This window comes from Zophobas morio, unplaced genomic scaffold (genome assembly GCF_036711695.1).
Source record: "Zophobas morio isolate AGI-343-1 ecotype UQ-CSIRO unplaced genomic scaffold, CSIRO_AGI_Zmor_V1 ptg000011l, whole genome shotgun sequence".
Classification (NCBI taxonomy): domain Eukaryota; kingdom Metazoa; phylum Arthropoda; class Insecta; order Coleoptera; family Tenebrionidae; genus Zophobas; species Zophobas morio.
Genome location: NW_026972116.1, coordinates 1,191,329 through 2,341,814, shown reverse-complemented (window position 1 = coordinate 2,341,814; position 1,150,486 = coordinate 1,191,329). Strand labels below are relative to the sequence as shown.

General features: G+C 34.1%; 26 protein-coding genes and 9 long non-coding RNA genes across 53 annotated transcripts; 18 read left to right on the top strand and 17 right to left on the bottom strand.

Moving 5' to 3' along the window:
• Window positions 1-21,143: 21,143 nt before the first annotated feature.
• Window positions 21,144-21,511, bottom strand: LOC135126648 (uncharacterized). The gene is made up of 2 exons (XR_010280105.1): window positions 21,449-21,511; window positions 21,144-21,387 (listed from the first exon to the last, which is right to left on the bottom strand). It is a non-coding gene; the product is annotated as an uncharacterized LOC135126648 (long non-coding RNA).
• Window positions 21,512-24,146: 2,635 nt separating this feature from the next.
• LOC135126646 (hormone receptor 4-like) lies at window positions 24,147-89,455 on the top strand. Of its 3 annotated transcripts, XM_064052689.1 has the most exons (10): window positions 24,147-24,164; window positions 24,224-24,271; window positions 24,327-24,393; window positions 24,470-24,559; window positions 62,287-62,391; window positions 62,643-63,881; window positions 65,473-66,089; window positions 72,556-72,748; window positions 72,803-72,945; window positions 88,664-89,455. In XM_064052689.1, the coding sequence occupies exons 5-10, from the start codon at window positions 62,292-62,294 to the stop codon at window positions 88,742-88,744; spliced, it is 2,373 nt and encodes a 790-aa protein (XP_063908759.1). In that variant the 5' UTR covers window positions 24,147-24,164; window positions 24,224-24,271; window positions 24,327-24,393; window positions 24,470-24,559; window positions 62,287-62,291; the 3' UTR covers window positions 88,745-89,455. The 3 variants fall into 3 exon arrangements, with proteins under 3 accessions (XP_063908759.1, XP_063908758.1, XP_063908760.1); XM_064052688.1 differs by lacking the exons at window positions 24,147-24,164; window positions 24,224-24,271; window positions 24,327-24,393; window positions 24,470-24,559 and adding an exon at window positions 58,228-58,614; XM_064052690.1 differs by lacking the exons at window positions 24,147-24,164; window positions 24,224-24,271; window positions 24,327-24,393; window positions 24,470-24,559 and having other exon boundaries at window positions 62,305-62,391; window positions 62,620-63,881.
• On the bottom strand, window positions 84,981-99,846 carry LOC135126647 (cytochrome b5). Its single transcript, XM_064052691.1, has 3 exons — window positions 99,560-99,846; window positions 98,945-99,147; window positions 84,981-90,112 (listed from the first exon to the last, which is right to left on the bottom strand). The coding sequence occupies exons 1-3, from the start codon at window positions 99,668-99,670 to the stop codon at window positions 90,031-90,033; spliced, it is 396 nt and encodes a 131-aa protein (XP_063908761.1). The 5' UTR covers window positions 99,671-99,846; the 3' UTR covers window positions 84,981-90,030.
• A 22,541-nt stretch (window positions 99,847-122,387) lies between these two features.
• Window positions 122,388-137,019, bottom strand: LOC135126652 (receptor-mediated endocytosis protein 6 homolog). The gene is made up of 12 exons (XM_064052693.1): window positions 136,797-137,019; window positions 136,353-136,484; window positions 135,735-136,303; window positions 135,478-135,679; window positions 135,080-135,421; window positions 134,826-135,027; window positions 132,053-133,801; window positions 124,394-124,620; window positions 123,980-124,233; window positions 123,604-123,930; window positions 123,283-123,553; window positions 122,388-122,686 (listed from the first exon to the last, which is right to left on the bottom strand). The coding sequence occupies exons 2-12, from the start codon at window positions 136,473-136,475 to the stop codon at window positions 122,546-122,548; spliced, it is 4,407 nt and encodes a 1,468-aa protein (XP_063908763.1). The 5' UTR covers window positions 136,476-136,484; window positions 136,797-137,019; the 3' UTR covers window positions 122,388-122,545.
• A 6,520-nt stretch (window positions 137,020-143,539) lies between these two features.
• Window positions 143,540-247,921, top strand: LOC135126653 (peroxidase-like). 3 transcript variants are annotated; one of them, XM_064052694.1, is made up of 9 exons: window positions 143,540-143,558; window positions 243,920-244,045; window positions 245,008-245,299; window positions 245,356-245,750; window positions 245,800-245,996; window positions 246,051-246,571; window positions 246,622-246,778; window positions 246,827-247,299; window positions 247,365-247,921. In XM_064052694.1, exons 1-9 carry the CDS (start codon window positions 143,555-143,557, stop codon window positions 247,447-247,449), a joined length of 2,250 nt encoding a protein of 749 aa, XP_063908764.1. In that variant the 5' UTR covers window positions 143,540-143,554; the 3' UTR covers window positions 247,450-247,921. The 3 variants fall into 3 exon arrangements, with proteins under 3 accessions (XP_063908764.1, XP_063908765.1, XP_063908766.1); XM_064052695.1 differs by lacking the exon at window positions 143,540-143,558 and adding an exon at window positions 239,574-239,660; XM_064052696.1 differs by lacking the exon at window positions 143,540-143,558 and adding an exon at window positions 239,893-240,589.
• On the top strand, window positions 247,753-301,069 carry LOC135126654 (peroxidase). Of its 4 annotated transcripts, none has more exons than XM_064052699.1 (12): window positions 247,753-247,828; window positions 287,776-287,951; window positions 288,007-288,203; window positions 288,257-288,433; window positions 288,508-288,704; window positions 288,759-288,954; window positions 299,426-299,771; window positions 299,827-299,983; window positions 300,035-300,205; window positions 300,263-300,455; window positions 300,509-300,614; window positions 300,700-301,069. In XM_064052699.1, exons 2-12 carry the CDS (start codon window positions 287,776-287,778, stop codon window positions 300,836-300,838), a joined length of 2,055 nt encoding a protein of 684 aa, XP_063908769.1. In that variant the 5' UTR covers window positions 247,753-247,828; the 3' UTR covers window positions 300,839-301,069. The 4 variants fall into 4 exon arrangements, with proteins under 4 accessions (XP_063908769.1, XP_063908767.1, XP_063908768.1 ...); XM_064052697.1 differs by lacking the exon at window positions 247,753-247,828 and adding an exon at window positions 274,096-274,193; XM_064052698.1 differs by lacking the exon at window positions 247,753-247,828 and adding an exon at window positions 277,364-277,507.
• A 17,061-nt stretch (window positions 301,070-318,130) lies between these two features.
• LOC135126645 (sorting nexin-27) lies at window positions 318,131-348,669 on the top strand. 2 transcript variants are annotated; one of them, XM_064052686.1, is made up of 8 exons: window positions 318,131-318,411; window positions 337,477-337,579; window positions 337,643-337,859; window positions 337,910-338,103; window positions 340,479-340,629; window positions 340,677-340,837; window positions 340,889-341,257; window positions 348,001-348,669. In XM_064052686.1, exons 1-8 carry the CDS (start codon window positions 318,152-318,154, stop codon window positions 348,067-348,069), a joined length of 1,524 nt encoding a protein of 507 aa, XP_063908756.1. In that variant the 5' UTR covers window positions 318,131-318,151; the 3' UTR covers window positions 348,070-348,669. The 2 variants fall into 2 exon arrangements, with proteins under 2 accessions (XP_063908756.1, XP_063908757.1); XM_064052687.1 differs by lacking the exon at window positions 318,131-318,411 and adding an exon at window positions 337,020-337,199 and having other exon boundaries at window positions 337,477-337,585.
• A 584-nt stretch (window positions 348,670-349,253) lies between these two features.
• LOC135126644 (eclosion hormone-like) lies at window positions 349,254-353,961 on the top strand. Of its 2 annotated transcripts, XM_064052684.1 has the most exons (4): window positions 349,254-349,360; window positions 349,450-349,535; window positions 353,449-353,618; window positions 353,675-353,961. In XM_064052684.1, the coding sequence occupies exons 1-3, from the start codon at window positions 349,277-349,279 to the stop codon at window positions 353,591-353,593; spliced, it is 315 nt and encodes a 104-aa protein (XP_063908754.1). In that variant the 5' UTR covers window positions 349,254-349,276; the 3' UTR covers window positions 353,594-353,618; window positions 353,675-353,961. The 2 variants fall into 2 exon arrangements, with proteins under 2 accessions (XP_063908754.1, XP_063908753.1); XM_064052683.1 differs by lacking the exon at window positions 353,675-353,961 and having other exon boundaries at window positions 353,449-353,658.
• A 6,893-nt stretch (window positions 353,962-360,854) lies between these two features.
• LOC135126639 (glycine receptor subunit alpha-2) lies at window positions 360,855-363,452 on the top strand. The gene is made up of 9 exons (XM_064052678.1): window positions 360,855-361,535; window positions 361,581-361,675; window positions 361,896-362,150; window positions 362,208-362,363; window positions 362,406-362,543; window positions 362,594-362,823; window positions 362,955-363,080; window positions 363,126-363,218; window positions 363,295-363,452. The coding sequence occupies exons 1-9, from the start codon at window positions 361,495-361,497 to the stop codon at window positions 363,430-363,432; spliced, it is 1,272 nt and encodes a 423-aa protein (XP_063908748.1). The 5' UTR covers window positions 360,855-361,494; the 3' UTR covers window positions 363,433-363,452.
• Window positions 363,453-363,558: 106 nt separating this feature from the next.
• On the bottom strand, window positions 363,559-366,332 carry LOC135126642 (eclosion hormone-like). 2 transcript variants are annotated; one of them, XM_064052682.1, is made up of 3 exons: window positions 366,273-366,332; window positions 363,927-364,023; window positions 363,559-363,873 (listed from the first exon to the last, which is right to left on the bottom strand). In XM_064052682.1, exons 2-3 carry the CDS (start codon window positions 364,015-364,017, stop codon window positions 363,716-363,718), a joined length of 249 nt encoding a protein of 82 aa, XP_063908752.1. In that variant the 5' UTR covers window positions 364,018-364,023; window positions 366,273-366,332; the 3' UTR covers window positions 363,559-363,715. The 2 variants fall into 2 exon arrangements, with proteins under 2 accessions (XP_063908752.1, XP_063908751.1); XM_064052681.1 differs by lacking the exon at window positions 366,273-366,332 and adding an exon at window positions 364,277-364,381.
• A 10,572-nt stretch (window positions 366,333-376,904) lies between these two features.
• On the top strand, window positions 376,905-377,826 carry LOC135126641 (GILT-like protein 1). The gene is made up of 4 exons (XM_064052680.1): window positions 376,905-377,011; window positions 377,062-377,202; window positions 377,264-377,437; window positions 377,503-377,826. Exons 1-4 carry the CDS (start codon window positions 376,961-376,963, stop codon window positions 377,743-377,745), a joined length of 609 nt encoding a protein of 202 aa, XP_063908750.1. The 5' UTR covers window positions 376,905-376,960; the 3' UTR covers window positions 377,746-377,826.
• Window positions 377,827-377,942: 116 nt separating this feature from the next.
• On the top strand, window positions 377,943-389,984 carry LOC135126640 (GILT-like protein 1). The gene is made up of 4 exons (XM_064052679.1): window positions 377,943-378,053; window positions 388,268-388,405; window positions 388,453-388,629; window positions 388,683-389,984. Exons 1-4 carry the CDS (start codon window positions 378,000-378,002, stop codon window positions 388,971-388,973), a joined length of 660 nt encoding a protein of 219 aa, XP_063908749.1. The 5' UTR covers window positions 377,943-377,999; the 3' UTR covers window positions 388,974-389,984.
• Window positions 389,985-390,514: 530 nt separating this feature from the next.
• Window positions 390,515-394,198, bottom strand: LOC135126638 (acetylcholine receptor subunit beta-like 2). Its single transcript, XM_064052676.1, has 8 exons — window positions 393,852-394,198; window positions 393,608-393,804; window positions 393,433-393,542; window positions 393,201-393,381; window positions 392,994-393,150; window positions 392,487-392,943; window positions 392,220-392,436; window positions 390,515-392,173 (listed from the first exon to the last, which is right to left on the bottom strand). The coding sequence occupies exons 1-8, from the start codon at window positions 393,913-393,915 to the stop codon at window positions 392,015-392,017; spliced, it is 1,542 nt and encodes a 513-aa protein (XP_063908746.1). The 5' UTR covers window positions 393,916-394,198; the 3' UTR covers window positions 390,515-392,014.
• Window positions 394,199-405,080: 10,882 nt separating this feature from the next.
• Window positions 405,081-480,024, bottom strand: LOC135126637 (acetylcholine receptor subunit beta-like 2). Its single transcript, XM_064052675.1, has 10 exons — window positions 479,916-480,024; window positions 477,395-477,591; window positions 477,230-477,339; window positions 476,994-477,174; window positions 455,764-455,920; window positions 455,381-455,684; window positions 434,577-434,729; window positions 434,417-434,526; window positions 434,255-434,367; window positions 405,081-406,517 (listed from the first exon to the last, which is right to left on the bottom strand). Exons 1-10 carry the CDS (start codon window positions 479,971-479,973, stop codon window positions 406,305-406,307), a joined length of 1,596 nt encoding a protein of 531 aa, XP_063908745.1. The 5' UTR covers window positions 479,974-480,024; the 3' UTR covers window positions 405,081-406,304.
• Window positions 480,025-504,628: 24,604 nt separating this feature from the next.
• LOC135126635 (furin-like protease 2) lies at window positions 504,629-934,397 on the top strand. 3 transcript variants are annotated; one of them, XM_064052672.1, is made up of 16 exons: window positions 504,629-504,901; window positions 569,977-570,006; window positions 624,408-624,688; window positions 689,079-689,183; window positions 800,255-800,449; window positions 842,185-842,319; window positions 853,760-853,919; window positions 884,067-884,370; window positions 915,645-916,799; window positions 916,853-917,040; window positions 923,147-923,303; window positions 923,549-923,820; window positions 925,941-926,185; window positions 926,246-926,483; window positions 926,535-926,707; window positions 933,746-934,397. In XM_064052672.1, the coding sequence occupies exons 3-16, from the start codon at window positions 624,512-624,514 to the stop codon at window positions 933,914-933,916; spliced, it is 3,675 nt and encodes a 1,224-aa protein (XP_063908742.1). In that variant the 5' UTR covers window positions 504,629-504,901; window positions 569,977-570,006; window positions 624,408-624,511; the 3' UTR covers window positions 933,917-934,397. The 3 variants fall into 3 exon arrangements, with proteins under 3 accessions (XP_063908742.1, XP_063908743.1, XP_063908744.1); XM_064052674.1 differs by lacking the exons at window positions 504,629-504,901; window positions 569,977-570,006 and adding exons at window positions 600,198-600,289; window positions 600,356-600,422; XM_064052673.1 differs by lacking the exon at window positions 569,977-570,006.
• On the bottom strand, window positions 519,670-520,324 carry LOC135127022 (uncharacterized). Its single transcript, XM_064053316.1, has 2 exons — window positions 519,889-520,324; window positions 519,670-519,834 (listed from the first exon to the last, which is right to left on the bottom strand). The coding sequence occupies exons 1-2, from the start codon at window positions 520,258-520,260 to the stop codon at window positions 519,670-519,672; spliced, it is 537 nt and encodes a 178-aa protein (XP_063909386.1). The 5' UTR covers window positions 520,261-520,324.
• Window positions 582,681-584,091, top strand: LOC135127400 (uncharacterized). Its single transcript, XR_010280213.1, has 2 exons — window positions 582,681-582,805; window positions 582,856-584,091. It is a non-coding gene; the product is annotated as an uncharacterized LOC135127400 (long non-coding RNA).
• A 386-nt stretch (window positions 934,398-934,783) lies between the features above and the next one.
• On the top strand, window positions 934,784-944,621 carry LOC135126634 (uncharacterized). Its single transcript, XR_010280103.1, has 3 exons — window positions 934,784-935,161; window positions 944,169-944,398; window positions 944,450-944,621. It is a non-coding gene; the product is annotated as an uncharacterized LOC135126634 (long non-coding RNA).
• A 44-nt stretch (window positions 944,622-944,665) lies between these two features.
• LOC135126633 (elongin-B) lies at window positions 944,666-945,825 on the bottom strand. The gene is made up of 4 exons (XM_064052671.1): window positions 945,685-945,825; window positions 945,484-945,577; window positions 945,289-945,433; window positions 944,666-945,235 (listed from the first exon to the last, which is right to left on the bottom strand). The coding sequence occupies exons 1-4, from the start codon at window positions 945,685-945,687 to the stop codon at window positions 945,124-945,126; spliced, it is 354 nt and encodes a 117-aa protein (XP_063908741.1). The 5' UTR covers window positions 945,688-945,825; the 3' UTR covers window positions 944,666-945,123.
• A 6,804-nt stretch (window positions 945,826-952,629) lies between these two features.
• On the top strand, window positions 952,630-953,748 carry LOC135127399 (GILT-like protein 1). Its single transcript, XM_064053842.1, has 4 exons — window positions 952,630-952,850; window positions 952,910-953,050; window positions 953,105-953,272; window positions 953,324-953,748. Exons 1-4 carry the CDS (start codon window positions 952,800-952,802, stop codon window positions 953,591-953,593), a joined length of 630 nt encoding a protein of 209 aa, XP_063909912.1. The 5' UTR covers window positions 952,630-952,799; the 3' UTR covers window positions 953,594-953,748.
• Window positions 953,749-962,444: 8,696 nt separating this feature from the next.
• On the bottom strand, window positions 962,445-964,423 carry LOC135126632 (glycerophosphodiester phosphodiesterase 1). Its single transcript, XM_064052670.1, has 6 exons — window positions 963,876-964,423; window positions 963,649-963,824; window positions 963,478-963,583; window positions 963,053-963,145; window positions 962,770-962,999; window positions 962,445-962,697 (listed from the first exon to the last, which is right to left on the bottom strand). Exons 1-6 carry the CDS (start codon window positions 964,185-964,187, stop codon window positions 962,541-962,543), a joined length of 1,074 nt encoding a protein of 357 aa, XP_063908740.1. The 5' UTR covers window positions 964,188-964,423; the 3' UTR covers window positions 962,445-962,540.
• Window positions 964,424-965,146: 723 nt separating this feature from the next.
• On the bottom strand, window positions 965,147-967,518 carry LOC135127398 (uncharacterized). 4 transcript variants are annotated; one of them, XR_010280212.1, is made up of 3 exons: window positions 966,737-967,518; window positions 966,058-966,661; window positions 965,147-965,995 (listed from the first exon to the last, which is right to left on the bottom strand). It is a non-coding gene; the product is annotated as an uncharacterized LOC135127398 (long non-coding RNA). The 4 variants fall into 4 exon arrangements; XR_010280211.1 differs by having other exon boundaries at window positions 965,147-966,210; window positions 966,296-966,661; XR_010280209.1 differs by having other exon boundaries at window positions 965,147-966,661; window positions 966,737-966,964; window positions 967,016-967,518.
• A 42,139-nt stretch (window positions 967,519-1,009,657) lies between these two features.
• LOC135126739 (odorant receptor Or1-like) lies at window positions 1,009,658-1,023,167 on the bottom strand. The gene is made up of 6 exons (XM_064052857.1): window positions 1,023,150-1,023,167; window positions 1,022,278-1,023,102; window positions 1,022,123-1,022,227; window positions 1,021,920-1,022,075; window positions 1,010,246-1,010,317; window positions 1,009,658-1,010,182 (listed from the first exon to the last, which is right to left on the bottom strand). The coding sequence occupies exons 1-6, from the start codon at window positions 1,023,165-1,023,167 to the stop codon at window positions 1,010,060-1,010,062; spliced, it is 1,299 nt and encodes a 432-aa protein (XP_063908927.1). The 3' UTR covers window positions 1,009,658-1,010,059.
• Window positions 1,011,069-1,011,424, top strand: LOC135126643 (uncharacterized). Its single transcript, XR_010280104.1, has 2 exons — window positions 1,011,069-1,011,129; window positions 1,011,188-1,011,424. It is a non-coding gene; the product is annotated as an uncharacterized LOC135126643 (long non-coding RNA).
• A 14,375-nt stretch (window positions 1,023,168-1,037,542) lies between the features above and the next one.
• Window positions 1,037,543-1,039,127, bottom strand: LOC135127004 (odorant receptor Or1-like). Its single transcript, XM_064053289.1, has 6 exons — window positions 1,039,110-1,039,127; window positions 1,038,344-1,039,062; window positions 1,038,189-1,038,288; window positions 1,038,034-1,038,138; window positions 1,037,829-1,037,984; window positions 1,037,543-1,037,777 (listed from the first exon to the last, which is right to left on the bottom strand). Exons 1-6 carry the CDS (start codon window positions 1,039,125-1,039,127, stop codon window positions 1,037,715-1,037,717), a joined length of 1,161 nt encoding a protein of 386 aa, XP_063909359.1. The 3' UTR covers window positions 1,037,543-1,037,714.
• A 305-nt stretch (window positions 1,039,128-1,039,432) lies between these two features.
• LOC135126630 (aminopeptidase N-like) lies at window positions 1,039,433-1,066,190 on the bottom strand. 2 transcript variants are annotated; one of them, XM_064052668.1, is made up of 10 exons: window positions 1,065,913-1,066,190; window positions 1,045,908-1,046,521; window positions 1,045,696-1,045,851; window positions 1,045,150-1,045,645; window positions 1,044,862-1,045,100; window positions 1,044,450-1,044,817; window positions 1,042,624-1,043,101; window positions 1,042,402-1,042,572; window positions 1,039,703-1,039,919; window positions 1,039,433-1,039,651 (listed from the first exon to the last, which is right to left on the bottom strand). In XM_064052668.1, the coding sequence occupies exons 1-10, from the start codon at window positions 1,066,108-1,066,110 to the stop codon at window positions 1,039,502-1,039,504; spliced, it is 3,087 nt and encodes a 1,028-aa protein (XP_063908738.1). In that variant the 5' UTR covers window positions 1,066,111-1,066,190; the 3' UTR covers window positions 1,039,433-1,039,501. The 2 variants fall into 2 exon arrangements, with proteins under 2 accessions (XP_063908738.1, XP_063908739.1); XM_064052669.1 differs by having other exon boundaries at window positions 1,044,450-1,044,811; window positions 1,065,913-1,066,189.
• Window positions 1,039,990-1,042,392, bottom strand: LOC135126631 (uncharacterized). The gene is made up of 2 exons (XR_010280102.1): window positions 1,040,824-1,042,392; window positions 1,039,990-1,040,780 (listed from the first exon to the last, which is right to left on the bottom strand). It is a non-coding gene; the product is annotated as an uncharacterized LOC135126631 (long non-coding RNA).
• LOC135127423 (uncharacterized) lies at window positions 1,052,851-1,053,571 on the top strand. Its single transcript, XM_064053863.1, has 2 exons — window positions 1,052,851-1,053,243; window positions 1,053,298-1,053,571. Exons 1-2 carry the CDS (start codon window positions 1,053,127-1,053,129, stop codon window positions 1,053,535-1,053,537), a joined length of 357 nt encoding a protein of 118 aa, XP_063909933.1. The 5' UTR covers window positions 1,052,851-1,053,126; the 3' UTR covers window positions 1,053,538-1,053,571.
• Window positions 1,066,191-1,072,654: 6,464 nt separating the features above from the next.
• Window positions 1,072,655-1,080,903, top strand: LOC135126629 (large ribosomal subunit protein mL65). Its single transcript, XM_064052667.1, has 4 exons — window positions 1,072,655-1,073,223; window positions 1,073,277-1,073,415; window positions 1,073,473-1,073,770; window positions 1,080,079-1,080,903. The coding sequence occupies exons 1-4, from the start codon at window positions 1,072,793-1,072,795 to the stop codon at window positions 1,080,843-1,080,845; spliced, it is 1,635 nt and encodes a 544-aa protein (XP_063908737.1). The 5' UTR covers window positions 1,072,655-1,072,792; the 3' UTR covers window positions 1,080,846-1,080,903.
• Window positions 1,080,904-1,081,790: 887 nt separating this feature from the next.
• Window positions 1,081,791-1,084,027, bottom strand: LOC135126624 (acetyl-CoA acetyltransferase, mitochondrial). 2 transcript variants are annotated; one of them, XM_064052664.1, is made up of 3 exons: window positions 1,083,806-1,084,027; window positions 1,082,468-1,083,666; window positions 1,081,791-1,082,329 (listed from the first exon to the last, which is right to left on the bottom strand). In XM_064052664.1, the coding sequence occupies exons 1-3, from the start codon at window positions 1,083,827-1,083,829 to the stop codon at window positions 1,082,059-1,082,061; spliced, it is 1,494 nt and encodes a 497-aa protein (XP_063908734.1). In that variant the 5' UTR covers window positions 1,083,830-1,084,027; the 3' UTR covers window positions 1,081,791-1,082,058. The 2 variants fall into 2 exon arrangements, with proteins under 2 accessions (XP_063908734.1, XP_063908735.1); XM_064052665.1 differs by lacking the exon at window positions 1,081,791-1,082,329 and having other exon boundaries at window positions 1,082,353-1,083,666; window positions 1,083,806-1,084,014.
• An 856-nt stretch (window positions 1,084,028-1,084,883) lies between these two features.
• Window positions 1,084,884-1,119,681, top strand: LOC135126623 (death-associated inhibitor of apoptosis 2-like). The gene is made up of 2 exons (XM_064052663.1): window positions 1,084,884-1,086,027; window positions 1,119,052-1,119,681. The coding sequence occupies exons 1-2, from the start codon at window positions 1,085,092-1,085,094 to the stop codon at window positions 1,119,646-1,119,648; spliced, it is 1,533 nt and encodes a 510-aa protein (XP_063908733.1). The 5' UTR covers window positions 1,084,884-1,085,091; the 3' UTR covers window positions 1,119,649-1,119,681.
• LOC135126626 (uncharacterized) lies at window positions 1,087,097-1,088,298 on the top strand. Its single transcript, XR_010280099.1, has 2 exons — window positions 1,087,097-1,087,622; window positions 1,087,672-1,088,298. It is a non-coding gene; the product is annotated as an uncharacterized LOC135126626 (long non-coding RNA).
• LOC135126628 (uncharacterized) lies at window positions 1,093,544-1,094,968 on the bottom strand. The gene is made up of 3 exons (XR_010280101.1): window positions 1,094,796-1,094,968; window positions 1,094,338-1,094,484; window positions 1,093,544-1,093,625 (listed from the first exon to the last, which is right to left on the bottom strand). It is a non-coding gene; the product is annotated as an uncharacterized LOC135126628 (long non-coding RNA).
• On the bottom strand, window positions 1,109,394-1,110,155 carry LOC135126627 (uncharacterized). Its single transcript, XR_010280100.1, has 2 exons — window positions 1,109,672-1,110,155; window positions 1,109,394-1,109,601 (listed from the first exon to the last, which is right to left on the bottom strand). It is a non-coding gene; the product is annotated as an uncharacterized LOC135126627 (long non-coding RNA).
• A 24,270-nt stretch (window positions 1,119,682-1,143,951) lies between the features above and the next one.
• Window positions 1,143,952-1,150,171, top strand: LOC135126622 (death-associated inhibitor of apoptosis 1-like). Of its 2 annotated transcripts, none has more exons than XM_064052661.1 (2): window positions 1,143,952-1,144,074; window positions 1,149,071-1,150,171. In XM_064052661.1, exons 1-2 carry the CDS (start codon window positions 1,143,991-1,143,993, stop codon window positions 1,150,085-1,150,087), a joined length of 1,101 nt encoding a protein of 366 aa, XP_063908731.1. In that variant the 5' UTR covers window positions 1,143,952-1,143,990; the 3' UTR covers window positions 1,150,088-1,150,171. The 2 variants fall into 2 exon arrangements, with proteins under 2 accessions (XP_063908731.1, XP_063908732.1); XM_064052662.1 differs by lacking the exon at window positions 1,143,952-1,144,074 and adding an exon at window positions 1,144,797-1,144,975.
• The last annotated feature ends 315 nt before the right edge of the window (window positions 1,150,172-1,150,486 follow it).

Below are 1,150,486 nucleotides of genomic sequence, written 5' to 3'. Positions count from 1 at the left end.
ATAGCCGGGTGAGCAACAATATTATCTTACACTGTCAGATTTTTACAAGCCAAAATATATACGTTATAGTTTAGGCTCAAAAAGTAAACAACTCTTTCCCGTTTTTATTTTTTATTAAAAAAAACGAAAGCCTCTAACGCAGTATAAAAACTATCTCTATAAAGATTTTTGTATTGTCAATAAGTAGATATATCACACAAGTCTTCAAGTGCTATCGTAACAAGAATATTGGAAGTGGCTTTTAGCCGTATTTCGGCAAATTTTAATGACTGTATGGAAGAGCACATTGATGCACTCCAATTATGGCAACCGTTGCTAACATATCCTAACTCTTTATCGTCACCAACGCACGGAGGAGTAATGTCGGGTTGCTAATGCACACAGGACGCTTGCAGTCCTATCACACACATATCCCTAAACGTCGAACTTTTTGTTACGTGGAGTTTTTATAGTAAACTCATTTGACATACACCTTCTAAAACTTTTATGACTTAAGCGGTTTAAGCCAAATCACCCTTATAAGTCAAACTGGCTATTGTAAGCTTTATGGACCCGAACTGCAACTGTGAACTGAGTTAAGTTATAAAATAGCCAGTTTAACTTATAAGGGTGCTTTGGCTTAAGCCGTTTAAGTGATAAAAGTTTTACACGGTGTGAGTCAAATGAGTTTACTGTAGTTACTGGCAGGGCCGGCTCAACACGGTAAGCGAAAGATGCACCGCATCGGGGCGCCCGTGACAAGGGGCGCCGGATGGCGAGCGCCGCCTTTGCTTTTATAAACTCTACAAAAATAAATTAATATTAGATTTGCATCGAATCACTACGTACAAAATATTGTAGCAGGAACAGACCAAGGCGCCCATCGAAAACTTTTCAGAAAGAGGTACATTTTAACATTCCACTATGAGGAGTGGTTCACCAAAACAGGTTCTAAGAAGTCAATTCCTGGCACTTTCTGAATGTAATAATTGAAAAAGAGTGCGCGTTTGGGTTGGGTGATTGGACCTTTAAATCAATACCGACAAAAAATAACCAGATTTATGATTACATTATCTGGGTAACAATTTGAGGAGACAGCGGTATGACCAAAAACCAGATGTTTTTCCTAACATTTGTCACATTTGTTTTTACCATACAGCTCCATGTTGGCACATTCTTAAAAAAATTCCCAGTCTAGTCGATTGGTTGTGGTAGTTTTTCAACAGTTTTATTATATTTTTCACTGTTCCTGTTTGTAGCCGAATTTGGTTCTGTGTATCATTCCGTGGCTCTTTGTCATCATTAATTTTAAATTTAAACTTCGATTAACATTGAGATAAGTCTAAATTAAATATAACTTTGAAGTTGTATCAATTTTACAATATTAAAAATTCAAAAGATTTTGCAATGTAATAGTATATTAAAGAACGAGTTTCATAAGGCAAATATATTGAGGCACGAATCCAAGTTTATAGAACGAGCGGCGAAGCCGCGAGTTATATAAAGGATGAGTGCCTCAATAGCCTTATGAACGAGTTATTTATACTATTTTTTCTACCGCACACGTTTTTTCCCAAACTTTAATTGAAATTTGCATTTTTTTTAATCTGGGGACTTTTGTCGTGGTTGGTGATGGGTTGGTCTGACACTAACCACGAAATATTTGAGGTTCGAATTTTCACAACAACTGTAATTCGAATCAATTCGAGTTTTTATAATTTAAAATTGGTTAAAATGTCTTGCGAAGAAGTTACGCGTCCGGAAACATGGGAAATTTTAAGTTTACATTTGCCACTGACATTCACCTGACATTTCTCGTCATGGCTACCAATCTTACCGATCTAAATTACACCAGATCAATTAAAGAACGCCTTTCCGCTATTAACGAACTGCTGTGACGTCATTTGCGTGCGTTAATAGCTCTATTAGAAAACCAAAAAACGTGGGCGGTAGAAAAATATTTTTATACTTATACTATGTACACTCACCGGCAAAAAAAGCGAATCACCCAAAGTTTGTATTGAAAATGGTTCCTTTTTTAAACGTTTGGCTACAGTCAATATCAGTTTTGAAAAAATCACACAAAATATACTAACACTAGGTTTTTGGTTCTATTTTGTACATGATATGAACCTCAAATCTGAAGATGATAAGTTTTTTCCAACAATGAGATTTGCAGTTGTGACGTTTAGAGGGCATTAACAGACGGTTTGTCATTGTGATTTGATGAAAACTGTGTTTTTGTCAATTAACATGAGTATTGTGGCCATTAATGCAGCACGAGCAATTGCTCTTATTCAGGATGGTCGAAGTTAACGGTACGTTGCCAATACGTTAGGGGTATCACGAGTGAGCATTCACAGAACTGTACGACGGTTTAATGAGACTGGATCATACAGCCGAAGACCTGATTCGGGTCGTCCAAAGAAAACATCGGCTCGGGATGACCGTTTTTTAACGCTGACCGTGTTCCGTAATAGGGATACGACCGCAGTTGAGGCCAGAAATCAACTTGAAGAAACACGAGGAGTTAGTGTAAGTGAAAGAACTGTAAGAAAAAGGTTAACTGCAGCTGAATTGAGGGCCCGTAGACCTGCAAGTGGCCCAGAACTTCTCCCACGACACAGAGTAGCCCGACTTGCATTTGCTCGAGAACACGTTAACTCGGATCTTGTCCAATGGGACCAAGTACTCTTTACAGATGAGTCGCGTTTTTGTCTACGTTCTCCTGACGGCCGTCAAAGAGTATGGCAAAGAAGAGGCGAAAGGTAGGCTCAGTGCAATATTGTTTCCAGACTAAGTTTTCATGGAGGTTCAGTGATGGTCTGGGCAGGAATTTCTGCCGAGGCTCGCACAGAACTTGTAGTGGTGGATAGAGGCACAATGAATGCTGATCGATATGTAGCAAATATTCTTCAAGAGCATGTCGTACCTTTTGCTCCTTTTATTGGCGATAATTTTATTCTAATGCATGATAATGCTAGACCACATATCGCTAGAGTTGTACAAACCTACCTCGACGAATTCGGGATTTCACGTATGGAATGACCAGCAGGCAGTCCCGACCTGAATCCAATTGAGCATGTGTGGGACATGTTAGGTAGACGTATCAGAGCACGTGTGCCGGCCATACAACACATAAGAGATCTTGCAAATGCGCTAGTTGAAGAATTTGACCAATTAGCCCAGGCTGAGATTAGACACCTCATCGAAGGCATGGAAAGACGTATGGCAACCGTAATGCAAGCTAGAGGCGGCAACAGTCGTTATTAATGATATGTTAAGTAGTCTTTTGTTGGTTTAATGTAATGGATTTTCTGGTATTTTTTAATAAACTCGTAATTGTTGCAACTTCAGCGAAGGTCCCGTTACCTTCTCATCTCCTTTGTCCTAGATAAACTAATTTGTCTTATAAATGTGACGCACATCAGAATTTATTGAAGATTTCTACAAAAATACTAATGATTCGATTTTTTTGCCGGTGAGTGTAGAAGAGTTGTTGCCCGCAGCTCCGCTTGCGTGGAATTCACAATTACCGAAACCGTCTAACTTAAAAATTCACGGGATTCTTATACGAATTTTCATTCCCTATTTTGTCCCCGTAAGGACGGATTTTCCAAAAATCCTTTCTTAATGGGTGCTTATAACACAAAAGGAACCTACTGTCCAAATTTCATGTTTGTGGCTTCAGTAGTTTAGGCTTTGCGTTGATGAATCGGTCATCTGTCAGTCAGCACAAACACTTTTATATATTACGATTGATTCATCATAATTTTATGTTTGTTAATAAAAAGTATCTCTCCACAAAAATGTGATTACACAAAAATTTTTTAGAGGGCGTTGAACAGTAAGTTGCATCGGGGCGCTTGGTCCCTTAGAGCCGGCCCTGGTTACTGGAATTTGAGCGAATGAAAATGCGTGTATATTTCGTTGCCTATATTTGGCGCAACTAATAGGGTGCGAACCAAAGTGCGAACACTAATCATTTTTTTGTAGCACAAGGTGCCGTTCCCTATTCCCACAATATTTGAAGAGTAGGGACGTGATCACGGGTGTTGTATGAGGATTTTGTAAAAACGGTTTCCATAAAATCGCAGTGGCTAATGTAAACAATTACGGAATAGCTCTTAATCGGCATATTGTCGACTTGTCCTTCGAAAAAATTTATGTTTTACAATCATGCTTGAAATATCGAACAAACCTGTGGTTTCTCTCTGAGTTGGCGATCTCATTAAACCAAATTAAATAATGTTTTTTATCTATAAGTTCATAATTCTAACAGTATTACAACAACTCGCAAATAACTAGAATGTTTCTCAAGTTGTATGTGTCGAAGCCCCGTAGGACACCCATATTTCATTCATTCCCTAGTGTACCAACCTTATATTCTGTAACACAGCCCCTCTTCTGTAAACTGAGACTTTTTCTCAAGGCCGCATGAATTCAGTCGGCCTTGCTTTTTCTCATAGATAAAATAAAACCATAATATAGAACGCAAAGTCCCTAAGAAATTTTGGGTACAGAGCCATCTATCGGCGTGGTGACGGTGCAAAACCACGGCCTCCGAGGACTTTACATTTATTTTATTTTTTTTATTTTTTCGCACTTTTACAGAAAAGAAAATACTACGAATACTTTCGATTTTTTATTTTTAACCTTTTGTTATACAATTCCGAGGCTTTTTTATAAACATTATTAGTAAATATTTTTGTTCGCGTATCTTTACCGCTTAAAATTAAATTCAACCCTTTAACATAAGTAAATATTGTTAAAGAAACCATTTTGTCGATAATTTCTTCTTCAATTTTGTTTTTGTGTTCACAGGTGAATGAAAAATTAATGTGATATCGAAGGACAGTTAAAATTTTGATTTCAATATTATTTGCCGAGGTAATGTTACTTAAAATGATTTTGGAAATATTATATATTTTGTTGAGGTTTTTTATAAACTCTAAATTGCAATATGTTAATTTTCGACGTGTTGGGTTATATTCTCTTGTACTGATCAATTCATAGCATGGCTCATTTTCGGAATATTGACCAACTATGTGAGATTTACATACTGAACACTCTAAATTTTTTAAAGTTTTACAGATCCAACCGGACACATATCCAATAACGCTTTGGTGTAAATTTTTTTCTAATTCAAATGCCGAAAGATTTGATATGTACCTGTTGACATTAAAGGTTTCATAAAAAATTTCGTTGTTTTGATAATTATTATTACACTGACTAATTTTATCTATTATTCCACGTACAATAAATAAATCGGGAATATTTGTACTTCCACAATTTGTATCTATTGATTTTGATCCACAAAAATTTCGAATTAAAAGTAATTTAAAATTGTCTCTAAATTGTAAAGCTGTTGGATTTGTGGCTCGGGTTCTTTGACTTCGAATTTTTCCAAAATAATTTTCAATGACATCCTGATTTAGAGCACGAGATAAAAAAAACTTACACTTGCCACCTTCTATCAAAATCTTTTATAAATTTAAAAATCCTTCCAACGTTTTGATCCAATTCTTTAGAGAAGGGGGTACTGTTTTCTGTCCATTACTATCTACAAAATACATATTGCCCAAGTGTTGAATAGCTTCTTTCCAAAATTTTGTATGTCCCGAATTTCTGTAAACCCCACCAGAAAAAGGCTTTCCACAGCGTGGACGAAGTGTTCCTCCATTTATGCTATCGAATAGTTGGTCAAAAAATTTTATAATCCTTGCAGTTCCCAGGGCTTCTCGACTTAATTTGGTATTACCTATTAAATAGGTATATATATTATACATCAGATTATTACCTACAGTGATTTTACCAATTACCACTCTCAACTAATAGTTTTATAGTTGACGCCATCGAATGACTCAACACTTGAGTTGCATATGACACTTTCATTTTTGGAATTTTGTCTGGTATTACATGCAGGTCCGTAATTTTATATAGTGCTCTTAATTCGCCACACGCTGAATCATTGACATAAGCTTCCACAATATCATCCCATTTTGCTACTAAAATTTCGCCATTTACTTCCAAAACTAAATTCTTCGTTAACATATTGTTTCTTATCCCCTTTATCAAATGAGGCCCGTCATACAATGGTATAATTTCTTGTTCTTGTACTATAATTTTTCTTTCTAATTGCTGACTAGATTCTTCGTTAATTTTGGAAGTTTCTTTTATTAACATATTTACAGCTGCTTGGTTTGTTGGTCCCTGGTCACAAACTGTAGCGATAACGGTTAACCCACAATTTTGAACTTTTTGAATCAAAAATTTCAATAAACTGACTATACGCGTAGATTTTGTTGTAGATGAAGAAAATCCGCAATAAATAAGTTGCTGCCATTTCTTAAAAAGCCCAGTGAGAAAAAATACAAGAGCGTGATCCGCAATTTCTAAACTTTGTTCCTCACCAAAATCTTGAAATCCATAAAATTTATCACTACTTTTTTCGTAATCAATATGAGGCATTATGGCCATTTCATCAAAAATCATGCTACAAATTGTATCTCTTTCTTTCAATTTTAACACAGCTTCCCTCAAGTTATCAAACACTAATTTATTAAATCCAGGATTAATTGGGACCTTATTCAACATCGACATAACTGTTTGTCTAGTTGGAAGAGCAAAAAACTGTCTTAATTTTGAATAACCCCGTCCTGTGTATTTGTGTAAGCAGAGTGCAAAAATTTTCTCTTCAGTGGTGTACCTGCGTCCTCTTGGTTTTACATTTCTTTTTCTCAATTGACTCAAACAAAAATTTATAGCGTCCTGTCCTAATACTTTGCTGTTCAGTTTCATTTCAAATTTCGAAAATATTTTCAAACGTTGAAGGTAAGATGCTGCTCTAATTTTATCTCTGCGATTTGGACGTTTAAAGTGGGACGAACATATTGATGAAGTGGCAGGAATCTTTCTTAGTTCAGGAGAAGTCCTGTTTTCCAAATCTAAATTCGGTATTATATTGTCTTCCGAATGCGTGGACAAATCGCTTAGTGCATTATTAGCAATTTCTAAAAAAATAATTGTTTTGTATTTAACTACTTGGTTAAATACTTAAAGTTACCATTTGGAATCAGTATACTAGGCACAGCAATGTTCCGTAGTTGTTTATCGTTTAGAAAATCAGATGCGGTAAAGTGCAGACTACAAACCCGGTGTGATTTATAAACCTGCGTTGGATCTAATGTTTGGAGCGCAGGATTTTGGATCCGTTTCAGCCATTCCCTGAACCGTGTTTGGTCTTTTAAGGGATTAGGAAACCTGTGCCCCTTAGCACCAACACTGTAGCACTTGTGGACGCTACACAGCCTCATTTTAAACAGCTAGTTACTCAAATAATAAATAGACAGAAGCACTGACAATGACAGTATTCAAAAATTTTTTTGAATAAAAGTCAAATTCCCGGTTGCGCCAGCTATTGGCGTGGTGACGGTGCGCAAAAAAATTTCTTAGAGACTTTGCGTTCTATATTATGGTTTTATTTTATCTATGCTTTTTCTTTATACCGTTGGCCATCTAGTGCCGAGAAGCCAAAATAACAACGACGACAATAATTATTAAAACAGAGAACTATTTAAATTTTAACTATACTTTCCATATGAAGGGCGCGAGGGCAGTTTTGTCTAAATTAGTTAGTATCCCTACATGGTCTTTCGCTACAGGGACACTAAATTGGTTCAACCAATTTTTTTGTGCGAATTTGGGAAATCCTTTCAATTTCCTCAGTAATGCGATGTCGATGTGACAAAACAAAGAAGCAACGGAGAATAAATCTCTGGTCTTACGAATATGGCATACCGTAACCGAACTTGAGTCATGTATTTCGGATGAATCATGATGCTTACGAAAACTAATGTGTGAATATTGAATACTGATACGGATGATTTAATACTAATAAGTACTCAATTATGATACCTTTAGGGGTCAGATATTGGGAAAGTTGGTAATTCTCGAGGTCACTTGCTGGTGACCACGCAGAGCCCAACAAAAAAAATGCTGCTCCTACACTTATGCATTTCATTCATTATTATTTATCGGCTGAACTAATAACAGAGAGTGGACTCTTCATGCCGATGTATGTATTTTTAATTTGCATAGTGGCTAAATAATTAAAATAGTGACGAAGATGGTCACTTTTTGGTGCCACTACCTTATGTATAACTTTTATATACAAAATATCGAACAAAAATAATAAATTTTAAGTTATTCAACGAAAAAAAACTCATTACTTGCCACTCTTGCCAGTTTTTATTTATTAATTATACGTTAATGTGTTATACGTAGGTACATGCAAACATACATAATATTCTGTAATTTTTGACATCAATATATGCATCAAATCATGGAGGTAGGAAACCTGCATGCATCAAATACATAAACTATACCTTCAGCAATATCAATAACAGCGGTGTAATGAAAATCGCCTATAGTACATAAGCTTTGAATTTTTTCTTCGAAACCAATTATTATTATATAAGCTTTTGAATTGTGGGAATGTCTGAGGAAGAAAGGCGTGATTGAGGAGCTGGTAAGGTAAGTAAAAGAGATATATGACGAGACGTGGAGTAGAGTGGGGGTGATTGAAAAAGAGGGTGAAAGTTTTAGAACGATGAATGGCCTACGTCAGGGATGCCCTCCAAGCTCCAGCCTGTTCTCGGCTTATGTAAGCGACATTGATGAAATGTTCCAAAGGGTACAGGCAGGTGGGGTGGTAAGAAGGTGTTATCCCTTGTGCATGCGGATGATTTGGTCAATCTGTAAGGGATGAAAGAGATGCTGAGGCAGCTAGAGAGATATATAAGTAGGAAAAAACTAGAAGTGATTGTAGGGAGGAGTAAGATAATATGATATGATACTCATATAATATTCAGAGAAGGAGGGCGAAAAGGTAAAGAATTAGAATGGTTATGGGAAAGGAAAAAACTTGAAGTAGTGAATGAGTTCAAGTTTTTCATTGAAAGCACACGTTAAAAACGTAATAAGAGAAGCTAGTAAGGTACTAGGGGATAATCTGGATAATCTAAGGGTGAGAAAGTTTGGAGATGACTGTAGAAAGAAAATGATGAAGTTTGATAGTTTAGTGAAAAGTATACTATGCATGGAGCCGAGGTGCGAGGATTTGATGAATATGAGGAGATTGAAAGAGTAGGTACAAGAGAGATATCTGAAATGGGTGTTAGGGCTGGAAAGGAGACACCATTGTACATAGTAATAGAGGAATTAAAAAGACAAAAATTGAGAGTGGCAGCAGAAAAGAGAGCAGTCAGGTGTGACGACAGGATGAATGAAAGAGAAGAATATATTGCAAGAATGTTGGAAAGAGAAAAACCGGAAAGACAGATAAGGCTATGGAAAGGTACGGGGAAATATTATGAGGCAAACGGGGACGCGTGTAAAGAAATCGAAAGGGAGACAAATCTACGAAGATTCAGGCTTACGCAGCGGGGACATTGACAGACAGGAGACACGAGAACACATCAGAGAGTCCAGGTACCAGGTACAATGGTCATTATATGGGAGTAATAACCGAGGACTGGCCAAAGTACCTGGACAGAAAGAACTGGAAGTAGAAAAATATGATCCCAAGATTTAGGTGTGGAAATGAGGAGGGAATAGGTCCTGGATGAGTGAAGAGGGTAGAGTGTGTAGGTTTTGCAGAGCAGCGAGGGAGACAGTCTGCATTTGTTGAAAGAGAGCGATGAAAGTAGAGAGGAAATTTTAGGTTTACGTATAGGTTGGACAACGCATATAGTACGGAGGTAGTGGAGAAATATAAACAGCAAAGGAAGAAGTGTAAGATGTTATGAAGAACCAAAAAGAGAATTTATGAAGAGCGACGCTTGCGTAATTTAGAAGACAAGTATAAAAATAAAGAATTACGGAACTTTTACCAGGAGGTGACAAATGTAAGGGGCACACGAAAACAACACATGATATTTGGCAAAGATAGTGAAGGACATTGGATTGGGGATGAAGAAAAGTTAATGGAAGGGTGGGAGAATTATTTTGAGAAGCTACTGAATGGTGACAACGACAGAGTTACGGTGGTGGAGAGAAGAAGAATATAGGGAAGTGGAAGGAAAAGAACTACAAAGAGAGGAGGTAATCGAAGCTATACGGAGGTTAAAAAATAATAAGAGTAGTGGGGAAGATATGATTTTGGCAGAGCTCATTAAATATGGCGGAATAGTAATTTATGAAGAAAAATATCAGCTGGTAGCAGTAGTACGGGACAAAGAGGAAATGCCAAGCGAATGGTCAAAGGGAATTATAATCCCAATACATAAAAAGGGATCAAAGTCAGAATATGAAAACTATCGAGGCATATCGTTGTTAAGTGTGGTCTACAAAATATTAGCGACGTGTATAAAAAATCGAATAGTAGCACAGATCGAGAGTAGTATAGGAGAATACCAATGTGGGTTTAGAGAAGGTAGATCCGTAATAGACCAAATTTTTACGCTACGCGAAATCCAGGCTGAAAGCTACGACAACAAGCTTAAGACACATGTAATGTTTGTGGATTTTAAACAGGCATACGATAAAGTAAATAGAGAGCAGGTATACCAGTCAATGAAAGCGATAGGGGTAGAAAACAAACTAATTAGATTAGTACGAATGACACTAAGTAACACGAAAAGTAAAGTAAAGATGGGGGTAAATGAGCCCAGAGAATTTCATGTAAAAGACGGTTTGAGACAAGGAGACCCATTATCGCCAGTGTTATTCAATATAGTTTTAGAAAGGGTGGTAAGGGACAGTGGAGTGAACAGGACAGGGCTGATATATCATAAAAGGCATCAGCTGCTAGCATTTGCAGACGACATTGCATTAGTGACAAGAACAGAGAAAGAGTTAAGGCAAGTAGTAAGAAAACTAAAAAGAGAAACGAGGAAAGGAGAGTTAGAAATAAATCAGAAAAAATCAAAATATATGAAATGGGATGATGAAGATTATGCACAATCAGATTTTAAGGTGGAAACTTGTGACGGCGAAATCGTACAATTCGAAGAGGTAGACAGGTTTTGTTATTTGGGCACGGTGTTTACGAAGTTGCCGGGTATGAGTGAAGAGATAGCAACTAGGTTACCCCAGAGAAATAGGTGCCTACACTCGCTAAACAGCATCCTAGCGAGAACTAATATTTCGAAAGCCACGAAAGTCAGAATATATAAGACAGTAATAAGACCAACAGTTACTTGCGGGAGTGAGGTATGGGTGATGGGAGTTGAGGAGGAACAATGATAGGCGTGTGGGAGTGAAAAGTGCTCCGAAAAATTTTTGGGGGCAGAAAGGTGGAAGGAGTATGGCAGAGGAGGACAAACGCGGAGTTATAGTTACAATTTGTATAATGAGCCTGATGTAGTTAGAATAGTAAGAGGGCAGCGAGCAAGATGGTTGGGACATGTAGCTAGGATGGATAAAATAAAAAAAAACCAAAGTCCATTCAAGTTGTTAGAGAGCCGTATAGGGGAGCGCAGGAGGCAGGGAAGGCCACGAAAGAGATGGATAAAGGAAGTGGAGACGGATTTAAAGAAGGCTGGAATCACTCAGTAGAGGAGAAGAGCGGAGAATAGGGATAGCTGGAGAAGAATTGTTAATTTAATTATTTACTGAATTGTATTAAGTTATGGGCCTAAATGGTCTTGTAATACTCAAATATATATATATATATATATATATATATAGGTTGGACAAAAGTGGCGTGTAGGGCTAAAAAAACAATTATGCGGAGTGGAAAAGGGAGGAAAAATTAAGGAAGCAAAAAATTTTGGTTTGTATGTAATATAAAAGCATGTTTATTTTTAAATTGATAGTATTTTATGTTTATTATGATTATATGGGAATTGTTTTAAGCCAGTGGGCAAAAATAAACGTTATCTATCTATCTATAAGTTTTTTAATAATATTAGCTTTAATGGAAAATTCAAAAAAGTTTTAAAAATGTTATTACGTTGATCGGTAAGTAAAATCGGCGTGGGTAAAACCATTGTTCTGGAGTCCGCCATCGAGACTTCGGCACCGCATCCAGACTTTTCTGTGTTCGAACGCCGCATCACCGATGATGAGTCACCACTGTTCATCGCCATACTTAATAAAAAATCCATTGGCGTCGTACTGGAGCGGCGTATGGGTTTACTTCGTAACAATATCAATTACATATGAGTTTGTCGTTTTTAAATCATGCATATATTATGATATGTTTTTTGAATGCTCTTGACGTTTAAGTTTTCAAGGTGAACATTGCATTGTTAATGAAATTAATTGATCTAAAAAAAGTTTCCTCGTCCCTGGAGTGCAACATAACATATTATCTGCTGAAAAATTAAAAAACCACTCAACCGGCAACATAGTATGAAAACTCAACTGGCAACATTGTGTAGGGAGATTTTTAACGCTAGTATGTGCTGTCAAAAGAATGAGGTTAGAATAATTATGGTTTTTATTCAACATGTTTGTTTTGTTTATCTTATTTTACCATTTTTGCCGTGAAATTTCAAATTTGAAGTTTTTTGTACTACCAGCTTGCCAGTATAAAAATAAAGCCTAAAGGAGTTATATTTGGTACCAGCTTAATTCAATAGGTGGTGTTGTTTTTTTTATTTTTGAATAAATAGTATCCAGCTGTTTCTAAAAATTATAAAATTTAGTTTTGCGAATTTTATTTTTATATACTCGTATAAAGACTGAAAAAGATTATAATGGGAATGTGCATCTTCTATTAGCTATGTTAATATAGTGTCCTACTCTTGAACGACCCTATCAACTTAATTTTTTTCGGTGATATTGACTCTTACTGTAAGCAAAGTGAGTCGACATTATATAAATTCCAATGATATAGAGTGAAACAAAGTCGCGCAGACGAGGTCAGATTTTCTGCAGCGCCAAGTTAAAATTAACCAATGAGAGACAGATTATCCATGTGTTCCCGGCTGCATTCTGTCAACTTCAAAAGCGGTTTGTTCTCACAGGCATTTGTTCTGCTGCCGGATGCTATTTCCAACGTGGTTTTGAAGATGCGTGCGCACGGAAAGTCACTATAGAAGTTTTATGATCTTACAGGAAAAGGGTCAATTGGGATCATGTGAAACCACATTGATTTCGTGGAACATGTGTAAAGTAGTGTTGTCACTATTTTTAAACCAGGGATGTTTAAGATTCCACAGTAATTGGTCCTATATTCTCCAAAAATCATCTACCTAAAAATACCCGAAAAACAGACAGCCTAAAATTTTATTTTCATGAAAATAGCCTTACTACAATACTCATTTCCTTAAATGACGTTCGAAAAACAGAAGAAAAGTAAAAAAATTGTTTCATTATAACTTCATATTTATATTATTAATTTCTTCATAGAAATGCATCAATAATAAAATGCAATAATTTATTCAAACTGTTTTTTATTGTTTTTGGCACATTTTCTCATCTACTGGTTACATTTCGCACAAAATATCTTTGATTATTCAAAAAACTTTTGCTATTTAATTAAAAGGGAAATCATTGGACAGATACATTTTTTAAGGATATTTCAGCATCGTGAGTCACGTTCACATTATAGTCAGATAGAACAGAAATCTTACTAGAATTTAAATTTAGTTAATTTAGCCTACTCTGAAAAGTAGTTAAATACAATGGTTTGGGAACTTGAACGTAAAACAAATTCTTCGGTATTGTCTATAAAAGATAAATTTCGTAATCTACCAAGTTCACTGGCTTGATTAAAGATTAGTGTTCTTGAAATATTTTTTAAACATATGTCATTCCTCTCTTTGATTAACAAAATTAGAATTTGTCGTATAACACGTGATAGATCTATAAAATCCATGTAGGTAAATATCACAAATAGATAATGAATTAACACTTTTCAATAATTTTATTGCATTAAGAACGTTAGTTTCAATATCAGTGATCAGTATGACAAAAATTAGTAACAAAAACACATTAGGTGCTACATCACTGTATGTACACAATTTAGATCAAATTATAAACAAAAATATTGTATCCTCGATCTTACGAACTTCTAAAACAAACTGTTTTCGTTTACGTACATACGCACACCCAAATATAAGGGCATTTGTGTTCCTGATTTTTAGCTTGTTGTTATATTTTCCAAATGTTTATTTACCAATCTTGCTATTCGTAGAAAAATAATATTTTGACTGGTAAAAAAATACTCACCCGCTAAGTCTGTAGCAAAACTACGCAAATATCCAGTTATCAATATATAGTAACGAAAGCTCTTTTATTGTTATCAGAAATATCAACAGTTTAGGTGAATAAACTTTACTTAAAGCTTATCGTTAAAGTGAAAATTATGACGACGTATGCTACGTAAAAATTACAATAAACTATTATATTTGTCATATATTTGTATGGTATGTGGGTATCAGTATAAATAACCACTTAGATTAAACGTGTCCTTCAAGAAAATCGGTAAACCTCGTTCTAGGTGTATGACCTTTTTATAAACAAAGTTGTTGTCATTTTTTATACTTGTGTCAGATGTTTAAAATTCGATTTATTTATTTAACAAAAATTATGTACTTTTGGATTTTGATGTAAGGACAACCATGGGAGCACACAACGGATTCGATTTTTTTATTTTGTGAAACGATCGTGACTCTCGAACCTTTCCTTGTAATTTTACTTCTGTAATTCTACAATTAACCAAAACTCTGTTAAAAAGTTAATTTATATACCATCTGTTCGAAAATGAAAGCCCCGGTCTGTAACTATCTTATTTTTTCGAGTACAGCAGTGTATGATACGTCAAATTAAATAGCTTTAAATATTGTTACGGAAATTGCAATCGGCCTGGATAAAAACTCAAATGATTTATTTATTGAATACACGAACTAACTATGCAGCGCTTATGTACAGCGAACAATTCTATGTTCGTAACATACTCGTATTCTCGACTTGACTTCTTTTTAGTCGACTGGGTTGGATTTGATTAGACCACCCACTCCCAACGGTGTTCCGTCTGGAGCACAGGTCTGGAGAGTTCGCAATTGCTGCTTCGAGGTCGTTGTGGAGTGTGCCACCGAGACTTCCGAAGAACCGCTTCTAGGCTTTTCTTTATTCGAATGATGAGTTACCGGCATTGCGGCCATATATTAGAAAACCCACAGACGTCGTACCGAAGCGAACCATCGGTTTATTTCGTAACAATATACTACGATCTGATTTGAAAAATTAATGTTTAAATCTCTCTTGTGTTTTTCTATGATATTCAATATTTTTCTTTATAAAGACATCTATATATATATATATATATTTTAAATTCTTATAGAGATTTTTTTTCTGAATTTATTGATATAGATATCATTTAGTCACCACATTTTGTGAAAAAGTTGTGCTAAAATTTAATTTAATTTTTGTAATGAATTATTGCCATAATAAAATTATTTGCATCTACAAAACAAATGTGGTTAAGCACTCCATGCCAAAGTTGTTATTAGCAATTTTTGTAACCTTTGTTAACATACAGAAGTATTTAAATTTGAACATTAAATTTCTTCTACACGAAAATAATAATTCAATACAAAATTTTATTGCAAATATAAAATTATTAATGTCTGAAAATCTGAAAGTATGATATATCAATGGATTCTCTACAAGAATCTTTAAAAATGTATAGGGTATCATTAAAAAAATGTTGAATACCGCCGCCTTAAATAAAAGAGCGTCCAAAATTAATCTTTCATATCAGATCGTAGTATATTTAAAATTATTTAATATGACGTATCACTCAATGTTGTACTCAAAAAAATGAGATAGCTATGAACAGGGGTTTTTTTCGACCAGACGGTATAAAAACGTCATACCTACCTTTGATAGAACCAACCAAAAATTTTCAAACTTCTCCAAAAAAAATGTAAATCATGCAAAAAATTACGAGGTAAGCGCCAAATATTCTCTGCCTAACCAAAAATGACATGGTGCAAAAAAATTAAATATTTATATTTCAACATAATCTTTGTTAACTTCAATACATTTAAAAAACTACGTTTAACTAACAGCTCTATCCCTTTAAAAAAATAATTTGAATCTTTATCACTAAAATGATGTAGTACTGCCGATTGCACTTCTTTATCCGTCCCAAACATTTTCCCCGCAAGTTTTTTTTTAACTTAGAGAATAGATAATAATAGACAATTAGCGAAATTACGTTCCGTACAACATATTATCCGTTAACATACACAATCGCCAATAGGGAACTGCATTTTCTGTTTCCATAGATAGAACAAAAAAGCGGTCCCAGGACTGGTCCCTGAGACACTCTTGAGTGTGCAGCAGTTTTCTTCAATGCATGACCCTATTTTACAATCTGAAATCTATCATATAAGCAGGACCGAGCTAGTTCGAAAAGACAATTAGAGAAACCAATGTTTTGCAGCTTTATAACGTTATAAGTAGTATCCGACGGTTTATTTTATCAAAGGCCTTGGAGAAATTGAAAAAAGGTCAGAAACAGCTTGAGTAAATGCACATAGATGCGTAGACGTAGAGCGCCCGTTAAGAAACGCACGCTAAAATTCTGTAATCCTGTTATGACGATTAATAAACAGGAGAAATTTATGCACACATCAGCGAGATAGATCTATAATTATGTATATCGTTTCTTTTGCCATTTTTGAAAATTGGTTTTATAACAGATACTTTCCAGATCCGGACACTAGATTTTGGTTTAATTTTCTTCAAATCACTTTTGCGAGAAATAATTCCAAAATCAGCCCGTAAAGCCATGGTCGGGCCTGCCCTCAACTGGTTAAGCGTATCGTTTTTACCTGGTTTCTCGGAGTTTGTGAGCGACAATTCACAAGACGAAGGCATTTCGAAGTGCGACAGTGATCTCCGATAAGTCTGTTTTACGTGTATTTTTTTCGTAATAACTGAATTCATTGCAATAGTAGACCTCTGAAATTTGAAATGACAACTTAAGATTAACGATGGTATAAAATTAAAATCAGAACTCTCGTGAGAGTTGCTCTCCAGTGGATACGTACCTTTAGGCCGACCATAGCTTTACGGGCTGATTTTGCAATTATTTCTCGCAAGCGCCCTCTCAAGTAGATACGTACCTTAAGAGTTCACTTTATAAATTGATCGCCAAATCGGGCATGTAATCAAATGAAATATTCATATCAGCGCCGTTGTCATTATTGTAATTTTTGCTGAAATGATCCGTAAAGGTATTAACAATTTGGTTCGGATTCGTTAGAGGTAGATCATCTGGAAAGAAATTCCATTACATTTTTTTTTTAAGTTATTAACATAAAATCAGCATTTCTTGGGTTCAAATTTAACTGAGGACGGTTTGTAATGTAGTTAAATAAGCAATTATTGTAAGCATTTCTAGCTTCCAGCTTAAGTTCAGATTGAATATACTTATGTTAAATTCTTGTTTCTGCGTTACTTATTACTAGTTCTAAATTTGTGTAGTAAACGCCATTTGCTTCTCAATTTATTAAGAATTGCATGTGTGTCCCAGAATGGAAATGACGATCTGGGGAAGTAACTTTTTGGTACAAAATTATCGAGAGCTGTTTGATGCTTATCACAAAAAAGTGAGCCCGCCAAGTTAAAGTCACTAATAAAAGAGATAATAAACCAGTCTGTCTGAGTTAGATAATCATATACATTAGGAAAATCCACCTTCCTAAAGTTCCATTGCTTGTCACTACATGTGTTCCGATTATTTACTCCAACGACAACATTGACTGTGAATTGAATCAAATTCTTTAAAAAATAAATTCATTTCAATAAATGCAAATCGCCTCCTAGCAACTGACAATACTCCTTCACTCCTGGAAAGAGAATATTGACAAGGTAGGAAAGAAATAGAAGCAGATGACTCCTTATAGAAAGTGATGGAAGAGCTGACTGATGACAATAATAAATAGACATTAGAGGAGTGCTTGGCGTGTAGTGGCAGAAATTGCTATATCATCTGGACCCATTAAAGAAGAGATCGTCTCTAAGTTGATTTAGATAATGTTTATGATACATGCATTTATTATAATCCCATGGAAATTTCATTCTACCCTATAAAATTTTATTAGCAATAACGAGACGGACAGTAGTACAATAGCAAGAGATATTTACAACTTAAAGTTGTCGCGTGCCGATAATTCCCAGATGTTAGAAAGCAGAATAATCCAGGTCCGGACAGGGCCCATCGTTCGAAAATGAGCATTATTTTATGAGTACAACTAGAGTTCCCTCAAACAAATAAGGCGTTTATGACTTCACACCAATTTGACTCCCATTATAATTCAATAGGCCGTCACAACCGGTGTCTTAAACCCGCTCACCGATACCTACCTGAAAAGACCTTTTCTGGTAAAAGCACAGGGCAGGACTGAGTTTTGCATTTACTGACAACTGCGCCTTTCCAATTTTTATATAACAGTTCCTTTGATGATGCAACAAACATTTACAGCTTATAAGACTCAGCATATTACTTTTCTATTTTTCTCTTCTTCACACTCAGTTTTTTTTAAATACTCATTTTTATGCACAGTGGATGTTTTCGCTTTTTGTTTTTCTACCTTCAGGTTTAAAAAACATGTACATATTGCTTTAGCAACGATAAGAAGAAAATTTCACATCAACGTAGACCTTACGTCAAATTTTAGCAACATAATTATACTTCTGATTTTTTTGGGATAACTTTAATTAGATTTTTGATTGTGATAAATACATATATTATTTTCTATTCTTCTCCTTTCTTTTCTCTTAAATATAAAAATGCGTGTTTATTGGTCCCGTATGCGTTCGTAAATCATTTATCCAATTGAGATGGAATTTTGGTGAGTTACTTATTGTCCATACGCCCACCAAGGTTTTCAATTAGTACAATCATTTTACAATTTGTTTGTGTTTCCTGCATATGAGTGCGCATGCTCGGTAGAATTGAACTTAAACAAATGCAAACAAATGCAAACAGTGATATTTCGATTGTTGGTTGATATTAGATAATTAGATACCTATTAATAAATAAATAAATAAATATCACACGCATTAACTTTATTATAGTGAACCAAGAGGTATAAGGTTATATGGCCATCATAAAATTAGTTGACCGCAAATAAATACCCCCTTTGTGTGGTTCGCACTAAGCTTACCGGTTGGCAATAAATCATCTTCTAAACATTTCTTGCTCATATTTAACAGGGCCGGCTTTCAAAGCGAGTGGTTATTTCGGAACCCTCAGCGGCTGCAGGTAGCAAAGAAATAGTGGAGTGGTGGATTTTCATATTTAGTGAAAGCCGCCCCTGAACGAAACCGCAAGAGCCGGTCGAGCTGTAGTGGACTCGTTATTTACGACCCTAAAACCTTTTCTATTGTAAACAACTTAACTTCGACACAATGGGATGATTTTATGATGGCCATATAACCTTATAGCTCTTGGTTCACTATACGTAGCATTGCAACGTATGGCAGGTAATAGCTAATATTTAATAAACCATATTGTTACGTTGTACGGGTGACTGAAATTGGCGTGGAAAAACTCAACAATTTATTTCTTACTAACTGAATTTACCTAACTAACTATTATACGATTATGCTTAAAATAATTCAGGTGCTTCTTGTCTGCAGTTTCTCGACACTCTGACTGAATTCGACTGAATAATGAATCATTCCCGATGGTGGCCTTTATTTAAACTCGTACTTCCGTCTAGATGTCGGGCATTCGGGGTCTTTCTGGATTGCCGTTCGCGAACTGCTTCCAGGCTTTTCTGTGGCGATCCGCCACTTCAAGACTTTCCTCTGGACGCCGCAATCGAGACCGATGACTCCCCACCCATCAAGGCCGGCCGTGCGTATTTTAGAAGCGAGGGAACCCATAGGCGTCGTACCGGGGCGGCGTCTGGGTTTATTTCGTAACAATATATTCATAAAAATTAATCTATTCTAACAATTAGGAGTAGTATTTAGTACAGTTATTTTAAAAAATTAAAGATATTACAACTTTTATTTTCAGCTCATGATTTTGTAACTCGCATTTGCATATTTCAGGTCCACAGTGATTTTATAACGAGACGCATTAACACTTTAGGTACCGACGCCCAGTTTATTTAGTAAAAAATGAAACATAATCTATTACGTTTGTAGGTAAGCAGAGAAAAATGTTGTGCCTCGGTGGGAGTCGAACCTACATCTCTATGCTTTCCGGGCAAGTATCTTAACCACTGGACGACGAGGCCACTTACCTTTCTGTGCTTACCGACGTGTTATTGTGCCGCCACACGTTCTTTGCTACTTTGAAATATTTATAATTTTTAGTAGGTTTTAGTAGGTTTTAGTTGTGTTAGTGTAAAAAAATCTAAAATACTGTTTAAGCAAAAGATTATAAATTACGTATCTTCACTTACAACAATAAACAAAAACAAAAATAGAATATATATTTTTCAAAAATACTACTTTAAAAAAGAACATCATTACTGGTAAATTGTTGCTGTGACATTATATTTCTCTAGCATGGCTTACTCTCAGGAAATAAAAGACGTGCATGTCTGGCTGGTGGTTACACTCGTAAGGAGCAAAAACTTGTACTTGATAATGATTCAATTTTCACCGAATGCGTCACTATGTGTAATGTAGAACATTTCAATGCTGGAAAATGGAAAGCTTTGTGGTATTCTGCTGCCATGTTATAGTTTAGGAAATTTCATTCTACCCTATAAAATTTTATTGACAATAACGAGGCGAACAGTGGTACAATGGATTCTTAATTATGGGGCTGGCCATAGCCAGCCGGCACTTAGGCCTCGCCTTTGGGTCCATTGTACCTTCCCCATGTCCATATCGGACAGTGCTACAATGGTAAGAAATATTTATGGCTCACACCAATGGATCCGTATTTGTCGGAGAACATTTAGCAGGTAGTTGTACTCATAAAATAATGGTCCTTTTCGTTCGTGTACGGACCTGGATTATTCTGCTTTCTAAAGATCTGGAGATTACTGGCACGCGACAACTTCAAGTTGTAAATATCTCTTGCTATTTTACTACTGTCCATCTCGTTATGGCCAATAAAATTTTGCAGGGTAGAAAGAAATTTCCCAGACTATACTTCCTATTTAAATAGCAGGTGTGTATTTTGATACGAATCTTTATCACCTTACCAACAAAACAAGAAAGATCAGAACAAATTTATGCCATACAAATTCTATCAGTTCAATAGGATAATGGGAATACCTCTAAAAATGAAGCGTTATACATTTTTTATAATCAGAACCCAGACCAAAGCGAGTGAACAGTGCAATTGCGCTCTTGAATCCCGCATCGAAGAATTTAGCCTTCAGGTGATCACAAAAAAGGGTGAGTTATCCTTTAAATTCACCCGAATCCAACAGTGTTCATACTACATATTTGCAATGGTGGTCCCATTGGAATCTGTTTTACGGAGGAAAATTTAAAATGAACAATAATCATAATTGTTAACTTACATACATACCGTTAATCCAGGTTAAACATTTTAACTCTACGTGCAAGCCTATGGACCACTTGAAGGTTTTTTATACACGCTCTGCAAAAATGTAATGTTTAGTCTGAACAGCAGCAGTGATTTCTTTGTACTTTAGATGAAATTTAACTAATGCGTAATTTTTTTAAACACAAACCTTAAATTGTTTGTAATGAGCGGTGTAAATTTTAGTCATAGTTTATCAGATCACAATAAGAAACATGAAAATTCTCAAGAAATTGTTGTCACTGATCAAGAAAGAAAAACGAAACACCAAAAAACATACTTTGATGTGTTTTTTGGTGTTTATGAATATCGAATATTATATTTTCTCCATGTGTCACAATTTGTACAACACAAAAGTGATGGTTCTACCCGTCTGTTGTTTTTCTGTTATCTGTTTTCAATTAGACAAGTAACTTTTGAAATTACCGAATAGATTACTGTGAAATTTTACAATTTATAATACAAACTACATCATTCTGAAATATTATAATTTTTATTCTTAACTATAGCCGACGCAGTAATAAATCGAAAACGTGGTGACGCTGTATTTTTTTTCAAGGATTTTATAGTGACATTGAAACTTGTAACATAAACGCCTCAATTTTTTTGGTTGTATACTAGAAAGTTTGGGTGAAATATCCCACATGCACATTAAACTATACCGGATGTCTGGAAAATGGCAGATTAACTCTACAGTACGTTATGAATGAGGGCGTCGGGAGTCTCAAAAAATAATAAAAAAAATCAGAAGTAAAAGTAAACACTGCACGTACCTAATGCGTGAATATCTTCGGCTTACTTTCTGACTTCCTAGTAACGACTGTGACTGAAATTCACCTTTTTTATTTTTTTACGTCAATAACCATAATAAACATTTTTATGGTCATTAATCATTGTGCATTGTTATTAATCAAACCAATTGTTATTTTTCATTAATAAATAAGAAAAACATTTAATAAAATAGGCATAAATTATAAATAAAAACATAACTAAGAACAAGAAAAATCCATGAAAGTATAACCGACTAAACACTAGCAAAGATGTTCAAAATGTGTGCCTTGTGTCTGTAAGCAAGCTTGTACTCGTCTGGTGCAATTCTCATTTATTTTTGCCAACATATTATCATTTACTGAGTTCGGTATTTCTTGGATTCCTTCAACTAATGTGTGAAAATTTTGATCATTTTTTGTAAAAGTTGCTCATCAGTAGACAGCGGATTTCTGTCGGGCTACGTCACGATTATAGGTGGGGACGCGCTGGATCGCCGGGACTCAGTAGCGGGTGATAGATAATCACTGAATTTAATAGGTACTAATTCCATAAATATAATTAACGATTTATTAATCAAACGGCTAAGTAAATGAGAACGGGAATTAACAGCAGAGTGCAACGAAACAGCGTTATTCTAATCTCAAATAAACGAAGTGCAGTCCGTAACTGCAATGAATTCGCATCCCGTACGAGCCGTACCGAGTTTGGCCTTGCCTAGCCCGACAGAAATCCGCTCTCTAACTCATCAGTCCACAAAATTTTGTAATCTAATAAAAATTGTCACAAAGGGCAAACAGACAGACACACAGCCAAACATACAGAAACGGGAGATCTGTTTTGTTTGTATTTTAGGTGTCATATCACATCGAGAAAATATGAAAGTAGCCAATTGCCTGATGGACTCCTTAACTTACGCTCGGGAAGTAACAACACATTATATATTAAACTTGAAAAAAAAGTTATAATTCAAACACTTGTAACACTCATGGAAAAATTTAAAAAACATTGCAAATTAATTTCCTTCTTTTTGGTAATTTCATAAGCTTTCAATGTTGTTACTTTTATTTTCATTCACGGTCCTTGTATCCTTGGTCTCGGATAATGATAAATAGAAATATAAAACATGAACTTATTAATAATTAAGGCTGAAAAAATCAGAATTCAAAACTAATGTTAACATTTGGACATGTACTCTGGTTAAAGCTTCTTAATAATAATAAGAATTTCAAAGAAAAACCTCTCATCAACTCATCTATCTTCGATTGATTTTTACCCATCCGTTCCATCGTCCCAACCGCAATTCCGTCATATTGGTTGCCTATTTGATGAACTCTCGCTAATGATCTCACATTTGACCTACTTTCCGCCGCCTTGCAATTTAAATATATTCCCTCGACTAATTACCGCCCGCTCATCCCCGCCAAAAACTTGTCCCTCCTCAAGTGTCCGCCTGTTTATTGTAATCCTATCAGTTCTTCCTCAACAAAAATAAACCTGTAAGTTCTACTCCGCGTTTACGTAAATCGGCATCTCGCGAAGCAGCGTTTATCGACCTTACCGTGCGAGATCACAACCCGACTTCCCGGCATGCGCACTAAGGATCCTCCGGGTAATTCATTAAAGTACGCTCGGATTTATTGTTGATTTAAAGTTTTCCAGCACTAACGCCGTCAAAGAGGCGGCAATCGATAACGTTCTCTATCGGGTCCGGTGTCAGTCCGGTGAAGGGGTTTTTGGACCCGGAGGAGTCGATCCGGCGGCAATTAGCGCTTTTCCGGGATCACCTGGCGTTCTTCTTTGCGTATATTTGTCATGTGGAAGCGGAAACAAGATGCAGTAAGCGCGCGGCGAAATTCTCGTGTCCCCCCCTCCAGAGCGTGTAAGCCACAGGTCATTCAACCCGCGCAGTCCCGGCGAACACAGCAGCAATGTACTCACCGTTTCTCGTACATGGTGTCCTTAATTCATGGTACTTATTTCATATTCCAGATTCTTTCCTAAACGGACCCGCAAGTCGCTAACCGCAACTAAAACCCGGTAAAATCAAAAGACTCGACGCAATCGAGGCGGCTTTGACAATTATTGTTTATAGTGATCAAGTGTGCAGTGATACTTCAAGCTTTCCCTTTCGAGATGGAACTTTCCCGGCTCACTCGCAGGTAAATACACGATTCTCCCCGGCCTGCTTGATCTCCAAAAATGCGTAGGCCCTTTCTCATCCTCGTTCTCTTCCAGGGCCCGCATAATTTTTTAAGGAAAATGATCGCCACCCCCACGTTGCTCTACGCCAGTTAAGATAAGCGAAATAAGAGCGCCGAAAAAAATGTAAGTCCAAAATTTCGCATTACAAAAAAATTGCCAACGTACGTAGCGAACGAGTAACATAGCATCATTTTTCAGTCGATTGTGTTTGAGCTTTCAAAGGTCATCGACCCCGCTTAATGTAGGTCAGTAATGGTGGGCGTCTACACGACTTGCGCAGTAAATCCAAAGTGAGCAAATGTCATTGCAATCGTGTGGAACTTCTAATTTTGTTATTACACTTTTTAATTGATTATGCCATGTTCATGAGAGTTGGCTTTCATGGTTTGCGTAATGTGAAAACGGGGAACTGTACGTCGGAAAATTTGTTGGATGCAATGTGCTGGGAGAATCAATCGATATTTAATTCATAAAGCTGGTCTATTTATAAAATGCTGTTCAACCACCTTTGCGGTCGTGAATATTTTGATAACTTATCAGTTTTTGGACAGTGTGAATGACTCCTAATTTTATCGGTCGAAGAAAATGTACCGTGTTTACCTCGTCGGTGTAACGACGGACGAATTAACTACAATCGAAAATATTTCACGACGCCTTCTACATTGTTGTTCAATGTTATCTCCAAGATTAAATACTTTATGTTCTTTTCTTAAATTTATTTATTTATTTGGAATGTGGTTTTTTAACTTGGCTGTAATTTTTAAAACTAAATCACGAATATTTACTTTTTTTAATACCGGCCGGCTTTAAACATGCCAATAATGTTTAAGTAATGACATATTAAAATATATTTGCTTTCTCTTATTTTTATGTTACTACCAGATACCGTGTTTGCGGAGTACGCAATATTTTCACGGTTGTCTCATCTTACGTGTTCAGAGAAAAAATGCTTGGTATTGTAAAGTAATACATATAATAAAATATTAAATATTTTCATAATAATTAAATACATTTTTTATATAAATATTAATCGTATGTAGAATTCTCATAACGACATTTTTATAGACGTAGTTCAGTTGTTTAAAAATGTAATATTTTTATGATTACTTAAAGCTTTTAGTTGCACTATATAATACACAATTTTGTAAATCTAATCCATAATACATAATATAAAAGATGTGGTGAATATGAGTCCTGTCAGTTTAAGCTGTATGGATGATTTATGACTTAACCGGTTTGGGGGGGGGTTCTAGGTTTTATGATAATTTGTACCCTTCCGCTGCGGTTATTAGCTCAGTCTTCGTTTATAGTAAAAAAATAACACTTATTAATCTACATAATTACCGTATCACTAATTGTTTTGTAATACTGAAATAAACATATTTAAAAAATGTAATACGCTGTTTATGTGAAATTTGTACTGAAAAACAGTTTCCATTGCATTTCATACACGGTGAAGATAGGAAGGACAATCATTTGTACTAGAAAATCGTTATATGTAAATAATAATACGCGTTTCCTAATTTCAAATTACGAATAGTTCATGGGTTATTGTTTCTAATATCAATCTTTAAAAATTCAAATGTGAAGTTGCAAAATCATTTTGGCGCTGATCATAAGTGATAGGACATTTTGCGTAGGAGTCTATTAAAATCATTCCACTGTACTGAAAACCGTTGGATGATTTTTAAATTTCTCCCTTACAATTACACTATTGACGTACGCATCATGGCCAGCTAGAGCAATAATTTAAAAAAACACAGGGTATTATATGGCATACAATTATTCGTCTTCTAACTCTCAAAAAATATATACTACATATTTTTTATTTAAATTTAAAGAGTGCAGATGAGTAATCAAATCATGCTGATTGATGTGATAGTGACGCACCGTGGCACTGAAATGTCCAAACTATGACATGCAGGTAAAAACTTAAATGGTGTGGAATGTGGAGTGACCCTCTTTTGAGACTATTTCATTGGACACAATATACCGAAATTTAAAAAAATCAACGATGCAAAAAAAAAGAAAAAGAAACTAAAACATAATATGTAATCTTAATAAATGCCCGATATGAATTCCTTGGACCTGTTGGTAGCAGTAAATGTTATCTGTTTTATTTTAACTAAAAGTGTCTAAGAAACCGAATTTGACGATAATAAATTTGTCTAATTGATATACCGATTTTTCAAGAACTAAGTTATTTTATTAGTTAAATTATTTATTGTGTTTGCTTTTTTTAGCATTAATGAATATTTTAAACTTTTGTATCATTTTTAGAATCATAAATAAGCTCTCAAAAGACGCTCCATGCCATTTGAACTGTTATACGTCATAATTTTAACATTTTAAGCTTTCAGCGCATCATTATGAAAACGATCAGCATTATTGGATTTTCTAATCCATGCGTTTTAAATTTGAAAGTTGTACCTTCAGCGGTTACAAAAACTTGTAAGGAGGGCTTGACTTTACAACCATACTGTATAACAACACAAGAAAAATGCACTCTATATATATATAAAATCTTTATATTTTTTATCTTTATACCAAAAACTAGTAGGTAACATATCTATACCGAACAACTAAAAAAGGCTATTAACAATTTTATGTTAAACCTTAATAACAAAAAATAACTGTTCAGGGTATTACCAAATTTGAAATTTCAATTTAAAATATCGCAACTGACGCCTTGTTTATATAATTTTACTTCTTTTATAATTTCACTTGCTTTTGTCTTCAGTAAGCAATAATTTAATCTATTGTTTTTTTTTGCCTATTTTCCAGGATCACACTAATGATTTCTAATTTACTCATAGTAACATATACACTAAGTAAGAAAGAAAACCAAGTGATTTACAGACGAAGATGACAATGTTTGTTTATTTAATATATTACTAGATCTTATTTATTTAAATTTTATTTCATTGTAGTGTTTTTCTGACAACGGAAATTTTCGCTTAAGTCTCAAGTTTATTGCCATAATAAAATGCGAAATTCAGTTAGAATAGTTAGATAAGACGCATGTGTAAACAACTAATCACTAATCAAAATCACTTCGTGTAACAAGTATTCTTATGATACACAGGTTTTATTTTGTTATTCATCCTGAGAAACATACTACAAATGTTTGTGCATTATTGTAATTCTTGAAGTTATGTGTACGACGTAAATAAATAGGTTTTTTTAATCACAGTTTCAGAGTTAAAATATATACATATACATTTTTTTCCATATCATTATAAACTTCTTATCAAACGTACTATTGTATGTTTAAATTTATATACCTGTCTTTCTAATTTTTAAGATGACACCACTAGTACTTATACATACAAAGAATATTGTTTTGATGCATAATTGACCGTTTAAATTTTTCAGCTTTTTTTATCCGTTGTAAAGTAATCCATTTTTGTCCGCAACAATTTAAGAATGGATAGTTACTAACCAATCTCTGTAATAATAGCAATAATAGTAGTATTTATTTTATTTTACAGTCGTAGCTTTTTGCGTAAATTATACACCTATGTTGCGTGAGAAAAATTCAATTTTATTAACAAGTGATATAATCTTACTATGGATACTACTAATACATCTAATGACAATACAATTTTTTTAGGTTAAACGAGCTGTCAGTTTGGATTTATCCTATTTTAACTTTTATGTAAAAGCTGCTGATGTAAGATAAAACCTCGTATATTATACGTGAGCGAAATCATTTCTCTCACTTATAATATAATAGTATTTTATATTGTAAGTGAGAAATGCTACATCATAAGCGAGTGATACTGCTCTCACGAGCGTATAATGGCATTTCGTATCCATAGTTACATTACATCACTTGTTAATAATATTGAATTTTTCCCTGGCAAAACCTTTGTATAATCTACTCCAAAACTTACTGCTGTAAGATAAAAAATAATAATTCTACTGTCCTATTTTTAGAAAATTATGGAACTGCAGTCATAAGTTATTCCTAAAATGTTATTTGTACTAAAACTAGACAGTTAAAAAAATGTGATGTACGTACTTAAGTATTTGCTTGTTAATATTAAATGCAGCAAATAATAAACCAAAATCGAACTCTAAATAGAGGTCCTAATGTTTTTGTATAAATTATCTGATATCTGTTACATTTTTAAATGTCAGATAATATAAGGTTAAATAATATTAGCTTATCAATAAAAAAATAAGTCTACAGGTAAACAGACATTTTCAGACTGATACCTCTACAGTACCTTTAAAACGGAGATTGCGGTCGTGATTTATTTGGACACGGTGTTTATTTAGATGGTATAAAATTACATTTTTTAATATTTTATTCTAATTCAAACCTGCAGTTATGCACAGATCTGAGTACTTTTCTCATTTGTCCGTAAATCATATAACATTAGCACAATATACAAACTACTTTAAAATCGAAAAATGTTACCATTTTGAATAGAACGAGGTTGTACAGTTTGTTACATTCTAGTAAAATTACAGTGCAAACCATGATATTGACTTTTGAACTATAATAATACAAGATCGAAGCAACTACTAAAGAACCGTTTTAACAATTGAACAAAGCCGTTTATAGAAACTTGGATCTATTTATTATAAACAATCAATACACAGAGATCTTTTGGATAAATAAATTAAAGACATATTAAACAGATTATAACACTGAATTTATATACAAATACATAGGTACACACTAATTTGATACATTCAGAGTAATACGTAGGTAATTTAATTTTGTACCTAGTAATACGTGAATGATATGCCCCGGTAACAATATTTTAAAACAAAAAAGGATTAAAATTTTTGTAGAACATTGACACAGAAACTGCAATACAAAGTAATCATTACTTCTCTTATGCTCATACATTTTTATATCATTACTATAACAAATGAGATGTTGCTCGCTTACTTTATGGTTAAATTTTTACATAAAGGAGTAATTTTTAATATTTTTTAACTCCATGAAACAAGACATAACGTCATAACAGTTGATAAAGTTATTTTAAAACAGAAATGTTCCTACTCCAGCAATAATTTTTAAGTTTCAGTACCAATTTGATAGTTGCGTAATCATTGTAAATAAAAATGTGACCTACGTTTGTACATTCTATATTTATCGTAAATAAAAATTTTGTATCTAAAAATCTTGTTTATATTAATGCATACAGTTATTTCTCTAACTGTAATGGACAAAATGTTTTTTTTAGGCAAGAAAACAATTTTTTTTTGACGAGATGTAACCCAATTAACAATATTGAGACGCCACACACACATTTTTATACAACTGCATCTTCACATAATAATTCTGATTTGTTTTACTACATATTAACACTTACGTTTCTTTGGTCTCCTGTTTTTTGCACAAAAATCATTTTAAATCATTTTTCTTTAATATTTCTTTCTTGTAAATGTATAAACCAAAACCACTAAAACTGTATGCTTATTATTACTTGTTAAAACTAGATACCATAATTTGGTAAACATTTAATAAGCTTATCAATATATGTTAAAATACAATCACTAGACTACTATACTTTATCATATCAATAAAAAAGAAAAATAAACAGGCCACCACTATAAATACTTTGAATATATTTTGTTCGTGTCACTTGTACTGCATAAAAATGTATGATCTTTTCCGCCAGTGTTTCATTTTGTTAATAAATGAACACCTATAATTTTATATTCAATATTTATATTTTTTGTAGTATCTGCGTTTTCGTGATTGTGATAATTAAAGATGAAAGACATTTCATTAGTTTGCAGTTTATTAATAAATACAAAAAATCGGACCCTGACCAGCAGGTACTAGAAAGTATGTATTTAATCCATAAATCTTTTTGGTTACTCATCAAACTGAGCCATTGTAACGAAAGCATTATCAACGATATAATTTTACGAGGTACAAATGAAACAGACAGTGGACCTACGACCTTATTAAGATTTTTAAACGTCACACAGCACATTGTTATAGTAGAATAATAAGAAAGTATTCGGTGTACGTACCAATTGGTAATTATTTCGTATTAGTGTCTTTCTTGCAGATTCACAAATTGCTTTATAGTAAATTAGTCAAATTTGATCTGTGGAATATTCTGTATTTTAAGTTGATTCTAGCTAAATTTTTAACATTCAGCAACACAAAATTCCTAAAATGTTTTTTTTTGTTTGTTTTATTTTTTTTCCTTTCCCTGTAATTGGGTCTACCCCGTTGGGAAAGATGTCAATAATAATAATAATAATAATAATAATAAGTGGTGGGTCTTAACATAATAATAATTGCAGCCAGTATCAATATATTCTAAAGAAGTTCAAGTTCACGCATTTGCTCAACAGTTGCTACAATTTTTAATAAAATTACGACAAAAATAGTCTCACTTTACCTCAATTTCAAGCCGATATTTTATTTTTCGTAGATATAAAAATTAATCATCAAAATATTTTCATTTTAGTTTTTTCTTCTTCGCAGTCACCAAAACAATAATAAATAAAGTACTATTATCACTTCAAAACACCGTTATTCGGACAAATGGTGCAACGTGGAGTAACAGCTGCCTTGATTTTTCTCAAACGTTTCTAGAAATATAGTTTTGTCTGGAAAGTCAATGATCCAGACGTTTCTAGGAACTTTTTATTTATTTTGCATATAGCTGTCCATTAATTCGAATTTTGCCAACTTAGATATCAGTGAAACTAATAATAAGCCAAATTGATTTATCCTGTGACCAATGCAAAACAGGATATTAATAGTCGTGGAACTTTCTGAATCATCCTGATAAGTCTGGAAACTATTCTTAAAGTGTTGATGACACGTGGTTAACCTCAGACAAAAAAGTGAACTTCGTTTCGCTAAGCATTAATCTTCTTATTGGATGGAACAAAGCACTGTATGCTGTGTAGCTATAAGAAAAGAAAGACAATATTTCTTCAAGCAATTTTCGCACGCAACTGTAAACTTTCCCTTATGCATAATATTTGAAAATGATTAAAATGAAACAGCGGTGTTAAAATGCTTCATTGTTTTTAGTCACGACAGCAGAAACAATAAAAGGGGTTATTAAATGATTCATTATGGGATGTTTGTGTTGATCGGAAATTTGTAACTAATTACTTAACAAAATCTGAAAAATCTTGAACATCGCACCTGCAATCCGTCTCTGATTTATCCAGTCGTAATACTACGGTTTTGTAGAGCTTAGCTTTTATTGGATTCATTACTTTAGTTAGTAATACTTATAGGTAATTGCGACATCATTTTCAGATAGATAATTACTTTTATTATTAAATCACTATTGATTACATTTGCGGAACAGCGATGTAATTTTATGGAGAAAACATTTCTTATTCATTCTTTACAGTTCATCAGTTTTTGCGGCAATCTAGGTATAGTTATGTCTGATAATGACGCTATGGGCAAAGAAGAAATTTTTCGCCTTACGAACATACGATCACATTACACAACAAAATAATGAACCTGAAAGAGCGGAAATCTTCATTTACCTGTGAGTTTGCAGCTTTCGTTTTTGTGCAAATTGAAATGGAAACATTCTTTCTAATAATTGTATTTTAACTCTCACCAACGAAAAAGCATCTATTTAATGGACCAGTGTTTGGTGCGGTGAAGAGTAATCTTTGTCCAAATAAGATCAATGATAATTTGCATTTAGAGATTTGCAACGGAAATTTATTTAAGTACTTTTTCAAATTGGCAAGTCAAGCAAAGTATATTTTATGTAAAAGGCACGTTAAACATGGCGACTACGCCATACTGATTACATATTTATCGTTTTTATCTATATAGGCCAGGTGATGAATATAATCGATTAAACATTATGAACTTTGTAAGTGAGACATGTTTTTTAACATTCTAGCCGTAAATATATTCAGTCCTCATTACAACGAAAATTTTTGTGATTCCGGTACGGAAACTCGAACTAGAACTTAAAATTCACATCCGCACATGTACAGAACGAATGCTGAATGAGCAGTCTAAAAGATAATAAAAAAGAAAATAAGTAGATTTCTTGCGTAATATCTGCGCTAATAGACTGTCATGGTATGTTTCCGCTTTGCGGTGAAAGTGAACACAAAAATCCCCTTTCTAAACATAACAAAACGCGACCACAATTCAAAAAAAAGCTATACCTTGTGAATTTTGTCTGCAGTATTTTTGATTACTATTTTTTAACATTAATAAAAATTAAAAAAAAATGGGGTCATTATTTATACACTTTTGTCGATTAGCCACAACACCGTGGTCATTTTAAGGACTAGCAATTTGCGCTACAGATCATCCCGCAACATAGCATCCCCGCTTTAAAATTCGAGTGAAATAGCTCTACGATAGCAATCAGGGCCGTATAAAGCAACAAATACCAAACAAATTGATGACAAATGATTTAATGAGACCGTTGTTAAATTTCGTGAATCCACCGTTACTTGACATTCAAAATTGCGCTCATAAACTAAGGTCAATGAAACTTCTCCCACTGATAATAGTGTAAGCGAGCAGTGTTATAGATTAATTGTTTTATTGTTTGTTTTTTTATCAAACCGTACAGTACGCCCGGCCCTGATAAGATAAAAAAGTTTGGGCCGGACTGAAATTTTTTTAAGTACAATACCCTCTGAATGTTGCTTGCTACCCGGAAAGCGATTGTGAATTCGAAACTGGTGGGAAAATTTTTTGTTCTTGTGAACCAGGAGCAAAGTCATCTTTACGTAACGTAAGTGTAGTTCAGCATTAACACTTTCACTCGTTTCACTATTGCTCACAGACGTTGAAGTATGCCGTAAGGTTTCTAGTCACGACAGACTATTCAAACTGTAACTTTCACTCGCGCTCTTCCTTATGCTAGTTTCAATTATTGGCGTGATGACTGCGATGAACTTCATGTTTTGTAGCCGTGAAGCATAAATACCACGCAAAAAACAAAAGGGAAAGAAAAGGAAATTTGAAAGGAATCGGCACCATTTTGTTTTTTGGGTATTTGTTTTTTCCATAACCCTCTTTTTATGCAAAAAGATGGCACTTTCTGATTTACCGCTAGTGCATCTTCCAAATTAAAACAAACAGAACTAATTATGTGCATAAATTAGAGCGAACTGTACACGGAATGAATTTTACGTAAAGCGCGGTTGAGAGAAGTAGCTTTGACGCATCATTCCGTTTGCGGTGCAGAACCGTGGGGTCATTGTACGTCCTCAAAACATGACCGTGTCGAGTCACTTTCCGTAAGACGCGTTTTCCGTTATTGAAATATTTTTTTACGATAGAACAAGTTTTAAAATTCAAGATATTCACATCATTCCGCGTATTTAATTCAAAATAAATAAATAAATAAATAAAAATACTTCACTGCAACGACCTGTACCTATTACTTCAACAACCCGAGCCAGCGCTCGGGTGTCTTATCCTAATGAAACTTATTGTATTCCATCATCGCGAATTTAATCCTCCTATTTTATCTCTCGGGAAAGCCAGTGCCCTCGCATAAGTTTTCCAGGTCGGGATCAATGACTCACGAGAGCATACAGCAATGAAAAGCAGATGACACTTTTAACTTGATTTAATTGAATTTCATTAATTTCATTTAATTCAATACACATAATAAATCGTGATGGATAGGGAGAGGAGATTCGTGTCGGAAGTGCATCGCTTTGTGCTGAAAGTCACGTGTTCGTGAAATTAGTGGTAAGACAGTGGATGTTTTTCTTTTTGTGTTTACTGTGGTATGACTGAGTACTTTGTACCACTGTCATCGCTATTAGTATGTCAGGACGACTAGTCGAATCGGCGCGCCGTTGTCGTCGTGTGACGTAACATGCCCTTGAAATGGGAGACAAAGACGTTCAAACTGCAAAGGTCGCAAATGATATTTTTCAAGGCTAACTTGAAAGTAGAGGCACTACGGCCTTGCTGCGGGAAAATTTCTGTTGTTATTTATTTTTGGCACAATTATGGCAAATCGTATGAAACGAATAGGTATTGTTTTGGATGGTTGATGCAAAAATTTTACATCTACATTATTTGCTTTTCATTATTATTGTTTTTTAGTTACAAATTCTGTTTTTCTTTTGTGTGTTAACATAATAATTAACAAAATATAAATAATCCCTAAAGAACTTATCTTGGATTATTATAAGTACTTTCATTTTATTTAGATATCATATAAACTTAAATCTTTTCGGACTCGTTGAAAAATTAACCGTGAAGTCTCTGACTTTCTAAGCTTTTAGGGAGTCAGAAAAGCTGTATGTTACTTAGTGATGGTGAATAAATTTATTTAAAACCTCGTCTTGGACTATATGACACGCTTTTCAGTAGTATATCGGCCATTTTGTATATTTAATCTATTGATAACAATTTGTTCTATTCTTTATCAGATTTTTTTTTAAATTGTTAACAAAATAACATTGATTTCAAATTTTAAATTTAGCATCGATTCTTTCTAGTTCATAATTCTCAAAAATATAATAGGTATGTATGTGTTTAATACGATTTATCAAAGGGTAAAGTTGTTCTCTGTGCCTTTATACCGTTCACTCTTACCCAATTAAACAATTGTATGTTTATTGTATTAAAATTTCAGCTGTACCTTTTAAAATCCCAACAGTCACTTTAAGGAAATAAGCACTGGGTAAAATCTTGTTTTAAAAGTATTTTATTATAAGACAATGTCAGTGTGATTAAAATTTTGACTACTTTTTGTTGGATCTTGGATTTCAAAATTAATTTTATACTAGTGACGAAAGAACCAAAGCCTTTTAGTTAACATCTTTTAGTTACAGTTATTTATTCTCTACTACCGAGTCATTTTTAATTCGCAAAAAATGTTTGTATCAGCAACCAAGATTTCATTTTACGTATTATTTTATTCACAAACTGCGTTTTTAAATTCAAATCCAGTTTCTCATCATTCATCAGTTCATTACTCTTTAAGTCATTAGCAATCCAACTTTTTTCTTAACATTGTCAAGTGTATGTTAAGTAATCAAACTTACGAAAGTACTTGAAGCTATTTTTATTTTATTCAAAAAGAATAGTACTTCGTTGTTTAATATATTTGCACATATAAACGCTGCCAAATGCACATTAAGCGACATTTGGCAAGAATAAAGTTATAACAACACTATAGTTACTGCAGTTTTCTTTTTAGCATTTTTGCGTAAATGCTAGTTCTTTTACTTTTTAAGGGTGATCATTCTTTCATAAATTTTTAACTATGATAAAAATTTCTGTATTTTTGACAGTACTAATGTCTTAACTTTATAATCAGTTAATCACTCAGAAATAAACTAGTTTGGTCTAATTTTTAGTGCAACGTGACAATGTGAGCCCAGATTTATGTACAGAACATTGTCCAAAGTAACTAATCAAATGTACCTGCTGTTTTTATAACGTTCTGTTAATATTTTCAATACAACAAATATAGCGTAATGTACACAGAAAGTTTTAAATTATGCAAAAAGGATTCTAAAATAAATACGTGCATAATTATAATACACCCTAAAACAAATGAATAGGTATGTTCTAGCACATTAAAAAATATCGCAATGTCGTAATAAAAAGATTTATTACACCGCAATGACGTAGTTTTAATATAACTTTTTCTACTCGAAGAATACATTATTATACTAGTTTAATTTACTATAATATCTGAGATTTTAAATCATAAATGAGTGTCGATCTCAATGAAACAAAAAACTAAGTTGAACTAAAAAAAACATTTTCCTCCCTGTACTTTAATACTACTTACTTGCTTCTTAACGGTCGCAAATAATTACAGCAAATCTGTAAGAAACTTTGCTAGTTTTGGACAATTACGTCGTATAAAAGAGATACTGACACAAATCTAAACCTGCAGCAAATTAGTTACGTAAGTAGAGATGCTGGATGCTCTGAGGCTAACTATACTATTTCACGACTATTCTACGTAATGCAAAATTAAGGTTTTTAATGGCAGCGAAGACTTCTTATGTAAGAGGACACTGATTTCCAAAAGCAATACTGATAATACTAATAACACGTATAATGGAGTACATATTTGAAATAATAGTGATGGCTACAAAATAATTTCCGGAAAAAACTAAACTAAGATTTAACAAAATTCTGCATAAAAGCATACAAATTAGAATCTTTTACGATTTTTTTGAAATTTATTATACGAAAAAATGAAAAATTGTTTTCTTCTAATAGGTATGTAAAGAGTAATAATAAGTTAAGAACGACATTTAATTAATTGCAGGCCATGCAATTGACACTAAATTGTAAATTAAGTATTAATCTATTGTTCAGGAGTCATGGGCATAAACCTATTGAAATCTGCTACGTATATAGGTATGATTAGTACCTATTAATCTTCTTGAAGTTCAAATCGAATTATTCTGTTTTCTTCTAAAAATTAAAATTACACGCATACAAGCCACATTTCTAATTTGCCATTTTTTAAAATCACAATGCTGTACAATGTGGGTCTTTAATGAGGGTAGGTAAATAATAAAAGTTATAAAAGAAAAGAGACGGAGGTGGAGTAGAAATGAACTTGGAAGTATGATATGGTTGCAGGATTATTATTAAGATAAGTATTATTATATAACGTATGTACATACATCTACTTATTTTTAAAGTACCTACTTTGTAAAAGATATGTAATTAGTCCACTATAAGGAAATAAAAGTATCAAAAACTAGACAAATATAGCTTCAACAAATGTTACGATTTTTTTTAAGAAAATCAATTTCTGCAATTGCCCAACGAATTTTATCAAAAGTTGTGCAATTAATAAGTGACTACTTGCATGATGTTTGTTGGAAAATTATTCCGTGTACTTCAACTGGTTGCCTACTTAGTCATTTTATTTACAAAGAAATGATAACCTTGAGCGTTTATCTACTTGATTTTACAAGTTTTTACTTTAAAATTATGTAGGTGCTGTAACTGGGTAGGAGTTGAAGCACTGATGTGAATATTTTAATAACAAACAAACGGAAAACTAAAATCAGCAATGTCATTATTCTGCAAAAGTTTATTTTTAGAGGAAATGCGATTTATTTACTCTGGTGACAGACAAATACGTCTTGGAATCGGGAATATGGAGATATAAAGACAAACAAGATTTAAAGAAATCGGATTCGTCATATTAACATATGCAATCATCTTGTTTTGAAGTCTGACAGTGTACAGTGTTCGATTTTTTGAAAATTTCTTAAATTATTTCTTTTTCGGTAGAGCCGTAAGATTTAGTTCTCATGTGGCGCCACGTCGCTCAGCCATTTTTAGACGAAAGCTCCGGCTAAAATAGAACCTTATGCAACTTATAAACACAGTTTGTATTAATAAAGCTTTATGTCTACATCTACGAGGTTATAGGAAGTGCTTCAAAAGCATATAAATTGATTTATGCTACGCTTTTTTTTTTTTCTAATTTATGAACACTTGTGATCGAAAAAATAACAGCGACGGCCAAAGTTCAATAAACTAGAGAGAAACATGAATTTATAGAGTAGGTAGACAAAAATATCTAAATGGACATTAATAATAGCAAAAATGTTTACGGTCTTTGAATTAAATTAATCCTTTTGTTTTCATTTTACGCATTGTGTACACTACACGATTTTGTCCGTTACCTCACAATCACTCCCGCATTTTTATTGTTCATTCTAATTAACATTTCAACTTTCTATTGTGCGCATGCAAGATTTTTTGTTTTCCCTTTTGGATTTTTATAGATTCGTTGCAATTATCTAACGGTTGAACCTTTTTCTTTGTCTTTTTTCATTATGTACCCCTCTAATACCATATGCTGCTGGTTGATGCTCTCTAAAAACTAAACAGTTATATCATGACTTTCACCAATGCCAACAAACTGTTTTATGGTTGAATAATTTTATCCAAATAATACAAAGAAATGTTTACATTTGCATAGTTTCTTTTATAAAATGACCCTGACAGTTCCGAATGAAATTATCGTCTAGCACCTGTTTTTCTCCAAACAAAGCAATATCAAGACTGTTTTCCTCTCTAAAAATAACACAATTATTGAAATATTTGTGAGTCATCCTATATAGATTTCATTAGCGGATGTAACATTTTCGTATTATTTATCTGTTGTTTTTGCTCTCGAACAAGATCTTCATTATAGCTCCGATTTAAGCTTTCTAAAAGTAAAAGTTTTGGTTTATGTAATTATTTATTGGCCCGGTTTCTTTACAGGTCTTTGTCAGTTGATAATTTGAAGTTTAATGCTAATTATTTGCATCAGATATCTCGTGCCAATGGCCTCTGTGACGAAATTTACGTGTTAACATAAATAAAAATTTAAGCTTATTTTGCAACAGTAATATATATTGTTAACATCTAGTATACAGCGATGGAATTTTATTGCAGATTTCAATGTCAAATCAACTTTCTGATTTTTAATGGCGATAGGAAATTTAATTTTATTTGAACTGATTGTTAACGGACCAGTGATAACGGTTACTGCGGTGACATCAACAACTACCTAAATTCTCATTTCTTTGTAATAAAAAAATTGGTTTAAAGTTATATAGACAGATCTTCACTCGCCCTTGAAGCGCAACCAAATAAGTCGAATTCCTTCGGTAAATGATAAAAAGTTATTCAGCAAATTTTATTTATTTTTTTTTTTTGGGTTTTCAAGATCTTTGGAAAAATTAGATAAAACATATTTTATTTAAGCAATAAAATTACTTGCATCATTCGTTAATTTTCCAAACATCCTGTCTAAACAGTTCTATAAAATAAAAACATTACTAAAGCAAGCGTATAGATAACGTTGCATCTCGAAGGCCATTTTTACGATGACGTAATTAACTTTCTAAGCCCTAAATCAGTCAATGTTAATCATTGTTTTGTGAATAAAAATTCAGTATAAAATTTGTTTCTACAAATTTGCTTTTTTCTACGGTAACTGGGATAGCTACCTTAAAATTATTATCGATATATTGTTAAATAAATAACAAATAAAGGACCATGCATCTGTAAATTTCAAGTAATATTGACGTAACAATATTTGAAATAATATCATCAAATTTATGGAAGGGGTAAACAGATGACTTCTGACGATTTACCATGTTCATCATGACTCATGACCTAAAAGCATGTGCAAAATTTCAGGGCAATCGGTTTTGTAGTTTTTAAGTTAACCTGTAAAATTTTATTGCACAATTTTCTTCTTCATTTTTCTAAAAATCTATAAGCATTAATTTAAAAATAGGGTAAATTAACAAATCACAATAATTATAGACACCTACCACTTTGTGCATTTTTTCTAGGATTCATTTGGCAAAACTTTAAGATGATGATGTGCATACAAATTTTGGTTAGCGTTCTTAAAATACTTATATCTAAAATTTCACACACAGCTGGTTCAGTAATTTCGAGGACTAGATTGGCCACAAAGATACAGTTCAGGTATGACTGATTAATTGCAGTTTAATAATAACTCTTATCGAGGAGACCGTCACACTCCACTGTCTTAAAAATCTGCTTGCGTAAAGAAAACATTTTATGGTGCAGGAGAGTAGGTATTGAGTTTAGCATTTATAAACGAAGTAACTTTGTACTCAATCATTCTTTATTATAAAAACCTAGCTATATTAAACTCGATGCACTTCAGTAATTTACAGTTTATGAAAATCGCCACTATTATCATCACTCGAACGTTAAAAACACAATTTTTCTTAGTCCGGCCCTTTGCGTATTTCGCGAAAATTCTGCAGCGAAATTTAATTGTTATTTTGAGGTTATTTTGTTATAACTTCGGTTTTTTAAGTGTTTGGGTTTGGAATATTTGACACCCAACGATTTCTCATTGAAGTACAATGGTGGAAATATACTTACCTATATGTATGAGACACAAAAATAAAAATATACCTATTCCAACAAAATTTTTTATCACTTTCTAGAGCTTCGTAAACATACTCAAGAAGATTCATTTTTACTTCTGCATAACGCAGAACTGACAATACTCGCTGTATTGACAGTTCGCGAAATTTCCGCTTGATTTGTTGAATACTAGTCGAAGCGGAAATTCCGCGCGCGAAATTTCGCAGCGAATATTTCGCTAGATTTGTACCGGCCCGTTACTTTTGCTGATTTTATGAAGCGTTAAGTTAAACGTCACAGCCATAACCGCACTTGTCTTTGCGGTCATATAGCTACTTGTCTAATAAAATCGACAGTAGACGATAAGCGGTAGATAATAGACAGAGGGAAACTGAAAATCTACATTTTCATATTCTAGGAACGTCGAGAAAAAAGGAAATTACCCGTTCGCTCCATGAACCCTACGACAGAAGATTAGTGTGGTTATGCCTTAATTACTTACTCAACTTGGAATAATTTTTATGATTTTGTCAAAATGGGCTGCAATAAACTGCCTGGCCGGATCTATTGCTATTGTTTTTTGTTTGTACCAAATAAAAATTATTTCAATACAGCATGTGACTAGTCAACTTATCTGTGTAACTTTTTAATAAAATTTTGTTTATTTTCTTCAAAAAATTGAAGACACATACAGTATGACGTTTCATATAAGCTTGCCCTAAAAGACTTAAATTTTAACAAATTTTACAGTTTATTTCAGAAATCACAAAACGTACCTATTTAGAAATTTTGATAGGTTACTAATCAGTAATTACAACGTTAACATGGACTGTTAATTAAAATATACTTACCTATATTCATTTTTTTATCACAAGTTGACCATCTTACCTCAGAAACTTGGTAGTGCTTATAGGCTTCAGTAATATTGTTTCATTTTTTAGAAGTGCTTACTGTTTCTAGCTTCATAGAAATATTGGAAACTCAGTAAGGATATGAATAATACTACATATCATGTCGCCAAAATGTTCATAACGCCATCTAAAAAGATATTTAATAAATAATACTCCTATCTTGTTCTTCTCAGGGCGTTTACTTTTTCGATACAAATATGTTTATTATTTCTCTAAAGTGACGTCAGTCGTCACTATTTTTTTGCTTTTCAAAACTTCAAAAATTAGGTAATTTATAAACGACGTCACGACCACGTTTTATTAAAAACAACGCAATACCTACATTTTCTGTACAATCTAGTACGATCTGCCTTAAAACAGGAATATAGGAGAGTTACATTGTAATTTCTATGTTCCGTGGCCTCTCTGGAAAGTATGTAAATTATGAAATCATAGCCATTTTGAAAACAAGAAAGGAAATACCTACCAAAATAGTGTAAGTTTTTTTCTGTTCCTAAAAATATTCCATTCATGCTTTAATGTTTTTGAAACATTATCCGATACCTATAGACAACCGTAAATGGTAATGGTTACCAAATCACAAGCAAAATCGCATTTTAGGGCACATACTTTCATTAATATTCTGCAATAACTAAATATATCTAACCGCTATGAGTTAAATTCGGGGTAGATTACTATGAGATAACATGACACCGCACGTTTTAAAATATTTTAATATTATCATTATTTTATTGCTTTGTTACTTTTGTACTATTACATTTAAATCTAAAGTATAGAAAACTGTAATCGAAATGACGGCATTGTGTTTTATTTATTTGGAGGGGAAGAGCAGACAATTCTTATCAGCATTTCATTTCGCATGTAAAGTTTGTCTAGAATTATAAGAATTTTATGGACTGCCAAAGTTAATTCAATTTTATAGCCCTGTTGTCAGTTTTATTGTTTAGCTGATGAGCGGGGCGAAATCAGGTACAGAAAAGATCGGCTTTCCCCTGACAGGCTCTTTACCTGTACAATAGAATTGACGCCTGAGCTGTGAAACAAATTAACGTTGGGAGTCCATAAAATTCTTATAATTCTGGACAAACTTTAACTCACTCGTTCGGACCATTTCGAACAGACAGAACAAAAGACAAGAGAATACGGGAAACTTGCATTTTCATATTTTACGAGATTTAAGATGTCAAGGACACATGAAGTTTGATATCAATCAAAGTGATCCTATTTTTATATTTCCCGTAACTATTGCCGCAACTTAACAAAAGTGTTGGTCGAGACGAACTCTTTTACACGTTTGATACTTCGGTGATAAATCCGAATGTTATCATATTTTAGGCGTGTTTGATAATTTTAATGGTAAATTTGTTCTTTAGGGCCGGTTGCATAAACGCAAATCAAATTTAATCTCTGATTAACTCCATAGTAACGATTGTTATTATCATAGTTACAATTGTTCTTAATCAGAGATTAAATTTTGTTTGCGTTTATGCAATCGGCCCTTAGTGTATATTTTAAAACGACATAATTAATAGTAAGTATTAAACTTGTATGAACTATATGCGAAAATGTAATTGAAATAAAAAAAAAACACAAACGACCTCTCGACTCAGATCTTTAGTCATATTTTTACTTATTAATGAAGAAATCCTTTTACAATCAAAATTATTCCTCTAATTTATCACTTTAATAACCTAATCTAAATATATATAACCATGGACATGTAATAAAATTTGTATGTACATATTAAAACTTATAAACGTCACTCTATCACCTCATTAGAGCAAAATGAACTGTAACCTCTAATGAAACAGATGGCGTCAAACTCATTATTGAATAGGTAGATATGAAAACATTTAACTCCTTATTTTGTTATTAAATCCCACCTTGTGACTATTTTGTAATGTATCAAACAAAGGTTATAAAAAAATATTATATTTTTAAAAATAAAAAATTAAAAATACGTGATAGATGTGACTGTACCTAAGAAAGTGCAACAAAATGACACTAATCGCCGTCATACATAAACTTGAAATATGAAAATTTATGAAAGACTATTATTTGCAAAAAGAGGGAAAAAAATAATTGAAAATCCAGCTTTTGGTTAATCGTACTTATTTTTCTTTGTTAATTTTTTTCCACAGAGTTCGTTTTTTTCATGAACATATTTCTTTGTAAACTATTATGGCAATGTTTTACCATTGTTAAATAACGTAACGTTAACGCTGAATTTCTAGTGTCTTTCTCATTCCCTATTGTGACTGGCAGACGATAAGCTTGCTCGTGCGTTTTAAACCTGAGAACGTTTTTTTTGTTAATCGCACCTTAGTTCGCTAAATCATTTACTTTCTGAAAAGTATCTGGAATGATGGTTTTTCTCATTTTGACGCAATTGATGAATATCTTGTATACGTTTTTCTTCTGTTTGGCTTTTCTAAATATGTTTGCCTCTTTCGTATCCTTCAGACCAGGACTTGTCCTACGTTCCATTTTATTAATAGAACATTCGAGGTAGTGCGATGTATTTAGCTTCCGTTTTATAAGAGATAAGTTTATCAAGCTTATTGGATGAATTCCGATGACTCATTCGGTATACCCTATCGTTTTTGACCGGTTTTGCCCTTTGTTATAGCCCGTCCCCTTTGGTTAAAGGGGGCGTAATCCCTCAGAACCTTTTTTCACTAGTGGTTGGGAGCAACTCAACCATGATCGAGGTAAAGCATTTAATGGCGACAGTGTTTTATGAGTAACTCTTGCAATTTCATCGTATTCAACGAAGGAAGAATTAGTTTGAAACATCGTCGTCTTGTTGGAGGACTTTAGAAATTCGCGGCTTCCTCATCTAAAGCTGAAGGTTTCACTTATGTAACACGTGGTGGATCTTTACGATGTACAAGCGGAACATGTGTGAGTAAGTTTTCAAAGTTTCTATCCAATTTGACTGCGCTGCAGTGAAAAACCGCTCAAAAACAAATATAAAACGATCGTCCTAAATTTCATTTGTGTATAATATTAACTCTGTAACTGCAAATAATAGCTTCTATAATGGCGTCCGGATTGCAACATTTGTCCTAGATGCGGGTCATTGCTATGTGAGAGCAGCGTTCCCATTGAAATCGAAATGTAAGGTCGTGTGGTGGGATTCTCTACATTCTACACTCAGCCAATCACAAATTCGTTTTATCATGTGAAAATTTTCCAAATTTGTTACATCATCTCGACATATCCCATCTCGACGCGTTTATGCAACATCAACTCTGTGACCATGCAAAATTTTCACCAGCAAGCGTTCATTGCTGAACGTACGTTGACCAATCGCTGGTGCATAACACAAAATCAAAATCAATGCTACGTTTACTGTTTGTCCCCGCAAAGAAGTGAAAGCATGCCAAATATTGCACAAACCTATAGTTTATTTTTATTTCTGGTTTTTTACCGATGGCTTGGTTCCTGAGTTGATAGCGATTTTTTTGTTTTAGTAAAACTTGACCTAAACGAAGGAGAACGTGACAACTAGAAGAATGATATGCAATCAATTATTTATAATAGGCAAGGGTAAAAGTATATGGATCTTTAAGCTTTTGCATAAACAAAAAAACTGAAGCAACAGAGCAGGATCAGATTTAAAACTTATTAGGTCTTACACAGAATATTAACCTTGATCCCTCTTCCAACATTACAAAATGAAACGTGCTCCACAAAGTTTAGTGCACCAGATTAAAGTAGATTTTTTCCTTTTGACAAACATTCATTTCAACTGCATGTTTTGTATACTCTTAAATTCAGCCATGGGTGTAAGCTGTAAGTTGTAATTTTGAAATTACGGTTAACTGTTTTCGGTGGAAACCTCATCATCTTTATAAATAAAAATCTTCCGGAATTCAATTCCAGCTCACTCAAACGCTATATACATACCGGAAAAGTAGGTATACTATAATTATAATTACTAATGTATTTGAAATAATTTTTAACACTGTTCTCGTTTGCTGTTGTGATATGTAATACTCGAAGTCAAGTTTAGAATTTTAGACAGAAAAATCACACTAAGGTTTAAGAAATATTTTTCTTCTGCGGTATATGTATTATTTATGCAAACCCATTAGTAAATTTAATTTTCCTTGAGATACATGCACAATGGACGACTTTGACAACAAACGTTATACAGGATGTCCCATAAAAAGTGGGACACCGCTCGTGTGTTGGGTCATCGATGCGAATTACACTCAAATTTGGTTTATTATTATTATTATTATTTATTATTTGACGCACATGCCTTTCAGCAATCTGCCATTATTTAATAACAAGTTGACAATTTTGACAGTTCTAATAATGTTGCTTAGCAATCCACGTCGTTAGATTTCACTCATTGTTACATACTCACAAACCTGCAGGTAATAAATTTGCTTTTTCAAGAAGGACAATTTAATAGTTTAAAAGAACCTTATTTGCGTATTTCTCGTGTGACAGAGAATATGTCCCACTTTTTACGGGACACCCTGCGTAAATGTTATAATGACTAGGTAAGTAAAATGACGTTATAAAAATTCATACATTTTAAAGTTGTTTTTGACTAATTAGTAGTTATGAACGTTTTAGCCAATTTAGTTGTAAATATTTTTCCAAATCAAATTCAAGTCTCAGCTGAAGTATTGTTAAATGGAAATTGTAAAAATGTATGGAAAACAAATATTTTAAATTAAAAAATACAGTAAACTATACGTATAGTCATACATCGTCAGCAATAATAACGTATCCCTTATTTTAGTAGATGAAAGTAAACTAAACTAAATTTAAACTATGTTTAAATATAGAAAATGGACACAAGGCACTTTTTTAACTGCCAAATAATAATCTTGCTAAATTATTCTAATTTTTGGTTGTTCTATATGTTAGTATATTTATTATTTTGAAGATAATGTATTACTCGATATTTGTATTTTGTCAAAATATACGTATTTTAACCAAACTCCAATAACAGAGATTTTGCTGTATGGTTTATACTACTCTTAAAATAAGAAATTGTAGACAAAAATTGATGGAAAATTAGAAAGAAAAGAAATTTTGTGATGAATAAATACATAAAAACAAAAAATCTCACTTCGAAAACTTAGCTACTGTAAATTTTTACTTTTTTAGAAACATTCTAAATAGCAGATAATGATTCGGAGGAATATTAAATAACATAACAGATTATTCTGCGCTTTCTCAGGTTCTTAGCAATCGCATCAGGCCATAATACTTATTACATGGTCTTGGTAGATATACATATTCATAAGGATAAAGTCTGGCCTAAACCCCGATTAGTACAGTCAATTCGGCATGAGGCCGTGCATTTTCGTTTGGAAAAGGGGTTGGCCATGATTCTAAAAAGAAGGGTGGAATTAGTTTTTTTATACGTATATCTCCGTAATGATAATCATGACAAAAAATTTTTGAAGAGAATTTCTTTGGATAATACCACTAGCTACAACTTTTATTAAAACATTTTCTTCGTAACGTTAATATCAAAAAAGTTAGGAATAAAAAATATAAAAAAAAATAAAAGATAACAAGTTTTTATAGTTTCAGCCATAGGGTTTTATCTCTTTTATTTGAGGTTACACATCGTCACATTTGGTTTTGCACTGGAAAAAAAAAATCAGAAGAGTTCAACAAAATTTTTCATTCCCTAATTTTTCATATTTTGCTACCAAAAACTTTTACTACTTCTAGTTGGTATTCGTTTTTCGCTAGAAATCAACACAAAACTTTCAGCTGGACTTTCACTATCTTCACAATAAGCAGTAAACTAAAAATTTCAAAGCAATGGATTTAGCAGTTTGGAAGAATGTTTCCTTAAAAAAAAATTGATCCAATGAAATCATTTACATTTGTGCACGACGACCAATAAGAATTGAATTTCAGCGATATTCAGAAGTGCAAAATTATCAGATTTAACATTTCGTTGAAAATGATAAATAATAAGACTACTTTCAAATCTTTATTTACAAAAGGTAGATTTTATATTTGAAAGGTACAATAATTAGGTATTACATGTACAATTAAGGAAACTTTTGCCTTCTAACTCTTTGTCTTATACACGCGAAGACGACCACCACCGAATTTTATCTATTATACTGTAGAACTTTTGCGACAGTGTTCCATAGAGTCTTGATTACGTTTTCCTTATATTCTTTACTAACACATCGTCTCATATTGAAGGAGAAATCTCTTAGAGCGAGTTCGGACGTAGTTGTACAGGGTTTTTATAAATGATTATAGAGTCGAACTAGGTCACGAACACGTGCCGCTTCTCAGTTTGGACCTTACTAAATGCCCAAGGGCGAACGACATATACCACACGCATCTGTATAACTGGTTGCATATGTGCGTCATACCTTTTTAAAAAATAACAAATTTATTGCGGTTAAACATTACAGTAGATGTTGAAAATGTTCACCATTTTGGTCGAAGCACATGTTTATTCTCTTTTTAATTTCAAAAATGTTCTGTAATCCATTGTTCAATTTACAAATATAATCTGATGTAAATAGATATCTTTTTTTTTTATAATAAAAAAATCAAATAAAGATTAATATTTGCTGTGTGGAACGTGATTTCAGAACAGATGAGAATTTCTTTTAAGAAGGATGTACTAGATCAGTTGTGTCACAAGAAAAATATAAGGCAAAACTGAGAGGTGGTCTGAGTTCTTTAAGCATAAAAATATTAGACGGTCCAGGCAAGTGAATGTGTTAACTTTTTCTGCCAATAAGTGATGTAAGCATAATAGGAAACAAAATAGCCAAGCAACGAGGATTTTGATAAAATTATTATAAGAGCTTAATGCGGACAGATGTTTACTTTCCAATTCAAAATTTTGAGTAAGTAAGACGTCAGAGGTTATATTTGCAATTTCTTCTGCAATAGCAGCTTGTAGTTCTTCTGCTATTTGCAAATTTGTTTTTAAGGTGTCCGAATAAAAATGGTGTTAAATCTGGGGAATGACTAGGCCAAATACCAATGCTTCTAATGTGCATTGCAGAGCGCCCAGGATGTCCAATAGCGGAATCTTTTTGAAAGTACACATCCTTCATTTGAAGATAGACGTCTTCAAGTGCTAATTCTTTTAATTCGTTTATAAAGGGTTTTAAAATATGGTTTATGTAGACTAAGAATTAATAGTAAAATTGAAAAATTGTGGACTGATAATAATAATTCATTGGCGAGAGCTACCCACACCTACATTTTGAGTGGATGCAAATTGGCTCCGACTACCGCATGGGGATTTCACTTGACCATGTCCTATAGTTTTGTGAGTTCACATACCTATCGAGGAAAGACCAAGCCTCATCAGAAAAGAAAGTTTTGTTAAGGATTTCGTTGTCATTTATGGTTTCATTGAACCAAATGCAAAATTTTTTCTACACGGAAAGTCAAGGTGTTTCTGCACCACATAAATTTTGTAGGAATGAAATTTCAATTTTTTTCCTCAAAATATTTTGACATAGGTTCTGCATATAAAAACGGGAAAGATATGATAGGTTCATTAAAGGTAAGAGACTAGAACCCTTAACTAAAGACGAACATAAAAAGGATGAAGTAGGGCGAAGTAGACCTGTTTGGAAGGAAAGTATCCGTACTTTCTAAGATTTTCATCCTCACACGAACATCCTATTCTCTATCACTTCGTTCGTGATGCTAGGGGGTCTAGCGGGATTTTCCCCTTTGTAAATGACCAATACTTACATAACGTTCTACCACTCGAAGACAACGCTGTTTAAATATAGGAAGAGTGGTAACATGCTCCTGAAATTGCTGGTACATTCATTTGGTTCATTTGGGTCATAGATAAAATGGATCGTGGTCGTTATCACGAAACTAACTTGTAGTTTTTCTTAAATCATAACTTCAAACTGATAAAATTGACATCTAGTTACTTTTTTACTGAGCGCAAGCTAAGTAAAAGGGTCCATCCCACGAATGGCTACTTTCATGTTTTCTCGATGTTACATGACCCAAAACTACGAAAAAATAGGTCTTTGTCTGTTTGTCTGATTTTTATTATTAGACTGATAATCTCTGAAATTCCGCGACCGTTATTGTAAACTGTTATAATATGTATTTTAGGAATATCGTGTGGATGGTACAAAGCCAATCAAAATATGTCCCACCAACAATGTGATGAATCACCTCAAAATATTTAAAATAAAAATAAATGGTACCTAAATTGTGCAAAATAAAACACTCCTGCATTGTGGTCTATGAATCCGTGTTTTTATGTTAGACATCCAGATTTTGTTAAAAAATCAAAACTGTTGAACAACATTTGGTAATTTAACATTGAAACTGCAAAACCGAATGCTCAGCATAATAAATCACTAATCAAAATTTATCCATCTTTCTCCTAAAAAATTGATAACGTCATCTCAAAATTTCACCGAATAAATCCTCTCTAGAGTATGCAAAATATTATGATTTTAAATTTGTGTTTACGTACGCAGAGCGACTCAAAAAAAAATCAGTGAACATATCTATTTTCTTGATCAAATCAAGAATGGTTGACCCCATTTTCTCTAAAATTTTAATACACAGTACTATTATGTTATTAATACTAGAATGGACTTATTCAAATTGATATATGTGTCCTTGCTAAAATATAAATGATGTCATCACAAAATTTTGTAATGGGAAAACTCACTTGAAACATAAGCATAGCATGCTTCTCTATTTTAACATATTATACGTATATTTATTTTAACTCATTAAAGATATAAAAAAAATAGCAAAATTAAAAATGTTATAATTTTTTGAAGAAGTTGTATTTGTTCGCCTGTATTTCAGGGGCGAGGGAGTTCTTTCAAAATAACTTTAAACCAATGTTTGTAACCAAGTCTAATGGTGGGTGTGCAAAATCATGACCTACTGCGTCGATAACCATTTTAAATATTATATACATGGACAAAAATTTCGCAAGTTTTTATTTAAAAAAATGACTGCCGGTTATGAAAAATAAAGAAAATCTGTAGTGATTCCAATTTTTTGTTAAATTTAACTTTACCATTTTTATTTATACAAAAACAGACGAGTCTGTTTACGACTACGCTGTGAAAATTGAAAATAGAAAGCAAATTAAATTTTAAAGAAAACACAACTTCTGTAAAACAAACTTTTATGGTAATCGAAAACAGCTGTGTACGAGTAGTCCTTCAGTCGTAACGCCGATGATAACAACTTATACCCTTCTGACCTAGTTCGAGTAACTGGCGTGAAATGGACTGAGTTTACAGAAAGTTATTAAAAATTGCCATTAAGCGGCAACAGACTGCGGAACATGGATACAGCATTTTTCACAAGTACAGTAATTATACAATTAAAAAAATGGTCTACATTTTTTTGGGCACTGCATTATAATCAAATACAGTTTTAAAAAATCGCAAAATTTGCTTTGGGGAATTTTATTTATTTTTATGATATATATAAGTTAAAATACGGATATATGTGGACTACACCTGCAGAAGTTACGCGTATGTAAGTGAGTTTTTCCATAAGAAAATCCTGTTATGACGTCGTTTTGACAAGGACACATATGTCAATTTGGACAAGTAGAGTGAAATACTAATAATAACGCTTCTCTATTCCCAAAATTTCCAGCAACATTGCTTCATTTATTAAGTTTTTTTAATCAACCCGTACAACCACTTCTAAAAATTGGTCTAAAGACTTTAGACAGGACTTCCCTAGCTGTCGGAAACGTGGCGACGGCATGCCTATTATGTTTTTTTTTCTCATTACATTTTTGTAGCGGAGCATTTTAAAAAATTTTTGCGATGACGTCATCAACATTTTTACAAGGACACGTATATCAGTTTGGATAGATGTAGTGTAATACTAAAAAAAATAGGGCTAGGCGGTTGAAATTTATGCGCTGCGTATGGACCACGGCAGACCAGTGGCTCGCAATCGATGTTACGCATCGCGAAGAAAATTATAGTAGAAACGTTTCTGTTGTATACAATAAAATTTTACAACGTCATTACGAGTGGTTGGCTAAGCTGTTCACTCACTGAGTGTCCCACCGCCTTGGCATGCGTCGCTATTGTTCAACCAGAAGAAGGGTAGCTAAGAACCGCTCGGGTTACTGGTCTTCCACTTGTCCGGTTTTCAAATTACAATTTATGGTGGGTATGAACCGCTGTGAAGTTAACTGGCTTAAACCATCATAAAATTTTATTGTATACAACAGGAACGTTGTCACTGTACGAGAAAACTAACGTCAACTGAACGTCAGTTGATGATTTTAAAATACATATCCACGACATAATAATAATATTTTTAATAATTTTCAAGTGTCGGTCTCGCTGAAAATAAAACTATTTCTGTAAATTATTAAAAATCATGCACAATTGGAAAGCGAGAAGCGAGTAAGGCATCGCCCCAAAACAGATGACTAAAATTATTCATAAGCCTCCATTGAACAAACTATTCTGAATGTTATTATTATAATTCTTACCTTATCATTATTTTATTGTTATAAAGATGAGCGTATTCTCCCATTTTCCAGAAAATGGGGTGGCTCGTTCCTAATTTGATCAATAATAAATTGACTGATTCATTAATTTTTCTGAGTCACCTGTTTAAGCAAATCTAAAAAATATGAATGCAATGATTAAAAATCTGTTCATATTTTGCACATATGCGAAAAGATGCCGTAATCAATTTTTTGGGGTTGATAAACAGATACCTTTTCATTAATAAGTTACCATGCTTACAATAACTTCAAAACGTCAAGATTTCAAAGTATTCAGTTTTGCAATTCTTGATTTAATCAATAAAATAAATTGACTCAGTCATTAATTTTTTTCACACACCCCGTATAAGCAAATCTAAAAAATATGAATGCAATGATTAAAAATCTGTTCATATTTTGCACATATGCGAAAAGATGCCGTAATCAATTTTTTGGGGTTGATAAACAGATACCTTTTCATTAATAAGTTACCATGCTTACAATAACTTCAAAACGTCAAGATTTCAAAGTATTCAGTTTTGCAATTCTTGATTTAATCAATAAAATAAATTGACTCAGTCATTAATTTTTTTCACACACCCCGTATAAGCAAATCTAAAAAATATTTATGCAGTGATAAATCACAATTATAGACTCATCAATACTCATCATACTTTGCACAATGCACTCATATTTTTTCGGAAAAATTTTGGGAGGACGTCATCAATTTTTTAGGGGGGGATCAGGAAATATATTTTTATCAAAAATTTACCATGCCTATGATAAATGTAAACCATCTGCAAGATTTCAAAACATTCGGTTTTGCAGATTCCAAATTAAATGTCAAAATGTTATTTCCTAATTTTGATTTTTTTTTCCAAAAATCTGGACGTTTCGGGTAAAATCTTAATTCGAAGTCTTAAACTACATGTGTAAGACTATGCTATTTGATACAAATTAAAACCCATTTACTATGTACAATTTTGAAGTGACGTCATCACATTAGTGGTGGGGATGATTAGACAAATTTTGGTTAGCGTTTTACCATCTACATGATATACTTAATATAAATACAAAATTTGATCGGCCCAGTACTTTCCGAGATTGTCTGTCTAATAAAAATCCTGGACGGCAAACAGACGGACAGACAGACGGAAACGGGAGACCTATTTCTTCGTCCTCTAGGGGTCATAATAGGTCGAGAAAATGCAAAAGTAGAGAGTCGGCCGACGGACTCGATTACAATACTCCCTTTGCTCACGCTCGGGAAGTAAAAATATGTCAATTCAACAATTTGTGGGGAGGATGAACAGATAAATTTTGTTAACGATTTACCATGCTTACCTTGCAACTTTGCAATGTTTGCAAGATTTCAGAGCATTCGGTTTTGCAATTTCTAAATCAAATTGTAAAATGTTGTTGGACGATTGTGATTTTTTTCCAAAGTGAGGATTCTAAAAATTGTTCTGGAACATTCGTTTGTCATGCCAAACAGCCAATACTCCACAGAAAGGGTATCAAAATAATGGTTCCTGTTTTGTATTCTACTCTAATAAAAGGTATTAAACGCAACTTAATAATAATAATAATAATACATTTATTTAGATATTTTACGAAATTATTGCCTGTCACTGACCTCAGCATTTTGTTAATTATATCAATGTGTATACAATTCTGTAACTTTTAATCACAATTAATTGTATAAGAAAATAACAAAAAAAAAAGTTGTTTAATATGTTTGTGTTTAAAATTAAACTCGGGAAAAACGAAAACAAAAACTAAGTACCTACTTATATATTGTGAGAACCTTCGGTTTTTAAGTTATTCAGTCACACTACATATTTGAAAATCTGTATGCTTATCTACATGTACACATTTTATTGTTAATTTATTTGGGGAAGTTGTCACTGTGAGAATTCTACATTAGCTTATTTCGTTGGCCTAGTGTATGGTCAAGTTCGACTGTTGATTTTTTTTAAATATGTAATATTTATTTTCTCAAATTTTGACATTTTGATTTACTGTAAGAAAAGAAAACCATCAAAATTAACGGATTTGTGAAGTAACTATTCCCTATTTCCATACAGTTACCATTTTATGTCCTATTATTTACACTCTATCCTTTCCTGTATGTATAAAATCCAGAGTTTATATGCGCAATACGCGCGTAATTTTATGCAAACGAATTACGAGAAGGCCTCGTAAAGTAAATCTTACATTTCTTTGTAATGGAATCTAAAACTATAATCAGAGGGTCAACCAGAAAATAAATAAGCAAACTAAGAACAACCTCAAATGCACTCATTAATCGAAGAAACACTAATTTCCGGCACGATTAAACCCTCATTTAAAAAATAATCTCCAAGTTTCCGATAATTCATATCGACACCGCTCTTGCGACTTGACCTCAATCATTTTTTAAGCAATGTTTGTCCATTTTAACAATGTCATTATCTAAATAGTTCAGGTTCTGGATTATGTGCTCTTGTCATAAAATTACGATATAAAATTTGTTTATATTTTTGTGTCGAATAAACTGATTGCGTCATGACGAATAAATTGTGTATGTAGATGCTTATGCGCCGTGAATATTTCAATAAAAAATGTTTCAAAACGCATCGTTCTGCGAGACTTCGGTATGTAGCAATTTTTTTGATAAATACATACATAGATTTAAATTTTTTAAAATTATGCACAGATGGCTGCAAACCCTTAGCGACTGTACGGCATTTTGATTGCCACATTGAATAGACGTACACGAGACATACACGGTTACGTGATCCGCTACATGAACAGGTGAAATGAACGCAACAGTCCCGTTATTGTGGAGATTTCAACTCCGGGACAAGAGGGATGATGAAATGAGTGGCGGCACTTGACGTTCTAAAACGGCAAAAACAAGCTTTGTTGAGCGTAAATTGAACGTATATTTTAGTAATGTTGAAACTGAAATCATAAGTTTAAGGCAAAAATCAATTATAAAACAATTGAAAGGCTATATGTTAATGCTGATAAGAAGGAATGTTTCCAGCTTTTTATGAACGTTGGCCGAAAGCCTGTAGTACCTATAGTATCTAACCCTTGACTATAAATAAAATAACGAAAACAGCAAAATTGAAAAAAAAACCGAGTTAATACTATGTCAAGCATTTTAGCTTGAGAAAACTTTGTTTCCAAATTTGTGTATTTTTTGTACTGCAAAGTGCAGTATGTTCTTACTCTTACTCTCGTCTGTTGATAAATCTTAAATGAAAAGTACACCGTGACAAATTTCCGTATGATTTAAAAAATGCACTCCGTTTAAGCGTATTTTTCCTTAAAAAAAAACATTGGACTGTCAAAGCTTTTGTATTTGACTTAATTAAACGCTGGTATTTACATTTTTTTTTAACCCTAAAATAGACTTTAAAACATTGATTAAAATTTATGTATTGTAAATTTGTAACCTCTCAAAATATTTTTCGGTCATTTTGTGGTTTAATACTTACTTCATTTCTATATTCAACCATTCTTAGGTATCTATGGTTGCAAAAAATAGGAATTTCAAATCTCACAACCCATTTCAAAGATAATATCTGAAAATTTTACCAATAATAAGACACTACTATTGATTTAAAGATTATAGATAGGTACCTGTTAATTGGAACAGACGAAGATAACGACATCTTAAAAAATTACTTTATAAACTTTATTGAGAAATATGCGCTAGGTTGTTATATTATTTGTACTTTAATAATATCCTTTCAATTTTTAGATTTACTTGCGTAATATGTCTCCACAAAAATGTATGCAATAATTTATTTAATCTGATATCTTAGAAACGGTGTATCAATCTAATTTTCTTAAATTTGTAGCATTGCAGTAGTTTATGATTTACGATTGATGTTATCTTGCACATATTAAAATTAATATGTTATCGAAAACTATGTCCTGCACGAGGTTGGTTTTAGGTACGTCAGAGTCAACGAAAGTTTTGTGTAAACATCGTTGCACCAGTTTTTTATCTATTGGTAATGTACAATTATTTACAATTCATACAAAACGATAAATAAAAACTTTAAATTAAGATAAAGTTTTTGGCAGTTACAATTACATATACCTAAGGAATTCATTGTAGTTTCAGGATAATAGTAATTTTCACATACATGTAGGTATGTATTGTTGAATTAAAAATAATATTACAAGGATTTAGTTTTTTATAAACAACGGGTGTTCAATTGAAAAATCATTTAGAGAAGGCGTTGGAATTTCATTTGACACAAACGGCATGTCTGTTGTTATAACATCCATTTGGCAGAAACATAAGCTATTATATGCTATAACTATGTTATAAAAACAGACATGCCGTTTTTGTCAAATGATAATCCAATGCCTACTCTGAGTGATTTTTCAATTGAACACCCATTACAACACTTCCACAGCCTCTTAAAATTTAGAGGTTATTAAAAAATAAACCGCCAATCCGATTTACGGATTCTACTCGTTGCTATGGAAAATTGCAATTTAACACCCTTTAATTTTAGCAAGTTTTTACAGAATTGTCCCTATAAATGTCATAAGTTGGTTTAACGGTCATTAGAATTTCTCCACAATACGTCAAAACTTAAATATTATGTATACGAGATATTTCAGTTCTGAAACTTTCATTACAGAATGTAGATGAATTTCGAGTGGTTAGGTCACGTAAGTTTGAAGAGTTCAGTTTACTCTTTATCCTTTTTGTTTCGCTACTTTTCTTAGCTGCAATATACCTAATCCCTAAATGACACTATATTCCTATATACATACATAAATACAGTAGACAAACGTACCTATATATCAAAATCATAAACATTATGATAATAAAACAGTACTTTTAAAACGAAATAATTAAAAATATTATCCACCGTTGTCTGTTATTTACAATAAGTAGAATAAAATTTCTCATAGCTCAAATTTTAATTGTTTAGCGTCATATATTCCATTTATTAAAATTTTACAAAAATATATGTAACTTTTCGCAGCTAGATACACGTTTTATATTGTATCATTACTCCTTGAAGGAGATATAGGTCCACATTTTTGTTACATTTTGTTACATTTTCCTAAAGAAATAATGAGATTTAAATTCTTACTTATTTCAAGGTCGTTTTCACAAAACGGAAATTCTTTATCATTGTCTTGTTGTTACTATCGTTAGAAGGCACCGCTGCTTTCCTAATAATAAAAAATAAATAATAACGTGTTATACTTCACAGTTATGACGTATGTGACACGTGTCGCTTTTTAGGTTCTGGTGGTATATCACTCAAAATCATATACCTAATAAGAATTGGCTTGATGGATTTGGAATTTGGAGGGCACCAAATGGATTTTTCATAATATGTTCTAAACGTTATTATTTTTTCAAAAATATAATAAACTATACAACTGTATTCTACTTCCGACGTCAGTGAGATGATTTAATCTGAAGGATTCTGTAAATTTAGTGGATGGTAATTGTTAATGCCCATTCTCCTATGTCTGTTGGTTCTAATTTTATCAGTTTTCGTTAGTTGTCAACTTTTAAAATGTTTAAATGAGTGGAAGTTCTTCATGTTCAAAATGGAATTCGGCGGTTCGATCAACGGAGTAAAAAAAAAAGATTTCCAGTCGATGCCATATTTTAAAATATGGAATAGACTTTAAATTGTTTTTCTACTCCTTAAAATTTTTATATAATGCTTAGATACACGCAAAAAATTACTGCCCTATTACTTGCAATGGTATCAATATGTTATCAGATTTTAATTCTGCAATAGCTTGTAAGTATGTACCTTTTCATTTATGCGTTTTTTTTTGTGTAGTACATTGAAAACACGAAACAGAAAGATATGGTAAGAAAATGCTGCTGTATGTTTTTTTGAAAAAACTGAAACAAAATTAGACAAAAGACTTTGCATTTTGTTAAAATAGTTAAATAAGTATTTCTGGATTTACACGTTTTGACTTGTTATTAAAAAACGTAAAAAATAAAAAAAAATGTTTCATGGAAACCTAGATGGGTTTTTGACATCATCAGTGCAGTCTCTTTTCAATGTGAATATGAGTACCAGCCGAATAAAAGCGAATGTGTGTGTGTACAGATGCGTGTAATCCGTTGTTTCTAACGGTACAATAACCGATTAAAAAGTGAATTGACGTCCACTAGACCATATCTGTGAAGCAGTAACAGCGATTATGAGAAGAGAAAGTAGGAAACGTATTATTTTTGAAAGTGAAATTGTCGGTAGGAAGATGCAACTTTCACTCCCATCCCATACGAGCGTAGGGCATCGCGACGCGTCCGTCGCTAGCGTCGGCAAGATGGAGACCCGCTGGAATTTACATAAACAGCATACTTTTACCGTTAAGTTCAGATTGGATGCGATGTAGGTCAACTTTCTCTTGCCGAGAGAAGTGAAACCGCCATTCGATTTTTTTCGCACACGCGGGTGAACAACCTGCGTTTGCCGTTCAGTTGCGTAACGATTGTCCTTCCTCGTGCTAGGTATCTCAAGATAAGTGCATGGTGCAGCCATTGGCTGCCCGTGCATCGGCCTTTCGGACTGCCACCTCGCCAATGGAGAGAGCCATGTCTTGTGCGGTGAAGATGGCGCGTGTGCCCCACTCAACTTCCTCTCCACTATCAAACGCCTGGGTAGTAGCTAGTGCACCAGTAGTATAGTTCGTGCCCTACTTTGTACCTGGATTATGCTACGCTCATAGCTGTATCTGTAGTACAACTTTTACCGTTAGTGTACGCGGTCGGTCACATCGTTCGCTGTCTTACCTGCTTTTTGCTGTGAGTGTGCACGGATTTCAGGAGTGAAGTGATACAGGATTAAGCCCTCGTCTTTACCGGTTCGTCACACCGCTACATTTTTTTCGCATTTATGCTGACTGCCCGTTAAATGGAAAAAAATGTCCTCTCTGGGTGAGATTCTCGAAATTTTACCAATTTTTAACGCGAGTTCTGCATTCATAATGTATGAAATGTAGGTTTGGCAACCGCAGCTTTCACTTCTCAGTTTCGTAATGTTCTTAAAATTTTAACAATATCAAGGCTCTGTGAACATTGACTTTGGCCATTTCGAAATCGCGGTTTTATTATACCTACCTAAAGCCTACACTTATGTAAACAATTCGCTTTTGTTCTCTGAAATCGACGACTTGTTTACTTCTGTATCATCAACCTTTAATAATGAAAATCACTAGCTGCAATTAAGTTACCGTTATACCAACAAATGCGTATCAGTAATTCACAGAAATGAGTTTATAAAATCGCATGATGCACTTTTTTTTTAATAAAATGAATAACGAATCACGTGGAGCCTACACTTATTAAACGTCCGGAAATGCTTCGACATAACCTTCTATTTATGTGCATTGCCACCACACAGCAATAAGTACTTTAAGAAAAGAAAGTTTTAAGGCGGTGAAAAATCTCGTAGTTGTTCGGTTTTATCTATTATTACACGCTATCATGATGGGCTATAAATGACAAAGCGACGCTATATACAACGCAAATATTATTATTTAAAAAAATTCATTTGTTTTTTACAATGGCCATACACATAATATGTTACATAAGAAATTAATGCATTTATGCAGCCGTTATCTAGGCCAATAAAATTACCAAACAAATTACATATGTATTTTTTCAATCAGTCATCAAATTATTTCATTGCTGATACTAAATAACAATATAATTTCATTTTATTAAATACTTATTAAAACCTGTCGTAAGTTTTTATGACAATAATACCAAATTGGTTTCTTTTTTAATAATAGAAAAGACATTGAAAACTAAGGTTTAGTTCAAAAGACATATTACAACATTACTGTAAAACTACTGATGACGCCAGCTGGGTGAAATTTATAAGCTTTGCAACGAAGTAACCATGAACTTTCGATGTGTTAATCATGGAGGAGAAAATTTGTTTGAATTTTTTATGAACGTTTCATATTATTTTTACAAAGAAAACAAAAAATGGCGGCCTTATATTTTTAGTAGATAATATTTCATGTAATTAATAAGCACATTTATAACTGTATCGTCATCGACTTCGGTTTTAACACCTACAAGAGGGTAACTCAAATATAATCGAAATTTCTAATTTGTAGCATTATTTGTCTGGGTTTTGCTTGTAAAACAATGGACAACAAAAAGGTGTCTATCGTTCGCTATACCTACTTATTGTTGATTATTTGAAAAATATTACAAAACATTATGTTTAATGATCTCAGAAGAAACTCACTCATGTTATAAAAATTAAGAGTAGTATTTTCAGTTATTTATCAGAAAAAATTAATTTTATCTCTACAAAATCAAGCAGTTGTCTATCAATAGCTGATTGTTCGCCTAAAAATCAAATACTGTGAACTATAAAAAAATGTATCTATCTATAATACCTATAACTTTTACTGGGTAATAAACAGAACTATATTATAAGGCGTTAAAAATGTCCAGTATCGTGTTGTTTAGGTATGAACATTTAAAATTGGTATTTGTAACAATATTAAGGTTTGGCCCAGTGTAGATGCACCCTTTCACTTTAATTCCTAAACAACAACGTAGGTATAATTGCATTTTGTAGATGTTAAATTCTGTGAAATAATATTCTCATTTTTAGTCAGTTTTTTATTACTTTTCAATTTTAGAGATATGTACTCCCTAATACTCTGTACCTACATATTATCTACTATTGCGATACCTATATATGTATTTGTGTTTAATTATAGATGTCTTTTTATCGTATAGTCGGGATATAATAAAGGATCGTTAATAATACGGAACTAGTTCGATATCTGTTTCCTAAACTGTCCATCACAAGCGATGCTTAAAATCTAAAAATCTTAAAGCTCATTTTCTGAAATTTTGTTGATACATCTGTAGAATTTCTGTTTCCAAACTGCAAAAAGCATAACAAAAAATAAAATAAAAATCAAGTTCATTTTTATAATTATCTTGTTGATTCTGTGTTCAGAATAATACTTACTTGGTCCATAAAAGAGTATCTAAATATATTATATTTTTGATGAGTCTAGTCAAGTCCTTTCATAACTGAAGCAGGTAAGTCTTATTTTTTCTGAAGTATAAAACTCTTGTTTTAATAATATTATCAGCCAAGTCATAAAAATTACAAATTTAAAACGCCTACCAAAATTTGTCTGTTCATCCCCACCAAAATTGTAATGCCGTTAAATCAAAATTTTGCCAAGTACATTTTATTTAAGAATACAAAATACTATATTTCGATACCTGTGATTTATTATTCTAGCCTTATTTTTAATATTACATATATTCAGGTTTGGGAAAAAAAGTCACATTTCATCTTAGAAACTATAAAACTGATTGCTCCGAAATTCTGCAGACTCGTTAAGTTTATCGTGAACATGGTAAATGGCTAACCAGCTTGATGACGTCATCTGAAAATTTTGATAAGTAAATCTCATTTGTAATATGCAGGCTGTAGCCTGTTTCTATATTACCTATATGTAGGTATATGCATTTTCTTCATTCGCTCCATAAAAGTTAATAACTAAGCTATTTATTTTATTCATAAAATAAAAAATGGATTCTCTCATTTTCCTCGATTTCTGGGAACACAGTAGCTACTCTCCTTATTAATATTATACACTGCATGTACCTATCCAAACTGATATATATTTTCACTACTAAAAATTGATAATGTTATCAAAAAATTGTATAAAGAGAATCGTACTTAGAATATTGGTACAGCATACTCTTTAGCTATAATTTAATAATTCTACCCAATTTTTATTTTAACATATAACCTCAATAAAAACTAACATTCGCAGAATCAAATTTTATAAATTGTCCCAGAGCTTAAATTTAAATGAATGAGTTTCAGAGGTGCGGAAAGTTTTGTTTCAATATCTTTGTGCCAATTTTTTAATGTTTCAGACTGATTTTGCACATTACTTAAATATAGCAACAGTAACTCAGTACCTATCAAAGTAAAAATTTTGATCGTCACATGCATAGATACATGGACTAGGACGTTATTTTAATAACTTATGATGAGGAAAGGTGGGAGAAGACCTAGGTATAACTCTTCCTGCTCCACGAAAGTTTTTTGGAGAAGTTGATGATTATTGTGTGTAAATTTTGCGTCATTTAATAACATCATACATATTATGGTTTAACAAATATCTGTATCTTTTGTATTGAATTAGAATTATTCAACTCTCTGTATAGAGTTTGCAAGAAAAACATACTTTTCGCAAAACCTATGTAAATATTTACAAATAACAGAAAAAAGCTGAAACCCTAGTCATATTCGAGTACACAGAGAAAATCGTTTTTCAATGGGTCCTTTATAACTTATTTCTAACATTAATTCGTCTAACTGATTTGCTGTTACTTGGTTCAAATAGTAGTTGATAGCTCTCTCGGTCTATCTAGAAACATCCATCATCACTAATAATAACTGAAGAAAGTTTTTTTGTATCAAATATTCGTGGGAATCAAAGTTCCACTATTTGCTTTCGTGCCTACGTAACATGGACGGATAAAACAATAGACTATCTTGCATATAAATATTGTTTTTATTGAGTTTATTTATGCAAATATTTCTTGTAGGAATTATGACCCTTACGCGTGCCCCGTGTGAGCTCGACAAGATGAGCCTCTTCCAGGACCTGAAACTAAAAAGAAGAAAAGTAGACTCACGGTGTAGCAGTGACGGTAGGTCAACTTTGTATAACTACTCAACTGTAGCTTAGAAAACACACATCTTTTCTTTATTTTTTTTATTTTTTCAATTAAAGAATATCCTTAAACTTTACAAAATTCACTAAAAAATGTGTCTTTTTTAACGTGGTTGTGTGTCTCACCAACCATAAGTCCAGTACTACTGTATAAGACCATTTTAAAATATTAGAGTAGGCAGCCATCAGCAAAATTTGCTTTTAGGCAATGTCTCTGTCCGCTTCTAGGCGAATCTGTCGCCGATACTAGTACATCCTCGCCAGATCTCGTCAGCCCTTCATCGCCTAAAATGTCAGAAGCTGTTCTGAATCCGCCTAGCCCCGACTCCACGCCCATCCAAATTCATCCCCCGGAACCAACGTTGGACAAAATCTCCAGTCGCCTCGAGGATTCCGGAGTTTTCGACGGTGGAGGCACGGCTAGCGTCATTCGAAGTCTTCCCGTTGTGCGATCGCAAAGTCCGCCTCTCCGGCCTGCTCCAACATCTAGCCCCTGCCAGCCCCCGCGTCCTCACAGTTCGCCTGGCCGCCCTGCCAACGCATCCCCAGTCATCATTCATAACCCTTCAGTTGTACAGCCCACGAGCTCTCCCTCCAAGTTATCGATGGAACCGACGTCGTCCTCGCCCTCCCCCATGCCTCCCAAGCGAGGGGTCATCATCACTCACCCGACCTCCATTGCGCAGAGTCAGCTGTGGATGAAGCACTCCCGTATTAACGGGGTTAAACCTGAGCTGATTGGGGGAAACTTCAGTGGGTACCCAGAGCTTAAATCGCCAACGGGGGGGAGCCCCATGAGGCCTGGTGGTACCACTCCTGTACGACAAACGCCCACCGTCATCATGGGTGAAGCCGGGGGTGTTAGAACCATGATTTGGTCGCAACCTAGCATGAGCGCCAGCCCTACCTCACCGGAAGCGCAACACCACGCAACCACCAGCTGGGGAAGCAGCACCAATGTGTCCAACACGGAAGAAAGCGCAGCTCAGATGTTGCTCAATTTGGGGCAAGATAGACTGAGATCCCCGGTGGCGAGGACGTTAGTGTCGCCCCAGTCACCTTCCACTGCTCATTTTGGAGGTGCTCCTTTGAACATGGAGAGGCTATGGGCGGGGGATTTAAGGCAGCTTCCGGTGAACCAGAGTCCGTTGAATTTGTCGTCACCGACTCCGGGTCCTCCGGTGTACTCAGAGGTGAAGATGAGCGAAACAACAGGGGAGACACAAGAGGCAGCAGAAGAGGAGGAACAGCCTATGATATGCATGATCTGTGAAGATAAGGCCACTGGGTTGCATTACGGAATTATTACGTGTGAGGGATGTAAAGGGTTCTTCAAAAGGACGGTGCAGAACCGCAGAGTGTACACATGTGTGGCGGATGGGAACTGCGAAATCACCAAAGCTCAAAGGAATAGGTGTCAGTACTGTCGTTTCAAGAAGTGCATAGAGCAAGGAATGGTTCTGCAAGGTAGGTGATTATAGAGTAGTGCGCATGGGATTCCTCAGTGGAGGTAAATTATAACACTTCGCTCGTTTAATTTTTTAAAGGGTCTGAATTAAATTAGTCTTCCCCAACATTTTGAAATTGAAAGAAACGTTATATTTTTTAATTCAATTACAATAATTCATTATTATCCTATATAGGTATCTATAGCAAATTTTAATTGTACTTTTACCACTGATTATTATTAAAAAAAAATAAGTAGATAGATATAATTTCTTTTACCAATTTGGAGCACGATTGTAAGTGTTTAAAAAACTATTACCTACTTTGCCCACTTTTGGAAAAAATACGGCTAACGAAAAAACATTAATTTTTAATAAATACTTATTTTTCATTTGTAACTTCTCTAAAATCGAATTTAAAACACAAAAAAGACAAAATTTAAACATTTGCAACATCGATCAACGTTTTAAAAAAAAAATAGGGTTATTATTTAAACAAGCCACAAATACACAAATGTCACAAATAATAACAAAAACTTTAAATTTATAGCAAAATGTATAGGTACTAAAAAGACCTGTCTAGCATTTTTGGAAAAAAAGTCATTTCGTTTAAATATAGTTACCTATTCCGTAATTTTATCAGAAAGAAATTGAGCTGAGATCATGATTTTTCTTTTTACCATCAAATGATTTCAACTATTAAATAAACTTCTATAGGTACCTACTTATTAGGATTTCACGAAAGATATTTATTTTGCCAAATTTTACTTTTAAAAGTAGATTTATACATATGCATTTTAATTAAAACCTGTCGCTGAGGAAAAACTATGTACCAACTTACATATAAAATGTTTCAAAGTATTTTGCGCTTTTAGTCGGTTATTAGTCCCTAGTTCTTATTTGTACTTGCCATTTCTTCTTTGGTTCCTAACCCTTTTTATTTCTCATTTAGATTATTTTCAGTATTTTTTTACGCCCAGTGTATTTCCGGTTTCAATTTCCTTCAGTACAATTGTAATAAACTGTGGCGTTAATTCGGTTGGTGATTTTAAGTCGACAACCTTTAGTAATTTATAAAAATTTACTTGTTTGTTTTCTAGTTAAAAGGCCGCAGTTCCTAGGCGAAAATCATTTTAAATTGGTTAACAACATAACTTGTTCTTGTTTAGTGTTTCGATACTCAGTTCAATTTCTGTGTTAAAATCATTAAGACTAGTCCGACGCCGATAGTATAAAATAATCTTTGGTATGTTTAATTCGTGAACGCGTTGTTATAATTTTTTCATCAAAACATGAGTGAGGTATTATCATTATTTACAAATTCCATACACTTATCATTTTCTTTATTTCTTTCATTTTGTTTAAATATACTTACCCGCCTCTTCATACTCGTATCGTATAGTTTCACGTTAATTTTCGTGTCTCATGTTGTGTTCTGTGAAAATGAGAAAGATAACTTTTTTAACGCGGTGGTGAAGATGTGACGATTGTTTCATAATATTTTTGCACATATACTATATTACTGTGGGGGGCAGTTTAATGTTACTATTAAAAAACATCCGAATGAAACGCTATTGGTTGCATATCGTCTAATACGTTTTACTTATTTCCAGCCGTGAGAGAAGATCGAATGCCAGGAGGAAGGAACAGCGGCGCAGTTTATAACCTGTACAAGGTGAAATATAAAAAACATAAAAAGCCTGCTTGCAAACAACCACAGAAGGCTGCGGCGGAGAAGAACATTCTGAGCCAACAGTTCAAGGTGGAACAACCATCCAGTATTCCAGCTAACCTAGTCAACGGGACCATACTGAAAACAGCTTTAACGAATCCCAGTGAAGTTGTTCGTTTGAGACAAAGGTTGGACAGTGCAGTTAGTAGTTCGAGGGACCGTAATTTCTCATTAGAATACTCTTTATCTATGATAAAAACACTTATAGACTGTGATGAATTTCAAGATATAGCTACTTTGCAAAATTTGGACGATTTATTAGATCATAATACGGACCTGAGTGAGAAACTTTGTCATATCGGTGATTCTATTGTTTATAAACTTGTGCAATGGACGAAACGACTTCCATTTTATTTAGAACTACCTGTAGAAGTTCACACTAGACTCTTAACGCATAAGTGGCACGAGCTTCTCGTTCTCACGACGTCGGCGTACCAGGCCATTCACAAAACGGGTGATCAGTTAACTACTGTTATTAAAACGGACTTCAACCATGAGGTAAGGAACCATCGTGTTTTTCACTTTTTTTAACCAAATACCTACATATCAAATACTAAACTCAGAACAAGTTGAAACAATATTGTGCTATTCGAGCACGGGCATCGTGGACTCAGTTGACTAGAAAAAGTACTTAAAACATATAAAGAAAATAAAATTGGTAATTTATTTCAAGACTGAATTGAATCAAATGCGGGACTAAAGTTAATTCATCTAATAAGTGAATACACCTTTGCTGTAAACTAAAAATGGAAAAATTTATATTGGCTTTGCGTTATCTTTAAAACTCTCGTAAGTTCCTGTGCAACATGTTCGGAAAGCCACAATTATCACTCAAACGAAAACATGCGTTTTATCGCTGATGACACAGTTTGATATGATTTTAGTAGTTCCACGAACTTGTTGCATTATTTGGAGCGATAAAAACCCAATGTACGGGATGAACGAAAGTGTGCTATTCAAATATCCCGCGATCTCTTAACAGTAAATTTAATCGTTTCCTGACCCGTTTTGATATGTCGCAACAAAGACAAGCTAATAAATCTTAATAAATTTAGAGCTCGGTTAAGTGGGCTGGCTTATCGGAAAAGAATTATTAATTGTCGCAACCTCGTCTTATCCCTGAATAACTTTAAAAAACACTAAATTTCAACAACAAATCCATTATGTCAATTATTGGTTTTCTTTTTGTACAATATTCATCTCTTGCAATATCGAGAAAAAAAAAACGAGATAAGATAACACTACAAATATTTATGCATCCTACTCTATGTGTAAAGTAGATTAAACTATCAATCTGACGAAAATAGAAAACACATTTAATCTATTTATAGGCACAGAGTTGTTTTTAGCCGCCTAGGTAGCCTTCATTTTGTAAAATTTCGATTTTTGTTGGACATGAATGAATTAAAAAATTGCATAAGGAAAAATATGGGTTTTAATTTTATACTTATAAGTTGTTGTTACTAAAGTTTATAGAAGACCTTGATATCTGAAGATAACAACAATAATGAGGCAAACTTATTTCCTATGTTATTAGACGTGGCAAAGGAAGCTGTTAGCAGATGACAAAATTGTGTGTAATGTACCGTTAATTTGAAATTATCTGGTAGTTAAAAAGCAAATACGATTCTACTCTGTTATAATGTTTCTTCGGTTAATCTGAATGTTGGTCTGTATGTATAGTAAATAAAAAAAAGATTAACAAATGTCATTTTGCATATTTAAAATGTATCCAACAATAAGTCTGTTAAGAAAGATCGTGCAGGTTCGGTCCGTTAACATTGATTGATATTTTATCAATGGTACGTGGTATGTACCTACATACTTAAATTTAGTTTAGAAATTTCAGCAGTATCTACTGCTTGATTAGAAACAACCAAAAATTTATAATAAACATAGATACAGGTATTTTCTGTTTTGCTGAATTTAAGAAATATTTTCTCCTGTATGGCTTGATGATACAGCTTTCATTGTGTATTAGCAATCAACATATAATATCTATAATTGATCAAGTGTTGCCATTGTTGTCTGTACTTATGAACCAAGTCAAATCTTGATCATGTGAAATTTGTTTTGTACGTGCAGACGCAGAAGAAAAAGTAACATTCAAAGACTTTTTTAGCAATATGAAAAAATACTGTTAAAGACTTTGTTGAAACACATATCTAATTGTAACAATAAAATTCAAGAAATTAAAATTTAAAGGAATTTTTGCATCGACTGTAAAAAATCAAATGGTAATTATTAGTTTTTCTCTTTTTAAACATGCTGTTGCCATCAACTCAAGACTATTGTAAACTCTAGGCATTACCCCAAGAGAGTACCATTAGAATGTGACTCTTTTTGGTTACAAAATGCACATGTATTCTTGGTTCATACAAATTCATAAAATGAGCCTGTTATTGTTTTAATGTTGGCAAAAAAACTCACTTTTGGTTTTTTTTATCAGATTCGTATGTATACGTAGCTGGATGGCCTTTTAGACATAAGACGTTTAAAATAAAGTTTATGGAGCGGCCGTTGAATCGTTTAACCATTGAACAGACATAAAAAAAAATTCAAAAATAATGACAAGGAAGACTACCTACGGACATGTCTAAAACTAGTAATTTTTTGTCTCATCATGTTTGTGTTTTAAGAGGAGATTTAACAGTATCTTGGGGTAATTCCTAGAGTATATCTATATGCACGTTCTGAACATTTTTAAATGCTTCAACATTTATTTTTAGAGTAAAAAGTTTCTGCTAGTGTCAAATATAGGATAAACTTGGGTATCATACGGATAATAAAACATGCTTTCTAATGAGGGATTACTCGACTCCTAATGCTATTTAAATTTTTTTACCTACATATATGTCATAGTTTTGACATTTCAAGGGCTCAGTGCGTCACTATGACCACACTATTACTCATCTGTACCTATATTTTAAATTTCAGAAGTTCTAAAGGTAACCAAGGCAGGGCTGACTTTAAAACAACACTGTATAATAGTAGGTATTACATACTTGCTTACTACAATGTTGAAAAACAACAAAAATTTTTGAATTGCTGTCGAAGATACGACAATGTTATTACAAATAAAAAAAATCCCGAAATGCCGAAACATGGTGTATCCATACCACGTTTCAGCATTTGGGATTTTTTATGACAACTTTAAAAACTATTTAGGTTTGCAGATAAAGTTGAATCATAGAAAAATGTAAAAACACGCTTTTTTGTCGGTAACTTATTTTGCTATAATATCTTAAAGATGAAGTAAAATTTTAAAATTTTGGTAGCTGTGTGTGAACAAAGGTCAATAATGAAATTTTAAAAATTTAAAAGTACATCATTTCTGAGCAGTCTGAGAACCTAACCTTTAGCAGTTTATTATTAATACAAAAACAATGGCTTTTTATCATATATCTAATATTACTATATTATTGCTAACTGGCTTCAAAAGAGTCCGAAAACACAACGTCAGAGCAATATATCGGACCTCTCTGTCTCTCTGTGGTACCAAACAGTACATTCGTACTTGCACAATATTCATTCTCGTGTTGATCGGTGTTGATCGAAAAAATGAATAATTTCGATTTATTAATGGATTCGGTTTCAACTTTAGATATACTCGTAGATTTGATGTTTTATCTTCTGAAAATATTTCGGTTAATTATTATGTATACCTACATACCTGTATCTGTTAGATAACTAAAGTTCTGAATGTTCTGGAAGATTGTCTGAATAGTGTAAATAATAAATATGTCGCGAGAATTAAATAACTGATTCTAAACGAATTTTTGCCATTCTAAACGTTGTCTAAACTATAGGTATTAAAGAGACGTTCTCTCATTCCTGAGATACAAAAAATTCTGCATGCATCTTAGTGGTATTCTGTAATAAAGATTCACTTATATATTTTTTCTAAAGATACTTCAGGCGGTATTTTTTCAAAACAAAGATGAATCATTAGCTTTTTAATGAAGGTAACTATAGTGCAACACTAACAACAAGAGTAACCCATTTGACGTCTAAGGTTAATATCAATAAATGATAAAATTAAAGGCAAGGAAACATGCCACAATATAAATTTCCAGCGAGATTTAGTTAGCAAAATTTTGAGATGGTACCGTAACATTTTTGATGAGCACGAACAAGAAAACTTTAGTTAACGTTTTACCATTTCCGATAGTCATAAGTAGAGGAAAGGGGGGCAAGACGGAGTACTTAACGTTTGAAGCGCAATAAAACTGAAACTGTTGTATTATTATGATCTTTTTTATTTCAATATCTAATCATCTCCGCGATAATTAGTTATTTACTTTTGTTAACTGATTCAATTTAGGAACATTTGTTACATGATTGAGTTGTAGAATATCCAAAAGTAAAAAAACCCCTTCCATGTAGAAGCAGTAGGTACCTCTCAAGTTTTCACAAACTACCTCGACTTTTTTTCTAAGGTTGTTTGGGAGACAGAAAATGTTTTTGCTGCTAGCATATAACCCATTTTTTCTTCTACGACAGCATTCGCTATATTTTTCATTCTCTGTTTCCAATCACTCCTTCTATTTGTTTTTCTTTCATAATTGTTCATGATTCTAAAACAAATTAATACATTTAATTGACGTGGCATCAGACACTTAACGATTATATTCATAGAGAGGCAATACGAAGTGTCGTTGCCTATCATGTTCAGTTGAACGTAAAAAAATATTTAAGAAAAATCATGCACATAACAAAGCCAAACAAGTTATTACCTGTTGACTTAATCATTAACACATGGGAAACACTTTGAACTAAATCTAAACTGCTAAACCGATTTCCGTAAGATACCTACACGTTGAAACTAAAGTCAAAAAATTAAAAGGAAATTGACACATAACTGTTTTTTTTTTTCAAATAGCAAATAAAATAATTGTTTTAGCTAACGGTGAATCTAATTTGCCTTTGAATTAAAATGTTATCGTTTTGGTTTTTACCCGAATAGTTTTTACTTCCTGGGCGTACGCTATTGAAATATGTACTTTTACAGGGTCTATTTGACCAATGGTTCCCGTTTTCTCATCATATCATGCCTCTTAAATGAAACAGTACGTATTTAATAAATGCACAACACACCATCAAATTGATTTAACCCTGCGCACGATCCGGAAAAATAACTATACAGTAGAACGGTATTTGTAAGATTTTTGATAACACTAGATATGTAAGAATAACCAAAAATGTTTAAGAGGAGTCGCTACGTTTGACTCTTATGGTGTTGTCAATATCAGAATGTTATATCTCCATTATTAACACATTTATTGTTATGAAATTTTTAATGTAACCTGTCCACAATTTTCACTATATAATGCAAGGGCAGCTTTTTTAACAGTTTATTATCATATATTTTTTTAAATTTTGTTCAAATTTTTACTTCACATATTTTAAAAAATGAATATTTCAGTTATTTATGGAAATTTTGGAAAGCGGTTTTTCAGCTTAGAAACCTTAGAAATCGAACCAGATATATTTTCGACTTTATTTGTTGGAATTGAGCAGCTTCTACGACACAAGCTTTTGTTACTGTCTATCGTCACTAACAAAAAAAGACGACGATTTATCTGGTACGATTTTTGCACTTTTGTAAGTTGAAAACAGTGATGAAAACCGTATTCAGAAATTTCCTTAAATAATTGAGATATTGATTTTTAAAAATACTTACATTATGCAAAAATTTCACTAAAATTAAAAAAAAGGATGATCACAAACTGTTTTTACCAAAACTGCTCTTGCGTTATATAAGTAACGAAAGTTATGGGCAGCTTACATTTTCAATTGTTGTGAATATAAGTCTGTTGGTAATGGAAATATTATATTCTGAAAATGTACCGAAAATTCCATACAGAAAACGTAGCGCTGGCCTTAATAACGTAATCCTGATCTTCTTGTTCAAATGACAAGAACATGAAACAACTGTAAATAGATTTAGTTTGATATTTAATTTTTGTATATATGTATTGTAGTGTGAATCATGACTTTATTTTTAAGGTGACCTATAATTCTAAATAAAGCAAGAACATATTATAGTTGGTGATCGATTAAAAGATGGAACTATACAAATTTCAGTCAACGTGACTAAATTTCTTCGTACCTAATACATGCAAACCAGTTTTTAAGTATAAAAGATGGTTTTAGTGAAATGAGCGTGACGTATTCGAGCAATATATAATAACTTTTGAACAAGTATGTAACTCTTTAAAATAATACACCTATCTATGGATACCCTGCCCTATTTATTAGAGTTCAATATTTTTATGGAAAAGCAAATATGGTAAGATTTATGGCACCATTAAACTGGTGATCAAAACAAAATGAACCTATGTGTCTTTAGCACGCGACCTTACAATAACCCAGCAGTTTGCAGTCAGTTTAACACCGCTAAGGCTATACCTACTCGTATTTACATCTGACAGTACTAATGATTAGTCAACCTATTGAACATTTTATAAGAGACTTCATTTTCTAAGGGCCACATAACCTTCGACGATTTGTTTTAGTATATAGTTGTCTGCAATTACAAGGCCACTGCAAAATCCGAATAGGTCTTTACTATTGTATATTGGAGCTTAGTTTACTTGTTATGTGAAATTGACGCGGGTTTGAATATAACAAGTTCATAAAATAAAAATAAATTAATCAAATAAAGGCAAATCGTTCAAAATTGACAATAAATAGTCACAAAACGTAGAAAAAAAAAAGAATTAGAACCAGCACTGGCTACCTAGTACTAGGCTACTACTTAGTTTTTACAATCAGTAATTGATTTATACGCAAGTAGGATGAGTACATCGTATTTATCATTTTTTTGATAATAAATATGTTATTAATTTATGTTACTTAAACTAACGTCTTTGTAAATCACAACTGTGCCGTTTTCATAACAAAAAACCAAGTTAAAGGTGTGTGAGAAAAATCGACATCAAAGTCGTTTTTTGAATTCCAGGTAGAGACGAATCTTTGTACACTTCAAACTTGTCTTACGTCCATGATGGGAAGGGAAATAACCATCGAGCAACTTCGCCAGGATGTTGGTTTGATGATAGAGAAAATAACCCATGTGACGTTAATGTTTCGCCAGATCAAACTAACTATGGAAGAATACGTGTGCCTTAAAGTAATTACAATGCTAAATCAAGGTATACGATAAAGTATTTTGTAAGAATCAGAAACGCAGTGTGATCTTATTTCAGCTAAACCTGCCACTAGTTCCGGTAACAATAGTGAATTGGACAGCATACATGAGCGATACATGACGTGCCTACGTGTTTACACACAACATATGTATCCTCAACAGTCGCAGCGATTTCAAGACTTACTAAGTAGACTGCCAGAGGTAAGTAGGTATCACAAGTAAAAGTTAAGCGAAAAGCGAATAATACAACTTGTTATATTGTACTGTGAAGAGTAAACACCGATGTTAGCTTCATTTTTTTGGGTAGAGGTAAAACAAACTGATGGTTGTTGTTGTGTACTGAACATGTAGTGGGTTGTTGAAGGAAGCTAGTTACCCTACGAGATTATCCATTTTTAGTTGGCAAGCTTCTGTATTACAAAAATCCTAAAATTATTATCGGTTAATTGAAAATTATTTCAATGGACTGTATACTCGTACAATGTAGGTATTCAAAAAAAAAAAAAAATGAAAATATAAAGATTTGACAAAAAATATTTTCCACTGAAATAAGTCAATCGCATAATTTTAAAACTTTCGTAAGTATTTTAAAACAATATCTACGATTACTTATAACTAGAGCTGTGCGGTCGAAATTTAAACGCTTCGAATCGACCCCTACTACGGCAGACCAGTGGCTCGCAGCCGATGTTACGTATGGCGAAGAAATTTACGCGAAAAATAATGTTCACTGAAAATCAGTTGATGTTTTTAAAATCCATATCCACGAAATAATAAGAATAATAATTTTAATAATGGTCAAGTGTCGGTCTCGTTGACAATAAAACGATTGATGTGAATTATGAAAAATAATACACAATGAGAAGCGAGAAGCGAGGAAGGCAAGACTGCAGCGGCCTGCACTGCTGGCCTGATGGGACGGATAGTGGGGATAAATAAATTTCGACCGCACAGCTCTACTTATAACGTTGTACGAGTACCTAAACTGCATGCACAAAATATGAAATAATATTTAGAAGAACTGTGACTACATACAAAAGGATTAAAAATATTTTAATCATAAAACCAAGCCAATAACACGTTGCTTTTTTAACTGGCACATTTTTTTTACGAAATACTTACCTACTACTTCAGCATTGTATTTTCATAAATATTTGTTTCCTTTTTCCTATTATCTACCTATTTGTTTTACCAATAAACTAAATTTATAGTAATAACTTTCAAGTCACGGGAATTTAAAAGATTACTGATAGTCTAATTGCTTCTGTTGTATCATTTTTTAAATTTTGCGTGGAATTTGTTTCACACTTTTGGTTATGTGATAAATATACTGAATGCTAACATTGCAAAAATGAAAGAAAAAAAAAACTGTATTTTTATTTTTTTTATTTCTCGTCGTTTGGTAGGTATCTGTCTGTATCTGCCTGTCGTCTATTTGTCGTCTGTCTGTTATCTGTGATTTTTTTGCTACTCTGTTAAACAAGTAGGTATACTTAGTAATCTTCAAAACTATTTGTTAAGATTTTGCAAAGTAAATTCTACTTTAAAATGTTCAAAATAATATGTTCCTATTATCTGTGGTTTGTGAATCAAGTCTTATTTCTTTATGCACAAGTAAGTTTAAGAAAATATAATAACAGAAATAATGTAAAAAATTATTAAAAATTATCTTAGAAACTAAAAAATTGATCGAATGTTATCAGGTGTTTTTTTTTAGAAAAAGTAATATATGTAAATATGTAGATAATACCATATAAAATATTATACAATTTTGATTAGGACAAGGGTGGTAAAAACTCAAGGAACACAAGATGGGTTCACAAACAAACAACAAATTATGTTATTTTATAAAATTTAAATAGCATTTGTCATTCAAAATTTTGAAGTGATCATCAAATCTGCTGGTGAGGATGAGCAGACAAATTTTGGGTAGCATTTTACCATCTGCACACGACAATCGGTCTAGTAGTTGCGAAGATAATCTTTTTAATAAAAATCGACACAGTCGACAGGCGATGGACAGAAAAAAACGGAAGATGTATTTTCCATATTCTAGGGGTCATGACGCGTTAAGAAAACATAAAAAAAGTACAGATTCGCCGGATGAACCCTATTCGTACATTTCCGCTCGAGAAGTAAAAACTGATTCCTCTGAAATTTTGTACATGAAGTGAATTCATTTCTATTAATCCCTTCTAAAAAGTAGATCTCAAAATTTTGGAAAATCAACATAATTTGCGAAGTTCAAAGGTAATAGATACTTTTCTACGTGCATTTTCTTCACACATTCTATTTTTTAGAACTATTTGTGCAGATTGACTAAAAAATTAATGAATGAAGTAATTTATTTGTTTGATTGGGTTATGTCTCATTTTTCCAAAATTATAAAAAAGGGTATTTTTAGTAATAATTACAATGGACCCAGCCGACCTGATGTACCTACTTATTTGTTCTTGCAAACAAGTTGATGTCATCAGAATTTTGCTAATAAAACCTACAATGTTATAATCCGCCCCTACTATACTTTTAATTTAAAGAGATTGCCACAAAAAAATAAAACTCTCAATATCAATTAAAAAAATACCGATTTAAGCATTGAAATCATTAACAAGATTAACAATAAGTTATTTATTCGTTCCCTGGAGAAACTTGATATAGGCATATCATCTGCAAAAATTATTAAATTGTTACCGATGCACCTTGAACTGTGTTGTTGTTAATATTAACAACAACACAGTTTTAAGCATATGCTCTTGTTTAAAATACCTGCATCTTAGAAAAAAATCAGTGAATGAAGTTTTGTATAAGATCCGTTTATGGCCGCTTTCGGTTTTTTTTTTCACTAAAAATTTTACATATCTAAGTAAATATTTAATTTTCCACGCATTAACATTAAATGAATACATCAACAATGAAGCTCCATAATGATTTATTGGTTCAACAAAAACCGAAACTTTTAAAGTTTTTTTTTCCCGACCCTTCTCGTAAGTCGCCTTTACCAAGTCACATTTGACGAAGGTAAGTTCAAATTACTAATCGTGTTCTGGCTGCCTAGGAAATAAGGAAATAATGTCACTTACCTCCCTAGGCCTACTTACCTCGCTAGGTAACTGAAATCACAGGACTCAATAAAACAACACCGTTTGATTTTACGATTTTTTGTAACAAAAATTAACAAAATGTGTTTTGAAATTATCTTTAATTGATACCCTTAGCAGCACGAAGGAGGCCAACTATTTTCATTCGATATTATGCATTTTGACAATATTGAATTAACTATTTGTTAGTTTAGCGATTGAGTCAGGAAAAAATAATATACATTATGCGGGGTCTCATGAGTTTGAAAATCTCGGGAGCAAGCTCCCTCGATTTACAAACTCTATCGCTCGACATGGTAAATCCTGTTTACTTCCCTTATAATGTAGGTAATATACCTACTTTTCTATTAAACACAACGGAATGAAATAAAATCTTCATACAATTTTTTTTACGACTCTTTTGACTAATTTTTCTTTTACGTACCTAGTTCCTTTTACTATTTTTTGTCGTAAAATGTCTTTAATTTTAATTAGCAATCATTTGCACGAATTATTTTTGCTAAATTGACCTGTTTAGTTTAGTTAAGAATTTTCAGCACAAGACATCACAATAAGCGATTAAATCACAATGTTTTTCAAATTTTTTAGACCGATTATTTAGGAGCCATTTGATGACTAGCTTGCAACGAGATTTCGCATATAATTCCAAAAAAATCTGTTTTATCGTATGGGCACGTATAAACTGCAGCGGGACTAATCCGTTAATCTTCCCCAGCTCATGTTGTAGGGTTTTAGAACATGTAAACTGCAACAGATAATAAAATCGGGTACCAGCCCCTAAATATAGGGTTACTCGTTTACCTGTAATGACTAGGAATTACTTACTCGAAATTCATATCTTCTTCGACCCAACAAATCTGTGTCTCTGATGGTTCTTCTGCAAAACCGGCATTTACCAAATCAAAAAGAATGATATTTCCACCAATCCCCCATATACAATCATTATTACATTATTACAATTCTAATAATGTAATTAATATAATAATATGTAGGTATCTAGTTGTTTTTTATTTTTTCAAAAAGAAAATCGTTAATACAAATAAAATTATTGTGGACGCTGACGCCTTAACAGAAATGTTTGCAGTATTAATTCTAACCATTAGGGTAAATGTGTACAAGAGTACGCACTTAGTGTAAAACTGTCAACAACTTTTTAATTTCTTTGGATAGACAAATTTTATGATATGGGTTCGTTATATACATGTTTAGAGATCAGATATATTTAATTGTACGCCCCAACACCACTATATTTTAAGAGTAATTTCAATATTTGTCAAGATGTGTAAATGCGCACTCTTAGACAGTTCATTGCACAAGAGTGCGCATTTGAACGCTTATGAGTACGCATTACATTTTATGAAAAAATATTTGTTTCTAAGGTGAAAATAAATGGGAATAAGTGACTACAGACTACACATAAAACGGGAGACCTATTTCTTCGTACTCTAGGGGTCTTGAAAAGACGAGAAAACGTAAAAATAGAGAGTCGGTCGACGGACTCGATTACAACACGCTCAGGAAGTAAAAATAAAAAAAAAATCACCATAACCACCACCCCACAACTCGAGAAGCAGTACAAAGTAGTAGAGTTAAATAATTCATTATCGTATGATATGTATCTCCAAGACTATTAGACTACGTATTGCAAGCAATGCGCACTCTTATACAATACCTCGCTGCGCACTCTTGTACATTTGTACATAACCTAATGTTTTCAAAGTTAAAAGCTTTTGATGGACAGAAAGTGTAAAACTGTTAGTGTATAACGACAGCTTAAAAGTTACAACTAATGGAAATTATTACTGTAAAATAAAAGAACTGGTACGTACCTTACAAAAAACTAAAACTATGAGCGGTAAAAATTACATCCACACAACGTGTGAACATAAAATCGTCAGTACGACCGAACTATAAACTATATTCAGGTCACTTTTGCACCTTTATCTCAGGTTTAACATTAAATTCTGAATGGTATAACTTCATCTTACCCAGATGGCACTAATAAGCAGAAATCATCAGTGCGTACTCTTATACATATGCGCACTCTTGTACACATTTACCCTACTAACGAAACCTACAACGTAATATTTTTAGAAAAAATTACGAATCGTGTAAATGTTTAAACGCATCGAGTACAGCATCTGGGTACATACCGCTGCAGTTTACATAGACCTTTCTCGGACACTGTGAAAGGTCCCCTGTAATTTACATGTAGGGATTAAAATATTCCCTCCGCCCGCTGCAGTTTGCATGCTCCGTTAGCGTATTTAGAGTGTTTTCGAGCGTGTTCTGTTTATCTAATATTCAGCACAAATATAGTAGATTAGTCTTTTTTTTTACGACAATTTAAGTTTTAACTGCATTAATTCAAAACAAATCACTGCTTTGCAACTAACGCGTTGCAGACCTTTCCCTCAGCTTTCCCATTTAAAAAATTCGAATGTCAAGGTCAAGGCCGTATTTTTTCAACACCTATTATGCAGGTTCATGATTAATAAATATACACGTGTATTTATTAAATTCCGTAAAGTAAAGATTATAGAATAAGTGATATATAAGGAAACATTCTTCAGAATCAAGGGCCATAATAACGCACATTATAAAATGGCGGTTTACAAGAGTGGAGGAGCGGCATAGGAGGAGCTATGAATGACTTGCTTCCCTACTGGCTTGTCTGCATAGGCGCCACTATTTGTCCTTGCATTTAGAAATTCATAAAAGCTTATCTATTTTACTTCAATAAAAATGAACCACTTCCATTACGATAACGTAGGCTATGGGCGTTTCAGTTTGTCTGCATTTGTGATAATCATGATTTTTGCATTGGAAATCTGCACGTTATCGTCCAATAATAATAATGCAATGATTGAAGAATGGTTATCTACAATTAGAAGGCGATCGTCAATTAAAAGTTGCATTCAAAGGGAAGAAACAAATTTGTGATTACATGAAGTTAAGAATTTCTCAACGCTGTTTTATGCTATACCTGTACTCCGGTCTGTCCGAACTGTGGTGGATTTTTAATCCTCTAATATGGAATTGCGGTTCAAAATTTTTTTGCTACCTGGTATCTTGATAGACACTGACCGAATTACGGTGCAAAATTTTATACCGACCTGATACCTTATAATCCCTGACCGAACTGCGGTAAGTGGGGGTTTCAAGAACTGCATAAAAATTTAGTAAATAACATGGACATACACTTTATATCAATTTTCAAATAACTGATATTTATTGAAAAACGATCCGTAGGTCACATACTTACATAGATTTGTATATAATCACTAGTTAATGTTTATTGGTTAGTAAATTAAAGCGATTGTAGTTTTACCTACATATAATTTCTGAAATTGTTAAATTAAATCACCCTAAACTAAGCTAAAATATATGTGAATAGTGAATATTATCTTATGATCAACAATTATGACATGATATTAGCAAACTTGTAGTTGACATATTTCACAAAATTATACTTTGAAATTTCATTATTTTTGAATTGAAAAATTTTAGATTCTACAAACCTAGGTATGTCTACGAAGTACATCTTTTGCAGTATATCGTTTTTCTTTTTTATGCACAAAATTTATTTTTATATTTAGGTATAATTGTTTATAATAACCAAGATTGTTCAGGTACCTACTACTGACGCAGTTGTGCCCTACCCCTAACCCCGAACGGAAATATACCGCAGTTCGGTCACCTGTACTTGACTTCGGTCAAAATTATCCATATATACCTACCTATCTGAATACCTGGAACAAAATTTGCAGTGCAATTCGTATACGAACCTGTACCTACTTAAATCAAATAATACACAAAACTTATAAAAATATTAATAACTATATTGTTATTTAAGTATTTCTACATATGAATCGTGCAAACACTGTTTCTTGCATAGCTTTTCAAATTGTTGGTTGAATATTGCTTATCAAGCACACCAGATCAGAAGCTATATGATTTATATAATTCTACTCCAACTTTACAGTTTTGGTGTATTTACGTATTAACCTAAAGGAATTTCAGATATAAATAGGTAACTAATTTTTAATTTGACTTCTAAGAAATTATTAGACGTTAAAAAATTTACAACATGTGAAATTACTAAGTACTAGGTACATCAAAATATTATCTAAGTGTATCTAATTATTTCATCCTTTCGAAAAAAAAAGCATACATGAGAATAAAATAATGTTGGTACGCATTACCTATTTATATGTAGAAGTTTATATAGGTATGCTAGATTGTCGCTTTCCAGACAAGGTCGCGAAAATGCGTCCTGCAATTTATTTTCCAACTAAGAATTAAGTTAACAATATTTTATAGATTTTTCATAATAGTTGCTAAAAATATTTCATAAAAATTTGCAGATCACAAAGTGTTGTACACCCTTTCTTATTGTAGATCAATTTACGCTTCTTATTCCATTTTCCAAGGTTCTAAGAGTAGGAAATAAAAACGTCACTTGTTCTAACCAATTTATTACTTTTAATCAAAACGATAGTTCCATTACAGTTGTCGTCTCCGTACGTGAGTTTGATGCAATTAAGTTGATTGTGTTAAATAATTTCAAATTTTCTATTGTTACATTTAGTTATGTCTAAAATGGTAGATATGACGTTTACACTCTCAACTGTATTTTCAACAATTATTTAACCTTTTCCCTCAAATGGGTTTGTTATAAACTGGACACCTGTCGTGTAAATAAGGTTTACCCTGTTCGACCGTCCTTGTCAAATTGACTACTTATTTTATTTTTTTTAATTTATGCCATATACGAATATGATAAAGATTGTACATGAGTATTTTTGTAATATATTGAAACTTTGTGAAATCATCGCCATACAGGTACATAATTATATTCGATACGAATAAGGTATCTAATGACATTCGTATGCGGTAACACAGTTAAAAATCTAATAAATGTTGAATAGCGGTGGTGAAATTGTAACTGATCTCGTTATTTTGCTTCAAATTTTTATGGCAAAATGTACTGAAATGCACTCATTAACAAAAATATGGAATATTTGGAAATGTTCATAAATTTTTTAAATCAACCTGCACATTTATTTAAGCCTAAAAAACTTGAATTTATAGAATGGAACCATTCTCAAATGCAAGTAGTAAATGTTTTAATGAATTTTGATAGATAATTAAATTACTATCACAATAATATAAAAAAATTGATTGGAGAATTGTTCATGTATTACCACAAAAAAAAAAAAAATACTACAATTACTATATTTACTCCTTAGCTTATGCTCAGGAAATAAAAAAATTAGTCGCAAGTTGTTTCAACAGAACTTCAATCACCCTTGAAGTATAATGGCTCATACCCAGCATTTTCGAAAACATTATAAAACTTGAATTTGCGAATTTTATTTTTTATGAGAACCCTATAAACTGACATAAACATGTATATCATGCTAAAGTAAATGTAAAGAAGCACGCTACGCGTTTGTTTCAAATGAGTTTTTATTTTACAAAATTTTGTGATGAGGTCATCAACATTTTTATTTTTGCAAGGACACGTAAGTAGGTATATCAAATTGGATTGGTGCAGTGTAATAACAGTATTGTATTGCCAAATTTTCGGGAAAATAGAAAAATGAAAAGCTTTTCAGCTTATCATTTTGCTATAAAAGGAAGGGAAAAGAAAAGACGTAAACAATATTTTAACTTAATAATTTATACGACCTTTTCTACCGCAATTTAATATTTTTAATACTACTTAGATATGGTAATGCAAATTTAGTTGTGTTTTGAACAAACATTTTAAATCATTTTGAAATACAAAAAACAGACTACGCAACAGCATTGCCTATCCGCAACATAATAAATATATGACTATTTCTTTTAAACAAGTGTTTACTTAAGATTTTAGCTGTTTACAACTAGAGTTCCTATATTTATTTAATTTTTGTACTCGTGATTTCTTAATATTTTTTTAGATATGTATTGTTAATAATAGATATTTATAATAAGGCCTTCTTCTCGCATTCACGCAAAAACAAGCGTTCATGCCAAAAGCAGGCTTTCCGAGACAACATGTTGTGTACAATATTTTTCGCAATAATACATTTTTAAAATTTAAAGATTAACTATGAGTTATTTATAAATAACGTCATTGACAGCGCTGCAATTACGTCACAGTTATGATGCATCAGAGCTACTCTAACGTCACCATCATGGTAATGGAAAGTAAAAAGCACTCGTGCGCGTAATTTGCAGTGGCGGCTCGTGGCCATTTGAAATGGTCACAATTTGATTGATGAGTTAAGTATGACGATATAAAACAGATTGTTAGTACCAATTAATAGACGAAGTTGTGTGACGGAACTAAATACAAACATACAATAAAAGTAAAAAAGGTTTTGTTCACATACCTTTTTGCCTTCGGTCAAAATTTTACGTTGATGGCATCTAAAAGTTCATTTTGGACAGTTTTAGACGTTCCTTTAAAAACCGTTGCTTCTTTCAAATGATCTGATAAAGCAGAGTCCAATTCAGCCGCAAAATCAATCAGATCTCAAAATATACCTGGATTTTGTGGTTTCCTACTTTCGTCATGTCCACGTAAAGCAAATTCAAACACTCCACAAAATTGTATGCACATTTTCAATCAGCGTAATATATGGCGATTTTTGTCGACCCTTGCGATATATGCCCGAATATTGTTAATGTAGGCGGTGTTTAGTTGTTTCCGAATGTCCGTATTACTGAGAAGGTTATCCAAGAACATTTATCATACCTATTTTACGTCTATCTCGCGCAGCATGAAAATTAAAACCCGCACTATCAGAAAGGGTCGCAGTCCCATTGAATGAAATGGCTAGAATGTGTGGTTTCCATGGCAACAGTGTAAACAAAACATTTAAATCAGCCATGATTCGGTCTTTGCCGTCTTTGTGCCCGGCTTTTATCAGTTATAATATATTAAGTGCATCGCAATCTTATCGATAATTTTGAGCAACAATAACTCGAATGCTTGTTGCATTGAAAACGCACGAGTGCTTTAGCACGAGTGCATTTTTCTTAGGCAACAAGCATGAGAGATTATTGTTGTTCAAAATTATCGATTTCATTGTGATGCACGCAATATATTCAACAGATTATTGCAAGAACAAACATTTTAAAAATAATTTTATAATGATTTACGAAGTAGTTTGGTGTGCGATACTATGGCGACGCAAGTAAATAAGAACAGCCATTTTGCAAAATTTGTGTGGGTTTAAAAAACCATGTCCAATTTTCGTTTTGGTCGTAACACGCCAAAAGAAATTGATGATTCTATTACAAACATTACGCCGCTAAATACGAAGAACTCACGAAATTCAATCTGGAGGCAATTTGAGAAGTTTTGCGGTGAACGCAAATATGTTTTTGATGGAAACACTTCCACGGAAAAACTAGCATTCATCCTCAAAGATTGGGGGTACAATATGAAAAAAGTCGATGGTAATGACTACAAAGAAGCAGTAATAAAAACGATGTGGAATGTAACGGCAAAGCAGTTGCAAGAACTGTATTTCAATAAATTTGGTATAAAGTTTGATCCTTTTGTTGACCTGGAATTCAAGGGTAGTAGAAATGCACGCGACGCAAAACGCCGGAACCTACAAATACAACCGGAAAAACGCAAAACTAGTTCCTCAATTTTGACTCTAGAAGAATACAACAAGATTCTAAAGATTTATAACGAAGACACGCCAGATGGTTTACAGAAAATGTTTTTTTATGTGGCTGGATTAGAATTAGCTTGGAGGGGATGTGAAGGTGTTAACGTTACTATCAAACATTTTAAGGAAGAAAGTGATAATTGTGGTTTGCCTACGGGGCGAATAGAATACAATTGTATTTTTTCCAAAACAGCTCAAGGAGGTAGCCATAAATTAACAGACAGCAAATGGCTTGCAACAAACACCACAGATCCTAGAATTTGCCCTGTTAGGTAATTAAATACTGTTTCAAATACAAAATAATAATTATTTTATTATTTAAGGCTCTACAAAAAAATGCTGAGCAAGAGAGGTAAACATATAACCACCGATCGTTTATTTTTAACGCCAAATCCTGCATGGAGAGAACCTAGTTCTGTAGGATGGTTCAAAAATTCACCCGTTGGAAGGAATGAAATGGGGAAATGGACAAGAACCGCCGCAGAAGAAATAGGCATCGACATAAAGAAAAAGAAGATTAGTAATCATTCATTACGGTCAACTGCAGTGTCGCAACTTGCAAAAGCGGGAGTCGGTGAAGAACAGCTTATAAAGATTACCGGTCATGCCAATACTTTCTCCATCAAACCATACCTTCAGCTCGATGGAGATCATCATTATCAAATGATTGACAAATTACGCGCCAACTCAACGGCTATGGAAGAGTCTAATAACAAATCCACAAATTGCGCACCGTCTGCTTTGGTACAAATGTCTAAAAATATAGTTACTACTTCACCAAGCACACAAACCCCTGTAAATTACTACAACTGTACCATAATTAATTACAATTCTTAGTTTCATAATTAAATATTTGGTTAGTAACCTCTTGTTTTTTTTTGCAATTAACTGGTACTTGCTTATCTTATAGTTGGCACATCTGGCTAGTGATAATTATCGGTAGTGGTAATTGCACAGTGTGCAATTATCACGTAATTGTATGCTGATTGGTTGAATTTACAAATATTGACGCGTTTGATTGGTCAGTTGACATCATGTGACATGTGAGTGCAATAATCAGCAATAATATATCATATATCCAAGACACACATCTTTAGATGTAAGTGGATATAAGTTTTGATACATTTTATACAAGCGGAGCGAGGTAAAAAAATTAGTTTTGATAATTGACACAAATTTTCGGATATTTTTTTAAATATTGAAAATTACTATTTTGCTATGTCCAGTGTGTTTGTAGAATTTGTAATTTTGGGGGGGGGGCACGTGCCCTTGGCAAATTACATAAAAATTTCCATCTCAATGTAAAAGTTTCTTGTGTGTTCATTTATTATTGTTAACCCGAGTGTATCTCGGCGTGGAGAGGGGCTAGAGGTCTTTAAAATGACCGGCCGAGGGGGGGGGGGGTGTTGTTTTGTTTATACACTGTCATTTCCTTAATTATGTACCATCAAAAAAACCAGTATAATTAATAACAATTTTATTTATATAAAAATCTTGTACATCACTCCCCTAGAACATTATTTTGCGAATAGTCGTTATTTGCAGGCCTGCTCTATCGGCTCGGCCACATAAACTAACTCGTATTCGCAAAAATATAATATCTGGTCTTATAATTCAAATAACTACCTATTTTATTTTAAAAACAATCAGAATTGTTGAAGTCTAGTATATAGGCCACCAGTTAAACAGTGTCTATGGTAAACTAAAATTGTGTGAAATTTATTATTAACGTACCAGGATTTCAACCTATTTCACCTTATATAACATTTTTAAAAGAACTTAAGCCAGTAATTTTCATTATGAAGATTTTGAAAACTTATTTCCCAGTATATCTGTTTCTCTGTTTGTTGAAATAATTAAAAGAAATGAAACTAACGAAAGAAGTTTAAAATCAACATCTCAGAATTCCTGCTCACAGAAACGCAAGATTTCATGATTTTAGTTATTTTGTTTTTTATTTGGTTAATAATTTATTAAAATACTTAAATGCATGTTAATTCTACTATAAAAAAGAGAATCACGTTTGGTATTTTAAGTGGCTATGACATCAGTCTTAATGTTTGTCGATTTTAAATATGTATAATACAATAGAAACTTATTAACTACAACGTTTATAAAAAACTACATTCTAACTTTGTGTACACATTTCCTAGTTCTGCAGTAAACATATCAATTTTAGTCTTTTCATCATCTGTAGTAAATTTCGGACATGTAAATTTTTTGTTTGTTCTGAACACATGTTATTCCACGTTTCAAAATAGGTTAATTTAGTTATTACTGGCCAAATTACACTTTTCAATTTTTAATGAATTTATTTCATTTTTTTTTTTTATACATTGTGTAAATGTACTTAATTATGAGAAAAATATAGAATACATCTTACATGAAGATTTGAGAAATTAAATATGATGCACATCTATTAGCTCATAACTGAATATATTATGACACGTACTGTTCAATAAAGTCGTGTACGTTTATGTTAAAAACGTGCTAACTAGACACATTGACATGGACCGAATCTTAGCGGGTCTTTTACATAAACCGCCCATGCAGTAATACACCTGAACATCATGTCGGAGTGTTGATTATTCGCTACAAAAATTGATAGTTTTCCTTCAAATTCACGCATACCCAGCAGCGTCGAAACTATATAACGTCCCTATTAGATAGATATAAAGCGCAATCATCATCACATTACAAAATGAGTTTTACAGGGAACAATTTAGAAAAAATTATAATCGTTAACGTACATAGCGCTAATTCAGGCTTACTTAGTCATGAGGGTTAGGTTGCAAGGGCGCGAGCCTTTGGGCGACCTGGAGGTTAGCCATATTTGTCTCATGGCATACCCGTTACCAGTTCTGTTCTGATATCTTAGATAACTGAAAAGATATAAGCTTGTAACTTGGAACGATTAATTGATACTATTGATAGAAAAAATGACAAAAAAAAAAATAAAATGACTACCTAAATCGTTAGTATCAGGCATATCTTTCTGGTTTACAGCAGAAAGTATCAACCTTTGTTATTTCAGATATAAGGAGAATGTTTGTGAAGTGTTTATACCAATCATTTATCACCGTTGTGATAAGTATTTTGTTTATCAAATGCTTTTAAATGCTTCTGAAATGCAAATAAAAATTAATAAAATGTGTGTGCATATTCGACTTTGCCTTAATTTTTGCAAATTGGCAAACAGACATAAAGTTATTAATTTTGGAATCTATTTTTCATATTAAGCTTTCCCAACACGCCAACAATTTGTTTCTTATTTGTGGCCGTATTTTTTTTTTATTCCATTCAGTTTTTTTTTTTTTTTTGATCTTGGTATACTTTGTTAAACGTACGAAATACACGCTGCTTTGAAACTTATTGTTTTGTTGGAAAATTCTTGTAAATCTTGTCGGTTGTGTTTCATTTTGTTGAAAATCTTTAGTTTTCTATTATTTTATTGCTCCCTTACAAAAATTAAACGAGAATTCAAGAAACATAATTTGTTCGCCATTACATAATTTAAAGCATGTCAAACGTTACATTGAGGAAAGATGAAGAAATATACTATATGAAATACGCAAAAATCATGCTTAATTCCATTAGTAAAAAATTCCAGCAACTATACTGGGTGTCTGGCAAATGCCGGATTAACTCTCCGCTACACTCTTAACAATCAAGTGGTGAGTCTGGGAAAAATAGTAAAAAAAATCCTTCTCACATTTTAGTGGAGTTGTAATGATTTTAAAATTGGTTCTTTTGCTACGTTTAACAATTAAACAACTCGTTCATTATCACAATAACTAGTAATAAAACTTTTAGTTAATATTGTTCTCGTCCACGACCATATTTAATTACCATTTCAGTTAGAATGCACAAAGATATGGTTCTGTTGTTTTTGTAATAATTTGATAAAATTCCATTTGACAACAATGTTTGCCTGATATAAAGCGAAGGTGGATTTCAGTCACCATCTTTACTAAGAAACCAGAAAGTAAGCCGGAGGTATTCACGCATTAGGTGTGTGCAGTGTGACCAATTTTATTTTTATAAAATTACGTTTTTTTCGTAATCTACATCATAAAGATTTTTTTTATTATTTTTTTGGGACTCCCGAAACTCCCGTATATAACGTACTGGAGAGTTAATCCGCCATTTTCCAGACACCCGGTATACAAATTCTCCAATATTTTATACTTTTTTGTTTTTTAGCTACAGAGAAAATTTTAAATTATTTACGGAAAAACCGAAAAGCTAAAGATGATGTAACAATAAAAAGATATTTGTTTTAAACCGCTTTGCGTGCTAATTTACCTTTACATCAACTTTTTTTTTCTGCCATTCAATTTTTTTTTTAAATATTGTGCCAAATCTGTTAACTATCAAGCGCTACATTAACGGAAAATGAAAAAAGGTATTATCACACTCTCTTAAAACACATACTCCATTCTATTGGAGAAGAAAAGTTGATGTGATTTTCGCATCATAATTTTCTTTTATTTTTGTTAATTAACCGTTTTAAATTTCAAACTTATTTCACATATGGAACAGGTATATTAGGACACCCCGTATATACAAGCTAATTCAGTTTAAATAACCCACTTGCCTCTTTCTAATTTCACTAATATCATGAATCCTAATGCATTGCTGTATACTTACTTGTCAGTCGGATTAGCAGCTTTTTTTCAAGTTTCAAAAATGCCAAAATATTCCTTCATAAACGATATTAACCTACGAAGTGTCTAGTAAAAGCGCTAGATCTAGCGGTAATCAGGTGCAAACTTCTACGCAGAGCAACACCTATAACAAAGGCACGCTACTCACAAAATTTCTAAACAGATTGAAAATCGTTTGAGAGGAATTTGCCTACAAGTAAACGTACAAGTTGACGTAGTCCCGACCTAATACCACTGAACTTACTGAACTAGATTTTACACGTAAAAGAAAGGGTATCCGCAACGCCGTTTAAAAATATTGTTGAGTTGCACGAACAAATTGGACAAATACCTATGTCAGTCCGTTGGTCCCGAAATGTTAGAACGCGTGAAATATTTTGTTTGTGAACAAAACAGAGGGGTGGTCACATTGATAATGTTGTTCAGAACATCATGTTTTATTGTTTATTATGTTAATCCTTTTTTTTTCCTGTTTCAGATACAATCTGCCGCAGCACTTCTCCTAGATAGTAAGATGTTTTACGTTCCTTTTCTTCTAAATTCAGCGATTCAGAGGTAGTACATAAGTACAACACCTGTAGATAAGATTCGTAAATGATATTTATACAGAAACTAAAGATGTATATATTCGGTGCATATAGACGGACATAAATTCACATAATATAATTTGTTGAACATCTGATATTTATGTTTTAATGACCTGTTAACTGTAAATTATCTTCACGCGTATATTATGTAGAAAAAAATTATATACATAGATAAATTATATGATTTTAAATGTGAAATGCATCGTAATCACTTCATGACTATGGAAAAAAGAAAATGAATCAATCAGATCTTAAAGCACGAAATTGTTGTGTGCGGACGACCGCTACATAAGTCTGAGTAAGTTGCCTTCTATTTGTTGTAAAATGCCGTACCGTAAGTGATTTTTTGAGGAAGAAAAACTGAAGAAATTATCTACATCACAGTTCCTCATTTTTAGTTCATATTGGGTTACATAAATAATTTACGGTACCGCACTATTACATCATCAAATATCTTATATATTTACATTAGATGATTATATAAATGTAATAATTGATATGACAAGTCATGCGGAGATGCGAATGGATCGTTTCCGCATGGCTGAATACGATGTCGTATGTTATGACTGCCAATTTTGTACGTAAGTTACCAGTGCAACCAAGTATGTGTACAAATTGTCGTTCCTTTGAGTTTTGATAAGACTATTAATCTTTTCATGTATACACTGTAAAACTATACATTTTTTTAAATATTTATTTCGAAAATAATGGCTTAAACCGAAATTTTGAAACATAGTTGTACTTACTGCGCAAACGAAGGAGATTTTGCTGAGATCCGTACTGTTTCTTTTGCGTTACTAAAGAATTACCACTGCAGCAAATTCTACTTCTTTTGAGAAGATCATAAGATTACCTGATGTATTAAGCATCGTTTTGAGTTACCGTTATTTTGTTAATTAACATTAAGGTTATCTGAGCTTGTTTATTAGAAAATAAAGCTGATTATTATTATTGTAAAGTGTGTTTTATTTCCTCAAATAAAAACTTACAGAATGTAGTCTCAACAGATTTATCATTAACACTTTTATAACAGCATACTATGATTTCTTGATATCAAACTATCAAATTTACACAATCTTTAACATTAACAGCCGGTCTGTGGGTAGAGTTTAACAAATTCAAAACATCACTTTACTAGTAGACTACATTTTTAATCAATCGCTGTAACAATAGAACCCAATTACGAAAACTGCATTAACTAAACCCTAACTAAACCATAAATGCAACTTAATACGATCCACAATTTGCTGCTTAGTCTTTAGTGTGATTGGAAGTAAATACGGTAAATTATCGTGGCCAACAAACCGAGGGTGACAGGCAAAATCCATGATTTGAAGGAGCTGCAAATTAAAAAAAAACACATTAAGATCAAATATTACGTAAATTAAAATATTTGTAAAGTTATTTACAATAAGTTTTCTTGTCTTTGAACAACAAATACAGCATGTTTTTTTTCAATATTAATAACAAATTATTGAGACTGTTTATTTTTTGTTAAGACTAAATACAGGCAGATTCAGCTTAAATGACACTTGCCTCTTTATAATAAGCAACTCATACTTTATTCGCGTACTTCTTGATGCAAATTTTAATTTAAATTTTTTAAATTCAATAATTGCCATGAATTTAAGTAGGCTTTGCTGGGCCACTGTCAGTTTGATTATCAGCATTTTTTCAAATTTCAAAAAATGTCGACGTATTCCTTCATAAACGATATTAACCTAGGAAGTGTTTGGTAAAAACGCTAGATTGGCTGCGAACTTATACAGTCGTTTCCAAAAAATTTCGGGCACGATGAGCAAATCAGGTTCCCATATATCAATGAAAAGCAATAGGAATATGACTCAATGTCAATGTCATTTGCCCGAATTTTTTTGGAAACGACGGTACACACAGCAATATCCAGGACGAAGACATCCCACTCACAAAATTTTCAAACCAGTTGAATGGTGTTTGAAAACAAATTGGCTTGTAGGTATACGTAGAAGTGTGCACATTGCGTAGTTCCGACCTAACACCACTGGACTACTTTTTATGAGCATACGTAGAAAAAAGGGTATCCGTAACGCCGTTTGAAAATATGGTCGAGTTGCAAGTATGAATTGGACAAATACGTCAGTGGATTGCCCAGAAATGTTAGAACACGTGACATGTTTTTTTATGGACAGAGAATATTGTTCAGAAGATCTTGTATTTTATTTGAAAATAATAACCATTGATTTAAAATGTCTTGTGTTTATGTATGTGAAACTGACACTGACGTTTCAAACAATGAAAGTAAACTTGGATTCAAGGCATTTTGAAAATTAAATTTTTAATTAAGAAATAAGCGGATAATATATGTTGGGACGCCTATAAGAAAGGGTTAACTGGGTCATTTACCCTTAAATCATACTGTATATAATGTATGCAGGGTGAGAGGAGTTTATGTTTCTAAATTTTAGTAGGTAGCAGTTTAACCCATATTAAATCAAAAACCTTAATAAGATTTTGTGTTTAGGATTACCATAATTATGTTACTGAACACACAACCTGTGAGTGTCCACGTTTGAGAACCAGCAGGCAATTGCATAGCTGAGATGCTTTTGGCCTGCACTTTAGCTCGTTGTCATGGATTTGAATTGTTATGACACTTTGCAAACAATAAAGACTAGTAGTAGGCTGCTGCTGATATGACACTTCCAAATTTTATCATTGTGTTACAATCATCTGACATGGATGACCAACATGGTTACTCAATCGTCGAATTAGCGGATACCAATTTCATTCATGGGAAGCGCGAGGACGATGTTGTATTCCAGTTCAGTTATATCAAAATGGTTTCCCTCAGAGGCAGATGCCGTCTTGCACTCTCTTCCAGCGTGTGTGCACGGAAGGCTAGATAAAACGGGAACGTTATTATCAATACGGGTTAAAGGAGGAAGAAGTTTTGGGTAACGTCGCAATTAATTCCACGTGTCGCATAGGCCGATTTGGAGAACTCTTAAGGAGCAGTTGTTGTACTCCTATCGTGACCAGCGTGTGCAGTCGTTGCATTCTAATTATCCACGCAGAATTGTATTTTACACTTGGTTTCTGAGGTAAGTATAAGAAAATGCCGAGTTTTTGGGAAACATTTTGGCAATTGACGAGGCAGGGGAGTTTATGTGAAGGCATTTTCAATTAGTCCAATCCTCATGTGACCTTTAGATGACGGGGCTCCAACACATTTCAGTCATATGGTGCGATTTTTGGATGACAATTGTCCACGTTGGTGGATTGGACGAAGACCTCAGACCTGGCCTGGTTTATCTTCCAACTTACTCCCTTGGAATTCTACTTGTGGGGTCACAAAGTTGTTCCATGCGGAAGAAATAAGGTCCTAATCCATGAAGCCGTCAACACAATACGTGTGAACTCAGGCAATTTCGAATGTGCACGCGAGTAATAAGCATTCACGTTCGGTAGAAGTAACTGACAGAAACTTTTCTGTGGTTAAGTTGCAATCTTAAGATCACTAGAAATTTAAGATTGGCATCAACTGTCTAATTTTCTAATTCAAATGTCAAATCTGAATTGTGTGGAAAAAAACGAAGTTTTTCTAATTTGAACACGCTTCGTTTCTAGAAAATCCTTAAATACAGCGTGGAAACAGTTTCCATAAAAGTAATCACGAGAAAGCTCATTTTAAAGGAAAAGAAACAAGAAATATTTCGTGGTTTTCAAAAAATTGGCGCTTGTGCCGTTAATATTATAATCAGAATCAGAAAGACGACTGGGCAGATTTATATACCTACATGCTTTGTTGGTTCCGTTCTACAATTGGTTTTTAAGTTTTATATAATCGTTATTGTTTTGTAAGAGGTAAAACACTTGGCTTTGAAAATAATTGTACATAATACACGTATAAATTTAGGTTTCCGAAGGCGAAGTTTTTCACATATTAAACACGTTATAGCTGCCAGAATCAAATTTCTAAGGCGGTACCTATCTCCAATTGCGTGATTGTGGTGAAGATTTACTTTTCATTTTCTTGAATGAGACATGGATATACCAGAACGGATCCATGGTGAAATTGTGGATCCATGATGATGACATCAAAGCTTGTCCTCCTAAAAAAACTAGTGAAGGGAAAAGATTCAAAATTTTACATGCGGGTTGCTCTTTGGGCTTTTAGAGGGATACGATTTTCTCCTTGGTTCAAAAATAGATTCACCAGATTACCACAAAACCATCACATTTTCGATATTTGACCTTTACTTACTTACATGTCACATTTTTGATAGCTACTTTCTGACATTCCAGTAATACATTATACACTAGAACAATTATGTCCGCAGTTACACAGCTTAAAAAAAAAAGTTACCAAATCTAGTTACATCTACCGAACGTGAATTCCTTATAGTCTACGTTCAAATGGACGGTCGTCATTTCGAGCATATCATGTAAAAATCCAATTTCTTGTGCTTAAATGTCAACTATGTATTTTTACCAGAGTGTTTGCTCAAGGGACTTTTTCGCTTATAAAACCACGTCGTTATAATTATAATCATATGGACCGTGTATACAGCGATTCCTTACACTATTTATAAAAATATCGAAGCCAATCAAAAAAACTCAACGTTATGCTGTCGCGCACGGAAGTAGGTCGTGTTGACATAACCTTAAACTTCAGTTTCAGTCCTTGGTTTCAGTCAAAGATATTGAACATATTGAAGAAAAGTATAGATAGAGTATGCCGTACACTTTCCATATATCAAAGTGTGACCAACATCTCCAGGGTGAGAGGAGTGAGGCGGGAGAGGTTTAATCCCTTGCAGAACAGTGGCTGACGCGTTTCACTTTCATACAATTTCAAGAAAAATAAAAAATATTGGTTTTTAAATAAAATGTGTGGTTAATACACTTCCTGCACGTTTGCGTATCTAGTCTTTGCAAACATCCACTAAAATCTAGTTACGCCACTGACTCGCTCAATTGCTTATCCGTCAATTTACGAATGTATACGAACACGATACGAACGGGAGAGAGGGTTTGTACAGAGAACATAGAGAAGCGCCATAGTTTAAATTAAATGACGGTTGAGGAGTCCGCAATTTATGTTGGCAGCAGTGTTTGGATCTAACTAGGAATAAAATTAACTAGAAGAAATGTCACAATATTTTTAACGACGCGTTTTACTTTCGACAAATTGACACTAGATTTACCAGAATATTACAAGCTGCTTACTATTTCCTTCACACGAATTACAATTATAGTGAACCAAGGTTTTTATTGGCATCGACTATTTAAATTTGGCGCTTGCCTTTGGCGGTTGAGGACTCCATAAGGGTGGTTTTGCAAAATCAGCCTCTATGTCGCTTCTCTATGTTCTCTGGTTTGTATATGTGCGATACAAAACAGTGGGCCCAACCATAGAAATAATATTATATGGAAGTAACTTAGAGAGAGACGCGCGTTGTCAACACAGTGGGACAGAGATAGGGCTCTCTGGGTGGCAAAACATTGGCGCGAAACTGCAGAGCATTGTGTTTCTGGAGGTTTCTTTCATACTGTCGCATGGTGTTTAAAGGTGTATTTTTTCAAATTTACGTTTTTTAGGCTTAAGTTACCTTATTTAAATGTCTACAGTCTTCTTAAGTTGTATTTTATTGAACTATTTGTTAAACATCGTGAAATCGTGTTGTGCGTATAATTGAATAGAACGTGCAAAGAAAGCAATCCTGTTTCATTTCATAGGTAATAATCGCATACACAGACGAAGGATTTCGTAAATAATTTAAAAAATTTGTTAGGTTCCCTAAACATTCCGAGTTACGAAAAAAATGGATTATTGCTTCAAAAAGAGGGAATTTTATATCTATTGATTATTGTTTTAGTTATTTGTACGTGGATTTAGAAAATAGATTTTAGTAGAAAATTCCAGACAATTAATATGTTTAATTTAATTAGGCACCCTGTTACTTTTATCGCAAGCTTAATTATTTTTATCCTAAAAATTTCAGAATTACCAATGAACATACACTACAAGATTAGTTAACTTGTAGAAGTTTATTGTACTAACTGAATTCGTAATATATTGTAGATTCTCTATACATTTCATTTTATTAAAAGATTATCTCCACCACTTAACATGAGTTTTGTTGTTTCACATTACACATAATTTTAATGTAAACTGTAAAAATATAGTTTTCATTAACAGACGTTTGTTATAATTGATTGTTTGAATAGATTCGTAAGAAAACGTATTAATTCCCGTTCAAATGAAGTGTTTCTTGCCACCCAGCACGTGATACGTGGTCAGCCGTCCTTTCCCCACTGATGCATAACCGCTCTAGCTATTTCTTTCTTATGTTGATTACACTCGCTCGCGTATGGAAACGTACACAAGGCTCCATCCACTCCTTTATTAGATCAATGGGCCCAACACTCTCTCTATACATTTAAACCATTTTGGTTTCAGTCTAAGATTTCAGTCAAGTTTCAGTAATCGACCACATAACCTAACTTATTATAACTAAAACAACTTAGCACATATGCGAAAAGTAAAATTTATGTTCTTCTCATTCCAGTAAAATGGGCTGCTTATATGATTATAAGTATAACGTACCCTTGCACAAACGCTCTAATTATGTTATTACATCAGCATTTTTTAAAGCTTTTCCTTGTTACTGATTTATAAGAGCATGCTCCTGATCAGCACCTCCTGATCATTTTGATGTGTAACAATAGTTACTAATAAAAATTTTATCTTGTTTTTTTATTTGCATACAAACCTTACGTGTTTGTATGCAAATTAAAAGTAAGGACAGTGGCTCTCAAACAAAGACATACAATTATTGTGGTCTAACCGTACATGTTAGAATAAAATGTTATTAAGGTTTTTGAATCAGAATGTTGTAAATTACCACTCCTTAATTTTATTTTATTTCGCAATGAACCCCTACCATCCTGCGTATACCGATTATTCATAAGGAGCTTGTCGCCAAACGCAACCAACAATGCAATTGTATAACAAACTTTGATATTTAGTACCACTATTTTTTAAAGTAAAATATACCTGTTTGATTTTAATAATTTGGAAATAACACATTCAAATTAAGAACTCGTGAGGTATGTCTTATACAAATAATATTCTCTCTATAAATGTGAAGCCGCTTTTTTCCTGCACTTACATTCTGCATTTTGTATCAATTCTGCCGAAATGTTCAATTTTAACATATCGAAGGTGATTTTGAAATTGTATTTCTGGTTGCATCTTGAATTTTGTGAAACCGGACATTGTCACACATTAATTTGTTTACAGTAAAAAAAAAATTAATTGAATTTCTTAAAATGACAGAAATTTTAGGCTTTTTGTTGTTTAGTTGTTCATTACACTAATGTATTACATGGAAACGAAGGCCTTCACAGCAAAGGTTAATAATAAAATAAAATTTTGTTAAACAAACCTCGTCTAAATTTATATTGTAACATTCCCCAGCAACTATAGTTTAATAATGTATAGATTTACATATGGATTATGCACAGGGATTATCGCAAAAAAAATTGTTAAAATGAAATTCTACAATTTGTCTTAAACTGTACCTAACAATTCTTTTTTGAAATTTTGGTTATACATTAACACTCATCAAAATTGGTGATTCTATTATATTCTTCTATCATATATTCTAAAAATATACTATACAGCGTTGTTCTGAGTACACTATAATATCAAGCTATAGATCATATGGTACTCTGTAACTGAAAAGCTCGTCTTGGATCCCCCGCATCTCTCTCTTGTATTATTAAAAAAAGACCTATTTAGTTCTAGTTTTCTCGAAAATGTTATGAATTTGGGTTACGGTTATGGGTACATATCTATATTAAAAATAAAAAAGTTGATTTTTAGTAAATTCATAAATTAATTTTTAATGACATATTTTTTCATTATCTTTATTGACATCTTAAATTTAGTAAAAACAGTGATACCCATAACAGCTATTAAGTAACCATGAGAAATTGCACTAGTTCAGTGTTATTAAATTTCATCAAAATTTACCCTGATTTTATGTGGAATTATGGACAAGCGAATTTATTAATTGTTCTACGCTAGGCAGTCATCTTTTTAGGGAATTCCACCACCATACCACTTTATTAAATTATTTTATTCAAAAAAAAAAAAAAAAAAAGAAACTGGACATGATGAGAAAATCAGGTTCTCATCGATCATGAAAAGCAATGAGAATAACACGTTTATGTCACTGTCATTTACCTCATTTGCCCAGTTTTTTTTTTAATAAAATCGTACCATATGATCTATCAAAAAAGTGGTCTAGTAAGTCGGTGAAATTTATTTTTAAAACGATGTTGGCATTGTAGTTATTAACACTTTATTTTAACAGTTATTTGACCGTAAACGTTAAACTGATTAACAAGAACAAGTAACGCGTTAGTGTTGCCTACCTAATTTTTTTAACATTAAATTTAAAGACTATTTTCTTTTTTTTTTTGGTTTAATACTCCATAACGTGACAAAATTAAATTGACAATGAACTAAGCATGAATAGCTCACAAATATTAATGGTGGCTTTTAATGTTCCCATGTTTAAAAAGTAAATAAAGATGACCAAATACTAAAGACAATTTTACTAAATTAAGAAAAGTAAACACTACGAGCTTATATATATATATACATTGATAGAACACTGATATTATTATTAAGCTTCTGTACACAGTACCGTCTTCCAGCATAAGAGTCACTCTTTCGCCGAAATACGTATGGCAATGTTCTATCAATATATTATTTTAAACTCGTAAAGTGTTTACTTTTCTTAACTTAGTGAAGATGGAGTTTACACAAGTAAAAGTCTCATCTATACAGTTATTAAAGGCAATTTTGATGGCATGTTTTGGTTCTACACACCCATGTTCTTTACAAGTTACAAATTAAAGAAAGCATTCCCGATTATTTAAATTTATTTCATTCATAACGGTCTTATGGATCATAACGAAAATCATCATGTGTGTATTTTCATAATAAATACGTAATCAAAGGCCGTATCGGACATTTCCAATCACACTGTGCGTTTAACTTTTCATAACAGAGAAAATTAAATTTATTTCAGACTTCAGTGGATGAACAAATAAGTACTAATAATCTTAATAAATTGGTATTGGACGGTGTCTCCCTGCATAAAAAAGCGATTTAGGTACGGTTTTACTTGGCAAGCGTAAGCAAACGAGTATTGTAATAGGGTCCATTCAACGAATGGATACTTTCATGTTTTCTGATGTTTCATGACCCCTAGGAAATAATAGGTCTCCCGTTTCCATCCGTCTGTCTGTCTGCCGTTTGTGTCGATTTTTATTAGACTGCGAAACTACTATTTTCGTAGCCGCAGTATTTTCTGCCATTTCTTCCCGTAATTGGTAAGATCACAAATCATTTGAACTAAATATAATATATGTACATGTACAATATTGCATTATAAGTGGTGTTAATTCTGAAATTGTGAGATGGTAAAATGAATTACCTTACAAAACGATTGATTACGTGTAAAAACAGAAAACAGGGCGATATATTACGCTAAATTGTAAATTTTCAGTTCAATAGCTGTGATTAACGGAACATAATTTTATTTATATGGGTCAGCTATCGCAAATACATACATAATTACAAAAATGATTCAAGCAACAAAACCGTAAATTTATAATTATCATTACAGTTCATTTTAAATTTTGGTTTTAAGATAAAACTAAATACTAAACATGCTTATCGCAATGACTACGTGTTTCGTCAAGTACTTGACCAACTGATAACAATTTGTTTACTTGTTATTACTAAGCGATTCCTAACATGAAACGAAAAAATAACCAATCATGAAGCAAAAATTAAAACTTTTCTAAATAAACGTGGCAAAACTGATCATTTTCAAAATGCATCCAATAAAGCTCAAAAACACTGCATTTTATTTTATATTTACAATTCGTGTCAAGTAGAGGCAAGGTTATTTCAAATGCACGTAGTCTTTATATTATTAAAACCTTGACGAAATTTTGCGAATAGGTTATGAAACACATGATTATGTTCAATTGCAAGACATATCATTCAGGAAGGTTTCGTTATATGAATTTTGTAGAGTCATACACTGATGACGGTTCACAACAAAAACATGCATGTATTACTCCACATACTTTATGAAATTACACACCTTTGGGAGCTAGAGTTATGAGACGAGCTGCTGGTCCAATCGACATTTTTTTCCTTAACAGGCTTTCGTTCTGATTCAATGATCTCTCCTATTTGATATTTTTTCATCAATTCGCGAGCATCACTTGAATGGCCCACATCTTCAAAAGCTTCACTACCATCTTTACCAGCTTGTTCTAGCAAGACTTCTTCACCTCCTGGATGCTAAGAAGGAAAGATTCAGTGCATATAAAAGTACCTTTAATTGGTTAGCTTATTTATATACGAGTATGTTAAAATATTGTTAGTAGTGTTTTCGCTATTTATATATATATATATTTTTTAAATTAACGATAATTTATTGATCATGCCGAAAACTATTACGTGGTATTACGTGATAAGACTGTATGGTGAACATGCAAAATACGGTGCCTTTATCATATTTTAATGAACTCATGGTAATTATTTGGGTCTAATATATCAACGTAGTTGTTCTACTTTTGTGCTGCTTTATTATACAATGCTTTTTGCTTTCTCAAAGTTATTATAACAGCTAGCAAACAATTTATAACAGGCAGACTCAAATAAGTACCAGTACACATGGTTTCTAGCTCTAAAATTACAATTGAATAAATACCTCGTTTAGAAACACCGTCACATCATATACATTATTATGAATGACTATCCAAGTACTCTGATTATCGTTGTGCTTTTTGACTTCCTCCAGGGAGTATTGTTTTGTGCTCATTTTCGAAGCTTGAGTAGACACTGTTTACTTTACTTTCGATCACTCGGTACTACAACTGCACGAAATGTCAACACTTAAATGTGCTAAAATTTCTTAACAAAAACCTTGATCTATGCCCAGTGACGCTGTAAAACTGACTAGTAGTCGTGAGTTGTAAAATAATGATGGTTCCATACAGCGCACACACGCGGATAACCTTGTAAAATGACAGTAGGAACACATGACGATGGATTAGCGGATGGCGGGATATTTAAACAATAATAATTTATTTATTCAATTCACATTAATAAATCGTCTTTCGCCGTATCCAAATATGTTACATAAATAATGACTGAAATAAGAAGGGTAAGAAATTATGTCTCCAAATACTTATTACGAAACTGTGACTTGAGAAAAAGAAAAACAGGCGACTCAGAAACCTCCTCAAAATCTAAAATATAAATATATCTTTCGCGTTGGTATGTGGTGTTTGTTAGTTATATCGCACGTTATATCGATTAGAAAGCACAGAGCTACCAACTCAGAAATTTTAAACGACAAATCGGATCGGGCCAACAACCACGGACGTATCCGAGTTGCGCCCGCTACCTGATTTTTCGAGCACAAGAAGTCCGAATTGCGCACTTTTTACTGTAGGCATCACTGCTGTAGGTGAATATTCCGAGTTGTCCCTGCTACCTGGAAATATTATCACACCTACCGACCTACCCCATGAATTAGGTAAAATTTTTTGTTTTTTTTTTTTTTTCATAATTTCTAAGTTTGGTATTTTTGTTCACTAAAGAAAACCATTTTTTTTATATGTAGAAACAATAGATATTTATTTTATTAGAAGTTTAAGTGATACTTTATGTGACGGAGCATGGACGATTAAATTAAAATTAAGTCCATACGAGTCACATAAAGTCACTTAAACTCCGAATGAAATACAATATTTTATTTTCAAACGATTAATCTTCTTTTGAAACGATTATTTCCTATCTTGTTGCTTCATTAAAAAAATAATCTGAAATTATTAAGTAGCCTTGTATTGACTTACCATGGTTACTATGGTTGACAACACGGTTATGAAAATAATAAACAAGCCAAAAAAAAAAATTTTTTGGTTTATCTTTGCGTTTTTGTTTTGAAGCTATTTAAAAATTATTATGAGCGACGAGGACGTGGAAATAGCCTCCACGCCACCAGACGTCGTAGCTGGAGCACAAGCGGCGGTAGAAAGTAGAAAGCCTTCTACCTACAAAATCAGCCTCCATATACGAAGCGTCATACGCAAGATTTTTAAAGTATTGCAAAGAAAGAAATATCAAGAAGTATCACTGGTCAACAGCTAAGCTCTAACTTTTATTATAGCAGCCAATTATTATTTAATTAACAATTTTAAATGATATTATAAACGGCTAAACCCAAACTTAGCTCTCATTTAAAAGTAATCTTCAATATTATCCTTTGAAAAATACAAAAATCGTACTATTAAGTAATAGGAAACTTTCTATAAGGTGTATTTTTTTGTGATCAAATTGCTACAAACTTCTTGGGAAACAATAAGAAAACTACGTTTAGTAAGTAGAAAACATGTTATCATCATATAAAAAATTTAAAATTAACATATTCTTAAAAGTGCATTTTATGTATTCGCATCTTGATTTTTTCCCCAAAAATTATGACGACGTGAATGACGGACGTAGATAACGCTTCCATCTGGGCATTTTGTGGATACAAAAACGTTACCAAGATCGATGGAACACCTAAATGCTCGCAGAATACTGCGGGACCATCAAGCGAGAGATCTCCAATGAAATCTATAGGAGGCAACCGAAAAAACGTCGGTCTTAGCTGTTTCTTTTGTTTTTTTCGTTTTTTAAACTGCAATCGTTGTTTTTTTCTTAATTATGGTTGTTCTTTTATTAATACATCACTTTTTGCCGTTAAAGATACAAAAATTAAATTGTTTTACCTGCTTTTTTGTTTTTAACATCAAATATGCATTTTTATTTTTAATTGAGCTAAGTTGTAAGGTTTATGCCCTTTGTTACAAACACAGAGACAAATTAAACGAAAACATTACTATTATGTCAAAGTTAGAGAGAAAAAATTGAATTTTGTTGACCAGTGATTCAGAGAATGCAGTGTTGAGTTATTTTGTTGAACTGGCAAATGTTAAGAAAATGAAGAGTTCTTCATTATGGAGCCATTACTCAATGGTGAGATCCCTACTTCATATTAGAGAAAAAGTGGACATTTCAAAATATTTGAATCTTCGTGCTTTTCTGAAAAAGCATCAGCGGGAAAATTATCAAGCTAAGAAGTCGGCCGTTCTAACAAAGCATCAATTTCTTACCTTCTTAGCAAAATCACCGGATGAAAAATATTTGGGAACTAAAGTAAGTGGATCAAAAAGTATTTTACCCATCTAAGAAAAAACATTTTTTTCAGATTGTGCTATTATTTGGAATTTCCGGAGCTTGCAGATGTGACGAACTAGTAAAAATGAAAGTGCAAGATATTGAAGATCATGGTTCCATAATTTACGTCAAAATTCCTGATAGTAAAACATCTGCGAAAAATTTGATTGTCCAAACGACCTCAAACCCAACTTATGTAACTCATCGCTGGTCCGAAATGTCGTTGGGCCTCAAGGTTACTTAATAGTGACTATAAAGGGACCTTGGTTGGGCCTATACCAGTTTTTGAAGATAATTCAAGTGCCGGTAAAAGTGGATTTTTTCAAAATAGTACGTTATATAACTGCACTTTTAATTTTAAGAAATAGTTTTTAGATTTGCCTGTACTTTAATGCATTGATTGTACATACTCAATGCTTGATGTAATTAAAGTTTAATTTGACAATAATAAATATATCCAACATTCATAATAAATTTATTCACTTTAGATTTTTGATTGTCATGTAATATTTTATTTATGCGCCGGCGGAGTATAAGTATTTTAGTTATACTCCGATGGAGTACATATAAGTTTTATTTATACGCCGCTCAAAAACGCTGTCATAGAAATGAGACTTATTAAACCCCGGTAAGACCGTCATATAAGTGTCAGTTATATGACGTTTGAAAATAAAATTCTTTAATACTTCGAAAAGGTAAAAATATAAGGATGTCAAGAACTAAATGAGTCATTATTTTATGTCGCGTGGAGCGATTTGCAGGTGTTTGTTTTTGTTCCTCGAAATGTTTCACTGTGTGCCCACATGATAGGAGAAAATAACAGCCTATTAGTAGTGCAGATTATACACTCACCGGCATGAAAAACGGGCCAGCTAATATTTTTCTGAGTACAGTGCTTCGACGTTTTTACTATGCTTATTTCTGATGTTGTTTCTTGACCTGCATATTAATTGAGTGTACCTGCACCTCACACTGTAGATGTGCTTTTAAAAGAACGAAAGAATATCCAACAAGAATAAATAAACAATTTATTTTATGGGATGCCCTGCAGTCTTACAGGTTCGTGGGGGAAATACCCGTTATTGACGGCCTTAAACAGTGTGTCAATGATCATTGATTTTGCTTTTTTGGAAACTTTAATTTTTTTCAGCTTTGATTATTGAATTTTTATCATTTTGCATTAAAATAACATATATTTTAATTCTTTTTGGATGAAATTATTACAATAAACGTTGCACAACAACACCAAAGTATTGCAACCTAAATCGTTCTTTATTTTGCATATTTTCATGCCGGTGAGCGTACCTATATGTATAAATAGATGCACAAATATTTACAATCAGACTGTGGAAAATTTGAGTGTATAAAACATAGAGCAGGTTAACATAATTTATCTACTACTTACTTAATTGAACTGAATCTGTTCTACATGTACCCACATTTTATATGTACATTTTAAGTAGGTATAGAGTAATAGTACTGTAAGAATGGCACCTCAATAAAACTACGCATTCCTCAATTAATTTTTTACTTCCCCAGCGTAAGCGAAGGAAGCATTGTAATCAAGTCCGTCGACCGACTCTCTTCTTATACGTTTTCTCGACCTTTCAGTACGAAGAAATAGGTCTCCCGTTTCCGTTTGTTTGTCTGTCCGTCTGCCTGTCCATCTGTCTGTCTGTCCGTCTTTGTTGGCGAAAAAGGGTTCTGATATTTCAACAATCAAACGGCAGGGTGGGTGGCGGTCTTTAGCAATAGCAGAAAATCACATTGCATGAATACGCCATATCAAATAAACTGGATATAGCAAAGAAAATTTCCGGCCAAAAAAACAAATTTACATTTTATACAAATTCGTCAAAAACTGTGCCAGATGTTACGATTTCCAAAAATGTCGAGAAAAAGATGCGCGTCAATGACACCGAAGTCAAAATATCAAAGGGGGCTATGTGTGTTACTTTAATACAATAAATGTTAATGTAAATAAGTAATTAAGTGTGTTACTTTAAATATAAATGTTAATGTAAATAAGTAATTATTCAATAAATTTTAATGATTTGTGTTTATTATTTTTCTATTTTTGTAACAGTAGAATAAACTAACTTTATCCCACTAGGGGATAAAGTGTTAGTTAAAACGGTTCATAAGTGTGGATTAAAATCCAATTATAAGTTGATTGTGGATAAACATTTAAATTTATTCTATTGTATATAGGCGATAAATTTACTTATTTTTGGAGATGTTGGTATGAATCAGAACAATCGTCATTGTCGTAAAAATCAAGGTTGTCCTTGTGAATCTTGGATTTTATGATTTCGCACCATGCTAATCAAGGTTTATAATTTCACAGTTAAATGTTGGCGCCGTTTGGCTGGATACGATGTCTTTGTCCAGTTTTATAATTTCATGGTTTAAATTTGTTAATTTTAACAAAAAGCACATTTATTAGCCACTAAAAATCTTCATATTACAGTTAATTAAGCCTAATTTGGTGGAAACACAAATACTTTTACGACACCCCAAATAAACTGGTAACAAGTAAACAATTTTGCGAAAACAACTCCTTTGGAGGGGTATTTACTTATAAAAGATCGAAAGATCCATTAAAGACCAGAGTTGCCTGTTTAGTGTGTGTTTGTGTTGTTACACAAGGGGGTAAGTGTTGACATCTCCAAAAATGTGCATGATTTCATAAAATGTTTAAAGTTTTGTTTTTGTTAATATTTTTAAAGTTCAGTTTAATTTTGATGATAAATCGCCCTTTGTATTTTCGATTGGATAACGTTTTGAGATTTATATTTTTAAAGATTAATTTGCATTAAAATTATTACTTAAAGAGTTATATTGTTTGATGAACGCTGACCACGCAACTACTATAATGTTTGTTACCAAATTTTGAGTTATGTTACAAAATTTGAGTTATGGTACCAATTTTGAGATTTGTTATATTTTTGTTTTAGATTTGTTTTAAATGTTTGTCTTATTATGCTTTCAAAGATTTAGTTTCATAGTTACGTTTTCTTGAATGTATTTAAAGATGTTTTAATACTGAAGTTCATTTTCTGTTAAGTATATTTGTATATTAAACTACACTACAATTTATTGTTATACCAAATTATTCTCATATGACTAAATCTCTTTTATACATACTCATTTCTAAATTAAATATAATTATTCATTTAAGCAAAATGCATATACTTGAAGTAGTCACTTTGTCCAATCACTAGAATGTGTTACCATCATCACTAGAGAGCTGCTTTTTGTGAAAAATGTAAGCACTTCAAAACTTTTTTATATCTGTAACTATGATACATTTTGGACTCATTTGACACATTTTTTTTTATGCTTATTTTCTTTTTTTTCAATTTTATGCATATTAAAACTTATATGCTTATTTAATGCTTTTTTCGACGAATATGAGTTTTACTGCCCATTCACAATGGACATAAGGCATAACAAGTACATAAAGCTTACATAAATACATAAAGTTGAAACGATGGAAAACGTGTACCCTTGTTCACAGTGGACGAACGTAATTCTTATGCTTATGAACGTTTTATGTAATCCTTATGTGCGTACACAAAGTTGAAGTAAGTTCAACTTTGTACACGAATTATGTCAAAATTATGTTAAAATCTAGGGACTTTTGAATGCTGCTATTGAATTCCCTTTGACAGTTGGCACTTGGCACTTCACACCTTTGATTATATTATATGCACGGTTGTAGAATAGATAGGTTGATACACTAGCATACATTTGCATATCCCTGGTCAGCGACGCCAATTGCCGATCGCGTCGCCTGGTTTTTGACGTTTTAGGGACACAGAACTCTATAGGCATCTGTCTATAACCGATGTAATTAATAAAAGAAATCGTACTTATCGACTCCGATCAAATGTCATTTACAAATTTTGTATTGTTCATAAAGCAATGTAAACGAAAATCCCCAAAATAACTAGAATGATTTCCGCTCGACAAGGTAGAGGCGCTAGCTGTATGTGTCCTTTCCATGGATATAGGGATCGAAAAGAAGCGTCGCCATCCCAAGCCATTAGTGTACAAACCTATCTATTCTACAACCGTGATTATATGTATAAATTATAATCAAAGCTTCACACTGCGAGTCTGTTCTGTACTGCGAGTTGTCAAGTTCGAATATCGTATGAAATTGTAGGTTAGATATTTTGATTGACTCAGTTTGAGGTTAGCCGTTTCTATGTTTAGCCGGGAGCACGGCCATATATAACAGGTCTGCGAACTCCGAGTTTAAAATGGTCTTTTTTCGAAGAGATCCCAGAAGGCCACGGGAGCTTAAAGTTCCTAGCGCCGTCTACTGGATACTATGATGAAACTGTCCACAATTATGAATGAAATTTGCGTAAAAATGTCCTTGAATGCAAGTTGTCATAAATGTCAGCTTTATAGGTTAGGTTTTGTGACATCTTTTTGAAAGATGAGGGGAAATATACGTCAAATGTCATGTCAAACGTCAGTCGATAGCGCAAATAGTACAAGTAACTACCACATGGTGGCGGTCATCTTAAGCTCCCACTAGAGACCCTAAATAAGAGAGTCTGGCCAAAGCGTCGCTTGGTTTTCATTGGTGCGGCCATCTTATATCACATTCTGTTTGAAAACGTATTGAAAACGGTATGTCTGGTTGCAGATACGCTTAAAACTGTCAGCTGTGACTACGGTGACATTTATTGCGTTGTTGTGATTTTATATTGTATACGAAACAACTGCCACCGTGTAAATTACACCGTGACAGCAAAATACTGTGGCAAAAGTATGGCAATGCATCATGGTGTAAACTAGAATAAATTTATGTTGATTGACTTTTTTGTCTTATTTCCGCTTAAGATTTTTTTATATTGCTTCATAACATGTACGAATTTTTAAGCCATCTAGTAGTTTATAGTTATTTATAAATTGACAGTTCTTCGTGAAGTCTAAGAAGTCTGAAAAACTTATTTTGTGTTATCAAAATTATAAGGGGAAAATTAACCCGTATCTAACCTTTTTAGACGCTACTGAAGGAAAAATAGGTAAGATTAATTTATTTTAGTTAATCCTAGTAACTGTAACAATAAAACTTTTGTCAAGACTAAATGTTGCTATAGAAACGAAAGATGATCTTTTTATCAGAAGCGTACAACAAATTTGGACATAAATTTTAATAATTTTTAACTCTAAAAGGAGAACACTTTCACCTGAACTTTTTTTACTTTTAGCACCCATACTTCGAGACCAATTGTCGATTTTATTTTGTACGTACCTTTCAATAACACGCTGTATATAACTGTATTTACATATTTCGTTCGTTGATGACCACCTTTGTTTTTGATAATTAAATAAATTTTTGGTAATTCAGTAATTTTTTCCTTCAATTTATTTAATGTTTTGTTACCGAATTTCTGCTACTTTTTTGGTTATTACACACGTGACGCCAAATTTTAAAAAAGGCGCGCTTGATTGTGATATAAAATGGCGGCTTTGGCCAGACTCTCCTATTTAGGGTCTCTAGCTCCCACAACCTACTACGATACCAGTTTTTAAGCGCCCGTTTTATGAAAATTTATGAATGGAGTTGAAACACCTTACTTATACCACCGTGGCCGGGAGTTATTCCGTTCTGCGTTTGCGCAGTTTAACAATTCTTACAGAGTTCACTCTGTCCACTGTGAACGTAGATAAGCATAAGCCAGACACAAACCAAAAACGTAAATTATGTTATGCGCTCGTTCTTATGTCTTATGTCCATTGTGAATGGGCAGTTAATGCATATTTTGTTCAAATGCCAGGCCTTGTCGGGATGACAAATACTTGTTAGTTAACCGTATCGTATCGTATGCATTTTACCTGGACTTGACCATTGAAGTACACTTACTCAAGACCCTTTCTGTGAATAGGTTCCGGTCGTTTGGGTAATAAAATTTTATTATAGGATTGGAAAAGTACTCCATAGATTTTATGACTTTAAATCCTTACTTCCGATGATAATGAATTAAAGCTTTTAACCAGATGTTTTTTTTCGGCATTTTGCGGCAAGACCGTTGAAGATTTTCTAGAAAAAAGGATTATTGTACCCAACTACCTACCTTAAAAATTTTCTAATGGAAACTTTTAAGTAAATGAACTTGTGAAAGTATTTTACAACCATCAGTCTATCGCATGTGTTGTAGTACAGTGTTATACGTGGTTCTCCCTTGTTACATGTTGAGTTCTTTTTGGTAATATTACTAATATTTTAAAAGAATGCCGAAAGTAAAATCGACGCCGGATGAGTGGATAAGGGATTTTCCAGAATTAAAATTAGAAAACAACAAAATATTCTGCAGAGCTTGTGTGAAAACCGTAAGCCCACTAATTTTTTTTTTATCTATTTTCCTTTGTTAATCCTGTATATGTACGTTGTTTTAGATTCAAAGTGATAAAAAATATAACGTGACGCAACATGTCAGAACGACTCTTCATATAGAAAGGAAGAAAATGTTTGAAGTTTCTAAAATTAAACAGCAGACCATATATGAATCTGTTGCATCTACTTCCACAAAAGATGAGCAATTTCAGTTTAATTTCGATTTATGTAAAATGATGATCCAGTCCAATATACCTTTAAAAAAATTGGAGAAAGGCCCTCTTCAAGAATTCCTTGAAAAACACTGCAATCGACATATTCCGGTTGAAAGTACTCTCCGAAAAAATTATGTAGGCCCAGTGTTTCAGCAAGTTTACAACGAAATTAAACATCGCATTGGAGATAATTATTTATGGTTCGCTGTCGATGAAACAACCGATAGTTGTGGAAGATGCGTGGCAAGTTTAATTGTTGGAATCTTAAATGAAAATTTCCCTAGTCGAGGGTATGTAGTAAGTTTGAAAATGTTAGATAAAACAAATGGCAATACGATTACCAGATTTGTAAATGACAGTCTTACGTCACTATTTTTGCCAAATGCCGTACCGGCGAATAAAATTTTATTGATGATCTCGGATGCAGCTAGTTATATGTTGAAAGCAGGGAATAATCTAAAAATATTGTACCCCAATTTAATTCACTCTACTTGCATTGCCCACGGTTTAAACAGAGTGACTGAAGGAATACGTTTGCAGTTTCCTACTGTTAATAAATTAGTGGCAAATGGTAAAAAGATTTTTGTTAAAGCCCCACTAAGAGTGCAACATTTTAAGGAAAAATTTCCAAACATACCATTGCCCCCAGAGCCGATTATAACGAGATGTGGAACATGGTTACAAGCCACATTTTATCATGACAAATATATCAAAGAATTTGAGGAAGTAGTTACGGAGTTTAGCGAAGATTCTTCTCAATCGATTAAAGATTGCATAAATATTTTGGAAAACAAAGATTTGCGACAAGATCTAGCTTTTCTAAGACGCAATTATCAATTCGTATGTGAGGTAATAGAAAAGTTAGAAAAACCCAACATGTTGTTGGTGGATGCCATAAACTTAGTGAAAGAATTTAAACAACAAGCAAAGGCAGTAAGGGGTGATATTGGTACTAGAGTATCTCAAAAACTTGACGAAGTGTTAAATAAAAATGCAGATTTCGGTGTTCTTTCTGACGTTGCTCGTGTTTTACAAGGCCAGAAGGCGGAAAATTAGTTAGATTCAACATTAGTTGCAAAATTCAAATTTGCGCCAACAACGAGTGTGGATGTTGAACGCACATTCTCCAATTTTAAACACATTTTAAATGATCGGCGGAAAAATTTTACAGTGGACAACTTGGAACATATTACATACAATCATAAATTGTTTTAAAGAAAACTGAAATACATGTGTAAAATATAAAGTCTAGGATTATTGTAATAATATTTTATCCAAAGTTCTAAGAAGTGTTCTTTGATTTGTAATATGATTATGTTTTTAATGCTTTTTTTGCTTAAAATAAAACTTTTTTATTGAAAATGTTGTGCTTATTTAAGCGCTTATTCTTAATTTTTTTGTGCTTATAAATCCGCTCTCTAATCATCACGAACCAGCCTACGAACAAATAATAGTATATTAAGTATTAAGAACGGTAAGGGGTGTTTACTGGTCGAAGGCAAAAGTTTGGAGACGGAGCGAAGCGACGCCTCCAATTTGTCTGAGACCAGTAAACCCCCTTAACGTTCGTGATGCTTATACTATTTTTTGTACGACCATCAAAAGATTTGCGTCTTTTTATCAAATTCATAAATTGAAAGAATTTATATCAAACATCAACAAGGTCGTTTTTTAGTTTAAAATTTGTTACTATGGTTTTGTAGTGGGGCTCTGTAGTTTTGTAAAAAGACAATTGATTGATATTTTGACGTTCGAAATAAAATAACACTTTTTCTTGTATTTAAAAAGTATATTTATTGAATAATACCCGGGACTAAAACAACAATTGGTGACCCCGACGTAGAAAATGAATCCAAACAACGATACATCTGAAACGAATCCGAGTGAAAACAAAACAGCATTCGTCGAAGCAGCAACACAAGTAAAATTGCCGCAATTTTGGACTTGTTCTCCAGCGGCATGGTTTTTCCAAGTAGAAGCACAATTCAATATAAAAAGAATAACCAGCGATGTTTCAAGATACGAACATGTTATTACAGCACTGCCTCAAGATATCGTGATATTAGTAGTGGACATTCTGCAAAAACCACCAACTGAAAATAAGTACGAAACTTTAAAGAAATCCTTGCTGGAAAGAACAGTTGAAAGTGAAGAAAAACGCCTCGCTCAAATATTAAGCAACAACAACGAATTAGGTGACAGGAAACCATCTGAATTCTATAGACATTTAGAAATTCTCGCGGGAAACTCTGCTATGGTTGGAAAAGAGCTTTTACAGAAATTATGGATGAGAAAATTGCCTATAAACATAAATGTAGCCCTACTTGCTTCAGGAAAACAAGACATTACAGAATTATGCGCAATTGCAGATAAAATTTGGAACGTGACACATACAAATTATATTTCAACTGTTTCAGACGTTTCTAGCTCAAATTTAAGTTCGGCAGAGAATTATTTGGCTCGTTTGGAGAGTAAAATAGATGCATTAGAGAAAAAGTTCACCAGGACAAACATACGTAAGGATGACATTAATGACAGACAGTTCAAACGAGAACGTAGTAAAAGTCCTCGTCGAAACTCAACGCGCAGTCAATTCAAGGAAAACGGCAAGTTCTGCTGGTATCATTTTACATTTGGTAAATATGCTCAAAAATGTATCAAACCATGCGAATTCAAGAATTTACAAGGTAATTCTTTAAACTAGTCAAGCCTGCGATTTCAACGGCGAATCGCAAGGTATTTCAAAATTCAAGCCGTTTATTTATAAATGATAAAATTAATCATCTAAATTTTCTTATCGATACTGGTGCTGAATTGTCAGTTATTCCAAATTCGATTTTTGGTATATACAAGAAAGAGTCTAATTTTGACTTAGCAGCTGCAAATGGAACAAGGATAAACACATACGGCACAAAAATCTTAAACATTGATTTTGGTTTAAGAAGGAAATTCACATTTCCTTTTATAATTGCGGCAGTTAACAGACCAATCGTCGGTGCAGACTTTCTTCAACAATTTGGACTTTTAGTGGACATCCAAAAGAAACAATTAATCGACACCTCAACAAACCTTTGTATTAGTGGAATAACAATCAAAGCGAACACACCTAGTCCACGAATTTTTCAAATTGAAACAGAATATACACACCTTTTTAGACAATTTCCAAATTTAAGTCGACAACCTGATTACAATGAACGATTAAAACACAATGTAAAGCATCATATAGTAATAAACGGTAAGCCACCATATTCTAAGCCGAGAAGATTAGATGCCAAAAGACACAGTATCGCTAAAAATGAATTCGAACACATGCTACAATTAGGAATATGTCGGCCATCATCTTCAAACGTTAGTTCACCACTTCACATGGTTCCAAAGAAAGATTGCGAAGACTGGAGACCATGTGGGGATTATCGTAGATTGAATGCTATAACAGTACCAGATCGTTACCCCATACCACACATACAAAATTTTAACAACAATCTGTACGGGAAGACTATATTTTCAAAAATTGATTTAGTTAGAGCGTACCATCAAGTGCCAGTCGCCGAAGAAGATATTCATTTAACAGCCATAACGACACCGTTTGGTTTGTTTGAGTTCACAAAAATGCCTTTCGGATTAAGAAACGCAGGCCAAACATTTCAAAGATTTATGGACGAAGTAGTAAGAGGGTTAGATTTTGTGTTTGTATATATCGATGACATCTTAGTTGCCAGTAAAAACAAAAGAGAACATTTAGAACACTTAAAAATTTTATTTCAACGTCTTTCAGACTATAACATCAATATAAAACCATCTAAATGCATTTTTGGAGTGCCTTCACTTACCTTTTTAGGTCATATTATAAACGAAAAGGGAATTTTTCCTGCGGAAGAAAAAGTTAGAGCAATTTCAGAATATCCTTCGCCAAAATCTATGAAACAGCTCCAACGTTTCATCGGGATGGTCAATTTTTACCATCGATTTATTCCCAATTTAGCAGAATCACTGAACCCATTGTACACACATTTGAATTGGCTAACGAAAAATAAAATTAGACATTTTTCATGGCCAAACAGCTGCAATAATGCTTTTATATTAATCAAAGAAAACTTAAAAGGTATATCACTCTTAGCACATCATAAGGAAGATTCAAAAATAAGTCTAACAGTCGATGCATCAAATACTACTGTAGCTTCAGCGCTGCAGCAGTTGAACAGAGGACATTGGGAACCTCTAGCTTTTTTTTCTAAAAAGCTTTCACCAACAGAAACAAGATACTCAACTTTTGACAGAGAACTTTTAGCAATTTATTTATCTATTAAACATTTTAGATATTTTTTAGAGGCTAGAGATTTCACAGTTTTCACAGATCACAAACCACTTCTTAACGCATTAACCTCAAAAGCAGAAAAAAGTCCTAGGCAAGCAAGACAATTAGATTTTATTGCTCAATTTACTTCAGACATTAAACACATTAAGGGCAAATGTAATGTTGTAGCCGACGCTTTATCACGTATTGAAATGGACGAAATATCAAAAACCAATGAATATGTTGACATAGAAGTATTAATTCAAGCTCAAAATGAAGATCCTGAATTACTAAATATGCTTAATAATCCACGATTAAATAGTAAATGCAAATTAACACCAATTCAAGTTTCCAAATCAGACAAAATAATTTGGTGCGAGACGTCATCGAATAATAATAATAGGCCTTATATACCTACAGAGTATAGAAAAAAAATATTTAATGCCCTGCATAATTTATCTCATCCTGGTATAAAAGCGTCTAAGAAATTAATTGCTTCAAAATATTTTTGGCCAAAAATGAGAACAGAAATTGCAAAGTGGGCACGTTGTTGCATCCCATGTCAAAAATCAAAAGTTTATAGGCACACTAAATCAAAATTCTCCGAATTTTTAACTCCAAATGAAAGATTTGAACACGTTCATATAGATATCGTAGGTCCTCTACCACCTTCAAATGGATACACGTACATTCTTACTATTATAGACCGCTTTACACGATGGCCAGAGGCATATCCTCTCAAGGATATTACAGCCCTGACAGTAGCAAAAACATTTGTCAGAGAATACATATCACGTTTCGGAGTACCAGTAAAATTAACAACTGACCAAGGGAGACAATTTGAATCAAATCTCTTAAAAGATCTTGCAAAACTGTTAGGTTTTTCTAAAATTCACACTACACCATATCATCCTCAAGCCAATGGAATTTTAGAACGTTTCCACAGACAATTAAAAGCTTCTTTAAAAGCGCGACTAAATACAGAAAATTGGTATGAAGAATTACCTTTAGTTCTTCTTGGGTTACGCACAATAATAAAAGAGGTCCTAAAATGTACTTCGGCAGAACTTGTATATGGTCAACCGTTGCGTATTCCTGGAGAAATTTTTGTGAAATCAGAATCTTTAGAGCCAAATAGTTATCATGAGTATTTGTTGAAATTACGAAAAATTATGTCCAATTTGATTCCAACTAATACTCGGACTAGTAAGCAGCATAACATTCATATGCCTAAAGATATTAATTCCTGTAATTTTGTTTTCTTGAGAGTAGACAGCGTCAAGACAGGCTTCCAAAGCCCCTACGAAGGACCATATAAAGTACTACATCGAAATGAAAAAACGTTTACAATAGAGAAACGTGATAAAGAATACACCGTTTCAATTGATAGGGTTAAACCAGCATATCTAGAGAAATTAGGAGATGAAGCATTTCCGATTACCAAGGCAGTTTCGTTCAAGACATAATTTTTTTTTTTTTTTTTTTTAGGGGAGGGGGAGTATATGTAGTGGGGCTCTGTAGTTTTGTAAAAAGACAATTGATTGATATTTTGACGTTCGAAATAAAATAACACTTTTTCTTGTATTTAAAAAGTATATTTATTGAATAATACCCGAGACTAAAACAACAGTTTCGATTAATATAAACAACAATTTTAAAAATCAGTTTCCATTTTGACAGCTGTCGATTTAGATTTGATCTGGGTTGATTTCGAGTTAATTTTCTTTCCGCGACTATTAGTGAGTGATTTATTTGCTTAAAATATCAATCATGAGTGATTCTGAAAGCGAAAATATCGAAGTCGAACAAGCATGGAATTTAAAATAAAAAATATCTTGAATGCGTGATTACTTACCGTTCAGCTGAACAGTAAGTAATTTGCTTACCGTTCTCCTCTTGGTTGTTAGTCGTAGCAACCCGCAAACTGAACTTACTGCTATGGAAACCTGTACGGTAAATGATCGAAAAAGCAATGGTCGTACAAAAATATTATTTTTCACTATATGTCGTCACACTATAATGAGTATAAAAGTAGTTGTCTAATGTCAGTAATATGTACGGTCTACGCTGTGTGCTTGTGTAAATGTTTTGGATCTACCTTCATTAAATGATATGAAGGATTGGTTACGTGGAATAGGAATAAAATTTGGGATCTTAAATACCATAAACATTCTATCTGCTAGTCTGCGTTTTGCATATTTGGGACGAGCAGCAGAGAGTTAATCTAGACAAAAATTCACAATTGGCTCAGACAAGAAAAAAAACGTTTGTATTCCTCCGCGGGAACTTACCCGACTAGTAAAAAGATTATGGCCTGTTCAAGGGGTACGGTCGTGGGCAGTGAATTTCGTCCACCCAATTTCTTTGACAAAAAAAAAAAAAACTCTAAATTAGCCCTTAGATCTTTCTAACCTTTTTTGTCATTTTGACATAAAGGGACAAACTAATTTACATTTGTCTTTCCTAGCACTTCTGAGAAGTTGAAAAAGTAAAGTAAAACAGGTACGACACGGTCTAAATTTAGGAACTAAATTTTCGCTTTAAATAACTTCTTCTAACAAACATGCAATCCATCGAAGATAATTATTATCTGATGACAATTAAGCCTGCTATCATACCTGCTTCTCGGGATAGAAATCAATGCAAGACCAAACAGAAAACAACTTCAAATTATAAAAGAAACTCAAAAAACTATTACATGCAGCACAGGTAGGTGTTTAGAATACAACAGTCAAAATATTGTATTTTTCTGGCACGTGTAACAAGACCCTACAGAAATTCATGCCCACATGTTGACAGATGTTTCGCTTTGTTGACATATTTGAAGATTACATCGTATGTTTCGAGGCCTATATACTTTTAACTTGCCATTTGGGAAGATTGAAAGATTTTGTCGTTTGAGAAAATAACTCCAACACCCTTCAGCCTACATAAGATGTTGTAAAACAAACCTAATCCCTATACTGTATGGTTTCCGAGTCCTCGTTCCCTAATGCGTCGTCGGGCAGTTCTTGCTGATGATCTGGGAAAATTAGTAGCCGCTGCAGCTTCAACTGCAGTTGTAAATGGCATGTCTTCCACAACTTGAACGACCGCATGATTTTCACCAACTGTGGTGATGCGACGGCGACGTGCCGATACTTACCTGGACGGAGATCAAGTTGCTCGCCTTTTCTCCATTTTTTATACGATAACTAAAACTAATCCGCGATAAGCCCAAAAGTGTAGCGACATCCCGTCTTGGAAAAGGGATATTAGTTTACCTTCATTAAAATAACTAATCGATGGCAGGTTCGAAGCTAAATTAAATTTGACAATACTTACGTCAGTCATCATGATAATTCATCATGACAATGAAGTACCGACTACAGTGAATTTTTGTGAATTCGCGTGAATTGTGTGGACGAAATTCACTGTCCGCGACTGTACACAACTTGCTGCCATCTATTAATAATTAGTAATTATCAACGCGCGGAATTGTATCTCATACGCTAGAACCAGTGCTGTCGTGGCCGTGGCGATAGTTTGATTACAAATATATATTTCTTTTGGACTATTTCAACATAATATAACATTTCAAGATCATAAATCTGTGGTCCTGTGGTTGAAAAAATCAAAAGGGCATCAAGTATTATTATTTGAAGTAATATAGTAAGATAGAAGTAGTTTTTTAACAAGCTGTAAACACTGCTCCTAGCGACGCACTGGCTATGAGCTTGTGGACCAGATCAAGGCGTCCCCGCTACTCGCCGTAAAACACACCTTACTTCAACTGGGGGATTGCAGCGGTGAGATAAATTCCCGCCTACTGGTAATTATACTTATTAAATAATTTTGAAAAAATTTAATTTGATTTGAAATTATGAGACTTTAAAATGTGATGTGGTACCAAAGTCGCTCTTTTTAACGTTTTCTTTTCCGTTCGGTTCGAAGCAAATCCTTTTCAAAGCTGGGATAAAGATAAAACCTACCAACTTCTGAGACACCTAGGTATCAAGCAGTGTACAATTACAAATTACTTTTTTTTTTAAAGAAATTCATTACAATTACTCAATACTTTTAAAAAGTAATGTACTAGTTACTTTAAGAATTACTTTTTGCACGTTAGTGTATATTAATGGAGTTGGCCATGATTAAACATAGTAACCTTAGCACTTGTTCAAATTGAAAAATAAAAACACGTTTTATTTTTTACTAATGCAATAAAATGTTCGAAGTGTGAACAGCGGAAGAAATCGTGGAGGACATCTACAGAAAGAACGACTGGGTAAGTGTGGAACGCACGAAGGACGAATTCATGCACGATTTCAGGTTTCTGTCCAGGAAGAAATGCCCGAAGTCGCCCAGGGATAATGTCACATTCGCGGTGAAGCGCAGTCTCCACAGGCGTTCGTGGACCGGAAAAAGATCACGGTGGGTTTGACCGTTTGACTGTAGTCTTTGTCGAGGAGATGTGGAGGAGATCCTGAGCGTGACGCGGTGTTCCAACTGCAACCATTTAGAAGAAAAAAATACAGAAGCAATAAGAGCCATTACTCGCGAGACATTAATGCGTCTTAAGACATCCTTCTCGAATAGGATTAACGCATGTGAGAAATACATGGGTCAACACTTCGAACATTTATTACTGCATTATTAAAAAATAAAACGTGTTTTTATCTTTCAATCTGAAGTTTTGTCAAAACTTTTGACACTTCAGGCTCTTTGTTACTCGTGGACCACCCTGTGGTAATTAACGTATTAATAAGAGGGGTAACTTAGGCTTAACATTCGAGCATATATATTTGCCGCTCGAGCGAGCGAAGCGAGAAATGCGTTCATTAGTTTAGTTTATCGTTCACTAAAATAAAACTAAAGCAACAAATTTAAATTAAAAATTACATTTTCATCTAAATCGTATTACTTATAAGGAATTCACGTTCGGTAGATGTAACTAGATTTGGTAACTTTTTTTTTAAGCTGTGTAACTGCGGACATAATTGTTCTAGTGTATAATGTATCAGAAAGTAGGTATCAAAAATGTGACATGTAACCCGTAGTAAATGTCAAACATCGAAAATGTGATGGTTTTGTGGTAATCTGCTGAATCTATTTTTCAATCAAGGAGAAAATCACATCCCTCTAAAAGCCCAAAGAGGAACCCGCATGTAAAATTGTGAATCTTTTCCCTTCACTAGTTTTTTTAGGAGGACAAGATTTGATGTCATCATCATGAATCCACAATTTTACCATAGATCCGTTTTGATATATCCATGTCTCATCCAAGGAAATGAAAAGTAAATCTTCATCACTATCACGCAATTGGAGATACCGCCTTAGAAATTTGATTCTGGGAGCGTGGTAGCTATAACGTGTTTAAAATGTGAAAAACTTTGCCTTCGGAAGCCTAAATTTATACGTGTATTACGTACAATTATTCTCAAAGCCGAATGTTTTCCCTCTTACAAAACAATAACGATTATATAAAACTTAAAAACCAATTGTAGAGTGGAACCAACAAAGCATGTAGGTATATAAATCTGCGCAGTCGTCTTTCTGATTCTGATTATAATATTAACGGCACCGGCGCCATTGTATCGGTATTATTTTAAAATTCGAAAATCACTCGTCAACATCAGCGAACTTTACGGAAAATATTTCTGCCACCAGTTTAACTGTTTCCGTTTTACTCAAGCGTTGTCCATTTTTCTCTGTAATTTTTTGATAACCACGAAATATTTCTTGTCTCTTTTCCTTTAAAATGGGCTTTCTTGTGACTACTTTTGTGGAAATTGTTTCCACGCTGTATTTAAGGATTTTCTTGAAACGAAGCGTGTTGAAACTAGAAAAACTGTGTTTTTTCCACACAAGTCAGATTTGACATTTGAATTAGAAAATTAGAGAGTTGATGCCAATCTTTAGTTTATAGTGATCTTAAGATTGCAACTTAACCACAGAAAAGTTTCTGTTAGCTACTTCTACCGAACGTGAATGCTTATTATACATATGGGTTACTATGATATTACAATAAATAAATAAAGAGCAAATTTGGTCAACGCTGTCCAAAAATGTGTTCATCGGAAATAATTACGAAATGGAGCCGATTGTTAGTGAAGAAATTCGTGCTCTGGCTACAGCAGCAACCGCAGAAATACTTCTCAGTGCTTCTAGAAGTAGGTACGAAAAGGAGTACGAAATTTTGAATAAATGAAGAGTCGAAAAATAGGAGTACAATACAAAAAACTTCTCAGACATTTTATGGCAAAATATATAGTGTTGACAAGAATAACTTAGCATTTATCCCCAGCATGTATGTTAAGAGAGTTTAACAAGTAAGTGAATGATAAAAAAATTAACATTTATAGTCTTTGCCATTTCTATTGAAACACCACTTGTTAAGCGTAAATTTGGCAACGTTCATATTCAGGCAATTTTCTAACTAAAAGCCGTTGTCAATCAACCGAAAGCTGTTACCAATTGCTAAATTTTAAGCAAAATCAACAGGTGGTGTTTCAATAGAAATGGCAAAGACAGTACCCAGTACCTATTCTTGCGTTTTTGTAAATTACACCTCAAATAGGGAGGTAAAATGTGGGATGAAAGATTGTATAGAAGTCGCCTAGTTTTCGAAAAAACAACTACTTATAGCAAGAAACCTAAATTTTTACGGGCGAAACTGCAGACAGAAGCTAGTTGTCAATAAAATGAAACCCTATACGTTGTGATTTTTTTTGTTGTTGTTGTGTTACGGGGGAGTGTGTTCGAATACAACGTGATGAACGTCAAGGCTGGAAAAGTGAGCTCAAATCAAAATACAAAATATAGAGTGAAAATTGTTTATTTTCAAACGTCATATAACTGACACTTATATCACGCTCTTACCGGGGTGTCATTTCTCAAACACGGTGTCATTTCTATGACACCGTGTTTGAGCGGCGTATAAGTACTACTTATACTCCGCCGGCGTATAAATAAAACATTTATACTCCGCCGGAGTATAAATATGTGAAAATCATAGTGGTTGTCAACCATAGTAACCATGATAAGTGAAATCAAGGCAATTTCTTAATGAAGCAAGAAGATAGGAAATAATCATTTCAAAAGAAGATTAATCGTTTGAAAATAAAATATTGTATTTCATTCGGAGTTTAAGTGACTTTATGTGACTCGTATGGACAACATGTTAACCGCCGTAATGCATTGAAAAATTCAGGTCCCTCAGGCTGACTTTTTTTTCTTTATAAATATGTTAAGAAAAGTATTATGTATGAAGAATATATGGATTTCGTTTCAAAATTCTGTATTTTTTCGTGTTTTTTTAAATTATTTTAAAAGGCACCACGTCTGTGCCACGCGGCGTCTGATTATCTTTTTGCCACACAGGCCGTTGTGGCACAAATGTTGTGCCTTGAATCATTGGCACGTCATTCAGAGAAAATGCACGAACTGAAAATTTTAGATATAAGAACATGTGTTGTATGCTACAAAATGAACGTCTCAGAAATTGGCATAATCAAAAACACCTCGATCTACATATCAATACAGCTAACATTTTTGAATTAAACTTTTTTTTTTAAACAAGACAGTTTTATAAAAACATAAACGTTTTGTTTGCAATTATTGCTCTTCAAATTTATTTCTGTTTGAAATCTATAAAATAATGTTTATTTTATATTTACTTTAATTTATTTTATTTTATTTTTTTTATTCCTTCTAAATAAAATTTTGAAGTCCAACATCAAGGATTCGAGTTTTCTTTCTCGTAATTTTAAATAATATTAGCAATTCTGGCTTAAATAATCCTATCTAAACTTTTTCTAGACCCACTACAAAATGATAATTTTTAATTAATTATAACAAAAAAAAATTCGTGGGGTTTTTGCGTTTCTGGGTCCGCTGCACCGCGCTTTATAATATCCCATTTAAATATGAAGGTTTCAATGCACAGCTAGGGTGCCAAGAAACAATGGAGCCCGGCAATTGACATGGCACAACTCCTGTGCCACAAAGCCTGGGCGGAAAAATTTGCAAGGCACATACGGTGTGCCATGCGGCGGTCAACGTGTTAATTCGCCTCGCTATCGCTCGGCGTTTAATCGTACATACTCCGTCACATAAAGTATCACTTAAACTCCTAATAAAATAAATATCTATTTTGTACGACCATTGCTTTTTCGATCATTTACCGTATAGGTTTCCATAGCAATAAGTTCAGTTTACGGGTTGCTACGACTAACAACTAAGAGGCGAACGGTAAGCAAATTACTTACTGTTCAGCTGAACGGTAAGTAATCATGCATTCAAGATTTTTTTTATTTTAAATTCCATGCGTGTTCGACTTCGACATTTTCGCTTTCAGAATCACTCATGATTGATATTTTAAGCAAATAAATCACTCACTAATAGTCGCGGAAAGAAAATTAACTCGAAATCAACCCAGATCAAATCTAAATCGACAGCTGTCAAAATGGAAACTGATTTTTAAAATTGTTGTTTATATTAATCGAAACCATAGTAACAAATTTTAAACTAAAAAACGACCTTGTTGATGTTTGATATAAATTCTTTCAATTTATGAATTTGATAAAAAGACGCAAATCTTTTGATGGTCGTACAAAAAATAGTATAAGCATCACGAACGTTAAGGGGGTTTACTGATCTCAGACAAATTGGAGGCGTCGCTTCGCTCCGTCTCCAAACTTTTGCCTTCGACCAGTAAACACCCCTTACCGTTCTTAATACTTAATATACTATTTCAAAATACCATGAATCCAAGTTTGCTTTTTTTTTTAAACTTCAGTGTCACTGTCACTCTCACATACATAAACATAACACATTTTAAATCAATGGTGTTATGATATCAGCATAAGTCCACAATCATGTCCACAATGGACACACATTCTGCATGGGTCTGCCACGTGCAAGAAGATGCGCTTCCACACTTGCATCAATATCAACATGAGAACTCCAATTCTGTAGTTTTCCTCCTTATAAATGACATCGAAATAATTCATTTTTAAGTTCAGAGACATCTGAACGTGTAGTTTAGTTCAGAAGCCGCCGCCGTGAAATTCATTTAAGCCCGTCATAATCGCGGTCTCCCAATAAGTTGTAATTATTTAAGTGAATAATTGTGAAGTAGAATGAAGTGATAATTGTGAATGATCAATATTAAATAATCCAGTAAAAATCAAGGGTAATAATAAGAATTGTGAATAAAATCAAAGTTCTTTTTAAAAACAAGTTTATTAAAACAATAAACTACGGTTATTTTTTTTTATGAGAAAAAACCGTGTCTACCACGGAGTGCATGCATACTATGCTTGTTTACATCTACTTTAACACTGTTTTATAATTTAAACGGGTTTTCATAAGAGTTGGATATGTTGTATTGTACATCCTTTAGGGGAGAGGGAAGTTCTCTCAAAGTAACCTTGACTCAATTTTTTTATATATAAAAGTCGAATTTTACTGAGTTTTTTTATTTCAAACCCCCATTTTAATGTATTAACAATTTCATATTTAAAATATACTTAATAATAGAAATTAAAATATTAATGAAATTACATAAATATTTTATACAAGAAATATATTTATATATAGATTATTGTGAAAAAGTATTTGTCAATCAGAATAATCCATAGTTTTTATGTATTCAACGGCTGAACAAAACTGTGTCCACCAGTAAAGTTCTTCGCCATCAATTTGATTTTGATAAAAGCTGTTCACAAATTGTATTGTAGAGAGAAGATATCTTGGATTAACCTAGAGAAAAGTAGTTAATAAAATATGAATATTACAAACCATACATCATATATATTTATAGCGACAAAAATGGTAACTAATGTTTTACGGTGATATAAGATAGCAATGTGTTGGGAGACTTACTGCGTTCCATTATCATTTTTGTCACAAACATTGTGCAATTTTTAAACGACTTGGACTAGACAGTGGGTGAAAACAGTTACTCCCCGGACAAGAACACCTGCCAGCACTGGTGTCACCTCTTCTTGGCACCTTTTCATTACGTTTTATACCAATAAACATTTAGACAAGGTAATGAAAACTTCTTATCCGGGAAGTAGCTGTTTCCATCCACTGGTTGGTTCAAGTCATTTAAAAATTGCATGTTTGTGACAAAAATGAAAATGGAACCCAGTGAGTCAATACGAATATATCTCACTAACGTTAGTTTGCTTGCTTTACGCTTGTAAAGATAAATATTTAAAAACTAGACAACCACTGAAATATGCTGTACTGCTGAGACTTAAGGAGGTCGAAACTGCAATCTACAGATTTTCATTGCGTTGTCTACATATTTATTAATATTAATGCTTTATTATTAAAAATACACATCTTACCCTGATTATTACGTAAACGAGCACAGGTGTAAAATCGTCTGCTGTTGTAGACCCAGCGTTTTGAGAAAACGACAACAAATCCATTATGCATTTTGCACAATGAACTACACAGTTAACTTTATCTCTGGGTGTTTTATAAGCATTCATAGCTTTTAAAGCATCTTGAGCGGGTATCCATGGCATCTCTCGCAGAAACATTTTATGAATCATTAAATCTTTATGATTAGGGCTTATAATACTGGACAACTTCTCAATGTGTTGAAAAAGAACACTAAAAAATCACAATAGCTACCAACTTCCAAAAATAATATTAATACTTACTGGTCCCTGTCGCGATCTCCATCACCGTTAGGATATAGAGCATATTTATAAATTTTGCACATAATGCATCGCTCCAACGTAATTTTAATAACGTCTCCGCAGTTTTTCAAAATATCTTGCCACAGACCATTCTTCTGCATCACCAAATACAACTGATCATAGAAGTTATTTAAGTAATCGCACTTTTCATCCGACAGGCTGATTTCCTTGAACTCTTCACAAAACTGCATTATCCTAATTTCTTGTTCCATTAAAAATTTTTTTACGCAAATCATACTTAAATACTTCTCGCATTGTTGTTTCTCGTTATTTATTTGTTCGCTGAGGCTAGAATATTGATTGTATAATAACATACGTGGGGGTATATTCGAATTACCCTTCTAGATATGAATGGCAAAATAGAAGCTCTTGGCGAGAATATATTAAATATTCTGTGTAGACAGCGCGTTGAAGGTAGTCTTCATGAAGTGATTGTAATAAGCTCAGGCAGGTACTTTCGTTCAACAAATTCACAAACCTCAACGTTTCGGAAATTCTGGCTATATTGGACCATTCTTTTAGTTTGCGCGCCTTACCTAACTCTAATCTAAGAATTGTTTCAACCTTACTCTTCACTGATAATCTATTTTCCTGTTATGGGTAAAAGTTTTATTATGTAGTAAGTATGACAATGATTAGGTAAATATGTATAGCAAAAAAAGAGAGAGATAAAGTGAGAAAAACGAAAGCTGAACTGTTTGTCATGAGAAACGTTGTCAACTCTTATTTCTACATTAATAACAGAACTAACCTTAATAACCTTGGGAGTTTGTGATGTGGTATTACTTAATACTAAACGTAACTTCTTTTTAATATCATCAAAACTATTATTAACATCAATATTATCGGGGCCATTTTCTTCCACAGATCTTACTTTTGAAGCTGATTTTTCAGTCCCATTAGTTCCCTTAAGTGGAGTACTTTGTCTTTCCAAATACGGCTTTGTTCTATATTTTGCTAAAATATCTTCTGACACTTCTGAAATCATTATACTCCTATTATTATTGGATAAAAATCAGTATTTGAATCATAGGGTGGTAGGGCGTGAGGATAAAATTTAGTTTTCGGTGGTATCATTGTTTTATAAGTTTTATGCATAACTTTTTGATATAACATTAACAATAAAAAAGTTATGGATAGAAAAATATGAAAAAATTAAGGGATTAAATCAGTTTTTTGCCAGTGCAAAATCAAATTTGACGATGCGCAACTAGAGATAAAACTGCGATTGAAATTGCAAAAAAATTTCATCCCTTAGTTTTTCATATGCCTATTTTTTTGTACGACCATTGCTTTTTCGATCATTTACCGTATAGGTTTCCATAGCAGTAAGTTCAGTTTACGGGTTACTACGACTAACAACTAAGAGGCGAACGGTAAGTAATCATGCATTCAAGATTTTTTTTATTTTAAATTCCATGCGTGTTCGACTTCGACATTTTCGCTTTCAGAATCACTCATGATTGATATTTTAAGCAAATAAATCACTCACTAATACTCGCGGAAAGAAAATTAACTCGAAATCAAGCCAGATCAAATCTAAATCGAAGCGGTCAAAATGGAAACATGATGGAAACTGATTTTTAAAATTGTTGTTTATATTAATCGAAACCATAGTAACAAATTTTAAATTAAAAAACGACCTTGTTGATGTTTGATATAAATTCTTTCAATTTATGAATTTGATAAAAAGACGCAAATCTTTTGATGGTCGTACAAAAAATAGTATAAGCATCACGAACGTTAAGGGAGTTTACTGGTGTCAGACAAATTGGAGACGTCGCTTCGCTCCGTCTCCAAACTTTTGCCTTCGACCAGTAAACACCCCTTACCGTTCTTAATACTTAATATACTATTTTGTTTCTAATATTTTAATAGTAATGCTACGCCGAAAATGTAAGATAAAAGTTGTAGATTATACAGGGTGTTTGCGAAATGCACCGACAAAAAAAAACTGAAAATTGGTCTGGATGAGTAGATATCATTAAGAAAAAAATGTTCTAATAAGTGTTTATTCAATTTTGACATGTAAACAAACGTTTATTTTGCCGTCAGTAGGCCACTAAAGCTTTGGTTTATCCGGTAGCACCATAAAATTTTTAAACCGCTAGCGAAATAAAATTTTTATTTTGCTGTTTTGAAACCATGGTTACCATTTCTGTAATTTCTCCAATGCCTTGCTGCTCTTTCCATCTAAGGAACTTTTGATACACTTTCTGATTTGCTCTTTTTTGGGAGCAAGTTTTGCCGTTGGAATCTTGCATGATTTTGCAATTTTTCGATAATTTTAGTTTGTTTAAAATAAACAAACACCGTCGCCAGAGTCACATACTACACACACACACCTGATATTGTAACCTAAATTCTACGCATATAAAACTTTTATTTGGTCGCTGTCACGGCTGTAGAATATAAGGTTGGTACACTAAGGGCCGGTTTATCAATGCGCAGTTAAGTTAAAGTAACTGGCAGTTAAAGCTTGTCTGTGAGTTAACCTGTTTATCATCACCCGCTAGCTCAAAACTGGTGGTCAAAGTGCCTGATAAATTAACTGACAGTTCAAACTGTCAGTTAAAGCGTTATCCACCAGTTAGTGGCAACATAACCTAAGAAATCCAAATAAATCTGTTATGAATTTAACAATATTTTGATGAGGACTTATGTTGTGCAACAAATTGACAGAGAAAAGATGAAAAAAACACTTATTATTAGCTGATTATTTTCCAGGTCTAATGTAGGTACCAAAAATTAAAAACCTATCTAATAATACCGCGAGATCGAAAAAGAAATTAATCGAAGTAGGCCATGCACGACAAGCCGTTTGTCGTAATCACGGTGGTAGGGTAATTTAATTTTTTTTATTAAATGTCAAATTGACAGTTTAAAATTAGAATTATGACGCCTACTTTTAAAACACATAAGAATGAATTAAAATCACCGTTTTCCAATTTTGTCTAAAATTTATCCCATTTCTGAAAATTCTAATAACAAAAAAGCTTTATTAATTTCGTTTGATAACAGTGCAAATTACTTTTGTCAACGTGACGATTAATAAAAAAATATTTTAAACTAAGACAAACGCCTTTTCATGCATGGCCAACTTTGACTAATTTCTTTTTCGATATTTCTGTATTTATTTATAGGTGTACCTACTTGTTTCATTTTTAATTTCCAATACTTTTTTTCTAATGCTAAATTTTGCTTTTTCATGATTGATCACGTGAAACGCGATATACAATCGTTGAATACCGAATGCGGATCGAATCTGATGGAACTTTCAAGGTCGGGGTAGTTTTAAACTGACCAATCACAACTCATTTCCAGTGGGGTGAGCGTTACCAACTTAAGAGAGTAACAGCTAAACTTCGAGCTACGAAACTGGAAGAAACATCGTGCATTGATAAACACTTTACCTCCGTTAACTGCTAGTTACCCTTATCTGACAGTTACTTAACAGACACTTTTAACTGAGCATTGATAAACCGGCCCTAAGGGAAATTTGGTGGAATAAAATTTGGGTGTCCTAGGCGGCTTTGGCGCGCTTTAGATCGTTTCGCCATCTGTGAATTACGATTACACACTAACATCTTTATGAATGAAATTTTCCACTACTGCAATGGCAAATTGACAACTGACAGGCTGCCAAAACTGTCATTCTACTAATCTACTTCTAGTTGATGTATTATGATAGAAATTACTGTTTAAATTGGTTTAACGAGATCGCCAACTCAGAGAGGAACGTACATTTATACATAACAAACCTCGGCAACCGCAGGTTTGTTCCATATTTCTAGCACTATTGTTTCATGTAAACAATCATTAAACAAGCATGTGCGATGACCAGATAAACACAGATTCCTTCGAAAAACAAGTTGACAATACTGGTTAAGAACTTTTCGGTAATTGATTACATTAGCCACCGCGATTTTGCCGAATCCGCCCCCACAAAAACCTCATACAACACCCTTGATCACGTTCCTACCTAACCTTCAAATGTTGTACAAACATTTCTCATAACATTTGAAGAGTAGGAACGCGATTAGGGCAGGGGCGTTGTATGAGGGTTCTGCAAAAACGGTTTCAGAGAAGTCGCATAGTAGCTGGTGTAAACAATGGTCAAAGATGCTTCCAAAAGATTGAACGTTTAACATAAAAATTATTATTAAATGCTTTGATTAAATGTCAAAGTTGTCATTTATGTCGGTATAATCGTATCCTTTTGATGTGGCAAAAATTAATGCCTCTAAATACCGTAAGAGGGACCCATTTGAAAACGCGCGTCATGGCCAACTGGTACGGAAAGAAATTATTCCACCTACCGGAACGTGAATGAATGAAAGATACTCAACCTATCTATGCTACAGCCGTGGTCGCTGTCAATTCTGACGTTTCTCGAATGTGAACTTTGAATCACCAATTTTTTCACAATTTGGGACTTGGGGTTGTCAAAATTGAATAAAATTTTGTATTACGCCGCTCTCGCCTTAAACTGACCGCTCATTAAACATTCACTTTAACCGCTTGTATAATAAATAACTAATTTAGTTTTCGAAATAAAATTGCATAATAAAAGTGCATTGTAAAAAAAAACGTAATCTTCATTGCTTAGTGACTCTAAAAATTCCGTAAAATTTATTGACTTTTAAAATGGCAGCTTTTTCTTATGCCGAAATGACCGATTTCGTCTTGATTTACGGAAGAGCATTTGGAAATGTTCATGAAGCGCAGCGTCTCTACCAGGAGGAATTTCTAGGCCGAAGATTGCCTCATCACACAACATTTAGTGCCATTTTTCAACGTCTCCGGGAAAACGGAAAATTTCAGCCAAGTACGACGGATCGTGGTCGTGAAAGAACCGAACATGTTATAGAGGTGGAACCAGAAATACTAGAAATTGTGGAAGAAATTCCAAGCATAAGCATTCGCAGATTATCATACAGATTAGGAGTTTCTCTGTTTGTTGTGTGGCGAACCCTAAAAGGACACCCATACCACGTGCAGCGCGTGCAATCCCTTAAACCAGAAGACCTGCCTCGTCGAGTGCGGTTCTGCGAGTGGTTGCTGCAAAAAATTAGGGTGCAATCAGACTTTGTGCAGAAGCTTTTGATCGCCGACGAGGCTACTTTCACAAGAGAAGGAGTTTTTAATTCTCGTAATACTTATATTTGGTCTGATGAAAATTCGCATGCCATACGGGAAACGCATTTTCAAGACAGATTTTCAGTAAATGTCTGGGCAGGCATGGTTAACAACAATTTGATAGGTCCATACGTTCTGCCCCCTCGCTTGACGGCGGTTGCGTATTTAGATTTTTTAAACAACGATTTAGGACCACTTTTGGAAAATGTACCCTTAAATGTTCGTAGGGATCTATGGTACCTTCATGATGGGGCTCCTGCACATTATGCCGTAGAAGTGCGGGAATGGTTTGACCGAAACTTTTCAAACAAATGGATTGGGAGGAATGGACCTGTGTTGTGGCCACCTCGTTCTCCCGATCTCAATCCCTGTGATTTTTTTATGGGGTTACATGAAGCAGGTAGTTTATCAAACTCCAGTGAATACGATGCAAGAGTTGACAAATCGCATTCAAAATGTTGCTGCCCAGATTAGAAATAATCCAGATATGGTTAGAAGAACGCAGCAGTCGTTAATTCAGCGAGCAGAAGCATGTGTGCAAAATAGAGGCCGTCAGTTCGAAAACCTGTTGTAATAGTTTGTTTAACGTTGTGTTAATTTTATTCTTTATTTTAATTTGATTAGTAAAGTTTAGTTGGTTATCGTCGTTGAAAAGTCTTATTCTTATTAGTACTTTCTTTTTGTTAACTATGCTCATTCATTAATAAGTCTCTACATAATTAGAGAAAATGACAACATCCTGAAAAAGAGCACGCAGACGATTACCTATCACGTCGGAATTCCAATGGAACCAAGATCGGCGAACTACTGTCGAGAACCGCGTTCTTATAAGAACTGAAAAAACCACAGCGGAACGCGAAAAACGGGAAAGAAGAGCCGCGACCCTGAACAGTGGTTCGCCGGCCCTCGTTCTAATAGGATCTCGACGCAAGGAAAATGAAGTAAAAATGACTCTAATTACTACCATTTAAAATAATTCTTTACTCCAAAATGTTTAAGCATCCAGTTAAAATTGTTTCAAATTGATTGTTTCTGAAAAAATACTTTTGACTTTTTACTTGAGATTTTTCAAACTTCACCTTTCGTTGTCAGTTTTTGGTTGTTATGTTTTTACAAAAAGTGAATTAATTGAATCGGATAGCACCTCTTACAGTGGCGCGAATAAAGCTTCGATAAAGGGTAGATTTACTTTGCAACTTTTGATAATACAACAGGAGTTTTTTTCATTCCTTATGCTCTCGGGAACCCCTCCAATTTATTTGTCCATGCATTTCGCAAACACCCCGTATTATAAAAAAAAATTTTTTTTTGCCAGAATCACCCAATGAAAAACCTAAGTGCACCCTTCTTTTCAAGACGGCGGCCGAATGAAAGCAGGACCGAAAACGCAGTGTTCGATTCATGGCCAACCCACTTACGAAACCTCCCCAAAAAAATCACCGTCTACCGAAAACGTTCGGTCTCATGGCGAATTGATTGTACTAAAGCTGTAATGTGCAAAAAAACTCAACTTACTTTGGAATTATACCGAGAGAGAAACAAAAACACGACCAAAGACAGGCATGAATTTTTGAAGGCTTGTTTTCGATAGAATTTTCTTGTTAGATTACTGTTAATTTAAAAGTTTGAATTCAAAATGCAACGATCAAAGATAAATTTTCAAAAATACATGGCTGCCTTTAATCGCATTTTATTACTTTCTCTCAGTATAATATTACTTATTAGACGTAGGAATGTTAGTTTTATGTAGATATTCAATAAGGTTTTTGTCAATAAATTAAACTAAACTAAATTTGAGTACACATACGAGAATATATGTATATGCAGGTTTCTAAAATTTTTATTTTTGGGTTACTATATTGTTATTATCCCCCAAGAAGTTTTGACAAGTTAAGAGGCTCTTTAAATTTATTTGAAGTGTTGTTTTTGAAACTTAAAAGAACTGTTTTAACTATTGTACGTATCTACAAATTGCACAATTAATTCACTAAACTTTTGGAATGATTAGAAATCTGAATTATTCTGTACTACGAGTATAAGCATATAAGCATACTAGAAATCATATAAAGTTTAAATTGTCCACTTTACAATCTTTTTAGTTTTCCCCTATCTAGTGCATATCGAAATTTCAATTACATTGCAAAAGGGTGAAACTTGTTTTGTATGATAACAGTAATTCAACATACCTTTTTTGTTGATATGATACACCAACTCCGTTAGAATTTAAGTTAAAGGAGGTGTTTTAAACCGTCGTTTAAGTGACAGCAAGAATACCACGCAAGCGTTCAAAAATTATTAGTTTCTGCTCATATTGAGAAAATGTTGAATTTTTACTGCATTTTGGATTGAGAAAATTGACCATTTTTCAATCTATTGAAGAATGAGCACTTTTCTCTACAGCTTTTGTCCAATCAGAACGCGACATTTACTTTTCTCAACAGTTCCCCACTATCACCCCTAATAAAAATTGAACTCGTCCATGCGTTAGCCTGGTTATGTTTTGTTTACACGTCATCATTACTGTTAATAAAAATAATTCTTGATTTTTTTGTCTATATCTTCTTGATTATATGAGCCGAAAAAATATGGTGTTAAACTCCTGAGAAATTGGTCATTCCACTCGGATGAGTTCCTCCACTTGCCTTTGGCTCGTTCCGGAAACTCTCGTTCTCGTGCAATGACCAACTTTCTCACTCGTTGAACAATATACTATTCTATTTCATTTTTTTTAGCAAAATTAAATAGAAAATGAGTAATGTATCGTTGTTTTTTATCCGAAAGGTAGATATAGTAAATTATCTGTATTGCTAACGAGTAGAGACGAAGATAGAAAAGAGAAATATAGATAAATCTAACCAATATATCGAATAACCTAAGAAGGATTGTAGATTTACATGTTTAATGTGCTATGAAGGGAAATAATTGAGAAGTGCCACTGTAATGCCACACATGATTACCTGTTATACAAGTTGCCAAAGTTATACCTGAAGATGAATAGAGATATATGTTGCCATTTACAGTATCAGTGAAATGTGTTAATGACCTTATGATTTCGAGAGCTTCTACAATGCCCAGCAAAATTATTTCAGTTTCCAAAAAAAAAAGAAACTAATTAATATTAAAATTAATCGTACGTATTTAAAAACAAACCAGAAATATTATTTTAGTAGGTACCCATAATTTTTTTTTATAATTTCTGTCATGTGTTAAATTCCAATTCAACTTAATTCAATGAAATCACATTTTTAGATTGGTCAAAAGAAGCACTCACCTGCATTATTTACTTTGACTGGAGATTCATTTGGCGTTTTTTTATTTGATCCAGAAAACTCATCATTCTCCATTCGAAAATCTTCTTGATTTCTAAATGACTTTCCTCTCCGGTTTTTAAACCCTATCCTCAATTTTCCAAAGAAACCACCTCTCTTACTTCTTTGATCATCGTCCAAATATTTATCTCCTTTATCAGCGCTCATATCGAAACTAATACTTTTTGGTATGGCCCCTGTGGATGCAGACGGCTTCAAACTTCGAGTATTCAATACAGTCGCAGATTTCTTAGTTACAATATTAACTGGATTATTCAAATTACTGACGCTTAAAACCGACAATTCGCTCGTACTTTCAGAAGGAGTGGATGTAACATTCAAGCTACTTCCGGAACTGTTTAACCACTGTTTGCTCTCCCATCTTTCGCAATTCTCAGCATGGGAATGTTTATTTTCAAAACTGTTACTACTACTGCCGCTAGAGCTGGAATTCAAACTGCAGTTACTAAGTAAAATTTCGTTGGATCTTTCTTCGTAACTATTTTGTTTCAAGAGTTCAGAGGCACTGGAATTGAAACCGCTGGGTCCTGGAACATCTTTCTGTAATCTATTAGTAACTCGATTTGAATTATATGTTGTAGTTTTTAGCTCAGAAAAACTTAAAGCGTTATGGGCAATCTGCTGAGTATCTGTTAAAGTAGTCACTGATTTGAACAACACATTGTTGGCATTGTTGTCTGTTTTGACGTCATTCTTAATCTCAACTTTTCTGTATTCCTGATAATTTACGTAATTAACGTGATTTACGTAGCTGTTTGACGAACCTGATAGCCTTCGGCTAGCTGGACTGACCAGATTCTCTTCAGTTTCAGATCGCGTATCATCAGATCGTGCTACACTATTTGTATCATCTGATTGCGCCACACTACCTGCGTCGTCATTATCTACTTCAGTCATTCTTTCAGTGTCTGATGCCATTACGTCAGTAGACCAAGCACTTTCGCTCTGTGTTTCTGAAATATCCAAGATATTTCCTGTTGGAACTTCATTAATTGCTTGATCTATCAATTGCAGGCCTTGACGTTCTCCTCGTGCATCTCCAGCATCGATTGTTTCATTATCGGAAGCTAAAACGTCCGTACTCCACGTTTCAGATATAATAGAAATAGTCTCATCTCCTTCTAACAGCTTCTTGATTTCAAACTTGCAAAATTTATCGTCAATTTCTGATCGAATCTGTCTACTAATTTGAGGTTGTGGTTGAGCAATGTCGGCTTGTCTTGCTTCTGGTATTGGTCTCTCTTCAATATCATTAACTTGAGAGCTTGGAGTATCTCTACCAGAGATGTTAGGAGTTCCTCTTCCAGACACATTAGCAGAAATCATATCAGAAAGATTGTCATTTTGATCTTCGTTTTCTAGTTCAAGGCTGCTAGCAACTGAATGGTTGCTTGCTGCTTCTGATATGGCTTCTAGATTATCTGAAGTATTTCCAATTGAGCCTTCATCTTGGAAATTTGAATATGCTTGTTTCTCTTCTACGTGGCCGTTTACAGCTTCTGTTATGATTTCCGTTGGTGGTTTTGGAAGTACCACCTCCTTCTTAATGTTCATGTTCATATTTACGACTTTTTCTTCTGGCAAAAAACCCACAGGTTCTGATACATCTTTGTCCAGTGAGAAAATCAGTACAGTTAGGGGAAAAGTCTCTTCCATTTCTTCTCTAGATTTAGACGTGTGATTTTTTGTGACTGAAAAAAATGTATTTGTTAGAGTAGCAATATTAACGAGCTTTTTGTTATTTTATTGCATTAACCAATACAGGCCGTTATAAATACACGATATAATTAAAATATATTATAAACACAGGGAAATTGAGTGTGGTTAACATCTGAATTTACGTACAAAAACATACTCTGTAACGATTTAGTAATTCATGATTTATATAATAGACCCTGTTAAATCATAATCAACTGATTTAATAATTACGACAGAAGTTGCTTAATTTTCTTAAATCATGTTATGTTTTACTGATCTGTATTTGTTGAGTTATTAAGGTTGTTGAGGTCACAACTAATAAGAATTCAAACTTTATTTGTGTACACATCTCTCTAATACAACTTAGTTAATCATTTCTCCATGTATTTATCATTTCAAAGTCGAATAACGTTGTCCCTCACATTATTATAAAAAAAAAAGAAGTTTGGTCAAAAATATTTAAACATAACTTCGTTCGTTTCTGAAGTTTTTAGACAATTAAAATATTTTTAAATATAAATAGAGGCGCATATTACTCAGGTAACGGCACATTTCCAGTGAAATTTTTCTTAATAAATTTTTGATATGTACAACGTATCACTAACAGCAACAATACTGTGTACTGACATTTTTATAGGAGATCTAAAATTTCACAATAATCAGTTCAGCAGTTTCAGAAATAATATGTGTTATCAAACTGCAAATTTGCTAACCTCTCCCCAAAATAGCATCATAGCATCGCTGTTTTCTGTGGAAAATCTAACTTCGACTTCCACATCGTTAATACTTATAAAAGGCAAATGTATCAGTAAATTTAGCACATACATATACACAAAATAATACTGATAACCTAGAATCCAAATTCTATACATTTCATAGTTATATCATATAAAATACGAACATGTTTACGGTGGAGCCAGTGAACAGAGAAATCCTTCACTACTTTATATTTAAGCACTATGTAAATTTAAAAATAACGCAAATACATATGAAAAAGAAGATATAGAAAGGACTTACCTAATGACAAAAAATTGGACTTCTTCAAGTTGTTTTCAGCAAAGCCGTTGGTGAATGGTTTATTAGTTTTTGGTGAATTTTCCAGTGAAGAAGGTAGAATAAGTGAAGCAACTTGTTCTTCTATGACATTACTTCCTAGAACAAGCTTTTTACCGCCATCATTTTGAGTCTGTTCATTATGGACTTTTTGGAGAAACATGACCTAAAATATTATATATGTACAAAAAGAACAAAAATTGATTTTATTAAATTACCAAATTATTTAATTCGTCTTCTTCAATTAGAGCACAGTTTCTAACAACTTGTGGTGTGATATCAAGAGGTGGTGAATCATCATCATACTCTAGATTGAATAAAATATCTTCCAAAAAATTACAAACCATATCATTATCCAATAAACTGTAAATATCGTTAAGTCTAATATCTGGAGATTCAAATTTGTTAAGCGCTAGAACTTGAAGCACTTGTCCAACTTGCATTAGATTGTGCTGCGTAATTTCTGTAATTTGCGCATCACAAATGCAGTATTGTTCAGGATCAACAATTGCTGGGCAAATGTATAAAGTAAAAATTAATTCGGTAACAATAGCATTTGCCTAAAATTGCAATGAATACACATAATCATGATAGTAAAATAAATCAATATAGTGACCTCTTTACTTCCAAAAGATTTTGTAATAATTTTTGAAATCTGATAAACAATCCAGGCTATGGGTTTTGGAAAACTGTACACATTTTCCCTTAAGGATGAAATAAAATGGTTTGTAAATTCAGCCAGTTTCCGTATAACTTCAGTTCGGTATTCTTGTATGTCTCTAAATTCTGCCTTTAGATTATTTTCATTTTGCTTGTACCTGAAAAATTAATTCTATTGATCAAAACAAAAAAAAAAAGAAACACTTATTTTACCTAATAAGCGTTTTATCTGGATCTACGTCCAAGTAGAAATCTCTATATGATGATAAACGCAATACGGGCAATTCTAAGGCAGCACTTAGGAAGAATTTTGCAGTACGCAAGACTTCAGTAAAAATGAAATATAAATTCTTAAAAGAACATATACCCTGTTTGAGCATTCGTCTAGGATTTTCACTCTTAATTAGCTGCAACTTTGACAGTTCATATAATAGTTTTAACATATAGTTTGTATCCTCTGGAAATATACAAGAAGCATACAATCCAGTAACAATTGTTTGTAAAACACTTGAGAACTGATCTGGCTCATCAGCCGTTTGTTCTCCCAAAAAAAGCCATCTTGCCAGTTGTTCAGGCTGTGACCGTAAGATTTGTAGCAAATTTTCAATTTTTACAGCCGACTGAAAACCTAAAAGTGTTTTAGCTTCCACAAATTCCGCATTTACTATGGCCTTGATATGTTCATAGTTTTGTGATGTAAACTCTCTTTGATTAAGCAGGTGAAGTCTTTGTTTTGTTGTTATCCAAGTTGTTTCGAGCAGAATTTCTGTTTTCTTTTTTATCTATTGAAGTTGATTATGTTTTAGGGGTGGTTGACTTTGTAATACATACCGCCTTATTCAATTTTTGGATGTTGGATTTCTCACTTGTGATAAATAACTTTTCTTTTCGTAATTGAGATAGGAGTTTAAAGACATTCCTGTCTTTTTTATCTTCTGCTTCATTATCTTTCATTCTCAATGCCTTAAAAGTGAAGAAATTTAAAGGGTTTGCACTACTATTAGGCAACATCAAACAATAGACCAACCAGGTTGTTTTTTAAATGGTGGTACCAGTTACAGATTGCAATTTCAATTAAGCACAAAACAATAAGTAACACGTTAATAAACTATTTCAGTTAAACATAAAACAAATGTTATGTAGAGAGTGCAACTTAGTATTTGCTGAAATTGTGATGAAGAGAAAGTTTTGAATAAATATTATTAGATCAACTTAACCTCCAAATGTAATTTTTGAAACTTGTATTTTTAAAATTCCATCATTTCCAGAACTTACCTTAAATTGGTACAAATAAGACTATTTACATTCGTTATAGAAACTCAAACTATTTACACACGTTTAAAAACTTGGAAAAACTTAACAAATGCTTTGTTTTGACACATTTGTCAATTTCTGAACGGACTACAAGGTTGAGATCACGGTGGTAGAAGTAAGGTGTGGAAACCTCATTCATAACTTTCCTCAAAATCATTGGTAGAAAACACAAATCGCGTGGTTTGGATTATATGTCATTCGCTGTCCACACCGCAGCGACGTCTAGAGAGATCAGTTGAAATTAAGTAATAGAAAACTGCATTAAATCTTTGACATTTATGCCAATGTCATTTATTACCCAATCACAAATGTCGAATCATCCACCAATCACACGATTCACACCAAGGACCAACCACAAACCGTTGTGCTGTGATTTATTTTCCCTCCAACGAATCTGTCACTTAATTCATTCATAAATACACTGACAAGTTGAAATGTTAATACATAGATGGACATACTGTGCTGCATACTATTTCGTAGTAAATAAGCCTACTGGGATGCGTGTTTTATTCAACAAATTGGAGCGGCTTGTTTCCACACCTTACTTCTACCACCGTGGTTGAGATATTAAGCGAACTTAGCGCCACTGTCCTTCAAAATTCTCCAACTAAAAGTACAAAGACCGTTCCACACTATAAAAACATCGTGGCTGCAACATTGTGTATTTCTGGTTGCATAATGATAACACAGACTACCACAGACCATTGTTTCACAGACTGTAGTGACAGTGACAGTGTAGAGAACAGAACATACAGAAGGGACAACTCCTGTCGACGTCTTTCATGTTTCTGACGTGTTTCTGACCCATAGATTAGTTCTGACCCGAATTTGAAGCCGTCATCGCGTCATCGGTGGTGGTTGCCTGAACTATTTCTAGGTGTCGTCACCCAATTTAAAAAGTATCATAATCTCTTCTCTTCCTTTGAAAATTTAAAAATTGATTCGTGTATGTAATTTACTACATTCTACTTTGTTCAAATCGTAATATCGTGAATCGCAAAAAAAAAGAAAGACATCTTTAATCTATTGTAAACGTGATAATTTGTTTCAGATTTTACTTTATTATTTGCACAATTCACACATTCTTTCTCAAGATACTTGTAGTTTTGTGATGTTTATCAAAATAATGTAATAAGTACGTATAAAAAAAATTTCCCTCGCTCCTGAAATACAATGATAATTTTTTTTGAGTCACCCTCACCCTGTATACGCAAATCCAAAAATTATTAATGGAATGATAAATTATAAGTACAGACTCAACATATTTTGTACATTTTAGATAGGATTTATTCAGCAGAATTTTGGGAGTGACGCCATCAATTTTTTAGGGGAATGGGCAAATACATTTTGATCAAAAATTTACCATTCTTATGATAACTTTAAAACACCTCCAAGATTTCAAAGCATTCGGTTTTGTAGTTCCTGATTAAATCAATAAAATAAATTTACGCATTCATTAATTTTTTTGAGTCACCCTGTATATGCAAATCCAAAAAATATGAATGGAGTGATAAATTACAAGTACAGACTTGTACATTGTTAGATAGGATTTATGCGCCATTTTTTGGAGGGGATAAGCAAATATATTTTGACTAAAAATTTATTATGCTCTTTATAACCCTAAAACATTTGCAATATTTGACAGTATTCGGTTTAGCAGAATCAAAAATCAAAATTAAATTGCAAAATGTTGTTTCATAATTTTTTCAAAAATCTGGACGTCTCGGGTAAAAACTCTATTCAGACTCATAAACTACATGTTTAGGACTATGTTATTTTATACAATTTAGAACCCATTTACTATGTACAATTTTGAAGTGACGTCATCGCATTAGTGGTGGGGATGATTAGAGAAATTTTGGTTAGCGTTTTACCATCTAATATAAATACAAAATGTGACAACAATCGACTCAGTACTTTCGGAGGTTATCGGTCTAATAAAAATCCGTGACGGCAGACAGACGGACAGACGGACAGACTGCCAGGCGGACAGACAGACGGAAACGGGAGATCTATTTCTTCCTCCTGTAAAAGTAGAGAGTCGGTTGGATTACAATACTTCCTTCGCTTACGTTCGGGAAGTAAAAATTGGTCGAAGGTTATTTCGACAGCACTTCCCTCAAGTCCAGTTTTTTCGAAAAAATATAAAATTTGATTATGCGAATTTTTTTTTTTTTTGATGAGAACCCTTATAAATTAAAATAAAGATATGCTTGTAACGTTGAAGTAAATGTAAAGAAGCGTAGTGGGCGATGTTACAAAACAGTTTTACCTTAACGAAATTTTGTGATGACGTCATTAACATATTTGTAAAGAAACGTATATCAATTTGGCTAGGTGCAGAGTAATACTAATGATAACAGTATTGTATTCCCAAATTTTCGGGAAAACAGAGTGAGCTGTTCCCGATTTAATCATTTTTTTTGGGAGGGGATAAATGAATAAATTTTGCTTAACGATTTACCATGATTAGGATAACCTTAAAACATTTACAAGATTTCAGAGCAATTGGTTTTGCAGTTTCAATTTATATTGCAAAATATTGTTATTCGGTTTTGAATTTTTTCCAAAAATTCTGGATGTCTAGGGTGAAAATTTGACACGGATTCACACATTACAAGTGTCTTATTTTCCAAAATTAAATAAAATATATTATAAATTTTGGAGATGACGTCATCCCATTGGTGGTGGGGATGATTAGCCAAATTTTAATCAGTGTTTAACCATCTACATGATATTCCTAATATACAAACAAAATGTGCAAACAATCGATCCAGTTGTTTCGGAGATTACTTGTCTAATAAAAATAGACACCAGACAGACAGACATCTGCCTAATAAAAAACCGGACAGACGACAGACAGACGGAAACGGGAGACTATTATTTTCGTACTCTAGAAGTCATGAAACGTCGAGAAAACATAAAAGTGGCCGATTACTATTGTTCGTTATCCTACACTTGTAGTGTACGAATCCGCGTTTAGTTTTAATATTTAATATTTAATAATTATTTTACAAATAAGTTTCTGCAATATTTGCTGCGTGTTGTGTACGATTATAACCGATATCTCGCTCGTGTCCGAACAACTGCGTTGCAGCTGCTTGGGCTGGGGCGCCAACCAGGCGTTCGAATAAGATCTACATTAGTGAAGTTCGAATCTCATTCGCATCCTCGTTCATCTTGTTTTTTTACCAAATCAAGAACGGTTCCCCATTTACTCGAAAATAACAGGAATGTCACACCGCAAATAATTCGAATTCTTTCGAATGCACTGCACATTTCGAGGTACGCGGCCGCTATCCGCGAAAGTGGCGACGCCAATGCAGACAGGTGTAATTCAGCGTTCGGCGGGGCTTTTGTCCGGGAAGTAGCTGTTTCCGTCCGCTGGTTGGTTCCCCAAAAATCGCGAAAGTACGATCTTTCGGCACAGTGGGGGAACACATAGGTCGCCACACTTGCCACTCACTAACATGTGTCTGCTAATCTTAAGCACATAAGCCAAACACAATGAATGCTAGACAACTCGTTGGAATATGCTGTACTGATGAGATCCAACAAGATCGAAACTGCAGTCTATACATCTTTCCAACGGGTTTTGTCTAGTCTTCGGTGTGATTTAAACACTTTGCATTAATAATAATAGAGATTCCGTGTTGAAATTCAGATTTGGCCCCACTTCTCGGGTAACGGCTCTACGTTTTATTAATTTATTTTCTGTGTCTTGGTAGCGTAAAATTCAAGGTTATTAGGAAACGCTAATCTACATTTTATTTTTTTACAAAAAACCATAAACAATTAGTAAACAATGGTCCCATTAAAACATGAAAAATGTTTTTTAGAATGTCCCTCTGAGACAAATGCATGATGAAAACAGGCATTGGTTTAAAAGTACATGTGTCAGCCAGACCGACAGAAACGGGAAACTACTTTTTAATTACTGTAGGGGTCATGGAACGTCGAGAAAATATAAAAGTGGCCATTCGTCCGATGGATTCGATTATTAATTATTATTATAGTTCCTTCGCTTACGCTCGGGAAGTAAAAAGTATATGATTCTATTGTTGTGGTAAAATTAAATATAAAAATAAGTAACAGACTATACAAATATATATTACAGCATGTAAGGAAAAATTCTGTAGAGAAAACTCTTCTCAATAAATAGTTTTAATTTTAATATTCATTATTTATTATAACAGATTGTGTGGTTTCTAAGATTAACTGCAAATTGTTATTGTTATTACACTATTTTTAATTATTTTCGGAAAATTCATATGCACAAAGTTAGAAACAGATTTTATACTTAATAAAAATATTTATCTATTCTTTTTACCTCCCGAGCGTAAGCTAAGGAAGTTAGTAATCGAGTCCATCGGAAGAATGCCACTTTTATATTTTCTCGATGTTTCATAACCCCTGCAATACGAAGAAAGTAGTCTCTTGTTTCCCTCTGTCCGTCTCGTGTCTGTAATCTGTATTCATTTTTATTAGACACGTAATCTCTGAAACTGCTGGACCGATTGTTGTCAAATATGTATTGTACGTATATTAGGAATATTATGCAGACGGTTAAATGTTAACCAAAATTTTGCTCATCATCCCCACCAACAATTTGATGACGTCATTTCAAATAATTCTATGGTTATTTGATTTAACTGTTATATGTATCTTTAACATTGTCCGTACTTTGTAATTTGCGCTCCCACGGTGCAGGGGCTGCGAGAGTGTTATTATGCCACCGGTTTTTATTTTATAGAGGTTATCTTAAAACAAACATAGCAAAATTTAATTTTATAATTTTTCAAAGAAGCGAGGGAAGTTCTGTCAAAATAAATTTCGACCAATTGTTTGTTTTAAATAATTGTCCACATATGTAGTTTTTAAAGATTTTATTTTTGATTTAGACCGTCACTAATTAATTGTGAAATTTGCTACAAAATATTACATTTTAATTCCACTATTGTATCTTCATACCATCGGGACTCGCATCTAGGAAACCATACTTCTTATAAATAAAAAAAAACTTAGTCTTGCTAGCTAGTTTTAAATTTACAAATGTCAAAGATGAAAAATTTAATAGAAAGAAAATAGTTTTGCCACATTAGGTAATTTTTTCATTTTCGCAACGTATTTTTTTATTTTTTTGGAAATAAATCTTTTTGTTTTTGTACGTATTTATTACATTTTTCATAATCGTCACAAAATCTGAGAAAGATGGTGTCAATTGTGCGAATAATAAATTAAAATCTTAAACAGATCATCACGTTTAGAGATTAACGATAGATTTCTTTCTTTTTATTTTGCGATTCACGATATTATGATTTGAGCAAAGTAGTGCGTAGTAAATTGCGTACACGAATCAATTTTTTAATTTTTAAATGAAGCGATTGTGATAGGTATTTTTAAATTGGGTGGTGACATCTAGAAATAGTTTAGGCAACGACCACCAATGACGGCTTAACATTCAGGTCACAAACATCAAAGGCGCCTATAGTAGTTGTCTAGTTGTCCCCACTGAACGATCTCTATACGATGGTTGAACATCGTCGATGTTATTATTATTTGCTATTTGATTTTTAAATGTTGGTCAGTTGGAGATTCAACGAATGGTTTAATGGGCTTGTCTTACTCATTTTTGACGTTCTTCAATAAAGAGATCTATAATTAAAATTTAATATGCATAAAGATCACTACAGTTTGCTAAAGTACGGTTACTCCATGGCTACTTTCTGAACTAGCCACAAAATGTCGAATGGAATGGAACGGTCATATCTCTTTAGAGATAACGGAGTTGGACATGACAGAGCTTGGATGTACAGCCCTCTAGTAATCGATTGCAAAATTACAAAATTGTACGTTTCCTGTTGATGGGTTGGTAACATGATACAAGTAAATATGGTATGGACATACGCAGGTTTGCTGACGTCACCTGGCTGTATTCAGGCGGGAAATTGAAATATTTACCGAGCCCAACTAAAGTCACTAGATCTACTTTTAGAAAGTACGGCAAACTGCCTGTGGTCGGAATTCGACAGAGAGGAACCTAACCTATGTGTTAAACAAAGATAGCGCGAGGCTAGTAATTTTCGCTATCTGTCAACGAAAGGTTGATGTGTTTACGATTTGAGGTTACGACAGACTGTACTAGAATTATTGAGTTAACGGACCGGAAAGAACACTATTCCAGTCCCAAAGTAACTCCAGCCCTATTCAACGAGAAAGTGTCACCGGTAACCAGCAAACAGTCGTGGAAGACGTGTTACCACCAAGGCAATTGACGGCCAAATGACAGTAACAGGATCGCCATACTGGAAGCAAAAAATACCTGCTGTCGAAAAGACGGAGCATAACAAGGACACAGATATTTTCTTATTATTTGCTATCATCCCCGCTATTTTTTTAACAACGCTAGGTCGCTAGCAAACCACCAATTTGTTTTTACGCATCAGTTTGGTAACAATAAACAATAACCCTCATAACCACAAAAACTCATAACTGCCTCATAACCCTTAAAATTGATATTTGACATCAGATGTCAACACAGAAGTGGAAGGTCATTCATTCCACATGACGTCAGATAACGTTGCGCAGAAGAAGACGAATTTTGGTTCATGGGATGTCCATACCATATTTACTTGTATCATGGGTTGGTAAGGTTGATAACCCTTTGGTTTGTTATTGTTTATATGCGGGAAAATTTCATCTTTATTCCATTTTTATCGATGGGTGAGTTAATTTTACATTGTTAGGTTTTAGTGGTGTTCAGAACATATGTTTATTTCATAAAGTTACGTTCCGCCTGCATTTCCGGCTCTTTTCCTATAGGAAGTTGATCGGAAATTTCCACTCCAATTTAGACATCAATATCAGAGAACATAGAGAAGCGACATAGAGGCTGATTTTGCAAAACCACCCTTATTGACATTGGAGTCCTCAACCGCCAAAGGCAAGCGCCAAATTTAAATAGTCGATGCCAATAAAAACCTTGGTTCACTATAATTGTAATTCGTGTGACTTGAATGAAAATGAAGGAAACAGTAAGCAGCTTGTAATATTCTGGTAAATCTAGTGTCAATTTGTCGAAAGTAAAACGCGTCGTTAAAAATATTGTGACATTTCTTCTAGTTAATTTTATTCCTAGTTAGAACCAAACACTGCTGCCAACATAAATTGCGGAGTCTTCAACCGTCATTTAATTTAAACTATGGCGCTTCTCTATGTTCTCTGTCAATATGTTGAATTTGGGAAAGAATGCTATTTAAACTCAAGTTTTTATATTAGTTTGTGAAACTATAAGGAATGTTGCTCAAATTGAGTGCTTACTGAAGACAACAGACCTGATATATATGAAATCAGAAAAAAAATCTCATATTTTTGTTTAGAAATTTATGAGAAGTTTACAGAAAATAATAATAATAATAACCTTTATTGCCGTACAGTTTCTAGAATCTATTACAGACTAATATTAATAATCATAAAATAAGTAAAAGAAACAAGATCGAACCGATGATTTAAATATTAATCAAAAACAAAAACAAATCAAATCCTAAGTAAGTAAATAATAACGTACTTAACAAAAAATGAACTAGAATTTAACATGTTCGTCGCTAATTTTCTGAAATTCATTTCATTAAGATAAAAGGCATCCAAAATCTTTAAACTTATTATTATACAACATACCGATTAAATTAATTGGGGATCTCAATAATATATGTAATTGTATGAGCTGCAGGAGAGTATAACGACAATGTTCCTCTCAGTGGCGTAACAATCAAAGTGCGGGCCTGTGTTCTACAACACTGTGGGGCCCCTAATGAACAGCGAAATAAAAATATTTAAAAATACGAGTATAATGAGTAAAGTATGAGTAGACTGCAATTAGGGCTTACGTTTTATTAAAATTATTCTACCTGAAACATTGAATTAAAAAAACAAAATACAATAATTACCTGAATACATATAATTAAAATATATACAATTATACATATTAGAAACTAGCCGACCCGGCAAACGTTGTTTTGGCATTTCTAGTGAATATTTTGGTAGTTAAATAAAAAATTAAATTAAAATAAATACATACAGTTTCCGACAAAAAATTTCAAACATCACTTTTCTGTCATGTCAAAAATTTTAATGTAGTCTATGCTTTATTGTCATTATTTCGGACAGCTGGAATGGCAAACTTTCAAAATTCCAGCTTACGCTACAGCTACATTCATGTAAGTGTCAAATGTAAAAGTTAAAAATGACCGTCAAATATTTAGGTCAGAAACTATTGGTACGAATTCAAAAAATCTTTTTGTGTTGGATAGTCCATTTATCGTATCTACATATAGGCTATATAACATCACGCTACGATCAATAGGAGCGAAGTAGCAATGAAAAATTCGGAAAAACGGGAAAATTATTCCTCCTTTGACAGCTTCCGTTGCTTACGCTGCTTAAACAGTTAAAGTTACGTAAAAATCATGTATGACGAAATTGTTCCCCTCTAAAAGTTCTAAAGAAAAGTCCGCGACAGCATATGTCTATCTTTTAAAGTCGACTCAGTATAATCTTTTTTATGGTAATGAAATTTGTTCTAAAATAATAATGCATTTATGTATAAAATTCTCGCGTCACAGTGTTTGTCACCGAACTCCTCCGAAATGGGTTGACCGATTTGTATGAAATTTTTTATGTACACTCACCGGCAAAAAAAGCGAATCACCCAAAGTTTGTATTGAAAATGGTTCCTTTTTTAAACGTTTGGCTACAGTCAATATCAGTTTTGAAAAAATCACACAAAATATACTAACACTAGGTTTTTGGTTCTTTTTTGTACATGATATGAACCTCAAATCTGAAGATGATAAGTTTTTTCCAACAATGAGATTTGCAGATGTGACGTTTAGAGGGCATTAACAGACGGTTTGTCATTGTGATTTGATGAAAACTGTGTTTTTGTCAATTAACATGAGTATTGTTGCCATTAATGCAGCACGAGCAATTGCTCTTATTCAGGATGGTCGAAGTTAACGGTACGTTGCCAATACGTTAGAGGTATCACAAGTGAGCATTCACAGAACTGTACGACGGTTTAATGAGACTGGATCATACAGCCGAAGACCTGATTCGGGTCGTCCAAAGAAAACATCGGCTCGGGATGACCGTTTTTTAACGCTGACCGTGTTCCGTAATAGGGATACCTACGACCGCAGTTGAGGCCAGAAATCAACTTGAAGAAACACGAGGAGTTAGTGTAAGTGAAAGAACTGTAAGAAAAAGGTTAACTGCAGCTGAATTGAGGGCCCGTAGACTTGCAAGTGGCCCAGAACTTCTCCCACGGCACAGAGTAGCCCGACTTGCATTTGCTCCAGAACACGTTAACTCGGATCTTGCCCAATGGGGCCAAGTACTCTTTACAGATGAGTCGCGTTTTTGTCTACGTTCTCCTGACGGCCGTCAAAGAGTATGGCGAAGAAGAGGCGAAAGGTAGGCTCAGTGCAATATTCTTTCCAGACTAAGTTTTCATGGAGGTTCAGTGATGGTCTGGGCAGGAATTTCTGCCGAGGCTCGCACGGAACTTGTAGTGGTGGATAGAGGCACATTGAATGCTGATCGATATGTAGCAAATATTCTTCAAGAGCATGTCGTACCTTTTGCTCCTTTTATTGGCGATAATTTTATTCTAATGCATGATAATGTTAGACCACATATCGCTAGAGTTGTACAAACCTACCTCGACGAATTCGGGATTTCACGTATGGAATGACCAGCACGCAGTCCCGACCTGAATCCAATTGAGCATGTGTGGGACATGTTAGGTAGACGTATCAGAGCACGTGTGCCGGCCATACAACACATAAGAGATCTTGAAAATGCGCTAGTTGAAGAATTTGACCAATTAGCCCAGGCTGAGATTAGACACCTCATAGAAGGCATGGGAAGACGTATGGCAACCGTAATGCAAGCTAGAGGCGGCAACAGTCGTTATTAATGATATGTTAAGTAGTCTTTTGTTGGTTTAATGTAATGGATTTTCTGGTATTTTTTAATAAACTCGTAATTGTTGCAACTTCAGCGAAGGTCCCGTTACCTTCTCATCTCCTTTGTCCTAGATAACCTAATTTATCTTATAAATGTGACGCACACCAGAATTTATTGAAGATTTCTACAAAAATACTAATGATTCGATTTTTTTGCCGGTGAGTGTATATTCGGTAGGTCTGAGAATAGGTTGTAAACTACTTTTTATACTCCTAAGTGATAAAAGGGTGGCCCAACCTATAAAATTTTTGTTTATTTTTTGGACAAAATTTTTTATTTTTATTTTTTTAAGATTTGGCATCAAAAAATACATATAACCCTAAATTTTCACCTTTCTACCACCAAACCCCATTTTTTAATCTTCTGTAAAATAAAAATCAATTGCTGTTCCTGTTAGGAAAAAAAAAACTCAAACAAAAAATGGTTTGACCGATTTGAATAATTTTTTATATCACGGGGATGGTTTATGAATAAAAAAAATAGGGAAAATTTAAAAGAACAGCTAAAAAATCAAAAAATTCTAAAAAATTTGTATGGGAATCGCCACTTCGAATTAATTTCAATAGTTGGCGTCCCTGACGGACCTGTCGTCATAGCCTATCGTCTAATTGACGTGTCATACAAAACTATTTCTTCCGTGCGATTGTGAAATAGTATATTGACCCTTTTCCTGTAAGATCGTAAAACTTCCCTAGTGACTTTCCGTGCGCACGCATCTTCAAAACCACGTTGGAAATAGTATCCGGCACTCCGGCAGCAGAGCAAAGGCCTGTGACAACCAGTAGCGGCTCGTGGTCTTTTTGTTAGGGGAGGCAACTTTTTCGTTTCAAAATCAGCAGGTATTAATTAACATGTTCGCAATTACTTTTGTTAAAAGACAGATTGTTTATCCGTTTTTATAAAAACAATACAAATAACTCTGAGTCAGTAACATATCTCTAATAGGTACACTTCTCCAATAAAAACATTTAATTGCTTCACACAAACCAATGAGAAGGTGTAAAGACTAAAAAATTTGCTTTATTAGCATTAAATATTAATTCATATGATCTAGGGTTGATTCAAAAATATTAATCAATTAATTAATAAAGTTCTGCTCAAATCTGGGATGAGAGGTTCCTAAATCTTTGACACACAATTGTTCGTCGTAAGAAAACCGTGCTTAAATATTTAAACTTTATAAGATATTCTGGAGATTAGAGATTCTTATATTGCTATCAGCATTGCGAAACTGACATTTTCATTGTCCTACTGTTCAAGTTAACTTAAAAGTTTTAATACATAACCTTGGCCATGCACATGCAGGGAACACCTTTCCTCGCGTCTAATTATTGCACAACTAAATGCACATTAAATGCATTCAGGATCCCTGTTCAGCATTGTGCAGTTTCACCGTGAGATTAAAAAATTCGATCTGATTGGCTTAAGGACGGTAGGCGTTGGTGCCTCCGCTGGCGCTTTGATAAAGCACTGATGACTATTGCCTTTCTCAAAAACATATTAGCACTACTGACTAATCATACTGAAGATATCCGTCTATCTGAGGCATGCCTCCGTCTGCAGCTGGCCTACACTAAAGCACTATATTAATACAGTAATAAACTGCTTTAGCCTACACTGTGACGATCAGCGCTTATTCCTGTCGAAAGCGCGTACTTCAAAATATATTACCAAGACGCGTTTTAATAAATCACAGTGTTCCATACAAGTTATTTGCTATATCTTCAAAATATATTTGAAGTTGAGAGATATTAAAACAAAAACTAACAGTTAATTTTTCCAGGGGAGGCACTGCCTCCCCTGCCTCCCCTGACGAGCCGCCACTGGTGACAACAAACCGCTTTGACAGAATGCAACCGGCTACACATGCGTAATCTGTCGCTCATTGGTTAATTTTAACTTGGCGCTCCAAAAAACTGACTTCGCCTGCGCGATGTTGTCTCACTCTGTATCATTGGAATTTATATAATGTCTACTCACTTTGCTTACAGGAAAAGGGTCAATTACATACCGAGGTGGGAAGTGTTTCATTACCGTCGAATGCCAGATTGTTGGACCGAGACGCGTAGCGTCGAGGTCAACAACAGGCGTGAAACGGGAATGAAACACGTCCACCGAGTGTATGTATACTATTTTATTCACAATCATCTTTATATATAAAAGGCAATGACCTGACCTATCAACGCCCAGCCCAAACCGCTAATGCTAGAAAGTTGAAATTCAGAGAGAATGTTCATTTTATGCTGGAGGCATCGTTTAAGAAGGGATTTCTCGAAATGCATTCCCTAAGGGGGTTAAAAAGGGGTGATAAAATTTGTATAGAACCGATATTTCTACTGTAAATTTACATCGTTACGTGAAATCTGAAACATTTTAATTCTCTTCAGTACAAATAAGGAAATATGTATACTACTCGCCGAAAAAATCGCAACACCAAGAAGTAGTGTTTTTATTTTAACTAAAGTTTGTGGGTGTCATTGTCTTAACAAAAGAAATGCACCATAACATTTGCAGTTTAAAATTCGACGAACAACAACAGTAAAAAATTAATAATGTGTCGGTCCACCCCTCGCATTTACACATTCTGCAACTCGCCGTGGCATACTTCTAACTAAATTATTGATATCCTCCTGAGGCAGGGATTCCCAGGCAACCTGGACTTCATGTCTAAGTTGAGCTAGAGTCTGTGGATACTGTGGTAATTCACCTAGCCTTCTGCCGATCATGTCCCACACACGTTCAGTAGGTGACAGGTCCGGCGAACGAGGAGGCCAAGGAAGAATTTGCACTTGGGCATCTTCTAAGCACCTCAAAGAGACCCGTGCAATATGCGGCCGGGCATTGTCCTGCTGAAATAGGGCATCTTCGATGGTTTGAACAAACGGTATAACAACCGGTTCCAGGATTTCATCAACATATCGTTGAGCTGTCATAGAGCCTTGAATCATGACTAAAGGTGACCTGCTGCCATATGCAATAGCTCCCCATATCATTATGCCCACAGTTCGAGCCACATGCCGTTCCACAGAAAAAGCAATATTCCTTCGTTCTCCACGAAATCTTCTAACCCTTTGCCGACCGTCGTGCATGCCTAAACAAAAGCGGGATTCATCTGAAAAGACCACTGAATTCTACTCAAGATGCTAGCCTAAACGTTCGCGGCACCATTCCAAGCGTTGCCGGCGATGTTCTGGAGTTAGCGGTAGTACCAAATGGGGACGATAGAAACGTAGTCCAAAAGACTGAATGCGGGTGTAAATTGTTCTCATCGCATCGGTCGACCAACCGCTGCATACCAGTCATCTGCTATCCTGCGTGTAGACACATGTCGGTTTCTTACTGCCAATGTTCGTAGGTACCGATCTTCACGTGGATTCGTGCTCCTCCTGCGCCCAGAACCTCTAGCTCGGTGACCTCTACCTTCCTCGTGCCATGCTCGCCAGCATCGCAATACAGTTGAAACATTTCGATCCACGCGAGCAGCGATTTCCCGAAATGACAACCCTGCTTCGCGAAGTCCCAAAATGCGACCTCGCTCTAACAGACTTAGTTGTTGAAAATTTCGACGTCTACGCACACGAGACATTGTGCCAGTACTAATATTGTCAGATAGCACAATAAAACACAAATTCCCATGGTGAACAGTAATGCAAAGAAATTATCAGTGGCAGAGAACAATAAGAAAGAAAAAATTCTATAAGCTTCAGTTTTCGGTAAAATCTATTGTAACTTTTATCAGTACATTATCAAACATAGATACATATTTCCACAAAGTTTCATTAATAAAAAACTGCCACTTCTTGGTGTTGCGATTTTTTCGGCGAGTAGTATATTTAAGCATTTTCGGAGATTCGACCGCTAAGGGGGCGAAAAGTGGTGTCAAAGTTTGGGCGGCTAAGTTTGTATAGGAACAATATTTCTACTGTAAATTGAAATTTTTACGCGAAACTTGGTATTAATGTTCTTCAACACAAATAATGAAACCCGTCTTCAAGCATTTTCTAAAATTGAGCCCCTAACTGCCCATTCACAATGGACATAAGGCATAACAAGTACATAAAGCTTACATTAGGGTGACCCATCAGACGTGACATAAAACGAAACTTTTAAAATACATTGCTCCTACCCCTTCAATGGGTGCATTCGATTAATACGTAATTGCAGAAAAAAATGTAACACATTTGTTGAACTCTAAAGGGTCGCTCAAACTGTTTGAAATTTTAAAACCACTGAGTTAATGTATAAGCATACAACTTGTGTTAAAAAACTTGTATAAAAAACATGACAAAAATTTATCAGTATTTTTTTATCTTAAATGTATTTAGGGGAAGAACTCGTGGGACTCGCATTTTTTGATAGCGAAATTTCTGTGCTACACAAAACGCTAATTTTTAAAGCTCTCACAAAACCACAAAAGAACTCAAGGAAAAAAGCGACAGTTGCCCAATCTGAAATGCTGGCAAATAAAATTTCGCTTGACTATTTTGTCACTGAAAAAACAAAATGCTTCTTTGATAAGCTAGGGTTAAGTTCTAATTTTTTAAATATACATACATCCTTTATATTGGGAAAGTGATAATGAATATCAACAAAATGTTGAATGTATCAGTAAACTAAAAGTAGTAAATGACTGTGCTGAGCGAGGTGTGGCGCTTGTACAAGAATATAATACTTCATTATCGAAAAACGAAATTGAGAAACAAAACGTACTACAAGTGGTACAAGCTCATCGAAAAGTCTATCCGAATTGCAACAAAAACACATTGATGAATAATTCAATTAACTGTTTGCTTTAGTTTTACTTATTATACCGTTTTATAATTTGTTAAACTGTGTAATATGTGAAATAGAGTAATATATATTTTTGGTATTCGTACTTTAGTTATTCTCTTTGAGCAACCTTTAAAACTTATTTTATATGAATGTGCTTTTACATAGAGTTTTTTTAACTCATTTAGCAACTGTTCCGAAGGTAGGACAGATAATTTTTTAATTTTTAATTTTTGGGTCAGCCTAGCTTACATAAATACGTAAAGTTGAAACGTTGGAAAACGTGTACCCCTGTTCACAGTGGACGAACGTAATTCTTATGCTTATGAACGTTTTATGTAATCCTTGTGTGCGTACACAAAGTTGAAACAAGTTCAACTTTGTGCACGAATTATGTCAAAATTATGTTAAAATCTAGGGACTTTTGAATGCTGCTATTGAATTCCCTTTGACAGTTGGCACTTGGCACTTCACACCTTTGATTATATTATATAAATTATAATCAAAGCTTCACACTGCGAGTCTGTTCTGTACTGCGAGTTGTCAAGTTCGAATATCGTATGAAATTGTAGGTTAGATATTTTGATTGACTCAGTTTGAGGTTAGCCGTTTCTATGTTTAGCCAGGAGTTATTCCGTTCTGCGTTTGCGCAGTTTAACAATTCTTACAGAGTTCACTCTGTCCACTGTGAACGTAGACATTGATTAAATACATATGTATTTAATCAATGACGTAGATAAGCATAAGCCAGACACAGACCAAAAACGTAAATTATGTTATGCGCTCGTTCTTATGTCTTATGTCCATTGTGAATGGGCAGTAAGGGGATGAAATGTGGAGGCTAAGTTTGTATGGGAAAATATTTCTATTGTATCTTTATATTTTTCCGTGAAACTTGGTAATAATGTTCTTCAACACAAGCAATGAAACACGTATTTGAATATTTTCCGAGATTCAACCCCTTAGGGGGTGAAATATGGTGGCTAGATTTGTGTGGGAATATTTCTATTGTAAATTTAAATTTTTACGTGAAACTTGGCATTAATACTCTTTAACACAAATAATGACACACGTATTTCAGGTTGTTTCGAGATTTCACCCCTAAGAAGATGAAAGGGAGTGACAAAGTTTTTATGAGCAAACCTTTTTTATGTCGATTTTTACTGGAAATTGTATTAATGTCCTCCGGCACATTTTTTACTTGAAAGTTGATAATAATGCTCTTCAACACAACGAATCGTCTACGCGAGCGAAGCCGCGGGCGAAAAGCTAGTTATAAATAAAAATAAATGGAAATAAAAATTCACTTCACTCATTTTATAATTAGACAGCAGGCGTTCCATGTCAAATTTGACATTATAATTTGTCAAGTTTTTTATTAAATTATTTGAGGCAAATACGCTAAATAAAATGTCTTCATACTTGTTATGGGCACCTGTAGCTTTATTTAGGTTGTTTTCCAACCATACGCTGGGGTAGAAGTGGGTGTTTATCTAAGGAACAATTTATTTGAAAATCAAACAATACTACAGAAATCAAGCCTTCACTGGCGTGGAGGTTCGTAAAAAATTTGCCGACCTCCGAAGAGGTTCGTAAAGAGGACAAACAATTGCCCACTTTCAAACTTCAAAAAAGTTGGCAAATGACATATTACGATATTACATACCGATTGTGAATAAAAACGTTTTTGGTGAAATAAGGAAGCAACTAATTCTTATTAAAAATGCATTGACCTTTTACAAAACTATAATCATTCTTTATAACCCTGTGCCAAAATACTAGTTAAAATAATAAAAAATTGTTCGAAAGTTGTTTCGACAAAACTTGCCTCGCTCCTGATGTACAATGAAACATATCCAGCATTTTCGAGTTGAGTTTTTTATTTACTATTATTTATTATTATTATTATTACTATGAGTAATCCCTCAACAGGCTGAGAGCCCAATTACTGAGGAATAAAAACCAGAAAATAAAGGCAAAAACAACTAAGTAAACATATAGTTAGACACTGAAAAACTGCTTAATTTTTGCTGGCGAAGTACTAAATATATCAATTTCCGATTCCACCTCTCTATAGTTTTGAAGCATTTGATAAACCGGAGACGATTTAAAATATGTTTGTTCTTGGGACAGGCATATGCAACAAAGAATATGATCTTAAACCTGGTTTTAGCACACGTAGCTTTAGGATCTCAAGAAGATCTTCACATTTGATATGATAATTTAAAATATTATGTAACGTTAAGACAGAAGCTGCTTTTCGTCTGCAGGCCAAACTCTGATAACCAAATCTACGTAACAGTATATCATTTGGAATTCCTCTTGTAGGGTAAACACCATCACAGATATAAGACAAGAATTTTAAGAATCGACGCTGCGTTTTTTGCAACAGAGAAATGTAGGTTTGATAAAAAAGGCTCCATACCACCGACGCATACTCCAAGACGGATCTGACGTATGATAAAAAGAGAAGCCTTAGAACATTAAGGTCTTTAAATTCCGCCGCGTTGCGAACAACAAACCCTAATGACGTAGTTGTGTACAACATTTGACAGTTTAATCGAATATGACTTGACGATGTATTTATCAGCGTTTAACAGCAAATTGTTTTTTTTTGGACCATAGCAACACACGATCGATTCAAGTTGTCTTGAAGACGAATACAATCCAAAGATGACTGTACGCGAAAAAAGATTTTCAAATCATCTGCATAAAGCAAGGAAGGAACGTCCAAAACATCTGTTAGAGCCTCTGGCGGGGACCTGTTTCACCCCTCCCCACCCGTAAGGGTGGGAGCCAGAGCCACCCCCACCTTGGAACACAGGGTAGCATTCATTCTTAATTCTTAACTCATTCATACACATTCAATTCTCAATTCTCAATTCGTAACTAACATTCAACTATCTCGACCGCACGGTCACATAATATTCTATTCTTATCATTCTTATTTATCATAACACTTGTCACTAGCAATATACATTTATCTTACTGTTCGCTGGTCTTTATTCATTTATACAAACTTCGACAACATCTATGATGTCATTGATATACATTACAAAACCGAGCCCTGCGGTACACCAGATGTCTGTGGAAACTGACGAGAGGAGCAACTGTTACAAAATACATACTGATATCTGTTGCTTAGATAAGATTTAAAGACACTTAGCAAACCGTCGGAAAAGCCAAAACTCTCCAGTTTTTGCAATAGAATACGATGATCAATGCGATCAAAAGCCTTGCTAAAATCCAAATAAATGCAATCAACGTGAAGATGTTTGTCAAATATTTCAGAGATATATTGCGTCTTGATCATCAAATTCGTGACAGTCGACCTTCCTTTAATGAAACCATGCTGCATCGGTGACAAGTGCTGCGAAACATGGGAAAAGATGCGAGCATGCATTACAAATTCAAACACATTAGCAAAGTTGTTAATCAAAGCAATTGGCCTATATTCACTAATTTCCGCAATGCTTCCGTTTTTATGAATAGGCAAAATCCTAGATAACTTCCATTTGTCAGGAAATTTTGAATTACCCAAAATCAAATTGAATATAACTATTAGTGGAGGAGCTAAAATTATGCTACAGTCTTTCCCAAAGAATTTTTCTTTACACAATTTTGTGATGACGTCATCAACATTTTTGCAAGGAGATGTATATCAACTTGGATTGGTGCAGTGTAATACTAAAAATAACAGTATTCTATTCCCAAAATTTTCTGGGAAAATGGAGTGAGCCGTTCTTAATTTAATCAATAAAATAATAATAATTTGACTCATTCATTTTTTTTGAGCCGCCTGTTTAAGCAAATCTAAAAAATATGAATGCAATGATAAATCAAAAGTAAAAATTCATCATATTTTGCACATTTTGGGTAGAATTTATTCGGCAAAATTTTGAGATGACGTCATCAATTTTTTGGGAGGAATAAACAGATATATTTTGATTTACAATTTACCATGCTTACAATAACTTCAAAACGTCTGCAAGATTTCAAAGTATTCAGTTTTGCAATTTTTGATTTATTCAATACAATAAATTGACTGATTCATTAATTTTTTTGAGTCAGCTTGTATAAACAAATCTAAAAAATATGAATGCAATGATAAATTACAAATGTAGACTGATTATATTTTGCGTATTTTAGATAGGATTTATTCGGCGAAATTTTGAGTTGACGTTATCATTTTTTTTTTTTGGAGGTGATAAGAAAATATTATTACGTTGAACGGTGATTAAAAATCGGCGTGGGTAAGACTCAACAATTTATTTCTCAATAACTCAAATTTACACGACACAGCGATTATGTTTAAAATAATTCCGGTGCAACTTGACTGGACTCTGTCTTGACTGAACCAACTGAATAATCATCGTTCGCTAAGGTTGCGTCTATTTAAATGCATACTCTCGTTCTAGAGGTTTCGTGATCGAGGTCTTTCTGAAATACCCATCGCGACTTCCCTTTCTAGGCTTTAATGGACGCCGCTCGGCCGCCGTCACCGACGATGAGTCATCCATCATTGCCGCATATACTAGAAAACCCATAGGCGTCGTACCGGGGCGGCGTATGGGTTTATTTCGTAACACAGCCCCCTCCTTAATTCTGATCGTCTCGATCAGAAACGTCAACGGTGTCACTGAGGCGGTCGAAATGGACAATCTTCATTTTCGTCTTCGGCCCTCGTCGAATACTGTAAATCGCCTGCCTGGAATCCTACTGAGTTACCCTTAAGGTCGTAACGTGTTTTCATTCTGTCACTCGCCATCTGGATCTTGTGGTGCACCGTTTCGTGAACGCTCAGCAGTTTCTCCTTCAAGTCATCGACGTACTCTATGACTTCCGTTGGTTCTTTCTTCACTCGGAGAGCCGAACAAGATGTCACAAGGCAGACGACGTTCTTTTTCGGAAACTATGCGCCCCGGTGTCTGACGGGTCATGGACAGCTGAACGATAAGTCACTAGGAACAGTGGAAGGTGTCGATCCTAATCCTTTTGATGTTCGGCCACCACCTTCGAAAGATGTTCTTCCATAGTACGATTGAACCGTTCTATCATTCCATCTGACTGTGGGTGCAACGGCGTAGTCCATGTCTTCCGTAACCCTAGGACTTCAGTAACCTTTAGGATTAGGTTTGACTCGAAGTTTCTGCCTTGGTCCGAATGTAATTTCATTGGGACCTCAAACCTGCTGATCCAATTGTCAATCAGCATTCTTGCAACCGTCGTGGCTTCTTGATTCGGTACGCCATAAGCTTCAGGCTATTTGCTGAAGTAATCGCTGAGGACCATTGTGTACTTATTCCTGTCCTCGGTCACCGGGAAAGGACCTGCTGTGTCCACTGCAATTCTTTTTAGGATTGGTGTCCTTTCACAGTTGAAGAACGTTTCACGCTGCTCGATCTTGTCACAATGTTTGCAGTTCTTACAAGGACTTCTCGACAAAGAGTACGCATTATTGTGAAGATTACCAACCTTGTGTCGAATTTTGAAGTGATACTGTTGGAGTCGTTCAAGCCATCTAGCTACTTGTCCTTCAGGATTCTTCATCTGGAGGGGCCATGTAAGCGCTGCGTGATCGATTCTAATCAGAAATTCGCGTCCGTAGAGATATTTATGGAAGTGTTCAACAGCTTTGACAATCGCCAACAACTCCTTCCTAGTGACACAGTAGTTCTTCTCAGGTTTCGAAAGTACGCTGCTGAAGTACTCGATGACTTTTTCTTCTTTGTCCTGCGCATGTGACAATACGCTACCTACTCGATCTTGCTTGTGTCTGTGTCCAAGATGAACATTCCCGATGATTGAGTATACAGAACAGATAGGACTAGAGCATAGTGCATTCTTCAATCTTTTGATGTGATGTCTAGGGTGAAAATTCGACACGGATGCCACAAATCCAGGGGTATTTTATTTTATATAATTTTAAAAAACTTACCATTATAAATTTTGGAGATGATGACATCTCATTGGCGGTCGGTACGATTAGCCAAATTTTAGTTAGTGTTTAACCATCTACATCTATCCTAATATACGTACAAAATTTGACAACAATCTTTTCGGTAGTTTCGGAGACTACGTGTCTAATAAAAATGGTTACATACGCTATATAGACAAACAGATGGAAACGGGAGACCACTTTTTTCGTACTCTAGAGGTCGTGACACGTCGAGAAAATATGAAAGTGGTAATTCGCCTGGTGGACTCGATTCCTATATTTCCTTAGCTTAGCTTTAGAAGTAAAAATGTATATACAATATTCTGTCTATCGTTTTTCATTTTCTAGTATTTCGTAAATACTATTGGTTTTAAAGTTCGAAAAATATAAGAGTCGTTTATAACTGTAGTAATTGTTGAGTTGTTTACATGTTTACAAGTCATGATGTTTTATGTGTATGTTATTTATAGAGTAATTATTATTAATTAGTCGGAAATTTGAATGATGATGTCATTAACTTAATTTTTACGATAACAGATCATAGTCCAGGAACTAGGTCATGTAACGAAGTTTGGTTAATATTCTTTTTACGTATGTTGGTATAATACAACAATATTTGAAATGTGTCGGTCAACATTTTACACTATTTTTAACTCATTGTCAGTTAAGTTCTAAACTAGATAGCTTATAAACTAACCAGACTGCTAATTATTAAAATGTAGGAAACACATTACCCATTCATTACTCACTATAAATCAGCATGCAATTTTATGCACTAGGTCTTTTTTGATTCATAAAAACACCGGCCGCGAACACTTGTTGAATTGAAAAATTGAATAGCCAGAGTTTTTCAGCGAGGCTAAATGCTGAGAAAATAGTACCATAAATGCTCTAAAGTACGGTGAACGCACTAAATTCGCATGAAGTTCGAGGTTTCCTAAAACTGCCGCAAAATGATTAAAGAACGGGATCATATTGAAGAGTAATAAACTCAAAGCAAAGTTATTAACTTCAAAGGGATCACAGTAAAATGGTTCCGGTTTCCGGTTCGGAAACCTCCCAAAAATCCACCTAAAATATTCGTATCGAGAATTCTGAGAATCGAACCCGGAAACCGAGGAAATATGGATAATTTTCATAAAAACGATCAGTAAGTTATCGGAAGACCCTCCCCGGCGACCTAAAGCTGACACAGGGCCAAGAGTACCGTTCGAAAACGAGAACATCTGTTAACGCTAAAAATTCTTTTCACCCCCGGCGCTATCGGTTCACATCAAACGCATCGAAAACCATCAACAAAAATGCATACATTAAACGCTAAATAGGTACCGCCTAAGCCGAGAACACATCAGGGTAGTTAGAATGAGATACGTTAAGTATGACTGAGGGTAGACTTACACAGATACAATATGGAAATTTGGTAAAAATCGCGAAACAGGCTGATACGGCTTTAATTGAGATTTGACTCCATTTTGTTTCCTGCGCTTCCGCTTTTATAGGGATTTTAACCCACTTATTTTGTCTCCCGCGACATTAAAGTGTAGTAGAAAGGTGTAGTATATGTCCTTTATGGAGTGCGTCTTAGATCATATTCGTATTTCGCGATTTTATAAGGTTTAGTTTCGCTCCGAATAGGATTTTGTCTCTGACGGATTTACGTGAGTTCGGGTCATGGTTGACTCGTAAGTTTTTCGGCTTTTTCAGTTTGCATAATTCGATTCCCATGTCATTATCTTTTCGTTGCATCAGCTGCGTCATCTCTGTTAGTAAAAGCGGCGTCCTTTGGTCCTTTGTTCCGTTTTTTGTTGAGATCCGTTGAGATATATGCGTCTGGGTTTCGCCTACTACTGTTTTAGTTTGGGTACGAATTTTAATGAAAATAATTGAGATTGGCGATTTTTATGGATGTGCGGTTCTGCGCATGTTGTTCGCAATGTCCGAGAAGCGCAATGATATTTGGCTTATTTGAGATTTGCGAATATGTATGCGAATTTTGTTCTTAGGTACCTTGTGGGATTGATGATCGATTCTGATTATCTGTCTGAATGATAATATAATATTATTAATAATAATATTAATAATAATAATGTATATTCGTGCCCAAACTGTACAGTTTTACATTCGTCAGAAAATAACAAACTAACACAACTTATACATATAAACATAAACACAAAAAAACATATACAAAAATTATTACAATCAATGTCGATTTAAATACTCGTCATAATCATAGTAAACACCGTTTATCAAGAGTTGTTTAACTACCTTCTTAAATTTGACAAGATTGAGATTTTTTATATCCGCCGGCAAACAGTTATAAAATTTTATACCAAAGTATCTGTGAGCTGTCTGCGTTCTCGTTAGGCGAATACTCTTCAAACACAGTTTATCCCTAGTCCTAGTATTATATGCATGGAAATCCCCAAATTTGTCAAAGATATGGATATTTTGTTTTATATAGAGTAAACATTCATAAATAAATAGTGCCGGAAATGTCAAAATATTTAATTCCCTAAAAGCAGGGCGGCAATCAGCTCGATATGGTAGACCGGCAACTATCCGAATTGCTCTCCTTTGAATGGAGAATAGATAATGCCTGCAAGATGCGTGACCCCATATTAAGATTCCATATCGCAGGAAGCATTGAATGAGGGAACTAAAAGCGATTTTTAGAACTTCTTGTGATACTTGATTCGCAAGGCTTCTAAGCATAAATGTATTTTTGCTAAGTTGTTTCGCTAATATGACACCATGTTCTTTCCAAAGCAATTTGTCATCAATCGTGATTCCCAAGAATCTCGTAGTTGTTTGAATATTTGGTAAGAGTGTTAGATTAGCTAGATTTGGTGACTTTTTTAGGGAAAACAACATGTTGACACTTTTCCCCTCATTCAGTGCAAGCCCGTTACTACAAAGCCAGTCAGAAGCCTTTGATATCGCTCTCCGATTTCTGGTCAGGATTTCATAGCAGTTTTTGTCGGTAGCACTGATTGTTGTATCATCTGCAAATAGAATTACATTATTTTCGTTTAGTTCTATGGGAAAGTCATTAAAGAATATTAGAAATAACAAAGGTCCCAGTACCGACCCCTGGGGAACCCCACGGCTGACAGGAAGATCAGACGATGTTGTTCCTTTAAGGCTAACTCTCTGAAAGCGTTCAGTTAAGAAAGAACTGATAATTCTGCAACTATCTGGATGGATGTTATATACGTATAATTTACGAATAAGAGTCTCATGTGATACAAGATCAAAAGCTTTCGTTAAGTCCAGGTATGTTGCAATGCAGTAATTACCACTTTCAAAAACTTCCGAAATTTGATCTATAAAACTTAGTAATGCGTCAGATGTTGAGCACCCTTTACGGAATCCAAATTGGTTTTTAACTAAGATTTTGTTGTCTTCAAAAAATTTCGTTAATTGTATACATAACACTTTCTCTAAAATTTTCGAAAAGACAGGTAATAGGGATATAGGTCTATAGTTACTCTTGTCATTTATTTCACCTTTTTTGAACACTGGTATGACAATCCCTGTTTTCAAACATTTAGGAAAAGTTTTGTTTTGTATGCATAGATTTATTAATTTGGTGAGTGGCGTAATGATGACATCTTTCACATTTTTTATTAATTCCATGCTGAAGCCATATATGTCTCTAGATTTACTCGACTTTAAATTTGCAATAACATCTCGCACACAGCTCTCAGAAACTTCAGTAAAACGAAAATACATGGTAACATTATTACAAACATTATTATTATTACACATCAATCCTATAGGATCATATTTGGGGTCAGGTACATTTTCTAGTATATCATTGGCGATATTATTAAAATAATTGTTAAAAACATCAGGTGTGATATCGCTGTCTAAATTTTTATAACTATTTTTATTTCGTTTACTGTTTATTACGTCCCACATAGCCTTAGACTTATTTACTGCAGTACCTATATATTTATTATTCGCCTCACGTTTTGCTTTCTCTATGCTTTTGCGATACATATTTCTATACAATGTTTTATATTCTTTAATTAAATTATTTTTTGTACATATGTACAAATCGTCCAGAAATAACAAATTAGTTCGCATGATTTGTAACTCATAGTTAAACCACTTAACCTTAGCTCGGTTATCACAATTATTATTACCTTTGAGTATGTTTTTTTTTGGAAAACATATTATACAAGGTGATTGCGAAATACATGCAAAAAAAAATGGGGAATAGCTCACAATATGATTATGTCACTGGGTAAAATTCACGGTCCTAAGTAGTAGCAGTGTCTAGAAAAAATTATTTGAAATTAAATGTAAATTGTTGTACGCGCCGCTGGACTGTTTTGTGACCTACATAATTACTACAATGAATGGAACAGAGTGAGTCGGATTAAGAACCAAAAAAGTGACTTTATCAGGCACTTTTTTAATCGCAACGTGAAAAACACGAAAAGGGCCAGTTAGCATCGAGCGGTCGGTGAAATCGGTTTATGGTGGAGTTTTCCCATGCAGATTGTGTCGATATGGTAATTGGTGCATCAGTGGTACAGCATCTTCGAGATCATGGTACCTTCAACCTCAAACTCACGATCGTGGCCGTGATAGGACAGAAAGAAGAAGTTTGATTTTCACAGCTTGTAGTGCATCCTACATTAAAAGAATACGGCCACAACCATACCATGTTGACAAAGTACAGGGTTTGGAGCCCGCTGATTGTCCACGTTGTGTAACTCACTTTTTGGCCGATCAAACTCCACATGCTCGTCAACAAGTACGATTGCAAGAGACGGTTTTCGATAAATGTGTATCGGTTGGATGAAACAGTTAGTTTGTGAAAATCAACAGTGTCCAGAAATTATCGAAGAGCTTCAACAACAAGTGAAAGTGGCAGCCGCTACTCCGGTCTTTTTTTACCTATCAACAAACATCTTGCGACGCTCTGACGCCTGTATGGCTAGTCAAGGACAACATTTTCAACATTTCTTATAAAAAGGTAGTAACATTTTAAGTTGCTCTTATTTTTGTTCCAATAAACAATGCAAAATCGTTGTGGCAAGGACCAAACATCCATCAGAATCAAAAGTTGATCATCATGTATACAGGGTGACTGCGAAATAAGTGCAAATATTTTAACCACGGCATCCCCCACCCTAGTAGAGTCGAAATATAGAAAAAACAAATTAAAAATCGAATGGGGCAAAACCCCCATGAACCACCCTCGATTCGAAGGCACTGAGCCACCTTGTAAACAGAGTTGGAAAAACGTTCGAATAAAAACGACCTAAACACTTTCAGTTTCAATTAAAAGTAAAACCGACTTTTTGCTGCTTATCATTCGTTCATTCATTTATTCATTCATCGTTGAAGGTCAGTGCGAACATTTTTTGGTAATTTTGATTCTGACGGATGTTTGATCCTTGGCACAACGATTTTACATTGTTTATTGGAACAGAAATAAGAGCAACTTAGAATGCTACTACCTTTTTACAAGAAATGTTGAAAATGTTGTCCTTGACTAGCAATGCAGGCGTCAGAGCATCGCAAGAGGTTTGTTGATAGGTAAAAAAATACCGGAGTAGCGGCTGCCACTTTCACTTGTTGAAGCTCTTCGATAATTTCTGGACACTGTTGATTTCCACAAACGAATTGTTTCATCCAACCAATACACGTTTCTCGAAAACCGTCTCTTGAAATCGTACTTGTTGACGACTTGTGGAGTTCCATCGGACAAAAAGTGAGTTACACAACGTGGACAATCAGCGGGCTCCAAACCGTGCATTTTGTCAACATGGTATGGATGTGACCGTGTTCTTTTAATGTAGGATGCACTACAAGCTGCGAAAATCCAAATTCTCCTTTCTGCCCCATCACGATCACGATCGTGAGTTTGAGGTTGAAGGTACCATGATCTCGGAGATGCTGTACCACCATATCGACACACTCTGCATTGGAAAACTGGACCATACACCGATTTCAACGACCGCTCGATAATGACTGGCCCTTTTCGTGTTTTTCACGTTGCGATTAAAAAAGTGCCTGATAAAGTTACTTTTTTGGTTCTTACTCCGAGTCCCCTACCCATTCATTGCCGTAATTATGTAGGTCACGAAACATTACCAGCGGCGCGTATAACAATTTACATTTAATTTCAAATAATTTTTTCTAGACACTGCTACCACTTAGGACCGTGAATTTTTGCCAGTGACATAATCATATTGTGACATATTCCCCATTTTTTTTTTTGCATGTATTTCGCAGTCAGCCTGTATTCAGCATAGATTACATCAATAAATTTTTTTAATTTGCTATTAATATTTATATTATCTAGAGTTATAAAGGTCCAGTCTAACTTCTTTAGGTTATTAAAAAACATAGTTTTACCCAAGCCTGTAAAAGGGCGAAACGATTTAGAAACTTTTTTACTTTTGTTTAATAAGTTTGTCTCAGTTATAATTTGTAGACTAAGAGCGCTATGGTCAGATATACCTGTATTAAGATTAGTTACCCTAACTAGTGACATATCTAGATTTGTGAAAATGTTATCTAAGCCATTTCCTAATCCAGTAGGAAAATTAACATGTGGCCTTAAGCCGTGACTAAGCAGCAAGTTAGTTAAGTTACGAGTAGCTTCATTTGGTACAGTAAATGATGAGTTAAAGTCACCACCAATAAGTAAACTTTTCCTATTGTCATATAATAAATCCAACACTTGATTCAAAATTATCAGGAAATCAGAGTGCTTACCAGAGGGACTTCTATATATGGAAAGAACAGTCAAATTTAATGCAGGGATAAACACTGCCGACATTTCACATACTTTTTCCTGCGACAAGTTGGTGACTTCAGGGATGTTATTGCAAATAAGGGAGTTGTGAGTGAGAATCAGCGATCCTCCATATCCATAGGTCCTAGCAAAGTATGAAGACAGATTGTATTGGCTTATAATAAGAGATTCACACTCTTGTTTTAACAGCCAGTGTTCACTAATACACAGCACTGAAAAAAATATTTTATTCTTCAGGAGAAGGGATTCAAGCAGATCCATTTTATTCCTAATTGATCGGATATTGAAGAACAAAATTTCAGTCAACTTCGATATGGGTACTTCTCGGCTATCTTGTAATTCTTGGGTTACTTGTTTACTACCAGTTAGGGACGAACATGAAGAGAACGTAAGATCAGGTTTAATGTTAGAATTGGTTGAGCACTTTTTCAACTGATTTAGATCACAGTCCTCCTGATGACGATGAGGTTCTGGTGTCAAATTTTGGTTTACTCTCGTGAAAAAACCTGTAGCGTTGGACTTTGACGTTTGAAGGCCAAAATTCTGGACTGTACAGTTGTTTCACGATAATATCATCATAGTCCGTGTTGATACGAAAGGATTTTTACACACCTTTAGAATCCAATTTAAAGATCTGAAACTTTTGGTCGGGAAGCTTTTTATTGAGATATGACGCCACTTTCGCCTCGGTGGTGTCCTTATTACACCTGAATAAATGTAACCATAACTGTGGTTTGGGTCCGCCGAAATCTGAGTCCGTAACTTCATTATTTGCACATCCTGTCACTATTTTTCTTGATTTAGCGGAATTTTTCTTGCTATTCTTTACACCGTTGTTTTCTAAGGTGTTTTTGTGGGGCAGGGTATCATCATTGTAGATAACCGTCTCGGTGCAGACATTAGAATTGTCCAAGGACGAATATTCATCATCACATCGTCTTTTGTTAAATTTAATGTTGATTTCCTTCGTTAGCTGATTATTTGCTGTTCTTAATTCGTTCACCTGTTCTTCTAGGGCAGCGATTTTATCGAGAAGATTTTTCGTAGCATCTTCGACGATTTTTTTGATAAAGTGTTTTAAACTTTCGCAGTTTACGTCACACAAGACATCACTTTTAGCTTTAGCACCACCTCGTGTCATGTTGAAGCTTAAATTTTGGTTAAGATTACTTATTTGCAGAGCGAGGATTCAGGAGACAGCGACACACGTTCACACGTTCACACATTATGTAATTAATATATGCAGATTTGGATATGCGTGTTAAGTAATAAGCATTCACGTTCGGTAGAAGTAGCTGACATAAATTTTTCTGTGGTTAAGTTGCAATCTTAAGATCACTAGAAATTAAAGATTGGTATCAACTGTCTAATTTTCTAATTCAAATGTCAAATCAGAATAGGCATCTTGCACGTTTTTGAGTAAAGCCAGATAATGATTCAGCAGAACTCATAAAACAAGGGTATTGTTGTAAAAAGTGCATGGGATTATTCATAGTGTAGCAATAAATTATTAAAAATTAATATTTAAATCACGCGCACTTTTGGGCGTGACGTCATAAGCCATACATTGTTGCCAAGTCGAGGATGTTTCCGTATTAATATAGGGACTTTTTATGGTCGGCTGTACTGTCAAGTGCGGATCTGCCAAAAAACAGCGTTGGACAAATAGCGCGCGATTAAAAAACTGCGACAAAACAGCGCCGAGACAAAAAAGCGCTGTAAAAAATGGCGTAGGACAATATCATTTAGAGTCTAAAGGGCGCTAGGACAAATTAGCACGCGACAAAATAATCTGCGACAATTAATAGCTACCTATTAATTGTATTATGTATTGTCTTATTACTATTAGGCATATAGAACACGTCAGAAAAGGGTAGACAAGCGAGAATGATGTCCTGATGTGAATATTAATATGAATATTGACGTAAATGTTAAAAATTACCTTTACTAGCCCAATAAAACGTCTCAAAACGGTAATACTATAGCCTCCAAATAGATCGGTTATGAATAAACCACACAAAATCAACTCAACTTTATTTCTGAACTAGAAACAGACTATTCAAAAATTAAACAAACAATAAACGATTAAAGTGATAAGTTTAACGCCACAGATTTCAAATAGTTTTCAACATTTGCAAATGAGTACTCCGAAGCCAATAGGTTCAACCGCTTTCTCAGCTGAACATATTTACAGTTGGCCGATTCTCAAACTCTTATTCCCGATCTGTCTGTACCTTGCCATATGCATTTCTGTAGCACTTTGTTCCCTGTCTAATAAGCTTATAGATTTGAGGGTGTTGGCAATCCAAAGAGTGTTTGAAAGAGTTGTGCCAAGCTTCCAACTAATTGTTCGTCCTTGGTAGGCTCGTTAACATTCGATCAAACATATTCCAGATGTTGATATCGTACCTAGACCTCAAATTATGCATTCGTTTTCCGACGTAAGTTTTCTCCCAATATTCTACTAAAGGTAGCAGTTCATGAGGAAAATTTTCATCGATAATCTCCAACGCAAACTGCACGTCCCTTTCAGGTACAAATGCGAAAGCAAGCAACATCTTACATCCTATTCTGACTTCGCTGTTGTTCCGTTAGATGGGTTTGCTGAATTTTTCGCCATAAATTTTGGCTTAGATGAAAAAACCGCCGACGGTTCTTGCTTGCCCGAAACACCTTCTGACTGCACTCAAAGATGCTATTTCGAAGTCCACCAAAACTGTTTCTGGGTCCAAGTTTGGTTCCACTTCCAGTATCCTTTCGAAAAATTTGATGTAAGTTTGTTCTTGCTTGTTGGGCAATAGACCGAATATCACAGGAATAGCTTTTCCGTCTATTATTACGTGCACGGCAAATAACACTGGTCAACAAAATTCAATTTTTTCTCTCTAACTTTGACATAATTGTAATGTTTTCGTTTAATTTGTGTCTGTGTTTGTAACAAAGGGCATAAACCTTACAACTTAGCTCAATTAAAAATAAAAATGCATATTTGATGTTAAAAACAAAAAAGCAGGTAAAACAATTTAATTTTTGTATCTTTAACGGCAAAAAGTGATGTATTAACAAAAGAACAACCATAATTAAGAAAAAAACAACGATTGTAGATTAAAAAAAGAAAAAAACAAAAGAAACAGCTCAGACCGGCGTTTTTTCGGTTGCCTCCTATGGATTTCATTGGAGATCTCTCGCTTGATGGTCCCGCAGTATTCTGCGAGCATTTAGGGGTTCCATCGATCTTGGTAACCTTTTTGTATCCACAAAATGCCCAGATGGAAACGTTCTCTATGTCCGTCACTCACGTCGTCATAATTTTTGGGGAAAAAATCAAGATGCGAATACATAAAATGCACTTTTAAGAATATGTTAATTTTAAATTTTTTATATGATGATAACATGTTTTCTACTTACTAAACGTAGTTTTCTTATTGTTTCCCAAGAAGTTTGTAGCAATTTGATCACAAAAAAATACACCTTATAGAAAGTTTCCTATTACTTAATAGTACGATTTTTGTATTTTTCAAAGGATAATATTGAAGATTACTTTTAAATGAGAGCTAAGTTTGGGTTTAGCCGTTTATAATATCATTTAAAATTGTTAATTAAATAATAATTGGCTGCTATAATAAAAGTTAGAGCTTAGCTGTTGACCAGTGTAATTATTGAAATAATGGAGGCGAGGTCTTGAATGTACCGTCGATCGCCCAGTGCCGAAACTCCTTTAATGTGTCCAAATTCGTTCTGGTGCCAAAAACAAGAATTCTTTGGTTATCTCCCAAGTCTGTGTCTAAGAGCAGAAAATTTTCACCTCTTCCCGAAATCCTGTGGTGTTCTTCAATTACGACTTCCTCTCGGCAGGTAAAATTACCAGAGCTTCTCGAGTCGTATGTCGGTAAGAGGACTGCGGCTTCTTCGAAAGTACCTCCGATGGAGGTTTGAATTATCTGCCTTGGTTTTGGAAGTTTCTGCCAATTCCCTCATAGATTGCCTCACCCTTCCGACTTCTCTCTTCGCCGAATCTGAGCCGTGACTATGAGCCGTTGTTGAAGTCGGTTCACTTGAATTTTCTGACACTAGCAATCTCCCCTTCCATCCTTCTTGAGAACACCTCCAAGAAACGGAATGGATGTTCTCTTTGTCTTTGCGGTAGCGGTAACCACCATAAAACAATATTCTTCCACCTTTTTGTGATTTCGCAAATTCCATGACGGGCGTTTGAAAATTTGACAAAATGAGAAAAACTTTGGATTGGCACAAACCTACTACAAAGCTAAAAATGCTGCGCTATTTCATGGCGCAATAAAATGTCCCAGCGCTATTTAATCGCGTGCTGTTTTGTCTCGCGTTTTTTTTCCCATATTATTTAATTACTGGGCTTTTTTGTCTCGGCGCTCTTTTGTCGCGGTTGTTTTAGTCGCGCGTCATTTTGTCCAACATTCTTTTTTGGCAGAGTCGACATCGTAAAATAGGTTATACAATTATAAGAGGTTATGTATGACACGTACATAACCTCAAGTTATGTACGCGTCATTGAAGAACAAGTTCTTCAATGTTGCCATGTTCAGCACTGATATGATTGGACTATGGCTTATGACGTCAGAGACCAGGTTCCGCCTTTAAAATAAAATTCAAGAATTAAGACTCTGGATATTTTTTACAATTTTTTTTTTCAACTTTTGTTGAGGACTTTAGGTTCTATATTACATAGGGAACACTTGCACCAATTTTTATTAAAATTGGCAGTTGAGTGCAAGTACCCTATTGTCTGGAAAAAAACGAAGTTTTTCTAATTTCAACGCGCTTCGTTTGAAGGAAATCCTTAAATACAGCGTGGAAACAATTTCCACAAAAGTAGTCACGAGAAAGCGCATTTTAAAGGAAAAGAAACAAGAAATATTTCGTGGTTTTGAAAAAATTACTGGGAAAAATAGACAATGCTTTGGTAAAACGGAAACAGTTAAACTGGTGGCAGAAATATTTTCCGTAAAGGTCGCTAGTGTTCTCGAGTGTTTTTCGAATTTTAAAATAGTACCGATACAATGGCGTCGGTGCCGTTAATACTATACTCAGAATCAGAAAGACGACTGCCCAGATTTATATACCTACATGCTTTGTTGGGTCCGCTCTACAATTGGTTTTTTAGTTTTATATAATCGTTATTGTTTTGTAAAAGGGAAAATACTCGGCTTGGAGAATAATTGTACGTAATACGTACACGTATAAATTTAGGTTTCCGAAGGCGAAGGTTTTCACATTAAATAGGTACCAGAATCAAATTTCTAAAGCGGTATCTCTAATTGCGTGATAGTGGTGAAGATTTACTTTTCATTTTCTTGGATGAGACATGGATATACCAAAACGAATCCATGGTGGTAAAATTGGGGATCCATGATGATGACATCAAAGCTTGTCCTCCTAAAATAACTAGTGAAGGGAAAAGATTCACAATTTTACATGCGGGTTGCCCTTTGGGCTTTTAGAGGGATGCAATTTTCTCCTGGATTCAAAAGTAGATTCAGCAGATCACCACAAAACCATCACATTTTCGATATTTGCCATTTACTTACTTACATGTCACATTTTTGATACCTACTTTCTGACATTCCAGTTATACATTATACACTAGAACAATTATGTCCGCAGTTACACAGCTTAAAAAAAAAAGTTACCAAATCTAGTTACATCTACCGAACGTGAATTCCTTATAATTAAGTTTTGCAAATTTGGGAATTTTGTTTTTATGTTCTGGGGATTTGTTTTTCGTCTTTTTATTGCGAATTTCTCGTGACATGACTTTATGACGGCCCGTCACAATCGTGAGCAATCAGTCAACGGAGGGTCAGAAGCGGTGCCATTTGGTCTACAATGGGGTCATTGGTAGTGAAAACGTCTTACTATTTGCTAATTATGGAAAAAGACAAACATATTGTTTTTTTGTTTCTTATGCTCAGCAAGGGGTTCGAGTCCGTCATTCAAACAAGTATTTTCTCGGAGGAATTGAAAAAGAGCCATTCCTTCCACTTTTCAAACACCACCTCCATGGTACGACGAGATAAATATTTGCAGTATTTTTTTGTTTAATGCAATAACGGAAAAATTGCACAACGTTTAAATTTGTTATTCCAGAAATAATTTACATTATTGTTAAATCACTTGAAATATTTTTTTGCACAATTTGAGATGTAATTCTGAATCTTTTGCAACATGTTTTTAACTTTGGGTTATCGTAAATATTAAAAAATAGTTTTGATTTATTTTACGAAAGAATAAATATCTTAAAGAAAATCAAAAATAAACTGAGTAATCTTGCAATAATTTTCATGCCGTTCATTTTTTTATTTATCTTTAGATTTCGTTGTTTTTGTTTCTTCTTTGTTTGTTATAAATAGTCGATTTATTTTTCTAATTTATTAAGTATATTAAGTCTCTACGTAATTAAAAAACGAGTTTTAAATTTAGATACGTTGTTCTTTAAATCCTTGATAAGTACTATCCTGCATAAACTGTTTCATTAAAAAATCATTTTATTGCTTCTTCGCGGTTATATTAAATGATTTCTCAATTTATTACGTGGTCATTTTGTTATCGTTAATCTATTGGTCAACAGTCCAACTGTCGAAGCTCCAATACATATTGCTCCAATATGTATACCATTCTTATTCATGTAATTCCGATTGAAAGCATCTTATCTTCCTATAAGAATGATGACTCGTTTCTTCCGAAATGTGTACGTTGTATCATGAATAACATTTGACCTCTGTGACGCAAAGTCGTGCCCCCAAAGATCTACAGATTTCTGAACTTTGGAATGAGCGTGCAAAGAATTCATATCACAATATTACTATTAATTATTTGTACTATTATTATAAAAATGTCTTTTGCATACAGTGCGTTATATAATTCGAAAATGTTGATCACACAGAGAAACCGTTTTACTCTTGTTCCTACGCGATAAGTATAGTAAAATGTATATAATACAATACAAATTAATACATTATTATCAACTCTTGTGTCTATGACGTTCTTATTATTTCTGAAACTTGGCTTAGTGATAACATTACCAGTTCTGAATTAAATTTAAACAACTATAATATATTTAGGGCCGATCGAAATGTTAATACTAGTATTAAAATACGTGGAGGTGGAATACTGATAGCAGTAAAAAAGGAATTGGAATCTTCGGTAATTCTTCTTGGAAACCTTATCGAAAGTATTTACATCCATGTGAAATATTATGATTTAAGCTTAATTGTCGGTGGAGTATACATCCTTCCTGCAAGTTATTTTACTTCTTATGTAAACTTCTGTCAAGACTTAGAATCAATTTTTGATCGTTTTCCTAAGTCGTCGTATGTTATTGCTGGTGACTTTAACTTACCACATATTGATTGGAATGATGATGGTGATTGTGGTCTCAACAGTTCTCTTGAATATGATTTAATTAGTTCTACATGTGCTCTAATGAATTTGATACAAATTAATAAAATTCCTAATATGAGAAATGTATTCCTAGATCTTGTATTTTCTAACGTTGATAATCTTGATGTCTGCTATGCATTAGATCCCATATTTCCTAGTAGTTGTCATCATTCTCCTTATTCTTGGTCTCTTTCCTGTTTATCTGCACCTTCTTTGAAATCTGATTTTCGTATTTTTGATTTTATTAAGGGTAACTATAAACTTTTAAACCATTTTGACGCATCTGTTTGCTGGGAGTCGTGTTTGGTGGGTCAAAACCTTGACGAAAAAGTTGCTACCTTTTATGATATTTTATTTTATGGCATCGAGAAATTTATACCATATAAAGTGATCAATTGCAAAACTAGTAAATACCCTTATTGGTTCAATAAAGAACTTAAAGAATTATGTCGGTTGAAAACAACAGCTCATTGCACGTTTAAAAACACCGGTAAACTTGATGACTACCTTTATTTTAAATCTTTGAGAGATCGGTGTAATGAGCTCATTGAAAAGGTATATGCTGAATACATCTCAAAACGTCAATCGTAGTATGGTGAGTAATCCGAAATTGTTATGTAAATTTATTAACAATAAAAAACATGGAGAATCTAACATCCCTAACGAAATGAATTTTGGACAGCAATGTGTTAAAGGTGGGGAAGAGATAGCCAATGCTTTTGCTCAATATTTTGCATCTGTTTACGTTAAAGATGATTCCAAGAAATTTGTTTGTGATTTCAAATCCAACTACGATGTAAATGATATCCCTGTTAAAAATGCCCAATCAAATCCAATCTAAATTATTTTGGGATCGCCCAATATAAATTAAATTGGGTACGCCCAATCAAATCCAATCTGCGAGTAGTCCGCACGCCAATCGCACAAAGAAGGTAAAAAAAGGCCACCACAATGGTCACGTGGTACGCAAGCAAACATATTATCACTATTATAGCGAACAATAAAACTTTTTTTAAAAAACAACCCTTTTACGCGGGTTTAAGTGTTAATATTATCCGAGAGGAGTATATTTTTGGGAAAAAATTCTGTGTTCGACACGATAACATTTATGACGATAAGCGTAATCAAAAAAATTGCATAAATATTTTCCTGCGTATTAGCAACCCCCATAAGGAGGTCGACGAAGAACGTAACCACCCACTTCGATCAGAAGTCGTAAAGAAACACATTACGCAACCATTATGCATCCTACGGCAACGATACGGACCGTAGGTGCCTCAATATTACGTTTAAACGACGGTCACAGTGTCGCCCAATCTGGCCCAATCAAATACAATCCCAAATTGGGGGCGCCCAATCTCGCCCAATCTGCGAATAATTCGCACGCCAATCGCACAAAGCAGGTAAAAAATGACCACCACAATGGTCAGGTGGTACGCAAGCAAACATATTATCACTGTTATAGCGAACAATAAACCTATTTTAAAAGACAACCCTTTTACGCGGGTGTAAGTGTTAATACTGTCCGACCGGAGTATATTTTTGGGAAAAAATTCTGTGTTCGACACGATAACGTTTACAGCGATAAGCATACCAAAAAAAAATTGCATAATATTTTCTACAAATTACCAACCCCAATAAGGGGGTCGACGGAGAACGTAACCACCCACTTCGATGAGAAGTCGTAAAGAAACACATTACGCAACCATTTTGCATCCTACGGCAACGATACGGACCGTAGGTGCCTCAATATTACGTTTAAACGACGGTCACAGTGTCGCCCAATCTGGCCCAATCAAATCCAATCCCAAATTGGGGGCGCCCAATCAAATCCAATCTGCGAATAATTCGCACGCCAATCGCACAAAGAAGGTAAAAAATGACCACCACAATGGTCACGTGGTACGCAAGCAAACATATTATCACTATTATAGCGAACAATAAAACTTTTTTAAAAAACAACCCTTTTACGCGGGTTTAAGTGTTAATACTGTCCGACCGGAGTATATTTTTGGGAAAAAATTCTGTGTTCGACACGGTAAGATTTATGACGATAAGCATAATCAAAAAAATTGCATAAATATTTTCCTGCGTATTAGCAACCCCCATAAGGGAGTCGACGGAGAACGTAACCACCCACTTCGATGAGAAGTCGTAAAGAAACACATTACGCAACCATTTTGCATCGTACGGCAACGATAATGACCGTAGGTGCCTCAATATTACGTTTAAACGACGGTCACAGTGTCGCCCAATCTGGCCCAATCAAATCCAATCCCAAATTGGGGGCGCCCAATCAAATCCAATCTGCGAATAATTCGCACGCCAATCGCACAAAGAAGGTAAAAAATTACCACCACAATGGTCACGTGGTACGCAAGCAAACATATTATCACTATTATAGCGAAAAATAAAACTTTTTTAAAAAACAACCCTTTTACGCGGGTTTAAGTGTTAATACTGTCCGACCAGAGTATATTTTTGGGAAAAAATTCTGTGTTCGACACGATAACGTTTACAGCGATAAGCATACCAAAAAAAATTGCATAATATTTTCTACAAATTACCAACCCCAATAAGGGGGTCAACGGAGAACGTAACCACCCACTTCGATGAGAAGTCGTAAAGAAACATATTACGGAACCATTTTGCATCCTACGGCAACGATACGGACCGTAGGTGCCTCAATTTTACGTTTAAACGACGGTCACAGTGTCGCCCAATCTGGCCCAATCAAATCCAATCCCAAATTGGGGGCGCCCAATCAAATCCAATCTGCGAATAATTCGCACGCCAATCGCACAAAGAAGGTAAAAAATGACCACCACAATGGTCACGTGGTACGCAAGCAAACATATTATCACCATTATAGCGAACAATAAAACTTTTTTAAAAAACAACCCTTTTACGCGGGTTTAAGTGTTAATATTATCCGACAGGAGTATATTTTTGGGAAAAAATTCTGTGTTCGACACGATAGGATTTATGACGATAAGCATACTCAAAAAAAAATGCATAAATATTTTCCTGCGTATTAGCAACCCCCATAAGGAGGTCGACGGAGAACGTAACCACCCACTTCGATGAGAAGTCGTAAAGAAACACATTACGCAACCATTTTGCATCCTACGGCAACGATACGGACCGTAGGTGCCTCAATATTACGTTTAAACGACGGTCACAGTGTCGCCCAATCTGGCCCAATCAAATCCAATCCCAAATTGGGGGCGCCCAATCAAATCCAATCTGCGAATAATTCGCACGCCAATCGCACAAAGAAGGTAAAAAATGACCACCACAATGGTCACGTGGTACGCAAGCAAACATATTATCACCATTATAGCGAACAATAAAACTTTTTTAAAAAACAACCCTTTTACGCGGGTTTAAGTGTTAATACTGTCCGACCAGAGTATATTTTTGGGAAAAAATTCTGTGTTCGACACGATAACGTTTACAGCGATAAGCATACCAAAAAAAATGCATAAATATTGTCTGCGTATTAGCAACCCCCATAAGGGGGTCGACGGAGAACGTCACCACCCACTTCGATGAGAAGTCGTAAAGAAACACATTTCGCAACCATTTTGCATCCTACGGCAACGATACGGACCGTAGGTGCCTCAATATTACGTTTAAACGACGGTCACAGTGTCGCCCAATCTGGCCCAATCAAATCCAATCCCAAATTGGGGGCGCCCAATCAAATCCAATCTGCGAATAATTCGTGCGCCAATCGCACAAAGAAGATAAAAAATGACCACCACAATGGTCACGTGGTACGCAAGCAAACATATTATCACTATTATAGCGAACAATAAAACTTTTTTAAAAAACAACCCTTTTACGCGGGTTTAAGTGTTAATACTGTCCGACCGGAGTATATTTTTGGGAAAAAATTCTGTGTTCGACACGGTAAGATTTATGACGATAAGCATAATCAAAAAAATTGCATAAATATTTTCCTGCGTATTAGCAACCCCCATAAGTGAGTCGACGGAGAACGTAACCACCCACTTCGATGAGAAGTCGTAAAGAAACACATTACGCAACCATTTTGCATCGTACGGCAACGATAATGACCGTAGGTGCCTCAATATTACGTTTAAACGACGGTCACAGTGTCGCCCAATCTGGCCCAATCAAATCCAATCCCAAATTGGGGGCGCCCAATCAAATCCAATCTGCGAATAATTCGCACGCCAATCGCACAAAGAAGATAAAAAATGACCACCACAATGGTCACGTGGTTCGCAAGCAAACATATTATCACTATTATAGCGAACAATAAACCTTTTTTAAAAAACAACCCTTTTACGCGGGTTTAAGTGTTAATATTATCCGAGAGAAGTATATTTTTGGGAAAAAATTCTGTGTTCGACACGATAACGTTTACAGCGATAAGCATACCAAAAAAAAATTGCATAATATTTTCTACAAATTACCAACCCCAATAAGGGGGTCAACGGAGAACGTAACCACCCACTTCGATGAGAAGACGTAAAGAAACACATTACGCAACCATTTTGCATCCTACGGCAACGATACGGACCGCACATGCCTCAATATTACGTTTAAACGACGTTCACAGTGTCGCCCAATCTGGCCCAATCAAATCCAATCCCAAATTGGGGGCGCCCAATCAAATCCAATCTGCGAATAATTCGCACGCCAATCGCACAAAGCAGGTAAAAAATGACCTCCACAATGGTCACGTGGTACGCGAGCAAACATATTATCACTATTATAGCGAAAAATAAAACTTTTTTAAAAAACAACCCTTTTACGCGGGTTTAAGTGTTAATACTGTCCGACCAGAGTATATTTTTGGGAAAAAATTCTGTGTTCGACACGATAACGTTGACAGCGATAAGCATACCAAAAAAAATGCATAAATATTGTCTGCGTATTAGCAACCCCCATAAGGGGGTCGACGGAGAACGTCACCACCCACTTCGATGAGAAGTCGTAAAGAAACACATTTCGCAACCATTTTGCATCTTACGGCAATGCCACTGACATAATGTGCGAACGACGCTTTTCAATAAATGTGTGGGCCGATGTCGCTTGGATGAAACATATATTTTATGAAAATCAACCGTGTCCAGTAGAAACTATCAAAGAGCTTCCACGACGAGTGGAAGTGGCAGCCGCCAAAGTTGATGGAATTCCCGGTGTTTTTTTTAGGTCGTTTATGTTGCGACGTTCTGAAGCGTTTATTGCTAGTTATGGGCAACATTTTCGACATGTATTGTAAAGAGGTAGTAGCACTGTAAGTTGCTCTTATTTGTATTCTAATAAACAAAGTGGAATCGTTGTGACAAGGACCAAACTTCCGTCAGAATAAAAAGTCGATCACGATGAAGCATTATCAAAAATCGGTCCTTTTCAGGTCAACCATTTATTTCTATAACAAATAACCTTCCGCATTGACCTCTAACGATGAATGAATGAATGATAACCAGCAAAAAGTTGGTTTTACTTTTAATTGAAACTGAAAGTGTTTACATCGTTTTTATTGGAACGTTTTTCCACTTACTCTTTAAAAGGTGGATCAATGGCATCGCATCGAGGGTGGTTCATGGCGGTTTTGCCCATTCGATTTTTAATTTGTGTTTTAGTTCCCGAGCGTAAGCTAAGGAAGTGTAGTAATCGAGTCCATCAGACGATGGGTCACTTTCATGTTTTTTCGTATTTCCAACAAGGGTTGTATGTATGTACGTCTCCTAAGCGCAGTGGGTGGGTATCAGAGAGAACGGCGACCTGCGGGACTGTGATTGTGGGTTCGTTGCCGAACTTGGCCGCTTACTTTTTATTTACTTTCATTGGTATAACCAGAGTATAACGCTGTGACTACTTCTCTTTTGTGCTGCGATTAGAATTATGCATGTTGATGACGTCATCACAAATTCTGTTATTGAAAACATCATGAACGAGTCACCTCATTTTCTCGAAAATGTAAAGACCACGCACATCTTTTTATAATAATACCTAATAAAATAAGCATTATAATATAATAATAATTTTAGTCTTTTGTTTTGAGGAGACAACTTATTCAATTAAATTAAACAAATTTCTACGTAACATTTGTTCGATGTATAAACAGAAAAATGATTTTAATGTTATATAAAAATATACTCCTATACTTGTAGTGTACGAATTCGCTGTCAGTTTTTCCCTAAACGTTCACATTTTTGCAAAAAACATTACCCAACGCAATACGGTTATATTACTAACACCGGACAGGAGTCGCGGTGGCGCTGCGGCAAAGGCGGAACACCGAGACGTTCAACGCAGCCGTGCGACAGGCGGAAAGTGGTTCGATGCTGAATGTGGCCGTCTTTTGTCTTATATTGGTAATACGCTGTGACTATTTTTCTTTCGTGCTGTGACTAGTATTATCTACTAGTATATTGATGACGTCATAACAGATTTTGTATTGGTCAAATGAAGAACGAGTCACCCCATTTCCTCGAAAATGTGAAAAACACGTCTTTATAATAACGATGATAAAATAAGACTTATAATTTTCAGAGAATTTTGTTCAATTGTGGTTTAATTCAAATCAAACTAATTTCTACGTGACATTCGCCCGATGTTTAAACATAAATAAACACGCGAGAATCCCGGATATGTTTCATTGTTACTTCAGGAGCGAGACAATTTCTGTCGACACAACGTTCGACCAATTTTTATTAAGGTGCTGAACCGATAAATCGACTTCAGATATAGTGTCAAATATTTTGAAAAAGAGACAAAAGGAGCATTTCAAAGTTTGGGAGATTTGTCGCCAAACGTGACAGATTCATATCACATTCACACAAGGTGGGGCATTGTGGGGCTCTTTGTATAAGTCACCGTAAACATACACAAGTATTTCCAACTTAAGAAAATGTACGACACTAAAAAATGTTTTATTCAATGTAAGGTACAAGTAATAACTACAATATAATTAATGTGTGAAAAAGTACTTACCTTGAAGGGTATTGAGGTACAATTTCAATAATATATATATATATATACGTATCCAACCGTCGTTACCAAACCCAACATATTAAACAGACGTTACCAAGCCCGGCTGTTTTTCCGAGAATAATATAATAAATTTAATGGTTTTTGCAATAACAAACTTAAAAAAAAGTAGAGGGGTAAAATTATTCCTTGAAAAAAGTTAACACCATATTCATCCAACGTTACCAGACCCACTAGGTCCAACCGCTTTCTCAGTCCCATTTCAGTATAAATAACACAGTAAACCGACGTTATCAATCCCGACATTGTTGCCACATTAAATTTATGGAAAATCGCTTCACATTGTATTGATCTGTAAAATTTCTTGTGTATCTTGAAAGTTGGATTTACAACCAGTGGATATGCAAAAGTGCCACAAAAGAAAATAAGGAAACCCAAAAACATATCTTATCTGCCTGTCTTTTTGACGCCATGAGTGCCATTAATGATAACTCATTAATAAAATAAACGCCAAGGCGATTTTTTTATTAACAGATATGCAAGTCTGATAGACATTAGTAACATTTTCTTTTTACTAGTTGTACATGTCTATCGAGTTAGTTCAACCAAAATTTGGATACCTATTCCCACCTAAAATTTTAAGAAAATTTATAAAATAACATAATTTTAGACTTGCGATTTATTAATGCAATTTTTATTTGACCTTAGGCTTACAGATTTGTAAAAAAATGTTAGCACAAAAATTTTCTAGTTTATTTCATAAAGTTTTTAAATGATATCTAAGATTTTCTTACACATAACATAAATCACAAATTAAGATTTTTTAATATTAACATGCTAAAAAAATCGAAATTTTTACCACAAAATGGTACAATATGTGTTAGAAACTTTAAGATTGATTTAGAGATCTAAAATTGCATATTCTTTAAGAGTAACTTTAATATTTCAAATTATTAATTAAAAAATTTAAGAACGGTAAACTAGTAATAAAAAGACCCTCTTCAAAATAGTTACAATGCTCCATAGCAATCATTTAATCAATACTTGTTAATAAGGGCGATTAATAATCGCCTATTAACAAACGAGTTGGTTGCAATACTTCTCTGGTGATTGCAATTTCATACACGAAACTGCTAAAAATCAGTTCCAAATTTCGTGATATTTATAACATTTAAATAAAAAATTTCACATCAAGTGCGCGGGGGTATATCTGATTGCTGTATTAACCCATTAATATATAAATCGTTTATTAATAGCCGTAATTAATGAATGATTTCGAGACAGAATCACCAAAAAATGTTTTAAGCCTAGCTGGCAGCTTTAGAAGCACAACAAAATGCTCTATAATTTTCTGCAATTTTAAGCTTGTCTCTTTCTATATTGTTAAATAGAAAAAAATAATTTCATAAATTATCGGTAATCTTAGTGTCAAAACTCAATGCATAAAACGTTTGCAAATTTACAGGCCCTCGAAGGATCTCGATTCCTTAATAATACTTAGCGTGGCAAACGCTACGATGAAATTAGTGCATGTGAAGTCCATGTGTCATTTTAGTTTTCGTGTACATATTTTGCCTGACCCATATGAATTCTGCAAAATAATCCTTATGCTTGCTGAGACACATTTTAAGACTTTCATCTTTCTCTAGATTGTCTGTTTTCCATCTAAGTATACCGGGTGTCCCACGTAACAATAACTCAGATATTTTTGAACGGATTGTTATGAAATTTGAAATGTAGGTATTTTGATAGATGAGGATTAATATGAACCGGTGAGAATAATCATTATCTTGAAAAAGTAAATTTTCCATGCCTTAATTTAATTTTGAAATAATTAAGTTTAATTAATTTGCATCATTTGATTAAACATGAAAAATAAATACTGTATGCAAAATTTCATCTCCGAAATACGTCTGGTTAGCCAAACCGATAAATTATTGCGAAAATAATTCCAAAAACTATTAAAGGATAGGTTGCTATGGAACAAAAAACTGCTATCCTCGCATTTTGGACACCCTTGCGGGAATTTGATACCTGTTTGCCAAGCCTTATTTTTTGAATTTTAAGTAAATACTAATTTTCAGTCATTAATTTTTTTGAGACAGCTGTATAACCAAATCTAAAAAATATTAATGCAGTGATAAATCACAAGTATAAAGTCATCATATTTTGTCTATTTAAGATAGGATTTATTTAGCAAAATTTTGAGGTGATGTCATCAATTGTTTTTTAGGGTGGATGAGCAAATACATTCTGATCAAAGATTTACCATGTTTATGATAATCTTAAACATCTCCATGATTTTAAAACATTCGGTTTTGCAGTTCCTGATTAAATTAATAAAATAAATCACGCATTCAATAATTTTTTTGTGTCATCCTGTTTATGCAAATTCAAAAAATGTGAATAAAATTTATACCGCAAAATTTTGATGTTTCATAATTTTGATTTTTTTCCAAAATTCTGCACTTTTCGGATAAAACTCAATACGGAGTCATAAACTACATGTGTAGGACTATGTTATTTCATACAATTTAAAACCCATTTACTATGTGCAATTTTAAAGTGACGTCATCACATTGTTGGTGAGGACGATTAGACAAATTTTGGTTAGCGTTTTAGCATCTACATGATATTCCTAATATACTCGTAAATACAAAATTTGACAACAATCGCCCCGAACTTTCGGAGATTATCTGCCTAATAAAAATCCGGTGCTGCAGACAGACGGACAGACGGAAATGGGAGACCTATTTCTTCGTCCTGTAGGGGTAATGAAAGGCCGAGAAAACGTAGAAGTGGAGAGTCGGCCGATGGACTTGATTACAATACTTCTTTTACTTACGCTCAGTAAGTAAAAAATTAACTAAATGCGAAATTCTAACGAACAGAAATAAATAAAACTAAATGTTGCTTTAAAAAGATTGTTGTCGAAATCTACCAATAGATGTACAAATTAGATGTAGCTAAAAGAATGATCTCTGTCAATTAATATTAAGTGAGAATCAATTAATTTAGAATATAATCAAGTTCCTATCTTCAAATAAAAATTAAGTAAAATATGGATACGTAGATCATTATAGCGAATTTGAAAATAAGAGAGGATTAAAAAAAACTACACGTACAGAAGTATACAATTTTGCACTTTTCAAATTACATTCAGTTAAACGCTTTGGTGACCTGACCTGACCACGTTCATTATAACTGTAAATGCTCATTCACAATGGGCATAAAGCATAAGGATGTCATAAGCATTAATGCATAAGAATTTATGTTTAGTGCTCTATTATGCTTCTATTCGTTTACAATGAGCATAATGCTTATGACATCCTTATGCTTTATGCCTATTGTGAATGAGCACTTATGCTCATTGTGAACGAATACAACCATAGAGCACTAAACATAAATTCATATGCATTAATGTATATGACTCCTTATGCTTTATGCCCATTGTGAATGAGCACTAAGGCATAATTATGCAAAATTTTGAGGAGTCGTTTTCTAATTTCTGAAATTAATTGTCAAATGTTGTATAATTTTTATATATTTTTCAAAAAATTTATTAATATCGTCTACTAAATATAAATACAACGATCTGATCTAAAAAAAATAATTTTTAACTTTCGTTTGTTTTTATCTACGACATACAACTTTTGTTTTTTAAATGACACCAGACACTCTGAATATTTTTTTAAGATTCATGTAGAGAATTTTTCTAAATTTATAGATGTATCATAGTGTACATAATACGTTAATATTTTCAAACATTAATAATTTAATACATCATATTTACAATAAAATGTCTTGAGTTAATAATGTTTTCGCATAGAAGTTTAATTTTCAAATTTAAAACTCCTATACATTAATAAGTGTTATAAACCGTGTTAAACTTGCTATGTAACAAAAATTTTGGTACATTTTTCAGTTACAGTTACCTTGCTATAAAAATTAAATTAATTTTTACCACAGCTTTTTAACAAAATGCGAAACATAGTACATCAATGTATTCAGAAAAAAATATCACAAGAATTAAAAAAAATATCTAGGATGTCATTTAAAAAACAAAAGTTGAATGTCATAGGCAAAAAAAAGAAAATTAAAAATCAGTTTTACAATTAAGATCGCAATACATTTAAAATTATTTAATTTGATCTATTCAAAAACATAAGATAGCTACGGTCCCGGGATATTTTTTTTTTTCGAACATATGGTATATTTAAACTAAAAAACCTTATCTTTATTATTTTTATTAAACATAAGGCTGAATTATGTATTTAGTTAATAAGCATTTTACCCCCGTCTCCACGATAATCCTAAACTGTATCTTGAATTTCAAAATAATCTGTATAGTATATAATTTTGGAAATTGTCTCTAACAAGAACGGCGGACAAGTGGCAATGAAAGACATAATTTTTCATATTCTAAGTCTAATAAGAGTTATGTAACATCGAGAAAACATGAAACTAGCCATTCCTCAAACGATTCATTGTAAAAATTCTTTATTAATTCAAATAACATATTTTTACTTAATGCAAGCAGTCAGATACAAGTAGAATAAGAAAAGCACTCATGATTTTCTTAAATACTGAACTGATCTGCTAGAATGCAGTGTTGCAGATTTACGGATCTGGTAACGTTGGTCCGATGTGGACGATTTTATGCAGGCAGATATTATATACAGCTAAGCGACACGACGCCCTCTGCAGAAAAGGGGAATGAACTATTTCTGTATAAAATTTGACGTTCAACAGTTTTACCAGACCCACTTTTTTATTTCAATTTTTAATTGTACTGGGCTCAAGAAGGCGATATACATGGTTAAACGTTATCAGACCCGAACCCGGGTCTGGTAACGTCTCAAAAGGTCTGGTAACGTTTACTAGATATAGCGAGTCGGGACTGTGTAAGCGGTATAACAACTAACATATATCCCTGAATTTATACATATATAGTTGTTATACCGCCTATACAGTCCCGACTCGATACATCTAGCAAACGTTACCAGACAGACCTTTTGAGACGTTACCAGACCCGGGTTCGGGTCTGACAACGTTTAACCATGTATATCGCCTTCTTGAGCCCAGTACAATTAAAAATTGAAATAAAAAAGTGGGTCTGGTAAAACTGTTGAACGTCAAATTTTATACAGAAATAGTTCAATCCCCTTTTCTGCAGAGGGCGTCGTGTCGCTTAGCTGTATATAATATCTGCCTGCATAAAATCGTCCACATCGGACCAACGTTACCAGATCCGTAAATCTGCAACACTGCATTCTAGCAGATCAGTTCAGTATTTAAGAAAATCATGAGTACTTTTCTTATTCACTTGTATCTGACTGCTTGCATTAAGTAAAAATATGTTATTTGAATTAATAAAGCATTTTTACAATGAATCGTTTGAGGAATGGCTAGTTTCATGTTTTCTCGATGTTACATAACTCTTATTAGATCTAGAATATGAAAAATTATGTCTTTCATTGTCATTTGTCTGCCGTTCTTGTTAGAGACAATATCCAAAATTATATATTATACAGATTATTTTGAAATTCTAGATACAGTTTAGGATTATCGTGGAGACGGGGGTAAAATGCTAATTAACTAAATACATAATTCAGCCTTATCTTTAATAAAAATAATAAAGATAATGTTTTTTAGTTTAAATATACGTTATATAGGTATGTTCGAAAAAAAAAGCCCGGGACCGCAGCTATCTTATTTTTTTGAATAGATCAAATGAAATCATTTTAAATGTATTGCGATCTTAATTGTAAAACTGATTTTTAACTTTCTTTTTTTTGCCTATGACATTCAACTTTTGTTTTTTAAATGACATCCTAGATATTTTTTTTAATTCTTGTGAATTTTTTTTTCTGAATATATTGATGTACCATGTTTCGCATTTTGTTAAAAAGTTGTGGTAAAAATTAATTCAATTTTTATAGCAAGGTAACTGTAACGGCAAAATGTACAAAAATGTTTGTTACATAGCAAGTTTAACACGGTTTATATCACTTATTAATGTAAAATGTATAGGAGTTTTAAATTTGAAAATTAAACTTCTATAGGAAAACATTATTAACTCAAGACATTTTATTGCAAATATGATGTATTAAATTATTAATGTTTGAAAATATTAACGTATTATGTACACTATGATACATCAATAAATTTAGAAAAAATCTCTACATGAATCTTAAAAAAATATTCAGAGTGTCTGGTGTCATTTAAAAAACAAAAGTTGTATGTCGTAGATAAAAACAAATGAAAGTTAAAAATTATTTTTTTTAAATCAGATCGTTGTATTTATATTTAGTAGACGATATATGTAAATTTTTTGAAAAATATATAAAAATTATACAACATTTGACAATTAATTTCAGAAATTAGAAAACGACTCCTCAAAATTTTGCATAGTTATGCCTTTACCATGGGCATAAAGCATAAGGATGGCATAAGCATTAATGCATATGAATTTATGTTTAGTGCTCTATGGTTGTATTCGTTCACAATGAGCATAAGTGCTCATTCACAATAGGCATAAAGCATAAGGATGACATAAGCATTATACTCATTGTAAACGAATAGAAGCATAGAGCACTAAACATATTTAAATTCTTATGCATTAATGCTTATGACATCCTTATGCTTTATGCCCATTGTGAATGAGCACTTACAGTTATAATGAACGTGGTCAGATCAGGTCACCAAAGCGTTTAACCGAATGTAATTTGAAAAGTGGAAAATTGTATACTTCTGTAAGTGTAGTTTTTTTTAATCCTCTCTTATTTTCAAATTCGCTATAATGATCTACGTATCCATATTTTACTTAATTTTCATTTGAAGATAGGAACTTGATTATATTCAAAAATTAATTGATCCTCACTTAATATTAATTGACAGAGATCATTCTTTTAGCTACATCTAATTTGTACATCTATTGGTAGATTTCCACAACAATCTTTTTAAATCAACATTTAGTTTTTATTCAATTTTTTTTTTAATGAATATATTTGTCGGCAAATGCTTTTTTTTTATTTCTGTTCGTTAGAATTTCGCATTTAGTTGTTTTTTTACTTACTGAGCCTAAGTAAAGGAAGTATTGTAATCAAGTCCATCGGCCGACTCTCTACTTCTACGTTTTCTCGACCTTTCATTACCCCTACAGGACGAAGAAATAGGTCTGCCCTTTCCGAAAGTACGGGGCGATTGTTGTCAAATTTTGTATTTACCAGTATATTAGGAATATCATGTAGATGGTAAAACGCTAACCAAAATTTGTCTAATCGTCCTCACCAATAATGTGATGACGTGACTTTAAAATTGCACATAGTAAATGGGTTTTAAATTGTATGAAATAACATAGTCCTACACATGTAGTTTATGACTCCGTATTGAGTTTTACCCGAAAAGTGCAGATTTTTGGAAAAAATCAAAATTATGAAACATTAAAATTTTGCGGTATAAATCCGCATTTTATTCATATTTTTTGAATTTGCATAAACAGGATGACACAAAAAAATTATTGAATGCGTGATTTTTTTTATTAATTTAATCAGGAACTGCAAAACCGAATGTTTTAAAATCATGGATATGTTTAAGATTATCATAAACATGGTAAATCTTTGATCAAAATGTATTTGCCCATCCACCCTAAAAAGAATTGATGACACCACCTCAAAATTTTGCTAAATAAATCGTATCTTAAATATGCAAAATATGATGACTTTATACTCGTGATTTATCACTGCATTAATATTTTTTAGATTTGGTTATACAGCTGTCTCAAAAAAATTAATGACTGTTAAATTAGTATTTTCTTAAAACTCAAAAAATAACGCTTGGCAAACAGGTATCGAATTCCCGCAAGGGTGTCCAAAATGCGAGGATAGCAGTTTTTTATTGCATAGCTATGTACCTATCCTTTAATAATTTTTGGAATTATTTTCGCAATAATTTATCGGTTTGGCTAACCAGACGTATTTCGGAGATGAATTTTTGCATACAGTATTTATTTTTCATGTTTAATCAAGTGATGCAAATTAATTAAACTTAATTATTTCAAAATTAAATTAAGGCATGGAAAATTTACTTTTTCAAGATAGTGATTATGCTCACCGGTTCATATTAATCCTCACCTTTCAAAATACCTACATTTCAAATTTCATAACAATCCGTTGAAAAATACCTGAGTTATTGTGCCCGAAAGTGTTACGTGGGACACCCGGTATATACTTAGATGGGAAACAGACAATCTAGAGAAAGATGAAAGTCTTAAAATGTGTTTCAGCAAGCATAAGGATTATTTTGCAGAATTCATATGGTTCAGACAAAATATGTAGACGAAAACTAAAATGACACATGGACTTCACATGCACTAATTTCATTGTAGCGTTTGCCACGTTAAGTATTATTAAGGGAAGGAGGACGGCGTTTAACGCATACCTCTACGGACGGCTTGCGGTCATTTGACCGCTGTACTTTTTTTTCAGTAAAACATGGCCAATAGCGTAAATACTTTATTAATATTAATTAAATAACTAAATTACAGTAACATAAACATTAGAAAGTGGAAATCATAAATGAAACTTATGATTCAAAGCAATTTGCATACAAGAAATTTGTAACTTTAATACATTTTCCGTATAAATTATTTTTGCATCTATCAAGCGTTCGGTTTGCTTTATTGCGGCATTTAGTTGCATGGCATTGTTTTCTTTTTCCTGTGAACTTTTTCTTAGGCAGTAGGTCATTTTATTATTTTGACCTGACCTGACCCAACATCACTTGCTGCGAGTTCTTTTCACAATTTCAAGAGGAATTTTCGTCTGCTTATTTTCTTCGTTATCACTTCCTGATATAAAATCCATGCATTTTTTACAGCCAAGTCTAAAATGTTATAAATAACTTGTCCTTGATCCCGCTTTGAACGAATTTTTTCTAGCCACTTGGTCCACAATATCGTCGCCATATTTTGTAAAGTTGCAATAGGCTATGGTGTCCAGAAGCTTTTTTCGATTATCTTGAATTATTATTTCAGGATGCATAGTGCTCAAAAGCAGAACATTTTTGTTTTTTTCTCTTGATATACAGTCGGCGTGGTAGTATTATACTTCAGAACTTTTGTGTCATATACATTACCACTATCCGTCTCGAGGCGAATTATTCAATTCTGCGAGTAATTCCAAATCTGTCATATATTTTCTCACCGAATGTTGCGACATTTTCAAAGCAAAAATCACCAAGAAAAAGCACACCCTTCACGAAAAGAACAAGATCCAAACCAAAGAATGTAATCACGTGCAATGCCAAAATAAATTAAGTTACCACGAAAATTACCAACCATCTTAGTGGAAATTATGTCCAGATGTTGACAGTATGTGGTATCAGGTAATTTTAATTATTTCGAGAATTTTTGAAGCGATTTTATTGCAGCGGTCAAATGACCGCACTCCGTCTTTCTAGGCAGACATATCCCCACACAGGTGACGAACAGTCCTATTGAATTGTGATTTTTTCCACATACAATCAAGAACAAATAAATAATTGTCACGAAGGAAAATAACGAAATACTTTATGAAACCAAAGATATCAAGAATAAAAAATTCGAAAGCGGTCAAATGACCGCCTCCGTCGTTCTAGTGTTAAGGGATCGAGATCCTTCGACAGTGATACTTTACTGGGCCTGTAAATTTGCAAACGTTTTATGCATTGAGTTTTGACACTAAGATTACCGATAATTCATTAAATTATTTTTTTCTATTTAACAAAATAGACAGACACAAGTTTAAAATTGCAAAAAATTATAGAGCATTTTGTTGTGCTTCTAAAGCTGCCAGCTAGGCTTAAAATCATTTTTTGGTGATTCTGTTTCGAAATCATTCATTAATTACGGCTATTAATAAACGATTTATATATTAATGGGTTAATGCAGCAATCAGATATACCCCCGCGCACTTGATGTGAAATTTTTTATTTAAATGTTATAAATATCATGAAATTTGGAACTGATTTTTAGCAGTTTCGTGTATGAAATTGCAATCACCGGAGAAGTATTGCAACCAACTCGTTTGTTAATAGGCGCTTATTAATCGCCCTTATTAACAAGTATTGATTAAATAATTGCTATGGAGCATTGTAACTCTTTTGAAGAGGGTCTTTTTATTACTAGTTTAGCGTTCTTAAATTTTTCAATTAATAATTTGAAATATTAAAGTTACTCTTAAAGAATATGCAATTTTAGATCTCTAAATCAATTTTAAAGTTTCTAACACATATTGTACCATTTTGTGGTTAAAATTTCGATTTTTTAGGATTTGAATATTAAAAAATCTTAATTTGTGATTTATGTTATGTGTAAGAAAAGCTTAGATATCATTTAAAAACTTTATGAAATAAACTAGAAAATTTTTGTGCTAACATTTTTTTTACAAATCTGTAAGCCTAAGGTAAAATAAAAATTGCATTAATAAATCGCAAGTGTAAAATTATGTTATTTTATAAATTTTCTTAAAGTTTTAGGTGGGAATAGGTATCCAAATTTTGGTTGAACTAACTCGATAGACATGTACAACTAGTAAAAAGAAAATGTTACTAATGTCTATCAAACTTGCATATCTGTTAATAAAAAAATCGCCTTGGCGTTAATTTTATTAATGAGTTATCCGTTTGTCATGGCACTCATGGCGTCAAAAAGACAGGCAGATAAGATATATTTTTGGTTTTCCTTATTTTCTTGTGTGACACTTTTGCATATCCACTGGTTGTAAATCCAACTTTCAAGATACACAAGAAATTTTACAGATCAATACAATGTGAAGCGATTTTCCATAAATTTAATGTGGCAACAATGTCGGGATTGATAACGTCGGTTTACTGTGCTATTTATACTGAAACGGGACTGAGAAAGCTGTTGAACATAGTGGGTCTGGTAACGTTGGATGAATATGGTGTTAACATTTTTCAAGGAATAATTTTACCCCTCTACTTTTTTTTAAGTTTGTTATTGCAAAAACCATTAAATTTATTATATTATACTCGGAAAAACAGCCGGGCTTGGCAACGTCTGTTTAATATGTTGGGTTTGGTAACGACGGTCGGATACGTATATATATATATATATGTTTTTCCGAGTATAATATAATAAATTTAATGGTTTTTGCAATAAGAAAACTTAAAAAAAAGTAGAGGGGTAAAATTATTCCTTGAAAAAAGTTAACACCATATTCATCCAACGTTACCAGACCCACTATGTCCAACAGCTTTCTCAGTCCCATTTCACTATAAATAACACACTAAACCGACGTTATCAATCCCGACATTGTTGCCACATTAAATTTATGGAAAATCGCTTCACATTGTATTGATCTGTAAAATTTCTTGTGTATCTTGAAAGTTGAATTTACAACCAGTGGATATGCAAAAGTGTCACAAAAGAAAATAATAAAAACCAAAAATATATCTTATCTGCCTGTCTTTTTGACGCCATTAGTGCCATGACAAACGGATAACTCATTAATAAAATTAACGCCAAGGCGATTTTTTTTATTAACAGATATGCAAGTTTGATAGACATTAGTAACATTTTCTTTTTACTAGTTGTACATGTCTATCGAGTTAGTTCAACCAAAATTTGGATACCTATTCCCACCTAAAATTTTAAGAAAATTTATAAAATAACATAATTTTACACTTGGGACTTATTAATGCAATTTTTATTTGACCTTAGGCTTACAGATTTGTAAAAAAAATGTTAGCACAAAAATTTTCTAGTTTATTTCATAAAGTTTTTAAATGATATCTAAGCTTTTCTTACACATAACATAAATCACAAATTAAGATTTTTTAATATTAAAATCCTAAAAAAATCGAAATTTTAACCACAAAATGGTACAATATGTGTTAGAAACTTAAAGATTGATTTATTGATCTAAAATTGCATATTTTTTAAGAGTAACTTTAATATTTCAAATTATTAATTAAAAAATTTAAGAACGTTAAACTAGTTATAAAAAGACCCTCTTCAAAAAAGTTACAATGCTCCATAGCAATTATTTAATCAATACTTGTTAATAAGGGCGATTAATAATCGCCTATTAACAAACGAGTTGGTTGCAATACTTCTCCGTTGATTGCAATTTCATACACGAAACTGCTGAAAATCAGTTTCAAATTTCATGATATTTAGAACATTTAAATAAAAAATTTCACATCAAGTGCGCGGGGGTATATCTGATTGCTGTATTAACCCATTAATATATATCTCGCTTATTAATAGCCGTAATTAATGAATGATTTCGAGACAGAATCACCAAAAAATGTTTTTAAGCCTAGCTGGCAACTTTAGAAGCACAACAAAATGCTCTATAATTTTCTGTAATTTTAAGCTTGTCTCTGTCTATGTTGTTAAATAGAAAAAAATAATTTCATGAATTATCGGTAATCTTAGTGTCAAAACTCAATGCATAAAACGTTTGCAAATTTACAGGCCCTCGAAGGATCTCGATCCCTTAATAATACTTAGCGTGGCAAACGCTACAATGAAATTAGTGCATGTGAAGTCCATGTATCATTTTAGTTTTCGTGTACATATTTTGTCTGAACCATTTGAATTCTGCAAAATAATCCTTATGCTTGCTGAGACACATTTTAAGACTTTCATCTTTCTCTAGATTGTCTGTTTCCCATCTAAGTATACCGGGTGTCCCACGTAACACTTTCGGGCGCAATAATTCAGGTATTTTTGAACGGATTGTTATGAAATTTGAAATGTAAGTATTTTGATAGGTGAGGATTAATATGAACCGGTGAGAATAATCATTATCTTGAAAAAGTAAATTTTCCATGCCTTAATTTAATTTTGAAATAATTAAGTTTAATTAATTTGCATCACTTGATTAAACATGAAAAATAAATACTGTATGCAAAAATTCATCTCCGAAATACGTCTGGTTAGCCAAACCGATAAATTATTGCGAAAATAATTCAAAAATTATTAAAGGATAGGTAGCTATGGAACAAAAAACTGCTATCCTCGCATTTTAGACACTCTTGCGGGTATTTGATACCTGTTTGCCAAGCGTTATTGTTTGAATTTTAAGAAAATACTAATTTTCAGTCATTATTTTTTTTGAGACAGCTGTATAACGAAATCTAAAAAATATTAATGTAGTGATAAATCACAAGTATAAAGTCATCATATTTTGCATATTTAAGATAGGATTTATTTAGCAAAATTTTGAGGTGATGTCATCAATTGTTTTTTAGGTTGGATGAGCAAATACATTCTGATCAAAGATTTACCATGTTTATGATAATCTTAAACATCTCCATGATTTTAAAACATTCGGTTTTGCAGTTCCTGATTAAATTAATAAAATAAATCACGCATTCAATATTTTTTTTGTGTCATCCTGTTTATGCAAATTCAAAAAATATGAATAAAATGCGGATTTATACCGCAAAATTTTGATGTTCATAATTTTGATTTTTTTCAAAAATTCTGCACTTTTCGGGTAAAACTCAATACGAAGTCATAAACTTCATGTGTAGGACTATGTTATTTCATACAATTTAAAACCCATTTACTATGTGAAATTTTAAAGTGACGTCATCACATTGTTGGTGAGGACGATTAGACAAATTTTGGTTAGCGTTTTACCATCTACATGATATTCCTAATATACTCGTAAATACAAAATTTGACAACAATCGCCCCGTACTTTCGGAGATTATCTGCCCAATAAAAATCCGGGGCTGCAGACAGACGGACAGACGGAAATGGGAGACCTATTTCTTCGTCCTCTAGGGGTAATGAAAGGTCGAGAAAACGTAGAAGTAGAGAGTCGGCCGATGGACTTGATTACAATACTTCCTTTACTTACGCTCAGTAAGTAAAAAATCAACTAATTGCGAAATTCTAACGAACAGAAATAAATAAAACATTTACCGACAAATAGATTCATTAAAAAAAATTGATTAAAAACTAAATGTGGCTTTAAAAAGATTGTTGTCGAAATCTACCAATAGATGTACAAATTAGATGTAGCTAAAAGAATGATCTCTTTCAATTAATTTAGAATATAATCAAGTTCCTATCTTCAAATAAAAATTAAGTAAAATATGGATACGTAGATCATTATAGCGAATTTGAAAATAAGAGAGGATTAAAAAAAACTACACTTACAGAAGTATACAATTTTGCACTTTTCAAATTACATTCAGTTAAACGCTTTGGTGACCTGACCTGACCACGTTCATTATAACTGTAAGTGCTCATTCACAATGGGCATAAAGCATAAGGATGTCATAAGCATTAATGCATAAGAATTTATGTTTAGTGCTCTATGCTTCTATTCGTTTACAATGAGCATAATGCTTAGGACACCTTATGCTTTATGCCTATTGTGAATGAGCACTTATGCTCATTGTGAACGAATACAACCATAGAGCACTAAACACAAATCCATATGCATTAATGCTTATGACATCCTTATGCTTTATGCCCATTGTGAATGAGCACCAAGGCATAATTATGCAAAATTTTGAGGAGTCGTTTTCTAATTTCTGAAATTAATTGTCAAATGTTGTATAATTTTTATAATTTTTCAAAAAATTTACATATATCGTCTACTAAATATAAATACAACCATCTGATTTAAAAAAAATAATTTTTAACTTTCATTTGTTTTTATCTACGACATACAACTTTTGTTTTTTAAATTACACCAAACACCCTGAATATTTTTTTAAGATTCATGTAGAGATTTTTTCTAAATTTATTGATGTATCATTGTGTACATAATACGTTAATATTTTCAAACATTAATAATTTAATACATCATATTTGCAATAAAATGTCTTGAGTTAATAATGTTTTCGTATAGAAGTTTAATTTTCAAATTTAAAACTCCTATACATTAATAAGTGTTATAAACCGTGTTAAACTTGCTATGTAACAAAAATTTTGGTACATTTTTCAGTTACAGTTACCTTGCTATAAAAATTAAATTAATTTTTACCACAGCTTTTTAACAAAATGCGAAACATAGTACATCAATGTATTCAGAAAAAAAACATCACAAGAATTAAAAAAAATATCTAGGATGTCATTTAAAAAACAAAAGTTGAATGCCATAGGCAAAAAAAAGAAAATTAAAAATCAGTTTTACAATTAAGATCGCAATACATTTAAAATGATTTAATTTGATCTATTCAAAAAAATAAGATAGCTACGGTCCCGGGCTATTTTTTTTTTTCGAACATATGGTATATTTCAACTAAAAAACCTTATTTTTATTATTTTTATTAAACATAAGGTAAACATTATGTATTTAGTTAATAAGCATTTTACCCCCGTCTCCACGATAATCCTAAACTGTATCTTGAATTTCAAAATAATCTGTATATTATATAATTTTGGAAATTGTCTCTAACAAGAACGGCGGACAAATGGCAATGAAAGACATAATTTTTCATATTCTAGGTCTAATAAGAGTTATGTAACATCGAGAAAACATGAAACTATCCATTCCTCAAACGATTCATTGTAAAAATTCTTTATTAATTCAAATAACATATTTTTACTTAATGCAAGCAGTCAGATACAAGTAGAATAAGAAAAGTACTCATGGTTTTCTTAAATACTGAACTGATCTGCTAGAATGCAGTGTTGCAGATTTACGGATCTGGTAACGTTGGTCCGATATGGACGATTTTATGCAGGCAGATATTATATACAGCTAAGCGACACGACGCCCTCTGCAGAAAAGGGGAATGAACTATTTCTGTATAAAATTTGACGTTCAACAGTTTTACCAGACCCACTTTTTTATTTCAATTTTTAATTGTACTGGGTCCAAGAAGGCGATATACATGGTTAAACGTTATCAGACCCGAACCCGGGTCTGGTAACGTCTCAAAAGGTCTGGTAACGTTTACTAGATATAGCGAGTCGGGACTGTGTAAGCGGTATAACAACTATATATATATATATATATATATACCTTAGTACTTAATATTACGCACTTGGGTATGTAAATATAAATCTATAAGATTTATTGCGAAAAAAATACCCTAACATATGCACGAAACAAATGTAAGTTACGAAAGTTAACAAAAATCTCATTATTCTTAATAATATCGAGAGTGTCGATGCACAAGTGCCGTTAAAAAAAGGCCAAAGGGCGTTCATTTACTTTTATCGCATAGTGTTTCTTTATCTACTATCACTAACGTTTTTGCAAAAAACAATCAGGTTGACCTATATACCATTACATTCAATGAGACACTATACCGTGAACTTGAATTCTGTTTTTATACTTCGGTTTTTCTTGTTGATGCGCTTGCTATATTTGCCTGTTTTTACTTGCAAACTACAATTTAATTTATACAATGCTATACTACAAATTAAGGTGCAGTGTCTAGTCCTTTAGAAGATACGATATAAAAAGCCAAAAGTGGCGTTATGTGAACGGCACTTTTATTGAATATCGTTATAAAGCATTACGGTACCACTTGTTTTCTTAGTATGGTAGCAAAGTAACACTGTGGTTTTTATGGAATCTGCATGATTTGTTCTCCAACAACAAAAAAAGAGATTCCAACCTGTTCAGTCTATCTGAACAAGGGTTTGGGCGGATACAAATTGTCCACCTTAGTCCCACCCGTATTAGGGTACCTATAGTAGTCCAGAAGCTATAAGGTTATATGGTCATCATAAAATTATCCCATTGTGTTGAAGTTAAGTTGTTTACAATAGAAAAGGTTTTGCGGCAGTAAATAACGTGTCCACTGCAGCTCGACCGGCTGCTGTCGTTTCGTTCAGGGGCGGCTCTCATTAAATATCTAAATCCACCACTCCGTTAATCGGCTAGTACCTGCAGCTACAGAGGGTTCCGAAATAATCAGTCGCTTTGAAAGCCGACCCTGTTAAATGTGAGCAAGAAATGTTTAGAAGACGATTTATTGCCAACCGGTAAGCTTAGTGCGAACCACACAAAGGAGATATTTATTTGCGGTCAACTACTTTTATAATGATCATATAACCTTATAGCTTTTGGGCTACTTTATAACCGTTTTCAAAATTATTCACGTTTAACCCGTCGACGAGGCCGCCTCGACACCGGTACGCCTCCGAAGCCGGCATTTTTATATTTGTGTGAAATCAAATAAATTACTGTGCAATCTCCGATCGCGATTTGATTTCGCGCTCCACAACCTCATAACCACTTACATAGATAACCAAGTATTATTTGTCTTTACTAAGTGGGTAGGTTTGGTAAATAAATACATTAATTGTTTAATGTTAACTTTATTTTACTATATATTTTATCACCTTCGGCAACCACCCTACTCTGTCTGAAAATAGAAATGGCATCGATCGTTAAAAAAAAAACATTACTGGGAAAGGTAATTGTCCAGAATTATATGAATTTTATGGACTCCCAAAGTTAACTTGTTTTACAGCCCTGTTGTCAATTTTATTGTACAGCTGAAGAGCGGGGTGAACTCAGGTACAGAAAACATCGGCTTTCCCCTGACAGGCTCTTTACCTGTACAATAGAATTGACGCCTGGGCTGTAAAATGAATTAACGTTGGGAGTCCATAAAATTCATATAATTCTGGACAATCTTTACATTCTACATGATATGCATACAAATGCCCCGTACATACATAGTCAGACTCTCAATATAAGTAAAAATGCCATTCGTGTCTATTACTATAAGATAACCACGAACAATATAATAAATAACTACTAACAATTCTGAGAATATACAGTCAAAAGCAACTCAGTCCCTTAAACAGTCCCTTCTACCATAGAGTCATAACATTATTAATTTTTTTTAAATCTGGAAAGGCTCAACAGCGAACAGAAATATATTCTTCAAGCAGTTTATCTGCTTATCCAAAATGGCAAAACCATATATTATGTTTACATGCAATAACCGGCTGCGATACTACATCAGCAATGTTCAGAAGGGGTAAAACTTCAGCACAGAAATTGTTTGAGAAAAAGGACTTAACTTATTGCGCTAAAGTATTTGAAGAAATTGACGCGTCTCCTCAAACGATAATCACAAAAAGAATTCGCTTCCTCCTTGCTGTTTATGGAGCTCCAAAAAAATTTGTTTCTACAAGTATAGATATGTATTTAACTTTTGGAAAAAAAAACGAAACAAGAAACAAGTACGACTATCTTGTCTTCCTCCAACATGGTTTCTGATCATCAACACTTGTACCGAGTATAGTATCAAGTTTAGACATGGCTAGTCTATCAACTGAACCCCGACGACTGGGGTTGGAAGCTAATACTTTGGAACCGATTCAAACTAGTTCCACCTTCTCCGAAAAAACTCCTAAACACAATAATTTGCAATTACACAAAAGGTTATTGTACATACTAAATGTGGCTGTAGAAGGGTAGGGTGGTTATGTGTAGCGTGCACTAATTGCCAAGGCCATTCTTGCTGGAATGTTCAACTGAATCCAACAGAGTAAGATTCATGTGATATCGATAAAGAGACAGCTGATTCATCTTCAGTTGAACAATTTATGAACATCCGGCAAGAAAAACAGGAAAAAGAAAAAGAAATTGAAGAAGACATGACTGTTGAAGTACGGAAGCGTAGAATGGTCAGATGGAATTTTATTTTGAAAAAAACTCGACATGTCGGGATTAAAACTCAACATGTTGAGAAAAAACTCGACATGTAGAGTTTAATCTCGACATGTAGACTTTTTACTTCCCGAGCGTAAGTGAAGAAAGTATTGACCTTCAACAACCCTACAGAACGAAGAAATGGGTCTCCCGTTTCCGTCTGTCTATCTGTCCGTCCGTCTGTCTGACGTCCCGTATTTTTATTAGACAGATAAACTTCGAAAGTACTGGGCCAATTGTTGTCAAATTTTTTATTTATATTAGGAATATCATAGATGGTAAAACCTTAAGCAAAATTTATCTAATCATCCCCACCAATAATGTGATGACGTCACTTCAAAAATTGTAAATAGTAAATGGGTTCTAAATTGTGAAAAATAACATAGTCCTACACATGTAGTTTATGGCTCCGAATTGAGTTTTTGCCCAAAACTTCCAGAGTTTTTGAAAAAAAAACAAAATTATGAAACAAGATATTACAATTTATTTTGGAATCTGCAAAACTGTGTGCTTTGAAATTTTGCAGATGGTTTACAGTTATGATAAGCATGATACATTTTTGATCAAAATATATTTACTTTTCCCGTCCAAAAAATTGATGACGTCAGCTCAAAAATTTGCCGAATAAATCTTATCTAAAATGTACAAAATATGATGAGTCTCTGCTTGTGATTTATCATCCCATTGATATGTTTTGGATTTGCATATACAGGGTACCTCAAAAAAATTAATGAATGCCTGAATTTATTTTATTGTTTAACTGAGGAACTACAAAACCGATTGCTTTCCAATCTTGGAGATGTTTTAAACTTATCATAGGCACGGTAAATTTTTTCTCAAAGTCGTCACCCTAAAATTTTGCTGAATAAATCCTATCTAAAATGTACAAAATATGATGACTAATGAGGCTATACTTGTGATTTATCACTAGATTCATATTTTTTAGATTTGCTTATACATGGTGTTTGAAAACAATTAATGACTCAATCAACTAATTTTATTGATTAAATCAAGAATTACAAAACTGAATACTTTGAAGTCTTAACATTTTGTCACTAATGTCACTAATTTGGAACGTATCATCCGTAAATTTTTGAAGTATTTGTCTTATCGGGAAGACGGAGTGTATCCTCCAATTGGTCTGCCTCAGCAGGATTTATTAAATAGATATAATTTTACCAGCTTTTTGAATACGTGTAAAAGATTTTACATGGTTTTTCTATTTAAACTTCTTAATAATGGTGTAGATTGCCCCATCATATTATCACAAATTACATTTAATGTGAGTTCGCGCAGTGTCCTGTCCCGTTATTATGATCTGTTTTATTTGCCAGTCCCAAGAACGGATATTGCTAAGTTTTCACCGATGTTTACCATGTGCAGAATCGGTAATGTGTTCCATCGTGAAGTAGATCTCTTTTCATCATCGCTTAGAGAAGTACGTGGTTTTGATTACAGTAAACTTTAGGATACTTTGGTTAGACTATAAAATATTCTATAATTGGGGTCTCACCCTGTAGAGTATTCACTTAATAATAATATTATTAATAATAATAATAATAATATGCAATTATGGATTCAATATAAGAATTAACAAACAAAGAGAAAACAGAATAAGTCACTTGCTGTATATGGATGACATAAAAATATATGCAAGTACACAAAATCAGTTAACAAACCTATTAAATCTGACTGAACAATTTTCCGGTGATATTGGTATGTCCTTTGGTATTGAGAAATGTAAGACCCAAGCAATCAGAAAAGGCGTGTTTCACCAAGTACCACATATAACACAGAATAAGGAAATAATTGAAGCCCAAGAACGAAACGATACATACAAATATCTGGGTTTCTGTCAATCCTCCCACATCAATCATACCAAAACGAAAACACAGTTGAAAGATCAATACGTAGCAAGATTAAAATTAATATTGAAGACACAGTTAAATGGAAAAAATTTAATGAAAGCAGTAAATACATTCTGCGTTCCACTGCTAACATATTCTTTTGGAGTCATTAAATGGTCCAAAACTGATCTTGAAAATTTAAACATCGCAACAAGGAAAATCTTCACACAGTATAGAAGGCATCACCCAAAATCGTCGATTGAAAGATTCTCATTACCAAGACAGAATGGAGGAAGGGGTTTCCAGAACTTAGAAAACTTATATCAGATACAAATTTCAGATTTGAAGAAGTATTTCTTGAAACGAGCGGAAAGAAATGAAATGTTTCGCACCATCACAAGAGCAGATTTGAACCACACACCCTTAAATCTATCGAACACCGAAGAAATCCACACCCCCCACACAATAGATAAAATAATAAGTGGGCTAAAACAAAAACAACTACATGGAAAATTCTACAAAGACTTAGAAGAAAATCATGTCAATAAGAAGATGTCATTGATTTGGTTAAAAAAATCAAGTTTGTATGCCGAAACAGAAGGATTTGTGTTTGCTATTCAAGACCAAGTAATCAATACCAAGAATTATAGAAAATACATCATCAAAGATCCGAACATAAAAAACGACTGCTGTCGCCTATGCAAAGCAAAACCTGAAACGATCCAGCACATAATCTCTTCTTGTAGCATCCTAGCACAAACTGATTACAAAGCTAGACACGACAACGCAGCCAAAATCATTCACAAAGAATTAGCAACACTTATGAACTTAATCGAAGATACGACACCCTATTACACTTATATTCCGTCTCCATTCCTTGAAAATAACAAATACAAATTATACTGGGATCGCACAATACTTACAGACTTAAACATTACAGCTAACAGACCAGACATCATACTTATCAAAAAACACACGAACGAAGCCATTCTTATTGACATTGCTATTCCTAACACAAACAACATTATTCAAACATACGACACCAAGATTTCAAAATATCTACAATTATCGATAGAAATGAAATCCATGTTGAATCTTAAAAAAATTTCAATTCTACCCCTAGTTATCTCTAATGTAGGTGTAGTTCCAAATAGCTTAGTTGAGAATTTAAAGTCTTTGCATTTGAATGATTCAATAATTGTCAAAATTCAAAAAGCTGTTTTGTTAGGAACATGTCATATTGTTCGTAAGTTTCTTGAACAGTCTGATCATGTCAGTCAGATTAGATTAGCACCAGTAGGTCAGATTAGTGTAGGTCACTTTTCATGTGATGCGCGGATAAATGGTCGGTAGTTACGCTGGACTTTTGGGGATGGGGTGAGATTAGAGAATAATAGCAGACTAATTTGTATGCTGTAATTCTAGAATCTCGAAAGTTGTTCTGTTAATCTAATCAATTCATATCATTACTTGGTCTTAGTACCCGTAATGATAGAAGTCTTGCCTGAATGCCGGTCATTTCCGGGTCAGTGGTGGGTCTTAATAATAATAATTTTGAAGTTATTGTAAGCATGGTAACTTTTTAATCAAAATGTATCTGCTTATCAACCCCAAAAAATTGATTACGTCATCTCAAAATTTCGCCAAATAAATTCTTTCGAAAACGTGCAAAATATGATGAGACTGTACTTGTAACTTATTATTGCATTCATATTGTTTTAAATTTGCTTATACAAGGTAGCTCAAAAAAATTAATGAATCAGTCAATTTATTATTGATCAGTTTAAGAACGTGCCACCCCATTTTCTCGAAAATGTGAGAATATGCTCGTCTTTATAACAATAACATAATGATAAGGTGAGAATTATACCTAATAAACATCCAGATTTTTTTTTCAATTGAGGCTTATGGATAATATTAGTCATGTGTTTTGAGGCGATAAACTCATTCAAATCAAATAAATGTTTACGTGACATCCTTCCGACGTATAAACATTAACATTTTTAATTCTACGCATATTGCGGAGATAGCTTTATTCCCGTTGATAATATGCTGTAAATATATTTTTTGCACTTATGACCTTTTTTGATGCCTTCGGGGCATTCAACAGCATGCGGGAGGTCCAACTTTCCGCACACGTGCTTTGTTCTTTCCGTCGCCATGGTAACCTTAAAATAGCCCGGAAACAGCAAACTGCTAAGTGTTGACGCCGCTGTCAACATCGTTGTTTATAAATAACTCACAGTTAATTTTTTTGGTTTAAAAGTTTATTCGTTGCAAAAAATATTGTACACAAACAATGTCATTAAAAAGTCTACTAGTTTTTTCTCAACATGTCGCGTTTTTTCTCGACATGTTGTGTTTTTTCTCAACATATCGAGTTTAATCTCGACATGTTGAGTTTTTTCCAAAAAAAAAAATTCACCTGACCATTCTACGCTTCCGCAGTTGAAGTCGAATTTGAAGATTAAAATGTTAACAGAAATTAGAACTACAGGGTGTTATTGAAAGGTACGTACAACAAAATTGACAGTTCTTCGCGAAGTCTAAAAAGCCTGAAAAACTTAGTTTCTGTTATCAAAATTATAAGGGGAAAATTAACCCTTATCCAACCTTTGTAGACGCTACTGAAGGATAAATAGGTAAAATTAATTTATTTTAATAAATCCTAGCAACTGTAACAATAAAACTTTTGTCAAGACTAAATGTTGCTATAGAAACGAAAGATGTTCTTTTTATCAGAGGCGTAGAACGAATTTGGACATAAATTTTAATAATTTTTATCTCTAAAAGAAGAACACTTTTTCCTGAACTTTTTTTTTACTTTTAGCCCCCATATTCGAGACCAATTGCCGATTTTATTTTGTACGTACCTTTCAATAACACGCTGTATAGTTTAAATCAATCAACTATATCAATATCAAAATCAATAATCATCATGCAGTAAAAACAGTATTTTTCCGTAAAACTCCGTCATAACTAGAGAGCGGATTTCTGTCGGGCTAGACAAGGCCAAACTCGGTACGGCTCGTACGGGATGGGAATTCATTGCAGGTAACGGCTGCACTTCGTTTATTTGAGATTAGAATAACGCTGCTTCGTTGCACTCTGCTGTTAATTCCAGTTCTCATTTAGTTAGCCGTTTGATTAATAAATCGTTAATTGTATTTATGGAATCAAGTGACAATTAAATTCAGTGATTACCTATCACCCGCTACTGAGTCCCGGCGATGCAGCGCGTCCCCACTAAAATTGTGACGTAGCCCGACAGAAATCCGCTGTCTAGTCATAACAGATCGTAGGCCTACTGGGACAACCACGTAAGCGCGTCAAGTACACTACCTCAGAGGTGGTGTGGAAATGTATGCATATCATATAGAATGTAACTCCTTCAACTTTTAGAACGGCAATGTCTTAGGAATGGTGATTCTTAAGAAACAAAGTATAAGGACCATTTTTGTAGATAATTTTATGCTCTATAACGTTTGTCTGAACTATATTTTTGATAACACTTACCTACCGTTCGAGAAAAATTCAAAAAACAAAAATTTTGACTTTTGACATTTTTGAAGCACACATGGGATCTTCTGGAACTTTTGGCACTTTATCTCTACGGGTGTACCCAAGGTGTCTCCCAAAATTCAGCTCTGTCCGAGTTTTTGTGATTTGAACACTATTTGTATATCTATTTTGACCGAATTTAGTGCATTGCAGTAGAAAAATGGATTCGACCCCCATCTAATTGAAACCATTGAAGGTCCGGTCAAAATAGGCATAAAAATAGTGATCCAATAACAAAAACTCCGACAGAGCTGAATTTTGGTAGAGACCTTGGATACCCTAGTAGAAATAAAGTCCCAAACGTCCTCATAGATCCCATGTGTGCTAAAAAAGTTATTCAAGGTCAAAGGTAAAATTTTTGGTTTTTTGGATTTTTCTCGAAAACGGTAAGCTTTATACAAAAATTATAGAGCATAAAATTATCTACAAAAATGGTCCTTATACTTTTTTCACAAAAAATCACCATTCCTAAGTTATCGCCGTTCTAAAAGTTGAAGGAGTTACATTCTACATGATATGCACACATTTCCACATCACCTGTGGGGTAGTGTACTGGCGTGGTTTTTTTTAACGTGGTTTCCCCAGTAGGCCTACGATCTGTTATGACGGAGTTTTATGGGAAAATACTGTATTTACTGCATGATGATTATTGATTTTGATATTGATATAGTTGATTTAAATCAATCAACTATAGTTCTAATTTCCGTTAACATTTTAATCTGATTCATGCTCTTCAAATTCGACCTCAACAGTCATGTCTTCTTCAGTTTCTTCCTCTTCTTCCTCTTTTTCTTGCTGGATGTCCATAAATTGTTCAACTGAAGATAAATCAGTTGTCTTCATCGATATCACATGAATCTTCGTCTGTTGAATTCTGTTGGACATTCGAGCAAGAGTGGCCTTGGCAATTAGTGCACGCTGGTGAACACAACAACCCTACTCTTCTACAGCCACATCTAGTACAACAACCTTTTTTGCAATTGCAAAAAATAGTGTTTAGGAGTTTTTTCGGAGTATAGTTTGAATCCAAAGTATTATCTGTTAGTTTCCAACCCCAGTCTTCGAGGTTCAGTTGTTAGCCTAGCCATGTCTAGACTTGATACTATACTCGGTACAAGTGTTGATGAGCAGAAGCCGATGTTGAAGGAAGACACAATAGTTGTACTTGTTTCTTATTTGTTTTTTTTTTTACAAACGTTAAATATCTATACGTGTCGATACAATTAATTTTTTTGGAGCTCCACAAACAGCAAGGAGAAAGCGAATTCCTTTTGTGATCATCGTTTGGGGAGACGAGTCAATTTCTTCAAATCCTTTAGCGCAATCACGTTCTTTTTTTCAAATAATTGCTGATGTTTAACCTCTTCTGAACACTATCGCAGCCGGTTATTGCATGTAACAATAAAACGTGGTTTTGGCATTTTGGATAAGCAGATAAACTTCTTCAAGAATATATTTCTGTTCGCTGTTGACCCTTTCCAGGTTTTAAACAGTAAATAATTTTATCAATTTATGGTAGAAGGGACTGTTTAAGGACTGAGTTTCTGTTGAGTGTATATTCTCAGAATTAGTTAGTAGTTATTTATTATATTGTTCGTAGTTACGTATTTTGTACATTTAAGAGACACGAATGGCATTTACATTTATTTAATACAACCCGTGTAACTTTTTTATTCTGAAATATAAACCTGTAGGTTTTTTTTGAGGAAACCTGTATCATTTTAAAAGATCTATGTGGTGGCAACCTCACATTTTTATTATCACTTCCGGTAGAACCAGAAATGTAGTAAAATATTTAAAAAAATTTCCATTTAATTCAAAATCTAGTTGTTTGAAAAACGATAGTAGTTTAATCTGTCAGTTCGGCGTTTCTAACAATAATTTGGTCATAATTTTTGAAGTTTGATGAGTGTTATTTTAGTGGCTCATAACGATAACATTATAGAAATTGTAGAAAATTTTAATAACGAAGACTATTTTCGTATGATCGTACTCTATGGGAAATGCGAAGAAAGTTTAAACGGCACTTGCCGAAAGTTCAACGAATTATATCCCAACAGGAGAAAGTTGTATCGAACAAAACTGAAACAAATAATTGAAAATTTAAAAAACCAAGGTCAGTTTAATGTGAAAACGAAAAGACCTGCAAATATCACCGAAGATTATGAGACGGTACTCAATGTTTTGCTAGCCGTTATTGAAAGTAAAGACATTTCTATTCGAGAGATTAGATCAACGTTTGGAATTGCTCAGTCGGCGTCCTTTTAAATACGCAAAGCATCAACATCTTGAAGCAGGTGCTTTCTTAAGGCGACAAAAGTTTGCAGAGTGGCTGCTAATAAGAGACCAAGAAGAACCACTATTTCTTCAAAATATCATTTTCAGCGACGAAGCATCGTTTACTAATAAAGGCATTTTTAACAGACGGAATACCTATTATTGGTCTACTGAAAATTAGCATTTATTTAAACCAAGAGGCAATCAGAGGGCGGGGAAATTCATTGCATGGATTGGTATTATCAACAACACGATAATTGAACCATACTTTTTTGACAACAACTTAAATGCCGAGCAGTATCTACGTATTCTGCGGCAGATGGAAGACGATTATTTAGATAACTTACCTCTCAAGCAAGTTCAAAACTTGTATTTCCAGCAGGATGAGGCACCAACTCACAACGTGAGGAACGTGGATAATTTCTTAACAGAAACATTTCAAGACCGTTGGATGGAGAACACGGGTCCAATAAGATGGCCTGCAAGATCGCCAGATATGAAACCCCTAGATTATTTTCTTAGGGGTTTCGTAAAAGACAATGTTTACTTTGAAGAATGGAGAGATAAAGAGCCCTTGAAAGAACGCGTCAGAGAAATTTGCATATCATTAAACCCACAGTTTATAACAAATGCCACACAAGGCATTCGTAGACGTGCTGAAATGTACATCCAACAAAACGGAGATATTTTTGAAAATTTATTGTGATAAAAACGTATACAATTGTTATTAGTTAGTTATTCAAAAATTACATTCTTGGTTGTTGTTAAAATTTTCATTGAAATGCAGTGAACCTACGTAAATAAATGACATGAGTGTCAATTTTTCAAGCTACTAGATTGTCATCAATAAATATGAATTTTTCGTCAATTTTATTGAATAACTTTTAAAGTATTGATTTTAGACTATTAATTGCTTTTCATTTTTTGTAGTACACTACAAAAAATCAATCTTTCCATTTATGACAAAATATACCTAGTGTTCCATTAAAAAAAAATAAGTTGACGTCATTTCCGTTTCTACCGGAAGTGATAATAAAAATGTGAGGTTGCCACCACATAGATCTTTTAACATGAGACAAATTTTCTCAAAGAACTACATGTTTATCTTTAAGAATAAAAAAATTACAGACGTTGTATCAAATAAAAGAGACACCTGTATACATGGCATTTGTGTGCATCATGTAGAATGAAACTCCTTCAGCTGTTATAACGGCGATATCTTGGGAATGGTGATTCTTAGGAAAAAAGTATAAGGATCATTTTTGTAGACAATTTTAGGATCTACAATTCTTGTCTGTGCTATGTTTTTGATAAAACTTACTGTTTCCGAGAAAAATCCAAACCAAAAATGTTGACCTTTGACCTTGAATAACTTTTTAGCACACATGGGATCTATGGGGACTTTTGTCCCTTTATTTCTACGGGTGAACCCAAGGTTTGTACCAAAATTCAGCTCTGTAGGAGTGTTTGTTATTTAAAATGTCTATTATGACCGGACTATATGTTAAATCTCGCTATTAAAACCATAGTTTAATCGAAAGGATGAATAAAATGTTCATAGCAACACTTTATTCACACGAATAAAGTAAAAAAAACTACAAATTTGCACTACCACTGAAATTTTCGTTGATATGGATGTGTAAACATATTCAACTAAAATTTGCAACGCTTGATGGTCCACCTTCTGTAAAACAATCCTAATGAAAGGCCAGGAACATCCTTTGAATTTGACCGTGACGAAAGTATAGGCAACTTAGGCAATTTACCTTGTTTAAATGCTCATCATATTAGTAGGAGTACAATTAATATTTATGTAAATACTGTACCTAAAGATTTTCATTTTTTAATTTTGCGAAATTGGAAACAATCTTCTATGAAACACGTGAATAAACGAATAATATCCACTATAAAACATTATCACACGCGGCTTCGCCTCGTGTGCTAAACTGTTTTTTCGTTAGACAAAGTTCGTTTTTAGTCATTTATACCATAAATAGCTATTTTACTATTTCCAAACTCACCAGTTGATTGTTAAGAGCGTAGCAGAGAGTTAATCTACCATTTTCCGACACCCGGTATAACGGTGCTTTTCGACACAATTAATTGCCCACATATCTGTATGTATTGCTTACAAGTAAGTTAAAGATGACGATAGAATACCCCAACATGCAGATAAGAAAAGAGAGATAGTTAAACAATATGATTAATTGATTATATTCATTAACAAACATCGGAACTATGCGACTGAATCCTAGAGCGCCAAAGCATTAGTCAACGTAAATAAGCGAGGTCATTCCCATGATTTACCTGGCAGACTGGATACGTCTTATCACTTAAGTTTTTCATCAATACGTTTTTATAAAAAAAACACTCAGATTAATCTGCATAATGCCGCAATGAATGAGCTACTATCGTGAACTTGAACTTTGTTTTATAGTTCGGTTTTTGTATTAGTACACACACTTCTTAAATATGCGTAATTTGTAGTACCTGAAGAGACAAAATATCTGCATCGTATTTCCAGCAGCAGCTCTTCACAATAAATAACTAATTCATAATGTCATATCTATCTAGTTTACGTAGACCGTTGAAATAAAAAGAAAAGGTTAGCAGCAGTAGGTCAGAGTAGTGTAGGTCACTTTTCAAGTGATGCGTGGATAAATAACCGGTAGTTACGCTAGGCTCTTAGGGATGGGGGGGCGTGTCTAATTTGCAGACCACAGTTTATCTTGCAGACTGGGGGTTAAAAATGCTGCAATCAAGTCAAAACTCGACATTTGCTTATTGCTCAATACGAAAATTGTTGATACAAAATTTCAAACCGTTCGGAGAAACCCTTACAAACCACCCCCAAAACAACCTTGCAGACTGAGGCTTAAAAATACTCCAATCAAGTCAAAATTTGATATTTGCTAGTTTCTCGATACGAGCATTATCGATACAAAATTTCAGCCTATTCGAAGGAACCCTCAAAAATCACCCCCAAAACAACCTTGCAGACTGGGGGTTAAAAATATTCCAATCAAGTCAAAACTCGACAGACGCTTATTTCTCAATACGAAGATTGTTCATACAAAAGTTCAAGCCATTCGGAGAAACCTTTAAAAATCACCCCCAAAACAACCTTGCAGACTGGAGGTCAAAAATGCTCCAATCAAGTCAAAACTCGATATTTCTTAATTTTTTAATACGAAGATTCTTGATACAAAATTTCAACTCGTTCGGAGAAATCGTTAAAAACTACCCCCACAAAAAGCTTGCAGACTGGGGCTTAAAAATACTCTAATCAAGTTAAAATTTGACATTCGCTAGTTTTTCAATACGAGGATTATCGATACAAAATTTCAGCCTATTCGAAGAAACCCTCAAAAATCACCCCCAAAACAACCTTGCAGAGTGGGGGTTTAAAATGGTTCAATCAAGTCAAAACTTGATATTTCATAATTTTTCAATACGAAGATTCTTGATACAAAATTTCAACCCGTTCGGAGAAATCGTTAAAGACTACCCCCACAACAAGCTTGCAGACTGGGGCTTAAAAATACTCTAATCAAGTCAAAATTTGACATTTGCTAGTTTCTCAATACGGGGATTATCGTAAGTAACAAAATATCGAGTTTTGACTTGATAAGAGTATTGCAACAAAATATTTTTTCAAAACCAACAGAATATGAAACCCATTTTCTGTTAATTTTCTCTACCAAAATAAAACTCCTAAATATACTTTTTCTGGAGTCTAATGGTAATTTTTATTTCCAAAATTGGTGGGTAGATAATTTAGTATTCAAGGGTACATTAGGACTTAGCTTTATAAATAAGGTATGCAGTGCCATTGGATTGGAAAGATTAAAATCATGTATATTTTCAAATTCTACTTTTTTTTTTCTTGAATTTTCACATCTATATCGTTATTTCAATACAACTAAAATGTTCCTAAATACATGCACTCAACTAGATTAGCCGTCTTTACTTTTACTAAGATTTTCCAATTTTAAGTCACTTTCACCGCTAGTACGTAAAAAAAGAGAGAAAAACTACTAAATTTTTTTTTAAACCAAGCAACCTTTCTTGTTTCCCATTTTATACAATTTATGTCATATGTCAATTAACGCTTAAACAATGTCATACAAAATAGAATTGCAAAAAGCCATATATCAGTTAATTACCGAAGTACCTAAAAGTGAAATTGTGAATATATTTTGGACCAAATATGTTATAGGTACTCGCAACTAAGTATGCACACAACAATTAAAGACTGCGAGGTAGCAATACCACCTGGTATTAATTTGCCAAAAAGTGATAGGCCACGAATTTTCAGTGAAATAAGTTTAGAAAGATTAAGAAGAAATAGTAAAGACAAGAATCTGGAACATCAACAAGAAGATTGATTAGCTCGATTGTTTAGAGTTCCCATATAACAGTTTCTAAAGAAATAGACAAAAACAACTTAAAATACAGCAAAAAAGCTAAATGTTAAACATACAGCATCGCAGTTAGAGAGAATTTTCAGATGTTCCCGGCTATTGAGAATTCATCATTTTCTGGATAATCGTGTGGTTATGCTATGCGATGAAAAATAGTTTACGTTTGCCTATTCCGAGATGGAAGGTAACGATGGATTTTATACAAACAATATAGAAGAAATTTCAAATAAAATTTAAGTCGAAAGCAAAATTTGAAGATAAAATTTTGGTTTGATGGGCTATATCTCCGGCTGGCGCTTCAGCACCATTCATTGGTCGTATTAGTGGTGACGCGGTCAATACATAACAATATATGACAACACGATAATAACAACGATGTAATATTTTGGCCAGATTTTGCATGCTGCCATTATAATAGAATGTCCAGGGATTGGTTAGAAAGAAATAATATAAATTTTGTACCTAAGAAAAGATAATCCCCCCCATAATGCCCCCAGTGCGAACAATCGAAAACAACATTTGGGCAATACTAGGTAGAAAGGTTTACAACAACGGCTGGGAAGCCAATTTAGAAGAACAATTAATAAGCACAATCTACCAGAAAGTTAGAAAAATGGACGTGGACACTATCCAAAGGCTGTAAGATCTATGAAGACAATTTTGCGTCGTATTGAATATAATGGATCTTTATCTGTTTTCCTATTAATAATAATTAATTAAGAAATTAGCACTTTTCTGGGTTCTTTATGAAATTCAAATAAAATTAAGTTTGAGCTTCCTATTATTACTTTAAACTTTCTCTCAAAACGTTTTCTTTACGTTAGGTTTCTCAAAAATTAAAAATGTCTAATGTGCTTTAAAATAATGTCTTTAAGATTTTGTTTCCTCTGAATTTTAAATTTTCTCTTCTGGACACCACTTTGTATTTTTTGACTGATGATGAAAGTTTAATAATAGATACCCCAAAGAACTTAAAACCAGCATATAGTATGTACTGAATGAACCAAGTTAACAGCAAAAATGACGTGTAAAAACACACCCCAAATTGAGAGAATGAACGAAAAAATGCCGAACTTATGCATCCTTACATAGTAGCAACTGATTATTATCTAACAGCGATAAACATAAACTCAAATTATCGCAATTCACGTATCTATAACAAATACTCCTATATTCGTAATTTACATATTTTGTAAATTTAAATTTAAATATTAATAAATTAATTAATAATTAACAATAAAATAATAAAAAAATAAATTAAAAAAAACTAAATTAAATTTAAATAATAAAATAATTTTTTGAAGTGATTCGTTTAGGGAGCTTTTAAGGCGATCGCTGGGTAGCCGGGCTGTTTTAATCCCTAGTCTGTTTCTTTTAAGGATTTCTACGAATGTACTGAAATTTTGTATCAACAATCTTCGTATTGAGAAATAAGCAAATATAGTTTTGATTGGAGCATTTTTCAACCCCCAGTCTGCAAGGTTGTTTTGGGGGTGGTTTTTGAGGGTTGCTCCAAATGGGCTGAAATTTTGCACCAAAAATCGTCGTATTGAAAAACTAGCGATTGTGAAATTTTGACTTGATTAAAATAGTTTTAACCCCCAGTATGCAAGGTTGTTTTAGGGGTAGTTTTTAACCGTTTCTCCGAACGGGTTGAATTTTTGTATTAACAATCTTCGTATTGAGAAATAAGCAAATATCGAGTTTTGACTTGATTGGAGCATTTTTAACCCCCAGTCTGCAAGGTTGTTTTGGGGGTGATTGTTGAGGGTTTCTCCGGAATAGGCTGAAATTTTGCATCAGTAATCCTCGTATTGAAAAAATAGCGAATGTCAAATTTTAACTTGATTAGAGTATTTTTAAGTCTCAGTCTGCAAAGTTGTTTTAGGGGTGGTTTTTAACTGTTTCTCCGAACGGATTGAAATCTTGTATTAACAATCTTCGTATTAGTAAATAAGCAAATGTCGAGTTTTGACTTGATTGGAGTATTTTTAACACCCAGTCTGCAAATCTGTTTTAAGGGTGGTTTTTAAAAGTTTTTCCGAACGGCTTGAAATTTTGTATCAAGAATCTTCGCATTGAGAAATAAGCAAATATCGAGTTTTGACTTGGTTGGAGCATTTTTAACCCCCAGTCTGCAAGGTTGTTTTGGGGGTGATTGTTGAGGGTTTCTCCGAATGGGCTGAAATTTTACATCAATAATCCTCGTATTGAAAAAGTAGCGAATATCAAATTTTAACTTGATTAGAGTATTTTTAGGCCCCAGTCTGCAAGGTTGTTGTGGGGGTAGTTTTTAACGATTTCTTCGAACGGGTTGATATTTTGTATCAACAATCTTCGCATTGAGAAATAAGCAAATGTCGAGTTTTGACTTGATTGGAGGATTTTTAACCCCCAGTCTGCAAGATAAACTGCAAATTAGAAACGCCTGGGATGGGGTGAAATTAGAGAATAATAGCTGACGAATGTGTATTTTGTAAGTCTGGGATTGCCAAATTTTTTTATTCATCTAATCAATGCATAACATTAATAGGTTTTAGTATCCGTAAATGCCGGTCATATCCGGGTCAGTGATGAGTCCTACCATAATATTAATAAGATGTATTGTCAAATAGGAAATACATTTCCAAATTCGACAATATCCCAATGACTGAGGTTATGAAAGTAAGCAAAGCATTTAGCGACAATTACAATAGAGAGGAATGAGGAACATCAATATTGATGATATAATAGTAAAAGACTTAACTACATTAGGAATAACTGAACATTGAATATCGTAATTCGTTTTGCTTTAACGTACGTTACAAGCATACAAAAATACCTAATCGGTTAATTCTCGATGTTTTTATAATAAGCACCACGCCTGAATGTTGAAACTTCTAGCCGACACAATTAAACGATTGTACTTTTTGCGGCAAAGATTCCTGATAAATTTTTGTAACACCGACACTAATACATATTCGATCAATGAGAGTGAATCTGTTTTTAGTGCTATATTTCATTTAATACATTGACAACCTCATTCATGGACAAGGGAAGATAAATACTAATACAATATTCGCATTGATGTCCGTAATACCCGCTTAACATTATTATTATTTTTATTATTGTTACGAAATAAACTCATACGCCGCCTCGGTACGACGCCTTGGGTTTTCTCGAGAGCTTTCTAGTAAGTATGTACGTATGAAAGCCACCTTTTAAGCAAATAAATAAAATTATAATCATTTCAATGCCTTGTGATAACCCAAACATGTCGCCCTAAATTCACACATGGATGAAACGTTACACTTGGTTGCCAAGATTTAACGATTTTCTTAATTTCTTTTATTCAAATTATTCAAATGCGATTTCGTCCCGTTGTTTTTTTTTTTTCGCCAAATTTGAATCCACATTTGGACACCACAGCGTTTTATATGTAGAAACGTGTTACAGCCCATAATAGAAGTTTGAACTTTAGACCTGTAATAGGTGCCGATCGGAAGTGAAGAACCCAAACCAATAAATGACGACGGTTTTTCAAATTGGTTACCTAAACGAGCGTCCTCAATTGTTTCATCAATCATGCGAACACATGTTTATTCACACATGCTGTTTCACATGGAAAGGCCGACATTAAAATCGCACCTATCATCGTGAGCAAAAAATTCTAGTCGTCAATGTCATTTTTGTGCACCGAATTAAATGGCACACGCTGATACTGACGACCAGAATTTTTTGCTCGCGACGGTATCTCGTTTTTAAAAGTACCTACACAGGTATTCAGTAATATCACTGATGAATAGGTACTGATGATATTTTGGTTAAGCTGACAACAAATTATACCATTTGTATCACTATCCTGTTAGTAATGATACGAAGGCTGACGGCAAGAATCGTCTATATAGTTAATGGTCCTTTTTCGCATTTCATATGGTACGTCGAAGACGATAGATTAAAAGACGTTTGATGGGCGACCAGCTCTAGCTTGTATCCTCGTCTTTTTCGCACACCAAGAGATAGGTAATATGATTCCACGTTTAGAGACTGATTTCTGTTAATAGGACCTGCACTCTGATATTCAAATAAAGAATAAGCCTAGTGTTAGTTTGGTGTTTTCGGATTTGGTAGAAACACTGGATAGGAACTTTAAACACTGCTACGATGGGGAAGACCGGATCATAAATTTGAAAAGACAATGGTGTATGTAATACAAACATACGTTAATGAAACCATTCAACGTAGATTTCACGGAATTGTTTTTCTTCGTTAGTGCCATGCCAACGCCATTTACGATATTGTTTTATCATGATTCCTAAAAAACGTTTTTTTCGAACCATGCAACTTACTAGTTCAATAGCGACAACACTCATTTTTTGTCCGATGAGACTCCACATGCTCGTCAACAAGTACGAGTTCAAGAGACCGTTTTCGATAAACGTGTATCGGTTGGATGCAACAGTTAGTTTGTGGAAATCAACAGTGTCCAGAAAATATCGTAGAGCTTCAAGAACAAGTGATATTTATCAACAAACATCTTGCGACGCTCTGACGCCTGTATTGCTACTCAGGGACAACATTTTCAACACTTCTTGTAGCATTCTAAGTTACTCTTATTTTTGTTCCAATAAACAATGTAAAATCGTTGTGGCAAGGACCAAACATCCGTTAAAATCAAAAGTCGATCGTCATGAAGCATTACCAAAAAAACTTTAGCACTGACCATTAACGATGAATGAATCCATGAATGAGTGATAAGCAGCAAAAAGTCGGTTTTACTTTTAATTGAAACTGAAAGTGTTTACGTCGTTTTTATTCGAACGTTTTTCCAACTCTGTTTACGAGGTGGCTGAGCGTCTTCGTATCGAAGGTGGTTCACGGAGGTTTTGCCCCATTCGATTTTCAATTTGTTTTTTCTATATTTCGATACTACCAGGGTGGGGAATACCGTGTTTAAAATTATTGCATATACAGGGTTATTCAGCTAAGATGATCCATTTATGTTTTTAAAATAGGCAACCCAAAATACCGATTCCACCTGAACCTGGATTACAAACAATGTTTCAAAATTGAATTGACTAATGACATTGTGAACGTCGTTTAAACGTAATTTTGACCCACGTCTGGTCAGGATCATTGCCGTAGAATACAAAACAGTTGTGTTATGCGTCTCTTCACGAGTTCTCATCTCATTTATGGGCATATATTAATCAAAAGAAAAATGTCTCGAGTATCCCAGGCCATGTGTTCAATAATGGTATTGAACTAACTGATCCACAAGAAATTGTCAATCATTTCGCGATTCATTTCAGTGACGTCTTTAGTAGTGATAATATCTGTGATAGTTTCCCAGTCTGTGATAGAGAAAGTGATATAGTGAGCGTCTTACACAATTTCGTAATAAATACCTGTGATATTTTGGATGCCGTCAAAAAAGTCAATTCTAATTTTACTATGGGTCCTGACAATGTGCCTGCTTTCCTTGTAAAAGACTGTATTTCTTGTTTATGTGAACCCCTTTGCTACTTGTTTAATTTAATTATTGCTGAGGCTGCATATCCTAATAAGTGGAAGTCTACTAAAGTTATCCCGGTCTTCAAATCTGGCGTACGTAATAACATCGAGAATTATAGGCCCATTGCAATAGTTTCAAATTTTAGTAAGATCTTTGAAAGAATTGTAGCTAATAATTTATATAGTCATGTATCTAATCAACTTAGCCCCAGTCAACATGGCTTTATAAAAGGAAAGTCAACTTCAACAAATCTGTGTGAATACATCCAATACATATCTGATTCTCTTGAAAGTAAAAAACAAGTTGATGTTATTTACACAGATTTATCTAAAGCTTTCGATGTGGTTAATCACTCGATTTTGCTTGATAAGTTGAGCAAATTTGGCCTGTGTAGTAATTTAATAAAGTTATTTCAATCCTTTTTGTGTAATCGCATTCAGTATGTTGAGTACCGTGGTTTTCGCTCTCAAACTTATGTAACTACGAGTGGTGTAACGCAAGGGTCAAACCTTGGACCTATTTTATTTATTATATACTTCAATGACGCACTTTTAGAATTTAAGTGTCCTATCTTTGTGTACGCTGATGACATGAAGGTGGCTAAAACTATTACCACGCTTGATGATTGTTACTCGCTTCAAAATGATCTTAATAATTTTATTATATGGTGTCACAATAATAAACAAAATATTAATGTAGCCAAATGTAAAGTAATAACCTTTTCTAGATCACCTGATACTACACAATTTAAGTATGAATTAAACGATACAGAAATAGATAGAATATTCCAAATTAAAGACCTTGGTGTTGTGGTTGATTCAAAATTGTCATTTATACCCCATTTTCAACATATTTGTGATCATGCTAATAGAATGTTAGGGTTTATTATAAGAAATACTGTCGGTTTTACCAATGTTGATTCTTTGCTTGTATTATATTATTCATTTATTCGTTCTAAACTGGAATATTCATCCGTCGTATGGGATCCATACTACAAAATTCATATATCTTCAATAGAGCGTATTCAAAGAAAATTTTGTAAACATTTATTTTATGTTAAATTTGGCAGATATCCCGTAAGAACTTGTTCGAGCGTAGTTCTTTTCAATGAATTTAATCTATACTCGTTGAAGGATAGAAGAACGGTGGCAAATATTATATTTTTACATCAGCTGATTCACGGGAAAATTTTTTCACAAAATCTGCTTGGTAATCTTAGTTTTCACATACCGCGCTTAAATTGTAGATATGCTGGAACATTTGCAATAGATTGGTGTAGAACTAATCAACATTTCTATTCGCCGTTATATAATATGTGCAGAAGTTACAATAATATTGCTCCTCTTGCTGACATCTTTTTACAGAATATCAAACATTTCACTTATCTGTGTAAAAATGCAGTTCTTACGCCACTGTAGTTGACATTCCTGCATGTTGAGTTATATAATTTTTTAGTGATTAGTGTTTAGTTATATAATTGTTTTGTATTGATTTCTTTCTTTTTTTGTTATATGTATTTGTGTATACTTATCCGGAGTTATGTACAAGTATCCACATAGATCTTTGTCTGTTGGATAATAAATTACGATTATTATTATTATTATTATTAAGTGAGTCAGTACGTTCTGCGTCAACCCTCATACAGGGGTTGCTAATTTATACAAAATATCTAACTTCTCATGTTTATAGTTATACATTTTATTGTGTCGAACACAGAATTTTTTTACAATAGTATACTCCGGTGGTGCAGTATTAACCCTTAAAACCCCGTAACAGGGTTGTTTTCTAAAAAAGTTTTATTATTCGTTAAAATGGTGATAATATGCTTGCTTGCGTACCAGATTACCACCCTGGTGGTTATTCTGTACCTTCTGTGTGAGATGGGTGTGCGGATTATTCGCAGATTGTATTTGATTGGGCGACACTATGAATGTCGTTTAAACGCAATATTGAGCCAAGTCTGGTCAGGACCATTCCCGTAGAATAAAAAATAATTGTTATGTGTCCCTTTACGTTTTCTTATCAAAGTGGGTCGTTACGTTCAGCGTCAACCCCCTTACAGGGCTTGCTAATTTATACAAAATATTTATATAACTTTTTTAATCATGATTACAGTTATACATTTCATTGTGTCGAACACAGAATTTTTTCCCAAAAATATACTTCTCTCGGATAATATTAACACTTAAACCCGCGTAAAAGGGTTGTTTTTTAAAAAAGTTTTATTGTTCGCTATAATAGTGATAATATGTTTGCTCGCGTACCACGTGACCATTGTGGAGGTCATTTTTTACCTGCTTTGTGCGATTGGCGTGCGAATTATTCGCAGATTGGGCGAGATTGGGCGACACTGTGAACGTCGTTTAAACGTAATATTGAGGCACGTGCGGTCCGTATCGTTGCCGTAGGATGCAAAATGGTTGCGTAATGTGTTTCTTTACGTCTTCTCATCGAAGTGGGTGGTTACGTTCTCCGTTGACCCCCTTATTGGGGTTGGTAATTTGTAGAAAATATTATGCAATTTTTTTTTTGGTATGCTTATCGCTGTAAACGTTATCGTGTCGAACACAGAATTTTTTCCCAAAAATATACTTCTCTCGGATAATATTAACACTTAAACCCGCGTAAAAGGGTTGTTTTTTAAAAAAGGTTTATTGTTCGCTATAATAGTGATAATATGTTTGCTCGCGTACCACGTGACCATTGTGGAGGTCATTTTTTACCTGCTTTGTGCGATTGGCGTGCGAATTATTCGCAGATTGGGCGAGATTGGGCGACACTGTGACCGTCGTTTAAACGTGAAATTGAGGCACCTACGGTCCGTATCGTTGCCGTAGGTGCCCAAAATGGTTGCGAAATGTGTTTCTTTACGACTTCTCATCGAAGTAGGTGGTGACGTTCTCCGTCGACCCCCTTATGGGGGTTGCTAATACGCAGACAATATTTATGCATTTTTTTTGGTATGCTTATCGCTGTAAACGTTATCGTGTCGAACACAGAATTTTTTCCCAAAAATATACTCTGGTCGGACAGTATTAACACTTAAACCCGCGTAAAAGGGTTATTTTTTAAAAAAGTTTTATTGTTCGCTATAATGGTGATAATATGTTTGCTTGCGTACGACGTGACCATTGTGGTGGTCATTTTTTACCTTCCTTGTGCGATTGGCGTGCGAATTATTCGCAGATTGGATTTGATTGGGCGCCCCCAATTTGGGATTGGATTTGATTGGGCCAGATTGGGCGACACTGTGACCGTCGTTTAAACGTAATATTGAGGCACCCACGGTCCGTATCGTTGCCGTAGGATGCAAAATGGTTGCGTAATGTGTTTCTTTACGACTTCTCATCGAAGTGGGTGGTTACGTTCTCCGTCGACCTCCTTATGGGGGTTGCTAATACGCAGGAAAATATTTATGCATTTTTTTTTGAGTATGCTTATCGTCATAAATCCTATCGTGTCGAACACAGAATTTTTTCCCAAAAATATACTCCTGTCGGATAATATTAACACTTAAACCCGCGTAAAAGGGTTGTTTTTTAAAAAAGTTTTATTGCTCGCTATAATGGTGATAATATGTTTGCTTGCGTACCACGTGACCATTGTGGTGGTCATTTTTTACCTTCTTTGTGCGATTGGCGTGCGAATTATTCGCAGATTGGATTTGATTGGGCGCCCCCAATTTGGGATTGGATTTGATTGGGCCAGATTGGGCGACACTGTGACCGTCGTTTAAACGTGAAATTGAGGCACCTACGGTCCGTATCGTTGCCGTAGGATGCAAAATGGTTCCGTAATGTGTTTCTTTACGACTTCTCATCGAAGTGGGTGGTTACGTTCTCCGTTGACCCCCTTATTGGGGTTGGTAATTTGTAGAAAATATTATGCAATTTTTTTTTGGTATGCTTATCGCTGTAAACGTTATCGTGTCGAACACAGAATTTTTTCCCAAAAATATACTTCTCTCGGATAATATTAACACTTAAACCCGCGTAAAAGAGTTGTTTTTTAAAAAAGTTTTATTGTTCGCTATAATAGTGATAATATGTTTGCTCGCGTACCACGTGACCATTGTGGAGGTCATTTTTTACCTGCTTTGTGCGATTGGCGTGCGAATTATTCGCAGATTGGGCGAGATTGGGCGACACTGTGAACGTCGTTTAAACGTAATATTGAGGCACGTGCGGTCCGTATCGTTGCTGTAGGATGCAAAATGGTTGCGTAATGTGTTTCTTTACGTCTTCTCATCGAAGTGGGTGGTTACGTTCTCCGTTGACCCCCTTATTGGGGTTGGTAATTTGTAGAAAATATTATGCAATTTTTTTTTGGTATGCTTATCGCTGTAAACGTTATCGTGTCGAACACAGAATTTTTTCCCAAAAATATACTTCTCTCGGATAATATTAACACTTAAACCCGCGTAAAAGAGTTGTTTTTTAAAAAAGTTTTATTGTTCGCTATAATAGTGATAATATGTTTGCTCGCGTACCACGTGACCATTGTGGAGGTCATTTTTTACCTGCTTTGTGCGATTGGCGTGCGAATTATTCGCAGATTGGGCGAGATTGGGCGACACTGTGAACGTCGTTTAAACGTAATATTGAGGCACGTGCGGTCCGTATCGTTGCTGTAGGATGCAAAATGGTTGCGTAATGTGTTTCTTTACGTCTTCTCATCGAAGTGGGTGGTTACGTTCTCCGTTGACCCCCTTATTGGGGTTGGTAATTTGTAGAAAATATTATGCAATTTTTTTTTGGTATGCTTATCGCTGTAAACGTTATCGTGTCGAACACAGAATTTTTTCCCAAAAATATACTTCTCTCGGATAATATTAACACTTAAACCCGCGTAAAAGGGTTGTTTTTTAAAAAAGGTTTATTGTTCGCTATAATAGTGATAATATGTTTGCTTGCGCACCACGTGACCATTGTGGTGGTCATTTTTTATCTTCTTTGTGCGATTGGCGTGCGAATTATTCGCAGATTGGATTTGATTGGGCGCCCCCAATTTGGGATTGGATTTGATTGGGCCAGATTGGGCGACACTGTGACCGTCGTTTAAACGTAATATTGAGGCACCTACGGTCCGTATCGTTGCCGTAGGATGCAAAGTGGTTGCGGAATGTGTTTCTTTACGACTTCTCATCGAAGTGGGTGGTTACGTTCTCCGTCGACCTCCTTATGGGGTTTGCTAATACGCAGGAAAATATTTATGCATTTTTTTTTGAGTATGCTTATCGTCATAAATCTTACCGTGTCGAACACAGAATTTTTTCCCAAAAATATACTCCGGTCGGACAGTATTAACACTTAAACCCGCGTAATAGGGTTGTTTTTTAAAAAAGTTTTATTGTTCGCTATAATAGTGATAATATGTTTGCTTGCGTACCACGTGACCATTGTGGTGGTCATTTTTTACCTTCTTTGTGCGATTGGCGTGCGAATTATTCGCAGATTGGATTTGATTGGGCGCCCCCAATTTGGGATTGGATTTGATTGGGCCAGATTGGGCGACACTGTGACCGTCGTTTAAACGTGAAATTGAGGCACCTACGGTCCGTATCGTTGCCGTAGGTGCCCAAAATTGTTGCGAAATGTGTTTCTTTACGACTTCTCATCGAAGTGGGTGGTGACGTTCTCCGTCGACCCCCTTATGGGGGTTGCTAATACGCAGACAATATTTATGCATTTTTTTTGGTATGCTTATCGCTGTAAACGTTATCGTGTCGAACACAGAATTTTTTCCCAAAAATATACTCTGGTCGGACAGTATTAACACTTAAACCCGCGTAAAAGGGTTGTTTTTTAAAAAAGTTTTATTTTTCGCTATAATAGTGATAATATGTTTGCTTGCGTACCACGTGACCATTGTGGTGGTCATTTTTTACCTTCTTTGTGCGATTGGCGTGCGAATTATTCGCAGATTGGATTTGATTGGGCGCCCCCAATTTGGGATTGGATTTGATTGGGCCAGATTGGGCGACACTGTGACCGTCGTTTAAACGTAATATTGAGGCACCTACGGTCATTATCGTTGCCGTACGATGCAAAATGGTTGCGTAATGTGTTTCTTTACGACTTCTCATCGAAGTGGGTGGTTACGTTCTCCGTCGACTCCCTTATGGGGGTTGCTAATACGCAGGAAAATATTTATGCAATTTTTTTGATTATGCTTATCGTCATAAATCTTACCGTGTCGAACACAGAATTTTTTCCCAAAAATATACTCCGGTCGGACAGTATTAACACTTAAACCCGCGTAAAAGGGTTGTTTTTTAAAAAAGTTTTATTGTTCGCTATAATAGTGATAATATGTTTGCTTGCGTACCACGTGACCATTGTGGTGGTCATTTTTTACTTTCTTTGTGCGATTGGCGTGCGAATTATTCGCAGATTGGATTTGATTGGGCGCCCCCAATTTGGGATTGGATTTGATTGGGCCAGATTGGGCGACACTGTGACCGTCGTTTAAACGTGAAATTGAGGCACCTACGGTCCGTATCGTTGCCGTAGGTGCCCAAAATGGTTGCGAAATGTGTTTCTTTACGACTTCTCATCGAAGTGGGTGGTGACGTTCTCCGTCGACCCCCTTATGGGGGTTGCTAATACGCAGACAATATTTATGCATTTTTTTTGGTATGCTTATCGCTGTAAACGTTATCGTGTCGAACACAGAATTTTTTCCCAAAAATATACTCTGGTCGGACAGTATTAACACTTAAACCCGCGTAAAAGGGTTATTTTTTAAACAAGTTTTATTGTTCGCTATAATAGTGATAATATGTTTGCTTGCGTACCACGTGACCATTGTGGTGGTCATTTTTTACCTTCTTTGTGCGATTGGCGTGCGAATTATTCCCAGATTGGATTTGATTGGGCGCCCCCAATTTGGGATTGGATTTGATTGGGCCAGATTGGGCGACACTGTGACCGTCGTTTAAACGTAATATTGAGGCACCCACGGTCCGTATCGTTGCCGTAGGATGCAAAATGGTTGCGTAATGTGTTTCTTTACGACTTCTCATCGAAGTGGGTGGTTACGTTCTCCGTCGACCTCCTTATGAGGGTTGCTAATACGCAGAAAATATTTATGCCATTTTTTTGAGTATAGTTATCGTCATAAATCCTATCGTGTCGAACACAGAATTTTTTCCCAAAAATATACTCCTGTCGGATAATATTAACACTTAAACCCGCGTAAAAGGGTTGTTTATTAAAAACAAATTATTTTTCGCTATAATAGTGATAATATGTTTGCTTGCGTACCACGTGACCATTGTGGTGGTCATTTTTTACCTGCTTTGTGCGATTGGCGAGCGAATTATTCGCAGATTGGGCGAGATTGGGCGACACTGTGACCGTCGTTTAAACGTGAAATTGAGGCACCTACGGTCCGTATCGTTGCCGTAGGATGCAAAATGGTTGCGTAATGTGTTTCTTTACGACTTCTCATCGAAGTGGGTGGTTACGTTCTCCGTCGACCCCCTTATGGGGGTTGCTAATACGCAGACAATATTTATGCATTTTTTTTGAGTATGCTTATCGTCATAAATCCTATCGTGTCGAACACAGAATTTTTTCCCAAAAATATACTCCTGTCGGATAATATTAACACTCAAACAAGCGTAAAAGGGTTGTTTATTAAAAACAAATTATTTTTCGCTATAATAGTGATAATATGTTTTGCTTGCGTACCACGTGACCATTGTGGTGGTCATTTTTTACCTTCTTTGTGCGATTGGCGTGCGAATTATTCGCAGATTGGGTTTGATTGGGCGCCCCCAATTTGGGATTGGATTTGATTGGGCCAGATTGGGCGACACTGTGACCGTCGTTTAAACGTGAAATTGAGGCACCTACGGTCCGTATCGTTGCCGTAGGATGCAAAATGGTTGCGTAATGTGTTTCTTTACGACTTCTCATCGAAGTGGATGGTTACGTTCTCCGTCGACCCCCTTATGGGGGTTGCTAATACGCAGACAATATTTATGCATTTTTTTTGAGTATGCTTATCGTCATAAATCCTATCGTGTCGAACACAGAATTTTTTCCCAAAAATATTCTCCTGTCGGATAATATTAACACTCAAACCCGCGTAAAAGGGTTGTTTATTAAAAACAAATTATTTTTCGCTATAATAGTGATAATATGTTTGCTTGCGTACCACGTGACCATTGTGGTGGTCATTTTTTACCTTCTTTGTGCGATTGGCGTGCGAATTATTCGCAGATTGGGTTTGATTGGGCGCCCCCAATTTGGGATTGGATTTGATTGGGCCAGATTGGGCGACACTGTGACCGTCGTTTAAACGTGAAATTGAGGCACCTACGGTCCGTATCGTTGCCGTAGGATGCAAAATGGTTGCGTAATGTGTTTCTTTACGACTTCTCATCGAAGTGGGTGGTTACGTTCTCCGTCGACCCCCTTATGGGGGTTGCTAATACGCAGACAATATTTATGCATTTTTTTTGAGTATGCTTATCGTCATAAATCCTATCGTGTCGAACACAGAATTTTTTCCCAAAAATATACTCCTGTCGGATAATATTAACACTCAAACCCGCGTAAAAGGGTTGTTTATTAAAAACAAATTATTTTTCGCTATAATAGTGATAATATGTTTGCTTGCGTACCACGTGACCATTGTGGTGGTCATTTTTTACCTTCTTTGTGCGATTGGCGTGCGAATTATTCGCAGATTGGGTTTGATTGGGCGCCCCCAATTTGGGATTGGATTTGATTGGGCCAGATTGGGCGACACTGTGACCGTCGTTTAAACGTGAAATTGAGGCACCTACGGTCCGTATCGTTGCCGTAGGATGCAAAATGGTTGCGTAATGTGTTTCTTTAGGACTTCTCATCGAAGTGGGTGGTTACGTTCCCCGTCGACCCCCCTATGGGGGTTGCTAATACGCAGAACATATTTATGCAATTTTTTTGAATATGCATATAGATGTATATTCTTGTGATCGATTCAGAATTCTTTCGAGCCTTGTTCTCGGGTAATAAAATGTTAACAACTTATTCTATTCGTGAAGGGGGTGCTTTTTTCAAATAATTGTATTTTTCGTTATAATCGTTTCAATAAGCGTTTTATTTCCATAATAAATAATTATCTTTTACGGCATTTTATTGTAAATGATAACTCAAAGCCATTTTGGGAATCTAAACGAAAGCAACAAAATTATTTATATTAGGGACATCAATGTTAGTGATAAAATAAAATAAAATGTTCCATTTGCACGTTCTAGCACACTCCAAACCTAAATTGTATTTATTACATCACATTTTGCTTTTTAGATGTTTTTATTGGTAATACACAATTATTTCCAATTTTCACAATCAAATCCAATCAAATCCAATCAAAGCCCTTAATTGTGTTTGCCCAATCAAATCCAATATAAGTTCAAATTGAATCCCAATTAACCCAATCAAACACAATCTGGTCCAATCTAACTTAGATTGGGTTATATTGGATTTGATTGGGCATTTTTAACAGGGATGGGTCTAAAGATTTGTTTGTCTGATATTTTCGATGAAATTTCTAAATTGAAATCTTCATGCACTCCAGGTCCTGACGGTATCCCAAGTATTCTTATAAAAAAACTGTAAGTTTGCTCTTTGTTCATCACTGTTTTTGTTATTTACAACCTCTTTGAGGGATGGTATTTTCCCCAAAATGTGGAAGAACAGCTACATTATGCCCATTTTTAATCTGATAAAACGTAAGGTAGTTGAAAATTACAGAGGTGTATGTTGTCAATCAGCAATTCCAAAATTACTTGATTCCATTGTAACTACTTAGGCAACTTCAATGAACTTCATCTTCAGTTATATCATCTAAACAACACGGTTTCGTCTCTTAATAGGTCCACATTGTCGAATCTCCTTGAATATCGATCATTTATAAACGAAGCATTGGTTAATCATTTGCAAGTCGATTGAGTGTATACTGATTTCGCAAAAGCATTCGACCGCGTTAATCATGAACTATTACTTTTAAAGCTGGATAAACTTGGTTTCAAAGATAACACTATTAAGTGGTTAGCATCTTTTTTGTCAGGCAGGTGCCAGCAAGTTTGCATTGATAACTTTATTGCATCGTTTTTCTCTGTTCCATCTAGTGTTCCGCAAGGTACTCATTGCGGACCCGTTCTATTTCAATTATTCATAAATAATTTAACGCAGTGTTTATGATATTCAAATTATTTGTTGTACGCGGACGATCTAAAGATCTTTAAAGTCGTTCGAGATACGCAAGATTTAGAACAAGTACAATTAGATCTTGACATGCTCTTTGAGTGGTGCAATAACAATTTACTCCCCTTAAATTTAGATAAATGTTATATTATGTCAACTTTTAACATAAAATCTAACATCAGTTTTAAGTACCAACTGAATAAGCGTTGTATTAAACGTGTGACTCAGATTAAGGATTTAGGAGTCATTTTCGACTCATCATTTTCGTTTAAAAGTCATTATTCCTATATGCCCAAAAAAGCTTTGAACATGTGGGGGTTTATTTGGCGAAATTGTCATGAGCTTTCACCTTTGGTGCTCAAAAGTTTATATTGCTCCTTAGTTCGGACACACTTAGATTATTGTTCACCTGTTTGGTCACCTTTATATATATAATGTTGATCGGGAGTTGCTAGAAAATGCTCAGAAAAAAATTTTGAGAGCTCTCGAATTTAAAGTTGGCTCCAAACATATTAAAGGCGAGTACATTTGGATTCAACTTCATTTTAATATACAACCCCTATATATTCGAAGATATGTAACGAATGCTTGTGTTCTGCACGGGATAATAAATGGTCGTATTGACAATCCATCGCTGCTATCAAGACTATCCTTGCCGTCAACAGCCGCACAACTAGAAGTAAAGATATTTTTAGGGTAGCACCATCGACGTCGAATATAGGTCGTAATCATCCTTTACATTGAATGATGCTAGCTGCAAATGACTATTCGAATAACAGCAATATATCGATGTTTGATTCTCCTTTGAACAAATTTAAATTCAAAATTTCGTTATTTTATAGCAGCAGATTTTAGTTCTTTATTTATTAGTTCATTAATTATTATTGTTTTCAAATTAGTAAGTGCCAAGCCATGAATATTTTGTTTTTTATTTACTTATTAGGGAACACTCTGTTAGAATATGTATTATTTACTTAGTTAATTTAGTTTAATATTTCAAAATATAAATTTGAGATTCCGTTACAAATAAATTAAATAAATTAAATAAATTAAATAAATTAAATAAATTAAATAAATTAAATAAATTAAATAAATTAAATAAATTAAACCTTCAAGTAAAAAATGTGTTGAAGGACATTAATACAATTTCCAGTAAAAATCGACATAAAAAATGGTTGTTCATAAAAACTTTACAGTAGAAATATTTTTCCCATACAAACTTTGCCACCACTTTTCACCCCCTTAGGGGTTGAATCTCGGAAAATGCTTAAATACGGGCGTCATTATTTGTATTGAAGAGCATTATACCAAGTTTCACGTAGAAATTTAAATTTACAATAGGAATATTTTTCCTATACAAACTTAGCCTCCACATTTCACTCCCTTAGGGGTTGAATCTTGGAAAATGCTTAAATACGGGTTTCATTCTTTGTATTGAAAAGCATTAATTTAATATCAAGTTTCACGCAAAAATTTAGATTTACAATAGACATACTTTGCCCATACAAACTTAACCAGTTCTTTTCACCCCCTTTGGGGTTGAATCTCGGAAAATGCTGAAATACGTGTTTCACTATGTATTAATACTAAATTCCATGTTAAAAAAAATTTACAATATAAATAATTTTCCGATATAAAGTTAGCCACTACTTTTCACCCCCTTAGGGGTTGAATCTCGGAAAATGTTCAAATACGTGTTTCATTACTTGTATTGAAGAGCATTAGTACCATGTTTGACGTAAAAATATAAATATACAATAGAAATATTTTCCCGTACAAACTTAGCCTCCACATTTCACCCCCTTAGGGGTTGAATTTTAGAAAATGCTTAAATACTGGTTTCATTATTTGTGTTGAAGAACATTAATACCAAGTTTCACGTAAAAATTTCAATTTATAGTAGAAATATTGTTCCTATACATACTTAGCCGCCCAAACTTAGACACCACTTTTCATCCCCTTTGGGGTCGAATCTCCGAAAATGCTTAAATACGTGTTTAATTATTTGTAATTAAGAGCATTAATACCAAGTTTTAAATAAACATCACCTCAAAATTTACAATAGAAATATTTTTCGCATACAAACTTAGCCACCACTTTTCACCCCCTTAGCGGTTGAATCTCGGAGAATGCTTAAATACGTGTTTCATTATTTGTGTTTAAAAGCATTAATACCAAGTTTCACGTGAAAATTTAAATTTACAATATAAATATTTTTCCCACACAGTTAGCCAGTACTTTTCACCCCCTTAGGGGTTAAATCTCTCGGAAAATGCTTAAATACGTGTGTCATTATCTGTGTTTAAAAGCATTAATACCAAGTTTCACGTAAAAGTTTAAATTTACAATAGAAATGTTCCCACACAAATCTAGCCATCACATTTCACCCCCTTTGGGGTTGAATCTCGGAAAATGTTTAAACACGGGTTTCATTATTTGTGTCTTAGAGCATTTTAATACCAAGTTTCATGTAAAAATTTCAATTTATAGTATGTAGAAATATTGTTCCTATACAAACTTAGCCGCTCAAACTTTGATACCACTTTTCGCCCCCTTAGCGGTCGAATCTCTAAAAATGCTTAAATACATATTTCCTTATTTGTACTGAAGAGAATTAAAATGTTTCAGGTTTCACGTAACGATGTAAATTTACAGTAGAAATATCGGTTCTATACAAATTTTATCACCCCTTTTTAACCCCCTTAGGGAATGAATTTCGAGAAATCCCTTCTTAAACGATGCCTCCAGCATAAAATGAACATTCTCTCCAAATTTCAACTTTCTAGCATTAGCGGTTTGGGCAGGACGTTGATAGGTCAGTCGGGACATTGTCTTTTAGATAGTCACAAGATCGTTAGGCCTTACTCTTTGTACAATGTATCATTTAATGGTAGTAAGTAAGCAAGCAAAGTGCTAGTTTGATTATTCCGTTGTAGGGCTACGTAAGTGCATAAGTACTGTAGTACTAGTAGTAGTTCGAATAGGGCTAAAAATGTAATGGTTTATATTATAATGTTTCGGAATCTGGATCTAGAGAAACGAACGTGAGAATTGAACACAGTAGTACCGTCATTTCAAAAATGATTGCAGACGATTTGGGATTTTCAGTTAGCGTGAAGAAAATGATTAGATTAGGTGAAGTTTTTAACAGTTCAAAACCGAGGCCATTAAAGATTGTTTGTAAAGATATCGATGATGCCTTGGACCTATTAAGAAACAGAGGTAAATGTTTAAATAATGTCAGGTTAAATAATGATCAAACACACATGCAACGTGAAAAACTCAAAACACTAAGAAATTAACTTGCTTTAAGGGTCGTTTTTGATCAAAAACTTAGCTTTGTCAATAAATATTCAAAAATGTTAGGTCTGATTAATATGTAGATCATTATTTCGTCTTTCTGTCGATGCTCATAAGCTTGTCTTTTGTGCTTTGGTAAGGTCTATTCTAGAATATGCCAGTATGGTTTGGTCGCCGACGTATTTGGTGCATATTAAGTCGCTGGAAAAAAATCAAAATTCTTTTCTTTGAACATGTACGTGGAAACTAGACTACGCTACTACTCTTCTTAGATTTGCTTGAGGCTAGGAAAAATTACACTAGTTTACAAATTTAAACTTTTTTTCGTATCCAAAAATACAAAAAATATTTTCTACTTCTAAATTACTTACTGATAACAAATCCAAAAACGGATAATCCCTATCACGTCAGGTTTTTTCATAAATCCAAAATAATGAACTTTGATTTTACCTTCTTGTTAGTGTTAAACTGATTATGTTAATGCACCATGTCGCATAAAAAATGTCTTCGAGATCGTGCAAAGTATGTGGAAATCAGTTTTCTTACGTTTGTGGTAAAATTATAGTACCTAAAGCTGGAAGACCTGTTCAAATATGCTTAAAAAGAAGGTATCAAGGTTTTTGGGACGAAAATGTGTTACTGTTGGTCTATTATAAGGGAAACTGACAGTACTGCCAATAAAATAAAGTGTTAATCATTTTTAATTTTCAGTCATAATGTTTATAATATATACTGGGTGTTGCTTTTATTTGATACAACCCCTGTAACTTCTTTATTCTTAAAGATAAACCTATACTTCTTTGAGCAAATTTGTATCATTTTAAAAGATCTTTGTGAGGCCAACCTCACATTTTTATTATCACTTCCCGTAGAAAAATCAAAAGCAACCAATTATTCTAAAATCAATACTTGAAAAATTTTAAATAAAACATTGATGACAATCTAGCTTAAAAAATTGACTCATATTATTTATTTACGTAAATGATCTTTTAAAATGATACAAATTTGCTCAAAGAACTATATGTTCATATATATTTAAAAATAAAAAAAATACAAGAGTTGTATAAACGAAAAGAAATACGGGGTATGTTGATATAAATATCTCAAAAACCTGACGTGATGGATTTTTTCTGTTTTCAGATTTGAATTTCCCGAACCCAAATCCTTTAGATTCAACTATTTTTGTCTTTGGATATAAAACCTTGTAAACTAGTGTTATTTAACGGTTATTTATTTTCCAGTGACTTATTATATGTTTTTGGTTTAAATTGTCCTAAAAGAAGTCTCAGAAGTAAGCCACTGTTGTTCATCCTGTTACATCGCACAAATTATGAATTCTCATCAACTGTTGCTCGCCTAACGCGTAAAGCAAAGTCACACAAGGTGGAACTGTTCGGGTATCCTTTTAGAAAATTCAAACTTTCACTACAAGATTTACAGTATCGATTTTTAGTATTATTTGTATTGTTTTTCTCTTTTTTTTTTATATATTTTTCATACTAAATCACAAATCACTGTATATGTTTCTTTAAGTATTTACAATTATTATTTCGTATTTTTAATTTGTGTCTTTTTGTAATATAATGGGGATTCCCGTAAATAAACAATTATTATTATAATTATAAAGTACATATTGGTAGAAAACCTCTTTTATAAAACCGACCGAATTTTTGAATATCTTTAAAAAATGCATTACAAACGCGTGTTAAAATTGATCAAACATTGACCCCTAATATCTTGAAGAAAGAGTTCAAATTTTAAAAATGTACTTTGGTCATTTTGTACATCCATCTTTTAATAAGATAAATGCGTTTTCAAAATTAGATTATCGTTGTATTTAAAGCTGTGAGAACGGTAGGATAAATAGCATTTTTTGGGCTTGTTTGCTTGGGGTTGCTCATCCTCTTAAATGACGTTGTTGAGAGTACCGAAATTTGTTGAGAAATGATTCAAGCTTAATTTATTGATTACTGAAGCGCGCAATTAGTTGCATTTTTGTTAATACCTACTCTGTTGTTATTAGAATTTGTTACGTTTATGTATGTTTAATCGCAATAAATTTGTTTCTTTTTATTACAATAAATTGGTTTTATTTTTTAATAAGATATGAAACATTTTGGCAATCAGTTATGGAAATGCGTGTGGTTTTTTTGTCATGCGTCCGTCCTTGGGCATTTAGTAAAGTTCAAATCTGAGAGGCGGCACGTATTCATGACCTACTTCGACCCTATAATCATTTATAGAAACCCTGTAGTTATTTGATTACTAGGCAAAATGACGTAGGATGGCAAAAATTTTGAATGTCGACAACAGATTGTTGACATTTTTGCTGATCATTTTGTTAATATTTTCGTCGACAAAACAAATGTTATTAGTACCGACGTTGCATCTGAGAAAATTAACTTCAACATGAGACATGTTACTGAAGATTTCATTCTAACAGTTGGAGAGCCCATGACATATGTTTCACGAAGTGTTTGATGCACTTATGCCCATTTGCACCAACGTTAGCGGTAAGCATTGCTTAGCTAAGCAATTCTTAAAAGTAACTACTTCTTAAATTGTACAGTTGTTGCACCGTCGCCGCTTAGACTCTACTTAACCCAGTAATACTTAGTTGGGGAATTGTGTAAAAGTTTCATTTCTATTGGCAACACTAACGCTTGTTTGTATAGAAACGTCAAATATTTTACGTTAGTTTGTACGTGTGTAGTTCGAATAGTGCTGATATTTATTTTCTCTAACGTTGGTTAGGTGTTTAATAAAAAATGGGCTTAGAAGATAGTCAAATACCAGGTCAATATTGTTCAAAACCGGGGGACGGGAAATGAATTTAGAAGAAGTTTTATAACTTTTTTTTTTGGGAAATTCATAATATTAACAAATCTATGCTATATTACTTTTTAATTTGACATTTTATTACATTTCCATGTTATTACGCTTAAATTTATTTTTCTGTTTCTTTTTTATTTCAATGTCTAACTCTAAAGTTCGCTTTCGCACCTATAATTCCATATTTTCTCTTCCTATTCTTGTTCAGTTGTGCCTCAAATAATTGTAGTTTCTCGCTCCCCTCTGGCGCTTTTTATTGTTCATATGAAAAATAGTTATTTATGCAACTAGTGAGTAAAGTGTACATTTTTTTCACGAGATGGAAAATTTGCCGCACGAATGTCTTCCTTTAAAAAATGACACACTACGACACTTTTTCATTTAAATGCGTGAAAAAATGAAACACTATGACACGCTTCTAGTGCCATGAAATAAACGTATCCTTTATAAACAAAAATTAATAAAAAATGTTCCACTTTTTACGAACACGAAAAAAACATGTTATTCTTTACAACAAAACATTGTAACTGTGGTACATACCTCCTTTATATTTATTTTTAAATTGTTAAGACTTTATTTTACACTTCAGATACACTTTTGAGCACTGATAAAAATGATGGAATCGTCACAAAATTGGAAATTTTTGATTTCATGTAATCACCAAAATTATTATCCAATAGAAATAAAGTGTTGTTCTGTTACCATGGGTACCGCACATGCGTTGTATCGTTGTGTCTCGTTAAGCATTGCTTACAAATTTAAGCCTCAGGTAATCGGGCGCTTAAATTAAAGTTTCATAGAACCCTTTAAGAAAGACTTAAACGTTGGTGCAACACATTGTTGGTTTTAAGAAATTCTTAAATTTTAAGTATCTGACTTAAACGTTGCGTTGGTGCAAACGGGCATTAGTAATTTTACCTGGTAGTTTCCATAGAATATATGAGTAAATAGTGAACGGTCTGCCTGACCTACCTGGAAACATCAGGTACTGCGTTTAGAGGAAAGTTGCGAAGAAAATGTTGCCAAAAAAAGTGTTTGATTGACAAGCCAACAAAGACATTTCAATAACTGAGTTGGTTTACAATAAAAAAATCAAAAAGGCCGACAGTTTGGAGGGGGGTAATTTAGAAGCAAAACACTCCAAAACTATATTTGCAAAAACACCGACGGTTTTTCCGGGGTTTAATCATTAAAATTTGAGATTTCCAATTTTTTGTTCCCGAGCGTAAGCGAAGGAAATATTGTAATCGAATCCGTCGGCCGACTGTCTCCTTTTACGTTTTCTCGACCTTTCATGACCCCTAGTGTACGAAGGTTTCCCGTATCCGTCTGTCTGTCGTCCCGATTTTTATTAGTCAGATAATCTCCGAAAGTACTGGGCCGATTGTTGTCAAATTTTGCATTTATATTAGGAATATCATGTAGATGGTAAAACGCTAAAAAAACTCAAAATTATAAAACAACATTTTGCAACTTAATTTTGAATCTGCAAAAACCGATTGTTTTAAAATTATGATAGGGATAATAAATTTTTAATCAAAACATATTTGATTGTCTCCCCAAAAAAATGATGACGTCAGCTCAAAATTTTGCCGAATAAATCGTATATAAAATGTCCAAAATATGATGAGTCTATATTTGTGATTTATCATTGCATTAATATTTTTTAAATTTGCTTAAAAAATTAATAAATGAGTCAATTTAAGTTGATTAAATCAGGAACGGCCTACTCCATTTTCCTAGAAAATTTTGGGAATACAGTACTGTTATTTTTAGTATTACACTGCACCAATCCAAGTTGATATACGCGTCCTTGCAAAAATGTCGTGATTTATAATATTCAGAACATTTTGTTCGACTGTGGTTTCATTAATAATTTTAGTCCTCTTTTGAGAAGACTCATTCAAATCAAACGAATTTCTACGTGATATTCTTTCGATGTACATATGTATTCGTATAAACATAGATAAACACTTGAGCTTCAGATTGCTATTACTTAGTGGTGAACGACATTGTCTGTGCGCTGATATAAAAGTTGAAGCGAAAAATGCTCCCTCCTCGTCTAAAAATGCAATTTCCTTCGAAGAATGAACGATTAATTAAACACTAAACAATCACTTATTTTAAAAAATATTGTGTCTTCCCCAGAGATTTAGACATAATCTATCAATTGAAAATTGAAAAATTTTTAGCTTTTATTGCCGATGGCAATTACCCACCACGAGACTGTGACCATGCTCTCTCCTCGTCTAAAAATGCAATTTCCTTCGAAGAATGAACGATTAATTAAACATTAAACAATCACTTATTTTAAAAAATATTGTGTCTTCCCCAGAGATTTAGACATAATCTATCAATTGAAAATTGAAAAATTTTTAGCTTTTATTGCCGATGGCAATTACCCACCACGCGACTGTGACCATAGTCTGTTACTAGATCGCTTTCTTTTAAATTCATTGGAGAGTAGACGATTTATAGTATCAATAAAATTTTTGATCTGTTTACTGAAGGAAAAAATTGATTCGTCATATCTTGTAGGTAAAATATTTTTCATTGTTCCGAGAGTAAATTCAAGATGCTCTTTAACATTTTACGTATCTACTTGTAGGACGAATATTTTGTATAAGGCTCCTGTACAAAACATATGTAATAAATTTAATTTAATTTCTAGACAATGCGACATTAATGCGGATTCTCTTCAAATAATTTCTAAATGTATAATAGATGTAGTAGGAATTTAATGAACAGTAATTTAGTTAATTTTTCTGTATTTTAGGTGCAGTATTGGTTAATTTTTCCATTTATATTGTATAGTTAATAAGTATGTTCTTTTTATGCAAATACGCTCTTTTCTGTGACCGCTATTTATTATATTTCCTGTAATTGGGCACATGTGTACCTGTTGGAAATAAAGGTATTATTATTAAGACCCACCACTGACCCGGAAATGACCGGCATTGAGGCAAGACTTCTATCATTACGGGTATTAAGACCAAGTAATGATATGCATTGATTAGATTAACAGAACAACTTTCGAGATTCTAGAATTACAGCATACAAATTAGTCTGCTATTATTCTCTAATCTCACCCCATCCCCAAAAGTCTAGCGTAACTACCGACCATTTATCCGCGCATCACTTGGAAAGTGACCTACACTACTCTGACCTACTGGTGCTAATCTAATCTGACTGACATGATCAGACTGTTCAAGAAACTTACGAACAATATGACATGTTCCTAACAAAACAGCTTTTTGAATTTTGACAATTATTGAATCATTCAAATGCAAAGACTTTAAATTCTCAACTAAGCTATTTGGAACTACACCTACATTAGAGATAACTAGAGGTAAAATTGAAATTTTTTTAAGATTCAACATGGATTTCATTTCTATCGATAATTGTAGATATTTTGAAATCTTCGTGTGGTATGTTTGAATAATGTTGTTTGTGTTAGGAATAGCAATGTCAATGAGAATGGCTTGGTTCGTGTGTTTTTTGATAAATATGATGTCTGGTTTGTTAGCTGTAATGTTTAAGTCTGTAGGTATTGTGCGATCCCAGTATAATTTGTATTTGTTATTTTCAAGGAACGGAGATGGAATGTAAGTGTAATAGGGTGTCGTATCTTCGATTAAGTTCATAAGTGTTGCTAATTCTTTGTGGATGATTTTGGCGGCGTTGTCGTGTCTAGCTTTGTAGTCAGTTTGTGCTAGGATGCTGCAGGAAGAGATTATGTGCTGGATCGTTTCAGGTTTTACTTTGCAGAGGCGACAGCAGTCGTTTCTTATGTTCGGATCTTTGATGATGTATTTTCTGTAATTCTTGGTATTGATTACTTGGTCTTGAATAGCAAACACAAATCCTTTTGTTTCGGCATACAAACTTGATTTTTTTAACCAAATCAATGACATCTTCTTATTGACATGAGTTTCTTCTAAGTCTTTGTAGAATTTTCTATGTAGTTGTTTTTGTTTTAGCCCACTTATTATTTTGTCTATTGTGTAGGGGGTGTGGATTTCTTCGGTGTTCGACAGATTTAAGGGTGTGTGGTTCAAATCTGCTCTTGTGATGGTGCGAAACATTTCATTTCTTTCCGCTCGTTTCAAGAAATACTTCTTCAAATCTGAGATTTGTCTCTGATATAAGTTTTCTAGGTTCTGGAAACCCTTTTCTCCATTCTGTCTTGGTAATGAGAATCTTTCAATCGACGATTTTGGATGATGCCTTCTATACTGTGTGAAGATTTTTCTTGTTGCGATGTTTAAATTTTCAAGATCAGTTTTGGACCATTTAATGACTCCAAAAGAATATGTTAGCAGTGGAACGCAGAATGTATTTACTGCTTTCATTAAATTTTTTCCATTTAACTGTGTCTTCAATATTAATTTTAATCTCGCTAGGTATTGATCTTTCAACTGTGTTTGTTTTCGTTTTGGTATGATTGATGTGGGAGGATTGACAGAAACCCAGATATTTGTATGTATATGTATCGTTTCGTTTTTGGGCTTCGATTATTTCCTTATTCTGGGTTATATGTGGTACTTGGTGTTGGACGCCTTTTCTGATTGCTTGGGTCTTACATTTCTCAATACCAAAAGACATACCAATATCACCGGAAAATTGTTCAGTCAGATTTAATAGGTTTGTTAACTGATTTTGTGTACTTGCATATATTTTCATGTCATCCATATACAGCAAGTGACTTATTCTGTTTTCTCTTTGTTTGTTAATTCTTATATTGAATCCATAATTGCAGCTGTTCAGGATATCGGAGAGGGGATTATTATTATTAATATTAATATTATTAATTGAAATGTCGATCTTTTTTTCAAAGTTGAAATTACGCCCGTAAAATGAACTTCTATTTAGCTCATTTTTCGGTCTGCTACTGGGCACCCTTAAGTGCTTTAAATATATTTTAAATTGTTCGTACGGCGCAGGGGTTGCGGGGGTCTTATTTATGCCGCGGGTATTTATTTTACAGAGGTTATCACAAAACGAAAATCGTAAACCAAATTTTATAATTTTTGTAAAGAGCTGGATTTGTCCAATTATATTTCAAGGGCGAGAGAAGTTCTGTCGAAATAGCTTTTTTTAAATTTTTGAAGAAAAAACTTTAAAATAATTTTGATTTGTAACAATCATACTAGCGCATTACCGTAACAAAAAATTTGTTGATAACAACAGAATAAATAAGTTCACAAAATGATTAATTCAGAAGAACTCGACATTTACGGTGAAGCTGCGGAAGCAGTACTAGCGAATTTAGTACCTGTTAAATCAAAAAGCAAGTACGAAAAGTGTTACCAATACTTCAATGATTGGAGAACAACAAAAAATACCAAAAAAGCGGATGAGACAGTGATGCTGGCTTACTTTTATGAAAAAGTTACTACGGTTTCTCTTTATTTAATTATCAATTTAATACCTGTTTTATTTATAGTCGGAAACTTTAAAGGTGTCGACGTTATGGTCGATGTACGTTTTCTAACGTCACTATTTGTACTTTCAATAGTTTTGACGTCATAAACATAGATATTACACAACGCAAGAGAAAAAGAAAAAGAAAAGAAAACGAAAGGCCAAGTTTGGCATCGAACGCTGGACCACCGGTCCACGTTCCGAGCTCTTATCGACTAAACCACGATCGGGATATCTTGCATTAATGGTATATATATTATACTGTGCATATGTTTTTGCGAAAATTTGGACGGTTAGAGAAAAAACTCAAAACGGATTCGTACACCACACGTATAGGAGTATATTGTTGTATAACAGTTAAATTAAATAAACATATAATTCTTTGAAATGATGTTATCAAATTGTTGCTGGGGATAATTAGCAAAATTTTGGTTAACGTTTAACCATCTATATGATTTAATATACTTATATACAAGATTTGGAAACAATCGGTCCAGCAGTTTCGGAGATTACGTGTCTAATAAAAATGGATACAGACACTAGACAAACAGACAGACAGACGGAGACGGGAGACTACTTTTTCGTACTGTAGGGGTCATGAAACGTCGAAAAAATATAAAAGTGGTCATTCATCCGATGGACTCGATTGCTATAGTTTAGCATATGCTCGGGAAATAGAAATGCAAAAATCAAGCACGTTACAGTTTTATGTTATTGAGTTGCATTTTATATGTTTTTTGGTTACGTACAGTTTATTCAAACTTCCCAGTTTCGAAACATGTAGTAAACTACTCATTCTAGGAAGCATTTGTCATCTAACTTTAGAAAAGCGATAAAATACCAACATTTCATGCTAAAACTGCGTGATTATATTGCAAAAATGATCGATAACTGCTTGAGTACTCAATTAAGAAAAAATTTAAATCAAGAATAATTTAAATTTATACGACCCTGTTCTATTTCCGTTTGTGTCATATTGATCTCAGAGAGCTAATTTTAAAAAAATAGTTGGATTGGTTGATAATGACATGATTTGGAATGCTTCCATCTTGCACTGTTGTCACAGAATTAAAAGGGTAAAATGACGTGTGACCTGCGGAAAATTTTTGGCTGGTCAACAGATAACAAGGTAATGCGATGAGATAATAAAACGTAGTCATATACCTAATCAAATAATAATATGATAAACAAGAAAATTCATTCAACATGTATTTTTGATATACTTATATGTAGCTTTTTAATTTTTTTCTCGTTAAAAATTGTAGGTCACTAAATTATGATGTAATAAAATTTTCGAAGAGTGATAATTAAATCAGTATTTAAAAAATATATTTTTAACTTCACATAGAAGTTAAATGTCATTAAAACTGAATTGTTAAATACGTGAACTATTTGAAGAAGCGAAAACTCTAAATTGACAAGAAAGGAAAGTAGTACCGAAGTATGGAAGGGATACCGACAAACAAACTGATACGAGTCAAAATTACTTTCAATTAGCAAATAATTCATGTATTATAAATCGTCGAAAATAATCCACTAACAAATGTACTTGACCTGTTGTAATTGTAAACAAATCTGAGAGTAAAATTGTAGCGTACTTTTATGTTGAATAGAAAAAAAAAATGCCCATTAAGTTACAAAAGCCACGGTTGTCAGACGTTTATTATTAAAAACACTTTAGAGAATACTTTACTATGAGGTCAGTTAAATTGAACATGGGTAATTGTACCGACTATTCATACGCGAAGGAAAAAGTCATAGCGTAATAGGTTTTAACTTATAATTATAAACGTCAGTTTTTTAAGGACACTATGAGCAAAAATGACTTTAGGGAAGCACTATAAAAGTAGTACCTACCTACATTCTAAATGCCTGGAAATAGCACGTATGATAAAAATTAACATTAAAATAGTGTGTTCAAATGTGACCATCTTTACTATCTATACCTTATACCTTACTCACAATTTTTAAGTTCAAACTAGTAAATTCAAGCATTTTTCGCGTAGTTAATATATGTTAAATGTCGCTTGTTTAGTCGCAGTCGTTCAAAAAATAAAAAAGGGGAAACTTTTGAAAAGCAGTGTATGTAGTGAAAACTTGGGGAAAATAATTGCAAGAGAAAAATAATTGCAAGAAAAAAATAATTGAATATAATTTATCAGTGTTAGACATATTTAATTTATCGATTCTACTGAAGCAGGAGATGTTTACAAGATTTATCACATCCGATAACCTCTGGAAGAACGATCCTTCATTGTTTGACGAAAATAATCCCATCGATCTTCAAATGACAAACTAATAAACAGAAATTAATTTAATATTTTCACTAAAAAAATAAATGAAATAATTAAGACCAGCATCATCTTAATAAAACAGTAATAACAAGAAAATGTCAACGTACTTGATTGTCTCTATGGGTTATTTATTGTTAATTTATTTACTATTATAAAGTCCGACAGTTTTTAAACAATATTCTAGATAATTCCAACTGATTGAGTTTTATCTAGTTTGGTTAACATTGGCTTAAAATTGGAAAACAGAAATTTTGTAAAGCACATAATCGTTTCCCAAATCAAGAAACGTCTTTAATTACTATATTGGTTAGTAATAATGGTTGTCGCGGTATGAATTCAGAAAAAATAATATCTGAAAAGATAAAGCAATAAATCCTAAATAATTTAAAAAATCTGCTTACATTAAAATAATTTTTGCCATAAAGTTTCTGACGTGGGTTGCTGTATTACATATCTTTACGAGATCACGTGATTGGATCTTTTTATATAAGTGGTGCACGCTCTGGAAGTTTCAGTTTAGTTGCGTAAATTGTTGATAGGTGTAGCGCTTGAACAGCGCTAACAGTTTCGTATTTGATTTTATTTGGATTTTTTGTTTTGTTTATACTTTTTAACATGTAAGTACTGCTATAACTACACTAGGCATTATTACTTAGTTTAAAAATTTTCAGAACAAAAATTATAAAAAAAAATACGAACATTCATCAAATATTTTTTTACTGTAAATTTGAACTTTATATTTTTACTCATACCGTTTCCGCATTAAGGTGTGATTAAATGATTTATGTAAGGAATAAAAAAAACATACGTTGCAGCGTGTGGTTTCTCGTTTCACGGTGCTAATGTAATCTAAATTTAATTCAAAACTGCCGACAAATTTAAATAGAATTATCCATATTTAATCGTAACCACAAATCACACATTGCCCTCGTGTACCTTTCGTAACAATTTATTCTTCTGAAATCTTGTGTTTACACCTATTTCAGTATTCAGTAGACCTACACAGAGTTGTTTATTAACAAGAAAGTAACCGGCTGTTCACGTATCATTCACGTGTACATTTAAACACAACAACATTCCTATAGATTGCTTTCAATACCTGTACGTTTGCCACTTACTCATGATTAATGCTATTCCCGATGGATGTATTTTTGGACGGATTTTTCTAGAATTCTCTTACGAAATCGGAATCCTTTTTGAATTTTTAGGTGATTCGCACACTTTTTTTGAAAATGGTACGAATGAAAAAACCAGGCATAATGAGAGTAGTATATTATCCAGTGACACTATAAAAAATATAACACATGTTTTTCGTTCCTGACCTGTCATATCGCAAAGAAAATCATCGTTGGATTGTAGAATAATGGTCGGGTATACTTCAAAATAGTTTTTGTTTGGTTCTTTTCAAGGAGAATGGTGATGTTTATAAACATTTACGTCACGCTTTAGTGTGTTTCTGTGATCAAGGTATTGACTTAGACTCGACTAATTAAATTAGTGTTGTTTTTTAGTCGTTTTCCCATTGTCAGTGCAAGACCAAAAATAGGTATGTTTGAAACGGTAGTTTCTCTACACTTGATTACTTAGTTAATGTTTATAAATTTTAAATTGGTAGTGTAAAAATAAATATTCTAATTATAAAGGTTCCAACTAGGGCACTAGATTGACACTGTAATTTATATTATACAGCGTGTTATTGAAAGGTACGTACAAAATAAAATCGGTAATTGGTCTCGAAGTATGGGTGCTAAAAGTAAAAAAAAGTTCAGATAAAAGTATTCTCCTTTTAGAGATAAAAATTATTAAAATTTATGTCCAAATTCGTTGTACGCCTCTGATGAAAAGGTCATCGTTCGTTTCTATAGCAACAAAAGGGTCTCTCATTTTTTTATTATTGTTACAGTTGCTAGGATTTACTAAAATAAATTAATTTTACCTATTTATCCGTCAGTAGCGTCTAACAAGTTTGGATAAGGGTTAATTTTCCCCTTATAATTTTGATAACACAAAATAAGTTTTTCAGACTTCTTAGACTTCCCGAAGAACTGTCAGTTTTGTTGTACGTACCTTTCAATAACACCCTGTATGTAATTAATTATTATTAAGTCTTAACTAAACGTCAACTTACAGGCGGAAACGAGTTGTAAGTTGTTGATATCTACGTCTTATACTAACAATTTATAAAACATAAGTACCTTGTTGCAATTCAATAAAAACCATGTTAAACATGTTTTGTTAGACACATAATCTCCGAAAGTACTGAGCCGATTGTTGTCAAATTTTGTCTTTATATTAGGAATTAATGTAGACGGTAAAACGCTAACCAAAATTTGTCTAATCATCCCCACCAACAACGTGATGACATCCCCTTAAAATTTTCTCCAATAAATATAACTTGAATTTCATAAAATATTGTACTCCTACACTCGTGTTTTATTATTATTATTATTATTATTATTATTATGGTTTAAACATCGTTCTCTCTTGCCACATAATATACGACTTTGCATGCGTAGCCGGTGGCTCAGTTGAGTTGGAGAATGCGTTGCAATTGGAAGTCCTGGGTACGGAGCCCGACACTTCCAGCTTTTTTTGCCCCTCAAATAAAAAAAACACTTCCAATTTTCGCGACAATAATGTGACAATAAGATATTTTTATTGTTTGTTGGTATTACACTGCAGTTATCCGTGCGCTTAATAATGCATTCATAATTTTCTATTATTGTTACATAATTTGATACATCAACCAACGCATTGGATGTTCTAGATAAAACTAAAGTATGATACATATATGAATGTAGAAAAAAGTCTCCACAGGAATCTCTAATAAAACTCAATCCTGTCATTTGCTTATTGGCGAAGTGACCATCGCGCCCAGATATATATCAACAATTCGCTCGATTAAAAATAAGCACTTCAGTGGCGGGTACAATTCTAGGCGTTTCCAATTTGTTTCCCTTCAAATCAGAAACAGCACATCCCATTTTCACAATGTGAGAATACAATAATAGATATGATGTAATGTTATTATTAGATACACTGTAGTTATCCATATGCTTTACAACGCATTCATATTTTTCCATTATTGTTGGTACGATACATCAAATACAGTGATGTAATAAACAAAACGAAATTATGATTCATTAATGAATGCTCATTAAAAAATCTCTCCAGAAAACTATAAAACGATAACATATACTGCGTCATTTGTTTATCGGCGGAGTGACCATCGCGCCCAGACATATATAAACAATTCGTTCGAATATCGTTGACCAAGACAAAGGTGGATGTTGTAGCCTAATAAGTAAATAAATGACATGTGGTAGAGAAACAAAAGAAATACTATAGCGTATCAAAACGAATTTATATGATCTCATTTACCTTCTTAGGCGGTTACTGTTATTACGTATCTATATTTATTTCAATGTATAGAGGTTATCACGAATGCAAATTCTCAAAATCAATTTTTTTAATTTTTCAAAGAAGCGGGGTTTGTTGCACTGCACTTCAGGGGCTACGGAAGTCCTGTCGGAATAACTCTGTACCAATTTTTTAGAATTCCCTGTACAGGTGACTCAAAAAAAATGAATGAATGAGTCAATTCATTTTATTGATTTAATCAGGAACCGTTCACTCCATTTTGAAAGTCTAGAGTAAAAATTCAATAGGGATTCATAAATCACACAGGCAGGAGTCGGCCATTTAAATTTTAATCCAATTGACTAGAATTTAACTCTAAACTGCTTTAGATAGCCATTTTAAAAACATACGATTATTTTGACGTAGGATTTTAACAAGAACAAAGTGACATAAAAATTACTAAGAATTTGCCGCGCAACACCGTTATCAATCTCGTAGTTAAAACACCCACCGTACTTTTTTAAATTTAGTGGGTCCATGTTAAAAAATACATAATAGTTAATCCACAAGTTTAATCCTTCTACAAACAATTCATTTGACTGAGACAAGGGCAACGCCTATTAAAAATTATTAGTAATTTTAAAACGGAGGAGAAAGAGTTGCAGAAAAAATTCTTCTGTTGAGTGAAGCATAAATCTATGTATGCAACTGGTACATAATCAGGCGTTACTGTACTCACCCTTTTAATTAGACTCACTGAAGTTGAAGGACTCAAACTGTAAGGACTATTCAGTCAATATGTCTGAAATACTTACAAAAATATTGATGCAGCCAAAAAAGAATAATTTCAAATGACATACATTATGCTGTAACTAATTTTCTTTGTACTGATTTATACACTTCAATTGATTGTTTCCTTTTTTGTTAAGTTTAGTCACTACAAAGAGTTCTATTAAAATAAAAAACACTCTAATTAGACTGAATTTATAACCTCAAAAAATTTATATAGTGTACTTTCAGTTCGTAAACATACGAATGCTTAGTGCGTTTGCAGCGGCAGTAGAGGAATACCGGTTAAACATTTGGAGTTAGACCTTTACATTTTAATTTGTTTACCCAAGATAATTAACGTACACAACAAAATCCTTTTGCACATTTCATAAACATTTAGAAACATACTTTTTTTCGCCGTAAAATACTTTTATAACGCTATTTCTCTTTTATTAAAAATTTTATAACTATTTTCCAAAAAACATTTATTTTGACGAAAAAAAATTCATAAAGATCGTGAAAAAACAAATTTTTCTTTATAAGTTTTTTGTTTAGACATTATAAAAATCTACGGACACCCTTTGCAATGTTTTCCTATGTACAGCAAAATATAATTTTATAATTTTTCGAAGAAGCTGGATTGTTGGACTGTACTAAATACATGAGTAAAGGAATATTATGTCTAAATAACTTGGGACCATTTTTTTGTTTCATTTTTCATTTTTTATATATTTTTTTTTTACAGATAACTCTTTAATGAAGATGATGAGTCGCAAATTAGCCATGCCTCTGCTGGGGGTGCTGCTTTGGGTGATCTTCATCCACGCAGGTACCTTCGCTACGGCTACGCTACTACCACAGCCAATAACAGGTACAAGCCGCACTTATACCACATTAATCATTAATTTCTCTAAGTGTGCGTGTAGTTTATTTTTTGATTATTTGCTCTATATTTTAACACTAGTTGTCCATTTTTTATTGATGCCCGTGAAAAGTCAGACTATAAACACACGCTATTGAAACCCCACAAACTTCATTCTGGAGAAATTAAAAATCAGCTAAACGAAACTAAAAAAAGTCATCTGAAAGCTGGTAACGTTTGATTGTGATTTGTTATTATTTGATTTTGTCTAGTTGTTACAACCGTTCTCTTTTAGGTTGTTTAAAAACGTCTACCAGATAGACTATTAAAATGTCAGACTTTTAATAGTTCTGTGATAATTTTTCCAACATTTTTAATGGAACACAATTTATTTGCGTATACAAACAAAGGATTTTATCCTGTTTGTGAATTATTTAAATTGAGGTAAGATTGTTGCCCTTGTTTATTGTAGTGTTGCGATATTGCGAAATGCACAAAAAAATTTTAGACTTTAAATTTATGTTCTTCTTAATGAAATATCAAGTCTGAAAAATTCTTTTTGTGGATACTGCAAATCGTGAATATTTCTGTCTTAAGAAGCAGAAATATTTATGGACAAATCTCACAGAATGTTGCGTTTATTAAAACGTAACAACTTAAATGTGGTCACTTCCAAAAATTGATTCAACAATTCAACATCATTCCATAAAATTTTATTACCCATAAAAATAATTGGTGGGCGATTAGTACTAAAGTTCGCATTTTTAAGCTGTTGCGTTACAAAGTAATTTAAAAACAAAACACCTTTATTCTGAATCTTAAGAAAAGTTTCCAAGGGTGTTTATTATAATAGGCACAATAAGTAAATTTCTGTTATTTGTATATGTGCTCAAGTAATAACGAAATTGTGTTTATTGTGCCGTCTTCTAACTACCTATTATGTATCGAAACTAATACTTTCGTCATTATAGGGATCGGAACACCAACCAAAGGAGATCAAAGCATAATACGTTTACATCCCGATGGGCTGAAAATCACAGAGAAAGATTTGAATCGTTCTGTTTCGTACGGACACAGCATTGTTAATCGATTATTGAGACTAGAAACGAACCTAGCATGGTCAGACGTTCACGTAAAGAAAGGAACGCCATCTCATGGTCAACTTATCGTTTCCAATCCGGACGAAGAGGCTTTGAGGCAAGGACGCGAAGCCTTAGTAGCTTCTAAAGCAACCCTTCATTTGATGAACATGTTCTGTCATAAGTATGTTAATAATTGAACTGATGATATGTAAATTAATTATCGGTGTTTTTAACTAGGTATCATATGTCTCCCTCTGATTGTGCCAAATACATAACTTCATATACATTCGTTTCGACACCGTTAGAGTCATCGTGTAAAAAATTCCACAAATCATGTAGCCAAGAAGACATTCTGTCTTCGTATCGTTCGATTGATGGGTCATGCAACCATAAGTTTGACAGTACTCAAGGGTCGGCCTTTACCTCGTACAAAAGACTTCTCTATCCTGACTACTTGGATGGGATTCAAGCACCTCGGAGAGCAGTTAGTAAGAAAGCGTTGCCTTCGGCACGACGTATAAGCGCATCATTGGTAAAAACTGGCGGTACTGTTTTTGATTGGACGTTGGCTATGCCAGAGTGGAGCCAATTTGTTGAACATGACTTAAGTCACACGGCTACCAGCAAAATGGGTTCGTATCTTATGATAACTTACTTTTTATCTGTTAATTGGTTGTTTAGTGCACAGTGACAACACTATTGAATGCTGCGCGCCCAGCGGTAATCATCTGTCCCCGAGATATATTCATCCTTTCTGTTCGCCGATTTCAATACCTTATGATGACGAATCCTACTCTCAACATGATCTAGACTGTATGACGTATGTCCGATCAGTTCCTGCGTTTCCTACTGATTGTACTTTTGGACCTTTGGAGCAAGTAATACATTGTTGTCTTAATAAAATAAAAATATAAAATGACTATTGCATTTAGGTAAATCAAGCTACTCATTATTTGGATGGTTCTCAAATTTATGGATCTACGATGAAGAGATCGGCGGTGTTGCGCTCTTTTGAATATGGCCAATTAAGGATGACTGAAAAGTTCAAAAAGATGTACTTACCCCTTTCCACTCACCCGACTGATGACTGTCAACTGACCGATGACGATACAGTGTGTTTCATATCGGGGGATTCCCGCGTCAATGTTGTACCTCAGTTGACAGCCATTCATACCTTGTGGTTGCGTGAACATAACCGAATTGCCAAAGAATTATCAGGATTGAATCCATCATGGGATGACGAAATTCTTTTCCAAGAAGCCAGGAGAATTGTTATTGCCGAAATACAGCACATCACTTACGATGAATGGCTTCCACTAATCTTGGGCAAAAAGTACTTCAATAAAATACAAAAATACAGTAACTATGATGAAAATGTGAATCCATCAGTTAGCAACGGTTTCGCGACTGCTTCAGTACGTGTGTTTAGTACACTAATAGATGGAAATTTAAGGTACCATGTATTTTAATCTTCGGTTGTCTCTTTCAACAAAATATTTACAGATTGTATAAAGAAAACCGTCTAGTTAATTCATCACTAAATCTCCGCAACCATTTCAACAACCCCAGTGTTATTGAAGAACCTCAGTATTTGGACGCTCTTATCCGAGGCTTAGCCACGCAGCCTAGTCGTAAACTTAACCTCCGATTTGCCGAAGATGTAAGTCTGACGTAAATAGTGATCATTATTTCAATGAGTAATCCACAGATCTCCACTCATCTCTATTCCAATGGCGCTTATGGCTATGATTTGTTTAGTTTGGACATTCAAAGAGGGCGCGACCATGGTCTACCACCCTACAACTCTTACCGTACTTTATGCGGTCTTCCTGAAGCTAGAACATTTGACGATTTAAGTGATGTCATGTCTGCGGAAGTTATCAATTCATTGTCAGAAGCGTATGGTAGCCCTCGAGATATAGATTTGATAGTAGGTGGAATTTTGGAACGTCCAAGTTCCGAATCACTGTTTGGGCCAACGTTTTTGTGTATTTTCGCTGATCAGTTCCTCAGGACAAGGCGTGGAGATAGATATTTCTACACAAACGAGTATCAACCGGCTCCATTTTCAAAGGCGCAGATTAGGGAGATAGAAAAAGTTACTCTTGCCAGAATATTTTGTGATAATGGAGATGACATTCAGCAAATGCAGAGGAATGTGTTCAAAAAAATATCGCAAAGGTTAGTATTAAGTTATTGTTTGTCCAAACATTGACATTTTATTTATTTATTTTTTTTTTTTGTAGTAATAAGTTGTACGACTGTGATAGCGATTATATTCCAAAAATGAATCTAAAAGTCTGGATGGATAGTAGGAGGAAGTACTATTAGTGCCTTAAGTACTTTACTACTTAAGTTAGCATCAGTTCAAGACTGATTTTCAATGGCTGTTTAATTAGATTTAACTTAAATTTAATACTCTTATTATCACAGACATGAATCTGAAAGAGGCTCGTTAGTCTTTTTTAATTTTTAAGTTATTTAAATTGGGATTGTTCATATTACTGAGAATCATTGTGTGACCTTATTTGTTCTAGAAGAAATTTTATTTATTTTTGTTACCTTAAACAATGAATAAACATGAAAATGTAGTTGATGTGAAGTTTGTATTGCTCAGTAGTTTTTATACATGTCATAAAACTTGTGCAATTTTATTTATTGTTGTATTTAGTTATAAGGTCAGACTATATTAGTTTGACCCGGAGGTAATGTAAGTACAATTTTATATGTATGTAATGTGGTAAGCTTTAAAGATGTTTTCTACATGGCGAAAATTCGAATGCAAATAATACTGTTTAGTGTTTGTGTTTTATTTTTTTTTATCGAGATCCCAATTTACAAGTCTAAATTTATAATTCAAGAAAATGTGTAGCTTTGTGTTTTTTTACAGCGTGCGAAAAAACCATCAAGTAGATCGTATTTTTAAAACTTGGAAAAAATTTAATACATGGGTAGACCCATTGCAAATGTAAGAATGATTATTAATGTGTGTTAAAAGTGAGATCTTATTTTCTGAGTACGGAAGTTTAACCAAGTGACAAGTGAACAAAATTTTAAAATTCGGAAAAAATTCAAAATTTGGCCTTGAACTATAATCGTCAACTAAAGTGGAACACTCGGCCGGCTAAGAACACTACGAACTACGATGTGTGTGTGTTTTTTTTAATGGCGGACTGCGTTCGTTCATACAAATTAGCACTCAGCGGACCGAGAATAGTGAAGGAATTAAAAACACAATAGAAAAAAATTGGTCTAAAGAGTTTAGACAGTACTTACCTCGCTGTCGGAAACGTGACGACTGCATGCCTATTATGTTTTTTTTCGCAGTGGATTTCAAAGAATTCGGCTTTATAGTTCCTGAGTAAATCTATAAAATAAATTTACGCATTCACCCTGTATATGCAAATCCAAAAAATATGAATGGAGTGATAGATAGAAGCAAATATATTTTGACTAAACATTTATTATGCTCTTTATAACCTTAAAACATCTGCAAGATTTCAAAGCATTCGGTTTAGTAGTTCCTGAGTAAATCAGTAAAATAAATTTACGCTTTCATAAATTTTTTTGACTGATCCTGTATATGCAAATCCAAAAAATATGAATGGAGTGATAGATCACAAGTACAGACTCATCATATTTTGTACATTTTAGATATGATTTATTCGGCAAACTTTTGAGCTGACGTCATCAAGTTTTTGGAGGGGATAACCAAATAAATTTTGACTAAAGATTTATGATGCTCTTTATAGCCTTAAAACATCTGCAACATTTCAAAGCATTCGGGTTAGCAGATTCAAAATGTTTTTTTACAGTTTTGATTTTTTTTTCCAAAAATCTGGACGTTTCGGGTGAAAACTCATTCGGAATTGTAAACTACATGTGTAGGACTATGTTCTTTTATACAATTTAAAACCCATTTACTATGTACAATTTTGAAGTGACGTCATCGCATTAGTGGTGGGGATGACTAGACAAATTTTGGCTAGCGTTTTACCATCTACACCATATTCCTAATATAAATACAAAATTTCGCAACAATCGGTCCAGTACTTTCGGAGATTATCTGTTTAATAAAAGTCCGGGACGGCAGACAGACGGACAGACGGACAGAGGGACAGACGGACAGACGGACAGACAGACGGAAATGGCAGACCTATTTCTTCGTCTTCTAGGGGTCATGAAAGATCGAGAAAATGTAAAAGTAGAGAGTTGGCCGACGGACTCGATTACAATACTCCCTTTGCTTAAGCAAATAAAAATATGTCCCCCGGTTTCGTCTGTCTGTCCGTCTGTCCGTCTGTCTGCCGTCCCGGATTTTTAATAGACAGTTAATCTCCGAAAGTACTGGGCCGATCGTTGTCAAATTTTGTATTTATTTTAGGTATATCATGTACAGTGAACCAAGAGCTATAAGGTTATATGGCCATCATAAAATCATCCCATTGTGTCGAAGTTAAGTTGTTTACAATAGAAAAGGTTTTAGGGTCGTAAATAACAAGTCCACTACAGCTCGACCGGCTCTTGCGGTTTCGTTCAGGGGCGGCTTTCACTAAATATGAAAATCCACCACTCCACTATTTCTTTGCTACCTGCAGCCGCTGAGTGTTCCGAAATAACCACTCGCTTTGAAAGCCGGCCCTGTTAAATATGAGCAAGAAATGTTTAGAAGATGATTTATTGCCAACCGGTAAGCTTAGTGCGAACTACACAAAGGGGGTATTTATTTGCGGTCAACTAATTTTATGATGGCCATATAACCTTATACCTCTTGGTTCACTATAGATGGTAAAACGCTAACCAAAATTTGTCTAATCATCCCCATCACTAATGTGATGACGTCACTTCAAAATTCTACATAGAAATTGGGTTTTAAATTGTATTAAATAACATAGTCTTACACATGTAGTTTATGACTCCGAATTGAGATTTTACCCGAAACGTCCAGATTTCTGGAAAAAAAATTAAAATTATGAAACAATATTTTGCAATTTAATTTTAAATCTGCAAAACCGAATCCTTTGAAATCTTGCAGATAATTTACAGTTATGGCAAGCAAGATAAATTTTTAATCAAAATATATTTACTTATCCCCTCCAAAAAATTGATGACATCAGCTCTAAAATTTGCCGAATAAATCCTATCTAAAATGTACAAAATATGATGAGTCTGTACTCGCGATTTATCATTCCATACATATTTTTTGGATTTGTATATACAGGTTGACTCAAAAAAAAAATGAATGCGTGAATTTATTTTATTGATTTAATCAATAACTACAAAACCGAATGCTTTGAAATCTTGGACATGTTTTAAAGTTATCATAGGCAAGGCAAATTTTTAGTCAAAATATTTGCTAATCCCCCCCTAAAAAATTGATGACGTCACCTCAAAATTTTGCTAAATAAATCCTACCTTAAATGTGCAAAATATGATGAGTCTGTAATTGTGACTTATCATTCCATTCATATTTTTGGATTTGCGTATACCGAGTGACTCAAAAAAATTAATGAATGTTTGAATTTTTTCTCAAAATTGGATAACTCTGATATTAAAAAAATATTTAAATAAATAATTCGCGGAGTAGCCCATGAAAATGTATTTTGGGTTGCATAAACCCAACTATTACAGCGGACGCTATTTGTGAATCACTCTGTATAAACAGGCATAACACACTCCACGTGTTTCTATCTGCAAAAAACCTTTAGCATGACTAGTTGTTGACAGTTTTGCAATTCTTGATTTAATCAATAAAATAAATTGACTCAGTGATGAATTTTTTTTAGACACTCTGTATAACCAAATTTAATATAAATATTAATGCAGTGATAAATCACAAGTATAGACTTTGCACATTTAAGATAGGTTTTATTCAGTAATATTTTGAGGGGACGTCATCAATTTTTTGGAGGGGATAAGTAAATATATTTTGATTAAAAATTTATTATGCTTATCATAACTTTAAAACATCTGTAAGATTTCAAAACATTCGGATTTGCAGATTGAAACAAAAAATTTTGTTTTATAATTTTTATTTTTTTTTTTCAATAATTTGGACGTTTCCGGTAAAAATTCAACACGGAATCATAAACTACGTGAGTAGGACTATGTTATTTTATACAATTTAAAACCCATTTACTATGTACAACTTTGAAGTGACGTCATTACATTATTGGTGGGGATGATTAGACAAATTTTGGTTTTACCATCTGCATGATATTCCCAAAATAAATACAAAATTTGACAAGAATCGGCCCAGTACTTTCGGAGATTATCTGTCTAATAAAAATCCGCACAGACGGTGTCTACCGTCTGTCTAGACGGACGGACAGACAGATGGACAGACGGACCGACAGACAGACAGACGGAAACGGAAGATCCATTTCTTCGTACTCTTGGGATCGCGAAAGGTCGAGGAAACGTAGAAGTAGAGAGTCGGCCGACGGATTCGATTACAATACTTCCTTCGCTTACGCTCGGAAAGTAAAAATCGTACGGATTTATAAACCATAAATATAGCAATAGGTATGTTACTAAATTTTTACCTTACTTAACATTACAGACCTGCATTTGTTTTATGCGCTCACTTGGTTCCGCGAATGTGAAATAGACATGTTCATAATCAACCAATTGTGAATTTCACCGTCAAGAATTAAAATAAAACCCAATATTTCATATAATAAGCGGAAGTCGAAGCAATAAAACCGATGGTCGTTTTGTTTACAGTTTCTCTGTTTGACTCTCACGTATGCTGTTACGCTTGTCATCTTAAATTAAGAATGTTTATACATAAACGATTTTCAGTTGCCTTTCATATTACTAGACAGCGGATTTTTGTCGGGCTACGTCACGTTTAATCGGTACTAATTCCATAAATATAATTAACGATTTATTAATCAAACGGCTAAGTAAATGAGAACGGGAATTAACAGCAGAATGCAACGAAACAGCGTTATTCTAATCTCAAATAAACGAAGTGCAGTCCGCAACCGCAATGAATTCGCATCCCGTACGAGCCGTACCGAGCTTGGCCTTGCCTAGCCCGACAGAAATCCGCTCTCTAGATATTACACACCGACGCCGTATACGTGAGTAAATTGTTTCGTTATTTTATTGATTATAAGAAATCAATATTCAAAACGACCCAATTCATTTTCCCGAAAATTTGGGAATACAATAATTTTATTCTTAGTATTACACTACATCTATTCCAACTGATATACGTGTCCTTGCAAAAATGTTGATGACGTCATCACAATTTTTTTTAAATTCCCACTACAAAAATGTAATGGGAAAAAAACCACAATAGGCATGCAGTCGTCAAGTTTCCGACAGCGAGGGAAGTACTGTCTAAACTCTTTAGACCAATTTTTTTAGATAATTTACTATGTAACATTTTAAGGTGACGTTTTAACATTGTTGGTGTAGCTGATCAGACAAATTTTGGTCATATAAAATTTTAGAACAATCGGTCCGGAATAAAAGTCGACATGGACAAACGACAGACAGATCATAGACAGATGGCAGACAGACAGAGGACAAAGGCTAGGCCTAGGCCATGAAAAAGTGTGAAATTTGCCAAATGGAATTTTGCCTATTACATAATGTACATCCCCCGTTTACTTCTCACGCTTGTGAAGTAAAAGTCAAGAGTGATCATTCGTGTGAAATACATAAATATACTACAACTGTTAGAATAGAAATTAACTGTGATCCTACTTGTTTTTTGTCGATAGAGATATTACATAGAAACATCAGGTGTTATAAAAAACAAAACTACCTGAATCAAAACAGGAGCAAAAATACATCCATTGATCAATTCGTCAAAATTTTGCAACACTTAGGACTGAAAAATTATTAATAAACTGAATAATTTTTCCTGAGGCGCAATATTCTATTTCTTTCCCTAGAGAGCAAATGTTTTATTTCTTTCTCAATTTTGAGGTCATAGAAACCGACTTTTCCTCACAGGAGTACAAAATAGTATATTATATGCCAAGAGATTAAAGTGCACGATGTAATTCCGAAAGTGGAGATTAGTGGCAGAGCGTTAGCGAGGGCAATAACCACTTGAGGGATTACATCGCACTTTAGTCTTATGGTGTATATACTATTTTTTGTCCTCTCGGGAGTATAGATACTAAATTTTATATTGGAAGAAAATATTCCAAATTACTTATGATCAATCGCGATACTAAGCTTTTTCGGGTAACTAAGGTTATGGATGTAAATAAGACAAGCCATTTTGAATTTTTCGATGTGTTTATATTACCACTTAAGTTAAAAAGTGTTTAGTTGTTATGGAAACACTTTTTATACCTAGCGTCAAAAAGAACCACTTTAGTCCCGATTTACAGAGACTAAAATATCAATACTACGGGCAATGAAAACCAAATATCATTGTCAATGATTATTGTGAACGCGTCGAAGTTGACCACATTACCATAATAATTTTTTAATGCGGTTTTTCTTTTTTCTTGTGCGAAATATAATTTTGCATCGGAAAACCACAGTACATATATGTACATACATTGGGCTAAAACGCTACAATAATTTCATTGACCGTTTCTTTGGATTAAATATATTATGCAACTATTTAATTTATTTAAAAATAATGTTTTTATACTGCATAAAACGTTATGTTTTAATTAATTATTAAAGAGAGCATATTTCTTTGTGAAAAAGTCATTACCACTTCATTCACTATAACTGTATTTTAATACAATCATGTCTAATAGCATAATGAAATGTGGGCTTACATTTGACTAAAAATCAAATGTAATCATATTCTCAAAATAAAAGTAAATATTTTTATTTAAATAATAATTAAATAAGTCAAAAACTGAAACTGTAGATTTTACGAACATTTTAACTCCTTTGCATAGTCTTAAATGAAAGTGAACATTATAGTATATTTCCTGGAGAGTCCAAGTAAAGTAGCAAACAATATTGCAAGGTCGAACGTGGTTGTACTACATTTTAATAGCAGTAATTCATCAAAGAATTTATTCAACTACAGACATGCAAACAACATGTGTGATAATAATATCGAATTGAATAAATAAATATTATTAATCGCAGGGTGAAAGGACCTCGTTGTGCGCAGTGTGCACCCACCACTGCATTTGACATAATTTTCTGTTTTTTTCAGTCCTATTAGTAACGGAATGCAAGTATTTTTTTCTATTAACAACACTATCCATTACTAATCTATCAATCAAATAATTAGTTACATTTTACAATTGCGGAATACGGATATTAAATTCTGGATTGAGGCTAAAATTTTATTTGTCATCAACATCCCATTGAAAGCAATTAACCAGTAACTCAAGCTACATTATACCCATTAGAATTGTATTGCATACCTTGTAATTTTATTGTTAATTGCTTTGAGTCGAATGTCAGCTGCACACGATTCGTGTCTTGTATTCATCGGCAATAGTATTAAAATGATTAACTGTTTGTATTACGTAAAACAATTTAGCAATCAGAGCAGTGTATGTAATATCAAAAAAAAAATGGTCTGGTTTCTTACATGCGCAAATTTATGGATTCAGTGAAAGTCTCAATTTATGCACTGAGCTAAAATTTCGTCATTACTTGTCTATAATTTGGAAGTATCGACCAGCAGATAAAATTCTCAGACATTTTTTTGGATTTACATTATGATGTAGAAAGAAGGCTGCAAAACGAAAACGTTTGGTCACACTTAATTGAAGTTGAAGTAATACATATTTTGTGATCAACTCATTCGCACTGAAACTGTTTATACGGTAATGCAACTACTAATTTTGATAATGACCTTTTGAATAGTTCAGTTTAGATTCCTGTTTTTTATACTTTAGAACTCAAGTATAGAAGATGTGAATATATTGATGTGACTAATGATTTTAGATACTTTCTTTTTAGTGTGTATCCTTCTAAACAATCGTTTTTAGTGAGAGTCTATAAATTTACAACTAGTACATTACTCATATGTTATGTAAGTAATTTATTTATTTGGGTACAAGAACATACATATGAAAGTCTAAATTTTTATAAGAAAGTGTCAGCACACCTTTTTTGGTTTAACTAAATATAATATTGCAATTTAAAAATCTCATAAATAACGTTGATTGAGAGATTACAAGAATCACAACGTGAGTGATAATTATTAATTTATTTAAGAAATTTATCAAACGATGTCACAATATTTGGATGGATTATATTAATTAGTGTTTCCGCATTTTTTTACAAGTCAGCGAAAACTGCTATTGATTAAATAATTTTTCACTAACATGTTTATTGCTACCATTAGTGAATGTTGATATGTAGGTTGACGGTGGTGTAGTCCACGGAAATTTGTGACACATTTGGTTTGTAATTTAATCAAATATAAATAATAATGCAGACTTTTACCTTAGTTGCTGCCATATGTTCTTATTTTCATCTTTCCGTGTATGTATTTTTGCAATTCGGGAAATTTAGCTCTTTCGAGACATTAAATTATTATCCTTTCTTGTTTGTAATTCAAAATTTGATTATTAGAATTTTTGGGGATAAAAACCGAAAATTTTTAATGCTAAGGTTTTAGACATTTATAATGTTAAAAATTTCATTGTAGGAGTATGGAATTTATCTATCCATGTACATAAGCTACACCAGCTACAAAAAATAATAATAAAAAAGGAAGATGTTACCTGTATCTGCTCATTTTTGTATTCGCTGTATTATGTATAATTTGTTATTGATAATAAGCGTCTTCATATCTTGTGTTCTTAAATTGTTGAAAGGGTAGCAGTTACGTTTTCTATGCTATTGAAATTGTTGCTAATTAATTACTACTTAAATGAAATTATTATTGTTATTATTGTAATAAGGGTAGGGACAGATAAATCTGTAGGGACAGATAAATTTCAAAAAATAGAGGCAATCTAAAATGTGAAACTTTGTCTAAAATGTGTACCTATCCAGCAACACCTTATGGAGGATAGCGCGTTTTGTCTCTAAAATATAAATATTTAAAGAACCACCTTTGTATCGTTTCCAGTTATTTATTTTGTTGCATATAATCAGGAAACCAAACCTCGGAACAATATTCCAAAGGCCTCGTTGTCAATTCAAAAAATAATGATTTAAATGCATCAATGTTATTAAAGTATTTTTTATAATTTTCAAGTTTTATTTGTTCAACTGTTCTTTAGAGGCGGGGGATGTTCTGTCGAAATAACCTTCGACCAGTTTTTTAATTATCAATTTTGTGACCCAATTCTTTTTGAAAATAATAATTATACAATTTTTATTTTTTGCGACACCCGGAAATCTTGGATGATTCTGTGTTTGAGGCATGTAATGTTCTACGAACAGTAGCTTTAGACACCTACAATAAATGATCTTCAGGAATTGTGTGCCAAATTTGATTCAAAAATCGCTGAAAAAGAATCTGATAATTTTTCTTCCAGCTCTTTACTAGTTAAAGGGACCGAACTCTTCAATTCAATACAGCATTTCTTAATTTTAGGTCAAGCAAATTTCTTTGTTTTCGTGATATTTTTTGAAAATGTCACAAACTTACAAATATCGGTAACCAACAGTTATGGCAACTATGTGGTTATACTTGCTTCCAAAATAAGAGAGTAAAACTACCTGCAAAACTGACTTGACTTTTAGGGATTTCCAACCCTAAGCGGCAGGTGGGCCAATAGGAATGATTGACAGCTCGTATCAGGTATAATGGATTAAGCTTATGACCCTATTATGATATCCTAAAAGTAAGTCAGTTTTGCAGGTAGTTTTACTCTCTTATTTTGGAAGCAAGGATATTCCAAAACAGATATAAAATTTCAACAATAGTTATCTATCTAAAAAAATCGACAACTGCATTTTTTTTTTTTTTGCAATCGTGCAGTGGCCAATAACACTAGGTAACAACCAATTTGTTCGTGTTTATTTTTTGTATGTTTAGTAGTAGGCTGTGTAATAAAATGTGACATGACAGTTCATTTTTATATATATATATATTAGAGATGTACCGACTGTAGGTCTGGCCGACTAACCGACTAGCCGATTGTTCGGCCAGTAAAAACCGACTAGTCGGCCGACTGTTCGGCTTTGCTAAAACCGGTTTATAAATGCGACAGACAGTGTGTTTTTTTTTTCTATTTCTCTGACTACCTTAAAAATTTGTTTTATTTTAATAAAAGGAATAACTAAAGTTCTTTGTTTTCCAAAAAATGTATGAAATTTGTTTAGATAATAATTTTAACATTTAATTTTTGTAGTAACTCAGTATAAAAATAAAGAATAACACAATTTAGGGCCAGTTTATACAATATTTTAACTGAGATTAAGTTGATCGCGCATTTAACAACGCCATTAGCGACGTCTGATTGGCGTAGAATCGGTCACATGGTACTTTAACGCAGTGTTAAAAATTAAATCGCAATTAAATATTTAATTGAGGTTCTGTAAACCGGGTTTAATTGTTTTATACACTATTTTTATTTTAATAAAAAAAGCCGACCGATCGGCTGTTTAGCCGACCAGTCGCCGACTGCCAGCCGACGATGAAAAACGGCCGAATAGTCGGCTTATCCGACCGGTCGGCCAGTAGTCGGTACATCCCTAATATATATATGGTCAACATTAACGTTAGTCTGATATTGCCGAATAACATACACTGTAAGAAAATAAAGGGCCGGCGGGTGGGGCTAGTAAATATGCTTCGGCAATCGGCCTTATATTGAAATTTTATTATTACTAATTTGAAGTTTTTAAGTCTTCCAGGGGGAGCAACCACAACTGCTAGGGGGGGCTCAGACCCATCTTGTGCCCCCGTAGCTACGGGGCTGCCATCATAAATCGTTAATTAAAATTTGTCAGTCATCTTACAATTTTACCGAATAAATGTTTTTCATGTGTATGAGTGTTTTTGTGAAAAAAAAAAACTGAATGTGGTTAATTAATTAATCTGTCCTGTCTTCTGCGTTGAGGAGACAAAATTAATCAAAACTCATTTGCTGTTAACCGCTGATACTTGTAATCTGAACTTGCTAATACTCAATTCTTTCGAAGTATAAACATTAAGAGTCGAAGTTAAGCACGTACTTGAGAAATTGAGAATATTTACTATTGGTTTTAGTTTTATTTTATAGAGGTTAGACACAAAACGAAAATAAATTCAAGTTTTATAATTGTTTAAACAAGATTTGTCGGACTATACTTTAAGGACGAAGGAAGTTCTGTTGAAATAACATTGGACCAATTTTGTTAGAATTGCTTTTGCAGGATGACTCAAAAGAAATAATGAATGAATCAATTTATTTTATTGATTAAATCAAGATTGGTTCAATCCATTTTCTCGAAAATTTGGAAATACAATACTGTTATTATTAGTATTGCACTGCACGTATCCAAATTGATGTACATGTACCTGCAAAAATATTGATGACGTCATCACAAAATTTTGAAAAGGAAAACCTATTTGAAACATAGCGTAGCACGCTTCTTTACATTTACTTTAAAATTACATACATATATTTATTTTAACTTATAGCAGTTCTCATAAAAAAATTAAATTCCCAAAATCAAATTTTATAATTTTTGGATAAAGCTAGATATGTTTTATTGTACTGCAGAGGCAAGGGAAATTCCGTCGAAATAACTTCGACCATTTTTTTTTATTGTAGAATGAACTTGTAAATTAAGTAACATATTAAGATAACCTATTAAATAAAGTGAAAATTTGGATCTCAAATTATATAATTAGTTAGTGAATGTGCTAAAACCAAGCTGGACACATTTATTAATCTACTTAAACCTAACTCTAATAAAACTTTCTTCAAAATTAAGCACGAAAATCGAACAATAATTATTTTATGTGTTATCTGCTGGCAATACTTAATGAAATTTAATTTAATTTTTTACAGTTTTGAATTTGAATATAATGTTTGAAACAATTGAACAGTCGACCTCTAATTCTTATGTACGGGTAAAAAAAAATGATAATAAAGGAATCATCGAGCTCTTGTATTGTTCATGTACTTATTGACCCGTTAATAAATTTTCGAAGACTTTCAAGGCTCTACTAATTATCCAAGCTTTCTCTTTTTTCTTGTTTCCTACTTGCTGGAAGTCAGAGATTAAGTGATGTCTTCTGTCCTATTACGTTATACATAAATAAACATACAACCTGATTTTTTTAATACTTTTCCTGAATATTTTGGAATTGCACAAATTTACATATTTCTGATTACCTCCATGCGTTGCAATTACTCATTTAGTTACATTTACATAATTCGGGACGTAAATTATCTAATGTCGCCCATTACATAGTCTTGCGATAGGTAAATATGTTTACTTAATTTACTTGAATTAATTAGATTTTATTATAGTTTTTATTTTTTACCTATACAGCTTTCCTTTATATAATTAACATTCTTTTCGGAAGGAAATTTCATTGCAAATTATCAAAAATCTGTAGTGCGGAGAAAGGTTATTGGAGTGCAATTTATTTGTAAATTTTAGTAATCTACAATGTTAGTGGTTTTATAAAATTACTATGTAAAATAAAACCACTCAGGCGTAAACATATTTGATCTTAAATTAAACTTTTTATACATTTTGGAAAGATAAAATCTGCATGCTTAGACACTAAAATTGCGCAATAAAAATTCCGTAAAAATTTATTTTACATAATTAGTATTTCAGATAAATTTAGCTCACTGTGAGAAGTGAGGCAAAATAAATGAAACGCAAGAAGACTGTAAATGTTTCGATTTAGAGAACGGAGATTTCACAGCCCTAATAGCTGTGGAAAGTGAATTAGACACAGATTCAATAAGAAAAGTATTATAATTAAAAAAAGTTGACAATAATTTTTGGTTACTTTGGTGCTCAAAGTATATTTGTCAGTGAGAATTTTGAATAAAACTAATTAATTTTTCTAGGTTACCACAGTATGTACATAACACCTATTACTTTTTATTGCGTAATAATTTTTAAGTTGTATACATTCTATATACTTACATGCACTTATTGTATGTTATAGTCGATATATATTTACTCCTAACAAATTATTTTATACCTGCAATAATTGAGTAATTGATGTTCTCTACTAAAACAGTAAAGTAAGTTTCATTTTTTCAAAATTACCTCTGTTAATTACGATTGAGAAATTAGGAAATTCCTGATATTATCACTGTAGAATTTCTCTTGAACTTGACTTTAACATGTTCAACAATACCATCGAATTTTAATCACGTTCTAAACTCGTTCATCGTGTTATGATATCACGAAATGTTTAGAATTGTGAAATTGACTTTGTACACATGACATTTTCAAAAAACATTAACCTAGGTCGGAATGTTTCTGTTAATAATATTTCGATACATGATCAAGGTTTTAGAGGTCATTGTCTAAAACTGCTTTGATCTTGAGAATGCAGTAGGTCTAACAGGTTATATGAATAAAGAACATATTTGTATATAAAGTGTTTGAATTAATTTGCTTATATAAGTTTTGTAATGGTTTTGTATATGAAAACAATTGGTATTGTCATCACGAAACACACAACCACAAACACGTTAACTCAATTGTACCTATATTAACGTTTGTACAGTTCAAGTTTACTATCTCTCTTTGCACCTCAATACATAATAATTATTAAATTGGTATTAACTTTTAATATTAATTTAATTGACTATTTACTGTGTACCGCACACTAAATATACTTTAACTGATATTAAAATTAAGTAGCCAATTTTTCATCACCTGAAGACTCACACTTGGGCAATTTTTAAAATTTTTACTTCTCGAGCGTGAGCTAAGGAAGTATAGTAATTGGGTCCATTGGACGAATAGTCACTTTTATATTTTCTCGACGTTTCATGACCCCTACAGTACGAAAAAAGTAGTCTCTCGTTTCCGTCTGCCTGTCTGTCTGTCTGTATATCTGTCTGACGGGTGTCTGTATGCAGTTTTATTAGACACCAAATCTCCGAAACTGCTTGACCGATTATTGTCAAATTTTGTATGTATTTTAGAAATGTCATGTAGATGGTTAAATGCTAACCAAAATTTTGCTTATCATCCTCACCAACAATTTGACGACATCATTTCAAAGAATTCTATGTTTATTTGATTTAACTGTTATACAACAATGTACCCCTATACGAGTCCGCTTTGAGTTTTTTCTCTAACCGGTGAGAATACCTTCCTCTTTATTCAGTAGAAATTAGAATAATAAAATTCAGAACATTCTGTTCGATTGTGGCTGAATCAATAATTTTAGTCCCCTGTTTTGAGGCCATAAACTCATTTAAATCAAAACAAATTTCTACGTGACATTCTTTGGATGTATAAGCAAGCAATTTCAAATGCTTGTTATACATCGGAAGAGAGATTGTTATTTCTGGGAGGTCATTTTTTGCAGTGGTTATCTGCTTTAAGTATATTTTACATTATCCGTATTTGTGCAATTTGTACAATCCCTTGCGATTTGCGTCCCCACGGTGCAGGAGCTACAAAAGTATTATTTATGCCGCCGGTTTTTACTTTTCAGAAGTTATCACAAGACAAACGTAGCAAAATTTAATTTTATAATTTTTCAAAGAAGCGAGGGAAGTTCTGTCGAAATAAACTTCGATCATTTTTTTTTTAATTAAAATAGAAAATGGAAGATCTACGTGATTTTGAGATATTCGAGGATAATTTAGATGTTATAGAAACCTTCGACGAAATGGACGAATGTACTTTTTATAAGAGACTTCCAATGACCGAGCAAACTTGCTTAAATGTTTTTGTAGAAATCAAGTAAATTTAGAGTGCCCATAATTTCTAAGTAGCATAATATGATTTATTTAGATGATATTCATAAGCAGTTATGTTAATTAATGATGGAAATAATAGTGTATCATCGATGAACCAGTTGCTACTTACTTTGAAGTTTTTTGCACTAAATGGGTATCTCTCTGACGTAATTTTTATCATGGGAGTACATACTTTAACTGCTTCACGGATTATAAGTAAAACGTGTTTCAAAAGCAATTGGACGCTGAAGGCCTAGACACGTTGAGATGCCAGAAGCGAATGATATAAAGATTGTCCAGAATTATATGAATTTTATGGACTCGCAACGTTAATTCATTTTACAGCCCAGGCGTCAATTCTATTGTACAGGTAAAGAGCCTGTCAGGGGAAAGCCGATGTTTTCTGTACCTCAGTTCACCCCGCTCTTCAGCTGTAAAATAAAATTGACAACAGGGTTGTAAAACAAATTAACTTTGGGAGTCCATAAAATTCATATAATTCTGGACAATCTTTACCAAGAATTCAGCACGAGTTTTACGAAATTGCTCGATTTCCAAGAGTACCTAATCGGCGCTGTCGATGATACTCATATTCGTATCCAATCTTCTGGTGGTGAAGACGGCGAAGCATTTAGAAATCGTAAAGGATATTTTTTCATTAACTACCAGGTGATATGGGTGATATGTGACATTCCATGAGATTGAGGAACGTGATTGTACGTTGGTCGGGTTGGGCACATGATGCTACAATTTTAAATAACTCCAGGATAAACAAAAACTTTGAAAACAGAGAGTTTCCAAATACCATTAGGCGATAGTGGATATATACTATAAAAAAATTACCTCCTATCTCTTTAGGAAACCCAACAATTAGGGCTGAACAACAATATAATGCAGTTCATATCTGAACACGTAACGTAATTGAAAGAGTAGGTATTTGGATGTTAGAATACCTAGAAGAATCGTTGCCCTTTTAAATATTGTACTCTGTACTTGTCTAATAAAACCATGTTTATGTTCCTCCTGCAGAGGATATAAACCCAGAAGATCTTGAAATATTAATTGAAGTTGGTCAAACAGAACCAGATGCTCCAAGAAATTACATACATTTTTAAAACAATACGAAAAATTTGTTAATTAATAATTATTTCGCAAATCTGTAATACGTTAATCTAATTTCTAGATAATCATTATTTTTTTAATAAAAAAAAAATGTAATTTCTAATTTATGCTTTTCCAATTTTAATGCATTTTCTTGCTCTTTTTGTGGTTTTAATCTTGTCAGTTCTATGTCTGCTATATGTAGAGTCAATTTTCTTATTTTTCGGCAACTCCGGATGTTGTCAAAGCTTTTTCTACGGGTGTTCGACGACTAGAATCATAGCCTCTGTGTGGAGGCAAATTTTTTTGAAGGGAAGTAGTGAGTTCCTCAATGTCAGGGTTTTCCTCAATCTCAACGGTAAAAACATTTTATAAACAATTACTCGCAGGAGAAGCAACGTTGGAAACAATTTGTCCATTTGTATTTTCAATTATCTGGAAATCTTCATTAGGTGTTAAATTTATGATGTCAACAATATTCACTTTGTCTGCATTCTAGAAAAATAATTATTCTAGTGAATATTATGAATTTTAAGAGATTAAAAGATATTTTTAAGGCCTTCTACAAATTTTTTGTTTATTATGTTCAATTCTAGTTCATAATTATCGGTTTTATGTACTTATTCCTTCTTAACACTTCCCTCACTCCTATAGAGTCCTTTTCTTCTGCTGTAGCCGCTTTTTTTGTTGCCTGGGTGACATTAAGGCACAATCTATGCAAAGAGATTCCTATGACCTTAAAATACCATTGGGAGACATTGTAGGTACTGAATTCGTTGGTAATTGTTTCCCAACATTTCTCCTTCTGGTCGACGGAAACCACATCAGTTTTCTGGTTTGCAATTATGCGCTTATACTAAATTTAATTGTTAAGACAATATTCTTTGGGGTGAAAAATTTGATCCCCGTTTTTTTATTATTTCCCATCGAGAAAGAATGTCGAAAAGAGAACATTAATCGACGTGAAATAAAATAACTACATGCGGCTGTAGGAATTTTATGATTTTATTGGTTTTAATTTAATTAGTACAAGTTACTTAATCCTTATTTAATCAATCACGGTGCAAAATATTCCAGTTTAAGTGTTACATAAAGATAAATATTAAGATCAAAAATGGTGCAAACGGACATCTCAACAATAACTTCATTACTGATGATTAATAGATTAGTTGTGTTCTTCTTCGTCAAAATTGCCAAAAAAAAAAGATTCATGTTACTAATTCATGTCGATGGCATGATGCTACTGTCATTCCTGTTGTCACCTTCATTTGATGGCTTGACGCATGGAAAAATCTTTTTGGAAATCTCTTGTTTCTTTACGAAACTATGTTCGATATATCTCTTAGCAACGCTAGATGAATTCTAGCTACCGTGGTTTCCAGCGTGAGGCCCCATCAGCGTCCACTAAAAATGTTGCAGAGCACCGACAAAAACAGTGCCCTGGATATAGCGTGGAATCTAGTAGTTTCAAAAATTCAGCAATTAACCGAGGAGTTTTTGAGAAGTTATTTTTCCAACGGGTTGTTTTGCATTTAATCTCTCTTTAATTTATAAATAATCGTCTGTGCGGCACATTTTCTGGCCTCAGTCTGGCATATTTTTTATACAGACCTAATCGACTTCTTTTGCTCATCAAGTCATCAATAATGGTAAATATTCGCGAGTTTTTACTTCCCGAGCGTAAGCAAAGGAAGTATTGTAATCGAGTCCGTCGGCCGACTCTCTACTTTTACGTTTTCTCGATCTTTCATGACCCCTAGAAGACGAAGAAATAGGTCTCCCATTTCCGTCTGTCTGTCCGTCTGTCCGTCTGTCCGTCTGTCCGTCTGTCCGTCTGTTGTCACGGATTTTTATTAGACAGATAATCTCCGAAAGTACTCGACCGATTGTTGTGAAATTTTGTACTTATATTAAGAATATCATGTAGATGGTAAAACGCTAACCAAAATTTGTCGAATCATCCCCACCACTAAAGCGATGACGTCACTTCAAAATTGTACATAGTAAATGGGTTTTCAATTGTATAAAATAACATAGTCCTACACATGTAGTTTACAACTCTGAATCGACTTTTCACCCGAAACGTCCAGATTTTTGGAAAAAAAATCAAAATTATAAAACAACATTTTGAAATTTAATTTTTAATCTGCTAACCAGAATGCTTTGAAATGTTGCAGATGTTTTAAGGCTATAAAGAGCATCATAAATCTTTAGTCAAAAAATATTTGCTTATCCCCTCCAAAAACTTGATGACGTCAGCTCAAAAGTTTGTGGAATAAATCATATCTAAAATGTACAAAATATGATGAGTCTGTACTTGTGAACTATAACTCCATTAATATTTTTTGGATTTGCATATACAGGGTGACTCAAAAAAATTAATGAATGCGTAAATATATTTTATTGATTTAATCAGGAACTACAAAACCGAATGCTCTGAAATCTTGCAGATGTTTTAAGGTCATAAAGAGCATAATAAATGTTTAATCAAAATATATTTGCTTATCCCCTACAAAAACTTGATGACGTCAGGTCGAAAGTTTGCCGAATAAATCATATCTAAAATGTACAAAATATGATGAGCCTGTACTTGTCATTTATCACTCCATTCATATTTTTTGGATTTGCATATACAGAGTGACTCAAAAAAATTAATGAATGCGTAAATATATTTTATTGATTTAATCAGGAACTACAAAACCGAATGCTTTGAAATCTTGCAGATGTTTTAAGGTTATAAAGAGCATAATAAATTTTTAGTCAAAATATATTTGGTTATCTTCTACAAAAAACTGATGACGTCAGCTCAAAAGTTTTCCGAATAAATCGTATCTAAAATGTACAAAATATGATGAGTCTGTACTTGTGATTTATCATTCCATTCATATTTTTGGATTTGCATATGCAGGGTGACTCAAAAAAATTAATGAAGGCGTGAATTTATTTTATCGATTTAATCAGGAATTACAAAACCGAATGCTTTGAAATCTTGGGAATATTTTAAAGTTATTATAAGCATGGTAAACTTTTGTTCAAAATGTATTTGTTTATCCCTCCTAAAAAAATTGATGACGTCACCCTTAAATTTTGCTGAATAAATCCTATCTAAAATGCAAAAAATATGATGAGTTTGTACTTGTGATTTATCATTCCATTCATATTTTTTAGATTTTCTTAAGAGGTGGTTCAAAAAAATTAATGAAGTCAATTTATTTTATTGATTAAATTCAAGGCAACACTTATTATTAGTATTACACCCCAACCAACCCAATTTGGTAGACACAGAATTTGTTAAAGGAAAAACTCGGTTGAAACATAAGGGTAGCACGCTTATTTACATCGACTTTAACATTACAGACCTGCATTTGTTTTATGCGTTCACTTGATTCCGCGAATGTGAAATAGACATGTTTATAATCAACCAATTGTGAATTTCACCGTCAAGAATTAAAATAAAACCCAATGTTTTATATAATAAGCGGAAGTCGAAGCAATAAAACCGACGGTCGTTTTGTTTACAGTTTCTGTGTTTGGCTCTCACGTATGCTGTTACGCCTGTCATCTTAAATTAACAATGTTTATACATACACGATTTTCAGTTGCCTCTGATACGTAGGTATACGTGAGTAAATTGTTTCGTTATTTTATTGATTATTACAAATCAATATTCAAACGACCCAATTCATTTTCCCGAAAATTTGAGAATATAATAATTTTATTCTTAGTATTACACTACATCTATCCCAACTGATATACGTGTCCTTGCAAAAATGTTGATGACGTCATCGCAATTTTTTTTTAAATTCCCACTACAAAAATGTAATTAGAAAAAAAACACAATAGGCATGCAGTCGTCAAGTTTCCGACAGCGAGGGAAGTACTGTCTAAACTCTTTAGACCAATTTTTTGTCTTAGTGTCAGGTACACTAATTACGGAGACGCATCCTCTGTCCTCTATATGATCTATTTCCATTTTTACTTCCCGAGCGTAAGCAAAGGAAGTATTGTAATCGAGTCCGTCGGCCGACTCTCTACTTTTACGTTTTCTCGATCTTTCATGACCCCTAGAAGACGAAGAAATAGGTCTCCCATTTCCGTCTGTCTGTCCGTCTGTCCGTCCGTCTGTCCGTCCGTCTGTCCGTCCGTCTGTCCGTCCGTCTGTCCGTCTGTCCGTCTGTCCGTCTGCCGTCCCGGATTTTTATTAGACAGATAATCTCCGAAAGTACTCGACCGATTGTTGTGAAATTTTGTACTTATATTAAGAATATCATGTAGATGGTAAAACGCTAACCAAAATTTGTCTAATCATCCCCACCACTAATGCGATGATGTCACTTCAAAATTGTACATAGTAAATGGGTTTTCAATTGTATAAAATAACATAGTCCTACACATGTAGTTTACAACTCCGAATCGACTTTTCACCCGAAACGTCCAGATTTTTGGAAAAAAAATCAAAATTATAAAACAACATTTTGAAATTTAATTTTTAATCTGCTAACCAGAATGCTTTGAAATGTTGCAGATGTTTTAAGGCTATAAAGAGCATCATAAATCTTTAGTCAAAAAATATTTGCTTATCCCCTCCAAAAACTTGATGACGTTAGCTCAAAAGTTTGTGGAATAAATCATATCTAAAATGTACAAAATATGATGAGTCTGTACTTGTGATCTATCACTCCATTCATATTTTTTGGATTTGCATATACAGGGTGACTCAAAAAAATTAATGAATGCGTAAATTTATTTTACTGATTTACTCAGAAACTACAAAACCGAATGCTTTGAAATCTTGGAGATGTTTTAAGGTTATAAAGAGCATAATAAATGTTTAGTCAAAATATATTTGCTTATCCCCTCCAAAAAATTGATGACGTCAGCTCGAAAGTTTGCCCAATAAATCCTATCTAAACTGTAAAAATATGATGAGTCTGTACTTGTAATTTATCACTCCATTCATATTTTTTGGATTTGCATATACAGGGTGACTCAAAAAAATTAATGAATGCGTAAATATATCTTATTGATTTAATCAGGAACTACAAAACCGAATGCTCTGAAATCTTGCAGATGTTTTAAGGTCATAAAGAGCATAATAAATGTTTAGTCAAAATATATTTGCTTATCCCCTCCAAAAACTTGATGACGTCAGCTCGAAAGTTTGCCGAATAAATCATATCTAAAATGTACAAAATATGATGAGTCTGTACTTGTCATTTATCACTCCATTCATATTTTTTGGATTTGCATATACAGAGTGACTCAAAAAAATTAATGAATGCGTAAATATATTTTATTGATTTAATCAGGAACTACAAAACGGAATGCTCTGACATCTTGCAGATGTTTTAAGGTTATAAAGAGCGTAATAAATGTTTAGTCAAAATATATTTGCTTATCCCCTCCAAAAACTTGATGACGTCAGCTCGAAAATTTGCCGAATAAATCATATCTAAAATGTACAAAATATGATCAGTCTGTACTTGTGATCTATCACTCCATTCATATTTTTTGGATTTGCATATACAGGGTGATTCAAAAAAATAAATGAAAGCGTAAATTTATTTTACTGATTTACTCAGGAATTACAAAACCGAATGCTTTGAAATCTTGGGAATATTTTAAAGTTATTATAAGCATGGTAAACTTTTGTTCAAAATGTATTTGTTCATCCCTCATAAAAAAATTGATGACGTCACCCTTAAATTTTGCTAAATAAATCCTATCTAAAATGCAAAAAATATGATGAGTTTGTACTTGTGATTTACCATTCCATTCATATTTTTTAGATTTTCTTAAGAGGTGGTTCAAAAAAATTAATGAAGTCAATTTATTTTATTGATTAAATTAAAGGCAACACTTATTATTAGTATTACACCCCAACCAACCCAATTTGGTAGACACAAAATTTGTTAAAGGAAAAGCTCGGTTGAAAAATAAGGGTAGCACGCTTATTTACATCGACTTTAACATTACAGACCTGCATTTGTTTTATGCGCTCACTTGGTTCCGCGAATGTGGAATAGACATGTTTATAATCAACTAATTGTGAATTTCACCGTCAAGAATTAAAATAAAACCCAATGTTTTATATAATAAGCGGAAGTCGAAGCAATAAAACCGATGGTCGTTTTGTTTACAGTTTCTCTGTTTGACTCTCACGTATGCTGTTACGCTTGTCATCTTAAATTAAGAATGTTTATACATAAACGATTTTCAGTTGCCCCTCATATTACTAGACAGTGGATTTCTGTCGGGCTACGTCACGATTATAGGGGGGGACGTGCTGGATCGCCGGATGATAGATAATCACTGAATTTAATCGGTACTAATTCCATAAATATAATTAACGATTTATTAATCAAACGGCTAAGTAAATGAGAACGGGAATTAACAGCAGAGTGCAACGAAACAGCGTTATTCTAATCTCAAATAAACGAAGTGCAGTCCGCAACCGCAATGAATTCGCATCCCGTACGAGCCGTACCGAGTTTGGCCTTGCCTAGCCCGACAGAAATCCGCTCTCTAGATATTACACACCGGCGCCGTATACGTGAGTAAATTGTTTCGTTATTTTATTGATTATAAGAAATCAATATTCAAAACGACCCAATTCATTTTCCCGAAAATTTGGGAACACAATAATTTTATTCTTAGTATTACACTACATCTATCCCAACTGATATACGTGTCCTTGCAAAAATGTTGATGACGTCATCACATTTTTTTTTTTAAATTCCCACTACAAAAATGTAATGAGAAAAAAAAACATAATAGGCATGCAGTCGTCAAGTTTCCGACAGCGAGGGAAGTACTGTCTAAACTCTTTAGACCAATTTTTTTTCAAAAATCTGGATGTCTAGGATAAAAACTCACCATAGATTCAAAAACTACACTTGTAGGAATACGTTATTTTATAAAATTTTAAACCCATTATCACAAAATTTTGTAATGAAAGCATTCACTTTGCATCATACACACAATATGCTTTAAAATTGCATACATAACTTTATTTTAATTTATAAGGGTTTTCATACAAAAAATAATATTCGTAAAATTAAATCTTATAATTTTTTGAAAAAGCTGGATGCTGTACTTCAGGGACGAGAGAAGTTCTGTATAAATAATCTTAGATCAATTTTTTTAACATCTGGGGATTTTCATACATTCTTTTATAGATGAAGTTTTTTTCAGCAATTCAACCAATATGCAAGTGCGGCAAAAATTCAGACGGTTGTTCCTTGAAATATATAAAGATCTGTCTAAACTCTTTAGACCAATTTTTAACAGTTCGTCTGTTCTGTAACCTTCGGCATTACTTTTTTTGATTTCTCCGACATGTATGTTAACATAATTTTTTCATTCAAACCTCGAACATTTTTCTTCTTCCTCCACTTGGAAAATTACTGGTATTCATTTTCACGGAACGTGATTGTTCGGGGAGTAAATTCTTTGAAGAGGCAACGGCTTCTTGAAATACTTTACCCGGAATAAAGACATTTTCATCACTTTCTGTCATTTTCTGACCAAATATACCTAACTAAGTTTCATAGAAAAGTTATAATTTTTTCTGTTAATAATAAACACGAATTACCTTCGCATAAAACTATATAAACGGCGACTTCATTGGGTTTCTACGTTTTTGGCGGAGGTGAACATCATTATGAACTGAATTCAGGACTAGTTTTAACGTGTCGATGGGAAAAAATAGTACCTATGTATAATAAGCAAGGCAAGATTAAATGTTTTTTTTGTTCCTTCAGAGATATTAAAGCCCTCGGCAAGCCTCGGGTTCTTAACATTACCTCAGAAATAAAAAACTTCTTTAATCGCTTGTTACTTAATATACTATTTATAATTTTTCCTAATATGGTAACTTGTCTTTTTGTTTCATTTCTTAATTAATTTGTTGGTTAATTATTTTCTTCTTGTTTCTTAAGTTTTTGTTTGTCTTTACAGTGCCCAAGCAGTAATTTTTATTGTATTATATATATGATCGAAAAATAAATTTCTAGTAGACCATGCGATTTATTTTTAAAATAATGATATTAACATTACAGCTATTTGACCCTTCATTTGATAGTTATTTCACCTATCAAACTGAACAAGGAACACGTTGGTCTGACAAAATCTTTTTGTTTTAAATTACACGGGCTACTAGAGCAGTTATTTTTCGATCATATGATATTAACGCTCGATTTGAAAATAAATGGATACCTTTTATTAAAAGTTATTCTCGCATAATATAATATTTTTTTCCCGACCCAATCGTTAAATCAACAAATAATTAATTCAATATTGCTAAAATGCATAATACCGAATGAAAATAGTTGGCCTCCTTTGTGTTGCTAAGGAGATCAATTAAAGATAATTTCAAAAACACATTTTGTTCATTTTTGTTACAAAAAATCGTAAAATTAAACGGTGTTGTTGTATTGAGTCTTGTCATTTCACTTACTTCCCTACCGATCTAAGTAGCCCTAGGGATGTAAGTGACACTATTTCACTATTTCCTAGACAACCAGAACACGATTAGTAATTTGAACTTACCTTCATGAAATGTGATTTGATAAAAGCGTCTTACGAGGAGTAGAATTATTATGAGCTGTTTTTCACTGTATTTTCACGGATTTTTCCGTTTGTAAGGTATCATTTCATATTTTTTTTTATTTCTTATATACTGTATGGTGATACTTTTTAAGCAAAACGTTTATGGGGTAATCCGATGCTGTGTTCCGTTGATGATATTAATTTGTGTGCACTTTTTGCGTTCAACTTTTTAGGTTTGCCAAATTTTCATAAATTTTCACAAGTCGCCATTTTTTATGGTCTGGTACTTAAATAGTGGTTGTATTAAAATTTGCTTTAACAAATTTTGATTAACAATTTAACTCTAAGTTGTAGCTACATTAGATGCATGTTTATTATTGAATAAACAATTAACTAATAAATACCGCATGTGTAATTCACAAATAAATTTAACGGTCTTAAGTCTTTTTGTACGGAGTAAACATTTTTAGCTCTCGTGCTTTGTCAGTAATTAAGGCTTATTTAGCAAGTAATACGACCTTGTATACATTGTACACAACAAAAATATATTTGTTTATATAGTAGTGAAAGTCAGATCGATGGTTTCAATACAATCATGTTTGGTATGCATACTTTAGAAAAGTAGATCTGGTACGCAGTAGATATTCAAAATATACAGCGAAAAACAAAGCTGGCCAGTTATTGTGAAAACCGCAGCATCGTAGTTTTTCATTCGACGACGTAAATACGTGAGATTATTGTCAGCTTACTCACGGTTTTAGGGTCCCAACATTGTCTTAATTAAATTAACAATTACTACACGTTGTACAAGAACATTTAACGTTGGCTAATACATGGTTTCATTTTATTTTTATTTGGTTCGTTTATTCTCATGGAATCGAAACTAGCCATTTGTTCGAAAGGGTTATTATGTTTGTCAGCTTTTCTTTTGATTGATTAAATTTAATTTCTCATGTCCTGTTAGTTGTTCTGTGGGATTTTAAGAGAGGAAATTGTTTATATTTTCTTATATACATATAGGTGTGTTATTGTTATAATTACTATTTTATGATAAACGCAATTTGAAAGCAGGAATAATAAATCAAAAATATTCAAATATTTTTGATTTGCCATTTCCTGGAAATTCAAGCACTATATTTTGGTAACCGGATAGAAATGTACATACATAATAAAATTATAAATGTTAAAAGGAAACGTGATCTTTTTTTAGGATATAATGACTCAGTTATTTTAATTTTGCTAAACACAAATAACTCTGTTATTATTATTTCCGTGGCCAGTTAGTACAATTAATATAGGTACTGTTGCTTCAAATATAAGTTTAGCACAAATTACATATTTATATATGTACATATGTTATAAATTTTATTTTTATTTAACATGTAGGATTGTCTCAAAACTTTGTATTATCATTTTGAAGACCTCCTGCCAGAAACAGTGTTTTTTCGACTAGATCCTCCAAAAATGACACTAATAAACGATTCAAAGGAATAGCAGCACTGACTGTCACTCAAATATCATTAAACTATATTTTTTCATTACTGGTGAATGATAAGGCTGCTCAGTAGTACTTTGAATGTGTGGAAGAACTGCGAATGTGATGATTGTAGTTGTTGTTAAGTATTGTTTGTGTTAACAAAATTAACTTATCGCCCTACCAAAAGCATGAGTGTTGTCCTTTTTTAAAAAGATATTAAATACTTACTTATTTATTAATAAATACGCTTCGATATGTGGCGTATACTATACTGATTGTTTTGGTACTGATTAAGCTAGTATTGTTAACATTTTGGGAAGACAGTGACGTTATGTTCAATCGTACTTACTGCACTCATCAAAATTATTTCTATTAAAAAGTCGAAAGTTAAGCGTATCTTTGGTGAAATTCGTGGAATTTTTTAATTTAATAATAAATTTACAGAATTCTCTCCTTCTATTTATGTATTTTTTAATAGTATAGAGTTTTTTTTAAATGACATTAGTTTCAACAGTTATAGAACCATGAAAAATCCCCGAAATCATGTAAAGTCCGCTCATTTTTAGCATTGCTTATTATTAAGTACGAATAAAAAACCTAAACTTTTTCTCCTAAATTTCTATACTTACCCGCTCACTACAACTTCCCAATTGTTTAACGTTCACTGCCTGATAAAATCAGCAAAAGAACTACATAATTTTGACAATAAGTGAATAAGTGAAACCGATATTTCAGTAACAAAAGATCTCTGTTTTTCCTACTATAATTGGTGCAGCGGTATAACGAATCATTGCATTTTGTACGTTTTTGCAATTTTTTCTTCATTAGAGTTTTAGACAAGTTAATTAACCGGTTAAATTACGCAGCCGGTTAAGTGGCAAATCTGTTACGCGAAGAGTCAATAGCAGCAGAAAGCTCAAGTGCATTATGTCTGTGGTACGTGATGATGCAATTCCGGTTTTCCGGTGAGCTGGTAGAGGTGGTACCGCGCGCTGTGCGTTGGCCGCCCTCCGGAGTACGAGCGGCCGCCCAATGTGATATACTTTCTCTTTCCATGTTAATGTTATAAAGATGGGGTGTACACAAACGAAGTTCAGTTGTGTTTGTGGTGCTGAACGTCACCCGGATTATTTTTGAGGAGTTAAAGATAAATATCAAAGGTAGATTTTTAAACTATCACAAGTACATTTAGTAATAAATTTAAAAATATTTTCTTTGCTAAGTTAATAGACAGACATTTTTTCTTTTTGTAAAACATTTTAGAAACAAAACTAATGTGTATAGCATATTTACGTTACAACAATTGGCGAGCATGTCATTCCTCGAGTTAAAATTTCCAAAATTAACTTTAGTAAAAGAGGTACTCACTGAATCTTAAAAAAGAGCTCTTTGTAAATAACATTAATACAATTTAATTAAGAATTACTAAATTCCATTTGGACAATTAGATTCTGGCAGGACATGATTCACAATTTTGTAACGATTTTAAATTCCCTATATGTAAACAGTTAAGAATTTTTTGAAGTAAACTTTGGCGTTTTTTTTTAACTTTTGCGATTTTTATTTAAAGCTATCATTTTCAAGTAAAAGAATAATAATTTCTAATAACAGATAAAAGGTTAAGTTTAGCATTATTGTTTAGTATTGTAAGATCACTTTATATGCGTACTAATAAAATTTTATGACATAATTAGGATTATTTGGTTAACAATCCCGAGTCGGCTTTTCGCAGTAGGGTCCTTGTAAACTTGTAAACCGTGTCGCGTGCCTACAGAATTTTCGTTCATTACAAATACATACGGTCCTGTGTTGCCCCAAGCAGACGGTCTTTGGCGGTCGTACGTGTATAATTATGGTTTTGCGGGTTGGGTTCTTTGACTAAAGTTGTAAAATATCATTAGTATGTATTTAAAGTGATCTTAGTATATACTATATGAAAAAATATCCACAACTACTAAATTTCCGCATCTAAGCAGTGTATGTATTAATAAAATTTTGTTAAGAAAAGATGTGTCTGCATTATTACATATTTGTATTAAATGTCTTTAAATTAGTGGTTGTTTGTCTGAAAACTGTAATAGAAAATTCCAAAAAGATACAAACGAACGTCAAGTTGGGAGCGATAATTTACACTTTGGTGTTAGCTCAGGATTTGTTATATGACAAAAAAAAATCGTAGTTAGTCATCATTTAAAAATTGGCGAATTTAAGATTCTTCTAACAAAATCAAAATAAAACATATTTTGTCAGCGGTTACTCAGGGCTCACCGAGACCCAATTTTAATACATATCATACCTAATCTAAAATATCTGAAAAGTTGTAATAAGCAGACCATTTTTGTAGATGAGAGCTCTTATACAAAAATGAAATTGAATTATGATACACTCTGTATTTTAAAAGCAAAATTGGTTATATTTTTTAGAAAATTTTGGATTTTCTTAGAGGCAGATAATAATACATTGAAACTAGTATTAAGGTTTCATTCTGCTCTATAAATGTAATAATAACCGTGAAAAATATATCTAATATCCATTTAATTTTTCGTAATTATTTCTTTCTACAGAAATTTAATATTATGCCCATAAAATCAGTTTTAACACAGAGTATTAAAACAAATGTTGCTAGTGTATGATGGAATAAAACGGATAGTTTAAGAAACGATTTATTTTAATATACAGCGTGTTATTGAAAGGTACGTTCAAAATAAAATCGGCAATTGGTCTCGAAGTATGGGTGCTAAAAGTAAAAAAAAGTTCAGGTAAAAGTGTTCTCCTTTTAGAGATAAAAAATATAAAAATTTATGTCCAAATTCGTTGTACGCCTCTGATAAAACAATAAAACATTTAGTCTTGACAAAAGTTTTATTGTTACAGTTGCTAGGATTTACTCAAATAAATTAATTTTACCTATTTATCCTTCTGGAGCGTCTTAAAAGGTTGGATAAGGGTTAATTTTCCCCTTATAATTTTGATAACACAAAATAAGTTTTTCAAACTTCTTAGACTTCGCGAAGAACTGTCAATTTTGTTGTACGTACGTTTCAATAACACCCTGTATTAAACTGATTCTCAGAATTTGTCTAAATGTAAATAGATATTTTTAAATTGGATACAAGAAAAAAAGGATTCAAGTAGTAATAAAAATTTATGAGATTTCTCAGCTGGCATATACTTGTTCGTTTTTATTTTAGCTCCATGTTGCTATTTAATTATTATCTGTTAGATATAAAAGAAGATTAGACATAAAAATGCAACAGATGATGATGTGTAAAAAAATGTCAAATTTGTTGCTAAGTAATAATTCATATGGGAAAAGAACAATTCGTGACAGTTTTGTAATATTATATTTTTAATTTTTCGTTATCCATTTTAGATATGTAATATTTGATCAAGTAAAGGAAAATAAAATTTACTGTATTATTCATTTCTTATACCTATACATATTTACTTTTCTATATGTATTTACAAATTATACTCGCTATTTTAGTTAAACTACTTTTTAAAATATTTGATTTCTGTATTAAATATTTGAACAAAATAAGTTCTTCAGTGTTACATCACAAACATGTTCCCAATTTTCAGTAGATCACTTATTTATCTCAGACAAACCTGACGTGACAAGTTTGTGTCGTTTTGCGAAACATATTTTCGCAATTATAACAACTTTTTTTTCTAGATCGTTAAGATTCTCTTGTAAACTTTGTTTAGTCTGATGATTTATACACTGGGTAGAAATTCAAATAGAAGTCCTTTAACGTGACGTAAAATGGGAACCTCGTAAATTTGATAAAACTATTAAGAGAGTGAATTAGTTAAACCTTTACACTTTAACAATAAATTTGAATATTTCTTATTGATACACTGTTAATATTATGCGATATTCACATTTTTTGAACTGGCAATTTTATTTTAACATTAAGTACCAGTTACGCATTAAAAAATGAGTATAAACTTACGGAGACAAAACCTCCCTCGCAACCGAAGAACAATCAAACAAATCCAGTTTTTAGGTAAATTACAAAAGATGATTCTACAATTTTTTGGTGATCACGCTTACACATTAACATACACAATATGAATGGATTACTAGACCACATGGATAGATATATATCTATTATTTACTTAGCATACTTTTAAGGTGATATCATCAAAGATTAAATTTTGGTGATAATAAATAGATAAAATTTGGTTAATTATTTATCAACCCCATGATAACGTTGTGAAGATAAACTGTCACATTTTCGAGTCATGTTCAAGCGTTTTTGTAAAATTTTCCTAAAATTTGTTTCCGTGTATGCAGAACTGTCTGTGTTGTTTTTTTTTATTTGTTTTCAAAGTTGTGACCTTTAGTTCAATTACAAATGTTTATTATGTTATTCCCAAAATATTAAACTATAGTTGTATGCACAAATGTCACTGCAGTGACATCATCTCGTAATAAACGTTAATAAAATGCAAGCCTGGAGTCGTTAAGGTGAGACATTTCATATTATAATCAGCGTGGTTTTATTCAGCAACTTCGTAACTACCTATTAGATGTAAATATGTTTCTTCAAACCTACAATTCTTGTCTAATATGCAAAGGTGTTGTTGACCCTTCCATTTCACTTTTTAATTTTTTATCGATTGAAAAACTATGTACCAAAATTTCGGACAACTGATGCACAAATTATGATTAATTTGATTGCATGGTATTATTGCTTCCTCTAAAAACTGCAACATATTCATCAAATTACAAAAAATCTTTTGTTTGAAGTAAATACAATTAAAACTCACTTTTTACGAAACTGAACCGTCAAAATAGGTCAATGGTAAAGATGCAACTACGGCGTAATACAAAAGGCCAGTTTCATCATTACGGAAATACACTGTAGACAAATTAGTGAATTTTGTGGTCTCAATTAACAACGATCATTAACGGATATCGTAAAACCCATTTTTAGAAATAATAACTTGAGATAAATAATTCTTTGCACAATGTTAACCTTATGTTCTAGAAAAATCCCCCCACGTGTTACAAATTGGATTGAAATTTAATGTAGCAATATTATAATGGGAATATCTTCAAATCTTGTTTGTACCTTAATTAAAAGAAAAGAGGCCACACTAGCAATAAATTTGATTGCTTTATAATTTTTGCTATGTCAAAACCATCGACAATGAAAGTCATCGTGACGAATAACTGCCACGGTTCCTTCACCGAAACTGCAATTTGTTTTGTAAGTAGATGGTGATTTTATGAGACAATTACGAGTCATTTGATAAAAAAGAGGCGAATAATCAGAGAAATTTAACTTTCAAAGGTAGCGGTTATGCAGCGCCCGAAAGATGTTATTTTTTCTTTTGCACTAAATTCTAATAACTTAATAATCTTTTAAAAAACTATGTTCAAAATTAGCAAACAAGTTTCACTACTTCCGTGTACGTATGTTTTTATTCATGTCTATAAAGAATGTATTATAAAAATGGAAGTAAATTTTCTGTAAATACATAGTAAAGGATTTATGTCTCTCATTCTTTTCAGATCACGTGTATAAACTCAAAACAGCTCATATTTGCATATTTTAATATGGAATATGAAACATACCGCAATTAGTAGCAATTGTTACAGCTGTAACCTTCTCTCAGTAAGTGACTATTAAAAAAAAAATAATAAATAAATAAATAAATCACCCGAAGAATTACAGAGTGTGAATGTAGAAAATACGACCAACTGAAGTGAATAGACGCCAAAACAGAAATAATATCATACCTTAAAACCACCACAATGATTGTTACTTTCTTGTCAAAAGTTTTTATGTACTCATTAAACCTTCACGCTTGATCTTGTTACAAAAAAGCGTAACAAATGAATTTAAACACGTCGCTGTTTGAACGGATGCAATAGTTACAGACATTTAATTCATTATTTAACTATTTAAACAAATTAAATTCCATTGACGTTTTTCATCCTTGCATTCAAGAAAATTTAAGCAGTAAATATCCTTTTTCAGAAATATGATCTGATTATACAAATTCTGTAACCTTCAGCTTCACAAACCTAATTTTTTAACTATAACTATAACAACATTTTAGGCAAAGAGCAACGCAAGAATGAAATATTTGGTATGCCTACATTAAAACAAGGGTATGTGCTTTTCGTAACTCTTCTAAAAGATGAAAAAAAATAATGTCAACAATGTGATTTGATTATATTGGCAATTGCACCTAACATTTCTTTTTCGGTAAAACTATTTACTTGCGGTACATGACAAATAAAAAAAACGGATTAATAAGTCGTCTATTTTTAAAGCAACAAACAAAGGGTCCAAAGTCATTTGCAATTTTGTGGTTCACTACCGTCAAATTTTTTTCTTGTTAATAGGTCATTGGAGCTACTAGCAATAACAAAAATAATCATTTGATCATATTCGTAGTAAAAAGAATTTACAAACAAACAATAATTTACAAAATGTATTTTTTTAACTTCCTTAAGTACACAGGATACCACTAAAATATGAACCATATGTTGATATTATAAAATATTGGTTATTCTGTTATTCTGAGTAGGTAATTAAACATTGTAAATGTTGTAATGCAATAAACCAATATGTTTAAAGTAAGAACAGCAAACTCACGATTTTTCTGACACTTAAATATAGCTTAAATAGTGAAAGGCTCTAATTTTGCGACAGCATTGAATTTTGTGAGCACATACTATTATGGTATTTCAATGGGACACCCTTTAAATAATTGACTGTGATTAGTTCTTGGCATTGAATATTTGTTAGCTGCTTTCTCTTCGTTTACTGTGGGTAAATCTTGTTATAATTAAACGCTCTATTACCACCTAGATATGTACCTAATAACTAATAACCGAACAACTGAAAAAGTTCCAGTTCGATCCTTTGGACACAATTATCTAATGTATGATAAATTTTGTCTCATGTTTGCTCGCTGGAAAGCAAATTCTGGAAATTATCTCAGTGCATACCATTTTTTTATGTGTATGATGTTCTCACTCATTAACTGATATTTATTCCATAATTGAACACATGGGAAAACTGTGGTTTTCCTGGTAAGCAGCAACCATTGTCGGAGGTTGAAACCGTATTTTGTTGCAAGTTGGCAAATTCTTGAGAAATCTCATCTATCTGAAATGAAGTGAAGTGAAGTTTTACAACAAAATATCTAGTTTTTATAATGGTGTGAATCACTACAAAACTCTCAAATTTTTAAATAATTTTTACTTCTCGACCGTAAGCTACATTTATGTTTCCTCCATATTTCATGACCCCTAGAGTAGGTATGAAAAATAGATTTCCTGTTTTCGTCGGTCTATCTATTGTCTTTCGTTTGTCTGTAGTCCGTGTCGACACTACTGGATCGATTGTATAAATTTTATGTTTGTTGCGAATATCATGTAGATGGTAAAACGCTAAACAACATTTGTTCAATCATCCTCGACAACAATTTGGTTACGTCATCTCAAAATATTATAAGGTAAATGCTAGTTAAATTTTCAAAAACAATATATACCTACTGCTGTGCTTGGAGTTTACGAATCCGCCTTGAGTTTTTCTCTTCGGCATTCAAATTTTTACAAAAAATTTGCCTTTTAAACTAATATACGCGGGTCGGACATTCGCCAGTACAATGGTTAGAGTGCCCTGATGGCTATGCTAAGATCGCGGGTACGATTCCCTGGTGAGCCTTTTTTTATACTGTAACTGTATGTATGTATGTATATATTTTTAACGTAAAGGAGCTTTCAATGTTATCATATAAATCTTTAAAATAAAATTTTTCAAAGAAGCTGGATTTATTGGACTGTGTTTCTCGGGGAAGCGAAGTCCTGACTAAATAACCTTAGACCAATGTTAATTTAATGATATAAATCACTTTGAAGCAACAAATACATCAAATACGTTTTTAAAAAAATGAAATTCTAAAAACAATTTAAAAATGTACAAAAACAAATTGTGGAGTACATAGTAGATATTTATGTTGGACCGAGAAAGCAGTAAAAAACACGATGAATAACAGCCATGGATTTTTGAAGATTTGTGTTTAATCGTTGAATTTTAAACTTTTAATTTAACGGTATCAAATCTTCAAAAATCCATGATTGTCATTTGATCATGTTTGTAGACAGTGCATCTTTTTTTAAAAGTGGCTACAGGGATTCCTATGTTAAATTTTAGGCCCCATGTTAACTTTTGTTAGAGTGAAAATCCAGGGATGATTTTTGCGGTAAAAATAGCTTTAGGGTTCTTACTTTAATTTCCACTACCACATTTTGTTAATTTGTGCTTTAAAAAATAAAAATTATATTGATTAAAAAATTTTGGTACATCATAGAATGTTATGACTTATCATTTTGACTTGTCACTTTTGATAGCATAATTTTAATTTTTCTACTTTGCGTCAACAATATTTTCATTATGAAACACATATGCGTTTCACAATAATGACATTTAATTTTATTATAGTACGCAAAACAGTAACATTTTCCTTGATTATGTTGGCAATGTTATTATCCGGGCAGTCGAAAAGTGGTCGAAAGTTGAAACCAAATGTTAGTGAACATTGTTAATAATAAGTAGCCCAATTAAATATATAAATTATATTGTTAATTAAGGAATAAATGAATAATGTATTTCGTGTTGCCGGTGACCACAAATCACATTCGTCATTTAGGCCGAATCACCCTTTATTTTTAAAATTTATTTATAATGCAAAGTAGAAAAATAGTACATTACACTCTTTTCAAGAGACGACTTGTGGGACTCATTCTATTTGTCCACTCCTCGCTGCGCTCGTCGTGGTCAAAACTCATTCGTGCCACAATAATCGCCTTATTAAATAAGTGTAATAATGTACTATTAATCATTAAATACCTTAATGTTTGACTCAGTCATAACGATGTCATTTATAACACTTCCAACAGTCCATAATCTACCACTTTATTGGACTGTAAAGTAATTTGGACTGCAACACAATTCATATGACAGTGACAACTGCAGCGCCCACTAAACATTATAAACAATTTTAAAATGGAGGTGAAAAAGTTGCAAAATAGCTATTTATGGTATAAGTGAATAAAAGTGAATTTTATCCAACGAAAAAACACTTTAGCACAAGAGGCGAAGCTGAGTGTGATAATGTTTTTGAGTGGATAAAATTCTTTTATTCGCGTGTATCATACAAGATTTTTTCCAATTTCGCAAAATTTTTCAAAAAATTTATTGTTTAGGTAATCCATACATGTACATAAATATTAATTGTACTATTACTAATATGATGAACATTTGAAGAAGGTAAATTGTCTAAGTTGCCTGTACTTTCGTCACGGTCAAATTCAAACTATGCTCCTGGACTTTCATTAGGATTGTTTTACAGGAGGTGGACTATCAAGCGTTGCAAATTTTAATTGAATATCCACACATCCATAGCAACGAAAATTTCAGTGGTAGTGCGAATTTTTAGTTTTTTTACTTTATTCGTGTTGTCAATGACAGTGTGAATGAAGTGTTGCTATAAACATTTTATTCATCCTTTCGATTAAACTATTGTTTTAATAGCGAAATTTAACATACAAAATGAGCATTTTATTAGTCGAAATTGGAAAAAATAAATTCTTCTGTTGAGTCAAACATAAAGCTATGTATGTCACACGTACATAATGCTTTTTATTGGACTTGCCCTTTAATTAGCCTCGCTAAATGAAGAAAATAAAATTGCGTTTTTGATGTCCACGATCGAGAAAACCTGTGTTTATAAATCAGCCATAAAATTGTATGTACTCACCAACAGAAGATAATAAATTGTGTGATAACTGATAATGTAACATTTATAGAATGTTTAATTAAAGAAAGGTTATGTAGAATAAGTTTCTGAAATACTGAGAGCTAATTACACGCGTAAACTGATTATACGTATAAAGTGATAGGTACATTTTGACGAAACGCTTGTTCAACATTTTTTATGTGGCGTGCCAAATTTGGAAATTCAACAACTTTATGTACCTGTATATTTTAAAGGGGCGGATTTATTGGTCATCGCTTGGAATGCAAAATCTTTCTGATCTTTGACCGAATATGCATTTCTATTTTTTGTCGAAATTATTGCACATATGTATTACAGACAGATCTACTGTCTTCTAAAGTGGGACAGGAAAATTAAATGTTATAATTCTAATATTAGCATGGCAACTATTTGAAAATTCTAAAAAAATATAAACTTGAAACTCATTGAGTAACTCCAGTGCTTTCACATATTTGTAAAAAATATTTTAAATAACGTGCATGTTGTGTTTACTGAAACAAATAAATAGCTTGACTTACAACAACTGTCTTAAATACCTGACACCTGACAAATTTGGTAGTTGTTATTCTTTACGTATTTGTTTGTAAATATGTTAAGTAGATAAAAAACAAATACACAAAAAAATATGGATACAAGTTCTCTAAATTCTTTGGTCAAATGAAATAGTCTCATACCTACAATAAATAAAAATAGGAACATGAAAATAAAATATGTGCATACAATCTGAATGATTAATGACTGTCGATATGAGTTCAATAAATGTATGCTTTTTAGTTATAATTTTGTAATATTGTATAATTCCTTATGTCATGGGTTTTCTACTCTGCAAGAAATGTTCATGAGGAACTTGTTCTGCATATCGCTTGACTTAAATAAATTTCCTTCCTAGTATTGTAGTTAATATAGAAATATCCGTTGGATCGTGGAAGCAACAGATATATTATTTGATGTTAGAATGAGCAACATTATTAATTTAAATATTTGGATTAACTTCTTTACTCAGCAGTTAACATGCTCTGCAAAACTAAAGGTAAAAATCCTGCATTATTTCTTGCTTCAACTTATATTATTAAATCGTCAAAAATGTTTAAAACTTGAATGCATGATCAACGCATGAAATAAGTTTTCCTTCCTTTCACAGTTGCTAATAAAGGCAGCATTATTAGAATTTAGGATATTATGATATTCTTTAAGTTTTGCTCGGTTACTAACAATTCAATTGGTAAAATATCACATGTTGTTATTAATTTTTTTGGTAATATAGGCCATACAACCAATCCCAATAATCGATGCATTATTGAGATTTGTTTTTAAATTGAAAAAATATTGTTAACTCTTAATCTAGACACACCACCGAAGATGGTATTGGTATTATCAGCACAATAATGACGACGAAAAATCGGAACAAATCGCGACAGAAATTCTGAAGGGGACAACAAGCAAACAACCTAAACTTGTCCCGCTTGAATCGGGACAGTTGGTTACCATATGTTATAAATATAAGTATCTATATCATAAAGACAGAATAGATGTAGTAAGTGTGATTTATCCTTGCGCATCGAATTTTAGGTTTTCAGGCCGCAAAATCATCCCTTTGTACATTTATCGTGTGCTTGCTTCGGATACCACACTTTATGCTTTATGGAAGAACCATTGATGACCCGGTGCAAAAACTGTGTTTAGTACAACCATTTTCTATCCTCCCATCATATCTCCGTGATGCAATAATTTTAAAAGTATTAACTGGAATGCAAAAAAAACCCTTAAAGATGAATGTGTATATACTGAAAATGTTTCATAGTTTGTAATAGTTATAATTTATGCATCAAGGGAATAAACTGCCACATTAATCCTGAGACCGTAAGTCTCTTCAGTCGAGGGATTTAAGAAAGTTTATTCCAGAGATGCATACAAACCTTTCCTCCCAAATTAACAATAAATTACAAACGAAAATGACGATTGCACGTTACTGATACATTTAAATAAAGTGGGCTGACAGTTATCAAAGAAACGAGATGAAAACGAGTTTGTTATGCGTTAAAAAAAACACTCGAAATATATATTCAAATGTAGTTAATTTTATGAATAAAATCATTCAAAAATTGAAACAATGAACATTGGACAAGAGTTTGATATACCTTTGGCCATTACTGCAAGAGCTAAAGATGTAACGTCCAATTTGCTTTCGGAGAAATCGAAAATTGTGCATAAAATTTGGTATTTCACTTAAATTGTTCTTACTGTGTTTTCTAGGGAATAAAGTACCACTTTATTATCAAAAACGGGGATATAAAGTCCCATTTTAATCCGGGTTGGGAGGAAAATGAATTATGAAGTTGGTGGTAGTATTTTGTACAAGAGAATTTACTGTAACAACTGTTCGTTAGAAATCTTGAGTTTTTTGTTTATTATGCCTATGTAAACTGGTTTGTGCTTATTTATAGTTCGAAATTGCATGTAGAATTACATATGAGGTATTTAATTTTAATAATCACTTTCACATTATCTAGGTAACACAAAGTATGCATTTATTTACATAGACGTCCCACGTCTCTGCAGCGTCCCATAATATGCATTAAAATATAACATTTATAACATTGTATAATGCAAGAATGAAAAAATTTAAGAAACATCAATAACAAACTTTCCACGATATTTATAGCTTTTGAAGCGTAGTTTACGTTTTTCGGTAGGTAAGGAAATAACATAAATTCAGAAAATAAACGAATCGGGGTAAAAAATAGCCAGAGTTCGACATTACTAGACATTGAAAGCTTACTACCTTAATAAATATTTTGTAATCAGAATAATTATTATATTTAGGGCATAATAAGTAGAATGAATGATTCATGTAAATAATATCTACAGTCAATTAATTAATAACATGCTGATATATGAAATATTTTCTTATTAAGAAGTCCTTCAAAAGTGCGTGAATAATAAAGAAAATTAAACCATTTATTAACTTACCTCTTGAAGTGCATATTTCGTAATAGTAACTTATCTATAAATAACAATGTCTTTGACAAGGGCAAATTTACTGAGTAAAAACTCGCGCTGATTGTATTACATAAAATATATTTCGCCGTCCGGATAATGAACTTTCTGTAGCATTTTTAACATACCTTTCAATTAATAATAATAATTTACACTGTTTAAACTGATTAAAGAAAGTTGCTTATATGCTTAATGTGATATTTTATTTATTGAAATACGAGCTGTCGTATATTGCCATTTCTTTATAGCACTTTATAAAAAATGTCCCTTAATTTTTTTACTAGAAAAACGACTTTCACTAAGTTACACGGGTTTAAAAAAATGTTTTAACATAATTATTTTCGTAGTTAAAATTCTATTACTCCGCAGTTTTTTTGCACATTTTCTTATCTATCGTTGCGTGGTGTTAGAATTAAAAGTTATTGTTATACATATATAGATGAAAGTTTTATTAACTTTTAGCGATCCTTATATTTTATGCTGATTTTAACATAGTGTGTGGGATTTTAGTACAGCCAGCAGTGAAAGGTATGTTATTAGGAAAATACGCACGTCATACGAGCCACCGGAAAAAATATAATTAGTCAGCTGAAATAGCGTTAATTTGAAATTTTTGCAAGTAGTAATGATAGACAAAATGTGTATTAATTAATTTGTGTGGACCGCCATAAATTTACTTTTATTATTATTGTGTTGCTTTTAATCTTTATGCTACATACCCACATGCGGTTATGTTGTCTGTGAACATATTTGTTATTTAATTATAAAACTAACAATCTAAATAGATACAAGTTTAGTCACGGAATTATGTTTATATTATATAACTATATTTATATTCGAACATGTGCTAATAAGGTTTTCTGTCTCATACATTTTTTGACAGTTTGACTGGAAAGATAAATATGTTATATTATTCCGTGGCTCAAAGAGTTCTAACGCTGGTGTATCTCGAATTTTACCGTTGCTTAAATCGTGACAAAATTTAAGTTCTGGTTTAGTTTTGCATATGCATGGCATTACGGGAAATAAAGGTTCATGGCATCATCTCAATCAATTATTAAGTAAATATTTTCATACAAATGATCGAAAAAAGTATTCCGAGTGGGCCATGAAATTTATTTTTAAAATAACCATATTGGCATCCCGGCTATTTGACAGTTTATTTGACAGTTAATTGACCGTAACTGTCAAATTAAATAATAAATTCATCGGACCCAGGACAATACAATTCTTCTAGAAGAATCAACTTATTACTAAATTCAGGGTTATCACATATAAATAAATATAAATAAAATAATAATAATAAAAAGCGATGCATTACCTCAAAATCTGATATACCTACCTATCTAGCATAAAGTTTAGAGTAGTTCCCTTAAGGGAATTTCTATTACTTCTCAGATATGTACAGACTTTTTACTCCAATCTGTTTTCTCTTCAATATGCCACTGACTTTGATAACTTGCAGAAGATATGCACCATTATTTTGAAATACTTGCTTTAGTAAGCTTTACACAACATGTAGCTGTAGATATGTTAAATGTGTGTTTGTATTAGTAATATTAGTCCGGCAAACGATCTAACACCAGCATACGCAGTTATGTTATCAACTTATTAATAATTAAGGAAGTAAAAGATGTCGATATAGTTTTAGTAGTCTGGTAACTAATTTTCCAAAAAACTAAACATCGAATCAATGTGCGTTTTATGGCTTACCAAACGTGTACACCTAGTTGACATTTTTTTCATTTTTAATTATTATTTATTAATTGCAATCTTTGGAAATTCAGAAGTAACTATATTACCTTTCATACAATGACATTACCGTATTCAATAATTTAACGTTGACGAAAATAAGAACAACTTAAATACTTGCATATGATACACATTCACTAGGCAAGAGGCTTGTGGAATCGAATCTCTAAACAGTTATAATTTCAGATGATGCTAAAAGATTTCCTCGGATTACTTTTTCTCTGCATAGTTGGATCCGAACCCAAGGGCGCTCATTACAGTATATTTCTTGAGCACACACCAAATTGGCATAGACCGTTCGGACCGTACCCCTCTCAAGTAGGACCTGTTTTGCCGCAAGTACCAAGTTTTGGAAGTTTTAGGTAAATTTTCAATTAGTTACAAATTTGAGTAAATTAACTCATGCTTAAATGTTAGCAATTATTTACCACCTACACAAACTCCACAAACAACAACACCTGATCCGTCAACACTGGGATGTGGAACTCCTCCTGCAAGTTGTCTCAAGACTCCATACCGTTCATATGACGGATCATGTAACAATTTAAGAAATCCAGTTTTGGGTACGCCTCAAACACGTTACGCCAGATTGTTACCTCCAAATTATGGAGACAGTAAGAGAAAAGTACGAGTTTTTATGTTTGGATATATTATTCTTTTTGTGTAGAAGTAAGCACGCCGACGATGTCTCAGACTGGAAAACCCTTACCAGGGGCTCGTATTGTTAGTCTGTTAATTTATCCAGATGTGCAGATTGAAGATCCGAAATTTACATTAAATGCTATGCAATATGGGCAAATTATAACTCACGATATGAGTATGATTGCAGGAAGTACTCAAGCGCGTAAGTTAAAGAAAACAACTATTCGCTCTTTTGAAAGAAACTGTGACCATATTGTTACGAAAACTATTTTACAGAACCCCATCAGACTAGATGTTGTACTAATGACGGACAGTTGCTCGAATTTGCCAACATTCCAGAGCACTGTTTCCCCATCCTCTTGCCCAACGATGACCCCGCTCACTCTCAAACGAACGCTAAATGCATGAATTTTGTAAGAACTATTACCGACCGTGATCGTAATTGCGTCGGGGGCTATCAGCCTGCGGAACAGGTGATTTACGACAATTTAATGTTCTAACACATGATCATGATGTTTGTCTTACAGCTTACAGCAGTAAATCACTATCTCGATTTATCAATAGTCTACGGCAACAATGATCAAGTTAATCAGCAAGTGAGACAGTTCCAGGGAGGAAGACTGAGGGTTGATTTCAGAGGAGGACAACAGTGGCCACCGAGAAGTAACAATGCTTCTGGAGTATGTTCGATCAGAAGTCCCCAAGAAGCTTGTTATTTAGCAGGTACGCTCGGCTGAAAATATCAGACGAAACAAAATTTAGTTAAATTGATTTTTCGTAATATTTCCTCAGATTTATATCTAACTATCGGTTCGAATAAGTATAATTTTTGTAAAATTACACGCAAACTTATTCATGTCATAACATAACTTGGTGTGTGCAGTGTGCTTGTCAAATACTTCTAAATCTTTATTGACAAATATGTCGTTAGATTAGATATAGGATATAGCAGACACAATAGTAATGATTTTTGTTAGTATTATTACTGAAAGTTTACTCCCAAGTCTAAAATACATACATATTTACAAAGCGCAGTGATTAAATACATACACTGCTCTTTTTTAAAAGTGGCCATAGGGATCCCCATGTTAAATTTTACACCCCGTTTGTTGAGTAAAGATTCAGAGTTGAAATTTTTACTGGATATAATATGGGTCATCTTTTGTCCATTTTATTAAAGGTCACGCTTAAAATTAAAGGATATTTCTTAAAAAAATTAAAATATTTGGATATTTTTGTCTGTAATATTGTAGGCAGCCATGTAAACACAGACATTTACCTGCCGTTTCTAAAATTTCATTACTCGTTCGACTCGTTCGAACTGGTTTTTAGTGACATTACTGGTTTTTTGTGACCGAAATTTGTCAATATGCCGCAGCACACAATTAAAGAAAAAGTGGAAATGCCTACTGATGGATACATTAAAGGCTTTTCGACAACAGAAAAATTGCATATCGTTCTATACCGGCAAGAGCACAATTTAAAAATTTTATGGCAGCTTTATAAACATAGGTTTTCTCGATCGCAGACATCCAAAAGGCAATTTCAGTGAAATTTTCTTTTATTTCCTTCATTTATGTTTGAATTCCATCATTCTGTTTCTTTTCTAACAACTGCAATAAAGGTATTTTTCTCCAAACGTCATTAAACCGTGACATTAATCAACTCAATCAACCTGTCTAAAGTCTGACATTTCAGCCGTCACCGGCCAGCGGCTTTAAAATACTTTTTTGTACGACCATTGCTTTTTCGATCATTTACCGTATAGGTTTCCATAGCAGTAAGTTCAGTTTACGGGTTGCTACGACTAACAACTAAAAGGCGAACGGTAAGTAAATTACTTACTGTTCAGCTGAACGGTAAATAATCATGCATTCAAGATTTTTTTTATTTTAAATTCTATGCGTGTTCGACTTCGACATTTTTGCTTCCAGAATCACTCATGATTGAGATTTTAAGCAAATAAATCACTCACTAATACTCGCGGAAAGACTTTGTTGATGTTTGATATAAATTCTTTCAATTTATGAATTTGATAAAAAGACGCAAATCTTTTGATGGTCGCACAAAAAATAGTATAAGCATCACGAACGTTAAGGGGGTTTACTGGTCTCAGACAAATTGGAGACGTCGCTTCGCTCCGTCTCCAAACTTTTGCCTTCGACCAGTTACCGTTCTTAATACTTAATATACTATAATGTCGCTCACGAGCGGAGTTAAAATAAAAAGCTGTCAAATTATAATTATTATTTGCAAGCAATTTCGTAGACTGCTCTCGATTTTGGGGGTTTAAGATTCTCTGTGGCTGCTGCAGCGGCTTTTGCAACGTCGGGTGGAGTAAATTGATTTACAACTCAATCATACTAAACAATTCTGTAGCAAATATTTCTCTTTTAATGAGAAAATATCTGGTTAACCGAGCTTCACTCGGCTCGTTTGGTAGTATTAGATCAGATTAGGACAGATAAATATGCGTATAAGGAATTCACGTTCGGTAGATGTAACTAGATTTGGTAACTTTTTTTTAAGCTGTGTAACTGCGGACATAATTGTTCTAGTGTATAATGTATAACTGGAATGTCAGAAAGTAGGTATCAAAAATGTGATGGTTTTGTGGTAATTTGCTGAATCTATTTTTGAATCAAGGAGAAAATCGCATCCCTCTAAAAGCCCAAAGAGGAACCCGCATGTAAAATTGTGAATCTTTTCCCTTCACAAGTTATTTTAGGAGGACAAGGTTTGATGTCATCATCATGGATCCACAATTTTACCATCGATCCGTTTTGGTATATCCATGTCTCATCCAAGAAAATGAAAAGTAAATCTTCACTACTATCGCGCAATTCGAGATACCGCCTTAGAAATTTGATTCTGGTAGCTATAACGTGTTTAAAATGTGAAAAAATTCGCCTTCGGAAGCCTAAATTTATACGTGTATTACATACAGTTAATTATTCTCAAAACCGAGTGTTTTCCCTCTTACAAAACAATAACGATTATATAAAACTTAAAAACCAATTGTAGAGCGGAACCAACAAAGCATGTAGGTATATAAATCTGCGCAGTCGTCTTTCTAATTCTGATTATAATATTAACGGCACTGGCGCCGTTGTATCGGTATTATTTTAAAATTCGAAAAACACTCGACAACACCAGCGAACTTTACGGAAAATTATTTCTGCTACCAGTTTAACTGTTTCCGTTTTACCCAAGCCTTGTCCATTTTTCTCTGTAATTTTTTGATAAACACGAAATATTTCTTGTCTCTTTTCCTTTAAAATGGGCTTTCTTGTGACTTTATTTTTGTGGGAAATTGTTTCCACGCTGTATTTAAGGATTTTCTTGAAACGAAGCGTGTTGAAATTAGAAAAACTTTGTTTTTTTCCACACAATTCAGATTTGACATTTGAATTAGAAAATCAGACAGCTGATGCCAATTTTTAATTTCTAATGATCTTAAGATTGCAACTTAACCACAGAAAAAATTCTGTCAGCTACTTTTACCGAACGTAAATGCTCAAGATATAGTATGCATTTTGAAGTACACGCACTAATTAAAAATACACATTAAAAAAGAAATTCCATAAGCAGTCTTTGTTTTAAACACTGATACTGATGTAGAGATTAAAGAATAGAAAACTGGAATTATTGTTTGACATTTATTACAATGTTATTTACTATTGTCTATGCCATTTCTATTGAAACACCACCTGTTGATTTTGCTCAAAATTTAGCAATTGGTAACAGCTTTCGGTTGATTGACAACGGCTTTTAATTCGAAAATTGTCTGAATATGAACGTTGCCAAATTTACGATTAACAAGTGGTGTTTCAATAGAAATGGCAAAGACTATACTCAAGTTCTCTCTCTGTGTCGTTCTCTTTTTTTTTCCTAGTTCTCTCTGTCTCGTCTCTATAAAAAGGTCACAACCACATTCTTACTCCCAGAAGAGTTTCGCCTCTGGTATGGTTAACGTACCGTGTTCTTTTGCGTCATTCCTAATTTCTCTTCTCAACCCTGCTCCTGAAGATGCCACTTACGAAAGTGTGCGAAACGTTGACCCCGAAAACTTAAATAACACGGTCCCAACCCGGAAAACGATCATATATTGACTCCGACCGTGGAAGCCTCTGAAATGAATGCTTGACAATATAACTTCAATTCAATGCACTTTCGTGTGCCTTTTATCCGCTCACTGTTTAGTTTTCCGTAAATTTTCTCACCTCAGAAGGTGAATTTTAACGTCCTCTGTACAGTGGAGTATGTTTCGCTACGTACAGTTGAAGATAAAAAGGTACATCCATCAAACGTACTGTCAAACTGTCATCCAAACTTATCTAAAACAAAACAATCTCGTGTTCGTGTAGTGTTATCTGATGTTTCCAAGCAACAAATATAGTTCACTGCCTGAAAATTGCTGAAAATGTATGAAGCTGCAATTTTCAGAAGTTAAAACTATGATGAATCGATTTCTTGACCCAAAAAACCCCCAACCTGTAAATTTCATCGAAATCGTTAGAGCCGTTTTCGAGAAACCCATTATATATATATATATGTATATACAAACTTTGCTCGTTTAATAGTATAAGATAATAAATAAATTAAGCGATATTTACGGGCAACCTGTTTTTTGAAATTTTGTTGTTGACAATGAAACCATAGTAACAGTTAACTTAATTCATTCATTTAAAAAAATTGATAATTCCATTTTTTTAAATTACTTCTTTAATTTAATTGCAGACGTTTGAAGAAAAAATTGTATATTTTATTCGGAGAAAAGTGACTTTTGCTCCTTATAAAATAATATACTATTAATGGCTAAATTAAAATTATGCTGTCAAAAATGACAAATTAAAGTGATAAGTCAAAACCACGTGGTGTCAAAATCCATGATGTACCAAAATTTTTTAATCAAAATAATTTTAATTTTTTAAAGCACAAATTAATAATTTGCTGCAAAAAGTGGTAGTGGAAATTAAAGTATAACCCTAAGGTTATTCTCACCGACAATCCAACTCGAAAATTCTTAACCAATAAAGTGGAAGAATTGTTTGAAATTTGTCCAATGGCATTCACCGAAAAATTTTTTCAGTGAAAAAACATCCTTCTGTTAGAGAACAACACTGTTTTTCAGAGAAAAAAATTATGTCAAATTAATTAGTCAAACTTGTCAAATGAATTTTAATAAAAAAATGATAATGAAACATACAAAATTACATTTTTAACTGAAATTACTGATTACTGATTAGAATAATAACAATTAAAGGTACAATTGTTATAAATCTTATTTTCCTTTCGATCTTCTTTTTTCTCGATGATTTTATTGCCACTTTCGACAGCTGTAATATCTTGTCTAAATGTTGTTACAATTTTATTGTGGTGAGAACTGTCTAGCTGCAAATAAGGACGGATAGATCCTGCCGAAGAGTGTCCTGTAATTGTTATTAATTGCTGTTCGCCAATTCCAGCTTTTGCAAGTTGACGAGCGTGCAGAGTGATTTGTGACTTTTTGGCGTTTTGTATCCAGTCCCACTTTTTCAGCACTAGTTTTAAGCCATTTACTGAATTCGTTTACACCAACTGGTGAATTTTTTTACCAAGACTATTTCTTCAATGAAAGATTTTCTGTCAAAAATAAACGATCCGTTTTAATGATCTTGCCTCTCCCTACCAACAGCCTCTAAAAGTCTAAAAAGGATACTTCTAGAAAAATAAAATAAAAATGCTGTTATTGTACCTGACAGGGCACAAATCTGGATTTTCTCTATTTGGTATTAACCATTTACTTTCACATGTCAGACTTGCACCCCCTTGCCGAGTCTTGGAAAAACTGGATTGTATTCATAACGTAAGAAAATGAATGCAGTAATAGAAGTGATGAACGAAAAAATTGATGCAACAATGGAAAAGATGGACAAAAAATAGATAAGCAAATTAGTCTCTCTCTGAAAAATTTTAAATGGACGTGGAAGTGGACAAAAATGAAATAAGAGACACTAATGAACAAATGAAAGACATGGAAAAAATAGAAATTTGGAAGTTATGTAGAAATTTTGTCGGAGAAAATGTGGTCTTGATGGACTGACAAGTAAAAGAAGGAGTTGAGCATCAGCTGAAAAGTAAGTTCGAGAAGTCAGTGCAGGAATATATGGAAGATACAATGAAAACTATAGAAGATCGAATGGAGAATAAAATGAAGAATTTAATTCAAAAAGTTAATGAAAACTGCAGCAACAACTAGGTCATGTAATGTGATGTCGACTCACATAACATTTTAGCCACCCATCTATGATGGTTAAACGCTTTGGTCATCATACAAGAAGCAGTTTGAGGCAGCAATAAAGGCAAATTCTTGGGAAGATTAGCATAAGAGCATTGGTAAAAGCCTTGCGAGGTGCAGCGCTAGAAATACTTGAAACCTTGTCTGAAGAAGATATAAGCAAATATAGTGCCTTAACTATTGTTCTAGAACTTCGATTTGAGGATGAACATCTAAAAAAGTTTTTGTAGCCCAATCAAAGACAAGAACACAGAAAGGTGGAGAATCTCTACAAGAATTCGCAGTAGATGTCGAAACAAGCATATTCTGTTTAGCATATTCACCATATTCATTTAGCACCACCGACTATTCAAGAGAGGTTTTCGACAGAAATTTTAATCAACGGTATTCGCGACGTTGAAGTTAAGAAGATGTTATAAGTACATATTTAGATGCCAGACAATCAGCTGATACTCTCATACGCGTTTTGGAAGTGTAGGACAAGAATATGCTATAAAATTAGCATAGCAGAACCAGAGAAAGAAGAAAACAACAAGAGGGAAAAGCTGTTGGAAAAATTGTTATAGCAAATAGCAGGGGCGGCTCATGACTTGAAAAGTTGATGAGGCAAAGAACAAAACGCTCCAAAATATAAATAAATCAAGATTACTTAAGTATTTTCTACTTAGTCAAATAAACACATTTGTAAACTCATTTAACTGTCCACCAAGAACCAACGTGAAGGTATAAGGAACTCTTGTAAGGAAAGGATGGGAATGACAACAAACAAAATTAAAATAAACTTTAAAGAAAACATATCGAAAAAAATCAAATACAACATAAAATAAATCTAATTTGATTTATAACAAAAAACAAAACGAAAAAAATATAAAACATAAATACTCTGGATTTATTTTAAATTTTTTTATAGATCAGTTATCGATTTACTCAAATCAGGAAACGGCTGTTTTAATTCCTTAACTACATACAAGTAGTTAAAAACGTATGTGAAAGTAGAAAAAACAGAACTGCCATTGTCATTTAACGTTAGTAGAGAAAAATTCCGATTTACTCGTAATCTTAAATAACGATTACCGAAATCAAATTATGACAAGCACAAAGCACTAACGCGACACACGCAAACGTAGGCACTTTTAAGACAAAATTCTGTTACCGAAATTTGGAATCAATTTATACACACACAGATTTGTGGAAAAACAATCAACGGCCTAATTTTGAATACTTCTGCAAATGCAGACTGCATTGTAATCGCACGTTCTCCGCGTGCAAATATTGTTGTCCATCTCTTTTGCAAGCACGGAAATGAGGCTAGCCTCAATTTTGTCTTTTTTCAACTCATACCGCTTATGAGTGTATTGCAGGTTGCTTGCCTATTAACGACATGATTTCTATATCGGCTGTAGAGGCAAGCTTGGAGCAGTGCTTGGAGTCTGCCTCATTCGCGTCACAAAATACATGTTGTGTCGAGTGTTTAAGTGCGCTGTTTAATTAAGGAAGAAACGAGTACCTACCGAGATAAAAATAAGAATATAATTTTCCATATTTATTTTTAAAATTTTAGAAAAAAAACACAAATTATTGGCGAAATGTGTGGATAAAAAATAATAAAAATCCTAATAAGGTGTAAAATTCATTGGTGAGGCACTGCCTCACCTGCCTCCAGGACAAGCCGCCCCTGGCAAATAGATGTCCTATTGCGAAGACGGGAGAATGAGGTGTTTTGTAAGAAAAGCGTAGAATGTTATAGGTGTGAGCGCCAGGGACATCTCAAACGTGATCGTGCTCGATCACCAGTTCCAAGAGGAGATGTAAAAGAGCCAGTACTGTGGGGAATGTGTCTACTGGTGAGAATAAGACAGTCCGCGAAGTGAAAATAAGAAGTTTCACCAGAGGTAGTAGTTCAACTATACAGGAGAAGATTAATGAAAATCCAGCAGTAATCACTATCAACTGTACGTAGAAGACACGTGAGAGCTGAAGATATAGAAACTATACTCGAAATGATCAGATTGAAAACTGTCACTGGAGAATTGACACCGACCAATTTTACTAAATAGGGCAACTCTACTAGTCTACTATTGTAGACTATTTTTAGGCTAGGGTCATCAATAGGTCTTCCAACTCTTCCGACAAACTGATTGTTCCAGTGGCGTTCGAAAGCGATTACCGGGTAATGGGCATAAGTATCAGTAAAATTTACTTGAGTTTTTATGTTGCTATTCTTACTTTTGTTTTTATTCCATAATTAAGTAAAAAATGACACGTTTTTACTACCTATGAACCCATTTTAAACGAAACGACATCGCCTCTGATCTTTCGTTGTTGACCGATTGCTACCTAGCTACGTATATATTAAAAGGTTCATAAATGACTGTTTCATGGAGCTCTTTTACCGGCAAATTTAACATTGGTACAATAAGGTACGCTCTCTCCTGTTATTCCATCCATCTAGCTGCCATATTCCACGGATTTGCGGAGGGGATCAAAAGGAGAAAGCACTGACTGTGAGCTATGTACGAAATTTGACCCGGCTGATTTTCTAGGCTTTTTTGCGGGACTACTAGAGGCACTGTGTGTAAAGACGGATCCACACAAGCAGATATACTACAGACTACAGATGACATTACAATCAGTAGGCATATTTACGTATAAATTGTGATAATTTGTATTGTAGTGAGATGAATCGGTAGAAGAATAATCTTGAACACAAAACATTATTAATACTTTATTAAATATTACAATTTTGAAAATTTATTACCACTATAATAATTTCCACAAAAGAGAAAGACGATCATCCAGTAGGAAAATGAGAAAAGTGCAATTTTAGTTTAATGAAAGTTTATAGTTGGTGATATTTTGATCTTCGAAAATTTATTCCCTGCAATTTTTTTCTCAGACTGAATAAAAATTTTGAATATTGACTACTAACCACTTCTGTTATAAATGTGTAAAATAATGCCTTTTGGACCCGAGTGGTATTCTCCGTCGAGAAAGTTTTTCAGTCATGCCCCAATGGGTCTATAGACCAAGAAACCCGAGATACAACGAAAGTTACGTTGGTTTATCCAAACGTACCGTACTGTTAATACGTGGGCGTGAATGTCGGTGGACAGACCTGGGATAATTCTGCATGTTCAGAAAAGATTAAACAGTTACGTTTATATTAGGATATTTGAAACCTTACCTTCTATGAGATTACATTACATTCCTAATAACAATTTCATCTTTTAACAAGACAATTGTCCCGTTCACACAGCCCACAGGGTAACAGGGTGGTTTCGGGTGCACAATATAAACGTTCTTGATTGTCGAAGTCCCGATTTAAACCCATTTGAAAATATGTGGGGTTTGTTGGTAAAAAAATATAAGGCACAAAGGGGAGCCTTGAAAATAGACGACAACTTTTGACTGCTATTAGAAGCATGGCTGTAACTACCAGCAGATTACCATCGAAATCTGTGCCTCTCCATGCCTAGAAGATTGGCAGAAGTTATCATAAGTTTATATTAAATGAATCTATGACAAAATATTAATTTTTTAAACCATTTTTTTTTATTTCGTCTGTTTCAAGATTGGTTTAATTAATTTATTAAAATTGTTATCATTTTTTACTTTTTGCGTTTAAATCAATATTTCATAAAAATTTACTGGACTGTTAAAATCATTTTATAAACCTGTTCATTTTAAAAAGCATAAGTGAGGCCAACAATTATTATTTTTGCGGAATCTGTCAAGCTCTGTTATTGTTATTAGTTTTGAACTTATAAGCAACTAAAAAAATATACTTATTTTATTAAACTCGCAAATGGGTGCAAGAATTTCGTTATTGTTAGTCATTGCGGCAATATCAAAAATAAAACACATTTATTTAAAAACATTAATAAAGACAATCAAAATAAAAGCTGAAGGGGTTGGTAAAGCAGGATAAGTTTGAAAACAACGCTCGGCAGGTGTAAATCCAAGAATAGGTTCCTCACTCGTGTGTCCATGATTGTAAAGTACCAATAATGTTTTTGCTCAATTTCATGAAAAGAACTCTTGTAATTTGTGCTAACTCACTGGTAAATTAACAAAACAGCAAGACGTTACTTCATTGTTTTTACCTGACGCTCCTTAGCTGTGTTTATCTTTTACATAATACTGCAAGAGCACGATGACAGAGAGCAGATATATACAGTACAAGAAAATCCGGCTTTTCTTGTTCTATGAGCAGTGAAACGCTAATAAACATAATGTAAATAATGTTTCTTTATATCGTGCAGATTTTAGGTAGGTTGCGTTATGAGCAATTCTTCTAACATTCACCGCCTCTTTCAGAGTGTGAAACTATTGTCAGGTTGATCGGTAATTTAAAAATCGGCGTTGGTAAAACTCAACAATTTATTTCTTAGTAACTCAAATGTACACGACTAATCACACAGCGATTGTGTACACAATAATTCCGACCGGAATGGATTTGACTAGACTTGCTGCTTCCATTGTCTGGACTTCACTGACTGCTCCCGACGGTAAACAGCCACGCGGTCCTTCTCGAAAGGTCACCGTCACCGCTTCTAGGCTTGTTCTGGAAAACCTCTCGTGACTTCGGCTTCCAGGCTTTTCTTTAGCTAACGCCGTCAGGTTATCGTCACCAACGATGAGTCACCCATCATCGTCGCACATACTAGAAAACCCACAGGCGTCGTACCATTTTGTAATAAATTAGCGTCAACACAAGTACTGCCCTGCTTGTATTTGGACAGTATTCTTAAATTCAACAGCAGTAGTCGGTCTGAATGGATATTTTTATTGATTCATTAGTAAAGTTTAATCATTAAGTTAAAAACTCCACCGTAAAAATATTTATTTAACTCTGTTTGGAGTAATATATTGCTTGAACAATAGACACAATAGTTAATAAATCATAATTTTTAGGAGACGCTCGAGTAAATCAAAACCCTCAACTGACCGTTCTTCAGATAATCCTCCTTCGAGAACATAACAGAATAGCTGACATTTTATCAAAACTTAATCCCCACTGGGACGATGAACGACTTTTCCAAGAGGCTCGCAGAATCAGCATAGCGGAACACCAGTTCATTTCTTACTACGAATGGCTGCCTATTTTCATAGGTGTGGAAAATTCTTTCAAAAATAAAATAATTTACAAAACCAATAGCTTCGTCGATGATTATGAAGAAGATGTAGATCCCACTGTTCTGAATGAACATGCTACCGCAGCTTTTAGATATTTCCACTCTTTAATTGCGGGCCACTTAGAGTAAATTTTAAATTCCAACTTTTATTTTATTTTCAAACAATTATTCATCTTGTAGTTTGGTAAATGAGCATCGTAGTAGTTATGGAAACTTGAGACTAAGTGACTGGTTCAATCGACCTGCTATTTTAGAAGAAGGTGATAATTTTGATGAATTAACTAGAGGTTTAGCTACTCAACCAGAACTGGGGTCAGATCCTTACCATGATAGTGAAGTAAGATTCAACTACCGTGAAATTTGCAAGTTATTGTATCTAATGTTGTAGATTACACAATTTTTGTTTAGGAACGGTCAACCGTTTGGATCAGATTTGAAGGCCTTTGATATACAAAGAAACAGAGATCATGGACTTGCCTCATACAATGACTACAGAGCTTACTGCGGACTGCCGAAGGCATTCAAATTTGAAGACTTTTTAGATGTGATGACCATGGATGTAAGCTGGAGTGTGTTAGTGTTATTATTATTGTAATGGTTACATTGTAATTCCTAGAGCGTACAAAAACTGCAGACATTATACGAAAACCCTGACGATATCGATCTAACCGTTGGCGGTTCCTTGGAAGCTCATGTTCCAGGAACTCTTTCCGGCCCGACTTTTCTTTGTATTTTAACAGAGCAATTCTACAGAACACGAGTAGGAGACAGATTTTGGTTCGAAAATAAATTAGATGGGTTCACTTTAGGTAAAACAAAAGCTGGCAATGGGAATCAGATACTAAACATTAATTTTTCATAGAACAATTGAATGCAATTCGCCGAACAAGTATCTCGAGGTTATTATGTGATAATGGAAATCACATCGAGTCCATGCAACTGAGAGGCTTCGAAAGAATATCACACGAGTAAGTTTTTATGTAATTTTATGATGAATAGTATTTAATTATTAGTGACAGATGAGTGTGAACTTGTATTTGCGTAATTTTTTAGTAATCCTGTGACTCCATGTGAAGCACTGCCATTTGTGGATCTTTCACTTTGGAAGGAGATTTCAGACACAGGAGTTCCAATTGATCGTCCATATGATTATACCCCAGATTTATCTCATGACTTTTATTTAAAAAAATAATATAAGAGCACTACAAAGAGGACTACGAAGGATTTGAGAGTAGTTTTGCAAAATTTTTGTGGTCATGAACAGAGTACTGTGATGGATGAAATTCTCTAAACTGTAGTCAAATTTTAAGCAAATTGTTTATTATGCTTATTTTTTTTCATTTTTGTTGTGTGCCCTATGATTGTTAATTTTATTTATAAGACTATTTTTGTTGTGTTGTCAGAGTGTTTTCTTACCCCAAGCTCTGTGTTTTCTATTTTGAATTAATTTCACTTTTATATTTTAGTTATGTATAAGTTTTACTTATTTATATCAGTATTAATAAAATCTTTTATTTTATTATGTTTGGGTTTCATAGAATTCAAAGTGATTAAAGCGTATATCGTTACCTGAAAACGGTCACGGGCATGTATAAGGCAAATACGAGAAGATGAACAAATTGTTTGCATGGAGCAACAGTGTTAATAACTAATAACTTAATAAGTAGTTCATATTCAGGACCCGGGTGGGTTAGGTAGCTCCGTGCTTACCCGCTACACCTTGGGTCGTGGGTTCGATTCCCGCCCGGCTCTGGGTGTTGTGTATGTCCCCCGTTCCCCTGTAATTGGGCCACCGGCCTGTAGGGGAACGTAATCAAATAAAAAAAAAAAAAAAAAAAAAACGTTGAAATAACTAAAATCATTTTCTGTTGTGTTAATTTATTCATACATACCTACTTACATAAAATATTGACTAAAATTTTCTCCTCAGACTTAAGTATGTGTAACCTTGCAACAGATATACCTACGTTGGTAAATAAACCATAGTATTTACGACGGATTTAAAAGCATATTTGCTTTGGGTCTGTGTAAAAAAAACGTTAAGCTGGAATTATACTCAGCGGCGAGAAAAGTTCTGTCGAAATAACCTTCGACCAATTTTTTAAGCATGCTATATGTTCTTACTTTTTAAAATATGCCCGTAAGTATTATTTCAAAAATCGCGTATCAATTAACTTTTCTTAACTCTTCACTACGTTAGATACGAGGATTTCTGGAGTCCCAAAAAATAATAAAAAAAATTCTTTATGATGTAGATTCCGAAAAAAAAAGTAATTTTATAAAAGTAAAATTGGCAACACTCGAGGAGGGTAGAATAAGAACGGAGGGAGCATGTCGTATGTTTTGAATGGTACGGTTTTGGCCCAAAATCAACTACCGCAAACACCGCTTACGATCGGTCTGTCGACTGTGCGCATGTGCGAGCTGGCTACAAACCTCGAGAAAACCCCATCGTTTTACAGTTACTCTATAGGCGTACATCTCAGTTATTTTGTTCCATCACGTGCTGTGTATCTTTATACTTTGAGACGTTTTTTTTTTTAATAAATTCAACATAGTGAACTGCAAACTTTGTAAGTCGTGGAATGGAAGAAAACAGTCTGTGAAAGACAGACTTAGTTTTCATAAGTAAGTAATAAATGTATAACTTGAGTAACTCTGCCCCGCCACTGTTTAGCGTTACTCTCGAAACTCGTCACCTTAGAACTGGTTTGCCGCATATCCAGATCGCGTCCGAGGGATTTTCGCCTCTACTGTTTGGTGCAGATTTGCCGCATGTCGCACTTGGGCGAAGCGAAACATAGTTTAGATTCAGTGCTGATTTGCCGCATGCCCAAGCAGAAATCGATAGAGTACCGTTATCCGTTTTTACGTACTTCCTTGTTGTTTTGCTTTTCAGCGTTAGGTTTGGGGTTGGGAAAGAAATCGTATTCAACTTCACGCGCAGAACAATAAGAATAATGTGAAATAAATAAAAAAGAGACTTAACAATTTTGATGAATATGAAATTAAAAAAAAGCAACTGTAATTTGTGCAACTCTTTTTCTGTTATAGATGTTACAAATATTTTCAAATTATTAGATTCGAAATTTTACAAATTTAAATTTCAAATAGATTTGTTGTTCGATAAACAAATAATTTAATTTTTTACTAAACAGTAATATTTTTCTTTAATTTTTTCTCGGGAGTGATTGAACTTATTTTCTCTAAAGTTTTAGTGAACAAGATTTATAACGCTGCATACCAGTAAAAGAGTTCACAATTTTTTGTAGTCTTCTTATTTGTAGAAACGATATTTCTACATCAATAATCACAAATAATAGATACATTTTTAATTTTTTAGATTAAAATGTTGTAAAAGTAATATGAAAATTAAAATTTCTAAGCAAAATCTGTTTAGGTGGATTTTGCTTCGAAATTTATTACTGGAACGTTTACAAAAATCAGCTTTTGACATAAAATGCTTGCAAATTTGAAACAGAATTGGAATGTTTCTTGACAATCATGCCTAATACATTTTTGACTTGTATTTTTTAAAAAGAATTATTTCCGAATTTATAGCTATTTACAATTTACGACTTACTTCAAGAATAAATTCCGTATTAGAATTTTACCTATAATAACTAAATAGATGTATGTTGTTAACTTATATAAGGTACCTTACATCGAAACGAGTAATTTGTTTTTTAATATGACACTGCCTTTCTTTATCATTCTATTTGTCTAACAATTAATGTTGTGCAATTAATGTTGTGCAATTATACGCGTGTAAATAAAAATAACTTTACAATAACTTATTTAAGGGTAAATTTTTTTACCAATTAATTTAAGTGGATGGTTATATGTAATGGTAATAATAGCCGCATAAAATTCACTCACTGTTTAGGTATACCAGATATCAAAAGCTATTAAATCCAAATGTTATTGTTTATTTTTTTTTATGTCTCGAGCGTAAGCTAAGGAAGTATTGTAATCAAGTTCATCGGGCGACTGGCTACTTTTATGGCTTCTCAACGTTTCATGACTCCTATAATACGAAAACATAGGTCTCTCGTTTCCGGTTGATAAAACGCTGACCAACATTTGTAATCATCCTCCCCATCATATAACGTCATCTCCAACTTTTACAGCAATAAATGTTATATAATTTTAAAAAATAACATACTTTTTCATTTGTTGTTTATTGAGTTTTTACCCTAAGCACCCAGATTGAATTAAATTACCATAACCCTAATTTCTTGAGATTTTGGAACCAGGACATACTACATAAAGAAAGTTAAAAGAATTTGAAGTAATGTAATGATACTCCTTTTACATCAACATACTATTATTTATCAATTAATTGGACATCGTCCAAAATACTGTTCATAAATTATAAGTGCAGGAAGTTTATGCAAAAGCATGCAAATACATTTTTTGCGGATAATAATATGTATTGCTTTATTATTAAATATCTACTCATTTACAAGAATTATTAAAATTAGTAAAAAAAAGTATTCAAGTCTCTGTCTAGAATTATTAAAATTAGTAAAAAAAAGTATTCAAGTCTCTGTCTAGTTTAATACCTTACCTTATTAAAATAATAAGTTTAATCAATTATGTAGTTAGCACACAATGACGTTTAATTTATACTTAGTAGGGTTCACGGCATTAACTTTTCACATTGCATGTTTAATTCGGAGTTATAATTTGAGAATATAACTTACCCGTTTATTTATTTTTGTAGTTTAGTAGTACTTCAGCAAATTTAGAAAACTGTATGTTATTTAAAAATACGTGACAAATCACGAGGCCAGGCAATCTAGAGATTTGACTGCTGGTTTGCGCGGGAAATACTGCATACTTTTTAGATAAAAGGAGTCTATGATAAGCGCACGTAGGAGATGATAGACAGAGAGCTAATATATAGAGCTAATGTATTGAAAAGAAATAGGATAGGTTTACGTGCGCACACCACAGCCTCCCTTTCTTCTCTAAACAGTTTGGGATCATACCATAGTATCATAAATAATAATTGACAAAGAGTTCGCAAAGGAATCCAACGGAAATATTTATACAATTGTTTGCAACTACCAGTACAAATAATTCTTTCATTTTCAACTGAAAAGCGTATAACTATAATATTAAGTACTAGATATTATGGAGTTAGGGGTAATCAAATAGATTTGGTTGCAGTCAACATAATTGTCACTGATACATAAGACATGGAAACGAATGATTTATTTCCAAATCCAAATATACTGCATTTACAGTTTTAAACAGTATCACTGCTAATTTTCTCTGGTTGCCCGACAATAGCTACTTGTAGTCAATATCCACGTAATGTAATAAAATACTGGAATGTAATTGTTTGAGACAACAACCTATTTTTACCCGAGTGTTCTTTATGAATTTGAATATTTTATATAAAAAAATTACATATTAAGCTGCAATTTTAGTAGGACTGCAGCGAGTCAACGAGCCGCCATTACTCCGCCAATGCAAAGAAAATATCATTTTATTATCCTTTGTAAAAATAATTTCTTTCTGTAAAACACATTTAAATTTGGTACTCCGTATTTCGTTCACAATTCACCATTTAACAATGGAAATTAACAATGCAATATTTGGATTCTACAATTTTTAGGTAAAATGAATGACTGCAATGAGTTTTATCAAATGTAGATTTTATATAAAAATAAAGAAAAATAAGTCTCTTTATTTTAAAAATATTTAGAAAAAATCGAATCAAAACATCAATAACTTAACATTCATTGTTCGTTATACTTAGTTAACTACTTCATCACGCGATTTCTAATATCGTTTCAATTTTTCATTTATTTCACATTATTAATCCTTGCCGTATTACTTGTTCTGCGCGTGAAGTTGATTAACAAATCTTAATCTTAATTATCTCTGAAAAATGTATCTATTATTATCTGTAATTATTATTGATGTGGAAATATCATTTCCACAAATAAGAATACAGGTATGCAGCATTATGAATTTTGTTGACTAAAATTTTAGAGAAAATAAGTTCAATCATTTCCGAGAAATCATTAAATAAAAATGTTACTCTTAAGTAAAAAATTAAATTATTTGTTTACTAGCAACAAATCTATTTGAAATTTAAATTTGTAAAATTTCGAATCTAATAATTTGAAACTCAATCTTTCTTAAAAAAAAAAATCGAAAATATTTGTAACATCTATAACAACAGAAAAAAAGTTGCACAAATTACAGTTGCTTTTTTTTAATTTCAGACTCATCAAAATTGTTAAGTCTCTTTTTTATTTATTTCACATTATTCTTATTGTTCTGCGCGTGAAGTTGAATACGATTTCTTTCCCAACCCCAAACCTAACGCTGAAAAGCAAAACAGCAAGGAAGTAGGTACGTAAAAACGGATAACGGTACTGTATCGATTTCTGCTTGGACATGCGGCAAATCAACACTGAAACTAAACTATGTTTCGCTTCGCCCAAGTGCGACATGCGGCAAATCTGCACCAAACAGTAGAGGCGAAAATCCCTCGGACGCGATCTGGATATGCGGCAAACCAGTTCTAAGGTGACGAACTAGGGACGTGGTTTAGCCGAGTGCGTATTCCAAACACCGTCATAAGCGGTGTTTAGATTTCGGGCGGTCGGTGCCACATTTTTCGACCGTAAAGTTTGTCCAGAATTATAAGAATTTTATGGACTCCCAACGTTAATTCGTTTTACAGCCCTGTCGTCAATTCTATTGTACAGGTAAAGAGTCTGTCAGGAAAAAGCCGATGTTTACTGTACCTGAGTTCGCCCCGCTCTTCAGCTGTACAATAACATTGACAACAGGGCTGTAAAACGAATTAACTTTGGGAGTCCATAAAATTCTTATAGTTCTAGACAAACTTTACTATCCCTCCGTTCTTATTCTATCCTCCTCGGTAACACTGCTCACACCTAATGCGTGAATACCTCCGGCTTACTTTTAGCAAAAGAACCAATTTTAAAATCATTATAACTCCACCAAAATGTGAGAAGGATTTGTTTTACTATTTTTCCCAGTTGATTGTTAAGAGCGTAGCGGAGAGTTAATTCGCCATTTTGCAGACACCCGGTATAGCAAAAATTCAAAATTCAAATTTTAGATATTCTAAAAATTTTTATTTTCATTGAATGTGATTTCGAGATGTAAGGTCCTGCATGAATACTTTTAAGATACACCACTGAACAGGCAGCCATATTGAAGCACATTTTATTGCTTTCATGCATTTTGGCGCGGGATTACTTATTTAAGCTCTCACTCTGTTCTTTATATTTACTCCTCCATGATCTCTCCTGTTTAAGGAAGACTTAAAAAAATCACTTGGTCAAATAAGTTGAACTTGAACAGAGTAAGTTTACTTAAAATATTAATGTGAACAATTTTCCCGAACGTCTTTGAAAAATCCACGTAGGTAATGTTCGTTTGTCCCTAATCATCAAGAACAAGAACAGCGATATACTCGTACTGTGCAAAACAAGTAAGATTAGATTAACAGTAACTGATACCTACAATAATAAATGGCTTATTACTATTAGAATCAGTAGTGTTTGGTTATCGTACTGTTAAAAAACTAAGAAAAAATTTAGAATAGTTTTTGAAAAAAAACAAAAAACACTATTTTAAAATTATGAAAACTCAGAAATAATAATTTGATTTACTAAGAAATAGCTCTAATAAAACAAAATAAATATGAGTGGACAAACAATATAAGTCAAAATTCCACTCATTAATGTAACTGTCGGTCATGATTGTACTGTAACTTCATTTGAGATACACCGGTTAAAACTTTTATGACTTAAGCGGCTTAAGCCAAACCACCCTCATAAGTCAAACTGGCTATAGTATTACTTAACTCAGTTCACAGCTACATTATGCCAACAATGGACAGTAATAATCTTGCGGTTCGGGTCCACAAAGCTTACAATAGTCAGTTTGACTTATAAGGGTGGTTTGGGTTAAGCCGCTTAAGTCATAAAAGTTTTAACAGGTGTATCTCAAATGAAGTTACAGTACCGCGTCTGATTCTCTGCTAACAACCACAGACTGACAACCGACCGCTTTCAATGACGTACGGAAAGAGTCATACATAAATAATTCTTGCGTGGAGCTGTTTTCTGGCGTTTCTTTCATTGATCAAATAAGGCATGCTCCCTCCTGCTACCTTACATTCATGGGTTTTGTTCATATCCAATTTTGCCGCCACATCATCGTAATAAGTTAATGACACTAACTGGTGTATCCAGTCACTTTAATCCAGATTTCCTTTTTCTTAGTGTTTTTTTTTTATTTGTACTGATTTACATTGATTCGTAACGTTAAATTTCAGGCGGGGAAGGATTTTGCATTTGGGGAATAAATCCATCTACTTAAAGTTGCGCTCATTTCACAATTGCTTTTATCATTCCTGCATATTTTGTATTTGATTTTCCAACCTTTGCATTTGAACGAATTACGCTATAAAAAAAGTGGTCGAAGGTTATTTCAATAGAACTTCTCCCGCCCTCGAAATACAATAAAACACATCGAAAAATTCCAAAATTTAATTTGGCGAATTTAATTTTTTATGAGAACCCCTATAAGTTAAAATAAAAATACGTGTGTAATATTAAAGTAAATGCAAAAAAATGAAAAATTGGTCGAAAGCTATTTCGACAGGACTTCCCTCGCTCCCGAAGTGCACTGCCACAAATCCCGCTTCGTCGAAAGATTAAAAAATTTGAAGAGTATGCTATTTTATAAACATTTTTGAGATGTCATGATATTGATAGGGAGATTGGGCAAATTTTGGTTAGAGTTTTACCATCTACACGATATTCTTAACATACATATAAAATACAATGAGTCCGGCAGTTTTGGAGTTTACCTGCTTAATAAAAATCTGAACAGACGGTACGCAGACTGAGCCACGAGACCTAATTTTTCATACTCTATGGGCCATGATGACGAATTTTTTTGTTCCCTTCGGAGTGGTTGATTAATGTGAGTTACCTTGCCTCTCACGTATTAGGGTGCTTGATTTGAGAGTCCCCTCGACTCTCCGAGTGCTTGATTTAGGTGAGTTTCTTCGCCTCTCACCTATCAGGGTGATTGATATATGTGAGTCTCTTCGCCTGATCGCCTCTCACTTATCAAGGTACTTAATGAGTCCTCTCGCCTCATCATCTTTCAAGTACAGCAAGTTTTCAAAATTATGGTCTTCGAATTCAATGCATATTGAATGTCACTATGTTTCCTCCAGAAACCGGGTTAATCTCCCAACTTAAACGAGTCAACGTATTCTCTGTTGCATTCGGTTGCCACCACCGCCACCGGGTGGCGGAATCTTTATCGAAAAGAAAATATCGCATGTAATTTATCGAAAAACTAAATGTCGAATACACAAAATATCGAAACGACAAAATATCGAAAAGAAAATATCGCATGTAATATATCGAAAAACTAAATATCGAATATACAAAATGTCGAAACGACAAAATATGGAAATTGTAAATATAAAAAATATTAAGAGAATGAGTAATATACGTACATTTTGCAAAATTATTAATGTTTAAAAATAAAGTTTTATTACAAGTTACATGCTACATTTGTTAAATAATTAATATAGAAATCGTTTGTATTTTGATAGCTTTCACTAAAATGGTTGACCACCACCTGTAATTTTTTATTTTTGTCTTTGTACTTTTTTTTTGGAGGTTCTTTCAATCCGGCACCTTGCTGAGTTATTTTCAATTCAGTCATTGACTGCTCTCTTTTAAGTCCATCAAAAAACGCCAAAACTGATGGTTTTTTGACATAAAACTGATTATTTAAACTCGTGTGCCACGCTTCTACTGCACTGTTAGTAGTTGGAAAATTTTGTACGATCGCATCGAAAAAATTCCAAAGAATGTGCTTAAATCTTGGCTCTCTTTTGGACATTTTTCGACCAATACAAGTATTTTCAAAATCTAATATGACAGATTGGGCATCTACTGGTATATCGCTTGCAACTCGTACTGCCTCGAATGCTCTAATAACATGCTCGACGGGAACAAATGCAATAGAAATTAGTTTTTTAACAAACAAATGTAAATCCTTGTCTGAGTCATATAAATATTTCTTTCCATTGGTTTGTAGATGTCTTCGTATACATTGATGGTAGTGAAAATAACATCCGTGACTTAATGCAGACGGAAATAAAAGTGAACAAGCATTGATAGCAGCCAATTCAAAGTCAATTATTATTCTCTGTACTTTTGGAACATTAAAAAATTCTCGGATTTTTTCAAACATTTTCACGTATATACCTTCAGTTTGTTTGGTAGAAGCCCAAATACCAGAGGGAAATGTGCATCTTCTATTTCGCCATGGATTGTATATAACTGATAGAAGAGACTCGAAACAGTTTGAAAAGTACCATCCATCAACCATGTAGGGCAGCAACGAAGTAATTCTAAATTTTTAGGTGTTCCAAAAATAATAACACTGTCTTCATCCTGTGAATCACATAAAAGGAACTGATCTCCGTTTGCCGTATTTTTATACTTGTCTGAAATTGGCAAATCACTCAATGTGAATGGAACTGATGATCCAGGATTTTAATTTTCACGACAATGCCTTACATTATGAGTTAGACTACTAACCGATGGAAAATGCATAATAGCAGCAGCACTCATGGATGACATAACTTCGGATATTATCGCTCTTGGAGCATCTTTTCCAGTTGCAGCTTTTTGCTTTATTTTGCTAACAGCCTCTACCACTTCTAGCTTTAAAGCATCTCCATCGTGATCATGTTCCCTCTTTAAGGTGAAAATTCCTAGATTGTTGATAATGGCACGTGCCTTACATTTTTTGACCCATTGATCGTATTTCCAGTATACCGCATTCTCTGTTGATTTTTCTTTTGTGTAAAAAAAACCGCTACAGTACAGTTTCTTCCTATTTTTCTGACTTTCAACGTAAGGAAAATCCATATTTTCAATCTGAATGAGTCGAAAAATGATAACACTTATTCTCGCTGACACTAAGTCTCTACGATTTTTTATTATTGCAATTAATAATGATGGAGTACTTGTTATAACGTAGATTTCATTAATCTGCTGGACGCTCAATATAGTTTGAATGCAAGCAATGTCGACAATAACAGCGCCAGCGTCATCATAAGAAATTTTCGATATATTTCGATATTTTGAAGTTTCGATAAAGTTTTAGCCAACAAGCAGAACACCCCTTTCACGGCTTTCGCCAACCTGCTGTGTCATGGGCCAAAGGCGTCCCACCTGAGTACTGGTACATGGTATCTGCCGGACATTTTACACGTCAATAGTACTCTCATGCTCAGGTTCACCCTAACCTGCGACCTTCTCGTATCAACACCTTAACTCCTTAACACCCAACTTATTGCTCTTATCACTCAACATTCAACCCGAGTCCGGCCCTGTCAAACCATCACAACAAAGCTGGGCCTTCACATCCACCGGCTACTTTACACTGACTCTGTCTGACTCTGACTAACTTACTCAAAATGCACTAATATAATATAAAATAATAACTAAAACTGATTGGTTTTGTCGCCTTTAAGACCAGCACTAAAAATTCAGTTTACACTTGTTTGTAAACTTTCTCTTTGAAATAGCCCCACAAAAAGAGATGGCGAAATAAGATCTGGTAATCTGGCAGGCCAATTGCCAGTGACCATTGAAATCATGATGAAATACTTCATGTGCTACCATCGAATAGTGTTCTGGACAATAAATTATCATGTTGAAATGTTGAAACCACATTTTCTGTTAGGTTTTCAAGTAATGTTGACAGTTCATTTTCGAAAATGTTTCGGTACAAAATCATTCAAGTTGCCTTCACTAATGTGGAGACTCATTTTTGATTATTTATAATGAAAACGTTGTATTTTTTTACTACAAACTTTTTGCAGAATTGTAAGTATGCTTAGGTTCTCAGTAGGAGAAATCGAAAAAATTGAATTTGTTTATTACAGCGTCATCTGTCATGAATCTAAAAAAATTGATCTAAAGAGTTTAGACAGTACTTCCCTCGCTGTCGGAAACGTGACGACTGCATGCCTATTATGTTTTTTTTTTCGCAGTGGATTTCAAAGAATTCGGTTTTGTAGTTCCTGACTAAATCAATCAAATAAATTTACGCATTCATTAATTTTTTTGAGTCACCCTGTATATGCAAACCCAAAAAAAAATCAATGGAGTGATAAATCACAAGTACAGACTCATCATATTTTGTACAGTTTAGATAGGATTTATTCGGCAAACTTTCGAGCTGACGTCATCAATTTTTTGGAGGAGATAAGCAAATGTATTTTGACTAAACATTTATTATGCTCTTTATAACCTTAAAACATCTGCAAGATTTCAAAGCATTCGGTTTTGCAGTTCATGATTAAATCAAAAAAATAAATTTACGCATTCATTAATTTTTTTGAGTCACTCTGTATACGCAAATCCAAAAAATATGAATGGAGTGATAGATCACAAGTACAGACTCATCATATTTTGTACATTTTAGATATGATTTATTCCACAAACTTTTGAGCTGACGTCATCAAGTTTTTGGAGGGGATAAGCAAATATTTTTTTACTAAAGATTTATTATGCTCTTTATAACCTTAAAACATCTTCAAGATTTCAAAGCATTCGGTTTTGTAGTTCCTGAGTAAATCAGTAAAATAAATTTACGCCTTCATTAATTTTTTTGAATCACCCTGTATATGCAAATCCAAAAAATATGAATGGAGTGATAGATCACAAGTACAGACTGATCATATTTTGTACATTTTAGATATGATTTATTCGGCAAACTTTCGAGCTGACGTCATCAAGTTTTTGGAGGGGATAAGCAAATATATTTCGACTAAACATTTATTATGCTCTTTATGACCTTAAAACATCTACAAGATTTCAGAGCATTCGGTTTTGTAGTTCCTGATTAAATCAATAAAATATATTTACGCATTCATTAATTTTTTTGAGTCACCCTGTATACGCAAATCCAAAAAATATGAATGGAGTGATAAATTACAAGTACAGACTCATCATATTTTTACAGTTTAGATAGGATTTATTCGGCAAACTTTCGAGCTGACGTCATCAATTTTTTGGAGGGGATAAGCAAATATATTTTGACTAAACATTTATTATGCTCTTTATAATCTTAAAACATCTGCAAGATTTCAAAGCATTCGGTTTTGTAGTTTCTGAGTAAATCAGTAAAATAAATTTACGCTTTCATTAATTTTTTTGAGTCACCCTGTATATGGAAATCCAAAAAATATGAATGGAGGGATAGATCACAAGTACAGACTCATCATATTTTGTACATTTTAGATATGATTTATGCCACAAACTTTTGAGCTGACGTCATCAAGTTTTTGGAGGGGATAAGCAAATATTTTTTTACTAAAGATTTATGATGCTCTTTATAGCCTTAAAACATTTGCAACATTTGAAAGCATTCTGGTTAGCCGATTAAAAATTAAATTTCAAAATGTTGTTTCATAATTTTGATTTTTTTTCCAAAAATCTGGACGTTTCGGGTGAAAAGTCAATTCGGAGTAGTAAACTACATGTGTAGGACTATGTTATTTTATACAATTGAAAACCCATTTACTATGTACAATTTTGAAGTGACGTCATCGCATTAGTGGTGGGGATGATTAGACAAATTTTGGTTAGCGTTTTACCATCTACATGATATTCTTAATATAAGTACAAAGTTTCACAACAATCGGTCGAGTACTTTCGGAGATTATCTGTCTAATAAAAATCCGGAACGGCAGACGGACAGACGGACAGACGGACAGACGGACAGACGGACAGACGGACAGACGGACAGACGGACAGACGGACAGACAGACGGACAGACAGACGGAAATGGGAGACCTATTTCTTCGTCTTCTAGGGGTCATGAAAGATCGAGAAAACGTAAAAGTAGAGAGTCGGCCGACGGACTCGATTACAATACTTCCTTTGCTTACGCTCGGGAAGTAAAAATTGGTCTAAAGAGTTTAGACAGTACTTCCGTCGCTTTCAGAATCGTGTCTTTATGTCTATCATAGATTCTTCTCATTAGAGTTCTGTGACGGGATATTTCAATAAATTCGCTTTCACACTGGAAGTCACGGCTCGTTCGTAATTTGATCAATAATAACTTGACTGATTCATTAATTTTTTTGAGTCACCCTGTATAAGCAGATCTAAAAAATATGAATGCAATGATAAATTACAAGTATAGTCTGATCCAGTGGCGGCTTGTCCATAAGGTCGTTGGGACAATGCCCCCCCAAATATTTTTACGAATAAAAAACATTATTTTTTTTATTACATATTACTCCATTTATTATTTCATAATTTATTTTTGATGATTTTTACCCTAAGCGAGGAGTAGATCCCGTCCACGTCCAAGCGCGATATGTTAACTCCGCAAAAAGACCGAGGTTTCCATGCAGTCGGCTTTCAGATTCGACTCTACAGTCGCTTATGGGGGCTGATAGCAAATGTGGAAACTGCATTTACGCAAGACAGAGATAGGCTTTAGCGCGATTCAACATATCAGACAAGTACAGAATATCCTCGGCATACCTACAGTGGTGTCGACGGCCCAAGACTGTAGCACGCTTCTGATTTCGTACCAACACCACTAACCGATTAATTATAATTACAAACTGGCAAAACAGCATTTCCAGGAATTATCACATGTATTGATTTTGTTTTTTGTTGTGCTGCAGTAGCAGTCTGTAGTTGGAACATTTTATAAGCAGTGCAATTTAGCATCAACTTTTTTAAATCTAATTTGACCCCCCCCAATCTCTAGAATCACGAGCCGCCACTGGTCTGATCATATTTTGCACATTCCCGAAAAGATTTTTTCGGCAAAATTCTGAGATGACGTAACCAACTTTTTGGGGTTGATAAACAGATACATTCTGATTACAAAGTTACGAGTAAGATTCTTTTGCAATTCTTGATTTAATCAATAAAATAAATTGACTAAGTCATTATTTATTTGAGACACCCCGTATAAGCAAATCCAAAAAATTTTAATGTAGTGATAAATCACAAGTATTGTCTCATTATACATTGCACATTTAAGATACGATATATTCAGCGAAATTTTGAGGTGACGTCATACATTTTTTAGGGAAGATGAACAAATACATTTTGATTAATCGTTTACCATGCCTATGATAACTTTTAAACATCTCCAAGATTTGCAAGCATTCGGTTCTGTAGTCCTTGATTAAATCAATAAAATAAATTCCCGTATTCATTAATTTTTTGGAGTCACTCTGTATATGCAAATCCAAAAAATATGAATGGAGTGATAGATCACAAGTACAGACTTATCATATTTTGTACATTTTAGATAGGATTTATTCGACGAACTTTTGAGCTGACGTCATCAAGTTTTTGGAGGGGATAACCAAATATATTTTGATTAAAGATTTATGATGCTCCTTATAGCCTTCTATTTTTTTTTTCCAAAAATCTGGACGTTTCAGGTAAAAACTCAATTCGGAGTCGTAATAAACTACATGTTATTTTCTACAATTTAAAACCCATTTACTATGTACAATTTTGAAGTGACGTCATCGCATTAGTGGTGGGGATGATTAGAGACATTTTGGTTAGCGTTTTACCATCTACATGATATTCCTAACATAAATACAAAATTTGACAACAATCGGCCCAATACTTTCGGAGATTATTTGTCTAATAAAAATCCGGGACGGCAGACAGACAGACGGACAGGCGGACAGGCGGACAGACGGACAGACGGGCAGATGGACAGAGGAACGGAAACATGAGACCTATTTCTTCGTCCTTTAGGGGTTATGAAAGGTCGAGAAAACGTAAAAGTAAAGAGTCGGCGGACGGACTCGATTACAATACTTCCTTTGCAGGGAAGTAGAAGCTTTCTATGCGCATGTTTCAAATGCGGTTTTCCTTTACAAAATGTTGTGAAGACGCCATCAACATTTTTGCAAGGACACGTATATCAGCTTGGATAGATGCTGTGTAATACTAATAATAACAGTACTATTTTTCCAAATTTTTGGAAAAATGAAGTGAGGCGTTCCTGATTTAATCAATAAAATAAATTGACTCAATCATTAATTTTTTTGAGTCACGTGAAGTATAAGTAAATCTAAATAATATTAAATATATAATAAATTATATAATCATATAACCTCATCAATCATCATATATTGCACATGTTAGATAGGCAAATTTTGAAATGACGACATCAATTTTTTTGAGGGGATAAGCAAATATATTTTGATCAATAAAATCTAATAAAAATCCGTGACGGCAGACAGACGAACAGACGGACAAACAGACAGACGGAAACGGGACAACGGGAGACCTATTTCTTTGTCCTGTAGGGGGTCGAGAAAACGTAAAAGTAGTGAGTCGGCCGCAGTGGCGTAACAATCAAACTGCGGGCCTGTGTTCTACAACACTGTGGGGCCCTTAATGAACACCGAAATAAAAATATTTAAAAATACGTATATAATGAGTAAAGTATGAGTAGATTGCAATTAGGGCTTACGTTTTTTTTTAAATCATTTTATCTGAAACACTAAATTAAAAAAACAAAATACAATAACTACCTGAATACATACAGTGCATCTTTTTTAAAAGCGGGCATAGGGATTCCCATGTTATATTTTATACCCCGTGTTAACTTATGTTTGAGTAAAGATTCAGAGTTGAAATTTTTACCGAATGTAATTTGGGTCATCTTTTGTCGATTTTGTTAAAGGTTACGCTTTAAATTAAAGGATATTTCTTTAAAAAAATTAAAATATTTGGGTATTTTTACCTGTAATATTGTAGGCAGCCATGTAAAACAGACATTTACCTGACGTTTCTAAAATTTGATTACTCGTTCGATTACTGGTTTTTAGTGACCGAAATTTGTCAATATGCCGCAGTACACAATTAAAGAAAAAGTGGAAATGCTCACTGATGGATACATTAAAGCATACCCACATCATTCTACACCCGGGAAGAGCACAATTCAAAAATTTTACAGCAGATTTATAAACACAGGTTTTCTCGATCGCGGACATCAAAAAGGCAATTTCAGTTTAAAGCACAAATTAATAATTTACTGCAAAAAGTGATAGTGGAAATTAAAACCGAAAAAATCATTTGGCACATTAAGCTTCTGGCAATTTGATTTTCAATTGAGAGATTCAGTGAAGATAATCTGCATTGGCCCATTGTGTTTTTTAAAAAATTTTTAGTCATTTTTATTTTCGAAAAAGATCTTTCCGCTGAAGCCACCGAAAGAGGTATTGTAAGAAAAATGAAACATGCTGTGATAATTTCAGTGAAAGTAGTGCAGGTACTAGGTACTCATTTTGCAATAATTTCGCGGAGCAGTTTTTTTTCTACTTAAAAAATTAGTTGTAACATACATCAGATATATTTTATTATTCCAAAAATGCACCACAAGTACAAAATTAGAATAGTTTTGAAAATACGAAAGTTTTCATAAAACACAACTAAAACTGAATTTTTTTAACGTCTTATTACAGCATAAAGTTTCACTGAAGATCTGAGGACAAAATTGAAGTATTTTGTCATCCTGCATCATAAATTAGTCATACTTTTGCCGGATAAAGATTGGTAATTTACTACATGGGTTGTTAGATTTGCCACAATGCCACTGCGACACTGCGACAGATCTATTAGAAACATTTTAGTGCTGCTGCAGTTCGGCCGCCGGTGCCGGTGACTAAAACCCGAGTTTATTGAGTCTATGATATTGAGATGCCGCCAGAGGTATCGTAAATAGCAATGAACCATCGATCCTGGGATTACTGCACATTTTCGAATTTTTTATTTCGGGATCTAATTTGCATAATAATAAAAAAAAATCCAATTAAAAAAAAGTTCATGTGACAGGACCGGGCCCCTTGAAGAAGCGGGCCCGTGTTCCAGCGAACACATGGAACACCGGTAGTTACGCCACTGGTCGGCCGACGGACTCGATTACAATACTTCCTTTGCTTACGCTCGGGAAGTAAAAATGTTTTAGACAAACTCTACGTACCTTTAGCCGCAGAATTCGAATCTGTAATCAAAATTCGGCGTTTCTATTTATGATTTCAAAGTTACCCCTCACCCTACCGAGGCGGGAAGGGGACTAGTTTTTTGCACGAAAGTATTTCCCCCCATGGAATGATTACATTTTGAATCTGGACATTTCTCTGAGAGTTACTAGCACTGTTAATTACCTCAGAAATTAGGACAAATAGTCAAAAAAATCAACAGTCGTCATTAGTAAAATTACAACACTAATAAATCTAGCACCTAAAACGCTAGTCTGGTCACCCTGCTTGGGTGAACTTTTTTGGCTGCTAACACTAATTCTTGGTTGCCTATACTCATTGCTTATTTCATATATTTACGTGGTGGGGCACCCGAACTGCGATCGTTTTCCGAACAGACACCGAACTGTCACCGTTCAAAATATGGCCGACACTGATGCGGTCGTCAGAGGTGCACCGCGAGTCGTTGACAACATGAAAGTGCCAAACGGACCCCGCGTTGTGACCATCAACAAAACGGAGACAGGTTTCGGTTTCAATGTTCGGGGCCAAGTGAGCGAAGGCGGCCAACTGCGGAGTATCAACGGGGAGTTGTACGCCCCCTTGCAGCACGTCAGCGCTGTGCTGGATAGGGGTGCCGCCGAGCAGGCTGGGATACGCAAGGGGGACCGAATTTTGGAAGTGTGAGTCCGCAAATCCATTACTCTTCTAGCTCCATTTTATACCTACCACAGAAATACAAAAAAATAAAGTAGAGGTTAAGATTCTCTGTGGTCTATTGATTTTTGTTTGAACCTGAGTGACAGTTCGGATTACCTGGAATTGCTGTCTTACCTGATGCAAATTCCGGACTTACGGGGCGTGAAATTATGAGAATTGTATGCGTTGAAAGTAAAAGTGGAAAAATTTGGTGTAACATGCTTAGGAATGCGGGAATTTACCGGTACTAGGATTGTGGCCTCGATTTGCAAATATTAGTGAATTTGTTGCGGTTTAAGCAATGTTTTTGTTTAAATTTGCAAATTGTGCAGTCAAAGTTGTTATTTTTTTATAACCATTTTATATATATATTTTTTACACAAAACTGCCCATTTTGGCAATTGATGATAGGGATGTTGATAACCTAAAAATAATGAAAAGTTTATTACCCTAAAGTGCAATGCCTGAACTCACATTGTTTGACAATAAAATGCGATATTGTAAGTTCACTAAATATACATACTAATAAAATTTTGCAACTTTAGTCAAAGAAGAACCCGCAAAATTCTAAAATCATAAATTATACAGATACGACCGCCAAAGACCGTCTGCTTGGGGCAACAAAGGAAATTTGTAGGCACGCGACCTGTCTTACAAGTTTACAAGGACCCCACTGCGAAAAGCCGATTCGGCATTGTTAACCATATAATCCTAATGATGTCATAAAAGTTTATTAGTATGCATTGAAAGTGATCTTAGTACAATATACAGCGTGTTATTGAAAGGTACGTACAAAATAAAATCGGCAATTGGTCTCAAAGTATGGGTGCTAAAACTTAAAAAAAATTCAGGTAATAGTGTTCTCCTTTTAGAGATATAAATTATTAAAATTTATGTCCAAATTCGGTGTACGCCTCTGATAAAAAGATCATCTCTCGTTTCTATAGCAACATTTAGTCTTGACAAAAGTTTCATTGTTACAGTTGCTAGGATTTACTCAAATAAATTAATTTTACCTATTTATGCTTCAGTAGCGTCTAAAAAGGTTGGATAAGGGTTAATTTTTCCCTTATAATTTTGATAACACAAAATAAGTTTTTCAGACTTCTTAGACTTCGCGACGAACTGTCAATTTTGTTGTACGTACCTTTCAATAACACCCTGCATAATAGAATATTTTTCATAAGCTGTTTTCTTGCACAAAATAATTTGTTCCAAATTATTAATGCTTTATCTTTATCACAGTGCCCTAACTAACTTGATGATGACTTTATTTTCTTTTGATAAATTACTGGACATTAATATTACCAGCCGATTCAGTCATGTCGAAATTTAATGAATTTAATTTGAAAGTTAACGAGTAGGGTCATTTTGCACCACTGTCAAGCCCCTACCGCTGCCTTAGACATGTGTAAAAACATGATATTTGAGACGTGGTTTACCTTAAGTCTTTACTAAATGATAAAAAATAATTCTTTTATGAATTATAGTAAAAATAACTATTAAACGTATCGTATTATAGTCACGTAATTTTTACATTGTCCCGGACAAAATTATTTAATTAAAAAATTGGTCAAATTAGACACAACCTTCCTCCCCCCTGAAGTACAGTGGACATATCCAGCTTTTTAAAAAGTGTATAAAATTTTACGCACAACTGAAGAGAAACTGTTTGTTTACAAGTTGGTTTCCATGGCAGAAAGTTTTACATTACGTTAAGCGGGTTGTAAAGTGTAAAGTAAAAGCCAGCTGTAAAAAAAACCCGCCCGGTTTTGAAAATAGAAGAGTCAATTTGATCAACATATTTATTTTTAATGAATGTGAAACATACAATTAGATAAATTCTTAAAATGCAACATATTTCTTGTGCTATCCCAGGGATAACGTCATCATCAACAATAATAAACCCCTTCTATCATTCCTTTTTGACTTTTTGTATAAACTTGATCACATTTTCTTTTGACAACAGCATGGCTTTCTGTGGTTGGTAACGCTGTTGTTTTTCAAAAATGATATCAATTTATGATACCTACTAAGGTTAGTGTCCTTTTTTACTGTTAATGTCTTTTTAATCATTCAGACTTTGACCAAAGAGAACTGCATTGCTATTTTTTGGACCGAAAATCACAAATTATATTCATTTTTATTAAAAGACATTAACCTTTTCACCGAAATATGCAAGTAAAATAGTTTCATTAATCGTATTTAATTTTTTGGTATTCTCCGTTTCGTTGCTCTCTTTAGATTTACTCGGAAGCACGCTCGGAAGTAATTCGGCTATCGCTACATCGGCTGCTTGCCCAATTCCTTCAGGAATAATTTCTTCCATTTTCACAAAATTTTCAGAATTTTTCTATTTACACATAAACACATGGCAACCAACATTTGCCTATCAAGCACCATCTAAATATAATTAGAAAATATTACTTTAAAAATACAAACATGGAGCATAGTAGTCAGTTTAACAAGTGACATATCACCTTCTGATCAGTTCCTTCAAAGTTTCGGTTTAGCTGTGCGTGAAACGTTGGTATAGTCTTTGCCATTTCTGTTGAAACACCACCTGTTGATTTTGCCTAAAATTTAGCAATTGCTAACAGTTTTCGGTTGATTGACAACGGCTTTTAGTTAGAAAATTGTGTGAATATGAACGTTGCCAAATTTACAATCAACAAGTGGTGTTTCAATAGAAATGGCAAAGACTATATGTATCCTCAGGCTGTAAAATCTGGTTTACACTATTCGAGTTTCGTATTCGACTTTTTGATTCGACATTTTCATTCGAGACCATCGAATGAGATCTCGAATCCAAAATCGTTTTGTCTTTACATACCATTAGATTTTTACATTCCATGGTGCTTTCAAAAATTAGAAATCTGTCAAAATGCTGTCATTCTACTTGCGTTGAGGTTATGTATTTATTATTAGATTGTTGCCCCAGTTTGTTGCATTTTTCTGGTGATTGGGTTTGTGCAACTGGAAACATTAATAAATAAGCATGTCTAGATATAATAATTCATGACATCTCGTTAGCTGATCGTTGAGGGGTTGAGCATTACTTGCGCATGCGCTATAAATTCTCGTTCTATCTGCGAAATATCAAATGTGAAATCGAACGAAAGATCGACGTCGCTATGTCGAATCTGGTCGAATGCAGAATCAAGAAGTATAAACAGACAAATTGGGAGTCGAATGAGGTCTTATTGCAAGTAAAATAAGAAAATCGAGTAGTGTAAATCAGCCGGGCCTCAAACTTTGGCCATCGGGCGTAATCTTACACTTACGGCCCTCTATACGTAAATAACTATTATCTTGCGAATTTCATTTTTACTTTCGAAGCGTAAGCGAAAGAGCTGTTGTAGGTAATATGCATCCAGCGAATGGTTTCATGGTGTCTCCATGGTTCATGACTTCCAGAGTAAGAAAAAATAAGTCGCCCGTTTCCGTCTGTCTGTAGTCTGTCGTCACAAATGTAGAATGATATTATTTTATAAAATTTAAATAATATTTATTATGCAAAATTTTGAGGGAACGTAACACGTTAGGGGGGCGGGTCAAAACCTTTGTGACATCACAGCTAATATGAAACAATTACATAACGAGGTTCATACGTGGCGATGTGTTGCGTGAATATAGTATGTACATTGCAGAGATATAAAATTTTATCGTATAGTAAACTCACTTGGCATAAAACTTTTATGACTTGAGCGGCTTAAGCCAAACCACCCTTATAAGTCAAACTGACCATTGTAAAGTTTCTACACTTTATTAATACCTAGTAAAATTTTACAACCACTACTTTGAGCGATTGTCGGACAATGTCCAGGGGGATAATGACGCCAATAAAAGGAGCGTTTGTATAGTAGGCTAGAAACATCCAGGGTTGCATTGAATTTGTGATTTATGGTGTTATGGGTCCAAGCTTCATGGTTAACTTTGAAATACCAATAAAATTTTATTAGATACTGATGTATTGTACTTACTGTAAGCTTATGGACCCGAACCGCGAGGATTATTACTGTCTATTCTTGCCATAATGGAGCTATGAACTGAATTAAGTTATACAAAAGCAAGTTTGACTTATAAGGCCGCTTTGGCTTAAGCCGCTTTAGTCATAAAAGTTTTACAAGGTGTATGTCAAATGAGTTTACTGTACTTATGATCGAAATTCCCTGCAGTTTTAAAAACTGTCTATAAAAACGGCTGTGAATTTTCTTGTTTATTATTTTTATGTGTAATAATTGTTACAATATCTGTTGAATTAATTTGTAGTCAAGCGTTTTTTTTTGTCAGCATTGCATCAGGTGAAGATTTTGAAGAGTACAATATATCAGAACTATAGTAGAAATAAAATCCCAATGATAACAGCCATTAGCGAAATTGGGCTCAGAAATCGAAGACATCATTAAGGAAAAGTCGAAATTTATAATTAAATACACCTCTGTGACGCGTGCCACAATGACGTCAGAACTTGTCACCATTGACTGTTTTATTTTATTTTCATATGCAACTTTCCACTTTGTGTACAAACAATGTATCTCTGCAGGGTACCATATAATGAGTGTTCATTTGAAAAAGTCATTAAGTTGACGTTACTTTTTTTTATTTATTTTCATTAGTAGTTGCACATGTTTCAGTAGCATTTCTTGGGCTTACCCCAGAAGTTCAGATCACCAAGTGATCAAAGCAACTTCCAGAGGAGGCTGGATTTTTACGTTCGTTTGTTTGACATTACGTCTCATTATTAATTTTTGGTAGAAGAAAACGGAGGGAAAAACGCACGTGTTTCATTAATCCATGTTGTGTATGGTTGACATTTCCACGTTGTCATTTGTCATCGATTAAATTTTTGATATATTGCGGACATACTTGGCAATGTCTACAAAAAATCAACGCCAACTGGATGATTTTTTCAACTGAACACCCGATATAAATTAAGATGATTGGTACAAATAAAGATGACTACATTTTTTAATACATAATCATAACTAAGGAAGTTGTAAGAAAAATATTTGTTGTTTTTTACTTCCCAAACATTAGCTAAGGAAGTATTGTAATAAGGTCCATCCGAAGAATGGCTACTTATGTTCTGAACGTTTCATAACCCTTTGAGTACGAAACAATAGGTCATCCGTTTCCGTCTGTCTGCCTGTGTCGATTTGTATTAGAATTAGGTGGATATAATCTTTGATGACGTCAGCTCAAATTTTTCAAAATAAACACCATTTCAATTTTGTTAATTAACATACAACTGTGCTTTACCTTAGGTGGCATTTTTGTCTTACACTATGACTGGTATTATGTATATATACAGCCTGTTATTGAAAGGTACGTACAAAATAAAATCGGCAATTGGTCTCGAAGTATGGGTGCTAAAAGTTAAAAAAAGTTCAGGTAAAAGTGTTCTCCTTTTAGAGATAAAAAATATTAAAATTTATGTCCAAATTCGTTGTACGCCTCTGATAAAAAGATCATCTTTCGTTTCTATAGCAACATTTAGTCTTGACAAAAGTTTTATTGTTACAGTTGCTAGGATTTACTAAAATAAATTAATTTTACCTATTTATCCTTCAGTAGCGTCTAAAAAGATTGGATAAGGGTTAATTTTCCGACTTCTTAGACTTCGCGAAGAACTGTCGATTTTGTTGTACGTACCTTTCAATAACACCCTGTATTATTTTAACTTGGGTATAGGACTTATGGGAGTTAACTTCAAAAAAATTAAATTTTCCAAAATCAAATTTAATAATAATAATTTTTCGAAGAAGCGGGGTATGTTGGATTGTATTTCAGAGGCGAAGAAATTAAGTCCGTTTTTTTTATGTTCATTCTTTATTTCACTTTTACAAAAAGATTTTACATAATAAATATGAGTAATAATGGCAGTGTTGTTTAATCAAACATTAATTCTACATGAAAATAGTTGTAAAACATGTAGCGTCACAACAGATGTGGATCACACGAATGTGATAAGTTTTTTGCGTGACGTAATTTTTGGATGACCCCTAATTAGAAAAATGTTGTTAGCGTTTTACCATCATACGATATTCCGAACAGTCTAAAATTTAACAATTGGTTCAGTAGTTTCAAAGATTATCTTTCTATTAGAAATCGATACAACAGAAGACAGAGAGGCGAAATTGGACGACTTATTTTTTTACACTGCAGTGGTTATAAAACGTTGAGAAAACATGAAAGTAGCCATTTTCCGGATGGAGCCTATTATAATACTTCTTTAGCTTACGCCTGGGAAGTGAAAATTAAGTTCATAAAATAAAATTTTATAATTTCTGAAAAAAACGGAAGTTATTTGGTTGTGCTCTTAAGGACGACGCAAAGTTCTGCTTGAACAACTGCAGACCAATTTTTAAAATTGATTCACATTATTTCAACTTCATCAGAATATTGTTACAACATTGGATACTTCTGTTGACGTCATGTGCATTTCTGTTGCAATCCCGAAAACTGGATGACGGACTTACCATGGCTAAGGTAAGTTTTGTTTCATCGCGTCTTGTCTCTTATAGTGGGATTAAAATGTGCGGATTTGACACAAAAATAAATAATAATGCTTATTACGTGTGATTCTTGAAAATGTAGCATGTAATTTCGATCAATTTTATGGTCAATGATTTTGATAACAACAATTTTTTTAGAATTTAATGACGCAAGGTGAAGTAATGTAATTCATAGTAGGCGGATTGTTATTTTACGGTCAGTTTCGATGCGGCTTTGAGTTTTAGGGGTCATGGTTTTCATTTCGTTTTGTTTTTTCTTTAGGTTAACCATGTGCTGGAAGGTTAATTAGAAAATTATTGTTATGGTAGAAATGTTGAAAGGGAAAAAAACTGTTGGACGTTAGCGGCAAGTAGATGTATACATTTTTTAAATTGGCGAGTACATTAAAGTGTCGATTGAACAAGTGGACGCGTTAATAATTTTTCAATGCTGAATTAATAACTGAACATTTGAAATATACGCGTAGCACATTTCTTAATATTTACTTTAAGATTATATACATATCTTTATTTCAACTTATATGGGTTCTCACAAAAAATAAAATTCGTAACATCAAATTTTTAGTTTTTTAAAAATGCTGGATATACCAGGTGTCCCACGTAATAACTCAGGAATTTTTGACGGATTTTTTATGAAATTTAAAACGGGTGTAATATAATAGGTAAAGATTAGGCTGATGACAAAAACTTTTTGATCGTACAAAAAATGAATTTTAACACAGCTTCCTGTTGTTAAAAATTATTCAAAATTGCGTTATAACTTTAAGCAACTAAAATAACGCCTGTGCGCGAAATAGTTATTTACGTGGCAAGCTTAGTAAATTAGCCTTTACGGGCGAGCCGGAATGTTTGCAGGGCGAGCGACGTAGGAGCGAGTCCTGTAATCCGGTGAGCCCCAGTAAAGGCTAGTTGCAAGCGAGCCGCGTACAACGTTTTACTTCCTCTTGCTGAAAATCCTGAAAATGAACAACTTTGGCATCGTCTCTAGAAATTTTACTTGAAATTACAGTCATAGCAATTGTAGTTATTTTTCATAGTTTGCTCCGGTAACTATGGAAAATTGAATTGTTTGAAAATAACGGGACTGTCAATTTGTAAATTCGATTAATAATTTAAATAGTTTAATTTTGTTTCTGAGCTCTGTTAATTGTGGAATTTGATGAAGATGAAGAGTTTGAAGGTGATTTTAACGTTAGTATTAGCACAGTATTAGTGAGATTAAGAAAAAGGCCGACGCAGCGAATGTGTGTTTGATTCCGGTGCTGTCATGATAACGTTTTACAGGCAAGGTGCCTGTAAAGCTGCCACGGTAACGCTTTACAGGCAGGGTGCGCGTAAAGGATAATCTACCGAGTTAGTTCAGACGACAGTAAAAGAGCTTTAACAAGACAAGAGGAAGTAAAATGAATTAAATAACTGTTTTTTCCGGAAATCGTCATTGAAACAGCATTTCCTTGCGACATTAGGCGCAGGAAAATTGGATTTCCCTGACTAGTACTGTAAAAACTACAAAAATGACGCAAAATAATTAGTTATTTAAACAAGAAAAATTTATTCAAAATTTCGTAAATTACACTATTTACAGATATTAACATTAATTGTAGAATTCGATATATTTGCAATGTTAATTCCAGACAGAGATTTATGATCAAGTTTAACCTTTTTATCAAAAATTTCAGTCGAGATTTCGGTGCAACAGATTTCAGATGAATCACTACTTGTAGAGGGACACGTCTCGATATTAGTGAAGGGTCTTTTTTTCGGACCAGCTTGTATTTTATTAGCTATATCTAATTTATTTTCGATGGACTCTTCTATGTATCCTTCTGCTACTGAACTGCTTTGCCATCCTCCATGCCTTTTTAAGTTGGTAATATCTCCTCCTGCGTCTACTAGTAAAGTCGCGGAACTGCGCCGCATACAATGTCCTGTGTATTCCAGAGGTGTTGGTAGACCAAGGTAGGTAGCAATTTGAGAAGGAAATTTACCAAATGAATGCAAGCCCACTGGTTGGACCGTACATTTCCCTTTCTTGTAATTTAAAAATAAGCGCTTGTGTGGAGTACTAGGCGGACGTAATTCCAAATAACGTCTGTATGTAGCAAGATTTCTTTCATCAACAACTACAAAGCGTCGAGGTTTTTTTGTTTTAGAATCAGGAATGTGTACTATTAGCACGTTATTTTGATCTTCAATGTCGTCAACTAACATCCTTGATAATTCGTCGCATCGACAGGCTCCAGACACCCCAAAAATAAGCGCCACCTGAAATTACCAAATTTAATAAAACTTAAATATGTAATCATTGTAAAGTCAATTTTTTTTTTAAAACAATTGTCAATGTGTTGTCATGTTGGTATGAGCCATTAGTTATTTTGATGGTGTTACGTTGACAACGTAAAATGTCATATGTAAGCCATTTTGACGTGAAAGCGCTTGCGCGACTGAACCGGCAATTTCCTGCGAATTTAAATAAAAAGCAAAATGAGTTCCCGAAAGCAAGGATCTGGACGGCCCCTAACGCAGCGAGAAAAAGAAGCTATCATTAGATTTTGTAAACAACGAAACCCCAAACATTCCTCTTAAAATATTTTTTTTAGGTTCACTCGACAGTCGTTTTCAAAATTATCCATGAATTTGATAATGTTGGTTGCGTAAAAATTCCTGAGAAAAAAGGCCGTCATAAAATAAATTACAAGACTAATCCAGCATTTCATTATATAAAAGAGGAGCTGGCAAGACAAATTCATACATACCATGCCAATGGAAAACACTTCACCATTGACGATCTTCTTCAGTTTGTTAAAAACAACTGCGATTACACTGGCAGTAGGTCTAAATTATACAAAATTATTAAATCAATGGGATATAAATGGAAAAAATTCAACAACAGAAAAATTTTAATTGAACAACCGCATATAATTGCAAAGAGAATTAAATTTTTAAAAAAGTATTTACAATATCTACAATCTGATAACTACATATTTGTCTTTTTGGACGAGACATGGATTTATGAAAATGGAAGTCCAGTAAAAACGTGGGTAAACGAATCTGATCCATTAGGCGTTCCTGAAAGATTAAAAGGGGAGGGTAGAAGATTCACTATTCTCCATGCAGGAACTGCAAGGGGTTTTTTAAAAGATTGTGACCTAATGCTAGGTTCAGATACAGAACCGCAGAATCTGATTCGGAAGATGATTGGGGGTCTGAACATTTTGAATCTGATTCTGAAACTGAATAAACTGTTACGCATTAAATAAATTTCCATTTTCCTGTTAGCTGTATTATGTTCAATTGCATTTTAACGTATCATTATCGTTTTTTAGTATTGTCCTTTGGTATAAAATGTGCTTAGATCTGTGAAAATTTTCTGACACTGACATTGACCGACATAACCACAAACCTTATCTTGAAAGATTTTACGATACAGTTGTTCCAAAATGAAAGGTTTTAGGGTGGTACAGTCTGGTCTTTGAGGGAATTTTGACACTGACAATTGTTTTAAAAAAAGAATAAACTTTAATAACTTACTTTCATTAATAAAAATTCCTTGTCGGGAGCTTCAAGCAGAAATTTATCTATCTGGTCCGGAGACAAACATTTCGATTTTTTTGGTTGGTAACCAGTCGATTTTCGTTTTAGGTAAGCAGTTACTTTACAAAACTTGCTGATATCCAAATTTTCCTTCAACAAAAGCACGGCTTTCAACATAGAGTAAGTGCTCCAGAGGCTTGAAGCCTTATAAGAACTTGATTTTTCCGCAAAATAAGCCAGAAATACGTCTTCCGTTAGCGAAGTAACATTTTTAAGCCTGCGCCAATCTTCAAAGATTTGGAACTGCTTTTCATACCGCTCCTTAGATTTCGACGGTAACAATTCTTCTGTAGCAGCAGCGGCTGCTTTGCTTAGGTCAAAAGGAACATCCTCACCAGTGTTTTCGCTTGTATTCATAATTAATTAATGAAATAAACACACAGCTCTGACGTACGCACAAAATTTTATAATTGTTTTGTTTGTAACCATCGTTTTCAAGAAATTGACAAACTAGATTTTTGCGCAATTAATTAAAAAACTTGTTGGAAAATCTCAATTTTTAGCGATTTATTGCGATTTCCGGAAAAATTTAATACAAACCTCGTCAGTAAAATGTCTTATTTGACTCGGAGCTTTAAAATGCTCGGCACAAAGTGCCTCGTATTTCAACATAGCTCCTCTTCAGTAATGAGACATTTTCCTGACTTTTATGTAAATAACTATTGTTTAAAAGAATTACGTTAATAAAAACGCAAAAATTAATTAATTTGTTTTTTTTTAAATTTAATAGTGCTGTTCGTGCAAAACAACTGCCTGCGTCGCCGAGTTCAATTTTGTACACCCCTGAAATTTTTGTCAAAATCTGACAAGTTATTGAAAATGGTTCGCTTTTCTTTAATTATTAAAACAGAAATCATTTTAACCTACCCTACGGAGAATGCCGTACAGACCTAGATGAAACAATCAGGACTCTTATTGAACGGTATCCCGATGACGAATTTACCAAATTGAAAGTACAGAGAATAATAAACTTATTTGAAGATACGGGAAGTGTACAAGACCCAGAACGAGTGAAAAAAACAAGATGGTAATACACCTAGCAAAATTATTTCCATTCAAGTTAGAATTAATTCCTGAACCTAACGCAATTTTGCACCTTCGAAAAGGTTGTAGCCGAGCAACTGAAAATTAGTATTTTCTTAAAATTTATAAAATAAAAATGCTTGGCAAGCAGGTATCAAGTTCCCACAAGGGTGTTCAAAATGCGAGGAATGCAGTTTTTTGTTTCATAGCTACCTATCCTTTACTACTTTTTGGAATTATTTACGCAATAATTTATCGTTTTTTGTTTAACCAGACGTATTTCGGAGATGAATTTTTGCATACAGTATTTATTTTTCATGTTTAATCAAGTGATGCAAAACTTAATTAATTCAAAATGAAATTAAGGCATGGAAAATTTACTTTTTCAAGATAATGATTATTCTCACCGGTTCATATTAATCCTCACCTATCAAAATATGTACGTACATTTCAAATTTCATAACAATCCGTTCAAAAATACCTGAGTTATTGCGCCCGAAAGTGTTATGTGGGACACCCGGTATATGTTTCATTGTACTTTAAGTGCGAGTGAAGTTCATTCGAAACAATTTGCGATCAATTATTTTTTTAAGAATTGATGTAAAACTAAATTATTGTTTATTTATTGATAGATTCTAAAATCCTGTGAACAAAAAATTGTTCAGACAAATCTGTCCAATTTATTGTAAAGTGTGAATGTCAAAAATAGTACTTATATTGTTTTATTATTATTATTAAGAGCAAAAGCAACACTTTTTGTGGCGAATCTGCAAGGTTGTTGGACGAAGGAAGTGAGTGCAGCATTGCAAAAAGTAGCTTTTGTTTCGAATAAAACGTGCTGTTTTTTCTACAAACGCCTGCAACTGCTCCAAATTGTACTGAGAATTAAAATTCATAAATCAAAATCCATCAAAATTCAGAATATGTTAGTTGATGAATACGTTACTATTTTACGTTACGTTTTGCGGAATCAACAAATTGAAAAATTTTTATACTCAAGTCAAATTTTGTAAGTACTTCTACATTTTCTTGGTGTTTTTTAAAGAGAAATGATTTTTTCTTCAAACTTAAAAAAAAACATGACACTTTGTAACTCAACAAATAGCAATAGTATACAAAGCAGACTGAAGTCACTTGTTATAACTTTGCCCCTTTGTCTTTATGTGTCTGTCTGTTTCACCGTGGCTTTCAAACGGATGGACTTATTTCAGTGCGGCTTTTTTTGTTTTAAAGGTGGTTCGATCGAGTTGGTTCTTAGCTATGTTTGATGATAATCACCAGAGAACACCGAAGCCGTTTTAATCTATAGGCGTGCACACAATTTTCGAAGTGTGCTCAAGGTCTAGCGTTGGCGTACACGGCAAGTGTTCGCTCGAGATTTTCCTCTGTAAAACGTGTTCTTTTAGGGCTTAATACGTTTTTCAATTTAGAAAATGAATGCTCCACGTCACAACGGGTTATGGCAGCGTAATTAAAAAATGGGAGCAAATTCTCATGTTTTGTTTTTATGTTTGGCTCTGTTATGGCGTCGTAAAATTGATACAAAATATTTAAATCCGGATTTCTATTAAAAACAGATTCTACTTTCATTTTTAACTTCTTCCCAAGTTTACCTGGAAAACTTTTTAATTGAGTCACAGCAGTTTAAAGATTTGATAAAGGTTCAGATTGTAAATAGACTATAATTTCAGATAAATCTTGACCATTTTGTTCAATGAGGCTTAAATGGGTATAGGTCAAAATATAATAAAAAGGTACTGTTGCAATTGTTGATAAGTCGAAAAAAGATAAACAGTCAATTTCTTGGTTGAATAATTTTCATACTCCGAAAAAAGTATTCGATTGGACACCCTACTAAAATATTTAAAACTACATATGATCAAAAATGGTATGGACTAATAAAATGTAGTATTTTACCACGAAGAAAATTATATCATCTTATATTATATACTAGCTGACCCCGTGAACTTCGTTTCACCTACAATTTAATTTTGAATCTGCAAAATCGAATTCTTTGAAATCTTGCAGATGTTTTAAACATATGATAAGCATAATAAATTTTTATTCAAAATATATTTACTTATCCCCTCCAAAAAATTGATGACGTCAGCCCAAAATTTTGCCAAATGAATCCTGTCTAAAATGTCCAAAATAGGATGAGACTATACTTGTGATTTATCATTCCATTCATATTTTTTAATTTTGCTTATAGGGGGTGTCTCAAAAAAATTAATCACTGAGTCAATTTATTTTATTGATTGAATCAAGAACTGCAAAACTGAATTTTGAAATTTTGTAGACATTCTGAAGTTACTGATTGACATGGTAGGTTTTCAATCAAAAGATATCTGTTTATCAAGCCCAAAAACTTGAAGACGTCATCTCAAGATTTTGCCGAATAAATCCTATCTAAAATGTGGAAAACATCATCAGTATATTTTCGTAATTTATCATTGCATTCATATTTTTTAGATTTGCTTTTACAGTGACTCAAAAAAATATATGGATCAGTCAATTTATTTTAGTGAATAACTCAAGAGTTGCAAAAATGAATACTTTGAGATCTTGCAGACGTTTTAAAGTTATTGTAAGCATGGTAAATTGTTAAGAATATTTATTTATTCCCCCCAAAAAATTGATGGAATGGCTCACTCGATTTTCGCAGATAATTTTGGGAATACAATACAGTTATTTTTAGTATTACACTGCACCAATCCAAGGTGGTATACGTGTTGATAGTAAATGTTGATTAGGTCATCACAAAATTGTGTGAAGAACAGACTCAACTCGAAAATGCTGAATAGGTTTTATTATACTTTTGGTGCGAAGGAAGTTCTGTCGAAACAACGTTCGATCAATTTTTTGACAATGGTTGATATAAATAAAACTCAGTAGATGCTCATACTCGAAATACGAAGTATCTACTCGAATATCAAATCAAAATATTTCTAGTTTTTCTAGATGATACTAATACTTCAGTAAGTAACAGTTGATGCTCAAGTAGCATCTCGATACAACAAAAAAGGACAACAGTGACAGTGTTCAACCATCAAGGCAAAAATCGAGTTACCAAAATATAAGTTAGCATGGGGTAGACACCTTGAGATGGGAATCTCTATGGCCAGTGTTAGAAAAAACGCACTGCACAATTTATGCATAAATAAAAGTTAATTACATGAAAAGTTTTCGATATTCCTGCTCCTAATGTGTTTTTCAAACTGAATGCACCTTTTGACGACGCTCCACGTTCATGAAAGTCACCATGTTTAGTTAAAATTCACTCTTACAGCGATCCTACTGGTTTTCTAAGCTGCTTTACAGACAGCTCAGTTATTTGCCACGCCGATGCTCATTTTTAGATTAAATGCTCACAAAACGCGTAGATGTTCAGTTTGTGTCCGGGGAGATACAATGTTTCCAAGTAGGTACTCAGTACATAGAGTAGATGCTCAGGTATATAAGAGTAATAATGAAGTAGGTACTTCGTACTTCGAACATGAGTATCTACTCAGTTTTATTCATACCACCCCATGTCTCGCTTCAATGTTTGATTATGTTGATTATGAGCACAACGCTGATCAACTTCCATACCCGAATTACCCATGAAATAAATCATTGCGGTTTGCACCTGAGGTAGTTCGTCGCACATTTGATTGACTTCGTGGACCTATGTGAGCTTGTCGTCTTCTCGGCATTTTAATGAACTTCATAAAACGACACAGAATTATTTTCACAGTCAATCCAATCTGTAAATTTTGTCTTGAGAATTTTAAAATATTGAAAACTTCAAATTAAATCCTCGAATAACGGTAAAGTTTGAGGTTTTGTCGAAACCAACAAAGTGAATATAGGTAAAAAGAATGGCAGATCAAAATGAATAAGAAACTTTGGCAATGTGTAATTAAATTCACTTTAACCAAGACTTTTCTTAAAATAAACGACGCTTTTTTTTACGAAAAAACAAAGAACGATTTGAAATGCAATATACTTTTAACAATCGCACGGAAGAATTAGTTTTGTATGACACGTCAGTTAGACGACAGGTCCGTTAGAAACGCCAACTATTGAAATTAATTTGAAGTGGCGATTCCCATACAAAATTTTTAGAATTTTTTTATTTTTTAACTGTTCTTTTAAGTTATCCTTATTTTTTTTATTTATAAACCATCCCCGTAATATAAAAAAATGTTCAAATCGGTCAAGCCGTTTTTGAGTCTTAGCGAGACTAACAGGAACAGCAATTGATTTTTATTTTATAGACGATTAAAAAATGGGGGTTGGTGGTAGAAAGGTAAAAGTTTAGGGTTATGTGTATTTTTTGATGCCAAATCTTAAAAAAATAAAAATAAAAAATTTTGTCCAAAAAATAGAAAAACATTTTTTAGGGTGGGCCACCCTTATCACTTAGGGGTTTAAAAAATACTTTACACCTTATTGTCAGACCTACCGAATATACATAAAAAATTTCATACAAATCGGTCAACCCATTTCGGAGAAGTTCGGTTACAAACACTGTGATGCGAGAATTTTATACATAATGCATTATTATTTTAGAACAAATTTCATTACCATAAAAAAGGTTATACTGACTCGACCTTAAAAGATAGACATATGATGTTGCGGACTTTTCTTTAGAACTTTTAGAGGGGAACAATTTCGTCATACATGATTTTTACGTAACTTTAACCGTTTAAGCAGCGTAAGCAATGGAAGCTGTCAAAGGAGGAATAATTTTCCCGTTTTTCCGAATTTTTCATTGCTACTTCGCTCCTAATGATCGTAGCGTGATGTTATATAGCCTATATGTAGATATGATACATGGACTATCCAACACAAAAAGATTTTTTGAATTTGAACCAGTAGTTTCTGAGATATGCGTGTTCAAATAAACAAAAGCTTCAGCTTTATTATATAAGTATAGAAGTATAGATTACCGGTAAAGAATAAATGTAAATCTGGTGGAGAAATGCTAACATTTCCATTATGTGGATTATGTGCCAAATTAAATAATAACATATGTGATCATATCGAATCTCAGAGAACTATCAGAGGAATCTGGTGTACAAGTGAAGTACAAAAGGCTATAGAAAAAAGTTATAAAATAATAACTATTGATAAAGTTTGACATTTTGAAACTAAATGTTTGTTTAAAGGATATGTAAAAGCATTTATGAAAATAAAGTTAGAGATAACTGAATGGAAAAATGATTTTTTTCGGTGAGTTGTTCGCGTTCGCCAAGGTTTTTGAATGAGTACAATCATGTATTTTCTGCGTATGAGTGCGCATGCTCGGTAGGTTTGAATTGAAACAAATGCAAACAGTGACATTTTGATTGCCGATTGACATTAGATAATTAAGGTAGATAATAACTAATATGATATCACACGCATTGGAGAGGTGTAGCAAAATATGCTTAAATTCCTTATGGGGTAAATTTGGTCAGAAACAAAATATGGGGGCAACAGAATACGGTACAGTATTAAACGATTTTATGAAATTTTGTTAGATGATGAACTTGATAATATACATATATGTAAATTAATTAAATGAAAATATGTTACAAATTGATTATTAATATAAAGGTTGCTGTGTAAAAAATGCTTTCAATACGAATATATTCATAGCTACTTTTACAACTCCAGATTAAGATTGTACTAAATGTTAGATAAATTAGGAGAAACTGGTATATGGGAGATTGGACCGATGAATTAGGTAAGGACGTATGAATTGTTGATTGGGTGTAAACAGGTCCAAAAATTTATTGTTAATAATACAGGTAAAGTTGTTTGTAAAATAAAAGAATTTAGATTAAACTATGAAACGTCCAAAAAGATTTAATTCTGATAATAGCGAACATTTTAAGTTGAACACAGTGAATCATTAGAATCTGACAACTGACCATCAGCCAGTAGCGTAACATGCACACTTCAGAAGGGGATGGATTTCTAGTGGTTTAAGTAGTAGAAGTATTGTAATCGAGTCCGTCGGCCGACTCTCTACTTTAACGTTTTCTCGACCTTACATGTCCCCTACAGTACGAAGAAATACTTCTCCCGTTTCCACTGCCTGTCTGTTTATCCATCTGGCTGTCCGTCTGTCTGCCATCCCGGATTTTTATTAGACATATCGTCTCCGAAAGTACTGGATCGATTGTGGTCAAATTTTGTATTTATATGTATTACGAATATCATGTAGATGTAGATGGTAAAACGCTAACCAAAAATGTGATGACGTTACTTCAAAAATTGTACATAGTAAATGGGTTTTAATTTGTATAAAATAAGGTAGTCCTAGATATGTAGTTTATGACTTCAAAATGAGTTTTTACCCGAAACGTCCAGATTTTTGGAAAAAAAAAATCAAAATTATTAAACAACATTTTGCAATTTAATTTTGAATCTGGAAAACCGAATGCTTTGCATTCTTGCAGATGTTTTAAAGTTATGATAAGCGTGATAAATTTTTAATCAAAATATATTTGCTCCAAATCGAAAAGATATGAACTTGTTGTAAACAAACAACTTCAGTATGCAGAGCACTTGTCTCTTTCTGGGACTCTTTAGTGACCTGTGTGTTGTTTATTTAGTTAGTTAATTTTTAATACAAACAGGCCGAAATGACTTGAAATTTAACTAATCGAATCGATACATTTTACACCTTAAAATAATTTTCTATCCATGTAACGATTTTTATATTCTAAAAATGTACATTTTTTCTTTTTGAATGACGTCGCGAAAATTGGGATGCATCTAATAAGTTTTATTATAACCTATTTATTTCAAGGATTCATTTAATTATGACTAATTTTCATGTTTATAAAAACGATTGATTTTGTACTTGAAAATCAAATTCTACAGAACAAACCCATATAGTAATATAAACTATTCCGTGCTCCCATTTGTACAGTATGTAAAGCCTATAAATGAAACTAGAGAAATATGTAGCTAAATTTTCTAATTTTTCTTAAATTTTAATCATTGTAATATTTTTACCTTCGTAATTTTGGATACTTTATTAACTTTATGTTTGTGACTAGTCGTCTTTTTGTTTATGAAGCCCTGTACAGAATATTATATTTTGTTTTATCGAACCGGTAATTTATCGTTGCTCAATGTGTTGAGTGGAAAATTCTGTGGTTTAATGTGCTTATACACTCTGTTAACTGTGAATAAAGTTCTGTATCCTGTTGGAATATAATTATAAAAATATTCAAGTTATCATTTAAAATAAAGTAGATTTAAAAAATTATTTACATGTAGGTTGAATAACCGATACTTCACATTCGGTTGCATCATCCGTCGTTTGCTTCCATTAACGAAAGTTCCGTTTTTGCAGATTTATGCAAATAGAAAGTTTATCAGTTTTCACCATTTTAGAGCTATAATTAACATAATTTTTGTAGCAACTGCTTTATTGTTGATTTAATTTCAAACCGGTCACGTAATCTCAAGAGAAAGTTTCTCTGTATCATCGAACATTCTTATCACAAATGTCAGTTGCTATCTGTTTTGCAGTATTGAAAGATTTGTTAGTTTTTTCTCTTAAGTTATAGAGTAGATCGTTGGCACATTTTGTTAATCTATAACATGTTAAGTTACCAAGTTCATGGAGACGTTGCCTTTAAGCTTCATACGAGGTAGGAACTTGTTTGCCTCGAATTGTGTGAGTAGCAGCAAAAATATTTGTTCATGAAGAGTTAATGACGTCAGAATTTTTTTCGTTTTTGATATTATGTTAATTTTGTCACTTTATCATTAAACTGTTTGTATAGCGAAACTAATGACCCTTCAGGGACGAATCAACTATGTATTAACTACTGTCCAGGGATCAAGTTTTTATTGATTTATGTCAGATAGAATTGTTCTATCACATTAATGCCCCGAACATATGCAGTAAAATTCTTTCTTTTGCAGAAATGGGGTGAACGTAGAGGGCGCCACGCACAAACAAGTCGTAGATCTTATTAAATCGGGAGGAGACGTACTGACTCTTACCGTCATATCAGTAACACAACAGGTAATTGTTGGTAATACAGGGATCTGTAGTGATTTTTATTCAATTAATCTGTATTGGTTGTAGGAGGCGGAAAGACTGGAACCTACGGACGATAACCAGGTGTATTACGATTATAGCGAGAAACGTTCCTTGCCCATTAGTATACCCGATTACCACTATAATGAGAGAGGTGGCGAGAGGTATGTTGCTTTTAACATATATATGGCGGGAAGGCATTTGTGTTCGCGAAGGTATAGAGAGTTTTCGAAGTTACATTGTGATCTGAAGAAGGAGTTTATAGGTGAGAAATTTTTTTATTTCGTTCATGTTTTCACGTTGATGAATTTAAAGGTTTTACTTTTCCGAAATTACCTGGAAAATGGCCCTTTAACTTGAGCGAGCAACAGTTGGACGCTCGTCGAAGAGGTCTAGAACAGTACTTAGAAAGAGTATGTGCTGTTAGAGTGATAGCAGAGTCTGATATTATGCAAGAGTTCCTCACTGATCAAGACGACGATAACAATAGCAGTCCTGTAGATCTTAAAGTAAGACAGTACTTTTATTGGGTGACATGGCATGTATATACGCAAGGAAATAATACGAAAGTTTTTGGAATAGCACAGATTTTGGCTAATGAAAGTAAAATATTTAGATCCTTGTGAATGATTAGAAAATGTTGTCGAATTATTATACTATTTATTTTAGGTGGTTAATTTTTAACTTCAAGCAGCTGAACGAGGTAGATCTTGAAAAATCATTAACCTTGATTTTAGGTTTTCTATGTTGTACATAACCTACACATTTACTCAAAAGTGTGGATCTTAAAGTGATTATTTTAAAAGGTTATTGCTAAATATTTTACACATGAAAATTAAATTTTTAATGAAATTAAAGCACAAATAACAGTGTTCCTGTTTTTTGGTCAATACTGTTAAACCAAAAGTTTTTGGTTTCAAATTTCGTCAGGTACAATTGGTGATTGGTTTGGCATAAAAGATATTGTTTTACCAGAAGAACTTCAAATATTCCATTTGATAGTGAATCTAATAGTTTTTTTGTGGAATATTGTGGCCCAGCTTCTTCGACTGCGTTAATTAATGTAATATTATATTGTGGTCGTCCATCTTTGTATACATTATCCGCCGACTACCCCACAGATATTAGTAGGTTATACCACGTGTGGTTTAGAATTATCGGAGAAATTTTTATTTTAACGAAAACACTGTTACCTAGCAATTTGGTGAAATCAAACTAATTTCTTCTTTTTAATTTAAAAAAATAAAATTCACAAAATCAAATCTTATAAACAACTGGATTTGATTTACTGTATACGTCTAATCTACTTAAATTACAAGTTTAACCTAAATCCTCCCATTGGTGCTCTTTTTCCGCAATGCTTCTTTAATTTTATGTAAACTGCCGTAATGTATATCGCATTCATTTCCTAGATTGTTGAACAGGCTGCACATTACATATATTGGTGATTTTTTAAAATAAATTGGTTCTTGGGTGCGGTAATTGGGAAGTGTCTTTGAGGCGAGTATGTGTGGAATTTTGTATTTAATTTGCTCAGGGATTTCATCATGTTACCGCGCAAACACTTGTATAAGAAGTTAACGGAATATAATTGTCTTCTTAATTGAACCGAAAAAACACCAAATCTTTCTAGTAGAACTGTATTTACTTCTTCGTGGATAAACAATTATCAATTTGGTATGCAACAAATAAAACAAAATATGGGAAACATTAAGAGAGGGCCAGTCCGGCTTCCCCTCAATCTGAAATAATGGTAGAAATCGCAAACGAACACTACGAAGATCGCCGCCAATCCTTTAAGAGGAGCGAGCCGCCCCAAAGAGCGCCCCTACAAAATGCCACTGACGATACGGCATGGCAGGAAGTCCTGTGCTCTGACCACCTGCTTCCCTGGATCTTTTGAGGTGCGGCAGGGGCGGCATGCAAAGCGACTAATTAAGTAGCAAGTTTTTTCAGAATAGTATATTCTTAGCTATGATTGGCTGAAGAAAATAATCAATACTCATAATTTTTAAGTCGGATGAATTACTTTGTCAATTCAACCAAAACTGGAACATTTTCTTCTCTACACCACTCTTGCACAATTCCTTCTAAAAAATGCATGGAACCGCATTAACCACTTTTTATAGGCAGTTTTTATAGCTGCAAGCAATTTTCCACGTTAGGTACAACTATAGTTCTGCAAGTGACAATTCGACAGTTTTTTGTCGACATGCGTTTCGTCAACCACGTTGATATTATGTATACAAAGCTAAACTAAAGTTAAATTACAACTAGACGCTTATTATACCCTAACTAGGACTCTTCCTACTTCATTAGTGGTGTAGGTCTTCATTAGTGGTGTAGAGAGACGATTTTTCCTTTTAAAAATTCGAAGATGTTCATGAATGCCCCGAAACATTGAATTACTGACACATTTAACAATATTTCAAGAATTTGAGCTTTAAATTGACAAATAGATTGGCTTTATACGAAGAGGTATTGATAAGTTCGTGAGAAAACGTTGGTCTATTTCAAAACACATTTTTACTTCCTGGGCGTAAACTAAGGAAGTATTGTAATCGGGTTCATTCGACGAATAACTACATTCATGTTTTATCGACGTTTCATAACTCGTAAAGTATAAAAAATAGGTCGCCCATTTCCGTCTGTCTCGGAAACTACTGCACCGATTGTTGTCCAATTTTGTATGTTAGGCATATCGTGTAGCTAGTAAACGCTAATAACAAAATATTTAAATGAAATCTTAAATTCTGCAATCTGACCTTTAAGGAAAAATCTATTAATTGTGCATCAAATCATGTTTTGCATTGTTTCCTTTTGTAACTAGAGGTGTTGTTAAACCCGTTGGATTTTAATTTCACACCGAGTTTATTTTTTGTAGGTATTATTACCCGATAGAGATGTCGTAACCGTATCCCTTAAAAAGAGCGCCAACGCTGACGAAGTTTACGAAGCTGTCGTTAAAAAGATTGCTATGAACAAACGCGTATCAAAATATTTTTATCTTTTCGAAATAGTTGAATACAACTTCGGTAAGTAGGTTTTTTTTCGTTGGCGTCCATGTAAATTTTTGTTTTAGAACGTAAACTCCAACCGAACGAATACCCCCACAATTTGTACATACAAAACTATAGTACAGCGACTAGCACGTGTCTGTGCATACGCAAATGGCTGTTTTCTATTTCCAAGGAACTGACGTTGATGAATGACACACAAGCGACTTCATATATTTTCTGGCAGGTATAAGACCTATTACCGGCAAAATTCAGCTTTAGTTTTATCTCTTTTCAGTCTGTGGATGAGGTGAATAGAGGTTATATCAACGCCGGAGAAAGACTGTATCAACTTAAAGCACTCCAAGATAACACCAGAGCTACTGAATACTTAAAACTGGCCCGGGAATTACCGGGTTATGGTGAAGTTGTCTTCCCACATTGCGCATGCGATTCGCGCAAAGATGGTCATGTGGTAGTGGCCATTGGCAGTTCAGGAATTAAGTTACATGCTTGTCGCGAAGACGGGACTTTGGAGAGTCAGGTTGTGGTTCTTCAGTGGGACACAATAAGGCAGTGGGAAGTGGATGATGAGGGGATGGCGTTCTGTTTGAAGTACAATAGGTCGGACAAGACGCCGAGATGGCTGAAAATTTTTACACCTTATGTGAGTAATGAAGAATCTAATCGAGAATCTGAGCTTCGAAATGAATCTGTCCACAAGAATTGTTTAGGGCCTGTTATAAAAGAAAATATTGTTGTATAATAGAAAATGGACTAAATAATTTTTACATCTACTGCTTCATAGTTTTCAAGATTTTCAAGAAGCTGTTTTATAATAATTTTGATTTCTTTCAAACTTGCAAGACTGTTCACATAGGATTGTGTTTTTGATTTGTGTTACCAACAATTTGACGCTTTTTTCTTAGGCTCTGCCTAAGGGAAGTAGTGTAATAGTGCCCTTTTGATGAATCTCGAATTTCATCTTCTCTTGATATATGTAATTAATTAAATATGAATGGTTTTCCCGTTTCCATCTTTCTGCTTATTGTCTGCACAGTTTGGTAAACTACAAAACTGCTGAAGTATTTGTGTTTTTTTTGTGTGTATTTTAAGATTAGATTACCAAAATTTGTTGATAATTTATACCTCTAAAAAAACGGGGAGTAATGTTATGAAAAAAATGACGAATAAAACAAAACACGAAAAACGAAAGGAAACTTAAAGCAAGTACGGTGACACGAAGCCACAATTATAAGAGTGAAAGCTTCAGCGGAAAGAACAGGTATAGTTTGTTGAGCTTCCTGAAAAATGTCGTACCTAATTCAATGCCGATATCCCTCGGCCAATAATATTAATAAGAGTTTTAAATGATCACGGGAAGATCCAAGCACTTTTACAAATGCATTTGCTCGGTAACTTGATCGTAGTGTTGTATTGTACTTAAATCTTATGATATGAGATGAGTCCAAATAATAATTAATAATCTATGTAGCTCTAGAACGAGTAATTAATGCTTTACTTTTTCACACAATTTTTTTGAAAGTTTTATAAACGAAAAAAGGGGTTTTTGCATTTATGTCGTGAAATATAAAATTACTAACTTATGAACCACCGGAGTTATAGTAGCCTGCCTAGATATTGTAGCCGTCCATAGAGTCGAGATTTGCGAATAAAAATAAAATAAAACCGGCTCAAACGGAGCCGACGACGGCTTGCAAGTTCTGTCACTACGGCACGCGTCATATCACACAGGGGTGTATTTAAGGCTGTTTGCACAAAATCTTAGGGTCACTGTAATCTTACTATTTTCTATCTATGACAAACGATTTGTCACACAGCTACGAAACCGATGATCTAGAGAAAGATGGAAGTATGAACATTTATTTCAACAAGTGTAATAACCGTTTGGTGCAACACAATTGGTTCAAGCAAACTAAAATATGACAGGAAACAAACAGTCCACGTGGACTAGTTTATAGGCGTGTTTGCTGCTAAGATGACTAGGTTTTTCGCTCCACCTGCCTCCGCAACGATGAATATACCATACCACAACTTGTGTACAGTGAACAGAGCTTCGATTTTATTGACGAGATTCAGCTCAGAAATTAAACAGATTATATCATAACGGAAAAAATGACATTTAATATTAAATACGTCTCTGTGCAACGTGTGCCAGAGTGACGTCAGACTTTGCAAGCCACCATCGGCTCCGTTTGAACCGGTTTTATTTTATTTTTATTCGCAAATTTCGACTCTATGGACGGCTTCAATATCTATGCAGCCTACTATACCGAATGATGATACCCATCGGGCAAGATCCATTTTTCGGGCGCAGCCCTAGGACTGCATTTCTTATCTTTTGTGACCTATTTCTTAATTTCTATGACCTATTTTCTTGTTTTTTTTTTTTTAAACTTATTTTAGGTACTTATTTTGCATTTTTTTATAACGTAAAATCTGGGTCAAAAATATCCAAATAATTTATCTTTTTAAGAAATACCCTTTAATTGAAGCATAACTTTAAAAAAATCGACAAAAGATGACTCAAATTACATTCAGTAAAACTTTTAACTCTGAATCTTTACTCAAAACACAAGTTAAATGGGGTATAAAATTTAACACGAAAATCCTTATGGCCATTTTTAAAAAAGATGCGTTAGATATTTTAACATCTTTGTTCCTAAGTAGCTCGAGATCAAATTGCATTCCTTTAAATAATTCTGCACGCATTGCGAAGACAACTCAAATAGTTTTTCAACACATCTATTTTCTTGAGAGAACTGAATAACTGCCTTTTGTGAATATTATGAATACGAAACAGCGACGCGGTGGCATACACTATATTCATTTGACCAGTTATTGGATGACTTAGTCGGTGTTGCCAGGAAGAGTAAGATGTATAAGATTTTTGTAAACTATTTCAATTACAGTAAAATTTTCAAAATTAAGAAGGAAAAGGAAGCGTGACTCATGTTTTACCTACATCGACATAAAGTTTTAGTTGCATTTTTGTTAAATATCGTAATATCAATTTGAATATACGAAAAACAACGAAGCAGTTACTTTGTCAAAATTATTTGATTCGTTAAACAAAACATTAATTAAACCCTAAATTTTTTTAAAATTTGGAAGTATGTGTCAAACTTACTGGTTAGTTTTCTGTGGCCGCTATTGTACTTCTAAAATTTTATAACAGGCGGTCCAGTAGTATTAGATTGTTTATCTAATAAAGTCGCCAACAGGTGACAGATAAACGGGAGATTCACATTTTTATTAAACCTTTTTTTTTTTAAGAATTGTAATTGAAAAATTTGTGCAATTATCATATTTACATATTGTCTATCTTTAGGAATAATAATTGTACTTGTTGAAGTTGATGGTTCAACCATAAATACTGTGGAAGCAATATTTTTTCTTGCAGATAAGGATTCATCAATGTAGTTTTCAACGACGGTGAAAGACTTCCATCGGTCGTGCCTTTTCAACATGGTTATATCGCCTCCTGAATTAACTAGTGAAATTGATAATTTTTGATTGACAATTCACAGTTATTAAATGTTATTCAATCTCAAATATTGATAAGCCCAGCATTTTCACTCTAGTGGTTGAAGCATAGGGTTGAAGTGAAATTTCAACTATCAATGCCAAGATGACACATTTCTATATTAATGAGTAGAAAAAAACTGCTTTCATCTTACGTTTACTTTTTTGTTCATAACCCAATTTAAAGTCGCAGACAAAACTTAACGACAAAGAAACCTCATTTACGTCTGAATTTGTAGGAGGTTCGATATTATAAGGTATGGGTTTAATCACAATTCAATGTGTCAAAAATTTAGGTTCACACCATAGTGTGACTTACACGTCAAGCGAATGTGTATACCTTCCATACAGTCAGGTAGGACCTGCATCTCGTGGATGATAGAAATGAGGCGCGAAAGGTTTATTCCCCAGTAATAAAGTGGCGGAAGAATTTCAATTTAATACAAATTCGAGAAAAAAAAAAGATTGGTTTTTAAACAAAATTTGTGTGGTTAATACCATGCCGGCGACCCAAAAGTGCACAATTTTTTTTTGGTGTTTTATAATTTTTATTTTAAATCGTAGGCGTTGCAAAATGTCACCTTTGACAGTTTTTAAATAGTATATTATGATACGAGTTTTATAAGAAGCATTTTGTCGCACGCACGGTTTTAGGGCACGGTGAGCGCAGCAAGAAATCAAGTGTAGCCTATTATTATTCGCACTAATGTGCGAATCCACTTTGTCGTTAAGTTTTGTCTGCAACTTTAATAGAGATTGTTTCTGTTTAACTAGCGAACTGACTTTTGTGGCAGACATGCTACTGTTCTGTAAAGATTAAAAAAAAAAACTAGAATCCATGTAAACGGACATTAGATTTGACATTTACAAATTGTCACTTAACTCAAAATAAATCAGTGCCGAAGAACACAAAATTTACTGCCAACATTAATAACTGAAGAAATAACAATGACTTAACTGTACTTAATATCGAACGTACCGTTAGCATCTATGACATTTTACAGTCGCTTTGTCATCGAGCAAACTGCTGTACATTTTCCACTGTAAAAATTCTTTGTTCATAATTCTCCATATATGTATTTATGATTATGTTCGAACTTCGTTGGCTTCTAAGAAGTCTACAATTACACGTACTTTGTAGATGGAGCAATTATTGTACTGGAAAATGAAATTATTGCCAAAAACGGGGGAAAAAAGTTCAGAGAGTTTGCTAAAAAAAGTCTCAATAAATCAAAGCGGTCAACCTTTCTTCAATTACGACACATGTACCAATCCTTGGGCGCTTATCCACCGCCAAACATTTAAGAAAATCGACCACTTCTTTGAATTTTACTAAGAGCGTTCTTGACATTCACCAACTGGTCAGCAGACACGAAGACATCCATTGCTGCACGACTAGAAAGTTCTTTAGTCTGAATATGCCACGTTTTTCCAAAAATTATTGTTATTTATGTGACGTCTTTCTTTTTTATTTGCTTCAGCCAATAAAATTTTTATTAGAAGTAGATCGATTTTGTAGATTACTTTCTTTCATTCTTTTCCTAGTAGTTCGTATACAACTGGGAAAATTTGTTTCCACTTTGGCTCTGACTACATACTAAAAGGCTGTTCCCTTGGAGCCTTAACCAAACGCATATCATCATTATGATCCGATATTCTCTGCCCCCTGCAACAGTTTAAAAGTGCTGATCACCTCTACGAGAGAATGGACAATAACTGTGTCAGTTCTTCCTAGAATGGTTCCTGTAGTATTCAATTTTTCGTTTAGCCAATAATACTGTGCTGTTGTCTGCATTTATTTCGTTTGCAATGCTCGCACCGTCCCTTACTCTAGCCTGAATATTACATCATTGTTATTCATTTAGCTGTGGCATCTTCAAAACTGTACATGTCACTCAAAACCTCACACTAACATTGTCACACCGGGTATAGTTATTTACGTGGCAAGCTTAGTAAATTAGCCTTTACGGGCGAGCCGGAATGTTTGCAGGGCGAGCGACGTAGGAGCGAGCTCTGTAATCCGGTGAGCCCCAGTAAAGGCTAGTTGCAAGCGAGCCGCGTACAACGTTTTACTTCCTCTTGCTGAAAATCCTGAAAATGAACAACTTTGGCATCTCTAGAAATTTTACTTGAAATTACAGTCATAGAAATTGTAGTTATTTTTCATAGTTTGCTCCGGTAACTATGGAAAATTGAATTGTTTGAAAATAACGGGACTGTCAATTTGTAAATTCGATTAATAATTTAAATAGTTTAATTTTGTTTCTGAGCTCTGTTAATTGTGGAATTCGATGAAGATGAAGAGTTTGAAGGTGATTTTAACGTTAGTATTAGCACAGTATTAGTGAGATTAAGAAAAAGGCCGACGCAGCGAATGTGTCTTTGATTCCGGTGCTGTCATGATAACGTTTTACAGGCAAGGCGCCTGTAAAGCTGCCACGGTAACGCTTTACAGGCAGGGTGCGTGTAAAGGCTAATTTACCGAGTTAGTTCAGACGACAGTAAACGAGCTTTAACAAGACAAGAGGAAGTAAAAATAGTTATTTACATTATGAGTGCGGTAGGTAGCATTTTACGGGCGAGGTTTTAATTTTGAAGCACGACGCGCAGCGGAGTGCTTTAATAAAGCCGAGCCCTGTAAAATGCCCTAACGCACAAATAATGTATAAAATTTTTTGTCCGACCTATTTTTAGACTTATAGTAATCTTTCAAATTCAAACTTTACGAAATTGTAACTCGGTATCCAGTACGCTGCGTTAAACAATTTTTTGTACGACCACCGCTTTTTCGATCATTTACCGTATAGGATTCCATAGCAGTAAGTTCAGTTTACGGGTTGCTACGACTAACAACTAAGAGGCGAACGGTAAGTAAATTACTTACTGTTCAGCTGAACGATAAGTAATCATGCATTCAAGATTTTTTTATTTTAAATTCCATGAGTGTTCGACTTCGACATTTTCGCTTTCAGAATCACTCATGATTGATATTTTAAGCAAATAAATCACTCACTAATAGTCGCGGAAAGAAAATTAACTCGAAATCCAGTCAGATTAAATCTAAATCGACAGCGGTCAAAATGGAAACTGATATGGAAACTGATTTTTAAAATTGTTGTTTATATTAATCGAAACCATAGTAACAAATTTTAAATTAAAAAACGACCTTGTTCATGTTTGATATAAATTCTTTCAATTTATGAATTTGATAAAAAGACGCAAATCTTTTGATGGTCGTACAAAAAATAGTATAAGCTTCACGAACGTTAAGGGGGTTTACTGGTTTCAGACAAATTGGAGACGTCGCTTCGCTCTGTCTCCAAACTTTTGCCTTCGACCAGTAAACACCCCTTACCGTTCTTAATACTTAATATACTGTTACAGTAGGCGTTGCGTTTTCTTCATTTCTCAAATATTTTGTTGAACAAAAATTTGCGTAAATAATATTTCTGCAGGTACCTATCCTTTATTATTTGTAGAACAATTAATTTTTTAAAGGCCTCTTAAACATAAAAAATTTCGAGTTATTTTACCTCACCGCGATGTGGTAAATCAATGAATGACTGTAAAATCGTAGTCACCGGGTACATCAGACTCATGAATGAGTTCTTTACAGATCGAGAGGCCAAAAAGTAAATTTACACATTGCAAAATATAAATTTTGTAGCGTGTTACAAAAAGTCGGTGTCTGAGTTTGTATGGTCCGCGACTGTAATATGTTACTGGTACACACATTGTTAAAAAAAAAAAAGTAAAAAATGTGAAGAATGAATTTTTGTAGATGAGTTTTGAAGTTCAGATTCCACATCACGAGTGCTTACCCATTTTAGTTTGTTGAAAAAAAGTGGTTGTTTTGTTTTTTAGCATCTATATTTAATGGACTGCTTTGAGAGGATCATCGAAGAAAGTAAATGGCTCGACACAGGGGAATGACTCCATACAATATCATACTAGAATTACTTGCATATTAAATATGTTGTTGAATTGTATTATAATTATTTATACTATATGAATAGTATTATATTCTCTACTAATTTATGTGATGTTATCAATATGTATATTTTGGTTAACTTCGTCAAGATCATAAAATCTAAAACTTGTTAAAATTCTTGTTATTGTATTTTTTATTATATCATTTTGTTTTAGAGCACAACTCGTCGATCTATAGAGTTAAAGAAATTCATGTGATAGATTAAATTACTAGTGTAGATTTATATGTATATATAGATATAGCGTTTCATGTGATCATAAATTTCGTGCAACACTGAATTATCTTAAGGCTTCTGTTTCATTTGAATTCTGTGGGACCTTTTACACTGCCAATTTTTTGTTCGTGCATTTCTTCAATTGCTGCAATGTCTTTATTTTTATATATATATTAGTAGCTATCGAATACTTTAAATTCTTTGAGTGTGTATCTACTAAGTGAATGGAGTAGTTCAATTTAGTTTCCTATTAGTCGTTTATCCTGCAGCCTAGAATTTTTTATGTACTACCTACAATATCCATAGTGTTTCTCTACTAAATATTTATTCTGTTAACTACTCGAGAAATCTATTGTTACTAAATAGCATCTTAAGATTTGGCTGTTACGCACTAAATTCTAAAATATATATCTACTTAACATGTGTGTGTGTTTTCAAAAAGTCTGTTTTAACGCCTACGACGTCACAAAAAAAAATATTAAATTATGGTACCTAATTTATTATGTCATTTTCCAATATTTGATGCATACTCTAATTGGCAATTAGTGCGTGGGCGGAGTTTCAATAATCAATGAACTTCTTGTAGTTGATTTAAAACCATACCTAGTAAAGTTTTTGAAGTACCCAATTTGGTTATTTAAAACAGTAAATTGTTGCATATGTATCTTGGGAAAATTCCAAACAGAAATATCTTCACAACACATTTCAGTAATAAAAGAAATCCTTGATTTCCAAACCAATAAATACTGCAATTTTACATCTCAGGTAAATAACGACAGCAATCGATTTTATTTATGGCAGTGTGGAAATGGAACGAAGAATAAGAAACCCTTCACTATTTCAAATCAAATAACGCCCACTCTGCGACAAACACCTTGTTTTTTTATACATTCCCTGCGGTAATGATACGCAGTGATAAATTGCGTTCATAAATAATGAAGCCTCTCGATTTACCTATAAAATCAAAGTTAAGGGTTTATCGGGGGTATTTACGAGCAAGCAAGTGTTCGAATAAGATGGTAAGTGAAGATTTTAGCGCGAACAAATATTTGTTTTTATATAATAGTACAGTAATTTATAGTGCGAATTAAACTAATTAATTTTCTAGGGATCTCCAACATTCATTATAGTGTTAGTGTTAATGGGGATAATTGAAAATTATATTTGTGCTGCTTCCATACCGGTCTGTATTACGTAAGTATTTTGTTCAAGGAATGAATTTTTGTTTTACAGTCGAGTACCTATAGTTTTTATTGTTTAAATCTGATCAAAACTTGAAATTTCGATTAATATATAACAAACACCGTGAGTGGTAGCAGGTAGGTTATTTATATTGGAGGATTATTTTAGTTAATCAAAACGCAGTATTTCATTCCACTGATCTTATTATTCCAATTTATTTTTCACTAAAATAAAATACAGCACCGTTATAACACGCAACAACCGTTAAAACAAAAATCACAAACTGCAAGTATTGGCTTTCACAGGCGTTGACTTCTCATCATTAATTTTCACTTCGTGCACGTTTCTGTTCATGGAACGGTACTCCTTGGTAGGATAAGTACAATTTTCTTTATTTTCACAAATGGCGTACTCTTTTCGTCCTAAAATTGCTCGAGGAAAAGGTGCTTTAGTGCCTAAAATTGGTCGTGGCGTATCTCCTGTCCCGTTGTTTGCTCTAACCGTTTTCCTGGAGTACCGCGAGCTTTGTGTACTTTGTGAACATGGTACTTTAATTATAGATTTTGGAGGGGTGATCTGGTCTAATGGGATGTATGCTTGGGCGCCAGCGCGTAGTTCTGAGTTCATATAATTGGAAGTAGAGCACAATGAAAATCGAAAGGGGTTTGAAGTTTGATGTGTTGATACGAGAGTTGCTAGGCATTTGACTGGAAATAGCTAAAAATCTTGGCCTACGTTGCACAAGTTATCAAATTTTAAACTAAAACTCTTTTAAAGGGGGCCACACACAGAGAGGGAAGAGTCAAGACTTGAATGTACGTGCCATGGAGTACAGTTAAAACTGCTAGTGTGTGGGGAAGAATGTGGCATGTGCAGTCACGTACGGGTTTAATACCTAGGGCCCGGACTTTAGGTTTTTTGCCGTTTTGTTCCTTTTTGCATTTACATAAAACTTAGAAATAAATGTGTTTCGGAAAAAATAACGTCATTTGAGCCTACTTTATAATTGCCGAATTGCCTATAATGTGAGTAGGTATGTAACCTAAAACTGATTTTTGTGACCTAAAACATCCTAAACTTGCTGTTTTGCGGCAATTTCACAAAAATGCACACAATGGATGAGCTGAAAGCAGATCTTTCCAGGAAACAACACCAATAAAATGCGGCAGTTCTTTGAAAGACGTCTAGCGCCTTTGCTTTCGATTGTAATACTTTATCTTACAAACAAGTTTGTTAACACATTTTTATTATTTCATTTGTAAATGCACTTCTGCTAATACCACTAGCCATATTTCTGAAGTTCAGTTAAAATTGTGTCGTGGTGTAAGTTTGATGTTCACTTGTGAAATATTCTTAAACGTCGTGATGCCTAAAGAAAAAACCTCTAACACGGTTAAGATTAACCACTGGCTCAAATCCGTGGATGTTGACGAATAAATTCTACCCAAAATGTGCAAAATATGATGAGTTTTTACTTGTGATATAAAATATGTGAAATACATTATGTATTTAATCAATGGTTCTGGTAAGGCTCTACTTTCGACTAAAGGACCTCTGCGGGTAGTAACTGTGGGTATTAAGTTGTCTAGAGCGACTCAGCTCAGCAGTAGGGGAGCGTGGCAGCTACCTTCGAGTTGATTTGCTTTTTTCACTTACTTCAAAAGGCTTGCGGGTCGAAATTTTATTTCGTACCTCATCAAGTCAGCCAACCCCACCTCCAACAGGTACGGACTGGGTAGCTAGCAACGGGCGTCAGACCGGGCTGGGTGGTGACCCAGACGCCCACCGCAGCGAGGTAATGGGGTAATGGCGAGGGTTTATCAATACAGCTATCTGATCGGGGTGCCCCCTTGTTAGCCTCGCATTCCCATCCATACCAACTAAAAAATGCCGAATGGTACGGAGATTGTTATTGGTACTTATGTTCGTTGTACATGCGGTACACGGTACATACATCATACATCCCCAGTTTATGTTTTGATACTTGGCACCATAATTTATTTATCATTGTGAAAAAAATAGATGCTCTCTGTACATATTTTCATTAAAAAGTAGACGTTTATTGAACTCTGCATTAAAAACTTTATTGCACCTTTTCTGCGTGGTTGACGAACAGATTACTGAAAACATTTTATTGTTCAACAACATTTATTTATAAATTTTTACAGCATAAATAATTAGCAGAATTTTCAATTGCAATTTGTAGCACTTTATATTCCTTTGACGTGGAAGCGTTGTTGGTACTATAGAAATGTCATCAAGATTGTTCATACAAACTTACTTCGATGGCTCCTTTTGTAAAATTTTATGCAAAATATAGAATTGGCAAGCAAGGTAGCCAAACGATCTTCTGAAATTATGTCCAGTATACTCTTTCAGGTTGGGCAACTTGAAATATTCTGCAATATCACATGGAATATTTCCAAAAGTATTACCCACCGGTTGGGCCGAGCATTTTCCGTTTCTATAATAAACAAACAATCCTTGATGTGATGTCTTCGAAGGTCTAAGAGAAACGTATTTTCTACAAATTTTTATAATTTTTATCAGGGCTTTGACAATCAATAACGAAACTTCGTGATTTGTTAGTTTCGAAGGCGGAGTTTTACTGTCAACACCGAAGCAGAGTCTTCTACATCATCCACGCTCTTTTTAGAAAATTCATACCTTCCACACGCTCCGGCAATGCTGAAAATGGCTATAACCTAAAATTCGAGATTACGAAACTGCTATAAAATTATAGGTACCTTCATCATTAAAAATCTGTCGTTCGGTGCTTCCCATAAAAATGCTGATTTTTATGAATGCTGTTAACTTGATGAACTTTTTCAAATCCACATCCATTTTAATAGCCAATGAAGTCCTTACCATAGAGTACTCTGACCAGAGGGTTGATGGTTTTACATATTCGGCTCTTTCAGAAAAATAGTCAAGGAGCGCGTTTTTTGTAGATCAATTCATACTGCGGACAGGATTTTTCAGGCAATAAATTTGATGTTATTTTTGCGCCGCTGCAAAAATTTCAGACGGAGTATTTTCCTGATCAGTTTGTTGATTTCCGTTCCACACATTTTTATTTGCATTACGTTTTAACTGCAAACTCGGCAAACTGCAAAGGCGTCTGAACTTTGTTTATACATTAGTTGAAATAGACAACATTCAGTCAAGGCACACTAATGCCAACGCAATAATACGGACAAAATTTAAAAATTGATTTTTTTATTTTTTCTGCTTACCTAAAAAAGAGACAATTGTATATAAAATGTTGTAAGACACGTATAAAAAGTATTTTTATGTCATTGGTACCACTTATGCAATAAACAATGACTTTTTATACTTGTATCTTAAATAACTATTTCAGCATTGCACTACATTTTTTATATCAGTTATGCATAAAATATGTAGTGGTGAGTGCGTTCAAATTTTTACCATAGTATCCTTCGCTGGCGGTTTGGTTAATCTGACTTTTCAAGAAAATTTGCTAACATTACTTTTTCAGTAAACTTGTTTAAGTCCTCCTTAGTAGGTACACTATTCGTCAAAAGGATTATGTAGTTGTTTTGTATGCAACGCATGATTTTTGTGGGTAAATGTAAAACTATATTTTCGGTGGCAGTGTCAATATCAATGAAATGCTACTCTCTCCATCGGAATAATTAATCTTCAATAAACCTAGTAAAATAATGTGAAATTACTGCAGTTAAATCAATAAATCTGAATTAGGTTTTTTTTTTTGTTATTATTTGTTACATTGGTGACAAGAACCACCAAAACTAGCAACGTTAGAAAATGAGCTATATATATCTTAAAAGAAACTTCTTTTGTTGTACAATTATATAAATAAAAGGATACTTCACTGCTAGTTAGTGATTGACATGTGAATATATAATCAATACATATCTATACATATTTTATGTTATTACAGAAACTGCGTGCAGTGTAAGCAGATGTTTGGGCCATATTTCCAAGGACGAGCTTGTGGAGATGCATGCATATCAAGCAACGGACAGCTTATGCCAGATTGCAATAATCCACGGACCTTAGGGAATTTTTTAAAGCGGCTGTACTAAGCTTCTGCGTACCAATATATCAGATGTAGTAAACAATTATCAATGAAAAGAGTGGTTTAATTTGATTTTTTTGTTTTTAAGCTTGCATTTACAATGCAGTAACTTAATATCAGAAGATTTTATTTATGTTCATGATTTACGAGCATGTTAGCGCTTCTGGCGGTCATATTTGTTCCGCCCCCACCACCCGCAAGGGTGGGCCAGAGCCACCTCCTGTTTGAATACAGGCTATTTAGGGCCAGCAGATAAATTCGTATATATTCATATACTTATATTGTACATCTTTTTTTATTATTTAATACGTAATTTATTCAAAATTTTTATGTTAGTTTTATAATAATAATATAATTAAACACTACTGAATTTGACACTGTAACTTTTATTGTATATATTAATATCTTTTAAAATTTATTAAAAAAAACTCTCTGTTACCTGCATAAAACACGTATTGCAATATTGCAATTCTTAGCAAGCATTGCGAAGAAGTAAATCATGCATGCTCTAAAATTATTTTTGAAAGGAAATGTTATTGACAATAATATTTAGTAAAAATATCTAAAATAATTGTAATGATGTCGTATTTGTGGGTTGTTTGAAAGATGTCTATAATTTAGAACTGGAACAAAAGCATTGTTACCGGTTATCTCTATTTTTCAAAAATAATTTTAAAGTAGGAGTATTATTTATTAAGTGATGGCAAGTGAATACAATAGAGCATACACTAATAACCGCTTAGATTGAGAGTCAACTCTATGTTTCTAGAGGAAACGTAATGGTGTATATAGATGTAAAGGTAATCTCCTCCACTGGTGTGACCACAATCAGGACCCCCTTTCACGGCTTTCCACAAACTGTTGTGTCAAAGCCAAAGGCGCCTTACATATCAGATTCGCCCTAGTCTGGCATCCGCTTTACTAAAACATAACACATACTAGATGTACTCAAACATGTGTAGGTATAGCTTTAAGGAACGGAAGCTTGTTTTCTAATTCCGGATGGTACTTTCTAGACCTAGAGCTTCGACGAGGTTGAGGGATATCTGGTAATGGTTTCTTTGGGTTTGTCAGTATTATTTGATCAGAAATATAGTGCGGAGTGTGTTCCAAACGTTTGTTGACTTTCAGTAATTTTTATACCTCCATCTTTGAAATAGAGGACCGCATTTGAATTTAACAGGAGTGTTAATGGACAATCATTGTCGAAACATAAAGAATACGCACTTACTATAAATTCCTAGAATTAAAGAAATCAAAGGCACCAAATGACCTGCTTAGAAACTCGTAAACACACTTGTCTTGGCAATTATTAGGAGTATATTATAATAAAATTTTAATAACGGTCCATCGCGACAAACCCTCTCCCAACCATCTGGACTGCGGCAAGTTTACAAGGATGCGCGGTTAAGCCGCCCTAAAAATTACTAAAACTCAAGAGACACTTGGGGCACACTCCGCACTATATTTCTGATTAAATAATAAGGACAGCCGCAGATGAGATGCTTGACAGTTTGTCTATAATCATACTACTTACAAGTAGTTGAGGGGTTCTGAGTGGGCGAAGTGTGTCTTAATCGTCACCGCGTTGAGAAGACTTGATCACGGTGATCTGATGGAAGTGGTAGTGGATGGTTAACTACCGGCTTAATATGCTGCAGTTTTGTAGACGCAGAGTTCTAATCTGTTTGCCTTTTTTGAGTTAGACTCTTTGAATAAAATTTTGCTGTCAGGTCCTAGAACAAACAAAATTTCTTCAGCATCTGTCAAATCCGCTCTTTCAATATTTTAGTTGTGGACACAAATTATCGTTCAACTTCAAGACATTGTTACATCTATTAATTCTGTACCATCATATGTGATACTGACACCTCCATACAAGAGATATTCAGTGATTACGACAGTAGCATCACTTTACTCTTGATATTCCGCAAAAATTTTTACCGTGGTCTTGTCCAAACCCATCGCTCATAGCAGCTGTTTTTCGGTGCGCCCACCAAAGGTCTCGACCATATAAAAAAAATCGAAATAACTGTTAATGGTGCAAGGTTATTTTATTATCAGAAAAATTAACGACAGCAAATTAAAACTCTTTATATTCTATAGTTACATTTATCCCCATATGAAAAGTTCCATTATCAATAAGGTTTCATGGCTGGCCGATCCACATTGTCCCTGCATTTTGAAACTTATAGACCCGGTTTATAGAAATCGAAATTAAAGTTAACTCCCGATTAACTTTTAATTGAGGTCTATTGCTAGGCAACGTCCATGTTTTAACCCATCACGGGCTCATATTCCACATTTTAATCTTCTGTTAAATTAATCGAGGATTAAATATTTAATTCGCTGTTCTGTAAACCGACCCATATTCTCGTAAATAGAGAATATTTTGTTATGCCGGATATAAGTTTTATAGGATCCATAGAAACGTAAAACACTGATGTTTATGTTTCGTCTGAGACCTTGGATACTGTCTTATTTCTACATATTTTAATTTATCTGTTATTTATATGTTAGAATTTGACCTGTAATTGGAACTCTTTAGTTCTGTTGGGCAAATAATTATATTTATTTATTTATTTATCTGTTACTGTTTAAACATTTATCATTGCAAAATAATCTTATAAAAAATTGGTCGAAGATTATTTCAACAGAACTTTCCTCGCCCTTGAAATATAGTCCAACAAATTCCAATTCTTGGCAAAAATGAGAAAATTTGATTTTGCAATTTTTGTTTTGTTGTAACCTTTATAAAGTAAAAACCAGTGGCGTAAATAACGCCCTTGCAGCTCCAGCGTTACGGGGCGCAAATTTCAAAGGCGCGCTTCGCAAAAGTGCGGACAATATTAAAGCAGATATAGTAGCCTGCATAGATATTGTAGCCGTCCATAGAGTCGAAATTTGCGAATAAAAATAAAATAAAACCGGTTCAAACGGAGCCGACGGTGGCTTGCAAATTCTGACATCACTCTGGCACACGTTGCACAGAGACGTATTTAATATTAAATGTCATCTTTTCCGTTATGATATAATCTGTTTCATTTCTTAGCTCAATCTCGTCAATAAAAACGAAGCTCTGTTCACTGTAAACAAGTTGTGGTATGGAATATTCATCGTTGCGGAGGTAGGTGGAGCGAAAAACCTGGTAATCTTAGCAGCAAACGCGGGTATAAACTAGTCCACGTGGACTGTTTGTTTCCTGTCATATTTTAGTTTGCTTGAACCAATTGCGTTGCACCAAACGGTTATTACACTTGTTGAAATACATTTTCACACTTCCATCTTTCTCTAGATCGTGGGTTTCGTAGCTGTGTGACAAATCGTTTGTCGTAGATAGAAAATAGTAAGATTACAGTGACCCTAAGATTTTGTGCAATCGGTCTTAAATACGCCCCTGTGTGATACGACGCGTGCCGTAGTGACAGAACTTGCAAGCCGTCGTCGGCTCCGTTTGAGCCGGTTTTATTTTATTTTTATTCGCAAATTTCAACTCTATGGACGGCTACAATATCTATGCAGGCTACTATAACTACCGTGAAAAATGTATTCTAAATTTTTCAATACATGCTTAACTTCAACTGTTTATGTTTATATTTCGAAAGAATTTGGCTATTCGCATGTTCAGATTACAAGCGTCAGCGTGTTAAAATGTAAGGACCGTAGAACAGAGAACTAATTAATTAATTAAGCACACTCTTTTTTTTCTCAAATTGGATGTCTAATGTTCATAACTTTGAAGAACATCAATCGCAAGAATCCACAAAATTGTAAGATAACGAAATCATTTTTGAGGACATCAGGAACGGACAAATGTTGATTTACCATGCTTCTAATAATCTTAAAGTGTTTGCAAGATTTCACAGCATTAGATTTTGCAATTTCAAATGTATTTTGTAAAATGTTATACATTTTATTGATTGTTGATTTTTTCCCAAAAATCTGGATGCCTAGGGTAAAAACTCGAACACGGATTTATAAATCACGATATTCCTAAATACATTTAAAATTTGACAACAATCGGTCCAGTAGTTTCGGAGATTATATGACTAATATAAATTGACATAGACGGGAAACGGCAAACAGACAGACAGACGGAAACAGGGGCCTATTTTTTCGTACACTAGGTGTTATATGGAACGTCGAGAAAACATGAAAGTATCCAGTGGTTCGATAGATTTGATAAGAATACGTCGTTAGCTTAATCTCGTGAAGTAACTATATTAAATAGATTGTAATCGTATTAATGAAGGAAAACAAAAATGTTATTTTTATTTTCTGCCTAGCTGCCCTTGTGCCCTTATAGGTATAGTTTCATGTTTCAGAAAATTACTTCTTTGGTTTCTTTAGTATAAATACTAAGATTAATAAGTATGCAAGCAGCAATTTTGAAACAATTAAGTTTATCATTTGAAAGTTTCAGGCTTTTGAAATGGTCAATGTCAAGTGTTAAAGAAAGCCACTGTCCTGGAATAGCTGGAATAGTTAGCTAAATAAGTATTGTAATAAGGTCCATCTGTCGAATGGTTGGTTTCGTGTCTTCTCGACAGGTAATTTCCGAAACTACTGGACTGATTATTGTCAAATTTTATATCTGATTGTTTATAGACGATTTCACGCATGTAATTACTGCGGACAAGTTGTTATATGCAGATGATACCAAGATATATACAATAGTTATGCAAATGGGAGACTGCATAAAACTTTAAGACAACTTAGACAACATTTTCACAAATTGCGGCAGAAATAAACTTTCAACAGACAAAGAGCTAAGTAATATCATATTCACTTAAAAAGTCTAGCATTAATTTATTACTCCCTGGAAGAACTGTAATGTACCTATAGGCCTGAATTAATTTCTAACTTAGATGTTGAATGATGGCAAAATCTCATTCTTTGCTCATATTAATAAAATTGTGTCTGACTGTCTGAAGCTATGAAAAATGTAGGTTTTTTCAGGGGCGGCTGGTGCCGGGGGGTCTACAAACACACTGGACATGGTAAAATAGTAATTTTCAATATTTAAAAAATTATCCGGAAATTTGTGTCATAATTATCAAAACTAATTTTTTCTCTCTCCACTTGCATAAAATGTATCAAAACTTACATCCACTTACATCTAAAGTGTGACTTGGATATATGATATGTTATTTCTGGTGAAATGCTGATAAAACCTGGGCACAGAGACCGAATAATGGCTGATTTAGATGTTTTGTTTACACCTTTGCAAAGAAAATCACACGTCGTAGCCGCCTGATATGCGTTTGATACAACTGGACTGTGGGCCCATTCTCACCGTGCTCGGGAGGATTGAGTTACTATCGCGGGTTTTAATTTTCATTCTGCGCCAACACGTATGATAAATATTCTTGTATAATCTTCTCGGTAATACAGACATTCAGAAACAACTACACACCGTATATATTAATAATATTCGGGCACATAACGCAAGGGTCGACAAAAATCGCCATATATTATGCCGATTGATAATGTGCATAAAATTTTAGTGGAGTGTTTGAACTTGCTTTACGTGGAGATGACGAAAGTAGGTAATCACAAAATCCAGGTATATTTCGAGGTCTGATTGATTTTACGGCTGAATTGGACTCTGCTTTATCAAATCATTTGAAAGAAGCAACGGTTATTAAAGGAACAGCTAAAACTGTTCAAAATGAACTTTTAGATGCCATGAACGTAAAATTTTAACCGAAGGCAAAAAGGTATGTGGAGAAATTCTTTTTACTTCCCGAGCGAAAGCAAAGGAAGTATTGTAATCGAGTCCGTCGGCCGACTCTCTACTTTTACGTTTTCTCGATCTTTCGTGACTCCTAGAAGACGAAGAAATAGGTCTCCCATTTCCGTCTGTCTGTCCGTCCGTCTGTCCGTCTGTCCGTCTGTCCGTCTGTCCGTCTGCCGTCCCGGATTTTTATTAGACAGATAATCTCCGAAAGTACTGGACCGATTGTTGTGAAAATTTGTAGTTATATTAGGAATATCATGTGGATGGTAAAACGCTAACAAAAATTTGTCTAATCGTCCCCACCACTAATGCGATGACGTCATTACAAAATTGTACATAGTAAATGGGTTTTAAATTGCATAAAATAACATAGTCCTACACATGTAGTTTACAACTCCAAATTGACTTTTCACCCGAAACGTCCAGATTTTTGGAAAAAAAATCAAAATTATAAAACAACATTTTGAAATTTAATTTTGAATCTACTAACCGGAATCCTTTGTAATGTTGCAGATGTTTTAAGGCTATAGAGCATCATAAATCTTTAGTCAAAAAATATTTGCTTATCCCCTCCAAAAACTTGATGACGTCAGCTCAAAAGTTTGCGGAATAAATTATATCTAAAATGTACAAAATATGATGAGTCTGTACTTGTGATCTATCACTCCATTCATATTTTTTGGATTTGCATATGCAGGGTGACTCAAAAAAATTAATGAATGCGTAAATTTATTTTATTGATTTAATCAGGAACTACAAAACCGAATGCTTTGAAATCTTGCAGATGTTTTAAGGTTATAAAGAGCATAATAAATGTTTAGTCAAAATATATTTGGTTATCCTCTCCAAAAACTTGATGACGTCAGCTCAAAAGTTTGCCGAATAAATCGTATCTAAAATGTACAAAATATGATGAATTTGTTTCGTTTCATGCAGATTCGACCGATATCGGGTTTCGCCTCGGGTCGTACCGCCCTCAACCCTCGAGGGGCAATCTGGCCACTCGAGACATATGTGACTTTAGTTCGTAGGAATAACTTGTAAAGAACACTTGTTTTGTTACTGTCTTAATATATACGCTAATTTAAGTCCACTGCGCATTTCTTTACTGCGAACGCATACCGACGGATAGTAACAGAATTTATACTTGTAAAATTTATCATTCCATTAATATTTTTTGGATTTGCATATACAGGGTGACTCAAAAAAATTAATGAATGCGTAAATTTATTTTATTGATTTAATCAGGAACTACAAAACCGAAGGCTTTGTACTTTTGGAAACGTTTTAAAGTTATCATAAGCATGCTAAATTTTTGATCGAAATGTATGTGCTCATCCACCCTAAAAAAATGCTGACCTCACCCTAAAATTTTGTTGAATAAATCCTATCTAAAATATACAAAATATGATAAGTCTGTACTTGTGATTTATCATTCCATTAATATTTTTTGGATTTGCGTATACAGGGTCACTCAAAAAAAAAAAAATCATTGTATTTCAGGACCGAGGGAAGTTCTGTCGAAACAACTTTCAACCAATTTTTTTTCTTTTGTTTTTTTGTGGTTCATAAGTCAGCAGTCTCGTCATGGGAGCACCGTCACAGGAGCAGTGTAATATAGGGCACTTGTGCTTTTACTACTGTTCTAACTTTTTGCTTGCTTACTTCAATTAGAACCCTTTAATTGGAATGTTTTTTTTTTCGTTGAGTCCTTTTTGTAACAATAAGACAATAACTTTTCTTCGGTAAACTTAAATTTTATTTTACTGTGCATCCTTTAGTACAAGTTAACACAATGCCAACAAAACCATTAAAGCTTCATTTTCATGAGTCAGTTTTTCGTCTTTTAAAATTCAACGCTATTAGAAAGACGGAAACGGAAAGAATCATTCAATAAATTAGTGACAACACGCTAATTGCATTCAGGTTGGTTATATGTAGTAATTGATTCATCAAGCCGACAATTCTATTGACAAATTACCGTGTACACTATAATTTTTTTCTAGTTTATGAAACACGTGAGAAGTGTCTGACTAATGCGGTGTCTAGAGAATTGGAAAAAGAAACAAAAATATTTAAGCAGAGGTGTTAAATAAAAAAGTTAAAATCGGCAAACAGTGGGCTAATTAAGATTATTTCAACGAAGGTTTGATCCGTAACGTGATGCTATGAACATGGTTTTCATAACAAGGAAGTGGATAGTTTTTTGGTAAGATTGTTCGTGTTTTTAATATTAATTTTACATGTATTATAGTTTATTACCAGTGTGGCTTTGTACAGCTTTAGTACCAAAACACCGAAGTTATTTAAATACTTCTAAAAATATAATTCCTGAATACTACGTCAAGGGTGATTTGCATTGGTTATACTGTATGGACAACAAAATTTTAGATAAAAGGAGGTTGTGATTAACATACGTAGGTAGGCGTATTATATTTGTTCCCAATAAATATTACTCCTTGTTTTTTATCTACTATGCCCAATGTAAGTCCATCGCAACCTCCCTTGATCACTAATTTTGTTGTTCGTACGGTAGTTTATGTTTCTTATTCATTAGAAGCTTTTTTAGAAGTGAGACCTCCAACTCTTCGTAATAGTCCAATAGAAGTAGAATTTAGTATGAGAGTTGTGGACATAAATTCTATTAACGTAGAAGACATGGATTTTCGGATGGACATGTTTTTGAGCCAAGAATGGGTTGATGCGCGCATCAAAATTCCAGAAGACATGTTTGAAATTGGAGACGATGCAGTTACATTACCTGCTCAAAGTTTCGATAATTTGTGGCAACCCGACCTATATTTTTTAAATTCAAAAGTAGTGGGTAAGCCATTTTAGTTGAAGTAGATGTGATTGTTAAGATTCGCGTATATTTTGTTAGAAATTGCTGGTCTTACGCATAAATTTTCATCAGTGACAATCTACAGAAATAAAACCATTAAATATAATGCCAGAATGCATGCCATTGTTGCTTGTCAAATGGAGTTCTGGCACTACCCGATGGATACCCAAATATGTCCTGTCAATGTAGAAAGTTGTGAGTATGCCTTTATATTTAAACTTTAATTTTTAACTATAGTTTCATACAACAACAACAAAATGCGTTTAAAGTGGTCCAGGAAAGGTGTGATGATAGTGCCAGAACTCAAGTTACTTCAATACAATATTCTTCCACTGCAGCTGGAAGAGCAGAATGTTTATACATCAGAAAAAAATGGTACGTACTACTTTACATCTTTGACAATAAAGAATATCTTTTCTTTCTAGGTAATTTCTCACGACTAGTGGTCTATTTTAGATTCGAACGTCAAATTGGACATCATTTGATTCAAACTTTTGCACCATCGACTTTAGTTGTAGTACTTTCGTGGCTTAGTTTTTGGTTAGGCTTGGATGCGGTACCAGGACGAGTGACGTTGTTAGTTACCTGTTTACTTACTTTGGTTACTATGTTCACCGGACTGAGGTCAGACATACCAGCAGTGGCATATATCAAGGTACTTCAAATATGAAAGTTTATTAGGTATTACAATCAGTAAATACTGTATTGCTGAGATAATTATTTCTTACGTAGATAGACGCTTTGTGTAATCATCTTAATATTATTATTATTTTTTAATTACAACAGGCTTTGGATCTATGGATGGCTGGTTGTATGGTGTCCGTCTTTGCCGCTTTTGGAGAATTCGTAATTGTTAAAGTTTTAGATGGCCAGTACCAGAAAGTGAAGAAAAAACAATGTGAACAAGCAATGGTAATAAATAAGTAGAAAAATCTGTCATTTAAATTTCTCTTGTAGGAAGCTGCAATGACACCGTGGAAACATTTATCAAAGCCTAGTTGCACATCTAGAAGGAGCAGTTACCCAGTAATTCCTCCTACTTGGCGAAATGTAGGTATTAATATAGTATTTATTCAGACATTAATAGTAAATCACATACATGATTTCCCTAATAAATTTGTTCCAGAAAAAAGGAAAAGAAAAAATTCTTTGGCACAAAGTAGATCGAATTTCCAGAATTGTATTTCCTGTTCTATTTTTCATTTTTGCTGTTATATACTGGACCAGTTTGATTTTTGGCAGAACACCCAGTATATTGCCATAACAAAGCAAAACATGAAACTGTTTACATCATCATGTTAAGTCTCAAGAAATAATAAAGTAGGTTGAGAATAAAACAGGTTTCTAGTGCAACAGTTTGTGAAACTGGTATCTTTCTGCATTCTTTATTTGTTTACACGTTACCAAAATACAAATAAATACTTAAATAAATAAAAAACTAACATCACAGGCAAATGGAATACGAAAATTATGTGATAACAGAAATAAGTTAAATACTTAGGGCACATTGCTCTGTTTTCCTTTAGACCTATCTGTCAAAAGTTTCCTCATTCGAATTTACTTAGAAACGGTGCAATGGACGCTATGTCTTCGCAGTCTGGAATGATTTTGCCTTTGAACTTGACACATGCATCTGCACAGAGTTGTCCTTCGAAGTAAGGTCCAAACATTTTCTTGCATTGCGCACAATTTCGTATACATACTCCTACAATTAATTTAGTTTAGTTTTTAATAATTTTTTAATTTATACCTACATACCAATAGGATTAGCATCCACTACGAGGAAAACTGAAGCGGTGAGAAACATTAGAAGCACAGTTCTTATAAAATTTCTGGTTCTGGTGTCCATTTTATCCTATAATCATGCGAGTAATAGTTTAGTAATTTCACAATGATATTAGCTCGTAAGCACACGCAACTCAACTAAAAATATTGAGAATTTCATCAGACTTTAAAGAAATGGTGAACAAAGAGTTTGATGGCTAGCCATGGGTGGTAGGCATAACTTTTTGTAAAAATTCTGAGTAACTCACAGCTATATCCTTGTTTTGATTAGTCGGTATGGACATAAACAATTTTATGAATTGAGTTGATTTTATAGTATTTACCGTATTAGAAGCTGCTTCCGCAAGGACGAAAGACCCGGATATTGGGTAGTGAAGTTCCGCGATTATAGTGAAATGATTATTTAAATGTTAAAATTTCATAGAAAAATTTTCCCATATGATTTTTATGATTTAATATTCTTATTTTTCAGTAATGAGGCTTTTTTCATTCAGCATATTGCAAAATATTTGATAATATTAAAAATATTTGTTAGTTTTAAGAAAAATATCTTCATAAAAATCGAGCTAAATGTGCTCAGTCCAGTTGTTTATTTTACTAAAATAAAATTAAAAGATATAAATGCCCACAAAAGATATTTAAGTGTGCCTAAAAATACTAACAATTGTTAAGATTTAAAAATATGTAAAGTAGAATCTATTTATAGCACGTCATTTCTTTAATAAGGTTCAATAACATTGCTCGGAAGTATTTTACTCGAGAACAGGATGTAAGTGATTCCCCACGAGACTCATGTCAAACTTAACAAAAATGTTGTTAGCAATGACTTTCAAAACAGGAATTTATTTCATTAAATTTATATGTGTGATTGAAAGTTTATGACAAACACAGAAAACGGAACATTTATTATGAATATTGTAACGGAATTATTTTTTATTGTCCTATTAATGTTCAAAATCAAATATTTCTAAAAATGTTCACGGTTTACACTGTTGCAATAAAATTAACAGATACATTCGGTAACAATACTACTTACCAACAAACAGCTTGGGAAAATGGTTCGATTAAGTACCAATTAATAAATTTATTGCTGGTCGCAGATTTTATTTAACAAGTGTCATTACAGAAATAAGGCATTACTAAAAACTTTTGTTTTTAAGCATATTTTTGTAAATATTCTAAACTAGCGGTTTTTTTTGTTTTATGCCCAAATAAAAAAACTATAAAATTATAGAATTGACCGTCATTGAAACACAAAGTAAGGCAACCTAGGACTGCTTTCTCGATACATGTTTAAGATAAGTATTTAATAATTTTGAAGAAATAACATCGTAACTTTTTTAAATAAAATTCCAAAAACTAAAAGAACATTGTCAAATTTTAAATAAAATTATTATATACTGTGGTATAGGAATTTTTTTAAATTTTGTTTCCTAATACAACTGTGCACTTTTCTATTAAAAGATTATATAACATTTTGCAAGACGAGATTTATTTTGATATGAGAAACAGACAAATCTTAACTAGCGTTTCACCATCTTCACAATAATTTTAAAGCGTTTGTACATAAAATTTCAGGGTAAAGGCTTTCGTAAGGAAATACGAGTACTTGAACATTTGGGTTTTATTAAACTGACCCTATTACAGTACGTTCCTTAGCTACCTCCTGTTATAGTCTAAGAGCTAGCAACAGATTTACATTATATAAATATTTCAGAACCCATGAAAATTGGTGGATGAAGTCTTGTATACCTACTAAATATGGATTACCCACTTTGGCAACTGATACAGACCGGAAAAGCCCTAATTCGCAAAGGGTACAAAAAAAAAGTTTACAATTTTTATAAACTAACAGGTCTGGCATTTGAAGATGAGTATTTCTTGAGAAGAAAAAATAGTGCCATATTATTTCCACTCCTCCAAATCGTTAACTAAATAATAAAAATTGGTATATATGTATATTTGATATTTGTGTGATTTCAAGAGTGTTGAAATTTAAATGTAGTTGAAAGTAAAGTGGTCAATATTTTTTTGTATGAAGCTAAAAAACATTCTTAACTTTATATCTAAGTTTCATTTCCCAAGCATAAGCTAATGGAGTATTGTAATAGGGTAATTATGATGTACTTATATTTTGTTACCATGTTCGCAGTTTTTGTAACATTATTTAAAACAGTTGTAAGTATGAGCCAAGCTTAGCACATATTATAACTTAACTAATACACAACCAGCGCAACTAGTCGATACTAATTAAAGCATAAAACAAAAAGCAAAATAAAATAAAATATAATAAAATAAAAATTTGTAATAATTACTTACTTTTCTTTGGAGAGTCTCAACTTACACTGACATTGCTGAAAGAACACTACACATTTATACCCATTTTCAGTTAAGTGCAAACGATAGGGGACTGATTTGGTTATGTTTCCAAAGAGGTTGCTTAATTTATTTTTTCCATTATCTTTAATATCCGGTGAACACAAACACTATATATTTGTCCTTTGTTTCTGGAAGTGCTGCAGACGTTTCGTTTGAATTACTAACTAAATTAATAAACACAGATACCATCACCATTGTAGGTTTTACATTCCCAGAGAAATTAGAAACCGCTCTTCGCTAGAGCTTTGCTGGTTCTTTAAGTGTGACGAATCATTCCACCTGAGTCCACCTTATTCAGAGGAATTATTTCTTCGTTGGTGCTTTCCTAGCTATTCTACTTCATTTTTGGACACGTATTTTTCAGTTCGTTGTCCCCGTATATCGCAAATCGTTGGTCACTGGGTCTTCCCGGTTTGTCTTCGGCCTTCTTCTCCCTTTGTTTGCCTCTGGTTTCCATATCCTTATTCTTTTAATCGTTAAGTTTTCTTTATTTACTAGTCTTCACTTTTAAGTCCTAGCCATTCTATTCGTGAGAGTATACCAAATTTGTTGCAATTAAGTTTGTCTATCTCTAGAATATTACCCACAAACCTCATTAGACGTCTATTTTTTCCACTGCCCGTTATTATTATAGGACCTAAAACAGATACTCCACTATAAAATTATAAAATGTAAAGATAAATAAATACCAAATATTATTTAAGTTATGGCATTTTAGCCTAAACATTTTTTTTAGTTACTTTATTTATGTCGGTTGTCAAAAAAGCATGTTCCATTTTATTGACTAGTAAGATGATTTCAAATTTTCACTTTGTGATAAGGCATCGTATTGATGAAAATTGTAAGTAGTAGGGAGACGCAAGTCACAACCCAGTTTTTGTCAAAGCTTAAATTAATGTTGATGCCTGTAGTACATAACGCAGCAAGACATTACTACATTCTAAAATCTAAGATGGTTCTTCAAAAAGATCAAGTTAACAATAAAATTTTATAGGCTGAAAAGTTCCAATTTATATGTGTAGTTATACCGAAATAGAAAGCTTTTTGTTTACGTTTCAAGCGGAAGTAATTAATGTAAAGGCACACCGAAAAGTTTAGACTGGTCTATAAAATGAATGAAAAATTTGCCTTCCTGATCTAATTTTTCGGCTGATTTGCTTTCATATATTTTTTAGCGCGCATAATGTTTTAAACACAGTTATTTTTTTTATTTGCACAAAATACATCATCTTAACAAGGATATTGAATTTAATTAGTCAGTCAATTAACCAAAAACATTAATAAACTAAACGGAACTTTCATGTAATTTGTTGACATGACTACTTTTTTGTCAAATCATGGATGCATATTACTACAAGTCTATTTTCTCAATTAGTAAGATTCTTAAATTTTTTTCTTGAGTATTTTGGTTGTAGCTAGTCTTAAGATCCAAGAGTCAGAAATCACTATTGTTAACTTTGTAAAGAAAAACTTGACATTATTCAATATATCATTTCTGTACGTACGTATGTATATTATGTACACTACTTGCTTATAGAAATCAAGTCACTGCTAAATTTTCAGTAAATTTCCATTCTACCTTTAGTAATTTTCACCATTGGTGTGTAGTACCAAATAGCTTAGTTGAGAATTTGAATTTTTTTGTTTCAGAGGATTAATAATAATAATAATTGTCAAATTTCAAAAAACTGTTCTGTGGGTAGAAATTAGGAAATAATAGCAGACGATTCTTTATGCTATAAGACTGTATAACTGTACATACTATCAAATATCTTGGTTGAGAACTTGAAATTTTTATATTTTATTCCTCGAACCTCAGGAAGTATTGTAACCAGATTCATCCAGCGAACTTTCATGTTTCCTCGAAGTTCTATGAATATGAAAAAATAGGTCGCTCGTTTTCGTCTGTCTATCTATGTGTTTGTCTGTCTGTCGTCTATCGTCTGTCGTCTGTCGTCTGTCGTCTGTCGTCTGTCATCTATGTCGATGGTTATTAGACTTGCACTTGTGGTTTATGATTCCGTGTTGATTTTTTACCCTAGTGACCCAGATTTTTGGAAAAAATAGTTAAAAAGTATATAACATTTTACAATATAACTTTGAAACTGTAACACCGAATTTCACCCCAACCCAAAAAGCCTAGCGTAACTATCGGTCATTTATCCGTGCATCACTTGAAAAGTGACCTACACTACTCTGACCTACCGATGCTAACCTATTCTGATGACGTGATCAAACTGTTCGAAAAACTTACATGACATGTTCCTAACAAAACAGCTTTTTAGATTTTAATAATAATAATAATAATAATCATCTTTATTTCCAACGAGCAAAAAACACCCAATTACAGGAAATAATTAAAAAAGAATGAAGCATATAAATGATAATTAAACATATTAACAATAAATAAATACGAAAATTAAAATAATTACAAATTAAAGAAAGCAATATACCTAATATTTAAATCGCTCAGATTAGAGTCTAAAACTTAAATGAATCTATGAGTAAGCACATCCTCCTATTCAAGATATTAATAAAAAATAAGGATGAAAATTAAAATAATTACAAATTAATGAAGATAACATAGTAAACCGTTAAGACCAGAAACTTAAACTTAAATGTTTGTAGGAGTAACCTCAAACTAAACATATTAATAACAAAAATGGGGATAATATTAATAATACAATTACAACACTAACAACTTTAGAAGAGATTTACATATATGTTGAGCTGAATCGAAATTGAAATCACAGTCACTGCTAATTAAGTTGCAATAGTTACACATGAGCGCAACGGGCGATCTACCTACTTAGAGCATTAGTTTTACAGCGAGGTGCATAAAATAAAGGATTCTGTCTGGAGTTTAATCTAGGGACAACAAAGAAAAACTTATCAAGGAGGTATGGACAATCTATTCTATTATTTAGTATATTGTATGAAAATTTAGCAACAATAATTATCCTTCTTGTGTGAAGTCGTTTGCAATTAAATCTGGCCAATAATAATTCATGATTGAACCCTCGAGGGGGATAAACGCCATCGGTCAGATACGCTACAAATTTTAAAAAATTTCTTTGAATTCGTTCTATTTGGTCGATATAGGTATTGTAGATCGGAAATCAGATCAAGGCACAGTGTTCTAGAAATGACCTGACGAGAGAATTAAATAGGGCAATAAGTGAGTGTGTGTTCGAGAAGTCACGACAGTTACGATATATGAAACCATACATTTTATACGCTTTGGAAATACATTCAGCAATGCGATTAGAAAAGTAGAATTTATTATCAAAAACAACGCCTAAATCTTTGTACTTATCTAAACGAGTTAAGACTACACCTTCCATATAATAGTCAAACTTAACAACAGAAGCTTTTCTCGAGTAAGAGGCAACGAAGCACTTAGATTGATTAATTGAGAGACGATTACACCTTCCCCAGTAAATTAGACGATTTAAATCTAATTGAAGTTGTTGGCAATCGCTCAAAGATTTGACGTCCAAGAAAAGTTTTAAGTCGTCAGCAAATAACAGTTTATTGCAGTTCAGCCCATCAACTATGTCGTTAATAAACAATATGAACAACAAGGGGCCCAGATTAGACCCTTGCGGCACACCGGATCTTGGGGTGAAAGGCTGAGACAGAAAGTTACGGTATTTCACGACCAACTCTCTGTTAAAGAGGTACGATTTAATAAGAGTTAAAAGCGGTTTGGAAAAGCCAAAGCACTGGAGTTTTTTGAGAGGCAGAAAATGATCGATATGATCAAAGGCTTTGGTAATGTCTGTGTATACAACATCTAGCTGATTTTGGTGATCTATAGCCTCAGCAGCGTATTGACAGAAAGAAACTAAGTTAGTGACAGTTGATTTTTTTTCTACAAATCCGTGCTGAAATGTCGTTAGGTAACTTTTGATGTTAGAATATATCCTTACATAAAGAATACTTTCAAAGATTTTGACAAAATTACACAGTAAACATATAGGTCTGTAGTTTTGTATCATAGAAGGGTCGCCTATCTTAAAAATTGGTGTAACCGTTGCCTTTTTCTATTTCTCAGGAAAAGAAGATGTCCTCAAAATTAAGTTAAATAAATAATGCAGCGGTTTGACTAATATATAAGCGCAGTCTTTCAGTATAAAACTAGGTATTAAGTCGGTACCTGAAGTGAGAGATTGTTTAGATCGTTTTAACGCAAGCAAAATTTCTTCTTCGGTAATGTCTGAGATTGAAACAAGTGCATTAGGAATGTCCTTTCCAGTGAAGCTATGAGAGTTATCAATAGTTGGATCGGAACTAATGAAAACACTGCTAAAATAAGCACCAAAATCATTCACAATTTCAGTCGGTGATGATAACTCTAAATCCTGATATGACATGGCTCCCGGAATTCTAGTAGACCCTCTTTTATTATGTAAAAAAGACCAACAAGTTTTTGGATCCTTCTGAATTTGATTTTCGATGTTGTGTATGTATGCCGTGTAAGTGTTTTGCACAATGGCCTATAGTATTTAAACTTATTTAGATCGTTATTGATTTTATAACGTTTATATATTTTTGATAGTAATAATTCTTTTGTTGAACACAAGTAATAACTTCATTACTAAACCAAGGTGGATATTTGGGATTCATATGCTTGAATTTCAGGATAGGCACTGAGGCATCAAATTTTTGGTATAATATATCATAGAATCCGGTAACAGCGACATTGACATCAGCGAACTACATCCCCCATCATTGCGTACTAAAACCCGACAGTATTTCAACAAAATTCCGGGTGGTCTTTGATGAGCCGGCGGTGACGCCCAGCGCAGTGGCGTAACTACCGGTGTTCCATGTGTTCGCCGGAACACGGGCCCGCTGCTTCAACGGGCCCGGTCCGGTCACACGAACATTTTTTTTATTAGATTTTTTTATATTATTGCCCAAATTACATCCCGAAATAAAAAAATCGAAAATGTGCGGTAATCCCAGGATCAATCGTTCATTGCTATTTAGTACTATTTACAAATTTTTTGCTGCAAAGGGCTGGACTTTTGGCGGCATCTCAATATCATAGACTCAATAAATTCGGGTTTTAGCGACCGGCATCGGCGCGGCGGTTAAAAATGCAGTGCAGCTTCAACTTTCGGACGAAGTCAAATACCTGGGAGTTGTATTGGACTGGCGACTGAATTGGAAGAAGCATGTAGATGATAAAGTAGAAAAAGCACGCTCGGCTCTTTGGCAATGTCGTAGGGTGGTGGGAAGGTCGTGGGGTTTAAATCCCAAGATCGCCCTCTGGATCTACACGGCAATAGTCAGACCCATGCTGTGCTATGGAGCTTTAGTTTGGTGGCCCAGAGCCAGACAAAAAACAACAGCCCTGCAACTTGAACACGTTCAGAGAATGGCGTGTCTCAGTGTTACAGGAGCAATGAGGACCACTCCCACAGCGGCTCTGGAGACTCTTCTTTGCTTAGCACCTCTTAACCTTTACATAGAGGAAGCGGCAATGACGACGTCTCTAAGACTTCACTCTCTGGGAGTATGGAACAAGCAAGGCCGCACAACGAAGCACACTCGGATCTTAACGGAGGCGTTCAACAGAATACCCTTGTTAAGGATGGGTTGTGACCGAATGGGCACAAAATTAATATATGAGAAGACATATAGAATATCAATGAATGATAATTCAGAAGGACGAGCCGACATAGATATCTATGTCGATGGTGCCAAAACAGATAGTGGTTCAGGAGCCGGCATCTACTCCGAACAACTGAACGCACAAATCAGTGTACCTCTCGGCACCCACACGTCTGTCTTACAAACAGAACTGATGGGAATAATGCTGGGAGCTAGAATCATTGCTGAACGTGAAATCGGCAACAAATCAATACGCATACTTACTGACAGCAAGTCTGCACTACTAGCCCTGGACAGCTGTATGGTTCGATCCGGGCTGGTTTGGGAGTGCAGACAAACGCTAAAGTATGCAACGCAGAGGAATAGTGTGGAACTTTGTTGGATCAAAGGACACAGTGGCAACGAAGGAAACGAGAGGGCAGATGAGATGGCGAAGCGAGCTGCGCGCATGCCCTTCTGGGGACCCGAACCGGCAATCACGCCTTCGGTCGCCCTCTCGAACGAACTCGTAAAGCAATATACCCAGAGACGCCATGAGCAGATATGGGTGAAGTTGAGCAGCTGTCGGCATAGTAGAGCTTGTATGGCGACACCAGACCGTAAGTTGACAAAATTTTATCTCTCACTTTCAAGGGACAAACTGCGTAAACTGGTAGGATTCCTTACGGGACATTACCAGTTTAACAAACATCTACATACGATAGGGGTGGTAACAGACCCAATCTGTCGTGGATGCAATGAAGAAGAGGAAACAGCTGAGCACATTCTTCGTGAATGTCCAGCCCTAGCCTCCTACAGGGAATCCATACTAGGGGACATCTGGCCTAGTATGGCAAATATCAGGGAGTTTCCACCCTCTGCATTACTCAAGTACATTCAAGCAGTTGGGTGGCTTGACGAGTAGAGGAGCGGGAAAACACCCTGATATGGACTTGGGGAAGGTACAATGGGCCCAAAGGCGAGGCCTAAGTGCCGGCTGGCTACGGTCAGCCCCCATAAATTAAGAATCCAGAATCCAGAATCCAGCATCTGTTTCTAATAAACCTGTCGCAGTGTCGCAATCCCATTGTGGCAAATCTAACACCCCATGTAGTAAATTACCAATTTTTATCCGACAAAAGTATGACTAATTTATGATGCAAGACAACAAAATACTTAAATTTTGTCCTCAGATCTACAGTGAAACTTCATGCTGTAATAAGACGTGAAAAAAAATTTAAGTAAAAAAAAAACTGGACTGGGAAATTATTACAGAATGATCTACCTGCACTAGTTTCACTGAAATTATCACAGCATGTTTCACTTTTCTTACCATACCTCTTTCGGTGGCTTCAGCGGAAAGATCGTTTTCGAAATTAAAAATGACTAAAAATTTTTTAAGAAACACAATGGGTCAATGCAGATTATCTTCACTGAATCTCTCAATTGGAAATCAAATTGCCAGAAGCTTAGATGTGTCGAATTTTGTATTAACTTGTGCCCATTGGGAAATAAGAAGAAAACAATTTTGAGATTAAAAAAAAAATGGGCATTTTTATCTACATTTCTATACTTACTTATATTATAAAGCTGAAGAGTTTGTTTGGTTGAACGCGCTAATCTCAGAAACTACTGGTTCGAATTAAAAAAATCTTCTTGTGTTGGATAGTCCATTTATCGAGGAAGATTATAGTGTACATAACATCACGTTACGATCAATAGGAGTGGAGCAGCAATGAAAAATATCGGAAAAACGGGAAAATTATTCCTCTTTTGACAGCTTCTGTTGCTTACGCTGCTTAAACGGTTAAAATTACATAAAAATCATGTATGATGGAATTATTCCCTTCTAAAACTTCTAAAGAAAAGTCTCCGACAGCATATGTCTATCTTTTAAGGTCGACTCAGTATAACCATTTTTATGGTAATGAAATTTGTTCTAAAATAATCTAATATAAAATTCTTGTGTCACAGTGTTTGTAACCAAACTCCTCCGAAACGGCTTGACCGATTTTTATGAAATTTTTTGTGTTTATTCGGTAGGTCTAGTAAACTATTTTTTATACCCCTAACTGATAAGGGTGGCCCACCAATTTTTTTTTACCAGTTTGACTTATAAGGGTGCTTTGGCTTAAGCCGCTTAAGTCATAAAAGTTTTAACAGGTGTACTTATGTCAAATGAGGTTTGTGTAATTATAGACGTCCGCATTTTTTAAAAACGTTGCTTGATTTTCGTGTGTATGTAAGAGAACCTGAAGTATATATTTAATATTTATAAGCTAGGCATGGATAATATTTTCAGTGTTTTAACAGGGGACAACAATGCATACGTTGGTCGTGCGTTTTACACAGTATGTGAATAGCTCGTTTTTGCAAATCAAAGATTCTTGTTGCGTGGGTTGAGCTTCCCCATAGTATTAATCCGTAACACATCAAACAGTGTACAGTTCGTCCAGAATTATAAGAATTTTATGGACTCCCAACGTTAATTCGTTTTACAGCCCAGGCGTCAATTCTATTGTACAGGTAAAGAGCCTGTCAGGGGAAAGCCGATGTTTTCTGTACCTGAGTTCGCCCCGCTCTTCAGCTGTACAATAAAATTGACAACAGGGCTGTAAAACGAATTAACTTTGGGAGTCCATAAAATTCTTATAATTCTAGACAAACTTTACATTAGAATGGTGTAACTGTACCACAGGAACAGTAAGTAATCAGTTTCCTTAGCTGAAAAATTGTAATATTAAGCTTATTTGTCAAAAATTCCACGTGGCATTGCCAGGTAAGTTTACAGTCTAAAATAAAGCCTAAACATTTAACGTTATTTGTCAAATTTACCTCAGAATTTAAAGCAAATTCTATAGTTTTATCTTTGTTTATTAATAGCCTGTTACTACTCAGCCACTTCTTTGATTGATCTACTTAAATTATCTTTTTCTACCGATATACGTAAGTTCATTTACGTTTGAACTGTGATTTACCATTGTCATATAGTCGGTAAGTAAGACTGTTTTATTTGGCCCACTATTTTTAGGGAGGTCCTGTATAAAGATAAGAACCGCAGAGGGCCTAGAATTGAACCTTGTGGCACTCCTATATTAATTTGTTTAAGATCAGGCATGTTTTCTTTTTCATACACCGATTGAAATCTATCGCTTAAATAACTGACGTCATAAAAATATAATTTCGCTAGAAGCAGACCATAGTCCACATGTGCCCAATGTCCAGGTTTTGTAAAATGCAATTTACTATTGAGAGTACTGCCTTAGAGGTCGAGTTATGTTTCTTAAAGCCAAATTGTTCATCTGCAAATAGTTTGTTGTTTACGAAAAAATTTAGCAGTCTATTTTTTAATACCATTTCAAAGACCTTAGACAGACATAACTCGTAGCATAGCTATAGGTCTGCAGTTGTTAATATCATCATTAAACTTCCTTATAACTATAATACTATAACTTTAGCTATTTTAAGACATTTTGGAAAAACACCTTGATCGATACATTTATTAATAAGAAAAACTAATGGTTTTGTGAAGGAGCTAATACGCTTTATTGGTTTGGCACATATATCGTATACATCAGGGCTACTTGAATCTTTAAGCGATAATATGCAATCCGCAACTTCAGATTCAGTAGCTGGTGTTAAAAAAATACTGTTATTTGTTGTAATGGAAAAACTTACTTGATACATACCTAGGTGATGCTTTTTATTTGCAGTTTGACAGTCCACACTTCACACATACCTTTATTTTAAGTTAAAGCGATTATCATAAAAGAAAAGGAAAATTGCTCGAAGGTTATTTCGACAGAAATTCCTTCGCCTCTGAAGTACAGTCAAACGAATACAGCTTCGAAAAGTGATAAAATTAACTTTGAGAATTCTATTTTCTTTTAATTAATTTTAGCCCAAAAATTAATATATGTCTGGATTGTTAAGTATGTATATGTCTCTACAGAGTTTTACCATTTAAAAAATTTTTATGATGACGTCAACAATATTTCAGGAAAGACAAGTGCGTCAACTTTAAGTGTAATACTGTTATGTATGTATATAAAGTGGCTGTCACAATAAGTTGAACGCCTCAAGCGCTCAATAAACCCCTAACCACAGCTTATAGATGCCATAAATTTGGGCCGAATGCCGCGTACCATTCAGTTAGCACTTAAATAAGAGATAAGCTGTGCCCAAACAGTGGAGAATGATAAAAATTACAATCATCCTAATCACTTCAATGAGTGGCAGGACGACCGCGCCCCAGGCAGCATTCGGTCTAATTTGACGGCCATAATATGCTATTTTATAAAATTTAACTAGCATTTACTATTCTAAAAGTCGGATGACGTCAAATCCTTGTTGGTGGTGACGATGAGACAAATTTTGGTTAGCCTTTTACCTACACGATATTCCTCATATATATAAAAAAAATTAACAACAATCGACCCGGTACTTTCGGCGATTATCTGTGTAATAAAAATCGACATAGAAGCGAACAGGCGTCAGACAGACGGAAACAATAGACCTATTTTTTCGACGCGGGGGGTGATGAAATGTCAAGAAAACATAAGAGTAACCAGTCGCCCGATTGATTCGATTATAATACTTCCTTAGCTTACACTTGGTAAGTAAAAATCGTAAAATTGAATTTTATAACTTTTCGAAGAAGCTGTATTTGTTCGGCTGTAGTTCAGAGGGAAGGAAGTTCTGTCTAAACAACTTTAAATCAATTGTTTCAGTACATTCTAAACAAAGTAGAAAACTAAAACACAAAGGAATATCTATAATTTTCGTTTTACTTTTAACCTTGAAACTGAAGTATCATTTTCGAATATTTTCTATTTTTAGATTGTATTAAATGTCATATTGAAGTGAATTCTGTATTAAAAATACCTACTAAGAGCCATCTGAAGTGTTTAATCAGGCTTTGAAATAAAAATTAAACCATTTTACTGATAAGCTGATAAAACAAAAATATGCCTCCTTCAAATGGGTATAAATTGCTTCGACACCCGTCACTTTGCTATTAAACAACAATGTTGCTAATTACATTTATTGTTTTTACAGCTATTGCTGCTTTGGCTCAAGTAAGATTTTTTTATAATTGTAATTTTTTATTTTATTTTTGATATTTCAGGGAGATACTTTGAGTGTATCAGTGTATTACGAGTCTCTTTGCCCCGATAGTAAACAATTCATTACCACTCAACTCTATCCAGCTTATGAACAAATTTCCAACTATTTGAACGTACAATTTTTTCCTTATGGAAATGCTGACGTAATTATTTTTGCAAAAAATAACATACCTGTCTAAAACAACAGCGTTCTTTCATTTGTAGATTACCACCTCAGAAGACGGAACTTTAAATTTCACCTGTCAACACGGTCCCAATGAATGTTACGGCAATGAAATTCAAGCTTGTGCCATCTCAATAGATCCTCAAAATTCTATTCAATTTGTTGATTGCGCTATGGCCAGTGATGACGCAAGTAACGATGAAAATTTGCAACAAGTATGTATTTTTTTTAAATGTATTACGGTTATCCGTGTAATTTTATATATTTATTTTTATTTTAGTGCGCCGAATCTAGTGCAATCTCTTGGGACTCTATTAAGGAATGCATCAGCAGTGGTTTAGGAGATCAGCTTTTTGTACACTACGGGGAACTTACAGATTCGGCACACATAAATTTTGTGCCAACAATATTTTTCAATGGTGTTTTCAATGAAACCCTTCAAAATTTAGGACAGTTCGATTTCCTACCAACCGCTTGTTTGTTATTGAATGAAGAACCCAGCGCTTGCTCTTCAACAGAATAAATAATTTGTAGTTTATAGTTCATTTTTGTTCAACGAGAATGTATTTTATTTGCTTCAAATAAAATGGAGACTATATATTTAGTTGCAGTGTTTGCTTATATGAATTATCAAAAATTTTACGATAATCAGAATCACCCATTCATAGTAGGCATCTTACAGCTAAATTAAACACACTAATATCCTATTACTTCGTTGAACAGTTGTTTGACTGCGTAGTCGTACATCGACTGTTGCAATAAACGCACTGTTAAAACATGAAAAATTTAATTTTTACTGTGTTAAGTGTGGGTGTTTTTTTAATATTAACGGTAAGAATAAATACTGAAAGAGCAAAATTACCTTAATTTGTTATTAGTGTTTACATAACTATTAAATTTGTGAATTTTTGTAAGTTAATTATTTCACCATAAAGTCTTTTTTATTTGTATCGGTTATGTATGTTTCTTGTCTGATAAAATCGTCACTTTTTTTTTTGACTTTGGGGCCAATTTGTAGTTACCAGTTTTTCTCGATGAAGTTCGCATTTATATATAACTTTAACTTCTCATCATTTTTTCCGTTTATTTACTTTCCTTGCTAATTTCGGCATATGTATGTACATTTGTGTAGTATATTTCCATCATTTTTGCTTTGCTGTTTTTTCTGTATCGTTATTTTAGTTCTTTTATAAAAAATAAGAGTGATGCCAGTTAGTAAATGAGGAGATTTTGACTAGTGGTTAAAAAGGTCATAATACATCCTGTTTTTCAAAAATATGTCCACAAGAATAAATTTTTGCAGTTTCATTTTTCTCGTTTTATTGTTTTTAAATAGCTGTTTATAGTATAAGTAAATAAAGATGACTTCAATTTTTTTTTGTTCACGTGTATCATACATTATTTTTTTCCAGTTTATCAGAATTTTCAAAAAAATTATTGCGAATTTTAAATTTTTTTACTTTATTCGTGTTGTCAATAGCAGTGTGAATAAGTGTTGTCGTAAACATTTTATTCATCCTTTCGATTAAACTGTACTGTTTTAATAATGAGATTAAAAATGTAAAATGAGCATTTTGTGAATAGGAATTGGAAATAATACTTTATTAAACATTCTAATTATAAGAAACGTTATAATTCTAACAAAACATGTGGCAAAATTGAAAAAAATTGAAAAAAAAAGTTAATTTTTTACTAGTTCTAAGCCAGTAAAACGTTGACCCGATATCCGTACAAAAGAAAACACTTACTTCGCGGAAGTTTAACGTACGAAAGTTTATAAACAAATTTGGTTAAGTGTCTACTGATAAATAAAATGGGTTTTATTTAATCAGCACTATCATAATCTGTTTCACAGAATTTTATGTTTATAAAGTAGGTTATTAACTTACACACATTGTAGCTATTCGTAGTTGTTTACACTAGCTTGATAAAATTATGATAATATATTAATAATTATTATATTACAGAGCATTTGATTTGATACAAGCATCTAGCTTTTCACAAAGTGTCAATTTTAATAGAGTTTTAGTTTTCTTTTATACGTTATAGTTCATATTTTGTCATTTTTAGTGTTTTTTACATTCCATTAATAACGTAATTTGAAGTGACTTCAAATATATCTTTCTAACAGACACACAGTAATGTATGTACAGGCAACAAAATTTATTTTGGAATAGGTAATGTAATTTTTTACAGTTGCCTTGAAGTGCATTTTAGCTTGAGTAATTAAAAAAAAAAAAATGGTCAAAAGTTGTTTTCACAGAACTTCCCTCGCTCTTGAAGTACAGTGAAACATATCCAGCATTTGTGAAAAATTATAAAATTAATTTTTTGATTTTGCGAATTTTATTTTTTTATGGGGACCTCTATAAATTGAAATAAACATATGTAAATATGTAATGTTAAAGTACATGTAAAGTAGCGTGCTACGCGTATGTTTCAAATGAGTTTTTAGTTTACAAAATTTTGTGATGACGTCATCAACATTTTTGTAAAGACATGTACATGTATCAACTTGGATTGGTGCAGTGTAATACTAATAATAAGAGTATTGTATTCCCAAATCTTCGGGAAAAGGGAGTGATCCGTTCTTGATTTTAATTTTAATCAATACAATAAATAAAATAAATCGATTCATTGATGAAGTTTTCTGAGACACCTTCATAAGCAAATCTGAAAAATATTAATGCAGTTTGCAAGATTTCAAAGCATTGAGTTTTGCAGTTCCTCATTTATTCAATAAAATAAATTGACTCTTTCATTAATTTTTGTTGAGTCAATTTATATAAGTAATTCTAAAAACTATGAGTGCGTTGATAAACGATAAGTATGCAGTCATAATATTTTGCAAATTTCAGACAGGATTTATTCGGGAAAATTTTTAGGTGGGATAAACAAATATATTTTGATTAAAAATTTACCGTGCTTATGATAACTTTGAAACATCTGCAAGATTTCAAAGCATTCACTTTTGCAGATTCAAAATGAAATTGCAGTTACATATAATTTTGATTTTTTTTACAGAAGTTTCGGGTAAAAACACGGATTCATAAACTATACGTGTAGAACTATGTTATTTTATACAATTTAAGACCTATTTACTATATACAATTTTGAGGTGAAGGCATCACATTATTGGTGGGGATGATTAGACAAAGTTTAATTAGTGTTTTACCATCTATATGATATTTATAATAAACATATAAAATTTGACAAAAATTACCTGTCTAACAAAAATCGTGACGGACGGTAGACAGATAGACATCAGACAGATGGAAACTCTAGCAGTCATGACCCATCGAGAAAATATGAAAGCAATACAATACTTCCTTAACTTACGCTCAGGAAATAAAAACTAATATTTTTTATTTTTAATGGAAATGATTTTTGTTTTTTTTTTCTTCTGCTTCCGGTGCCTACCAAATTGTTACAAATTAAACTGCTTAATCTATGAAAAACTGCTACCCAGCTGAATATCCCAAGTTTGTAAAATTTTCAACTTTTCATTGTTCGTTGTAGTTTGCAGGAATTACCTGCTAAAATCCGCAAAGTCAAATTTTATCATTTTTCGAAACTGCTGTTTATGTTTCATTATAGGTACTTCAGGAGCGAGGGAAGTTCTGTCGAAACAACTTTTCACCAATTTTTTCTGCATTGAATTTTGGTGCAAAATGTAGATTTTTCTGTTTCTATAAAGTTTTTGTCAATTAATTTAGAAGGTCATTTATTTTATTACGCAAAAAGTGGCAGCTCGGCTATCTGACCGAATACGGTGATCATTAATTCTGGTCTAAGGCCAGAGCACCCTATTGTAAACTTTGCATAAATTTTGGCTGTCTCTTTTTAAGTTTCAATTTTAAAATCCATGCAAATAAAAACAACCGTGAAACTAAATGGGTCAGAAACTAGACGTGTAATAAGCAACGCGTGGAATTGTACCTCATACGCTAGAACCAGTGCTGTCCCGGCGATAGTTTGATTACAAATATATTTTTCTTTTGGACTATTTCAACATAATATAATGTTTCAAGATCACAAATCTGTGGTCCTGTGGTTGAAAAATTAAAAAGGGCATCGAGTATTATTATTTGAAGTAATATAGTAATACAGGGTGTCCCAGAATTCGCGCCATTCCCGTGAATGACATGTTCCCTGTCCCGAACTGTGCCGTGATTCGCAAAAAGAATTGTCCAGGCTTTAACCGTGTGAGAACTGGAAGGCGATTAAGTTGACCAATAGAGAGGCTGCTTTTATATCCGAACGTTTCTATGTTCAAAGTTACCTATGCCAAGAACAAAAAATCGGGTAATACTAAAGTTGAATGAATTTTTTCCGAATCCCCCTCCGTCAACAAAAGGAAACAGAAGTGTGGTTATAAATTTAATCATTTTGACAATTGTTTGTCATAAACTGTCACGAAGTTCATCACTGACCTGAAGAGATGCTTCTGCGCCAAAGATGACTGATTAATATACACAGAGACGTCAAGGTTTACTTTAAGGCAAGTAGCATGGGACAGAAGTTATTTCTGCTGCCATTCTAGTTAAATTGTGTTTAACTGGGCTGTACATGTCATAAGAGAAGCTGTTTCATTTCATCGTAGGCAAGTAATACATTTGTTACTATTCTACATAGTGTAGATACCGAAGAGCAGGTATTAGAAGTCATTTTCTTAGAGCCCCGTGAATAATGTGTTGTTCTTTTTAACGAAAATTAGTACATTTTCAGAATTCACTATGCATCATATGCCTGATATTAAGTTTATCGTTATTTCTAAAAAAGAGTACCACATGTCCATTCAAAGAACGTTATTAAGTGTACTAAAACATAAATATCGCTTTTGATTAATCGGTGCTTATGATTTTCAATAAACAGTATCAATTTTTACTGAACAGCTTTGTTGCTGATACCTAATCTAAGCAACGAAAAAAGAGACGAGATTCCACTTCTCTGGTGTATTAAGATCATAGGTATGTGCTGTGGTGTCAATCATGTGGGGGAGATACTGAAAACTGAGACTTATTCAAGAATAATATTGATGTTGCACATGATGATTCAAAACAGTTTCTTTAAAGTTGTGAGTACTTTCTAGAGATTGAAAAGATACGAATAAAAATTATAACAAAAATCGTTTAGTTGCAATTTTTGTTAAGAACAATACAAACTATAAACAAATCAGTACCAATACCACTAAGTTATTGATGTCTTATTCATACTAGTATAAAGAATATTTGGAAATGATGTTAATTTATGGAGAATGTAAGGCGATCAGGTAACACAAACGGCCCCACTTAAAAAAACAGGAACGGAGTTTAGTGATAATTTTATCAGATGCATTAAAATTTTTACCACAGTAGTACCATTGATATATTCCAGCCCATAGATTAATAGTAAATCGCTCCTGATATGCTCTCACCCTAGTGAGATGTGGATTTGCGTGTGCCCAGAAATGCCAATTGTGTGCATTAAACATTCCTTCTCGGGAAAATGAACATTCGTCGGTGAAAAGAATGCGCAGTGTAAAATCAGGGTTTAGTTCATTTTGTCGCAGTAACCATTGAGCAAAATGTACTCGTCGCGGGTAGTCGGTTGGTCGCAGATGCTGCACTCTCGTGTAATGGTAAGGATGCAGTCTTCTCTCTTGAAGAATACGATGAGTGGTCGATCTTGAGCATCCACTCATTTGCGCTACGTAGAGGACACTTCTCCTAGGATCCGCTTCCATGTTTTCTAACACTTGCTCTTCAGCACCTACACGTACATTCCGTAGAGCCCCAGCACGGCCTTTCCGACTAGGTTGAAAAGATCCATCTTCTCTTGCTCGATGTAACAATCGGTGAAACACATGTTGGTCTAGGTGCCGACGATTATTCACGGGGCTCTAAGAAAATGACTTCTAATACCTGCTCTTCGGTAGCTACTCTATGTAGAATAGTAATAAATATATTATTTGCCTACGATGAAATGAAACAGATTCTCTTATGACATGTATAGTCCAGTTAAACACAATTTAACTAGAATGGCAGCAGAAATAACTTCTGTCCCATGCTACTTGCCTTAAAGTAAACCTTGATGTCTCTGTGTACATTAATCAGTCATCTTTGGCGCAGAAGCGTCTCTTCAGGTCAGTGATAAACTTCGTGACAGTTTATGACAAACAATTGTCAAAATGATTAAATTTATAACCACATTTCTGTTTCCTTTTGTTGACGGAGGGGGATTCGGAAAAAAATTCATTCAACTTTAGTATTACCCGATTTTTTGTTCTTGGCATAGGTAACTTTGAACATAGAAACGTTCGGAGATAAAAGCAGCCTCTCTATTGGTCAACTTAATCGCCTTCCAGTTCTCACACGGTTAAATCCTGGACAATTCTTTTTGCGAATTACGGCACAGTTCGGGACAGGGAACATGTCATTCACGGGAATGGCGCGAATTCTGGGACACCCTGTATAGAACTCGTTTGTCCTTCCCGAGCGTAAGCAAAGGAAGTATTGTAATCAAGTCCGTCGGCCGACTCTCTACTTTTATGTTTTCTCGATCTTTCATGACTCCTAGAAGACGAAGAAATAGGTCTCCTATTACCGTCTGTCTGTCTGTCTGTCCGTCTGTCCGTCTGTCCGTCTGTCTGCCGTCCCGGATTTTTATTAGACAGAGAATCTCCGAAAGTACTGGCCCGATTGTTGTAAAATTTTATTAGGAATATCATGTAGATGGTAAAACGCTAACCAAAATTTGCCTAATCATCCCCACCACTAATGCGATGACGTCACTTCAAAATTGTACATAGTAAATGGGTTTTAAATTGTATAAAATCACATAGTCCTACACATGTAGTTTACGACTCTGAATTGAGTTTTTACCCGAAACGTCCAGATTTTTGGAAAAAAAATCAAAATTATAAAACAACATTTTGCAATTTAATTTTGAATCTACTAACCCGAGTGTTTTGAAATGTTGCAGATGTTTTAAGGCTATAAAGAGCATCATAAATCTTTAGTCAAAATATATTTGGTTATTCCCTCCAAAAACTTGATGACGTCAGATCAAAAGTTTGCCGAATAAATCCTATCTAAAATGTAGAATACATATATGATGAGTCTGTACTTGTGATATATCACTCCATTCATATTTTTGGATTTGCATATACAGGGTGACTCAAAAAAATTAATGAATGCGTAAATTTATTTTACTGATTTACTCAGGAACTACAAAACCGAATGCTTTGAAATCTTGAAGGGGTTTTAAAATTATCATAAGCATGGTAAATTTTTGACCAAAATCTATTTGGTCATCCCCCCTAAAAAATGTATGACGTCACCACAAAATTTTGATGAATAAATCCTATCTAAATTGTACAAAATATGATGAGCCTGTACTTGTGATTTATCACTCCATTCGTATTTTTTGGATTTGCATATACAGGGTGACTCAAAAAAATTAATGAATGCGTAAATTTATTTTATTGATTTACTCAGGAACTACAAAACCGAATGCTTTGAAACCTTCAAGATATTTTAAAGTTATCATAAGCATGGTAAGTTTTTGATCAAAATGTATTTGGTCGTCCCCCTTAAAAAATTTATGACGTCACCACAATATTTTGCTGAATAAATCCTATCTAAAATGTACAAAATATGATGAATCTTTTCTTGTGATTTATCATTCCGTTTATATTTTTTGGATTTGCATATACAGGGTGACCCAAAAAAATTAATGAATGCGTAAGTCTATTTTATTGATTTAATCAGGAACTACAGAACAGAACGTTTTGAAATGTTGCAGATGTTTTAAGGTAATAAAGAGCATACTAAATTGTTAGTCAAAATATATTTGGTTATCTTCTCCAAAAAACTGATGACGTGAGCTCAAAAGTTTGCCAAATAAATCCTATCTAGAATATACAAAATATGATGAGTCGGTACTTGTAATTTATCATTCCATTCATATTTTTTGAATTTGCATATACCGGGTGACTAAAAAAAAAATGAATGCGTAAATTTATTTTATTGGAACTACAAAACCGAATGCTTTGAAATCTACTGCGAAAAAAAAACATAATAGGCATGCAGTCGTCACATTTCCGTCAGGGAGGGAAATACTGTCGAAACTCTTTAGACCAATTTTTTTACTAGCTGTAAACACTTCTAGCGATGCACTGGCTACGACCTTGTGGACCAGATCAAGGCGTCCCCGCTACTCGCGGTAAAACACACCTTACTTCAACTGGGGGATTGCAGCGGTGAAACAAATTCCCGCCTACTGGTAATAAGTAAAGAAGTTAGACAACGGCAGAATTTTAAACCGCAAACAATTTTGCATTCTCATATAATATAATAAAATTTTTAACTGCATAAATGCTATAATATTTTATCGGTTTCTGTCTATTAAATCTGTGTTACATTTATAAAAGTTGGCTGGTAGATAACCCACAACTGTATCCTGTATGTAAAATCGGTAAGGTAATATTATTACCTTACCGAAATGTTAATAGTCAACATTTGTTAAGAAATTGAAAAGCAATGAATGTGAAAATCAATAAATCTAAGTAACTTTATGTATTCAAACAGAAGAAAACTGTAAATAATACCTAATAGTTTAATATAACAATGAGAATACAATTCATGGATGACATACCCAATTTCTTCCAATGGAATTTATTCATGCCCTTAATTACATGTGTATCACAGCGATATAGCTATTTATGGTCCAACGAAAAAACAGTTTAGCACACGAAGCGAAGATTTTTTCCAATTTCGGAAAATTTTTGAAAAAATTTATTGTTTAGGTAATCCATATACAGTTAGGGACACGGAATTAAAGGTCACGCTTTAAATTAAAGGATATTTCTTAAAAAAAATTAAAATATTTGGATATTTTTGTCTGTAATATTGTAGGCAGCCATGTAAAACCAGACACTTACCTGACATTTCGTCAACATGCCGCAGTCCACAATTAAAGAAAAAGTGGAAATGCTCACTGATGGACACATTAAAAGCTTATAGAGAAATTGCGCAAAATTTTGCTACAGCATACCCGTATCGTCCTATACCCCGCAAGAGCACAATTCAAAAATTTTATGGCAGAGATATAAACACAGGTTTTCTCGATCACGGACATCAAAAAGGCAATTTCAGTGAAATTTTCTTTTATTTCCTTCATTTATGTTTGAATTCCATCATTCTGTTTTTTTTTTTCTAAAAACTGCAGTAATAGGTATTTAATGGCTAAATTAAAATTATGCTGTCAAAAATGACAAATTAAAGTGATAAGTCAAAACCTTTTATGATGTACCAACATTTTTTAATCAAAATAATTTTAATTTTTTAAAGCACAAATTAATAATTTACTGCAAAAAGTGGTAGTGGAAATTAAAGTAGAACCCTAAGGCTAGTTTCACCGAAAAAATCGTTTCTGGGCTTTCACCCTAACAAAAGTTAACATGGGGTCTAAAATTTAACATGGGAATCCCTATGGCCACTTTTAAAAAAGATACACTGTATATTGCTAGCATGGTAAAAGGGTTTTTACTGGTGGACAGAAGGATATGACTGGCAAGCAGCAGGCGAAGAAGTCACATTTTGGAACCAGTAAAACCGTTACTATGCGTGTATTGTTGAATATTTTATTTATTCCTCACTTGTAAATAACTAATTATTCCTATAAATTCGGATATTTGGAAAAAGAATCGTGTGAGTTTTAAACGTGCAACCTTAGCACGGTACTTATTGTGTTGTTTAATTGTGTCATTTAGATTTATCGATTTATCGTTTCCGATTTATTAAAATGAGCAAGCTATATTATTAACAAAGCAGCAAATGTGACTGGAGGTTCGTTGCCTGAGAAATCTTCATCTTTGGCTGAAATTTTTACAGGCTACCCAGTTAAGAGATGTTTTCAAGTTGTATATTGTGACTTGATAAATTGATGTTTAAAGTCTATTTGTTATAAGAATTCCATAGTCTTGTAAAACCATAACAAATAATAAATATTTCTCAAACGTTACTATTTTTGTCTCACTTCCTCTCATCACGGTTGAGATGATACGTATTGCCTAGGGGCGGTCCTAAAGATCTACTGGAAGATGCGTACAAAGCAGAAGTTCTCAAACAAAAAATACTCTTTTGTTGAACATGAAAAGGAGATGTTTAATGAAATAGATGAAATGTAAATTTTAAGTTAGTGTTATGTTTAATTTTCAGAATACCTTACTAATGGGAAAACGCATTAAGACTGTACAAGTGGACGGTGGAAACTGTTTATTCGATTTTGCATTTTGCCTGCAACAAAACTGTTACTACCATTTTTTGTTACTATCCGTCGGTGTGAGTTCGCAGTAAAGAAATACGCAGTGGACTTAATTAGCGTATATATTAAGACAGTAACAAAACAAGTGTTCTTTATAAGTTATTCCTACGAACTAAAGGCACATATGTCTCGAGTGGCCAGATTGCCCCTCGAGGGTTGAGGGCGGTACGACCCGAGGCGAAACCCGATATCGGTCGAGTCTGCATGAAACGAAACAAAAACATAACAGACTGTTTGCCAATCTCTGTCAAATTTCGGGTTTCACTCCGACAGGCGGAGCGAGAGCGCACATGCGCTTAAGTTAAAATGAGATAGCGTTTTGTTGTTCTTGTTTCTCACGCAAAGTATCGGTGGCGGAAAAAAAAGAGAATGAGTTTTACAATATCCTGGGAAAATGATAACAAATGGAGTACACAAGTGAGAAACAAATAAATGTTGTTTAAATAAACAATTATCAAAAACATTTTTTAGATAGTACTTTCTAATCCAAAATGAATTGAATGTGTTCTTTAAGTCAATAGAGTCAGATAGAATCAGATAGAATCAGGGGAAGTTAATGCCTTAGCTTTTTATTTTGTTCTTGATTTTACGAATTCACTCATTATTGGTAAATTAATAAACAAATATTTAAAGTCTAGTCTAGTTAAAGGTAATTACGAGTAAATACATAAATAATAAATGTTGTAAAAAATATATATCATTTGTGAACTAACAACGCTAAGCGTATATTGTTTTAGGAAGGAGTGAAGGTATCTTTATATTATGAGGCCCTCTGCTACGATAGTTCAAGATTCTTAGCATATCAGCTTTACCCCGGTTACGCAAGTCTTAAGAACTATATTCAGTTAGAATTAATTCCATTTGGCAAAGCCACAGTAAGTAAAAATAAATGAATTATTGTTTGTTTTACAAATAATTTCAGCACAATTTCTATAATAACAAATGGATTTTCGACTGCCAACATGGTCCAACCGAATGTAAAGGCAACAAATATCAGTCTTGTGCCTTAGCTCAAAATAGTGGTCAAGACAAAGATCTGGCATTTGTTCACTGTGTGATGAGAGAAACAAATCCTGCAGATGTTGCGATAATGGAATTTGTATGTGTAAGAAAATCGGAAAAAGTGTTGATAATTTATTAAATATTTTGTAGTGTGCTAAAAGAATAAATTTGAACTGGGAAAAAATTTCCAAATGTGCTAGAAGTCATCAAGGGGATGATCTACTCGCTCATAATGGCAATAAAACAAATAATTTGGAACCAAATATTTCTTTTGTGCCGACAATCGTATACAATGATGAATTCGACGACTATCTGCAAGAAAGGTCACTTGTTGATTTTGCTGCTGTTGTTTGTAGCAAAATTAAAGGAGAGAAGCCAACTGCGTGTAGAGGAAAGAGATTGCCAGAAAGGAGAAATTTCCAAGACTATTTTTCCGATTGAAAGATGATTTTTATTTCTAATTTTTTAATTCTTAATCTAATTAATTAAATGAAACTTTGTATAGTCGTATATGTTATCTGAAGTATTTGTCGACAGACATTAGTGCACTCGAGTTAGATTAAATCTGTCCACTCGGCATGATTCAGCAGATTTTTCGGAAAATTTACGACTCCACGTATAATCAGTGACTATAAATAAAATTTTTTGTTTTATTCTTAATAAAAGTCTTTATTATAACATTAAATCGCTTACAAAATTAATCAATAGAAACATCTTTCTTGAAGAAAAAGTTAGAGTTCGGATTTTCGTGAAAAATTATAGTTTTGTGTCAGTATTTTTGATAGTTTACGAAACATAAAATCCGAAATCTAACGAAACAGTTAACAGTTTATATAATTATTATTAACGAAATAAATTTTATAACTCAAATCACAGCTTCAAGTTGATGAGAATTTTATAAATTTAACAAGAGCTTTTTATTGATGGGTCAAAATGTTCCTTTTATTTAAATTTAGTGCTTTAAGTTGTTAGTGTGTCCCTAAAATCTGAGATAAATTCGATTAAAGTTTAACAAAAATGTTTGCAAAAACTCAACATTTAGAACACGCCTTTAGTTTTTACTCGGACCACATTTTAGGACAATACTAAAATTTTTTGGTTAACAACGTTAGAGTATAATACCATCGATGTTTGTTTTTTATCAAAACTCTAGTTTCTAAACTAAAATTAAAATATAAAAAAAACTAAAACTAAATTATTAAAATATATAAATCCCATTAGGTACATAAAAATAACTTATTAATTTCTAAAAAATAAAAAAAAATTCGTCGAAAGTTATTTCGGCAGAACTTCCCGAGCCCCTGAACTACAATAAAACAACTTTTTCGAAAAAGTATAAAATTTGATTTTGTGAATTTTATCTTTTTTATGAGAAATAATAAAATAAAAGTATACCTAGATGTAATGTTAATGTAAACGTAAGAAGCGTGTTACGGGTATGTTTCAAATGAGTTTTCCTTTAAAAAATTATGTGATGACGTCATCAACATTTTTGCAAGAATATCTATATTAATTTGGACAGGTGTAGTGTAATACTAATAATAACATTTTGTCTTCCCAAATTTTTGGGAAAATGGAGTGAGCCGTTCCTGATTTAATTAATATTAATATGATTGTTTCATTCATTTTTTTGAGACACCCTATATAAATAATTTTGAAATATATGAATGCAATGATAAATCACGAATAAATTTTGCACATTTTGTGATTTATTCGGCACAATTTTGAGATTCCGTCCTCAATTTTCGGATGATGAAAAGATATATTTTATTGAAATACGAAAATTTACCACGCTTACGATAACATTAAAACGTCTGCAAGATTTCAAACCATTTACTTTTGCAATATAATTTTGAGGTTTTGAGGTCATCATATTGTTGGTAGGGATGATTAGAGAAAGTTTGTTTAGCGTTTTACCATCTAGTGATATTAATGATACACATATAGAATTTGGTCCGGTAATTTTGGAGATTATCTGTCTAATAAAAATCGACACAGGCGGCGGACCGACAGACCGGAAACGGGAGTCTACATTTTTGTACTCTAGGGGTCATGACACGACGAGAAAATATGAAAGTAGCCAGTCGTCCGGTGGACTCGATTACAGTACTTCCTTAGCTTACGCCCAGGAAGTAAAAACAAAACAAGAATGACTGAAAAACTATAATAATATGTTTGCAAAAATGTTAGCACACTTCACAGTTTGTTCAAAAGCCGATGACACTATAATATTAAATATGTTGAACTGTAGAGACAAATTTCATTTTCTATTTGTGAAATATATTATGTGGAGGCTGTTCTAAAATGTGTAATTTTTTTTCAGTTACTTTCTTTTTTTTAGAGTTTTGTTTAGTAAATATAATGAAGTTTGAGGCAAAGAAATTTCAATTATTTTGTTTAGTAAAAAATATAAATTAATAATAATTAGAATACAGTGGCTGCCAAAATAAAGTAGAAACCCTCTTGAAAGGACTTTTTCAAAAGATTTAATTGGGTAAACTGGACTCAGTTGAATACGTATCCATTAACAATGACATTTAAACGTTAATACAAATTTGAAATGTATGTAGGTAGGTATATATTAAAAAATATATCGTTAAAATCAAAGAATTTAAAATTATTCCACAATATATAGGTCGTGAAAAACTTTAAGTAGCCTTATGAGAGCATTTTTATCAATATCGAATTTTTTTATCGATTTTTTCATTAGTTTATAGATGCACGGTGTAATATTGCGCCCAAATGTTGATTAAAGTGATGGAGCATTGAATAATTATATTTAAAAAATATACTACGAGAATAAGTGTCTTGAATATTTGCACATTTGGTTTTTAAAAAGCACAATTTAGAAAATTTTTTACCAACTATATTTAAAAGAATGGTGATGCAGTGGCAGACTTTTCAAAGTTCCACAAGCACGAAGTGGTACTTATTTCTTTTTTACGAATGTGAAAGTTTGGTGCTTGAGCCGAAGACGGAAAGTATAATGCTTAGAAGAAAGAAAAACGACTATTACTGAAAATCGGCTCTAGCCGTAGGTGTTGCAACATACACACCATTCTACTAGAGTCATTCACAATAAAATTTATAACTTCAGTTTTTATTAACGGAAACGAAAATACAGTGACTATTTTGCTTTCTATTAGTATTTATTAAAAAAAGAATTAGAGTAGAGATTAATGTTCCGTTTTAGATATACGCACACGTGTATAAGAACAAATGAAAAAAGTATTTATATCTGTTTAGTGTTATAAATATTTGAAAAAGTGTTTTTTGCGTGTAATAGTATTTGGTGTTAAATTATTGTTATAGACTTTGACACATTGTTAAAATAGTCACCTACGTTATCTTTCATTCTAGAATTTTCACATTTACTTATTCTATTTAGTTGAAACTGTGTCAGTATGTAGAAAAAAGTATACAACAAATTATCAGCAGTCCAATCTCTCGTTCATCCATGAGAAAAATCTTTACGTTTCTCTTTAAAGTTTTAGAGCTGCTCGATCCACAGGAACTCTTGTATCATATAAAGAAGGAGCCTGAAAAATTATTCCACAAGTTCCGCCAATACATGCTAACGTAAACACCCACAGAAAAAATCGGTCTAGTACCATTGAAACAAATTTCCAATCTTCAACAATCTAAAACTACAAGGTATAAACAAATTACATAAACGGGAATAATTACCTCATTATCTTTATCCGCGTCACTAATATGTTGTGCAATAAACCTAACACCCTGTAGAGCAGAAAGCACGTTAGCAGATAAAGTCCTGGGAGTCATATTTGAGGATCTTGAAGAATGAGCTTTCATCTTATTATCATCCTCAGGATTCTGCAACACAAAACTTGGTTCTCGTGTTGTAATTTTAAAATCCGTATTAAATGGATCTCTCATATTCAGTCTAAAAGAAGCTCCCATAAAAATTGTTTGTTTATTTGTAAAGCAATTTACTGCAATTCCATTTCGTTGGTATAACCTCTAGGAGGGAGGTTGTCGTCATATTCTGGTAGAGTGTACGTTGTTCTACGCATAATTAACAGTTTTGGCATAAACTGAAGGAAGATTTTGCGTACAAGAGGTGACATTTTATGTGTCGAAGGAGAACGGAAGTGTACATTAAGGACGCACACAGTCACCCAAATAGAAGATGTTACTAGAATCATTGTGAAAAGTAGATATTTCCCGAGGAGCGGTACAGCTAAAGAAGTAGGGGGGATAATTTCGGCTAAAAGTAGGAAGAATACAGTTAATGAAAGTAGAATAGAGACACAAAGTGAAACTTTTTCGCCAGAATCAGAAGGAAGATAGAAAACAAGTACAGTGAGAAATGTGATGCCAACACACGGAATGATGAGATTAACGGTGTAGAAAAGAGTTTTTCGTCTCATGGTGATCTTGAATGTGATATCTACAATGGTCTCTGTTAGTGTTAAAGACTAGTTAAAGAAAAAAATGTACCGGAATAGGGTTCGGTGCAACAAGGGTAATATTCCTCATTTCGCGTTGCGGGCACTGCGAGAATATCCCACTCGACAGAAAGGTAGAATTCTGATAAGTCGATTCCAACGTTTACTATGTTACTACCAGGAACTTGGTCCATATGTTTCAAGTCAACCTAAAATAGCAAAGTGATAAAAATACCATACCATTGGTACCAAAACTTACTTGGAAACCATTGTAAGTCCAGGAGCCAAATTTCATTAGACAACTTTGTTCATCGAAGGGAAAGTATTGGACGTTGATTTCGCAAGAAGATTTGTATATAGAAGGGGGTTTCCAGATTACTTCACCAGTGTAAGAAAGAGTAGCTTTAGTCATTAGAGTGACCTCGTAATTCCCATCAGCGCTGTTATTTTATTATTATTTTAGTTTTATTTATGAATCTTTCACCACTTACTTGTTGAAGAGAACAATATCTGGTAACCATATGTGTTCTGAAGGGACATATAACATTTCGACGCCTCCATATTCTTCCGGGTCCCACTTTAATTTATAGTCAAACCACCTCTACCAGTTTTCAGTTTCAGTTTTTAATTTTTGCACTTAAGTACATGTTTGAAGATCTTTCTTACCTGCACAACCCACAGATTTGTTGTCATTATCTGATTCTTCAAATTCATTTCTATCAACTGCGAGACTTTTAAACCCAGCCATACCGTCAAAGTTTGGGTATGATTTTCTACAGGTCTGATAAGTCTATTGTAGTTACTTAGTAAATCGTCGTATAAACGTTTAGCATCAGGATTTGCTTCAATGTGTTTAGTGCCGTCTAATGGAACACGCTGTAGGTTTATTAGAAATTGAAAAAACCCTTACCAATATTTTTGAAGAAAACAACAAATAACAAACATAAACAACATTTAAACTTCAACAAGTACATAACTATTTAATTTTCAGTGAGTTACACCCACATTTCTGTGATGCTGGTGCTTGCTGGACCAGTTTTCAGCAGGAAAATCGATGCAAAGGAATACGACAAAGCGCATGAACCGTTAAAAAAGTAGGTAATTTAATGTTTGCATAAAAGTTTAGACAAAATGAATCTCTAAAATCGGAGTTCTATCAGACATTTAAATAAAATTGATGGAACATTTATTAGTTACATGTACAGTTGGTTTAAAAAAAAAACGGGACAAATTACAGTGACATAAACGTCATATTCCCATTGCTTTTCATTGATCTATGAGAACCTGATTTGCTCATCTTGTCCCGTTTTTTGTGAAACCAACTGATGTATGTAATATATCTACATAACGAGGCTGAGAAATGTGGCTTTTAAAATTGTGTAAATATATATTATGCTGTATATCTGGAAAATGCCGGGTGTCTGGAAAATGGTGAATTAACTCTACGCTACATGTCGTAGTGTTCGTTAAAAGAAAACATTTTTTTACATTTAAATAGGTAGGTACATTAAAAATTAACGTCAAAAAATGTTATTGACTGAAACAAAATAACTCAAAACCACAGCTGTACGTATTTACACCATTTCCGTAACACCGAATTGTTGGCGATTGTTAAGCTAATATGATGCCCTATTTATCGTATTGTTGCTACACGTAGTTGCTATTAAGCTTAATTCAATTATTTTTAACACTTTTTTTTTGTAGCTCTTTACTGTAACATCGTTAATTTCTCAGATCAATATGGGCGTCGAATAATTACTTCATAATCCTTATTTTTTATATAATTTTTTTTTCTTTTAAACCGCCATTTTCTGTAACAAACAAAGAGATGGCGTTTTTAAACATTTTTCTCCTTGTGTACGACATCCCTCAATCATGCACCTTGAAGGATGTTCGCGACATTCCGAACACCTGTAGAGTCATAATACTTTACATATTTCAAACAGGATTTACTCGGCAAAATTTTGAGATGAGGTCATCAATTTTTTGGAAGGGGATAACTGATTAAATTTTGATTAACGATTTACCATGATTGAATGAACAATCGCAAATTTTGAGGATGACGGTATCCCATTGGTGATGGAGATGATTAGCCATTTTTGGTTAGCGTTTTACCATCTATATCGCTATGCTTAATATACGTATTAAATTTCATAACAATTGGTACGGTCATTCTGTCTAAAAAAATTGACACAAACGACAGACAGACGGACAACAGACTAACCGAAACGGGAGAGCCCTGGTTTCGTACTGGAAGGATCATGAAAATCGTTGAGCAAACATGAAAGTGGCAAATCGCCGGATGGACTCGATTACTGTACTTCGTATCTTACGCTCAGGAAGTCATATACAGCCTGTTATTGAAAGGTACGTACAAAATAAAATCGGCAATTGGTCTCGAAGTATGGGTGCTAAAAGTTAAAAAAAGTTCAGGTAAAAGTGTTCTCCTTTTAGAGATAAAAATTATTAAAATTTATGTCCAAATTCGATGTAAGCCTCTGATAAAAAGATTATTTTTCGTTTCTATAGCAACATTTAGTCTTGACAAAAGTTTTATTGTTACAGTTGCTAGGATTTACTAAAATTAATTAATTTTACCTATTTATCCTTCAGTAGCGTCTAAAAAGATTGGATAAGGGTTAATTTTCCCCTTAAAATTTTGATAAGACAAAATAAGTTTTTCCGACTTCTTAGACTTCGCGAAAAACTGTCCATTTTGTTGTACGTACCTTTCAATAACACCCTGTATATGTATTGTCTTCCCAGTTTAAAGTGGTTTTTATGATAGATCCATTGTGTCGAACTTGATGATGGGGACGATGCAGTAAATCCCTAGCCATAAATAAGAAAGTGGCCGGTTTCTTAAAGGCTCTTACTTTATTATTCAACTCATATTGTCCGTAGTGGGGTAATAATGAGGTGATAATGTTTATTATCTTGTCAAAAAAAACACTTTCAGCTGGGAGTACGCTATATGTGTAATATCCTCGGTCGGAAATGAAAAACATAGGAATGCATAACCTCAGTAAGCAAAATTTTTTTCGTATTGGTTTCGCAATTGTCTCTCTCCACCTAGTCGAGAGATTCCCTGCACGCCGCCCTCTGCATGTCGTACCTCCACACACTTGTGTCTGTGAGTTTGTGTACATATTTCTGTATTCATTGATGTATCATACATACATAAAGAGCGAATTTTAGGCTAGAAAAATACAGGCAAAATAGGCCCTAAAATAGGCGATAAAAACGAGGGATTTAGGTCCCCTAAAATTGTAAAATAGGCGCTTTAGGTAAGTTTTAGGAAGAATAAATTTTACGTAGCGTATGGTTTTCTTTATGATCTACATTTATTTTATTATTTTACGTGAGCAGCGATCCTAATATTCGTTAAAATTTGCATAACAAAATAGATATTTTTCTAAATTTTCCTTTTTGCCTGTAGGACATTTTATACCTAGAGAAGGATCTTTGAACATCATACGATGTTAAAGGAGAATATTTAAAATTAGAAATTTCAGTGGATTTAATTTTTAAATCTTTTTCTACATTTTCGCCTTGTAATACTGCAAAGCTCTTGGTCTCCGGTATTTTTTTTTTTGTAAAGTATTGTGGTGACAGAATTTAAATCAAAACTTTCGCGCTGAAATTAATATGCACAGTAACGCTTGCAGGGTAGTCGGACAATTTGGCGCTAGGGGTTTTTAGTTAGAGGGTTGGTGGTTAGACCGAAGCAGTCTGCATGTGTTGGTGTGAGTGTAAACACGTGGTAAGAGCTAGTTTAAATTAGTTGGTTTTGGTAGTTAATAAAAGGGAGGAAGCCTTTGTTTAACGACAATCAATCGTAACCAATGTCACTCAGTTGTCCCAACCCGCGCGGCTAATTTTTGCGGCTTTTAATAAAAAAAACGTGATCTTTCAACGCGAAACACGTGCTGCAAATTTGTTTTATTGTTTGTAAATTCACCAATTAAGTTAGTTTTTCTTAATCGTCAGCTAGTGCAAACACAATTTATTAAATAAACCGCGTGCTAGAAGATTTCATGAAATTCACTTAGTCAGGAAAACACCTTGTTGTTTAATTACGAATAGGTATCTGGATGCATATACGTAAGTGTTACATTATAACAATTCTTAATTCTTCACACAAGATTGCTAATAGTTCATTTACGGCAGCGAAACAAGTTCATTATAATGCGGACTGGCGGGGGGTTAAAATAGGTTAAAATAATTCCTTCCCTTAGGCGGGTATCATCGTTATTATCATCGTTATCATGATCACATCACTGGGGCATATCCTCACCACGCTACAGATTGATTACTTCATCGAGGCTTGTCCTCACGACGCTACAAATTGATTACTTCATCGAGGTTTGTCCTCGCAACGCAAGAGATCAATAACATCAACGAGGCTTATTCCTCCCACCGCTAAAATATATATCATCGAGGCAATTCCTCGCAACTATAAAAAAAATACATCACCGACATGCTTTTCCCCCGCAACAATGATTGGATCTTTTTGTGTTGTTTTGTTGGAGTAACCAGTTCGCGGTATTCTAAACTCTCAAAGTAAATTGTTTTTTTTTTAAGTGACCAATCACTTAGATCATGATATAATTTGACATAATGTAAACTCTTTGTTTGAATCATTGAAAAATGGTGGCAAATATTAATTTCATGTAAATTTTGTTAACTTTGCAAATTTTCACCTCATACAATATTTCTCTAATCTCACAATTTTAACCTCAGTAATTTTCTTTTGTTGCATAATTTAAATTGAACATTTGCACAAGTTTACTTCACAACAAATCTTTTGTTCTATAAATCTTCGTTAGTTTTGTTTTGTAAATACCTTATTGATGAATGTTTCTATTATATACCTATATACATTATTTGATGTCCAATTTTTATCTCACATTTGTTGTTTAGAATTTCACAAGATTGTATGGCGAATTTAAAGATTGTTTATTGCTCTTTTAACACTTGTTCAGTTGTTGTTAATATCAGAGTCATAAGAAATTGAACATTTAAAAATGGAATGAGGTTAAATAACACCGAAACACATAGCAGAAGCGCAGGGCAGTTACTTATCGGCGGAGTGACCGTCTCCGTCGCGGCCAAACAATTCGTCCAAATATGTAAACAAGCGTGATCTGGATGCTGTAGCGAAGTAAAGTGCGTTAGATCACTGCATGTTGAACAAAAATGTGATCTAGGGTTACTTATACACAACTTCCCTCGCCTTTCAAATACAGTCGAACAAATACAGAATTTAGCTTTGTCTTTAACTGATCAATCAAATTGTGTCCCCCCATTTCAAAAGGTCACGAGCCGCCACTGCCGCTTTATCACAAAAATAAGTATGATTCACACTTAGAATGATCACCAAAAATTTGACGCGGACCATTCAGAATATCAGTTTCAAGTTATTTCCTCCAGACGTTTTTGATAGTTCTCGTAATTTATTGCAATAATTCCGCAAGATGTGGTTCCGGCATTCAACTTCTTCCATAAAAATGCTTGGACTGTATGGTTTATTATCTCGAATTTTTTTAAAACCACTACTGTCATCATCACCTACAATTTTTGAATAAATTAAACCACACATTTCTACTGATTTTTGGCATTCCGCTAAGATAATACTACTTACTCTCCATTGCTGTGAGGCCTAGTTCCAATTTTTGAAACATTTATGAGGTTATTTTTTAAATGTTCATTATGTGTGCATGTGAGACAATATTTATTTTGTACAGCCATATAATAGTACATTATGGAACTAGTGGATGAAGTTGAATTTCAACGGCGAGAGTGATTTTTTCACACGAGCGAGTGCAACGAGCGAGTGCGAAAAAGAAACTCGAGCCGTTGAAATTTCTTCATCCGCGAGTTGCATATACTATTTTTTCTAAGAAATTAGGAAATAAATGTTTGTTTATGGTAGGTATTTTATTTTTGAAATACATTAACTGTAATAGAACAATTTGTGCAATTATCACCAATAATATTTACACTTTTATCGTAAGTATTATTTGAACTTGTATCTTTGTTTAAACTTAGTTGGCTGCTTCCTGTATCAATAACTGCACTTGTTGAAGTTGATGGTTTATCTATAAACAACCTGTTTGCAATATCTTTTCTTGCAGATAACGATTCGTCGATGTATCCTTCAGCTACGGTGGATGATTTCCACCCACCGTGTCTTTTTAACATCATAATATCGCCGCCTGCATTCACTAATAAAGTCGCAGAAGTTCTGCGGAATGCATGGCCCGTGTACTCTTGAGGGTTTCTTAATTTCAAATATGTGGCTATAGTTTTTGGCATTGCGCTAATTTTATTTATTCCAACAAATTGTTTTGTACACTTCCCTGATTGATAATTGCAAAATAATCTTGAACTCTCTAAAGCGGGAGGACGGAGTGCAAAATACTTCCTGCACAGATCAACATATTCAGCAGGAATAACAAATTTTCTCGAAGTTTTGTTTTTAGTATTTGGAAGTGTTATGATTATGTTTTCACCGTTTTCCATGTTATTTAATTTCAATCCATAAAGTTCATCGCAGCGGCAAGCACCCGAAATACCAATTACTAGTACCACCTATAACAAATTAGAAATTATTACTTATGTAGATCCACAATGTTTGAATTACTTTTGTCAATAAATAAACATGGTCCGGTGCTTCATTTATAAATTTTATGATTTGTTCTTTGGAGAAAGTGTTGGATTTTTTCGGGTGATACCCATCGGATTTTCTTTTCAGAAATGCTCGTAGGTTTAAATATTTCGAAATATCTATGTTGTTTTTATTTACAAGCATCGCCCTTAACATCGAATATTGTGCCCACAGTGTGGACGGTTTCTTGTCTTTAGCTAACTCCCCAAAATATGCACCAAAAACGTCTTCATTAAATGAACGGCATTGTTTTCTCTCTCTCCACTTCATAAATTTTCGATATGTTAGCTCATAAAACTTTTTAGACTTTTCGGGTATCAGATTCGAAAATGCCGCATTGGCAGCATTCAAAATTTCTTCAGAAACTTCGTCAGTCTCACTCATGTTCATTGTTTTCACTTGTGTAAACTAGCAGTATTAAACGTCAAACACTAACGGGTCGTCCAGCCTAGGCGTCATGATTTTCGAAGCGCGCGAAGCGGACGGTGCGGTCGGTGCAGGCGATACGCGACACGTTTCGCTAGCTGCGAAACGCTCAGGCTGGACGACCCGTTAAAATCGTAGACGGCCGAGTATTTTTCCACTAGAGGGTGAAATGAAATTTCATCCACTGCCAGCGATGGGAAAATGACAAACTTCAACCTTAATGAGTAGAAATAGTATATTATTAGCCAAGGTTGCAGAGCCAAGCATTCTAGACCGAGCGCAAATTAGAACCCGAGACGCGCAGCGTCGAGGGCTCTAAGTGCGAGGTCTAGAAGTGGCTTTGCAACCGTGGTTAATATACTATTTTTTTCACTAGCAGAAACCATAAGACAATAAACTGAAAAATAAACGTTCAATTTTTTGACGCAACGTGATTTTGTTTTGATTTCTAATCAAACTTGATCTAAATCTTCAACACAAAGAAAACCGTTTATACTTGTCGCTCAGTTAATCATTTTATCTTCTACCGTCTACCAACTACCATGCGTATACTCAAGTAATGTTTGTAGCACACATTTGTTCATTTTTTAAGAAATAATCACATCAAACATTGCGTACATAACCTCAATTTTTCTTTTTGAACCCGTGGTAGCAAAAGTTGAATTTGCTACCACTAAATGAGTCGACATTTGCATGCGTCCAGGCTGCTAGTGAAAAAAAAAAATTTTCCTGGTCCTAGCACCTACAAAGCATGCTGCCCCAGAAACAGCGTTGTAAGTACTGTTATGAGTAGTTATGCTTATGAGGCTTTTATCTCTTTAAACGTTTCTCCTAAATAAAATTTTATGAAGGTCCCAAGCGACCGCTTCCGGACCAGTCAGATTACCTGCCTAGTGATTGACAGCTGTCTAACTCTCCGACCTGATTTAGCTCCGACGGACCCTTAAGGTCAGCCCAATCTGTTTTTAAGATGGTAAAATGGCTTTTGATATAAGCCAAATTATGTTTGAGATGCTTTTGTTAGAAATAGTACGTACTGAGCATTGGCGATGCATTTCGACACTGTCAAAGTCAAATTCCATAATAACCTAAAATGTTTCATTTGATTTACAATTACACAACAAAATTATGAATAGCAACAAATGAACCTGTTTTATATCGTCAAAATGATCGCAATAATATATTGCCGCTCTAATCCATGAACCCATCTTGTCAGAACAGGTTCTAGAGGCAATGGACACTCCGGTAGGGCTCCACGGAAAATTCGGTTAATCAAATTGAGCTTGAACAAATAAGTTTCATTACGTTGGAAATTAAATCATTACCATCTTCATACTGATTCCGGATAACTTCAGCTACTAAACCTAAGGCGTGAGCCAAACATATTACATGAATTAATTAGTTGAGATCAAATATTTCCAGATGTTTGTCACATTTAACCACGTATGCAGCGCCGTCGGTTAGTAGCAGTTTTAGTTTTTCGTATTTGATTCCCGTTGACCATTATATGTACTCGTATATCAGCTGTATTATTGTATTTGAATTAACTTTATCATTTCAAAAATTGGTTCACAGACCAAATTTAAGTTCGACTTATCCACATCAGATTACTAACCTTACCATGCAACGTGTTACAGAAAAAAGTACATTAAATTTAACCACAAACTCATCATAAACTACACGTGTAGGACTATTTTGTTTAAAATAATTTAAAACCCATTTACTATGTACAATTTTGAGGTGACGTCATCACATTGTTGGCGGAGATGATTAGACAAAGTTTGGTTAAGTTATATATAGCCTTGTTTCTTACTATGTACTATGAACTGTTATAAGTGCTGCGCCAGCTTTCCAATTTACTGTGGTTAGTGTTTTACCATATACACAATATTCGTAATACAGATATAAAATTTGACGACAATCGGTTTAGTAGTTTCGGAGATTATCTTTCTAATAAAAATCCGGACAGACGGCAGGCAGACAGACAGACAGACAGACCAACAGATAGACAGACGGAAACGGACGTACTCTAGGGGTCATGACAGTAGAGAAAACGTAAATTTAGAGAGTTGACCGACGGAGATGATTACAATACTTGTGGAATGAATAGAAATGTGGAACTCCGAAAATGAGAATATGTTGGCTACAATAAATGAAAATTTTCGCAGAAGAATACAAGCTTGTTTAAATACATAAGGGAGGAATTTTCTCATCTTCTCTAGTATTTAGTTGGTCATTGCTTCCATGGACTTTTCTTTCTGTTGGTTTTGTTTTTATTTATAATTTACGATTGTTTTATTAAATGTTTTTTTTTTAATTTATTAGTTACTGAAAAATAACAATTTGTTTTATTAACAATAAATAAAGAAGATGGAATTCTAGTACCAATCACTAATAAGAAATCAGAAAGGAAGTCGAAGGTCGCGTTAGGTACGTACATTGTTGCCAATTTTACTTTTATAAAATTATGTTTTGTTTTTGTAATACCTATAGTCTTTGCCATTTCTATTGAAACACCACCTGTTGATTTTGCCTAAAATTTAGCAATTGCTAACAGTTTTCGGTTGATTGACAACGGCTTTTAGTTAGAAAATTGTGTGAATATGAACGTTGCCAAATTTACGATCAACAAGTGGTGTTTCAATAGAAATAGCAAAGACTATATAGGTACAGACATAAAAATTTTTATTTTTCACTCGTATATAATGTTTGTTTTATATCCATGATGTGATAAACGTAAAGCGGCATCTTATATCCGGGGCACAATGAGCGGGCATAAAGAGTTATTACGCCCTCTCATTATGCCCTATTTTGCTAAACCGAATTAAACAAAAATTAAAAAAAAATATTGTTTATTTTTAACCACTTATTTATTTTTTGACAATTTATTTAATAACGAAGATACAAATTACAATTTACAAACTTGCTATTCATACCAAACTATTCAGGTAAACTTAAACTTTTCGGAGGTGCCTCTATTGGAATTATTTCTGCCACTGCTTCCATTCTGCTAGCACCGTAACGTATTATGTAAAAATCTTGAATTGTGTTCACTCATCCTCCAACTACCTTTACAGCATAAAACATTCGTATTTAAATTAATTACAATCATCAAAAAATAACTTAGTTTACCTTCTGAAGTAAATATCTGTTGTCGGAAGCATCTTTTAGAAATTGCATGACTTGTTCGCCAGTCAAAACTCGGGATTTTTTTGCCACATAACCTTTTGGGTTTTTTATAGAAATATGTCAAACGATGATAATTAGAAATGTCTATGTTGTCGTTTACTCTTAAAGTTGTCTTGACCATCGAGTATTTTCACCATAAGGAACTGGGTGAATATTTTTCTGACTAAAAATGAAGAACACAGTTAAATAATTATTTTATAAACAGAATAACTCACCAATTCTTGGAAGTAAGCCACTTCTTAATCTTCCAATTAAGGAAAATTTTGTATTCTTTTTCATATATGGATCCTGATGTTCCAGGTATACTATCCTCAAACATATTTGGCGTTTATGACTTCACACCAATTTGACTCCCATTATAATTCAATAGGCCGTCACAACCGGATGTCTTAAACCCGCTCACCGATACCTACCTGAAAAGACCTTGTCTGGTAAAAGCACAGGGCAAGACTGAGTTTTGCATTTACCGACAACTGCGCCTTTCGAGTTTTTTATTTTAAGTAAAAACAAAGTAACTTTGTACTCAATCATTTTTTATTACAGCACAACTATTTACTTATTAACTACTACTGCTTATTTATTGATCGAAATAGTCACTGTCATCATCACTCGACTCTTCTAAATTAATAATTAACGGTGTTATCAACCGTGCCCTGTACTGGTCTTCTTCTTTTGTGGAATGTCGTACACAATTGGCCCACATTTCGGCAGTTATTTTGGAAGCTTCTTCCCTAATTATGTCAATTGTTGCTCTACTAAATTTTGGTGCCGTATTATTCCTTCTTATATTATTTTTCATTTGCGACCAGATTAGTTCGATGGGGTTAAATATACAATGGTACGGCGGAAGTCTAATCACCCTAAATCCACGATCTCGCGCCATAGCATCTATTTTATATTGTTTCTCAAATTTTCGAGTGTGTAACACTTCTAATAATTGTGTCTTTGTGTAATTTTCTTCAAAGTATAAATCATGTTCTGTAAGGAAATTTTGAAATTTGAAAATTTTAACAAACAAAATTACTCTGAGTCCGGTCCTTCGCGTCTCGACCGTCCCTGGCACGTCGAAAAGGTCTTTTCAGGTAGGTATCGGTGAGCGGGTTTAAGACATCCGGTTGTGACGGCCTATTGAATTATAATGGGAGTCAAATTGGTGTGAAGTCATAAACGCCAAATATGTTTGAGGATAGTATAACACATTTGCATTGGCTTTTTGCGCTTTCTTCACAATGTTTTCTGGAATTTCACAATTTTCCTCATTCATTTCCGCGGTCGAAAATATACGTGTTGACACCGTGAATAGACGCCGTGTTTGCAATAAACATAGAATCTCCTTGACAACAAAATCAACGCCACGTAAATTTTTTTTTTTACGAATTAATTATTTAAATTAGTCTTTTTTTTAGATTTTCTCGTGAAAAATAAAAGTTTGTATGCACCACGGGCACAACTTGATGTTTATAAATCTCGGGCAACTTACAAAATCTCGGACCAGAGGCCCTCGATTTTGTAAACGTTGCCTTCGAATATAAACATCTTCTTTGTGCCCTTGGTACATAAATAACTATTATGGTAGACTCAATGATAACGATGTTATTTATGACACTTGCAACTGTCCATAATCTACCACTGTGTTTGACTGTGACAATGGCAGTGCCTACTAAAAATTATTAACAATTTTAAAATGGAGAAAGAGTTGCAAAAGAAGAAATTCTTCTGCTTAGTCAAACATAAAGCTATGTATGTCACACGTAAAAATAATGCGTTTTATTGGACTTGCCTTTTTATTAGCCTCGCGAGCAGGCTCGCTCGACCATAAAAGGGCGCGTCCAATAAAGCTATGCATTATTTACTTGTAACATAAATAGCTGTTCAAAATTTGTTTTGGACATCGGAAATCCTCGTTTATACCCTACTGGGAAGTTAATCCGGCATTTTATAGATATCCGATATATATACGTACACGTGTGTAGTGCATGTGCGCTCATTGCAATAGTTACTAGCGCCAACTAATAGCAAATTTAGAAACTGTAGCTGCTGCAAAGTGAATAGATTTTGTCATTTTTATTCTCATTATAAACATTATGATAATAATATGGCAACAATATATATAGTATGACAACTGAATTCTTTAGAATGACGACTTTTGCTATGTGTGATTCTTGAATTCAATGCGGATCAATATGGGTGATCAATGCATATTAATAAAAACGTTAAATGAACCACATTCAATATTTTCATAATTTTATTCAGGATTAAAAATATTTATAACAATAATTATACAAACAATAATATATAACGATTTCGCGCTACAAATCCTAATCGTAACAGCCTATTTAATCACATTTGTGCAACAGCAATAGCAGTGAAGGGTAGTGTTAGAGGAATCAGTTGTACAAATTAATTTGTGTGTAAATATTTTATAGGCTTATATTAACTAAGTACTAATATGTATAACATGAATATTAAATTATTTATTTACGTTAGATTAATTAGTACTGAGCATAAATATTCTTACGGTGATGTAAGCACAACTATTCATGTGTGATGTTATAATAAAGATACACATTTTTTAAATATAAAAATTTTTACAATGTGTGTCTAACGCCTATTTGTGCATAAACAAGCAACACTTGGGTAAAAGGATCACAATCTCAAGAATAAGGTACATCAGTAGTCTTGAAGAGAGTGCTATGGTCCCAAAGAGTAATTGAAAGAGAATTGACAAATTACAACAAGCTTAATGCAACGGTGAGATCTGCTCAATTGTTTCTTTTTTACTGATAGTGTTCTTTGTGCTTGACCTAACGATATCTTATCGTTAGTATTACATTAATAATGATGAGTTTAAGATATGATACCCTGTTTTATTTATTTTGGTAATTTAAGATGATTTAATCATTTAATCCCTGCTCTGTTGTCATTTCTTAATTTTAGCGACATGTTTTTTCAGTCATTTTATTACGGTGAAAGCCTACTTACTAATTTAAAACTTGGAATGTTTGTAGTAAACAGCTTTTGTTGAGCATTACTTCGTTGAATTGTTGTGAACTTACGATCGAGGTTACGGATATGTTTTTACTGTATTGGGACGTGGGTATGCGAAGGTGGTGTTTGAAATATTTTAGTCAGAGGAATTTCGTGGAGTTGTTGATGAACAGGCACACGAGTATCATATAATGAGGGAGCTTGTAATATGATACCGAATGTTCCACCGATACACGCTAAGGTAAACACCCACAAAAAGAAACGGTCTAACACCATGGAGACGAACTTCCAGTCTTCCACAATCTGGAATTAAGAGAAAAGTAGCATATAAGTATTAAAAATAATATATATCACGATTATACATAAAAATATTTTGAATATTGCACAAGAAGCTAACATTACCATTATCTAAAATACCACCAGTAGGTAATAATTCCGAGAAGTAAGTAATACATCTCAACCCATGGTCACCCAAGTATTTTTTTCACCCAGTTTATGTTATAACAGTTGCTATTTTGTGATTTGCTTTAAATCTTTCTGATCTCCCGGTGCACTATAGTAATATAACGTTTATCCTCACAATACCGAAAACACACCCCAAAATATTTGCCGACGTTTTTCGTCAATTACATTGGCATTATCTCGGCAAAGCTAAAAGTAAACTAAAGTTAAATTACAAATTGACGCTAGCGTAGTGTGCGATAAAAAAATACTTCGAAATGTAGATGCAGCAACAGGAATCTAACTATAGTAGCTTGCATAGATATTGTAGCCGTCCATAGAGTCGAAATTTGCGAATAAAAATTAAATAAAACCGGTTCAAACGGAGCCGACGGTGGCTTGCAAATTCTGACGTCACTCTGGCACACGTTGCACAGAGACGTATTTAATATTAAATGTCATCTTTTCGATTATGATATAATCTGTTTCATTTCTGAGCTCAATCTCGTCAATAAAAACGAAGCTCTGTTCACTATACGCAAGTTTTGGTATGGTATATTAATCGTTGCGGAGGTAGGTGGAGCGAAAAACCTAGCCATCTTAGCAGCAAACACGGCTATAAACTAGTCCACGTGGACTGTTTGTTTCCCAGGCGCGGATCCAGGGGGGGTACCCATTGCCCCCCCCTGACACACGACCGAGGTACTTTATTTTGACCAATTTCAAAATTTTGAAATCGCATTTCATTTTGTAAATGCAGTACAACCTCTATAATCCGAATTCACGATTATCCGAACATCCAATAATCCGAACAGAGGCTATTTGAAGTCGATGCTTCTTTAATCCGAACAAAAACTCTGCAATCCGAACTGAACTTGGAAACACGCACCTACTTGGAAAAATGACGCAAGATCTTTCTGCATATGTTGTATGGAATATTTTGAAATTTTTAAAAATTGCGATATTTCAATGCACTGAATTAATTAACTAATTCTAGAAAAAAGGTTGAAGTTATCGAAGAAATGAGGCCCGAAATCTACAAGAAAAAGTATTTAGTTAAATTTCGAAAATCGTCGAAAATGGGTCGAAATTTGCATGAGGAAAATGAAATTTTTGAAAAAAATTTTCTAAAAATTTTGACAAAATTTGAAGAGATCCGACGATATCCCGACGTGTTGATTCCAAAAATATAGCATGTTAATGGTAACCGAGCAATATTTTCGGAAAATTCGGTGTGAAATTAGAATTTTTCGAAATTTTTAAAAATTTCGATATTTCAACTGGACGAATCTGGAAAAATGGTTTAAGTTATCGAAGAAATGAAGCCAGAAATGACTTCTGAGGCCCAAAATCTACAAAAAAAAGGTATTTAATTAAATTTCGAAAATCGTGGAGAATGGGTCGAAATTTGCATAATGGAGGTAATACATAATGTAAAATTTAATTTTTGAAAAATTCATCTAAAAATTCTGAAAAAATTCAGGGTATAGATCCAGGCGTGTTGATTCCAAAAAGATATCGTGTTTCTGGTCACGGAGTAATATTTTTTTACAATGTACCTATCTATTATCCATTGTTACTTAAGAATTCGTTAATTTTGTTTAATGAAATTAAGGTTTATTTCTTGAAGTGTTTTCAACTGTGTATGAAGTTCCCAATTCAATTCCCTTTCAGATTTTTGAGAAAATCGCTGATCCGAACAAATCGTTAATCCAAACACACCTTTATCCCAATTAATTCGGATTATCGAGGTTCTACTGTCCACTATAAGGTACGTGTAACGAAAACAACTAAATGTCACCCATGTTATGTGAAAAAGAGTATACTAGCTAAAATTTTATATATCTTTTTGTTTAGAACAAATTTCTAGGAGATCGCACAAAAATTGCCCCCCCCCCCCTCTAAACGAAATCCTGTATCCGCGCCTGTTGTTTCCTGTCATATTTTAGTTTGCTTGAACCAATTGTGTTGCACCAAACGGTTATTACACTTGTTGAAATACATTTTCAAACTTCCATCTTTCTCTAGATCGTCGGTTTCGTAGCTCTGTGACAAATCGTTTGTCGTAGATAGAAAATAGTAAGATTACAGTGACCCTAAGATTTTGTGCAAACGACCTTAAATACACCCCTGTGTGATGTGACGCATGGGGTAGTGACAGAACTTGCAAGCCGTCGTCGGCTCCGTTTGAGCCGGTTTTATTTTATTTTTATTCGCAAATTTCGACTCTATGGACGGCTACAATATCTATGCAAGCTACATAATTGTTGACTTTGTATTCACTACATAAACAGTGCATCTTTTTTAAAAGTGGCCATAGGGTTTCCCATGTTAAATTTTATACCTCATGTTAACTTATGTTTGAGTAAAAATTCAGAGTTGAAATTTTTACTGGGTGAAATTTGGGTTATCTTTTGTCGATTTCATTAAAAGTCATGTTTTAAATTATTAAAGGATATTTCTTTAAAAACATGAAAGTATTTTGATATTTTTGTCGGTAATATTGTAGGAACCCATGTAAAAACAGACATTTACCTGACGTTTCTAAATTTTAATTACTCGTTCGATTACTGGTTTTTAGTGACCGAAATTCGTCAACCTGCCGCAGTACACAATTAAAGAAAAAGTACAAATGGTCACTGATGGATACATTAAAGCCTTATCGACAACAGAGAAACTGCATAAAATTCGATCATGTATTGATTCCGGCCGTGGAAGCCTCCGAAATTAATGTGTTAGTATTATTATTATTATTAATTATATTTAATTTGTACTATGTCCTCTATGGGCGTTTTGCCCGCTGGGTAATAACTTTATTATTCTCAATCATCTGAATAAAAATTTTGGGAAAATCTTTAAAAAAATTATACGTCATACGTCACAATGTTTTTCATAAGTACAAGTAGGCTATGTATAACAATCAAGTTACCTCTGAACGCCTCTGAATAAAATTAGATTGGCGTTTTGAAGGTGAAAAACTCCGACCAAGTAATATCCATCTATTAGAAAATGTCCGATTCAGAATCTTTAACGTCCCCTGAATTAAAGTATGCAGCAAATGAAGTTACTCAGAATCTGCTCTTGGAAAAGAGCAAAAGCAGGTACGAAAAGGCAGTGGCGGCTCGTGACCTTTTGAAATGGGGGGACACAATTTGATTGATGACTTAAATATGAAGATATAAAACAGGTTGTTATTACCAATTAATAGAAGAAATAGTGTGCCGAAAAGAAATACAAAAATACATTCAATAAAAATAAAAAAGGATTTCTCCCCATACCTTTTTGCCTTCGGTCAAAATTTTACGTTCATGGCATCTAAAAGTTCATTTTGGACAGTTTTAGGCGTTCCTTTAAAAATCGTTGCTTCTTTCAAATGATCTGATAAAGTCCAATTCAGCCATAAAATCAATCAGACCTCGAAATATACCTCGATTTTGTGATTCCCTACTGTTACGTTTGACGGGAGAATAATTAATCGGGCGTAGGTAAAACTCAACGATTTATTTCTTTAACTCGAATTACACTACTAACTATTGCATCGAATATATTCCCGACGGTCGCCTCTATTTAAACCCATACTTCTCCGATCGAGATCTTTCACGAACATCCATGGCGACTCCGCTTTGAGACTTCCCTAGACGCCGCTTCAAGACTTCCGGTAACCGGCTCCAGACTTGTCTTTAGGCGTCTGCCGCTCGGCCGTCGATGAGTCACCGTTCATCGACACACATACTAGAAAAACTCATAGGCGCCGCGTCGCACCGGGGAGGTTATGTGTTTATTTCGTAACACTGCCCTTTCCTTAATTCTGATCGTCCCGATCAGAAACGTCAATGGCGCTGCTGTTGTATTTTATGAGGCGGCCTAAGTGAACAATCTTCATTTTCCTCTTCGGCCCTCGCCGGATTCTATAGACGACATCGTTGATCCTCGTCACGACAGTATAGGGACCTTCCCAGTCTGATGACAACTTCGGGCAACGACCATTCCGTCTTCGGAGGTTATAAAGCCATACCAAATCTCTCGCCTGGAACCCTACTGAGTTGTTCAGAAGGTCGTAACGTGTCTTCATTCTACCAGTCGCCACTCTGTCCTGGTAGTGCAGTATTTCGTAAACGCTCGGCAGCTTCTCCTGTAGGCCATCGTCGTAACCTTTGACCTTCTTCATGTCCTTGTTCCTTTCTTCGGGCACTGGGAGGGACCCGCTACTTCTCTTGCAGTTCTTCCAATAGGCGAGCCGACGTTGTGTACTTGGATCGGCCGTCTCGCCCTAATCTTCGATCCTTGAACTGCCGCACAGGTCCTACACTTCGTCCACGAGCTTTCGACGTCTTGCCGGCAACGGGCCCAGTAGAATCTCTCCCTAAAATTGGAAAGCGTCTTGTTGATTCCAAAATGAGCACCAGAACTCCCATTGTGCATCTCTCGAAGTACTTCCTGGATTCTGGTGGCCGGGACCACCACCTGCATAGTGACATGTTTTCCATCCGGACTTTCCCAAGCTCGCTTAAGCAATCCGTTCTCGACTCGCAAGGAGTCCCATTGAGCCCATAACGCCTTGAAAGAAAGTGACTCGCCTGATATTTCCGACCAGCCAGGTCGTTCCATCCCATCTTCTTTCCATCTGAGGAGCGGCCCAATATCCTTGTCTTCCTCCTGGTTCTTTCTATACCGAGCGGTAGTCCATTCATCATCTTCTACGACAGCTTTCTTCCTGCGGTTGAACAGTGCTTTCGGCTGCTGAAGCTCGTCGCAGTGTTTGCAGTTCTGATAAGCGACCAGTCTTGCAGGCTTCGCTTTAATACAACGCTGATTCAGGTTGAACTCTTCATTTCCAAAACGTAGAACTTTCTTCACCGGAACAATTGTCAATCCATGGCGGCTAATCAAATCCATTCCCAAAATGAAGTCATCTTCTATACTAGCCACGAGAGCCCGATGTCTTATTTTCAGCTGACCAACACAGATTTCTACCTCTGCTTCGCCCATGATCGGCGTCGACTCTACAGTTTTCAATCTTATCGTTTCGGGTATAGGTTCTACATCTTCAGCTCTCACAAGTCCTTTACGTACAATTGATACCTCGGCGCCAGTATCGATGTTGATTGCTGCTGGATTTTCATAAATCTTCCCCGGTACCGTTGAACCACTATCTCTAGTGAAACTTCTTATTTTTACTTCGCTGGCGGCCTTATTCTCACCAGTGAACCCATTCCCCAGAGTACTGGCTCATTTTACATCTCGGTGAGATCTTCGTTGTGTGCTTCTTCTTGGAGCTAGTAATCGAGGACGACAATTACCTTTGAGACGTCCCTGGCTCCCATCCCTATAGCATTCCATGCTTTGCTCACGAGATACATCATTCTTCAGTTTTCGAATAAGGTCATCTATTTGCGGCAGCACTTTTTCCAGCAGCTTCTCCATCTTGTTGTTTTCTTCTTTCTCTCCTTCTGCTACGCTGACTTTGCAGCACGTTCTTGAGGAGCCGTACACCGCCTCCACTTCCAGCGCACGAATCAAGGCTTCAGATGATGTCTGATACGTTGATGGTTGTAAGACCTTCTTAACTTCAACGTTGCGAATGCCATCTACGAAGGTTTCTGTCTCAAGCCTCTCCTGAATAGTTGGTGGTGCTTCGGGGTATGCTAGACGTACCATTTTGTTGACAAATTCTTGTAGAGATTCTCCAACTTTCTGTGTTCTTGTCTGTAGTCGGGAGGCAAAAACTCGCTTTAGATGTAGATCTCCAAATCGCAGTTCTAGAGCAGTAGTTAAGGCACTATATTTGCTTATATCTTCGGCAGATAAGGTTTCAAGTATCTCTAGCGCTGCACCTCGCAGAGCTATCACCAAGGCTGTAGCTTCCTGTTCTTCTTCCCAAAGATTCGCCGTCGCTGCTGCCTCGAACTGTATCTTATACGATGACCACGGTGTCTGACCATCATAGGTGAGTGGTTGAATCGTTGTGGAAGCTGACGTTCATTATCTTTTCAAATTTCTTCATTTTGTCTTCTATTCTATCTTCTCTCATTTTCATTCGATCTTCTACAACTTCTTTTATTTTTTCGTCCATTGTTTCCATCCTTGCGTCCATTTTTCCCATTCTTTCCCTAATTTTCTCGTTCATTTCCGCAAGCATCGCCGCCATCTGTTTTAGTTGTTCTTCCAACGTCGCTGCAGTTTGAGTTCTCGTCTCGACCGGCAAAAATTCTTCCAAATTCTTGTTCGATCTCCCCAGACGTCATAAAACCGGTTATTAATCTTCAAATCCCACTCCTGACACCAGTGCTACGTCTGAGGGGCGAATAATTAATCGGGCATAGGTAAAACTCAACGATTTATTTCTTTAACTCGAATTACACTACTAACTATTGCAACGAATATGTACAAATATTATTCCGGCGAATTTCACTGGACGCTCTTGACTGTCTCCACTGGCTGAATAATCCATTCCCGACGGTCGCCTCTATTTAAACCCATACTTCTCCGATCGAGATCTTTCACGAACATCCATCGCGACTCCGCTTCGTAACTTCCCTGGACGCCGCTTCAAGACTTCCGGTAAGCGACTCCAGACTTGTCTTTATGTGCCTGCCGCTCGGCCGTCGATGAGCCACCGTTCATCGACACACATACTAGAAAAACTCATAGGCGTCGCACCGGGGAGGTTATGGGTTTATTTCGTAACACTACTTTCGTCATGTCCACGTAAAGCAAATTCATACACAATAAAATTGTATGCACATTATTATCAATCGGCGTAATATATGGCGATTTTTGTCGACCCTTGCGTTATATGCCCGAATATTATTAATATAAGCGGTGCAGGGCCGTAACGAGGCACTCACGGGCCTGTGTTCGAATATGGGTTCTGGGCGCCATCCTTAACAAAATGTAATTATAACTCATTTCATATAAGAATGCAGTAGATATCCTCCTCAATTTACACAGAAAACTCAAGTATTAAATGTAAAAGTCTTTATTCGGGCAAGTCATATTTAATATCATGTTCAACACTTTATTTTAAACTTCCTGCGTTTTTTTATTTAATCTAAAGTTTCAATTGAGATCTTTTTTAATTACAATCTACTCCATACTTATATGAAATGACTGAAATGAGCTATAGTTGATTGCTAATAGAAATAAACGAAGGGAATAAATGTGTTTTCTTTATATTTTATAATATAACACAAATAAAAATGACATCTGAGTAATCTAATAATTATAAAATGCAACAGAGATGTTTTGTTAAATAGGTGAGTAAAATACAGAGAGTTCATTAATGATCGAGAACCACGTGACCAGTTAATTATTTGTAACTAATAAATCGATTGGCATTATTGATTAATGATCAATTATTTTTACTAAATTGTTATCGTTTATCTGCCATTAGTGTCATTTACGATCAGTAGCGTCCTTGTAGTAATAATTCCCATTCTCGTTCTGTTTTTAGTGTTTTCTAATTGTTTACTTACATACAAATCAGTTCTTTTCAGAACTAACTACTTGAAATTAACAACTGTGTGGTACGTAATCAAATTTGGTAAAATTTTACAAAACGCAGGCACTGTTCGATTTCACACAAACTGTTTGCACAAAACTCTTCTAGAGCACCCCCTGATCACGTTCCTCACCTTCAAATGTAGTGCCACAAAAAATTGTTAAATTTTGCATTCCTTCACTCTTTAATATCAGCCGTTGCTAATATAACCTAACTTTTTACAGTCACCAACGCGCGGATGCGCGGAAGGGTAATGTCTGAGTCTGATTTTTAATAGACACACGGGTTCTTCGCGCCCACAGACTATCCCCTCGCGCCATACACACCATCACAAACATACTCTTTAACGTGGAACTTCTTGCTCCGTGATCAATTAGTTGTTGGAATTGGTGCCAGTTAAATTGCGTGTGTAGTATATGGCCTATATCGGCCGCAACTATAGGGCGCGAACACTGAATATGTTTTTCTGACACAAGGTGTCATTTATACACATCTGAAGGTTAGAAACGTGTTCAGGGGGTGCTGCAGAAGAGTTCTGTGGAAATGGTTTGTGCGAAGGCGAATGGTGCGTTGTGTGAAGTTTCACACCAAATGTCTATATAAAATTAAGTACGTTGACTTTGACATTTTCAGGAAAACTTGTTGTTTAACAATGGTTTTCACACCCGAACAGGATGCTTTCATTCTGATGGCTCACTTTCGAAGTGGAACCCGAAACCCAGACGGAACCTGGTCTTATTCACTGCAGTCGTGTATTGACCAATTTACGGAAGCCTTTCCAGATGCCAATGTTGGGTATCAAACATTTGCAAATCATAAGGGCGTCCTTGTTCATCGTTTTGAGACTAAAAATTGTATTTGCAAAGGAAAGACAACTGGCAGAAAAACTGTTTTGACTGAAGAAGTTACAGAAGACATCCAGCATCGGTTAGAACAAAGTCCAAATAAATCTATACGAAAATTATCAGCACAGACAGGTAAAGATTGGTTGTCAGATTTTTTATTTTTTAAAGGCGTTAAATATTTTCATAAGAATTAAAGAGATTTTATGATACAGTTTAAAAGTTAAATTGTTGCAGGTCTTTCAGTCAGAAGTTGCCATAAAGCACTACAGAAAGTTCTGCACATGCACCCGTATAAAGTTTCAGTCGTCCATGAATTACTTCCACCGGATTTTGAGCGAAGAATAAATTATTGCCAATGGTTTAATAATAATTTAAATGATGATGCCTTATTAGACTTAACATTTTTCACTGATGAGGCATGGTTTCATTTGAGTGGATACGTGAATAGTCAAAATTATAGAACGTGGGCTACTGAGAATCCTCATATTTTTGTAGAAACTAGTTTGCATCCCATAAAAGTTGGAGTTTGGGTAGCCATTTCAAGAAGAAGAATTATAGGACCGATTTTTTTTCACGATACGATGAATGCTGAAAGATATCGCACTAATATTCTACAACCCTTTTTTGAACAACTGCATGATGACGAATGCCAGTATGGTTACTTTCAGCAAGACGGAGCGACGGCACATAGAGCAGGAAGCACACTTCGTTTCTTGCAGGAAGTTTATGACGATCGAATTATAAGTCAAGGACTGTGGCCCCCAAGATCGCCAGATCTCACCGCGCCGGATTTTTTTTTGTTTGGTCATTTGAAGAACAATGTTTTCCAAAATAGGTTGCATACCATTGATGAGCTGCAACAAGCAATAACCCATGAAATTGAAAATATAACTCCTTACACTCTTCAACGAGTATTTGATAATATGAAAAGAAGAGTTAATATGTGTATTGCTAACGAAGGAAATCATTTTCAACATTTATTGTAAATACCTAAATAAAAACAATTTATGAAATGCTTTATTTTTTTATTCTTAACTCCTTTGTGACGCCAATGAATTTAGGGACATTAATCTGCACTATTGCCAATTGTGTATGTTTGGTTGCATACATTTTTGATCACGTGGTTCTCGATCATTTATGAACTCTCTGTATAAATCTAATAAAATATACAAAAGTAAACAAAATTATGTCAAAAGGATTTTTTTCTTGCTTTAGCATTTGAAAAACGGTTTATAAGCTCAACATATCTAAAGATCTACCTATTTCGTTTTTAATTAAAATCGATGCTAAGGAAGATAGTCTACTTTGTGCCATTGCTTTTCCCAGATACGTTTTAATTAATTTTAATTTTGAAAATGAACAACGTCAATCTATTTAACAATTCCGCCGAAGCTACAGTCACCGGAATTGTTAAATATATAAAACAAGCTGTAATTATTCCACTATAACTACTACTTCAAGAGTTATTGGTTATCATAATGAAATTAAGTAATTCTTTTACTGATTGCATGGATTTCAATTCTACTCGAAAAGATTGGCAAAAAGAGAGTAATTGTTGCATAAATAATTCTCAAATGTCGTCATCATAAATTCGATGCAGTCTTTCTCCCATTTCAAATATTTCTTGATGAATCAAGTAAATAGTGAGGTGTAATGATTTTAAAATTAGATGCTGTTAATTGCAGACCTGTTGATCTAGTCGATATTTGTTGAAGAATAATATCTAAGGTCTTATAAAATTCATTAACTTTAAAAAGATCTTCATTAGTTTCAAATTTAAAATACTAGGCGAAAGAATTAGGAAATTTTTGGCAATTTTTGCACCCTTTCTTCAATTTCCGCTTTTTTTCTCTTTACATGACCTGATTTATAACTCATTATTAGAGAGCGGAAAATATGCAGCAAAATTTTGGGAAATATGATCATATGATATGCATCAAATTTATGCAAATATGCAGTAACTTTGTTAATATATGCAGAGATATGCACTTGCATCTGCTCCAAAAATTAAAAAAAAAATCGTAATCGTAATTTCCCGATCATAAGTTTTATTACAAAAAGTACATAAATCACATTGCAAAGTGTTTAATTAATTCTCACTAACACAAATCACATTTTTTAAAATAATATTGTTATACTAAAAAATAAATATAAACAGAACAAATTGAAAAATAGTAGTAATCGACTATTTAATTACTATTTTGGTAACAGTTTATTTTTAAATATTTTTCGAAATATTCTAACAAAAAGTTTTTCCGGTGATTCTAAAATATGCTTTTGTAAGTAGAAAAAGTGCGTACTACGTCCACAGATGTATAAAAATCCTTACCGGTTTAGAGCAGGCGCGACAAAACAGAGTTCCTTCTTGAAGAATAAGTTCAGGAAAAGGTTTAATCCATAAATTAATTAGAGTTATCGTCGCCATATTGACACACCAACCTGTATCGCTTTAAATGCTTTCAATGCAAACTCACGATGAAAAATAATAGGATAACGTCCCTTCGACCACCATAAAACATACTGTTAATACCTACACTTAAGTAACGAACAAAAATATTGGGAATGAACGGTACTTCCAAAAGTAATTAGAGTCCGAATTTACCTGGAAGAATGGATTAACACCCGGTGGTTTCTCCAAACTACCATAAAACCCAAAAAATCTCACATGTCATCATTTTTTAAGTTAAGACGCAAATGCTAGTTACAATTGAACATCTTGAAAAAGCGGTAAAATAAACTGCGAAACTGTCGACGTAGAAGACATCTGTTCTTCTTATTGGTTATGTCCACGAGTCCCGAAATAAAAAAAAAAATAATTTTATTGCACAAGATTTACACTTAAACATAATCGGCACATTCTAGGGCAAAACGGACCTGCCAAGCCCGCCTCGCGTTAGGTCCAATACTGAAAAAGTGAAGAAATGACGCATGTGGCAACAAGAAAAGATGCTACATTTGTCTGAAAAATAAAGATATAAAACAGTAACAAATATGCGATTTATGCGAGAGAAATGTATGTATTGAACATTCGATTAGTCGATTACAAAACTAATTTGTGCTAATTGAAAAAAATAATCATTATGTAACACGCAATTATTATTTTTTTTAAATAATAACATACCTTAAACAAATATTTTTAGTATTAAAATTACTCTTATTTAATAACACAAATACAACCAGCGGGCCTACCGCACCCGGGTTGCTCAGGTACACAGATAAAATGCATTGCCCCGACAAGCCTAAAATGCAGTGAATAGTGAATTGTGGTTTATGGTTTTAAAATACCATCTTACCATGGCTTAGATTTATTACCCCTTAAGATTATATTTAAAGATGTATAAGTACTAAAGGCTGCAATGTAGGAAATGATGGTATTTAAAATATAAAAATTTCCGTGACAGAACACTATTAGTGGACCTCTTACCTCTATTTTTGTTTATGTGAACAAAATCACCAACATGAAGTATCAAAAATTACTACTAGTATAACTCAACTAATAACTACTGAAAAAAAAAGTGAAATAAAAAAATTATCTGTATCTGCGCCATTAATTTTGTATCTAGATACAGATATTTTGTGCTTAAATTCGATTTTATCTAGATACAGATACTAGATACCCAAAAATGTATCTAGATACTTTATTTAGATACAAGTATGGGGGTGTGAGCCATCAATCCCCAAGATTGCCGGATGCAATCTGCCACTTTGGTGATATTTATTAACAGCGAGTCCGTGTCTTTTTAATTAATTGATAATCAGCAAATTCAGTACCATGTTATTATGATCTTGCATAAGATTGCTTTACTTAACAAATTATTCAGCAATGAGCTCTGTCCAGGAGGTTCGAATCAAAATGGTCTCTATCGTCTGATATGGAGTGTGCAAAGAGTACTACGGGAAAAGCGCGTGAAGTACTCAGCCTCGCTATCGACAATGGCGACTAGTACTGAGTCGTGCAATGGGGCGAAGGGAAAAAGCGCACGACACCCCCGCTCCAGTTACTGTCCCAGGCCTAGTATCAAAAAGTGCAGGGACATCAAGGGAAAAACTGTAGACGCGCGAGGTGCCCACTTTGATAATCAGTCCTTTGACCACGGACAGGGCCGGCTCTAAGGGACCAGGCGCCCCGATGCAACTTACTGTTCAACGCCCTTTAAAAATTGTTTGTAAAAAAAAACATATATTTTTGTAGAGAGATACTTTTAATTAACAAACATACATAAAATTATGATGAATCAATTTTAATATATAAAAGTGTTTGTCCTGACTGATAGACTAACTGATTCATCAACGCATGGAAAGCCTGAACTACTGCAACTACAAACATGAAATTTGGACAGTAGGTTCCTTTTGTGTCATAAGCACCCATTGAGGAAGGATTTTTGGAAATACCGCCCCAATGGGACAAAATAGGAGATGAAGATTTATCTAGGAATCTCGTGAGTTTTTAAGTTAGACGGGGGGCGAATGGGACGAAAAATGATGTGTCCAAACCCACACAAACGAGCAACAACTCTTCTAGTATAAGTATAAAAATCTTTACATTACAAAAATTTTTCAATTTTTAATATTGTAAAATTGATACGATTTCAAAGTTATTTTTAATTTAGACTTACCTCAATGTTATTCGAAATTAAAATTTAACCAAATTCGACTACGAATCAGAACAGTGAAAAATATAACAAAACTGAACAACCACCACAACCAGCCGAATAGACTTGGAAAATAAAATTTTTAAGTTTGTGCCGACAAGGAGTTTTATGGTACAAACAAACGTGACAAATGTTAGAAAAACATCTGGTTTTGGTCATACCGCTGTCTCGTCAAATTGTTACCCAGATAATGGCAATCATAAATCCGGTATTTTTTGTCGGTATTGATCTAAAGGTCCAATCACCCAACCCAAAAGCACACTCTTTTTCAATTATTACAGTCAGAAAGTGTCAGGAATTGACTTCTTATGACCTATTTTGGTGAACCACTCCCCATGGTGGAATGTTAAAATGTAGTTTTTTCTGAAAAGTTTTCGATGGGCGCCTTTGTCTGTTCCGGCTATAATATTTTGTGCGCAGTGAGTCAATGCAAATCTAATACTCCTATTAATTTATTTCTATGGAGTTAACACAAAAGCATAGGCGGCGCCCGCCGCCCGGCGCCCCTTGTTATGGGTGCCCCGATGCGGTGCATCTTTCGCTTACCGTGTTAAGCCGGCCCTGACCACGGATATCAAGGGAAAAACTGAAGACGCGCAAGATGTCCGACTGACAACTCTGTCCGCTACAACAGACACTTCCCCCGCAACAACAGAAGACTATCCGCTACAACAGATAGTCACACTAAAACGGGTAGTACCGGACTGTGCAATGGCAAGGGGGAAAAGTGCGCGCCTTCACTGGCCCCACTTACTACCCTAAGTTGTCAGTGAGGTAACACAGGAAGACGGACAGCTAATTAAATTAGCTCGACATGTCAAGACTCATTTCATCAATTATTACATTCTCCATTTCTCTCAAGTTCTGTTAACATTATTTAACAACTGACTCGGTACCACTTATCAATAATAATCAGGTCAAACACAGCAGTAATGATAAGGAACGGACTCACCGAATTATTGCCGATTATCCAATCAGATTTAATGACGACTAGCAGTAGGGATTACACCATTGTGAAATCTCGCATACATCATATCACCCTCAAGAGCCGATGACACTCACCTCAACACTTTTTAATCACACGATCACGGAACTGTTAAAGTCGTCTTATTCAGTTCGCGTCCGTTTTAAAACTGGAATCTTTATCAAGGCCTTTTTAGTTACACCCTCTCGAAAGAAACTCAGCCAACCAATCAACCCCAAATGAATATACTTTTTGAGTCAGACATGTGGTTTTTGTTTTTGACTGCGATTGTGATAATCTCAGATTTGTTTCGCTCAAGTGTAAGTAGCTAGGCGTGTGAAAGGACATATGCCATTCCCCAGTCTTTGGGAAATATATATATGGGGATATGCGAAAACATTCTTAAATGTTTTAAAAGTAAAATTGAAAATCTATCACGACAGAAATGTACGTACATCCAAAAGAATTTAAATCAACGATTTGGTTTATGTGTTAAATAAAGAGAAAAAACCCAATCTGAATCGGGAACTTCAACTGAACTACAAAGGTCCATTTAAAATAGGATAAGTGAATGACAATCACACCGTTAAAATCGAAAATAAACCAAATAAATTTGCAAAATTCATTTTAATTTACTAAAACATCTTTTTTTAGGAAATTCCTGAAATGAGTAATTGTCCTCCCTTTATCTTTTTCTTTCGTCATATTTGCCTTTTTCGTCTCATGCAAACCATATAAAATAGAACATTTTCATGAACATAGTGGCGTATTCTACAATCATTTGGGCACAGCAAAGGTAACTAACGATCTGTACACCCTTTTGTCATTTACCGTAATAAAGTTTTATGTATCAGAATCCAATTTTCTAAAAAATATTTACATCAATACACAAAGCTTTTCATGGAGCTTGGAATACGGAACGCAAGAATCTAGTGTTCGTCTTTCTTCAGAATGTTCGATTTCACCTTCCCTTCGCTTTCTTTCTGAGTAGTGTTCAAGAATCGTTCTACTGCTTCTCTCCTATACGATGAAATACGTCGAAAAGGTTCGTTTTTCGCTCAAATTCGAATTTGAGAATTTTTTCCGTCTTGCAAATTTTTTGCAAAATCCCACCGACTGCACCACTTTCACGATCCAGATGGACGTTATAAATGACCTTTTATCCTATTTTATTAATTATGATGATTACAAGAATTGAGCACTAAATATATGAAGAAATTAAAAAGTCCGAATATAAGGTACAATGTTAAAACCTTAAAGTCTGGACAAATACAAGTAATAGCTATTTGTATTACCAATAAAGAATGTATAGCGTATTGGATGAGCGCTTTTATGGCCGAGCGAGCTTGCCCGCGAGGCTAATAAAGGGACAAGTCCAGTAAAAGGCATTATGTACGTGGGACTTACATAGCTTGATGTTTGACTCAATAGAAGAATTTTTTTTGCAACTTTTTCACCACTTTAAAACTGTTAATAATGTTTAGTAGGCGCTGTCGTTTTTACAGTCATATGAATTGTGTTGCAGTCCAACCAGAGATATGTCCAACAAAGTGATAAATTATGGACAGTTGGCACCACTGGAGTCCAAAACACAATTTTTATTGTACTTGTACAATAATGAGGTAAATTATAGACTGGATAGTATCATAATTGACGTGATTATGATTTAGTTGAACATAAAGCTATGTATGTCACACGTAAATAATGCCTTTTATTGGACTTGCCCTTTTATTAGCCTCATCAGCAACCTAGCTTGACCATAAAGGGCGCGTCCAATAAAGCTATTCATTATTTACTTGTAACTTGTAACATAAACAGCTATTACATTAACCGTTACCTTTGATATGCAGTTCACTTTGTTAAAAATTTCTTAATTGGAACTCCTCTTCTTTATAAGTTGTCATTGTATCTGGTTGGATGTATTTTTTTTACATAGTTAGGTGGGTCTATTATTCTATACGCATTAAATTAAGACACTACGGCGTTGGTTTATAATATTTTTCTGTACCTATCCTGTGACCTATCTATACAAATACATGGGATACTTAAACCACAGTTGGGAAATCAATCAGTAGGGACCCGAATTTTAAGCCGTCATCGGTGGTCGTTGCCTAAACTATTTCTAGATGTCGCCCACCCAATTTAAAAATTATCACAATCGCAAATGAATTAAAAATAGTGTAAAAACAATAACATTTTGTAGTTGATCTTAGAAACCACACAGTCTGTTATAAAAATAATAAATTAAGTGCCCTACAAAGCGATGCCGTGCTGAAATTAAGATTTGACCTAGCTTCGGTGATAACGATTTTGTGTTTTATTAATTTATTTTCCATGTCTTGATGGTTGCAAAATTCAACGTTATTAGCAAACGCTAACATACATTTTATTTTTTTTTTACAAAAAACTAAATAGTAAACAATGGTCCCGTCAAAACATGAAGAATGTTTTTTAGAACGTCTCTGTGAAAATTACATTTAACTGAATTAATAATTTAATAAACCATCAAAACCAATGCAACTGAACTGACAAATTTAAAATATCTCTCATTAAAGTCACTAAATAACCAAAGTACTGCCGTTCAATGTTCCAATGCGTAAGAAAGAGAAGTACCTTGTGTTGCGCGCCCTCATACGGTCACAAGACAAACGACCACCCATGAAAACGCGTCAGTAAAAATAGCGAGTTGTCCCTATTGATTGATTTCTATACTGTGCTTAAACAAAATTCCCTGTCTGTCTGGGTCTGGCGATCTGTCTGAACGCAATAATCTCAAAAATTACTCTATAAATTTTCATTCGGTTTTCACTAATAGATAGAGTAATTCACAAAGAAGGTTTTGGTGTATAATTTACAAAGGTTTTGTGTGAATTGTGTAAAAAAAACTTAAAAATAAAACTTCCGATGTTCTATATTATATGCAATACAACAAACACATAGGCAATCTCCAGGTTGCATATACTGTTACCCTTGCCACAGATTACGGATACCAGATAGTTCACTCAGCTGTCGGCACTTTGAAGTCGGTGTCCCGAGATTTCAAGCGGTATTCACGCTACTACGCACGCTCTACCAAAATTGGTTCGCAAGCTTTGAATTTAAAAGCGCGGCGGTCAGAGAAAAATTACAGCGATGATGCAAGGGATGAGGTTCTAAGTGAAGAAAAAACGAACAAAATAGTTATTTGCCTTACACAAAATGATTTATGATTATTACAAATGCTTAACACTTCACAATTTCCTCTGAAAAGAATTGCGGACACATGCATCGGCATTAAAAAATTTTAGAGCGTAAAAAACACGTATTCTCGAATATAGTGCTAACAAGAAAGTGGTATATTAAAATTTTGGAATGGTGAATAAACGTAACCTCTTTAACTATACGGCTTAAAGGGTTACCGAAAGTTAGAAGAATTGGAGGGAATAGTTAATGAAATTTGCTGCGCTTGCCTTTCTGAACTTTGTTGTTACAGTTTTCTAATCTACTCGTCTTTATAGTGATCTTCGATTTTTGGTGGTTATTTAAGACATGTTCGTGTAGAAAGCGCAAACAATTGACAAATAGTTTGTTCGTAAATGACTGAAACGAGTTTAAAGGAAAAGAAGGGAAAATGTTTTATTCTCTTATTCATTTACAAAATCAGGCATTATAGACAAGATATATTTACTAAACGATAGTATAATACAGTTTAATGCAGGTAGGTATTTATTTAACTAATTTTCTGATTATTTTCAAACTTTTAAAAAATCCCTTCGTAACCAAAAAACGTAGAAATTAATCCTTGTAATGTTATTTATTCCCTGAATTATTACCTAAACTTTTATTCTTATATCTGCTTCATTGTAAATATTATTTTGAGTGTTAATCTGTCGAACCAGTTTCAAAGAGATTTAAAAGTGCTGCACCAATTTTAGTGTCATTTCTCCTTGATTCAAAAAGAAATTAACCAGATTACCACAAAACCATCACATTTTCGACTTTATTCCGAGAAAGGGAAAAAAATGTATAAACAGTAACACCATTTTGTATTAATCTCGGATATTTTAATTTTGATTGTAATTTTATCATTATTTTCTTTCAAGTGTCAAGTTCCATGTTACTAGTTTGTTGAACATATAAGAACCTGATGATGACGTTAAATAAAGTCGGAACATGTCGTAAAGTAACCACAATTATTTAGTCTCCTAATCATACAGGGTGTTATTGAAATACATGGAAACAAAAAATCTGGTGAATGTAGGGAACCTAAGAAGTCAAATGAACGTTTGTTGTTTTAGTAAAATTTTGAAAGGAAAATTAACCCCTATCCAAACATTCATTCCTCCACTGATAAATAATGGTTTCACGAAAAAATGTGAAACCTAGTAACTGAAAACTGCCGAGGTGTAACTACTGTTGCTATTAATTTATTGCTAGCAACAAATAAACAATGACAATAATTAATGAACTGACAATTAAAACTTCAAAATCATAATTTAATCAACCATAAAATGAAACAAAACGTACCGTATGCAACTAGAGCAAGTTTTCAAAATGTCCACCACCATTTCGTATACACGCTTCCGCACGTCTAATCAATGATTGTTGCCTTGTTCATGTAGAGTTCTCCACACCACAAAAGGTGAAACTCCCACTCGGTAAAACAATCGTCTAATGCTTAATACCTGTATCGTTTTCAACGACATTCAAAATTTCTTCTTCGGCATCAAGTGTCCGTTCTGTCCTTTCACGACCACGATCACTAAAACGAGGTTGAAATTTCCCATTTTCTCGTAGACGCTGAACAACGTTAGCAAATGTTTTATGATTTGGCAATCTTCGTTCGGGAAATGCTTCTTGGTATAAACGTCGAGCTTCCAAGGAGTTTCTTAAGGCTTGTCCATACATCAGAACCATGTCAGTCATTTCAGAATTAGAAAAATTCATTTTGTTCTTCCAAAAAATTGCAAAAACGTCAAAAAATGATGGGCTAATGAATGTATTGTCATGTTAACAAGCAACAATTTTACCTACTTTAAATTACTCTAGTGATCAAATTTACCTTTAACATTTTTGGAATCAGTAGCGCACACGCAAATTTTAACAGATTTTCAATCAATTTTATCTCGAAAACTAAAGGATTTTTATTAGATCAATATTTGATGCATAAATTCTCTACATCATGACCAATTACCTTAAAAAAAGTTTCCATGTATTTCAAAAATACCCTGTATATTACGTTCAAGAGGCGGACAAATATCCAAAAATTCAATATTTGACATTTACTTACTTACATGTCACATTTTTGATACCTACTTTCTGAAATTCCAGTTATACATTATACACTATTAACAATTATGTCCGCAGTTACACAGCTTAAAAAAAAGGGTGGCGGAAAATTTATCGAAACACAAATTATCGAAAACAAAATATCGAATACATTTTATCGAAAAAGAAAATATCGAAACTGCAATTTATCGAAACACAAGTTGTCGAAAGTACAATTTATCGAAACACAAATTATCGAAAGGACAAAATAGCGAAACATAATTTATCGAAACGACAAAATATCTAAACTACAAAATATCGAATATAAATTATAGAAGATGCAAAATTTCGAATTAACGAACAAGAACGAGGGACCTTTATTATAAATTTAAAGCAACATTTTTCAAATGGTTAATAAGAAACACTTCTGTATCTTCATATTCCTCTCGAAATCGACTTGCAATCTTTTATTTTTATCTTTGTACTTTTTTCTTTGCGGTTCTTGATTACCAGCGTTGGACTGATTGATCTTAAATTCTGTAAGCGATTGTTCCCGCAAAAGTCCCTCCAAGAATTTCCAAATCGATGGTTTTTTGGCGTGGAACTGATTATGCAGGGTTCTGTGCCAGGCTTCAACGAAATTGTTGGTATTTGGATAATGTTTGATAATTGAATCAAAGAAATTCCACAGAATCTGCTTAAATTTAGGATCCTTCCTCGGCATCCTTCGGCCAACCCAAGTGTTCTCAAAATATGTAATGATTGATTGGGTTTCTTCTGGGATGTCGGCTGTAGCGCAAACTATTTCGAATGCCTTAAAAACGTGCTCTACTGGGACGAAGGCGATTGCCATTATGGTTTTTACGAACGACTGAAAATCTCTGTCCCCGTCATATCGGGCTTGTTGACCCCCGGTTTGCAGCTGCCTCCTCATGCAATGACGAAAGTGAAAATAACAGCCACCATTTGTGGACGATGGAAATAAGAGCGAACATGCTTTAATCGCAGCAAATTCAAAATCTGTTATTATCACTTTGACTTTTGGATTTACTAAGAATTCACGGATTTTTTCAAAAAATTTCACATATATGGCTTCGGATTTCTTAGGCAGAAGGCCGAACACCAACGGAAAGTACGCATCCCGGATTTCTCCTTCAATTGTGTACAGTTGGTAGAATAGGGCCGGCACGGTCTGAAACGTACCATCCATCATCCACGTAGTAGAATTCGACAATAGTTCTAGATTTTTTTGGTCCCAAAGATTAGGACTCGGTCATCATCTTTGGAATCATAGAGAAGGAATTTGTCGCCTTTCGCGGTATTTTGGTACTGTGGCGGAATTGTCAATTCACTTAATGACAAAGGCACTGACGGATCCGAATTTTCCTTTTCGCGGGCATGGCGAATGGAACGCCTTAAACTGCTCACCGTCGGTAGCATCTTGGATGTAGTCTCACTAAGGGATGAAACTGCACGAGATACAATGGCTCGCGGAGCATCCCTCTCGGATTGTGCCCGTTTTTACTTCCCGAGCGTAAGCAAAGGAAGTATTGTAATCGAGTCCTTCGGCCGACTCTCTACTTTTACGTTTTCTCGATCTTTCATGACCCCTAGAAGACGAAGAAATAGGTCTGCCATTTCCGTCTGTCTGTCCGTCTGTCTGTCCGTCTGTCCGTCTGTCCGTCTGTCCGTCTGTCTGCCGTCCCGGATTTTTATTAGACAGATAATCTCCGAAAGTACTGGACCGATTGTTGTGAAATTTTGTACTTATATTAGGAATATCATGTAAATGGTAAAACGCTAACCAAAATTTGTCTAATCATCCCCACCAATGATGCGACGACGTCACTTCAAAATTGTACATAGTAAATGGGTTTTAAATTGTATAAAATAACATAGTCCTACACATGTAGTTTACAACTCCGAATTGACTTTTCGCCCGAAACGTCCAGATTTTTGGAAAAAAATCAAAATTATAAAACAACATTTTGAAATTTAATTTTGAATCTGCTAACCCGAATGCTTTGAAATGTTGCAGATGTTTTAAGGCTATAAAGAGCATCATAAATCTTTAGTCAAAATATATTCGGTTATCCCCTCCAAAAACTTGATGACGTCAGCTCAAAGGTTTACCGAATAAATCATTTCTAAAATGTACAAAATATGATGAGTCTCTACTTGTGATCTATCACTCCATTCGTATTTTTTGGATTTGCATATACAGGGTGATTAAAAAAAAATAATGAATGCGTAAATTTATTTTACTGATTTACTCAGGAACTACAAAACCGAATGGTTTGAAATCTTGCAGATGTTTTAAGGTTATAAATGCCATAATAAATGTTTAGTCAAAATATATTTGCTTATCCCCTCCAAAAAATTGATGACGTCAGCTAGCAAGTTTGCCGAATAAATCATATCTAAAATGTACAAAATATGATGAGTCTGTACTTGTGATCTATCACTCCATTCATATTTTTTGGATATGCATATACAGGGTGACTCAAATTAATGAATGCGTAAATTTATTTTACTGATTTACTCAGGAACTACAAAACCGAATGCTTTGAAATCTTGAAGATGTTTTTAAAATTATCATAAGCATGGTAAATTTTTGATCAAAATGTATTTGATCGTCCCCCCTAAAAAATGTATGACGTCACCACAAAATTTTGCTGAATAAATCCTCTCTAAAATGTACAAAATATGGTGAGTCTCTTCTTGTGATTTATCATTCCATTCAAATTTTTTCGATTTGCATATACAGGTGACTCAAAAAAATTAATGAATACGTGAATTTATTTTATTGAGTTAATCAGGAACTAGAAAACCGAATGCTTTGAAATCTTGCAGATGTTTTAAGGTTATAAAGAGCATAATAAATGTTTAGTCAAAATATATTTGGTTATCTTCTCCAAAAAACTGATGACGACAGCTCAAAAGTTTGCCGAATAAATCCTATCTAGAATGTACAAAATATGATGAGTCTGTACTTGTAATTTATCATTCCATTCATATTTTTGAATTTGCATATACCGGTTAACTCAAAAAAAATAATAAATGCGTAAATTGTTTTTGTTGATTTACTCAGGAACTACAAAACCGAATTCTTTGAAATCCACTGCGAAAAAAAAACATAATAGGCATGCAGTCGTCACGTTTCCGACAGCGAGGGAAGTACTGTCTAAACTCTTTGGACCAGTTTTTTTATAGTGCCAACAGCCTCCGCGACTTCCAAATTTGCTGGGTTTCCCTCGTGATTATGCACACCATTCAACGTTATTCCACCATCGCTATTAATGGTTGCACGCCCCTTGCATTTATTAACCCATTGGCCAATATTCTGCACTGTCCGTTCGCTTATCTTTGGTGTAGAAAAAGCCCCCACAATACAGTTTTTTTCTCTTTCTGTTAGTTTCCACAAATTGAAAATCCATCGTTGCTTTTGAAACAAAACCATGCTGACTAGGTCAAGAATTCTATTGTTCACATTTAATACCTTATTATATTGATTCAAGCTGAAGAAGTTCAAAAAAGAAAGATAACTTTTAAAAGTGGAGGAATGAGCATGCTGCTGTCCCGACATGTTCTGACCAATATACATAATCAGGAATATTAAAGTCTCCCAATATCAGAATTGACGACCCATATAGTTCATGAATGGATATTAAAAAGTCAAAGAATAAGTCATATTCATTGGATTTAGTAGATGGAGGTATATATATTAAACAGATAATAATATACCGAAACCTCACAAAAATTTTTACAAATAATACATCAATGTGCTGTATATTCTCATCCATATGATACACCTCACAAATATTTACTTAACAGCTTTTACATTTTTTTTTGACTGCTAATAGTACCCCTCCACCTCTCTTAATTTGCCTAATAGAGTGATCACGATCAGATTTAAAAACCTTATATCTATTGACGTCTAATATTTCACTGTTTACTACATCCTCATTCAGCCAGGTCTCCGTGATAGTAATGACATCATAGTTCAGTATCTGAAAATAATAGGATATTAATATTACTCAATTTAGTATTGATTCCTCTTACATTTTGGTAATAAAAATAAATGGATTTATCAAAATTCACAGTTTGTGAGGATGAACTATCTTTTGAAGGGCTTGTTTGTGATACTTGCTATTCCGAAAAAATATCATTTTTGAGCTTTTGAAGTGCTGATTTATACATAGGACAATTATAGTCCCAGACAGCATGATTAGTATTTAGTGCCACTAGCTCTTTCTCTGACTGACGTACATAGTTGACACACTTCAAAATTTCTGCTTTACAGTCCCTAATACTATGCTCCAAATTACATTTTGGGCATGACATTTTTTCTTTACAGCTGCGTGAAGTATGGCCATAGCTATTGCAATTGAAGCACCGAGCAATTTCCATGCCATCATAAACATTGCAAAAATTATACCCAACAAATACACTACCAGCCGCCAATAGTCTATCGTACGATTTTATGTCAACTTGTACAAGTGCCTGAAACACAGTTTCTTTTTTCTTAGTTGACCAAAATTTCAATATTTTACATTCGGAGTTGGAGTGAAACTTGAGTTGTTTCCTTTTTTGATTCGATCCGTTAATTCCAAAAATTCGTCCTCTTGATACATTTCCTGAAATCCGACAATCTTTACCTGCGGACACAAGCCTTTAGCCTCACATATATTATAGGAGTCAGCAAGTTTCGTTTCAGCTATTTGTTTGAATCTGTATGTCTGTTCCGTTGACAAGCAACCAACTAACATACCACCATTTTTAGTAGTAATTACCTTCGATATCTGCAGATCATCGATGGCTGGATCAATATTTGATTCGATGTCAGTTTTGGTTTTAACAGAGTTTTGTACATTCTTAGGCTCTATGATTATAACCGGTTTAGTTTTATTTTTAACAGCATCAGCAAAGCGAGTTACTGGTTTAAATTCATTTTCTTTAACACTGGTTTCTATTGCTTTAATAAGATCCACCTTTAACTCAGAAAAGACATCCTTTAGGCTTCCTACCATATCATCAAATTTTTTAGCTAAGAATGTATTTATTGAATCCAAATCAAGACAGAATCATTTTTGTACGCAATCTGAACATTTCCAACTTAAACCCGATATGATAGACTGGACTCAAACATTTAAGGCGTTTATAGCTTCACACCAATTTGACTCCCATTATAATTCAATAGGCCGTCACAGCCGGATGTCTTAAACCCGCTCACCGATACCTACCTGAAAAGACCTTTTCTGGTAAAAGCACAGGGCAGGACTGAGTTTTGCATTTACCGACAACTGCGCCTTTCGATTTTTTTTATTTTAGGTAAAAACAAAGTAACTTTTGTCCGTTATTTAAGTGTATTAAAAGTATGTTTGAGACGTTGTCCTGTTACTTTGAGTTTGCATTGAAAGCATTTAAAACGGTACACGTGTGTCAATATGTCGAAGATAACTCAAATTAATTTATAGATTAAATCTTTTCCTGAATTTATACTTCAAGAAGGCACGGTGTTTTGTAGCGTCTGCTACAAACCGCATTTCTATTTACAAATATATGTTTTCGGATCACCGGCAAAATTTTTTGCTACAATATTTCGAAAAGTATTTAAAAATAAATTGTTACAAAAGTACTAATTAAATGGCCTATTCTTATTATTTTTTATTTATTTGTCACTATTTAGTGTAAGACAATAGGCCCAATTCTGAATCAAACCTGTTAAAATTTAAAGGTTGTTAAAAAATAAACAGCCAATCAGATTTACGAATTTAACCCGTTACTATGGAAATTTGCAATTTAACACCCTTTAAATTTAACAACTTTGATTCAGAATTGCCCCTCTTAACTTTTAAAAAATTTATTTATCTATGTATTTTTTATTAAAAAAATTAAACTCGATAAACCTGTTTTTATAATTTGTAAATAAATTTAGTTGTGCATATCTCTGCATATAGAGTTCCCTCAAACAGTTAAGGCGTTTATGGCTTTGACGTTTAAAGTACTTTACAGCCGACTTTTCATAAAACTTAGTAAACGTAAACCATGCCACGTGCCAGGGACGGCCGAGACGCGAAGGACCGGACTAAGAGTAATTTTGTTTTTAACGTTTCTTCCGTACCTTAATTATTTAATCATTATTCTGCACATTTGAAAATATTATTAAGATACTGAAAGCAAAAAACATAAAATCTTTAATAAGTACGATCACGATCGCAATCATAGAAAACTGGTCCACCAAGTTTTTTGATAAATCAAATAATTTTGACGATGTCACCGTCCTTTTTTTCAAATCCAGAGGGTACATTCATATTGCTGTTATATTACTCTTAGTCCGGTCCTTCGCGTCTCGGCCGTCCCTGGCACGTGGCATGGTTTACATTTACTAAGTTTTATGAAGGGTCGGCTGTAAAGTACTTTAAACGTCAAAGCCATAAACGCCTTAAATGTTTGAGTCCAGTCTATCTAACTAATTTTGTAAACTCTGAGGTACATCTACACACTTATAATGGAACTGTTTATTGCAAGTACCTGAACACGTTAAATAGACAGGTGAGGTGCGGGTTTTAATTACCCCTAGACACTTCCCACACACAGACAGCATTATGTTAAATTAAGACAGACTGATCTATGTAAATATTCATAAATTTAAGTACTCAAATAAAAAAGCACACTATTTAAGGGTCACCAAACTAAAATATGATGAGTCTGTAGTTGTGATTTATCATTCCATTCATATTTTTTTGGATTTGCATATACAGGGTGACTCAAAAAAATTAATTAATGTGCGAATTTATTTCATTGATTTAATTAGGAACTACAAAACCGAATGCTTTGAAATCTTGGACATGTTTTAAAGTTATCATAGGCATGGTAAACTTTTAGTCAAAATGTATTTGCTCATCCCCCTCTAAAAAAATTTATGACGTCACCTCAAGATTTTGCTGAATAAATCCTATCTTAAATGTGCAAAATATGATGAGTCTGTAGTTGTGATTTATCATTCCATTCATATTTTTTGGATTTGCATATACAGGGTGACTCAAAAAAATTAATGAATGTGTGAATTTATTTCATTGATTTAATCAGGAACTACAAAACCGAATGCTTTGAAATCTTGGAGATGTTTTAAATTTATCATAAGCATGGTAAAATTTTGATCAAAATGTATTTGCTCATTCCTCCTAAAAATTTGATGACGCCACCGCAAAATTTTGCTGAAAAAATGCCTAAATGTGTAAAGAATGATGAGTCTACACTTGTGATTTATCACTGCATTAATATTTTTAGATATGCTTATACAGGGTGTCTGAAAAAAATTAATGACTGAGTCATTTAATTTTATTGATTAAATCAAGAATTACAAAAATGTAATACGAAAAAAGACATAATAGGCTTGCAGTCGTCACGTTCCCGACAGCGAGGGAAGTAGTGTCTAAACTCTTTAGACCAATTTTTACTTTCTAAATTACCATTTTATGTGCCACGTTTAACATCAAGATATGAAGCAAGTTTTCAGTTGCCAACGGCGAGAACAAATGTTTTACAACGTTCACCGATTCATGTCACGTGCAACGCTGTAGATAATGTATAGATGATATATTTTGTTAGGGTCACTTATAAGTTTGTTGTGTATTTTGATTTTTTTAGTGTTAATATTATTTATTTAACTTTACTTTGTTAAGCACACTGTATATTGTTATTAATATTGTCCTATAAGTGGTAAATTCTGTTGGACAATAAAGAACATATTATTATTATTAAAACTGTTTCCAACTTGGCAAAATTTACAACACTATACTCGTAAAAGATGTTGTATTTAATGTAACGTACAAACAATAATTGTAATATAATAAATGTAGGAAAAAATTCTTACCTGGAGTTATACGTAGGTATAATTTCAATACTATCTGCTTAATACAAAGCTAAGGAAACATTTTTGAAATAGCTTTCCACCATCACTCCGGAAACCACTGAGAAACGAACAATAGCAAATGAAAGTCTGTGCACTTTCAGAGGTAATGTAAACAGTAAGTTTTTAAACCACCAATAATTAATGATACACAATTCCTTGGGTATCTGGGCGTCTACAGCAGGCAATATTATTCAGAAAAACAGACATTTATTTTGGCCACGTATTTTCTATTTCGTTCCAATTTTTTTTATACGTAATTTTCATAGAGTAGTTAGCTTGCAAAAAGTTGCCAATTGTGGTTAGATTTCAGCAACATACATCCTTGTGACCAGTGCGTATTCTTGCAACCCCACTTTCGCCTATTCTATTACCGTAATGGATTTGGCGCTACATAAAAATAACAAGAATTGATAGGCACCCCCTTGACAGGTATAAGTTGGAAAAAATAATGGCGGCATAAAACACAATTTACCTCATTATCTTTATCGGCATCTCTGATATGTTGCGCAATAAACCTAACACCCTGCAGAGCCGAAAGGACATTAGCTGACAGAGTCCTCGGAGTTATATTTGACGAAGCAGTCACTAAAACAAAAACGTTAGTATTCGCAATATCCATTTTCCACTTTCTCACTCGAAGAATGTGCCTTCATCTTTCCATCATCATCCGTATTGTGTAAAATAAAGCTCGGTTCTCTTGTGGTTATTTTGAAGTCGGTGTTAAAGGGCTCACGCATATTCAAGCTAAAAATTGGCATATAAGAAAATATGGAATATGCGGTTCCCTATCTTACTGCATTTCTATTTCGTTGCTGTACCCTCGGGGCGGAAGGGTATCATCGTATTCAGGTAGGGTGTAAGTTGATCTACGCATAATCAAAAGCTTTGGCATGAACTGGAGGAAGATTTTTCGTACGACGGGTGACATTTTATGAGTAGAGGGAGATCTGTAGATAGCGAGACCTCATTAATGAGCGAAAATTATGCTTGAATAATTTAAGTAAAAACAGTTTACTGAAAATTGAATTGAACCAGTTGGGCAATATATCTCTTATTAATTGTTTTAGAGTGAAGAACTTGCGTCATAATTTATTTTGATAATTCTGCTAAGATGAGTTCATTTACCATTTAAATCTATTACTACGGTCGCACATGCGTATTTAACAAGTTTGAGCGCATTGACGAAAAATTAGGCGAATCGAAGAAAATTAGAACATTCTTGGGTTCATAAACAAAAACAAATTTGGTGGTCTCCTTTAAAAGATAAACCTCTATCAGCCCTGAACTCCTGCAGCACAGTCAAATAATCTCGGATAATTTATAAATGTTGGGTCTGTATTATTATTGCTTCCCGAGTATGAAAAAAATAGATCTCCCGTTTACGTCTGTCTGTTTGTATGTCTTCTGTGTCGATTTTTATTAGACAGACCATTTCCTTGGAAAAATGTATCCAATCATTTATATTTTGCATGATGATCAATAAACATCGAATTTTAGCGATACTTTTGCGCTAGTGCGAATTATCGATTTTTTTTTTCAATTTTTTATTTACAAAAGGTAGGTTTTATTTTTGTAAGGTATTATTACATGTATAATTAAGGAAACTTTTGTCTTCTGACTTATACATACGATGATGACAACCTCCGCATCGTCTCATATTGAAGGCGAAACCTTTTAATGGTAGAGAGAGTTGCGATGCAGTTACATTTCTTTCAAAAACATACCCTCTTGGTCTTGCCACACAAAAATGTTCATATTGTGTCCATCCGTTTGATTTTTTTATGTTAACTGGAGTCAAACTATTTATTTCCACATCGTTTTTGCTCGCGCAGCTTTGGCCAAACTGACCGGAATGTACTTTTACTTTTCACTGTTTATTACTATGTGGAAAGGTCTCCTAGCAGGCCTGAACCAATTACTAGGAGACAATAAAGAATTGTAAAAAAACACCCTACGTTTTTATTTTAATTACCTACATTTTCAATATATATGCATAAGCTCTTATGTGTTGTAACTAGAGAGCGGATTTTATGAAATTTGCATATCCGTTATTTTTTGCATATAAGTCTTGATATCTAATATGTGAACGAATTATGCTAACTAAAAATGAATACAGCTATAAAAAAATTGCCTATTTGCATATATTTGCCTTCTGCTGCATATTTCACGTAACGGTTTCATATTTTGCATTTTTATCAATTTTTGTGCTAATTTGAAAAAAAAAAGATTGTCATTCTATCAGAATTTATCTAGAAAGACGAAATTTCATGAATCATATTGCAAATATTGTCCTGAGGTGCAAATAACTAGGAAAGGTTTGGGTTTTATGATGGTTTGGAGAAACCACTGGGTGTTAAGCCATGCTTCCAGGTAAATTCCGCCCTAATTACGTAGTGTATTAATGGTATGTTTTGTGGTGGTCGAAGGGACGTTATCCTACTATTTCTCATCGTGAATTTGCTTTGAAAGCATTTAAAGTGATACAGGTGTGTCAATAGGTCGAAGATAGCTCAAATTAATTTATGGATTAAACCTTTTCCTCAACTTATTCTTCAAGAAGGAACTGTGTTTTGCCGCGCCTGCTCTAAACCGTAAAGTATTTTTACAGCTGTAGACGTAATACGCAGTTTTTCTATTTACAAATACATATTGTCTTTGTCATTTCTATTGAAACGCCACCTGTTGATTTTGCTTCAAATTTAGCAATTGGTAACAGCTTTCGGTTGATTGACAACGGCTCTTAGTTAGAAAATTGTCTGAATATGAACGTTGCCAAATTTACCATTAACAAGTGGTGTTTCAATAGAAATGGCAAAGACTATACTTTAGAATCACCGGAAATACTTTTTCTTAGAATATTTCGAAAAATATTTAAAATTAAATAGTCGATTACTACTATTTTTTAATTTGTTCTGTTTATATTTATTTTTTAGTATAAGAATATTATCATTAACAATGTGATTTATGTGTTAGTGAGATGTAATTAAACACTTTGCAATGTGATTTATGTATTTTTTGCAATAAAACGTAAGCTCGGGAAACCTGTTTTTGTAATTTGTAAACAAATTTAGTGCGCTTATTATGCTTTTTTTTTATTTTTGGAGCATATGCAACTGCATATTTCTGCATATATTAAGAAAGTTACTGCATATTTGCATAAATTAAGTGCATATCATATGATCATATTTCCCAAAATTTTGCTGCATATTTTCCGCTCTCTAGTTGTAACATGCCCTAATGTCCATCATTGTAGAATAAAATATATCAACCTACTTTTCGACAGTCTCTGTAACATCTGGTCTGCAGGTGATCATTTCATGATATTTCTCCTTGTCTTTTGTTGTTTAAGTACAGAATTGCATCTTTAATTACGTTCCAGGAATCATATATTTACCATTGCCACTAGCCTTGCGCATTTAATCATGTTGTTTATTATCCCATGCAGGCACATAGGATATAAGCATATAGCCTTCTCGATAGTAGAGTTATTACCTAGAAACGTTCACATACTACATAGGGTGTCTCAGAAATAAGTACATTAATTTTAATCAGTTATAGAAGTTATCAAACTCAACAACTTTTTTTAATAGAGTTTTGTCAGGAACTTTTTAATTACCAAGTTAAAAACTGTTAAAGTTTTATCCCAATTAAGGTTACCCACCCATGGATCCTCAGTCTCCCATGGACACTAATAATTCGTCACCTGAGAACTGGTTTGCCGCATAGACCAGGCCGCGTCCGAGGGATTTTCGCCTCTGCTGTTTGGTACAGATTTGCTGCATGTCGCACTTGGGCGAAGCGAAACATAGTTTAGATTGAGTGCTGATTTGCGCCATGTCCAAGCAGAAATCAATGCAGTACCGTTATCCGTTTTACTTCCCGAGCGTAAGCAAAGGAAGTATTGTAATCGAGTCCGTCGGCCGACTCTCTACTTTTACGTTTTCTCGATCTTTCATGACTCCTAGAATACGAAGAAATGGGTCTCCCATTTCCGTCTGTCTGTCCGTCTGTCTGTCCGTCTGTCCGTCTGTCCGTCTGTCCGTCTGTCCGTCTGTCCGTCTGTCCGTCTGCCGTCCCGGATTTTTATTAGACAGATAATCTCCGAAAGTAGTGGACCGATTGTTGTGAAATTTTGTACTTATATTAGGAATATCATGTAGATGGTAAAACGCTAACCAAAATTTGTCTAATCATCCCCACCACTAAAGCGATGACGTCACTTCAAAATTGTACATAGTAAATGGGTCTTAAATTGTATAAAATAACATAATCCAAAAAATATGAACGGAGTGATATATCACAAGTACAGATTCATCATATTTTGTACATTTTAGATAGGATTTATTCGGCAAACTTTTGAGCTGACGTCATCAACTTTTTGGAGGGGACAACCAAATATATTTTGACTAAAGATTTATGATGCTCTTTATAGCCTTAAAACATCTGCAACATTTCAAAACATTCGGGTTAGCAGATTCAAAATTAAATTGCAAAATGTTGTTTTATAATTTTGATTTTGTTTCCAAAAATCTGAACGTTTCGGGTAAAAACTCAATTCGGAGTCGTAAACTACATGTGTAGGACTATGTTATTTTATACAATTTAAAACCCATTTACTATGTACAATTTTGAAATGACGTCATCGCATTAGTGGTGGGAATGATTAGACAAATTTTGGTTAGCGTTTTACCATCTACATGATATTCCTAATATAAGTACAAAATTTCACAAAAATCGGTCCAGTACTTTCGAAGATTATCTGTTAAATAAAAATCCGGGACGGCAGACAGACGGACAGACGGACAGACAGACGGAAATTGGAGACCTATTTCTTCGTCTTCTAGGGGTCACGAAAGATCGAGAAAACGTAAAAGTAGAGAGTCGGCCGACGGACTCGATTACAATACTTCCTTTGCTTACGCTCGGGAAGTAATAAATGAAAAATTGATGCGATATTAGAAATCGCGTGGTGAAGTAGTTAACCAAGTATAATGAACAATAAATGTTATGTTATTGATGTTTTGGTTCGATGTTTTCTAAATACATATTTTCAAAAGAAAGAAACTTATTTTTCTTTATTTTTATATAAAATATGCATTTGATAAAACTCATTGCAGTCATTGATTTTACCTAAAAATTGTAGAATCCAAATTTTGCATTGTGAATTTCCATTGTTAAATGGTGAGTTGTAAACGAAATACGGAGTACCAAATTTAAACGAGTTTTACAGAAAGGAATTATTTTTATAAAGGATAATAAAATGATATATTCTTTGCATTGGCGGAGTAAAGGCGGCTCGTTGACTCGCTGCAGTCCTACTAAAATATTCTAACTGATAAAGTACACACTCGGATAAAAATATTTAGGTTGTTGTCTCAACGCCACGTCCAAGACCATTACGTGTTACTTTATTAAACGAAGCAGATGTGCGCAGTGTCATTCGAAATTCAAAAGTTTTAAAAACCCAGGAATCATTCAGACACATATCTCTATCATTTGATCGTACTCCCAAACAATTATCTTATTATAAACAGCTTAAACAGGAATGGATGAGCGTGTTCGCAATGGAGAAATAAATCATAAAATTCGCTACCCAAATGGTATTCCTAAGTTAAACTAAATTGTACATCCAATTACATAACTAATATATCATGTCTAAATCAAAATGTTAGGGGTCTTAGAATGAAGACTAACGAAATTCATAGTAATATGTCCATTTGCAATTATGATTTTGTCGCTCTCACCGAAACTTGGTTATCGGCAGATATTTATAACGCAGAAATATTTCCAAATTTTACAGTTTACCATAGTGACCGAGCGTGCTGGGCGTACGTTCCAAATGAATTTTCCCTTATCAAAATTTTGTGATGATGTCATCAACATTTTTGCAAAGACATGTATATCACTTTGGATAGGTGCAGTGTAACACTAATGGTAACAGAATTGTACTGCCAAATTTTCGGGAAAACGAACTGAGCTGCCCCCGATATAGTCAGTAAAATAAATTGATCCATAAAACTTTTAATACAATGATAAATCATAAGGATAGGCTCATCATATTTTGCACATTTTGGATAGGATTTATTGGACAAAATATTGAGATAAATTTTTTGGCAGGGGGTAAACGAATACTATATAATATTTACAAAATTTCAGAGCAATCGGTTTTGCAGTTTTGAAGTTATATTGCAAAATATTGTTATTCAGTTTTGGATGTTTTCCAAAAATTCTGGATGTCTAGGGTGAAAATTCGATACGGATTCACACACTACAAGTGCAGGAGTATCTTATTTTATGAGATTAAAAAAAACTTTTTATTATAAATTTTGGAGATGACGTCATCCCATTGGTGGTGGGGATGATTATCCAAATTTTAGTTAGCCTTTAACCATCTACATGATATTCTTAATATACATACAAAATGTGATAACAATTGGTCCAGTAGCTTCCGAGATTACTTGTCTAATAAAAATACATACACCAGACAAACAGACAGGCGGAAACGGGAGATCAATTTTTTCGTACTCTAGAGGTCATGTCACGTCGAGAGAATATGAAAGTGGAAATTAGCCCGATGGACTCGATTATAGTTTTGGAAATTTCATTCTACCCTATAAAATTTCATTGGCAATAACGAGACGGACAGCAGTACAATAGCAAGAGATATTTACAACTTGATCTTGTCGCGTGCTGGTAATCCCCAGATGTTAAAAAGTAGAATAATCCTGGTCCAGACAGGGACCATCGTTACTCACGAACGGAAATGACCATGATTTTATAGGTGCAACTACCTGCTAAATGTTCTCCGACAAATTCGGGTGAAGTGTCCGTGCCGTTATTGTCAATAAAATTTTATAGGGTAGAATGAAATTTACAAAACTATATTATATATACTTATTCCTTAGCTTACCCTCGGCAAGTAAAAAACACACAACAAATATCACATCTCAAGGCATGTTTTTCATTAAAGAATTATGTAATGAATTATTAAAGTTTTGAAAAATTTGAATAAATAAATTTTAGTTAATGTACATTTAGAAGTTTTTCTTAACTATCAAATACAACTTTAACATCATTACAAAATTTTTTGTCAGTGTTACAGATCTTTCAAATTTTACTTACTTTTTCAGACTTAAGACCATTTCCAAATTAATAGTTACTAGTGTTTTACTGAAAGTATATATAGTATATATATGATTTGTTATGTTGGCTCTGAGATATATTATAAAATTTGATGATTTAAACCGTTCGAATGTAATAGTAAAAACATGGATGTTGTATTATTTATAACGTCCTTGATGTGAATAGTATAACCAAATAATAAAATAAATAGCAAAGAAGCATTTTATGTTGCAACCCAAATATTTCAAAGCAAATGTAATTCCGCAGATCAACTGTATAATAAAACCACTAACAGACTACAGAAAAATTAAAATAAGAAACATGCATTTTTATACTCTTGGAATTGTAAATTGAAAACCGGAAATTAAATATATGATTTGATTGTTTGCTTACATTTAATTAATCTCCTCTTAAATAAAGCAACTTTATATTAAAATTCCTAATCGGTTTGTTACACACGATAATATTGTACCAAACTTCTAACATATATTACTTAACCAACCGTATACTTTAAATAATTAAAATTATACTTGTCCAAAAGGTATAAGGTTATATGACCATCGTAAAAGTAATTGACCGCAAATAAATACTCCCTTTCTGTGGGTCGCAATAAGCTTACCGACTGGCAATAAATCTTCTTCTAAACATTTCTTGCTCACATTTAACAGGGCTGGCTTTCAAAGCGAGTGGTTATTTCGGAACCCTCAGCGGCTGCAGGTAGTAAAGAAATAGTGGAGTGGTAGATTTTCATATTTAGTGAAAGCCGACCCTGAATGAAACCACAACAGCCGGTCGAGCTGCAGTGGACACGTTATTTACGACCCTAAAACCTTTTCTATTGTAAACAACTTAACTTCGACACAATGGGATGATTTTATGATGGCCATATAACCTTATAACTCTTGGTTCACTATACTATAATTTCTTTACCATGAAAACAGAAAGTAAAAGTTAACGGTACAATATAATACTGAAATTACTTTCAAACAAAAACCCGTAAATATTCGTCTCTATTAAAATATTTTTGACGTGAACAATTTTTCAATCACAAAATTTAAATTATTCTACATTGTAGTTATTAAAATTTCAAAAATCTTACATGACACTGTTGAATTTCTGTGCCATTTAAATTTTTTTAATACATGTTTTAAATGTATGCATCGAACTAGTAATAATGACATCATTTTATTGTTGAGTAGTCTATTGTTGATAATAACTTAAGTAAGAAATCAGGAACCAAAAACTCAAAATTGTTTCTAAAGAGCAGATGGTATAAAAGACTGCTCGAGTATATCAAATTTCTTGTTGATTTTTACTTTCCCAACAATACATATATTACGATTATGAGTGAAGTAGTTTGGATTTTATAGGCAAGATTTTAAGTTTAAATAAAGCACGACATGAAGCGAAATACTTTAATGCAACCGAGCACTGTAAATTGCAACACACAAGTATTTAATAAATTTTTTGCCTGACGCATTTGCACGTCATAAATTCGATCCATCCTCTTAACTGTAACTCGGTATCGGGTAAACTGCTTTCAATAATTTTGTAGTGAAAAATGTGAAAACATTTTGAAACAAAAGAAAAACGTCAAGATATTTGTTATTTTTATATGCTAAATGGAAATTATAGACATTTACCGAAATATTAGTTTGAATTATGTATTAAGAATTTTTTGCACAATGTTTACTTATAAACCTTGTTTTGCAAGCCGTAATTTGATCATAGAAAGTTTTATTCCAAAACTTTTATTATTTCAAAATATCATTAATTAACACTTTTTTGTTTCAAATGAGTCTCAACTGATGTTTCACTATTCGTCACTTCTAAATATTTCAACATTAAGGAGGGGCTACTGGAACTAAGAGAAAATAAAGGCATTGTTTTTAATAATAATATTAGTCACAATAATAATATTGATTCTGTCCCTCATTCCTGGCTATGCAAAATTCTGGAATTATACAAGATTGATACTAAAATCTGCACATTTCTCAAATGTTCCATGGAATTTTGGAAGACCACCCTCCAAATAACCTTAAATGAACAAACAATACAGTCAGACCCAATAATGATCCGAAGAGGAATTTTTCAAGGCGATTCTCTTAGCCCGTTATGGTTCTGCTTAGCAATAAATCCCCTCTCCGATATCCTGAACAGCTGCAATTATGGGTTCAATATAAGAATTAACAAACAAAGAGAAAACAGAATAAGTCACTTGCTGTATATGGATGACATAAAAATATATGCAAGTACACAAAATCAGTTAACAAACCTATTAAATCTGACTGAACAATTTTCCGGTGATATCGGTATGTCCTTTGGTATTGAGAAATGTAAGACCCAAGCAATCAGAAAAGGCGTGTTTCACCAAGTACCACATATAACACAGAATAAGGAAATAATTGAAGCCCAAGAACGAAACGATACATACAAATATCTGGGTTTCTGTCAATCCTCCCACATCAATCATACCAAAACGAAAACACAGTTGAAAGATCAATACGTAGCGAGATTAAAATTAATATTGAAGACACAGTTAAATGGAAAAAATTTAATGAAAGCAGTAAATACATTCTGCGTTCCACTGCTAACATATTCTTTTGGAGTCATTAAATGGTCCAAAACTGATCTTGAAAATTTAAACATCGCAACAAGGAAAATCTTCACACAGTATAGAAGGCATCACCCAAAATCGTCGATTGAAAGATTCTCATTACCAAGACAGAATGGAGGAAGGGGTTTCCAGAACTTAGAAAACTTATATCAGAGACAAATCTCAGATTTGAAGAAGTATTTCTTGAAACGAGCGGAAAGAAATGAAATGTTTCGCACCATCACAAGAGCAGATTTGAACCACACACCCTTAAATCTGTCGAACACCGAAGAAATCCACACCCCCCAAACAATAGATAAAATAATAAGTGGGCTAAAACAAAAACAACTGCATGGAAAATTCTACAAAGACTTAGAAGAAAATCATGTCAATAAGAAGATGTCATTGATTTGGTTAAAAAAATCAAGTTTGTATGCCGAAACAGAAGGATTTGTGTTTGCTATTCAAGACCAAGTAATCAATACCAAGAATTATAGAAAATACATCATCAAAGATCCGAACATAAAAAACGACTGCTGTCGCCTATGCAAAGCAAAACCTGAAACGATCCAGCACATAATCTCTTCTTGCAGCATCCTAGCACAAACTGATTACAAAGCTAGACACGACAACGCAGCCAAAATCATTCACAAAGAATTAGCAACACTTATGAACTTAATCGAAGATACGACACCATATTACACTTACATTCCGTCTCCATTCCTTGAAAATAACAAATACAAATTATACTGGGATCGCACAATACTTACAGACTTAAACATTACAGCTAACAGACCAGACATCATACTTATCAAAAAACACACGAACGAAGCCATTCTCATTGACATTGCTATTCCTAACACAAACAACATTATTCAAACATACGACACCAAGATTTCAAAATATCTACAATTATCGATAGAAATGAAATCCATGTTGAATCTTAAAAAAATTTCAATTCTACCCCTAGTTATCTCTAATGTAGGTGTAGTTCCAAATAGCTTAGTTGAGAATTTAAAGTCTTTGCATTTGAATGATTCAATAATTGTCAAAATTCAAAAAGCTGTTTTGTTAGGAACATGTCATATTGTTCGTAAGTTTCTTGAACAGTCTGATCATGTCAGTCAGATTAGATTAGCACCAGTAGGTCAGAGTAGTGTAGGTCACTTTTCATGTGATGCGCGGATAAATGGTCGGTAGTTACGCTGGACTTTTGGGGATGGGGTGAGATTAGAGAATAATAGCAGACTAATTTGTATGCTGTAATTCTAGAATCTCGAAAGTTGTTCTGTTAATCTAATCAATGCATATCATTACTTGGTCTTAGTACCCGTAATGATAGAAGTCTTGCCTGAATGCCGGTCATTTCCGGGTCAGTGGTGGGTCTTAATATTAACGATTCCAAAATTGCCAAACCGATATCCAATAAGTTGTTCGAAAGATGTCAAAAACAGTGTATTTCTTAAATCTGATAAAAATTTGAAAGTTCAATAATCCGATTATTTTCTCAGGAGTTTTTTAGTCCAAAAATACATCGACGATTCTATCGAAAAAAAGCGCAAAGTTAAAGTGTTTCTAAAGATATTTGGAAGCAGAGCTAAATACTTTTATTGACGAAGCAGCCTAAGTGTGACTATAATTTGCATTATATCATGACATATAGGTACGTACTGATGCAGAAATTGGTGATTTTCTCGTTGCATTTCAGTATAGGGACACACTCAGTAGAACCATTTGGACACTTAAAATTGATTTTGTTTTACTTGCCACAAATCTTTTTAAGTGTTGCGAAAGTGATTATTTTGTGTCCGAAAAATAACTGCATTTATAATTTTTCCGCTGAGTGCTTTTTTTGTTGTAAATCAATCAGTTTCCCAATTAGATTATAATTGCTTGGACTTACTATTTGTTGTCTTAATTTTTCGAAGTTCATTTTTGTACACATTCAGATTTTTATTTCTTATTAATTTGTTGTGGTCATTTTTATAAATTCGTATATGAAAACTGAACTGTTGACGAACGAAAATCGAACAATAATACACCACAAGCGGGTGCCGAACTGTTACCAGAGATCATGGGTGTCATAAATTACACCCCAGTTTTCCTGAGTTTCAACCAGCTTACCACTACTTCTCGTCTTTATTTTTCTACACGCAAACTTCTTGTGAAGACAATAACACGGCAAAATTAAATATCCGACAGTTTTCTTTTAGCAAACATCCCCTTAAAACCCTTTACTAGGCACAATTTTGAAGTGACGTCATCACATTAGTGGTGGGGATGATTAGACAAATTTTGGTTAGTGTTTTACCATCTACATGATATACCTAATATAAATACAAAATTTGACAACAATCGACCCAGAACTTTCGGAGATTAGCCGTCTAATAAAAATCCGGGACGGCAGACACATGAACAGATGGACAGACAGACGGAAACGGGAGACCTATTTCTTCGTCCTCTAGGGGTCATGATAGGTCGAGAAAATGCAAAAGTAGAGAGTCGGCCGACGAACTCGATTACAATACTTCCTTTGCTTACGCTCGGGAACTAAAAATAAACCAAGAGTATCAGGATCTTATCGCAAAGAGTAAATAGACGTATAACGAATATCGGGTAAACAACAGTTCCAATAAAAATAAAATAATGTGGTCCCTGGTTAAGGAATGTACTGAAGACAAAAACGAAAGCTCTAAAATTGAAATTTATGAAAATGGCATCAGGCTTAGTGATCAAGACTTTCCTAATCGTTTTAATAAATATTTTTCACAAACTGCAAATCAAACTGTTAACTAGTCAAAATATATTTCCTCATCCTCCCACCCCTAAAAATTAATGACGTCAGCCCAAAATTTCTCTGAATATGTCCTATCTAAAATGTACAAAATATGATGAGTTTGTGTCATTCCATTCATATTTTTTAGATTTGCTTAACACGTCGCTTAAAAAAAATTAATGAATGAGTAAATTTATTTTATTGATTAAATCAGGAATAGTTCACTCCATTTTCCGAAAATTTGGAGATACTACACTGTTATTATTAATATTACATTGCACCAACCCAATTTGATAGACACAAAATTTTGTAAAGTAAAAACTCCTTTGAAACATAGACGTAGCACGCTTATTTACATTCACTTTAACATTACAGACGTGCATTTGTTTTGTTGCGCTGACTAGGTTCCGTGAATGTGGTATAGACAAGTTATAATCAACCAATTGTGAATTACACCATCCAAAAATTAAAATAAAATCCAACGAATCAATAAAAAAATCTGGGTGACCATCGGTTTTGTTTGCAGTTTCTCTGTTTGACTGTCACGTGCACAATCTCAACAAGTGCGACCGCTTGTTGTCTTAAATTAAGAATGCTTATACATAAATGATTTCGAGTCGCCTCTGCTAATACACGCGGCATACGTGAGTAAACTGTTCGGTTATTTTATTGATTATAAATCAATATTCAAGACGACCCAATTCATTTTCCCGAAAATTTGGGAATACAGTAATTTTATTTTTATTACACTACATCTATCCAAACTGATATACGTGTCCTTGCAAAAATGTTGATGACGTCTTCGCAATTTTTTTTTAATTGCCCCGCTACAAAAATGTGTTGAGAAAAAAATATAATAGGCTTGCAGTCGTCATGTTTCCGACAGCGAGAGAAGTACTGTCTAAACTCTTTAGACCAATTTTTTTGTGTCGTTGTAATGATGAATGTTAAAAAATGAATAACCTTATAACTTGAACTAAAAATTTTAACGTTTAATTTATAGGTTTTGTTAACATAACCACAGTCCTGCACAGTCTCTTGTCCGGCAAGGTATGGAAGTCAGCATGTCTGGTGGGAGTCAGTTTACTTGTTAGTTAGGTCATTGATTAAATACATATAGATAGACCCATGCTATTGTTTGGAGCGAACAGGCCAACGGCCGGCGAACAAGAGATGGCGCACCAACAGTCGGCCGGCGAAAAGCTTGGACACCAATCGCGCGCGTAGATAACCCAAATCACAGCAACAATACATTTAATAAAGCTATCACTCGACAGAGGGCGACGAAAAAAATGTGTAAAAATCTCATAGTAAACATTTATATAATTTACAACGTTGCCAGATGAGCCTAACACAACTTTGCCGTTATTTCTAGTCGATTAGATTTTATTTCGTTTAAAAGTTTCTGGTGAATAAATGGAATTATTATAATGAATAAACAATACAAACAAATTACTTGTTATTTTAAATACTTGTTAGTGTTGATGAAAACATAAATGGTAATTAAAGTTATTCTAAATACGGTCCGGTCCGGTAGCTCAAATTTTACAGTACGAGTGGTATGTTTCAGGACGAGTAGGTAGCCGAGTCTTTAATTTCGAAACGAGTACTGCGAAAAGAGTTACCGGACGTATGTTGTTATGTATTTTATTTCATACTGTCAACATACTTTTTTATTCGATAAAATTATTATTATTTTGAGAAAAAATCCAAATCGAGTCACTTTTTCTGACATCGTTAGCAACCGCTCTTTGGTAAATGTTTTAATTTGTTTATTCGTGCAAATCAGCATCATATGTTTAAACACATAGTACTTATAACACTTTACAGGACTTATTGTTTTGTATAATCCGACTCGATGGACGAATGTTTTGTGCAATCCGTCTCGAAGGACCAATGTTTGTGCAACTCGGCTCGTCCTACCAGTATTTTTTGTAATCTGGTTGATACGACAATGTGATACCGAATTGTACTTTGATATTGCTCCAAGGACCTTTGTTTTCTTGCGTGCCAGATAATAGACAGCGTTCGGTTTCGATGTTTAATACAGGACGGTTACAGAAGTACTAAATTTACATTTGTATTTACAATAACAGGTAAAGCAAAAGAGACCCAAAAGGGTCAGTGGCCGCTTCCGGAAATGGAACACTTGTCCTTTTTGGCTCAATTTTATCGGACTTGTCCGTTTTTTTGATTTTACCGGACTCGTTCGAATCCAGTAAAACGTCAAACTTGACATAGTATGAAGTAAAATATAGTATATTATTAGCCAAGGTTGCAGAGCCAAGCATTCTAGACCGAGCGCAAATTAGAACCCGAGACGCGCAGCGTCGAGGGCTCTAAGTGCGAGGTCTAGAAGTGGCTTTGCAACCGTGGTTAATATACTATTTTTTTCACTAGTAGAAACCATAAGACAATAAACTGAAAAATAAACGTTCAATTTTTTGACGCAACGTGATTTTGTTTTGATTTCTAATCAAACTTGATCTAAATCTTCAACACAAAGAAAACCGTTTATACTTGTCGCCGAGTTAATCATTTTATCTTCTACCGTCTACCAACTACCATGCGTATACTCAAGTAATGTTTGTAGCACACATTTGTTCATTTTTTAAGAAATAATCAAATCAAACACTGCGTACATAACCTCAATTTTTCTTTTTGAACCCGTGGTAGCAAAAGTTGAATTTGCTACCACTAAATGAGTCGACATTTGCATGCGTCCAGGCTGCTAGTGAAAAAAATAAATTTTATTTTCAAACGTCATATAACTGACACTTATATGACTCTCTTACCGGGGTTTAAGTGTCATTTCTATGACACCGTGTTTGAGCGGCGTATAAGTACTACTTATACTCCGCCGGCGTATAAATAAAACATTTATACTCCGCCGGACTATAAATATGTGAACATCATAGTGGTTGTCAACCATGGTAAGTGAAATCAAGGCAAAATTCCTTAATGAAACAAGAAGATCGGAAATAATCATTTCAAAAGAAGATTAATCGTTTGAAAATAAAATATTGTATTTCATTCGGAGTTTAAGTGACTTCATGTGACTCGTATGGACTTAATTCGCCGCGCTATCGCTCGGCGTTTAATCGTCTATACTCGACACATAAAGTATCACTTAAACTCCTAATAAAATAAATATCTATTATGATGTAAATACAATTAAGTATATCGATAATTCGCTACTGAAAATTTATTGAAATATAATTTGTGTTAAAAAAAGATTTTTGTGGTTTTATGGTTTATTAAATGTAATTAAAATAAATACTATCAAGAACTTGTATTATATATTAAAAACATTCATTGTAAATAAGAAAATTATGTAAATAAACCATAAAACCATACAAAATGTTCCTGCGACCTGTATTCAAAGTCCCAGTTTACCAATAGGAATTAAGGCACAAAGATGTTTCACTGAATTTATTACCGATTTTTTAAGAAAAGTATGCTTATAAGCCTATAAGCGTCTAATGGATTAAAACAACAAATAATAATCACAATTTATTTGTTTTATGTGTTCATTATAATAATCCCATTTATTTACCAGAAACTTCTAAATGAAATAATATCTGGTTGACGAGAAATATCCGCAAATTTGTGTTAGGCTCATCTGGCAACGTTTTCGGTAGGTAGGTATCAATGGAATAATGCGATTAGGTATACTGACCGTTTTAAGGAGTGCTCGTCCAATAGTGCGTAAACTAAAAGATTTGGTAAATTTTCTTGGAAGAGTTTGTTTCTTCAATGAAAATTTATGGTTATTAAACTCTTCGGCCGCTTGAAAGTCTCGCCATGTGAAAATAGATTATTTGATAACCTGTTTCGTAATAATTGTAAATACGAACAAAAGCATATTTGCATATTCTAAACAACTGGCCATATCGATTCCAAACTTGTACAGATATGTTTTTTAATGTTTCTGTTTTCAATGAAATAAATTTTATTTGCAAAATACTTAATGTCTAACGACATATCACGCATACATACTACCCCATTTACTATATTTTCAATCTGTGCATTTTTCGCTTCATTCGTAGGAGCCAAGTAAGAAGTATCAGTGAGACCGGCGGTCTTTCAATAGCTCGTAAATGAAAAGATTTAGTAAAGTTTCCTAGAACAGTCTGTCTCTTCATAAAAAAATTTAGACATTTTTACTATGAAATATAGGTAAAGTACTCCAAAAGCTATAAGGTTATACGACCATCATAAAATTATCCCATTGTATCGAAGTTGAGTTGTTTACAATAGAAAAGGTTTTAAGGTCGTAAATAACGTGTCCACTCCAGCTCGACCGGCTGCTGTTGGTTCGTTCAGGGGTGGCTTTCACTAAATATCTAAATACCTACTACTACTACCTGCAGCCACAAAGGGTTCCAAAATAACCAGTCGCTTTGAAAGCCGGCCCTGTTAAATGTGAGCAAGAAATGTTTAGAAGACGATTTATTGCCAACCCGTAAGCTTAGTGCGAACCACACAAAGGGGGTATTTATTTGCGGTCAACTACTTTTATGATGGTCATATAACCTTATAGCTTTTGGGCTACTATACAATACGCTATATTCCACTGTTTGTTCTCTTTGAGATACGACTAGTTCTTTTGCCGAAGTGAAACACCAAAAAGTCTAAAGTCCGGAAATCAGAGTGAATTTTAAAACACATAAAACGACTTCTTTATTTATTTAAATATTGTCCTGTAACGTCCTGCGACGTGGAATGGAGTTTCTTAATGTACAAAAGTATGTTAGATAATAACCGAAAAATTTTCTTGATTAAAACTAAAGGAAACACAATTATTACTTGGAATAAAAATAAAGAATATCAAGAACTTGTGCTATGTATTAAAAATATTTAATTTCAAATAAGTAAATTATGTTAATAAACCATAAAATCACAAAAATCTTTTTTTAACACAAATTATATTTCAATAAATTTTCAGTAGCGAATTATCGATATACTTATAGCTATTTATGGCATAAGTGAATAAAAGTGAATTTTATCCACCGAAAAAACAGTTTAGCACACGAGGCGAAGCTGAGTGTGATAATGTTTTTGAGTGGATAAAATTCGTTTATTCACGTGTATCATACAAGATTTTTTCCAATTTCGCAAAATTGTTCAAAAAATGTATTGTTGAGGTAATCCATATACATAAAAATATTAATTATATTACCAATATCATGAACATTGGAGAAGGTAAATTGCTTAAACTGCCTGTACTTTCGTCATGGTCAAATTCAAACGATGCTCCTAGACTTTCATTAGGATTGTTTTACAGGAGGTGGACTATCAAACATTGCAAATTTTAGTTAAATATCCACACATCCATAGCAACGAAAATTTCAGTGGTAGTGCGAATTTTTAGTTTTTTTACTTTATTAGTGTTGTCAATAACAGTGTGAATAAAGTGTTGCACTATAATAGTATATTATTGGCCAAGGTTGCAGAGCCAAACATTCTAGACCGAGCGCAAATTAGAACCCGAGACGCGCAGCGTCAAGGGCTCTGAAGCGCGAGGTCTAGAAGTGGCTTTGCAACCGTGGTTAATATACTATTTTTTTCACTAGCAGAAACCATAAGACAATAAACTGAAAAAATAAACGTTCAATTTTTTGACGCAACATGATTTTGTTTTGATTTCTAATCAAACTTAATCTAAATCTTCAACACAAAGAAAACCGTTTATACTTGTCGCTGAGTTAATCATTTTATCTTCTACCGTCTACCAACTACCATGCGTATACTCAAGTAATGTTTGTAGCACACATTTGTTCATTTTTTAAGAAATAATCACATCAAACATTGCGTACATAACCTCAATTTTTCTTTTTGAACCGGTGGTCGCAAAAGTTGAATTTGCTCCCTCTAAATGAGTCGACATTTGCATGCGTCATGGCTGCTAGTGAAAAAACATTTTATTCATCCTTTCGATTAAACTATTGTTTTAATAGCGAGATTAAACATACAAAATGAGGATTTTATTAGTGGAAATTGGAAAAATTGTATTTACATCATAAAATTTATTTATTTTACTTCATACTATGTCAAGTTTGACGTTTTACTGGATTCGAACGAGTCCGGTAAAATCAAAAAAACGGACAAGTCCGATAAAATTGAGCCAAAAAGGACAAGTGTTCCATTTCCGGAAGCGGCCACTGACCCTTTTGGGTCTCTTTTGCTTTACCTGTTATTGTAAATACAAATGTAAATTTAGTATACTATCCTCAAACATATTTGGCGTTTATGACTTCACACCAATTTGCCTCCCATTATAATTCAATAGGCCGTCACAACCGGATGTCTTAAACCCGCTCACCGATACCTACCTGAAAAGACCTTTTCTGGTAAAAGCACAGGGCAGGACTGAGTTTTGCATTTACCGACAACTGCGCCTTTCGAGTTTTTTATTTTAAGTAAAAACAAAGTAACTTTGTACTCAATCATTTTTTATTACAGCACAAGTATTTACTTATTAACTACTACTGCTTATTTATTGATCGAAATAGTCACTGTCATCATCACTCGACTCTTCTAAATTAATAATTAACGGTGTTATCAACCGTGCCCTGTACTGGTCTTCTTCTTTTGTGGAATGTCGTACACAATTGGCCCACATTTCGGCAGTTATTTTGGAAGCTTCTTCCCTAATTAAGGTATGTCAATTGTTGCACTACTAAATTTTGGTGCCGTATTATTCCTTCTTATATTATTTTTCATTTGCGACCAGATTAGTTCGATGGGGTTAAATATACAATGGTACGGCGGAAGTCTAATCACCCTAAATCCACGATCTCGCGCCATAGCATCTATTTTATATTGTTTCTCAATTTTTCGAGTGTGTAACACTTCTAATAATTGTGTCTTTGTGTAATTTTCTTCAAAGTATAAATCATGTTCTGTAAGGAAATTTTGAAATTTGAAAATTTTAACAAACAAAATTACTCTGAGTCCGGTCCTTCGCGTCTCGACCGTCCCTGGCACGTCGAAATAGTATATTATTAGCCAAGGTTGCAGAGCCAAGCATTCTAGACCGAGCGCAAATTAGAACCCGAGACGCGCAGCGTCGAGGGCTCTAAGTGCGAGGTCTAGAAGTGGCTTTGCAACCGTGGTTAATATACTATTTTTTTCACTAGTAGAAACCATAAGACAATAAACTGAAAAATAAACGTTACATTTTTTGACGCAACGTGATTTTGTTTTGATTTCTAATCAAACTTGATCTAAATCTTCAACACAAAGAAAATCGTTTATACTTGTCGCTGAGTTAATCATTTTATCTTCTACCGTCTACCAACTACCATGCGTATACTCAAGTAATGTTTGTAGCACACATTTGTTCATTTTTTAAGAAATAATCACTTCAAACATTGCGTACATAACATCAATTTTTCTTTTTGAACCCGTGGTAGCAAAAGTTGAATTTGCTACCACTAAATGAGTTGACATTTGCATGCGTCCAGGCTGCTAGTGAAAAAAGGTCTTTTCAGGTAGGTATCGGTGAGCGGGTTTAAGATATCCGGTTGTGACGGCCTATTGAATTATAATGGGAGTCAAATTGGTGTGAAGTCATAAACGCCAAATATGTTTGAGGATAGTATACTTCTGTAACCGTCCTGTATTAAACATCGAAACCGAACGCTGTCTATTATCTGGCACGCAAGAAAACAAAGGTCCTTGGAGCAATATCAAAGTACAATTCGGTTTCACATTGTCGTATCAACCAGATTACAAAAAATACTGGTAGGACGAGCCGAGTTGCACAAACATTGGTCCTTCGAGACGGATTGCACAAAACATTCGTCCATCGAGTCGGATTATACAAAACAATAAGTCCTGTAAAGTGTTATAAGTACTATGTGTTTAAACATATGATGCTGATTTGCACGAATAAACAAATTAAAACATTTACCAAAGAGCGGTTGCTAACGATGTCAGAAAAAGTGACTCGATTTGGATTTTTTCTCAAAATAATAATAATTTTATCGAATAAAAAAGTATGTTGACAGTATGAAATAAAATACATAACAACATACGTCCGGTAACTCTTTTCGCAGTACTCGTTTCGAAATTAAAGACTCGGCTACCTACTCGTCCTGAAACATACCACTCGTACTGTAAAATTTGAGCTACCGGACCGGACCGTATTTAGAATAACTTTAATTACCATTTATGTTTTCATCAACACTAACAAGTATTTAAAATAACAAGTAATTTGTTTGTATTGTTTATTCATTATAATAATTCCATTTATTCACCAGAAACTTTTAAACGAAATAAAATCTAATCGACTAGAAATAACGGCAAAGTTGTGTTAGGCTCATCTGGCAACGTTGTAAATTATATAAATGTTTACTATGAGATTTTTACACATTTTTTTCGTCGCCCTCTGTCGAGTGGTAGCTTTATTAAATGTATTGTTGCTGTGATTTGGGTTATCTACGCGCGATTGGTGTCCAAGCTTTTCGCCGGCGTTTGACGGCCGACTGTTGGTGCGCCATCTCTTGTTCGCCGGCCGTTGGCCTGTTCGCTCCAAACAATAGCATGGGTCTATCTATATGTATTTAATCAATGGTTAGGTACTCAGGGTCCAAAAGTGACCGCGAGAACTCGATTCCAAACTGGGTTCCGAGTATTTATCTAAGCGGATTACGCAGCAGGGCGTTGTGCAACTATTGTCCCGCCCATTAAGTTGTCAACTTGACGAAACACAGGTTGTCTTTTTGTCAAACTTGAGCTTTTATCTGACCATGCTTATTTTTGTGTTTTAGGACACATAAATCAAAATGAAAAAGTTTATTTTGCGTGCCGGAAATAGATACGCCTATAATATTTTTATCGCTTCACCTGCACCACCAACGATTTTAGATTTATAATGCTGGTAATAAAGCCATAATGATTACTCCCTTAGTGATTAATAAGCGTAAAATCGTGCGGCTATAGATTCAACACCAGCGTGAAATTTGACTGATTGTCTGTAGAAAAAACACACCCTGCAATTAAATTCTCATTTTCTGTAGTGAAAAATCCATCGTAACGACGCGTGCAGTTAACAATAGAAATAATGCAGTAATTTGAGAAGTGGGCGTCCATCTTACCTGAAATGAACGTTGAGCACGCACACCGTGACCCATATGGAAGATGTGACCAAGATCATTGTAAAAAGAAGGTATTTGCCGAGCAGTGGTACGGCAAGAGAGGTGGGAGGTATAATTTCGGCCAACAGGAGAAAAAATACTGTCAGAGACAGGAGAATTGACACACAAAGGGTGACTTTTTCACCGGAATCCGAAGGGAGGTAGAAGACGAGGACGGTAAGGAATGTAATTCCGACGCAAGGGATGATTAGATTTACTGTATAGAATAACGTCTTTCGGCGCATTGTTATCTTGAAGGTAATATCTGGAAATTAAAATTTATATTAAAGGATCGGTTTTCAGGGAGAAATGTGAGAAGTTTGGATGTCTGGAAAAAGTCTTACCGGAATAAGGTTCGCTGCAGCACGGGTAATATTCTTCGTTTCGTCGAGCGGGCACCGCGAGAATATCCCACTCCACGGACAGATAAAATTCGGATAAGTCGATGCCAACTTTTACGATGTTACTTCCAGAGACCTGCTCCATGTGTTTTAAGTCAACCTGTGAGTTAGAATGTATTTTTTAACAAATAAATGTGTTACAAAAAATATATTTCAAGTCAACGATGAGAATGATGTCGTGCTGTAATTTAAGGAAAATTTGATAGAAATAGTGAAGCTTCTAGGATTTAAAAAAAAATGAGGTACCTAAGGTAAATGCTGAAATTTTTATTTCTGTAACAGTTGTAGGGATTTTGTAAACAAATTCAGGATTGAAGGATTATCCTGAAAATATTAAACACATGTTACCACGTACTCGGACTAACGACAGAAATTTATGCCGATAAATAAAATATACAGGGTCAGTGACTAATTGCGCGTTCCTCGACATCTTATTTATTATTAGAAACAGAAAAATATTACAGACCAAAGGTTACGGTTCATTCAGGACCATACTCTAAAATTATTTTTAGACAACAGAGTGTTCTGTTTCTAAGTCGTAGCACACAACTTAGTTTTTTTAAATGAAACACCCTATATATATATTTTTAGATATTTCGATTGAACTCTTCTTAGGTTTTACAACTACAGTTTATTTTTGAAATTCTGTGCGACCTTGTCAAGTTATTCCAATTTTCTTGAATTTTGTTACCAATGTAAGGGGTTCACAACAAAAACGCAGTAGGGTTATTTTTAAAATCTGTTTGCTGAGATAAATAAATGTACTCACTTTGTTTTGGTTTAAATGAAATTACATTTTCTTGCACAAAGTGTTCATCAAAAAAATACAATTTTCAAATATCGATATTTCCAGTAGCGGCTCGTGGTCTTTTGGTTAGGGGAGGCAACTTTTTCGTTTCAAAATCAGCAGGTATTAATTAACATGTTCGCAATTACTTTTGTTAAAAGACAGATTATTTACCCCTTCTTATGAAAACAATACAAATAACTCTGAGTCAGTAACATATCTCTATAGGAATAGGTACATTTCTCGAATAAAAAACATTTAATTGCTTCACACAAATCAATGAGAAGGTGTAAAGACTACAAAAGTTGCTTTATTAACATTAAATATTAATTCATATGATTTAGGGCTGATTTAAATATATTAATCAATTAATTAATAAAGTTCTGCTCAAATCTGGGATGAGAGGTTGCTAAATCTTGGACATACAATTGTTCGTCGTAAGAAAACCGTGCTTAAATATTTAAACTTTATAAGAAATTCTACAATGTCGTTAGAGAATTAGAGATTGTTATGTTCCTATCAGCATTGCAAACCTGACATTTTCATTGTCCTAATGTTTTCAAGTTAGCTTAAAAGTTTTAATACATAACCTTGGCAATGCACATGCGGTGAACACCTTTTCTCGCGTCTAATTTATTGCTCAACTAAATGCACACTAAATGCATTCAGCATCCCTGTTCAGCATTGTGCACTGTGAGATTAAAAAATTCGATCTGATTGGTTTAAGGACGGTAGGCGTTGGTGCCTCCGCTGGCGCTTTGGTAAAGCACTGCTGACTATTGTCTTTTTCAAAAACATATTAGCACCACTGACTAATCATGCTGAAGATATACGTCTATCTGAGGCATGCCTCCGTCTGAAGCTGGCCTACACGGTGATGATCGGCGCTTATTCCTGTCGAAAGCGCGTACTTCAAAATATGTTATCAAGACGCGATTTAATAAATCACAGTTTCTATAAAAGTTATTTGCTATATCTTTAAAATATATTTGAAGGTGACAGATATTAAAACAAAAACTAATAGTCAATTTTTCCAGGGGAGGCACTGCCTCCCCTGCCTCCCCTGACGAGCCGCCACTGGATATTTCATATATACGAATCTATACATATTTTATTATACATTTTATTCTATTTTTTATTCTCTTTCTTTCTCGTTAGTATTTTCTGTATGTAAAACGGCGATTTTTTACTTTTTTAAGAGACACGTCGACATATTCGAAGAGTGAGAGCAAAAATGGACTAAAATACAGTAATAAAATACAAGGTGTTCTATTTGAGAAACTGAAATATCTATATTTGAAAATTGTAAAATTTTAGAATTTTTTACAAACACTGCATATTAAAATTTGATTTAATTGGTACATGTATTTAATACTGAATACTACTATATTGCTAACTGTTTAGAAATAACAAAGAAACGGTGTTCACGGCCAAAGAGAGGTAGAAAATGTTTTCTGTCTATATGAGTACCAAGCGTCTGTGCGCAGGTACCCAAAATGTAGATGCGAAAATACGAAATGTCAAAACCTATCCAACCACGCTATTGATAACAGATTAATCTAGTACTAGTACATGCGCAACACAGTTTACTACCACAGATAAACAGAGGTCCGATATATTGCGTTGAGTTTTCGGACTCTTTTGAGCCCAGTTAACGATATAGTATTAGATGTATATGTTACGGTTAAAGTGAATACTCGGCTAGTTTCCAAACTATCTGGTTGTTATGCAAACTAACCAAGTCGCTAGTTATTATAGACGAAAAACTATTTTCTCTTACATTAGCAGGGTTTCTTGGTTAATTTGTAAACTGCCCAGCTAGTTTATAAACTACCGTACAAGTTTGGATAATTTACATACTTTTTTTAAAGTACATAAATTAACCGAAATAATTGGTTAGTTTACAAACCAGCCACTTTGTTCTGGTTAAAATAAGAACTTTTTCTCTAGTACGATAAAATAACTAACGAATTGTATCATATGTTAGGCAGTTAGTATGCAAACAGACAGTTGTTTTAGTGTTCAATGCAGGCAATGATACAATTCATTGGTTATTTTATCGTACTAGAGAAAAAGTTCTTATTTTAACCAGAACAAAGTGGCTGGTTTGTAAACTAACCAATTATTTCGGTTAATTTATGTACTTTAAAAAAAGTATTTAAATTATCCAAACTTGTACGGTAGTTTATAAACTAGCTGGGCAGTTTAAAAATTAACCAAGAAACCCTGCTAATGTAAGAGAAAATAGTTTTTCGTCTATAATAACTAGTGACTTGGTTAGTTTGCATAACAACCAGTTAGTTTGGAAACTAGCCGAGTATTCACTTTAACCGTAACATATACATGAATTCATACTACAAGAAAGCACAAAATATTATAACACAGATTGTGAGAATAAGCATACTGCGATTTGTTTTGTGAACCCTTCCATTGCTAAAAAATTAAGAAAAATGGAATAACGTTGCAATGTCACATCAGAATTTCAAAAATAAACTATAGTCATAAAGCCTAGAGTCAATCAAAATATCTAAAAATATATAGCGTGTTTCATTAAAAAAAACTAAGTTGTGTGTTACGCCTTAAAGAACACGCCTCAAAACACTTTGTATAGTTAAAAATAATTTTAGAGTATAGTCCTCAAAGAACCGTAGAACTTTGGTCTTTGATTTTTTTTCTATCTCTAATAATTATTGTGTATCGGGTGTCTAAATAAAAATCTTGTCAAGCGGGCTGCGTCCAATTGTATTCTTTTTCCTTATGTCGCAGTCGTGTTCGAAACAGTTGTCCTTTCCATGTCAAATACAGTTTAATAGTTATTTTCCTAACAAGTGTCGATTCCGAAACGGAATTTCGGAATCGCACTTCCCGCGCGCGTTGGGAACAATGTTTTTCCTAACGGCGTCTTTTAAATCTTTCAGCAATTAAGTTTTTCGTCAAATTTTAAATCGCAGCACATTCGAAAATCATATCTTTGAGTAGTCAAGGTATTGCGAATGCAATTGTTTAAACACAAACAAGTTTTTCGCAAAATATTTGTCAATAATACCTAATCATGTTGTGTTCTGTGTGTTCAGTTGAAGATGGAAAAGAAAGATTCCTCTAGCGATTCTATTCCTTCGGATATAGTTGCTGAAGCAGAGAATGCGATTCAAGGCCTAATACCGACAAAATGTAAGGACCGATATGAGAAGGCTTATAAGGAATTTTGGGCATGGTGCAATGAAAAGCAAGTAAAGAAAGTTCCAGAAGTAGTTGTATTGGCCTAACAGTTGTACTGTCACCGATAAAAAAAGCTGAAGTTGGATCTGAATAACCCAGAAGAGGAGGCAGCAAATGTTAGCAAGGTGTTTGAGATGAAAACCACTGAAGACAGATCGAAATGGAAGCAAAGAGAAAAATAACTACATAAATTGTTCTTTTACATTTAATATAAATAGTTGTATTCATTTATCAATAAATCTTTGAAATGTACTTACATTTTACTTCCCGCACTAGTGCGGAAAAGTATCACTTTCCGCACGCCGTTAGGAAAAAGTTATTAATTCACAATACTCTATGTGACAAGCGGATGACAGCTTTCAAAATTTATTTCGTATACCACATATGGAAAAAAACTGGTTACATACCACACTGACCAGGTTTAGATTTAGAAATCCGATATATTATACGCCAAGGTTGTTCAGTATAGCTGAACCTGGCCGGTACGGCTCATCTGTGACCTCCCCTCTCTCTCCTTTTTTGCGTAGTTTTTTGGATTTTGAAAGCGAAGCAGAGTTGTCATACAAGTCGTCGAGAAGTAACCGAAAGGAGAAGACCTACATACCCGAGAAAGCAGCAACGTTATATTTTGTGTGTAATGAATAAAACGTGAATTTCATTTACGCGCAAACAAAGGTAGTGAAGACAATCACTTTAGACCGAACTCAGATTATTTATAGTATAATATAAAGGTCATAATAATCTTTACTACAGTGGCGTATATACTATCGTTTTCACTAGTAGCACGACTACAAAGCATACGTTTGAAAAATTTGCAGTTTATTAAAAATAATGTAATATAATTAACGTCACTCATAAGGTCATAAGTCATAACTCATAACATTACCTAACTAAACTTTAAAGTCTGCTGCCATTATTTTTCGGCGTTTGAAAAGTTGCTTTGTAATGAGGTTTGCAATTTCAAATCTTCACTAATTTATATTAATTTTTTAAAGAAATATGTCAGACGGTAAACTATGTATTCCTCCCGAGATGCGATTATCACAGCAAGCATTTTTACATCTCTGGTGAATGTAATTTTAAAAATTTGGTAATCATCAACTTTCGATTGTCAAGCCGTACATAACCTGAATCTTTTTTAACCACCAACCGAAAAAGAGGGATGTTATAATTTTGACCGCTTTGGCTGTGTGTGTCTGTCTATGACGCGGTAGCTCCCAAACAAAGTTCTAAGCTATGTTTTATCTATCTTGCAAAGTGTTTATCACACAAAACGCTAGACAACTCGTTTGGAAAGTTGTAGACTGCAGTTTCGATCTTGTTGGATCTCATCAGTACAGCATATTCCATCGAGTTGCCTAGTATTCATTGTGTTTCGCTAATGTGCTTAAGATTAGCAGACACATTGTTAGTGAGATGCAAGTGTGACTACCTGTGTTCTCCCAGTGTGCCGAAAGATCGTACTTTCGCGCTCTTTTGGGGAACCAACTAGCGTCGCCAGTGCAGACAGGTGTAATTCAGCGTCCGGCAGGGCTTTTGTCGGTGAAGTAGCTGTTTCCGTCTGCTGGTTGGTGCTCCAAAAGATTGCGATAGTACGATCACAGCATAGATATCAATCAGTAGAGACAGCTCGTGTCGGCGCCTTTGTTCTTTCTGACCCGAATTTTAAGCCGTCATGGGTGGTCGTTGCCTAAACTATTCCTAGATGTCGCCACCCAATTTAAAAAGTATCACTTCATTTACAATTTCAAAAATTGATTCGTGTACGCAATATTGCAAACTGTGTAGTTTGCTCAAATCGTATAATCGTGAATCGCAATAAGAAAAAAAAAGTCGATATTTAAATTATAAACACGATGATTTGTTACAGTTTTTATTTTATTACTTATACAATTTGACAATTCGCACATTCTTTCCCTGAATACTTGAGGTTTAATTATCATTGTAAAAATAATGTAATAAATACATCTAAAAAGAAAGAGGTTTATTTAAGAAAAAATAAATAAATAAAATAAAAATTAAATTACAAAAAGGAAAAAAGTTAATGCTGCCAAATTATTTTTTTTCTATTAATTTTTTCACCTTTGGCATTTGTAAATTTAAAGTTAGCATTTACAAATCCGGAAATGGTACACTTTGTAATGGACCGTAGGTAAAGGAGTATTTTATGAGGACTAAATATTTTTCGAGAATAGACTCTTTTAGTTATTAAAGAAAGTATCCATCTTATTTATATATGTAGAAAGCTAAAAAAAAGTAGAGAAATAAACAGACAGGCGTGATAATGTAATTATGGTAATTACTTTATACAAGAATAAATATAAAAATAAGAACAGCACCTGTTAAATTGTTTAATAATTTCAAAAATTTTACGAAAAAAACGCATTTTACCTAACAACTGAACCCGTAAGCGTAATATCATATAAAGTAAAATTTTTATTTAAAAAAAAATTATTACAAAAAAAATACATATTTGTCGACTCTCATTATTATTATTATTATTATTATAAAGTGCAGGTAATTGGTATGGGTCGACGCGGGTAAGAATAATTAAGGAATTCATGAAACCGGAAGTCCATAGGGATTAAGCGAAAAAAGATATTTGACAAAATGTACGGCTTGGGTCATTTTTACCCACGTGCGACTGCTTATGGGTTAAGCAACGTCTCAAAATAAAACTCAAGGTTGTGTAGGTCAAAAAAAATATATATATACATGATGAATAAAAAAATTGTTTATTGAGTAAAGGTCTGCTTATATAATTTTTTGTTACGTGTAGTTTGTTTCTAATTTTTTATATATTTAATTTTACCACAACAACGGAATCATATATAATAATTTTTTTATATTTATTTCATAACCACCGTTGTTGTTCGTTGTGTTATGTTTACTATATTTTCCAAGAATTCCAAACACGAGGGAGAGAATAAGGCGCACAACAGGGATCCTGTATGAAAATTCATCGGACAAAGATTTTACCTTTTATTGTGAAAATTACATTTTTATACTATTTGTACAATTCTACTGGAAAAGCAGTCTTAAACAAGCAAAACCGGCAAAAATATTGTAACAAAACTGCCAAATTTCAAATATTTTAGACGTCAGTTGGGCGCCCTCATTCGGTCATAAAGCGAACGACCACCCACGAAAACGGGTCACGAAAAACGGCGAGCCGTCTCTACTGATTGATATCTATGCTGTGGTACGATCTTTCGGCACAGTGGGGGGAACACATAGGCCGCCACACTTGCATCTCACTAACTAATTATCTGTCTGTGGATTTGTCTGTGGCACCGTAGCTCTCGGATGAACCGATTTCGATGTCGTGTTTTTTATTTGAATGGTTTACTCGGAATGGTTCTTATGGATGAACCAATTTCAATGCGGTTTCTTTTGTTTGAAAGCTAGTTCATTCGGGGAGGTTCTTATGAGGGTAGTTCAATGATTAACTTATTTCGCACCGTCTTATAGGGCAAAAGAAGGAAAAGAAATAACTGCACATACTGACTTCAAGTAGGCTTCCCATAGATGACATTTCTACATATAATGTCAAGTCACTATGTCAGTGATTCTTTGTTTAGAAATTAACTGAATACTAATATTGGAGTGTTTTTTACTTAAAAAAGGAGACACTTGCGATTCGTACTGTGATTCAATTCTTCTTCTTGGAAGTGAAACTCGAAAAAAATTCACAAAAAAATGTTTCCTACATTGCGGGATTCATATTCTTCTTGTTCGCCTTTGACTTCAAGGGCAGGAGAATATTCGTTGAAAACGCACCACGTTTGGAGGACCAAAAATTGTCGTCATAACAGAAATCCTTGACAAAGTTCTTAATAGGGTTTTAGCTAACAGATGAATGGAGGTGCGTGAGTTAGCCGAAGCTAGAGGCATCCTAACCCAGAAAGTTCATTTTATTAACCTCCAAGGCAATGGTGGAGGAATCACCTTTCTTAATCAATTTTAAACTTTTTAATGGCTAATTTTTTGTCGGGTTTTTTACGAATTGCACTTGGTCTGTAATGACCATCTTCACTACTTTTCAACAAGTCTATAATTATATGTTTCTAGGCTACTGTTATATGCTACATGTTGTAACAACACGCATGTCAATTGAGCACACGTTACTATTTTTATTTCCCGAGCGTAAGCGAACGAAGTATTGTAATCGAGTTCGTCGACCGACTTTTACGTTTTCTCGATTTTTCAAGACTCCTCGAGTACGAAGAAATAGGGCTCCCGTTTCCGTCTGTCTGTCTGGCGTCTGTCCGGAATTTTATTAGACCCATAATCTCCGAAACTATTGGATCAAGTATTGTTAAATTTTATACGTCTTTTATGAATGAATGTAGATGGTAAAACGTTAACCAAACTTTGTCTAATCGTTCCCACAAATAATGCGATGACGTCACTTCAAAATTGTAGATAGTAAATGGGTTTTAAATTGTATACAATAACACAATCCTGTACATGTAGTTTATGACTCCGGGTTGAGTTTTTATCCGAAACGTCCAGATTTTTGGAAAAAAATCAAAATTATAAAACAACATTTTGCAAATTAATTTTGAATCTGCAAACCGAATGCTTTGAAGTTCTTGCAGATGTTTTAAAGTTATGATAAGCATGATAAATTTTTAATCAAAATATACTTACTTGTCCCCTCCAAAAAATTGATGACGTCGCTCAAAATTTTGCCGAATAAATCGTATCTAAAGCTTTGACTAGGAACTCTTAGCTTTCCCTAGGAAATGTAACTTTTACTAATTCTCTCTTTAATTGCAGTAAATTACCAAAAAGGTTAAAAAAGCAACAAAAACATTTTATTTATAATAAATATATGATAATATATCGCAACATCACATTTTATAGTTTTTCGAAAATCTTGGATATGTTTCATTGTACTTTAGGTGCGAGAGAAGTTCTGTCGAACAACTTTCGACCAGTTTTTTCAGTAGTAGCGCATTAAAAAACACACATTTGAAAATTTTTCAATTTATACAAGTAAAAGTAATATAGCGTCACCGACGTCACCTAACTGGACTTCGATGTTTGCGGTCATTATTTTTTGACGTTTGAAAAGTTGATTTGTAATGTGGTTCCACATTTTCCATTAATTTATATTAATTTTTTTAGGAAATATATCAGACAGTGTACTATGTAAATGAAAGTAATTTCAAAAATCTTGTAATTGTCAATTACCGTTTGTCAAGCTCTTCATGACCTTAATCTTTTTTGTAGGCCTTGGTCAATAAGGATCAATTTCGCTTCCAATATTAAAATTTCATTATCATTATTGACTTTGTTGCAGAAAAACGAATTCACAACTCAGTCAAGCATTTGGTGCATTTCTACGCTACTAGGGAAAAAAGACTTATACAGAACTTTTTTTCCTTTAAACTGTAATAGTTTTAGCGTTCTTTGATATTTATTTATGAAGATGATATTAAGTTTCTAGTGAGATTAAAATATATTTATTTCGAAAAGTTTAGTGTAATAATATTTACAGTATATTCCCAGAATTTGAAGAAATTTAGAAGAACCTGAAATAACAGAAATAATATTCTGGTTTTTTTAAGCAAATCACCAACTTTAGGGAGGAGATCAATAAATAGATATATACAAGGTTATTCACGAAAAACTCCACTCCTGAAGAATTTCAAAACGCACTCAACAGCACGATTTCATAGCAGTCGTTGATAAGTATTTAATTTAATGTCTTCCGCAACCGCATTTCTATACTGTAGGCTGAAGTATCAGGCTCCGAAACATGTAGGGTGTTGGTCCAGCGATCTCTGCATAGACTCATTCATATAATCCTCAGCTACACTGCTGGATTTCCAGCCACCATGTCATTTTCATGTGTAATATCGCCTCGTGCATCAACCCGCAGTGTATACTTGGTGCATTTCATTTGTATCCTAATAAAATTTTATGACTTTAACAACCTCGTAAATGTGGTCGGCTTCTGTGGATATTTGTCACATCTGCTGTTCTGAGTAATTAACAAATTTGTACTTTCGAAATAATAGACCTCTGCCTTTTTACGTACGAAGCGCACGACCACCGCCAGTTATGAAAATACAGCCCTATTTTTTTCTAATAACGGTTGAAACGAGTCAACTACCCTATTGTTGTCATAAAATTTGATTAGGGTACAGATTAAATGCACCAAGAGGAGCTAATGTTCGCTGAGAGCATATCCTGTGTACTGCTTACAATAATTTAGCAGTTTCAGCAAAAGAGACGCTACCTCACAAAGCACACGCCAGAGATATGTAAAAGACTAGATACAGATATGTAATGTTCTCGTGGACATACGCTTAGGACCAAGATGTACACTGTACGTTTATATCTCTCTCTTTTTTTTTAGCAGGTATAATGGTAACCCGGTATCTGAAGCTCTCGCTCTGTACGGCGCAACCAATCAGTTGGCTCGATTTATGATGCAACGTTTGTCGTTGATGCCGTTCTGTGTTTGTGCCGGTACGGGGGTACCTGTCAGACTGTGGGTGGTTATGATTATTTATAATTGCCGCCGTCAGAAGACAAGCACCTTTAAGAGAGAGATCGATGTAGCCTACACTTGGCAATCCATAGTACTGGTGCTGATATAGAAAAGGATAAACGACACAAAGTACATATTGCTATTCTTAGATCATACCTATTGGCCCCAGATCGGGAAAGCTATGACTACATCTGTCTTTTACATATCTGTGGGACACACACATCGCCAATTTTATGTACTAAGCCCATCACTGCTTTGTGGCATTTTCCAGATAAGTATTTTGGGGATAATCTCCTTTCACACAGACCTTCCGATCGTAAGAAACAATATTTTCTGCAGATGGTCACACACATTTCCCCAACAACTGTGAATGATCTATGATGTATGTATGTACTTAATTAATGCACGATAGAACGAGTCCGAACCTGGCTCGAGGTACTCGCCCCACCCCACCACCTACTGTATGGAGGGCGATACAGGATAGACACGATTCGAAAGGGTATCATACTAATATCAATGGAAAACTATGAACTGTTGTAAAGCACACGGATAAATGCAGTGTGATAAACAATAACAGTATCTATTTATTCTCACATTGTGCAGAAAATCGGAGGCCTTTTTTGTTGTGATAGGTAAAAAAATTGCAACGCTGTAGGATTCGTACTCGGGACTTCCACTTGGAAAGCAAGTCTCAACGTCTTACACCCATAACGCTTAACAAACGAGTCGTGTATAATGTGACAAAAGAGAAGGAAACTTAAATAAATTGACTGAATTATTAATTTTTTTGACTCACTCTGTGTAAGTATAAGCAAATCTAAAAAATATGAATGCAGTAATAAATTACAAGTACACACTGTTCATATTTTGCACATTTTAGATAGGATTTATTCTACAAAATTTTGAGATGACGCCATCAGTTTTTTGGATTTAACAAACAAGATACATTTTGATTAAAACGTTACCATGCTTACAATAACTTCAAAATGTTTCCAAGATTTCAAAGTATCAAGTTTTGCAATTTTTGATTTAATCAATAAAATAAATTGACACAGTCATTAATTGTTTGAAACACCCTTTATAAGCAAATTTAATCTAAAAAATATTAATGCAGTGATAAATCACAAGTACAGACTCATCATATTTTGTATATTTTAGATAGGATTTATTCGGTAAAATTTTGAGCTGACGTCATCAATTTTTTAGGGGGATAAGTAAATATGTTTTTATAAAAAAATTATCATGCTTATCATAATTTTAAAACATCTGCAACATTTCAAAGCATTCGGTTTTGCAGATTCAAAATTAAATTGCAAAATATTGTTTTATAATTTTGATTTTTTTCTAAAAATCTAGACGTTTCGGGTAAAAACTCAACGCGGAGTAATATATAGTCGCCTCAGCACTTTAAGAAACTTTGACTAAAGTTATAAATCATAACGACAAAGAAACCCGTCGGATTTATGTACCTACTTTACCACAGTAAATAGGCTAAATACCTTCCTCTGATAACGTTAATGCACCCCATCCTTTTATACCTGATTTATTTGTAATAATATCTTTGATCATTCATGAACACTATTATTACTATCAAATTAATTTAATTTAATTAAAGACGTTCTGCAGTGGGGTCGTACTCATACTGGCATTTGAGGAATAGTATGTACATAAAAAATATTAATGTACAAATAAAGCAGGTAGAAAAGGATGGGGTGCATTAACGTTATCAGAGGGACGTATTTAGCCTAAAATAAATTCGACGGGTTTCTTTGTCGTTATGATTTATAATTTTAATCAAAGTTTCTTAAAGTGGTGAGGCGACTGTACCACATGTGTAAGACTATGTTATTTTATGCAATTTAAAACTCATTTACTATGTACAATTTTCAAGTAACGTCATCACTTTATTGGTGGCCATGATTGGACAAATTTTGATTGGCATTTTACGATCTACATGATTGTCCTAATATAAATACAAAATTTGACAACAACCGGCCCAGTACTTTCGGAGATTATCTACGTAATAAAAATCCGGGATGGCAGACAGATGGACAGACAGACAGACAAACAGAGGGAAACGGGAGACCTATATTTTCGTATTCTAGGGGTCATGAAAGGTCGGGAAAAAGTAAAAATAGAGATTCGGCCGACGCGACGGACTCGATTACAATACTTCCTTCGCTTACGCTCGGGAAAGTACAAAAAAAAGAAAATTAAGCGTTGCGCTTCTGGACAAGGCTGGCTAATCCGCACAAGATAATCATGATGTTGCAATACATATTTAATTTTGTCTCTCAAATTCGCTGCTTTAAATACTAAATATTTTTCCGAATTTTATGTTAGTTCACTGATAAATATATGCTAATATAGCATCTCTATTAATGTAAGTGATACATATTAAGCCCACAATCGTTTTATTGACTGAGATAGATATAGCTATCTGGTGATTTACCGAACGCGTTAGTTTCATTGGCAGGTTACACCATTTTCAGAAAAGACAGAGTTGGCAGCAGGGGTGGGGGTGTGTGCATCTTCGTTCATAATCAATTTCTGTCCCAATTTGCCGTAACTTCTCTAACTGCTCAGACGCCAGATATCGAATCCTTGTTTTTGAGAATACAGAGTAGACTATGTTTATATGAGGATGCATCTACAGACAAACTTCATAGCTTGATAATGATCGTGTTTTCTTCAATGTTCTCGGAGACGTAGCACCAATATAGAGTAAGTTGTTTATATTTGGAAATTTCAATATGTCCGATATTTCATGGTCAACTAACACTTTGAATTCAGCTAATGAGTCCTCAGAGTTAATGGTGAATCTAATATCAAACAGTCATCCTAGCCAAGTTATAAACAAACCAACTCGATATCAACCACCCTCAACACTTGATTTGATCAGAGGAGAACTCTATTAGCAATATCGAGTACTGCGGCCCGATTGACAAATCTGATCACATATTAATAAAAAGTGAACTGCAAATTTGTCTCACAACTAACAGTCGTACTACAGTGATTCAAAAATTCATCACTAACTGGGAAGTGTTTAAAACTGAGGTCGCTGTGATTATCAAACTTTTGATGGGTCTTCTAAAGCTATTTCCTTCAGAAAATTTCAGCCAATGGAGAATTGACAGAGTTTTCAAATTTTTGCAAATCCATGCCAACTTACACGAACCGGGGGAGCCGAGAACTTATTGATATATAATAGTGTTACGTTGTACGGGCGATTAAAAATGGGCGTGGATAAAACTCGACAATTTATTTCTTACAAACTCGAACTACTAACTGTTACAACGATTATGCACAAAATGATTCCGGCACTTCCTGTCTGGATTTTCTCGACACTCGCTGACTGAATTCGATTGAATAATAATCCTCATTCCCGACGGTGGCCTCTATTTAAACCACGGAGGTAGAAGAGACCGGAGGGAAGGTGTCGTGAATTTTGTGACACAGACTCAGGCACCGTTTATGACCCTACTTGAAATGCGCGCTGTGCTAAGCTCCACCCTCTAAATGTTTAGCAGTCGTAACCAGTGGCGGGGCAACATATTTTATGTTGACTACCTAATATATAAGTCTCTAAATGTTATTATGATCGTTAGTTATAATCAAAGTCTATTCAAATTAAAAACACCAACAACACGTCCAAAACTAAAACAGCACAACTAAACTCAAACTCAAGAACGAACAATTGCATATAAACAGCACGTGTTACGTGATAATACGCCACTGGAAATCCAAACTCTGTCAGCTGTTGAGTGTAGGGGCGCGTTTGCGTCGGGCTGGCAAATATTGGCGCCTTGTTCAAATAAGATCATAACAGGGTCTGACCGGGTCTTGAACGATGCCAGAATCGTTACATTGCTAGCATACGGTACGCTCCCTCCGGTCTCTTCTACCTCCGTGATTTAACACTAGAACCGCCGAAAATTCCACATACCTGGAACCGCCGCCCCGGTCAAATTGACCGGTGATTAAAACTCGGTTTTTTCGATTGTTTTTATGAATTAGCATGTCTATTTACATAAAAATAAACGCAAAATACATAAATAATTGTTACCTTAACGTAGTTGTCTTAAATGTTGTTACAATTTTTGTAGTAGGTTATTTTAAATTCTTATAAACCACATAGGTTCTTTTTTTTAGTTCTCACACATAAGTTTTATTTTCACATTTATTTTCTAGATATGTACGTCTCTTACGAGATTGATGACATATCTTTGATCCACCCTCACAATTATTGGAATATTGTAGATCTTTTTTGTTATGGGCTATTCTGCGAGTGTTCTGTTGCACTCGACCAAGTAATATTCACCACCATCGTGTATCACAAACTGTGTCACGGTCAGATTCTCCACCACATTGTTCTTTACTCCGAACAAGGTGAGAAAGTATTTCATTTTCCTTATCAATATTAGATAATTTAGAATCATACACCGAATTTTTTGGTGGAAGATATTCCGGTTAGTCTAAATATGCTAATGCCTGTGAAGCTATGAGGCCTTTCCTGGACCACATACAATTCAATTTGTATATAGGTAAGTATAGAATACTAAAACTAAACAGAAAGCATGCCCTTTCGAAGTACAACAGAGCAATTTTTATGTTCACAAATTTACAGGCTGTAATTTGCAAAAATTTTGTACGCATGCGCAAAATCAGTTCTGCGCATGTGTGGCACAAGTAGAAACAGGTTCTTAGCCGAGTGTAAGAATGAAAACCTTGAAATAAGTACGAACAAAAACTAACAAAGAGGAAAAGCTCTGATTGTTTGATGCAGATATATGCCTTTTTTTTATTTTAGAAATGTTGAAAATATAAATTTATTTACATTTGGTGCAAGTCAAACTGTATAATTCATTCAACTGCTCCCAGAAAATAAACTAAATGACATATACATTTAATCAAAATATAACATTAACGTTCCGGTCAATCTGACCGGGCCGGCGGTTTCAGGAAAAAATTTCCAAAAGAGCGCTCAGAATATTTCAAAATGTTCAAAATTTTGTGACAGCATTGCCAAAGATAATTTAGAAAAACTCAGAAGATTGCAAGATCATAGAAAAATTATTTCCGTTAAAAAAAAAACTTTAAAATCGGAAAACGGTCAAATTGACCGGTGCGGCGGTTCTAGTGTTAAACCGTATTTCCTTCTAGACGTCGGGCATTCCTGATCTCTCTGGATTGCCGTTCGCGACTTCCACTTCCAGGCTTTTCTGCTGTGGCGATCCGCCACTTCGAGACTGATGACTCACCACCCATCAATGCCGGCCGTGCGTCTTTAGAAAGCTCGGGAACCCATTGGCGTCGCACCGGGGCGGCGTATGGGTTTATTTCGTAACAATAGCAAAGTTCTAAGGCGAGAATTTTCCTTCATGAACCATTCAAAGGAATAGATAATATTTTTATTAATGAAAGCAATAACAATGGTGAAACAATTAATTTTCTTTATTGTAATAGTTATTTATAAATGTACAATTGTTATAAATAGTTCTTGATTCGTTGTTCATTTCATTTAGCTTATTAACACTGACTTCTGCTGGTTGTCGCATTTTATCAACTATAACCGCATGGTGCATTGAGCTTAATTGAAGATAGGATTTTATAGAAGATACACTGCCTTCTCCACTCATTTTCGCAACTTGATGTTCCCATTTCCAAAGCGCACATTTTGGGAAAATTGAGATTTTCTGACTTGTTTAGTAGTAGTGATGGTGACAATGATAAAAATACAGAGGAGTGATTTTGAGTTTAAATTTTATTTAAAAATTTGTTTCTAGGACTGAAAATTCGACTAAGAGATGAAATTTTCTTCAGGAAATAGTCTGCCGAAAGACCCCTCAACCTCAGGGGAAATTATCGCCAAGTTTCCTTGGATATTACTATTGATAACTGGTTTGTATTAAAAGAATCCATTATATGATGTTGTTTCTAGGAATTCTCACGTTGTTACACAAAAAAAGTCTTCTACTAAACCTTGGATCCTTAAATTAATCCGACGTAAACGAAATTTGTGGAAAGTATTTAAACGCTCAGGCATTGAATTTAACTATGCAAGTCACAGAGTTTTCTCAAACAAATTATTCTTAATTATCAGAGAAGCTAGATCCAAGTACGAACAATTAATTTTCGATCACAAAAATCCAGAAGTTTTCTACAAGTACATACGAACACCATTAACGAGCCCTGTCAAAATACCCCGGTGAGAAAGGTCATCTTCTTGATAATAATTGTCAACCTGTTGCCAATATGTTTGCCGACAATTTTTATAAAGTTTTCACAAGTGAACCACTTACTGGTAATTTAAAAGTTAACACCCCGCCCTGTTCAGAATCTCTTAAAACAACAGATGTCTTCGAAAACATTATTCTCCGGAAGCTGAATAAGTTGAAAGATGGGAAATGTCACGGTCCCGATAGTATAAGAGTAACCCTATTTAAAAGATGTGCACATTTTTTCGCTAAGCCTCTGAGTATCCTCTTCAGTCGCTCCTTTAATTCAGGTTTCATCAGATTAGATGCCTTTGTTAGATCAGTTTATAAAAAAGGGGATCAATTTGACCAGGGAATTATCGTCTGATCAATCTCACGTCCATGGTTGTAAAATTAATGGAATCTATTATATATGACAACATACTAGCATTTTAATTAGAACACCATACAATACCTTCACAACAGCATGGGTTCATTCCTGGAAAGTTAGTTGTCAGTAACCTCCTCTGTTGTCTTTTGAAACGGGCTCCGGCAAAACACGCATGTTGTCTCTGCTCGTACGCCGTAATAATATATAATAATAATAACAGTAATATTTGAAGTTTAACAGATTTATCTTGTTGCATCCAGTTTCAGTATGCTCGCCGTGTCAAAAAGCACAAAAAAAGGTTACAATACTTAAAAGTGTTTTATATTTTATGACAATGGAATGACATTGACGTCCAAAATTTTATGGTCGTGACTGTAGGCTAGTCAAACCAAATGTTTTTTTTATTAAGTAACTAATAACGTACGTCAACACAATACATAAGTCCTGGTATAGTCGACGAGAAAAAAATTATATTGGTGGCCAGTAATTTTACCTTTTAGGTTGTCAGCCTGTTAGTCGTCATCAAAGTTGACATTCGAATTTTAAACCTACACAGCTAAGAATTATTTCCCCGTCAACAGTTTGGGTCAATCATAATTATTGCCAGTAATCACCGTAAGTTATGATTGAGCAATGTAACAATGAGTCTGTAAGCAATATCTTTCCTTTTGCGGTCTTGAAAACAATCTTAACAACGTTAAATTCAACGTGATGAGATATGTCAAAATATCAAGTGACGGAATAGTTACTAAAATAAATTTCTAAAATCTACGTTTATATTTCAAATTCTATAGTTACATTGTGGATATTTACGAAGGTGAACTGCCAAGTAGTTCTTTTCATTGCGCGTCGACTATATTTTAGAAACATGTTTATCCGAAGCAATTCAGAACAAAATTCAAAAAAATGAGAATTCGGCCAGAGAGTGATATTATATCAGAAATTAGTCGTCTTGAAAGTAAGGATTGCAAAATTGCAGAGCGATAAAACATTACACACATAAATGTTTCCGACTCAATTCAGTATTAGAAAACCGAAAATTCGACCTCATTTGTGATATAGGTATCAGAAGTTAATCGTCCTGAAAGTAACAAGTGCATTTGCGCAGTATCATAAAACTTTATAAAAATATTGTCGAAGCAATTCAGAAGAAAAAATTAAAAGAGTGAGAATTTTCCCTCTCTTGTTTGGAATTCCAGAAAATGGTATCTCAGAAATTAGCCATCCTGAAAGCAATGACCGCATAATCACAGCGTGATACAACTCTATACAAAAAATGTTCCCGAGACAACACGGAACATAATACTAAAAAATTACGGATGAAACCCCGTCTGTTTTGGAGATCCAGTGGAAATTCCGAATTGATTTCTTCTCAATTTTTCAATATTTTGTACTGAATTGCCTCGGAAATGATTATGCACTTTCAGGGGGACTAATTTCTGATATTCGATACTCTTTAATAATTTTGTCATGAATAGCCTCGAGAATACTTGGGCAAAGTTTGATGTTGCTGCAATTATGCAGTCAATTTCAGGACGACTAATATCTGATATTTCACACTCTTTAACATAAAATCAATGATAGCGAATTCTCAATTTTTTAATATTTTGTCTTGAATTGCCTCGAGAACATATGTGCAAAGTTTCATGATGCTGCGATTATGCAGACGTTAATTTCAGGATGATCAATTTCTGATATTCCACTCTCTTCAACTCCAAAACAAAAGAGAGCGAATTATCAATTTTTTAAAATTTTATCTTGAATTGCCTCGAAAATGCTTGTGCAAACTTTCATGATGTTTCGGGTATGCAGGATTGTTTTCTAATTAGAGACTAATTCGGAAACAGCACACTCTAGATCTCCAAAACAAGAGAGCGCGGATTTATAGATTTTTAATATATTGTTCTTAGTTAAGTCAGCAGCGTTTTTGTAAAGTTTGGTGAGGCTGCTAATATGCAGCCAGTGTTTTCTAAAAAACGAAGTATGGAATTACCTCCTTCTAGATCTGCTGAACTACAGACTCTAGAATTTGAATTGTTTTTATATTTTGCTTGAAGTTTTGTGGTGTTGTCAGAATGTAGTTATTGTCGAAATCTGGTAATACCGACAATAGATTTCAATAAATTCTTCTTATTCCTCTGAAAATCGCAGAATTTGCGTTTATTGCAGATGTTTTGTTTTAAATTAATTATCGGGCGCAAGGTACTTGCTATACACAGATAGTACACATTATAGTGTTAACACAAGCCGGGCTGAATTTGTAGTAAGTATACTGCCTTCTGACAACAATCGATCCGGTTGTTACATTCATGTCTAATGTAAAATGGGTACAGACGCCAGACATACAGTCCGACAGACGGAATCGGGAGACTACTTTTTTCGTACTCTAGGCGTAATGAAACGAGAAAAATTTAAGTGGCCATTCGTCCGATGGACTTGATTACTATACTTACTTACGCTCAGGAAGTAAAAAGAGACAAATAAATACAATCTCTAGTTAAAATTTAAATTGTAAAGTGGTTTTGCGAAATATTTCAGGGTGGCGGGTTTTTTTTTGCCGGTCAGTGTATAACATTCTTTTTTCCATATATCATGGATTTATATTAGCAATAGTCGACCCTAGAATATTACAAACATATTTCTTTAAATTACAAGACATAATTTTTTTTTTTTTTTAATAATAATGAAAAAACTTTCAGAGTTTAAATAATGTATTCGTAGTCACTGCTACACGTGTTTCGGTACACAGTACCGTCTTCAGGCAGAAGAGAAACTGGGGTTTTACAGAGCTACTCCTGAATTTATACCTGATTTAACAATAGTGTTTACAAATTTATGTTAAGTAAGGGAGATTTGTTTATTTAGGTTTGGTCGTTCATTAGTGTATTAAATCTATTGTACCTATTTATTTCCAGACATTCTAACGCGTTTAATTTTGCGCCTTTATTTTCTATGTGTAAAATTTTGAATTCGTCGTTGAAATTATGCTGTTCTTGGATAAGATGGTTCGCGTACGTAGAATTTGATTTTTTATTGACATATGCTGATTTATGTTCTTTTATCCTTTCCTCAAATTTTCTCCCTGTTTGTCCGATGTATACTAAGGGGCAGTCACTACAACTTGGCATGTAAACTCCAGAATTCGATTTCTTAGGTGACTTGTCTTTACTATTGTTACAAGATCAGTTGAATATACAACCTTTTGTTACATTTTATTTGCGTAAATCCTGTCATATAGACTATAACTTTTTCGCATCACAACGTACTCGTAACAAAAAGCCTCAGAATCGTCAGACTACAAAAACATCTTGTAGAAGTTGTATACAGATTGTTTTGTCGATCTTTGGTTGGGTATCACAGCGCCTTTTTGTAATCAGATTTGTGTATTGTGCAAAAACACGAAATTGTAACAAATTAGTATTTGGATTATTCACACACGTAAATTTAGTAATAGTTTTCTTTATAATTGCACAAAAATGTATGACAAAGATATGGTTAAATGCAGAACTATGTACTCTGTCAAACGATTCAAAAAGAACTTACACTATTTGATAGATACTGTTCTATATATGTATATTAGAGGAGTATTTTACTAGGTAACCATGTATTGCGAATTTGTTATATTTTCTTCTTGTGTATATTTTATATATGTATTTATATACTTGTGCCTTAATACAGTTATTTTTATTATTATTTTTATAATTTTTCTGGAAATGCAGCAAGTGAATAGTGCGTAAACAAAGTAATATTAATTTTTTAGCTGTAAGCTTACAAAGAGTAAGAAAAGCGGAGGCGCCGAGAAATTTAGTTTAGTTACACAAATTAAATTATTTATTAAATAGTAGGTTTCATGTAACACATAGTTGAAAAAATGATTTTATTATCAAAATTATGCAGAATGTTAGAAATATTTAATATTACACCGGTATGGATTTCTATAATTAATTAAGGATATTATATATATTATATATTAATAAAACAATAAAACAAACATGGTCATTTTGTCTTAAAACTAATTCTACATATCCTACATACTTAATCAAATAGTAGACATTATATCTTGCCAATACTCACTTGAAGGCCATTGTAAGTCCACGAACCAAATTTCATTAAGCAACTTTGCTCGTCGAAAGGAAAATATTGCACGTTTATTTCACAAGAAGATTTATATATAGACGGTGGTTTCCAAATTACTTCTCCAGTATAAGACAGAGTGGCTTTAGTCATCAATGTGACTTCGTAATTGCCATCCGCACTACAACATTTGCTGATAGTTGGGAAGAAACCTCAGATCCATCAAATCCACTTACTTATTAAACAGCACTATGTCAGGTAACCAAATGTGCTCGGAAGGCACGTATAACATTTCCACGCCGCCGTATTCTTCAGGGTCCCATTTCAGTTTATAATCAAACCATCTCTAGATTGACAGCTTAATAAGAAATGGCTTTAAGTCAAATATTTGAATTTTATACCTGTACAACCCACAGATTTGTTGTCATAACTTGATTTTTTAGATTCATTTCAATTAGTTGAGAGAGTTTTAAACCGAGCCAAACTGTTAAAGTTTGAGTATGATTTTCTACGGGTCTTATTAGTCGATTGTAATTACTAAGGAGATCGTCATAAAGGCGCTTAGCATCAGGGTTGGCTTTAGCATTTTTCAGAACATCTAGAAATTTAGGTTGATGTAGTAAAATAGCACATAAGTAATTTGTATGCTGTCAGTATTTTAATAATCTTGACGGTGGTATTTTTTTGTTTTTATACATATGTAATGATCTGAATTTGCTGTCAAATTTCTTATTAAAAAAATCATAGCTGTTGCCACCAAAATTATAACCAAAGAGACATTATTGTAATTAAAATTGTCATAAACTGCTTGCGAAAATACAAAAATAAGAATTGTTGGTTTCCGTTATTATAAAAAAAAAATGCTATTATCAAACAGTAATAAGTAATAAGTTTCTACGTTTGACTCAAGTAAATTTAGTATTGTTGATTCATCCAGAAACTATGTAATGACCATTTAAACATAGTGCCAGTGTCAGGATTGTACGGTGTAGTACAATGGTACAATGGAGTACTAGTTGTAATACGAAATAAGTAGATTATAAAGAAATAATGTTTTTTATACGATAAAATATATTTAACCAGTTAAAGAAGTCTTCTCATGAGCAGAAAATACATGCAATACTAAAAACCTGGTTAAGAGTGTTACGTCAACAGTTTTTGTTTTTTTTTTTCGTTTGTCACATCGATTCTTGTCATCGTCATTTCGATGTTAAACCAAGGTTGACATCGAAATGACAACTGTCTCGAACACGATGACAAACACTACGACATACGAAAAAAAAAACAATAAAATACGACAAAGCCCTCTTGACCAGATTTTTAATTGGACACCCGTTAAAATTGGTAACTTTAGTAGAAAAAAATATTAGATTATTCAACTTTTGGTGTAACTTATAGATTTGGTATGTTGAAAATTATACTGTGCGGTGAATTCAATTTGATTCATATGACCTTTACATAATATGCATCCAAATAACTGGGATACTGGGATACTGGACTTCTAATTATAATATTTTACAGCCATTTGTAAAGGAAACGTTTGTAAAATCTCTAAATTTTAATTTATTTTGCATTTTACTGAAGGACTGAATATAAAACATACTACATTAACATGTGTAATTTCTTATTCTGTGAGCTAATGACATTTATTAAAAACATAAATTTTAAACATTGAACATATTGCAGATTTGTTTTTTTTTTTGTGATTAATGCAACTAGAATTCACTTTAAACAGTAACGTATCAACAAAATATTCATATCAGTAACTCAAAGCAATCACACAAAATGTCTGGATGTGTATATTTATTATTGGTGAATTTGGAAATAACGTATTTTTAAAAAATTTAGAAGTAAATAAGCAATCCTTTTTGATAGCATCTTACGTATTATATAAATTACAAAACTTTTATAAAATTGTTGAATTTTATTCAGTATGATAGACGTAATCACGGAACCGTGGGAAGAATAAAATTAAAAAAAAATACTATGAACAGTTCTCAGTAATTAATTGTCAGTTTAATTTACTTCCCTTCTTTATTAAAGTCGTAATGTTATAAAATATTATAGAGTAGACGAGGAAATTATTGAATTATGTATTTTTTTTTTCTTTTTGTAAATTGATTTATTATTAAATTTTAAGAGGAAAGAAAATTATTTGCAAGTATTTTTCATGTAACCTATCATTTTGTCGTTTCACTTGAAACTATTTAATAGCAATATGTATTATGATTTATTTTTAAAATGTCACTGACCATTTAAACATTTTATCAATAGAAGATTAACATTCGCCGTACGAAAATCGAGTCAAAAGTGACCCAGAATTGATATTTTTCTTAATAACTTTTTAACAACAATTTTTGCAGGATTAAGCTCTCAATATGCTGGCTACGTTTATTTTAACCCATGTTTATACAAATTGTCTGTATTTTTTTTTAAATTATTTTCGATTTAGTAAAAAATGTTTTGGTGTGATTCCTGCAAAATATATATTTATGCCGACCACTCAGTTGTGGAGCAAATAAAAGTAATAAAACGTGTATCATTTGTCGCAAGGATGAAGATAGAAAACAAGAAAACATTAATTAGTAACATGAAATTCGCCTTTTTACCTTTCAGGTGGCGGAAATAAATCGGAATCTGAATTTCTAAATGTTACAAACATTTGTAACAATGTCAAGAGTAACATTTCCTTAGATCTCTTCGTAGTACTGTTACTGATACTTACAGAATCGCTAGGACCATGTGACTGAATTAGTCACGTGACAAAACAAGCGTCAAAATGCAATTCAAATGTACGTGGTTATAATCCTGTGTTGTTGATTAGCACAATTCTAATTGACTTTAATTTTGTAATTTTATTACTCGTATGTAGTTACTTTTTGTGATGGCAACCAATAAACTATGTAAAAATTTTCTACTCACTCCAGGAAATTAAAAACACAATAACACATGCAAAAAATCTAAACTTTGCAAAATTCATCACTCATTAATTAGTCAATAAGCTGAGCACTGCTTTACTCTCACATTTCTGCACGAGGCTGAAGCTGAATGTACCAACCTGTAACCTGGAAATCAATTGAGCGCACCTACAGCGCATGGACTTATAAATAAATGATAATGGAAACTCCTTGCAAGTTTATAACTTGCCAACAAGTCTTCGAAGTTGTAAAATTACCGTTTGAATCAAGGGAAGGTATTTTTTTTAATTATAGTTGGCGAAATCTTAATTACAATTGGTGGTGATAATTACGGAGCAAGCTGCTACAAATTAGAAATTTGTTGAAACAAGGTAACAGCTCCAGTGGGACGTAATTATTTTCGAACTTATAATTAGAAATCATTGCAACAAACATTACAATTGCCTGGACGTAAAAAGGCATACAATTTTTTGATAGAAAGAACTTGTCCCCTGCATACATTGTATTTATTTAAATAACGAATATAACTGGTGTTCAATTGAAAAATCACTTAGAGAAGGCGTTGGAATTTCATTTGACACAAACGGCAGAAACATAACCTGTTATATGCTATATCTTATACATTTAAATGAGCAAAGTTTGTATATATATATATATAATTGGTTTCTCGAAAACGGCTCTAACGATTTCGATGAAATTTACAGGTTGGGTTTTTTTTTTGGGTCAAGAAATCGATTGAATATAGTTTTAACTTCTGAAAATTACAGGTTCATACATTTTCAGCAGTTTTCAGGCAGTGAATTATATTTGTTGCTAGGCAACATCAGATGGCACTACACGAACACAAGATTGTTTTATAAGAGAAGTTTGGGTAACAGTCTGACAGTACGTTTGACGTACCTTTTTATCTTCAATTGTACGTACCGAAACATGCTCCACTGTATAGAGGACGTTAAAATTCACCTTCTGAGGTGAGAAAATTTACGGAAAACTAAACAGTGAGCTGATAAAAGCCATACGAAAGTGCGTTGAATTCATTAATTTCAGAGGTTCCACGGTCGGAGTCATCTGATCATTTTCCGGGTTGGGCCCGTGTTATTTGAGTTTTTGGGCTCAACGTTTCGCACACTTTCGTAAGTGGCATCTTTGGGAGCAGGGTTGAGATTGAGAAATTAGGAATAACGCAAAAGAGCACGGTAACTCAGTATGTTAACCACACCAAAGGTGAAACTCTTCTGGCAGTAAGGATGTGGTTGTGACCTTTTTCTAGAGACGAGAGAGAGAGAGAACTAGGAAAAAAAAAGAACGACAGAGAGAGAACTTGGGTAATAAATGGGCTGTAGGTAAGTTGTCTCCCAGTGGTCAAGGTGACAAAAAGGGTATAGGTAAATTCTCTCCCGGTTACGCAGGTTGCACACGGATTAAGGCTAATGGGCGGCTCCGTCGAGACTGTGGAATAATATAGAAGAATGTACTTCACCAAAAAAAAAACTGTTTTTATTGAAAAGAATTAGTACATGTAACATCCACGCCACAAATAAGTTATGCGCATGTCCAAATTACACTTTTTTGTATAACATTTATAATTAATTTACAAATACATATAATTATGTATTTATCTACAACCTAAGCCAATAAAAAAATATGTGTATACATTTATCTACAAAAATATCACATTGGTACAATAAGAGCAAAAAATATGTTTTTTTGTATAACATTTACAATTAATTCACAAGTAGGGGAACCAGGGGCTTGTTGTAACAGGGGTAACAAACAAATAATCGAAACGTGTTTTTAGATCTCGTTTTTACGAACATTCTTGATTTGCAAGTTTCATCCGCAGTCGATCCTATTTTTGCTGAAAGTTATCATCATATTCCTTATTCGTGGTCCATTTTTTATATTCCGTCTTCAAAAAAACTATCTTCACAAGCCAATGTATTTGATTTTGCTAATGGTGATTTTCAACAGTTAAATTACTTTTTAGCCTCTGTTAATTGGGTCAATTTTTTTTCTGGTCTTGAATTAGATGATATGGTTACTGCTTTTTATAATGTTGTTTTTTTTTGGAATGGACACATATATTCCTAAGAAAAGGGTACATTATTTTTCATCAACTTATCCCCGATGGTTTAATAAAGAGTTAAAAGATTTGTGTCGCCTTAAGAAAATTGCCCATTCAGTCTATAAGAAATCTGGCAGATATGATGACTATGAATATTTTTAAATCTTAAGGTCCCAATGTAAAGAACTTAACGAAAATCTATATAATTCCTACCTTTCTAAAGTCAGCGACAGCATTACAAATAATCCACAGTTCTTCTGGAAATTCATTAATGATAGGAAAAAAAGTAGTGGTATTCCTTGTAAAATGCAATATTTCCAGAAGTTTGCCAAAACTGGCACTGAAATTTCCAATTTGTTTGCGGAGTTTTTTTCCCTCGGTCTACGTAGAAGACGCCAACAATGATTTTGATCAAGAATTTGATGGTATACATGAAGTAGCTGATTCTGGACTGAAAGTTGAGTTATCAGAAGTTTTTGAAAATATCGTTCGTCTTAAACATTCTTTCCATCCTGGAGCTGATGGCATTCCAAACGTTCTGCTGAAGAACTGCATTTACACAATTACAATGCCCTTGTGTGAACTTTTCAAAGTGTCTTTGTCTCAGGGTAAATTTCCTAAGGCCTGGAAAAATAGTTACGTTACACCTATTTTTAAATCTGGGGATCGTAATAAGATCGACAATTACAGAGGTGTTTGCAATCAGTCTACCATTCCTAAAATATTTGATTCCATTGTAGCCAAACAATTGGAATGGATTTCTTCTTCTATCATCATCTCAACTAATAATCAGATCATAGACAACGATGTCATTTCATTTTTTCAAAGGAATAGACGTCCAGGTGTTACAACAGATTTTAATCTGGAACCAACTACTGAAAATGAGGTAGAAAATGTCATAAGTAATATTCGATCTAATGCAGCTGGTGTAGACAACATAAATTTAAAAATGCTCAAAATTGTACTACCCTACTGTAAAACAGCTTTAGTACACATTATCAATCATTCTTTTATAACAGGCACGTTCCCCGATCAGTGGAAATTATCTACGGTTATTCCTCTTCCCAAAAAACCAAATGCATCTTCACTAGTAGATCTTCGTCCTATTAGTATCCTCCCAATTTTGTCTAAAGTTATAGAAACCATAGTCAAGCGTCGACTTACTGATTATATAAAAAATTATCATATAATTCCATCCATACAATCTGGTTTTCGACCTCATCATAGCACAAATACCGCACTTTTAAAAATTATTACCGATTGTGTCCAAGCTATGGACACAGGGGAAGTTACAGCACTTATCACATTAGATTACAGCAAGGCATTTGATAGAATTAATCATAATTTGCTTTTAGCTAAACTGAAATATTATGGATGTTCAGATCTAGCTATTCTATGGTTTCAAAACTATTTGAAGGACAGGAAGCAAGTGGTGAAAATTGGTAATTCAGTTTCTGAAAAACAAGACATAACAGAAGGAGTACCCCAAGGAAGTGTGTTAGGTCCTACATTATTCGTCTTATTTATTGCAGATATCATCTGGTGGCGTTTACCAGGTCTAAAGTTTCATTTTTATGCTGATGATACCCAGATCTATACATCATTTAATTTGCATTCTGCTCTCTTAGGATCTACCATGATTAATAAACAACTGATGGCGATTAGCGAATGGAACAGAGCAAATGGATTGCTGCTGAACTTACAGAAGTGTGGAGGTAGTATAATAGGGTCAACAACAAATCGAAATGCTGTTCTACACAAAATCAAGAAATTGATCAAGATTGACGACCATATACTAGAGTTCAACGATTCAATTAAAAGTTTAGGTGTGTACATTGATTGCGAATTAAAATTTCAAAATCACGTTAATAGTGTTCTGGCTAAATGTTATGCTAAGTTTGGATATTTGTATCAATTTAAACAGTATTTGGATAGTAGTACTAAATGGAAACTGTGCAATACCCTAATGCTTACAAACTTTGATTATTGTTCTTCAGTTTATTATGCTCATTTAACTGTAGAATACAGTGGCGGCTGGTGGGTCAAAATTTCGGGTCGGCCAAATATTTTGAGTCTACACCTTGGTGTTATATATTTTCGTAATGTATGGCTGCTACTCATTAACCACTGACATTTTACGTGCCAGGATGTACAAAACATCTCAAATGTTTCGACCTGTTAAAATAATTTTTTATAGGAAATTGACAATGTTAGTTTGATTCCAAATACTATTAATCCTTAATTCTACTTGTTCTGCTTTATCATTAATTGAGAACCACCGAAAACATTATTTTTACTGAGTTCCGCGTCGACCGGCGGCTATACGGCTTGCCGACCCCGGACATCCACAATTAAATAATAATAATTAAATAATGACATGCAGTTAAAAAATATAAAAAAAGTAATAATAAAAGTACCAACTGTTAACTATCTTCATTTACATTTATTTTTTTTTAATGTATATGACAAATTGTCAAATAAATTAATTGAATAATTGAAAAATTAAAATGATTTAAAACTTTAAATTCGTTTCTGAAATATCTGAAAACGCTTAGATGCTAAAAATACAGAAAAAGCGCATTTATGTTGTAGCTAAGTTATGTACGAAAAATAAAATTTTAGATAATTTAATGTAATTTTTTTCGTTTATTATTCATACACAGAAAAATGTATTAAATCGACAATTATTATTAAAAAAAAATAGTATGCACTGAAGAACATCGAAGCCGTTATTGTTTTGTAATTTGGTTAGCTATCTTAAATATTAAGCGTTTTAAAAACTAAATTCGCGTTGCTGGGTACGGCGAAGGAGGATTTCGCCGGACCTGGCACAACATACGTTCCGCCAGGTCTTTGTCTACTACAGCGTACTAGACAAAGAGAACGATGAAACCGTAAGCTGCTACGAAGTCGAAACATCGAGTATAATGCATTCCTGGGTACGGCTTGCCGAAATCTCGCCGGCAAAGCGTGTTTATCAGCATTTAAAATTAGCAACAAATGCTTTATTTTGTACCTACAATATAATAAAATATGTTTTTAATATATATGATCTATCCTAACGTACATTCAAACTTTATTTCTTTTTTTATTTTCTAATTTCAACGCTTACTACGTATTTTAAAATGACTGGTACGGCGTGGCCGACCCTGCCGCCCCTGACCAGCCGCCCCTGGTAGAATACAAAAACAAAATCCAAGTGTTTCAAAATACATGCTTACGGTACAGTTATAATTTGCCTTTACGTGAACATGTTACACCATTGTATTACAAGCTTGGTATGATTAAATATAGTGAGAGGATAATGTTAGCAATTACTAAATTAGTGTATAATGTTTACAAAATGTGTGAACCTTTGTATTTAGTAACGTACTTTGTCAAACGTCAATATACAACACATTTAACTCTAAGAAATAAAGAACCATATGAAATACCGTACCACAAGCATGAAAAATTTAAGTGTTGTTTTGCATATATATGTGTGAAAATTTTAAATGAATACGATACTTTGTTTAGATGTAGCACTAGGTTTGATTGTGTTAAGAGTCAGATTATACGAAAATCACTGGAGAAATATCGCGATGTACATTAGGAAAACCTCTTTATCAATAATAAATCTCTTTGTCAACAATAAATTGAAGTACCAGGACATACTTATGTTAAGTAACTTAATTTATTTTAGTTATATAGTTAATAGGGAACGTTGAAAAACGCTTTGCGAATCGTTGCCCTTTTAGATGTTGTACACTGTACTTGTCTAATAAAACCATGTTTATGTTTATGTTTATCTCCATCAAACAACATGGTTTCCGCAAACAAAGATCTACTTGTACTAATTTAATGGAATATTATTGTTATTTAAATGAAGCTTTTGATAAAAAACTACAAGTGGATTCCGTGTATACTGATTTTTCAAAAGCCTTTGATAAGGTAAATCATAGGTTATTATTCTGTAAATTGCGTCACTTAGGGTTTAACAATAATACCGTTAAATGGTTAACATCATTCCTGTCGGAAAGATCACAGCAAGTTAGGATTGGTAGTTACATGTCGTCTCCTTATTTGGTTCCATCAGGCGTACCTCAAGGGTCGCACTGTGGACCAATTTTGTTTTTACTGTTCATTAACGATTTAATGCGTGGCTTTCGTTACTCCAATTTTCTGTTGTATGCGGACGATTTGAAGGTATTTAAAACTGTTAGTTCCGTGAAAGATGCACTTGAATTACAATCAGATCTTAATATATTATACGATTGGACAGAAAACAACTTATTGCCTTTAAATGTTAACAAGTGTTTTATTATATCATTTCTTAATATCAAACTGAGGGTGAACTTTGACTATTATTTGGGTAATTCTATCTTGTCTCGTGTTGAGGAAGTCAAAGATTTAGGTGTGGTTTTCGATTCTAGATTAACATTTAAGAATCATTATTATTTTATTTTTAATAAATCAATACGGACTCTTGGGCTCATTTGGAGGCATTGTCAACATTTTTCGATTTCGACCCTTAAAATATTATACTTTTCTCTTGTTCCATCTCACCTAGTTTATTGTTCTTCCATATGGTATCCTAATTATAAAACAGATTGTGATTTATTGGAAAGAGTACAGAAAAAATTCCTTCGCTTATTAGAGTTTAAACTTGGTCGAACTCATATACAAGGTAATTACACTTGGGTAATGTGTAATTTTCATATTAATTCACTCGAAACTCATCGCATAATTTCCGATATTTCATTTCTTCGAGGACTTATTAATGGTGAGATAGACAATGCCTGCTTACTAGAAAAACTATCTTTCATTGTGTTGCCTGCTGATAGCAGATTGACTCGCAGTCAACTGATTTTCAGAATTCCTTTGTCGATAACAAAAAGATCGCAAAACCATCCAATTAGACGAATGATGAACACAGCCAACACACTCGCAGAAGACCAGAGGTTCAACATATTTAATATTAATAAAACTGCGTTTAAGAATTTGATCAGGAATCTAAGCTATTTTGTAAATTCTTAATTAATAATTTTTAATTTTATTTTGCACGTATTTATTTATTATTTAATATTTAGTATACATATTTAGTTTTATAAGTTTGTTTTTTGTATTATTAATAATCTAATTAATATTGTAATAGGGGTATCCCGTTAATAAATATTCTATTCTATTCTATTCTATTCTATTCTAAGTTGAAACACTAAATTTTTACCCAGAATTTAAACTCTTTAACGTCAGGTTTTTTACTGAATTTAATTCTTGCACCATAAGACATCATGTCATCACAACCACTGTTCCTTCAGCCAACGCAGCGAGTGGATGTGTGCACGTGTCTCGTTTTGGCCAAGTAATGTAAAATATTGCTTTAGTAAAATTTGGTTTTTCGTATCAGTTATTAATTAATTTAAAACGTTTAGTTTTGCATGTAGCTCAAAAATGACTCAGCTTTAATATTCCTTACACATTTTGACGCTAAGCCACATAATTTCGTCGAAATGTAATTAAATGTAGAAAATTGTACTACGGGGCATGTTGTAACAATACACTTGGGGCAAGTTGTAACATGTTTCAACTTATCCCAAATTCACTTCTACAAATCTCTTACCTAGCATACGAAAAGCGAGCCAAAATTTTGACCTATGCCATATATTGCTTTCCAGATATATTAAGAAAAAGGAAGATAAAACTCAAATCTTTAATGTTGACTCTTCTTCTAAAAGTTTAGTTCAGTTTTACTGAAAAAAAATTGTATATAATGAAGTGTTGTGCTGATTTTTGAAAAATAAAGTCTAAATATGTATCAACATCAGCTTTATTTTTACTGTTACTACCTGTCTCATGGCTGTTACAACTAGCCCCAACCACGGGGCAAGTTGTAACACTGCACTTTTTTTAAGAAAATGCCTGGTGTGAAGTGAAGATGAACAATTTTGACCTTTTGCCTGTTCAGTCCAATAGGGGAATAGTTAGAGTACCGATAGATACTTTTATAATGGTCAAACAGCTAATAGATATCAAATTATATTCGTTTTCCTAAAAACTGATACAACAAGCCCCTCGTTCCCCTACATGTATGTAGGTATTTATTTACAATCTAAGCAAATGAAGAAATAACATACATTTATTTATAAAAATATCATATTCGTGCACAGGTACATAATATGTATGCAAGAGTCAAAAATATTTTTTTTTATAACATTTACAATTAATTTGCAAGTACATAGCATATGGATTAGTCTACAATCTAAGGGGCCAATTCCAAGTTGGCCAGTTGTGCCGGCGCAAGTCACTGGTGCAGCGCAACTTTGTAATGCTGATTTGGGTATCAAATGTTGGTTGCTAGGGGTGACGGAATAAACAAATGTACTTGTGTCGAATTTTCCATTGCAATTTGCACCTTGGAGTTGCGGCACCTCTAGTAGGCAGTGCAAGTTGGCGCAATTTATCTCGAAAAATTGCGGTCGTCTCTCAAGTTTCAGCGGGTGTTGCTGTTAATTTATTCAAAAATTCTAGTAAAGGTGAGGATAAACGACGAAAAATTACCGAGAGAGCTAAGATGTCGTTGTTGCACCCTCGTTGCATTGATGGAAATTTTGAACTTGAATAATTCACGATAACTGTTGGCGCAAATCGGTCGCGCAAAGTGGTGAGTTGCGCCGGCCAACTTGGAATTGACCCCTTATTAGTCAACAAAGAAAATATATGTACACTTATTTAGAAAAACATCACTTGATACACAGGTACATATGTAAAAGTAAAAAATTTTGTTTTATTTACATCAATTTGAATTATATTTTAAAAAATAAACATTATAATCTCAAATTTTTCTAGGTTTATATTTATATGAAACAATTTTTATAAACTCCAACATTGTTATGTCATGTCTGCCTAAATTTTCAATTTTTTCTTCTAAGAAGGTAATTCTTTCTAGATATTTCTTATCATAAATGACTTTACTTTGATTTACACTTCTTTGTCTAATATATGAGTTTACTTGAAAATTATTCAAAACATCTATGAAAGTGCTGCTAAATTACAACTCAATAATTTGAAAACAGGTAAATTAAGCGTAGGAGGTGTTTTTAACAATTAAACCACCCCTAATGAAGGATTGGGTGCGGGAGACAATTTATCTGCTGTCGGGGGACAACTTACCTATGGTTTTTAGAAATTTGTACATTTGGGAGACAATTTACCTCCTCCGAATAAATGACATTGTAATAAATTTCAAACAATTCCAGTTTTCTATTCTTTAATCTCTACATGTCACTCATCAATGTTTAAAACAAAGACTGCTTATGGAATTTCTTTTTTAATGTGTATTTTTAATTAGCGCGTGTTCTTCAAAATGCATACTATACGCATATTTATCTGTCCTAACCTGATGTAATGCTACCAAACGAGCCGAGTGAAACTCGGTCAACCAGATATTGTTATAAGAACAGACATGCTATTAGTATCAAATTATATTTCAACGCCTACTCTGAGTGATTTTTCAATTGAACACCGGTTAATTTAATATATATATGTATAATAGTGAGTTCTTTTTGAAATCGTATCAATTTAATGTGAATATATAAGATCTCAAGCATACCGCACGCGATTAATGGAGAAGCTTATTCCAATAACGTTCTAATACTAATTTATTAATATAATTTAAAGACAAGCATTTTGTAAACTTTGTTGGCACGCATGGTTAAATTTTTGGTTTTATAAAATTCATTGCTTTAATATAATACATGCTATGAGACAAATATACAAATATGAGTATGAGCGTATTAGTAACGTGAAAATATGCAACTTGTCTTCACTTTTAAGTTTACAAATTGTCTCTTGACATAGCTCGTGAATTATTATCGAATAAAGTAAAAAGATCAACAATTAAACTTATACAGTTCTTAGAGGTATATAATATACACCAACAGTATTTTCAACAATTCAGAGCGTTGTTTTTGATGCGCAACATACAACTTTTTTATTTTTTTTAATAACGATAGTCTCGGATGACAGCATCATAAGAAGTAATGCGAAACACGCGTATCAAGCAGCAAAATTACATAATGACTATACTGCTCGACCGGAAATAAGATCATCAAGCACAGTAAAGAAAAAAAACAATTATTACCACTCACAGAGAAAAAACCCTTCTTTGATCTATTATGCAATAGTTATTTATGCAACTAGTGAGTAAAGTGTATCTTTTTTTTATGAGAAGGAAAATTTTCCGCACGAGCCGATGGCGAGTGCGCAAATCTGCCAAGTAAAAAAAAGCCACTTTACTCACGAGTCGCATACAACATTTTTTTCGCGTTCGTAACAAAACTCAACACCCACCAACTTCAAAAACTTTTTATTTTGGAACATAGATATTAAATATGTAGCCGTATTTGCCGTCTTGATAATTTTTTCGGGGGTGCACGAGAAATCTTCATCACTGTCCGATTCCATTGTCCGAGCATACAAATTACCACAACACACCGAGAATAGTTATTTATGCAACTAGTGAGTAAAGTGTATCTTTTTTTACGAGAAGGAAAATTTGCGTGAAAAAATGAACCGCTATGACACTTTTTTTCATGCATTTGAGTGCGATGAAATAAACGTATCCTTTATAAACAAAAATTAATAAAAAATGTTATAAAACCAACCTCAGTTTTACTTCAATATAAAAATATGTTTAGACAATTACTACCGCGTGACTATTAACATTTGTAATTTTTTGTGAGGTTGGCAGCATTTTTATAATTTTATGATGGTATACGTAATGTAAAGTTGAAATTTTGGGCGCCAAGTCTGTAGCTGTCATCTTCTCATTAGTTTTTAGGCGCGCTCATGTCAAAATTGACAACTTGGCAGTGTATCTCGTAAGATACATATAGTTTAAACCTTAATTAAAGTACAAAATTTTGGTATGACGTCATCAATTTTTTGGGGGAATAAGCAGAAGTATTTTGATTAAATACTTACCATACTTACAATAATTTCAAAACGCCTGCAATATTTAAAAGCATCCGGTTTTTTAGTTCCTGATTTAATAAATAAAATAAATTGACTCAATCATTAATTTTTTTGAGTCACCCTATATAAGCGAACCCAAAACATATGAATGCACTGATAAACCACAAGTACAGATTCATCATATTCGGTTTTGCAATTCCAAAATTAAATTGCAAAATATTATATAATTTTGAAAATTTTCAAAAATCTGGATATTTCGGGTAAAAACTCACCATGGATGCATACATTACACCTACTTACTATGCACCTACAATTTTGAGGTGACGTCATCATATTATTGGTGGGGACGATTAGACAAAATTCGGTTAGCGTTTTACCATCTATCAGATCTTAATATACATACAAAATTCGACAACAATCGGTCCAGTAGTTTCGTAGATTATATCTGTCACGGACGGCGGACAGACAGACAGACTGACGAATACGGAAGACCCTTTTTTTCGAATTTATGGTCATGACCTATCGAGAAAATATGAAAGCAACCAATCATCTCTAGCTTACGCTTAAATAACTAAAACATTTTATTTGTGGTAAATATTTCATTTTTAAGGTTATGTTTAGTGGCGAATCACTGACAGCATCCAAGAGAAGAAACGTACACATTTACTAACGATCGGTAGTAACAAATTAATAATTGTCAGCATTAACTAGAAAAACTAACTTTATATTCTTCTTTCATAACTTTCACGGCACGTTTTAGTAAAAGCTAATTTTGAATAGCGAATGCTACAATCACGCGTTTCCGGATTTAACTGCCTACAAATATTCTAAACGAAGTGCTTCTTTAAATTTTTACTTCCTGAGCGTAAACTAAGGACGTATAGTAATCGAGTCCATCGGACGATTGGCCACTATTTTCTAGACATTTCATGACTAGAGTACGAAAAAAGTAGTCTCTCTTTTCCGCCCGTCCGTCTGTCTGTTTGTATGTTTGGTGTCTGTACCCATTTTTATTTGACATGTAATGTCCGAATCTCCCGGACCAATTGTGGGGAACTTTTGTATGTATATTAGGAATATCATGTAGATGGTTAACTAAAATTTGTCTAATCATCCCCACCAAAAACGTGAAGCCATCTCCTCAATATTTTTAACAATAAATATTTTTGAAATTTAATAAAAATAGTATACTCCTACACTTGTAGTTTATAAATCTGCATTTAATTTAATTTTAGTTGCAATTATTTTACAAAAATGTTTCTGCAATATTCGCTGCATGTTGTATATAACCGATATCTCGCGCGAGTCCGAGCTCCGAGCAACTGAGTTGTAGCTGCGTGATTTGGGAGGCCAACCAAGCGTTCGAATAAGGTAACTAATGAGGTTCGAATCTCATTCGCATCCTCATTACATCTTTTTTTTTACGGTTCACCCCAATTACTCGAAAATTACAATAATGTCAAATCGCAAATAATTTTTATTACAATAACAGCTCTTCACCCAAAATAATTTTAGAACCGTTTTGCTCCACTCCTCTGTTTTAAGGAGACAAAATAAATCAAATTTCATTTTCTTTTATGTGGCCGCTGAAGCTTGTACGTGATTATAGTCGAATTTTCTCTAAGTATAAACATAAATATTCGAAGTTAACCATGTAATTACCAACAGTTCATTTTCTTATGAAATGTATTTTCTACAGTTCACTATTGTGCGGACCACGGCACCTTGCAGTGTGCGCCCTCGCGGCGCAGGAACTGCGGAGGATGTTATTTAGGCCATTGGTTTTTACTTTAGCGGAATTTGTTTCTGTCGAAATAAACTTAGATCATTGTTTTTATATCCATCTAACCGTCTCATGTGTTGTTTTTACTTCCCGAGCGTAAGCAAAGGAAGTATTGTAATCGAGTCCGTCGGCCGACTCTCTACTTTTACGTTTTCTCGATCTTTCATGACCCCTAGAAGACGAAGAAATAGGTCTCCCATTTCCGTCTGTCTGTCCGTCTGTCCGTCTGTCCGTCTGTCTGGTGTCCCGACTGGACCGATTGTTGTGAAATTTTGTACTTATATTAGGAATATCATGTAGATGGTAAAACGCTAACAAAAATTTGTCTAATCATCCCCACCACTAATGTGATGACGTCACTTCAAAATTCTACATAGTAAATGGGTTTTAAATTGTATAAAATAACATAGTCCTACACATGTAGTTTACGACTCCGAATTGAGTTTTTACCCGAAACGTCCAGATTTTTGGAAAAAAAATCAAAATTATAAAACAACATTTTGCAATTTAATTTTAAATCTGCTAACCCGAATGCTTTGAATTGTTGCAGATGTTTTAATGCTGTAAAGAGCATCATAAATCTTTAGACAAAATATATTTCTCCAAAAACTTGATGACGTCAGCTCAAAAGTTTGCCGAATAAATCCGAACTAAAATGTATAAAATATGATGAGTCTGTACTTGTGATCTATGACTCCATTCATATTTTTTGGATTTGCATATACAGGGTGACTCAAAAAAATTAATGAATGCGTAAATTTATTTTATTGATTTACTCAGGAACTACAAAACCGAACGCTTTCAAATCTTGCAGATGTTTTAAGGTTATAAAAAGCATAATAAATGTTTAGTCAAAATATATTTCCTTATTCCCTCCAAAAAATTGATGACGTCAGCTCGAAAATTTGCCGAATAAATCCTATCTAAACTGTACAATATATGATGAGTCTGTACTTGTGATTTATCACTCCATTCATATTTTTTGGATTTCCATATACAGGGTGACTCAAAAAAATTAATGAATGCGTAAATTTGTTTTATTGATTTACTCGGGAACTACAATACCGAATGCTTTGAAATCTTGAAGATGTTTTAAAGTTATCATAAGCATGGTAAGTTTTTCATCAAAATGTATTTGCTCACCCCCCCTAAAAAATGTATGACGTTACCACAAAATTTTGCTGAATAAATCCTATCTAAGATGTACAAAATATGATGAGTCTCTTCTTGTAATTTATGATTCCGTTCATATTTTTTCGATTTGCATATACAGGGTGACCCAAAAAAATAATGAATGCGTAAATTTATTTTATTGATTTACTCAGGAACTACAAAACCGAATGCTTTTAAATCTTGCAGATGTTTTAAGGTTATAAAAAGCATAATAAATGTTTAGTCAAAATATATTTACTTATCCCCTCCAAAAAATTGATGACGTCAGTTCGAAAATTTGCCGAATAAATCCTATCTAAACTGTACAAAATATGATGAGTCTGTACTTGTGATTTATCACTCCATTCATATTTTTTGGATTTCCATATACAGGGTGACTCAAAAAAATTAATGAATGCGTAAATTTATTTTATTGATTTACTCAGGAACTACAAAACCGAATGCTTTGAAATCTTGAAGATGTTTTAAAGTTGTCATAGGCATGGTAAGTTTTTGATCAAAATATATTTGCTCATCACCCCTAAAAAATTTATGACGTCACCACAAAATTTTGCTGAATAAATCCCATCTAAAATGTACAAAATATGATGAGTCTCTTCTTGTGATCTATGATTCCGTTCATATTTTTTCGATTTGCATATACAGGGTGACCCAAAAAAATGATGAATTCGTAAATGTATTTTATTGATTTAATCAGGAACTACAGAACCGAATGTTCTGAAATCTTGCAGATGTGTTAAGGTTATAAAGAGCATAATAAATTTTTAGTCAAAATATATTTGCTTATCTTCTACAAAAACTGATGACGTCAGCTCAAAAGTTTGCCGAATAAATCCTATCTAGAATATACAGAATATGATGAGTCTGTACTTGTAATTTATCATCCCATTCATATTTTTTGTATTTGCATGTACCGGGTGATTAAAAAAAAATAATGACTGCGTAAATTTATTTTATTGATTTATTCAGGAAATACAAAACCGAATGCTTTGAAATCTACTTCGAAAAAAAAACATAATAGGCATGCAGTCGTCACGTTTCCGACAGCGAGGGAAGTACTGTCTAAACTATTTTGACCAATTTTTTACTTCAGATATCAAATTCATTTTACATACTCGTTCAATTCGTGCGCCCCACGTGGTAATCAAACAATCAAAGCTGGTGCTTCAAAATGCTGACTTGATTAATAGTAGTTAGTAAAAGTGGAAGTTACGATAATGTTTTTAGGCCCAAGATTAAATGAATTCCATTCATGTTAATGGAAAACTACAATAGAACAAGGTCTATTTTACTTGTAGCATGTTATGGTGGGTGTTCTTTGGTTTGATTAAAAAATTATAAATTTTATTTCAATCTCATTATTTCATAAAACAATACATACAGGTATCACAAACAGAAACAATTAATACTAAAAAAACGAATGGGTTTTACATCATCTAGTATAAGAATTCAGTTTATTTTGCAGCTAATTAATTTACTTTAATATCTCTCTGTTTGTCTATCTGTCTGTATCCATTTTTGTTGGACAAATAATCTCCGAATCTACTGGACCGATTGTTGTCATATTTTGTACGTATATTAAGAATATCCTGTAGATGATTAAATACTAACTAAAATTTGGCTGATCATCCCCACCACTAACGGGATGACGTCATTTCCAAAATTTATAATAAAAAGTTTTTTTTAAATCTTTTAAAATATAAGATACTCCTGCATTCGTGATGTGCGAATTCGTGTCGAATTTTCACCCTAGACATTCAGAATTTTTGGAAAAAGTTCAAAACTGAATAATAAAATTTTGCATTATAACTTTGAAACTGTAAAATCGATTGCTCTGAAATCTTCTAAATATTTTAAGGTTATCGTAATCATGGTAAATCGTTAAGCAAAATTAATTCGTTTATCCCCCTCCCAAAAAATTAATGATGTCATCTCAAATTTTTTCCGAATAAATCTATGTGATGAGTCTATACTTGTGATTTATTATTGCATTAAAAGTTTTTAAATTTTTTAGACCGGGTGTCTCAAAAAAATTAATGAATAAGTCAATTTATTTTATTGATTAAATCGGGAACGGCTCACTCCGTTGTCCCGAAAATTTGGGAATACAATACTGTTATCATTAGTATTACGTTGCACCTATCCAAAGTGATGTACATGTTGTTGCAAAAATGTTGATGAGATCATCACAAAATTTTGTTAAGGCAAAACTCATTTGGAACCAGTGGTGTAAATAGCACCCCCGCGGACCCCGCAATGCGGTGGGGCGCAGACCGTAACGTAACCGATATATTTTTTAAAATGTACAAACGAGTAAGTACATATTTATATTACTTTTTAAATTTGGTGCATGTGGAAGTAAGCTACGCCACTGTTTGGAATGTACGTCCAGCACGCTTCTTTACATTTACTTTAACGTTACATACATATCTTTGCTTTAACTTATATGGGTTCCCATAAAAAAAATAAAATTCTCATAATCAAATTTTATAATTTTTCGAAAAAATTGGATTTGTAGTCCTATTGTATTGAAGAGGCGAGGGAAGTCTTGTGGAAATAATCTTAGACCAATTTTTCCATATTGTTGGCGTGATATACTTATATTAAGGCGTCATTTCACATATTTGCAGCATTTATTTGACCGTAACCATCGTGAACACTGCACGTAGAATAATAATTTTTTACAGATCCCTAAATTTTTTCCTGCAGGTTCTTGAACTACTAATACCACAATATTAAGAAACTATATAAGTTAAAATAAAAAACAGTAAAGCAAAAAAATTGTTTATATATAAAATTATGAAGTTAAAGCTACATAACTTGATATATTACTGCTTTCTTGAATGGACTGCATTTAATAAAACGTCATTGATTAAAATCGTTCGATATAACTCTAAAATAAGCAACTATAATATTCAAATTTAATGTTTGTGATAATCATTGTTTTAAGTGTTTGGATTTTCAACTGTGTTTTTTCGTTGGTCTATGCGACAAGAGAATTTCACGACAAATCAGGACATAATTTAAAATATCAGAACAATGCTTCACAGTGTGTCAAACCTATACAAATAACAAAAAACAAGAACTATAGAACCTGAATACGTCCTGGCTATTTACGTAAAATGAAGTAATGATTCTGAGCACATTATAATGTAATTCAACTGAATAACAAATAGCAAATCGAAAATGTAAAACTACCATTTTAAGCACCGGCCAGTCTAAAAGAGCATTTTTTTAAGTCGCTTATTTTGTTAACCTTAGGAGGGAACCGTGGGAAGTTTATCAAATACTTTATTTTTTAATGGAAGGCCGTTAATTTTTTGTTGAATACTTTGTTTGTTGATCTCTATCGTTTCTGAATAGTCCTAACTTAAAGACAAGTATTAGGATTAGGGTAGCACCTTCTTGTAAATTCGTAAATTTCGAAACAGGTTTTGTATTATCACTCCTAAACGCACCTTAACTGCTGTCATTTTAATTATTTTAAAAATTGTCCATTGACAGATGACATCTGTTAATCAGTAATCAAAACTGTTTTAGCTTACTTATGTCTTCGGATGAAGATGACAAAAAAGAACTTTACCAGTTTGATCCTAGCTACTTAAAAAACCTAAACAAGATACGTAGGCAGTTCAATCTCATGGCAATTTCCGATGAGGAAGATACACAAGAATCTCAAGATGCTGCCTGCATAAGTTTACCATCGTCTACGAGGATCGATTTTAATGATGAAATGTATGAGTGTAATCCCGATTACCTTAAAAACCTGAACTCTATTCGAAGAGAGTTGAATATGAAGGAGCTCAGTGCAGATGAAAGTGAAGAGAATGTAGATAGTGAAAATTATGAAATGCAGAGTATTTTTGAGAGACGTAGCTCAATAGACGTAAGACAACAAAGCAAAAAGAAAGTAAAGAGCAACAGAAATGAAGGTGAAGTACAAAATATTTATACTCCTCCCAAGAAAAAAATGTGCATGAGAGATGATCCGCCACCGTACGAGTCACTGAAATTTCAAGAAAGTGGAACAGAATTACGTTTTGAGAATGTCATCGAAGACAGACACGAATTTAGAGCTGCAGGTCGAAGTATTGGAAGTGGAAGTGAAGAGAATGTAGACAGCCCAGATTTTAGTCTTAGTAGAAAAAAATCAAAATGTTTGCAAAATAACACTACAGATTACAAAGAAACATCTTTCAGTTCTCCTAATGAACCTAGTGAACAATCTTCACCAGTTAAAGAAAAATCTGCTGATCTAAAAACCACGATATTCAGGAATCATACTCCTGATAATCATCAACCATTTTTTTCTCTCAATGTTCCGACTAACAACTTTGAGGGCAAGTGTCCGTTACTTCCGAAAGTAACAGTTTTAATGGGCAACGAAATGTCATTTAACCCAGAAAAATTAGGCGATGATGAAGAAACCCCACTTAATAGACAAGTGGTAAAAGCACCTATTAAAAGTGATATTTTAATGGAGTGTCTGGAATTACCAAAAAAATTCAAAGATGTAGTCAATTTTCCATCACTCGTACAAATTACAAAATTTGGGACTGTTTTAAATCGAGAAATTAAGTATGATCATATTTTCGATAAAATGCATTCAAAGGGAGTAAAGAAAAATTTGTTGCAACCTGTTGAGTTTGACGATATATCAAAAGATAAATCCTTCGAGACAGTGGAGAATGAAGCAAAAAAAGGAAAGGTTCTTATAGAAGTGGAAACTCGAACGAGTTTAAAAAATATGAATCGGTGGAAAAATAAAGCGACAGATAGGGTAGTGCTAGTCAGTTCCCCATCAAAAGAAATGTTACATGTAAATAGTGAAGAAACTATGAGTGATAGCGATGAAGATATTAAGAAGAGCGGCTGCCGATGTCTATCCTTTTGTTTTACAACAAAACCAAAAAATTATTTTTCCTAATGTATACTATTTTAAGAATAATTATGCAGTTATACTATAGATTTAAGCACATCAATGTACAAAGCATCCCAGTTTTTAAAGTAAATGGTTTTATTATTAAGAGTATAATTTTTTTCTTAGCATATATTTATTTTTCGAGAAAAAGATAAGGATGACTGGCTCCCTTCATATTTTCTCGATTTGTCTTGGTCATGAATCATGACCGCTAGAGTACGAAAAAATATGTCTTTCGCTTCGGTCTATCAGTCTGTACGTCCATCTGTTCGTCGTTTGTGGTTTTTTGCAATGCAAATGTATTATGAACATTATGTAGATGATAAAACGCTAACCATAATCAAATTAATCATCTCCACCAACAATGTGATAACGTTTAACGTCACCGCAAGGTGTACATAGTAAACGAGTTTTAAACTGTATAAAAAAAGATAAAAAAAAAAAAATTTATAACAAAATTTTGCGAAATATTTTTGAATCTGCAAAACCGACTGTTTGAAATCTTGCAGAACGTTTTGAGGTTATCGTAAGCATGGTAAATTTTTAATCAAATCATACTTGTTTATCCCTCCAAAAAAATTGATGACGTCATCTTAAAATTTGATGAGTTTATGCTTGTGATTTATCATTCCGTTAATATTTTTTAGAATTGCTTATACAGGACGACTCAAAAAAGTTAATGAATTAATCAATTTATTTTATTGATTAAATCAGAAACTGTTTGAAAACCAAATGCGTTAAAACCCTGCAGACATTTTAAAGTTATCGTAAGCACGGTAAATGTGTAATTAAAATATAGGGGAGTATCTGATAATCCACTCCAAAAAATTGTTGATGTCTGCTCTAAATTTTGCCCAATAAATCCTATCGTAAATGTGAAAAGTATGATGAGTACTGTGATTTATCACTGCATTAATTTTTTTTAGAATTGCTAATACTGGGCGCCCCAAAATAATTAATAATGAGTAAATTTATTTAAATGATTAAATCAAAAACGGCTCACTCCATTTTCCCGAAAATTTTGTTATTATTAGAATTACACTGCACGTATCCAAATTGATATACGTGTCCTTGCAAAAATGTTTTTATCGTCATCACAAAATTTTGTAAAGGAAAAACTCATTTGAAACATATTATGTGTAACGCGCTTCTATACACTGACTTTAATATTACATAAGTACATATCTTTATTTTGGCTTATAGTGGTTCTCATTAAAATAAAATAAAATCAGCAAAATTAAATTTTATCATTTTTCGAAAAAGCTGGATGTTTTATTGTATTTCAAGGGAAATAATCCTTGGATCAACTTATTTTCGAAATCAAATAGGTTGATGTACAGTTTGGGCCACAAAATCTTGAGCAGTTCTGTCATTCCAGTGACATAAAGCTCTAAAACAGGCTTTACGTACTTATAACCTCAAATTTGCCATGTTTGTCACTTTGACGTGGACACGTAGACTGGAATGTGGATGATGACGTATGTCAAAATTCATAGGACGTATGTCAAAATTTATTTTTTAAAAGTGTCAGTCAACATGACAATAAAGCATAGACTACATTGTGTTTTTTTTAAATGACAGAAAAATACTGCCCAAGGTTTTCTGGCCGAAACTGTAACATTGGTTGCATGCTTCTAATGTTTGATGTGTGTTTTTTAAAAGTGAATGTAGGTATTATGACAAAATTTCTTGTCATATGTTCAGAGTTAAAAAAGTGTTCCCGCATATATCAAAACTGTCAAAAATGTGCCGACGACGCTGTTCTCATATTAAAGTCTTCTACTAGTGTGGGCTAAATGAAATTTAGGCAAAATTTTTTATAGCTTGCGTGTTTAGCATTATAAAATAATTCAGTTCCTATTTAATTTGTCACATATTTCTGGTCTGCTTTCAAGTATATGGAAGGAAATTTTTTAATCTCTATTATTTATAATTCTGGGAATAGAAAAATCGTTTCAAAATATAGGGGTAATTATTTTCCAAATTTTAGACGAGCTTACTTCTCAACAATTTAAGATCGTGTAAACAATCGGCAACATGGATTTTGTTTCAACTTATTATAGCAAGATTTCATTATCGATGGTCTAGCAAATAGATTGTAGATACACTCTACCTATGAGAATTTTTCCAAAACATTTAACAGAATAAATCATGGTATTGTGCTGATCAAATCAGGGGTATGAATTTTGATGTTCCTACGGTGGACTAAAAATTTTGTCAGCGGTAGTTCGTTAAAATAGACAATTCTATTTCTGAGGATGTCCTGTCATGATATCTCCAGGTGGTCCATAGAGTTTCCACTGTGGCCTACTATTATTTTTAGTATTTATTAGCATGTTTAATTTTATTAAATCTTCATAATTACTTCTTTTCGTGGATGATTTGAGGGTATATAAACTGATTAGGAATTCAACTGACTACGTGTGAGACTATGGGAAGTACTTTCAGTGGTGTTGTTCTAATAATATGGATATGAAAAATGTTGCAAAACTATTTTTAGTAAATTCAATTCATTTATTGACATATTTAATCCCTTACAAATAGACGTGATCAAGATATTTGTGATGTGCGAAAAACTTAGGTACGTGATTCGGGGTGTTTATTTGATTTAAAATTTTGTTTTGTCTCTCACATCGAAACGATCATTTACAAATCACTGAGAATGTTGGGTCTTATAATATGTTTCGTCCAAACACATAGGTAATGTTAAGAATGATTTATTACATAACACTGTATATATACAGGAAGTAATATAATACAATATTTCAAATACATACATATAACAGGAATAGTGAAGAAAGAAAAAAATTCAATTTGTTTAGAAGGAAATGAATAACTTAAAAAGAAAAGAAACCATACATTATTCGTTTATATTATAACTTCCTAGATGTTTTAATGAGCAATAAAACATATCACAGTTGCCACTAATGCGATTATACGATTTACGTACAAATAAGACAGGATATTTTTAATAGATTCGAAATCGTTATACAAAACTCATTTGACATACATCTTGGTAAACTTTTATGACTTAAGCGGCTTAAGCCAAACCAGCCTTATAATAATGGACCCGAACCGCAAGGATTATTATTGGCCATTGTTGCCATAATGGAGGTGTAAAGTTTGACTAGGTATGTGTGAACTGAGTTAAGTTATACAGTAGCCAGTTTGACTTATAAGGGTGTTTTGGCTCAAGCCGCTTAAGTCATAAAAGTTTTACAAGGTGTATGTCAAGTAAGTTTTGTATACTCATCCAAGTTTTGACTCCGCCTAGCGTTGCTTAATTCGCATTATCGCTATACCGGCATTCCTATGTTTCGTACCACATCCCTTTGTTTATATGAATAAGCTATTTAGTGGTAATATAGACAGAATTATTAGCTTTATTTTGTATTAACTCTCCGAAAAAATGTTACGCACAATGGAGTTATTGAAATTATTGGTGTGTCCCAGAACAACTGTACAATAATGCAGTGTGGTCCTACAATTTCTACACATTCTTGTTGTGTCTACTTATCAGTGGCGGTTCCTCAGAGGAGGCAGGGGAGGCTGAGCCTCCTTTGTTTTTTGAAGCTGAGCTTCCTCTAATTTTTTCGATGAAAGAATTTGTATTTTTCTAGACATTTGTTACTTTTCAGAATATTTTGTTTGATTTAATTTACTTTCATCATATATCAGGTTAAAATGTCTAAAAAAATTATATTTGCGCCCTTAGAATCATAATTCACACCACTCCGCGTTTGGCTTCAGCGGTAAAGACTAGCCTCCGCCGAGAATGCATTTTACTATTGAGATCGTAACCTTGATGCACCGTCATTCTGTACTGCATTGGCTAAAACGTTGATCGGGCTGCCGCTTCAGGCCGCTAGGCTCCGGCTAGTTCATCTCTTTTCAGATCAAGTCGTACGGATAATTTTATCTCTTTCTTATTAATTGGCGCGATCGGGTGTAAATAGGAAAAACATTGAGGTGGTTTCGTGTGCTCCCTGTTCAGTGGTGAGTGGTGTTTAGGCTTTACGTAGTACCTAAAGCCTAAGGTGTTTTTTGTATCATTTATTTGCGTTTTATTTCTGATCGTTAAAAACAGCTGTTCAGTCTCATGTGCAGATATCGTAAATTATCTATTAAAAAATGAATTTAGTAGCTTTGATTGTGATAAAAGGATAGCTATAAAACAAAAGGAGAGACCAACACCACCACTTCTATTTATGGTAATGACTCATACGCTAGATCCAGTGCTGTCGCGTCGATAGTTTGATTACAATATATTTTTCTTTTGGACTATATCAACATAATATAACATTTCCAGATCACAAATACGTGGTCCTGTGGTTGAAAAATCAAAAAGGGCATCGAGTATTGTTATTTGAAGTAATATAGTAATATAGAAGTAGTTTATTTACTAGCTGTAAACACTCCTACCGACGCACTGGCCACGACCTTGTGGACCAGATCAAAGCGTCCCCGCTACTCGCCGTAAAACACACCTTACTTCAACTGGGGGATTGCAGTGGTGAGATAGAATTCCGTGTACTGGTAATGACAGAGCATTTCATGAAAATAATTATAATAAAACTAAATGGATAACGGCTGCGGTTTTAAGAAGCACATTATACTGTTGGAATTGTGTATTATTCACAAGTGATAAATCTTCCGTCTGGGATAAACCAGGCTATAATAATTTATAAAATTTGTCACGATCTATAGAAAGGCGTAAAAAATCACAGAAACACATATTTTCTTCTACTTTAGATTCCGCTCATAAGAGGGATATTAAGAACTATAACGAAAAAGTTAGTGAAAATAGGACAATTTTGAAAAGACTAATCGATGCAATAGTTTATCTATCAACGCAAGAGTGTTCTTTTCGTGGGCATGACAAAAAAAAAAAAATGATTCAGATAATGAAAGATATAAAAAGTAGTGCTGTTCAAACTTGAGCCTCCTCTGAAGAAAACTTCACGAGCCGCCACTGCTACTTATGATTTCCTTTCTTGATATTATATATTGTGTTAACTAGATTCATTGGAGGTTTTCTGTAATAAAGTTTATTATTATTATAAGACCTCGATTGTCCCCTCTATAGGACCGCAGAGTTACCTTTGTCGCTATCAGGTGTAGACAAGTTGTACTCCACCTTAAATTAAAAAAAAATGTTTTCTTCTCTTTCATCAGCATCATTTCTTCATCTTTCCTAATATAAACATTCTCAGTTTCTCAGTGATCACACAGCCACGATTACCATAAGAAATAACTAAGAGCGAAAAGAGCTCTGAACAAAACTAGATAGGTAACAAACAAACGAAACTGACTTCAATAAATGATCAAAATGACATTCATTTTGGTGTTTGTACATATAGATAATTAATAACACAGTTAAACACCCCGAAAACGCCGTTTTACAATAACCATCTTCATCTCGGTCATCTGCAGATGTTTATTAGGGAATAGACGAATAACAAATATTAATTGACAGAAGTTAATACTTTTTATATTTAGTAAAACTGTGGCACCTTTACAAGTTAGGGGTGCAATTATTGATTTCCCCAATTATAAATGGAAGAGTTCTCAGTCAAAGCAGTCCTTATCACGGCACATTGAAGTACACCAGTGATATTTGCCAAAATCACAATTTGTTCGTGTATAACTTCTCCAGGTCTGTCCACTGATGAAATATTGATTTATTATATCCAAAACGTCTCACCATCGTCTCACTCTCACACTCCAACTTTAACGAACATTCGCTGGTAGCGCCATCTCACGGTGCGCACCTACAACCAACTACTGCACACTGCGCTCGAGTCCGTCACGTCAAAACGAAAACACTTGCCTCGCGCTCGCAGTTCACAGCTGACAGTCTGTTTCGGTCGTCTTCGCGAACTGCTGTCAGTGTGACAATGTTTTCGTGATTTTTGGACACACAGTATTAATCTTATCGTTCGCGAAACTGAAATGCCCTACTGTTAGTGCATGCCGATATGCTAGAAGAAGTTCTGTGTGGAAAATTGTGCAAGTGTCGCCAGCGTACTGCTGGAGAGTGTTTTTTAGAAAGTGGGTTTGTTGCCGTTTGTCAATTTCGCAAGCATTCGAGTTTCGGTAAGTTTTGCAGAAAAGCGCTTAGTAAAAGTTGCAAAAAAGCGTTTGTCTTATATCCAAACAATGGAGGTTGTTCGGAAGCAAAAGTTAGGTTAGGTGTACGATAGGGGGTTGTATGGGTTCCGGCACCATTTTTTTGCGAAGAATTTGGTAAAAGTACGTTAATTTTGTGTCAAGCCGAGAAGCGAAAGTTAACCGTGCAAGGACAATCACTTTTAATTGAAAACATACACATACACACATAATAATTACGTTAATTCGATGACCTCTACATTTGAAGGATTTGTCCATGTGGAGTTTGAACAGTCGGGAAGGGCATGTTGAATTTCATAATAAAACAATAGTACTTTCATTTCTTCCGTTCACCGTTTAGATTTAGAACGAATGAAATCGAAACTGTTGCATTTGTAAGAAAGTTCTTCAATGCCAATTACAAAGCACTCTAAATTTGTGGAAATTCTTTATTAAACATTTCGCAATTTCTGATTAAATATGCTAATGCACTCTTTGATGATTTACTGTAATTGACCGAGTGATAAAATTATCTATTATTTGCCGGAGTTATCAGCCTTTAAGAAAACGGGACACAAATAGTGCGTACAACTTTTCAAAGAAACGTAATGGTAAACTAAAATCCAATATTGTGGCCCACTCTTTGAATACTAACCGCTATATAAGTGACCTTATTTCGTTTGGTTTTACTTCTCCGCGTTTCCCTTCCATAGACATTGCTTCATAACATTCCATTTTGTTACTTTTATGTTCTGATATAAATCGTATATTAATTAATCAGCAACTGTTAAATTATTGTTCCTCTTGATCAATTGGGGGATAAGAGTTGTAAATATTTATTTTCATCAAGTAGAGTTTTTCTTGAGTTTTCTTGTATTGTATCACTGTTTCCAAAAGTGTGTAGTTTTAAGTTGTTAATATGGTAGATGTCGTATTAATTCATTGCAAATTTTACGAAACTCCGGTTTCGACATAACCATAAATTCGCAGATTACGTTGGCATTTAAGTTCCTTTAAAAGATATGGTTTATGTTTAGTTACTCTTTTTTTTTATTCACTAAATTCTGATATTGGCCTTGAAACTTTAATTTTGTCACTAACTGACATTTGCATTTGTAGTTGAAATTTAAGTCATGCCAAAAAAATGTGTGTATTTTTTTTGTTGCAAGGAATATTTTTACGAGAGTTTTGAGCTGGAAATGTCAAGTGGTATGGTTAATACCGAGTGACAATTAATGTTATTATAATTTTTGTTAGTTTAGCAACCTATTTAAAATTTTATGATGGCATACATTATTGTCAAAGTGACAGTTGCTGTCATCTCAGCCAAACCATACGTTTGTTAGGCGTACTCATGTCGAAATAATTGACATCTGTGAACTGACGTACTAGCACGGATGCCAACAATTCAGAATTGCCCACACAAAATTTGCTTCAATCATATAGTCACCCAGTATTTTAGCACGTGCTGTTTTTGATGTGAGACATTTTGTAATAATAATACAGTAATTAAATTAGCAAAAATGGTTTAATTAAAAAAAAAAAAATACAAAATAAATTAGTTTCATAAAATTGTAGTAATGGTAGCATTGTAACTTGGTTGCTGTTGTTGCTTTTAGCATTATATATTTTCTACCTGAATATGTGCAATTGAATAATAATAAGCATTATAACAAGTTATTTACATATTGATAATGGTGCTTGATTGTTAATTGTTAATGAATACATGTTCAATGGTTCACGCTTTTTCGGGTTGCTTTTTATTTAAATTATTTAGTTATAAAAAAGTTAATGTTAAGGTAGGTAGTTCAAGAAAAACAAATTATGGGGTCGTTTGGTAAAAGGACTGTAAACCTGTGATAATATGTATGCTGAATTTCGTTTGTCCTTTTTATATGTGGTAGTAAGTCAAAAATGAAGTTCATTTTTTGGACTCTCAGAAATTCAAAGTGAAAAAAACATACCAATAAAATTTTGTTTGTTTGAGAAAATAGGCATTAGAAAAGTAGAAGTAACAAGAACATTCGAAGATCTTTTATTCTACGTACTTTGTATGTTTCTGTTGATGTAATGAATTTAAAGCAGTGTGTTTTTGTTACATTTGCGAGTCTTTCAGAAACATTGAGAATTGTTATTTATTATGTGTGAAGATCCACTACGTGGTTTACTAAGTCATTACATGACCTTTTAATAAAAATAACCGGGGGAACCTTTTGTGTTACGTACTATATGTGGTTTCACTGACATAAGAGCTTAAAGTAGTCTTTCTCTTACATATGCATGTATTTTAGAAACCATTAGATTCACTACACATCTGCAAATGATATTTTTTTTTAGACACAAATGAGAGTAGATTTAATTTATTAAGTTCGAATTTAAACAAGGGGACGGGTCTGTGGGTAAATAGAGTCTCGCAGAACATGAAACCTTTACTTGGTATGTTTGACATAATTTATAACCATAATTTTATTCACTAAACTATTCTATTAAATAGGCGTGTGACATTTCCTCTTATATCGCCTTTCAGCTAGTGTGCCTTTATTTAATGTTGCCAAAGGGATTTACGTGCTAAAATTTCGAATCGTGATAATTAGTATATATAATATAGTATTTTATGAATAAGTTTTAGTTCATTTTATTGTACAGAACAAAATAATTACGGAATTGTAATCAAACTTACTTTACGCATCTGAAGCAAAAAGTACGTAAATACGTCATGTATTGCTTGCGCAGGAGGCCATGATAGTTGTCGTAGTATGACATTTGTGCTGAATTTAATAAATCTACTTTGTTGTAATTCCGTATTTATTTTCTTCTGTACAATAAAATACATAAATTGAAATAGATTTATAAAATACAGTTCTCATATTGTGCTAAAATACATTCGAAAATCCCCACTACAAAACTCATTAACACGACTTAAAGTTTTTAGCACGTAAAACCCTATGACCACCCTTAAAAAAAACCCTGTATAGTCAATCGTAAGTCAAAAATGTACTGGAATTGCATATCGAAACCAGTGTTGCAAAAGCTAGGGCTCACTGCCTTAGCCAAAAAAAATGATGACTGTAACACCTTTGCAGCATATCTATATAGCAAGTTTTTTATTTTCCGTTCTGTTTCCAGAATTTTATAAAAATTGGAAAAGTCGTTTTTAATTTAAGCAATTCAATTAATTGCTTCAATCAATAGTTTTTTTAAGACGTCCTGCATAAACAAGATACAGGGTGCTGAAAAAATGGCGTACCAATTCTATGACACGTTGTTGAGGACTGTTTATAGAACAGAAAAAAATAATTAAAACATTCTTGGGCCCAAATGTAGAAAATATAACCCTTCAAAATTTAACTTTTATTTGCAATATTTCATCATATTCTAATTCATCATTTAGTGTAGGATACATGAAATCAATTAGACTTTCATTATTCACAATAATTTTGGAAGTATCTTGTTTTCATCCACAGTTTTCTTCATTATATAATATAACAAAAGACTTAAAATTGGTTAGGATAAACTGGACAAGTGTGACTAATTTTTTGAGATTTTTGATTTATCTTTATAAACCAATATTTTGTTTCTGTAAGTGAACGTTAAACTGGCGTAAAGAATTTTTTAATGATTTTTCCCGAACTTTGACTTGTGAACTTAATACTGTAGCGTCGAGTTGGTGCCCCATTTTTTCAGCATCCCGTATATTGCTAAACCACAAATATAGGAGCATATCCCACCATAATTTGGAGCAAGATTTATTTAACAAAATTCTGAGGTGATATCAAGTTTTTGGAAGAAATGAACAGAAGTTTATCAATGTCTCCATGTTAACCTTAAAGCGTGTGTGAGTCATCGGTTTTGCATTTTTTATGTTAAATTCTAAAATTTCGTTTTGCACTTTTATTATGTAGATCTACATATTTACATAAAGTTAAAAATAGCAGTGAATTCACAGTCACAGCATTTACTTAGCAAAATTTTGAGATGAGGTCATCAGAGGTTTGGTGGAAATGCTCAGACAATCCTAAAATATTCTTAAAATATTTCCGAAAGTTACTTCTAACAAAATCGTCAACAGATGACAAGAACGGGGAAACGGAACAAATTTTAGTTAATACAATGCTCTTTATATTAACTTTTGTTAAAGTGAAAACCCAGACATGATTTTTGCCGTGAAAGTAGCCTTGGGGTTCTCTTTTAATTTCCACTACCATTTTTTACAATAAATTGCTAATTTGTGCTTTAAAAAATAAAAATTATTTTGATTAAAAAATTTTGGTACACCATAGAAGGTTTTGGCTTATCATTTTAACTTGTCATTTTTGACAGAGAATGAGTTTTACGATATCCTGAGAAAATTATAACAAATTGAGTATATTATGAGTTTGTGTCTATTAAATGCCTGTTTACATTTATAAAAGTTTTACTGGTAGGAAAGCCATAACTGTATCCTGTATGTAAAATCGGTAAGGTAATATTACCTTACCGAAATGTCAATTGTCAACATTTATTAAGGAATTGAAAAACAATGAATGTGAAAACCAATAAATGTAAGTAACTTTATTTAAACTTGATGCTTGACTATCTGCATTTTTAACATTTTCGGGCAATACATCGCCTACCTAATTCTATCATTTTTCTAATTTTCTTCACATATTTTTTTTTTAATAAACAACAAATTGTAACGATGATAGGGAAACATTTCATACAAACGCGATCAGCTCCATCTTATTTAAAGCAAATTGCCTGATTTAACTGTTTTCAATTTTTGGCTCAATGGACAGAAACCGATAAAACCTTAACATACCACGGGTGCAACAATGTCATAACAACCTTAAATGTCTCAAAATCTTCGCTAGCGATCGGATTTCGAACGGACGTTTACGGCTGTTATGACATTTATTACATCCTAGGTATGTTAATAGCTATTATTGCAGTTTTTAGAAAAGAAACAGAATGATGGAATTAAAACATAAATGAAGAAAACAAAAGATAATTTCGCTGAAATTGGGGTTTCTGATGTCCACGATCGAGAAAATCTGTGTTTCTAAATCTGCCACAAAATTTTTAAATTTTGCTCTTGCCGGGTATGGGACAATGTGGGAATGCGGCAGCAAAATTGTGTGCAGTTTCTCTGTTGTTGATAAGGCTATAATATACCATCAGTGACCGCTTCCATTTTTTCTTTAATTGTGTACTGCGGCATTGGTTACGAATTTCGGTCACTAAAAACCTGTAATCGAACAAATAATCAAATTTAAGAAACGTGATGTAAATGTCTGCTTTTACATGGCTGCCTATAACATTGCCGACAAAAATATCCAAATATTTTAATTTTTTTAAAGAAATATCCTTTAATTTAAAGCATTAACCTTTAATAAAATCGACAAAGGATGACACAAATTACATTTTTTTCTAAAAATCTAGATGTTTAAGGTAAAAAGTCAAGTTGGATTCATAAATCACAGGTATGTTATTTTAGGATAGTAATAAAACGCTCGATATTTATTTGAGATCTGTCCAGAAAAAAAAATATGAGCAGTATTTAACGGATTTTCATACAGTTTAAAAAAGAAATTGATTTATAAACAAATGTAATTTGCACAGTTATAAAATCAACTCAATTTTCGGTACTCAATTTAAAATAATAAACGCAGTCTTTTTTCATTTTGCAAAGTAGGTGGAGTAGGTTTCACTACTTCTTGATGTCGCTTGTATAAAATGTTTTGAATTTAAGTCCCTTACCCACATTTTTTCCAACTTGAAGTTAACATCTGAACCACAACGAAGGATGACATTTGGTATAATCAAAAAACTAGGGTAACCCTAGCCCAGCCTCTGCTTTTTGCAGTACCTACAGATTAGATGTCAACTAGGTATTTTATTGTTTAATAATTAGCATTATGAAAGAAAATTATTAATCAATAACTAATGTCCAAATTTAAGACACTGTAATTTCATTTCGTGAAAGTAAATAGTATCTGGAAAATATACTGAGCATTCCTTATTTAACCGAACAGTTATTAATTGAACTGAGTAGCTACTATTTCACCAAGCATATATGTATATGTATTATTTTTACTAAGAATTTATTTTTTAACTGAGCATTTATTATATAACTTAGTATTTATCATTTTTATCGAACAAAAATACAGAGCATTTAAAAATAAAACTGTGCATTTAATTTGTTCCAGTTATTTTATAAAATTTAAGTAGTATTTACTACCCAGATTTTGAGACGTCATCAAATTGTTGGTGGAGATGATCAGACAAATTATGGTTAGCGATTTACTATCTACATGATATTCCTAAGATACATACAGGGTTGCTAAAAAGTATGTATTCAGCAAAATATTTCAAGAACGGTTTATCAGAAGTCATTGAAATTTGCTATCCTCTGCAATGTTATTCAAATGTTCATCAACGTTTGTTTGGAGATATAAGGCCAACTTGTGTTATTTTTACGTTTATTTAATTTTTCTATCAATGCGTAGGTGGTAAAGAACTCTACTGATAAATAACGACACTTTCCAAGTTGTATTATTTTAATGTTTTTTTTATTTTTGAGTGCAAATAAAGAAACCCATATGTTACTTCACTGAATGCAGAAAAAAGTGATTTTTTCCAAAATATTAAATTTGACCCCCGTACCATTTAAAAAATCAAGTTGGCCTTGTATTTACAAAATAAATGTCGATAGAAATTTGAACAATATTTCAACCGATAGAGTTTAAATACTTTTACCTGCATACCAAATTTCAATGAGTTCTGTTAAACCGTTCTGGAAATATTTAGTTGTATCCATACTTTTTAGCAACCCTGAATAAAATTTCACAATCAGTAATTTCCAACAGACAACAGACATTTTTCATTGATACAAATTGTGACATGAGCCCAAAGGGAATAGTTCAAAGTTTTATACTCGTTACCAATGAGGAACTTTTCCTCATCTTGTTCAATAGACCATTATGAAATAAATCATATGTGTGTTCGATATTGCATCGTTTAATGTGACAAACAAAAAAGTAAAAAGGTGGCAATTTGCGAATAATATATTCTGTGTATTTCGCATGTGTTTGTGGTTGCGTTTTTGTAAGCAGAAAGTTGCATTTTTCTTGTTACATGTGTCCTATAATTATGCAAACGGGCGGTATTATTTTTATAAATAAGCTCTGGTGAAAAAGAAAGAATTAACACTTGTTACGGCTATTGCGACCGCTATTCGACTTCTTTGTGTGCCGACAAGTAGAAAAACGTACTATTGGAAAATATCACAAATAATACAAAATTTGAGGTCACTTTTAATGCTTCAGTAGATTCTTGTAAAGAAATAAAGTTGGCATTCACTTAGTTAAGATTAACATTTCGTCATATCATAAGATACCATGGAATACGCAAATAAATAGAAACTTAGCCACTTATTTTACAAAAAAATATTTCATATTGTCTTTGAGATTATGTTGTGATATGCACAAAGTTTTTTTTCCTTTAACTCATTAGTCATTACCACCACATTATACAAACATTACGCTTATTAAACGTTTTAATTTCAATTTCATAACTGCCATTACACTACATATGACTCGATAGAATTATCAGAATTCAATTAGTTGATACATATTTACAGTAAGAGAAATTCGGTTCGAGCTAAAAAAACATGAAATTGAATTTCTTGTTAAGTGACTAGCAAGTGAGAATTTTATTAACACCGAGATCAAAGAAGGGCTTTTTCAACGATCGTTTATAAGAAAACTTGTAAAGACATAACGCGACCAAGAGATATCGTAGAATGGAAAACGAATAGGATAAAAACGCATTTCAATTTCATGTATCAAAACAACTCGAAAATAATTTAAGTACTGACATCACAAAACGTCACTACATCTTGGCAGTGGTGTTACGTACTAACACACTTGAAGTGAAAATAGAACGTGTTAAATTTTTCTCATGCGTTGCCATTTCTGTTGTGCAACGATTGGCCTTAATGTTAAGATTGCGTTTATTATTTTTAATTTCTTGTTTGATTCTACAAAGCGATGCAAAAACAAGCGCTGTTCCTGACAGATTTATATCATCATTAAGGGGAGAGTTTAATACAATTCAGTTTCACTAGTTCATGAATAAATTGTGACTACTAAACAGGTTTAGGCAGTTGGTAAAAATGCTATTTGTAATCAGTGAAAGTTCTTCTTTTTGGATAATTTTGAATTACTTTAGATCAACTGTTATTTTGTATTTTTGCATGAATTATAGTTAATTGATAGAGAGAATTTTAACGACGGTGTATTGGCACGAGGGAATGTATTACGTGCTCTAAATTGTGAAAAAGAAAGATGAGAAGACAGATGTGATTGTATTCACGAGTGACTTTTGACTATTCTTTTTAAATTCGTCTGGTAAAAAGTTTCGTGTTTACTTGGAAAGTAAATCATTGTTTTTGATTAAACGCACATACGTTACACTTTTGTGACATTAGAAGAACTGGTTTTAAAAAGAAGACTAATGCTACATATGAGCGTCTTTAAAACCGCTGTTGAATTTTTTGGTATTACGTGAAGAGCACCCAACAATACTTATAAATGTCGCTTTTTTTATTTACTTCGTTTTGTAGTTATTGAAAACTTTGCAAAATTGATTTTAATGGCGAAATTATTTTAATTTTAATGTCTAAACTGCGTACACATAATTTTAATTTTTGTTTAAAAATCAGTCTGGAAATATAACTGATTATTTTATATAAATAAACCAACTTAGCTTCCTTTTAATCCTTTAGATGTAGAGTTGCTATCGACACTTTAAGAACTTTGAAAATGGACGTCATATTTAATGTTTGAGATACGTAGTCCATTTGTTACGTTTAAAAGTTTGAGATGGCAACAAAACTTTCTCGTTACAGCATAAAAGGGATTATGAAAGTTCATTTTTCGTATTTGTGTTCTCGTTTCCTTAACGGTTATTTAAAAATATGTCTAATCTCGTGGTGTTTTTTTTTTCATTTTCAACGGAGCAACAATTTTGGATTGACAAACGTTTCTCTGTTTGCTGAAACATCGGATTTAAAAGTGTCGTCGAAGAAGGTACATTATTAAGTTGAGTTACTCAACACGTTCTAAGTTTCTATGATTGGAATGTTTCTGCTCGGGGAACGCATATATATTTTTCAATACCTTGTGACTAGTTATTACCTGCTTTGAGGGCTAAATGAGTTTTACTTTCTTTTATAGGAATATAATAACATTATACGCCTATAGTTCCTCCAATATGTCCTAAATACTGTCACCTTTTTCCACTCTTTTGCAGTCGTTTGGGTAAGTTTTTTTTGTCTAGTAGCATTTTCCTGTTAAGCAAAACATCGGAATAATGAAAACATAATTATTTTAACAACTTTTCAGCTGTCTAAATAAGAGTATTTAATCCGGGTAGCATTAACAATTATGTTATGTAACTGTCCTACAAGTGCATTAGATCTGATTTTATGTTCTAGTTGCTAGAAGTAAATAAATTGTGTACTTTTTACGCTACATTTTAAACAAAATAGGTAAAAGTAGTTTCAGTTTTGTAGTTAGTTGATCGAGTGAAAGTTTAATATCAATATTATTGAATGTCATTTTGTAATTAACATTTTCTTGAGGAATTATTACACATTAGTAAAAAATGAATTACATGATGATGTTTAATGTGACATACAGTAATTTAGTCTATTTTCTATTTTATATATGGGAAATTATACTTTAATAATTTGTGTGGCTACTGTGCATTATTTAAGTCCACATTGTCATATCCGCACTCTTAAAGGCAGACGGTTACACTATTTTGATTTCTTGCATAATTTGTTTAACGCGGATTATAAACGTATGTTGCGTAATCGTGAATGTTTTTTCTGTGACCCACATTAACGAGCTATCGACACAATAATTTCGTTAAAAAATCATTAGTGAATAGATATCCGTGTATTCAAGCGAACAACAATTTCTTAATTAGACTTTTTATTTTTATTTAATTAGCCTTTGATGTTATTCTTAGTTAAACTGTGAAGTTTTCATCGAAGTAATTTACTAGGATGGTGTGAAATTATTCAGATTTGAAGTATTTGCAATTCTGTTTAACATTATTGAATTTTATTTTCACTTTTAGTTATTAGAGTCATTAAGTAATACTTGAAATCGCGGAGGGGCGCCACTTTAAACTTTTTTGAATTTTCAGAATATATGAGGTAGTATACATACACGTAAAAAACAGTGTGAATTTTTAATTAAAAATGGTTATTCCGATGACTTGTATTAGATAAATTGGTAAAGGTGTCCGGTTAATAGTCGCACGTTTTAAATATTAATTTATTACATATCTCCTGAGCATAGGTTAACGAAGTTTAGTAATCCAATCCAACGGGCGACTTGCCATTTTCATGTTTTCTCGACGTTTGACCCCTAGATTACGAAAAAGGTGATCTCCTGTTTCCATCTATCTGTCTGGCGTGTGTCGATTTTTATTAGACACGTAATCTCCGAAACTACTGGATCGATTGTTGTCAAATTGTGTATGTATATTAGGAATATCATGTAGATGGTAAAACGCTAACCAAAATTTCGCTAATCATCCCCACCACCAGTGGGATGACGTCATCGTCAAAATTTGCTATATAATTTTCTTTTAATGTTATAAAATAAGATACTCATGATGTGATGAATCCATATTGAGCTTTCACCCTAGACAATCAGATTTTTGGAAAAAAAATCAAAATTTAATTTGAATTTGAAACCGAATGCTCTTGCAAACGTTTTAAGGTTATCGTAATCATGGTAAATTGTTAATCAAAATTTGTTCGCTTATCCCCCGCCAAAAAGTTGGCGACGTCATCTCAAAATTTTGCGTAAAAAATCCTCTGTGAAATTTGCAAAATATACTTGTCATTTATCAATATACTCATAATTTGTGGAATTACTTATACAGGTGACTCAAAAAAATTAATGAATGGGGTAATTTATTTTGTTAATTAAATCAAGAATGACTAACTCCATTTTCCCGAAAAATTTGGGAATACACTAGTTATTATTAGTAATATATTACATCTATCCAAATTGACATACGTGTACTTGCAAAAATGTTACGGCGTCATCACAAAATTTTATAAGGAAAAAGTAACCTGAAACAAACTCGTAGCACGCTTCTTTACTTTAACATTACACACATATTTTTATTTTCACTTATTAGGGTTATCGTAAAAAAATGAAATTGCAAAATCAAATCTTATAATTTTTCGAAAAAGTTAGATTTGTTCTACTGTACTTCAGGAGCGAGGGAAGTTCTGTCGAAATAACTTTCGACCATTTTTACTTTCCGAGCGTAAGCAAAGGAAGTATTGTAATCGAGTCCGTCGGCCGACTCTCTACTTTTACGTTTTCTCGATCTTTCATGACCCCTAGAAGACGAAGAAATAGGTCTCCCATTTCCGTCTGTCTGTCCGTCTGTCCGTCTGTCCGTCTGTCTGCCGTCCCGGATTTTTATTAGACAGATAATCTCCGAAACTACTGGACCGATTGTTGGGAAATTTTGTACTTATATTAGGAATATCATGTAGATGGTAAAACGCTAACCAAAATTTGTCTAATCATCCCCACCACTAATGCGATGATGTCACTTCAAAATTGTACATAGTAAATGGGTTTTAAATTGTATAAAATAATATAGTCCTAAACATGTAGTTTACGACTCCGAATTGAATTTTTACCCGAAACGTCCAGATTTTTGGGAAAAAAATCAAAATTATAAAACAACATTTTGCAATTTAATTTTGAATCTGCTAATCCGAATGTATTGAAATGTTGCAGATGTTTTAAGGCTATAAAGGCATCATAAATCTTTACTCAAAATATGTTTGGTTATCCCTTCCAAAAACTTGATGACGTCAGCTCAAAAGTTTGCCAAATAAATCCTATGTAAAATGTTCAAAATATGATGAGTCTGTGCTTGTGATATATCACTCCATTCATATTTTTTGGATTTGCATATACAGGGTGACTCAAAAAAATTAATGAATGCGTAAATTTAGTTTACTGATTTACTCAGGAACTACAAAACCGAATGCTTTGAAATCTTGAAGGTGTTTTAAAGTTATCATAAGCATGGTAAGTTTTTGATCAAAATGTATTTGCTCATCCCCCCTAAAAAATTTCTGACGTCACCACAAAATTTTGCTAAATAAATACCATCTAAAATGTACAAAATATGATGAGTCTTTTCTTGTGATTTATCATTCCATTCATAGGTTTTGGATTTGCATATACAGGGTGACCCAAAAAAATTAATGTATGGGTAAATGTATTTTATTGATTTAATCAGGAACTCCAGAACCGAATGTTTTGAAATCTTGCAAATGTTTTAAGGTTATGAAGAGCATAATAAATTTTTAGTCACAATATATTTGGTTATCTTCTACAAAAAACTAATGACGTCAGCTCAAAAGTTCGCCGAATAAATCCTATCTAGAATATACAAAATATGATGAGTCTGTACTTGTAATTTATCATTCCATTCATATTTTTTGAATTTGCATATACCGGGTGACTCAAAAAAAATAATTAAATCTACTGCGAAAAAAAACATAATAGACATGCAGTCGTCACGTTTCCGACGGCGAGGGAAGTACTGTCTAAACTCTTTAGACCAAATTTTTCTTAATGAAATGTTTAACAGTGGTGTATCAACGCTGTTATATTATCAGAAATTCTGGTGAAATTCTGAATCAAATCTGTTGAATTTTAAACGTTGTTAAAAATAAACAGCCCATCAGATTTACTCGTTACTATGGAAATTTGTAGTTTAACACCCTTTAAATTTACGATTTTTTACAGAACTGCCCTTTAAGTCAGTTATAATAATGTTACGTTGATCGGTAATTAAAATCGGCGTGGGTAAAACTCAACAACTTATTTCTCAGTAACACAAACTTACACGGCACACGCGATTATGTACAAAATACATGGGGCAATTTGACTGGATTCTCTCGTTGTCTGAATGAATCGTTTCCGACGCTGGTCTCTATTTAAACTCGTACGTTCCGTTCTAGATTTCGCGCTCGGGGTTTTTCTGGAGTAACCATCGCGACTTCCGCTTCCAGGATTTTCTTTAGCGAACGCCGCCCGGCCGCCGTCAACGACGGTGAGTCACACATCGTCGCCGTGCATACCAGAAAGTCCTTGAGAAAATCCATAGACGTCGTACCGAGGCGGCGTATGGGTTTATTTCGTAACATAACTAATCATATTTAAGGGCTTCGATTTAGTCCTAATATCTGTCAATAATATACAGGGTGTCCCAGAATTCGCGCCATTCCCGTGAATGACATGTTCCCTGTCCCGAACTCTGCCGTAATTCGCAAAAAGAATTGTCCAGGCTTTGACCGTGTGAGAACTGGAAGGCGCTTAAATTGACCAATAGAGAGGCTGCTTTTATATCCGAACGTTTCTATGTTCAAAGTTACCTATGCCAAGAACAAAAAATCGGGTAATACTAAAGTTGAATGAATTTTTTCCGAATCCCCCTCCGTCAACAAAAGGAAACAGAAGTGTGGTTATAAATTTAATCATTTTGACAATTGTTTGTCATAAACTGTCACGAAGTTCATCACTGACCTGAAGAGACGCTTCTGCGCCAAAGATGACTGATTAATGTACACAGAGACGTCAAGGTTTAGTTTGAGGCAAGTAGCATGGGACAGAAGTTATTTCTGCTGCCATTCTAGTTAAATTGTGTTTAACTGGGCTGTACATGTCATAAGAGAAGCTGTTTCATTTCATCGTAGACAAATAATACATTTATTACTGTTCTACATAGTCTAGATACCGAAGAGCAGGTATTAGAAGTCATTTTCTTAGAGCCCCGTGAATAATGCGTTGTTATTTTTAACGAAAATTAGTACATTTTCAGAATTTACTCTGCATCATATCCCTGATATTAAGTTTATCGTTATTTCTAAAAAAGAGTACCACATGTCCATTCAAAGAACGTTATTTAGTGTACTAAAACATAAATATCGCTTTTGATTAATCGGTGCTTATGACTTTCAATAAATAGTATCAATTTTTACTGAACAGCTTTGTTGCTGATACCTAGTCTAAGCAACGAAAAAAGAGACGAGACTCCAGTTCTTTGGTGTATTAAGATCATAGGTATCTGCTGTGGTGTCAATCATGTGGGGGAGATACTGAAAACTGAGACTTATTCAAGAATAATATTGATGTTGCACATGATGATTTAAGACAGTTTCTTTAAAGTTGCGAGTACTTTCTAGAGAGTGAAAAGATACGAATAAAAATTATAACAAAAATCGTGTAGTTGCATTTTTTTTAAGAACAATACAAACTATAAACAAATCAGTACCAATACCACTAAGTCACTGATGTCTTATTCATACTAGTATAAAGAATATTTGGAAATGATGTTAATTTATGGAGAATGTAAACGCTATGCAGCCACTGCTGTGTGCGAATATACAGGTCTTTTCCCCAATCATCGGCTCCTTGACCAGCATGTGAATATTTAATGCGCACAATTGGCACTTCTGGGCAAACGAAAATCCACATTTAGCTAACGTGAGAGCATATCAAGAGCAATACTATTAATCCATGGGCCGGAATCGTTGTACTGTAACGTTATTAAACAATGTGCTCAAAATGATCACCATTAACTTCAATGCCAGTTCTAACTCGTCGCATTATGTTGTGTTGTATATTATTTAACATAGATATATAGACTCTTTTCAATGTTCACCGTGCAAGTATCGAATTATGTGGAGGAGCGCCGTTGTGCTGAAACCACATATTCCGCCGTACATTCAAAGGAACGTCTTCCAACAACGCCGGAAGCTCTAGTCGTAGAAAATTAGCATATGCCTCCCCATTAAGGTGATCAGGTAACACAAACGGCCCCACCTAAAAAACAGGAACGGAGTTTAGTGATTTTATCAGATGCATTAAAATTTTTACCACAGTAGTACCAATGATTCCAGCCCATAGATTAATAGTCAATCGCTCCTGATACGCTCTCACCCTAGTGAGATGTGGATTTTCGTGTGCCCAGAAGTGCCAATTGTGTGCATTAAACATTCCTTCTCGGGAAAATGAACATTCGTCGGTGAAAAGAATGCGCCGTGAAAAATCAGGATTTAGTTCATTTTGTCGCAAAAACCATTGAGCAAAATGTACTCGTCGCGGGTAGTCGGTTGGTCGCAGATGCTGCACTCTCGTGTAATGGTAAGGATGCAGTATTCTCTCTTGAAGGATCCGATGAGTGGTCGATCTTGAGCATCCACTCATTTGCGCTACATAGAGGACACTTCTCCTAGGATCCGCTTCCATGTTTTCTAACACTTGCTCTTCAGCACCCACACGTACATTCCGTGGAGCCCCAGCACGGCCTTTCCGACTAGGTTGAAACGATCCATCTTCTCTTGCTCGATGTAACAATCGGTGAAACACTTGTTGGTCTGGGTGCCGACGATTATTCACGGGGCTCTAAGAAAATGACTTCTAATACCTGCTCTTCGGTAGCTACTCTATGTAGAATAGTAATAAATGTATTAGTTGCCTACGATGAAATGAAACAGCTTCTCTTATGACATGTACAGTCCAGTTAAACACAATTTAACTAGAATGGCAGCAGAAATAACTTCTGTCCCATGCTACTTGCCTTAAAGTAAACGTCTCTGTCTCTGTGTACATTAATCAGTCATCTTTGGCGCAGAAGCGTCTCTTCAGGTCAGTGATGAACTTCGTGACAGTTTATGACAAACAATTGTCAAAATGATTAAATTTGTAACCACACTTCTGTTTCCTTTTGTTGACGGAGGGGGATTCGAAAAAAAATCATTCAACTTTAGTATTACCCGATTTTTTGTTCTTGGCATAGGTAACTTTGAAACGTTCGGATATAAAAGCAGCCTCTCTATTGGTCAACTTAATCGCCTTCCAGTTCTCACACGGTTAAAGCCTGGACAATTCTTTTTGCGAATTACGGCAGAGTTCGGGACAGGGAACATGTCATTCACGGGAATGGCGCGAATTCTGGGACACCTGTATTTTTCTGTACTTTATGCGAAGAAATAGGTTGCCTGTTTCCGTGTGTCTGTCTGTCCGTCTGTCTGTCCGTTTGTCTGTCCGTCTATCTGCCGTCACGGATTTTTACTAGACAGATAATATCCGCAAGTACTGGGCCTATTGATGTCAAATTTTGTATTTATATTAGGAATATCATATAGATGGTAAAACGCTAACCGAAATTTGTCTAATCATTCCCACCAATAATCTGATGACGTCACTCCAAAATTGTATAAAACAACATAGTCCTACACATGTAGTTTATGACTCCGAATTGAGTTTTTTCTCGAAACGTCCAGACTTTTGGAAAAAAAATCCAAATTATGAAACATTTTGCAATATAATTTTGAATTTGCAAAACCGAAGCATGATAAATTTTTTATCAAAATATATTTACTTATCCCCTCCAAATAATTGATGACGTCACGTCAAAATTTTGCTGAATAAATCCTACCTAAAATGTAGACTATGATGAGTTTGTACTTGTGATTTATCATTCCATTTATATTTTTTGGATTTCCATATACAGGGTGACTAAAAGAAAATGAATGCATGCATTTATTTTATTAACTACAACATCGAATACTCGAAGATGTCTTAAGGTTGTCATGTAGATTATAAAACGCTAACCAAAATGTCTCTAATCATTCCCACCAACAACGTGATGACAACCCCTCAAAATTTTCTCCAATAAATAGAACTTGAATTGCATGAAATATATATTATATTCCCACACTTGTGTTTTATGAATCCCATTGCTTTTATGTTTTATTATTATTATTATAATTCTTATTGTTTAAACATCGTTCATACGATAAACATAATTAATACGTGGTCCCGCAAGCGTGGCCGGTGGTTCAGTGTAGGTGCAGTGTACATTACAATTGGAAGTCCTGGTTACGGATCCCGGCACTTTCAATTTTTTATTGGTCAAATTAAGAACGAGTCACCCCATTTTCTCGAAAATGTGAAGAATACGCACGTCTTTATATAATAATGATAAAATAAGAATTAGGGATGTACCGACTAGTGGCCGACCGGTCGGATAAGCCGACTATTCGGCCGTTTTTCATCGTCGGCTGCAGACGGCGACTGGTCGGCTAAACAGCCGATCGGTCGGCTTTTTTTATTGAAATTAAAATAGTATATAAAACAATTAAACCCGGTTTACAGAACCTCAATTAAATATTTAATTGCGATTTAATTTTTAACTCCGCGTTAAAGTACCATGTGACCGACTCTACGCCAATCAGACGTCGCTAATGGCCTTGTGAAATGCGCGATCAACTTAATCTTAGTTAAAATATTGTATAAACTGGCCCTAAATTGTGTTATTCTTTATTTTTGTACTGAGTTACTAAAAAAAAATAAATGTTAAAATTATCCAAACAAATTTAACACATTTTTTGGAAAACAAAGGAACTTTAGTTATTCCTTTTATTAAAATAAAACAAATTTTTAAGGTAGTCAGAGAAATAGAAAAAAAAAACACACTGTCTGTCGCATTTATAAACCGGTTTTAGCAAAGCCGAACAGTCGGCCGACTAGTCGGTTTTTACTGGCCGAACAATCGGCTAGTCGGTTAGTCGGCCAGACCTACAGTCGGTACATCTCTAATAAGAATATATAATCTTTCGTGGTTTAATTAATAATTTTAGTTCTGTGTTTTAAGAAGACAAACTCATTAAAATAAACTATTCAATCAAATCATGACATTCTTTTGATGTATAAACATTAATAAACACTTGAGCGTCAGATTGGTATTACCAAGTCTTGTTAGAGATGGATTATTTTAGGTTCAACATGGTGAATCATCAGAATCTGACAACGGACTGTCAGTCAGTAGCGTAACATGCACAGCTCAGAAGGGGGTGGTTTTTAAATTAATTTTTTTAAATCGCAAACCGTAACACACGGAAACGTAAACTTAAGCGAACTGGTCACTATCAGTAGAAGAAGCAATTGCTATCCGAAATTTCAAAATTTGAATTAAGGATATATAAGAATTGAAATGATAGCAAATTACTTTTTCAATTTGAAAACTGTCAAAACGACAAAATGTCAATGTGAAGGTCAGGGTGTTAAACATAAAAACTGAAACTCCCTAAATGATCTCCTGCAGGCAACCAACATACTTACGAATTTGACAAGTTCAATCCATCGTGTTTTAGCTTTATTATCCACTAGCTGACCCGGCGAACTTCGTACCACCTTAGAACAATAATTGCGACTTCATCTATTGTAGGAGCGTTGAATTGTTGTTCGTGTGTTCCAGCGGGTCGTTTACGTGCTCTGATCACGATTTTATAGTCATCACTTGGCATACGATCCATCGCAGTTTTGAACAACCGAATCAATGCAAGATGTTCATGAAGTATTTACTGCAAATCTTGAATAATTTCTTTTTTCATTGCGTTATTGATCGTTTGGCCCCGATCAAGTTGGTCCTACATATTGCCCATGAAGTAAATTTGCAAGAATCTAAGCTGTGAGTCTTCAACCGGTTACAATGATACAATTCTATGGTGAATTTGTCCTTGGATTTGTAAAGTCGAAACCGAAGTGGTCATTGATAACCTGATTTATGTATGATCACTAAAAATGAAGATTATTGTCTTATGAACAAAACTTACCTTAAATGTCGGATTGAATCCGCGTTCTTCGATAATATTTGTTCCAAATGACATATGGTACGTTGTACCTTTGAACGTTCGAAAAAAAAATGTGATTCGTGAGTTTCGCAACGGCTCAGGTGGCGGAGGCAACAGTGAGACAGTACAATCCAGGCGTTTCTCCAGCGAACTTAAATGCACCGCAATGGACACACAGAACCTTCTTCTTCTTCTTCTTCTTCTTCTTCTTCTTCTTCTTCTTCAATTCGAACGAAAGGGTGTGAGCAAATTAACACTTGAAGCATTTCTTTTTAGGCCTCGACGTTGTTGATCACTGTGTTCTGCTCGACGATTTCTCCTTACCAACGGAGCCGTTTCAAGTATGGCCTCTCTGTGTTCTTGTGAAGCACGAAGTCGGGCCATACTAACACGGTGCTCCTCTCTTGCGATTTGTTCTTCATCTGCAGTGGATTGATTCGCAATATTCCGCAGTCTAATTGCATTAATGCTTCATTGTGAAAAACTCGATCTTCTCGCTCGCGGCATTGAAAAGAACACTGTGGCGGATATTGCTGATAAATGCTTCTATTATTATGCGACACACACAATCACAAATGCCATAACCTGAATTGCCTTTGCGCGCAGCATGACGACTGTATAACCTAACAAACCAAACGCCGTCAATTTGTTTAATCATTAATTTTTTTTCTTAATTTTCCAAATGTTTTAATACTTATTATCCTATTCCCGACGAAGACAAATCCAAAAACACAAAAATCAAAAAAATTGGTCCAGCCGTTGTTAATAAGTTATAAACGTTGTAACTAACACGACTTTGTTTTATATACAGTGCATCTTTTTTAAAAGTGGCCATAGGGATTCCCATGTTAAATTTTATACCCCGTGTTAACTTATGTTTGAGTAAAGATTTAAAGTTGAAATTTTTAGTAGATGCAATTTGGGTTGTCGATTTTATTAAAGGTCACGCTTTAAATTAAAGTATAGATATTTCTTAAAAAAATTAAAATATTTGGGTATTTTTGTCTGTAATATTGTAGGCAGCCATTTAAAAACAGACATTTACCTGACGTTTCTAAAATTTGATTACTCGTTCGATTACTGGTTTTTAGTGACCGAAATTCGTTAGTATGTCGCAGTACACAATTAAAGAAAAAGTGGAAATGCTCGTTGTTGGATACATTAAAGGCTTATCGACAACAGAGAATTCTTGCACAATTTTGCTGCATTGTTCCACATTGTCCTACGCCCGGCAAGAGCACAATTTAAAAATGTTATGGCAGATTTATAAACACAGGTTTTCTCGATCGTGGACAACAAAAACGTAATTTCAGTGAAATTTTCTTTTGTTTCTTTCATTTATGTTTGAATTCCATTATTCTGTTTCTTTTCTAAAAACTGTAATAAAGGTATTTAATGGCTAAATTAAAATTATGCTGTCAAAAATGACAAATTTTAAGTGATAAGTCAAAACCTTCTATGATGTACCAAAATTTTTTAATCAAAATAATTTTAATTTTTTAAAGCACAAACTAATAAGTTACTGCAAAAAGTGGTAGTGGAAATTAAAATAGAACCCTAAGGCTAATTTCACCGAAAAAATCAATTCTGGGATTTCCCTAACAATAGTTAACATGGAGTCTAAAATTTTACATGGGAATCCCTATGGCCACTTTTAAAAAATATGCATTGTGTATAGATTGCAGATCGCTAGAAATAACTAAATCTAGTTACTTTTTTTTTTTGAGCTATGTAATTGTGGCTATCATTTTTACAATTTAAAATCGGCTTAGAAGGTCAAGCCGAATGATTAATTCTCCATAAAATGTCAGTAATGTCAGTCTAAATAAATTAATCTAATTCGTCTACAAACTCAAACTCTGAGTCATCCGAATTTGATTGCGCCAAATTTATAACCACGGCACGGGTGGAATATTGTCCACAGGTGAGGTTCCCATTAACTTCTCCGAGTCCTCGTGAATTAGTTTTTCATAGTGCAAAAAATGTTCCTCCAAGTGCTTCATGTGTACAGCAGTATGATGGGTTTCAGCCATAAATTGCAACTATCTTGTAATGCTATATGCTTATTACAAAAGCCTTTCCACTGCACCCATGTAGGATTATTGTACTTGCATTGGTACGGTGAAAGGCGAATTGGTTCATATCCCGTAAACCCAAAATAATGTGACACATATTTTTGGCATGTTAAAAATTTCGCGTCACTTCTTAAAAGGCCGCCAACCTTTAAGTTTTAGTGATTACAAGAATGCATCTGAATGACAAAAAAATTACTGTTAGTCATTTCTAGCGATCTGAATTGATAATACTTCGACTTGTATTATGGAGCGGCAATAACAAAAAATTCATTTGTTTTCAAAGCCAAGTTGAGTACAATCATTTATGATGATTGCTGACCCCTCTATATCCTAAATATTGAAATCAAAACTCGTACAAAAATTCATTTCTTCCACTAGTAGCACTACAATGGCCAATTGTCGACTTGTTTAGAGGTCTGTAATTTGGAAAATTGTCAACCTTGGTCAATAATGTAAACGTGAAGTTGGTTACCTAATATGACAACTGTCTACAACTGTCAAAAAAATACAAAAAATGAGACATAACCTGAAAACGATCATTTTGAAAAATTTGTTTTTAAATTATGCCCTGGAATAATTTCGAAACCCTGAATTGATTATTCTCCGTGTAATTGATGATAAATTAGTCATACTAAATTAATTTAATAACTGAAATATTACAACAATATTAACAGTACGGAAAAACTTTATTCTTATTAAAATAATAATTGATGGTGCAATTGTGGCACGTCATATTGATACCAGCAGTCCCTGTATTTGTATTTGAATTAGAAAAACTGGCTGCAGGTATGTCTACTGTGGAGTTATTAAAAATTTCATGCTCTGGACCGCGGGAAGTGAACGGGAATGAAAATGAAGTTGACGGGAGTGAAACTGCCTCATGGTTACGATTTTTTTATTTTTGTGGAAGTAGCTGTTCTTCCATGCTTGGTGTCGCCTCTTTTATTTCAGGAGGAGTACATGACGATTCACTTTCCAACATTTTTCACACAAAAAATAATTAAAAACGGGAAATATCGAGAAAATTAAAATAAAAGTTTTGGACTGTCAAAAAGTAACAAAATTCCAAAGCTTACTAAAATGACGTGAGTACACCTTTTTATTGATGCACATCAGAAAAAACATTTTGAAATTTCGCAGATCTCAAATGGGCTACTAGTGTAAAAAATAGTATATTAACCACATTTGTGAAGTCAGTCCTAAACCTCGCGCTTTAGAGCCCTCGACGCTGCGCATCTCGAGTTCTAATTTGTGTTCGGTCTAGAATGACTGTCTTCACAACCTTGGTTAATAATATACTATTTTACCATTTTAAACTGAAATTGCTGAGCTAGAACAATAGGACAATCATTTTTTTGTCAATAATTAGTTTTGACACGTTAATGTTTTTTATAATTTCAGTTTGGACTTTACGGCTTTAGAAATCATGCAAAAAAAATTGCGGCTCGCTAATGTCAGTCATATGCTATTTGCCACTTTCAGATATAGCAGTACAAAAAATATTTTACCGTTATTAAATCAGTTGACATTTAGTTTTCTTTTTAATGAAGGAGCTTTGACGAAGATTGATTGTATACTTCCAATGCATTGATGTATATTCCTTAAAACTGAACTTACTTTCATATGCTTAGATTTAAAAAAATGTTCTGTATTTACACAAATTCATTTAAATTTTTCTTCATATTTATTTCACTGGTTGTAATCTTTTGCATTTGGTAATGTCATATATGTATATGACTACAAAAGTACCTGAACTAATAACGAATTCCGAATCGTTATTCATTGAAATGCCATCCTACAGTATCTAAATGGCGAATATTCGTTGATTCCAGAGTGATCCAATGTAGGACAAAGTAGGTATGCATGGCCAGTTTGAAGTACAGTTTGGGACACGGAATTTCAAACGACCTGTCATTTAAATTTCGTACACTCTAAAACAGTCTTTACTTGTTCATAACCAAACTTTTAATTCTTAGCATATTTGTCAAAATGACATGAGTGACAAATCTTTTTTTTTTCCATCTCAGATCAAAACAGTTGCTGTTTAACTCTTGCTAGAACTGTCTTATCTGATTAAAGAATGTAATACTCCGGGTGTATAAGTGTATAATTTGAAATAATGGAATACAAAAAAGCTCAGCTCAGCGTTAACTACTTGGCGTAGTCTGCTTGGTATGGATAAAAAAAGATTTCTGTGGTAACCCTGAGGTAACGCCTGCCATGCGTTGTTGATCGCAGCTATCATATCCTCCCTGAGGACTTGCAATCTTTGCTTTTTTATATTTCGAGTCAACAAGGCCCACATGTTTTCGATGGGGTTGAGATCGGGGCTCCGATTCGGCTAATCAAGGACGTTTATATTGTTATGCTCGAACCATGTTACTACCTGATGTGACGTGTGGACAGGACAATTATCCTGTTTAAATATAAAATTTCTATCAGGAAAGACCGCCGTCACAGAAGGTACATCACACGTTCAAGAATAGCTTTTCGAGAAAACCAAATACTGTATTGTTTAATTACATCATGAACGATTCACAACTAATTAGGGTTTACGAGCATACGGATTTAGGTGTAGTGTTTGATACGGCTCTTTCATTTGTCCCTCATATTAATTACATATGTAATAAGACCGCCAAAATGTTGGGATTTATAGTTAGAAACACCAAAGAATTTGTTAATATCGATTCTCTGTTAATGTTGTATACGGCTTATATTAGATCTGTACTGGAATATTGTGCCGTCGTTTGGAATCCTTATTATATAATGCATATCACTTCTTTAGAAAGAATTCAGAAGAAATTTTGTAAATATGTTTATTTCAAAATTCATGGCTGTTACCCTGTTAGGAACTTTTCGTATCAGGAATTACTTATGGAGTGTAATTTGGTACCACTACAAACTAGACGAGAATACATGTCTGTAATTTGTTTGTATAAGCTAATGCATGGTACCTTTCAAGATAGTAACCTATTGCGCCAAATTCAGTTGAATGTTCCTAGAACAAATATTAGGCATTTTAGAACATTTACGTATAGTGTAGCTCATAATAATCAACATATGCATTCACCGTTACTGAATATGTGTAGAATTTACAATAATATTCAGTTCGCAGTTGATATATTTGGTACTAGTCAGAAAGAATTTGTACAACTTTGTAAATCTGTATTTTTTAATTAGTTATCTCTTTCAATTAGTTTATCTCCACTTATTTTTAGTTTAAAATTTATTTTGCACTAATTGTTTTCGTTGTAGTGTCCTATTGGGCAATGCCCGTTGGAAATAAATTACTATTATTATTATTATTATTATTATTAATAGCAATGTACACCTCACTGTTTAGCCGACCTTCAACAGCACAGGATTACCTACAGAAATCCATGCCTACATGTTAACTGAGAAACGCCTGCTTCGGTCTTCCTCTTGAACATATTGAGGTTCATAGCGGGTATTTCTAGGCCTATATACTCGCAGTCTACAATTTGGGCTTGACTGAAATGTTTTTTCGTCGGAAAATACTATACGGTTCCAGAAATCATTGTCATGCACAAACTGTTCCAATGCGAAACCAAGTCTCAACTCCTTGTGCCTAGGTGTTAATCCCACTTTTCTGGCAGCCACATAGTTTCTTATCCCCGCAGTTCGTATTCGACGTCGTGCCGTTTTAGTAGAGCCTGGGAAGCGAGTAGTTGCTGCTGCAGAGACAGCTATAGCAAATGGGCTTCTTTTAATTTCACTAACCAAAGGCTCATATTGAGCTAAACTGGAAATTTGACGTTCGCCAGATCCTGGACGTCGTACAATTGTCTGCTCCCGTCTCCTCTTTTGAACGATACTATAAATTGTGCTTTTTGGGATTCCCATTGCTACAGCTACCTGCCCATAGGACATCCCACTTTCAACCAAAGCTATGACTCGCGCTTTGTAAATTAAAGACACTGCCGGCATTTTTCAAACAGCTCGTAATGTCAATGTGACAGCTTTGAAAGTTTTAAAAGTGTCAATCATAATGACAATAAGGTATAGACTACAATGTTTTTTTTTAATGTCAGAAAGTTGTCGTTTGAAATTCCGTGTCCCAAACTGTACTTTCTTTTTGGCAAACACTACGACAAGCACACGGGTTTAGGTTTGATTTGAAGATACACTATGAAAGACGCTTGTTTTTTGCTTATCTACATGATATTCCTAATATACATACAAAATTTGACGACAGTCAGTCCGGTACTTTCGGAGATCATCTGTCTAAACAAATCGACACAGACAGACAGATAGACGGAAACGGGAGACCACTTATTTCGTACTCTTGGGGTCATGAAACGTTGAGAAAACATGAAGGTGGCAATTCGCCCGATGGACTCGATTATTATACTTGGTTTACGCTCAGGAAGTAAAAAGACCCATGAAAGTACGACTAACCTCAAAAATCAAGAAAATAGATGCAATAAGAATCACGTTAAAGTTAAAGCGAACAATCACAATAAACAAAGATTAAACAAAAAGGAAAGGGAGATAGCTAAGAGTTGAATCCTACACATGTTGCAAGCACCTTTTAACTTACTTTTAACAGTTCCAATAAAAAATTAATTTGTTTTATAATTTTTAAAGTAATTCTAGTAAACTCATTATGGTCCCTGATTTCAAGATTACAATTATATGTTTATACAGTTATGTAAGAATTTTGTTTTGCATCCATCAATATTCAACATTTTCGACATGATAAGGTGCTGCCGGAAGTTATAATTTATAGTTTTTTAATACATGCAGATACAGTTAGTCCAGTTCCGTATTCCTACATACTGACGGCAGAAAAAACGAACTAAAACGTGACTTAAGAAGATGCATTAAATTAATATTACCATAACGCCTCTGCATTTTCCAGAAGTTCCGTCCGAGAGGTCTTCAAGACTCCAATGTAAAAGACCGGAATCTTGTTCGAATCGGTCGAACTGAACACGAAAATACTTTTTGCGAGAATGAGAGACAATCTAATGTCGTGGAGGCGCTCGTTAAATACTCGTCTTTGTCAGTGTACATGAACAATGGACCACAAAAAGACAGACACTGTCCGACACAATACAATGAAGGAATGGAGTGATGAAAGCGAGCTGGAAATAGCAAATTGAAGGAAAGAATGTGTACTTGCTCCATTGTTTCATAAGAGGATTTACCACGTTCACCACAACATAATATAAATTTTCCTTGAGGCTATTTTATGCCTGCGAACGTTGCTAAGATCTGAAAATGAAGACGTAAGGAAACGGAAATCTACGTCAAAGTTGGCTTTACATCGTCATCGGTAAATTATATGGAAGGAAATTAACATCATTCCCAGACGGGAAAACTTAAGTAAATAGAAAAGTCTGGGATTTACACATACTAAAAAAAATGGTTGAAGGTTATTTCGACACAACTTTCCTTGGCCCTGAAGTACAGTACAATAAGTCCAAATTTTTCTAATATAAGATTTGATTTTCCGAATTTAATTTCTTTATGGTACCCTTGTAAGTTAAAATAAAGATCTCTATGTTGTCGTAAAGTAAGGTAAAGAAGCGTGTTATGCGTTTGTTTCAAATTAGTTTTTCCATTATACAGGATTGAGATGCCGTCATCAACATTTTTTCAAGGACACGTATATCATTCTGAATAGATCTAGTGTAATACTAAGAATAACAGTATGTACTGTATTCCAAAATTTCCGGGAAAATGACGTAAGTTGTTTTCAATTTAATCAATTGCCTCATTATTTTTTTTGGCCCACCTAGGTAAGTATTTTTAAAGTATGAGTGCGTTGATAAACCATAAGTATAGTTATAATATATATTTTGCATACTCCAGGGAGGATTTATTCGAAAATTTTGAGATCATGTCATGAATTTTCTGGGAGGGGATAAACGAATAAATGTTAATTAACGATTTACCATATTTATCTTAACCTTAAAACTTTTGCAAGATTTCAGATCATTCGGTTTTGCAGTTTCGAATTAAATTGCAAAATGTTACACAATTCTGATTCTTTTCTAGAAATATTTATTTCATAAATATAAAAACAAATTTATTATTGTAAATTTTGGGCATGACGTGATTAAATTGCTGGTGGGGATGATTAGCCAAATTTTGGTTCATCCTATTTTCCCAAAATTTGAGAATACAGTATTGTTATTATAGTATTACACTGCATCTATTCAAATTGATGTAAGTGTCGTTGTTAAAATGTTGATGATTTTGTCAATATTTTACGTTTGACGTTGATGTTCATAACAAAATAATGTTGATTGTGCAAATTTGATTTTTTTTAGAACCCCTATAAGTTAATAGCAAGATATGTATGTAATGTTAAAATAAATGTAAAGAAACGTTTTTCAAATGAGTTTTGCCGTTATACAATTTCGTGATGATGTCATGGACATTTCTGCGAAGACAAGTGCATCAGTTTGGAAAGGTGCACCACTGCACTGTAATACTAATGATAACAGTATTTTATTTGCAAATTTTCGGAAAAATGGAGTTAGCTGTTCCTGATTAATCAATAAAATAAATTGACTCATTCATTAATTTTTTTGAGTCACCCGGGATAAGTAATTCGAAAAATATAAATGCAATAATAAATCACAAGTCTAGACTTATTATGTTTTCCACATTTTCGATAGGATTTACCTGGCAAAATTTTGAGATGAGGTCATCAATTTTTTTTTAGATGATATAAACGAATAAATTTTGATTAACGATTTACCATCATTACGATAACTTTAATAAAACGTCTCCAAGATGACAGAGCATTCGGTTTTGCAGTTTCAAAGTTAAATTGCAAAATGTTGTTACATTATTTTGATTTTTTTCCAAAACTCTGGATGTCTAGGATGAAAATGCAACACGGATTCATACACCACAAGTGTAAGACCATCTTATCTTATACAATTAATAATAATTAAAAATATTATTGTAAATTTTGGAGATGACGTCTTCCCAGTGGTGATGTGGATTATTACTCAAATTTTGGTGAGCGTTTTACCATCTACATGATATTCCTAATGTACATACAAGATTTGACAACAATCGGTCCAGTAGTTTCGGAGATTAACATTAACTATCTAATAATAAAAATCCGGATAGGCCGACAGACAGACAGACAGACCGAAACGGTTGATGTATTTCTTCTTATTCTAGGAGTCATGAAAGGTCGAGAAAACTTAAAAGTAAGGAGTCGGCCGCTGGATCCGATTACAATACTTCCTTACCTTACACTCAGGAAGTGAAAATATGAATGTAATGATAAATAACAAGTATAGACTCGTCATATTTTGCACATTTTAGATAGAATTTATTTGGAAACATTTGGAGCTGACGTCATCAATTTTTTGGAGAGAGAGGGGATGAACTATTAGATTTTAATTAAAAATTTGTCTGTATGATTTCAAAGCATTCGGTTTTACAGATTTAGAAATTACAAAATTTTGTTATACAATTTTGATTTTTTTGCAAACTGACTACTTTGACCAGAACTCTTGTGCGGAGTCTGCCTCAGGCGTCTATTGACATCCACTAATTTTTGTAATCTCGCCTCAGTCAAGAAGGCTGGGAGGGGGTTTGTCGAGATGGACCGTAATGAAAATTCTACTGTCATCTGTATTATTCAAGACAAGGTCGGGGCAAGTAGACAAGTTTACAAGAGCTCTGGTCAAAGTATAGCAACCCATCTTCCGTGATTTTCCATACTGTCCCCTACATCCATAAAAATTGTACACAATGATCGCCTCAAGTAGGGGCCTGTGAAAGCTGCAGGCTGCCAAATCCAAATAAGCAGCAATTAGTTGTGGCATAGCACTAATTTTGTTAATCCCCTACAGGTTGTTTTGTGCATTTCTTGTTTTTTGTGACTGGTAATTTTACAATAAGAGCTGCTTCTGCTTCTTTCACATCATCAACTGTGAGTTGAACGTGTTCTTGTCTTTGCTTAACACCACCAAATACCAAAATCACCTGAAGAAACAAACCAGTTTAATTTTCGTTTTTCAATGCTTACTTTTTGCAACACATATTCGTTGTCTGGGGCTTCTTTTATGAATTTATTTACTTGTGCCTTTCGTTTCAGAAAAGCTTTGAGTTTGGGATACAAACTTATATCGACATCCTGATGAACAATAAGCCTGCTTTTCAGCATAGAAATTGCGTCCATAAAGTATTTGGATTCATTTTTTTCGACATTTCACAGAATGGCCAGCAGAACGTTTTCCAAAAATAACGATTTCACAACTTGGGATTTCTTGCGCCATTCAGTTTTATGTATTACTTTTTCAGTTTTTGGTTTATTTTGGTATTATATATTTTGGTTTTGTTTACTAGGTATGTTCATTTGTTTATGTAGAGTTATCTTGCAGTGTAAACCTTGAAGTACTTAGGATCCATGATAACAACGAACCCTAAAAGTTCCTTCTATTATTTTTTTCATCTTTGGCATTTGCAAATTTAAAACTAACATATATTGTTATATCCCCAATTCAGGAGTATGTTTTTTTTGTCCATAAGGGGTATGGTTTCCTAGTTGTAGTTCTGCTGATACTATATTTAGATGAAGATACTACAGTGGAATTAAAATGTTCATATTTCATAGCATGTAGCATATTTGGCTTCATCGCCCCCTGTTGTCAAATAATTGCGTATTTTATGAGTAACAAACGAAAAGTCCATTTGAGTACACGACTACACGAGTGTTTAGGTGTTTTTTTTTTGTTGTTTTAAAAGTACATTTATTTATATATTAAGGCAAAGTCCCTGGTAATTTTAGTTAAAAGTACTTAAATTATGGAACGTAAAGGATTGAGATTGTCAAAGGTGTTGTGTTGTATGATAGGCTGCCCCAACACGGCCAAGAGCATCCAATGTTTGTATTCTCGAACAGGCTATATGCGCAATTACATCGGAAAATTTGGATAAACAGTGCAGGCAGAAAGTAAGAACCCAAATCTGTTTTAATCTAGTGTTAGTTTTTAGATTGTTAAGCTCACTTTCAATGAGCTAAAGAAAACATATTTTGAGGTTATAAATACCGGGTGTCTAGAAAATGGCGGATTAACTCTTCAGTACGTTATGTACGGGGGCTTCGGGAGTCCCAAAAATTGTTATGATGTATTGTCTTTGCCATTTCTATTGCAACACCACCTGTTGATTTTACTTAAAATTTAGCAATTGGTAACAGCTTTCGGTTGATTGACAACGGCTTTTATTTAGAAAATTGTCTGAATATGAACGCTGCCAAATTTACGATTAACAATAAGTGGTGTTTCAGTAGAAATGGCAAAGACAATAGTTTGTATCTTTTTAAAAGTAAATTTGGCAACATTGCACGTATCTAACTCGTGAATACCTTCGGCTTACCTTCTGATGGTGAGTAAAATCGACCTTTTTTATTTGTTTAGGAAAATAACCATAAGAACCACAATCATTGTGCATTGTTATTAATAAAACAAAGCTGTTATTTTTCTTAATAAATTAATAAAAAACACATTTGATGAGACAATTATGAATTATGAATAAAAACGAAAGCATAAAAAAAAGATTCATGAAAGAATAACCGACTAAACACTATAGAAGATGTCCAGAATTCCTGCCTTGTGCATGTAAGCACGCCTATACTCTTCTGCAGCAATTCTCATTTATTACAGCCAACATATTCTCATTTACTAAATTGGGTATTTCTTGGATACCTTCAATTAATGTTTACAAATTTTGATCATTTTTTTGTAAGAGTTGCTCATCGGTCGAAAATGCCTACATTCGTTAAAGCGGATATCCACCGGTAATTTTAAATGACCAATAAAATGTTGCCCCTTAATAAACCCAATGTTACTACCTTTAGTACTATTCAAGTTTAACACGCTTCTTTTGTGTTTTAAAATACAGCAAAAGTTGGGACGATGTAATTTCAGTCCAAATGAACGGATTTTGTGATAAATGGATTTCAGATAATTTTTTTTTATTCAGTTTATGTCGAAACTTCGCGATCGGCACCAATATTTTTGAACAATACGTCTTCTGGAGTCCCTCTCTACGTTTTTGAGCGATTTTGACACGCGCACTTCGTGCATATTAGTCTTGACGTCTTCTTCCTGCCAATTGCGCCATATTCTTACATTCTAAGGTTTAAGATGTGTCTCTTCTAACCCCTTTGCGATTTTATGAAATGGTAAAATAAGCTCTTGCATGTCATGGCTTATTTTTTGAAAACTTACTTGAGTGTGTTTACAAATACAAAACAAGAATTATGTCAATCATAATTCCTAAATAGACATAAAATGATTTAAAAAAGGTTAAAATAAAAACTGAATGATTGGTAATATCATCTGAAAAGTTAAGATTTATCTTTTAAATTACCTAAAAACTGTCACCTACGAATATCCTGCGTCCACTCATTCTAGGTGGTGTTTTTTTTTTGACTCAGTTTAATTACGTATATCGTGCATTCCAGTTTACGTCAAAAGGACAGATTTGACAAATTTAAAAATTTAGGTTACTAGTACGTAAAGCCTGTTTTAGAGATTAAGTTTCTGGAATAAGAAAATTGCCCAAGATTTTGTGGCCAAAACTATAAAACATCGTATTCGCAATCGCTATCCATTTTTGCATTACTTGTTTATTCACTTAAAATTCGTTCGTGTAATATTCGTTGCACATAATGGCAAAACTAGCGAAACAATGTAATTTTCAAAACAGTAAACAATCCATAGCAAGGTGCTCGTGCCCAACACAGTTAAATTAAAAAATGACGTAGCGTGTTTTTAAACATTTAACGGGTAAAAAATATTCCTTATTTTTTTGTTCAAGCCGTCTAAAAAATAGTGTTCACAACTCGTGTTGAAAGTGATTACATATCACGCTCATGCTTCTTACCCGAACTCGACTTCGCCTCGTTCGTGTATCTGCACTTGCATTGTATCACTCACTTTCGGCATTCGTTGTGAAATATACTACTTCTACATAAACAAGTACTTTATAGTACAAATCAAAATTTTGTAATCTTAGTTTTAAAGATCTATAGCACTAAACCTAAATATTCTCTGCATATTTGTTGTACTATGTATATAAATATATGTGCACATTTTAAACTTAATTTTAATTGCGGACTCTAGCCGTGAGCGATAAATTTATCTGAGATTTGAAAGTTTTAGACAGTTAAATTGTGTGTACGCTGACTGTATTATTCTGCAAATTTTAAATATGCGTTATCCATTGATGGACCAACAGATTTTCCTTTTCGATGGCGATCACGAACTTCATTCAACCTTGCAATACATAAAATTTTTCGGTGTAGGTGTGATGAATCCTTAAATTTTCATAAAGATACATGGTTATAGTGAGAGCTTCCTTGTTGTTTGCGACCTTGCCAATGCTCATAATTAGACGTTCTTTCTCAAGTGAATTAATTCTCAGAATTAAATCTCAAAATTATATAATTCGACGTTAAATCAATTCACATAGATTTAACTGAATTTGCTCTAGAAATTCTAACCGCCTTAGGCTTCAACTCTGTCTGATTAGAACTATGTTCAGTGGTTTGGTCTTTTTAAAACTTGATCGTATTTACGATTCTGCCAAGCAAAGATGCGCAAGTTCCCACGGACCAAACATCCCTTGGACCGATGGAATTAATGTGCTTTTTGGCCTCAAAGTACATCTAACCCTGCAGTTGGAACATTTCAGGCTTTGTATATATATCATACCCACTTTTACGCTCTGCCACTTAGATTTTATCGATCAGATGAGGAACTGCTTCAGGCACGTGTCGTATTATCAAGAATCACGATTACTGTAAATAATGTACGAGAAAAAATGAGAAAAACCCACTTCTTTGTACTCAAGGCGAAAACCTTGACTCCTGCGTTAGTACACAAGTTGATGAAATTTGATTTAGCCTTGCGACCTGCAAGGAAATAAAGTAAACGTAATAAATCTATCTTTGGGAAATATTTTGTGTTCGGTTCGGGTGATATTACATTCTCGTGCCTATTATTGCTGGGGTTGACGGGTGGAAGGGATTGCTTGTCGACCGTTGCTGAGACAACGGACGTGGTTGTTTTACTAGTCGCTGATTGAAGGTAATGAATTTGAAGTGAATCTTTGTGTACCTACATATGCGTGTCGCAAAAATTATAACTAATGCCCGCCTGACCTTTCGGCGTGCGAAAATAAAGTTTTTTTTTAAAGTATAGTGTAGCAACTGTGCGTTAACAAATCATTCAAGAAATCCGAACGCTTTTGCAGAACACATACTTATTTTTTTGTATAATTGTATAAATTTACACAATACTTTCATTTGTAGAATTGATTTGTATCAATTTACTAGTGACAATTGTTGTTCATCATATCTTGTAGGGTCCAAGAGATAGTAAAATTTTTTAACCATTGCTTTTAGCTTGAAGAGGGAAGCTTAATCTGGAACAATTGTATTATTTGTAAATTGCAACGTTTAACGAATTTTGGTGGATCATTAAATTACGATTACAATGGTGTAAAAAAAAACTGTTGTAAAAATAAATATAAATCATCTAAATTAAGAGATGTATCAAATTGCCATTGCCAAATTGACACGTTAAAAGAGGTGCAAACACAATTATTAGTTATTACATTACCACTGTTGATTTTTAAAATTATTTTTAACGTTTGAAATCTTCTGCTACTATTATTTGTTTACTTTTATCGAGAATGGTTCAATTTTTACTTCCTGAGCGTAAGTCAAGGTCTATTCGGCGAATAATTACTTTTTGTATTCTCGACGTTTCATGCCCCTGGAGCACGAAAGAGTAGGTCTCGCGTTTCCATCTATCAGTCGTTTGTTTGTGTCACTTTTTATTAGGAATGTCGCGTAGTTGGTAAAAAGCTAACTAAAATTTATGTAATCATCCTCGCTGACAATGGCATGTCGTCATCTCCAAAATTTACAATTATAAATTATATTTAAAATTTATAAAATAACAGACTTTTAACTTTTGATTTATGAATCCGTGTTGAGTTTCTACTCTGGACATCCAGACCACTGTTATTGTTAGTATTACAATGCACCTTTGACGTCATCACAAAATTTTGTTATGCAAAACTCACTTGAAGCAACCGCCGCATAGTATACTTCTTTACCGGTACTTGAACACTACACACATATATTTGTTTCATAAAAAAAAATAAATTGGCAAAATTACATTTTATAATATTTCGAAGAATCTGTGCTTCTGTTTACTGGAGGAGCGGCGGAACTTGTGCCTTTATAACTTTAAACCTGTTTTTACTTCCCGAGCGTAAGCAAAGGAAGTATTGTAATCGAGTCCGTCGGCCGACTCTCTACTTTTACATTTTCTCGATCTTTCATGACCCCTAGAAGACGAAGAAATAGGTCTCCCGTTTCCGTCTGTCTGTCCGTCTGTCCGTCTGTCTGCCGTCCCGGATTTTTATTAGACAGATAATCTCCGAAAGTACTGGACCGATTGTTGTCAAATTTTGTATTTATATTAGGCATATCATGTAGATGGTAAAACGCTAACCAAAATTTGTCAAATCATCCCCACCATGTGATGACGTCACTTCAAAATTGTACATAGTAATTGGGTTTTAAATTGTATCAAATAACATAGTCTTATACATGTAGTTTATGACTCCGAATTGAGATTTTACCCGAAACATTCAGATTTTTGGAAAAAAAAAATTAAAATTAGGAAACAGCATTTTGACATTTAATTTGGAATCTGCAAAACCGAATGCTTTGAAATCTTGCAGATAGTTTACAGTTATGATAAGCATGATAAAATTTTAATCACAATATATTTAGTTATCCCCTCCAGCTCAAAAGTTTGACGAATAATCCTATCTAAAATGTACAAAATACGATGAGGCTCTTCTTGTAATTTATCATTCCATTAATATTTTTTGGATTTGCGTATACGGGGTGACTCAAAAAATTTAATGAATGCGCATATATATTTTATTGATTTAAACAGGAACTACAAAACCGAATGCTTTGAAATTTTGGAAATGTTTTAAATGTATCATAAGCATTGTAAATTTTTGATCAAAATATATTTGCTCATCCCCCCTAAAAAATGGAACTAAACAGGCGGTATAATGCACTTCAAGTATATTATTTTATCCAACACCTCTATATTGTATCACTAGTAAAATTAAAACATATGTACTCAGGGATATAGATTTTTTTACGAGTATAATTTATAGAAATGTCACCTGATTGTTATTCCAAAATGTCAAATTTATAGTTATGTTAAATCGGCTTTTGAGGTGTTGGATAAAATTTTGTATGCCACGGTTGTAGAACTTACTTGAGAAATGTACCCCACTCGGGGACTGCGTGGGCTATTTGTTTCTCGCGTGACTTATCCGTAGCTGATCAACGGATCACACTTGTACCATAAATAACTATTTTCCAATTTCTACTAATAAAATGCTCATTTTGTATGTTAAATCTCCCTATTAAAACAATAGTTTAATCGAAAGGATGAATAAAATGTTTATAACAACACTTTATTCACGCTGTCAATGACAACACGAATAAAGTAAAAAAATCTAAAAATTCGCACTACCACTGAAATTTTCGTTGCTATGGATCTGTGGATATTCAACTAAAATTTGCAACGCTTGATAGTCCACCTCCTGTAAAACAATCCTAATGAAAGTCCAGGAACATCCTTTGAATTTGACCGTGGCGAAAGTACAGGCAGCTTAGGCAATTTACCTTCTTTAAATGTTCATCATATTCGTAATAGTACAATTAATATTTATGTACCTATATGGATTACCTACCTATACAATAAATTTTTTGAAAAATTTTGCGAAATTGGAAAAAATCTTGTATGATACACGCGAATAAACGCATTTTATCCACTCAAAAACATTATCACACTCGCCTTCGCCTCGTGTGCTAAACTGTTTTTTCGTTGGATAAAATTTACTTCTATGCACTTATACCATAAATAGCTATTTTTTCAACGTGATGACATTTATATGGAATTTTTCTTTTTATTTTGCCCTACGTCATGGATTTTTTAAACTATCTTACGGTAATTGACATCCGAAAATCTGTTAGATTCATCTCTTCGTTTTAAGACAGGTTTTTCGTCGCAGGCCTGTGTAATTGTAGGAATCCCCTGCATATCCATATTTTATGTAATAAGATTTTCTTTTCCCTTGTTTATTTGATGCAGTGGATGTCAGTTTTCCGGTATTCTGTGTATGAAATGAACGATTCATCATCAAAAAGTTGTTCTTGACTGGATCACGGTTACAGGTTTTTTTTTCTCACATTAATTATTTGGTACTCAGGTGCTAATCTACTTCTAAATATAAAATTCAAGTATTTGTTTTGTTCAGGTTTATTCTTTGATATATACGAATGAGATGGTCTTTCCAGAAATTTCAGAAATAGGTAAAAGTCAAGAAAAAACGAATTACTGCAGTGATATGGGATTCTAGGTACCACAACTTCCTTAGTTTCAAGCATACAAACGGAATCTTCAACAGCGGAACGCTTTGTAGTATAGTTGTCGATGTCGAGTGAGAGTCAAATATTGATAATTATTAAGTTCGGTGTCTAGCATCTTATATTGTTCGTCGTCACCTTCCGCTAGCTTTGCTGCCTTAATTGTTCCAACTTCAATCTACGAATACTGTTTTCCAATTACATTAGAAAATAGGCAATAAATAGTAAGAGGGAGTAGTATCGATAGGAGACTCAGCATTGGAGCAGTTTTTGCTATCTTATTTTTTTGAAGAGATTAACTGATTATTACCAGATAATTTTACACATCTAACGTGATACTTACAATGACAAGTTGCACAGCTTGTATATGTGGCGCATAAAATTGTACAAATCCATAATTTAAACACGAAATTCGTCTGTTATATTCAGTGAAATTGGTTATATTTAAATTGTTCATTTCGTAGCGATAAAATCTCGAAAACTTCCTTAACTTTTGCATACATTAAAAAGTGGCATAGCGATGACAGAATCCGATTTGCGGAGGTTTTTCCCGAGGAACGTTCCTTGTCTGCAAGTTGCACATGACGGAAACGATTTGTCGCGGTATTCTTCAACTTGCAGATGATTGCCAACTAAAGTTTTTAAGGAAACTGTTTTGATACCTTTCAAAGAAATTGCCTGCCTCAGACTTCAATAGAAATGATATAGGATTTTTCTTAGTTGCTTTGTTCTCTTGTTCGCGTTCGTTCAGCCGTTAAGAAGGAAAATAAGTAAACCAGTAAGTTCGCTTCCGATTATTTCATGTCTTTGTTATTCAAGGTGTGACGTTTTTATCCTTACAAGAAACGTTTTTCTGTACAGTATTGCACTTTATTCGAGGAAATTTCCAAAGCACATTTTCTATCAAATGTATAGTGACAGGCAAGGGTTTCCGAGAGGAAATTTTTATATCAGTGTGACGGGAAATTGTCTTGTGGATTCTTTTACATGGAAAATTCATTCTTCTGTGGCGGAAATGCAGCAGCAATATGAATTAATCATTGGATGGAAATTACATTTTCGAATCTTCGAACTGAAATCGAAACAAATATATTCATTCTATTTGTAAATCAAAACTGTAGACATATTCACGTTTTGAAATGCTCAGCGATTATTACACGGGACCTAAAGTTCTTTCTTATTGAAGAAAATATTTGTTATCAATTAATTGCAACTTTGCCGTATAACTTTGTGTTTATAAAATTTTACTTTTTACGTGTTTTTAAAGGAGTGGCTTTTAAATATTTCTCCATTGATTTGATAATAACAGTGACAGTGATAATAGCAATAATAATGTCAACAGTTTGTATGTATCGCCCTACATACCAGTTACCAACCTCAACATAAAAGTGAACATACAATAAAAAACCGATTGCGCTAACGTTGGTTTAATAGTAAGTAACAAAATACTTATCCGAACGATTTATTCAAAAAAAGTAAGGAAATAAATTACAATATCATAATGAAAGCAAAGGTTTTATATTTAAATACGATAAATTGTCAACTGTATAAGCATTGAAAAAATTATTTCGACCGAACTTTACTCGCTCCAGTGGCCCAACCCCGCAGCCAAGAGTGCTGCTGATTTTGAATGTTGTCTTCCCAGTTTCGGATATATTTTTTAATTATGCAATAAAATACAGATGTGAAATGTTGGTTGCATACTGATATAAATTATTATTTATCAGTTCGTAGCCGGTTGAACACTAGTAAAGAAAATAGTGAAAACAAAGTTAAATAAACTCTTGGAAATGGTGACAATTGTTACATAAATTGACACGTCTTTTGGAGTTCTTCATCATATGTAACTGCTGAACGAAAGCAGTTACGATATTATTGTTCCTTTACTATGTGCTGTTACGGTTTCCTCGAAGAATATGAGTCCAATGATTCGTCTCAATACGCACCATACATCAAATTTTAACAGAATGGAGTTGTGTTTTACACAAAAGACATGTGGATTTTCAGCACTCAAACATCTCATATTTTGCGAATTAACATAACCTTCAAAATAAAGCTCTCAACTGTGATTCAAATTGACTGAAGGTCTGTACCCGAGAGATGAAACTAACCTTCATCTGAGACAAATGTTAAGTCCACCAAGTTATCATCAGCCGGCAAAAGTTTATGATAAGCATGCAGTTTATACGTAAAAAGGAGCCTCGTTTTCAAAATTTTATAGCATGAATCCAAGGACAATCCAACTTCTTACGAAAGATACGTCAATTAAGTCGATGAATTATTTTCCATGCTTTGTTGAACATCTTCTGCGAGTTCATTGGTACCCAATGTTGGTCGTCTAGCACATTTTTTGTGGTGGACACTTCCTGTTTCACGAAATACTCGTACAGTGTTTCGAACACCGTTGTAAAATTCAGAAACGAGAAAATTAAAATCTGAAAATTTTTGCTTCAACTCTTGTTAAACAGCACCATTGTTGTAATGCCACTCTCTCTCAATTGCAACTCCATTTGGAAAGTACGATACAATAATAAATGTTTCAGAAAACCATTTTGCCTTTTTATTTTTAAAAAATTGTAAACTTTGACCACGGCCAACTGTATTAATACAGTTGACCGTGCTTTGACGTTTCAAATATTAGCGCGGCTGAACTTATCAAAGACAATCAAAATCTATCAATTTAGCCTCCACAGCCACCACTGATCTAAATAATTAATGAAGGCACGGTATTTAAAACAGTTAACCAACGGGAAAGAATGTATTCTTAATTTCTAGTACTTGCTTAACTTTGACTGATTATGTTTTTTAAGAATTCGACCATTACCACCTTCATCTCGTATCAGCGTCGGCATCAGAGTATGCATTTGTGTAAAAAGTCTGAAATTAATTGATACTGTATTGAATAATCAAGAACCACTTACTCCATTCCCGGAAAATTTGATAATTCAGTAGTACTATTATTAGTATTACACTTCATCGATCCAAATTGATATACGTATATTTGAAAAAATGGTGATGACGTCATTACAAAATTTCATAGTGAGGAAACTCATTTGAAGCAAACGCCTACTTTACTTTAACATTACATACAGAGTCATCAAAATTGATTAAGAGAGTTGGTGAACCTGAACTTGATTAATTTGGTTTATTAAGTTGTATAAAAATATTAGCTGTCAGATTTGTAGTTTCAAGTTTCAAATTTCAAAACTCAGTGGCGTCTTTTTTCGATTTTTTTTTTTTGGTAAAAAATATTAGTTGTCAGATTTGAAGTTTCGAACTTAGATCCGTTCATTTCTGGAATTTGTTCTCAAAGATGCAAGTAGCAATAGAGTGCGCATCGACGAAGGCGATTTGTACAAACGTTAAAACCGTTCACAACTTTGCAAGAAGGTAACTTTCGTATTCGCAACTGAGACAGGTGAGTTCGACAATCAACTCCCAGTTCTCTTGTCACGCCACTGAATTCATTGCCATATAACCTTAAACAAATCTGTCATAAGGTTGACAAACTCCACGACAAAAACATGGAGTACCAACTCTCTCAATCAATTTTGATGACTCTGTACATATCTATATTTCGCAAAATCAAGCAATTTTTATAATTGGGAATTAAACGTCAATCTTAAAGCATTTTTCTACATGATTGTTTTCCGGGTTGGAACCGTGTTAATTGAGTTTTTGGGCTCAAGGTTTCGCACACTTTCGTAAGTGGCATCTTCAGGAGCAGGGTTAAGAATAAAGCAAAAGCATGGTAACTCATTATGTCAACCATACCAGAGGCGAAGCTCTTTTGACGAGAAGAATTTGGTTACGGCCTATTTATACACGTGGTGGGGGAAAACGTCTTGATTGAAGCTGATTGGCCGGATTTTCCGGTCATAGAAATGTGGTTCTGTCTAAAGAAGCTATTGAAATCCATAAATGTTCAGATAACCTCAACCGAGACAACGGTTATTATTTGTCAAATATTTGGAAGCCCGCACTCGATACAAATGCTCGTTCATCTCCCTGTCCTTCCGGATCCGGCCAATCAGCTTCAACCAAGACGGTTTACCCCACCACGTGTATAAATAGGCCGTAACCAAATTCTTCCCATCAAAAGAGTTTCGCCTCTGGTATGGTTGGCATACTGAGCTACCGTGTTCTTTTGCCTTATTCTTAACTCCTGAAGATGTCACTTATGAAAGTGTGCGAAACGTTGAGCCCAAAAACTCAATTAACACGGTTCCAACCCATAAAACGATCATGTATAGATTCCGACCGTGCAAGCCTCCGAAATTATTAAGCATTTTTCTGTACTCAACACGTATTAAAATTTTTTCAGTGTTTGCTTACATTTTGCATCCATTTGCCGAAATGTCAGTTTTAGCATCAAAGCGGATAATTTCTTTAATTCTCTTAATTATTATTCTCACTTGTCATTAATGTCATTTATAACCTGTCATATAAAGTCATCGTTTTTATTGTTCTAACGTTTTACAAGTGTGATCGCTGATCCAAGCTCACAACAACTTTTGACGACAAAAGAATATTTGTGCCCGATTACTTAACATGCAGCCATGAAGTTACACAGAGAAGTAGAAAAACCAAAGAGTTTTAACTTCTTAATAAGTATGAAAAAAATTAATTTGATCAAAAGCTTTTATAATATACATTTACAGGCTGATTTAGTTTAAATGACCCACTTGCCTCTTTGTAATAGGCAACTCAACATACGTTACAAGCTTACTTCTTGATTAAAAATTTAATTTAATAATATCATGAATCTAAGTATGCATTACTGTGTCACTGTCAGTTTGATTAGCAGCATATTTTCAAGTTTCAAAAACGCCGAGGTATTCCTTCATAAACGATATTAACCTACGAAGTGTGTGGTAAAAACGTTAAATTAAAATTTCTAAATGAGTTGAAAAGTATTTGAGAGCAAATTGGCCTGAAAGTAAACGTAGAAGTGTACAAACTGCGTAGTCCCGATATAACACCAGTGGACACATGGGACACAGGCATACGTAAAAGAAAAGTTTTCGCAACGCCGTTCGAAAATATGGTTGAGTTGCAAGAACGAATTGGACAAGTTTGTCAGCCCGTTTGGTTCTAAAGTGTTAGAAACAGTGAGACCTTCTTTATAAACAGAGTTGTAGCCTGTTAGCAAAGAGAGGGCAGTCACATTGAGAACGTTGTTCAGAAAATCCTGTATTCCACTGGAAAATAATACCCATTGATTTAAAATGTCTTGTGTTTAGGTGACAATGACACTGACGTTTCATAAAAGAAAAGCAAACTTCGATTCATTACGTTTTGAAAATTAAATTTTTAATCAAGAAGTAAGCGGATGATGTATGTTGGGGTGCCTATAAGAAAGAGGTAAGTGTGTTATTTAAGCTGAATCACCCTGTATCTTATACTAATCTGTCCCTATGTAAAGGGTTTATGAGACAATCTGTGAAAAGTAACTAAATTACAACAAAATAAGATGATTAACTTGTGTATATACAGACATATCTCTATTTTAACTTATCGGGGTTGTCATAAAACAAAATATAATTCCCAAAATCAATTTTTGTAATTTTTGGAAAAGCTGGTTATGTTTTATTGTACTTCAGGGGCGAAGGAAGTTCTGTCGAAATAACCTTCGACCAGTTTTTCTATTCAATGGGAAATGTATATATCTTTAGTTCTCTAGAGTAAGCTAAAGAAGTATTGTATTGTAATCGACTGGCTGATTTCATATTTTTCTCCATGAGTCATGACCCCTAGAGTACGAAAAAAATGTGTCTCCGTTTCTTTCTGTCTGTTGGTTCGTCCGTGACGATTTTTGTTAGACAGATAATCTCCGAAACTACTGGACCGATTGTTGTCAAATTTTAAATGTGATTTACGAATATCATGTAGATGGCAGAACGCTAACCAAACTTTGTCTAATTATCCCCACCAACAATGTGAAGACGTCACCTCAAAATTGAACATAATAAATGGGTATAAATTGTATAAAATAAGATCGTCCTGGACACGTAGTTTATGAACCCATGTTCAATTTTTTTTAGGGGAATTCATAATATTAAGAAATCTATGCTATATTCTTTGCCATTTCTATTGAAACACCACTTGTTGATCGTAAATTTGGCAACGTTCATATTCACACAATTTTCTAACTAAAAGCCGTTGTCAATCAACGGAAAACTGTTAGCAATTGCTAAATTTTAAGTAAAATCAACAGGTGGTGTTGCAATAGAAATGGCAAAGACTATATATTACTCTTTGATTTGATATTTATTACGTTTAAATTTATTTTGCTGCTCCTTCTTTATTTCAATGTCCAACTCTAAAATTCGCTTCCGCACCAAAAATTCCATATTTTTTCTCTCTTCAAGCTCTTATTCTTGTTCAGTTGTACCTCAAATAACTGTAGGTTCTCGCTCCCCTCTGGCCCTTTTTATTGTTCATATGAAAAATAGTTATTTATGCAACTAGTGAGTAAAGTGTGTCTTTTTTTCACGAGATGGAAAATTTGCCGCACGAATGTCTTCCCTTAAAAAATGACACGCTATGACACTTTTTTTCATTTAAATATGTGAAAAAATGAAACGCGATGACACATTTTTCACGCTTCTAGTGACATGAAATAAACGTATCCTTTATAAACAAAAATTAATAAAAAATGTTACACTTCTTACGCACGTGAAAAAAAATTGGTCTAAAGAGTTTAGACAGTACTTCCCTCGCTGTCGGAAACTTGACGACTGCATGCCTATTATGTTTTTTTTTCTCATTACATTTTTGTAGTGGGAATTTAAAAAAAAATTGTGATGACGTCATCAACATTTTTGCAAGGACACGTATATCAGTTGGGATAGATGTAGTGTAATACTAAGAATAAAATTATTGTGTTCCCAAATTTTCGGGAAAATGAATTGGGTCGTTTTGAATATTGATTTCTTATAATCAATAAAATAACGAAACAATTTACTCACGTATACGGCGCCGGTGTGTAATATCTAGAGAGCGGATTTCTGTCGGGCTAGGCAAGGCCAAACTCGGTACGGCTCGCTCGGGATGCGAATTCATTGCCGTTGCGGACTGCACTTCGTTTATTTGAGATTAGAATAACGTTGTTTCGTTGCACTCTGCTGTTAATTCCCGTTCTCATTTACTTAGCCGTTTGCTTAATAAATCGTTAATTATATTTATGGAATCCAGCACGTCCCCCCCCTATAATAGTGACGTAGCCCGACAGAAATCCGCTGTCTAGTAATATGAGGGGCAACTGAAAATTGTTTATGTATAAACATTAGGGTGATTCAAAAAAAAATAATAATTTTTACTTCCCGAGCGTAAGCAAAGGAAGTATTGTAATCGAGTCCGTCGGCCGACTCTCTACTTTTACGTTTTCTCGATCTTTCATGACCCCTAGAAGACGAAGAAATAGGTCTCCCATTTCCGTCTGTCTGTCCGTCTGCCGTCCCGGATTTTTATTAGACAGATAATCTCCGAAAGTACTCGACCGATTGTTGTGAAATTTTGTACTTATATTAAGAATATCATGTAGATGATAAAACGCTTACCAAAATCTGTCTAATCATCCCCACCACTAATGCGATGACGTCACTTCAAAATTGTACATAGTAAATGGGTTTTCAATTGTATAAAATAACATAGTCCTACACATGTAGTTTACAACTCTGAATCGACTTTTCACCCGAAACGTCCAGATTTTTGGAAAAAAAATCAAAATTATAAAACAACATTTTGAAATTTAATTTTTAATCTGCTAACCAGAATGCTTTGAAATGTTGCAGATGTTTTAAGGCTATAAAGAGCATCATAAATCTTTAGTCAAAAAATATTTGCTTATCCCCTCTAAAAACTTGATGACGTCAGCTCAAAAGTTTGTGGAATAAATCATATCTAAAATGTACAAAATATGATGAGTCTGTACTTGTGATCTATCACTCCATTCATATTTTTTGGATTTGCATATACAGGGTGACTCAAAAAAATTAATGAATGCGTAAATTTATTTTATTGATTTAATCAGGAACTACAAAACCGAATGCTTTGAAATCTTGCAGATGTTTTAAGGTTATAAAGAGCATAATAAATTTTTAGTCAAAATATATTTGGTTATCTTCTACAAAAAACTGATGACGTCAGCTCAAAAGTTTGCCGAATAAATCGTATCTAAAATGTACAAAATATGATGAGTCTGTACTTGTGATTTATCATTCCATTCATATTTTTGGATTTGCATATGCAGGGTGACTCAAAAAAATCAATGAAGGCGTGAATTTATTTTATCGATTTAATCAGGAATTACAAAACCGAATGCTTTGAAATCTTGGGAATATTTTAAAGTTATTATAAGCATGGTAAACTTTTGTCCCAAATGTATTTGTTCATCCCTCCTAAAAAAATTGATGACGTCACCCTTAAATTTTGCTGAATAAATCCTATCTAAAATGCAAAAAATATGATGAGTTTGTACTTGTGATTTATCATTCCATTCATATTTTTTAGATTTTCTTAAGAGGTGGTTCAAAAAAATTAATGAAGTCAATTTATTTTATTGATTAAATTAAAGGCAACACTTATTATTAGTATTACACCTCAACCAACCCAATTTGGTAGACAAAAAATTTGTTAAAGGAAAAACTCGGTTGAAACATAAGGGTAGCACGCTTATTTACATCGACTTTAACATTACAGACCTGCATTTGTTTTATGCTTGGTTCCGCGAATGTGAAATAGACATGTTTATAATCAACCAATCGTGAATTTCACCGTCAAGAATTAAAATAAAACCCAATGTTTTATATAATAAGCGGAAGTCGAAGCAATAAAACCGATGGTCGTTTTGTTTACAGTTTCTCTGTTTGACTCTCACGTATGCTGTTACGCTTGTCATCTTAAATTAAGAATGTTTATACATAAACGATTTTCAGTTGCCGTATATGTGAGTAAATTGTTTCGTTATTTTATTGATTATAAAAAATCAATATTCAAAACGACCCAATTCATTTTCCCGAAAATTTGGGAATACAATAATTTTATTCTTAGTATTACACTACATCTATCCCAACTGATATACGTGTCCTTGCAAAAATGTTGACGTCATCGCAATTTTTTTTAAATTCCCACTACAAAAATGTAATGAGAAAAAAACACAATAACCATGCAGTCGTCAAGTTTCCGACAGCGAGGGAAGTACTGTCTAAACTCTTTAGACCAATTTTTTTTTTCGTGCAAAGAGGTTCAAAAGTTTCTTTTCAACGTAAAAAAATACCAGTTAAAATTTGAGCTCTTAATATTAATATTAAGACCGTCCGCATCGCGTTTTTCTATTTCCCATAAGAATAACATGGGAAAATTTTTGTTTGCACCTTCTGATTTTTATTGCTAGCCCGTCGTGTGTCGTGAAAAAAATTCAATCACATATTTTTATAGAGAATTGAACGCTCTACAAAAAGTGTCTCCTATGATTGTGCGAGAAACCTGATAGTTGAAGAGTTATTTTAGGCTAAAGTTAAATTTATCCAAATTTTGACGTTTTTGATGCATTATAATAAATTTGATGGTCTTATTGGAATAAATCACCACAAAAATTTATACACATTTTAAATTTAGTTTTTTAAACAGTAATTGTTTATAATTTTATGCTATAATAAGGCCAGTAAAACTCTTTCCGAACATTTTCAGCATCAGTGGGTTAAAAAATCATAGTCAGGTTTCTCGCAAAATCATAGGAGACACTTTTTGTAGAGCGTTCAATTCTCTATAAAAATATGTGATTGAATTTTTTTCACGACACACGACGGGCTAGCAATAAAAATCAGAAGGTGCAAACAAAAATTTTCCCATGTTATTCTTATGGGAAATAGAAAAACGCGATGCGGACGGTCTTAATATTAATATTAAGAGCTCAACTTTTAACTGGTATTTTTTTACGTTGAAAAGAAACTTTTGAACCTCTTTGACACGAAAAAAAAAATTTTTTTTTTTTTGAATCACCCTAGTAAACATTCTTAATTTAAGATGACAAGCGTAACAGCATACGTGAGAGTCAAACAGAGAAACTGTAAACAAAACGACCATCGGTTTTATTGCTTCGACTTCCGTTTATTATATAAAACATTGGGTTTTATTTTAATTCTTGAAGGTGAAATTCACAATTGGTTGATTATAAACATGTCTATTTCACATTCGCGGAACCAAGTGAACGCATAAAACAAATGCAGGTCTGTAATGTTAAAGTCGATGTAAATAAGCGTGCTACCCTTATGTTTCAACCGAGTTTTTCCTTTAACAAATTTTGTGTCTACCAAATTGGGTTGGTTGGGGTGTAATACTAATAATAAGTGTTGCCTTTAATTTAATCAATAAAATAAATTGACTTCATTAATTTTTTTTGAACCACCTCTTAACAAAATCTAAAAAATTGGTCTAAAGAGTTTAGACAGTACTTCCCTCGCTGTCGGAAACGTGACGACTGCATGCCTATTATGTTTTTTTTTCGCAGTGGATTTCAAAGAATTCGGTTTTGTAGTTCCTGAGTAAATCAATAAAATAAATTTACGCATTCATTAATTTTTTTGAGTTACCCTGTATATGCAAATCCAAAAAAAAATCAATGGAGTGATAAATCACAAGTACAGACTCATCATATTTTGTACAGTTTAGATAGGATTTATTCGGCAAACTTTCGAGCTGACGTCATCAATTTTTTGGAGGGGATAAGCAAATGTATTTTGACTAAACATTTATTATGCTCTTTATAACCTTAAAACATCTGCAAGATTTCAAAGCATTCGGTTTTGCAGTTCATGATTAAATCAAAAAAATAAATTTACGCATTCATTAATTTTTTTGAGTCACTCTGTATATCCAAATCCAAAAAATATGAATGGAGTGATAAATTACAAGTACAGACTCATCATATTTTTACAGTTTAGATAGGTTTTATTCGGCAAACTTTCGAGCTGACGTCATCAATTTTTTGGAGGGGATAAGCAAATATATTTTGACTAAACATTCATTATGCTCTTTATAACCTCAAAACATCTGCAAGATTTCAAAGCATTCGGTTTTGTAATTTCTGAGTAAATCAGTAAAATAAATTTACGCATTCATTAATTTTTTTGAGTCACCCTGTATATGCAAATCTAAAAAATATGAATGGAGTGATAGATCACAAGTACAGACTCATCATATTTTGTACATTTTAGATATGATTTATTCCACAAACTTTTGAGCTGACGTCATCAAGTTGTTGGAGGGGATAAGCAAAAATTTTTTGACTAAAGATTTATGATGCTCTTTATAGCCTTAAAACATCTGCAACATTTCAAAGCATTCTGGTTAGTAGATTAAAAATTAAATTTCAAAATGTTGTTTTATAATTTTGATTTTTTTTCCAAAAATCTGGACGTTTCGGGTGAAAAGGCGATTCGGAGTTGTAAACTACATGTGTAGGACTATGTTATTTTATACAATTGAAAACCCATTTACTATGTACAATTTTGAAGTGACGTCATCGCATTAGTGGTGGGGATGATTAGACAAATTTTGGTTAGCGTTTTACCATCTACATGATATTCTTAATATATGTACAAAATTTCACAAGAATCGGTCGAGTACTTTTGGAGATTATCTGTCTAATAAAAATCCGGGACGGCAGACGGACAGACGGACAGACGGACAGACGGACAGACGGACAGACGGACGGACAGACGGACAGACAGACGGAAATGGGAGACCTATTTCTTCGTCTTCTAGGGGTCATGAAAGATCGAGAAAACGTAAAAGTAGAGAGTCGGCCGACGGACTCGATTACAATACTTCCTTTGCTTACGCTCGGGAAGTAAAAATATGAATGGAATGATAAATCACAAGTACAAACTCATAAAATTTTTTGCATTTTAGATAGGATTTATTCAGCAAAATTTAAGGGTGACGTCATCAATTTTTTTAGGAGGGATGAACAAATACATTTTGAACAAAAGTTTATCATGCTTATAATAACTTTAAAATATTCCCAAGATTTCAAAGCATTCGGTTTTGTAATTCCTGATTAAATTGATAAAATAAATTCACGCCTACATTAATTTTTTTGAGTCACCCTGCATATGCAAATCCAAAAATATGAATGGAATGATAAATCACAAGTACAGACTCATCATATTTTGTACATTTTAGATACGATTTATTCGGCAAACTTTTGAGCTGACGTCATCAGTTTTTTGTAGAAGATAACCAAATATATTTTGACTAAAAATTTATTATGCTCTTTATAACCTTAAAACATCTGCAAGATTTCAAAGCATTCGGTTTTGTAGTTCCTGATTAAATCAATAAAATAAATTTACGCATTCATTAATTTTTTTGAGTCACCCTGTATATGCAAATCGAAAAAATTTGAATGGAATGATAAATCACAAGAAGAGACTCACCATATTTTGTACATTTTAGATAGGATTTATTCAGCAAAATTTTGTGGTGACGTCATAAATTTTTTAGGGGGGACGACCAAATACGTTTTGATCAAAAATTTACCATGCTTATGATAATTTTAAAATATCTTCAAGATTTCGAAGCATTCGGTTTTGTAGTTCCTGAGTAAATCAGTAAAATAAATTTACGCTTTCATTTATTTTCTTGAATCACCCTGTATATGCAAATCCAAAAAATATGAATGGAGTGATAGATCACAAGTACAGACTGATCATATTTTGTACATTTTAGATATGATTTATTCGCCAAATTTTCGAGCTGACGTCATCAAGTTTTTGGAGGGGATAAGCAAATATATTTTGACTAAACATTTATTATGCTCTTTATAACCTTAAAACATGTGCAAGATGTCAGAGCATTCCGTTTTGTAGTTCCTGATTAAATCAATAAAATATATTTACGCATTCATTAATTTTTTTGAGTCACTCTGTATATGCAAATCCAAAAAATATGAATGGAGTGATAAATGACAAGTACAGGCTCATCATATTTTGTACATTTTAGATATGATTTATTCGGCAAACTTTCGAGCTGACGTCATCAAGTTTTTGGAGGGGATAAGCAAATATATTTTGACTAAACATTTATTATGCTCTTTATGACCTTAAAACATCTGCAAGATTTCAGAGCATTCGGTTTTGTAGTTCCTGATTAAATCAATAAAATATATTTACGCATTCATTAATTTTTTTGAGTCACCCTGTATATGCAAATCCAAAAAATATGAATGGAGTGATAGATCACAAGTACAGACTCATCTTATTTTGTACATTTTAGATATGATTTATTCCACAAACTTTTGAGCTGACGTCATCAAGTTTTTGGAGGGGATAAGCAAATATTTTTTGACTAAAGATTTATGATGCTCTTTATAGCCTTAAAACATCTGCAACATTTCAAAGCATTCTGGTTAGCAGATTAAAAATTAAATTTCAAAATGTTGTTTTATAATTTTGATTTTTTTTCCAAAAATCTGGACGTTTCGTGTGAAAAGTCGATTCAGAGTTGTAAACTACATGTGTAGGACTATGTTATTTTATACAATTGAAAACCCATTTACTATGTACAATTTTGAAGTGACGTCATCGCATTAGTGGTGGGGATGATTAGACAAATTTTGGTTAGCGTTTTACCATCTACATGATATTCTTAATATAAGTACAAAATTTCACGACAATCGGTCGAGTACTTTCGGAGATTATCTGTCTAATAAAAATCCGGGACAACAGACGGACAGACGGACGGACAGACGGACAGACGGACGGACAGACGGACAGACAGACGGAAATGGGAGACCTATTTCTTCGTCTTCTAGGGGTCATGAAAGATCGAGAAAACGTAAAAGTAGAGAGTCGGCCGACGGACTCGATTACAATACTTCCTTTGCTTACGCTCGGGAAGTAAAAAAGCATGTTATTCTTTACAACAAAACATTGTAACTGTGGTACATACCTTCGTTATATTCATTTTTAAATTGTTAAGACTTTATTTTACACTTCAGATGCACTTTTGAGCACTGATAATAATGATGGAATCGTCGCAAAATTGGAAATTTTCGATTTCGTGTAATCACCAAAATTATTACCCAATAGAAATAAAGTGTTGTTCTGTTACCATGGGTACCGCACATGCGTTGTATTGTTGTGTCTCGTTAAGCATTGCTTACAAATTTAAGCCTCAGGTAAACGGGCGCTTAAATTAAGGATTTCATAGAACCGTTTAAGAAATATTGAAACGTTGGTGCAAACGGGCATAAAAGCTTTAGAAACAGCCCTAACCTATGTAGAACAATAACAAACAAAATGCAACTCCAGCCTATGTCTTACTAATCAGACTTTGGAGAGATATTGCTGTCAAGAACAGAATAAACAATAAATGGAAACAACTAAATATTACATAGGTTTTGACATAAATATATAAAAAGTTTTGATATGTATCTTGTTGTTCCAAAATTGTATAAGTACGTCATCTCAAAATTTTACCGAATAAATCCTATCTAAAATGTGCAAAATATGATCAGTTTATACTTGTAATTTATCATTGCATTCATAGTTTTTAGATTTGCTTATGCAGGGTGAATCAAAAAAATTAATGAATCAATCAATTTATTTTATTGATTAAACTAAGAATTGCAAAACTGAATACTTTGAAATCTTGCAGGCGTTTTAAAGTTATTGTAAGCATGGTAAATTGTTAATCCAAATCTGTTGATTCCCTCCAAAAAATTTATGAGTTCATCGTAAAACATTGCTGAATAAATTGTACCCCAAAATGTGCAAAATTTAATATCATTGCATTCATATTTTTAAGATTTGCTTGAACAGGTAACTGAAAAAAAATTAATACGTGAGTCACTTAATTTTATTGATTAAATCAGGAACGGCTGACTCCATTTTTCCAGAAAATTTTTGGAATACAATACTGTTATTTTTGGTATAACCTTGCACCAATCCAAGTTGATAGACGTGTCCTTGCAAAAATGTTGATGACATCATCATAAAAACAACTTTCGACTATTTTTTTCCTAGACATCAGATTTTTGGGAAAAAAATAAAAATTGTATAACAACATTTTACAATAATGTAACTTTGAAATTGCAAAACCGAATGTCCTGAAATCTTGCAATCATTTTAAGGTTATCGTAAAGATGGTCAATCGTCAATCAAAATTTGTTCGTTTATGCCCCCTAAATATTGATAACGTCAATTTACAAATTTGCCAAATAAATGTTTCTTAAATTTAATAGAATTACACACTCCTGCATGTGTGATTTAACAATTCGTGTTTAATTTTTATCCTAGACATCCAGGTTTTTTCGAACTTTGAAATTGCAAAATCGGATGCTCTGAAATTTTGTAAACGTTTTAAGGTTATAGGAAACGTGGTATATACATCGTTAATCAAATTTATTCGTTTATGGCCTTACCAAAAATTGCATGTGTGACTTATGAATGCGTATTGCGCATTCAATTTTTGGGGAAAAAAATCAAATTTATAATAATATTTTACAATTTAACTTTGAAATTGCAAAACCAAATACTGTGAAATCTTACAAATATTTTAAGGTTTTTGCAAACATGGTAAATTGTTGAACACAATTTGTCCGTTATCTTACATCTTTTGTCGAATAAATGTTTTTCAAATTTATAAGTGTTTTTGGGAAAAAAACTGAATGTCTTTAATTACTTGAGGAGTCCTCTCCTCTATGTTGACAGACAGGGACAAAATTAATCATATTTCATTTTCTTTTAACCGCTGCTGCTTGTAATCTGAACGTGGTAATAGTCGAATTCTTTCTAAGTATAAACATACACAGTCAAAGGTTGAAAGTTAAGCATGTACTGGGAAATTGAGAATAGGTATATTTTATCCCGTTGGTTATCTCTTTAAGGCCCGCTTTTACCAACCAGGGATAAACCAAGGATAACTCTATTCCTTGGATAAACGTCGGATAGCGATTTTACAATCATAGGATAACTACGGAATAGATAAAATTAGGGATAAACAACGGTATTTCTTAACCCGCGCTGTGGACATGGGATAAGAATTTATCCAAGGAATAGCAATTAATAATAACACTATCCCACATCATTTTGATAACTGATTCGAAACTATTGACTCTATTTTTTCTTTTAGAAGGTGTAGATCCACATTATTCTCTCGTTTCTTCAGTTTTATCAAAATGAACAACATAACCTCCAAAAAGTTAACCTACGATGGTTGCATGTACATACATTGCTTTATTCACGAATATGGATTTATAATATTCCTAATCACTCTAATCAGTTATAATATAACAAGTGATATGATTATTATCGATAATATTTCGAGTGAAACCGCGCTGCAGATTCAACGAGTGCGAAGCACGAGTTGAATGTGCTGCTTCGGTTTCACGAGCCATATCTTCGATTATTAATCATATCACGAGTTATATTCAACATGAGAATATAATAAATGAACACATTTTTTGATAATAGAATTGATTTCGTCGTTTTGAGCTTGCCCCCAACGTTGGCAAGCCATAAAAGACAAAAAAAATTACGAAATTTTAAAATTTGTCAATTTGACAGTTTTTAAATTTAGGTAGCAACAGACCACAATAAGGCAATAAAATTATTATCGCTGTGATAGACATGTAACTAAGGGCATGAACAAATTCTATTGGAAGAAATGGGGTCACGTGATTCATGAATTATATTCTCAGTTATAATATAACAAGTGATATGATTACACTATGCAACACTAAAAAATTCACAGAAAGTTCAGATAGTGTTTGAGGTTGGGTATACTCCATATACTAAAGAAAAAAATGTTTTATACTCATATCACATCACAAAACATAGATAACGGGTGTTTTGTTTTTCGTACTTTTTGGGACACTTGATTGCATCTAATCGTAAAAATATCGCTTTTATGTATCCACCCATGCTTGCAGACTTCTGTTGGTGTCTTCAGTGGGATACTGCGAGATCTGGCTACAATAGGAATGCCAATCGTTCGAAAAAAAGACCTTTTTCAATGAAAAATGAAGTATTGTTTTATTAATTTTGTATGATTTCAAAAAAATTCAATAAACACTTTTCATTTTGAAACCTGATGTGATAGGTTGGGTACCTATACTCCATATACTAAAGAAAAAAATGTTTTATACCCATATCACATCACAAAACATAGATAACGGGTGTTTTGTTTTTATTACTTTTTGGGACACTTGATTGCAGTTAATCGTAAAAATATCGCTTTTATGTATCCACCCATGCTTGTAGACTTGTGTTGGTGTCTTCAGAGGGATACTGTGAGATCTGGCTACAATAGGAATGCAAATCGTTCGAAAAAAAAGACCTTTTTCAATGAAAAATGAATGATGTTTTATTAATTTTGCATGATTTCAAAAAATTCAATAAACACTTTTCATTTTGAAACCTGATGTGACAGGTTGGGTACCTATACTCCATATACTAAAGAAAAAAATGTTTTATACCCATATCACATCACAAAACATAGATAACGGGTGTTTTGTTTTTCGTTCTTTTTGGGACACTTGATTGTAGTTAATCATAAAAATATCGCTTTTATGTATCCACCCATGCTTGCAGACTTCTGTTGGTGTCTTCAGAGGGATATTGCGAGATCTGGCTACAACAGGAATGCCAATCGTTCGAAAAAAAAGACCTTTTTCAATGAAAAATTAAGTTTTGTTTTATTAATTTTGTATGATTTCAAAAAATTCAATAAACACTTTTCATTTTGAAACCTGATGTGATACGATTCTTTCAAGCATAATCCTTAATTGAGGTTGAGGTGAGACATTTTAACTACATACTGTGCATTCTGTGAATTTTATTTTTTTTTAATTTGTTGCATAGTGTTATTATCGATAATATTTCGAGTGAAACCGAGCTGCAGATTCAACGAGTGCGAAGCACGAGTTGAATGTGCTGCTTCGGTTTCACGAGCCATATCTTCGATTATTAATCATATCACGAGTTATATTCAACATGAGAATATAATAAATGAACACATTTTTTGATAATAGAGTTGATTTCGTCGTTTTGAGCTTGCCCCCAACGTTGGCAAGCCATAAAAGACAAAAAAATTTACGAAATTTTAAAATTTGTCAATTTGACAGTTTTTAAATTTAGGTAGCAACAGACCACAATAAGGCAATAAAAATATTATCGCTGTGATAGACATGTAACTAAGGGCATGAACAAATTCAATTGGACGAAATGGGGTCATGTGATTCATGAATTATATTCTCACCATAATAAAAAATCGAGACACACTCTGAAGTCGTATTACAATCGCTAACGCACATTATTTATTATTAATCCATTAGCCCTTGCTACGTCACCAAACCCTAGCTGTCGATTGCCGCTGCAAAGATGATAGAATGAGAAACTTCTACATTATAGAGGAAAATTGTGAGAGTAATGTTGTCACAAAGCAGATCCAAGGAAACATTTCTGCATCAGAGAAAAATTGCTTTGGTAATGTTATTGTAAAGAAGATCCAGGAGGAGATGAACATTGTGGGCGTAATTCACATTCACGCATGAATCATGAATCTCATCACCGAGAAAAATGGGAATAAAATTGTAATTTTGATTACTATGTCAATGTCCCATTCGTCCTACCTGGCTCCTGATCTCTTCATTACTACCGAAATCAAAAACTTCCACCTGTTCTCCCCATATTTATTAAAATTTCTGTAAACTTTTGGATAACACACTTGTGTTGTGTCAATATTTTTGACATTTTACGTATCATTTTGTTACCAACATCACAACAAAATTAGGTAAACCGAGGGATAACTAACGATCAGATAAAAAGTATTGTAAAAGCAGTACAGATTTATCCAAGGGTTAAATGACGGGATATATTTATACCTTGGATAACTATTCCCATGTTTATCCACGATTTGTAAAAGCGGGCCTAAATATATTTCATATTGTCCACATTTGTGCGGACCGTACCCCCAAGAATTTGGGACTGCGGCATTGGTTGTTACTTTATAGATTATCACAAAACCAAAAACGCAAAATCAAATTTTATAATTTTTTATTTCCGTTTCTCTATGATGTGGCAGGTAGATTTTAGAAAAAAAAAATTGTTGTTAGGTTTTTAATAAAAGTAAAAAAACTATATTGGCAAAAACAACCCTATTACAATCTTATTTTGTATGTTGTAGAAATACTAAAAAATTATCACGAAAAATGTTTTAATCAATAAATGATAAAACTGTTAAAAAAAATCTCTGTTCACTGGAAACGAGATGGGGTATGGTTTAATCATCGTTGTGGGGTAGGTAGAGCGAAAAGCTTAGTCCTCTTAACACCAAACCCCGTAATAAATGAATCAAGGCGGACTGTTTATTTCCTCCATATTTTAGTTGGCTTGAAATAATTATTATTGTATTGTGCTAAACAGTGGTTATGAAACACATTTTAAGACTTCTCTGTTTGTCTTTTAAACCAAAGTTAAAGATCAGTTAATAAGAATTTTAGTTTTTCACTATTTGGGCGTCTGTTTCAAATAGATATTAGATTTACAAAGTTATCGGCAATTAAAATTAATTTTCTTAAAAACTTTTCTATGACGCAGGATTAGACGCAGCGTTAAACATATCATTTCAGAGAAGACATACAGATTCAATTCCAAGGATGATTTGATTACAATTTATGTCGCATGCCCGATAGTTTATGCGTACTGAGATTAAACAAACATTCAAATTTCGTTATACTGAATAAAGAAAAAAATATTTACATGATAACATTGATAACAATATAATGAGTGAAAACTTCTGTGGAACTTGTTGATTTTAACCTGATTTGCTTTCTTACTGTATTTGTATTGAGCTAGTAATTTTTGTCACACTTATTATCATTATTGCAGCTGGCACATCGTATCGATTTGTTTTGATTAAAAGCAGAAACATTTCGAAATTAATTAAATCAATTTACGTTGGTCTATAGAAACAGCTTTAAACAGGTAACCTCTACTGTGCATTTCCTTTATTTATTTATTGGCAATAACTCACGAAATAATGGAATCGCTATAAGTAAGCACCTAAATAGCTGTACTTTAGCGGACTGAAACTCAATCAGCATAAATCTGTTCCATAAATATCACCCACCTGTAACCTAAATTTCTAAATATTCGTTACTGTATATTTTTTTTTCGATGGCGAAGAACAAAGTTTGCTGTGTCCTATAAATAACGTTTTCGAACCGATCTAGCCTAAGATAACAAAAAGGCGGAGGATTAGATAGAATGGTGAAGTACCACTTCCAGAAAGTGGCAGGCCTGAAGTGGTCCTCCTGCTTTGAGTTGACTTTTTCCTAAATAAACTTACTTATTGTTTTCGGTTCTCTAATGGACACCTATAAAAGCTTCCGACTGACCGCAGTCCATCCAACAAATTCGATTGTTTCTACGGTTTAACGTTATTTTTCTAGTGCGGATCAAATACTTGATGAAATAATTCGTCTAAATGAGAGAAACGAGGGAGATTTAGCTGCTGTTTGATGTACGCGAGAAAAACTTTTACGGATTTGTCATTTAACCGGGGAATTTTGCTTTTTCCATTTTTTTTTGTTGTGTATACTCATTAGTATTAGCAAAATAAAAATACGGGGGTGACCTGTTTAAGGTGATTACTCGGGAAAAATCGGGTTTTTTTACTAGCTTGTACTAATTCAGAACGTGCCCTGCATTTGCAGAACTTTGTCACTTATTCAATGGAAAATGTCAAGGGAAGAAATACGTAGATATAATAATGATTTTTTTAACAGAGTGCCCAATAGTCAGTATTAACAACAATACGTCATCTACATATACGGGGATATTTTTGTAACTCTGAACATATAAACGTCATTATGGGCTTAATCCTTATGTTCAGTTTCAAAAATCACACATCAATACATTAAAGTATGAATATGTCCAATGTCACGTAAAAAATGCACATCTAATATTATAGAACAAGAAATTCCAAAGTAATTGGATGAAGTTAATGAGGACATTGGGTTTTGTTCTGGATATCACAAATAATTTAATTTTTTTTATTCAGTTAAAACGTAATTTGTTCTATTTCATTTGTGGTGTTTTATACAAGATGTCATGTGTAAATATTGTTTACATTTTTGTAAATCCAATGAACATTGTTCTCGAAGATGTTCATTAAATGAAACTAGTTGCGAAACTTTATTTTATTTAATTTCAATACAAAAACTTTCACAGCGTTTCTTTATTTGCACTAAAAGTTGTAAAAAATATTGAAATAATAACAATTTGAAAAAAATGTGAAATTTAGTTGGCCTAGGAAAAGTTCTTCTTCATGCGTATACAATATTTCAATGAGTTCGCAACGCTAAAAAGTATGTTTTACTTTTTAAAAGAGTTTCGGCACGAATCTTTGTTTGAGGTTGTCAATAATTTTTTCAGCTCCTTTTTGTAAAGTAATAATTATATTACCTTCCAGTGAAGAACCCTAATGAATGATGGATGATGATGATCATCATCTTATATGTGTATGAAAAAAAGTATAGTAGACTCGTTTAACAACTTCTTGAGTACATTGGTTGGATAACACCTGCAAAGCATAACACGTTTTGGATAATCTAGTGCTTAAATGTCTTATATGTTCTACCCAAGGAATTCTATAATCAAGAGTCACACCTAAAGGTTTGGAATATTCACTTAATATTAGTTTCAGAATCTAGATTTCTACCCGAATCACTTATTAAATTTCATCACAGATGTCTAATAAAGTAAGACACACAAGGACCTGTCTACATTAATATCTATTTGATTGTTAATCTAGTACTCTATACAGAGTGATGGGATTTTTTTAACCTGAAACTTTCAAAAATCTTGGAAAATAAGAATTCTGCGAAAAAATGTTCAGTCGCGGGGGAAATCCATTAGTGCTAAAATTAGCCCCTCTCCCCTCTCCTTGTAGGTGGGACAGGGGTTAACTTCGAAATGCTATTTTTTATTGCAGATTCCAAGTCTACGGCTAAAAGTACGTATGATTTGTTTGAAACATTTTTTTCGATTCGGGCTAGATGGCGTTGAATCGATGAAATTCAAATTTTTTCGATTTCTCCTACTGGGAACCTATGCATACGATTCTGCAATACATTGGCAATCAAAAATACCACGAAATTCGTCGTCAAAAAAGTTTATTCATCTTGCAAATTTCGAATAACTTGGAAATTGTTAGCTGTAGAATTGTAAATGGCTGGCGAATAAACTACTTTTAGTGTAACCCAGGAACAACGATGTGGACGAAGTAGTTTTTTGTTCCCTTCGGAATGCTTGATTAACGTGAGTTCCTTGCAGAGATGTAACCTTTATGTTCAACATAGTGAATCCTATTACTAATCAGTCACTGAAACATTAAAACTAGATTCCTGCAAATACCAAAGTTTCTCAATTTGTGTAACAGAATACAATGATTTACCATGTCAAATGCCTTAGACATATCCGTGTATATCACGTCCACCTGTACTTTGTTATCGAGTGATTCAGATACAAAGTGCGTAAATTCACATAGATTAGTAAGAGTTTCACAAACCCGTGTTGTTCTATGACAATATATTTTTCAACGTGTGAATATACTATATTCGATATAATGGATTCAAACAGTTTGGCAAAGTTGCAGAGCAATGCTATTGGCCGATAACGTTTCACATCAGCCTTATTTCCTTTCTTAAATACAGGACACACTTTTTGACTTTTTCCACTTACAAAGATAAATAGATTTCTGTATAATTAAATTAAATATATGATATAGTGGCTCAAACGCATTGATGTTATCTGGTTCTGATGTATTGTTGTTCTTCAGCTTCTTAGCAGCTTTCTTGATGTCATCTTTTTTATTTCAAAGAGGGATAGCATGTCACAATTACTTGAAATATCACCGTAAGAATCGCAGGGTACGGAAACACAACACTTTTTATTGCAAAAGTCAGAGCCACCGATATCACAGATGCAGTTGTTATCACAGGCACGGTTATCACGAGAAGTTTTGTATACGTTGGCGAATTCAACAGCAAACAATGTCTTGGGGGTCCTCCAACAGTATGTTATTGTCACCAACAGTCGTGCTGCCTGGGATTCGGTCACAATGACGTTTCATATTAACGTAAGACCAGAAGTGTGTTGGGTCCCTCTTGATACAGTCCTCTGCCCTATGAATGAAATTATCGTGTGCAATCTTTATATTCCGTCTTAAATTCTGTCTTAGCTGTTTCGTTTTGTCAAGATCATATTGTAACTTTAGTTTCCTATATTGATTCCAATGTTTATTATTTAATTTTATTTGTGATATTATATTCTTTGAATACCAGACTGGATAGTTGTTTTGCCTTTTTGTTGAGTAAGGTCTAATTGGAACATAAAGCAGAAATAAGTCTTGTAAATTTTTATACAAGTAATCACAAGCCAAATCAACATCTTCAAAATTATTAAAATTTGACCAGTCTATGTTGGAAATTGCAGCATACAATTCTTGAAAATTAGCTTTCGTGAAATCAAATTTAGCATTACATGTATTACCCTTAAAAGGAGTATTCGGCAATTCATTTATTTGCACAAGAGTAGACAACGACAGACATGGATGGTGTAAATCTATTTGAACAAGTGGTTCATTACAATTTTCAACATGAATTCCTACGTTTTCAGTCGATATTACTAAATCCAGGGTTCTAACATTAACATTCTTCATGTTGTTATGTTGAAGTAGATTATTTAATGTTAAAAAGTTGTCATAAGTATGATACAACTGCGTTTTTTTAAGTCCTTCCATACAGTCACAAAGCTCAGTTATGTTAAAATCACCTGTTATGATAATTGATAGGTCAAAGTTAAACGAGGCATCCAGAAATTCAAACAAATGAGTATACGATCGTAATGGTACAGAGGGTGGAATATATACATTGACTATTGACAATTATTTTCGATGCAGTGTAATTTGAACAGAAACTATATCAATCTCAGGTACTGGTGACTGACATGGGATTTTTTGCGCCATAAAGTAATCGTTTACAGCAATAAGGACTCCACTTCCACGTCCTGAAGTTCTGTCACATCTAAATACATTGAAATTGGCAGGGAAAAGTTCACTACCAGATACATTATCACTAAGCCACGTTTCGGTCAGCAATACCACAGGTACATCATCACAAGTACAAATATTGTTATAAAAGTAATTGACTTTGGAGTTCAAACGCCTAACATTTTGGTAAATAATATTAAGAGTTGCTGTTAAAGTGTTTCTTCGCTGAAGTTGTTTTTTACTCCCTTAATAATTATTTTCGGTACTCCATTGATATATCTTAATTTAATATTTGCTTCTCCTTTAGATAATCGCCCTTTGAATTCTTTACGGATCCTATAAGACAAATCCTGTTGCTTCACTGTTAAGTCACGATTGATATATACATTATTAGTTGTTTTATATTTACGTAAAATAAACTGAACTTGATCTGCTGATCCCAACGTAATTTTCACCGGCGATTACGGCCATTTTCAAATTTTCCCAACCTGAAGCATCTCTGAACGGAGATGCCATCCCTTATGGGAGCATCTAAGTAACTTAAGAATTTGGTTATGTCCTCCTGTTTCCTGTCATTGGAAGAGTTAGCTATTGATTCAGGAAGGTTATGAATAATTACATTCGTCGATCGAATTTGACGATCGAAACACTCAGACTATTATCTCCTCTTCAGATAACCTTTTTCCACATTGACTTATACCCTGACCTTCCAATTTCTTTTCCATAGTTCCTAATTTCTCCTTTAATTGTGATAGGTACTTCCGTTTTAAGTGCAGTAACTATTTCCATAATATTGCAATTCTCACAAAAGAAATTGATCTTACGTTTTGCAGACTTTAGGCAGTCTGCTTCTTGTCTCGATATGCCAGCACAAGTTATGTGAATTGAATGTCTACCTATATCACACACAACACCGTCATTGTTACTACTGGTTTTCTTGCAAATAATGCATAATTCCGGCATTTTACTTAATAATATCAATGGCTGATATGAAGCAATATAAACACGTCTGTCTTACTACTACGCGCGCTACATGACCGAGGTACGGTTTTAAAGAACTGTGCAGCCTCTCTTTCCACTCCGCTTTCTATTCTAACAGCGCAATCATTCATGCAATCTAGACTTCCCTCCGACTGGAAAACGGCGTTCGTCAAACCAATTTACAAGAACAAGGGTGATAAGTTTGATGCATCAAACTATATACCGGTGAGTTTGACATCGCTCGTGGTCAAGGTCATCGAATCCATTCTTTATGATCATTTAGTCAAGTTTCTTATAAATTACAATCTAATTCCACCTGAGCAGCATGGCTTCTTACCTGGGAAATCTGTCCAATCTAATCTTTTGCGCTGTTTGTCAGACTGGACTAGCGATATCGATCTGGGTCGCTCCATATCTTGAGTTTTCGACAAGGTTCCGAATCGTAGGCTTCTTCACAAATTGCAACATCTTGGTATATGAGGAAACCTTGGGTGGATAAATTCTTTTCTGAGCGATAGAACATTTCGTGTCAAAGTCGGTGATAGATCTGTCCATGTTGTGAGTGAGGTGCCCTAGGGCTCGGTGCTCGGCCCGCTACTCTTTGTCGTTTATACTGCCGATATTAAGAACATCATCAGCCTTTCGCCATGTTTGCAGATGATGTCAAGCTTTACAACAGTTGTGCGAATTATAGGGACTTAGAACGAGATCTTCCAGAAATATATTACTGGACTCATGATTGGTTGTTACCTTTGAATTTAGACACGTGCATAATCCTGCACCTTGGGAATAATAACCCGAAATACGTTTATTTCGTTGACAACTTAACTCTTTCATGTACAGATTCGCACGTTGATTTGGGTGTTATTGTCACCTCCAATTTGTCATGGACTGAGCACGTCCAGCGAGTTGCGAGCAAAGCAAATAAAATGCTCTTTCTTCTGAACAAAACATTTTCCAGAGCTAGTCCATTAGTCTTTTCTAAACTTTTCAAAACATATGTGCGGCCTTTTGCTAGAGTTTGCTAATGGTGTCTGGTCTCCCATACTTCAAAAAGACATTTTATGCTTGGAATCCATTCAGCGTCGAGCAACCAGATTTCCGTTCGGCAAAAATCGGGCTCCTCACTGCGAAAGGCTTGCACAAATGCATCTCTGCCCTCTTTCAGACAGGCGCAAACGAGGGGATCTAATCATTACTTATCAGGCCTTGAGTAATAGTCTTTCCCCAGTCAGGCATCTCTTCCCTCTCAATACCTCAGACCGCACCAAAGGGCATCCTGTAAAGTGTTTGACAGTTGAAACGCGTTACCCAAGGATATAGTGCTAGCTTCATCTATTGTAAGTTTTAAATCAAATTATGATACATATTGTGCGACAAAGAATTCTTAAGTTATACTTGAGATAAAACCACTACTCAGTTTGTCGCGGGCATAACAGGCGTAGCCTCTGCCCAATCGATTCCTTAATAATAATAATAATAATATCTGTTTATCTCCACCCCTCCCCAGAAATTGATGATCTCAAAATTTTGCCGAATAATTCCTATCTAAACTCTGCAAAATATGATGAGCCCATAGTTCGAATTTATCATTGCATGAAAGCTTTTTGAATTGAACATACAGAACGCCTCACTCCATTTTCCGGAAAACTTTGTAATGTTTTATTGTGTTAAACTAAAAGTTACAGTCGTCATAAAAAGAATACACATGAAGGTACTTATATATCTATAAAATACAAATTGAAATTATACTCTAAATATACGTTAGCGCTATAAAATGCATTTGAGATTAAAAATGCTTTTATTTTCTTTAGAGCTTCCTTAGCTGATAGTTGTCGGTAACTTAACGGCAGCTTGTTAAAAAATAATAAGCAATAACAATAATTTATGACATTTCTACAGCTGGAAGTCCGTCAATATTAGTATCACACCACACCTATCCAAAGTGATAGATTTACGTGTCCTTGTGAAAACGTTAATGACGTCATCACAAAATGTTATAAAGGAAAACTCATTTGAAACATACGTGCAGCACATGTCGTTACATTTGCTTTAACCTTATATACATGTCTTTCTTTTAACCTGTAACAAAATTGATCGAAGAAATCTTCTCTCGCCCCCGAAAATTAATAAAACAAATCCAGCTTTTTTGGAAGATTAGATTAGAATGAGAACCCTTATAAGTTAAAATGTGTATGTAACGTTAGAGTAAATGTAAAGAAGCGCGCTGGGCTGACGTTCCAAATGAGTTTTCCCTTAAGAAAATCTTATGAATCACGTCAACATTTTTGCAAATAACCATATATCGCTTTGAATGGTGCAGTGTATTACTAACGATAATAGTACTGTACTACCAAATTTTCTGGAAAATGGAGTGAACCGTTCCCGTTTTAATCAATAAAATAAATTGTCTCATTCATTAATTTTTATGAGTTGGCCTATATAAGAATTTTAAAAACTTTTAATCCAATAATACACCACAAGTATAGAATCATCATATTTTGTACATTTTGAATAGGATTTATTCGGCAAAATTTTGGGATGGCGACATCAATTTTTTGAGAGGGGGTAAACGGAATAAATTCTGCCCAACGATTTACCATGATTATGATAACCTGAAAATATTTTCAAAGATATATTTTAAAATATTGTTATAGTTTTGAATTTTTTCCAAAAATTTTGGATGTCTGGGGTGAAAATTCGACACGAATTCACACACCACAAATGCAGGAGTATCTTCTATAAAATTATATTACTAATATAAATTTTGGAGATGACGTCATCCCATTGGTGGTGGGGATGATTAGCCAAATGTTAGTTACCGTATGTACATAATGTACATACAAAATGTGATAACAATCGGTCCAGTAGTTTCGGAGGTTACTTGGCGGCAAAATTTCGTTATAGGCATGAAGTTTGGCGAGACAAGGTGGAGCTTTTTTTCACAATTTTATGGTATGTATCCACGGAAAGTCCAACTTCTTGGGACAGATGCCTCAATGAAGTTGATGGATTATTGCGTTCTGCAACATCTTCTATGACTTCATTGGTACACAATGTTGGTCATGCAGCACCTTTTTTGTGGTGGACACTACCTGTTTCACGAAATACTCGCACAGTGTTTCTAACAACGTTGTAAAAATCAGCAACGATAAAATTACAGTCTGAAAATTTTTGTAGGAATTCTTGTAAAACAGCACCATTGTTATAATGCCATTCGCCTTCAATGGCAACTCCATTTCGGAAGTAGGATTCAATCGTGAATGTTTTATGTTCCATAGTGAAAACCATTTTCCACTTTTATTTTCAAAAAATTCGAAAGTTTGCCAAACACGTGAGTGTCTTAAAGACAATCAAAATCTGCCAATTTAACGTCCACAGCTTCCACTGATCTAAATAATTAATGAACGTACGGTATATATGTACCCGTTTTATTTAACAAAGTTATAACATTTTAACTTTATATATGTTTTGTGGTTTTTCAGAGTTGATTGTATGTATGATGGGTGTATGTATTGTACCTAAATGTGACATCATACGAATAATGCTAGTTGGATAACTTTGTCAGAAAGTCGTTTCCTTATTTCCGTCTGCGGAAGTACGGAAGCTCAGCTTTAGTTGACTTCCTTCTACCTTTTAGACATTCTGTGTGTCGTTTCCGGCAAATGTTTCACTTAATTATGTGGGACCTCTTATGGAAAAAAACATACCTTAAATTGTTTGTTTGTTTCAGACTTGCCAACATTAGACTCGAGCTGGGAAGGTAAGAGATATTATCTTTGTGACGAAGTAACTTATTCCCAAACGTTTTGCAAATACAGATAATGCTAATAATCGGCAACACTCTTATTCCACATATAATACTCGTATATTAAGCTCAAAAATGATATAAAATATTTATTGCACATCGCACTGCATTTTCAAATATAGAATAATGTTAAACTCGGGAAACATAAAAGTAGAGAGGCGGCCGACGGACTCGATTACAATACTTCCTTCGCTTACGCTCGGGAAGTAAAAAGAAATTAAAGTTTTCCTTTCATAATCTAACGCTCTCTCAACTACATTGGTGACGCCGACGTGATGCGACGCTACACTCTAATAGTCGATTCACTAAATTTCAAATTAATAAAACCAGTTTTTAATTATTCAAAAGGTTTTAATTAAATATAAAAATTTTTAAATAATAATTAATTTATCCATTTTGATTCAAATATTTTTGTTTATCAATGTAAATATTAAAAGTACAGTTATTTAAATTTTGAAATATTTTAAATTTGCGCAACTGGAAATCTCAAGACAAGTTATTATTGTTTAAGCTTAACCTGAAGTTACATTATAATTGTCCGACTTTGTCAATATCTTCCTGTTGGTAATCATCTTCTGAGTTATAGTTTTCCACATAACTCTCAGCAATAGTGCTTGAACGCCAAGCATCATGATGTTTAAGATCTAGAATGTTTCCTTCAGCATCAGCCAACAAGGTGGTTGAGGATCTCCGAAAGCAGTGTCCTCTATAACTGTCTGGATCATTAAGTTTTAAAAACTTGGCATTTAACTTTGGCTATCTACAAAAAGAGTTAATACCCACCAGTGGCTGCTCGTGGCTTACTTGAATAGGGGGGTATTTAGAGAATAAAATTTTTGATAATATGTACGAGTATAGATTTATAGAACCCATATTTTTTGTTTATTTAAATACTCACTACAGTGGCTTCCCCTTCACCTTGAGGTACTACTGTCGATGCGTTGATCTACTACGGGGATGCTATAACAGGCCTACTCCCAATGAAAGAAAAATAAATGAAAAACATATTTTTTGAAAAACAACCCAAAATATAAAAAGGGAACACTAAATACCTTTTATAAAAATTGAAAAACAACAACCTCGGGTTGGTAATGATGAAAGCAATAATAAATAACTTGATGTAAGTTCTTAGTTAATTTTGCAAATAAAATCCATTCGTCTATTTTTTTGAGATACAAAATGATTTATAACTACTAAGTCGTTAAAATTTTCGGTGTTCTGAATCAATTCTTTTTTGATTGAACACATTGCTAAAGCAGACAGCCTATCCTGGACCATAGTATTCTGCGTAAAAGATTTAATTCTTTTTGGAGTTGAAAAACAACGTTCACTTTCAACTGTACTTATGGGAATTGTACAAATTATTTCCAGCAGCTTAACGGTTTCTTGAAAGACATTTATGAGGTTGTTTAAAAAAAAACATGAAGTAAGTGAAGCACCATTAGCTTGACCAAAATCTTCTCTTCTGTAGATGGTCATTAATTCTTGTTTTAGTGATACAGGATCAACTTTAAAATTTTTGCTCCTGCTAGGAAGTATTGTTCAGGAAATGCGACTGAATAATCTTGAAAATACGTTACATCAAATAACAAAAACGCTTCTAAATAATCAGTGAATGAAAAGCTATCAGTTATATTAGAAATGATAACATCGTTCACCTCTTTTGCCATTTGTATATTAGTAATTCTACATCATCATTGTCATCAACATTATAATAGTCGCAATTACTTTCATCCCTAATCTTCTGAATATAATTTTTAAAAGCAGATATAGATATTCCTGAATCTTTACACTATCTAGCTGCCGTTGTTATAATTGACTATAAAGAATATCGGAATTTGGAATAATTTTATTAAAAAATATAACCAAAAATTGAAATCTGGTTCCTTCAAATAATTCATCAACCCTGTGGATTTTCTGAGAGTGGCTTTATCATCTTCATTTTCAATGATATATTCGAAACATTCCAATAAATATTTTTTATATTTAAAAATAGTACAAACCACTCGAGAACTAAAATTCCATCGCGTGATTGACCCACTTGGTAGTCTTTTTTTGACAATGTTGTCTAAAATTTGAGTACGTTTTGGCAAACGAGAAAAAACAGCAAAAACCTTCATTATTGGCAAAAAATACTTTTATTTTTCACTCGTATATAATGTTTGTTTTATATCCATGATTTAATAAACGTAAAGCGGCATTTTATATCCGGGGCACAATGAGCGGGCATAAAGAGTTATTACGCCCTCTCATTATGCCCTATTTTGCTAAACCGAATTAAACAAAAATTTAAAAAAATAATTGTTTATTTTTAACTACTTATTTATTTTTTGACAATTTATTTAATAACGAAGATACAAATTACAATTTACAAACTTGCTATTCATACCAAACTAGTCAGGTAAACTTAAACTTTTCGGAGGTGCCTCTAGATTGGAATTATTTCTGCCACTGCTTCCATTCTGCTAGCACCGAATAACGTATTATATAAAAATCTTGAATTGTGTTCACTCATCCTCCAACTACCTTTACAGCATAAAACATTCGTATTTAAATTAATTACAATCATCAAAAAATAACTTAGTTTACCTTCTGAAGTAAATATCTGTTGTCGGAAGCATCTTTTAGAAATTGCATGACTTGTTCGCCAGTCAAAACTCGGGATTTTTTTGCCACATAACCTTTGGGGTTTTTTATAGAAATATGTCAAACGATGATAATTAGAAATGTCTATGTTGTCGTTCACTCTTAAAGTTGTCTTGACCATCGAGTATTTTCACCATAAGGAACTGGGTGAATATTTTTCTGACTAAAAATGAAGAACACAGTTAAATAATTATTTTATAAACAGAATAACTCACCAATTCTTGGAAGTAAGCCACTTCTTAATCTTCCAATTAAGGAAAATTTTGTATTCTTTTTCATATATGGATCCTGATGTCCCAGGTAACACATTTTCATTGGCTTTTTGCGCTTTCTTCACAATGTTTTCTGGAATTTCACAATTTTCCTCATTCATTTCCGCGGTCGAAAATATACGTGTTGACACCGTGAATAGACGCCGTGTTTGCAATAAACATAGAATCTCCTTGACAACAAAATCAACGCCACGTAAATTTTTTTTTTTACGAATTATTTATATAAATTAGTCTTTTTTTTAGATTTTCTCGTGAAAAATAAAAGTGTGTATGCACCACGGGCACAACTTGATGTTTATAAATCTCGGGCAACTTACAAAATCTCGGGCCAGAGGCCCTCGATTTTGTAAACGTTGCCCTCGAATATATTATTATTATTATTATTATTAAGGTATATCTCCTAACAGGCTTAAGAGCCCAATTACTAGGAGACAATAGAAAAATATAGCAAAATATAAAGAAGCAGTTGTTTATCATGTTTCCATTACATATAGGCCATTATACCTGAAAACATTTCTTAATCTCCAATCTTTTACAGCAAAATATGTCAACTTGTTCTTCAATATCTTTATAGGACTCAAGCGTCTGGTATAACGGTGATGATTTCATGATATTTGTTCTGGGTATTGGTTGTTGAAATATAAAATGGAACCTTAAATTATGTGATAGAACCCGAATATTTATCATCGCCACTAATCTTTCGCATTTGATCATGTTGTTAATTACACCATGCAGTAAAAGTACATAAGCACATTGCCTTCTTAATCCCAGACTAATCATCTCAAAACGTTCACACAACACTTTATACGAAAAGCCTCTACACGGGTATACCCCATCCTGCCTAAAAGCCATATACTTTAAGAAACGTCTCTGAACCCGTTCTAAGCTGTTGCAGTGAATCTGGTATATGGGACTCCAAACGACAGAAGAATATTCAAGGCGGGGTCTGACGAGGGCATAGTACAATAATTTCACCACTGCAAGCTCTTGAATTTCCCGAGAATTACGAATAACAAATCCTAGGGATGTGTATGCTGATGTAGATATCTTCCTAACATGCTCTATAAAGTTCACTTCTGTGTCATATGTGACCCCGAGATCTTTTATAAATTGTGGACGCTTCAGAATTTCTCCATCTATTTTGTACTCAAAATTAAAATTCTCTTTTCTCCTGGTGTAAGTCTTTATGAAACACTTATCTTTATTCAAAGGGAGTTGATTGTTTGTGGACCACAGAATTACACGATCTAAGTTTAATTGAAGCCTCTTACAGTCTTCAATATTCTTGATCTCAAAGAAAAGTTTCAAGTCGTCCGCATACAGCAGATATTCAACATCAAGTTGGTTGGTGATATCATCAATGTAGATATTAAAGAGTAATGGGCCCAGAACTGATCCCTGAGGGACCCCAGACGATTGAAGAAATGTGTCAGACGAATAACCCTTGTAATATACATATTGCGACCTGCCAGACAAATAAGAACCAAGAAGTTCAATCAATGAGTTTGAAAAACCAAAAGCTTCCAACTTGTTAAGTAACATTGCATGGTTGATCCGGTCAAAAGCCTTAGAAAAATCCGCATACGCACAGTCTATATAAACATCTTCTTTGTGCCCTTGGTACATAAATAACTATAACCTGCATATTCTGATGTGCAGCCCGTTCTAATATTAAATTTAGCTGGTGAGCGTAACAATGAATATAATTCGCGTCTAGATCGACATTTTTTATTTTCGCTTGAACTCCATTATTGTGGGCCCTCAGGTCTGCAGCCGCATCATAGCCTTGAGCGATTAGCTCTTCGGGTGTTTTGAGGATACCAAGTTTTTCCTACTCGGCAAAAATTACTGAACTTAACTCATCTGAGTTATGACCAGAAGATACTATAAAACCTATGAAACATTCGTGCACTTTGGCATTTTTCAGATACCGCACAATGAAAATCAGCTGAGTAATGCATTATCGCTTGTTTCGTCAGCTTGAATTCCAATATAACGACAAGTATCAATTTCTTGTTGAATTAAATTTTGAGCTACCGCGAATATCGAGTCTAATAGCTCGTGCTGAATTGTTTTTGATAATCCACTAAACACTGTATTTTACAATTTTCAATATGGGATTTTAAAGCAACGTCAATTTCTGACATTAAATTAACCAACCCTCTAATAAAAATGCCTGAATTTGAATTATCCTTTGATTCGTCATTAGTTCGCAAGGCCACCTCGAATGCCTCACAAAATTTAATGCAATCGATTAATTTTCCTAAAATGTACCTACCTATTTTGTTTTACTTTTTCATTATGTTTTTGAATATCAAACCGATAAGCGCTATTTAATTGATTTCTTATATCTGTCCAACCTAATGTTACAAATTCTAGTGAAAGAAACAAATGTTTTTGGACTTATACTGTGTTTTTTAACTTTTACTCCTAAATGTTTTAAATCTGTTACTCCAGTTTTCACCCAAGCTTTGTCGCAATCATCTGATCCCATTAATAAACATACAAAACAATGAAAAGCATTGCTTTTGTTGCAACCACAGAGCGATTCCGAATTTTTGTACGCACCTTCATTAAATCTACGGCAAACCGTTTTGCCTTTTACCACATTTTCAACTAAAATTTTCATATTAGGAAGTGGTGGACCCAATCCTTTGATGTGCACACGATCTTGAAAATTAAACACACTCTTTCTCAATTCTTTCAAAGTTTGTACTGAGTTCATTTTGATTAATTTTTTATAAATGTAAAATGAGCAGTACACAATCTTCGTTAAATTCACCAAAACCACGGATCAAGTGTGTGATTGTCGACTACTATCGTGACCATTCATTCGTACGCCTTGTTATATTGGCTGTTTGGCAAAGCTAGCTTTGTTCCAAGACCACCCCAAGACTACCTTTTACAACGTGGGTTTTGTTCTGAATTTTAGCGTTCGCGCGGTAAATACATACATCATTTATGCCCATTTGCACCAACGTTAGCAGGAAGCATTGCTTAGCTAAGCAATTCTTAAAAGTAACTACTTCTTAAATTGTACAGTTGTTGCACCGTCACCGCTTAGACTCTACTTAACCAAGTAATACTTAGTTGAGGAATTGTGTAAAAGTTTCATTTCTATTGGCAACACCGACGCTTGTTCGTATACAAACATCAAATATTTTAGGTTAGTTTGTACGTGTGTAGTTGGAATCAGGTTGGAACAGTGCTGATATTTATTTTCGCTAACGTTGGTTAGGTGTTTAATAAAAAATGGGCTTAGAATATAGTCAAATACCAGGTCAATATTGTTTAAAACCGGGGGACGGGAAATGAATTTAGAAGAAGTTTTATAACAATTTTTTTTGGGAAATTCATATTAACAAATCTATGCTATATTACTTTTTAATTTGATATTTTATTACATCTCCATGTTATTACGTTTAAATTTATTTTGCTGCTTCTTTTTTATTTCAATGTCTAACACTAAAATTCGCTTTCGCACCAATAATTCCATATTTTTTCTCTCTTCGTATTCTTGTTCAGTTGTGTCTCAAATAACTGTAGTTTCTCGCTTCCCTCTGGCGCTTTTTATTGTTCATATGAAAAATAGTTATTTATGCAACTAGTGAGTAAAGTGTATCTTTTTTTCACGAGATGGAAAATTTGCCGCACGAATGTCTTCCGTTAAAAAATGACACGCTACGACACTTTTTCATTTAAGTGCCTGAAAAAATGAAATGCTATGACACTTTTTTCACGCTTCTAGTGCCATGAAATAAACGTATCCTTTATAAACAAAAATTAATAAAAAATGTTACACTTTTTACGAACGTGAAAAAAAACATGTTATTCTTTACAACAAAACATTGTAACTGTGGTACATACCTTCTTTATATTCATTTTTAAATTGTTAAGACTTTATTTTACACTTCAGATACACTTTTGAGCACTAATAATAATGATGGAATCGTCGCAAAATTGGAAATTTTCGATTTCATGTAATCACCAAAATTATTATCCAATAGAAATAAAGTGTTGTTCTGTTACCATGCGTACCGCACATGCGTTGTATTGTTGTGTCTCGTTAAGCATTGCTTACAAATTTAAGCCTCAGGTAAACGAGCGCTTAAATTAAAGATTTCATAGAACCGTTTAAGAAAGACTTAAACGTTGGTGCAACACATTGTTGGTTTTAAGAAATGCTTAGATTTTAAGTATCTGACTTAAACGTTGGTGCAAATGGGCATTACACTGGCAGTTTGGACAAAGCTGACGGTTGCCCCCAATTTCATAATTGAATTATATAATCAATTTTGGAACGCTTCCCACTAATATTTAGTGACTTAAACGCAACTATCTCTGAAAATTACCTAAAAATGTTTCCTTTTTGTATACAGTCTTATGAAAAAAAAGTTCAGCTTTGCTTTGGGTAGGCAGTGCCCTGCACGAGCCACCAGTGATACCCACACATTGCATTGAACATTTTTCTTTTCAGTAAAAAATAAATTGATTTTTATGTCCCTCTGGAAAAACAGTAAAACGTCGTCCTTTGTGAGTTTGTGAATGGGAACTTGGAACTGTAACTCATATAAAGACCTTTTCACGAAAAATAGTTAGCTTAGTTTGTAAAACATAACTACCCACCGTTCAATCAATTCTACTTTTTCCCTTGAATGTTGGGGAAGGCCCCAACATTCAACTACCGTTGCCATTGTGGAACACTGTAAGTTTGAATTATTTTTTTTTACAAACTTCTCTCCGTGAACATCAATTTGATTAAAACAATTCGCGTGTGTTTCCCTGAAGACGCCATGTTTGTTTTGTTTGCCGACTCAATTTCTCTTATGGATTGTAACCATGTCAACAAATTGTCTGCGCAAGCGTATTATATCCGTGAAAAGGCCTATAAGCATTCTTATCTTCAAGGTCATTCGTGCTCATTTGATATATTTCGTCGCATCTGTATGCACGCGTAAACTAAAAATCGTAACAAACTAAAAACAAACAGGTAGTTTTTAACCTTATTTTAATAACAAAAGCAAATAACGTCTTAATTAACAAAAAGTTCTCATCCGGTGCAGTAGTAATAAATTTAGTAATTTCATCACGTGTCAAAACTTTAGATTTTTTGGGTTCATGCGATACATTTTGCGTTTTTAAGAACTGTACTCTTGGACCTCCCCGTCAATGTCAATTTTTTCATGTACCAATAACGTAGTTTTCAATCTTGAATGGTATGCCCACAAGCTTGATTGTTTCGCCTACAATGTCAAAAATATTAAATATGAATTTATTATAGGTTATTCTCGTAAAATGCTGAGTTATGATTTCTCGCAATAATTGCAAAGAACGATAGTTACCTACATTTTTAGATAAATATGCCACGATGATGTCCTCGTTGACACGACCAACGCCTTTTTTGGTTGTTCATTGATAAAATTTTTCGAACTCTTTTATATTTGCTTTCCGACTTGAAGTAAATGGGATGTTGCTTTTGAAGCTTCCAATGCTTCTTGTGGTTGGTACAATTACCTTATCCATTGTCAATGAGACGCGTTTTCCTAAAAAGTTTGACGTGGAAAATAATAAATAATGGTTGCTATGTAAAATCCACAGCCAAATACTGCATTGAAAGGTTGCGGAATTTTAATATTTTTAAATATTCAAAAAACAAAAGTATAAAATAAAATTTTGTATTCCACTCGAAAGTAAATGAAAATGTATCCACTCATGAAATTTACCTAACTTGCTTGCTACGCTCACTCGTTAGGCAAACTTTTCATTCGTGGGTAAATTTTCTTTTACCTTCTTCTGGAATAAAATAACGGTAATTGTTTAGAAGCAAGGCAAACATGAAATCTTCATAGAAAAATTTAGTTTCTTCACTAATCTTACCTAAAATTGTCTCAAGAACTCAAATCTGACGGCGGCAAAGTCAAAAGTATGCGATTTTTAACAAATTCTTGATTTTTCGTGAAGCGAATCGGAGCGATTTAGAGGTTATAATATTTATTGGACATTATTAAGCATAAGAAACATTTGACTTACGAAACAAGGTCATTTATATCCAAATTGTGCTTTTAATTTTCTTAAGAACCACTAAAATATTAATTCCCATTAAAATATCAGATTAAAAAATATTCAAATAACAATCTTCAAATTTTGACAACGATAAACTATTAACACACTCATTGAAGTGAAGATAGCTCACTGTTCGTCATTTTTGTTTTATATCTTCGACTATGCTATGGAAAGAATGCCACTTTTCTTCACTAATGCCAATCAAATCAGATTAACAATAATTAACTACCGTGTAATAAAGTGATGTCTTTTTATTTTCGAAATATATTAAGGCAGGTTCAAGCAAAAAAATTAGGCATTTCCAAGTTTGGAGATTGCGACGACTCTCACGCGCATGCGAGAATCTACTTGACCAGCAGTTATACAAAAATCGCCAATTTACGAAAAACGAGATTTGCACGCAAACTTAACAGTAATATTTAATTATATTAACTATTTAACGTGAAACAATTTGTAATGAACTGTGACTTTTGAAATGTTCAAGCAAATTCTGAAATGTATATTCTGTCTCATATGTATATTGTTACAGAGGTGTTCTGCATTAATTTTTTTTTTTAATATATATATAATATATATAATAGATAATAGTAGATTCCATTTTATACAAATGATACAAAAGTTTAATTACCGTGTCGGATCGGATCACAATATAAAAATCTTCAAATGCATGCGATTCGACGCTATTCGACCCGATCTGACCTGATTTAACCGACTCGATCCGATCTGCTCCGATATGACCGTGCGGCGTGGATCAGGTCACATCACCTCATAAAATAATGATCTTCGAATACCAGCCGCGAATCGGATCGGGAGATAATGTAACAATTTTCGAAAGCACGCGATCCGAACTAATGTGACTCGATCCGATCCAATTCCACTCGATCCTATCCGACTCCATCCAATCCTAACTAGCCCGACCCGATGGGTTCATAATATACGTAACTATCTTCGAACGCGCGTGATCCGATCCGACTCGGTTCTATCCGATCGAGCTCGGTCTTATCCGATTTGACTCGATCCGTTCCAACTCGATCCAATGCGATCTGATTCGATCTTAACGATCCGCGCGCAACGCGGATTGGGTCAATTCGAGTCATAATATAACAATTCTTCTATACACGCGATAAACAATCTGACCCGATTCGATCTGACTCCATCCTATCCGATTCGACTAGACCCCCTCCGATGTGATACGTGCAGATCGGGTTACATCGGCTCATAATATGAAAATGAATGCAAATGATCCGACTCAATCTGACCCACACCATCGGTGCGCAAAGATCAGATCGGATACGGTCGGGTCAGATCTCGTCCGATCGGATCGATTTGAGTCGTATAGCAATCATCACATGCATGAAATCGGATCGGGAAGGGTCAATTAGATTCGAATCAGGTTAGACCAGGTGCAGTCGATGAGTTTAAATGACTCCATCTGACCCCACTCGATCTGATTCGACCCGATCGGGCGCTCGGATCGGATCAGATCGGGTCAGATCGGACAGAATCGGGTCAGATCAGATGCAGGTGATAAGTTAAATGATACCCTATCAGACACTATTCGACCCGATCCGATTCGCCAATCGGATCGGGTCGAACAGCGTCTGATCGGATCAGATCAATTAGAGTCAGATCAGGTCAAATTGGACAGAATCGGGTCAGATCAGATACAGGTGATAAGTTAAATGATACCCAATGAGACCCTATTCGACTCGATCCGATTCACCAATCGGATCGGGTCGAATAGCGACTGATCGGATCTAGTTGGATCGGGCCACATCAGGTGCAGCAGAAGAGTTTTATAACCCGATCTGACCCTACTCGACGCGTAGGCTCGGGTCGGGTCGGGTCAGGTCGCGTCGGTTTGGTTCAGGTTAGGTCAAGTCGGCTCGGTTCGGGTCAGGTCGAGGCGGGTCGGCACAAGTCGTGTTGAGTCGGGTCAGTCGGCTCGGCTTGGGTCAGGTTGGGTCGGGTCGGGTCGGGTCGGTTCGTGTCGGGTCGGATCGGCTTGGGTCAGATCGGGTCGGGTCGGGTCGCCTCGGCTCGGATCGGGTCAGGTCAGGTCGGCTCGGCTCGGGTCAGGTCAGGTCGAGTCGGGTCGGCACAAGTCGGGTCGGGTCGGGTCAGGTCGGCTCGGCTTGGGTCAGGTTTGGTCGTTTCGTGTTGGGTCGGGTAGGCTTGGATCAGGTCGGGTCGGGTCGGGTCAGGTCGGGTCGGGTCGGGTCGGGTCAGGTCGGGTCGGCTTGGGTCAGGTCGGGTCGGGTCAGGTCGGGTCGGCTCGGCTTGGGTCAGGTCGGGTCGGGTCGGTTCGTGTCGGGTCGGCTCGGCTCGGATCGGGTCAGGTCAGGTCAGGTCGGCTTGGCTTGGGTCAGGCCGCGTCGGTTTGGGTTAGGTCAGGTCAAGTCGGCTCGGGTCGGGTCGGGTCAGATCGGCTCGGCTTGGGTCAGGTAGGGTCAGGTCGCGTCGGGTCAGGTCGGTTCGGGTCAGGTCGGGTCGGGTCGGGTCAGGTCGGGTCGGCTCGGCTCGGGTCAGGTCGAGTTGGGTCGGCTCGGGTCAGGTCGGGTCAGGTCGCGTCGGGTCGGGTCGGCTCAGCTCGGGTCAGGTCGAGTCGGCTCAGCTCGGGTCAGGTCGAGTCGGCACAAGTCGGGTCAGGTCGGGTAAGGTCGGCTCGGCTTGGGTCAGGTCGGGTCGGGTCGGGTCGGGTCGGCTCGGCTCGGATCGGGTCAGGTCAGGTCAGGTCAGGTCGGCTCGGCTCGGGTCAGGTCGAGTCGGGTCGGTACAAGTCGGGTCGGGTCGGGTCAGGTCGGCTCGGCTTGGGTCAGGTCTGGTCGTTTCGTGTTGGGTCGGGTCGGCTTGGGTCAGGTCGGGTCGGGTCGGGTCAGGTCGGCTCGGCTTGGGTCAGGTCGGGTCGGGTCGGTTCGTGTCGGGTCGGCTCGGCTCGGATCGGGTCAGGTCAGGTCAGGTCGGCTTGGCTTGGGTCAGGCCGCGTCGGTTTGGGTTAGGTCAGGTCAAGTCGGCTCGGGTCGGGTCGGGTCGGGTCGGGTCGGGTCAGATCGGCTCGGCTTGGGTCAGGTCGGGTCAGGTCGCGTCGGGTCGGGTCGGTTCGGGTCAGGTCGGGTCGGGTCGGGTCAGGTCGGGTCGGCTCGGCTCGGGTCAGGTCGAGTTGGGTCGGCTCGGGTCAGGTCGGGTCGGGTCGGGTCGGGTCGGCTTGGTTCAGGTCAGGTCAAGTCGACTCGGCTCGGGTCAGGTCGGGTCGGGTCGGGTTATATCGGGTCTGCACAAGTCGCGTCGGGTCGGGTCGGGTCGAATCAGATTAGAATGCATCGTATCGAGTAGAGTCAGATCGGGTCTGATCGGATCAGGTAGGGTCACATCAGATGTCGGTCCGATCCGATCCGCGCACACTATCTGATCGGGTCAGGTCAAACTCAAACGGTTTTACAACATTCGCGAATCGACTGAAAATTCCACATTTGGGGGATGTTTTTATATTGATAGCGCACTAGCCGATCTTTCACCTGTCACGTACATTCTACTGTGATTCCGCAGTCTAGTTTTTTGAATGTTTGAACACACAGAGATCATAATGTAATTCTTGATTTGAATTTCGCTGTTTTACGGCGCCTTGCGCAGTAGATCGATGAGAAGAAGTGTTACGAATGTCACGATATTTGACAGAACATGTAAATACTTGTGAATATCTTCTTATCAGTGTACTTTTCCGGTAACTCCATAACTTGATTAAAATGTGCGCCGATGGTCCCTTGATATGTATAGTAAGTTTAGCAATTCCCTCAACTTTTTATCTCATTGATAAGTTTTGTAGTTTTTACTATTAAAGATGGGAGTTTTGTTTTACGAAGAACGTCCAAAACAGGATATTTACAAACGCCTGAGAAGTCATTTAAGAATGGTATAAACGAATATTATTTGTTTGAAATGTTTGGTGGCCCTTAAAAGAACCAAGTCAAAAAACACCCGAACTCCATTTAAGATGGCGGTGGATAAAGAACTGCAGCTGCTAAGCAGAACTCGTGGACCCGTTCACCCAGTGGGAATCTTCTTTTAAATAAAAATTCCGCGAGGTACCCCACGAAGTGCTCTGTTCTGCGTCCATAGCGGGGCAGCCCTCCCCTCACGTCTCTCCAGGTCCGCTCGATGTTTTGGGTGTGAGCTTCTGGATCTGTTGGGTTGACAAAGTTGAGGGAATGGTTCACACTCAAGTGCTGGAAGCCCTCCTCTTCCAGCGTGTTATACGCCCTCCAGCAGTCGGATACAACAACACTACCAGGATGTATCCATTCACGAATAACCCCTAGTAATGTTGGTGCATCACGACTAGGTACGGGCACCAGGAAGACGTTCTTGGTGGTGCGGTCGAAACCTCCAAAAACCCACTGGCCTTCAATTCGGCGACCGCGGTTATATTTGCGTCTGCCAAATTTGGCCTCGTCAATCTCCACTATGACGCCAGGACCTCCGATCTTCATGGAGTTTGACAGGGCCCAGTTAAAGCAAACTTCCCTACAGAAGGACGACCAATCCACAATTGTTGCCGAGCTCCAGCCCAATTCCAATTGTGCCATTGCCTGCCTGGGGAATCTCGCAATACACCATACACCTATAAAATAGGTGATATCCTCCAGGGGTAGGTGGCTTCGCTCAAAAAAGGTGCCCACCCGACAACTTCTCTTGAACTGGCATTGCGTCTTCTTCGGAGCCTTCTTCTGTTCAGAACGGTCTGTGTACCGCACTCTTGCACATACGTGCAAGTAGCTGTTGATGTTGACTTCAACCGCTACTCCACACGTTGGACAATTGCGGAACCGTCTCAACATGTTGTGCGAGACCAGAAAATCGACAACGCGCCTCCGATCCTCGCAACGCACCGCAAGTTGTCGCAGCGAATTCGTACAACCCTCACACGCCATTATGAACAATTAATACAATTGACATATGTCATTAAAAGCCGCCAATTAGCTTCCGCAGAGGCAAATGGCGGTTTATGTCTTTGATGTAATTTTTATTGTTATAAAAAAATATAAAATTGAAAGCATTCCGACTTATTAGTGAATTATTTAAAAGATTCGCGGTCGTTTCCTTTTCATTCGAAATTACAAAATGCGCAAGTGTAGAAAATGTGACCGTCTGTCACTAGCTCCCCGTGGTTCAACTACCGCTAACTTCATTCAAAACAAAACCGGAGAAAATGACATTTGTGCATGTTTCTCACAGTTATGATTGTAGGTTATGTTTATAAAAAATACAAACAATATTAGTGGTATTATTCTATTTTAGAATATAATAACCGCTATAACGTGGAAATTTGTGGAAACAAAGTCGAGAATTCATGGAAACGTTATTCGCAATGGTTCTAAAACGATTAATTCCGTGTCATATTGTGAAATAAATATTTTCGCCAATGGTGTTCCGTGGCCCCGAAAACTACCTCCAACTTTTTAATGGTACATTTTTCCACTTCTCCGACACCGGAATTGAAATTATTGAAGGTTTCTGAGTAAGTTTAGTAAAAAATTTTCTTTATTTCATGTATTTTTAGCGTTTGCCCCGCTTCTAAACTGTTACCAAAATAACTATTAATTAATGTTGTTTTATACCGGGTGATCAGTATTTATTGTCATCGAGTCAGTCCTGAGTTTTAATCAACATGTCTTTTATGTATGTATAGATATGTCAAATCAAATAACAAATCTAAAGTCAAAAATGTGAATTTTAAGATGCGCCACTTTATGCTGTGACGTTCATCTATGATGTGCACAAACAAAAACCGGTCTACTCTGGTTTTTGATTAATTACTACCTAACTATAACAATAAAGCATGATAATTTGTATATTTCTGATCAGATTTACAGTAGCTAATATACGGAAATGGGAATATTATTTTCAAGTATTCACTTTAACCGCAATCTTGAAGAAATTATGTAATTTAGAGGTCTATTTAGTGGATTGTAAAACGGTTGGCCTTTGGCTTGTTTAACTGGGCGTAGCGCGAATGTATAGTCGCGGCTATCGAATACTGGGCCATAAGGTTTGACACATTTCCAAATTAAAAAAAAAAAGTTTAATTAATGTTTTGTTTGACAAATAAAATAATTTTGACAAAGTCGCTATTGGGTTTTTCAAGTCAGGAGCGTACATTCAAACTGCTGTTACGATATTAACACTAAAACTTTGTTTTGTCAAAGTGGTCCAGTTTTATATGGCCGCGACTGTATATGTAAGTGCTTCACTTAATGCAACTAATATACTATTGACACAGAATTTGCCACTATGTGGCATTGAATCATCACATACAGAAAGAAGTGATTGCCACTTGTTTATGACATTCACGTGTAACATTTGTTGAAAATGGTGAATGATTAACAATATCTTTATGTATATTTTTTCAACAAGTTTATTCGTATATTCGTGTTGAAAATTGCTGACAGCTAATGAAATCCGTGGTAACAAATGTCAGCTTTATTTCTAGTTCCTATCGACAGGAGAATACGGGAGAATATTTATATAAGGCTACTAAGTAGTGCGACCTTTCATTAGCACAGCTGCAATTTGTCGGCAGGATTACAGTAATCCTGGCAGACGCGCCTGAAAAGGCATTACGTGAGGGTTTTAGACTGCGTCACCCTCAATTCCCCAAATTACTCAAACAACTGATAACACACATGATGAGCGACATCTATATCAAACCGTGTTCGTTCGTAAAAAAAATCCCTGTTTTTATTGTAGAAAAGCTAGCATAGATTTCTTTGTTTTTCGTCGATAGTGATATTATCAAAAAACGGTTGTTAGATGGTATTAACACAGTCCTATTTCCTTTTCTGTAGGTATACGAGAGCTAATTTAAATGCAAATATTTATGTTTAGTATTGTACACACACATGTACGAACAAAACGAAAATTGACGCCAGAGTTCTTTGAACGAGTTTAGTCAGAAAAATGACTTTCGTGTGCATTTTCACCCTGTTCAAACTAAATTAAAATGTGGACGCGCAAGTTAGAGAATGGAACCTATATACACTCATTTATACAAAGCAGAACGGAGGTGGAATGACATTAAAGTTTATTTCTTTGTTGATACAATTCATACTCCTATTTACATTTTACCCAGCTTTCCAAAGCTCGTACCGTTTTATTCACAAATGCGCTGCAGAAACGCGATTAGTGACAAAAGACGTCACATTATATTCTATAAGCGAAAGATTGCGAGCGGGACTACCAACTTTGTGATGAATGTTTTCAAATAAATATTCTTAAAGTACTATTAGCTAAACTTCATACTCGAAATAAAAAATTGTCGCTTTGCATGTCGTTATATTGCGAAAAGCGAGTGATTTATTGGATCTGTTGCGAAAACTTATTCATTGTTACCTTTTGTAGATAATGCAGAGTTTCACAATTTTTTACTAAACTTTCGCAACTGCAATTATGATAAAATTGTCAGTTTTTAAACTCGAAATGATATAAGCACGGATTGATGATCCATCATTCAGAACGTCTTTAGTGTTAAGTGTAGGGTTTTAATGTGAAATAGTTTTTTAATGGAGCAGTAGAGTTTAATTTGTTCTCGAATGAAACACGTGCATGCGCTTCTGAGGATCACAAACTTTATCACTTGTGACTTGAAAATATCAACCGTATAATATTCGTTCACTTGGACTCATTTTCTATTTGTGTGAACTGTTCTATTCACTTTTGTGCCCCATGTCTATAGCTTTCCTATTTCTTAGACATGAGTACAGTTCCATGCGACTATACCTACATATAGTATTTTCTGTGATTTTTGGGAAGTAGTATACAACAGGGTGGTCCACGGGTAATAAAGAGCCTGAATAAATTTGAAACGCAACCCTAAATGTTCGAAGTGTTGACCCATGTTTCTTTTACATGCGTTAATCCTATTCTGGAAGGATGTCATAACACGCTTAGGCCTCGCCTTTGGGCCCATTGTACAGGGAGACTAAAAAAAGAAAGAATCAGTTAATTTTATTGAAGAAATCAAAAACTGTTATTATTAGTATTACACTACACCTATCCAAATTGATATGCGTGTGCTTGCCAAATTGCTGATGACGTCATCACAATATTTTGTAAAAGAAAAACTCATTCGAAACATACTCGTACTATGCATTTTTATATTACTTTTAACACTACATACATATCTTTATTTAAACTTACAGGTGTCTATATAAAAAAATTAAATTCGCAAAATCAAATTTTATAATTTTTCGAAAAAGCTGGTTATGTTTTATTGTACTTCAAGAGTGAAAGAAGTTGTGTTGAAATAACTTTCGACCAATTTTTCACGCCGAATTTACTGGACTACAGATGAACTTGTGTATTGTGTGATGAAGTAAAGCTGCATGCTGCCAGAGTAAAAGAGGAAAACCTACATATATTATACTAAAATTAGAAAATTACGTATCTTTGCTATAAATACTACTCTAAACTTAAAAAAAATGGTCCACGGTTACTTCGACAGAACTTCCCTCACTCTGAATGTACAGCCCAACAAATTCCGGTTTTTTTTTTAAATTAGAATTTTTTTTTCTGATCACCTTTATACATATATTAAAAACCAGTCGTGTAAATGACACCTCGAACCCCCTGCGCCTCGAGGCGCAAATTCCAAGGAAATGCAGCCCGCAGACATACGGACAATATGAAATATATTCAAAGCAAATAACCAACGGAAAAGAGGGCATTATTATCAGTGTACATGCTTAATTTCGATTGTTTATATTTATACATTGACGTAGAAATTTGTTTAATTTCAATGAGTTGTCTTTTCAAAACATAGGCCTAAAATTATTAATTAAGCCACAATGGAACAAAATGTTTTGATATGATTAGTATTATTCTTACTTGATCACATTTAAATAAAGACGTAGTTATTCTCACATTTTCTAGAAAATGAGGTTTTTAATTTGATCAATAAAAAAATGGTCGAAGGCTGTAAATATGTATAATCCGACAAATCTAGCTCTTAAAAAAAGTATAAAAATTGATTTTACGACTTTCATTTTTTGATACCCACTGTAAAGTAAAACCAGCGGCATAAATAACACCCCCGCATTACTATATAAAGACGTGCGTATTCTTCACATTTTTGAGAAATTGGGGCGATTCGTTTTTAATTTGACCAATGTGATGACGACATCTACATGAATAATACTAGTCACAGCACAAAAGAAAAGTAGTCATAGCGTATTACCAAAGCAAGAAAAAGTAAAGGGCTAACTTTGGCATCGAACCCTCGACCGCAGGTCGCCGTTCTCCCCAAAAAGGCCACTGCGCCACGAGGAATCATATCCCGCGTTGGTATAATGTTATTAAATCTTGCAAATGTTTTTGCGAAAATTTGAACATTTAGCGAAAAAACTGAAAGCGGATTCGTACACAATGATAGGAATATATTTTTGTATAACATTAAAATCATTTTATTCATTGAAATGAGGTAAGCAAATTGTTGGTGGTGATTTTTAGCCAAATTTTGGTTAACATTTAACCATCTACATAATTTTATAATATATGTACATACAAAATTTGACAACAATCGGTCTGAGCGTTTCGGAAATTACGTGTCTAATAAAAATGGATACAGACAGATAGGCAGACAGACAGACGGAAACGGGAGACGTAAAATTAGCCATTCGTCCGATGGATGCGATTACTATAGTTACGCTCGGGAAGTAAAAATTGGAAAATGTTAACAAATCTTTTCGTTCAGTATACTATTTGTTATGTGTTATATGATTGGTAGACATATTAAAATAAATCTCTTTCTTTAAAAGTGTTGCAGTTGTTACAAAATAAGACGGTTTGATATTATTTATTTGTTTTAGTGTGGTGAAATATAAAAAAAACTCAATAAATTTGACGAGATCTGCATATTTATAGAAAAAAAATTATCTATTGCTTTTTTCCACTTTTGTTTTACGCTACCTGCGATTTAATTTAACCCTGTATTAATGAAATAGTATTCGTTTATATTTTCCTGTCCAGAAAAAATTGTTTGAAATTTTTGCTTGAAATGTGATGTGGTATTTCCTTATCTTGTTTTAAAACTTTTATTAGTCTCATTGCGTGGCCTATTTTCAATTAAGATTGTCTTATAATATTCAATTCCATTGTTTAGATTGTTCGCGGGAGTATAATATACCCGTTCGTATTGCGAGCTAGTCCATATACTTACCATTAATTGACGTTTTAGAATGAAGTTCGAAATGAATTACGTTATTACTGAAACTGTATAATTATAGAAAGAGGAGTGCAAATTTTACACGATGCAATTAAAAGTTGGTTATGTTGAAAGTGACCGCCACACTTTACTTTGTGCATAAAAGTGAATGTTTGTCGTAAAGTGGAGTATGTAATAAGGATAGGGGCGAAATTTACTTAACAAAAAGTTGGATTAGTTCCTTAGACCTTTCCCAATTAGCAAACTTTAACACTCCGGAGTGCCGGTCCCGGTTCTGGTGTTCTTAGCCACATGTGTTGGAAGAGAAGTTAGTCAATGTGTCCCAAAGCTCCACAATACGTTCTTGATTATGATGGTGATATCAAAGGAATTACTCGAAGTGGGGCTCAAGTTTCATAATTATTCAAGATGTAACGTTTCATTTTAGGGTAATGTTTCTAATGTTCGGAGCATTGTGCGTTTCTAATTAGATTATGTGACGGCTTGATATTGGTGTGATGTCAAAGAACTCAGATGATATTAAAAGGAAATTTAGATTTTACTTCATTTATGTAGATGTTGTCACAGACATGTAGGGTGATATACTTGGTAGCATATTTTCCTCGTAGGATGTATAGAAAGGTAAAATCTATGACTATGACGAAGCAAGAGAAACAACAACGGAGAATAAACAAACGGAATTCATTTTTTATTTTCCGAGCGTAGGCAGAAGTTTTCTCGACGTATCATAACCCGTAGACTATGGGAAAATAGGCCTTCCGTTTTCGTTTGTTTGTCGTTTGTACTCTGTTGATGATTTTATTGGACCGATAGCCTCCGAAACTATTGGACTGATTGTTGTGAAATTTTATAGCTAACTATTTTAGGAATATCGTGTAGATGGCAAAACGCCAGCCAAAATCTATCTAATCATCCTCTAAAATGTTATTTAAATTTTATAAACTACATAGTACATACTTCCTTACCCTCGTTCATGCATCCGCCTTGACTTTTTACTTTATACATCTACATGTTTGGGAACAAAATCATTATTGTATCCCATTTTACACTTTAACTTAGAAACTGTAAAACCAGATGGTCTAATGATATAGTGCGCTTCTATTTGTTACTAGTTATTTACATTGTCGAAAATACCAAATATCGCACGAGTGTGAAAAACCCAGCAAGTGCGATGTTTGCCACTTACGCATGAGTTATGTACGCTATTTTTCCCACGACCACGACACAGCGCGTATTGAGAAATGTCTACGCCGTGGTGTATATTCAAAGTGGTCTTGAGCATGGAATACTGGGCCCACAAAGTGTTTGGCTTTAACTTCTCACCCAGTTCGCAAAAATATGCAACCAACACATTTTCCGAAAATGAGGAAGTGATATTTTTCGTTTGCCGCCAGCGGATAAATTGATCGTAGACAAGTTCATATCTTTTTTTGGATTTGTCATGTTATAATTTCAAATTTTGTTGCTTAGCTGCTTCCACAACCTCTGGTGGAGTGCCTTCCATAGAAGAATCACTCTCAATGTCCATTTTCACAAACTAAAACAACATAAACGAAGCACGAAAAGCAAACTGTCAACTAAACCTCAAACCACAACAATCCAACTATTTTAATGTTGAACCCGCGCGAAAGTAAATCGCACAGTCAAGCTGTGCGATATGTGTTCTATCACACGCGTAGGTTAGAGCCAAATTTCGTGACATCTTGATTGTGTGAAATTGTCAACTTTCGATAGTGGTCGTGGGAAAATAATTTAATAATATGATATAAACTTTTAAAAATTTGCCTTGACTTTTTGGTAGTATTTATTGTCTTTTGGGGGAAAGGCAAATTATGTATAAATCATTTTATAAATGTTTTTGTCTTGCGTTATTCTTTTTTACATTTTCGAGTTTACATTTGTGATAGATAACCTCTGACCCTAGTCGTACAATCTGAACTTAAGTTCAACTTCAATACCTTTGCTGCAAGAAATTTGAAATGGTCGAAACTTTAAGGCTACATACACTCTTATCGATTTGTTGTCAATTTTGCTATATATATGTCGAGTATGTGGACTATAGAAAAGTTTCCATCGTGTGTGAAGGAAATATAGTTTAAAGTTTGCAGAATCTAATTTACTTCAAATACGAAACGGTTTAATATCGCAAGTTGAATTATATAACCACCGATGGCTGGAACGAATCTAATCGAAGTTACATTATGTTCCGATCGGTCGTATTTCTTACCAAGGTTAGGCGGATTTTGAACTGAACAGATGGAATCTATTCAACAAAACATCAATAATAAGTTTTTGTCGTTATTTTTGGCGGGAATTTTGTGTGATTATGTAAGAAATGGTGTACGAAATGATGATAGTGCTGAAATGTGATGCATGTTATTTTTTTGTATTGGATTAATTGTTTTATCTGTACTGTTTTATTTATATTGACTGTCAAAACATAGACAACATAATCCGTGAGTAAATGACACTTAAAAAGTGTCTTTTTGATATTTAATACCAGTTAAAACAAAAAGTGAAATATAGCTATCTGTTTGGTGTAACAACACTGACGTAGGGTCAGATCCTATCGTATTAAAACATTTCGTCCGAATTGATGCAGAGAGTGTTTAAACAACGAAAGGATTGATACGATATTGATACACGGTGGATTCTGCACGGTTGTGCAGAGAACGTTATCCGCACACACCACAGAGATGCCCTGACGAGCTGTTGTTTTGAATTCGTTTGTTTTTGATTTTAACCTGATGATGTCATTACAAAATGTTATTAAGAAAGTACTACCTGGCACAGTATTAAAAAAAAAACTGGATAAATGATAACGACATGAATGTCTTATTCTCATTGCTTTGTATTGATCTATGGGAACCTGATTCACTCAGCTTACTCAGTTTTTTTTTTTTTTTTGTTTTTAATAAAATAGTACTATGCGCGTTTACCTGTTGTTTTATTCTTATAGATATAATTTCTAGGAGTTACCATAAAAATGAAATTTTTGTAAAAAAAAATTGATTCGAGGCGAAGGACGTTCGTTCTAAATAATTATGTAGATGGTAGTTCAGTTTTTTATAGACAATATTCAGTAATATTTAAGAATATTGTATTAAATAATAATAACAATAATTTTATTTAATGTAGATAATAGTATATTACATACCGAGGCGGGAAGTGTTTCATTACCGTCGAACGCCAGATTGTTGGACCGGACGCGTAGCGCCGAGGTCAACAACAGGCGTAAGACGGGAATGAAGCACGTCCACCGAGTGTATGTATACTATTTTATTCACAATCATTATAAATAAAAATAAATGGAAATAAAAATTCACTTCGCTCATTTTATAATTAGACAGCAGGCGTTCCATGTCAAAATTGACATAATTTGTCAAGTTTTTTGTTAAATTATTTGAGGCAAATACGCTAAATAAAATGTCTTCAGATTTATTATGGGCACCTGTAGCTTTATTTCGGTTGTTTTCCTACCATAAGCTGGGATAGAAGTGGGTGTTTATCTAAGGAACAATTTATTTAAAAATCAAACAATACTACAGAAATCAAGCCTTCACTGGCGTGGAAGTTCGCAAAAAATTTGCCGACCTCCGACGAGGTTCGTAAAGATGACAAACAATTGCCCACTTTCAAACTTCAAAAAAGTTGGCAAATGACATATTACATACCGATTGTGAATAAACACGTTTTTTTCACAAGTCACTTCGTACATCCAATAATGTACACTTCAAAAGAATACCAAAAAAAAAAAAACGCTACATAAATGTATCTTTAATACAGTGATCAAAGCACTAGTAAGCTTTTCTTAACAAATATTCCTTGATAATCTTCCTGAAGTGTACAGTGGCGGAAATTTAAAGTCGGGCACCAAGCTGACATTTTCATGACATTTTTACCAATTTTGGTAAACGGGGCTTTTATTACCCATTTTACTTTCATCATCTCCACGGTGATTTTGTATTCAATCAAATTACACATCTGACGTTAAGAAATTTGTTAAGAAATTCAACCCATTTTAAATTCTGGTTTCTTAGGATTCGTTATACTTATGAAACAATAATAAAGTCATATTTACAGTCGTCCAAAAGTTCTGCCCAACTTTAAATTTCACCCACTGTACATCGGTACTATTTTGGGCGTGAATTGATAATATGTGTATTGAAAAACTTTGGACCCAAGTATTCAGTACCATTGCTGCATTTCTGTAACCTTAATTTTTTGTGATAAACATGTGATTTGTTTCGTGTTTCATAGTTTGGATTTACGTATATATGAAATAAAATTATATATGCAAGTATATAAGTGTATACGCTCTTATTAGAATTATGATATTTACACTGCATTTCACACACCGGTATTAAATGTTGAACTCCACACACTGCGATTTGTGTGAAAGTGTTAATTCGCAAATGGGAGTACAAAAATTTAGTATACAGGGTGATTCGGCCTAAATGATGAATGTAATTTATGGTTAGCGGCAACCCGAAATACTTTATTCATTTATTCCTTGATCCAGAATAGAATTTAAAAAATCCGGGACGGCAGACAGACGGACAGACGGAAAGACGGACAGACGGACGGACAGACGGACAGACGGACGGACAGACGGACAGACAGACGAAAATGGGAGACCTATTTCTTCGTCTTCTAGGGGTCATGAAAGATCGAGAAAACGTAAAAGTAGAGAGTCGGCCGACGGACTCGATTACAATACTTCCTTTGCTTACGCTCGGGAAGTAAAAATATCACAAATCCACGAAATCTGTGGTTTTAAAAACGTCAAAACGAAGTGTCACTGTCATGCATTACATTTAAAATAAAAGTTGATGGAAATAATTTTCTGAAGAGGATTTTCAGGAATCCATCGCGGATTTTCTTGTGCCTAATATTGTTTGGTTACATTGACATTGTTGGAATTTGGCCCCATCACTAAATAAATTGTTCCTGATAAAATTGACATCATTTAGCAGCTGTTCCCGAACAAAATTGCAAAATGTTAATCTTCGGGGAAAGTCAGTCCCTCGTAGTTCATGAACTAAGCGCATGTGAAACGGGTAGAAATTGTTAGCCCTTAACATTCGATAAACAGAAGATTGATTTATACCAATTTCTCTCGCAATTGTCGGTTGCCTAATGTGAGGATTTTCTAAAACACTCTCCAAAACTCGGATCCGGTTGGGATATGAGTAGCGGTTAAAATACTTCCCCATTTACTCACAAGCCGATCGTTTCATAATTTCATTTCAAGTCTTTTGAAATTTTTTTCTGTTGAATGTTTAAATTCGGGATATTTCTAGGGACACAAATTTGCCGCTACGAAAGCATTTTTTGATATTCTTCATAAATTAAGATCATGTTCGTTTTCTTGGTGTTGGAAAATAAATATTTTGGCATTTTTGGAAATAATTTTCAACAGCTCAAAATTGACAGTGACATAAGAATGCAAACTTGAATTCATGATACTTTTTAAATTCTACTATGAATCAAGGAACATAACAAAAATGTACTTTGGGGTGCTTATCCGGATAGCTCAAATTCGTCATTTACGCTGAATCATCTTGTATATATATATATAAACGATACATTAACAAGTTGTCAGAATGATTTTATGAAATGAAAATTATAAGTACTTCTCACTTATCGTCTAGTAACTTGTCACTTGTCGGTTGTCAACTTGTAATGTATGGTCTGTTGTCTATAATGTTTCTGTCTGTAAGTATTGTAATTTATGTAATCTTGGTTATAAGTATTATTATTATTATTATTGTTATTATATAGTATATATATCGGCATTTCACATTTCAAATAGGAAAATTAAAAGGAGGGCTCTACCTGAAATATTTAGTCAGGAGTGCCAACTTTTTAACTGAAATAAAAGAAATTTTAATTTTTCATCTCGATGTGCAACTTAAGAAATATTTTTAGTGAATGCGCCTAATGTAAAATTAGAATGAGTAAATCGATTTTAAAAATTGATCGATTTATCTTCTTTATTATATAAAAGGCAATGTCCCGACTGACCTATCAGCGCCTAGCCCAAACCGCTAATGCTAAAAAGTTGAAATTTGGAGAGAATGTTCATTTTATACTGGAGGTATCGGTTAAGAAGGCATTTCTCGAAATTAATGCCCTAAGGGGGTTAAAAAGCGGTGATAAAATTTGTATAGGACCAATATGTCTACTGTAAATTTACATCGTTACGTGAATTCTGGTACATTTTAATTCTCTTCAATATAAATAAGGAAATAAGTATTTAAGCATTTTCAGAGGTTCAACCCTAAAGGGGGTGAAAAGTGATGTCTAAGTTTGGGTGGCTAAGTTTGTATAGGCACAATATTTCTACTAAAAATTAAAATTTTTACGTGAAACTTGGTATTAATGTTCTTTAACACAAATAATGAAACCCCCCCGCCCCTTAAGCATTTTCTAAAATTCAATCCCTAAGGGGGCGAAATGTGGAGGCTAAGTTTGTATGGGAAAATATTTGTATTGTATATTTACATTTTTACGTGAAACTTGGTACTAATGCTCTTTAACACAAATAATGAAACACGTATTTAAATATTTTCCGAGATTCAACCCATAAGGGGGTAAAAAAGGGTGTGGCTAAGTTTGTATGAGAAAAATATTTTTATTGTGATGTTTACTTAAAACTTGGTATTAATGCTGTTCAGCACAAATAATAAAACCCATATTTAAGAATTTTTCCAGATTCAACCCCTAAAGGGGTGAAATGTGATGGCTAGATTTGTGTGGGAATATTTCTATTATAAATTTAAATTTTTACGTGAAACTTGGTATTAATTGTCTCTAACACTGAAATGAAACACGTATTTAAGCATTTTCCGAGATTCAACCCCTAAAGAGGTGAAAAGTACTGGCTAACTTTGTGTGGGTAAAATATTTCTATTGTAATTATAAATTTTCACGTGAAACTTGGTATTAGTGCTTTTAAACACAAATAATGAAACACGTAGTTAAACATTTTCCGAGATTCAACCCCTAAGGGGTGAAAAGTTCGGGCTAAGTTTGTATGCGAAAAATATTTCTATTTTAAATTTTGAGGTGATGTTTATTTGAAACTTGGTATTAATGCTCTTCAACACAAATAACGAAACACGTATTTAAGCATTTTCGGAGATTCGACCCCAAAGGGGGTGAAAAGTGGTGTCTAAGTTTGGGCGGCTAAGTTTCTATAGGAACAATATTTTTTCTATAAATAGAAATTTTTACGTGAAACTTGGTATTAATGTTCTTCAACATAGATAAGGAAACCCCTGTTTAAGCATTTTCTAAAATTCAAACCCTAAGGTGGTGAAATGTGGAGGCTAAGTTTGTATGGGAAAATATTTCTATTGTATATTTACATTTTTACGTGAAACTTGGTATTAATGCTCCTCAATACAAGTAATGAAACAGGTATTTAAGCATTTTCCGAGATTCAGTCCCTAAGGCAGTGAAAAGTGCTGGTTAAGTTTGTAAGGGAAAAGTATTTCTATTGTAAATTTAAATTTTTGCGTGAAACTTGATATTAAATTAATGCTCTGCAATACAAATAATGACGCACGTATTTAAGCATTTTCCGAGATTCAACCCCTAAGGGGGCGAAGATTGTATGGGAAAAATGTTTCTACTGTAAATATAAATTTTTACCGGGAACTTGGTATTAATACTCTTCAACACAAATAATGAAACACGTATTTCAGATTGTTTCGAGATTCCACGCCTAAGAAGATGAAAGGAGTGACAAAGTTTTTATGAGCAAACATTTTTTATGTCGATTTTTACTGGAAATTGTATTAATGTCCTTCAACACATTTTTTACTTGTAGGTTGATAATAATGCTCTTCAACACAACGAATCGTCTACGCGAGCGAAGCCGCGGGCCAAAAACTAGTATATCAGATTTGTTCGAGAAGCATGACTGCACTAGTTTTTATCACAGTTGATTAGTTATTGGGTTATTGCTGTCGTGACACAAATGACCTCACCTTGAGAACAACCCAAAAAAATCCGGATCTACAAAATTAAGCCAAAACGTTATGAATTATTAGGCATGTTATTGTAAATTTGTAAAGTATACTGTGGAAAATCACAAACGATATTTTTATTCAGCACTATTTACATTATGTTCAACATTTGTTACAAACATTCAGCGCAATTACCCATGTGCGACCCTTCGTGTTTCTTTTAGATTAGATCGCCTTCGTAGAAGAAATCTCAACACAAATCATTTAATCTCGTTAAAACTCCAGGAAAAGGTTATTTATATGCTGGTTACATTTTTGTCGATGTTTGCTGGTATAAGTACGTTGATCGACTTCCTTAAAAAATCGTCGGAAAAGTAGGAACAATCCACTATATTAAAAAAAAGTACCTAAAATCTATAAATTGAAAATGTTTGAAACACAAATGAAATGGATTTCGTGCTGTTCTCGTCATTAAAGGTTGTGACCTTAATTATTATTCTCAATTACCTTGTTAAAGGATTTGAATTATACAGGGAGCAGGGAAGAACTTGACACGCTAAAAATTAATTATTTGTCCTGGAATAAAATGTAGTACGCAACATCCTGGACGTACGTACATTACATTAAAAATTGGAAGTTCTTATTTAGTTAGTGTAACTTATTTCTGGAACTTTTGGTCAATTTATCTTACGGTATTGCTTTGAAGAAAAATCCAAAATAGAATTAAACGCAGTTTATGACTCCTTAATGTTGAAAATTTATGGTATAAAAATTGATGGAAGGTTATTTCGACACAACTTTCCTCCTCCTGAAGTACAGTAGGACAAATTCAGTTTTTTCGAGAAATCATAAAATTTAATTTTGCGAATTTTATTTTTTTATGATAACCATTATAAGTCAAATTAAAGATATTGTTAAAGCAAAGATAAAGTGTGCTACGCGATGCGTTTATTTAAATTGACTTTTTCCATTACACAATTTTGTGATGAAGTCATCAACATTTTTACAAGAATACATACATATATCAATTTGAACAGATGCTGTGTAATACTAATAACAACAGTAGATACTGTATTCCCAAATTTTCGGGAAAGTGGAGTGAGTCGTTCTTGATTTAATAAATGCAATAAGTTACCTCATTCATTAATTTTTTGAGTCACCCTGTATAAGTAATTTTAAAAAGTATGAATGTATTCATAAATCACAAGTTTAAAGTCGTAATATTCTGCATATTTCGGAGAGAATTACGTCATAATTTTTTTGGAAGAGGGGTAAACAAGTAAATTTTGAATAAAAGAAAGTATTGTAATCGAGTTCATCGGGCGACTGGTTGCTTTTATATTTTCTCTATGTTTCATGATCCCGAGGGTACAAAAAATATGTCTCCCGTTTCCGTTTATCTGTCTGTGTGTCTCTGTCTGCCATCTGTCAAATTTTTAATGTATATTAGCAATATCATGTAGATGGTAAAACGCTAACCAAAATTTGGCTAATCATCCCCAACACTAATGGGATGCCGTAATCTCCAAAATTTACAATAGTAATTTTTTTTAAATGTTATAAAGTAAAATACGTAACGTATGTTACGTATGAATTCGTGTTGAATTTTGACCCTGGATATCAAGATTTTTGAAAAAAAAATCTAAATTGTATAATATTTGCAATTTAACTTTGAAACTACAAAATAGAATGCTCTGAAATCTTACAAACGTTTTAAGATTATCGTAATCATAGTAAATCGATAATCAAAATGTATTCGTTTTCTGTCTCCTAAAGAATTGATAACGTCATGTCAACATTTTGCCAAATAAATCCTCTCTGAAATATGCCAAACATTATGATTCTGTACTTGTGATTTATCAATGCACCCATGGTTTTTAGAATTACGTAAACAGATGGCTCAAAAAAGATTAATGAATGAGACAATTTATTTCATTTGTTAAATCAAGAACGACTTATTTCATTTTCCCGAAAATTTCGGAATACACTACTGTTTTTAAGTATTACGCTATCCATGAATGTACGGCTCCTTGCAAAAAATTGATCACGTTATCACAAAATTTTGTAATGGAAAAACTCACTTGAAACAAACGCGTAGCACGCTTCTTTACCTTTACTTTAACATTACATACTTAACTTTTTCATTGATTGATTGATTGATTCTTATATTTTTTCGAATAAGCTGGATTTGTTGTTCTGCACTTAGGGTCCAGAGAAGTTCTGCCGAGATAACTGGCAACCAATTTTTATATGCTGTAACGCACTTTATTTCTTTGTTTTTCTGTTGTCTCTTGTAGTTCTAAAGCTTTGCGACATTTACCACTGCCATGTAATTATCATACACCGAAATAAAACACGTCCAAAAAGAAAAAATTAACTGCAAACTCTTATCATTCATCGCGTATAAAACGGATTACGCGGTGAAAAACAGGATTTAAGCAAACTTTTTCAATGCATCAGAACTTCGCCAGATGTGCCTTTGTCTGTTGGCTTCTTCCTTGATTAAAATTTTAGAATACGCCTTTAGCGAAATTAAAGCTACCCCTAATCGATAAAATATAGAAGTAATTAATTATCATCCCTGCTAAACCAAAACCAAACACCATTTTGGTACACAAACTATTATTAGACATCAGCACGGAACAGTTAATTTGGCGAGTGCTTCTATTATTTTCGAATTTTCATAATGTTTTTCAGGTTTCTGACTACTTATTAGAGCAGTTTATCATGAAAGTTGAAATTGTAACCTTAAAAATTGGAAAAAGCGGGTTAAGAAAATTTAGTCAAACCCAAATGATTGATTAATGTTGGAAATTCACCTTTGATTGTACGTACCAAGTCAACTAATGACTTTTATTAAAATCAACGAATTTCAGTAATTGGAGTGTACCTTTGCTTACTTACAGGAAAGGAACAGGTGACGAGTATCGATCGTGTGAGGTTGCAAATCACTATGACGTTAAATAATGAGCAAGAAATGAAACATTAGGTAAAGTAATTCAGAAGACTTATATAAAGCATGCAGTCGAGGGGTCTTTTCGCTCTTCAAGATTCACAACATTATTGTGAGGCATAACAAATATTAGTAAAACATGACTGTTATCCTAATAATGGACTCGTATCTTTTACAGTGAAATAGGGGAAACAACCGTAGAAACTTTCAAACTCTCAAAGGCTAAATGTAAACCATGTTATAACGTAAGTAAGATTTTTGTGTTGTCAACCGGCCTATTAGATTTTAATGAGTAAAAATTAAGGTGTGCTTCGTTTAGTGTTAAGTCTCAAAACAAATTTGGTTGAGAACTTTCCTTTTACAAAGTTGTTATTGGAAGAGTTGCTACAAATAGATTTTTTTGTGGAGATCGAGGTGTTTTAATACATACCTGATCCTGGAAGTTCAATATTAAAAGTTTTTGTTTCTGGGAGATTTTTTGCGCAAACATTGTATTTTAAAATGAGAACAAAAATTTAATTTTTGCTTAATTAAAACGTAAAATCGATACCGTGAAGCGTGCGCTTATAAAAAATATGGTAGGAGAAGATTTCTTGCGACTAAAGTTGTTTATGAAATTTTATTAAAATTTTCTTGCGATGTCTGCCGTATTTCTTAGGTAAATAAGAATAAATAAATAATTATTAAGGAGAATATGAAACAGAATCAAATTATCACAGCCCGTTAATGTAAAGATAATGTTTATCGAAAAACTGCACTTGCTTGGTTTCAATTTGTTTTTTATGAAATAACCTTTGTGGGACTATGATAAATGAAACCATTTTTAGTGCGTTATTAAAATTTTGTATTTTCCGCGCGTAAGCTAAGGACTTAATAGCAATCGAGTCTATTGGACGAATTGCCACTTTTATGTTTTCTCGACGTTTCATGACCCCTACAGTACGAAAAAAGTAGTCTATCGTTTTCGTCTGTCTGACTGTCTATCTTTCTGTCTGTCTGTCTGTCTGTCTGTCTGTCTGTCTGTCTGTCTGTCTGTCTGTCTGTCTGTCTGTCTGTCTGTCTGTCTGTCTGTCTGTCTGTCTGTCTGTCTGTCTGTCTGTCTGTCTGTCTGTCTGTCTGTCTGTCTGTCTGTCTGTCTGTCTGTCTGTCTGTCTGTCTGTCTGTCTGTCTGTCTGTCTGTCTGTCTGTCTGTCTGTCTGTCTGTCTGTCTGTCTGTCTGTCTGTCTGTCTGTCTGTCTGTCTGTCTGTCTGTCTGTCTGTCTGTCTGTCTGTCTGTCTGTCTGTCTGTCTGTCTGTCTGTCTGTCTGTCTGTCTGTCTGTCTGTCTGTCTGTCTGTCTGTCTGTCTGTCTGTCTGTCTGTCTGTCTGTCTGTCTGTCTGTCTGTCTGTCTGTCTGTCTGTCTGTCTGTCTGTCTGTCTGTCTGGCTGCCTGCCTGCCTGCCTGCCTGCCTGCCTGCCTGCCTGCCTGCCTGCCTGCCTGCCTGCCTGCCTGCCTGCCTGCCTGCCTGCCTGCCTGCCTGCCTGCCTGCCTGCCTGCCTGCCTGCCTGCCTGCCTGCCTGCCTGCCTGCCTGCCTGCCTGCCTGCCTGCCTGCCTGCCTGCCTGCCTGCCTGCCTGCCTGCCTGCCTGCCTGCCTGCCTGCCTGCCTGCCTGCCTGCCTGCCTGCCTGCCTGCCTGCCTGCCTGCCTGCCTGCCTGCCTGCCTGCCTGCCTGCCTGCCTGCCTGCCTGCCTGCCTGCCTGCCTGCCTGCCTGCCTGCCTGCCTGCCTGCCTGCCTGCCTGCCTGCCTGCCTGCCTGCCTGCCTGCCTGCCTGCCTGCCTGCCTGCCTGCCTGCCTGCCTGCCTGCCTGCCTGCCTGCCTGCCTGCCTGCCTGCCTGCCTGCCTGCCTGCCTGCCTGCCTGCCTGCCTGCCTGCCTGCCTGCCTGCCTGCCTGCCTGCCTGCCTGCCTGCCTGCCTGCCTGCCTGCCTGCCTGCCTGCCTGCCTGCCTGCCTGCCTGCCTGCCTGCCTGCCTGCCTGCCTGCCTGCCTGCCTGCCTGCCTGCCTGCCTGCCTGCCTGCCTGCCTGCCTGCCTGCCTGCCTGCCTGCCTGCCTGCCTGCCTGCCTGCCTGCCTGCCTGCCTGCCTGCCTGCCTGCCTGCCTGCCTGCCTGCCTGCCTGCCTGCCTGCCTGCCTGCCTGCCTGCCTGCCTGCCTGCCTGCCTGCCTGCCTGCCTGCCTGCCTGCCTGCCTGCCTGCCTGCCTGCCTGCCTGCCTGCCTGCCTGCCTGCCTGCCTGCCTGCCTGCCTGCCTGCCTGCCTGCCTGCCTGCCTGCCTGCCTGCCTGCCTGCCTGCCTGCCTGCCTGCCTGCCTGCCTGCCTGCCTGCCTGCCTGCCTGCCTGCCTGCCTGCCTGCCTGCCTGCCTGCCTGCCTGCCTGCCTGCCTGCCTGCCTGCCTGCCTGCCTGCCTGCCTGCCTGCCTGCCTGCCTGCCTGCCTGCCTGCCTGCCTGCCTGCCTGCCTGCCTGCCTGCCTGCCTGCCTGCCTGCCTGCCTGCCTGCCTGCCTGCCTGCCTGCCTGCCTGCCTGCCTGCCTGCCTGCCTGCCTGCCTGCCTGCCTGCCTGCCTGCCTGCCTGCCTGCCTGCCTGCCTGCCTGCCTGCCTGCCTGCCTGCCTGCCTGCCTGCCTGCCTGCCTGCCTGCCTGCCTGCCTGCCTGCCTGCCTGCCTGCCTGCCTGCCTGCCTGCCTGCCTGCCTGCCTGCCTGCCTGCCTGCCTGCCTGCCTGCCTGCCTGCCTGCCTGCCTGCCTGCCTGCCTGCCTGCCTGCCTGCCTGCCTGCCTGCCTGCCTGCCTGCCTGCCTGCCTGCCTGCCTGCCTGCCTGCCTGCCTGCCTGCCTGCCTGCCTGCCTGCCTGCCTGCCTGCCTGCCTGCCTGCCTGCCTGCCTGCCTGCCTGCCTGCCTGCCTGCCTGCCTGCCTGCCTGCCTGCCTGCCTGCCTGCCTGCCTGCCTGCCTGCCTGCCTGCCTGCCTGCCTGCCTGCCTGCCTGCCTGCCTGCCTGCCTGCCTGCCTGCCTGCCTGCCTGCCTGCCTGCCTGCCTGCCTGCCTGCCTGCCTGCCTGCCTGCCTGCCTGCCTGCCTGCCTGCCTGCCTGCCTGCCTGCCTGCCTGCCTGCCTGCCTGCCTGCCTGCCTGCCTGCCTGCCTGCCTGCCTGCCTGCCTGCCTGCCTGCCTGCCTGCCTGCCTGCCTGCCTGCCTGCCTGCCTGCCTGCCTGCCTGCCTGCCTGCCTGCCTGCCTGCCTGCCTGCCTGCCTGCCTGCCTGCCTGCCTGCCTGCCTGCCTGCCTGCCTGCCTGCCTGCCTGCCTGCCTGCCTGCCTGCCTGCCTGCCTGCCTGCCTGCCTGCCTGCCTGCCTGCCTGCCTGCCTGCCTGCCTGCCTGCCTGCCTGCCTGCCTGCCTGCCTGCCTGCCTGCCTGCCTGCCTGCCTGCCTGCCTGCCTGCCTGCCTGCCTGCCTGCCTGCCTGCCTGCCTGCCTGCCTGCCTGCCTGCCTGCCTGCCTGCCTGCCTGCCTGCCTGCCTGCCTGCCTGCCTGCCTGCCTGCCTGCCTGCCTGCCTGCCTGCCTGCCTGCCTGCCTGCCTGCCTGCCTGCCTGCCTGCCTGCCTGCCTGCCTGCCTGCCTGCCTGCCTGCCTGCCTGCCTGCCTGCCTGCCTGCCTGCCTGCCTGCCTGCCTGCCTGCCTGCCTGCCTGCCTGCCTGCCTGCCTGCCTGCCTGCCTGCCTGCCTGCCTGCCTGCCTGCCTGCCTGCCTGCCTGCCTGCCTGCCTGCCTGCCTGCCTGCCTGCCTGCCTGCCTGCCTGCCTGCCTGCCTGCCTGCCTGCCTGCCTGCCTGCCTGCCTGCCTGCCTGCCTGCCTGCCTGCCTGCCTGCCTGCCTGCCTGCCTGCCTGCCTGCCTGCCTGCCTGCCTGCCTGCCTGCCTGCCTGCCTGCCTGCCTGCCTGCCTGCCTGCCTGCCTGCCTGCCTGCCTGCCTGTCTGTCTGGTGTCACATAACATTTCCTTCGGGTGCACTTTAAACTGTTTCAGAAGTAAATTCGTTAATCTTAAAGGCAACGCGTTATAAAACAAAGGCTCATAATTATTACAATTTCTACTTCTGCTTAATTTAGTAAAATTGATTTTGATTGTGGTACTATTTCGTGTATTATGTCGATGTGTACAATTCACTAATAAGTCATATTTGTCACGATTGTTTTTTGCATACATATAGAAGACATTGATACTTACATTATACAAAAACGAAAGTGTTAAGGGAACAAGGGGCTTGCTGTAACAGGGGTAAGTTGTAACACTAAATTTTTAACCGGAATTTAAATACTAAATTTAATTCTTGCACCATAAGACATCATGTCATCACAACCACTGTTCCTCCAGCTAGCGCAGTGAGTGGATGTGTGCACGTGTTTCGTTTTGGCCAAGTAAAATATTGCTTTAGTAAAATTAGGTTTTTTGTATGTTATTAATTAATTTTAAACTTTTAATTTTGCATGTAATTCAAAAATTACTTTATTAGCTTTATTATTATTTATTAGCTTTGATATTCCTTGCACATTTTGACGCTAAGCGTCATAATTTTGTTGAAATATAATTAAATGTAGAAAATTGTGCTACGGGGCATGTTGTAACAATATCTGGGGGACAAGTTGTAACATGTTACAACTTATCCCAAATTCACTTTTACAAATTTTGGCTATGCCATATATCGCTTTCCAGATATATTAAGAAAAAGGAAAACAAAACTCAAATCTTTAATGTTGACTCTTTTTCTAAAACTTTATTTCAGTCTTACTGATGAATATTATATATAATGAAGTGTTGTGTTGATTTTTGAAAAATAAAGTCTAAATATGTATCAACATCAGCTTTATTTCTACTGTTACTACTTGCCTCATGGCTGTTACAACTAGCCCCAAACACGGGGCAAGTTGTAACAGTGCACTTTTTTTAAGAAAATGCCTGGTATAAAGTGAATATAAACAATTTTGTCCTTTTGCCTGTTCAGTCCAGTAGGGGAATAGTTAGACTACCGACAGATACTTTTATAATGGTCAAACAGCTAGTAGATACCAAATTATATTCGTTTTCCTAAAAACTGTTACAAGAAGCCCCTCGTTCCCCTACTAACTTACTGATTAATATTTCGTGGCAGATGCAATCGAATGCCTTTTGTAAGTCACAAAATATCGTACCCACAAAATTTTTATTTTCAAGTCTGTGTACAATTTGGGTAATAAAGTGTAAGGTGATCGCGGTCGATGTTGATTTGCCACCCTGAAAACCAAACTGATTTTCATGTATGATATTGTTATCGGTTAAGTATTTACAAATTTGTTCCTTCAATAATTATGTATTCATAGATTTTAGCAAATGCCGGAATAATTACTACTGGACGATAATTGGTTGGTGAGGTCTTGAGATTTTTAGGGACTGTGAGAATTCTTCCTTGTCAGTTGCAAGATTTATAGTTGGGTACAAGGTGATATAATTACATTTTTCATGGCTTTCAGAGTGACAATATCAACATCATAAATGTCACTACTCTTTTTGTTTTTAATGTTATTGATTACCTTCCTTATTTTCGTTTCACTAACTTTTGTAAAGTTCCTAAAATTGCTATACACTCCTGAGACTCTTTGCTGTACCACGGATGAATTTAATTTGCTTACTATTTCCTGGGCAATATCGGTAAAGTAGTCATTAAACCCTTCTGCTGTTATTGAGTTGTCACAGTTTTTTGAAATACTTGTTTTTCAGTTTTGGTTTATTATATTCCAGCATGTTTTGTTTTTCTGAGATGCAAATTTCTTTTTAATTCAATTCTATACTGATATCGATAATTTTTGATGAGATATTCCATTTTTAACCTGGGATATTCAGCGTTAAGCTCAGTTAAAAATTACAGGTGATCTCTCATACCTCTGAGTCGAGCGTTAAACCAGCTGATTCTGGAGTAGTTTTTACCACGAACAAGTTTTGTTATTACCGGAAGGGTCTGATTTATATAACAAATAAATAAGTTTATAACTTTCTCAAATTTTTCACTAACCTTCAAGTTAATTTCATGTAGAAAATCCCACTTTGTGTCAGACAGCAATTTATGTAAATTAAACATATTTACACAATTTTTATTTGTAACTACATATATGCTGCAGTTGTCATTTTTTTTATAATGACTATGGTCTAACTTAACTAGTTCATGGTCAGACGAGCACGCATTTATGACTTTTGCCTTACCCATAGTTTGTGGGCGATTTACAAAAATATCTAAACAAGCGGTTAATCTAGTTGTAATGTGATTTTGTTCCTGAACTCCATAACTATGCATAAGATCTAAAAATTCGTAACATATTTTATTTTTACCTTCTAGAAAGTCAGTATTAAAATCACCTACTAAGACATATCTATGTCTAAGGTACAAAAACGACAGTAGACTGTCCATTACATTAAGGAACGTTTGATAACACCCACTTGGAGGCCTATATGTCGATACCAAGATGCAATTTAAATCTGACAGCAGCACATACTTCACGGGACATTTCTGCACTCATTGCTGACACGTCATCTAGTGCTGTAGCCGATAACTTGTATTTACACAGTATTGTGCTACCCCCTTGAGTATGCTGGGATCTGGAAGAACTAGCTACTATATTATAACCAAGTATATGGAGCTCTTCTAATTCAAACATATGCATCCAATGTTCAGTTATAACTACATGTCATTTGAATATTGACACTTTCTGTTAAAAACTCTTCAAGTTCTGATAGTTTATTTCTAAGACACTGTGTGTTCAGGAATGCAAATCCACCTACACTTTTCAGTCGTAGAAGTTGGCGGTTTGGCGGCTTGTTGATTGCTGATGTTGCCTTCTCTTCTTCAGAAAAAACTGGTAACGCCGTACCACTACACATTCTGTCCAAAATTCAGGTTTTAATATGATTTCGAGGTGGTCATATTTACTTGAAACCAACCTTGTAAGACACATTTGGCGCCTCGTTCTGCGATACAATTTCTACATCAAAATCCTTGTTTACGATCTTCGACTTGAGAAATTTTATCAGCCCCTCCTTTGTGGAGCCCTACTTACATCTTCCAACATATATCCAATTTTTCTTATTGATTGGACAGAATTCTGTTTTAGCTAAAGATATGTATATAATCTCAAAGTAAATGTAAAGGAGTAACATTTTTGCAAGGATTCGTATATCAATTTGGATAGGTGCAGTGTAATACTTGTAGTACCAGCATTGTATTCCCAAATTTTCGGGAATATGGAGTGAGCCGTTCCTGATTTAATCAATAAAATAAATTGACTTAGTCATTAATTTTTTTGAATCGCACTGTATAAACAATTCAAAAAAATATAAGTACATTGATAAGTCACAAGTATAGGCTCATAATATTTTGCACATTTTCCACAAAATTTATTCGGCAAAATTTTGAGATGTCATCCCATGGGTGGTGAATATAATTAACTAAATTTTAGTTAGCGTTTTATCATCGACATGATATTTCCAATATTCATAGAAAATTTGACAATAGTCGGTCCAGTAGTTTCGGAGATGATCTGTCTAATAAAAATCTGGACAGACCGCAGACAGACAAACAGACGGAAACAAAAGACATATTTCGTCGTACTCTAGGGGTATTGAAACATTGAGAAAACATGAAAGCAACCATTGGATGGACCTTATTGCAATACTTCCTCCTTCTTCCTCCTTTCAAAATTGTCGAAATTATTTCATAGTTATCGGAATACTGTTACGATTTTTTTATAGATTCTTTATTACCGGTAATAGACAGAAAACAAGTGACAGCTGAAAATATAAGGGCAATGAGATTTTCAGCAGTTTGCTGTTTCTAGTGATGTTCTGAAATACCACCAAGCACAGATAGTTCTTTTACACGGGTATTATTTCAAGTTTATACTCGGGCCAGGGGCCCTCGGGTTTCTAATACGTCGCCCTCGAAAGGGCATAAACCACTCCATACTACACTTTTTACTAAGAAAATTTTATATCTTACCGTGTAGTTGTTTATATTTAAAAAAAAAACATATTTGCAAATTCTTTTATTGCTTGCATTTACTTCAGAAGAACTAAAGGATTTTCTCGGATTTAAACAGCGAATTAACCACAAATATGTTTTACCAGTTTTATTAATTGTTGCTGACGAATGATGTTTATAAACAGATTAAATTTTACCTGGGGCCGGCCAGTAGTATAATTTAGCCCTGTTGTCGCATCTTCGCAACCAGCAACACTAATTAATAATTGCTTTCCCGCCGATTGCGCTTGCTATAGACGCTACTATGGCAACTATTCTTTATCTCCCAGGGTATTATTTGCTTAATAACGTATCTCAAAGCCATGCCATTATAGACTAATAATAAACCGGTAAGACATAAAGGTAATTTATAGTTTGTCGGTATAGATTTTGGTTTGGAGTTTTTGGATCATCTTATAATAGTTAAGTTTTGGTACAGTAAAGTAGCTTTTGCATATTTATTTTTGCTACAATTTTGTGACGTGCCGTTGTAATGAGATATTGATAGTTATTACCTTGTACCGACGTAAATACGACGTAGTGTTTTGAGTAAGCGTTGAACATATTACAAAAGCTTGGAAGTTATCTTTTTGGAATCCGTTTCCTGGATCTTCCCCTCAAACCGAGAAATTTACAAACCCCGCTATGTGGTTTGCTAGTAGCGCAGAGGGGTGAGTATTTCAATTTGGCCACTTTCGAAAATGCATCCGAGGCATATAATCCTTGTACACCGCTCGCTTTTCGCTTCTCATATTTTAATTATGCCTCAACATGAACTGACAAAAGCAGAATTTATTTCCACTGTTGGGAATTTCACAATTCCCCGCTTCAGAAGATATATTTGAATTATCCCACATCCATCGCGGTTGAAGTTGGAATAAAATCCCTGGTAACGTCAACATTATATTGGACTTTGCTGTCAGTTTCTTGTAGAGATGGTAGACAAACCTGTGATGCTCTGTTCTTTTTCTTTTCTCAAAAAGACTCAATGTGGATTTGTTGCCTTCAAATTTGTCAACTCCGCATTCCCATTTATCATTTAGGACGTTTAAAAGTTTTCCTCAAGCCAACGGCGAATTAATGCAGTGTCTATCTTCTGAAAAAGTGAACGACGATAACAGTAAAATTGGATGGAGCATTAGGGCCAATTCAAAATTAATGCCCGACTAACTTTTATGCCGACGAAGCGTCTTTCATGTTCGCAGGAGACACTTTAAGATTTTTCCTCGTCCATTTACACACACACACCCTAACATCGAACTCAGCATTCTTCGATAACCATTATGTGGAATTTAGTTGATTTTGGACATGCCGCATAAGAAGTCACTTAAATTAGAACTCTCACCCTTACCACCAGTAGCTAGTTTCATGTATAATTCAATGAACAATTCGGGGGTAATTATTGGAGCGAGTAAGAGTCCGATAAAGCTTAATACTAATTTATTTAAGGAAATCGATTTGAATATACACAAAACTAAATATTTACATTCTAACAGTGACTATAGACATTTAGGTTTGTAAAAGGCGAATGCATTGTGTGCCCGCGTTTGGATTAATTTGTTGTTGGGGTCCCACTGAATTCGGAGCGTTCCTGTTTTAGTAAATAGTCACTGTTTTTAGAGTTTGCCAGCTAAAATGCCGACGATTTTGCACGTTCTTTTCCGCTGCAGTTAAGTAATTAATGTCGTCAAAAACAATTAAAACATGTCTCGATATACGGTTTATTTGTTAGAGTCAACAGGAATTGCATGTATATCGCCTCAATGAAAAACACCATATTCTGATTCCATTCTTAGCCAAGACCAGCCTGAACAATATTGTATTTTTCAATCCTCAAAATACAATTGTTGTTTTCTGTGTGTTAACATTTTATATGTTGCGACGAACGCACGGGTTCGATCAGCTTTCCGGAAATGCATGGGGTGACTAGATCCTTTTAGGAACGCAGAGGCATTTTGTACACAAATGTGCCCCATAGAGTACTCGTAAGTGACTTGATTTCGATTCCCTCATCTTGATTTCGCTATTGTAGTCTTTATCTTTTTACTTCCCGAGCGTAAGCAAAGGAAGTATTGTAATCGAGTCCGTCGGCCGACTCTCTACTTTTACGTTTTCTCGATCTTTCATGACCCCTAGAAGACGAAGAAATAGGTCTCCCATTTCCGTCTGTCTGTCCGTCTGTCCGTCTGTCCGTCTGTCCGTCTGTCCGTCTGTCCGTCTGTCCGTCTGTTGTCACGGATTTTTATTAGACAGATAATCTCCGAAAGTACTCGACCGATTGTTGTGAAATTTTGTACTTATATTAAGAATATCATGTAGATGGTAAAACGCTAACCAAAATTTGTCGAATCATCCCCACCACTAAAGCGATGACGTCACTTCAAAATTGTACATAGTAAATGGGTTTTCAATTGTATAAAATAACATAGTCCTACACATGTAGTTTACAACTCTGAATCGACTTTTCACCCGAAACGTCCAGATTTTTGGAAAAAAAAATCAAAATTATAAAACAACATTTTGAAATTTAATTTTTAATCTGCTAACCAGAATGCTTTGAAATGTTGCAGATGTTTTAAGGCTATAAAGAGCATCATAAATCTTTAGTCAAAAAATATTTGCTTATCCCCTCCAAAAACTTGATGACGTCAGCTCAAAAGTTTGTGGAATAAATCATATCTAAAATGTACAAAATATGATGAGTCTGTACTTGTGAACTATCACTCCATTAATATTTTTTGGATTTGCATATACAGGGTGACTCAAAAAAATTAATGAATGCGTACATATATTTTATTGATTTAATCAGGAACTACAAAACCGAATGCTCTGAAATCTTGCAGATGTTTTAAGGTCATAAAGAGCATAATAAATGTTTAGTCAAAATATATTTGCTTATCCCCTCCAAAAACTTGATGACGTCAGCTCGAAAGTTTGCCGAATAAATCATATCTAAAATGTACAAAATATGATGAGCCTGTACTTGTCATTTATCACTCCATTCATATTTTTTGGATTTCCATATACAGAGTGACTCAAAAAAATTAATGAATGCGTAAATTTATTTTATTGATTTAATCAGGAACTACAAAACCGAATGCTTTGAAATCTTGCAGATGTTTTAAGGTTATAAAGAGCATAATAAATTTTTAGTCAAAATATATTTGGTTATCTTCTACAAAAAACTGATGACGTCAGCTCAAAAGTTTTCCGAATAAATCGTATCTAAAATGTACAAAATATGATGAGTCTGTACTTGTGATTTATCATTCCATTCATATTTTTGGATTTGCATATGCAGGGTGACTCAAAAAAATTAATGAAGGCGTGAATTTATTTTATCGATTTAATCAGGAATTACAAAACCGAATGCTTTGAAATCTTGGGAATATTTTAAAGTTATTATAAGCATGGTAAACTTTTGTTCAAAATGTATTTGTTCATCCCTCCTAAAAAAATTGATGACGTCACCCTTAAATTTTGCTGAATAAATCCTATCTAAAATGCAAAAAATATGATGAGTTTGTACTTGTGATTTATCATTCCATTCATATTTTTTAGATTTTCTTAAGAGGTGGTTCAAAAAAATTAATGAAGTCAATTTATTTTATTGATTAAATTAAAGGCAACACTTATTATTAGTATTACACCCCAACCAACCCAATTTGGTAGACACAAAATTTGTTAAAGGAAAAACTCGGTTGAAACATAAGGGTAGCACGCTTATTTACATCGACTTTAACATTACAGACCTGCATTTGTTTTATGCGTTCACTTGATTCCGCGAATGTGAAATAGACATGTTTATAATCAACCAATTGTGAATTTCACCGTCAAGAATTAAAATAAAACCCAATGTTTTATATAATAAGCGGAAGTCGAAGCAATAAAACCGACGGTCGTTTTGTTTACAGTTTCTGTGTTTGGCTCTCACGTATGCTGTTACGCCTGTCATCTTAAATTAACATATTTTATACATACACGATTTTCAGTTGCCTCTGATACGTAGGTATACGTGAGTAAATTGTTTCGTTATTTTATTGATTATTACAAATCAATATTCAAACGACCCAATTCATTTTCCCGAAAATTTGAGAATATAATAATTTTATTCTTAGTATTACACTACATCTATCCCAACTGATATACGTGTCCTTGCAAAAATGTTGATGACGTCATCGCAATTTTTTTTTAAATTCCCACTACAAAAATGTAATGAGAAAAAAAACACAATAGGCATGCAGTCGTCAAGTTTCCGACAGCGAGGGAAGTACTGTCTAAACTCTTTAGACCAATTTTTACTTCCCGAGCGTAAGCAAAGGAAGTATTGTAATCGAGTCCGTCGGCCGACTCTCTACTTTTACGTTTTCTCGATCTTTCATGACCCCTAGAAGACGAAGAAATAGGTCTCCCATTTCCGTCTGTCTGTCCGTCTGTCCGTCTGTCCGTCTGTCCGTCTGTCCGTCTGTCCGTCTGTCCGTCTGTCCGTCTGTTGTCACGGATTTTTATTAGACAGATAATCTCCGAAAGTACTCGACCGATTGTTGTGAAATTTTGTACTTATATTAAGAATATCATGTAGATGGTAAAACGCTAACCAAAATTTGTCGAATCATCCCCACCACTAAAGCGATGACGTCACTTCAAAATTGTACATAGTAAATGGGTTTTCAATTGTATAAAATAACATAGTCCTACACATGTAGTTTACAACTCTGAATCGACTTTTCACCCGAAACGTCCAGATTTTTGGAAAAAAAATCAAAATTATAAAACAACATTTTGAAATTTAATTTTTAATCTGCTAACCAGAATGCTTTGAAATGTTGCAGATGTTTTAAGGCTATAAAGAGCATCATAAATCTTTAGTCAAAAAATATTTGCTTATCCCCTCCAAAAACTTGATGACGTCAGCTCAAAAGTTTGTGGAATAAATCATATCTAAAATGTACAAAATATGATGAGTCTGTACTTGTGAACTATCACTCCATTAATATTTTTTGGATTTGCATATACAGGGTGACTCAAAAAAATTAATGAATGCGTACATATATTTTATTGATTTAATCAGGAACTACAAAACCGAATGCTCTGAAATCTTGCAGATGTTTTAAGGTCATAAAGAGCATAATAAATGTTTAGTCAAAATATATTTGCTTATCCCCTCCAAAAACTTGATGACGTCAGCTCGAAAGTTTGCCGAATAAATCATATCTAAAATGTACAAAATATGATGAGCCTGTACTTGTCATTTATCACTCCATTCATATTTTTTGGATTTCCATATACAGAGTGACTCAAAAAAATTAATGAATGCGTAAATTTATTTTATTGATTTAATCAGGAACTACAAAACCGAATGCTTTGAAATCTTGCAGATGTTTTAAGGTTATAAAGAGCATAATAAATTTTTAGTCAAAATATATTTGGTTATCTTCTACAAAAAACTGATGACGTCAGCTCAAAAGTTTTCCGAATAAATCGTATCTAAAATGTACAAAATATGATGAGTCTGTACTTGTGATTTATCATTCCATTCATATTTTTGGATTTGCATATGCAGGGTGACTCAAAAAAATTAATGAAGGCGTGAATTTATTTTATCGATTTAATCAGGAATTACAAAACCGAATGCTTTGAAATCTTGGGAATATTTTAAAGTTATTATAAGCATGGTAAACTTTTGTTCAAAATGTATTTGTTCATCCCTCCTATAAAAATTGATGACGTCACCCTTAAATTTTGCTGAATAAATCCTATCTAAAATGCAAAAAATATGATGAGTTTGTACTTGTGATTTATCATTCCATTCATATTTTTTAGATTTTCTTAAGAGGTGGTTCAAAAAAATTAATGAAGTCAATTTATTTTATTGATTAAATTAAAGGCAACACTTATTATTAGTATTACACCCCAACCAACCCAATTTGGTAGACACAAAATTTGTTAAAGGAAAAACTCGGTTGAAACATAAGGGTAGCACGCTTATTTACATCGACTTTAACATTACAGACCTGCATTTGTTTTATGCGTTCACTTGATTCCGCGAATGTGAAATAGACATGTTTATAATCAACCAATTGTGAATTTCACCGTCAAGAATTAAAATAAAACCCAATGTTTTATATAATAAGCGGAAGTCGAAGCAATAAAACCGACGGTCGTTTTGTTTACAGTTTCTGTGTTTGGCTCTCACGTATGCTGTTACGCCTGTCATCTTAAATTAACATATTTTATACATACACGATTTTCAGTTGCCTCTGATACGTAGGTATACGTGAGTAAATTGTTTCGTTATTTTATTGATTATTACAAATCAATATTCAAACGACCCAATTCATTTTCCCGAAAATTTGAGAATATAATAATTTTATTCTTAGTATTACACTACATCTATCCCAACTGATATACGTGTCCTTGCAAAAATGTTGATGACGTCATCGCAATTTTTTTTTAAATTCCCACTACAAAAATGTAATGAGAAAAAAAACACAATAGGCATGCAGTCGTCAAGTTTCCGACAGCGAGGGAAGTACTGTCTAAACTCTTTAGACCAATTTTTTGACCAATGAGGTACCATACTACCTAGAATACAGCAATCATCATCCAACTGCATTTCTCCCCCTTCACTGGTGCGTTGGACTTGGACCATCGCGGTCCGAGAGTGTCTCACCATTACAGTCACTGTTGCCGTTCTTTTAGGTGTTAGTAGATTTTGTTTGAAATTGATCCTGCAACTTTGGTCTATTGAAGTGACCCAGTTTTGTTGAGGGTTACATCTTCCCTGAGTTTTTTTTTTGCATGCAGTATTTATTATTCTAGCAATCTTCGGTATTATGAAGAGACAAGTGACTGTCTGTCCGTCTGTCCGTCCGTCTGTCCCTCCGTCTGTCCGTCTGTCTGCCGTCCCGGATTTTTATTAGACAGATAATCTCCGAAAGTACTGGACCGATTGTTGTGAAATTTTGTAGTTATATTAGGAATATCATGTAGATGGTAAAACGCTAACCAAAATTTGTCTAATCATCCCCACCACTAATGTGATGACGTCACTTCAAAATTGTACATAGGAAATGGGTTTTAAATTGTATAAAATAATACAGTCCTAAACATGTAGTTTACGACTCCGAATTGAGTTTTTACCCGAAACGTTCAGATTTTTGGAAAAAAAAATCAAAATTATAAAACAACATTTTGCAATTTAATTTTGAATCTGCTAATCCGAATGTTTTGAAATGTTGCAGATGTTTTAAGGCTATAAAGAGCATCATAAATCTTTACTCAAAATATATTTGGTTATCCCCTCCAAAAACTTGATGACGTCAGCTCAAAAGTTTGCCAAATAAATTCTATGTAAAATGTACAAAATATGATGAGTCTGTGCTTGTGATATATCACTCCATTCATATTTTTGGGATTTGCATATACAGAGTGACTCAAAAAATTAATGAATGCGTGAATTTATTTTATTGAATTAATCAGAAAACTACAAAACCCAATGCTTTGAAATCTTGCAGATGTTTTAAGGTTATAAAGAGCATAATAAATGTTTAGTCAAAATACATTTGCTTATCCCCTCCAAAAAATTGATGACGTCAGCTCGAAAGTTTGCCAAAGAAATCCTATTTAAACTGTACAAAATATGATGAGTCTGTACTTGTGATTTATCACTCCATTGATATTTTTTGGATTTGCATATACAGGGTGACTCAAAAGAACTAATGAATGCGTAAATTTATTTTACTGATTTACTCAGGAACTACAAAACCGAATGCTTTGAAATCTTGCAGATGTTTTAAGGTTATAAAGAGCATAATAAATGTTTAGTCAAAATATATTTGCTTATCCCCTCCAAAAACTTGATGACCTCAGCTCAAAAGTTTGCCGAATAAATCATATCTAAAATGTACAAAATATGATGAGTCTGTACTTGTGATCTATCACTCCATTCAAATTTTTTCGATTTGCATATACAGAATGACTCAAAAAATTAATGAATGCGTGAATTTATTTTATTGAATTAATCAGAAAACTACAAAACCCAATGCTTTGCAATCTTGCAGATGTCTTAAGGTTATAAAGAGCATAATAAATGTTTAGTCAAAATACATTTGCTTATCCCCTCCAAAAAATTGATGACGTCAGCTCGAAAGTTTGCCGGAGAAATCCTGTTTAAACTGTACAAAATATGATGAGTCTGTACTTGTGATTTATCACTCCATTGATATTTTTTGGATTTGCATATACAGGGTGACTCAAAAAAATTAATGAATGCGTAAATTTATTTTATTGATTTAATCAGGAACTACAAAACCGAATGCTTTGAAATCTTGCAGATGTTTTAAGGTATATAAAGACCATAATAAATGTTTAGTCCAAATATATTTGCTTATCCCCTCCAAAAATTTGATGACGTCAGCTCAAAAGTTTGCCGAATAAATCGTATCTAAAATGTACAAAATATGATGAGTCTGTACTTGTGATCTATCACTCCATTCATATTTTTTGGATTTGCATGTACAGGATGACTCAAAAAAATTAATGAATGCATAAATTTATTTTATTGATTTACTCAGAAACTACAAAACCGAATTCTTTGAAATCCACTGCGAAAAAAAAAACATAATAGGCATGCAGTCGTCACGTTTCCGACAGCGAGGGAAGTACTGTCTAAACTCTTTAGACCAATTTTTTGAATTATGTAGAACAAGGTTAAATATCAAACGAAGCTGAGTTCTCTAATGGTCAAGTAACATTCAATGTTCTGTTTGTATGTAAATAGGAGTAATAATGTAATGATATTTATTTCGAAAACGCATCAGTCTGTCATATCTAGCCTGGCCCTACAGTCTCAATACCGTCTGGATTGGTTCGATCATATGCAGGTGTTTATTGACAAATAGAAGGGCAATAAACATTATTCAACCGAAGTTCATATTTTTAAGATACGATGGCTTTCAAAGTTAGGTCTGCGACTTTTGTTTGCCACGAGTATACCCCATCTCGTTGCCAGTGAACAGAGCTTCCTTTCTTAACCATTTTTCTATTTATTGTTTCGAAAAAGTTCTTATATTTTTATAGTGTTTATGTAACATATAAAATAACATTGTAATAGAGTTTTATTGTTAATGTTTTTTTTTATTTTTCCTTCCTGAGCGTAAGCTAACTAAGAACAAAAAATTATCGACCTGAAATTTGCGTACTTTAAGAATACCATAAAACGCCATTACTGTTTCTGTTTTAAAGACTCAAAGCTAATTATAGGGAAGAACCCAAATTATCGTGTCTCTGGAGATATGTGCCAGCTTCAGGAATAATTTGCCGTCCCTTGATGAATTAAGAACTTTGAGGCTTCGATGTCGTTCATGAGTATCTTTCCCCTTTCTCTCCTCTCTGAAAAGTTTACGGGTCAGAGCCTCAAACTTTGTAAACTAGTAGACTGACCTTAGATTTTTCTTTGTCAAGCCATGAAAAAGTCGAATTAAGTTTTTGGTCGAAATGATTTTTAAGTAGTTTTACCCTTCATTTTATGGGTCTTTGAAACTCGACCACCTTATTTCTTATTTAATGAACGCAGTTTCGGAAAGTAATCGTCTTTTGTTTGATATTGACTTGGCAAAGGCTAAATTTTAAATTAATGAAATTTCAGTGCTTTTGAAATTGCAGTTTTTTTTTCAGGTTTTGTATTTTCATCTCGATACAATGGAGGTATTTGAGATGTTCATAAATTGTAGGGTACAATAGACAAGGATACTTTCGTTTCAGATTAAAGACGTTTATTTCGGGTCATAAATAAATCTGTTTTACTTTTGATTTGATTCTGGAAAACGGCACGAACTGCTGTAAATTTTCTTTTGGCACGCTATTATAAGAAGCATCAGTTGGAATTCGTTTTTTCACTTTTCTTTATTTGTGAGGAAAAATTTTAAAGGGTGGAAGATTTATGCGAAGGAATTAATGTGAAGTACAAAAAGAAATGGCAGCGAATATATCTCCGGTGGTGCGAATTATTGGACCCTAACATGCCAGAGTAATTTAAAAGTTAACCAGCGTACAAATTTTAGTTTTTAATCAAATGGTTTAATATTATAGCTTTAGGGTGTGTATGTTGTTTTTGTTGTTGTTTACTGTATTTTTTTATGGTTTTTAATTATTTACAATGTGGTTTAGCAATCTAAAAGTTGTTGTTTTGTGTTTACTTTTAATGTGACCGAATTTCTCTCGCCCCTGAAGTACAATATAGGTTTTTCGTGAATTTGATTTTTTTATGTGAACCCTTATGAGTTAAAATAAAGATATGTATGTACCGTTAAAGTAAATGCAAAAAAGTGTACTACGCGTACGTTTCAAATGAGTTTTCCCCTAACAAAATTTTGTGAAGAGATCATCAACGTCTACCACCTTGGATAGATGCAGTGTAAAACTAATGATAACAATATTGTGATCCCAAATTTTCAGGAAAATGGAGTGAGCCGTTCTTGATTTAATCACAAAAATAAATAATTTACTCATTCATTAATTTTTGTAAGTCAGCATGTATAAGAAATTCAAACACTTTTGATGTAGTCGTAAACCACAAGTATAGACTCATCATATTTTGCACATTTTACGTAGGACTTATTACAAATTTGCCATGTTTACGATACGTTTGAAACATCAACAAAGCATTCGGTTGTGCAGTTCCTGATTTAATCAATACAATGAATCGACTCTTTCCGTATTTTTTTTGGGTCACCTGGATAAGTAATTTTCAAAACTATGATTGCGTTGGTAAACCACAAGTATATGGTCATAATATTTTGCATATTTCAGAGAGGATAAACGAATATTTTTTTCTTAACGATTTACCATGACTACGGAAACATTAAAATGTTTACAAGATTTCAGAGCATTCGGTTTTTCAGTTTCAAAGTTAAATCGCAAAATATTGTTATACAATTTTGATTTTTTCCCAAAAAATTTGTATGTGTAGGATGAAAATTCGACACGGATTCACACACCACAAATGCAGGCACGTCTTATTTTATAAAACTAAAAAAACTACTATTATAAATTTTGGAGTTGACGTCATCGCATTGGTGGTGGGAATGATTATACAAATTTTGGTGAGCGTTTAACAATCTACATGATATTCCTAATATCCATATAAAATTTGACAACAATCGGTCCCGCAGGTTCGGAGATCACGTGTCTAATAAAAATGGATACGGACAGACAGACGGAAACGGGATACCACTTTGTTCGAAAGCTAGGTCATGGCATGTCGAGAAAAGATGAAAGTGGCAATTCGCTTGATGAGAAACCCATATTAATGCCGTTGTTTCTTCGGAATGTTATTTGTTTTGTTCGCTTCTTTTAGAGAATAGTAATAATTAGTTTCGATTTTTTGCTGTATTTTCTGTTGTTTGAAACATACATTTAAATTTGATGACTTGATGAATGACTCCGGTAACAACGTCCGATAAAGGCGCCTTTACGTTATGTGATTAAATCACATGATTTTTCGCATGAATTTATCATTTCAAAAATCATTGGCCATGTGATTTACCTAATAATAATTTCTTATTTTTCTTGCACCCGACTTGTGTTTACATTGCTATGATGCATGCTTATGTATGACAAAATACAGAGTCATCAAAATTGATTGAGAAAGTTGGGAAACCTGAACTTGAATAATTTGGTTTATTAAGTTGTATAAAAATAGAAGGTGCTAGATTTGAAGTTTCAAGTTTCAAATTTCAAAACTCAGGGGCGTCTTTTTTCGATTTTTTTTTGTTGTCCGATTTGAAGTCTCCAATTTTAGATTTGTTTATTTCTGGAATTTGTTCGCAAAAATGCGAGTAGCAATAAGGTATAGAGTGCGCATCGACCAAGGAGATTCGTATAAACGTTAAAACCGTTCGCAACTTTGCAAGGAGGTAACTTTCCTGTCTGCAACTGATTCAGGTGAGTCCGACAATCAACCCCTCATGCAAGATGGGTGATCAATCTTTGTCTTTGAATTTAGCCCGTCTTGTAGAATCGTTGCGCGCGCACTTACATTCCAGAATCCCGTTTTTTGATTGGCCACTTTCAGGTCACTTAACACCCACAACCGCCTCTGTTATTTACAACAGCACAAAAACCGAACAACCTTGATGCTTTACATTCTTTTTAACGACGCCGCCGTATCGGCCGCTATCTTCCAAGTGAAAACTCCGAAAAAAACACTTTTCACATCCTCTTGGAAGCGCCAAGCCAACTTTGTCTTTATGTCTTTATGATATGAAGCTAATCCACTCTGGTTCAGATTATGCCAGTTCTCTTGTCACGCCACTGAATTCATTGCCACATAACCTGAAACAAACCGGTCATAAGGTTGATAAACTTCACGGCAAAAACAGGGAGTACCAACTCTCTCAATCAATTTTGATGACTCTGTACATCTGAATTGACAATACACAGTAGTGTAATTTTAGTGACAATTGATGTTGATAGTAAAGTTATTTTCAAAAAATTTAATTTTCAATTTTAAAGCGAAGATAGCACAATGCATTTTTTTATCTTAAAAAAATGTGTGACAATAATCATCTTTTTGAAATAACGATTGTTGATATTACTTCAATCGCGAAAATAAGAATACAATAAGAGTATGGGCTGGCAATGGCTCCTACGGTGAGATTGTGGTCGAGCCATATTGAACTTGATATTTATTTGAAGAATTGAAATACGAATATCCATCAAGTTTTAAAAATGTTTGTCATATGTCCTCGAATACATTCGATATTCTCTTACAACAAGTTGTTTCAACTTGTTAATCTCTATTTTATTTAATTTGTCGGTAAAGCAGGTCACATCAGAACAGGCACCGTTCTATTCCTTGTGACCGACAAGATTCAATATGCTTTTCTCTGTGACTGTCTTTATGACAAGTTCCTTATGGTAAAATCACTAGATTATAAACGTAAAATTTTAGCTTATGATAAAATCATGTGACTAGTCATGTGATTAATCACACAATATAAAGACGCCTTAAGTGACAATTATATGATGATTGAAAATAAATGTATTTTTTATTGCAGAATTATTACGATTACAATAAATAATAACATCTTATCATACGAGCCCTAACAACTAAATATTGGGACACCAAAAAATTTTTATAAAAAAAATCACCAAACTTTTTAACAAAAATGTAATTTATTTTAGATAATTAAAATTTTAAAATTAATACGTTTTGCAAAACTGTTAATGTTTACAGCACAACAAAAACTGATTTCTAACTCAAACAGTGACATAAAACTCTAAAACAACGTAACATTTTGTGACACATAAATATTGGGACACAGCAAATTCAGTAACTGGTCATATCTCCTTTTGCCTTAATAATTGCAGGAATTCTTGCCATCATACTTTCAACTAATTTTCTACAATACACAGGAGTTGTTACCGTATCCTACACTCGCTAAATTTCCCGTTGCAGATTGACAATCGCTTGTGATGGATGATTTCCTAAATATTTTTTTATTTCACGCCATACCGTCTCTACTAGATTAGGATCTGGGCTATTCGATGATCAGGGCAAACATTTATATTATTATTCTTTGTAATAAGTGTTGTAGTGTAACTTGAAGCATCATCCTGTTGAAAAATATAAATATCAACAGGATAGACTGCTTCAGTAGTTGTTAATATTTCTTTACAAAGTCTCTTGATATTTGTTTGAATTTGTAATTTCCCTTCCATGAACGTTGTTAAGTGGTCTTTAAATTCCGTTAATAGACATGCACCCCCAAACCATTTTTCCGCTTGCAAACTTGACTCTTTGTTTGAGATAATCCATATTAAAATTCCTTTTTTATTTCAATAACTCTTTTTCGATTATTATCTCACCCAGACATCAAATTTGGACTCAGCGTTATGTATTACTTTTCTCCAATTTTTATTTTGGTCAAATTAACCGATTTTTCTTGTGGGCAGTTTTTAATTGTGGTTTTACTTTAGCCTAAAATAATATAAATAAATAATAAAGTCCATCAAAGATAACTTTATTTAAGATTTACAATTAAAAACCAAGGCCTGATTTGTGTATGCATTCGCGACAATATTGTCTTGAAAAATTTAGTTGGTTATCGCTATTCCAGCAAGTAGTAATTTCTCTTGAAGTAGTCCGTCGTCCACTTTTATAAATTTTCATCAGTTGTCGTTGATTACGCGGCTTCACAAGTGGTGACCTACCGGGAATTTTACCTTTTATTCCGATGGTACCTCTGTCTGCGTAATATTTTACAACATTTACCATCGACGACTAAGCTATTTGGAACAAATCTTCACTTTTTCTTAGCGATTTTCCCTTGAGGTACTGAGAAATTATTATTTTCAGAACTTTTACTAAAACTAGCCCGCCGCTAACTATTTTTTTCTAAATAAAACCAACACTAGCATGAAATGCTACGATCCCTATAATAATGGCAGCATTTACCACCTACTACGTTTGTATTTCGATAGTATACTTAGCAAATTTTCTCGGGTGTCCCAACATTTAAATGTCAGCAAAAATTGCACATTTTTTAGTTAGGTGACAATTTTTGCGCTCTAAGAAAATTTATTAATTTGCAAAATACCTCACTCTCTGCCAAAATAGATGCCAATGCAAAATTTGCATTTAGTCCAAACGAATTGAATGATATCAAAAATATCTACCGGATTTTTTTGAGAAATTGTCTGTGTCCCAATATTTAGTTGTTAGGGCTCGTAGTCCTTGATGCATAATACTCAATTTTTTTGATAGTTAAATATTTTACATTAAATAATTTAAATACTGTGTAAAAATTTTGAAAATTATTTTCAGTTTGTTTTGTTACACTTGTTTACACTTACATCAAGAAGGAACTTGTACATGCCCTGACGAGTTTCTTCTGTCAAATTATCTGTTTTTCTTTGAATAGGGGCAATTGGTCGTATTTCCAGATCCACATTGTCTCCACATGGGTATTTTAAACATAAAGTTAAAAAGTTATATCCAGAATTGCGGAAATTTGCACAAACATTAACATTCAATCTCTTGCCTGCTGTGGGATAAAATTGAAAAACGACGTACAACTTATTCATTGGTGTTAGGTGGTGATAACGTGCTTTTCTTTTATTATTCTCTCAGAAATCTGCCGTATGGTAAACTAGTCTTTGTTTCTTCATTATCATTATCACTATCACTACTTTCAGAAAAACTTGCGGCCACTATTGCAATAATAGTTCAAATCGACAGTGGTGTTGTGACAGGTCGGAAATCGGGTCATTTCTGACCGATTACGCGGCATTAGTGTCATTGCTGACCTCTTTCAGGTTTGTCCGACTCATTGAAAAATGTATCCGTGGGATAGCTGATTTTCTAACCAAAAAGCTAAAGCTGTATGTTACTGACTGATTGTGATTATAACCATGGCCAACTCCATTAATCTCTAAAGAGATATGGTCGTTCCATTCAGCATTTTTGGTTAGTGCGGAAAGAATGCCATGGAATGACCGTAAACTAGCGAACTCTAGTGATCTTTACGTATATTAAATTTTAGTTTAGAGCTCTTTATTTTATTGACATGGATTTTTGTATCCTAATTTAAGCAAATAAAACGTCAAAAATGAATAAGTGTTATTTATGCGACAAGACTAGTAAACCATTCTTTGAATCTCCAACTGACCAACATTTAAAAATCAAATGGCATGTCGAAATTATATCCACTATGTTCAACAGTGACCGCATGAATGAAAAGCCTATCACAAGAGACAGCATATGTGTTGAAATGTAGAGCTGGGAGCACGTACCTATGTATAAAATTTTTTCCAAGTCGAGCAATTCTCGGTTTGTGTAAGGATACTATACCATATACAGTTATTTATTTCGCTTGTCGGTAAATTATTAAAAAATTAGATGACAAATTTCATTCTGCTGACTGTCACTTTTATCATCAGATGGCGCCACTATACTGAAATTTTGAATTATTTGGATAGTCAGCTTTAATAATAATAATCATTTATTTATAAAATTAAAACGAAACATTCATTTATTTTTTTTTATTTTTTTATTTTGAATATTTTAAAGTTTTGGGTAATTTAATCAGCATAATTGTTTAGAACCTACACACAATTCCCTTCTCTCGCATGTTAACACACTAATCAACGTTTCTTTATTTCAGATCTTTTGAAACCATCCAGTGCCCTATGATCGCTCTGAAAATTTTCCTCGTGCAAATCGATCATTTTCAAGCATACTCATCGGTATCCGCTCTTTGGAATCATAATGTACGTAGTCAGATTGTGTAATCTTCTCGTGTGCGGGTGTGTACTGGGCACGGTGGTGCTTTCAGTCGGTCGTGAAGAACCCTTATATTCCAATGAGTTCGCTGTTCACATCCCTGATGGTAACGAGGTGGCGGACGAGATCGCGGCCAAGCACGGATTCGTCAATCGCGGACAGGTGAGTCGTTCATTATACATTTATTCCATCTTGAAGTAAAAAATCAGAATCACTTCATTTGCAATTTTCTACAATTCTGCAGTATTTAATTTCAATTGAAGATTTATGATGCTTTAAAATGTCATAATTATGTAAATGGGACTGATATTTATGAGCTATTGTAAATTTTAATTTGCATTAATGTTTATCGAATGTGTCTGTTGGAATATTTATGTTTACAATAATTGTTATCAATTCGTTGTAGGCTAGTAATTGTTGGTTCATTTAGTGATGTTTTGATGAAGAATAACTGTCCTCCAGGGAAGATTGCATAGTCATTAGCAATGAAACTAATATATAGGTGTCCGGTAATTTGGTGTCGATAGATTTAGCAAGTACAAATTGCGAGAATCCTATCGGTTTTCGGTATAGTTTTCGGAAAAAAAATCGTACTCCTAATAACCATTATGTACGACACTTTTTTAAAAACTGACATTTTTATTAACCAAACATCAGTAATAATAATAATGCTTCAGAATATCGATCTGTGCTTTTTTTATCACACGATATGCTTAAATCAGTTTTAGATCAGGGGTAGTGTTAAAATAATTGTCATTTGAATAAAAACTCGAATAATTGAGTTGAGCATTATTTTCCTACTCTTGGTGTTATAGTGATCCAACTCTGACTTCGTTTTTATGGCACTGCAATCTCAATTACCGCAAGTATTAGGAACTCTATTGAAAATGTAAATAGCCATGCCATAAATCATCTTAAAGGTTTACGGGCCCATACGGTCCTGTGTAGTGTACAGTTGGTTCCTTGATGGTTTATGACCGCTGGATTACTTGCGGGAGAGGCCTCTTGTGGAAGACTTAACTCCTTCACAATAGGATGCAGTCATAAAAACGAACCAGCAGTTGGAGCACTATAACTCTTATTTGTTATTTGTGTAATGAGCTAAGGAAAGACTGCAAATATATACTAAGCTCACTTTAAAAGCTTACTAATAACATTTTATGACATAATTGGTTGACAATGCCGAGTCGGCTTTTCACAGTAGGGTTTTTGTAACCTTGTAAACCCTGTCGTGTGCCTACAGAATTTCCTGTGCTGCTCCAAGCAGACGGTTTTTGGCGGTCGTACCTGCATAATTTATGGTTTTAGAGTTTTGCGGGTTGGGTTGTTTGACTAAAGTTGTAAAATATTATCTGTATGCTTTTAAAGTGATCTTCGTATAATAGTGTAAATAAATAAAGTGGTGCAGTACTGCACCTTGTTAAAGTTTTAAGCACACGCTGTAAAACATTTTATGGGTAATTTTACTTCCCAAGGTATTTTTACAAAGTAGTGTAAAATTACATTTTAGGGTAAAATGGAAAGTATCACTCCCGTCTAAATTTACTTGACAAGGTAAAACTACGCATTCCGTTCTACCTTATAGGGTAAACTTATTACCTGTGTATGATGTAGTTTTACTTTGACTCATAGGAAATTTAATTTTGATTGGGTAATTTTAATAATTCGGGGAAAATTACATTTATATTTCTTTATTGATTAAAAATAAAATACTGCCTAGTAGAGGTAAATACATTTGTTTTTACTAAAAAAAAACTTACCTATGACCAAATTGGATCACTTACTTTTGGGCCGCAGTAAAAATATGACAGTTCAAAATCCGATTCTCCTAAAATATCAGAGTAGACTATGCAATGTAATTTTTTTCACTTAATATTAACACTTTTTAGCATCCTTTTTATGTTTATGCTGAAAAGAACAATATACTTATAGTTTGATCTATAACCAAATTATAGAGTAGTCAATAGTAATAAAATAATGGTGGCCAGTGACAGCAACGCAAGTATGATTGTTCCAGCACATGTATTTCCAGTAACTATGTAAGTGCGTTGCATGTGTTTACAAGTAGGTACATCTGTCAAATATAAATAAAAAAATGTAAATAATACATATAATAACTTATTTAAATGTTAAAAAAGTTCAGTAGTTTCACTTCTGTAAGTAATTGTAGAAAAATTTTATTTCAGAGCATTCTTAACTCCTGTTCATGCATTATTTTTCTATTACCATTAATGAGATCATTAAACTCTGTAGCGTAGTTTTTTGATAAGAGACAAAACTGCATTTTAGAAATTGCACAAGGATATATTTTTAAGAAAAGAGTAGGAACATTATTACCCAAACTCATAAATATTATTTTTCTTTATTCTTACCTTCCGAGAATCTGCATCTGATTATGTTACAGGGTTCATATTAACTTAACTGCAAATTTCCATCTATGATAAATTATAAAAAGAACAATACAAAATAAACCTAAATTGAAGAAATATAATTCCTAACCTAAACTATCTAAATGATTAATTAAGATGCTACGTATGTGATTAAAAGAATCAAAATAAATATCACAGTATTCACCAATGGTATTGAAATAGTTACACATAAGTAGTTTTTGTGATCTCTTTAAAGCATTAGAACTACAAAGGGAGAATAGAATGTAACTGAATATCTACTATTTAGTCTAGGTAATAAAAAATATATTTTGCCTACCAGATATGCACATTCGCTATTATAATTAAGTAAGTTATACAAGAACTTAATGATGATAATTGTACGTCTGGTGCTTAGTGAACAGCAATTAAATCTACGTAATAACGTTCGATGATCACAACCTTGTGGTGGATAGGTACCATTTATCAAGTAGGAAACAAATTTCAAAAATTTTCTATGTACCTTTTCCAATTGTTGAATGTGTATAGCATATATAGGATGCGAGTTCAACGCACAGTATTCTAGACGAGATCTAACTAGAGAGTTAAACAAAGTGAGTAAAGCGTCTACATTAGAGAATTCACGGCAATTTCGAAAAATAAACCCGATTGTGAGAGTTTAACAATCAGAAGCCTTCTGGGAAATACATTCAGAAATATGGTTGGTAAACAGAAAATTTCGATCGAAAGTAACACCCAGATCTTTGAAGATTTCCAGACGACTTAAAGATTCACCTTCAATACAATAATTGAAATTAAGAATGTGTTCTTTCTTAGAATATGAAACAATAAAACATTTTGCGTTATTTAAATATAACCGGTTATTTTTGCTCCAAGAAATTAGTCTATTTAAGTCCTCTTGCAACAGTTCACAGTCTCTTAATGGTTTTATTTCAAGAAAAAGTTTCAGGTCATCAGCGAAGAGTAGCTTGTAGCTAAGTATTACATCAACCACGTCATTGATAAAAATTATGAACAATAATGGTCCTAAGTTGGAACCTTGTGGTACACCAGAGCCAGGTGAGAAAGAATTCGAGACAAAATTGCGATGTTTAACAAATAATTCTCTGCCCTGAAGGTACGATTTCATAATCCTTAGTAAGGGTTCAGTAAAACCAAAACACCGGAGTTTATTTAGTAAGATATAGTGATCTATCTGATCAAAAGCCTTGAAAAAATCAGTGTAGATAACATCTACTTGGTGTTTATGATGGATTGCCTCAGAAACAAATTGACTGAAGGTAGTTAGGTTAGTAACAGTAGATCCTTTCTCAATATAGTCGTGCTGAACAGGTGATATAAAGCTTTTTATATTGGAATATATTCTTTGGTATAGTATGGACTTAAAAGCTTTTGCAAAATTGCAAAGTATACATATGGGTTTGTAATTCTCTACGCGCGTCGAATCACCTTTTTTAAAAATTGATGTAACAGAAGCTTTTTTCCATATATCTGGGAACATTGATGAAGTTAACATTAAATTGAAAATATAATAAAGCGGTTTAACTAAGATTTCATCTTCTGAAATTTGTGGGATTGTAGCAGTTAGATTAGGTAAATCAGGACCAGTGAAACTAAAATTTAAATTTGGATTAGAGACAGTAAAAACGCTATTTAAAAATGTGCCAAAGCCGTTGACGATGTCAACTGGGGTGGATAATTCAGAGTTTTGATAAAACGTAAGACCTGGAATTCTCGAACTCCCTTTCTTATTACGACCAAAATTTCTTCGGATCGGAAGAGATTTCAGTTTGAATATTATGCATATAGTTTTTGTAAGCTGTGATTGTTAGAACTTTGCATAGAGACCTAAAATATTTAAATTTATCAAGATCATATTGAGATTTATTGCATTTGTACTTTTTATGATAGCAGTTTTTCTGACCAATACAATTAACAAGATCCTGGGTAAACTTGTGATAAGTACAAACAAGCCTGTGAAAAAGTATCAACAATTTTTTTTTACACTAATTACAGAAGTCTGCGTTGGTCAAATGTGCTGAAAAAGGGAGAAATATTGATACTAGGTTCTTTCACATTTTGTGTTTTTTAGGTCGCGAACGTAAGCTAAGGAAGTGCTGCAAAGTACAAGTGTATTGCACGGCTACTTTCATGTTTTCTCAATGTCTTGTGACCCTTACAGTGCGCAAAAATAAGTCCCCCGTCTGTCTCTCTGTCCTCCTACGCCTCATAAATCCGTTTTGATTTTGTACCCTAGGCATCGAGATTTTTGGAAACAATCAAAATTGTGTAACATCGTTTAGCAGTTTAACTTTAAGACTATTACACTCCATGCTCTGAAATCTTGCAAACATTTTAAGGTAATGTAAGTATGGTAAATCGTTGATCAAAATGTATCCGTTTTTACTTCCCCAGTGTAAGAGAAGGGAGTTTTCTCGACTTTTCATGACCCCGAAAATAAGAAAAAAGTGGCCTTCTGTTTCCGTTTGTCTGTTTGCGGTCTGTCGTCTGCCATCTCTCGTTTGTCGTCTGTCGTCTCTCCACGTCTTTGTCGATTTTTAGGAGACAGATAATCTCCGAAAATATTGGACCGATTGTCGTAAAATTTTGTATACACAGGGTGATAGGAATTTACGTTACTAAATTTTAAGGAGTCCTAATTTACAAGATTCTGAGTCAAAGTCGTTAATAATAATAATATACCTATTATCCTAACATGTACGGTTAAGCCACAATCAGTGCATGTGTCTTTATTTGAGAGCCACTGTCCATACTTTTAATTTGGCGTGCACGTAAGGTATGTACAAGATAAAATTATTATTAGTAACTATTGTTTCCTTTCTCGTTTGTTAGCCGCTCCCTGTAGAAATTATCAGTTCTATACATGCTACTAAAATTTTAAAATGAATTATTATCGATGTAAAAAACAAACATATTTGTTGAATACTTACAAAAATATGGTATAATATATAACTATATGAACCTCTTGGACTTGCTCATAGAAGTAAAACCAGGTATTTGCTTTATTTTAACTAAATCTGTTCGAGTAGCTCATTTTGAAGATGAGAAAAGCGCCTAATTAACATACCGATTTTGTCAGGAGCCAACAAAAGCCTTTTTTCTTGAAGTGATGTTTTCTTTAAACTTTGGTACCATATGTAGAATGAAATAAGCGTAAAGAATTTTCTTCACGCCAGAGGCAATTTTTATTCAGAACGTATATCAAGATATCCAAATCTAACACATACACCAGGTTGATGTATTATTCCCCGGACGATCCAAGTTTTTTCTCTCCGGTGTGGCGTTAGTTTCATAAATAAAAACATATTGCAGAGTTTTCGATGTGTCTCTGGTTACCTGTCACCTACTTTCGAGACGTCAACTTTAGAGTCACCTGTGCACAAAACAAATCGAATTGTATCTTAAAAAAAAAAACAGTGCCAGACGTAGAACCCTCAATGTGACTTTTATTTTCACGAATAACGAGAGTTTTCTGCGATTGAGAGGCGATTTAGATTCAAATTTAACTTAACAAACTTCGGTTTGTTATAGTCTTGGGAGAATTTGCGATCGATTACATGTCTGATGTTTGTGTGCCTGGCATGTTTACTAAAAATCGTTTCTCAACAAAGGTCTTGTCTGCCTCGGTTTGGTTGTTTGGATGCACCTTTGCGGATTTGTTATGTGAAACAAATAGTGAGACGGTTATAGCGTACATGTGCAGTTCCGTAGAGACGTTTTTACTGAGATCTTTAAAAATGAATGGGGGGAGCGGGGGGCATAAACGAAAAAATTTTGATTACCGATTTACCATGTTTCCGATAACTTTCAATCACTTGCAAGTGGTCAGATCAGGTCAGGTCATTCGGTTTGGAGTTTCAAAGTAAAAATAATTTCAAAAAGTGTTAAACAATTTTTTTTCCCAAAGATCTGGATGTCTGGGGTAAGAATTCACCACTGATTCATAAACCACATGCACAGGAATATCTTATTTTATAAAATTTAAATAATATTTACTAACTTAAATTTTGGAGATGACGTCATCCCATTGTTGTTGAGCGTGATTATTTTGTTTAACGTTTTACCACCTACACGATATTCCTATAACACACATACAATTTGACAACAGTCGGTCCAGCAGTTTCGGAGATTATCTGCCTAATAAAAATCCTGACAGACGACAGACAGACGCAAACGGGAGACCTATTTTTCAACTCTAGGGGTCATGAAACGTCGAAAAAACATAAAAGTAACCACTCGTCCAATAGACTTGATTACAATACTTCCTTAACTTAGGTTCAGTAAGTAAAAACATTTTTTTAAACATAGTTAATAATTTCCTTAGAAATTTATGTCATTTGATGATGGGCTCATTCAAGCGTCTTATTAGTGAAACTATCAGTATATGACACTTTTTTTGTTTAAAAACTTTCTCTTTTTTATTGAGGGTGTTCTTTTGACTAGCAGTTAAAAAAATAAATTACATTTTGTTCTCTGTAAATCATTTAACTACTTCTTATTGATTAGTACGCTATCTGCCAGAGTTACCACAATAGATCCGTTTGCAATTAAATTAGTTTCCCTGATGCATTTTAAACAAACGGCAATTCTACGAAATAACTTTAAATTATGTATTACGTTGTTCGCTGTTTGAAGTTATTATTACGGCCTGATGCTATAGTGGAAAGTATTTGAGACTGTATATAATGCCAAATATCACAAGACCGTACAACGGCTCATTATTGTAATACTTTCGCCGCAAGGCGTATTTCATGAATGTAGGGTATTTGAATATTATTACTTTGTCTCTCTAATAAGGTAGGATGTTCCAAATAATTTTTATTACACGTTATATGATCTGTATAATAATCGCCTTATAGGGAAAATAAAAAAAACCGGATATGTAGATTTTTTTGTGGATTATGGTTGTGAGATACAAATGATAATTTATTTAAGTTGTGATTACGTGGTCGTGATTTATTTTATCATTGTGTAATATTAATTGAGTAGATATTGTTTTAGCACCATCATGAAAATAAAATGATAAATCGTTGCTTTTATGGTAGGAATAATTTAAAAAACTCTATATTTTTCACAATCTGTTAAAACTTTGGGCACTGTCGGGTGTGGGACCTTCGGCAAAGGGCCACACTAATAAAGCAGGACAATATGCAGTCCTTTAACCTTGTGACCAAACATATCCAGCTACTCAAAAATTATTTTCAGACTGTTTTTAAAAGCAAATCAAAACAGTAAAAATTGATCCCGTTACGTGTTTTTGACAACGGTAATATTATAAAACGTTATGTTTTTGTAGTTTCTAAATATAAGGACTTTTCTCTTTCATGCTCTTTCAGGTATTAATTTAATAACAAAATCCAAAATTATCTAAACAGTAAAGGTGGATTAATAAACGAATTGTCAACTGAAATTTGCTTTTACTTTACCATATTTTGACATGCCGTCAGCAAGAGTATGGAAGGGGTGAACAGATAAATTCTGATCAATTTTTTTTTACGATAACGCGTTTACATATCATTTTAAATATGGATAAATTATTAAACCGCAAGTAAATTAGCATGTCGCATAATAAATTTTACGCCAGATTGATTTAATTTTTTTTTAATCTTCAGATGACTCATCAACATTTTGGAAGAGTTGACCTGATGATTTTTATTAACAATTTACCATGTTCATGATAACCTTTCAGATATGTGCAAAATTTTAGGGCAATCCAGATTATTATTATTATAATCGAGAATATTTGTAATACATATGTAATAAGTTTCCTTCGAACAGATAAAAAAACAAATTATAGGAAATTAATAAACTTTGAACAAATAAGAACGCACTACATGTAGAGTTGGACAGAACATAATTTTACCGTTATCGTAATTGCTATTTAGTGATAGTTTTGAGTTCGAAAATTGGACTACAACTTCCAGCTAAGAGTATTTAATTATGCATCGAGTTCTGCAGTGCGGGAAGCAATTAAATTTTTAATGTTCTTGAACAACATTGTGCCTATTTGCGTTAAAACATATAATAATGATAATAATAATTCCCAACAGAAATTATTTTCCAATTACAGGACAATATAACTTAAAATAATAACAATAAATTATTCAGAGAACAAGGCATAAAGATGAGAAATAAAAAAATAAAGATTAGAGATTATAGATTAAAGTGGCAGTGGGAGAAGAAAATAATATATTAAAGAACGAGTTTTATAAGGCAAATATTAAGGCACGACTCCAAGTTTATAGAACGAGCGGCGAAGCCGCTAGTTATATAAAGGATGAGTGCCACAATGGCCTTATGAACGAATTATTTATACTATTTTTTCTACCAGCGCACGTTTTTTCGCAAAATTTAATTGAAATTTGCGTTTTTTTAAATGTGGGGAATTTTGTCGTGGTTGGTGATGGGCTGGTCTGACACGAACCACGAAATATTTGAAGTTCGAATTTTGACAACAACTGTAATTCGAATCAATTCGAGTTTTTTTAAGTAAAAATTGGTTAAAATATCTTGTGAAGAAGTTAATGAAGTCCTTACGCCTCCCGGAATACGGGAAATTTTAATTTGACATTTGCCACTGACATTCACCTGACATTTCTCGTCATGGCTACCAATCTTACCGATCTAAGTTACACTAGATCTATTTCAGAACCACATTCCGCTATTAACGAACCGCGTTGACGTCATTTGAGTGCTTTAATAGCTCTATTAGAAAATCAAAAAACGTGCGCGGTAGAACAAAATAATACATATAAACCTGTAATCATAATAGTGATATGTATAAAAAATACATTGTTCAACAAAGTACTAAAATTACAATTTTAAATAATATTGCTGAATTTATTACCAATAGCAGTTTTAAACTCTTTAATGTTAATGTTACAAGGGTCACAATCAGTTAAACTATTTATTTATTTTGCTATAGTTGAGAAATGACACTTTAATCCTATGTTAGTAGTAGATGGCGAACTGTACAAAACGTCAAGTTGCCTAGAATTACCATATGGAATATGAAATTTCAGTAAGCTCAGTAATTCGGAACAATGAATCTTATTATTTAGCAATTTATGGCAAAATAACAACGTATTACTTATTCTTCTACACTGTAGAGATTCAAATTCAAATTGTTCAAACAACTGCTGCTGAGAATAGTTTGTTTGCGGCCATCCATGATAGATCTTAAAAAAAGAACAGTTTTAAAAACTTACGCTGAATTTTGTCAATAGCAGGTTTTTGGTAAATGTAGAAAGAGAACCAAACTAAAGTACATATAAGCATTTTAGACCCTCAACATCAGTCGAATTTTTACAAGTTCTAAACACAAAAGCAAGTATTTTGGACGATTTAACAATTAGGTTGGTGGTATGAGTACTAAAATTAAGCCTGGAGTCGAATGTTACACCTAGAGCATCAAGACATGTTTTCCTAATAATAATCATTCCAGAATCCAGTTTATAGTTAAAAATGAAGGGCTTATGTAAGCGGGTATAAGTTACAACGTTGCATTTGTCAATGTTAAGAAGAAGGTTGTTAGACACACACCACTTATGTAGATTATTATTTAAGCTCTTATTTTGCAGCGTGTAATAACCATTGATGGAATTGATTTGCCTGAAGATCTTAAGATCATCTGCGTCCATACGCGAGCCACATCCCAGAGACTGGACAATATCATCCACATACACAATGTATACTAGAGGACTCAAATTAAATCCTTGGCGGTCGCTAAAATGTATGGATGAAAAATAAAACTATTTATAAAAACAAATTGCTTTCTATTATTAAGATAAGAGCTGAGGAGGTCGACTCATGATTCAGATAGTCCAATTTTTGACAATTTTAATAACAATAATTTGTGATTTCCTTTATCGATTGCTTTGCGTATATATATTTGTTGGGTACTAGATATTCAATTTTTAAGATGAAAAGACAACTGACTTTAAGCAATTGTCTTAAAAACTTTCGAAAAATTTGAGAGGATTGTTATCGGTCTATAGTTTGGATACTTTCGAATTATTGCCTTTCTTGAAAATGGGAACCACTGTACTTAGCTTCCACACATCGGAAAAGCATGATGTTAAATTGCAGATTATAAGATATAATAAAGTAGATGGACAACCTTACAACAATCCTTCACAAGAAATGAAGGGATTTTGTGAATACCAGCCACTTCCCAAAAATATTTTTATGGTAATGTTTATTTAAGGCCTGGTATTAATGCTCTTCAACACAAATAATCAAACACATATTTAAGCATTTTCGGAGATTCGACCTCTAAGAGGGTGAAAAGTGGTGTCTAAGTTTGGGCGGCTAAGTTTGTATAGCAACAATATTTCTACTATAAATTGAAATTTTTACGTGAAACTTGGTACTAATGTTCCTCAACGCAAATAATGAAACTAGTATTTAAGCATTTTCTAAAATTCAACCCAAAGGGGGTGAAATGTGGAGGCTAAGTTTGTGTGGGAAAATATTTGTATTGTATATTTACATTTTTACGTGAAACTTGGTATTAATGCTCTTTAACACAAATAATGAAACACGTATTTGAGCATTTTCCGCGATTCAATCCCTAAGGGTGTGAAAAGTGGTGGCTAACTTTATATGGGAAAATTAATTGTATTGTAAATTTTTGACGTGGAATTTACTATTAATGCATAATGAAACACGTATTCAAGCATTTTCCGAGATTCAACCCCTAAGGGGGTGAAAAGTACTGGTAAAGTTTGTATGGGAAAAGTATTTATATTGTAAATTTAAATTTTTACGTGAAATTTAATATTAAATTAATGCTCTTCAATACAAAGAATGAAACCCGTATTTAAGCATTTTCCAAACCCCTTTAGGGGCTGAATCTCGGAAAATGCTTAAATACGTGTTTCATTATTTGTGTTTAAAAGGATTAATACCAAGTTTTACGTGAAAATTTAAATTTACAATAGAAATATTTTTCCCACACAAAGTTAGCCAGTACTTTTCACCCCCTTAGGGGTTGAATCTCGGAAAATGCTTAAATACGTGTACATATTATTTGTGCTGAAGAGCAGTTTTAAGTAAACATTACTATAAAAATATTTTTCTCATACAAACTTAGCCACACCCTTTTTTACCCCTTTAGGGGTAAATACACAATAGAAATATTTTCCCATACAAACTTAGCCTCCACATTTCACCCCCTTGGGGGTTGAATTTTAGGAAATGCGTAAAGACGGGTTTCATTATTTGTGTTGAAGAACATTAATACCAAGTTTCACGTAAAAATTTCAATTTATAGTAGAAATATTGTTCCTATATTAACTTAGCCGCCCAAACTTAGACACACACCACTTTTCGCCCCCTTAGAGGTCGAATCTCCGAAAATGCTTAAATATGTATTTCCTTATTTGTATTGAAGAGAATTAAAATGTACCAAGTTTCACGTAAGGATGTAAATTTACAGTAGACTTATTCGTCCTATACAAATTTTATCACCCCTTTTTAACCCCCTTAGGGGATGAATTTCGAGAAATCCCTTAAACGATGCCTCCAGTATAAAATGAACATTCTCTCCAAATTTCAACTTTCTATCGTTAGCCGTTTGGGCTGGGCGTCGATAGGTCAGTCGGGACATTGCCTTTTATATATAAAGATAAAGATATATATAGATTTTTTCAAGATTCCACCGCTAAGAAGATGAAAGGGGTTAACAAAGTTTGTATGAGGAAAAATATTTTTATGGCGATTTTTACTTGAAATTTAGGCCACGATTATAAATAAAATAGGAACAGAGGAGATTTGATGGAATTAAAGTTTAGCTAAATATATTGTGCGGTTATGGCTTAATTTCTGCTGCTAATCTTGCGGTAATTTTTACGAGGAGTCCGTCACAATGAGGGAAGTAATCCACTCGCCTGGCCAGGGACGTTCTCCTTTTGTAGGAGGAATACAAAAAAATGATTTCAATACGGCACGTTACCAACCTAACTATTTGTCTAACGTGCAATTGCTTGTATTTGTTTAATTTTATGAGGGATCCGCTGTGCAGTGCCAATGCAGTAACAGACGTAAACGCACGTTATCTTTGGACAAACTATACGATAGAACATCACATGTACTGTGCCAAAGACTTCAAACTTATATTGACATAAGACTAGACAAGACTAACCTAATTTGTCTAACAACTCCTGTGTATCAAAATGATATCACGCAACTTTATTTATCTCACAAAATATACCGTAAAAATTGACAGAAATTACAAATACACAAAATGTGTAGTAACGTTTATATAAGCTAAGTAAATTATAAAATTTTGTTCAGATTTGATTTTTTTTTCCAAAAATTCTTGTGTAATTTTTAAATAAAATTTACTTGGCAAAATTTTGAGATGAGCTCATCAAGTTCTCGTATAACCAACACGGTATTCTTAAAACACATTTAAAATTTCGCAATGCAATAGTTTTAAAGTTATGTGTCTAAAAAATCGCCAACAGACGACATATATATTTTTTTCGCACTCAAGGAGCGATAGAACGCAGAGAAAAGATGAAATTAGCAATTCGTTAAGTGAATCCTGTTACAATACAGTGCCCAGATATTACTACCAAAATTTAAAAAAATATATTATTCAAAAAAGACTCATTTACACGAACGTATTCGAATTCACTGGAGTGTGTTAGGCGTATTACAATCATCAAAGTTCTCTGCAACCACCATCCACCCTATTCACGACATCTTCCATAATTTCGAGTGGAATTTCAAGAGATTTTCCTCTACAGAGGCATGTGTGTCTTTTCTACCGGAAACACAGCAACAGAATAGTAATCGGAATACTTACTTGATATTAACACGGTTTCTAATTAAGAGCTTTAATTAACGAATGTTTGTGACCACAGACTGTAGGGAATCTTCTCCCCTAGGACAGGAATCGCGCGAAACAGATCACCAAGATAATGAAGTTTATTCTTCACTTCCTCTCCGACTGATGTACTTCGAAATTGAAATGTCAAAGATTTAAATAGGACGTGTAGTGCTTGCAATACATCACAAGGTTCAATTTTTCAAAAGGAGACATATATAATGCGAATGTATATAGGAAGAGAACTTAACAGAAAAGTCGGTATGCGAGCAACGAATATTGGAATTTCCTGAATCGGTGGAATAATAAATTAATAAGATAGAATGTCGAGAATGTTCGTATAGTAGGAGCCATGAGTAAGTCTGTCACTTCACGTGTAATAATAGCTACAATACTAAATTATTAACTTAGTTCCCTTCGCGTTACCAGGAACTTTTGAATTGTGCGGTAAGGTAGGTAAATCGTTTTCAATTAGACATTAGATTGCTGCCCCAACTTTGCAGAACTCGAGAATACCTACGATGTATCGTCGTCTTAAAAGTTTCAGCCGTGTGATTTAATAGGAGCCTAATAAATAATAGTATCGTAATTTAGAAACAAACTTGCTTCATAAATAATAGACATGAGTCCTTTACTGAAGTTTGCACTTGAGCATTCGTAACCGATAGACCACAGTAGCCTAATATTATAAGCAATATGTTTTTCTTGTTTTTTTTTTGTGTTACATTTGAGATGATTATTATCTTGCATTTATTTTACCCAAAAGAGTATATTAAAAAAAATGATGGGATAAACTGAACATTATATGTTAGCGGTTCTCATTAGCATCTTTTTTAAATAATGGAATGTTTCTTTAATGCAAAATTCTGAAAATTTAATTGGCATTTACAATAATTTACGAAATATTTATTAGAGTTATATAGTTTGTTCAAGAGCAGACTAGCAGAATCCATTTTGATTCTTAAAAATGGTTACAGCGTAATTACACAAGCGGAAGCCCGTATGTGTGGCGCTTACATCTTTTCTTTTCTAAAATTAATTAAATATTACCTTATTCATTGCATGCTGGTATCTATTAAGATGTGAGAAACATTTCTATAGCAAGCTTGTGTGGCAAGGTTATTGTTCGTTGCCAATGTACATACATACAAAGCAATGTGATGTAATTTCCTAACGCTATATAATGCTTCTTGAAAATCGGTTTGTGCTCTCTATTCACACAGGAGTTGTCTCAATTGTGTACACGACATAGGAGGAATAGTATTATGAGACAAATTGGCAATAATCTTATTTACATGCATCAACTCTGCACTTGTTAATAATACCGAAATATTGTATTCCTCTTTGAAGATACGCATTACATACACTGTTAATATCAATGAAATGACATTCATTCTTTTGACAAAATTAATTTATTGTCATAAGTTCCGAGTAATGATAGCATTGATAGCAATGTCAGACGCGAAACAGAGGTCAGAAAAAGTAAAACGGTGTATATGCAGGGTGACTGACAAACAACCTTTGACATTCTACCTATGTTGCTTATTTTTTACCTAATTCGAAAATCAAATGCAATCACTTCAAAAATATCGCGATCTACTCCCCCCCTCTCTATGTGTGTGTGTTTCTCTCGCTCTTTCTCTCTCTCTCTCTCTTTCTCTCAAGTCGCTACACTTCTCGTTTTCAGAAAAAATAATCTATCTGCTCGAATAGTATATTAAAATTACTAGTGTAGTTAATGAATCTTATTGTAATACGAGTGCCCACAATGAGCGAGTATTACAATGAGACATTGTAATATGTGTATTTTATACTATATATTCTATTTGGCCCCTTTAAATTTAAATAAAAGTAAACAGTTAGTTATGTCAGTTTCTTTCAATTGGTAACTGTCTAGGTTAGTGACATTCACTGACAAATATGACAATTCAAAGACTTTGTGGAAGTGAGGAGAAATGTCACAGCATTGAGCGGGATTTTGAACCCAAGTATTACCCTGGGACGTAACCAAGGGGGGGGGGGGCACAGGTCACCCCAGCAAAACCCTGTGCCACCCCTGGTGCCGCCTTAAATTAATTTTAAATTTTAAAAGTAAAGCAAATTCGAAATTTCAGATCAATAATAAATTTTAGCTATTAGTAATCTTATGTTCTTATCTTGTAATATAACTCCGAGTAAAGCAATACTGCTGTGAACAGTGTCCTCGATAACTTTTTTACGCAATTAGCCGATGCAACTGATATCACTTTTTTTAAAGGTCCCCTTATTTGCAATTAGTGCCCAGGCGGGGCCCGTCCAAAATAAAAGGCTGGTTACGCGCTTGAATCTTACCGTTTGCCGCCGGGCGCCGTATCAACTGCACCACTAGGACTGTGATAATCTCTTTTTACTTCTCACGTATTATTGTGCCGTCACAACTTCACTTAAACTTTGGGATGGAAACTAACCACACCATGTCAAAAATTACTACTTTTTTTTATACAAAATTGTCATTGTATTATCGAAATAGAAAAAAATATATACAGTGCGGTAGTGATTGTTTCTGAGCTTTTCTTCAAAAGACAAATGAGGGACAAAACTCCCATGTTGAAGGATATCAATGACAGAGACACGATTCAGAAGTCCGAGACAGAGATAGACGGGAAAGGACGAGCTGAAAATTCAAGACTAACAGAAGAGTATAAGGTTTCTGTCAAAGCAGTGGAAAAAAACAATAAACTGGTATTAACTTTCAACCCTACACCACCTATTGAGGCACAGGTTGTTGGTGGGGATATCATAGTCCGGGACGAAGAATCAAGACGAAAATTACGCCGGAATGTGGTACATCGAAAAACAGTAGACCAACTAAAGAGAGTAGAAGGCCAATGGTAGTCCATACAAAATGAAACTACGCCTACTGGACATCAGGCAACGAACAGTGTTTGTTATGTTTAGAGTTAAATATGCCCTTAATTTATTTGAATTTTATCATATTTTCTTCCGGAAACCATTGTTTCAGAACTCGAATCGTATCAGGAATACTTCGACATTCTACATACATATAGATTATCTCTTTTCCCCAAAAAATTTAAATTTCAGGTATTTTAAAACAAGCACACGGTTGAAAGTTCAAAAGTCACAAAAATGAGAGAAAATGAGTAGTTCCGTCAAAGTTAACCAAAAATTGTAAGAAAAAAACATGCATATGTTTTCATGGCGAAGTTTGTTTGCAAAGAATTTTTTTTTTCTGCCACATCAAGAGCACTTTATTTTCTTCAAAATTTTCAACTACCTCACGTGAAATAATAGATTCAAAATCAAAGATTACAATAACCAATAAATTTTGACATGAAACGGAATCTGCATCTTTCAGTAAACGTAAATACAAAATTTGAAAAAATTGATGGAAAAATAATTGAGATATAAGCACTGAAAGTCTTAGGTGAAACACCCGGTATGTATAGAATTATTTCATAAGCAATTTTCAGGCTGTGAAAAAGGTAATATTTCTGTATGTTTAAGAAGTATGTCACACTTGCTACATAGGAAAATTGGAGAAGAAAAACTCACAGAATAACTAAAGACAAAAAAAGTATTAGGGATACTTTAGGGGATTTAAAAAATTGACCCAAAATTATTTAATTAGTACTTTTCTCGCTTACAACAAAGGTATAATACGTGTTTAACTCCTGTAATATGTAAAAATTTAGTGATATATTAATGATAGGTATGGAATAAATTTTTCCTGGGTACTTTATTCTTAACCTTGTTGGACCCAAACAGCCAAGCGTCGATTACTAGTTTGTAATTTGATATCTTATATTGCTCTTGCTCCTTGTAGAACTTGCCCTGAAGTTGGAAAAAACAGTCGGCTGGGCCAAGTTTAATAAAATGTGAAAAATACGAAATAAACTTTTTAACTGCTGAAATTAATAAAAAAAAAGATATCGTGACCCATACAAAAGTCATCAAATTTTTGTTGAGCTCTAAAAGACAACTTTTGCCTAACTTTCTACCATAACGATAGTCTTCAAAGTACACCCAGAATTTCAACCGTTTAGTTTCGCAGATTATTATGTTTCTAACAAACGCTGAGCGACAAATAGGAAACTGACATTTTTGTGTCATACAAGTTGTCAAATGTCGAGAAAATATGACATGAGTCAGAATAATAATTATTGTAGAGTACTTCTTGAAAGTAAAATCTGCCTGTATTACACGGTACCTAATTATTAAGAGAACAAATTATGAAATGTCGCACCACAAAGCACACAATCTGTCGTGAAAGAAAGAGATTTATTTTCGTCAGATCGGTATTTACTTAAGAAGATTGATTCGATAACATTGACGTTAATATAAGATGTTTGAAGGAGAAACGCGAGCCACGGAACATAAGAAGGCTTTTAACGGTGCTAGTTGTAGTGTACGTAGGAGCGTATATATAAAACGAAGGTTTGATGAACGAATTAAACAGAAAGAAATTCCATATTATTTTACAAAATCAGTGGAAACAAAATACACATGTTGAATTTAAGGAATTTTGTAAGCAGTACACGCACAGCTTCTGGCCTAAAATATGAAATTAGAGGAGGACTCTTGGGGAAGGATAAGTGTTATTGCTATGGATGCGGACATAGCGGCGACAGCTTCATACGTGAAGAGGTTATTCTTAAAATAAATTGGGAAATATTGGGATTAATTGGTATATAACGTACGGCACTGTAGTCGACGGCGCTCCATTCACGAGATTTATTTTTAGGGATGGTATTAACACTTTTATTAGACACGAAAATCTTTCGATAATTTACGGGCACCTTTTTTCGTCAGTACATATTAATTGATTTTCCCGATATCATTGTTCATTGGAACGAAATCTATTTTGCTTTTTATATCGTTTATCAACGATTGGTAGGTATGTCATAATTTTACTGTAAGGCAATACAGTTAGTGGTCATGACATGCTTCTTGGGAAAAGATTAATTAGCTTATTGTCTGAATGTTCCTTAAAAGTATATTGGTTTCAGACTAATGGGTAAATCTAAAAAAAATGTTGATCTACCCGTTATACGGTTGAGAAAGTGAAAATCGAAGCATAGTAAAATATTATGCAGAAGTAGCATAATATGTTGTTCCAGCTTCAATTGGTAGCGTGTAAAATCCATTAACAATGCATTTTAAATGAAAGAATTCGCGACAGTCTTGTCAACGAGTAATAATCTGCTGAATAAGTGAGTAAGTATATGAATCATTTACAATTTATCATAGAGTCTACTGTTTGGCATCTATTATTATAGATAAAATTGTGTTTTAATTCATTTAAATTGCTTTGAAAACCGTACTTTAACTTGAATTTCCATTTTTAAAAAATTACTACATTCTGCTATTTATCATACCATATTTCAAAATATATGTACTTGAAGTTTTTTCTGGTTATGTACTTATTCTAACAATGTATCTGTCGTGCTATCTGTCAATTTTTTGAAAAAAATCTATATTTTTGGCCTATACAAAACGTGTTTTGATAATGTCAGCAGATAATTATTAATGTTATTGTTATTATTATTGACTATTTTGAAATTTGATCTCTGACAAACTTGTAGTCAATACCCTGGAATTATTTTTGAAAAGTGGAGATAACCAATAACAATTCTTTTCTTCCAATCAAGAATTTTTAATAGCGAGCCGTCACTCAAACAATGGAAACCCAGCATTTTTGAATTATGGCCCAGGTTTAAACATTTTTACGGCAAAAACAAAAATCTTTGTCAAATATTTCTTATTTCCAAGAATTATTTTCCACTATAGTCACAACTTTGTTGACTTTAATGTCTTCGGTATTAAAAAAGACCGGTTGTGTAAAATTTTAATAGACTTTTGTGGAGGTAACAAAGATTTTTGGTTTAACCACACTAGTACGACAAACTTTACGTACATCGTTGGAATTATTAATGTTTCGCTATAACAGGTGTACAATAAAAACTATATTTGGAGCAGGTTTTGGTATAATTTTTTGCCGTTTATTTATATAGTGGTTCCGGTTAGAGATTGGGATTTCTTGACAGTTGACATGTAAGTTGGCAGCAACCTAACACTATAAAATACACTGAAATTCCTACGCTGTCACTGTCTTTGTTACGAATGTAAAACTACTGAAAGTTCCATTACTAAGGTTAGGCCACTTTTCTGGCTCTTATCTCCAGTGCTTCTTTAAGGTACGTGTCCATTTGAGAGGGCGCTTGCGAGAAATAATTCCAAGATCAGCCGGTAAAGCCGCCATGGTCGGGCCTGCCCGCAACTGGCTAAGCGTATCGCTTGCCCAGGGTTTCTACCTGGTTTCTCCGAGTTTGTGAGCGACTCTTACAATACGAACGCGTTTCGTAGTCCGACAATGATCTCCGATAAGTCTGTTTTACCTATATTTTTTTGGTAATAACTCAATTAATTGCAATAATAGACCTCTGAAATTTGAAATGACAAAATGACAACTTAAGACTAAAGATGGTATAAAATCAGAACCAGAACTCTCGTGAGAGTTGCTCTCCAGTGGACACGTACCCTAAGGATGAATGTTCTAGTAGATATTTCAAACAATTTTCAGGAGAATACAGAGGTATAATGATAATAGTCATCGTTTTTTGTTATTAAGAGACAGTTTTGTAACAAAAAAAAAAACATCAACTCGAAGCCAGAAATTCATTTTCGTATCGTAAAGTTATGGCTCCTAAACGAAACTCACCACGGAAATTCTCGAGTAATGTAAAACTCATGTTTTGTGGCACTTAAGATTAGAATGATTTTGAAATTTCAAATTTCGCGCGGATGGTACACATTTCTTCGCGTAGATTTAGTGACTTTTCTGTCACTCAATCTCTCACCGTACGCAGTATAACAGGGTAATTCTTTTCGAAGAATAAGTTGGCAACCGAACATACTTTAGAGCAGGGATGGCCAACCGACGACTCACCCTAACCCACAATTTGTCCGACAATAGCAATTTTGAAATAATTTAAATAGAATTTGCAAAAAAAAACGCTTTGAATTCTCAATAACCTTTTGGATTAATTATGATGAAGTCGTTTATTTTGACTTCATCATAATTAATCCAAAAGTTCCTTTTATTGCCAAGTTGCTTTTGGCCCACCACCTTCTTATAGTTTTTTAAAATGTCCCTTGCTTTCTGTTAAGTGGGCCACCCTGCTTTAGAGCATAGATGGTTTCATCATTACTATCTTAAATGGAGTCGGGTTGACAGACAATTGACTTGACAGCGTTTCCTAAACTTCCGTATAAAATTTTCGCGCTTTATTCTTATTTCACTATTTGCTTTATTTGCGTGATAAGTCTTTTTTTTTTCAGAACCATAGTGTGTCCGTTCTGCTGTTTACACTATTTTAGCCCAGAAAGGCTTTTTCTGAACAGAACAAAGTATTCATGGTAATGTCTTACTATCGAAATGGTATAAAAGCGAGAGACGTAGTGGAAGAAACACCGGGTACTTCTATCCGTCATTTATCACAACAACTTGGTTTGTCTGCTAGTACCTGTAATTCGATTTTAAGAAAATATCTTCATTTGTTTCCTTATCTTCTCAGATCTGTGCCTGAATTACGTCTAACTGATTTTGTACAAAGAGTTCAATGTACAATGGTTTCTAAATACTCTACATCTGGATGACCAGATGGGGCATACTTTAATCTTTGTGGCTATGTAAACCCACAAAACACAAGAATATGGACCTCAGAAAATCTACATTTTTCAATTGAGTTGTTTCAATATCCCCAGAGTGTCAGCGTTTGGGCTGTGATTGGCCAACGCAGAATTATTGGTCCGCTCTTTTTATGGTAAAGAGGGTTCTAACAGTAAGATAAATGATGTTTTCCGGGAACAGAGATTCTGCAAGATACAGAGACGTAATTTTAACTCCATTCTTAATTCAACTGGATGATAATGAGTTAATTTATAGTAACTTTCAGCATGATGGTGTTTACTCATACAATTGGAGCTACAATAGATGTTTTCGCTGCATTTTATAATAATACGATTATTAGCCGCAATGCACCAAACTGACCATTTAAAACATGTGATCTTACTTCTTGAGACTTCTTCTTGTGGCCACATCTAAAAAATTCAATTCTGCAACACCATTGGAAGAATTGCGGAACTAGGATGACATACAAAAATAATTAAATAAAAAACACTGCAGTTGTTTTAGCAAATGTGTCCAGTGCAGTAAGGAGAAGGACTAGTTTGTGAGAAGGGAGTTCGCAATTTCAACATTTATTATAATTTAATGTTAAAGATGTTTAATAATTCACCGTGTAACAGACATCAGTAGAGAGATGCAAAAATAGTTCAAGGACGCGGTTATAACTCCCACTCCTCATTATCATTGCCTCTCCAGTGTCGCGCGGCGAAATGCAAGATTTAACATACATATCAGTAGTTTAACAGCGGACGCTGCTGACGGAAAGTGGTGGGAGGCGCCTGGCCTAAAACTGCATCTCCTTAGACATCAGATCATACCGTACAGGGTGTTCTTCTGAATTCTTAGTCTCCACCCGATCCATAAATTTGATTTTCTAATTTTATTTCAATAATCTAAACTTGCGAGCATTAAAATCGGGCCACTATTCAAATGTGACTTTGAATGAAAATTATTTAAAATCTATATCTATATCTATATGAATCCTATAGAACATGTGTGGGATGAACTCAAACGAAGAATTAGAGATAGGATCCCGGCTCCAAGAGCTCAGAATAGTCTTTGAAGAAGAATGAGTTAATATCCCGCAAGAAGTTGTCACCTTAATTGAATCCATGAATAGACGAATGCGAGCGGATTAGAGCTAGGGTTGGCAACACCGAATATTAACATCATTTTCTTCTTTAAATTGTTGATTTTCTTAACATAAAAAATTTCGTTATTGAACAATTTTCTTTTTTGCCCAAAAAAGAATATTGCAAAACAATTTCATGAAGTTTTTCGTAACTGTTGTAAAGACAAACATCTGGTCTTTCTAATGGCTTTTTTTAATAATAATAGTAATATAGTTCGGTGGAAAATTTGAGTCCGATGTGAATAGTGGCCCGATTTGTGGCCCGATTTCAATGGTCGCAAGTGTACGTTAAGCATATCTGCACCAAAATGAGAAAATGTTTTCTAACCTAATATCATTTTTGTGTTAAATGTCATTTTCAGTAACCGTTAGTTTTTAACGTGACTCTTCACTCTAAAAAAGCCTTAAACAATTGAGTTTTCACCGCCTGCTCCAAATATATTTTTATTGTACACCGGTTATTAGGGGAAGGGGGCCTAAAGCGGGCATAGAGCCTAAAGCGGGCACTCTCTTTAGTTTTGGCGTTTCAAAAGATGGTGCGCCCTAACCGCGCGGACATAGTGCATCCCCCCCGCATACTTCACATCAGTCGCCCGAGCCTCCTGAGAGTACCCAATTATGTGCTGTAATAAATAAATAATTTTCACATGATTTTGAAAAATATTGCAAAGTGTGTCACATCTGTTTTTTCTATGTTTGTGATTTTTAAGCTAAGAATGAAATTCGTTAATCAATTTGTGTTTATTCGGCTACCATAAGGTAGCAGTTAACTGCCACTTGTCGCATCATTTTGAGTTTAGATGTTGTTTGCAATTTTAATTGTCGAAATGGGCAAAGCGGGCAGGGCAAAGCGGGCACTTGTCCGGTTTGTCCTTCTAGTGTATTTACTAAATATCTATAGTTGTTTCGAAAAGAAGAACAAAGGCAATGTGGAGTCTGTGAAACAAATTATAAAAGAGGAACTTGCTGAAGATAAAACGAAGTCTAAGAAGTGAAAAAACCAAAAAGAAAAATACGAGATATATCGCTTTAAAAAAATTATATTTCGAATTACCAAACGTCACTCCAGGGGACCTTCATATTTATATTCATATCTAGTCTACAGTTTTTACAAAAAAAAAAATTATAAAGTTGAGCAACTTTTACATCACACTTTAATCGGCACATTGATGCATTTTTTGACGAAGTGCTGAAGAGGTTTGCATTTTGAGATAGAAGGTCCTCTGGGGAAAAGTGTCAGCTTTCTTTTGATACCATTTATAATCCTAAAAAAATCCATGACTGAGGTAAATAACTCTCGAAAAGTCAAAATCTATTAAAATGAGCTTACTTAACTTCTGGTTTGGTTGCAGACTTTCAGTATTTCTAAAATGCAATTCCGGAAACCCCGACAATGTTTTCAATGTATTTAGTATAGAGCGAAACCGAACCAGACCCCAACCTTAACCATTGCCTGGTTTGCCCTAGTTGAATGCCCGCTTTAGGCCTCCCCGTAGGGCAAAGCGGGCAGTTGTAAAGATTTAGTTATCTGCTTCTAACTTTTTTTTTAATAAACTTTCTTCAATTTTAGTTATGCATCATTGAAAAGGGTTAAATCAAGCATTATAATATAAAAATTTAAAGGATCTAGATTATCCATAAACTACTTTTTTTAATATTTTTCCTTATGGTGCCCGCTTTGGGCCCTCTTCCCCTACTATTAAAAAACTGTGACAAAACTTCAAAAGGAAGAGGTGTTAACCGAAAATGGTAATTTTAAAAAATATAAAAATTCAAGAAAAAAATGCTATTTATTATTTTTAAATATAGTAAAAGTCTACTGTTAATACTACTAGATGCGGGAGGACAAAGACTTTCTAGAAATCAATCATCAATCAAAGATTGGTGTACCAACTTTTTCAATTTAAAAAAGTTCTTTCATAAAAATTGTGTTGAATTGTAGGCTGCCAACTCAAACTAGAATTTTCTAATCATCATAGAATTGTATGGATCAGTGCCCCTAACGCACTTTCCCGCATTCACGCACCGCCACTACGTGTCCGCACCCATGCCGGTACCCACCCGCACCCTTTCACTCCTTTTCTGGCCTCATTCAAAGAGGATCCAGAAGGCCAGATTCGGCAAGTTTCTCGTTTCCGAAACTTCACTGCTCATCTGTGCGTCTCCTTGCATCCGAGGGGTCTTGGAGGTCCGGATTGAACCTCACCATGGTTCGAGCATCAGCGGGGCATCCTAGGGGTCCCGCAGGTCCAGCCGTAGGTCTACGGAACGTGTCACCTTCTTCCACGATACTGTCAAGATCCTCCGCGAGTTTATACAAACTATGCAACATGTTGTAAGAGACTCTACTGATAGTGAATGTAAGGACTGGTGTGTTAAATAACGACCGTGTGTCGGAAGTGCCTATTATTGTGTTATTGTCCTGCAAAAATGACCCTGTAACAATATTATCCCAAGCTCTTGTAAATTACTCTATGCTCTGAATAAAATACTACCGACTGAACTAGCCGCCCTGACTATTGTAGTTTCGTCAATACTTTTCCGGTGATTTTTATCACTATTTTATGTTTGAAATGAGGCGTATATAAAAAACGTCAAAAGAGATTTAGAAACACCCCATAGAAGATTATAACGTGATTTGCGGCCTTAGTAGGCTTTTGCTCTAATAAATGTAATAAATATGATTCAGATCCATTTCTTTAATGTCTTGCTTTTTATTAACCGTCCATTAAATGTGCAGGTAATTTAAAATTATTCGTTTTGAATTAAGAAGCTCAGGAAACAAAGACAAAATTAAAGAGAATAATCGTTCGAGAACCGTCATGCGTCCTCTCTGTTTAACTGTCCAACAAGTAGCAAATTTACAGGAGAGCTTTTGAAACCTAGATGCTTTCAGCAACAATAGAAACAAATAAACGACGTGCCGAGGAGTCGTCGGAAAAGAGTATTTTCGTAATGGATTTCCCATTCGTCTTTTAGTGGAAGTACCGAGCTAGATAATTAAACTTGAAAAAGTAATTTCGTTTTATTACATTATTTGTCAGTACGATCGGCCCCATAAAAGCATACTTTGTTCTTCCTAGCGTGATTCAATCAATTTAACCTTTCCTTTGCAGACAACAGAAAAAAACTCTTTTAACTAGAACAAAGCTAATTCACAAAAAATAATTGCCCGTTCGGAGAGTCTGATTACTTTTAATCTGTCGTTTGTAGCAAATAGACTTTTTCCGACAGATTCAATTAATGAATTAACGGTTGTTTCAGGTTACTTAGAAAGTTTCGTCTTTGAGGTCTTTTGCTCCTTTTGTTTATGGCAAACACTTTGCGAAATACCGAATTGTCGAATAAATAGAGCGCTTTAAATTATAACCAAGATCTATTGAAGTTGAATGCCTTCGTAACCACTGAGATTTATGGGAAAACTTAGGTGTATCCACTTTTCGGCATGTCTTTGTTATATATTCTCTTTTGCTGTGCGCCAGTGTGAAATGGCTTCTAACCTCGCTTGATAGCTTGATACTCTATTAAATTACTTTATTATGCCATTCACAATTTGGAGCTTTTTTATATTCGACTTTTATTGACGTTCAAATCAAATATGGGCATAAAGGAAAGATATGTTAATGCACATTTTGTCGACCAATTCGAAGATTGGTCGACTTAAAATGATGTTTTCATCAACGGAAATTATTCAGCAGCATTTGAACTCGAATTGTGCGTACACTGCGACGTCGGATTTTTTTTTTTGCAATACAACTAATAATAATTAGAAAATTTAAAAAGATTAATATTCGCATTTTTGATTTTTTTTCGATTAGTTATAATACCCTTATTTTTTGCTTGTGAAACATGAATTCATACGTCACGATTTCAATCAACCATAGGAACAAAATTACATATTTCACTGGTACGTTGAGCGAATAAGAAATAGTTATTTATTATACATTTTGAGTGCGGTAGGTAACATTTTGCAGGTTGAGGTCCTAATTTGCCACCCGACGCGAAGCGGAGGGAGGCAAATTAGGACCTCAACCTGCAAAATGCCTAACGCACGAAAATTGTATTCAATTTTTTCCCCGACATTGAATTTATTTTAAAAAATATTTCATTTTAAAAATATTTTCCGAAATGGCAAGAAATGAAGTGACAGTTTCGGGACTTGACGTTTACTGAAGGAATCTATAATACCGACAGCCACGAGATGGCGCCATGTGATTTTTTTTTAAATAATTTATTTTTTCTAATTCAAAAGTTTTGATTGAACAAAACATGATGTAGTGTTCTAGTATGTTTTCTTTTATTATTTATACAGAACTTTTTTTATTAGAGCTTCTACAGGCTAATGCATATTGAGTTACTTTGGCACCCAAAGGCGGTAAAGCGACCGTAAATTGATATTTGGTGCGTAAAGTCACTGTTACACGGCTCATCAAACGTGTGTGAATGTTTTGTTTACATGTCAGGAGGCCAAAAAAACTTTTACAAGTTAGTATCCGACGATTCATTATTTAAATCGCCCGTGCTTATCCTACTCTAACAATCGACAAGAAGTGGTGTGGTCGTGATATTTGCTTATTTATTATGGTTTTATGCTTTGTTTATAGGTTTCCATTTTAATGTTTTACGCGATTTTTTTTTTTTGTTTGTTTGGCACTATAAGAAGTATAGTATTATTATATTCACAATTAAGACCATTAATCACTCAGATGATTTGCGTCTCAAACGTCATAATTGCTCATTAATAAAATACTATTTAAAATCTATAATCATGTAAATAACTCAAAAAAATTGGTCGAAGGTTATTTCGACAGAACTTCCCTCGTCCCTGAAGTAGAAGACTACAAATCCCGCTTCTTGGAAAAATTATACAATTTGATTTTGCGACATTTTATTTGTGATAATCTTTATACACAAAAATATAGATAATAGTAGTAGAAGTTTCAGAAAAAAAGATAATAAAGGCGCATGAGGTGGAATTGAACGTCCGACCATTTTTGCATTCCAACATGAGGTGGCTACCTTACGCGCTGTGCCACGTAATTGTGTTCACGGTAGTCTATAAGACGTTGTAACGCATTTTTGTAAGGCGATTGATTATTCCCCATTTACAAATTTAATATCATTACTTTTGGCTAATAAATAAAAAAGTTATTCGAGTTGTCCCCTTTTAGCTGACTCATCCTGTACATAAAAAGATTGACAGCAATCGGTCCAATAGTTTCGGAGATTATCCTTCTAAGTAAAAATCGACAAACGACAGAAAGACGGAAACGCGAGACCATTTTTTTTGTATTCAAGGGGTAATGAAACGTAAAGAAAACATGAAAGTGGCAAGTCGTTTGATGGAATCGATCGCTATACTCGATTACTATACTTAGCTTACACTCGGAAAATAAAAAGAAGGGGTCGCGTTGGGCATCCAACGCGCACCGGTTTTTTTTAAACTATTTGACTCTTTGCACAATACATGTGTAAATGTGGGCGCGTATTGGCTTGCTCTATGGAAAACCTTGGTCGACGTTGCTCGCAAAAGGTTATTGATTATAGACTGTGATTTTTTTTTTGCAAAAATTTGGATGCCAAGGGGAAAAAGTCAAGCGGATTCGTACACCACAAATGTAGGATTATATTGCTGCACAACATTTGATTTATTCTAATGTAGACACCTCTGAGATCACTTCATCAAATTTGTTATGGACGATAGCCACATTTTGGTTATCGTTTTACCATCTAGATGATATTCCTAATATATACACAAAATTTTACAACAATGGGTCCAGTAGACACAGGGACAGATAGACAGACAGAAATGAGTGCCCATTTTTTTGTAATCTAGGGGTCGTGAAACTGAACTCGATTATTATACTTCCTTAGCTTACGTTTGGGAAGTAAAATAACAAAAAAAAAATGCAAAAATTTTAAATTTAATTTTGCGAATTTTATTTTTTATTATGATAAACCCTATAAGTTAAAAAAAGTGGCCATTCGTCCGGTGGACTCGATTACAATACCTTCTCCGCTTACGCTCGGGAAGTAATAAATTTATGTATGGAATCTTAAGTTGTTAAAATGTTGTTATAGAATTTTGATTTTTTTGGCAAAAATGTGGATGTCTTGAGTAAAAACTCAACACTACACGTATTGATCATGTATTGATTCCGACCGTGAAAGCCTCCGAAATTATTTCCAAAACTACACGTATGTTTTTTTGTAAAATTTTGTAAGTGTTCAATTTTGACGTGACGTTATCACATTTTGTTGGTGGGAACGATCAGGCAAGCTTGGTGAGCGTTTTACCACTTCAACGATATTCATAATACCTATATAAAATTTGGCAACAATTAGTTCGGTACTTTCGGAGATTATGGATCTAACAAAAATCAACACAGACGGTGAACAGACGGATGGACGGACGGACGGAACCGGGAGACCTATTTTTTCGTACTCTTGGGTTCATGACACGCCGAGAGAAAACATGAAAGTAGCCATTCGTCCAATGGACCCATTACAATTCTTCTTTAGCTTACGCCCGAGAATTGTTAAATTTTACATAACAATACTGTATCACTAGAAGACTGGCCTTAAAGTCTAAAGTAAAGTCTCATTTTATTTTTCACGATACAAATGAAAGAAACATTGCAGAAATTAATATTTTTTTCCGTAAATTATGATGATTATGCGCAATAAATTACCTTGAAGTAACTGCTTCCACAGAAAGAATCGGCAATAAATTACCTAGAAAACCGCAAAATCGTGAATTTATCTCTACAAAAACATATTCTTAGTATCCCTTGATTTCAACACATCAGCACGACGCTGGTATTCTAATAATAATCGACACAACGACATAAATCATTCTGCACCGCCAAAGATAATATTTGTCCTGGAAAAGTTCAATATTCGTTCTTGCATCAGGGTCTCCCGGAAATTGCACAGCCTTAGTGAATCAAGGTCCCACCACCACTACCCGTATATATTTTGCTGTTGTACGCAAAAAAAAATTCCGAGTTATATATTGCACTGTGAGAGCAATACTCACGTAACTCAAAGCCAGCGTGTTTTGAGTAATGATGATTTAAAATTCCCAAGTGTTTATATATTATTTGTATCTTAAATACCAAAGGTTTCGAAATACATTATAGTCGTATTGTCAATCTACTATTAATCGTGTTTTTATTCCTTTAGAGTAGACCCTTCTACTCGTTATAGAAAACAAGAAATTTTGACTTGCGTGACTATTGCACTGCTACACCATATCAAATATTTTGGCTTGCGTGTTAATAAATTTAAGACAAGAGCAAACTAGCAACACATTGTAATGAAAAAAATTTAACAAAACACAAAACGATCACAGTATTAATTCATTCTACATCTACACTGACCGGCAAAAAAAACCGGCCACTCTGAAAAATTTCGCAAAACCACTTTAAAACTTAATTTAACTAGTGATCGTTATTTTATTAAAGAATCATTCACTACTGACACATGATGTACAAATTAGCACAAAAAAGAAGACAATTAAACGCAGAATTAAATTTAATTTAACCAAATAACAGAAACAGACCAAGTACGATATTTTCTTAAAAAAAAAAAAAACAATAAAGGAGGCTGTTGTAAATAGTGTTTTTCATCATTTGATTATAAGTTTGGCAATTAATAAACGTTTTCACGCGAAAATAATTCCGTTAACTCTTACAGACGTCTTTCAAAGTGTCGCTCTGTTTCTGTTATTTTGTTAAATTAAATTTAATTCTGCGTTTAATTGGCTTCTTTTGTTTCCTAATTTATACCTTATATGTCAATAGTGAAAGGTTCTTTAATAAAATAACGATCACTAGTTAAATTAATAATTTTTAAAGCTTCGTTTTGCGAAATTTTTCAGGGTGGCCGGTTTTTTTTGGCGATCAGTGTACTATGGCTAAATTGTTATAAAATGTGTTATAATTTTATTTAATTCGTTTTTTTATACATAATTGATTCAGTCCATCGTATGTTTTTCCGTATTGCTAAAGGACCTTCATAAATATTGTTTAATCATTTTCATTTAAGTCTGATGCCGCCGTTGTCGTAATGTTCGGGCATTTATTGACTATTATTTCCTGATATACTTCCTTTCTATACGAAGTTACAAAATTCCATCGGAATTTTTGATAAATTTTAAATTTTTTATTTCACTCTAATTAACTTTCCTACCTTTCCTATTCAAAGAAAAATTGATTTCCATGTTTTCGGTCAATTCTTAACTATATCAGAAGATATTGTGCATTTGTTGTGTTCAATTTGTACCTAAATTAGTAGGAGTATCAGATTATCAACATCGACTGAAATCTCATAGCTTCATAGCTTACGTGCATTTCACTTAGTTTTGAGATACGGCAGTCTTGCATTAAGTGCACTGGTAATGTTCGGAAATGCAATACAAACATTTTGATGAATTTGAGCATTACGCAACTATTAAAAACCGTTTATACTTACATATGCTAAAACTACATTAACTTTTTTATGCATTAATGATAAATTTAAGAATTCGGCAAATTTTGACTTACGTGGGTATTGCTCTCACAGTGCGATATGTTTAAATATGGGGAAAGGAGAATGTGATGATTATTATCTAAAAGCTATTGTGCACGCTAGAGAATCGTACATGAACCAGCTTAAAATTTATAATGTTATCATGTTAACTGACAAACAATATATCAGCTGTTTACATGAGGTCGCAAAAATGGCACTTACCATGAGAACAAACAAATATACTCAACTCAAACATAGAAATTCATATCTGGATTTAGCAATCTGTATATCATTAGTAATATTAATAATATTAATAATATTAATATTCATCATGGTTATTTCAGACATCAAGTATCTTGTCTTAAGGCCGTATGACACGATGATAAATTTGTAAGAAAATTTTCTGCAATAGTATATGAAGATATTAGTTTATAATATAAAAGATTATGGCATGAAAGAAAGTTTAGCGCATGAGCGCACCGAATGGGATAATTCTATGATCGACCGGGATGCCTTACGCTAATGGTATTATTATACCGTGCATTATGTTTTTGCAAAGATTTGGACGGTTAGGGAAAAACTCAAAGCGGATTCGTAAACCACACTCATAGGAGTATATTGTTGTATAACAGTTAACTCAAATAAACATAGAATTCTTTGAAATGACGTCATCAAATTGTTAGTGGGAAAGATTTGCAAAATTTTGGTTAGCATTTAACCATCTACATGATACTTCTAATATATGTACAAAATTTGACAACAATCGGTCCAGCACTTTCAGAGATTACGTGTCTAATAAAAATGGATGCAGACACCAGACAGACAGACAAACGGAAACGGGAGACTACTTTTGTCGTACTCGATTAAAATACTTCCTTCGCTTACGCTCGGGAAATAAAAATGTGAAAGTAGCCCGATGGACTCGTTTACAATACTTCCTTACCTTACGGTCGGGAAGTAAAATTCTTGAGACCAAGACTAACACGCATCGATCTCTTACCATCATAGGAGAGGAGTATTTAGCTAAATATGGAAGAATGGAAGGTGTTACAAATGGTTACTGGAATACATAAGATTGGAAGAAAAAGAAGTGACATTGTATTTAGGTCTATCAAAATGGAAATAATATATTGACCACTGCCTACACAGGACGTTTGCATCATTCCTTGTAGAGAAGGGTGGAGATATAACAGCCTTAAATTACCATGGTGGTTGCCGATCTACGTTACTGGCGGAAGGGCACATCGACGAGTCGATTGAAGCCAAAAAATTCTTCGTGTGGAAATAAAGGATTACCGTTACAAGAAGAGAAGTCAAATGATGAAGCAACTACCGATGCCGGAGCCTTGTAATCCTTTGAACGAAACAGTACCGTTTTTGATTCTTCGATTAACTGTAACTATTTTCCTCAATGTAACAATCCATAACTGTCCATTTAATATTAAAAAATAAAGTTCTATTGTTTTTATTTTATTTGCTTAATCCCATAAAATGCTAAAAACGCTTTAAGCAATGAAATCAAATTTTTACGTTGACAATGCAGGTGCACAAAGCGTCACTTTTGTGACGTTTGAGAAAAAATGTATACTATATATTACAGTTGTTATTAGAACATTTCTCGGTTACGTCTCTTAATCCTGCTGAGTCCGACTCTGGTTGGTGTAATCTTGTCTTTTAGTGTATACTGCGTGGCATCTCCTATGACTGGCCATATTTCACGCTTCCGGACGACATTTCGCACTCTCTGTATCGATTAAACGTGCGTGTGCGGAACACAGAGGGCAACATATGTGGTCACCGTAGTGAGACATCAATCTTATCTCTTCGTCCTGAGTCCCGAATTGCTTTACTGCTGCATCGTCGTAAATCCACCAACTTTCAGTCCGTCGAGATGGATTAGATTCTCTCCTTTCATGTTTTACAACAGTTTACGACACAATCGGGGCTTTTCACGATCAGGATTCTCATAGAAGAAACGAAATCACACTCATATGCATCTTATAAGAGCCATTTGTTACCGCAAAAAAGAGAACGATGCAAAAATACAGACAGTTTTCGTTAACTTCTATGTTTTCAGATTGAATTTTTCGAGAGTTTCGTCGCTTGAAGATTTATGATATATCCTAGAGGGTGTTGCAACTAAAAGTTTGAGTAAAATTGAAAAATGTTATTTTTGCATCCTAATAGAGCCTTAGTAAGAACTAGGGGTTTTCGAATGATGTTCATTACGATTCTTGTGAAATTGATGTTACTATATTGTAGCTTGGGAGGCAGGAGTCCATCTGGCGAATGACTACTTTCCTGTGCTCTCGACATTTCAGGACCCCAAGAGTAAAAGCTTACATAAATACATTAAGTTGAAACGATGGAAAACCCCTGTTCACAGTGGACGAACGTAATTCTTGCTTATGAACTTTTATGTAATCCTTGTCTGCGTACACAAAGTTGAAATAAGTTCAACTTTGTGCACAAATTATGTCAAAATTATGTTAAAATCTAGGGACTTTTGAATGCTGCTATTGAATTCCCTTTGATAGTTGGCACTTGGCATTTCACACCCTATGCTTAGCCGACAGTTATTCTGTTCTGCGTTTGCGCAGTTTAACAATTCTTACAGAGTTCACTCTGTCCACTGTGAACGTACATAAGCATAAGCCAGACACAAACCAAAAACGTAGATTATGGTCTGCGCTCGTTCTTATGCCTTATGTTTATTGTGAATGGGCAGTTAAGCTTGAATCACATATAATAATTTGTCATAAGTGATAGAATGACAGTGCCTAATATTTTTGAATAAAATAGTACATAACAATAATACATATAACAAACATTCGTTGGAATTTTATGTGAAGTGTTCTGTTATACGTAATAGTAAATTCAGTGTAATATAATTGTAAAAGTGAATGTAAACTTTGCTTTCCACGATTGCTCGAAGTCTGTCATGTCGATTTTTTTTTACCAAAATTGTCATTCAGATCGAAAAAACATGGATTCTCCTATCTCATATGGACACTGACGCAGTGTCGAATTATTGTGTGTCATAATGACCTTTGACACTAGAAAGTCCGCCATAACGTACCTGACTAGTACGTCCAAAGGGATCATTTTGGCCCCGAATTTTTGAAGCAGTTAAAACGCAGTTGAAAGGAATTGGTGACCGCAATATATGATCGACTCTAATTTCATTTGTTAATTACATTGTTTAAAAAATTACAACCCCATATTTTATGCTTTTTTTGACATTTACCACACATCGTGTTGTTACAACCGTTACACTGATTGGACGTGTGCTTTTCTTTACAAAACATTTTGACATGACCCTTTCTTCTTTTTTGGCTAGACTCAGTGCTCTTTGTTAGTTCAACCGGTGTTTCTGTGTTCTGTACTGATTTCGGGAGGCAAGATATGAGGCTTGTAATTCTTCACATAACTGAAGAATAAACCTACATCGACTGAGTTTACTTTCAGTGACCTCTTTATATATGATCTATGTATTATAAACAACGGTCGTCTAGAACCAACTTTAGTTATAGTAGAATAAAGACGCACCATTTAGTCCACTATATCAACCCCATATTTGGTCTTATAAAAGCTGACTGTTTCCACCGACAACAACATCCACTGATTGATTTAACAAGCTTAATGGAAGTACATTTTTGTGACTCTTTCATTGATACGCTGTAAGTGTTGTCTTTGGGTCGTTCCGAAATAGATGGGTAGAAGGCAATGGTCCATTTTCATGCTTTACGCTTAGAGGAATAAGCGTAATCTACCTGAGTTTTTTTACTCCACCAATAACACATCCTCACCTTGCTATGAGAGTGTATAAAGTTTTATCAAAAGGTATTAATATTATTATTATAGAGAACTACGAAAACTATAAATTAATGATTATGTAAGATAACATTCAGCTGTCTATGAACATGTAATATGTAAATACCTATGAATGCTTGTATATAATGTATGGTATATGTATATACGGGTGTTCAAAAAATGACGCACTAACTCACCTATGCATTATTAAGTTTACAAGTCTAAGTTCGACAAAGATCATTAAACAATTTCTTACTCAATTTGACGTTCACTTACAAAAACAAAATATCGATTTAGATAAATAGATAAAAAAAGTGGCAATTCGTCCGATGGACTCGGTTACTATACTTCCTTAGCTTACGCTCGGGAAGGAAAAACTTGAAAAATTAACCCCTGTCATGGTAAACAATTTTTATGTTTTTGTTATTGTATAAAGTGAAGAAAACTTTCAAAATTGTTTTTCATAATGAAAATTTGTTTGATTTCAGATACCCAACACAAAGTAGTGAATTAATTTGGTGAAATTTCTGAAAAAAAAAAACTTTGAAGGGCTGTATCTATACATTCAGACAAAAGAATTGCGCGTCCCGGGCTCTAATTTGCGCTCGGTCTAGAACGATTGTCTGCACAATCTTGGTTAATAATGCAGGCTGATTCAATGTAAAAAAATGAAGAATTTGACTTGCCCCTATAGGCAACTTAAAATGCATTTTTCTTCTGTTCCTTGATTCATAGTAGAAATTAAAAAAATGTATTAATTCAAGTTTGCATTCTTATGCCACTGTCAATATTGAGCAGAGTGTCAAAAAAATGTTCTGGTGGCGACCATTTTGTGCGCCTAGAAATGTCCCGAACGTAAACATCCAACAGATACAATTTTGAGAAGACTTGAAATTATATTATGAAACGTTTGGCTTCTGCGTAAACGAAAAAATGTTTTAACCGCTACACATTTGGACAACGAAATTGGCGTAATTCAATCTTCTGTTTGTCTGATATTCCATCCGTATCATATGCTCTTAGTTCATGAACTACGAGAGACTGACTGTTCATGGAGATTGGTATTTTGCAATTTTGTTCGGGAACAGCTGCTTAAATCCCAAATTTATCAGGAACATTTTAGTGATAAATCTCAATTTTCTAACAATGACACTTTAAACAAACACATTTACATTATGCACAAGAAAGTCCACGATGGATTTGTGAAACTCACTTTCAGCCATAGACTAGACTTCGTGGATTTGTAATCTTTTTGGAATTCTAGTGTTAATCACGGAATAAATGAATAATGGATTTCTAGTTGCCGCTAACCACAAAACACATTCGTCATTTATACCGAATCACCCTGTATACTAAGTTTTTGTACTCCCGTTCGTGAATTAACACTTTCACACAAATTGCAGTGTGTGAAGTTCAACATTTAATACCGGTGTGTGAAATGCAGTATAATTATAATAATTCTAATAAGAGCGTATACACTTTTCGGCACTCGTATCGTTATTAATAGAGTGCTCTAATCAAAATTGTGTTACAAGACGCCTTGAACAACTTGAACTGTCAATCGTAAGTTAATTTTATGTTTTTTTCGTCAATTACTTAATTTGTCAAATTCAGGATATGAATTCGTCTAATTCGGATTCAGATTCAGACTTGAGTACTCCGCCAGAAATTACAGCGGCAGCAAATAGAGCAGGTACTTCCCTACTACCACAAATAATATTGAATGTCAATGAGAACACACAATACAAATTGGTGATGTAGAAAGAACATTAATTTCTTTTCTGAAAATATTTATATCGTAAGTGCTAAAAAAATCCGAACATCTGGATAGAATAATAATTTTTTGAAAATATTTTGGATTTACGGTAAACTACTACTTACCACTAGTAAATGATCAAAAATTCAAATAGAAATGTTAACGTATGTATAAGCTAGGAATGGGTTGGAGCACACCTGTTATTGAGGCATTCGTTTACATGTGTTGGCATAGACCTAATGCCTCAATCAATGTCATCCTGATTTAATTCATCCCAAGCAGCTTCACGCTTCAGGTCGTTTAAAGTTTGTGGTGGTCGCTGAAGATGAGTTAAACGTCGTCCCATCATATCCCATACATGCTCTATGGGTGAGAGGTCAGGAGATCTAGGACCCATGGCAATAACTCTACTTCAGACTTTTCAAAAAAGTTTAAAATGTTTCTAGCAATGTGTGGACGCGCATTGTTTTGTTGAAAAACAAGCCCATGTTGCGCTTTTAAGAAGGGAAGAAGATGTGGTTCCACCACATCTTCCACATATCGCTGAGAGGTCACACTCCCCCTAATAAACACTAACAGAGATCTACTGCCGTAACCAATGCACCCCCACACCATTAATCCTACTGTGCGGTCTTGTCTTTTTACAGCAAACTGAGGATTTCGTCTTTCTCCACGTCATATTTTCACTAACATACGGCCATCATGCATTGATAAACAAAAGTGGGATTCGTCACATGTTTATAGGTCTACCAACATCAGCAAACCATTCGTTGATGTTTATAGGTCTACCAACATCAGCAAACCATTCGTTGGCAATTACCCATGTTGTAGAATTTCAGTCTTTTAGAGCTAACAAACGCAGACGACGGTCTTCGCGCTCAGTGGTATCTCTTGGTCGCCCAGATCCTCTAGATCTGAGTCCTCTATCGTCTTGACTCCACGCCTGCCAACATTTCGTCACTGTAGACACAGAGCTCTGTTAACACGAAGTGCAATTTCTCTAAAGGAAAATCCTGCCCCACGTGTGCCTATTATTCGACCCCTATCAAAATCACTTAATTTTGAATACTGAAGACGCCTTCGCACTGAGGGCGTGTTAATGGCTTTTTAAGGAATTTGAATTGTCGAAAGCGAATACCGAAAAACGTCAAAATCTGACAGAACAGCCTTATATTGCTACACCTGTCTTCACATGTTTATCATTTCTTATTTATTTTATACAACAACCAATTTGTGTATAAAATTTCATTTAAAAATATCGACAAGGTGTTCGGATTTTTTTTGCAGTTAGTATGATAACAGAGTTGTCGAGGAATTTTAAATCATCAGCCCTGGGAAATGAATATTTGATACTGACGACTACTTTACGCGTTAATCAAAATATAAATATTGCCGAATATCCCGAAGTACATATAATAAGCATTCACGTTCGGTAGAAGTAGCTAACAGAAATTTTTCTGTGGTTAAGTTGCAATCTTAAGATCACTAGAAATTAAAGATTGGCATCAACTGTCTAATTTTCTAATTCAAATGTCAAATCTGAATTGTCTGGAAAAAAAAAACGAAGTTATTCTAATTTCAACACGCTTCGTTTGAAGAAAATCATTAAATACAGCGTGGAAACAATTTCCACAAAAGTTGTCACGAGAAAGCCCATTTTAAAGGAAAAGAAACAAGAAATATTTCGTGGTTTTCAAAAAATTACAGAGAAAAATAGACAATGCTTGGGTAAAACGGAAACAGTTAAACTGGTGGCAGAAATATTTTCCGTAAAGTTCGCTGGTGTTTTCGAGTGTTTTTCGAATTTTAAAATAATACCGATACAACGGCGTTGGTGCCGTTAATATTATACTCAGAATCAGAAAGACGACTGCCCAGATTTATATACCTACATGCTTTGTTGGGTCCGTTCTACAATTGGTTTTTAAGTTTTATATAATCGTTATTGTTTTGTAAAAGGGAAAATACTCGGCTTGGAGAATAATTGTACGTAATACACGTATAAATTTAGATTTCCGAAGGCGAAATTTTTCACATTAAATAACTACCAGAATCAAATTTCTAAAGCGGTATCTCTAATTGCGTGATAGTGATGAAGATTTACTTTTCATTTTCTTGGATGAGACATGGATATATCAAAACGGATCCATGGTAAGATTGTGGATCCATGATGATAACATCAAAGCTTGTCCACCTAAAATAACTAGTGAAGGGAAAAGATTCACAATTTTACATGCGGGTTGCTCTTTGGGCTTTTAGAGGGATACAATTTTCTCCTGGATTCAAAAATAGATTCAGCAGATCACCACAAAACTTACATGTCACATTTTTGATACGTACTTTCTGACATTCCAGTAATACATTATACACTAGAACAATTATGTCCGCAGTTACACAGCTTAAAAAAAAAAGTTACCAAATCTAGTTACATCTACCGAACGTGAATTCCTTATAGGTACGTGCCTATTCAAAACGAAAAAATGAAGGGTATACTCCAAAAAGATCACGTGTTTGGAAAAAGAACAAATCTGCAAATTTGTAAAAGTAACGCCTCATAAAAAATATTTACGTACGAATTTTTATACATATTCTATTTTGATTGCATTTTTCTGCTATTTGATGTTTATTCAGCAAAACAAATGAATATTTTCTACTTTTTTCTCGATGTAAGGTAGTGTCGCAAACCTCACGCTTGTATAAAAAAATTCCACTTCACATATCACTTGTTACACAATTTGCTATTTTGTTAAGTACTTACATGTATAATATAAAAAGCTAATTTGTATGATCTAAGGTGGTAAAAGAACCAATAAAAAATTATAATTTGTTAAAGAAAAATTCACTGTAACAAAAAATTTATTTCCCATTTTTAAACTTTGTAGTACAAAGTTTGTGTATTTTCATTGCAGAAAAACAATCCAACATGGATTTGCCACGTTGTCTCATTATTATTTCAAAGAAAACTTCGTATCTGCTGTTACGGGATTCATCATTGAGTGTCTACCTAACTTTATCACATTTTCGTAATGCCATTCATCTCGAGTACAAATTACTTCCTTGCTAATAGAAGTTGACTTGACATGCGTTCACTGCCTTATCTTACTTACACTCAAATTTGTCATGTTGTTGTCGGATGAAATAGTTGAAATTTAATTGCGAGTGTCATAAGAAAATACGAAACATCACAACTTTCTCGAATTTGTTGTGGAAAACAAGCAAATGTCATTTTGTTGGGGTAATTTATAACTGCGCGTTAAGAGGAGTTTCTGTATAATCTAGGTGAATTTTGTGTCTTCGTAGTGATTCGTTTTTATTTTTATAATTTTAGTAGTTTTTCAGTTTTTAATCCTTGTTCATGGACATGCGCACAACAAAAAGGACAATTTTCAGAAAATCGGTCAATACTTCACAGCAGGTGAATAAATCACACAAATCAAGTATTTAATTTTCATCGTTACACGGATTCGTGTCGGATCGTCATGATACGTATCAGCGCAAAACTCCTTTATCTTTTCAATTACAGCACTCTGCAGCAGAAGTAAATGTCTCAGATATATATTTGGTGTAATCCTTCTTTGATCTGTTTGCCAATATAGGCATCCCACCGAAGCCCCTTCAAAAGGAGCTTTGCCGTCTATAAACACATCCTACTGAGATCATCTATAATAACCCGAAATAACGTCCCATACACTGTTGTAAATTCCGACCGATTTATTCGGTCTAATCTCGGCTTGCTCGCTCGGTAAGGCTTTATGATGTGTCTTAAAACAAACCGCCTTTTGGTTACAATTTCCTAGAAGTAGAGGCATTGCGATATACTCGGCACTCACAGTGCGTTTTTATTTGTTGTAAGTCCAAAATTTAACCAAGTTTAACTCAAATTTCAAGTCAGTTTAAAGCTGTAATTGTTTTGCTTCTGTCTCCAGTTTGCATAGTTACGAAGAAACTCTGTCTCGTACGTCCAAAATGGTCCAAGTTGGACCGCAACGTTGGTCGGTTTCTGTCTGCGGTCATATTACCTCAACTAGGCCGCAACGACCCAGAACGATCTAGGATTGGACACCGTTTTAATAATGGTCTGTGCTTACCACAGTATTAAACTTGGAAAATCGAATAATAGCTTTCTTTTCCGGTTTGTTGTCTACTTTGGATTCACATGATGTTCGCGACTAAAATCGTTCACTTGAGCATAACGAACGCAATGGCAGTATTTGCGGTTTTAGAGTTAGCGTGAAACACGTAAAAATGAAGTGGAGGATATATTTTTAGCGAGTATAAAATGCAGGTGCTCCAGTGGAGTAAATAGCAGCACAAAGACGAGTCATCATATATTATCACAGAGATAATGATGATTTCGGCGTCAGGTGACTAGTGGTTTGATTTTTTATAACTTGGACTGTACAATCAACATGGATAATACTGGTCATAACACAAAAGAAAACAAGCCACAGCGCATTATCAATGCAAAAAAAAGAAAGGGACAAGTTCGGTATTGAACCCAGAACCGCAGGTCACCTAGAAACCCCCAAATGACTAGCCAAATTTTGGTTAACACTTAATCATCTACATGATATTTCTAATATTCTCGTATCTACAACATTTGACAACAATCCGTCCAGGAGTTTCGCAGATTACCTGTCTAATAAAAATGGATACAGACACCAGACAGACAGTCAGACCGAAACGGGAGACTACTTTTTTATTATTATATTTATTTGTACTAGTGGTAATGCCCATTCCGTTGAACGATATAGTTTTTAAATTTTTTAAATAATCAGTTCTGAGGTAACTTTGAAATTTAACCACTCGCCGCTTTAAGCAATATCTGACTACAGATGGATGGAGCTGGGATTCATTATGCTATACCTGTGAGAGAATGGATGAATGAAAATTATCCACATCAATAAATAGGTGGTGGTGGTCCCATGTCGTGGCCTGCGAGGTCAGCAGCTTAAATCCTTTGAATGTTTTTCTCTCAGGACACGTGAGAAATGTAGTTTACGACACAGCCCCGGATAGTCGACAAGAACTGGTAAGACGTACCACAAACTGGGACACTTGTAACGTTTGCAACGTCCTAGGAAGCATTATGAGAAAAGTACGTCCGTGGACGCAATTTTGAACATTAACTTTAATTCTTCTTCTCTTTGACCTTGTCTTTTTGTGCGGTAATTTTGGAACAGCCTGTGTAATAACTGAAGATATAATTTGACCATATTTTTTACCAAAGAAAATGCCAATCAGCATATGTAAAAAAACTAAGTTATACATTGTAGGTACAAGGTTATTCCCTAGAAGTAAAACATTCAAGACGCAACCAGAAATACAATTTCAAAACCATCTTTCATATTTCATATCATTTTTACTTCTCGAGCGTAAGCTAAGGAAGTATAATAATGGAATCCATCGGACGAATGGCCACTTTTAAGCTTTTCCGACGTTTCATGACCCATAGAGTACGAAAGAGCAGTCTCCCGTTTCCGTCTGTCTTTCTGTCTGCCTGCCTGGCGTCTGTATCCATTTGTATTGGACACGTAATCTCCGAAACTGCTGGACAAATTGTTGTCAATTTTGTACAAATATTAGAAATATCATGTAGGTGGTTAAACGCTAACCAAAATTTGGTTGATTATCTCCACTAACAATTTGATGACGTCATGTCAATGAATTGTGTTTTAAAATGATTTAAATGTTATACAACAATATATTCCTATATTTGTATTGTACGAATCCGCTTTCAGTTTTTTTGCTAAATGTTCAAATTTTAGCAAAATCATTTGCAAGGTATAATGGCGTTGTTTTACCAACGCGGGATGTAAGTATTTATAGCGCAGTATGTTTTTAGAATAATGGCGACCTGCGATCGCGCGTTTGATGACGAACTTCGACGTCTGTTTTTTTATTTTCTTGCACTGTGGCTAGTTCTTTTTGTGCTATGACTAGTTTTCTTTTGTGGTATGACTAGTATTATTTATGTTGATGACGTCATTACAAATTTTTGTTGGTCAAATTAGGAACGAGTTACCCCATTTTCTCGAAAATGTGAGAATACGCACGTCTTGATTTAATAATGATAAAATAAGAACTATAATTTTCACAACATTTTGTTCGATTGTGGTTTAATTAATAATTTTAGTCTTTTGTTTTGAGAGGACAAACTCATTCAAATCAAACTAATTTCTACGTGATATTTTTTCGATGTGTAAACATAAATCAGATTGCTATTACCTGATGTTGAGAGGGCATTTATCCCGGTGGTTATGTGGTTTAAATATACTTTACATTGTCCGTGCTCGGGAGTGCAAATTATAAGATTTTGTGCTGCTCCCACGACGCAGCGGCTGCGGGGATGTTATTTATGCCTCTGGTTTTTACTTTACAGAGGTTATTACAAATTGAAAATCGTAAAATCAAATTTTGTAATTTTTTTAAACAAGCTGGATTTGTCGAATTATACTTCAAGGGTGAGGGAAATTCAGTTGAAATAGCTTTTCACCAATTTTTTAAAAACAGTAAAACAATTATCTGTTTTGTGTAACCACTAAAAAAAAAACTATAACCACATTGATCTAAACTTGGTTCACGTTGCATTAACCTTTTCAAAGTCACACATTTATATTTTTTATCAGTGTGACTGTGACTTCTCTTTTTCTTCCCCTGTGTACGTAATCAACCAGGGTCAATTTAGTAACCATGTCAAGCATTATGTCACTTAAGATTATGTTTGAAATTGTCAAATGAAGTCATGTTAGGAAAAAATATTTTTTGGTATTACCTACTTCACTACATTGCTCCTTCAAGTACGAAATCTTCGATGTTAAATACAGTCAGAAATATTCTTTGTGAGCCAGTTCATCTTAGTTTATTGTACGCACTGCTCAAGCATTGATCTATGTAGGGGTAACATTCTACGAACGTTTGGCATTGTCTTGCTAATTTCTTGTAACTTTTAAAGTTATAAAACAACAACAAACAAATTAACCCGTGGTTTCGAGTTTAATGCAGCTGGAGTTTAAAAAAATGAGAATACGATTTTGGGGTTAGTTATGGTTTCTTGTTCATGCTTGTGTACCATTTAGAATGATTAAATTTCGATTTACTTGAGTTTCTTAGGGTGAGCCTAAAACGTAGCATTTGTGTGGAAGATGGACACAGGATTAAATAACGCGTTCGTGAATAAACTTACGTTAGAACCGTTCAAACGAATATTTTATGAATTTTATACCTAAAAAATTCTGGAAAGTTTTTCAAACAGGATTTTTTTAGGGGAATCTGGATAAGGATCTTGTAGCTCACGGAAGCAATTAATATGGGCTTCTTTAACAGCTGCCCTTAATAATTTTCTCTTTTTTCTGTCAAGCATGATTTGAAAATTTGACATTTTAAAAAAACTGACAACGTGCTATATGCTTTCAGTCATATAAACATCATCATAAAAAATCCCCAACGAAAAATGCACCCAGGTATTCAACATTATCCTCAATTTGACAGGGTTATTGCGTGAACCGAGTTTAGTGTAAGGTACTGTCATGTTAAAGCTGACATTTTGGGAAAGTATATTCAAATGATGAAAAGACTAATATAATTTTAAGCAATGGTTACTGTTTCACTGTTTTTTGCAGGTAATAAAAAAGATTTCTTAAAACAAATGTAACGACACAAGTGCAAACAATTGCATTGTCAGTCAGTACTATTTATGTATACTAACGGTATAAAAGACAAGGCAAACCTTCAAGTAAATAAATCCTAAAATATAACATGATGAATACGAGAAAAATGTAATTTAAAAATCATGGAAATTCAAGAAAAAAATCGGTTTACAACGAAATTTTATGGGCTTTCCAGAAATTGAGCAGATTGATGATTTCATTAGAAAATCGTATGCTTTTGATAACTACTAAAGAATACCGTCACGAATTCTTTTATATGAAATGCAACAGTTATCGGTTTTCAACCTAAATCTCAGACATTACCTATTTTTCTGCATTTCTTATTATTTTTTGTCTTGTATCTCTTTATGAAAGTCACTTCATTTCACTCGATACAATCAGAGTTATCACATTTACAAACTCGTGGTGAAAATAAAAAAAAAATATTGACAAAAAACACTACGAGGCGATATTGCATGGCCTTATGTATATTTTATAATATACTAGTGAATGAGTAGCATTAAGGAGTGTTCATTTTATTAAACGGACACCTTTAAAGTAACGCCAATTTTCTAATTTTTAAGCTAAATTATTCTAGTTTTTGTATATGAAAGCTTTAAATTATATCTATTAAATGCCATTTTTGTTTTCAAAATAACGTTATTTCTTTTTAAAATGAAGCGAATCGCCATTGGGGCAAGAAAATTATTTTTGCAAAAGTGATGCTACGAAAAATTTCCGTTGGGGGAACTGGCTAAAATAACTAAATGTTCAAAATCAGCAGTGTTCCAAATAAAAAAGTTTGGGGAGTTTAATACTTTAGAAGATTTGCTCAAATCCAGACCGAGAAAAGGCCCGCTTAACGAAAATATTGAGAAAAACATCATTAAGCTGCTAAAATTAACGAAATGTATGTCTGTGCGGGAAATACCGAAGAAGCAAGGTATTACCGTAGGTACTGTACAAAATATAAAGACTCAGAATAACAGTAGAACGTATTAAAGCAAAAAATCCCAAAAAGAAGCGAAAAGCAGCGCATACAGTTTCAAAAAAAAAACGGTAAGTTATAAACAATTTTGGTCAGGAACAAAAATCGTTGTGTTTTGATGGACAACGAAACGAAGGTTAAAATGGATTGCAATACACTACCCGGCTCCCAGTTTTATAATGCAGTCGTAGGGGAAGATGTCCTCGATGACATGAAAACAAAAAAAATTGAAAAGTTTGGGAAAAAAGTCTTAGTGTGGCAAGCCATTTGTTTCTGTGGGTTAAAAAGTTTTAGTTTTTTTTTTACGATTGGAACAATTGGGGGCGATGATTACAGGAAAGAATGTATAAAAACGCGATTATCGCCTGTTTATCGCAAACATCATAACCCTCCATCGTTTTGGCCAGATTTGGCTTCGGTTCACTATGCTGGTGCCACTCAGGAGCTTCTTAATGCCAATAATGTACAGTTTTTAAAAAAGGAAGATAAACCACCCAACTGTCCTGAGCTTCGTCCACTTGAGCGATAATAGGCAAATATGAAAGCAGTGTTAAGAAAGGATGGCCGAATAACATCATGACTTGGAGAATTTAAAAAAATGTGGCCTCCTGCTACGAAGAAAATCACAAACAAACCTGTGCAAAGAGTGATTCGCGGTATTCGCGCAATAGTTAGAAAATTTGATAGTTTCTGAATATAATTGATTAGAGAATAAGAATAATTGTTTCATATAACATTGTTAAACATGTTTATAAAAAAAAAAATTAAATTAGCCCAAAGTACTCGAATTAGTAGCAATTTTTCAGTGTCCGCTTTATAAAATGAACATTCCTTAGTTTCACGCACTGAAAACTGCACGATCCTCTTTCACATCGTACAACTTCTACATTGTTCTCATATTATTTTGCGAATATCATCGCAACATATCATATGTCGATTCTGGATTTAATTTCCCTAATTGCATTTGTGCATAGTTTGACCAATTACGATTATTCCGTGGTCCGTGATAGATGTTTACGTAATAATTATTGCTTATCGTTAGATTGTCCATTAGTCTAATTAGAAGGTAGTTGCTGTCAGATTAGAGCTGCACGATGTCAAGCTCTGATCAAGCGAAAATCGCAATTTTGCAACTACGGTGTAGTGGATCGGAATTTTGAATTATTGTTAACATTGGGTTTAATTAAATTGGCGTTTGCTTTAAAGTGAAATGGGTTTTGTAATAATTTATTTTGCAAGAGTTAGTAGTGCAAATATCTATTGTACTTTGATATGTGTTTCATACACTGCGGACTTTGTTTTGCTACAAAAAACCCCCACTGGTGAATCGAAATGTACGGTTCACTTATGAGTAGGATGCAGACATCGGACAAAGAATGAAGTTCTGAAATTGGTCCACTGTTAATAAACCATAGGATAAATTTGCAGCAACAGATGTTGCTTTTGCGAAGTGGTTGCTGTGGAGTGACCACTAATACACATTACTAGGAGTGTCAAATTAAATCGAGAAAATATACGCATGATAGGCCTTATAGATGAAGCCATTTGTTGCAAACTATTTTCGTATAAAATATATTTTGAAATTTAGTGTCCTGCTTTACAGTGACTCCTCGAACTGGTCTCAAAATTATGTTGAAATTGTGTCGTTAAAGACAAATTCAAAATTAACCAATCAATTGCCAAACAAAATTGCAGTAAAATTAACAATTTATAAAATCTACTAGTTTTAAAAAATATGTTTTATTTCAATTAAAATACTAAATTATACATATTTGATAGAAATTTCATAGAAAATACGATACAAAAAATATTCTCTCCAAAAAAAAATCTGTAGGTGGGAGTATAAACTCACTTTTCCAGTGTTAATATTTCCAACAGTAGCTTTCGTTCGATAATCTTAATAAGTTTGAACAATTAGTCAAATGTAACGACAGTATTTGAAATAAGTAAATACGTATTTCTTTTATTCAAATTTATTTTTTAAAATTAACAAAATCTTTAACAAGGTAAGTATTGTTAATTTTATTGTGGGTCTAATGAAATAATGACAGATATGAACAAACGTATGTTTAAAATACTTGAGTTAATTTTTTTTTTTGCATAAAACAACCGTAAAAATAGTGTTAGTGAAAAACGTTGTGTTACCCTGTATTGACTTATTATTAACAAGACAATATCGACTGACCAATATTGATTGTAATCGAGTCATCCTTAGTGCTGTAGATAATTGTGGTATCTAAAACAAAATATTTTAATGTTGTTCGCGCCTACACTTAATAGTAATAAAACTAATAAATTAATAAGTATATTCAGAACGTTGGTTCCATTGTAGCTTAATTAATTATGTTCTTCCTGTTTCCATAATTACTAAATCTGTGTGAGCTTCTAATGATATGACTCCCCAGACCATAACACCTCCGCCTCTATAGGGTATTCTTTCGTTAAAGCAGCACTGTGCATAACGTTCATTAGGTCTTCTCCAAACCCGTTGTCGTCCATCTGGTGATCTTAAATTAAACTTTTTCCCGCTGGTTGTCCAATCAAGATTCTCTCTTGCAAACTCTAATCTTTGCTGTCGATGCTGCGCCAACAGTTTTACACCCGTTGCTGTTTTTCGAGATGATAAATTGTTTTCCCATAGTCTTCTGCAGACTGTTCTTACAGAAATAGTAGTACCATGCGAATTTCTTAATCGCTGTGCTACAATATTGGATGTTGTACGACGATTTCTCAAAACGCACAGCAGCATAAATCGATTTTCGCGTTCTGTAGTACATCTCTTTCGGCCAGAACCTTGTCTCCTGTTGTAAGAACCACTTTCCTGAAATCGTCTTAGTGCATGATGCACAGTACTTTTTGCGACATTTAAGACATTAGCAATATGGCACACGCTACAACCATCATCATGAAGAGCTACTATTTTTGCCACTTCTTCAGGACTGATTTTACACAAGCAAAAGTTACAACAGCAAATTAATTTGCGAAAGACATTAACAATTATAACAGTAGCCATGGTAACCAGAAAAACAAAATTCACAACTATCTGAATACTACACTGAATACGTTCATAACTTAATACAAATTTCGGAATTAAATAAAAATTCGAAAAAATGATTTTGCAAGTTCCAGGACAAAATAATGAAAGGGAAGTTATAGAAAAACGTGCAGAAATCAGTATTGAGTTACACAATATTAATTTTAAAGTTTAATTGACATGTTATTAGCGTTAAAGTTATAAATATGAAGGGGTCGGGATTATTTTGTCCAGCAGTGTATATCAGGTTTTGGAATGGATGAACAGATAGTCATAAATCAATTATACTGTTCATTCATAATGACGTTAAATCGTCTGTAAAATTTCAAGGCAATTGGTTTTGTAATTTCTAAAATCAATCACAATGTTCTTATACGATTTCGAATTTTTTGCACGAACGTACACCCTTAAAGGCCGGACCAGACGTGCAGATATTGCAAGTTCTTAACAAGTACCCAGTATTTACTTGGAGAATGCCGAATAGCCTAGGAGCTCCTCTTGGTGTTCGCCAAATAGCGAGTACTTTGAAACAGACATGCGTACTTTGCTGGGCAGCGAACCTCTCTGGGAACAACGAATATTCCCCGTCGAAAAGCTAATTCTTTTTCTAATTCTGAGACATGTTTGTTTGATAATGCTTTAAGCTTTGTCATTGCTCTAATGTAGTCGCATCGACTTATATTTGTAACAGATCTAGTCACCCCTTTCTCGTTTAATCTGATACTACATGAATACTGTATACGAACATTTTATATACGCGATATACATTCTTAAGCTTTAAACGATGTGTCATCTGGAGGTGTTTTTTCTTCAACATAATCAGCACCTCCAGCCTACCCTTTTATTTGATTTTTTATAACAAACAAGGCTCAAAGAAGCACCTAACGTAATCGTCCTTAATGAAATACGCTTTTTTGAGTTTGCTCATTAAGGAATATCGGAAACTCCGCCTTGGTCTTTTTCAGGTGAAGGGATACGGCGTTAATGTGTTTGGTTAGCTCACTAATTAAGGCCAGGACATTTTGCCTGACACGTTAGATCATCTGAGTTATTAGGATAAAGATTTTCAACTCGTACTCTAAATGAACGACAGATTGTTGTGAAACAAGTTGAGTGTGTTGTTTAACACAAGCTGTCGTCGTAAGAGGAGGTTGATCAAATCAAGTGCAACTTTAAACTAGGTTAACTATCCTGAATCTGAAGGGTCTAATTTGGCTAATCAAGTGTACGTTTGTTGTTTCCAAGCGGGATCAATAACTCTCTGGGTTAACTACCACTGCCACTATTGTTTAATGCATAAGGATTCACCTTATCCTGGCGAATTTAATAAATATCAGTTATGGTTTGTCAAAATTCGACAACTTGTCCTGCATTGACACGTGCGTATTCTAAGTTCTGTACCCATTCCTAAAATCCATAAACATTTTTTTTCAACGTCGTAAATGGCAGATAACATTCAAAACGTTATTTTAATTATCTAAATTACGGATATACTTTTAGTGAAATAATGATCTAGTTTCCATATTACTTTAGATATAACTAGAATGAGTAATAAATTATTACATGTTGTAATTTGTCTCAAAATTTTATTATTTCCATAATAAACTTAAAAAAAAAGTGCTACTGTATTACTCAACATGAGATAACCTTCTCGCTTAAATTTGAAAGCAATTAAACGATGAAACTTATTTTAGGGTAGATACCATTAAAAAGTTTTCTCGCGCTCCCATTTCCGATAGATTGCTTAATCAAATTTCGATTACATTAATAAACAAAACATTGCGTAAACAAACTAAAGTATAAGAAGTTGAACTGTGTTGATTCTGCAAACAGGAGGCTTATATAAATTTATAGAATTTAGCAAACTTTCTTTAATAATAATCAACAGTACAAGAACTGTGTTCCGTGTAAAACTAAAATTAAGGACCATGTCGTAGAGATCCGAATGCGAAATCGGGCCTGTGTCAAAATTAAATGCTTCGTGTTAATTTTTAAATATCTTTGAATTTTAAAAATAGTATAAAAGTATTGTAAATTTATTATAATACATATTATGCAGTTGTCACTTTTAGCGATATTAAGCCGTATTCATATGGTCATTCAAAGGTGCATCCGGCCACACTTGATTTTTGAAGCTACCGCAAAATCAAAAGGAGTACGATTAGTTTCAGCCAGTCCTGAAATTAGTGACATTAAACTTAAAGGTAAACACAAACAAATAAGTCAACCATAATTCTTGCCCGATATATTCTTGACTATAATTTTCATAATTTATTTCGTAAATCTTCCAGTTTCACTTTATCTTTCGAGTTACCCAGGAGACTTTGAAGACAAAGTCTCTAAATGTGAATCATTGCTATGCTAAGTCCTTTAAAATCTTTTTCCATAATTTGAAAGATGAAATTCAAGTGTGCATAAAAATGTCTTCTATAACCGTTCTTTTTGAAAACTAAAATACTCCGAAACCATTTTCTCAAGTTTAAAGTAACTATACATATGTTGCGTACATTTATACAGGGTTATTATAAAATACTGTAGTCAACTAACCTATGAAAAACAACTGAAATTTTTCTCGTGCCGCGAATCACCAAAATGATTTGAACTCCTTTGAAATGTAACGAACGTCAAAACAAATCTGTCAAATGTGTCAAAAATGTCAAAATACATTTGACCTTCAAAAATTGTAAATTATCAGAAAAGCGTTTAAGGGCTTTGCCACGAATTACACCTTGGAAAGTCGATTAGAGTTGAACAGAATAAATCATCTGGTTTGTTTTGCAAAGTAACAATGATTTTTCAAATAATGAAATCCAAAAAGTGAGGTTAAATTTGTCGAAAACAATGAACAAATTAATTAAAAAATTACATTTTTGTAGGTACTCTGAAGGCAATAATTGTGAAAAATCACTTAATGGACAATGGCAGAACAAGTCTTATTACAATTAAAGAACAGTACCACTGTTTTAAAATGAGTGGTTTTTGCATTAAATAATGTTGCTAAAGTGTGGTCCTGCCAAAGTTCAGTTTGTAAATTGTAAGGAATCCTCAAAACATTGTGCAGACGTGGTTTGTAACCGGTGTTTTTTTCTTAAAAAAACACAACTGAAAGCCTTGATCTTCGTCCCTACATTAGGTGAAAACTCCCATGTCCAAGCATTACCTTCAACAAAACAAGTCAATTAATGCAGAAAATGTGGGAAAACGCGCCACTAATCAGTAAAAACGAAAACATTATTGGCACCCGACAGAATCTGATGAAGCGTTGGCGCCGAAACAGTGCAGCCACTAAAGTGACGTTAAAAATAAAAATTCCAATATTAGTGTAATCGTTTCCACCAAATTGTGAAAGGCGGCACACAGTGTCAACAAAGTCATGGCCTTCCTTGACTACAATATTTTATGATGACCCTAAATATATATATATTATATGATACGAGCTCTTGTAAATATCAAAGACTGCTATGAAATTGTACCATTGGTTGCATTTTGCATTTTTCCGACGTGGAGCTGTTTGTAAATAACCTTGTATATATACATATAAATTCCTATTAAAACTAAAAACTGTAGTGTCGTTTTATTATCTTCTGCATCAGACTCATTAATTACAATGTTGGCAAACAAAATCTTGAATATTACAGATAGTTGTGTCGAAAACGATAACAAATTCGTTTACGTACACTAACAACCTTCTTGGAAAATATTTGTATTTAAAAAATGTTTTATTTATTTTTTGGACAACATTTTTTATTTTTATTTTTCTAAGATTTGGCATCAAAAAATACATATAATCCTAAATTTTCGCCCTTCTACCACCAACCCCCATTTTTCAACGATATTAGGATCTTTACTTTCATCCACAACTGCGCAATAGGGTTGCAAGATGGCTGTTGAATATAATCATTGTCGTACAATAAATTTGTATGTATAATTTATAATTTAATTTAATTATAATTTATTTATTTTAATTTAATTTTTCATTTAACTACCAAAATATTCACTAGAAATAATTTATATGGCAAAACAACGTTTACCGGGTCAGCTAGTAAATACATAAAAATGTATTCTTCTCTAAAATATGCAAAATATGGCTCTATACAGGGTTACTAAAAAAAAGTAATGTAAGAAGCAATGTAATGTATTGGTTAAATGAAAAACAGCGCATCCCATTTTCCCGAAAATTTGGGAATGCAGTACTGTTATTATTAGTATTCACGGAATCTATCAAAACTGGTATAAAAACTGGTTGTAAAATGTTCATGGCGTGGTAACAAAATTTTTAATGGAAAAACTCACTTGAAACAAAGACGTAGCACGCTTTTTTACCTTTATTTTAACATTACATACATAGTGTCTATAAGCGTTTTCATAAAAAGTAAAATTCCCAAAATTAAATCTTATAATTTTTCGAAAAATCTGTATTTGTTGTACTGTACTTCAGGCTCGCACGAAGTTCTATCAAAATAGAAATAATTTTTGACTAGTTTTTTTTAACAAAAAGTAATATTAAATTTGATATTAAATACATAATGTTGTCCAATTCTTCTGTGTGACTACATATCAAGTCTTAATATCTGTCTAGTTGATGGTTAGGATTTTTTTTTTCTAACGTAATATTGCATATGGATAAAATATTTCTTATTGATTTAGGTTAAAAAATGTAAATTATGTTTTTACTGCATCCCTATTTTTTCTTTTGTAATGGGACTCAGTAAACTTTTAATTAGTCAACAAACGCTGTTTGTTTTTCTTGGAAATCCTCTTACGTGATGTATTTAAAGTATTAGTGGAGTATTTCTACGAACGAAGGGTTGAAAAAGCTTTTAAAACCCACCCTTGGGTATTCTGTATTTTATTCAAATAAACTAGAATGGTTGCCTCAAATGATCTTTATCGCAAAGTGTGATGTATTAATAATAATAATTATTTAGGAATTTACTTATTTGTCGCATTTGTAAGTATTAGCTTGTGTTAGTTTCCTTAAAAATAACAAACTATAGTTTCAACAACTTACCAAAATGAAGCGAACGTTAAATTACAGTAAATATAAATCGGTTTTCTTTTCGTTTCAGAAGCTGAATAATGGTGGATGCGCCGGGTTTCTTTCCAACTTACGTTTTCATATTTAAATTTTAACGAGCACCGAATACGTGATAGAATGTTTTGTTTTTTTTCACAGAGAAAACATATTAAATGTAACAGTGTGACATTTATCTTTGCTGGCCTGTGCAAATTAATATGACATATTTTACGTTGTAAAAAATGAAATAATCAAGTTACGAAAGAGAGTCGGTGATAATATCTCGGTTTTTATTGAAGCAGTTGCAGCGAATAAATTGGAATTTTCAACGGGAACGAAGTTCGATCCTTTCAATTTTTAGTTTAATCGGGGCGTGTGTTAAAATTAAAACAGACTAAATGAATAATTTTGGAACTTTTTAATGTCACACATGTAGAGGAAATCGTTTTAAGGGTTTATTGTAGTGTGTATACAATATGTAAAAAAAATGTTCTAAAATTATTTAGACAGAACTTGCCTCTCACCTGAAGTACGCAGTCCAACAAATACAATTATTCGAAAAATTATACAATATGATTTTGCGAATTTTACTTTATTAAAATTTTAATTAAAATTTAAAGTTATCATGAATACCATAAATTTTTAATCAAAACAGATATGTTCATTCCCCAAAAAATGACATTACAAAATTGTGCGTAATACATCCTACCGAAAAATATGCAAAATATGATGAGTCTATACTTGTGATTTATCATTGCTTCATATTTTTAGAATTTCATATACAGATGACTCAAAAAAATTAATGAATATGTCAATGTATTTTATGGATTAAATCAGGAACTCCAAAATCGAATTCTTTGAAATCTGACAAACGTTTCAAAGCATGGTAAATTTTTAGTCAAAATGTCTCTCTCTACTCCGCTTCAAATTGATGATTTCATCTCAAAATTTTGCCGAATCAGTCCTATCGCAAATGTGGAAAATGTGATGGGTGTATACTTACAATTATTGCTTTCATATTTTCCGAAAATTTATTTCAAAGTTATCGTAAGCACGGTAAATTTTTAACTAAAATATATCTGTTTATCCCTGCCCAAAAATTGATAATGTCATTCTATCGAATAAATCCAATCGAAGACGTGCAAAATATAATGACGATGAGTCTGTATATGCGTTTGATTATTATCTTCATATGTTTACAATTGATTATACAAGGTGACCAAAAAAATAATGAATGAGTCCATGTATTTCCTGGATTAAATCAGGAACTGCAAAATCGATTGCTTTCAAATCTTGCAAACGTTTAAAATTTATCGCAAGCGTGTAAATTTTTATCTCTCTAACCAGCCTACTCCTTTTTTTATTACTTAAAATAAATTTAATAAAATTAGTCAATCTCTAATTTTTTATTGATCAATTTAAGAACGAGTCACCCCAATTTCCCGAAAATTTGAGAATACGCACGTCTGTATTTATTTTAATAACTAGAAGAGCTGTTGCCCGCAACTCCGCTTGCATGAATTTCGCAATTAGAACACATTATTTTTCACCTCGTTCACTCCCATTTGCCCCCGTGAACCCGTCTAACTTAAAACTCACGGGAATCCCATACAAATTGTCATCCCTATTTTACCCCCCTAGGGCCGTAATTGCCAAAAATCCTTTCTAAGTGAATGCTTATAACACAAAAGGAACCTATTGTCCCAATTTCATGTTTCTAGCTTTAGTAGTTTAGGCTCTGCGTTGATGAATCCAGTCAGTCTTTGAGTCAGGATAAACACTTTTATATATTGACGTGATTAAATAAGGATTATAATAATAATATTCACAACAGTTTGTTTGATTGTGGCCTAATTAATAAGTTTAATCCTGTGTGCTAAGGCGGCAAACTCATTAAAATCAAATTGATTTTTACGTTACATACGATATATAAACATAAACACTTCAAGTTGTTATTATTGCTGAGAGGCCATTTTTATTTATTGAGCGTAAGCTCAGGAAGTATAGTAATCGAGTCCATCGGGCGACTTGGTACTTTCATATTTTCTCTGACGTTTCATGACTCCTAGACAGGCCCGTAACTAGCGCTGAGCCTTCATTAGAGAAATGTTTGCTTCTCATACACCTAAACAAATTATAATTAACCAAATGTGAGTTACAACATCAAAAAATCCTAATAAAATGCAATGTTTTGTTTAATAAATGGAACTCAAAGCAATGAAAAAAGCCTGGACCATCGAATTGTGATCCGGTTACTGCAATTCGTAGAAAATATCGTTTAGTTTAGTTTCTTTGTTTCACTCTCACGTGTACAGCGTCGACAAGCGTGATGTCTATTTGTCTTAAATTACAAGTACTTATCAATGCTTTTCAGTTCCGTTGCATCTCTGGTACTAGACATGGCGGACGTGATTAAATTATTTTCTCATTTTATTGACTAAGTCAATATTCAAGAACGTCACTTATTGAAACATAACGGCTTGTTTTATTATTAATACTTAATCCACAATGATTAATGACTTCTGGTTGTTATGGGTTATGGCTACTATCTTAAAAAAAATAATAAAAAAGGTGGATTTGCCACAGTCGTTACTAAGAAATCAGGAAATAACCCAAAGGTATCACGCGTTAGGGAAGTACGTGCAGTGTTGTTTTTTGAGACTCCCGAAACCCTCATACATAACGTACTGAAGAGTTTAATCCGTCATTTCTAGACACCCGGTATATGTATAAAAATGGATGTTGGTACAATATAAATCTGAGATTTATAGACTCCGACACCGTTTGACCGATCACCATGAAAGTTGTCACATATAAGTGTTTGTTTCATGGAGAAGGCTATCCGCTTTGTTGTAACTCGTAACTAGATGGCGCTGCAGCACATCAATATCTACATCGTTCAACTGATCGCTATGAAAATTGGTATACATAGGTATTTCAGCACGGAGAATATCTTCGATTTATAGATTCATTAGTCATTGATGATTCCATATAATCAATAATTGAATTATTGATTAATCAGTCAATATTCAGTATTTCATTAGTCATCGACTTATAGATTAATTAGTTATAATTTTTGACAAAGTTTAAAAAAAAACAGCACTTGTTGATTTCAGTAGTGATTTTCAGATTATACCGTTGGAACTTCAACGAATATCAAAGTTATCATTCATCACCAAACACGGAAGCACAAACAAATTAAATCAATTGTATTAATGTTTGCAGAATTTGAGTTTAGTGCCTCTCTTTAAAACGTTTCCAAAATCTGCAGTTGAGTATAAATTATTTATATAGACAGCGGACGACCGTCGGGCCAGGCAAGGCCAAACACGGTACGGCTCGTACGGGATGGGAATTCATTGCAGTTACGGGCTGTACTTCGTTTATTTGAGAGTAGAATAACGCTGCATCGTTGCACTCTGCTGTTAATTCTCGTTCTGATATATATACTTAGCCGTTTTACTAATTAAGTTTTCGTTAGTTGTATTTGTGGAATAAGTGACGCGTCGCCCACATATGTCAAACGTCAGATTTAATACTACGGTGTTGTCAGTTGTATTTACAAGATAAAGTGCACTGTTGGTGGTTTTCTAATTTTGGCAAATGCTAGTCATTTATGGCTAGGAATAATCATCAATTGAATCATTGATTGCGACGTTCAATTACGATAAAGACTGAGATCACGGATAGGACAACGTCTACCGGGTTCTACCAGTCTTTTCTCTAAATTTAAAATTAGTTTTAATACACACGATTTAAAAAAAATCTCGGCTGCTCTACAGTGTTAAAGCTAATACAACTAAATTTGTTCGTATCCGTAGACACCAAATTAATTTATCATAATAATAATAATTGTTAGTATCACTGCCCAATGGATCATGAGATTTTTTCCAATATTTTTAGCATGAGAAATTAATAACCCAATAATACCTAATGATAAGATAATATAATTAAGCGGTGCAGGTAGGTACGTTTTTTCTGGATCCGTTTGTGAGGGTATTTTATTGTATAATAATTATCAATTAATTAGTTTCTTTAAAATAATAATGTTGATTGTAATTTGATGGTTTTAGGTAGAAAATCTACTATATTTTTAATTTCGGTCTAGGGTAAATGTGTACAAGAGTACGCACTTAGTGTAAAACTGTCAATAACTTTTTAATTTTTTTGAATAGACAAATTTTATGATATGGGTTCGTCATATACATGTTTAGAGATCAGATATATTTAATTGTACGTCCCAAGACCACTATATTTTAAGAGTAATTTCAATTTTTGTCAAGATGTGTAAATGCGCACTCTTAGACAGTCCACTGCACAAGAGTGCGCATTTGAACGCTTATGAGTGCGGATTACATTTTATGAAAAAAATCTTTATTTCTAAGGTGAAAATAAATAGGGACAAGTGACTACAGACTACACATACAACGAGATCCATATTTCTTCGTACTTTAGGGGTCTTGAAATTCGAGAAAACGTAAAAGTAGAGAGTCGGTCGACGGACTCGATTACAATACTTCATTCGCTTACGCTCAGGAAGTAAAAATTAAAAAACAAACATTACCATAACCACCACCACACAACTTGAGAAGCAGTACAAAGTAGTAGAGTTTAAATAATTCATTATAGTATCATATGTATCTACCTTATAAGACTGCGTATCGCAAGTATTGCGCACTCTTGTGCATTTGTACATAACCTAATGTTTTCAAAGTTAAAAGCTTTTGATGTATAGAAAGTATAAAACTGCTAGTGTATAACGACACCTTAAAAGTTACAGCTAATGAACATTATTACTGTAAAATAAAAGAACTGCTACGTACCTTACAAAAAACTAAAACTATGAGCGGTAAAAATTACATCCACACAACGCGTAAACATAAAATCGTCAGTACGATCAAACTATAAACTATATACAGGTCACTGTTGCACCTTTATCTCAGGTTTAGCATTGGATTGTGAATGGTATAACTTCATCTTACCCAAATGGCACTAATAAGCAGAAATCATCAGTGCGTACTCTTATACATATGCGCACTCTTGTACACATTTACCCTACTTTTATTTGCAATGGCAGCATGTTTGAACGTGTCCCTCAAAGCAGTTTTTTTTTTTCTCGTAAATTACCACTGAAGTTGACTGAATCATTTTATTGACCTAAAAATTTGCCAGATTTACAGTTTAGAATGCCAACATTTACGTGACAGCAATTTAAAATGGAGCATCTGCCTGAAATTGACCTGAAATGTTTTACAACCATTTAAATATTTTCTATTCCGGACACACACAGCGGCAACGAGCGAATAAAATGTGATTTTCTCGAATAAATTCTCTTTTAATAAGTTCTATTGTTGTTTATCTATGGTGTTTTCATTATTGTTATGAATATTGACTTTTGAAACCAGGGTATGGAAAGGCGTAGCTCGAAAAAATGTACGTTTCAGCTCACGATTGACCCATCAGTGATCACTGATAACACAATAAATCCGTGTCCTGTGAATGTTATTCCCATATTTTGTTCTAGTTTACTAAGGACCAGTTTGTATAATATTTTAGCTGATATTAAGTTAACCACGCATTTAACCAGGCCTTTAGATACATCTAATCGGCGTAGAGTCGGTCACATGGTACTTTAAAACACCGTGTTAAAAATTTAACCGCAATTAAATATTTAATTGAGCTTCTGTAAACCGGATCTAAGTGATTTATACGAAAGTGGAAAATATTGATCCACAAGGTTAGGGACTTAGCGATTTTAGGAAGATTTTTTTATATATTTTTATATCTTCACGCCCCGGTCATATTCACAGTTGCAGTTGAATCTCCTCTCATCTGAGCCTTTTATTTTCAATTTAACTATACCTAACACCTCTAATCCTTCCACTATCACGGGAATCATGCCTTTCCGGTGCGTCGACACATCCCCTTCATATTTTCACCACGCTCAAAATACATTAAAGTTTATAGCGAGTAAGTGAACGAACGAGTCGTTGTTTATTTTGATCTGCGTTTAGTCCAGCAGCTTACCCAGCTCAGAGAGTAATCCGCACAGGGCAGGATTCCGTCGAGAAAGACCCTTGACATAGAAAAGCTGCACCACATTACGATGTTGGCTTTCGAAAGACCCTGACATCAACAACGGAAGCTCCATTCAGAGTAAGGTCGGCGTCTTTCTGATTTCACTGGCCATGAAATAACACCGCTGTTGGTCCAGAGAAATCGAGAGATTACTGTTTAATGAGGCGAGCTTTGAAATTTCACCACTCGTGGGGAAATTGTTAAACTACACAAGGGAGTATCACTGATGTAAAAGAATTTTTATCGGTTATTTGGATCAGTGCAACCGGCGGGAAATTGAATCTTGGTAGTACCTATGTTCTTATTTTTAGATTTTAAACTGTTTAAGTTACTGATATTTTCGTTGAAGTAACCCTTATTGCCAGGTCATGTTTCGTTTCATAAATTTTTTCTTAAAAACTCTGCGTGGAGATTTCCAGGTTCTTAGATGGTAGATATGCAAACATTCTTTAATAACTAAAAAAACTGTAATTTAACGTAACAATTTTAATGCAAGTTTTAAGCCGTGTTTTTTGTCTCTTCTAATTTTTATTTCCCGAGCGTAAGCTAAGGACGAATGGCCACTTTTATGTTTTCTCGACGTCTCATAACCTCTACAGTACGAAAAAAGTATAGTCTCCGGTTTGCGCCTCTGCTGTCTGTCTGTCTGTCTGTCTGTCTGGTGTCTGTATCCATTTTCATTAGATACGTAATCTTCAAAACTGCTGGAATGATTGTTGTCAAATTTTGTATGTATATTAGAAATATCATGTAGATGTTTAAACCCTAACCAAATTTTTGCTAATCATCCCCACCTACCATTTGATGATGTCATTTCAATGAATTGTATTTTAAAACGATTCGAATTGGTAATGCGCTGTGAGTACCTTTGTTTTGTGCTATGTAACTTTTGTCTGCTTTGCGCACCAGCCACGTGACCTCACATTCTCTTGAAAACCATGCTTTAAACGCCTTTCTGACGACTTCGAAAGCTGTCAAAATGTCAATTTATCAGTGTTATGGATGTAACTTATCTTCGAATGTGCTATTTTTTGTTTGGTATCGTTCGTTGATAATGATAATACGAACATATAACAAGCGGTCATGACAGCCACGTAACTTCACACAAAATGCGTAACATCATACCATGTTTTCTTGTACCATCGTATTATCCATGTCGATGATGTCATCACAAATCTTTTACTGTTGAAACTAAGAACGAGTCACACCATTTTCTCGAAAATGTGAGAATACCCACGTCATTATATAATAACTAGCTTTTCGCTCGCGTAGACGATTGGTTGTATTGAAGAGCATTATTATTTTAGACTCTTCTCTCTCTTTTGTCTTCTTCTTCTTGAAGTGCCTATCCTCTGTGGATGTCGGCTATCACATTTGCCCACATTACTCTATTTACCGCCGCTCTAAATAGTGCCATTGAGGTCAATCCGGTCCATGATCTTAAATTTCGCAGCCACGATATTCTTCTGCGTCCTGCTGTTCTATAACCTTCTATTTTGCCTTGCATTATTAGCTGTAAGACGCGGTATTTTTCCCCTCTCATTATGTGACCGAAGTATTCCAATTTCCTGTATTTAATAGTTGTTAGGAAGTTCAGTTTTTCATGAATTCTCTGCAAAATGGTTTCGTTTGACACGTGATGGGTCCAGGATACTCTTAGCATGCGGCGGTAGCACCACATCTCAAACGCGTCTACACGTTTGCACGATGCATCAGTGAGCGTCCATGCTTCCGCTCCATATAGGAGAGTTGGTAGTATATAGCTGTTTAGTATCCTAATTCTGGTTTTTATGTTAAGTTGTAGGTTGCATAATACATTGCGCATTTTGTTGAATGTGGCTCTTGCTGTTTCTATTCGATGTTTTATTTCTCGTGAGTGGTCCCAGTCTTCATTCAGAGTGCATCCCATGTATGTTACAGAGTCGACTATCTTGAGAACTGTGTTGTTAGCGGTAATTTGTGGATTATGGGTATTATTTTTACTGATGATTAGTATATGCGTTTTTTTGGTGTTCAATTTCATCTCGTATATGTTACATGCATTAACTACACGGTCTATGAGTCTTTGAAGTCCTTCGGCGCTGTCAGCTAAGCGGACGGTGTCGTCCGCGTATCTGAGATTGTTTACTATTTCCCCGTTTATTATAAGACCATCATCTGTGTTTTCCAATGCTTCTCTGAAAAGTTGTTCTGAGTACACATTAAACAAGAGAGGCGATAATATGCATCCCTGCCGTACTCCTCTTCTCTCTTTTGTACCACATGTTAATTCGGTTTGTAGCAGCGCCCTAAAGTCGTTAGGTTTTATTAAAAGAAATACGTCCAGCTTCCAAAACTTAGAGTGTTTAATGACTCTTTATAACGCATTCGTACGAACAAAACTAGAGTACTGTTCCACTATCTGGACGCCATTCTATAATGTTCATATTGCTGAAATAGAGAATGTTCAACGTAAATTCTGCAAGTATCTATATTTTAAGAAATATCATGCTTACCCTGTGCAAGGCTACCCTCAGGACCGTCTGTTGGTAGAATTCAATATGCATTCATTAGAATTAAGACGCAATTTTTCAGCACTTATAAGGTATTTCTTTACAAAATTGTAAATGGCTTAATAAATTCGCCTTCAATGTTGAAATATATTAACTTAAATGTACCGCGAATGAATTTACGAGAATTAGAAACATTTTCTTGTGAAATACCTAAAACTAACCAACACATGTACTCGCCGCTTTTTAATATGTTTACCATTTATAATCGTACTAGTAAGAAACATAAAGACCTGGACATTTTCACTCAGAATATGGATGCATTTATAAAAAATTGCAAACAGCACATCTTATGTATACCTTAGTTATAAGTGTAATTGTATATGTGTCATTTCATGTAAGTTTGATTTTTTAAATTATTTAAATCTCTTATTGAATATTCAGTATTTAAATTTTTGTATCTTTTCTTTTATACATTGTTGTAAAATTTCTATCCTCTTCTGGACCCACTGGTCTGCTGGATAAATAAATTATTATTATCATTATTATTATTAATATTATTATTAATGATATTATTATCAACCCTCAAGTAAAAAATATGTTGAAGGGCATTAATACAATTTCCAGTAAATAATAAATCGACATAAAAATAATTTTGTTCATAAAAACTTTGTCACCCCCGTTCATCTTGGAAAGGAATCTCGAAACAATCTGAAATACGTGTTTCATTATTTGTGTTGAAGAATATTCATATCAAGTTCCGCGTAAAAATTTAAATTTACGTTAGAAATATTTTTCTCATACAAATTTAGGCTCCACTTTTCACCCCTTTAGCGGTTAAATCTCGGAAATGCTTTAATACGTGTTTCATTATTTGTATTGGAGAGCATTAATTTAATATCAAGTTTCACGTAAAAATTTAAATTTACAATAGAAATACTTCCCATACAAACTTAAGCAGTACTTTTCACCCCCTTAGGGGTTAAATTTCGGAAAATGCTTAAATACTTGTTTCATTATGCATTAATACTAAATTCCAGCCAAAAATTTACAATAAAAATAATTTTCCCATCTAAAGTTAGCCACCACTTTTCACCACCTTAGGGGTTTAATCTCGGAAATGCTCAAATACGTGTTTCATTATTTGTGTTGAAGAGCATCAATACCAAGTTTCACGTAAAAATGTAAATATACAATAAAAATATTTTCCCATACAAACTTAGCCTCCACATTTCACCCCCTTAGGGGTTGAATTTTAGAAAATGTTTAAATACAGGTTTCATTATTTGCGTTGAGGAACATTAATACCAAGTTTCACGTAAAAATTTCAATTTATAGTAGAAATATTGTTCCTATACAAACTTAGCCGCCCAAATTTAGATACCACTTTTCACCCCCTTTGGGGTCGAATCTCCAAACATGCTTAAATACGTGTTTCGTTATTTGTGTTGAAGGGCACTAATACCAGGTTTTAAATAAACATTACCATAAAAATATTTTTGCCAATACACACCCCTTTTCGCCCCCTTAGGTGTTGAATATCGGAAAATGCTTAAATATGTGTTTCATTGTTTGTACTGAAGAGAATTAATACCAGGCTTCACTTAACAATGTAAATTTACAGTAAGCATATTGGTCCTATACAGATTTTATCACCCCTTCTCTAGGGGATGAATTTCGAGAAATCCCTTCTTAAACAATGCCTCCAGTATAAGATGAACATTCTTTCCAAATTTCAACTTTCTAGCATTAGCGGTTTGAGCTGGGCGTTGATAGGTCAGTCAGGACATTGCCTTTTATATATAAAAATATAGATTTTTTCAAGATTCCACCCCTAAGAAGATGAAAGGGGGTGACAAAGTTTGTATGAAGAAAAATATTTTTATGGCGATTTTTACTTGAAATTTTGTATTAATGCTCTTCAACACATTTTTTACTTGAAACTTAGCAATAATGCTCTTCAACACAACGAATCGTCTACGCGAGCGAAAAGCTAGTATACATATAAAATTGGACAACAATCGGTTCGGTAGTTTCGGAGATTACGTGTCTATTAAAAATGGATACAGACACCAGACATACAGACAGACGAAAACGGGAGACTACTTTTTTCGAACTCTAGAGGTTATGAAATATGGAGAAAACATAAAAGTGTCCTGTGGTCCAATGGACTGGATTACTATTCTTCGTTATCTTATGCTTGGGAAGTAAAAACTTAATTTACTTCCGGTGAAGTGCAAACTCCCCAGTTACATTTTATTTTGTAGATTGTCCATTATGCCCATTATGCGATTCATAAATAGTCAGGTGGAACAACGTTCGAGCGTTTAAATCTCCAATATTCGAACTATAGTTACATTGAAAACTACATTGAAGATTTTAGTTTTGTGCTTAAATCGTGGAAATGAACGGTAGTGTTCGTTTCTCGTTTGATAATTATTTGGTTAAATTTGGTATCTTATAGTTAACGTGATAGAAAAAGTTTAATCATGCATTTATAACCTCACGAAGCGTGCTTGTGATTTTCAGCTCGTGCGTAGATACTTTTTACAATTCTAGTTATAATAAATAAAGCAATATGGAAAGAAACTTTATGAAAATAAACCAGTTTTTTTGTCACATTGTTGACCGAATTGGATGTTGTCAGAAATAATTTGCTGCACTTTTTCATCTGAAAACTATACTTTGATCCCACCCGATAGTGATTCTATTTAAAAACTCGTGATGTCATCTCAAGACTTTATACCGACCATTTAAAAATCGTTTTTGACTCTAAATTAGGACCCGCAAAGAGCATCTTAAATTAAATTATTGTATTATTGCCTTGCCCTTCATGGTTAATGTAGTTAATAAAGTTTGGCACTTTATTTGAAATAGATTCTGAATCAGTAAATTTTTATGGATTCAAAACTAATATGCGTTAAACTATACCGATCTATAAGGTACCTTAATTAGCGATTTGTTGCCATCGTATGTATTTATATTATAATACTTTATTTACAATACAATAGTTCCCGCGCTGTCCGATTCATCTCGCAATATATTAAGATTATATAAATTAATTATGTGTTATGTATTTACAACATTAATAAGTTTGTTCCTGCGTAACTTTAGCGTGAAGTAAAGCCCTAAACTTGAACCGTTTTGTTTTTACAGGTCGGCAGCTTGAAGGGTTTCTACTTGTTCGAACACAAGCACGTGCATAAACGTTCCCTGCAGGCCAACGACTTCTACCACCAGTCGCTGATATCCGAGCCCCAGGTTAGTGATGTTTCTGAGCAAGCTAATTTACTTTCATAGAGCTTCCCGTCGACGTCTACACAAATTTCAATACCAATCTTGTTTGTACAGATTATGTTAAGCGTCTAAATGTTTTTAAAATGAGCCAAGGTAGGGAAAGTTTCCAAACTAAGCTTTAACGTATAAGAAAGTCATCGGCTCATCATTTAAAAGATTATTTTTTTCTGACTTGGAACAATTTACCGTTTGAACAATCTTTTATGCATAATAGAACATGTTTCCTAAAACAATTTTTCCATGTGTTCCTAAATCCTTAATACCAATTATGTTTTAACGTGCAAGTGGTAGTTGTGTTCTTCAGAGGCGAGAGAAACGCTAGGAACATCTCTTTACAGACATTTTAGCGAGTATAACACGGTCGACAAAAGTCGTCCTCTTGTTGTAGACGATCAAGTTGCTTTTCCATCATGCACTACTGACGACAATACGAAAGGACAATTTGTGTTCATCACATACTGTTTTGCAAACAGTTCCATACTATGTATTGCAGCCAAAAATTTTTCTGTAGACGTGATTAATGCTTGAATTTCACATTTCACATTTAGTCGACAAAAACGCACTTATTCATATCGTAAGACTATCTCTGGCCAGATAGCGGCTTTAGTGCAAATTATCAACAAATATTCACCATCAATGACGGTCAAACCGGTACAACCAATTGCAATCTACAGAATCACTCACCCCTACATGTGACACTCTAGTAAGTCAGTTATTTTGCTTATTTAAGTGTAATATAGTGTGCAACACATTTGAAATTGACTCTTTTCACACTTCTTTGACTTTCAATAATAAACGGCAAACTTGTGTGAAAAAGGTCATTAATAAACTTGTAGCACAACATACTTTTTCCACAATAAATCAAACAAATTGACATTCAGTTTTTCTGAAAAGTAATATTGCTTGCATACTTTTAATGCATTGATGTGTTTTTTTAAATCTGAACATATAGATTAAGACCATACTTACTTTCATATGCTTAGAGTTAAAAAAATGTCCAGGTATATGCAGCTTGACTGACAAAAAACCTTTGACGTTGTATGTTGCTTAGTTTTTATCAGATTCGAACGAAAGATAGATCAAATGAAATCGTTTCAAAAATAATTCATTCTGTTGTGTACTTAGCAAACAAATATGACGTTAAGGTTTTCACAAATAGTAGGCAGCTTTGTCTTCTTTTTAAATTGCACAGTATATTTTTTTGTTTATTTTTGTAGAGATTTGTTTTTAAAATATGAATGCGTAGGGAAAGTAAAAAAAATTAGTCAAAAAAAAAGATTAAGGGAGGAAAAGAAAACATCATTCTACCGAAGTTGTTCAAAATTGCCACTATGTTGCCCAGACATTGTTGACACCTAGAAACTTCATCGTTGCGTTCAATACAATATTTTGCGGTATGTCGTGACAGATTTCCACACTCAATCATTTTTTTGTCTCATTTTCGATAGTTTTAGTTTAGTTATTTAAATTGTCGATTATTTTTCAACGCATGACAATAATCGCTACATTTTTCATTTTCAGAAAATAAAATTATAAAATCGAATAAAAAAATATATACAGTTATTCAACTAAGATGACCGATTTGTGTTTTTAAAATAGGCAACCCAAAATACCGATTACACCTGAACCTGGATTACAAAAAATCTTTCAAAATTAAATTGTATCAAAGTTTGATAAATGTATAGAAACGTCAGTCAACGTCAGTGTCAGAAAAACGCCTATGCATTCGTTAACGAGAAAACCGACATGATCCTTAGTTATGGACACGTTATGGAGATTGTTGACTGCCATCTGTCGAAGACAGTTCTCAAAAAAATTAAATTAATTTTATTTTTAGTGATATATCGTTTATGCAAATCGAGTAAAAAATAAGTAATATATGGCGTCAAATATATTGTATATACGAGGCACATCCAGAGTGTAGCGCCCGATAGCAAACAAAAGACGCTCATGTTGAAAAAATGGGATCCCTCAAAGTGAATTATTTAAAGGCTCATGGTAGCTTCCTGTATCCGAAATTTTATCAATTTCATTATAATAGTTTTCGGAGTGATGTTTTCTAACAGGTTACAAGAATAAATATTGCGAAATTTATCGCCAAATCACTGAAGTAAATCAGAACTAGTTAATTAATGAATCCCCTGTAAGGATAAAGAGATGATGTGGAATGTTTAAAAATGGAAGAATTTCGGACCCGGAGAGTCATGATTGTGCATGACAATGCTTAGCCACACGTCGTTGGAAAAACCAGAAAATTACTGGAAAGATTTAAGTGGGAAATTATGAATCACCCAGCATCCAGATCTTGCTTGACAGTCAGTGATTTTCACTTGTTTATTGATTTGAAAAATGCTTTATGTGAAAAACGATTTGAAGCTAGTGAAGAGGTAAAATTGACTAGGAATAAATGGCATTGCGTGAACAGGCGGGAAAATTTTATGCAGCGGGTATACAAAACTCATCTTACGCCAGGAAAAATGTTTAGCAATAGGTCGAGACTGTGGAAAAATAAGTCAATGTGTGTAATGTATAATAGTAATTATATACCAAGGGAGATAAGACACTTTTCTGACCCGAGCTGAATTATTTTCCGAGATCAGAAGGATGGAGGGAAATTAGAAAGCGAGGGCTCGAAAAATCTTCTCTCCCGTGGTTTATAGATTTACTTTTTCCATTACTAGGATATTTACGTCCACATATACCTTTATTTTATAATGATAAAAAGTTTAAAGCAAATTATTATCGCTGATTTCAAATATCCGTAAAGAGATCAAATAGGCTTGAGCCTGTCATTTCAAAACATATGAACAAATAAGTGGAGTTTGTACTCCTCCCGAAATGAGGAAAGAGGCAGCAAATGTTGCAAATAATCTGCTGCTCAAAAAATCTAAAGATTTTTAAATGAAAGTTTATTCTGCGTTTAAGGACTGGTGTCAATCGAAGGGTGTATATCAAGTGAGTGAAAGTATATTGTTGGTGTATTTTGAAGAGAAAGGCTGAAGGTAGAAAAGTTTCAAGTTTGCGGGCTACCTTCTCTATGTTAAAACAAACTTTAAAATTGCGGGAGAACATAAACATTTCAAAATATTATAAGGTAGTTGCATTTTAAGACGGAAAGGTGATACTTATTCTGCATAGAAGGCAGCAGTTTTGAACAAGAACACGTTACAAAATTTATCAGTGAAGCACCGGATTAAATCTTTCTTTCCACAAAGGTAAATCATTAATTCCACAATAAACCTTCAAACATTACAAGCAAGTGCTTGTTTTAGGCCGTTTTTGTAATAGGTCATGCAATAGCCTGCAGGACGGATGAACTATGTAATATAAAAGTGGTAGATGTTGTGTTCGGAAGGATGTGATCATGATAAACATACCACACACAAAGAATAACTCTAAAAAAAAATTTGTTATTGTACAACCTTTGTGGAGTGATGTCAAAAAATACCTCTCTCAAAGACCTTTTCCAGATATGCAAAAACTTTTCATATCATATAAGCGTGAAAAGCCAACAAGGCAAAACATGGGACACAACACCATCAGCAGGGTACCTGCTAAGATTGCCACTTACTTAAAATTAAATAAAAAATCCAAATGAGTTTACTGGGCATACTCTGAGGCATATGTCCGCCACAATTTTCGCTAATAATGGCGGAGATATCTTGACTCTTAAAAGTCACGGTGGATGGAAGTCTTCCACTGTGGCAGAGGGTTATTTGGAACACTATCTTGGTCAAAAAGCACGTATTGCTAAAATGGTTCAAGGGACATCTATTGCTCCTGCACTACCCAGTACAAGCACTGCAATTTTTGATACACTGCCTTCTACTTCCATAACAAACACGGAAGTAAATATACCGGTGCAAAACATTAATAAGTAATTGATTTATGAATTTTTTCATTTGCAATTTCTAAATAAAAATTTCCAACCTAAAACCACTAAAACAGTTATTTGTCCGCACTACTATCAAAATTATCATATTTATGAATTATGATTTACTTAATATGTAATTAACTATACATAAATACAGCTTACGGCGTTACATAGGTAACCCAAAATACGATATTCATTATCTACCAATAGGAGAGAAATTTAATTTCACAGTTCGGAAGCAGACCACATAATGACACGTTCTCAAGCTAGTATTGAAAAATAGTATATTATTAGCCAAGGTTGCAAAGCCAAGCATTCTAGACCGAGCGCAAATTAGAACCCGAGACGCGCAGCGTCGAGGGCTCTGAAGCGCGAGGTCTAGAAGTGGTTTTGCAACCGTGGTTAATATACTATTTTTTTCACTAGTAGATACCATAAGACAATAAATTGAAAAAATAAACGTTCAATTTTTTGACGCAACATGATTTTGGTTTGATTTCTAATCAAACTTGATCCAAATCTTCAACACAAAGAAAACCGTTTATACTTGTCGCTGAGTTAATCATTTTATCCTCCACCGGCTACCAACTACCATGCGTATACTCAAGTAATGTTAGTAGCACAAATTTATTCATTTAAGAAATAATCCCATCAAGTATTGCGTACATAACCTTAATCTTCTTTTTGAACCCGTGATCGCAAAAGTTGAATTTGCTACCTCTAAATGAGTCGAGATTTGCATGCTTCATGACTGCTAGTGAAAAAAATAAATAATTGTTGTTAATTGAATAATTTATGTTTGTATTAAAGCAAAGCAAACTCCATTGACTTGAAATTCTGTAAACGCCATTGTTTTTAGCTTGAAGGGTAAACCTTAATTGAGTACATTGCAAATATGACGCACATATATGGTGTCGGCGTTGCGATGCAAATCTTCTATATACTTACATACACATATATTAATATTGTGTTATACATATAGGCTGATTTAGCTGAAGTGACCTCCGGATTGAAAATTTAATATCAATAATATCATCTATCTAAGCACGCATTGCTGTGTCACTGTCAATTTGCCTAGCGAGGTATTCCTTCGTAAACGATATTAACCTACGGAGTGTCTGGTAAAAACGCTAGATTAGCTGCAATTTTATACGTACAGCAGTATCCAGAACGAAGACATTCTACTCACAAATTTTTTTATGGGGATCCGTAAAAGAAGGAGTATCCGCAACGCCATTTGAAAATATGATTGATTTGCAAGAACGAATTGGGCAGGTATGTCACTCCATTCTGAAATTTTAGAACCCGTGAGTTATTTTTCTATAAACAGAATTAAAGCTTGTGAGTAAAGCGAATGTTGTTAAGTGGGTCATTTAAGGTGAATTATCTTGTATATACAGGTGTCTCAGAAATAAGTACATTAATTTTAATCCGTTATAGAGCTCATCAAAATCAACAACTTTTTTTAATAGCATTTTGTCAGAAACTTTTTAATTATCAAGTTAAAAATCGTTAAAGTTGTATCCCAGTTAAGGTTACCCGCCCATTGGATCCTCAGTCAGCCATGGACACTAATAATTTATGGTCAAAAACAGTTAACTAGGGTACGCATTTTTCTAATCATGTCAACATGACTAACATTAAAAGAGAAACTGAAAGTGCTGTTCCTTAATGGCACACGGAATTTCATCGGCCCAAATGTGGGTGTTGATTACACCTTCCCTCGTTTATCCCGCCTCATCAGTTGACGGTACAACAGAACAAAATTTGCTTATTCGTTTATTTTTCTATTAACCCACTCACAAAAGTTTTGCCTACGTGGTAAGTCTGTTGGTTTCAATAACTGAACTTTCTGGTCCTGAAAAGGGTACATATGCTCTCTGAGTATCCTCCAAATACTACTCCCCGATACATCACACTGGACAGTGGTGCGTGCTAGTGCCCGGTCGAGCTTCGACACTGTCCAAAACAGCCTCTTCGATGTTAGCAATTCTATTACTACGTAACCTACCCCGATTCTCAGCTGCAAGATTTGGGAGGCTCTATGAAAAAATTCTTTGGGCGCGAGCGCCATTTCCCCGAGCCTCACCGTAGGTTAAAACGATATCGGTGTATTCAAGATTTGAAAACAAAACCATTTTAACACATTTCGTGTATAAATTATAGATCTGTCCCAAACAAACTTTAAAGAGACGACGTTTAATAACATACACTTGGAAATAATTTCGGAGGCTTCCACCGTCGGAATCACTACTTCATGGTTTTCAGGGTTCGAACCGTGTAAATTGAGCTTTTGGGGTCAACGTTTCGCAAGAATTTTGAGAATTTCGCCTCTGGTATGGTTGACATACTGAGTTACCGTGCTCTTTTGCCTTATTCTTAACCCTGCTCCTGAAGATGCCACTTACGAAAATGTGCGAAACGTTGAGCCCAAAAACTCAATTTACACGGTTCCAACCCGGAAAACGAACATGTAACATACACTTGACATAAAAATGATTGTCAGTGTCAAAACGGTTGCTAGGGTACCTTCTTTATTCTTGTAGTGTCGTTATTATTTAAGTTATTATTTGAGGTGAACATAGACGGCTCGTGAATATATGGGTGGGAAAATTCTGTTAGTTCTGTTAGTGGTTAAAATTAATGTACTTATTTTTGAGACACCCCTATATATCCATATATCCACTTGTCGATGTGGTCGCGAATTAAGTATTGTCTTGGTTCTGCCCTTGTCGTGTATAAAGCATGTCGTTAAGTAGAAAATTAGATAAGCATTTCGGCCAGATCTTTATTTCACTCGTTCGAAGTCTGAACGTAGTATATCGTAATCTGAAAAGTCATTAACATTATTTTGTAACATGAATAATACAGTTTTCTTAAACTGTTCAAGTATCGAAGGTTGGTGACTAGCATGTCGATCACAGAAAGTTCATATCAATTGTAAAGAGTAACACATTTTTTTTTTTTCGAAATACAAAACCGGCCTTACCACCAGAATCATTTGTATACACGTTGCTTGAGTAGTTTTTGTACAAATTTTACAATTTAAAATAATTGGCTGTATATTGAAAACGGCCTATTGATTGTGTAAACTCAACAACAAACATCGTTAGCATATTCTGGAATTATTGAAATTTTTCACATTAAATTAAACACTAAAATAACATTTGGTCTTACTAATTTCCCTGGTTCATCCTCGTTATTTTCAGTAATTATGATTTGCGAATTAGGCGAACATGTTTCGTGTTTTAGCGCGAAATCTGAAAGCCAGCCCTTGAGGGAATTGTCGAGTTGTTGCGAAAACGCGGACGGATTTTTCCGGTTAAGCCCATTATGTGAAAAAGAGCTGTGGAAAAAATCGTGAGTATTATATCTTAATACCGCGTTTTTTCCGTTTTTCCCGGGCATTCTTGTTGAAAATACCTTGCGAAAATTAATCTCGGTACAATACGAGACTGCGCCCTGTAATTAATTGTATTTTTTCACATAAGCGGATTTTGTACAGCTGGTGGCCTTCATAAGGGATTAACATTGTGAAATGTCGATAAGCCATACGGCCCCCGCACACGTTTTAAAACGACGTTTGTTTGCTCGCGTTTTCCCCCCACAACGGTTTTTATTTCGTGGGGGGTGCAACGAAGGCCGAGTTAAACATTACACGTTTTATTTCACGTCGTTTATTCGGCTTGGCCGACCCTCGTTATTTCTTCCGTTCCTGTAAATCTCATACATAATTTTCTTTGTGCGCCACCTATAATTTACGACTTTATTCATGCAGAAGCCACTGCTTTCTTTATTAAGTTTTATTACTAGGTCGAACGTAAAACAGCTCGGACTGTACTTGCACTAGTGAGTTCGATGTTTTAAAAGGCGAGTGATTGGTATTTATGACGGGTGAATGAATGCCTTAAAGGAAACGTTTTTATTCTTATTTAGCTCACTTATTATTATGCTCTACTCGCAGGAAATTTACGACTTGTTCTTAGTTTAAAGTGGAATGCTCATTTCAAAAAAAAAAATAATAATAATTGCGTCACCTAGAATTTATATATATTTATTTCTATATACAGTTAATAATCACATTTATTTATACATATTCAGATGTTCCAAAATATAAAAATGGTTTCCTTTGTTTTTCCTCACGTATTTTTATCAAAATAAGTGATATGTAGGAAATGTACAAAATATTACAACAATCGGTCCGGCAGTTTCGAAGATCACGTGTATAATAAAAATGGATACAGACGTCAGACGAACGGACGGAAACGGGAGACCACTTTTTTCGTACTCTTGAGATCATGGGTACGATTTTGTTTCTCGATCGAAAAAAACTCGATAGCGATAAAATCTCGTTTGCTGATTGGTTGAGATGCGACACTTCTGTCACATTTCTCGATTCTGTCACGAAATCAAGTCTTCATGGAGTGATATTTTCTCGATAGCTCTGAGTGAAGTGATAAATTTTGGAGACATAACCTCGAAATTTATGTCAAAATAGAAGTTCAAAATCGTAATTCTGAGTTATAAGTTCTTAAAATTAAGGTAATTGTAAACTTTCGAGCATTTAATAAGCTTATATGCAAAGAATAAATGCAAAGTTTTGCATTTAAAAGCTACGCAATGACATTTATCGCAAGTGATAATTTATCACTTAAAAATATTGAAACATAAAGTCCCTAGGAAATGTATTTGGGAAGCATTAAGAATATCTGAAGTCGAACCCGGACTAATTGAAGCAATCAAATCCACTTACAAATCAAGCTGGAACATAGTGAGAACACTTAATTGTGAATCCCGAAGATTTGGAACAACCCAGGGAGTGAGACAAGGGGGGGTACTGAGTCCATTATTGTTCTTGATATTCATGAATGGCATCATAAATAAATGTAGTGCACAATCCCAAAGAACATAAGCTGGTTACCATCGATTAAGAAGCATTAAAGTGAGTGAATGTATATTTGCAGATGACATTGCACTAATAGCGAGCTCCGAGCAAGCACTTCAAACCAATCTAAACATTTGGGCCAGAGAACTATCGGTTAACGGAATGACAATCAATCTTGACAAAACAAAAGCCGTAGTCATATCCAATTCTCCTAAAGAAATTAACTTACTTCTGAATGGAAATAAAGTGGAGCAAGTAAAAGAATATGAGTATTTAGGAGTCAAGATAGATGAAGAAGGAAAACTACAAAAAGAACTAGACACTAGAATTGCGAAAACAACAAAACTATACCATTCCTTGAAAAAAGGTTTTATTAATAAGAAAGAAGTCAGTAAGAAGACAAAAATAACTATCTACAAGACGGTATACCTCCCTACACTCCTGTACGGATGTGAGACATGGACCCCTACTGAAAGACAAAGACACAAAATACAAACAGTTGAGATGAAGTATCTACGCAGAGTACAAGGAATAACAATAATGGACAAAATCAAGAATGAGACAATTAGGAATAATCTCAATGTAGAGAGCGCCAACAGTGTAATTGAAAGATCACAACTAAGATGGTTTGGACACTTAAACAGGATGAACCAAGATAGACAAGTCAAGAAAATTTGGGAAGCTAGAGAATACGGTAAAGTAAGAAAAGGAAGGCCACGTAAACGTTGGAATGACGTGATTTCTGAAGCACTACAACGAAGAGGAATTACCTGGCCTGAAGCGAAACAAACGGCACTCAGTAGAAAACAGTGGAGAGAACTCATCAGGAAGTAATGGACATCTATCCCTCAACACCTAACGGTAGAAGAGGAACCGGTTATATATATATATATATTAGGGTGACCCATCAGACGTGACATAAAACGAAACTTTTAAAATACATTGCTCCTACCCCTTCAATGGGTGCATTCGATTAATACGTAATTGCAGAAAAAAATGTAACACATTTGTTGAACTCTAAAGGGTCGCTCAAACTGTTTGAAATTTTAAAACCACTGAGTTAATGTATAAGCATACAACATGTGTTAAAAAACTTGTATAAAAAACATGACAAAAATTTATCAGTATTTTTGTATCTTAAATGTATTTAGGGGAAGAACTTGTGGGACTCGCATTTTTTGATAGCGAAATTTCTGTGGTACACAAAAAACTAATTTTTAAAGCTCTCACAAAACCACAAAAGAACTCAAGGAAAAAAGCGACAGTTGCCCAATCTGAAATGCTGGCAAATAAAATTTCGCTTGACTTGTCACTGAAAAAACAAAATGCTTCTTCGATAAGCTAGGGTTAAGTTCTAATTTTTTAAATATACATCCTTTATATTGGAAAAGTGATAATGAATATCAACAAAATGTTGAATGTATCAGTAAACTAAAAGTAGTAAATGACTGTGCTGAGCGAGGTGTGGCGCTTGTACAAGAATATAATACTTCATTATCGAAAAACGAAAGTGAGAAACAAAACGTACTACAAGTGGTACAAGCACATCGAAAAGTCTATCCGAATTGCAACAAAAATACATTGATGAATAATTCAATTAACTGTTTGCTTTAGTTTTACTTATTATACCGTTTTATAATTTGTTAAACTGTGTAATATGTGAAATAGAGTAATATATATTTTTGGTATTCGTACTTTAGTTATTCTCTTTGAGCAACCTTTAAAACTTATTTTATATGAATGTCCTTTTACATAGAGTTTTTTTAACTCATTTAGCAACTGTTCCGAAGGTAGGACAGATAATTTTTTAATTTTTAATTTTTGGGTCAGCCTAATATATATATATAATATATATATAAATATTGAAACAGTATCATGACATTTTTTGTTTAAAAGTGGAAATCTTGAGAGCTGATTTTTTTGCTTTTTTTGTGGTATCAAATTAAAACATGCAAAGAAACTGAAATGTTACGCCCAAAACATACATATACATACACTAGTTGTATAGAAATTATTTTTTGATTAATTAGAGCCATTGGGTTTTATAAAACCTATCATTTTTTTCAGTTGATTGCCAAAAATAACGACACAAAATTTTCAAATCCAAGATGTCATTTTTTTAATGTGGGCATTTTGTTAGTCCTTTAGACTGCTTATCCCAAAACAACAAAGTTTTATCACGAAATAATTTCTTGGAAGTAATCTAGCCTAAACATTACGCCATCCATTCACACATATAAATGACGATTAATAAGTTACATAACCGCCAGGGTCTAACAAAACGGAAATTGCTTCATAACTTTAAGGACCATAGAGAGCACCTAAACAAAACACGAAACTCCCTGAATTATTACCTCGTGTGCTTCAATAGCTCCAACTAATTATTTACAATATCCAAGCGACACTCCAGTTAATAATCCGTTAAAAACAGTCTGCTACGCTAATGGATTCTCTCATATTCCGCCTTCCTAAAAGAGCCCTTCCACTCCGACGTGTCGACTTTTTTCGATTTACTTTCAATCAGTAGAAAAACCTGCAATTTGTTCGTTTCTAATTCGAGATGCTCCGATCGAAGAGACGTACCGTGGGAATACAAAAAGCAAAAATTCGCAGCTATAAAACATCATTTTCTCTCCCTCTGAAATTCTCAATCACCGGCTTGTCCCGTATAATGTCCCACAAGCAACAAATTCAACCCTGCACTGAATTAAACATTCCGTCCGTTTCATGGCACGTCTCTTGCTTAATTCCCACTCTCAGATGTCAGATCATCCAGAAACTGTCGGTCTCTGTCGGTAAAGTCCCAGAGGCAAAAATCAAAAGGATTAAGGGCTGATGAGCAAACAGATCGTTCGACCATCCCACCATTCGGTCACAAATCCTCATCAAACGCTTTAAATAGTCATTTTTAGCGCTCAGCGCGTTCCTTTCCCCTGAAAAAGTGAAATTTATCGGAGATTCAGGAAAGGGAAACTTTTAATCCCAAGATATAATCGGCGATTCTTCAAGTTTGCGATGAGTTCACACCTGTTTGTTTGCCGAGAAGAGCTTCGAAATAATAAACAGGGATTATGGAACAGCACAGGGGGCACGAATAATTCAAGAAACAAATGGCCACGTTTAGAAGAAATATGTACCTCGTGTACCTCAAAAAATGAAACAATTTATTCACAAATACGGCACGTCATACAATTTAAAGGCGTGCGAGGAATTTATGAGCCAACTTTAAAAAATTCGGAGTTTATGTATGGTAATTCGAAATGTATACGCTTTATCTGGAGAACAGGCAGATGCCAGGGTACAACGGATAATTATGATCTCGCTGGGTAAATATTGGCGGAATTTAATAGCACAGAAAATCGCTCATTCGATAGAGAATAAGGGCCGGAAAATGAAAAAGTAAAAATAACGTAAAAGCAGCTATCTGTAGCACGTCACCAGTTGTATTCAGTGGTATTCATATTTTAGTAAATTTGACGTAAAATGTAGAAACTTAACGATAGGAATAAACATAAACACGAAAGAAAGATTTGTAGTGCAATTTTCAACTTACAATGCAACAAATTATAAAATATTGGTCCAAGTTATTTGGACAGAACTTGGCTTGCCCGTGCACTGCAGGCGAAGAAATACATATTCTTGGCAAATTATATAATTACATTTTGTGAATTTTATTTATTTTTTTGGTAACCCCTATAAGTTAAACTAAATATACCTAAGTGTGGATTGTTAAAGTACAGCTAAAAAACCATGCTGTGCTTATGTTTCAAAATGTGTTAACCTCATCAATATTTTGTAGATGTAGTGCAATATTATAATAACAGTACTGTATGCTCAAACTTTTCAGAAAATCAAGCGAGGCGTTCTTGATTTCATCAATAAAATAGATTACCTCATTTATTAATTTTTTTGGGTCACTATCTATAAGAAATTCTAGAAACTATTTTTTAGAGTTATTTATACAGGGTGACTAAAAAAATTATTGTACTGATAAACCACAAGTATAGAGTCATCAACTTTTTGGGAGGGGATACTTGGATAAATTAGTTATCGGTTGTGCAGGTCAGATTAAATTGGTAAATGCTATAATATTTTGACCTTTTTCCAAAAATCAGGAGATCTATAGTAAAAGTTCAACACGGGTTCATAAACTACATGTGCAAGAGTATCTTATTATATCGAATTTAAATAAGATTTAATATTGTAAGTTTTGGAAATAACGTCATCCCGTCATTGATGGTGGTGATTAGCCAAATTTTGGTTAACGTTTTATCATCTGTTCTACCACGATATTCCTAACATACATGTAAAATTTGGTAACAATCAGTCGGGGGTCTATTTGGAGACCAACAGATTGATGATGTCAGTTCAAAATGGTCTGAAATTTTGCAAACGTAAAGTTATCACTAGCATGGTAATTTAATAACACTGCACCCATTTTAGTTGATACACGTGTCTTTGCTAGAGTTTTGATGAATTCTGACTTCATCATCATCATCATAAGTATCACAAAATTTTGTTATAGCTAGACTCACTTGAAATACACGCAAAACATGCTTTTTTACTTGGACATACTTTAACCATACTATATTTTTATTTTAACTAATATTGGTTGTACAAAAATAATTCACAAACTAATAAGTATAACACTTGTGTGAAACCAAGGACTCTTATTAGAAGGCTACGTTGGGTGGGAGTGATCTTCGATCGAGAGCCCAGTGCAATTATAATAATTGAGCTTCACAGGGAAGCTTTAGTTTGACTGTTCAATTGTCCTATGGCTCTTCATTTCTATCACTGTTAAAGTTTTACTTGTTATATAGCATGATTGATTGATTGTTGCTACTGACTGGTGTATTGGTGATTATATCTTAGTGTAGTCACGAATTTGGCATTTCGCAATACCAATAACAAAGGTATAACATCATATCAATGACAGTTGATGTAAAACATCATTACACGCTTATGATGATTTGGCCACTAATACGAGTAGAATTTTTCAGGACATCGTATGGGGGTTGAAATGTTTTAGAAAAATTTTGAATTTAAGCCAGTGCAAATTTGGACATGACCTGCGAAAAACGCACAAAAAAGTTTACCAGTTAATCTTAAGCTGCGTTTGCGTTAAACAATGTGCGAAAAATTTCTGCTAAGGGCACTAAGGGCGTAGCGGCAAGTAAAACTTTTAACAGATATGAAGATTTAATATTTTCGTGGCAATGGATTGGAATAATTTTTTACATTTTGTTTTTAATTGATTATTTTTTAAACGAAAGTTAATATATTAACCTAACGTAGGTTTGATATGAAACAACCGATTTGAGTACAAAAAGTCGAAAAATACACCCCCAAATATATCCATAAAACGTAAACTCGCAAGTGATATTTTTCCGGGCACGTATGGGAAGAGCGAGTAAATACCGTTTTAATGTAAGGTCGCGACCTCTACGGCACATAAATATCCATCCAATATTTTTTACACATGTGTCGTATATTAAATATTCTGGCTGAGGGGATAAGCTTTTGCTTCTATAGCTAGCTATAGAACATTATGATTAATTTCGAAGAGATAAAGGAGCGGAACTGTGTAATGAAAGTTTGCGGGATCGGCCTACATACGGATCACAGATTCGGGATATTTGCTAATCCGTTCGCGTAAAATATTATCCTTTCGGTCGCATAATCGAATAATACGAACGCCGCACAGAAAAACCATAGATACTTATTTAAGCAGAAAATTGAAGCTTGAGGCGAAAGTCGTAAAGAGCGATGTCGTCGTAAACATGATTATCGTTGGCGACGTCAAATTAAAAAAGTAAGGGATGAAATGTCATTAAAATGTTTCCACTCCATGAATTATATAGTGGTTTTTTAACATATTCTTGTGTTTTGGGCTAGAATTTTCGAATTCTTCAAGAAATAAGTACTCTAAAATTATCTAGAGTTCCTACAGTGTAAGCCAGTAAATAATCGCGCTACTCTAGGAAAATTAAACGTGAGTTTTAAACATGTTGAAGAAATTTACCACGGCATTGGTGCTAATGCATTATTTTAAATATATAGTTTAATTACTTGAAGTTCTTTTCAAGTTAACATAGAATGTATAATTTATTCGCAAATTAATAACGCACCACCATCAGCATATCGCACCGTGAGAGCAATACTCACGTAACTCAAAACCAGCGTGTTTTGAGTAATGATGATTCCCAAATGTTTATATATTATTTGTATCTTAAATACCAAAGGCTTCGAAATACATTATAGTCGTATTGTCAATTTATTATTAATCGTGTTTTTATTCCTTTAGAGTAGACCCTTCTCCTCGTTATAGAAAACAAGAAATTTTGACTTACATGACTATTGCACTGCTACACCATATCAAATATTTTGGCTTGCGTGTTAATAAACTTAAGACAAGAGCAAACTAGCAACACATTGTAATGAAAAAAATATAACAAAACACAAAACGATCACAGTATTAATTCATTCAACATCTACATTGACCGGCAAAAAAAAACCGGGCACCCTGAAAAATTTCGCAAAACTACTTTAAAACTTAATTTAACTAGTGATCGTTATTTTATTAAAGAATTCACTATTGACACATGATGTACAAATTAGCACAAAAAAGAAGACAATTAAACGCAGAATTAAATTTAATTTAACAAAATAACAGAAATGATTTTTTTTATAACTGAGACATCTGTAAATTATAAATTTGTTTTCAATAGCGTTACTGAATTTTCTTAAGAATAAGAGATTTTTGATTAGGGGTGATAACGACTTACGTTAAGCATTCCGCATTTCATCAAAAAATTCTTTATGATGTAGATTACGAAAAAAACGTTATTTTATAAAAGTAAAATTGGCATCACTGCTCACACCTAATGGGTGAATAGTCCGGCTTACTTTCTGGTTTCTTAGTAACGATGGTGACTGAAATCCACCTTCGCTTTATATCAGGCAAACATTGTTGTCAAATGGAATTTTATCAAATTATTACAAAAACAACACAGCCATAACTTTGTGCATTCTAACTGAAATGGTAATTAAACTTGGTCATGGGCGAGAAAAATATTAACTAAATGTTTTATTACTAGTTATTGTGATAACGAATGAGTTGTTTAGTTGTTAAAAGTAGCAAAAGAATCAATTTTAAAATCATTGTAACTCCACCAAAATGTGAGTGGGATTTTTTTTACTATTTTTCCCAAACTCACTAGTTGATTGTTAAGAACGTAGCGGAGAGTTAATCCGCCATTTTCCAGACACCCGGTATACTAGATTTATAGATAAATTAGACAATGTGATCCGAATTAATGAAATTTTAACTTAAACACAAATGAAATAAAGGATAAAAATACATTTTTGCACACACCACATCCTTTCTTATTTATTTCAATTTGTTTTTAATTGTCACGAGAATTCACCTTAAGCCTTCTCCCAGTCCAGGGCTGGAAAAATGGTGTTAGAAGTATATTCACGTTCTCAGCTCCGGTTGCTGGCCGATAAGAATCCATGCATAAAAATGAATCTGCATCGAAAACCTTTTTTATAGGTAAATCGATTTTAGTCTAACACTTTGCAATGTTCAAAAGAATTTCGCTTCACCCTTCAAAAGAATTTCGCTTCACCCTTCAAAAAATAATTCTCCTAAATTAACGCCAAAAAACACCAAATCGAATAAAATATAATATCCCGTCATGAATATTTATTTATCTCGTACTTTCTCTTTTTTCGTGACCGATTCTTGGTACTTTTTTTTATTTCAGGTACAATTAAAGATTCTAACTATGTAATTTTTCTTTGTTTTGTGTGAGGTGGGTTTTTTGGAATGCAAAATGAAATGCAAGGTCGTGAACTTGACCCTAATGCACTGAAAAAGTTTATTCGAAGAAAAAAATTAGCTTCTCAAAAAAAAAATGAGTTAGAATAAGTGTTGAGTATTTACCAATTATTGTCGCTGTAATTCAGTAAGGGGCATAATTTGGTAATGCAATAAGCATGCGAGTGGTCAGAAATTGATGAATGAAATTTTATTAAGCTATGGCTGTAGGTGTACCCACACAGCAATAAAACGACACGGAGGAATGAACCTATTGAACTGACAATGAAATACACCGAACACACGTAATTTTCGCAAAGCTCTTTAAACAAACTGCTATCCCTTAATTATCTGGTTTTGGGTTCCAGTTACAAATCATTCTGTCAGATACTATAGATATTCTCCTTGCTCATTTCAGTGTAAATGCGTAATAGCTGTAATGAGTTCACATACACCTTGGATTTAGTCCCTTCTTCCGGCGTTTTTATTTATACCGGGTGTCTGGAAAGTGGCGGATTAACTCTCCGGTGCGCTCTTAATAATCAACTGGTGAGTCTGGGAAAAATAGTAAAAAAAATCCTACTCACATTTTGGTAGAGTTATAATGATTTTAAATTTTTATATTTTAATTATCATTTCAGTTAGATTGTACAAAGATATGGCTGTGTTGTTTTTGTAATAATATGATAAAATTCCATTTGACAACAATGTTTGCCTGATATAAAATGAAGGTGGATTTCAGTCACCATCGTTACTAAGAAACCAGAAAGTAAGCTGGACGTATTCACGCATTAGGGGTGTGCAGTGTTGTCAATTTTACTTTTATACAATTACGTTTTTTTCGTAATGTACATCATAAAGAATTTTTTTATTATTTTTTTGGGACTCCCGAAACCCCTTTGTATAACGTACTGAAGAGTTAATCCGTCATTTTACAGACAGGCGGTATATGTATATATGAAAATAAAAGATGTGGGTGTAGGAGGAGGATGTTATTAAATATACAAGATAGTTATTTGTGCATCAAGGCAAAAAAGAGGAACTTTTTCGACCGATCTCAAGTTTGACGCGGAGATCTACAAATCAGATGAGTCCAAAAAGTTGGCCAGGGTACACACAACGTTTTTTAGGCAACCATACAAAATCTAAGTGGTTTTGACATTGCAAAATATTTCTCGTTGTTGGAGGAAAAGTCCTGCAGATTGGATCAAAATTAAATCGCTCCCTTGCTCTTACAAAAAAAAAAAATAATAATAATTAAAAATAGGACCGTTATATTTCACAACGATATTCAATAAAGGTGTAGTTCAAATACCTAACGGCGCTTTTGGCCTTTTCACTTAAATAAATGTTGGTCAAAATCACAAGACCAAAGACGCAAAAGTAAATTTTCGACATCTTAGTACAAAAAGTGACAAGTCAGTCCAAAAAAGTTACAAGTGAATCCGAAAAAGTAATTTTGACATTTCAGTACAACAAAGTGACACTTCATGAACGCAAAAGGAAAATCGGTTATTGAGGTATTACCTAGTTTAACCTAAAAGTATAGCGTATAATTGTAGATATAAACTTTTTCAAATTTATGAAACATAGTACAAAATATTATTATATAATATGTAAATCACATTTAAATAAACACAACCCTGAGAAACAATGAAAAGATGTTTTCAGTCATACACACCTATGTCAATGAATATGAATTAGGTGTTTGTTTAAAACGCATTGAAAATTTCTAAAGTTATGGTCAAGGCTTTTTAAGCTGTGAAAAATATATCAAGGGAAAATGTGAAATAAAAACGCATACAGTTTTTTCGGTTTATTACTTTATTTTTAGAAAGTTATAGATCGACCACCAATGGACAATTGATGTGAAGCTAAACGTTTATCTCACTTGTGCAATACGTAAAAACAACATGTGCAGATTTTCAATCATTTTAATGCTTCATCGGAATCTGATATAAAAAAGCTGCATGTTGCTAATTTAACCATTTTTTGTTAAATGCGGAGACGTCAGATTTCGAAACCCTTGTCTTTTATTATTATTCTTTTTTAATGTATGTTGTTTGTCGGACGTAATTAGACGAATGTATTTTTTAGTTTTGGTAAGTATAAGTAAGATATAATAATACAGAATTATTCACGCTCCTCGCTTAAAAAATTCTAAACGCAACAAATAGATTACATAGCTGTCTTTGATATTTTACTATCACTTTTTTTTAATAAAACGTACGAGTCGTTAGCTGTTTGGTTTTGATAATTTGGAAATAAACGTCAATTGTTAGGTTAAAATAAAAAACAAACGAATTCAAAACACGATCTCGTCAGGGGATGTCCTGTATGGATAATGTTCTCTACACAACTGCGAAGCACTCACCATTTATCAAAATTATATGACCCTTTTCGTCATTTGTATGCACTCTACATCAATTCTGACGAAATGTCAGTTTTAACATAATGGTACAGTTGGGAGCACCGAGTAGTTTATGCATTAATTTTCCTAGTTTAATTTTATAAAAAAAATATTAATTTGACCAACCGAGATAAACGGAAGCCGTGCTACCAATTGTATGTCACACTACGTCAAATTGTTACACAAAATATGTAACTATGTTTCACTTTTTTTACTGGTTGACTGAACATTGTAATGTTACATCCTGAGAGCACCGAAGTCGGAGTAGTATTTTCTGCATTAATTTCATTTTTGTTGTTACAACCTAAAATAAAATCTTTGATAAACACTTACTATATTTTAAATTTGTTGGTGCTTTACGTACTCCACAAACTACTTGCGATTCGCAATTTTTCCTTCCCAAGTATAAGCTAGGGAAGTATTGTAATGGGATCCATCAAACGAATGGCTAATTTCGTTTCTCGGCGTTTCATAACCCCTAGATTATGAAAAAATAGTTCACTCGTTTCCCTCTACCTGTTATCTGTTTGCGATTTTATTAGACAGATAATCACCGAAATGACTGTACTGATTGTTATGAGATTTTAGATGTATTTCAGGAATATCTTGTAGCAAATAACTCTAATAAAAATTTGTCTGCTCAAAAAATCAAATTCGTTAACTTGTTTGAGAAAGAATTGTCAGTAAGAGAAGGTATGTCTCAATAACGTTGGATACTTTTTTTCATTTTAATCCCCGACGTAATACAAGGGATGTTATAATTTTAAAGCCTTTGTCTATTTGTGTATCTATATGTGGCATCGTAACTCCCAAATTTCAAGTCGTCGCCGTTTGGAAACACCGGCAGTACGGGGTCGTCAAAAATTTGTGCATGTAAGAATGGATACTATAAATTAGTATTTGAAAAAATTGTTTCCAAACAAAAATACGTGCTATCAATTTTGTAAAAACAATTACGTTTAAAACAAATTACAACTTGCTTAAGTTACTACTGAACGATCTGCGACTAAAAATGTACCACTTTTTTTTTATTCTTGTCGATCCCTCTCACTCACATACCGGCTACGGTTGTTCCACACACCTTTTTCGATTCTTCGGTTTTAAAATCGCATTGCAACCGTTGGTGCCTTTCGGAACATACTTTATAAACTAAATTGAACCAAATAACCTTTATTTAAAATTAATTTCTAGGTACATAGCAGTTGTCATATCTTTTTAAGATCTTTGTGAATACATAAAGTTTTGCATAAACTAATTATAAATGTCTTACGATACTTTCATTTGGCGCCCCATTAAAAATACATTTGTAATTATCGATTGCATGTACTCCTGACAGATCGGTTTTAGATTACGTTCCCGTTTTATTATCGTGCACTCGAAACTAGGAGATAGTAGAACACAGGGTTATCTTCAAGTCACCTAATTTTATTGAAAGTAAAAGGTAATCTATTTCAGGGATGTCAGTAGGAGCACGCAACCGTACGAACCCTACTCCCTTCTAATGCCTTTTTAATCAGAATCATAAATCAGATCAGCAATTGATGTTGTGAATGCGGCTGTCATGAGTAGAAGCCATTAATGCCATATACATACATACATAGTAGCATTTGCTGTATCTACACCAATATGTTATTCTCTAGTGGCCATGTTTGTCTATTTAACCTACCGCGCTTAATTAGGGTTGTTTCATTGTGGTGGTAACTTTTCGATGCAGTTAGAAGCATAAATACTTCATTCGTACACCAAGTTAATTAAGGGTAAACTTTACGCAAAGTTTTATTATCTCTTGCCATTTTGAAATGTCTGTGAAGGTTGCTATTTTCAGGAAAAGCTAATACCTACTTCAGAAAATTTTCATTAGTGTTTTTATCAATGAACTGCTTTCGTATTACTGCATTGCATCATCTCCTGGCTACACTACATCTCAAAATCATACCAGCAGAGTTTTCGAAATTATGTTGTGCGAAAACTTATGTTAATGTATACGTACATATATGTATACAGAGTGTTGATAAAATTTCACAATTCCGTTAATATACGTTTTCTTTAAATATCCACACACAGGTCAATTTTATCTTTTAAAATAACACTTTTTGACCAAAAAAAATTTAATGTGAGCAGCCGTTTTTGCACAGATTGTGATAATCTTCTTATTAGTTAAATAATCGCAGAAAAAGTTGATACCTTACAAAAAGTCGACGCACAATGAAAAAATGGAAAAAAAATGTTGGCAACGGAATAGCAGTAATTCCGAAGGTAGTTCTGTGGAAATAAACTTCGACCTTTTTTTAAATAATTTTACAATTTATTGGCTTTTGAATGAGAATAAAAGAATTTAATAATAAAAAAAATTGGTCTAAAGAGTTTAGACAGTACTTCCCTCGCTGTCGGAAACGTGACGACTGCATGCCTATTATGTTTTTTTTTCGCAGTGGATTTCAAAGAATTCGGTTTTGTAGTTCCTGAGTAAATCAATAAAATAAATTTACGCATTCATTAATTTTTTTCAGTCACCCTGTATATGCAAATCCAAAAAAAAATCAATGGAGTGATAAATCACAAGTACAGACTCATCATATTTTGTACAGTTTAGATAGGATTTATTCGGCAAACTTTCGAGCTGACGTCATCAATTTTTTGGAGGGGATAAGCAAATGTATTTTGAGTAAACATTTATTATGCTCCTTATAACCTTAAAACATCTGCAAGATTTCAAAGCATTCGGTTTTGCAGTTCATGATTAAATCAAAAAAATTAATTTACGCTTTCATTAATTTTTTTGAATCACCCTGTATATGCAAATCCAAAAAATATGAATGGAGTGATAGATCACAAGTACAGACTGATCATATTTTGTATATTTTAGATATGATTTATTCGGCAAACTTTCGAGCTGACGTCATCAAGTTTTTGGAGGGGATAAGCAAATATATTTTGACTAAACATTTATTATGCTCTTTATGACCTTAAAACATCTGCAAGATTTCAGAGCATTCGGTTGTGTAGTTCCTGATTAAATCAATAAAATATATTTACGCATTCATTCATTTTTTTGAGTCACCCTGTATATGCAAATCCAAAAAAATATGAATGGAGTGATAAATTACAAGTACAGACTCATCATATTTTTACAGTTTAGATAGGATTTATTCGGCAAACTTTCGAGCTGACGTCATCAATTTTGTGGAGGGGATAAGCAAATATATTTTGACTAAATATTTATTATGCTCTTTATAACCTTAAAACATCTGCAAGATTTCAAAGCATTCGGTTTTGTAGTTTCTGAGTAAATCAGTAAAATAAATTTACGCATTCATTAATTTTTTTGAGTCACCCTGTATATGCAAATCCAAAAAATATGAATGGAGTGATAGATCACAAGTACAGACTCATCATATTTCGTACATTTTAGATATGATTTATTCCACAAACTTTTGAGCTGACGTCATCAAGTTTTTGGAGGGGATAAGCAAATATTTTTTGACTAAGGATTTATGATGCTCTTTATAGCCTTAAAACATCTGCAACATTTCAAAGCATTCTGGTTAGCAGATTAAAAATTAAATTTCAAAATGTTGTTTTATAATTTTGATTTTTTTTCCAAAAATCTGGACGTTTCGGGTGAAAAGTCGATTCAGAGTTGTAAACTACATGTGTAGGACTATGTTATTTTATACAATTGAAAACCCATTTACTATGTACAATTTTGAAGTGACGTCATCGCATTAGTGGTGGGGATGATTAGACAAATTTTGGTTAGCGTTTTACCATCTACATGATATTCTTAATATAAGTACAAAATTTCACAACAATCGGTCGAGTACTTTCGGAGATTATCTGTCTAATAAAAATCCGGGACGGCAGACGGACAGACAGACGGAAATGGGAGACCTATTTCTTCGTCTTCTAGGGGTCATGAAAGATCGAGAAAACGTAAAAGTAGAGAGTCGGCCGACGGACTCGATTACAATACTTCCTTTGCTTACGCTCGGGAAGTAAAAAGAGCTCGAACTGAATTTAGACTAAACCAAACACCATGATTAGCAGCCTATCTGAAGAAAATGCACTGCAGTTTAACGCTAGTTTGTTCACATTAATTAAAGATAAGTGATTTTTAGTTGAACTGTAAATGAATTTGAATTGGACGTTAATCAGAGTTATTTTATCTCGTCCTTTTTGATAAATTTAGATCTCCGTAAAACTTATAGAATCGATTTGTCTGCATTTTCTACGTTTGCACGTGACGTGCACTGTCCATACCGCATACAAATCGGTGTTTTAGTAATGATATATGATCTAAGTGCTTGAAAACATTATTGAATTTTTTTTGTAAATATTTAACAGGCTCTACTGGTTTGTATTCTGGCATTGAACGCAGTTGCCATTTTCGGGTTGATGAGTTGAATTATACTTTGATAAAATTTTCGTTGGTTATGTAGTAAGTAATGAAAGAAAATTCTCACTGTGAAGAGGCACCTGTTTTGTTAACGTATTTTTCACATGGAAAGTAGAGCGTGATAATCGAAACTGAAAAACCTCCGATTGAAAGCTGGTCCGAGAGGAAAACATTGTTCTGATAAAAATAAGAGGTTTTGTTGCTGGAGAGGATTCGATGTCCTGAACACACAACAGAGAATTGAGTATTAGTGAGGGATTTATTGGACACACATGTAGTAGATATTGAACTAATCAGTTTGAATATATCGAAATCGGCAGATTTTTAACTAGTAGAACTATACATACAGGGTGCCTAGAAGTATGATACAGCTAAATACAGAACGGTGTATCAGAACTCATTGTGGTAGTAGGGTAATAGTATTTTACGTAGCGAGGTGAGTGAAGTAAGTTTTCACGAAGCGAGCTGAAATGTGAGTCAGTGAAATAAAACCATTTATTTCAGAGCTACGTACATCGTTTTATTGTTGTGCAGTACTATTCAAAACGGAAAATAATTCTTGTAAAAAAGATCATAACCGCAAAGTAGATTCTGTGCCTTGATTTCAAACCATAGCAACAAAAATTTGTTTCTATCAAAAAATCGACTTGTGAAGTAAAAATCGATGTGTATAGTAAAAATTGACGTGTAAAATAAATTCAACCTGGAAAACTTGATTTTCTGTTTGTTGTTAAAATTATGTGAAGCAGGATTTTTTACATTACAAGCGCCGAAAATACCGACTAGCATACGAGCGAGAATGTGGCTCGGCGGCGCAGCCGGAGAGCTGCATGCAAGCGAGTTATGCTTTGGCGTGTGTAGTGTACATAAATTTTTTGTAGTGATTTTCTAAAATTATTTTTTTTAAGAAATAATAATTTTAGTAATATCACCAGTCCAATGTTCTTATTTAGGTTGGTGTTAGCCTTGTCACTAATAAGTGTCAAATGTCACATTCGTAAAACCAATTTGAAATGCGAATTTTCAACGCAAACGTTTACTATTAACAAAGATGAACGAAGCCCCAAATGAACCCTACCATTTGCAAATTTTGGCGGACGAGACAACTGCCGATTTGTTGTAAAATAAATTTGGAAAGCGGTACGGATGCTGACTTTCAGGGGTGCTAACCCAAAATTCGTTAGGTGAATTTACCCTAAATATTGAAATCAAAAATGCATTTTTAACCATTTTAAACTGAAATTGCCGAGCTATAACATTAGGACAATCATTTTTTTATGTCATTAATTAATTTTGGCACGTTAATGTTTTTTATAATTTCAGTTTGGAGATCTTGCAAGAAAAATTGCGTGTCGCTAATGTCATATGTTATTTGTCATTTTTTTTCAGGTAGAGCACTACAAAAAATTATTTAAACTCTATCCTCTGAAATGTTATTCAAATTTCTATCAACATTTGTTTTGAAAATACAAGGCCAACTTGATTTTTTTAAATGGTTGTGAGGGGTCAGATTTAATATTTTGAAAACAGCATTTTTTTCTGCATTCGATTATCTAACACATTTCTTTCTTTATTTCTGCTAAAAGGTAGAAAAATCTTGAAATAATGCAATTTGAACATATATGAAATTTACTCTATTACCACTTCCTCCTAACCGATTTTCATCATTTTTTTTTGTTTCTTGAAATCAATTTCCCCTCATAAACAATAAGTGTTGTCATTTGTTGGATCAATTTAATGTAGACATTGGTTAAAAAAAGGATGCTTTACAAAAAAAATATATGAAACATTAGTCTAGTTTAAACACGTACTGTAAATACTCGCAGTAAATCGCAATAACAATTTTACGACATTTTTATATTTTCATCATTGAAAAATCCGTTTTGTTTGTTCTGGTTGTTAACAGTATCTTGTTTGATGAAATTACAAATTCTTATTTGTTGCAACAGGTTTATCCGGACAAACCCTATATATAAAAATAATTCTTTATTCTTTCGATATTAAACTGCGACTACAGTTATTAATTCTCAAGGAAGTCCATTCTAGTTTGTAATGATTTACAACTACTTCGCTTTTTGTAATCGGAATCGTAAACGGCAGAAGAAAAAGCTAAATGGTACGTGTTCTTATATGTGATTGACCTCAATGACGCACCCACTCAAAGGTAGCCAGCTGTGGCAATTCCATTGCCACCATTGTGGTTGTAGTGTCAGTTTTCAACTTTTGTCCATCTCCGTTCCCAGCTTTATTTCTATTTACCTATCAACTGCCACATGATCGAAAAAAAACTTAACACTTAAGTATACTTTGGAATTTGTTTTAAATTGTATTGATAAGTATAGCATTGACGATTTCTGTCATTTTCGTATGACAAGTGTCACAATTATATGTTGAGGTTATGTAAATCAATAGCAATGATAACTCAGAAGAGAAAACAACGAATACATTTTTTTATTCAAAAGCGCAACTTTTCCTACCGAATGCCCAAAATAATCTCCCCCAGTTTCCGTCCAAAGTGCCACACGTCGCTTCATTGTCAATATGCTTATCAGTATAGCCATAAAGGTGGAACCAGGCTTCCTCTGGAAAGCACGACAACAATTATGTCGCTGTGGAAAGTCAACTTACGTAAGTTCTTGTAAACAATGTATCTTGTAGGTCTTTTTGACAATTAATTGGCATGTTCTGTATGACAGCCCTGTTTGCTGAGAATGCTTTCTCAAAGATTTTTTGAGTAAAAGATCTATTTGCTGCTGCGTATCCTCAATATTTTCTGGTATCCTTTTGCTTGGTCTTCTGCCAAAGTCCCGTAGTGATGCTGAAAACTTAAATACGAGCATATAATGATAACTTAGTATATGAGACAAAATACCTTAGGAACGATGACTACATTTTTACAGTGTTTTGTAATTGTCAAATTTTGAATATAATGGTAGAAGTAAATGGCGCTAGGATAAAAAATACTTTCAATACGAAACCAATTTGTATAAAAAAAGATGACAATGATAAGTACACATTTTTGGTCAGTGTTTCGACGCTATTTAGTAGATAACGATAATAATCATTCATTCCCAGTATGGCCCGGATATTTTAAAATTTAAATGTATGTATTACTTGTTTGCCCCACGTGATCTGGAGATTGACACCGGCATGTCTGACATGATCAGAGAAAATAAGATTTTTACATGTTTTTATCGTTCAAGTTGTTAAATGTACACTAAAATGCTGTCACAACTTTGATAACTATTTTAAACTCTTTACAGAGACATGTTGTAATGATACATATACTGCCGAAATGTTAAGACTTCGTAAAGCTTCACTTTGTCTATTTTGTATACCACCAAATGTATTATTTACTGGTTGCGTATTAGCAGGATTGTCGTTTCACGAAACGGACAATTCATTTTCATTATACATACGTTACGGGAAGCACCGATCAACGTACATACCATACAAGAAAATTAATGATCTTATTTGCTGGAACAGGAGCACAACGGTTCGTTCAAGCGAAAGAAGAATCGCCTGATATATTCTGAAATAATAGACATGATTCGAAATACGACTAACAAAACCATTAATTCACTTGAACGAACTACTTTATGAGATTACATCGAGCACAGAGATAATTAATTTATTTTCCACAACATTTATAACAAAACCCTTAAGAGTCACGAATAAAAAATGGTTTTATTATGATTAAAGCGACCCAGGGAGTATTATGTCCTCCCTTTATTTGATAAAATAATTAAACTTGTGTTAAATTGAGTCGACGAGTGTGGGAGTGTGTTTTACTTTGCATCAAATATATTAAGTCATGACAGTGGATTCAGGAACGATTTTGAATTAGGTAATTATAAATGTCGCGTGTTATATATTTTTTGGGAGCCATATCAATGTCGACTGTTGCTTTTGAATGATGGTCCAATGATATTCTATATTTCTTGTCGTAAAATTATGAAAGACTTTACTAAGCAACGGCTATATTTCATCATTCATCCCTCTTTATTCCACACACCCCAACAAGAAGGTCTTAAGGCGGCCACACACACAGACGGAAGATTGTGCAGTTAAAAGTGTGTACGCTTGTCGTAAGTTAAACCCGTACTCTCTAATTGCACACACAGAGAGAGGGGATACTGCGCAATCAAAAGTGTGCACGCTTGTCATAAGTTATTAAACCCGTGCACTCTCAACGGCGCAACTGAATTTAAACTCAAGCGTGCAGCGACTTGTGTGTCAACACACTGAGTTTTCCCCGCGCAGCTATAACTGTGCACGCTAACAACAGACTTGACTGCACATGCTACATTCTTCCCCACACACTAGCAGTTTTAACTGTACCCCGCGGCACCTACATTCAAGTCTTGACTCTTCCCTCTGTATGTGTGGCCGCCTTTAGAGATTATTTAAGTGACCTTATATAGAAGTCACGAGGTACCAATCACAGAAGGTTTTCTAGAGCCACCGTGAGACTCAGATCAAGTTAGATAGATTCTATTCCGGTCTAGGACAATTCGGCGCGGCCAACTTGGCGCGAGACATTTTGGCGCAAAGCCAACTTGGCGCAGGGACACTTTGGCGCAAGCCATCTTGGCGCGGATGAACTCGCACCAAGAAAAATAGATATAAATATACAAAAATTGCAGCCGTTTTTAGCATAACCTAATTTTTATAGTCACCAACGCGTGGAGGGGTAATGTCTACTTTTTAATGGACACACGGGCGCTTCGCGCCCTGCACCCCATTATAAACATACTCCTAAACGTGGAACTTCTAGTTCCGTGGATCATTTAGTTATTGGAATTTCTGCGAATGAAACTGTGTATTTGGTTGCCTACATTTGTCATAAATAACAGGGTTCTAACCACAGTACGAACAAGAAATATTTTTTATGTTATATGCCGTCGTACTCGCGCCAAGATGGCTTGCGCCAAAGTGTCCCTGCGCCAAGTTGGCTTTGCGCCAAAATGGCTCGCGCCAAGTCGGCCGCGCCAAGTTGGCCGCGCCAAGTCGGCCGTGCCAAATAGTCCCATTCCGATTCAATTCACCCCAGGAGTGTTCTAGTACGAGAAGATAGGTATTTACTGTCTGTTCCAATCTAACATTTATTCATAATCTAGTCATTTGAAAAAGGTTAAGGTTATATTTCTTTTGGGGTAGACAGTAAACAGTGTACTGCTTGCAAACACTTTCCACAGAAGTACATTTTCAAAGCGATGATTTTCTTGTTCCACCACAGCGTACTTTTGGCTAAACCTACTTTTTTCTATATCTGCATAATTTACTTAAATCAAGAACAACTGAGAATTGATAAAATTTTGATTATTCTGTATTGACTAACCAACAGATTTACTAGATTTTCATAGCCAACCCTATTTCGGAAAGATCGTGAATGAGTAATAGCAACTCGAATTAGCATGACTAGTTGCATTATCAACCAGCTCTCGTAAAGCATTGATACTGTAGTTATTAAAACTGGACATAACCCTATGTTCAAAGATAAAAAAAATCTTGGTATGCTTTACTACTTTATTGATCATGATCAGTCAGACACAAGCGTATCCATATTTGGAACACATTAGTGATTGGGAAGTACATAGCTTTGTTTCAAGCGAATATCTTCCAGTGGTATATAGTGATGTCAGCAAAATATTTACGGCCGGTTCCATAAACAAAGTAAAGTAGTCTTTAAATAGAAAAGGAGACTTTACCTGCTAAAACCCGTTCCATAAACCAAATTTAAAGGGAAAGCGTACTTTAAAATCGCCGTTAATGGAAAGTTCCGAATTCGGCCCTTTAACTCTGTAAAGGTCCTTTAAAACTAACGATCAGCCAATAGCAGAGCAGGTACTGTGTGAAGGGGGTGGGGGTGGATGTGGTGTAGTGAAGTATTTGAAATGAATGAAATGTGTAAACGGAAGAAGGCGCTTTTCGAACCGATTGTTTTTGAATATTTCGTTCGGGTTTTAAAACCACGTGGTATTTTCTTTGCACTACAACTTCAAATCAAAAAATTAGAGCAAGAAATGAAACAAAAGTACAATACAGAGATATGATTATATTTTTCCATATTTGTTTTATAAATTTTTATTATTAAAAAAATTACAATCTCGCAAAGTATTCATCTATTAGTAGGCGCCTCTGATTTCTACCCTCAATAATATGTTCATCCGGTCCAGGGGGATTTTGAATGTTGTCTTCATGTTCGATATTTTCAAACCATTCTTCTGGAAAAAGGTCGTTCTATTCTACAACAATGTTGTGCAACACTGCTGTAGCAACAATAACTTCCATTATTGTTTCAAGTTTTAATCTCATACCGACTGATAAAACTGGAAATCGTCATTTCCACACTCCATACTGTCGTTTCAGGACGTTTCTTGTTCTCAACAACGATTCATGATATAAATTTTCTGCAGGTGTTTCAGTGTCATGCAGTTTTGTCATTCTCATTAGGTATGGTTCAATGGCATAACCACTGTCACCAATTAAAAAATATGGCTGGTATCTTCCTGCCTCAAAGTCTCTTTTTACACGACTATTATTAAAAATGGTCTGGTCGTGGGATTAGCCTGGCCAACGTGCAACAATGTTTCGAATTTTAAGATCGGCATCTGAAATGGTTCATCGTCAGACAATGAGGTAGAACTCTCAGTTAAATGATTCATATTTCAATTTTAACGCACTGTTATGATTTTTATAGTGTAACCTCTAATGTCACGCTACAAAATAACATAACCTAAAAGTGCGATTTCAGACCAGATGACGATGCGTACAAAATGCGGCAAATATCGATTCGCTGATTGGTGGATGATTTAAAAACGATGATGGCTCTCGGTGTCTCAAGTCACATTTCGGCATGGAACTTGGAGCCGTCTAATACCAACCTAATAAATGAACTTTAAAGGGATCTTTACCTAAAAGACGTCGTGTCTTTATTTATGGAACAGGAACCACTTTTAAAGTCGACTTTATCGAAAATGACACTTTACGTAAAGGCACGATACACTTACACGTGTAAGTGTATCGTGCGTAAAGGCTACTTTTCGATGCTGTTTATGGAACCGGCCGTTAATTTTCTCGTAGGTTGATTGCGTACTATGTAAAACTTGATCAAAATATATTTATTTCCCAAACGTCTGATTAGAAAATATATGTCTGTATTAAACAAACTTCGCAGTACTGAAGTTTGTTCAAATAGATTTAACATACATTTTACCAAGCAAAAATAAAAGTATGCGGAAAGTCAAAATAGTCTAGTTCCTTTTTATGTCTAAAGGCATTGCTATACAATTGTGATATATATTTTACAGCTAATATCCGAAATCCGTTATTATGCATAATAACTAAACATTTTAGGAATTATGCGTAATAACTAAACTTGTCAGTTATTATGCATAATAACCGGAAAGATTAGGAATTATGCGTAATAACTGAAAATTACCCACCCTGCCTCGCTTTCCGCTACATATCACATATACAGGCGATCAAAAAAAAAACGGGACAAATTACAGTAACATAAACGTCATATTCCCACTGCTTTTCATTGATCTATGAGAACCTGATTTCCTCATCTTGTCCCGTTTTTTGTGAAATCAGCTGAACCTGTTAGGCAATATGCTTAAAGATTAATGTTTCAGGTATTATGCATAATTCCTCTTCCTCTGTTAGTCATTACCAATAGGTATTACGTAAACGTTTCCGTTATTATGCATAATAACTGAAAATTTCAGTTATTACGCATAATTCCTAATCTTTCCGATTATTATGCATAATAACTGACAAGTTTAGTTATTATGCATTATAACGTATTTCGGATATTAGGTGTAAGATATATACGTAAAGTAGTCCAAGAGCTATAAGGTTATATTACTATCATAAAAGTAGCTGACCGCAAATAAATACCCCGTTTGTGTAGTTCGTACTAAGCTTACCAGTTGGCAATAAATCGCCTTCTAAACATTTCTTGCTTAGATTTAGATATTTAGCGAAACCCGCCCCTGAACGAAACGACAACAGCCAGTTGAGCTGCACTGGACACGTTATTTACGACCCTGTTGGCCATATAACCTTATAGCTCTTGGACTAGTATACATTTTTCGGAAAAGTGCAAATGTATTTCCGATTTATATTTACTAAAATATATTTTTTTAAGATTCGGTTTGCATTGACCAAAAAAATGTTTCCTTGTTTTCAAGTTCAGTGGATTAAAAGATACTTCTTCTAACCTTCAAAAAGCAGGTTACAAATGGATGACCATTAAAATGTCTAGTATGTAGTTAATGAATGATCATAATGTCAGAATAGATCACATTAAAAACTTGATTTAAAAAAAAAGTAACACCTTCAATTTTAGTGTTTATTTTAGCATGACTGAGTTGCTCCTGCTGTTATTTTCAAAAAATGTTCAAGGTTAGAAGGGTGGGTGGAGTTTTCCCCGCTATTAGTTGATTCTCTGGATACAACCTGACAAAAGTCTGTAAGCCCGTCTGCTTTGTTTAAAATGATTACTCCTTAAGTACTACTTTACTTGTCATTGCATTACTTTTGGTATTGCAACTACTCGCGTCAAAAAAATAATGTGGTAACCTTAGATCATATAATAAATAGATACCAATACTCAAACTGAAAGCTGTGACTAGACATGAAGGTGTATGTTGTCGTTTTCTACGTCAAGGGGAGTAGTATAATGCTATCCTTGTGTGATCACCACATCTTCATCTTTGTTATATGCATTTCATCTGTATATGTCTATTTCACTTCCATCCTTGTACCGCACCAGCGCAACAAATCGCTTTTGACAGATGTTTCTTCTAACCTCTCTTTCGAGTTGTTGTACAAAAAACAATTTTAGAATCTTATTTTAAGTGATGTAGTCATAAAGGATCACAATTGCTGCCCAATAATTTACTATTCCTTTCGTTATCTACTGTGAATTATTTATAAAATCAAGGTGTCAACATCTTTCTTCCGAAGTTAGTTCAGACATACTTCCTAAAATTTAGGCGCGCAAAATTCAAATAGTGATCAGGCAAGGATAGCTTCATTGTAATCCCTCCATGCACGAGAGAGATGTGTGACAGGAGGATGTCGTCACAGGCTGTCCTAGGGAAAGAACACGGCATGGTGGTATCTATTTATTATATGGTCTAAGGTGGTAACTACTTGTACCAATTATCATAAAAAGACGGCATCCACGTGTATTTGAGTTTGATGGCCACAATGAAGTTATTTTAAAAATAGCATAAATTAATTAAATTGTTTTTATTCCATTTCAAAAAGTGTATATCATTCCATTTGTAAACATCGAAATAAACCAACTTGAGACCAAAGTGTTCTCTACTATACGATTTAATCTTTTTAGGGAAAGAGTGGATATTGCATATGGCGAACTGCTCTCGTTGCCAAAGTAAATATACTATGATTTTTCTTTAATACGAAATTAGATGTTGCTCATAACTACCTTATCATAATAGTCCATTTGGTTACTACTTACGAGAAAAAATGTAAAAAAGACGTGTAGTCGCACACAGTACTGATGGTTGCTTCAAAGGGTTAGAAAAGGTCACTGATTTATTTTTTCAGTTAGCTCCGAAATAGTTAATCTATTTATTTTTCCTCTTCGCTGGGAATATATAGTAGCGCTATACTTTTACGTATTGAATAGTTATTTATGCAACTAGTGAGTAAAGTATATCTTTTTTTCACTAGAAGGACAATTTGCCTCACGAGCCGAAGGCAAGTGTGCATATCCGCCTAGTGAAAAAAAGTCACTTTACTCACGAGTTGCATACAAAATTTTTTTCACGTTCGTAACAAAACACAACAACCACCTACTTCAAAAACTTTTTATTTTGAAACGTAGATATTAAATGTAGCGATACTTACAGTCTTGACAATTTCTGGAAGAGTGAACGAGAAATCTTCATCGCACACACACAAATTACCACAAAACACCGAGAAAACTAATACGAAGTATTAAATTACAAAATATTCAGATGCACTTTAAATTCTGACAAATATGTTGATGAATCGTCATAGCAACGGCGGCTTCTATGTTTTGCGTTTAAATGCCTTCCGTTAAAAGCGACACATTTTTTCATTTAAATGCGTGAAAAAATGACACGCCACGACACTTTTTTCACGCTTCTAGTGCGATGAAGTAAACGTATCCTTTATAAACAAAAATTAATAGAAAATGTTTCACTTTTTTTACGAACGTGAAAAAAATTTATTAAATAAATCTTTACCGAAGAACACTCTCCGAAATACATTTTTCGGCATTGGTTGTGCTCAAAGGCGTCAGAAGTTCGATTCTGATAAATATGCGCTGTTTTTGAAACCGTAATTAAAAAAAATCGCCTGAATACCGCCGTTGGAAGCTGTATTATTATTTATTAGATGTTTCTCACAAGACAACAAATAACAAGGGTAAAGAGGGTATGCCTGTTTGGAGCAAAGGGAAAACATTGCATGGCTATAACCCGTATAATAACATTTGAGGATTATTACATCCTGGGGAAAGACAACGGTGTACGCTAGGGCAAATGGGAAATCTTAAAAACACCTCCTTCTGTAGTTAACTTTTCTTAATCGTTTGTTGAAATAAATAAAAGTAAATAACCTAGTAAAACAAGAACTCAGAATAATGCAACTAATGTGTATGCTGTGTTTTTGATTGTTATTTAGTTTAGGTCTATTAGTGTCACAATGACCTCAACTGTTGAAGAGTTATTGACACAATCTGAAAGTCAAAATCTTTTATATTGTAATGTCTGCATATTTAACTATGTAAATTACTAAGAAGTTTCCGATGAGGCACTACTGATTTAGTTCATTTCTTTTCTACTCGCATAAACTCCTTTAACAGAATCATTTCCTTAATATTCACTTAATCCAATGATAATACCGAATCAGTTGCCTGATCACTCGTTCGTAACTTTCAGATTAATATCTTAATCAATATTTAGACAGACAAGATTATTCAAAAGGAATGTATTATCCCCTTTTCTATAATAATAAATTAAAACAATTAAGTTGTAAATAATATTCAATATTTAAATTGGGTAAGAAAAGATTAGTGTACAAAAACGAAATAACAAAACTTTAACACTGTGAGATATGCTTGAAAATGTTGAAACTTATACGTCGAGGTTTAATTAAACTTAGCAATCTTGGGACAATTCAATTTCCGGTAGAATATTCTTTAATTGTTCAATGTAATTTAATCCAACTTTGAGTTCACTTATCTGAAGGCCATAGCTTTTGAGTATTTGTCACTAAATAAAAGCCATTTAGCTGAGCGTGATGTTTTTGCTATTTGCAGATTCAGTAAACGCTATGATACACAATACACTCTTGCTGTAGAATTATTTTGCAATTAATTTACTGAGGTGATAAACACCCTTAACAAATGTGCAATTAAAATTTAAATATTAAATGCAAATTTAGTATACACTTACGTTTGTGCTTGAGATTAAGTTCAACATTTCATTATGATTACTGTCGACACTTCTGAAGTATTAAAGAACTAAACTACTTTATATTTGTTCTTATTTTACTGTGGTATTTCAGATTACAGAAGGAACTGGTGCGTAATAAAAAATACATTTGGAGCAGACGGTGAAAATTCAGTTGTTTAGGACTTTTTTAAAGTGTAGTCACGTCCACAAATTATCTGCCAGCCGATACTTTGTTGTCAACACCATTTGAAAAAATTTGGTTAGCTAGCACTGCTTCAAAATTCCTTATTTTTAAAAAAGCAAATGACAAGTTTTTTGTGTTGACAAGTTACTTTTGAAATACAAGTAGAAGTAATCAAAACCATAATGCTTGCTGTAACAACAATAATAAAATATTCTGCATAATTCAAACATTCGTTAGGGTCTGATATCTGCTACATTTTTAAGAAGTGTGATCACATGATCTAAACGGCCTGTTTGGTGTATTGCGAGATTTGCGACTAATAATCCTATTGTCAATTAACTTCAGCCAAAAAAATCTGTTGTGGCTCTAGCCTGAATGAGCAGTAAACACCCTTCTGCTGAAAGTAACTATAAACTAACTAATCATCATCCATTTGATTTAAAAATGGAGTTAAAATTTCGTCTCGGTATTTTGGCAGCATTTATGTTTCCTAAAAACATTATTTATCTGATCCTTAAAACATTCAGAAACTCGTTACGATCAAAACAATCGGACCAATAATTCTGCGTTGGCGATTCGCACCACAGACACCGACTTTCTGGGGATAAAAGGACGACTCAATGAAAAACTGAGGATTTTCTGAAATCCACATTCTTGTGTTTTGTGAGTTTACGTAGCCGCTAAGGTGAAAGTATGCTTCATCAGTATTCACTAAAAAACCTTTTTTCGAAATGGTCATCCGGATCGAGGATATTTAAGTAGAAACCAGTAACAGTATTGAATTCTTTGAGGAAAATCATATGGAGGTAAATCATGTAGGATAGAAAAACAAGTGAAGATCTTTCCTTAGAATCGTATTAGCAGACAAACCAAGTTGTGATAAATGACGGATAAAAGTACCCGGGGTTTCTCCCATTAATTAGTTCTCTTGTTTCTTTAATAAGTTCCAGAGTTCGCTTCTTCGGACTGCCGCTTCTAAATTTTCGTACCACAGATCCATTTTGTGGAAAATTTTTAAACAGACATCTGTCGTGAACAGCAAAACTCGCACACTAATTCGGAAAAGAACTGAAATAATAAAAAATTGATGCGTAACTCTAGGAAATGCTGTCAAGTCAATTATCAATCCGACTAGATTTAAGATAGTAATAAAGAAACAAACGCTTAAATACAGTCGGTGGACAAATAAAACTGGTACAGGTATAATTTTACCAGTGCGTAGCAAGCTATTTAATTGTCAATCTATCGTCAATCAAAAATTTAGTTTGTCATCTTTTCAGTTTAAAGTTTTGCAATAGAAATCTAAAAATGCCTTTAACTGGTTTTCAGAAACATATAATTTTACAAAGATTTGACGAGGGAATGCCGCTAAAAGCTATTGCTGATAAATTGCTCATGCGTTATCCATCTGTCATGCCGTAAAAAACAAAATTACACAGGATATAAACGAAAAATAATAATTCTAAGACCCGCTGCAAATATATTTTTTATTGTACACCTGATATGAATAAATTTCTCAGAATATAAATATCTTTGGTGAATAGGTTTGTCTATTTGGTTGCCTAAAAGAGCGAGCATAATTGATGTGTTTATTTGGTTGCATAAAATAAGAGCAGTTTAAAAATGTATTATAATATATTATTTTTCAAAATGAGCGCGAACGTCAAGGACACGCAAAACCCAAAAATTTACTCTTAACTGTGTAGTTTAGTATTTTTTACACCTCATTATTTTACTTTATCGACAATGCAATAGTGACTGATCTGTCAGTTGAGACTTCAAGAACCGCATTAAATTTGAATCGTTTCTATGAGCGCCTTCTGTCGCAATATTTATGATAGATTATGTTCTTACGGAGTGGAGAAGTTAGAAGAACAACTTAAAAGCACCCAGCAGAAATCCTAAAAGAACAGATTTATAAATATGTCTAAGGTAAATGCTATGACAGTGACAAGAGCAAGAGGAATTATCCACCTATTTTTCAATATTCCTATCACTGTCAGTATTTTCCAATTGGACTGGCATGGGGACAGTGTAAACTTTATTACAATAAACATATTCGGGAACACGGTGGCGCTATTGGTGTTGTACAGTCCCTATGGAGGGAGGCTCTTGCTACAGTAGGTGCAGACAAATGGCAAAATATTATTAGACATTGTGAACGGCTGATCAGGGATGATTGGAAGCGTTTAATGGGGTAATGCACCATATGAAGACATCATATTTTCTCTCGATTCTGATTCTGATTCTGAATCAGAATATTTTTCAAATAACTTGTCAGCTTGTCACTTTTTCATTTGGCATTTAATGTCAACAATAATCAGCATTAAGCCCTCAATGCAAACGACTCTAAAGTCCTTGCTATGTACAGCAGCAGTGTTGAAACATGATAGTGAAAGCAATGTAAATTCTGTGTTTTCTGTTATATAACATACTAGTTTAGTTACATTTTCTTTTGTTTACAATATTATAGACGAGTACAACACAGATGTACAACAAAACGGTTTGTTTACTGTAACGTCCGCAACCCTATAGTTTTGCGAGGGTTGTGATCTCCGCTAACTACACTGGTAAGTTGTCGACCTTGAAATTTGCTTAAATTTTGAAAAATAATATAGTTAATTATTATACAGGACTTTTATAAATGATTCTAAGGGCATAGTTGGCCATGAATTTCGAAAATCCCGTTTCGCTGAAATGATGCCTCACTATGACGGTTCTCAGTTGTCATTGATGACATTTGTAACCTGTCATTTAAAGTCGTCGTTTTTATTGTTTTAACGTTTTTCAAGTGTGAATTACAGTAATTCTCGTTGATCGAAGCTCAATCAACAAAACAATCGTTTTCAAAACTCTTGGTGGTTGCGTACGGAAATTTTGTTTTGGAGCTAGGAAGCCGAAGACCGTGAAAATGGTTTATTCTGTTGAACAAGACATTTTAATTGTTATGTCTTGTTAACGCAATGGGACTTCGTAAACAAAACCGCTTGTAAGCAAGAATATCTGGCCAAATACCATTTAATAATTCAAGAAACATCGTTGAACGCTCACATTTAAGATGTAATCAACAGATTTGTTCGAACTGGCAGTGGTAACAAAGAGACATCTCGGGGAAGAACTTGAGTATCTGAATCTGAGGAAGTTGTTGATGATTTGAGACAACTTGAGCAGACCGCAAACATCTTTCACAAAATTTCCTCTGCAGTCAAGAGTTTCTGTTGCAACATGAAATTGAACAATGGCCCTTGAACAAAATGGTGAACATTTTCAACATTTGCTGTGATGTTTAACCGCTGTTTCTTTTTATTGTAAGGAATTAGTTTTATTTTTTAAAAAGATATGAAGCATTTAAGCAACCAATTATACAGATGCGTCTGGTCTTTGTCATGCGTCCTTGGGCTTTTAGTACGGTTCAAATCGAAGAGGCAGCACGTGTACATGACCTGCGACCCTATAATCATTTATAGAAACCCTTTACAAGTGCGTTAGGTAGCATATAACTCACGAGAGCAAAGTTTAGTCACGAGCGAGTGGACTAAAATTAGTAAGAATTAGTAGAAATTGAAAAAATAAACTTTTTCCAATTTCTACTAATGAAATGCTGATTTTGTACCTTAAATCTCGCTATTAAAACAATAGTTTAATCAAAAGGATGAGTAAAATGTTGATAGCAACACTTTATTCACACTGTCATTGACAACACGAATAAAGTAAAAAAAAAACTAAAAATTCGCACTACCACTGAAATTTTCGTTGCTATGGATGTGTAAACATTATTCAACTCAAATTTGCAGCGCTTGATGGTCCACCTCCTGTAAAACAATCCTAATGAAAAGCCAGGAACATCGTCTGAATTTGACCGTGACGAAAGTACAGACAACTTAGGCAATTTACCTTCTTTAAATGTTCACCATATTAGTAATAGTACAATTAATATTTACGTAAATGGATTACCAAGCAATAATTTTTTTTTAATTTTGCGAAATTGGAAAAAATCTTGTATGATACACGTGAATAAACGAATTTTATCCAACGAAACAGTTTAGCACACGAGGCGAAATAGCTATAACTCGTAAGTTCACCTCCATAAAGTTGGAATCCTCGTCGTTTCCTGAAAATTTTTCAACACGAATTACAAAGAATGTACGGCCCAACGAAAAAATACTGCATCACGAAGTAAATGTTATTAAAAAAGCATAAGTTATAACACCAAAATAAACACTAGTATGTACATGTTCAGAGAAAAACTTCAAAATGCCGACCATTATGCTGTAAACATGTTTACTTGTGCTTCTTTTCATGTTGTCAAAAATGTTCTGCAACATTTTTGTATTGATTCTATGCTAACAGTTTGTAATTTATTTCTGTAATCCTTCTATATTATTTATTTGCCGTTGAAACACTTCATGTCTGAGATGACCAAATACTGAAAAATGCATTGGTGTTCGATCGGGAAAACGAGGTAGACATGCAGACTGCAGTAGTAGTCCTAAAATTATCACACGATTGTCATAAATAAACCGTTGTAAACAGGCAAGTATTACAGCTGTTAGATGTGGATTAGCCCCTTCTTGTTGAAAATATCCGAATCCTCTTCTTCGCTATTAGATTAAATGATAAAAGTTCCATAATATTTACCGTACATCTTTCTGCTGAAATGATGTTACAAAAAAAGATAGACCTACATATTCATCTACCAACCACACACCAACTTTCAACAGCTATAGATTCCTGGATTAGACTAAACTCTAATTCTCTCATTGACTGATTGTTCGTTCTCGACGGTGCTCTGTATTTAAACCGCCATGCGTTCTTCTAGTCTAGAGGGTTCACGCTCGTCCTCTGCGAACTCTTGTGAAGTCCGGCATCGAGACCTCCGGCACCGTATCCAGGCTTTTCTCTATTCAGACGGATGATGACGATGAGTCACCACCACTCATCGCCGTATATACTGGAAAACCCACAGGCGTCGTACCGGAGTAGCGTATGGGTTTACTTGGTAACAGTATCATAATTGAGATGATTATGATTGAGTTGAACATAATAGTATATAACGTCACCAGTCATGAAAGTAGAACTTTGCATGCTAGGAGGCTTGTTGAAGAATACGAGGACACCAAACGTCCGAGTACTTCTACAAAGCCTCCAAGGTTAGCAGAAACACTTTCATGCTATGTGATGTGCTGTATTTTTCTGAAATCGCTTTTTAAAAAATTAAAAATAGATTCTGTCAGGTTAGTATTTTTATCGGAGTTTTGTACAAGCTCCAACTTTTAATTTAAATCTGACAAATGAGGGTAAAAGAAAACAACCCTCAGCAATCCGTATGAACACCATATTCAAGCTTACTAGTTTCAAAATATTTCAAAACATGATCTAAACTTATTTTAATTATTGAAACTGGTGAAAAATAAAATGTATGCACCACAGACGTTATTAGATTCTAATGCCCACAGACAACATCCATTCCTTGGGCTGGAGCCTGTTGCCCTCGGGGCATTATAACTCTTATTAACGCTCTAGGTACATAAATAATGATTAATAGCTATTTAGAGCGATAGTGAAAATAATAGTATACAAATCTCAGAGACAATTCCGTTCTCGAGAAATAAATAGTTCACCAATCTTTTTTTTCGAGAGAAGTAAAACACTTGCCACATCGATATGTAATATACCATTTTCCCCATTCCAAACTTTACTGACGACTGAAGACCGATTCATATTTCGAGAAATTATAATTTTCACTACACAAAATATGTTAATCTGTCCAAACATTAATAAAATCACACAGCATAAAACTGCAAACATCACGTTCAAGCAGAAGTATCTTGCAAAGAGAATTATAATCATAATTGCATTTGGCAAATCATTTATTAACTTACTCAATAACACCTCAGACCATGTTTTTCAGTTTTTAGCTGATAAATTGGGATGTAATTATTTTAATTTTTTCACATTATACCGCATGATGATAAAATTTTAGAAATTTACAAAACTGGTTTCAGTACCCTTCAATTCTACGACGGGTTGTTATTCTTGTACATTCTGTCAAAAGAAAACTGTGCGTGTTGCAGAAAATAAGACATGCTGCTGAGAACAAAATTTCGTAAAATACTTACCTGGCGTTAAATAGGCTGATGAATGGATTTTGCATAAGGAGAAATTAGCATTGTTGGGTTTTTCTAAGAAAATGCATGAGACAATTTGATTTGCACGAGCGGGTATTTTGCAGATTGTTTCCTAAAAGAAAAAATATATGTTCATCATTCTGATCCAGTCAAGTTGAAAGATTAATGTAATGCGAATTTTTACATAACAACGTAAACAGTGAAAAGTAAAAATGCATGCAAGAGGGTATGTGTTTCAAAGAAATGCAACATTAATCAAAAATCTTTAACCTAACCTCGCCCAAATGCCATAAACGTAATTTAAATATTTATTATCAAAACATTAGGGGACGTCGAACAAAAACGCTTAATTTCTTTAACAATCCTTTTATTTCTGCTGACAATTAGGACATAATTGGATTAACCGAAACCTGGATGACTGAGGATTTTGCTAATTCGGAACATTTTCCAACTTCTTTCCATGTGTTGCGATGTGATCGTAATTTATCAATAATTATCGGTGGTACTAGAGGTGGTGCTGCACTATTAGCATTCAGTCATGCGTTAGCCTGTGAAAAGTTAGATCTACATTGTATCACTGAGTGTGTTCCAACAATTGATATAGTTGGTGCCAAAATTTCATATTCGCCTAATACTAAATTAATAATAATTGTTGCTTACATACCTTCAGCCACTGAACTTGCTTCATATGAACTCTTTTTCGATTTACTGTCACATCTCCCATTTATATATGATAATCATGTTATACTGTTAGGAGATTTCAATGTTCCTGAATATAATACTGACCATCAAAATGACAAACGCGCCATGTTAATTAAAAACTATGGAAACTTTCTCATTTCACACAATATAATTATGTAACTAAGTAATTCCCTCGGCCGGGTTCTAGATCTTGTCTTATCTAACATTGATAACTGCTCAGTGACTAAGGAATTTCCGCTTATAAAAGAAGACAATCATCATCCAACATTGTCCGTACAATTAACTATTCAAGCAGATAAATATATCAACTTCCAAGGTAATGCAATTCATTAAAAATACAACTTCAAAAAAGCCAACTTTCATCGATTATACGAGCTTTTGCTACAAACTAATTGGACCTTTTTAAACAAATTCTCTGAGATAAATGCAGCATGTCAACCCTTCTATGATGCCTTATATAAAATATTAGATCAAACTGTTCCTGTAGTTAAATATAATAAATCTTCAGTCAAATATCTTCCTTGGTCTAGCGTTGACTTGATTAAAAATATACATAAAAAAGACAGGCTACATAAAAAGTTTAAGAAAAGCGGTGATCATACTGACTACATCAATTTTAACGCCTTAAGAGTTTTCAAGTATTTTATTCGTTCAACAGAAGAAAAAGTTACCAATGACCCTAAATTAATTTGAACATACATTAACTCTCGTAAAAATCGCTCAAGAATACCTAATATTATAACAAGATCAACAAAATTAACACAAGAAGGATCTGATGCAGTTGTTAATGCTTTCTCAAAGTACTTTGGTAGTAAATTCGACACCCCAGGACAATGGAAACTATAATACTGGTTCTACTTCCTTGGAGTACGTAAATATAAAATCTCTCTCCGAAGAAGACATAATAGCGGCAATCTTAAGGCTAAATAACAAATTAACATCCGGTATAGACCAAATTCCAAGTTTTATAGTCAAAGACTGTCGTTCAGTGTTTGTCAGACCATTTCATATGTTATTCAATCTTTCTCTAAAAACCAGTACCTTTCCCAACATTTGGAAGCAGACTCGTATATGCCCAGTTTTTAAAATTTATCTAAAGTCTTCGAATCTATATTACATAAGTACATCTCTAATGCTATTAAATTGAATATTTCTATTTCACAGAATGGGTTTATGGAAAGACGATCAACGATCACCAATCTTGTTACTTTTTGTCAATACCTTTCTGAAAATATGGATACACAAATACAAACTGATGCAATTTATAAGGCATTTGACTTCATTGATCATTGCATTTTGTTACAAAAGCTGGAAAAATTTGGAATGAGTACTTCGTTATTAGAGTTATTCAAATCATATTTATGGAATCGCTCTCAGTTTGTTGAATTCCAGGGTGTACATTCCAAATATGTTGTTCCAACTTCTGGCCTGCCACAAGGCTCAAATTTGGGTCCGTTATTATTTCTCATATTTATCGATGATTTACCTGGGCTTCTTAACTGCAGAAAACTGCTATTTGCCGATGATCTTAAGCTATATTATAAAATCACTACTATTTCTAATTGTCATTTATTGCAACAAGACATTTACACTCTAGTCGCTTGGTGTAAACAAAATCGATTAGAACTAAATTTTGACAAATGCTTCATTACTACGTTTACCAAGTCAAAAAGTCCGATTATATATTATACTATAAATAAATACTATAAATAATAGCATTCTAATTCGTGAAACATCAATTAAAGATTTGGGAGTACTGTTTGATTCAGAGTTCAATTTCTCTGAACACATAACATCAATAGTGGCCACTGTTTTCAAAATCCTAGGTTTCCTGTTTCGTAACTGCAAAGATTTCATAAATATCCAGTGTTTAGTTGCACTATACAATGGTTTAATCAGATCTAAATTGGAGTATGGTTGTTTAGTTTGGTCACCTATCCATAAAGTATATATACAACAGATTGAAAACATTCAGCGAAAAGTTTTAAAATATCTAGCGTTCAAAGAACATGGATTCTATCCTCACAGAGGCTTTACTCAAAATATTCTCGTAGACAGATTTCATGTTATTTTTCTGGAACATAGACGTAATAACATTTCCATTAAATTCTTACATAATTTAGTGAATAACGAAATTAATTGCATAAACCTATTGCCTCAAATTAACTTTCACGTTCGAAGATTAGGTACAAGAAGTTAAACTTTTTTTTATGTAAACACTCCTCGCACGACTTTTTAGCTCGATCTCCAGTACATCTGATGTGTAACAGCTTTAATAAATTCTGCTCAACTTGTGATATCTTCGAAGACAACATTAAGAAGTTCATCCCTACTGCTGCAGCAATTTACATTGTAAAGTAAAGAAATTTATTTTAATTTTAATTCAATTTTTTTTCCTGTTTTCATTCTCAATTTTTGTTATATTACCTATATTATAAGCAATATGCTAGTGTATTTACATGTAACGTTAATTTTATATTTCCTGTATTTGGGCTTTGCCTGTTGGGAATAAATAAGTATTATTATTATTATTATCAGATTTCGCCTTCAATATAAGACGATGTGATGGTACAGAATATAAGGAAAGTAATCAAGACTCAATGGAACACTGTCGCAAAAGTACTACAGTGCAATAGAATAAATGCGGAGGTCGTCGTCTTCATGTGTACAAGACAAAGAGTTAGAAACCAAAAGTTGCTTTAATTATACACGTAATAATTATTGTACCTTACAAAAATGAAACCTACCTTTTGTAAACAAAAACTTGAAGTTAGTCTTCTATTATATTTATCATTTTCGACTAAATGCCAAAAAATTTGATAATTTTGGGCTAGTGTAAATTATCACTGAAATTCAATTTTTATTGGTCATCATGCAGAAATAAAAATAATTTGATTGGATCCATTTTTTTTTAAGGAAATAGTTTTATACAGGGTTATTCAGCTAAAATGACCTATTTATGTTTTTAAAATAGGCAACCTAAAATACCGATTCCACCTGAATCTGGATAACAAAAAATGTTTCAAAATTAAATTGTATCAAAGTTTGCTAAACGTATAGAAACGTCAGTGTTGACGTTGGTCAGTGCCAGAAAAACGCCTATGCATTCAATAACGAGAAAACCGACATGATCCTTGTTTATGGACACGTTATGGAAAATGATACAAAAAGGCTCGCCGTACAGCACAATTGTATGCCCGAAGATACCCTGACCGTGTGGCCCCAACACCCAAAATTTTCAAGAGGCTAGAAAATTCGTTGCGTCAAAAAGTGGCCAGCTAACAAGAGAAAACGGAACCAGACTGCGACTAGCTTGGAAAATGAAGTATAACTTCTTGCACAAGTTAATGAGAATCCTCATATGGGAGGGAGTTATGGCACAAATTGCTATTGCTAAACAAATAAATAAATTTCATCCTAACCGCTCTAACCATCTGTACTTCGACCAACAAACCGACCACAAAGATTGGATTTTTACAACTTTATAAGAAACAAAATGCAAATTAAACCCAATTTTATTGAGTATGTTTTGTTGAGTGATGAAGCCAAAGTCAGCAATTTATTACAGTTGCATGACAGTCTTAAATTTATTGAATGTGTTTCGTTCACCTACCAAGCAATAAAAAAACACAATTTTCCCACAAAAATCTCTTTTAGATTCGGCAAACATGTCGGTTTTCTCGTTATTATCGTAAGAATGCATTTTTCTGACACTGACGTTTCTATACACTTATAAGCAAACTTTGATACAATTCAGTTTTGAAACATTTTTTGTAATCCAGGGCAAAGTGGAATCGGTATTATGGGTTGCCTATTTTAAAAACACAAATGAGTCATCTTAACTGAATAACCCTGTATATACAAATATATTGAACCATGACATGACCAAGAAATTCAACAACGAGACAACAATTTTCATTCTCGGTTCCCTAGCTGAATTTAAATATTGATCTCGCGCAGAGTATTATACGTAGACATTTCCTTTGCTTGGGGGTGAAGTAATCTTATAGAAAAGTTTGCTTAAAACAGAGAGAGTCAAATATAACACTATAAAAAGCAACGTGGTCAACTGCAGCTACAGTCTACGACGGACGACTGATTTTACAGTTACACGCAGCACATTTCATCTTATTTCATTTTCATATTCGGTACATCAGTAATTCAAGAAATCTTACGTTTCAAATTTAAAAATAAGTTTGAGTTTTAGAAACGAGTAGAATTTGAATTTGAATAAATCACAAAAGAAAAATCTAAAGAGGTTTAACGGTACTTCCGCGCAGCCCCATGTCTCTTGAGCGTTGTTAAATTTCCTCCTGCGTCCACTCTCAGGGTCGTCGAGCTACGGCGCGGACAATGACCGCTGTATTCTTTAGGGTTTGGTAAATTAAGATATCTAGCAACGTAACTTGGGATCTTTCCAAAAGTATGCAGACCCACAGGTTGAACTGTACACTTTCCTTTTTTGTAATTTCAAAATAAACAACACCGTGTTGTGTGAGGCAGTCTGAACGCTATATATTTCCTATAAAGAGCAATATTGTCGTTAATTTGGCCATTAACTACAACAAAACGTCTGGCGTTTTTGAGTCAGAAATTTGGATCACCAAGGCATTGCCTCTGTCATCGACGTCGTCAATCAAGATCTTCACGAATTCGTCACGACACGCCCCAGCCAATCCAATTATTATTATTAGCGTAACCTGCAAAACAAGAAAAAAAAAATCTTTAAAAAAAAATACTGGTAGTACGTCTTTTACTTACTTTCATACTTTCATCTACTTCTGATCGTGAAAATGTTCTGGATTTTTCCGCTTGGTATCCCACAGAGTTTTTTTAAGTATGCTATTAACTTGGAGAACTTTTTAATCTCAACGTTATTTTTTAGCAAAAATGTAGATCTTATCGTAGCGTACATACTCCACATAGTCGATGATTTATACAAATTACTTTTCTCTAAAAAAGTACAAGAAGAATATCCTCTGTAATTCCTTTTAGCTCTTTGGATTTACACCAATGTTCGAACGTTGTTGTTGCGTGTGCTACAATATCGTCGGTACGCCTATGTCTTTGGTGCGCCTATGTCGTCGGTGTGTCAAAGAAATGTTGCAGCAACGGGTCTGCAGTGGTTCGTCAATTAAGTCACCACCCCGTGCCAACAATCTAAAAAATCTCCCCTCACCGATACACACCATTATGGTCTTTCGAGCCGGATATTTATAAATTTCGGTAAAAAACAGTGGATAGTAGTGACCAGTGAGCAGCAGGAGAAGAAACGCAAAAAAAAGGGAACAAACAGTTCTCGCAGCAACACGGCAGCAGTGGTTCGTCAATTAAGTCACCATCCCTTGTCAACAATCTAAAAAATCTCCCCTCACCGCTACACACCAGTTGTGAACGCTTTTTTATATCGGAGTTTTGATTTGAATGGTAGCAAATCTTGAATAGCAGCGTTTGCAGTGGCACTGATGACAGATAGAACGTACACAGAATCTTCAGATTTACTATTTGTTTCGCACATACTGTTTTTTACGAACACAAATTTTACGAAAAAATTACAATTTTTTTTTGTTTACTTGATTGTTTCGGTCACCTCAGTAACGAAAGCAGTGGTTAAGCGCACTACTAGATCTTTATAGAAAATCTTTATCTTTAATAGTTTTACGCTAATAACGACGATTTCAGAAAAAATAAAATATACATGAACTTGTCAGTAATGCAACATTTTCCTGATCCTTATGTAAGTAACTATTATCCAAAAATAAATGGTTTTCGACGCTGATACAGACTCCCCGTGAACTTCCTCTAACGCGGCTTTAAACTCTGTCTTGATCCAGTTCTTTAAATAAAAGTGTTTTATCAACGTACAAAACTCGTGTTTTTCAATTCTTGTGGAAAACAGAAAAGTGGTAAACTAAAACGAATGTCATACTTACACTACCCGTTCTGAGGCTAAAATTTGGCAACAAGTTTTCTAAAGGATGACCCTTTGCATACTATAATGCCATTTTGCGAACTGTGACACCGTATCATGCAAATTTACCACAAAATAAATTAAAATTTGTTTCATCGCGGTCAAATTATTTTATCAAAATTAGTATATTTATCTTTCCTAAAGATTACTAAAAAATCTTTACCTATTAAAAAAATATATTTTTCCTCTAAAAATCTTCCTACTTGCTTTTTTCTCATTTCTAGATTAGCGAACCTGAAAATTTTAATTTAGAAATTTTGCCCATCGAAACATGTTTTTGTTTCTATTATTGATTTTAATTTGACGAAAATTCTATGAAAAAAATCATTTAGTAACAAATGGTGTTTTTTACTTCCCGAGTGTAAGCGAATTGCAAATATTTGAAAGTTATGATAAGCATAATAAATTTTTAATCGAAATCAAAATATCGTATCCCCTCCAAAAAATTAATGACGTTATCTCAAAATTTTGGCGAATAAATCCTATCTGAAATGTGCAAAATATGATCAATACATACTTGTAATTTATCACTGCATTCACATTTAAATTTGTTATACAGGTGGCTCAAAAAATTAATGAATGAGTCAATTTATTTTATTGATTAAATCAAGAACAGCTCATTCCATTTTCTTAGAAAATTTTGGGAATACAATACCATTAGTATTACACTGCACCAATCCACGTTGATATATGTGTCCTGATAAAGATGTTGCTGACGTCAAATTGTGTAAAGTAAAAACTCAACTCGCAAATGCTGGATGTTTCATTGTACTTTAGGTGCGAGGGAAGCTCTGTCGAAACAACTTTAGACCAATTTTTTTTTTTTTTTTTGCTATAAATGATGGAATGAAAATTCAGAAATATAGTTTGCTGAACTGAATTTGCTCAAAGACGCTTAACAAAACTGATCATATGTAGTATACACCGTACATAGCCTATGGAGTATATTCTCATGTGATAACCATTATGAAAGTCTTAATCTCCATCAAGTGTGACATCTATAAATTGGCCATCTTTAACACCAATTTTGTGGCATTACTGTTAATAGCTGACAATCCCAGCAACTCATATTGATAACGTAGGACGTGTGGCCTGCATCGGATTGAAACGATCTGGGCGTTATGTACGTGCCCTATTCAGGTCGAGACTATAAGTGTCAATGTGTAAGTGCGATAATTCCACCCTCCGAAGTGGGTATCTGTTGTGACGGGCTCAACATAATCGCGGATCATCTGAATGAGGGTAGGTGGGTGTATAAACTGGTAATATTAAAGCAAACTCGTTGTTGAATGTTGAGCGGTTGCTTTATTATCAAGGCCATAAGAAAAAATCGCAGAGAGTTAATATACGGAAATTAAGTATATTCACGATCTATTCAAGATCGGGAAATGTGACGATAAGGAGAGAACAATATTTGAAATTGTGAAATCGATGCAAATGGAACTTAACACTACGCCGTAAAAAAAGTCAAAACTTCAATTTAGAAACAGCAGTTTCAATTCTTGCCAGTTATTCAGATTATTCATGTAAAACAAGCTGTTATTAAAAACTGTAAAAAAAAGGTCATATTCTGAGAAAAATTAGAAAATTTTATTTTTACTGATCACCTATAAGTTAAAACAAAGATGTGTAGACTGTTAAAGTAGAGGTGAAGAAGCATTCGATTACTACTTCCGTACTTCCTAGCGTAAGCAAAGGAAGTAGTAATCGGATCCATCTGGCGACTTGCCATTTTCATGTTTTCTCGACGCTTCATAACCCTTAGAGTACGAAACAAGTAATTTCACATTTCAGGCTGACTGTTGTTTTGTAGTAGATTGATAATCTACAGAAACTGCTGTTGTCAATTTTGTATATATATTAGGACTATCAGGTAAGTGTAAGTAGATGGTAAAACACTAACCAAAATTTAGTTGATCACCCGCAACTCCAATTGGAGGTTACAATAGTAAATTTATTTTTAATATTATAACATAAGATACTCTTGCACTCGTGATGTATTATGAATCTGTGTTTAGTTTTTACTGTAGACATCCAGAATTTTAGAAAAAAAAATCAAAATTTTAAGAAGATTTTACAATTTAACTTGGAATCTGCAAAACCGAATGCTCCGAAATCTTGCAAACGTTTCAAAGTTATCGTGTTCATACTAATCTTTAATCAAAATTGATCCGTTTATCCCCCCCCAAAAAATTGAAGAAGTCACGTCAAAGGTTGGTCGAATAAATTCAGACTGAAATATGCAAAATATTATGACTCTATGCTTGTGATTTATCACATTCATTGTTTTTAGAATTACTTATAGAGGTGATTCAAAAAAATTAATGAATGAGGCAATTTATTGTATTGATTAAATGAAGAACGACTCAGTCTCTTTTCACGAACATTTCGGAATACAGTACCATTATTAGTTTTACCCTGCATCTATCCAAATTGATATTCGTGTCCTTGCAAAAATATTGACGTCATCACAAAATTTTGTAATGGAAAAACTCACTTAAAACAAATGCGTAGCACGTTTCTTTGCCTTTACTTTAAGGTTGCATTTCTTTATTTCTTCTTATATCTTATTTCTTATTTATATGTATATTGTTAAAAAATTAATTGTGCAAATCAACATCATATTAAAATTCGTTGTCAGAGCAAAGTTACTAAAAATTCCGATATATTTCGTAAAAAAAACACCAAGCTGTATAACGCACATCCTCTCTTTCCGAAAAATCATTCACCACCAAAACAAAGCATCTTTCCAATTAACGCGCTCTTCCCAAACCGCTGAAATATTGAATCCTCGCAATCCGATAAATTCACCCCACGAGCACCAGTTCGAAAAAATCAAATGAGCGTAGGAAATTTACGGTCGGTAAATTTGATCGTGCAAACTGCAAGTGGGTCCATTCACTCCACTCAGGACTAAAACAATTCGGTCCAAGCAGTCAAACAGATGGAATGAGGGAGAACGGAGTTGTGCGTCGTTGCTTGCGGTGTCACAATTTGCTCGTCCCCTTTTCCTCCCCTAGACGACGCACACGACTGATGGGGTCCTTGCCGAGGTCAGCTGAGAACCTTATCTGATAAAGCTGAGCCAATGAGGTTAGCACTTCATTTCGCTGGGGACGTGAGCCGAATCCATTCGAGCACTTCATTTCGAATTACTTTATTCTGAAAAATATTGACCCGATATCTCAACATTACCCGCATCCCGGTTGGATAATAAATGAAACGATGTTCGTTTGCGAAATCATATTTTCCCAGATCCTCAAATATGATCGATTCAAATGATAAATTGTAAGGCTTGGATACTTTTGGATTTAAAAAAGTAGCTGTACAACAAAACTGAATCAACTCGCTCAGATTCTTTCAAATTATTTTCTTTTAAGAATGTTTACACTTAGGAATTAGGACGTATTTACCATTCAGTAAAAAAATTCGCTTTTGCTTTATTTCAAAGATTTCCTACTTTACATTGTCACATTTACTATGACATAATCCGAACTAAGTATCTACTTGCTTAATACTTCTGTAAACAGTGCATCTTTCCCATGTTAGCTTTTGTTACGGTGAAAACCCAGAAATGATTTTTGCGGTGAAAATAGCCTTTTGCGGTAGCTACGCCAAACGTTCAGAAAACATTTGAGCATAGAGAAATAAGTAGAGGTGTTTTTTATATGATCGCTCGTTAATTTTTATCACGCAAGCAAAACAAAAGATCACCATCCCGCATTAGACTTCGAATTTGTTAGTAATCACTCAAATTATGAACCATTTGAAATGAATGATCATTATGAAGTTTTTAATTTTAAGAAAGCGAACTTTCCTGTTATGTATCAGATGTTAGTCTCTACAGATTGGAGTTTCTTAAATGAACAAGCAGACGTCAATACGGCTTGCTCACTATTTTATGAGAAATTAAATGACGTACTTGATACTACTGTACCGAAAATGAGATATAAAAACCACCGCTACAACTATCCTCCATGGTATAATAAAGAAATTATTCAGTGTATTCGTATGAAGTTCGCTTTGCACAAAAAGTATAAAAAATTCAAATCATCGTATTATTATAATTTATTTAAAGATTGCCGTTCACGCTGTAAAAGTCGAATTGCGGAAGCCTACAAAAGGTATATGTCCGATATAGAGTATTCCATTTCTAAAGATCCAAAAAAATGTTGGTCATATGTCCACATGAAGAAAGGGGTAACACGTATTCCAAGTTTAATGCACTACGAAGACCAAGAACTTACTGCTCCAATAACTATAGTCAATGCTTTTGCGAGTTATTTTGAGAACATTTTTACCACCCCGGCTTATGATAACTCCACTTTGAATAGTATTCTTTCAAATAATTCTTTGATTTCAATCACTACTATATCAGAAGATCTAATCTTAAAGGTATTAAAGCAAACCAAGAATTCCTTCACGCAAGGAGCTGACGGTATTCCTAGTTTTTTACTTAAGGACTGTGCTATTGTATTTGTAAAACCCTTGTCTAAATTATTTAATTTGATTCTGACAACTTCTACATTTCCAGAAATGTGGAAAATGGCTTGTGTTTGCCCGGTTCGAAAAAAAGGGGATCCTACTGAAATAGAGAACTATCGTCCTCTTTCCCTTATATGCATTTTGCAAAAATATTCGAAACAGTCCTATACAAAAGTATTTACCCTTGCATAAAACACCTAATTTCAGATCATCAACATGGCTTTATTGAACAGAGGTCTACTGTGTCCAATTTGGCATGTATCAGTCAAGTCGCAGCTTCTGCTATTGACAACCATGGTCAATTGGATGTTATCTATATGGATTTTCACAAAGCTTTTGACCACCACTTACTGATTAAAAAGCTAGATTTTCTTGGTTTTTTCGAACAATCTTCTGCTGTTATTCCAATCATATTTGCGAAATCGAAAACAACGTGTTAAATATCAAAATTTTTTTTCCAGCCATTACATTGCCACATCGGGTGTTCCGCAGGGATCGAACCTAGGTCCACTGCTATTTTTATTATTCATAAACGACATCACGGAAGTCATAACAACAAATAAGCTTTTATTCGCAGATGATTTAAAAATATTTTGTCAGATTAATAGTCAGGAGGACTGTAACAAATTACAGCTTGATATAGATTCCCTTACAACATGGAGTGACAACAATAGATTAAAATTTAATAAACGAAAGTGTTATATAGTTACCTATACCAGGAAATCTGCCCCTTTGATACATAGCTACTCTATAAATGGTACTATACTGGAACGCGTTGGCAAAGTTAAGGATTTGGGCATATTATTTGATTCCAAATTAACATTTAACTTTCATATAGAAGAAATTGTTTCAAAATCGTTTAAGCTGTACGGATTCATTTATCGGAACTGTAGAAACTTTAAAAATGTTACTACTGCATTAAACACATTATATTTTTCTCTAATTAGGTCTAGGTTAGAGTATGGCGTCTTAATTTGGTATCCTATTTATAAGGATAATAATTTAATACATCTTTCTTTGACCCAGCAGGATACATACATCAACTTGAATCCGTACAAAGAACCTATCTTAAGTTTTTGTCCTTCTTGACTGACGGGCAATATCCAGAAAGGGGATGTAATCATGAATTGTTGTTAAGTAAATTTCAATTTTTATCGTTAGCAAAACGACGTAACATTATAGTGGTAAAGTTTTTGTATAATCTTTTAAATAATCAAGTTGACTGTGCGTGGCTTTTGGCCAATATTACTTTTTTGTTTACCTAGATTAAATATGCCCCATGTTCTTACATTCTACTGCTGTACACCAAAGTCAAATGTTATGGCTAAATCTCCAATTCCAATTATGTGTAGGACGTTTAATCTATGTAAGTGTAATAGGGTGTCGTATCTTCGATTAAGTTCATAAGTGTTGCTAATTCTTTGTGAATGATTTTGGCTGCGTTGTCGTGTCTAGCTTTGTAGTCAGTTTGTGCCAGGATGCTGCAGGAGGAGATTATGTGCTGGAGGCGACAGCAGTCGTTTCTTATATTCGGATCTTTGATGATGTATTTTCTGTAATTCTTGGTGTTGATTGCTTGGTCTTGTTATTAATATTAATATTAATGTTATGATTATTAAGATGCTGAACGGTAGCGGTAAATGTGTGAGCATCGGGCGATCGGGCACAGTTCCTCCAGGAAATGTTTCCGTATAAAGACATTGTGCTTCACGAGCGTTTGTAAGAGCCCTTCCATACAATAGAACCATATCAGTTAATTCAACATTTGTGTAAACCGTTTTAATACAACTGACACAAAATTGACAACAGTACCCTGACAAATCAACTTTTTATTATTGCTAAGCGAACAAGATTACATTTTGAATTACCTTTAATACAGTGGTGTACTGGAAATTTTAACCGAATATTCGATTAATTTTATCTCGAAAACAAAAAAACTTTTATAAAAAGTCTTTTTTGTCAATTGCTTCTATTTATCATGACCAATTACCTGCTCTTTGTTGGTAGTGTATTTCAAAAAACACCCTGTATAGTGAATGAAAGCTTCATCCTGTTGGAAAATTTCAGTTCTACATATTATATCTTACTGCATTCAGTGTTCCTAAAAAAAGCTGAGAGTAAAAGTCATTGCAGACATTGTTTTATTTATGGTTTACTTTAAAAAAATATTGGCTCACTTATTCATCTGTGACAAATTACAGCTAAAAGATTTTTGAAGATTGTAGTGCGTCTTCAATAAATTCGTATGAATTTTCATGAGCTCAAATTCTAGTCGTCGTGAATGATCAACTAGTGAGGAGTTTTGGAACACTGTCCACCGTGATACGATATACAGAAAGTTTCAATTCCTGTGTAGGTTGTTCTAGCCGAAAGATTAAGTTGTTGGTGTAACTGAGGAATAGAGGTTTCCAATGCATTTTCCATTATTACGTCAGCATGAGCAATAACTTCTGAACGTTTTTTAGATGCTGCACTCCCATATTTTCGTTCAAGACTCCGAGTTTCTGAAAAGAGCTTTACCATCCTGTCCAAAGTTTTTTTAAATAGCATTTAATCAATAGCAATTGTTGGAAATTCGTTTTAAAATTCCTCAACAGGTCTGCACAGAATAAATTCATCCGCCATCAACTTTAACGCCATTGCTGGACTCTACTTACTGAGCCAAAAACACCTTGGTGTCTAAGGTGTAAACCTGATACCAAGAGTGAAACTGTTGGTAGTTAACTGTGAAAACGACAGATTTTTTAAAGAATTTGACGAAACAGATGCAACAAACAAGAATAAACTAAGTACCCGACGACACACAATCTCAAAAAACGTAAACTACTCTGCCAAAGGTAAACTTTTTCAGTTTAATACGTAACAAAAGACACCTATTCAGTGAAACATCGATTTGGAGGACTACTAACTCACCATCAGCCCGGTTTCTGTGTGTACAAGTGTTATATTTTGATTCTATTTAATTTTAGAATATCAAAAGCTTTTGCAGCGCAACAACAGCCTGCAGAAAATTAAGTTAACTGCACTGTTTCGTTCAAACACCTCTTGTCCGCACCCTCAAATACCAAAGATGTGAGCAACTGTAAACATATTCAATTTAATGTTAATTCAACCGTACACACATCAAAGTAACATCATCCTTTTTCCAGCTACAGTCAGTTTTAGTTTAAATATGCGAAACGTGCCTTTCAGAATCAAATAAACAAATTTTTTATCTTAATCAGAACTTTTTAATTGGTTGACAAATCATTAATTTTTGTTGTTTTTTATTTGGCTGCCTTTTTTAGCGATCAGTTTATTTATAGGTCAACCACTTTGCTTTTATAATACACGTAAGCATGCCAGGAATTCGCTTTGGAATAGTAAGCTATGTATTTGTCTTCTTCTTGCACTGTTTAAACGTCGATTTGCAACTAACCGTATGTCATAAAATGTTCAATTTTCATACTGAATAGAAAATAGAAATGGTGGAGGCGCCGGGTGAACCTGTTCTTGCGTTTTTATGTTAAAAACTAAACTAAATGTTTATTAAACAATATTGTCTTTAATAAGCATTCTGAAATCTACTAGATAATAGGAAAAATGAGGTACACGTTTTATTAGAAGGCTGGTACAAAATACACTGTTTAAAATTGTAAGTACAGGATTACTATCAAGGTATGTTTGATTTCGGTGACAAGTAAGTTAGTGTATGAATTCAATTATTATTAAAACTACTTTATTATATTTTACAAAAAATGTAATTAAACCGCCACAACGACATTGAGATACCATTTCTTTTTATTTTCAAATTTTATGGCGCTATTTACTCGCTTGACAGGAAAATAAATTTTTGATCGAATAAACACTCACATGAGAATAAATGCCATTAAAATTGTTTACCTGGAAATTTCCTTTTAGAATATACATATATTTTCCCCTCACCCTCTGTTTCAACAAAATTTATGTAGGCAGCATGCAAATCTTTGAAAAACATTAAAAACAAAACACACATTTGTTTTCATTCCCTGCTATCGATTACAGAAACATTAGGCGAAAAATGGACATCGTAATATACGACACAATTTGCTACCATCTTTCCTCGATTAGGTAGTAGTTATTAGTTTTAAAATTTGTCTTATGTGAATGTTGAAAAATATTTTATAAAACATTATTGTTTTTATCGAATCATAATGAAGATAATGAAATGAATTGTTTTCTTCCTCCGTTGAGGCAAAAAAAATAGTCATAATGTTGTCAATAATAGTAATGCGGCAATTTGTTTCTATGGGCGTAAATGTAACGGACGTTTACCAAAAAACAAAAATAGATAAAAATTCTCAGAAAGATCATAGTGACAATGGTCGAGATGACAGCTAAATGATATACTCTTTTAACGAAATTGATGAGACACTTTTCAGGCAAGCTTTTTGTGTCTTATCCGCCTTTTAAACAATCGAGTAACGCTAATGCTCCAGCTCAGCACACACATAATAATAAATGTACACGTTGACAAGGTAAAAAATATATCGGCCATTATCGGCCAAATGGGGGTGGAGAAAAATATCGCGATATTTAACCGACGTCATAGACGCAGCGAACCAATCATGATATAGTGCGGTGAATTGAAACGAACATTTCAGCGGGCAATTTTTGTCCTCCTTTCTGCTTTTAGCTTATTGCCCGTCAGTTATTTACATCGTCAACCAATGAAAGTCGCGATAGACCGAAGGGATTAGTTTTCTCTCTTCTCGTTGATATCTACTTACAAAGGATGTGTTACTTTTTTTTTCTCGAAGCACAGATATGTGCAATCTTCGACATTGCTGTCATAACGTCTTATGTGCTTGAGCTTTATAATACGTGCGGTTTTCTCTTGTATTGGTAATGCAGTGTGACTATTATCCTATGTATAGTATCATCAGTTGTTAAATACGTCATCTCAGAATTGTTTATTGATCAAATTAAGAACGAGTCACCCTATTTTCTTGAAAATAGCCGATATTTAATAATGATAAAATAATAATTGAGGTTTGCATCTTCATGGGGCGGGGGGTGCTATTCACGCAGGTTTATCCGTTCACCGAAAGGAATCGAAGAATTTCTTAGTGATTTCGAAAAACTGCACAACAAAAATTTATCAGTTGTACTTGCAGAGTTGTGCTGCCTGCAGAGCTGCTACCTCTTTTTAGAGTAACTCAGATATATTACTTAACGACACAATTTATTTTATTGATTAAGTCAGGAACTGCAAAACCGAATGCTTTGAAATCTCGCAGATGTATGAAGTTATTGTTGCCATGATAAATTTTTAATCAAAGTATCCCCAAAAAATTGATGACGCCATCTCAAAATTTGCCGAATAAAATCCTATCTAAAATGTGCAAAATATGATTAATATTTTTTTTATTTGCTTATACAGGATGACTCAAATAATGAATGAGTCAATTTGTTTTATTGAATAAATCAGGAACTGCAAAACCGAATATTTTGAAATCTTGCAAACTTAAGGTTATCGGAATCATGGTAAATCGCCAATCAAAATTTATTCGTACATCCCCACCCAAAAAATTCGTGACGTCATCTCGAAATTTTGTAGGCTAAATGCTCTCTGAATTATACAAAAATTATCACTCTATGCTTGTGATTTACAATTGCAAAAATAATGAATGAACAAATTTATTTTATTGTTATTATTAGTATTACACTGCACCAATCCAAGTTGATATACGTGTCCTTGCAAAAATGTTGACGACATCACAAATTTTTGTAAAGTAAAAACTCATTTGAAACATGTACGTAGCACGCTTCTTTACAATTACTTTAACATTACATATTTGCCTAGGTTTATTTCAACTTATAGGGGTCCTCATAAAAAATAAAATTCGCAAAATCAAATTTTATAATTTTTCTAAAATGCTGGATATGTATACCTATTTTCATTGACTTCAGTAGCGAGGGAAGTTCTGTCGAAACAAAAGCTTTCGACCAATTTTTTTATCATTTGAAAATAAAACAAAAACCTAAATGTATCATTGTAATTGTAATTTAATGATCTATCAAAATCTGTTGAAACAAATATATGTACGTTGCAATTAAAATTTGAGTATTATCAGGCTGTGTCCTTCAAATCGAAAAAAACTAAAATTAACGAAGAACTTAGAAATATGAAAAAATTAATTTAAGAGTACAGAGCAGGAATATTGAAGTTTTAATTGCAGATTTATTCGTTTTGAATTAAGCAAAAAAAGTTATTCCTATGTTATTTTTTTGTAAAATGTAAAATACAATAACATATGATTTGAAAAACATTCTTACGGATACACATTGTCGTAAGAATGTTATACCGTACGATATTTTAAACTGGACGTAAAGGGAAGCTCTGGAAACAAAATATATGAAAAATGCAGGGTGTAATTTAATTAGTTTAACACCAATTGGTCTCAATGACAGTGACATTTACTTAAAAAATAATCAAAACACACCCTACGTCTTTCACATCTTCTGTTTTTAGAACCCTTCCTTATGTGAAACTTAAAGAAAAATAACACGAAGATCGCTTATGGTTTTCTTTTTTATTGATCAAATCAAGTTAATCCCATTTTCCCGAAAATTTTAGAATGCAATACCGTTATTATTATTGTACCTATTCAAACTGATATATGTGTCCTTGGTAAAATGTTGATGACGTCATCACAAAATTTTGTTAACGAGAAACTCTGTTGAAACATGAACCATACGCTTATAGCAAGCACGTTTCTTTACTGTATTTTAACAGTCTACATATATCTTTATGACTTTCCTCATAATCGAGTCCATCGGACGAATTGCTAGTTTCCTATTTTCCCGACGTTTCATGACCCCCAGAGTACGAAAAATGTGATCTCCCGTTTCCGTATGTCTGTCATATGTATCAATTCTTCTTAGACACGTAATCTTCCAAACTACTGGACCAATTGTCATCAAACTTTGTATATATTAGGAATATAATGAAAAACAACCAAAATTAGGCCAGTCGTCCCCACCCGCAAGTTGATGATATCATCTCCTGTGAGACGAGTTCTTTAATTGTATTTTAAAATGATTTAAATGTGACACAACAATATACTCCTATATTTGTTATGTATGAATTCGCTTTGAGTCTTTCTCCCCAAACCCCAAAATTTTCTGTGTAACTAACTTTATAAATTAAATTTATATGTTTTCCATTACACAAGATTTATAAATACTTTTATTGTTCATACTTGAAATTTCATTTAATTCTCTATTTACTTTTTCACGTTGTACCCATTCGTAGAAACAAATACGTTTTAAAGAAATACATTTTGTTACATATGCATGATTTCGCCAGAACCAATCAATCCCTCTGAAAAAAAATATATTGACGCTGTTTTAATTTACGGTTTCATTCGTTCGAAAATAAAGCAATATCAATATTTACATGACAAGGCTGTCAGTTTTGTTTTTTAAATTCATGCGAAAGGTTTGAAAGCGCAAACATTTTTTGCAGTTCAAAAAAGCTGCTTTGGCCACAAACTTTGTGATATTCCCAATAGTTCAATAACCACTGCTATACCGGTACAAAAACATAATTTATAACTATCTGCTTCTCTCCATTTTCATACAAGAGTTCCAAGTTTAAATTTGCGTTCAGTCATATGTAAAAGTGGCTCCAGAGACCTCCCAAACTAATAATTTTAACATAGATGTCTCGCATGTCCATTACAAAACCTTAATGTTATTTCACCGGCATCACTCGCAATTTTGCATCTCTTATGATTAAAACTGTCAAGCGAAATGGCACTGCGGATTTTCAGAATGTTACTTAAGCTAATAACAATTTTGTATAAACTGTAAAGGTTCTTTAGTAAGTTTTAAGGACTGTATTAAGTACTGACATTAGGTTGAAAACCGGAATATTTGACTCCTTCATGTCGGAAACCATCAACCGCACTGGTATTATAACGATACGTTTCTAATTTGGGGATTTTCGGGAGGAGTAGTAAATTTTCTTACTTCTTGCCGATTAAATCGGAGCTGACGTGATTGTTATTCTGATTTGAAAGGCGAAATGGATTTTCACGGAAAGCAGTTCTGCGGCAATGTTGGCTAAATATGATCAAGGCGTTTCACGTATTCTGAAATTTTAATTTTTAAAATAATGTAGTTAAATAGTACTCATCTATGCACACTCACCGTTTTTATAAAACTTTTAAGTATATGACATAATTTAATTATAACATAATGTAACTTTTTGTATATGTAAAAATTTGTTGATGTTAATACCATAGTCAGATAGGTATAGAATTGTATCTTATGTAATAATTAGTTTTTAACTAAACCTTTGAGTTATGAATTTATATCACAAAACTATATAGTGCTGATACAGTAACGTAATAAAAATGACTTTCCACCTTATATAAAACAAACAAAATATTCTAAATATTATTACAAATTATTCTTATTTTATCATTATTGAATGTTGCGTATTCTCACATTTTCGAGAAAATCGGGTGAATCGTTCTTGATTTGATCAATAAAAACCTGAGAATGATTAATTTTGATTAATTTTATCACTTCCCGAGCGTAAGCAAAGGAAATATTGTAATCGAGTCCGTCGGCCGACTCTCTACTTTTACGTTTTCTCGATCTTTCATGACCCCTAGAGGACGCAGAAATAGGTATCCCGTTTCCGTCTGTCTATCCCTCTGTCCGTCTGTCTGCCGTCCCGGATTTTTATTAGACAGATAATCTCCGAAAGTACTGGACCGATTGTTGTCCAATTTTGTACTTATATTAGGAATATCATGTAGATGGTAAAACGCTAACCAAAATTTGTCTAATCATCCCCCACCACTAATGCGATGACGTCACTTCAAAATTGTACGTAGTAAATGGGTTTTAAATTGTATAAAATAACATAGTCTTACACATGTAGTTTATGACTCCGAATTGAGTTTTTACTCGAAACGTCCAGATTTTTGGAAAAAAAAATCAAAATTATGAAACAACATTTTGCAATTTAATTTTGAATCTGCAAAACGGAATGCTTTGAAATCTTACAGATAGTTTATAGTTACGATAAGCATGATAAGTTTGGAGTCAAAATATATTTACTTATCCCCTCCAAAAAATTGATGACGTCAGCTCAAAAGTTTGCGGAATAAATCGTATCTAAAATATGCAAAATATGATTAGTCTATAGTTGTGATTTATCATTACATTCATAGTTTTTGGATTTGCATATACAGGGTGATTCAAAAAAATTAATGAATGCGTGAATTTATTTTACTGATTTAATCAGGAACTGCAAAACCAAATGCTTTGAAATCTTGCAGATGTTTTAAATTTATAAGCATGGTAAAATTTTGATCAAAATGTATTTGCTCGTCTCCCCCTAAAAATTAAATTAAATGTGTAAAGAATGATGAGTCTATACTTGTGATTTATCACTGCATTAATATTTTTTTAGATTTGCTATGTGTCTGAAAAAAATTAATGACTGAGTCAATTAATTTTATTGATTAAATCAAGATGTCAATGCCAAATAATGACAAAATTGAAAAAATTAATACTCATTTTATTTTAAAATACCCCGCTACAAAAATGTAATACGAAAAAAAATCATAATAGGCACGCAGTCGTCACGTTTCCGACAGCGAGGGAAGTACTGTCTAAACTCTTTAGACCAATTTTTTCATCGTGAAATGCCACCCGCCAGCTTCCTGCGCTCGACTTTCGATTGCGAGACGGGTGCTGTACGAACTGAGCTACGCTAGCTATAAGACGGTTGCGTACTATGTGTCTAAAGAAATGAGCGGATTAAACAATAAACAAATCTGATACTAATGAACAAAATCAGGGTAGATTCGTAAACCACAAGTACAGGAATATATTATTTCATACACTTGTGAGAATGTTAATTATGCAATATAATGAACGGACGTCATATTTTAGTGGGGATGATTAGTACATTTTGGTTATCGTTTTACTAATATACTTACATACAACATTTGACAACAATCGGTCCAGTAGTTTCGGAGATTACCTATTGTTTATTTAAAATATGTGTAAAGCAATGATATGATTCAGATCAGCAGCAGTTAGTTTAGTTTATAAGAATAAACAAGGACACTTTAAAGCTCACATGTTTTCGCGTTTACGTGCTTCCAAAGGGCTGATTTTCAGTCAACTGCCAAAGTGTATCTTTTACTCATGGTAGCATTGTCCCATTACAGTTTATACGTATGTGGTGCCCTCAACGTCTTCCATCGTAAAGGGGACATCAGGGACGTTCTTTACAATCAAAGTTTAAGCAACGTACAGTCACCGCTGGTCTAAGTTTAACGGCTTGAAACTTTACAGCAGCAATTTGTACACAAGCTCTCCAGCTGCTTTTAACAAGTTAAAATCTTTCACCGATATTTGAGTTTATAATATTTACGTTTTATCCTTCGTGTTTTCGGTTATCATAAATTCGCAGATTTGATATGTGACACAGCGGAACGGTGAATAATGCTGCGCAAACAATGATAATATATTTTTACTTGTAATTCGGAAATATTGCCGAAATCTTTCATGCAAATATGCCGATGCTGCAGAGTGCACAGATCATAAATCATGCGTAATTTATCGACATCATCATGAACGGATTTATTAATATAAATCCCTGGAATCGAAACGGTCAGCGCCTCTGTGAAAAATTATGACCAGGAGGTGATCATTCATCGTTAAGTAGTACAACTTTATGTATATTTGACTTCGAAAATGTATGTTTACTTATTTTAAAAAACGATTTTTTACATTTATGTTATAAAATGCCGAAAGTAAAATAAAAAAATATTGGACTTCATTTTAAACATATCTTCCTGAACGTAAGCTAAGGAAGTATTGTAATCGATTGGGCGACTGGCTGTTTTTTAATTTTTTTAATATTGTATATTGATTAATAGAAAAAATTAAATAACAATAATTAATTCATTTTGAGTCGGGTATACCCATTTAGATCCTTTTTATCCTGAATGCAACATTTTTTTCTTTATTTTAATTTTCATAGTTTAAAGGGTAACTACGAGTGTAACAAAAAGTATTGCTAATACGAGGAAATCATAAGATACTGTAACGAAATTGTAATTATAGGTATATGAAAACTAAATTTTAGAATGTTTATTTCTAAGACCTTCAGAGATGCTTATTTTAAATTGTGGTTGACTATAGTGTTTTGCAAAACTATGGTGTATCAAAAATGATTTTAGTAAAAACAAAAGAAATGAAACAGCGCCCATCAATATTTTGAAATATTGCTAAAAAAATTATTTTAAAAATTATCAATCAGCAGTCGTTTTTGCAGAGTTCATAGACAGTAAAATTTTTCCAAGAACTCATAAAAACAAAAAAAATGCAGCCATTCAAAGAATTCGAGAAATGTATTTTTTATGTAGGCTCTCGACACTGGTAACTCGTCTAGAATCTGACGGGGTGGTCTCCTTGCATAAATGAAACCATACTTGACAGATACGAAATTCGTAAAAAGTATAACTAAAACAGAAGAATAGAGATGAAAAGAAAGTATTCACTAGAGGAATTTGCTATGGCAACCAAATGAATACCCTAATACTGAGCTATCTATCATTGATCGTGCTGGAACTGCTGTAAATAACTGCAACTGCATTAGGATCCCAGAACTTTTTACCATGATAGACTGGGTCTCGGTAGAAATAGGACTACCAGAACATTATTTCAGCGGGATTACACTGTTGCCATTTAAAACCAAAAATGTTCCTATATTAGTCTTAACAGGGGTTAAGTTTGGAGTAAAATTCAATGCTTTAAAAATATAGTCTGTTTTAACTCATTCATCCTCAACAGATTCCTCTAATGTTAATCATATCCTAAACTGTTTCCACCTGTTACTGCTCTTTTTATTTGAGCCAGTTAGAATGCTTGAAAAACGTTGCTATGATGTATGTATCATATTATCTAAGCCAAGCAGCTCAACTGTCCAAGTAAGCTGATCTATATTGCTATTTCATTTTAGTCGTTACGTCTGTTTCTTTCTGTATTACGAGATAAACTCCAAAGTAAACGTGAACATCAACATATATTCTTGCAATGAAACACCAAAGAGAGGCTCATTTTATGCTGCACAAATCTGGTGTATATTACCATTCCTCAACAACTTATGTAAATTCAATATTTCACACTAATATTGATAATACCTAACCAACGTTTAAATTCACGCTATGGTTTAGCGCTAAAGATAAATGGAAACATTTAGCGTCAGTGTGCCTTCACTAAACCGAGATAAACATTTGATCAGCAAAAATGGCCATTAATTACCGTCGACTAAGCTCGCCGAAAATCACCGTGGATGCCTAATTAGTTGAAGATTTCTGTGGTAATTGTTGACGACTCGGGAATATTTCTTTGTCGTTGCTTTTAATTAAGTTTCCCCCTAAAAGCTGGGATTTTTAATGGACCTCCTTATAAAAAATTAAAATTGTCAAATAGGATTTGACCCGGGGCAAATCGAAGCTGCAACTTTTTTACGTTCCCTCTTTTTTGCCAAGGAATCGTAAGCAGTTTAGGAAAAGTTATGGTGGTCGGAATTGAATCACAACTGAAACGTATAAAGTGTTCGAAAGCGTGCAGTAGTGAGAAGTTGGTGAGCATTTTTTTCCAATAATCCTTAATCCTTATCTATGCACATGAAAAATCAAAATAGTAAAACTAATAATACAAGGAGTTCCGGTTAACAGTCATAAGATACGTCGGTCTCTGCCCGAACGTATTATTTTAATAATAAAAAAATTGGTCTAAAGAGTTTAGACAGTACTTCCCTCGCTGTCGGAAACTTGACGACTGCATGCCTATTGTGTTTTTTTTTCTCATTACATTTTTGTAGTGGGAATTTAAAAAAAAATTGTGATGACGTCATCAACATTTTTGCAAGGACACGTATATCAGTTGGGATAGATGTAGTGTAATACTAAGAATAAAATTATTGTATTCCCAAATTTTCGGGAAAATGAATTGGGTCGTTTTGAATATTGATTTTTTATAATCAATAAAATAACGAAACAATTTACTCACGTATACGGCGCCGGTGTGTAATATCTAGAGAGCGGATTTCTGTCGGGCTAGGCAAGGCCAAACTCGGTACGGCTCGCACGGGATGCGAATTCATTGCCGTTGCGGACTGCACTTCGTTTATTTGAGATTAGAATAACGTTGTTTCGTTGCACTCTGCTGTTAATTCCCGTTCTCATTTACTTAGCCGTTTGATTAATAAATCGTTAATTATATTTATGGAATTAGCACCGATTAAACGTGACGTAGCCCGACAAAAATCCGCTGTCTGGTAATATGAAAGGCAACTGAAAATCGTTTATGTATAAACATTCTTAATTTAAGATGACAAGCGTAACAGCATACGTGAGAGTCAAACAGAGAAACTGTAAACAAAACGACCATCGGTTTTATTGCTTCGACTTCCGCTTATTATATAAAACATTGGGTTTTATTTGAATTCTTGACGGTGAAATTCACAATTGGTTGATTATAAACATGTCTATTCCACATTCGCGGAACCACGTGAGCGCATAAAACAAATGCAGGTCTGTAATGTTAAAGTCGATGTAAATAAGCGTGCTACCCTTATGTTTCAACCGAGTTTTTCCTTTAACAAATTTTGTGTCTACCAAATTGGGTTGGTTGGGGTGTAATACTAATAATAAGTGTTGCCTTTAATTTAATCAATAAAATAAATTGACTTCATTAATTTTTTTGAACCACCTCTTAAGAAAATCTAAAAAATATGAATGGAATGATATATCACAAGTACAAACTCATCATATTTTTTGCATTTTAGATAGGATTTATTCAGCAAAATTTAAGGGTGACGTCGTCAATTTTTTTAGGAGGGATGAACAAATACATTTTGAACAAAAGTTTACCATGCTTATAATAACTTTAAAATATTCCCAAGATTTCAAAGCATTCGGTTTTGTAATTCCTGATTAAATCGATAAAATAAATTCACGCCTTCATTAATTTTTTTGAGTCACCCTGCATATGCAAATCCAAAAATATGAATGAAATGATAAATCACAAGTACAGACTCATCATATTTTGTACATTTTAGATACGATTTATTCGGCAAACTTTTGAGCTGACGTCATCAGTTTTTTGTAGAAGATAACCAAATAAATTTTGACTAAAAATTTATTATGCTCTTTATAACCTTAAAACATCTGCAAGATTTCAAAGCATTCGGTTTTGTAGTTTCTGAGTAAATCAGTAAAATAAATTTACGCATTCATTAATTTTTTTGAGTCACCCTGTATATGCAAATCCAAAAAATATGAATATAGTGATAGATCACCTCATATTTTTTGTAATAATGTACTGATTTCAAAATAAAAGTAAGAGTTCCATCTTTGAAAGAGATTTATATTGTGGCATTTTCTTGAATTAGCAGTTGACTTTTTTGCCTTTCACGCTGCTCTTGTTTGAAAACTGAGTGGATTTCGTTCCTTTTTACTTCCCGAGCGTAAGCAAAGGAAGTATTGTAATCGAGTCCGTCGGCCGACTCTCTACTTTTACGTTTTCTCGATCTTTCATGACCCCTAGAAGACGAAGAAATAGGTCTCCCATTTCCGTCTGTCTGTCCGTCTGTCGGTCTGTCCGTCTGTCCGTCTGTCTGCCGTCCCGAATTTTTATTAGACGGATAATCTCCGAAAGTACTGGGCCGATTATTGTCCAATTTTGTACTTACATTAGGTATATCATGTAGATGGTAAAACGCTAACCTAAATTAGTTAGTCCGCGTGTGTAGCGACATACCTCTGCGACTCCCCCTCTTGGAAAGGGATATTATTTAATATAATTATTTAACTTTATTAAAGTAACTATTCGGCGGCATATTCGGAGTTAAATTAAATTACTTACGTCAGTCAGCATGATAATTCATCATGACAATAAAGCACCGAGTACAATGAATTTTTGTGAATTCACGTGAATTGTGTTAACGAAATTCACTGTCCCCAACTGACTAAATAAAAATGTCCTAATTGAAAACGATGATTTCCGTATAATACTAGTAAACCAGCAAGCTCCTATTCCATATTCACTTTGGCACTTTGCAATTTTCACTTTTGGAACTGACTCTGCGACAATTTGTAAGGGTAAAAGCTAAAGTTCTGATAAATTTCACTTTTCATTTTACTTTGTAATTACGAAATACACTGCACATGGTGAATCGGTCGGTTTGAAAAGTCACAAATGCAGTAAAATTGCAAACTGAAGGATAGAATAGGCCCCTTTTGTTGAAAAATGCAAAAATAGACTTTATAAACAACCAAGAGATGGAAGTGGAATCAGAAATAACTAACTTCCAAACTTTTTTGCCTTTACAAAGTTTTTGATGCCGTCACCAACATTTTTTCAAGGACATGCATATCAATGTGGATAGGTGCAATGTAATAATAATAATAATAACAGTATTGCGTTCTCAAATTTTCGGGAAAATTTGAGTGACCCGTTTCTTATTGATTAAAATAAAATAAATAGACTCATTCATTAATTTTTTTAATCACCCGGGATAAGTAATTCTGAAAAATATAAATGCAATGATAAATCACTCGATAAACAAAATGAGAGAAATGTTATCGAAACTGACACATTTTTTGTTTCTTGATTGTGCATAGCAGTCATTGATATTATGTAAGTAACTAAGTATGTAGGACCTGGGTGGGTTAGGTAGCATCGTGCTTGCTCGCTACACCTCGGGTCGTGGGTTAGATTCCCCCCCCCCCCCCCTGTTTTGGTTGTTATGTATGTCCCCCGTTCCCCTGTAATTGGGCCTCCGGCCTGTAGGGGAACGTGATTCAATAAAATAAAAAATAAATAAAAATCATGTTATTATGGCCGTAAGCGGAGCTTCTATTGGTTATGAACTTTTATCTTAATGAGAACTTGTACCTTAATGGACGTTCTAAAGTACAGATAGTGCACATGTAATGCGTCAATTAAAACATGAAAATAGAAAAATTGAAACTCCTTTAGCATTATTTATAATCTAGAACATAATTTTGTGATTTTCGACATTCCTTGCTTGTTTTAAATAGGTGTAAGTGTTAATTCTTGTTGTATTTTCCTATTATTTTAATTTGAGTAATTTGAGAATCCCAGTTCGGCTTAACAATTTTCGCGATATAATTTACCACTGCAATATATGTGTACATATTGCTCAAATGTGAGAACTGGTGGGGTGTTTTCTGAAATTCCGAAAGTAACAAATAATTATTTTATTTTTGTTGCTGTTCAAACACGTCGTGTATCCTATGTGCCCAGATTCACCAGAACTGGACGAAACACTTTTCGAGGCCAAGGTACCGTTTAAATTGTTAATTTCTCCCTGAAAGCGTTCACGAATTTGTTTCAAATTGATTTATTTCTTTATTTTATTGCTCAGTTTCCAACAGAGCGAGGCCCAATTATTTTAAGTATAAGAAACGAGACGTACAGAAACACCCAGAGGCAGGGCGAGAATGGAACCCATGTCCCAGGTGTTTATTTTAAATTTATTTTTCTACCGCGCATGTTTTTTGGTTTTCTAATAGAGCTATTAAAGCACCCAAATGACGTCATAGCGGTTCGTTAATAGCGGAAAGGTGTTCTGAAATAGATCTGGTGTAATTTAGATCGATAAGATTGATAGCCATGACGGCAAATGTCAAATTAAAATTTCCTGTATTTCGGGAGGCGTAAGGACTTCACTAACTTCTTCACAAGACATTTTAACCAATTTTAACTCGAATTGATTCGAATTACAGTTGTTGTGACCAACCGATCACCAACCACGACAAAATTCCCCAGATTTAAAAAAACGCAAATTTCAATTAAATTTTGCGAAAAAACGTGCGCGGTAGAAAAAATAGTATAAATAACTCGTTCATAAGGCCATTGTGGCACTCATCCTTTATATAACTCGCGGCTTTGCCGCTCGTTCTATAAACTTGAATTCGTGCCTTAAGGGTGGCGTCTGGTTCGGTTTCGCCCAATACTAAATACATTCAAAACATCGTCGTAGTTTCCGGAATTGCATTTTTAAAATACTGAAATCTCCAACCAAGTCAGAATCTAAGTAAACCTGCATTCTGCTACCGCATCACAGCTCGTTTAATACCGATTTCTCGTTTCAATAGATTTTGACTTTTCGCGAGTTATTTACCTCAGTCGTGGATTTTTTAATATTATAAATGGTATCAAAAGAAAGCTGACACTTTTCCCCAGGGGACCTCCTATCTCAGAATGCAAAAAACTTCAGCACTTCGTCAAAAAATGCATCAATGTGCCGGTTAAAATGTGATGTAAAAGTTGTTCAACTTTATAATTTTTTTTTGTGAAAACTGCATACTAGATATGAATATAAATATGGAGGTCCCCTGGACTGAAGTTTGTTAATTCGAAATATAATTTTTTTAAAGCGATATATCTCATATTTTTAAAATGCAACTCCGGAAACCGCGACGATGTTTTCAATGTATTTAGTATAGGGCTAAACCGAACCAGACGCCAGCCTTAATATTTGCCTTATGAAACTCGTTCTTTAATATACTATTTCTACTTTGCGTCAATAATATTTTCACTATGAAATGCATCTGCGTTTCACAATGACATTTAATTTTATTATAGCACGCAAAACAGTAACTTTTTCCTTGATTATGTTGGCAATGTTATTATGCGGACAGTCTAAAGTTGAAACCAAATATCAGTGAACATTGTTAATAACAACTATCCCAATTGAATATTTCCATCTATTTGCTCCCTTTTCTGTTAAATGATCATGAACATGTTGATTTTGTTACCAACCGACTGTCGAAAATCTCTGATCGAAAATAATTTTTTAGAATTTATTTTTAAAATGTATTTACAATGCAAAATAGAAAGAATATTATATTACACTCTTTTATAAGACGACTTGTGGCACTCATTCTATTTGGCCACTCCTCGCTGCCCTGGTCGTGTCACAATAATCGTCTGATGAAATACGTGTAATAATGTACTATTTATTAGCCAAATCATACTGTTTATGCATTAGTACGATGCTAAATCAATAAACACAAAATTTGGAAAACGCTGTCAAATGGAGTCAGTAAATGAACACCTAAATGTTTCTTAAAAAGTAGCAACAGAGGAAATCATTGCAAGCACTTCCAAAAATAGATAGGAAAAGGAGTACCTGATTTTTAATAAATGGAGAACGGAAAAGATTTGACCGTGTGATTTTTCTTATCATGGTCCAAGCATGTTAAATGAAAGGATGCATGTTAAAGGTACTGTAACAACCCCCAATTGGTTTGTTCTCGTCGTCCTTGTGCCCACGGGCGGCTTCCAACAATGACTCAAAATCCAACAATGTGGTCGCTCCGAATTAAACACTAAAAGCATGTAACAACATTCGGAGATGATAAAATATTGTATACATATACATATTATACATTATACATATACATATTTGTACAAGGAAATAGTGGGTTTCTTATGTAGACTAGGCAAGCGAAAGACTATGAGGCCGTGAGGCAGCACTCTCGTCCAATTACAATTATTAAAATTTTACTGTGGTTAAATTAAGAACTTATCTGAACACTGCCGATTATGTTGGGAGACGGTTCTACTAGAGAGTCCCGTGAAGGTGGCACCGACCTCCTGGCTGCTGGCTTCCAGAAGGGTCAAACACCAACTGACGCCCGACTCACACGTTGCTTTCAGTACTTATATAGGACCTGAGAAGTTGGAATGGGCCCTACGGAGATCTGGGGGATCGGGAGGCGCCTTGATTGAGCTATTTGGAACTCTGTTTCTTCCGTCTGTGAAGTGTCTTTAGTCCTCCAGCCCGCACCTTGAGCGTCACTTACTCTCTCTGGTTAAATTGTCGGCACATGGCCGTCCCATACGTTTGACTAACTACAACTAATCTAATCGATGACTATTGTAATCGGTATTACGACCCAGGAAACTACCCGCTTTGAGTCTTGGCTCTTTTTATACAGAGCACCAGAAACCGAGCTACTTAGTTGAGGAATTGATGACAAGAAGAACAATCTTTGTTGTCAAGTAGTGGTAATCGATTCAAAAATCAATCACTCACGCATCGTTATATGCGTGTTGGGTGGTTGTTGTAACAGTAAATTCAAATTGAACAAAACCAACTACTTATGGTAACTTTCTGTTGCTACCGAAAGGTATCAGTTATAATTTTGTAGGGGAATTTCTACCAACAAACAGCACGAAAATAAAAGCACTTTCACACCCACTCTGTTATTCGCACATTACGTAAAGTCAATTTTAAAGATGAAAATTTTAGGATGATAAATAAGTAATAAACTTCAAGAAAATTTCAAACCCTATCCTACTTGTCCCAAGGGCTCAGTTATTTTAGAATTTTACACTGATTATATTAATTATCTTATTCAGAAAACTGAACAACCTTTGTGTTTTTTGTCGATCATTACACTGCAGTTTGTTCAGAAGCTGGCTCAATGTCGAACTTATGTATTTTTTTTTTTATTAATTTCAATTAATTAACATTTCATACTTTACAGGTTATTTTTAAGCAAATTACGCTTGTGTTGGATTCCTAATTTGTATCTACATATGTATGTATGTTCCTAATTTATTTTTTATTATTTGTCTTTTCCGCAAAAATTGCTGTTTGTGTGGCGTTCGGAAATACAACGAAAATGTATTCCAAGATCTTTAACTGTTGTCATGTTTACTCGGCGGAATAATTAAAACTATGGCAAGGTAAATTAGGCAAATTTTCAACGAACGGCGTGCCATTCTTGTGCAGCTAAACTAATTAAAATATACCACTGCCTGTTTTATTCAACTCCACGCGGCACACGCAATTATAATTTTGGCATGCAGCAACGAGCAAAGGCGTACGTCGTTATTAAATTACAAAAGAAAGTCATTCGGTTAATGTTTCCCCGTGTAATATTTCGTAGTGGCGCCCCCTCACACAGATTAAACTTATTGTTCTTCCTGAATGACGAGGGTGTTTTTATTACGATATCGTCTTCAAACGAAAACTTTATATATTTTAATAGCCCACCTTTTTCCTCAAAGCGAACGAAAATCGAAACCGGGTTCTTTCAGGTGGCTAATAAAATCCCCGACGCCTACCGAATATTTGCATAAAATGTTCGCTCAGATTTTCTGCTTTTTTATGTCTTAATCTAACAATTCTTAGCGCAGTTTTAAGTTGACAATTGGCACAGAATCGTCAGTGGAATTTTAGAAAGTAGTATTGATACATTATTTTTAAACGGGATTCATTACATTAGTAAAAAGTTGGACTTATGTTGTTAAGAACTTCCCACGTCCCTGAAGTATAAGAAAAAATAAAGTTGACCCATGAGGTAATGGAACTCGCGACGGAATCATCTTATATTAGTTATTCACGAGAAGCTCTTCGCCTAAAGAATTCAAACCCCAACCAATAATACAAGAGTTTTGCTATCATTTTCAATTAGTGGATAATTTTTTAATTGTTCTTTTTTTTTGCTTGCCATGGCAGTCTTTGATGTTTACTACCACCTTTTTTTAAGTTAAACATTTTCGTCCGTACTCTTTTCCTTTAATTACTTAATGTTCATATTTAATATTAAATCAGACAAATCTGTTTCAGAGATAGTCCAGTTTCATAATTTTCACAGTTAATATTCAGAATACAACAATATAATTGTTCAATCTTAATTTAAAAGGCAAGGCTACTTTTCAGGTTTTTATTCAAATTAAATGCAATAAATTTTACGTGGATATTTTCATCAGTGATGTTCCAAGCAGGTGGTTAAAAAAAATTGAGACTTACTCAATTCGATTCCTTAAGAATGCGAAAGACCTTTATTAACTTTTGGTAACGTATTTCAAAAACACCCTGTATATAAACAAATCAAACTAAAGTGGCAGGGAACCTGGAATTTAAAACTTTCTAGAGCTTCTGGAAAACATGAAACGAGTATCAAGGAAGTATTAAGTGTAACTGAACAATTCTTTCACCGAAAATTGTTTTCGATGTGTATTCCGTTCGCACTTAATCATAATTCGCCCTTAACCAGCGGTCTTACTTCTTGTGTCATTTCCATTCCCCATAAATCTTCCGCATTCCTCGTGACTTAACAGAATTTTGATTCTTTGAATGCTGTACACTTTTATGTAACTAACGTTTCACCCCCCCAAACCGATTCAGATCTGAATTGTACAATCTAATAACAAATCCGTTTTCAACTATTTGGCTAATTTTTTGGAAAGGATGCTTGAAATCTCATACCATCAGCAGTCATTTCAACGTTTTTCATTCTCATTCCAAAATTCCCTATACACTTTGTCGAGGCGCTTCTTCTCTATCGCCACCCAAAATCAGGAAGTTCCTCGAATACCTCGTAAAATTACCCGAATAGTTTACCGATGTATAACCGGTGCGTGCGAAATCTCGCGGAAGTCGTATCAAACAATTCTCGAAATGATTTTCATGTTCTATTTAGTGAGGGTGTGAGAAGCAATTACCGAGCTCTGCGGACGTTCCTTTCGCCTGCGAGCCAATAAACACTTCATCATAAATTCAGAACTGGAGAACACAATGGCTGGAAATAAAATTAAAATGCTTAGCACTTCCTCACTTTAATTTAATAAGACCGGAAACGTAATTGCCAGGGCCTCTGACTAATTATTTTATCAAATGAATCACAAAAAGCTCACCGCACAGTCGATATTTCTTCTTTTTTTCAGTCAAGTTCCTGCGATATCTCGTCGCTCATGATTGTCAGGTTTCTTGTTTTGGGGGTTGATTAGAACCTAAATGGGGCGGGATTTGTACATTCTTCCTGCGATCTTTTTGGTATTCTTGAGATAATTAAGTTTAATCTTTCTTATTGCCTTTTTAATTCCTGAACGTAAGCTAGGGAAGTATTGTATTTAATAGGGTCCATCCGATGAACGGCTGACTTCACGTTTTCTGGACATTTCATGATCCCCAGAATATGAAAAAACGGGTCTTTCATTTCCGTCTATCTGTCCTGTGTGTCGATATTTATTAAAGAGATAACATTTCTTCTGTGTCGATATTTGTTAGACAGATAATCTCCGAAACTACTGGGCAGATTCTTATTATATTTTATATGCATCTATGAAATATCGTGTAGATAGTAACACGCTAACCAAATTTTGTCTCATCATGGCCACTAACAATGTCATGACGACGCCTCAAAATTTTGCGTACTTAGTAATTGTTATTTAAATTTCATAAAATAACATACTTTTATTCTTCCGGTTTATGAGTCCGCCTTTATTTTTTAAAATGGATATCCAGATTTTTACTTCATGAGCGTAAGCTAAGGAAGTATACTAGTCGAGTCCAATCGAGCGACGAATTGTAACAGGGTCCATCCGACGAACGACTAATTTCATGCTTTCTCTATGTTTCATAACTTGTACTCCTATATGGTATGAAAAAATAGGTTTTCAGTTTCCGTCTGTCGTTTGTTAGCGATATTATTAGACGGATAATCTTCGAAACTGCTGGACGTGAAATGTGATAACCATTTTCGGAATATCGTGTAAATGGTAAAACGCTAACTATAATTTCTTTGATATCTCCAACAACAACTTGATGACGTCATCTCAAAGTTTTGCAATGTATTTTTATGTAAATTTTACAAAATAACGAATTTTGTGTATCTGTGGTCTATGAGTCCACCTTTTATTTTTTATAGTAGACGTCAAGATTTTTGGAAAAAATCACAACAAAACATTTTACAATTTAACTTATATCGCCAATCAAAATCTATCTGTTTGTCTCCTGCAAAAACTTAATAACTTCACTTTACTTTAAGATCTTGCTGGATAATTTTTATTTTTTGGACCACCATTCTCTAAATACTTGTTTCCGAGTAGCCTAAATCGTCCGAAAGCAAGTTGTTTCCAGCCTAGACCGTAAAAAATGAGTCTAACAATTTCATTAGTCTCTAAGCAAAGGAAGCGCTGACTGTCATCTGTTTCGTCAGGAAATATGAAATTATTTAATTTTTAATAAATAATATATTTACGCAGCCCAAAAATAGTGTGCATCGCTCTGGCAGAAGCTGCTTTTGCGAATACTCGCTTATTGCAGCCTCGCTAATGCTCGGCTTGTATTCACCAAAGTTTAGTCTGTCCTTATAATGCAAATAACTGTTATTGATTCAATCAAGAATGGCTCACATCTTATACAAATTTTGGAAATACAGTATTGCTGTCGTTGGTATTATAATAATAGGCATTCGAAACATACGCATCGTAACGGATGCTTAATTGAAAAATCACTCAGTGTAAACGTTGGAATTTCATTTAACGCAGACAGCATCTATGTTTATAATTATAACATTAACTTCATATACTGTGGTTGCATATGTGACAGAAACTGTTTGTTTTAAAATGTAAGATTGTGTTTCTGCCAAATGGATGTTATAAGAATAGACATGCCGTTTGTGTCAAATGATTTTTCCAAAACCTACTCTGAGTGATTTTTCAATTGAACACCCGTTATGTTTCTTTATATGTAGTTGAACAGTTTGTCTAAGAAACTGAATTTGTTTGATTATACTTCTAGAGCGACAGAAGTTCTGACTAAATAATTTTAGAGCAGTTTTTTTTATAAAAAGCAATTCAATTTCTTGTGAACCGATATGAACTAATTGATCACTTAATTAATTATTAAATTAATTAATTAATTAATTAATTTCTAAATACAGGATCCACCTAAATCTAAGTGAATAAGTTTAACTAATTGCTGACTTTTCATTGTACCAAATACTGCATATTTTCAATGAATATAAAAACCAGTCTCTGATAAAATGTAACATTATTCATAAAAAAAAACTCAATACATTATAGTGAGCTATTATCATATAAATGGGTTCTAGATATTGATTTGTTTCAAATTAACCTACAACTTGTCCCGATTGATTATTAATTGTTAGTATTATTATACTAATTGGCAGACATTTCTACTTTTTTATTCTCTGGATGCACCCTCTTAACAAAGATTGAACAATTACACTTCGAAATAGATTCCCAATTTCAGTTACGTATTTGCAATATTACAAGTTGCTGTGTTTTGAACTAGATACTTGTTAATTAATATAGAAATGTTTTAGGAAATTACTCTGACTAATACAATAGTTCTCAGATTAGTAAACTTACCTGCCGTGGTGCATTGAAATTAATATGTAACTGATTTCCTGCCATACTAGACTTTGCCCTGATAAACACTATAATTTTTTACGTTATTCAAACGAGGAAATAATTTGCACTCGTTACTTAAACGTACCGTTTAATTTTTATAAGTAAAGTAACATACGCCTGTACTTGGGGTTTTTGAATTCACTTTCCGTTTTTCTCGTATTTTAACTTATAGCGTTTATTATAAAAAATACAATTTCCGAAAACCAAATGTTATAATTTTTAGAAGAAGCGGGATTTGTTCGACTACACTCATTATAAATTGCATAATTAACATTACCGAGTTTGAATGAAATAATATAGTCCTTTACTTGTGGTTCACAAATCTATCTTGTTTTTGTTTATTATTACTATTTTTTTATTGTATGAACCGCCTTGTTCTCTACCAATATATGTAGTACTTGTAGTTGTAGTAGGTGTAGCTCAGAGGTAGAGTTTTTGCTTCACAGACCGACGGTCGACGGTTTGAAATCAGCGGTCGGCATTTTTTTTTTCATTAGATTAAATAAATTTAATAAAATCAATCACTCTTTAATTTTTTATTGATCAAATTAAGAACGAGTCACCCCATTTTCTCGAAAATGTGAGAGTACTCACGCTAATGATTAAATAAAAATTGCAGGTAATCACAAAAAATTCAAATGTCCGTTTTTTTTTGTCTGGCGGTGTATTAATAATTTTAATGTTTTGAGAAGACAAACGCATTCAAATCAAACTAATTTCCACGTGACATTGTTCCGATGTATAAACATAAACACTTCCAGTTCTTATTACTGCTGGGAGGCCATTTTTGCTTATTGAGCATAAGCTAAGGAAGTATAGTTAAGTATTATTATATTATAAGTTATAGTTCTATCGGGCGAACTTTGTACTGTCATATTTTCTCGACGTTTCATGACCCCTAGACAGGGCCGTAGCTAGGAGGAGGCCAAGGGATGCTGATCCTCCCCTAGAGAAATTTTTGCCTTCTCTACACCAAATGTGAATTACAACATCGAAAACCAAAATAAAATGAAATGCTTTATTTAATAAGCGGATGTCAAAGCAATAAAACATCGCATTGTGATCCAGTTATTACAATTCGGAGGAAATGTAGTTTAGTTTAGTTCAGTTTCTCTGTTTCGCTCTCACGCGTAGAGTGTCGACAAGCGTTATCGCTATTAATTTGTCTTAAATTAGGAGTATTCATAAATACTTTCAGTTCAGTCGGACCTCTGCTACTTTACTACACATGGCAGACCTGATCAAATTGTTTCGTTATTTTTCTGTTTCAATCAAGATAATCGTTTTATTGCTAGTGAAACATTTGCAGCTTTTTCCATTAAAGATAGAATTACCCAAAGTAACAGATTCAGCTGTATTATTAAAATTGTTACGTTCTATTCATTAAGTGGGTGACTTTTACATATTACGTAATGGCAAAGCATTTTCTAGTTTTTGTGCACTTGATCACCTGTGACCTAGAACAATTTTAAATTTAAACAGAAGTGTGTCGAGGCTGAATTGTTCACGCAATGGCTCCACTGTAGGTATATGTATTACCGGCACTGTGGATGCTGCAGAAACAAATCCTATAGATCAGCATTGATGATTGATTAATCACCGTCCTAAAATTCATATGTTTACCGAATGCTATTTCATATCGGGCGCTCTTTTTGAATTCTGATCAGCAATGACAGAAATGACAAATCGCCCTCATTAACCATAGCAGTCCTCAATTTTTTATTTACAGATCTCCAAAGTCAATTTAATCTCCTTTAACTCCTCATATAGCGTCACATCTAAACGCAAATAACAGTTTCTATTCCTCGAAGGTTATTTCTGCTTAATATGCAGAGGAGGGGGGGCTTCGACAAACATTTATTTTGCGTAAAGTTAACAGTTTAGGTCTCTTTGAAGTCTTCAACAATTCTGAGAACCCCCATTACTTTTCTTCCCCTCTGCATCGAAATTTAAGCGATTAACATTCGATTCTTTTGTGCTTTGCAAGTCGAGAATATCAACCGAACGGTGTGTAAAATTGAAATCGCGTTTTCACCCTTAACACTTTGTACCTTTTCATTGTGTAAAGTTTGATGGAACCTGATTCTATTTTGCCACCGATTTGTGTCAAATTCACGACGTATTTTTGTGAATGCCACCCTCGCAAGCTAAACATGTATTTGCTTCTTCGGGATTGCAAGCAAATCAACTGCAATTCTTGGGCATTTTACGTCGGAAATCAGTTTTTGGGAGGAAAATGTTGGTTCTAATTTCAACGGCTAAAATTTTTTCGTTTTATTGACTTGAAATTGTTACGGTTTTTGGGGCACTAACAGTAATGAAGGTGAGCCAAGCTTTTCAGATTTAAATGCACGGGTTTGCAGAATTTGAAGTATAAGTTACACAAGTTACGAAGAAAAAATTGTGGAATTGTATAAACAACACTTTGGCAAGGTTTTGCTATTTTTATATTAGGAAGGATTCTTTGACTTTTACAGTTCTTTATATCTGTCTCTCATAATTCGTCAGACAATTTCGCAAAATTCGCCGTCATGTTTTCTTACGTAGCACTTTAACGTTCGCTTAGGGGTTGGCTTTTACCATAAAAGAACACCATTCTCACATTTTACGGCTATTATTATAGGTCAGAGCAAAGTTTTTATTTCGTGTATATAAGGCATAAAAGCATTAACCGTACCCTAACTACGTTATTACGAGTGCGTATAAATCGTCAATTACCTTCGATATAATATTAGCTACAAGGTGATAGGGTAACGTTTTAATCTGGCTTCCCCCTAAAGATATTACACCTAAATTCAACCATTAAATGAACACATTCACAAAGCGTTTGATTAAATTTTCAAGCGATCGAAAGTTAACAGATTCTATGTTTATGAGTCCAATAGTGAGCAATTTGTAAATTACCCGACACTACAGGATTTTCACTACAGTTTCTGTAGAAATCAAGTTGTTACGTATTGCAATTCACAAACAGGGGAAGACAGTAGTAATGATAGTTTTGTTCGTAATTTTAACAAAATTAATTTTTATTTCCCGAACGTAAACTAAGGCAGTATTCTAATTTAGTGCGTCAGGCGGGTGGTTGCCGTCATAATTTCTCAATAGATCATGACCTCCAAAGTACGAAAAAATGGGTCCCCGTTTCCGTTTGCCTGTCTGTTCGTCTGTCGGTCCGTCCATCCGTCCGCCGATTATTGACAAAGTTTGTATATGTTATATCGTGTAGATGGTATAAAACGCTAACCAAACTTTGTCCAATCATTCTCACCAATAAAGTGATGATGCCACCTCAGCATTGTATATAGTAAATGGGTTTTAAATTGTATAAAATAACATAGGACTATGTGGAGTAAATTCTAGCTAAAATGTGCAAAATATGATGAGTTCTTGTGATTTATCACTGCTGTCATATTTTTTAGATTTGTATACAGGTGGTTAAAAAAAATAATAAATGAGTCAATTTATTTATTTATTTATTTACTGTTATTAGTATTACAAGTCACCAATCCAAGTTAATGTACGTGTAATTTTGTAAAGTAAAAACTCATTTGAAACATACGCGTAACACGCTTCTTTACATTTACTTTAACATTACATACATAATGTTTATATCAATATGTAGGGGTTGTCATAAAAAAAACTAAAATTGGCAACATCAAATTTTTTAGTTTTTCGAGAATGCTGGATATGTTTCATTATACTTCAGATTAGAGGGAAGTTCTCTCGAAACAACTTTCGACCAATTTTTTCAAATAAAATACTGTCATACGTATAAACAAAACTAAATTCAAAAATATTGTGTAGAGTTATTACAACAGTTGTCTAAGTAGGAAAAAATAAACAGACGATCGACTAACAAATGGAAACGGTAAATCTTCGTTCCCGAACTCAAAATACCATACAGACATCAGTGGCGGCTCGTGACCTTTTGAATTGGGGGGTCACAATTTGATTGATGAGTTAAATATGAAGATATAAAACAGGTGTGGAACGAGATTATGTGACGGAAATAAATACAAGAGTACATTCAATAAAAGTAAAAAAGGATTTATCCACATACCGTTTTGCCTTCGGTCAAAATTTTACGTTGATGGCATCTAAAAGTTCATTTTGCACAGTTTTAGACGTTTCTTTAAAAACCGTTGCTTCTTTCAAATGATCTGATAAAGCAAAATCCAATTCAGCCGTAAAATCAATCAGACCTCGAAATATACCTGGATTTTGTGGTTCCCTACTTTCGTCATGTCCACGTAAAGGAAGTTTAAACACTCCACAAAATTTTATGCACATTATCAATCGGCGTAATATATGGCGATTTTTGTCGACCCTTATCCAAGAGTATTTATCATACCTGTTTTACGTCTATCTCGCGCAGCATGAAAATTAAAACCCCCGATTGAGTTACTCCTGCCGAGCACAGTCAGAACGGGACCGCAGTCCCATTGACTGAAATGGCTAGGACATGTGATTTCTATGGCAACGGTGTAAACAAAACGTTTAAATCAGCCATGATTCCGGTCTCTGTGCCCGACTTTTATTAACAATAACATAGCATATATCCAAAACACACATCTTTATGTGCAACTGGATGTAAGTTTTGATACATTTTATACAAGTGGAGCGAGAAAAAAAAAATTGATAATTATGACACAAATTACCGGATATTTTTTTAGATATTGAAAATTACTATTTTGCTATGTCCACTGTGTTTGTATACTTAATTTGTTATAATTTTTCCAGGATATCGTAAAACTCATTCTCTCTTTTTTCCACCACCGGTATTTTGGGTTATGCTGTGAGAAACAAGAATAACAAAACGCTATCTCATTTTAACTTAAGCGGATGTGCGAGAGAGAAAACACATAGCTGCGTATGTCGGAGTGAAACCCGAAATTTGACACAGGTTCTCACAGTTATGTTTTGTTGCAGGCAAAATGCAAAATCGAATAAACAATTTCTACCGTACAGTTGCACAATCTTAATGCATTTTCCCATTACTAAGGTATTCTGAAAATTAAACATAACACTAACTTAAAATTTACATTTCATCTGTTTCATTAAACATCTCCTTTTCAAGTTCGACAAAATAGTACTTCTTGTTTGGGAACTTCTGCTTTGTACTCACCTTCCGGTAGATCTTTAGGACCGCCCCTAAAATGCTAGGCAATACGGATCATCTCAACCGCAATGAGAGAAAGTGAGACAAAAACAGTAACGTTTGAGAAGTATTATCTGTTACGGTGTTACAAGACTATGGAATTCTTATAACAAATAGACTTTAGACGTTGTAATTTTGGGGGGCACGTACCCTTGTGCCCCTCAGCACCAGCCGCCCCTGACAGACATTAACATTGAAGTGGTACGACAATGAAGTAATATACTTGTACATCCTACATCAAAAACATACAGCTTGGATTCGATTTAAAATAAACCAAAATTGTAAAAATTAGGACTGTTTTAAAACATTGCGGAGTAGAAGATATTGTTGAAAAACGTTTATAAAGTATACCTGCAAAAAAAAACTACTGCAGAGATTAAGACACTCCTGCGTTAATAGATAAATAAACTATTGCATCGATTAGTCTTTTCAAAATTGCCCTATTTTCACCAACTTTCTCGTTGTAGTTCTCAATATCCCTCTTATGAGCGGAATCTAAAGTAGTAGATGTGATTTTTCATGCCTTTCTATAGCTCTTGACAAATTTTGTAAATTATTTTAGCCTGTTTTATCCCAAACGGAAGATTTATCACTTGTGAATAATACACAATTCCAACAGTATAATTTGTTTCTTAAAACCGAAGTCGTTAACTATTTAGTTTTATTATCATTATTTTCATGAAATGCTCTGTTTTGCTTTCTACCTGTCATTAGCATTAATGGGAGTGGTGGTTTTGGTCTCCCCTTTTGTTTTATAGCTATCTTTTTATCACAATCAAAGCTACAAAATTATTTTTTTAATAGATATATAATTTACGTATCTGCACATGAGACTGAATTACTTTCGTTGCTCATTCTCGTTAAGTATAAGTAATATTAATATGCCGATAATACCAACTGTTTTTAACGATCAGAAATCAAATGCAAATAAATGATACAAAAAACACCTTCGGCTTTACGTAGGTACTACGTAAAACCTAAACACCACTCACCACTGAATAGGGAGCACGCGAAACCACCTCAATGTTTTTCCTATTTACACCCGATGGCGCCAATTAATAAGAAAGAGATAAAATTATCCGTGCGACTTGATCTGAAAAGAGATGAACTAGCCGGAGGCTAGCGGCCTGAAGCGGCACCCCGATCAACGTTTTAGCCAATGCAGTACTGAATGACGATGCGTCAAGGTCTACGGTCTCAATAGCAAGATGCATTCTCGGCGGAGGCTAGCTTCTACCTCTGAAGCCAAACGCGGAGTGGTCTGAATTATGATTGTGAGGGCGCAAACATAATTTTTTTTCGACATTTTAACCTGATATATGATGAAAGTAAATTAAATCAAACAAAATATCCTGAAAAGTAACAAATGTCTACAAAAATACAAATCCTTTCATCGAAAAAATTAGAGGAAGCTCAGCTCCAAAAAACAGAGGAGGCTCAGCCTCCCCTGCCTCCTCTGAGGAGCCGCCACTGCAAATCAGCCAAATTCAGTCAAATGTATCTGAAAAATTTTAACACCTTCAACATTAAACAAGTATCCGAAAGTGAAATACATATATAAAGCTATTAGATAACTGAAGCCCATAGTGTCCACGGGTCCAGATACTATTCTTTCCTTTCTAGTTAAGGAATGTGTTGCTATTTATCGAAGCCTTTATCTGTTATCTTCAATTTAATATTAAAACTGTTAATATTTCCAACTACATATTTAGAAGAAATCATTGTTCCAATTCATAAATCAGGTGGGTGACATGCGATCATCAAATAGAGACCTATTCGATTGACAAATAATTTTGCTAAGATTTTTGAAACTGATTTGTATTTTTGGTTGTATTTACTACAACCTTTTTTTTTGTTGGTTGACAGCGTACGACAACTCCTGTGTGGGGGCGAGTCGTGGCTCGGCTAAAGATCTGAATATTTTTGTTGGGCGCCAGGTAGCTTACCTTTTGTATTAATTTACACCGCTACGATGAAGTAAGAATGAAGGAAAATATTTATTCAATGGCAATCACTAATAACAACAATAAATTTAAGATAAAGTAAGATGAAAATGATTTATATCAATCAGTGGTTGGAAACAGCTACTTCCCGGACAAGAGCCCCACCGGACGCAAATGTAATTCAGCATCCGGGAAACAGCTATTTCCACCCACTGGTTGGTCCAAGTCATTTAAAAAGTGACAATGTTTATGACAAAAATGATAATGAAATCCAGTGAATAACTTCCGACACATTTCTCGTAATGTTGTTTTAGAAATAATGTGTAGATCGGAGATGGCTAATGAAAAGTTATCTGATCCCCACCCATAGCTTGATGACGTCATCTCAAATAGCTACAAAATAAATTCTATTTCTGTTGTAGAAATGATAAAACAACATACTTCTGTATCTGTACTTTATGAATCTGCCTTTATTTTTTACGTTAAACGTCCAGATATTTTTTTGTATTGCTCATACAGAGAAATTAATGAATGAAGCAATTTATTGATTAAATTGAAAACGACTTAACTCATTTTCCAGATATTTTGGAAACAATGCATGTTTTAGTATTACAAATTGTTGACCTCGGTCTAAGGAGTTCATAACGTCATCATAGAACTTTATTATGAAAAACTCACTTGCAATACGCGTTGCATGCTTCTATACTTGATATTTTAACTTGTGGGGATTATCAGTAAAGAAAAATTATCCAAGAAACTGGATTTGTTTGCTTGCTTTTCAGGGGCGTGGGAAGTACTGTTTGAATAACTTTGGAGCATTTTTCTTTCAGTATCCATTTGACAACGTACTTTTATATTTTTGGGTGATTCTGTAACAGTCTCTTACACTCTTGATCCTAAACAAATAACTTTTTAGTCCTTGCTTAAAACGGCCACTGCTTTAGAAACCATAAAGCCGCCAACAAAATCCAACATTTCACTAGAAAACGAGATAATCCCTTGACCAAATAAACAAGTCGCGGTCGAAAATACAGCAGCAGATTAAAAGTCGATCGAGTCCATAAAACACATCCGTGAAGGGCGGGTGATTGGATAAAGGAGCCATTGTAGAGTGCCAATGGACCATTATAGTGCCAGTTAAGGGTCGCCTGGACCATTACCGAACCGATGGACGGTGATTTGAGCCCGCGTCACGTGCTTCTCTGGACTAACCTACAACTCCAACAACTTCCACACATTCATCTTACTAAATGTTCTCCTTACTCATCCAATATTAATAAAGTTTATAAGAGCACAGTTGAAGAAGTTATTGTTTCAAGAACGAACGTAAAAATATTGCAGCTGCAGGACATGATTTACAATATTTTTGTGTTCCGAAAGGTAGTGAAAGTCTACTGGATAGCCACTGTGTTTGTTTGCACACAGTAATTGTAAGGAAGGTCTAGCAGATCATGTATGGCAGGCTATAAAGACCATAAACTCTAATAAGTCTAGTATGGTGGAAAGATTTTGCGTTGACGATTCTAATGCATTTTAAAAACGTACCAAGGTCTCACAGAAGTTAATACATAAAACCTAGTTGGATTAAAAAGTCAGAAACATTTTTTACTGCACATAGTTTTAATATTCCCGGACATTTTTTTAACTCCTAACATATGAAAGGAAGTATGGGTCTAATCTCTATGTTCAGTTTTAAAAATACACTTCATTGCATTGAAAGTATGCAATCAATATTACAACCAGCCTCCTTCATTAAAACAAAACTAAATGTCAATTGTTTGAATTGTTTTCTTTTGCATATTTACATATTTTACAAAAATATAACAAGGTTTATACCTGATGCATCGAGAGTATAAACACCACATAATGAAATACAAGAAATTATGTTTCAACTGAAGAAAATAAGTTAAATATCTTATGATATGCAGAAGAAAACGCAGTGCCTTCATTAACTTCATTTCAATTACTTTGGAATTTCTTAGTCCACAAAATCATTGGTTACATAATTCCAATGCATTACTTACATATGTTCAAGGTTAAAAAAATGCCCAGTATATTAATCACTGCGAATTAAAAATAATGTTTTTGCACTCATGACCTTTTTTGATAGCTTTCGCGCATTCACCAGGGTGCGGGAGTTCGAACTTCCCGCACACGTGCATTTAACTTCCCGTTGCCATGGTAACCTTAAAATACTCGGGTAGTGTCAACATTGTGACGTGTTGACGGCGCTGTCAATGGCGTTGTTTATAAATAACTCACAGTTAATCTCTTCAGTTTAAAGGTTTATTCGTCGCAAAAAATATTGTACACAACACGTTCGTGAGCCTGCTTCCCGCATTCACGCAAATGCGTCACTCCCTTCGGTCGTGCCGCAAACAAGCGTTCATGCGGGAAGCAGGCTATCCCGAACTAGTTGTGTAAATTACTATTTCAAATATACTTCTATTGTTAACGATATTTTATAACTTCCTATTGCTGGCATTGGATGCAAGGTTATTATAATATATAACATATTATCGTATATTTTTATACGAGCATGTTATGATGGCTCTTATTCACACGGATGATGTTTACGAGCGAACTTGCAACCATTTATTAAATAATTTTTTCTACTCTCATATCTAAAACCTTGTATAGCTTAGGTAAACGCACGGCGCTAATCGATGCTTTATTCATTGTTTCATAATCCGTGGCTTTTAACTCACTAAACACGGACCGACGATGCGTTCGGGCTCATGAGTCACGTCTTGAGCACGTTCGTGTTCATCAAACATGGCTTGGCTAAAACAGTCTTAAATCGAGTTACTTTTGAGTACTGACATTTTTGCTTGTCACTACTTGTCATTTCAAACCGGCTTCGCATGCTCAAATAAGTGCATTGTTTAATACTCCCCTACGTCTTATCGAATGTGGATGCAAACATTACTACAAACGAAAACATTTTCATAGACAATCCACCCGAAATCAGAGAAGCAGCATAAACAGCAGATGTAAGTAACGCAAACAATTCCTTTTCAGAAAACGTTTTGTTCGCGTAGTTTCGAAACTTGTACCTTCTCTAGATAGTCATTTTTTAAACACTCGCTTCGCCTAGCCCCGCTCATGATTAAATAAACTCGGTGTAAAGAGGCGTTTATATAACTTGTTACATTATATGTACTAAAATAATAAAATTTTGAAAACCAAAAAAAAAAAGTAAAAAATTAAGAAACAACAATAGAACATTGCTTATTAAAAACTTAAAGAACAAAAACTAAATAATACCATGATCATTTTTGACCCACTTTGCCTGTAACTTTGACAGGAAATTTACCGTAAATAACAAATATGCTACAACTAAGTTACAAATTTGTTCGTCCTTGCGTCTGAAAACATCATTCAATATGTGAGCATTGTCACAACCAGGATTAGAACTGTTGATGGTTTTGTGCAAATGTGGTCCAAGATTACTCTTTTTGGAAATTTTGTGAGCCATATTATTTTTATTTTTCAGAAATTATCAATTTATACTTTCTTAAAAATCCGAACACCTTGAAGGAGTTCAGCGTTTTGGTTCAAATTCTCGAAACAAATATATGGAGAGTCATGAACAAAATAAATGAAATATCAGCAAAAACCATTAACGTTATCTTACCCTTTTTACCTTTTGAATAAAAAGTTTATTCTTGCAGAATTGCGCTGTATCAGTTAATTTGAGTAACTTGTACAAAAAGTTTGTGGATTATCGTGCAAAACTCAATTTGAAAAATTCCAAGACTCCGTGAGCCAGTTCATTTTCGACTATTAAATGATTTTGAAAGAGGCCACATTGTTGGCATGAGGGAAGTCGATTTTTCATGAAGGCAGATTGCGGATCGAATAGGCAACGTAGTTTTTCAATCGTGTTACAGATTGGACTACATGAGCTCAGGCTGGAATGCATGCACGAATTCGTGGATCTGGTCGTCCTCGAAGAACGTCAGTACGCGAAGATCACCCACTAGTTAAAAAAGGACCAATTACATGCATAACCAATAATACCGCAACAAATATTCAATTTTTCTGGACGCTGTGTGTGGATTTGCTCCATCCAGTATGGATTTGTATCAGACCCGTATTCACATGACCATTTAAACAAAATGTATATTCATCAGACTGGTGATAAAATTTCCGTCTTGTTCTATTATGTTCATAATTTACGTAAATTCAACTCTACGATCAAAATCAGCTTCGTTTAGCTCTTGTACCAAATGTATTTTGTGTGGGTGAAAGTTTTCCATTTTCAGTATTGTTTGAATTGATTTTCTACTAACACTGTGAGTCAGCACTAATTGTTGCACTTCCGTTTTTGATTTTCTGTTGCGTCTAAAAGAACATTAAGGGCATTTTCATCATTTGTAGCAATTTTTGGTGTCCCAAATTTTGAACCTTCTTTAACACTTCCAGTTTCATTAAATCTTCGAGGGTTTTTGAAACCGGCGACTTCGAAATGGGTTCTCGCTCAGAATGAATTTCATTGAAAAGTGTTCTATTTGAGCAAAACTTAGTCTTTTGTCACCGTAACCGATAATAATAATTAATAATTCAAATTATTTCGAATAATTTATTTTGCCATTTCAGTCAGAAAGAAAGTATGGTTGTGCTATATCAATGAATTCAGAAAAAAAAACTACATTAAAAAATGCATTAATTATATGGTAGTGCTATTAAAAAAAAATCAAGCTGGCCTTTCATCTCGAAAACAATAAAGGAAAACAAATTGTTTTAGAAAAAATAATTAGAACACAACTTCTTGTACCCCTATACCTAATTTCAGATGATTTGTAATATTGGTTCTTAAAATATTTAACCATTTCCATACATTCTAGCGATCCTGTATAAGTTGGGATTTGAAAGATTTAAGAAAGTGGCAACCGCTTTTCGCATGTTGCCAAATTTATTTATTCCTACGCTTTGTATGATACATTTGCCGTTAACATAGTTGATAAAAAAAGGGGTTGCACAATGTTCTGGGCGAAGACTTATGTACCTCTTACATATTTCGTTATCCTTTCCTATAACGGAAAATTTCTGTGTTGTTTTGGTTTTAGTATCTTTTATTGTGGCTAGAAGGGTTGATCCAAAATCATTTATTTACATCTTTATATCTGATACTTGTATTCTGTTTTTGTAAATGTGAAGTCATATAGTTTTATAATTGAGTTCGAAATAATCCTTTCTATTCCCATCCTGAAACAACAAATGTGTCACGTAGCTGGTCTTAACACCGGAAATATTTTGACAACGTTTGGAATGTAAAGTAGTGCAGCTTACAGTCAAGTATAAACACACGTTAACTGAGGAGTTAAGTCTATTTTATGCAAGTTACATCCGCTCTAGGTAACATTTAACCGGGCGAAACGACGGAACAACAAAGGTTCAGGCGAGATCAAGAGGTGAAAGTAATGCGTGTAGAGACCGCTGTTTTAAGCAGAAAGACCGTGAAAACTGCAAGGATCAACTAGACGAAAACTCGTACTTTCTACGCAACGGAGCGTTGACTTACTGGATCCTGCATTTCGCTGCCTGCTTCCCTGATAAGAAATATTTTCAGATGAAATACCGACCGGGATCTCCAATAAAACCGACGACTTTAACTCTTGAACGAAGGAAAATAAATTATTTGGAAAAATTTCGGGACATTCCTGGAACGTTCCACAAACATTCGGCGCGAAATGCGGTCGAGAAAGACATGGATGGAAAGAGAATTAACTACTCGAAGAGTTACTTGAGATCGTTTGGAACGCAAACATGGATACGTCTTGATGAATCCTAACGAAAACTTGCGTAAATGACGACTGGAAATTGTCAGACGATACACTACATTCCTTGACCTTAAGTTACCATTAATAAAACATGGCCCATAAGGGCAACAACACTTGAGAGCCAAACGATATTCATGCTTTATTAGTTGCTCCTGAAACCACTATATCACAAATTTAATTTAATTTTTTAAAAATTTGTTTACCCTTGCCTTTGGAAAACGTTTCACATGTTCCATATTTAAAAGCGGAAATAAGAGTGACTGTAGTATACTCGCATGTCTAAATATACATAGTCACAAAACAGTCTCTATATATCTGGTACGATTTCTACAGTTCTGTAAACTAACAACAGTGGTGAAAACTGCGTTCCAAAGTTTCCATCAATAACGGAAATATTGATTTTTTAAAATACGTGATGTAAAAATTTCAACAAAATTAAAAAATATGTGCTATCAATGATTTCAAAATATGAGTTTGTAGGAAAATTTTAAAAACGCTGATTTTGTGGATTGCCGACGTTTCGAAAATACTTTATTTTCTTCTTCAGGACTCTAAAAATAGTAACAATTATTATCACCAATACGCGGAATTCGGTCTCAGGGCTGCAATCCCCCAGTTGAAGTAAGGTGTATTTTACGGCGAGTAGCGGGGACGCTTTGGTCTGGTCCACAAGATCATAGACAGTGCGTCGCTAGGAGTGTTTACAGCTAGTAAAAAAACTACTTCTATATTACTATATTACTTCAAATAATAATACTCGATGCCATTTTTAATTATTCGACCACAGGACCACATATTTGTGATCTTGAAATTTTATATTATCTTGATATAGTCCAAAAGAAAAAAAGTTGTTTCGACAGAACTTCCCTCGCTCCTGACGCACAATGAAGCGTACAGCGTTTTCCAATTATCCAATTTTTACACAATTTTGTGATGACGTCATCAACATTTTTCAAGGACACGTATATCAACTTGGATTTTTTTTGGGGTGGAGTCATAAATTTTTTAGGGGAATGAGCAAATACATTTTGATCAAAAATTTACCATGCTTTTGATAAGTTTAAAACATCTCCAAGATTTCAAAGCATTCGGTTTTGTAGTTCCTGATTAAATCAATAAAATAAATTTACGCATTCATTAATTTTTTTTAATCACCCTGTATATGCAAATCCAAAAAATACGAATGGAATGAAAAATCACAAGTACAGAAGACTCATCATATATTGTACATTTTAGATTTATTTACCAAAATTTTGGGGTGACGTCATCAATGTTTTGGATGGGATAAGTAAATATATTTTGATTAAAAATTTATCATGTTTATCATAACTGCAAACCATCTGGAAGATTTCAGAAGATTCTCACTCATACACTACATGTATAGGACTATGTTACTTTATACAATTTAAAACCTATTTACTATGTACAATTTTGAAGTGACGTCATAACATTATTGGTGGGGGTGATTAGACAAATTTTGGTTAGCGTTTTACCGTCTACATGATATTCCTAATATAAATACAAAATTTCTCAATAATCCGTTCAGCACTTTCGGAGATTATCTGTTTAATAGAAGTCCCGGACGGCAGACAGACGGAAACGGGAGACCTATTTCTTCGACCTCTAAGGGTCATGAAAGCTCGAGAAAACGTAAAAATAGAGAGTGGGCCGACGGACTCGATTACAATACTTCCTTTGCTTACGCTCGGGAAGTAATATATTTGTAATAAAACTATCGACGCGACAGCACTGGATCTAACGTCGATTATTTATGCTAGCTAAACATAATGAAGTAAAAAATTCATTAGCTCTACCTCCACTCAAATTTTCCATCATATACCTCGTCATTTCCCCACTTTCTCAATGATTACTATTGTTAAAAACAGTTTTATGATAATTGTTTATAAACATGTTAAAATTAATAATACACGTTAATTAACAAAAATTAAAACACGATGTACAGCGACATCTATCGTCAGCCACTACTATATATATAGTTACCTACTTACATTACAATCTTATTATTATAAATATTTAAGAAATTACTATAAATTCTACTTAAACTATCTATCTGATTTTTGATTGACATTATTGGTAGTGCTTAAAGTGCGTTTTTTAATTGAAGGTCCACCACCTGTTGATTTAGGTTTATAAAACAAAATTTCCTAACGACAGAAACTTTCGTATGCTGTTAAGTGTCAGCAATGCTAACTGTTTCTGTTAAGAGTGTCAAAAGACGCCATTTCAATTAACTCGACGTCTGTTTGTAGCGCAAGCGCTTCGTGGATCTACAGAAAATTTAAAAATATTGCAATAATGGATCGTAAAAAGAGAAATTTGCTGGATGCCAAATTAAAAATGGCTCAAATAAAATGATCCAAGAGTTTTAGAACCTAGACCCTTCCCTCCGTAATCGCGAGATTGAAGAAAAGCTTTCTAATGTTTTTTCAGTAAACGTTTCGGTGGTAATTTATTTAAAATCTCAAAGTTAATTTTTGTAAGTATGCAGAACTACTGTACGTAGAATTTTGCATGACTGTATAACGAGGAAAGAAGTGCAGACATCTACAACTCATGGCGGTCGTAAACCATCTTCATTCTTCAATGATCACTTTTTTCGCGAAGAGATAGGCCGTAAAATTGTGACATTTAAAGAGAAAGGGGAATACTTCAACTTGAGTAAATTATTAAAGTTTTGTCAGGACTCTTTAAAACACACTGGGTCGCGATCAACACTATACAAAATTTTAAAAGCCATGGGCTATAAGTACAAGCTGGAAAACTACAGGAAAGTTTTAATCGAAAGACCTCATACTCGTACAGTAGCAGAGAAAATTAAATTCTTAAAAACGTATTTAAGGTATAAAGAAGATTATCCGAATAATATTAAATTTGTTTACTTGGATGAAACATGGATATACAAAAATGATTCTCCCACTAAGACATGAGTTAATGATAATAATCTTCCCACTACAAATTACAAATTAAGAAAGTCAGAGGGCCAGCGATTCACAGTGCTACATGCTGGTTGTTCATCAGGTTTTCTTGATGGTTGTGGTTTACTTTTTCATTCACAAACTATTGATAAAGATTACCACAAAACAATGACTGGTGATATTTTTAAAGAGTGGGTGCAAAGTCAGTTAATTCCTGTACTAAAATTTGATGGTTTTAAAACGGTTGTGATATTACTGATATTATACAACGCTCCCTACCATTCTGTGCGTCTTGAAAAATCTCCAACCCAATCATCAAAGAAAGCTGCAATATAAGCCCAATTAGAAAAACATAATATCAGCTTTCAACCTACTTTAACCAAAAAGCAATTATGGGATTTGATAAAACCTACTTTACCAAATAGTCCCATCAAATATGAAATAGACACAATTTGCCGCAACAATGCTATATATGTTTTAAGATTGCCGTCGTATGACTGCCAATATAACCCAATAGAGTTGGCATTGGGTTACTGCAAGCAGTATTATAACAAACATATAAAAATGGAGACTACTGATCCCCAAAGAACAGCAAATTTATGGACTGAAGCTGTTTATAATTTCACTCCTGAAATATGGCAAAACAGTATTAGGCGTTGTGAAAAACTCATTGAGGAAGACTGGAAAAAGGCAATGGGCAATTTTTCTGTACAAGATATACATACCACCAATCATTATAGCGTTAACAGAAGACGATTCAGACACTGACTTTTCAATCTCAGATGAGGACGACGATCAAGACGTTGAAAACATGGAACCTGAAAATGTACCCAGTACGTCCTCTTTTTGTTAAACCTCACTTCTTTCACTTGTTATATATGTTATTATTTTGTTTCTGTTAATATACGCTCATTCAATTTCTCTTGCTTTTATAACTGAAAAATGTAAAACCATTACAAAAAAAATAATAATAATACCCTTGTTTTGCCAAAAGGCAGATGCTACAATCCAGTGTTAATGTCAAATAACAACAATAAAAACAACCAGAGTACAAGCAGACGCATGGATGTATGAATTCCACTTTCCACTCAGGTTGTTTTAAAGTAGACAAAAGTACTTTGACGTTTACTGTGCTACTCACACAAACGTAAATTAATCTACTCAACCATATTTTTCGTTAATTACACAATTCCAATATCGGAATCACCGAACCGTTCAGGTTCAAACAAACTTCTTAATCAATTTTTGAGACTTCAGTTTCAATTGTCAAATTATAATTCTGATTCTAACCTTATTTTTTTTCTTCATCCTAAAGGAAACCCTAGCTATGTTGCCACTTATATTTTTAGCAAAGAGTGCGGCGTTGGTGCACCTTTAATAAAAAAACGCACTTTATATGAATCATCATGCGTTTGAAGTAGGAACAATAGTATATTGTGACCGTCGGTCGTCTCCACGTCATATTCTGAGTTTATGATTTCTTGCAAAAATGCATTTGTATCGGTGCAAAATGTAGTCCTCGATGGCAGAGCAACCGTTAACAACCCACAGTTTTCTTTGATTTTTCGATGGGTATGGTTGTTGTGACACGTTGTTTAGAATTATTGCTTACACCAAATGACTCAAAAAATTTATGAATAAGCAATTTATTTTAATGATTAATGATTTGATGAAATATTATTTTTCCAACTTTAATAGAAATGTTGAATATCTAAGCTTGTTTGAATATTTAATCAATGTAAATGGATAATCAATCGCAATTTTTGACTGATTTGTGCCATAAAGACCAATTTATGCCCGCATTTGGGTGCTTATAAACAAGATTTTGATTCTACAATAGAATAAAGTAATTGACGGCGTTTGTTTATAAGTTTAGAGGAACTTTAAAATGAATATTAAATTTAACTACACGGTACTGATAACAACAAACTCGACCAGTTATCATTTCCCTGTAATATTTTGACGTTCAAAGAAGTCGAAAAGAATTTGCTATATTTGAAATGTATTTGTAATCTTCACGCCGACACTGACCACACAGGTACTAGTGAGGTACTTGCTTCAAAATAATAGCCGAATTTTTACACCTGCTTGAAAGCAATTTTTTCTCGAAAAATAACTCACATAATCATTAACCTGAGTGTCATACCGTCAGAATCAGGTATAAATAAACATAATTTACTACATATTTTCTTTTGTCCTTTGTGTTCTTATCTTTATTCATGTTGTCTATTGCTCAGTTATACTCAAGATTATAATAAAGATCTATATAGACAACATAAATAAAAGTACAATTTACTTCATTTGTCAGTATTGCATAAGCAACATTTTCACGACTAGATATGAGTCCATCACTGTTTATACGTTTTCAAAGATAACATTAGTGAGATGCCAGTGACTCGATGAGTTACACTTCACTTTTTTTTGTCGTAAATATTGCTCACTTAATAAGTGAACCAAACCAGTGAGTGTAAACAGTTACTTCCCGCACAAAAACCTCACCGGATACTGGTTTACATCTGGTATCACTGGCGTCACGCCTTGATTTACGTAGAACCTCCGTTTATACCGCTAAAAACTTTTTAACTCGAAAAGCTAGGGATCAAGGAAGAACTGTAGCCTGGAGTGTCAACCAGTACCGCATATTTCAGTGCTAGTTTAGGTAGCTCGGTCACTACGAACATTCTTCTATATTTCGCTAATATGAGTCTGCTAAATTTGATTTAAAATCTTTTAATAATCATTCGGATGATACAAGTAGAGTCTCTAAGTCCCCAACTATGGCATCTGCTGTACTGATGAGACCAAAAGAAGTCGGAACTACACTATGCTTTTCATTGAGTTTCCTAGCCTTTCACGATAGTAACTCTGGCGATTTTCAAAGATAAAATAACTGATCGTCTCCAACAACGTAACAAAATGGCTATAGAAATACTAACAAGCGACAATATTTAAACTTTTCAAAAATTGGTGAAGGTAAATAATTTCACCATCATAATTTTTTCATCAAAACTCGACATTGGAAATCTCTGTATATAATCACGAGTACATGTTCCATTCAGGAATCACGTTTGACAACAAAGCAACATACATTTCGGAGCGGCAACTCATCCACAGTCAAAGGGTATAATTTATTTATCGAGAGTTTCCACAAACGAGCCAACATTAATGCGGCCGTCGTAATTACGTTACCGATATAAACCAATTTTGACTCTTATCTTGACAAATAACGACAGGAAAGGAAAAGCAGCAACGTCCGGAAGAATTCAGCTTTGTCCTGTTCTGACGTTTTTATCGGTTGTAGTGAAAGCATCCGGCGTCAATACTGCCACCATGATAAGGAAAAATAACCCATGAAGGAGAAGATTAACACGAAATAAAAAAAAATAATACGACTCTGTAGGACAGAATGAAATATGTGTCCGGGCTGATGTGAGTTATTGCGACACTTTAATGCGCACATTTAATCAAAAAGCTATTACTTTTATATTTTACATCGTCGGATTTTAATTTTTGCTAATATCTTCCATCACTAAATAAAAGTGGAGTACGCTGAATAACAAATCTCGCGAAAGAGCAAATTTTATTCTGTTGATTAATTCCTGTTCTGGTGATTCGCAGGTGCACTGTGTCACGTCGAACAAACTTCGTGGCGCTCTTCTGTTGGCAGCGTTTGAATGCCAATATTTCACGTTTCTGACTCGTATATCGTGTTTTTTAGTGCTTTTGCACTCTTTTATACATTGTTTACGACATGGCTGTTCAAATTATTCGGTGAAACTTTACACAAGTTTGCTTTTTAAAGGATTTACTTTGTTCCTGTTGTCGGCGTTTTATGGTACTTTTTTATTTAGTCCCGGAGTAGATTAAAAAAAGTTTTAATCCGCGATTTCGTTATTTGTCTTGTTTACAAAAAAAAAGAGAGATTATTAATAACCACAAATATTCGCTACTTCAAAACTAGGATAAATGATCGAAACATGAAAATGAGGAAAACATATCTCCAACATAAAAAGACAAAACAACCTTAAAATTGTTTATTCAATCATACGACAAAAATGGAAATTAATATTACTTAACGCAGTATAAGGAAATTCAGCTTCACTATGTATTCAACAGGATGAGTATGAATGACTACTTTGTTGAACGGTGTAGAGGTGAGCCACACCTTGATTTTCGATCACGGCCTGAACAGTGACCGTTGTTCCCAGTGACGGTTATGGTGATTTTAGATAGTGATCGTGATCATGTTTTTGACATCCCTTTTACGTAAGAAGTAGCGATATGCCATGAAAACATAGCTTAGATAGATCTACTAGAGATGAGCGATACCTTGATTTTTCATTCACGGTGATGTTAGACAATATCGATTGTGGTCGGTGTTTACGTTTGGTCAACCCACTTTACTTGAAAGAAGCGCTATGCTATTTTCCATTAGCTTATGCCGTAGAACCTTCTTTTTACTTCCCGAGCGTAAGCAAAGGAAGTATTGTAATCGAGTCCGTCGGCCGACTCTCTACTTTTACGTTTTCTCGATCTTTCATGACCCCTAGAAGACGAAGAAATAGGTCTCCCATTTCCGTCTGTCTGTCCGTCTGTCCGTCCGTCTGTCCGTCTGTCCGTCCGTCTGTCCGTCTGTTGTCCCGGATTTTTATTAGACAGATAATCTCCGAAAGTACTCGACCGATTGTTGTGAAATTTTGTACTTATATTAAGAATATCATGTAGATGGTAAAACGCTAACCAAAATTTGTCTAATCATCCCCACCACTAATGCGATGACGTCACTTCAAAATTGTACATAGTAAATGGGTTTTCAATTGTATAAAATAACATAGTCCTACACATGTAGTTTACAACTCTGAATCGACTTTTCACCCGAAACGTCCAGATTTTTGTAAAAAAAATCAAAATTATAAAACAACATTTTGAAATTTAATTTTTAATCTGCTAACCAGAATGCTTTGAAATGTTGCAGATGTTTTAAGGCTATAAAGAGCATCATAAATCTTTAGTCAAAAAATATTTGCTTATCCCCTCCAAAAACTTGATGACGTCAGCTCAAAAGTTTGTGGAATAAATCATATCTAAAATGTACAAAATATGATGAGTCTGTACTTGTGATCTATCACTCCATTCATATTTTTTGGATTTGCATATACAGGGTGACTCAAAAAAAATTAATGAATGCGTAAATATATTTTATTGATTTAATCAGGAACTACAAAACCGAATGCTCTGAAATCTTGCAGATGTTTTAAGGTCATAAAGAGCATAATAAATGTTTAGTCAAAATATATTTGTTTATCCCCTCCAAAAACTTGATGACGTCAGCTCGAAAGTTTGCCGAATAAATCATATCTAAAATGTACAAAATATGATGAGCCTGTACTTGTCATTTATCACTCCATTCATATTTTTTGGATTTGCATATACAGAGTGACTCAAAAAAATTAATGAATGCGTAAATATATTTTATTGATTTAATCAGGAACTACAAAACGGAATGCTCTGACATCTTGCACATGTTTTAAGGTTATAAAGAGCATAATAAATGTTTAGTCAAAATATATTTGCTTATCCCCTCCAAAAACTTGATGACGTCAGCTCGAAAATTTGCCGAATAAATCATATCTAAAATGTACAAAATATGATCAGTCTGTACTTGTGATCTATCACTCCATTCATATTTTTTGGATTTGCATATACAGGGTGATTCAAGAAAATAAATGAAAGCGTAAATTTATTTTACTGATTTACTCAGGAACTACAAAACCGAATGCTTCGAAATCTTGAAGATATTTTAAAATTATCATAAGCATGGTAAATTTTTGATCAAAACGTATTTGGTCGTCCCCCCTAAAAAATTTATGACGTCACCACAAAATTTTGCTGAATAAATCCTATCTAAAATGTACAAAATATGGTGAGTCTCTTCTTGTGATTTATCATTCCATTCAAATTTTTTCGATTTGCATATACAGGGTGACTCAAAAAAATTAATGAATGCGTAAATTTATTTTATTGATTTAATCAGGAACTACAAAACCGAATGCTTTGAAATCTTGCAGATGTTTTAAGGTTATAAAGAGCATAATAAATTTTTAGTCAAAATATATTTGGTTATCTTCTACAAAAAACTGATGACGTCAGCTCAAAAGTTTGCCGAATAAATCGTATCTAAAATGTACAAAATATGATGAGTCTGTATTTGTGATTTATCATTCCATTCATATTTTTGGATTTGCATATGCAGGGTGACTCAAAAAAATTAATGTAGGCGTGAATTTATTTTATCGATTTAATCAGGAATTACAAAACCGAATGCTTTGAAATCTTGGGAATATTTTAAAGTTATTATAAGCATGGTAAACTTTTGTTCAAAATGTATTTGTTCATCCCTCCTAAAAAAATTGATGACGTCACCCTTAAATTTTGCTGAATAAATCCTATCTAAAATGCAAAAAATTTGATGAGTTTGTACTTGTGATTTATCATTCCATTCATATTTTTTAGATTTTGTTAAGAGGTGGTTCAAAAAAAATTAATGAAGTCAATTTATTTTATTGATTAAATTAAAGGCAACACTTATTATTAGTATTACACCCCAACCAACCCAATTTGGTAGACACAAAATTTGTTAAAGGAAAAACTCGGTTGAAACATAAGGGTAGCACGCTTATTTACATCGACTTTAACATTACAGACCTGCATTTGTTTTATGCGTTCACTTGGTTCCGCGAATGTGAAATAGACATGTTTATAATCAACCAATTGTGAATTTCACCTTCAAGAATTAAAATAAAACCCAATGTTTTATATAATAAACGGAAGTCGAAGCAATAAAACCGATGGTCGTTTTGTTTACAGTTTCTCTGTTTGACTCTCACGTATGCTGTTACGCTTGTCATCTTAAATTAAGAATGTTTATACATAAACGATTTTCAGTTGCCCCTCATATTACTAGACAGCGGATTTCTGTCGGGCTACGTCACGATTATAGGGGGGGGACGTGCTGGATTCCATAAATATAATTAACGATTTATTAATCAAACGGCTAAGTAAATGAGAACGGGAATTAACAGCAGAGTGCAACGAAACAACGTTATTCTAATCTCAAATAAACGAAGTGCAGTCCGCAACGGCAATGAATTCGCATCCCGTGCGAGCCGTACCGAGTTTGGCCTTGCCTAGCCCGACAGAAATCCGCTCTCTAGATATTACACACCGGCGCCGTATACGTGAGTAAATTGTTTCGTTATTTTATTGATTATAAGAAATCAATATTCAAAACGACCCAATTCATTTTCCCGAAAATTTGGGAACACAATAATTTTATTCTTAGTATTACACTACATCTATCCCAACTGATATACGTGTCCTTGCAAAAATGTTGATGACGTCATCACAATTTTTTTTTAAATTCCCACTACAAAAATGTAATAAGAAAAAAAAACATAATAGGCATGCAGTCGTCAAGTTTCCGACAGCGAGGGAAGTACTGTCTAAACTCTTTAGACCAATTTTTTACTGTATGTATCTCATTTCCAACAGAAAAAGCCGACAATGAATCCGGTACGATTTTTAGAAATTTTGAAGCTGAAAACAGTAAACTGAAATACGGGTTGCAAAAATTTCAACAAAATTAAAAAAAATTATAGTAATACACTGTTTAAAAAAACTGCTGTCGTATTACATATGGTGTTTACTAAACCTGCGGCAAAAATTCAGAATTATTCCCAGTGTTATTTTAAGATTTGTTGTCTTTTGATTTTCGGAAAGACAGTTTCGAAGTTACTTTTTCAAAAATATAATAGTTATTACAAGTTACAAGATTTCAAAGCATTTGCAGTTTCAAAGTTATATTGCAAAGTATTGTTATTCAGTTTTGAATTTTTTCCAAAAATTCTGGATGTCTAGGGTGAAAATTCAACACGGATTCACACGCCACAAGTGCAGTACACGAGTATGTTATTTTATGCAATTAAAAAAAACTTTATTAAAATTTTGAAGATGACGTTATCCCATTAGTGGATGATTATTCAAATTTCAGTTAGCGTTTAACCGTCTACATAAGGGCAATTTCATGGTGTCGGACGTAAAATTTGGAACACAAAATACAATGTAAAAGCCTCCTGCATCAATTCATAATAATTTTGATACTATTATTGTTAATGAAACATCTAATAAGACATCATAGATTATAAAAATAACATATTTGCAGCAAATAGTTCCCACATGTTTAAGCGAGAATCTTACATATTTTGGTGTCGGACGTATTCACACAAAACCATAACCAAACAGTGAGTTGTATGAACGTAATTTTCTGCGAATTTTGGAAATATTCGAAGTATTGAGAGAAATCATACTATGAAATGATATGTTTAGAATACACCTATAACGTCAGACCATAGTTAACAATTTAATTTTTATATTTTAAAATAATTTAAGTTTGGTGTCGGACGTAAATTTATGGTGTCGGACGTAAACTTATCAAATAAAATTATGCAAATAAAATGGTTTAAAGGTATATTTAACTAGAACAACATTTAATTCTTAATGAAAACAAACTAATAGGACTAAACATTTATTTTTACTCCCCGAGGAGTATCACCAGACAACTCACTTATGAGCAAATCGCCTTTTCCACAAGGCTGCACAAAATGAAGAGATTGACAACCAGTAATAGACTTTGCCGTTTTCCATATATTTTCCAATTCTTGTGCACGATGGTAGTTCTTAATATCTCGTGCCGAAATGTAAAAAATGGATACATTTACGTTCCTCATTCGCGCAATCGTTGCAAATTGTTCTGCGTTTGTTGCGACCGCCTGTCCACTTTTCACATAGTTCCAAACACTTCTTTTCACCGTGCCTCCAATACCATCCACAACACCTTTGCCATGGGACGTTGCGAAGAAGTTCCACTTCAGAACGATATCATACTTTTCTTCAAAAATGTGTAGAGCGGAAAACATGAATCGTTGTTTGAACTGTGACGTTGCCCCATCAGAGAAAATGTTAACTGTTCTAATTTCTGAATGATTTGTTTTTAAAGTTGAAATAATTTTTTCCAAGTAAATAAAAACACGTAGTTTGGTGTGTTCCAAGTCATCAGAAACGACGACGAAACTTTTCCCAAGATTTTGAGAAATCCAGGCGTAAGCTGTGAATAAAGTTGCCTGCTTGTGATTCCAATGTGCAGACTGGATTTCATTTTGATGTAAAAGTGTTGCATTTTCCGAAAAATCTACTTGCACTACAATTTCTTTGACGTTCACAATGTTCTTCAAATTTTCGAAAATTTTCGATTGGTGTCGTTTAATAAATGTGTGCCAGAAAAACTGTTTCAGTTTAGTCTTCAGTTTTTGAAATATTTGTAAAGATGTTTCAGATAAATTGACTTTGTCTGTGCGTCCATTGATACTTTGCCACTGACAGTACTCTAGCACTATTTCTTCAGTTGGAGTAAACGCATCTATTTTATTATGGCATAAATCACAGAGTTGTAACATACAATCTTTCGAAGAATCGTCGCAAACGATTTGAGAAATAAATTCTCCAGTATTTGTTTTTAGATCTGTGCACTTTGCAAGTGTATCGAGTAAAAGTTTGATATTTTCGTGGTATATACAAACACATACCGTATGTGGAAGAGATCGGAAGAGTTTGCAGTGTTTTGGTCGTAAAAGAGTAAACTTTGTAAATCCTATCTTTATATCTGAATGTACAGTCTGAAAATGTGAGTACGTTTCTTTTAATGACGACAATAAATATCTTGCTTGTTTTTCCACCTTTTTCCCATTTTCTTTATATACAACTTTATCTTTTTTTCCAGGAGCTTGCCAACTGACTTCGTCTTGTTCGTAAAAGTTTTTCACAATATCTGAATGATTGTCCTTTTGTAACGGGGAAATAGGCGGACCGTCGTTAACATCTATTTTGTACTGTAAAGCCAACTGACAAATCACTTCCTTACGTCTTTCAGTTGACTTTGGCAAATTATTAGTTACCTTCTTTAAAGCTTTTCCCAATGCTTGTCGACTTTTGTAGACGGTTGATAATAATTGTTCAGTAGAAGAACTAGACTCTACATTTTCTTTACTTTTTTGCTTCTTCATTTTATACCAGTTTTTCATTCTTTCGCATTCCTTTAATTTAAATTGTTTTAGCTGGTATGCTGTCATTTTTTGATTACGCTTGGTCCGGTACTCAATTTTCCTTAATCTGTCCTTTTCCAGGTATGCTTTTTTCAATTCAGGATTGCTGTTTAATTTTGCCCTTCTTCTTGCCATTTTTTGCTGATTTGTTAACGCCATTATTTAACACGCGTATGCAACAATTTCAAAAATACACGGTAATGACACAAACACTCTCAATACAACACAAATTCGAAACCTAGATACATCAAAAAAATAATTTCAAACCCGCCTAGGCTTGCGTAGGTTTCTATGTTCTGCGTGACGAGACTTTCGAAGTTTAGAAATAGAAATATTTTACGTCCGACACTACTATTTTACTAAAGACCGTCAGAGTATACTTGAACTTAATTATCTCAAGAGTTGTATCATCTAAAGGTTGCATTATATCCGATAAACTGATTAATTATTATTGTTGCGTGTGCTACAATGTCGTCGGTACGCCTATGTCTTTAGTACGCCTATGTCGTCGGTGTGTCAAAGAAATGTTGCAGCTGCAGGTCTGCAGCCACCCCTTTGACCCGGTTGACCCGTAAAAAATCATTGGGTTTCGATTCGGGGGCGACTTCTTATGTTACACCGACACAGTTAGTTTTTAAGTCAGTCGCTATTAAGTTTTGTCGGGAACATCTAGCACACGGGTGCGCTGATGTAATAATCAATTTTCAATAAAACTGTGTGCCATACACAATTGTTTATAATCTCCCCTCACCGCTACACACCATTTTGGTCCTTCGAGCCGGATTTTTATAAATTCCGGTAAAAAACAGTGGAGAGTAGTGACCAGTGAGCAGCAGGAGAAGAAACACAAAAAAAAGGGAACAAACAGTTCTCGCAGCAGCACGGCAGCAGTGGTTCGTCAATTAAGTCACCACCTCGTGTCAACAATCTAAAAAATCTCCGGAAGCGACGCATACAACTCCGGTGAAATCATTTAGAGGATCCACAGCAGATCCCACTTCCCACATCGCCGTCGCCGAGGCCCGAGACCTGCAGCACCAAGTAATACGCCTGCGAGGAGTTCAGCCACCACCAGCACGGGAATCAAAGGTCAGATCCCATTTTCCTTCATTCGTACGATTTCCGCCTCTGTTCAAGTACTTATTGTGTGTATTTCCACATAAATTAAAATTAAAATGGGCAAAAGGGTTAACAAATCGTCCAAAAGCAGAGATGCCGAATCCGATTCGGAAGGTGAAACAGCTAATTTATTAAGATCGTGGATAAATAAGCGCAACCAAATTGTTTCAGAGTTGGATCGAATTTTAGAATTTGTCAGGAATTTTCCGTCTGGCAGCAATATAGGTTTAATAATCGCACGAAGACCAATCGCTCTTAACGCAATTAACGATTTCAAAGAAGTGCAATTTAAAATCGAGGAAAATGTTCCACCTGCATTGCTTGACGATGAGGTAGACCACCGGATTAATTTCGAGGCAAAATATTACGAAACTATAGCCGAAATTGATACCATTATTAAAAGCGAAGGTAATTCGAAACATACTAGTATAAACAATCGTGAAAATCCAACTCCAAAAATAACTCTTCCGGCATTAAAACTTCCGGAATTTAGCGGAGCTTATTCTGACTGGACTTCTTTCCGGGATACTTTCAAATCTGTCATACATGAAAATTCGTCTTTATCAAATATTGAGAAATTCCATTATTTGAGGTCCACATTGAAGGGAGAAGCTTTTCGAGCCATCGAGTCGTTGTCCCCGGTAAATGCCAATTACGAAATTGCGTGGGATTTGTTAAACAAACGCTTTCAAAATAAGAGACTAATTGTACATGAGCATATAAAAAACATTTTAGATGCGCCAGCCGTCACAAGGGCTAATCAAGAAAATTTAAGACAATTAAGCGATTTATTATGCGCCAACATTGCAGCATTAAAAGCCTTTGAAATTCCAGTAGATCAATGGGATTCAATCTTAACCACCATAATTGTCGATAAGCTTGATTACCAAACAAAGCGTGAATGGCAGTCAAAATTAACAGACGATATACCCAAATTAGCGGAATTATTTAAGTTAATAGATGCGCGGTGTCAAATTTTGGAAAGTACTGCCCATGTTAATGCAAATCCACGACCGAAACATTACAATATTAAGGGAACAGTCAGTCACTTCACAGCAAAAAGGACATGCTTAGTTTGTAAACGGCCTAATCACAATTTGTACTCATGCAATGAATTTTTAAAAATGTCATTAGAAGAACGCATCAAAAAGGTAACATCTCTAAAACTTTGCAATAATTGTTTAAAACCAAACCATATTTGTATCGAATGCAGATCAAATAGTTCATGTAAGTATTGCAAACAAAAACATAATAGCTTATTACATAGAATGGAGATCCAACAAGTATTGCCTGAACCTCACGTTGGTACCAGCACTTCAAATCATAGCAGCAATTACAATTTGTCAGAGACATTACTTAGCACCGCAATTATCTACATTTGGGATAATTTCGGAAAGATGCATAAATGCAGAGCGTTACTTGATGGAGGCTCGCAATCTAATTTCATTACCAGAGATTTATGTCAAAAATTGCGCCTCAAAACACAGAGTACAAATCACATTATCACTGGCGTAAATTTATCGTCCAACAGAGTAAACGAAACCGTTCAGGTGCATCTTTCTTCATTATTTAAAGAGAGTTTGCATTATAACATAGATTGCTTGGTACTGAACAAAATTACACAAAACATACCTCTAAACTCATTTTCTACGAAAGGTATGGTAATTCCAGATTTTGTAAATTTAGCTGACGCCAATTTTAACATTTGTGGAGAAATAGATATCTTATTAGGGGCAAGAATGTTTTTCCAAGTATTAAGAGATGGGAAAATCCAAATAGGCAACTCTCTTTATTTGCATAATACAGATTTGGGTTGGATTATTGCAGGATCCATAAACACTACTAATTTTATGAGCTTAAGTACGTGCAATACAAATACGCTGCAAGCTTTAAATGACCAAGTCTTAGATTTTTTTCAATTAGAGGGTCTTGCTGGAAGTCCTCCTAACAAAATACTCTCTCCCGAAGAGAAATCTTGCGAAAAACAGTTTGTTGACAAACATAAACGTACCGATCTTGGAAATTTTGTAGTAGACCTCCCCTTTAAAAATAAGTCCATAATGTTGGGACATTCAGAAACAATGGCGCGAAATCGATTTTTCACATTAGAACGAAAGCTCTTAAAAAACATAGAACTGAGACATCAGTACATCCAGTTCATGAGAGAGTATGAACAATTAGGCCATATGCAACTAGTGTCTGACATTAGCTCAGAAAATTCCTATTTTATTCCTCATCATGCAGTCATAAAAAATACGACACAAGGAAATAAACCTCGGGTAGTATTCGATGCATCCATGACAAGTTCTAACGGTCACAGTCTAAATGATAATCTATTAATCGGACCTAACTTGCAACAGGAATTATTTTTAATATTATTAAAGTTCAGAACGTACAAGTATGTCATTAGTGCGGACATTGAAAAGATGTATCGTCAAATTTTCTTAACTGAAAATCATCAACAATTTCAAAGAATATTTTGGCGTGAAAATGTAAGTGACCCTCTCCAAATTTATCAATTAAAAACAGTGACGTACGGGACAGCGTCAGCACCATATCTTGCGATGCGGTGCTTAAAACAATTAGCACTAGAAAATATGAATGTATTACCTGTAGCCGCGTCAAATATTTTAAATAACTTTCATATGGATGACTTAATTTGTGGTTCAAGTACATTGGAAGAAGCGCTTGCACTTCGCGACGACATCATTCAGATCTTAAATCAAGGTAATTTCAAATTACACAAATGGGCTTCAAATGAACCAACATTATTACCAGAAACTGACATAAAGGCTTCTGTTAATTTTTCTAGCGACACTGAAACAAAAACTTTAGGTTTAATTTGGAATTGCCACAAAGATCAACTGAAGTATAACTTAGCGTTAAACAGGCTACCCAGCAAAACTACAAAACGCACTATTTTGGCCACAGTGGCTACAATTTTCGATCCATTAGGTCTTATCACTCCAGTAATTTTAAAGGCTAAATTACTTCTGCAATCTTTATGGGCCGCGCAAATTGGTTGGGATGACCCAATTCCTAGTGATCTAGAATATCATTGGAACCAATTTCTGATTAATTTACCTGATGTCAAGAATATTGAAATCTCACGTCATATTTTTAGAAATGACACACCGAATATCGTTGAATTGCATGGCTTCGCAGATGCGAGTACTAAGGGTTTTGGAGCCGCCATTTATATTAAAACAATTTTATCAAGTACTGAAACACATACTCAATTATTATGTGCAAAAAGTAGAGTAGCCCCACTCAAAACTATATCGCTGCCTAGATTGGAGCTTTCAGCAGCTTTACTATTAGCGCGATTAATAAGTAAAATTCTGCCTGAACTAAATTTAAAAATTAATAAGTGTTTTTTGTGGACCGATTCAACAATCGTGTTAAACTGGATTGCGGCTTCACCACATAATTGGCAAACTTTCGTGGCGAATAGGGTGTCAGAAATTCAAACTTTAACATCCGGTCATAATTGGCGCCACATAAATGGTGCCGATAACCCTGCAGATCTGATTACTAGAGGTTTATTTCCTAAACAACTCATTGATTGCAAATTGTGGTGGTTTGGTCCCGAATGGCTCTCAAAACCACCTACGGACTGGCCACAGACAATCATCGACTTAGGAACTGAAGTTCCAGAAAGACAAAAAACATTAATTACTTCCACCTGTACTACTTTTAAATCGGATTTATTAATCAGATTTTCAAATTTTACCAAGCTTAAAAGAACTGTTGCATGGATCAAGCGTTTTGTAAGTAACTGTAGAAACAAAAGACTTAACAAAGAATTAAAGTCGGGTTTACTAACCATAGAAGAATTGGACGATGCCAACCGCGTAATTATAACGTTAGTTCAACGTGAATCTTTTCAAAAAGAAATTGCTATTTTAAAATCGGGTAAAGAATTGCCAACAAACAACTCGTTACTCTGCTTAAGTCCGTTTTTAGACTCTAATAACATTTTAAGAGTCGGTGGTAAATTACGTAATGCCGTTCTTGCTTATGACAGAAAGCATCAGATTATTTTGCCAAAGAAACATTACTTCACGGAGCTATTAATTCGTCAATATCATATCGCTCACTTACATGCGGGGGCCCAGGCCACACTAACCGCGTTGAGACAAATTTATTGGCCCATCGCTGGACGGGATGCAGTCAGATTCATCCTCAGAAAATGTATTAATTGTTTTAAAGTAAAACCCAAAATTAATTCTGAAAAAATGGGCGATCTACCGGCGGTGCGTCTGCAACAGTACCGGTATCGATCTTTGTGGTCCGATCATCACCAGGATGGCCGTGGTAGAAAACCGAAACACGTTAAGGTGTACATAGCGTTATTTGTTTGCCTCAGCACCAAAGCCGTGCACCTGGAACTTATTTCTGATCTTTCAACCGAAGGTTTTTTAAATGCGCTAAGACGATTTATTTCGCGACGTGGTACTGTTAGTGAAATTTATTCGGATAATGCTACCAATTTCGTAGGTAGCGACCGAAAACTAAAGCAAATCTTTAGAAATGTTTTAAACAAGGAAACATTAAAGTCAAATTTGGCAAACATGAAAGTAAAATGGTGTTTTATTCCCCCCAAAACGCCCAACTTTGGAGGAATTTGGGAAGCCAATATCAAATCGGCAAAATTACATTTAAAAAAGACAATTGGTGATACAATTTTGAATTATGAGGAAATGCACACATTACTTGTCAGAATTGAGGCTTGTCTTAATTCGCGCCCTCTGCTCCCCTTGACCAATGATCCAAACGATCTTTATCCTCTAACACCTGGCCACTTTTTGATTGGGGCTCCGTTAACTGCCCCCGTAGAAGAAGATCTCGAGTCTACAAAGCTGAACCGGCTAACACGGTGGCAGCATGTCGAAAAAATGCGGCAACATTTTTGGCGAAGGTGGCAAAGAGAATACGTATCGCAACTACAACAGAGGTCCAAGTGGCGAGTTATGGGGCCTTCTTCCGTGAAACCGGGCATATTAGTCCTTCTTGTGGAAGATGACGCACCACCTCTTCACTGGCCGCTTGGCCGGGTCCAGGATGTCCACCCAGGAAAGGACGGCGTCGTCCGCGTAGTGACGGTAAAAACTTCAAAGGGTGTCTACAAACGCGGTGTGTCCAAAGTGTGTGCGCTGCCAATAGATGGCCAATAAAAATACTGTACCCGCGAAATGTCAAAGTGCTATTGTGTAGTGAAGTGCGTATGATAACGACCTTTGTGGCTCTTGTGCTGTGCGTACTCACTCAGACTTGCATTTTTATGTGTTTAAATTTACGTTTCTGGATTTTGTACCCTTCATGTTATGTTCAAGTTTATGTTTGCCTCTTAATTTGTACATATGTTGTTGGATTCAAATGGATGCTTATTTTTACGTATATTATTTGACGTGTTGTTAGTACTCAAATTCAATTTCTTTAGCGCATTCCAATCAATGTCATTTCTTGTGTATTTAAAATATGGTACTGTCTGATATGCACTACAGGTTTTGTATGGTTTGTCATCAATCTGTGTGTGTTCTTATTTTTATATTGCTAGTCTAAAATGTACAATTGTAGTGTGAATTGTATGCCTAGAGGCATTCAAGGGCGGCGGCATGTTGCGTGTGCTACAATGTCGTCGGTACGCCTATGTCTTTAGTACGCCTATGTCGTCGGTGTGTCAAAGAAATGTTGCAGCTGCAGGTCTGCAGCCACCCCTTTGACCCGGTTGACCCGTAAAAAATCATTGGGTTTCGATTCGGGGGCGACTTCTTATGTTACACCGACACAGTTAGTTTTTAAGTCAGTCGCTATTAAGTTTTGTCGGGAACATCTAGCACACGGGTGCGCTGATGTAATAATCAATTTTCAATAAAACTGTGTGCCATACACAATTGTTTATAATCTCCCCTCACCGCTACAATTATTTCAAATTTACATGTGGCAAAGATATTTTGTATTTTTTTGGTGTCGGACGTAAACGTTTTCAGTAAGTGTATTTATTTTATTCCTTTTGTAATAACTACCCCAAATTGTATTGATTAAATTCGGGTAAAGTAACACCTGACACTCATTATTAAGAGCAAGATTACAATTTGTCTTGATTATAAAGCGTAATAATTATTTTTGTTTAAATTACGAAGTCACCATGTAATATGAGAATAATTAAGTATTCGGTCATCTTATAAAAAACACTCAAAAATTAAATAATTTCAAAATCTTTTCAAAAATCGATACTAGTATGAAACTAATGAATATTTACTCCAGTGGTGGAAGTAAATTTAATTGTATAAATTTGCAATTAATTTTGTTGGTGTGAAGTTGACAAATTTGTGAAACTGCCCATAATATTCCTAATATTCATACAACATGTGACAACAATCGGTCCAGTAGGTTCGGAGATTACTTGTCTAATAAAATATACAGAAACTAGACACACAGACAGACGAAAAGGGGAGACCACTTTTTTCGTACTTTAGAGGTTATGACACGTCGAGAAAATATGAAAGTCGCAATTCGGCCGATGGACTCGATTCCTATACTTCGTTGTATTACTCATCTCAAGGGTGGAAAGTGACATCTACTTCCATCTCTTGGGTGGAAAGTGACATATCCACCCTTAAGATGGAAGTTTCGTATATAATAGCTCATTTCTAAACTTTTAAAAAGTTTGAAAAGTCACATTACTGATCGATTTTGGCTTCCAAAAAAACCTCTAAATTAGATACTTGTACATGTGAGTTTTTACTTCCCGAGCGTAAGCAAAGGAAGTATTGTAATCGAGTCCGTCGGCCGACTCTCTACTTATGCATTTTCTCCACCTGTCATGACCCCTAGAGGACGAAGAAATAGGTCTCCCGTTTCCGTCTGTCTGCCGTCCCGGATTTTTATTAGACAGATAATCTCCGAAAGTACTGGGCCGATTGTTGTCAAATTTTGTATTTATAATAGGTATATCATGTAGATGGTAAAACGCTAACCAAAAAAATTATCATTGTATTTCAGGAGCGAGACAAGTGCTGTCGAAACAACTTTCGACCAATTTTTTTTTAGATAAAACATTAGCTTGAATATCACACCCACCATTCATAAACATTAACTTAAAAGGTGAAACTCTGGTTATGAATAAAACGGCGTTTCCTCATAACACCGGATGTTAAGAATCGCTATTCTTAAAGACAATACACAAAGTAAAATTTAATATGCTCCAACTCAACAGTGATCCAACCTCAGTGTTAGAAAATATAAATAAAAGTAAACACTTGATGGCTTAATTATTATATTTTCTTATTGCTAGAATTGTGTGTGTATCGTCGATTAACTGCTTCACTCTTATCTTTCTAGGTGTATTGGGTCCAGCAACAACATGAAAAGAAACGAAAAAAGCGGGACTACGTTTTTCGCCCTTCTGTGACCCCATTTTCTCAATACTTCAGCGCTGCAGCGCCAGGTGCTTCACTGCCACACGGTCAACCGCGTTATCGAGCAGCACCCTCAGGCGATTTTCCGGATCCGCTCTTCAAAGAACAATGGTATCTGGTAAGTTGTCATTTCATATATTCCATTTTCAAATTGTTACATGATACTTTCAATGAGATTTTCTTCAGAAATATTGTATAACAATTTTTGGTAAATAAAAAGCAACATATTTTACGAAACTTATCCAACTCAACACGATGACCATAGCATCACCCGTAAACCATGTACCATCTTTAGTTAAACCGTTATCCAAATGATGAAGCATAATCTTGATGCTTTGTAATGTTCTGACATTGCGCCGCACAATTAAGCCGTAATTACGCGGTGAGTTTTTATGTACTCCACGACTGCTAATTCCTCAAGAAAACTAAGAGGGTTTCATCTTAATAACTCACTCGAGAGCTGCTTTCATATCGAGACAGATGAACATTAATTTCACGCCGACTCCACCACTATACGGCTTAACAATAGCATCTAGTTTTAATGCCCGACGTGTACAACGTCTGACACTAAGAGAGATATAAAAGGCAACAATAAATAACTCGTGCAAGCCGAGGTGCATAGGCTTTATATAACAATAAGGTTCTCTCTTCAGCTCTGTACTCTTTATAGGCCGAGAGGGCACGGACGGAATGATTTATCGTTATATTCTTCGCTGTCAGGTTAGCGGTTATTGGTGTCATATCCTCCAGGATAATGGACTATTCATGCCCGATCCTCCGGGCTCAGATGTTGGTGCTTGAGTGTCCTTTCAACGAAGACGTTCACGGTTCTCTTATGTCACGATGTGTAGTATACGCGCAATTAGGTACCTTTAGTAGTAACGTATACGTATACGGTAATCGTTTTCTAATGGCTTCATCACGTTGTTATTTTCTGTCATTACAAATGATTAAATCACACTGAATTAAAAGTAAATTCGACACCTTTAAGTTCCACTGAAGATGAAGTAAATTTTATTTTTGGCTACAAAACAAATGAGAAACCGTTTTTAATTACACTTTTTCGTAAATAATTAAGAGCACAGTTGAGTTTAAAATGTTTTAAATGTGATGTTAATTATTGTTTTATCTGCTCCAACAAACAAATATCTCTTTGAAGTTTTAGCACACCTTTTAGAAAAAACAAAAACGCTAAATTGTGTTTGTGCAAGTTTAACTCTGATTTTTGACTGATTCAAGTCGAATTTTGGTACCAGTTTAACAACAGTGCAGTGGTGTTTAGAACAGTACATGGGAAGATATTCTGTGATTTTCTTTAAATCCCGCGTGTCTTATCAATTGCTCTTTTTGTCTGCTGTTATCTTGTTTCGTATTGAGGCGAGTCACTGTAGATTCAAAATTCTTCGTCTGAAGACGAGAACACCCTCAAAAGGGATAGGCGTCATAAGAGCACTATGTTAAGATGGGGGAGAATCTTTGTTCTCCTCTTTTTCCAGCCTAACACCAAGTTGTTATTTTAAGTGCTATTAGAGTTGTAAAATTTATTGTGGCTCTAAGTTTTTCATCAAAAAATCTCATCTTCGCGTCGCGAATGTCATACGATGGCTATCACAGTTAACAGTACTGAAGGAAATGTACGTTGTTTTTTAATCCTGCAAAACGTGTTATTTTCTCCAAGGCTTGCCTGTGCAGCAGTCCCCCACAGAGTTATAGAGGAAATGGTCAAGCAATTAAGTTTTACTTCGGTTTCCTTTTTTTTTTTTTTTTTCTTACATTTATGTCAAACCTAACGAATAAATAGATCTTCCATCCTCACTTGTTTTAAAATATGACGAAAAGAACTACTGAATTTACTACCAACATTACTATAAAGAACCCTAATAATAATGGTCAGACAGCAATTCCACCAAAACTAGGAACTAGACGACGTACACAGGACGACGGTTAACTGAGCAGAATCTCATGGACTTATCACTTAGCCCACTTATACATGAGGAAAATACTCAGCAAGAGCAACCAACGAAAAAGATAAGCTTTCATATTCCATTGAAACTTTAAACCCTATTTCTGACTTGTGGTATCTAGCCAAACAGCTCCTTGAGAATGCCCAATCCCCACGCAACTTTGAGAAAAATCAACTGGAAAAGTGGATCTGTTGACACTGACTCATAGATATACAACTGACGTACAAGGTGTAATAGACATGTTGTTTGATATATTTCCTGTGGTTCAACACAAAAGCGTAAAGAATCGCTGTAAGAAAATCCAGAAATGTTTAAGGTGTTTCTTGCAAAACTGGTGCTTCTAAGTGAAACTGAGCGCATAGAGTTATTAATGATTATGGGTTACGGTGACAAAAGAGGAAGTTTTACTCAAGTAGTAACACTTTTCAGTGAAATTCATCCTGACGAAAAACCATTTCTAAGTCGACGGTTTCGAAAACCCTACGAAGATTTAATGAAACTGGAAGTCTTAAAGAACGTCCAAAACTTGCCTGGTGAAAAACTGCTCCAAATACCGTTAATGTCCTCTTAGACGCAACAGAAAATCCCAAAACGTCAGTGCAGCAATCAGCACTGAATCACAATGTTAGTAGAAAATCAATTCAAAAAATTGGTCTAAAGAGTTTAGACAGTACTGCCCTCGCTGTCGGAAACGTGGCGACTGCATGCTTATTGTGTTTTTTTTCACAGTAGATTTCAAAGCATTCGGTTTTGTAGTTCCTGAGTAAATCAGTAAAATAAATTTACGCATTCATTAATTTTTTTTTTGAGTCACCCTGTATATGCAAATCCAAAAAATATTACAAGTACAGACTCATTATATTTTGTACATTTTAGATAGGATTTAATATGAGTAGACGTACAAAATATGATGAGTTTGTACTTGTGATTTGTCATTCCATTAATATTTTTTGGATATGCGTATACAGAGTGACCCAAAAAAAATTATCATTGTATTTCAGGAGCGAGGGAAGTTCTGTCGAAACAACTTTCGACCAATTTTTTTTTCGTATGTTGATGTATCAGAGCTACTATATAATACAATTTCTACAATTAATAGTGAAAAAACAATTTTCTTACAGCCCTTTACACCTATCGAGGCAATAACATTAATATTAAAGACCACAAGAAAAACTATGCCTGGAATTGATAATATTGAAGACCGGGCACTTAAAGGCAGTGGCAGTTGCTTTAGCTGAACCTCTATGTTATTTCATAAATTAATCCTGGGAGAAAGGAGTTTTTCCCAACAGCTTGAAACATTCCAAGTGTGTACCAATATTTAAAAAAGGGGGTTCAAAATTCAACATATCAGATTATAGGTCAGTGTGTATACAAAGTCAGATGTGTAAAGTTTTAGAGGCGGCTTTTTTAGAAAGATGATTATTTTTTCTTGAAAAAAATAATCTATTTTAATATAATATATACATTTATTTACGGAAAATTACCTTATTACAAATAAAGAATTACATATTCAATGCAGATCGCACATTACGTTTAAAAGTTAATATATTTGTGGAAAAAAAGTCAATACTTCCACAGTACTCATTAGTAACTGAGATCAATCTACTTACTGTGTTTTTGTTTCCATAATTTGTCCTATGAGATGATCTATTTAATAAGTCACTATGTCTAAGATTCCTCGAAGGAACATTATATGCAAACAAAGACAAAACACCTGGACAATTACAAATATTATTTAAAAGTTTGAACATGAAGCAGAGGTCAAAATAATTTCTACGTGTCTTTAAGGCGGATAATCCAAAATAACAAAGTAATTGACAATAATCACTAGATCTATAATTGATATTATACTTAAAACATAAAAATCTGACAAAACGTTTCTGAACATTCTCTAGTCTTTGTATGTTAACTTCAACGTAAGGAGACCAAATTAATGACCCGTACTCCAAAAGAGATCGTACAAGGGAACAATATAGAAGTACAAGCGTTCTCATATTGCTAAATTCGTTGCATTGTCTTAACAGGAAACCCAGTATTTTATTACCTTTGTTCACAATATTTTCAATATGACTATTGAAAAGAAGAAAATTACTAAAAGTTACACCCAGGTCATTAATTTGCTCTACAGTTGATAATTCGTCCACGTCAATAAAATAAGACTGTCGCATCATTAGTCTTTTACGAGAAAACCTTACAAGTTTACATTTAGATTTGTTTAACTCAAAATCATTAGATCGACACCAATTGACAAAGCTGTTCAGTTCATTTTGAAGTTTGATACTATCTAAAATTGAGGTAATGCGGTAGAATATTTTTACATCGTCCGCAAAGAGCAAAAAACGACAATCCTGGAAGGCGGATTTCACGTCGTTCATAAATAAGATAAAAAGTAAGGGCCCCAAGTGAGAACCCTGGGGAACTCCTGATGAAACATCAATAAGTCGAGACTTGATGTTAGATGTCTTCACTCTTTGCTTACGGCCAGTAAGGTAGGATTGAATCCATGATAACAAAGGGTCACTAATTCCCATACATTTAAGTTTAATTATAAGTTTCGAGATATTCACGCGATCGAAAGCTTTCTTTATGTCTGTATACACACAATGAACGTCATAACCAAGCTCAACATTATCAATTAGGTATTGCGTAAATTCTAAAAGATTGGTGCTGGTGGAGCGACCCGCCATAAACCCATGTTGTTCATCAATAATAACATTTTTTGTTAGGCGTGATAGCACATTAGTTATTAACGATTCGAAAACTTTAGCCATGGTAGGTAAAATACAAATACCTCTATAATTTTCTACCAGGTTTAAGCTTCCACTCTTGTGAATTGGAACAATATCCGCCAACTTCCATAGAGCTGGAAAGACTCCAGATTTTAATGATCTTGTAAAAATCAGCTTCAAAGGAAAAGATAATGCTGAAGAGCACAGCTTTATGAAAGCAGACGGAAGAGCGTCAGGTCCAAGCGACCAATTCATCTCGAGGTTAGAGAGTGACTTTTCGATTTCATCTACTGAGATGTCGACGTGACTTATATCTAAAATATCACCTGTAAATGGTGTGTCACTTTTTACGTTAGTATTATAATTAACATACACTTTTTCAAAATGGTTTGCGAATGCATTACATATGTCAGGGGCAGTATCAATCTTTCTATCGTCAATATGTAAACTTTTAGGAAAGGATTTACAAGATTTTTTAGAATTAACATAATTCCAGAAGGACTTTACATTATCAGTAATATTACTTTCAATTTTGTCCCTATAAGTTTTCTTGCACTTTGCAATTTCCACCTTACATCTACGTCTTAAATCACAGAAAGCCACATAATTATCAGCAGTACCCTTTTTTTTATATTGCTTATGTGCTATTTTTTTATCAGTTATAAGCTTCCTGGTGCTTTTATCAAACCACTTAGGAAAACTTTTAGGTCTAACTTGATGAACAGGAACAAAGAATTCAACAACTGAATATAATATATCATATAATGCTTCAACACAATTGTTAGATATGTTAGATATCTAGTATGTTTAGAGACTTACTTTTGTCATGTAAAATAAATAGTTACAGAAATTAAATATATTAGAGAACACTCCAATTTGTAAAGACCGTACCGTTTTCTATACAAACATAACAAATATTGGCGACGAGGATGCCGAATGAAGCTACGACGAGGATGTTGAATGAAACTACTCCAAGTAATACTTTCAAAGCTACTTTAAATATTGAACCTTTTCGACCTTCAATGAATTGGCTGAATTGGATTAGAAGATTAAAAGGTGATTTCAAACTTTTTCAAGTTAAAGACGTGGATTACGCTCCGGGATTATTACATTATATTGGACATGAAGCATTTGATGTCATTTGTGACAAATGCTCGCCTGACGATCCGTACAGCAAATCATTTGAGGAAATAATACAAATACTACAAGAATTTTACGCACCGAAACCGTTAGAAATTGCCGAGAATTATCGTTTTCATCAGCGTAACCAAATGGAGGGAGAATCATTACAAGATTACGTTGTGGCGATTCAGAAATTAGCGATAAACTGTAATTTTGGAGAATATTTGAAAACTGCGTTAAGAAATAAGTTCGTTTTCGGTCTAAAAAGTAATAGAATTCGCTGCAGACTATTGGAGATGGACAAATTAACATTTGACGATACAGTGAAAATAGCCCATGCGATGGAAATGTCAGAAAAAGATGCAAATAAAGAAATACTAAATACATCAATGAACTATGTTACACTTAGAGAAAAGAAGAAAGGTGGTACGAAAAATACGTCTAGAACTTCTTCTATACTAGAGGAGAGTACGAAGACAAAAAAATTACAATCCATTCAACCGAAGTTTACGTCGCGAAATTCTAATTCCAATATTAAATGTTACAGGTGTGGAGGAAACCATCTAGCTTCAAATTGTCAATTACCTAAGAATACAAAGTGCAGATTTTGTGGGACCCTTGGTCACATCCAAAAAGTTTGTTTTAAGCGAATAAATAATAGTAACGAATTTGGTGCAGTACCAACTCACCAGGTGGAAGCAGAGGAGGAAATAAATCAATTAGACCATACTCACTTTAGAGATAAGTACACAATTTCTTTAAATATTAGTGGGAAATGGATTAAATTTGAAATTGATTCAGGTAGTGCTGTCACAGTTATGTCAAAATTACAATTCAAAAAAATGTTTCCAAATACGACCATTAATAGTACCGTTACAAAATTATTTACTTTCTGTAATACTGAAGTAACGACTGAGGGATACGCAAATGTTATTGTCAACCACAAAAATCAACAATATAATTTAAATATCTATCTTACTGATACAAATAAAATGCCTTTACTTGGTCGAGAGTGGATTAGACAATTACAATTGTTAAAATTAGACACCTTACATACAATTGACGTTCATAAGGAAGAAATAGATTCCCGAGTACAATTTTTGTTAGAAAAATACAATTCAATTACAGAGACAAAATTAGCAAAAATTACAGGGATACAAGCAAAGTTAACATTAAAATCTAATACGGTTCCAGTTTATATTAAAGCTCGTCCAATTCCATTTAAACTTAAACAGTTAGTAGAAAATGAAATAGATAAGTTAGTTGAGGAAGGAGTTTTGATTAAAGTTAATACATCAGATTGGGCTACACCCATCGTTCCGATTTTAAAAAGTAATAATACCGTTAGAATTTGTGGGGACTTTAAAGTTACATTAAATCCACATTTGATAGTAGATGATCATCCATTACCTACAACCGATGAATTATTTGCTACTATGGCAGGGGGTAAAAAATTCACAAAAATTGACTTAAAACAAGCTTATTTACAATTAGAACTTAGACCGGAAGACCAACATTTACTTACAATTAATACACACAAAGGACTATTTCAATGTACAAGATTATTGTTTGGTATTGCCAGTGCCCCAGCTATTTGGCAAAGGGAAATGGAAAATATCCTAAATGGCATACCGGGAGTTTCAGTTTTCCTTGATGATATTAGAATTACTGGTCCTGACGATTTGATCCATATACAAAGATTAGAAGAAGTATTAAAAAGACTTCATAAATATAATATAAAAATTAACACCGATAAATGTGAATTTTTTAAAAAAGAAATAAATTATTGTGGATATAAGATCGATGAAAAGGGAATACACAAATGTAAAAATAAAATTGATGCTATCGATAAAATGCCCAGACCTGCAAATAAAAGTGAATTGCGTTCTTTTATTGGAATGATTAATTATTATGGAAAATTTATAAAAAACCTAAGTACGATTTTATACCCTTTAAATCAATTATTACGAGAAAATGTTTCATTCACGTGGTCAAAAGAATGTGAAGAAGCATATTTATTAGCAAAGGAAGAATTTAAATCCGACACAATTTTAGCACATTACGATTCTAATTTACCACTTACAGTGGCTACAGATGCAAGTTCATATGGTGTAGGAGCTGTACTTTCACAAATACAGCCAGATGGTTCAGAAAGAGTTATACAGTACGCATCTCAAACACTAAACGATACACAAAAAAAAATATTCACAAATCGATAAAGAAGCTTACGGTATAATATTTGCAATAAAAAAATTTCATCAATACTTATACGGAAATAAATTCATATTAATTACAGACCATCAACCATTAGTTCAAATTTTCTCTCCAACCAAACCTTTACCAATTTACAGCGCAATGAGAATGCAACATTATGCCTTATTCCTACAAGGATTTAATTACGATATTAAATACAGAAATACGAAAAATCATTCAAATGCTGATTGCCTTTCCAGACTTCCACAATCACATACGCGAGAATCACAATTTGATGTAGTAGATGTTTTTCAAATACAAACGATAGAGACGTTACCAGTAAATATCGCTGAACTACAAAAAGAATCAGTGAGGGATAAGGAATTAAGTACAGTGATAAACAAATTACAAAAAGGTGAACTAAAAGAATCTATGTTATTTAATATAGACATAAAAGAATTTAGTGTACAACAAAATATTTTATTACGAGGACACCGAGTAGTTTTACCAAAGACACTACGAAATCGCGTGTTACAAGAATTACATTTGGGGCATTTTGGCATCGTGAAAACGAAGGCCTTAGCTCGCAGTTATTGTTGGTGGCCAAATATCGATCGCGATATTGAGAATCTTATTAAAAACTGTAACGCTTGTCAACAAGTTCGTAATAACCAAAAAAAAGTAGAAAATCACATTTGGGAACCGGCTAGTGCTCCATTTGAGAGAGTACATTTCGATTTCGCAGGACCTTTCCATAATAAATATTTCGCAATTTTAATTGACGCATACTCAAAATTTCCATTTGTAAGAATATTATCAGATATTACAACACTGAGTACAATAAAATTTTGCAGAGAAATTTTTGCAACATTTGGAATACCCCAAGTTTTTGTGAGTGATAATGGTACACAATTATGTTCACATGAATTTAATAAATTCCTTTTTAGTAACAATATTATTCATAAAAGAATAGCGCCGTTCAATCCTGCAACTAACGGACAAGTAGAAAGATTTGTACAAAGTCTGAAGAAAAGTCTAGTTAGTTTAAATATAGATTCCCAAAATACAGATGAGGTAAATCTACAAAGAATGCTAATGCATTACAGAATTACACCACATAGTACAACTAATAAAAGTCCTTCAGAATTATTGTTCGGTAGACAAATTCGAAACAGATTAGATTTAATGTTACCAAATGCAATTTCAACGAAAATAAGTAATGTTAACAAAAATAATAAAATTAGAACTGTATCAGTAGGTGATAGAGTACAGTGTAGAAATTATACCTCAAAACAAAGATGGTGTGTAGGAAAAGTTGTTAAAAGATTAGGAAAATTACACTATTTGATTCAGCTAGACGATAATCGTACCTGGAAACGTCACATTAATCAAATTATTAAATTGCCTTTAAATGATAATCAAAAAGTCCATTTCGACACAGTGTTCTCGAGAAACAATGTACCGCCAAGTAACCAAGTTGATAACTACAATTCACCTATGCTTACACCTGGTATACCTGATGGAAGAACGTTACCAAGGTTTCCAAATTCAAATAATCATAATGTTCCGAATGAAACTAGACAGGTTTCTGAAGTAACCAATGTTACATTTAGCCAAGATATTGTAACCAGTCCGGAACCAACGCCGGTAGTTAGTCAACCCAGCATTCCACAAATAGTCGCAGAAACGAGGCCCAAAAGATGGAATAGAGGTTGCTTACCAAGAAGATTATTAGATTTCGAAGTAGGAAAGTAGAAGTGAAGAAAGTTGGGAATTTGAAGTTGTCCTGACAGGAGAGGGTGTTAGATATGTTAGATATCTAGTATGTTTAGAGACTTACTTTTGTCATGTAAAATAAATAGTTACAGAAATTAAATATATTAGAGAACACTCCAATTTGTAAAGACCGTACCGTTTTCTATACAAACATAACAACAATCATCAACAGTCTCTAAGTGATTTAAAAACAGCCAGTTAATGCTATTTAAATAGTGATTAATATCTACATATGAGGCAATTTTAAAATTAGCAATATTATAACTAGAGTAAAATTCTTCTTCAAGTGCACAAAAATCTGGAATACTTACAGTCAGAGCTGGATGATAAAAATCATTGTCAATTAGAGGATCACAGATGTTACAAGTTATACTATCATAATTAGAAAACACTAAATCAAGAATCGAACCAGCCCCATTAGGGTGAGGATTATACTGACCAAAACCACTGAACACATAACTATCACAGAATAACGCATCACGATTCCTACTTCCGCAGACAGGAGATAGACCACTGCCAACGTCAGAGCAAATCCATTTGGTAGAAGGAAGATTAAAATCGCCTACCACAAGAACAGTAGACTCCGGATGACTGGACACGATGAATTCCATTGATGCACAATGATCAGCGTAAATCTCTATAGGGGACTTTGGTGGAATGTAGGCCGTACCCAATATAAGGCTTTTATTGCTGATGGTAACATTAATCCATAATTCTTCTTTATTTTTAGTATCAATGTCAAGCTGGTGTGAGCATAAAGATTTAAGTACTGCGATCAGAACTCCACCACCCCGGGACATTGAAGTGACTTCGACTGATCGATCTTTCCTAAAAACACAATATCGATCATCAATGAATTCGCTGTCAAAGAAACCATCGCATAGCCAGGTTTCCGTAAAAATGATAATGGGATACTCCTCGCACAGAATATTTTCAAACATCTTAGCAAGCTTAGTCCGGAGTCCACGAACGTTTTGATAATAAACTGTTAATGGATCTAAGTCATACTTGTGCCATCCTGGGGAAGCGTCTGAAAATTTTGGCTTTTGGATGATGTATTAAAATATTTTCTGACAGCCACACCTTTAGGCCAAAAGTTCGAGTCTAAAAGAGTTTTTACATAAATTGAATCTATAGTCACCTTAAAAGAACTATACGATTCAGGATAACGAGATGACAATTTTAATAATTTTATGTTGGGTTTAATGTTATCTATTTGCAAAGATAACGACTGAAATTTATCTTCCACAAATGTTTTTATTTGGTCCTCAGATATATTCGGATTTACTCTTGTAACATGCAAAGAAGATCTCTTTACTACTCTCGCAATAGCAAAGTCATCACCACTTTCAGAAGAGAAAGATGGTCCATTACCTATGATCAAGGATTTACTTTTTCTTGGAACAGGAACGGTTTTCTTTGATAAATAATGTTTACTGTCATTCACAACTTCTTCCGTATGCAATTGGGTGTTATCAGTCATTATAGGTTGAAGGATCTTCGCACTATTTTTATCAGTTTTAGTTTTCTTATCATCTTGTGATAATGGAACAGACTCATCCTTGCTTAAAACTGTAACCTGCTCGGATAATAGCTTAATACGATCCCGAAGTTCTGCTATTATCAGGTCTTTCTGCTTAACTATGTAATTGAAAATAGATATGTCTATTTTCTTGTCTGGCCCACTTAACAGCTCGACTGCATCAAAAAATGCAGCGTCGTCATCACTACTCGAAGAATCACCACAACAATTGAACAATGCAGAATCTAGCAGTGGATTGTTGGACACTATTTTCGCACACTTTGGATGATAAGAACTGCCACAAATTTGACATTTAGTCGCATTCACTACTTTAGATTTACATCTGTTACAGCTAAGAGCACCTTGAGCTGAACCACTCGCACCACCCGCCATCTTGTCTATTATCAGATACTCAACATGGTTTCAGGAAAAATAAAACGACACATACTGCACTTTCGGTGATAGTGGTTTTTATTCATGATGCACAAAGTGGGAGGAATGAGGCTGTTGCACTTTTGTTTGATTTAACTCATGCATTCGATACGGTTGACCATGACTTGCTATTAAAGAGGGTTTGGGGAATAGGAATAAGAGGAGTTGCACATTCATGGATTAGGTCTTATTTGTAAAATCGCACCCGAAGTGTAAATATAAAGAACTGTACATCCAGGAGCAGATCTATAGAAGGTGGGGTTCCTCAAGGGTCACTATTAGGACCTATTCTGGATTCTGGATTCTTAATTATGGGGGCTGGCCGTAGCCAGCCGGCATTTAGGCCTCGCCTTTGGGCCCATTGTACCTTCCCCAAGTCCATATCAGGGTGTTTTCCCGCTCCTCTACTCGTCAAGCCACCCAACTACTTGAACGTACCTACTTGAGTAATGCAGAGGGTGGAAACTCCCTAATTTTTGCCATACTAGGCCAGATGTCTAGGAGCTATTTTATTTATTATGTTTAGCAATGATTTATCTCTTGCATGTGGTAAATATGGTAAAATAGTAAACTACGCGAATGATACAGGCATATACTTGTATCGAGTGGCATTGTACAAAATTTAATGATAGCTGTAATGTTGAATCTAAACAATTTCATGAGTATAGTAAAGTGAATGGACTGCATTTAAACAAAAAGAAAACCTGTTATATCCGTTTACTCCCTAAAAATGTTACAATTGATAGTAGTCTGCTTCTACTCTACGTTTTGATAACTTGTCAAGACGGTCGACTGAATGTATAAAAATATTAGGTTTAATTTTTGATTCTAAATTGAAATGAAATGGCATTCTCATATTAATTAGTTAACACAGAAAATTAGGAAAAATTGTTACTTATTCCGATGTTTGCGTAATTGTGTTTCTTCTCATATTTTAAGATCTGTCTATTTTGCTATTGTTCAATCGCGCCTTACTTACGGTATTCTTTTTCGATTTACAAATGAATTTCTCAAAGTTGGAGATTGGTAAACAAAATGTAAATTATATCGGTGTACTTTGCTACAATGAAGTCAGAAAAGTGATCAAGGATTGTGACTTAATGAGTATTAGTTTATTTAAGAAAAAAGTTCGTAGCCATTTAAGCAGTAGAGCCTATTGTAGCATAGATGAATTTTTGTGTTCCCAATTTTGACTAGACCTATGTACTGTAGAAGTATTTGTGTAACAATAAACTTAAACTTACTACCAAATGTAAAATTTTTATCTTATTCATTAAATTTTTATAAAGAAACAATTTTTGTGATCTCAGCAGGCGTGCAAAATTTCTTCATTCTCAGATTATCTCGTTAACTGCAGTTGACATATTTTAATTGATCATAGGCATGGGCAGGATATATTCTTTTTACACGTCTTAACAGAATTATTGTAATCACTGAGTCTTCAACATTTAATTATGTTTATGGAATCGTAAATATTACTTCTGTCTAAACGTATTAATCAGTGTCCATCCACTACTTTACACTTTTTTTTACGAAGACATTTAGAATTGGAAAATCACCGGGGAAAAGTCCTTGCCATTTATTATGTTTTAAGTATTTCAGGAAAGTACATTGAGATGATTAAAAAAAATATGTTTGTTTCAACAAATACGGCACAACTTGATGTCACTGATATCTTCTGAAATACTCGAACTACGAATATATCGGAAATGTGCTTTCATAACATTTTTCCTTGAAATTATTATTCTCCATTCCGTCTTACACATTTAACCTTAACAGTTCAGCAACTCAAATTGAGTCAGACATCCCAAGTTAGAAATTCTAATTTGACGAATTTTGTTAACAATACAGGTTCATTATTTCTTCAACATCTTGGATTCTATCGGTACGTCAAGTTTAGTAGTAACTAACAGCACTATGTGTAGGCGTCGGAAAAAGTTGCAGATTTTCGTATACAGGGTGTCCCAGAATTCGCGCCATTCTCGTGAATGACATGTTCCCTGTCCCGAACTGTGCCGTAATTCGCAAAAAGAATTGTCCAGGCTTTAACCGTGTGAGAACTGGGAGGCGATTAAGTTGACCAATAGAGAGGCTGCTTTTATATCCCAACGTTTCTATGTTCAAAGTTACCTATGCCAAGAACAAAAAATCGGGTAATACTAAAGTTGAATGAATTTTTTCCGAATCCCCCTCCGTCAACAAAAGGAAACATAAGTGTGGTTATAAATTTAATCATTTTGACAATTGTTTGTCATAAACTGTCACGAAATTCATCACTGACCTGAAGAGACGCTTCTGCGCCAAAGATGACTGATTAATGTACACAGAGACATCAAGGTTTACTTTAAGGCAAGTAGCATGGGATAGAAGTTATTTCTGCTGCCATTCTAGTTAAATTGTGTTTAACTGGGCTGTACATGTCATAAGAGAAGCTGTTTCATTTCATCGTAGGCAAATAATACATTTATTACTATTCTACATAGAGTAGCTACCGAAGAGCAGGTATTAGACGTCATTTTCTTAGAGCCCCGTGAATAATCGTCGGCACCCAGACCAACATGTGTTTCACCGATTGTTACATCGAGCAAGAGAAGATGGATCTTTTCAACCTAGTCGGAAAGGCCGTGCTGGGGCTCCACGGAATGTACGTGTAGGTGCTGAAGAGCAAGTGTTAGAAAACATGGAAGCGGATCCTAGGAGAAGTGTCCTCTACGTAGCGCAAATGAGTGGATGCCCAAGATCGACCACTCATCGTATCCTTCAAGAGAGAAGACTGCATTCTTATCATTACACGAGAGTGCAGCATCTGCGACCAACCGACTACCCATTTCCAAATATTCTTTATACTAGTATGAATAAGACATAAGTGGTATTGGTACTGATTTGTTTATAGTTTGTATTGTTCTTAAAAAAAAATGCAACTACGATTTTTGTTATAATTTTTATTCGTACCTTTTCAATCTCTAGAAAGTACTCACAACTTTAAAGAAACTGTTTTAAATCATCATGTGCAACATAAATATTATTCTTGAATAAGCCTCAGTTTTCAGTATCTCCCCCACATGACTGACACCACAGCAGATACCTATGATCTTAATACACAAGAGAAGTGGAGTCTTTTCTTTTTTTCGTTGCTTAGATTAGGTATCAACAACAAAGCTGTTCAGTAAAAATTGATACTGTTATTGAAAATCATAAGCACCGATTAATCGAAAGCGATATTTATGTTTTAATACACTTAATAACGTTCATTGAATGGACATGTGGTACTCTTTTTTAGAAATAACGATAAACTTAATATCAGGCATATGATGCATAGTGAATTCTGAAAATGTACTAATTTTCGTTAAAAAGAACAAAACATTATTCACGGGGCTCTAAGAAAATGACTTCTAATACCTGCTCTTCGGTATCTACACTATGTAGAATAGTAATAAATGTATTATTTGCCTACGATGAAATGAAACAGCTTCTCTTATGACATGTACAGCCCAGTTAAACACAATTTAACTAGAATGGCAGCAGAAATAACTTCTGTCCCATGCTACTTGCCTTAAAGTAAACCTTGATGTATTTGTGTACATTAATCAGTCATCTTTGGCGCAGAAGCATCTCTTCAGGTCAGTGATGAATTTCGTGACAGTTAATGACAAACAATTGTCAAAATGATTAAATTTATAACCACACTTATGTTTCCTTTTGTTGACGGAGGGGGATTCGGAAAAAATTCATTCAACTTTAGTATTACCCGATTTTTTGTTCTTGGCATAGGTAACTTTGAACATAGAAACGTTGGGATATAAAAGCAGCCTCTCTATTGGTCAACTTAATCGCCTTCCAGTTCTCACACGGTTAAAGCCTGGACAATTCTTTTTGCGAATTACGGCACAGTTCGGGACAGGGAACATGTCATTCACGGGAATGGCGCGAATTCTGGGACACCCTGTATTTGATTAAACCTAGTTACCTAATATGTCTGACATGATATAAAAAAAATTAACCGACAACATCAGCATGACATAGAGGGCTAGTAAGAAAACTGAAACAATACAGTTACTCGAACTAAACGGCGAACTAAGCAACAATCGAATACGAATAATTTTTGCTCCGACTGGAAGGGACTTTAATAGTGCAATATATTTCGAACTAAAATTTTAGCAATAGTACCTCAGAAGAGCCTCCAAACTTTAAGGAATGATTAGACTTGGTTTCACAATGTTGGTACGTTATCAAACTCCCTAATTTCCTACAAAATAAAAAACATATATCGTTTCCCTCAATTCACATTACAATTTTAATCGAATACTGTCGGTCACGTGACGTACCCGGACTGCACTAAATTAAATCCCGCTAATAAACCACAGCCTCCAAGTTCGGGCCTGGATTCTGGCGGTGGCTTTGGCCCAAACTCTGAGTGACACTCGCTGGTTTCAACTTACCGAAAGCCCTAAACTTATACCCTCATCCGGGCCCTTCCTCTGCCCCCGTTTCACTTCATCTTCTCAAATACAATTAAATTATATTGCCACAGCCGTGGACTCGCTCTCAAATTAATAGTTAATCGAGTTAACGATAATAAATGAGCGAATCGCAAGTGCACCAAACTAAACTAAATAAGAAAACAAATTAACCTTCAAGACAACGGCTCCGTAACTAATCATTTATAATTTGCCTGTCAAAGTTTATCGAAAGTTGGCGATTCGATATTGTGTTAATAGATTGGAGGTAATTACGCAGTTCAGATGGAATATTATACACATATTGGAGCTGGCATTAAAGAGAAATTAGCGGACCCGAAAATGAGGAGTTTATACTAAAATTTATATTGACAAATAAACTTTTAAATAAGGACAATAGAAATCTTAAAACTGCAAAAATCTAATAATATTCGAGTTGAAAAGTCGTATTGTACAAACAAAACAAAAGAAATATCTTTTAATGCTAAAGAAAAAAATTGCCCGACGAATCCGACATATACAGGGATTTTTTAATGATTATTAATATCAGTTGATATTATCGCTTGTCATTATGTCGCTAACAAGCATGTTACCTAGTGCATATTTCTGCAATTAAGCAAAGTTTTTCTAAGTCAAAACCACTCAAAAACTAGAATCTTTTTGTTGTTCAGAATGGGGGACTATTTTCAAACATTTCATCGTCGTTACCACCATTTTAGAAAATATTCACTTGAAGATGACAAATTACTTTTCTGGTGTTAACCGCATCAAATTTCCCCAAATGTCAAATTTTCGCAATAATTTTTTAAATAGTTTCATATGCAACACAATATATACCGGGTGTCCCACGTAACACTTTCGGGCGCAATAACTCAGGTATTTTTGAAGGGATTTTTATGAAATTTAAAACAAGTGTAATATAATAGGTAAAGATTAGGCTGATAACAAAAAAAAAACTATTTTATCGTACAGAAAAACGAATTTTAACGCAGCTTCCTGTTGTTAAAAATTATTCAAAATTGCAACTGAAATAACGCCTGTGCGCGAAAAATTAATTAAATCACTAAGTTTCGCATGCATATGGTTTACAGTAAGTTCTTCCTTATACAAATTTGTTTGATGACGTCATCAAATACACTTGCATCAATTTGAAATATGTACAATGTGTCGCACGAAGACTTAAACAAAAACGTAGCAGTTGTAGTTGATACGCTTTTACAACACCTTACGAAAACTAAAAGAATAATTCTACTGAAGGTTGACAACACCATCGTAACTCTTTTCCAAAAACTTGCGATTTGGACTTACTACCCACTAAAGGTGACCTGAAATTTATAACACCCCGAGTCCACGAATTGTCAAAATTATGTAAAATACATTTTCAACTTCCTTCTTCATATTTCATAATCAAAACACAACGAATTTCCTTTAAACGAGGTGTTTTGTGTAACATTTTGCATCTCATTTTTGTCTCAATCAGACTTTGTGTCTATATCAATCTGGCGTCGATCCATCGCTCCACACGTAGCTAAATTTATGTGAAAATTTATGAAACAACTCTTGCTAGATTCATGATTAATATTGCAAAGTTTCTGGATGCAAATCATCTGCACAAGAGTTTTCGGTCAGATATGCCCCTTTATTTACAAGTATAATTTAGCTTTATTAATAACACTACAGGAAACAAGTGGTTTGTCTGGTTGTTCTGCTTTGTTTTCGTTAAATGTCAGACTTTTTCGTCTGGGTCGATGACAAACTATAGCACAATCAAATTGAAATGTCCACTTTCAGTTTTCTACTATTTGCTATAGGTATTACTGTTAATGTGTCTAAGTAGCCCATATTCGATTTTGTTGTAAATCGAAATATGAAAAAGTGCACTGCCGCTTTCAAACGCATTTGCTAGAGCGCAAGTTAATTGTACAATCGCTTTTCCAGTTTCAAGTTCTTCGCAGTACTCGTAACTTATTTACTGTAATCTGGACTCACTTAAAATTTTTAAGATCCTACTGGGGTGAGAAAATTCTACCTACCCACAGTAACATTACTATGTAAATTTATAATTGCATCTGCCTCTCATCGTCGAACAATGCTTTTGAAGTGCATTCCGATGCAATTCGAAATAATAGCAGAGACGGATTTTTTTAAATTATTCCAGCCACTCTACGGGCTCATTTACTCGATGTTTTCAACGAGCTTTCTAATAAGAGACGACCTGGTTCAGCATTTCAGGACTTTGTTCAATTCCTGTTTTAATTGTAGTAATGCGCTTCTCACAAATTGGAAATACTGAAATATCTTCGTTTGAAGCTCGTCTGCGTATGTATTTTTTTATGTTTATCAACTTGTACGCTTTTCATAAAATTTCACATTTTAAAGTGATGAAAATGTAATACAAAATAAAATTTTGTTTAACATCGAAGGAGACGCTTTAGACGAAGTTTTGCAATTTAAAAGATTTGTACAGTGTGCCTCCTATGAAGTGAAAATTAACGGTACTATTTTAGTACTTGTTACATATGAAAGAGATGTTCAAGATTTTTTTTTTTCATTCTTATTGGTGTTCTTTCTCAGTAAATAATATGTTATTTGGAATAATAATAACAAATAGAGAAAATGAAAAGAGCGTTGTTTTGATTTGCTTCGCAGTAATGATGAAATTTAATTTAATTATATTTAGTAAATTTAGGGTTAGTTTTTATGAAAATTTACTACAAAGTTTTACAAAGTTCCTCGGGCAGAAGTATAAACTTTTAGTGTTGTTGGGATTAAAACGTTAATAATGCTGTATACTTGTAAAGTGTACGTAATATACGTATACAATCAAATTATAATAAAAACTTCCACTTGTGTAAAAAATTGGTCTAAAAAGTTTAGACAGTACTTCCCTCGCTGTCAGAAACTTGACGACTGCATGCCTATTGTGTTTTTTTCTCATTACATTTTTGTAGTGGGAATTTAAAAAAAAATTGCGATGACGTCATCAACATTTTTGCAAGGACAAGTATATCAGTTGGGATAGATGTAGTGTAATACTAAGAATAAAATTATTGTATTCCCAAATTTTCGAGAAAATGAATTGGGTCGTTTTGAATATTGATTTGTTATAATCAATAAAATAACGAAACAATTTACTCACGTATACGGCGCCGGTGTGTAATATGAGAGGCAACTGAAAATCGTTTATGTATAAACATTCTTAATTTAAGATAACAAGCGTAACAGCATACGTGAGAGTCAAACAGAGAAACTGTAAACAAAACGACCATCGGTTTTATTGCTTCGACTTCCGCTTATTATATAAAACATTGGGTTTTATTTTAATTTTTGACGGTGGAATTCACAATTGGTTGATTATAAACATGTCTATTCCACATTCGCGGAACCTAGTCAGCGCATAAAACAAATGCACGTCTGTAATGTTAAAGTCGATGTAAATAAGCGTGCTACCCTTATGTTTCAACCGAGTTTTTACTTTAAAAAATTTTGTGTCTACCAAATTGGGTTGGTCCAATGTAATACTAATAATAAGTGTTGCCTTTAATTTAATCAATAAAATAAATTGACTTCATTAATTTTTTTGAGCCACCTCTTAAGAAAATCTAAAAAATATGAATGGAATGATAAATCACAAGTACAAACTCATCATATTTTTTGCATTTTAGATAGGATTTATTCAACAAAATTTAAGAGTGACGTCATCAATTTTTTTAGGAGGGATGAACAAATACATTTTGAACAAAAGTTTACCATGCTTATAATAACTTTAAAATATCTCCAAGATTTCAAAGCATTCGGTTTTGTAATTGCTGATTAAATCGATAAAATAAATTCACGCATTCATTAATTTTTTTGAGTCACCCTGTATATGCAAATCCAAAAATATGAATGGAATGATAAATCACAAGTACAGACTCATCATATTTTGTACATTTTAGATAGGATTTATTCAGCAAAATTTTGGGGTGACATCATCAATTTTTTAGGGGGGATGAGCAAATACATTTTGATACAAAATTTACCATGCTTATAATAACTTTAAAACATCTCCAAGATTTCAAAGCATTCGGTTCTGTAATTCCTGATTAAATCAATAAAATAAATTGACGCATTCATTAATTTTTTTCAGTCACTCTGTATATGCAAATCGAAAAAATATGAATGGAATGATAAATCACAAGTACAGACTCATCATATTTTTCACATTTTAGATAGGATTTATTTACCAAATTTTAGGGTGACGTCATCAATTTTTTTAGGGGGGGATGAGCAAATAAATTTTGATAAAAAATTTACCATGCTTATGATAACTTTAAAATATCTCCAAGATTTCACAGCATTCGGTTCTGTAATTCCTGATTAAATCAATAAAATAAATTGACGCATTCATTAATTTTTTTAGGTCACCCTGTATATGCAAATCCAAAAAATATGATTGGAATGATAAATCACAAGTACAGACTCATCATATTTTGTACATTTTAGATAGGATTTATTCAGCAAAATTTTGGAGTGCCGTCATCAATTTTTTAGGGGGGAAGAGCAAATACATTTTGATAAAAAATTTACCATGCTTATGATAACTTTAAAACATCTCCAAGATTTCAAAGCATTCGGTTCTGTAATTCCTGATTAAATCAATAAAATAAATTGACGCATTCATTTTTTTTTTCAGTCACCCTGTATATGCAAATCGAAAAAATTTGAATGGAATGATTAATCACAAGAAGAGACTCACCATATCTTGTACATTTTAGATAGGATTTATTCAGCAAAATTTTGTGGTGACGTCATAAACTTTTTAGGGGGGACGACCAAATACATTTTGATCAAAAATTTACCATGCTTATGATAATTTTAAAACATCTTCAAGATTTTAAAGCATTCGGTTTTGTAATTCCTGTGTAAATCAATAAAATAAATTTTGAGCCACGCTGTATATGCAAATCCAAAAAATATGAATGGAGTGATATATCACAAGTACAGACGCATCATATTTTGTACATTTTAAATAGGATTTATTCGGCAAACTTTTGAGTTGACGTCATCAAGTTTTTGGAGGGGATAACCAAATATATTTTGACTAAAGATTTATGATGCTCTTTAGAGCCTTAAAACATCTGCAACATTTCAAAACATTCGGGTTAGCAGATTCAAAATTAAATTGGAAAATGTTGTTTTATAATTTTGATTTTTTTTCCAAAAATCTGGACGTTTCGGGTAAAAACTCAATTCGTAGTCGTAAACGACATGTATAGACTATGTTATTTTATACAATTTAAGACCCATTTACTATGTACAAATTTGAAGTGACGTCATCGCATTAATGGTGGGGATGATTAGACAAATTCTGGTTAGCGTTTTACCATCTAGATGATATTCCTAATATAAGTACAAAATTTCACAACAATCGGTCCAGTACTTTCGGAGATTATCTGTCTAATAAAATTCCGGGACGGCAGACAGACGGACAGACGGACAGACAGACGGAAATGGGAGACCTATTTCTTCGTCTTCTAGGGGTCATGAAAGATCGAGAAAACGTAAAAGTAGAGAGTCGGCCGACGGACTCGATTACAATACTTCCTTTGCTTACGCTGGGGAAGTAAAAACAAATTTTACGAGAGAAAATCTACAAAATCTGTCTATGTATAAAGATTTTAGACTTTATCGAAACTCTTCAGATTTTGCCCGGTATAAAACCAACTTTTCACTTAAAAAAAATTAAATGTAGGATTGCGGAATTATATCCCATTACACAGTATTATTACAATTCAAAAATGTGCTTTCTACAATGTTCGGAACTTTGTTTTCAGATTATAATAAATACTATTGGACAAATCTGTTATCATTTCAAACAAATTTTTATGTTTACAATATACTTTTTTAACGTTCGTTAAAAAAAGTGTAACATTTTTTATTAATTTTTGTTTATAAAGGATACGTTTATTTCATCGCACTCAAATGCGTGAAAAAAAGTGTCATAGCAGTTCATTTTTTCACGCATTTGAGTGAAAAAAGTGTCGTAGCGTGTCATTTTTTAACGGAATAAAACATAGAAGCCTGCCGTTGCTAGGATAATTCATCAACACAAGCGGTTTGTATTAATTTTCTCGGTGTGTTGTGGTAATTTGTGTGCTCGGACAATGGAATCGGACAGCGATGAAGATTTCTCGTACACCCCCGAAAAAATTGTCAAGACGACAAATACGGCTACATTTAATATCTGTGTTCTAAAATAATAAGTTTTTGAAGTTGGTGGGTGTTGAGTTTTGTTACGAACGCGAAAAAAATTTTGTATGCGACTCGTGAGTAAAGTGGCTTTTTTTTCTCGGCAAATATTCCTTCTCGTAAAAAAAAGATACACTTTACTCACTAGTTGCATAAATAACTATTGTTGCATTATAAAAAGCCTTACCTGGTTAGTTAACTAGTCACTTTCCGCACGCCGTCAGGAAATGGTTATTTACATTATTAGTGCGATATCTAACATTATACCGTGCGAGTGCGAGAAGGTAAAAAAAAATTGGTCGAAGGTTATTTCGACAGAACTTCCCTCGCCTGCGAAATACAATCAAACAAATCTAACTTTTTCGAAAAATTATAAAATTTGATTTGGCGAATTATTATTTTTTATGAAAACACTTATAAGCTCAAATAAAGATATGTATGTAATGCTAAAACAAATATAAAGAAGCGTGCTGGGCGTACGTTCCAAATGAGTTTTCCCTTAACAAAATCTTGTGATGACGTCATCAAAATGGTTGCAAAGACACGTATAACACTTTGGATAGGTGCAGTATAATACTAATGGTAACAGTATTGTATTCCCAAATTTTCGGATAAACGGAGTGAGACGGTCCCGATTTAATCAATAAAATAAATTGACTCATTCATTGATTTTTATGAATCACCCTCTATAAGAAATTTAAAAACTTTTAATGCAATGATAAATCACAAGTATAGGCTCATCATATTTTGCACATCTTAAATAAGATTTATTTGGCAAAATTTTGAGATAAAGTTTTACAAAATTTCAGAGCATTTGTTGTGCAATTTCATAATTATATAGCAAAATATAGTTTTGAATTTTTTCCAAAAATTACGGATGTCTAAAGTGAGAATTCGATACGGATTCACACACCACAAATGCAGGAATATCTTATTTCATGAAATATAAAGAGACTTTTTATTACAAATTTTGGAGATGACGTCATCCCATTGGTGATGGGGATGATTAGCGAAATTTTAGTTGGCGTTTAACCACCTACATGATATTTCTAATATAAATACAAAATGTGACAACAATTGGTCCAGTAGTTTCGGAGATTACTTGTCTAATAAAAATGGATACAGACACCAGATAGACAAACAAACAGACGAAAACGGGAGACCACTTTTTTCGTACTCTAGAGGTCATGACATGTCGAGAAAAAGGCAATTCGACTGATGGACTCGATTACTAGCTTACACTCAGAAAGTAATAAACTACGATAACGAGTCCACAAGTATTTATTAAACGGCAAAAATTTCATAATGAATATCACTGACCTTATCATTTACTTGAACAATTGTCTCTGGGAAACATCTATTGATTAAGAAACCGTCCTCTATAACATGTTTGAAATATATATGCAAGTTTAACAAGCCGAAAGCTTTATTGGAAAGAAATAATGAAAGTCGTCCAAAGACGTCAAAAATGTGGCCTAGTGAAGATACGGACCAATGATATTCATGTACACAGGCTCATCATAAAAGACTGTAGTCAAAGATGGCTCTGACACAATTGAATTTGTGTGCCGGTTCTTATTTACACACAAAAGTATTAATTCTAGTCCATTATAGTTATCGGTAAATTTTTTTTTGCAATATTGGTACCGCTAAATACTTGCTTATTGTTGTTAAATATTATTAGATGTTAATTTTTAGAGCAATAGTCATTTATACTACATGGAATGTAGGTGATCGTCATGGGCGCCGGCAGGGGGTGCAAGGGAGTGCACGTGCACCCCCTGGCTTAATATAAAATACACACTTTAATTTAAATCCAAATTGCAATCTTCTAGGAAGTGGATAATAGTTTTTGAAATGGCTTCCGCATTCAGTTCTTGCAGGGGCACATATCCTAAAAATTCTTCGCAAATTATTGGATTTTTATTGTCTTGATCACAACGCAAATACCGAACTCCAATCGATAATTGTTCTGTGCCACTAATATTAGCAGTCTCATCAGCCAACACCTAAAAAACGGATGCCTGATTCACCTACTCAATTATTTTGCCCTTCAGAACATCAGAACAAATTTCAATCAATTCATTTTGAATTTGATGCGATACATACAAAGAGTTTCGTGCTCCTGACACTAAATGATTTTTTTAAATTTCTTCCCCAGATTCAATTCGAAAATGGAGCAAATATACTATATCCTATAATGTATGGGTGCACCCCCCTGAAATAATCCTGCCGGCGCCCATGGTGATCGTTACCAGTCGAGGACGATGTTTGCGCCCGAGCATTAGCGCAGGCAGGCAAACTAGTCCGAGGCTAGTCAGGAACTACATCCCGAGCTTTCTACATTTTTTCAACTTCCGACCGTAATTTTAAGAAAAAAGCTTATTTATTAAAAATATACAATATGACAATCACGCAGAGTCGCTTTTGTTTGCTACGGTTTTCATTTGTATGTTGCATGTAGCCTCAATTAATTAGGGATCAAAATGTTTAATGTTTACAACATAGTCGAAGTCACAATGAATCTCTAAGAATATATTGCCCTCCCCCTCCCCTTTCGGTTAAAAATTCAGATTATACACATCAGCACAATACTAAGTGTTTGCAGCTCAGACGAATTAATTCATTTTGAAATCTAATATTGAAGTTATTCGTTTTAGTTTGTCTTAATGTAATATATTAATTTCTTTTTGGAATAACATGCCCTTGAAAGGAATAGGAGTCCTCTGCAGATACGAGTAAAGTCACTAGATCTACTATTACTTTTAGAAAGTACGGCAAACTGCCTGTGGTCGGAATTCGACAGAGAGGAACCTAACCTATGTGTTAAACAAAGATAGCGCGAGGCTAGTAATTTTCGCTATCAAATGTAGGAACTGTCAACGAAAGTTTGATGTGTTTACGATTTGAGGTTACGACAGACTGTACTAGAATTATCGAGTTAACGGACCGGAAAGAACACTATTCCAGTCCCAAAGTAACTCCAGCCCTATTCAACGAGAAAGTGTCACCGGTAACCAGCAAACAGTCGTGGAAGACGTGTTACCACCAAGGCAATTGATGACCAAATGACAGTAACAGGATTGCCATCCTGGAAGCAAAAAATACCTGCTGTCGAAAAGACGGAGCATAACAAGGACACAGATATATTTCTATTTCATAAAAGTTACTAATTGCCACACATTTCAAGATCGAGTCACATTAGATACGAGTAGATACATATCATGTGCACCGCATTAGGTAACAACACACGTGGATCTAATCTGCAGTCTGTCACCAAATCCGAATGCAACGCGGGAGCTGTTGTAGGCAACAGATTTTCGATGGTTTGCCCATTGTTTTCCGAAAGAGGGTGACGTTGAAAAAATATGTTTAGTTACAGTTAAACGTAGAAATTTAGCGTATTAATTTAATGTTTAATAAAGTACCGACATGGGTTAATAATCAGGATCATGTACCTAGGCTTGATCTGAATTGTAACGAATTTTCACAAAGCCGGACCAAAAAAAAACGATTTTTTTATTCGGCTGTACTTGGGGGGGGGGGGAGTTCTGTCTAAATCACTTTCGACCAATTTTTTCATTTGGTGCTTGTTGATGTATGTATGTATATAAGTGAAAAAATTGATTCTTTGGTAATTTTACGAAATTTGTAAAAAAAACAATCCCGTGTCGTATCCCAAAAATAGTTTTCCATTAGAATAAAGGTCTGGTATTTTTTCATTATTATAACAGCAATATGTTAGGGCGGAACCACCGTATCGTTTACGACATTTCGAAACGACTCCAATAAAAAAAAAGTAATTTGAAGGGTTTCGCTATTAATCTTCGTCTTCGAACGAAAGTCGTCCTTTACAACAATGAATATAAAACCACGAGATTAAGTTGCCATATATCCTTATCAAGCCCGCAGTAAAACCTCTTTGAGATACAAGAACCAATAAAAATCTGGAAGACGTAACCGAAGAAGTCGTTTATTATGTCCGACGATGAAGCTTTTAGCACCCAATTTTACTAGAACCTTGCGAAGTAATACCAGATGTGATAATATTTTTACAGCCCGTTTTACGAGAAATTCGACTTCAGCACCTGATTGTATCGACCGGGGCATGAATTTGAAATTTATCTGTAATGTCTTTGTTCGATAACTCCGGCAGCTGTTACGTTCATAAAAATTCAAATGGAATCGTTGATTTGAGCGAAATCGTTTCGCCTTTAGATGGCGCGAGTTCCCACTCGATCCGCCAATTGGATTACTTATACTGAAAATAATCGCTAGATATTCAAAACGACATCCGCACGAGAGTAGTCACGCTCCACTCACGATTTCTGACACTAAAATAATTATATTCGTACGATGATGTTGGGGACTCCTAACCACAAAAACCAGAGAATGCCGGAGACGAAGCAGATTCTGCCTAGATGCGACGTTTTCAATTTTAATCGTTCGGTTTTGAGACGAAATTGTTTAAAAGTTAACTCGCAACTGTTAAAGTGGATTTCATCTAAGCCGGTTTTAATTCAATTAGGACGAAATGGTCTTTCTTGAGACGAATATTTACACAGACCATTTAACAAATTGAATACGGTTTCACAGTGCACTACATACTTTTAAAACAAATTTGTCACGTGCAAGAAAAACTTTACTCCGAACTTATTCTTCGCTGTTTGAATATTTTTAATAAATTTTAACATACCAAAAGTTTTGAAAGCATTCGGTATGTAGTATATGTTGATGGATCTTTACAGTAATTGGTTATCATTTTTAGTCTACGAGGGAAAACATTATCCTAACGCTACCAACCTACAATTTTTCACATTTTAAAACAGTCTCTAACATTTTATATTTTCCCTTGATCACGCTTTCTCGCCCTTGTATCGTTTTGCCTGCTCGTTTTCGAGTTTTGATGTACTTTTTTTAGTTCTGATTGGTCGGAAAGTCAAGAAGTCCTTGTGATTTTGGAAAACAAATCATTTGATTTAAATTTTATAAAATAACATACTTTTATACCCGTGATTTGTGAATCCATCTTAGCTTTTTATTCTAGACATCCAGATTTTTGTGAAAAAGTCAAAACTATAACTTCATAACGTATGAAGTACAAAATTTTATCCAATTTCGTTGAATTTGGCCATTTAAATGCGTTTTTAATTTTGTTATGAGTGTGTGACAATCCTTTATAAATATGGCAAATAGGTAAGTGGGCAGTCGTCTGAAAAACAAGTGAATCATTGTTTCGAACCAAAAGACAAAAGTGGCAATTGGCTTTGTAAAATGAGCGATTCTGACTGTGAATTGCCGTCGGACGTCGAAGAATGTGCCGAAGGTTACGTCGAGAGCTCTTTAACTAATACAAAAAAACTTCCAACAGTATTTTATACCAGAATTCAAATGTGAGTGTTATCTGAGAAACAGAAATTAACGGAGAAGAATCAGCAGTAGAGGAAAAACACGTGCCCTTAGAGTCAGGCCAAATTGTTTTTAAGAATTGTATTTGCAGTAATCTTGTGTTTAATTTAAATAATAAACCATAAAGGCGTATGGCTTTTGACTTTTTAACTTCCCCGAAGAACCTCCGGGAAGTTAGTTCATATCAATTGAACGAATGATGAAATGAATTCTCATTACGTAACTGAGTTATGAAATGAAGTGACAGTCATGAAAAAAATTGACTTCTTCTACGATCACCACTGTAAATCGTTAAGATCACACAGCGTGCGTAAGAAAAGCCGATCGCACAGTTAAGGATTTTTCCATTTATTCAATTTAGGTTGGTAGTGAAAATGACAAGACTGACAGGCAAATACAAAATTGTGGACACTGTCAACGTTGCTGTTAATAAAAGAGGAATAATCAAAGAATTTTAAAATGAGAAAACGAACAAGGTAATATTTACCACAAAAAATATCAATATTTCTCTCTTTTTACGGATTCTATTTATTTGTAATCTAAAATGTCTAGCGATAGTGATGAATTAATGTGCACGCCGTCATAGATAATTGAAAAGGCCCAAACGGTTATCGGCAACCTATTGCTCACAAAGTCGCGTGAAAGATATGAAATCGTTTACCAAAAATTTATGGAATGGAAAATAAAAAATAAAGTAAATTCATTGTTAGAAAACGTAATGTTGGCATATTTGAAGAGTTGTCAACTACAATGAACCATCTTCCCTTTGGCCGATATATTCAGTGTTAAGGGCTACAATAAACATAAAACATGACAAAATCAACATTGCCACTTATCCTAAATTAATAGCTCTAATAAAAAGAAAAGCAGATGGCATTAAGAGCAAAAAGTAAAAAACTTTAACATGCAAAAATATAAATGATTTTTTACAAAATGCTCCAGATAGGCAATATCTATTTATGAAGGTGTCTCACATCTATGTTATAACCTCATAAATATAACATTTTATTTTAGGTTGTTCTTATCATTGCGGTTAGTGGTGCATGCAAAAAACAGGACTTGCGAAATATTAAACCTGAACATGTGCAAGATACTGAAGAATCATTGATTATCACCATTCCTGATTCAAAAACAAAAACCCAACGTTATTTTTTTGTATGTAAAACTTTTTATCCAACTTGTAAGAAGTATATGAACCTACGTCCTTCAGGATATGATACAAAATCACTAACTTTTTTTTTTAAATTACATAAACCAAAAATGCGCCAAGCAGTGCGTTGGCAGAAATAAGTTTGGTAGTGTACCAAAAAATATAGCAGAATATCTTTGTTTACCAGATCTGAAACAATACACTGGTCATTGTTTCAGGCGATCGTCTGCCACCATCCCTATGATGCTGGTGGTGATTTACTAGCTTTAAAAAGGCATGGTGGATGGCGGTCGTCATCGGTAGCTGAGGGCTATGTAGATAATTCAATGCAAAATAAAACCGACAATTCACTAAAAATCGCATCTGCGATAAACAACAGTCCTACTACATCAAATAGTGATGTAACTATTTCAGATTATAATGTGACTGCATCCTGTAGTCAGAGTACAAGTAGCAACAAAACTAATACTACTGACCATTTCCTTGTGTTTAACAACTGTACAGTGACAATAAACAATTAGCACAAATAATTACAACATCTAATATAACTAAAATGCTAATGTTCATGAATAAAATGATATTTTTTCTTTGCCTGTGCTCGTAGAAAAAGTATAGTACATAACTCGAGTTGTAAAGCCCTTACGCACTCATGGAAATACGCACTCGCCGCTTTTTCCATTCGTGCGTAATATGCTTCTTACAACTGTTATTACATAATATGCTATTTGACAACTGTCAACAATTTTGAAATAACCTAACTTTCGTAACGAAATCGGATTAAGAAATTTGTTGAAATACTTCAGTATAGTTGATACGAGAACTTATAATAAGAAACAATAGACAAATGGAATCCGAAATGCGTCTAGTGCGAAGCCTGTTCATCTCAAATCTTTTTAACAGGTGGTCCTGTGGGAGGAATACCTTGACATGGATGAATGCCATCTAATAAAATGATGCTGTGATTTGATGGAGCGTCTTTGAATTGTCTCCAGTCTGCTTGCTAATATGTATCTTGCAAATTGGCCCCCAAACCATCGAAGCATACTCTGATTGCAAGCGCATAAAACTATAATATAAAATATTTAAGGCATCTACATAATTTATACCTTTAGCATTCCGAATGACGGAGCTAGGTGATTTTAATGCAGATGTTGTCCATACGGGTAGTGAAAGTCAACTTTGCATAAAATGTAACGCCTAAATCTCGCATGTGTTCCGGTCTGTCTATGATGTCATTAAAGATATTGTGGTTGAGTTTAATTGAACTGTATAGTACATTACAAAACATTTTCGGCGGTTAATTTATTGACTCATTAATTTGGGACTATCAAAGACTTTTGGAGATTGTGTTGTAATTCTTCGCAGTCATTACATTTTTAATTCAAGATTGCCAAGTTTTTTATTTAATTAAACAATTATGACTTATTCTATCAAAACTTTGAAGAAATCTGTGCATTATCGTATGCAGTCAACTTGACCTGTGTAACTAAAGAATTGCACAGATACCGAGATTTCACTTGTAGATTATAGTAACGGTGGACCTGTCCTCACAAAACCATGCGGACGTGCCCGAGTTGCGCCCGCTACCTGAGTTTCGAGCTCAAAAAGTCGGAATTTACTGTTTATGAATATTCCAAGTTGCGCCCGCTACCTGGTATATCGTCACATCTACCTCGATCTATAGCCTATTTCAGAGCTTCGTCCTCTTAAGCCCTAAACATTGACAGATTCCAGGATGTCTCAACCGTCGGTAGCTTGAGAGATGATAATTCTCAAAAATCACTGCCACAATGGAGCAAACGATTCATTTTGTTTTATTAATTGTAAATAATAAAGAAAAAGGTTACCTTTAAAAAAAATACTATTTCAGTTTCTCTTGTACATGTAAATGCAGTGTTTCGACATTTTTAACGTCACTACTTTAAGCATTGAGTAAATCGCTATATCATACAACCATACTGAAAGTGTACTATGGTTTTCTTTCTTCAACTCGTTTGCCCTATAGTGAAAGACAAGGACACCCTTAGATTCAACGCTTACCGGCGAAAAGAAGAGGACACCTTGTTCTTTAATAAATTTTGATTTAGAATCACCCCGGTTTATGGCTTAAGCGAACGGAGTTCTGAAATAGACTATATCCACCCTGAAACAGGTAAACTTTTGTTGGAGTATACCCAGAGTTTTTTTTTTCATAACTTTCAAGCATGATGCTTTTCTTCATTAAAGAAAACCAAATTTTTATGTAAAAACAAATTCATTTATTAGAATAACAACATTTAATATTTCTACAAAAAATTTCCTTAATTGTACTATACATAATTTGATTGTGCCAACAGCTTAAATTTTATTTTTTATATACTGCGCTGAAACATTTTTAACAAAACTGGAACAATCAATAAGATCTTCTTTGTATTTTTTAATATTGCTTATTATCGCCACTTGCTTTGCCAAAAGGTTCTTATTTATTATTTTAATACTTTAAACTACCCCGCGAATCAAAACAAAAACTTCTTCTTGCAAGTCCTTTAATACTTTGCAAAAGATAAAAACATTTAGTCCATTTGACATTAGCTCCTCAATTTATATGTACATTTTAGGTAGGTGTAGAGTAATATTACTGTAAGAATGGGACCTCAATAAAACTTCGACAATTTATTACTAGAGTTCATTTCTATGTTTATTTGTGTCTACATAATTCAAATACCCCATAATGACGTCGTACAACAGATATTTGCTACGAATTGCAATAATCGGATCACAATGCCGATGGTTCAGATTTTTTTATTTCTTCGACCTCCTCGTATAAAATAAAACATTGAACTTCATTTTGATTTTCGATGTTAATTCACATTTGAATAATTGTAACTTGTCTAGGTCTAGGGGAAGCAAAAATTTCTCTAAGGGAGGCCCAACAACCTCTGGCCTCTCCTAGCTACAACCGTGCCTAGGGGTCATGAAACGTCAAGAAAATATGGAAGTACCAAATCGCTCGATGGACTCCATTATTATATTTCCTTAGCTTACGCTCAATAAGCAAAACAACTTGAAAGTGTTTATGTTTATACATCGGAAGAATGTCACGTAGAAATTAGTTTGATTTGAATGAGTTTTTCGCCTCAAAACATATGATTGATCAAACAAAATGTGTATTAGAATAATTGTACGTTCAATTTTTATAAATAATAAAGAAATAAATAATGTTGACATTCATTATATAATCGTAACGAATACCACTCGAGTCTTAGAAAATAACAAAAATACTAACCTCTTAACTCGACGTATTATCATTTATCAGAAACACTACTCGACTGCGGTCTTGTGGTGTCTCGTTAATCGGTTAGTATTTTCCATTATTTTCTATGCTCTCGTGATATTATAATTGATAATTTGATCTTTTTAGTGCTATAGTTTGTCTATAACGAACGTTCAACTAGATTAAAAAAAACTTCCTCAGATTTGGTCAAGTCAGTTGGTCAGGAAAAGTGATCACAACTATATTTTAATTATGGCCAACTTTACCTTATTATTTGCACAAGTAATTTTTTGCAGTTTTGCGAATATAATAGATATTCATTTTATTTTTAGGAGTTTAAGTGATACTTTATATGACGGAGTATGGACGATTAAACGCCGAGCGAAAACGAGGCGAATTATGTCCACACGAGTTACATAGATTCAATTGAACTCCGAATGAAATACAACATTTTATTTTCAAACGATAATGTTCTTTTGAAACGATACTTATTTTCTGCCTCCTTGCTTCATTAAAAACTTGCCTTATATTGACTTACTACTATGGTTGACTACCACGATGCTTTTCACGTAAACATATTCTATTTATACTCCGACGGAGTATAGTAATATGTACTTATGCTCCGTTCAAACGCGCTGACATAGAAATGACTCCGGTAACAGCGTCCTATAAGTATCAATTATATGATGTTTGAAAATAAAGTATATTATTCATATCACTTACTTATTGGTTGTGTAATGAGTTATGACTTTTGTAATGAAAATCAATTTAGCATATATTTTAATATGTTAAGAATATAAATATAAAGTGAATATCTATAAACTTGATAGAGATTAACGTCGTTTTATTGTACATATAATACCTTAATAAGAGCAGCATTGAAAAGTTGATAAGCGATTGTTGCCCGGCACCTCCGCCATTATACACACACATATACGTTCAATCGATTAAATGGCGCAACTGACAAATTGACAGAAAATAATGAGTAATACTGCGACGTACCTATTCGTGCTTATTTCAATGAAATTTTCATCAAAAAGGTTGAATTTCAACAAAGGCCAACATCTCTGACGTACAATAAAAACTTAATTTCACTCAATATCAGCATTAAAACCGTTTACTTAAATTTGAAACGAGCGACGGTAAAACGCAGGCTGATAATAACTTTATTATCCAGTCCTTCGGTTGAAATTCATGATAATTCACCAGTTTACGATGTAGAATACGATATGACAAGTTATAATGTCATTTGTCGGAGGTCTTTGTTAATCCGAATAAAAAATACGAAATATTACTTTTAGTCCTCCAGCAATTTTTCTGGCGACGATTCTCCGACTAAATCTTTCTATAATTACATGTCATTCTGGATTTTTTTATAAGCGGTAGCGCACAGTCAGGACGCCATTAAAAATAATTGCCCGTTTATGTGATATTCCGGTACCTTAACGAATTTTTATCATTACACTTTAACTGAGATATATTTTTAAACACAAAGCAGAAACAATATAGAAAATATAAAGTTTGAGAGGCTGAATTGGTGTTAACATGACAATTTCGATCTAATTAAACACATATAAAGTAATAATATCTGGTTGACCGAGCTTCGCTCGCCTCGTTTAATAGTATTACTTAGATCAGATTAGGACAGATAAATATGCGTGTAGTTGGTATACATTTTGAAGTACCCGCACTTACGACAAGTAGTTAGTTTTTCACAGTGCCAAAGATTTTTCCTCCAAATGCTTGAAATCCTCGGTAGTATGGCTTTCAACCAAAAATTGCGAACTATCTTGTGATGCTAGGTGGGTCTTTGCACTGGACCCATGCCAACCCTGTAGGATTCTACTGGCAATGGTAATGTGGAAGACGAATCGGTTCATATTTCCTAAACTATTTTTCGCATTTTAAAAATTTCCCGCCACCTCTTAAAAAGTCGCCAACCTTTAAGTTTTAGTGATTACAAGACTGCATCTGAATGACAAAAAAATTATTGTTAGTCACTTCGAGCGATCTGGAGTCCCTAATACACTGAAATTCCCTTCTTTGTATACGTGATAGTGGTGTGATAGAAACATTTTTTTTTTTAACAATTGACTACCTTCAAAATTCCATAAGGTAAAAGAAATGTCTTTTAGAAAATCTGCCACAGTGGTCTTATTATATCCGACATCAATAAGGTGTTTACCTATTGTAGAAAGTCGACGATAACCAGCTGAATATCGGTTTTTCTTTGTTGTCGTTGACTGTTGTTTGTGTACAGTTTTGCTTTATTCCGCTGGAGCGAGATAATAAGAGCGTCCTCAGCGAAATACGGGGAAATAATTAAAAACTCGGTTACGTAATGTGGAACAAAGAATAATGAACGTTTCTGGCCCAAAAATAGGGAAGAACACGGCATAAAATATTAGGTTCAAAGTCGCAAATTATGTACGTAATATTTAACGTTGCAAAATGAAAATTTGTTGGATTAATTTTTCAGCACGAATTGTTATTAAAACACTCGACACTAGACGCTCGTAAATTACAATATTACAAATAGTGCAATTTATTATTGCATTAAAAGAGGGTAATTTGGAAAGTGGAATTCTCGTTGAACGTAATCGGGTCACGGGAACTTCGTAATTCCTAATTTTGTCGTCTGTATTCTATCTTTACGCTCGAGGGACATGAAACGATAGGATGATGGTAAAATATGATGTTTCACGAAGTTGAAAGCATTTTTATTAAATCCACATTAAAAAAAGTGGAAAGTTTTCTAACTATGCTGAGCGACGTATTTGAAAAAATGTTAATCACAAGAAAAACAAACTTAAAAGCTTCAGTGTTCTGACATATTAAATTATAACTTTAAGCTGGATTAGGTGCTTGGGAAGCAAAGTAACTTTTGGGAGAAAATGCAACTCTCTTAAACATCTACAAATACAATCTTGTCGAGTTTGGTAAAGTTTGGTTTCTAAGTTAACTGATATTTTTGTACAGTTGTCACGGCTAACGTTGTTATCGGATGAACAAAGTTCAAATTGTGAACAACACGAAGTCTTTTTTCTTTACATGAGGGTGTAAGTATACTGAGTGTTCGTGGAATAATCACTCTGCATTGATAGTATCAAACTATAATTCGAAGTATTTGAGGAGTTACTGTCCAAACCATAACTAGGTAAATTATTATGATGGGGTCATTTGATAAAGATGTTTTCATGACATTTTACAACGCATAGAATACGAAAATGAAGACTACTATTAGTTTGTGAACTATAGTTATAATTAAAAAATGTAAGACACTTATAATGTAATGTAACATAAATATGACATGCTGTTTTACTTTTACCTGGATTTTGTAGATACATATATCGGTTGTAATATGTAGTGTTTATATCATCAAATTATAAAATAATTTCAATAATAACTGAACCTTTTTAATTTTTTTATAAGATAATAACGTTGGTTTATCATTACATAACATTCACTGATTTTTTTTGTGTATTTATTAATCTGTTAGGAATTTGCAGTGATCAGAACGACTTCAAGTAGAGTGCTGAATTTTACCGATAATAATAGAATGCTCTAGACGTGGGAAATCCAGTACATTCACAATGTAACTTATTCCGTCTATTTATTGGTTTACGTAGATGATCTTTTATAATTCAGTATATTTGAACGCCAGTAACACACAATTGCACATGTATACAGGTGTTCCGTAAAAGTGGAAGATCGTTATGGTGGATATTCTCTGTCACATGAAGAAAAGGAGGTTAAGCTTAAAATCGTATAACTATTAAATTTTCCAAATAATGGTTTCTTGAAAAGGCAATTGTTACGTGTACGTTTGTAAGTATGTAACAATGACAAATGTTGCTAATGTAGAGGGTGAGTTAGTTAGCTAAAAGGGAACAACTCGAATAACTTTTTTATTTATGAAGCTATGTTAATGAAATTTAGTTTATAAATAATTAAGTTCTATGCATGCATCACTTCATTAACATGAAATAATGATAAAAAGCAAAGTACTTAAAAAAGAAATCGTCACAATTTTTTTTAATTTATCTAAATTTTTATTTTGCTATGAAATTGAGAAAAAAAATACTCTGTAAAGTTCAATATTGATTATTATTTTTAATACGTTTTGTTTTTGTAAAATAATATTTCCTTAAAGGATTTTCTGCGGTTTGTTTTCTAAACACGTTTGTAAGTAAAGAATGAAGCATCTATTTTTTAGTCTGGTGAAATTGTTTCATTTATTATGCTTTTCTGAACAATCTAATCCAACAGTTTACCAAATTTTACGTAAAGATGCACTAGCAAACACCTTTAGTCAGAAAGTTATTTTATTTATTTATTTTTTTTAAGAAAAATTGCAATAATTTACAAATATTAAATGGCGAACCTAATAAAGCATTTTTTTATTTCATTATTTATTTATTTTTTAATAAAAGAATGCAAAATCTCAAAAAATAGCTAAATGGTATTTCTGCAATATACTTTAGTTATTTTTTTAAGCAGTGAATATCATTACAGACCTTCCTCTCCATTATTGAATGGAGAGGAAGTCTAAGAATTAGGCACTGCAACGGTGTTTCACGGATTTAAGTCATTTAAGTCATTTAAACTGACAGTTGCAACCAGTTCCTCGTTCTCTGCTCAGTTACTAGGTATATCAAAATGTACTTGGCTTGCATTCCAAAACAACTTTTTTTAATTCTGTCTGTTCACCTTCTTAGCAATTTGTTGTTCTCACTGAAACTTGGCGTTCTGACGATATCCTAGATACCGAATTCTTTCAAAATTATTACCTAGTTTATAGGAAGGACAGAAATTTTGGTGTTGATAAAGTAAGAGGTGGTGAAGTTCTTACAACAATTCAAAATACATTTAGTTGCTCCCAGATTGATGTCTCACATATAACAAACACTCTACTTGCCATAGATATATATATTGGGTCTAAAAATAAAATCGTTTATATACGGTGTTCTTTATATGTTTGCAGTGTATAGTCCACGAGCAACTAGCTATGGTGATACGAACGTTTTCTTGACCTACTTAACAATGTTGGAGAATCAAATAAGGATAACACGATTATTATCGGTGATTTTAACACACCAGATTACATAGACCAACCAAATAATAGATTTACTATTCTGATTAACAATTTTGCTAATTTTTATAATTTCCTTCAACATAACACGCGTAACAAAAACTCTGAAACTTCACTTGCTTGGTAAGTCAGTCCGTCTATGCTGCCGTATCTGAGGACGGCCACCCTCCTTGGATATTCTATATCTAATCAAGTAACCAAGATTTTTCTTTTAATTCAAATTCTAATCAAATTAACTCTCGTAAAGTGAACTTCCTACTACTATATGACTTAGTCCTCAAAACAGACTGGTCCTTCCTACAATTGACAAATGTTAATGTGGCGTGTTCAAGGTTCTGTAAAATCTTCATCAAATTTTTGAAATGTCAGTCCCCAAGTTCAGTTCTAGAAACAAAACTCGACACTACCCTATTTGGTTTGATTCTGAAATTATTGATGCAATACGCCAGTAAACCATTTGTCATAAACAGCTTAAAAGACACAAAACCCCCAGCATTCTCAAGATTGTTTTAAACAGTAGGTACAGAAGTTGATCCATAATGATTACCTTAAATATATAAATGACGTTCAATCTTCCATCTCCTCTTTTCCCAAGAAGTTCTAGTTTTATGTGCAAACGAGTAATGGTAGGTCCAGAATTCCACCTATTATGAGATTCGATGATAAAAAACTATCGACGCCGCTTGAAATTGTTAATTCATTCAGTTTATTCTTCAACTCCGTTTATGTGACCTCCAACGCGTAGCAGTATTTTATGATTTAAATAACTTGACGGTAAACATTGAGCAAGTAACAAAAAAAGAAATTCTCCAATTCCTAAAAAAATGCATGGACTCCTTAACTGCAAGTGTCGACAATGTGCCAAGCTTCCTCTTAAGAGACCGTGCTTCCATTTTCGTAATACCCTTACATTACTTATTTAATCTTAAATTCTTAAATTGTCGTCTTTTCCCCAGATTTGGAAGGAAGCCTTTGTTACTCCGGTATTCAAAAAGGGTAACCCGGCCCATATTGACAAATATCGACCCATTTGTATACTTTGCAACTTTTCTAAAATATTCGAAACAATTATTCACAAACATATTTTCGTTTCCCTGTCATACTTCAGTCAATAGGTACGTCTCAAAGCTTCTTGATGATAACAGTCAAGTAGATGTCATTTATACCGATTTTAACAAAGCTTTTGATCAGATTGCTCACTATGCACTCCTTGCAAAATTTAACTCATTTCGACTTTCTAACTCATTCAACTGTTTAAATCTTAGCTACAGGACAGGAAACTTTTTGTTAAGTATCAGAATTTTGTTTCTAACGGCTTTTGTCCCACCTCTGGCGTGCCGCATTACTCTTTTTACTATACGTGAATGATATTATTCATATTAATCATATTATTATTATCATTATTATATTTTGAACTTGTTGACCTGCCAAATACTGCTCTTCGCTGATGCTCTTAAACTATTTTTGACAGTTAAGGCGATACAAGAGCTTTTACAGGACAATTTAGATTTCTTATCCGCATGAAACGAAAAAAAATCTTTTTTTTCCAATTTCTACTAATAAAATGCTCATTTCGTATGTTAAATCTCGCTGTTAAAACAATAGTTTAATCGAAAGGATGAATAAAATGTTTATAGCAACACTTTATTCACACTGTCATTGACAACACGAATAAAGTAAAAAAAACAAAATTCGCACTACCACTGAAATTTTCGTTGCTGTAGATGCGTGGATGTTCAACTAAAATTTGCAACGCTTGATAGTCCACCTCCTGTAAAACAATCTTAATGAAAGTCCAGGAACATCCTTTGAATTTGACCGTGACGAAAGTACAGGCAGCTTAGGCAATTTACCTTCTTTAAATGTTCATCATATTAACAATAGCACAATTAATATTTATGTATGAATTACCTAAACAATAAATTTTTTGAAAAATTTTGCAAAATTGGAAAAAATCTTGTATGATACACGTGAATAAACGGATTTTATCCACTCGAAAACATTATCACACTCGACTTCGCCTCATGTGCGAAACTGTTTTTTCGTTGGATAAAATTCACTTTTATTCACTTATACAATAAATAGCTATATTCTTAAATATCAACGAATGTGTCAGCTATACCAGGAAAGAGGAAAGAAAAAACCATCATCTACGAATATTCGATTGATTCAGTGGTCTTAAGAAGTCTGGACTCATTCAAAGATTGACGCGTTTCAGTTCTATTCAATAAAAAAGCGTACAGCACATTGGGTGTTATAAACATTGTTGTCAATGACAATTTAGTGACAAGATTTGTCAAAAAAATCCCTCTAATATTAGGCGATATCATCATAATCAATTACAATTTGCAAATATGCCTCAGCATTTGATTCTCCTCAAAAATGTTCACATCATACCGCGACTGAAAGATGGTTGGTTAATTTGAGCTGTTCCGGTAATTACAATTTAAACAAAATTGGTTCCGGCAGAGCTAAAAGAAGATGCCGCTCGTTTAAATCATATAAGAGCAAATCCTTTTGATTCTGCGAGATATTGAGAACTGCAACATATAGACCACATACTATTGATAACTATCTAGTGTTAAATAGTCATGCCCAAAACGGAGCTATGACCAAATACTAGTTTTAAATTATTGTCAGCAGTACCTATGTTACTTGAAATCACAATTTTCTCCAACAGTACGTGTAATAAATGTTTGTGTGTTAATTTTACTCTTACTTTGTCTTAGGTCTTGAAATAATTATGTTACATGCAGTTACAAGTTTCTTTAATACCTTTAAACAAATTATCATTATTAACTCAAAATCAGATAGACAACCTACAATACTATTTTAGCCCAATTCACAATAGCAAACATTATTAGAAAACGAACATAAGAATTGTACGCTTTTTCATTGAATACGACTGTACATTTGACTATACGTAAATTCACTTTCAGAAATTATATCCTTAACTATGTCACCGAAACCCACAAAATATTTGGTTTCATTTACAGGAATTGTTCCAATTTTACTTTGCTTAATTTGTATTATTCGTTCGTACGCTCCAGGTTAGAATATGTTACTGTTATATGGTATCCAATTTATTCTACGTATGTTCAGTTAGTTGAATCACTACAGCAGAAGCATCTTAAATTTCTATCATTCCTAATCGACGGTATTTATCCTCCTCAGGGATATGATCGCTCTGCTGGTCAAATTTAGTTGCAGCCTTCTTCACACTATGTAGCGTTTCATTTTTAGTATTAAACTGCTTCATAGCCTTCTCACCTACAAAACCGACTGTATTCATTTGTTAAGTAAAATTCTAATTCGGATTCCTAGATTTAATAGTAGAAATTGTAACGTTTTACTGCAACACATGTAGAACTAATGTCTTAACCAGATCGCCGGTATACTCGTGTATAGTAATTATAATTTAATTAATACTTTATGTGAGATCAACTACGATTCATAATCATATTGTTACGAAATATACCCATACGCCGCCCCGGTACGACGCCTATGGGTTATCGAGGCTTTTGTAGTGTGTGCGGCGATGATGGGCGACATTCGCATAAAGACAAGCCTGGAGCGGGTTACCCGAAGTCTCGATTACAGCGTCCAGAAAAACCTCGAAGCAGCGTCCACGATCCATCCAGAGGAGTATATGGATTTAAATGGAGGCCACCTTCCGGAACGGATTATTCAGTTAACGAATCGAGTCCAGTCAAATTCCGCCGGAATTATTTTGTACCACAATCAGTATGTAATCAAAATCTTGCAAATTCGAATTATTATGAAATAAATTGTAGAGTTTTACCCACGTCGATTTTTAATTACGATCAACGGAACACTGTTTTGGATGTTATACTTCGTTACTTTGAGAATTGTTAAATTAGTGGTCAGGTAATTTTTATAAATGTAATAATTATCATATTTTCTATAATTTTTATTATGTTTAATATTGTTCGGTTATTGTTGTTGGGAATTTAGTAAAAGTTATCACTTTTATTTCACTTGAAGTATGTATTGCTAGCCTACACCTGCTATATTTTCTTTTGTATTTTCATTTTCACTAACTGAGTGCTACCTACGTGTAAACTTCACCCGAATAATGTAATGCCTTATTATGAACCGCTGTTTTTAACAAGTTATTTCCAGGCTTGACACAGAGGTTGAGTGCATACGCAACACCTTATCAAATAGAGTTGAAACAACACTGATGAACGCTACTTATTCTGTACTAATCAATTGTATGAATGTAATTGTAAAATTTTAAAACCTGTTCTTAACTAATTAGTATGTTATTTATATTGGATTTATTATAATTGATAAGATTGCAATTATCAACCTTTTCGTCACAAAAATTTTACTTTCTTTGATTTGATACCCACAATTTCACTTCATGTCCATAAAAACTCTCCTTTATATTATTTACATTCCTGCGTGTTTATAGTTTCAGCTCCGTTGAGCATATTTGATCGAAGTGGAAGCCTCCTGTCGAGAGACTCCTCTGTAACTTTTTTATTTAATTCCAGAACGGCGGTGCCAAAGATGGATTGGACATGAATCTGGCGCCAGCCTGGAAGAAAGGATATACTGGTAAAGGAGTTGTTGTGTCAATCTTAGACGACGGCATCCAAACTAATCATCCGGATCTCGCACAGAACTACGTAAGTACATACAACAGAAATAAAAAGAGGGCAAAGAAAGGGGGAAAAGCACGCAAATTTTACATGACAGCTATCGGGACATCTGAGAGAAAGCAAAAAAACGAGCAATTTTCTAAAAGATTGTATTCCTTTCAAATCTGACGTTTACCCTCATCACGTAACAGTTTTTTATATCCCGTTCTTTATTGCGGATGCTTCAGGAAGCGTCATGTGTCTTGTACTTATTTTCAAAATAGTGGGTTTACCAAATTCACTCGAATCAAAAGGGATTTAAGTTTCTGTGGAAAATCTAGTGGTGTATACCATAATTATAATGACTGCAAGGATATAATCGGAGCAGCAACCTTTTATGAAATTACAATCAAGTTAAGATTTTAGTGACTGCACTAGTTAGAACATTTCAACAAAACTTCCTTCGTCTTAGAAACACGATCAAACAAATACAATTTCTTAGATAAAAGGACATTAGGACTTAGATGAAAGGACATTCTGCATTTTTACTTCCCGAGCATACACCAAGGAAGTACTGTAATCGAATTCATCGGATGAACTGGCTACTTTCATGTTTTCGCGAAGTTTCATGACCGCTAGAATACGAAAAAATGGGTCTCCCGTTTCCTGTCTGTCTGCCGTCTGTCCGGATTTTTATTAGACGAATGATCTCGGAAACTACTGAACCAATTGTTGTCAAATTTTATGTGCATTGGGAATTTCTCTCCACCAACAGGAGGAGGCCGCTATCTCCAAAATTTAAGTTAGTAAATATTACTTCAATTTTATAAAATATACTCCTACACTTGTGACTTACGAATCCGTGTTACGTTTTTACGCAAAACATCTAGATTTTTTGAAAAAAATCTAAATTGTATTACATTTATCAATTTAATTTGACGTCATTTGACAATTTTGTTGAGTAAATGTACTGAAATTTTAAGGATTTTTTTTTTTTATAAATCCGTGTTAAATTTTTGCCTCAGATTTCCAAATTTCTATAACAGTATTTTAAAATTTAGCGTTGAAATTGCAAAACTGAATGCTCTGTAATCTTAGAAATGTTTTAAGGTTATCGTAAGTCATTAATCAAAAACGCAAAATCAAATTTTATGATTTTCCAAATAGGCGGGATTTGTTGGAGCATACTTCAAGGGTGAGGGAAATTCTGTCGAAATAACCTTCGACCAAAGTGCAAACAATACTGAAACTCGTACATTTGTTAACAACAAACATTTATTTAATCATTTTTTTTTTATAGAACTTTTACTTTACTTTCATGAAAACCAGAACACGTATCATTAAAAATGTAAATACATTGTTAAACTACAATTAAATGAGCATACCACATTATGAATTTCAAGTAAGTTTTACTACTTTACAAAATTTTAAGATGACATCAAGTTTTTGGAAGAGATAGACAGATGAGTTGTGATTAACAATGTACCATTGACGAACAATATATTTTTCTTTTTTGATGTGGGAAATTTTTAAAATAAGTTAATAAGCACAAGTAAGAACACAAACAATGGAAAAGCAAATTTTATATCTATATGGAAACCAAAATAACTGACAACATTGATACTTAACAAATCAGTTGTAAGTGTCCCACCTAGAATAAAAAACGATTACAGTATTCAATATTGACAATAATAATTGAGCGTGACATAATATTGTTTAACATTTTGTCAAATGTAGAGTATCACAGTAATTTAAACCTACAGTGAAAATATTTTTATTTTTTAACGCTAAAAACATGCGACATATATTTCGAAAATAATGTATAATAAAATATCCAACAAACAGAATGAACCCTATTGCAACACTTCCGGAGCATAAGCTAGAGATGATAATATGAATGTAATCATATGTCCTCTGTTGTTTAAAACCGCGTATGACGTAAGTATTTGCCGCGAAAATGGATCTACACTTCTAGTTATGAAATTAGTTGAAAATAAATTTCGCTGGGGATTTATGGACGCATTGTTTCGTGGGACGCAATTTCTGTAATAGGTATTTGTAGAACTTTTCAATTATATTTTCCCTTGTCGGACCGTCTCTTGTGTATAACAAAGTAATCTGAAATCCAATTTATGATGTAAACATTAATCGCCCAAAAAAGTACAGAGTTTATGAAATTTGTAATGAAAAGTGCTTTCCCTTAACGTAAGCCCTGATAAAAGCTTCTAAATTGATCTAAATTTTTATTCATTCATGCATGTATTAAATCTGTTTTAAATTGAAAAGGTATTTATTTGTCTTAACATAGGCATATCATCGTCAAATAACCAAAAAGCAGTTCAAACAGTCACTAACCGTCGCATTCACAATTTCTTCGTTAGCAAAAAAAAAAAATAACAAAAAATTTAAGCATTGACTATTTATAAAATATTTTATTGAGCTGAAAATCAAACAAAATTTTTTCGAGAAATAAATTATCCCGCCTCCGACATGCCAACGACAAACTATGGCTTAAAACATGTAAATAATATTGAGAGATTATTGATTTCCCTGGATCCATATTAGATTTTTGGTTTTTAAACTTCGAAAATCTCAGAGAGTATATACCGGGTGTCCCACGTAAGACTTTCGGGAGACTTTCGTAAGACAGTTCGTTCAAAAATACTCAGATATTTTTGAACGGATTGTTATGAAATTTGAAATGTAGGTATTTTGGCAGGTGAGGATTAATATGAACCTGTGAGAATAATCATTATCTTGAAAAAGTAAATTTTCCATGCCTTAATATAATTTTGAATTAGTTAAGTTTTGCATAACTTGATTAAACATGAAAAATAAATACTGTATGCAAAAATGTCCGAAATACGTCTGGTTAGACAAAAAACGATGCTTATTGCGCAAATAATTCCAAAAAGTGTTAAAGGATAGGTAACTATGAAACAAAAAACTGCATTCCACGCATTTTGGCCACCCTTGCGGAAATTTGATACCTGTTTGCCAAGCCTTATTTTATCAATTTTAAGAAAATACTAATTTTCAGTTACTCGGCTACAACCTTTTCAAAGGCCCAAAATTGTTTTAGTTTCAGGAATTAATTCTAACTTGAATGGAAATAATTTTGCTAGGTGTATTTAACATCTTGTTTTTTTCACTCGTTTTAGGTCTTGTACACTTCCCGTATCTTCAAATAAGTGTATTATTCTCTGAACTTTGAATTTGGTAAATTCATCATCGGGATACCGTTCGATAAGAGTCCTGATTGTTTCATCTAGGTCTGTACGGCATTCTCCATAGGTTAAAATGATTTCTGTTTTAATAATGAAAGAAAAGCGAACCATTTTCAATAACTTGTCAGATTTTGACAAAAATGTCAGGGGTATACAAAATTGAACTCGGCGACGCAGGCAATTCTTTTGCACCGACAGCATTATTAAATTTAAAAAACAAATTAGTTAATTTTTGCGTTTTTATTAACGTTATTCTTTTAAACAAAGACAGTAATTAATTTTTCGCGTTATTTTAGTTGCTTAACGATATAACGCAATTTTGAATAACTTTTAATAACAGAGAGCTGTGTTAAAATTCGATTTTTTTTTTTTACGATAAAATAGGTTTTTTTGTTATCAGCCTAATCTGTATGTATTATATTACACCTGTTTTAAATTTCATAAAAATCCCTTCAAAAGTACGTGGGACACCCGGTATATATAACGACCTGTGCCTGACATCTCACTATCTCAAAAATTGACAGAAGTTCGTTTTCCAATCCGTCAGATCATATGGTACAGATGTACTCATATTTCAACAAGGGACTCATTTAGTATAATTAACAAAGTATTGATTATAACGGTTCTTTGTGTATAAATTCGAAGCTTTCCATTATCGTAGTACATTCAATGAAAAAATGGACTAGAAGTGATAACTGCGTGTCCAGTGCGTACTAATTATACATTTTTTTATATTAAAAAAAACGTAATTATGACTTTTTAATTTAATTTGTATTCTAAAATATTTGCAACCTTTAATAAAGAACATGCTAAAGTGTTTGCATACATTCACTATTTTTACAATGATATATTGTTAATTATATTATATTTATTAGTTTAGTGGTTTTCTCTCGTTGCTTCCAGTGCAAGGTTCGGTCAGTCTTCGACATACGTGGGTGACGGAAATATTATTATCGAAGCACAAATTTTTGCAAAACTTATTATTCAAACTACAATAAATCTAAATTAGTATATTATATAATTAGCATGGAAAGTGAGTTGATATCGTGCGAGTGAGAATTTTGACGCACGAGGTGCCAGCCGAGTACGGAAATCTTACGAGCAAAGGATAAACATTTTCCAGCGTATTTGGTCCACTATTTTACATGCGTTTACAAACGGGCAATCCTTTCTTTAACAGTTTATTGCAATTTGTCATTAACTGTCAGATATTATGAAAACGGACGTTCTCCGAAGACGATGATTTGATGTATTTAATTTGGTGCTAATCCATGAATTAATCATGCGATATTTCATACCTTTTGCGCTATTTTTCAGATAATAATTGGTGCAAATTGCAAAGGAAAATTTGACACAAGTGCGTTTGTTTATTCCGTCACCCCTAGCAACCAGCATTTGATACCCAAATCAGCATTACAAAGTTGCGCTGCACCAGTGACTTGCGCCGGCGCAACTGGCCAACGTGGAATTGGCCCCTGAGTTAAGTTATACAATAGCCAGTTTGATTTATAAGGATGGGTTGGCTTAAACCGCTTAAGTCATAAAAGTTTTACTAGCTGTATGTCAAGTGAGTTTAGTATAGTCGTTAGGAAATAGCTATTCACATTCAAGCGCCGAAAGTACCGAGCAGTATAACGATTAAGAAATGATAATGTTAGGAATATTACCAGTCCAATGTTCGTATTTAGGTTGGCATTAGCCTTGTCATTAGTCATTACTAAGTGTCAAATATCACATTGGTAAAACCGATTTGAAATGGGAATTTTCAACGTAAACGTTTACCATTAAAAAAGATGAGCGAAGGCCCAAATGCACCGCACCATTTTGAAATTGTGGCGTACAAGACAACTGCCGATTTGTTGTCAAATAAATGTGGAAAGCGGTACGAATGCTGACTTTCAGTAGTACTAACCCAAAATTCATTAGATAAATTTACCCTAAATATTGCAATCAAAACTCGTACAAAAATGCATTTTTTACCATTTTAAACTGAAATTTCCGAGCTTATAACATTATGACAATAATTTTTACTTCTCGAACGTAAGCGAAGGTAGTATTGTAATCGAGTCCGTCGGTCGACTCTTTACTTTTACGTTTTCCCGATCTTTCATGACCCCTAGTATACGAAGAAATAGGTCTCCCGTTTCCGTCCGTATGTATGTCTGTCCGGATTTATCTTAGACGCATAATCTCCGAAAATACTGGCCCGATTGTAGAGTATGACAACAATCGACCCAGTACTTTCGGAGATTATCTATCTAATAAAAATCCGGGACGACAGACAGACGGACAGACAGACAGACAGACAGACAGACAGACAGACAGACGGACCGACGGACAGACAATAAATAAACTCACTTGAAACAAACTCGTAGCACGTTTTTTTTACATTTTACGAAAACATTACATACATGTCTTTATTTTAGCTTATAATGGTTGTCACAAAAAAATAAAATTCACAAAATCAAATATTTTAATTATTATTTTTCGTAAGAGCTGGATTTGATATACTGTACTTTATGAGCGAGGGAAGTTTTGCCGAAATATTCTTCAATCAGTTTTCTAATACAGCATTTCTTGTGTATTCAGTATTGTAATACATGTATTTTTTTTATTTGCAGTAAAATGTAAAAAAAAATATTAAAATAATACAATTGGAAAAGTTTTTTGTTTGCTTTATTTCCGTTAAATCTGTTATTTTTACAATTATTTTTTAACTTTTATTTGATTTTTCTATCAACCCACATTGTATTATTTTAATGTTTTAATATTATTATTGTTATTATTTAGTACAAATAAAAAAAGGCATGTGTTACATCACTGAATGTAGAAAAACATGTTTTTTCAAAAATATTAAATTTGACTTTTCCTGCCATTTAAAAAAAATATTTGGCCTTGTAAGTCCAAAACAAATTTTGACGGAAATTTCAATAACATTTCAGATGATGGAGTTTAATAGTTATTTATATATCAAGGGAGGAAATGGCACTTTGCTCAAGTGATATATATATATATATATATATATATATATAATTTTTTCTTCGAACAAACGTTTAAAATCAATTTTATACAAATTTAAATGAACAAACTAGTACCGCAATAAACTATGTCATCTAGATAGTTTCTATGACAATTGTCAAACAAAAAAAAAATTAATCGCATTTGAACAAAGCGTCTCGTGAATTGTAGTTTTGTGTTCCTTAAAACGCATTAATTTTGAAAAAATGGAGGATTTGGATGAAAGTAGTGCTTCAGATAATAATTGTACCCGTCCAGACGTTTTAGAAGTACTTAGCAAGTTTATAAATTTATAAACGTCATTTTTGACAAAAATGTACTTTAGCTTCCGGCGGAAGCCAAAATAGTGACACTTTATGCCCTTACATGAGGGAAGAAAATCACATTTCTATATAGTGAGTAGAAAAATACTTTTAGCTGAATACCAAATTTCAATGAGTTCTGATTAGCCGTTCTGGAAATATTTAGCTGTATCCATACTTTTTAGCAATCCTGAATAAATAAAATTCGCAAAATCAAATTTGATAATTTTTGGAAAAAGCTGGATATATTTTATGATACTTCAGGGGCCAGGGAAGTTGTGCCGAAATAACCTTCGATCAATTTTTTGTTCAAAGCACCGAAAATATCAGTTATAATAATAATTAATTAAATTAAAATAAAATAACAAATACAGAAAAATTTTTTTCAAAATAGTATTGAGTACTGATTGTTCCGTATGATTTTTTAAAATTTGACTAAAATAGAAGATCTGGAAATAAAAGATGTGAAAAAGAAGAGTGGTTTATCTATTTTTTATGTAAATGCCATTGTTATTGACAATAATTGTTTATGCCACTACCGTTGCCACAAATTGAAGTCAAACTAATTAAACTACCCCTTTACAACGCCCCAGCTGTTCACATCTTTTGTTTCCAGAACTTCCTCTTATGTCCATTATAAAAAATCGGACGCTGTATGCATTTATATTTTCAAAGTATTGTTGGTTGCATATACTTTTTATTTTAAAGCACAGTCGCAGTATAACTAACTGCCCATTCACAATGGACATAAGACATAAGAACGAGCGCATAACATAATTTACGTTTTTGGTTTGTGTCTGGCTTATGCTTATCTACGTTCACAGTGGACAGAGTGAACTCTGTAAGAATTGTTAAACTGCGCAAACGCAGAACGGAATAACTCCCGGCTAAACATAGAAACGGCTAACTTCAAACTGAGTCAATCAAAATATCTAACCTACAATTTCATACGATATTCGAAGTTGACAACTCGCAGTACAAAACAGACTCGCAGTGTGAAGCTTTGATTATAATTTATATAATATAATCAAAGGTGTGAAGTGCCAAGTGCCAACTGTCAAAGGGAATTCAATAGCAGCATTCAAAAGTCCCTAGATTTTAACATAATTTTGACATAATTCGTGCACAAAGTTGAACTTATTTCAACTTTGTGTACGCACACAAGGATTACATAAAACGTTCATAAGCATAAGAACTACGTTCGTCCACTGTGAACAGGGGTACACGTTTTCCATCGTTTCAACTTTATGTATTTATGTAAGCTTTATGTACTTGTTATGCCTTATGTCCATTGTGAATGGGCAGTAAGTATCATTGAATGATCTCTATATGTGTGGTGTACAACCTGGCAACGTCGGTATGTATCGGTAGGTTTAAGCCTCCTAAAAAATCACCCCTAAAATGTCAAGTTTAAAGTAGTCATAGCGGCCCCTTTAAATGTTCAGCCATATACTGGAAATGTTTATTAGACCACGGTAGTAGAAGTAAGACGTGGAAACCTCATTCATAACTTTTCTCCAAAATCATTGATACAAAACAAACGGCGTGAGTTGGATTAAATTTACATACCGTACCGACGCGTAGAGAGATCCATTTAATTTCTAGTTATTTATTATACCAATGAGTTAGGTAGCATATAACTCACGAGAGAAAAGTTTCGTCACAAGCGACGAAGGAGCGAGTGGACTAAATTTCTCGAGTGTGTTAGAGCCCTAACTCGCGAGTTTAATATAACATTTTATCCAACACATGAATTAATCGCTAAAATACTGATAAATAAATTATTTGACACTTCCTATCAAACATGACAAGAATGGACTGCAGTTGAAATGGGTAGTGGAATGGTCTTCAGTGTGTTGCTAATGTAAACGAAAAATTTAGAAATCTGGTGAAATTGTGGAAAATTTGCGCTGTTTCGTGAATAATTATGGAAAAAATTCGGGAAGAACCCGCTGTAGCATCTTCAAAGATTGTTGGCGTATCTCCTGAATCTTTCAAAAATAGTTGCTTCTTCTTCAGCGTGGACCAAATGTTCAGTGTTGATTTGTTGTTAAACTTTCGTTTCAATAAATGAATACGTAGTTTATCTTATGATTTGACATAACAGTGAGTTAGGGTTATAACTCACTCGTGGGTTAGAGTAATAATTCACAGGGTTAATTATAATAGTATATTATTTGACAAGCGCATAATGTAGCATATTATTCACGAGGATGAAAATTACACACGAGCCGCAGGCGAGTGTGTAAATCATCCGTGTGAATAATAGCCATTATGCGCTAGTTAAATACGACGTTTTATCTACGACTCTAAACAAATTATACACGTTTCACAAATAATAATTTATTTCAGAAACAATAAACAAAACAAATAAGTAATTAATTATTATTATTACTTGTCTTAGCAAGAAAATTAAATGTAAAATGGCCACTGCAGTTTGAAATCTGTATTGGCTTGCCTTTCATGTCAACACTGACATTACTACTGAGGGAATGGGAATTTTTAACAAAATTACTAGTTTCTCTTAAACCACAATTAGTTTCACTTGATGTACATGGGGGAGATGGATTCATCACAACATTATCGCAGTTTACAGCAGCATACTCCTCTATGTTTTCACAGTTTTCTGCCATTACAGGAGCTCGAATTGATGTACATGGTGTTGACGAGGGATTCACCTGTTTAAAAATTTTCTTTGATGTTTCTAGTTTGTATTTCACACTGTTATCTATGTAGCCCTCTGCCACGGAGGAGCTTTTCCATCCTCCGTGGCGTTTTAAATCGGTTATGTCCCCTCCACCATCCACCAATAAAGTAGCCAAGGATCTACGAAAAGAGTGTCCAGTAAATAATTCTGGATTTGGGAGCCCCAAATATGCTGCAACTTCTTTCGGCATACCACCAAATTTATTGATACCTATTCTCTGCATAGTACATTTACCATTCTGGTAATTAAGGAAAAACACATCTGATTGCACTTCAGCTGGACGTAAATCAAGATACTTTTTGCATATTAAATAGTAATCTTCAGTTACTGTGAAAGATCTTCTAATCTTTGTTTTAGTGTTGGGCAGTGTTACCAAAAAAGCTGAATTCAAATCTTTGATGTCTTGAATTCGCATTGAATGCAGTTCTTGAGTCCTACATGCACCCATTATGCCCATTATCAAAGCCACCTTTAAAAAAATAATAAATGAAAACCTACAACATAATTTTGAAACAATAATTTCTTACCTTCGTTGCTAGATATTTTACATCAGGGGCTTCAGTGATGAATTTAGTTATTTGTTGAGGACTAAGCGTTTTCGCTTTCTTTGGCTGGTAATTTTCTCCTTGACGCTTTAAGAATGCTCTTAATTTATGGTACTGTTCTATATTAATGTTATGATTGATGTTGAAAGTACTTCGTAGCATGGAGTAATAAGTCCACAGCGTAGAAATTTTGTATTTACTTGATAAGTCTGCAAAGTATGCTAATATCACCCGTTCGGAAAATGAGGTAATCTTCTTTTCTTGTTTCCACTTCATTAATTGATTGTACGCTATTTTGTACAATTTTTGAGATTTCTCTGGTAACAGGTTAACAGCACCAGCTGCTTCTGCCACTTCGGGAGGTGTGCCAGGAAGATTTTCAGTGTTTTCATCCATTATAACTGATGATAACCTCTTATAAAAACACTCGTCGGTAATAAATTTTCGCAAGAAATCAAAATTCAAAACAATACGCACAATGGCGGCTAAGCGTCCGTAGTAGCAGGTGGCAACGTAAACAACGTCAGAGCCATCTACAATCTACAATCGCGAAATACGAATTCCGTTTAGATTGTAAATTTAAATTTTAAATCCTACACAGAATAATAACTGTTAAATATATAACACGTAAAAAACGAATACATACATAGTTTTGACGTTTATATTTTTCTAGAAAAAAAGGAACAGTATTTTAGGACATTTTGAAATAAATCCATTATTCACTAGTGTTTAATATTCATTAAACACTAGTGATTAATATGGGGTATTATGTATCTATAGTTACGTACATAATGCGTCTATTATTAAAGAGTCGTAGATAAACCACTTTACTTAATAGAAATCACAGTTATGGCTGTTTTATGTGCATGTGTTGGATAAAATAATAAAAAACTGCATTCATTCTTTGGCATTTATAAGTGTCATCCACCAATAACACAAAACACCAACAACAAACCATAGTGTCATGATTTATTCTCTCTCCAACGAATTTAATTTTGATACCTAGATGGACATAGTATGCTGGTTACTATTTCGTAGTAAATAAGCCTGATTAGCAACTTGGAGCAGCTTGTTTCCACATCATACCTCTACCACGGTGATTAAGACTTTTTATATTGTTTTTATTTTTAAATAGTGAAATTTATTAATTTAAATGAGGTGCTTCTATAAATTTAAAATAAAAATATTTTTATAGTATCCACACTCTACATCTTGTGAATAGCCCAAAAGAGAACTTTTTTATTAAATTTTAATATTTACCATACTTTTTCGACATTTTACCAACACTACTATGTGTTTGCTTGCTTTTACCTTTCAGTCCATTACATTAGTACACATTAGACACAACCACCAAATGTATTGTTAAGTAATTTTTCTTCATCGTAAATAAGATACAATCAACAGAAAATGTCCTGAAGATAGTGTTGGACGAGCAAACTGTTTTTCGAGTTCACGTTAATATCTGAGTGTCTTCATTGCGTGTTATGGGACAAGACGAATATTCAAAACGGAAACAAGTACCAACTTTATATCTACTCTCATTCATGCAGTTTTTCTGCTGTACCTAATTAAAGAAACCTCCATTCCGCTTTTCCTTATAGAACCTTTAATTTCCCTCAACTTTTTCAGTCATTTTCATTTCATCGTTGTTCCACACACTCGATTTCATTATAATTTCTTTTTCACCAGGACCCGCTAGCCAGCACCGACATTAACGGCAACGACGACGATCCCATGCCGCAAGATAATGGAGATAATAAGCACGGTACCCGTTGCGCTGGTGAAGTGGCTGCTGTTGCTTACAACCAATTTTGCGGAATAGGCGTCGCCTACAACGCGAGCATAGGAGGTGAGCTTTCATCCACCAGAACTCTTCTTCTTTATTAAATATCAGCTCTGCCATGTTTTCATTAAATTAATTGCTGACGGATTTACTTCATTTTACTCGAGCCGAGTAATGAGCGAAGTATTTTCCGTATTGTTCATCACTCCTCAGATTATTAATAATTCAACAGACGTGAAGTGAAACTTCACCGAGGGGATGATTTTTTTAAAGTCCGGCGGCTTGTAAATTTTAATTATTTCGAAAATAAGTCAACGACAAGTTTGTTAACCGAGTTGCGCGTCGTAACTTGGTAATTAACCGGATCTTTTTGTACATAAAGCCAGTGAAACTTGGAGTTTTGTTCTTGGCTCTTGGTAACAATGCAGGTGCAAAGGTTTATTAATTATTTTTGTTGTTATGAAAGCAAGAAATTTTTTAAGTATAGATTTATATTTTAGCTAGAATGAACACGCAAAATTCAACGAAAAACCAACAGTAAAGCAACTTAAATCGTGTGATATTTGTTAAATTTTGTTCTAGTTGGCGCGTACGTCAGCAGTGCAATTGTAACGACTGCGGATAATAAGACTGTAAGGATCATAGCTAACTAGAGCAGAAATTTAAAAAATCACCCAATATTTTAGCTCTTAACTGAATTAGGAACAAACACTTTCCCGAAATAAAAGCAGAACTCATTCAATGTCATTAGAACCGTTATAACAGCACTGTTGCCAGTAATGGTATACGCTGTGGTTCCCAAAGTAGTCGATACCGCCTTCTGGGGGGGCGCTGGAAGGATTCAGGGGGGGAAGGCATAGAGTTTCTGGGAAAAATTGAAAGCGTAAATTAATTTGAGGGGGCGGCAGGCACAAGAAAATATCTAAACATTTTGAAAAACCAGTAAAATGTTATCATTCAAATTAAATACAGCTGATCAACAAGTACTGCTTTGAGTTGGCAATACAATTAAGCAATTGTGAGAAAAAATGTTTCCCTGCTATTGCGAAACCTGATTGAAATGCTTGGAGCCATGTCACTTTTAACCCCATAAGAAAGTTTTGTTAAGTATAACATTTTAATAATAATCAGCAGACTTCGGCATCGTGGAAGTGATGCTCATTGCCGTCCGATCGTCAGCGCTATTGCAGTCATGGCCTACAACTTCGGGAATTCTTAATAAACAACTATTACTTTTTCTAGGTTTTCCTCATACGAGTTCTCCTAGATGTTTTTAAAGCATTTTAACCGATTACATTGGTCAACAACCAAAATACTCCTTTAATAAAAATGTATGCACTTAACGCAGTTCTTTATGTAGATTTCAAATCTGCTCTGCAAATTTTTCCATCACGTCACATTTTTGTGCTACACGTAATTTTATATCGTAAAATTGCCATTTTTCACATAAAACGTGCATCTGTACTGCCCTTATTACACGAGTTGAAAAAATCAGATTCGATGAATTAGTCAAATAGGCATGTGTCACAATTTAACTGACATTTAGAAGTTACGTCAAAATTCTTGTTGTGTGTAATTTTGCATAATGAGTGTAATACTAAAAAAAAATCGCACTTACAATTGGTTTCACAAAAAACGGGACAAGATGAGTAAATCAGGTGCTCATAGATCGAAAAGCAATGGGAATATGACGTTTACGTCACATTCATTGGTCCGGTTTGTTTTTTTTTTTAATCAATTGTACATGTGTAAGAACAACCCTAATGTATTTTGTTACATCTGCAGTCAATATGCTATAAAATGTCAACGTCTGCATATATCACATATTATTAAATTGATATATCACCAATATCTCGGTTTCGAAGTAAGGGATTAGGATAAACAATGGGAGATTATTGTTGGTTCCTGCAAAGGGAGTGTTCATCGAATTGTTACAGTCGTCAAGCAAAAAGAAAACGATTTTAAGCATCTAAAATTAATTAAAACCATTTATTCAAATCCTTGTAAATAAAATTTGCTAATTATTTCATAAAAATTATTATTATTGGGCAAGGTATTATTTTTTTGAAAAGTGTTAAAATCGTTGTTTTTTCGTATTTCGGACTCCAATAAAAATTAAACTAGACCTGCACAAACGGCAAAAATCATTTTTATAGAAGTTTTAGGATACAAGGAAGTCATTTATGCCCAAAAGACAAAAAGCGTATGACTGCGATTTTTTTTTGTAGACCTGTGTTACCGTCAAGGTAATGGATCAAGCCGATTTCTCCATTACCTTGACTGAACTCGATCCCCAAGCAGTAACTCGCCTGAACGAGATCTTTGATTTCAAACTCTTCAGCCAACGCCGCAACGAGGCGGGAGATTTTTTTGGAATCACGACAAGCGATTAAAATGTCATCCACGTAAATGGCAATAATTGTGAATCCTTCCCGGAACCAATCTGGAATAGACAAGGGTCTGACCTGGTGGGGGTTGCTCCATGACTTCTCAGTACTTGGTTTAGCTTGACATACCAGCTTCTCCTCCTCCTCGCCGTTCAAGCATGCGAACTAGACCGAAATGAAAATTGAGCCGCTAGAGACGCCATCAGGCGAATAGAGCTGGAACGAGCCACCGGTGCGAAGGTATCTGAGAAATGGATGCCCGGCTGTTGGCTGCATCCCTGCGCCACTAGTCGCGCCTTCCACTTCTCGATCGTACCGTCTGCCTTTAATTTGTTGGGCAACACCATGCGACAACCGATCACCCTCTTTTGCTGTGGGCGATTTAACTGCTCCCATGAGTATTGTTTCGGATGATGGACTTCATTTCGGAAAGGAACGTACTTTCAGTGAGTTCGGTTTCGATTTCCTCACCCTCCTCCGCAGTATTTGCTCGATACTGCTTTCTAGGTCTCCCCCTTTCGCCGGTTCTCACTATTTTGGACCTGCCACGACCTCTAGTGTGGTGTTGGAAGGCGCTTGAACTTGATGGCCCTCCGTCGATGACTTCGCCTTCGCTCTCACTATCTGCTGATGCCACTGTGATCGCGCTTTCGTCATCCGTCGGGTCGCCGGTTTGTTGCGAACCACTTGATCCCGCTGCTAGTTCTCTACGTCACTTGCTTTGGGTTGCTGGCTTTCTTCCTCTCGTGGGGCAGACCACTCCAGGTTTATGAAGCTTTGGGAAGAATTTATTCGGTCGTTTGCTGGTATGAAGGCTTCTGTGTCGTCCTCGTCGCTCATCGAGTAAGGGGCGTCTAACTCGAAAAATTTGACGTCGCGATTGGTCACCACCGTGCCTTTCTCATACAACCAGATACGGTAAGCCTTGTATTCGCCAGAATAACCGATAAACCTTCCCCCTCTTGGCCGCGCTGGTCCATCTTGCGCCTTCCGGGCTCTCGGTTCAGGTACATCACCCGACATCCAAACACCTCTAAATTGGAAACGTCAGGCACCTTACCCGTCCAGACTTCGTGTGGGGTTCGCCCGTCCAGACTCTTGGTGAGGAATCTGTTGCGAAGGTAGTTCGCCCTATTCACGACCTCAGCCCAAAATCTTTTCGGCAGATTTGCTTCTGCCAATAGACATCTCGCGCCGTCCAATAGGGTGCGATTCTTTCTCTCGGCCGTCCCGTTCTCCTCTGGGTTGTGTGGTGCTGTGGGTCTTCGAGTAATTCCTTTCTCTTGCAAATACTTTTCGAATTCGTAGCTCGTGTGTGTATTCGCCGTCGTTGTCAGATTGCAGCGATTTCACCGTCCTGCCTTTCGGGTTCTCGACAAGGGCAATGTATTCTTTTGTCGCCTGGAATACTTCGGCTTTTGTTTTTAGAAATCTCACGTCGCACCACCTGGAGTTATCATCTATAAATTCAACGTAGTATCGTGCTCTGCCCAAGGATTCGACCTGTATCGGTCCGCACACGTCGGTGTGTATGAGGTCCAGTGTTTCCGTCTTCCTGAATGACTTCTTCGGAAATGGAGTTCTAGACATTTTACCCCTCAAGCATACGTTGCAATCTAATATCGAATCAGAGTTTTCGAGTCGTATTCCCATCATGAAATTCTTTCGCACTACATCCGAAACGTCTCTCATGTTGGCAGGACCAAAGCACCTGTGCCACAAATCATTCGACTGTACCTTGCTTCGCGGGTGGATCGCCATCGGCGATGCGTCGTCTTTCTGTTCTTGTATATAATACAAATCTGCAATTCTGTCGGCGCGGAGAGCCACGTTGCCGTCCTTGTACACGATTTCCGCTCGATCCTTCCTGAAGGTGACTTCAAAACCGCTGTCGATTATCTTACCTACGGACAGAAGATTTGTTCGTAAGTCTGGGACGTACGCGGTGTTCACGGGCGAAATGTTTCTCTTCGCACCAAACGTTAAGGCCGTAAACTGCGATGTACCCGTGCCGTTAATCGCTGTCGTGAAATTATTCGCTAGGTTAAGCACGCCTCGTTTTTCGTCACACATCTCGCGAAAAATGTCGGAATCACTGCACATGTGCGAAGTCGCACCACCGTCCAGACATCATCTCCGTTCGCGGTACGCGATTCGAAACGCGGATACCCCGACCGCGTTGAAGCACAAGTTCTCGGCGTTCTTCGCGAATTGTCTCCCATTGGACCTGCACTCAGCCTTTTTGTGTCCCAGTTTTTCGCACTTGAAGCACCGCAACTCCGCCGTTCAGGGCCTCCTGGTCTCATCGTTAGTCCCCGCTTTCCGTTCTCGATCGCCGCGTCCGCCGCTTCTGTTCACGAACAACGCGTCCGACTTGTTCGCGCGCGATCCGTTTGTTCGGACGTCGCTTTCTTCCACGATTTTTATTCGCAGTGTCTCGGGCGTCGGAACGTCATCGCGGGATTCAATAGCACACCTGAAGTTTTCGAAGCTTGTAGGAAGGCTGTATAGGATCATAATCGTCAGGAGATCCGAATTTATTTCAATTCCCATCTCCGAGAGTTTGTCGACGGTGTCAAAAAATCGTTAAGGTGATCGCAAACTTCGCCACCGTTCACCATTTTGTGGAGAGTCAGCCTTTTCAAAAGCGTCGCTTTCCGAGCCGGTTCTTGTGATTGGAAAATTTCATGTAGCTTAAGCCACATGGCCCGTGACGTCTCGCAATTTTTCACAAGCTTTAATTCGCTCGGGGAGATGAACAGAATTATGTCAGACCTTGCTTTTTGGTTGTACTTGCTCCATGCTTGCACATCCGCGGCGTTTGCACCATCTCTTGCGGACTCCGGTTTAGCTACGGTTCCATTGACATATTCCCACAGGTCATTTGTTACTAGAACTGCCTGCATCTGCAGCTTCCACGTGTCGAAGTTGCTTTTGTTCAAGCGCTCAATTCTCGCAGTGATGGCCGCCATGACTGCTTCCCTTCGATCACGTTGCCGCCGTTCTTCTTTTCGTCAACGTGGCACTGTTTAAATCACTCACTGCAATCTTCTGGGTCCATAACCTGTTAAAGGTCAGTGGGCAGCAAAACACCAGAGCACATTGAACGATATATTGAAACAGAGCAAACAGATATAACATTACACACGAAAATTACAAACAAGGCTTCGACTTCGAGAGCACCATCTTGTCATCTCTCTTGTTGTTGTCGTCAGCCGTGCTGCCGTCCATTCGTACTTGCGCACGCGCCCGATCGGTACTGTTGGAACTGTCGCCGGTACCGCGTACGGTACTGACGCTGTGACTCGCACGATACCGTTTATTTCCCTTACGAAATTTCCCGATACGCTTACCCAGTTGAGAGCAGGCCCGATCATGGCTTTACAGGCTGATCTTGGAATTATTTTTCGCAAGCGCCCTCTCAAATGGACACGTACCTTAAAGAAGCACTGGAGATGAGAGTCAGGAAAGTGGCCTAACCTTGGTAATGGAACTTTCAGTAGTTTTACATTTGTAACAGAGACAGTGACAGCCAGCTGTGAGTGACAGGTAGGAATTTCAGTGTATTTTATAGTGTTAGGTTGCTGCCAACTTACATGTCAACTTTCAAGAAATCCCAATCTCTCACCGGAATCACAATACTTGACGTTTCTGAAATTTCATTACTCGTTCGATTACTGGTTTTTCGTAACCGCAATTCGTCAACATATAGTGGTTCCTAACACTATAAAATACACTGAAATTCCTACGCTGTCACTCACAGCTGGCTGTCACATGGCTGTCACTGTCTCTGATAAAAATGTAAAACTACTGAAAGTTCCATTACTAAGGTTAGGCCACTTTTCTGACTCTCATCTCCAGTGCTTCTTTAAAGTTATGTGTCCATTTGAGAGGGCCCTTGCGAGAAATAATTCCAAGATCAGCCTGTAAAGCCATGGTCGGGCCTGCCCTCAACTGGGTATGCGTACCTATCGCTTGCCCAGCGTTTTTACCTGGTTTCTCCGAATATGTGAGCGACTCTCACAATACGAACGGCGAAAGCGTTTCGTTGTGCGACAATGATCTCCGATGAGTCTGTTTTACGTATATTTTTTTGGTAATAACTCAATTAATTGCAATAGTAGACCTCTGAACTTTGAAATGACAACTTAAGACTAAAGATGGTATAAAATCAAAACGAGAACTCTCGTGAGAGTTGTTCTCCAGTGGACACGTACCCTAAAGATGAATGTTCTAGGAGATATTTCAAACAATTTTCAGGAGAATACAGAGGTATAATGATAATAGTCATCGTTTTTGTTATTAAGAGACAGTTTTGTAGCAAAAAAAAAACATCAACTCGAAGCGAGGAATTCATTTTCGTATCGTAAAGTTACGGCTCCTAAATGAAACTTACCCCAAAAATTCTCGAGTAATGTAAAATTTATGTTCTGTAGCGCTTAAGATTAGAATGATTTTGAAATTTCAAATTTCACGCGGATGGTACACTTTTCTTCGCGTAGATATAGTGACTTTTCTGTCACTCAATCTCTCACCGTACGTAGTATACCACAGTACACAATTAAAGAAAAAATGGAAATGGTCACTGATGGATACATTTTAAAAGCTTATCAACAACAGAGAAATTGCTCAAAATTTTACTGCAGCATTCTCGTATCGTCCCATGCCCGGCAAGAGCACAATTTAAAAATTTTATGACAAATTTATAAACACAGGTTTTCTCGATCGTGGACGTCAAATAGTAATTTACACAACTAGTTCGGGATAGCCTTCCCTTCGGTCGTGCCGCAAACAAACGTTCGTGCGGGAAGCAGGCTCACGAACGTGTTGTGTACAGTATTTTTTGCAACGAATAAACCTTTAAACTGAAGAAATTAACTGTGAGTTATTTATAAACAATGGCACCGTCAACACGTCACAATGTTGACACAACGCGAGTATTTTAAGGTTACCATGGCAAAAAATGCACGTGTACGGGAAGTTCGAACTCCCGCACCCTGGTGAATGCACGAAAGCCATCAAAAAAGGTCATGAGTGCAAAAACAATAATTTTTGTATTTTAAAGCACAAATTAACAAATTACTGCAAAAAGTGGTAGTGGAAATTAAAATAGAACCCAAAGGCTCTTTTCACAGCAAAAATCACCGCTGGGTTTTCACCCTAACAAAAGTTAACATGAGGTCTAAAATTTAACTTGGGAATCCCCATGGCCTCTTTTAAAAGAGATGCACTATATGTATAAACGAAAAGAGCACTGAAAAAAGGTCGGATATCAAATGAAACAACAGTAATCGTCAAGTGAAATTCACTGTGCTGTTTATATGTACGCAGGTAAATAATAATGCAATGATATTCCGAAAGTGCTTCAGCTTCTTCTACTTACCTTGCTTATTTGTGTTTCTTCATAAATAGAAAAGTAATACACATTATTTGACAGAAGTTAGTACTTTTACAGTAATCCTACGGCAGCTTTAAAATTTACGTCTGCAACTTTTACTTGCCAGGAGTATGTATTTAAAATACTTGTTTGTAATTCGTGACAAATATATTTTGTCAAGTTTTCAAGGTTAAGATGTTTTATTAACGATAACAATGTAACGTAGCAAATTTTTTCTATTGTCTTGTTGTATAATATATGAAAATGCTTGGATGAATCGTTTGTCTTCTGAAATTCGACGGCTCGGTCACCCTTCGAATAAATTTTCTACTTGAATTGGATGTTTTGATCGCTGCGACGGTAATTGTCCAACATTGAAAATGCGAGTTTTGCGAATAACAGCACTAGACACAGTTTTATAAGTAGCTCCTCCGATTATCACTATACGGCACGAAGGACCATAAAATGTGCGAAAATACATTCCCAAAACCACGATTAATGTTTACGATTAGGTGTTTATTGCTTGACGATTACAGGTAGACTCTCAGTTTACATGTGTAACGCTTGATATTTACAGGCAGACTCTTGGTTAATGAATTATGCTCGTAAACACTGAAGGTGGCGGAAGTTGAAAATGAGGTTTGTACCAGTGGAACCAAACAGTGGCGAATGCGGAGTGAAAAACTTATCTAAAATTAAATAAGGGAACATACCTGCTGGATGTCATAATTAATAGTATATTGTATGTACTACGAGTGCAAAGTTTGCTGGATTTTTAGAACTTTGCATAAGTGACTTAAAAATATTCCATCGAAGTAATTTTTTAACAGTAACAACTTTAGTGGGTGTTGGGTCACTTGCACACCGCAGTTAATTTACCGCATATGACAGGTCCAATCCCCATTAAGGTCGTAAGGGCACTTACGCTCAAATAGAGGTTGTCATTGCCATCGTGATACCTAGCTGAAAAGAAGCCACCTACAATACAGTTCCGTGAGTTTCATGGTACGTCTACCAGTACAAGGAGAAAAAGATCCGCAGATCTCTTTTTATGAAAAAATGTTTCTTGTAGATTTGTAAAAACAATAAGTAATTTTTCGAGTAACTATTTTATTTTTTATAACATGAGCCTGTTGATAGAAAATTTAAGAGCAATAAAAAATATTTTCGGCTTTATACACATTTGATGTTTGGTAAATAAAATACACTACATCCCAAAAAAACGCGCAACGCACCAACAGATTTTATTGAAACTTCAACCACATGTATATCAAATCAATCTTATAAAATGATTAATATTTGGACCATTTCAGTCAACAAATAAGATAACCAACTTAATATTGAATGGCATCTCCACGATTATTAAAACACTCTGTAACTTGCCCAAACATGCTGGAAATTAAGTGTGCAATATTTGCTTGAGGTATGGTCTCCCAGGCTCTCTGTAGCCGTTGTCGAAGTTCCTCCAACGTATTCGGTGGATGACTTCCCGACTAGCATATCCCATACATGTCCAATTGGGTTTAAATCCGGAAAGCGAGGGGCCAAGGCAGTATGTTGATATTATTTTCTGCCAGAAAGTTCATTGTTACAGGGGCAATATGTGTTCGCGCGTTATTTTGTTGAAAAATACCATGTTGTACTTTTTTAAAATAGGATAACAACACAAACTCTAGCACGTGGTCAATGTAACGACGCGCATTTAAAGTTCCCGGGATGAACACTAGAGCGGCTATTAAACAATGCTATGTAACATTCACAGCCAAAAATACTGCATTAAAAGGTTGCGGAATTTTATTACATTTAAATAATGATAACAAAGTGAAACCAGGACAACACAAGTATTTAATCTGTGGCCAACCCGTTTGCCTTCGACGAACCGCGGCCCAGCGTATTGAAATTATTTCGTACGATCACATTCGAATAGCTTTAAAGTTTTAGTTAAAATCTGGCACAAAATAAAATGAAATAGTATACTCGAAGATAATAGAATTTTATATAAGTGAGAAAAATGCTATATTATAAGCGAGTGAGAATGATGGTCACGAACGCGTTAGCACGAGTGATACTGCTCTCACGACCTTATAATGACGGTTCGCTCACTTATGATAACGACGCGACGTTTTATTTTTCAGTAACAGCTTTTACATAAAAGTAAGAATAAGATAATTCCAAATTAACAGCTCATTTAACCTAAAAAATTGTATTGTCATTATAGTGGTTCCGGTGAGAGATTGGGATTTCTTGACAGTTGACATGTAAGTTGGCAGCAACCTAACACTATAAAATACACTGAAATTCCTACTCTGTCACTCACAGCTGGCTGTCACTGTCTCTGTTACAAATGTAAAACTACTGAAAGTTCCATTACTAAGGTTAGGTCACTTTTCTGACTCTCATCTCCAGTGCTTCTTTAAGGTACGTGTTCATTTGAGAGGGCGCTTGCGAGAAATAATTCCAAGATCAGCCCGTAAAGCCATGGTCGGGCCTGCTCTCAACTGGGTAAGGGTATCGCTTGCCCAGGGTTTCTACCTGGTTTCTCCCAGTTTGTGAGCAACTCTCACAATACGAACGCGTTTCGTAGTGCGACAATGATCTCCGATAAGTCTGTTTTACCACAAAAATTCTCGAGTAATGTTAAACTTATATTTTGTAGCGCTTAAGATTAGAATGATTTTGAAATTTCAAATTTCGCGCGGATGTTACACTTTTCTTCGCGTAGATTTAGTGACTTTTCTGTCACTCAATCTCTCACCGTACGCAGTATAGATGTATGAATACCAGAGTTTCATTAGATTACATCAGTTCTTAACAATATTGAATTTTTTCTGCTCATATTGAGAAAATGTTGAATTTTTACTGCATCTTGGATTGAAAAAATTGACCGTTTTTCAATCTATTGAAGAATGAGCACTTTTCTCCACAGCTTTTGTCCAATCACAACGCGACATTTCCTTTTCTCCACAGATCGCCACTATCACCCCTAATAAGAATTGAACATGCGTTACCCTGCTTATGTTTTGTTTGCACGTCATCATTAATTTTAATAAAAATAATTCTTAATTTTTTTGTCTTTATTTTTTAATTATATGAACAGAAAAATTATAGTGTTAAACTCGTGAGAAATTGGTCATTCCACTCCACTCGCCTTTGACTCGTTCCGGAAACTTTCATCCTCTTGGAATGACCAATTTTCTCACTCGTTGAACAATATACTTTGAATTGAGAAAATTGATCATTTTTCATTCTATTGAAGAATGAGCACTTTTCTCCACAATTTCCGACTATCACCCCTAATAAAAATTAAACTCGTCCATGCGTTACCCTGGTTATGTTTGTTTAGACGTCACCATTTTTTCAAAAAGTAATTCTTGATCTTTTGTCTTTATTTTCTTGATGAGCAGAAAAAGTATAGTGTTAAACTCGTGAGAAATTTCGGATGTGTTCCTCCACTCGCCTTTGGCTCGTTCTAGAAACTCCCATCTTCGTGGAATGACCAATTTTCTCACTTGTTGAATAAAATATCGGCTGTAAGCGATCTCGTCCTGCTGCCTCGACTTCGTCGGAAGCAAATTTAGGGTAACTCTCTTAGTTGCTTCTTCGATTTCCTCTGGTACTGCATGGTTTCCTCCGTTTTATTTAGTATTCATGCCTGTAAACATTGATGCAACGTTTTGTATGTAACTAACGATAAACGGATATTTTATATGAGTTTATTCATATCTACCCCAATGTTGTTCATTGAAAGTAATAAAATTACGAGTTTTTGTTGCCTTTTACAGTGTTTGTATAAAAAAATAGTGTATGATATTCATGTCAAAAATGATTTTATTTTGTTCCACACTCAAAATAAAATCTTACTTTTAACACTTATATTATATCATAATTCATAAATAACCATTAGTCGTGTTAAAGTGAGCAAAGTTATGGTTTTGACTGATCAGACTTATACAGGGTGTCTCAGAAATAAGTACATTAATTTTAACCGGTAACAGAACACGCGAAACGGAACAATTTTTTTATATAGCATTTTTTCGAAAACTCAAGTCGAATTTAGAATTTTCCCACCCATATATTCACGAGGCGTCTATGTTTACCTTAAATAATAACAACACTACAACAAGAAAGAAGGTACCCTAGCAACCGTTTTGACACTGATAATCATTTTTATATCAAGTGTATGTTATTAAACGTCGTTTCTGTAAAGTTTGTTTGGCACAGATTTCTAATTTATAGACGAAATGTGTTGAAATGGTTTTGTTTTCAAGCCTTGAATACACCGATATCGTTTTAAAGCTGGTTTACACCATTAGATTTTCGTATTCGACTTGATTCGATTTTTTCATTCGAGACCTTCGAACAAAAATAGACACCGTTCTATCTGCGAAATATGGAATGCGAAATCGAACGAAAGATCGAACGTCGCTATGTCGAATGTAGTCGAATGCAGAATCGAATTGCAAGTCGAATACGAAAATCGAATAGTGTAAACCAGCTTTTAGCCTACGGTGAGGCCTCGGAAAACAGCGCTCGCGCCCAAAGAATTTTTTCGGAAAGCCTTCCAAATGTGCCCTCGCAGCACGTTGCAGCATCTTCGAGAGTACGGATCTTTTAAACTTGCAGCTCAGGATCGAGGTAGGTTACGTAGTATAGAATTGCTAATATTGAAGAGGCTGTTTTGGAGAGTGTCGAAGCTCGACCGGGCACTAGCACGCATCACTGTCCAGTGTGATGTATCGGAGAGTAGTATTTGGAGGATACTCAGAGAACAACTGCACCCCTTTCACGACCAGAAAGTTCAGTTATTGAAACCAACAGACTTACCACGTAGGCAAAACTTTTGTGAGTGGGTTAATAGAAAAATAAACGAACAAGCAAATTTTGTATCTCGTATACCATCAACTGATGAGGCCGGATACACAAGGGAAGGTGTAATCAACACCCACATTTGGGCCAATGAAATTCCGTACGCCATTAGGGAGCAGCACTTTCAATATGTCTCTAAATGTTTGTCATGTTGACATGATTAGAAAAGTACGTATCCTAGTATGTAACTGTTTTTGACCATAAATTATTAATTATAATAATTATTAGTGTTCATGGGTGACTAAGGATCCATGGGCGGGTAACCTTCATTGGGATAAAACTTTAACAATTTTTAACTTGATAATTAAAAAGTTTCTGACAAAACCCTATTAAAAAAAATTGTTGATTTTGATGAACTCTGGATTCTGGATTCTTAATTTATGGGGGCTGACCGTGGCCAGCCGGCACTTAGGCCTCGCCTTTGGGCCCATTGTACCTTCCCCAAGTCCATATCAGGGTGTTTTCCCGCTCCTCTACTCGTCAAGCCACCCAACTGCTTGAATGTACTTGAGTAATGCAGAGGGTGGAAACTCCCTGATATTTGCCATACTAGGCCAGATGTCCCCTAGTATGGATTCCCTGTAGGAGGCTAGGGCTGGACACTCACGAAGAATGTGCTCAGCTGTTTCCTCTTCTTCATTGCATCCACGACAGATTGGGTCTGTTACCACCCCTATCGTATATAGATGTTTGTTAAACTGGTAATGTCCCGTAAGGAATCCTACCAGTTTACGCAGTTTGTCCCTTGAAAGTGAGAGATAAAATTTCGTCAACTTACGGTCTGGTGTCGCCATACAAGCTCTACTATGCCGACAGCTGCTCAACTTCACCCATATCTGCTCATGGCGTCTCTGGGTATATTGCTTTACGAGTTCGTTCGAGAGGGCGACCGAAGGCGTGATTGCCGGTTCGGGTCCCCAGAAGGGCATGCGCGCGGCTCGCTTCGCCATCTCATCTGCCCTCTCGTTTCCTTCGTTGCCACTGTGTCCTTTGATCCAACAAAGTTCCACACTATTCCTCTGCGTTACATACTTTAGCGTTTGTCTGCACTCCCAAACCAGCCCGGATCGAACCATACAGCTGTCCAGGGCTAGTAGTGCAGACTTGCTGTCAGTAAGTATGCGTATTGATTTGTTGCCGATTTCACGTTCAGCAATGATTCTAGCTCCCAGCATTATTCCCATCAGTTCTGTTTGTAAGACAGACGTCTGGGTGCCGAGAGGTACACTAATTTGTGCGTTCAGTTGTTCGGAGTAGATGCCGGCTCCTGAACCACTATCTGTTTTGGCACCATCGACATAGATATCTATGTCGGCTCGTCCTTCTGAATTATCATTCATTGATATTCTATATGTCTTCTCATATATTAATTTTGTGCCCATTCGGTCACAGCCCATCCTTAACAAGGGTATTCTGTTGAACGCCTCCGTTAAGATCCGAGTGTGCTTCGTTGTGCGGCCTTGTTTGTTCCATACTCCCAGAGAGTGAAGTCTTAGAGACGTCGTCATTGCCGCTTCCTCTATGTAAAGGTTAAGAGGTGCTAAGCAAAGAAGAGTCTCCAGAGCCGCTGTGGGAGTGGTCCTCATTGCTCCTGTAACACTGAGACACGCCATTCTCTGAACGTGTTCAAGTTGCAGGGCTGTTGTTTTTTGTCTGGCTCTGGGCCACCAAACTAAAGCTCCATAGCACAGCATCGGTCTGACTATTGCCGTGTAGATCCAGAGGGCGATCTTGGGATTTAAACCCCACGACCTTCCCACCACCCTACGACATTGCCAAAGAGCCGAGCGTGCCTTTTCTACTTTATCATCTACATGCTTCTTCCAATTCAGTCGCCAGTCCAATACAACTCCCAGGTATTTGACTTCGTCCGAAAGTTGAAGCGTTGTGTTAAATATTTTTGGCATCTGTAGTGTGCCAATTTTCCTTTTCCTGGTGAACAGGATTAGTTTCGTCTTTTCTCCATTAACGGAGAGGGTATGTCTGCTGCACCATTCCTCGACTATTTTTACTGCAGCTTGCATTATCTCACATAATGTATCTGCGTTTTTTCCTGTTAGCAGAATGACTAGATCGTCCGCGTATCCAATTGTGTGGTAGCCAAGATCATTGAGGCGTCGTATCAGGCTGTCAACGACAGTATCCCACAGTACAGGAGAGAGAACTCCTCCCTGAGGACATCCCCTGTCTACAACAGCCTCGATCTCAGTGCCACCTACATTAATCATTACTTCCCTGTTCCTCAGCATACCGGCCACCCACCTACTCAGGGTGGGGTCCACGTCGTGCTCTCGTAGGGCTAGCTCTATGCTTTTGAAAGTCGTTTTATCAAACGCTCCTTCAATATCCAAAAACATTCCTAAGGTGAAGAGTTTGTTCTCCATCGCCCACTCTATACGGTTTACAACTGTGTGTAGGGCCGTATCGGTGGATCTTCCTTGGATGTAGGCATGTTGGTTCGGATGTAGAGGTTGCTTGCTCAAAGCAGTCTCCCGAATCTCTTTTTCGCTTAGTCTTTCTAGCGTTTTCAGCAAGAATGATGTTAAGCTAATTGGTCTGTAGGATTTAGCCAAGGTGTAATCTTGTCGTCCTGGCTTAGGTATAAAGATAACCTTTACTTTTCGCCATGCATTCGGTATGTAGCTGAAAGCCAGACACGCCCGAAGCATTGGCAACAAAATAGGGCGTAGTCTGCTCATTCCCCTCTGCAGGAGGGCGGGATAAATACCGTCAACTCCTGGAGATTTGTATGGGGAAAAGCTGTCCACTGCCCACTCCAGTCTTGCCTCCGTGACTACCTTTGCAGCCAGCGCCCAGTCCTTCGGGGAAGGTTGAGTACCGACTACATCCCTTTTGGAATGGGAGGTAGTCCGTGTGCTGCCTGGAAACATGGTCTGCAGCAAAAGTTCTGCGGACTCTTCTAAGGTGGCTGTAAAGGTGCCATCTTCTTTCTTTAGGAAACCTAGTTGATGTGTGTGGTCCTTCGAGAGAACTCTCTTCAGCCTTGCGGCCGAAGCAGTCGACGTTATGTCGCTGCAGAAGGATCTCCACGTTTCCCGTTTCCTCTTTCTTAATTCTTTCTTAAACTCTTTCCGGTGCTCTTTATAGGCTTCCCAGTCTTCAGTTTTCTTAGTGTTTTTTGCTCTATTGAAAAGTTTTCTTAGCCCCGATTGAAGTAGGCTGAGCCTTCGGTTCCACCATGGTGTACCTTTGCCCAGACCTTCCTTCTTTAGGGGGCAACTTTTCTCATACGCTGACATTAGAGAGTCGTTGATAATGGTCAAGGTTTTCTCTATGTCTTCTGTCGAACTGTATTCTGTTGGTATAGACTGCACGGAGGTCCCCAGTCTGTCGTCCAGTTCTTCGTTGTATGAAGCCCAGTTCGTCAGCCTAGGGTTCCTGTACGTCTTTATCTCCATGTCTATACATTTTGATGTATACATGATCCATCTATGGTCTGACACTGACGCCTCTTTAGAGACGTGCCATCCCATTATATATTGTGAGATATCCCATGTAGCCAGTGTAATATCTATTACTGACTGACTACGTGATGTTACGAAAGTTGGTTCGCAGCCTCGGTTGAGAATCTCTAGATTTGTTGATAAAAGATATTCAGCTAGTGTTCTTCCTCTATCATTAGTGTCTTTGCTCCCCCACAACAGACAGTGGACATTCGCATCGGCACCGATGATGAGGTTTATATTTCCGGTATCACAGTGTTCCACCAAGTTCGCCATTTCCCATGTTGGACATGGTTCCTGTGCTCCCTGTGGTAAGTACACGGATGCTATTACCAGTTGCTCTTCGCCTCTTCCTATGTTACACTTAACATTTACCGCAGTCACATCCCTGGAGCTGACCTGAGGTAGGAGGACGGCTTTAATTTTCCTCGGAATGTAGACGCATGTCCTTGGAGATTCTATTGTGGTACCTGAAACAACAGTGCCATTTAAATTGCTCAACCCTGCGATCCTGGATTTTACAATCCATGGTTCTTGGATTATTGCTATAGTGTTCTGCATCTTGTCTAGACGACGACACAAAACAGTCGTCGCCATGCGACAATGCTGCAGGTTGATCTGAATGAAATTTATCTGCTGCAGCGCCATCTCTGCAACCAAAAAAATCCCATAATTGTCCTAGGAGACACAAGGCATATGTCTCAGGCGGGCCCGCCCCCACTGGTAGAGGCTTCACCCCCTGGGGTTTCTACCTCTTCCATAGGGGTCCGCCCTTCCTGAGCCGACGCCTCGTTCTCCTTGAGTTTCAGGTTGAAAGAGGACAGCATATAGTTAATTCTGCCCTCCCTCTCCCTGATTATCTTGGCCTCTTCCATCCCAAGACCAAACACAAAGAGGTTGCCCGGAGAGGCAGCCTTGGGTTTGGCCTCGCGATGGAAAAGAAGCCATTTTTTGACGTGGGCCCATTGGTTCTGACCCTCCAGGCGGCGAAGTACGACTCCTGCATCCACCGGTGGTCCCGGTATCCACAGGGTCGCCCTCACCAGCCTTGGTAGCTCAGCCAAGGGGACCACGCTAAGTTGTGCGCCCTCCCACAAGCGTGTTAGGGAGCGCACTGTTTGTTGTAGCCATTTCAGGGACAACTCGTCTTCACAGGTTATCCGTAGGATTTCCCCTGTGTACTTCATGCCCCTGAAAGTGGCTGCTTGTCTACCCGATGCCAAGCACTGGTCAAGTTGCCTGTCCAGCGCTCCCATCAGGCCCTTTTGTACTATCTCCACCTGGTCAGCAGTCAGCTTACCAAGTGGATGCTGCACATCAATCACAGCTACACGGAGATGACTTGCAGCCGCCTCCCTGTAGCTCTGTTCTCTAGAGGTAGTCTCCTGCCTCCTCATCCTCTTTTGCTTTTCAGCTGCCGGAGGTGTGGAGGTTGAAGACCTCACTCTTTTCTTTGACCCTGAGGTCTTTTTCCCCACGGGTTGTTTAGGGTTGGCTATCGTAGCCTGCCCTTTACCCTTGGGGTTTATCCCGGAGGAGGATGGACCCGGTTTCGGCGGGTCGGTATTCGCCGCCTCCGCCTGCAAACGAGCCTTCCTCCGCCTTTTTACCTCAGCCCCGCAGATTCGCTTCCTCCTAGGAGGCTGCGACCCCACATTGGCTGGGTTTCCTGTTTGAGGTGCACCCGAAGGCACTTCCTCAGTGGTTTTTTTATTGTTATTCTCCATAGATCTGGATTTTAATTTCGTCCTTCTGCTTCCCCACCCACCACGGAGTCCAACAAGGGGACGTCGAACTTCGACGTCAGGGCTAGCAGAAGGATATAGCCCCCAGGGAAGCTCATCCTGCAGTACGCAGCCTCAACTAGTGAGGTTACTCCTGCTCAGACTACACTTCCCCCAAGGACTCACCCTGTCGGCGGTCTGACCCGACGACACAGCCGATTGATCTGAGATGGGTTAGTCTCGACCTCCCGTTTTGGTGGAAATCCAGGCCAAAGAGGCGTGTTGCCCAGCCTTGGTGACACACTGCACCAAGGGGGGCTCAACCTCCAGGATTCCTTCATCCCACCTTACGGGTCTCCACGCACGGCACAAACACGCGGGAGCTTGTCCGCGGGGCTGTTTTGACGACCCCACGCCAGGGGTTTAATCCCGGGGGGGCACGTTTATTTCCAGCCCTCCTCTACTGAACCGCCTTCGCGGCCGTCTAAGCCGACAACCACCAAGGCATGTCCAGGCAAGACGAGCCTCAGCCCTAACCTACATATCTGGAGAAGAGAAAATCCAGGTCGGACTTCCACCACCCCCAGGAGTGTTTAGTTCCGAGGGGCATATCCGCCCTCCCCAGACCCCCCTCCCCAGACAATGCCGGTCTCCCCCTATCCGCAACCCTGGGGACGCGCCTGATAGGTAGCTCAACCCACAGGTTTGATATAGAGTTCATCTTTTTGATGAACTCTATAACTGATTAAAATTAATGTACTTATTTCTGAGGCAGCCTGTATAAATGTGACGTCTAGAACACATGGAACCAACATTACGAAACAAACTGCTAGCAAAAGCAGTTTCAAAAAGACGGAAATATATTTATCCACATTAAATACTTCGGTTGAAGTTTCATGACTTTTGCAACTGTGATGTTTTATATTGTCCACTAATATGTTTCTAATCTATCTATCTATATTAATAAAAATGAATCGCCGAAATGTATGTACGCTCATAACTTCAGAACGACTGCACCGAATTGGACGATTCTTTTTTTTACGTGTACCTTATTGTCAGGACAAGGTTTATATGTAAGAAAATTTATACAAAATAAGACGGCTAAAAGATAAAAAAAAATTAAAAATTTTGCATGGGAATCGCCACTTCGAATGAATTTGAATAGTTGGCGTTCCTGACGGACCTGTCGCCTAACTGACGTGTCATACAAAAACTGTTTCTTCCGTGCGATTGTGAAAAGTATTATTGCATTTCAAATCGTTCTTTGTTTTTTCGTAACAAAAAACGTCGTTTATTTTAAGAAAAGTGTTCGTTAAAGTGAATTTAGTTACGCATTGCGAAAGTTTCTTATTAATTTTGAACTGCCATTCTATTTACCTATATTCACTTTGTTGGTTTCGACAAACCCTCAACCTTTACCGTTATTCGAGGATTTAATTTGAAGTTTTCAATATTTTAAAATTCTCAAGACAAAATTTACAGATTTGATTGACCATGAAAATAATTCTGTGTCGTTTTATGAAGTTCATTATAATGCCGAGAAGACGACAAGCTGACAAAGGTCCACGAAGTCAATCAAATGTGCGACGAACTACCTCAGGTGCAAATCGCAATGATTTATTTCATGCGTAATTCGGATATGGAAGGTGATCAGCGTTGTGCTCATAATCAACATAATCAAACATTGAAGCGAGATATTGGATGGTATGAATAAAACTGAGTAGATACTCATATTCGAAGTACGAAGTACCTACTTGCAAACATTGTATCTCCCTGAACACAAATTGAACATCTACGCGTTTTGTGAGCATTTAATCTAAAAATGGGCATCGGCGTGGCAAATGACTATTTGTCCTTATAAATAATAAATTAAATGTAATATATTTTTGTTTCCTTAAGAATATAGAGTTAACAAAGTTAGTTGAGTTACAAAAGTCTCTCTTGCTCCACGTTGGCCACCAACGAGCGATTTTCATGATTTTTGTGAAACTTTGCTGGTTTTGAATTTGAATTTTCTGTCCTCGATAGTTGATGCTCAGCAAGAACCACGGGAAGGTCTGGAGCAGATCTCGCTAGGAAAGGAGAGGGCAAGGATTTGTTAATGAGGGCTAGAACGTTATACAGTACAATACAATGGAAATACAATACAGGTACCTACAATCTAACTACAATACAGAATACACTACAGATACAGATAAAATTCAGATACAATACAAATGCAAAGTTAGTACCCAATACACCACCGGAAGAAATTGCACCAAAAATTGAGAATGTTGCAAAATGAAAACCCAAGCAAGCACACCGATGGAACTCGGGACGAAATCTATAGATCGCAGCGCTCACACGCCCAAGGGAGGAACGCAGCCGCATAAATCCAAGGTCGTCTTACCTCATTCTCAAAGAGCGATGCAACCCAGCGTCTTAGGGCCAACAGAACCCCCCCAGGCCAGAGCGTCTGACGACATGGAGAATTCAGACTCGGAACCAAAGAATGCACTGTTGGAAAACTAAAACCCAAGCAAATGCACCGTGAAAACAAAGCATTTGCACCACAGAAGCTAAATTGGCAAGACCCAAGTTAAGTTAGTAACACATAAAATATACAGTACAAAATGCTACAATTACAAAAGTTACAATATACAAATTTCTCCACGTTTGCCACCAAAGAGCGATGACTTTGCTCGCTAGTTGCTGTTGCCCAGCAAGAACCAAACAATACGAGGTGGTCTGGAGTAAATTTGTAAATTTGGACGCCGGAGTTTAAAAATGATGCATACTGTATTTTGTGAATTATGAACGCTGTACTTTGTATACTCTAAAGCCGTACTTTATCAGTCCTGAATGCATGTTATTAACAACATATTTCAAAAAAAATCGGGCATTTTTGGAAAAATATCCACTTTCTTTCGTGTGCACAGCACTTAACACAAAACATTTTCGCTAATATTTATTGACAATAAATTAGAAATTCGCGAACACGTGCTACTTTTAACTCAAAACGGACTCCAGTGTTGCTGCTACCAGACCGGAATCAAAACTGAACAGAAAGGATCGAAAATGTGACCTTTCATCAGGTAGTTCACGTGACAGTGACGTCATCGTACGTCACGATGAGATTGCAAAATTTATTTTTCATATTTTAGCTCAGAAATTGTACATTTTCGAGGTTAATTTAACAATGTTTAAACAAACTAATTTGTTTTTGCTAACCTCGTGTTCTTAGGAAAATGGTTTTCGGTTTAATTATCATATATTAATAGTTATCATATTTAAACATTGTGAATTATATTAATTATGTTTAAATTTTATTTAATTATATCGCGAAAATGTATAGCTTTGACCCACCAACTTCAATCGTTTCGAAAATTTATCCAAAATGTATACATTTTCGACCAAACGAATCACGGAATCCGATAAATTAAAACTGAAGTCGTACTTACCCTGTTTTCGGTCCTTTTCGGAAAAATATCCATTCTCGTTCGTGTTCACAGTACTAATACAACACATTTTCACTAATATTTCTTAATAATAAATTAGAAATTCGTGAAAAGAACCCTACTTTTAAGCCAAAACGGACTCTAATGTTGCTGCCACCAAACCGAAATCAAAACTAAACACAGAGGACCGAAAAATGTGACCTTTTATCAGGTAGCTCACGTGACAGTGACGTCATCGTACGTCACGATGAGATTGCAAAAATTATTTTTCATATTTTAGCTCAGAAATTGTACATTTTCGGGATTAATTTAACAATGTTTGAACAAACTAATTTGTTTTTGCTAACCTCGTGTTCTTAGGAAAATAGTTTTCGGTTTAATTATCAGATATTAATAGTTATCATATTTAAACATTATGAATTATATTAATTATGTCATTTTTGCAACTCTTGAGTTATTCTCTAAAATAAATTAACTGATCCTTACATTTTTTTGAGTCACTGTAAAAGCAAATCTAAAAAATATGAATGCAATGATAAATTACGAAAATATACTGATGATATGACGTCATCAAGTTTTTGGGCTTGATAAACAGATATATTTTGATTAAAAACGTACTATGTCAAACAGTAACTTCAAAACGTCTGCAATATTTCAAAATTCAGTTTTGCAATTCTTGATTCATTCAATAAAATAAACTGACTCAGTGATTAATTTTTTTGAGACATTCCCTATAAGCAAAACTAAAAAATACGAATGGAATGATAAATCACAAGTATAGTCTCATCCTATTTTGGATATTTTAAAAAGGATTCATTTGGCAAAATTTTGGCCTGACGTCATCAATTTTTTGAAAGAAGTAAATATTATTTTGAATAAAAATGTATTATGCTTATCATATGTTTAAAACATCTGCAAGATTTCAAAGTATTCGGTTTTGCATATTCAAAATTAAATTGTAGGTGAAACGAAGTTCACGGGGTCAGCTAGTATTGAATAAATCTAGAACATTAGTTTCCTCACAGTTTGTACCTATTGATTTTGATCCGAAAAATCCTCGTATCATGAATAATTTAAAATTATCTGTAAACGGTAATGCTGTGTGATTTATAGCCTGAGTTCTTTGATTTCTAATTTTGCCAAAATAATTTTTTTAATGTCTTGATTTAAAGATCTAAATAGTTAAAAAAATTATTTTCCTTTATAAATCAGTATTTCATATCATTCTAAAAATCTTTCCAAAATATTGTATGCCCAGAATTTTTGAACACACCTCCGCGGACAGACTTGCCAAGATGTGAACGAAGTGTGCCACCATTCACACTATCGAAAAGTTTATCAAAAAAATTGACGATTTTCGACTATTAAATACAGTCAAAAGCATACCAGTTTTAACTAATAAAGAGCTAGTTGAGGCCATAGAATGGGTAAGAATTTTCAGGTCTGAAAACCATAAAACTGATCATTGCTTTTATCATAATCTATATACGGCATTATCTCTAAGCTTGTTTTAAATTATCATATAGTAGCTTATTGTACCTCCATTTAAAGGTACTTTGTTCAACATTGACATAATTGTCTGTCGCGTAGGAAGCGCAAATCGCTGTCTTAATTTCGTGTAAGCTTTCCCAGCCTGTTTACATAACGCTAGTGCCAACACTTTTTCATCAGTAGTATACCTGCGCCCTCTAGTTTTAATATTTCGGTTTCTTAATTTAGATAAACAGAAATTGGCTGCGGTGTCATCCAGAACCTTGTTGTCTAGTTTCATATCAAATTGTAAAGTTAATTTCAAACGTTGACGATATTCTTCTGCCCGAGATTTACTTTTTCGTGCTGCCTTCTTGTATTTTAAACATGGGTGATGAATCAGTTCAACCACAGGAGATAGATTCCGTTTCCTTGTCGATTTAGTATCTTTTAAGGTCTCACACGCTGTTTCGCTGTTCAAAGTATTACTTTGTGGTGGCTATAGGAGCGTCAAGAATATTACTTATGGTAGGCAGAGGCAACGCCTGTATGGATGGCTCAATCACGAAATCATTTTGAATTTGGGTAGATCGCGCTAAAAACTGTCGATTGCAGAACTTATTGTCGAATTCTCATTTCGTGAAAGAACTAATCATTGCACTATATTTACAGTGGATAAATTTTTGAATTTACCTGAGGGAATGTGTAACGCAGGTACAGCGGTACTTGGAGTTTATTATTACTAGAGAAATCAGTGGTATTAATTTGTAAACTACAAACCGTGTGCTGGTTACACATCTTTAAAGGATCAATTTGTAGCAAACAGGAATTGCTGCAACGTTGTGTTCATACATCAAAACGTGCCCGATCTTTTTTGAGATTGGGAAATGTGTGGCGCGTGCCTGTCGTACCTGTTGTAACAAGTTGCAAATTCTCATTTTTTTTCTTGTTTAGAATGTTATTAATAGTATACTATTGATTAAACTGACGTCAACAAACTATAACATTCAATTTTAATGACATTATTTGAATTCTTTGAATTTTGTTTCATGGTTAAGTAGATTGTTACAATTTTGCAACTAGTGCGCACTCTGATGGGCTGTGGCTGGTTCGCACGAGGAACTGACAAGATTATTATTTTAATCATTCGATAATTTATCCAACACCTCTATATTATTGTGTCATAGTAATTTCAATTAAATTAGATACATAGGTCATAACTCATAACTCACTAGTCAAATTAAAACATACATACTCAGGGGTATAGGTTTTATTATAATTTATCCCAGCTAATTGTCATTCCAAAATGTCAAATTTATAGTTATGTTAAATCGGTTTTTGAGGCGTTGGATAAAGTTTTCTATGCGTGTGTTCAGTACAGAAATCACTCCGTCCCCTTGTGGGCTACTTGTTTCTCCCGTGACTTATTTGTAACTGAACACACTTATAACTACCATAAATAACTATTCATTCTACATACGATAGTATATTATCTATGACCAAATTTTAAACGGCAAATGGAACATTTTTATAAATGGAAAAATGGAAATTCGGATGGCCGTGTACGAGCGTAAGCGTAGACAAATGCAGGTGGCCATGTCCAAACTTTAACAGACAAAGGCAACCCTAATTAATTTTATTTTCGATCGGACAGTATTTAAAACTGACAAAATATCGAATCTACTAAAGTTGGTTGTTTATATCGTTCATTTTTTAGGATGGAGTTCCAGTCTTCTGATATGTTGTGCGGTTTTTCGTTCACTTAAACTTTCCTATCCAATTTAATCTATTCAAGAATTCATTTATTATCGGTCGATTAGCTAAAGCCGCCCAAGTTGGAAATTTTTGTAATTCAGAAGTGGGTGTGGCCAAAAATGCAAATCGACTTGTTGGAAGCTTTCCCGGGTACGATGAATAAATTAAAATCATTAAAGAAATATAATTTAATGGAAACGTTAATGGGTTAAAGGACAAAGAAAATGAATATAAATTTAGGTAAGTTAGCGTACTCGTTGATCTGACAGATTAAAAACAGGATATGATACGTTATAATGAAACAGTGTGTCGGTGGTGGAGCGGAGAAGGGTATTATTTCATGAACATAACCGAGTGATATTTTGCCCTTCCTCTATAAAATTTAAATATCATTTTACGCAACCCTCACACACAAATTGAACAAAAGACTGGGCGAAAACGCACAAAATGAAATAGAAATCTGCCAAAATCAAACTTTTATAAAAGTATAAGGTTACATTTTCTTCGGTATAAACCTTTTTCTCTCGTATTGATTTTGCAGATGGAACTCGTGAGTTTCTAGAATTGTTTTATGTAATAAAAAGTAAATATCCTCGGTAGTATGCAAGACTCGCAATGCTCTTAGAGCATAATTGGACCCTTGAGGCTTGTGATATAAAATGGTGACATTATTGTGTATATTTCTCTGGGTCTTATCCCTTATCTAGTTTTACATTTTCTAGATAGCAAGTGCATTGCTACAAAAATTTATTATTATTATCGCTTGCTTTATTATCAAACCCGCTCCTTGCTGTCCATAAAAGCTAAACTCCTACATCATGCAAACGCTTTATCGAAACAAACGTGACGATGATTCACTAGCAACTCACTCCACACAAAATGAAAAACAAATTTTAACGAAAAGAAAATATATTCTTGAGATGAGGGTGGTGACATCACTGATTTCAGTATCATTATTTTTCTCAACAAAATTTCACACGGAGAAAACACTCATTTTACGCTACACCGTAAAGAACAAATTGACCTTTCGAGAAAAAGGGCGATTGGTAGTATGTATTTCGTGGTTTTAAAGCAAATCATGTCCATCTTTTCAAAAACTGAATTATGAACCACCTTGTTACTTCCCGAGCGTAAGCTAAGGAAGTATAGTAAAATCTTTTATATTTTCTCGACGTTCCATGACCCATAGCCCATACAATACAAGAAAATTGGTCGAAAGTTGTTTCGACAGAACTTCCCTCGCTCCTGAAGTACAATGAAAATATCCAGCATTTTCGAGTTGGATTTTTTTCTTTACACAATTTTGTGATGACGTCATCAACATTTTTGCAAAGACACGTATATCAACCTGGATTGGTGCAGTGTAATACTAAAAATAACAGTATTGTATTCCCAAAATGTTCTGAGAAAATGGAGTAGGCCGGTCTGATTTAATCTATAAAATAAATTTACTCATTCATTAATTTTTTTGAGCAAACTCTTTACGGAAATATATAAAATATGAATGCAATGATAAATCACAAGTAAAAACTCGATCATATTTTGCACATTTTGAATAGAATATATTCGGCAAAATTTTGAGATGACGTCATCAATTTTTTGGGGGGAATAATTTTGATTAGCAATTTACCAGGCTCACAATAACTTTAAAACGTTTGTAATATTTCAAAGTATTCAGTTTTGCAATTCTTGATTTAATCAAGAAAATAAACTGACTCGGTCATTAATTTTTTTTGAGACACCTGTATAAGCAAATCTAGAAAGTATTATTGCAGCGATAAATTACAAGCGTAAATATGTAATACATAAATTCCATATGCAGGACTATGTCATTTTTTACAATTTAAAACCCCTTTACTATGTACAATTTTGAAGTGACGTCATGACATTATTATATACCGGGTGTCGCACGTCACACTTTCGGGCGCAATAACTCAGGTATTTTTGGAGGGATTTTTATGAAATTTAACACAGGTATAATACATGTAATATGTAAAGATTAGGCTGATAACAAAAAAACTATTTTATCGTACAAAAAAAGAATTTTAACACACCTTCCTGTTGTTAAAAATTATTCAAAATTGCGTTATAACTTTAAGCAACTAAAGTAACGCGTGTGCGCGAAAAATTAATTAAATCACTGTTTTCGTTTAAAAGAATTACGTTAATAAAAACGCAAAAATTAATTGATTTGGTTTTTTTTTAATTTCATAGTGCTGTCGGTGTAAAACAATAATTGCCTGCGTCGCCGAGTTCAATTTTGTACACCCCTGACCTTTTTATCAAAATTTGACAAGTTATTAAAAATGGTTCGCTTTTCTTTAATTATTAATACAGAATGCCGTACAGACCTAGATGAAACAATCAGGACTCTTATCGAACGGTATCCCGATGATGAATTTACCAAATTCAAAGTTCAGAGAATAATAAACTTATTTGAAGATACGGGAAGTGTACAAGACCTAAAACGAGTGAAAAAAAACAAGATGTTAAATACACCTAGCAAAATTATTTCCATTCAAGTTAGAATTAATTCCTGAACCTAAAGCAATTTTGCACCTTCGAAAAGGTTGTAGCCGAGCAACTGATAATTTGTATTTTCTTAAAATTCATAAAATAACGCTTGGCAAACAGGTATCAAATTCCCGCAAGGGTGTTCAAAATGTGAGGATTGCAGTTTTTTCTTTCATAGCTACCTATCCTTTAATACTGTTTGGAATTATTTGCGCAATAATTTATCGTCTTTTGCCTAACCAGACGTATTTCGCAGATGAATTTTTGCATACAGTAGTTATTTTTCATCTTTAATCAAGTGATGCAAAATTTAATTAATTCAAAATTAAACTAAGGCATGGAAAATTTACTTTTTCAAGATAATGATTAATCTCACCGGTTCATATTAATCCTCACCTAACAAAATACCTACATTTCAAATTTTATAACAATCCGTTCAAATATACCTGAGTTATTCCGCCCGAAAATGTTACGTGGGACACCCGGTATATGATATTCCTAATAATAGTCGGCTTATCCGACCGGTGGGCCACTAGTCGGTACATCCCTAATTTAAATACATGTTTCTTTATGCATTAACACTAAATTCCACGTCAAAAATTTATAATAAAAATATTTTTCACATGCAAACTTAGCCTCCACATTTCACTCCCTTAGAGGTTGAATCTTGGAAAATACTTAAATGCGGGTTTCATTATTTTTGTTGAAGAGCATTAATACCAAGTTTCAGGTAAAAATTTAAATTTACAATAGAAATATTGGTCCTATACAAATTTTGGATACCCGTTTTCACCCTCTTGGGGGATGAATTTCGAAAAATCCCTTCTTGAACGATGCATCCAGTATAAAATAAATATCCTCTCCAAATTTCTATCACTAGCGGTTTGGACTGGGCGTTGATAGGTTAGTCGGGACATTGCCTTTTATAACTATAAACGACGATCAAAAAGTGTTCAGATTAGAGTTGGTCATGGAAATATTTGTCATGTCTTTGATTAAACTGTAAAAGTGAAAACTTTTTGATCACTCGTTATACATATAGATTGCGAATTATAGACCACTTCTAGATTTTTGAATAGTTTCCATGTGTCTGTCTTGGCGAAATGCTGTGGAATGTATAACAAGCTGGGAAAAATTCTGAACTTAATATTACTGTGGAGCCAAAGCTGTGTTCGTGCTATGAAGAAAAAAAATATTTAAACAATTACCATTGTAAAAGTTATCCGTTTTTGAACAGAGTCCTCTGACGTTTTGATTTCATAATCAATCGTTTCATAATTGGAGATATCGTAATTGGGTGAATTGTTTAGTTTAAAGTAATTTTTTAGAGCCTGGGAACTCGGTTAATACATATATTTATTTTTAATGTTAACAAATTATCTCTTCATGAAAAAGTTCAGTGATAAGCACGCATACCTGACTATTACTTATCTATTGACTGAAATGAGGTTATGTCGGAAAAACGAGTAAAATATTATTGCAGTTTGATGTGGCGAAAGTGTTTCAGAAAAACATAATAACAAGTGTAGCACACACTTTTTTAACGAGTTTTCGCTGGAATTATTCGAAATTTAGCATTGGACGACACACAATGTCACACCTCTTGACCTCTTACACCTTACACCAAAATATTCTTTAAAATGTAAGGTTACCTATCAACCATTGCAATTCTAACGCCTACTCCGAGTGATTTTTCAACTTCAACACCTATTACTTCAAAGGCGAAGGAAGTTCTGTCGAAATAACTTTCGACCAATTTTCTTTTTATTAATATTATTATTATTATTTTAATCAGTATCTATCTTGTTATCCTTACCTGCCGGAATAAACCACTTTTAAACAAAAACAAAAACAGGGCATTTTTTAACTCTGAACATATGAATAGGGGCTTAATCTCTACTTTTTGTTTTACAGATACGCATCAATAACAAATCAATGCATTGGAAGTTGCAACCAATCTTCCTTCACTAAAAAAAGCCAAAATGTCAACTTATTTTAATTGTAAAATATTTGACAAAAATGTAAAGAATACTTGATGCGTCGAATATCAACAGCAGTAAGGAAATAGTTAGAACAAATTATGTTTTAAATAAGGAAAACAAGTTAAATATGTAATATCTTATGCGATGTAAAAGAAAACCCAATGTCTTCATTAACTGCATTCTAAATAAGGTAATTTGGAATTGGAATTTTGTGTAAAAGGAGGAATATCTTTTTCCGGTTTTCGAACCGAATAGTGGTCTCTATCACTCCTAAATTGGTTTCTAAATTCAAATTCAATTTGTATTTGAATTGACCGAATTGACTTTCGTCACATGGATGCCAACATAATATTACTTTTTTTCCGTAAATATTTATTTTACAGTCTTCCAAATTGTCTAAGATTATATGGCCCCACTAAACCTAATAATAGGAAATAATAACCCCTTTAGTGCGACTGGTCACCGGCACGAGCCTACCGTTATAAATCAAGGATTTGTCCCAATTTCTTACCAACCAGCGCAAAGCCGGCTTCATCATCCATTTTTCCAGGACAGTTAAAGTTTTATTTATTTACAAATGAAACATATAGATTTAAGAAACAAAACATTGTAAAATGATGATACACGTTATGTGTCCAAATACCTTCATTGAGTATTTTAGAAGAGTAACGCATTCTCTTGAATCCGCCTCTGAAATGTATGACGGATGGGAGCAGGTATAACCGAAAAGGTTTACAATTGTGGCTTTGCCTTATTCCCACTCCATTGTCGACCTCACAATACCCTAATTTTACAACAGCCATATAAACTTAGATAATTTACAGGAATTTAAATTATTATAGTAAAACAACACGAAAAATGTTGTATGTTACTCGTATGAAAACGAGCACAGTATAACTCACTCCCATGCAACACTCGCGCTTCGCTCGCGCTAACGTTCGTTACGCTATGCTCAGTATTCAATATACTTGATAGATACTTGTAAGTTGATATTTGTCTAAATTACACATCAACACATGAAGTTAACCAAGTTTTGTAGAATTGCGCATGTATAACTAGAATTAGTAGAAGTCCTACAATGAAAATTCAAGCAAATTATGTCTTTTATTTATATCATGTTTTTACAATGAAGGTTTTAATGGGGAAAATTTGTAGAGCGTAGCTTCATCGTAACACTAAACAGATTCCCTTTTTTTGGAGTTAATTGCATTGTCTTAGCGCTGTCTAATATTTCAAGGTGTCAGGATGCTGGACGGCGTGGTGAACGATGCCGTCGAGGCTAGAGCATTAGGATTAAACCCCGAACATATTGACATCTATAGTGCCTCTTGGGGACCCGAAGACGACGGGAAAACAGTGGATGGTCCTGGTCCGTTAGCACGGCGTGCTTTCATTTACGGAGTAACGAGTGGGAGGAAAGGAAAAGGTTCGATTTTCGTATGGGCGTCGGGAAATGGGGGCAGGCATACGGACTCTTGCAACTGTGACGGATACACAAACAGCATTTTTACGCTTAGCATATCCAGCGCAACACAAGGAGGGTAAGTCAGATTAGTTTTATTGAAGCTTTTAAAGAACGCCTCGTTCATATAGTTATGGTTGTGAATAATATTGTTTGCTTTACGTGGATATACTATGTATGGTCCGTCGTCGGAAGTAACAGAACATGCGGCAAATTTTGTTTCAAGCGATAAAGTCACATTTTACTCATAATCATTATCGCTTTTGTAATTAGAGAAAATAAAGTAGGGCATTGGTACCAGTGGTGCACACTTTAAGGACAAGGACTGTATGTTTCTACATAAATGTTTAAAACTACAAGTGGGCACTGATTTATTCCTCCTTTTTCCAAGTGTGTTTAACGATAATGGCAGCGAAAGTTCAAATATCATACTAAGGAGTGACAAATCGGCAACATTTTCAAATTTTACAGGTGACTAACTGCACGTTTATGTCATCTGACTTAGTGTTACCATTATCGTGTTTTATCATTAAGCTTTAATCAGTATGCAGTTATAATTTATTTACTGTTGACTGATTCTGTGGCGCCAATCTTGGACACTCATATTTCGTATTGATCCTATATTGGACAGTAAAGTTATACATATATGCCATTACAATTACAAATATTGTTATTATTAAGATTAAGACCCACCACTGACCCGGAAATAACCGGCATTCAGGCAAGACTTCTATCATTACGGGTACTAAGACCAAGTAATGATATGCATTGATTAGATTAACAAAACAACTTTCGAGATTCTAGAATTACAGCATACAAATTAGTCTGCTATTATTCTCTAATCTCACCCCATCCCCAAAAGTATAGCGTAACTACCGATCATTTATCCGCGCATCACTTGGAAAGTGACCTACACTACTCTGACCTACTGGTGCTAATCTAATCTGACTGACATGATGAGACTGTTCGAGAAACTTACGAACAATATGACATGTTCCTAACAAAACAGCTTTTTGAATTTTGACAATTATTGAATCATTCAAATGCAAAGTCTTTAAATTCTCAACTAAGCTATTTGGGACTACACCTAAATTAGAGATAACTAAGGGTAGAATCGAAATTTTTTTAAGATTCAACATGGATTTCATTTCTATCGATAATTGTGGATATTTTGAAATCTTGGTGTGGTATGTTTGAATAATGTTGTTTGTGTTAGGAATAGCAATGTCAGTGAGAATGGCTTCGTTCGTGTATTTTTTGATAAGTATGATGTCTGGTCTGTTAGCTGTAATAAATGTTTGATATAAGTCTCTAAGTATTGTGCGATCCCAGTATAATTTGTATTTGTTATTTTCAAGGAACGGAGATGGAATGTAAGTGTAATAAGGTGTCGTATCTTCGATTAAGTTCATAAGTGTTGCTAATTCTTTGTGAATGATTTTGGCTGCGTTGTCGTGTCTAGCTTTGTAGTCAGTTTGTGTCAGGATGCTGCAGGAGGAGATTATGTGCTAAGTGTATAAGAGGCGACAGCAGTCGTTTCTTATATTCGGATCTTTGATGATGTATTTTCTGTAATTCTTGGTATTGATTACTTGGTCTTGAATAGCAAACACAAATTCTTCTGTTTCGGCATACAAACTTGATTTTTTTAACCAAATAAATGACATCTTCTTGTTGACATGAGTTTCTTCTAAGTCTTATTTGTAGAATTTTCCATGTAGTTGTTTTTGTTTTAGCCCACTTATTATTTTGTCTATTGTGTGGGGGCTCGTTTCAAGAAATACTTCTTCAGATCTGAGATTTGTCTCTGATATAAGTTTTCTAGGTTCTGGAAACCCCTTCCTCCATTCTGTCTTGATAATGAAAATCTTTCAATGGACGATTTTGGATGATGCCTTCTATACTGTGTGAAGATTTTCTTTGTTGCGATGTTTAAATTTTCAAGATCAGTTTTGGACCATTTAATGACTCCAAAAGAATATGTTAGCAGTGGAACGCAGAATGTATTTACTGCTTTCATTAAATTTTTTCCATTTAACTGTGCCTTCAATATTAATTTTAATCTAGCTAGGTATTGATCTTTCAACTGTGTTTTCGTTTTGGTATGATTGATGTGGGAGGAATGACAAAAACCCAGATATTTGTATGTATCATTTCGTTCTTGGGCTTCGATTATTTCGTTATTCTGGGTTATATGTGGTACTTGGTATTGGACGCCTTTTCTGATTGCTTGGGTCTTACATTTCTCAATACCAAAACACATACCAATATCACCGGAAAACTGTTCAGTCAGATTTAATAGGTTTGTTAACTGATTTTGTGTACTTGCATACATTTTTATGTCATCCATATACAGCAAGTGACTCATTCTGTTTTCTCTTTGTTTGTTAATTCTGATATTAAACCCATAATTGCAGCTGTTCAGGATATCGGAGAGGGGATTTATTGCTAAGCAGAACCATAACGGGCTAAGAGAATCACCTTGAAAAATTCCTCTTCGGATCATTATTGGATCTGACTGAATTGTTTGTTCATTTAAGGTTATTTGGAGGGTGATCTTCAAAATTCCATGGAACATTTGAGAAAAGTGTAAATTTTAGTATCAATTTTGTATAATTCCAGAATTTTGCATAGCCAGGAATGAGGGACAGAATCGTAAGCTTTCTTATAATCAATAAAAGCAGTATATATGTTTCGGTTTTCTTTTCTAGCTTGTTCACAGATGATGGAATCTATGATTAATTGCTTTTTGCAATCAAAGGATCCTTTAATACATCCTTTCTGTTCTTCATTAATGATGTCAGAGTTAAAACAGTGTTGATAGATTTTTTTGTCTAATGCATGAGGTTAATCTAATATATAAAAATAAGTCGGGTTTTCCTTCCTGACGTTATAACTCCAGAACGCACGAACCGAGTTCCACGGTTTTGCATTCGTTGGAAAGGTCTCGGGCTCCGTGAGGTTTATAGCAAAGAAAATTCTGGAAAAATTTCAAAAGAAAAGCAGGAAAACAGGGAAAATCATTTTTCACATACAGCCACGTACTACAACGGCGCCAGTACTTGGTGTGTGAGTATCCCTCACGAAAATAAGTACGTTTTTAAGTAGAAGGCGCCGGTGCGTGATACATTGTTTGACAGCTACTCATTGTACTCTGCTCAGTTAATTTCATGTGACATTTATTATGCGCACGTTCTTTCGAACGATTACTTAAATTTTGCACGGGAATCGCCACTTGGAATGAATTTGATTAGTTGGCCATTCCTGACGGACCTGTCGCCTGACTGACGTGTCACACAAAACTATTTCTTCCGTGCGATTGTGAAAAATATTAAAAATTTCGAGCTGACGTCATCAATTTTTTGGAGGGGATAAGCAAATATATTTTGACTAAACATTTATTATGCTCTTTATAACCTTAAAACATCTGCAAGATTTCAAAGCATTCGGTTTTGTTGTTCCTGATTAACTTAATAAAATAAATTCACGCATTCATTAATTTTTTTGAGTCACTCTGTATATGGAAATCGAAAAAATTTGAATGGAATAATAAATGACAAGAAGAAACTCACCATATTTTGTATATTTTAGGTAGAATTTATTCAACAAAATTTTGTGGTGACGTCATAATTTTTTTTAGGGGGCACGACCAAATACATTTTGATAAAAAATTTACCATGCTTATGATAATTTTAAAACATCTTTAAGATTTCAAAGCATTCGGTTTTGTAATTCCTGAGTAAATCAGTAAAATACATTTACGCATTCATTAATTTTTTTGAGTCACCCTGTATATCCAAATCCAAAAAATATTAATGGAGTGATATATCACAAGTACATACTCATCATATTTTGCACATTTTAGATAGGATTTATTCGTTAAACTTTTGAACTGACGTCATCAAGTTTTTGGAGGGGATAACCAAATATATTTTGACTAAAGATTTATGATGCTCTTTATAGCGTTAAAACATCTGCAACATTTCAAAACATTCAGGTTAGCAGATTCAAAATTAAATTTCAAAATGTTGTTTTATAATTTTGATTTTTTTCCAAAAATCTGGACGTTTCGGGTAAAAACTCAATTCGGAGTCGTAAACCACATGTGTAGGACTACGTTATTTTATACAATTTAAAACCGATTCACTATGTACAATTTTGAAGTGACGTCATCGCATTAGTAGTGGGGATGATTAAATTTACCAAATTTTGGTTAGCGTTTTACCATCTACATGATATTCCTAATATAAGTACAAAATTTCAAAACAATCGGTCCAGTACTTTCGGACAGAGAGACGGAAATGAGAGACCTATTTCTTCGTCTTCTAGGGATCATGAAAGATCGAGAAAAGGTAAAAGTAGAGAGTCGGCCGACGGACTCGATTACAATACTTCCTTTGCTTACGCTCGGGAACTAAAAATATGAATGCAATGATAAATTACGAATATATACTGATGATATTTTGCACATTTTAGATAGGATTTATTCGGCAAAATTTTGAGATGATGTCATCAAGTTTTTGGGCTTGATAAACAGATATATTTTGATTAAAAAGCTAACATGCTTACAGTAACTTCAAAATGTCTGCAATATTTCAAAATATTCAGTTTTACAATTCTTGATAATAATAAAGTTTATTTACGGTTTTCAGTCAATAAAATAAATTGACCCAGTGATTAATAGTTTTGGGACACCCCGTTTAAGCAAAACTAAAAAAATATTAATGCAGTGATAAATCACAAGTAAAAACTCATCATATTTTGCACATTTCAGATAGGATTTATTCAGCAAAATTTTCAGGTGACATCATCAATTTTTTAGGGGGAATGAACAAATACATTTTAATAAAAAAATTACCATGCTTATGATAACATTAAAGCATCTCCAAGATTTCAGAGCATTCAGTTTTGCAGTTCCTGATTAAATCAATAAAATTAATTCACCCATTCATTAATTTTTTTGAGTCACCCTATATAAGCAAATCTAAAAAATATGAATGGAATAATAAATCACAAGTATAGACTCATCCTATTTTGGACATTATTAGATAGGACTCATTTGGCAAATTTTGGGCTGACGTCATCAATTTTTTGGAGGGGATAAGTAAATATATTTTGAATAAAAATTTATTATGCTTATCATATGTTTAAAACATCTGCAAGTTTTCAAAGCATTCGGTTTTGCAGATTCAAAATTAAATTGTAGGTGAAACGAAGTTCACCGAGTCAGCTAGTATTTTATAGATTGTCGGTAAACATGTGATAGGTCTGTATTTTGATGGATTTTTTGGGTCGTTATCTTTAGGTTTTAGGTATGTTACACCATGACATAAGAATGTTGGAAAGGAGAATGGGTCAAGAAGGAACTGATCTAAGTGATGTAGTAAATTAATATGTACACAATTTAATTTTTTTATCCAAAAATTATGGATTTTGTCTGCTCCTGGTGATTTCCAGTTGTGTGTCTTATTGATGGTATTTATTAATTCGGCAAGTGTTATCTGATGATCATTTATTGGTGTAACTGTGGATAGTTTATGGGATATATGAGGAATCCATTTGGCAGATTGGTTAAATTCAAATTCTTGAGACCAAAGTTTTGACCAAAATGTTGTTACATCCTGTGAACTTGGAAGTTCACCAGATAATTGAATTTTGCTTGAATTAGTTAAATGTTGATAGAATAGTTTTTCGTTGTTTAAAAATTTAGTGTTATGAATTTTTCTGAAATGTGATTTAAGTCTTTTACTATATAAGGAAAGCTTTTGTAATAGGGTATCTTTAATTTGGGATAGTGTTGTGTTGTACTCATCGTAATCAGTTTGATGAAAATTATTGTTGGTCAGTATCGAATGCATACATGTCATGATATGCGGTGTTTTAACTCCTCTAAGGTACTGTGTTATTTGACCTAGTTGTTTTCTAATGTTATTAATTTTATAATTTAACCGTGTTTCCCAATGAGGGGTGGAGGGTATATGACTGGTGTTTGTATTTATTATGTTATCTTTACATGTGTTAAGGTGATGTTATCGGTTTAGTTTTCAGTGAATTTACAGTAGATTTTGTTTCACAAATACTAGACAACTAGTTGGAATCTGAACCCAATTTTTTTTTTACAATATCTTTGATATGGTATTAGTGTCCGGAACTTATAAAATTGGAGAAACAATGACTTGTTTTGCTCTAATAAAATCGCAAATATGCTCAAAATCACACTAATATTAGGTCTGACTGTGCCGACCATAGTTATAAAATTCGCATTAAAGTAAGTCATGGACATTCTTTGAAGTGTTTACTATGATATTTCAAAAAGAAAAAAAAATTCTCGATTTATAAAACTTTATAATTTTGGTTTAAAACTGATCATGTTTGAAGCTTTATTTTATCCGTTCCATTTGCTGTCTCTTACTGCGGTCTCTCTCGGATCGGGGTATAACACCCACCGAACGTTCTTGGACCGATGGGATAATTTATTACTTCCGACATCTCTTCGGTGACAAATTTAATCTTTGCATAAATTTACTTCAGTGTATTAGTGAACTCGTTGTGACCACTGAAATATACAGAGAGTTCATAAATGATCGAGAACCACGTGATCAAAAATGTATGCAACCAAACATACACAATTGGCAATAGTGCAGATTAATGTCCCTAAATTCATTGGCGTCACAAAGGAGTTAAGAATAAAAAAATAAAGCATTTCATAAATTGTTTTTATTTAGGTATTTACAATAAATGTTGAAAATGATTTCCTTCGTTAGCAATACACATATTAACTCTTCTTTTCATATTATCAAATACTCGTTGAAGAGTGTAAGGAGTTATATTTTCAATTTCATGGGTTATTGCTTGTTGCAGCTCATCAATGGTATGCAACCTATTTTTGAAAACATTGTTCTTCAAATGACCAAACAAAAAAAAATCCGGTGCGGTGAGATCTGGCGATCTTGGGGGCCACAGTCCTTGACTTATAATTCGATCGTCATAAACTTCCTGCAAGAAACGAAGTGTGCTTCCTGCTGTATGTGCCGTCGCTCCGTCTTGCTGAAAGTAACCATATTGGCATTCGTCATCATGCAGTTGTTCGAAAAAGGGTTGTAGAATATTAGTGCGATATCTGTCAGCATTCACCGTATCGTGAAAAAAAATCGGTCCTATAATTCTTCTTCTTGAAATGGCTACCCAAACTCCAACTTTTATTGGATGCAAACTAGTTTCTACAAAAATATGAGGATTCTCAGTAGCCCACGTTCTATAATTTTGACTATTCACGTATCCACTCAAATGAAACCATGCCTCATCAGTGAAAAATGTTAAGTCTAATAAGGCATCATCATTTAAATTATTATTAAACCATTGGCAATAATTTATTCTTCGCTCAAAATCCGGTGGAAGTAATTCATGGACGACTGAAACTTTATACGGGTGCATGTGCAGAACTTTATGTAGTGCTTTATGGCAACTTCCGACTGAAAGACCTGCAACAATTTAACTTTTAAACTGTATCATAAAATCTCTTTAATTCTTATGAAAATATTTAACGCCTTTAAAAAATAAAAAATCTGACAACCAATCTTTACCTGTCTGTGCTGATAATTTTCGTATAGATTTATTTGGACTTTGTTCTAACCGATGCTGGATATCTTCTGTAACTTCTTCAGTCAAAACAGTTTTTCTGCCAGATGTCTTTCCTTTGCAAATACAATTTTTAGTCTCAAAACGATGAACAAGGACCCCCTTATGATTTGCAAATGTTTGATACCCAACATTGGCATCTGGAAAGGCTTCCGTAAATTGGTCAATACACGACTGCAGTGAATAAGACCAGGTTCCGTCTGGGTTTCGGGTTCCACTTCGAAAGTGAGCCATCAGAATGAAAGCATCCTGTTCGGGTGTGAAAACCATTGTCAAACAACAAGTTTTCCTGAAAATGTCAAAGTAAACGTACTTAATTTTATATAGACATTTGGTGTGAAACTTCACACAACGCACCATTCGCCTTCGCACAAACCATTTCCACAGAACTCTTCTGCAGCACCCCCTGAACACGTTTCTAACCTTCAGATGTGTATAAATGACACCTTGTGTCAGAAAAACATATTCAGTGTTCGCACCCTATAGTTGCGGCCGATATAGGCCATATACTACACACGCAATTTAACTGGCACCAATTCCAACAACTAAATGATCACGGAGCAAGAAGTTCCAAGTTAAAGAGTATGTTTGTGCTGGGGTGTATGGCGCGAGGGGATAGTCTGTAGGCGCGAAGAACCCGTGTGTCTATTAAAAATCAGACATTACCCTTCCGCGCATCCGCGCGTTGGTGACTGTAAAAAGTTAGGTTATATTAGCAACGGCTGATATTAAAGAGTGCAGGAATGCAAAATTTAACAATTTTTTGTGGCACAACATTTGAAGGTGAGGAACATGATCAGGGGGTGCTCTAGAAGAGTTTTGTGGAAACAGTTTGTGTGAAATCGAACAGTGCCTGCGTTTTGTAAAATTTTACCAAATTTGATTACGTACCACACAGTTGTTAATTTCAAGTAGTTAGTTCTGAAAAGAACTGATTTGTATGTAAGTAAACAATTAGAAAACACTAAAAACAGAACGAGAATGGGAATTATTACTACAAGGACGCTACTGATCGTAAATGACACTAATGGCAGATAAACAATAGCAATTAGTAAAAATAATTAATCATTAATCAATAATGCCAATCGATTTATTAGTTACAAATAATTAACTGGTCACGTGGTTCTCGATCATTAATGAACTCTCTGTATAAAGAGTAAATTTTGAAATGGGACGAAAAAGTGGAAAAAACTTTTATCAGAATTATTATGTCAAAAACCTACTAAAACTACAGACAAAAAATGCAGTTTAATCATCGTTTGATTGTTTTACTATTATTATGCTTTTATTCCCTAATTTCTGTACATATAAATATTATTGTTTTTTAGATCCGCCGCTGTTTTTATACACTTACATAAAGTGTAAGTCAATTATACTAATAGAAATTTTATTATTGTTACTTTATATGATCACCAATCCTAGTGCTTCTCGGCTTTTTGTCAAAGATCAAAGTGTATTACCTGAAAGAATTTTATTTTGTTGAATAAAAGATTACCATAAACCTTATAATTAGCCGGATAACCATTCAGTATACACAGGTAGTTTCTATACCTCTTTAGTTTGAACTTAGCCGATACTAACCAGATAGGGAACCAGTTATAATTGAAATATGTAAACCAAATAATTGAAGTACTTAATTTTAAGTAAAACAATTGGGTACATTTATAAATACGCATAAATAAAAACGAAACAAATTATTGGTCTCCAGTTTATTTTATTATTTGCATTACATCATGACATATAGGAACGTACTGATGCAGAAATTGGTGATTTTCTCGTTGCATTTCAGTATAGGGACACACTCAGCAGAACCATTTGGACATTTAAAATTGATTTTGTTTTACTTGCCACAAATCTTTTTAAGTGTTGCGAAAGTGATTATTTTGTGTCCGAAAAATAACTGCATTTATAATTTTTCGGCTGAGTGCGTTTTTTGTTGTAAATCAATCAGTTTCCCAATTAGATTATAATTGCTTCGACTTACTATTTGTTGTCTTAATTTTTCGAAGTTCATTTTTGTACACATTCAGATTTTTATTTCTTATTAATTTCTTGTGGTCATTTTTATAAATTCGTATATGAAAATTGAACTGTTGACGAACGAAAATCGAACAATAATATACGGCAAGCGGGTGCCGAACTCTTACCAGAGATTATGGGTGTCATAAATTACACCCCAGCTTTCCTGAGTTTCAACCAGTTTACCACTACTTCTTGTCTTTATTTTTCTACACGCAAACTTCTTGTGAAGACAATAACACGGCAAAATTAAAAATCCGACAGTTTTCTTTTAGCAAACATCCCCTTAATTTGAATACAAGTTAAAGCTGCACAGTAGATAATTGTATGAAGTTTTTCAAAAGAGATCGAGTTTGTGAGATATTTTGGTAAAATCAAGGAGTTCATTATTTCTACAATTGCCAGACACTGTTTAGAATAACACTGACGGGGAAGTGAATGTCTATCATTTGATTTTAATTTAGAACATGTTTCGAAAGTTAATTTAAATTGGTCTTCAATTTCATTTTGGAAATTAATGTGAAATTTAAAATTGTTGTTTACAGTTTTGATTAATGTGTCTTCAGTGTTGTAATACGTGTTTTGTAGATTATCTGGGATGTTAATTTGGTTTTGGATTGTTCTTGATAAATTGTTAAGTGATTTGTCAGTTAATGTCTGGGATCTGTTTGATAGTGTGTTGGTAATTTGTGTTATGGTTGTGATCTTATTTTGAGGTGTTTTGTTTAATAAATCTTTAGTAAATGTGTCAGTCGGTGTCTGTGGTGTATTTGATAGATTACTGTTACTATTTTGTGGTATAATTGGGATCTTATTTTGAGATGTTGTTTTTGACAAATTGGTGACAGATGTGTCAGTCAGTAATGTATTTGCTGGTGTGTTTTTGGAAAGTTCATTTTACTTCCCGAGCGTAAGCAAAGGAAGTATTGTAATCGAGTCCGTCGGCCGACTCTCTACTTTTACGTTTTCTCGATCTTTCATGACCCCTAGAAGACGAAGAAATAGGTCTCCCATTTCCGTCTGTCTGTCCGTCTGTCCGTCTGTCCGTCCGTCTGTCCGTCTGTCCGTCTGCCGTCCCGGATTTTTATTAGACAGATAATCTCCGAAAGTACTCGATCGATTGTTGTGAAATTTTGTACTTATATTAAGAATATCATGTAGATGGTAAAACGCTAACCAAAATTTGTCTAATCATCCCCACCACTAATGCGATGACGTCACTTCAAAATTGTACATAGTAAATGGGTTTTCAATTGTATAAAATAACATAGTCCTACACATGTAGTTTACAACTCCGAATTGACTTTTCACCCGAAACGACCAGATTTTTGGAAAAAAAATCAAAATTATAAAACAACATTTTGAAATTTAATTTTTAATCTGCTAACCAGAATGCTTTGAAATGTTGCAGATGTTTTAAGGCTATAAAGAGCATCATAAATCTTTAGTAAAAAAATTGGTCTAAAGAGTTTAGACAGTACTTCCCTCGCTGTCGGAAACTTGACGACTGCATGCCTATTGTGTTTTTTCTCATTACATTTTTGTAGTGGGAATTTAAAAAAAAATTGCGATGACGTCATCAACATTTTTGCAAGGACACGTATATCAGTTTGGGATAGATGTAGTGTAATACTAAGAATAAAATTATTATATTCTCAAATTTTCAGGAAAATGAATTGGGTCGTTTTGAATATTGATTTGTAATAATCAATAAAATAACGAAACAATTTACTCACGTATACGTATCCCAGGCAGCTGAAAATCGTGTGTGTATAAACATTCGTAATTTAAGATGACAGGCGTAACAGCATACTTGAGAGTCAAACAGAGAAACTGTAAACAAAACGACCATCGGTTTTATTGCTTTGACTTCCGCTTATTATATAAAACATTGGGTTTTATTTTAATTCTTGACGGTGAAATTCACAAGTGGTTGATTATAAACATGTCTATTTCACATTCGCGGAACCAAGTGAACGCATAAAACAAATGCAGGTCTGTAATGTTAAAGTCGATGTAAATAAGCATGCTACCCTTATGTTTCAACCGAGTTTTTCCTTTAACAAATTTTTTGTCTACCAAATTGTGTAATACTAATAATAAGTGTTGCCTTTAAGTTAATCAATAAAATAAATTGACTTCATTAATTTTTTTGAACCACCTCTTAAGAAAATCTAAAAAATATGAATGGAATGATAAATCACAAGTACAAACTCATCATATTTTTTGCATTTTAGATAGGATTTATTCAGCAAAATTTAAGGGTGACGTCATCAATTTTTTTAGGAGGGATGAACAAATACATTTTGAACAAAAGTTTACCATGCTTATAATAACTTTAGAATATTCCCAAGATTTCAAAGCATTCGGTTTTGTAATTCCTGATTAAATCGATAAAATAAATTCACGCCTTCATTAATTTTTTTGAGTCACCCTGCATATGCAAATCCAAAAATATGAATGGAATGATAAATCACAAGTACAGACTCATCATATTTTGTACATTTTAGATACGATTTATTCGGCAAACTTTTGAGCTGACGTCATCAGTTTTTTGTAGAAGATAACCAAATATATTTTGACTAAAAATTTATTATGCTCTTTATAACCTTAAAACATCTGCAAGATTTCAAAGCATTCGGTTTTGTAGTTCCTGATTAAATCAATAAAATAAATTTACGCATTCATTAATTTTTTTGAGTCACCCTGTATATGCAAATCGAAAAAATTTGAATGGAATGACAAATTACAAGAAGAGACTCACCATATTTTGTACATTTTAGATAGGATTTATTCAGCAAAATTTTGTGGTGACGTCATAAATTTTTTAGGGGGGACGACCAAATACGTTTTGATCAAAAATTTACCATGCTTATGATAATTTTAAAATATCTTCAAGATTTCGAAGCATTCGGTTTTGTAGTTCCTGAGTAAATCAGTAAAATAAATTTACGCTTTCATTTATTTTCTTGAATCACCCCGTATATGCAAATCCAAAATATCTGCACTTACCTGGCAACAATTATTGTAACTTGGTCCAATTTTTAAAATTTGGAGATATATATCCTCAATGACACTCACTCTTCAACAGTTTTTTTCGAATTGGCTTCGCATTTCGTAATCGCAACTGTTTCGTCTCGCCACCCAAACAAGTGATTCCCCCCGCGCCCCTCGTCGTTACCAACTTCCGCTTTTTGCTATGGCTGGGAGTTTGTTTATATAAACTATGTCTCAACGTGCGATAAAGAAATGACACGGTCAGTGGCGTAACTGAAGCAAATGCATATGTACTTTTTCTCTGCTTCTCTCGATGTATAAACATTAACAGTCGAAGTTAATCATGTATTGACAATATATGAAATGATTAAGAGATATTCTTCCGATCACAAAAAAAAATTTCAACATTTGCTATTTATGGTGCTTATTCACGAACACACAATAACAAATAAATAAATATTATAACATTATTGTTGCGAAAATCGGAAGTGCTGTTCTTGATTTGATGGGCGAAAAAAGTTGGAAGTGCCGGGATCTGTTACCGGAACTTCTAATTGCACTGCACACTCCACCTCCACTAAACCACAGGCCACAGTTGCTTATGTTAAAACTCATCATATTTTGCACATTTTGAGTTAAACTTTTTTGGCAAAAATTGTAGATGACGTCATGAATTTTTTCGGGGGAATAAACAGATATATTTTCATTAACAATTTACCATGCTCACAATCAATTTTAACCATCTGCAAGATTTCAAAATATTCAGTTTAGCAATTCTTGATTTATTCACTAAAATAAAGTGACTGATTCATTTCTTTTTTTGAGTCACCCTGTATAAGCAAGTTAAAAAATTTGAATGCAATGATTAGTTACAAGTGTAGTCAGATCATATACTTTAGTAAAATTGTGAGAAGACGTAATGAATTTTTTTTGAGGTTGATAAAGAGATACATTTTGATTAAACAGTTACCATGCTTACAATAACTTCAAAACGTCAAGATTTCTAAGTATTCAGTTTTGCAAAATCAATTCACTCCGTCATTAATTTTTTTCAGACACCCTGTATAAGCAAATATCAAAAATTTTACAAATATAGTCAGATCATATACTTTATTCAGCAAAATTCTGAGAAGACGTAATGAATTTTTTTTGGGGTTGATGAAGAGATACATTTTGATTAAACAGTTACCATGCTTACAATAACTTCAAAACGTCAAGATTTCTAAGTATTCAGTTTTGCAAAATCAATTCACTCCGTCATTAATTTTTTTCAGACACCCTGTATAAGCAAATATTAAAAATTTTAAAAGTATAGTCAGATCATATACTTTATTCAGCAAAATTGTGAGAAGACGTAATGAATTTTTTTTGGGGTTGATAAAGAGATACATTTTGATTAAACAGTTACCACGCTTACAATAACTTCAAAACGTCAAAATTTCTAAGTATTCAGTTTTGCAAAATCAATTCACTCCGTCATTAATTTTTTTCAGACACCCTGTATAAGCAAATATTAAAAATTTTAATGCAGTGATAAATCACAAGTATGGACTCATCATACTTTACACATTGAAGATGGCATTTTTTCAGCAAAATTTTGGGGTGACGTCATAAATTTTTTAGGGGGGACGACCAAATACATTTTGATCAAACATTTACCATGCTTATGATAATTTTAAAATATCTTCAAGATTTCGAAGCATTCGGTTTTGTAGTTCCTGAGTAAATCAGTAAAATAAATTTACGCATTCATTAATTTTTTTGAGTCACCCTGTTTATGCAAATCCAAAAAATATGAATGGAGTGATAGATCACAAGTACAGACTCATCATATTTTGTACATTTTAGATATGATTTATTCCACAAACTTTTGAGCTGACGTCATCAAGTTTTTGGAGGGGATAAGCAAATATTTTTTGACTAAAGATTTATGATGCTCTTTATAGCCTTAAAACATCTGCAACATTTCAAAGCATTCTGGTTAGCAGATTAAAAATTAAATTTCAAAATGTTGTTTTATAATTTTGATTTTTTTTCCAAAAATCTGGACGTTTCGGGTGAAAAGTCGATTCAGAGTTGTAAACTACATGTGTAGGACTATGTTATTTTATACAATTGAAAACCCATTTACTATGTACAATTTTGAAGTGACGTCATCGCTTTAGTGATGGGGATGATTCGACAAATTTTGGTTAGCGTTTTACCATCTACATGATATTCTTAATATAAGTACAAAATTTCACAACAATCGGTCGAGTACTTTCGGAGATTATCTGTCTAATAAAAATCCGGGACAACAGACGGACAGACGGACGGACAGACGGACAGACGGACGGACAGACGGACAGACAGACGGAAATGGGATACCTATTTCTTCGTCTTCTAGGGGTCATGAAAGATCGAGAAAACGTAAAAGTAGAGAGTCGGCCGACGGACTCGATTACAATACTTCCTTTGCTTACGCTCGGGAAGTAAAAATATTTGCTTATCCCCTCCAAAAACTTGATGACGTCAGCTCAAAAGTTTGTGGAATAAATCATATCTAAAATGTACAAAATATGATGAGTCTGTACTTGTGATCTATCACTCCATTCATATTTTTTGGATTTGCATATACAGGGTGACTCAAAAAAATTAATGAATGCGTAAATTTATTTTACTGATTTACTCAGAAACTACAAAACCGAATGCTTTGAAATCTTGCAGATGTTTTAAGGTTATAAAGAGCATAATAAATGTATAGTCAAAATATATTTGCTTATCCCCTCCAAAAAATTGATGACGTCAGCTCGAAAGTTTGCCAAATAAATCCTATCTAAACTGTAAAAATATGATGAGTCTGTACTTGTAATTTATCACTCCATTCATATTTTTTGGATTTGCATATACAGGGTGACTCAAAAAAATTAATGAATGCGTAAATATATTTTATTGATTTAATCAGGAACTACAAGACCGAATGCTCTGAAATCTTGCAGATGTTTTAAGATCATAAAGAGCATAATAAATCTTTAGTCAAAATATATTTGCTTATCCCCTCCAAAAACTTGATGACGTCAGCTCGAAAGTTTGCCGAATAAATCATATCTAAAATGTACAAAATATGATCAGTCTGTACTTGTGATCTATCACTCCATTCATATTTTTTGGATTTGCATGTACAGGGTGATTCAAAAAAATTAACGAAAGCGTAAATTTATTTTACTGATTTACTCAGGAACTACAAAACCAAATGCTTAGAAATCTTGAAGATGTTTTAAGGTTATAAAGAGCATAATAAATGTTTAGTCAAAATACATTTGCTTATCCCCTCCAAAAAATTGATGACGTCAGCTCAAAAGTTTGCCGAAAAAATCTTATCTAAACTGTACAAAATATGATGAGTCTGTACTTGTAATTTATCACTCCGTTCATATTTTTTGGATTTGCATATACCCTGTATATGCAAATCCAAAAAAATTAATGAATGCGTAAATTTATTTTTTTGATTTAATCATGAACTGCAAAACCGAATGCTTTGAAATCTTGCAGATGTTTTAAGGTTATAAAGAGCATAATAAATGTTTAATCAAAATACATTTGCTTGTCCCCTCCAAAAAATTGATGACGTCAGCTCGAAAGTTTGCCGAATAAATCCTATCTAAACTGTACAAAATATGATGAGTCTGTACTTGTGATTTATCACTCCATTGATTTTTTTTTGGATTTGCATATACAGGGTGACTCAAAAAAATTAATGAATGCGTAAATTTATTTTATTTATTTACTCAGGAACTACAAAACCGAATTCTTTGAAATCCACTGCGAAAAAAAAACATAATAGGCATACAGTCGTCACGTTTCCGACAGCGAGGGAAGTACTGTCGAAACTCTTTAGACCAATTTTTTTAATTGTTCTAGAGTAAGTTGAGGTATGTAGTTATTTTTAACTATAGCTCTACGTTGATCTGCTAAATTTTGAATGGTAACTGGAAAATTTGGGTACTCACGGTTGAAGGCTTCGTGTAGAGCTGTACGATAATTACTTACATCAGTTTTATATTATTAATTTTATAATATAAGCGCATAATATGTAAATTCATGTCTAGAGACCACTTTTTACGCTTTTTTGGTTCTTCTCGTCTTCTAATGGTCTGAGGCTGATTTGTCTGAGAAACATTAGAGACTAATAAGCTGTTAATTGTCCTTGTGGTAGTATTTCCCGAGGTGATGCCACTTGCTCCATCGACCTCTTCGGAGACTGCGGTAATAGGTGTTCGTCGGATTTCGAGTTGAACATTCTCCGTTGTAGGCGAAACAATTTGGTTTAGACTCATTTTTTAGTTGGAAATGTCAGCGTTTTAGAAAAGATAGAAATTTTTGAGTGTTAACTGTTTCACGCGGTGGAGGTGTTCTAATTGCTATTCGAGCATGTTTTAAAACACTTTTATTAGATCTATCAGCTATTGATGAGATCATTTCCAATATTGATGTTGTAGGTGTCAAACTGCTGCTCAAGGGTCAGAGCCTAATTATTCTTTCAGTGTACATGCCACCACAAACGACATTCCAGGAGAATTATTTCTTGACACTTTAAATACTATTGACGATTTTAAGTTCTGTAAGTTGCTTATATTAGGGGGATTTTAACATTCCTGAGTTTTCACTCGGCACTTCAAATCAATTCACGACTGCTCTTAACAACTTTTTACAATTTAATATTCTATCACAGTCCAACACAATACAAAATACGCGGCAGCGCATCTTGGACCTAGTTCTGTCTAACTTGAAATGCCAGGTTGATAGTGCAGATTTTGATCTTGTTGATGCCGACGATCATCACCCTTCTTTATCCATACTTACGGTTTTAGAGAGTCCACTGCGTGAATTTCCATTAAATTATATGACTAATCAATTCAAATTCAAAAAAGCTGACTTTCGATTGCTCTATGATTTGCTTGGGTCAATCAATCGGGACTTTTTAGATGCTAATATTGATGTTGATATAGCATGCTCACTTTTTTATGATAAACTTCATGAAATTTTTCTTCTTGCTGTTCCAAAATCGGTGCCCAAACGTAATAGTCACTCCTGGCCTCCCTGGTTCAATCAGGAAATAATTGCAACTATTAAGGCAAAGGATGCTTGCCACAAGCTGTATAGAAAACACAACACTGATTATCACAGGAATTTATTTAAATTGTATTGTTCTCGGTGTAAGCATCTTATTAAGGCGTCGTACAAAGAGTACATTCAAAGAATTGAGAACAACATCTCAACGGACCCTAAATCGTTTTTGGGCGTTTGTTCAATCTAAAAAGGGGCTACTAGGATTCCTGGGGTGATGCAATTTAATGAGTCACAACTTACTTCACCAGAGGAAATTGTAAACGCATTTGGTAAGTACTTTAATAGTGCATACATTGCCTCTAATGATGACCTATGTCCCTCTTTTGCTTCTGACAAGTCGACTCAACTATTTGTCTCTATTGACTATCCAACTGAAAATGATGGTTTTCTAGCCTTGAAAAAGTCAAGGAACTCTTGTACTGCTGGGTTGGATGGCATTCCTAGTTTCCTACTGAGTGACTGTGCATGTATCTTTGCCCATCCCTTGCTAAAGATCTTTAATCTAATATTAAAGCAATGCAAAATGCCTGATTGTTGGAAAAAGACTTATCTGGCCGGTATTCAAATCGGGTGATGTCTCTGATATTGATAAATATAGACCCATTAGTTTATTATGCAATTTTGCAAAAACATTTGAGACTGTTCTGTATAACTACATTTACTCAGCTGTCAAATCCCATATAACTGAATATCAAGATGGTTTTTTTTCAGGGAAGATCTACGATTACAAACCTGGCGTGTTTCTCTCAATATGTTTCTGTTTGTCTTGATAATAGGGGTCAAGTTGACACTATTTACACGGATTTTCGTAAAGCATTTGACCAAATTGATCATTATATCTTGGTTGCTAAATTACAACAGTTTGGCTTTTCCACTCCTCTGATCAACTTTTTCCGTTTATATCTAACGAACAGAGTCCAAGTCGTTAAATATCGTAACTTTTATTCTCAACCATTTTCTCCTACCTCGGATGTGCCGCAAGGGTCGAACTTGGGTTCATTATTGTTTTACTTCCCGAGCGTAAGCAAAGGAAGTGTTGTAATCGAGTCCGTCGGCCGACTTTCTACTTTTACGTTTTCTCGATCTTTCATGACCCCTAGAAGACGAAGAAATAGGTCTCCCATTTCCGTCTGTCTGCCGTCCCGGATTTTTATTAGACAGATAATCTCCGAATGTACTGGACCGATCGTTGTGAAATTTTGTACTTATATTAGGAATATCATGTAGATGGTAAAACGCTAACCAAAATTTGTCTAATCATCCCCACCACTAATGCGATGACGTCACTTCAAAATTGTACATAGTAAATGGGTTTTAAATTGTATAAAATAACATAGTCCTACACATGTAGTTTACGACTCCGACTTGAATTTTTACCCGAAACGTCCAGATTTTTGAAAAAAATCAAAATTATAAAACAACATTTTGCAATTTAATTTTGAATCTGCTAACCCGAATGTTTCGAAATGTTGCAGATGTTTTAAAGCTATAAAGAGCATCATAAATCTTTAGTCAAAATATATTTGGTTATCCCCTCTAAAAACTTGATGACGTCAGCTCAAAAGTTTGCCGAATAAATTCGATCTAAAATGTACAAAATATGATGAGTCTGTACTTGTGATCTATCACTCAATTCATATTTTTACTTCCCGAGCGTAAGCAAAGGAAGTATTGTAATCGAGTCCGTCGGCCGACTCTCTACTTTTACGTTTTCTCGATCTTTCATGACCCCTAGAAGACGAAGAAATAGGTCTCCCATTTCCGTCTGTCTGTCCGTCTGTCCGTCCGTCTGTCCGTCTGTCCGTCCGTCTGTCCGTCTGTCCGTCTGTTGTCCCGGATTTTTATTAGACAGATAATCTCCGAAAGTACTCGACCGATTGTTGTGAAATTTTGTACTTATATTAAGAATATCATGTAGATGGTAAAACGCTAACCAAAATTTGTCTAATCATCCCCACCACTAATGCGATGACGTCACTTCAAAATTGTACATAGTAAATGGGTTTTCAATTGTATAAAATAACATAGTCCTACACATGTAGTTTACAACTCTGAATCGACTTTTCACCCGAAACGTCCAGATTTTTGAAAAAAAAATCAAAATTATAAAACAACATTTTGAAATTTAATTTTTAATCTGCTAACCAGAATGCTTTGAAATGTTGCAAATGTTTTAAGGCTATAAAGAGCATCATAAATCTTTAGTCAAAAAATATTTGCTTATCCCCTCCAAAAACTTGATGACGTCAGCTCAAAAGTTTGTGGAATAAATCATATCTAAAATGTACAAAATATGATGAGTCTGTACTTGTGATCTATCACTCCATTCATATTTTTTGGATTTGCATATACAGGGTGACTCAAAAAAATTAATGAATGCGTAAATATATTTTATTGATTTAATCAGGAACTACAAAACCGAATGCTCTGAAATCTTGCAGATGTTTTAAGGTCATAAAGAGCATAATAAATGTTTAGTCAAAATATATTTGCTTATCCCCTCCAAAAACTTGATGACGTCAGCTCGAAAATTTGCCGAATAAATCATATCTAAAATGTACAAAATATGATCAGTCTGTACTTGTGATCTATCACTCCATTCATATTTTTTGGATTTGCATATACAGGGTGATTCAAGAAAATAAATGAAAGCGTAAATTTATTTTACTGATTTACTCAGGAACTACAAAACCGAATGCTTCGAAATCTTGAAGATATTTTAAAATTATCATAAGCATGGTAAATTTTTGATCAAAACGCATTTGGTCGTCCCCCCTAAAAAATTTATGATGTCACCACAAAATTTTGCTGAAAAAATCCTATCTAAAATGTACAAAATATGGTGAATCTCTTCTTGTGATTTATCATTCCATTCAAATTTTTTCGATTTGCATATACAGGGTGACTCAAAAAAATTAATGAATGCGTAAATTTATTTTATTGATTTAATCAGGAACTACAAAACCGAATGCTTTGAAATCTTGCAGATGTTTTAAGGTTATAAAGAGCATAATAAATTTTTAGTCAAAATATATTTGGTTATCTTCTACAAAAAACTGATGACGTCAGCTCAAAAGTTTGCCGAATAAATCGTATCTAAAATGTACAAAATATGATGAGTCTGTACTTGTGATTTATCATTCCAATCATATTTTTGGATTTGCATATGCAGGGTGACTCAAAAAAATTAATGAAGGCGTGAATTTATTTTATCGATTTAATCAGGAATTAGAAAACCGAATGCTTTGAAATCTTGGGAATATTTTAAAGTTATTATAAGCATGGTAAACTTTTGTTCAAAATGTATTTGTTCATCCCCCCTAAAAGAATTGATGACGTCACCCTTAAATTTTGCTGAATAAATCCTATCTAAAATGCAAAAAATATGATGAGTTTGAACTTGTGATTTATCATTGCATTCATATTTTTTAGATTTTCTTAAGAGGTGGTTCAAAAAAAATTAATGAAGTCAATTTATTTTATTGATTAAATTAAAGGCAACACTTATTATTAGTATTACACCCCAACCAACCCAATTTGGTAGACACAAAATTTGTTAAAGGAAAAACTCGGTTGAAACATAAGGGTAGCACGCTTATTTACATCGACTTTAACATTACAGACCTGCATTTGTTCACTTGGTTCCGCGAATGTGAAATAGACATGTTTATAATCAACCAATTCTGAATTTCACCGTCAAGAATTAAAATAAAACCCAATGTTTTATATAATAAGCGGAAGTCGAAGCAATAAAACCGATGGTCTTTTTGTTTACAGTTTCTCTGTTTGGCTCTCACGTATGCTGTTCCGCTTGTCATCTTAAATTAAGAATGTTTATACATAAACGATTTTCAGTTGCCGTATACGTGAGTAAATTGTTTCGTTATTTTATTGATTATAAAAAATAAATATTCAAAACGACCCAATTCATTTTCCCGAAAATTTGGGAATACAATAATTTTATTCTTAGTATTACACTACATCTATCCCAACTGATATCCGTGTCCTTGCAAAAATGTTGATGACGTCATCGCAATTTTAAATTCCCACTACAAAAATGTAATGAGAAAAAAACACAATAGCCATGCAGTCGTCAAGTTTCCGACAGCGAGGGAAGTACTGTCTAAACTCTTTAGACCAATTTTTTGAATTTGCATGTACAGGGTGAGTCAAAAAAATTAATGAATGCGTAAAATTATTTTACTGATTTACTCAGGAACTACAAAACTAAATACATTGAAATCTTGCAGATGTTTTAAAAATTATCATAAGCATGGTAAATTTTTGATCAAAATATGTTTGGTCGTCCCCCCTAAAAAATTTATGACGTCACCACAAAATTTTGCTGAATAAATCCTAACTAAAATGCACAAAATATGATGAGTCTCTTGTGATTTATCATTCCATTCAAATTTTTTCGATTTGCATATACAGGGTGACTCAAAAAAATTAATGAATGGGTGAATTTATTTTATTGAGTTAATCAGGAACTACAAAACCGAATGCTTTGAAATCTTGAAGATGTTTTTAAAGTTATCATAAGCATGGTAAGTTTTTGATCAAAATGTATTTGCCAATCCTCCCTAAAAAATGTATCACGTCACCACAAAATTTTGCTGAATAAATCCTATCCAAAATGTACAAAATATGATGAGTCTCTTCTTATGATTTATCATTCCGTTCATATTTTTTCGATTTGCATATACAGGGTGACCCAAAAATAATAATGAATGCGTAAATGTATTTTATTGATTTAATCAGGAACTACAGAACCGAATGTTTTGAAATCTTGCAGATGTTTTAAGGTTATAAAGAGCATAATAAATTTTTAGTCAAAATATATTTGGTTATCTTCTCCAATAAACTGATGACGTCAACTCAAAAGTTTGCCGAATGATATCTAGAATGTACAAAATATGATGAGTCTGTACTTGTAATTTATCATCCCATTCATATTTTTTGAATTTGCATATACCGGGTGACTCAAAAATAATAATGAATGCGTAAATGTATTTTATTGATTTAATCAGGAACTACAGAACCGAATGTTTTGAAATCTACTGCGAAAAAAAAAACATAATAAGCATGCAGTCGTCGCGTTTCCGACAGCGAGGGAAGTACTGTCTAATAAACTCTTTAGACCAATTTTTTTCTGTTTGTAAATGATATTGTTGATGGTCTATCATGCGAGAAACTTTTATATGCTCAATTTGTTTATGGAAATTAAAAATATTAACGACAGCGTGAGTCTTCAAGCTAATATTCAGATTATTCTGCAATGGTGTATTCGTAATCGGTTATCCCTTAACCAAGACAAATGTTTCGTTGTGTCCTATACAAGAAAACTTAATCCTAATTCCTTACACCATAGTCAATACTGAGTTACAACGTTGTGACAATTTTAAAGATTTAGGCATTACGTTTGATTCTAAACTTAATTTCGTGAAACATATAGATGATGTAATAGTAAAATCTTTTAGGATGTATGGTTTTGTTTACAGAAATTGTAGCGACTTCTCAAATATAAGGACTTTATGTAATTTATATTTTGCGCTTATTAGATCTAGGTTGGAATATGGTGCTATAATTTGGTATCCCTTATATGATGTGCTGTTAAGAATATGTATTGAAGCTGTTCAACGTAAATTTCTAAAAAAATTTATGTTATTGTGTAGATAAAGTTTATCCTGAAAGAGGCTGTGATCATGCTGCACTACTGGGTAGGTTTAAATTTTTAGCTTACCAACTGTTCAAGGCTGCATCTAGTTTAATGCATATCTACTAAAATGGAGCGAAAAAATAAAGGGTTTGTTTTTAGGTTGCCTATATCATTATTTTCATTCAGGTGGTGGACGGGTTTACAATAATGAAGTATTGAAATATGAAAAGGATCTGGCATTGTGAAGTATTACAATTTGTATAATAAAAACAAAGAGGCTGGCGATCAAAACAGTACCTGTAACAAAACCTGAAAAAAATTTTTTAAGTGTTAATTTTGCCCTCGTTTGTTAAATTTAGTACGTGACGACTGTTAACTATACAGCGTGTTATTGAAAGATACGTACAAAATAGAATTGGCATTTGGTCTCCAAGTATGGGTGCTAAAAGTTAAAAAAAACTTCAGGTAAAAGTTTTCTCCTTTTAGCGATAAAAAATTATTAAAATTTATGTCCAAATTCGTTGTACGCCGCTTAAAAAGATCATCTCTCGTTTCTATAGCAACATTTAGTCGTGACAAAAGTTTTATTGTTACAGTTGCTAGGATTTACTAAAATAAATTAATTTTACCTATTTATCCTTCAGTAGCGTCTAAAATGGTTGCATAAGGGTTAATTTTCCCCTTATAATTTTGATAATACAAAATAAGTTTTTCAGACTTCTTAGACTTCGCGAAGAACTGTCAATTTTGTTGTACATACCTTTCAATAACGTCCTGTATAAAGTCGATATGTCTAAAACAAGAACAAACTCTTTTTGCTTCGTGTTTGGGGCACCTAATAGATTCAATGGAAAGTTATTTGACTGTAAATTTAGTTTCAAAAATTGTAAGTGTAAGATCAAAATTCCTATATCCCAAACAGAATTCTTCAGGGATCAGAGAAATCAGAGAAAGATGGGGTTGAGATCTATGGATAAGTAACTAACTCAGAAAAATATGGCGTTGCATGATAAGAAAATAAAAGATATTGAGAAAATTCAGAAACTTAAACAAAAAAATTAGTTATATTTTCGAACTAGAAAAAATGAAAGTTCCGGTAGTCCAAGGGTGGAAAAAGAGGAACTTTTCAAACCGTCTGCGATGTTATCAACAAAAATAAACCCAGAAATACTGTCGCAGACGATACTATCGTTACCAACAATCGTAAACATTTGTGACAGAGCAGAAATATCAGACAGATCAGTTGCTATGCTTGTAACGGCAACACTTCAAGGTCTTGGGTTTGTAACACCCCGTAATTCATCTAAAACTATAGATCGCAACAAAGTTATAGATATTGAACTTTCTCAAGTCGTTACAGTAGGTTGTAATGGTACGATCACTAACACAGTTTCAAAAACTAGAGTTGTGACACAAATAGGGTGATTTATTGGTCAACCATTACATTAGTTCGTTTTTTATTTCATATGAATGAGTTGCCGTTACGGCATACATTTCAAAAATTAGACGGGTCAATGACGAGTTCTAGAGAATATTCTATTCTATATTATTCATTTCCGCCACCATTAGGATGACACCATCTCCAAAATTTACATTAAAAAAAATATTTTTAATTTTGTACTTGCGGTATATGAATCCGTGTTGAGTTTTCACCGAGACATACAGATTTTTGGGGAAAAAAATCAAAATTGTATAACAACATTTGGCAATTGAACTTTGAAACTGCAAAACCGAAGGTTTTAAGGTTATCGTAATCATGGTAATTCCTTAATCAAAAATCGTTTATTCCTTCCCAAAAAATTGGTGACATCACAAAATTTTGTCCTCTCTGAAATAAGCTAAATATTATGACTCAATACTTGTGGTTTATCAAGGGGTCTCAAAAAAATTAATGAATGAGACAAGTTATTGTATCAATTATATCAAGAACGGCTCACTCTGTTTTCCCGAAACTTTGGGAATGCAGTACTGTTATTATTAGTATTACACTGCATCTATCCAAATTTATATACGTGTTCTTCCAAGAAGGTTGATAACGTTATCACAAATTTTTTTAATGTAACTCACTTGAAACAAACGCCTAATACGCGTCTTTACAATTGCTTTAACATTACATATACGCTAACTATACAGGGTTGCTAGAATGTACGGAAACGATGAAACATCTTGAGAACCAATTCTACAAATCACCCTAAATTAGGTATAGGGGTACAAGAAGTTGTGCTCTAATTAATTGCGTAGTCATACGAAACATCACTCTTCACTTTACACTTTATTGCTAAATGTCAATGCTTCACATTTTTCTGCATTAAGTGGTAAACAATTAACATCGCCCCAAGCAACAATCTTATTGATATATTATTCTGTTGCAAACTTCTGCAATCTTCTTCAGATCTAATGACTGAAAACAATTTCATATCATCAATATACAACAAACACAGAACTGTCAAATTAGATGAAATGTCGATGTTGAAAACCATCGGACCAACACTGATCTTTGCGGAACACCCGAAAAAGCAGTAAACTCATCCTAATAACGTCCATGAAAACAGACACAAAGCCTGCGACCACTTGAGTATGACAAAAGAAGTTGTAAAATATTAGTTGATCATTCTACGAGTAGTTTACGAAGTTTATCATCAAGAACATCATGCTTCAGCTTGTCAAAGGCCTTTGAAAAATCAGTGTAAATAGTACCATTCTGTAAACCTAAATCTAGATGAGCAGGAGTGAATTATGTAAAAGTATACAGAACAGAATATAAAATATAGTATGTACCCACCATCGGTGACTGCGGTGCTCGAATAAAGAAAAGCCTGGAAGCGGCCCGCTGGAAGTCGTGGGAATTATCTCTACGGTGGACTCCAGAACAACCTCAAAAGCGACGCGATCTTTCCAGACGAAGCGTATGATCAGGAGGAGTCTAGTGGAGTCACTGGAGTCTAGTCAATGAAAGAATTAGATCGGGTCGGAATTATTGTGTACATATTCGTTGTACAGTTAGTCATTTAAATTAGTATTACTGAGAAATACATTGTTGAGTTTTACCCACGCCGATTTTTAACACCCGAATAACGTAACAATATTTTAAGCAAAAAATGTAGATATTCCCAATTTTTCAGTACATGCCTAATTTCGACTGTTTACGAGTATGTTAGAACGGTTAAAAGAAAATTAAATTTGGTTGATTTTATCTCCGCAACGCAGAAGAGAGGGCTCATTAATTAATTAACAACAGTCATTCGTCTCTCGGGAACACTTATACATCTATACATTCGGTAAAATGGTAAAATGACACACAAATTTTGATTAACGATTTACGATGCTTCTAATTACCATAACAAGATTTCACAGCATTCGGTTTTTGCAGTTTCATAGTTAAATTGTAAAATATTGTTACAAAATTTAGATTTTTTCCCCAAAAATCTGGATGGCAAAGGTAAAAATTCAATGTGGATTCATAAATCATACATGCAGAAGCATGTTATTTTTTAAAATAAAAAATAAATTATTCAGCAGAATTGTAATATGACGTCATCATTTTTTGAGAAGGCCATAAACGAATATTTACATTAACGATATATAATGCTTCCTATAACCTTAAAACTTTTGCAAAATTTCGGAGTATTCGGTTCTGCAATTTCAAAATTAAATTTTAAGCTAAACTTTTGAATTTTTTCCCCAAAAACTGAACTATAGGATTAAAACGCAATACGGCTTCTTGAATCATACGTGCAGGTGTATGTAATTCTATCAAATTTAAGGAACATTTATTCGGCAAAGTTGAAATTACCTAATCATTATTTGGGGGGCATAAACTAAAAAATTTTGATAAACGATTTACCATTGTTACGATAACCTTAAAACGCTTGCAAGTTTTCAGGCATTCGGTCTTGCAATTTTAAAGTTAAATTGTAAAATGTTGTTATAGTGGTTCCGGTGAGAGATTGGGATTTCTTGACAGTTGACATGTAAGTTGGCAGCAAGTTAACACTATAAAATACACTGAAATTCCTACGCTGTCACTCACAGCTGTCTGTCACTGTCTCTGTTACAAATGTAAAACTACTGAAAGTTCCATTGCTAAGGTTAGGCCACTTTTCTGACTCTCATCTCCAGTGCTTCTTTAAAGGTACGTGTCCACTTGAGAGGGCGCTTGCGAGAAATAATTCCAAGATCAGCACGTAAAGCCATGGTCGGGCCTGCCCTCAACTGGGTAAGCATATCGCTTGCCCAGCGTTTTTACTTGGTTTCTCCGAGTTTGTGAGCGACTCTCACAATACGAACCCCTTTCGTAGTGCGACAATGATCTCCGATAAGTCTGTTTTACGTATATTTTTTTGGTAATAACTCAATTAATTGCAATAATAGACCTCTGAAATTTGAAATTACAACTTAAAGACTAAAGATGGTATAAAATCAAAACCAGAACTCACGTAAGAGTTGCTCCCCAGTGAACACGTACCCTAAAGATGAATGTTCTAGGAAATATTTGAAACAATTTTCAGGAGAAGACAGAGGTGTAATGTCATCGTTTTTTGTTATTAAAAGACAGCAGAAAAATTCTCGAATAATGGAAAACTTATGTTTTGTAGCGCTTAAGATTAGAATGATTTTGAAATTTCAAATTTCGCGCGGATGGTACACTTTCCTTAGCGTAGATTTAGTGACTTTTCTCTCACTCAATCTCTCACCGTACGCAGTATATACAATTTTGAGTTTTTCCCAAAAATAAGGATGTGTAGGGTAAAAACTTGACATGGATTATAATAAGTCACACATTCGGGAGTATGTAATTCTGTAAAATTTAAAGTACATGTATTCTAATAGCGATGTACCATGCTTACGATAACCTTAATACGTTTGCAAGATTTTAGAGAATTGAATTTTGCAGTTTCAAAGTTCAATTGCAATACATTTTTGATTTTTTTTTTTTTCAAATTTTGGTGTATCGTGTTACCATCTACACGAAATTCCTAATGCATGTGCAAAATTTTACAACAGTGAGTCCAGACGGAGATTATATATCTAATAAAACTCCGAACAGAAAACAGACGGCAGACAGACGGACAAACGGAAACGGGACATCTATTTTTTCGTGCTCTAGGGTTCATGAAATATCGAAAAAACAAAATCGTCCAATGGACTCGGTTACAGTAATGAATTAGCTTACACCCAGGGAGTAAAAATTTGTCGAAGGTTATTTCGACACAACTTCCCCGGCCCCTGAAATAACGGGTGTTCAATGAAAAGATCACTCGGAGTTGGGATTGCAGTGGTTGGATATATGGCAGAAACAGCTTGTTTTAAAATGTTAAGTTATACTTCTGGATGCTATAAGATTAGACATGCCGTTTGTGGCAGATGAAATTCCATCGCCAACTCTAGTGATTTTTCAATTGCACATCTGTTACTATAAAACATATCCAGCTTTTTCGAAAAATCATAAAATTTGATTTTGCGAATTTATGTATACGTAAGTTAATATAAAGATATATAATGTAGTATTAAAGCAAATATGAAGAGGCATTGTACACGTCGATATGCTTCAAATGAGTTTTCCTTTACAAAATTTTGCAGCATTTTTGCAAGGATATTAATTTGTATAGGTACAGTGGAATACTAATAATAAGAGTATTAAATTTCCAAATTTTCAAGAAAATGAAGTGAGCCGTTCCTGATTTACTCAATAACATAAATTGACTCATCATTAATTTTTTGAGTCATCCTATATAAGCAGTAGCAACAAAAATGAATCAATCATCAGTATAGACTCATCATATTTTGCACATTTTACTTAGAATTTATTCGCCAAAACTTTGAGATAACTTCATCAATATACATATATATATATTTTTAATTTACAGTGCTGACGCATGCAAGATTTCAAAACATTCAGAAGTAAAAAACCAACGTTATAAATAACACACCCCCAGTCTCTGTGCCGCTGGGGGACCAATTCCAGGGGGACCCTGCACAACTACGAACAATGTAAAATATATTTAAAGCAGATAACTAACGGGAAATAATAACGCGCTCATTAACTTCAACTGTTTATGTTTATACATCGGAAGAATGTCACGTTGAAATTTGTTTGATTTGAGTGAGTTTCTCCCCTCAAAAAAAACTAAAATCATTTCTATTATTATTGGTATTTTATCATTATTAAATAAAAACGTGCGTACTCCCACATTTTCGAGAAAATGAGGTAGCTTCTTCTTAATTTAATCGATAAGATTTTGGTCGAAGGTTGTTTCGATATAACTTTCCTCGTCTGTGAAGTACAGTGAATCATGTCCAGCATTTTCGAAAAATTGCAAAATCTGAATGCGAATTTAATTTTTTATGAGAACCCATATGAATTGAAATAAACATATGTATATAATATTAAAGTAAATGTAAAAAGGCGTGTTACGCGTGTGCCTCAAATGAGTTTTTACATTACAAAATTTTGTGAAGACATCATCAACATTTTTGCAAGGACAGGTATATCAACTTGGATAAGTGCAGTGTAATATTAATAATAACAGTATTGTACTTCCAAATTTTCTGGAAAATGGAGAGAGCCGTTCCTGATGTATCCAATTATCCATAAAATAAATTGACTCTCATTCATTAATTTTTTGAGCCACTTGTATAAGTAAATCTAAATAATATAAATGCAGTCATAAATTTCAAGTTAAAACTCATGATACTTTGTACATTTTAGGTAGGATTTATTAGGCAAAATTTTAAGATGACGTCATCAATTTTTAGAGGGGAATAAACAGATGTATTCTGATTAAAAATGTACCATGCTTACAACAACTTTAAAACGTCTGCTAGATTTCAAAGCATTCAGTTTTGCTATTCCTGATTTATTCAGTAAAATAAATTCATTCATTCATTAATGTTTTGCAGTCGCCCTGTATAAGCAGGTTTGAAAAATATGAATGCAATGCAAGTGTTGACTCATCATGTTTTGCACATTTTAGACAGGCTTTATTCGACAAATAAAACATCTGCAACATTTCAAAGGGTTCATTTTTGCAGTTTCAAAATGAAATTGCAAAATGTTACATATCTTCTTTTCCCAAGATCTGGACGTGTCGGCTAAAAACTCAACTCTTTAAACGAATTCATCAACTACACGTGTACGACTATGTTATTTTATACAATTTAAAACCCATTTACTTTGTATAGTTTTGAGGGGACGTGATCATATTGTTGGTGGGGATGATCAGACAAAGTTTGGTTAGCATTTTACCATCTACTTGATATTCATAATCGTAACACACCTATAAAATTATACAACAATCATTCCGATAGTTTAGGATATTATCTGTCGTAACAAGTCTGACACACGACAGACAGACAGACGAGGTGGGGGTTATGACCCATCGAGAAAACATGAAATAATAAATGACACTGACACTAACATGCTTGATAAAATCTAAATTTACCCTTTACATATTTTTAAATTTTGTTGTGTGCCCAAGGCCATTGTCCTACTTTTTTGGCGTCCACTGTACATATAAAATTTAAAAACAGTAAATCCAATAGTTTTGGAGATCATCTGTTTAATAAAAATCAACACAGACTGATGGAAATGCGAGACTCACTTATGCTCGGGAAGTAAAACCAATAAAAATTGATCCTATTTAGTATTCTTTCACAATTTACAATGATAACATGTCGTACGCAAATAGTATTAGCATAGGCTATGAAATGCGCTACAATTAATAGCGACGACTTTATTATTGTTCATTTATCTCCTAGCCACTGCAATCTGACATTTCTTCCGAAAAATTCTGAGTATAAATAGAATAGACCGGCTCACATTGCAGTAAATTGCCGCACTATTTTTAATCTGTTTTGATATGAAAATACACGTATTACGTTAATTGATTTGTTCGTAATTTATACCTATTTAATTATATATGTTGTTGCAGCTACAAACCGTGGTACCTCGAAGAATGCTCTTCCACCCTCGCCACCACCTACAGCTCCGGAACTCCTGGTCACGATAAAAGTGTCGCTACAGTAGATATGGACGCTCGCCTTCGCCCCGACCATATCTGTACTGTGGAACACACTGGGACTTCTGCCTCCGCACCTTTGGCAGCGGGAATATGTGGCCTGGCTTTAGAAGCCAACCCCAGTCTCACATGGCGTGATATGCAGTATCTGGTGGTACTAACTTCTCGATCGCCGCCCCTCGAAAAGGAAAGCGGTTGGATTACAAACGGCGTAGGTCGTAAAGTTTCACACAAGTTCGGTTACGGTTTAATGGACGCCGGTGCTCTGGTGAGTTTATCCGAAAAGTGGACAACAGTACCTCCGCAGCACATCTGCAAGTCGCAGGAACTCGTGGAAGACAGAAGGATCGATGCCGCTTACGGTACGACCTTAGATTTTCATATGGACGTTGACGCTTGCAGTAACTCTTTAAATGAAGTTCATTTTTTGGAACACGTACAATGTAAGATCTCCTTAAGGTTTTTCCCGAGAGGAAATTTGCGAATTTTACTGATTTCACCAATGGGTACAACTTCGACGTTACTATTCGAGCGACCACGAGATGTCGTTAGCTCGAATTTCGACGACTGGCCATTTTTAAGTGTTCACTACTGGGGAGAAAGAGCAGAGGGACGGTGGACCTTACGAATTATTAACGCGGGTAATAGACACGTAAATCAGCCGGGCGTTCTTAAGAAGTGGCAACTGATCTTTTATGGGACTTCCGTTAACCCTATCCGGGTGCGGCCTGCGGGCAGGCCACCCTCTAGTCCATGGAAGTCCCCTCTTAATACGTTTACTTTTCCTACGGTTTCTGAATCAGTCACTCCCGTCACCGATAACTTCTTTAATTCAGAATCATTCAAGGGTTTCCGCAATTTCCCAAACGTGTATTCGTTTGCGGGTTCGGAAAATCAAGAGTCCATTAGTCCATTAGATGGGAAAAAGACGAAGATAAGAGATAACGATAATAATATAGATGATGATGAAGAAACAAAGGAGAACTGTGATGAACAATGTGATGATCAAGGATGCTTCGGGAGAGGTCCGACTAAATGTATAGCCTGCAAGAACAAGAGAATGGATAGGTAAGTTTCTCTAGTTTAGCGATAATCGTTTACATAAATTTTTGTTTCAACAGGACCTGTGTAAGCACTTGTCCACCCAGAAGCTACTCCGATTCACAGAGTGTCTGCCAACCGTGCCATGAAGCTTGCGAAACGTGCACCGGGTCAGATCAAAAGAGTTGTCTTACATGTTCACCAGGTCATGTGAGAGTCATCGATCTAGATTTGTGCTTACAACAATGTCCGGAAGGATACTTCGAAGGTAAATTATGAAGATTAAGTAAAAGTAAGAGAATTAACATGATAGAGCTGCCTTCAAATGAGAAGATGACAGGAGGAGCTTATAATGCGCACTTGTAATTCGCTACTGGCCAAACAAAGTGTAACATGGAAAGGTTATTTGCAAAAAACAAATATGAGGAAAAAAACACATAATAAAACTTATTTATTTATTTCGTACTTGGTCAAATTCTGATTTTTTACGGTACTGCTTTCAACCCGGTAGTAGCTATTTATCGGTTTCTGTCTGTTAAGAAGTATTTTACATGCACAAAAATAGTCTGATAACTATAACATAACCTAACAGTATCTGTAAATTATTGCACAATATGTCAATTTTACAAACACTGATGAATATGTTAATTTTACAATAATACCCCATTTCACGACAAATCAACTGAAAAAATTCTTCATAGCTTAAACAACAGTATTTACTAACATTTCAACATTTATTGACATTTAATCTTTCTTAACGTATAACAATTTCATATACCTAGAATTTCTCGACAAAGAGACAAAACAAAGTCTTAAGATATCTAATGCGAATTAAAGTTGGGAATTTTCTTTGCCATTGTAATAACAATTAACGACGGTGCATCCGGAAAAGTGGATTGCTGATGATGGTGTCGATCAGTTCTTCAGATGTTTTCGCTGTTGAACAACTGATCGCATTTGTTCTTACATTATTGTCGTACTGGATCGGCGTTGAGGCACTGGAACTACTACTGTCTGCATCGGGACCAACCATTCTCTTAGCAATTTTAATTTTGTGGTTGACAGACTCCTTAATACATATATCCTTCGGCTACACTATTTAATATATTTTCCGGTAAAAAATCGCTGGAAACGCCGTTTGAACTTATTTTACAAATTTTGATATTGCATAAACAACAAAATGTAACTATGACACCGAAGTATATCATGCAAACGTAATCAACCAAATTTATTTAAATTTTTATTGATTTTTGGACCATTGAATTAAAATGGGCAGAAACCGATAAAATCTTGAACACACCGCAGATGTAAAGAGTGCCATAACCGCCTTAGTCGTGTAAGCCTAATTAAAATCCCGTTAACGCTCGGATTTCAAACGGACGGCTACGGCAGTTATGGCACTTTTTACATTCTAGGTATGTTAATAGCTATAACACACCTAGGATGTAGTAAATGTCATAACAGCCGCAATTGTCAGTTCGAAAGCCGAGCGATAGCGAGGATTTTGAGACATTTAAGGCTGTTGTGACATTGTTAGATCCATGGTGGGTTCAAGGTTTTATCGATTTCTGTCCATTGAGCCAAAAATTGAAAACAGTTAAATCAGGCAATTTGCTTTGAAAAAGATTGAGCTGATCGCATTTGCATGAGATGCTTCCCTGTCATGGTTACATTTTGTTGTTTATTCAAAAAACCTTTATGAACAAATTTAGAAAAATAATGGATTTATGCGACGTACTACCCAAAAATGTTAAAAATGCAGCCAGTCAAGCATTAAACAGTTTAATTTCGGAAAAATCGAAAATTAGGTATAAAGAGGCGTAGCAGGCATTCAAAAATTAGCAAAGAGAGAACGGCGTTTCATTGTTAAACCAAGATGTTCTTCTAGGATATTTTCAGGTACTGGTAAGTTGTCTTAAATGTTATTTTCGGATATATTTTTTTGGACTCCCGTTTTTGTAGTCTAAAAAATTGCCGGGAATTGCGATTTCTGGTTTGAGAGATTGCACTATCAAGGTTTGTTTTAACAGGGATGATAAGAATCAGTTGTGGTGTAGGAATTTTCATTTTCATTGTTATACTAAACTATTAGGCAGTGGCGGCTCGTGAAGTTTTCTTCAGAGGAGGCTCAAATTTGAAAATCACTACTTTTTATATCGTTTATTATCTGAATAATTTTTTTCCTCATGCCCACGAAAAGAACACTCTTGCGTTGACAGATAAATTATATTGCATCGATTAGTCTTTTCAAAATTGCCCAATTTTCACCAACTTTCTCGTAATAGTTCTCCCTTTTATGAGCCGAATCTAAATTATTGGAAATGTTTTGCTTACCAAGCATTTCTAATTTAATCGAAGAAAATATGTGTTCCTGTGATTTTTCATGCCTTTCTATAGCTCGTGACAAATTTTGTAAATTATTATAGCCTGTTTTACCCCAAGCGGAAGATTTATCACTTATAAATATAGGTACACAATTCCAACAGTATAATTTGTTTCTTAAAACCGAAGCCGTTAACTATTTAGTTTTATTATAATTATTTTCATGAAATGCTCTGTTTTGTTTCTAATTGTAACTGTCAATACCATTAATGGGAGTGATGGTGTTGGTCTTCCCTTTTATACCCTTACCTACGTAAAGCCTAAACACCACCACCACTGAACAGGGAGCTCGCGAAACCACCTCAATGTTTTTCCTACTTACACCCGATTGCTCCAACTAATAAGAAAGAGATAAAGTTATCTGTACGACTTGATCTGAAAAGAGATGAACTAGCTGGAGGCTAGCGGCTTGGAGCGGCAGTCCGATCAACGTTTTAGCCAATACAATATACACCGACGATGCGTCAAGGTTACGGTCTCATTATTCAGATGCATCGTCGTTCAGAGGCTAGCGGCTAGCAAGCCTCTGCCGCTGAAACCAAACGCGGAGTGGTGTGAATGTGAATTATGATTGTGAGGGCGCAAATATAAATTTTTCCGACATTTTAACCTGATATATGATGAAAGTAAATTAAATCCAAGAAAATATTCTGAAAAATAACAAATGTCTACAAAAATATAAATTCTTTCATCGAAAAAAATTAGAGGAAGCTCAGCTCCAAAAAAAAGAGGAGGCTCAGCCTCCCCTGCCTCCTCTGAGGAGCCGCCACTGCTATTAGGTATTCTTTACAGTTCTCTTTCTGGTTGAAATAAAGTTACTTACATTTATTATTTTTCTTCACATTCACTGCTTTTCAGTTCCTTGACAAATGTTGAAAAATAACATTTCGGTAAGGATTACCTTACGGATTTTACATACAGGATACTGTTATGATGAGTGTTATGGCTTACTTTTATAAATGTAAATGGGCATTTAATAAACAGAACCCGATAAATAAAACGTCACCTGAGGACTGGTTTGCCGCATAGACCAGGCCGCGTCCGAGGGATTTTCGTCTCTGCTGTTTAGTGCAGATTTGCCGCATGTCGCACTTGGGCGAAGCGAAGCATAGTTTAGATTGAGTGCTGATTTGCCCCATGTCCAAGCAGAAATCGATACAGTACCGTTATCCGTTTTTACGTACTTGCTTGCTGTTTTGCTTTTCAGCGTTAAGTTTGGGATTTGGAAAGAAATCGTATTCAACTTCACGCGCAGAACAATATGGGAATGACTCATAATGTGAAATAAATAAAAAAAAGACTTAACAATTTTGATGATTCTGAAATTTAAAAAAGCAACTGTAATTTGTGCAACTCTTTTTTTTTGTTGTAGATGTTACAAATACTCTCGATTTTTTTTTAAGAAAGATTGAATTTCAAATTATTAGATTCGAAATTTTACAAATTTAAATTTCAAATAGATTTGTTGCTCGTTAAACAAATAATTTAATTTGTTACCAAACAGTAACATTTTGTTTATTTTTTTCTCGGGAATGATTGAACGTATTTTCTCTCTAAAGTTTTAGTGTACAAGATTTATAATACTGCATACCAATAAAAGAGTTCACAATTTTTTATAGTATTCTTATTTGTAGAAACAATATTTCTACATCAATAATCAGATAATAGATACATTTTTAATTTTTTAAATTAAAATGTAAAAATAATATGAAAATTAAAATTTCGAAGCAAAATCCACCTAAACATTCATAATTTACTACTGGAACATTTACAAAAATCATCTTTTGACATAAAATGCTTGCAAATTTTGAAAAGAATTGGAATGTTTCTTAACAATCATGCCTAATACATTTTTCACTAGTATCTTTTAAAAAGAATTATTTCCGAATTTATAGCTATTTACAATTTACGACTTAGTTCAAGAATAAATTCAGTATTAGATTTTTTTTTTAATTTCAAAAATGTTCTGTAACATCCTTTCGTCAATATTTTGGACCCATTGTTTAATTGTTCAATTCTGATCAAGTCTTCTCAAGTCATTAACAACTTCCCCAGATACTTAAAATCATCCACGAGAGTTCTTTTTGTTGACACTGCCAGTTCGAACAAATCTGTTGATTCCACCTCTAATGTTAGCCTTTAACGATGTTTCTTGAATTATTAAATCACGGTATTTGGCCAGATATTCTTGCTTACAAGCGGTTACAGAATACACACATTCTTCGTTTACGAAGTCCCATTGTGACAACAAGATGTAACGATAAAAGTGTCTTGTTCAGCAGAATAAACCATTTTCACAATCTGCGCTTTGTAGCACAAAAGCAAAATTTTCTTACGCAACCACCAAGAGTTCTGAAAATGACTGTTTTGTTGTTTTGAGCTTGGGTCAACGAGAATTACTGTAATTCGCACTTGAAAAACATTAAAACAATAAAAAGGACGACTTTTAATGACAGGTTACAAATGACATTAGACATCAGTGTGACAAGCGAGAACTATCATAATGATGCATAACCACGGGCATAATTTCAGCGACGCGAAATTTTTGAAATCCATGGCCAACTACGCCCTTAGAATCATTTATAAAATCCCTGTATTATTGTCTTTGCCATTTCTATTGAAACACCACCTGTTGATTTTGCTTAAAATTTAGCAATTGGTAACAGCGTTCGGTTGATTGACAACGGCTTTTAGTTAGAAAATTGTCTGAATATGAACGTTGCCAAATTTACAATTGACAAATGGTGTTTCAATAGAAATGGCAAAGAATATAGTATACCATTTGTTAATCGTAAATTTGGCAACGTTCATATTCACCCAATTTTCTAACTAAAAGCCGTTGTCAATCAACCAAACGCTGTTACCAATTGCTAAATTTTAAGCAAAATCAACAGGTGATGTTTCAATAGAAATGGCAAAGACAATAATACAGGGATTTTATAAATGATTCTAAGGGCGTAGTTGGCCATGGATTTCAGCAGTGGATCGAGCCAAAATGCAATTTGTCAAAAATAGATCTTAAGGTTTAACCGAATTGGTGGCAGCCGAGGGACAGAGGAGCTCACAAAATATAGAGAAAGACAAATCCCAAAAGCTTCCCTCCCAAAAAAAAAAATGAAATGGAATATGTTTTGTAAGCATTTTTATATTTCATATTGTTTCCTACATACTGACAAAAAAAAATGCATAGGCCTTCTAATTTTACATTACAGTTTACATTTTTCTTCAAATTTGTATTCTCCTTTTTTTCCTTATCAGATAGAATTACGTTATTCTATATGAAGTGTTGAATTCTGTACTTTTTAAAACTTCAGCACTTTATGAATTTATTAAATAATAGTAATTCTGTAACACCTGCTTGTACAAGAAAGCTTAGTAAGTAATTCTTTAATTTAGTGTGTTCTTAGGGTGAACTTGTTGTAGATCTGCCACATGGAATAAGATCCGGAAAGGAGGGTGGTATGAGTTTACTTCGTAACTATATAATACTAAATATTTAGTAACGTTGATGCGAATATAACGTACACTGAACAAAGCGCCTATTTACAGACCAATACATGATTGTAAACCCGCAAACTTTCAAAGGTTTCTTGTACTTCCGCTTCGGCTTTTCTTCATACTATTTCCCAAGTTTTCTAAATACTTCAAACAGTTTTTTTACATTTCTTTTTCCTGTCTTTCATTTCTATTTAATTTCTTTGTTCGTTAAGCAGGCCAAACTGACAGCAAATTAAAAAGAGTATGTGATTAGGGATATTCTTATTTTGACCAAAAATATTAATGTAGAACGATACATTAATTAAATCGATGCTCGAAGTGTCAATAAATGTATACTATATCGTCTTGTATGTATAACTAATAAAACACAATTTACGTTGTATGTAGTGTTCCTCTCCATTAATAAGTGTCACAAAATTATTTAAAAATAGTATTTAAATTAATGAGTAATGTTCAATAATAAAATGATATGATAGATTCTGCTTGTTGTATAGATTACGTGGCAAAAACATGTACCCCTTGTCAACCCAACTGCGCCGGATGTCAAGATCGACCGGATCATTGCACAAGCTGTGATCACCACTTACTCCTCTACCAGAACAAATGCCTGGCATCATGTCTCGAGAACACTTACGAAACTGAAGACTACACGTAAGTATAGAAAAGTTAGACCAAACGATCTCAGACGCTCTGCTAATCTCTTCTTGATGTCCCGGCACCATATTCTATTGAAATAACTTCGTAGAACTTTTCACATGAAGTTATCTCTGATAGTCTTGCAGGGCCATTGAAGCGGTATCGCACAAGAAGCGACACGATAACAAAAAAAAGCGTCAATGCATCCTCGCTACCTCATTTCAGCACCATGTCCTATTAAAATGCCTTGTCGTCATTAGGTGTGCACCTTGTCACGAAACGTGCGAGACATGCAACGGCTCGAATAGTTCCCAGTGTATATCATGCGGTCAAGGAAGGTTCTGGAACGAAGGCCGATGCGTCAAGGAATGCCCAGCTCATCATTATTCCGATCCTCATCAACACGAGTGTGTCGAATGTCCACCGGGATGTTCGGAATGCAACAAAACTACATGTATTTCATGTCTAGACGATTGGCAGGTGAACACTAAGGGAAGGTGCGTGCCGCACGGAAGTGATCGCTGCGATACGGGTAAGTAACTCATTAATTCATTACTATTAAGGCTCATTAACTCAATCTATAGCCCAAAATACCGACAAAAAATAAATTTCTAAAGGGCCAATTTCAAGTTGATTTTAAATCCGTATTAATTCGTCATCACGGATCTAAAAAAGTTAATAATTAAAACTGCACACAAAATTAAAAAGTTACAAATTCATATTAATGTAAATACACAAGAAGCAGTGTTAACAATTAATTGTCGATATAATACTTCTTTCCGCAAATTATAAAAATGTTGTTAAATGCACTATGAATCTTTCTTCGATAATACATGTTTCAAGTCTTCGTTGGACTTCGTGTATGTTATAGGCTTCGATGACAGCTTGACAATTTACAAGTGTGGTAAACGAACATTAAATAACTCTTCGCGTGTGTTACTGACTTAATAGTTAAAATAAAATTGCAGAAGTTGCTGTATATAGTAGTAAAACATAATCCAGTGTGAAAGACGGTTTTTAAACTATAGTTACACTTAGAAGTTTTTTGTAGTTTTGAAGTTTTGAAATATTATATTGATTTTTTTTAGTGCAATGTGATTAATAGTTATTTATTAATACAGTGAGATTATCCACGAGAGACCGGTAGGTCGAATTGGTTATTTTTCTCTAGTAGATAGTCTCATTTTACTCAAGAATGTAATACAAAGTTTTATCCTGGTACCACTTTTTTTAGCAAAAGTTCTGTTAAATGTTGGACAATTGTCACATGGTATGGATGAAATCGGTTTCCTTTTAAGATGTTAAAAACCGAACCCAAACTAATCTCCATTTGTCTTGCAATCTGTCTTTGACACACGTGGGGATTTTCTGCTACAATTTCAATTAGAGCAGCGTCATGATCCGGCGTTGTTACAATTCGATTTCTAACTTTTTTTTTTGAACTGCGCAAATTCTCGTAAATTTTTTTCAAGTTTTCTAAACGCTTGATTTGAGGGAGTTCTTCTATTGGGATATTGCCTGGCGCAAAGACGAACAGCAGCATCAAAATTTTTGTCACACTTTCCTAATATTAATAGCATGTCTGTTTTTTCAGAATTCGATAACATTTTAAAGCAAACGAAAATTGAAAATATTTGGCTGGCCGAAATAATTTGTCATAATTTTGGTTCTGATCATTGCTATCTATGCGTTCATTATTATTTAAAAATAAAAATTAATCAAAGCTGTTTATGGAAACGTAAAATGGGTTGCCTATGCACAAATAAAATGAACATCCTGTATTCTGGTCATATAATACAATGTTTATGACGTCATAACAAAATATTGTTATCGGAAACTCACTTGAAACACACACATAACCTTTAATACCTGCAGTTTAACAGTCCACACATAGTTTTTTTAACTTATCGGGGTTGCATTTGTTCGTCTGTGCTTCAGGATCGGGAGAAGATATGTGTAAATAACCAAAGACCATTTTTTCTTTGTTAACTTTTTTGTATTGTTTAACCGAGATCTGAAATACTAAACCTAAGTGACGCTATGATGTTAACCTAAATTTTTACCACACTGAATTTTGACTAAACTACTAGATCTCCATAAAGGTTATAATGTAAAATCACCTGAAAATTTTGACACAAAGGACGTTTCTGTGTCACTAAGTTTTGGCTGCGACTGTTTTATTGAAAAACAGTAGTAACAAAAATAAGTTACATACATTTCTGGCCAAGCCGGAAGCATAAAAAGATTGAGGATGTATGGATTTTTGAAGATTTGTTTTCGATAGAATTTTTGTTTTGTTGTGTTACCGTAAATTTGAAAGTTTGAGCTGAAAATCCAACTATCAGATCAATGGCTGCGTTTGATTGTGTTTTTATTGCTCTCTCGATATAATAAAATACTTTCTTGTAATAATTTAATTGTTAATTTTAACAAAAATGGTATCGATTCACAACCAATAATTAAAAGTGCTTTTATTACACTTACTGCCGGTTGTATATTTCCCCATTACGTGTAGTTTACTGCCAAATATGTTCTAGTTGCCTTCTTTTATACTAGATTGAGTCATCCAGCTGTTGGGTGGATGATTTTAGAATTTTTTTTTTGTGATAAATCATTTAGTATTACGTTGTAATCCATTTCACATGTTTTTAGACCAATACTTCGACGGAGGACTCTGCAAACCGTGCCATTCGACATGCGAATCCTGCGATGGCCCTACCGAACACGCTTGTCTTTCCTGCGCCAGCCCCCTCATCCTACAAGGCACGCGATGTGTCGCAGTCTGTGATAAAAGCTTCTTCCACGACAAAGGGACACGTCTCTGCGAACCTTGCCTCCACACGTGCACGAAATGTGTTTCGAAAACCAACTGCAGCGAATGTATAGCAGGACTACAGGTCCGTATGCAGGAGAATTCTACAGAACCATATTAGAATATGGTTCCTTTTTTTTTTCAGCTACAAGGCGGTGAGTGCACTTCCACGTGCGCCTCAGGCTACTACAGCGACAAAGGGATTTGTTCGAGGTGCTACATGAGTTGTAAAACATGTAGCGGCCCAGGACACAATCAGTGCGTTAGTTGTCCATTAGGCTGGCAACTTTTGTCAGGAGAATGTAGACCGGATTGTCCCGAAGGATACTACAAAACAGAATATGGATGTCAAAAGTGCCATTATTCTTGCCGAAATTGTATTGGTACGTTGAAAATGGCTGAGTATAGGTGTTCTTTAAGTTTATAAATTTCAGGATGTAAAGTACAAGAGGATAAGAGACGGATAGATGTGCAAGCGTTGTTGCTGTCTGCTCAACCGGTGAACACATTGCAGTTGATCAGTCCATTCAATTTCATCACGGGGTTGGCAATAATCGCCGTTCTTTGTATTGTTATACTTTTTATAACAGTTTTTATAATTTTACAGGTAAGGAATAGAAAAAGAAATAGAAAGCGAGTTAGGTTAAGCCTGATGTTACAATCATACATTTTTACTTCCTGAACGTAAGCTAAAGAAGTATCGTAATCGAGTCCATCGGGCGACTGGCTTTCAGATTTTCTCGATTGGTCATGGAAGAACGAAAAATGTCTTCCGTTTCCGTCTGTCTGTCGGTCGGTCGGTCCATTTGTCCGTCCGTCCGTCCGTCAGTTGCTTATCCCCCCAAAAAATTGATGACGTCACCTCAAAATTTTGCCACATTAAATGCAAAATATGATGAGTTTTTACATGTGATTTATCACTGCATTAATATTTTTTAGATTTGCTGTTACAGGTGGCTCAAAAAAGTTAATGAATTAATCAGTTTATTTTATTATTTGATACAATGCTCTTATTTTTAGTATTGTGGCGGCACAATAACACGTTGGTAAGCGGAGAAAGATAAGCGGCCTCGTGGTCCAGTGGTCATGATACCTGCCCGGAAAGCGGGGAGCGTGTGGTTCGATTCCCACCGAGGCAGCAATATTTTTCTTCGCTTACCTACAGTATTCCACTGCAGCAATCCAAGTTAATATACGTATCCTTGAAAAAATGTTAATGACCACAAAATTCTGTAAAGTAAAAACTCAACTCGAAAATGCTGGATATCTTTCATTGCACCTTAGGTGCGAGGGAAGTGCTGCCAAAATAACTTTCGACCAATTTTTTTATTATTATTTTTGTTTATAATTTATGGTTGTCTTATTAAATGTTTGTTTTTTATTTATTTATTAATGAAAAATAACAGCTTATTTCATTAATAACAATGCAAAATAATTAATGGCTAGTGGTTGTTATGGTTATTGCCCTAAAAAGGTCGTATCAGGCTGTCAACGACAGTGTTCCACAATACAAGAGAAAGTACTCCTCCCTGGAGACATCCCCTGTCTACAACAGCCTCGATCTCAGTGCCACCTACTACTCAGTACTTCCTTTTTCCTCAGCATACCAGTCATCCACCTACTCAGGGTGGGGTTCACGTTGTGCTCTTGTAGGGCTAGTTCTATGCTTTTGAAAGTCGTTTTATGGAACGCTCCTTCAATATCCAAGAACATTTCTAAGGTGGAGAGTTTGTTCTATACGATTTACAACTTTGTTTAAGGTCGTATCCGTGAATTTTCCTGGGATGTAGGCTTGTTGGTTCGGATGTAGAGGTTGCTTGTTTAAGGCAGTCTTCCGAATCTCTTTTTAGCTTAGTCTTTTTCTAGCGTTTTCAGCAAGAATGATGTTCAGCTAATGGGTCTGTAGAATTTAGCCAAGGTGCAATCTTGTCGTCCTGGCTTAGGTATAAAGATAACCTTTACTTTTTGCCATGCAGTCGATATGTAGCTGAAAGCCACACACGCCCGAAGCATTGGCACCAAAACAGGACGTAGTCTGCTCACTCCCCCTGGGGTTTCTGCCCCTTCCATAGGGATCTGTCCTTCCTAAGTCGACGTCTCGTTCTCCGTGATTGTTTTGGCTTCACCCATCCCAAGACCAAACACAAAGAGGTTGCTTGGCGAGGCAGCCTCGAGCTTGGCCTCGAGGTGGAAAAGAAGCCATTTTTTAACGCATGGCCATTGGTTCTGACCCTCCAGGCGATGAACTGCGACCTCTGCATCCACCGGTGGTCCCGGTATCCACAGGGTCGTCCTCACCAGTCGTGTTAGCTCAGCCAAGGGGACTACGTTAAGTTGTGCGACTTTCCTCAAGGGTGTTAGAGAGCGCACGGTTTACTTTAGCCATTCCAGAGACACTTCGTTTTCACAGGTTATCTTTAAGATTTCCTCTGTGTATTTAATGCCCCTGAAAGTGGCTGCTTGTCTTCTCGATGCCAGGCACTGTTCAAGTTATCTGTCCAGTGCTCCCATCAAGCCATTTTGTACCAACTCCACCTGGTCACCAGTCAGCTGCCGAGTGGATACTGTACATCAATCACAGTTACACGAAAATGACTTGCGGCTACCTGCTACTGTTCTTTAGAGGTGGTCTCGTGCCTCCTCATTCTCTTTTGCTTTTGTGCTGCCGGAGGTATGGAAGTTGAAGACCGCACTCTCTTTTTTGACCCTGAGGTCTTTTTTCCCCCGGGTTGTTTTGGGTTGGCTGTCGTAGCCTGCCCTTTGCCCTTGGAGTCTATCCCGGAGGAGGATGGGTCCGATTTTGACGGGTCGGCATTTGCCGCCTACGCTTGCAAGCGAGCCATCCTTCGCTTTTTTACTTCAGCCCCGAATATTCGCTTCCTCTTAGAAGGTTGCAACCCCACAATGGCTGGGTTTCCAGTTTGAGGTGCACCCGAAGGCCCTTCTTCAGTGTGTTTGTTTGTCGTTTTGTTATCCGTATCTTTGGATTATGATTTCGTTCTTCTGCGTCCCCACACCACGGAGTTCAACAAAAGGACGTCGAACTTCGACGTCAGGGCTAGCAAAAGGATATAGCCCCCAGGGAAGCTCATCCTGCAGTACTCAGCCTCAACAAGTGAGGCTACTCGTGGTCAGACTACCCTTCCTCCAAGGACTAACCCTGTCGGCGCGGCGGTCTGATCCGACACCCTAACCGATTGATCTGAGATGAGTTAGTCTCGACCTGTACCTAGGGTAGAATGAAATTTCCAAAACTATAACAATAGTGACTGAAATCCACCTTTCATTTTTATTAGAGCAATAACCATAACAACCAGTAGTCATTAATCGTTGTGCATTATTAAATAAAATAAACTGTTATTTTTCATTAATAAATAAACCAAAAGAAAAACGCATTAAAGCATAACCAACAAAACACTGGAGAAGATGTTCAAAATTTCTGTCTTGTGCATGTAAGTAAGCTCGTATCAAATTTTGATCATTTTTTGTAGAAGTTAATGATAAGTCCACAAAATTTAAAGGTAAATCGTAATCTACATACACTCCCAACTATGCCAATGGTCCGGTCATTTCTTGTCCGATCGTCAGGCACAAAATGTAAAATATCTTTCTCTAACTTTGAAGTACGTATGGTCCTAGAACGACCTCAAGCATGAAACTGGGGATAAACAAGCTGCCTGTTTCCCTCTAGCTTGCGTCCAGTTGCCTAATCTCATTTAGCGTGGGATGCCTTCTTACCCGATAACACTCAGTATAAACTCGTACGGCAAGAGTGGCATTCCCTTCGCATTCGTCAAAGACCAGCAGGTACACACCAGCATCCTCATTAACTGCGAACATTTTAAACCTAGGGTTTTGAAAACTTTGACAATTTTCGACACATTTCAAACATTTTTAACTACTTAATATATATGTATAGTAGAGATGTACCGACTGCAGTCGGCCGACTAGTCGGCTTTGTCAAAACCGGTTAAAATTAGTTTAATCGACCGAAAATTGGTGTCAAAGTGTAGATAATCTTCCGCTAGTTACGATTCTGAAATCGCCGTCACGATATATGGTCCAATAAACACGCAGAGCGAATTCAAAATTTCCAAAAAAGTGGTTAAAATTGGTTAAGTATTGTATAAACTGCCCTAAATTGTGTTATTCTTTATTTTTGTACTGAGTTACTACAAAAAATTAAATGTTAAAATTATCCAAAAAAATTTAACACATTTTTTGGAAAAAAAAAACTTCAGTTATTCCTTTTATTAAAATAAAACAAGTTTTTAAGGTAGTCAGAGAAATAGAAAAAAAAAACCACTGTCTGTTGCATTTATAAACAGTCGGCCGACTGTAGTCGGTACATCTCTAATGTATAGATTTTTGCTGATTTGTACCTTCGCTTTCTATCAGGTAAACATTGTTGTCAAATGGAATTTTATCAAATTATTACAAAAACAACATAACCATATCTTTGTACTTTTTAATTGAAATGGTAATTAAACATGGTCATGAGCGAGAGAAAAGTTAACTAAAAGTTTAATTACTACTTATTGTGATAATGAATGTGTTATTTACTTGTTATACGTAGGAAAAGAACCAATTTTAAAATCATTATAACTCCACCAAAATGTGAAAAGGATTTTTTTTTACTATTTCTCCCAGACTCACCAGTTGATTGTTAAGAGCGTACCGCAGAGTTAATCCGCCATTTTCCAGACACTGGGTAATAGGATTATCATGTAGATGATAAAACGCTGACCAAAATTTGCCTAATCATCCCCACCAATACTGTGATGACGTCACTTCAAAATTGACATAATAAATGGGTTTTAAATTGTATAAAATAACATAGTCCTACGCATGTAGTTTATGACTCCGTGTTGAGTTTTCACCCGAAACGTCCAGATTTTGGAAAAAAAAATCAAAATTATAAAACAACATTTTGCAATTCAATTTTGAATCAGCAAAACCGAATGCTTTGAAATGTTGCAGATATTTTAAAGTTATGAAAACCCTAATCAATTTTTAATCAGAATATATTTATTTATCCCCTCCAAAAAATTGATGACGTCAGCTGAAAATTTTCCCTAATAATTCCTATCTAAAATGTCAAAAATATGATGATCAGGAACTGCAAAACCGAACGCTTTGAAATCTTGTAGATGTTTTAAAGTTAGTAAAATGTATTTGCTCATCCATCCTAAAAAATATGACGTCACCACAAAGTTTTTTTTCTACCTTAAATGTGCAAAATAGGATGAGTCATGGCCATATAACCTTATAGGTCTTGGTTCACTATATGTTTCGAGGCCTGTATACTTTTAACTTGCCATTTGGTAAGATTGAAAAATTTTGTCGTTTGAGAAAATAACTCCAAAGCCCTTCAACCTACATGAGATGTTGTAAAACAAACCCAATCTCTATACTGTATGGTTTCTAAGTCCTCGTTCCCTAATGCGTCGTCGGGCAGTCATTGCTGATGATCTGCAGCTTCAATTGCAGTTGTAAATGGCATGTCTTCCACAATTTGAACGAGCGCATGGTTTTCACCAACCTGGATGGGGATCAAAGTTTTATACGAAAACTAACACTAGTCCGCGATAAGCCCAAAAGTATAGCGACATCCCGTCTTGCAAAAAGGATATTATTTTACCTTCATTAAAATAACTAATGGATGGCAGGTGCGGAGCTAAATTAAATCTGACAATATTTACGTCAGTCATCATGATAATTCATCATGACAATAAAGCACCGACTACAGTGAATTTTTCTGAATTCGCGTGGACGAAATTCACTGTCCGCGACTGTACATCCAGCAAGAGCACAATTTAAAAATTTTATGGCAGATTTATAAACACAGGTTTTCTCGATCGTGGACAACAAAAACGCAATTACAGTGAAATATTCTTTTATTTCCTTCATTTATGTTTGAATGCCATCATTGTTTCTTTTCTAAAAACTGCAATTTATGTCCGATTGCTCTATAAACGTTACTTTATTTTATAATTTAGCGGCCGTAATGTGGTACTTTATGGTACTAGTACAATAAAAACAACTTTATTTTACACTTGTTTTTATTAAAGTTTTCGTGAATACAATTAAACTTACTAAAATAATCTAGGCATGGTCGCAATGTTTAATATTTACAACATAACTAGTACCAGAAAACATATATTGGATATTTTCCTTGTCGCATTTCACTGCTTTTGCTTCTATTACTGCATCTGCTTTTCCACAACTAAACATATCTTCAGGAACATCTTTTTCCGAAAGATTTTTTCCTAGAATTTTTTCCGCAACGTTAATTTTAGCAGTTTGACCCTTCACCTTTCCGCTTCAGAAATGCGATGACCAATGACACATGGGAATTTACTGATATCAACTCCTTCATGTAAATTTATGGTTGATTGACGTGGAATAGCTCCATAATGATGAACTTTCATACGAGAGAAGCTCTGTAGTGAAATATGCCAAAATATTCTCTTCCGACGTTGATTTGACGTTCTTTTTAGAGTACCACTTCCAATAAAGGTTGTATGTTTCTTTTATTGTACTTGTTACATAAATAGCTATTTTTATAGCTAAATTAAAATTATGCTGTCAAAAGTGATAAATTAAAGTAATAAGTCAAAACCTTGATGATGTACCAAAATTTTTAATCAAAATAATTTTAATTTTTTAAAGCACAAATTAATAATTTACTGCAAAAACTGGTAGTGGAAATCAAAGTAGAACCCTTAGGCTATTTTCACCGAAAAAATCATTTCTGGGTTTTCACCCTAACAAAAGTTAACATGGGGTCTAAAATTTAACATGGGAATCCCTATGGCCACTTTTAAAAAATACGCGCTGTATATACGTATACGAAAGTGTAAACTGATCACATTTTGCACATTTTAGGTAGGATTTATTCCGCAAAATTTTGAGATGACGTCATCAATTTTTTGGTGTTGATAAATGGATACATTTTGATTAAAACGTTACCATTCTTACAATAACTGCAAAACGTCTGCAAGATTTCAAAACACTTGGTTTTGCAGTTCTTGATTAAACCAATAATATAAATTGACCCAATCATTATTTTTTTTGAGACACACTGTCTATAAAAATCTAAAAAATATTACACAGTGGTAAATCACAACTGTAGACTCATCATGTTTTGGACATTTTAGATAGAATTTATTCGCCTAAATTTTGCGTCTTTTGGACAGATAAACAAATATACTTATTTTGGTTAAAAATTTAGCAAGTTTACAATAACTTTAAAACCTGCACAAGATATCATAGCATTCGGTTTTACACTATATATTTAATTATTAAATTGTAAAGTGTTGTTATAAAATTTTGATTTTTTTCCAAAAACCTTGACGTCTCGGGTAAAAATCAACACGAATTCATAAACTGCACTTGTCGGACTGTATCATTTTATATAATTTAGAACCTATTTACTACATACAATTTTTAGGTGACGTCATCACATTGTTCGTGACGATGATTAGACAAAGTATGGTTAGCGTTTTACCATCTACATAATATTCATAGTATATACCGATATAAAATTTGACAAGAATCGGTCACTAATAATAATATTTAAAACTAAAAATTTGTCGTGGTAATTCCTTTTGAAACGAATTTTTATCCATAGTTTTTTTTTCAGAGAAACAGTATTCAGGCTGCGCAGCGAGGCTACAGCAGGGTATCAATAAAGAAGCCTAAAGTAACTTGTAACTACAACGTAGTGGCTGTGAGTGACGGAGATTCCTCAGATTCAGACAGTTCAGAGGGCCACAACTTAGTAACACCTAAACCTGATCGGACTGCTTGTTAAAAAATCAAATGAGCGGAACAAAACGAGTGTGTAAATATGATTTATATAATACTGTCTTCATTGCCTGTGTTGTGTTTTATACTAAACAATGACCTCGTTAGGCTTGTTAAAGCTTAACACGTAATTTATTGCAGATTGTAATGTATATATTGTGAATCCCTCTATGAAACGAAATGATTACCACTTGTACCAAAATCCTAAGTGTTATTTTATAAGATGTTTTAATATCATCAATGAAGACAGCTCAATGTAAAAAAAGGATTAAATTTTAAGATGCGAAACTTAAGTGCTCTTGATATTTCATGTCGTAAATATAGTTATTTTTAAATGTACACTTTGTATATAATCAATAGATAATTGTTTCAATGTTATTTACGAAATTTACCAACGATCCGTTGATACCAAATCCACAAAATTATTTTTCATGTTTTTTTTTTTTGTTTTGGCAGGTTTTTTGGTTAATAAAACATATATTTTTTGATTAGTTCGCTTCCTTGATCATTGTTTCAGTTCCAACTTAATTGTTGTTTCTTTTTTCATAAATTCCAATATGTACCTCTAACATTGCACTAAAGTCGTTCTGAAATCCAGTAGTGGTTGAGGTTCCGCCATGAACGAATATTACAGAACCAAACATTGGTGAAAGGCCAAACAATATGGGACTGGTTGCGACATTAAATAGACAATTATTATCAATTTATTATCAAAACGGCTAACTAATGTGCCCCCAATTATCCAAGTAAAGAATCCGTGAGGAAGGAAGGACTAGTCGAATGAATCTAATCGAGAGAAAAAACGGAAACAATCGTCGTTGCAATTCGATAAGAGTAACCAATCCAAGCGGTCTTTGTAAATCCCGACCCAAACCACTATCTCACACTACATAAAACAAATTATTAAATAATGTCGACTCAAATTCGTCAATACAATCGGGGATTGCACAAGCGCTCGACTTATCGTTTTTGTGTGTAAAAACTTAATAAAAAATGTCCTTTCGGATTGATGACATTCTCAAAAAGGACGTGAATTACTTTGAAACTGACAAAAATTACAACAAACGTGAAAAAAAATCGGAGTGTTATTCGACTGCAAACAATAGTATTTTACAGAAAACTTTACTAAACCGACCAACTTTTCAATACTATAGATCTATAAGCGAACCACATGCTGGAGGCAATGGATGTTGGTACCAAAGTGACAGGCTGTACCATAATCCGGAACACTACGATGCATACAGGACCAAAGGTACGTTGTAATGATTTTTCATTTTTTGATAAGACTAAACTTTCGAGAAAAATGTTAGTTTTTTGATCGAAAAACAAACCTCATGTTAAACATGTTAAAAAAATAGTTTTTTCTTTCATTTTTCCATATTAAAAAAGAAAAAAGTGACGTAATACATCAAGAGAGAATGGTTGCTATTAAAACACATTTATTTCGTCTGCACAAAATCCCAACTTATCGCGTTTTAACCATAAAAATTTAAACTTCCGCCGAAAATGTACAATTTTAATTGGGTTTAGCCACGTACTGACGACCAAAGGAAGACCTCAATCCGCACGGTGGTTACTAATTGGATAACGTTACATTTTCTCAAGGTTGACGTATTCTAAAAAAAATGTGATAATTCTACAATCGATTTTATACTTCACTGAACAAGCTGACAAGAATTATCCATAATTTGATTGATAATGAGGCAAACTAATCTGTTTCCACAAATAATCGCAAAACTGAAGCTTCTTCAAGTCGAAAATTGCCAATTTCGATATTGAAGTGTGTTCGGCAATAATCACCAAATTATTTACTGCTTTAGATTAATGAATAACATTATTTCCTAATCTTATGTGTACAATCCAAGTTGTTATTATCAATTTCATCCATCAAATATGTTCAAATAACCCTTACACATTAAATCCAGATATGTCAATTTGTTATTAACATTAATGATGAATAGTTTCATTAAGTGATTTTCTGTTAACATATTTGTACTTGTTTCTAACAAAGCTTAATTTTTGTTCGAAATAAATCTTTATGGGTTTACATCACTGACGGGACTACTACGGATTAGTAAAAGATCCATCCTTTATTAACTCTTACAAGAAGCTCTGAATAATCCAGAGTATAGTAACCTATGAGCTCTCATAAAAAAAATTAATAAGACTGCAAATTTTGAATGCATAATTTTTTTCATTAACCCAAAACTTTTTATTTAAACATTTAATTGAGAGTTAAGTGCGAATATTTAAACACCGAAAAATTTTAAAAATTTTGTAAAATTATAAATCGTTTGATTTGGGTTTACATAAACCTACAGATTAAAAAAAATGGAAATTCTACTATATTCTGCATAATCTACGCATCTGAATAAGCAACAGTAATACATACTGTCAAATTAAGAGGAATCCGATCCATTAAGCACATCAAAATGCCCTAGAATTCGCATTGAAGATGATTGGTGGTTCTATAATTCTTTTTTTTTTTCGAAAAACAATATCAAAAATAATTTTCACCGTCAGAAAAAATAAACTTCTCTGCTGTTACTCTTTAAACATTTCACTGGATTTTAAAGAAATTAGTATTTCAGGGTAGCCAAATTAAGCTAACTTTGTAGTTCTGTATTTTACTTTTTATAGAGGTTATCACAAAAAATTAAATTTTATAAACTCAAATTTCATAAATCTTCAAAGGAGCGTGATTTGTTAGACTGTACTTCAGGGACGAGGAAATTTCTCTCTAATAACCTTTGACAAAAATTTTTCTAATCAGCCCCACCAACGATGACGTCATCTCCAAAATTTACAATAGCATAATGTTATTTAAATTTTATAAAATAACATGCACTTGCACTTGTGTTTTATGAATCCTTGTTGAGTTTTTACCTTTTACATACAGATGTTTGAAAAAAAAACCTAAATCGTATACCAACATTTTACAATTTAGCTTTGAAACTATAAAACCGAATGCCCTGAAATCTTGCAAAAGTTTTAAGGTTATCGTAAACATGATAAATCATTAATTAAAATCCATGGATTTATCCCCTCCCAAAAAATTGATGACGTGTTCTCAAAATTTTGCCGACTGAATCCTAGCTAAAATATGCAAAATATTATGAATTTATACTTGTGGTTAAAATTATATGCAAATCTTCTGGATCGCAACAAACAACCGACTCTTGCTTCTCACATAGTTTGAGTGCAGCTGTCCTTAGAGATAGAACCACCTGCCTGCAGATTTTTTTACCGTGGCGCGCAACTGACCCATGGCCCTGAATTGTACGCTAATAAAAATTTTGGTAACATGTTGTAAAACTGTACCAATTTGGGACATCTGCTATGTTTCTGATTCTCTCTTTGTCCGACCCACTCGTAAAAAATCCCGCACTGTTCAGCAAATACAGTATGTCGGACGAATAATACAGAAACAGAAGCATAATGTTTTACAATACGTTGCCAAAGTTAAAATAAGTCTGTTCTTTAAATGTGAAATATGTAACATCGTTTGCATTTTTCGTTAGTTTCACATTTTTAATATAAAATCAACTAAAAAAATTGTTAGAGTTGATGAAAAATTTCTCAGTAGTAATATATACAGCAAAATTATAAAATGAAGAAAATAACCTTTATTTATCTCTCATTAAAGGAGGCCATTAGATTCAAACAGATACTATTCGTTCCCAACTAATTATCGGATTAAGATTACACTCGCCGAGAGTCATAAACGGTGCGCGGACATTTTTCGGGATTGTATGTCATACATTGGCGCGCATACGAGTGGGGACTGCATGCCCCTCGTAGCACGCATTATTCCGACTGCCATTAACACGTTTTGTCTTCCCCGCTGTTCTTGTGCACTTTTTATGTTCTTAACACTTTTTATGTTTTTTTGAAAATAGCTTGGGTTTCGTTTCTGTTTATTTGATTTTATTTTCAATTCGTTTAATCAGGCAGTGTGGTTACGAATTTCAGTAATTTCTTAGAACAATTTGATATTATTTCATTTTAATTTTTCGTTTTATTTGTATTTTCAATTAGAATTCACTTTTTATTTTCGTACAATTACATTTGGAGTTACATTTTTATTTACTTTTTTAATAAAATATGGAATTTTACAATTTTTCATATGTAAATAATAAACAAGTTTATCCGCATTACTTGTTCAAAAAGTCTTGCGTTCAGAGATAAAGATAGTTTGCAAAAAAAAGCACGTGAATACTGAAAGACATAAGCATAATTTAGCTGAAACATCAAAAGAAACAATTTATGAAGACGTTTATGGTGCTTTTATATCTCCTATATTCCTTGAAAGAAATTAAACAACCCGTCCTTAAGAAATGTTTTAAATAAATATATGAAACATGATATTCTCGACGAAACTACGATTGGAAAAAATTATGTTCCAAAAATGTATGATCAAACAATATTAGGGATAAAATCTTTTGATTTTATTACTATTGCATCAGAAAATTACGTATGGACAGTGGCGGCTCCTCGGGGTGGGCAGGGTGGAGGGGTAATGTCAACTTTTTAATGGATACACGGGCGCTTCGCACCCTGCACCTCATTATAAACATACTCCTAAACGTGGAACTTCTTGCTCCGTGGATCATTTAATTATTGGAATTTGTGCGAATGAAACTGTGTATTTGGTTGCCTACATTTGGCATAAATAACAGGGTGCTAAGTATAAGCACAGTATAGATATATAACTAACGTATATACGTTAGTTATAGATATATCTATACTGTGGTATAAGTGTTTGGTGGTGCTAACCACAGTACGAACAAGAAATATTTTTTATATTATATACCGACGTACTCGCGCCAAGTCGGCCGCGCCAAATAGTCCCATTCCGCCCTTTTACCTAACTCACCTAATTATACACACATAGAGATTTTCAAAAAATAGTGCACCAAGATATATATAATACTTTGTTCAGGGTCTTTTATTATGGAGCAGAGGGAAAACAATTTAAGAAAACGTTTTGTCTAAATGTAGGAGATATAGCCCTTCAAAGCTTTTTTTTCGAAATTTTACCATATTTGAATTCATTGCTGTTTTGGGTAAATATTTGAAATTGATTGGACTTTCATTATTCAAAATAATTTTGGAGGTATCGTATCTTTTTACAGTGATTTTTTTCTTTTCATAACATTACAAAAAATTTAAATATTGTTTAGGATGAATCTGACGACACAGTAGCTAAATTTTCACGTTTTTTGATCTATTTTGATCTACTATTAATTATGTTTTATCTTTGTAAGTGAACGTCGAATTGGCGTAAAGAATGTTTTAATTTTTTTTCTCTAACTTGGACTTGTGAATTTAAGGCAACCTCACTTACCCGGAAATAACGTAAAACTGCGTTTCCAGTTGTAGTTTCATATGAACATTTTGGGAGATATTTATTTGCGTTCCTCGCATAAAAATCTCTGTAGAAAAAATGTTATTTTCCAAATTTTGTTGTAGTTTTTCTTAAAAAAAGTATAACTTTTAAAATTTAAGTACAAGAGCTTGTTTTGTGTGAAGATAATACAGTATTTTGATGTGAAACATACGTAGGCTTGTAGAGAATTTTACTGCAACTTTGTAAGTTACAACAAAAAAATGAAAGAAACAAATTGCAAGAGTTTGTTATAATCAGACAACCAAGTATACAGACTCGAGATAACACTAGTTTACAAATTTAAACTTTTTTTCATATCCAAAAATTAAAAAAAATATTTTCTACTTCTAAATTACTTACTGATAACAAATCCAAAAACGGATAATCCCTATCACGTAAGGTTTTTTCATAAATCCAAAATAATGAACTTTGCTTTTACCTTCGCGTTAGTGTTAAACTGATTCATGTTAATGCACCATTGTCGCATAAAAAATGTCTTCGAGATCGTGCAAAGTAAGTGCAAATCAGTTTTGTTACGTTTGTGGTAAAATTATAGTACCCAAAGCGGAAAGATCTGTTCAAAATATGCTTAAAAAGAAGGTATCAAGGTTTTTGGGACGAAAATGTGTTACTGTTGGTTTATTATAAGGGAAACTGACAGTACTGCCAATAAAAGAAACGCTAGTGTTAATCATTTTTAATTTTCAGTCATAATGTTTATAATATATATATACTGGGTGTTGCTTTTATTTGATACAACTCATGTAACTTTCTTATTCTTAAAGATAAACCTGTATTTCTTTGAGCAAATTTGTATCATTTTAAAAGATCTTTGTGAGGCCAACCTCACATTTTTTTTATGACTTCCCGTAGAAAAATCAAAAACAACCAATTATTCTAAAATCAATACTTGAAAAATTTTAAATAAAACATTGATGGCAATCTAGTAGCTTGAAAAATTGACTCATGTTATTTATTTACGTATATGATCTTTTAAAATGATACAAATTTGCACAAAGAACTATATGTTCATATATATTTAAAAATAAAAAAATTACCTACAAGAGTTGTATAAAAGGAAAGAAATATGGGGTATGTTTATATAAATATCTCAAAAACCTGGCGTGATGGATTTTTTCTGCTTTCAGATTTGAATTTCCCAAACCTAAATCTTTTAGATTCAACTATTTTTGTCTTTGGATATAAAACCTTGTAAACTAGTGTAATTTGTCACCAGTGCCTGGATTTGTTTCGGAATTGTAAAAAGTCGTCAAATCGGCCCCTAAGAGGTTTGACTGCACGAACCCCCGTGATTCAATAAGAAGTAAGTTCAAGCATCGAATACATGGGCGTGCGACAAACAGGGTTATTCTTTGATGTAAATTTCAAGTGTTTATTAAAATAAACTACCAAAATTCTTTAATTTCAATAATATAACAAGGTCGGTGGTTTTAATTTGACAAATAAGCTTGTACAATTACGTATTTTTCCAAATTTTCCTCAGAAAATGAGTTTCGCTTGGGTGTCAAAACGTCTTTGAGTCTAGAAAAAGATCTCTCCACATCTTCACTACTAGAGCAAACAAAAAATTAGATACAAATTTGGTACATTCTAAGAAAGTAGTATCTGTAACAGTGTTTAAGGATATTGCTTTTAATATTAAGAAACCAGGATTTCTTGCCAGTACTGCGTCAATTTTGGTTTTAAATTAATCCTGAAACGGCCAATTTACATCTTTTAAATGAGATAATGTCGATTAAAATTTTTCCATTGCGGTAAACAATTCCAAATTTTGTCTTTCTAAAAATTTTATTGATTCAGGTATTATTGAAAAGCTATTTTCTATAACATGTCATTGTGAATGCAAATTTTCTGTTTCAAGCAGAGTCTTGCGTTGCTTAATGCTTTGAGCATTATTTTCTAACTTTGAAACAATAGTATATTAAGTATTAAGAACGGTAAGGGGTGTTTACTGGTCGAAGACAAAAGTTTGTCTGAGACCAGTAAACCCCCTTAACGTTCGTGATGCTTATACAATTTTTTGTACGACCATCAAAAGATTTGCGTCTTTTTATCAAATTCATAAATTGAAAGAATTTATATCAAACATCAACAAGGTCTTTTTTTTAATTTAAAATTTGTTACTATGGTTTCGATTAATATAAACAACAATTTTAAATAGTTATTTTTCTAACAAGTGTGGGAAGTCAGCGATTCCGAAACGAGTACCTGCACGAGTTTCGGAATCGTACTTCCCGCGCGCGTTAGGAACAATGTTTTTCCTAACAGCGTCTGTTAAATCTTTCAGCAATTAAGTTTTTCGTCAAATTTTAAATCGCAGCACATTCGAAAAGCATATCGTTGAGTAGTCAAGGTATTGCGAATGCAATTGTTTAAACACAAACAAGTTTTTCGCAAAATATTTGTCAATAATACCTAAATCGTGTTGTGTTCTGTGTGTCCAACTGAAGATGGAAAACAAAGATTCCTCTAGCGATTCTATTCCTTCGGATATAGTTGCTGAAGCAGAGAATGCAATTCAAGACCTAATACCGACAAAATGTAAGGACCGATATGAGAAGGCTTATAAGGAATTTTGGGCATGGTGCAATGAAAAGCAAGTAAAGAAAGTTTCAGAAGTGGCTATATTGGCGTAACAGTTGTACTATCACCGATAAAACGAAGCTGAAGTTGGATCTGAACAAAAGGAGGCAGCAAAGGTGTTTGAGATGAAAACCACTGAAGAGACAGATCGAAATGAAAGCAATGAGAAAAATAACTATATAAATTGTTTTTACATTTAATATAAATAGTTGTAATCATTAATCAATAAATCTTTGAAATGTACTTACATTTTACTTCCCGCACTAGTGCGGAAAAGTATCACTTTCCGCACGGGTTAGCGTGCGGAAACTAGTCACTTTCCGCACGCCGTTAGGAAAAATCAGTTTCCATTTTGACCGCTGTCGATTTAGATTTGATCTGGCTTGATTTCGAGTTAATTTTCTTTCCGCGACTATTAGTGAGTGATTTATTTGCTTAAAATATCAATCATGAGTGATTCTGAAAGCGAAAATATCGAAGTCGAACAAGCATGGAATTTAAAATTAAAAAAATCTCGAATGCGTGATTACTTATCGTTCAGCTGAACAGTAAGTAATCTGCTTACCGTTCGCCTCTTGGTTGTTAGTCGTAGCAACCCGTAAACTGAACTTACTGCTATGGAAACCTGTACGGTAAATGATCGAAAAAGCAATGGTCGTACAAAAAATACATTGTGATGATCACGAACATGGCACACCACACCATGGACATTCTGTCACGACCGTTGTTAAATTTTTTGATAGTTTTTTCGCCCTTTCTATGACATTTAAGCTCAATCTATGAGCTCAATCATTAACATAAACTGTATTTTAGATTCATTTTCTACAAATAAATTCATAATCACAAAAAAAATCGCACTACTTTATCGGCTTCTTCGAATAGTTACTGAATAGATGAACTACTCTTCAGTTTTTTGTTTAACCAATAACACCGTGCTTTTGTCTACATTTATTTCATTTGTAATGTTCTTAATGCTCGCACCATCCCTTAGTCTAGCTTGAACAATACATTTTTGTAATTCATTTAGTTGTGGCATCTTCAAAACTGTGAAGGACGTCACTGAGTTATCAAAATCTGACACTGAAATTGTCAGACCAGGTAAAAAGAAAATTTACACATTATTGTGAAATTGAAATTTTTGTAGCGTGTGTCCAAAAGTCGGTGCCTGAGTCTGTAGGTATAGTACGTATGCACATGGGCTATTAATATTCGTTTGCAAATTTAATGTCACTGCTTTTGATAATAAATAAAATATATTTCATATTTCTCTTTATAGCTAACTCAAGATAATCTGGACAAAATGTGATATGTTGGTGATCTTTTCAAAGTTAAAACATTTCTGGTGTTAAACTTAAACGTTATATATATATATACAGGGTTAGTCACGAGAGAATTACTTCTGAAAATTATTTTTACGCAACCCAAAATACTAATACCCTGTACCACTTGATATTATCTGAATTTAAAATGAAATGCCTAATCCATGATTGCTTTGACTTTGGCAGTGTCACTTTGACGTTAATTAATTTTTAACATTTTTTTTTTTCATCGTTGACTCGCCTTTAGAGCCCCATTGGATCGACGACATACAGTCAGATCAATCTGGGCTATACTAGAGTCCCTGTAGTCTCTACAGGGACTCTAGGCTATACTGAAGCCGTAAGTGCTCTACCAATGTTGTTCGCCGCTAATGTGCATGTGTTAATTCGCCATCTCTGCGTCACCTAGAGCCTCTTCGAAGTGCAAATCTGCAACCTCTGGACTTCTTCGGCCATCCATTTACAAAAAAGCCGTAGCATCCCCCCAAAATGCCCAACATTTTCAACAGATTAGTAGTTAAATTATTTACTTACTTGTTTGAGTTTGTGTTGTAACCTTTGAATAAAATTCCGTAAAAGGAATTTTTAGAAATAATTTTCTCGTGATTAATCGGTTGCAAAAGATCAAGAGGCACACTGACAAATTTATTAGCGGCGCCGGAGGAGATTTCCGACTGGCTGCGGTACCACCATGGACACTCGCGTAACCTCCTTTTCCACAATTGTCAAAATGAGATTGCCAAACTCAAAGCAATCATGGATTAAGCATTTTATTTTAAATTCAGTTAGTATCAAATGGTACATGGTATTCGTATTTTGGGTTGCGTAAAAATAATTTTCAGAAGTAATTCTCTCGTGACTAACCCTGTATATATATATAAAAAAATATACCAATGCTCTTGCAAATTGCAAATAAGTATAATTATATATACATTACTTTTTTTCAGCAATTTCATATCCAAACATATATACACGGACGCCCACCTGGTCAAACTATCACACTTTCCCACTCACTTTTCTTCCACAATTATGCTACTTTTCCAAACGAAAAGGGGGCCAAGTTCGTTTCACGGCCAATCAGACAGATGCCCTAGAAAAACGTTTTACATCCCATAAATATCTGAGTCCCGAAGATAGGAAATTATTGGCAGATTCTTTAAAACTGACAGACCGGCAGGTAATCGTATACACATTAATTAATTCATACAGCAAAATTGAAATGTTTTAGGTAAAGACCTGGTTTCAGAATCGCAGAGCGAAATGGAGGCGTTGCAATTCGGTCTCTTCTACAGAAATTTCGTCAACAAAATTTGAAGAAAATAAAGTTAATGTGTGTAAAAAATCTGAAATCTTTGTGAAATCTCATAACTAATAAATCTTTTTTACCGCTTGTTATTAAATTTATTATTGTTCAAGGTTTGAACAGGAATTAATAACAATGAGATTCATAAATGAAACATTTTACTTAATCTTGATTTGAAATTTCTTCAAAAAAAGAAAAAAAAAAAAGAGGCTAAACATATACACTAATTTCAGTCTAACCTATGATACAAAATATTGTAGAAGCTGTATGTTACAAAAAAGAACAATAAAAACATATGAACACTGTTATTACATATCCTAATATAAAAAACTATCACAATATTATTTCACAAATATTGTAATTGATGCAATAAATAATGAAACTTAAGAACTTTTTGAGTTTATTGCAAACGTAATAAACCCAAAAAGTTCTTAAGCTAAATCACTTATCAGAGAACAAAATTTATGTTAACATATCCACTGTTTGGCTATAGCTAAATAAAGGTTAATAAGTTATAACCAAACGGTAAATACATTAACATGGATTTTATTCATCTGAGTTTTTTTTGTAAGAAAAAAATTCACATGAATGAAACAAATTCAGGAAGACTGTTCCTGGCCATTAGCTTCCTGGGATTTCATAACATCTGGCAAATCAGGGGGAGCCGAATATGGGGTCAATTCAAGGTGTTCAAAAGCATCGGCAGTTTCTCTGTATGATACTCATGTTAGATACTTATTTGCCAGAAGACCACTTTCACTCACCTTACTGCAAGCCCCACTGTCGCTGGGCTCTGGGCCTTAGCTGTGGTCGATGTTAGTCCATAATCCTGCAACATCCTATCATCCACCATTATAGCATTATCTTTATTAAACAACTGTTGGTCCTGCGGCGGTATCTTCAAAATCCCTATCAAAAAATAGGTTATGTTTGACGTAGAAAAAAATTACCAAACTCACCTTCAATGATTTTTTTCAGTTCAAGGACGGTGGTTGTGTCTTTAGCATCTGTAAATATGGTCAACTTCTTCCTCCGAATCATCAAAAACACGTCCTGGAACAAAAGAATTGTGGAATCATTGCCAATCATGATTGTATTGTAACTCGGTCAAAATGGCAGAACTTGGAATATACCCAAGGCGTTCTTATTTGAGTACTTACCATGGTTCAAACAGTGGGATGAGGTTATTTTTTTTAAATAATAAACTGTAGCCTTTTCATTAAAGTTTTTAACCTCACTGCCGCAATTACTGTTATAGTCGTTTGTTCGTTACGGGAATGAAAAATGTTTTATAACACTGCAGCAGAGGGCGCTCTAGACTAGACGATCAAAGGAGAGGGAATCTTAAATTTCGATCTTTCTCTGATCGAGTAATAAAATAAATATGTATTTTTCTTCGAGACGAAGCTGAGTGTGATAATGTTTTTGAGTGGATAAAATTCGTTATTTTATTACTACTACTATTTTGGACTAGAAATTCTATACAGTGATTTACATGCTAAAACTTTACGTCGTGTTACTGAATTCTCTAGAAGGGATTTTTACGTATAATTTGGCAGAATATTAGACTCGAGTCTAATCGATCGTATTTTAAAAATCACTTTCAGTTCATTTTATAGTACAAAACAAAAAAATTGGTGGAAAGTTGTTTCGACAGAACTTCCCTCGCAACTAAAGTACAATGTAACATATTCAGCATTTTCGACTTGTCTTTTTACTTTACACAATTTTGTGATGACGGCATTAACATTTTTGCAAGGACATGTATATCAACTTGGATTGGTGCAGTGTAATACTAAAAATATCAGTATTATATTCCCAAAATTTTCTGGGAAGATGGTGTGAGCCGTTCCTGAGATAATGAATAAAATAAACTGATCATTAATTTTTCTGAGCCAGATGTATTAGCAAATCTAAAAAATATGAATGCGGTGATAACTCACAAGTAAATATTCACATTTTTTGTACATTTTGGATAGGATTTGTTTTTTGGGAAGGGGTAAATGAATAAATTTTGCTTAACGATTTACCATGATTACGGTAACCTTAAAATATTTACAACATTTCCGAACAATTGGTTTTGCAATTTCAAAGTTATATTGCAAAATATTATTATTCAGTTTTAAATTTTTTCCAAAAATTCTGGATGTCTAGGGTGAAAATTCGACACGGATTCATACACTACAACTACAGGAGTATCTTATTTTATAAAATTAAAAAAACTTTTTTTATAAATTTTGGAGATGAGGGCTATGGATGAGGCCATCAAATTTTGTTTAGTATTTAACCATCTACATGATATTTCTAACATACCATCGGGGACACGGAAAACTGGGTAGAGGTGTCATACAGTCAAAATTTCTAAACCAGACCTTAGCCACTCATAAGTTCATAATCACGCTTTTAATGTTTGGCGTATTTGTCATTTTGACACTGACAAAGTTGAAGTTTTATTAAATTTGTTTCAATTATATTAACATGTAGCACTGTGTGCTCGTAGTTGTAGTCCAGTCAAATTAGCGATAAACCTCGGAATGAGAGATAATAAGCTGAATTTTCGTATATACCTTCATTTTGGCGTTCTAAAAGTTGTTTCAAGAGTCTCATAAAATCTCGCGTCTGCGTCGTAAGTTATTCCAGGTCAAATATAAAAAAAAAAAACAGTTTTTCGCGATTATCTCGGTTTCTATTGCCCCAATGATGTTATCATAGTTGTAGAGCATAAAATTTGAGACAAATTTTATTTGAAACATTTTTTGATACGCTCAATCGTTTTTGAGATAGAGGGCGGTGGGAGCGCAGCGCTCATCCATATGTACTGTAATGCAAGATCAACCGTGAATATCTGTGAATAGCTTGAATTTTGAATAATTTGTATTAGTTATCAGTTAATACATTGTATTTAATAACATTTTACATCTTTTCAATATATTCATTTAACAATACTTACCTACTTTGTGTAATTAAAAACTCTTTAGATTAAATACTTATTGTCCATCTTAATTTATTGAAAGTAGATTTTAAGTAGAAAAATAATTAAGTACTTTATCTTTAAAATGTGTAAGTTCAGTAGATATATTAGATAATATATTATACTTATTATATTAATTTATTCAAAGTAAATTTTAAGGAAGTAAAAAGAGTTTTTATATTTTTGATCGTTTATTAATGAGGCGATTAATGCATGATTTATGTACGAAAATCGTTCATTAATAAGGGCTATTAATCATGGATGTATTTATTAATGCATGATTTTAGGCAACCAGATATACACGTGCTTACGTGAAATGTTATATTTCTGAATATCAAAAATTTCGCAAATCAAGATTCAAAATTGGAAATTGTATAGAAATGGATTCTTTAACTTTTCCGGTAGTAGAAAACGCAAATGTGGGGTCACTAAATTTACTTCCAGAAAGAAGCAAAATGCTTTACCAAAAAACCTACGATGAGTCTGTTGCTTAGTGCGCCGGAAAGCTGGTTGTAAGGTATTCTGAATCCGTATTAGTTGCATCTTTCTCCGAAACTTCCCAAAAAGGCTCAATAGCACGCTTGTAGCCAAAGTATTCTATGCTTCGATCCACTTTATGCATCCGTCATGATTTTGACATATCCAACTAATGTTTATTCATAACAAATTTCACTTGTAATTATGTTTTGTTGCATAACTCATATTTTGAATTTTCAGTATTTTTTGTTTTTCAATTACGATCACCGGAAAAGTATTGTAACTAACTCGACTGTTAATTGGCGATTAATAATCTCGACCATTAATTAAATATCTCGATTATTAATCGCCTTTATTAACCAACTTGCTCGTTAAATAACTATTAATTTTATCTTCATTCAGCAGCTGTACATTTTTTACGATTTTTTTTTATCTTACATTACAGTACGTATGGATGAGCGCTGCGCTCTCACCGCCCTCAATCTATCTCAAAAACGATTGAGCGCATCAAAAAATGTTTCAAATAAAACTTGTCCCAAATTTTATGCTCTACAATTATTATTATAATAGACATTAACATCATTTGAGCAATAGAAACTGAGATAATCGCGAAAAACTGTTTTTTTTTACTTTTGACCTTGAATAACTTACGACGCAGACACGAGATTTTATGAGACTTTTGAGACAACTTCTAGAACGCCAAAATTAAGGTATATACAAAAATTCAGCTTATTATCTTTCATTCCGAGGTTGATCCTTTTTTATGCTAAAGTGACTGGACTATTGCGAATGCCAGCTGTCCTCAAACGACGACGAGCAGTTTTGACATTGCCCGGAAAATTGGTAATTATAGTTGTTTCGGCAGCACTGGTAAAAGGGCTCTCTCTGATTATATCATGCAAAGCTTCGTTTTCGCCAAGTGTAGAAACAAGATGTCCTCCTGAGCTTGGACGACGTTTCACAGTCTGCTCTCGTCTCTATTTCTGCACGATCAAATTCACCGTGCTTTTTGGAATCCTCAAAGTCACGGAGACTTGCCGCTGCGACATCCCACTTTGAGTAAGAGCTACTGCTCGAGATTTGTTAACAATTGATACAGCTGGCATGTTGAACATATTGATATATTTCAAAGTTAATTTGACAGTTTTTTCGAAAATATCAATCATGTTGACGCTAAAGGTGCATTTACATTGACATTTTTTTAAATGACAAGAACACACTGCCCAGGATTCTATGTCCCTCAGAGTACATACAAAATTTGACAACAATCGGTCTAGCAGTTTCGGAGAATACGTGTCTAAAGGTAAATGCAGAATGGAAGGGGCCATATGTTTGTGTTGTTAATTTCAAGGTCACTCTTCCACCTTTGCGGTTCACCTCTTGCATCAGAACGCATTCCGCCATTTCAAAACACAACGTAGGGTCCCCATTTTGATTACGATCAAAGTTCATGGCCACTTTTCGAACTTTTCGCGGGTTTTCAAATTTTGTGCGCATGTCTCAATTTTGGCGGAATGTTTGTGTTATTACAACCCATTCATGACCCTTACCATTAACATGGATCAAATATATATGTGTTCTTAATCAATACCATTAATTTGCTACATGTTAATTTTTGTATCGTATCTTCAGCCTCTCGACAAGCGTTTTCGAGCACGCCACTGGAACAACCAGTTTCTCTGAGGAGGTGGAAGAGCCATTTGTGATCCCAGTTGAAAGCGCCGGTATCAGGTGCTTTTTCAAACTATCTTCCCTTCTCTAATACTACCTCCATGACACGGAATCATAAATTACATGTATAGGACTATGTTATTTTATACAATTTAAAATCCATTTACTATACACAATTTTGAAGTGACGTCATCACATTATTGGTGAGGATGATTAGACAAAATTTGGTTAGCGTTTACCATCTACATCATGGTACAAGAAGACATGCTATGATACTACGCATTTTGTGTGACGTCATGCGGCTGGCATGACCGCCAACTTTAAATTTTGGCTTGTTGCATGTTCGTATTATCACTATCAACGAGTATTTCTTTTGGCACGCTTTTAAACAATTGCTGTTCTTGTTTGCTTTTATTTAAAAATTCATCTTATCAACAAAATGTTTACTATTGATTTAATTGGTCCTGGTATCAAACAGCAGTTAACCAAAGTCATACTATTTAAACACCAATAAAATATTTAGTATTGATCTTGACGAACAAGATAAAAAACTGTACTTTTTATTTAATTTAATTGACTGATGATCAGGGGCGGTTCATGACTTGAAAAGTTGATGAGGCAAAGCACAAAATGTCCCAAAATATAAATAATACTTGCAAGGTTACTTAAGTATACTTTCTACTTATAGATAAACAAATTTGTAAACTCATTTAACTGTCCAGCAAGAACCAACGTGGAGGTGTAGGGAACTCTTGCCAGGAAACTGTATTAAGTGTCAAGTACGTAGACAATTACCTGTAAAATTTGTTGAATTATAAATAAGTTCTTCATTCTTTCTGTAGACAATTGTTGAACAAATGGCTCCAACTAAAGTGTTTCCAAAATGGATACTACCGCACAATGTTTGTTTCCGCTTAATTTTATTTCTCTAGCATAATGTTAAAACCTTTTATTTTCGTAAAGACTCGATGCCCTAGTCACTCCTCAATGAAACCCAGAATCCAGATAATTCAACTTTCGAGACAAAACTTAATATGTTGTGATTTATTAAGCATTCCGTCACCTGTAAAAAGGATTACTTATGCAATAAACCAAACGTGTTAATTCATACTTACAATATTCATTGTTAATTGCGTTGCTGAAAAATCCAGTAGGAGTAGTAGTACAATACTTCAGTAATCTTGGGTGTAAATGATAATAAAAAAAAAGGTAAACACATGTTGTTCTGAGTGGTAAGTATTGTTGGATTATAATTTGTAATAAACAACAATTCCACTGGCGATTACAATGACGCAATTAAGCAGTTGCTATAAGATTCAGTGTTCGGGTCCACAAAGCTTACAATAGCCAGTTTGACTTATAAGGGTGCTTTGACTTATTAAGCCGCGTAAGTCATAAAAGTTTTAACAGGTGTATGTCAAATGAGGTTTGTGTGTACAGTGCATCTTTTTTAAAAGTGGCCATAGGGATTCCATATTAAATTTTAGATCCCATGTTAGCTTTTGTTAGGGTGAAAACACGGAGATGATTTTTGCGGAGAAAATAGGGTTCTACTTTAATTTCCACTACAACTTTTTGCAGTAATTTGTTAATTTGTGCTTTAAAAAATAAAAATTATTTTGTTTAAAAATTGTTGGTACATCATAGAAGGTTTTGACTTATCATTTTTGACAACATAATTTTAATTTAATTATTAAATACCTTTATTGCAGTTTGTAGAAAAGAAACAGAATGATGGAATTCAAACATAAATGAAGAAAATAAAAGATAATTTCACTGAAATTACATTTTTATTTTGATTTATTCAATAAAATAAATTGATTAATAAAAAATATTAATGCAGTGATAATTCACAAGTAAAAACTTTGCACATTTAAGATTTATTCAGCAAAATTTTGAGATGACGTCATCATTTTTTAATGGGGGATGAGCAAATACATTTTGATCAAAACTTTAGCATGCTTATGATAACTTTAAAACATCTCCAAGATTTCAAAGCATTCGGTTTTGTAGTTCCCGATTAAATCAATAAAATAAATTCACGCATTCATTAATTTTTTTGTCAGCCTGTATAAGCAAATCCAAAAAAAATGAACGGAATCATAAATCACAAGTACAGACTCATCATGTTTTATACATTTTAGATTTATTTGGCAAAATTTTGAGCTTTTTACTTCCTTAGCTTACGCTCGGGAAGGAAAACTTGAGGGGACGTCATCAAATTCTTGGTGCGAATGATTACCTAAATTTTGGTTAGCGTTTTACCATTTACATGACAGTAGTTTCGGAGATTATGTGTCAAATAAATATTGACACAAACGACAGACAAACAGACAGATGGATACGGGAGATTACTTTTTTCACACTCTAGGGGTCATGAAACGTCGAGAAAATTTCGTCTGATGAACTCGAGTACTATAAATACTTCCTTAGCTTACGATCAGGAAGTAAAAATTGGTCGAAGGTTATTTCGTTGGAATTTCCCTCGGAAGTAAGTACAGCAAATCTTTTTCGAAAAATTAAAGATCTGATTTTGCGATTTTTGTGTTATTTGTATCAGTTGAAATAAAGATAAGAATGTAATCTAAAAGTAAAAGAAAACAAGCATGCTAGGCGTTTGTTTCAAGTGAGTTTTTCCGTTATAAAATTTGTGATGGTGTCACCAACATTATTGCAAGGACATATGATGTTCCTAATATACACACAAAATTTAACAACAATCGGTCCACTAGTTTCGGAGATTATCGGTCTAATAAAAATCAACACGGACAGACAGGCACTTTATTCATACTCTAGGAGTCATGAAACGTCAAGAACACATGGCACTGGCAAGTGCCTCGGTGGAGTCGATTACAATGAGTTCATACGTCCTTAGCTTACGCTTGGGAAGAAAAATTAGAAATGTATTATTTTCAGAGGTCGTGAAGCTTGTGATTATGTCGAGCAAAGCGACGGCTTTACACAAGTACAAACAACTCATTATTTATCATTTTATCCCAGTTCGTCATGTTTTGTTCCTAATCACACTAATCAGCTTGAACCGTTTACCAGTTGCTGTTTTTGATTGTTGTGTGTTCATAAAACTGATGCTAGTGAGTGTAGGCTCTGCTTTTGGTATATAATACATATATTTTTTTCCACTATTATAATTTTAAAATGCACGGCAAGTTGTTAATATTTTTCATTTTCTGTACAACAGTCGCAACCGTAAGTTTTGAAATTAATAGGTACCTATAGGAATATTTCAAAATGTTACATTATTGTAGGCAAAAAAATTGCCAGTTACACTTTATTATGAATCATTATGTCCTGACAGTGTGAGATTTGTTACAAAACAATTGCACCCCACCTTCAAAGATGCAGGAAAGTATTTAGATCTCGATTTAGTGCCATTTGGATTTGCTACGGTAAGAAAATATTTAACCGAAATTTATTGTGAAATTTGAATGTATCTTGAATAGGCTGACAATTCATCAGGTCACTGGGAATTCATCTGCCAACATGGCGCTGTGGAATGTTACAACAATAAAGTCCATTCGTGTGTTATCGCACATAACTCAATTGCAGCCAGCGTTGAATTTATTTATTGCGCTATGAAATCAAAACCTTCAAATGAAACATTAACATTGGTAATCCGGTGTTGCATGCGAGCTTACTTTTAGTTTAATATATAATTTCAGTGTGCTAATTTAACGAACATATCATGGGAATCCATCGAAAGTTGTTTGTCGTCTGGTGAAGCTGATATTTTGTTGGTGGAAAATGGAAGAAAGACGAATATGGTGATACCCAGCATTTCATACATTCCAACTATAATATTCAATGGAATTTACAACAAAGCATTGCAAGTAGAAGCTGAACACAATTTTCTAAAAGTGATATGTCTATTGCTGAAAAATAAGCCTGATATTTGTAAATATCTTGGGATTATACAAAACCTAATCATTTAATGTGTAAATGAATGTGCAATACGTATACCTACCTAGTATAACTGAAAAAAAGTATATCTAATTTACTTGTGTAAAAATGTATAACTACTATTATATAAGCATATGTGGTCATTTATATCCACTTCTATTACAAAATACATGCTGCAGTAATGCTTTATGAGAAGTTTTTTTTTATCTACAGCGTGGTCCACTAGTAATAAAGAACATGAATAAATTTGAAACACTATCCTGGATATTATTATAATTACAATTGGGGCATTCAACATAGCAACCTCAACACTAACTTGTCAAAAGTTTTGACAAAAACTTCAAACCGAAAGATAAAAACACGTTTTTTCTGCTCATACTGAGAAAATTCACCATTTTTCAGTCGATTGAAGAATGAGCCCTTTTCTCCACAGCTTTTGTCCAATCAGAACGCGACATTTTCTTTTCTCCACAATTCCTCACTATCACCCCTAATAAAAATTGAACTCGTCCATGCGTTGCCCTGGGTATGTTTTGTTTACACGTCATCATTAATGTTAATAATAGATATTTATTTTATTAGGAGTTTAAGTGATACTTAATGTGGCGAGTATGGACGATTAAACGCCGAGCGATAGCGAGGCGAATTAAGTCCATACGAGTCACATGAAGTCACTTAAACTCCGAATGAAATACAATATTTTATTTTCAATCGATTAATCTTCTTTTGAAATGATTATTTCCTATCTTCTTGCTTCATTAAAAAATTGCCTTGATTTCACTTATCATGGTTACTATGGTTGACAACCACTATGATTTTCACATATTTATTGTAATATAGTTAATGTAAGATGTGTTGCCTACCTATTGTGTACATATGTAACCATACTTTATATCTGAATAAAACCAGTATACTCCTGACTCTGAGTCTGAACAGACATCACATGGCGCTGCGACAAATTGTTTCAAATTAAACAAAATTAAAGAAGCAAAATACAGTAAAATGGAGAGAACACTTCCCCCGATGAATTTCACCGACAATTTGGCCGTCAATTGGCAAATTTGGAAACAACGATTTCAAACATACCTAATTGCGTCGGAAACAAATACGAAAGAGGAAGCAGTTCAATGCGCCCAACTACTCCACTTTATGGGTGAAGAGGCCCTGCACATCTATAATACTTTCACCATTGCAGACAATGAACGCAACAAAATTGCCGTTCTACTGGAAAAATTTGATAATTACTTTATCCCCAAAACAAATGTAACATACGAAAGGTATAAATTTGTTAATCTCAGACAGACCCCACAAGAATCCATTGAACAGTTCACCACACAATTAAAGAATCAAGCAAACAAGTGTGAATTTGGAAATCTAAAGGATGACATGGTAAAAACGATATTAATATCAGGCATACAAGACGAAATACTACGGGAAAAACTTCTATACCAACAAAACAAAAACCTACAAGACGTAATCGAAGCCTGTATTTTATGGGAAAATACAAAATTACAGAGTCAAGATATGCAAAAACAAGTTCATGAAATACAACAAAAACGAGGAACTACGTTATCACACAAAATGCAGCCAAGGTCAACGACTACAGTTGCACCAAAAGTAACACGTCATCAACAAGCTGTGGAAACAAGAATCAACAGGTCAGTGCAAGATCGTTTCATCACTAATTGCAATAAATGTGGCAAATCACACAAAATTAATAACTGCCCAGCTTATGAAAAAACCTGTAATTTCTGTAAAAAGCTCAATCATTTTTCTGTAGTTTGTAAAGCTAAATTACGTAAATCCTTGCATGAAGTAAATACAAAACAAGAAAATGACAATAAAATAAAATTTTCCATTGACAGTGTAAACTATAAAAACAACTCATGGACTGTAAATTTACAAATACACAACATAAATTTAATATTTAAGGTAGACACAGGAGCTGATGTTAACATTATGTCATTACAAACATTTAATAAATTAGGTCTAAGTTTGTCAATAATAAAAAAATGTATGAATAAATTATATGATTATAACGGTAATCTGATACCTACAATAGGAAAATGTATCATTACTTCTAAATTTCAAAACAATGACTATGAAATTGAATATTTTATAGTAAAAGGTTATAATCACAGAAACATTTTAGGTTTAAGTACGTCTGAAAAGTTAGGCTTAATAAATCGTATAAATTTTGTTAACCTAAATAATCATTATCAAACTTTGTTAGCGAAGTATAGTTTGGTTTTTGAAGGCATTGGCATGCTAGGAAAACCGCATAGCATCGAATTAAAAGAAAATGCACAACCAGTTTCGCACCCAATAAGAAAAGTCCCATTTGCAATTGAGGAACAATTTAAACAATATCTAAAACATTTGGAAGATAATAAAATAATTGAAAAAGTACATGGTAGTACAGACTGGCTCAATTCATTTGTAATAGTCAAAAAATCAGATGGATCGCTTCGCATTTGTCTAGATCCGAAAGATCTCAATAGAGCAATTAAGAAGCAAAAATTTAAAATTCCGGTCATAGACGAAATTATGAAAAACTTAAAGGATTCTAAATATTTTACAACACTAGATGCAACTACTGGGTTTTGGAATATTCCACTTGATGAAAAAAGTAGTGATTTATGTGTTTTTGGAACTCCTTTTGGCCGCTACAAATTTAAACGTATGCCCTTTGGCATTACTACTGCGAGTGAAGTTTTTCAAGAAAAATTTCAACAACTTTTTCAAATGGAAGGAGTAGAGGTCTATATTGATGACATTCTCATACACGGAAAAACCAAAGAAGAACACGACCAACGTTTAGAAGCTGTGTTAAAAATAGCACAAGAACAAAACATCAAATTTAATAAAGAAAAATGTCGAATTGGCCTACAAGAAGTTACATATTTAGGTTATAAATTTTCAGGCAGAGGGGTTGAAATAGATGAAGAAAAACTCAGTGCCTTAAAAGAGATGCCATCACCAAAATGTAAGAAAGATCTTCAAAGATTTTTAGGACTTATTACATATGTAGGAAGATTCATTGAAAATCTTTCAGAAAAAACTTATTTGTTAAGACAACTTTTAAAAGAAAAGAATTCATTTGCATGGGAAGAAGAACAAGAAAAAGCGTTTCAAGAATTGAAGAATCTTTTGATGCAACCTCCTTGTTTACAATTTTTTAACGTAAACCTTCCAGTCACAATTTCTGTAGATGCATCCAAAAATGGTTTAGGAGCGGTGCTAATTCAGAACGGGTCACCTTGTGCATATGCATCAAAATCCATGACATCTACTCAAACGAAATATGCACAAATCGAGAAAGAACTATTAGCAGTTTGCTTCGGAGTGGAAAAATTTCACCAATACATATATGGACAAAAATTTACTGTGGAAACTGACCATAAACCACTCATACCCATTTTTAAGAAAAGTCTAAATGATTGTCCAGCTCGTCTTCAACGTATGCTACTGTCACTTCAAAAATATGACATTGAAATCAAATACAAACCTGGAAAAGAACTAATTATTGCAGATCATTTATCGAGATCAATGTCACCAAAAGTATATCAAGAAAAAATGGACTTAGAATGTCAAATTTGTCTAATAAATGATCGCATAGAAATCAGTGACGAACGCTTAGAAGAAATGATAACTGCAACAGCTGAAGATATGGAAATGCAAGAACTGAAACAATACATAGAAAACGGATGGCCACAAAACAAAAGTAAAGTACCAGACAACATCAAAAAGTATTATAACTTCAAGAATGAATTATTCCAAGGAATGGGTTTAATCTATAAAGGAAATAAAATAGTAATACCCTACAAAATGCGCACTAAAGTCTTAAATAGCATTCACACTGGTCACTTCGGAATAAATAAATGCATTCAACGAGCAAACCAAGCAATCTACTGGCCAAACATGAATGTAGAAATAGAAAATTTTGTCAGCAAATGCCAAATATGTCAACAATATAGTCGAAACAATACAAAAGAACCACTAATATTACACCAGATTGAAAAAATTCCATGGTTCAAAGTTGGAATTGACATATATGAATTGTATGGAGAAGTCTATTTACTCGTAGTAGACTATTATTCAAAATATGCTGAAATTGCAAATCTTAACAGAAACATGACCTCAACCTCAGTTATAAAACATCTGAAATCTATTTTTGCTAGACATGGAATACCAGCTATAGTAGTCTCAGATAGTGGCACACAACTGATTAGTCAAGAACTACAAAAATTTGCAGAAGAATGGAAATTTCAAATACACCCTAGTTCTCCATATCACCAACAAGGAAATGGAATGGCAGAAAGAACCATTCAAACTGTCAAAAAACTATTAAAGAAAACAATCGAAACAAAAGCAGATATTGAACTTGCCTTACTAGCTTATCGAAACACACCTGTATATGGCACCTACACACCATCACAAATTCTAATGGCAAGATTACTTCGAGATAACGTACCGAGATCCAAACATCATCTTGAATCTCAACTAATCGAGCGAAATAAATTTCATAAAGAAATGGAACAAGCCAGACAGAAACAAAAGAAATACTACGACAGAAGTACTAAAGAGCGACCAATTCTAGAGAATCTTATATATTATCAGGACAAACCTGGCACTCGATGGAAAAAAGGAAAAATAGTGAAGTCACTCAACGATCGTTCCTATCTTATACAAACGGAGGAGGGTAAAACCCTACGAAGAAACAAACAATTTCTCAAACGTAGAAGGGAGGAAATAGATATAGAAACGAATATTGAGAATGATATCGGTACCAATGAAGAACAAGACAGGGTACAACAACATGCGACCTTAGTTGTGCCAATTCCTCCGAATAATCGAATATCACTTCAAAATAGACCGCATAGAACGATTAAGAAAAATCCAAAGTATTTTGGTCCCCAATTTGTTAATTCCTAAGTTAGTAATAATTTATGTCTTGTATACATACATTAGTGTCATTGTGTTATTATTAGTATTAGTTTTATAAAAAGAAAGGGAGATGTAATATAGTTAATGTAAGATGTGTTGCCTACCTATTGTGTACATATGTAACCATACTTTATATCTGAATAAAACCAGTATACTCCTGACTCTGAGTCTGAACAGACATCACATTTATACTCCGGCGGAGTACAAATGCTTTATTTATACGCCGGCGGAGTATAAGTAATACTTATACGCCGCTCAAACACGGTGTCATAGAAATGACACTTAAACCCCGGTAAGAGCGTCATATAAGTCTCAGTTATATGACGTTTGAAAATAAAAATAATTTCTTGATTATATGAGCAGAAAAAGTATACTGTTAAACTCGTGAGGAATTGGTCATTCCACTCGGATGAGTGCCTCCACTCGCCTTTGACTCGTTCCGAAACTCTCGTCCTCGTGGAACAATATATTATTATTTTTTACTAAAGGCGGCCACACAGAGGGAAAAGTCAAGACTTGACTGTACGTGCCACGGGGTACAATTAAAACTCCTATTTTAGTGTGTGGGGAAGAATGTGGTATGTGCAGTCAAGTCTCCTGAAATCAAAATTGTCTAGATTTTTAGCATGCACAGTTATAACTGCGCGGGGATAACTGAGTGTGTGTGGAGACAAGTCGCTGCACGCTTGAGTTCTAATTCAGTAGCGCCTTGGAAAAGGGATATTATTTTACCTTCATTAAAATAACTAATCGATGGCAGCTTCGGAACTGATTTAATTCATCATGACAATAAAGCACCGACTACAGTGAATATTTGTGAATTCGCATGAATTGTGTGGACGAAATTCTCTGTCCGCAACTGTACGTGCCACGGGGTACAGTTAAATCTCCTAGTGTGTGGGGAAGAATGTGGCACGTGCAGTCAAGTCTGCAGGGGCCCAGTTCTCGAATTCACACGAATTTATTCGTATTCGAATTTTTTTTTAATTCTTGAATGTCACAAATTCGAATTCGTAATTTTCTCGTATACGAACATATTACATCGTATAAATATGTGTTGTACCGTTGATTAGAATAGTAACTTAAAAACTTCAAAAAATTAAATTTGTTTTGAAAAAATCCGCCAAAATGCAACGTAAAATGGAACAACGGAAAAGATTGGGAAATTTCAGAACAAAACAAAAGGCAATGCTTGCTGACTTTATGGGTGCTCATCCCGAATTGCGAAGGGGAAAATTCACGTCCACGTTTACCCATAAAAGTGCTCAACAATTGTGGGAATCACTGACAGCACAACTTAACCAAACAAATGGGGCTCGGAAGGACTGACAGGCTTGGCGTCAAGTAAATCTTACCAGTTTTTAAGAAACGAGAAAATATTTCGTTTTATCGACTTAAATTTTCTAGACGTGGCAAGATCAGTGCAATATTGCAAAAAAGAAGAAAACTAACATTATTAAGCATCAGATTGGCCTAGGCGGTGGATCAGACTCGGAAGAAAAATTAACGGAATTCAAAGAAACGGTATTGGGGATGTGCCAATAGAAGGCCAACCAAAAACAGCGGAATCAGAAATCAAACTTTTTTTCTCAATCAAAACAATGTCACTGACGAATTTAATGTGGCAGATGGTACACCCTCCCCTCCACTCAAGTAAGCACAATATAATTATTGCCGACGATTTAATAAATGTAGTAAAACCACCACATTCACCCTCAACAGCCTTCACCGAATCCCAGATGAACAATAATAACTGTTGCCGTAAAAAAAGATTCGCGACCCGACGATTAGAGAACACGAGAAAGTGCTACAGAAAAAATGTTCAAACTTGGACATAAAAATAGATTATTATAAAAATTGAGTTGTATGAAAGAATTGTAGCGCTCGAAAACTATTATAAAGAAAAATTAAAAAAAAATGTAGAAAAGAAATTTGTTTATTTATTAATTGTATTTTAATTAGTTTTGTTCCTATTGATGAGTTAGTAAATGACACAACAACAAAAATGTCTTTTACTAATTTACGTATGGGTCTGCATTTCTTCCTGTGTCTCGTGCTTGTTCACTGCTTTCCCTTGTTTCGTTATTTATTGCTTCGTTGGCCGTTTATGTTTTGGAAGTTCGTTTTTAAAAAATGTTTTTCAAGACAATTTTGCTTCTGTTCTTTTTTTACTAAGTATAAAATGTCGTGTAAGTGCAAAAACCCCTTGTCAAATTTGAAAACTAATTAATTTATAATTTATTGTTGCAGATGCCAATTTTTTAGCAAAAAAATTTATTTTTATTATATGGTTGTCTTTATTCTTTTATAAATGTTGCCCTTTTTACTTCCCGAGCGTAAGCTAAGGAAGTATAGTATCGAGTCGATCGGTCGAACTGCCACTTTCATATATTCTCGACATGTCATAACTTCCGTCCGTCTGTCTGCGTGCCTGCCTGTCTGGTGTCTGTATCCATTTTTATTAGACAAGTAATCTCCGAACCTACTGGACCAATTGTTGTTACATTGTGTATGTATATTAGCAATGTCATGTAGATTGTTAAACGCCAACTAAAATTTGGATAATCATCCCCACCAAAAATGGGATGACGTCATCTCCAACATTTATAATAGTTTTTTTTTTAATTTCATAAAATAAGATACTCCTGCACTTGTGGTGTGTAAATCCGTGTCGAATTTTCACTGTAGACATCCAGAATTTTTGGAAAAAATTCAAGACTGAATAACAATATTTTGCAATATACATTTGAAACTGCAAAATCTATTGATCTGAAATCTTGTAAATATTTTAAGGTTATCGTAAGCATGGTAAATCGTTAAGCAAAATTAAAAAAAAAATCTCCCAAAAAATTGATGATGTCATCTGAAAATTTTGCCCAATAAATCCTGTCCAAAATGTGCTATATATGATGAGTCTATACTTGTGATTTGTCGTTGCATTAAAAGTTTTTAAATTTCTTATACAGACTCATAAAAATTAATGAATGAGTCGATTTACCGTAAACGGCTCACTCCCGAAAATTTGGGAATACAATACTGTTATCATTAGTAATACACTCCCCCTATCCAAAGTAATATACGTCTTTGCAAAAATGTTGATGACGTCATCACAAAATTTTGTTAAGGGAAAACTCATTTGAAATGTACGCCCAGCACGCTTGTTTACATTTACATACATATCTTTATTTTAACTTATAAGGGTTCTCATAAAAAAAATAAAATTCGCATAACTAAATTTTATAATTTTTCGAAAAAGCTGAATTTGTTTTATTGTATTTCAGGGGGGAGGGAAGTTCTGTCGAAATAACTTTGGACCAATTTTTTCAATTGTTTTTAAAAGAAATATTACTCAGTCGAGTTTAATTTATTAAAGCGCAAAATAATAATTTACTGCAAAAAGTAGTAGTGGAAATTAAAGTAGAACCCTAAAGCTATTTTCACCGAAAAAATCATTTCTGGGTTTTCATCCTAACAAAAGTTAACATGGGGGTCTAAAATTTAACATGGGAATCCTTATGGTCACTTTTAAAAAAGATGCACTGTATATTATTGTACCATGTATTATTACCTGTATCTACTCTTACGGTCGGTTCATAGAAGTGAAATTAAATCTTTAATGCCAAATTACCACCTGATTCGTCGAAATTACATCAATGAATTTGATGGTCACGCTCTTATATGTATATATTATATATAATAATATAATACCGATTCTAAGGGTTTATTAAAAGAAACTCATGTATTTTTTTCGATTCTCATATATTTCAATGCCTAACCTCATACAGTGGAATATTGAAAATCCGGACAATGTATAGTACCATAGGTATAGGGAAAGGTCATTCTAGGTATAAGATTTCAATGTAGAAATATGTACTTCACAATGTTTATAAAAAATCAAGGTCAACTTGATGACATTTTTAATTAAACACGCAATACTAGAGCTGCAATCACCATATACTAAAATATACAATTAAAAAAGCCTCCCTAAAACTACAACCCAAATGAGATATACATATTTGCAATATAGTTTACTTATGATGGTGGCGAATGGGTAGTTCCTTCACCAATTAAAGTATCAGTAAGGTAAGTTATTTTAAGCACGCGTGCAAGATACTGTTTTTCAGCAGGAGCATTGACTGTCCAAGCGATTACCCTCACTCCCCTGTCCCGCCAATTCAAAATTGTTTTTCTAAAAATTATGCTTATCTACCAAAAGCCCAAAGCGAAATGGTGTTTCTTTTTTTTTTCTGAATATACTTACCCATTGATAACATCTTTATGAAGCAGTATAGCTGACAATCCTATAAAGTAGTATATAATTCTTGGTAAAGCCCATCCATGGATCACATCACAGAGTTCAAGAAAATAATGTTTGTACCATTCTTTACTCCTACGCGGCCCCTTTCCTAAAGGATAATTGTAGGACTCATAAGCAAACACATGGGGCCTCCACGCCATTGAACAAACGATTTTAGGATTGCCTTTTCGAATCTGTTTATAATAATTGAAAATTGTGTATTTATTAATATGCATTACATACTTACAAGGTATAATACTGTAGGATAAAAGGATGAAACAACAGCTCTAGAGTAAAGATGTGGATGTTGTTCAAAGAGATTGTGGATTATTTTTACAATCTAAAAATAAAAAGATGTTTTAAAAGACTTGATATTACATTCATTTTTTAGTTACTTAAACAACCACATTTAGAAGGAACATAAAAATGATGGACAGTACCACCTAGTAACTTCATTAGAACAATCGCGAATTTGATTATTCACTCAATGTAATCAACAGAGCCATGCAAAATTAGTCGAAGCGCTTGAGAGAAACAATATTGCGCGCTACTGAAGTAAAATCGTGGAAGTCTCATCTGCTAAAAACGCATGGCAATGGTAATTAACGTTTTTAAAATTTCATTTTCTTTCAACTATAAAAATAACAAAATATTGGTTTTTTATCACTTTACCTTCCTGTTGTTATCTTTAATATCAATAAACATCCTCTGTCCACAATCTAGCAACTGTGTTACTGTCTGTTCTAATGTGGGTATGTTAGTTCTAGAGAAACGGTCCCTATTAAAGAATTAATAATAAGCCATTCTTCACACAACCACTCTGTTTAAACCATAAACCCTTACTTAAAAATGTGTTTCACTGATATGTCTATATTAAGCAGATCTGACCAGGTATGCTCAGAAATCATCATCTTCAGGTCAGTCATTCTCTCCAAATTGTAATCATGAAAAACAACGGGAACGTCATCTTTGGTTAACACTACATCAAATTCGATAGCATCACATCCCTTCTCTGCACACTAAAATACAATCCACATATAAGGCAATAAACTCAACATCAGTAAACTCACCATTTTAAATGCAATTAAGCTGTTTTCGGGAGAATCTAAGCCAGCCCCTCGATGTGCAACAGTCTTCATAACATATGCATTTTCATCATTTGTTACAAGAAAGGGATCTTTTCCTAATACAGATTCGACAGTTTCAGGGTTAGGGGTTGGTATTCGAAGAAAATAGCCAGCACATACTAATGTAAGAACTAGGATTAGTCCGAATGGTAATATTGTTTTCATTACTTCAGTTAGAAGTCCCCCTGCACCATATAGTGCTCCTACAGTGCAGAAGGATGTAACAATTAAATCTTGCACAGGTATATGTTTCATTTTATGGATTTTATATATATATACACTATACACATATATAATCGGTTTAGGTTTTAAGGCACATATAAACTTTTGTTACACAAAACTTTTGTCAGAATGACGTATGAGTTCTACAACCAACAATTTTGCTGTTATTTGCGTTGCATAACTTACGATAACAGCACAGTATAGAGATCATTCAGTAAGCACAAATCGTGTCGGCGCCTTTGATGTTTTTGACCCGAATTTTAAGGCGTCAGATGCGTCATCGGTGGTCGTTGCCTCAACGATTTTTAGATGTCGCCACTCAATTTAAAAAGCACGGCCAGCTCCATTAACTAAATACGGCCGTCCCATTTTTTCTAAAAGTTGTTCCTAAAAAGCATGCCATGACCGCCCTCTATTTGGCGTCATCTATCGGAGAACTGTCAAACACTGTCAAATTCAAATCCACGAATTGTCAATTTAAATATTTGATTAAACTCTTTCATTATTAAAGAAAATGGTTAAAAAGTGCTTTATTTGTGGTAGTACGGACATTCCGCTGTTTCAGTTTCCAGCGGAACATACTTTAAGAGCCAAATGGTTAGACGTCATTAATAAAGTTTGTGGTAAATTTGAATATTGAATATCAATGTAAAAATTCACATATTCTTCCTTAATTTAGACGTAACAAATATTAATGATTACTCTGTAATCTGTAAAAATCACTTTGAAGAAGGCTGTCTCAAATTTGTCAACAGGAGATACCGGCTGAATAAAGAAGCTGTACCCACTGTTGATGTAAAATTATTATTATATTATTTTACAAAATTCGAAATTATATTGCTTAAAGGTTGAAACATCTCCAGAACCTGAATTTCCTGTCCTGCCTTGCAGATTTGAAAAATATGTACAAGCTGATTTAATTTCTTTAAAAGAACTTCAAAATTTGCGGTACCACTGTAAAGTGTTAACTCAAAAATTGAAAAGAACCACACAAAAATACCATCAATGTTTGTCAAAAATTGAAGATTTGAAGCAACAGAAAAGCGAAAACTCTCCAAATGTAGAGCTTATCACTAAATTAGTAAGAAATGCAGAAGCTGGTGATGAAAAGGCGGCATTTCTGTTGGATTTATTAAAAAACCACTTTAAGCAGAAACCGAGATGGTCTGAGCAAACCATAAGAATGTCAATTATATGGAGATTTTGCTCTCCGAAAGGTTACCGATTCTGTCACACGAATTTGTTTAAAGTTCCTTCGAAAAGTACTTTATCAAGGTTTCTTGGTGAATACAAAGGCCAAAATGTCTTAATAAAACAACGTTTGGAGGCTGAAGTCCAAAATTTTAGAGTACCGGTTGAAAGAGTGTGTTCTTTAATAGTTGACGATATGTCAGTCAAAGAAAGAATCCAGTATAGTAGAACTGATGATCATATTTATGGCTTGGATACTTGTGGTTCCCACGAAATAGGCCAACGTCCCCAAATCGCAAATAAGATGTTGTGTTACGTTGTCCATGGGTTGTCGACGAAATATACCATCCCAGCGGGATATTTTTTTCATAAATCTTTATCCACAAATGATTTTCATGCGCTTACTATTTCGGTTTTACAACTTTTGAGTGAAAGTGGATTTATTGTGTTGAGACTGGTGACGGATAACTTTTCGGCAAATACTGCACTTTTTAAAAAGTTGGGAAATGGATCTCTTCAGAATTATATTTCTCACCCTGTTCTGCCATCAATACCTTTGTTTTTGAGCTACGACTACTGTCATGCAGTGAAGAATGCGAGGAGTTTATTTTTAGACAGGGAAATGTCCTCTTCCGAAGGTGTTATTTCATCTACATATTTGAAAAAATTGTACGAGTTACAAAAAGATTTGCCTGTTAAACCTGTAAGGTACCTAACCAGGAAGCATTTGTACCCTTCGAATTTTGAGAAAATGAATGTGCTGCGAGCCATTCAAATATTTTCACCATCAGTAACGGCATCTTTGAAGTTTTTGAAGTAAACAGGTGATCCGAGGTTTTGCAACGTCGACGCCACTATTAGTTATCTGGAAAACATGTATAAGTTTTTCCAAATCCACAACGTGTCTAGTAGAACGTATTATATCCGTTCACGAGACAGCACGGTTGCACCTTATGCAGATGTATCAGACCAAAGGTTAGAGTGGTTAAATGTAACACTTCCTAATTACATCGACGATGTGCAAAGCAGTTCTTCAAGAGACAGATTGTCTGGCTTATCAGAAGAAACAGCAGAGGCCTTAAAATTCACCGCCAAGAGTACATGCCTTTGTATAAAATTCTTGCTGAAACAAGTTGGATTTTACTACGTTTTAACAAGGGGATTCAGTTCAGATGCTGTTGAAGCTATGTTTTCCCATGTACGCCTGAGAGGAGGGTCTAATGATGCAACAGACGCAAGGGCGGCGGAGTACGCCCTACGTCAAATATTACGTTGTGGCATTGTTAAGGCTTCCACCTCGGCAAATATTTCTGAAACTATGAGTTTTGTGAGTACAGCCCCATCAAAGACAAGAGAGGTAGTAGAACAACATATAGAAGATATGGTATTACCTTTTCAGTTAAGAATGAAAATTCAAAATTTGAAGACAAACATGCCTGCTAACAATACAATATATTCTGCGTCAGTAGCGTTCCTAGCAGGTTACATAATTAAGAAACTGAATGATAAATTAAAGTGTGACGTGTGTGTATCACTATTAGTTTCCACAACACTTCCAGGGCCTTTGCTCCGTTTGATATTCTTGCAAGATCGTGGAGGTCTAACATATCCTAACGAAACTTTTGTTGGAATCATTAAGAGAATAGCTGACATTGTGCAAGAAATTTCACCTTTTTTAAAATATGAAATGCCATATCAAGCATTTCAGTGCTTATATCCTCATTTGAAGGAAAATTCGTTATTTTGTTGCCCCTTGCACAAGGATAAATTGTCTAGTATGGTTATCAATCTAACTGTGAAGCCTGTTCTTGACAATATTTGTCTAGAAAAAACGGACATGGTTAAGAATTTACAATTACGCCAAAAGCCATTACATAGAAAAGTACTGAAATTATAAATAATGTAAATATACATTTGTGATCGCATTGTCCAAGATATTTTCACGAAATTATGCTCCTTAATAAGTCCCTTACTGTTGTTTTGGTAGGTACTTGTCGTTTTAGACTTTAGTAATTTGTAAGCATTTCAATAAAACTGTTTGGTTTTGTAATTTAGTGCCCTATAATATATTTGTGTACTATTCAAGGCGATTTTCAAGAGTAGTATTGATTAAAATTACTATTTACAAACCGTTTTTAGTTCAATTACGTTGGACATCGACGATTCACTGACATACATGACAATGAAAATCAACAAACCTGACCAAAAATGTCGTGTTTGATAACACTAGTAATCAATAGATGTCACTGTATAAGGGGCGATTTTGACAGATCTGCAGAAACAATTTGCCTAATGGAAATTTGAAAAATGGGACGGCCGTATGTAGTTAATGGAGCTGGCCGTGTAAAAAGGATGGCCGAGTCGGCCATGTAAAAAGTAGCACAATCGCTTCATTTGAAAATTTAAAAATTTATTTGTGTCGCAACTTATTACACACTACTTTGCTCAAATCGGAATAACCTGAATCGCAAAAAGAAAAGATAGAAATCTGTTTTTAATCTGTAAATGTGATGATTTCAGATTTTAATTTATTACTCGCACAAATGATACATTCTTTCTTAGGATGTTTTTAGTTTTGTGATGAATATCAAAATAATGCAATAAATACGTATAAAAACAAAAAGGTTTATGTCAAAAAAAAAAAATTGCAAAAATGAAAACAGTCAATGTTGCCAAATTATTTTTATTATATTTTATTTTTTCATCTTTCGGATTTGTAAATTTAAAACTGGCATATATTGTTATATGTCCAACTCACGACTTTCCTTTCCTTGTTCACAAGGAGTATGGTTTCCTAGACGCTAATCTGTATGGAATTAAAATGTCCATATTTCATAGCAAATGCACAATTAATTAGAGACGATTTTAGATCAGAAAAAAATCTTTAAAAACTAAATGTGTTTATGCAAATAAATAATAACAATAATATCTTTTTGTAGTTGATCTTAGAAACCACACAGTATACTATAATAAATAATAAATTAAGCGCCCTACTACAGAAATACTGTGTTGAAATTCAGATCTGGCTCCAGGCTTCTTGGATAACGACTTTACGTTTTATTAATTTATTTTCTATGTTTTGATGGCTGCAAAATTCGACGATATTAGGAAACGTTAATCTACATTTTTTTTTCAAAAAACCATAAACAGTTAGTACCTAAACAATGGTCCCATCAAAACGTGAAGAATGTTTTGAAAGATCAGCCGTAAACCATCAAAACCAATGCAATTAGACCGCCCAATTTCAAATATTTCAGACTAAAGTCGCTAGAAAACCAAAGTACCGCAATTCAATGTTCCAGCACAGACTACAGTTCCAATGTGTAAGAAAGAGAAGTACCTTACGCTGCGCTAAAGATGTCTACTATACATAGATGGTGAATAAAGGTGGTGGGGGTTGAGGCAAAACGTGTATACTTGACGTGGACGCAGAATCGTCTCAGATTAGGAAAAGGAAAAGGAGACGTTTGGGCTTAGATCATATAATAAATAGATACCAATACTCAAACTGAAAGCTGTGACTAGACATGAAGCTATCTGTTGTCGTTTTCTACGTCAGGGGAGTAATATAATGCTATCCTTGTGTGATCACCACATCTTCATCTTTGTTATATGCATTTCATCTGTATATGTCTATTTCACTTCCATCCTTGTACCGCACCAGCGCAACAAATCGCTTTTGACAGATGTTTCTTCTAACCTCTCTTTCGAGTTGTACAAAAAACAATTTTAGAATTTAGAACAAAGATCCTATTTTAAGTGATGTAGTCATAAACGATCACAATTGCTGCCCAATAATTTACTATTCCTTTCGTTATCTACTGTGAATTATTTATAAAATCAAGCTGTCAACATCTTTCTTCCGAAGTTAGTTCAGACATACTTCCTAAAATTTAGGCGCGCAAAATTCAAATAGTGATCAGACAAGGATAGCTTCATTGTAATCCCTCCATGCACGAGAGAGATGTGTGACAGGAGGATGTCGTCACAGGCTGTCCTAGGGAAAGAACACGGCATGGTGGTATCTATTTATTATATGATCTAAGCGTTTGGGTCAATTTTATGCATTCTGGCGTTCGTAGATACAAGAAAATTGTTAAAATTCTTCAGAAACGTCACTTTTGAAGTGTTTTCTTGTAGTTTTAAGCCAATCAGAAACCCTACGGGCTCGGAAAGAGCAACGAAACCATAAAATTTTAGCTAGAAGCAGTATTTTTGTCGATTTTTATTAAATCTGAACTACATTTCAACATTTTTTGATGATTCTGAGCGACGAAACACACTTAGAGCATGCAGAATCGTCTCAGATGAGGAAAAGGAGACGTTTGGGTCAATTTTATGCATTCTGGCGTTCGTAGATACAAGAAAATTGTTAAAATTCTTCAGAAACGTCACTTTTGAAGTGTTTTCTTGTAGTTTTAAGCCAATCAGAAATCCTACGGGCTCGGAAAGAGCAACGAAACCATCAAATTTTAGCTAGAAACAGTATTCTTTCTATATTGACTGTTCTGTGGTGGACCTAATTAGCTAACTTCAAAGTCTGGACTTTGCCAACTTCGTTTACTTTTTGTTTTTTGCATTTAAGAATGCCTCGTTGCCAAGTAAGATCGTGTAAAAGTGTAAATTATTCAAGACAAGGTGTTAGTTTTCACAGGTAATTCAGAATCAATAAGTTAATCAGCACTAAAATGTTATTTGTAAAATTCGGTTGTTAATTGTTCTAGTTTTCCACATTCATTTGGCTTTGGAAAAGTGAAATTTTTCCTAACTAGAGCGGAAAAATAAAACAAAACAATATCAAACACCAGTTCTCAAACTCGTTGTACGCTTTTTTATATTTTTTCTTTGATTTCTCGGGCAATAGTGAGTTGCGTGCCAGTGTGGCTGACTCTTCAACATCAAAAGATACTCATGCAACATCATCTTCCAACATTTTTACCTCAAGAAACACCCAAAACACTTCAAACGTTGAAAAATTGAAAAATATTGCGTTGTTTGTTTGTATTTTCCATGACAACAAATTTATTGCATTAAAAGGGACTTGATACTTTATCATTCAATTAAATTTATAATGAAGAGTTTTTTTTTACCTAATCTTACAAAATCTTGTGTGCAATTTGATAGGAAAAGTGTCTTTCCACATTCACGACATGTTTTTCTCTCATGTCTAGAATGTGGGAAAATGTCACTTTTCCTATCTTATTGCACAAATAGCTATTTTTCAGGTTACCTCATTCAAACCCTGGTTTACTAAATCAGTGGCTAGCTGCGATTGGGGTTGACAATATTATCACTACATAGCACGGTGGTAGAAGTAAGGTGTGGAAACAAGCCGCTCCAATTTGTTGAATAAAACACGCATCCCAGTAGGCTTATTTACTACGAAATAGTATGCAGCACAGTATGTCCATCTATGTATTAACATTTCAACTTGTCAGTGTATTTATGAATGAATTAAGTGACAGATTCGTTGGAGGGAAAATAAATCACAGCACAACGGTTTGTGGTTGGTCCTTGGTGTGAATCGTGTGATTGGTGGATGATTCGACATTTGTGATTGGGTAATAAATGACATTGGCATAAATGTCAAAGATTTAATGCAGTTTTCTATTACTTAATTTCAACTGATCTCTCTAGACGTCGCTGCGGTGTGGACAGCGAATGACATATAATCCAAACCACGCGATTTGTGTTTTCTACCAATGATTTTGAGGAAAGTTATGAATGAGGTTTCCACACCTTACTTCTACCACCGTGCTACATAGTATAAAACAAAGTCGCTTTCCGCTGTCTGTCCCTATGCATGCTTAGATCTTTAAAACTACGCAACGGATTTTGATGCGGTTTTTTCTAATAGATAGAGTGATTCAAGAAGAAGGTTTATATATATAATAACAACCATTATACCGGGTGTCTGGAAAATGGCGGATTAACTCTCCGCTACGCTCTTCTTAACAATCAATTGGTGAGTCTGGGAAAAATAGTAAAAAAAATCCTTCTCACATTTTGGTGGAGTTATAATGATTTTAAAATTGGTTCTTTTGCTACGTTTAACAACTAAGCAACTCATTCATTATCAGAATACCTAGTAGTAAAACTTTTAGTTAATATTTTTCTCCTTCATGACCATGTTTAATTACCATTTCAGTTAGAATGCACAAAGATATGGTTGTGTTGTTTTTGTAATAATTTGATAAAATTCCATTTGACAACAATGTTTACCTGATATAAAGCGAAGGTGGATTTCAGTCAGCATCGTTACTAAGAAACCAGAAAGTAAGCGAGAGGTATTCACGCATTAGGTGTGTACAGTGTTGCCAATTTTACGTTTATAAAATCACGTTTTTTTCGTTATCTATAGTCTTTGCCATTTCTATTGAAACACCACTTGTTAATCGTAAATTTGGCAACGTTCATATTCAGACAATTTTCTAACTAAAAGCCGTTGTCAATCAACTGAACGCTGCTACCAATTGCTAAATTTTAAGCAAAATCAACAGGTGGTATTTCAATAGAAATGGCAAAGACAATACATTATAAAGATTTTTTTTATTATTTTTTTGGGACTCCCAAAACCCCCGTATATAACGTACTGAAGAGTTAATCCGCCATTTTCCAGACAGCCGGTATAGTAGAGAAATACTATTATTTTTGAGGTTTCTAATGTGATGTCTTAAATAATTACATTTTTTCCGCTTACATTGCAAACGCAAGCTGAACCCTTCGAGATTTATCAAAATAATGTACTAAGTATTGTACACCTTGAAAAGGTCTACAGAAAACTCCCCGATGGTATATGTCTATCTCTTATGGATAACCCACAATAACATTGTTTTACTCCGAATTTAACGCGTGCGAAGCCGCGGGCAAAAGCTAGTAATTAATAAATGGTCCAGAATATGTTCCAAGCATTTTGAAGCGAGTTGTCCGACTCTTTCGAACAACATTTGCTCGATCTGGACATGGTTCTAACCCGCCTGGGTGACGCCAAATTAACTGTCAACCTAGAGAAATCCTTTTTTCTGCAGAGAGAGGTCCGCTTTCTGGGTCATGTTTTGTCGTCAAATGGCATTGCCACCGACCCTGACAAACTCAAGGCCATTCAAGATTTTCCGACACCCAAAACCCAAAAACATCTGAGAGCCTTTCTGGGTGTGTGCGGTTAGGATTATAGATGATTCAGTGATCGCTATAGCGACTGCATCGCTCCACTCACTCGCTTGCTCCGCAAGGGTATCTGTTGGATTTGGTCTGCCGTTGAGCAAGATGCTTTCGAGCAAACAAAGCGACTTTTCCTCGACACTGTCCTGTTGAGATTTCCAGACTTTGATAACATTTTCTATCTGCAGACGGATGGTTCTGGTGTGGCTCTGGGCGTAGAAGTATACCAACTCCTCGAGGACGGCGAGCACGGTGTTATCGCGTTCGCAAGCAGAATTCTGCGAGGTCCGGAGTTGTTATACACCGTCACTGTAAAGGAACTTCTGTCGATCATCTTCGGATTGCAGAAGTATCGAACAATTCTTCTACGGCGTAAATTGGTTATTCGCACCGCTCATTATGCTCTCAAATTTCTAAAACAATGCCGACTGTTGAATGACCGTCTCACTCGTTGGTCCTTGCTTCTGAACGAGTTCGACTACGAAGTTGAACACATTCCAGGGAAACAAAATGTCGTCGCTGACACTTTTTCGAGTTATCCCGCCGAAAGCAGTGGCATTCCCATTCGTTCTCATAACTCTCCTGTAGTAGCCATATCATCCGGGAACGAAATCGACGTCATTTCAGCCCTCTTCAGCACTTCTGGTCTGAAGGACCTTGCCAAACATTTCGGCAATATGAGAGAACTCCAACTTGAGGACGAATTTCTCGGACCACTGTTTCGTGCGAAACTTCAAGGAAAGGACCATTTCCAAACGAACCGTTTTTATCATTTGATGAAAATCCATCAGGATGTTCTCATCTTTTTCCACCCGTCTGACGGCCGCCCGAAACTGCCCCTTCCCGAAAACCTAATCGACGATGTTATTCAAAGTTTCCACGAACAGTATGGACATTTTGGAATTTCTAAGATTTTCTTCTTGATCCGTCGGCACTTCTTTTTTCCAAAGATGCGACTCCGAGTTGAGAGGATTGTCAAATCTTGTGACCACTGCCAAACGTCCAAGTTTCCTAAAGAGGGCTTTTAGGAGAAATGGACTCCTAGATCAGTGAAAAACCCGGTGACCTTGTCACCGCCGACTATTATGGACTCCTTCCACAAAGTCGTTCCAGAGTCACATACATTTTCGTTGCGATCGATGCTTTCTCCAAATTTGTCAAACTCTACCCACTTCGCCGAGCTCAGGCAAAGATTTCTGTCAAAAAGATCGTTGGAGATTTTCACCGAACGCTTCCGGTCAAAGTTGTTCTGAGTTATCATGGGACCCAATTCCAATTAAAACATTGGCAGGACGCCCCGAAACACGTATTTAAGCATTTTCGGAGATTTCACCCCAAAGGGGGTGAAAAGTGGTGTCTAAGTTTGGGCGGCTAAGTTTGTATAGGAACAATATTTCTACTATAAATTGAAATTTTTACGGGAAACTTGGTATGAATGTTCTTCAACACAAATAATGAAACCCGTCTTTAAGCATTTTCTAAAATTCATCCCCTAAGGGGGTGAAATGTGGAGACTAAGTTTGTATGAGAAAATATTTCTATTGTATATTTACATTTTTACGTGAAACTTAGTATTAATGCTTTTCGACACAAATAATGAAACACGTATTTAAACATTTTCCGAGATTCAACCCCAAAGGGGGTAAAAAACGGTGTGGCTAAGTTTGTATGAGAAAAATATTTTTATGGTGATGTTTACTTAAAACTTGGTATTAGTACTCTTCACCACAAATAATAAAACAGATATTTAAACATTTTTCCAGATTTGTGTGGGAATATTTCTATTGTAAATTTAAATTTTTACATGGAACTTGGTATTAGTGCTTTTAAAGGCAAATAATGAAACACGTATTTAAGCATTTTCCGAGATACAACCCCTAATGGGGTGAAAAGTGGTGACTAAGTTTGTATGGGAAAAATATTTGTATTGTAAATTTAAACTGTTACGTGAAACTTGGTATTAATGCTCTTCAATACAAATAATGAAGCACGTATTTAAACATTTTCCGAGATTCAACCCCAAAGGGGGTGAAAAGTGGTGGCGAAGTCTGTATGGGAAAAATATTTCTCTTTTAAATTTTTACGGGGAATTTGGAAGGGTATTAATACTCTTCAACACAAATAATGAAACACGTATTTCAGATTGTTTCGAGATTCCACCCTTTAAAAGATGAAAGGGGGTGACAAAGTTTTCATGAGCAAACATTTTTTCTGTCGATTTTTACTGGAAATTATATTAATGTCCTTCAGCACATTTTTTACTTGAAGGTTGATAATAATGCTCTTCAGCACAACGAATCGTCTACGCGAGCGAAGCCTTTTTACACATTTTCTTTGAATATTTTCAAGCCCGATTTTTTGACAATTGTAGCGAGGAAACCATACCAGTGTACAATACTCAAGCCGAGGGCGTACAAGGGAACTATATAAACATTTCAAAGATTTGGTGTCAGTCAATTTTTTGCATGTCCTCATAACAAAAAATCCTAGCATTTTTGATATTTTCTCAACTAACTTAACAACATGGATATTGAAATCTAATCTTGTATCAAATGTAACTCCCAACTCTTCCACACAGCTTTCCCTAACTATAAGCTTACCTTCCAGTAAATAATCACATAAAACCGGATTAATGTCTCTTGTAAACGTTATAACAACATATTTAGCCACATTCAGAGGTATATTATTTAGTTCACACCAGTGTTGCAAAATGTTAAGTTTATTTTGTAGAATACGACAATCTTTAACAGTTGTTACTCCCCGAAAAATCTTTACATGATCAGCAGATATTAGTGCACAAGATTTGAGTGTATGTGCTAAATCATTAATGTCCATATGAAAAGTAAAGGGTCCAAATTTGAACCACCTGTTTTCTACTCGACAAATATAAACTAAAAAAATTGACTAACTTATGCGAAAATCCCATTTTTAATATTTTCTCAAGTAGTAATACATCAGATATAGTTTGTGTCATTAGAACTAAATTTGTTAATTCCTTAATTGTAATTCAGAAAGCGTCAGTTGTAATTCAGTCAGTTTATTGTTTCCGAGAAAGTATCAATTGTAATTCAAAAAACGCCAATGTTATTTCAGTCAATTTTATTTAATCTGATGAGAAAATATCAATTGCAACAGCTCATGAAAAGAAAATATATGTATAGCATTTGTAATACAACGTCTCAACAATGAAAAATTACAAACATAAATTAAATAGGTAAAACAATTACATAAACACATTAACGGCCAACTTGCTCCAATGTTAATGCTGCAGCATGGTGAATGGTGTGTTGTGCAGCTCGAGCACAACACAAGCAGCTTAACAAGTTTTTGCAGCGTCAATTATTTCTTCTAAATATTAGTCTTTGTCCCACTACGCCTGGGGGAGCCACCACAGGAATGTGAAAATGGATTTTACCCATATATCTAATAGTAAACTATTGGATATATGATTTTACCACACATTTTGATTTTAGACCAAATGCTGTCAATTGAGTTTAACATCTCAAAAGAGATGCTTCTGTATCGTTTATTGCTTCTTCAAGTGAAGCATGACATGGGGCATTGCCACAGACCAGAACTAGGTCCGTGATTTCTTTGCCCCTAATTTGCAACCTGTTCATTAGCCAATACCGCTGTGAATCACCCTCTCCTGCGCTCCATTAGTAAAGTAAACTCATTTGACATACACCTGTTAAAACTTTTATGACTTAAGCGGCTTAAGCAAACCACCCATATAAGTCAAACTGGCTATTGTATTACTTAACTCAGTTCACAGCTACCGTGAGGTTTTTTTTTCTCTGAACATAGGAACAATGTTAAGTTGGTTGCATACCTGCTTGTAATAGCACATTATTGATATCTATACTGTGGTAATAGATTGACTTGGACTTTTAAAATCTGAACATAAATATCTAATCGAGATTAAACAGTTGAAAACGCGTGATCAGTGCGTGTTCAACTGCCTATTGTTCGACAAATTTGGTGGAGGGTTTTTCCCAAGCCAGTTTTACACTGTACCGATATTTCATTGCCGGTGCGTTTCATTGTTGACTCATCCCTTGCGTTGTGTTTTCTCCTTGGTTCCGTGGCTTGTGTTTTTGCTTGTTTTTATACTTGTGACCGCCATCAAGTCGAATGTTGGAAACATTATTTTGTCAAAATCAGAACTTAAAAGTTCTCTAAGGGCCGGTTTATCAATGCTCAGTTAAAAGTGTCTGTTAAGTAACTGTCAGATAAGGATAACTAGCAGTTAACGGAGGTAAAGTGTTTATCAATGCACGATGTTTCTTCCAGTTTCGTAGCTCGAAGTTTAGCTGTTACTCTCTTAAGTTGGTAACGCTCACCCCACTGGAAATGAGTTGTGATTGGTCAGTTCAAAACTACCCCGACTTTGAAAGTTCCATCAGATTCGATCCGCATTCGGTATTCAACGATTGTATATCGCGTTTCACGTGATCAATCATGAAAAAGCAAAATTTAGCATTAGAAAAAAAGTATTGGAAATTAAAAATGAAACAAGTAGCTACACCTATAAATAAATACAGAGAGATCGAAAAAGAAATTAGTCAAAGTTGGCCATGCACGAAAAGGCGTTTGTCTTAGTTTAAAATATTTTTTTATTAATCGTCACGTTGACAAAAGTAATTTGCACTGTTATCAAACGAAATTAAAGCTTTTTTGTTATTAGAATCTTCAGAAATGGGATAAATTTTAAATAAAATTGGAAAACGGTGATTTAATTCATTCTTATGTGTTTTAAAAGTAGGCGTCATAATTCTAATTTTAAACTGTCAATTTGACATTTAATAAAAAAAATTAAATTACCCTACCACCGTGATTACGACAAACGGCTTGTCGTGCATGGCCTACTTCGATTAATTTCTTTTTCGATCTCGCGGTATTATTAGATAGGTTTTTAATTTTTGGTACCTACATTAGACCTGGAAAATAATCGGCTAATAATAAGTGTTTTTCTCATCTTTTCTCTGTCAATTTGTTGCACAACATAAGTCCTCATCAAAATATTGTTAAATTCATAACAGATTTATTTGGATTTGTTAGGTTATGTTCCCACTAACTGGTGGATAACGTTTTAACTGACAGTTTGACCTGTCAGTTAATTTATCAGGCACTTTGACCACCAGTTTTGAGCTAGCGGATAATGATAAACAGGTTAACTCACAGACAAGCTTTAACTGCCAGTTACTTTAACTTAACTGCGCATTGATAAACCGGCCCTAAGTAACCTCATTTGACATACACCTGTTAAAACTTTTGTGACTTAAGCGGCTTAAGCCAAACCGCCCTTATAAGTCAAACTGGCTATTGTATTACTTAACTCAGTTCACAGCTACATTATGCCAACAATGGACAGTAATAATCTTGCGGTTCGGGTCCACAAAGCTTACAATGGCCAGTTTGACTTATAAGGGTGATTTGGTTTAAGCCGCTTAAGTCATAAAAGTTTTAACGGGTGTATGTCAAATGAGGTTGCAGTACAAGTTCCGCAGCTGAAATTGCTCCTATCAGGTGGACGTTGGGACCTCAGTGTTTTCGTTTTATGATTTCGATATTATTTACAGCAGTTCTACAGAGAGGACGTACTTGGTGAGGTCCACGGGTCAGGTCTACTGCGCGGTTGCAGACAATTTGTATAGAATAAGTGTCTGCAGGGTGACAGACATGTGGGACCGATTTTCGGAGCATGGGCACCCTACATATAATACAGTTATCTTTTAAATTAAATTCTTTTGTGACAAATCTATACAGGGTTAGTCACGAGAAAATTATTTCTGAAAATTATTTTTATGCAACCCAAAATACTAATAACGTGTACCACTTGATACTAACTAAATTTAAAATGAAGTGCTTAATCCATGGTTGCTTTGACTTTGGCACTTTTGGCAGTGTCATTTTGACAATTCCGGAAAGGAGGTTACGCTAGTGTCCATGGTCGTACCGCAGCCACTCGAAGATAGACTACGCTGGCGCCGCTAATAAATTTGTTAGGGCTTGCTTCGAGTACCTCTTGATTTTAGAGTTAGTTATGAGAGAATTATTTCTAAAAATTACTTTTACGATATTTTATTCAAAGGATACAACGTAAACTTGAAAGAGTAATTAAATAATTTAACTACTGCAACAACTGTTGAAAATGTTGGCATGTTGGGGGGATGCTACGGTGTTTTTGTAAATAGGTGCTCGAAGAGGCTCAGAGGCTACAGATTTGTAATTCGAAGAGGCTCTAGTTGACGCAGAAATGGTGAACTAACACATGCTCATTAGCGGGGAAAAATATTGCTAGAGTACTTACGTCTTCAGAAGTGCGCAGATTGAGAGAGGTACGTCGATCCAATGGGGTTGCAGAGCGAAGTACACGATGAAGAAGAATGTAAAAATTAACTAACCTCAAACGGACACTGCCAAAGTCAAAGCAATCATGGATTAAGCATTTTGTTTTAAATTCAGATAGTATCAAGTTATACGGGGTATTGGTATTTTGGGTTGCGGAAAAATAATTTTCTCGTGACTAACCCTGTATTAATAAAAATGAATCGCCGAAATGTATGTACGCTCATAACATCAGAACGCCCGCACCGAATTAGACGATTCTTTTTTTTTACGTGTACCTTATTGTCAGGACAAGGTTTATATGTAAGAAAATTTATAAAAAATAAGACGGCTAAAAGATTAAAAAAAAATAAAAATTTTGCATGGGAATCGCCACTTCGAATGAATTTGAATAGTTGGCGTTCCTGACGGACCTGTCGCCTAACTGACGTGTCATACAAAACTATTTCTTCCGTGCGATTGTGAAAAGTATGATTGCATTTCAAGTCGTTGTTTGTTTTTTCGTAACAAGAAACGTCGTTTATTTTAAGAAAAGTGTTCGTTAAAATGAATTTAGTTACGCATTGCGAAAGTTTCTTATTAATTTTGATCTGCCATTCTATTTACGTATATTCACTTTGTTGGTTTCGACAAAACCTCAAACTTTACCGTTATTCGAGGATTTAATTTGAAGTTTTCAATATTTTAAAATCTCAAGACACAATTTACAGATTTGATTGACTGTGAAAATAATTTTGTGTCGTTTTATGAAGTTCATTACAATACCGAGAAGACGACAAGCTGACATAAGTCCACGAAGTCAATTAAATGTGCGACGAACCACCTAAGGTGCAAATCGCGATGATTTATTTCATGGGTAATTCGGATACGGAAGTTGATCAGCATTGTGCTCATTATCAACATCATAGTCAAACATTGAAGCGAGACATTGGACGGTATGAATAAAACTGAGTAGATACTCATATTCGAAGTACGAAGTACATACCTACTTCATTATTACTCTTATATACCTGAGCATCTACCCGATGTACTGTGTATCTACTTGCAAACATTGTATCTCCCCGGACACAAATTGAACATTTACGTGTTTTGTGAGCATTTAATCCAAAAATGAGCATCGGCGTGGCAAATGACTATTTGTCCTTATAAATGATAAATTAGTAAATGTAATATATTTTTTTTTCCTTAAGAATATAGAGTTAACAAAGTTAGTTGAGTTACAAAAGTCTCTTTTGCTCCACGTTGGCCACCAACGAGCGATTTTCATGATTTTTGTGAAACTTTGCTGGTTTTGAATTTGAATTTTCTGTCCTCGATAGTTGATGCTCAGCAAGAACCACGGGAAGGTCTGGAGCAGATCTCGCTAGGAAAGGAGAGGGCTAGGAATTGTTAATGAGGGATAGAACGTTATACAGTACAATACAACGGAAATAAAATACAGGTACCTACAATCTAGCTACAACACAGAATACACTACAGATACAGATACAATTCAGATACAATACAAATGCAAAGTTAGTACCCAATACACCACCGGAAGAAATTGCACCAAAAATTGAGAATGTTGCAAAATGAAAACCCAAGCAAGCACACCGATGGAACTCGGGACGAAATCTATTGGTCGCAGCGCTCACACGCCCAAGGGAGAACGCAGCCGCATAAATCCAAGGTCGTCTTACCTCATTCTCAAAGAACGATGCAACCCAGCGTCTAAGGGCCAAAAGAACCCCCCCAGGCCAAAGCGTCTGACGACATGGAGAATTCAAACCCGGAACCAAAAAATGCACTGTTGCAAAATTAATACCCAAGCAAGCACACCGATGGAACTCGAAACGAAATCTATAGGTCGCAGCGCTCACACGCCCAAGGGAGAACGAAGCCGCATAGATACAGGGCCGACTGACCTCATCCGTTTAGGATGATGAACCTCATCCGTTTAGGATGATGACCCAGCGTTTAAGGGCCAACAGAACCCCCCCCCCCCCCAGGCCAGAGCGTCTGACGACATGGAGAATTCAGTCTCGGAACCAAAGAATGCACTGTTGCAAAATTAAAACCCAAGCAAGTGCATCGTGAAAACAAAGCATTTGCACCACTGGAGCTAAATTGGCAAGACCCAAGTTAAGTTAGTAACACATAAAATATACAGTACAAAATGCTTCAATTACAAAAGTTACAATATACAAATTTCTCCATGTTTGCCACCAAAGAGCGATGACTTTGCTCGCTCGTTGCTGTTGCCCAGCAAGAACCAAACAATACGAGGAGGTCTGGAGTGCGTCTTGCCATTAAAAGAGAGGACTAGGGTTTGATAGCATGGGTGAAACCCACCGTATTTTGTAAATTTGGACGCTGTAGTTTAAAAATCATGCATACGGTATTTTGTGGATTATGAACGCTGTACTTTGTATATTCTAAAGCCGTACTTTATCAGTTCTGAATCCATGTTATTAACAACAAATTTCAAAAAAAATCGGGCATTTTTGGAAAAATATCCACTTTCCTTCGTGTTCACAGCACTTAACACAAAACATTTTCGCTAATATTTATTAACAATAAATTAGAAATTCGCGAACACGTACTACTTTTAACCTAAAACGGAGCTCCAGTCTTGCTGCTACCAGACCGGAATCAAAACTGAACACAAAGGATCGAAAATGTGATCTTTTATCAGGTAGCTCACGTGACAGTGACGTCATCGTACGTCACGATGAGATTGCAAAAATTATTTTTCATATTTTGGCCGAGAAAATGCACATTTTCGGGGATAATTTAACAATGTTTAAACAAATTGATTTGTTTTTAATAATTTAATTTTTAGGAGAACGAGTTTCGGTTTAATTATCATATATATTTATGCTTACCATATTTAAACATTATAAGTGATATTAATTATGTTTAAAATTTATTTATTTATATCGTGAAGATGTATAGCTTTGATCAACCGATTTCAATCGGTTCGAAAATTTTCCCAAAATTCAAACAAACTCGAGTGAACGAATCACGGAATCCGATAAATTAAAACTGAAGTCGTACTTACCCTGTTGTCGGTCCTTTTCGGAAAAATATTCATTTTCGTTCGTGTTCACAGCACTAACACAACATATTTTCCGTAATATTTATTAATAATAAACTTGAAATTCGCTAAAACGCTCCACTTTTACGCCAAAATGACGCGACGATCTTGCCGCCATCAAACAGAAATTAATACTGAACACAAAGGACCGCGAAACGTGACCTTCGGACAGGTAGCTCAGGTGACAGTGACGTCATCGTTCGTCACGATGAGATTGCAAAAATTATTTCTCATATTTTGGCCGGGAAAGTGCACATTTTCGGGGATAATTTAACAATGTTTAAACAAATTGATTTGTTTTTAATAATTTCGGGCTTTTAAGATAACGAGTTTCGGTTTAATTATCATATATATTTATGCTTATCATATTTAAACATTATAAGTGATATTAATTATGTTTAAAATGTATTAATTTATATCATGCAAATGTATAGCTTCCATCAACCGACTTCAATCATTTCGAAAATTTTCCCAAAATTTAAACATTGTCGAGTGAACGGATCACGGAATCCGATAAATTAAAACTGAAGTCGTAAGATAATTAACTATTATTTATGCATAAATTGTGCAGTGCGTTCTTTCTAACATTGGCCATAGGGATTCCCATCTCAAGGTGTCTACCCCATACTAACTTATATTTTGGTGACTCGATTTTTGCCTTGATGGTTGAACACTGTCACTGTTTTCCGTTTTTGTTGTATCGAGATACTACTTGAGCATCAACTGTTACCTACTGAAGTATTAGCATCATCTAGAAAAACTAGAAATATTTTGATTTGATATTCGAGTAGATCCTTCGTATTTCGAGTATGAGCATCTACTGAGTTTTATTTATATCAACCATTGTCAAAATTTGATCGAACGTTGTTTCGGCAGAACTTCCTTCGCACCAAAAGTATAATGAAAGATATTCATCATTGTTGAGTCGAGTCTTTTCTTCACACAATTTTGTGATGACCTAATCAACAGTTACGATCAACACGTATACCACCTTGGATTGGTGCAGTGTAATACTAAAAATAACTGTATTGTATTCCCAAAATTATCTGCGAAAATCGAGTGGGCCGTTCCATCAATTTTTTGGGGGGAATAAGTAAATATTCTTAACAATTTACCATGCTTACAATAACTTTAAAACGTCTGCAAGATCTCAAAGTAGTCATTTCTTCAACTCTTGAGTTATTCTCTAAAATAAATTGACTGATCCATACATTTTTTGGAGTCACTGTAAAAACAAATCTAAAAAATATGAATGCAATGATAAATTACGAAAATATACTGATGATGTTTTGCACATTTTAGATAGGATTTGTTTGGCAAAATCTTGAGATGACGTCATCAAGTTTTTGGGCTTGATAAACAGATATATTTTGATTAAAAACCTACCATGTCAAACAGTAACTTCAAAACGTCTGCAATATTTCAAAATTCAGTTTTGCAATTCTTGATTCAATCAATAAAATAAATTTACTCAGTGATTAATTTTTTTGAGACACCCCCTATAAGCAAAACCAAAAATTATGAATGGAATGATAAATCACAAGTATAGTCTCATCCTATCTTGGATAAGTAAATATATTTTGAATAAAAATTTATTATGCTCATCGTAACTTTAGAACATCTGCAAGATTTCAAAACATTCGGTTTTGCAGATTCAAAATTAAATTGCAAAATGTTTTTTTTTTTTCAAAAATCCGGACGTTTCGGGCAAAAACTCAACACCAAGTCATAAACTACATGTGTAGGACAATGTTATTTTATATAATTTAAACCTATTTACTATGTACAATTTTGAAGAGACGTCAACACATTGTTGGTGGGTATTAGACAAATTTCGGTTAATGTTTTGCTATTTACATGATGTTCCTAATATAAGTACACAATCTGACAACAATCGGGCCAGTACTTTCGGAGATTTTCTGTTTAATAAAAATCCGGACGGCAGACAGGTGGACACACAGATGGACAGACAGACAGACAGACAGATAGACAGACGGAAACGGGAGACCTATTTCTTCGTACTCTAGGGGTCATGAAAGGTCGAGAAAACGTAAAACTAAAGAGTTAGCCGACGAGCTCGATTACAATACCTCCTTGGCTTACGCTCGGGAAGTAAAAATTACAAAACTTTTTTCATCAGAACAACGAATTAATCAAAATGGTCAAAACTGCGTTGGATCGGATATCAGGAAGGTTGATTAGGATTGATAATAATTGCTGATCAAAACTTATAATCAAATCAATTATAGGTGAAACGAAGTTTACCGGATCATCTAGTCATATTTAAAATTCTCGTGTTACAGTGTTTGTAAACAAACTCCTCCGAAACAGCTTGACCGATTTTTATGAAATTTTTTGTGTATATTTGGTAGGTCTGAGAATAGGTGGTAAACTATTTTTTATACCCCTAAGTAATAAGGGTGGCCCACATAAACATTTTTTTGTTTTTATTTCTTGAACAAAATTTTTTATTTCTATTTTTTTTAAGATTTGGCATAAAAAATACATATAAGCCTAAATTTTCACCCTTATACCATCAACCCCCATTTTTTAATAACGATATTATAGTATAGTATTTCCACCGATAGATTAACTGACAGAAAAGTCACCAAATATTCCAAATACACCGCTATAAAAAGTAGTGATAAAGGCACTGTATTTGAAATATAAATGGTTTTGAAAATAATGTTGAACTATGTAAAATTACTTTTAATAGAATAAATCGAGAACTCACTCTTGCGTAATTATGAATTTTATTCGTAATATCTTCTATGCGGTTCATATATATGAAACGTTTTTTAACACAAACAATTTAATCGAACACAAAAAACTTAACCTAAAATGTCCAAACTTCAGCCATTAATTGCCATTATACAAAAAACAGCATAAGGGTCTATAACATCATACCTAACAAATCAAAACAAGTAAAAAAACACGAACACTAAACGCAAAAAAACACTTTTTAACTTTTTGAATCAAATTTTAAATTAATGTCCAAAACACAGGTTAAATGAAACCGGCGGCCGACTGGCGTAGGCATAGAAGCGTAGGAAATTTGTTGGGCGGAAAAAAAAAATGTTGGTTGCCAACAGACATCATGAACTACAATTCTTCAACTGCTTTAATCGTATAATGTTAGTATATTTTGGATTCTTCGGTTGGCAATTGCGAATTCAAAATTTTCCAATGTATCGCTGGAAATAGTACATCTTTACTTTCATCCACAGGGTTGCAAGATGACAGATTCGCAATAAACATCATCTTAGGTTGTACCTTTATTTCTGCTACGTTTAAATTAAACAATCATATTTTCTGAAATACATAATTATAACCGAATCTGAATATCAAATGACAATTTCTGAAATACAATTCACTGATCTGAAATATACAGGGTTATTCAGCTAAGATGACCCATTTATATTCCGATTCCACCTGAACTTGGTTTACAAAAATGTTTCAAAATTAAATTGTATCAAAGTTTGCTAAATGTATTGTAGTGTACCGGTTCAAATTAAATTTAAGCGCCAGAAAGAATGAAATTTTTAATTGTAATGTAGATTTGCGTTTTTCTTGAAGAGAAGTGGGGGAGCTCGCGCGTCTGGAGCAGAGAACATAGAGAAGCGCCATAGTTTAAATTAAATGACCGTTGAGGACTCCGAAATTTATGTTGGCAGCAGTGTTTGGTTCTAACAAGGAATAAAATTAACTAGAAGAAATGTCACAATATTTTTAACGACGCGTTTTACTTTGGACAAATTGACACTAGATTTACCAGAATATTACAAGCTGCTTACTGTTTCCTTCATTTTCATGCAAGTCACACGAATTACAATTATAGTGAACCAAGGTTTTTATTGGCATCGACTATTTAAATTTGGCACCTGCCTTTGGCGGTTGACGACTCCCGACGACTCCAATGTCAATAAGGGTGGTTTTGCAAATTCAGCCTCTATGTCGCTTCTCTATGTTCTCTGTCTGGAGGGTCAGATTGTTTCAAATAGTCGTAGTGTGCGGATGCAAATCTCCAGTGTTAAAGTCACATGTGTTTGAGATTTGTACGTTTCATTTATTTGTAAAATATGACCGAAAGGGCCAATTGTCAGTAGATTAGAGGGACACCATCGTTAATCCTAGGTGTAAGTATAGTTTAATGTAATTTTTAATTGATAATTCGCCGTTCTCACGTGTTGCGACGACGGCGTCGGGCAATGCTGCAATTTCGGCACATTGCGTCATTGTTGTTTAGACTAGCTGGCTGGTTTTCCCGGATCGCGCTCGGACTTGTTAAAAGCGATAAAATTGTTATTTAATTTCACGGAGTCGCTGGGAATTATACATTTTATTTTCTTACATGACGATAAAAAAAACAATGTTATGTCAGGAATGTTTAAATGCAACATTTTATAATATTTTAAATTGTGAAATATCTCAGGGGATGGATGGTTCTTCGTAAATTATTATTTCAATTTAAATAGATTCTCGTCTGGAATTCTAACATAGTTTTTTTTGGCAGTATTCAAGATGTAAAATTTTAAAGATTGAGTCGCTTGGGAAATAATCAGCGAAATAAATGTCGTCCTGGATTCGAAAGGGCAAAGGGGATTTTATGCTGATTTTGTGGTATGTTTTATGTGTTTTATGATTCCAAGTTTGGAACATTGATTTTCGAAAGTACCTCTCAGAACGATGTACATACAAACCAAATGATATTTTATGTTTTGACCATATGGAACATGTGTTTTATGTATTTATGTGTTGGGGAATTCGATTCAAGATGTACTCTTGTTTCATTAATTTTGTTTAATTGAATTCGGTTGGGTACTTCGGCCCAAGTCAAGACTGACTAATTTCTCCTGTCATTCATATGACTGTTTATTCGCAATACCGGGATGCCGCCAACACGGGATATGCAGAGGGTGTCTTGCTGGTAAAGGAAACTTTAGTGGTGGGAGCCAGTGTCGTGTGTCCCGCGGTGGATGGAGTAAAGTTACGGGATAATACTTGCAGCCGCTGCCTCAGGCGCCGGCGAACACAGCATGGAGATAGCGTGACGTTTGGGGTGGCACACTGGCTTGGTTGTACGTAGCTGTGGTAGTGCAAAGAAACAGTGCGATGACAGTTAAATCGTTTAAATAATCAAAATCTGCCAACATAATAATTTGGGCATTGCTTTCCATTTCCCTTTGATATGAATTTGCAAACTAGAGCATTGTATACTGTTTAAGAACCAGCTGTGTTTAATCTGATCGAAATTTAAAATTGTTACACCTGAAAGAACCAAGTTTTTGTAACTGAAATATTGAAAAAAAAAACAATAACAACAACAAAAAAGAAAGAACTTAATAAAATAATTCCCGCCATATTTTTGTGTTGTTAATTTCAAGGTCACTCTTCCACCTTTGCGGTTCACCACTTGCATTCGAATACATTCCGCCATTCAAAACACAACGTAGGGTCCCCATTTTGATGACGATCACAGCTCATGGCCACTTTTCGAATTTTTCGCGGGTTTTCAAATTTTGTACGCATGTCTCCAATCTTGGCGGAATGTTTGGGTTATTACAGTATAGAAACATCAGTGTCAGAAAAACGCCGATGCATTCAATAACTGAGGACCCGGGTGGGTTAGTTAGCTTGCCCGCCACACCTTGGGTCGTGGGTTCGATTCCCGGCCTGCCTCTGGGTGTTGTGTTTGTCCTGTCTCCTGTAATTGGGCCTCCGGCCTGTTGGAGACATAATAGAATAAAAATAAATAAATAAATAAAAAAACAACGAAAAAACCGACTTGATCCTTAGTTATGGACACGTTATGGAGAATGACACAAACCCCAAAATTTTCAAGAGGCTAGAAAATTCGTTGCGTAAGAAAGTGGCTTACTAACAAGAGGAAACAGAACCAGACTGCGATTAGCTTGGAAAATGAAGTATAACTTCTTGCACAAGTTAATGAGAATCGTCATATGGGATTTATAGGACAAATTGCTATTGCTAGACAAATAAATAAATTTCATCCTAACCGCTCTAACCATCTGCACCTGAAGCATGCACTTCGACCCACAAACCAACCACAAAAATTGGTCGGTTTTCTAGTTATTATCGTAAGAATGCATAGGCATTTTTCTGACACTGACGTTGAGTGACGTTTCTATACATTTAGCAAACTTTGATACAATTAAATTTTGAAACATCTTTTGTAATCCAGGTTCAGGTGGATTCGGTATTTTGCGTTGCCTATTTTAAAAACATAAATGGGTCATCTTAGCTGAATAACCATGTATATATACAGTGCATCTTTTTTAAAAGTGGCCATAGGGATTCCTATGTTAAATTTTATACCCTATGTTAATTTATGTTTGAGTAAAGATTCAGAGCTGAAATTTTTACTGGATGTAATTTGGGTTATCTTTTGCCAATTTTATTAAAAGTCATGTTTTAAATTAAAGGATATTTCTTTTTAAAAAATTAAAATATTTGGATATTTTTGTCGCTAATATTGTCAGCCATATAAAAACAGATATTTACCTGACGTTTCTAAACTTTGATTACTCGTTCGATTACTGGTTGTTAGTGACCGAAATTCGTCAACATGCCGCAGTACACAATAAAAAAAAAAGTAGAAATGGTCACTGAAGGATGCATTAAAGCCTTATCGACCACAGAGAAACTGCGTAAAATTTTGCTGCAGCATTCCCACATCGTTCCATACCCGGCAAGAGAATATTTTGGAAATTTTATGGCACATCTATACACACAGGTTTTTTCGATCGTGGACATTAAAAACGGAATTTCAGTGAAATTATCTTTTATTATCTTCATTGATGTTTGAATTCCATCATTCTGTATCCATAGAATACCCTCTCTATAGAACACGATCTCTAATGCTTTTATGTTGGTCACAATGTCAGCATCTACTGGCTGGGTCGGGAACTAAAACTGGCGCTAAATTTGAAAGCGAATTTTTAAGGTGAATTTTTTATAATTGAAGGGAAAAATATGGTTTGTGTATTTTATATGTTAGTTTCAAAACGTGTAAATACGTTTTGAAGCTGACATATAAAAAACACAAACAGTATAAAAAAAAAGTAGATAAAATATTTGACACAGTATATTTAAAACTTAACATTCATTTGTAAATGTAAATACAATAATGACAATAAATAAATAAATACATTGATAATATCCTAAAAATATCTTAAGAGAAAATTAGAAAAGTAAGCAAAAGTCAAATAAAATAGTGCAAAATAAAATAACATTTTAAATATTAAATGTTCAAAATTGATAACCAAATATGTTTTCCAGTACTTTGTTATGGTATGAACAAAACAAAGCTGATGAATAACCTGCAAAATCCAAAATTATACAAACGTTCCACTTTCTTTCTGTAAAACGTAAATATAACTGCATTTCTATTTCCGATGGAATTGATTTGTTAGGCTCTTCCTTACCAAATACTACATTACTGACTTTTTTCATACATCTAAAGATAGACTCTCTTAAAAATAAATGAAAAAGTTGAGTTTTTAGTTCTTCGATATGCAAAACACTCCCGAAAATCAAAATCAATCGCTGTTGCCCCTTTCATAACCGTTTTATAAAAAAATGGGCAGTGTTTACGCCAGGCATCGAATTTTTACAAAAAGCAAAAACAACAGGTTGCTTCTACCTTCCGAAAATTCCTCTGAGTACGCAAATATGGTCTGCAATTTTTTCCGTCCTTGTTGAACCGTCATCTTCAAAAACCGCAACTGTCCTCACAAGGCAAGTGGTCCAGATGAGGCTGAATGAACATCTCATCAAAGATGAGAGTACATACTTAGGGTTAATTTTGCGACTTACTTGCTTTCTGAGAACTTCGAATATAGGTTTGATGATACCCGGTTCTATTGGAACTTTATTTAGGGTTGCCCTCAAAGTGGTAATAGATAGCAACATAAACATTCTTGGCAGAAGTTTATACGATTTTGAACCATACTTCCAAATGGCAATGGCATCTGCTTTCATCTCAAATGTAAAACTCCTGCTTTCCGATTTACGTTTCTAATCTAGTTTTCAAAAAATTCTGCTGAAAAGAAGCCAATCCTTTCACGATACCAACCAAACGTTGATCTCCTAGAAACTTCTTAGCGGAGCGAAAGGCGTTCTTGTGATTGCCACATCAATGTGGTTTGCTTCGAGTGATGCTGTAGCAAGTTCACTATCAGCTGTGAATAAAAATATCTTAATATTTGTTTTGTAGTGACTTTCAATTTGTTTTTACCGTGGAAAGGCAAAATAGCTGGTACTGCAAATCTATGCGGCTTTTGCGTTCCTGGTATGTAGTCTTTGTCTGGTCGAAAATGATGGAAGCCAGTGTACCCTCTGCTATAAATTTGGTTGTTGTTTAAAACCACCAGTTTTTGGTTATTCGCGGCGTTATTATTTGCGCCATAAACCGATTTGGATGTGGAACCCAAAGATCGGCTTAACTCTCGTCGTATATCCGTAACATGTTGTTGTCTTGCACTTTTGTTCTACAAAAATTGGGTATAATAATCTAGTCAAGGCAAAGTTATATACTTACATTTGGCAATTACACTCTACAATGTGCAATGTAAACACATAAATTAAGAAAACTTTGAGAAGCACTATCCCACTATGAAATCACGCATAAATCACGCGAATACAACACAGGAAATGTGTCAAATGATAAACACTGCCGTTGCTAGGAGATCTAAACGAATTCTCAAAAATTTTGAAATTCACAGCTTTTACAGATTTCTATTCATTACGACTCCTGGCGGGCGGGTCGGAAAACTTCGCAAAGAAAGGATAAGGTGAAGGCTATCTCATTTCAAGACCCCTTTCTGTATCTTTTCTAAAAACTGCAATATAGGTATTTAATGATTAAATCAAAATTATGCTGTCAAAAATGATGAGTCAAAACCGTCTATGATGTACCAAACATTTTTAATAAAAATAATTTTTATTTTTTAAAGCACAAGTTAACAAATTACTGTAAAAAGTGGTAGTGAAAATTAAAGTAGAACCCTAATAATAATCCTTAGCAAGTCTGACAAATAAGTTATTATGTATTAGAGACAGGTAAAAATAGTTCAAGGCCTCGATTATTTCTCCCACTCCTCATTAAGTTTGCCAGTCCAGGGTTGCGCAACCTAGCATGCAGTGATGGGCTAAGCGAAACAATAACATCGCGCGCTACTGCAGGAAAGTGGTGGGAGTCGCATGGCCTAAAACTGCATCTCTTTAGTTATTATTCACAAGTGAATTGCGAAGTTTTTAATTCACTCTTCACTCACAGAAAAATAAAAAACAACCTCAGAAACATAAACCTCTTGTTTATTATTTTTTATATTTTTTGACAGAATACGATTTGTTTACAATTTTCACTAAAAAGTTGCTGTATCTAAATCTCAGGATTGTTTGGCAAATTTCTTTGGCTCCGTGAGGCGGTAATTTGGGAATTGTATACCTAAATCCTACACCAATACAATTCCAAAGAACGTTTCGAAAACTATTTACTACAGAGTTTTTCATACAAGTCTAGGAACCAACTGCGGGGCACTATTTTACTTGAAATGAAGAATTTGCCAAGTTGTTTTTTTGAACAAACTTCCACAACACATCTTCTCACTATTCTGACTTCTTAAACAGTCATTAAGCGATATAGATTAGCAAAAATTCACCTAGAAAGAACAAAACTGTTTACGGTATGTTTGTGGATACTTACATCGCCACTCCTGCGAAGTTTATATGAACTTTGCACATTCTTGTGAAGTGGTAGATCCCGTTTTAATTAATATACAGCGGTAATGGATAAAACATTTTGCGATTTTTTTCAATTTATGCACTGTAGCCATTAACTGGTTTGCTGCTAAAAACGAATTATAAAAAAATACCATTCTACCAACCCTGTAAAGACTTTCCTCTTGATTACCACGTTCAATTTTTTATTAGAATTTTTTACACACTAAAATTAAAAAATAAATCTTGGACCGCTCAACCACGCAGACATAGAAAGTTAACATTTTATGTCATCTTTAACCTGTAGTTAGTTGACCTCTGCAACCTGCAGTTTTTTAGTATTTTTTATATGTATCGCAAATATCTATTATTTTGTTATTAAAATAAATTTTACTTTTATTTTAAATGTTTTTAACCCATGGTAGAAGGAGACATGGTATAGGCATCCGATGTACCAATTTAAAAATCGTCTGCGCATCCATTTGTGACGTTAGGTGGCATCAACGACCTTGTGACTCTTGTGAGCTTCGCTAGGGAAGTCTAGGGAATTTCAGCTTGAGTTGTCATTGCTCTGTCCAATACGTCAATTAGTTGTCGGCTAACGAAAGTTAATGAAATTAATAATGATAAAAATGTAATTATTGAAAGTTGAACGGTCCAAAAATGTGGTTTCGTATCAATTTCAATAAATGTGGGACATCAGCAAATGCAAATACCAATTTGCTCTTATCTCTTGAGTGTTGAAAAGAGGTTTTTGACATATTTATGCTCAGTTCTCTCCACAAACCTAAATTCTGCGATCAGATCACACATACGACTGCAACAACTGAATAATCACAAATAAATTTTTGCAATTTAAAGAATGTATTTTAAATTTCGCGCTAATTTCACCCCACTTGACGTCACACCCGATGCGTATGCCTATACCATGTCTCCTTCTACCATGTTTTTAACCTAATAACCCAGCATCTCCTAATTAATAATATGACATTGATTGTTGACAAAACGATCACCAAAAACCTAAAAATGAAAAAGAAACTATGTTCTTCAAGGTCGGAGCGCCTTTAGCAAGGCCAACTCAATTCACCACACTTGGCTCGTGATAAGGCCAAGTCACTTCCTAAAAAATGAGGTTTTCAAGAAGCAAGCCTTAAAGTTTAGAAAGTGGTGTCTTCTATTCCCAATCATAACAACCAGTATAAAATCGTAACTTCCCAGCCCAAATATGAGAGGTTTTAAACCCCAAGATATCTTTTTTATTTATTAGTAATAATTGTGGTCTATTACTCCTATTAGCGAAAATAAAACAGTGTAGTATCCTCCCTTCTTCGAGGCCCCACGTTAGGGCGCCAGATTTGTGGTAGCTCAGCGGTTTATTGATAATAAAAATAATACAAGGCAAAAATATGGGTATGGGTTCTCGAAGTGGCAGCAATTCTCGTCGGGGATGGTGGCGGCTCCTGGGACTTGGAGCGTCATAGGGGATGGCGGCGGCAATGTATGTGGACGGTGCGACCCTGGAAATGACGACGTTGGCAATGCGGCACAGGGGACCTGCACAGTGCAGCCCTGGTGATGATCTCGAAGCAGCTCAGGGGACCGTAGAACAGTGCAGCCCTGGTGATAATCTCGAAGCGGCGCAGGGGACCGTAAAACAGTGCAACCCTGGAAATCACCAGACAGTGCAGCCGTTAAGGTGGAGATGGTGGAGTTCCATCTGTACGGTGCTTACCAGAAGGGGACCGAGACAGTGCAGCCGTTAAGGTGGAGATGGTGGAGTTCCATCTGCCTGAATTTTTTTTTTTTTTTTTGGTGGAGGGGAAATGTCTACGCAGACCACCGTAATGGTTCTTGGCCTTTTCTGCGGCCTACGGTGGTACTGGGGGAATGGTTACCGCCCTAAAACCCCTCCTTCTTCTGCTCGGGTACCAGGATATTGTCCCTTACACTGCCTGAATTTTTTTTTTTTTTTTTTGGTGGAGGGGAAATGTCTACGCAGACCACCGTAATGGTTCTTGGCCTTTTCTGCGGCCTACGGTGGTACTGGGGGAATGGTTACCGCCCTAAAACCCCTCCTTCTTCTGCTCGGGTACCAGGATATTGTCCCTTACACTGCCTGAATTTTTTTTTTTTGTGGAGGGGAAATGTCTACGCAGGTCACCGTAATGGTTCTTGGCCTCTTCTGCGGCCTACGGTGGTACTGGGGGAATGGTTACCGCCCTAAAACCCCTCCTTCTTCTGCTCGGGTACCAGGACATTGTCCCTTACACCCATGACGCGCATCTCGGTAGACACAGCGGGAGCTGCGCTACCGAGCTCGGTTGAGCTATTGATTGCCTAGGAGTTGGCCCCCATCATCGGCTCTTCCTCACGGTCCTGCGGCCGGTGGAGATCTGAAACAGAAAAAATGCGCTATGCGCTGGCGTTAGATGTGCAACACCTTGGAGGCGATGCGGTCGGGAAGTTGGGAAGGCTGGGAAAGGCCGGTCGGTGGAGACGGCAGGTGGTGTTACTTGCCGATTTGGTCTTCAAGCAGCGCCCTACGGGGCCGCTTGCGACTGGGGGGGGCTTCCTCGTCGAACTCGTAGTCGACGGCTTCTCTCACCAGGGGGTTGGGGTGTTCTTCAGCTTTCCTGAAGGCTCGGAGGGTCTGCCTGAAAAGTGGTCGCGTTGGGCCTTATATAGGCAGGGTTGAGTTGCGTGGGAGTGCCTGCGTAGTGACGCAGCTCCAGGTGGGGTGCGTTTCAATGGGGGTGAGCATGGTGGGGCTAATACTGGCGCTGCCGAGGACAGCGCCCTCGAGAGGGTACTAGCGGAGCGCTTTGAAAGCTCCGCTACAATAGATTTATAAAAGTCATTGTCAATTAATTTTCGAAACCTTCAGTGCCAGTCTCTGATTTCCATTCTCTACCTTTGTAAGTTATTAAACTAAGTACTTACGTATTGTGTTTTTATGATATTACGCATTGTAACAGATAACTATTCGTCCAGTATGGCTTTAATCAAGAACTTATGTGGAGGACCTCTAGAAAATTATTTTTTTCACTAGTAGAAACCATAAGACAATAAACTGAAAAAATAAACGTTAAATTTTTTGACGCAACATGATTTTGTTTTGATTTCTAATCAAACTTAATCTAAATCTTCAACATAAAGAAAACCGTTTATACTTGTCGCTGAATTAATCATTTTATCTTCTACCGTCTACCAACTACCATGCGTATACTCAAGTAATGTTTGTAGCACACATTTGTTCATTTCTTAAGAAATAATCACATCAAACATTGCGTACATAACCTCAATTTTTCTTTTTGAACCGGTGGTCGCAAGAGTTGAATTTGCTACCTCTAAATGAGTCGACATTTGCATGCGTCATGGCTGCTAGTGAAAAAAATAGTATATTAACCACGGTTGCAAAGCCACTCTCTAGAGGCTCTAGGTGACGCAGAGATGGCGAACTAAGACATGTACATTAGTGGGGAAGATATTGGTAGAGTACTTACGGCTTCAGTATAGCGCAGATTGATAGAGGTACGTCGATCCAATGCAGGCGCGGATCCAGGGGGGGGGGGCAATGGGTGCAATTGCCCCCCCCTGACACACGATCGAGGTACTTTATTTTGACCAATTTCAAAATTTTGAAATCGCATTTCATTTTGTAAATACAGTACAACCTCTATAATCCGAATTCACGATTATCCGAACATCCAGTAATCCGAACAGAGGCTATTTGAAGTCGATGCTTCTTTAATCCGAACAAAAACTCTGCAATCCGAACTGAACTTGGAAACACGCACTTACTTGCAAAAATGACGCAAGATCTTTCTGCATATGTTGTATGGAATATTTTGAAATTTTTAAAAATTGCGATATTTCAATGCACTGAATTAATTAACTAATTCTGGAAAAAAGGTTGAAGTTATCGAAGAAATGAGGCCCGAAATGTACAAGAAAAAGTATTTGGTTAAATTTCGAAAATCGTCGAAAATAGGTCGAAATTTGCATGAGGGAAATTTCATTTTTGAAAAAGTTTCCTAAATATTCTGAAAAAATTCAGAGATATATGTATATCCCGACGTGCTATGTTAATGGTAACCGAGCAATATTTTCGGAAAATTCGGTGTGAAATTCGAATTTTTCGAAATTTTTAAAAATTGCGATATTTCCGCTAGACGAATCTATAAAAACGGTTTCAGTTATCGAAGAAATGAAGCTAGAAGTGACTTCTGAGGCCCAAAATCTACAAGAAAATCTATTCAGTTAAATTCCGAAAATCGTCGAGAATGGGTCGAAATTTGCAAAATGGTGGTAATACTTAATGGAAAATTTCATTTTTGAAAAATTCATCTAAAAATTCTGAAAAAATTCAGGGCATAGATTCCGGCGTGTCGATTCCAAAAAGGATTCTTTAATTTTGTTTAATAAAATTATGGTTTATTTCTTTCTATTTGTTTTCAACTGTGTATGAAGTTGTTATTCAATTCCCTTTCAGATTTTTGGGAAAATCGCTGATCCGAACAAATCGTTAATACGAACACACCTTTTTCCCAATTAATTCGTATTATCGAGATTCTACTGTACACTATACGTGTAACCATGGCCGACTAGTATAAAGATTATGGCCTGTCCACGGTGGTAGAAGTAAGGTGTGGAAACAAGCCGCTCCAATTTGTTGAATAAAACACGCATCCCAGTAGGCTTATTTACTACGAAATAGTATGCAGCACAGTATGTCCATCTATGTATTAACATTTCAACTTGTCAGTGTATTTATGAATGAATTAAGTGACAGATTCGTTGGAGGGAAAATAAATCACAGCACAACGGTTTGTGGTTGGTCCTTGGTGTGAATCGTGTGATTGGTGGATGATTCGACATTTGTGATTGGGTAATAAATGACATTGGCATAAATGTCAAAGATTTAATGCAGTTTTCTATTACTTAATTTCAACTGATCTCTCTAGACGTCGCTGCGGTGTGGACAGCGAATGACATATAATCCAAACCACGCGATTTGTGTTTTCTACCAATGATTTTGAGGAAAGTTATGAATGAGGTTTCCACACCTTACTTCTACCACCGTGGGCCTGTCCAAGAGGTACGATACGTGTTGCCATCTATTAATAATTACACTTAATAATTTAGCAAAATTTTAATTTGACTTGACATTATGGGACTTCAAAACGTGTAATGGTGGTTTGTTTGGGTATGAATGCCTTTGTGCCTTTCAAAAGGTGTTAATAATTCTTTTGTCGATTTTGAATTATTAATAGATGGCAGCACGTATGGTACCTTTGGCATTCCTTTGGACAGGCCATAATCTTTATACTAGTCGGCCATGGTGTAACGAAAACAACCAAATGTCACCCATGTTATATGAAAAAGAGTATACTAGCTAAAATTTTATAATTTTTTTTGTTTAGAACCAATTTCTGGGAGATAGGTAAAATCGCACAAAAATTGCCCCCCCCCCCTAAACGAAATCCTGTATCCGCGCCTGATCCAATGGGGTTGCAGAGCGGAGTAAACGATGAAGAGAAATGTTAGAAAAACTAACGTCAAAGTGACATTGCCCAAGTCAAAGCAATCATAGATTAGGCATTTCATTTTAAATTCAGATAGTATCAAGCGTCGTCTTCGTTGATTCACTATTAAAGTCTCTTCAATCCCTTAAATGTGACATGTGAGGGCGCATACGTCGGGAGGGAAAGGAATCTGTAATATCGGCTAAATGTCTGTCGTGGTCTGACGTTTTGACACAATTTGACATCATGTATTTCAGTTTTTACTTTAAGAAGAGGCAAAATTTCGGTACCGGTGCCAAAGTCACAACGCCATGGGCGTGGATGGTCTGCAAAGGGGTATGCAGTAGGAAAGCTTTTCTTTGAGGTGTTTACAATGTTATCGGAATGTGTCTCAGGAATATTGAAGCTGCATTCTGGATCACGTTTAGTACTTGCTGGAGAGCTTGAAGAAGTAGGATAGTAGGAACAGGTAGCGGTGACTTGGAACCATGGAAGAACAAACTAGGAGCAGAACCGGGTTTAAGTCTTTTATTTGTATAATAACAACTTCTCTCAAAGTGTTTACCACAAATGTATAAATTATTTGCAATATTTTCACCTGAAATGGTTTTAATGGCTATACATTCCCTTAGGTAAAAGATTCATGTGGGGGTACCTACTTGTAGCATTAAAAAACTTTTTGCACCACAACCATTTGTTCACAGTGTTTGAAGGGAATCTGTGCATTATTTTGTGGTCTCTAGGATCCTTGATTACCCCACAAGCAGGCACAGAACAATATTTTTTGGGCATTTTCATAATCTCAATTCAAGCACAAACTGTTTTGGCGCGTAACAAAACGGATTAATTACAGGTTCCTGTAACTCCCGAAGGGAGTGACATCTTTTGATATTTTCCCTTTTGACAAGTCGGACGATTGTAACCAATTGGAGAGACTTTAATAGTGAATCAACGAAGACGACGGTATCAAGTAGTGCAGGGTTCAGGGTATTTGTATTTTGGGTTGTGTAAAAATAATTTTCAGAAGTAATTTTCTCGTGACTAACCCTGTATAATTATGCAATTACAAAAAAAAGTCAATGTGATGACTGCATTGCGTAAGCGTCAACTACAATGCCTGAACCTCTCTCAGAATTAATAACTCTTCAGGACCATGCTGGAATGGTGCATCGGAATTAATTTTTTTTGGGGCTTGTAAAAAGAGTCGCCGATGTAATACAGGACACTTTCCCTTGTTTAAAAAATTGGTCAAAAGTTGTTTTGACAGAACTTCCCTCGCTCTGTGAAGTACAATGAAACATATCCAACGTTTTCGAGTTGAGGTTTCTCTTTACACAATTTTGTGATGACGTCATCAACATTTTTGCAAGAACACGTATATCAACTTGGATTGGTGCAGTGTAATAGAAATAATAGTATTTTTGTATTCCCAAAATTTTCTGGGTAAATGGAGTGAACCGTTCCTGATTTAATAAATAAAATAAATTGACTCATTCATTAATTTTTTTGGCCCATCTGTTTCAGCATATCTAAAAAAATATTAATACAATGATAAATCACAAGTAAAAACTCATCATATTTTGCACATTTTAGGTAGAATTTATTCGGCAAAATTTTGAGAGGACGTCATCAAGTTTTTGGGGGGAGTAAACAGACATATTTTAATTAACAATTTACAATTCTTGATTTAATCAATAAAACAAATTGACTCTCAGTCATTCATTTTTTTGAGACATCCTGCATAAGCAAATCTAAAAAATATTAATGCAGTGATAAATCACGAGTATAGACTCATCATGCTTTGCACATTTAGATAGGATTTATTCAACAATATCTTAAGGTGGGTCCCCCTGTATACGCCAATCCAAAAAACATGAATGCAAGGATAAATCACAAGTATGTATAGGCTCATCATATTGTGGACATTTTAGATAGGATCTATTCAGCAAAATTTTGAGGTGACGTCATCAATTTTTTAGGGGGGCAAGCAAATACATTTTAATCAAAAAGTTACCATGCTTATGATAACTTTAAAGCATCTCCATGATTTCAAAGCAAAAAATTACATTTTTTTAAACTATTTCTACAATTAACTGAAGACGTTTGAAGAAAAATATGTAGTGTATTTTATTGGGAGAAAAGTGACTTTATGTGGCTTGTTTATATTTGTCTCCCTTTGATCGGCCGTCAAACTTACAGACTCGCCACAAAAAGTTTCACTGTGCTCCTTTTAAAATAATAATATACTACTCTACAAATAACAGTCCTTATATTACATATGATATTCCAACAATTAACAGCCCTATCTATATGTATAGTTCGAATAATAACGGAGCGGTACGGAAATAATATTATCGAAGTTTTATTTTGGCTCTGATATAAATCCCATCGACAAAGTTTGGGGTTTAATCGTACAGACTATATACAAAAGAAATTTCAAATCTTTAAATGGAGAAGGGCTGTGAATAACTATTCAGAACATCTGAAAAGAGTTGAACCAAGATCAAAATTATCAATAAAATGTATCTAATCAAATCTAGGTATGCCCAGGAGGAAGAACAAAGTGCTGGAAGCAAATGGGGCAATGACGAAATATTAAAACATTTTTTAATGCTTTATTTAAAAATAAATACATTATGTGTTCTAATTTACAATATGTTCCTTTCTTTCTGATATGCAACAGACTTACTAACTAACTTACTAAGTCAGATATTTATTGGAGATATAGTCTAAGTGTCTTGGCAACAACAAAATGTTAAGTAAACTAGTAATTCAAAACTACTACATTATTTGACTCGTGATTTGCTTTTTATTTAAAAGCACAAATTGTGAAACTTAGATTACTCATCTTTTTTGTATAGACGCTGTAGTACAGCAAAATAGGAATATGATGATCGTAGAATCTGTAAGAAAAAACACTTACTAAGCTACATATTTAAAATGAAATCGTTTTTTCCATGCTTTCACGACAAAGAGATTCTTCATTGACAATCTCCAAAACAATTTACCCAGATCACTGTTGTTAAGGATAGAGTAATAAACTTTTCAGTATTTAAAAATTAGTTAGTAGTTATTGAGTTAATGCTGGTATGGAAAAAATATGTTTCTACTATCGAAAACAGTTTAACAATGGAAGCTTTTGTGAAACTGATTTTGGTAAAAGTTTGTTTTCTAGAACGTCACATGCACGTCAAATCTAACTGGTCAAAACCATAACTTCGTCCACAGTTCGTAATTTGACATTGTTGCCATCTACATAAATCATGTTCAAAAAAAACCCTAAATAATAATCGTAACCAGATTTTCTATTTTAAGTACTTCATGAAATCATGAGCAAAGTAGAAAACAATTGTATATTACACTTGTTTAATAAGATATGTTGTAGCAACTCGTGCTGCAGTAGAACGTCTTATTAAACAAGTATAATATTATACTACTAATAGTTAAGAGCGCTCACTCACGGTGTAAACGTTGAGTCAGTTTTTCTCGATATATTAAGGGTGCTGTGTGCTAAAATTGGTGTCATTGTAACCCTCATTGTTGGATAAACAACATATTAAAAAATCCAACTTATCGGTAAACAAAAGGTAGGAACTTTGAGATATTTCAGTACACCTTAACAAATTTCCTAATCTCTCAATGTCTAAAAACTGTTGATAACGTTTTTTTTTGTTAATTGATTCTTTACTATTTCTTTTTACACGTATATTTACACCTGTGTACCTTTATTGTTTAAATCCGTGGCCCACCTGTTAGTGCAAATAGTTAGTCACCTCGAAAGGCCCCTTGGTGCGAAGAGTATCCTTGTAATTCATTCCACTTCCATAGTAAATATCCTTTTTTTTTGTTATACCTATTGTGGTGCGAAGAGTATCCTTGTAATTCATTCCACTTCCATAGTAAATATCCTTTTTTTTTGTTATACCTATCTAACTGACAATTTGAATCTTTGCAATAACTGCGGGAAAGCGACGAATAACAACCATATACAGTGCGATGGTTGTCAGGGTTACTTACACCTCGGATGTGTCGGACTGAGCGAAAATGATATAAAGATAACTCGTGGTAAATCAAGAGCTATTAAACTGGTTTGTAATACGTGTAACACGAATATGTCCCAGTTTAAAGACATCAAAAATTTAATTGCCACTATTACTTCAGATTTTGACACAAAGTTAAATAATTTAAAATCTCAATTTGAGGTTCAGTTAATGGATCTTAAAAAGTTAATTGATCAACCTAAACCTGATCCTTTGTCTAAATCTAATGATAATTTCGAAGAGGTTGTATTTGAAGTAATAGAACGCCAAAAGAGGAAAAATAATATTGTGATTTTTGGTTTGGAAGAGCCTATAAGAAACGATGGGGAGCATACCAGCAACGATCAATTAGAGGTGTTAAACATATTGAAAGAGATTAATCCTAACTGTGATGGTAACAGCCTAAAAATATTCAGACTTGGTAGATTCAATAAGGATAATCCTAGAGCAAGACCGGTGAAAGTCATATTCAATAACGGCTTTGATGCCACATATTATTTAAAAAATTCAAAAAAAATTAAGAATAATGCCCGTTATAAAAACTGTTTTGTTGCATCAGATAAAACTCCTCGACAACTAGAATACTACAAAAAGCTTAAACAACAATTGATTGAACGAAAAACCAAAGGCGAATCAAACCTCACAATACGCTATTTTAACGATGTTCCCAAAATCACTAATTTAAACTAGAAGCTGTATCCAATTGCTCTCTTCATTGCTTGTATCAAAATGTTAATGGACTCAACTCAAAACTTACGGATTTCTATAATAATGTTGTAGCTTGTAATTATGACTTCATAGCGTTAACAGAAACATGGCTGTCAGATGAGGTAAGAAATAGTGAACTATTTAATGCTAACTACAATGTATATCGAAAAGATAGGGACTTCACGAATCTTGGACTCTCCAGAGGAGGAGGCGTTGTTCTCGCAATAAATAATAAGTTCAGTTGCACTGATTTCCACTAATCTCCACTAAAACAACTGCAACACCGGAAATTGATATCCTTGGTCTAAAAATTTCAATCAACAATAAGACTTCATTATACATATTTCTTGTTTATATACCACCTTCTACATCGTTGATAAATATTGAACAGTTCTTTGAAATATTGGAAAGTGAAACTAATTTACACTCTGAGAATGTGGTATTCTTAGGAGATTTTAACGCACCCTCATTTATCACAGATAACTCAAACAGGTATAGTGTTATCCTAAATAATTTTCAAAATCTCTATAACTTGGTTCAGATTAACGCTGTTCACAATCAGATTGGTCGTATATTAGACTTAATATTTACAAATATGGAACCAATTTCAGTATGTAAATCAGATAATCCGTTAGTAAATGAGGACAAATATCATCCCGCACTTGATTTTTCTATTCAATTCACTCGAAGCCAATTTAAACCTTTTGCGATAAACCACGATACACCACATTTTAATTTTAAAAAAGCTAATTATCACCTCCTTTACGACATGCTGCGATCTGCAGACTGGTCATGTATCAATGCGAATGACAACGTGGAAACAGCTTGTAATCGTTTCTATAAAACACTGCATGGAGTACTTACTAATTGTGTCCCTATATATCGTTTCAAACAGAATCAAAGTTTTACCTATCCGCCCTGGTTTGACAGCGAAATAATCCATTCCGTACGTCAGAAGTGGTTGGCTTTCAAGAAATATAAACGTCACAAATCTGAGTATTTTTATAATATTTATCAGCAATGTCGAACCAAATGTAAAAATTTGATTGCTGCTGCGTACAAACAATATTTACAGAATGTAGAAAATTCTCTCTTGGGAGATCCAAGCAGGATTTGGGGATTTATTCAATCAAAAAAAAAGATTCCAGGATTCCATCTGTCATGAAGCTTAATGAATATGAATACTCCAACCCTCAATCTATTGTTAATGCATTTGCAACACACTTCAAAGATGTTTATATAATGCCAGACCCTAGTGTTTCCAACGATATCTATTCATCTGATGAATTTAAACTAAACTTTTGTATTAACATTGAGAGCATCTCGGAAGAGGAAGTTTTTAAAGCTTTAAAAAGTAGTAAGAACTCATTTACACAAGGGTTTGATGAAATCCCCAGTTTTATCCTCAAAGACTGCGCAGGAGTCTTTTCGCAACCTTTATGCACACTTTTCAACCTCATTCTCAAACATTCTACTATCCCGGAAATATGGAAAAAATCATTCACAACACCAATTTTCAAAAAAGGTGATGTACAAGATGTAAAAAATTACCGACCCATTACTCTAATTTGCAATTTTGGTAAAATCTTTGACACAATACTTTGTCAACGTATATATCCTATGATCAAAGATATTATTTCTTCTGAACAGCACGGTTTTATGAGAAAAAGATCAACAGTAACTAATTTGGCTTGTTTTAATCAATTCGTGGCCGAGGTAATGGACAGTGGTAGTCAAGTTGATACCGTATATTTAGACTTTCAGAAAGCCTTTGATCAGGTGGATCATCATATTTTACTAACGAAGCTAAAAATTTATGGGTTTTCTGACTCCCTTGTTTCACTGTTTACGTCGTACTTGCTGAACAGAAAACAGTATGTTAGGTATCGAAACTTTATCTCCGATTTTTACACTCCGACTTCCGGCATTCCCCAAGGGTCAAACTTAGGACCGCTACTTTTTTTATTATTTATGAACGATATTACTGCTGAAATTTCATGTAACAAACTTCTTTTCGCGGATGACCTTAAACTCTTCACCGAAATCAAATCAATAAATGACTGTCAGTTTTTAAAAAATAACCTCCAATCAGTTATGAAATGGTGTGGAAGAAATCGCCTGCATTTAAATAAGGATAAATGTTCTATGGTTTCATATAGTAGGAAGAAGAGGATTTTTGAATATGATTACATAATACAGTAGCGGTCATTTCTACGGAACCACTCGATAAAAAGTCAAGTTGGTAGCCCTGTCATCTAGTACTTTACGCCGAACGCGGTTGGTAGTGGTAGTTGATGTGGCAATCGAAACTAGCACAACACGAATGTTTCGGTTGCCCTCAGCTATGCCGCAGTGTATCCCGTGCAGACTGTATGTTCTGTTCATCTATTTATTAAAATAAAATATCTACATTGACAATATGGCCATCTAACCTGTCAAATTTTTGACACATATGTTTTCCCCCAGAAACCCGTCAAGGCCACTTACACCAAACAAATTTTGAAAATTTACACTAGGGAGTGGTTCTATAGAAAAGATCGCGACTTTAGATGGTGTTACAATATCAAGAATGGATAAAATTAGAGATCTAGGAGTATTATTCGATAGCAAACTCTCTTTTAATGAACATATCTTAGATATAACCTCCAAATCATTAAAAATCTATGGTTTCATTTATCGGAACTGTCGTGAGTTTCGTAATATTGAGACATTACGTATGTTGTATATTGCATGTATAAGGTCGAAACTAGAATACGCCTCCTTAATATGGGATCCTCTATACATTACTTATATCCATATTCTTGAAAAAGTGCAGCGAAAATGCCTCAAATTTTTAGTTTTTATTGCCGATGGCAATTACCCACCACGAGACTGTGACCATAGTCTGTTACTAGATCGCTTTCTTCTAAATTCATTGGAGACTAGACGATTTATAGTATCAATAAAATTTTTGTTCTGTTTACTCAGGGGAAAAATTGATTCGTCATATCTTGTAGGTAAAATCTTTTTCATTGTTCCGAGAGTAAATTCAAGATGCTCTTTAACATTTTACGTATAATCTACTTGTAGGACGAATATTTTGTATAAGGCTCCTGTACAAAACATATGCAACAAATTTAATTTAATTTCTAGACAATGCGACATTAATGCGGATCCTCTTCAAATAATTTCTAAATGTATCATAGAGGTAGTAGGAATTTAATGTAAAGTAATTTAGTTAATTTTTGTGTATTTTAGGTGCAGTATTGGTTAATTTTTCAATTTATATTATATAGTTAATAAGTATGTTCTTTTTATGCAAATACGCTCTTTTCTGTGACCGCTACTTATTATATTTCCTGTAATTGGGTACATATATACCTGTTGGAAATAAAGATATTATTATTATTATTATTATTATTATTATTACTACTTTTTCACGTTGCGTTAACAAAGGCCTAGTTGTTATACTGACAACAGTTTAACTATGGGAATTTTGTGAAATTGTTTTTGGTAACAGCTTGTTTGTAATGTTGGTTCCATGTTAAGCATGATCATGGGCGAAAAAAATATTAACTAAAAGTTTTATTACTAGTCATTGTGATAATGAATGCGTTATTTGATTCTTAAACATAGCAATTTTAAAATCATTATAACTCCACCAAAAATGTGAGGAATTTTTTTTACTATTTTTCCCAGACTCACCAGTTGATTGTTAAGAACGTATCGGAGAGTTATCCGCCATTTTTCAGACAGCCGGTATAGATAGATGTCATCTCGTTCATTAAGTTTTTTGAACCACTTGTATAAGCAATTAAGGAAAATATGAATGCATTATTGCATTGATAAACTGCAAGTATACTAAGATCACTTTAAATGTATACTAATAAATGTTTATGACATCATTAGGATTATTTGGTTAACAATGCCGAATCGGCTTTTCGCATTAGGTCCTTGTAAACTTGTAAGCCATGTCGCGTGCTTACAGAATTTCCTGCATTGCCCCAAGCAGACGGTCTCTGGTGGCCGTACCTGTATAATTTATGGTTTAAAAATTTTGGGGGTTCGATTCTTTGACTAACCTTGTAAAATTTCATTAGTATATATTTAAAATGATCTTGCAAATATAGATATTAATATAGACTCTTAATATTGTGCATATTTGACATTTATTTGGTAAAAATTTGAGATGACGTCATCAACTTTTTTTGGGAGGTGATAAACGGATAAATTTTGGTTAACAATGTTTCCGACAGCCTTAAAATGTTTGCAAAATTTCAGAGCATTCGGTTTTAGAGTTTCAAAGTTAAATTTTAAAATGTTGTTATACAATTTTGATTTTTTTACAAAAATGTGGATGGTTAGGGTAAAAACTCAACACCGGTTCATAAACTACAAGTGCTGGAGTAGGTATGTTATTTTATAAAATTTAAATAACATTTGCTATGGTGAAAGTTGGAGATGAAGTCATATCATCGATGGTGGGAATAACCAAACAATTTTTGGTCAGCGTTTTATCATCTGCAAGATATTCCTAATAAACACACAAATTTTGACAACAATGGGTACGGTAGTTCAAAATCAAAAAAGCGCGGAAGACATTTTTCATAATGTAAGAAATTATAAAAAAACTGTAGTTCTGTTATATGGTATCGTACATCATTTAGAAGTTACCCTCGTAACTTAATTTTCTCCAAAAAATTGCTCTAGCATAATTTATTTTAGATGACTCTGGAGCTCAGTCGAACATGTACAGCATTACTACTTAACAATGTTGTTAATTCAACTCCAGTAGTCTTTTTATAGCAAATATTAGTAACAAATTACGGAGCAAATTAAGATAATAGAGGTAGATAATAGAAAAAAAACTTAAGTAAATTAACACAAGCTCCAAAAAATGTTTATTTTAAAAAGATGAAATTTGTTCAGTTCTAAGAATACTACGAAAATTGTAGTACAAAAAATGTAGTTGTGTTCATAAAGAAAACTCTTATGGGTATGTATTATACTTCTCATAAAATGTAGAGAATGATGTTTGGTAATCAATAATTTTAATAATTACGGGAACAAACTGATTATTAAGTGGACACATTCAAGTTGAGTATGTATGTCAAATATTAATAAGTAGGTACTGGTTGGAGGCCCTCTGTTGAGTAATTTAGTGTTTATTTATTTATACTCAAATGTCCCTGTGTGAAAATGAATATTAAATTTTCTGGTCTAATTTGAAGGATGTTACTGTGTTTTTAAAATTATCATTTCAGTAAATTTGATTTTTAAAGCGATTACGACTTCGTTTTTTCATTATTAGATTTTAAAGGAAGTTTTTTTTTGTTTTATTGTTGATAATGAGCAGTGTTTGTTTTTGCTTTCCTCTGGAGAAGAATTTCTACATTAAAAATGGTACAGCTTCGTTGTAAATTATTTAGGGGAAAATATTTCACGATTATTCAGATTTACGTGTATCTATCACAACCAGTTTATATCATCCCTAATATATTTATATTTTCTGAAAGTAATTATATTAGTATCATGTCACAATTTTGAGTAATTAATTTCTTTTTAACGAAAGTTTTCTTGTGAGGTCATTTTAAACAAATTTATCCCATTTTACGAAACGCTGTGTCTAAGGTGAGTTGCATCTTTGTATATTTGCTAAAAATTTAATCTTAGGTTCGATTAGCAAAAAATATTTCCAACCGAAACTGTCCAAACATGCTGTCTTTCTTTTCGTGGGCCTTCCAACAGGAAAGACAGTTAAAAAGCCTGCACCAACTAAAGGATGATTCAAAATTGCACGACAATAGGGTGATAAAAGTCAAATATTGCCATATGCAATTTTTGATTAGAGATTTCATTTGATAATATCTATCGCAGCATAATAAATATGTGGCAGTAAGGAAAGATAAGTATTATATAGTAGAATTCTTTTCATTTTGATAAGAGGTTGTAAAACTGTATGTTTATGTTTCTGTCTTCGTCCGACAGACTGTATTTACGCTTTACGCAGGTATCGTTTCCACCCTCAAGGTTACTTAATAGAGAACAGGTGGTTATGGTGCTGGCAAATAGAAGTCAGACCTGATTTTTAAGACAATAATAACAGGATTAGCATTCAAGTAATGGTAATCCTATTGTAATAATCCTGTTGCAGCCTGAAAAGCTAGATTTGCCTTCTATTTTCCAGGACTATACCACATAAACGAGCATGTGGGCAAAATTGTCAGCCCATGTGACGTCAAAATGAGGTTGGTATTACTTGGGAATTTTTGGTAACATCTGGTTTTGGATTGGTGCGATCGATCAGCTGGTAGGTACCTTTAATCTATACCCAGTGTTGCCAGACGTAGCAGAATTTTGACCAAAGAGCAGCGTAGCGCAAAAAACCTGGAAATGTAGCGGAATTTTTCCAAAACCTGAAAATTGGAAAATTGGAGGGTTTTTTGTGCATTTGGGCACTTTATATTGTATTTATAAAAAATGTTATCTTGAATGGCTGGTGTAAACTTCGAAATTTTTCCCCCGTGACGACGCGATTTTTGCCTGTAGCGACCTGTAGCGGAATTTTAACTTTGGTAACACTGTCTGTACCTTTAATTATGACATGTTTGATGAGAGTCGTGTGTTGCCATTGTGTACCGTGTTTTATGTATATACCATTATTTAGTATTTGCTGTGTGTTGTGTTGCTCTGGGTAGCTTATAGTTTGATCCTACAAAAACTGTTTCGTATGGTGGTTTAACTGAACCCTTAAATATGCTAAAGAAGGTGTGTCGATTCGAAATCATAGGTTTAATGTTACACAGAAATAAAAGTTTCGTTTTAAGAAAAAATTGTAACTCGCATGACAAATTTGTGAAAAAAATATGGTGGAACTACCAAAAGAGATCACAAGAGCTTTTTTAAAACAACGAACATTAATAAGAATAAAATATTTAAAGGATAAATCCGAAAACAAAAAAATATATACAAAATTTTAAAAATTAGCTGGAACTGGTGGTATGCAAATAAAAATTATTATAAAATTTTGTGTATTTTTTACCACGACCTCCTTTATTAATATACATATACCGGCCTGTTTATTTTCCTGTTGCAAGTGTCGTCCGCATGGCGCCGTCAACGATTAAATGGCAAATAAAATACGCGCCAACTACAAAAAAATACTTCAGTTAAATGTGTCACGAGCAGAGTGAAATGAATAACCTGAGAGGGTCCACGCCGCTCGGCTGCCCCTAAGAGCGATCCTCCATCAAGAAGCTTTTCACTACTCCCTCGAGTCGTACCCCAATGCGGGTCGACACGGGGGGACGGCAGTCCCAGTTGGGGCTTGAGGGCCCGCCTCGAGATAGCAGGCTTTATTAGTTCAAGGGGGCACCTCAGTCAGATAGGTACTGGTAAACCCTCGCCATCGCCCCGTTACCTTGCTACGGCGGGCGTTTAGGCCACCACCCAGCCCGGTCTGACGCACTTTGCTAACTACCCAGTCCGTACCTACTGGAGATGGGGTTGGTTGACCTGATGAGATACGAAATAAATTTCGACCCGCAAGCCTTTTGAAGTAAATGAAAAAAGCGAGTCAACTGGGAGGTAGCTGTCATGCTCCCCAACTGCTGAGTTGATTCGTTCTAGACAACTTATTACCCGCATAGCTCCTTTACTCGAAAGTAAAGCCTTACCAGAACGCAACCGTTCCGTTACGGGTCGGACTCGTTCACGTTTCCACGTCCCAGATTTCGTGACCTGTCGAAACAAGCGGTTAGTTCAAACCGATACTCCCAGCTCTCCCTGAAGTGTCAAACGTCCTCTCACCTCCCATACGGGTAAGGCTAACTCACAACCATCCAGTTCGAAGGACTAACACACGAGTTGCTCCACACCTGGCCCGGGCTTGTTCAAGAGGCTTTCCCTTGGCCCGTGGGTACTAAGGCGGGACTGACGGTGAAGTCAGCCTGCCGTTTTCCCCACGGCCTGTCGGTGACACTCCATGGCGGGATCGGATGCGAACATCTTCCCGCCCGCGCATGCCGCCGGCTTCCTCAGCTCCTTAACTGCCCCAGAGCCTTCACCAGCCGGGACCAATGTCGTAGAAGTACCCTGTGCCAGCTTCTTAACTCAGTTAAGCGAGATTGGAAGCTACGGTGAGCCTCCGCCAGAGCTCCCGTCACTAAAAACAGCCTGTACCTCGTCAAGGTGGCTGTTAACATTGAGCAAGAGAAGCTGTGTGTTCGCTTCTTTGTTCCATAAAGAATGTAGTTCCTGTAAATGTACCGGAGGATCATACTGCTCCTCTCACATCCCCCTGACGTAGGTAATGCTTACCAGCTCCAGTTTCCTAGTGCCGAAGGAGCCAAGTCCGTCAAGAGTGCAGTCAGAATGATCTCTTGCAATAATCTGCAATGATGAAATACACCATAGATTTGCATTGAAGTTCCAAGTCACAGAACCCAATTTCAAGCCCTAGCAACTGAAGCCAGGAGGCCCAGTACCGCACCATAGCGCACTTCCGTTTCCCAACCGAGTTTTGGACAAAAGGCATAGTAGAAGCAAAAGAAACGTGGGAACTAGGAACATATTGGAAAGTTGGCAAATTTAATTTGAATTTGAATACTTACGTTACGACTTACAATAATTTTAGATAATGGTATATTTGTAAACATTTTCTGATATTAAAACTCACACTAGTGACATGTTATTAACCTAATGTGACAAATGCATTTGACATATACCTGACCGTTGAGTGGCGCCGATGTGGAAACATCTGGCGTTTCTCCAAGATCAAAATAGTTATTTACATTACAAGCTGCGTAAGGAAACTTTTTTGTCGAGGTGGATTTGACGGGCCGAGGCAACGCCGAGGCCCGGCAAACCTCCGAGACTTAAGAAAGGAGTTACGCAGCGTGTATTGTATTACGTTTTTTCTGCTACCGACACCAGTAACACTAAAAAGTAATAATTCTAGTAACTAAAAAATATTTAAGAAATTATCAGGAACTCATTGAACGTATTCATTTCCGTAGCAACAAGATAAAAAAATTTGTTTACAAGTGAAGTTTTCTAATAAAAAGTAGTTGTTCAAAGTGAAAAATGAGTGATTCAAGTCATTTACAGGCAATAGAAGAAGCTGCCAATATTGCTTGCGCTTGTCTGTTACCTGAAAAATCGAAATTCCGTTATAATGAAACTTACAACGCATTTTCAATTTGGTATACATCACGAAACATTCAAGATGTTAATGAAACCGTAATGTTTGGTTATTTTAAGGAAAGATCCGAAGCCCGCAAGTCTCCTAGCAGTTTATGGTGTGAATATTCAATGCTGAAATTAACGTCGTGTCAGTTCTGTTTGTTACCTCAATTATATAAGAAAATGTTGGAAGCTCATGCAGTTGATGAAAATGTGACAGTTACTAATTTTGAAATAACTTCAAATAATAATCCTTTAATAAATATTACTGAGTGTAGTGTTACAGTTAATATTAATAAATAATTATAAAAGAAACTATTGCTGTAAAATGAAATTATTGACATTTCTCTGACATTCTACTACTTTCATTACTTTTTTGTCCTGGCAGCGTAAGTAACACTTACGCCCTTAGTAACCTACTTACGGAGCTAGCAACGAGGTTGCCCTATTTACTTCACTTACGCTTACATCAGTGTCACTGGAGCAATAAGATTCATTTACGCTATCGGTAGCAGAAAAATAGTATATAATATTACATATCGAGGCGGAAAGTGTTTCATTACCGTCGAACGCCAGATTGTTGGACCGAGACGCGTAGCGTCGAGGTCAACAACAGGCGTGAGACGGGAATGAAACACGTCCACCGAGTGTATGTATACTATTTTATTCACAATCATTATAAATAAAAATAAATGGAAATAAAAATTCACTTCACTCATTTTATAATTAGACAGCAGGCGTTCCATGTCAAACTTGACATTATAATTTTTTCAAGTTTTTTATTAAATTATTTGAGGCAAATACGCTAAATAAAATGTCTTCAGATTTGCTATGGGCACCTGTAGCTTTATTTAGGTTGTTTTCCAACCATACGCTGGGGTAGAAGTGGGTGTTTATCTAAGGAACAATTTATTTGAAAATCAAACAATACTACAGAAATCAAGCCTTCACTGGCGTGGAGGTTCGCAAAAAACATGGCCGACTAGTATAAAGATTATGGCCTGTCCAAGAGGTACGATACGTGTTGCCATCTATTAATAATTACACTTAATAATTTAGCAAAATTTTAATTTGACTTGACATTATGGGACTTCAAAACGTGTAATGGTGGTTTGTTTCGGTATGAATGCCTTTGTGCCTTTCAAAAGGTGTTAATAATTCTTTTGTCGTTTTTGAATTATTAATAGATGGCAGCACGTAATGTACCTTTGACATTCCTTTGGACAGGCCATAATCTTTATACTAGTCGGCCATGGCAAAAAATTTGCCGACCTCCGACGAGGTTCGTACAGATGACAAACAATTGCTCACTTTCAAACTTCAAAAAAGTTGGCAAATGACATATTACATACCGATTGTGAATAAAATGAAATGTTTGATGTATTATTATACAGGAAAAATTAAACCAGTAAATACAGATTGTTTGCATTAAAAATTAAAAAGTTCAGTTAATAGTGTCGTCTGTATTTGTTCTTTTCGAGTTCGAATGGTAAAAAAAGATTTTGGATATTGACACGGAGAAACCCACAAAAAAGAACTTGAGCAAGCTATTAAGTATTTGAGAAACAGCAAAGATACTAACACCCCTAATAACAGACATATGGGAGAAACAAAGTATTCCTGAAGAATGGAGAAATGGGAATATAATAAATCTACCCAAAAAAGGAGATGCAAAATCTGTAAGAACTGGCGAGGGGTAAGTGCTATGTACAATAAATAAAATAGTAGCATGCATTATACACCAAAGAATAATAGGGGAAAACCATATACTGGTTTTTATTGAGTTCGCGAAAGCCTTCGACAGTATTATTCACGTAAGTCTGATTCAGAAGCTGATCAAGCTAATATGTACGATGATGCGACATGCCAAATACTGCAAGAGACCGTTTATCAGATAAAATAAAAATACAGAAAGGTGTTGAGCAAGGATGTATTCTATCGCCCATGTTATTCAATATATGTTTAGATTTTATATATTAATGAACAAAACAATAGGAAAAAAAACGGAATTGCGTGGAGTTACTTTCAGGGAAAAAGATTAATAGACCTCGAGTACGCAGACGACATTTGATTAATTTCAAGACCAATTGAAGATATGGGAAAAAGGTTACAAAATTTAGAAGAAAAAGCAATGAAACTTGGACTTGACATAAATGTATAGAAAACAGTTGAAATGAGAATAAACATGGAAGAAAAGCCAGAAAAACTCTACCTAAAGGAAAAGGAAATACAAAAAATAGATCAATTTTGCTACTTAGGCAACATAATCAGTAGGGAAGAAGGAGCAGAATTAGACACAAAACAGAGGATATAGAAAGCATAAGGAGCGTTTGCGAAAATGAAAAATATCTAGCTATCATCGAAGCTCAGCCTACGAACGAAAAGACGAATTTTCAACAGTAACGTTAAGTTAGTGCTATTATACAGATGTGAAACATGGTCTGTTACTAAAAACAACCTAAATAAACTGCAATCTTCTAGCCCAAAACCATCACGAATAAAGAGCTATGGGCTAGATTTGTGCAAGAACCAATAAGAAAGGAAATAAAACTAAGGAAATGGAACTGGATAGGGTACACTTTGAGAAAACAACTTGATGACATCCACAGACATGCACTGAAATGGACTATGGAAGGAGAACGAAACAGAGGAAGACCACATTTAACCTAGAGAAGAAAAACGGAAGAGGAACGCAAGAAAATAGGGAAAAGATGGAAAGAACTGGCAAGAATGGCGAAGGAAAAAAAGGGTGGAAGTGCTTCGTAGAAGCCCTATGCTCCGTAACAGAGTAAAAGGATTTCATATACTTACATTCTTATCTAGGTAGCTAATCGCTGCTCCCTTCATTAAACAACGCGCTTCAACACTCGACACAACACGCATTTTATGAGGCGAATGAAGCAAACTCGAAGCTTGATGTCCGTTAATATGCAAACAACTTCCAATCTTTATATATAGAAGGCAATGTTCCGACTGACCTATTAACCAAACCGCTAATGCTAGAAAGTTGAAATTTGGAGAGAATGTTCATTTATGCTGGAGGCATCGTTTAAGAATGGATTTCTCGAAATTCATCCCCTAAGGGGGTGAAAAGGAGTGATAGAATTTGTAAAGGACCAATACTGTACATTTACATCGTTACGTGAAATCTGGTATTAATTCTGTTCAATACAAATAATGAAATACGTATTTAAGCATTTTCCGATATTCAACCCCTAAGGGGGCGAAAAGGGGTGCGTATTGGCAAAAATATTTTAATGGTAATGTTTATTTAAAACCTGGTATTAATGCTCTTCAACACAAACAACGAAACACATATTTAAGCATTTTTGAAGATTCGACCCTCTAGGGGGGTGAAAAGTGGTGTCTTAAGTTTGGGTGACTAAATTTGTATAGGAACAATATTTCTACTATAAATTGAAATTTTTACGTGAAACTTGCTATTAACGTTCTTCAACACAAATAATGAAACTCGTCTTTAAGCATTTTCTAAAATTCAATCCCTAAAGGGGTGAAATATGGAGGCTAAATTTCTATGGGAAAATATTTCTATTGTATATCTAAATTTTTACGTGAAACTTGGTTTTAATGCTCTTCAACACAAATAATGAAACACGTAAATATTTGAGCATTTTCCGATATTCAACCCCTAAGGGGGTGAAAAGTGATGGCTAACTTTATATATGGGAACATTATTTCTATTGTAAATTTTTGACGTGGAATTTAGTACCTATTAATTCATAATGAAACACGTATTTAAGCATTTTTGAGATTCAACCCCTAAGGGGGTGAAAAGTACTGGTTAAGTTTGTATGGGAAAATATTTGCATTGTATATTTACATTTTTACGTGAAACTTAGTATTAATGCTCTTCAATACAAACAATGAAACACGTATTTGAGCATTTTCTAAGATTCAACCTCTAATTTTTAAGAGGCTGAAAAGTACTGGTTAAATTTGTTTGGAAAAATATTTCTGTTGTAAATTTAAATTTTTACGTGAAACTTGATATTTAATTAATAATCTTCAATACAAATAATGAAACGCGTATTTAAGCATTTTCCAAGATTCATCCCCTAAGTGAGGGAAATGTGGAGGCTAAGTTTGTATGGGAAACATATTTCTATTGTAAATTTAAATTTTTAGGTGAAACTTGGTATTAATGTTCTTGAATACAAATAATGAAACACGTATTTAAGCATTTTCCGAGATTCATATGGGAAAAATATCTCTACTGTAAATTTAAATTTTTACGGGTAACTTGGTATGAATACTCTTCAACACAAATAATGAAACCCGTATTTCAGATTCTTTCGAGATTGCAACCCTAAGAAGATGAAAGAGGGTGACAAATGTGTTATGAGCAAAAATATTTTTATGTTGATTTTTACTGGAAATTGTATTAGTGCGCTTCAACACATTTTTTACTTAAAGGTTGGTAATAATTAGAGCTGTGCGGTCGAAATTTATTTATTCCCACTACCCGTCCACAGTGCAGGAGGCTACAGCCTTGCCTTACTCTCTTCTCGCTTACCAATTGTGCATTATTTTTGATAATGTACACAAATACTTAGTTTTATTTTCAACGAGACCGACACTTGAAAATTATTAAAACTATTATTATTACTATTTTGTGGATATGGATTTCGAAATCATCAACTGACGATCACTTCATATTTGTTTTCTCATAATTTTCTTCGCGATACATAACATCGGCTACAAGCTACTGGTCGGCCGTAGTGGGAGGCAATACGGAGCATTTAAATTTCAACCGCCTAGCCTTAGTAATAATCTAATAATGCTCTTCAACACAACGAATCGTCTACGCGAGCGAAGCCGCGGGCGAAAAGCTAGTACACTCATAAACGGTATGAGTTGAAAAAAGATAAAGTTGAGGCTATGAGGCTAGTCTTATTTCCGTACTTGCAATAGTGATAATAGACAACAATATTTGCGCGCCCAGCACGTGCGATTGCAATGCACTGTACATTTGCAGTATTCAAAATTAGGCCGTTGATTGTTTTACCGACAAATCAACAATAAATTGATTCAAAATTTCGGTGACAGAATTTTGTGTTAAACGTGCTTACGTTTGCGTGTGTCGAGTTAGTGCTTTGTGCTTGTTTTAATTTGATTTCGGTAATCGTTATTTAAGGTTACGAGTAAATTATCGCAAATCGGAATTTTTCTCTACTAACGTTTAATAACAATGACCGTTCCAGAATCCAGCAAGGTGCATGAACTCGGGTACAAAGTAATTCTTAGGGACACGAATGATGTGGTAGACTTTTTAATAAATAATTGTGTTTTTCCATTCTCACGTATGATGGATGATAAATTAAAACGGCCGATTCCAGATTTGAGTAAATCATTAACTGATCTATAAAAAAATTTAAAATAAATCCAGAGTATTTATCAATTTTTTTCGTTTAGTTTCTTGTCATATTCGATTTATTTTATGTTGTATTTGTCTTTTTTTCGATATTTTTTATTCACAGTTTATTTTATTTTTGTTTTTGTTAGAATTAATATTTAGTTTTTCCTGACTACGTTTTCTTTTCCTTTTGTCCTGTCATTTCCAAATTTGTTTAACTGACTAAACAGAAAGAAAATATTTAAGTAAAATTGCATTATTTATATTTTGGAGCGTTTTGTGCTTTGCCTCATCAACTTTTCAAGTCATGAGCCGCCCCTGTTTGCGTTAATACTGTGTGTCTAACGAAGATAAAAACCGAAACATACCAGATGTCTTAATTGGTACAGTTCTACAACACCTTGCAAAAATATAAAAAATTCTACTGTACAACTCGGTAGTGTAGTTGGAAAGGCACTTGCCTGGTAAACGAGGGAACCTAAATTCAAATCCCTCTTCTTGATGCTGGACATTTTTCTCACCTTCATTCATCTACAGAGTGTAAAATTTTTGAACATTTACATGTAAAAACAGAAATTTGAAAATATTGGTCCCCTAATTATTTTAGAGCAAAACATTAAATATAAACATTGTAGGGAACTAAAAGCTGCATTTTACTACAGTTCATATAATTTTAAAGAAACAACGCGCAAAATTTAAATCTTATAAATAACTATGAAAGATACGAACAGATTTTTGAGGAGGACGAAGAAGGGAAAATGTTGTTTTACGAAACTATCATGACGATGGCAAATAATAACAGAAATTGTATTCTCGAAATTTAATTTAGCGACGAATGTACTTTAAATGGTAAAGTAAACTCACAAAAGTACCAATATTAGAATACAGAAAATCAACATTTATTCTTGCCAACTAACACCATATCGTCATAGTGTAAATGTAACACGAGATGGGCCGGTCGTCATCATATCATTGTATAGTAGACCAAAAGCTATAAAGTTATATGGCCATCATAAAATCATCCTATTATGTCGAAGTTAAGTTGTTTACAATAGAAACGGTTTTAGGGTCGTAAATAACGTGTCCACTGCAGGTCGACCGGCTGTTGTGCTTTCGTTCAGGGGCGGCTTTCACTAAATATGTAAATCCACCACTGCATTATTTCTTTACTACCTGCAGCCTGAGGGTTCAGAAATAACCATTCGCTTTGAAAGCCGGCCCTGTTAAATGTGACCAAGAAATGTTTAGAGGACGATTTATTGCCAACCGGTAAGCTTATTGCGAACCACACAAAGGGGATATTTATTTACGGTCAACTACTTTTATGATGGTCATATAACCTTATAGCTTTTGGCCTAGTATACTATATTTTATTCCAAACCATTTAAATGGTACGCACCATTTAAATTTGCTGCAAGGAAGTGTAGTACCAGCTACCTACTAATGATTTAGGAATTGATGAGATTTGGTTTCAATAGGATGGTTCTCTGATCCACAATGCACATTTTGTAATGGATTGTTTAAATACCACCTTTCCCGTAATTTGGTACCGATCGATCATTCGAATGATGTTTTTTTTTGGAGCGGGCACTTGCAAAACTGTGTTTACATCAATGGAACGACTTACAAGATGTCGAAGATTTAAAAGCGGCAATAACTACAGAAAGTGTTTGAATCAGTTGTTACCAATTAGCGACACCGTGAAGAATCTTTTATTATCGCAATTAGGGTATATAATTTTTTTTCACCTCCTGATAGAGTGAATATTGTCTCCTTAGGAGTGGAATTTCCCAAACTATTTTCTTAGTGTGTGCTTACATAACAAAATGAACCTACTGCCCAAATTTCATGTTTATAACTTCAGTAGTTTACGCTCTGCGCTGATAAATCAGTCAGTCACGACCATGGTACAAGAAGACGTGATATGATATTGCGCATTTTCTGTGACGTCAGATTACGTACCCTAATAACGTAAGGGTATGTAATTTGTGACTCAGGGAAGCATATTTTCAATTTCCTAGTCGAAAGTACTACCTATTTAATGGCCGACCCATGGTAGAAGGAGACATGGTATAGGCATCCGATGTACCAATTTAAAAATCGTCTGCGCGTTCATTTGTGACGTCAGGTGGCATCAACGACCTTGTGAGCTTCGCTAGGGAAGTCTAGGAAATTTTAGCTTGAGTTGTCATCGCTCTGTCCAATACGTCAATTAGTTGTCGGCTAACGAAAGTAAATGAACTTAATAATGATTAAAATCTAATTATTGAAAGTTGAACGGTCCAAAAATGTGGTTTCGTGTCAATTTCGATAAATGTGGGACATCAACAAATGCAAATACCAATTTACTCTTATCACTGGAGTGTTGAAAAGAGGTTTTTGACATATTTATGTTCAGTTCTCTCCACAAACCTAAATTCTGCGATACATCACACATACCACTGCAACAACTGAATAATCACAAATAAATTTTTGCAATTTAAAGAATGTATCTAAAGGTCACACAACTTGAACCCTTCAACATCAAAGATACCACCGCAAGCCTTCGCATCCTGTAAAGGTATGTAATCTGTGCCCATGGTCCAAGAAGACATAGTATGATATTGCGCATTTTGTCTGAGGTCATGTGGATCTCATGACCGCCAACTTTAAATTCTGCTGGTTTGTTGCATGTTCGTATTATCACTATCAACGAACGATGGCAAATTTTGAACACATGTTATTAGAATCTGAATTCAGCTTAGTACATTCGAAGATAAGTTAGCCCATGATTAAAAACTGAACCGAATCTCAACCTCCGTTGTAACCTCACATATCACTGATAAATTGACATTTGGCAGCTTTCGTCAGAGACAGCGGTTCAAGCCAGAGATATGTAAAAGAATGTTCAAGCACAGTTTTTCAAGGCAATGTGACGTCACATGGCTGGTGCGCAAAGCGTACGAAAATTCATCCACCTGAGTAGCATACCATGTCTTCTTGTACCATGGTCAGGACAAACACTTTTAGATCGGGACATTTTTTTAACTCTGAATATGTATGTATGAAGAAAGTAAGTAGACTATTAATCTCTTACTTACGTTAAGTTTTATAAAACACACAACAATGCATGGAAACTATAGAACCAAAATAACTACATATTTGATTTTGTAGAACAAGAAATTCCAAAGTAGTTAGAATGAAATTAATGAGGAAAGAGTTTGTTTTATTTCTTTAGTGGTGTTTATACTCAACACATCGAGTTTTTACATTTTTGTAAAATGTCTTACAACAATGATAATTCAAACAAGTTCACATTTATTACTGTATTTTTTTTAATCAAGTACGTTGACGTAACATTGGTTACATATATGCGTCATTTTCATTCTAACGATTTGATTCAATTTTAATCCGTTAACGTAGGATTTTTCATCGAATTCCATTAGTTAGGGCATATTTATTTAAGGGTGGCGTCTGGTTCGGTTTCGCCCAATACTAAATACACTGAAAACATCGTCGTAGTTTCCGGAATTGCATTTTTAAAATACTGAAATCTCCAACCAAGTCAGAATCTAAGTAAACCTGCAGTCTGCTACCGCATCACAGCTCGTTTAATGCCGATTTCTCGTTTCCATAGATTTTGACTTTTCGCGAGTTATTTACCTCAGTCGTGGATTTTTTAATATTATAAATGGTATCAAAAGAAAGCTGACACTTTTCCCCAGGGGACCTCCTATCTCAGAATGCAAAAAACTTCAGCACTTCGTCAAAAAATGCATCAATGTGCCGGTTAAAATGTGATGTAAAAGTTGTTCAACTTTATAATTTTTTTTTGTAAAAACTGCATACTAGATATGAATATAAATATGGAGGTCCCCTGGACTGAAGTTTGTTAATTCGAAATATATTTTTTTTAAAGCGATATATCTCATATTTTTAAAATGCAACTCCGGAAACCGCGACGATGTTTTCAATGTATTTAGTATAGGGCTAAACCGAACCAGACGCCAGCCTTAAAACATGTTACGAGTACTTCGAAAATTTTGAATGGCGATTTTCGAATTATTATTTGCGTCGCGTAACTTTTATCACGTGTGCGTAAAGTAAATTCAAACGGGGGATTTAATTTGTGTTTGGTTTGCTATTATTTGTATATCAGAAAAATCAGAACCTTTGATCTCCCAAACGCGAGATCTAATTTGTCCTACCGAGTCAGCCTTCGCTTGACCACTCATTTCAATTTGTTGTTGCGTGATTTAAGTCGGTTGTTGTCTCGTTTTAATTGATTGCTACATCATTAAATTTGTTGTTGCGTCGCTTAGTTTGTGGTGCGTCGTTTAATTAGTTATTGCGTCATAAAAATTTTTGTTGCGTCGTTTAATTTGTTGTTGTGATGTGTAATGTTTGCAACATTACGTTGTTTCATTTTTGTCGATGGCACATTGTTGTAATATCTTGATATTGCCATCCATTTGTTTCACCTAGGATTTTGTGCCTTTACCGTGTTTACGTATTATTTGCGATGCTTCTAATATTCGTTCCCTGTTCTTAGGCTCAAATTGAAATAAGCCCTTGGGGAGTTATTTCTCATTGTTTTTCCTATTTAGTATTTTTAATTCCTTCACTCTTCCCAGTCCACAGTGCGCTAATTTGCATACACGCGTTCCGCCATTTTTCAAATCACAAAGTAAGTTCAGTTCCATTTTGTTGATAAATTTTCGCGAGTTTTTAAAAATTTGTTCACGTCAGTTTTTGGTGCAATGTTTGAGTTATCACAACATGTAAAATCCCTCTGTTCAAAAAACAATTCTATACCCGGCATCTAAAATAAACACCTGCATTTAATATATCAGCAGATATTGTCACAATGTTGTTAATCCGAATCCATAACAGCAGCAGCAGTAACTCTGGATACGTTAAACCACACATATTTTTATTTTTATTTATAGGTGTATCATATGAAAATTACAAAAATTAAATTTTATAATATTTTGAAGGATCTTTGTTGCTTCGACTGCACTTCAGGGGTGAGGCCAATTTCTAACGTATTCTATTCAGAATTTAAAATAATTTATAAGTTTGTAAAAAATAAAATATATTTATGTAAAACAAGTAAAACACTGACTGCCAGTCGAAATATATTTGTGAAATTTTAGCTTAAATGGGAAATGACGCATCCGATTACTTAAATAAAAACCGTGATACAATGAAGAAAACAATCTTTGACTTTTTGGACACTTAATTTCTAACACTAGTCTTTTTGTCAAAATTTTCTAATATATATGTGTTTTATAATTATTTTAATCGTCATCTGAGCAAATAACTTAGTAGATATTCAGGTGTAAGTTTTTTGCAGTGCCTAAAAAGATTATTCTACAACTGTACTTATGGTTTCATATTTGCTTTCCTTTTTTTTCATACGTTACGCTACAGTGATGGCTACGAAAAAGTACTTACTGCGGTAAAGGTAGTTAAGGACAGAGTAACAAATTTCCCAGCTGTTAAAACCACCGGCTTTTTAGTTCTTTCCAAAAATATTTGCATATTTTTTCTTAGTTTGAAATCCGCTTCATACCAGTTTGACATATAAAAATACTGCCCAACTGAATTGCTCTGAAAATTCATAATTAGACTAAATTTAAAGGAAGATACTAAATTACGTTTGTGATAATGTCGTGTCCATACCAACAATACATAGCAATTTGACACATCATGCAAGAAAAATAAATAACCAGAAAAATAAACTGCAGACTCGGAACTGGTACCTGCAAACCAAATTGTAATATTTTTACCTGAACTACTCGTTAGTACTTACAACAATCATTTGAAACCCAGTAAAGCATATAACAATAATACTAGCGAAAAATTGCAAGAAAATGCCTTTGGAAAAAATGTCTTCAACTGTGTAAGCAAAAGCTACAATTGCTTTATGATATTCAACGCAGTGCTGAAATTTTTCTTGTATTTGTTTTTTGGCGCTCTCATTATAAGTTTTATAGTCTGTAGTTTTAAGATTTTCTTTTAAGATATCAAATTCCGCTGAAACTACTGTTATTAACATACAAGTCAAAATATCAATACTTGAGTTGTTATATGCACTGACAACAACACTCATTATTTGAAAAACCACAGTAGGATAGTAGTACTTTTTAATGTCATAAGGTAACCACCCTGGTAATGGTAAAGTTTTTTCTTCTTTGTGGTCCACGTATGGTACTAGAGTGTAAAAAAACACCACCAAAACACACAAAATTCGAAAAATTTTCGCTACAAGCTGACAGGAACTGACTCGCGTTTTAACCAACATGAGTCTTTCTAATGGATGCCCATAAAAAATATTTCCAGCAAGAGTATCTTCAATATCGAACATTTTTTTCTTATAGTACACAAAATTTGTAAGTTTGCATAAAAAGGTAAAATGCGTCATAAAAAAAAGTAAAGTTTCAGTTAGCTTCGATAAATTTTTTCGATCAATAACCATTTGTACAATCATTGAGAAGAGTTGTCCATAAGCAACCAATAAATTAAACAGGGAACTTAATCTGTAAAGCAATGCGTGCTTTCTGTTGCGACGCGGATAAAATCCAGAAAGTAACAATAGTATTCTTTCGATTTGGAAAGCGTTGCGGAGGTCGTAGTCCTAAAAAATATTTTTTACTAAGACTAATTACTTTAAAATATATGTACTTGAATGGAGAATTCCATTGTTGCCTGTTGCTCGGTAAGGACTAAACGTTTCATATATATGTTTACTAAAAATTAAAATAAAAATCAATTTAATTACTGATCGAATGTTACGAACGAAACAAATCTCTTAGTACTTGTTTTCTTAAATAATTGATCCACATTTAAAATGGTAATTGCAGTATTGAGCAATGGTAAAGGGTTAATTATAGAGGGTTTACTTGAATTGCCGGTATTTTAGTACATATGATTAAATTTTGAATATTTAAATAGTGATTAGAAGCCTTAGAAATTAATGTAGATTTTAAAAGCAAGTATTTTTTATTGTATGGTATTTGTAAATTTAAAATGGCAACCTAATTTTTTCATGTGGTAATCTTTCTCATATAATATAGACATCATTTCAAGTCATGACATTATCGTCCAAAATTCATAATATTCATTAGACAAATATCTATCATATGATAACAGAAAATGTTATAAGTGTAATTGTTTCAAATAGATCATTTATAAAATAACTTTTGAACAAAAGGTAGACAGACAAATTGATCTAAAGTTATTTATTAGACAGAAGTTCTTTCGGCCTTAAAGTACAATCAAACCAATCCAGTTTCTTAGACAAGGTATAAAATTTAATTTTGCGAAGTTCATTTTTTGATGCTAATCCCTATAATAACTTAATATAAATAGGTATGAACAATTAAACACAGGTAAAGAAGCATGTTTCACTTAGGTTTCAAGTGAGTTTTTCTTAAAAATTTTGTGACGTCACCAGCTTTTGGTAGGAACAAGTAGGTATATCAGGTTGACTAGGTACGTGATTTTATTTTAATCAATAAAATAAATTGCTTAATACATTAATTTGATGAAACACCTAGTACAAATAATGGTGAATTAATAAATCACAAGTGTAGATGCATACTGTTTCACACATTTTGGACAGGATTTAGCTAGCAAAATTTTGAGATGGTGTCAACAATTTTTGAAGAGAATAAAAAAAAGTTTATTAGCGATTAATTTATCATGTAATCTTGAAACAAGATTTTAGAGCGGTTGGTTCTGTAGTTTTCAAGTCAAATACTAAAATGTCGTTTTATATTTTTTATTTTTTTTAACGTTCGTTAAAAAAAGTGTAACATTTTTTATTATTTTTTGTTTATAAAGGATACGTTTATTTCATCGCACTAGAAGCGTGAACAAAAGTGTCGTAGCGTTTCATTTTTTCACGCATTTGAGTGAAAAAAAGTGTCGTAGCGTGTTATTTTTTAACGGAAGTAAAACATAGAAGCCTGCCGTTGCTATAATTCATCAACACAAGTGGTTTGTATTAATTTTCTCGGTGTGTTGTGGTAATTTGGACAATGGAATCGGACAGCGGTGATGATTTCTCGTGCACCCCCGAAAAAATTGTCAAGACGGCAAATACGGCTACATTTAATATCTATGTTCCAAAATAAAAAGTTTTTAAAGATGGTGGGTGTTGAGTTTTGTTACGAACGCGAAAATAATTTTGTATGCGACTCGTGAGTTAAGTGGCGGATTTGCGCACTCGCCTTCGGTTCGTGCGGCAGATTTTCCTTCTCGTAAAAAAAAGATACACTTTACTCACTAGTTGCATAAATAGTATTTATCAATCGTCAAAAAAGGGCGATTTAATAACCCCAACTTAATAAAATAAATAAATAAATTTAATACAAATTAAATATTTCGTTACTTATAAAATAACATTCTCCTACAATTTGACTTCGAAGCTACAACACCGAATGCTGCAAAATCTTGCAAACGTTTGAAGGTTTTCGAAAGCATGGTAAATTGTTAATCAAAATGTATCTGTTTATCACTCCCAAAAGATTTTGCTGATTAATTCTAATTAAAATGTTCAAAATATTATGAATCTATACTTTTATGTTTATAATTTTAAGATTGATTAACACAGGGTAACTCAAAAACATATTTTACTGATCAAAGCAACAACGGCTCACCAAATTTTTCCGAACATTTATAGCATAGCACTGTTATTATTAGTACTACACTAAACTGATGGCTAAAATATTGATGGCGTCATCACAAAATTTTGTTAACAGAAAAACTCACTTGAAACTAATTTTTCGAAGAAGTTGTACTGTGAATTGAAAACGGGTAGATACACTGGAATTATGTAAATGTTTTTAGCTTGAAGGAGGAAACTTAATTTATAGTAAGTTGCAAATATGACATATGTACGTTGTCGGCGTCGCGATACAAATCTATGTTTTTTAAATTCCAATTCAAATTTTTTCAAATCATACAGATAGATCATTAAATCATAATTACAATGATATAAACACTATGATAAAAGTTTAAACAGTTATTTCTAGAAATTATCTAGATAATGGATTGGTCGTATTTTTAAGAATAAACTGGCTGTCAGTAAATACGTAGTATATGGTTTTGAGAAGAAGGAACCGTAAGATATTCCTTAGAATAATATGTTTATTAAATTACTTATATTTCTTGTTTTGATTAAGTGCAAAATTAAATGTAATATTATAAAGCAGGAGCACTGTGTAATTTTAGATGTTGTGACATTTAATTGTCAAGATAAAATTTTGGATACTTAAAAAAATATTACAAAATATTAAATATAAAAACCAACGAACTGTTGAACAAAACGTTTGGAATTCCGGGTCATAGTGGACTAGCAACATTTGAATAAAATTAAAAAAATCAAAATTCATTGAGAACGCGTTGGCATAATTGAAACATATTTTCCAAGAAAAATAAACACTGCTTTAAAATTAATATTCAATATATAAAAACTAACAATATTATTTAATGTAAAACGAGGCTTCCTGTTAAAAGCACTTAAAAAATAATTAAGTTTTATTTTACTGTAGCTTATATAGTCAAACCGAGACTACTGAATCATACGATGGAAAAAAAAGATATATCTGTATAAACGTACGTCCAAAAAATACGACTTTCAACGCCGTGCTTCAGTTGTACGACAGGCCCCAAAACCAACAGTACTTTGATGACCGATTATTTACTCTTTTGTTACACATTTTGATAAAATTCATTTATAAACACAACTTATTAGTTACTCTTCTACCATACAAATAAGTACATACTTACAAGTTACATTGAAATTACACTTTTTATAGTGAAAGCAAAAATTTCCACATTTTAAGAGACCTAAGTTTTGTATAAAACTCTGTACCTGCCCTGGTTTTAGGTTTTACAAAAACAGCTACAAAAGTGAGCAGTATTTTTACTTTTGTAAAAAAGAAGAATAAAACAATCTTAAAAATGTTAGACGTTTTTAACGAGTGCAGCAAACGCACTCCTTTAAAAACACAACTAGACTGACTAATAGCTAGGAGATTAAAATGAGTGCATGATATGCACGTCACGTAAGCCCGAACATGTTCGTGAACGCCATTTCTGCATAACTAATGTGTACTGAAACTTTCGTTCCTATCGATGTTGTTGAAATCATTCATAATTTGTACTGATTCGCAGTAGTATTTACTGTGTTACACGATAGCAGTAAAATTGGGTCGATTCAATAATAATTATTTACATAACAAGTTATTAAATTATCTTTCACTGGATGAAGGAGCATAGTAAAATTATGAAGCGCTAAAAAGCTGAGTACTTCTAAGCTCCTAAATCCAGCAGAACTTTCATAACGTTTTTTGTATAAAATTGTGTCGGAAATCGCCTAATGTGACGAGCCGTCAATTCACAAGAAATTCGCAATAAAAAGACGAAAGACAAATCCCCAGAACGTAAAAATAAAATTCGCAAATTTGAAAATCTGATTTGCCTGACATGCATGACCAAATTTGCATATAGTACCTACCATCCAAGCAGGTAATCAGAGTCAGCCATCAATCCTCTAACGTAAGAACAAAATTCGCATATTCGCAAATATCGAATATAATTGCGCTTGTCAGACATTGCGAACAACAGTTACTTTAATTAAAATTCGTACCCAAATTAAAAGAATAGCAGGCGAGATCCAGACGCATAAATCGCAACCAAAAAGTCGGAACAAAGAACGCCGCCGTTACTAACAGAAATGAAGCACTACATGGGAACCGAATGATGCATGGTGAAAAAACTGAAAAATTTACCAGTTAACCTGATCCGAACTCGCGTAAATCCGGCAGAAAAGAAATTCTATGCGGAGCGAAACTAAATCTTATAAAATCGCGAAATACAATCTAAGACGTATTCCATATAGTAGACCTTTTTATTGCACTCTAATGTCGCGAAAGTCAAATAAAATAGGCTAAAATTCCTATAAAAAACAAAACCTAGGAACCAAATTCAGCCAAGCCTCGAGGTGCCGTGGGTCGTGTTATCCTGTTTCGGGATTTTGTCCGAATTTTTGGCGAATTTTGAAGAAAACTGGACTTAGAAAAATTTGCTGAATTCAGGAACAAGTTAGAAAAATTTACATGTTATATCTATACAGTCTACTTCGGTCTCACTACCCTAATGCATTCCAAGACCAAGAGATATTCACGAAGTCCGGAGTTTCTTGGGATTATGCATGGATGGGCTTTAGAACAACCTCGAAACCGACGATCGCGACCTATCCAGAAGAAACGTGCATATGGTATTTTATTATATAATATTGTTAACTACATTATTAAGTCGGAAAACATTTTGGAGTTAATAGGTTTGAATGTTCCAAAGAAGAACTTAAGAAATAAAATAACTTTTCACCAAAGCATACCAAGATCCAATGCTGCGAAAGCGTCGCCGTTATACCAAATGTTGGAGTTCCATAAAGATATTGAGCGAAGTCTGGACATATTCGATTGCAGATTATCTGAAATCAGAAATTGCTCCATTTGATCGAAATATAATGCATTTAATCTTCGTAGAATATAATGATATATTTAAGGAGTTTAATAGTAATTCTATTCTGTTGTATAATATTTTTGTAATTTGATATTTGTAATTTGTTAATTGTATAAGCAATGCCCCTTAGTAATTGGGCTCTATGCCTGTTAAGGGACTAGAATAAATAAATAAATAAATAAATAAATAAACTTACCGCCGTTTAAATAGAGACCACCGTCGAGAGCAAGCTAGTCTAGTCTTATCCAACCGAGTCGATTAAGTTAATGAGTATCAGTCACATTGAGTTGGAATTATTCGCTCTTACATTTTCGCAGTGTAGTCAGTCGTATAAATTTGTATTACTGAGAAATAAATTGTTGAGTTTTACCTACATATATTGATCTTTATTATGTCCCAATGTCCCGACTGGAGCTATCAACGCCCAACCCAAACCACTAATGCTAGAAAGTTGAAATTCGAAGAGAATATATGTTCATTTTATACTGGAGGCATCGTTTAAGAAGAGATTTCTCGAAATTCATGCCCTAAGGGGGTGAAAAGGGGTGATAAAATTTGTACAGGACCAATATGTCTACTGAAAAATTTACATCGTTACGTGAAACCTGGTACATTTTAATTAATCCTCTTCAATACAAATAAGGAAATACGTATTTAAGCATTTTCTGAGATTCGACCCCTAAGGGGGTGAAAAGTGATGTCTAAGTTTGTATGGGAAAATATTTCAATTGTATATTTAAATTTTTACGTGAAACTTGGTATTAATGCTCTTCGACACAAATAATGAAACACGTTGTGGTGACCGAATTTAAATCAAAATTTTCGCGCTGAAATTAATTAACAGCGGCGCGAAATCACACTTGAATAATTTGAATTTTGAAAGCGCTTAGGGCTTAGTTTTGCATGTTTAGTTAGAGAGCGGCTTGGTAGACAGAGGGTAGCCCCAAACTCCGCTTGTGCTAAACCGCCCCAGGGGTACTTTGGTTGTGCTACCGTAACTTTAAAATCTTTTATATAACATTTTGCAATTTCATTTGGAATCTGCAAAACCGAATGATTTGAATTCTTGCAGGTGATTTACAGTTATAATAGACATAATAAATTTTTATTCAAAATATTTACTTGTCCCCTCCAAAAAATTGATGACTTCACCTCAAAACTTTGCCGAATAAATCCTATCTAAAATGTGCAAATTATAATGAGTCTGCACTTGTAATTTATCATTCCATTCATATTTTTTGGATTTGCATACACAGGGTGTCTAAAAAAAAATTAATGAATGCGTGAATTTATTTAATTGATTTAATCAGGAACTACAAAACCGAATGCTTTGAAATCTTGGATATATTTTACAGTTATCGCAGGCATGGTAATTTTATATATTTATTGTCAAAATATATTTCCTCATCCCCCGTTAAGAAATTGATGACGTCACCTTAAAATTTTGCTGAATAAATCCTATCTTAAATGTGCAAAGTATGATGAGACAATACTTATGATTTATCATTCCATTCATATTTTTTGGATTTGCATATACAGGGTGTCTCAAAAAAATTAATGAATGCGTGAATTTATCTTTTTTATTTAATCAAAACCGAATGTTTTGAAATCTTGGAGATGTTTTACAGTTATCATAAGCCATAAGCATGGTAAATTTTTAATCAAAATGTATTTGCTCATCCCCCCTAAAAAATTGATGACGTCACCCCAAAATGTACATAATATGATGAGTCTGTACTTGTGATTTATCATTCCATTCATATTTTTTAGATTTGCTTAACAGGTCGCTCAAAAAAATTTATGAATGAGTCAATTTATTTAATTGATTAAATCAGGAATAGTTCACTCCACTTTCCCGAAAATGTGGAGATAGAACACTGTTATTATTAGTATTATATTGAATGTAATAAAATAAATGTAATAAGAAAAAAAATAGGCATGCAGTCGTCATGTTTCCGACAGCGAGGGAAGTACTGTCTAAACTCTTTAGACCAATTTTTTCTAATCGTTGTATCGAGCTCATTTTCTGTAAAAGAATTTTTAGCGTTAACAGATGTTCTCGTTTTCGGCCTTCCGTCAGCTTGCGAATGTAAAATTTTTAGTGATTCGAAAAATGTGTGAAATTTACCCAAAATTGCCAAAAAACCTTTGGCCGTATAAGTTGATTGCGGTACATTTTTCTGATATTTAAAATATCAAATGATATATACTTACATATTTAAGCATTCGTACAAGTATGTCTTCCCGAGCTGAAAAAATTAACAAACGTGTATGTATGTAGAGTGATGTAGACGCATCTTACAACATTGTCATGAAAGTTATTACTTACTGATTAAATTAACCATTAAAGAACAAGCGGGCCCTCGCTTTTTCATCTAATCGCAGTAAAACATAGAATTTTAATGAGGTTTTAGTAATAAAAACTCACTAAAATCAATTTGTGCATTTATTCCGTTTAATTTGTCCTACAATAATCATCACACTATATGAAATAATTCAATTTGAGTTGTATAGTGATTTCTGAGTGAGATTCGAGGAATAATTTATAAATTTATTTTAACATTTAGATTTTCCATGATTCCATGGCTAATCCAAGAACACGGTCGTCGAACTGAGATGGAACGTTTCGAGACAAATCAGACCGAGAGCTAATTTCAAAATACGATTTTTAAAGCCTTTTTACAGTGAATGGGGTCGACGCAACGATTTGAAAAAAGTACTGGCTGATTGCTTTGCGTTGTCTCTACAAATGCATCACTCAATAATAGCATTAAAGTGATCTGGGAAGATATTTTAAAATTAAAACTATCTATGTTATCATTGTTTCATATACAGGGTTTCTATAAATGATTATAGGATCAAAGTAGGTCATGAAAACGTGCCGACTCCTTAGATCATATAATAAATAGATACCAATACTCAAACTGAAAGCTGTGACTAGACATGAAGCTATCTGTTGTCGTTTTCTACGTCAAGAAGAGTAGTATAATGCTATCCTTGTGTGATCACCACATCTTCATCTTTGTTAGATGCATTTCATCTGTATATGTCTATTTCACTTCTATCCTTGTACCGCACCAGCACAACAAATCGCTTTTGACAGATGTTTCTTCTAACCTCTCTTTCGAGTTGTTGTACAGAAAACAATTTTAGAATTTAGAACAAAGATCCTATTTTAAGTGATGTAATCATAAAGGATCACAATTGCTGCCCAATAATTTACTATTCCTTTCATTATCTACTGTGAATTATTTATAAAATCAAGCTGTCAACATCTTTCGTACGAAGTTAGTTCAGACATACTTCCTAAAATTTAGGCGCGCAAAATTCAAATAGTGATCAGGCAAGGATAGCTTCATTGTAATCCCTCCATGCACGAGAGAGATGTGTGACAGGAGGATGTCGTCACAGGCTCTGCTAGGGAAAGAACACGGCATGGTGGTATCTATTTATTATATGATCTAAGGCCGACTCTTAGTTTTAGACGTTCTGTATAACTAGTTGCCTAAATGCTTCATATCTTATTAAAAAATAAAACGAATTCATTACAATAAGAAAAAACAAATTTATTGCGGTTAAACATCACAGTAAATGTTGAAAATGTTCACCATTTTGTTCAAGGCACATGTTCACTCTCTTTTTCATTTCAAAAATGTTCTGTAATCCTTACGTCATATCCACTGTTCAATTTCATGTTGCAACAGAAACTCCTGACTACTGAGGAAATCTTATCAAAAATGTTTGCAGATTCTGCTCAAGTCGTCTCACTCGTTGACACTGCCAGTTCGAACAAATCTGTTGATTACATCTCTAATCTATGAAGTATGAAGATTCGACAGCTCGATATAACAACAGCTTAACTGAATGGAGTTATCAAAGAGCAAATATTTATGGAGGTTCCGAAACATTTAAAAAAGATACTTAACCACATCGTAAGAACTGAATAAAAGGAAATGATGATCAAGGAAAAACAAAAAAGATGCAGATGCGTAAAGGCAACATGGTCTGTTTATTGAATAAAAGTCTTTACAGTTTCCCATAAGCTGGGAGAGCTTGGAACGATCGATTGAATGAGAAACTATACGAAGTCTTGGGGCGGTTTCATCCGACGCAGACCTTTGTGCATACGTCGTACAAGCATCGAATGACATAATCATCTACGTCGACGACATATTAATTATGTCCAGCAACGAGGTAGAGATCGAGTGACTAAAGAATTATCTTTCCCGAAATTTTGAGGTCAAATATTCGAGGGATCTGAAGTACTGTTTAGGTCTTGAATTTAAGAGAAAAGAGAATTACCTATGTCACTGTAATCCAGAAGAGATGTATAGACGACATAGATACTCGAGAGATCAAAGTGTGCGATTGCAACCCGATATCTACGCCGTTGGAGGTGGTTATCAAGTTGGATAAATACAGTGGAAAAGGTGCTTGACCGAAAGGTATCATTTATCGAGAACTTCTTGGTGGACTTGGCTAGGGGGACAAGGCCGAATATAACCCATGCCGTAAGCTATCAGTTTAACAACTATTATTGAGACCATCACTGGAAGGCGGCGAACACAGTCCTATGATATCTTAAAGGAACAAAGGATCTGAGCCTAGTGTACTCTCGAAGCAGCGAACCTCCAGTGATATACACTGATGCGGACTGACGCAACTGTTATATATGAACAGGAAGGCCTACACTGGATATGTTTTCTGATTGGTGGCACAGCAGTCAGCTGTGAACTGACGAAGCAGCAGTCTGTGGCACTTCCCTCAACAGAAGCTGAGTGTATGGTGCTGTCAGATGCGACTAAAGAGGCTATTTACATGAAAAGGTTATTAAAAGTCTCGCAGTTGACCTGGAGACCATCGTCTCAAAAAAACAATAACATTAGCACACCAAAGCCATCGGTGAATCCAGGTTTCCACGCTCGCTTCAAACACGTGGATATAAGGTATCATTTCATTCGTGACGGCGAGAAGAAGAAAGAGATTGCTATTGAGCACGTACCTACTGAAGAGATGACAGCGGACATCCTAACCAAGGAGCTTACCAGAGCTAACCATGAAAACTGCGAAAACAGTCCTGGGATATGAGACGCGAGTGTTCATAATTTTCATTTTATAAAATAGTTGAAGTTCGAGGGGGAGTGTTAGTGATTTGCAGATTCGTCCGTGACATTATTTTACACAGGGTTAGTCACGAGAAAATTACTTCTGAAAATTATTTTTATTTTATCCTATATTGTAACCATACCGATAACACGTTGACAACGAGTTACGTTAAGGCATACTTTACATTACTAGTACTGTTAAGAATTTTCATAACAACACTAGTGTTGTTATGAAATCATAATCTTCACTGACATTTTCCCTTCAGAGCTGTTGACATAAATATTAAAAAACTATACTAATTCCGAAGCGTCTGCTAATAGTAATTAATCTATCTATGGTGTATTTTTTTCTCCAGGTCTTAAAGTTTACTACCTCTTTGAGATGCCTGCCAGCTGTTTTTTTGCCTTGCAGCAACGGCCTTTTATTTTGGAAGTCATTCTCGCATTTACAAAATCAGAAACAATCGTTTTTTCAGTGTAAACAACTAATACCGTGGCTACCAGCGCAGGCATAGCTGACTGATTTTTCGTGCGCTTTGAACTTTGTCGTTAAAAATATTTTTGTTATAGTTTTAAATTGTGATTATAGGATAAAATAAAACGTGTTACGATGCACGTAACCTTATCTGGTTTTACATTACTCGGAAATTTTAAAGAACGAGGGGCTACCGCCCCTCGTTCTTCAAACATATTCCTCGTAATGTAAAAACCCTAATAACGTTACTTGTATCGTAAACTACTATTACGCAACGCAAAATACTTATATCCAGTACCACTTGAAACTATCTAAATTTAAAATGAAATGCTTAATGTATAATTGCTTTGACATTGGCAGTGGCATTTTGACAGTTGCGGAAAAGGAGATTACGCGAGTGGTCATGGGTGTACCGATATTCAAAGCCAGTGCCGATATTCGGATATAATCTCCACTGGTACCGCTAATAAATTTGTCAGGGCCTACTTCGAGCGCCTCTTAAGATCTTTTGCAATGATACGGATTGGTCACGAAAGAGTTATTTCTAAAAATTACTTTACGGGTACGACATAAACTTAAAAAGTAATTAAATAATATACAATAACAGTTGAAAATGTTGGCCATCTACTAATAGACATGCATTGGTTCTACAGGGTGATTTCGAAATATATGCAATAATTTTAACCACGGCATCACGTGCTGTAGTAGAAAAAATAAATTAAAAATCGAATGGGGCAAAACCTCCATGCACCACGATACGAAGTCACTGATCCACCTTTTAAACAGTAGGTGAAAAAACGTTCGTAAAAACGCTGTAAACACTTTCGGTTTCAATTAAAAGTAAAACCGACTTTTTGCTGCTTATCATTCGTTCATTCATCGTTAAAGGTCAGTGCGAAAGATTATTCGTTGTAGAAACAAATGGTGATCCTGAGAAGGACCGATTTTTGGTAATGCTTCATGGTGATCGACTTTTGAATCTGACGGATGTTTGGTCCTTGCCACAACGATTTTACATTGCTTATTAAAACAAAAATAAGAGCAACTTCGAATGCTACTACTTGTTCTTACAAGAAATGTTTAAAATGTTGTCTTTGACTAGCAATACAGGTTTCAGAACGTCGCAAAATGTTTGTTGATAGGTAAAAAACCACCGGGAGTTCGACGAACTGTAGCGTCTACAACTTCCACTTGTTATTGAAGCTCTTCGATAGTTTCTGGATACTGTTGATTTCCATAAACCAACTGTTTCATCCAACCGATACCGGCCCACACATTTATGGAAAACCGTCGTTGAAATCGTACTTCTTGACGAGCGTGTGGATTTTCATCGAACCAAATGTGAGTGTTGTGGCTGTTGAAAACAGGATTGCGAGTGAAGGCTGCTTTATCCGTAAACAGAATCCACTTTAAAAAGTTAGGGCATTCATGACACTGCTGTAAGAACCATTTGCAGTAAATTACACAACGTGGACAATCAGCGGATTCCAAACCCTGCACTTTTTGAACATGGTATGCATATCGCTCTTCTTCGTCGCGTTCCAAAATCTATTCTCCAGCTTGCAGTATTCTTTCTGTCCTATCACGGCCACGATCGTGAGTTTCAGTTTCTTAGAGCTGATGTACCACTGCACTGGTGCAAATGTTCGCACACACCATAAAGCATTACCATATCGACACACTCTAAATTGGAAAAAATCACCATAAACTAACTTGACCCATCGCTCGCTAGCCCTTTTCGTGTGTTTGCACGTTGTTTGTCAGTCGCTTTTTTGGTTCTTAATCCGAGTCGTTCTGTGCTATTCACTGAAAGAAGTAGGTCAACAAATACTACCAGCGGCGTGTATAACAATCTATATTTAATTTCAAATCATTTTTTCTAGACATTGCTACCACTTGGAAACTTTACACAGCTCAATAATCTTATTGTTAGCTAGTTATTCCCCATTTTTTTTTATTGCACATATTTCGAAATCAGGCTGATGATCTTTTAACGGGCTGCAATGTTTGCTCTGCACTCCAGGTGTATTCTGTTTTTTAAAACTTCCATAATTAATAGTGGCATCTCATATACCTTTTCTTTTATAACTCTCTACAGAAAAAAATCCACTGATGTCAAATCGGAGCTTCGAGGTGGCCAGATATTATTCTCGACCTATCCAATGATCCTAAACGTTTAATCTAAATATTCTCGGACAATTGTGTTGTAGCCATAAACTTTGTCTCGTATTTAGATCAAGATCTTCTAACAGTAAAGGCAATTTGATTTGTAAAAAATTTAGATACATTGTGCCATTAACAGTACTATAAAAAATGTAGGACCCAATGACATGATAATTTATAATACCGCACCAAACGTTAACTGAGACTGAGAGTACATGTTGGAAATGTATTTCTCGAATCCATCGTGGATTTTTGTGCATGGTAGTGGTAATTGTAGCGGTTTACTTCCCCGTTATTGCTGAATCTGGTTTCGTCACTGAATAATACCTGATCTAGGAAATTAGGATATGCATTTAGTTTTCGTTGGATAAAATGACAAAACTACACTCTCTTCGGAAAATCTATTGGTTTTAACACTTGCACCAAGGTTATGTGATATGGGCGAAAGTTATTTGCATGGCGAATACGGCCTACCGTTGACTGACTAATGCCAATTTGCGTAGCCGGTAAAATTTGAACTATATATATGGGGATCTTCTGTGACTGCTTCAAGCATCGTAATCTGATTATCTGGACCAGTATAGCATTCCTTTCACGGTGTCGTTTTACCTTAGGCTAGGCTATTTTAGCATAATGTTGCTTCTAATTTTCTAAAAGTTTGAGATACTGGATGACTTCGATGCGGATATCTTTGAAGAAATAGCGCTACAGCACCCACAGCATTTTTTTGATATTCCCGTAGAAGAGGATCCTGTCTGTTTTCTCATCATTTGTGTAAGACATTGTCACGGGTTTCTTCACTCAGTGAGTAGGGGAGCCAATAACGTCTCACTGTAGTGAAAAGTTTCTACGAAATTTTCTTTCGTAGTGGGGAGGGGCATGCTACGAGGTTTTTGTAAATGAGTGCTCGAAGAAGCCAAGAGGCTGCAGATTTGCATTTCGAAGAGGTTCTAGGTGACGCAGAGATGGCGAACTAACACATGCACATTAGTCTAGAATAATATGGGTAGAGCATTATGGCTACAATATAGCGCAGATTGATAGAGGTACGAAGATCCAATGGGGCTGCAGAGCGGAGTAAACCATGAAAAAGAAATATCAAAAACTAACCAACGTCAAAACGACAGTGCCAAAGTCAAAGCAATCATGGATTAAGCATTTCATTTTAAATTCAGATAGCATCAAGTGGTACAGGGTATTAGTATTTTGGGTTGCCTAGAAATAATTTTCAGAAGTAATTTTCGCGTGACCATAATAATCTCTGCATATGTTGCCCTTATGTTGTGCGTTGCAGATTGAGTAAGCGTAGAAGGTTGATATTGATTCGTACACTTTTGACCAATATTTTATACACTGTATTTATGAGATTTTTCAAATACACCTTCATTTTGTTCCAACACCGATCATCGTAACAATAGTTATATCACATTACACAATGGAAGTTATTACTATTGCTGTTCAGATTTAAACTGTGGTTAACAACGCATAAAATCCACAAAAAATGTATTGCGTGATGCTGTAAATTTATGTAAAACACCCCGAATTTTTCAAGAAGAGCCAGCTGCAGTTAAACAGTTTATTTCTCTACTAAACTGAGGCACACAATGATCTAGTTTATCATTCATTAAATATTTAGGACACATTTTTTTACTTTTATAGTGTTTCAAATTGTGGCGTCAACCTTTGCAGTTGTAACGAACAGTTTGGATTTTATTAAGCAATAAATGCCACTGTACTAAATGCTTTTTCTACAGTTTTGCATATTCAGAGAAAGAGGGGATATGCACTTAAATATGTAAGCAGAAAAGAGAAAATAATGTGTTAGCTTAATGAATATTTTATATAGATAAGTCTAAATAAAACAATTCAACTTTTTGCTAGGACATCATTAGAATACATCAAAAAACCTAGAAGCGTTTTACAGTTATTCACTATATTTATGACGTTTTGCCTGAGGCTTTTGTTATGGTTTTAGTCATTCTTACTATATAATCGTTGAAGTACTGCAAAATAGGAGTAAGACGATTTGAGAACCTATAAAATTAAAAACTGCGATTTGAGATATAAAAGTATCATGAAACATACTGTCATAAGTGTCGTAAGAGTAAGGGAAAACAATTTTCCAGCAGTCAGAACCAATGGTCTTTTACCCCTTTCCATAATAATATAGAGACTTGTACAAATTTCAGAGTTACACATATTCCAATCAGACATATAACAAGCCTCTGACAAACCCATACTCTAAAATAAAATTCCCAACTAATACTTCTTTTAATATGAATTTATATACCTTATACATCAGCTCATTTCCATACCAGCAATACAGCACAATCTGACAAGTCATGGTGGAAAAATAAATCATCAGTAAAATAAACTGCATGCTTTTCACAGAAATCTAAAAACAGTTTAATCCAAGTAAAATAGTTAACGACAAGTAAGACGTACCAGCAGCATTTGGAATCCAGTGAGACAGATAACCATAACACTTGCGGCAAACTGTACTAAAATACCATTACTGAAGAGACTTTCTACTTCTTTCATGTATCTGTTACCAATATTGAAAACATTAACACACACAATATTATGTAAACATTACTTACTGTAAAAGAAAATTGTGATACATAATGCAATTATTTAATCTCTTTTTTACAATTTTTGAACTTATTTCCCAACGTTCATCGACTTTCATCACAGTCCGTAACCTTTCTTTTAAAATATCAAACTGGGCAGAGGCCAAAGTAATCAAGATTGTAGGTAAAATATCTAAAGTAGAATTAATAAAAGCTCCTATTCCAATTCCAATAGTTTGGGCCGCTACCAGCTCATACTGATACGTTTTAATATCAAAAGGAAACCATCCTGGTAAAGGTAGCATGTGTTCAGGATCCTCGTCAATAAACGGGAACATTCCATAAAAGGCTACTGTAAGAATACACAAAACTCTAAACAATCGTCCGAGATAAGTCACTTCAATTATATAGTTGTCTAAAACTACCATCTCGGAGTGACTTAGGTTAGTGAGAATCGGACTTGTTAGTATTTCTTCAATTTTAAACATTTTTTTGTTTTTGCTTAAAAAGTTAGTAAGTTTGCATAAAAACGCCGCTTGTGTCATACAAAAGAGAAGTGTTTCGGAAAGTTTTGTCAAATTATCTTTTTCTACGAATAAAACGGCAACCATCGAAAAAAATTCCGTCCAGGAGTAGACAAGCATAAATATGCCAATAAGAATAGAAGAGATTTTTATACTTGAAGAAGGATAAAAATATCCATAAAGAAGATATCTTTTTTCTGTCTGAAATGTTCGAATAAGGACTTCCTAAAAATTACAGAAGCATTAAGAAGTTGAATTGTTAAAAAACTTACTTTAGATGCACATTCCATGATTGACAGAAGAAAAATGAAAGTGATTAGTGACTGTGTAAAGACGGTGGTAATTATAGAGTATCCTATGATGTAATTAAGTACTAATTAATTAATGTAACAATATGAACAGGTATTGCTCTGCAATTGGTTTTTCTTAAAAATTCAATATTTATATCATTATGAGTATCTAATGAAATTTGAAACTGTTTATTTTAATTATAGACTATTTTCTTTCTCTTGTTTATAATTAATTACTACCTACTTACAGCTTCACGTAATTACAGTCTTGTTTGTTTTGAGTTTACCGTTGCTAAGATTAAATGCAATTTTTTAAGTAATCTTTATTAAATTATTTTAACAATAATATATTACAAAACTTAAGTTTAATGAATTTAATTTTCATTTACGTTTAACCATTCTGCAACAGAATTTAGATGTCTCTCTCTCCAACTGATTCTGATTTTTATAGCATCAACAGCTGCCTGCATTAGACTTGCTACTGATTTTAAATCTTTTTGATGAAGTTTGTAAAACTGTGTCAACTAAAAAAAAATGTGTTCAGTTATTGCAAAGAAGGACTAAAAAGCATTTACATCTTGTAGATCAATCTCCGTCGACAGATAAGCTAGGAAATCTTGACATATTGAGTTTAACACCAAATATACATCTTCATATGTTTTGTACACTCTTTCCCAGTTTAATCTCAAAAAGTGAAAGCCTGTTCGAATGCCTACAAGATGATTAATAGATTCCCAAACGTATGGAATATACTCTAAGGTGATGTTGCCACTTAAAGAAAGTTCGAGGTACCTACAAATTTTTTAAGTATCTATTATTATTTATGATATTATATTATAACATATACATATATCCAACTATCCCCAGTAGCACAAAATATTTATTAAATATGTAAAACACAATATTTATGTACGTAACATATTTTCGACAGATTTTTAAATATGTAATAAAGATCATTTTCATTTCAACAATACTCGTACAAACTGCTCCATTTTTTTTTAAATTAATGTCGTTCATTTGCCTCATACATATGTTACGTGATCTTAACTTCTAAGGTGACTACTAGAGATGCTACTGAAACATGTGCACAAAAATGATAATCAGAGTAACAGATATATGATTTGCCTCATCATCAAATTATACATTTCAAAAAAATATATAACACATCTCATGAAAAATGAGCATGTGTTTAACATTTTAAAATAAATATAATTCTATAAGATTTCTCGAATATATTATAAATATTACTACATATTTAACAGGGTGATTATTTTATCTTTAAAACTTTCGTGTAGGCACACAGATTACACATATCTTAAGCAACTTTGATCAGTCTATTAATCTTTTTAAATTAGCAATCATAGTAAATGCAACAACAACAATGACCTCAAGGAACTAATAATGGCAAAATTCAAATAAAATAGAACGTAATTTCTTCACTCCTTAAACGAATATAAAGAAAAGAAAATAAATAAATAGGTATCCTATAATAAGTCCTCAAAATATCTTCGCGCAAAAGATCTTGATTTTGAATTGGAAAGGCTGAAACGGCATGGGTGAAATCGATTTGCCCTCAGGATGTTAAAAACCGAACTCTGAATAATCTGCATTTGTCTTGCGATCGGCCGTTGACACACGGTGAGGATTTATCATCTATAATTTCAATCAGGGAAGCTTTATTTTCTGGCGTACTTACTGTAGGACGTCTAACTTTAGTTTTCTTAAATTGATCAACTGCTCGTAAGTTTTTTTCGAGCCTTCTAAATGCTTGGTTAGAAGGAATTGTATCATCTGACATGTAGACGAACGGCAGCATCGAAAGTTCCATCAGACTTTTCCAAAAGTTAAAAGCATATCGGTGGTTTTTTCGGAATTCGAAAACACTGTTAGCAAAAGTTGAAAATAATTTGACTGCTAGGATTAATTTATCATAATTTTGGACCAATTATTGCTGTCTACACGTTATTTATTAATTAAATTAAATTAAGACGAAGTCGTTTATGGAAAGTAAAATGTGTGGCGTGAACAGATAAATTAATCACACTGTATTAGAATAATACGAACTAAACATAGAAAAAATATTTGATGTTACTAAGAATATGTTATTATATTATTACGGTAATCTTACGTCCAATTGGCAAGCGCATTACCTATGTTACAATGTAGTCAAATAATATTTTTTGTGGTCGAGTAGTCTGATAATTGCCTTTTGTCACACTACAATTTGTTTATAATCCGTCACATTACGGCACGATTTCATTATTACACGATTTATAGTGCCATAAAGAGGTGTCATGGAAACAAAATAGTACACTAGGGATTTTTCACGAAACATTGAAATTGTTTGAAAAAACGTCATAAATTGTCATTTTTATTTTTATTAAACTGAGAATATAATTCATGTATCACATGACCCCATTTCTTCCAATAGAATTTGTTCATGCCCTTAGTTACATGTCTATCACAGCGATAATAATTTTATTGCCTTATTGTGGTCTGTTGCTACCTAAATTTAAAAACTGTCAAATTGACGAATTTTAGAATTTCATAAATTTTTTTGTCTTTTATGGCTTGCCAACGTTGGAGGCAAGCTCAAAACGACGAAATGAACTCTATTATCAAAAAATGCGTTCATTTATTATATTCTCATGTTGAATATAACTCGTGATATGATTAATAATCGAAGATATGGCTCGTGAAACCGAAGCAGCACATTCAACTCGTGCTTCGCACTCGTTGAATCTGCAGCTCGGTTTCACTCGAAATATTATCGATAATAATCATATCACTTGTTATATTATATCTGAATATAACTCGTGATATGATTAATAATCGAAGATATGGTTCGTGAAACCCAAGCAGCACATTCAACTCGTACTTCGCACTCGTTGAATCTGCAGATTTCGGTTTCACTCGAAATATTATCGATAATAATCATATCACTTGTTATGTTATTATAAATGAAAATAGAATTGAGATTTGAAATTGGAATTGAGGTTCCATTATAGCTACTTCGACCACAAAATAGCGTATGACATTCGTTTCTAATGCGGGATTATAAACTAATATAACATAGTATTATGGTAGGAATAATTTTTAACCATTACTGCTTGTCAAAATTTACTATACATGGTGGATAAGATAAAGTAATTTTACAAGTATAAAATCTTGCTAAATCTGATTTTTTATAACCATAGCGTTTTTACTTTTGAGATCCCAGTTCACATAAATTTTCTTCTGTTTATTGCTAAATGTAGTAACTTTTTTAACTCACCTATTTATAAGCCAAGGATCATGGGTACATCCTAAACTCAAATAAGCAGTTTTCAAATCAGCCGTTGAAATCTGCGGTGACAAAGTCCTATTCCACAAAAAGTCCCATTCTTTCAAGCTTCCTATCTTAATCCCTATACATTCCACAGTGGAGCGATACTCGTACGGTATCCTAAAATGTTTTTTTTACTTCATTGTCTGCACAGTATTTTGCAATCCTTACGGATTTTTATTGTCTGGATCAGCCTGTTCCATCCAAGTCGAAAATTCACTTTGTGCCCACTTTAAACACGACTCAAACCTAAGCTCACATGCTACTTGTATCAACTTCCATCTCAAAATTTTATCATTTTGGCTTTCATTGTTTTTTTCTTTTGTACCAAGAGAATCAAATTTGTATTTAATGAGATTTGTCATGTATTTTTCAAAAGCTCCAGTGTACTCATAATTGTTTATGATGAATCTGATCTCCGCCAAGCTATTTAGAGCAGTGAGCCAAGGACTATAGTTTGATTCTTTTCTGGTCAAATATTTTGTTAAGCTTAGCGGAATGCTGTAATTTATTATGTCCATTTGAGCTAATTCGAAAGCATCATCAATCAGTTGACCACGACTAGCCACAGGGATTTCTCCAGGGTTGTGGAACAGTTGTTGGATTAAGAGCTTCCAGTTATAGATGTCGTAATTTACACGAAAGTATCCTAAAAAATATGAAAAAAGTTCTGGCACACATGAATAATATTCTCTTAGAATATAATTGGTTTATAAAGATTTTTCGAAGATTACTATAAATATAACATACATATAAACTAAAAGTGTAAAGGAAATTTACACTGTGATAAAGATTTTATACCGAAAACAACAAAAATTTTCGTACATAGAACGCAAAAAATGCATTAATGCCGTACTACTTTTGCGTCTTCGGTTTCAAACTAAAGTGATATAAAAATTAACAATTCACATGATATGTTGACATTTCCAACAATTTTAGCAAACTACTCCTACAGAATATCGACAAATGTGATTTCAATCATACATAAAAAAAAGGAATGTCCCATCCCAAACCACTAATGATAGAAATTTTAAATTTGGAGAGGATGTTCATTTTATACTGGAGGCATCGTTTAAGAAGGGATTTCTCGAAATTCATTCCCTAAAGGGGTGAAAAGGAGTGGTAAAATTTGTATTGGAAAAATATTTCTACTGTAAATTTAAATTTTTACGTGAAATTTCGTATTAATGCTCTTCACACAAATCATGAAACACGTATTTCAGCATTTTCCGAGATTCAACCCCTAAGGTGGTAAAAAGGGGTGTGTATGGGAAAACATATTTTTATGGTAATGTTTACTTAAAACCTAGTATTAATGTTCTTCAACACAAATAATGAAACTGGTATTTAAGCATTTTCTAAGATTCAATCCCTAAGGGGGTGAGAAGTGGTGGCTATAAGTTTGTATGGGAAAAATATTTCTGTTGTAAATTTAAATTTTTACGTGAAATTTGGTATTAATGCTCTTCAACAAAAATAATGAAATACGTATTTAAGCATTTTCCGAGATTCAACCCCTAAGGAGATGGAAAAGTAGTGACGAAGTTTGTATGGGAAAAATATTTCTATTGTAAATTTAATTTTTTATATGAAACAATGTTGTTCAACACAAATAATGAAACACGTATTTCAGAGTTTTTCGCAATTCCACCACTCAGAAGATGAAAGGAGGTGACAAAGTTTGTGCGGTGAAAAATATTTTTATGGCGATTTTTAGTTGAAACTTGCCCTTCAACACATTTTTTACTTAAAGGTTGGTAATAATGCTCTTCAGCACAACGAATCGTCTACGAGAGCGAAGCCGCGGGCGAGAAGCTAGTCATACATAAAAATCTACAGATTCATGTTTTCGACTTTCTAGCACTCGAAGTTATCAACAGAAAACTGGTACCTTGAAAAATACATGTGTACAGAAAAGGGCGAAAGAGAAATCTAATCAAAAATGGGCGCATTGGATACTGATGTGTCAACGACTGAATAAAATTCTTAATGCTCACCTGCTTGGTCAACGTTAAACAAAACCCAGGATGAATTTCCATTTTCAGTTATATTTGCTAAAGTAATATTTCTTTGATTTTTTAACCATGCATATTTGATGACATCATTTGTAGTTGTATAACTTAGCGGTATATACCAAAGGGTATTGTTGTTAATGTTATCTTGGATAAAAATCTGCTGAGTGATTATGGCTTCCCCATTTTCATAATTTCGATCTACAGTTAAATAAGGATACCCTTTTTGTTTAGTCCACGATTCCATAAAAGTTTTCACAGTAACATCCGCTGGGAGAACCGAATGATTTTTGGCAATGTCCGTCAATGACTTCCATAAGGTATTCTGATCAGTTGACTTGAATGATCTATAACTAAATGCAAAAAAATCTCTTCTTACTAAAAATTACCAACATACAAACTCTTCAAGTAATATTGCAAACCCTGTCTGAACACAGGTCTAGTTAAAGTATAGTTCAACATCCGAATCAAACTTGTTGCCTTACTTTGAATAATAGTGTCATAAATCTGTTCAATTTGCACAGTTTTAGTAAAATCAGTTTGAATTGGATGTGTCGACTTCAAACTATCCAAATTAAAACTCTTATACATCACTCGCAAAGGGAAATCATTGCTAGTCTGCCACCTTGGTTTCAACTACAAAGAAATGTCAAACTGCTTTTAACGACTGAATCATAAAACTTACACTGCTTTGTACAACTTCTGCCATGAAACTTCCAATTCCTTCGTTTAACCATAGGTCGTTCCACCACTTCATAGTAACAAGATTTCCAAACCACTGATGAGCGAGTTCATGTGCCAGCTTAATGAAAATATGTTGTTTGATTTCCCAATTCCTCGAATACTCTTCTAGAAGAATGGCAGATTTTCTGAAAGATAAAATTCCCCAGGATCCCATTGCTCCTCTTGGAAAGTTTGGTACTGCCAACAGATCAATTTTTGAAAGAGGATACTTAATTCCTAGATAATCTTCTAAAAAGACAAGTATACTCTGGGCTGCTTCTAATGCGTAACGCGCTCTTGGTAGATCTCGTTGTGGGGCCCAGATATTGATAACAGGTCCAGCCGCTGTTGAAGTACTTCTCAGGTTATGGAAATCACAAATAGTGAAAGCTACCAAGTAAGTAGACATTGGAAGAGACGTTTCGAAATGATCCCAAACCCATCCAGGTGCGTTAGTACTAAAACAAGTAAAGAGCTGCTAAATGGATACGTTATATGTTTTACTTACATCGGTTCAGTCTCACGAAGGGGCATATTAGAAAGTACTGTCATGTTTGTTCTTCTGGCTATGGTGATTTCAAACTGGGATTTAAAATTTGGCTCATCGAAACAAGGAAACACGCGCCGAGCGCCGATTGGTTGAAAATTAGTGGTAGCAATCCATCTAAAAATTTATAGTAATGCTAATGAGTTTTCTTAATACTACAAAATACTGCTCACCTAGACTGCCCATTCAGATCTTTATAACTGGTTCTATAAAATCCCGCCAAGTTGTTTGTGATGTTACTTGTCAGTTTAATATTAATGGTGTAGTTGTGATCTACCTCCAAAAGATTTCTCATCACTATAATTAACTTAAAGTTTTCCTCTTCTTTATAAACTTCTTGAATAACAAGCTGGGTACTCTCTGCTCCTATCAGAATTTCATCGGTGGAATTATCTTCGTTATTATCAACCACAATAATGGTATTATTATGAAGCGTGCTGTTTTTTTGGTAGATTTCGGGTTGATCGTTATCACTTTCTTCCTCTTTAGCTAAATTTTCGTATCTTAAAATTGTCGTTTTAAGAGTGGATACTGTCACGTTGTGCTCTGTTATATCTAAGTCATCAACATTTAGTATGATTTTGTTCGTTTTGCTTAAACATCGAACAACGATTTTCACATCTGCTGTGTATGTGAAATTGTCAGGTGAGAATTCGTCTAAAATTGGAAAGATTCGTATACGGTAGTGTACAGGTTTGAGGGTTGTCGGAAGTCGAATATTTTCTTCGGTTTCTTCATTAATTGTTTTGTTAATGAGTTCTTCGATGTCTTTCATATCATCTCGAAGCTGAAAACACAATTAATTGAAAAACATTGTTCAAACTGAAATCCTACCGAAAGTATAAATACTATACAAAAATAAATAAATATTAGTTAAAGCGAGTAATGCGAAATAAATGTACATAAAAAATACAAAACATTATTAATGTACCTATTCCGAAATAAATATTTTGAAGCATTACCCATGCTTATCACACTTTTATTAGTTTCCACACTCTAGAACGGCAAATATAGGGTGTCAAACGAAAACTTCTGTTGAAAATATTTCTGTACATGTTCAATATTCTTGAAAAAGCTGAAAACCATTTTGAGGGATAAAAGGGTATACTACCCTCACCGTTTGAAAGGTTTTGCAAGACATAAGCTAGCTACAAATTCTTGATAAGACAATGCCCGCATGCATTCGTGATAAGTGCTCATTCGGAGGTTGATTTCGGTATTTATTATACAGTTCCTAGAAAGTTGTACTTTTTTGTTTTTTTTTTTTCAGTGGCACACTCCTGTGAAATATTTGCTCTAAACAATTTTCTGAGTGCGCCTTGCATGCAGAGAAGTGCAGAATTTTGATACGAGGCACAAGGTTTTGGTTTATGGTATGGTTTATACTTTATGGTATGGGTATTTACATCCCACTGTGAAATTAAGCTGAGTGATCAACTGTTTCCAAATATTTCTAGAAATACTGTATCTATTATATAGTTACGTTAATCTCCGAAACTATTGGAGTGATTACTGCGAAATGTTAGGTGTTATCATAAAGTCGCAGGCAAAACTTAATAGTCATTAATGTCAAAGTTTTGGGGAGATATGTGTATTATAATATAAATTACGGAATAAACTACACTCTCGGAGGTGTAGATTTAGCCGCAATTCAGTGTGGCAATAATTTATGGTCTCAGTGTCGTATCATATCATATGTATCTGTCAAGTACAGTACAAATCCTCTGAAGTATTAGTATAGGTATTAAATTCCCATAATCTAGATAGAGTATCACTTGTTGCACCAGTTACTTTTGCAACGAATTCTTACTGTGTTATCCTTTATGCAGCTGGTTTATTAGTAGTTATTGGAATTCTTCTTTTCATTAATTACACAGTCGAACAATTTTAGAAAAATTTCTTGTTACAATCATTCTGAAAATGTATTCTGAAAGGTTATTTTGTGCTGAATAACTATCTAATCAGACATTATGCCTACGTCGTCAAAAAAATTTTTTTTGGAGATTGTTCATAGATAGTTCCAGTTAAAGGTGTACTATTGCATAATGGGAATAAATATCTAGTACTGCCGACTACATACTCCATACAAACTGCAGAAACATATGAGAATATTCAACACTTGCTAAACTGTATTAACGACAAAAAATTTGGATGCAATTTGATAGGCGATTTAAAAATTGTAGCTTTAGTAACTGGCTTCCAATCTGGATATAATAATCATATGTGCTTCTTATGGAAGTGAAATACAAGAAAGAAAGCATTGCAACATCTGAAAACAATATTTCCTAAGCTTTCTTCTGCTAAAATAAACCAAGGTAAAAATTAAAAGATTACAGTGAATTTCAGTTTTCATATTATATACGTTTTCTATATTTAGGAATTTTCATTGGGCTTGAAATTCGAATGAAGAATCAAATGTTCAACGCCGATTTGAATGATATGGAAAAATTTACTTGGGAATCAATTAGTGATCAGTGAATTTTTAGAAAACAAACGTTCCACAAATTATGTCTCATTTAAATTTCTTTGCTGATAATTTTTTCATCGAGAAATCAAGTATTGGTCGAAGAAAGATTTAAGACAAAGACCCAAGTATCCATTCTTTCCGAATACATGAGGCTTTTATAGAGAGTTAGATCCTTCTACATATTCTAGGCAGGTTAAATATTCATAGACATGATTAAATATCTGTCGACAGAAATCTATGGAACATTTTTTTTGTGCTTCTTGCGCGTTTTTCTATGTAAAATTAGAATTCACTTCAGTTTTTCTAATTGTTCACCGGAAACAATAAAAATTTGAATAATTTTTTTTTGACGACATGGATATATTATCTCTTTTAAGAGTTGTTCAGCACAAAATTACCTTTCCAACCATATTTACAAAATATATGTAACAAAAACAAAATAAAACATTTATACTCCGCCGGAGTATATACAGGGTTAGTCACGAGAGAATTACTTCTGAAAATTATTTTTACGCAACCCAAAATACGAATACCATGTACCATTTGATACTAACTGAATTTAAAATGAAATGCTTAATCCATGATTGCTTTGAGTTTGGCAATCTCATTTTGACAATTGTGGAAAATGAGGTTACGCGTGTGTCCATGGTGGTACCACAGCCAGTCGGAAATCTCCTCCGGCGCCGCTAATAAATTTGTCAGTGTGCCTCTTGATCTTTTGCAACTGATTAATCACGAGAAAATTATTTCTAAAAATTCCTTTTACGGCATTTTATTCAAAGGTTACAACACAAACTCAAACAAGTAAGTAAATAATTTAACTACTAATCTGTTGAAAATGTTGGGCATTTTGGGGGGATGCTACGGCTTTTTTGTAAATGGATGGCCGAAGAAGTCCAGAGGTTGCAGATTTGCACTTCGAATAGGCTCTAGGTGACGCAGAGATGGCAAATTAACACATGCACATTAGCGGCGAACAACATTGGTAGAGCACTTACGGCTTCAGTATAGCCCAGATTGATCTGACTGTATGTCGTCGATCCAATGGGGCTCTAGAGGCGAGTCAACGATGAAAAAAAATGTTAAAAATTAATTAACGTCAAAGTGACACTTCCAAAGTCAAAGCAATCATGGATTAGGCATTTCATTTTAAATTCAGATAATATCAAGTAGTAGAGGGTATTAGTATTTTGGGTTGCGTAAAAATAATTTTCAGAAGTAATTCTCTCGTGACTAACCCTGTATATATGAATATGTGAAAATCAAAGTGGTTGTCAACCATAGTAACCATGGTAAGTGAAATCAAGGCACTTCCGTAATGAAGCAAGGAGATAGGAATTAATCATTTCAAAAGAAGTTTAATCGTTTGAAAATAAAATATTGTATTTCATTCGAAGTTTAAGTGACTTTATGTGACTTTTATGTACTTAATTCGGATCGCTATCGCTCGGCGTTTAATCGTTCATACTCCGTCACATGAAGTCACTTAAACTCCGAATGAAATACAATATTTTATTTTCAAACGATTAATCTTCTTTTGAAATGATTATTTCCTATCTTCTTGCTTCATTAAGGATTTGCCTTGATTTCACTTACCATGATTACTATGGTTGACAACCACTATGATTTTCACATATTTATACTCCGGCGGAGTATAAATGTTTTATTTATACGCCGGCGGAGTATAAGTTCTATTTATACGCCGCTCAAAAACGCTGTCATAGAAATGACACTTAAACCCCGGTAAGAACGTCATATAAGTGTCAGTTATATGACGTTTGAAAATAAATATCTATTAGTGGAAATAATGCAGTTACAGGTTACAGATTATTTTGGTTTTTTACTTTCCGGACGTTCGCTAGATTATTACAAAAGGTTTATTTGACGAACGGCTAATTTCGTGTTTTCTCGACGTTTCATAGTAATCCAGTAATCTCAGAAATTACTGGACAGATGTTGTAAAATTTTAGATGTGTTTTAAAAATATTGAGTAGATCGTAAAAGTTTGTGTGTTCACCCCCATCAAATATTTGATGACGTTATCTTAAAGTTTGCTAAATAAATCCTACAAGGTGTTTCAAAAACATTTTCATATAGTCACCTCTGGATTTTCCATGCAAATTAAAAAATACCGCTTCACGAAATCAATGACGAAGATAACGATTATAAGGTAATCGTAATTGTTGGTTGCATAACTACAAAATACACTGGAAAAGTGATCAGATAATAATGTAGATATCGACGACAACTCGATCGTTGGAGGGATAAGGCTAACTGAATCTCTGTTTAATTCTTCTGCTTGTTTAAATTTCTTCTTCAAAGTTGGCGATCTTATATTGCACATGGCACAAGTAGGCACAAAGGACAACGATTTTACGTTTTCTCACTTTCGCACTTTTAACGTTTCTACAGAAGTTATAAGAAACACCCTTAAAAAGAAAAATAATCTATTTTGGCTATGAAAAAGGGCGAAAGTTCTTATTGTCAATTTTACAGCAAGTGTTCGAAGTGACCACTTCGTCATACATAAAACCAGACTGCGACGTTTCATTTTGATGGAAATGTGGTGCAATGTGTCATCGCATATTAAGGTAATTTGTTCTATTAATTCCTCCACATTATTTATAGACCTGGTCTTTGATGAATAAAACTATAGAGAGGACTAGTGGAGTAAGATCTGGGAACCTGGCTGGCCAAGTACCTCTGCTCACAACTCGGCCAGGGAAAAACTCTTCAACAAATCCTAAGTTTTCTCAAGTAGTATGAGCTGTAGCTCCATCTTGTTGGAAGAAACCACTTTCAAATTCCTCTAGATGCATCTGTTTTAAAAATGCTCCAACAGTTGTTGCTTGTAACGTTGCCCATTAATGGTAGATACTGTGAAAAAATATTGGCCCAATTATTCTTCGACGTGATTATGGCTAACGATATTCCAATTTTTACGGGATGTAAAAGGTCCTCAATGAAATTATGTGGATTGACGACACTCCATGTTCGGTAATTCTGTTTGATGACATAACCGCTCAAGTAAAACCACGCTTCACTCGAAAAGAAGCCAAGATCAAAAACGTTGTCGTTGTTTAAATTCTCCTGAAAGAAGTTGCAATATTGCATCCGACTATTGTGATCTAGTAGTAAAATTTCTTGCACCAGGGTGATTTTATATGGATGCATGTGCAAACGGTTTTTCAGAATCCTTCTTACTGATCTGAAAAACACGTCAGTTCGAACTGATAGACGACGTAATGATGAATGGAGATTTTTTTCAATAAGCGTCTGCACTTATTCCGTGACATTTTCAATTGTCTGTGGCCTCCCAGTCAATTTTCCTTTTAATACGCTTCCTGTTGTCTGAAATCTGACTATAATTTGGCAGACGCGATGATCTTCAACATTTTTGTTGGGAAATTTTAGTAGAAAGTGTGCTTTGTATTCAGGAATTGAATATTGCCTATCTCCGTTTATTAAGCGTCCACTTCGAAAATAAACTTCAAAAATGAAAGTGTTTTCTTGTATGGTATATATATATATATATATATATTAATTACTTATTAATTTGAAAGTTTTGAATAAATATTGAAAGTGATTGACACTGTATTATTGATTGACAAGTTAAAGTGACACTATTGGCGGAAGTTCAAAAGCAGTACCGTCCGAGCGGCACTACAAGAATTACATTTAAATAAATTCCAAAGATGAAAATCATTTTAAAACACCTTGTATCTAAAATGTGCAAAATAATTGTTTATTCTCTAGCTACTGTTAATTAATCCAATCTTATTTTCAATTTAGCACTTGCACGTCTCTTATAAAAAGTTCAAAATTATATAAAAAAGTTTTACAATTCAACTTTGAAACTGCGAAAGTGATTGCTTTGAAAATTTTGCACACGCTTTAAGATTTTGTGAACTAGGTAAATCGCTAATCAGAAGTTATGAATACAAATCGCACAAAACCGATTATTTTGAAATTTTGCAAAAACTTTATAGTTAATGGCTAATTAAAACTGATCTGTCTGAAAAACTTATTTTGTGTTATCAAAATTATAAGGGGAAAATTAACCTTTATCCAACCTTTTTAGACGCCACTGAAGGATAAATAGGTAAAATTAATTTATTTTAATAAATCCTAGCAACTGTAACAATAATAAAACTTTTATCAAGACAAAGGGACGGTTGCATAAACGCAAATCAAATTTAATCTCTGACTAACTCCATAGTAACGATTGTTATTATCATAGTTACAATTGTTCTTAATCAGAGATTAAATTTGATTTGCGTTTATGCAACCGGCTCTAAAATGTTGCTGTAGAAGCGAAAGATGATCTTTTTATCAGAGGCGTACAACGAATTTGGACATATATTTTAATAATTTTTATCTCTAAAAGGAGAATACTTTTACCTGAACTTTTTTTCACTTTTAGCACCCATACTTCGAGACCAATTGCTGATTTTATTTTGTACATAGCTTTTAATAACACGCTGTATAGTTGAATTAATGTATCTTTTTACACACGTGACCAAAGTATCATACAAGCTCAGACAGCACCTACCATGGGAATCTTTGTTTTAAGGATTACAAAAACGAAAAGTCAGACAAATAGTATGTCTACCGAAATTAGTCCAAATTACGCTCGACGTCTTCCAAAAAGTTCCTTGAATTATAAAAAGATAAAATGCATAATTAATGCGTCCACATCGTGCGACAGGCACTGATGTAGTCAATCTAATAATTCATGGATTTTTCATCAAGCGTCACTGTCATTTTTGGTTTTACTCAGAGTGGTTAATCGCAGTTTTTCGTTGTTCTCAGTTTCAAGTTTTCTATTCAGTTCTTCGTAAATTTCGTTGGTTGTTAGTATTCTTGTTTCGTTGTCCTATTTTCTGTTTTGTTATCGTGTCTCTTGTTCGTGTTTCGTCTACAACATGCCTAGCAAACCTTTGAGATCTCATGCCCAGGACATGGTGTTCAACTTTAAAGAGTATTTTGCTCTTGATAAGGAAAACGGTGGTCCTTTAATCTCATTAAATGCTATAAAACAAGTAAGGAAAAACCACTTGAAGGTTCATGATTAATAATTTCGCTCAAATTTTTAGCGAGTTGCAGATGCTCTAGGCGAAACTCGCCAAACGGTTTCGAAGATTGAAACTCGAAAAGAAAGACTGGGCGTGCTTCCCAGTCCAACAAAATCAAGGCCCAATCGGAAACCGCCGAAAACAAGAGACCTGCCTAAGCCTATAAAAATGGAAATCCGCAGCACAATTTATGACATGTGTAAAAACAGTAGGTTCAAGAAATCCCATAGATACAGTTTTGTAATAACCACGGTCGTCTAGATAGATAACGCTTGACGCGTTATGTGGCCGTCCCACTCCGGGTTTTTAAAAATTTTTGTCAGGTACGAAATGTAGCGCAATCTCATGAAAAGTTTAAATATTACAATTGTCATCGTGGTCATTGTCAACAAGTAAATATTTTAGGTGTCACTGTCAACATTCATGTGCCAAAAGAAAACACATAAATAAACTAGAAAAGGGCAAGTAGAAATGATTTATTATTGTTTAGAAAGTTTTAGAACTTTCTGCTTAAAGGTTTGTTATCTACTAATTTTCTTTTCAGAGAACATGTTCTGCCCACGCAAATGTTGGATAATACTGGTTTTGCTGCTGTTGCAATGATTATCGCACTCAGGTGCATTTGGTGCAGCTCACAACCCAATAAAGGATTTTTGATTAAATTGGGTTGCAAAATTTTGATAAGCTGACCACACGTCTTCTCATATCTTAAATATGGTAAAGTTGCCTGTATTGTGTCAGCTATTTTTTTTTTATTAGACCCACAAATAGTTTATCTGGGTAGAGTAATCGACCACGATCCTGTAGCGTGATCAATTGCATTAAAGGTCCCGGTATTGTGGTCGACACTAACGGTGAAATGCAACCGTCACATCGATGTTTTTGTTATACTTTTAGAATTATGTATCCAGCCAAAAAAGCGACAGATGCAGAATAAAGATTGTTTTCTGGTACTTCGTTTCTAGATAAACCATAAAATTTGCAATTTAAATCATCAAGCATAAGTAAGTCTTCATTATGTTTATTATGTACACCAATAATTGTAGATCTTCTAATTCCAAATTGATTATGACTAATATGATTTATAGGACCTGCAGTGTTATCTGATGCTGAAGCTTTTAAGACGCCACATCGTAAAATTTGTCGTAGACCACATTCAGCAGCTCGAGCATCAGTTGCGTATTTGTACCTCCTTTATACGGATGTGTGAAAATGTGGCTTCCAAGGCGTTAGAACTAAATGTCCGAATTAAGACATAGTAAAATCCTTTAGGAGGAACTCTACACATAGTCCAGTCATTTTAGGATAAAAAAGGGATCAATCTCGGAATGAGAGATAATAAGCTGAATTTTTGTATATACCTTAATTTTGGCGTTTTAAAAGTTGTGTCAAAAGTCTCATAAAATCTCGTGTCTGCGTCGTAAGTTATTCAAGGTCAAAGATGAAGAAAAACAGTTTTTTGCGATTATCTCGGTTTCTATTGCTCCAGTGATGTTAACATCTATTATCATAATTGTAGATCACAAAATTTGGGACAAATTTTATTTGAAACATTTTTTCATGCGCTCAATCGTTTTTGAGATAGAGGGCAGTGAACACGCAGCGCTCATCCATTCGTACTGTAATGCAATCAACCGTGAATATCTATGAATACTACCTTGAATTTTGAAAAATTTGTATTAGTTATCAATTAATACATTGTATTTAAACATTTTACATATTTTCAACATATTCATTGAATAATACTTACCTACTTTGTGTAATTAAAAACGCATTTAATGAAATATTTATTGTATATCTCAATTTATTTATATCTTTAAAATGTGTAAAGTTTTAAATACTTATTTTTCTATCATGATTATAACTGGAAGGTCTGGAAACAACGATTCAGGGCACCGAAGATGATGACGATGAAACAGAAATTCCCGAACGTCCAGAAGATGACGGTGAAGAAGAAGAAAATTAATACTTTTGTTCTTTAAATTATTAAAGATTTCTAGATTTTCACTGCAATTCAATTTCAATCGTAAGAAATGTACAGGTACTGAACAAAGATAAAATTAAAATACATTAACTCGTTTTACTTCCTTAAATCTTTACTTTGAAAAAATTAATATAACTTTTAGATGTATAATAATATAACAAGTATAATATATTATCTAATATATAAAAACTTTCACATTTGAAAGATAAAGTACTTAATTATTTTTCTACTTAAAATCTACTTTCAATAAATTAAGATATACATACAATAAGTATTTCATTTAAAGAGTTTTTAATTCCACAAAGTAGGTAAGTATCATTATCATTAAATGAATGTATTGAAAATATGTAAAATGTTATTAAATGCAATGTATTAACTGATAAATAATACAAATTATTCAAAATTAAAGGTAGTATTCACAGATATTCACGGTTGATTGCATTACAGTACGTATGGATGAGCGCTGCGCGCTCACTGCCCTCTGTCTCAAAAACGATTGAGCGCATGAAAAAATGTTTCAAATAAAATTTGTCCCAAATTTTGTGCTTTACAATTACGATAATAGATGTTAACATCATTGGAGCAATAGAAACCGAGATAATCGCAAAAAACTGTTTTTCTTCACCTTTGACCTTGAATAACTTACGACGCAGACACGAGATTTTATGAGACTTTTGAGACAACTTTTAGAACGCTAAAATGAAGGTATATACGAAAATTCAGCTTATTATCTCTCATTCCGAGGTTGATCGCTAATTTGACTGGACTAACACAAAAATGCACTTTTTGCAATAAATTTCAGTGCCTGTGCAGTTTCATTGCTTAACCCTTCGAACCCATTGCAGGCCGAAATCAACTGAATGTCGTCAATATAATTTTGAAATGTTACATTCAGCCTATGCAGACGTTCATCTGAAATGTTGACATACGGTGCAACACTGATGTCAAAGGCGTGGATGTAGTGATTTTTAGAAGTTTATTGCACTTTTATCACAACAAATACAAATAAAATTAACAATATTAAAAAAATCCGTTTGCAGCAGCATTCGAACCTGCGTTGTTATGCAACGACTGTAATCACAACGACGGAAATGAATAAATAGCATGTTTGCGAAAACCTTTTCTTATAAAGTTTTCCTTATGCTTACAATTATAATTTATAATTATAGTTATAAGTATAAATTGTAACAGTTATGCTGACGGCTTAGAACCTTACATTGACAAGCAGAACTGACTTTCTGTCACGCAAATTGATTCATTTTGCCCATGAATAATTTAGAAATTTTGGCTACTTTTGGCAATACAGAAGATGTACAGAACTACTTAGTGCATCAGTTAATACAAAAAGAGTTAACAGAAAAGCGTTATTCATATACGTGTGTTAAATTCAACATGAATAGCATTCCGCCAGAAAACTTTCGTTTTCTTTTTCGATTTGAAAAAGAACATATAATTAAATTACATCAAGCTTTGCAAATGCCTGCAAAATGGGTTACACCAGATGGTCATGTCATTGAAGGTTTATTATTATCTACAATCGAGAAGAAATTCCGTATTTTTAAACACTCTTCATTTATAGGTCTTGCAGGATTATGTCTCGTTTTAAGACGATTTTCTTACCCAAACAGACTAAAAGGATTGCAAAATGAATTTGGATTACATTTTTCGTCAATCAGTAAAATTTTAAAGTTTGTTGTTACTTTTATATTCAAGAAATGGGCCAAGTTATTATTAAATTTTGATAAAAACATATGGTTAACGCAAGGTTTTCTCGCAGAGGTGGCTGCCTTCGTACATAAGAAAGGTGCTCCTTTAAGAAATTGCATTGGGTTTATCGATGGTACTGCCCGGGCAATTTGTAGACCATCAAAATTTCAAAAAGAAGTTTACAGCGGGCATAAAAGAATACATTGTCTGAAATTTCAATCAATCACCGTTCCAAACGGTATCATTTTACATTTAAGTCCTCCGTATTCTGGCAGACGACATGACTCTTTTATCCTTAAAAATTCAAAAATCTTAGAGCAAATGAAGCTCCATTGCCCACAGTTTTGTTTATACGGAGACGAAGGGTATCCATTAGTGCAACAATTAATAAGACCATTTTCTAATCATAATTTAACAGAGCAGCAACAAATGTTTAATACCAAAATGTCCAAAATACGCCAATGCGTAGAATGGAGTTTTGGTAAAATAACAACGCAATTTGCGTTTGTTGATTTAAAAAAAAATCAAAAACTTTTTCTGCAACCAATAGGTCAGTATTATATTGTGGCTGCATTACTAACGAATGCGCATACATGTTTTTATGGAAGCACAACTTCTCGATACTTCGATATAGAATCACTAGATATTATGGAATATTTTCAATAATTTCTTTTTAATCAAACAGTTACCTTTAATTAATATGTTATTATTAAATAAACATTTAAAAGCTGTAATTATTTCAAAAATTATGTCAGATTTTTATTATTTAAATTTTGTGTTAAAATGTTTTCCAAAAATCTGTTTAAAATTGCATTTTTTTGTCTTTCTATTTTACGGCCCTCTTCCTCCTCTTGCCATTTTTTCTGTTCGAACTCAAGTTTAGCTTTTTTGAATTCCAACTCTTCTATTTGAATTTTCATATTATCTTGATGTTGCTTTTCTTTAAATCTTAATTGTTCTTGTTGTAGCTGACTTTCCCGTTTCATTTTTTCAATTAAATATGAAAAACTTGTTCCATCTTTAGTTCCATTTCTCGTCTTTCGTGCTGCTGCTGTATAAACCCTGCTAGATTCTTGGTTGAACCCTTCACGACCCCCACGCTCACCATCAATATCAGTGTCATTAAAATCGTCAACAGTGTGAAAAAATATTTCATTGTCCACGTCAGTGGCTTCTGTTTCTAATATTTGTTCACTATTACAACTTTCAATAGGATTGTCCAAACTTTGCAGAGCAGCTTGGCGAATTGCTTTTGCAGGCATAACCTCGTCGAATTTTTGGCCACTGCATCTTTTTTTACCCCGTTCATTTTTTTTATTTTCTATGTCAATTTGTGCCACATCTTCATATTGCGACCAGACAGTCAGAAGTTTTCTAACAGCGTCGCCCCACTCAGTCTGTATCCGTTCTTTCCCACTTTCTGTAGCTTCGTCGGCATCAAATTTTCTAAATTTTATTACTCGTTCCAACATATGATCTTTTAATAATTTGAAGCTACAGTTCTGAAAGCGCTCTCTTTCGTCTTCACTTACGACTGCATGAAGTTTTTTCCACACATCTTCTTCGTTTGTAAATTCAGTCTCGCAAAGAAGGTCGAATAATGCATTCAAACATCTTATACGTTCCCTCTCTGAGAATCGAAATCGTTTCTTTTTCAGTTGCGACATAACTAATTAAAGTTCTAAATGACACTGACTGACATTGTAGAAAAAATCTACTATTGTCAATATAAGAAGTATCGATTGTGAGTGTTATAATTATAAGACATAGTTATAAGGATAAGTGTAAGCATAAGAAAAAATTTATAAGAAAATGTTTTGCGCAAACACGCTAATGGCACCCCTTTTCGTGCCGTCAAGGCTTACTTTCGTAGAACCTAATTTTATGCGGAGTGGGACGGCCATATAATGCGTCAAGCGTTCTCTATCTACTCGGCCGTGGTAATAACTATGAAATACTTTCAGTTATAATATAACAAGTGATATGATTATTTATTAGCATGTTTGCGCAAAACAGTTTCTTATGCAGTTTACCTTATGCTTACACTTATAATTTATAATTATAGTTATAAGCATAATTGTAACAGTTATGCTGACGGTTTAGGACCTTACATTGGCAAGCAGAACTGACTTTCTGACACGTAAATTAATTAATTTTGCACATGAATTATTTAGAAATTTTGGCAACTTGTGGCAATATAGAAGATGTTCAGAACTACTCAGTGTATCAGTTAATACAAAAAGAGTTTCTTTTTCAGTTGTGACATAATTAGAGTTCTAAATGACACTGATTGACATTGTAAAAAAATTATGTTGTTGTCAATATAAGATGTAACGATTATGAGTGTTATAATTGTAAGACATAAGTTATAAGGGTAAGTGTAAGCATAAGAAAAAAATTATAAGAAAATGTTTTGCGCAAACACGCTATTATCGATGATATTTCGAGTGAAACCGAGCTGCAGATTCAACGAGTGCGAAGCACGAGTTGAATGTGCTGCTTCGGTTTCACGAGCCATATCTTCGATTATTAATCATATCACGAGCTATATTCGACATGAGAATATAATGAATGAACATCACCACATAAAAGTTACGCAACGAAAATTTTGCAACAAAATACAAATTTTTATTGATCAAGACGATTATGAGAACTATAATACATATTTTTAACATTAAAAGTACAGTTTTGGTAAACAACTCTTGGTTGATTTTCCAAAGACGTAGAAGTAGAAATTCTGATATTATTTGTTTCAGAGTTTGTTTCTTTTGAAGAATGACCTCTCATAGATGAATGTGAATTCTCTAGACGCCAATTAGGATTCTCAGTCAAAAAGAAACGATCAGTAGTTACATTTTTGGGACGCTTCTCTAATATTTTGTAATATAAGCGAACTGGACATACATCTTCATCTGAATTTTTAATTAACCATTTGCTTGAAGCACAACTTTTGCTCCCTCCTTGATTGGTCTTCGTGAATACTGGATTGTATTCCACACGTCCTGTCAAATCCCCCGTATTAGATTTTTCAATCTGAATGTGATATGTCATCGCATATGCAGCCTCATTGCCTCTCCAGGCCAATTCTTTAGAAACTATAACATAAAACTTTTTTTGTAACCCTTCGGGTGTGTTTTCATCCCAGAATTTGGTAATTTTGTTATGTTCATCTAATGTAAAAGCTGATGAGCTAATCTTACGTTTCTCCGGCTTACGTTGGAGTTCTTTACGTTTGGAATCTCTAGCTTTTCGTGCTTCTATAAATTCAATATCTTCAAATGGGTTGAATTTTATTTTGTAATCCTTAAAAAAATGTTCTCGCAAAATTTTCGCTGTTCCATTCCACATTGTTTTAATCACACTCTCTTTATATTCTGTGCCATCTTTACGCCTCATATTCACAGCATAATCCTTCAAAATTGTTGCCAGTTCTGGAATGGTTGAAGCGGCGTCAATTTTATAATTCTTTGCTTCACAAAATTCTCTGAACTGACGCCATTGGCTTTGTTTGTTAACAACGGTGTTGCGAGGCACAGATTTTTCGATAATAGCATCAATTTCCTCGTTTTGAGCTTGCCCCCAACGTTGGCAAGCCATAATCGACAGAAAAATAAAAAAAAATTTAAATTTGTCAAATTTGACAGTTTTTAAATTTAGGTAGCAACAAACCACAATAAGGCAATAAAATTATTATCGCTGTGATAGACATGTAACTAAGGGCATGGACAAATTCTATTGGAAGAAATGGGGTCATGTGATCCATGAATTATATTCTCAGAAAAACATTTGTGTCATGTTGACCTTATGAACATTATCATCTTTTTGACTAATTACAACAAAGTGACAGTTATTAATTCGGACGTTAGCTTTTGGTCACGTGTGTAAAAACATACATGAATCCAACTACATATATTAGTGACTGAATTAGCTTAAATCCAACTTAACTTCAAACGCATCTCATACACGTCTATATTTTTTTTAGATGATTATTCAGGGAGACTTGCGATAGAAATCTTAAGTGGCATTCGCGACGTTGAAGTTAAGAAGGTCTTACAACTATCAGGGTATCAAACATCATTCGATGTCTTTATTTGTGCGCTGGAAGTGGAGGCGGCGTAGAGTTCCTCAAGAACGTGTTACAAAGTCAGCGTGGCAGGAAGAGAGAAAGAAGAAAACAACAAGATAGAGAAGCTGCTAGAGAAACTGTCAAATATTTGGCTTCTTTCGAAGACGGGAGAATGCTGTGTCTCGTAAGCAAAGTGTGGAATGCTATAGGTGAGGACGCCAGAGACACAAGCAATTGTCGTGCTCGATCACCAGTTCCAAGAAAAAACACGCAACAGAGATCTTACCTATATCTAAAAAGAGCCAGTAGTCATAGTCGCTGATGAGAATAAGGTCGCCAGTGAAGTGAAAATAAGAAGTTTTACCAGAAGTAGTGGTTCAATTATACCGTGGAAGATTTACGAAAATCCAGCAGCAATCACCATCGATACTAGCGCTGAGGTATCAATTGTACGTAAATGACTCGTGAGAGCTGAAGATGTACAAACTATACCCGAAACGATCAGATTGAAAACTGTAACTGGAGAGTCGACGCCGATCATGGGCGAAGCATCGGTAGAAATCGGTATTGGTCAGCTGAGAATAAGACATCGGGCTGTGGTAGCTACCATGGAAGATGACTTAATTTGGGGAAGGGATTTGAATAGCCGCCATGGATTGACAGTTGATCCAGTGAGGCAAGTCCTATGTCTTGCTCTTCAAGCTAAATCAGCAGTGTATTGAAGCGAAGCCTCCAAGATTGATCGCTTATCAGAACCGCAAACACTACGACGAGGTTGAGCAGGAAGAAAGCAGTCGTAGAAAATGATGAATGGACTACAGCTCGGTGTAGAAAGGAGGAAGACGAGGATATAGGGCCACTCTTCAAATGGAAGGAAAATGTGATAGAACGATCTGGCTGGTCGAAAACACCAGACGAGTCACCTTCTTTCAAGGCATTATGGATTCCTTGCATGTCGAGAACAGGTTGCTTAAGGACCCTGGGAAAGTCCGGATGGAAGGCATGTCACAATGCAGTTGGTGGTTCCGGCCATTAGAACCAAGAAAGTACTTCAAGAAATGCACAACGGAGGTTCTGGTGCTCATTCTGGAATAAACAAGACGCTTTCCAAAGTTAGGGAGAGATTCTACTGGGTGTGTTGCCGAAAAGACATCGAGAGCTGGTGCAAGAAGTGTAGGTCCTGTGCGGCGGTTAAAAGACCTAAGATTACGGCGAGAAGGCCGATGCAATCACAGAACGTCAGTTCGCTTTTTGGAAGAACAGCAGGAGATAGAGCGGGTCCCCTCCCAGTGACCGAAGAAGGGAACAAATACAGGAAGAATGTCAAAGGCTACCACGATGGCTTACAGGAGAAACTGCCGAGCATTCACGAAATGCTGCACCACAAGAATAGGGTGGCGAGTGGTAGAATGAAGATACGTTACGATCTTACGGACAACTCAGTAGAGTTCCAGGCAGGAGATTAAGTATGGCTCTATAACCCCCGAAGAAGAAATGGTCGTTGCCCGAAGTTGTCACCAGACTGGGAAGGCCCATATACTGTCGTGACGAGAATCAATGATGTCGTTTACAGGATTCGACAAAGGCCGAAAACGAAAATGAAGATTGTTCACTTAAGCCGCCTCATAAAATACGACAGTGACACCACTGATGTTTCTGATCGGGACCATCAAAACTAAGGAGAGGGCAGTGTTACGGAGTCACCCCATATGCCGCCCCAGTACGACGCCTATAGGTTCTGGTATGTACGACGATGTTGACTCATCGTCGGTGACAGCGGCCAGGCTGCGTTCGCTAAAGAAAAACCTGTAAGAGGAAGTCGCGATGGGTAATCCAGAAAGACCTCGACTGCGGAACTTCTAGAAGGGAAGGGGGAAGTATGGCTTTAAGTAGAGCCCACATTCGGGAATGATGCGTATTCAGCCAGTTCAGTCAAAACAGAGTCTAGCCAAGTTGCACCCGAATTATTTTGTACATAATCGCTGTGCAAATAAATTGTTGAGTTTACCCACGTGGACTTTAAATTAACGAAAATCGTAATAATATCTACGTCTGGTTTCCATTTGAGTGTGGTTTTCGGCATACTAGAATGGTAGCTTCTCGAGGTTTATGGTTTACAAATTTTACTTTTTTCTCCAATGTACACAAAGGCTACTGCTTCAGTTATCTGTTTCATTTTTTTTCATTACACCATGACTCAAATACATCATTTCTCGCTACACAGAAGATATCAAATTGTCACAATACGCTTTAGCGACCTTATTAATAATATTTTCACAGTCTACATCACTTTCCTCGCTCATTTTCAAACCGAAAATCACGAAAAATCGTAGACAGAAGCATCAATTGAAAAGTTTTTGTTGGCTCAATATTATTATTTCAGAACCCATCGCAGGTTTTAAAACGATAAATTCTTTAGTTAAAAGTGGAAAACTTACTAATTTACAATTGTAACAAAATATATTGTACGCATTATGTCCGAAAAGTTAGATTTTACTGGCCTCGTAAACTGCCACCTCTGGCGCTGATAACGGCTTCACATCTTGGTCAAATGTTTACAATGTCTGTTCAAATTTCGTTTATCAAAATTGGTCCAAATTTTTATTAACCTGTTTCCTACTTCTTCTAGTGTATTTGATCGCTGGTCTGAAGTTCTTAACCATCTTCCTAAGATGTCCCAATTGTCCCACACATGCTGTATGGAATTTAACTAAATCCGGACTCTTTGCAGGCCCGACCATTGTCGTAATATTAGTCTCTTCAAGGTAGTCGCGGACAGTTCCAGCAATATGCGGACGAATATTATCCTGCATAATAAGAAATTGGTCGGCTATAAATGGGGCATAAGGTACAACATATGGTTCCAATATCTATCTGTACACATTAAGTGCTCATCCAGTTGTAACAAGTTCTGTACGTACGCGCCTCCAATGATACACCACCCCAGACAATCACGGATCCTCCACCAAATTCCACTGTTCTCACAATATTACACGATGCATATCTCTCACCCGAGTATCTGTACACCTTTACTCGTCGATTACGATTATACATTTGTAACTTATTCTATTCGACGTTCTTGGTCCTGAGCCATTTTGTCTATTTTGTATTGTTTACAATAGTCTCGAGTTTTTAGAATTTCTAGTAACTCCTTTTTTGTATTATTTCCTTCAAAATAAAATCGGTCCTTCCTATAATCTCAAAATAACAGAGTGTTAAAAAAGACTGCTTGATTACAAGAAAGAAAACACACAGAAGGCAAAACCGACACACAGGAAAATACAACCTGTGGAGAAACCGTAAAAGAGGCAAGTAAATTTTTAAAGCCGTGCTGAAATATTTATCCTTCAATATTCACCCTTTCACCACCCGACTTTGCGTTTGAAAACATCCAGGTAGATTTGTAACGAATTAACTATAAGATATGTTTCTAGAAATAATTTTGTCTACACTAGCGACACATTTCTGGGTAAAAGAAACCCAGGTATATACAGGTATGTTTCTTAGTAATTAAGCAATAACCTTGTTTCTCATATATTTTAAAAATGAATTGTTAAAAACAAAATTTTTTTACTGCGGCCCTTTGCGTATTTCTTCGACCGTGGCACCTGCCGGAGTTTGCAGTTGTCGAATTTTATGTTCCGCTGTAAAATACTTAAAAAACCAAAGCCATAAACGCACTATATTTTGGCGGCCACTATACTCACCTTACACATTTTGTATTCTTCATTATTATAACTATTATTATTAATGTGACTCATAACAAACAATGTGGGATATACATATGATAGATTAATAAAATTAAAAACTGTTCGTTTTTCTAGTTAGTTCTAGAAGTTTTTTTTTCTCGTTACATATACATATAATAAAAAATTCAAAACATCTAATATATCATATTCTAATGACGACAGATAAATAACGAAATTACACAGAACTTGAAACAATAATCTGCATCTCTTTATCAATATGAAAACTTCTTCATTATAATCATTTTTTCGGTCATTTATCACTCAAAATGTCGCGCAAAAAATAAATCAAAAAAATCACAGAAGTAGGCAATAAAATTACAAATATTTAGCTAAAAACAAATACCTACAGCAAAACGTTCCAGTCAATAAATTTACATCGTAAAATGTTTCTTTTTATTTGCATTGGGTTCATTACATGAGAAATAATAAAATTCGATTTAGTGTGTGACCTTAAACAACAATATGCTATTAGAAGCACGACAAAATGTGCAATTTAAAATTCTATAGCTATGTTTAAACTGTGCACATAGTGTAGTAATAGACACCTTAAAGATTTAATTGATATCTACCAATTATTATTAATAAAGGAACATGTTTATCAATTTAAATTTTATTACATAACAATCAATGTCATGTCAAGAAAAACAAAATTATCCATTTGTAAAGTACTTCCTGTCTGAAATCAAAATTCCTGAAAAATTACCTCAATTCATACACGTAACATCAATAGAAAACCTTCGGAAAAAATCGCATGGAGACCTTGACACCTATATGCCACTACATTTTAAATAGTGGCCTTTAAACCGGCGAAATTTCGAACATTTTTCAAAATAGACAGTCAATACATATAAACACAATAATAAAAGCAGTGAAGGTTATTAATGACAACCGTGATAATTGATGATGAATCATTTTTGTACCAATATAGTCCAATAATAATTAAATGTGATACCAAACAAGGCGAGTACTAACAAATATTCATTGCTTTGCTACGACTTTTGACCGAAAAATATTTTTAATTGTGATAATTTTTTTGTTTATTATTTGTTAGTACCGCAAGTACTTTACGGTTAAATTCACATACATTATTCTTCCATTACGTAACTGTTGCACGAATAAATAAAAAATACCTCCTCTAATTTCCGATTTGGTCCATAGTAGTACATCAGTATCACAACTAGAAGTAGTGACAGTACTGCTATAAGCACAAACGATATAGCCCTTTTGGTGGTGACGAAACAGCCCCCATTCCTGTGATATCGAATATCGTCGATAGATTCTTCAGCCAAAAATTCAGATCTTGTGGAACCAACTCCTCCTCGTCCCATCTTTAAACACTCACTAATTCACTTTCATTTAAAAAACGTGCATTCAGTACGACTGTTGCAGGTGAAGTGCTAACGTACTCCTACCTATACGCGAAATCACATGATTACAAATTAATAAGATGTTTCAATATTTACTTATTTAAATTTTTTGTTCTTCCTTTTTAACTTTCGCAGAAAAATTTTTACCTACAGCCAGTTTTTCCGATACTTTGATTGTTTTCCATTTTTTGCTCTGTTATGCATTCTCCATAATTAATTAATTTACGGGTGAAACATTTGTGTGATAATTATCTACTAACTACGAGATGCTTTATTGTAATATTTAACGAAGTTTGTCGTAGTTTCAAACAACTAAACGGATAATTATTTGAAATTCAGATAAGCGATAATATTATAGCAGAATTATCGAACTAGAAATATTCTCGAAGAATCGAAAACGAATAATGCGAGTCCTTGGTTATGGTCAATTAAATCTTGTGAGATTATGATTATAATAATACACTTGACCTGTAGCATCTTCTTTTTTTCAAAACTATTTGCATATGGATGTAGGTCAAAACCGCACAAGTTATGCAAAATATTGAAATCAGTTGCTAAACGATGTGAAGTGATTACTGTGGATTGATTAATGCTATATTGTACAAATCAATTGCCTTTTTAAATAAGTATACTCATTGATTGGAACAATTACTTTTAAAAAGTAATTCATTGCATTACTCATTAGTCATTATTCAGTAAAAATAGTAATTCATTGCTTTAACAATTACTTTTTGTACTTTGAAAATTTGATAAGGAGACAATTTTAGATATTTGTTGTATAAGTACATAATTTTTTCTAACATCCAAGGGGCCAAGAAAAAACGTGTTAGAATGAAAAAGACAGTGAGTGATTTATTTTATTAACGCATTTGTATATATTAACACATTCGTTACATATTCACATCAATAAGATAAAATAAATATACATATACTTCACACAAGAGGAGTATATTCATAATTTAAATTAAACAATAATTGAGACTCAAAATTTTCCTCAGTTTTATAATAAAAACATCCGCGTCAACACTAAACATTCTATCCACAGCGGCACTAAATGGAATTGTTGTATTATATTTTATAAACATGTCTCTAAAACATGGAGCACTTTGATTCAAAAAGATCTAATTGAAAATAAATTATTTCAGTACTTACCAAAATATGTTTCCGCAGATTTGAGGATGCTGCTAAACTGCACGACAAAATTTTTGTTGCAGGTAAACAAAGGTTACATTGCGCATTTAAATTTTTAGACAACTTCTCAGTGCATTAACAAAATATTTTCAAGCCAAGCCAAGGTGATCATTGTAATAATAATAATAATAATCACAATCACAATATAACTCAGAATTACAAGATCCACAATTATTGCTCTTCAAGGGCTGCTTGAAAAGTGGCTGCAAATTTTGAAAATTCGAGCTTTCATATCAATCGCTATTGTCATTCCCCTTCACTGCTAAATTACTTTTTTCACTAGAAGCCTACAAAATTAACCATTGTCATGTTTGTCTGTGAATAGAGAATTCGTTTTTCTCTACCAAAGTCAATAATGATAATTAAATTTGACCAAGGTTAATAATGGAAGTGAAATTATTATTGACCAAATATTTGAAATTATTTTCACGAGGAATGTAAAAGTGCCAACTGCCATAATAACAGCATCTCAGGGGGGGTACATAGTTCTTTGCCTGGCATATTTCCTAAAAAAAATAACAAATTAATTGAAAATTTAAAGTTACAAACCTCATGACAATAGTATATTGTGATAACCCAAGATCCCGCTTTAAAAAAAAAATTGAAAGCCCGCGAAAAATTCAAAAGTCAAAAATTTGGCCTTAGCTGTGATCATCTAACAAAATGAAACCTACGTTGTGATTTTTTTTGTGGTGGAATGCGTTCAGATACAAGTGGTGGACACCAAAGTTGGAAAAGTACCGCTAAATAAAACACCAAATATATGGAGGACACAAAATTATTTATTCCTCCACTTTCCAAACTTCAAATGAAATCAAATTAAACGTACTAAATCAATACAAATTGTGAGCCATCGTTATACATTTCCCCAAACAAACACAAAAAAACATAACAGGCAATCTGGAGGTTCAAAATGGCGTCGGACGAATGCGTCGTTCCAAAAAAGTCTCCCAGAAATGCAATCAATCCTGTGGCGTTGTGCAAATAATGATCGAAATCAAAGCAATAAAATGCACGTCCCACATGACCCACAGTGTTGTTAACTTGTTCAACGAGATTTTACAGTTCATATACAGGATGACTCAAAAAAATTAATGAATGCGTAAATTTATTTTATTGATTTACTCAGGAACTACAAAACCGAATGCTTTGAAATCTTGAAGATATTTTAAAGTTATCATAAGCATGGTAATTTTTTGATCAAAATGTATTTGGTCGTCCCCCTTAAAAAAATTATGACGTCACCACAATATTTTGCTGAATAAATCCTATCTAAAATGTACAAAATATGATGAGTCTCTTCTTGTGATTTATCATTCCGTTCACATTTTTTGGATTTGCATTTACAGGATGACCCAAAAGAATTAATGAATGCGTAAATCTATTTTATTGATTTAATCAGGAACTACAGAACAGAATGTTTTGAAATCTTGCAGATGTTTTAAGGTTATAAAGAGCATACTAAATTTTTAGTCAAAATATATTTGGTTATCTTCTCCAAAAAACTGTTGACGTCAGCACAAAAGTTTGCCGAATAAATTCTATCTAGAATATACAAAATATGATGAGTCGGTACTTGTAATTTATCATTCCATTCATATTTTTTTAATTTGCATATACCGGGTGACTCAAAAAAAAAAATGAATGCTTGAATTTATTTTATTGATTTAATCAGGAACTACAACACTGAATGCTTTGAAATCTTCTGCGAAAAAAAAAACATAATAGGCATGCAGTCGTCATGTTTCCGACAGCGAGGGAAGTACTGTCGAAACTCTTTAGACCAATTTTTTTATCTAATATTCATTCTAATGTTCTGAGGGACACGATGAATTTCAGTTCAAGAATAAAACTTTTATTGATTTAAAATGAAATAGTTTAGTTTTCTCACTCGTTCTCATGCTTCGTCACTTTGTTTTTTTTCCTTTACAATGTAACTTTATTTAAAAAAAATATATACAATGCATCTTTTTACTTCCCGAGCGTAAACAAAGGAAGTATTGTAATCGAGTCCGTCGGCCGACTCTCTACTTTTACATTTACTCGATCTTTCATGACCCCTAGAAGACGAAGAAATAGGTCTCCCGTTTCCGTCTGTCTGTCCGTCTGTCCGTCTGTCTGCCGTCCCGGATTTTTATTAGACAGATAATCTCCGAAAGTACTGGACCGATTATTGTGAAATTTTCTATTTATATTAGGAATATCATGTAGATGGTAAAACGCTAACCAAAATTTGTCTAATCATCCTCACCAATAATGTGATGACGTCACTTCAAAATTGTACATAGTAAATGGGTTTTAAATTGTATCAAATAACAATCCGTCTAATCTCTCAATAGTGGCCAACCCCTATCGTAAATCATACACTTTCTTGGCTCGTTCTTGACGAAAGAAGGTGTTTGGTTGCCTACATTTACCAAAAATGCCCTTTTTAGGTCTTGCTTTAATCAACAATAACTAAAAAATGGATAGTTTAACGAAAAAATAATGTTTAGTCCCACGTGAGCAATAATATTATCTACACTGTCAGATTTTTACTTCCCGAGCGTAAGCAAAGGAAGTATTGTAATCGAGTCCGTCGGCCGACTCTCTACTTTTACGTTTTCTCGATCTTTCATGACCCCTAAAAGACGAAGAAATAGGTCTCCCATTTCCGTCTGTCTGTCCGTCTGTCCGTCTGTCCGTCCGTCTGTCCGTCCGTCTGTCCGTCTGTCCGTCTGCCGTCACGGATTTTTATTAGACAGATAATCTCCGAGAGTACTCGACCGATTGTTGTGAAATTTTGTACTTATATTAAGAATATCATGTAGATGGTAAAACGCTAACCAAAATTTGTCTAATCATCCCCACCACTAATGCGATGACGTCACTTCAAAATTGTACATAGTAAATGGGTTTTCAATTGTATAAAATAACATAGTCCTACACATGTAGTTTACAACTCTGAATCGACTTTTCACCCGAAACGTCCAGATTTTTGGAAAAAAAATCAAAATTATAAAACAACATTTTGAAATTTAATTTTTAATCTGCTAACCAGAATACTTTGAAATGTTGCAGATGTTTTAAGGCTATAAAGAGCATCATAAATCTTTAGTCAAAAAATATTTGCTTATCCCCTCCAAAAACTTGATGACGTCTGCTCAAAAGTTTGTGGAATAAATCATATCTAAAATGTACAAAATATGATGAGTCTGTACTTGTGATCTATCACTCCACTCATATTTTTTGGATTTGCATATACAGGGTGACTCAAAAAAATTAATGAATGCGTAAATATATTTTATTGATTTAATCAGGAACTACAAAACCGAATGCTCTGAAATCTTGCAGATGTTTTAAGGTCATAAAGAGCATAATAAATGTTTAGTCAAAATATATTTGCTTATCCCTCCAAAAACTTGATGACGTCAGCTCGAAAGTTTGCCGAATAAATCGTATCTAAAATGTACAAAATATGATGAGTCTGTACTTGTGATTTATCATTCCATTCATATTTTTGGATTTGCATATGCAGGGTGACTCAAAAAAATTAATGAAGGCGTGAATTTATTTTATCGATTTAATCAGGAATTACGAAACCGAATGCTTTGAAATCTTGGGAATATTTTAAAGTTATTATAAGCATGGTAAACTTTTGTTCAAAATGTATTTCTTCATCCCTCCTAAAAAAATTGATGACGTCACCCTTAAATTTTGCTGAATAAATCCTATCTAAAATGCAAAAAATATGATGAGTTTGTACTTGTGATTTATCATTCCATTCATATTTTTTAGATTTTCTTAAGAGGTGGTTCAAAAAAATTAATGAAGTCAATTTATTTTATTGATTAAATTAAAGGCAACATTTATTATTAGTATTACACCCCAACCAACCCAATTTGGTAGACACAAAATTTGTTAAAGGAAAAACTCGGTTGAAACATAAGGGTAGCACGCTTATTTACATCGACTTTAACATTACAGACCTGCATTTGTTTTATGCGCTCACTTGGTTCCGCGAATGTGGTATAGACATGTTTTAAATCAACCAATTGTGAATTCCACCGTCAAAAATTAAAATAAGATCCAATGTTTTATATAATAAGCGGAAGTCGACGCAATAAAACCGATTGTCGTTTTGTTTACAGTTTCTCTGTTTGACTCTCACGTATGCTGTTACGCCTGTCATCTTAAATTAAGAATGTTTATACATACACGATTTTCAGTTGCCTCTGATATGTATACGTGAGTAAATTGTTTCGTTATTTTATTGATTATTACAAATCAATATTCAAAACGACCCAATTCATTTTCCCGAAAATTTGAGAATATAATAATTTTATTCTTAGTATTACACTACATCTATCCCAACTGATATACGTGTCCTTGCAAAAATGTTGATGACGTCATCGCAATTTTTTTTTAAATTCCCACTACAAAAATGTAATGAGAAAAAAAACACAATAGGCATGCAGTCGTCAAGTTTCCGACAGCGAGGGAAGTACTGTCTAAACTCTTTAGACCAATTTTTTATTAAAAAAACGAAAGCCTTTAATGCAATATAAAAACTATTTCCATGAAGATTTTCTTATTACGAACAAGTAGATATGTCGCACAAGTCTTCAAGTGCTATAGTAAGGATGATATTGGAAGTGGCGTTTTGCCGTATTTCGGCAGATTTTAATGACTGTAAGGGGGAGCCTTAAGGTACAGATGGTAGAGATACATAACTGCAAATCTTAATGGTCACTGAGTGAAAGTTCTGTATTTTACTGTAACCTGCCCTCTATTGGTAAGTAGATGACTGAAATACAATATGAACAATAGCGCGCTAGGTTTAAAAACTATGAATTTGGTACTCCCTCTGTCCGAAAATATGGTATACATTTTACAAAATTATTATAATTAACGAGTGATGAGGAGCAAATTATAATCAAGTAATTTTATTTGCAACTTGTATAATAATGGAACATCATATATAAATAGTGGACTGAGATCTACGTTGTTTCTGTTAAAAAAGTGACCAAGAAAATTACTACAATAACAACAAAATAAATCGACACCGGTTGAATTTAAAAAATTAGAGATTTTAGCAAGAATAATTAAATTAAATAAATTATTTATTATAATAAATAATAATAATATATTATAATAATCTAATTTATTTATTTATTTTTTTAATTTACTTATATTATTGTGCTTTATGATTTTGTTTAATATAGTGATTATGTAATTCTCTATCATGAAATAAAAAATTAAAATGTTTTAAAATTTGCATTTAATTTGAAATAGCACTTTGCTTAGAAAATTCAGTACGTCATCGAAAGAGGTCGCGGCAACGCTGGTCGCATCTATATTAATCTATGGTTAGGCTGTGAGGTTAGGTATGTTTGATCATGGATTTTAGTGCGGTACCAATGGTGAAAGTTAACCGAAATTAATTCTGACAAAAACAAAAGTCAAATAAAGCATGTCTGCTCTAAGATTCAGAAGACCCTTGTTAAATTGCGTCAAAGAATATAGATATGTGTCCACTGGACTGCCCCAAGAAGATCAATATTCGTACACTCCGCAATACCCACCAATTCTTGATATATCCCATGAAAAAGTAGCCGCAAAAAAGAAAGAGGCAGAGTATGAAGCAATCAAAGCAGTTAAAACAGTTGAAGAAAAACAAATTAAGCTGAACATGTCGAAGTATTATGGTTTTAAGTGTTACATGCTTTTAGAAGAGTATATCCCATACAATAATTTGGAGTTGATTCAACATGTGACGAGGACCCATTTAATACGAGACGAAAATTTACCAAACTTTTACAATGGAATTGATGTCAGCAGTTTACTAACTGCGGTAAAAAATGATATAGAAGAAACAATTTTGATTGAAATGGATCAGTGCAGGTGACTACTTTTAAGAGTTGTGAATTAGTTGTAAATAATGTTATAAATTATAGGCAAAAGGTAGATTTACATAAAGTGCAATTAAACATAGGGGAAAGAGAAAATATTGTTAGTTCAGCTTTAAGTAAACAAATAAATCGAATAATTATTAACAGTATGTCTAAACATTATTCTCACATAGATAGTGCACAGGTAAAAATTTGCAAGTTTATCTCAGAGTTATTCATTTAGAGATTTTGATTATTTCAGGTTGATTTTAATCCAAGAATTGAGTCACTATGGTTTGCTGGTGGTATGGACCCTCCTGAAAATATTAAGAGGTGTAAACGTGGACAAGAATGGCGTAAAAATGAAGTGGATGCACCTACAAATCGCGCTATGAATTACATAGGCACAGCTAGTGTAGCCTTGAGGTCTAATAAGCCATTGCGTCCAATATTATCACTGAGTGAGTCTGAAAATCCAGATTTTATTGTCCCCCGTTTTAAACTGGATCCAAGAACAGTGGGTACAGCAAATCAATTCAGGCATATTGCCAATATACCAGGTAAAAACTTTACATAAAATAAATAACGCAATATGTTGGTAGCACGAATCATGAATTGATGAGAATATTTTTGTGATATTTTTACTTTTTAAAATTGAAACTTTTAAATACTGTGTATGCCCATTTTGCTACAAGTTTTAGATTTTGATACAAGTAAAAAAGAAGTGTAGGAGTACGTTTATTGTGTAATAATTTAAAACTTCGAAGGCCCTATTTAATGGTCCAAATTGTTATTGTGTTGTATTTATTCCATGTGGAAAAATGTTTTGAAGATACATCAAATCCAACTTTTTCAAAAAATGAAAAGATTTGAATTTGCCAATTTTATTTTTTATAACAGACCTTGTAAGTTAAAATAAAGATATGTATGTTCAAGTAAAGGTAAAGAAACGTGCTATTCGTTTGTTTCAAGTGAGTTTTTCTACACTCACCGGCATGAAATACGGGCCAGTTAATTTTTTTTTTCAACGTTTTTACTACGCTTATTTTTTATGTTTTTTGACCAGCATATTAATTAAGTGTAGCTGTACCCCACACTTTAGATGAGCTTCAGAATACGATGAAAATATGTGTATGAAATAAGTGACGACAAACGTCGGTTTTAAGAAATGCGACACACGCACGCACACACACACATACTTCTTCTACAAATTTTGTTAATCTTCTTTGTTAAAGACTGAATCGAAAATTTATAATACTCGGAAGATACAACAGTTAGGTATAACGCATGTTGAGGTGATACGTGAAAGTGAAACAGAAACTAAACTAAAAGATATTTTCTACGAATTGCAGTTTGCAATAACCGATTCAGAATGCCGATCGTCTAGATTTTTTTATTGCTCCGACTCCACTTCTTAAATAAAACATTGCATTTTATTTTGATTTTCCATGTTGTAATTCACATTTGGTTAATTATAACTTATCTAGCTCTAGGGGAGGCAAAAATTTTTGTATGAAAGTAACAAGTCGCCCGATGGACTCCGTTACTATACTTCCTTAGTTTACGCTCGTTAAGTAAAACAACTTGAAACTTTTAATAAACACTTTCAAGTTTCTACGTGACATTCTTCCGATGAATAAACATAAAACACTAGATTCGACATAGCGACGTTCGATCTTTCGTTCGATTTTCCTTTCGAGATTTTTGCAACGCATGCGCAAGTAATGCTAAATCCATCACCGATCAGCTGACGAGGCGTCATGAATTCTTATGTCTAGGCATGCTTATTTATTAATGTCTCCACTTGCACAAACCCAATAACCAGAAAAATGTAACAAACTGAGGGAACAATCTAATAATAAATACACAACCTCAATGCAAGCAGAATGACAGCATTTTGACAGATTTCTAATTTTTGACAGCATCATCGAACTTAAAAACATAATGCTATGTAATAAAGACAAAACGATTTTGAATTCGAGATCTCATTCGATGGTCTCGAATGAAAAAATCGAATCAAAAAGTCGAATACGAAAATCGAATAATGTAAACCAGCTTTTAGTAAGTGTAGCGACCCTATGTGTTTTCTCTCACTATGCTGAAATGTCATATTTTCGCGCTACTTTGGGGAACCACCAACCAGTGGACGGAAACAGCGACTATATGTCTGAGTTCAGCATCCATGTATTAGCGAGATATAAGCACAATCATTTTTAATTAGAAGGCTGTGATGTAAGTGTTGCGAGGCGACCCTATTATGAGTTTTCTCCCACTATGCCGAAAGCTTACGCTGTCTAAGGTTATTTAGACAGAACTCCCTGAAGTGCAGTCAAACAAATACAGCTACTTTGAAAAATTATAAAATTGATTTTTGTCATTTTTATTTGCGTAAGCGAAGGAAGTATTGTAATCGAGTCCGTCCGCCAACTCTCTACTTTTATATTTTCTCGACCTTTCATAACCTCTAGAGCACGAAGAAATGGCTCTCTCGTTTCCGTCTGTCTGTCTGTTTACCGTCCGTCCAGATTTTTATTAGATAGATAATCTCCGAAGCTACTGGACCACTTGTTGTCAAATTTAAATGTTTATTAGCAGTGTTAGGGGCAGATACTTTGAAAAATTATCTAGATACAGATTGTTTTCAATTTTTTCGAAATGTATCTAGATAATAGATACAAAAAACAGATCCTTTGTCAAGCTTTGGCAAATAAAACAACTGATAACAAATTTTTATTCATTTTTAATGCGTCTTTTAAAATTAATAACATTTCAAATGTGTCGCCTAAATTATTATTACTTCCCCAGCTTAAGCGAAGGAAGTATTACAATCGAGTCCGTCGGCCGACTCTCTACTTTTACGTTTTCTCGACCTTTGTCCGTCTATCTGCCGTCCCGGACTTTTATTATTAGACAGTCCGAAAGTACTGGACCGATTGTTGCAAAATGTTCTATTTAAATTAGGAATATGTTGTAGATTGTAAAATGCTAACCAAAATTTGTGTAAACATCCCCACCAATAATGTGATGACCACTGCAAAATTGTACATCGTATAGTTTTGAAAATTTCATTCTACCTTATAAATTTTATTGACAAACACGAGACGACCAGTATGGTAAGAAATATTTATGGCTCACACTACTTCACCCGAATTTGTCGGAGAACATTTGGCAGGTAATTGTACTCATAAACTAATGGTCATTTTCGTTCGTGAGTACTGTCCGGACCTGGATTATTCTGCTTTCTGACATCTGGGTTTACCGACATGCGACAACTTTAAGTTGTAAATATGTCTTGCTATTGTACTACTCTCCGTCTCGTTATTGCCAATAAAATTTTATAGGATAGAATGAAATTTCTAAAACTGTAAATGTGTTTTAAATTGTATAAAATAAGATAGTCCTTCACATATAGTTTATGACTCCGTCTTGAGTTCTTACCCGAAACGTCCAGATTTTTTGAAAAATAATCAAAATTATGAAACATTTTGCATTTTAATAATAAAATACTTTGAAATCTTGCAGATGTTTTAAAGTTATGATAAACATAATAATTTGATAACGTCAGCCCAAAATTTTGCCGAATAAATCCTATCTAGAAGGCCCAAAATATGATGGGTGTATACTTTTTACTTCCCGAGCGTAAGCAAAGGATTGTAATCGAGTCCGTCGGCCGACTCTCTACTTTTACATTTTCTCGATCTTTCATGACCCCTAGAAGACGAAGAAATAGATCTCCCGTTTCCGTCTGTCTGTCCGTCTGTCCATCTGTCCGTCTGTGCGTCTGTCTGCCGTCCCGGATTTTTATTAGACAGATAATCTCCGAAAGTACTGGACCGATTATTATGAAATTTTCTATTTATATTAGGTATATCATGTAGATGGTAAAACGCTAACTAAAATATGTCTAATCATCCCCACCACTAATGTGATGACGTCACTTCAAAATTGTACATAATAATTGGGTTTTAAATTGTATGAAATGGCATAGTCTTACACATGTAGTTTATGAGTCCGAATTGAGATTTTACCCGAAACGTCCAGATTTTCGGAAAAAAAATCAAAGTTAGGAAACAACATTTTGACATTTAATTTGGAATCTACAAAACCGAATGCTTTGAAATCTTGCAGATGGTTTACAGTTATGATAAGCATGATATAATTTTAATCACAATATATTTAATTATCCCCTCCAAAAAATTGATGAGGTCACCCCAAAATTTTGCTGAATAAATCCTATCTAAAATGTACAAAATATGGTGAGTCTCTTCTTGTGATTTATCATTCCATTCATATTGTTTGGATATGCATATGCAGGGTGACCCCAAACAAATTAATGAATGCGTGAATTTATTTTATTGATTTAATCAGCAACTACAGAACCAAATGCTTTGAGATTTTGCAATGTTTTAAGGTTATAAAGAGCATAATAAATTTTTAGTCAAAATATATTTGCTTGTCCCCTCCAAAAATTGATGACGTCACCTCAAAAGTTTGCCGAATAATCCTATCTAAAATGTACAACATATGATGAGTCTCTTCTTGTAATTTATCATTCCATTCATATTTTTTGGATTTGCATATACAGGTGACCCAAAAAATTAATGAATGGGTAAATTTATTTTATTGATTTAATCAAGAACTACAAAACCGAATGCTTTGAAATCTAATGCGAAAAAATATACATAATAGGCATGCAGTCGTCACGTTTTCGACAGCGAGGGAAGTACTGTCTAAACTCTTTAGACCAATTTTTTTGATTTGCTTATACATGGTGATAAAAAAAAATAATGAATGCATGAATTTATTTTGTTGATTTAATCAGGAACTGCAAAACCGAATGCTTTAAAATGTTGGAGATGTGTTAAAGTTATCATAAGCATGGTAATTTTTTTTATCAAAATGTATTTGCTCATCCCCTCTAAAAAGTTGATGATGTCACCCCAAAATTTTGCTGAATAAATCCTATCTTAAATGTGCAAAGTATGATGAGTATAGACTTGTGATTTATCACTGCATTAATATTCTTTAGATTTGCTTATACAGGATGTCTTAAAAAAAATTAATGAGCGAGTCAATTTATTTTATTGTTTAAATCAAGAATTGCAAAACTGAATATTTTGAAATCTTGCAAACGTTTTGAAGTTGTAAATATGGTAACGTTTAATCAAAATATATCTGTTTATCAACCCCAAAAAATTGATGTGACGTCATATCAAATTTTTTCCGGATAGATCCTATCTAAAATGAGCAAAATATGATCAGCCTATACTTGTGATTTTTCATTGCATTCACATTTTTTTAGATTTGCTTATACAGGGTAACTCAAAAATTTAATGAATCAGTCATTTTATTTTATTGTATAAATCAAGAATTGCAAAACTGAATACTTTGAAATCTTGCAGACGTTTTAAAGTTATTGTAAGCAGGGTAAATGGTTAATCAAAAATGTATCTGTTTGTTCCCCCAAAACATTGATGACGTCATCTCAAAATTTTGCGAAATAAATTGTACCCAAAATGTGCAAAATATGATGAATTTTTACGTGTGATTTATCATTGCATTCATATTTTAAGATTTGCTTAAGCAGGTGGCTCAAAAAAATTAATGAATGAGTCAATTTATTTTATTGATTAAACGGCTCACTCCATATGCCCAGTAAATTTTGGGAAAACAATACTCTTACTTTTTGTATTACACGGCACCAATCCAAGTTGATTATACCGGGTGTCTTCAGTACGTTATGTACGGGGGTTTCGGGAGTCCCAAAAAATAATAAAATAGTATATTATTATACATGTTGCATAAGACGCTCTATTGGCGCACGAGTATTTTGAAGCACGACGAGCGAAGCGTGGAGTGCTTCAAAGACACGAGTGCGACGATGCGTCTTATGAAGCGAGTATAATACACTATTATGATGTGGATTACGAAAAAAAACTTTATAAAAGTAAAATTAGCAACACTGTGCGCACCTGTAGACAACTCGATGGGATGGGCTGTACTGATGAGATCCAACAAGATCTAAACTGCAGTCTACAGCTTCCCAACGGATTGTCTAGCCTTCCGTGTGATTAAACACTTTGCAAATTTAGAGGAGGACGCCAATGCAGACAGGTGTAAAATTGCAACATGAAAAATCAAAATAAAATGCAATGTTTTATTTAATATGCGAAAGTCAGAGCAATAAAAAAGTCTAGACCATCGGCATTGTGATCCGGTTGCAATTCATCGAAAAATGATTTTCAGTTCATTTTTTAGTCGCACCAATGCGATGACACACGGTAGACGTGATTAAATTGTTTCGTTAATTTGGGAAAACAATACTGTTATTATTAGTATTACACTGCAACTATCCAAACTGATATACGTGTCCTTGCAAAAATGTTGATGATCACAAAATTTTATAATAGAAAAACTCACTTGGAACCCATGGCACATTTCTTTACCTTTACTTGAATATTACATACATATCTTTGTTTTAACTTATAATGATTGTCGTAAAAAAATCGCAAAATCAAATCTTCAAATTTTACTGGATTTGATATACTGTACTACTGTACTTTATGGGCGAGGGATGTTCTGTCGAAGCCCAATTTTTTTCCAAGTGATAAATTAAGGCATGCAAATGAACACGTACGTATCTGGTTTGAAGATCTAAACATAGTTTCTCTCTATTAATAATAATTTCATATCAACGATTATGCCACTAACAATTTTAAGAAACTGAGAAGTAAATATATCTTATTTAAAAAAGGTAGTCACACATTACTCATTTAAATCTGAAATTATTTTTCACCTGCTTTACAAACAGAGTAGTAGTAACCAAAAACAATTTATCATATGTATAAGAATCAACTCTTTTTTTTAGGGTTTTGGCCTGGAGATCCGAACCAATTTGGACTTTTATCATACCACCAGCGTGGTCATCATTTAACACGCCATTATAAAGATCCTGAAGATAACCTACGAGCTATTGATAGGCAGGGAATTTTATCATCTTTTGCATGGTTAAACAGTCAGGCGAACTTTCTCGGTTTTACTACGTTCAATGACGTTACCTACCCACTCTTAACGCAAACCATAATAACGAATGGTCAGCTTTGGTCATTCTTCGTGTATCAGTTGAATACTGTTTTGATTCATTCAAAACATATTGAAGATAATCCCCAACGTAATATCTGTTGGACAACCCCTGTTCTCAAACTTTATGAAGGCATTGTGGATGGAAAATTGGTAGGTTTCAATGATCAAGTTTTGCAGAATTTATTGAAATTTTACGCCAATGTCCCGGAAGAGAGATTAGGCGTTGAAATGAGGCCCTACTTGAGTAAGGAAGAGAAAGTATGTGGAGATTATCAGGACGATGATCAGAGACAATGGCTTGAGAGAGAATACAAGCATTTGGTCTCCAATAGACCCAGACATGCTCTAGATTATGAAATCTATGCTTGGGAGAAAATTTATAAAATTGATCATGAGACCAAGTTTTTAGACAAAAAGAGAAGGCCGTTTGAATATGGGATTAAACCATGGAATAGAAAATTAGATGAAAGACTACCTAGGTATATACCAAGGGTACATAGACCGCATTTACCAAGATGGAAAGGTCGGTATGCAAAAGAATATTTTCCCTAAGGTGTGTGTAGTATAACAAATATAGCAAAATTAAATCCAAATAAAAACTTGAAAATATTGTTTTCTTATGTCCTTATTTTAGCAAAGCACTACCCAACCCTAACTATGCACAGTACTAAAAGTAACTGAAAATGTTAATTAGAAGTGAAGAGTTCAATTAGCTTTACAACTTGAAATTTTTAAAAAGTTAAGAGCAGTTTTGAGTTTGAAGTATTTGCCACTCATGGCCAGTTGCACCAGCATTACTTAATAAACCTTGCTTAACCCTTAAGAGTCCCTTAATCTATGTTAATGTAATGATTGAAGTGGTAAAAAAGTATTAAGAAAAGAATAAAAAATGATTTAGGAACAGTTTTTTTATTCTCTGTAACTTTTGAATTTAACGTGTTGACCTAAAATATATAATGAGGAGAGCCAATATTTTCACATTTGTTTTTACATGTAAAATCCCTATGTTCCAAAAACGATTCTAAACCCTCTATATTAATCATTAGATGCTACGAGAACTACCTATTCTGTAATATTTGAGATACTTAAAACTAGTTGGTTTTAGGAAATTAATATTATAATAACATGATACTTTATTGTCACAAATAAGTACCCAAGTATCAGATCATCACTGTTTAAGTCATTAGAAACTGTTGAGCGACTGAAAATGGTAGAAACGTGAAGTTATCAAGCGAGTCCTGTCGTTCCATGATTCACTATGATTTTAAAGCTGGATTAACTCTAGACGAACATTTACAACGTTCAAAAATCGTGTTTGATAATAAAGCACCGTCTTGAGCCACCCTTTTTAGGTGGTTTGCAGAATTCCGCAGGGGTCGTACTATTCATTACTTGGATAAATCATGGAGGTAGGATGACCTCTACCTTCAGGGTAAATGCAACGTGTGCAAAAAATATAGTTGGTTTGGGAGTATGTTAAAAATTCCAAGACAAAGATTGATGAAAACAATAATTTTTGTATATTAAAGAATAATAAAAATAATGTGAGAGTTTACAGTAAACTTTATGCAACATTATAGTCTAATACCTTCAGTGTGGGAAGCCTTCAACTAGTCAAGTAAACGTTGTAAACATTATACTTTACAATTACCATTTAAACATTGTTATTCCCTTCCGTACCTACTTTTACATTCCATACTCCGTATTTTCCTCTAAAAGCTTGTTAGTTGTTGTCCAAAAATACATTTTTTTGTAAATTCGTCATTCATCTTCCTAATTCTTTAAGTTTTTGTTCTAACAAATTTACATTTAAAGAATGCTTACATAAATATTGTCCATTCAAAAAAAGTACGGGAATTTCGTATCTATACATTCTCAACCATCTTACATTTTCCTTTTGCGTAATATTAACCGTTTCAACATGTATTCTATCCGAAAAAAGTCGCAATTTCTCTTTCACTTCATCACACAACGGGCAAGGGTCTTTAGTGTATAAAGTTAATTTTGGTGTCTCACCAAATGGAAGTTTTCCATCCCTGATAAACAAAACAAAAACAACAAGAGTATAAACATATTTATTTGTACAGCATTTGATGTAGTATAAAAATAGATTTTGAAGATATAAAGATTGTGTAATATGTTTTTCAAACAATTGCCACACAGATAAAACTTACAATTTCTCAATCATAATCGAAGATGCACCACCGCCACCATTACATATAGAAGCAACTCCCTTTTGACCAGGCTTCAAGGCGTGGACCAAATGCACAATTATACGTGCTCCAGACATTCCAATTGGGTGACCAAGACTCACAGCACCTCCGTGAACATTAACTTTAGCGGGATCTAAATCTAGAAGTTGTTGGTTGGCTAGAACCACAACACTAAATGCTTCATTAATTTCCCATAAAGCAACATCTTCTTTTTTGACTCCAGTGCTACTCAAAAGCTTGGGAATTGCTATGGCTGGGGCAATGGGGAAGTCTACAGGTTCAGTAGCGCCATCTTCAAAACCTACAATTCTTGCTAGAGGTTTTACGTTAAATTTTTTAGCAACTTCCGGTGTAGTGAGGATAATAGCAGCAGCGCCATCATTTAATGTAGAAGCATTTCCCGCTGTTACTGTACCACTTTCTTTCTGAAACACCGTCGCTAACTTACTAAATTTATTGAAATCAACTCTTTTGTACTCTTCATCAGCTGAAACAACTAAATCTGGGCCCTTCCTTTGTGGTATACTGACGCTAACAAGTTCTGAGTCGAACTGTTTGTTAACGTAGGCCTCAGCGCTTCTTTTATAACTCGAGATAGCATATTCATCCTGTTGCTCTCGTGATATTTTTAACTTTTTTGCCGTATTCTCAGCGCAATTTCCCATGTGGAATTTATTATAAACATCTGTTAACCCATCAAATACAATCCCATCAACTAAATTCACCCCACCATACGGTGTAGCTCCTCTCTTCATATAATAGGGTACATTTGACATGGACTCCATCCCTCCAGCTAAAACTACCTCCTGATGGCCAGTTTGTAAATTTTGTGCAGCAAGCATGACAGCTTTCATTCCAGAGGCACAGACTTTGTTGACAGTGGTACAAATAGTGGATTTTGGAAATCCTGCAAAGATTGTTGCTTGCCTTGCAGGAGCTTGACCTACACCCCCTTGACATACATTTCCTAAATAAACTTCTTTGATCTCTTCTTTTGGGATTCCAGCACGTTCAACAGCTCCTTGAATAGCAGCAGCGCCCAACTTTGTCACATGGACAGAAGATAAAGAGCCCAAAAATGAACCAATGGGGGTTCGGGTGGCTGACACTATCACTACTTCATTAAGTTGAGGTTTTGTGCTATAAGCTCTTGCTATAACCTAGCAAAAGAAAATACATAAAAAAAAAACAAGAAAACAGAAGACTGGTAACATATGGATTTGCACTACAGTAATTTATTTTTTCTCTTTTGCATTCAAATAAAAGAATAAAATTAACATCATGTATGGAAACACAGACCTGTGATATTTTGAACGTGAACATTTTGTAGCTTTTCAGCACTGACCACCAGCTCACCACTACGGCAGTGGTTTCAAAATTGCTGTATCATATATCTTCCAAGCAAACACAACTTGGAAGGACTTTGCCCTGGGCTATCAGCTGATGTTGCTACCATTTCATTGTTTGAATTTAAATGAATATGAACTATTAAAATTATCTATTTGTCACAACGTATATAAAAACAAAAGTAGTAGCTTCTGATGTACATAATAGCTAGTGAGTACTGTGGTACTAGCAAAAATAAACAAATAATTGAAATAATTATATTCACGCATTACTGTTTAAAATTTGCGCTGGTGGCGCTGGTCATTGCAGTGCCACCATAATTAGAAAAACAAATCTCGGTAACCTCACAGCTCATACCAAAAATGATTAATATTTTTAAATTATAGGAAACATATAACATATGACTGAAGTCAAGTCTGTACTTCACGATAATCGGAATCGAAACCCGTTGAAAAATATTTCAAACTGTAATATACGTGTGATTAGTTCATGATTCATCAAATGCTTTGTTACTTTTCTGTTTATACGATTAAAATCCCTAAACCTTTAATTCTCCAAAATGGGCGACAAGGAATTATTAGATTCACGAGAAATTAATGAAAGATTAACAGTTCTTTTCGAAAGATATAAAGATGAAATAAACACTCAAGAACGTCCAAACGTGAATTATCTTTTGTACCATATAAATAATGCAACAGATAACTTATTGTATCAAGTTAAATATGAAGTCGAGCAGCTAATGACAGGCAAATTAAAAGAAGAGGAATCAACAGTGGCAAGAAAGTAAAAGAAAATCATATTTGTTTCTCTTTGTTTACTGTTAATAATTTATTCTAGTCTTGCCATAAATAACAAGAAAGCTGAATGTCTAATAAAGTTGCAAACCCTTACTTCAGAACTTACGTGTAGTATTATGGAAGACTATAGAAAGAAGGTAGAAGAAAGTAAAGGTTTCACTACGTAGAAGAAATCAAATTTCGTTGTATAATTTTTTTACATAAATAAATGTTTTGAATAATGACTGCTCTATCGGTAATGTAGGCGCTTCGACTCACCGGTGCTGGGTAATGTCAGCCATCAGCTGACAGTCTTTGGTGAAGTGGTTCGAGAAGGAGAAACGAATATTAATGTCTTAAACAGCAAAGTGAAGTGTTTCGTCCACATCGTTCATTTAGTAAACTCCCAAGTTCAGTTTTCTGTAATTTTGTAAAAATGACATAACCTAAAAATCTATAAACATGAACGTTGAACAAAACAGATTAGACACCTTCCAAGAATGGCCACATGATGCAGTGGTGAGTCCTCAACGCATTGCCAAAGCTGGTTTTTTTTACAAAAACCAAGGATTGATAGTCGAATGTTTCTCATGCCATTTAACAATCTCCGAATGGAATTATGGTGATCAAGTAATGGCCAAACACAAAACTTTAAGCCCTACTTGCCCATTTGTACTAAATCCAACTACCTCAGGAAATGTTCCTATAATATCACAGCCTACTAACGTACCTTCATCATCAACAACCTCTGACTCGATGAAAGACGAAGCTGCGAGGCTTAAAACATTTAAACGATGGCCTATACCTCATATCGTAACTGCAGAAAGTTTAGCTCGTGCTGGATTCTATTATCTCAACGCTGGAGACAACACAAAATGCGCTTTTTGTAAAGGAGTAGTTAGGGCATGGGAAGTAGGTGATGATCCTGATAGAGAGCACAAGAGACACTTTGAAGATTGTCCATTCGTACTAACAGAAATCATACCAAGACTCAACTTAAATTCAAATGATGAAGACAAAGTCAAAACGGACTCCTCTTTTTCAAATCTTCACATAGTGACTAATGAAAATTTACATTGTTTGGGCGTTCAAACACATAAGGGACCAAAGAAACCAAATTATGCCACTTTAGAGTCAAGATTGAGATCCTTTACAATGTGGCCTCCTGATTTAATACAGACTCCCGATATATTGTCACAGGCTGGGTTCTATTATGAAGGAATGGGGGATCAAGTCAGGTGCTTTCATTGTGATGGTGGGTTGAGGCACTGGGATCCACAGGATGATCCATGGACTGAGCACGCCAGGTGGTTCCCAAGATGTTCTTTCATTAAATTAGTTAAAGGCCAGGATTTTGTAACGGCGTGTTCATTGGAGTTGAATGTCAACAGCAACTTGGTAAGGGAGATTTTTTTAAGTTGTAACAAATTTGTTAATATAACTCGCGTGTTTTTACTTATTTCTCAGACGCATTGTAATAAACTTCATTTTAGTACAGTCAATTCGACATGAGAACATGCTTTTTGTGTAGGCAGCGAATTTTTTTGGGGGGTTTCGTAAGGGGGTTTGCGATGAGTTTAAAACTGAATTTTCGAGACTGGGGCTGCTCTCATTCGGCCGCCGTCTTCAAAGGCAGGATGCAATTGGTTTTTATCATATATTTCCGTAACGGTAATTTTGACAAACAAATTTTAAAAGAATTTTTTAGATGATGGAATTATCTACATTATATCTACATTTATAACTATGAAGGGATGAAAGTTTTTGTAGTTTCAATCGTCGAGTTTTATATCTTTCTTTTGGAGGGGATAGTTTGCACATCGCCACATTTGGTTTTGCATTGGTAAAAAATTTATCCTAGAAGACTGCTCACAGTTTTTCATACCTTAATTTTTCCAATTTTTCTGTCCATAACTTTTTACTTCCCGAGCGTAAGCCAAGAAAGTATTGTAATCGAGTCCGTCGGCCGACCCTCTACTTTTACGTTTTCTCGACCTTTCATAACCCCAAGAGTATGTGCTCACGTTCTTCGATTTTTATTTATACAAGGAGAAACAAAATACGGATAGTTTAACGTGTTTTATTTACAACTATTTACAACGATCAAATTGTACAGAACCGACGTGTTATCGGTACCGTGTGCTGGACCTAAGAGAGAGTTTCGACTTCTTTCTGGTTCATCTTCTCCTTTTGGCACCTGCGTCATCGTTTGACCAATTAATGAGTCGCGTAATGTGTGTGACCTATATACGACGGTTGAAGTCGCCACAAGTACGAAGAAATAAGTCTCCCGCACAGAACACCCTAAATTAAGAACACTGGCTCATTGAAAAATTACGAATTGTAAAACGTGGCGCCATCTCGTTTCGACGGATGAACTAATTACACTATATCGAGGTTGGGGGAGGGGGATCCAGGGATCATTGACATCGACACATTGATTTGATTTGTAGGTTAATGGTACCGAAATTCACTTAAATAAATAATTTAACAAGAAAAACAACATTGTGCTATAAAAATTTATTTTATTGTTAAGAAGCCTACTAACAATATAACTGAAGTGAAAACATCAGTTTGTTAATAACTAATCAATGCACAAAATCTGAAAATTCTAACAATTTTAAAAACAGTCAGAGGAGAAAATTACATAATAATTTTCGTTGATACATGCAGTTAAATGTGTATATAGGGTAACATAATAGAAACGAATTCATGTTTTTACAGCTACAATGGTTACGATTATAAACAGAGCCCAGGCAGGAGTTGGTAACTTGCAATTGATTCCTTACTGCATATAGTAAGGATTTGCGTGCAGACTGAAAAACTAATTCAGAGTTAAGGGTTTATGCGTTAACCAAATTTGTGGTGGTGTAAAACTGAGTTTGTAATGGAGTGATCGTTGCCTTTTGTCCCCAATTGGACACCCGTGAATTTGAATGAAAACTACAAATTTTTGCTTGTTCAGTCATTCCTGTTTAGACTCTGGTTATGCGGTATGTGTCAATAAACAAATGTTCATAATACAAATAATATAAGTTACAGGTAATGTGAGTAAGTGTAAAAGGAGACAGGAAAAAAGGAAACTGAGAATGATTTGGAGTTAAAGTGTGCAACTTTTTCAAAAGATAACATCGAATCCTGTGTGAGCACAAACTCAACAGCATAATTGTCATAATTAAGATAATGTAGTACTGTATTAAAATGAGGTAAATGCAGTGGTATTATTAGTATTACCTATTGGGAAGAATTACTATATCAATGTTGTATCATACAATACCTAGGGATTTGAATTTTCCCTGTAACAACAAATTTATAATTGAATGCAAGTATTTTAGTCAACTGTGCATATAGAAACTATATGCACAGTTATATATTGCATATATAAAAATATATATTAACAATTTAAACCTGTACTTCACCAAACTAAACAGAGTAAAAACTGTGCCAAACAACAAGTTTTAAATTTGATACAAAAAAAAAGTAACGCTATTTGGAAAGACCTTCATATGTATAGCGCCATTAAGGTAGTCCAGTTCCTTACATTTCAAAAGTTGGTGTTGCCAATTGAATTTTTTTATATTGTTATATGTATATTAAAATAAGAAATTAAGCTCTGGTCTTCCCATTTTGTTAAAATTAAATAAATCATTTTTTATTTTATTAATGCAATTGAATGATTTATTAATTCTTTTACACATGGTGTATCAACATTTCTAAAAAATGAAAATTTACTACTAAAGCGGAAACAACGATGCATCTCGATGAGGAATTTTTAATAAATAAAATTAATAGCATATACTTGTGTAAAGTCGTTAGCTCCAGTATGACTACAGTGATTAAATGCTGTGCGCTTTTAAAGGCAAACGGTGATGCATTGAATGATGAAGTTTTAGATGGGTGACTTTTTGAACAAAAATATAATTAAACAAACACAACCGGACCTTTGACGAAATATAACAGTATGAATGGCGGTATGAATTCCCCCAGAAAGGAGAAAAAAAGTACACAAATGTATACTAGTGATTCATATCATAAAGAGTTTTGGATGAGAGCAGAGCATATATTTAAATCTATGGAATCTAAGAAAACGTCTCGCAGTTTTAACAGGTTGGATAACAACTATAAACGGTTTCCTTCAAGTTGCTAGTACTTTACAAAACCTAGGTTATGACAAATTTCCAACCAGGCCATTTAATCAGGATAATTGAAAATTTTTTGGTCAATTGAGACAGTATGGTGGTAGAACTAATAATCCTATGTGTGTTGCTTTCGTGCCATATTTCAAATTATCGATAAAAAAAATCTAAAAACATTTGTAGTAGTTCCAACTGTAAGCACGATAGTGATGAAGTACTGTTAATTAACATTAAATCACTTTTTAAAACCAAACAAAAAAAATAGACAACCGGACATTTAGCAATATAGTGAGATACCAGATGTAGATACATTAGAAACACTGACAATTAATGAAGTTCAAACACTGGTGCAATTTTAAATAGCATTGTGCCCGAATGTGAATAATATTGTGAGAATCTGTTGCACAAAGGTGAGGCGACAGATATACTGAATAAACTAGAACGAGGTGTAAAATGTTCCTACTAAAAATAGTTATTTGATGCAAAAGAAGAATTTAGAAACTATTGATGCGTTTATAAAAACGAAAACATTTTTAGTTTTTCACTTGAGATGCATGTTGTTTGTGCTTCGGCAATAATTCTATTTTTTAGAACACTTCATATTGAATATCTAATTAGAATTACTGAATAAAATGATTTATTGTAGGACTGAAATCATAAGCGCCTTAATTGATTTTTTTGGGGACCGATATAAAAAGAGCTACTTTACGATTCGATTTGCGGCCCTAAAGTTTTATTTTTTCAGACTGAACTGTCAAAATTACTTTTTTGGACGGAAGTGTCATATTTACTAACTTTTCTTTGAAGTCCTTGCATGTTTACCTTACATATTTTTTAATCAAGCACTTTTAGCTAATGGAATTTTTCTTGTATCTTACCAAATTACCTTAACAATAAGATGAGATCTATTTCTATTTATTATATTATAAAAATCACTGAAGCATGAGGGATCAAATATTTGAAACATTTATGAAGTGAGATGAGATTGGTTCCCAAATGTTTGTTGCAAAATAGCCTTTCTTCTACATTCTCTTAATTGAAAGGAAAAGTAGGCTTCCGATTTTGTTGCAAATCCTTCAAGGTTTTTGTCCAACAAGAAAAGCAACAGTTTTCTAATCTCAAAAACGTAAATAACTATATACCTACGAAACAAGTACCATTACAGCAGTGGGGTGTAAGTAATACAACTTAGATTTTTGTTGATGAGTACGTGATTGCCGTTGATTAGAAGTTGTATTATTAATTCCGCAAAAATTAGCAAATATTAAAATATGGAAATCCTTCTGTGTATGCTAGCAAAAATACATAGGTACATGCCAAGCGTGGTTTAGATTTGAAATTCTAGTGTATTTTGCTTGTTTCTATAAACTTGTTTTTCAAATTTAACTAGGAATTTTTACATGTGGTGTTCTAAAAAATGTTGCATACACCACGTCCAAAGAGAACTTTTTCAAACTTTAGATGGGCCGAAAAACTTCCTCTTTATAGCCTTGGTACATAAATAACTAAAATCTTGAGATGACGTTCTAAAATTTTTGGTGGCGATGATTAGACATATTTTGGCTAGCATTTTACACAATATTCTTAAAATACATTTAAAATTCCATAACAATTAGTTGAGTATTATCTATTAAAAAAAAAAAAACGACGACGGCAACCGACAGTTGGATTCTGAATACCTACCTTTATAAATTCTGAAAGGTATGAGAAAAACCTTGAAATCAACAGTTCATCAAATAGACCCCTCTCTTGTTTGCTGTTGGAAAGTAAAAGTATATATAATTAGATTAGATTAAATTTTATGTTGTAAGCGTCAAAAATAAACAATGTGGAGTCACATTTAGTGATGAAGCCAAATATTGAAAACCTGATGACTTTGGGAGGTAAATGTTATGATGTATTCACATCTGACAAGGAATAGAACCACAGATTCATTTTAAAGTGAAACTTTTTGTTTATAAAATTCAATTCTATCCTTATTTTTGTATTATTAATAATAATAATAATTGTTTTGTTAATCTAATCAATGCATATCATTACTTGGTCTTAGTACCCGTAATGATAGAAGTCTTGCTTGAATGCCGGTCATTTCCGGGTCAGTGGTGGGTCTTAATAATATTATTCTTTTTAGCAACATTAAAGTGGCACTTTTTAAGCAAACAGTTGTTATTGCTTTCAGTGTTAAGTGATAGAAATTGATCTAATGTTATTTAAATAGAATCAGTAAAATTAACTGATCTATTCATTTTTTTTAAGGTTCCTTGAAACAGTTCTAAGAGCGTATGAATAAATAAATTTAATTGTTCAGTATCTTGCCAAAAACTCAAAATGGTTCGCAATTTTTTTTACAAATTTATTTTTTAATTCCCGAGCGTAAGCTAAGGAAGTATAGTAATCGCGTCCATCGGCCGAATTGCCACTTTTTTTACGGTAACATTTATCATTAAATATACAGTAATACATTATTAAACTACACAGAAAGGAGCATGTCGTAATAAATTTCACGAAAGATTTACCTAATAAAACTTTAGATAAAATTAAATTCAATAAAATTTATCAAAAACAATAATAAGAAAAAATGTTTTTATGGATGCTTCAATTAATTCTTTTTCTTTCGCATCGAGTAAATATTTTTGGTACATTTTGCTGCGCGTTCCAGTTTATTTAGTGAATCGTCTGGTAGTTGCAATTTCCCGTTCATGATGTTAACTAGTTTTTTTGTGTATGTAAACAAGAATAATTCTGTAAATTTTGTGATAATGCTGTCCGATATTGTTTCAGAATGTGGACATTTTTTAAATTTAAAGTTAACCCATAGTTTCAACACTTGAGTGATTCTATTTTGTAAATTATTTTTATAGAAAACACTTTCTATAATTTTGTTCAAAATGTAATAAGTTATTATTAAGTTATTTATTAGGTCAGTATTTGCATAGCACAAACTTTTCTTGGTGTCAGTATATTCTTTTAATAAATTGTACTTGTGGTGTATATCTGTCGCCTCACCTTGATGCAACAGATTCGCACAACACGATTCACATTCGGGAACTTCAATGCTATTTAAAATTGCACCGGCAACATAACCAATAGCAGTGGTTTCTACATGAGAAATATTTGTTTGAACTTCGTTAATTGTCAGTGTTTCGAATGTATCTACATCTGGTATCTCACTATATCGCCAAATGTCCGGTTGTCTTTTTTTAATTAAATTTTTGTTTGGTTTTAAAAAGTGATTTAATGTTAACAGTACTTCATCACTATCGTGCTCACAGTTGGAACTACTACTAATGTTTTTAGAGAAATTTTTTATTAGTAATGATTTGAAATATGGCACGAAAGCAACACATGTAGGGTTATTATTTCTACCACCATACTGCCTCAATTGGCCAAAAAAATTTTCAATTGGATCCTGATTAAATGCCCTGGTTGGAAATTTGTCATAACCTAGGTTTTGTAGAGTACTAGCAATTTGAAGGAAACCGTTTATAGTTGTTATCCAACCTGTTAAAACTGGAGGACGTTTTCTTTGATTCGCTTTTTTTGGAATAAATTCCATAGATTTAAAAATATGCTTTGCTCTCATCCAAAACTCTTTATGATATGAATCACTAGTATACATTTGTCTACTTTTTTTCTCCTTTCTGGGGGAATTCATACCGCCATTCATACTGTCAAATAATTTATCAAAAAATTTTATAATAGTTACCGTATCTAAAGCTTCGTCATTCAGTGCATAATCACCGTTTTTGCTGTTTGCGTTAAAAAGTGCACAGCATTTAATTGCTGCAGCAGTGCTAGAACTAAAGACTTTTACACAATTTGAGACTTTCATTTTTTTCACTTTTGAGGGATTGACGTGATGTTCAGTTATACCTTTTAGCAACCCAATATTATGACTTTTACAGATATTATAAGCACTCCATATGTGATCCCACTTAGCTACTTGAGACTTACTACACATTGAAAATTTTAAATCTTTATCTAATAGATTATTTCTTATACTTTTCAACAGATGAGGAGGGTCGTAAATATGAATTACATGGATTTTTTTGTTAATTACTATAACTTCTTCTTCAATGTCAGGATTTTCCTCTTTGCTTTTTTTTAATAATGTGTTTATGGCACGAACATTTGTTGTCCCTTGATCGCAAATAGATGCAATCACTTTTAAGCCTATTGCTTCAGCGCGTACTACAATATCTTTGTAAAAACTGACAATTTTATCTGCTGACATTGAGTCTTTACAGAATGAAAATGCAACGGGCTGTTTCCATCTTTTGAAAATGCCACGCAACATAAATACCATTACATGGTCGGCAATTTTCTCAGTTCTTTGGCTGCCGTCATCCTCTAAACCTACCACGTAGTCCTGGTGTTTATTATAATCTAAATGAGGCTGAATAGCCATTTCATCAAATATCAAAGTACAAAGCTTATCTCTATGTTCAAAATTTTCAATTTTCTTTTCCAAAGCGTGAAATATGGTGTCATTAATACCAGGTTCAATACTAACAGCGCTTAACACTTGTTGCAGCGTACTTACAGAGGGAAGACATAGCAGTTTATACAGTAGGCGATACAATTTGGGACTAGTCTTCCACATAATAATACAATTAATTTTTTCTTCGTCTGTGAAGGTCCTGCCGTACTTCTTCTTCCCGTAGTTTCGAAATTGACACTTTAAAAGAGTCTGCTGAAATGGTGTCATATTATTCAGCATTTCTTCAAGTTTTCTGTTTTCTTTCAAAATTTTGGAAGTTTCTTTCACCAACTTCTTACTTGTCAAAATTTTTTTTTCCAAACCACGCACCTTTCTTTTCAAACGTTTAACTTCATTCTTTAATTCATTGCTCTGAAGAGCTATCAAAAAAAAAAGATGTTTAAAAAAAATGTTCGCTCGACATGAAAAAATTAAATATTGGTACCTACTAAGGTTGGGTATAATAACACTAACAAAATTATTTTTAATCTTTATTCTTTTTTAAAGAAAACTATTTATAAATAATGTAAATATGTACTACCAACGAAAGGAATCAGGTATCTAATGTGTCTACCAAAAATTTGGTAAACTACTAGGTAATGGAAGCAGTTATGAAAGGAATAGTTTAAAGAAACTCAAAAAATAAATAAGGGTGGATGTTTAAAGAGAAAAGAATAATATCAGCATTCAAATGAACATCACAGTGAGTTAACAAGAAAATTGGAAAACAAGATGAAAACAGGAATTTGAGAGCATGTTTTCAACACACTGCTGGGTTTATTGCAGGAAATTTAGGAGAAAACAAACATCTGCAGGAGATTCTAAGTTAAAAAAAATTGCATGCTGATTTTATAATCTACATAATATTTACACGTAAGTTGTGAAGGTAGAATCTTCTTTTAACTTACAGACAGTAGCCATCTTTACCTATGGTGAAGGATGAGACAAAAAAGTGTATGAACCTATCTGAAACTTATCAACAAAAGTAAGAAAAACCACCAGACGCAATCGTAGTCATTAATAGTACCTAAATGTAGTTTGGTGTGTTTAAATTTCTTATAAAAAAAAAAGAAACAATAATTGCAAACGTACCAATAATTTGCCTTTCATGTGGTGCCTCGTCTTTTTCTAAAATGTCCACATCATCTTCTTTATCAAAATCATCAGTGACGTCATGTTCCCGTTCTTCGCAAGGATCATTTGCAACAATTGTAGGTGTTTTTGCCACGATGCGAGCAACTAAAAAATAATACAGTATATAAGTCAGTGTCATATTTAAGAGTTTTAACGTATATAGCCATATTTTTTTGTATGTGCATAGTAGACAGTATAATCAAAATAATAATACTCGATGCCCTTTTTCATTTTTCAACCACAAGACCACAGATTTGTGATCTTGAAATGTTATATTATGTTGATATAGTCCAAAAGAAAAATATATTTATACTCAAACTATCACCGCGACAGCACGGGATGTAGCGTATGAGATACAATTCCGGGCGTTGCTAATAAGTATAAAATAAATTAAGGGAGTAAAGATATATCATCACCTTTAACATTTCTATCAGAGTCATGATCGAGTGTACCAGAACGTTTCCTTTCAAATGTGTGAAGTCCACTTGTAGAGGGTACTTCCTGCAAATCTTGGTAAAAGTCGAGCTCAATTGTAGTACTTGTCTCATAATTATTTGGGCAATCAATCAAGTTGAGATCGCAGTCATTGTTTGAAGCAACCGCTAGAAAATTGTTACCTTATTAGAATTATTGTAAAAATGTTCACAGAGTAATGCGAATAAGTCGTTTTTAATGTTTCTCAATATCATGCAACATGCAACCCAAATTGTGACCCTGTGTGTAATGTATAGTAATACCGTATCATAACAAAATAGCAATTTAAATAGCTCTACAAAAGTTTATTTATACCTGTAGGTAAACCCAAAGATGGTAAGATATCCTTCTTTAGACGATGGTTTATTAGGATATTCTCTGGAAAATGTCTTCCACAGATTCTAAAGTGTTTATGAACATCTTCCGGTTTGCGATTTTTCAAATGTTCGTTTCCGCAAAGGTTTATCCATTTTTTAAAACGTGTGATTTCCTTTTTTGGATCCGGAAAGCGCAACACGGGCACTCCTTTGGGGATTCTACCACAAAGTGGAACACAGCAGCTAACGTGTTGATATTCCATTATTACCTGTTAAAAAAGTGTTGTAAATAATGTAACGCATTTAACTAATATAGGCTTCTATAATATGTATTTTTAAATTTGAAACTTCAAAATTGTCAGAGTTCAAACAATATTTTCTTCATTTAAAAACATTTCACATTGATAAGCTAAGGAAAAACAATATTTTGAAATTATATCCAAAAGTTTTATAACTACAGAAATGCCTATAAATATCGGAGCTTAGCCCTTATGACTTTCTTAGGAAGTCTGCAAGGCACTAGAGCCTCACGATTCTAAAACATATATGAATGTGACTTGGAGTAAACTATTTCTGCCAACAAAGCCACAGAAGAAACATTCTAAACATATAAACTACCGCCCTTACCTGCTGCACTTTAAAGGCAAACTGCTTTCTAGTAACAAAAAAGTCTCTTAAAATGGTGAAAAGTTTCTAAACTAATAAACAAAAATGCGAAAGAACGGAACGAGAACACAAAAACGAACAGTAACACAAACGCAAACAATAACACTATAAACTACAACGAAGAACGAAAACGAGGAACGAAGAACGAAAACGAGGAACGAAGAACGAAAACGAGGAACAAATAACTCAAAATAACAACAAAACGCAAAAGGAAACCACTAAAACACCAGAAAAAATCACTTCGATACGCTAAACGAGCTCGCTCAGAAAATCAAATAAATTGACATAAAAAACACACTCTTGATTCAAATTTCAATTTTCATTGCGCTGCAGTAGCGCCATCTGCTTTCGACGGAGTGAACTATCTGTCAGTTTATGAATGAAATCTTTTTACTACGATTTTTACAAATGACATGACAAAACCCACTGAGCTGAAGGGCCCTGGTCTCCCGTTTACGTTTGCCTGTCTGTCTGCCGTCCCGCATTTTATTAGACAGATAATTTCCGAAAATATTGTCAAATTTTGTATTTATATTAGAAATATCATATAGATGGTAAAACGCGAACCAAAATTTGTGTAGTCATCCCCACCAATAATAATGTGATGACGTCACTTCAAAATTGTGCATAACAAATGGGTTCTAAATTGTATGAAATAGCATAGTCCTGCACATGTAGTTTATGACTCCAAATTGAGTTTATACCCAAAACGTCCAGATTTTTCGAAAAAAAAATTAAAATTATGAAATAACATTTTGCAGTTGAATTTGGAATCTGCAAAACTGAATGCTTTGAAATCTTGCAAATGGTTTACAGTTATGATAAGCAGGTTAAATTTCTAGTCAAAATGTATTTACTTATCCCCTCCAAAAAATTGATGACGTCAGGTCAAAATTTTGCCGAATAAATCTTATCTAAAATGTACAAAATATGATGAGTCTATACTTGTGATTTATCATTCCATTCAAATTTTTTGGATTTGCATATACAGGGTGACTCAAAAAAATTAATGAATGCTTGAATTTATTTTATTGATTTAATCAGGAACTACAACACCGAATGCTTTGAAATCTTGCTTATACGGGTGCCCGAAATAAATTAATGACCGAATCAATTTATTTTATTGTTTACACTGAATACTATGAAATTTTGCAGACGTTTTGAAGTTTTGTAAACAAAAAATTGATGACGTCATCTCAAAATGTTACCAAATAAATCCTATCTAAAATGTGCAAAATATGATCAATCTATACTTGCAATTTATCATTGCATTCATATTTTTTAGATTTGCTTATACAGGGTGACTCAAAAAAAAATAATCAATTTATTTTATTGAATAAATCAAGAACTGCAAAACTGAATGCTTTGAAACCTTGCAGACGTTTTAAAATGATTATAAGCATCGTAAATTGTTAATCAAAATAAACTTGTGTATTCCCCCCAAAAATTGATGACGTTATCTCAAAATTTTGCCGAATAAATTCCACCGAAAATGTGGAAAATATGATGAGTTTTTACATGTGATTCATCATTGCATTCATATTTTTTATTGATATTAAGAACGAGGCTCAGCATTTTCCCGAAAATGTGAAAATACAAACGTCTTTATTTAATAAGAATTATAATAAAGAAATGATATTCAGAATATTTTGTCGATTGTAGCTTACTACTTAATAGTTTTGATCCTCTGTTTTGAGGGGACAAACTCATTCAAATCATATTAATTTCTACATGATATTCTTCCGATGTATAAACATAAACACTTTCAAGTTGTTTTTCTTATCGAGGATAACCTACGGACGTACAGTAATGGAGTCCGTCGGGCAATTTGGTACTTTCGTGTTTTCTCGATATTGCACAACCCCTAGACAAGGCTGCAGTTAGGGGGAGGTTAGGGGATGGTGAGCCTCCCTTAGATCTAGACAAGTTATAATTACCCAAATGTGAATTACTATATCGAAAATCAAAATAAAATGTAATGTTTTTTCAATAAGCGGAAGTCAGAGCAGTAAAAAAGTCTGGACCGTCGGCACTGTGATCCGGTTATTTGCAATTCGTAGAAAACATGTTTTAGTTTAGTTTCTGTTTCAATCTCACAGGTTGATAACTGTTATCGCTATTTGTCTTAAATTACAAGCACCATAATTGATTTGGGTCTTCAGTCGCACCTCTGTTATTACAAACGGCAGACGTGATTAAATTATTTCGTTATTTTGTTGATTATAAATCACTGTTCAAGAATAATAATACCATACTTTTATTATTAGTATTATAATGCATCTTTCCAAACTGATATATGCATCCTTGCAAAAATGTGGATGACATCAACACAAAATTTTGTAATAGAAAAACTCACTTGTAACAAACGGTTAGCACGTTTCTCTACCTTTACTCAAACACTAACTGACCCGGTGAACTTCGTTTCACCTACAATTTAATTTTGAATCTGCAAAACCGAATGCTTTGAAATCTTGCTTATACGAATGCCCCAAATAAATTAATGACCGAATCAATTTATTTTACTGTTTACACTGAATACTATGAAATCTTGCAGACGTTTTGAAGTTTTGTAAAAAAAAATTGATGACGACATCTCAAAATGTTGCCAAATAAATACTATACATACTTGCAATTTATCATTCCATTCATATTTTTTAGATTTGCTTATATAGGGTGAGTTTTCTTGATTTAATCAGGAGCTGCAAAACCGAATGCTCTGAAATCTTGGAGATACTTTAATGTTATCATAAGCATGCTAATTTTTTTATTAAAATGTATTTGTTCATTCCCCCTAGAAAATTGATGACATCACCTGAAAATTTTGCTGAAAAAATCCCATCTGAAATGTGCAAAATATGATGAGTTTTTACTTGTGATTTATCACTGCATTAATACTTTTTTAGTTTTGCTTATACGGGTGTCTCAAAAAAATTAATCACTGAGTCAATTTATTTTATTGATTGAATCAAGAATTGCAAAACTGAATACTTTGAAATATTGCAGACGTTTTGAAGTTACTGTAAGCATGGTAGCTTTTTAATCAAAATATATCTGTTTATCAAGCCCAAAAAGTTGATGAGGTCATCTATAAAATTTTGCCGAATAAATCCTATCTAAAATGTGCAAAATATCATCAGTATATATTCGTAACTTATCATCAAGTATAGATATAGATTAGATACATATTTTTATTTTAGTTTATAATGGATGCCGTCAGGGTTGGCCTAATTTAAATAATTTGATTCAAATCGTGATTTAAATCAACTGATTTTTAAAAAAATCATTGATTTAAATCATTCTTGTTTTTTTTTAATTGTCTTTTTGAATTACGAACATATAATGCATGTTAGTCTTTTAAATGCATTTTAATTCGATAAGGGTACTAACTGCGTACCGCCGCAATTTACGTAGACCTTTCTGGGAAACCGCGAAAGCGAAAGATCCGTTGCAATTTACAAGTACAGTCCGATTCTTTTAACTTTGGCAGTGCCGTAAAGTAATGACAAAAAAGATATCTGGGATGCTTACGTGTATGTCTTCCAACTCACTGCGGCTGTAAGCTGTTACTACAAAGAATGTGCGTATTTCGAAACACTGGGTGCAGACCGTTTCAAGCTTTCGAGAAAAGAAACTGACCCTGGTTTTACGACACTTTCCCAAAATTAAAAGCACCAGACTCCTGGAATTTAAAGTATTTTTTTTGGTCAGCTGCAATTTACATTTGCCGACAGAAGCAGTGAAGCACGATTCAAACATGACAGAGCCGCATATTTGTGATTTGTGAATGTTTGAAAATACGCAGAAAATAAAAATTACAACAACTAAATAAAATATAAAGCTTTTAAAAACTGAATAAAAATAATTAAAAGTGCAAACTTAAGCCACATGACTTTTGATTTTTTTCTTACTACTTTTAAAGTTTGAATTATTGTGGGTAGCCGAAAAACTAAAAAAAAATCAAAGAAAAATCAAAAACATTTAAAAAAACCAAAAAAAATCATTGATTTTTGATTTTTTTAAATCCGTTTCCAACCCTGGTTACCAAAACAATAAAATTCGCAAAATCAAATCTTTTTTAATTTTTCGATAGAGCTGGATTTGACAAGCTGTACTTTATGGGTGAGGGAAGTTCTGTCGAAGTAATCTTCGACCAATTTTTTTTTCCAAAAATTTGAATGTCTTAGGTGAAAACGCAGTACGGGATCATACATCGCAAGAGCAAATGTATCGTATTTTATGAAATTAAAAAAAAATACAATTGCAATTTTTGGAATGACGTCATCCCATTGGTGATTGGAATGATTAGCCAACTTTTGGTTAGCGTTTTACCACATGGAAAGGGAAAATAAAATGCAACGTTTTATTTAATAAGATGAAATCGGAGCAATAAAAAAGTCTGGACCATCGACATTGTGATCCGGTTATTGCAATTCGGAGAAAATATCTTTTAGTTTAGTTTCTCTATTTCACTCCCACGTATACAATCTCAACAAGCGTTATCGCTATTTGTTTTAAATGACGGGTATTATAAATGATATTCGGTTCAATCTTCAGTCGCACCTCTGTTATTACATGTGGCAGGCGTGATTAAATTATTTGGTTATTTTATTAATTATTAATCAATATTCAATTCGACTCACTCCATCTTCCCGAAAATTTGGGAATACAAAACACTGCGTCTATCCAAACTGATATACATGTCCTTGCAAAAATGTTGCTGCCGTCATCACAATATTTTGTAATTGAAAAATTCAATTGAAATAAACGCATAGCACGTTTCTTTACCTTCACTTGAACATTACATAGATATCTTTATTTTAACTTATGAGTTGTCGTAAAAAATTAAAATTCGCAAATTCAAATCTTTTAATTTTTCAAAACAGTTGGATTTGATGTACAATTCTTTATAGGCGAGGAAAGTTCTGTCGAAATAATCTTCGACCAAGTTTTTTTTTCTCTGTTTATTCTTAGATAAATGACAAGGGAATAGTTTGAATGGGTGCATTTATATTTTTAGTACCTCGCTTTATGAATGAGTGGAAAACGGATGTTACTGTTTACAAAGTAGTGGCTTATTTTGAACATCTGTATTGGGATCTCCTGGACAGATCGTTGAATAATTCAGAGTTTTTTTTGTTAAAACTGACGCAGTTTATATGTTAATCTACGTCATAGTTCTTAAAATTTAGCAGAAAGTGGTTTGCAGACATGCAATTAAATACGTTTGTCTAAATAAAGTTTAAATGCAAACGGTAATGATAATCGAGGTAGATTTCAGAAATTTTCAGTTTTTTTTTTAAGACATAGTAAAGCGCCCTCGTTATTTTGTTTTAATATTTATAAAAAATTGTGAAACATGTGTTGTTTAAATTGTGACGTTGTATTAAAATGTAACCAGTTGTTAATTTTCCAAGAATTTGGTTGCATAAAAATAAAATGCTGGTTGTCCTTGTACGTTACTTGAAATAAACCTGACCCAGAATTTATAACATTGCGCAATTTTTCAAATCGTCGATGGCAATATATGGCGTCTATTCCTTGTGTGCATTTCCCAGCCTATTTAATGTATTATCAAGAATGTATGACTCACAGTTTCATTTGCATTGTTTTTAATTCATGTGACTGTACTATCACTTGGTATTTTATTCTGTTCATATCAGCTCTTCACGATTATAACGTCTTAAACCTATTAACTTTATGTTAATATTGTTTTATACGCTCTTACGTTGTTCCAGGCTCATACGAATTTTTATATCGTCTGAATATATGTATTATTATTTAGTAACGACAATCATGTGATGCTTACGGGTTATTTGTTTTGTACTTTAATTATACAAAATACCCAGAAATTAAACCAGCAAATATTTTGTTGGAATGATAAACACCGGATCGTACCTACGCACATGAACAGGATGTGAAATTCATGTTTTTCTGCAATTATAAGCACACCTTGCCACTTTGACTTTTTACATAATTCTTTTAAATGACAAACTGTAGAAATATGTAACAAAAATGCATTAACACTTTTTACTCCCCGAGCGTAATTCAAAGTTAATCTGGAATTTTGTTGTGACATTTATTTCAAACAATAGTAAGTATTTTCAAAACATGCATAATTTTTTGTATTCGCCTTATACCTCTGCACTTCCACAATGTTCTTGGAAGTTTTGCACAAAATTCCGCACCTCCTTATTACTCCCAAATTTCATGCCAGCAAAATAATGATTTTTTAAGTGGCCCAAAACAATAACAGGGTGACAAATCAGGACTATAGGGAGGATGTGGGAGAGTCTCCCAATGTAATTTATTGGGTGTTTCTAGGATTAACATGGCTGTATGTGGCCACGCGATATCATGCAGAAGAATCACACTTCTTAACGATCGTGAGTGGATTTAAGACTGAAAGGTAGGTTTAATTTTGCCAGCGTCATAAGGAGCATTATTTAATTGTGCGCAGGGTTGGAAAAAAAAAATCGGAATTTTTTGTTTGTTTTTTTAATGTTTTTGTTTTTTGTTTTTTTTTTTTTTTTAGTTTTCGGTTACCCACAATAATTCAAACTTTAAAAGTAGTAAGAAAAAATCAGAAGTTAAGTGACTTAAATTTTAACTTTTAGTTATTTTTATTCAGTTTTTAAAAGCTTTATATTTTATTTAGTTGTTGTAAGTTTCATTTTCTGCGTATTTTCAAACATTCACAAATCACAAATATGCGGCTCTGTCTGTAGGCAAAAATGTAATGTAAACTACAGCTGATGAAAAAATACGTTAAATTCCAAGAGTCTAATGCTTTTAATTTTGGGAAAGTGTCGTAAAACCATGGTCAGTTTCTTTTCTGGAAAGTTTGAAACGATCTACACCCATTGTTGCGAAATACGCACATTCTTTGTAGCAATAGCTTACAGCCGCAGTGAGTTGGAAGACATAAACATAAACATCCCAGATGTGTTTTTTGCTGTTACTTTACGACACTGCCAAAGTTAAAAAAATCGGACTGTATTATATTAAAAAATTATACTTGTAAATTGCAACGGATCTTTCGCCTTCGCGGTATCCCAGAAAGGTCTACGTAAATTACCGCGGTACGCAGGTACATTGCAGGTGCAGGTAGTACCCTTACCCAAATACTCTACTCCATGCTTTTAAAGATTTTTACAGAAAAATCATGATTTAAATCAGGCCAACCCTGATTGTGCGTCGGCCTCTTAAACAATCTGCGTATCAATTCGTCTATTTGCAGAATATGAATTTCAGAAAGCGCAGATTTGGGACGTTTAACCCCTCGTTTCACGGGTCAGGCCTGTCAGTTTTAGGGAAATTCATGATTACTTTGAAACTATTTATGCCAAACCGCGCATCTCCCATGTACCTTTTCCAACCCTGAGTACATACTTTTAGTAAAATTTTCATGAAAAAATCTTAAGCAGTTTTTAATATATTACGTCAATGTCACCACAGACCTCACCCATACAAAATCTTAATTTTTGTTTAAGGAAATGACCACAAGCATTTTTATCAAACTAGTTCTCCTATGGTTCCACAGAGGAGATATTTCCAGCTCTGTGAATCCCCGACGCGGCTGCGATGTATTGAAAATTTTGTTTTATAAGCAAGTAATAATTAAGAGTTCAAATCGGTGTTCATAATTTATGAAAACGTGCATACTGCTTCAAATTGATTAGCTTACGGCAAATATTAAAAAAGGCGCTAGCTACGTGGACAAATTTTGCCAAAAATTGGTTGTATAGGGCACATAAGTGTCTGCTGTTGCGTTACCAAAAATTTTTTTTGGCATTCATCACCGAGCGTAAACGAAAGAAGTATTGTAATCGAGTCCGTCGGCTAACTCTCTACTTTTACATTTTCTCGACTTTTCATGACCTCTAGAGGACGAAGAAGTAGGTCTCCCGTTTCCGTCTGTCTGTCGTCCCGGATTGTTATTAGACCGATAATTTGTCTAATCATTTATGAAACAACATTTTGCACTTTAATTTTGAATCTGCAAAACCGAATGTTTTGAAATCTTGCAGATATTTTAAAGTTATGATAAGCATAATAAATTTTTAATCAAAATATATTTGCTTATCCCCTCGAAAAAATTGATGACGTCAGCTCAAAATTTTGCCGAATAAATCCTATCCAAAATGTGCAAAATATGATGAATCTATACTGGTGATTTATTATTCCATTTACATTTTTTGGATCTGCTTATACAAGGTGGCTAAAAAATTAATCAATGCTTGAATTTAATTTATTGATTAATCAAGAATTGCAACACCGAATACGTTGAAATCTTGGAGATAGCCTAAAGTTATGATAAGCATGGTAAATTTATGATCAAAATGTACATATTTGCTCATCTCCCCTAAAAAACTTATGACGTCGCCTCAAAATATTGCTATGTGCAAAATTTGATGAATGTATACTAGTGATTTTTCACTGCATTAATATTTTTTAGATTTGCTTATACAGGGTGTCTCAATAAAATTAATAACTGAGGTGGTAATTTCAAGTTGGATTTGCGAAATCGCAAGTGCCGTTGCTATGATAATTGCGATGACAGTTGTTGCGGTTCGCGATTTGATTCGTTATCGCGACTGCTGCCATCGCAATTATCATAGCAACAGCACTTACGATTTCGCAAGTCCAACTTGAAATTGGCCCGTGAGTCAATTTATTTTCTTGATTAAATCAAGAATTGCAAAACTGAATACTTTGAAAACTTGCAGACGTTTTGAACTTATTGTAAACATGGTAAATTTTTAAGTAAAATGTATGTATATCAACCCCAAAAAATTGATGACGTCTTGTAAAAATTTTGCCGAATAAATCCTACCTAAAATGTGTAAAATATGATCAGTCTATACCAGTGGCGGCTCGTGAAGTTTTCTTCAGAGGAGGCTCAAATTTGAAAAGCACTGCTTTTGATATCTTTCATTATCTGATTTTTTTTTTCATGCCCACGAAAAGAACACTCCTGCGTTGATAGATAAATAAACTATTGCATCGATTAGTCTTTTCAAAATTGCTCTATTTTCACCAACTTTCTCGTTATTGTTCTCAATATCCCTCTTATGAGCGCAATCTAAAGTAGTAGATGTGATTTTTCATGTCTTTCTATAGCTCTTGACAAATTTTGTAAATTATTATAGCCTGTTTTATCCCAAACGGAAGATTTATCACTTGTGAATAATACACAATTCCAACAGTATAATTTGTTTCTTAAAACCGAAGCTGTTAACTATATAGTTTTATTATAATAATTATTTTCATGAAATGCTCTGTTTTGCTTTCTACCTGTCACTACTATTAATGGGAGTGGTGGTGTTGGTCTCCCCTTTTTTTAATAGATAATTTACGTATCTGCACATGAGACTGAATTATTTTCGTTGCTCATTCTCGTTAAATTTAAGCAGTGGCGGCTCGTCAGGGGAGGCAGGGGAGGCAGTGCCTCCCCTGGAAAAATTGACTATTAGTTTTTGTTTTAATATCTGTTAACTTCAAATATATTTTACAGATATAGCAAATAACTTTCATGGAACACTGTGATTTATTAAAACGCGTCTTGGTATAAAACATATTTTGAAGTACGCGCTTTCGACAGGAATAAGCGCTGATCACCGCCGTGTAGGCCAGCTTCAGACAGAGGCATGCCTCAGAAAGACGGATATCTTCAGTATGATTAGTCAGTGGCGCTAATATGTTTTTGAGTAAGACAATAGTCATCAGTGCTTTATCAAAGCGCCAGCGGAGGCACCAACGCCTACCGTCCTTAAGCCAATCAGATCGGATTTTTTAATCTCACGGTGAAACTGCACAATGCTGAACAGGGATGCTGAATGCATTTAGTGTGCATTTAGTTGTGCATTAATTAGACGCGAGGAAAGGTGTTCACTGCATGTGCATTGCCAAGGTTGTGTATTAAAACTTTTAAGTTAACTTGAACAGAGTAGGACAATGAAAATGTCAGTTTTGCAATTCTGATAGCAACATAAGAATCTATAATCTCCAGAATTTCTTATAAAGTTTAAATATTTAAGCACGGTTTTCTTACGACGAACAAATGTATGTCAAAGATTTAGAACCTCTCATCCAGATTTGAGGAGAACTTTATTAATTAATTGATTAATATATTTAAATTAGCCCTAGATCATATGAATTAATATTTAATGCTAAGAAAGCAAATTCTATAGTCTTTAAACCTTCTCGTTGGTTTGTGTGAAGCAATTAAATGTTTTTTATTCGAGAAGTGTACTCATATAGAATAGAGATGTGTTACTGACTCAAAGCTATTTGTATTGTTTTCATAAAAACGAATAAACAATCTGTCTTTTAACAAAAGTAATTGCCAACATGTTAATTAATACCTGCTGATTTTGAAACGAAATTGTTGCCTCACCTAACGAAAGGACCACGAGCCGCTACTGAATTTAAGTAATATTAATACGCCGATAATACCAACTGTTTTTAACGATCAGAAATAAAATGCAAATAAATGATACAAAAAACACCTTAGGCTTTACGTAGGTACCACGTAAAGCCTAAACACCACTCACCACTGAATAGGGAGCACGCGAAACCACCTCAATGTTTTTCCTATTTACACCCGATGGCGCCAATTAATAAGAAAGAGATAAAATTATCCGTGCGACTTGATCTGAAAAAGAGATGAACTAGCCGGAGGCTAGCAAGATGCATTCTCGGCGGAGGCTAGCTTCTACCGCTGAAGCCAAACGCGGAGTGGTCTGAATTATGATTGTAAGGGCGCAAATATAATTTTTTTCGACATTTTAACCTGATATATGATGAAAGTAAATTAAATCAAACAAAATATCCTGAAAAGTAACAAATGTCTACAAAAATACAAATTCTTTCATCGGAAAAATTAGAGGAAGCTCAGCTCCAAAAAACAGAGGAGGCTCAACCTCCCCTGCCTCCTCTGAGGAGCCGCCACTGGTCTATACTTGTAATTTATGATTGTATTCATATTTTTTAAATTTACTTATTCAGAATGACTCAAAAAATTAATTAATGAATCAGTCGATTTATTTTATTGAATAAATCAAGAATTGCAAAACTGAATACTCAAAAAATTAATTAATGAATCAGTCGATTTATTTTATTGAATAAATCAAAAATTGCAAAACTGAATACTTTGAAATCTTGCAGACGTTTTAAAGTTATTGGGAGCACGGTAAATTGTTAATCAAAATATATCTGTTCCCCCCAAAAAATTGATGACTTCATCTCAAAATTTTGCCGAATAAATTCTATCCAAAATATGATGAGTTTTACTTTTTTAGATTTGTTTAAACAAGCGGCTCAAAAAAAATGAATGAGTCAATTTATTTTATTGATTAAATCACGAACGGCGCACTCCATTTTCTCAGAAAATATTGGGAATACAATACAGTTATTTTTAGCATTACACTGCACCAAACCAAGTTGATATACGTGTCCTTGTTTTTTCTTGCACTAGTAATACGCTGTGACTACTTTTCTTTTGTGCTGTGACTAGTATTATCCATGTTGATGACGTCGTCATAAATTTTTTATTGGTCAAATTAACCACGAGTCGTCCTATTCTCTCGAAAATGTGAGGAATTCGCACGTCTTTATATAATAATGATAAAATAAGATTAATAATATTCAGAACATTTTGTTCGCTTGTGGTTTAATTAATAATTTTAGTCCTGTGTTTTGAGAAGACAAACTCATCCAAATCAAACTAATTTCTACATTACTAACATTTCTTCGTCCTGTAGGGGTCATGAAAGGTCCAGAAAACGTAAAAGTAGAGATTCGGCCGGCGGACTCGATTACAATACTTCCTTTGCTTACGCTTGGGAAGTAATAATAATAATAATAACAATATTCAGAACATTCTGTTCGCTGTGGCTGAATCAATAATTTGAGTGTACCGTTTTGAGGTGACAAACTCATTCAAATCAAAACAAATTTAACTTCCGAAAATCGCTATGGTAATGCATGTCTCTATTGCCGGTTGGCGATAAAAATTTGTATGCACCACGTCAGTAAAGGATCTTTATCGAACTCTCCTGTTACTCGCCTCGCTCGCTTCGCTCGCTCGGCTCATAATCTCAGACTCGTTCGATAAAGAATCACTTTACTGACTTGGTACATAAATAACTATTACATTGTCCGTACTTGTGCAATTTGCACAATCCCTTGAAATTTGCGCCCCCACAGGGGCTGCGAGAGTGTTATTTATGCCACCGGTTTTTACTTTATAGAGGTTATCACAACACAAGCATAGTAAAATCTAATTTTATAATTTTTCAAAGAAACGAGGGAAGTTTTGTCGAAAATTTTTTAGAATTGCTTATACAAGGTGACTAAAAAAAATTTAATAACTCAGTTTATTTTATTGATTAAATTAGGAACTCCAAAAACGAATAAATGCTTTAAAATTTTGCAGACACTTTAAAAATTTTCGTAAACATGATAATTTTTTAATCAAAATATACCTGTTTATCCCCTCCAAAAAATTGGAGACGTTATTTCAATATTTTGGCGAATAAATACTATCTAAAACGTGCAATATATGATGAGTCTATACCTGATTTATCATTACATTCATATTTTTAAAATTGCTTATACAGTGTGACTCAAAAAAAATGAATGAGTCAATTTATATTGTTATTATTAGTATTACACTGCACCTATCGAAATTGATATACATATCTTTATAGATATGTCGATGAGTCATTACAAAATTTTGTAAAAGAAAAACTTATGAGAAACACGCTGCTTTACATTGACTTTAATATTACATATAATTATATCTTTGTATTAACTTATATGTGTTCTCATAAAAAAATAAAATTCTCAAAATCAAACGGCGAGGGATGTTTTGTTAAAATTCAACCAATTTTTTGGTACTCTAGGGGGTCATGAAACGTCGAGAAAACATGAAAGTGGCAAGGCGCCATTTCTTAGCTTACGCTGAGGAATTAAAAATTATAAATGCTCTAAAATTAAAGGGTGTTCAATTGAAAAATCACTCAGAGTAGGCGTTGGCATATCATTTGACAGAAACGGTATGCCTGTGTTATGTTATTTGTTATAAGAACAGACATGCCGTTTCTGCCAAATGATAATCCATCGCCTACTCTGAATGATTTTTCAATTGAACACCCATTACATGTTTAGATACATCATATTTGCAAAATTTTGACATAACGTCATTGGGTATTTCAAAATCTAGATGTTCAAGGACCAAATGTGTCATTGTAAAAAATCTACAGTATCGTCTACGTTATTGTTTGAATTGCACTACAAAAAATATTTCTACGGTCAATGGAACTAATAAAACATGTCAAGTGTCGATAGTGGAGTCAGTTTACAGTAAATATTTTGATGTGTTCTAATACTTCTGTTTTCTAGTAAAATTAGTTAAGTTCTCTCATTACTCACTGCTTTACGTCAATAGCGTGAGTCCGGAAAATGACATTTCCCGGACTTTTCCGGTAAAGTAGATTACCGAACAAGTCCGGTAGAGTGTTTCTGTGACAACGCAATAAGGAAAAATAAAAGAACTATTTTTATTCATTTACTGAAACACAACTTAAAAATAACACTACATACTTTTAACTTATAAATGAATCTTACTTCAGTAATTATAGTAATAATTCATTTGATTCGTTTTTGTATGAGGAATAATGATAAATCACTAACTGGGGCTTAGTTTCTTCCAATGACATATTATGCAATTCTTATGGGCGGCTATTCCAATTATGGCTACCATCTATAATTAAAGAAAACAGCTTATAGTGTGTTTTTCTTATTATAATTTTCATCTTACTTTTATTACTTACTTCTTTCAGAAATTTGTAAATGTCTTCCCTGGTTAATGTCTTTGCCTGTTTCGGAGACAACTAACTTCGTGCTGCGGGAGATATCAACATTTTCATTGTGAAACAGGAATAATTTTATTATAGAATATTTTGGCCAAATGATGATGGACACATTTTCTCAGATTGAAAAACAGTTGATTTGTGAAATAATCATGTGACTGAACATTTAATTTGTCAGCAAATCTAAGAAGTATGCTAACATAACTTCCGTTCAAATTATTTATATAATATTTTCCGGTAGCCACTTGCAAAATTCACAAAATTGTCTTTGATATCTTTCAGACGATTTCCTCGGAATCAATTGCGCACTCGCTTCTACAGATTTTTACATTTTTTCTTTAGGAATGTTTTCGGAATTCATTTTTCTGACGAAAAAATTATTACAGTAAAACAATAAACATTTTTTGTCAAGCGACCGTTACTACCAATATTACGTGTAACAGTACGTGACCGGACTGAATTTGATTTTATTTGGAACTTGACGTATAACTGCGTCAAATTCCAAATAACGTGTTAACCATAAATCATTGTTTGTTTTTGGTAATTATGTGGCAAGGAATTTCTATAATCTCATTCCAAAATTGGTATCTAATCAGTTATACTCTTATCATATAAAATATTGCATTGTTTACAATTTTTAGAAGTGATGATTGATTCATTCTCATACTTTTTGGAAATGAAAATCAGTATATACAGGGTGTTTCTTTTATTTGATACAACCCCGGTAACTGTTTTATTCTTAAAGATAAACATGTAGTTCTTTGAATAAATGTATCATTTTAAAAGATCTATGTGATGGCAACCTCCCATTTATATTATCACTTCCGGTAGAACCGGAAATGACATCAACTTTATTTTTTTTTATGGAACACTAGGTATATTTTTTCATAAATGGAAAGACGGATGTTTTCTAAAAATCAAACGCAAGCAATATTTCTAAAATCAATACTTAAAAAATTATTAAATAAAATACATACACGAAAAATTCATATTAATTGATGACAATCTAGTAGCGTGAAAAATTGACACTCATGTCATTTATTCACATAGGTGATCTTTTAAAATGATACAAATTTGGTCAAAGAACTATATGTTTATTTAAAAAAAAAAAAATTACGGGGGTTGTATCAAATAAAAGAAACACGCGGTATAGTTATAGCAGCTACAATTTTATGATCCATACTGTTTTGCTAGCATACTTGAAACCTAAATGTCTACAATTAAGAGCATTTTGGAATGCGTATTGTTAGTGGTTTGTTTCTTAGTTTTGGCAGTTATTTATATAAATTCTAGGAAAGCACTACTGTTAGCGCCTTCACATTCCAACCGATACCCTTCCCGGAATTAGGGACTCTCTACCTCTCGGCTTCTTTTGCACCTTCCAAGAATCGTACGCGGTACATTACACAAAAGCGAGTTGCGTGTCGATATAATGAAATTCCTGGGGACTTTTCAGCAAGAAAAAGAAATTCCATTTCAGATTAATTCAGAAAGAACGCAGCACAAAGGAATGGAACGGCGCCGTGAATGTTTACAGTCGTTAAAAGTAAATGAAATTACTGTAATTGAAGCGATAAAACGATGATTGTAACTTTATTAATCAGTGAGCCGTATGTGTCATTTAATGAGAAATTAGAAGAAAGTAGAACTGGAACTGCAATATTTTACAGAATAGGTAGTTTAATCATTGGCATTTGATTAACTCATGAAATCGCTCGTAGTATTTATTCATAATACATATATTCAATTGTGTGTAAATAATATAATTACTTATCGTCAATGTATACTTGTGGTGTGGGATACAAAGAAATACCCTATCCCTACTTATTAAATTACATGGTATAATAATAAAAGTTGTCTCATGCACCGCCGTTTTTAACGTTATTGCAGGATCTATGAAAAACTGAGAACAGCTGGTTTAAAAAAAAAGTTGACGAATGCGATTGGTCGAAAGTTATTTCGACAGAACTTCCCTCGCACCTAAAGTACAATGAAACATTCAGTATTTTCGAAAAACTATAAAATTTGATGTTGCTAATTTTATTTTTTATAAGAACACATTTAAGTTGAAATAAAGATATGTACATAATCTTAAGGTAAAAAATGCTAAGCGGATGTTTCAAATTCAACATTTTTGCAAGGACACGTATATGTCAACTTGGATTGGTGCAGTGTAATATTTAAAATAACAGTATTGTATTCCCAAAATCTTCTGGGAAAATGGACTGAGCGTTTCCTCATTTAATCAATAAAATAAATTGACTCATTCATTCATTTTTTTTTGAGCGACCTGTATAAGCAAGTCTAATTTTGCATATTTTAATTAGGATTTATTCGGCAAAGTTTTGAGATGACATCATCAATTTTTATTAGACATGTAATAATCTCCGAAACTACTGGACTGATTCTTGTCTGATTTTGTATGGATATCATGTAGATGGTAAAACGCCAACAAAACTCTGTCTAATCATCCCACCAATGTGATGAGTTGATGACGTCCCCTCAAAATTGTATTGTTGTCCAAGTCTGACTTCGTTTTTATGGCACTACAATCTCAATTACCGCAAGCATTAGGAACTCTATTGAAAATGTCAATATCCGTGTCATAAATCATCTTAAGGACCGGCTCTGTTTTTATTCAATGAAGGTAAGGGTAGTGGACAAAAACCTCGTAATTAGTAATAACAAATACAAATACATAACACATATAGCTACCAGGATAGTTAAAAAATTGCTTAAACAATTAGTTATCGAATAATAAGGTGAGGTACATAACAACATGTTGGGAGAAAGTACGGCCCTGTTAGTGTATAGTCTATTTCAAAACTCCTTTCGCCTAAGCCATAAACCGGGGTGATTGTAAATCAACAATTATCACTCAGTAAGTAGGCTTTTACCGCGCTTCTTTTGTTAAAGAACAAGCTGTCCCCTTCTTTTCACAGGTAAGCGTTGAAGGTAAGGGTTTCCTTGTCTTTCGATATAGGGCAAACGAGTTGAAGCAAGAAAACCATAGTGCACTTTCAGCATGGTTATATGATATAGCGATTTACTCAATGCTTAAAGCAGTCACGTTAAAAATGTCGAAGAACTGCATTTACATGTACAAGAGAAACTGAAATAGCATTTTTTTTAAAGATAACCTATTTCTGTATTATTTACAATTAATAAAACAAAATGAATCGTTTGCTCCATTGTGGCAATGATTTTTGAGAATATATTGGAATCTGTCAATCTTTGAGACAGTTTATGGCTTAAGCGAACGGAGTTCTGAAATAGACTATAGACAGTTGGTCTCTTGATGGTTTACAACCGCTGGATTACTTGCGGCCGAGGCCTATTGGAGTGGAAGACTTAACTCCTTCACAATAGGATGTAGTCGTAAAAACGAACCAGCACTTAGAACACTATACATAGTAAATGGGTTTTAAATTGTAAAAATAACATAGTCCTACACATTTAGCTTATGACTCACTGTTGAGTTTTTGCCCGAAACGTCCAGATTTTTGGAAAAAATCAATTATAAAATATTTTGCAATTTAATTTTGAATCTGATGATGATACGCATGATAAATGTTTGATTAAATTGTATCTGTTTATCACAGTGGCGTAACAATCAAACTGCGGGCCTGTGTTCTACAACACTGTGGGGCCCCTAATGAACAGCGAAATAAAAATATTTAAAAATACTAGTATAATGAATAAAGAATGAGTAGATTGCAATTAGCGCTAACGTTTTATTAAAATCATTCTACCTGAAACATTGAATTAAAAAAATAAAATACAATAATTACCTGAAGACATATAATTAAAATATATACAATATCAGAAACTAGCCGACCCGACAAACGTTGTTTTGGCATTTCTAGTGAATATTTTGGTACATAGTTAAATAAAAAATTAAATTAAAATAAATACATAAAAATTTATCGTACGACAATGATTATTTATATTCAATGGCCATCTTGCAACCCTATTGCGCATCTGTGGATGAAAGCAAAGATACTCATGTCGTTATTAAAAAATGGGGGTTGGTGGTAGAAGGGTCAAAATTTAGGGTTATATGTATTTTTTGATGCCAAATCTTCAAAAAATAAAAATAAAAAATGTTGTCTAAAAAATAAAAAAAGTTTGGTGGGTCACCCTTATCACTTATTAGGGATTTAAAAAATAGTTTACTATACCTACCGAATATACACAAAAAATTTAATAAAAATTGGTCAAGGCGTTTCGGAGGAGATTGGTTACAAACACTGTGACACCAGAATTTTATATTAGATTATTTTAGAAACAAAAATCATTACCATAAAAAAGGTTATACTGAGTCGACCTTAAAAGATTGGCGTATGCTGTTGCGGACTTTTTTTTAGAACTTTTAGAAGGGAACAATTCCATCATACATGATTTTTATGTAACTTTAACCGTTTAATAAGCAGCGTAAGCAACGGAAGCTGTCAAAGGACGAATAATTTTCCCGTTTTTCCGATATTTTTCATTGCTGCTCCGCTCCTATTAATCATAGGGTGATGTTATATAGCCTATAACCTTCCTCGATAAACGGACTTTCCAACACAAAAAGATTTTTTGAATTCAAACCAGTAGTTTCTGAGATTGGCGCGTTCAACCAAACAAACTCTTCAACTTTATAATATAAGTAATTATAGAAGTATAGATGAAATGCCCATGCAAAGAAAATTTCAGTGGTAGTGCGAATTTTTAGTTTTTTTACTTTATTCGTGTTGTCAATGACAGTGTGAATGAAGTGTTGCTATAAACAAAGTCTGATAGAAATATCTCGAATTGTTAAACAAAACACTGGTAGACCTAGATTACTGAAAGTAGTGTTTAACAATCCACATGTTGTTCAGAATATTTTACGCCTTAAACAGCAGAAAGGAATTTACATCAATGCAGATTTAACTCACAGAGAAATAGCGGATATGCTGTTCGGAAAGACTTCAGGGAGAGACGTGGGAAAGGAGAAGAGAATATTCATTTAAAATATTATAAAGGAATCACAAAGATAGTTACAACAACAAATCCACAAAAAAACTAATAAATTTCCAGCAGGCAAATACACAATGTATTTCATTAGATAATAGTTTAGTAGTGTACCAGAACGTTCGTGGGTTAAACACCAAAATTAGTGAATTTTATGTAAATTGTTGTGATTCTGATGTAGACATCATTTTTTTAACGGAAACATGGTTAACTCCGAATGTACAATCTAACGAACTGTTTCCTCCAAATTTTAATGTACTGAGAAGAGACAGGCTTACGGGTAGAAGAGGAGGAGTGTTGGTTGCTGCAAAAAATAAAATTAAAATTCAGGAACTTGACTTGAAATCGCCAGTTTTAAATGTTGAAATTTTGGGTTTAAAGATAGTAGAAAAACAGTGTCACCTTACAATAATTCTTATATATATTCCTCCATCTACAGCAACGTATGAGTATGTGCAGTTATTTGACATTATCGAAAACTCTGTTGATTTCTCGTGTCCAGTTATGATCATTGGCGATTTCAATATAACCGAATTGGAAGAATGCGTATCAGGAGTAAGATATACAAATTTAGTCAATATATTTCAACAGTTTTTGGCTGTCAACAATATGCAGCAGAAGAATAGAGTGCTTAATAGTAATGGAAGAATATTAGATTTAGTACTGTCGACTGATCACTTTGTTACCGAGGTTTCAAGGTATGATTTTCCATTAGTACCGGAGGATTCACATCATCCATCCTTGATAATAAGTTTAATAGGGAACAGATCTCAGGATTCTTCGTTTTCAGAAGAGAACAATTCATTTGAACATAATTTTTACAAAGCCAATTTCGAAAAACCGTATTTGTATAGACTAGCTATAGAGCTCGCACAGATTGGTCCGATGTACTAAATTGCGAAAATGTTAATTTGACATGTCAAGTTTTCTATGAGAAACTTTATCAGCTGTTCAGGAAGTTCGTGCCTGTGCGTAAGAGAGGCGATAGTGAAAATGTTTTTCCTGCGTGGTTTACACATTCGACTATCAAAAAAGTGAAACAGAAAAATGTGCACTGGAATAAGTACAGAAAAACTAAGTCATTATACCACTTGGATATGGTTAAAATGCTGAAAAGAGAAATAAGACGGGACACTAAATTGGAATATAAAACGCTCATTCGCAAGATAGAAAATATGCTACAGCAAGACCCAAAAAAATTCTGGTCGTTTGTCAATCAGAAGAGGAAAACTACAAGTGTACCAGCTCAAATGTTATGGAAAGACATCAGGTTAACTTCTCAGCAAGATATCGTTAACGCATTTGGCCAACAATTCGCCAGTGCGTTCAGTAAGTTAAATGGTCATATCTGTGATAACAAATGCTGTGATAATGGCTCAGTCTTATGTGAATTTTGTTCCACCGCTTGTTGTCCAACTGTCTGTGATATTGAAGTCTGTGATAATGTTCCTACACTAAGTATGTTTGTAATAGAAGACTGTGATATTTTAAAGGCTACAAAGAAAATGAAAAGCAAAAACACTCGTGGTCCTGATGAAGTACCTGCATTTTTATTAACTGATTGTATTGTGTCATTTCTAGTTCCACTTCGTCATGTTTTTAATTTAATTTTAAGTACCTTGGTATACCCCGAAACTTGGAAAACATCGTGCGTAATTCCTATATTTAAAGCTGGGGATAAGGCAAATGTAAACAACTATAGAGCAGTGGGATTATTATCGAATTTTGCATAAAAACTATTTGAATCGATATGTTCTGAAGTCATTTATTCGCATGTAATTTCTAATATAGCGTCAGAGCAACACGGATTCGTTAAAGGGCGGTCTACAGCTACAAACTTGTGTGAATTCACGCAGTTTGTATCAACAGCTCTTGATAATCGACAACAAGTAGACGTCATATACACTGACCTATCTAAGGCGTTTGATAGAGTCCACCACTGCATATTATTGAAAAAATTAATCGTAATGATGAGGTCTTTATTAACGGGAAGAAAACAGTTTGTTCAACATCGTGGATTTAGGTCTCTACATACTTAGTAACCAGTGGAGTTGTGCAGGGATCTAATTTAGGACCTTTAATGTTTATCATCTTTTACAACGATGTGGTCAATTCAATTTCTTGAAGGATGTTCATTTATGCAGATGATTTGAAGTTTGCAAGTGTTATAGATAGCAAAGAGGATTGTTTAAAATTGCAAGAAAACATCGACAAAACATTAATGTGGGGTCAAAAAAACCGATTAAATTTAAACAAAGACAAGTGTAAAATTATCTCATTTTCGGGGAAAAATAGTAACATCGCATTTTTTTATAATATAAATGGGTTTGTATTGCAAAAATGTGATCAACTGTTAGATTTAGGTGTTGTTATAGATAAGTCCATGTCATTCACTCCTCATATTTTAAAAATAACTAATGATGCCATAAAAACGTTAGGATTTGTATGTATACAAAGGATTTCACAAACTTACAATGTATTAAGACCTTATTTTATGCTTTAATTCGATCTAAGTTAGAGTATTGTTGTGTTATTTGGAAACTATATAATCATAATTATATCAATCTAATGGAAAACATATTGCGTAAGTTTTCAAAATATATTTATTTTAAAAAGTACAATCGATACCCAGAGAGACATTGTGACCAAAGAAATCTTTTGTTAACAGTCCAAGAGAGCTCTCTTAACGCGAGAAGAAATGTTTTATCACTAATTTTCTTGCAAAAGATTTTAACAGGCCAAATAAAATGTTCAGCATTGCTAGAGAACATTAATATTAACGTCCCAAGGTTTAATAGTAGATGTCCTCTTACTTTCAATTATGATGTTCCAAACACCTATCATCATTACAATAGTCCTGTACTTAAGTGTTGTAGATTGTATAACCATATTTCAAACAAAAATGATGTAGATGTTGACATTTTTTTCCAAAATTTTAGTAAGAACAAAAAAATTTTGTTAGCCTTATGTGAAAATTGTGTATTATGATGTACAGCCTTTAGTGTTGGAAAGTAATCCACTATAGACTATTGTCTGCTGGAATAAATACTATTATTATTCATCCTTTCGATTAAACTATTGTTTTAATAGCGAGATTTAACATACAAAATGAGCATTTTATTAGTAGAAATTGGAAAAAGTATATTATTTCCATGGGACAAACGTTCAGAGTCCATTGCTATGCTGCTGTAACCACAATTTTCATTTTAAGCTTATTGTTACTTCCAAATTTCTTACGTGTTAAATCAAATCCTCATCGTTGGCATTAGCTACTGTGGGTATATTTCGGTAATATTTCTGGGCGGCTGCTACAAGAATCTTCCCAAAAACTGAAGATTTTCGAATTTTTCCTTCAAAATTGGTATATGATCTTTGTATAAGCCCTCTCATGTTGTTGACTACCAAAGAAAAACATCGGTGCCCGTTCTGAGCATTTGTGTTGGACTTTGATCTTTTTATCATTATACTGAGGAGAAATTTTTGACTAAATTGGGAATATATGTAGAGAGTGAAACGCAAAAAGTAGAGACACACCATGATGGAGATATCGTCCGTAAATTTTTTGAAAACCCTCAAGTAACTAACGGCAGAAATAATTGGACTCGACGAGCAGCTTATCCGAAGATTTGCTGTTTTATTGCAGGCAATATTTTCTAGGAAAACCATCAACGCACAAAAATTTGGACAGTGCGGCAAAGAAACAGCTGCGCTATTTGTAACCAAAAACCCAGGGTATTATAGTTTTTGCAAACTACCACCGGACAGTGGAGATCATAAAAATTAAGCAACAAAGACGACTCTAATCGGATTACAACGTGCCAAAAATTATGACACCATCTCTTTTAGCCGGTCGCTGGGCGGTTTAGCTGGAAAATCCTAGAAACGATACTCACGACAGAACTTGTTATTACGTTTTCTACATTTACAATAATGTCATTATTAGTACTACACTGCACCTATCCAAATTGATATACGTATCCTTGTGTTGATGACGTCATCACAAAATTTTGTAATGGAAAAACTACTTGGAACAAACGCGTAGCTCGCCTCTTTATTTTTACTTTAACATTACATATATATCTTTATTTTAACTTATAGGTTCTAATAAAAAAAAAATCAAAAATCAAATTTTATAATTTTTCGAAAAAGGTTTATATGTTTTATTGTACTTCAGAGCGAGAGAAGTTCCGTCGAAGTAACCTTCGATTAATTTTTAATATCTTTTACTTCCCGAAGGTTAGCTAATTTCTTATATGGAATCCTTGAATTTTAGAAGCAAATTTTCATTACATGTTAGCATCTTATTTTGTACTGGAGTACTAAATTGATGATTTATATTGTAGGAAGAAGTAGACCAGAGACACCATACTTCTTTCCCCAAAAAGCGTGAAGTCAGCGAACGTGAAGTTCAAGAACACATGACGGGAGAAGTGGCGTTGTCAGCTTTAGGTATAGGTCTAAATGTAGAAAGAGTAAAAAGAGCAATCCGCGAGAAGTTAGAGCAAACAGGACGTGGATACTCCCAACCTGACGCTTTAGTAGAAGCCGCCTTAAATCTCCAACACAGCGAAGAAGATCTATCAGAAGATCAAGAGTCTTCAGGCGTGTTTCAAGTGAAGAATGTTGTAGACAGTGTCTTAGATAATGTTGTAAGAAGTTGCTCCGGTGATATTAAAAAAGAAACTGATGCGTCTGTAGATAGTAATCAGATTAATGCGCATAAAGAATCTTCTAAGATTGGTAAAACTATCTCATTGGAAGAAGAAAATCGTATTCTCAAAGAAGCAAGGCTTTGTAAAATCTGTATGGATGCCGAAGTCGGCATTGTGTTTTTACCATGTGGACATCTGACAACCTGTGTTAATTGCGCACCTAATCTGGAAGATTGCCCACTTTGTAGATCCGCCATCAAGGCTACTGTTAGAACGTTTTTGTCATAATTTATTAATTCAATAAATTTATTTTATAAACTATTGTTTCCTTATACATTCATCGTTATTTGATCAGATACTGAAAAGCTCATTGTCATAAGAATACAGTGTTCCCAAATCCAAAGCATAATAATCAACGCGCGGAATTATGTTTCATACGCTAGATCCAGTGCTGTCGCGGCGATAGTTTGATTACAAATATATTTTTCTTTTGGACTATATCAACATAATATAACATTTCAAGATCACAAATCTGTCGTCCTGTGTTTGAAAAATTAAAAAGGGCATCGAGTATTATTATTTGAAGTAATACGGTAATATAGAAGTACTTTTTTAACAAGCTGTAAACACTCCTAGCGACGCACTGGCTACGACCTTGTGGACCAGATCAAAGCGTCCCCGCTACTCGCCGTAAAACACACCTTACTTCAACTGGGGGATTGCAGCGATGAGATAGATTCTCGCGTACTGATATAATATTCAAAGGTAATGCCTAACCAATTAATTTTGCGCCTTATGTTTTATTATTTTTACCTTACTTCCCGAACGTAAGCGAAGGAAGTACTGTAATCGTGTCCGTCGGCCGACTCTCTACCTACTTTTACGTTTTCATGATCTTTCATGACCCCTAGAGTACGAAGAAATGGGTCTCCCGCTTCCGTCTGTCTGCCGTCCCGATTTTTATTAGACAGACAATCTCCGAAAGTACAGGGTCGATTGTTGTCAAATTTTGTACTTCATTAGGAATATCATTTAAATGGTAAAACGGTAACCAAAATTTGTGTAATCATCCCCACCACTAATGCGATGGCGTCACTTCAACATTGTACATAGTAAATGGGTTTTAAATTGTATAAAATAGCATAGTCCTACACATGTAGTTTACGACTCCGAATTGAGTTTTTACCCGAAACCTCCAGATTTTTGGAAAAGAAATCAAAATTATAAAACAACGTGCGCTAACCCGAATGCTTTGAAATGTTGCAAGATGTTTTAAGGCTATAAAGAGCATCATAAGCCTTTAGTCAAAATATATTTGGTTATCCCCTCCAAAAACATGATGACGTCAGCTCAAAACCAGCCCCGTAGCTAGAAAACTCATTCAGGGGGGGCAAGTTTGTCGACAGAAGGGGCTTCATGTAAATATATATATTTTAATAATACACTCAGATAACTACTTTATTTTTTCTCAGTTTTTACATTTGAAAGAATATTAATAATAATTTTTTAACGTTCGTTAACTTTAAAAAAATAATTGTAAACATCGATTTTTTACACTATTAAATTTTCGTAAAAACCTGTCGAAGTCCAAAGAATTGGTACGGTACTTTTCAAAAGCCAGAAAAACCAAGTTTGCCAATCTTTGATGTGTCATTGAATGCGCCGGGCAATCTATTCTGGTTAAAACAGAGAATGTAGATTCACAAACAGATGATATACTGCATCCAAAAATTCGTGCAGTGGCCAATAACACTGGGTTGGTAACAACCAATTTGTTTGAGTTTATTTTTTTACATGTTTAATAGTAGGCTATGGAATAAAATGTGACAAAACAGTTCATTTTTTTATACGGTCAACATCAAAGTTAGGGTGATATTGTCAAATAACATACCCTTTAAGAAAATAAAGGGCGGGCGGGTGGGGCTAGTAAAGATGCTCCGACATTATATTGAAATTTTATTACAAATTTGAAATTTATAATGTGTAAATCGTCCAGGGGGGGCTCAGCCCCATCTTGCCCCCCGTAGCTACGGGGCTGTTCAAAACTTTGCCGAATAAATCCTATCTAAAATATCCAAAATATGATGAGTCTGTACTTGTTATCTATCACTCCATTCATATTTTTTGGATTTGCATATACAGGATGACTCAAAAAAATTAATGAATGCGTAAATTTCTTTTACTGATTTACTCAGGAACTACAAAACCGAATGCTTTGAAATGGGCAGATGTTTTAATGTTATAAAGAGCATAATAAATGTTTAGTCAAAATATATTTGGAATAATAATCCATAGTAGTACCTATGGACTCATGTCTTATATCATGTATGGACTGATCATATTTTGTATATTTTAGATAGGATTTATTCGGCAAAATTTTGAGGTAATGTCATCAAATTTAGAGGGGGGGATAAGCATCTGCAAGATTTTAAAGCATTCGGTTTTGCAGATTCAAAATTAAATTGCGAAATGTGCTATAATTTTGTTTCTTTTTTCAAAAATCTGGACCTTTCGTGTAAAAACTCAACATGGATTCATAAACTACACGTGTAGAACTGTGTTATTTTATACAATTTAAAACCCATTTACTATGTACAATTTTGAGGTGACATCATCACATTATTGGTGGGGGTTAGACAAAGTTTGGTTGGCATTTCACCATCTACACGATATTCAAAATACACATATAAAATTTGCCAACAATCGGACCAGTAATTTGGGAAATTACCTGCATAACAAAAATCGTCATTCTTAATTGCTAGCACCTACTTGTTTAACTTTGACTGTTTATGTTTACACTTCAAAAGAATGCGACTATTACCACGTCATACCGTATCAGCGGCGGCATTGAAGTATGTAACCCCGACATTAAATGCATGCATTTGCATATGTGTTGAAAGAAACTGAAATTTGATTGATTTTGTCTCTTCGATACAGAAGAGAGGATCAATTAATTAACTAAGCACACTCGATGTTTTTCTCCAAAAATTATAGATAATTGACCCTTTTCCTGTAAGATCGTAAAACTTCGATAGTGACTCCGTGCGCACGCATCTTCAAAACCACCTTGGAAATCGTATCCGGCAGCAGAGAAAATGCCTGTGAGAAACCGCTTTTGAAGATATGATCTAAGTTTTGAAGTTGACAGAATGCAGCCAGAAACACATGTGTAATTTATCGCTCATTGGTTAATTTTAACTTGGCGCTGCAGAAAATCGCCTGCGCCATTTTGTCTCACTCACTACATCACTGTAATTTATATGTATAATGTCGACTCACTTTGCTTATACTATAAGGGTCAATAGGAAACGCGAGAAAATGCCGGTGGCGCCCTCGCACGGCCGATTGCTCAACGGATGACATAATCACAGATAATGACGGCTGAATGTTGCGTATAGGATTGTATGTGTGTTTACAGTATATAATCAGTGTTTTTACGGATTTATTAGTTACTAGTGTCAGAAGAAGTTGATAAAAGATAATTTTATTGGCGTAGTTTGAGTTGAAATGGAGCCAACAAAATTAAACACCAGTTTTCGGGTTAGTTGCACTAATTGTTGCGTCGTCGGTTGTCAGAACAATTACACGAATACGGATAAAAGTGTCAGCTTTTATGGATTTCCTTCATTACCACACGAGAAACTACGACGTACACAATGGATAAATGCTGTTAAGAACCAAAAGTACCTAAACTATCCCAAAGTCAAGTTCATTTCTGTGACTTACGCGCGTTAACCTCTAAAATAGAAATGTCTTTTCGAATGGAGGATAAAATTCAATTCCACTAAAATGTGTTTAAAAAAATTCAAAGTGATGAACATCATACCAATACACATAAAAAACAGTAAAATAAACCTTCTACCCAAAAATGTTTGTTCAAAATTGAGGTAGACCGTCCGAATGTCACAAAACTGGATATCAAAAATTGTACAAATAATATGGTTATAAACACCCGTTAATTGATACCGATAATACTGCTTATAGGTCTGATAGCAAAAAAAGTTGGGAACCAAAACCATATTCTAGAATTTGCAGTCAGCATTTCATTGGAAATAAGAAATCAAACCACCCTCATAATCCAGTATTTATCCCTACAATATTTCCAGAGGTACATGTTTGCAAATTATTTTACTTATGTTACCACAGAATAGGAGGGTGAATTGACGTTGGTTTGTCGCATTACGTTTGCCCTTATGATGCCAGGCGCGGATCCAGGGGGGGGGGCAATGGGTGCAATTGCCCCCCCCCTGACACACGACCGAGGTACTTTATTTTGAACAATTTCAAAATTTTGAAATCGCATTTCATTTTGTAAATACAGTACAACCTGTATAATCCGAATTCACGATTATCCGAACATCCAGTAATCCGAACAGAGGCTATTTGAAGTCGATGCTTCTTTAATCCGAACTTGGAAACACGCACCTACTTGCAAAAATGACGCAAAATCTTTCTGCATGTGTTGTATGGAATATTTTGAAATTTTTAAAAATTGCGATATTTCAGTTCACTGAATTAATTAACTAATTCTGGAAAAAAGGTTCAAGTTATCGAAGAAATGAGGCCCGAAATCTACAAGAAAAAGTATTTAGTTAAATTTCGAAAATCGTCGAAAATGGGTCGAAATTTGCATGAGGAAAATTTCATTTTTGAAAAAGTTTCTTAAAAATTCTGAAAAAATTCAGGGGTATATGTATATCCCGACGTGCTGATTCCAAAAAAATAGCTTGTTAATGGTAATCGAGCAATATTTTCGGAAAATTCGGTGTGAAATTTGAATTTTTCGAAATTTTTAAAAATTGCGATATTTCAACTGGCCAAATCTGGAAAAATGGTTTAAGTTATCGAAGAAATGAAGCCAGAGGTGACTTCTGAGGCCCAAATCTACAAGAAAATGTATTTAGTTAAATTTCGAAAATCGTCGAGAATGGGTCGAAATTTGCATATTGGTGGTAATACATATTGGAAAATTTCATTTTTGAAAAATTCATCTAAAAATTCTGAAAAAATTAAGGTATAGATCCCGACGTGTTGATTCCAAAAAGAGCGTGTTTATGGTCACGGAGTAATATTTTTTTAGAATGTATCCATTATCCATTGTTGTTCAAGAATTCTTTAATTTTGTTTAATAAAATTAAGGTTTCTTTCTTGAAGTTTGTTTTCAACTGTGTACGACGTTTTTATTCAATTCCCTTTCAGATTTTTGGGAAAATCACTGATCCAAACAAATCGTTAATCCGAACATACCTTTTTCCCAATTAATTCGGATTATCGAGGTTCTACTGTACACTATACGTGTAACGAAAACAACCAAATGTCACCCATGTTATGTGAAACAGAGTATACTAGCTAAAATTTTATAACTTTCTTTGTTTAGAACGAATTCTAGGAGATAGGTAAAACCGCACAAAAATTGCCCCCCCTAAACGAAATCCTGTATCCGCGCCTGTATGATGCAAAAGTCTACTAATTTTCGTTCTTTGACATTCATAACGTGCCCGGCAAGCACTAATGCTTCACCTTTTTGTTCACTTACACTAGTTCTGTGGTTAAAATGAACCGATTCAAACCCAAAATTCAGTTCAATTTCCATCACAACACACAAAATAACTCAAGTCACGTTAAAACCTATTGTAAAAGAATAATTACGGCTCGTATCTGCAGAAATACATACGTGAAATGACAAGTTTGGCCTTGTTGTTATGCCGATGGTTTCGCTGCCATTCGCAGGGGGCGCTTATTTAAAAATTCCCTCGCCGCCTATAGCAGGATAGTATAAAGAACAAAAAAAAAACATGGTGGAATTAAACATGCGGTGTTTACTTGTTACGTGTATACCCCCAGAAAACACGTAGTATCAAGTATCGTTACCGTGGAGCAAAGCTGGCGTAAACTTGACAAAAACAAAAATTACTGATACCATTTGACATACCGCAAAATTTAAAATGGTTTTTTGTTGGAATTAAAGTTGGTAGTTTATACACAAAATTTGGATTTTTAATTTGAATTAAATTAAAAAAATGTGTTGATTAGATAAATATTAAGATTAGATAAATATTAATAAAATATAAAATTTAATCAATAAAGTTTGATTTAATAACTGATAATTTTAAATCAAACACAGAATTTGTTCGTACATTTTTTTTTAGTCATTGAATAACTACTATGTACATTTTTTTTGTGAAGTTTTAGATCACTTGCCTTGATACCAAAAAAGATTCTGGTACGTAACTCCTGATTTACATTTTTTTTTTTTAATTCCATTACACTGACATACAGTTGTCCCAAGACCGAATCCTAATATTAAATCAAAACATGTTGAACCACTAATACGACTTTAAACAAGAATAACGTACACGCCATGACCACATGACAACAATCATTTCAACTCTGTGCTAACAAAATTTGGTTCCAAACAAGGGGAATTTTTTGCGTTACCAACTGCATTTGCTCCACTGGTACAACAATGGACGACGATACTATGTATTCCTAGGGCTATATCCTGTGGCTATAGCTCCGTGTCCAGAAGCAGATGGGGCGAACCATGCGCCAATGTATCCCTCAAGCAAATTCGCTTATACTCGTAAGTAGAAAAGGTTGCCGTACAGTTTCGACTTGTTTTGCGAAAATTGGGACACCTCGGAGAAAATTTGAAGACAGATTCATAAAGACCAAGTGCTGTATGTTATGTTATAAATTCTAAACCCTACTTATTATTATGGAACATTTTGAGGGGATTTCATCATGTTGTTGGTGGGAATGATTAGAAAAATCTTGGATAGCCTTTAACCATCTAAGTACATGATAATTATTTCCAATGTAGGTAGTAGGTTTATTTCGTAACAATACATACAAAATTTGAAGACAATCGGTCCATTAGTTTCGGAGATTACTGGTCTAATAAAAATGGATATAGACACCAGACCTACAGAGTGTTAATAATATTTTACAATTTAAGTTTGAATTTGCAAAAACCAAATGCTGTGAAATCTTGAAACTATTTTAAGGTTATTGGAAACATGGTAAATCGTTAATCAAAATTTGTCCGTCATCTTACAATTTTGCCGAATTCTTATGAGTGTTTTTGGGAAAAAACTTAGTGTGATTAATTAATTATTATTATTAATTAATCAGTCTTCTCCTCTGCGTTGAGGAGGCAAAATCTTTTAACCGCTGATGAATGTGCTAATAGTCGAATTCTCTTGAGGTACATATAAATACTGTCGAAGTTGAGCATGTACTGAAAAATTGAAAATATCTCCCTTTTCCCCGTTAGTTATCTACTTTAAATAAATTATTTCATATTGTCCACACTTTTGGAACTTCCGCCCCCGAGGCGTAGAGAATGCGGGGGTGTTATTTACGCCACTGATTTTTACTCCATATGGAGATTATCACAAAACGTAAATCGCAAAATCAAATTTTATAATTTTTTAAAAAAACCGGACCTGTCGGACTACTTCAAGAGCGAAGGAATTTTGTTGAAATAACGAAAGTTAACTGCAGCGTTAGGGTAAAACCCAATGGTTTTTACCTTGAGCCAAGTTGAGCCAACATCGGAATCTCACGTAGGAACACCCACTTCGTTGCCTATATCGGATAACAACCAAGCAAGTTCGTGTAGTCCTCGAATGCAAGCGAAATTAACCGTAAGATTTGCCGAGTTCCTTTAATTGTATTTCTCTGTGGTTGTGGACCAATATACTTACTACATGATGTTAGAATTTTATATGGTTTATTTAGTTATTGTATACTTTTTTGAAAAGCAGATGTTTTAAAAACAGGTGCAACGCCAGGTGCTGAGTGCGTAATCATCTGTCGTAACAACGTGGCCAGTTAGTATTCCTTAAGAGACCATGAGCCAAAAATGATACACAAAATCGTACCTATATTACTATAGATATAGAGAATTAGAGACTGTGTAGTACAACTGACAAGCAGTTCGGTAAATACAGTTTATTTTTGGACGTTCCATACCACATTTCATTATTTATAATACAAGTTTTCATGATGTATTTATTTATAAAGTGACTTTGTGTTACGAATATTATTTTTCATTTGGTCTTTGTTCCTTAGATTAAAAAAAAATAACCTGAAACACATTGTGGAAGTGGTCGGCTCCAGATTGCCACATCTGTGCACATTGTTTAAATTATTGATTAAAAAACATTATCAAATATTATTAGGGAGATAATTTTATCGGTGATAACAAGCTAATTTAAGATCGACGCTCTTCGTCCTTCACTTGCAATAAGTAAACGAAAGGTCGATGCCTTGCAAAAAATCTTGTTTAAACAACGACGCAGGTTTTAGATAATTACGAAATCTATCACATACAGTACAAAAATTTTGCTAGATACTCGTATATACTTGGATACACAACTCATCGTCGCAAGGTTGAAAGAAGGAATTTTAATAACTTCCAACTTTTTAAAACTAACTAAAACTAAAAGCCCTTGATATATGTATTGTACAACAATATGATGCACAACTGTAGTTTATAAGAATGAAAAATTAGTAGTCCTCTACGAGTTATACACGATGCTTTTCTTATGATTATACACAGGACTGTGCACTTCTTAATAACGACAAGCATATTAACGAATGTAATGTACAACCAACCAAAATAATGTAAGTAATTAGCGCTGGATGATTGTCTTCTTCATTTCCCCCAGCCACGACTAAAGACTTGACTGAGTTTTTACTAACGCTCTTATAAAACATACTAATTATCAAAGAACTCATTTTGCACTAGTGTAGGTAACAATATGTAAAGAAAGCATTGCTCAGTACTGGTGAGAAAATATATTAACTTAATATTAATTAAAATTTGTCTATGAAGTGGGACTTGTTTAAGTGTATTCCAGGGGCGAGGAAATTTATGTCTAATTAAATTGAAAGCATTTTATACCTACTTCCTAAGTGTGAAGGGGCGTATGTCAGTTCGACCACGGCGGTGGGTGGTCATAAAATCCACCGGTCAGTTCAACCACGGTGTTCGACCTGAGGGATTAAGTAGATAAGAGGATTAAATAAAGGGTAAAGATCGAAACAAACATGTTTCTTATATACATTTAAACAAAAGAAGAAAAGTTACAGAGTATGCAAGTACAAATGAGAAACACTTTTTACAAACGTATAACGAGATATAACTTGTATAAACAACAAAAACTAACTAAGAAGAACTTGCACACAGTTTAGAGAAACTGCAATAAACTCTGGTGTAAAGTATTGTAATAAGGCCCATCCAGTAAATGGCTACTTGCATGATTCCTAGAGTAAGACAAAGTAGCTTCCGTTTTTTTTCTGTCCGTACATTCATCCATCTGTCTGTCTATCGTCGATTTTTATTGGAAAGATCATCTCCGATACTACTGAACTGATTGTTGTCAAATTTAATATGTATTTTACGAATAAGTATCGTGTAGATGGTAAAATACTAACAAACATTATTTTTTCTAATCATCACCACGCAATGACGTCACCATAAAATTTTGTTCAGTAAATGTTAGCTAAATTTTTACTTCCCGAGCGTAAGCAAAGGAAGTATTGTAATCGAGTCCGTCGGCCGACTCTCTACTTTTACGTTTTCTCGATCTTTCATGACCCCTAGAAGACGAAGAAATAGGTCTCCCATTTCCGTCTGTCTGTCCGTCTGTCCGTCCGTCTGTCCGTCCGTCTGTCCGTCTGTCCGTCTGTCCGTCTGTTGTCCCGGATTTTTATTAGACAGATAATCTCCGAAAGTACTCGACCGATCGTTGTGAAATTTTGTACTTATATTAAGAATATCATGTAGATGGTAAAACGCTAACCAAAATTTGTCTAATCATCCCCACCACTAATGCGATGACGTCACTTCAAAATTGTACATAGTAAATGGGTTTTCAATTGTATAAAATAACATAGTCCTACACATGTAGTTTACAACTCTGAATCGACTTTTCACCCGAAACGTCCAGATTTTTGGAAAAAAAATCAAAATTATAAAACAACATTTTGAAATTTAATTTTTAATCTGCTAACCAGAATGCTTTGAAATGTTGCAGATGTTTTAAGGCTATAAAGAGCATCATAAATCTTTAGTCAAAAAATATTTGCTTATCCCCTCCAAAAACTTGATGACGTCAGCTCAAAAGTTTGTGGAATAAATCATATCTAAAATGTACAAAATATGATGAGTCTGTACTTGTGATCTATCACTCCATTCATATTTTTTGGATTTGCATATACAGAGTGACTCAAAAAAATTAATGAATGCGTAAATATATTTTATTGATTTAATCAGGAACTACAAAACGGAATGCTCTGACATCTTGCAGATGTTTTAAGGTTATAAAGAGCATAATAAATGTTTAGTCAAAATATATTTGCTTATCCCCTCCAAAAACTTGATGACGTCAGCTCGAAAATTTGCCGAATAAATCATATCTAAAATGTACAAAATATGATCAGTCTGTACTTGTGATCTATCACTCCATTCATATTTTTTGGATTTGCATATACAGGGTGATTCAAGAAAATAAATGAAAGCGTAAATTTATTTTACTGATTTACTCAGGAACTACAAAACCGAATGCTTTGAAATCTTGGGAATATTTTAAAGTTATTATAAGCATGGTAAACTTTTGTTCAAAATGTATTTGTTCATCCCTCCTAAAAAAATTGATGACGTCACCCTTAAATTTTGCTGAATAAATCCTATCTAAAATGCAAAAAATATGATGAGTTTGTACTTGTGATTTATCATTCCATTCATATTTTTTAGATTTTCTTAAGAGGTGGTTCAAAAAAATTAATGAAGTCAATTTATTTTATTGATTAAATTAAAGGCAACACTTATTATTGGTATTACACCCCAACCAACCCAATTTGGTAGACACAAAATTTGTTAAAGGAAAAACTCGGTTGAAACATAAGGGTAGCACGCTTATTTACATCGACTTTAACATTACAGACCTGCATTTGTTTTATGCGCTCACTTGGTTCCGCGAATGTGAAATAGACATGTTTATAATCAACGAATTGTGAATTTCACCGTCAAGAATTAAAATAAAACCCAATGTTTTATATAATAAGCGGAAGTCGAAGCAATAAAACCGATGGTCGTTTTGTTTACAGTTTCTCTGTTTGACTCTCACGTATGCTGTTACGCCTGTCATCTTAAATTAAGAATGTTTATACATACACGATTTTCAGTTGCCTCTGATACGTATACGTGAGTAAATTGTTTCGTTATTTTATTGATTATTACAAATCAATATTCAAAACGACCCAATTCATTTTCCCGAAAATTTGAGAATATAATAATTTTATTCTTAGTATTACACTACATCTATCCCAACTGATATACGTGTCCTTGCAAAAATGTTGATGACGTCATCGCAATTTTTTTTTAAATTCCCACTACAAAAATGTAATGAGAAAAAAAACACAATAGGCATGCAGTTGTCAAGTTTCCGACAGCGAGGGAAGTACTGTCTAAACTCTTTAGAGCAATTTTTTCAAATAACACTCCTACAATAGTAAAGCTGTTTTCTTTTGTTTGTTTTAATTTTATAAAATAACTGAACTTGGGTTAATCAAAATTTATTCGTTTATCCCCTCCCAAGCAATTGATGACGTCATTTCCAAATTTTGCCGAATAAATCCTCTCTGAAATATGCAAAATATTATGGGTCTATACTTGTGGTTTATCAATGCATTTATAATTTTTAGAATAACGTACACAGGGTGACTCAAAAAAATTAAAGATTGAGACAATTTATTGTATTGATTAAATCAACAACGACTTACTCCATTTTACCGGAAATTTGGGAATACAGTACTGTATTTATTAGTATTGCACGGTATCTATCCAATCTTGTTCTTGTAAAAATATTGATAACGTCATCACAAAATTTTGTAATGAAAAAAATCATTTGAAACAAAAGCACAGCACTCTTCTTTACGTTTACTTTAACAATACATATGTATCTTCATTTTAACTTACAAAGGTTATTATAAAAAAGTAAAATTCGTAAAATCAAATCTTTCAATTTTTGGAAAAATTTATTGTACTGTATTTTCAGTGAGGGAAGTTTTGTCGAAATAACCTTCGACCAATTTTTGATTCTACACATCCAGATTTTTAGAAAAAAATCAGAATTGTGTAATCAACATGTTACGATTTAACTTTTTTGAATCGCCAAAACTAAATTCTCAAAATTTTGAATGACATCATCGTAAGGACATCCGGCGCATCGCCACTTTCCTGTTTTCTTACTGCAGCCTTATTAGACAACCAACAGTAACAACATCAGCAACAACTTTTCAGTAAATTGAGGATGTTTACATTTTATTATTTATTGTTATTATTCGCAACATATTCTGTCTTTGCTAAGACAGCAAGTATACAGAGAACAACGTCGATGAAGATGTGCGGTGAACAGCTCGAGAACGTGGTGAGGCGATAGCGAAAACACTGCAAAAGCCATGATGGGTTGTGGTGTATGTATGTACCATACAATAAAACTGTTTTTTTAGCTGGTGTACTTTTACCTTTCGGATGCTGTTATAAGCGTGTAAGTAATTTACCGATTTATTCAAATTTTTTCTATTGCCTTTTAGTTATTACTTATTAGTAAGATTTTCTTCATGCAAACTGGTTGGATAAACCAGTGTAACAACTTGTGTGCATATTTTCAGTCGAGCGCGATAAACGAAGGGTGAAACGGATCAATAAAATCGCCATACAGCATATTACACAATAATAGGAGACATCAATGTGCACACATCAAATAGAACAATATTTTGCATAAATTACAAAAATATATATATGTTAAACCAGAAGTGGAAACATTTGTAAAATTCAGTCCAGGGTCAATTATTAGCAAACACAATTAACGTGTAGGTTTTATCTTTTCGATTTTGTTGTTATATGTTCGATTATACGATCCGTGGGTATACAATGTAATCTCTAGAGGGTCTAATCATAGCGTAGGCGCCAAGCTGGTAGTATTTTTGCGATATTATTTTTCAAAGGCAATTCAGCGACCATATGTACATCTTCCACAAAATAAAACGCCATTAAAAAAGTATGTAAATTAGTCATTGTTTGAAAATTTCTTACAGCCGACAGTGCACTAAACTTCCTACAGTGGGAGAGCACTCACCTATGACTCCAATTTCCGACGTGACTTTTTTGAATAACAATGGTATTATTTTAGTTATGGTGACTGCACCCACATATTTTAAGATATACTATCATTGTTGGCAAAAATTGGAAATAACGTTGTTTGCAATCTTTTAAGAAGGATAATATAATGATTTTACCAATTCCGTGATAACATCAAACCAGTACTTCGGATTATGTCTAGACGTTTCTGCAATAGCGCGTTGCGTCAGAGGACGGAAAGTACACAAACGGCACCATAAAGGGATACATAAATATGCATAAGATGAAAAGGTTCTTACAGCCTACATTCTAGTGTGGGAACAGACACGCCGCAGATTCGAAAAATCGATGCAAGCGAATTTCACCTCTACGGTTTGCCAATACAAAAAGACAAATTTTGTGTCCTGTGCGAATTGTTGTTTTCCTCAAAGGTGAGTTTTTGAGGACACTTAGCTGATTATTTATTCCTTCTACAAGAGTTGGTGAACTACTTGAGACTGCAAATTATTAGGGCTACTATACCATGACTCAAGGATTTCTCTTAGTATTAGGAGGAGTATTCACCAATAATTGATTTTAAAGATACATTTTTAGGTCCAGTATTTTTGCCAAAATTAGTCGATTTTTGTTTAATGCGCATCAGTAACATAAGAGAAATATGTCCCAAAATTAATATTCTTTTCAGTTTAGTATTAGTGTAAAAATATTACTGCTAGAAAAATTGTAATTTATTCCCAACAAAAATGATTTTGCTACAGTGAAGTAAATTTAATCATTTTTAATGTTTGTATACTAAGATTACCAGTAATAAACCGTATTATCGGTCACCACTCAGCAGGGTGATTTACAGATGTTTGCACTTTTTACTTCGCGAACATAAGCGATTGCAACCGAACCACAGCAAAGTTTATTATACCTGAGTAATTGTCAAATAGTCATTAGGATGTTACGATATTGGAATTATTACACACTGAGCGTAAGGTAAGAAAGTGAGAATAGTAATAGGGTCCATCGAACGAACGAATGACTACTTTTATGTTTTCTCAACGTTACATGACCCATAGACTACGATAAAAGTAGTCTCCCATTTCAGTCTGTCTGTCTGTCTGTATACAAATATTCTCCGAAACTACTGACAACCGATTGCTATCAAATTTTGTTTGTATATTGGGTATATCATGTTGATGGTAAAACGCTAACCAAAATTTGGCCACATCCCCATCACCAATAGGATGACGTCATCTACTAAGTTTACAATAGTTTTTTTTTTCTTGTTGTACAAAGTAGGATATTACTGCAATTGTGGTGTATGAATCCGTGTTGAGTTTTCACCCTGGACATCCAGATTTTTGGAAAAAAATCAGAATTGTATAACAACATTTTGTAATTCAACTTGGAAACTACAAAACCGAATGCTCTAAAATCTTGCAAACGTTTTAACGTTATTGTAATTATGGTAAATCGTTAATCAAAATTGATTCGTTTGTCTCGTTCCAAAAAATAATGACGTCATTTCAAAATGTTGCCAAATTAATCCTCTCTGAAATATGCAATATATATATATACTTGTAGTTTATCAGTGCACTCATAGTTTTTAGAATTACTTATACAGGGTGACTCAAAATAAATCATGAATGAGACAATTTATTTTATTGATTAAATCAAAAACGACTCCTCCATTTTTCCGAAAATTTGGGAATGCAGTACTGTTATTATTATTATTATTACAGTGCATCTATCTAAATTAATGTAACTGTTCTTGCAAAAATGTTGATGTCATCACAAAATACTGTATTGGAAAAATGCACTTAAAACAAACGCGCAGCACGCTTCTTTACATTTACTTTCACAGTGAATAGATATCTTTATTTTGACTTATAAAGGTTATCATAAAAAAATAAAATTCCCAAGTTCAAATCTTATAATTTTTAGAAAAATCTGGATTTATTGTACTCTATTTCAGGGGTGAAATAAGTTTCTTCGAAATAACCCTCGACCATTTTTTTTGCCAGATTTTCAAATGTGCCTAGCATTTTTGGATATGTATTTTTCTTTTGTGTTCATTAATCCTCAACTTGGCATAACTACATAAGTCGTAAGAGTGTTAAATCCCTATAATATATATATTCATAACGTATTTTAATACAATGAATGCGTCATTAACGGAAAACACGAATTGCATTATCAATTGTACTATTTTAATGCTAATGAATAATAATGAGCTGTAGTTTTCATTGCCTCCACATACAACGTATTCGTTATAATCGTATAGGCAAACATCACTCGTTCATATCAGACCGAACATACAGTTTGTTATAAAAAAAAAGTCGTTTTCGATTAACGTTTACTCTGAATTGTTGCATTTTTAATAACCTCAGAGCTGAGATAATAACTTTTTTTCATAACTAAAGTAAACAAACTTATTTACGCCTTATTACTGCTAAACACATACCTGGAATTATTACGTGGCAGGTGCTAGTCATCACAGAGATGACCTAGGTGAGGTTTAAGTCAAGAATGTATGTAATTTATATATACGGTATTTATTGTTATTGGGAAATACGAATTTTTTTGTGGTACGGTACACCCCGCGGACGCACCCATGTGTTTCATCCGCATTTGATAACGAATTTAGCACACGTTATACTAATGGTTAATAACAAAACAAGGACAAACACGGAGTTATTGTACCTTTGCGCATTTTTCTTAATGACCCAGTATTGTTTTAATATGTTTACATTACAACAACTCTGAATCCTGAATAGGGTCTCATGATTTTAAAACGATCACACAATTACTTAAAACTAAAAATCTGTCTGAACAATTCAGTTGAATATGTACTGAGAAATTAACGTCCAGAAAAGTGCCTAATCTCATTATTCTACACCACTCACGCTTTCAAAATCAGCTGAGCACTAGCAAAATATGCACGATTGGACAAATTGTATTACGTAACCAGTAGACAAAGGTATAAAATGGGTGAAAGGTTAAATTTCGGGGCCCACTCAGGGTCTTTTTTCGTTTGTGGAGGTTCCACTTGCTGCCTGCTACAAGGTTAACTGAGTCTGAAATTGCGTCATTGCTATATTCATAGTTCGCATTAAATAACAAATAAATAAACAAAGATGTAGAACCAGTAATTGATGTAAAATTGTATCAATACTCCAAAAGTAATAATAATGCTGCATTTTGTCTTTCAGCGAAATAAACAATCAGTTGTCAAATCCGTCAAAAATCCCATGAGAAAAATACAATTAATCAAATATGTTCTAAATTTTGTTAGCGCATTATGCTATTAAAAGTATGTGTATAGTATTTGCCAAAATTAAAAAAAACACCAACATTGCATTCTACCTTACAAATACAACTGACAACACCGTAGTATTATACATATATCTGAAGTTTGACATGAGAAAAAAACAAAAATAGGCTATAACCAAGTTATACTCAATTGCAGATTTTATAAGGGTTTTGACGTTTCAAAACGTTTTAAAGAGATGTAGAATCTAAACTCAAATTTTACAAACGTTAGTGTAATTGACTTAATTTATTTGTGCTTGCATGTTTCGTGATGACAAGTTTGATGTTCGTTGAAGTTTCAACGGTATAATATGAAAATCACCACTGGAAACTATTACAATGACTTCATAATTTAACATTTACGGTGTTGTAAGTAACTGAAAGTGAAGAAGAATACACTAGTCATTTTTTTATTTTTACAACGTCATCTAAAATCTTATTAGTTATTCATCGGACGCTTTCTTTTTCTCACAATGAAGATAGATCGTTACAGATTATGTTATCTAGTTATGTCAGACAAACGTTTTCTGGATTTGAATCATGTCAAAGTTGTCCCTGTTATGGGAACCAAGATTCATTAATGTGGTGACAAAGTCTGTCTGTATGTCTGTCTGTCTGTCTGTCCGTCCGTCTGTCCGTCCTTCTGTCCGTCCGTCTGTCTCTCGTCCCGATTTTTATTAGACAGATAATCTCTGAAAGTATTGGGCCGATTGTTGTCAAATTTTGTATTTATATTAGGTATCATGTAGATGGTAAAACGCTAACCAAAATTTGTCTAATCATCCCCACCAATAATGTGATCACGTCACTTCAAAATTGTAGGAACGGCTCACTCCAATTTCCTAGAAAATTTTGGGAATACAATACTGTTATTTTTAGTATTATACTGCACCAATCGAAGTTGATATACCTGTCCTTGCAAAAATGTTGATGACGTCATCACAAAATTGTTTATAGAAAAACTCAACTCGAAAAAGCTGTTGTACTTTAGTTGCGACAACTTTCGACCAATTTTCTTCCATATGTGTTTGTCATCGTATTGTGACAAGCGGATGACAGCTTTCAAAATTAATTTTGGAAACGACATACGGAAAAAATAAAGTCTGGTGATATAACACTATTGATCAGGTTTTTGTTTAGATACCCGTTACCTCGTTAGTTAGAAAGCGTCTGTAGAGAGTTAACCTTTATTGGAAAGAAATATAGGATAATTTTACGTATATTAATCACAGCCTTCTTTATAAGAATTATTTTGGATCATATGCATATATATTTCAGTACTCTAAAAATCAGTAGATGAAATCTTGTGTGACTACTGAATAAAGATCTGGTAACTGATACCGTCTGGAAAACAATCCCTAATTCCCAAAGGGGATAAAAAAACTTACAAATCATATATGAACCAACAGGTCTAACATTTGAAGATGAATATTTCTTGTGAAGAAAAAATACTGCCAAGATATTTCCACGCATCTAAATGCATAACTGAATAATAAAAAATTGTGTATATATTTTTAAAATTTCTATTATTTCAACAATGCTGAAACCTATGGCTGAAACTTACATACACTTTAAAATAAAATGTTCGAAGAAATGATTCTAAAGTCAAGAACAAAACTGCATCACCAAACCCCCAGCAGAGGCGCAAAAAATCTTTGTAAATTTTATTTCGCATCTAAAAAGAATAATTCGCATAATTCATTGTGCCTCTATAACAATAAAGTTTACATTATATTTCCGTTATTACCCGTAGTCGACGCTGGAAAATACACATTTATTATATACAAACCAGTTACAATAAAAAGTTGAAAACTAGCGTTATTTTCAGAATACAGCAACTTCCCTGTGATTCACGATATACAAAGATGTAATTTCTAAAAATCTTTTTTTTATATAAATACTCCTGCCTCGAAAGCGTGTGTGCAAGGCACATTTTCTTTACACTAGTCATCGCCGTTGACCGCAAGGACAAGGTCGTTCCATCCGGTTCCATCGATGCTAATCTCCATGGGACTTTATCTGGAATATTTTTATTTTACTCTTATCCCGTTTCGAATACTGAAGCTGCATACAGTGAAAATTGTTACCATACCATTAGTCTTCAACGCAAGCTAACAGCTGCAGAGACAGACTGATCATGCAGCTGTCGGCTGCCACTACCTTTTATGAGTAAATGTAGTGCAATGTCTCCTTTTCTGGCCTTTCATACGTTTAATAAAACTCAAAGTCCACATGACGCTTTTTCCGGCAAAACGAGTGTTAAAAATGTTCGAAATAGAATAATTGGAGTTGCTTTGTGTAGAAACGTGGAGAACGGTTCTGCTTTAGGCTAAAAATGTTGATCCCGTTAAGTCCAGTAGTGTCGATACAGTTGCAGTTTGGATGTTCAAGATTGATTGTGTGGGAGAGGAAGGAGCGGTTCTGTATTTCCTGCATTTAATTGTTTTGGGCTTCCGGTATTCACACGCTGTTAATCATCAATTTATTTGGCGGTTGGACAGATGCGCAAACTAATAGACAAGACTAGGAAGTGTCAAGTACATAATGTACATGTGAGTGCGTGATCCGAAATTACTCGGCAAGCACAAACGAAATTTGTTTCTATATTATTTTACGTTTCAACTTACAACTCACAATAATTGTAGGTACCTATTTCAGATTTAAAAGTATGTGGTTTATGTGTATCAATTTTACTTTAGTATTTTCAGGACCCCTACAGGACGAAGAATTAGGTGTCCCATTTCCGTCTGTCTGTCTGTCGTCCCGATTTTTATTAGACAGATAATCTCCGAAAGTATTGGGCCGATTATTGTCAAATTTTGTATTTATATTAGGAAAATCATGTAGATGGTAAAACGCTAACCAAAATTTGTTTAATCATTCGCACCAATAATGTGATGACGTCACTTCAAAATTGTGCATAGTAAATGGGTTTTAAATTGTATAATGTATAAAATAACATAGTTCTGCACATGTACAGTTTCGGCCACAAAATCTTGGGCAGTTCTGTCATTCCAGTGACCTAAGCTCTAAAACAGGCTTTACGGACTTATAACCTCAAATTTGCCATGTTTGTCAGTCTGACGTAGACTGGAATGTGCATGAGACGTACGTCAAAATTTATTTTTTAAAAGTGTCAATCATTATGACAATAAAGTATAGACTACACTATGTTTTTTTTAATGACAGAAAACTACTGCCCAAGATTTTCTGGCCGAAACTGTAGTTTCTGACGCTGTGTTGAGTTTTTACCCGAAACGTCCAGATTTTGGAAAAGAAATCAAAAGTACATAACAACATTTTGCAATTTAATTTTGGATCTGCAAAAGCGAATGCTTTGAAATCTTGCAAATGTTTTAAAGTTATGATAAGCATGATAAATTTTTAATCAAAATATGTTTGCTCATCCCCTTCAAAAAATTGATGACATCAACTCAAAATTTTGCCGAATAAGTCCTATCTAAAATGTCCAAAATATGTTGGGTCTATATTTGTGATTTATTACTCTATTCATATTTTTACTTCCCGAGCGGAAGCAAAGGAAGTATTGCAATCGAGTCCGTCGGCCGAGTCTATACTTTTACGTTTTCTCGATTTTTCATGATCCCTACAGTACGAAGAAATAGGTCTCCCGTTTACGTCTGTCCGTCTGTCCGATGATAATAATAACATTCAGAATATTTTGTTCAATTGAAGCTTATTAATAATTTTAGCCTCTATTTTGAGGCGATAAACTCATTCAACAAATGTCTACGTGTCTAATGTGCTGTAAAATATATTTTTTGCACTCATGACCTTTTTTGATAGCTTTCGCGCATTCACCAGAGTGCGGGAGGTCGAACTTCCCGCACACGTGCATTTAACTTCCCGTTGCCATGGTAACCTTAAAATACTCGGGTAGTGTCAACATTGTGACGTGTTGACGGCGCTGTCAATGGCGTTGTTTATAAATAACTCACAGTTAATCTCTTCAGTTTAAAGGTTTATTCGTCGCAAAAAATATTGTACACAACACGTTCGTGAGCCTGCTTCCCGCATTCACGCAAATGCGGCACTCCCTTTGGTCGTGCCTCAAACAAGCGTTCATGCGGGAAGCAGGCTATCCCGAACTAGTTGCGTAAATTACTATATGACTTGCAGAGACAGACAGCAGCCACCTGCACAAAGAGCTGCCGCCTAAGTTTTGTTTGCAGTATTGTTTCTTATTTTTATTTTGCTTTTTTTATCATTCTATAAAGTATACCGCACACTTTTGAAATTACTGCATTTGCATTAATATTTTTTCGATTTGCTTATACAAGTGATGAAAAAAAAATAATGACTCATTTTATTTTATTGATGAAATCAAGAACTCCAAAACCGAATACATTGAAATCTTGCAGATATTTTGAAGTTATTGCAGACATGATAACTTTTTAATCAAAATATATCTCTTTATCCCCCCCCCCACCCCCAAAACTGATAACGTCATGTCAAAATTGTGCCAAATAAAGGCTATCTAAATTGTACAAAATATGATTCATTCAGACTTGCGACTTATTATTGCATTAATATGTTGTAAATTTCCATAAATAGATTAGTTTGTTTTATTGATTAAATCAAGAACGACTCACTCCATTTTTCCCAAAATTTTGGGGGCCGGGCGGGAGGGAAGGGTGGGGAGAGAATATAATACGTAATTGGGTCTTGAATTTGAAAGTAATAATTATGTTTTTTATTTAAAATTGTTTACCCTTGTTTATCTAATTTATACATAGTTATCAATTTTTGGAAAATGGTTTCATCCGGTGTCATGAATGTCATGAGTGCAGAATAAGGACACTTCACTTCTACCGTACCATTATTATCAATTAGACCGTCAGATGTGCATAAAAATGGACAAGCTAGTATAAGTACAATTTTGTCACTTGGACCTACCATTTTAGGCGAAAAAAAAATCATAAAACATTTACTTACTAATCTCAAAATACTTGAATGGTTTGTTTTTTCTATTTGTCTACATGCTATTAAATGACTTTGGGACTAGGCTCATTTTCTCTCAAGCGTCCTACTATTAAATTTACAATGTAACGCCCACAAGTACCGCTGGTTTCGTCCACAACAAAATATATACAGTGTTCACCAATATTCTGCTTAATATTATTTAAGATGTTTTCATAAATATTGGGAACGAAATTTTTTCTAAGAGTGCTCTCGTCAGGCATAGATTTTTGTGCATATTTCTCCAAAAATTTTTTGAATGATGGGTCTTGGACTTTCTGTAAAGGTAAGTATATCTGCACATACCAAAGCTTCGCACAAATCCGAACTCAATGTACGTTGTTCACTTTTGGAAAATGCTGTAACTATTGTTTTTTCTTTTTAAAGAAATTGAACCAGCTTCGACTGTTCCAGATTCCGACAGTGTGACTTGTGATAATCTGTAGCGACATACTGCTCAACCAAAAATTTCCGTTTTGATGGAATGTGAATTAGTGAAAAAAAAAACTTTTGTACTAAATAATTAAAGGAGTTATTTGTGCTACAAGTTTTGAAAGTCATGTTTTTTCACAAGTTTAAAGGTTGTCAATGAAACGAGTAAAAAAGTACCATTCAAAATGTGTTGTACAAAAGTATTTTTTTGTATTTTAATCATAAAGGCCAAAATTTGGACAACATGATGCCTTAGAATTCAACTGTGCTATGCGTCACAATAGGTAACCCTGCTAAATATAAAAAGTACATAAGAGAATACATATTTCATACTAATAAGGAAAAATAAAAAAAAAACTATAATTGAAATTTTTGCAACGGTGAATACTTAAAAAAAATTCATAGAATGGTGAAGCACTTGCTAAAAATGTCCAAATCCGTGTTGAACAACTTTCAAAAAGAGGCAATTAAAAGACGTTTTACTAGAGAAACTGTCGAAGGTGGAGAACAGAGTAAGTATAATACCAACATTGCCAACACAGCTCTCGTCTGATGATACACACTCTCTATTTACTTTCGTTTTATTTTTACTTCCCGAGTGTAAACTAAGAAAGTATTGTGTTCGAGTCCACTGGGCGATTGTCTACTTTCATATTTTCTCGATGTGTCATGACCCATAGACTACCAAAAAAATGGGTCTCCCAATTCCTTCTATCTGTCTGTCTATCTGTTTGTCTGTCCTCCGTCTGTTGTGTCGATTTCTGTTGGACAGATAGCCCAATGTTTGTCGAATCATCCCCACCAACAATGTGATGACGTCATCTTAAAATTATAAATAGTAAATGGGTTTCAATTGCATAGTCTAACATACTTCTGCATGTGTAATTATGATTCCGTGTTGAGTTTTTACTAGACATATCCAGATTTTTGGAAAAAAAAATTCAAAATTATATAATAACATTTTCGAATTTAATTTTGAGTATGCAAAACCGAATGCCTTGGAATTTTGCAGACGTTTTAAAGTTGTTTTAAGCACGGTCAATTTTTAATCAAAATATCCTTCACCAAAAAATTCTTTTTGTCATCTCAAAATTTGCCGAATAAATCCAATGGGAAATGTGCAAAATATGAGGAGTCTATACTTGTGATTTTTCATTACATTCATATTCTTAGAATGATTGCTTATATTCTTCTCATTCTTGTTGTGTCTGCAATTTACAAATTTTTTCCTAAAAGAAAATAAGACACCTGGGAATTACAATTGATTTTGATTTTCGGGAGTGTTTGCCTATCAAAGAATTAAAAGCTCAACTTTTTCATTTATTTTTAAGAGTGTCTATCTCTAGATACATGAAAAACTCAGCAGTGTAGTATTTGGTGAGGAAGAGCCTAATAAATAAATAATAAATCAATTCCATTGGAAACAGAAATGCAACAGTTACATTTACGTTTTACAAACAGAAAGTAGAATGTTGATATAATTTTGCACTTTGCAAGTTATTCATCAGCTTTTTTTTGTTCATACCATAACAAAGTAGCCCCAAAAATATTTTGTTATCAATTTTGAATATTCAATACTAATTTGTTATTTTATTTTACACGGTTTTGTTTCACTTTTGCTTACTTGTTTAATTTTCTCGTAAGTTATTATTGTATTTACACTCACAAATCAATGCTAATTTTAAATATACTATGTCCAATATTTTTAATAGTTTTTTATACTGTTTGTAATATTTTTGTACATGGTCTATTTTCATACAAATTAAGAAAAGTGACAAAAGATGTACGCCATTTTACGAACATCCACAGTTTAATAAGAAACACAAGATAATAACAAGTGTAAGTACAGTAATTAACGTTCTGAAGATGTAATATGTATTTAATAGTAATAAACGAAACTAGTCGACACTGATGAGTTTTTTTTGTCCACTATCGCGATAATTAACACTAAAGTCCATTAATAGTTGGACATTATGTATATATTAATCAACAAATTGAATGTTTATTAAGTTTTAAGTCTATATTCCAAAATAAAATACTATTTGTATATATAATTATATCAAACTCTTGTCCTTCTTTTACAACCGTTTTATATTTTAATCTTTATTATAATGATAATGGCTGAGTGTAAAGTAAATATTTAATTGTGATAGATTAATTAATGAAACTGTCAAAAGTACCAGGTTTTAGTGTTAAACGACCAGAGTGTATTGTCTTTGCCATTTCTATTGAAACACCACCTGTTGATTTTGCTTAAAATTTAGCAATTGTTAACAGCTTTCGGTTGATTGACAACGGCTTTTAGATAGAAAATTGTCTGAATATGAACGTTGCCAAATTTACGATTAACAAGTGGTGTTTCAATAGAAATGGCAAATACTATATTATAAGATTAACAATAGTTATTATTATTAAATAAGCCGCAGTAGTAAGACCATAATACTACATATTTACAATTACGTACAAAAATGAGAACGAGAAATTTACTTTTCCAACATTTATGTTTGCGAATTATGAATGTCTAATTGTTATTCTATTATCTAATTTACCCGAAAACACGGTTTCGTCAAAGATTTTCAGATAAGTAATAAAAAAAACAAAATAGTGAAAAACATTCATAATTTATAGTAAAGTACACGGTTGTTTACATTTGCTTTTGTTATCCGTGGACTTTCAGCCTGTAAGCTATTGTTCGCATTTCTTTATTTAAACCAGACCGGTACCATGCAACAGAAAACAACTCAGATATAATAATTACTTGCTTCATGTGCTGTGATAAAATATTTGTAGTTGAAAGTTTTTTTTTTTGTAAATCAAGGTGGCAAACGGTGGATATGAAGTTTTTTAAGGTAAATAATAAGTTATGATTTTGTTGTAATTTATTGAAACTATGACATTCTTGTTTACTTATGAATTGGGAAAATAGTAATGGCACAAGGTCATTATAGCTAGTATGTTGTTTGTAGCACAATTTTCGAGACACTGCGTTTCGCTGACTGGTCTGTTACGTACATACTTCGCATTTAGAAATACTTAAAAATTTGGAAAACCTCCAGCTACGATGACACATAACACAGACGACAAAGAGACGATAATGGTGTCATTTTTTGAACTTTAGATTACCCCGTTTAAAACAGTTGATTAATACTTTGTTATCGTTTTCTCAAAACTCACTGAATATTTTTCTTATCTTCAATCAACTTCGTTGATTCTAATTCTTTGAATTTCCCGCAACTTTGTGATAGTACGTTAAATCGATTTTCCTTGTACGACATTGACAGGCATTCCGATTACACGCGAATGTACTTTTAACCTATGACGCATATTTGCAAATCACTTGTAATTTTCATTCATGAGGAAATCTCATGGTCAGTTGTTATTGAGAATTTTGTTTTTTTTTAGTTCTGATGGCAGTGACTATAGTACACTGCATCTATATAAAAAAGACAACGTAAATATTTTTGTTTCTTTTTTTTAATAGTCCAATTAGAATTGCCATAGTACGAAATCGGGTTTGTAAAATCCACTTCTCACGGTCCCATATGGCAACCGCGCAGCATTCGTAGTTCGTACTAGATCGGTGTGTTCGGGATATCTTCGTCAGTTTCGAGTTGGTCGTTGGTGGAAGTTTACGTTTACGTTTCAGTACGTGGACTGTAGTGGTTTGTGGAGAGTGTGACAACACTGAACCGTTGATAACTGTCATGTTATTTTAAGGACTCGATTTCGAAACTCTTTAAATTTAATCAGGTTAGTTACATTCAATCTGAGATATTTCAGCACACTTTCGTAGTTTCTGTACTGCTTGCTTTCCTATCACTTTGACGTACGAGAAAGTGGCCATATGTCGTCCTTGTGTCCCACTTAAGGCAAAAACGATAAACCAAAACATCAAAGTTAAGTTCATAGAGATTCAATTGGGATATGGTCGATATATGGGCAAACCCCCGACCGTCTGGGAATGTCTGCATCCGTCTCTTTTTCTCTCGATGGGAGTTTTTTTTCGTGTTTCCGGTGCTGGCGGCCGACCGACCATTGATGTGATCTCTCTGGAATGTGGTAGGGCTGGGTGCTTGTAGCGGTCGGGGAGCGGTAAGAATGGAATGCTGGAAATCGTGAATGGTTTCTGAATTCCAACAATGTTGCCGACATTGGGTCCCTTCGGTGCGAGTGTACTCAGACGGCCGTACGATTATTACTCGGACACTATCTGTCCTTTGCTTCGTAGGAACGCCCCACTAATGATGGCGCAAGAAATTCCACAGACTTGCATTCGGCGGCGAGGAATACGTTTCGAGAGAAATCGATACCAGCAAACACCATCAAATTACTGGAGAAATCATCCCAAATAATAAAATGCAAATAGGCGAGTTCGCCGACGGGGCGATTTGGCAACTTAGCATGAGTTATTTTGACGGGGAAACATTATTAAAAATAACAGAGATGTTTGTCTACGCAGTGGTGCGGGAGATAAAAATTTAGTATGTATAAAGTTGGACGTTATCGTGCCACGGGTACAATTGCGATTTGCGATAGTTAAATCTGTAGATACGGTGTTTCGTAAACGTGACGTGTATGTTCAGCGCCTGCGATTTGACAACACAGGGTCAGAAACTGTCGACTGCATCATTTATTCTGCAATGAGGAAAAGGACAATTGAAACTTAATTTTATTTATACCCAAAATTTCACAATTTTTTCAATAAAGTGCCAGTACAGATTATGTTTTCACCTCGATTATATAAATTTAAAGAAATTGTTTTAAACAAATATCGTGCTGATTTGGCTGGCTGCGCTCATGCTCCAAACAACTCTTACTACATTGAACATCTTGCTCAACTAGTATAATATACTGTTATTTATACATAAAATATAATACATTAGTTTAAATACCATGCCATAATCATGCCTTATAAAATATAACATATGGTAATTTTTAATATGTGCGAAAAATCGTTAGGGTTACTTGTATATAAATTCTTGATTTCTTTATTAACAGTTTATAACTTGTAAACTAAGCACTTTTACTTGCGTAAGCAAACCGTAATAGGGTCCATCCGACGATTGGCTAGTTTGTTTTCTGCATGTTCATGACCCCCCAAGATTAGGCCTCCCGTTTCGCCTGTTTGTCATCTGTGTTGTAAACTAAGGAAGTATCGTAATCGAGTTCATCGGATGACGGGCTACTTTCACGTTTTCTCGACGTTTCATGGGTTCATGACAGAGTACGAAAAAATAGGCCATCATTGTTTGTCTGTCTGTCTGTCCGTCCGTCCGTCCGTCCGATCGTGTTAATTTTTATTAGACAGATTATCTCCGAAACTACGGGACCGATTGTTGTCAATTTTTATATTTATTTTTGGAATATCTTCTAGATCGTAAAACGTTAACCAAAATGTACATTAGTAATGTTATTTAAAGTTCATTATACTTTAGCCCGTGTGGTTTATGAGTCCGTGTTTTTACGCTAGAAATTTAAATATTTAGAAAAAAATTATATTGTGTAACATCATTCATAATTTTTCGTTTATGCCCCCAAATGATGACGTAATTTTACAATTTTTGACACTATAGAGTAACAGTAACATACTCTTGCATGTGTGGTATATGTATCCATCTGGATTTTTTACCTTGGGCATTCAGAATTTAAAATCAGTTGTATAATAACGTTTTACAATTTTTTTTTTTGAAATTGCAGCAACGAATGCTCTTCGTTGCGAAGATTTTAAGATTACATGATAAATCTTTAATCCTAATTTATTCGTTTATGGCCTCCTCAAAAAAAATTGTGTCGTCTTACAGTTTTGTAGAATAAATGTTCTTCAAATTTATGAGTGTTTGCACCAGACATGCAGTTTTTTTGGGGAAAAAGTTGGTCTAACGTTATTTTGACAGAACTTCCCTTGCCTCGGAAATACAGTACAAATAACTCCAAATTTTTCGAAAAATTATAAGACTTGGATTTGCGAATTTAGTTTTTTTTTTTATAAGTTACAATAAAGATATGTAAAAACTCATACACTTGTGTATGAATCCATGCTGAGCTTTCACCGTAGACATCAAAACTGTGTAACAACATTTTGCAATTTAACTTTGAAACTGCAAAACCGAATGCTCTGAAATCTTGCGAAATAAATCGTTAACCAAAATTTATTATTATTGTTATATATACATTTGTTGTTATTAGTATTACACTGTATCTATCCCAATTGATGCACATGGCCTCGCAAAAATGTTGATGACGTCATCACAAAATTCTGGTATGGAAAAACTCACTTGAAACGCTTCTTTTATCATTACATACATGCCTTTATTTTAGCCTATAAGGGTTATCATAAAAAAATCGTAAAATCAAATCGTATAATTTTTCGGAAAATCTGGTCTTATTCTGTCGTAATTCAGCGGCGAGGGAAGTTCTGTCGAAATAACCTTTGACCATTTTTTTAGAATTCTACAGGGTGACTTAAATAGGTTAATGAAAAGATCAGTTTAATCTATTGATTAAAGAACACCCTATTTTCCCGAAAATCTGAGTGCTATTATTATTATTATTATTGATATTGCACTGCGCCTATTGATTTATGTATCCTTGCTAAAATGTTCATGACGTCATCACAAAATTTTATAATGGAAAATCTCACTTGTTACATGTATGCTTTCTAACCTGTACTTAATAATCCATACAGATGATAAAATAAAATTCTCAAAATGAATTTCGATAATTTTTCGAAGAAACAATTGTTCGTCAGCACTTCAGGAGCGAGGAAAGTTCTGCAACTTTGGACTTTTTTTTAAATCACGGAGAAGAAAAAAAAATCGCATACATTAAGAGTCACGTTCTTTGTACATAAAATTCAGAAGTATAAAGGCAATGGTTAAAAAAACTTACGTATACTTAACATTTGACGTGAAATAAGTTACGCCATTTTTAAAGTCTTACAAACATTAAATTTTGGCATTGTAAACTCCTCTTAAAACGTCATATACGTATGTGCCCTGAAAAAAATTAATTGTAAACAAAAAAAATTGAAGCCGATCGAAAATTTTGCAACAAAGAAGTTCTCTTTAACTTATTTGCTCTGAAATGACAATAAATTGATACTACTAAAAGTACCTGGAATTATAAAGTAGCTTGCTTTTGCTCGTAAATCTTTTTTTTGTCGAGGTGAAGTTCTTGCGCTATATTTTTACTAGAAGCACGATTCTTCAGTCTTCTGATAAAAACAGATTTTTGTATGTAGTTGAGGTAATTGTGACATTTTAAATGACATTGACGTCAACTTGATGGAATAAAACCAAATATATACTTCACAAATTTTGATATTTTCGTAGGGTGCGTTCATAAACTGTACGCCTTAAAAGAGCTGCGACTGTACATCAAAAATCCAAGTTGTTTTTTCTGTCTCTAAAGTTGAAAACTAGTAGGCCTAGAAACCATTTTCTCAAATTGTTTTTGAATTGCACTCTTTTATTCATTAATTTTTAAATCATATAGCTATTAAATTTTTAAGATTACTGAAATCTTATAATTTTAAGTTTGCATTTGACAAAGTTGTAGGCGCAAGAAACGAAACCAAAATATTAACCCTGGTTGATACTATTTCAACGTCGTTGTTTATTCTTTATTTTTTGGTCATTTCCATTTAGTTTGTCTGTTGATTCCTGAATGTATTAAGTTCCAGAGCTATAAAAAGGCGATAGGAATTCAAGCTTCCCTACATTGTGATAACAAAAATGTTTTCCTTCTCTAGATAATACATTGTTTAATTCAACAATGTATTATATTATTGTTCCTATTTTTCACTATGTTGGTGCCAATTAATAAAATAAGTTTCGATTGTTCCAGGAAACTATGGTTGACACTCTTCCCAACAGTGGACCATTAATAAACATCTTTCCAAAGTATGGCTCAAAATGCGAATACACGGGAAAAACTATCACCGAACCAGATAACGGTCACAAGACCGAAAGTTTGAGCAAACTGGACTACAGAAAGGAGGGCGAACGGTTAAAATCGTTCAAACATTGGAAAAGTGAGGCAGTCCGACCAGAAGAGTTAGCTAAAGCTGGATTTTATTTTTTGAACAACCCTGCCAATCCAGATCTTGTTAAGTGTGCCTTTTGTAATGCAGAAATCTGCAGCTGGGAATCTGGTGATGATCCAATGGACGAACATAGAAAATGGTCTCCGAATTGCTCTTTTATTAGAGATAAACTTCATACAGCCATAAGTCCTTTTGAATTTTTCAGAAGTCAAGCTTCTGGGCAAGATGTATGTGGCAATGCAGAAATTTTCAGTAATTCGATTCCGGAAAGCGAAACATTCAGATTATTAAGTAACATGGTTAGGAATTACGAAGATGAAAAAATTCGATTAGAATCGTTCGTCAAGTGGCCCAAATCTTCAAAACAGAAACCGGAAATCTTGGCAGAAGCCGGATTCTATTATCGTGGAGTTGAAGATCATACAATTTGTTTCAAATGTGGTGGAGCTTTAAGAGATTGGAAAGATGATGATGATCCCTGGGAACAGCACGCGCTCTGGTTTCCCAAGTGCAACTTTCTTCTCCAAAGTAAGGGATCGAAATATGTTGAAGATGTGCAGCGCAAACTCAAGTCTGGTGTTCCATGTAACAACATAACCAAAGAAAAAGAATGCGAGCAGAATGTGTGTGAACAAGGTTCCAGTGCGTCTCCAGATGACGGGATTCTCCGTTGCAAAATTTGCGACTCGAACGAACGAAATGTGATTTTTATTCCGTGTAAACACATTTTAGCTTGTGACGAGTGTTCAAGACAGTTTAATAACTGCCCGGTGTGCAGGAAGCGGATTGACGAGAGAATGAAAGTGTTTCTGTCTTAAACTGTTAAATTATTGGGTTTTTCATTTCATTTCTAGTCAATGTTCTTCAGACTTCATCTTTATTAATAAACTTCTATCAATAAATTCTATTTTTGTAAACATCCTAATCCCTTCAGTACAAATTTTGATAGGAAATCAATGCTGTGGTTGTTGTCTAATTGTATATAAAGTTGTTTAGTTTTTTCACCAATACGCTTCACTTAGATTTAGTTTTTTTTTGTAGCAAGTTCCTCCATTGCATTGCAATAGATGAAGTAAAACTATTGTCTAGAAACATTAAAAACTGGAAAGTTACTTCATATTTTTGTGTACTGCAAAATAAACATGAGAATAGACTTTTGAAATTACATTGTTTTTTTTTTACCTTACCAGATGCGCGGCGCAGTCGTGACCGTAGAG

Bases quoted from the DNA above. Each gene is read 5' to 3' on its own strand.
- LOC135126646 (XM_064052688.1), top strand. The intron at 62,392-62,642 runs GTAGGTCAACTT...GTCCGCTTCTAG, and splicing joins CTCACGGTGTAGCAGTGACG to GCGAATCTGTCGCCGATACT. The intron at 63,882-65,472 runs GTAGGTGATTAT...ACTTATTTCCAG, and splicing joins GCAAGGAATGGTTCTGCAAG to CCGTGAGAGAAGATCGAATG.
- LOC135126647 (XM_064052691.1), bottom strand. From the start codon at position 99,670: ATGAGCACAAAACAATACTCCCTGGAGGAAGTCAAAAAGCACAACGAT. The intron at 99,148-99,559 runs GTATTTATTCAA...TTTCCTTCTTAG, and splicing joins TGACGGTGTTTCTAAACGAG to CATCCAGGAGGTGAAGAAGT. The intron at 90,113-98,944 runs GTGTGTAATTTC...TTTAATTTGCAG, and splicing joins CATAACTCTAGCTCCCAAAG to CTCCTTCAAATCATGGATTT.
- LOC135126652 (XM_064052693.1), bottom strand. From the start codon at position 136,475: ATGAAAGATAATGAAGCAGAAGATAAAAAAGACAGGAATGTCTTTAAA. The intron at 124,234-124,393 runs GTTAGTTCTGTT...TACCCATAACAG, and splicing joins AAACTCCCAAGGTTATTAAG to GAAAATAGATTATCAGTGAA. The intron at 122,687-123,282 runs GTAAGATGTGTA...ACTTTTCTCTAG, and splicing joins TCGTTTACGTAATAATCAGG to GTTAATCCAAGATATCTTCT.
- LOC135126653 (XM_064052694.1), top strand. The intron at 246,572-246,621 runs GTACCATGTATT...AAATATTTACAG, and splicing joins CTAATAGATGGAAATTTAAG to ATTGTATAAAGAAAACCGTC. The intron at 247,300-247,364 runs GTTAGTATTAAG...TTTTTTTTGTAG, and splicing joins TTCAAAAAAATATCGCAAAG to TAATAAGTTGTACGACTGTG.
- LOC135126654 (XM_064052699.1), top strand. From the start codon at position 287,776: ATGATGCTAAAAGATTTCCTCGGATTACTTTTTCTCTGCATAGTTGGA. The intron at 288,204-288,256 runs GTAAGAGAAAAG...CTTTTTGTGTAG, and splicing joins ACCTCCAAATTATGGAGACA to AAGTAAGCACGCCGACGATG. The intron at 288,434-288,507 runs GTAAGTTAAAGA...ACTATTTTACAG, and splicing joins TGCAGGAAGTACTCAAGCGC to AACCCCATCAGACTAGATGT.
- LOC135126645 (XM_064052686.1), top strand. From the start codon at position 318,152: ATGGCCGACACTGATGCGGTCGTCAGAGGTGCACCGCGAGTCGTTGAC. The intron at 338,104-340,478 runs GTAAGACAGTAC...TATTTTTTGTAG, and splicing joins GCAGTCCTGTAGATCTTAAA to GTATTATTACCCGATAGAGA. The intron at 340,838-340,888 runs GTATAAGACCTA...ATCTCTTTTCAG, and splicing joins CTTCATATATTTTCTGGCAG to TCTGTGGATGAGGTGAATAG.
- LOC135126644 (XM_064052684.1), top strand. From the start codon at position 349,277: ATGAAGCCTCTCGATTTACCTATAAAATCAAAGTTAAGGGTTTATCGG. The intron at 349,361-349,449 runs GTAAGTGAAGAT...TTAATTTTCTAG, and splicing joins GCAAGTGTTCGAATAAGATG to GGATCTCCAACATTCATTAT. The intron at 349,536-353,448 runs GTAAGTATTTTG...ATGTTATTACAG, and splicing joins TCCATACCGGTCTGTATTAC to AAACTGCGTGCAGTGTAAGC.
- LOC135126639 (XM_064052678.1), top strand. From the start codon at position 361,495: ATGAACATGGTTTTCATAACAAGGAAGTGGATAGTTTTTTG. The intron at 362,364-362,405 runs GTGAGTATGCCT...TTTTAACTATAG, and splicing joins TCCTGTCAATGTAGAAAGTT to TTTCATACAACAACAACAAA. The intron at 363,219-363,294 runs GTAGGTATTAAT...AATTTGTTCCAG, and splicing joins TTCCTCCTACTTGGCGAAAT to AAAAAAGGAAAAGAAAAAAT.
- LOC135126642 (XM_064052682.1), bottom strand. From the start codon at position 364,017: ATGGACACCAGAACCAGAAATTTTATAAGAACTGTGCTTCTAATGTTT. The intron at 363,874-363,926 runs GTATGTAGGTAT...AATTAATTGTAG, and splicing joins AGTGGATGCTAATCCTATTG to GAGTATGTATACGAAATTGT.
- LOC135126641 (XM_064052680.1), top strand. From the start codon at position 376,961: ATGTTGCTAATTACATTTATTGTTTTTACAGCTATTGCTGCTTTGGCT. The intron at 377,012-377,061 runs GTAAGATTTTTT...TTGATATTTCAG, and splicing joins CTATTGCTGCTTTGGCTCAA to GGAGATACTTTGAGTGTATC. The intron at 377,438-377,502 runs GTATGTATTTTT...TTTTTATTTTAG, and splicing joins ACGATGAAAATTTGCAACAA to TGCGCCGAATCTAGTGCAAT.
- LOC135126640 (XM_064052679.1), top strand. From the start codon at position 378,000: ATGAAAAATTTAATTTTTACTGTGTTAAGTGTGGGTGTTTTTTTAATA. The intron at 378,054-388,267 runs GTAAGAATAAAT...ATATTGTTTTAG, and splicing joins GTGTTTTTTTAATATTAACG to GAAGGAGTGAAGGTATCTTT. The intron at 388,630-388,682 runs GTATGTGTAAGA...AATATTTTGTAG, and splicing joins ATGTTGCGATAATGGAATTT to TGTGCTAAAAGAATAAATTT.
- LOC135126638 (XM_064052676.1), bottom strand. From the start codon at position 393,915: ATGTACTTGTTGAAGTTTAAATGTTGTTTATGTTTGTTATTTGTTGTT. The intron at 393,543-393,607 runs GTAAGAAAGATC...GAAAACTGGTAG, and splicing joins CAAATCTGTGGGTTGTGCAG to AGGTGGTTTGACTATAAATT. The intron at 393,382-393,432 runs GTAAGTGGTGAA...ATAAAATAACAG, and splicing joins GATATTGTTCTCTTCAACAA to CGCTGATGGGAATTACGAGG.
- LOC135126637 (XM_064052675.1), bottom strand. From the start codon at position 479,973: ATGAATTTTGCAAAGTTTAGATTTTTTGCATGTGTTATTGTGTTTTTA. The intron at 477,340-477,394 runs GTATAAAATTCA...CTGTCAATCTAG, and splicing joins CAAATCTGTGGGTTGTACAG to AGATGGTTTGATTATAAACT. The intron at 434,527-434,576 runs GTAAGATAGGGA...GCCAATTTTTAG, and splicing joins AGCAACGAAATAGAAATGCA to CTTGAATATGCGTGAGCCCT.
- LOC135127022 (XM_064053316.1), bottom strand. From the start codon at position 520,260: ATGGAAGCGGATCCTAGGAGAAGTGTCCTCTATGTAGCGCAAATGAGT. The intron at 519,835-519,888 runs GTAAAAATTTTA...CCTGTTTTTTAG, and splicing joins GAATCATTGGTACTACTGTG to GTGGGGCCGTTTGTGTTACC.
- LOC135126635 (XM_064052673.1), top strand. From the start codon at position 624,512: ATGTACGTAGTCAGATTGTGTAATCTTCTCGTGTGCGGGTGTGTACTG. The intron at 800,450-842,184 runs GTAAGTTGTCAT...ATTTAATTCCAG, and splicing joins TCAAAGAACAATGGTATCTG to AACGGCGGTGCCAAAGATGG. The intron at 916,800-916,852 runs GTAAGTTTCTCT...TTGTTTCAACAG, and splicing joins AAGAACAAGAGAATGGATAG to GACCTGTGTAAGCACTTGTC.
- LOC135126633 (XM_064052671.1), bottom strand. The intron at 945,434-945,483 runs GTGAGTTTGGTA...ATTTTTTGATAG, and splicing joins ACTGAAAAAAATCATTGAAG to GGATTTTGAAGATACCGCCG. The intron at 945,236-945,288 runs GTGAGTGAAAGT...AGTATCATACAG, and splicing joins ACAGTGGGGCTTGCAGTAAG to AGAAACTGCCGATGCTTTTG.
- LOC135127399 (XM_064053842.1), top strand. From the start codon at position 952,800: ATGCACGGCAAGTTGTTAATATTTTTCATTTTCTGTACAACAGTCGCA. The intron at 953,051-953,104 runs GTAAGAAAATAT...TATCTTGAATAG, and splicing joins TGCCATTTGGATTTGCTACG to GCTGACAATTCATCAGGTCA. The intron at 953,273-953,323 runs GTAATCCGGTGT...ATATAATTTCAG, and splicing joins CAAATGAAACATTAACATTG to TGTGCTAATTTAACGAACAT.
- LOC135126632 (XM_064052670.1), bottom strand. From the start codon at position 964,187: ATGAAACATATACCTGTGCAAGATTTAATTGTTACATCCTTCTGCACT. The intron at 963,584-963,648 runs GTAAGGGTTTAT...ATTCTTTAATAG, and splicing joins TCAGTGAAACACATTTTTAA to GGACCGTTTCTCTAGAACTA. The intron at 963,000-963,052 runs GTAAGTATGTAA...TATTATAAACAG, and splicing joins ATCCTACAGTATTATACCTT to ATTCGAAAAGGCAATCCTAA.
- LOC135126739 (XM_064052857.1), bottom strand. The intron at 1,022,076-1,022,122 runs GTAATTTAGTAT...ATGAATTTTCAG, and splicing joins GACACGACATTATCACAAAC to AGCAATTCAGTTGGGCAGTA. The intron at 1,010,318-1,021,919 runs GTAAGTACTTTT...TCATCATTGCAG, and splicing joins CCTTAACTACCTTTACCGCA to ATTATTGCAAGAGATCATTC.
- LOC135127004 (XM_064053289.1), bottom strand. The intron at 1,038,289-1,038,343 runs GTAAGTAATGTT...TATTGGTAACAG, and splicing joins TATCACAATTTTCTTTTACA to ATACATGAAAGAAGTAGAAA. The intron at 1,038,139-1,038,188 runs GTACGTCTTACT...AACTGTTTTTAG, and splicing joins CTGGATTCCAAATGCTGCTG to ATTTCTGTGAAAAGCATGCA.
- LOC135127423 (XM_064053863.1), top strand. From the start codon at position 1,053,127: ATGCCTAGCAAACCTTTGAGATCTCATGCCCAGGACATGGTGTTCAAC. The intron at 1,053,244-1,053,297 runs GTAAGGAAAAAC...TCAAATTTTTAG, and splicing joins CATTAAATGCTATAAAACAA to CGAGTTGCAGATGCTCTAGG.
- LOC135126630 (XM_064052668.1), bottom strand. From the start codon at position 1,066,110: ATGGGACGAGGAGGAGTTGGTTCCACAAGATCTGAATTTTTGGCTGAA. The intron at 1,045,852-1,045,907 runs GTGAGCAGTATT...ATAAATTTTTAG, and splicing joins GATCTGAATGGGCAGTCTAG to ATGGATTGCTACCACTAATT. The intron at 1,039,920-1,042,401 runs GTGAGTTAAAAA...AAAAATTTGTAG, and splicing joins GATCCTTGGCTTATAAATAG to GTACCTCGAACTTTCTTTAA.
- LOC135126629 (XM_064052667.1), top strand. From the start codon at position 1,072,793: ATGTCTGCTCTAAGATTCAGAAGACCCTTGTTAAATTGCGTCAAAGAA. The intron at 1,073,224-1,073,276 runs GTGACTACTTTT...TATAAATTATAG, and splicing joins ATTGAAATGGATCAGTGCAG to GCAAAAGGTAGATTTACATA. The intron at 1,073,771-1,080,078 runs GTAAAAACTTTA...TCTTTTTTTTAG, and splicing joins GCATATTGCCAATATACCAG to GGTTTTGGCCTGGAGATCCG.
- LOC135126624 (XM_064052664.1), bottom strand. From the start codon at position 1,083,829: ATGTTCACGTTCAAAATATCACAG. The intron at 1,083,667-1,083,805 runs GTCTGTGTTTCC...TTCTTTTGCTAG, and splicing joins TCACGTTCAAAATATCACAG to GTTATAGCAAGAGCTTATAG. The intron at 1,082,330-1,082,467 runs GTAAGTTTTATC...TTTGTTTATCAG, and splicing joins TCGATTATGATTGAGAAATT to GGATGGAAAACTTCCATTTG.
- LOC135126623 (XM_064052663.1), top strand. From the start codon at position 1,085,092: ATGAACGTTGAACAAAACAGATTAGACACCTTCCAAGAATGGCCACAT. The intron at 1,086,028-1,119,051 runs GTAAGGGAGATT...TTTATATTGTAG, and splicing joins TGAATGTCAACAGCAACTTG to GAAGAAGTAGACCAGAGACA.
- LOC135126622 (XM_064052661.1), top strand. From the start codon at position 1,143,991: ATGTGCTGTGATAAAATATTTGTAGTTGAAAGTTTTTTTTTTTGTAAA. The intron at 1,144,075-1,149,070 runs GTAAATAATAAG...CGATTGTTCCAG, and splicing joins TGGATATGAAGTTTTTTAAG to GAAACTATGGTTGACACTCT.